The 1148753-nt window shown below is 31.3% G+C and overlaps 7 protein-coding genes across 27 annotated transcripts; 5 read left to right on the forward strand and 2 right to left on the reverse strand.

Annotated features, from left to right (window-relative positions):
* Positions 1-44065: 44065 nt before the first annotated feature.
* On the reverse strand, positions 44066-637623 carry LOC142334444 (uncharacterized). Of its 7 annotated transcripts, XM_075382442.1 has the most exons (16): positions 637503-637623; positions 404163-404225; positions 239175-239223; positions 141529-141592; positions 125991-126157; positions 122587-122785; positions 118448-118789; positions 115855-115945; positions 110729-110893; positions 89824-90083; positions 87413-87502; positions 78951-79142; positions 71089-71280; positions 65138-65224; positions 61108-61287; positions 44066-44376 (listed from the first exon to the last, which is right to left on the reverse strand). In XM_075382442.1, exons 5-16 carry the CDS (start codon positions 126136-126138, stop codon positions 44223-44225), a joined length of 2100 nt encoding a protein of 699 aa, XP_075238557.1. In that variant the 5' UTR covers positions 126139-126157; positions 141529-141592; positions 239175-239223; positions 404163-404225; positions 637503-637623; the 3' UTR covers positions 44066-44222. The 7 variants fall into 7 exon arrangements, 6 of the variants coding, with proteins under 6 accessions (XP_075238557.1, XP_075238560.1, XP_075238559.1 ...); XM_075382445.1 differs by lacking the exon at positions 141529-141592; XM_075382444.1 differs by lacking the exon at positions 404163-404225 and having other exon boundaries at positions 637503-637594.
* On the forward strand, positions 148327-215017 carry LOC142334442 (CDK2-associated and cullin domain-containing protein 1-like). Of its 4 annotated transcripts, none has more exons than XM_075382439.1 (6): positions 148327-148564; positions 151946-152013; positions 162676-162947; positions 176652-176738; positions 180922-181024; positions 208727-215017. In XM_075382439.1, the coding sequence occupies exons 1-6, from the start codon at positions 148560-148562 to the stop codon at positions 208924-208926; spliced, it is 735 nt and encodes a 244-aa protein (XP_075238554.1). In that variant the 5' UTR covers positions 148327-148559; the 3' UTR covers positions 208927-215017. The 4 variants fall into 4 exon arrangements, with proteins under 4 accessions (XP_075238554.1, XP_075238552.1, XP_075238553.1 ...); XM_075382437.1 differs by lacking the exon at positions 208727-215017 and adding an exon at positions 190166-191066 and having other exon boundaries at positions 148413-148564; XM_075382438.1 differs by lacking the exons at positions 148327-148564; positions 208727-215017 and adding exons at positions 149671-149803; positions 190166-191171.
* Positions 293503-679320, forward strand: LOC142334445 (potassium channel subfamily K member 18). 2 transcript variants are annotated; one of them, XM_075382449.1, is made up of 8 exons: positions 293503-293683; positions 368082-368543; positions 395707-395957; positions 450753-450945; positions 641052-641254; positions 652116-652466; positions 675719-675799; positions 678869-679320. In XM_075382449.1, the coding sequence occupies exons 2-8, from the start codon at positions 368225-368227 to the stop codon at positions 679064-679066; spliced, it is 1596 nt and encodes a 531-aa protein (XP_075238564.1). In that variant the 5' UTR covers positions 293503-293683; positions 368082-368224; the 3' UTR covers positions 679067-679320. The 2 variants fall into 2 exon arrangements, with proteins under 2 accessions (XP_075238564.1, XP_075238563.1); XM_075382448.1 differs by lacking the exons at positions 293503-293683; positions 368082-368543; positions 395707-395957; positions 450753-450945 and adding an exon at positions 602352-603643.
* Positions 679321-701247: 21927 nt separating this feature from the next.
* FIG4 (polyphosphoinositide phosphatase FIG4) lies at positions 701248-806582 on the forward strand. Of its 3 annotated transcripts, XM_075382451.1 has the most exons (16): positions 701248-701402; positions 702465-702669; positions 710251-710458; positions 716214-716308; positions 719996-720068; positions 727279-727558; positions 734947-735142; positions 737811-738009; positions 740664-740874; positions 745280-745505; positions 748036-748171; positions 754292-754495; positions 766214-766354; positions 780369-780521; positions 797202-797387; positions 805781-806582. In XM_075382451.1, exons 1-16 carry the CDS (start codon positions 701316-701318, stop codon positions 806025-806027), a joined length of 2847 nt encoding a protein of 948 aa, XP_075238566.1. In that variant the 5' UTR covers positions 701248-701315; the 3' UTR covers positions 806028-806582. The 3 variants fall into 3 exon arrangements, with proteins under 3 accessions (XP_075238566.1, XP_075238567.1, XP_075238568.1); XM_075382452.1 differs by lacking the exon at positions 780369-780521 and having other exon boundaries at positions 805781-806579; XM_075382453.1 differs by lacking the exons at positions 780369-780521; positions 797202-797387; positions 805781-806582 and adding an exon at positions 793792-793907.
* Positions 806583-817548: 10966 nt separating this feature from the next.
* LOC142334448 (ATP-dependent RNA helicase DDX54) lies at positions 817549-887152 on the forward strand. 2 transcript variants are annotated; one of them, XM_075382464.1, is made up of 13 exons: positions 817549-817712; positions 818720-818911; positions 821929-822102; positions 823920-824128; positions 830843-830989; positions 841452-841620; positions 853019-853229; positions 857488-857711; positions 864835-865038; positions 875437-875566; positions 878475-878670; positions 881294-881586; positions 886918-887152. In XM_075382464.1, the coding sequence occupies exons 2-13, from the start codon at positions 818720-818722 to the stop codon at positions 887082-887084; spliced, it is 2316 nt and encodes a 771-aa protein (XP_075238579.1). In that variant the 5' UTR covers positions 817549-817712; the 3' UTR covers positions 887085-887152. The 2 variants fall into 2 exon arrangements, with proteins under 2 accessions (XP_075238579.1, XP_075238578.1); XM_075382463.1 differs by having other exon boundaries at positions 817560-817580.
* Positions 887153-900121: 12969 nt separating this feature from the next.
* Positions 900122-1000055, forward strand: bur (GMP synthase burgundy). Of its 8 annotated transcripts, none has more exons than XM_075382454.1 (15): positions 900123-900224; positions 906215-906993; positions 940096-940304; positions 947062-947156; positions 953683-953800; positions 956871-957024; positions 960413-960556; positions 964369-964534; positions 969352-969503; positions 973126-973341; positions 973753-973932; positions 975554-975679; positions 978497-978727; positions 985712-985900; positions 989245-1000055. In XM_075382454.1, exons 2-15 carry the CDS (start codon positions 906259-906261, stop codon positions 989344-989346), a joined length of 2817 nt encoding a protein of 938 aa, XP_075238569.1. In that variant the 5' UTR covers positions 900123-900224; positions 906215-906258; the 3' UTR covers positions 989347-1000055. The 8 variants fall into 8 exon arrangements, with proteins under 8 accessions (XP_075238574.1, XP_075238573.1, XP_075238569.1 ...); XM_075382462.1 differs by lacking the exon at positions 906215-906993 and adding an exon at positions 901834-901890 and having other exon boundaries at positions 900153-900224; XM_075382459.1 differs by lacking the exon at positions 906215-906993 and having other exon boundaries at positions 900122-900224; positions 940084-940304.
* Positions 1000056-1020033: 19978 nt separating this feature from the next.
* On the reverse strand, positions 1020034-1131739 carry LOC142334449 (luciferin sulfotransferase-like). Its single transcript, XM_075382465.1, has 7 exons — positions 1131618-1131739; positions 1092476-1092668; positions 1058744-1058840; positions 1037898-1038078; positions 1029024-1029144; positions 1026334-1026428; positions 1020034-1024585 (listed from the first exon to the last, which is right to left on the reverse strand). Exons 2-7 carry the CDS (start codon positions 1092666-1092668, stop codon positions 1024292-1024294), a joined length of 981 nt encoding a protein of 326 aa, XP_075238580.1. The 5' UTR covers positions 1131618-1131739; the 3' UTR covers positions 1020034-1024291.
* Positions 1131740-1148753: the final 17014 nt, after the last annotated feature.

Consider the following 1148753-nt stretch of genomic DNA (forward strand, 5'->3'; position numbering starts at 1 on the left):
CAATTAACCATACATCTCAGGAGTTGTTGGCCAGAGTCTGTTCAAGACTACACATTTACTGGTCGGTACCTTTACACTTACACGCCAGACTACAAACAAATGCATTGGCATCTCTGCTGAGTACTGTTGATATCATATCACTGTGCTGTTACTCTCTGACATGGTATTACATAAATAAATAATAAATGTGGTAAGTTTAACTTATCTAATTACAGTGTTTTGGTGGTTTATTTCATATAATATTAAATTTACATATATATATATATATATATATATACCAAGTGTCCCACAAATAGGTGTTCACTTTTGATTTAGTATCACTTGCCCGTTCCCCCACCGATTCTATTAAAACTTTACAGACCTTTTAACGGGGATCTAAAAATGTTCCATGAAAATTTCAACCTTCTAGGATTTATAGAAATAAAATGACGGCTTCCAAATAAAAACATCAATTTCAGATAAACCAAATTTTATTCATTACAAAATAGCTGGTAAAAATGATTAAAAATAGATGATGTATTGTTAAACAGCTGTTCATATTGAATAAAATAAGTTGATAACTAGTCATAATCATGACTAATTATCTAGCTGTTCTTAAATATTCTAGTTCTAATTATCTAATCCTGTATGTTTATATCTTCATGGCCCTTAAACCAATTTTAACCTAATTTAAATGGCACGACAGCCTGATGAAAACATGACATACATGTAAACATAAACCCTTCCAGAATTTTTCAATGCTAAAATTATGTTTTTTTTGTTTAGAAGGGGTCATGAAACATCAAAATCTCCAAAAATCTTGACATACAGAATTTGACCAATAAGTAAGTATAAGTAGAAAAACTTATACTTACTTTGGTTAACACTTGATTTCACCTGCATTTTATTAATACTATTTGAGATATTTAATTTATAATGTATCATAAATAATATTTATTAGTTAACTATTTATTATTTTTTTCACTTATTTATTTAAAAAAGTAATTCTATGTAGTTCTTTCTCAGTATCTACTGACTATGGTTCTTTTACAATCTAGTTTTTAAATTTTAAGTAATCTGTTTCTTATAAACAATTTTTGTGTGCTTCTTTTTTTTCATTAATTTTACTTTTCGTTGGCAATCATTTTCATTTAAGTTCCTAAAAATATGTCAATCTTTCACAAACTTGAGGCTCCTCTACTTCATCAGTTTTGTTTTCAAGAAATTTGACTAATTTTTTTTTGTACAAAGATGAAATAGCATACAAACAGGTTATTTTTGTCTAGTTGTATTAAAATATCAGTTTTTATTTAAATAGAATGTAGGTTTCATATTTATTAACTCTAAATTCCACTACAGGGATAAAAAGAAAGTATAACTGAGTTAGGAATAAACTTATGAATATTTAGTAATTAATAAGATATTAATCCATCACTGGATAAATTGTAATCATCTAATCTTAAATATGGATAAGACCATTGCATTGTGCTTTTCAGATCGACATAACATTGCTAATCGTGTCTATCGAATTCCTATTAATGATGATAATTGTATTTCTGTTTCCCATAAAGTGATTTCTGGATGTTTTATTTGATGACACAGGCACATAACTAGAATTTTTTTCGGGGGGGGGGGTGTGGCTAAGGGGACTAGTGATGATGATGATGATAAAATAATAATAATAATAATGAAAATCATTTTATTTTGAAACATTTGTTTTATACTTTATTGCATTTGAGAAATACAACATGCTGAGGTTTAATGCATCATTTAATATGCAAATAAGAATCAATGTTAGTACTAATTTTTTTCATAATCCAAATTTATAATTCACATTCACACATTTACACTCCGATAAAAGTTATGAATTATTAGAAAGCTAGTCATAGATTTTTCTTTCTCGCCATAACATCTAAAACTTCATCAGAAATAACAATAATATTTCTATGAACTGACCAAGAAACTAATGAACTTAATCTTCCATCCCCTGACTTGTTATGCGCAATTGTTTTAACTCTCTTCATTGTGGAGAACTAGCATTCATTAGTACATTTTACCAGAAAATTTACTAAAACTTGCAAGAGATAATGGATATTCGGCAAATATTCTTTATTGCAGTGATCCAATACTTCAATCACTTCCAGATCGTATTTTAATTTAATGACTTAATCTCCTTGCACCAAATAAGATATTCCACTTGGAGGACAGATTCAGAACATTTAATATCATAATACATCACTAAGATTTTTAGTTCATCCATTTTTCCAGGACTAGCTGAACCTGACAAAAGAACCTGAAAACTTTTTAAGATAGCATTGTCATTGAATTTATCTTCCAAATGCTCCTTCAATGTATCAATGCAAGGAAGTAACAAGATACTTGTTAGTATTATTCTGTTGTTAGTATTGTGATTTTCTCTATGACCTTGTTTATTGTTTCAAAAATCTTGCACAACAATTATTTGGCAGTTAAAAAATATTTTCTGCGTCATCTCTAATTCCTTGCAATAATGATAGTGTTGATTTGACAAGTTGACTAGCGTTCAAGTCAATAATCTTGTTTTAAACTAGTATTGACAATGGTAGTGTGAAGTTAAGAAGTTTTTCACAAACCAGTAATGAAACAATAAATTAACTTTTTTCTATTGCTAAGTGAAAAGCATAAACTTTAGGTGATGCAATTGGTTTTGATTCTTGTGAGATTTCTTCTAGATTCACTCAAATACATTCAAATAATTCGACAAACACATCAATAATCATATGACTCAATAAATCTATTTTCACACAAAGCCTATAAGTCGTTTTTTGACTTTTTATCTGATCTGCAGACACTCACTGTTCTTTAGCACATCGATTATATGTGAATTACTGTGAAAAAGATAGTTGTTTTATCAACAAGAATCATACTGTTTTTATATTAAATTGTTTGAATAATAAAGTCTAATAATTGTCAGGCGAAGGGTGCTGCAGCCCCATCGCCCAACAATTTCAGAGGGGCTTTTCTGTCAATTAATTTTTAAATACTAATTAAAAAATGTTTAAAAATCTTGAAATTTTGCAGTTCATTCAACTCAAATAGTCTTAATTGACACCTTTTGAATTATAAATTATTTTATACTTATATCTTCATGTACTTTGTTCATACTTATTTATTATTTTATAATTAATCATTAATTTGTAATGTTGCTCTAATAAAAGTTATACCACATTTTTTCCCTTGAACCATCCAGGAAAATGCTGAGCACTTCTTTTTTCTTTTATTTGTGGAATAGCAAACCTACCCTTTCCTGATGTAATCTATTTAATGCATTATTATGTACTGATCAAAATAAAAATGGTATTTTTACATATACAAAGTTACTAACTGTGCAGAATTGTACAAAAAAGTGTAATACAAAAATTCCACTGATCATCATTGTATCTATCTGTCATGAATACAGACTAAATTATTATTATTTTTTATTTTGTTTGTAATTTAAATATCAACCATTAAAAATGTCCTAGAATGTCGTCACATTTTATGTTACTGCATTATTAATTGCCACTCTCTACCATAATTTAGTATTTTCACTATGATGTAGTAGAGAGCTCTACTGGTAAGTACTGAGAATAATGGAATGCCGTCGTCTTTGTATTTACCTCCATTAGAGAGGCCAGCTTTCTGTCACACTTCTTTTTAAAATTCACCAGATAAGTTTTCTGTTAAAGCCACTAGGTAGATTTATAATAAGTGAAGTGAAAAAGCCAATTTTTTTATAACCAGTGATTATAAAAGTGGGGATCAAGATAAAAACTGGGTTTCTCAGGTTTATTGAATAAACTGTAACGCAACTATTCAATAGATGAAAGGCAGAATGGTTCATTTGCTGTCCATATGGCATAACTTGAGCTTGCGATCATTTTGACGATTGCAATTTTGGTTTTACAAACACAGAAGAACATTAAAAAAATGTTCCTTTGAAACATTTAGGCAAATGCTGGGGCCTTTTTTATCTATGATATGATGTATGTAATATATTATTTTGTACCGATCAGTATAAAAGATCTATTTTGTTTATTTTTCAGCAGATGGAACAACTTTTTCTACGCATACAGCATATTTTTATCTACCACAGGATGTTATGTAGATAATTTTATTTACTTTTTCTTCATTTCATCATCTTAATTGATTTATTTTTGCAGTACAGTATTTTTATGGGATGATATTGACACAGAGGAAATAATATTAATTATTTTTATTTGTATGAATACTCTTGAACCATGTTTTATGATTACAGACAAGTCTAAAAAAGTTTTTTTTTAAAGATTCATTAAATTTAAGAAGTTGGAGTAGTAATGTAGCAAAAAAGATACAAAACTTAACAAGGATACTGTAAAACATTTAGACAAAGACATTGTTAAGTAACTGCTGAAGATTTTTGCAAGTTATTTGAGGTTATCTTGTCATTTAAATGTTTGTATGTGAAGCCTTGCAACTGAGACACAGGGAGTCTTCTCCCATCACTTCAAATTGTACTGACAATAGATTTTAATAATATTCCAATTCTACAATGAGTTTGTAAAGTTGTTGTGCAGTATGCTTTAGGAATATGTGGTGCTTTCTGTTCTTTCAGTATTAAGTTGGTTGCTCTGAGGGTTTATTGGGCATTGCTCAGTAATAAACGAAGACATCAATTATGGAGTTGTGATTGAACATGCTTCGTTTCATTTCGTGCTTTTTCATTTACTGGAATCAATAGTTTCAAGAAATTTAATGGTTCTTTCGGTAGAGGAATGAGAACAAATTATTCTTATTGAACTCATCTTTCGTGAAGGTGACAAGTATACTGATTTAGTGAGGCACAGGTTTTCTGAAAAGTATTCTGTTTCTCATCTTGACTCAATTCAAACTCATATTGAAAAATTTTGGACAACAGGCTCTGTTGAAGATGCTGATCGAAGTGGTCAGCACCTAAACTAAACAAACAGAAGCTGCTTGATATTTCAGATGCTATGTCCAAAAGTCTCTCAAAGTTACTGCATAAGTTAGCACAGCAGCAAGACATCAGACTTGCTACTGCACATAAGGCTATAAGAGAAGAGCTGAAACTTTTCCCCTTCAAAGTAATGTGTGTTAAAGAACTGAAACCTACAGATCATGCCAAAAAACTAAATTGTTATCATTTTATTGGCCAAACTTCCATAGGTATCCTCAATACTACATTTTTTACAAATGAAGCCGGTTTCATTTAGGGAGGGTGCAATAATTCATAAAGTACATGACTGTGGTCGACCCCCATGAATTACAAGAACAATCATTACACTAAATGAAAATTGGAGTTTGGGTTGGTATGAAAGAATGCACATTGTGAGTCCAATCTTTTTTGAAAATACAGTTAATAGTGATAGTTATATTGTGCTGTTGTAACAAACTTCATTATTCAATTAACAGAAGAGGAAATCAGTCTCAGTTGGTTCCAAACAAGATAACACCACAGTGCACACAGCTAACAAGTCAATTACTTTTTTACAAAATTCTAGTGAAAAAATCATTTTGAGGAGTTTGTGGCCTGCATGCTGCCTGATCTGACCCCCAGATTACTTTCTGTAGGGAGCAGCAAAACAAACCATGTATTGCAGCAGACTGTGTACGACTGAAAAAATAAAAACCACAATAACAACATACGTACAAAATATTCCAGTATATCAGCTAGTTAAAGTGTTTGACAACAAACTGAAACACGAGCAGTGTTGTATTGATATTGGAGGAGGTCATTTTCTATACCTTTTATAAACTATTCCAGCATTTATAACATCCGTTTCTATAAGATAATGAAATAAAAATACAAAGTAATAATTAAGGAAGTTTTGTCATTACACTTCCATAGTTCCAGTGCATATGCAACACACTGTACAAGCATATAATTAACTTATCTCCATCTACTGAAAATGCATGCAGGCCACAATACTAATACATTTTAACAGAAAAATAAAATAATCCTTTTTATTAATTTTATATTCTTTATACTTAAGAGAATTCTACCAAAGATCAAATTACTTCAGAGTATATAATAACATTATTAAAATAAACAAATAAATAGATATGTTATTCTGTTCAGTAAATAATAATATTTTAATTATATCACACTGATAATAAGTAGGTATATTCTACAGATAAAAAAAGAATTAACCCAACATTTGCCTGAATGAATCAAGGTAAATTTGGTAAAAACATTAATCGGAGCAACATCACAAAATATAAAGGTTTTTGTTTTGAAGTAATTAAAATCAATATTAATTATTTAAAATATAAACACGTGAAATAATATTCAGGTTGTATTACCTGAATGACACAAATGACACAAAAATGTTATAAAAAAACTATAAAATAATTCTCAATTCAGAAAACATTAAACATTATTTGACTGAATATTTATGTACACAAAAAAACAGGATACAGAATATTGTTGATTTTATTTTAAATTATTTAATTAGTATTATGTATTATTTAACAATTAATTTACATATAATATTGTTTGTATTAAGGAAAACTCTTTTAATTGTATTTTAAATAAATTATTAAAGGAAAACCTTTTTTTTAATTGGCTCATTAATTTATTAAAAATGGTAGTAGAAGCTAAGATCTTTTCTAGTTCTATTTGAGTTACATGAAAACGATCCTTTTTTCTGGTTTAGTAGTGGTGGATATTGTTATTTTTTAAGAATAAGTGATTATTCATTTTAGCAAAGAATATAATATATTCATAAATACAAATAAGAATAAATTAAAATTTTTAATTTTGTTAATATCAGTCTATACTATTCTTACTTATGGGCATCAATTAATGATTTGACATTTTTGTTTCTAGAAAACTGCTTCTGGACTTTTTGAGAGATTCCTAAAAGATGATATATTTTGACAGGAATTAAAACAATAAATATTTAGTAATGATGACAATTTAGCATTTTATTAAGGGGCTTGAAAGCAAAACAGTATAATTTGTTTATAAAATTATTTGATTATCCAAAAAGACTTTGTTATCTGATTATAAAACATTCAGTAATTTTGCTTTTTGGGCAACAAAAATATTATTGTTATCATTAATAAAAATTCTATGCACTCTAATCACTAGCGTTATGTCTACCTAAGGAAAAGCACAATACAATGGTTTTATTCATATTTAAAGTTTGATGGTTATAATCCATCCATCCACTAATTAATGTTTAATTGCTAACATAGACTTTTTTCAAATACTTAATTACTTCAATTAATGAAGATAATAATGTAATTAATTTACTTTACATAATTATCTTCAGAAATACATACAGTTATGTCATCTGCAAAGCAGTAACAATAAACAATTTACGATTTTGAGGTAGGTTATTAATAAACAGTTACTGAAATATGATGATTTTAATAAACCAATACAACAATCTATTCTGTATATATAAAAACCAAATTATTTTGAATTGCGTGAACCTCAGCCTATATGAACATAATTTCAAATTACTTAAATCTCACTTTCATTCAATCTGGAATTATATAATCTTGATTGCACAAATGAAGGATTCATTATTACTTAAAATAGAATGGTTGAAAACAATATATTTAAATGCAATAAAAAAAAGTTATACCAAAATGTATCCTGAATTCAAAAAAGTGAAAATTATCATTTGTTTCTCAATGTAAATAATACTCGTCGTTTTTTTTTTAATTTTGATATTCTTCAGTAAACAATTTAGACTTATTAAACTAAAATACTTAAAAACTATGTACCATAATTTATTTTCTAAAAAATAATGCTATTTTTATCATCTACATTTTTTCTAGCTATTATCTATTCAGTACAAGAACTGAAAACACTACCTACATTACTGTAACTTATCTTATGCATTTTACCTTTTTTTGCACAAGGTTAGCAAGTAATGAACATTTTTTGAAATTTGATTTTGTTGTTATTTTCATTTATGCTTTATCTTATTTATTTTCATGATGTAATTGCCACAAGACCATGAAGTAAGAAATCAATGTTTTCATAAACTGAAAAACAAATAAATATATATATTTTTTTCATTAAGCAAAAAATATAATATAGAAATAGTAGTTTAGTAATTTATTGTGTGGGAAAAGCAGTAGATCTTTTGTCACATGTGGTGGAGAATTAGGAAGAATTCTCAACTGTGATGGAAAATTACTAGGATCACAAAACTAGGATTACTAGGAACTAGGTGAAAATGACTAGGATCACATATTCGAGCTGCGATGAATATTTCGTTCAAATGTCTAAATGTTTTAATGTATGATAGATTATGTGGGCTGGTAGTGGCTAGTAGGTTATTTCCATCTGTATTCAAGGTTTACCGCAGTGATGAACTTTTCAGTGTTACATTCTAAATCGGCCCTTATCAGGCCCATATTTATTTAAGTGTTGGGCAACAAGACGTTGCTTATCATATATTCCTTCATATCGTTAATAAAAGTTTTTATTTACCGTTTTATCAGGGTTGAATGAAAGTCTAAAAGCAATATTCCTGATTAAATTGCGGGTGAAGCCACCTTGATATTGCAGGCGAAGCAGTGATGGGGAATGGTAATGCATGTATTTAGTGTTCAAAAAATGATGCAACCTTATGGAAGAATGTTTCCTTCTTTTGCTGATGGTTTAATTAAGGAAAAGTGGGTTACACATTGCAGCAGAGAATATTCATTGTCTCCCAGCACATTAGATGTGCCAGTTATGGCCAGATCCAGAATCCCTTCATAGAAAAGTACAATGTGGTTGTACCAAACAAGTCTTCCATCAAGCAGCTGTAAGACAGGTTCCAAGAGACAGGAAATGTGGCAGATGCAGCCAAAAGTGCTAACATCAAAAAAGTTGATCAGTGTGCAAGTTGCATATTCTGTTAGTTCCAAGAAGTCTGTGCAATGCCTATCTGGCTGGTCTGGTCTGTCCATCGGTAGTGCCCACATGACATCGCACAAGCATTTAAAGATGCATCCATACAGAATTCATGTTGTTCATGAGTTGTTACTTGCAGACACTGGAAAATGTGTAACTTTCTGTCAGCAGTTCATGTCATCTCTAGCACCAGATGGGTAAGAACACGATGATCAGTCTTAGTCTGAAGAGGCATGGTTCCACCTTGATAGATACTTGAATGCACAAAATTCATGCATTTGGTGTACAGAAAATCCACATCAGCTACACGAGTCTCCTCTGCATGGGCAAAATGTGGGTGTTTGGTGTGTAATTTCATGTGGGTGAATCTTCATGACATTCTTTCACGGCACAGTGAACAGTGAGCACAACATACAAATGGTGCAATAATTTGTAAACACTATATCTGCAGACTGGCTAAAGTACATGCGGTTTCAGCAGGACAATGCTATGGATCATGCAGCCAACAACACTATGACCTTGTTGAATCAGTGTTTTCATGGACAAGTGATTTCGAAAGAGTTTTGGCTCTCTTGGTCTCCTAATTTATCTCCTCCCGACCTTTTCTTGTGTGGATACCTTAAGGATGCCGCTTACAAAACTCATCCTCACACATTTCCCAAATTGCAGAGCAAAATTGAACGATGTGTCACTGCAATTCCTCAACAAGCATTAAAACATGTGTTTAAGAGCATGCAACGTCATATTTAATGGAGATCACTCTCCACAAATATTGTAACTTATTCATTTTCCCATAAAGTTATGTCACTTTTTGAACACCTTTATATATATTGTTATATATATAATTATTATGTATATTTACTATTATATATATTATATAATATTTAAATATTACATTTAGATAATTATTAGAACGGACTTGAAAAATCTACATTAGTAGTTCAAAAAATAAATGACTTATAACAGTCTAATTTTAAATATGGATAAAATCATTCAATTGTAATTCTCAGAAAAACATAACATTGCTAATCATGTGGATAGAATTTCTATTAATGATAATAATAGTAATAATAATGTTTCTGTTTGTCCTTAAGTGAACTTTTTGGGTATTTTAATACATAACAAATTCTCTTGGTTTCATCAAATTGATTTCATTTGTAACAAAATTAAACCATGTTGTTTTGGTTTGAAGCGCTAAAATAAAATTCTGACTTTATTATCATTATTAAAGTTTATTATGCTTATAAATATTCCTATCTGAAGTATAATATTATCTCTTGGGGTTTTTTCGAAAAGTCAGAATGAGTTTTCAAAATACAAAATGGGCTATTGTATCCATGATCTGATAGCAGATCATGTGGCTCATAAGTATGATTCATGCAGAATGATATTTAGAAAATAAAAAATGTTACCTTATAATTGTGTTTATATTTATGAATGTGCAATCTTCACTAAAAAGAATAGTCAATTATTCATAAAATATAAAATATCCACCTTTATAAAACCAGATGACAGAACTATTTTTATTAAACTGAGCACAATAGTTCAGGTTAGAGAAAACATTATTTATTTATTCTATTGGGAATGCATTTGAATTTTCTAGTTTTCTTAAAAAAAAGTACTAAAAATTCTCATTTCATTTCTGTTTTAAAAGAATTATTTTCAATAAATGTTCTTTATTTATTACTTCTTTATTCATTTAATTATTTACTTATTTTCTTCTTTAAATTTTCTCTTCAACATCTACTGACAATGACAGTTTAAAAATCAAAATACGCATATAATTTTATATTTTAATTAAAATTTTTATGCAACATTTTTGAGGTTAATCTAGTTTTTTGGTAATTAAAAATTCATAAAAAGAATATTACTCTTTTTCTAAAAGACATCTTTTATTTGTATTTTAGTAAATTTGAGGAAAGTTTTTTAAAAATTCAGCAATTTATTAAAAATAATAAATAAATAATGAGGTCTTTCTCAAGCCAAATCTGGTTTGATAAGTGTGGATATATTTTTATTGTTAAGAAAAAGTAATTTTTTTTAGCCTCTGGGACAACTGTTAGATATTGCTTCAGAGAATGAAATGAAATGACAGTTTTTTAGCGTGTGAAAATGCCACACCTGACTGGTATTCAAACCAGGATCTCTGGATGGCAGGCCGAGATGATATATCACTTGCCTCAAATAGGCTGACATTTTTTTTGGAATGATTGCATATTTATAAATGCAAACAAAAGGATAAGTTGACATCTTTAATTTTCTAAATATCAGTCAAAACTATTCATACGTATGGGTGGACAAATTCAGTTTCAGCGCTCTTCTCAATGAGGAACTGATCTAGGAGCAGTTGGAAAATTGAGATATTCAATTTTTTGTATGTTTGTTATTTTTAATGTTATTCTGTGTTCTGAAGATAAAAATAACAATCATCAAAATGATCAGTAGGCTCATGTCATACCATAAATAATATGGTGTATTCTCTTACTGCCTTTCATTTATTGAATAGTTCCATTACAGGTTACACAATAAACATGAGAAGTTTTTATCTTGATCCTGAATTTTATAACCAAAATAGCCCATGTAGCAGAGCTATAGCTCTATCCAAGGAAAAGTATTATAGTAAGTCCAATTTTTACTAATGCAGTTTTCACTTGATCTTGATGTTTTCATACCTAAGGAACCCAAAAATCCATTAAGAAGTAAATTCCCTTTTCTTTATCACAGTGCACAATATGATCTGATAAAGCATGCTTTAAATTTAATGACCTAAATAATTATCTTTACTCATTTGATGAAATTCCTTGCATAATTATAGGGAAGAAATTAAATAACAGGGAGTTTAAATCTGGTATGGAATCACAAAAAAAAATGGAGTGTTGCATCTTGTTGGATGTTAATGTTCACACGTACATGTGTGTGTTTGGTGTTGGCCTCTAAATCACCTTATATCTCAGAACTACTGGGCCGATTTTGACCCAACTTTGTCAGATTACTTCTATATATGGGGTATTGATGCCATTAAATTTTCAACTTAAAAGATCAAGAGGGTGAGGCTGAAGAGCAAGATCACCCTCAATATCTCAAGATTTTGGGTAGTTAAGGTCATATTTTTCTTAAATGCTTTGTTAGCAATTAAAAAATAACATTATTTACAACAACAAAAAATTTTTCAAAATCACAATCCCACCCCAAAAAATGCTGTTGTAGTCATCTGCTATGTTTTGATGTAACAGATGAGCAACAGAATTAAATAAATTAATAATATTTAAAGTGTAAAAAAGCAACTCGGTCTGGCTGGGTTTCGAACTCGATCACACAGTCGAGACTCAGTAATTAGTGCATTAAGCCTTGCGGCTACAGCAGTCCGCCAACTGCACAAGCAAAATTTGTTCTATGTAAGTTGTGAAATTATATTAGTTTAATTAGAGCCGACTGTCACTGCTAGTACCACCATACCCAGGAATTAAATACAGTATGCATGCGCGCACTTTAGTTAGAATGATTGAATTAAATAAACGAAAAAATATTATATTTAAATAAAGTTATAAATATTTTAAATTAAGTTGTGTGCATATGTATGTGTAAGCCATCCATCAGAAACAACCCACATCTGTAAGACTTTCCCGGAACGCAGCTTTAGCCACATGAAGTGAAAGCCCAGATGTGTACAAATGTATTGTCAGCTTTTTTCACTTCTTTTGTTATAGATCTATCTTCTGACTTTAATTGAAAACTTACGAGTAAATTTTAAATAAGATTTACAGCAAAAACTTGACTTTTGAAATTATACAGTGCTTAACCACACTGAATAAAAGATATCTCTCTACTGTGCATAAGCACAAAGAAAGACAACATTCCATTATTCCTTCTTCTAAACTGGAGAGTTTCCTATTGTGTCATAGTAAAAATACTAAATTATGTAGAAGGTGGCAAATATTGATACAATAACATAAAAATGTTACATGCTAGGACATTGTTAATGATTGATATTTAAATTACCATTAAAATAAATAATAATATAGTCTGTGTTATCGATACAATGATGACCAGTACAATATTTTATCATAGTAGCTAAGTGTACATTAAAATATCATCTTTTATTTTGATCAGTACATAATACATAATATAGATTCCATCAGGATGGAATAGATATGCTATTCAATGGATAATAAAAGGAACTGTCAAAACATTTCCGTGGTTGGTTCAAGGTAAGCCATGATAAAATTTTGATTACAGCAGCATAACAAAATAAATAATTAATTATAAAATAAAAAAAACAGATATGATTAAAAGTTCAGATTAATTATTTAAAACATAAATGTATGAACTAATGTTAAAATAAATACATGAAGATACTAAATATACAAAATAAAACAATTCAGAAGGTGTTAATTAAAAACTATTTGAGCACATATTTATGTACACATTGAATGGGATGCAGAAAATTCAGGTTTTTTGGAATGTTTTTAATTATAATTAATTAAAAAGTGTAGATATGAATAATGTTTTTGTAAGAGAAATTTTTTTATTTTATTTTAATTAGATTCTTTGAAGATTTAAATGATTCGGTAATTTTTTAAAAATGTCAATGAAAGTACAGGGTGACTCAAAGAAACGGGAAATTTTTAAAGTTGTGTTGGTAGCCGTGGGCGATTGGTACCACTTGATAAGTGGCGCCAGCCTCTCTAACCTAACCTGCCATTATTCTAACATAACCTGCCTAACCTCTCTAATCTAACCTAACTTGTCATGGATCCTTGGAGTGGTGCACAACGTGCAATTGCTATCAAAGCGTTTTACAAAAACAATGACAGTGTGGAGGGAGCGCGAAGAGAATTTTGCCGTCATTTTAATCTGGGACGGCACGACCATGTTCCATCAGCACATGCAATTAAAACATGGATATCTAATTTTTAGGAAACTGGTTCGGCAATGAAAAAGAACCTCCAGGCCGTGAGCGAACCGTCCGTACACCACAGAATGTTCAAGCTTTACAAGATGCTGTCACACGAAGTCCACATCAGTCAATCCGTCGTCTCTCAGCATCTTTACAATTGCATAGTTCAAGTGTTCGAAGAATGTTAGTGAAGTTGGATGGAACTTGCAATTCCATCCATACAAGTTGCAGATTGTCCAGGAACTGAAACCGAACGATGCAGTTGTGCGAGCACAATTCTGTAATGTAATGCTTCAGAAGATAAATGATTGAAGATAAATGATAAAAGATAAATGATTGAAGAGTTTGTTCACAAACTGTGGATGTCAGACGAAGCGCATTTCCACCTCAGTGGATTTGTTAACAAGCAAAATTTTCAGATACTGGGCACAAGAAAATCCTACGCAGCTACACCAACGTCCGTTGCACAGCCAGAAAGTGACTGTGTGGTGTGCTATGTCATCTTACAGTGTTATAGGCCCTTATTTTTTTGAGGATGACAATGGTCTTGCGATTACAGTGACCTCGGCTCGTTATGTAGCCATGCTTGAAACCTTTGTTGTGGAACAACAAAAGAGATTTCCACCGATTCTTAACACCGCCTGGTTTCAACAAGACGGAGCAATGTCACATACTACACGAATATCGATGGCAGCTGTACGCCGATTGTTTGGACAACGTGTCATTTCACGAAATGGTGACATTAGATGGCCTCCCAGATCGCCTGATCTCTCAGCTTGCGATTACTTTTTGTGGGTCACCTTAAAAGCAAAGTGTTCCACAGTAGACCTGCTACAACGGAAGAACTGAAGGCAAAGATCCGAGAAGCAATTGCGGAAATTCCAGTTGAGATGTTACGTCAAACCATGAGCAATTTAACGAAGAGACTTCGTGAGTGTTTACGTAGAAGAGGAGGTCGCCTGCAAGATGTCATCTTTAAAAAATAAACTAAAATGTATGTATCCTAAAATGGCAACATTTGTACAATTTCATGAAATAAAATTCATTTTCTAAAAAAAAAGTTTCATTAACGTTATTTAATTTTTTAAATTTCCTGTTTCTTTGAATCATTCTGTATAACAAAACCCTTTTTAAGTCGACGTATAATGTTGAGTTACATGAAAACATTTATGTTGTGTGGTTTGACAGAAACTGATATTATTACTTTTTAAGAATAAGTGACTATTATTTTTAGAAAAGACTGCACATTCATAGATATAAACACAAACATAAGTAATCATTTTTAATTTTCTAAGTATCAATCTGAATGTTTAGTACTGGAGATGTCAAATGTTGACATGACAACCCATTTTTATATGTTTAAAACTTTTTTTTTGATAAAGCTCAAAAAAGATATACTTCAAACAGGAATAATAGTAAAAAATAAATATCTAATAGTCATGACAAGTCTATGTTTTATTAAGATGCTTCAAAGCATAACAGCATGTTTTGATTTTATTGCAAATGATATAAATTTGATCATCCCTAAAGAATTTGTCATCTAATAATTATTCATAAAATTTTGCTTAAGGGCAAAAAAGAAATACAATCACTATTGTTAATAGGAATTCTATATATGATTAGCAACATTGTGCCTTTCTGAAAAGTACAAGTAACAGTTTTATCTATATTTAAAATTTAGATAGTTATAGTCTATCATTTTTTGAATTGTTTGTATAAATTTTTTAAGTCTTTTTAATAATTGTCTTCGATATAGATAAGTAAAATATTTAGATTTCAAGTAACTGAAATGATTGACTTGGCTTCCCTAAAAATAATGGTAAATGCATTTTTGAATAATATTTTACCACAATTTATTAATGTAAAAAATTTAATGAAATATTTTGTAATTAAACATTACTGGAAATAAATAGCATGGATAAATTTTTTGAAAAAGCACTACATTTGTAATTAATCTTATATTTAATCTATAAGAAATAGGAAAAACATTTAATGTTTACACAAATTCATCTGCTGAATTTGTCTGTACTAATGATATACTAGCTGAGATTTTTTTATATAAATTCACACAAAAAACATTTGTTCGAATGAACAAGTCGAACACACTATATGTATATTTATTGCTTCCTTAAAAATGATAAAGAATGGAACTTTGTTTTAACAACTTTTATTTACTTACTACAATCTGAGAAGCTTTATAATGAAAAAAGATCTAGCTTCTAAAATAATAGATTGATATAAAAATAGTTCACCTCCACAAAAGTTTTATATTGAAGAAAATACATTTTTAACCCATTGAGAATAACTGGTTTTTGAGAACGAAGTATCATAATCTTGAGTCTTTTATTAATTTTTTCTGGATAATCTTCCCACGGCAAACTGTACACTGCTTCAGCCACACCCACTTGCTAAAAAAATAAATTATAAATACATATTATGCTTTCTATATACATTGTAGTATGTATATATATATATATAAATAATATAATATAGAAATGCAACATTGAAATTCACTTTAAAAAATTAAAGTCATGATTTGGAAGTAAAAAGGAATTTGAGACAGGGTGACCTACTATCCAAAAACAAAGTCTTCAATGCAGCTGTTGCAAAAAGCTTTTGATATTGTAAAATGACAAGGAAAAGGCATAAATATAAATGAACAATGTTTAAATAGGTTGAAATTGGCTAATCATGTTAGCTGTAGGAAAGAATATCGATGAAGTTACAATTATGATGAAATAAATAGTAAGAGAGAAGTAAAAATGAAAATCTCAAGGTCAATTTGAAAAAAAAACTAAAATTTTTCATTTTAACTACAAAAAAAGGTTTTTTTATTTAAAATACAGAGGGTTTTTAAATATTAATTACTTTATTAAGCGGCATTTAGAGTATATTTTAGAAAAATATCAAAATCTTTAGTAAAAAATTTGGATCTGATTTGGCCTCCTCAATCAAGTGAAGTTTTTACATTAAAAATTTTGCAATGTTAAAAGTATAATTGAGAAAAAGATTAAAATTCTTAGTAAAAATTTTGGGCTCAATTTGATCTTCTTGCTTGACAGTATAACATTTTTAATAACAGCCACAACTTGAAATACAAATCAGAAATTATAAATAATTGAAACTTTTTTTGGAAATCTTAAGTCAGATCTCATGAGAACCCCTTTTTCCCATGTTGTCAATATTAATGGATACAGTTGAATTTTTGATCTTTAAAATTAAAGTGATTTTTTAAGTACAGGTCTCATTCAGCCCACTTATTTTTGGGGTTTAAAGGTTTATTTATCAGTAATTATTTACTTCATTTAGTTGGTCCAATTAATTGTCATTAATTCAGCAAGACAATTTTAAGTTTACTAAAAAAAAATATGGGTTCTTGATCGCCCCTTGTCCAAAGGATCAAAAATTTCACCAAAGATGGAATTAATATGTAGCCAAAACTTTGTATCAAATTTAAACTTTTTGATCCACAGATTTTTAAGATATGGAGGCAAAAATGTGTTAAGAAATAATGTTGATTATACTCTCCCGTACCTGCATCCAATTGACTTTACGATTTTAAATAATTAACAAGTATTTTAATTGTTTTAAAGAGCTCAATTTTCTATGACCACTAGACAATAAATTAAAAGTGGCAAAAAATACTCTGTCCCCTATTTTTTTATTTTTTACAAAATTTAATGCTCCATTTATAGAGATTTTTTGAGACTTTTTCAAAGAATTTATATTCAGAAAATCTAGATATTAATTAAGATAAAGATCAACACTCACTTATAAATGTACATAATTCTTCCAAAAATTTCTATTCCTTTTTTTGTTTTTTGTACTAAGGGTCTTGAAACATCAATGTTTCCAAAAAACCTGATACCCAATATTTTGGCTGATTACTGTGTATTCCCTTTTTAATTATGTGTGCTTAAACAGCAATGAAGCTATAATTGGAAAAATAAATTTGAAATAAGAATTTAAAAAAAAATTACCTGTTGTATTAAAAATTCTCCAAAGTAATTGTTAAGAAATTGATGAATAATGCAAACAAAAACAAATATTACTGTTTTGAAAGATTCAATTATATTATCAGATTCCTGAAACATCAAAATTATATTTTGTAAAAATTGGCACTCTCACAGAATATCACATGTAAATGATATCTGATATTTTATGAAAATATCACAAAAATAAAATTTACAATGAAACAAAAACAAGCTGCCTTCATGCATACTAAAATCAGACACTACAATACTGTAATAAGAACAGAAAGTTTATATGTAACAGAACGTTTAACTCTAATTGTTAAAGGTGAAATTAGAACAAAATTTAAAAAAGAAAGAAAAATCCTAAAAAAAAAAGCTTAGCCCAATATTAAAAGTAAAATCAATTTCCAAATATGAAATGAATTCGATATTTTATTTAATAAGAAAGTTATAGTGATATTTTGTTTTTATGTTTTTTTTTGGTTTTGGTCATTCCTTGCCGAAGGGTTGGTCATATCAAAAATTGTTATTGACAATATTTTTAGGTAATGTTTACAAGATTAACAACCACTTTAAACCGATTCGATACTGTGCCTATTAAGGGAGGTATGATGTTTTTTGTCTTTGAAACCCCATTTTTTCCACCACCTGGACCAACGGTTAGTGATATCAAAAAATTTTACAAGTTTTAGGCCCTTATCCAAAGAATAGTAGGAACTTTAAACGATTTTGATATTTTACTAATTAAGAAAGTTATAACGACTTTTTTGGGAAAAAGCCCCCCCCCCCCCATTTTCACCCCCAAGGTTTGATTTTGCCCGTTAATGAACTCAATGTAGATTTTTGGTTGTTATATTTTATGTATCAATTTGAAAGTGATTGGAGCAAAATTATGGCAGTTATCATGTTCACAAGAACATGAAATATATATATATATATAAACTTTTGAATTGATGGTAGTTTTGGGGTCTGGGGAATGTGAAGTGCGCCTATATGTCAAAATTTTCTAGAAGTCGAATCATGGTATCCATTACAATAGGTAGCTTTCTTATAAAATCTACCTAAAAAAACTGTTAATAACAAAACTGTTATTACTAAAAAACTGTTATTTACTGTTACTGTAAAAACTGGTAACTATATATAAAAAAATTACATAAATAAAATAATAAAACTTGAGTTTTTGGAAAACCAACACATCGTAATAATAAACACAGAAAATCAATTCATCCTTCGTCAGACAGAGACTTCAGATGATAGAAATTCATCCTTTTTTTTTTTTTTTAGCATTACTAGATGACTCTTTCAAGAAAGGCTAGTTCATACCATTGAACCCAGATAACTTTCTTTTAGAATTCACCTGGGGTATACAATCATTATCACAACCCAAACTATTGTACTAATTATTAACAAAAATTGGTATTTTACCCTGCAACCAAATAATAGTACATAGTCCTTGCCACATCATGAGAAATATCATAAATTCCTTTTTACAAGCCACTAGTAACAAATCCTTTTAGGTCTAGTATATTCCTCAGTTGATGTTGCAGATGTATAGGAAATAACTATATTTTTTGTAAATTTAATTACACTACCCCTAAAGTAGCCCTTACACAAATCATTTATATAAATGAGTTCAAAATTGTCCTAGTTACTAACCACGTAATAACCTGTACTCTTTTGGTTGGTTTCAGTTCTCCAAATAAGGTTTAGAGACAGGGACTCTTGACCCCCTGAGCTTAAAAGTCATCCCCAAGGTTGTGCTATGCTTGACTGTTGATCCGGCCTCGGGTGGGGAGATACAGTGAAATAGGAGTTTTAGTCGGTAGGGTACGAGCATACATAGATTCTGATAACATCTAGCTGAACCTGTACGAGTCCGACACTCCCCTACTTCGTGGGGGGGTACGTAAATGGTATTTCTCCGCAACACTGTAAAAAAAAAATAAATAAATAAAATAAAAAATAAAAAATAGGTTGAGAGAACCAAACCAGTTGCAACTTCTTATTCCTGGTTTCTTAATAAAATTTGTTGGTAAACTACATCAAAAACCTTGTGTTTGTCAAGGAACAAGCTGCAGCTCAACAACAACCATAATTTCTTTTGAATTTAATATTTAGTTTATAAAATTGAAAAAGCCTCTTCTGTGTGTTTCCCTTCTACAAATCCAAAATGATTTTGAAAGAAGCTGGTTTATTTAAAATACGTATTTGAAAAGTTTAATTTTTTTTTCAAGTATTTTAAAGAAATTATCAGTCTATATTTCCAACAATTAAATTATTGCCAACCTGAAAAATTTGTCATAAAAACCGTAAGAGTATCATAATATATAAGTAAATATAATACATAATATAATTATATATATATATATATGTGCATCAACAAAAAGTATCAGAAAAATGAGCAGTGGTGGATTGTGTCTAACAAAATTGTGTACAAGGAATTAGAACCCATCACTGATACCATATGTAATATGAGACTAGGATTCTTTGGACACATCATTGAGGATGCAAGATTCAATACTTAAATGGCTAGTACAGTACAATCTTGACTTGAAAAACACCAAGACAAAATGCAGGTGGATCAGAGAAATAAGAAAGATCTGAAGGAAATTGGCCATACACCAGAAGACACCACAGATAAGATAAAATTAAACAAGAAAATTAAGAATAAAAACACTCGCTTCACACTCACAACATAAATATTTTCAACACTAGAAAGGGCAGTTAGATCAAAACATATGAAAAAGTACTGGGAGGACTGCAAGGTCCAAATAGTCCCATCAAAGAGACTTGGATAATAAACTGACTAAAATGGTCCTCTGTGGTCATAAAAGATGATAATAAAATATATATATATATATATATATGTATACAATTTAATTTATTACAAGGATTTATAAAACATGGTTACATTTTTTGATAATGATTTACTTACAGATGTTTGAAATAGAGCAAAACTGAGTGACACTATTGCATGAAGAAAGTCAGCTATTATCAACGTCTGACTTAGTATTTCATAATCACGTATAAACCTAACAAAAAAAATTATACAATAAGTCATGTATCAGAAATAATAATTACGGTAAACATTTTTAATTTTAATTCCTTACAATGTACATTGCCCCTTCTGATAAACACCAATGTAAATAATTTATATTTTATTATGAAATACATTTTCTTTGAAAGGTTATAATCAACAATGAATCACTTTTTTACAATGTTATTTAAAATTATTTTTGGGCACAAGATTGTGCACATGTACTGTTTCTAATTACAGTTATTGATAGAGAAAAAGAATGAAATCTTTAATATGTAAAAAATATTAAGCTTTATAATTTGAACCAAGAGTCTTCCTTATGAAAGACACTATCACTTTATGACAGATGTCATAATCATATGACTCTTAGGATAATGATTCATACATCTGCCAGTATTTCAAGTAATTCATAGTTGAGTTATATTTATATAGTCCTAGAGAAGGAGTTTTTAAGGCTAATTTATTAATTTAGGTTTATTTCTGTATACAGTAGAGCTTCAATTTTCTGGATATCCAGTTATCCGGACTGCTTACATCCACACTAAATTAAAATCAATTAAAAAAAAAAATTCATTCTATTTAAAAAATCCAAAAATTATTCAAATTAAGCTTCGCTTTAACAGAAGCGTCTTGTTACTATGTTTTTTAAGTGGCCTTATCACAATTCATGTAGCACAAAAGTTACATACATAACTTTAGATCTGTATTTAATTATAAAATTAACTTCTAGAAAGACATTAATTAGTCGAGCATGAACTATAATTTAATGATGCAATTACTTGCATTCAGGGATGTTGTGTGGAGATAGCTCATGAATGTTTGTCTATCTTTCCAGACTGGGTGGAAAACAAAAATAATGCAATTCTACACAGATTCTTTGTTTAAAGCAATTAATTGATCTTCCTGCTCATAAATAAAGATCAATATTAAAGTAAGTACACATACAGGTTTTCTGTTAAAGAAGAAGTAATGTTTTTTAAACATACATTTTGATTATTGACTGTCACTAAGTATAGTTCTGTTAAAATACTGTAATTTTGAAGAAATTATATTTTTTTTAACACACAGTAACTTACCTTGACTTTTCTTCAATGAATTTTTAATAAATCTTTTAAATGGCATTTTTTTAAAACAGTAGGTAATCAAAGAAATAAGGGTTGATGTTAGAATATCAAATTTTATTGCCATCAATTTTTTTTTAATATCTGCCTAAATTTCCCAAAATCTTCTGAAAAACTGAGTTTTTCTATTTTCATGCCAATAAAAAGAAAATGGAAAAGAACATCCAAGTGCTGTTTTATCAATTTTATGCAAAATTACTGATGATATTAATTCTGTAATTAAATTATTATACAGTTTTCTTTTGAAAACTGTATAATGTATTGAGCTGTATTGAGTAATGTATTTGAGTATTAACTGTACTCAAATGTATTTGAGCACATATATTTAAGAAACTGTTAACCATCAACCAAACATTGTTTTTGTAAAAGAAAATTTTTTAATTTTATTTCAAAAGGTCAGTGAGAAAAAATTTTTTTTAACAGTTCAGTTATTTATTAAAAATGATAATGGAAAATATAATAAAGCCTTTTTCTTATAAACTGATTTATTGTTTCGAGTTACAAAAAGCAGCTCTGTTATCAGGCTTTATGGAGTTGGATACTGTTATTTTTGTATAAGAATAAGTGATTATTCTTTACAACAAACATTGCATTCATATGTATCAGGTGGCCCCTAGTAGACTACAGTTTGAATCACCATAATTTTTTAGCAAAAATACACTTTCTTACGGGTTTAACTTTTAACATATAGCAGAGGTGTCATATGGCAATGTTCCAAAAGGGATTTTTTTACAGTTTGCTGAAGAGTGACTCACCAAGTTGGAGGGAACCTGTGGGTTCCCTCCAACTTGGTGAGGGAACTTGGTTCCCTCCACCATTGTCCCACTGGAACAAAAGTGTGGTGTGGATTGATGAAGCCAAACCTGTCCGGTAGAGTAAACAGTCATAATTGTGCTTATTGGCGTACATAGAATCTAAATATGGTAGTCGAGTACGATTATAAAAGTCCCAATATCATGGTCTAGAGAAGTGTTACGTATCAAGAAGTCATTGGCCCTCTCTTCTTTGAAGATGACATCAGTGGTGAGAAGTACCTGAAGCTCATTAGGGAGACTGTTTATCCTTTATTCCAACAAAGATACCTCTTTGAACGGTTGTGGTGGCAGCAGGGTGGAGCTTCCCCTCATTATGCTAGAACAGTATGGAATCGAATGGCTGGCTCGCTCTTCTGACCTCACCCCACCAGACTTTTTCTTGTGGGGCTATTTAAAGGACAAGATTTATTCCTGCAACATCAAAACCCTACAGGTTCTGAAGGATGTGATTACTGAGGAATTTACTGCTGTTCCTCATAAACTGTGTGCAAATGTGGTTTTGCGATTACAGGACTGTAACTGCACGCTGATGGCATGCAAGTTGATCACACACTGGAAAACCGATATTAAAGAAAGTTTGTGTCAAAATAAGTCATCTTTTTTCTTTTCATGCCTACACTGCTAGAACTTACAGCGCGTTAAAGTATGGTCAACTACTTATGGGCCAGTCTCTGTATTTAAAGAAAAGGGTAAGTTATTATTTTTAATTTACTAAATAACGTCTTACATAATTCATATGTATGGGCGAATAATGTGATCTGACAGCTTATTTTTTTATAATGAAATCTTGTTCTGACTTTTGATAATAGATGATGTAACACTTTCCAGTCGACAGCCTTAGTGATACGGCGCGATTTTTTAATCTGTCAGTCGGCAATCGGATGAGATATGATGCTGGGATTTCGTTGTTCTAAATACGTTTCCCGTACGCTGCTCATTTATCGACTTCCGTATCAACTCGTGTGCGCCGGCCTCCGTCGCACGAATGTTAGCGTCTCGGCCTTTCATTCGGAGGTCCCAGGTTCGAATCCCGGTCAGGCATGGCATTTCACACGCTACAAAAATTGTCATTCATCTCATCCTCTGAAGTAATACCTAACGGTGGTCCCGGAGGTCAAAAAAAAACTCGACTTCAATTCGGGATCAACTTCATTTTCTTTACATTGGTGTCGCTAGTTGCTAGTTCTGTATAATTTTACAATTTTTTTTCAATCTTGTAGTTGTTTAATCAATATTTTGAGCTGTTCTCTCTGTGCGAAGCCAACGACCTTCACGGCTAACGGCAGTTTTCAGGACAACTTATTTCAGTTTGTAGTATATACTAGCATTAAAAATCCTTCTTTGTATATATTAATTTTGGTTTTATAATTTTATTTTTACCAAATAAATGATATGGCAAGTACACATGATAAGTTTTACGGTATGATTTTTTTCCTTATTGTTCATGTAAAAATTTTTCAAAATACGCAAAGCATGGCATTATTCAAAAAATAATTTTGAAAAACATAAAAGCTAAGGTGCTTTAAATATTATTTCAGTAGAAACACCGAATTCTGGGATCTAATTTAATATAAAAACCTTACATAAAGGTTAAAAAGTAAATTTGGTATGATTTTTTGAAAAAAAGGTAACAAAACGTCTATCTGGGGGATAAAACAGGTTCATGAGTCTAGCCTTGAAAGTTTTAACAGTAGATGATTTAACAATCGAAATGGTCACCTATGTTTAGATATTTTGGTACACATTTTTATTAATGGTTTTTTTCTCCAGTTTACTTCAATGACCATTTAGTGTAACTCTTTATTTGCATTTAGGTTTTAAGTTTTTTTTATTTTCTTGGGATGGAAGTAAAAATTAATCATTTATATGTATAAATAAATAGGTACTATTAAAATCTTACTGTAGTAAGATCTGGTGTTGTTTAATACATTTTATAAGAATCTTTTCTTCTTCTGCATCTATTTTCCGATCATTTTTTATTTTAATTTTACAATAAATATCATCTGAATTAATAACGTCTGAAAAATAAAAACAGATAACGAAATAGTTTTAATAATTTTGTTATTACTAAGAGCTAACAAAGAATTGTAATTTTACAATGGTACATTATAATCTTAAACATACAGTTATCGAAACATTTGCAGCAATTTAAAATCTCGTATCTCAGAAACTAATAGAGATAATCAAACAAGTATTTTTTTTTTTTTAAATTCAGGATCTCAAAAATACCGTAGAATGTTTCAAAATGAGTTCCGTTGGTCAATCGGCAAACCAGCCGATTATAAACTTCTGCCCAGGTCATCGCAGGCGTAACTGTGGCAATAGCAGAAGTAATTCGTTTTCTTAAATTTTGTACATACCAGATTTTTTCACTATAGACAGTGTTTTTAACGAATCCCCATAGAAAACATCTGGGGTGTCAAATCTGGGCTTCTCGGAAGCCAAAGCAAAGGACCAGCCCTACCGATCCAACGATTAGGGAATCTTTCATTGAGAGCGCATCGAACGCCTAGGCTAAAGTGTGGGGGCGCACCATCATGTTGAAATATTACAGTAACGTTATATTCTTGTATAATTTGGTCAACTTGCCGGAAAAAGATTGCCAATGTTACACTTGCGATGATCCAGCGGACCTGGGCAAAAGTCGATTATCGGTTGGATGTTTGCTGAACGATCAACAAAGCTCATATTGAAACATTCTAAGGTAGTTTTGAGTTCGTGAATTTAAAAAAAAAATACTCCTTTGATTATCTTTAGTAGTACGATTTTTTTTAAATTATTACAACCTTTTTCGATAACTGTATTTAAACAGTTTTTTTTTTACACGACTGTCTAAAAAGGAGGATGTTTTTAGGTTGTATGTATGTTTTTTCCACCGTAGCAGCTCAACGGTCGAATCGATTTAGATGTATAATACCGCATTGAAATCCTTACGTTACGGGGAGTGTTATAGGCTATATAATTATGTTTAATAAAGTACAAGGCCAACAAAAAAATCATACATACGATTTTAAATGGATAATCCATACTTTCAGTATCGATTTATTTGTATCGAAAATAATTGTGTTCTAAGATCTGCTACGATATTGAATGAATGAATTATGGTAGTAAAATTAATCAATTAAATTTAATAATTATTATTACTGTTGTTATTTATTATTTATAATTTATTATTTAAGAAAAAAATATTATGATTTTTTGACGGGCAGTATATTCGATCATGTAAGCACGTTCTTTATTGCTAAATATTAATATCCCATTGTTTTATTTATTGAGGTGATCGAAGTGGTAACACAGTTATTAGTTCGTTGTTAAAAACGTTATGTTTCTAAAGTTTTTATATAATGAGAAAGCTGTCTTGCCATAGTTTTACGGCAAGTTGTGTATAAAATTTAAAATCAATAACAAGATGTTAAGAAATTAATTAAAAAAGTGACAATCATTTTTTTAGATAGAAACATGTCTGGCTTAATTTTACAGTCATTTTAGAATGGCATTTTAAATATAATTTTTTTTCTACGCCAGAATAGGCATTTCTGCCAGCCATTTTATTCGGCACAGCCCAGCATACAGCCGCCATATTAATATGGCTCTTGTCAGTTACCAGTTAAAGTGCCAGACATACAAATGCATGATCGGCTGTCATTTCTTCTTCGTTGTACTGTGAAGTCTATGTCGGGCAAGTTGATGAAAAATATTTTAAAACGTAAATATTTTTATAGAAACATAAGTTTTTATGTTTCTAACACGCATTGGAATCCTTACTTTACTGGGAGTGTCATAGGCTATAATGTTTAAATAGATCATAAAAAACATCGCACCCACCCGCACAAGGCGATCCGCTTGTTCATTTCCATAGATACCGCAATGGGCTGGAATCCATTGCATCATCACTAGCTCATCTATGGTTTTACTAAGGGTAGCCATGTTTTTTCGGCAGGCTAAAATTCCATAAGTTTTAAATATAATTAATAACTCTCATCTCACGTATGAGGTAAGAGGTTTCCGAAGCGTTGAGATGCGAGTTATTTAAAAACGACTCATTCATCTGATAGAATTGAAAAAATCTACAATTTGATAGATAAAATAATTTTATTTTCGTAACTGTTATTTTTATTCGACTGCCCCAATATGAATGTATGTACGTAAGTACGTTTGTTTCACTGTAGCAGCTCAACGGCTGAACCTATTTAGATGTATGACCACGCTTTTGAATCCTTACGTTACCGGGAGTTCATATATATATATTGTTAAACTTTTGACTGAACTGGCTGATACAAACAGCTAGCAAACAACACAGTAAAAATAGAGACTATTTAGTACATAATGGTAAACGGCATATTGTCTATTGTATACAATAATGCACTTTTATCAGAACAGTGTAATCGCGATAATCCAAACTTCTATAATTCGAGCCAAATTTCTTAAAAATTGCAAATTTATACTATTAACTAATTATCTTTTTGAATATTAATAAATATATTCGATAAGCAAACTGTCGAATTAGATTTTTATTCCCAATTTTTACTTTTACATACCTAACTAAAATTAAATTTTATTGTGGCTACGCCACCGTTCTTAAATAAAGTTAGCGAGCGGCGAACAGCTGTGCACATTGCGTGCTAGATAGATACAATGATAGGATGGGTGGAACAGTTACAAAGTCATTCCTTTACGAAAACATTTCTTGTAGCTCCGTATACTTATATAGTACACAGTACATTGTCAACCCACCCGGTTGGTCTAGTGGTGAACGCGTCTTCCCAGATCAGCTGATTTGGAAGTCGAGAGTTCCAGCGTTCAAATCCTAGTAAAGCCAGTTATTTTTACACGGATTTGAATACTAGATCGTGGATACTGGTGTTCTTTGGTGGTTGGGTTTTCAATTAACCATACATCTCAGCAGTGGTCGACCTGAGAATGTACAAGACTACACTTCATTTACACTTATACATATCATCCTCATTCATCCTCTGAAGTATTATCTAAACGGTAGTTACCGGAGGCTAAACAGGAAAAAAAAAGTACATTGTCAGAGTTCAACGTAGTTAATGTAAGTCAACAGTAAGCCAGCCGTCAGCCTATGTGGACAGCAATACGCTGTCCGCTATATCTCAGTGTTGTCCATACTTCACAAGAAATGACATTGATCTGATTGAATTTCCAAGAAATTTTATTATTATGGCATCCGGTTTGTAATGACAATCGATTGTTATTTATTATAACAGGATTGTCCTTTATATCGTGTTATGGACACAATTTAACGTAAGTTTAGTGTTATGTTCGCCCTTTTTGTGAGTATTTTACAATGTATTGTACTAATTGTACTGCTGAATTTAAATTCAATACATTTATTTGATTACGTTGAAATTTAATATAAATTAATACAAAGAGAAAACATGTTTCGTTACCGTTAAGTGTAAATCTGGACGTATTCAAAGGGATACATAAAGACGAAACATTTAAAGTTATCGCCTCAGTTCTTGGAATAAATTTCGTAACTATAGGAGGCTGATGATGCAATCGAACAAAATAAAAAATGTAGAGTTTGAAGAAGTAGAAGTAGTAGTTTAAAATGTAGAATTTTCAGAAAATTGTGTTTCGTCCAGATCGCATATGAAAAAAAAAATTAAAATTTAAGTCTGAAAACGAGGCATTGTATCTCTGGTTTACTTCCATTCGTGATAAAGGCTGGCCAATTTCTAGATTATAGAAAAAGGTGCTATATTTTAAATGCTAACTTGAGAAAGATGAGTTTTCTGCCGTCATCGGTCAGTTAAAAAATGGCAAAAAGATAGACAGCTATTTATCAGTGCGGAAAAGTTTCTGCTAGTAGTGAATTTACAAATTGGTTGACAAAGAAGAGTACTGTGGACAAAATTTACAATTGTGATGATCGGGTCTGAATTCCATAATACTTCCGATGAAAAGCTTAATTCATACAAAAGAAAATATACTGCCATATAAAAAAAGTAAAGAATGAGTACAATTTAATCATTTTAAAACCTATCTGGGAAATCATAAATTACGGCTTCTTTTAATAGGGAGATATAAAAAGACCAGGGCTTTCAAAAACGTTGCTCTTCAAGCAATCGGCTTCTAATTTCGACAAAAACTTTTCTGGCCGGATAAAAATATTTTTAATGAATTTGTCGTAAAAGTTAAAAAGGTTTCTAAATTAAAGATAACTATATCAGATGTTACTTTTAATTGATAGCAATGCACTTGATGTGAAAGTACTCTCTTTTTTCTGTTTACCCTCCAGAACCACCTTAAGGTCTTCCTTCAGAGGATGGTATGTATGAATGTAAATTAAGTGTAGTATTGTGCAGTCTCAGGTTGACCACTCCTGAGATGTGTGGTTAATTGAAACCCAACCACCAAAGAACACCGGTATCCACGATCTAGTAATAATAAAAATCTTTATTCCACAAAATAAACAGATTGCAATTGAGAATAAGATTATTTACTGTTATAAATTCTTAATACATAAGTTTAATAGATAAAAATAAACAAAATATAAAAGTAAAAAATGATTATATTATCTTTTGGAATTAGGTTACGCCTACACTAATAACTCTCTTGGAGGTTACAATTCATTATTTTTCAATAAGTAAGATAATAAACTAATCATTTATTGAATAATGGCCAGGTGTGGATTTCAAAATTAATTACACGATACTAGTCTTGCAGTACTAAAATTTATGCTAGTGACAAGATTATATACATATACAGATTAAATAACTCAGAACCGTAAATACAATACAAGAATACAATGACAAAATTGAAAATGAAATTAATCCTAGACAAAATTGAAAGAAAAATAATAATAACGAAAGTAGAGATTATAAAAATAAAAAAAAATATGAAGCTTTCATCGATTCCACCCAGAATCACAGACTAATCGATTAAAAAAACTCTCTATATCTTCAATTGACAACAACCAGTCATTAATTAACAGTGAAAACCTTTTAGAGTCATCTATGAATTTAGATTCCCTTGGTAAGCGATTAAATGTTTTTGGACCTAAATATGAATAAAAAACGTTTAAATAACTCAATTCTTGGCCTAGGAGGAACTACTCTATCTGCTTGCTGCAAAGCCTCGTAACCAAAGTATCAAGAATCCCATCCTGTTTACAGCCTTTATAATACATCATCAGTATTCTATAGAAATACATATAATGCAGCGGCAAGATCTTAAGACCTCTGAATAATGGGAAAGTTCATGTCATCTACTTTTACCCAATATTATACGTACTACATGTTTCTGAACAATATAAACAGATCTAAAAGCACTGTAATAGGCTTTACCCCATATTTTAACCCTGACTCTACAAAAGCATAATACAGCGATTTCAGAACTCTAACTGGGCAATATTTTTTAAGTAATCAAATTTATTTACACAAACATGTAATTGCTGTTTGAGATTAGTAATATGAACATTCCAGGATAGTCTACTGTTCAAAGTAATGCCCAGGTACTCTGTTCTCATCTATTTTGCTGAAAGCACAACTATTCGAAAAAGAACAAAGAAAAATGCAATGTTAATGTTTGGTGAACTTGCCAAGGAGAATGAAATGAAGTATTACGACTACCACTGTACCACCCAGATGTAACCTCTATTGAAATGGTTTGGTTTGAAGTAAAACGATATGTTGGAAGCCACATCACTTTTGACGATTCTTTTTAACGATTCTTCAACAGATTGTCAAAGATAGATTTTCTAAAATGGATGCATCATAATGGAATCCTTATTACAAAAACGTACAAAAAAATGTAAATGAGTACATTAGACTGGAGTATATAATTGACAACACTACAGAATCTTTTCAAATTTTTTTTGCAAGATGATAGTGGTAGTGAAAGTGAAATTCAGAGTTTAGTGATTTGGATGATGACTCGATTACTTTAATTTCTAAAGTGTAATGTTTATTTTTATTTTTGTGAAGTTTGTGTATTATTTAAATTTGTGAAAAATGTGCAGTAGCTTAGCATTTTATTTTTTAAGATTTATGAAACAATTTATATAACTTAGCTATATATATTAATATCAGTTAATTATACTTAATTTAATCAATGTAATATTAATTGAAAAACAAGATTTCTTTCATAAGGTATATTATCAATTAAAAGTGATAATAATATTATTTAATATTAATTCTTAACATGATTAAATTATGGTAATAATAATAAATATTGGTGGTGTTAATTTTGTTAGAGTATAAATATACAGACAGTTTCGTAGCGAACTGTTTGTTAGGCAAAATTGGCAATAGAATGTCATTTGGAGCAGGTTCAACTTAGATAAGTAAATGTAAATTTCTAGAAGGCAGATTTCAAACTACAGAAAATTGTGAGACAAATTATTTAAAACCTAAACCAATGTTGGATGAATTTTCTGAGCGTTTTATTGTAAAATTACATGAACCTAATTTCAGTTCCATGGATGACAATGATGACGAAGAGGAGGACATATTGACTGGAGTTGAAGAAATTGTATATATTGTGTTATGTAATGTGTTAAATTTACTGAATCTAGTAAAAATTATCTATGGAACCCGTTTGGAAATGGTGTAATATTATAATGTGATTAATTTTGGAATTACAATACGTCGTTGGTTTTTTAATAAGTTAAATTTTACATTACTGTTAGTATCATGATCATATTTTATAATGGTTTTTTTTTTTATTATTTCACTGACAAATTAAATACTATTAACATCAAATAAGTTAAGGTTTACAAGATGATTTGTAGCGTATGTTTTGTTTAATATGTTTGATTTGCATATAGTGTCGTTAATTGTGTATATTGGACATGTGGTAATGATTCGTAGAAATAAAAATAATCGTGAATTAATATCACCATCCATGGTTGTATAGCTAAATGTAGAACTAAAACTACACATAATTAAGACAAGATCAGAGGCAAGCTTAGTTTTTATTTACTGAAGTAGATTTATAATTAGCTACTGAAATGTAATATATTAGAGACATAAGGAACTTTGATGAAGGCAAGATTATAGAGCTAAGTGTTCTTAACTATGATTGTAGGTGAAGGTTTGATCTCTGTATTCATGTTTGCAAACCGAAACTTTCTCTGTTACTGGATAGAGACAACTAAGATTTTGCGCAAATCATACATCACCTCTTGCCAAACTGTACAGTTATGTAACAGTTACTTAAGTTGGTTTGATCATGAGATTTGCCGTAAATAAAAAAAGCAAAATTTTCCTGGCTTCACTGGGAATATTTACGCATATATTGTGGTCAACAATGAAAACAATGTCGATCAAAATAAATTTCTCAATGAAATATTGGAATAAAAAATTTAAAGACTTAAATGTAATTGAAAAAGAGGAGGCAGTAAATGAAGATTACTTAATATGAAAAGTGAACATAATTACATACATACCTTGTCAAAAAAAATCCTCAAAGAATTGGCTTTTAAAAACAGAGTTTGACAAATCATTCTTTTCATCCATATACAATGGCTAACTGTTCAATTATGAAAAACATAAAATTTCAACAAAAAATGTTAAATTTTCAGATATGGGACCCATGGTGGCTGTATCTTCCCATTCTCTTAGCGGATTGTAACCAAAATTGAATTGTATCAATGACCCATATTCAAAAGTCAACATACAAAATTTCATGAAAATCGGTTAATCCAGTCTGAAGATATCAAGCAGAACAATAATTGACTAAAAATTGCAAAAGAGGATTAGTTTTGTTATCTCCCACTCCTGAATGAAATCAACTGATTACATAACCAAAATGACTCATTAATATAAAGGAATCATCTAATTTATACAAGAATGTCACTTTTTTGTTTCAGAAACAAAAAAAAAGAGCTTTTTACCTTCTCCCCATAATGGGGTTTGAATAAAACCAAACACCATGAGAAAGTACAATAAATTTGCTAATGAAGTGTAAAAATAACTAAGTCAATAAATTTAAATAAATTTTTTCTGGGAGAAATAATCCAAATTAGTGGTTCAGATAAAGAAGTCAATCAAACAAGAATGAGGAAAATGGATTTGGCCTACCAACTAAAAGAAGATCTCAACAAAACAAAGTTCTCAATAAAGCCAAAATCAGGCATTACACTACAGTAATCAAACCAGAAGGCCTATATGTATCAGAATGCAGCTTCCGCTTGAAATCAGGTGAAAAGAGTGCAATAAAAAAAAATTAAAGGAAAATCAGCTGGGTACTAATAAGAATAAGTGAAAATGAATATAAATTCAGAAGTGATAATAATCTTTATAAATACACTGAAACTGAGAAAATGTCTTTCCATCGGATAAACAAGAGTCAAATTCTTTGGCCACCTCATGAGAATGAAAAACAGGCTCTCAAAAAAAAAAATCTTCAACTACATTTACCAAAGGTGTTTTAAATTATGTGAAAAAGATTTACCTAACCTTTGAGAAAAATGTTGAGATACAGGATCCATACAGTCCATCCCTCACCAAATATACAAATGTATATTTGAAATCTAATCTAAGAATGTAACTTTGAATCCAGAAATGCCAAAAAAGAAAAAAGCGATTTATCCCTGCAATCCCTTTAAAGGGGTTTGAGTAACAGAATCACCATTATAAAGTATTTATGTGAAAAATATGACCTACTATTTGAGAAAAATTTTGAGATATGGATCCCTTCATGCCCCTTCGACCAAAATTAAATGGTATCATTGACCCATGTATTGAGAAACCATCTCGCTCAATTGTTCCATCTTGTTTGGTAATATCAGACAAAAAAAGACCAACATACTTCCAAAATTTTTCAGTGCCAGAAATGGTTTTTTCTTTTTTTTAATTTGATCCGATTAGTGTTACATACCCTTATGTACAGTACAGTGTATTAGTTTTACAGTATAACTATACAGTGGGAAAAGTAAAAAACAAAATAAAATATTAATATACTCATATAATAATAAGATATAAAAAACGTTTACCTTTATTCATATTATCCAGGTTACCTTCATGAAATATAAAATTAAATTTGTTTTTTTCTTTTGCAATCTCATCTTTTTGAATGGTAGCATATTTCATGTTGATCAAAGTATCTTTTAATATTTGAAACTGTCCGCAAACCACATAAATAATCGAAAAGAAAAAGATATCTTCAGTTATGTATATTATGGCTGAATCTATTAGCGGTATTAATTCAATTAAAAACATGATCTCATAAACAGGACTATAATTTACATTGAAAGGTAACCATGCATTTAATGGTAACAACGGTATCTCATCAGTAAAAATTTTTGATGTTTCACCAGTCGTATTAGAATTTCTTGATGAATCTTTATAATTAACAGTATTTATTAAGTTTAAGAGAGGAGAAAATCCCCAAAATACTATTGTTATAATAGAAATAATTAAATAAAAATTAGTATATATTTTAACATTTCTCATCCAATATTTCATATCAATTATACGATTCTCATTACTTCCATTAGTGTTCCAAGTGATCAGTGGTTTATCTAAAAAATATCTGTCAATTGTACACAATAATTTTTGGTAAAATTTTTGATAAATTACAACAAATGACATTTTATAACTGGCTGATGTAGTCATTGTTGCTATATCAACAGCGGAACTTACTTTGCTTAAATCTGATGAATAATATATCTGTATTATTTGGCAGATGGATGCAATAACTTGTAATATAAATCGTAAAATTGTAATCAATCTGTATCCTATTACAATTAACAAATTTGTACTTTCCAGAGGCCAGATTGTCATCACTTTTAACAATTTCAATTGATAATCCAGATATTTATTCTTATCATTATCGATAAATTTATTTTTTAATTGATTTATGTAATTACCAGGAAATGTATTTACACCCAAATCATCCCCCATTGTTTTAGTAATTATCAGTTTAGTTGGGACAAACAGCTTAAATCAGCAGTATATAAAATGAACAAACAGTAACAAAGAATAATGTAAAAAAACCTATTAATAAATTAGGAAATTGATTTTATTGTTTATTCATTCTGATTACTCTATTTTACACTTTATTCAAATGTCAGTTTAATGGTTTTAACACCCTAATGACTGTTTAGATTAACTTCATTAAAATTTAAATTAAATCAAAGTAGTTAATGATAAAATCTATACGTATATATATATATATATATAACATTGCAACAAAAGTGAATTGAAACACATTAATAATTGAAGAGTGTCTTTATTTATTGCACAATACAAAAATATTAAGGACAATAGATCTTTATTAAAATAAAATGAAATTCAAAGAAATATGGAATACAGTAGTTTTTTCTTTAAAAAAAATAAATAAATAAACCATATCATTTACCAAACAATAATAAAAGTAAAAATAAAGTATTTACACACTAATGACATAACCTAAAAGAAACCTACTAAGTTGAGCAAATTGAAATTTCAACCAACTAATAAAAATAAACAAAAGTAAATCGTTAACAGAAAGAACAAACAAGAATGTTATAAGAATAATCGAACTATGTAAAGCATTCAACCTGAAATTAACTTCAATTCATTGAAAAAGCTCAACAGAAAACATCCATCCCGAATTTAAGAAAACTTCACTTGGCCATGTTGCCATTTCATTTAAAAATCAGGAAGAAATCCAAAATATTAAATTCAAATAGGGGACAAACATCAAAACTGATCACTACCTCAGAACAATGAAGATGAGACTCATCCCCACAAAACAAAGTTAACAAGAGGTCTGCTAAAAGAACCAGATGAGATTGAAAATTTAAGAAATAACCCAAAAAACTACCCAGCTTCAAAGAAAAACTAACAAACAGTAAGCCAAAAATGGTTGGAGCTAAAAGAGAAACAAAGGGCAAGCCAAAAATATCTACCCAGTAAAAAGAAATAGAGAATACTGATGGTGGAATGACACATGTGAATAAGCTAAAATGAAAGATTAAAAGCCTGGAGAAACTTCTCAATAACAAACAAAAACTATCTAAGATTTAAATCAATCAATAAACAAATATCAAAACTTATCTGAAAATATGAGAGGAATCAACTTAAACAAATCACATAGGACTTCATTAAAAACAACTTCAGGGACTTCTACAAAACATTTAAAGGAAAAACTTAATAAATATCAATCACCTCCCAGCCTTTGCTTCAAGTATAAAGATAGAAAATTAGGCCTTAACAATAATGACAATTGTAGCAAGATATTTTAAAAACTATTAAATTGTCAGAAACCAAAAGAAAAAGTCCAATTATAAATTTTAACATCATGAACTGAAAATTCCTAACCACTTAATAAAATAGAAATAGGTGTGAAATCATTCAGAAATAAAAGTACATCAAGACAGGAGGTAAAGACTTGATCATTGCATAATTATGGAAAGAATCAGGAAAACAACCATGAGAACTGAAGAATATTTTAGAAGAGTTATGAAAAATGATAAAATTCAATAAGATTGAAAAATTGCACCTCCCGCCAAGTGTGAAGTGCGTGCGGTAATTCGATTTCTTCAGGTTGAGGGGTGTAATGCAGCTGAAATTCATTGACGAATAAGTAATGTGTACAGTGAAACTTCAATAAGTGACAACAAAGTGCGACAATGATGCAGGAACTTTAAAGCAGGACGTACAGATGTTCATGATGCAGGCGGTCAAGGAAGGATGCGAGTGTCAATCGATGATCTCGTTGAGCGACCACTCGCTGAGGCAATACTAGAAAATTGTCGGTTCACAATTTCTGTATTGAGTGATTCGTTTCCTAAAATTTCAAGGCCAGCTCTCTACACCATTGTGAGCGAGAGACTTCAGTACTGCAAACTGTGTACAAGATGGGTTCCCAAGATGTTGTCCAACCATCACAAAACAATGAGAATGGACGCCTCCCTAACGTTTCTCCAGCGCTACCGCAATGAAGGAGAAGATTTTTTGAACAAAATTATTACAGGGCACGAGACATGAGTCCATTTCGAAACTCAAGAAACAAAAGAACAATCCAAACAGCGGATGCATTTTCATTCTCACAGTAAACAACAGAAAGTGTATGGCTACTGTGTTCTGGCACCGGAATGGAGTTCTCTTGGTGGAATTCATGGAACGTGGCACGACCATCACTGCAGCCTCATACTGCGTGACTCTTCAACGTCTACGAAGGGCAATTCAGAATAAGCGGAGAGGAATGTTGACATCAGGCATTGTCTTTCTCCATGACAATGCTCGGCCGCACACTGCAGCTATAACAAAGAAGCTCCTGCAGTGCTTTCTTTGGGAAGTGTTTGATCACCCACCATACAGCCCGAACTTGGTTCCGATTTTCACCTCTTTGCTCACATGAAACGCTGGCTAGGAGGACAATATTTTGGCACAGACTTCGAGCTGCAGACCAGCGTAGAAACATGGCTGAAAACACAGGCAGCTCCGCTTTATGACGAGGGTATTGGAAAGTTGGTACCATGCTACGACAAATGTCTAAATCGGATTGGCGACTATGTAGAGAAATAGCGTAACTATGTAACTACTTGTTACAAATAACAATTTTTTTATTTTCACTGTGGTTTTAATTTCGTGACCGATCGGACCTTGAAAAAAAAATAACCCTCGTAATATCCTAGAAGAATTCTGTGTGGCATCAAAACAATTAACTTTACTAAACAGACTTACACACACCAGATATAAAGTAAAATTCATTGGAAAACTCTCAGAATAATTTGAAATTAAGACAGGAGTAAAACAAGATGGTTTATTACTAACATTTTTTAACTGTTCCTAGAGAAAGCAGTAAGAAAGTGAGACAAGAAAATGAAAAAAAAAAATTGGAAACACCACCTAATAAAATTGGGTCAGAAATTTAAAGGAATTGGAAATAACTACCTAGGCTTTGGTGGGTATGTTGTACAATTTTCTTGGAGAATCTTGAAACAACAGCAGAATAAATATCACCTAAAAGGCATAACCGAGAAAATAGGGCTAAAAATGTCAGCCAAATACAGAATTCATGACAGACATCAGATTCCTCAGTCCTTAAACATGACCAAAAAAATCAATAAATCTAAATATCTGGAAGAAATAATACAAATCAATGGTAAAGAAATCAAACAAACAAGAATGGATTTGGCCTACCAACTAAAAGAAGATATTTGCAACAAAATCAAGTTCTCAATAAAGCCAATATCAGGCATTACACTACAGTAATCAAACCAGAAGGCCTATATGTGTCACAATGCAGCTTCCGCTTGAAATCAGGTGAAAAGAGTGCAATAAAAAAAAATGAAAGGAAAATTGGCTAGGGACTAATAAAAATAGGTGAAAATGAATAATAAGAATGATAATGATCTTTATAAATACACTGAAACTGAGAACATGTCTTTCCATCAGAAAAATAAGAGTAAAATTCTTCGGCCACCTTATCAGAATTAATAACAGGTTCATATAAAAAAAATTTTCAACCACATTTATTACTAAAGAATGAAAATCTGTGGTACACAAAGACCTAAAAGAAATGAAAATATCTTAAGAAATAGAACAATGTTCATTCAGCAAACTGGTTCAAGATTTTAAGAAATTTCTCCTTGAGAAGGAGAAAAAAACAACTATGTCTGATCAAAAGAGAAAAGACAAAAACAAAACAATAGAATGAACTATTGGAAGACAAGCAAAGAAAAATCCCAGAAGGAGAAATGAATGCCAAATGTTCACCGGTCTCATTTGGCTAAACTCCAAAATAAATTTGTTAATAATAATTACATTAATGCCTTCAATTCACTTACCTAAGACCACTGAATTTTTTCAGTTTTCCTCATTTAGAACTCTAATAGTCGCTTAACATAATTTCAGTTTAAATATTTTTAAAACTGTACATCAACCTATGAAGAATATGATATAATGTCTTCTTCCTCTTTCAGATTACATAAGTATTTGGTTCTCTACATGGAGTATTATTAAATGACATCAGGAGACTTCTAGTCTGAAAAATTAAGCTAACCACCTGCCATTTACATTTTGTATTTGGTGTGTGTTGCCTTAGTTCCATTTCTCTAATTCAGTCAATCACACCATTCACTACTTGTAGTCCATCTTCTCGGTTTCCAGGAATGTTACAATTAAAAAAATTTATAGCTTTTAAACAATTACTTTTATCTCTTCATCCAGTCAGGTTTCTCAATAAATACTTTATTAGTTAGAAGATTGGGATTCTCAGATAGATTGAGTGAACTGAGAATATATTTAAAATGGCTTTTTAGAATGCAAAAAAAAGACTGAAATCTATCTCCAAATTCAGTATATAGTCAAGCACGTTAAAAGGTAAACCAAATATTATTTTTTAAATAAATCTTGTGAATAATCTTCAGATCTTTTGTCTTTTGAAATCTCCTTACTTTTTTCTGTACATTTACGTACACATTACAACATTCTGCTTGAATAAGTGCACAGTCCTATCTTTTAACATTAAAACTTTCCAGATATTATTTAAAATGTGTATTTTATAGCAGATGCTCTTTTCTTAAAATTAGTTGTAAAAGTCATCTTAACATCTTTACAAAACTAAAAATTAACCTAAATTCCACTTTAATCCAAAATCTACAGTAGCATTTTTATTTAGGTTAGGAAAACTTCCTTGATTATTTCCACTTATATTATCTTCCCAACATTTTGCTACAGATGAGACGAAATAATTACATTTCTAAACCAAGACTATAACTGTAAAACAATCTTGATGACTAATTTGATTAATGTCAAAACTGTGTTTAAATAGATCTGCTTATTTATTTTCAAAACAGAAGCAGGTCTCACACCATATAAACCAGTGCTGATGTATAATATTGGATTTTTATAGCATGTGAAAAATAAAGATTCAGATGAAAGCTTGGATTTAAGGAAAAATGAAACAAAATCTTATTTTATAAGAAGAGGTAGTACATGTTTAGAAAATGGTTTCTACTATAATTATTTTTCTTAATAAATGCAGCTAGGTAAAAAAATATGATCTATTACTATAAACCATCTTTACATCCATCAATAGTAGACATTTCCTAAAAACTTTCTATCTAAGTTCTTAAGCATTTTTTTATAAATAATGTGTACACATTATTAAACTAAACTGTTATCTCATTTCTCTTCCTTTGCTCAATATTTATATTTTAATTATTATTGAATTTATTGTTAAAGGCTCGAAAGTGATATGCCCAACTGTTTGATTTACACTTGTGGAGATGACAACAAAAAGACAGTGACTTATTCAAAAAAATATGGTGAGATATTAACTCCTGATATCTGCGTAACCATATCAATGTTATATTCATAAAACAAATAGGTTAGGTTAATTAAGATTAGTTATAAAAAAATGTTTCTTCTGATTGGTACATAATATGTAATACAGATCACATCAGGAATGGGTAGATACATTATTTTACAGAAAAAAAATCACCAGAATTTGCTTGGATGAATCAAGGGAAACCGTAGTAAAATTTTGATCAAAGCAGCAAGACAAATATACAATTTATAAAACTAAAAAAATTATGATTTAAAGTCTATATTAATCATTTAAAATAAAAACGAATTAAATAATGTTGATATAAATATACTACAAAAAAGTTTAAAATTCAGGTGTTAGTAAAAATTATTTGACAGCAAAATTATCTGAAAATTATTAAGTAAATCACAAGGCAATATTTTCCTGGAATTTTTAAATACTAAAATTGTGTTTTTCAGTTAGAGGGGGTTATGGAATGTCCAGATCTGAAAAAACGCTGACATGTAAGATCTGACCCGATTAGTATACTTGTATTTTAAATTATATTGTATCTAACTCTACAACCAAGAAAGAAAAATAATATTTTTAAATTTCCTTTAAATTAATACTTTTTAAAGTTGGCATCAGATTAGGGATTAATTTCTTGGTAGTTAATTTTTATTTTATGCATACTTCAAAATGTTATATTTAAAATAGAATAAGAAACTGTTACTATGCACTGTATTTATCACATGCCAAGTAATACGTAAAATGTGATATTACATACTGTATCATATTAGTGTAAACATTAACAAAAAAAATTCCTTGCCAAAATTGAATTCTTCAAAAGAGTAATGTCAACTTATGTATAACAGTATATAGAATTTATTAAGTCCTTTCAATAAATTTCTAACCTACTCTACAGTCTAAATAAATTTAATTTTCATGGACAGAAAAAAAATCTATTCACCTGCGTTCTCTTCAAACACCAAAAAAATAATGTATTGTTTTTAAAGTATGATTAATTTTACTCTTTTGTAAAACTAATTTTGTGTACACATGCACAACAGAAGATAAAGTACAATTACAAAGAATGGACACTGTACGCAACCAATACCTTTTGACCTGTTGTATTCCACATCAATCACATCACTGAAAATCATATTGGAATACTCAAGAAAATTCAAGATTTATTTTCATATTTGTATAAATAAATGAAATATGAATGTGTAGGATTATATAAATACACTTCTTAACTGCAATGGGTCTCCTCAATGCAATAAAGAATTTCAAGGGGTCGGTTTAAAAAGTATCTGACCATAGGCCGTGAAGGAAAAAATAACTTGCCTTGTGGTTTCAAATCCTAATCTTGTTTGAAGTTGAAACTTTTTTTGTAATGGCTATCAGCTCTACTTTTATGTACTTCAGGAACAACCAGAGATCACAACGAGCTGTCTGGTGAATACAGAACCTGTCAAACCTAGAAATTCTATCTATGCTTGACCAAGGAAACTTAGATCAGTTGTGATGAAAGGGGAGCTGCCATTTGCAAGAGTCTCACACATTTGGTCTCTTACACAGAACTGGATGAACTGAATGTCATAAACAGCATACAATATTTTAAAAAAAAACCTGGCAACATCATTTACATTTTAATCCTGGACTTGTTTTGCTTTTTTGGCTTTGAGATGATTGTTAACTTCCATTATGAAGATTGAGCTTTGGTTTGTGAATTGTAACCACATACTCAAAATTTATCATAGACTAAAGAAATTATGATCACTATTGATATCCACTGGCATTTCCTGTGCAACATCAAAAATCCCTTTCTTTTAAGCAGAAACATCTTGGCACAAATTGTGTGGCACTATGTGTATATCCGACTCATTTGTTAAGACTGTGTGTATAGAACATCACTAATCCCAAAATCATACACAATTTCTTAAAAAAAGCTCATCCTTATTTTCCATTATTAAGTAATGCAAGTCATTATAACATTTAGATTTTAGTTTGGTTGACAACATACTTGTATGGGAATCACTCAACTGAAGTTTGGCAATTTTAAATGTGGTTATACTAGTCTTTAATCTGCATAATCCCCACAGCTCCTGAAAACTTGCTTAATCTAACAAACTGTTTTGATTCAGTTACTGTAAAGCTTTAGCAGAACTTGCAGATTCAGTAATGTTGTTCAATGCACTCCATCGTTATACACAAAATAAAAATGGGACAAGCAGCACTTGTTTACCCTAACGCAATGGCTGCTGAATAAAAACTGATGAATTCTATGAAATTCCAATAAACATGCACACATTAGGTATTTTTACTGTGTTCCACCAATTTTTATCACTTCCATTCTAATTGGTTTCTAAAAAAGGCAGTTATTTTATGAACAACTGTCAGGTACAGGGTTAGCAATTTGAAACTGAACTGCTATAGACTAAACACAGTTGTGACATGTAATATTTTATGAATTAAATTTAAAAATGTTCAGAGTGGCTGGGAAGTCACTGTACCCCCTAAAGTTAGAAATAAAAATTTGTAATACGAGTTATAAATGAAAAATGCGATACAATAATGAAATATTTTATTTACTCACTTTATACATAGTATTAATTTGAATGGTCCAAGTGGGTCTGTGTGTTCACCCTCATGATGCACGCACAATTCTACACATCAGCACATCATCAGTGGCATTCAACGGAGCATTTCTGGTCTTACATTACAGAAGGCATCCCTCACAGCGTTGTACAATTCTTCATTTGTGGTGTAGCGACATGCAGATACATGGGGCTTGATAATTGCCCATAATGAATCGTCTGGTGTGGTGAGATCAGGATTTTGTGGTGGCCATAACAAAGCTGGTGACGCTGATCCAACATTCTGGAAATTTTTCATTCAGAAACGCGTACTGTAGAGCAAAATGCGCAGGTGTTCCATCCTGCTGCTGTATTGTACTTTGTGTTTGAGTGAAAGTAGCATTTTGCATCATCTAATGCAAATTCTTGTTGAACGTTAACCTTTAATTCGTCAATGGTATAAGGATTTGATTCAATCCTTCAAACGCCATAAAAAAAAAATTGCAATAGTAAATCTGGGGAATCTGGAGGCCATCATCCTCTGTTGACTATTTGTTCTTAAAAATCTCATAAATATACATTAGTGAATAGTATGATGTGTGGCATACTGCTCTGTCTTGTTGAAAAAGTCTGTACACTTTTTTCACTATCTGTTATCCAGAGAATTCTTTGAAATTGTATGGTATACTTCAATGTTGAAAGTCTGGTCAAAAAATACTGGCTTCCACTGTACACTTACAAAAACAGCACACCACACACACTTGTTTTCTCATCATGAAATGGACAACAAAATATTTGGTAAGGATTTTCAGTCATCCAGTACCTGGTTAGTGTGAATTAGTATGATCAGACAAATGAAACTATGTGTTAGACATGAAATACAGCGCACTGTCCACTGAAAATGTTTTTAAGAAACTGGTTGGAATAGTTCAGATGTTTTGGTTTGTCTGTTCCTTTAAGTTGTTGCATATATGGTATCAAATTTAAATCATTAAGTATCTTACAGCAAGATGTGTATTTTACACCATTTTATTGTAATTATTTAATTATACAGTTTTTGGACCGGCAAAAATTCTTTGAATTTTGGATATGAATTCAGGAGTCATAATGGAAGGTTTCATTTGCATTTGAAACCGACCCCACAGTATGCCATTTTTTACTGAATCATGTACATTACTCTTTGCTGGGATACTGATATTCAGAAATTTTTCTGCAAATATTTGATGTTCATCTTCAAAGGATCTAGAACGTACAAAAGCTTCTGTTAGAGTAACCTTTCCCTTTACTGAATATAGCAAAAACACAACTGCAAAGAATGTAACTGTACTGCATAAAAGTATGAACAGCATAAAAAATGACACTCAAATAACTGCAGTTTGAGCAGGCTCAGTTTGGTTTTATAGTTATTCATTCAATACATCACTAAATAAAAATAATAGGTTTGTTTTTATTTTGTACCTCGTATTTGTAATATTACATCATTAATCTACAAGATAATTATACTATACTATTGGGGGAAAAAATAAAACCCATACATTTTAAAAATCATCCTTTTTAATAAATAGAAAAAAATCTTAAAATCATTCTTTATTAAAAAAAATTCAATATAAAAATAAGGTAACATATTATTAAAATAATGAAGTATGTTTTAAGTAACGTCGTCAACATTTTTATGATTTTTTTTTAATGATTTTGTTGTAAACAGTTTTATGATGAAGAAGTATGCTTTAATTAATGTTGTGAACATACAGTCTTATGACGAAGAGCTATACCCTTATGTTCAGGAATATGTTTATTTGGACATCTACTACCAAGAACACAACCCGATGTACGCCATTTGTAACACTCATCACCAATTATTTGTCCTTCAGTTGATTTACCAGCTCTGTAAACAAGAAAAATTTTATTATGAATGCAGCAAAAACATAAAATAATCTCAGATTGTTTATTTTACTAATTTTATTATTTTCTAATTTATTGCTTTTGGGGAAGAGGTGAATATTAAATAAATATTTTTGATAATTTGTGATGGTAAAAAAATGATTTCAACTTTTTAAAGAAAATCCTTGGGTGAAGAGCCAGAGTAATGATTTCAAATTATATTTTGCTAAAACAATCCCACGCTTTTTCTAATTTCTGAAAAAATTTAATACATTCTGTCCCCTCAAAGGGAGTACCTGTCTACCAAGTTTGAATATCGATAAATGGAGTTCACAGTTATAAGACCAAATATAGGCCAACATACATATTTATGGACATATGTACTTACATATAGGATGTTTAACTTAAAAGAAGCCTCGTCAATTAGTTTAGCCTCTAAATAATAGTTTATTGGCAAACAAAACAATTTCTTTTAAGTAACTCCACAGAATGAAGTCTGGACTAATCAGATCAGGGAATCTTGTTGGCCACAATCCTTTAGAAATAATTCTTCCACTGAAAAAATCCTGCAGCATCTCCATAGTAGAGTGAGCTGTACGGCAAGTGATGCTGCCCTGTTGCAACCAGCAGTCATACTTATCCTCTTACAGTAAGGCTATGAACTGTTGGATAATATCTTGGTAGACGACAACATCTATAGTTTTTCCAAAAAACAAGGATCCTATTACTATTATTTGTTGCCTTGAAACTGCACACCACAGACTCATTTTTTGTGAGTGTTGGGGAGATTCAAAGAAAAATAGTAGGTTGTAATCCAGGTCTGGTAGTTTTAACTATTAACATACCTACCAAGGTGAAACAACACTTCATCTGTGAAAAACACTTGACAAAAAATGCCAATGTTGCATTTAATAAAGTTCTTGAACCACTGACAGTAGTGAATGCTTTTAGAATACCAGAATTAGTTAACTCATGTAAAACTTGCATTCAATATGAACAACATTTCAGCATTCTCCTTGCTACAGTGTGGGCTGAACCTAGTGAAATGTTCTTTTCCCAGTTTAATCTCTGTAAAGATTTATGAGATGATGTAACTGCTGCTTTAATGTCCTGTGTGACCTGTATTGTTAAAACTGGCCTGTGTCGAGCATGTTTCTGATCTAACATCAAACCTGTTTCACAAAATTTTTTAACTAACTTTTGAATAACACTTTTCACTGGTGTTTCCTTTTAAAATTTCTCCCTGAAGTTTCATCAACACCCATGAGATTTCATCACTAAATAAGTTGCCCTTACAAATACATATTCTGCAAGAGTTAATCACATTTTAACAAACGATCAACATATGATTACTTAACCTTGATCAAAAGCAAATGCTTGACAGACTGACAATACTCAAATGTGCACGCAATAAACAGTGCTCCCCTCTCCAGCTTCAGTCATACCAACATCTTCCACATTAATTTATCCATCTCACACTAATATATGCACTTTAACAAAAGTATGCATTTAGTATAACTATTGAGTGATGAGGCCTCTTTTAAGTTTAATACCTTGTCTGTACATTCACACAAATGTCCACTTGACAAAAACAGATTTTTACTTTTTTACCTCCTTGTACAAAATACTAAAGAAGTATTGTGATCGCAAAAAATTTCAGTTTTCAGATTTCAACGGAAATATCAATTTTGATCAACCCTGAATCCATTCTGACTAGTTTCAGCATGACATCTGTACATATGTATCTTGCATAATTCAAAAATGATTAGCCGTAGAATGTTGAAATTTTGGATTTAGGACTGTTGTAACATCTAGTTGTGTACCTCCCTCTTTGATGGCAATTGACTGAACCAAAAGTGTCGAAAAAAGCCCAAAATCCAAAAAATCTGTATTTTTGACTGTTTCTTAACTGCAATAATAAGCCCTCCATGACAGCTTTTTAACGATATAATATAAGTGGTAGTTCTTTTCATTGGCTTCAGAATTATAGCTAAATGAAATATTTGGATCTTAGAAGAGCACTTTTATTTAGTAAAAGAAGCAAACAAAACTGGATAAATCAAGATCATAAAATCATTATTAAAAAAATTAATATAAAAAATATAATGAAAAGAACCAAAATTAATAAATAAACCCAAACACAAAATTAAAAATACATCACCGACACGATTTATTAATAAAGTAACAAAACCAGAATACAAAGAAACTCTATTTTGATAATAAATAACCAAACAGTAAGAAACTAATCCAAGACCATCTCAACCTAATAATAATAATAATTGGTTCAAATCAGACTTCATTTCCTTTTTTCTTTTTTAACTTTTTTTTTTCAATTTAAACATATTGATTTGTTAACCCAAGATTGTAATTTTTTTTTTACAATTGTGAATAATTCAATAATAACAACAATAAAAAAAAAAGCTTGTGTGTACTTATGTTGCAGATAAGAATTTATACTTCTTTGGTGTGAATAAAAAAAATAATTTTTTGCATTCAAATAAATTTGAACCGAGTCAAACGATCAACAGACAACATTAAATACCATGAATAAAAGTTTTAATAAATAACAATTAAATTAGATAATATTAATTTTTAACAGTTTTTTATACAGTTTAAAAAGTATTGAAATATTCATTGTCACACAAAACAAAGTTTATTGAATATATTTCGATTAGTTTAGTTCCATTAATTATTCGGATGACAATTGAAGACACACAATGGTTATCAGCGGTTTATGATATGAAAAATATGATACAAATAGTTTTATTTTATAATAGTATATTTTATCAAAAATTCTGTTTTTTGTAAATTTAAAATTATTTATGCGAAATCAAGAATTTATCTGATGTGTGCTACTTTGTCATTAAAAAATATAATTTTTCTCATAAAAAATAATATTTACATAAATATAACCTCAAATCTTGATACACAATTTTCACAAAATAACTTAAAAAATATATACACTGCAATATAAATAAAGTTTTATGAATATGAACAACAATATTCACAGTTTAAATTATCCGTCTTCAGAAATCCATGTATGTAAATACATATATAAATATATATTTATTACGACTCAATATCTGTTATCTTTACAACACGTGCTAATCACTTAATTGCATTGAACGACTGGCTGAATTAGATACTAAACGTATGTGCATGATCTACTTGGACCTGAAAAAATCTTCATAGTGTGTTACATTGGTACGTGCAACTTCTATAACTTGCTGAAAACACACCGACTGGTTTCTCCCAATGTGCCAAAAGAAGTATAACTTCAAAAATATGAAAAAAATCAGAAGTTATTAGTGAAACTAAGTGAAGCATATGTAGATGTTGAATAGGATGCAGGAGATCCAGGTTTTTTTAATTATTTTTATTAGTATTATTTAAAATTTTATCAACTATTAGGATAATGACACACACAGCTGTTTTTACTGAAGCATTTACCAAATTGATATGTGTTTTAGTTATGTTGCAATATAACAAAATGGTTGAGACATTACTCTGACATAAAGTGAGCACCACTGTGTCACACTAAGTTATAATCATGTAACACGTCATATGTGGATAGAGAAAATGACAAGCTGAGTCGGTTTTTAGGCTGTTATTATTTCAGTTTATTTCTTTATATTAAACTTTTCACAACTGTAATATATTTTTTTGTAAGATGTAAAATAATTTAAATAGAGTCTTTTAAAAATATTGTCTACCTGTCCTTCCAATATTAAAGCGACTATTCCAGGATGCCTTAGTATGTGGCCTATAAGTCTGTCTCTTCTTTTAACTATATTTTTCCAAATGCTTCTTTCTTCATCTATTTGCCGCAATACCTCTTCATTTGTCACTTTATCCACCCATCTGATTTTTAACATTCTCCTATAGGACCACATTTCAAAAGCTTCTAATCTTTTCTTCTCAGATACTCCGATCGTCCAAGTTTCACTTCCATATAAAGCACACCCCAAACATACACTTTCAAAAATCTTTTCCTGACATTTAAATTAATTTTTGATGTAAACAAATTATATTTCTTACTGAAGGCTCGTTTAGCTTGTGCTATTCGGCATTTTATATCGCTCCTGGTTCGTCCATCTTTAGTAATTCTACTTCCCAAATTACAAAATTCTTCTACCTCCATAATCTTTTCTCCTCCTATTTTCACATTCAGTGATCCATCTTTGTTATTTCTACTACATTTCATTACTTTTGTTTTGTTCTTGTTTATTTTCATGCGATAGTTCTTGCGTAGGACTTCATCTATGCCGTTCATTGTTTCTTCTAAATCCTTTTTACTTTCGGCTAGAATTACTATATCATCAGCAAATCGTAGCATCTTTATCTTTTCACCTTGTACTGTTACTCCGAATCTAAATTGTTCTTTAACATCATTAACTGCTAGTTCCATGTAAAGATTAAAAAGTAACGGAGATAGGGAACATCCTTGTCGGACTCCCTTTCTTATTACGGCTTCTTTCTTATGTTCTTCAATTGTTACTGTTGCTGTTTGGTTCCTGTACATGTTAGCAATTATTCTTCTATCTCTGTATTTGAAACCTAATTTTTTTAAAATGCTGAACATTTTATTCCAGTCTACGTTATCGAATGCCTTTTCTAAGTCTATAAACGCCAAGTTTGTTAGTTTGTTTTTCTTTAATCTTCCTTCTACTATTAATCTGAGGCCTAAAATTGCTTCCCTTGTCCCTATACTTTTCCTGAAACCAAATTGGTCTTCTCCTAACACTTCTTCCACTCTCCTCTCAATTCTTCTGTATAGAATTCTAGTAAAGATTTTTGATGCATGACTAGTTAAACTAATTGTTCTGTATTATTCACATTTATCTGCACCTTCTTTTTTTGGTATCATTACTATAATACTTTTTTTTAAGTCTGACGGAAATTCCCCTTTTTCATAAATATTACACACCAGTTTGTATAATCTATCAATCGCTTCCTCACCTGCACTGCGCAGTAATTCTACAGGTATTCCGTCTATTGTTTCTCCCATTTCATCCTCCTCTACTTCCTCTATAACACCATTTTCTAAATCATTTCCTCCGTATAACTCTTCAATATATTCCACCCATCTATCGACTTTACCTTTCGTATTATATATTGGTGTACCATCTTTGTTTAACAAATTAGTAGATTTTAATTTATGTACACCAAAATTTTCCTTAACTTTCCAGTATACTCCGTCTATTTTACCAATGTTCATTTCTCTTTCCACTTCTGAACACTTTTCTTTAATCCACTCTTCTTTCGCCAGTTTGCACTTCCTGTTTATAGCATTTCTTAATTGCCGATAGTTCCTTTTACTTTCTTCATCACTAGCATTCTTATATTTTCTACGTTCATCCATCAGCTGCAATATATCGTCTGAAACCCAAGGTTTTCTACCAGTTCTCTTTATTCTGCCTAAGTTTGCTTCTGCTGATTTAAGAATTTCCTTTTTAACATTCTCCCATTCTTCTTCTACATTTTCTACCTTATCTTTTTTACTCAGACTTCTTGCGATATCCTCCTCAAAAATCTTCTTTACCTCCTCTTGAGGTAGAGGAGCTTCTCTAAATTCCACCGATTCATCTGACACCTTTTCTTCAGGTTTTTAAACCCCAATCTACATTTCATTATCACAAAATTATGGTCGCTATCAATGTCTGCTCCAGGGTAAGTTTTGCAGTCAACGAGTTGATTTCTAAATCTTTGCTTAACCATGATATAATCTATCTGATACCTTGCAGTATCGCTTGGCTTTTTCCAAGTGTATATTCTTCTATTATGATTTTTAAATTGGGTGTTGGCAATTACTAAATTATACTTTGAGCAAAACTCTATAAGTCGGTCCTCTCTTTCATTCCTTTTGCCCAGCCCGTATTCACCCACTATATTTCCTTACTTGCCTTTTCCAATGCTTGCATTCCAATCTCCAACTATTATTAAATTTTCATCTCCTTTTACATGTTTAATTGCTTCAGCAATCTCTTCGTATACACACTCTACCTCATCATCATCATCATGGGTGCTTGTAGGCATATAGACGTTAACAATCGTTGTCGGTTTAAGTTTTGATTTGCATATTAAGGACATTAAAAAGTTGGAAAGTTGTTGGTCTAAATGTATCAAATTTCAAATACATTGAAAAATAATAAATAAAGTTTCTGAAAAAATCTTATGTTTACTTTGCCAGGCTGAGAACTTCTCACATGATCCTTGTACAAACAAGTCATAAGGTACTACAGACATGTCACAACTCAAAAATGTAGGCATACAGCTAGTTTACAAGACACAACTAAAATTACAGGTAAAATACAAATACTAATTAGAAATCACAGTAAAAGACAAATATAAAAGTGCCTTTAAGAATAAATTAGTACAGTGTACGCATTAACTACCTCAGTTTATCAACACACATATTTTTTACTCCGCCCAGTCAATCTGTTTATTACGTTCATTAGCATTAATTTCAGAATAAATTTACAAACAATTTTTAAATTATTATTAAAAATTTACCAAAACAAACTATACACATGTTTAATAAATTTGGGATCTTCTTTTTCTAATTTACAATTTAATTAAATAAATCAGAAATTAATTAATAATTATTTCTGCTTATGAATTGTTAATGTTTACTTAATAATTTTAAAATATAATATATGTAATATATATTTGAAAAAGTAATTGAATCTACCCCAAATAAAAAAATCTTATATGGGCACCACATGAATTCCTTGTAAGCCTATTAAATTATATATACACATTTTTTTAAAATGAAAAGTACATAAAATTTTCTTTCATTAATAACTTCTGATATTTTTTCATACATATATTTTTTATTATCAAATTTTTTTCTAATGTTAATAATAATTATTAATAAATCAATATATTTAAATTAAAAAAAAGGTAATAAAAAAAGATGAAGTCTGATTCAAATCGATGTGCCTTTCCCTTCTAAGATCCAAATGTTTCATCCATCGAAATTTAATTTGGCTACAACTCTGTAACCAATAAAAATAAGTACTACTTATGATGTATTGTTGAAAAGCTCTAAAGGAGGGCTTATTATTGCAGTTACAACATTTTTTGGATTTTGGGCTTTTTTGGACACTTTTGGTTCAGTCAATTGCCATCAAAGAGGGAGGTACACAACTAGATGTTACAACAGTCCTAAATCCAAAATTTCAACATTCTACGGCTAATCATTTTTGAGTTATGCAATTGAAATCTGAAAACCAACATTTTTTGCAATCACAATACTTCCTTTATTTCAAACAAGGAAGTAAAAATAAAATTTGCACTTTAAAGGGGAAAAAATCATCTTTCTATTAAGCCATCAACAAAATTTTTGAAACCTACTTTTTGAAGTCCAAATTTTAAATAATTATGAGCGAACAAGAAATAGATTATAAAATTTAATTAAATATTTTATTTATTCTGTTATTTTTAAAATTTGTTTTTGACTTAACAGAAGACTTAAAGATAAAAAACTTAACTAAACAGGTTTCAAAGATTATATTTGATGACATAGTAGAAAACTTATTTTTCCCTTTTCATTGCAATATTTTTTTTCTTGTTTTTCTATTTGTGGTCGATTAAAGTTATATATTAAAATATTTTTAATCAATGTTTTTAAAACCTTCTTCTGTTTTTTTTTAGTTTTTCAACTTTGTCAAAGTGGAAATATGGGAAGGCCTACAAAAGAGACTGCTTGTAACAGAAATGAACAAAATAGGCTTGTTCGAAATGACTTAAAAGCTTAAAGGAAAAAAATGTAAAGGATTTGGTGTCCAGAGTCGAACAACATACATGAGTAGAGGCTATCTAAAATGTGAGAATACATTTTTTTAAAAATATTAAATTACTATTATCATACTTCATTTTATTATTAACTAGCAGACCCGGCAATGCTTCGCTATTGCTAGATTAGGGTATATATATATTTCAATTGTGTTCATTTAATCCATATATATATGCATTAAATGAACACAATTTAACATAATTACGAAATAAACACAATTGTTTGATAAAACATTAACAAAATAAACATTATGAAACTTTTCCCTTTTCCCCCATTTTAATTTTTACTACATCCCCTTTCCCTTTCGCCACTTCCTCATTCATTCACATTCTTCCCCAATTTTTCTTTCTATATTTCCCTTTTCTTTTTTCTCCTTTCCCCTTTCCTATTCCCCATTTTCCCTTTTTTTCTTTTTTACATTTTCCTCTTCTTCCCTTTAACCTTTTTTGATTTTTTCCTCTTTCCCTTTTTCCCTGCGTGTAAATCGGTCCAGTAGTTTTTTAGTCTACAGCAAACACACATATCAGAAACACTGAAACAGAATCGTAAAATATTTAGTACAGTGTTGTTGCTTTTATATCCAACAGATAGTGCTTTTTTTTAAAAAAAAGCAAGTTTTTACCTGCCACAGGTATGACATCTTAGGTGTACAAAAGCACGCGCGTATTTGAATGCAACGTTGTTTCAAAATTTCAAAGCAATCTGTGAAGAACTTTCAGAGATTTAAGATTTTGAACAAACGAACATTTACATTTTTATTTATATAGATTGTAAAAGTTTTTTCAATTCATATGAAAAAATTGTACCTTATTGGATCATACATGAAAAAAATTGTCTAATGATAACTACCTAGATTACAATTCTTCACCTATACTTTTTTTAATGATCTAATAACTCGATAATGGTATGGATTATCCTGTATTGTTTAAGAAGAAAAAAAGTTCATCAAAACTAGTGTACTTGAAAAGTTATGCCCAGACAAAAACAAAATTAAATCCAGAATATATCAGGAATGATTAGGCTGTATGTATAACATATGTCCTAAAATTCTTCATTTGCAAGTAAATGTAAACGGCTAGTAAAAGATTTTGCTCGGATTTTAGCTACCCCAGTGAAATGAGGACATATGAATAAATGTTTATATCAACCTTTTCCATTATTTCCATGATTAGAATTGGCTGAAGTCCTGGAAGAACTTCATGTTACATTCTGTAAATATAATCAAACTGAAAACTCCCTCATTCTTGAAATCTGTTAAAAATCTGTAGTATGGTTTGGAAAATAAAATATATTCTATATTTGAGGTGTGCTAAAAAAAATATATAAAAATAAAACTTAAAGATTTATAACATTATTCAGTTTCTTTTTTTTTTAGCCACACCAGGTAAATAAGAAGTATAATCTATCAATCCTTCATTTAATTCTTTATCAAACCACTAAAATGTCTATGAACATGTAGAATCTATTAAAATGTATTGGATGATGTATTGATGATATTTGATGATAATATATTCAATACAATAGATGTATTGAATCTATTAAAATGTAACTGTACCATGATGTACAATTACATAATATTTTCAAGTCAATAGTTTTATTAGTTTTCAAAAATAGTTTTATCAATTATATATGTAGAACACGCTGTTTTTACTTCAAAACTGCAAGTTCCATGAGAAAGAACACCCTCAAAGTAGATTAAAGTTAAACTTATACAATTTTTAAAAAATGGACTTGTGCTGGTTTTCCAGAAACCTACAGATATCATTTATATATTTTTCTTATCAATTATATTATACAATGTGTCTTATTTAATTAAAAATTAACTAATGCAGTTTCTTATTTCCCAGTAAACAGAACTTTGAATATCTGGACAGCATACAAAAAAAATTGTACAAAAGCAAGTATGTATACAATATTGCAGAAAAACGTTTTTTAACCAGAATTTTTTTCTATTGACTCAATCAGTTAGTAGTAGAGCAAGATCACTGTAGGATCATCCGCCATCATTTAAAAAATGTTTAGTCAATTTGGTGCATTCAATAAAAACTTATGAAAGGAGAAAAAAGAAACATACAAATGGCACACACGAATTGAGAATGTTCTTCTTTTGAAGTCTGATAAATAGAAAAATTTAATTTTCTTCAATTATAATAATGAAGATTTATTTACTGTTGTACATTTATTAAAGTCAAGTATTGCTAATACAGAATAATCAGAAAAGACTGCGTATAATTTATCTATATGAATCATTTTAATACATGTTATTAATGTATTGTTGCGACTTGAAAAATTCCCATTAAAATTTATGAGTATATTCTTTTCAATACAAGCAGAGAGAACTGATTTTAAATAAGTGCTACGTAAATATGTCAACTAAGTCAGCAAATAAAAGTGAAAACAAAACTTGTGTTGGCAACAATAAGACAATTGAATTTATCAACTGCTAAAACAAAAGTCAATTGAACCGATCTCTAAATGTTTATTAACTATTAAAGAAAAAAATATTATGTTCTTTGTTTTATTATCTTATTATATAAGATTGTAAGGATATAATTTATAATTTTACTTAAAGATATAACTTATGCAATCAGTAGTAATGAATAAAAAAAGCTTATATCCAGGTCTTATACTGATCAGGTTTGATCAAGATTTACCTTTTGTAATCACAGACACATTTAAATTTAAAAGAAATCTTGTTAATATGACATTCAATCGGTAACATAAGTAAAATGCTCAATTATTTTTTGTCATCAGGACAGTACTGTATGTTGTTCCATAACTGTATTGTGTGTTCTTAAACACAATTTAATGTACATAAAGTTTTATATCCAGTTTCTCTTGTGAGTGTTTTAGAGTATTGTGTATTAGTGAATTTAAATTCAGTTTTTATTTTTGTTTATTTGTCTATGTTCCCATTTTATGTAACATGAATTTAAAGAGAAAACACATTTTGTTGCAATTAAGAATAAAATTAGATGTACTTAAATTCTTAAATAAAGTTGAAACAGTTAGCTAATAAATCCTATAACTATGGAGAACTGGAAGTACAATTTCAAAAAATTAAAAAGAGTTCAAGATATATTTTCAGAAAATGCTGTTAACATGCAGATTCTATATGAAGGAAAGTGAGTATAAAAAAAACCATCCAAGGCTTTTTATTTATGGTTTTCTTCTGTTTTTAAAAAAAAAGGCTGGTGATTTTTGCATCAAATTTACAGGAAAAGACACTATATTTTCAATACCAACCCCAGGAAAGTGAAATTTTCTCTGCCAGCATTGGCCTTTAGACAAGTGGAAAAAAGATACGACCATCAGTAACTTAGCTGATGAAAATCTTTCTGCTGGCAGAGGAAGTGCTGATTCATTTGCGGCCAAATTAAAAATACCCTTAAGAAGTGTTCATTCAAATGTATTTTTAGTCAACTATCATCAAATGCGGCACCCATCAAATGAAAAACTTTTTCATACCCAAAACATGTAATTGTAATGGAAAATATCTATCAAGATGTTTGCAATGTCATCAAGCTTATGTGCCTTTAATTGGTAATTATTTAATATGGCTGTAAGTTGAATAATGTCCGCGTTAATTTCCCACTATTCTAGTACTGTAATCCACAGGATTATTTTGTATTAAATAAAATACACTGGTTACACTTGTTGTTGTTGTTTTGCTGTTTTTTGTTAACGTTTACTTATTTAAGTATAATACTTTTAGTATGAATTACATTGTTATGTTTATGATGTATGAGATGAGATGATCATAATTGTCATAATTGTAGATGATCAAAAATAATAAAATATATTAAACATCAGTTGTAATTAAGCCAACTGAATATTCAGCTTTCTATAAAGAAGAAGACAAGAGAGTAGTTAAATTTATTTATAAGAAATACAGAGGAAATAACATATGATACTGAACACCTATAAAGTGGACTTTTGTCTTGATTTCATTGGTTGTAACAGTTTTTGGGAGTCCCGAATGTTCATCAACTTGAATGAATGTATGACCACAATTAAATTCAGCTGCTCGAGTTTTTTACTGACTAAAAGAATGAGGATTCTTTAATGTGGATTTTAACTATTTTTATATATCAGTCATGGTTAAACCTTTTAAAAAAGTACTTTATAGCAGCTTGAACTTCAATTTAACTAACACCAACTTTAACAGAAAATATTTTCAAATCTTGATTTTAATTTAAAGATCTGTTAACAAAGGTAAAAATACAGTATTATAAAGTTTAACAAAGAATCCAACTTTTCCCACGATTATTTTTAAAAATAAAATATAACTTATTTAATATTATTCTTAAAAAAAAAAAATGCAATCTAAGTGTTGCTCAGGACAGGACCATACTCCATATTTGTACACAATATGGGTTCAGCCTTCAAAATTTTACAGCACAGTTAGAATACAGAAGACAAAAATAAATGATCTCCACAGAAAATGTTTAATGATTAATTTTTTTTCTGAAAGGTCTCTGGAGTCTGAATCCTAATCAAGTTTGCATTTTTCAAGCATTAAAATTTTGCATTTAATATTTCCAAGTAGAAGCTTGAAGGTCATATAGATATTAATCATAAAAAACCAACCAGTGAATTACCAAAAAAACCTCTATCTAAACTTACGTAAGCTTATGGAAGTAGCTTACGAAGACTTTTGTAAGCTAAAAATTCCAAGAATATCATTTAATTAGATGAATATATTAAGAAAATAACTTTTATAGAAATAACCAAAAACAAGCAAACACACACACTAATAAAATATAATACCATTAAGAATGCTGTAAGTAATAAATGTATTATTAATTCAATTTATACTTTAAATAAAAAATTATACGCGTCTTTTACAATAATTTTTTTCAGATGAGGGGTGTTTTGTAAAGTACTTGGAAAACTACAAAAGACAATTTTTCAGTAAACATCTTTTCTGTTTTCTAACATCTTCTTTAAGTCTGTACACTTAGTCCAATGATGGTAAAGTTTATCGACCCCATTTTTATAGTATGATTTATCCAAGTTTTCGCAACAGGTAGCAACAAGTTTTCACAACAGGACAGCAGTAACTTATCATTTTGTGTAAATCTCTTTCCAATAGGCCACTTTTTCATATATTGAAAAAGTTAACGGTCCAAAGTTAATATGTCTGGGAAGTAGGGGGGAAGAAGAATTTAGTAAACTAATGTGAAAAGTGTGCTGTCGCTATTAGAAAAAAGTGAGCTGGTGTGTTGTTTTTGTAAAAAAGGACAATCTTTTTCATCAAATGTTGTTTTTTTTTTTTTATCTTCAGTCATTTGACTGGTTTGATGCAGCTCTCCAAGATTCCCTATCTAGTGCTAGTCGTTTCATTTCAGTATACCCTCTACATCCTACATCCCCAACAATTTTTTTTACATATTCCAAACGCGGCCTGCCTACACAATTTTTCCCTTCTACCTGTCCTTCCAATATTAAAGCGACTATTCCAGGATGCCTTAGTATGTGGCCTATAAGTCTGTCTCTTCTTTTAACTATATTTTCCAAATGCTTCTTTCTTCATCTATTTACCGCAATACCTCTTCATTTGTCACTTTATCCACCCATCTGATTTTTAACATTCTCCTATAGCACCACATTTCAAAAGCTTCTAATCTTTTCTTCTTATATACTCCGATTGTCCAAGTTTCACTTCCATATAAAGCGACACTCCAAACATACACTTTCAAAAATCTTTTCCTGACATTTAAATTAATTTTTGATGTAAACAAATTATATTTCTTACTGAAGGCTTGTTTAGCTTGTGCTATTCGGCATTTTATATCGCTCCTGCTTCGTCCATCTTTAGTAATTCTACTTCCCAAATAACAAAATTCTTCTATCTCCATAATCTTTTCTCCTCCTATTTTCACATTCAGTGGTCCATCTTTGTTATTTCTACTACATTTCATTACTTTTGTTTTGTTCTTGTTTATTTTCATGCGATAGTTCTTGCGTAGGACTTCATCTATGCCATTCATTGTTTCTTCTAAATCCTTTTTACTTTCGGCTAGAATTACTATATCAAATTACTATAATTACTACATCAAAACTATAGCAAATCGTAGCATCTTTATCTTTTCACCTTGTACTGTTACTCCGAATCTAAATTGTTCTTTAACATCATTAACTGCTAGTTCCATCTAAAGATTAAAAAGTAACGGAGATAGGGAACATTCTTGTCGGACTCCATTTCTTATTACGGCTTCTTTCTTATGTTCTTCAATTATTACTTTGCTGTTTGGTTCCTGTACATGTTAGCAATTGTTCTTCTATCTCTGTATTTGAACCCTAATTTTTTTAAAATGCTGAACATTTTATTCCAGACTACGTTATCGAATGCCTTTTCTAGGTCTATAAACGCCAAGTATGTTAGTTTGTTTTTCTTTAATCTTCCTTCTACTATTAATCTGAGTCCTAAAATTGCTTCCCTTGTCCCTATACTTTTCCTGAAACCAAATTGGTCTTCTCCTAACACTTCTTCCACTCTCCTCTCAATTCTTCTGTATAGAATTCTAGTTAAGATTTTTGATGCACGACTGGTTAAACTAATTGTTCTGTATTCTTCACATTTATCTGCCCCTGCTTTCTTTGGTATCATTACTATAACACTTTTTTTGAAGTCTGACGGAAATTCCCCTTTTTCATAAATATTACACACCAGTTTGTATAACCTATCAATCGCTTCCTCACCTGCACTGCACAGTAATTCTACAGGTATTCCGTCTATTCCAGGAGCCTTTCTGCCATTTAAATCTTTTAATGCTCTCTTAAATTCAGATCTCAGTATTGTTTCTCCCATTTCATCCTCCTCTACTTCCTCTTCTTCCTCTATAACACCATTTTCTAATTCATTTCCTCTGTATAACTCTTCAATATATTCCACCCATCTATCGACTTTACCTTTCGTATTATATATTGGTGTACCATCTTTAACACATTAGATTTTTATTTATGTACCCCAAAATTTTCCTTAACTTTCCTGTATGCTCCGTCTATTTTACCAATGTTCATTTCTCTTTCCACTTCTGAACACTTTTCTTTAATCCACTCTTCTTTCGCCAGTTTGCACTTCCTGTTTGTAGCATTTCTTAATTGCCGATAGTTTCTTTTACTTTCTTCATCACTAGCATTCTTATATTTTCTACGTTCATCCATCAGCTGCAATATATCGTCTGAAACCCAAGGTTTTCTACCAGTTCTCTTTATTCCGCCTAAGTTTGCTTCTGCTGATTTAAGAATTTCCTTTTTAACATTCTCCCATTCTTCTTCTACATTTTCTACCTTATCTTTTTTACTCAGACCTCTTGCGATGTCCTCCTCAAAATTCTTCTTTACCTCCTCTTGAAGAAGAGGAGCTTCTCTAGATTCCACCGATTCATCTGACACCTTTTCTTCAGGTTTTTAAACCCCAATCTACATTTCATTATCACAAAATTATGGTCGCTATCAATGTCTGCTCCAGGATAAGTTTTGCAGTCAACGAGTTGATTTCTAAATCTTTGCTTAACCATGATATAATCTATCTGATACCTTGCAGTATCGCCTGGCTTTTTCCAAGTGTATATTCTTCTATTATGATTTTTAAATTGGGTGCTGGCAATTACTAAATTATACTTCGTGCAAAACTCTATAAGTCGGTCCCCTCTTTCATTCCTTTTGCCCAGCCCGTATTCACCCACTATATTTCCTTCCTTGCCTTTTCCAATGCTTGCATTCCAATCTCCAACTATTATTAAATTTTCATCTCCTTTTACGTGTTTAATTGCTTCATCAATCTCTTCGTATACATACTCTACCTCATCATCATCATCATGGGCGCTTGTAGGCATATAGACGTTAACAATCGTTGTCGGTTTAGGTTTTGATTTTATCCTTATTACAATGATTCTATCGCTATGCGTCTTGAAATACTCCACTCTCCTCCCTATCTTCTTGTTCATCACGAAACCTACTCCTGCCTGCCCATTATTTGACGCTGAGTTAATTACTCAAATTACAAATGTTATAATTTTTTTAATTTATTTCCTCATTTAAATAATCTAGCAAAGTTGCATAACAATGTCTTGCTATCATTTTACTTTCTCCTAAAAGTCAATGAAGATTAGCCACAAGCTCCTAAAAAACAGTGGTCATCACCTTTCTTGCTGATGGAAGGTTTTTCACCTTCATTATACCAAGTTCCCAGAATGTAGCTCACTGTCTTGACTGTTATTGAGTTTTAAATCAATAGTGATATATCACTATTCATAACAGTCACTGTCCATTATGAAATGGTGCATAATTCTCTCAGTTATGTTGAAACAATCCCAAACCATGTTTAAAAACATTTACTTGTTCACGCTACTGATCGACTGTAAGCTAACCTGGTACCCATCTTATGGACAGTCTTTGTACATGTAAATATTCATGTATGATACACCTTTCATTTGAGATGCCCATATTGTATTGGTGAACTCGTGCACTTTCAATCTTCTCTAGCAACATATCACAGAATTTTTCAATATTCTCTAGACTTGCAATCTCAATAGGCTGTATGGAATGTTTATCATTCTAGAACATTTATCTTCTGGAATGACAGTGCCATTTTTGCTGTTATGATGATACACTGAAAACAACTGAACTACATCTAAACTGTTCTAATCAAACGAGCTGACTCACTATAATAATTATTGAGCTTGGTTCTATTTTTCTATAGTTTTATCTTTGATAAAGCAATGTTTGATTATTACATAAAATTCTCTTTCATTCATTTTTACAAATCACAATACTTGATTGACACAAACACTGCCAACAACAAAATTACGAACAACAATATACTACGAGTACAATCTCTTGACTCTGCACTAACTTATCAAACACCCCTCATATATATAAAAATATTTAAGTACAGCACTGCATAACAAGGCATATAATTTTGATTACCTTGGTGCAATATTAATGACAGCCTTTGAAGGGTATTTTATGTTAACATAAGGAGTATAAGGAAGTAGAGATTTTCCATTCAGGTTACTCATCGCTAATGCAGCACTATTATTATTTTTGTAGTTAACAAAGGCACACTTTTTTTCTGGTAAAATTCTTACACTAACTACAGGACCGTATCTGTAAAAATGAGAACATTTAATTAAAATATCAAACAAAATGTAACATATTTATTAGTATAATTATAATTCTTAATTTAAAAATATAAAGAAATAATATATCATCCAAATCCAAATTATATCAACAAGTTTATTTAATTTTTAACATATGAATAATTTTTAAAAAATTGATTAACATTAGATACCATAGTAAAATTTGTGTTCTTTCAATAAAGAAGTCACCAAAGTGTCATTCAAGGGTTCAATTGCTTCCTCATTAAACAAATTTTATCATTCATGTTGGCCAACTCAAAACAGGAAGCACTAATATGTAGAAGGCAAAACATAACATGAAATGGAATCAATACTTTCTCCATGGAGATATTTACTAAAGTGTTAATTGAATTAACAATCAAGTCGATACATAAATCAGTTGTTCTACAATACAATGAAATGGTTGGTTGACAAGTATACAGTAACAAACAGCAGTGGCTACTGCCTAGCAGGTTTCTAAATGACCTGGTGGGTAGAGGAGATGACTGCCCAAGACATTTACAAGTGTTTTAAGCAAGTTGTGGTTGTACTGTTATAGGTTTGTCCTGTTACACAGTGGTTTTGTAAACTGTTTTTATTATTTCTTATGTTTTTTACAAGGACATTAAAAAATCAGTATAAACTGCACTATATTTTTTTAATCTAGTTACCCAAATGTAAGAGTTGAACAACCAGATAATTTTTCCACAGGTCTCCTTCCTTTTGTATGCACTTCATTAAGCAGTCCACAAGTTTTGGTTATTCTTTAAAAAAAGAAAGTTTCTGGTTGTCATCCAACTATTGATGCATTGCTCCCTGCATTTTGTCTGTAGAAAATTGATGACTCTTAAAACATCTTTGAAGAATTCAAAGAGATGATAGAAGTTGTGAAACATTTTCCATAATTAAGGGTGCAATTCAAAACTAGTGACGTGGATGTTCTTGTCAGGAACTATTCTCACTCACAATAACACATGCCCACATAAATCAATCCTTACTTTTGATACAACTTGTATAAAAAATTTACCATATTTATAAAGGAAAAAAATGACCTCAATCAAAAGAAATTATGAGATGTTTTCATTACTGTAGGATTGTTCATTTTAAATAATAAGATACAAGAGTCATTCAATAAATAGAGACAAATAACTACAAAAATTATTTATTCACTGACAATTTAACTAATGCTACTTTTCAAAATAATCTCTGGGTACATTTAGGCATTTGTCTCATCTTTCTCTTTCTGTGAATTTTCTTATTCCAGTAGTACAAAACGGTTCACTTTGGTGTACTGTGTTCTCTGCTCATTGTTGCTGAACTTAAGCACCATGTAAAAACTCTTTTAAGACAAAAGAAATCTGATGGTGCAAAATCAGGACCATAAGGTGGATGTGGCAATACCTCCCGACCTGAGATTTGAATAGCTTTGTATGTCTTTTGAGCGGTATGGGTACAAGTGTTATCACACAGAAAAATTACATCTTTTGAGAAAGAACCAGGATGTTTTCTCATTATTATTATTAAGGGTTTCACTCTATTTTCTAACATGTCGCAATCGCACACTGTAAAGTGTACATTTTTCTTTCAAATAATTGCAATAAATTGGGCCTTTAAAGTCCTAAAACAGCATTAGCATCACTTGACCAGCTGATGCATAGGTTTTGAATCTTTTCCTGGCAGGTGAACTTGGATGTTTTCATTCCATATTCTGGCATTTGGATTCCAGCTCAAAACAACAAATCCAACTTTCATCATATATTACAAGTATTATGTGATGTACTGTTGTTTTAAGTTGTACAAAAGTGAATTTGGGTGTCTGTGATTTTTATTCTACTGTCTTGGAAGCTAGCTTGAAATAATTCAGTTAATCATTAAAAATGGAATAGATAGCGTCAATATTCATACTACAAATTTCAGCAAATTCCCTAACTCTTATGTGTTCTTGTAAAAACACATTATAAATGTGATTTTGCAAAGCATCAACTGAAACTTCTATTCATATCCAAGTAAGATGAAAATCGGTGACACTGTTCTGTCCAATTAAATAATTCAACCCAATTAAAAAAATGTAGATGGTCAATAAACTTTTTTATCATACTGTTTTAACTATGAGTGAATTTTGGTGGTTTTACAACTTTAGAAAATAAAAATATTACTGCAGCACACTGTTCTTACATGGTATACATTTCAAGCAAAGCCGATATTTGAAGGAAACAAAAGAGATTATATTCTTTTTGAACAGCTGATATTTTCTTTGTCAGGAGTGCCAACTGAATGTCAGACAATTTCAGTTTATTCAATTAAATAGTATTTTTGTTATTGCCGTTTGTCCTTTTGATTACTGAACAACCATTGTATAAATTTGTAATTTTCAAATAATGTGATCAAACCAATATCCAGAAACAAATTGGTAAATACTGAATGAAGTTAAAGAAATACTAGAATAATGTAATATAATTATTACATATTAATTATATTAGTATGCAATGCTAATGTAAGTTATTGTATTTCTTACATTAAATAATAATTTGTATTTTTACATATTATCGCAAGATCTTGTATAAACATACTATGTAAATTACTAATACGGTGGCTACTTCAGGCTCTAACTTTTTCATAAGTTTTTCTCAAAAAAGATTATTTAGAAACTTTTACTATCACAAAAAAAAAACTTGATATCCAACTTTGGTTTTCATGTAGCTCAGTTCTCTTTCTGCAAACAGGATCCCTCAAACATCAAAAAACTTCTATGTAGAATTACTTGTTTACTACTGGACTTCACGGAACAAATTCATGAAGGATCATGGCCTTTCCAGTCAAAAAAAATCCCGACACCATTCTTCATATTTGATCACCTTATATGGTATTTTTTTTGGTTGGGGGTGATCCTTTCCTCACCCACTGCAATGACTGGTCTTGGCTTCATCATTATAAACCTTAAGTCTCTACTCCTGTTGTAATGTTTTTAATAAGTTCTCACTGGTACTAGCACAATCAAGAAACTTCACTGATGTTAACACAATTTTCTTTCTGCAAACAAAAGACACAAATTTGCAGAGATACGATGTATGTTAATTTCTCCATTAAAATTGCATGGCATGATTGATCCTACGCTAATGGGCTGGTGGCGCTTCCTTAGTAATCTCTAGGGCAGCTATGCAGTGATCTTCACAAACTGCATCAACATTAGCATGGTTTGCTGATGTGAAAGATTATCCAGGTCTAGGATCTTCATCGATCAATCCTTAAAATGACTGAACCATTCACAGCACAGCAATTTGCTAATACAGACTTCCCAAAACATAGACTTGATGAAATATTTTTAAAATCTCTATGAAAGTTGTAGTATTTGAAGGAAAATTTAACACCAACATATCATTCTGTAAGATCTTTCATTTTCACATCGTTAAACATTCAATGAGAGAATAATTTGAGTGTTTTTATCTCAACTGTTATATCTTAAAAATAAAAAATTTAGTTTGCCATGCCAAATGGCTTTGTTTCCTCAAAGTTCCCACTAGCAAGCATTACTTGGATTATGATCTATGCACTGGTTGATACGCTATTATGAAATCTCAGTCTTTTTTTTAACACAAATCGTATATGTTGTAAAGATGATGTTTCTCTAAAACATCTTGTGATAAATGCTAAAATCAGTCACAGAGAGGATAACAGTATAGTTTTCTAACTATAAGAAAATAATCGGTTACAAAATTAAAATTTGTGCTTAAACCTTTTAATTACTTTTTTTTTAATGATACTGTGCTTAAACATTACGCATCTAGTAAACATATTTTAAAATTTAATAATAAAGTATTATTAGTAAATGTGCCACTTACTTAGAAAAAATTCTCAGAAGATCAGTTTCTGTTACCTGTCCAACAATATTTCCAACATACAGAGAAGCACATAAAGGATTGCTAGGACTGAAACACAATCAGAACAATTTAAAGACAGACTATTAATTAAGTTTTATTTAAATAATAATCAAATCCTAGTAAAGGCAATTACTTTTATACAGATTTGAATACTAGATTGTGAGTACCGGTGTTCTTTGGTGGTTGGGTTTCAATTAACCATACATTTCAGGAATGGTCAAACTGAGACTGTACAAGACATTCATACATATCATCCTCATTCATCCTCTGAAATTATACCTTACAGTGGTTCTGGAGGCTAAACATATAAAAGTAGGCTATTAAATAAATAACATAAAAAAATTTAAGAATAAAAATCTTGATTAAATTCCATTATAATCCCGACATTATCATTTTCTATTCTGTTGTGTTTTATGCAATGTTCATACTTAATTAATTACTATTTTTTCTCTGTTAAGGTGGCATTTGGCAATACATGACAGAGACAGGAAATGAAGACAGTGTTGTCGGTCACTTCATCAATTTGGTGAACACAACAGACACCACGACAATATTCAATGCCATTGAATTTGATATCATCAGTTGATCCAATGCCTTGTGAACACATGTACGTATTTTCAATTTGTAAATGTAATATGACTTCAAATCATCTAATACAAATACTGGTTGAAGAAGAAGAGGATGATTACATAATGTTATATTACTTATATGGAAAAACACAAAGAGAAATGGGTTGAATGTACAAAACTAAAAGCACAGAAGGTTTTTTCTGTGTTAATTAATAACCACTTATCATTAAAGGAATAAATTTAGGAATTTTTTCAGACTGAATCAAAGGCAATATTTAATTACGTATTATGTTTAATTAAAAAAAGCTATCAAAACCAGATGCAAAAGTATTGCACCTTGAGAAAAACATTCAATCACATTACAGTACGTATATGTACAATTTTGTTAACAATTACATTTTATTGACGTTCATTAGATTATATAACACTAGGATAATCTTTGTAAAAATTTCCTTCCATCATTGAAGTATAGCTGTGGCACTTAATAAACTAAAAAATTTGTTGCTTGAAGTGGTTCAAGGGCGGAAGCACCACAAATAGGAGAAAATGTAGATATTGTAGCTGAAGAAATAGATGTAGATGTTGGTCTTCCTTCCTGTAAGTCCAAATGTAATGTTTCATATTTTATAGTAAAAATTTAATTTTAAACTTGTAGTTTCAATCACGGTGACAATTTTTAAAATTGACTTAACGTGATTACCAAATGTATCATTGTCATTAATTTCTTCGCTTTTCGTTTGACTCAGTCCCTGCATTAATTTATGTCAACCTTCTTCTCTCTCCATCATAAGCTGTAGAAATTCATCATGATGTTTTGTGATATGTGAGGTTTGGTCCTCAGGGATGAAGGTGGTGGAATTTGTAATGAGGACTGTGAATTTTTGTTATCGTTTACTTGTTGCTCAAGAGCTGAAGTAGATGGCTGGGATAAGGCAGCAGAAAATGAATGACATGGAAGAAAATTGAATCTGAATCTGTATTTTTAATCCTTTCAGTATTTTCTCCATCAGAACTTGTTTTAAAAATCTCAACCTTTTAAAAAAGTCCCACTTGAAATTTGTAGATTTTGCAGCTCAACCAGAACTGCAATTTCTTTTATGTTATAACAGTTATAAGAATCTTATATGCTTCCATCATTTTTTACAATCACATCTGAAACAAAAAATTAAAAATGTTATGTATAATTATAATGAAAGTTCATCTCTGTATATGTATGTATGTAATATTTTGACTGCAATTAACAAATCATCCTAAAAGGTTGTAAACAATCACTGACAATATGCTCCTTTTTTCAGAACAGAGTTTTATTTTTTATATTCAACTTATACTCTTTTTTATTTGCAGGTTCACGGCTATGGGAGAAAGCTATACTTCTTTTTCTTTAGTGTATCGTATATCTGCCTTTAACATTTCAATAATGGTAAAAGAGGTTCTTAAACATTTCAAAAAGAAACTTTTACCCATTTTTATGCCTTTACTAACAGAGAGGGACGCACTGACAAAGAATTTTGGAATAAATAAAATTTCCTGAATTGTACTGGTGCCATAGATTGCAAGCATATTTGCATAAAGGGCACCAGGAGACAGTGGTTTTTTATTATTTAATTACAAAATAATTTTTCAAATGTATTTTTAGCTATTGTGGACAATAGCTAATTTGTAACAATAGTTACAAATTTATAGCAGTGGATGTTGTTGCTTATGGAATCTACTTTCCTGTAGTAGATTTTGTAATCTACTATAGGAAAGAAAATTCTAACAGGTGATTTAAATTTTCCTGGATCAAGGAATCTTCTGAGAACTAATAAAAAGTTTAACCATTTTTTAATCGACGATGAAGTGTTTGCATTTGACAGCTGTGATGGAAGTAATATCCAGAAAAATTGCCAAAAATGACACAACTAAGTAGACATTTAATTATTGCTTGTGTGGAGCAAGAAGAGTTTCAGTAAACATATTTGGTTTGCTAAGCCAAATATTTTTTTATTCAGAATATTTTACTCTAGTATAGAAAATTTACCTGAGACCTATGTCGACTTGGTATTAGTTGCATGTTGTTTAAATAATCAGCTACATGTTGGATACTTGGAAAATTCTCTTCAACTGTTTACCAGTTAATTGCTGAAGAAGCAGCTCCAAATAATAATACAATCTTTGAATTGAGCAGGAGGCTATGGAAGCAGAACCGGGTTCAAAATATGAGATCATTTGAAAGATTTTTTAAATTCAGATGCAGAAGCAGTTTCTTGGTAAGAAAACCGTATTAACAGGATAAACTAGAATAAATCAAAACTGATAATTTTGTACATTGTAAAAATCAAAATTAAAATATTACAAAAAATAACAATTTTTGTTTAATTTTCTCGCAATAGCACTCCAAATATTATTTTAAATGCACAAATCTTTACACAATTCATTTTGAGGATCATATAAGGACCTAGTTTCTTTGATTAAATTAATCAGAAGATTGTCTTCTTCAACAAAAAACAACTTTGCATCTTCCACTTAACCTCAAAACCATCTATCTGCTAATTACATGCTACTTGCAACGCAACTGGTTCAAGAGTGGCCGCTTGCGCACTGTCTCTGTCATGCGTCATAATTGCCTGTCTTGGTGTTTTTCTCACAAATGCTCTTCATATAATTATACACATAGCAAACATAAAGCGACCTGTCTCAGTTTCCTCGTGCATTGCTAATTTCCACCTTTATTATTTTCTTTTCATTGTTGTATGTATTTTCTTAAATATTTAAAAAAATATGAAATATTGATTTTTAACTTTTCTTGAAAAGTATACTGTATTAACAATTTCACTATGATTTTAAGAAAGTAATACATCCATTTCCCAGTTTTTTGAAGATATTTTAAGTTTTCTAAAAAATAAAAAGATCCTATTTCAATTTTTTTACTATCTCAGTAAAGCACTCTATTTGGTTTCAAATCTTTTACTGACAAAAACCTTAGCAGGTATAATATCAAAAGGGGACACTTATAATTGGTTTAAATCACATCATACTTTACCAAATACAAGTAGTTTTGATAAGAATACAAACATAAAATTTAGGTCCTCACTTCAAGGTGAAGAACATGGAGTGTCTCAGGGAAAGTGTACCCGACCCCTGTTTTTCTAACTGTTTAACCTGCTTCAAAATCTTGAGCCATTCATTATAACCCTTTACAGATGTACAATTGTATCTACATCTGAAGAGAATTATCTAAAAGGATTGACAATTGTACTGTAGCAACTCAAAAAATTATTCACTGAATGGATTGTAACCGTCCAATTATAAATATTAATAAATTGAATTTTGCTTTCAGGTAGATGTAACATAACTGATCGTGTGGAATTCTCATTAATGATAAAGACAGTATTTCTGTTGCCCACAAAATGAAATTTCTGGGTGCTTTAGTAGATGTAAAGTTCTAATCTGATAATAAAACTGTTTTTTTTTTGCCATAAAATCAAACCATATTGTTTTGATTTGAAGCACTTAATAAAATGCTAAGTTTACTAATTATTTATTATGCCTACATATAAAGTATAATGTCATCACTAGAGACTCTCTCAAAAAGCCAGAACGGGTTTTTGAGATACAAATATAGGCTGTCAAGATCATTATCTGGCATGAATAAACATGAATCATGTAGATCTACATTTAGAAAATTATATATATATATTAACTTATCCATTTGTTTATATTTATAAATGTGTAATCTTTCCTAAAAAGAAGTTACTTCTTCTTAAAAAATAATAATATCAATCAAACCAAATGACAGAACTAGTATAACTCAACACAAATGTTTTGGCTTTTGAGAAAGGGCCTTATTATGCTTCTGATGCTATTTTAAACATGATTTTTCTGCATTCTGTTCAACATACATATATCTGCTCAAAATAATTTTAATTATCAGTTTCTGCATTGTGAATTATTTAGTGGTAATTTTTTATATTTATTTACCGTATTTACCTTAACATTATTTCATGGTTGTATAAATAATAATTATGAACTTTAAACAAATCTGTTTTTTACTTGTTTTTGTACTTACTCATATTACTACTACTTTTGTACTAATACTCATATCAACATGATCTACATATTACTATGTTCTGATCAGAATAAATATTTATTTATTATTAAATTTACAATACAGTAAGACACATTTAATACAATTGTAATTAGTAAATTTTCATTCGGTATTTAATCAGACTCAGTACTGAAATATTATTGTTACGATCATTTTGTTTCAAAGCAACAGAATAGAGTAATTTCATTAGTATGTAAAGTATGTAAAAATGAGCAAAATGTAACGGATTACTTATTTGCAAGGGTAAGATATTATTCATCATGCTAGAACAGGTCAAAATGGACATGGTAACATGAGATTAATAATTTCAGATTGTAATATGAACACATTTACAGTTACAGATTACACCTTCAGTGTTTAAGCTTATAAACAATGGATGTTTGGTGAGATTTTTAGCAAGTAAAAAAATTTTTTTTTTTTTTGTTTGTTAAAAGTCGATAATGAAACAGTTGAAACTTTAATTATTGAAAGAATCAGACCCAGTACCAAAATTATGGGTGCATATAGCGGGATCAGAAATGCTAATATGCAGTACACTTAATATATCAAACACAGAAGTCTGTAACAAGACGGTTTATTTTAGAAAACACCATTTAACTTGTCAAAATATGTTAACAACTACTTATGTGGATTCATGCAGTAGAAAAACAACCTACAGGCACCGACCTGTTTTCTGTAATTCTAACCAACATTGTAGCATTTTTACTTCCACAATTAAAATGGATAGACAATTTGCATAAGCATTTCATAACTTTGTACAATAAAACATAATATTAACATTACTGTTGTACAGTAACAGTTTTTAAAAATGGTAGAGGTATAATGGAATGTAACAAAAATTTTTCTAAAGGGCAATTAAATCTAACTAAAGAAAAATTCATTAAATTACTTATGTGTAAAAGTATTCTTTGAAAATATTTATTTCGGCCACTTGTTTTTTGAATTTGTGTAATCTAAAATATATTAAATATCTAAAAAAAAATTTCTTGCAGTGGTAAACTATAAAGCACAATATAACAATAGTTAACGATTGGCTTTAGACCAAACAACTGACAATCTATGAAAAAATACTTTGAAATATGCTAATTACTTAATGTGTTTCATCTAACCAACATCTGACATGTCAATAGAATATGAAAAAGTAGAAAAGCCAAAGGATGAGATATGATTGTCGGTCAAACTTTATATTCAGCTTTGCTAGATATAACTTATATGTCATACCCGATGGATAAAATAAAATTATCAAACAAACTTACTCTCGTAATGGATCAACTTTTGTCCTTCTTTGTGGAGAACGTAACACAGCTTGGCTGTATGTTGACCGGACCGATGACAAAGATGGTGCCGGGGAAGAAGGCGGCATAGTCTGACTGCACCAATCACCTCTTTCAGCATGAATATCATCATTTATGGAAAAATTAGACTTTAATTTATGCTCATTTTTATTTCTAAATAAACAGATAAAAAGAGCAGATTATTTCAGATTATTCATAATACATAGAATAAATATTAGAAAAGACTGTCATCTTCAAACATAATAATTTCTTTGCAACAATGCAAAAGAATCTTTAAACTAGGTAAAGAGATCCTTCTGAGGATCTCTTGTGTAAGGTCTTACACTTTACACATCTACTAGGAAATCTCACAACTTTATTATGACAACAGTATGAACATATAGCTTAATGAGTCTAAAACATTTCACTGGATTTTGTTATAGGATCTCTTGTAACATTATAGTGTTGATTTAAGGTTAGAATCAAAGAGTAAAAAGGACAGAGTTTTAGTTGTGTGTGTGGCTGCAGATCAATTCCCTATCTTTTCATTTGACAGCAAAGATGGCTGTACTTGAACAGAAAGCCTTCAAGTGATTTGCAGTTTGCTAAATGTGAATCTGTAGTTACAGTTTGACATGCATTCCATAAAAAGTCTAATTGTGATCCTCTGAGCGTCTCCTATGTGCAGGAAGTCTCTCCTACATAGTCCTAGAAAGTCTGTTAGGAAGGCCAGACATGAATTAACAATACCGATAATGACAGTGTGGAATGTTTTAAGTAGATACATACGCATCTATACTGTTTTGAGCTGGTAGACAAGTGTGTACCTTCCCCAGTTTTACAATCTTGCTGTTTGAGAACTGTTACATTTTTGCGCCCTTATTTTTAAGACAATTCATATCCTTTTAATGGGGATTCAGAGTATTTTAGTGCACAATTTGTTCGAGCACCCATCGCATCGTGGCGAAAAGAATGGCAACGACTCTTGGTCACAAGTCCCTGTTACAAGCAAAGGGGCCTTTACCCTTAGTCCTGCTCGCGCTCTTTTAGACTGAGGATCGTAATTTGTAACTGTGTGTTGATCTTTGATTACACACATCATTTGATCCAGTAGTAGCAAAGAGGTGCAAAGAATGAGAAGAGAATATAGAAGTTCTCCAGCTAAGGGCTTGCTGCAGGTAGTCATCACACTTGTGTCCACTATATTTGGATAGAAGGAATACAGCAAGCACTTTGTTCATACACTATTGTCAGGGAATCTTTGACCTTTACCGACGTTAGAGAAGTAGGTAAGAAGTCTAGCCAAAGGAGGAGGCCAGAGGTTTTTCCTTCGACCTCCTCAAATACTGGTTCTGATAATGACGGTTCAGAAGTGGATAGGAGTGATCACCTGGGAGGGTATGAACCCACTCATTGAACAGTTTTTGCAAGCCGGGGGCAGGCCTGGCAGCTCGGTTCCGTTGGCCCACGATGTTTTGGCTGAACTAGATGGCTTGTTTTCCTATCTAGCAAACCCCAAATGTAAAAGTGCTGCTACCAAGAGGAGATTATTGCCTTGTCTCAAATTCTTCTGAGCGGCTTTCACAGCTCTCATTGAGGGTTTTGAAAATTTGCCTCAAATCCTAAGGAAGTAACTGTAGTTCATAAACCTGCCCCGGCCCCAATGCACCCACGTAGGTATGCTGAGGTAGTTAGGGGCAGATGTGAAACCAGTTCAAGATACCTCAGGTTGCGTTTGTCAGCAGAGAGGATGGCTCAACTGTGTCCAGCAGTGAGATGAAGAAAGACCTCCAGGTTACCCTTCACGGTGACCGGAAATGTCTTAAAATCGGGAACATCAATGAGACCAGCAAAGGATTAGTTCTGGTAGCGGATGATACAGAGACCATTCAAGCAATTGGAGATTCCATGGTGATTAAGCGACTGAATGTAAAAATAGACCTGAAGAGAATGTGTAGGCCCTCCATTATAGTCTATGATATTGATACATTATAGTCTATGATACCTTACCGATAAAGATGTCTTGTTCTTCATTAGGGAGCAGAACACTGAATTGGATGTAACCACCTTCCGGCGGGACTGCAGGTTGGTCTTTAAAACGGATAGGTGTAATACCCAGAAATATCACGGACTCTTTGAAGTAGGTTCTGGTCTCTTTCAAAAATTTACATCTGCAGACAGATTATTTATCGATTTTGGGTCCTGCCGGCTAAAAGATTACGTGGATGTCCAAAGATGTTTCAAGTGCTGCAGATATGGTCACAGGGCTAAATTTTGTAAGTTTGCCTTGGTATGTGCCTATTGTGGCGAGGAGAGCCACAAACATGACGATTGTTCGCATAGGTTCGAGGCTCTGGCCCGTACTAGCTGTTAAGAGGTTGCACAAGAATCATGAGCACCCAGTTGTTAGTAAGGAGTGTAGCTATTACATAAGGGTCATTGCCCCCTGTACTTTAATTCCTTAGATGGTTAGGTTCGGTCAACTAAATGCCCAGGCTGCTCATGTAGTCCAGGTTGAGTTAGGTGAGGTTGTAGAGAGACAGAGCCTCGATGTTGTTCTTCTGCAGCACTCAAATTAGGGGTGATCTGCAGGCTTTCACAGCTGGAAAAAGTTTAGTGTAGGGCATACCTATATGTCTGCTGTTCTATGCAGGAAGTTGCTTGATAGTGTCTTTATACGGCAGATTTCTGACGTGCATCATGTTGTGGTCAGACTTGTCATTCGCAGAATCTTACACTTGTTAGTTTATATTTCCAATACAGGGATCCCACTAATGAACATCTAAGGAGATGGGACAGGATCCTTCATATTGTGGGTATTGGTCTAATCCTTATTGTTGTCGATGTTAATGCAAAATCGCTTTTCTGGCACAGTGGGATCACTGGTCGTGGTGGTGGCTCATTTGACAGTTTCATCGCGCAGCACAATTTTGAGGTCTTTAATGTTGCAGACCAGTTGGTCACTTACGTTGATATGGTTAATGGATGAAGGGCCTTTTCAGGTACAAATATTGACATCACTATTGGTAGACATCCCTGGCAGGGTCCTTGATTGATCTGTGGTCGACAACTGTTCTAGCAATCATAGATTGTGATACTTTTTGAAATAGCGGATGAGCTGCACGATGGCCATGAGTGACACTTTCTGAGGGTGCTTCCTGCATAGGAAGGTGGACTGGCCGAAATTCTCCTATTTGATGGAGTACAGGCTGAAGATTTTTTCTCGAGACCTTGATGACCTGCCACTAGATGTCCTGGCAGAAAATTTCACTTCTGCAGAGGTGGCGGCAGCTGAAGCCACCATTCCTACAGAAACTGGCCGGAAACATATAACTAGTTGGTGGTCTCAGAATCTGACAGCAACGAAGCAGTCTGTGAACTGACTCAAAGGGCTGTGCAACGAGAAGGTGATCTCGATCGGCATGCGACCCTAACTGCAGATTACCACAGATCAAGGGCTAGGTACTTTCATAGCATGAGGTCCTCCAAGCGTAATTCCTGGCTCTCCTTTGTTCAACAGCAAGGGAATAGAGACCTTTGGGGTGTTGTGTATAGAGCCCTTGGACATAAGCGCACGAAAGATGTCCGTCCTTTTGTGAGCCTTGTCAACCCACAAGGGTGTAGTAATTGGTAAGGACCATGTCCTTAACATTTTGCTGATGATTTGCTTCCGGATGACACTAGAGTGGGTGAGGTTTCATACTACCGGCATGTCAGGTGGGAAGTTGTGATTTTCGAGACCGACTTACAATCTTCTGAGATCACTGAGGCAGAAGTGCAACAGGTTATCTGTAGTATGACACAGCACAAGGCCCCCAGATATGACTGTATCACAGTGGAGCTCCTTGTCCAAGCGCTTCCAGCTGTCCTTCCAGCACTCCGACTGTGAAGTCTCCAACATAAGATGATTTTCAGTCCATAGAAACCACAATGATGTTGCTTAAGGGCCAATTGGCTGCTACCCAACGAATCCAGGTCTGGATGGATGGCTGGTCTCGCTATTCCGTACGCTACAACTCAAAAATACCTGGGTGTTATCCTTGATGAGAATTTTCAGTTCAAGGAGCATCTACAGTAAGTAGCAAAAAAGACCGCTGATGCTTTTTATGGAATTCATAGTCATTAATCCCGATAGGGGGTTGAATTACCATACCATGCGTATCCTTTACAATAATGTACGCGAAGCTATTATGCTGCACCTGTCTGAGATCACCGCATGGCTTTTAGGTATTGCATGGATAGGTATTTGCTGTGGGCCCAGCAACTCCTCTTGCTGGCTGTTATAAGCGGTTATAGAACAATCTCACAGGAGGTAGTCTCTGTTATAGCCAGAGTCAAATCAGTAGATATCTTGGCTAATGAGTGTAAGGAACACTACATTTCCAAGGAAAATAACCTAATGACATCAGAACGAAAGCAGGAGATTGAGGACTGAGGCTTTGCATCTTGGCAGGTCAGGTGGGACAAATCCCCCTCAGGTCGCTATACACATGGCATATTTCCTATAGTGTTTGATTTAGGTCCGATTAGTTGGGTCTCCCCCAATCGGTATATCACACAGTTTCTCTCCGGGCATGGTGCCTTTCGGGGGAGTTTGGTTGGGTTTCATTTGGTGAATTCGAGTCAATGCCCGGATTGTGGGACTGATGATACAGTGGACTATGTCCTTTACGTCTGTCCCCGATACGAGGTTGAACGTTGACGAGCTGTTAGGGAACTTGAGAGAATACATTTCTTTCTGGATCTCCAGATAACTGGATAATCCACAAGGAGTGATCTATAGTGATTGGTTTTCTTCTTGCCTTTGTGATGTGTAGGATGTGCAGAGGGAGTTAATTGAGGTACTCGATCATGCCAGGATCCCAGGTGGCTAGGGTTCCAGTCTAGGCATTGGATTGGTTGGAAATAGACGCATTGTTATCATGCCATGGTTATATTGGTGATGTTTGTGATTTAATTTGAGGCTCCTGCTGCCGGGGTATGGTAGCCTGTGCGATCAGGAGCATGGCTTCGTTCTGCCAGTGGTTGTGACTTGGAAATGCCACACAAGACTCCATGATGGGACCAAGTGGGATGGAGCATTTGTCCCTGGCTCCTGTGTGGACCAGTATGAGGTTACGTTCCCCTTGTTAGTTGACATAAATTGGTCGACTTTTTTGGATGCAGGTCTGAATTTCTATGTTGCATAAAACATAATTTTGATTTTTATTAGTATAACACTGATTTAACTTTAAACTCTTTATTTCTTTTTCCTGAGGCATTCACAATCACGAATGGTGCTGTCAAATCTGGACTAGATGCAGGGTTTGCGTTTCCGCATTTTTGGCCAGTCAATCTGAGGAATCATGTTAGGTTGGATGAGAAAATGTCCGTTTGAGGCCTACATGAAGGCAAAATTTGATATGTATTTTACTGATACAAATGTCTGCTGAGACATTTACACTAGTGACATCCTGACTGAGGGAGGCATGGCTGATGAATTGAGATGTAATCCGTTAGAGGGTCTAAAGACGACCTCCGGTAAAGCTCGTCAGGGCTCGGAATGGAGCGGGTGGTGTGGCAATCGGTAACGTCACCAGGTGGGTGACTTCCCCTACAGGGGTGGTAGTATTGTGTTTAGTAATGAGTTAACATTTCATGTTTGTGAAAAAGTTAACATGCATAATGTCTATACCCAGGGGTCAGAAAATCCCCAAGAAGTCTAAAATGCAAAAGGGACTCCTAAAAATTATGTTTTCTGTACTTTATACTAACAGCAAGTTTATAGGCTGTTCTTTTTTACAGAAGCAAGAGTAATCGCAGTTGCTTATTTGTATATATTACATAATATATACTCCTCAACTGCAAAATGAACCAGAGAATTTTATTAGACAACATAGTGCGCCGTCTCGCTCGCATAACTCTGTAAGGGATCAATTGAATGATGTTTTTCCCCAATCACTGGATCAGTCGGCATAAACCTGATAACACAGCTTACTTGTGTCTGCCGAGGCATTTACATCAGTGGCATCCCAACCAAGGCCTGGCTGATGACTGTGAGATGTAATCAGTTAGACGGTCTAAAGATGACCTCCGGTAAAGGGGGTGGTGTGGTGGCAACTAAACGTCAAGAGGGGGGTATCTTCCCCTATAGGGTTGGTATGTTCACATTGAGATTCCTGTTAAAGCCCGTCAGGGCTAGAAACAGCAGGGTGGTGTAGCGACTATAAGCGTCACAAGGCAGGTGTCTTTCTCTATGGGGCTGGGATGTTCACATTGAGCGCTTAAGGAGAAAAACTATACAAATTACTCTTTCATCTCATTTGGGATTCATAACTGTAAGTCAAAAAAAAAAAAAAGAGAGATATTAAATAGCTTTTAAACCCAATATTCTTTTTTTGTAGATCCTGTACAGAGTAATTTATGTTTATGAATTCAAGAAATATGATTTTGAATGATATTAATTAATATGAAATTTGATGGTGAAAATCATGTATGGTGGTGGAAATATTAATGAAACGGATCAGAAAATTAAAAGAGATCATTAAAATATGCAATATGAGGCTATGGAACAATCAGCCAACAATCTAAGGACAATGATTTACTATATGACACCATTCAAATGTTTATAAAAACAAATAACACATGATTTTGTCCTCTCATACAACTTTCAAGTTTCAAAAAATGTTTTCTCAGAAATTCTGACAGACAGTTAAAACTAATAAAATGTACACTTAAAGACAAAGCAATACTTTAATTTTTGTTAAACACAAAGAACAAGGTACTTGTTCTTTGGAATACCACATCCCTTCACATCCTATAACACATAATAACCCGAAGCACCTCCATATTAAAAGAAATGGTCCCATGGAGGCACACCTCATAGAAAAAAGAACACACATTCAACAACCTGTATGATCATGTGAACAATATTTAGAAAGCAAAAAAGAGGATAACTCGCCACAATACAAGGTGTGTCTATTAAATAATAATGAGATATACAACACACCTTTACTTGTACGTATTATATTTCTAAATGCTTGTCTCCTTCGCTATAGTCCTCATTTGCAGTTACACACCGATGTAGACTTGCTTTCTGTTGGTGATGATAGGTATCAAGTAAATCAGTTTATCACAGTCATTTCCTTTTTTTGCATGAAATAACTAAATTTGTTCCTTTAAGCATAGGCTTCACTTAGGGAAAAACACATGATACCAAATCTGGCAATTATAAAAGATGTTCAGGGTAGTAATGTTAGTCAGCCAAAACTGGATCAGAGAAAGTGGTATGTGGCCAGGTCCATAGTCATGATGAAGAATAAAACCATTTTTTCACAGTTCTGCTCATTATTTATCTACTGTTTCTCTCATCTTTGTCAAAATTTCCTAAGAATAATGATGCTGGTTCACTGTTATACCTGCTAGAATGGCATCCAAAATTATACCCTTACCAAAAAAAAAAGTCTTTAAATTTGAACTTGCTTTGAGAAGCTTTTTTCATTCTTGGTGATGATACAGTGCATTAACTGTTGTTTCATCTCAAAATAATATAGGAAGATCCAGATTTTGTCACAAGTGATGATTTTTTGAGAATGCTTGGGATCAGCAACAAGTTGCTATTGCAATTCAGTGCAAGTTTTGTAATTTTTATTCTGATGAGAGAACCCTAGGTACCACAGGTACCACCTGAATCAATACCTTAATTTTGGCTAACACTTCCTAGGGCATATTGTATATCAAACAAAAAATCTGCTTTCTGCTAAACAAGTAAACAAAATTTATTACAGTAATTTTAAAGGAGGAATGAAGTTTGATATAAGATAAATAAAAGTAAATTTAAAAGAATTAAATATTATTTAGCTTACAATGGAAGAGAACCTCCAGCTAACTTCTGAAGTTCAGAAGTTGGATATTTTATGCTAATTGCTGGTGTCCCAGGCAGCAGACTCCAGTTTTGTAATTTTTCCATAGCAGGACCACAACTTTTCCAGTCTCTGAATGTAATAATTGCACATCTATCAGATGGCAACATTATTACAGATATTAGATCACCAAAGCTTGAAAAATAATTAAATGTAAAATATATTAATACATCTTTAAACTTATGAAATAAAAATCAAACATTAAATAAAACCTATTTACCAAAGACAAATGCATAAACAGTTTACCAACAAGAGTACAAAATTCAATAATGGTTTTTACCTTATGCTTATCGTTATTTCATAAAAGTGCTTTCGAGGGTTTCCCTCATCATCAGTTAATATAGTACTTTTTCTTTTTAAAAAAAATCATATATTAAACTTAAAATTCTGTACTCTTGGTGGTAAACTGTTTTATACTTTTTGTCTTTGACATAATTAGAACAGAGGTGAATATAGACAAATACAATAACAAAAGAATTGATTTTGCTAAGTTAATTATAAATGCCGACAAGGCAAAAAGTCCTCTTATTTTTATAAAATGCACATTAAATTATAAAATGTTATTAATTTAATAAATTTCAATAAACATATTTAAAACTAAATATAATACCCACATATGCTAAAATAAATATAAAGAATTCCCAATATAATAAAACCTTAAATAAAACAAAAATGTTTGTGGACATATAGAGTAAGACAAGAAGTGAAACAGGGATATTATAAAAGACACAATATAAATAATATTAAATTGTATAATACACAACTTTATTTATTACAATTTTTTAGATAATGTCATGTTTAATTATATAATGGATTTAATTAGGGTTAATATTAATATATATATATATATATATATAGACAAGAGTTAAAACCCTCTCATAACAAGAAAATAAGTAATGATAAAAAAAAGTAGTGATAAATAAAAAATGATAATAATGGCAGGAAAGATTTTTACAACAATAATTTTAACAATGCGTATAACGTTGAAGATGTGGAAAAGCAGGATAATTTCAGTTTGGTAGAAACACATGAAACTTTAGATAATTCTGATAATGACTTCGTAAATCTAACAAATGTAAAATTCAATAATAATGAGAAATCAATAATAATTAATGTTTTTAAATTTAATCTACCAGATAACAATAAAAATAAAATTATTAGAAATATTATTCTTGATACTGAAATGAATATTAACAGAATTAGCCATAACAAAGAAGATAAAGAAAGATTACATAATGTTACTAGTAATAAATTTATAAAATTAATGTACTTATAAATAAGAAACCACTTTTCAACAAAAAAAGCAATATATAATTTAAAATAAAAATTGAAGGAAAATAACTGTTCTTAAATCAGACAAAACAAACACACTGGTTGTATGCTAGTTGATTTTTAGGACCCATCTTGCACAAAATTTATGATAACCAAGCTTCCCTGATACAATTTCATGCAAATTTGTGGGAAATGAAGTGATAGTTCCGTAATTGTAATGCAGCAATTTTCACAAATTTTATCATTGATTTTCATCGTCAGTTCATCAGTCACAAGGCTAGGCTGACCACTATGGTCCTCATCATGAACATTGGTGCAGCCATTTTTAAACTGAATGCACAATGCACCACTGCCTCCCTCTACCATCACTCATTATTTCATCTCCATAGACCTCACAAAGTTGTTGATGAATTTCAATTGATTTGAGATTTTTTGCCACTAAAAACCTAATCACTGAATGCACCTCACACCTTGCAGGATTTTCTGCTGAAGTGTACATTTCAATAATCCACAATGAGCAAAGTAGAAAAATCACAGTCCACACGATACAACAGCTTGATGCATACTGAGTGTAGAAACATTTTGACACCAAAATGGCAGCAGCTCTATCCCCACCAATTTCCACATTAGTTACAAACATAAGTAACTTTCTGGACCACCCTCGTATAAGTGAAAATAATTTTACAAAAATAAAAGACCTCAACTAGTAAATTTCTAAAAATTACAAAAAGTTTAATAACAAATTATAAATCAATTTTTAATTATAGTAATAATTAAATGAGCTATAACACTAGATTATATACATTTAAACCGTTTGCCTCGAAAATAGTCTTCCTAAAATACATGAACAAGATAACTCAATGCATTTATTAATTAATTTCAAATCCACTCCTTGTTATTTTATTACTAAAATAATAGATAAAATACTCAGATCTAAAATCAATTTACCTAATAAATATATTATAAAAAATGGGTACAATTTAGTTAAGAAATTAAGTAGTTTAATAGTAAACGAAAATAGTAAAATGATAAATTATGACATAACTAACATGTACCGTAATAACCCTAAAAAATCAAATTATATGTATAAGAAATAAACTGAAAATTAATAATGGAGACCCAAAATTTATAGGCAATAGTATAACTATCATTAGAAATATGTCAACAAAATCATTTTGAGTTTAACAATGAATTTTACACAGAAGATAATACTTTACCCATGGGATTTCCATTATCAGCCATTATGTCTGAAATTTATTTATAGGAATTTGAGAATACAATAGGATATTGTATTACCCACATTCATAAAATTGAATTATTTTGGGTTTGATACAATGATATTTTGGTAGTCTATGAACCTGTTATAAATAATGAACACTCAATAATTAAAAAAAATTAATTCCTATCATAATTTAAAATTTACCTTCAAAACTGACAAATTCAGAAAAATAAATCTTTAGATGTTGACATAGAAATTAGTAAAATTAATAAAATTATACAACTGTATGTAGGAAACCAACAACTATAAAATAACTATTAACAGAAGTTCGAATCATCCTTGGGCACACAAAATTAATACATTTACAAACATGTTAAATTCAGCAATACATTACACACATAATAATAAAGAAAAATTTGATTCAGAAATAGTTATAAAAAAATTTATTGCAGTAAAAATGGATATAACATGACATTAATTGACAATATTTATAAAAAAAACAAAAATTAAAATCTTATAATGAAACAACATTGATACCTATAAATAATAAAAGTGTTGAAAATATTTATATAAAATATTCCTATACAAGGTGCTACCCAAAAGTTCGGGGAATTTGAATTTCGCACGCAAACCATTGCTGGTATGACCTGCTGCCGCTAGATGTGGCTAACAGTACTCTTTGTGAATCAGTGCTCCAACAGCTGTGTCAGTGAGAGGCTGCATTGTTGACTTTCGTGCGGTTGTGTTTTACTGGTTTGGCGAAGTTCTAAATGGCAGATTTTAAAGAGTAAAGAACCTGCACCAAATTTTGCATCATGCTTAAAAAACTGGTGCAGAAACCCATTGCATGCTTGTGGAAGCATTTGGTGACAATGCTATGAGTAAAAGTAAAACTTTTTTGTGGTACAAACGATTCAAAGATGGATGAACGACAGTTGATGACGATGAGCGTTCAGGAAGACCATCAACAAGGAAAATATCAGGAAAGTGTGAGAGGCTATTGTTGCAGATATCAGACAAACAATCCATGATGTTTGTGCAATCGTACAAATGTCATATGGGTCCGTGCAACGCATCTTGTCGGACAATTTGAACATGAGACGCATTGCTGCAAAATTCGTACAGAGACTATTGAACAGCGACCAGAAACAAAATCGTGTTGCTATCTGTAGTGAATTGAAAAATCCAGCAAGAGATGCCCCTAAATTCATCTCCAACATCATAACCGGTGATGAGACATGGGTATACGAGTATGACCCTGAAACTAAGCAGCAGTCGTCGCAGTGGAAGTCGCCAAGTTCACCACGGCCAAAAAAAGCACGCCAAGTTCACAGCAACGTGAAGTCCATGATGATTGTTTTTTCGACATCAAAGGCATTATCCATAAGGAATTTGTTGCTCTTAGTCAAACTGTCAATGGGATGTTCTATTGTAAAGTTATGAAGCGGTTATGTGAAAGCCTTAGGCACACACATTCAGATCTGTGGGGTAACAACAGCTGGGTCCTGCACCATGACAACACGCCCGCACACACATCGTTAGCCGTTATTTCTTGGCTTTGAAAAAGACGATAGTGATTCCCCACCCACCCTATTCGCCTGACCTTGCCCTGTGCAACTTTTTTTCTCTTTCTGAAAATAAGATTTCAATTGAAAGGCTGTCGTTTTAACACAATTGAGGAGATTCAGGAAGAAACACAGAACGTGCTTCGAACACTTACACCTGCAGATTTCCAGGGATGCGTGGGATCATGGGAAAAACGCTGGGATCACTGTATCAATGCCCAAGGGGATTACTTTGAAGGAGACAGTGGAAATTATAAGTTATGGTAAGCTATTTTATTTTTATGGTAAAATTCCCCGAACTTTTGGGTAGCACCTCGTACTAACAACATTATTGAAAAGTTGGAAAATGTTTACAATGAAAAAAATATAAAATGCCTTATAGACCACACAATCATATAATAAAGCATCTAAAAATCCATAATAATGATAAAGATCCTAATACTTTGTTGGTATCTACAAAATAACTGCAATGATTGTAATAAAATTTATTTTGGGAAAACTATAGATCATTTAGGACAAGGTTTGCGAAACATTTTAGATCTTATGAAAACAACAAGTTAGGTTTCTCCAATCTTGCAGACCATTAAATAATCAATAAACATTCAATCATGACAAATTTTGTATTATAGGTGGCCACAAGTAAAATCTAACACAATACTTTTATAACAAACTAGCAGACCTGGCAATGCTTCGCTATTGCTATATTTGAGTATATATATATAAATATATATATATATAGATTAAATGAACAAAATTGAAAGTTTGATAAAACATTAAAAACTGAACATTATGGATCTTCACAAAATCTAATCTTTCACTTTTTCTCTTTTCCCGTTTCTCATTTTCCCATGGTCCTTTTCCCATTATCTCTTTTTCCATTTCTCCTCCCCTTTCCCCTTTTCTATTATCCCTATTTCCAATTTCCCCGCGCATAAATCAGCAAGTAGTTTTTTTTCTATAGCAAACATTAAAAAACATTGCCTTTTATATACATAGAAGAAAGACAGTTTAAATATTTGTTTCATAATTATCTTGACACCAGTCCACCTAGTGAGTCCATTTTTCGCAAAAATATTTCTTTTCACGTAATTAATAATATAATTTGAATATGAGCCAAATCGAACCATAAATGAAATTTTTCCAAATATCTCAATCCCAGCGCCATCTAGCAGGACCATTTTTTGCAAAGGTATTGCTTTCCATGTAAGTAACACATTCTGAATATGAGCCAAATCGGACAATAAATACAATTTTTTGCAATATCTCGACCCCAGCGCCACCTAGCGGGTCCAGACTAATACAGAAACCTTTGCGGGCGTAAACTTTACCAACTCACCAAAGTTTCATAGCAATCGGATGAATGGTTTAGGAAGGCATACGACATACAGACAGACAAACATTCATATTTTAAAATATATATATATATATATATTTATACAGTGGGGGAGCCGACCATGTGAATGTTGATTTTCCAGATTTCCAACGATCTGGAGTGCTTAAATTCGCACTAGATTTAAAAAATAGAAAATGTATCTTTGCTTTTAGTAGTTTTTTTAATTGACTTCTTAGCAATTCTTATAACACAAAACATACATATATTTAGGCCTCTAATAAACTAATTATAAAATTAACTTCTTAAAAACTTTATGGAAATACATTAATCAGTCAAGCATGAATTATGATCTAATGATGCTTATTTTTAATCTAACTTTCATAACATTATGCACAGAAGGTTGAGTAATAAAATTTTAAATAAAACAATGACAAGACTGATGAAACACATTGTGAAGATGATAAAAATATAAGGAAGTTCAGAAAAGAGCTACCAGGGAAACAAAATTTGAGTGACGACAAAACTGTAGAGGCCATAAAAGAAGAAGGCCAAAGCTAACAGCTAAAGAAAAAGGCACAAACCTGCATCCAGGGCTGTCATATGAAAAAGCGCATGATTGTCTATTGCTATAAACTGTTTGGAGTGACAAAAGAATTTAGACTCTACACATAATCTTTATTTAAAAGGATTACATGATCTTGCTGTTATAATCAAAGATTAACACTAAAAATGAGTACATATTACGGATTTTTTTTACGAAATAATGGTTTTAAAGGTAAGTTTGGTTATTGACTCTATTCTATTATATTAAAGTTTATTCCATTAAAAATATAGTCATTTCTTAAGAAATTACATTTTTTAACGTTAATACGAGTAACTTAACTCAATTAATCTTCAATACGTTTTTCTTACAAGTTTTACATAAGTTCATTAAATTACTTTTTTTTACAAAACAGTATGGTAGTAAATTTTTATTTCTTTCAGTTAATTTTATAAACTTTGATTCTTTTATCAGCAAATCTCTGTTCTGAGTATCTTTATAATTTTACTGAAATATATTTATTTTTTTGTTTATTTTTATTGTGATTACACACTAAACATTAGTATTTTATGTCTGCTACATATGATAATCCTTTTTTTAATTTTCTAATATCTGCATTTTTGGTTATCAAAATTTGCAATGGTCAATCCAGGTGTTCCACTCTATCATTTTATAATCTGATTTAACAAACAGGGTATAAATAAGGTCATCCAATACTATGGTACGGTGTTCCTAAGATCAGTTCAAGAAAAATTCTTATAAACTTAAGTTAAGAAATGGTTTTTAATCTGTCTATCCACAATTTTGTAATTTTGAACTAAAACTTTACATCTCCATTAAAATTTGGCATATATTTTCTTAAACTAATACTCCCAACAAAATAAATTGGTAAATTCCACTTTTATAAATTTCAAAATGACAGCCATTTTAAGTTTTCATTTTATGATAGCTTTAAAAACTACTGCTTAAAAGTATTTTTTTTAATTAGTTAAGATTTTAAGCATTTCATTGTAAACAGAATAATATCTAGTTTTTTAAACTGAACTTAAATTAAGTTAATGAGTTATAATGGAAAATGTTAGTGTGAATTTATGCTCAAAATTAGAAAATAATTCTTATTAGGTTGCAACTCCCTTCTTAAGGGATAGTATTAGTCAGAATTACTCAAATATCTGATAATTTCTTTAAAAATATTTAAAAAGCACAAAATAGCAAACAGATTGATTTAAACCTTTTTCTTGACTAACTTTAGGAACACATGACTAAAATATTGCACAAATATTTTTATACAAACTCCATAAAAAAAACAAATATTACTTCTCAAAACAATAAACAGCAAATTAATTAATGTCGCTAAGAGTATCAAAACTATAAACAACTACTGAAAAGAAGTAATACTTAGGAACACAAAATTAGTTACAGAATGCATATAGAATACTGATTTTTTTTAAATTTATATTGTGAAAGCAACAAAAATATAGGTATTGAAATGCTTTGTTAATATCCTATACATACATGTAATATAAATAGATATATTTTCTATTTTAAGCTAAAATTCTAACTTCCTTTTCAGTTATCATTATCTTTTAGAAAAACTATAAATTTTTATCTTTTCTAAACACACACACACACACACACACACACACACACACACACACACACACGAGTTCATAATTTCAAAATGCTTTAACTGTGCAACCATTCACCAGATAGCACAAACAAACCACATCGCATACAACATGGGATTCTATTTTCACTTGGTTGCTGGCATTTGCCACCTTGTTAAATTCTCCACTCAGTGCATGACAGATCGGTGATCCCACAACATAAAGCAGTCTGCATTTCTGTTGCAGGATTTAATGTGTGGAAATCACATAACTTCTGCGATTTTTTTCTTGTGGGTGTTGGTGAAAGACTCCATTTATGTGTTCACTTCTTCTACCAACTGTGGACTAACTGTAAAAACATATAACAGCAGTGGCTGCAATAATACCAGATACGATAGATTGTATAAAGGATGAGTTTAGATATCATGTAGATGTATGCCGTCTAGATGGGACCATATTGAGCAATTGTAAAAACTGTAATATTTCATGTTCAAACATGTATTTATAATTCACCATAAGGTAATATGTTCATTTATTAAAAAAATAAAGCCTTGTAAAATCAGATGAATTTTTTTTATACAGTGTATTCATGACTTACCCATTATAACTTCCTTACATCCGTGGTATATGCCTCATGATATCCCTTAAGTCAGGATCATAGAACGCAGCTTAAGAATTAAACTTTCTTTTTTAATTTTTTATAATTTCTGATATATTTCGAGTAATAGATACCCATATATTGCCAATAAGTTTTTTTATAAATATAATAATATTCAGAAATATTTTCTTAAATATATTTTTTTTTATTAAAAGTTTTTTAACCAAAATTTCTAGCGTTAAAACACTAATGATTTTGTATAATAATTACCTGGAAAATGTTAGTTCTAAAAGTTTCTTCTTAATACGAGAAGAAACATCTCCTATATAAAGTTTTGTACAATGATAAGGATTTGTAGGGCTGTAAAAAAAATTATAAACAAAGTTTAAACAGATATTCCAATAGTAGTTTAATAATGTATACTATACATTTATAAGGTGTATCAGCAATATTTGTAATCCATAACATAGAATAATACTGTGTTCACACAATAAATATACAAAATAAAAAACCACAGACAAATTCTTTTACATAATACTGGTAAGCACAGAGCTTTATTTAGTTTAAAATTTTAAGCATGATACACTTGAATTTAGGGTGTGGAGAAGATTAATTCTTTTCACCACAGAAACTCCAACTGTAGTATAAATTTGGTTTCAGGGTACAGAGAAGATTAATTTTTTCACCACAAAGAATTACTAGTAATATTTCCAGAAAAAAAACTCTTTACTGGTCTTCTTGTACCTCAGGTGCTCTACAAGGACCACTAACATAAAAAATATTGGGGAACATAGCATTAACCAGCAAATTAATGTATCCTTTTAAGTTAAAAACAATGCATTAAATACACAATGCTTCAACACAATACAGGAAAAAATAATAATCAAACACTAAATAAAAACTTGGTAATATAATATAATGATATGCTTATAAACCATCATATAATGATTGCTTTATATAACATTAACTCAATAATTGTATTATCTATATTCTACAAGTCCTACTCAAATGTTCCCAAAATACACTAAATACAATCACGTCATACCAGGATCTTATTTGCCTAAGTCACCTTAGGAGCTCAGACACCGATCCCAGCACTTCTGCCATGAACAGAACACATCCTGAAAATCAAATCTTTTTTATGAGTGTGCTCAGAATAGCCTGTGATTCCACCAGAATTTTCTCTAATATGTCTATATGTCTAATATGTCTAGTTGATAAACTTGAAGTTTCAGCTATTATAAATTACTTTATTTTAAAAGGCTTAACCTCAGTGTATATACAAGGAGAGTTAACTCAACTTTAAAAAATTTTATCTTTTTTTTAAATAAAAAAGAGGGCTGCTGAATTAAAATTAAAAAATTTTTTTTTTTAATTTAATGGTTGTACATCCATTCAAGATAATATACCCTCTGGACACCAGAAACTGCTATGATTGACAAAATATTTACAATGCCATATTAAATAATTACCAACAGAAAGTAAACAAGATTGCTGACATTGCAAACATCTCGACAGACCAAATCCACTTCATTTTAAACAATGTTTTGGGCATGATAAAGCTTTCTGGCTGCCATGTTTGTTAACAATCGATCTGAAATGAATTTTACTGAATACTTCTCAAGGATGTTTAGACTTATTTAAACACAATTCTGATGAGTTTCTTTAGCACTTCACAGTAGATAAAACATGGATTGACCATTACAAGCCAGAGAGAAACAGTGGGTGGGAGCAGGTAAAAGTGCATCAAAGAAAATGAAAACAATTCCACCTGCAGGGAACATCCTGGTTATAGTTTTTTTTTTTTTTTTATATTCTTATGGAGTGGTGCTCATAGACTACCTAGAAAAAGCAAGAACCATCACTTATGCTTCACTACTAGGCCAACTGAAAGGGGCAATTCAGATAAAAGGGTCCCCACATTTGATCAAAAAGAAAGTGCACTTTCACCATGATAATAAGCCTACATAAATGTCTTTAATTGTTGCTGTAAAACTCCATAACCTATGCTTTGAAGTGCTTTCATATGCTTCTTATTGGCCAGATTGGCCACCTGCAATTACATTCTCTTTCCAAGCCTGAAGAAATGGCTTGCTAAACGAAGATCCAGTTCAAATGATAAGTTCAAAAGCTGGGACAACCACTTCCTTTGCATAGTTGGACAAACTTTATTACACCAAGGGTATTATAGTTTGAAAGTTGTTTAAATGTAACGAATTGCAATTGAAAAATATTCTGTCTTCTTTGTCAGGCTAAACAACTCCTGTATTAGTTAAGCTATTCTGTTCTTTAAATTAATATTACGAGATAGAACCCTAATTGTACAAGAACACAATAACACATTTAAATTAAACGACAATTTATTTATTGATCTATTTTTAGAAAACTATAAATCATTCAACTTATGCATGTTTCCAAAGCATAATCCCGAGGTAAATCACATATTAACAGTAGTTAAAAAACTAAAATAGTTTAATATGTTTTAGAAAAACAACTCATAAACAATTAAAAGTGTAGATCTGAAATTAAGGAGATGCTAGATGCTTTAGAAGGCTTTAAATTTAAGTGCATATAATTTCTACCCTGACAACAGTTTAATGCAAGTAAGAGTGTAAACAAAAAAAAAACTATTTAATAAAATAATGAACACCAGTAACAAAAAAAAATAAAAAGATACTTACTCCATACAAGGATCGATAGAATATTTTTGAGGAACTGCATGATCAGAAACTGCTATTGATGATATAATAGAAGCAGCTTCACTATAATCATCATCAAATCCTGCAGCAGCATTCTGTTCCTGGTTTGATGAAAATGACTCATCCTCTTCATCTGACTGGAATAATTCACATTCCCCTGTATCTTTAAACTGACTGCTTACATTAGTATTTTCTTCACCCTCAGAATCATTAGAATTAGTCAGCAAATAATCAAGAGCTGCCTAAAACAAATAACATGTATTCTGGTAAGGACAGCATAGTAAATTAGATATGCTAGTGTCTGAAAAATCCTGCATCATTGGTGAAATTCTAATATTTTTTAGAGCAAAAACAGACAAATGACAACGGTCATCTTGTTCTGTGACAAAAACTATTTGATACAGAAGGCAGTATGGATGAAGGGCATTGTTGTAGTACAGAAACCATTCACCAATTTCCCACCCATCATCAGTAATTTTTACTGCACACTCTCAAGCAATCCTTTCAACATGTCTAGGTAAAAATACTTATTAACTGTCCATCGAGGAATAATACATCTTCTGTGAACAATCACGTTCATATTAAAAAGCAAACTAGTATTTGTCATAGTTTTTTTTTGTCTTTGTAAACTTAGTAATTTCCACTGACTTGATTGTTGTTTCGTTTCTGGATCATAACCATATCACCAAGTGTCATAGCTTTCACAACTCAGAAAGAAGTATGAAATATTTTATTGGTATGGTGTTTGAAGATGATTCTTCAAATCACAGGATATATTAATACGAGTGGTTTTCTGATTTTATATGAACAATCTAGGCACAAATTTTAGGACAACGCTTTTCGTATTCAAATTATCTGTTAAAATTCACTGGCAATAACTTCAAGATATATGTCAATTGAAAAGTCTCTGCAATAGTCTACTGATAATCTTCATAAATTGCATTACAAACATTTTCATCATTCCTAAATGTGAAAGATCGACAGTTTCATGGTTGGTCTTCAAGTGACATTTTCCCCCATTTGAGAAACAAAAACCACTCACAGTCCTGTGTTTTACTCTTTAAGGCTTCCTTTTTAAAAGCATTTTGAAGCATCACTACTGTGATGTGAATTACATGGCATAAGAGATAAGAATTTAAGCTTCTCACAAATTAATGAAGTTTTATGTTTCCCCCAAAGGATTCAGTGTCGTTTATTGAGATATATGTACTGCAAGGGTTAACCAATGACCTATAATGAACATGATTACAGCTTAGTCCTAACTCTGACTAATCTAAAGATTCTGGAGAATACAAGAATAAGCTTTGATGTACTATTTTTATATAGAATACTAGGTGATAAAGTTGATACTCCATCACTACTGGGTAATATTGGCTTCTGCTCTTCTAATAGGATATTCAGAATATGTCTCTTTTTTCTATACCTAGCTACAAAACTAATATGAGAAATAATTCCCCAATATAACAAATAAGTAAGATTGGTAATTTGATTAATCCCTCTCATAATATTAATTTTTTTACAAAGATAATAGTTTTGTAAAAACCTCTTATAGGATTAAACAAACCATAAACACACAAATTTGTAGACTTTAAATGTATACCTTCTACCTTAAATTACATTATACTCAAATTTATTACTTAAGATAGTTTAAACATAACATATATTTGATGTTTGTTTATTTAATGTACTTGTGGTGGTGTAATTGGTTATGCAATGATTTTTTTATATAATGAATGTAATGTTAACATGGAGTTTGTTTACCTTGCCTTAACTCCTTTTGTTGAACTTTCCACATTTTGTATTAAAGGGTTGTACCTGTTAATCTTGAATAAATAAATAAAAAATTAACAAGTGCTAGAAGAACTGGACCCTTAATCTTAAAATGAATCCTTTTAAAAATTCTTCATCAGGGTTCTGAAAAGAATTTCTACAAGCACACTACCTGTATTTAAAATTGATTTATTAGCTCAACTAGAGGAAACCCATACCATAGCTACTTCACTATTAGTTATAACTACACACAACAAGAATGTTCGTAACAAGAAAATTGCAGGTAAAAGTCATGAGACTTCCTCATCTTTCCATTCCCTCTGAAGTCATATTCTGTAGCAACATACAGACCAGTACCACATACGACCAGTGCATCGCCATATCCATCATTAACTATGCATCAGAAATCTAATAAGCCCACACACAAATATAGTATTTTCAGTAGACAACTAAATCACAAAAATTGAAATCAAATTTTTCAATAACCCTGATTAAGGTATTTTAAATACATAATAAGATTATTTTATTCTAAAAAATTGTAACTGTTTTCCAATATATTTTGCAATCCAACTATTTCATTCCTTTTTGTATTGTTGAACAGCAGTCACATTCAGAAAAAAATCTTTTGTTTAAAAAACTGGCATGATTATCATTTATATTATTTGGTTTAATAATTATTTTAAATAATCGATGTTTATTATTTCAAGACATTTAACATCATATTTGTCACCGCATAGGCAATTTTTGTTTTGTAACATAATTTTGACCAGTTAAGATTACGATTTTATTTCAATAGACAGTTTTTTTGGCTGATCTTTAATATTATGAAAGTTACATTATTTTAATTGTAAAATAAAGCATGTCAGTTAAAATGCAAACAGTCTTCATCTTAGGAAACAATCTAAAAAAAATAATTTATAAGGTATATATTATTTAAAAGAACTTATGCATAGCAAAGCTAATTCTAGTATTAATGAGGTTTTTAATGTAACGCAGGAAATGACTGTAACCATGCATTCTGTATCAGTGCATAATGTATAAAATGTTTGTTGTGAAGGTAATGAAAATGCATCAGGCATAAGTGAATTATGTGAACATTCTTTTGAATTGCCTCAGAAAAAAATTCCTCATACCAATCTGGACGATTTTAATAAAGATACAATTTGTCGTTCCATTCAAGAATTTTATGTTAAGAGGACAGTATCCAACATGCAATAAAATTAGACATTTTAACGAATTTTATAAAGGAATTGCATATTCCACGTGGAGAACTGTAAGATAATTAGGGTTTAGCTTTAGTAAGTGTAATGACGGCTGAAAATATTTGATGGAGGTCAGATTTGTTCTTGCTCTCAAGGGTAAAAATTTTTAAGGAAAATGCATGAAATTAGACAAAATAATTCTTGACCAATAATTTACCTAGATGAAACATGGGTAAAAACCCAGAACTATTCCAGGAAATACGTCTGGTAGAATTCAAGAAGCAGTGGTAGCCTTAAGATTCCAGTTGGGAAAGGATCCCCTTTAATTATATGCCACGCTGGTTGCTATAAACTTGGTTTTATAAAAGTGTGCTCTCACTTTTCAGTTTAAGCAAATGGAGGACTTCCAGCAAAAAATAAACAGTGATGTGTATTCCAAGAATTGTTTGTAAATTCATTGTGATCTTTGGAAGAAAACAGAGTTATTACAATGAATAGTGCCAGCAATCATTCTGCACTTACAGATAAAATGCCAGTGACAAACACAGAAAAGGTGGAAATTGTTTCATGGTTAAAAGAGCAGAAAATACTACATAATCCTTCACACACAATTCCTGAATTTCTGTCAATTGTTAATGTACGCAGAGAAAGATACAGTCAGTATGAGCTGCTGACATTGCAACAGAAATGGGGCATGAAGTCGTTCCGACTACCGCCATATCACTGCCAGTACAACCCAATTGAACTAATTTGGGCACAGAAAAAAGGTGAGATGGCAGCGAAAAAGTAAATTTCAAATAAATGATGTAATCATTTTTGGAAGATGCCATAAACTGCATAACAATAGATGACCAAAGAAAATACATTAAGACATGCAGAAAATCTTCAAGTAGAAGATTTTCATAAAGGATTGAGGGACGAACACTTACAATGCATTGGACTGAATTTATAAAAGTGACGAAAATATGACAGATTTATCAGGTGATGAAGACTTATAATTTATTGACTTTAAGATTATAATTTATTTAAATTTGTGTAAAGTTTTATGAATTTTTCAGTTTTAAAGTCCATATTTAAATTTAGCTGTAACATTTCCACATTTTTGAACATCTGAGAAAATTAGGGAAATATTTTATATAAATTAAAAAGTTTGAGATGTGAAATAGTAACTACTTATGCGCATCAAAGTAATGCAATAAATATTTTGCTAATAATATTTAAGATGAGTTGATGAAATGTTGGCCTGTAAAGAGAAAAGGAAGAATTCAGTATTGTAATATTACCATGGTGTAAGGAGAATGAGGAAAGAATCGTTAAATGATGGAAGGGGAAAGTGTGTGTGACTTTTACCAGCAAGATGGGTGAAGGTCACAAATGAAGATGAAGGTGCTTTAGATTATTTTTAAATCTATAACTCGTGTACAGCTCACAAATTTTTATTTACTTTAAGTATTAACAAAATATCTGTTATTATTTTTAAGAGTTATGTATTCACTCAGATTTCTTGAATGAAATTATTATTTAAATGTCATCAATATCAGTGATAGTTTGAACCATACCACTGTCATCAATGTCTTACAGAAAAACTAAAACATTGATGTGTTACACTAATCCAACGGTTGGGAGTTAGTTTAGGCCAAAAATGAAAAAGGAAGAATCAGATATTTCTGATTAACTAAAGGCTTTTGTAACAATTCTCCTTAAAAAAGTTTTTAATTTTATCTGTTCTGTACAGTGAAAACACAGCTGTCATCATTGATGTGATGATAAATATTTAAAAAAAAAACAGCTAAATAATACATAAAAAACTCGCAATTAAATTACACTAAATAGAATCATTGAAAATCAAATACATCACAGATGCCCACAACTAGTATAAACTATAGATACTGAGCGCATAAAAAACAAAATGATTAGTAAAGGTTGGCTGAGTGCTGGTTTTCTTAGAAACATTATCAGTATTCTCATTAGTGAGGATTTCACCAAAACTTTAAATCCAGCAGAAATTTACATGTGTTACAATGGGCTGGAACAGAAAGAGCTGAGTAGTTTATTTCTGTATACTTTACATTTTTAAAATGACATGATGAACATAATTTGCTATTTTTCTTCACTATGTTACATAAGAGTTTAATTTCATTCTCTATTTTGTTAGATTCAATAACTGCTTTTTTACAGTTATTCAAAATTTTTTATGACTTATATTAAATAACTACAAAGTAGGTTCAAAAAGGTTCCAGAATTAATTTATTTCAAAAACTTCTTACATGAAATTCTTGACTAGATTTCCTTTGACAATTATGCACTTTTTCTAACTTCTGTTGAATCCATTTTGAGATATAATTGCCAGCTCCTTTATTGCATCAGTTATCACACCATCAGTGTTCTTGTATCACTTTTCTTATTCAGAGTACGTTTCAAGCAAGGAAAAAAGTAAATCAGCTGGTTCAAGTCAGGAGAATTCAGTGAAAGCTCTACAGTTATTACATTGTGTTATGCCAGGAACTCCTTGATAAGCATGAATACAGATATGCCACTGTATTGTCATACAAAAGAATCCAATTTGTTTTCTATTTTTCAGGATCCCACAAATGACAAGTAATATTGACGTACATTTCCTTATTCACTGTCAGCCTGTCAAGAATGAATTTATAATGAACAATATCCTATGAATCACAAAAAAACTTCAAAAGTATTCTTTTGTTTCTACCCAAGTAGAATTTTTGTGATCTTGGAGATGATGTTGAGTCCACCCTCATGACTGGTTTTTATTTGCGGAGTGTACCAAAAAAACAACATGTCTCATTTCCTATTACAATCATTGTGAGAATACTGTGGCAGCTTACAACTGATATCATAACTTTAGTAAATTAAAACTTAAAAATCTTTCCATAGTAAAAAGATAAAAATTATTTTTATTGTTACAAATTTAGTTATTTATTAATTTATTACATGTAATGAAAAAACGTTTACAAAAAATATTAAACAAATTTATAAAATCAATTAAAAATAGAAAATCCCAAAAACCATTGTAAAAATATTGCCATTGGTCTTAAGGAATCATAAACTGTGGTTTAAAAAAAACACTTCAAATGATTTTAGATATCTGAATAAGAAATAAAAACTTTATCTTTTACTCCTATGATAAATATTAAAAAATAATCTTGCATAATTATTCCAAACAAAATTTATTTTTAAAAAATAAAAAAACCATTAAAAAAAATTTGATATTGTTCTGCTGGATTGCCACTAAATTTTCATAAGCTTTTCACATTCGAGTTGATACATTATGTATCAATTCGCTTGTTTTCAGTTACTTATTTATAAAATGAAGTCTGTGTGTTATAATGGCAAGATTAGACGATGTTTTTCCATTTTATACTCTGGTTTCTTATCGTACTTCATGTGGCTATCATACTCAATACAACTGTGTTTCATTAAGCTTATTAACTATTATTTTACTATGTTCAGAATTTGGGATTTAACTAGAACCAAGAAGGATAATGTGGCTTTTTCAAAATCATAAGAATCTACCATCGACAGAAAATTTGGGCAGATATAATTTATAACATTTTGGTAAACCGTGTTTGTTAACAATGTAATGCGATTGCATGTCACTGAACTATTAATATGAGTACTAATAATTAGTTGGCAAATTCACAATAAACACAACTGCACTAATCATTACCAGTTGGGCTTACATTTTAACATCTGTTAATAAGTGAAGTGTGATTTGAAGGAACATTACAGCAAGAGTGTAGATGTACAGCAAGACACTCTTGCTATTCCATGATTACACTAATCATGGAGATAAATAACATGTTATGCTGATGTAAGGCAGATGTCAGGGTAATGTTACAGCAATGGATATTTGGGGATTTGTGCTAAAAGGCTGAGCAATGTTTCCTGGTTCTGTGGCAAACAATACTGATGATACATTAGTTATTCATCACTATTATTGGTCACATTGTTAATAACCATCAGAGACAAATTTTTTGTTTCCACTGCACATAATTGCTGCTTTTAAAAAATTCCCTAGTTATACAGTATTAAAGTTTCATAATAATGTTCCTTTAAGCGTTAGAAAAATTGATTCCATCAACAATTGTGGTTGTTGATCTTAATGTTAATACATAATTACGTGATATTAAGAGAATTACCAGTAGTTACTATTATTGGGTTTGATGTTCTGTGCTGCGATTGGTGATCAATCAACAGATGAGGCTGTTGGTGTTTTATAATTTTATTTATATAAAATGATTATATCTTGCAATATTTTTTATTTTATTTTCTTGATTATGTTTATTTTATTGTACAAATTGTATTTAAATTCTATATTCACTTATGATCTGTATGTACTTATGACATGTTGCCTACCATCCTTTGGGATCTAGGGTGTTATGCGACAATAGAAATCAAACAAATAAAATAAACTGCACAGACCCACAATCTACTCAAAAAATCTTGTAATCTGCTCATTACAACAAAAATAAAGCAGACAGGTATTGATCATTTTAAAGTTAATCATCAATATAATTTTGTAGACCCAAGATGGAGGTCCATACTCAGAATATTGATAGGATGTGGGAATCTACAAGATAATGGAATAAAAGGCAGAAAAGTATGATATAATAACATCTGGATATCTATTTCATTGAATTTATATGGTAGTCTGTACATAAGAAAGAGGACCTGCTCATCAGTATTCTTCATACTTTGTATGGTATTGCAGGGTAAGCATGTGCTGCTAAACAGCATGCTGAATTGGTGGCCAAATTGTAGTAGGTTCAAATCCAATTATTTTTATAAAGAAATAAAATAACAAAGGCATAATTATGGGCACAGTAAACAAAAAATTAAGTGGTGCATTATTAACAGAATTGTACAAAAAGTTTTTAACAATTTTAACAAAAAATTAATAATTAAATTTATCAGCAGTTTTCTAAGTTATAAAATGAACAATACTAAAGTATAGTGTTTAGCAGTTGTTAATTTTATTCAAAACAATTAACAAGAAATTTTTTCCCGAATTAAGTTAATCTACTTACAAACAAAGGTTTCTTCCTGAAATTAAACTTCTATATTATGGCTGCTGAAGATGAAAAAAAAATTGATAAATCATCACACGTATTTTACTTTTGTCAAAAACACTATTCAAACTTGATCGTAAATATTATTACAAATACTTTAATAGCAATGTTAATTATATTTTATGAGTCAGAAAAAATGAAAATTAGTTCATAAACAATTTAAATATTAACTATTGTAAGGATTACCATATTGTAAGGCCTTATCATAATATCATCATAAGTACTATTATCATCAGAAGTATATGTTTTTCACTGAAGGGTTAATTTATTCATTTCAAGACAACTCCTGATATAAAAAAAAATCATTCCCAATTTTTTATCAATTAAGTTGTCAGATACTTACACTTCTCTACTTATAAACATGCATTCTTATTTTTAGGGTTTGCATGAGCCCTTAATTAAGTTCAGGAGTAAGTGGAGTTACCACCATATCCTTCAAAATAAAAACACACTGGTTAACTTCCTTCCATATGCTACTTTCAATGCTTAGTCCTAAAAGAAGTAAAAATGTATTAAAGGATAGCCCAGGTTTTTACTAGTCTCTGCATAGGTTAACAACAAAGTTATTATGCAAACTGCTAGCAAAAGGGGCTAAAAGTTTGTTTTTAATAAAACTTAATATAAAAATCAGTTTTTCAGATTATTTTACTAAAAGGAAACTTGTTAATGTTCCTTTTTTACTAACAATAATTTAATGTTTGCCAGGCGATATAAAATCTACAACTTATTTGATATATACATTTGTGACACTAGAAAATAATTAATTCAGACATCCACTTACAAATTAATGAAGCTTTTTTTTAAAACAAATATCAATAGTCTTCTATTATAATAAGTAACACTTGAACACAAAAAGGAAAAGTTTTTTTTGAAACTCGCATCTTATAAATATTTAAACAACAAACAAGTAAAAATATTTTTTTAAATGTTACACGCACATGCATGCGCACGCATACACACACACACAATAAATAGCTGAACCCTTGTACAAATTTTCGATCATTAAAACACAGAAAAGTGAAATTTGGCATATGCTCCTAACTTGAAATGATCTCATTACAAAATGCATTGAAAAACAAACATTTTAGTGGTATGACCAAAAAAACTTCAAATCCAGCAATTTAATTTTCTTTAAATATAAACAACTAATATAATTTTAAAATATAACGCAGTTCAAAATAATTCAAATAGAAGGATGTCCCCTAAAAAGAGAACTGTTATCAGATAAAAAATTTCCTACTTTTAGTAGCTATAAAGAATGCATTTTAACTATGTATACGTATTCAGTAACAAACTTAATAAAATAAATAAATTCTTTAATAGATTTAGCTCTTTTAAGGTACTATATTTTCAATTAGGCTATAAGGGAAAGTGCTTAAAAGACTGTACAATTGTAGTTTACCGTTAAAAAAAAAAAAAAAAACAATATAAAAATGAAGTCAAGCTACAAAAATTCAAGTACTGAATTTCACAGTATTCTAATGTAATACACAGTCTATATTTTTATTTGTCTACATTTATTTTATCCCATAATATTCTGTTTTAACAGTAACATTAGGTAATATTTTAATTGTCACAATATTAACTAAATTGTATTGTTTTTTTCATTTATCGCTTATCTTCAAAATAACGCAGTTAGCTTAAAACACATCCACATTAACATCCTCCTGTTACCTGGATAACAGCTCTCTTATTGGCTGCAATACAGTGGTCATACTGTATTAAAACAGCTAGCTTTCAATACTTGTTTGCAGTACTTCTTAATACCTGCTCAACAGTAAAACACTAAAAAAATACCATTTAACAAATACTTGTACTCCAAACAGTTCATTTTTCAGTAAGAGACCACTACAGTACCTGGGGTGTAATATAAGTTTCTTTTGTAAGTAGGTGTGAAAAATATTAAAGGCTGTAATTTGGTTGAAGTTGTCATAGCCCAAATATTTACATCCTATTAGGTTTTTTTAGAATGCTCTTTAAAATGGTGGGTAATAATCATACCCATTCCATTTAAAATCTTTTGGCTGCTCTTCAAGGGCACTTTGGGGGTGTGTGTTGGATGATAGTAAAAAACAGATTGTTCCAAGAAAGAGTATGATAAATTTCATTTCTCTATGTTTAACTATTACAAAATTACATAAGAATTCCCATACTTTGTTAACTCCCGGTTATTTATTTATATATATATGATTTGGTAAAATTGATGATTCAAACAGGTATCTTTGAACAAATTATGCCATTTAATTATTATAAAATACTCTACTTTTCAGTAAGGGACCACTAATTGGAGTTTATTGCAGGCCACTTTTACAGCTGTGAAAAAAACAACTATTCTGGTTAGGGTGTCATAACCAAAGTGTTTTACATAAAGTTTTTGTTTTTCAATGCCCTTTATTTAAAAATGATGTTACAAATCTACTCTTTCCACTTTTGAGTTGTCAACAGAGGCCTACTGGTAGCTTGGGGGTGTGTGTGTGGTCTCACTCGGAAAAATAGATAATTTTGAGGTTGAGCATCTTCTATAGTGGCTTGGGAGATGTTCACTTATCTTAAGGGACTGTTAAGACATTAAAGGGAAGAAAAACAAACCATGTGGGCAAAAATACCATATTATCTTACTTAATTTTCCTTTAGTCTACCATTTTGTGTTTTTACAATAAAAATGTATATCTTAAGAACACACTGTGGGCATATTCCATTTTAATTCAACAAATTTTGAAAAATATTATGCATCACTATTTTTGATTTTGATGAAATTTGGTACATGATAATTATCCACCTTGTAGTGGCCAAAAAATATTTTTTTTTATATTTAAAAAAAATTTTTCTTGAGTAATAGACTATTTTCTAACTCGCCAACAGGTAAAAAAAGCCATTTTCATCACCTTTTCCAAGAGCTGTAACATTCTTATTTTACATTGTACAGAGGGTCAAAAAGAGTAAAGATGGAACTTCATCTTAGTGTATTCAAAATTCATTTTGTTATATAACCAAATCTTGTAATGTTTACTTTCGTTACGTTTACCAATTGTTCTTTTTTAAATTTTGGGCCCAAAATAAATAATAAAGGGCTTAGAGTAATAGGTCTGTTTTTTACCTTTAAACTCTTGGGTACTAGTAGTACTTGTAAAAAAAAATTGGACTGTTAACAAGTGTCCTTCATTAATAAAAAAATGACCGCAAAATCATACGATTTTGAAAATGTCTCATTTTTGGGGCCCAAAAACTACATGTAGGACAGGTGGCATAAATCTGAAATGTTTACAGAAGTAAGTATGTTTTATATAATTTAAAAACATATAAAATTTATTTTGTTACTCAAAGGGGTTGATGAGTAATGAAGCCATAAAAAACCGCTAAAAACAATGCTCATTCTAACTGTGAACAATGTATCCAAAAAATTCACAGCATGTATTTTGTGAGATATAATGCTGGCCTACTATACAAAATATTTTGATATGTCTAAAATGAGATAGCTTATATTCTAGATAGTTTGTTACTTGAAGTATGACTCGCACAAACAAACTCATGTTTAAACACAAAAGTTAATAGACATGCATGGACTGAATGTTTGCATAATCCTGAATGTAAACATTGTACAAGGCTCAGTTACTGTTTTGATTTCAATGTGATTTGTTGTATTGTTAATACTGTAGTTAGGTAATGTACACTTATTTATAAAGTAATTTTATTAACAGTGAACTTTTCTTTTATACAAATTTTTTATTTTTTATTTTATTAATTAGAGAAATTTTTATTTTAGCTGTAGAGAAATTAGGATAAGACAAAGTGAGGTGAAACTGATATTTTTATAATTTATAATAACTGTATTTTTATTGTAAGAACCCTACTATTTTATAAAAATGAATGATGGAGTGTTCAACTGGCATTCACCTGAAACAGTACGTCACAAATTGACTTACAATAGATCTTCAGTATTGCACGATATTTTAGTTTACTGAACAGCAAATAACATTGTTATCTTTAAGAAGTGGATGTATTAAAACAAAAAATATCTGTACTTTTCATAAAACTGAATATCTAGATAAATATTTTCATATTAATGGGAAAAATTGCTCTGACCCATTCAGCTGTCACACTAAACCGGTTAACAAATCTCTTTGAGAAATATCTATGACACCTTCAACAAGCAATCCAAATTTAAAATTAATTCCAGGCACAGCATTGTATACAAAATGCTTAAACAAAATACAAAAACCACAAGATGATACAGAAAGCAAACCAGAATGTGTTATAGTCAAGTCGGTGAATAAAGCTTGTTCAGCACTTGACATTTCCCCTGTTAAGGTTCAAAAATTATCGAGCAGCACAAAAACCAATTTAAAAAAATAAAGTTACAAAAATAGATGAGTCAGTTACCAGTAAATTAAACGATTCCTTTGATTTAAATTCTTCAGAAGAAACCAGTTTAGTACCATAAAATTATGCTGATTTAGGTAGGGAATATGAAAAATTAATCATTAAAATAAAGGATAAAATGAAACAGTTACATCAACCCAGGAAAAAATTAATATTTTAAGTTTATTACCAAGCAGCTGGTACATTCAAAAAATTCAAAATGAGTTTAATGTAAGTCAATATTTAGCCTGTCAATCCAAACAAATAGTAAAACAAGTGGAATTTTGCCACAAATTGGTAAAAAGAAACCCAGTTACGTAATTGATGAAATGTTATTAAATGTGTCCAAGATTTTTACCAGAATGTTGAGCAAAGCCGAATGATGCAAGGCAAGAAGCATTGTGCCTCTGAAGACAAGCTGATGGGAAGAAAATTAATATTTAAAAATGGCTTATCTTATGTAACTTAAAAGAACTGTACACAGCCTTCGAAGAAAAATATAATTTAAAAATTGGTTTTTGCAAAATTTGCTGATTTAAGACCTAAATTTTGTGTTCTGGCTGGTGGGTCAGGTACTCACTCTAATTGTATGTGTGTCACTCACCAAAATGTAAAACTCATGTTATCTGCTCTAAAAGTGAAATTTGATTATAAAATTCTACTTTCAACCATGGTATGTGATGTAGAAAATGAAACGTGCATGCTGTCACAGTGTGAAAAATGTCCAGGCACTAATGAAGTGCTCAGATTAATGCAAGAGAGCTGAGATGATCTTGATTCTGAAATTAGCTTCAAATAGTGGGTTTCTGTTGATCATTGTGAACTAACTATTCAAATTCTTCCATTTCAACAGTACTTAGATAACTTACAGAAAATTTAAATAATCTAAAAAGGCATCATTTTGTTGCAAAGAAAAAAGTTAATTTCCTCAACGTTAAAAAAGAAAACTTGTTGGAGAGTGAATGTATTATAATGGGAGACTAAAAATTTTCCTTTTGTGGTACAGGATGACGTCCAGTCATATCACTGGTCAAAAACTTATGCAACAGTACATCCATTTCTCATATATTTTAATAAAGAAGGAAAATTACAAAGCCAAAGCTACTGTGTGATTTGTGAGTACTTGAACTACAATACATATTTCTTCTGCTTCCAAAAGCAAGTTATAAATAAAATGAAAACACTGTTACCACAAGTTAAAAAAAATAAAAAAATATTTTTTTTATTTTTCTGATGGCTCCTCAGCCCAGTATAAAAACAAAAAATTTTCATAAATTTGTGCTTCCATCTAGAAGTTTTGAAATCACAGCTAAATGGTATTTTTTTGCCTCATACCATGGAAAAGGACCATGTATTGGTAGAACTGTAAAAAGGACTGTGACTAATGCAAGCCTTCAAAGGATAGTCAACAATAAAATTGTTACACCTTCTGAAATCTACAATTATTGCAAAGAGAATATTAAACATTATTATCTGCTCTAATGGAGATGTTCAAGAGACTGAAGAATACTTCAGTTCTTGATATCAGGTAATCACAACAGTCCCAGAAACAAGAGCCTTTCTTGTGTATGTTCCAACAAGTCAGAGATGTATTCTGAAAGTACAGGCGACCTTTGAATCAGAAAAATTTACATTAGTATCAGTACACAAGGACATTAGTGTTTCTGATTGTTTTATAGGTTTACCAAAGCCAAAATGTAAAAATTATGTCTGCTGCATATACAATGGCAAAGGGTGGTTAGGTGAAGTCATTGAAGTCAAAATACATGAAAATGAAAAGTAATAATGAATACACTTTTTCCACCCACAGGGTCCTGGTACTTCATTCAAGAAATCATTGAAGGGTAATCAAACGGGTTCAACTAGAAAATATTTTAAAGAGTCTCACATCTTCAACGTTTTTTCTAACAACTACTCGAGAGGACGCAACATTACACCAAATATGAATGAGGAATTATCAGTTCTACTCAATAAAAAAATGGCAGGAGCACTAAGTTATGTTAGTTAAGTTTGTTATTAAAAAGTGCAAAATTATTCATAACTTCCATTAGCGGGAGTAAAATAAGATAAAAGTGAATTGAATATATTGTTAATTCATTTAATTGTTTATTTTGTAATTATATCATTCTGTAATTAACTATTTATACTTTTGTAATTGTCATTTATTAATTATAAATTTATTCATTCTAATAAATTTAGTTGTAATTTTTATAATCTGAAAAAATACATAATATCAGTATTTTTGGATACATTGTTAATAGTTAGAAGAAACAGTACTTTAGCGGTTTTGTTGGCTACATTACTCCTCAACCCCTTTGAGTAACAAAATAAATTTTATATGGTTTTTATTAAAAGTACTTACTGCAGTAAATATTTCAGTTTTTCCACCTGTCCCACATGTGGTTTTTGGGCCCTACAAGCAAGACATATTCAAATTCTTACGATTTGGCAGCCATTTTTTTTTTTTATGAAGGACACTCGGTAACAGTCCAATTTTATTTCTACAAGTACTATTAGTACCCAAGAGTTAAAAGGTAAAAAATAGGCCTGTTACCCTAAGCCCTTCATTATTTATTTTGAAACCAAAATTTAAAAAAAGAACAATTTGTAAATGTAACTTCAGTAAACATTATAAGATTTGGTTACATAACAAAATGAATTTTGAATACACTAAGATGAAGTTCCACCTTTACTCTTTTTGACTCCTCTGTACAATGTAAAATAAGAATGCTGCAGCTCACAGAAAAGGTGATGAAAATGGCTGTTTTTACCTGCTGGTGAGTTAAAAAATAGTCTATCACTGAAGTAAAAAAATTTTTTTAAATATAAAAAAATATTTTTTGCCCACGAAGGTGGGTAGTTATCATATACCAAATATATCAAAATCAAAAATAGTGATGCACTGATCATTTGTTGAATTAAAATGGAATACCTCTGGAGATATTTTTATGAAATTTGGTCCATATATATCAAAAATTACAAAATAAATAAGTTTTAAAATGTTATCTTTGAAAATCGCAAATGCTGGCCATTACAACCTTTTTTAATTGTTAATGGTTCTGTAAATATTAGGTTTATAAAATTATGTTTAATTAAATAAAATATTAAGCATTTTTTATTAATAAAATGACACCTTATTTGATTAAATCAGTTGATAAGCAAATGAGATATAGCAGAAATAGTTAAAATTGGATTGTAAAAACAATGAAGTTTGACAATTTTATGCCTATTCTATTTTTACCAACTACTTGCTTCGCTCACCCTTCCCGTCTACAGCCCCTCTATATTCATTACTCTCATGGTTGTGAGAATATTACTGATAAATAACCATTAAAGCCTGTTCAATTTATAAACACTATCATTGTATTATAATTTCTTCAGAGCAACAGTTTGGTCAGCACTGGACTAAAACTTTTGAGTGATCTGAAGTACATGAGCTTCAGACCTTTTCAAGGTGTGCTTCCAACTTAAAAATAATAATCAAAAAACTGGAGGCAGCTGCAGCCAGTCGCACACATATTATCAGTGGCAGTGGCTATATTGATTGAGCTGTGCTAAAAAAAAAAAAAATAATAATCAACCGTCTAACCTTTAAAGTCATTTTTATTGAGAACTGAAAGAGATATTGAAAAACAAACAGATTTTTTTTGTAGAAAATTTAATTTCATGTACTGCAAGTGGTCTTCGAATTCAATTACTCTAACAGTTCGGCTTTAGTCAAGTTGAATATTGGCAAGGAACATATCTGGCTGATACTGAATGCCATCAAAACTGCCACCATCTTGAAATGGTTAAATATTTCATAATGGCAATAGTCCTGTTTCTTTCTACATATAAAAACTATGTTCATATAAAATTTCAGCTCAATCAGTTGAGTAGTTTTTGCGTGAGCGTAACAGACTGACACCATTAGATTTTTATGAATTTATGTATACAATAGATAATAGAGATTATTTTTTTAATCCAGTAAATGAAAGAAGTGAAAACAGGTACAAAAATGACAGATTGCATAATCTTTATGATTATTTTATTTTACCTAGTCACCCCTGTGTATCAACTAATTTGAGTAAATGAAGTGTCTTTTATCTACAATAAAAGGTTTAACATTTTATCTAATAAAATATAATAATTTGCTAAAACTAATATTTATGATGCTATTACAGTTAAAAAAATTTAGGTGACCACAATTTTGAAATTTTCAAAGGTAAAATTTGTAAACTTATTTATTTTGTAAAAGATTTTGAATACATGAAGACCATATTTCACAAAAATATCTCATATGTTCTCAAGATATAAATTTTTATTGGAAAATAAAATGGCGCGCACACATACACACAGTATAACAGTATAACGAGTTCTCCTGGGACTTTCATAACCTATTTTCCTCATGAAAATAATGGAAAAAGTTCATATAAATAAACAATGTCCTAAAATACTTTGTGTTACAGCAAGTGAAAGATTTCACACAGATTTCAACTACCCTGGTGAAATAAGGTCATACTAAACTTTTTAGAACTTAATTAGTGCTCAGAATTAGTGTTTTCTTAAAATTTTTGAGTGAAAAATTGAATAAAAATACGTTTCAGAACCATATCTGCAAACATTTTTGAAAAATTTGGGGTGAAAACCAATAAACTGGAGTATAAAAACCCTGTTTTTTATGTTTGACATACAATAACTTCGTTAAATGGGTAATAAACACATAAAACTTTTAAACTAAACTTGTAGAGAATTTAATTATGAACAAAATGGAGTAAGATAAATTGAATAAAACAAAGAAAAATTTGAATTCTATTTAGAAAGAGTATATTAATATATTTGTCAGAAAAGTACTTATTTAATGTAAACAAAAACAAAATTCTTTTTTGGTGATGTGAAAAATTTGTAAAACAAAATTTACTGTTAAAAAATTAAAAAAAAGCCTGGAAATTACACAACAATTGTAAAATAAAAATTACTTAGATAATAATATTTTTAATGAACATTTCCATTATTTTTAAAAGTATAATAGGTTATATAAGTCCCGAGAGAATTTCATGATACACCTGTGGTGTGTGTCCTCCTTCTGTTGTTTGACAGTGTGCCAGTTGGTTGTAAAAGGATGATACTGCATTATTTAATGATTCCCTAGTGATATTTTCTGCTGATTCTCAAATTCTATTTTGTAAATCATTGATATCCTGGGGGGCTTATTATGATAAACAATACTTTTTAGATGGCCCCATAGGAAATAATCCAATGGTGACAATTCAGGTGATCTCGCTGGCCATTCTGTTTGACCCCTTTGACCAATATATCTTTATTAAAAAAAAATGCATTTAATATTTCATCCTGTACATGAAGACTGAAATGAGGCAGTGTACCACCAACTTGTTGAAACCAAATGTTTTGGAAGTTGGGGCCAACAACGTTTTGAATGATACGGTTGAGAAGCAAAGCCAATTTAAATTTCACTGCATTTAAATTTTCATCGATAAATGTAGAACCTATCAATCATCCACCAACAATAGCTACTCATTTACTTTGACTGGATACTGTGTGCATGCCTCAAGGTAGCAGTGTGGATTAATATCAGTCCAGTATTAACAATTATGGTGACAGTACCATTTAAAAAAATGTGGCCAAATCAGTAAATACTACGTTGTTTAATAAATTAGGATTTGTACAAATATTGTTAATCATAATTTTGCAGAACTCGGTCTTCAATCTTAGTCATCTTCATTAAGTTCTTGCACAAAAGAATTTTGAAGGGTTTGAAATTTTCACTTTTTAATGTTTGAATCACTGAACTTTGGCTAACGTTATGTTCTTGTGCTGCCAATTGATTGAGGAATGAGGATTCTCAATAAATTCTTGCATAATCTCTAACAATTTGTTATTATTTGGTGCAGATTTAGGTCTCCCTAGTTTTCCCCTATTATTAATGTTCCCTATATCTTCAAATCTTTTGATGATTTTTGACACTGCACCTTTTGAAATAGGGTTATGACTAAATGTTACATTGAACAATTCACAAACTTCATTATAGGACCTACTTCTATCACCAAGTTGCTCATCATTAAAGTGTGACCCTCTCCTGCTCACTAAGTGATATGATAGCACAATGTTAGCAGGTAACAGAGAAAAAATCAATTTAGTAAAAGACAGTTACAAAAAAGGTAAAAAGGTGTAAATAACAAAAGCAGCATACAAATGTGATAAAGGTAGACATAATCGGTTAGCCAACTGATCACAATAAATTCTCATAAGAAACTAACAATGTAGTATTGAAACACTCTAAACCGAATATTACACAACAATGAAGTAAGCTTCATTTTTGTAATAATGGTAAAGACAATCAATGATCAGCTGAACAGCATGATTAGATGACAATATTTTTATTTATTTACTCATTATAAATTAGTACAAAAATAATATTTTGTGTTAAAAATAAACATTTTTTAATTTTTAAAAATTTAAATTTAACTTTTAACATTAATTTTAATTGAATAAGATTAAATTTTAATTTCTTTTTATATAATTTCACTATTTGAACTTACTAAATTTAGTAAATTTCAAAATCTAAACTTTATCCCGATGCCATTACGGGTACAGACATCATACCAACTTTTTATTTATACTATTTTTCTCGATCATACCAACTTATTACTTATACTATTTTCCTTGTCTTAAAGACAACTTTAAAATGATAAAAGGGTATTAACATTTAAAATATTTGATTTATAACACCTGAGCCACCTCCCAAGAAGGGGTTGAAATTTTATTTCTCATCAAAAGTCAAAGTAGTTGATCGACACCTTATCTTGAAAGTTAGAGTATTCTATCTGGAACGGTTTTAAGTTATTGACTTTCCATACTCACTCTGTATATATTTATACCACAATATAAACTTGATAAAAAATAAGAACACTTAAATATTTGTCTTAGTACTTTCGGAGTATCAGCTCCATCATCAGCAGACTTATTCAATAACATACAACAATTAAAATATGAAAATTAAAAATGTTACTTTTAAAATTACAAGGGCGGTTCATAAAGTAACATCCATTTGGATATAAATAAAAAACTTGCATAGATAAAAATATTTTATTATATACAACTTAAAAACTACAGTTTTTAACTAGTTTTCAACATAGTTGCCATTTAAATTCAAGCATTTGTCATGGCATTTCACTAATTTACAACTTCTTCATAAAATTCAGCCGCCTGGGTACTTAGCCAACCTTCACAGCATTCTGAAGTTCGTCTTCATTATTGAAGTGCTGTGATGAAAGCCATTTCTTCATGTGAGTGCACAGATGAAAATCACTCGGCACCAAGTTCAAGCTGTAAGGGGGATAAACATTTCCCACTGGAACTGATTCCGCGTCATTTGTTCTCAATAGCTCACCTAGTTTCTTCAGAGTTTTACAGTAGATTGATGAAGTAATTGTCGTACCAAGTTCCATAAAATCGACTAGAAGAACTTCCTTGGTATCCCAAAAAACCATAGCCATAACCTTCCTTGCTGACTAAGTTAGTTGGCTTTCTTTGGCTTGCATGGAGAATTGATATGGCCCAAGGCCATCAGCTGTAATTTCATTTTAGCATTCATGTAGGCCACCCAAGTTAACATTCTCCTTCTGCATCGTAGTGTGAAAGAAAGTCTAAGGCAGACGCTATTCGTTTGGTTCGATGGATCTACAGAGATCCATCGAACCAAACAAATATAAAAATGCATATAAAAGTAATATAAATATCTAATAAATAAAAAATAAATAAATGTTAATATATTATATTTTTTTGTTTAAAATTCTCAATTTGATTTAAATCTTATTTTTTACTTTTTAGAGGGTTTTTCTAATTTGTATCCTTTTTTTATTAATGTTAATATTAATATTAGTTAAATAAAAGCTTTTTTAGAAAATAATTTGTTATATGTAATCAAATATATTTTTGTAATTTTTGTTGTGTTTTTTTAAGACTAAAAAAAAGTAAAAATATTTATTTTTACACATCAAAGTTACATACGTGTACCAAATTTCAATCATTTTCATACGATAGTTCATGAGAAATGAAAATTTTCAACTAGATGTATGAATTTAGCATAGGGGTAGCACGTGGGGGCGGGTCATATCAAATTCCAACACCGTAGTGCTGTATTGTCATCGAAGTTACATACGTGTACCAAATTTCATTGATTTTAAGATATAGCAGTTGCAAGATTTGATTATTCCTAAAGCAAGTAAAAGCTTTATTAGTAAAAGCTTTTACTAATAAAAAAAAAAATTGCTAAACTGAAATTTTTTAAATTTAGTTATAAGTCAATACTGACTTTTTAATGTTAGAAATAAACAAATTCAATAGACAGACACTTAAATTCTTATTGAACTCCTTTCATTAAAAAAAAATATTAGTTAAAATAAAAAAAAAAATTAGATATTATTATTATTATTATTATTATTAAGGAATGTAATAAAAACTTACAGTCAATGATTTAACTTTCTGTATAGCTAAAGTTGCCTTCTCTTTAGAGAAACCCATTTCCATAAGTTTTTTTATTTTTATAAAAATTAAATCATTCATTGCTTCTTCACTATTTGGGTCAAGTTTTAAAACATGTTCAAATGCTTTCTCTGCAGATGGAAAATCCTAGGAAAACAGAATAAAAAATTAAATATTTTGAAGGAAAACTATATAACATACCATTCACTAAACATTTCCAGCACATTAAACACAACACTGACAAAGAAAACAAGAAGCAAATCAGTTCAAATGAATATCAAATGTAATGCATATGATTTGGGTTAATTAACCAAATTCTGGGATTTAAACTCGGTTCGTCTGGATAATATCACTCTACCACAGAGATTAATATAACATATTTCCTTTATCAACCAGAAGAGATGATCATACAAACTCCGCCTTGTGTACTTTTGTATTAGATTTACTCTCCAAACAGTTCTGCTAACCTATTGTTTCATTAAAGCAAAAGATATAAGTGTCTTGAATTATACATAGATATTACCTTATTTACCATGTAGAAATGATCAGATGTAATGACAATATTATTCTGTTTAGTTTTAAAAGATAATAGCAATAATATATGACGGATGACTGATAACTTATGCAAAAATAAAGATACAATTTTTTACATAAGGAGTCAATCCATTTGAAGTAACCCAAAAAACATAAGTTGGTTGCTTGACCAATTCAAAAAAAATTGTAACTTACCAACTTGTTTCCTACGTGTTTCAGGACCTTAAAACTATTTTTAAAAATTTTTTATTTAAGCAGTTTACCTTACTTTTGTTATGGTGCGCACACCTATTCCTGTGATTGTAATGGTTTACAGAAAAAATCAGAACTAAAAAACTACTGGTCCCAGATGGACAAAACAAAAAGCAATTTAATTATACTTTTTCAAGGTAAAAGATTGGTCCAGTGGTTCATTTACCTATCTCTCTTCTTTCTGTGAGAAAATTACCAATAGTTGAACAAGAAAAATGGTGAAATTTCACTTTTGGTAATTTTTTTCAAGAGGAATGGATGACATACACAGTTTGAATTATTTTTTTATATATAGGTATATGTTAGTAATTTTGGCACTTTAATATTCTTATACTTACTAAAATAGACTTGTTTGAACCATCAACTGGCGTTCATGTTATAACAAGCGCTTGAAGTCATTTCCAGTCAGGAAAATTCATGTTGCAACATGCTCATGCTCAGTCTGACATTATTCAGTGACCTGTTCATATCTTTACTGAGTATCTCATTCATCCTGTATTTGGAAATGTTTATTAAATAAAGAAGTTTTACTTAAACTTAAAAAAACCAAAATCCAAATTTTGGATTTTGGGATTTTTTTAACACTTTTGGTTCAGTTAATTGCAATCAAAAAGGGAGGTGCACAACTACATGTTACAACAGTCCTAAATCCAAAATTTCACCATTCTACGGCTAATCTTTTTGAGTTATACCTATGTATGTACATAAAAACATCATGCCAAAACTAGTCAAAATGGATTCAGGGATGGTCAAAATGGTAATTTCCATCGAAATCTGAAAACCAAAATTTTTTGTGATTACAATACTTCCTTTACTTCGTACAAGGAAGTAAAAATGAAGTGCTAAAAGGACAAGAAACCACCTTTGAGCAATTATTTAGGGAGTCAAAATGGTATCGCTTTTATAGGTTTTTCATGAATTTTGAGAGGTTATAAATTTTTTATTAGTACAATACACAAGAAATTTTTTTATTTGCCATGAACATCTACAAAAACCTTGCAAGTTGTGCAAATTTGAGATTTTCATCACCAGCCCCATCAGAGTTATTTAAAGCCAAAATCTGATTTTTTTAAAAAATTAGTTTTCAAAAATTCATAAAAATTTAAGGATAAGTATATCACCATTAATATTATTTATGGTAAAACTACTAATACAGGGTCTGGCAAATAAACCTGATGATTTTTGAGGGATAATAATTAAACGTGTTTCGTACTATTAAAACATTTAATATATGAAATTAAAAAATCAATTTTTGCAATTTATAGTGAATTACATGGATTTTTTTTTTAATTTGAATATTATGTCGTCCAAATGTTTTCCATTACTCCTCACACACTCACTTAACCTAATTCTAAAATTTGACATTGCTCGCTCAATCATCACTTGTGGAACTGCTTCAATTTCTCGTTGAATGGCCTCCTTGAGTTCTGCAATTGACTGTGGTATACTACTGAAGACCTTATGTTTGAGATACCCCCACAGGAATAAATCACAAACAGTCAGATCAGGTGAATGTGCTGGCCAAATGTCGCCAAATCGGGAAATCAAACGTCCAGAAAAGGTTTCTCGCAGAACATCCATTGCGATTCTCGCCGTATGGGCGGTGGCACCATCCTGTTGAAACCAAATTTCATGTCCTTGAAAGTCATTCAGTTTCAGTCGCAGAAATTCATGTTTATGTATCGATGAGATGTTACTGTTACTCTGCGATTTAACTCCTCAATAAAAATATGGGCCAATTATGCCAAACTTTGAAACCGCACACCACACTGTAACATGTTGACTGTGAAGTGGTCTTACAAGAATTTGCTGTGGATTATGCGAAGCCCAATAACGGTAATTTTGTTTATTCACAAATCCTGACAGATGAAAATGCGCCTCGTCATTTAATAAAATAATGGCATCCTGGTGGACATTTTCAAGGATGACCTCGCAAGCTACTTTGCGAGATGCCCAATCATTTGCATTAAGTTGCTGCACTAACATCATCTTATACGGATGGAATTGCAGGTCGGCATGAAGAATTCGTCGTACACTTCGATCAGAAATGGCTAACGCAGCAGCATGTCTCACTGCTGAACGTTGTGGAGACTGCGTAACAGCTAACCTTACAGCGTTAATGTTTTCAGGCGTTCTCACAGTCCGTTTTTGTCCTGCTGGTTTCATTTTTAAAGCAGACGATGTGTTCCTAAAATTCTTCACCCACAACAATATCGTACTATTCCTACTAGGAACAGACGCGTGTCGATTTAAATTGAAATGTCTGCGAAATAAACACTGTGTTACAATAACCGAGTCATTATTTTTAAAATAGGCGTCAATCACAAACGCTCGTTGTTCACCCGACCATGACATACTGGCTACTGAAATAGCATGAATAGACCTGTCGATGTACAACACTCCCGCCTACTCATTGACAGTGGTGCCAACATAACATTTACTACAAAATTGTCAGATTTATATGCCGGACATACTTACATATAAAAAATAATTCAAACTGTATATGCCATCCCTGCCTCTTGAAAAAAAAATCACCAAAAGTGAAATTTCACTGTTTTTCATGTTCAATTTTTTGGTAATTTTCTCACACTAAGAAAAGAGATAGGTAGATAAACCACTGGACCAATCTTTTACCTTAAGAAAATATAATTAAATTGCATTTTGTTTCATTCTTCCAGGACCAACAGTTTTTTAGTTCTGATTTTTTCCATAAACTGTTACAATTACAAAAATAGGTGTGCGCACTATAACAAAAATATCGCCACAGGTAAAATGCTTAAATAAAAAATTAAAAAAAATAGTTTTAAGGTCCTGAAACATGTAGGAAACGAGTTGGTAAGTTTCATTTTTTTTTAATTGGTCAAGCAATCAGCTTATGTTTTTGGGACACTTCAAATGGATTGATTCTAACATCTTTTTATTTCTGAAAATGATCTTTATACATTAATACACTAATAAATTTTTTTTAACTTGTTTATCCCATCCTTATAGTATGAAAGTAATCAAAATGGATATTTCACCAATAACTTTATTATTACAGTAAATCTCCCCTTTATAGTAAGCCACTTCTTCATATCTGAGAATAGATCATAATCCAAACACGCTAAGTCTGATAAGTAAGAGAAATATGGATAAAACTTGTAGCATAATTTTACAACAATTTTGCTATCACAATCACAGAAGAATGAGCCAGTACACTGTCTTTGTGAAAAAGAACCTTTATCTTCAGATCTGGTAATCTTTTGTTTATTTCCTCATTCAGACAAATCAGGAAAGATGTATATTACATAAGATGGTATAACATTACTGGGCAATATTATCATTTCATCTTTCTCAATTTCAATGAAAAGAAAATTAAATTTTGGTGAATGTCAATTCACCAAGATTCTCCAAGATTAGGCCACGATCACCCAAAAGTCAGTGATTATCACCTTTCCTAGTGGTGGAAAGTTTTCACCTTGTTTGGAGCAAATTTCCTGACTCCAACTCACTGTTTTGAATGTTCCTTAGTTTCAGGATAAGAGCGATGTAATCAAGGTTTAATTTGCTGTTATGAAACTGCACTAAATTTCCTCTTGATTACACTGATATACCCCAAACCATGCTTATAAAGGTTTATTCATTCATACATTTGATAGACTGTGAGCAAACATGGCACAGTTTTTGCATATGTAAATATTCGACTAAAACCTTGGACAATGGACCTATTTATTTGAAATGCCTATTGTCTTGGTTATCTAATGCAATCTCAAGTTTTTTCTCCTTCATCATATCATGGACTTTTATCAATATTCTCCAAAGTTGTATCCACAACAGGCTGTTCGGCATTGTTTGTGTTTATACGACTAATCCAAAAATAACCAAACCATTCCTAAACTCTCCTTAATTGATGGTGCTAACTCAACATAATATTTATCCAACTTACGTTTAGTTTTCTATGTGGTTACACCTTTTTAAAAGTAATGTTTGATCATTACACAAAATTCTTTTTCTATTTTTCACAAATCACAATAACTGATCGACTCAAACAACACAATTATAATGTATTTGCTTGAAACTTGGCGCATACTCCTAGTACAAATGTGGAAAACAAAGAATGACCTAACTCAATGATGTCATGACATGTCAATTATATCATTTCAAGACATCTCTTGACTATGCACAGATTTATCAAACACCCCTCAATATAATCAATAACACATTTTACAAATCATTTTTTTTATCTTCAAACTAGGGAAAATAATGCTTATATAAGAAAAATCCTACAAAGAATATCAGTAAATTAAACTTACAACTTTTATGATATATCTGAAACAACTTACATTTAATCCAAGATAAGCTTCACCCATACGAAAATAACCCTTAGAATAATCATGTGCATATTTTACACAATTTTCCGAATCTTCTAGTGCTCTGGAATTAAAATAATACTGAATTAAATTCATTTTAAAGATAATTTATTATTGGCTAGCATTTTTATGATAAAGTTAAATAACTTTGCTGTTGTAGGATGTACCTGTGGGGGGGGGGACAATCATATTAAAAAATATTTTGTTCATGAAAACAGACTTCAGTTTGTTAAAAACAAACATAGATATTTAAAATTTCAAAATATATAAAAAAAATTGAGTTATCTAGTAGCCGTGTCTATAAGAGCATATGGTCATAAAACTAAACTCCCTCCCCCAAAGTCAAGAAAATATAAATAATTTATTTTCATTCTAGCCATATAAAAAAATACAGAATTTACAAAAAAAAATTATATATATGATATTACTGTATGTAGGAAAGAGATTGTCTGATCAGGAAGACTGTAATTTGGAAATTGGAATTCTTGCAATTTTGGAGTTGGAGATTGTAATCAGAAGATAATAATTTAGTTAGAAAATGAGAAAACAAAAAATTCTTGGAAGTTACATGTACTTGACAACTAGTTAAGTTTACATAAATATACTAAGATTACATAAATAGACATTTATATATATTTTAAATAGAATTTCTAGGTGATTTTTGTTAATAATTAATTCAATGACTAAAAACCATGTTAAATCAATCAAATGCATATATAATTTTATTAAACTATTTTTATGATTGTAAATCATTATAATCAGAAGTTTTTGTTTTTTTTTTAATTTCTACCAGAAAGACAGACTTCCTACTTCAAATGTACAATGAACTAAAAAGTTGTTTTACATATGAAAGTAACACTTTAAATTAAAAACTTTATAAGAAATAATTTAATGGGCTGAAAAATCAAAGCATTTGTGTTAATTATACTGGTTTAAAAAAAAATAAGTTATTTCATTAACATGCATTCACTAAGGTGTGTCTTACAGTATTTTTTGCGCCAATTTAAAATCTACAAACCAAAACTGAATAAAAATCAAGGTTTTTAGGTTAGATATTTAACGAAGACATGATTTTTTTTTATGGAATTATATAGCCTAGTATAATTTTATATTGCCTAATATTTGTTTTTTTTTAAGTTTTTTCCTATATTCAGCCTTTGGAATATCTCTTTTCAGTCTCCAGCAGTAATCAGTAAGCATATTCAGGCTCTGTTTTCCTTGGTAGAGCATCTCCATCACCGATATATCCTAGTGAAAGCATTCACTTTGATTTCAAGTGTTCAATTTCAAAGTGTCTTCAATTTAAAGTGTTCATCACTTTTATTGTCAAGGGTTAGGAGGGAAATATCCAAATGTGAATGCAACATGTGTATTTTTACAGACATATTGCATCCCAGTTATTTATAGTTTTCAAAAAGTTCACTGACAGATTATAATAGTTCTCAGCCTTCTTTTTGCCCAGGAATGGTTTAACAATATTTTGAAATGATACTCATGTTGCTTCCTCAAAATCATTCAAACTATTCTCAAAGTTCAAATCCTTCATTACTTTATCTATCTGCGGTCCAACAAACAAATGGCAGGCAAAAACAAAGAAGGAATATTTGTTTTTGCCTCACTGATCATGGAAAATTTGCTCTTAAGGTATAAGAAATTTTGACCATTACCAATCCATTGCTTTGACTAAATTTTTCATAATATCTAAATTTTGTAAGTAACGGTGAAATATACATGTTCTTTGGATTCACAAAAACAAAAAACCTTTTTCTGCCTTGCTATGATATGCTTCTGTCTTTTACCAATCTTTTTTAGTGTTTGTTTTTCCTGTCTCTAGTCCCAGTTGCATAAGAAACAAACTACTAATTATAATATCTTAGTAGAAAATTAGAAGCTCCAATTTGTTTTTTTGTTTTTCTGATTTCTTTTGGGTTTCTTGAATTTATTTTCACAAAAATAACAGTCTGTGGAGTGGTTCATAGACTATGTTCCATAAGAACAACAAAAGGCATACTTTACAGTTTCCCACCAAGGCAGCTGCTTAGTAAAGTTACAAAAGAATTAAAGCAAATATGAGGGACCCAATATTAAACTTTTATTTATAATTAAAATAGATTCATATAATGTTATGGCATCCTCTTCACTTCTAACAGTTTTAACCAAATGAATAAAATCTATTACTCAGGACAGTTGTGGATGCAAGATTACCAGGCAACAAATTAAGTATCTTATGATAGCATGTTATTTTGGTATTGTTATACTAAACTTGCGCAGAATCTGTAGACAGAATAGATCGATAAGACAATTTCAATGCAACATTTCCTTAAAAATGTACTGTACAATAGACTTTTAATAGAATACTGTTACACAGTAATGTACTAGATAATGGAAAATATCCCATAATTTCTGCAGAAAAGAATTTTCAAAATGTAAATACAAATCTACATAATAAAAAACCTGAAAAATAAAAATTACATTAAATCATATTGCCGAGTAATAAGAAATTATTACAAGACCAGCTAAATTAAAGTTTTAATGTGAAATGCTACGAAAAATTAAGTTAACTTACTTTTGGTATTGACCTATCTGTAGAAAACATAAACATCTATTTACATATAGCCTATAATCATTAGGATTGAGATAAAGAGCTTCAGAAAATTTATCTATGGCCTTATTAAAACAACCTTCCTTGGCAAGATTATAACCTTCAATAGCAAGTTCAGTAACAGGATGTGGTTCATCAGATGTTAAAATCTTATTTTTCCTCTCATTTCTATCATTCTGACTAGTATTATTTTTTCGTATCTGTTTTTTATTTATAACTTTTTCAGCTAAGTTAGAGACAAATGCAGAATTTAAGTCAAATTCTTCTTCTGCTTCCTGTTTTTGTTCATCTTCCTGCTCTTCTGAACTGTAAAACAGCAACCATTCATTCATATCTTAGTAAAAAGAATTACTATCAAAACACACACAAAATAAAAAATGAAGTAGTTAAAACAGATTAAGACTATCAAAGGATTTTTCAACTCTACACTACACATATAATAGGAATTAAGAGCAGTAACAACTTCACAAGTACAAAATAGGATGGATGATACATTGTTGTTTCACTAAGAGTAATGTATAAAAATCAAACGTAATACAGAAAAAAAGATAATCCAAGTTTATTCTCCAATTGATAGTAACAATGGTTTTTTTTGTTTTTTTTTTTTTTAAAGAAAAGGATATTTGGTATTGTACTGTTTTTTTTGTAGGCCACCTAAATTTCAAACTGAAATGGTGTTTAATGAGCGATTCATTTGTGCTCATTTTCCATTGTTTATTTCTATATTATTTATAAAATGAAGGTGGTCATCATCAATAATTTTATTACCATGCCAATATTGGATAACAATTTTCTGTTGAACGAGGTGCTACCCAAAAGTTCGGGGAATTTGATTTTCGCATACGAACCATAGCTGGTACGACCTGCTGCCGCTAGATGTGGCTAACAGTACTCTTTGTGAATCATTATTCCAACAGCTGTGATGGTAAGAGGCTGCAATATTGCCATCAACAAGCGCAACACCAAAAAACATCGCGAAAGTGCAAGAGGCTATTGTTGCAGATCGTAGACAAACAATCCATGATGTTTGTGCAATCGTACAAATGTCATATGGGTCCATGCAATGCATCTTATCAGATAATTTGAACATGAGACGCACTGCTGCAAAATTCGTACCAGATGTTGAACAGCGACCAGAAAAAAAATTATATAGCTGTCTGTAGTGAATTGAAAAATTCAGCAAGACATGACCCTAACTTCATCTTCAACATCATAACCGGTGTTGAGACATGGGTGTACAGGTATGACCCTGAAAATAAGCAGCAGTCGTTGCAGTGGAAGTCGCCACATTCACTGCAGCCAAAAAAAGCATGCCAAGTTCGCAGCAACGTGAAGTCCACGATGATTGTTTTTTTCGACATCAAAGGCATTATCCATGAGGAATTTGTTCCTCTTGGTCAAACTGTCAATGGGATGTTCTATTGTGAAGCTTTGAAGCGGTTAGGTAAAAGCATTAGGCGCACACATTCAGATCTGTGGGATAACAACAGCTGGGTTCTGCACCATGACAATGCACCCACGCACACATCGCTAGCCGTTTGGAATTTCTTGGCTTCCAAAATGACGGTAGTGATTCCCCACCCACCCTATTTGCCTGACCTTGCCACATGCATTTTTTTCTCTTTCCGAAAATAAAATTTCAATTGAAAGGCTGTCGTTTTAACACAATTGAGCAGATTCAAGAAGAAATGCAGAACATGCTTTGAACACTTACACCTGCAGACTTTCAGAGATGCATGGAATCATGGGAAAAACACTGGGTATCAATATCCAAGGGGATTACTTTGAAGGAGACAATGGAAATTATGAGTTACGGTAAGCTATTTTATTTTTATGGTAAAATTCCCTGAACTTTTCGGTAGCACCTCGTACATCCTGGTTTCTTTCAATCTTCATGCAGCTGTTGACTCTACACATCTCTAAGTGCGGTTATTAAGCGTTATTTTACTGCGGTCTAGATTTGGGATTTATCTTGTACCAAGAAGGATAATTATAACTTTTTGCAAGACCACAAGAATTTATTAGTTGATAGGAAATGGGGCAACACACATAATATGAAGTTACATTCTGATCATGTATGTTGGATCATTTATGATGTATGTATATATGTCTGATAATGTAGATCATATATGTTGGTGATGCAATATGCACGCATGCTGCTGAACTACTACTATGTGTGTTGATAACTGGCTGGTGAATTCACAGTCACCACACTGCACAATCCATTTAATTAATTTACAGATGGTGTCAGCAGCAGCTTGATGCGAGCCATAAAGCTGTAATTGACTGGAACAGTGACATAAGACAAGTGCATGTGGCAGATTTGGTGTACATGGTGGGAAGATAATAGGTGGGCTAGGGAGAATCATGGAGATGAATTCTACGTGAGCAGTAAGCAGTTAACAGTGAGTATTAATGTGATGTGCTAGAAAATAAAGTAAACCCTTAATAAGTGGGAAACATCCTTGTTCTAATTTAAAAGGCATAATTATTTTGCACGATAATGTCCATCCCATACTGCTCAAAAGATACAGGAACCTATTCAAAAGTTGGATTGGGAAGTATTCCCACATCCACCTTATTGTTTTGATATCACAGATTTTTTGTTTGGTCCTCTCAAAAGAATTTTTATGCGGCACTGAATTTAGCAACAATGAACAGATCAAGAATGCAGTACAAGAATGGCTCAGATACTGAGGTGATCAATTTTTTACTACTGGAATGAATAAGCTCAACGAAAGATGGGATAAATGCCTAAATGCAGCCAGGGATTACATTGAAAAAAATAGCATTAGTTTCATGAATAATAGCTTTTCTATAGTAATTTATCATTTTAGTTATTGAATGACCCTTGTATAACAATGAAATTATATTTTGTTGATGGTTTCATCAAATTTTCTTTATAAGAATATTTAAGTAAAAATCATAATTACAAAATGCATTATATCATATTTTTTCTGCTGGTGCCATTTGATTCTTTAATTATTGAACAACCCTTGTATATATTTAACAAACTAATGTTGAACAAGGAACAAATTTTTGTAAATTTTCCATATGAGGTCTGAACATTTTTAATTATGCAACAACAGGTGTGGTTGGCAGTACCATGTTCCGCATAACCTCCTCTGTAACCACATGTTCTTGGATTGTTGATATCTCATTTAGTTTTCATGTAATTGTTATTTGAGTGCAATGTTCCTAAAATGTTAATAGTGATTTTCGTAATGTGCGATTTTCAGGAGCAACGATACAAGAAAAATTTTGCATGAAACTAGAGAAAACCTTTACAGAAATATTTCAACTTTTGAAACAAACTTATGGAGATGATGCTTTGGATATGCAATGTTACAAATGGTTTTCATGATTTATAAGTAGTTTACAGTCAACTGAAGATGACCCTCAACCAGGAAAGCCTTAGACTTCAATTGATGACATCCATGTTCAAAAAATCAATGATCTGGTATATGCAAATCACTGGTTGACTGTTAGAGAACTTGCAGAAGAGGTTAGAATCTCGACTGGATCATGCCATGACATTTTGACTGAAAAAATTGAACATGCATCATATTTCAGCAAAGTTTATTACTCATTTGATGACCAAACAGCAGAAAGAACACTGAGTGGACATTTGTTGGCAACTTCTTGAACAAGCCAATGACAATGAAACATTCGTGCAAAGGATCATAATAGGAGACAAAAGCTGGGTTTACAACTCCAATGTTGCAACTAAGGTTCAATCATCAAAAAAAAAGCACTGACACTTAAACATGTTGCACTCAACTAACAATAACATGAAAACTAAACAAGATATATAAAATCCAAGAACAAGTGGTTACAGAAGAGGTTATGCAGAACACAATGCTGTCAACCGCACATCACTAAATATCATCATTGGTGCATAATTAAAAATGTCCTGTAATTTTCTGAACAGACCTTGTATATATTAACTTCAAAGCATTCAATGGAGTTTATTAAAACACTTTTCCATTTCTAAAGAATAAATGCATCATTTTAAAAAGTACAACACATATGTAATATACCTGATAACAATTTTCAATATCCTATATTTAAACAAAATTCAATATTAAAGAATTAATCCATACTTTTCTATTATTTTGTCACTCGATTCCTCTTTCCTCAATTTTTGCCTACACCTCTGTCTTCTTTTCCGTTCACTTTTTCGTACTTTCTTCTCCTTTTTTGATACTTCTTTAGCTTTTTCTAATTGTTCTTCTATAGCTAATTCTAATGCTACCTTATCAGCTTTAGTTTCTGCTCGTCTGAATTCTGCAACTTTTTTTTCTAAAAAAAAAAAAAAAAAATGCTGAACAAATAGAAATATATTTAAAAAAATAAACTAAACATATTATACCAATCAACATCTCGATGGTCCTAGAACTTTCTACATAAAAATACCTCTACTGGTTAAACACTTCTATCAACATATAATTAGTTTTTACCAGATGTACTGAAATAATCAGTAGCATTAATACAAGGGTTACAGAAATAATTTCTTTTTTAATAATATCTAGTTTAATCAAACTAGATTTCAAATAACCTATAAATAACAATCAAACATAAAATACATAATAAATGTAAAAAATACAACGCAGAATTAATCAAGAAGGGAAACAAATTTCAATAAGCAGATCATTGAAGGGCTATTCAGAAAAAAATAAGTCTTTTACTAAATGCATAAATGAATTCATCTCCATAAAAACGGATGGTGTGGTGTAAAAACAGATGTTTGTTGTATGTGCTCACATTTTTATTTTAGCTGCTACTGCACAGAGTAGAGCAATGCGCCAGGGGGCTGCACACAGCACAAACATTTCATTTGTTCGAACAACTTATAATTCTTGAACGATTCATTTGTTCAAAGATTTATACTTCTTGATACAAAAGATTTATTTAAAATTATATTTGTGTTTTGGACATAAAAAGGAAAACAATGGGGTTAGAACTGTGTTAACTCAAGAAACAGCTAAAAATATTTCAGCATTTTGAAGCTTTTGTTGTAAAAGTGTTTGTTGTTGTTAGTAAGTTAAATTCATGAATGTTATTTAGTTACTATTGGCAAAAAAATTTAACAAAATCATGTGTAATAAAACATAAACCATACAAAACATTTTTGCAGCGGGCCATAGGCTCGCCTTTTTTCTAGTATTAGATAATAATCATCTAATGACAATTTTGTTTATAAAATTTTCATTTTGTAAATGTTTCTTAGTATTTACATTATTATTTTACTCCACTTTTGACAATTATATTGGATTCATCTGCAAGTAAGCATAGAAAAAATTTCATCACTTTATATGCGTATCAATAAGCACTGGAAATGACATGGTTTTTTGGTGAGTATTAAACAAATCAAATGGTTGTTGTGCATTAAGATGTTTAGGTATCATGGCTTTTTGAAGTATATAAATACATAACTATGCTGACATAGGTAGGGAAAGGATTAGGGTTTTTCTCAATATATTAATGTTAAATCAGTCAATTTTCACTATACTTTCTCATTTTTTAATATTTTTTTTTTTTTTAGTTTTTCTAAGATAAAAATTTTATTTTTAATTTGCATTTTGAGTGGTCTCTCTACAAAAAAAAAAAAATAAATAAATAAATAAATGTATAATTAAAATGCAATTGAAAATATATTATGAACAGTTGCTTTCAGCTCAAAAAAGTAAGCTTTACAATTTGTACAATTCATAAGATACTGATTGTAGTCAAATACCTCTTGATCATTTGCTGTATTCTTTCTACCCTCCCTAAACTTTTTATGCCAACATTCTACGGTGATATTATCTGTAAGGTCTGTCCAGAAAATAATCAAACTTTATGTTTTTAATCTTGATTATTAATTTTAAAATTATTGGTCCTTGTCTCTTCAAATACTCTCCTCCCCCCTATTCACACATTTTGTCCAGTGGTGATTCCACTTTGTGAAACAGTCCTGAATAACTTCATTTGAAATGGCCTTTAAGGTTCATGACGAATTTGCTTTAATGTCATCAATAGTCTCAAAACAGCGTCCTTTCATCGCTGATTTTAACTTCGGAAATAAGAAAAAATTGCAAGAAGCCAATAACATGAAAACTAAACAAGATGTCATAAATCAAAGAACATGTGGTTTCAGAGGAGGTTATGCGGAACACATGCTGCCAACCGCACGTCACTAAATATCTCCATTGGCGCATACTTAAAAATGTTCAGTTATTTTCTAAACAGACCTCATACATTATCATTACTACATACTTCCAATAATAACTGATAAATTATTAGTACAATATTGCCACTTAAAAGTTTTTTTCAATTGTGATATAAACATGTTGCTCAAATTTTATTTCCACCTTATCTTCAGTACATTGTTCATCTTTAGTACACTGTTATGCACTTGATAAACCTCAAACTGATATGGTCAGCTTAATGATACTTCAGGATACATAATGCCAGTTGCCACATGTTGTTCCATGTTTTTATTTCAGTGCGCATGCACACAATTCATTACTTTTGGAATAACCCTAATGTTTTCCTAATTCTTATTTATGAAAACAACATCCTTTCAAAGCTATCTTCAATTTGGAAAAAAAGAAAAAGTCTGCTTCGTCAAACTCTGGATGGTTGGGTGGGTGAGGCACAATAGTTGTTTCATGTTTTTCCAGATTATGGAAAGATTATAATCTTTCCAGGTAAGATTATAATGTGTTGTCATACTTGATGCATCAACCAATTCTAGTTATACCATAGCTCAGGCTTCGTTATGCGCACAGCAACACTCAAATGGTGTAAAATTTACTTGTTGAACTCCTTGTTTGTCTGTTTATGTAGGACGGATTCATAATGTACCAAGACTTTCAAAAAAAAAACTACAAACACCACATTTCACTGACTCATGTAGGCTTTTTTTTTTGGTGGGGGTGATCCTTTCACATCCACAATGAATGTCTTGGTTTTCACACCATAAATGTAAACCAAGTCTCATCTCTTATTATAACATATTCAAAAGGTTTTCACTGGTAATGGCACCATCAAGAGATTTTGAATGACAAATTAGCAAACACCAAACTCATACAGTTTTTTCCAAATTCTTATAAATACTATATAATAAAGAATTACCTGCATTATTGTATATGTAAGATAAAATAAAAGTTAAGAAAAATGACAAAGAGGGCTGAACCCTGAGGCCTCTTGATTTTGATATGAAAACATTCACCATTTGCCTGTTGCCAATTCTCTGTAAATTCCCTGTAATTTACTCAGAAATAGGATAAAGTTGGAAGCTGTCATTTTGGATTTAAAGTAGAGGTCCCCCCCTCTTACTAGCTTGCAAAAGGGCACTGGTTAAAAAAAAACTCTATTGTAAGTTCACCTCTAGCCCTTGTTAGCTTTAGAGAGGTTTTCGTTTTACAAGATTCTGTTTAAGAAACATTTCAATACAATTCTGAAAAAAATATTATTATTATTATTATTACTAGAATATTAAAACATAAATAACAGAACTAACCAATATAAGCATTCATCTCTGCAATATTTATTCTTCTTTCCATTGTATTTATACCTAATAACGGAACAGACTGCTGGAATTTGATCATGTCAATGAAGGAACTAAAACCATTTGGCGGCATACTAAACCAATCAAAATCGTCACTCATCTTCAGCAATTTATATCTCCTTTAACAACAATAATTATTATATTTTTATTAAACTTCTCATTTTATCTGCAAAAATATTTGAGCTAATTACAAAAATCACAATATTAAGTAATAGTCTGTACAAATTTTCTTTTTTTTTCAAAAGATTTTTCTGAACATTCTTTTACCAAAATTATCATTCTGTTTACTGTTTTGATTCAGTTACAACAATAACTATTTTATTATAATTTCACAAAAATCATTTAATATTAGTAATAATCCATTGTTTGGGGCCAAAATTAATTCCAGAACCAAAAATAATCCTTCTCCAAACTTAATATCTTAACCTTAATTTTCGGTTCATGCCTCCACATGGTTTGCCTGGATAGCCTCTGGAAAATTGGAGATTTCTAGGCAGTGAACTAAATCGGAATTCCTCTCCAGCAAACAACCAGTGTTGTAACTAAAAGCGTGCTCCACTCAAAGCTGACTACCTTCGAAAGTCAATCATGGAAAGGTCTTTTAAGAAAATAATTCTAATGTCCAGCCCACAAACAGAGCAGGAAAAGGCTGCATCAGATTCAGTGAGCAGCTACCTGAACAATAATGGCAGATCGAAGTGCCTGGAATCACCCGCAGCACAAGAAAATTAAAAATAGGATTAAAATAAAACAGGTATATTACATCGCATGCAAAATTATCTTTTAAAAAGTCGGAATATTAAAAAACGTCAACAAATTAGATCATCAAAAAATCCTCACTGCTGGCTTGTAAGAAATAAGAAATATGAGCGAATCGCAAGGTTACAAAATTTACAACAGAATAATGGACAAATGGATCATGAAAAAATGCCCCAATTTGGAACAGGATTCATAGTATATTTAAAAATAATAGAATTTTAATAATTTTTAAAAGCAAAAAACAAAATTTATACCATCATAAATGCCCATGCCCCCAAACAATGACAAAAATAATCTAAATAAGAACAAGAAAGAAGTAGAAAAGTTTTGGGAACTCCTTGACTGAGTAATTACTCAAACAGATAAAAATAATATTTAAATCTTAATAGGGGACTTTTAACATCCAACTGGGCAAAGAAAAAATATACAGAGACATCATCAGTAAATAGACCTCATAGAAACATACGAATAAAATCGGACAGAGATTGATAGAACTGTACAGAGTAAATAATCTAATTACTTATTTTAAAAGAAAACCTAGCAAACTGAAAACATGGAAGCATCCTGATTGGTGAAAGGGGGAATGACAGTCAGATCCCATGTGTATGGACAGACCATTTCACAGAGAAATGTACAATATAAAAGTACTAAGAGGAGTTGACACAAGATCGGATCATTATCTAATCAAACTAAAGATAAAATTCATCCCGCTTAAAAAGGGAAAACAAAAAACAAGTAAGAAAAAGAGAAAATATGATCCTCTCCAGATCATCAGAAATGAGAAGTAACAGGAAAAAACCTAAGCTATGGGAAAATTAACAGATAATTTAGAAGAAATAATCCCTAATCTGAAAAAGGAAGCTGAAAAATTAGTTCCCCTAAACCCACAGAAAAAACACACTTGGTGGAACGAAGAATGTGACAAGAGTCCATGAAGAAAGATACCAAGCCTGGTTAAGATTTCAAAGTCAACAGAAGAAAATGCCACCTACCTCAAAAAAGTTAGAAAAACATTTTCCCAAATAATCAGGAAAACCAAAAGAGTCTCAAAAAGATTTAATAAATGTAAAGAAGATAATTACCATAAAACTAACTTTAGAGACTATTACAAAACGTTCCATAAACAATTAAAAAAGTACGATCCCCCAACACTAACGTTGAAGGATAAAAATGGAAAAGTAACACATACTAAGGAACAAGGAAATTATGGCAGAAGCATTCCAAAAGCTGTTGAACTTGATGATTAGAGGAAATCTTAAAAATTTACATTTATACCCCCTGTTAAAACTGACCAGCAAAAAATAACCCCCCCCCCTACAATCCAAGAATGTCTGTGCTAAAAGAAATGAAGAATTACAAGGCAAGTGGAGAAGACCAAGTTTTCATAGAAATGTGGAAATATGCTGGAGACACAATTCAAATCTCTCTGCACCTGAAAATATTCTCCAGAATTATTTTTTAATCGAATTTAAATACAATTAGAAGATGAGTGGGAGAATATAAAGGAATTTTAGACCCTGGAAAATTGCCCAGAACAAATGATCATGTTAAAATTAGTAATAGCGTATTATAAAAAATTACATAAACCTTATAATAACTTTGTAGATTTTAGGAAATCATACTATTGCAAGTAATTGCGAGTAATTTCCGCCTACATCCAGAATTAATTAGAATGATAGATAAAATTCACATTAATCAACACAAAATCAAAAGTTAAATTTAGAGAATTCTCTGAACCATTTCCCATGAAAATCCAATTAAGGTTGGTCTCTCCCCTCTTCTACTCAACTGCGCCTTATAATTTATCATGCGGGAGTGGTACGGTACAAAAAAAAATCAAAGGATAAAAGAAAACTGAAATCCTTATTCTCTGGGGATTTGCAGATGATCTCGCTTTGCTAGCAAACAATCTCCAAGAATCAAAATATAGCACAAAAGATTGATCTGAGAATATCCTTTGAAAAGATGTAAATAATGCTAACCAAACTCTCTACTCGCAAATAAAACCACAACAGATGACCAGGAAATAAAAACTGTCAATAGATTTAAATATTTAGAAGACTATCACTTACAATTTAGATGAAAAATTTACATGGAACAATCAACAAAAACTCACCAAAAACACGTACAATAATAAATGTCTAGTTACAAAACTGTGATCGAACCAGAGATAACATACTGAAGTGAAACTCTATTTAAAACAACTAACTCCAAGGCTATAGATAGAATTCTGGAAAATCAAGAGAAGGATAACAAGAACATGCATTAATAAAAAATATCAAAAAGATGGCCACTGGAGAATTCTCTCTAACGAAACAGTATATAATGGATTAGAACCTGTAACTAGTACAATCAGAAAAAAAAGAATTTTGTTCTTAGGACACTTAATCACAACACCTGGGAACAGATTGTCAAGACAAATCACAGAAAACCCCTGGGATGGTAAATATAATATAAAATTGATCACGGTAATTATGGAAGATTTGACAGAACTTGAAATAACAATAAAAGATTTAAGAGAAAAAACAGATGAAATTAAGAAATTGAAAAAGAAACAAACTATATTACAACCAAGAATGAATAAATAAGAAGATGGGGTGATTTCAGAGAGTGAAAGATAGGCAAAGTCAGAAAAGAAGAAATATTGGAAAAATAAGAAACTAAACAATCCTTCTTCAATTGACTAAAATGGTCCCATGCTGGCAAAAAAAAACATTGGACTCAAAAGTGTATTAAGAAATATTAAGAAGAGGCTATTTCTAAGGAAATCTTTTTAAAATTTATTAATGAATTTTAAGTTCATAGCAATTTTCTGCCATGTAACTTAACTTATCCTTGTTTATAAATCTTTGCTGAAAAGAATAGACACTTAAAAAAAGTAACAATATCCAGCTCTTATCAAAATAAACATAAAAATCAATTATTTTCATGAAACTCAACACAATTCTTTAATTTATGAGAAAGAGTCTTATTATCAATGCGGTTTTTAATAAATAACTGAATCATTTAAAAAATATTCCCACAAACATTTTTAAAAAACAAAAGATTTTCATCACAGATCTTGATTCACTGATTTTTGATTACTTTTAAATTTTCTCACAAAAGTAGGGATTTTCTTTATACAAAAAATATAAGTTCCAAGATTGGATCTTGGAATAGGTTCTATTACTAAGGTAATGGGAACTCATCGTTGAAGAAAACTGGTTTCGGAGACATTGAGAAAATGTCTTAAATGAGCTTTGCAACAAATTTCCCTTAAAGCCACATCCCAGTCAGAAAGCTGTTTGGTTTAAAATCAGGCACTCAGCGCTGCCTATGGGCAGCTTTAGTATTAAGAACATTTTGTATACTAATCAGTCGGAGTTGGACAGTCTTAAAGTATACATGCATGCCAGTACGGCCTCTGCATTATAGTAATATAATTTAATGTTGTTAATCTTATAAATATAGTCTATTTAGTTATCAATCAGTGTGTAATTATTTATTCATAATACAGTCCATTATTCTGCTACAACATACAGCCTGTTACAAAGCTGATCAACAAGAGCACCCATAAAGGGTTTTCAACCCAAGATCTCTTTTCACTATTTTCTGAACTGCTGAACTGGGAATATTTAGCTCTGAAAACCTTTTCATGGTCAACTAAAGGGCATATCAAAAACAGAATAACATCAGAGCTATTCAATCAACTGGAAGTACATTAAGGTCATTTTAAATGACTGGCCCATTGGAAAAGGCTTTTTTCCTACTTTTGCACTTAGTACATGGAGTTCCTTACCAAAACACTGAATGAATCTTTTTCTTATGTTCGCTCATGCACTCAAACATTAACATAACATCTTTCTTCAATTGAATACTCGCTTTTCTCTATCATTCCAACTTAACACTGCACAAAATTCAAAAGACTAACTGAACATGTGAAAATAACATCAACTTCTTAATTGAAAAAAGGACAGTTTATTCAAATCAACATTAAAAACACAATGTTTCATTAAAAAAAAATTTCATAATCAACTTATCTAGAAAAACCTACAACAATAATAGTCCAGTTAACTATTTTATTCAGTTTATCAATAGTAGTCTAGGTGAACGGGTATGTTTACACTGCATCTTATCTTCTAGTGATAATTTTTATACTTATGAACTTGCGCTAAACTTAATATTCTATTTATATTGTCATGTATTGTGTATTCTAAATGTACTGTGGTGAATTTATTAATACTAAACTCTAACTTTTAATTGCAAAAAAGTCTTGCAAAGCCCGAAATAAATCATTCAAAGTGGGAACAATCCAGAAATAATTTGTTGTGGCTGCAACTTTCGTTTCATGGTGCCTATGTAAACTTGAAAATAGATGAAATCAATTCCTACATGAAAGATAAAAATAAATGTAGATGCAAACTGTACAAAAGAGAAGAGAAAAAGCTGGTCTCTGTAAAGTTCAGTATCAAATGAGGAAATCTTGCTAACACAGGTGGTCCATCTACTCAATGAAATGAGAGAAAACAACAGAAGAATGGAGCGGGAATTAGAAAAATGTATCAAACTTTAACATGCAGATGTTGAAGATGTCCTAAAGAAAATTAATCTTCAAGAAAAACAATAATCCTTTTGCCTTGAGAAGACTGAAGCTCAATCTAAAAAAATTAATGACTTAAAGAAGGAAATTGAAGAATTACACTGCACTGTTTCTGAATTACAACAATATTCCAGAGTACTTTAAATCATATAAGTACCTGTGGATAAAAACCAAGACTTTTTGATTGTAGTTAAAGACAGTTGGAAATGGTCTAAGATGTGACATTAAGGATCAACAAATGGTTGCCAAGGTGACAAACTTCCAGTAATACTGATAAAAATTACAAGAAGAGACAAAGAGGAACTACTGCAAAGAAGAATAATTAAACAAGACTTTTTGCTTTCTGATGTATCACTTAAATCTTCCGTCTTATATTCCTGTATCTAAATTAAAATTTGTCTCCAAAAAGAAGAAAAGTACTAGCATTGGCGAGAAAAGAAAAAATGAAAAAGGTTTTAAATATTTGTGATTTCAGAATAACAAAATCATGATGAGGAAAGCATGTCAACTGCACTAGAAACAGTTAAAGATCTGAATAAATTTTGAATAAAGTTTTAATGTATAACATAATTATAAATAAGTTAATTTTTACTTTCTTTATTGTTATACCACTAACCTATTGAACAATGGTATGATCTATTACTTTTTTCAGTTTAAAACATTCAAAGAAAGTTTTGATCTATTTCTCCTTGTAAAAAGTAATTTAATGATAAATCTCTATGTAATGCGTTAACTGAGACTAAGATTTATAGTGACGAAATGAAACTTTACCCTATTGAGTACAAGTGTTATTCTGTTTGCAATGATGATTTTAGATCTGGCGAAATTGTAATTTATATAAAACTGATGTTTAAATTCAGTATGAAAAAATACTGCTTATTACTTAGATGGTTTAAAAGTATGTTTTTCAATAAATGAAACTAAAATTTGTGTTGCTACGTATAGATTTCGTAAGTAAGATGTCAGTAGATAAATTCCTAGGTGAAATGAACGATTTCCTGCTATTTATAAATGAAATTAGGTTATTGTTATAGATTATTATTGTTATTGTTATAGGTTAATTAACCTTCTGAAATCAAATACAATAGTAGACTAGTATAAATTAACTATGACTAATTTTGGTTTTGATTCCTTTGTTAATGAACCAACACGAGTGTGAGGGTTAACTACTTCATATTTGTACTCGCTCCACAAATAACATAAATATCATTTTCACGATATCACAATAATCTAAAATAGAAACTCCGAAGTTCAAAAAATAAATACCACCAGGAAATTTTAGCTAATTTAGGTGAAAACATGAAAAAGAGATGCCAAGAAATCGATAAAATATTAAGAGAAAATAAACCAAAAACAAAATAAGTATACTGAAAAGAGATTACCAGATAACTATGACTGATAAAGTCTAATTTCAAACAAATTGAATGATCATTATGATTAATGATATTTATACAAGTATTTAACTCTTCTCAATATAAATAAACAAATATAAGAATTAACAATTGTGTTATAGCATATTTCACTATAACACATTGTTCCCTTCAGCAAATTCTAATTCCTCAATGTTTTCAACCCATCAACAAACACTGAAATACTACTTAGTTAAATCCTTAAAACATAAAAAATCACCAGGTACTGTTGGTTGTAAGGTTGACAACATCAAGGTAGTAATCAGTGCTATCTCAGATGTTTTAGCATTTCTTTATAAACTCAGTAATGGCAACAGGAAAATTTTCTGAAAGCTTAATCAATCCAGTTCACAAAGGAAGCGAAAAAGACAACATTAATGATTATACACCTATTGCCCTGTCATCTGTATTTATAAAAATCCTGGAAAAGCTAATTAGAAACAGACTAACTAAATTTTTAATCAAAATTGAGTTTTATAACAAAAACTAATTAGGGTTTAGAAAAGAAGTAAACCAAGAGGATGCTATGCTATAAAAAATGAGCATTTTCTTGATTTTTATATTAAGCGTTTGATACTGTTGATCAAAAAATTCTACTACATACATAAACTCCATAATGCAGTAGTCAGAGGAATGTGGAACAATGGTTTGGAAATTTCCTCTCAGATAGATTCCAGCAAGTCGAAGTTGGGGCTTAATTTAAAGTACAAGCAGATCAGTAAAATGTGGAGTCCTTTAGGGCTCTGCCCTCTCAGCAGAACTGTCCTTGATATATATTAATGACCTACGTGAAAGAAACGTAAACAGATCCATCACAGCATTTGCTGATAATACAACACTGTGAATGATAAGTTAAAATCGTTAATAGTGATCTCTGTGACCACAACCTCTGGTTTCAAGTTGAACGCTTTAAGAATAAATAAATAAAACTAAAATGATTGTTTTTAATTTAAGAACTAATTCAATTCAGTCAATACTCTTTTAAAAACTCATTATAAAATGCAAAACTATTACCTGCAACTGCAAGAGGGTACAGGAAGTGAACAGTGCAAAATATTTAGACACAGATTGAATCAAAGTTGTCCTGGGCAGACCACTAGTGAAATTAGGGAAAGAACTAAATTATGGCTGTAGAAAACTTAATTTTATTCATAATCTCTGTTCAGAGTATATTATAAAATTAATATACTACCCTTTAATTGAAAGTAGACTTCATTACGGAATATCAATATCAATGCGAAGAGGAGCCTTATTAAAACCTCTTAAAGAAGACAAAAATACATAGTGAGAACTACTCTCAAAAAACCCTGACATTTAATTCCATTTTCTGGAAATGGAACCTCTTACCCCTTACATACTTGTACTTCTGTAAAACTCCAGTAATATTAAAATAAAAATCGACCAGCAGGAACAAAATTACATTCACACTGTTTGCAATACACAAACATGCAGCATCAAACTGCCGAAACCTAACAAAGGAATTTTCCATAGATTTTATCTTTTTATAACAGCATTAATTTTCAATCAAATCCCTGCAGACATCAAACAACTAAAAACAATTATTAATATTTTCGCACTATACAGTTATTTGCATTTGCCATTATGGTCAATGGCCCATCCATTGCCCCAATAGGCAGGACATTAACCCATCCTTTGGGTTGGGTCCGCCGCTCACCTCATCTATTTACTTCATCCTGCTTCTTCCTTGCTTCCTTTCCCCTCAACCTTTGAATGCAATTAAGATTCTACTCAGATTCGATGTAATTAAGATTCTATTAAAATAGAACATAAAAATACTTAAGAAACTCATTAATATGCGTAATTTATAAAAAAAAAAAAGACTTCTAACATTCTCAGTTAATTTATTTATGTGCAATCATATTTCAAATGTCAATCTAAAATATTTTATAAATAATTACAATGGTAAGAAAAATCCAAATTGATACATTTAACAGGACATGACTCAACCACAATTAGAATTATGAATTTTAACTTTCATTTCAATTTCATATTTTGAATTATTAAAATGAGTTGCTTTAGTTTTATTATATGAGGTTTGTAAATAAATTAATGAGACTGGTTCAGAAAAACTTTTTATTTACAATCCAATTATACATACTCTACCACCTTTGAAATAGTTCCCTTGGGAAGCCACGCAATGCTTCAGACAGTTTTCCCACTTATCATGGCAGGGTTGGAACTCAGAAACAGGAAGAAGTCACAGGGACTCAAGTCAGGTGAATAAGGTGATTGAGGAACTAGAAAAATGTTTTTCTTTGCCAAAAACACATTAATTGAGAGTGCAGTATGACAAGGTGCATTGTCATTGATGCAGCAATTGTCTTTGATGGCTGGTCTCACTTGGGCAACTCTTTTCCAGTCTTTCAAAAATTTCTCAGTAAAGATACTCATTTACAATCTGTCTAGTAGGCAAAAACTCCTTATGGACAATGCCATTACTATCAAAGAAACAAATTAGCATGGTTTTGATTTCTGATTTGCTCATTTTTGCTTTTTTCGAACGTGAGTTTGAAGTGTGTCACTCCTTGCTCTGGCGTTTTGTTTCTGGGTCGTACTCAAATACTCATATCCAAGATTCATCACCAGTAATAACACATTTTTTTAGAAAATCAGGATCAGTTTCAATTCGCCCTAGAAGAAAGCAGCACAATTCCACCCTGTTGTTTTTCTGTTCAACAGTGAGATTTTTTGGGTCCAATTTTGCACAGACTTTTTCATGTCCAATTTGTTTGTCAAAATTTTATGGACTGTGGTATGGTTCAAATTCAATTGTTCTGCAATCATTCTGACAGTTAATCACCGGTCGTACCGTATCAAGTCCTTGATTCACTCAACATTGTCGTCACTTTTGACATTAACGGTCTTGCAGAGCGTGGATGGTCTGCAACTGATTCCTGGTCATCTGAAAATGCTTTAACCACCTAAGAACTTGGGGTCATGACAGAACATCATCTCCATATGCCCTTTCCAATTTTGAAAAAGTTTCAATAGCATTCTCACAGAGTTACACAAAACTTGATTGCACAACATTACTCATAATTAATATCACTCATTTTTGTTAATGCACAACAAAAACTCGTTTCAGGAAAAGTTTGTTTACATCTCATATAGCCACAATAAACTAAAAATATTAATACCTAATATAAATCAGCTGTTCATATAACCATATGTTTACTAGTAATTTTACAGTGTTGCCACTTTAGTTACATTACTAACTAACTAGTCTAACAATACTAACTAACAGTTAGTCTACTAACTGTAAATAGTCTCATTACTTTATTTACAGACCTTGTAATTAACTTAGAAAATTGCTATCTAATCAATTTTTTATCATACAAATACTCCCACTTGCTACAAATAATAACCCATTAACAATTCATCATCAAAAGTAACTGCAGTGTCATCTGTGAACCAGTAAATTTTTCCTTGATGTCATAAGATCCATAAAGTTTAGACAAGCTATTTATATAAATTATGAAAAAATATTGATATTAACATTACCCCTTGAGGAATACTATATTGAATCCTTGGGAAGCAATCTGAAGAAAATGCCAGGATTTGTGGTGAAACAATTCATAGTAGTAACTGCACCATAGTAATGCACCTGCTCAAATTTCACTGCTCGTTTATGAATTTTTGGCCAAAAATAACACCATTATGATGCCTCATCCTAGGTATTCACTGGACATCCCTCCCTGTGACTTCTTCCTATTCCCCAAGCTGAAAAGAACCATGAAAGGTGATGTTTTGCCAACATTGAAGAGATAAAGACAAAATCACTGAAGAAGCTAAACACCATACCAAAAATTGTCTTCCAGAGGTGCTTCAAAGATTGGAAAAATATTGGCATAAATGTATTATATCTGAAAAGGAGTACTTTGAAGGAGATAAAATCAACATTAATGAATAAATAAAAATTTTTTGAGAAAACTAAAATTGTATGAATTTTTTTTATCAAACCTCATATCTGACCACCAGATATATTACCCAAATGAAAATCAACTGACCCCAAAATAAGATCATGAGTAATTAATCCAAAATTCATTACATAAATATGTGCATTCCAACCACAGGTTTTTTAACAAAAAATATGACCAATACATGACAATTTTTATCTCGCCTGTGTTAGAAGTTCTAGTAGGGAAATTAGTAAGGGAAAAGTATCCAAATCAACATAAAACATACATGTAGATGTTGATATTGATTGCCACCGATTTCTTAAGCACTGCTTACAAAATTAAATCATATTAATATCCCTAGAAAGAAAATGACATCTAATTTCAGATAATTTTGATAAATGAGTTTAAACTTTCAATGAATTAAGATGTATGAGGAGTAGCTGAAATATAATAAACATAATGGGAGAACAAAATGTTGCACTAAGTGATAAGTGTGCTGCCATCTTGTTTCATTCCCCTAACACTGACATTCCAAAACTTGTTGACCCACACCCCTCTCATTTTCTGTCAGTCGACATTGTTAAGACACATTGACATATGTCAATGTGCCTCAACACAACGTGCAGTGATTGAAATTTTAAAAGTGGAAAAATTTAATGTTAGTGCCACTCATCATCATATTAAAAGCCATTTATGGTGATGAAACTGCTGATTGAACTCTTAACAGTAGCTGGGCAATAAAATTTTGTGTATCAAAATCTGGTAAAGTGAACAATGAAGACAAACCACGCAATAGTTGACCAATTTCTGAGGCTTATGAGAGGCATCAAAAGGAGGTGGATGAATTGATTCAAAATGGCTGTTGCATCACACAACAATGAATTGCCACATATATAGGATTTCAAAAGAACAAGCAGGACACATTATTGCACAACTGTACTATCCTAAAATCTGTTCGCAGTGGCTGCCATGCAAACTCACAGAAAAGAACAAACAACAATGAAAGAAATATTGTGAACAGTTTCTGAAAAATTATCTAGACAAGAGAGATGACTTTCGTTTCAATATTGCGATGAGGGATGAAATTTTGATGCATCAATAGGAACTGGAAGAAAATTGACAAAGAATGAAATAATGCATTGTGGTTCGCCGCAATCAAAAAAAAAATAAAACAAAACCATTTGTAAAAAAGAATTTCTTTGACAGTAATTTGGTATTCCAAACACATGTCGATGACTAACTACCTAGAAGCCAGATCCAACTGTAAATTCTATGCAATATATAAAGACTTTAAACACCTTCGGAAATGTGTATGTCATGTTCAGCACTTCACGAAGTATATAAACCAAATATTTGCTATTTTGATTGATAACATTCTGCCATTTTTGAGGCAAAAATAATAATCCCATCATTGTAAAACCTTCTGTCTTTTATGAATGAAAAACTCTTATAGGCAATTTTCACAGGCCTCTTTTGAAGCCAGCTTAATATTGTTAGGAAAGTTCTGACTTTCCTAAGAGACCGAGGTAAATGTTAGTCTGATGGTACAAGATCAAGATTATATGGTGGATGCATCAAAACGTCCTGGCCCAGATCTCACAATTTTCAACAGGTTATCAAAGATGTATGGGGTCTGGCACTGTGGTGAAAGACAACAACAACTTTCCTATCTATAAATTCTGCTCGCTTGGCGTAATCCTTCCAGTCATTGACAACAGAGGTTAGAATTAAATATTAGACCAGTAGCATCAGCTCATAGTGAATAATCCCTTTTCTCTCCTACCACACACATAGAATCACTTTTCTTGGCATCAATCCTGGCTTGTTTGCAAAGCTTTACCTTGCTACAACATCATTGTTGTATGTGATCCATTTTTTATCACTCAAAATGAGCTATTTCACAAATAAAGTAGATTATGTGGCAAGAACAAGTAAAGGAAGAATAGAAAAGTTGAAAATTATTGATATTAATTCATAGGGGACTAAGGTGACAGAGGACTGACGAAAATGGAAAAGAAGGGTGCCAAAGAAGCCTTCACTAAGAGAAAATTACTGTGTAATAAAAGTCCAGATTTAGATTTGAGGAAGAGATTAGCCAAATGCTATGTATGGAGTGTCTTTTATACGGTAGTAAATCATGGATGTTGAGGAAGTGGGAAAAGAACTATATTGAGGCTTTTGAAATGTGGATATAATGAAGTATTACGAAAGAAAGATGGATGGATAAAGTGAGGAATGATGAAGTAATGAACAGGATTAAAGAAGAAAAAGCACTTATGCAGCAAGCATACAAAGGAAAAGGAAACTAGTTAGGACATGTGGTTAAAGGGAGAGGAATCTTGACAACTGCATCAGAAGAATCAGTGGAAAGAGAAAGGAAGTAAGGAAGAGCAATGATGAAGTTAATAGATGAGATGAAAACTGGAAACTACAAGGGGTATGAAGATAATTTAGGACAAAAATGGATAGAAACTGTGGTACCGTAATGAACATGCCATCAGGCAGAACACCAGATGAAGATGACTACACTTTCCTTAGAATAATTTTTTTTTAACATTTGGTGAACAATCTCTTTATGTAATAATCTATTTTCAATTTCCAAACCAGATACTTTTGTTACGATTTTATCAAATTTATCACTAAAATATTGGACAGAAGTAGTTGAAAGTTCATGGAAGAATTTTGTAGTTAAAATTTTTTATTGATAAAAGATTTTAAATCATTTAAATCACCTACTTCATTATATTATCACTAAACTGGATCACTGAATCACTACCATTTGAGCACGTTTTACTCACTTAAATTGTATTTAAATGCAATTAATATGAAATTACTTTTTTACAAACAGTGGGTGAATCTTTGCTTCTCAGTATATTGAACAGCTAATTCATCACACCATAGAGGTACCACCGGTTTCATCAATAAATGTACAAATGTTTATGTAATTAGATAATGTTTATTTTAATAATTAGCTCATTGTTTTATTATTATTATTAAATTGTAGTAATTGCACAATAATTCGACTTAAATGTTCATCTATGTTTACATAATGTTTTATGAATATTAATTACACATTTTGAAATTGTTATATTAAGTGTAAGTTGACTCATTAAAGATTACATTTTAACTAACTAGACAATATTTTCTTAAGATAAAGAGTAACAGAAGAAAAAGTAATTTAAGTATAACAAACCAATTAGATAAGAAGAAATAACACATAAGATTCATAATTGAACAAACAGTAATAATTACTATATTATTATAGTACAATCAGTTTGTTTCACAAACTTGGTTAGATATATTCATAATTCTGTTGCTGACAGTATCTGAGTTGATCAATTACTGTGATTTTTTAAAAATGAACACAAGAAAATTTTGTTTATTGATCGAACAAATTTTCTGTAAAGGATAAACCACACAGAAAAATAAATCCAAGCCGTATAAAAATTATAGTGAGTCAGCTTCATTAATTACATTAGTTTACAAGTACTTCAGTTATTTTTAGTGCGATAATATAACAGAAACATGTCATTCCAGATTATAAACATTCAGGATGGCCTGTTGAGATTACAACTGCATAGATTATTGGAAAAATTCATGATGCGGTTATGGAAGTAGAAGATTCAAAGTGCATGAAATCACTAAGATAACAGGCACTTAAAATGAATCCATCGCATTTTATATGAACATTTACATTTGAAAAAACTGTTCCCAAGGTAGGTGCTACATCTGTTCATTATCAATCAAAAGTATGAAGAAGCTCAGTTTAGCTCTTTCAGTGTAACAAAGAGGAAGATCTGCACTGCTTGATAACAGTGAAATTTGGATATACATAAATATTAACCTGAAACCAAGAAACAGTGAAAACAGTTGGTTTGTAATCATAGCACTTGCTCCAAAAAAGACGAAAACACCAAAATTAGGGGGATTTTTGTGCAGTTTCATAAACTGATGAATCTGGATGTATCACTGCCAACCTGAAACCAAGTAATGGTAAAAAAAAAAAAAAATCATCAAGTTGCAATTGGAGAACTATACGTCTGATGAAAAAGGAAGTACTTTTCCAACAGCATTATACCCCAGCTCACTCTTCTGCAATTACAATACTAAAATTACACTATAGAATTCTTTCATATCCTTCTATTTGGCAGTATTACCTGTTTCCAAATATGAAGAAGTGGTTACCTGTAAAGAGATTTAAATGAAATGATGAACTTATTGGTGAAACATCTGCCATTTTGAAGGCTTTGATAAATCATATAAGAATGAGATCAAAAGACTTGAGCATTGTTGGAGTAAGTGTACAAATTTACAAGATTATATTGAGAAATAAAAAAAAACATTTTTTCTGAAAAATTGTATCTTTTTTATTTTTGCAAGGACTAATCAAATACTCCTTAGGTATGCACACACACACACACACAACACAAGGCATCCATCTCATACAGGCAAGATGAATGCCAATGCTTGGAGAAACCTAAGATAGACATATTATTCTCATTTCACAACTACTCTATAGGTAACTTGTCTACTCAACACCCATGTACCCTTTCTCTTATCTTTTCTTCCTCAGAGATTTAATGTGGATTTGAGTTAAATGTTATGTGTTTTTTGTTCCAAACTATTTGAATTTCAGTGTCCTCAGCGTGTGTTTAATTTGAAGGAGAATTCTGCCTATAAATGAACCAATGGCTGCATAAAAATGGGGCTAAGATTCTTATTGAATAAAGCCTGTTTTGTAATCCTTTCTAACTGATCATTTTTTTTTAATAACCCAGTGCATAAATACCTTCAAATTGTTTGTTTTTCTGCCAAATACATACCAAAATTACAGGGATTTTTGTGCCGTTTTGTAAGTTGATGAATCTTGGATATATCACTGCCAACCTGAAACCAAGGAACAGTAAAAAAAAAATTGAGTGGGAACTCTACAAAGAAGACAAAACACACCTTTTCTGCCAAATACACTAAAATTTCTATACAGAATGATATAAAAAATTATAAGCACATTATAATTTTCTGCTGAATTCTGAACTAAGGGCAATTTTGAAGAAAAAATAATGTTAAGCTTTTCAGTGCTTACATATTTCAATTTCAGAAAAAATGAATAAAACAATAAATTTATTAATGTATATTTATAACACAAGATAAGATTCATAACCTAAGGTAAGATTTTTCATCTAATTCTCATTCAACACCATGTCACATATTTTAAAAAACATACCTAGGCTTAATCAATGAAACAGTAATCAAGGAAATAAAATTCTATTGCAGTAATACTGCTGATAAAAATGTTATATAAGAATTTAACATTTTTTTTAAAAAAGAACAAACTTGATTAGAGAATATATAAATGCTTTAACAGATGAACAATTATACATTTGTAGTAATGCAACTTGTAACTTGAATTTCCAGACATTTCTAAAATTATAAGAATTAAATGGGAATATTATTAAAAAAATTCTCACAAATCAAAAATATTTCATGCTATTGTCTTCAGAGACATAAGTGAATATGTATATGAATCAAAATGCTACATGCAACCTGATATATAGACAAAACTGACATCCAATTTCAGGGGCATCTAATAAAACACTTTCTGATGTCAAAGAATGCTTTATATCCACAGCCTTTACTTATGATAAGAAAATATACACAAAATACAAAGTGAGATATGAATAAACAAGAATGATGTACGAATAAAATTTAAATCATCTCTTTTAAACATTGTAAAATCTCCTACATGGATAAAACTTTGTAAATTAATATGAAAAATTTTTAAAACTACGGAAAAAATGTTGATATACAATAGGCAAAATAGATAGATAACAAGCGATAACAGGCATATTTTAATTACCAATAAACATATAAATTGCTTCCTTAACGAAAATTGCTTTAAGTGCAGTTTTTTTTTTTTAAGTGTATAGTTATCTAGCTTCAACTGAGAATAAAAATTAAGGTAATTATTTTAAACCTTAATCAGTTTTTAAAAAGTAACTGCAGTTATATTTATACTTCAAAATATAATTGTAATTGGGCTTATACTGTTTTAAGAGACTATAAATAAAATTAAAATAAATTCCTGGTCATCGACATAAAAACCTGCATAATTTTTATAATGGAACACTAATTTTGATAACAACAAAAATCATAGCTATAGCCGTTAAAAAACAAACTTTCACATTAAAAAATTTATCAGTTTCGTATATGAAAATATTATAAATTTATGTAAATAATTATCTTATTTTCAAGACTATTAAAGGATTTTAAACATGGAAAGTTAAAAACATTTCAAGACAGAACAATCAGAAACAAACAAATTGCATAACCTAGACATACCAAAATGAGCGGTACGGAAAACAAAATAATGCTCTTGTGCGGCAGAAATCACACAGTAAAAAAAAAGAAATAGCATAATCTCTAAACTCAATACGTTTGGATAACGAACTCCATCCGTATCAACAACTACTGTAAACACCGGCATTAACACATGGTTTAACATTGTACCAACTTTTAAACAGAAGTATTAATGGCTCACTTTCAAATTAATTGAGTTATCAACAGTTTTTATGTTTAATATTTTCAAAATATTTTCTTATATTTCGTCAAGCTGATCAAACGATTTAATAATTTTATAAAGTTTATAATAAACATATCAATAATTCACTTTACGTTGGATTTATAACCAGTTTTTTCTTCGTCATTCAAATTTTGTTTTTTTCACCTTATCGTTCTCTAGCTATGGATTAGTCAACGAAAACCATTTACGTTGTAAATACGTTGGTGAAGATTAAGAATGAAATAAAATTAAATCTAATTAGTACGTTATTAAAAAGTAATAGTTTTGTGTAAGCATTATTAATGAAATTATTTACTTAATACAATATGAAGCCTACTTTATATACTCAACAAAAAATTGGAAACAAGCACATATTTTATTTCATTATTAAAAGAAACTTAATAAAATTGACGGAACTCTATAATAATTTCGAACCTATGAAAAAAAAACTGTTACGTTGCGTAACTATTTCAAACTCGCTACAGCTCGGTCGTTCTAATAGTCGCCGCATCTCTTATGAAGCACTATGGGGTCTTTGAAGAAGGGACATTGAAGATAATGATAATACAGAATGTTCAACTTAAAAGAGAATCATCACTCATTGGTATGGGTAAAATAAGGTTAAAGATGTTGATACGACTGGAGTTGGTCTGGGAAAGTCTGCTGAAGGCCTACACATTTGGGTACTGCCAGTCTGTGTAAAGCATTAGCTTTTAGAACAAGGATGCGTAAAAGTGTGTTGTTTATTAAAATGCAGTTAACTGTTGAAGAACGTGTATTCGTTATGGAACTAATTTTGAGATAAAATCTCATGTTGTGCGTCAGCGAAAGTTCGGTGAGAAATTTGAAACGGAACCACCAGTGAAAAGTATTATTCAGAAGTTAGCTAAAAAATTTCGTGAAACAGATTCGGTGTTAGACCAGAAACGTGTCCGACACAAGTCAGAAACAAAAAAAAAACCCGTGTCCGATGCAGGGTACGTTTTTATGGCCAGTAACGGACATTCAAACGGTAGTTACAAGATCTCCTCATAAATCTTTGCATAGCCTAAGGAAGGAAACGAACATTTCGCTGGGTTCAGTCCACAATACAGTGAGGTGAATGTTGAAATGTTATCCATATCGAATGCAGGTTTACCATGAGTTAACTAATGCTGATTATTATGTTAAAAGGGGTCACTACTGTCAATGATTCAAGAACTTCATTAGAGGCAACATTGGCATTTTTAGAGCAAGTGTTTTTGCACAGATGAAGTGTGGTTTCACCTTGGTGGATATGTTAGTAATTAGAAATACTGAATCTGAGGGTACAGAAAACCCAAATATTTTCTTTGAATTTTCCCTACACCCATAAAAAAATAGGTGTATGGTGTGTGGTTTCAAGGTGACAAAAGTTTTTTTTTAAAAAAGCTGTCATTTTGAGAATGCTGTCATCTACCAAGAGATTATCTAACAGTTCATAATCTTACAGCAAAAGGATGAGCATGATTGCTGGTTGTAACAGACAGCACCACTTGCCATACCACTCTACTATGGAGCTGCTACAGTATGTTTTCAGTGCAAGAATAATTTCTAAAGGTTGTGGACACCAAGATCTCCTTGGTCTGATTAGTTCAAACTTGAGCTTTCTGAAGAGTTACTTAAAAAAAATTGTTTATAGGAGCAATCCACATACCCTGCAGGAATTGAAGACAAACATTACCAATGCCATCCAGGGAATAGACTGGGTACAACTAATAAGAATAATCAGGAGCATGATCAAATGTACTGAGAAGTGCATAAAAGTGGATGGACTTAATTTTCAAAACCTTCTGTAAATTATCATGTAAATGTTTGCCAATAAACTGCTATTTATAGACTAAACAAAGTAACAGAGCCTCTTTGAAGTTGAACACTCTGTAGTTCAGGTTAAAATCAAACCAGTTGAAAAACTTGAGTCCAGCTATTAATATGACACCCAAAAACTGTTGTGATTCATATATTTCAACAAGCTTTGTTTCTAACAACTATTTTGCTGTACAACATCTGTGCGCTAAGCCTAAAAAGACAGATTCTCAAAGTAAAGTTCAGTCTTCTTTTTGGAGATAAGGTCAAGACATTTAGCTCATAGTCCACATTTCACTAACATGCAGTTTAGATCAGTTACCAATAAAACATTCTTAGATGGAAATTGTATATCAAGTGGTCATTATATACATCCACTTCCTTATGCTTTTGCCTAACAGGGACAGTTACACTGCCCACCATTAGTTTAATTAATCTGTACAAAAAATATATATTCATTCATTCATATCTAATGAGTGAGAAGTTCTTACAGATTTTCTTAAAATTCAGGTTTCATGTTAATAGCTCAAGCTGTTCTAAAGTTATACACCAAAAAAATTTTGTGAGCCCAGTTGAAATAAGAACCATAAAATGCAGTGCAGTAACTTACAAAATTTAAAAGTAATAAAAATTTTTAAATATTAACTTTGTAATACAAAATGAGCCACACATTATTATTATAAAACGTTTTTAAATAACTGATTTAATTCATAACCATTCTGATTACACTGTGCTTCTATATGCTTCAAACAGGTAGCAAATTTAAGCAAAGGCTACAATGAACACTTAAAAGCCCTCCACAGTAAAATGTACAATGGACCTAATAATTACAAAACAGAAATCTATCAGTGCTGACAAGCTTAACATTCTACACATAAACAAAAAAATGTATCTTTATACTTCAAACACTCTTCATTAATACAGATATAAAGATATACTAATCATTTACTATATTGTTATGTCTGTAGTCTGTAAATTGTGTATGTTCATACAGACACATTTTACATCTACACACTTTTCAAACACTAAATCTAAATACATAGCCAAATGTAAAAATATGATGTAGACATCACATGACTTTCTCTACGCATTAAATTACAGGAACATTTTTTTAAAATGAAAAGTACATAAAATTTTATTTTGTAATAACTACTGATATTTTTTATTATTATTTATCATAAAACTTGTTTTACAATCAGAGGTTAGTAATTATTAATAAATCAATAAATTTGAATTAAAAAAAAAAAATGAAGTCTGATTTGAACCGATGGTCTTCCTCATATAAGATCCAAATATTTCATTAGGTTATAACTCTAGAACTAATGAAAATAAGTATCACTTATGAGATATAATTGAAAAGCTCACAATGAGGGCTTATAACTTAATTTAAGAAAAAATCCAGAGTTTTTGGATTTTGGGCTTTTTTGGACACTTTTGGTTAAATCGATCAAAAAGGGAAGTACAAAAGTAGATGTTAGAGCAGTCTTAAATCCAAAATTTCAACATCCTACGGCTAATCGTTTTTGATTTATGCGAGATACATATGTACGCACAGACATCACGCCGAAACTAGTCAAAATGGATTCAAGGATGGTCAAAATGGATATTTCCGTTGAAATCTGAAAACCGAAATATTTTGAGATCACAATACTTCCTTTACTTCGTACAAGGAAGTAAAAAAACCGTTAGAAATTCTTATCCTAACGGATGATGCAAGTATAAGAATGAAGATCCTGGGTTCAAATCCCGGTCAGGCATGGCATTTTTCATACCCGCTTCAAAACATTCATCTCATCCCCTGCGGAATGAATTGCTTGACTGCGAAGCCGGAAGTAAAAAAAAAAAAAAATCACTCACTGGAAACAGTTGCAGACGACTGAAAACATTTTCAATTGGTTAAAAATTGTTTTATTATAAAATTTAATAATACTTTTTTAATTAGAGTTGCATCGACAATTAAAGTCATTAGCGACTTATCAGAGTAATGTAACTGCACCGGTAAATGTGTAGTCTTGAACAAACTCAGGCTGACCACTAGATCGTGGATATCGGTGTTCTTTGGTGGTTGTGTTTCAATTAACCACACATCTCAAGAACGGTCGACCTGAGACCGTACAAGACTACATTTCATATACATATAATTCTCATTCCTCTGAAGTAATACCTTACGGTGGTTCCGGAGGCTAAAACAGAAAAAGAAAAAAATTTCAAATCCGAACAAAAGCAACTACCTTTCTTACTATTTGAACCTGTAAAACTTCAACTGCAAGATCAGCTGATTTACGTCGAGTTTACCACTAGACCAACCCGGTGTTTATAAAATTTGGTTCGTTCTTCGATTACAAAAGTTTATGTTTTAAGATTATTCGCCGACAGTCATATAATAAATTATATTGCCTACTATTAAACAGGATTTAATTTAAATATGGCGAAAGTTTAACCCTGATCAGCGAGGTAAAATGAGTTTCTGTAAATCTGAGTTGCTTTCTGAATAAATTTTATACTTTGTGCTTTTTTTGTGTCACCTTCTTCGTTAGAATATTTCTATAAATTTAAATATAACTGTCATATTTTACCCTATTCGGTTCGTATTAAATAAATCATTTTTTACAATTTTCAACACCTACCATTACGGATAACAAAACATCAGAGAAAAATCTATTATTGTTATAAAATAATTGTATAACAATGTTAGGGGAAAAATCATTAAAAATTATTTTTATAAATACCATCTAAAGGAAACTTTGGGATTTCAAAATCAGTGTTACGAGCACTTAAAAAAGCGGACAGCGACTACGAAAGTAGGACAAGAAATAGCAAGTAATTATTAGGCCGCAAAGTTATCAGTGGCGATAATTCAGGTTTGTGGAATGCTGTCAGTCCTAATTAGAGTATCCCGCGGATTGTTTGTAAGATTTCTACTTAAAAATAGTTTCACAACAGTTTGTTGGTGCTGTATTTTGTTTCTTGCAATTAACATTATTCTACGTATTATAAGTAAACAATATGATAGCGTCATTCCATAAATAAAAAAAAAACATAAATTTTCATGTGTTGCATACGATAAAATCACACCAACGCCTCTAAATAACAACGTCCAACAATTAATGTATTAAATACATTGCAGAAAGATCGCGTATGATACTCGCTTTGTTGTAAAGGGCGTGTCGATTTTCTTATCCACAAAAAGGAGTTTAATTATCTGAATTCTTAATACAATTCAATTAGTTACATAAAACTATATTATCAAGAATTACTAAATCTGCTTATAAGCGGCTAGTCTGTATTTGGCTCCGAATGCGGTTTTAACCAACGCGAGCGCTAGTTTACGAGGACTCCATTCAATTAGATTCTTAACGTCAATGCTGTCAGAATCGTACTTCGCGAATGATTTTGCTTGGGTGGATGCTGTTTCTATATTGGAGTTAATTTTCTAGAAAATTTGCTTGACTATCTGCAATTTCACCTTAAATGTGGTATAAATTGTTTATTTCTTATTATTTGGGTAGTTAATATTCCATTAGTGTTGGGAGGTTGCATTGTAATATATTTGAGGTTATGTGTGAGTGAAAATTTACATTTATGGGGTGTTTCCATTAAAAGTAGAATAGGTAAATTGTTATTTAAACTTAATGTGTTCTCTTTTATTATATGAATACGAAACCAGTACATCAAGCATATACTGTATTTTTGCTACTTATATTAAACTGATAACAGAATGTTAACTTTCATTATTAAAATGATCTATATGAACAAAATTATACTGTACTCGTACATATCCGTTGAAACTAATAAAAATTAGTGTTATCATACAAATTAAATTTTATTGTTGATAGAATTTATATTTGCTTACTCAGTTACTTCTTATTTCATTCATGTTAACAATAAAGAAAATTAATTCTGATATTACTTTGCTGGATTTTTTCTATTTAGATTTTATCCCAGAATAAACTTTAATTTTTGGGATGTTTGTGTCCACATACATCACTAACATGATTGTATGCAATGTGTCCTGACATAATTTTAGGTGAGAGGAAGTTATGTATTCAGTATACAATACTATATTTTTATGGAAAAATTACATTGTGGGGATGGGAAGTATATAATTTTGTTCTTCAGTGTAACATGACATTGGTTGAAAATTGTAGAAAAATAATAGAGGGTCACATTAATTTACGTTCCAATATTTGTTCATTGATGAAGAAATTGTACAATATTCTTAAAAAAATCTAGAAAGCACATTTCCATGTATTTAAAAAAACTGATGATATAAGTAGGCTTTTCAAAAATAAAGTCACGTTTAATGTTTTTATATCTGATTAGAAATAAAATATTTCTTACAGTTAATTTAGCACAGTGAATTGTGTGATGATTATTTGCACATATACATATTTAAATAAATGGTGCAAAAAAAATGATCGAATAAATTTGTTTATGTTATGTTATTACTAGGTACTATGTAAATATTGAAGTCGAGAGTTCTAAGGTTTAAATCTTAGTAAAGGCAGTTACTTTTATACGGATTTGAATACTAAATCATGGATACTGGTGTTTTTTGGTGATTGGGTTTCAATTAACCACACATCTCAGGAATGGTGATCTGAGACAGTAAAAATGAATGAGAATGGTCTACACTTCATTCACATTCTTATACATATCATCCTCTGAAGTAATACTTTACGGTGGTCCCGGAGGCTAAATAGAAAAAGAGAGAGGTACTGTGTATAAAGAGTACGCTTTGCTTAAATTTCTCTATTCAGATCAAATTGCAAAATAATAGTAAAAATGCAGAATTTAATAAAATATTTCTTAGCTATAAATACCATTTTAAACTAAATTTCATTTTAATATTAAGGCAAATTTAAATGGGGATATACATCACAGGTATTTTTGTTCTAAGTAATTAATAGTAATCGTGTAATAAAAGCCATACTAATTTTTATTTCATCATGTAATTTCTTGTTATTTTTAAAATTGGTAAGAATGCCAATCTTGACGGCACAGCCTTAAAAAAGCTTTATAGGTTCCTCAACCAGGCTATACTTTTTCATATGCTACAAAATTTCTATATAATCTAACAATGCATTTCCTTTTATCTTACGTGGTTAATTAATTATAAATAAAAACTGGGGTATTTCATGCCAGATTATAATTTTATTTCTTTTTAGTCATAAATATGTTTCATTATGACATTTACTTTAAATTTTAAGAGTTTTGAAGGTAGCTTAGTAGATACCTTTTTAGTTTCTTTATTGTTCTAAAATATAGTTAATAATAAATGATAGACAGAACAACATTAACAGAAGTGTTGGCTGCCATACTGGGAGCTTTTTCATCCTCAAAATGTGTTTAACAGAAAATTTGGGATAATCTCAAGAACCATTGAACCAGTATGAAAAAATTATATACTTTAATGTTTATTATTTTGCTTAAAGGCATTATAGTTGATTGTAATTCAGTTTTAAAAATTGATAGTATTTGTAGTATTGGTTACTCTTTTGTGTGTTTCTGAAATAAAAAATAACTGAGAGTTTGAGAACAAATGTAGTATCAGAGAGATGAGGTCAATGAGAGACAATATCTTTTCCCTGAGGTAGATAATTTAAAAATGAATTTGGTTCAGTACATATGTTATTTGTGGCCGTCCTAAGTATGTAATGGCTCACATAAAGAAAACATTTTAAGTCTAGTGGAAGGGATCACATCAGGAGCAATATAATGGAACTATTTTATGACAGCCGAACAAATGCAGTGTCAAAATTCAAAAGCAAGAACACTTCAAAGGATTTGAAGGTTCTGAAAGACAGTAATATGAATGGGTATGGGAAAATAATGAAGAATAGGGAGCTGCCACTAAAGGATATGGTTATTAAATAGTTGAGATGCAAATTGCAAGGTCTAAGATATTTGGAGAATGACTGATCAATATCTGATAAAGAATATCTTTCTAGTCCAATTAAGAGGATGATCAAGAAGTAGGCTGTGATAGACGTTAATGTAGTAGGAGTATATTTCTGTTTAATAACTAGATAATAATTTTTGCATAATTCATATGGATTCACAGACATAATTGCCTAATGATGATTAAATTAAAAAGTCTGGTGGTCTTGTAAAATGAAAATACAATCGATAAGGAAAACATTTTTCTTTGTTCTGCTTACATACAAATATTTGCAAGTTTATAGTGTAGTAGCTTGTTTTTTATAGACCATTTGAAGAAAAGTATGGTATTGCTCTTTTGGTCGCATGGTGGAAGTGGGGGTATGAAAATGAGTTTTCGTTTACATTTTACGGTATGAGGAGTATATATATCCAAAACTGCTTAATTAATTTCATTAAAATTAAATCTCCAAATTTACTGGATCAATTTTATTGAAATTCAGATGTGCTGTAGTTGTGCATGTGAAAATTTTATGAAGATTAGTTGAGTCATTCTTCAGTTATGCTAAATTTAAGATCAAAAAAATTTGAGCAGGGCAAGTTAGAAATGTGGCTCGTTATGAGCTTCAAGTTGGAATGTTGACTTTTCTATATCTGTGGTGTCTATTGTTGGATTGTTGAACAAAATTAAAAAAAATATTGAAACTAATGAAAAGTCTGTCTTCTTACGCAGAACTGCTGAAGATAAAATTTTTTATTTATTTTAGAAAAAATAATAAAGTCAGTTGATAAGCAAATGCTACACAATAAACTTGTATTATAAATATAGGTACTTTCTAAATAAACGAGCCCTCTGTTCCAATTTGATTTGAAATGGGGAGTTTTTGTTATTTCTTTTGTTTTATTTATAACATTTTGTTTTTTTTTTTAATTTTAGAGTGTGAATCTACATTTTTCTTATTAATTTATTTTTGCAGGATGGCTGCATTGAGTGAACGAGATGAACTAGATGTTAGCCAAATGTCAGCAGCTTTTCCAGCCATCAGTAAGTTGTATGAAATTGTACTTTATTTTTTAAACATTTAAGTATCGTATATTAAAAACAGTCTTTTCGTATCATTCAAACAATAATTCACTTGGGAAAAATATTTTAATGTACTTTAGCTGTAATTATTCTTATATAATTCCAAATATTATGAAAACTTAATTTTTTTTAACGCACAAGCTTCTATGTAAGCTTCTGTTGTGGATTAATTCATCAATCCAGTGGCGTAGCGGGGGAGGGGGGTTCTGCTCTGGGCGGCACTTTTTGGGGATGGCAAAACGTCACAATAAATAATAATATCTTCTAATCAGAACTAAACATTTGAATCATTTCTTTTTATATTTTTGTCACTCCTCTAATTTGGACAGATTAAAATGAGCACAGAACTTTTAATTATTTATTCTGTGCTAGAGCTGGGGAATTCCCTTTCTATAAGTGAGTGTAGTCATATCGCTCACTCTAGCAACTGACAACACAATCTGTACTAACCAGTTGCCTTGCAGTAATTCCATGTGATTTATGTAGTACTTGGATTGCTCATGACAAATATTCAGAAATTATTAATTCTTTCATATAAAGAATAAAGTTCAATATTGTCTAATAACACCTGCAGCATCAGTAATCCAATTCACATTGACTTAACCTCAATTCATGATTTTCTTTAAGTGCGTGTTGTGTTTTGAAATTGTTAAATTATTGAACTTTGTCGAAAAATTGTATGTAAACTATAAATCAATGGGTCTACCTGTTCAACTCTTGGTATTCACGCTATCATGTAAGTATTACAATTCTTATTTTTGTTTTCCTGCTAGTTAGAAGTATTTACTTTAATTATATGGTCAATTTTATAAGTAATAATGAAAATCTTTGTACCTATACTAATTAGATTAGGGTATAGTGGTAATTCAGTACGTAATATGTCTGACTGGTGAATATTATAATCTGACTTTTATTCACAATTGTTTTTTTATGTCAGGTTATGTAATTACATAATTTTAACCCAAGTATTCGTTAATAGTTATGTAATTTACATATCTGTTATTTTGGAAACCCTAGTTTGTAATGTAATACAATCATTGATGGACAATCAACATTAATTATTTGTTTGTTGCAGCTTCTGACTATCTGTCAGTACTTTGCCCAAGATTTGCTTAATTAAAGTAAAGAAATCAAAAGAGGTAAATTTTAGTAAGTACTATATTTTTCAAAATTATTACTTATTTTGAAATTTTTTATGATAGGAAATCTCTGTTATTTAGCAAATTATAAGTATAAGTGTCAATATTATATTTTTTTGTTTTAGCAACAAAAATGAAAAGAGCAAAAGAAAGCAGGGCTGCTTACCACAATAAAAGAAGAGCTAGGGAAGAAAGTATTAGAAGAAATGGGGGCTACACTTAAATGCATGAAAGGTCCTGTTCCTGAGATGTTAGATTTCACATTGGGCTTAAATTCATCAGAGGTTACTGCTGCTTCAAACCCAGAACAAGCTGAAAAAATACAAGATCTTGATGCTGTTGATCTGGTCCCTATTCGAATGTTGACGTAGTTTTTGAAGATCAAATACCAACAACATCCATTCAGTTAGAGTCTGCATCTGCATGTATAGACATTGATCTCGATAGCTTAGAGACAGACTGATATAGCATTGGTATCGTCTGCTGCCCAGTACTGAAACTTAGACATATCAGAAAATGGCCTGCATACAGATGAAAATATGCAATTGTTGCTCATTCAGCAAGGCCAGGAAGTTGTTCAGCATATCAATTACTAACTTTGCCGAAGCGTCAACAGTAACACATTCAGAATCATGCTCTTTAACTTCAAAAGGAGAACTACAAAGCGGCTTATCTGGGAATGGTTTTATTGCACTTTGACTAACTGAAAAAAGTATTACGTACTTGGGTAGCTTATTCTCCTTCCAAAGCATCATTATTTTGCTTTTGCTGTCATTTGTTTGAGAACATAAACACACCGAACGGATCAAAGTTTTGTTCGTCTGATGGATTTAATACTTGGTGGAAACTGAATCCTAAGGTTTCAAGTCTCTAATAAACTGCACTACACAACCAAAACTATTGGAAATGAAAGGGGTTAGAGACCAGACTTAAAAAAGGACAGACTGTTGACAAGAAAGAGCAAAACCTTGTAGCAAAGGAAACAAAAAAAAAAAATGGTAAGAAATTCTTATCAGAATGTTTGATATAAGATTCCTAGCGAAACAAAATTTGGCCTTAATGTGATAACAGAGAAAATGTACCAACAGTAATACAGCCAAATTTTTATAATTGGTGCATTTAATTGCAAAGTATGATCCTGTATTTCGTAAACATCTTGTAAAATCTAAAATGGGTAGTAAAATTTCAATCACTTAAATGTCACCAGAAAATCAAAACAAATTTACTGCAATTTTGGAAGATAAAGTTCGTCAACATATCATCAGACAAGTAAAAAAGGCTAAATATTATTTGATTATATTGTACAGCACTCCAGATGTTTCTCACAAAGACCAAACAAGCAAGGTATTAAGATATATAGTGATGGAAAATCAGGAATTACAAGTAGTGAAATCTTTTATAGACTTCATTGAAACAAAAAATAAAACTGCTGAAGGAATTTCAAATATGATTTTAAGCAAGCTTGAAGTTGATGGTCTCAATGTCATGAAGAAGCATATGATAATGCTACTGTTATGGCTGGAAGGCAATCAGGAGTTCAGCAAATAATAAAAGAAATAAATCCCAGTTGAATTCATACCTTGCTCAAACTATTCATTAAACCTGGTTTCTTTACATGCTGCCTCAGTTGAGGCGAGTTTAGTAACTTTTTTCAGTACATCAGAATATTGTTATTCCTTATTTCTGTGTGCAAACATCGTTGGGGAGTTCTGATAGCAGCTACAGGTAAAAGTTTAAAAGGGGTTCAGGATATGCGGTGGAGCGCAAGAGGTGATGCCACAAATATGACACGACATCATTACAAAGATATTTTGGTCACTGGAAAAGCTGACAGAGATAGATGAAAGCTTCAACACAAGAGAATAGACACAGGAACTTTGCTAGTTATGATGAAGTCATTTTCCTTTCTTTGTTTCTTGGGCCTCTGGCAACCTTTTTCCTCACTCCCCTCATAGCCATTCCCAACAATCACCTTGAAGTGCCATACCTCCTCTGCTGAAGGGCTACCCTTCCTCCAGATGTGGTTTGCACACATCCTTCACTCTCCTTGCGTGTTTTCAGCATACCTCAAGGGTCCCCTATACCATCATCAGGGAGCCCCAACTCCCCATTCTTGCACGTGGATGGCCAGACCACCCTAGTCATAGGAAATACCTCCCTTGCCCTGCATGGCGCCATGTTTCATTCTATCATTGCTATTTTTTTTTTTTAAACAGGTAAGGTGTCTTCACACCCCCTTCTTAGCCATTCAGAGTTCACCTCCATTTGGAACTACTTTTTGATTCTGCCTTTTGCTGCTGCGGTACATCCAGGTGTCTTTACCCCGGGCTGTAGTTAACCCCTCATGCGACTGCCTCTTCATCCAACGTATGGGCCTTTTCCTTAATATTGTATACTTGTTTCAATACCTAATAACATGATAAGTAATTGATGTAACCTAATACATGTAAATAAACATAAATATAGACATGAACATAAATAAAATACAGTGTTGAGCGATTTCTTAACATTTATATAGTTTGGTGACACTTCTTATGATACAGTGGATTAAATTAATTTCAATTCTACATTCTACCAGCGGGGAAACAATGCTGTTCTGTTCCCCTTACCTGCATTCCCGTTTATCCAGGTGCCTCCTCCCCAGATCACCTTTCCCATCGTTGTATATAGGACATAGGTCACAATGTAGTTATGTGCTTCCCTTCTCGTCTTGATTTGTAGCTATAATATGATTAGTCTTAACCTAACACAGTGATATAAACATAATACAGCTTTATTCTATTAATAAATTACACAATATCTTATGCTCAAAACTCATCACCCCACTATCATCCTGCTACTTCTTTTGCTTTTAAGTGCTAGTCACAAAGTTCTTTACTGCTTCGCATACACGCTGTCCTTTTAAGATGTCTGCTATATTTTCTTCCAGTGTAAGGTCTTGGGAGCCCATACCTTCTACACATGTCTTACCATCTGGAGCACACATAGATGGTATGCTCTGGGGAGTTTCTTGCTCGCGGTACAGGCATCTCGGGGTCCGTCTCCTTTTAAATCGATGGAAGTATGAACCAAAATCTCCAGGTCTGGAGAGAAGCTGGGTGAGGTAGCAGTTCACCTCTCTATGCTTCCTCCGGACCTACGACTCTAACTTCGGCATAAACCTCCTCATCCATGCCCCTTTGTTTGATCTGTTCCAGGATGCCTGCCATTGCTCCATCATTATCCTCTTGATTTCTGGCTTCATCATTCCTTTGTAAACTTTTATTAACTGCTCCGCCTGAAGATCTATTGGTGGCACCCCAGCAATCGCCTTGACTGCATCATCAGAAATAGTCTTGTAGGCCGGTGATTCTGATTGCCACTCATCTTTGCAAGAATGCCATCATCTTAAAATTCGTTTATCGAGTAAGCGCTTCCTTCCATGCTGGTATTATGTACAGCAAGGTGGAGGTCACCACCGATAGAATCAATCGTCGTTTGCTCACTCGAGGTCCACTTCTGGTGATCATCAAATTTTGGGCCTCTGGCAACCTTTGTAACATGAAGTGAACAATGCACAAAAGTATTTACGAAGGGACTTGATGTAAAACTATACACTCAGAAAGAAGGTGATTTGTAGATGATACTGAGAGAAACGAGAGGAATTGATAGACAGGGCTATAAGTTATGCAAAAAATGTGAAGGTAAAAGGTGTGAAGATCCTTCGCATATCCATGGAACCTCAGAGGCGCTAAACAAAAAGGCATATAAACAAGTTGGCGTAGAAATACCAACTTTTCCCATGAAAATGAGTTGAGAGGGAAGCTTTTTTTTGTTAGATAGAATAATTGTAGAAATTTGTAAGAGGTTTCAGCAGTTATGAAATTTGGCAGAAAAGTTTGTCTATCTAATGCCAGCTATACTACTAGATTCGGATGACACTGATTGTAATATAAACTACATATCTGCCGAAATTGACAAAGAGGACAAAAGCTCAAATGAGTTTGATTACGGGCTTTTACTGAGCTGCCACAGGCAACGAAAATAAATTAATTAATGTGGACCCACTTGGATTATTACAATTTATTGTGAAATCCAAGCTGGAAGATACTCTGCCCAATATTATAATGCTTTGAATATTCCTCACAATTGTCATAAGCAATGACAATTAATCAAAGTTAAGAAAAGTTTTTGTTACAGCTTCCTAGCTGTAAGAAAAACTTTTCAAAAGTGAAGTTGATCAGAAATTATTTAAGATCATCAAGTACTTTAAGGCTAACCAATGTGGCTATTGTCTATTGAGCAAGAAGTACGTGATGCTACAGATATTGATAGTACAATAAAAGATTTTGCTTCTAGAAAAAGTGGCGAATAAAGTTTTAGTTAAAGACAAGTTATATTTTTAATTCTATTTATTTTTCAATAAAAATATATATCATGGTTCCGTTCCACGTCGAGCCGTTCGGTGCTGCGTTCTAGCGGGTTCTAGTGCTCAACAGAGAGTTAAGCTGGTACTAGCATTCTACGTCAGAATCCGATCCAAAGCGGTCATATGCACTTTCAGTCTGGATGGACATGTTCAGATGAACATTTAGTTTATTAGTGTAAGTTATATGTTATTTAATTTAATCATATATGTAAAGATATTTATCATGTTCAATTATAAATTTTATTAACTGTCTAGACAACAATTTATTAAACTGTTATTCAACAAGTAACAAGGCATTGTTTTCATTCATCACCTATAAATATGCAGTCCAACCTCGCTCTAAAACCTACCATAAGTTTCATGGTCCTATCGGGCAGGATCTAACAGTATCATTCTAGTTCTAATAGGAAGTTGGTTTGCGTTTCATATTCTATTCGTTATTTGTTACGTGTTCTTTATTTTATGTAATAATAACTTAATTTTGTCTATGTATATCATAAATGTTGTGTATATATCAATAAGTGGCATACATGTAAAAACTTTTGTAGCAAATGTGTTTATTACATTATAAAACAAACATACATGACTTCTTTATTTGTACCCTGTACAATATACAATAACAAATTTATTCTTATCAAAAATTTATTTAGAATTTCTGTAAATTTTTGAAGCCTTGTGGATTTAAATGCCTAAATAAGGGGTTAAGGAATTTGGTCTACGCCCCAGTGGCTGAAACCCACGCTACGCCACTGCAGTTAAAAATGAAAAAATCAGTTAAAAATGAAAAAATTAATTGGAAGAGCATATTTTGCCTTGTATATTTAAAATAAGTAAACAAAATATAGTACAAGGATCCTTCAATAATTAAAATGAATGATTCTAGAAAAGTTATTTTTCAATGACATTGAAACTAACACCACTTTTCAACCAAAGTTCCTTATAATGTTTTCCAGAGATGTGCATACAAAAAATCAATTGTCCAGAAAAAATTATTCAAATCAATTTGGGCAAAATTTCTTATTATGATTAATAAAATTATGAATGATACTAGAAAAGTTATCTTTTCAATGACAATGAAACTAACACCACTTTTCAACCAAAGTTCCTTGTAATTTTTTTTCAGAGCTGTGCATACAAAAATCAATTGTATCTAGAAAAAATTATTCAAATCAATTTGTGCAAAATTTCTTCTTCTTCTTATTATTATTATATACATTATCAGTTAAATGAAAAGGATTAGTTAACTTTTTTTTCAGAAAATCCATGTTTGCAGTCTGCGCTATATGCATGAAAAGTTCCATAATGTTATATAGAAACAATAGGTTAGAAAAACAAAGGTTAATGTATCGCTAAAAGTCTTGAACAATCCTAGTTTGGTTTACTCTTGAATTGTAAATTTCAATTCTGAATACTCTTCCATATTGTATCTATATCATTATTTTTATTTGCCATAAATTTTGAATACTTTTTGGGAAGCTGTATATTATATTTTGGTTTCCAAAATCAGAATTGTTTTCTGGATTTATAATAATTTCATTATCAAATGCTTGCCAATCTTTTAATTCTTGTTCTGGAAATCTGCTCTCTAAGTGCAAATATACACATTCATAAATCAAATTATAGCTGTGTCAATATAATTTTAATGTTTTGATAATATTTCTCTTGCACTGTCACCCCAAAAGATTTTGTGTCACAAATATTGAGTTTTTAGTTAATTTTAATTTTTACATACCGATGAGCATCAATAATTTTTAAATCGCTAATTTGTAGATATTTGCACAAAGATGTAAGCTCGTCTTATACATCTTTCAGAACAAGTACTACCAGATATTCTGAATCAGTCAGAATTTTTTCACAATATTTACAAATGGGATCATTCCATTCTGCTATCTGAGTTTTACAATACTCAGTTAATGTATGGTAATTTTTTACTAAAGCACCAACAGTGAAAAATACCTTTAACATCTAACTTTATTTAATGGTTTACATGATATATCATGCTCTGACACTTGCGCTAGAGCTAATTCTTTAAATTTCTCTTTTTGATACTAGATCGGTGAAAACATTGTGTATATAGATCTAATAAAATTTTTTATATCCTGCATTAAAGATATATTTTTCCATGCATTATCTAATCTTTTAATTTTCCCTATGTGTTAAGATGGTGTTATTCAGTTAAATGTGATATTTTTCTCTTTAGAAAATGCTGCTCCCTCATTTTTCTTTCCAAGCATAACACTGGCTCCATCATTTTTAAAAATTAAAATTTTTTGAATACCCAAATTATTTTTATTATAAAACTGTTTAATTTTTTCTGCAATTGACATATCAAAAATTTTCAGTTACACTACTATACCTCAAAATACAGTTTCATCTACAATTTCATTATCAACACAGTATTTAAAATACAAAACTAGCATATTTTGTACAGAAATATCAGTGCACTCATCTAAAATAAGAATATGAAAACTAGATGTTCTCACTTCATTAAATACTTTTTATAAGTGTAGAGCTTATGCATTGAACAAATTCAAACGCATAATTTTTGTTTCTCCACTATTGAGGGTAGTTAATAAATTTTTCTATGTGTTGATGTATGTCAAGAACAGAATTAATTGACGCATTGATTTTTATTGCCAATATCATATTTTCAACTGTAATCTTTACCAAATCATAATCTGATTTTGTACATTCTTTTTTTTTTACTTTTTAAATTGATGTTCTTCAGAAGTTTCCATTAGAATTTTTAAAATGTTTTTTAAATCTCTTCTTTCACAAAGAAACGTCAGAAAAATTTGAATTTTATTTAGAAACTGTACATTACTAATTTGTCAGAAAAGTACTTATTTTATGGTAATAAAAACAAAGTTCATTTTTGGTGATGTGAAAAATTTGTAAAACCAAAATTTACTGTTAAAAGTTTCTTTAAAACAAATGTAAAAAAGTAGAAATTACACAAAAATTTTAAAATAAAAATTACTTAATAATTTTTTTGTTAACAACAGAAATGCAATAATGTGCAATATTTGTAAAAATATTATTTCAAAGTTTACACTAAAATAACAGCTGATCAACATTGCCTAATACTGTATTAGTGTTTAAATCATTCTGTAAGGTAAATTAAGTATATCAGGTACTGTGAACTGTGCTGTCGTTAGTTAGGTTTTCTGTGAATTTATTTTGAACATGATTGGTTAGCCATTGTGTAGTAATGATGTACTTATTTACAACAGAGGAATGCACTTATATGGTATTCATTTTGGGTATGTGTAATGGTAATGCTACAGCTGCTGTAATAGAGTATAAAATATGTTTTCCAAATTGCAGGATTCCTGATCCCAAAACAATTAGCATGACTTTTCGCAATACTTGGGAAACAGGTTCACTACTTAGTATTTGTACCAGCTACAAACGATCTGTGTTTTTAAAAAAATTTTAACAGTAAATTTTGTTTTTATCAACTTTTTCACATTACTAAAAAAATTTGGTTTTTGTTTACATTAAGTAAGTACTTTTCTGACAAATATAGTAATGTACTGCATTTCTAAATGAAATTCAAATTTTTGTAGCTTTTCATTTTATTCAACTTGTCAGTTTTGTTCAGAAAAATTCTCTACAAATTTTGTTTAAAAGTTTTATGTGTTTATTACCCATTTAACAAAGTTATTGTATGTCAAACATAAAAAAAAAAAAACAGCGTGTTTTACCTCAATTTATTGGTTTTTACCCCAAATATGTCAAAAACTACTGCAGCTATGGTTCTGGGACCTATTTTATTCATCACCAATTTTGAGTATTAATTGAACGTCCTAAAAACTTTAGTACATTCTCATTTCACCAGGGTAACTGAAATCCGAGTGAAATCTTCCACTTGCTGTAACTCACAAACGAAGAATTTTAGGACATATATTTATTTAAACTTTTTCCATTATTTTCACGAGTAGAAGAGGTTATGAAAGTCTCAAGAGAATGTTGTGATACACTCTGTTTGCGAGTCACCCATCTCATACAGGCAATGTCCACTGCCTGTAGGAGCTAGAGCCTTATCTGCAGGTATATTATTTTCTCATTTCACAGTGTGGGTAATTCTATTAATTACCCACAGAGGAACCTGGTATCCCTTTCTCTTATTTTAGTTTTTCCTACTATGAAGTTTACTGTTGGGTTTAGTTGCATGTTTTTTTCCATTGTATGTGTTAAAGAAGCAACCTTTTTGAATTACAGTATCCTTGGCGTGTGTATGATTTGATGGGCATTCTGCTTATAGATTATCCTATGGCTGTATAAAAAGCAACAAGGGTTAAAATTCTATTTAGTTAAATCTGACTCCTAATCCTTCCCAATACAAAAAACATTTGATCATTTTTTCGCTAATCCATTGCTTAAACTTCACATTACTTGTTTTTCTGCTAATACACCAAAATTTCTGTACAAAATGATGTGAAATTTATAAGCACATTATAATTCTTTGTTTAATTTTAAACTAAGGTTAAATTAAAAAAAAAAAAAACATAATTAAACTTTTTCAATACCTACAATCCAATTTCAGCAAAAAAAAAAAAAAAAAGAATGAAACAATAAATTTATTATCCTATAAATACAAATTAATAATATAATACAATAAATATATTAATGGCACAAGATAAGAGCATTCTAAATGATTTTTCACCTAGTAGTATTTTGTAAAAAGTCCTAATTTCACTAATTTAATTAGCCACTCCATGAGTGGCTTTTACTGAAAAGAAATCTGGATGAAATGTGAAGTTAAACCTGAAATATCTGCCTATTTTGAACACTTGGATCAGTCATACTATAAGGATGGGTAGAATAACTTGGAACATAATTGGATTAAGTAAGTAGAATTGAAAAGAACTTATGTTGAGAAATAAGAAAGATTTTCTTGAAAAATTATGTCTTCTTATTTACACTTATTTATCAGATAACCTAGATAAGAAACATTAGCTTGGTTAAAGAGATTTATATAGGAGATTCAATATTTTTTTCAAAATATTGAATCATAATTTTTTAATAAAAAATATTTGAGTATTAATATATATTTTTTTCTTTAACATGTAGATCCGAGACCAGCCATGGAATCTGATGAACACAATGAACGTTATAAAGAATTATATTGGAAAGCTATTTCAAAAGTAATTGCCGACATCCTTAATCCTAATAATAACACAAAGATATGTTTTGAAGAAGTGTATAGTTTAGTTTACAAGTGTGTCTGTGATGGATTTTCTGAAAGTTTACGTATGGATTTATTAGATAAATGTATTACTCATTTACATGAAGTGAATCAACAACTGGATTCTTGCGTTATCTTATATGAAGGACCAAGAAAGGTAATTCCAGCTCTTCTAAAAATTAAATTACATTTAATGTTACATTATTAGATTTAAATATTTCTTTACAATTGACTTAATTATTGACGTATTTACCTTCTGTTAGTCACAAAAAAGCCAAACAGTGTAATTAATTGTTAATTTGTCTTCCTGAAGCAATATTTAAAAAGTAGAATTAATTAGTATGATTAAAAAGTCACTGTGACTTTTATGATATACTGATGTGATATAATATTACATTTTAATTGTGTTAGTAAACTGTTTGAATTGGATAAAATTTTGTTTTTTTACTTTACCACTCTGCTGACATCTTTAGCAAAATGGTAGTTACTCATCTTTCACTCATAAAGTTCTACAGTGTGAGCGAAAAGTTCTTTACATGTTAATAGCATAGTACACTTAGATATGTAGATAATCATTGTTATGAATACAAAAAACAGTAATTTCAACATTTATGTCTTGTTAAGATTAATATTTATTGTGAATAACATTGTTACAAAGGTTCAACCTTCATTTATTGGTTTGGAGATGTTTCATTTAGCCATGTGCAGACACTATAACAGCAAAATGTGGTGGAGTGCTGTCTTGTTGAAGTATAATGATGTCAGCTATTCATTTTGCTGTTAATTCTAGAAGCAACCATGTGTTAATCATGTGAAGATACCTTTTTTGATTCACAGAACCATCAAAGAAATATAGTCTGAGCAGATGGTCTACCGTTATCCCGGCCCAGTGTGGCAGATTGCACTCGATTTCCTCATAAAAGTGCGGATTGTCTTTTGTCCAAAAAAACATGTTACAATTTCGTGAGCTATGGCAAATTGCATGCTCATCAGAGAACATAATATTTTTTTTATCATTTGCATGTGGAAAGTGTGCGAGCAGCATTTCACATGCATGCACACATTGTTCCAAGTCACAATCGCCCAACTCGTTCACTGAGGATGGCCGAAAACATGAAACATTCAAGTCTTTCCGCATGTGGTCTTGCATAGTCAATTGCAGGATGCCTAATTCTACAGACCGCTTAGGGGGTTGACTTCATCGGCGATCATTCAGTTGATTCCACCACAGCACCACAAGTTTCGGTGCGAGTCATTGGCCTTCTGCTACGTGGTGCATTGAGAACACTTCCTGTTGCAAAGGTTTTTCTTCTCCCATGCGAATAACGGTCATGACGGCAGGTTTCCAAACCGCGCAATGAAGTCCCTCAAAATGTCTGTCATTGTCTTCTTTGTGTTCTGACATTTTTGAACACACATAGAAGGCACCAAACCCTCCTCGACAGTGAAAGCACTTGAATCCGTCATGGTTTAACTCTAGACTGTCACATTCTTCCTACATTAATCAAAGTGGTATGTGCATGATTCAGCTTATGGTGGGAAATAAAGAGTCAATCTGCTCAACAATAGTAAAAAATATACCTTTTTTGTATTATTTTGTTCTCACAACAATGTTTATCTACATATCTAACTGTACTATGTTATTAACATGTAAAGAAACTTTCAGTCCACGCTATATATTTAAATCTTGGTCAGGCAAGGTGTTCTTCAAGACTAAAAAAAATTCCATTCCATATTCCTACTTTTTGAGCTTATTTGGTGCATCAAAACATTAGGTGTAATATTGGTTAATATGTACTGTATGAGCATTTACAGTGAGGCATCCTACTCTCTCCTCGATTTTGTTTGTGTGTGGCAGGTGTAATTTCCATCTATTTTTCTCATTTACTTTTTTATTATACTGTGTTATTCCAAATATTAAATTCTGATATTAGAATTAAATGCATATACTGGACCTGGGTGACCAATATCACACCACCATTTGAATATAAAATTCACAAATCAGTAACAGGTAGCATTAAAAGAGTCAAAACCTTACAAGATACTGGTGTCTTGTAATGCACCAGAGTAAACATGAATACTGGACTTATTCTTGTATAATAATAGGGACATATAATGCATGAAAATTACATTCATTAAAAAAAATATCATAGCCCAAGTATTATAATTTAAAAAAAAGTAATGGAATTTAAGTTAAATTATTCATATTTGAAATTAGATGTTTCTTGATATGAAGAAAATCATCTATAGCAATAGCTTCTTTATTTCATATAAATAAAGAAGTGCTTAGCTTGAAGTTTTCAACTTTTCTGGTCTGGGCAACCATTTCAAAGTATTTTATTTAACCTCTTAAGAGTTAATCAAAATATTTCCTTAAATTTCCTTTATACCCCTTTGTTTAACATAACATATCACAAAATTGTTTGTTTCATAATATACAAATTGAGTAACTGCTATTGCATAACAGTGTAAGGTTATTCCGAAAGTAAATACATTTCCGAGAAGAAATTTTGCTTAAACATTGAGACTGCACACCTGTTTGAGAGAAATTATCTTTGTAAAAAAGTATCCATTTAATAGCAAAGTATCTTAAAATGATGTTCAGAAATGCATTGATAAAGTTTGAAAATTTGGGTTTTTTTACTAAGTTTTTTTAAAATGAAGTCAAAGAATAAACATGACATAAAACTTATATTTTACCATATTTGAAATAGTTAGTTTTGTTTTTTTCCTTGGAATTGCAGTATATCATGGGTAGTTAAGTTTATACTTTATTTTATTTTTTTTTAGGATGTATTATTCTTTTGAAATTAAATTAGGAGTAAAGCAAGGAGATGGTTTATCACCAATTTTTTTTTACTGTCATAAAGAAATTATAAGAGGGAATTTGAATACACCACCAAATAAAATTTGGTCCAAAATTGAAAGGCCATGGCTGTTGCTTTTTCTGCTATTGGTGGCTGCCCTCTGGCAATGATCTATGCTCACCAACTGTGGTTGGAGGATACTGGGGAAATAAAACACTAGGGTGGATAAAAACTAGCACTGCTGCCTTGCAGTTTTGCAGTTGGCTCTTCAAAGACTAGGGGAAGAAAACCTGTATAAAAAATTACCTGTTACTCCTGGTTGAGGGTTCAGAGATTATTCTTTACCACTAAAAACTTGATCAGAAACCCTCGAAACAAGGACAGGGAAAATTGGGATAAACTAAAATGGAAACGTACACTTTTTTATGGCTCCATGGAATATTCAAGGAATTAGTAATAAATGTGCGAGATTGTTTCAGGAGTTGGATAAAATGTCAGTGGATGTATGTTTTCTCATGGAGACAAAAAGAAGAAGGGGAAGGAAAATGAAATAATTAGAAAGTATATTAATTTCTACAGTAGGGTTAGTCAGAGATTAAAAAACATTCTAAAGACTGGAAAGAAATTGACGAAAGGATAATACTGGTGGAGCTTAACATATATGGACATTATTAATAGTATGAGTGTTTGCTCCAAATGTAGATGTAGGCAAATTGACTAAAGAAAGGTTTTATGAAAATTTGATGAAAGTTCTCATATATATTATTAATATTAATCCTATTTACTCTTGGGAATTTTAATGAAAGGACAGGAAGAGATAGTAACAGCTTGATTGTTGAACAATATGGTTAGGAATGTGTAAATGATAATGGCAGGTAATTAATTGATATATGTAGAGGACTTTCTTTAACAATTTTTAATAGGTCTTCCCTCATAAAGAAATACACAAGTTCACATGGATTTGACCAGTGAAGATCTTCAGATCAATTATATTCACCATCAGAATTCCACTTAAAGGAAATGGATGTTAACAATCTATAGAGGGGTGTGGGGTGGTTCTTCAGATAACTGTGTTTTTTAAATATAAAAAGCAGGAGAGTTGGTGGCTAAGTAATCTGGTGAATGAGATGTTACCTGTGGTAAGTGATTCAATTTGGATAGTTTGAAGGATAAGTAGGTGGATTCTTATACAAACTCAGACTAACTAATGAGCTAGAGAAGGTGAAAGAAGAAAGTGCATTTATCAACAAATAAATGTACTCTGTTTATTGCTGTTTATCACTCATACTGTATAAAATATATGGGTCAATCCATTTGAAGTGACCCGAGGGTGGTTGCTTGAACAATTAAAAAAATAAGTTGAAACTTTGAAACTTACCCACCTGTTTCCTACATGTTTCAGGACCTTAAAACTACTTTTTTTTAAATTTTTTATTTAAGCAGTTTACCTGAGGTGGCCATTTTTTTATAGTGTGTACACCTATTTTTGTGATTATAACAGTTTACGGAAAAAATCATAACTAAAAAAACTGTTGGTCCTGGAAGGATGAAACAAAAAACAATTTATTCATATTTTCGGAGAGTAAAAGATTGGTGCAGTGGTTTATTTATCTATCTCTCTTCTTTCTATGAGAAAATATCCAATAAAGTTGAACATGAAAAACACTGAAATTCCTCTTTTGGTAATTTTTTCGAAGAGGTAGGAATGGCGTACAGTTTGAATTATTTTTTATATGTAGGTGTGTATTAGCAGTTTTACCATAAATAATATTAATGGTGATATTCGTACCCCTAAATTTTTATGAATTTTTAAAACAAATTTTATAAAAAAAATTCAAATTGTGGCTTCAAATACCTCTGATGGGACTGGGGATAAAAATCTCAAATTTGCACAACTTACAGTGTTTTTGTAGATGTTTACGACAAATAAAGAAGTCTCTTTTATATTGTACTAATAAAAAAAATTATAATGACCCAAAAATCATAAAAAACCTGTTAAAAGCGATATCATTTTGACTTGCTAATTAAGTGCTCCACGGGGGTTTCTTGTTTCTGGCACTTTAATATTTTTATACTTATTACTGTAGTTAAAGTAGATTTGTTTGAACATTAAACTGCAGAGTTAGTGTTAATGTTATAACACCATTAGTGTTAATGTTATAACACCATTAGTGTTATAACAGGCACCTGAAGTTATTTCCAGCTATCAGGAAAATTCATTTTGCAACATTCTCATTTATGCTTATTGTCCCATTTAGCTTTGCAGTTACAGACTGGTCAGTCTGACATTAATCAGTGACCTGTTCACATCTTTACTGAGTTTCTCATTCATCCTGTGCTTGAAAGTGTTTATTAAATAAATAAGTTTTACTCAATAACATTATATTTGCAAATTTTAAAATCAGTTAAATTTTTTCATTATTTTCAAGTAATTTCACATAAAATAATGGAAGAACAATGGTTCCATAGGAATTTTTGTGAATGAACAGTGTCATAAAACAGTATATGGCACAGTGCCAAAAGAACTCATTAAAATTTGTGAATTTAGTGATGAAAACCAACAACTTAAGAGAAATAACATAAGAAGAAGCTCAAAAGAACACATTTTTCCAAATTTAAATTTAGTTTCTGGAAAGTCTCTTTGTGTTCTATTACAAAAGTATTTTTTCTCAGCAGAACAAAGAATTATATGAAACCAACAGCAATTTTGCCCTACATCACAATATTGAACAATTGGATGCTGCTTGTAGCATTCTGGGTATATCACCACCTCCATCAAAATTAATTAAAAATTAAGGTACTAGAAGCTACCACAAGTATATTCCTGTGTCAGAAGGCATTGTAAGATATTACTTTACTTCAGACTCCAAGGACTATGAAGACCATCCTGTGTCAAGTATTGTACCACTTTCACTTAGAAAAAGACTATTGCTTGTGTGTATGACGATCAGTGGTAGACAGGAGAAGTGGTAGATATAGCCTCCAAAATGATGTGCAGGTTCATTTTTTCCACCCAGCTGGACCACATACATCATTTTAAAAGTCTTAATGAAACTTTTGAAATGTGGATACCGATCTGCAAAGTCCTGAGAGAGTTGATACCATTTGAATTAACTACATTGACGGTTAACGCTGTTGTTAACCACACTAAATTATAAACTTTCATTGCTAAAAAAAAAAAAAAAAGGTTATTTCATTGAAGAAAAATTAAAATTTTGCTACAATTTATTTTTTATTCAATAGTGTTTACAAAATAAACCAATATAAAAATAAATTCTTGAAAAAAGATGTATGTAGTTTACTCATTGAAATCTCAGTTAGGGTAAGCTTTACAAGCATTTTTGAATCAAAATTGTATTAGTTTACTGGTACTGGTTAAGCTATTAAATTACAACCAAAATATTTTAAAATATTGAAAATACCACCTTCAACAATATAGGGGCTAAATATAAAAAATGTAAAGTGCAAAGAAGACAAGAAACCCGTTTGATGCACTTATTTAGCGAGTCAAAATGTTGTATCGCCTTAAACAGGGTTTTCATGACTAGTATAATACACAAGAAACATTTTTGTTTGCCATAAACATTTACAAAAACACTGCAAGTTGTGCAAATTTGAGATTTTTATCACCAGTCCCATCAAAATTATTTGAAGCCAAAATTTTAATTTTTAAAAAAATATTAGTTTTAAAAAATTTATAAAAATTTAGGCTTAAGTATCTCACTATTAATATTATTCATGGTAAAACTACCAACATACACCTACATATAAAAAAAAATTCATACTGTGAATGCCATCCCTGCCTCTTGAAAAAAATGACCAAAAGTGAAATTTCACTTTTTTTCATGTTCAACTTTATTGGTAATTTTCTCATACAAAAAAGAGTGATAGGTGGTAAATAAACCACTGGACCAGTCTTTTGCTTTGAGAAAATATGAATAAATTGCTTTTTGTTTCATCCTTCCAGGACCAATAGCTTTTTAGTTATGATTTTTTCCGTAAACCCTTAGAATCACAAAAATAGGTGTGCACACCATAACAAAAATGGCCACCACAGGTAAACTGCTTAAACAAAAAATTTAAAAGAATAGTTTTAAGGTCCTGAAACATGTAGATAGGAAAGAAGTGGGCAAGTTTAATTTTTTTTGAATTGGTCAAGCAACCAGCTTATGTTTTTTGGGAAACTTTAAATGGATTGACCATATGCACAAGAAACATTAAGAGGTGGAGAAGAAAGTACAGAGGGATGAGAATAAACACTGGAAACGATTCCCTGTATACACTGTTCTTTGCAGACAATCAGGTGGTGTTGGTGAATGATGCTGAGGATATCTTGTATATACTAAGGAAATTAAAGAGAGTAACACTTTAAATGGAACATGAAAATTAATTTAAGGAAACTGAATACGTTGTAATGGGCGAGTGAGGAGAATTGCAGATGCAGAAAGGCGGTAAAATTGAGACAAGATTAGGTACCTGAAAACACTTATTTCTAAAAATGGAGAATGTGAAGTTGATATCAGAGCTAGGATTTGTCAGAGGAGCGGCGATTTGGAAATTAAAGAGTTTGACTCTGTCAAGTGATATTCATCAAATATAACATCTGTTAAGCTTCATCAAATATGCTTTGGAAATGGGATTTTTTCTGTAGAATGTGCTGACTTTCAAAACCAAACTTTCAAAAAGTTAGATAAAATGGTTTTAAATTATCCCTTTCAATGTCCTGTTGCAAGAAGAAAGAGAAAACCCAGAAAGATGAGAGAAGTGATGCAAAGAGCAATGGAAGAGAGAGTGATGCAAAGGGCAATGGAGGGTGACTGGTTGAACAGGAAAGTATGGAGATCGAGATGCAGAATGTGGAACAATCTGTAGGAATCCCGCTTAAGTGAAGTAAGTAAATTGAAAATAATTAGATTTAACTGCCAAACCTTTTCTAATGATATTGTAATTTTCTCAGAGAATCTAAAAACACAGCAGTAAAACACATAAATCACCTAAATGAAATTGCAAAGTAGGCTAATAATTTTTTTCAGAAAGTCAGAATTCATAACTTAGTTCCCTAATATAAAATATGGAAAATAAAGTCAATACATTTAAATATCTGGGAGAAATAATCCAAACCAATGGTTTAGATAAAGAAGCAAACAAACAAGATCAAGAAGAATGGAAGTGGGCCATCAACTTAAAAAGATATTTAACACAAAAATAACATCTCAATAAAAGCTAAAATCAGACATTACAATACAGTAATCAAATCAGAAGAAATGTTTCAGTTTACATCTTCAGTTTGAAATCAACAATCAGCTTGTCATTTTAGTGACATAAACACCAAAAAAAAATTAAACTTTTGAGAAAAATCCTTGGACCATTAAAAAAAAAGTTGTAAACGAATTAAAATTCAGAAGTAACATTTATCTTCACAAATACTTTGAAATTGAAAAACTGTCAGGTTGCATCAGAAAAAGAAGAACCAAATTCTTCAACTTCTGTGTGAGAATGAATAATAGGATTTCAAAATGTTATATTATAGATTGTTAGTTGATTGTGTTCACTATGACTTGGTTTTGTAGCTGTTTTAGGTCTTCTGGAGTGTTTTATTAGTCTTTTTTGGTATTAATTTGCGTAGAATAGGTCATCTAGGCTAGTTTGGTGTATAGTTTAAATTCCCTTTGAACTGTGCACCTGGGATGAAACCAACATTTATTTCTGTGTTTTGTTGTATATTTGTTTGTTTTTTGTTGTTTAGTGTTGCTTCAGTTTCTGATATTTATATATTTTTAAGTTAGCTGTTATTTTATTTTTAACAGCCATTGTTGTTAGCAACCATCTTTATTTGAATATAACCTGCTATTGATCAACGTCATCGGTGTATGTCCTTGTTATTGGCCAATTGTTTTTGTGTTTATGTTTATAGTTTGTTTTGCAAACATTGTTTTTGTTTGTTTTGTGTTTAGTGTTAATTAATTACCACTGTTTAGGTTATTACTTTTGTTGTGTTTATATGATTTTGGAAATGTCTGAAACTGAAGTAAAAAAGGGTAAGTCCAAGCGAGCAAAACCTCGTGAAGAGATTACAGAGACGATTGAGGTTAGGCTCGATGACTCTTTATTCACTTTTGGGAATGAGGGGTTGCAAACAGGTGCTTCCAGTTCTTCGCCGGCTGGGAAGAGTACTGATCAATTAATGATTGAGAAGTTTTCTGAAGGTAATGGGAAGACTGGAGGTTCGGTACTGTTAGTGCGGGCGTTTGAAGAGAAGTACAACTTCCTGATTCAATGTTGTCATTGTCTGTGTGGATGTTCAGAACTTGAGGTGTAATTTTGGTTACTTTGAGATTTTACACAAATTACTAGACGATTTACTACCTGATGATAGTGAAGCTGGAGAATCCGCATACCACCTGGGTCTTGTGAGAGGTTGCTCAGTTACGCGGGGGTGCAGTGTCCTTGAAGATCACCGAGGCTGAGGTAAGGGGTAAGGCCCCAGGCTTTGATGGAATAACGGCAGAGCTTCTTGTTCACCGGTTGGGGTGATTGTGTGAGAGAGAATGTCACATGTGTATTTAATAAATTGTTTGGAGCATACTTCCCTGTGTGTTGGAAGAAGAGGATTGTGAAATTTCCGTTTAAAGATGGTGACAAGGATCCTGCTGTTAGTTCGTCGTATAGACCTCTGACGTTACTTCTGGTTATTGGCAAGATCTTTGAAAAGGTTCTGTATCTGTGTATAAATGAGAGGTTAACCTTGCAAAGATTGTTGATGGGGAATCAGTACGGGTTTCGTCCCGGAAGGGTATGGAGGATGCCATATTCCATGTGATGAGAGTGATACCAACCAGTGGGGCGGAATATGTCCTGGGGATTTTCCTGGACATTTCCGGAGCATTCAATAATCTACAGTAGCCTTCTGCTATTTACCAACTCTAAAAATGAGAATGTACTGTTAGTGAATTCCAAGTTATGCAAAGTTACTTAAGTCATTGGGATGTGCTGCTCCGTGAGGATGGCCATGAGTTTGGCAAGACGCTGGATAAGGGATGTCCCCAGGGCAGCGTATTGGGTCCATTACTGTGGATGGTGGAGTTTGATTCTCTCCTGTGGCTGAGGTTGCCCAGCAGGTGTCGCATCATGGCTTATGCTGACAGAGGGCTCCTGCTGGTTAAAAGAAGCTAGCGGAGGGAGGTTGAGCTCCGAGCCACTCGGGCTTACAGGATGCTTGAGCTGTAGGGGTCATCAATACAAGATGTCATTTAGCCCAGGAAAGACCATGATGATGTTCCTCAAAGGCCGTTTGGCAGTTAGTCGGCGAGTCCGTGTTTTGATGGCAGTCCAGCGTATAAAGTACGTTCAGGTTCAAAAGTACCGCAGGGTGTTTCTAGATGAGAAACTGCAATTTATGAAACACCTTCAATACGTCACAGAGAGGGCCTGCAATGCCTTCTTTGGTATTCAACATGTGGTCAATCTTGATTGGGTTCTTAACTTTAAGATCATGAGCATCCTGTATAAAGGCGTGTGCAAGGCTATTATGCTGTACACGGCACCTGTTTGGGCAAACAGGCTAATATATAAAAGTTTTCAGGACATATTATTAAGGGCTCAACGCCTAATATTGTTAACGGTAACTGGTGGTTACTGTACTATTTCACAGGGGGCAGTCTTGATGATTGCAGGCGTGAAACTGATAGACTTGATTGCGTCTGAGAAGCAGCAGCAATATGTTGCTAAAAAGTCCGGTGAGTTAACTTTGGATAAGTTCGAGAAATTGAACAACATGGCATATGCGTGATCTCTCTCCAAATGTTGTTGGTTTGCGGGACGCCTCTTGAGTGCACCCTAATAAATATGCGATGCAATTTCTTTCCGGCCATGGTGCTTTTATGGACACACTGCAGAAATTCGGTGTGGTATATTCTAGGATGTGTTCTCAGTGTGGATAATTGGATGACACCTACAATCTTCTTTACGAGTGCTTGAAATACAAGTTAATGCGTATGGAGACATCTGTTTGCTTGATTTTATCAGATCAGCATTGGATCTCCGGATAAACTTGAGGAGCCAAGCCGAATGGGCAATAGTGGAGAGTTTTGTAGTATACTTAGCAAAGGAAAGGATTGCTGAGGGGATCTAGAGCTCTGCTTGGATTTCTCTTTTATTCTATTTTTGTTGATGTGTTGTTTTATAAATTATTTATTTGTTGTTATTTTTGTCCTTGTTTTGTTTTGTTTCAATGTTACTGTGTTGTTATTGTTCCATGTAATATTTCATGTTTCGTGTTTTGTCTTGAACTCACTTTTACCTTCTACGGGTAGCTATTCAATTCCTTTGTTAGTTAGGTATTTTCAGTCTTGCTTAAGACTCAGTGAGAAGTGTGAGATTGTTTTGAGTTTAATAATTAGTAGTACATCGATGGGAATGTCACTTGTGGCAATTGCATTGGTGGCATCCTGGCTGAGGTGGACTGGAATTTGTCAAAAGCCGAGGTTTCGAAGATGACCTCCAGTAAAGCCCATAAGGGCTTGGAACGGAGGGGGTGGCAGAGGGTGTCTTTCCCTATGAGGTCAGGATGAAGAAATAATAAAAGGTAGAACAAAGTTCAGAAAACTCATACAAGATTTCAAGGAATTCCAAGAGGAGAAAAAAGGAACCAAGAATGTTTGTCAGAAAAAGAAAACAAAAACAAACTGAAAGAATGAACTATTGGAAGATCAGAAAAGAATATATCCAGAAGAAAAGGAAATGAATGCAGAATGTTGCCTGAACCTGATGTATAACTGCAAATGCTGGGACAACATTTTTTATTTCTCAAAAATATAACTTCAATTAAAAAATTAACTTAAAAAACCCTAACACTGAAAATAAATACAAACTCCATAGAATAAAATACCTAATAAAAATTTACATGCATTATAAACTTAAAGCCAAATAAAAAACAAAGATCAAATTTTAAATAAAATTATTTATAAGGGTTCTCAAATGCATAAAACCTTAACTGTAAATTTAATTACAACCACTAAGAAAAGCATTTCCAACCTAAGTGAACAAATGAAGCTGCCCCTAACTTCAAATTGTTAATTTATAATGAAAAAGAAAAGCAAAAAGGCTCAAATGCATAAAACCTCTACTGTAAATTAAATAACCAATCAAAAAAGGATTCAAGTTAACTAAGTGAAAGAAAAATATATAAACAAATAATTAACTAAGATTTATAATAATAAATTTGTTTTTAACAATTAAATTAGTAAATAGTAAACTAACACATATAATTCTTTATGAACTGAATTTTAAAAATAAAATTAAACCATAATGATTTTTATTTTAATAATTATATATTTTTAAATAGACATATAATTACTTTTTTTAGGTTTATTAACTTGCAAAGATTACTTTATAATATACCCTTGTTTAAATTAAGTCTTATTTAATTAATTAAAATTGTATTTAGATTAACCCATTATCTAGTAACTATTTCATTTTAAGTTTTAATTTATTATAATTATTTTATCAATGCATTTAATTAAATTTATTTTATAAGATTATTTTTACAAAAACTGTTTTGCATTAAATAAAAAAAATTATTTATATTGTTTCCTTGTTTTTATAACATAAAACAACTAAATGTTATACAATAATTTTTTTGAATTTTATATAATCTATAGATTAAACTTTAACATATAATAAATATTATAATAAAGGGAAAAATAATCATATTATAATGATTCTCTTCACCTTTCCGGTGAAGAGAATGTATTTCTGTTGAAGGAAACAATATAGAAAAATAAGGTAATTTATTTGTAATTTTATCTAATATTAATAAAGCAATGTAAACAAATTCCGGTTTATATATTTTAATGACCCTCACATAATATCATCTCATTATCTCTTAGAGCACTCTCAAAAAGTCAGAATGAATTTTCAAGATTTAAAAATGTTCAGAAAGATTCAAATATGTAAAATATATATTTTAGAAAATATATATAAGTAATATGTTACCTTATTATATTTATGAATCTTTGCTAAAAAGAAACACTCATCTTAAAAAGTAACAATATCCATCTCTATCAAATCATATAAATGTTTTCTTATAACGTGACACAATGCTTTGGCTTGCAAGAAAGTATCTTAATATGTTTCCTTTACCATTTTTAATAAATTACCGAATCATTTAAAAAACGTTTAATCACCAATTTGTTTAAAATACAATTAAAATGTTTCTCTTTACAGAAACAATGTTACTCCGTTTATGAATTTTAAAATAATATTAATTAAAATATTTTAAAAGAAAGCTTTTAATTTTCTGCAAGCTGTTGAATACATATAAATATTGTCACATATTCACGGTTTGGCAAGGATTTTGAGAGATAGCATATGTAAAAACTCTTAAAAATATCATTTATCTGCTCGTAAATAACTTACAATGTACAAAATAGGTCACAATTATAAATATCAAAATGCAATTCTGATTTTACTACACACCTTATAAGAGTTAATATAAATTAATTCAAAATTAACAATAGATTATTACATTATGATAATTATCACAAAATTAGCAATTCACTTTAAGCGAGAATTACTTGATTTCTGTTGTTCATGCCTTCTACTCTTTTATAGAAATAATTTCTTTGTTGTTTCTTTAAAATTTTTTATTCCTCATTTTCTTTTCTGTTCTTCTGGAAGATTCTCCTCTAACCATTACAATACATACTCAAATAAATTATCAAAACCTTTTGATAATGAATTAGTTTTTTTTTATATCTCATATCTTCATGTATTACTTACCTTTGCATTATTTAATGTTTATATTTTAAATAATTAATATTTAATACTTTATTATCATCCTGTATATTATTTTCCTATTAAAAAAAAATAATAATCAGACGGATTTCTTTTAAAAATATTTTTTATTTTAGTGTTCCCAGTATTCGATTTTGCAGAATGTGGTAAATATTATAGGAAGAAAATAATTTGATTGTAAATGAGTTGAAGTTATTTAATTTCAGAATTAAATAATAAAATAAGGCTGTTTTTAAGGATACTTTTTCAATATGTTATAGGTGGTTGAAACTGTATGTGCCCTCAATCGTGCGTTAGATGCTTACTTACCCTCAATTCAACAAATATATTCTGTCTGTGGTTATATGGTCAGTATATTAGTTTTAATTAGATATTTTACCATATCTGTTATGAAGATGAGATTATCAAGTTTCATGCTGGATGTACAAAAAAAGAATATCTGGGTTTTAATTTGTTATATCTCTTGGATGTTGTGTACAGTTTTGATTTAAGGGTAAAATTAAAAAGCAAAAGGGACAGTTTTAGTTGCAGGCATGGCCATAGATTGATTCCATATCTTACCGCATGACTGCACCACTGGCAAAGATGGTGACTCTTGAACAGAAAGCCTTCTGTGTTTTGTGGTTTGCTAAATGTGATAATGTAGTTACAGTTTGATATGTATTCTGTAGAAAGTTTAATTGTGATCCTCCAAGTGGACAAAATTCATCAATAATTGATTTGAAACTACCAGATGTCTGTGTAAAGAGAAAAGTTTAAGTTTAAGATTATTTTGAGTGAGTCATGAAGTCTTTCCTTTATAGGCTTAAAAAATGTATTAGTAAAGTCAGTCATGAACTTTTGTGCCAGTGATGTTAGTGTAGAATATTTTAAGGAAACATTACATATGTGTTCATAGAGTTTACAGGTCTTAAAGCCTACTCACTACACTATGTGTGTTGACTTCACAATCAAAATGTCACGCATGAAGACGATGATGACTTTATTGATCATATTGTGTTAAGTGACAAGTTCACATTTCATCTTAGTGGAAAAGTTAATGCGCATAATATACATATCTGGGGGTTAGAAAATGCCCTTGAACTCCTACAATGCCAAAGGACTCCAAAAAATTAAATATTTTCTTTCAGATATCTCGTTGGTAAGATTACAGGCTATTCTTTTTTGCTAAAGCAAGCGTAACAGGATTTGTTTTTTTCAGTTATGCTCTTTGCTTAACTGAAAGGTGCATTAGAGAATTTTTTAGGCAGCAAGATGATACACCTCATCATTGGCATATGTCTGTAGAGATATGAAGCTTTTCCCATTCACTGGATCGGTCAGCTGGAACCAATGATAGAACTCATTTGCAGTGGCCTCCAGCCAAGGTCACCTAATCTCTTCATATGATTTTTTCCTTATGAGTTTTATAAAGGATCTAGTTATGTGCCTCTACTACTGATCTACCTGATTTGATGCCCGGGTTTGAAGCAGATGTCGCTTCCTTTATTCCAGACATGACATTTAAAGTAAGGGATGAACTTTCCTATTGTTTGGACATGTGCTGTGTGATGAAAGGTGCTCACATTGAATACTTACAGGGAAAAATTGTAAGAGTTATTCTTTTATGTAATTCATTATTATAAGTCAAATTTAAGAGGATTAAGTAGCTTTAAAACCCTGACATTCTTTTTTGATCACCTTTATATGTATATCTGTAAATTGAAACTCATACCTAATTCTATTACAAAAATGTAGTAGTACTGAGGTTTTATTCAATTTTGATCAATCATTTGTAAATTCCATAAAAGAATTTGCCTTAATTTGTCTGCTTACAATGATACGAGGGTTATTTTTTTTTTCAAGGTCCGATCGGTAACGAAATTACAGTCACAGTGAAAATAAAAAAGTTTTTATTTGTAACATAGAACGGAGCCGCCTGTGTTTTCAGCCATGTTTCTAGACTGGTCTGCAGCTCGATGTCTGTACCAAAATGTTGTTCTCCTAGCCAGCGTTTCATGCGAGCAAAGAGGTGAAAATCGGATGGAGCCAAGTCCGGGCTGTATGGTGGGTGATCAAACACTTCCCAACGAAAATGCTGCAGGAGCTTCTTTATTACAGCTGCAGTGTGCGACCAAGCATTGTCATGGAGAAAGACAATGCCTGATGACAACATTACTCTCCACTTATTCTGAATTGCCGTTCGTAGACGTTGAAGAGTCACGCAGTATGAGGCTGCAGTGATGATCGTGCCACGTTCCATGAACAGAACCAATTGACACCAAGAGAACTCCATTCCGGTCCCAGAACACAGTAGCAATACACATTCTGTTGGAGAAGGTTCGTTTGAACTTGTTTGGTTTACTGGGAGTATGAGAATGCATCCGCTGTTTGGATTGTTCTTTTCTTTCTTCAGTTTCAAAATGGACCCATGTCTCGTCCCCTGTGACAATTTTGTTTAAAAAAAATCTTTTCCTTCATTGTGGTAGCGCTGGAGAAACGTTAGAGAGGCGTCCATTCTCATTGTTTTGTGATGGTCGGACAGCAACTTGGGAACCCATGTTGCACACAGTTTGCGGTACTGAAGTCTTTCGCTCACAATGGTGTAGAGAGCTGACCTTGAAATTTCAGGAAACGAATCACTTAATACAGAAATTGTGAACCGACGATTTTCTCGAATTGCCTCATCCACTAGCTCAACGAGATCATCGGTTGACACTGGCTTCCTTCCCTGACCGCCTGCATCATGAACATCTGTACGTTCTGCTTTAAAGTTCTTGCACCATTGTCGCACTTTGCTATCACTCATTGAAGTTTTACTGTACATATTACTTATTTGTTGATGAATTTCAGCTGCATTACACCCCTCACACTGAAGAAATTGAATTACCGCACGCACTTCACACTTGGCGGGAGATGCTATTGTTGTAGACATGTTTTACGTGCTAGCTGCATGTTCAGAACTAAACGAAGTGATGCGGCGTGATTGTAGGCCATACTAGAGACACTGCACAACACATATGCTCAAAGGTTCATCCAATTTTTGCCCGATCGGACCTTGAAAAAAATTATTTAACCCATGTCAGTACTTAGCATTTTGTTCATAAAGCCTTTAAGAAAAACTATATAATACTTTTGAAGTTTCCACAGTCAAAATTGTTGTAAATTCTGTTCCTATCCAATTAACAAAATTTGTACTTCATTTTATTTCAGGTATCATATCAGAAAATTATTACCGATTAGATGGGCAAAAATTACTCAGTTATAATGGGAATTTCAAAAATGTCTGCATAGTTTCTATTGCAGAATATAGAGAATGTAACAAAAAAATTTCTGGCTATTCATTTTTGGATTCTACATACTACCAAAAATGAACAATTAAATGTTTTATGGAAAAATGGTGATTTCCCCTTGTTTATCTTCTGAACACCATTTGAGTTTTGTCAATAATACTGGTTATTAATAATTTATAATAATTATTTTTAAATAAATAAAATGGCTGCCATTTTATAATATAAATAATGCTTCACATATTAGTTTATTTATAACATTAATTCTTCATTGCAAATCAGTTATTTAACAACTGATTTTTGGAGTCAATGATTTTGAGATTCAAATTCTAGTAAACGTTAGTTGCTTTCCATATAAAAACAACTAACCTTTACTAGGATTTGTACCTCAGAACCCTCAACTTCAAACATTGGCTGTTAAACATGAAAGAACTGCATAAAAATTGTATCATCAGTCCATTTATTTCATGGAGCCCACTGTGACAGGACACACATACCTTGACATGCTTGAGAACTATGTTATTCCCCAGATTCCTGCAGGCTTCAGTTTCAACAAGGTGGTGCTCCCTTACACTTTCATAGAGATGTTACCAAGATAATTAGGATTGTTTTCAACATTACCTTTGAAGCAAAGTGATATCATAGATGGAGATTATTTGGTTTAATGAGATGAAGAAACTGTAACTTCTATGCTTGCAAACAGAGCCACTTATGAACAGTGCAACAAGGAATTTGCAGTTCGTAACCAGTCTGCCTAATTGACTTTCCAGGACTGGTAGTGAATACATCTCGTACATAATTCACAGTCTAATCGTTAAATGAAATTTCTGAACGATTTCCATTTGGTGAAACCAAGCTTCCAGTTTCTCTTAAAGTAAGATCCCACTGATGAATAGACTTGGATGTAGGAAGATCAATATTCCATTCAGTTCATACATGCGTTGAACACACATAACTGATTGAAACTCTGCTAATGAAAGCATGCATTGGACCTGCATTCTATTGTGGGGTCCACATCTCGAGTCGGCTATCCTGCGTATATGTATTCCACTAACCCTGAGAATATACAGAACAAATCTTGGAGATATTTCCTGTCAATTTAGCCTACATTTAAGAGATTATTACAATGACTGGTTTTCAAATTGTAGGCCATTATTTTTGGATACCTTTAACTCTGTATATTTATAACTGTGTATAATTTCATTCTAATACTTTATTTAACTAATAAATGTAACCTATTTAAGAAAGTCTTTCATTTCAGAATAAGTTGTATAGTGAAGAAACTCCAGAAGCATCTTTACATAGCACATTATTAATCTGTTTTTGCCAGATTGTTTGTGATCATCGTTTGGATGCTATCATGAGTATGTATTAATTATTTTTTTCAATAGTATTTGTTATGATTACTAGCATTTGTTACCAGCAGATTTCATTTTAACTTTTTTTTACACAAAATAAATAAAATATTTATAGATTTTTATAATTATCATATTATACAAGGTGTGATATAAAAATAACAAAAATCTAATTATTTTGATGAGTATTTCTTTTCGATTGAGTTTATATTTTTCCACATGATGATGATTTTTCCACTGTTTATTATGTGTATCAATATTTTCAGCCACATTAGACATGTTCAAATTTGACAGCCAACTAAATAGGATAAATTTTATTACGAGTAATTATTTATATTATTTGAAAATGGTGCTGCAAAGGATTTGTATTAAAAATTGAGTAAAGTGCAGTGAGTTTGTGAGTAACAGTACTGTAATGAAAATTAAACTATGTGTAAGATTTTGTTAAGCAACGTAAATGATATTGTTAATTTTTTTAATATCTTTATTTAATGTGGTTTATAAAATGGATTCAGTCATGACTGAGGATGTGAGGTCCTGGAAAAGTGCTTTCAGAGTCATCGCTATTCAGAACTTTGAATAACAACTTTTCAGTAAAACAGGATTTCATAAAACATGATAAAATAAGGAAGGAACTATACAATTTCAGGGAAAATTATATTTCTTGTTTGTATTATTTATATTATTGTAACAGATCATAAGAATGATGAAACTCAGAAACACATTGCAATCGACCATCACGACAATGTAATAAAATATCCCTTGGACCTTTGTCTTTATCCACTAATAATAAAGCATTTCATTTCAATTGTAGGCACGTTATATTGGCCTTTATGTTCACGTACCGGAATCTGAGCAGCATGAAAAATTGTCTAATCCATTAATAGATCACTACTCAAGATTATACTTCAAACTCTGCAGGAGACCATTATTATTATCATGCAAATATTTTTGCAATGATTCAGTGAGTTTCCTTTTCAAAGTTGGCTTTATATTTGATCAGTTTCAAACATAAAATAAATCTGTAAGATTCTTGTAACTGTTTTGCTCCAAATGATTTCATTTGAAATAGGACATCGTCTAGAATTAGTAACTAATGTTCAGATAATGGATGTGTTCCCAAAATCAAATTTTAATGAAATCAGGATATTGAAATTGTTCAAGAAGTCAGGGGTATGATCATTCCATTTTTTGGCGTTGCAGTGGTTACGTATGTTAATCATGTTACCTATTATCTTCAAATTCAGAGAGTCAATTTTAAAGTGATAATTAAAAGCTGATTTGAGACCTAACATATTTCTCGAAAAGTGAACTCTATTTTGTGCTGAGCATATATGTTGTTTTTCAAATCTTTAAGAATGCTCTGGTGTAGATTCAGTCAACGATCATAAATTCTAGTAGCCGTAAAAGTTCTTCCTATCTGCGATCTAACTGACCTAGGAGTTACAAAAATATTAATACCCAATTGAAAGTTGAATCTATGCGGATTATGTGTAATGGCTTACAATGAACTTCTTAATTGAGTATAAAAAATCTACAGTGCTACTTTGCTCATGTGAGAATAAGTTCTCAGGGTTGTTGGCAGATTAAACGACTATGTTGTTACATTAAGTAAAAGAAGTTTTAGGTTATTTATATGTTGCTTTTTTTAATTTATAATTTTTTAGTAGTGAGATTGGTGAGGTTTGAACTATGAAAATATTCCAGATATCTTAAGAAAACCACAGCTAAAATTTTGTAACAATTAGTTCAACAATTTTCTTGGTTACCAGGAACAAACAAAAAGAATCTGTAGTTTAGTGAGATATACAGTTGTTAATAAAGTTTGGGAAATCTTATATTATTTTTTAACCATTATTAAACATAGAAAAATTATATTTGGCAAATGTCAAATGCAAATATCTTGAAACTATTTACTTTTTAGTGTGAAACTATTGTACCAAGAGGGCCTCCATGAGAAGAGGTAATTAAAAAATTTTAAATGGAAAGGGTAGGGTTGTAATACATAATTTTTTAAAGGGTATTTAAAAAAAAACATGACAAATAACTTCAGGTAACAACTCTAACCAAATTGTTAGTCATTTAATTTTTTTATTACTAGTTTCAAATGCATTCTACAGTACCTCTTAAATAACTGCTCAGCAGTTAAACACTAAACAAATAAGATGTAGCATATCCTACTCTCTTACCTTATAATAATCTATTTTCCTTGTATGTGACTACTACTTGATATACCAGAGGCTACTTTTGAAACTAGCTGTGGAAAATATTAAATGACCTTCATTTCGAGTAGTGCTATTGAAGTATTTAAGCTTGAAGCTTGAAGCTATTTATATCAAAATTGTTATTTTTCAATGTCTCTTAAATTGATGCATCACAATCCTATCCTTTTTATTTAAAGTTTTTGAGTTTCCTTTATCCTATGAGGGCTTGGGGATGTGATGGTAATTTCATACCAAAAAACATCACTTTGAAGAACGAGTAGATTTTATTTATTAATCATTTTTTAGTTTTATCACATAAATGTAACAGAAAAAATGATGTAGACATCACATGACTTCTGTGTACGCCTATTAAATTACATACACATATGTTTTAATGAAAGGTACATAAAATTTTATTTCTTTTATAAATTCTTATATTTTTTCATTTTTTAAAATTTATTGTTATTATTTAATTATTATTTATTGTAATTTTTTTTTACAACAATCTGAGGTTAATAATTATTAATAAATCATGGTAGAATTTAGAGCTAGTGTGTTCTGTATTCTTGATGAGATGGTAGATGATGAAATGAAGCAATGCTATATTCTTCTTGAATCGTTATATTTAATTTCTTGTCACCTTAACATTTTGATTGAATTACAATAGTTCCATTTAACTTAAGAATGTATGATACTTTAGTCATAATTGAACTTGAACATTATTAAGAAACTATGAGTCCCCTTGGACTGAAATGAAAACACCACTGCACTGTGTGGGATTCTTATGTAGAATGGTCATATTAGATTAAGTCGTCGGCCAGCACTAGTAGATGTTAGAGTGCAGTACCAACCAGCTCAACATGGAATGGAACAAATCATTATATTTTAATTAAAAAAAAAAAAAAAGATAGAAGTCAGATTCGAATCTAGTGCCTTCCCTTTGCAATAACCAAATATTTCATCGATTAAAATTTTATTTGGCTATAACTCTGGAACTGATTAAAAAAGTACCACTTAAGGTACATCGTTGAAAAGCTCTCAATGAGGGCTTATTACTGCAGTTAAGAAAAATCCAAAATTCAAATTGTTTGGATTTTGGGCTTTTTTAGACACTTTTGGTCCAGTCAATTGCAGTCAAAAGGGGAGGTGCACAACTAGATGTTACAACAGTCCTAAATCCAAAATTTCAATATTCTATAGCTAATTGTTTTTGAGTTATGTGAGATGCGTACATACTTATGTACAGACTTCATGTTGAAACTAATCAAATTGGATCCAGGGAAAGTCAAAATGGATATTTCCATTGAAATCTGAAAACAAAAATTTTTCTCGATCACAATTGTCCTTTACTTCATACAAGGAAGTAAAAAATAAAAGTGTATTTGGCTATTCATTTTGATGGTAAAAAGAACCAATGTTCTACATTAAAAAAAAGAAAATTGTTTCTCTCTTGTTCATCATTTTGTGCTTTTAAAAATAAATTTATGTGTTAAGATCAGATAGAGAAATTATTATAATTGGTACACATGGTTTACATCAACTTCTAATAAATAAAAATTTATGGTTTAAACATGTTCATTAATTTAAAAATTGTGATCTTTGTTATTGTCGCTATCTTTGTATTTGTTTGTTTTATCAAAGACTTTTGTAAGATAAAATGTTAAGTCTTTCATTATAAACAAAATTACATTTTATTTTTGGATTTTGATCAATAGCATTACTGCTTGAAAATTAATGATGTAATTTTCAGCTGGATTTCATTCTATTATTAATAAAAAGTTACTATAAGTATTACTTATAGTAATAAAACTATTACAATTAGAATAATTTAAAGTAATAAATACTAGAAGCTATTAATGATAATATTGAATATATTTATAGATTAATTATTAATATTAAATAAATAGTGAAATAAGTTAAATTAAATTTAGCAACAATAATAATATAGTTGCATGGTTGTCATATTGAGGATGGTATTGAATACTATTACTAGTTTCAGTAATCGGCTATCTTTATTCTAATAATTATTTTCATTGCCATCAATTTTTTTTAATATTATAGTATACTATCATATATCATTCAGAAATAGTTTTTTTACCTTTTTGAGATGTCTTTAGAAGAAATCCATTTCTATTAATTTGCTATTTCAGTTAAAATCAAAATTTATTGGTTTTAAAACTTTTACAGCATGAGTTCATATAAAATATTTGCAGTTAAAAAATAAAAATGTGATAATGAATTATTAGAAAAAACCTGTAGCGATTAAAAAGTATAAAATAAAAATATTTTTAACCTCAAATAAAGAAAATTAAAACAATGGAAAACAATCTTCTTTACTACATAATATTCCAGTGAACATGAATAGAAAACAATCGTAATGCATAATACTCCAATCGATATAAAGTTCAAAGTTTGTGTCTGTTTCAGAACAGATATGTATGTCTCATCTTTACCGCTAATTCAAATAGTGTAAATAAAATTATGTCATTAAAATCACTTTTATATTGCAAAAATATTTATAATACTTTATCTTTAGAAGTAAACAGAATTATAAATTGATGATGATTATATAATGTCTATTTTATATGTTTTTTAAACATGTTTTCAAAAAAGGCTGATTACATTTACTTCTGGCTTACAATTTAAAATATATCTGATGCAGTTAATTTAGGTTATGGTAAATTTTGTATTTCCATACCCCTTTGTTACATTGTAGACTTATAAAAATTGTATTTGGTAAACTCGGATCTCCATACCCCTTAAAATATGCATTGGTACAGCTGTCCCACCCTTTCTTTGATATAAATTTTAGATGACTTTCTCTTCAACTGATTTTAATTTCTCTAAATCTCATTGATTTCAAAACTCCAGCTTTAAGTTCTAATAATAAAAAAATAAATTTACGAGGGGCTTGTAACCTTTACCAAATTTGGCAATTAAGGAATACAAGATGGTTATTATATTGCTGTTTTTGTTTTTTTAAACTAAAATCACTTGTGTTGTATTGATTATTTATGCAGAAGCATTAATCGTAGTCCAGAGTTGTATGTTGCGCAATGTTTGGTCTTTGGTCAATGAACATAATAGTGCAGCCTCCTGCAGTTGTTAAAATAAAAAAATCCGGTTTAATCATCTATTATGGATACCTTTCTAGAATTTGAACAAACTGCTCTTAATAAATTAATATCTTCTTTTTGCCTTCTTAGATCTAGAAACTACAGAATGTTTCTCCTCATATGATTGGTGCTTGTCTCTGAATACCTTCATAAACTCTGCTCTAGTTTCATGTGATGATCCTTGATTTGAAGGTAGGGTATATTATTGACTTAATTACAGAAAACTTTGGAAATAATGGTGTGAAGATCCATTTTGTCATAAGACTTAACAGCAAGTTTCAACACAAGTTTACATCAACTTTTTTAGCATCTAATGTAACAAAAACTGGTTAGCAACTTCTTAAATAATAGTTAAGTAATAAGCATGTAAAAGTGGCTGAATTATGTTGAACATTAAATTTTAGCTCATTTTTGAGGTGATGGTCCGTCCCATACAAAACATTCAGCTCAGGTTCATGATGTCATTGCAATAAACAAGCTGAAGTATGTGAAGTGTATCTGTAAAAGATTGTAAATATAAAGTAAACAGTTTATCGCTTCGATATCTTAACACAGTACCAGGGTCGTTGAGAAAGTTCTTGGCCTGACACAAGGATTGTGCAAGTATGACAAAGTGACTATGATATTTATTCATGTCGACCAAGTAAAGCAAACAAGTTTTGATATTTTTTGAAAAATGGGTAAAATTGAAGTTTGACCTGATATAAAGTACTCTGTTTTAAAAGGTTTAATCCTGACTTACATATACAAAGCGTTAGATGCCACTTCAAAGGATTCTTCTCCTTCGTTTTTCTCAGTAAAAGAATTAGCTGCTGAATCTAAAAATGGTTGTAGAGCCATTCAAGATGATGAACACTCAGAAAGTTCAAAACTGCTATGACCAACGAAATCGTTATAAAAATCCACAGTTCTGTATTAAATTATTTCCATCTGAAAATATGCAAGCTTGCTGCCACAACAGATATCTTCAATAGATTGTGTTCACACCACTTTCTATCTGTTTTGGATATAAACAAGCTTTCTGGTATGAGTGCCAAGTTTAATAGTCTACCAAAAACGTATTCGACTGAACACTTCTCAATTGTGTTTAGACTTATTTTAATGCGATTCTGCTTAGTTTTTTAACATTTTTTATAACAGTGGATTTAACATGGATTCACCATTACAACCAGAGACAAACAGTGGTTTGGAGAAGGTTAAAATGCACCAAAGAAAGCAAAAATTGTTTGCAGGAAAATTCATAACCATAGTCTCTTTATAGTATTTGAGATTTTTATGGTGCAGTGCTCATAGACTACCTGGATAAAGGCAGGACCATCACTGGGAGCTATTTTGCTTCACTATTGAACTGATTGAAGGGTGCTGTTCAGGCTAAATGTCCACATCTGGCCAAAAAAATTTAACCTGTTCTTTGAAAAGTGCTTCCATCAGATTAGGCTTCCCAGTGATTACTTCTTACCAAACCTGAGAACAGTTTATTTTGCAGAGTTGGGCAAATCGCATTATACTGAGGGTGTTAAAAAACTGTATATTCATTGGTCAAAATTACAGTGACTATGTTGAAATATAAAAAAAATTCTGAAAAAATCTTGTGTTTTCTTTGTCAGGCTGAGATCTTTTCTAATAGCCCTTCCTAAAATTGTATGTTGCTAGCATTAGATTATACATAGCTTCATTACAGTACGTACTTGGCAGACGGATGCACAAAGGCCTGGAGTAATAATCACATGTAGCACTAGACTATGATATCATCAAGCACTTTGTACGGTCATTCATTCTTGGCAGGACTTACTATGTAATAATCTTTTTTTAAATATTTCTGAATCCTTTGTAAGATAGGTGGTAAAAACCTATTAACATTACAGGTTTTCGGTTCAGATCCCAGTCAAGGGTTCAAGTATATAACTGAATAAAAAATTGAACAGTTACTAGTAATTATGTAACATTGAATTTAACTAAAAAATGTATACAGTGAGTTTAAGTGTTCTGTCATTGGGATCTCATGAACAAGGAAAGCTATATTTTTAATGCGTTAAAATACTGTTTTGGCTTGTTTGAAATCTCTACCATTCTTCTATTTGGCAAAGTTAATTATTTTAAATGGAAATTCCCATTTTTATAAAATATGTTGTTAACATTTATTTACAATATGTAATTGTAAAATGTTTTTAATCTTGACAATTTTCACCACAATAATACAACTGTTTAGAAGTCACACCTCAACTTCAGTTGTACCTATTGACTGCTCCCATGTAAAAGGTGAAACTAAATCTAGGGTTGTAATTTTACTCTTCTGGTTAAATTTAAAAAAAACTATGTATTTTTTGTCTTAACACTCCAAAACACTTAAAGTGTTTTGAATCAGAACTTTGAATTCTGTACTAATTTCATTAATTTAGTAAATAAATGCAAAAATGCAACTAAAGCTTTCTATTTAATATTTACATTTAATAAATTTTGTGTCATACAGAAATTATAATTAACTGTAATAATACAAATCATTCTTTTTTCACTATTCACTAACTTTTAAAGCTCGATGAATTTCAAGTGGTAACATTCCAGAGCAATTTAAATATAAAATCCTAAATTTTCTTGCTAGAAACTGTACACTACAATAAATTTATCAATAAAATCTATCTAATATAATATCTATCTAATAAAATCAATAAAATCTATCAATACTTAATAGTATCATTTTAATAAATAATTAAAATGACTAATTAATAAATAATTTATCTTTTGACTATTCTTTTTAAGTGATTTAGATCACTTCAGTTTTACCAATAACTCAAACAAAATTTTTAATTTATATTGAAGATCATTCTTGCTGAGATTTGCATACTTTATAAAATCCTATTGGGATGTTTGAAATCTCCATAATTTTTTTTTATATAGAAATTTTTACAATATTTTCAGTTACAACACAAATTTTTCTTATACATTTTTATTCTTTGAATCTCCTCCCTCTACAATGCAACTGCTTCTGAGGTCTATCTCCCATCTCCAGTTGTTTATATTCTATAAGTTGAACCTAAATTCACAGTCTTGTAATTTTCTTTTTTTTTAATTTTAATATAGTTGTATTTTATAATATTTTGGTTTATTTTAAGAATCTATAAACTATTTTTATTTTAACAGTTTTATAAATCTTTTGCTTGAGCCACTTTAAATCAATCAATAAAATTCTTTACTAACATCATTATTATAGTAAATAAGTAAAAAAAAACACATTGACAAAATAGTTATGTTTTATTTCAATATATGAAAATAAATTTTTAATTTAATGAAATTGACATTTTTCATTACATTAAGAAAATTAAATTATTACTTTGGAGAATACAAAAAAAAAATTCTTTTAATATAATATAAGGGCAAATAAATAACATTTTATAAATAGAAACAAAATTAAAAAAAAAAAAAAATTAATGTTGACAATTATTTTAATTATTACAGAATTAAAATTTATGAATAGAAATTCACAACCATTTGTGAATATCTACCAAATCTTATTTTTAAAACTTATGTTACACATTATTTATTGCCAATAGGTACAACTGAAAATAAGGTGTACATTCTCGGTGTTTGTTTTATTGGAAAAAATCTAAGAATAAGAATGTTTAAGAATTACGTGTTCTATCTAGAAAAAAATAGTAGGGATTTCAAACATAAACTGTTCAAAAATTGAGGAAATGTTACCGATATATAAAAGGTTCTTTGCAGCATTTCTAGTTAATATCTCAACGGTGGTTCAATTAAAATGTGTACCTTGAATAAAAGTATGATTATTCCATTATATTTAAAATTAGAATTGATAATTTATTTGTTTACAGAATTTATTGAATCGTGCCCACCATTTACATTTCTACCATCAGATTTGCTGTCATTTTTTAGTAACCTTCATATGGTTAGCTTGGGACATTATGCGACTATGTATCCAAAGCTGTTTTCAAGATACATTGCGAATGTTCTACCTGAAATGTCAGAACATGACTTAGAATCTCATATTGAAGAGTTAGCTAGATTGCAAGCCGATTGGAGAGCCACTATGGAATCCCGATCGTCTCAAACAGGAGTAAAGAGGCCAGCTGAAGACTGAACGATATAATGTAAAAATTTACAGGAATTATGCTGTAAAAAAAACAAATTAATATAAAATACGTTCTTGATACAGTTTTCAATCTGAAAAATTAAACGGAGTTAATTTGTGAATATATTTCTCTGTAACTACGTTTTTTTTTTCATATAAATTTTGAACTAAATAGCAGCAGAATGAAAACTTAATGGGAATATATTTCTAAGAAGTTTCAGTATATTCTTTATTTATATGTACAGATAGCAACTGTATGTTTAATTGTTAAATGTTTCACCATTTATTACTTCATTTATTTATTTTTTATTTTTTTAATTTTAATTTCATAAAAAAATAATTTATTTATATTTAAGAATATATGTGAGGAATTATATTTAATTAATTTAAGATTGCTTTGTTGTCTTGTTGTTGTTGTTTGTTGTTTTTGTTGATTAAGAGACAATACAAATTAATGATTATTTAAAAACCTATTAAAAGTACTTTCCCAAAATAAAAACACTGTTTCTTTATTATTCTGACTAGTACTTTATAAAGAATGTAGTGGGTTTATGGCATTCTTACGGACTATTATACTTGACAAGCAGCTTAAAACCAAATTGCTTCAGACTATGCACAGTTGCGATGTGTAATAGTTTATTAATTTAATGAAAAAATAATTTGGATTAAAGTAAATTCTGTATCACATAAGAAAAATTTTACGTGACTACATATTTACAAAACCTGTTGAAAGTATATTGAAATTACCTGACAAAACAATAGACAATGCCAAATTGCCAATTGGTATTGACAGTTTTGTCACAGAACTGTCAATGCAGTTGTTTTCTTCTCAAATCTTTGCCTTCAGTTCACTAATAGTATGGGGATTTAATCCATAAATTCTATCTTTCAAATAACCATGACGGAAAAAATTACAACTAGACAAGTCTGGGGAATGCAGTGGTCACCACTGTCTGCTGAAAGTTCTTTCTTTTGTAAAAGTTGTGTTAAACATGCTAGTGAATTTGATTCACGATGTGTTACTCTGTCTTGAAGAAAGCCGCTGTACTCTTTTTTATGATCTGTTAACCAAGCATAGCTTTAAAATTTTACTCTTTTGAATTGACAGTCCGGTCTAAAAATATTGGCTCTGCTGCACAATTATTAGAAACAGCACACCATGGGTTTTCTCATCATGAAATGGAAGCAAAAAACATCCAGTGAGGATTTTCATTCATCCGATACCTGGTGTTGGGCTATTAATGTGCCTACATAAATGAAACCTTGCTTCATGTTGAAATGAAATAACACCTTTAGATCTATCTGTTCATCAACACTGTTTTTGAGAAGACTATCACAATAATTAAGATGTTTTTGATTTATTTGTTTTCTCAACTTGTTGCACAGTTGTTACAAGATGTAGTTTTAAGTATTATATGTGTATTTTATTGCAATTTATTGTGATTAATTTTTTTAGATTAGCAGAAATTCTCTTTTTAATATCGACTATGGTATCTGCAGTCCTAACGGAAGGTCACCTATGTGATATAGCTTTTTGCATTTGAAAATGACTCCATTGCATCACCACTTTTAACTAAATGGCGTATGCTGTTCTTTGGTGGGATATTAGCATTCAAAAGTTTTTCTGTGAATATTTGATGCGTTTCTTGAAAGGATCCAGAACTCTTTTACTCAATTTATTAAGACATTTTGAGAAAACATAACTGTAAAGAACAAAAGTATACTGCACTGAAGCATTAACTATAATTGAATACAATAGATGAGAGTAGTAATGTATACAACCAATTGCGATGCTAATAATAGCAGTGTTAAAACTCAAATAACTGGAGTTTGAGCTGGATCAGTTTGGTTTCAAAATGCTCATCCAGTATAATAAGCTTTAATTTACAAAGTACAACAATTATGTGGTGTACCATATATATATATATATATAAAAAAATTTTTTTTTAGATTTAAATAAAAATTTTTGTAGATAATAAATAAAATTTGAATATGAAACAACATTTAATTATACATTCACCAAAATAGTAAATCTGATTTTATGGTAAAAGACGGATATATATATATATATATATACACACATGCACATTATCATCAAAAAAAATAAAAATATCATAGGAATAGGTCTGACCTTCAAATTTCTTGACCCCCCTTAGGTCTCTAGCCTCCTAAGACTGTATTTTAACAAAACTTATTATATGATATTTGAACTGTTACTTTTAAAGTATGTTTTAACTACAGAAAAGATTTAAAAAATAATTATAGGAAAAAAGTTTAGGCTTTCATGATTACAAAGTGTACAATCCTCCTAGCCACCTCAGTTAACAAAAATTGATATATTGTGGTAATAGAACTGTTTCATTTTTCAAAATTTTTATTGTCTTCAGTCATTTGACTGGTTTGATGCAGCTCTCCAAGATTCCCTATCTAGTACTAGTCGTTTCATTTCGGTTTACCCCCTACATCCTACATCCCTAACAATTTGTTTTACATTGTAAAACAAAATTTGTTTTCCAAATGTTGCCAGCCTACACAATTTTTTCCTTCTACCTGTCCCTCTAATATTAAAGCGACTATTCCAGGATGCCTTAGTATGTGGCCTATAAGTCTGTCTCTTCTTTTAACTATATTTTTCCAAATGCTTCTTTCTTCATCTATTTGCCGCAATACCTCTTCATTTGTCTCAGTCTCGTTTCGCCTCTGCTATTCGGTATTTTATATCGCTCCTGCTTCATCCATCTTTAGTAATTCTACTTCCCAAATAACAAAATTCCTCTACCTCCATAATCTTTTCTCCTCCTATTTTCACATTCAGTGGTCCATCTCTGTTATTTCTACTACATTTCATTACTTTTGTTTTGTTCTTGTTTATTTTCATGCGATAGTTCTTGCATAGGACTTCATCTATGCCGTTCATTGTTTCTTCTAAATTCTTTTTACTCTCGGCTAGAATTACTATATCATCAGCAAATCGTAGCATCTTTATCTTTTCACCTTGTACTGTTACTCCCAATCTAAATTGTTGTTTAACATCATTAACTGCTAGTTCCATGTAAAGATTAAAAAGTAATGGTGATAGGGAACATCCTTGTCGGACTCCCTTTCTTATTACGTCTTCTTTCTTATGTTCTTCAATTATTACTGTTGCTGTTTGGTTCCTGCACATGTTAGCAATTGTTCTTCTATCTCTGTATTTGAACCCTAATTTTTTTAAAATGCTGAATATTTTATTCCAGTCTACGTTATCGAATGCCTTTTCTAGGTCTATAAACGCCAAGTATGTTGGTTTGTTTTTCTTTAATCTTCCTTCAACTATTAGAAGGAATAATCTGAGGCCTAAAATTGCTTCCCTTGTCCCTATACTTTTCCTGAAACCAAATTGGTCTTCTAACACTTCTTCCACTCTCCTCTCAATTCTTCTGTATAGAATTCTAGTTAAGATTTTTGATGCATGACTAGTTAAACTAATTGTTCTGTATTCTTCACATTTATCTGCCCCTGCTTTCTTTGGTATCATGACTATAACACTTTTTTTGAAGTCTGACAGAACTTCCCCCTTTTCATAAATATTACACACCAGCTTGTATCGCTTCCTCACCTGCACTGCGCAGTAATTCTACAGGTATTCCGTCTATTCCAGGAGTCTTTCTGCCATTTAAATCTTTTAATGCTCTCTTAAATTCAGATCTCAGTATTGTTTCTCCCATTTCATCCTCCTCTACTTCCTCTTCTTCCTCTATAACACCATTTTCTAATTCATTTCCTCCGTATAACTCTTCAATATATTCCACCCATCTATCGACTTTACCTTTCGTATTATATATTGGTGTACCATCTTTGTTTAACACATTATTAGATTTTAATTTATGTACCCCAAAATTTTCCTTAACTTTCCTGTATGCTCCGTCAATTTTACCAATGTTCATTTCTCTTTCCACTTCTGAACACTTTTCTTTAATCCACTCTTCTTTCGCCAGTTTGCATTTCCTATTTATAGCATTTCTTAATTGCCGATAGTTCCTTTTACTTTCTTCATCATTAGCATTCTTATATTTTCTACGTTCATCCATCAGCTGCAATATATCGTCTGAAACCCAAGGTTTTCTACCAGTTCTCTTTATTCCGCCTAAGTTTGCTTCTGCTGATTTAAGAATTTCCTTTTTAACATTCTCCCATTCTTCTTCTACATTTTCTACCTTATCTTTTTTACTCAGACCTCTTGCGATATCCTCCTCAAAAATCTTCTTTACCTCCTCTTCCTCAAGCTTCTCTAAATTTCACCAATTCATCTGACACCTTTTCTTCAGGTTTTTAAACCCCAATCTACATTTCATTATCAATAAATTATGGTCGCTATCAATGTCTGCTCCAGGGTAAGTTTTGCAGTCAACGAGTTGATTCCTAAATCTTTGCTTAACAATGATATAATCTATCTGACACCTTGCAGTATCGCTAGGCTTTTTCCAAGTGTATATTCTTCTATTATGATTTTTAAATTGGGTGTTGGCAATTACTAAATTATACTTTGTGCAAAACTCTATAAGTCTGTCCCCTCTTGCATTCCTTTTGCCCAGCCCGTATTCACCTACTATATTTTCTTCCGTGCCTTTTCCAATGCTTGCATTCCAATCTCCAACTATTATTAAATTTTCATCTCCTTTTACGTGTTTTATTGCTTCATCAATCTCTTCGTATACACACTCTACGTCATCATCATCATGGACGCTTGTAGGCATATAGACGTTAACAATCGTTGTCGGTTTAGGTTTTGATTTTATCCTTATTACAATGATTCTATCACTATGCGTTTTGAAATATTCTACTCTCTTCCCTATCTTCTTGTTCATTATGAAACCTACTCCTGCCTGCCCATTATTTGAAGCTGAGTTTATTATTCTAAAATCACCTGACCAAGTAGCCTTCCTCTTCCCACCGAACCTCACTAATTCCTACTACATCCACATTTATCCTATCCATTTCTCTTTTTAAATTTTCCAGCCTACCAACCTTTTTTAAACTTCTAACATTCCACGCTCAGACTTGTAGAATGTTATTTTTTAATTTTCTGGTGACCCCTCCTTAGTAGTCCCCACCCGGAGATCTGAACGGGGGACTAGTTTACCTCCGGAATATTTTACCAAGGAAGGCGCCTCCATCATTGCTATATGAAAATGCAGAGAGCCACATTTTCTTGGAAAAAAAGCAGCTGTAGTTTTCCATTGCTTTCAGCTACATAGTACTCAGAGGACTGAGTGATGTTGATATGGCCGTTTAAGTCATCCTGACACGCCCCTAACAACTACTGAAAGAGCTGCTGCCCTCTTTCAGGAATCATTCCTTAGTCTGGCTCTCAACAGGTACCTCTCCGATATGGTTGCACCTTCGGTCCAGTTACTCTGTATCACTGAGTACTCAAGCCCCCTCAACAACGGCAAGGTCTCATGATTCATAGAGGAGGATATATATATATATATATATTTAAATATATAAATTAAAAATTTTTGTGAGGCTTCATTCAACTAGATTTATAATTAGATGGCATTGACTGTTCTCAATTCCAAAAAATATTATAAATTGAAAAACTCTGCATTGCTTTATTATTATTTTTATTATTACCAAGTAACATTTATATATTAATTAGTATCTGTATGATATGAACTTAGTTTTTGCTCTGTATCTTATCAGTTCTGAGAGAAAGTCTAATTAATTTTTACCAGATGAAAATTATGCCTGCATTTGTCCTGATAAGAGGAAAATTATTTTAATATATAATATTTATATATATGCATAATATTTATGTAGATATCTCTCATATATAAATATCCATAATATTTTAACGTGGTGAGGGTATGCTAAAATACTATACTTAATATTTTATCATATTAAAAAATGCTAAGTCAGTCAAGTATTTCTAAAAAAAAACATTAAACTTGCCAAAAAAAATAACTTACATGATGACTGTTATATATGTTTTTAACTTTCAATATAAACTGCTTTTGTATTATTTAGAGAAATTATTTATTTTAGAAGAAGCAGTAATTGTGGCGGTCATAATGCAAAATGTACTATCTCCAAAAACTCAATTTTTCAGAGAAAGAGGATAATTAATTTCTAAAATTGATGAAATTTCTAAAGAAATTGCAATTAAATTGCAGTTTATATATTTTAGTACTGTTCTACAAGATATAGTCAACAGTGTTACATTATTAATATTTTTACTGTTAATTTTAGAAACATGTTTGGAACAAAACATACTATTTCCTGAGACCTTTTGACTTCAAACATAATTTTAAATATGGTAAAAACTATGTTTATGTTAGAGTAGACATAATACAGAGTGAGCAACATAAAACTGAACCCATTATGTAACTGCTGCAGTATCGGTAGGTTATGTTGGAATGAAATTTTATGAATGATATGGATAAATTAAATAAAAAAAAACATAAAACGTAATTTAAATGTTGCATTTATTTACCTTATTGTTACAAAAGATGTTCAAAATGATCACTCTGGGCATCGATGCACTTTTGTGCTCAACTAACTGATCATATTGAGAGTCTTCTAATGCAAAATGTTGTCGATTGTTTTGATTTCTCGTTGAATGTTCACCTTTAGTTCATCAATATTGTGTGGATTAGATGCATAAACTTTCTCCATTAAGTAGCCCCAAAGGAAAAAATCGCAAGTAGACAACTCTGAGGAAGTGGAGGCCACCACTCCTCATTTATTTGTGAAAGCTGCATGAACGCGATTCAGTGAAATATTGTTGTGCGACACTGTCTTGTTGGAAGAAACTGTATTCTTTTTCATTATCAGTTAGTTGCCCATACAATTCTTTGAAAATTGTGAGGTTAACTTGTGTATTGACAGTCCGGTGAAAATTATTTGGTCCCAGTATACGATTACTGGAAACAGCACACCAAACACCAATTTTATCGTAAATTCTTCTATGAATACTTACTTCACGTGATTCTTAAAAATATCAAGAATGAATGTTGGCCTCAACTATAGCTATCCTCTCCTGGATTGATTAAGGCATTTTACACAAATACAACTTCACTACTTAAAAACATATACTGCACTGTCGTGTAACCACCTGACAAATGGCAGCAATAATGAGCAGCAATAAAATTGAATGGCATCAATTTTATCAATTTTATAATGAACTTTATTAAATTTTATTCTGCAACAGGAGTTGCAGAATAATTTGCACTAACACAGATTGTGTACACTTCCAGCATTATAATAAAATCTTTTGTTGGGAGATTTTAAAAGGAAGCACTGATTTTAGTAAAGGTTGAACAGCTTTTTTATAATCAAAAAACAAAAAATCTTTGCTGCACACCTTAACGGTAGTAAACATTTGCATTATTTCGTAATATTGAGCAGGACTTACTAGTTCACTCTTGCGACATAGTTCTTGTTCAATGTGACTGAACGTTCTATCAGTAGCATATAACTTTTTCCATGCGTTGGATATATGTGCTCAATTTGGTTAAAAATGTTTGATTTACTCATTAGGTACAGAAGAAGCCCCACTGTGAATTTATTTTTGTTTTGGGCTGAGCATAAGTTTGAGAACAGCCATAAAGTTAAATTTGTAAAAGTTTTGTATTTAACTTGTGAAAAATGTGATGTTGCAGAACATACCTCGTTTGGATCTCTGCTTGACTCGATTTCAAGTCGAATATAAATTAATTTATCTGGCCCTCCAGTCACATTAAAAGAAATCACAAAGTGTAGTATGTAAATGCAGATTTGTCTAGCGTAGAAAACATTAATAACTTTCACATTTGGGAGAGATGTTGCTTTTGCATCATATCAAAACAAACTGTAACATTCCATTTTCATTTTGTTTTAAAAGCTCAAAAATTTTTTAGCTTTCATCTTGTGAGCCTTTAATGAATTTTTCTAAATTTATTTTATTTTTATTACATTTTTCTACCTTAATGTTGGTTTTCATTTCTGTACAAAATGAGCAGACATCTTGACGAGGATGTCAAAACCCCAAATTCAATTTTTGTACAAATGTACTGTAATACTTTGAAAATGAAGCAAAAGCTTTATTTAATTTTTTAGAAGCTGAACCTTCTAATAAAACACCAACAATCTCAGTGTTTTGAATATGGCAACTGCTTCTGTAATTTCTATTTGTAAGAGCTAAATTACTTGGTAAATCAACAAAATTCTTCATTTGCTTGCAAATTAACTAGTTCGCTAGCACTGTTTACAACTCTTGTAAAACTTTTGTCATACCTAAATTATTTTCAAATTTCGGCATCTGTTAGTCAGTATCTTATTCTAGCTGATGTAAAATGTCACTATCTTGTAAATGAATTTCAGAATAACTAATTAACATTTTAATGTATTCAAAATTAAAAGGAAACAAAATACAACTTCAAGCACTTAATATAAATATCAACAAGTATGTGATCAGCTGATTCCAGGAAATAATATGCTTTGAAAAATGTCGTATGAGTTAATGTAATTTACTGAATTTTACTTTTGATTTGAATTTTATAACGTAAACATTTATTAAAAAGATTATTAAACTAAAAAAATACAATAATAATAATAATAATGCATTATTATATTTTGACATTAAAATGAAAATAGTTCATTTTGATTCAAATTGGAAAAAGTGCATTTAGCAAAAAATTTATCTTTTATTTTTGACTGGAAATAGTTCCTTTTGACAAAAATTGCAATTTTTATTTAATTAAAAATTATTCCTTAAGGAAATTACAATTTTCTTAGGAAAATAGTCGATTTTGCATTAAAATAACATTACCATTGTATTCCACACCCTGAAAAACATATAAAAGCATAAATTACTTAATATTTGAATTTTTGGAGATAATGCGTTCAGAATTGTAACCCCATGATGATTCTCTGTATTATCAAAATCTGAGAATTTATTTCAAAATTAGTCTTTTTTTATTTTATCAGTCAGCAATGTTAATTATATAGTATTTTATTTCTGGTAATTTTAGTAATTAAAACATAAAATTTGTAACACGACTGAATTTACAAGCTTAGTTGCTTGGAAAAAAAAAGAGCAGCTGGTTAATTTATTTTGCTGTGTAGTAACTATACAAAATACCAGGAAAATGCAAACTTAATTTCAGTAAGTAATGTATTAGTCGTTTTGCCATTTCATGACGACTGATTCTTACGTCATTTAAAGTACAACTACAAATACATTACTGATTTTTTACATTCCTACACACATTTATTGAAAATTATATTTTACCATCTCATTATGGATGTTGTGTACTTGTACAACTATAAAGCACTGTTGATCAGAAACAAGTAATTTGTTAATTTGTTTCTTAGCTATATAAAAATATATACCTATGTGATAACGAAGCACACAATATTTACCATGCATAAAATAATATCTTACAAGAAGTGTTGCATAATTACTTTTACACAAGATTTGAATTAAAACCTTTTGTACTTTCAACATGTGTTTGAAATTAAATAAAAACATCATAAATTTACTGAGCGTAATAACTGATATTTTACTCTTTTTTAACCTTTGTAGAATAATTGACTGTTTAACTATGGTACTTTAGTTTATGTTTATAAATTGAAAACATAAAATTAAACATTGTCTAAATCTTCTGGAGTATCTGTTTCTTCATCACAGTTTTTCTCTGCAACATGAATAATTGAATAATAACATGAAACATGAATAATTATTGAATTGTAGGTATTAATGAAGTTTTTTCCTTATGGCAAATACATTTCTTCCAGTCTTAATGATAATTTTTTCTATAGCTTCACTTAATCATTTTTTCACATTAGCAATTTTAAATGTATTATAGGTTTTCCACTTTGTCTTCATTTGTGTCCATATCATTTCTAATGGATTATGTTTTACATGATTGGGTCTTTTCTGTGATTCTCTTCTTTTTTTTATCCAATTAACTCATATTTGCATGAAATTTAATTATCAATGTCAATTTTGGTGGAAAAACACATTTTTAATTGTAGAATTCAACTTTCTAAATCAACGATTAGAAAAACGGGTACTTTTTCGTTTCTCCCTCCCCCAAACATTTGCAAATTTTTCACCTAGGAAGCAACTCATAGTAGGAGGAAATATTGATGATAATAATAATAGTAATAACCAAGTTTGAGAAATAACCCAATAATCTGATATAACTATTTATATTACCATTTTTATAACACTTATTTATTTTGTAAGTATAATCTAACCAAACTTAACCTATGTTCGCTTCGCTCGCTAACCTTGACTAATTAACAGTAATGTTTTGATTATTTAAATAATAAATTATTGCAATAGTTACTGAAAGACCTAACACAAAATATAAACTCTTTTTATTAATCTCAATACAAAAGAAATAAGAAAACAAACTTTTAATAACAAGTGAAAAAACGTATGCAAATAATCATTGTCAAAAACAACTCAATCACTCAATGGATAGAGCGAAACAATGACTTTAAAAATTTGATCAAAATAGTTCTCATTCCGATATCTATGACACCACATGAATTCATGAAGGTGAGTTCCCAATTCATGTTTGTTATGTCCCTTTGCGTTTCTCCAAAGGCTTTCAATCCATTGGGTATGAACAGTATCTGGGTCGACAAAATTCTGACTGTGATCCACACTGAAATGTTTAAAGTTCATGCCTTCTATTTTTGGTATACCATTGTGACTTCCATTTATCCAACATTATTGTAGTACTTTTACCAATGCATGCGGTAATTATATTTAATAGCGTTTCTTTTTTCCGATTTGGCACTGCATACAAAAGCCACTATTCACTATTCACAAAAGCCACTAGATATTCACAACAAATTCCTCCCAAAACCCACTGGTGAGGATACAACCTTCCACAATTGTATTTTCTTCTCAAAAAAACCGATTCATCAATTTCCAATATTTTTCCTTCACCACTATTTTATGAGGATTTTTTAATATGAAATTGACAAAAACTTCATGCAGATAGTTCCAGTCTGTAATGACATCACAACTCATTTCAAATTCTCGTTCAGCAAAACAGGTGGTAGTGTATTCCTGAGATCAAGTATAAATGAATAAAATAATTCTCTTGAACGACAATTTGCTACCATCCAACCAACTTCCCTTTCTGATCGGTTTTTCTTCAAGGCACTTTTGATTTTTACATACCCAACAATCATTTTTTGCATGAATTTGAGACATTTCTTGTTCAACTTACATATTCTGGTCTTATGAATGATTCCAATATCGTGAAGAAACTGGATTGCTTTTTCTTTTGTATCAACATTTATAATAAGAGAAACGAACATCACTTGAGACGACATGATGCAGTCTGCATCATGTCGTCATCATTAGTCTAATCGACAACACAAATATAAGTAATTGATGATGTAATATCTTAAATCGTAACTATACAGTAATCCGTATTTCTAAACAATGCCAGGATCTTATCTGCGATTCCCCCAATAAAAAAATGGTTTCTCCATCCCAAAATGAGCATTGTCCCAATTCATAATGAAAAATATTAAAAAAATTGGTGGGAGGGGATAACAGAAAATTACCCATGATTACGTACTTCTTCTTGCCCTGTTTCAAAGGCAGCTAATGCAATTCATATATTTTTGTGGTATCTTTTATTTCATTGTGCATTAATAACTTTACCTTTGTTTCTATAACACAAAACTATACATTATTTTTCTTAATCAGTCTTGAATCTCAGCATTTTCTAGTTATAGCTTAGTACATGCTCTGCACTAAAAGAATGACAACTGGTGTTATACATTACAGTAAGTGATCCCTCTTTCATTAAGCAGAAGAAGTTTTTAAACTGCTTAAATAATTGTGAATTAATTTTGAAATGACGATCGGCATTCAATGAACTTTTTATTTTTTTTGAAAGAAAATTGTTTTACAGTATTGTAGAAAATCAATTTGCTCCAAACCAGCAATCAGTAAAGTGATTCTTCAACTGTTACTGGCATCTCAAAACCACCATACTTATTTTTCTAGACTCCAAATATATTACTTTGAAAGGGTTTGAGTTATCCATGTTTTCCAAATAATAAAAACATTTTCCCATAGTATAATAATTTATTTGTTGAATTTTTCAGAGAAATTTGATTGAGCATAGGCAATGTGTGTGCCTTCCATTACAAATTTTTTTCACTTGTTATTCTTCCTATACTTAAAACTTGGTTTTTCAGTATATGCGATACTGTTGTTCTAGATCCATGAAAATTTACTTTTATTTTATCTGCAATTTTTGCAGCAGTGGGTGGTATACACCAACCACATTTGTAAGAGAATAAAACTGAATATTGCACAACACTTTCATTAAGGTTGTCTATTCTTGTAAATGAATTTTATTTTTTTAAATATTTTTTTGGATTCTTAAAAACCATACAGTCTGCATTAAATTTTCTAATTTTTCATTTTATACCTTAAATTCTTGTTTTTGTTCACAAGCTTCAGCAGTTGGTTTTTATAATTGTGAGAAATTGAGGTTATTGCACTGGGTTTGTAATCAAACAATGTACACACATTAGACATAATTTCTTAATTTGCTTTCCGTGATCTTTGTTTCTTTATTTACTGTCTTTAATTGGAGCTGATGTACACAGCTGTTCATAAAAATTATTGTGTACATTTATCTTCAGTAGTTAAAATTTCACAAAATTTTTAGTGAAACAAAAATGAAAGCTTTTGTTTAAAAGCTACATTACTAAATAAATAATTGTCTATAGTCGATCTCAAAAAACTATTTTTTAAATAACAAAAAAAACTTATCTGTAGACAACAAACTGTTGCATAGATTAAAAAGTACATTTTCAAATAACACATGTTTTGATAGATGTTACTTAGATAATAATTTGTTACTATAGATAGTGATTTTTTACTTGTGAAATTACTAAAGGCCGGTCATTAATCATCTGAATGTAAAGCTTTGAGTTCTGTGGAATGTTATTTTATTAAAAAAAGTGTGCAAGAATTTATCTTTTTAAAAAAAAAAAAAATTCTAATTATTAAATGAAATATTTTAGTCATTAAATAAAAATAAAATTAACGCTAAAGTAATTAAACAGAAATAACTTAAGAATGTTTTCATGTTATTTAAGGTTTATGAGTGTTGTCCAGAAAATAAAGAAAGTTTTGATATAAAAAAATCAAAATTAATTAGACAATTTTAATTTTATATTTACACGAACCCTTAAATTATGTATCAATTTGGCCACACAAATCTAAACACTTGTCTTAGCGTGGTACCATTTTTTCTTATACCTTTGCTGTACACATTTGCAGCAAGTTCTCTGGTCATTCATTGACAACTTCTTTCAGCTCAAAATAGGCTTGAAAGTGCCTGCCTTCTATAAACTCTTTCAAGTCGTGAATAAATGATAGGCGCCTTGTCAAGACTAAATGGTAGATACTGAAAAATATCCCAGTCGAAACATTGAAGCAATTCTCAGAATTATTGCAGCTGAGTGTGAGCAACCATTATTGTGGATGAAGATAACAAACTTCTTTTGGTAACCAAGATGGATCATTTTACAATTTCATAAAATAAATCTCCTGAAATTCAAGGAAAGAAACTGTGTTAACCATCTAATGTGAAAAGTCTATCCTTCTGCATTTTGTCATCATTTTTTTTGTTGAGTTTTTCAGTGATGAGGGATTTATTTATTTAGCGTATGGCACCAAAACATAACACCAACAATTACAGTCAAAAATTACAAACAATTAACAGTGATGAGGGATAATCGATCAGAATGATTGTCATCATGCACATTTGTTTGTACCTCGTTAAACATAATGCACCACTTCGTAATGATGCTTTATTCATCACTGTAAACTTCTTTTGCTTGTCTGTAATTTCAATGGGGTGAAAAATTTTTACATTAGAAAACTGAGTAGAACTGTGTGCTTTACATTCAAGAGGACTTTGTATTTTTTCAAGTATTTTGGAAGCATGTAAATAAAATACAAGTGTCTGTACACAGTTTAGCTCGAACTGAGCTTGTAGTTGAGGGCGTCCAATAACACACCCACAATGGTTGACAGGACCAGACGCACTTGCTGAAATCAAACATTTTTTATTTTCTGGACAATCCTTGTACATTTAGTTGTCAATTATTTGAAAAAATTTCATGAAATTTTTCAGTTTACACACACATTATTTTATTTTTTCTTTATTTTGATCTGAAGACAGTTGTGAAATTTTTATTAAATATATTTAAACTTTAAGTCAGTGTGACCAGTCATATTGAATTTAATGATATTATTAAAATGTGTTTAGCAGTTCAAAAGCTTATAGTTTTGTGTATGAGTATGTTTTGTTTCTATGAATATTTTATTTATAATTTTATATCAACTGTTTAAAATATAATTTTCATTATTATTTCTTTTATTAATAGTACTTTTTTTTAAGCACTTATTTATGGAATTCCAAGGGGTGCTTAATAAGTCCATGCAAAGATAAAGAAGATAAAATTATGCACTAAATCCTCATTTATGCAGCAAAAATGTATAATATTACTTTGTTATTATTTTACCTTCTCAAGAAAGTAAAGAAAGATTATATCATCTTTACAGCATCTCAAAATACAGTGTTGATGGAATAGTTTTTACCTTCTTTGGAACAGTTTCCCCCGATTACAACCCATTATAACAGTTCTTCAGTTTCAAGGATGTAGTGGTGTATCAAAGTTTCATAAGACTTATAAAACATAAAAATTCCTTTTTTTACTGTGAAACACAGCTCCACATTGTGGTTAAAAATGTTTACTCATTCTACTTCTGAAGATTGTGAGTGAACATAGATAGCTTGTGGACAGTTTTCAATACATAAATGTTTGTTTTAAGTATGATGCACCCATTCATTTGAGTTGCCTAATATTATAGATTTTCAGTCTTCTAACCACAATATCATAGATTTCTAAAAATATTCTCTGTAGTTGTAATCTCCATAGGTTATTCGGCCTTGGTAAGTTCATTTATGCTCTTAGAAGCACTTTAAAAATAACAAAACCACTTAAAAACTGTTCTAATTGATGAAGCTGACTCATCATTTTTTGTTCAGTTTTCTGTATGGTTTTGCTTTTCAAAAAGTAACATTTGATCACTACATGAAATTTTCTTTCATCCATTTTTTACAAATCATCATATTTGATAAAATTATTCACCCACACGCGCGCGCACACACACACACACACATGTAATTATTTTTATAAATAAATTATTTTTATTTAAAATATTATTTTTATAAATAAATAATTTTTATTTAAAATATTATTTTTAATGTATTTTTTGTCGGAAATATTATTGTATGTGTATGTAATATTGCAGCTAAACATTTTTGTGTTAACATTAATTATTAATTTAAGGATTTATTTTTAATCTATTGCAATAAAACAATTTTGGTTGTATTAAAACAAATTAATTTATGATCTTTATTATTTATGTAACATAAGAATAAGATTTAATTGAAAATAATTACATATGGTAATTTATTATTTAATAATAATTTTTTTTTCTGTGATAAAAGTTTTTTTTATTATATTAATATACTTGCTCTTGATCCTTTATTTTTATTAATTGATGTATTTTATATAATTAAGTATTTTCTGATAGAACATTCGAATTAGGTTATTTATTAAGGATTCAAAGTAAATCATTAGAATACTCTTTATGATTTTATTTCTATATATCAAACTTAATATTTTGTGTATTAAAATTAATGTTTATATACTTGTAAAAACAACAAGGACCTTTAGAAACTCTAAAACTCACAAAAGGTAATCATACTTTATGTATATTATGTAGTGGCTGTGCTTATGTATAATTTTTAAATTATAATCAGTTGATTACCTACTAAATTTTTTAAAAATAAATAAATAAAAATTGTCTTTGCTATTGAATGAAAAAAGAATGAACAAAAACTTTAATTGATTAAATAATATATATATATATATATGTATACAGAGAGATCCAAAAGTTGGATCTACACTGTTAACTGTAGTTTCAAAGAAAATGGGGCTCGCTATTTGATTTAGTGATACAACACATCACACTCTCATTTTCTAAAAGTGTAAGGGGTTTTCATTTAACACATATGGATTTTCAGTCTACCAAATTATCTTGTTTTGAATGTTCATGTAGCCACCATGCCTCCATCAGTGAAGAAAACAAAGTCAAGCTCTGTCATTGCTCGCTTCCATATAAAATCTGTGAGTGCGCTGATAGTCTTCTCAAGCTTTTTGAAGGCAAAAGCTTCAGATTATTAACCCCAGCCAGTTTAGTAACAGTCAAAATGGCTGGTCTCCTGGTTCTTTTCATGTTTGCAACTGATCCGCGTTCTCTGAAATCGGCGATCAATCTCATGGTCGAATTAATAGGCACTACCATATCCGTATATTTCCCACAAAATTCATCTATAAACGTATATTAGAACGCCTGGAAAAATAATGTTCAACAATGAAAACTCATTGTTCTTGGGAAAAGGATATGTTTACCAGGCAATAAACAAAGCACTACTGCAAGCATCATGTGATTAATATGCATCACAATGGCATCTAGGTTTCTTGTTAATACCAATGGTGCTATCTTGCAGTAGCTGATAGAACCTTTTCAATTATACTACTATTTATAGACTGTAATTTTGATGTGTACAACTTTTGAATCTCTCTGTATATATGTTACATGTTATTTTGTTTTGTTTTTTTTTTAATTTAATACAGAACAAATTATATTTTTGGGTAAAATTATACTCCATTCCATATATATAAGAAAAATAGATTATAAAAAATGTATACAAAAGCCATATGCAAGTAATAAAAAATAAATAAATTAAAAAAATGTTGTAATGAAACAATAGAATGAAACAGTAAAGAAGACAAGATCAAATATATGTATAAAAAAAATGTTGTAAGTTATAAGTTATGTTTTACTTTTTTAAATAATGGCCAAAAATAATTTGTTAATAATGTATATCTTGTAGAGAAACAAAAATTTATTACACAGAACAAATTGTTCAGGTCCTAGGATGTTGAAATTACAAACATTGACACTGGTTTTGGTCCATGCATGTAATCATATCATTATTGAGAATCTTTTTTGGTGTTCGTGCATCAAAAATTAAGTATAGGCTTGATAAGAATCATATCTTAATACTTAATGTAACTAAATGCAAGAGCAAAAATAAGTACATCAAAATAGTTTTGTATGGACTTTGTTTCAGGCTTGAAATAAATTGCATGGTATAAATTATTAATTTCATTAGTTAAATAATTATATTCATAGTAGAAGACACCAATATAAAAACTGAAAATACAAGATATAACAGAATAAATTAAATAATCAGTTTTGATATGTAAAAGTACCAGGACGTACAGCAGATAAAAATTTTGGCATTTTCTACCTTCAAAATCTACACTTCTTTTTTCAACAATCTATTTTTCTCTGCGAGATCTAAAATCGCAGCCAATATAACCAAAATATCTTCTTTTGTTGCCAGCTTGGTCAAGTTTTCATCGAAGAATTTCTTCATCATTGCTTCCATGCCTTGAAGCAAATCTACATTTTCAAATCCAGGGATTCATTTTGCTGCTTGGTCCTTCTTGTCAGGCGACTGGACGGTTCCATTTTCCTTTTTGTGAATACAGCATTACAAATTTATCCAAAATTTAAACAAAAGTTGCAAAGAAACACTGACTACTCAGATTTAAAAATATTATAAATAATATTTTATTTAACGATTTAATGGTTTATAAAATAAAATAAAAGTGATTTGACACAGGGAGTATGATCAAATTTAATAAAATAAACAGAAAATACTATTATTAACCATAAGCAAAACACAGCTAGTCAGAACAACACTTGCATCAACAAGCAATGCTGATAAACAAGTGAAAAACAGCATGTCCTTACTCTACCAAGGCTAGAACTCAACCATTTGTTTACAGTTATAAATAATAAATTTCATTTTTGTAATTAAAAAAAAAAAAAAAGTGTTAAAACTGTATCCTTTTGGGAACTAATAAGTGCTCTACATTGGAAAATTGCTTAACCTACTTGCTTTTAATTGCTATTTTTATTATGTAGTGTATATAAAAAAAAAGAAAGACCCAATTACAAACAGATATATTTCATAAAAGAAATGTTACAAATAAGAAAAATTATGTACTATTCAAAAATGTTTTGAAATTTCACTTGCCCAGTTATAAATGTTCTACATGCCCTCAATCTGCTGCATAGATAACATTAAAATGATAGCTTAATTTTTCTACAACACATTGCAAACATCTTCTGTTTCAGACATTACTGCAGCTGTGAATCTGGTTAGCTCTTCCAATCAGCAGGTAGTGGTGAAAGATACGTTGTTTCATACATCCTCACAAGGTGTAATGTCTGGCGATCTCAGGGGCCCGAGCCTTGGGCTTCCGTACACTATCCAATTAATGTTTCATTTAGAAACCAAGCAACTTGTAACAGCTGTAATCAGGCCTGAAATGTAAGAGTTATCTTAACACGTACCAAATTGTCATGTGAGGGATTGCAAGTTTTCAGTTTTACGCTTCGCTAAAAAGTCTCTTGAATTTGTTGTACTTCCTCTGAAGTGACTCTTCCCCTTACATAAACATGCCAATTCTTCAAATTCTTTATACTAATAAATTGTATTAGCTGATGGTGGATTGATTCTGGAACACTGCTGAAACACACTCTGAACTGTTATTATCTATCTGTCTTGCTTAATTGTAGAATACAAAATGTCCTCTGTTACATAGATACCATTTTTTTATGACTGAGGTTAGCATACATTTGAGCACTACCAATGTAGTCAGGCAGCTGGTGCTTGAAACTCTAGGATGCAGCTTTAAATGCTGCAAATTTCATTCACTGATCATGCGTGGTTGTACAGGTGTGGTTTTGAAATTTGGTAATTCTTTTCTTTTTTATACATGATGTTGTTTTTAGGCAACTGAAATGAATGTTGCTCTTACTTCATCCCAATAATCCTCGTATTTTAATTCTACATAATTCTAAATAAAATAAACATAAAACACATTTTGAGCAATTTCTTGCGGAAGTACACGTATACTTGTTTAAATTACCTAAGTATCAAAGGAAATAAGGGAAATCTTAAATACAGATAGAATTTTTTTATTAAAAAGTTTTCTGTTTAACTCAAAACTCTTAGAAGAAAACAAAAGAAGTTTAACTAGAAAAACATTCATTGTTCACTAGTAGCAGCAATTTTTTGGTTTAAGTAATTAATTAAAATATTTAAGTAACTCTCTCTTCTGTATCAACTAACAGTTTACCGCTAACCACCATATAACATAATTTTACATCTATGTATGTTGCTACTGGATGAGTGTGTTTTCTATTTTACAAAAAAACAAATTTAACTAGTTGGATGACTTTATCTCCTGAATATAAATTAGCTGAATGTACACATTTTTCTCAGAAATTATAAGGAATATGTTCATAATCTTTATTTTAAACATAATATTTTGGTTAACATTTTAAGCAGAGGGTTTGAAACCAAAATAGTGTTAATACAGTTATGTTATGAATTGTTCTATTTATCTGGCAAGTGGTGCAAAAATTTGGAATGCAAAGTGTATATATAATGTATACTTTTTGAAAATTCAAATAATTCATCAACATAACAATCACTATGCTAATTAAATTAAAAAAACAAACTAACCACCAAACACAGTAACGGAAAAACCTAAGAAGAACTAAGACCATAGTCGACTTTTGTGGGATCCTGCATCATCAGTCAGAATACAATTTTATGATTATATCAACAAATAACAAAAAAAGAAATAAAAACTTAAAATTTGGAAAATATAAACACTAAAAACCACAAAATTTGTAACACAACTCCACTGCCATTACTGATGTACATAAACTTGATTAATTATAGAATTGTGTACAGACTGATGTGGGATCTCATGAAAGTCGACTACTAGTATTAGGTTTTTTGTTTTTCTGTTACTGTGTTTGGTGATTAATTTGTTGTTTTTAGACACACATACACACACCACATAATGAGAATTTTAGAAAATCTGCTTGAAATGTTCAGCTTGGTGTTACAAAAAAAAAAATATAGATATATCTTTCACGGTGTCTGAGAAAAGCATATGTTTATCTGAAAAATAAACACTTATCGTAAAACATATCTAAAGTTTAATGATATAGTTATGAAATTATTCTTACTCTAGGAAATCCCAGCAACAATATGCACCATAATCTAGGTTCTCCTACTCTTTATACATGCCTTCTAATTTCCTTTTAGCTAAGCGTCTTAAGGCAATGTTTTTTCTCAATCTCTTGTATATTATTTTCCTGCATGTTTTGATACCAGTTCATTCAATTTTTTCATTATTCCAAAAGAATATGCCCCTGTAGAAATAACTAATATTTTTAAAAGTTTGCATTTGATAATATTTTCATTATCTTACTTTGTTATAACTGGTTATTGTTTTATAAATTTAAAACTCTAGAGCAGCCTTTATGAGAAATATAGATTTAGGGATCTGCAACCAGTTTACATTATTCAGTGATTTGCTGCTATTTTGGGTACCATGATGTAAAGATTTTATAAGAAGTGAAGGGTTTTCTAAATCTTGAAAAATGTGCTTTATTTTCTTCATATGATAGATAAGTATATTCATATCTGCCTAAACCTTAAACTTATGGTACTTGTAGCAACTTCTCTCAAATTTAGGGCACAATCCATATGCAGTGTCCTCATTGGTAAATGAAAGATAGAAATATGCCGATACTCTGTATTATCTTCAGTTATCCATATTTCTGTGATTAGCCAGTACGTAGTTCTACATCATATTTTAAAGCCGCATTTGATGACATCTATTATCTTGAATTGTTTACAATCAGTAAAAAAGTTTATAAATTTTTGCACTGCTTCATAAAATACACAATACTAAACATGATTACATTAACTTGTTCTTAAATTAAAGCTAAAAATCTGTAGAACAAGATTTTTGTTAAAAAACTTGAAAATTAATTTTTTTTTTTTAATTTTTAAGTCATCCTACCTCCCTTAATAATGAATATGAAATAGACTTATAGGTGGTAAAAAAAATATGAGAATTACTTTCATAATATATATTATAAAAAAAAAAAAATAGAAATATATTTTATAACTAAATCAAAACATTTCTTTTAAGTAATTTTACAACTAGTCGTACTCTTTAAATTCCATTATTGAGAAAAGTATCAGTCTAAATCACAAGAAAATCTTGCAGACTTTAGAAGTGTGATATCACTAACACTATTCTCTGTGTTTGAAAAACAAACATTTTTTAAATTATGACACGCTGAATATTATTACATGACAAAATTGTGCATAGTGTAAATCACAATACCAGGAGATATGATTGAAGATTAACAGTATATGTCACAAAACTCATAAGGTATACCTGTGCAAGTGCAAATGAATAAATTTCTTTCTCGCATTATATTGAGCTACAAATATTTTATTGCATTTTTTTATCTCATAATAACAACACTGGAAGGTACGAAGATGTCATATTTTTATGTAAAATTCAGCATTTTACATCAAAATCTTAAAAAATATGTTCCTTTAACAAAACTTTGACAATGTTTATTGATTTAATTACCTATATTTTCTTTTTAATAATGAATGATGTGCTGTATGTACTATTAAATAATCAATCTAAAACTGTCTGCTTGTATTAATATTAAAATTTAAAGTGGTATTTTTATATACAAATTGTTCATTCTAAGTGTGCCAATATTGGAATTTTGTCAACTACAAAGAACTTTAAATAGGGAATTTTCCTTGATTTTTGAGTACATTAAAAATATCCTATTGACATGTTTGACACCTCACCCATTTTTCCAATATGGTGGGTTTTTTAAATGGAAATCCAATTTTTAAATTTTTTTAGATATAACATATAATTTTAAAAAATACGTTTTTATTCTTGAAGATACAACCATTCAAGTTGGACACCATATTTCCAGTTGTACTTACCAAAAATGTTGGTATTTTATAAGAAATTTTTTAAAACGTTACATTTGGCTAGATTTTTATGGATGGTTGCGAATTTATTTTTACCAGTTTTAATAGTATAATAAGTAAATTATTTGTCAAATGATTTTTTTTTAATTATATTATTTTGTAAAAGTAATATTATTTATTTTTTGTAAATCAGATTAAAAGTTATGGCATTTTTCATATGCTACAAATTTTCATTCTCATAGAGCAAAATGACCAAAAGCAGTGTATGCCATCATCTCAAAAAAAAAAAAAGAAAAGAACTTACCAATATTTTGTTTTTATTGAGTAACATATTAATATTTGTTTTTGTAAATTGTAATAAAACATAATTTGCTAATTTCAATAAATTGAAATTAAAGCATAAGTATTTTGTAAATGTGTGTTTTTTGGGATTTATTTACTAGAATAATGATATAATAAAGAATTTGAACCACTGATTTAAAGTGGTCCAAGAAGTAATTTAAAGTGTTTGTGAAATGTTAAAATAAAAAAGTATACACATTTTAAAACTTATTATTACAAAAATACAACTTTATTGAAATAATAAAAAAAGAATAAAATTACAGAATTTTGGATATGTTGGACTGTTACATTACATATTGTCAATTGATACAACTGAAAATGAGGTATAGCTTCTGAGTGATTGCGTCACATAGGGAAAATGTCCAAGAATTAATTATTTGATGTAACTGAAAATGTTATAAAAATTAAGGTTTCCGTATAAAAACTTGAAGTTTGCCATGTTGGAAAAAGTATGGAGATTTCAAACGTACCAATAACATATTATAAAATATATAAATTTTGGCAAGAATGATTTTTAATATAAATGAAATTTTTTGTTTGAGTTATTGCTAAAATTGCACTGATCTAAATTGCTTAAAAAATAAACTGAATGGTGAAAAATTATCACTCCCAGGCCATAAAAATCTTATTGACAATTTAAAATGTTGCATATTAATATATCTTTATTAAAAGGTTGTCATTAAGTATTAATAGATAGATTTTGGTTTATTGTATTGTACAGTTCCTAGCAAGAAAAGTCTGAGAAAATTTATGATTTTATGTTTAAAGTGCTTTGGAATGTTAGCACTTTAAATTGATTGAGCTTTAAAAGTTAGTGAATAGTGAAAAAAGAAAGTTATGTATTATTAGACATAATTATATTTTTTTTATGAGACGAATGCCAGTGAATGAAGTGTATATTATGGTAGAATGGATTAAAAATTATAATGAAAATTTATTAATTATAATTATTAAATAAAAAACCTTTGTTAAAAATCTATTTTATTATGAGCTTTAAGTACATATCTAATACATACTAATAAAAAAATGCTTATAACAAGTAATGTAATGGGTGTCCTGACTGAAATTATGCACCAATGTTTACGAACATTTAATTTATTGTATTTAAATAATAATGATAGAAATACAAATAATTCTTACTTAAATGAATTTTTACTTACAAAAAATTGTTCAATATGGCCACCATTTCCTCCAAGCATGCCTAAAGACATTTGAAAATACATGCTGTAGCACCAAAGCAGTGATAGCATTTACAAATTCTCTTATGCAGTTGATCTGGAACATGAGGTTCATTCTTGTAAACAGAGCCTTTCTCGCTCGCCTTTGATAAAAATCTTTAGATTTAAAATCTGGAGATCTAAGAAACAAATATGTGCTATGAAAATGGGTTTATCTTTGAAAACTTTATACAATAGGTTTAGTGAAACTTCTGTGGTACTAGCATTGTACCATTTCGTTGAAACTGTGTGCCAGCAATTTCTGCCTCAGTTCATCAGTCGATGAAAGGATAAATGACCTTATTCTAATAACATTCCGAGTTTACTATGTTCTAGAAAAACTGAATGCTTATCATATTATATGATATGCAAACCAAACTCAAACTTTTTGTTATGTAATATTTATAACAAAATTAAATAAAAGATTTCACGTTTAAGAAATTATTGTGTAACTGACAAGCTGGAATTATTTTGTACGGGTATTCTGTGTACTAACTACCATAATAAAACACATTTTCAACTGTTAAAATCATTGTCATACAGTTGAAACAAAATAGTGAATAAAAGGTTTAATGGTTATACAAATAAATATTATTGTCAACAGTGAAAGGTAGAATCAACTATGAACAAAGTTGCTAGTTTCACTGTTGACAATAATAAAAAAAACAAGATAAATGAAATTTTATTGATAAAGATCCAGATGCTTTTGTTTAGGTGCACAGTTACATTTGGGCCACTCATTATAATTTTTATCTGTTGTAAAAGCAGAACAAAATAGTATTTTAAATTTATAGGTAAAAATTGCATTATTTATAAGTCAATCTTTGAAAATTTAACTGTTTATATAACCTTTAATAAAATATTTATATTTTAATTGTATATATGTTTATTTTTAATTTTAATGTTTAGTTTAATAATTCAGTAATTAAAATATGTTTAATGTATCAATCCATTTTGATCAAGATAATTTTAAAATTCAAAGATTATTGATCAATAACCTTAATGTATGCTTTATAAAATAAAATTGTATTTATACCATACCAACAGAAATTGATATTTGCTTAATAAAATACTGGTATTCCATGTATGAATTTAGTTGTTCAACATTTTCCTGCTTAAATCCTTAGTTGATCATTAGCCAAGAAATGTAATGATTTGTAGTTGTTATTTGGAAGATTATTAACCGCTTAATTTATTTTATTCAACAGGGAAATTATTTGATCCTAAAAGAACTTTTTGGATTCAATTCGATTACTGGATAATTCAAAAAGTATGACCAGATTTCAAGTTTCTATTTCTAACTTACTATAAGATATAAAAACACAAACCATATCACTAGATAGAAGAGTTCAAAGTTTTATGGTCCTAGATTTAGTCTGTGCTCAGCAATGTTTTTACTGAAATAGTAAAACATTTCTTGGCACACAAATTAATGCTCCCTAGTTATTGAATTCATAGCTTTAACAATTTATTGATTAGATCTTGAAGAGTAATAGATAGGTAGTAGGAAAACCATTTCTTTTGCATACCCTCTGGGGACAAAAATTGCGGAGGTAAAATCTGATGACCAGAGAGGCTTTAAATGATGAACAAAATCTGTTCCACCTTTTCTGATACAATCGTTCCAGAAGGTATTGTTTAAATAAGATTAGACCTTCTAAGTAAGTATCATCTTGAATAAAAATGAAATCATTAGAATCTGTTTGGTAAACAAACAGTTTTATATTGTATCTAGATATAGAATTCCAATCATATTTTGCTTTGAAAAATAGAAAAGTACATAATCTTTACTTACAGAAATGGTGGAAAACATATTTGGCCTCAATGATCATGAAAGGATTTTCACTCCCTGAAATTCAAATATTGTGCCAATTAACTTAATCTGAGATGAAACATTGTTTCTTCTGAAAAAAAATTTGGATATTTGAAAAAAAAAATTCATCTTTCATCTCCACCAAAATTGCAGTATATTAAATTTGAACCTGTTATTATGGTTGCCAGAATGTAATGCCTGCAGTAACTAAAATTATATGGCTTCATTTCTCAGATGCTTTTTAGGAACAAGCTGTACTGTTTGAGACATTACAAGTTTAATTCTTGTGGATTTCCTAGGAGTCTGTTCGAAAACACCCAACATTTTCATCTGCTAACATGCTAAATCAAACAGTACTTTTCTGTTTAATTATGCAATCATCTTCAACATGATGACTGTTCGTTGAATAAATGGTAGAATTCACATTATATCTAAACAATGGATTTGCTCTTTGCAAACAGTAGCACACAAAACAACTTCTGTTGTGTGCCATCATTTTTCAATAATTAAAGCTGAATGGTAATGAATTTTGTATAATGTGAAAAACATCATATCTGACTGGAACTTGAACCCAGAACTCTCAGATGAAAGAGAAAAATATAATTTTTTTTAAAGTAAAAAAATCTGGTATTAATATACTGGATAAGAAAATATGGACAAAATTTAAAACAATTATTATTGCAACACAAATGAAATGATAGTTATAAATAAAAATCGAATTAAATATTTTGAACCAGAACAGTCAACAAAAAAATGATTAGCCATCTCAATAGTAGTAACAATGATGGTGTTAAATGACAGTATAATGTGATTAAATTACTTTCCTCTTGGTATAGTAATTTTAAAATAGTTATTTTTATATACCACTTTATCCCTATTCTATTAACAATGTTTTTAACTTCAAATTTATGAAAATAGCCATTCCTAATTAAGATGTCGAGAATAAGATTAATGATCATAAGATAATATTAGGAAATATAAAGATTTTACAACAAAAAAAATGTAGATGTTTAGTGTTTATAAACTTTATAAAAAGTTTCAGGAATGAGGCTACAGAAACATAAAAAAATGCCTTTTGGCATACAGAAGGTAGAGAGGTAGATTTCACTGGTGCTAAATAGGGGATAAAAAAGATTACCACCTCAAAAGTTAAGAAAAACTTCAAATTTAGTCAATATAATAATAGTTGCAAGTGAAAAAAAGTTCCACATATTTAGCATACGACAAGCCCCATCTTCTTACAATTCCAGCAACATTTTGGTCATCCCTTCCCATAAGGTTGGTCACATAAAAAACTGTTTTAGACAAAAGTTTTAGGTAATGTTTAGAGGACTAACGACCCACTTTAAACCGATTTGATACTGTGCCATTAAGGGAGGTATGACATTTTTTGCATTTTAAACCCCATTTTTTCCACCCTCTGGGCCAATGGTTGGTGGTACCAAAAAGCTTTAGTTAGATAAGCTTTAGGCCCTTATCCAAAGAATGGTAGGAACTTTAAAAGAATTTGATTTTTTACTTAATAAGCGAGTTATAGCAATATTTTTTTTTTAAAAAGCCCCCTCCCATTTCCACTCTTATGGTCTGATTTTGCCCATTAACAACCTTGACTGAGATTATGGGTCGTTCTATTTTATGTATCAATTTGAAAGCGATTGGTGGAAAATTACAGCAGTTATTGTATCCACAAGAAAGTGAAATATATATATAAACTTTTGAACTGATGGTGGTTTTGGGGTCTGGGAGATTGAAACACGAAGCTATGTCAAAATTTTCCAGAAGTTGAATCACGGTACCCATTACAATAGGTAGCTTTCTTACAAAATCTACCTGAAAAATTTATTCGTATTTAAGCTTCTATACATCTCCATCAACATGATAAAACTTTTAGACTGATTATAGATGTCATCAAAAGCTCTGGAGAAGCGCTCTTTTGGAATAACTTTTAGAATACTTATAACACTCTCTTCTCACTATCTTTTCAATTTGTACTGCTTCTGCCATGTAGGTATCTTGACTTTTGAAAATAGCAAATAGCCCCCATGGAGTATACTTGGTGAATATGGAGAGTGGTCCAGCAGTGTTACCTGTTGTTTGGTGAAAAGCTGTTAAACAGTGGTGGCTGTATGCCCTGGTGCATTGTTGTGGGGCAATGATGAAAGTCAGTCAAGATGTCCAGAAGAGGCCTTGTAGCGAAGGCAAAAGCTAAGTTAGAAATCATTGATATAATTGTCTACCAAGGCATTTACATCAGTGCATTCTAACTGATGCCTGGCTTATTACTGTGAGGTGTAATCAGTTAGAAAGTCTGAAGACGACTCCCGTTAAAGTCTATCAGGGCTAGAAATGGGGCGTGGTGTAGCGACCGGAATCGTCAAAAGGCGACCAACCAATCCCCCCTATTGGTTGGGATGGTGCATTGTCGTGAAGCATGAACCATCCTTAGTTTTATGAAAATGCAATCGCACACCACTAATTCAGTCTAAAAAGATTTGATTCAGGACATCTTAGTAGATAGCAGCAGTAATTCGTCCATGTTAGACAGCATTTAATAATTCACGTATGTGTTTGACGTTTTCAATGCTACGGCTGGTTAGTGACCAGTTCCTCTATCATTCAAATGTCTTCTAATGACATTCGATTATTATAAAAACAAGCAAACCACTTAAACGAGATATAAATTTATTACCTTGTGCTTGTTTTAAAATGTTTCTGTAGAGCTTTTTCCAAATAAAAAACAAAATTTTATGTTTGCAGTTGCTCCATTTTTTTAAAATCTGACAATAAGAAAAACTTTCACAAAAACAGATGCCCAACAAGTACCACCAACCCAAATTGAATCAGCTTTCGTTATGTTTTCACATGACTTATCTTGACAAATTACAACTGCCCACAACATTGTGGGCACTAGCTCGTTTTTACACCCTTAGTCCTAAAACCTTTTGTACAGACTATGTATTATTAAGCCCATTCAAAGCGAAATACTACAATCTGATATGGGATTTAAAAAGTTGATTATTAGAAAAATTTTTTTTTGTTAATTGAAGGGGCGTAATGAATTTACAAGTAATTGCATACGCAATATAGCTCAAACAGTCAACATCATATGCTTTTACTGGCTTCAAAAAAATATACTGTAAAAGAAGGGACTGAATATCCTTGTTAATCCTACATTTTAATTAAATTGAGGTAAAAGCTCTAAAAAGTAAGAAGCACAGAAACAAAAACTTTTGGACCACATTGTTTTGTTTTTTTCAAAAAGTAGAACAAATTTTGAAAAATAATATTGTAAAAATTTAATTTTTGTAAATTTATGGAGCTGTAAAACAGACGTCAGGGTCAACAAATCTTGAATTTTGGATACCATAAGGTATTATGATGCTTCTAGTAATGTAAAGTCTAAGAATAAGAAGGAGAAAGAAAATTATGAATGTAAACTGCAAAATAAAATTAAAAATGGAAGATACCAGAAAAAACAAGAGATTTGGAATAATGGAAAAAATTTCAAGAATAGTGCAATGAAGAAGTGTTATATTGATAAACATTTTGAAACCATTATAGTTTAATGAACTGGGAGAAGTATCAGCTGCTGTTATGTCAGGGCAAGCTCTAGGCCTAGGGGTTTAAATACTGCCAAGGGCCAGCTAGCTTCCTTTGTAAACAATTCTTGAATAAAATTAATTTTGTAACAATTGTAATCTTCCTAACATAATTACTTTTTTGTATTAATCTTTTCATTAGTGCCGGAAATTTCATAATGGGATCAGAATTACTGTTTGCGACATACAAATTTCCTTATATTTTTAATAGTAAATAAATTGGATTTTTAAGAATTTAATGAGAATGTAAACTCTCAATACCTTCTGTTGATTATTTTTATTTCACGGCAGTTTTTTTATTTTTTTATAGTAGTAATTAAAAAAAAAACCAGCTGTTTTATTGCAATATTCAAAATTTTGTTTACGAGGGGGTTGGATGGTCTAGAACATAAAGGCAGAAGGTTTGATCAGCTTGGATATCTACAGGTGTTTAAATTTATTGAAATAAAATGTACTTTGTAACTTCCAATATTGCAATAGTTATATTTCTTTTTTGAGGGGAGGAGGGTGAAAACTTTGTGAAATGAGGAAGTCAGAACTTCATCAACATAAATGCTTTGTAATTATTTTTTGTGAGTATATAACATTTTAGTGTACGGAACCAAACAGCAACAGTAATAATTGAAGAACATAAGAAGGAAGCCGTAATAAGAAAGGGAGTCTGACAAGGATGTTCCCTATCACCATTACTCTTTAATTTTTACATAGAACTAGCAGTTAATGATGTTAAACAACAATTTAGATTTGGAGTAACAGTACAAGGTGAAAAGATAAAGATGCTACAATTTTCTGATGATGTAGTAATTCTAGCCGAGAGTAAAAGGGATTTAGGAAAAACAATGAATGGCATGGATGAAGTCCTACAGAAGAACTACTGCATGAAAATAAACAAGAACAAAACGAAAGTAATGAAATGTAATAGAAATAACAAAGATGGACCACTGAATGTGAGAATAGGAGGAGAAAAGATTATGGAGGTAGAAGGATTTTGTTATTTGGGAAGTAGAATTACTAAAGATGGACGAAGCAGGAGTGATATAAAATGCCGAATAGCAGAGGCGAAACGAGCCTTCAGTCAGAAATATAATTCGTTTATATCAAAAAATAACTTAAATGTCAGGAAGAGATTGTTGAAAGTATATGTTTGGAGCGTTGCTTTATATGGAAGTGAAATTTGGACGATCGGAGTACCTGAGAAGAAAAGATTAGAAGCTTTTGAAATGCGGTGCTATAGGAGAATTTAAAAAATCAGATGGGTGGATAAAGTGACAAATGAAGAGGTGTTGCGGCAAATAGATGAAGAAAGAAGCATATGGAAAAATATAGCTAAAAGAACGGACAGACTTATAGGCCACATATTAAGGCATCCTGGAATAGTCGCTTTAATCTTAGAGGGACAGGTAGAAGGGAAAAATTGTGTAGGCAGGCAACATTTGGAATATGTAAAACAAATTGTTAGGGATGTAGGATGTAGGGGGTAAACCGAAATGAAACGACTAGCACTAGATAGGGAATCTTGGAGAGCTGCATCAAACCAGTCAAATGACTGAAGACAAAAAAAAAATTTGAAAAATGGAACAGTTCTATTACCACAATATGTCAATTTTTGTTAACTGAGTTGGCTAGGAGGATTGTACACTTTGTAATCATGAAAGCCTAAACCTTTTTTAACCTTCAGACATATTCCTATGATATTTTTATTTTTTTTTGATGATAATGTGCATTTTGGAAAAAATAGAATATCAAAATATTTCAATTTGTTAGAAGAATAAACTGGAGGGATAGGAGTCCAGGGCATAAAATGGAGTTTATAACTTTTCAACCCTAGTGTATATATATCCGTCTTTTACCATAAAATCAGATTTACTATTTTGGTGAATGTATAATTAAATGTTTTTTTCATATTCAAATTTTATTTATTATCTACATATTTTAATCATATTACCATAAAGGGAGGTGGGAATTGGGATGCATACAGAGGTTTTACATAATTGCTATTTATCACCACAATCATAAAAGGAAAACTATATATAAAACACAGTGTAGGAACTTCTTATATCAGTTTTAGTATTTCTTGAAATTACCTTGAACAAATTCAGTGTCTATAAAGTAGCACTATCAACCTAATTAGGTTTCAGTTATGTGATATAATCATCATGTTCTGCATTATTTATAGAAGTAGTAAATATTTATACAAAAACAAATTTATAAGAGTAAGTACATGTAAAATTCATTTTTTTATAACTTTTATTACGAAGAATCATTTGTTAGATGGACACCTTTTTTCATTTTATTAATTTTTATTTAAAAATAATTATTAGGATAAATTTTTGTAATTAATATCATAATGATGTAATATGTTATTCAAACCTATTACACCTCCTTAATAATTAAATTTATTCTGTAGCTAATCAGAATTAATCGAATGGTGTTACAGAACTTGGTGAACGTTTTTGTAAATTTATACTGTTGGCTATAGTTTTATTTTTTTTTAACTAGCATATGTGCTTCATGCATTTGTGCATGCAGATGTTAGATGAAGGAGATTAGCATGCTACTTGCCAATCTCCTCCACCTAACAATTACAAGGAGGAATGCTGGGAAGTTCACTGTGTTGTAATTAATAATTACAATGGTTAACAAAAGTTTTATTACACAGTTAATTTTGGTTTATTCTTTTGTATATTAGGTAGATTTCATAAGAAAGCTACCTATTGTAATGGGTATGATGATTTGACTTCCAGAAAATTGTTAGATATCTTCGCATTTCATATCCACCAGACCCCAAAACCACTGTCAGTTCAAAAGTTTATATATACATTTATATATATATATATTTTACTTTCTTGTGAACACAATAACTGCCCTAATTTTGTGCCAATCACTTTCAAATTGATACATAAAATATAACAACCCAAAATCTCAATCGAGTTCGTTAATGAGCAATATCAGATCATGAAGGGGGGCTTTTCAAAAAAACAAAATATCACTATAACTTTCTTATTAGGTAAAATTTAAATTAATTTAAAGTTCCTACCATTTATTGGATAAGGGCCTAAAGCTTACCTTAGTAAGTATCTAAGGTAAGTTACGCTTATCTAAGCGTATAAGTAAGATTATCTAAGTTTTTAATATCATCAACCGTTGGCACAGGGGGTGGAAAAAATGGGGTTTCAAAGAAAAAAAAAAATCATACCTCTATTAATAGGCATAGCATCAAATCGGTTTAAAGTGGTTGTTAGTCCTCTAAACATTACCTAAAACTTGTGTCTGTAACAATTTTTGATATTACCAACCCTTACGGCAAGGGATGACCAAATTGTTGCTGGAATTCTAAGAAGATGGGGTTTGTCGTATGCTAAACATGTAAAACTTTTTTCACATGCAACCATTGTCGTATTGAGAAAATTTGAAGTTTTTCTTAACTTTAAGGTAGAAATCTTTTTTATACCGTACTTAGCACTGGTGAAATTTACCTCTGCCTTCTGGTGTGCCAAAAGGGATTTTTTTGATATTGAATCCAAATATAGCCTCAAAATTTGTGCTAAGTACTTAATTTTTTGCAATTGTCACTTGTAAAAAATGATAATTGTGAAAAAGATGTATTTTCTCTGTAAAAACAAAACACTTGAAAAGATTTGTTATGTCAATATTTATATTAAATTGAAATATGAATGTCTGAAAATATTTATAAATGGCTCAAGAGTGGAAGAGTGACTGGTGTCACTGATAGAGTATTACATCTCAAAGTAAAATTAAAGCTGTTTACTATGACTCATTCCTTTTAAGAAAACTAAATTTACCTTGGTAATATTTAATTAATAGTCTTTATTAATGACATAATAATCCATACAGTCAATTCAATCACTATTTTTACTATGGAATAAACCAGATCAGAGAATCAGTTTCATTCTGGATTTCATGCAAATACCATCACAAGTTTGATTGGAAAATAGCAAAAGCTGGGATATATGTCTAAATATTTGTGATGAATTTCAACCTCTTTGGTCAACAAGTTTTAGGAGGTACGAGAAAATAATTGTTTAGAAATAATGTTGAATATCCACCCACAACAAAATCCAACATAAACTTTGTAATTTTAAATAACTTTAAGTAGTTTCACTGTACTAAAGCTCAATTTTTTATGTCCAATATTCAAAAATTAAAAACGGTGAAAAATATTAGTTTTTTTTTTTTAATTTTTCCCAAAATTTAATGGCATCAATGTCCCATTTTTAAATATGTTTTAGTCGTTTTTGAAGAATTAATGTACAGAGAATATTAATAAAAAAATATTGGTCAATACAAGTACGTACTTCCTAAAATCTCTATAATATTTTTATGGTTGGACTAAAGGTGGTTCTTGAAATGTTGACATTTGCTCATACTTCATACACAAATTTTGGTGCTTTCCCTTTACAACTATGATATTGCAACAAATAAGAGTATATGTTATTCCATTAATGAATTACTAATTATTTTTTTAAGATTACATTGTTAATGTGGTGGAGTATATTTCCCCTAATATATTTCAGTTTTGGAAATTCTGCATAGCACGATGTAAGATATTGGTCAACAGAGATATATGTGATTTTTTCTTCAATTTTCGTTTTCAGTTTGGCAATGGTTGTAAATCGAATGCATACAAAAGGCTCTTGAGATATCTTCCTCTAAAAAAGATCACACTGTCATGTCAGGGAGCCTTTTAAAATAATTTGATTGCCAGACAATCTCTGAAAAGATGTAGTAAACTACCTGGCTGTATGTAATAGCTCTATCCTACTATCCTACTGAAAACAAATATTTTTAGTTTCGACTTATTGGAAATTTTCCAGTCTACCCATTAAAGATTTTCCACCATAGTTACATACTGATCGAATGCTATAGAGGTTCCAATTTCCTTTTCACTTTCAAAAACAAGAACCTATTATACCATCTGATGACACAATATATCATACTGTAATTTTGTTGCTAGTTGGTAATATAGCTGATGAGGATTTTCTTGAGCCCTGTATGTTGTAAATTATTTTTGTTTACATACTCGATGAGGTGGAAATGGATTATATCCGACATCCATACGTTAATGAAATCAGTCTCCTCGTTTACTTTTGCCAACTTTTGTTCTTAGAAGTGTGGACACAACAAACGGTCTTTGGGTTTATGTTCATGAACTGTTTATAATCTGTAGAAGTGGAATTTCAATTCGTTCAGTATTCTTTTTATGCTTCTACAGCTTAACTGTAAAGAAGACGTTGAATGTTGTCAGACTGAGTGGTAATGACTTCTGAAGATGGCCTGTTGAAATGTGTCAATATTCTCTGACATTCAAGAAATTTTTACACCACCTGATGTTTTGTTTTTGTAACAGAAAAGGTTTCTTCAAAATTACAAATCCACATTTTAATTGTATGAAGAGATCGACAGGTTCATAGTGTCCTAACTTATAAAGATGCCGAAATTCTGTTAGTTCAGCCATCAAACTTTCAAACATTTTAATAAAAACTTCAACAGTACTTTCAGTACTACTACATTGTCACTAAATTTCAGAATATTTAAACCCAGCTCACATCTGTCTTAGAGGCCTGTCACTTTCCTAGAGCTGTCAATCAATATAGTTTGTAAAATTTCCAGTTTTCCTGCACTACTCTATTAAATACTCAATAATTAACAAAATTATTGATTTTCTCTAAAGCCAATTCAGGAAAATAAAATTCAGAATATTAATGAAATAAAATAGATAAATAAAACTGATCAGGCAAAAGCAATCTTAGAAACTCATAGATACAGTTATTTTTAAAAGAAAAAATCATAGTAAAGAAAATTTTACAAGATAAGGTGTTATTTATTCCAGGAAAATATTTCATATGTAAAACTACCACAAAAACAGAGACTACTGAAGTTTCTTCATGAAAACTGAAAACCAGTCAGGTCATAAACTTAAAAAGTACAATTACTAAAAAGTTGTAATACCCTTTGTAGAACAATATGTTAAAACAAAATAACCAATACACAGTTTTACAATTCAGAACTATCCTGCAGGGAATGTATTACACAATCCTAATTTTTACAGTTGAGCAGAGAAAAGTATTGTATTGTTTTCAAATAATTCAATACATTATTTAGATGTATGAGAAACGTCTATTATGCTTGCACTGACTTTTTTTTACACATAAAATGTTTTGACAAATTTATTTAAACTAAGTTAAAAATATTACTCTGTTGATTAATTTTAGATAATATTTATTAAAAAATTAAAAAAGGAAACCTGATTTTTGTACATTCTGTTCAACACGTACAGAAAAATATGCACAAATAATTTTCATTTACGCTTCCTGAACTGTAAATTAATTTTTTATTTATATTATCTTTATATATTTACATTAATATTTTCTTCATTTTTATGACAGAGCGGGGCATCGCATCAACAGCTTAGTTCATTAGCCCGGTGGAAATTGGTAGCTTAAGAAAAGATACCATGCCTAGCAGGATTCGAATCCGGGACCCCCGAACGAAAAGCCGAAGCGCTACCTTCTTGGCCACGGAGGTCGGTTTATATTTGGTACTATAGCTATAACGGGAAAGTAAACAGATCAATAAAAAAAATTGATCAATTTTAAGTTTTGTACCTTAAGGAGAAATTAAACAATTTTTTCAACAAAAATAAAAAAAAATAGACTTAAAACACATTGTAAATAATCTGCGAAATAATTTTTTATTCCTATGGTTTGAAGTCCAAAAAATATATTTTTGTCAGGCATACGTTTGTGCGTATTGTCACCGAATGGCTTCGACGGTACGTGAATACTTACAATCTCATGGTAGTCATGAAAAGGGCTATTTGAGGTATGTGGAGTACCCGGAAAAAGAGCGTTTGTGATTTTTGAGAAGTAATCCTAAGAAGGGCTGTTGGGTCCGGAAGCTGGTCTCCGGCGATGTCGACTGTAGTCAGGGAGTTGCGGCTCGTTCGATGTAATCGGAATCGGACCGAGCTTCCCCTCAGCGGTATCCTTCAACACCCTCTCCGTTCCTAGTCCTTATGGTCTTTACCGGAAATCATCTTCGAAACCCCGGTTTTTGACATATTCTAGTCCGCCCCGGCCAGGATGCCATGAGTGACATTCCCATCGGTGTACTACTATTTAATGAACTCAAAACAAAACACATCTTGTATCTAAACAAAGGAACTGAACTACTTAGCCGTAAAAGATAAAGTGAGTTCAACACACTACACGAAACAAAATATTAGTTAAATAAAAGCTTTTTTAAAAAATAATTTTTTATATGTATCAAATATATTTTTGTAATTTTTTTTTGTATTTTTTTTTTAAGACAAAAAAATGTAAATATTTTTTTTTACACATCGAAGTTACATACGTGTACCAAATTTCAATCATTTTCATACGATTGATTAAAAGATATGGCAGTTGAAAGATTTGATTACTCCTAAAGCGAGTTAAATAAAAGCTTTTAAAAAGTGTGATGCGCAAAGTACTCGGTGAACGTCTTGAAAACCAATCTAGAATCGTTAAAGAAAATTTAATGCATTATAAATGAAGAAACGAAGATTATATATATTAAGGAAGAAAAACAAAGTTTATTTAACTGATTGAACTTGAAAAGATTCTCTTTCAATCCTTTTATTTGTCAATCCTTATTATTCTAATGCGTTTATTAAACAATAACATTTTATAGCTTTTGCCGGTCTTCACTAAATTGTTTAATGCAATAAGTCTCAAAAAAAAAGTAAAGTAAACAAAAACTTTCTCCACAAATTTACGTAATAAAGGATTTTTTATTTTTATTTTTTAAGGGTATTATATACAGAGTGAATCACAAAGAATGTAATAAACTTTCAGGATATGTTCTACTGGTGAAAATAAAGTTCATACAAATATAGGTTAGTAAACGCTTGGTTAGAGAGTGGAGTCCATATTTCGTCCCGATTTCTGCACCATCGGTAAAATTAAGCCAGACTGTAAGTCTTGAGAACTAAATTAAGGGTAAATTTAATGGTTTTATATGAAATCTGACCTGAAAAATTGAAAAAAATAATAGGTTCCAGAATTGTATTTTTTAGTAGTTTTTGAGAAATCTGGGATAAAATACAAAAGATTGGAGTTAAAAAACACGATTTTGTTATAATACTTATAGACAATTTGATTCTGAGTAAAATGGTATGAATGCCATTTACACCTATACCTTGCTATACGGCCGCTCTTTATGCGGTATTTCGTTATATCGGCCTTTTTTTATTATGGTACTTTTGCGATTTACGGCCCACAATGTTTCGTTATACGGTATACGTTTAGTTTCAGCTTCTCCCTTTAGGCGGCACTGCTACATTTTGCCTTTGTCATAAATTTACTGCGTTGTCGCTATAGTGTACGTGGTTTGACGTGTTTATTCTTGTTTATTTTCAGGTTGGGTTTGGTTTCTGTTTGTATTAATTCGTGAATTGTAAAAATACAGTATTTGGTACGTATGTATTAGAAAAACTGTATTTTTTGTTACATACATAAATAATTCATTAATTCTTTTAAATATAATCGTTCATTTTTTTAGAAAAATTCCACCAAAATGTTCATTGAATTTGGAAATTAATACTGATAGAAATATAAAGAGAAGCCGAAAATCTGTCATTCAAGATACCAAACTGGAAGTTTTACGTTGCATTGAAGCTGGTGAAAAAATTGTTGTTTGTAATGCAATGTGAAGGTGAAGTCTACAGTTCAAACAATTCGCGATAGAAAAGAAGAAATTAAAACATATTCGCTATTTGCTGCACCTCTTAAAGTGTCTCAAAATTAACTCGCCAACGAAGCAGCATTATGAAAAAAATGGAAAAATTATTAGATATGTGGATTGAAGACTATAATCAACGAAGAATGCCGATAAGCCAAATGATATCCAAGAAAAGGCTAAAAGTATTTTCGAAAATTTAAAGAGGAAGGATACTGATGAATCTGTGAAAGATGTAAAATTCCAAGGAAGCCGAGGTTGGTTTGAAAAATTAAAAAATCGCCACAATTTACACAACTTAAAAATTAAAGGTGAAAGAGCTAGTGCCGATGATGAAGCAGCTAAAGAATATCCCAACATTTTGAAAAGAATTACTGAAAGAGGTGGATACCGACTTTAACAAGTTTTCAATGAAGACGAGACAGGACTCTATTGGAAGCGAATGCCTGAAAGAACTTAGATTCAAAGTATGAGAAGTCTGCATGTGAATATAAGGTGTCAAAGGACGATTAACTTTGCTCTTTGGTACTAATGCTGCAGGAGATTTTAAGCTAAAACCACATTTAGTATATCTTTCCAAAAATCCAAAGTGTTTTAAAGGGCTGAACAATAAACGATTGCCCGTCATTTGGAGATCAGAAAAGAAAGGTTGGATGACTAAGATTCTCTTTGAAGACTAGTTTTTAAAAAGTGTGATGCGCAAAGTACTCGGTGAACGTCTTGAAAACCAATCTAGAATCGTTAAAGAAAATTTAATGCATTATAAATGAAGAAACGAAGATTATATATATTAAGGAAGAAAAACAAAGTTTATTTTACTAATTGAACTTGAAAAGATTCTCTTTCATTCCTTTTATTTGTCAATCCTTATTATTCTAATGCGTTTATTAAACAATAACATTAAAAAATTACTTTTGCCCAGAAGTAAAAAAATATTTGAAAGACAATTAACTTGAGCAACAAAACATTGATCGTTATGGATAATGCTCCAGGGCACACGGTTAATTTATCCAAATTATCTGAAGATTTGGAGATTGAGTATCTTCCCAAAAATACAACAGCTCTGAACCAGCCAATGGATCAGGGTGCAATAGCCACTTTTAAGGCTTATTATTTACGTAGAACGTTTGGTAGACTTATTCAGGAAACCGATGGTGAATCTTCGATAAAAAAGTTTTGGAAAAATTACAGCATCAGAGATGTCGTAGACAACATTAGCGAATCGTGGAAGGAATTAAAATCAACCATAATGAACCAATTTTGGAAAAAATCTGGCCAGAATGCATAAAAACCAATGAGCCTAAAGTTAATTCTCTTTCTGGAATTCAACAAAACATATTAAAGTTAGCAAACAATCTTGGTTTTGAGGATTTGGAAAAAGGTGATTTGATTGATTTTCTAGATGCTGACAGAAAACCTCTTTCAAACGAGGAACATCCAGTTAGAAAGAGAACGAGCACTTAATGAGAAGCTAGAGCAAGAGCCTGCTATATGCCAACAGCTAGCAGCAAAAAACTTGTCGAATGCGTTTTCTTATTTTGAGCAGCCACTGAACATCCTTCTTCAAAATTATCCCGACGAAGAAAGCAGCGCTTAACTGTCTCGGAAGAATAAACTCAGCCATTACCTGTTACAAATCACTCCAAAAAGAAGCAGACAATGTTGCACCAATATTTTAAACTGGATCAATCCACTACAGCGGAAAGTGAGCATATTATAGCTTATCAATTGTTCGTGTTAATGTTCGTCATCAGATTAAAACAGGTTTTAAACATTTTTTATTATTTGTATAAATATGTGCATATGATTTCTTTTGTTTAATCATTTATGTTTATGTTTTGAATTTCTGTTTATTACTACATTGTTTTGTACTTTTATTTTTACGCGAGCATTTTTATAGGAAACAAAACGAATAAAATGCTTTATGAACTAAAACCTATATTATTTTATAAAAAGTTGGAACAGATCCAATTAAATTTCTATGGGTTTGTATCAAAATAATTGATTCGTTATACGACTTTTCGCTTTACGGTCAACTTTTCCGGAACGTTTCTAGGTCGTAAAGGAAGGTATGGATGTATTTATACCAAGCCCCCAGAAACTGTGAACTTACAGATTCTTACAAACATAAGAATTACGAAGTTTATTAAAAACAAAAGTCCTAAGTAATTTTACAACAGTTATGCTCATGTGTGGCTCGGATTAAAGCGCAACTAACTCATCCAACCTTTGATGCGGTATTTACTAACCAAAATGTTAATCGATACCAGGAATAGCCCAGATTTACTGCTCCACTAGGCATCAAAACTCAGCGCCTTTTCTCAGCTCTAAATATACAATTACCTTCGTCATTACTGTTGTTCCATGTTATTACCTCCCTTGGCGGCCTTGTCTCATAGTACAGTCAATTTGTATTTTTATTTGAAAATCCTTACCTACCGATTGATGTTTTTTTCCATATGTTAGGGGTGATGAGGGAAGTTTAACTCCAGATTTGTAACATCCCCCTTTCCATAGATTTTTGAAAAGCTCAAGAAGTTTTTGAAATGCGTTTTTCTCTGAATCTATGCATTTTAGAGAAAAGTTTTTCAAACAAAAAATGTAGAGAACATTCTCCTCTACAATTAATGTGTTTGAAGTTATGCCGTATAATTTGAAATTGAAATACTAGGTGGCGCTGGAATTGTAAAAAACATGTTTTTTCGGTTTTTTCACCGGAAAAAATTGTTTTTCGTCTGTATTGCATTTGTAAAAGTTGTTAATCTCAAAAAAAACAGACAACTTTTATTCAAAAAATTTTGTTGTACGACAGCATTCCAGAGTTATAGCGGTACAATGGCAACGCAGCGGTCCTATTGTTACTGTAGCCGGGGAGATCGGCATTGTTGAGCGACTAGACCGGTTTCGAACACGTGCCCAATTCACAGGTCAATAATCTTAATAATAATATTTTCACACTTTCACAAGCTACAGCTCCAAAACGGTAAGTCGTACAAGAAAATTGTTTAAATAAAAGTTGTCTGTTTTTTTGAGATTAACAACTTTTACAAATGCAATACAGACGAAAAACAACTTTTTCCGGTGAAAAAACAGAAAAAACGCGTTTTTTTACAATTCCAGCGCCACCTAGTATTTCAATTTCAAATTATACGCCATAACTTCAAAGACATTAATCGTAGAGGAGAATATCCTCTACATTTTTTGTTTGAAAAACTTTTCTCTAAAATGCATAGATTCAGAGAAAAAAGCATTTCAAAACCTTTTTGAGTTTTTCAAAAATCTATGGGAGGGGGATGTTACAAATCTGGAGTTAAGCTTCCCTCATCCCCCTAGCCGATTGACAAAAGACCAATCGGTAGGTAAGGATTTTCAAATACAGCCTATTTTGATGACAAATTGCCTGTACTATCATTAATTCCTGCTTTGGGCTTTGGCATTATCATAAAAAAAAAAATCAAGTTATTTTGCGAAAAGAATTTAAAAATATTATAAATAGCATGAATCCTGATGCTACAGTTTACATGAATGGCTCAAAAAACGATAATTCTGTTGATTGTGCTTTTGTTGTAGGGAACAGATCATACATGTTTGGCCTCCAGAGCATCTCCAATATTTTAATTGCGGAGCTGTTTGCTATTAATAAAGCCTTAAGTATAATTAGCCCAATATTTCGACATGTACTTGTTTGCTCGCATTCTACGAGTGACGTGTACTCCAGATACCCTGTTGTTTGTAAGATTCAATGTGTTATTTCGCAAATGAGGTAATACAACAGTGAGCTTCTGCTGGATCCTCAGCCATATTGGAATTTCAGGCAATGAGCGCGCAGATAGCGCGGAAAAAGAGACTTGTTTTGGAAACTATATAAAGCTTAACTAATTCCGATAGGGAGTGCAAAAAGCTTCCTACTCGAATAATAAAATTAAAGACAGAACCAAAAAAAATCAAAATTGAAAGTAAGGGAGAAATTGACAAAAACTCTTCTAGCATAAAAAATATTTATGACAATATTAAATTTTTTGCAGTAACCTAGTACTACGCAAAAACCAAAACATATCTGGTTCAAAATTTCATTATCATTGTACAAGATACCACGGAGATGTTTATGCGTAGATTAAATTCACGACGCAACGCCGAATAACATACGCAGTCTATGAGAATGTGGTGCACAGTCATGCGGCAGTTCCATCGTGTTTAAATGGTTGCTTGTCCTCCTGACATTAGGTACTCATGTGTGATCGTCGTATGTCCTATCCGTAACCGGCAGAGGACCACTTCCTCATGACGAGTTTTTCTGCAAGAGGAACCCCATGGCAACACTGAATCTTTAAACCGTCGGAGATTATTATCGACGGTAGTCGTCCAGTCACTTTGCCACCTTGCTCTCAGTGATTGTTTTACACGATTAATAAAATCACAGGTAGTAATTCGGGTGGTAAAAGGAGGTTGAATACACGCTTCTTTGGCAGCATAGTCTGCCTGTTCATTACCTGGAATCCCTACGTGGCTAGCTAGGGACCCAGCAAAAACTTATTTCTGTGTTGCGATTATTCAACTCAGCGATTGAGTTGGTTATGTCAAGCAAAGCCGTGGAGGCCATATGAATGATGTTCGATACAATATGTTCGAAAAACAAATTGAAATGTTATAAGTATCAAATTAAAAAAAATAAAAAACTGGTTGATATTACACATAATTTTTGTTTTATTGCCGTTTTACTTTTAATGCTGAAACCGAAAAACTCTTTATATTTAATTTTTTTGGCTCATCCTCTTTTAATTTTTATTATTAAATTTATTTTTAAATATTTTTCTTCGTCAGTTTAAAGGTTATTAAAATAAAAGTAGCTTTGGCACCTATATATTTTGTTCCGGACTCAAAATTAAAATTTTTTTCATTTCTTTCATAAAAGTTATACCTTATTATTTTCAATACATTTAAACAATTCTTTTTTAAATCCATTTTTACTTCCATGTACGAAGTAAAGGTATTATGATTATGAAAAATTTCGGTTTTCAGATTTCAAAAGAAATATCCATTTTGAGTAGTTTCGGCGTGACGTCTGTACTTACGTACATATCTCGCATAATTGAAAAACGATTAAACGAAGTATGTTGAAATTTTGGATTTAGGACTGTTTTAACATTTAGTTGTGCACCTCACCTTTTGATTGCAATCGACTAAACTAAAAATGTCCAAAAAAGCCCAAAATCCAAAAACATTTGGATTTGGGACTTTTTCTTAACTGCAGTAATAAGCCCCTCATTGAGAAGCTTTTCAACGATGTATCGTAAATAGTACTTATTTTCAGTGGTTCCAGAGTTATAGCCAAATGAAATTTTAATTATTGAAATATTTGGATCTTACTAGGGGAATGCAGATCCGTTCGAATCAGACTTCATTTCCTTTTTTTTTAATTTAAATATATTGATTTGATATTAATTATTAACTTCTGTAAAAAAATTACGATAAATTGATAACAATAAAAAAAAAAATAATGAAAAAATATCAAAAGTTATTAATGAAATATAATTTTATGTAATTTTAAAAATGTGTATATGTAATTTAATAGGCGTACAAGGAAGTCATGTGGTGTCCGCATCAGTTTTTTTATTTACGTGATAGTTTTTCTTCAAAAAATAATGAACTATAACCAAAAAGTAGGAAAATCACGCGGGTCAAATCAAATGGTAAAAAACAATAAAAATTAGAAGAAAGCAATAAAAAACAAACAATAATAAAAATTAGAAGTTTTTGGGCATGAACAGTTGCATGTTACATTATCAAGAGTAAAAGTACGGAGTGGAATGAAAATGAAATTGTCTCCAGAGCATAGAGATAAACGAGTGAAAAAATGTTGTTTTTAGAAAAATTTTGGATGGTCTAAATTGATAAGTGAAACAGTGATTTTTGTTTACTGAAGAGAAGAGTTTAAAAGTGTAAACGGATATTTTGTTTTGAAGTTATTTTGGATTTAGAAAGCGTGATGATAAAAACCCACCCTAAAAGTTATTTCCTAATGAGGAAAGGTGCTTAACAGAACGATAACGTACCCTTTTTCGCCTTTCCTTGTTTAATTTTCATCATTAAAAAAAAAAAAAAAAAAAAAAAAAAAACATTTTTCGCAAGAGGTAATCAATTTTGGAACCTGATATCATTCTGAGGTGCCGCTCGCCAGGGCAACCCGCAGAGGCGCGCCTATGGCAGCTAGTATATACAGAGTTATCATAAAAGAATGGTGCGGTTTTGAACATGGTTTAAATTAAAACAGAATTACTTACAGTTTATGTTTTTTATTTTTCAAATTTGTCGTCTCAAACATTTTTTTACATAATTAATAAATTTCAATATGTGCGCCCTTAGTCGCTCGACAAATGTCCAAACGATACTCAACTTCTCTCCAAACATTAGTTAACATTTCTTCGTTAATGGTTGTCATTGCTTCATTAATCCTGTTTTTTAAGCGGTGTATAAACAACGCTTTTGGTGTACCCCCGCAAGAAAAAATCGCAAGGTGTCAGGTCTGGACTCCTTGGAGGCCAAAGTATGGGTCCTTGCCGGCTATCCATCGATCTCCAAATTTTTCGTTCAAAGCGTCCGTGACCAAAGCATTGAAATGCGGGGGAGCACCATCTTGTTGGAAATGAAGTTGATGAATGTTTTCGAGTTCATCCAGCTGAGGAAAGCAATTATTGGTTAACATGTCAAGATACACAACTCCATTAATTGTTTTTTCAGCGAAGAAGAGAGGACCTATTACACGATTTTTCATCACACCACATTTTTCATTAACTTTAGGCGAATCGCCAATTATTTCTCAATAATTGCATGTGGGTTTTCAGAGCCCCATACATATTCGTGAATTGTGTCTGTTAACGCATCCATTCACATGGAATGTAGCTTCGTCTTAAAAATTATATCATCTAAAAATGATTCCTTTTCACTTATTCTGTCCAACATCTCAACAGCGAAATTATAACGTTTTACACTATCATCGGGTTTCTTCTTGCAGTATCTGGATTTTATAAGCGTGTAATTACAGTTTTTTATGTAAAACTTTGTGAACTGTTGATTTTGGAATACCTAATTCGACGCTTCGACAGGGGATGGACTTCCCAGGATTTCTAATTGCTGATTGTCTATTAGTTCAACCGTTTCATCTGGTACACTTGGTCTGCCGGTTGATTTCTGTTTCTTAACTAATCCAATTTCTTCGAATTGTTTGAACCAACGTGTTATGTTATTTTTGTGTGGTGGATCTCTTCCGAATTCACGTCGAAACGGACGTTGAATTAAAATTACGGATTTTAATTCGGCCATCAATAAAACACACTTTGCTTTGTCTTTATCCGAGAACATAGTAACTTGCTAAACTCACCGCAACAACAACATAAGAACTGACCACAACGTCAGTTACAACTGCTGATAAACAAACTTTTGGGTTGGAGGCTTTCAGGGATACCAATATAACATCTAGAATTTCCCTACAATCTTCCTATGAATTACTGAAACCGCACCATTCTTTTATGATAACTCTGTATATAAAACACATCCTGTCAAGTATTTTTCATGATTTATTTAATATTTATATTCAACACTATTCACGCGTACAACCACGCTTTTTCAATACAGAAATTTTTTTCGAATTTATTTTCAAAATAAGTGGTCATTCTTTTTTTTTGAAAAAAAGATTATTTAGGGGCAAGTATGGCTTTATCTATATGGAACTCTATAGACAATTACATCTTAAACTCTACGCAAAAAATGAAATCAAAATAGACTCTCTCAACCTTAAACTTTCATTCGATCATTTTCCTGCTGCATGAAGTTTCTTTTATATTCAACATAAGACATTTTTTTCTACATACAACTCTACGCCTAAACATATTTATGTTGAGCTAATGTTTTTTTGCAAATCACTCATATCATCTCAACGAAAGAGATGTGATGAACAAAATGTATCACAATATTATAATGTATTATATTATAAATATCACCATATTTATTTTTAAATAATATTCTTAATAGTGTTTCATATCTTACTGAATTTATCCTGTAGAATTCGTCATTATACGATAAAAACAATGTCTCGTATGAAAATGGGATCCCTATAGAAAAAATGGAATCGACCAAGTAACCCACATCGTTACTCGATTTATTTTTAGTTGAAAACACACGGGACATGTCTAGTATGGTCAAAGTTCGATGTATTTTCGGTTGAAAATAAATCGAGTAATCTCAGGTGGATAAAAATACTTGTCGGGATGTGTTTTATATATATATATAAGCCTATTTATTAAATTTTGGGGCTCAAATATTTTCAAACTATTACATCAGTTTCAATGAAATTTAGATACGCATCTTAAAATTTGATGTAAATTGGTTGAGTCATTCCTGACCGATCAGTACCAGCTGATAGTGGTCGGGCCACTTCTGAAGTTTAAATATTTTTATAGTAGTTGCTGTGAAACTTTGATGCGCACCAGTACAAAAACAGGAATGCAAATCGAAAAGCTGTTTTCCGCGTAAGATTACATTTTTATTCAGGATTCTTAAACACAATAATCAATCATTACTTTCTGAAGAGAAAAACAGCACAGGAAATTAAAACCGCGGTTGGAAAAATATTACGGTGAATCGGCTCCAGTCATTAGATTTTTACAATTTTGGATTTTTTGAAGTGGTCATATGAGCCCAAACGACGCTGAATGTTCTGCCTGTTTAGGTTACAACACGAGAATATTGAAAAAAATCCACGATATAGTGATAAAGGGTAGAAGCCTGAAATTACATGAGACTGTTCACAAAATAGTCATCTCAATTGAACGGATGTTTTACAGGAATATTTAAAAATAAGAAAACTGTCCATAACATAGGTGTCGCGTTTACCTGTAACTGATAAAAAAAGCGTAAACGAATGGACATTTCTTAGCGAAGTTTAGGGTTGTTAATGTAATTGTGCAAAATAGAGTGTTTTGCAAAACTGCATAAAAATTGATGAACTTTTATGAATATTTTTACTGATGTGAAACCGAAAAACAGTGAAAAGAGTGAATTTCAGCTCCAAAGAAGTAGAAATCCGTTCCAAAAGCAGGAAAAGTGATGGCCACTGTCTTTTGGGATGCTTGTGGCATAATTTTTAATTATGCATCTTTGCTGGATGCCATAAAAGAGGATATAAAGAAAAAACGACCATATTTGACAAAAAGATTTTTTTATCAATCATAACAATGGACCGATTCACTATTCTGCGATTGCGAACGCAAAATTGATCGAATTATGATACGAAATTCTTCTAAATCAGCCTCGCAGAATTAGGACTTTCGGATTATTATCTGTTTCTAAATTTAAAGAAATGGATTTTTGGGAAGAGATCTACGCAAAATGATACAATTTAAGTTATTGCTGAAATATCTGCGATTATGGGAAACTTAGATAAATCGTATTACAAGGATGGATTAAGAAAAATTTCCACATTACTGGACTATCATCTTGTTCAAACTTGAACGAAAATTATGTTGAGATATAAAAAAAAAATCCCGAAAATTTGTGTCTTCTTTATTTTACACGGACTTTTCAAGTATTCCTAGAAAAAGCCTTAAAATTAGATGATATACAGAGTGATTCAAAGAAACGGGAAATTTTGAAAATTGTGTTGGTAGCCGTGGGCGATTGGTACCACTTGATAAGTGGCGCCAGCCTCTCTAACCTAACCTGCCATTTAGTTGTTATGGATTCTTGGAGTGGTGCGCAACGTGCATTTGCTATCAAAGCGTTTTACAAAAACAATGACAGTGTGGAGGGAGCGCGTAGAGAATTTCGCCGTCATTTTAAGCTGGGACGGCACCACCGTGTTCCATCAGCACATGCAATTAAAACATGGATACTAATTTTGAGGAAACTGGTTCGACAAAGAAAAAGAGACCTCCAGGCCGTGAGCGAACCGTCCGTACACCACAGAATGTTAAGCTTTACAAGATGCTGTCACACGAAGTCCACATCGGTCAATCCGTCGTCTCTCAGCATCTTTACAATTGCATAGTTCAAGTGTTCGAAGAATGTTAGTGAAGGACTTGCAATTCCATCCATACAAGTTGCAGATCGTCCAGGAACTGAAACCGAACGATGCAGTTGTGCGAGCACAATTCTGTAATGTAATGCTTCAGAAGATAAATGATAACGAAGAGTTTGTTCACGAACTGTGGATGTCAGACGAAGCGCATTTCCACCTCAGTGGATTTGTTAACAAGCAAAATTTCAGATACCGGGCACAAGAGAATCCTACGCAGATACACCAGCGCCCGTTGCACAGCCAGAAAGTGACCGTGTGGTGTGCTATATCATCTTATGGTGTTATAGGCCCTTATTTTTTTGAGGATGACAACGGTCTTGCGATTACAGTGACGTCGGCTCGTTACGTAGCCATGCTTGAAACCTTTGTTGTGGAACAACAAAAGAGATTTCCACCGATTCTTAACACAGCCTGGTTTCAACAAGACGGAGCAAGTCACATACTGCACGAATATCGATGGCAGCTGTACGCCGATTGTTTGGACAACGTGTCATTTCACGAAATGGTGACATTAGATGGCCTCCCACATCGCCTGATCTCTCAGCTTGCGATTACTTTTTGTGGGGGTCACCTTAAAAGCAAAGTGTTCCACAGTAGACCTGCTACAACGGAAGAACTGAAGGCAAAGATCTGAGAAGCAATTGTGGAAATTCCAGTTGAGATGTTACGTCAAACCATGAACAATTTAACGAAGAGACTTCGTGATTGTTTACGTAAAAGAGGAGGTCACCTGGAAGACGTCATCTTTAAAAAATAAACTAAAATGTATGTATCCTAAAATGGCAACATTTGTACAATTACATGAAATAAAATTCATTTTCTAAAAAAAATTTTTCATTAACTTTATTTAATTTTTTTAATTTCCCGTTTCTTTGAATCACTCTGTATTAGAAGAAGCAAATTCAATTACTTTAAATATAAAAATAGATGAAAAATGAATAGTGATTAATGTTATTTACTCACGAGTAATAGATATATAAATATATCTCTTCGTAATTGAAGTAAACAGAATCTGAAAAAATGAAAACCAATAATAGTTACATAAGTCATATTAAAATAATTTTCACTGAAAGTATTGTTTGCTTAATTTATTACCCTTATACGGTTTTAAACCGTATATTTTTTTTATATTCCGACGCTAAAACTAATGTAATCTAATAACTTTTTTTTTTAAGGGGAAGGGAAGAAGTGGTAAATATATACAGAGAGTTAATAAAGTACACAAAGTAACCTTTCAACAGTTAAACATAGAAAAATGAAATTTAGCAAATATTCTTAACTCAAAAAAAGATCTGCTTTTCGATATGTGGCACAAATACAGGGGCTCTCATGGAGATTGAAAATTCAATAATTTTAAATGGAAAGGGTAGGATTATGATACGCCTTTTACTATAACCCTCTCACCAAAAATTTGATATTTTTCATAACTCTCTTTTTTCTGTTTAGCCTCTGGAACCACCTTAAGATATTTCTTTAGAGGATGAATCAGGATGATATGTATGAATGAAATGTAGTGTAATCTTGTACAATCTCAGGTCGACCATTCCTAAGAACTGCGGTTAATAAAACCCAACCATCAAAGAATACCGGTATCCACGATCTATTATTCAAATCCGTATAAAAATAGCCTTTACTAGAATTTTAACCTTAGAACTCTCAACTTTGAAATCAACTGATTTGCGATGACGAGTTCATCACTAGACCAGCCCTTAATAATAGGTGGACTTAATAATTAATATTTTTCATAACTAATTTAAAAAATGATCAACAGTAAGCTCCATGTAGTAGTGGTGGTAATATACAGAAAAATAATTTTTAACTCATCCTGACCCCGTGTCTTCCACTACATAGTGGAAGACGGAAGACACCCGACTTGTAACAATCCCGGTCGCCATACCAACTCCTTCGTTCCTAGCCCTGATGGGCTTTACTGTAGGTCGTCTTTGAGATCCTTTAAAGTTGATAAAACAATACAGACATCAGTTTGGCCTCTGACAAGATACCACCGATGCAAATCGCTCGGCAACATTTTCTATCAGTGTATTTACATAACCAACTATCCATCGCCTTTGTGTGGCCTCTTCCAACCACGATCACCTTACCATAACTTACGAACCTTATCAACAAATTGCACCGACAAAAAAAAATAGTTATTTCTTATTATTAAAAATATTATTGACAATAATTCCTAAAAGATATTAAGAACAAATTTATTTATAACTAGCAAGTAATTGTGAACAAGTACTTCACCTTAAATCTACTTATCGAATAAAATGCACGTATTACACCAAAGAAGTGATAGAGATAAGAATATTAATCATTTTGAAATTATTACTCATTGTCTTATTTAATAAGAATTATCCAATAATTAAAAATATAATTTATCAATTTACATTACAATTAAAAAAATATATATATATTTTAATTTATTAAAATTATTTTATTATTTTTACTTTATCGTAACATTTCGAATAAAAAAAACCTATTCAATAGTGGTAACTCTAAAGAGTGAAGAGATAAGAATAATAATCACTTTGAAATTATTACTAATTGTCTTATTTAATAATTACCCAATAATTAAATATATAAATTACTCTATGTTGCAATCAAAAAAAAAATTAGTTTATTGAAATCTTTGTTATTATTTTTTATTGCAACATTTCGAAAATAAAAAATTAACGTCTTAATTTATAAGTGGTAATTAACGTCTTAATTTATAAAAAATTAAAGTGGTAACGTCTCGGCCTTTTATCCGGAGGTTCCTGGTTCGATTCCCGGTCAGGCCCGGCATTTTTCATACGTTACAATATTCCACTTCCACATCCCACGAACAAGCTTCAAGCTTTTTAAATAAATACATTTTTAATCCCTTATCACCTGATCAATTGAAATGAAAATTATATAAAGCAAAATAAATAAATATATCTTTCATTCTGATCGATGTAATACGAAATATATTTAATAATTAAAGACACAATCAGCTGTGGAGGCACAACAGTTTGTAAAAAGGTTACGATACTTTCAGAACAATAAATTGGTAATCCTGTGATTACTTCTTTACTTCTTTACTGTTTGAGTAAACCTTTTTGCTTATAACCTCAAAATTTTCAATTTCCACTTGAAGTTTGCGAATTACTTGAATAGCGTATAGTGATTCGGTTTTTGCTTTCCAAAGGTGAAAAACGGGTTACCATTTACTCTCGTATGACCAAACCAAAAGTTGTATGAACCGAAAAAAATTTTGCAAGACGGTAGAAAAATTTAAAGACGGACGAACTTCTATGATTGACGAGTTTTGTTCTGGACGTCCGTTGAAATTGCAAATCCTGCGTTTGAAACTTGGCTTTCTTGGACGGGAGTGTCTATGAGCAGTCATCCAAGAAGACTGACGGATTACAATTGAAATTAAAGGTAAAAAATTTTAAATTATCAAGAAGTTCGAGTACCACAAAAAAAATAAGATGGGTTTCAAGAGAATCGACAAATAACCATAAGGGTACGAGATTTCTCTTATGGACAGAACTGAAACAATGGTATCGCTACGAAGATGATGGTTTTTTGTCAAGTATTCTAACCCGTGATAAGACATGGATTTCACCATTATTAACCAGAATCAAAAAGAAAGAGCTCGGAGTAAAAGCACACGAGTTCACCAATCAAGAAAAAATTCCGAACCCGACAGCAAGAAAAATGCCAATGTTTCGGGATGCAAAGGCTCAGTTTTTGCCAATTTTCTCATCAAACAATAACGAGAGCCAAAGTAAAGCGAACAATATCGATAAAGTGAAGCCAGCAGTGTTGCCAAGAAGGTAGACCAATTTACTTCTGGGCGCATAAAATAAATAGACAACCAAGGTTTTCATTTATGGCAGGTCAGGTGGACTGAATCGTCCGATGGCCGTTACACGCATGGTATTTTTCCTTACATGAGAAGGTTTTCGAGCTACGAGCTAGGCTGATCAGATTTCGTTTGATTAATGCAGGCCTGTTTCTGGAGTGTAGGGCCATTACTGCTGTGCGCTGTCTTATATGTTTGCCTCAAGTACGAAGCTGAACGTACCAAAGTAGCTAGAAAGCTTGCGAGGATAATTCTAGTTTTCATCTGTAAGTGAATTGGCAAACCGAAAAGGAATGGAACGTAATTGCTGGCTTTCTCAGATTCTTTTCCCTACGAAGGATGGTTCAGGGGGGTCTGACACTGTTATAGATAATTACGTAGAATAGCAACCCACGTGGCTAGAGGCCTAACTGGGTGCTTCCTTCACCAAGATAGGCGTTTTGGCATTGAGCTCCAGTTAGCTGAAATATTCGCTGTTAGGATGAAAATGGATGTGTGGAGAAATCTGTGATGGAGCTGCGAGTGCCTTCCTCTACGGGGTCAGGATATCTCAACGCAAGGACATCATTTTGCTTCATGATAATGCCTGACCTCACACTATTCATGTAACTCGAGAAACCATTGATACATTCCACTGCAAAGTACTACTTAACTCTCCATACAGTCCTGATTTGACCCCATCGGATTTCCACTAGTTTGGTCCTATAAAGTAGGTACTACAACGTAGTCGTGGTAAGAAGTTTAATGACCTCAGAAAAAATGTGATAAATACGCTTCGACATCAAAACAAAGATTTCTTTACAGTAGGCATAAATGAACCGATTCAGAGATGGGATAAGAGTATAATGATGTTGGAAATTTTGTTGAAAAGTGAAAATAAAAGTCACATTGATTAAATAAATCGTTTTAGCTCCAGTGCAATTTATAACTTCAATTATTAAATGATCCTCGATCATTATATAGATCACGTCAAGGATAGATACGTATGCTACTAGTATATTAAACATGGCACTGCTATAGCATTTGTCCGGATGGTTCGAAGGAAACCATGCTTGCTTAAAGCAACATCACAATATACATAAGTAATTAAAAAAATGAAAATTAGATGTGGTTAAATCGTATATTAATTTATTAGAATAAAATATATTAGAATAATATATTAAATAATATTAAGGTAGAAACATAAAGATACTAAATATAAAAAAAAATCCCTTTCGGCACGCCGAAAGGCGGAGGTAGGTTTCACCAGTGGTAAATAGGAAATAAAAAACATTTCCACCTTAAAGTTAAGAAAAACTTCAAATTTACTAAATACTACGATGTTTGCATGTGAAAAAGGTAACACATGTTTAGCATACGACAAGCCCCATCTTTTTACAAATCCAGCAAAATTTGGTCATCCCTTGGCGTAAGGGTTAGTCATATAAAAAATTGTTTCAGAAAAATGTTTTAGGTAATGTTTAGAGAACTAACGATCACTTTAAACCGATTCCATGCTGTGCCTATTAAGGTAGGTATGATTTTTTTTTTTCTTTGAAAGCCCATTTTTTCCACCCATGGACCAATGGTTAGTGACATCAAAAACTTTACTTATATACATTTTAGGCCCTTATCGAAAGAATAGTAGGAACTTTAAACGAATTCGATATTTTATTTTATAGGAAAGTTATAGCGATATTTTGTTTTTTAGAAAAAGTTCTCCCATTTTCACCCTAATGCTCCGATTTTGCCCATTAAAAACTACGAGATTTTAATCGTGATATTTTGTTATCAATTTGAAAGCGACTAGCGCAAAATTACGGGAGTTATCGTGTCCATATATATATATATATACAGACTATATGAATAAATCTATATATAAACTTTTGAGCTGACTGTGGTTTTGGGGTAAGGAGGCTGTGTAACGCGAAGATATGTCAAAATTTCCCGGAAGTCGAATTACGGTATCCATTACAATAGGTAACTTTCTTACGAAATCTATCTAAAAATAATAAAAACTTATTTCTATTAAGGTGCTTCAAATAAAATCAGTACGGATTCATTTTGAAACAAACGAAATAAAAGAAAATAAATAAATAATTTTGCGTTAATTAATTACGTGGTAATTAATAATTATTTCATTTTTAATTTCCACGAAATTTTTATTTAAAAGATTAAACCGTTAATAAAATAAAAATAAGATGGTAAAGTATAAAAAGCACTGAGTAAAAATATTGTTACGATTTCAAGAATTGAACATGAAAATTGATATTTATTTTCCAAAGTTGGAGACATATGTCAAATTATATAAATTATTGAACCAGCGGTGCACACCACTTTGACCAAATTCCTTTTTTCTCTCGTAATAAATAACTTAGTTTTTGTTTTATAAATCACCTTTCTTTTTGTTCTATAAAAGACAAGAGAATGAATATGTTGTGGAACTGTTACTGTTTTTTTATTTAAAAATAATATATATATAAAATTTTGTAGAAAAAAAAATACATTTCAAAACTTAATAGACAATGATTAATCGGTCAGGTGCGCCATTTATTTTTCATTCGAAATAAAATTCATTATTATCCATCAGTAACTGTTATTCTGCTTCAATCTGTTGTTACTTAACAAAAAAAAATATTCTCACGCAGTTCTGCGCAAGAAGATCGACTTTTCGTTAATTTAATTTGGATTTAATACTTTAATATTTTTACTTTCCCGTCTAGATAGCGCTATAGCAGAGCTATAGCTAGCTCTAGAAGGGAAATAATTATAATCGGTCCAATTTGGGCATATGCGGTTTTCAGCTGATCTTATGTTTTGACAGCTAAGGAACCCAAAAAACTGGATGGAAATTTTCCGAATGTTAATGTTCGCCCGTAAATGTATTTGTTCGGTGTCGGCCTCTAAATCATCTTATACCTCCAGAACTAATTTTTACCAAACATGTTAAAAATCTACTTCTATAAATGGGACATTGATGGCGTTAAATTTTCAACTTAAAAGGTGAAGGGGGTGAGGCTGTAGAGCAAAGTCACCCTCAGTTTCTCGAGATTTTGCCTAATTAAGATCATATTTTTCTTAAGCACATTTGTTAACGATTAAAAAATAAAAATATTAGCATAAAAAAACATTTTTTTGCAAAATCGCATCCACCCTCCAAAAAAAGGCTTTAAACTACTGGTATATTGTGACGTCACACGTGAGCGGTAGAATTAAATAAATGAATAATATTTAAAGTGTAAAAAAGTTACTCAGTCTGGCCGGGTCTCGAATTCGATTGGCCGGTTAACTAGATAACTGGTGTGTTAAGCCTCGCGCCACACAAGTCCGTCGACTGTACAAACGAAATTTGTTCTATGCAAGTTATGATGTTACATTAGTTTAGTTAGTGACGACCGTCGCTGCTAGTACCGCCTTACCCGCGCGAAATAAATACGGTATGCGCGCGCGCTTTAGTTAGAATGATTAAATTAAATAAAAGAAAAAATATTACATTTAAATAAAATGATATATATTTTTAATTAAGTTTTGTGTGTGTGTGTGTGTGTGTGTGTGTGTGTGCACGCGCGCGCATGGTGTGCATCAGAAACAACTGTGTTTAAGATTTTTTTTAATTGCTTTAATATTGCTCTCTTTCTTTTTCCTGTTTAGCCTCCAGTAATTACCTTTCAGATAATACTTCAGAGGATGAATGAGGATGATATGTATAAGTGTAAATGAAGTATAGTCTTGTACAGTCTCAGTTCGACCATGTCTGAGATGAGTGGTTAATTGAAACCAAACCACCAAAGAGCAACGGTATCCACGATCTAGTATTCAAATCCGCGTAAAAATAACTGAATTTACTTGGACTTGAACGCTGGAACTCTCGACTTCCAAATCAGCTGATTTGGGGAGACGCGTTCACCACTATACCAACCGGGTGGATTACTTTAATATTGCTAACCGCAGATAAAGTAAATTCAACGATACAACTTGTAGCATCATAACGAACCACGCGTTTAACTTTCCCAAGATCTATGTGTTGTTACATAACTTTCCTGGCAAGGCCGATCACGTTATGAAATTCATTTTTGAAAAAAACTTTTGAGCTACGAAATTTTTATTTTTAATTTGGGAGCTTCAGAAACAGAAGTGAGTTCAGTTATTTTATTTAAAAAAATACGTTTTGAGTATTTAAATGTTTAAATTTTTTTTTCATTTTGGAGGCTCTCATACTAAAGGGGAAGCATTCAGTTCTAATTAATTTTTAAGAAAATAATCCCGGGTGATGATAATAAATTTAAAGAACTTTTTAAAAAAGTTTAAAAAATATGAAGTTACAGCCGTAATTCTAAATAAAGTTATAAAATTTTCTAGGAAGGAAGTGAACATATTTGGTTAATTTTCTTTTAAAAAATATTTAAGAGTAAAAGCTATTAAAAAATTAAGATATTTTTTTAGAATTTAAATGCAATGGGTAACTTGTAAGATGGATTTAAAATTAAAATAGATTTTAAAGATAGTTTTTGTTGCCGCAAAACGTTGAAACGGAATGGGTGAAAAAAATTTATAGTGGTTTGAGAGGCTATTTATTTAGAAAATATTGTTGAAAAAAAACCCATTTATTCCTTTTCTAAGCAAAATATAGGTAAAAAAAAGAAAAATATTAAGTCTTTTTTTGGGGAGCGGGTGAATATTAAATAAAAATTACTAGTAATTTGTTGATAAAAAATGTCAACAATTACAACCTTTTTGTTAGAAAGCCCACTAAAGATTTGAAATGTTATTTCGGCCAAAACATTCCTGTAGCTTTTTCCTGATTTTCGATCTTCTCGGACAAAGGGATATCAAGGTACCCATAATTTATTTTTATTTTTTTCAGTAAACTATAATTTTTTTGGTTTTGTTGGTAAACCAAAAATGGTTGGTCTAGTGGTAAACTCGTCATCGCAAATCAGCTGATTTCGAAGTCAAGAATTCTAAGGTTCAAATCCTAGTAAAGGGAGTTACTTTTATACGGATTTGAATACTAGATCGTGGATACCAATGTTCTTTGGTGGTTGGGTTACAATTAACAACACACGTCGGGAATGGTTGATCTGTATAAGACTACACTTGATTTACATTATCCTCATTCATCCTCTGAAGTAATACCTTATGGTGATTCCCGAGGCTAAACAGAAAAAGAAAATTCTTGCTGAATAACAATGCACCAAATTGGGCCGTTTTACCGAACGGTCAAATTTTCTTTATTGAAGTAGATAATTACTCCGATAAACAAACTTTTAAACTCCCAAAAAACAAGAGGTTGAACAGAACTCATACTACGAATATTTTTTACACGTTAATTTTCAGGTTTGAAAATCTTACTGTATCTAGGATTACTGTAAACGATATGGAAATATTTTTTTGAAAAAAGGGGGACCTCCTAAAACCCGACTTAAGAAGTTAAAAGAAAATTTTTATTTTTTTATTTTCTTATATTTTATCTCTTTTTAAATAGCTGTTATTACAAATTTTATATGAAGTAGCTATCGAGCAGTGGGATTAAATGGGTTCCCAAATTTTTTTACAAAAAATTTTGATATTTTTAGCAATTATACTTTTAATTAATACTTCTTAATTTTTAAGGTAAAATCTGCAACATTTTTAGTGAGATGAATGTTATCCCCCATAAAAAAACAAGGACGCTGAGTTGAACTCGTACTTAAAATATCAATTTTTTTAAACTTTAAAGTTTCAAGACTGAAAATAAAACTGTATCTACTGTTATTACAAACAAAAGAGAACCTTTTTTAAAAAAAAACTTGGAAATCCGACAAAGAAGTACAAATTTAATAAAAAATTATAAAATTCATCTTTAAAAAATTATTACAATTCTTTTTTCGTTATGAAAGATCGGGAATCAAAAGCTGTAGTCATTAGCCTAGTGGAAATTGGTAATGTATGAAAAAATGACCAGGATTCGAACCCGGGACCTCCGCATGAAATGCCGAGAAACTAACTAGTAACCCATGGAGATCGGCTGATGACATTTTAATAAATTTTTTTTGTTATAAAAATTTACATATATTGTTATAATATTTTCAAATACTTTATTTGTTTTTCAATTTACGACTTATTAAAAATGCTGTATGAGATAACTATCGAGCAAGGGAGTCATCAATTGGTAACGATAATGTTGTACTACGAATTATTAAACTTTTAAAACTACCTAATTTTTTAAGGTAAAAAGAATATAGATCAAGATGGTAAAATCGAACTTAAATCTCTCCAATAAAAAATCATGATGCGTTGATTTGTTTGTTGTATGTGCTCACATTTTTATTTTGAATGAAGCGTACGAACAATTCAAACGATTTATACGTCTTGATACGAACGATTAATCTAAAATTATATTTGAGTTTTGCAGATAAAAAAGGAAATACAACTTAAAAATCTTATATATATATATATATATATATATGTATATATATAAATACGAAAGTGTCTCTTTGCAACAGCACCACGCAAGAACCAGCCGAACAATTGCTTTCAAATTTTCAGGATATGTTTTTGTTACCTTAAATAAGATTTTAAGCCAAGATTATGGCCCTAACCCCTCGGAAGTGAATTTTTGAATTAAAGATATTCACTAAAGAAAAACAAGTATCCTTTTACTTCATTATTATATTTCTGTCCCCATAGCAGCAGAAATACAATGAAGTAAAATGATTAATTTTTTTTTTCTTTAATGGACATATCTGTAAAATTTTTAATATTCTAACAACCATGAGGATAACGAATGCATCGGGGTCCAGGGGGAAAAGCCTCCTGCCCACATGGTAGGGCAAGCGAAGCGAGAGCCCTGACCGGCTAGTTTATTTAAAAAATTTTGATTTTTTTCATAATTTTACTCAAACATTATACTCGCATAATAAAGTAATTATCGTTTAATACCCCAATGAGCGTATTTGAAAGAAAAATAAGTCTAGGGGCAAACCGAGAAAATTATGCGACGTTTTGCCGATTTGTTTAACTTGTGGTCGAGTGGTTTTTTCCATTTAAAAAAAAATTTGTTGTGAATTATAAAACAGTGAATAAGGTTAAATAAAATGCAAAAATAAATTTAAGAATTAAATAGGAGTCATTAATATTACACTGTACATATTAATGCGGTTATATTTTTATAAGAATCATAAAATATTTTTATATTTTATAAAAATTGTGGCATATTTTATTACGCTAATTACTTTTTATTAGCATACTATAAAATAAACAACAAATAAATTTTATAGTCAAAAGTTATTACTACAAAAAATTCAACATGGAAAAAGTAGAAGATATCCAGTTATCAGCAGTTTTACTTGCTAAACTGACTTATTAAAAATTCTGTTTAAGTACGCTACTAAAAAATACTTATATCTGTTACGCAATTTTATACGTCTATCAACATTTTTACGAGGGCTTTAGATCTCTAACGGAAATTAAATTCTTTTTATATTTTAATTTTCTTGTAGAAAAATTAATGAAATCAATACTGCCAATCCAACTGCAAAAGCAGTATAATTTTTTATTTATTTAAGAATATTTTGACTGATTTTTTTAAAAATTTTATAATAAATTATGTATGAATTTTTAAACTACCAATTTTTTTTTTACCGATGAATTAATTCACCAGAGAAGCTTCCAAACAAGCTTTTACGTAAGAATATGAACATGGAAATTTTTAGGGTATGAAACTTCTATGTCTGACCGGGATCGAACCCGGGACCTTCTAATTAAAGCCCGAGATGTTATCACTCCGCCACGGGGATCGGCCATTACATGGCGGTACTGATGGCGGTTTTTTTAATTTGTTTGGAAATAATAAACTAATTGTATTATAATAATTAAAGTAAAAAATTTCAGACGGTCCCGTGTTCGAATCCCGATTACCCATATCATTTTTCATACGCTACAGAATTTCGTTACCATATCATATCCCACGCGCAAGCTTCAAGCTTATCTAGCGATATCATCAAGCCCTCCATCAAAAAAATTCACGATTAAAACATTTTGTAAAAAAAGAATTTATAAATTTAACTAGTTAAATCAACTGTTGAATAATATTGTGAAGTTTTATTTAATATGTTAAAAATTAATGTATAATTCATGAAAGTTTTAAAATTGTACACATAAAGATGTGCAGTTGTTGTAACTGGGGTGTCTAAAGTCGTTTTTGCATTGTTAAAGCTACTAGGGTATCTGAATTGTACTATGGAGGAAGCGAGCATACCGCGACAGAATTTCATAGATGACAAGGAAAGTAGTTCCAATTACAAAAATTACTTCTCGCACAACAAATCAACTAAGCTTTCTAAGATTGATAAATAATAATTAAAGAATACCACTTTTACTGCTGTCACATATTGAAAGTAATTTGGATTATCATTCACGCGTAACCCTAGAATGGTTTCTCCTTATGGTCAGGAAGATTTTATACATGAAACATTCCTTATTCTACCCGAAGATCTATCGCATGGGATATACTATACCCACATTAATTAGATTGAGAAAAACATTTCTTCGTATTTTAATTCAACAGAAAAACAATGTTTTTTTTAAAAAATAATTTAAATAAATGTTATTAAACTAAATATATGCCGTTTTGATCGACTACATTTTGCCATTTTTGAGATAAAATCATAATCTCGTTACAAAGAACGTTAGTGTTTTTCGGACGAAAGCTTTGATAAGTGATTTTCTCAGCTCTCATTTGAAGCTAACTTTATACAGTTAAGATAGTTCTGTAGCGATCGAAACAAATGGTAGTCTGACGATACAAGATTGAGACTATAAAGTGGTAGCATCAAAACTTCTCGGCCAAACTATCTAAATTTTTGACTGGCTCAAATCTATGTAAATCTATAAATCTCAAATTTATGTATGTGCGTTTAGGGGCTGGGTGAGGGGAGAGTGGAGTGATGTGATGGAAGAGGAAACTTCACCTAAGTTCGATCTTATTCTATATTTTCCATAATTTTTTTCGTACGTGATCCATTTTTCATCGCACGTAATAAGCCGTTTAAAAAGTGGTTCAACATCTTTCCGTTTTAGCAATGTTTGTAGTTAGAAATTGATTCGTTAAATTTATCATAGCTACGTCATTTGGGACTCAACGATAGAGGTTTTTTGTATCCGGCCTTTTGCAATACATTCAAAACCGTTTTGTGGTCGATACTTATTTCGTTACCGATATGACTGCTTATTTGCCGGTCTTCCTCAATTTTTTATATCATTTTATTGACTTTTTCAGTCATTGGCTGATCAGAGTTAGCCACTTGAAAATGTTTGAATCAGCTTTGTAACACAAATACCGATACTCAGCATCATGTCTATAAACAGGAAATATTTTTAGCAACCTGAATCGCATTCTTCCCTTTTAGGTATATTTCATAAGAAAGCTGCCTATTGTAATAGGTACCATGATTCCATTTCCGGAAAACTTCGATATATCTTCGTGTTTCACATTCCCCAGACCCAAAACCACCGTCAGTTCCAAAATTTATATACATATTTCACATACTTGTAGACACGATAACTGCCGTCATTTTGCGCCAATCACTTTTAAATTAATACATAACGTATAACGACCCAAAATCTCGGTCAAGTTTGTTAGTGGGCAAAATCGGACCATGGGGGTGGAAATGAAAGGATTTTCTTTCGCAAAAACAAATATCGCTATAACTTTCCTATTAAGTAAAATATAGAATTCGTTTAAAGTTCCTACTATTCTTTGGATAAGGACACAAACTTATCTAGGTAAAGTTTTTTTGATATTACCAACCATTGGCCCAGGGAGTGGAAAAAGTGGGATTTCGAAGACAAAGAAATCATACCCCTAAATCGGCACAGCTTGGAATCGGTTTAAAGTGATCGTTAGTCTTGTAAACATTACCTAAAATCTTTGTCTTAAACAATTTTTGATATGACCAACCCTTACGACAAAGGATGACCAAAATGTTGCTGGAATTGTAAGAAGATGGGGCTTGTTGTATGCTAAGCATGTGTTACTTTTTTTCACATGCAACCTGTTTGACTAAATATGGATGTTTCACAATTCGAATAGCGTGAAATAAACAAAGAAACAATGCTCATAATTCAGTCAAGAATGATATTTAATAAAACAATGAGTGGCTGTAAATAGATTAAAATACGAATTTATACATGTCATAAAAAGACTTGAGTGAAATGATAATGAGTTACATAAAATAAAACAAATGAGATATAAAATTGTTAATAATTCCGCTAGACGGGCGAGTTGCTTATACGGCTAACATTGCGCGAGAACTCAAGACACAGCAGTCTAGCGTGTATACCCCCACTACTAGAGTGACGTATATGCGCAAACACAACCATTGTCGTATTGAATAAATTTTAAGTTTTTCTTAACTTCAACGTGGAAATCTTTTTTGTCCCCTACTTAGCACCGGTGAAATCTACCTCCGCCTTCCGGCGTGCCGAAAGGGAGTTTTTTGTGTGATAAAATTTCAAATTAAACAATTTTAAACAAATTTAAACATTTAAACAATTAAACAAAGTTCTTGCTATATTTTCACTCATATTCAAAACACAGTAACTTTTGAATAAATAACCTAATCTAATTACAATCTTTCTAAAAAAAAACCTCAATGATATGTCAACTTTCAATAGCACGCAAGCAATTCTTGGGAAATTTAATTAATAATTGCCAGATTTATGCGATCCTAAACCATCTACCGGGAATATAAGAAAAAGATTTTTCCCCTACTCCAATATTTACGTTTCGATAACAAGACTCAACTTCAGATAAATCAAACCCGCCAATTTTCCGCTAATCTCTCAAAAAGATGTATAGGATTTGAACCTTAGAACTCGCACTTCGAAATAGCTGATTTACGATGACGAGTTCACCACTAGACCACCATATGGGACCATTAGAGAATATGGGTTATGTTTTTTGACCTGAAAAATCTAAATTTATTGCACCGAAAACAGCTGTTTTTTTATTTTTTTTCCAGTTTATAACATTTTTCTGTTATGTTTTGTTTTTAAAATCAAAGTAGATTTTCTTTTGTTTTTCAAAGACTTCATTAAAACAATTTTCTCAGAATCAAATGCTCTACATGTTTTGATGTGTTTATTAGCGATTTAACAAAGTTATTGTACTTCAAACCTAAAAAAAACGTTTTTTTATCACAAAATATTTGTCTTATGTTGAATATCATGAAGACTACGGCAGATATTGTGCTAGGACCTGTTTTCTTCGATTTTTCAGGTCAAAAATACATAAGAACCCATATATTTTATCCCTTATATAACGCCTTAAAAATGTTTTGAACAACCTTATTTCACCGGGAAGACTGAAATCTGAGCAAAGTTTTCGCTACCTGTAATTCGATAACAAAGCACTTTTGGACATACGTTTGTATCAACCTTTTTTTGTTTGAAGCTTTAGAATTAATTCCCAAATAATTTCCCTTCCACCTAAATTTATTCTGTACAAAATCTAGTGAAATTCGATTGTTTTGAAAGAAATGTTTTAACTGTTTTTCTGATCGAATATACATTACATAGATCACGTCATTGTAACAAATTATAAATACAAAAACAGATTATATTTTTTAAAACTGTGTGGGCATTTTGAAAATTTATTATATATAACTAGAAAAACATTAAAAATATATTTTGTGTATTTTGTTTTATTATATAATTAAGTTTACTCTTGCTATTAAAATAAGTTTGTTTCATGCGTGGGTTGTGTTAATTTATGAACACTTTGCATACATTCTGCTCTACATGTCACAAGCAAATTCCTGTGACATGTACACGGTATAACAGAACATTTGCTTGAATTATAACAATTTTACTTACTCAAACATTTACAGTGAAAGTATGAATCGTTTCAATAATCAACTAATACCTATTTACATTTACGTTATGTAATTAAACATTTTACGCATATTTATATATTTAAATATCAAGCCACTCTAATTAATAATCATAAAAGTCAATATTTACACCTACATTCCATATTACGTAACCTACCTAGTATTTTATATTACGGGGGATAAAATCCATAGAATCAACTGGTTAATCGAACAACCCCTCCTACGGAATAAAAAGTATTTTCCATAAAAAAATGTTTAAATAGATGTGAAAAGATTATTAAATTACTCTGGTATATAGTTACTCTGCAGTATCACAGTTATCAAATCAATCTATTTCCATATAGTAGACACTGTCTTAATAAAACATCAACCTCAGAAAAAAGTTTTTTCTTCTAGTCTTGAAGTATGGTTTGTTTGGTCGGTTTGAAAATTATCAAAATCAAAGTAAGTACAGTACACAGAAGCAGCTGATACAAGTAAAAACAAGAACGAGTTAAAAAGTAATAAAAAAATATACGTTTAATTCTGATCGGTATATTGTAAAATATATATGTAATGTAGAAAAGTATATATACTACTCTATGGATAAAATAATGGAACTGCTCAAGCAATTACCTGGATAGATCAAGGAAAAACATGGTAAAACCTTTATCAGAGCAACATAATAAAAAATGTTTGTTATACAATACAAAATAGAAGGCAAAATAAAAATAGACAAGCCCGAGACAAGGAGACGGACTTTCCTCGAGCCTATTCAACTGAGTCCTAGATAAAATGAAGAACATGTTTTGGAAAGAGAATACATCAAACGTAAAATTAGGGCCTAAAAGCGAACAAAATGTGCTTCCCATGTCCAGTGTTCGCGGACGAAATAGCTTTATCAGCCGAAAAAAAAGAGGAAGAAATTAAACAACTGGAATACTTCAACGAAATAACAGAAAAGACAGCACTAGAAATATCATTAAAAAAAAAACAAAAATAATGCCTAGCAGTCTAGCTAAAAACACAGCAAAAGAAATAAAGACAAAGTACGGAAAAATCAAAACTACACCGATACCTACGAGAAACAATAACAGACAATAATCTAGACAAACCACCACTCCAGGATAGAAAAATTAAATTGGAAAAACTATTTATTGGAAAAAACATTCAAAAAACCTGTACAACAAGAAAGGCAAAACTGAAACACTACACCATAGTCATCAGATTAGTAATATTCTATGGATTAGAAAAACTCTCACTTAATACAGAACCAAAAAAACCTTCATAAATTAGAAAGAAAAGATATAAGAATAGTATATGGGTCATTGAAAACAGAAGAATGCACACACAAAAAATGTATGAACACAAAGAAGATATTTACTCTCATCCGGCGAAAACTCAAATTCCACGGAACATGTAAAGAATGGAAAACAAAAGTTGGATCAAAATGATGAACTCCAAAACCAAATACATCCTCACCAAAACAATAAAAAAAACTACCAAAGAAACACAACATCCTGACCCACGCAGAGGAAGACGATGCTTTGTGACGATCCCGGTCGTCCCACCATCTCCTCCGTTCCTAGCCCTGAAGGGCTTTACCTGAGGTCATCCTTTAGACCCTCTAAATTTTATAACATAACACATTCCATTAGTTTGGGCTCTATCAGAATGCCATCGATGAAAATACCTCGATAAACATTTTCATCGATATATTTACAAAACTTGCTATTGTGATTCAATTATGCAACCACAGATCAGAATACAGAAAACCGTATACATCAGGGTCTTGGCAAACGAAAGAAGACGCCTGGGAGGAGCGCAATGGTCGGAAGAGAGAAAAAAAAGCTTTTCAGAACCGATGAAAGTCAACTGACAAAAGAGAAAAATGAGAACCAAAAACCCTCCAATTAATATTGCGTAGTCTCTCCAGAAGGTTAGATCGCAAGAAAAACTAAAATCATCGACAGGTAATTATTTATGTAAAAGAAAGTTTTTTAATTCTACTTTAGATAAATTGTTGGAAAAATTTTAGAAATGGTTTAGTAATTTATTAAAAATGCTAACGGAGTAAAGCCCTGTCTCATAAGCCGAAGTATTGTTGTATTGAGTTAAATAAAAAAAAGTTCTATTATCTAGTTTGGCAGAGGTGGACAATCAGGAAAGGAAACCGGTAATACAAAAAAAAAAATCAAAAATTCCAAATTTTTACATAAATTCCTTGCAGGCCTATTACACGTACACATTTTTTTTAAAATGAAAAGTACATGAAATTTTACTTCACTAATAACTTCTGATATTTTTTTATATTTTTATTTTTTTTGTTATTGAATTATTTACTTATCGTAAAAATCATTTTACAGTCAGAAGTTAATAATTATTAATAACTTAATATATTTAAATTAAAAAAATAAAAGTTAAAAAAAGAAGATGAAGTTCGATTCGAACCGATGTGCATTCCCTTTATAAGATCTAAATATTTCATTAATTAAAGTTTTATTTGGCTATACCTCTGGAACCAATGAAAATAAGTACCAGTTATGATATATCGTTGAAAAGCTCTCAATAATTGCTTATTACTACAGTTAAGAAAAATTCCAAAACCCAGATTCTTTCGGAGTTTTGGACACCCTTGGTTCAGTCGATTGGAATCAAAAGGTGAGGTGCACAACTAAAAGTTATAACAGTCCTAAATCCAAAATTTCAACATCCTACGGCTCTTTTAGTTATGCGAGATACATACGTACGTACAGACATCAAGCCGAAACTAGTCAAAATGAATTCAGGGATGGTCAAAATGGGTATTTCCGTTAAAATCTGTAAATCGAAATTTTTCGCAATCACACAACTTCTTTAAAAACCTCTTTAATTTTCTTACAACTTCTTTAATTAAAAGGGACGAGTACGTCCTGCATAACAGCACGCAAGAAGCACTCTTTTCTTTTAATGTACTAGTGCAGAGATGCAGGGACATGACTGTCGATGAGTATGGCTGCTTCATCGACTATAAAAAAGCCTTCGATTGGGTGAAGCATGAAAAGACGGTAGAGGTTTTGAGATCACCTGGTATTGGCCAAAATGACGGTTAAATTACGGGTTACCGGCGCGTTGTAATGAAGTCAGACCGCAGGTTTCAAAACTGACCAAGAAACATCGGAAGCGACTGCAATCAGGAAGGGTGTTCGTCAGGATTGTGTATTATCACCTCTTTTGTTCAACGTTTATTTTGAAGCAACTTTTAGGGAAGTTTTGTCAGAAGAAAGCAGTGGAATCATGATAAATGAAAAGGTTATCAACAAAAACAGGTACGCGGATAACACCGTTGTCATAGCAGCTGAACTACCTGTGCTTCAACGAATGTTAAACGAATTAGTTCGGCGCGGTGAGGAGTTTTGCCTGTTTGTCAATGCTTCTAAGACCAAAGTGTTCTCTAGGAAGAAAAACCAGAGAACCCCATCAATAAAAGGCAATAATATTGAGAAAGTATCCTCCTTAAAATCGGGCATTGTGCTGGATCAGCAATGTGATTGATAAAGAGATAAAATCTAGAATAGAACAGGCTAGGAGGATATTTATTAACATGAAGGAATTCTTTTTAAGATCAGATCTTAGTCTGCAGCTGAGAAACCGAATGATTCGTTATTACTAGTTCTCCATTTTTATCTATGATTGCGAAAGCTCGACCCTTGGTAAAAGAGAATTGATACTTTTGAAATGTATGTGTTTCACCGTCTCTTGTGCATACCTTCGGTGCTGAATATTTAAAAAAATGACGAAGTTCTTCATCGGATCAGGAAGAAAAAAGAATTACTGCTCACTATTAAGGAAAGAAAGACTTAATATCTAGGGCACATTATGAGAGGCGAGAGGTATCAGTTGTTACAACTCATAATTGAAGGGAAGATACAAGATAAAAGATTTGCTGGGAGGCGGAAGAATTAAGTGGTGAAGGATAGATGCAGATGGTATAACTGCACGTCGAAGGAAGCTTTCCGTGTTGCAGCATCATGTTTGGAGCTGACTTCGTGGTCCGCCAACCTTCGATAAGGAAAGGAGCTTAACAAAAAGAAAAGAGAACAATATGTACAGTTGTAAACTATCAAATAGTTATAAAAGAAACAGAATATAAAATTGAATGTTTGTTAATTTGTATTCATGAATCGACATACAGTATAACGCTATTATAGTAAAGAAGAATCAAAGGGATTATGTATGGTATCACTGATTGAATGCCATAGGAACAGAATTTCTTGGAAATTACATTGGATCAGTGTTTACAAAACCCTTTGGTAAACTCATTTCCTGTGGCATACTGAAAGATATAATATTTAACAACAAGATATTCTTACGTAGCCTAGCAATAAAATTCAATTTTGGTTAGAATATACAACGAAAAAAATTGGGAATAAAAAACCAGTTCGACAATATCAATATATTAAAATATATATCAAAATCAATATATTATACGATATTGAAAAAGATGTCATATTAATCTGAAATGTTTAAGAAACATTTGTATATAACACTACTTGTTTATTGTATTGTTCATTACTGGTGTAATTATCCGAAGTAATTATAGAGAAACTGCGTATAGAAAATTTTAAATCTTTGTAAGATCTGCCAATAAACATATCATCCAATGTTACCATTAACATTTCTTCTGCACTAATTGGTACTCTCATAACACTATCCTCCCCGTTATCATTGCCTTAATAATAAAACTGAGGATATAAATATTTTTAAACAAATCTGTTTTGCATTTCCACAGTCGTTGTTATAATACTGCATTGCAATCTGTTTTTGGGAGAGGGATGCCCTTGACTCTTATACGAATAAGTTATTTATAATTTAAAAATATCTTTTAAAAGGAGTCTCTGGTAAAATAAAACGATAACCTTCTCAGAAAAATCTGTTACAGATTTCTAATTTTTTAGCGTAATAAATAACTACATACGTCAAATTTTTCATTTTTTTATAAATAGAATTAAAAATAAAAATAAATTTAAAACTAAACATAGTGTTTATGAACTATGTCCGACCACAAAAATGTCTTTTAAAAATTTCAGTTACAACTCTAACGATTTCAAAGAAAATAAACACTATTTTTCTGAATAGAAAATCAATAAATCTGATACCAAATACATCTATACACAGATTAATACAGTTGAACCTCTCTATAACGAAAACCTTCGTTAAATAGAGGTTCGTAGGAAAAAATCAGTGCTGAACTGTTTGTAAGCACTGAACAAGAAAGGGAGTTCGTGTTAAATGTTTTTTTAAGAATTCTATTTGTTATGTTTACATTCTGTAGATAAATGAATAAAAGTTTTCATACTAATTTTAGTGCTCTGGGTTAGTTAATGGATTTCGGGAAATTCCGCTGCTTTATTGTACAGGCAGACATTAATTGCAGAACAAGTGTTTAAATATTTTGTTCGAATTTTATTGTTAATGTGTTACAAGAGAATCTTGGGAATTTCCCATTCTACCAGTTCAATAAAAATAATCTGTCATTCTTGACTACTGTCAAAATTACTTTGTTTGTATACAGGTACAATTTAAGTACTGAAATCAAAAGAACTACCTTAAACGCACAGAGATGTTCAAAATACTAAATTAAATATCATTATTTTAAAAACTATTTCGCAAAAATTACTGTACAAACTTTATTATGATATCATGCAGTTACCATTTCGTTATATAGAGGTGTAAATACGTTAAATAGAAGTATATTTATACGTAGTTTTTTTTAATTTCACGGCGCAGTAAAAAATGTGTAAAATCGAGATTTTCGTAATATCAAGATTCGTTATGTAGAGATACGACTGTATTAATCATATTGAGGAATGAATCAAAGATAAATTTTATTTTAATGTCGAGTATTTGCAATAAATTTTGGATCTTTACAATATAATTTTCTATTCATTGTTATTTAAATGTGATTGGCCTTGTGTTTAAGGAACGATTTTCGTAAGAACATTCTTAGACAACCCTTATGGAAGATACAACCACCGCTTAAGCTTATGATTCTGCAAGCGGGGCTTCTCGAAAATAAAAAGGAAAAATCGCTTATTGATTTTTACAATTTTTTAACAAATTTCAAAAAGGGAAGTTCTTAATTCGACTTTATTTTTGTTTTGTTTGTCCACATAATCTATTCACTTTAGTTTAATTTTCTTCAAAAAATTTTACCAATAACTTTTCACAAAATTCACCAATGTTTTTATTTTCCAATGTCTATATTGTAATTTGTTCAACTAGTAAAAGATAAGAAACCACTCTACAGCCCAGTGAGATGTAAATGATATGAATGACATGTAAATGAAGTGCAGTCTAGAACAGGCTCAAGCTGACCACTACCAAGACGTTATTTGAACCCCATCCACAAAAGTACACCGTATCCATCGTGTGGATGATTCCTTTGTCTATTACCTAGTGGTACTGGACCATTAAAAAAAAGTACTGGAAAAACCTCTGAACTAGGCAGTTAGTTTTTTATGAATATTACGGAAGTCTCCAAATATCCAAAACAGTTTTCTGGATTCTGGGCCCGTAAGCAGCCGCGTTCCATATTTGTGACGAATGAGTGAGAACACCTCAAACGTTAATGTGTACAAGATAATACATCTTGTACAGACTCAGGCCGACCATATCTGACGATATGTGGTTAATTAAAACCACCAACCACCAAATAACACTGATATCCACAACCAAGAAACTGGGCAGTTATTACATTTGGATGACTTTATCATCTGTAATCAATAAGATAAAATATTTTTAATAATAAAATTTTATAAAATAATTACATTTAGATGAAGGTGTAACATGACTTAAATATTATAGACTGCGGCAAAACCGCACTAAAAATTTAGTGAGGACCGTTAAGGATCACGTTTGCATAATAGTTTGGAAATGTTTTTGTTTTTCCAATATTTTTTCACTCTGTTGCTACTTTTCTTCCTCGGTTGATTTTCTTCCTATACTCCTCACGTCCTTCTTCTCTGGAAACTTAAATTTTTTGATTAATTTTCTAAATTGTCTCTATTTAAACAGGTTTCTTTGGAGATATTTAAAGTTTTAAAACGTTTCTGCTTCTTTAAACCGGCTATTTTTAAAAAGTTATATATTTTTTTGTTAATATATTTTCGCTCGTTCTGTATAAATGCCCATAAAACAATGCCTAGACACCAATCTTCTCCGGTTGGTGTCTGTTATTTGCTCTCTATTTTTATAAATTTCTGCTTCAATTTTTAATTTATAAATTGCGTCCTGGTAATCAGAATCCATATATGTTTCTTAAAATTCTTTTTTCTATTTTAAAAACGTCTTTATCGGAAAAATTTTGTAAACACTCATCGCCATATGAGGCCTTCGGAAGAATTACTATTTTGTAATGTCGGAGTTTAGAATTATGCCAGAGCTATTTTTTATTATATAAATTTTGTATCAAGTTGAAAGCTAACGCCATTTTCTGCGTTCGCTTTATTAGCGCTTTCTTTTCTAAAACGTTTGGCGTTATTAATTCTCCGAGATATTTAAATTTTGATGTTTTTTTAATTTCCCGATTTTCGAGAATTTTTAGCGTTTGTAATTTATTTATTTTTATCGTTGGAGAACCATTTTAAATTCTGAAAGCAATCTGTAAGCCTATTTTATTAGGCTATTACCTTTATTGTAAGTAAAAAGAAAAAATTAAATAAATACATTTTTGAATAAGTCGATTTGAACGAGTCGGCTTTGTTTCAAGAAAACATTTTTTCTTATAGGAGCAGTCTTTTTCGTAGGACTGTTCATATATCCTACACAGGGACATTACAAGACTAAAAAAAAATAAAAAGATAAAATAATTTATAAAAAATATTAATAAAAACTAACTTCAAAATATTACTAAAAAGTACAAATAATTATATTTTTATTTATTAACAAAAGAAAAAGTATTTAAAACAAATAGCTATTTTTGAAATCGGTGCCAGTCGACAGAATTAAAACAAAAATACGTAAAGTGAGTACCTCAACCGATCGCTAGGCGACTAAACGGGATTCCCACGTGTAAACTGGGACCTCAATAGCATATAAGAGAGAGCGTCTCATGATCTTACCTCACCTTGAGTTCAACTAAGACAGATACTTGGTGATAAATGTACGTAAAAATCTATTAAGTATTCTTATATCATATTTTTGAATGTCGCATTTTATTGTTTATTATATTTTTATAGATCTCGTATTATTGAAATAAAACTTTTGTTACCAAATTTGCATTTTTTTTTTTTTTTTTTTTTGTTAACTTATGTTTGGCTGGAAACAACTTCAAAAACGGTTATTTGTTGTAAACAATTTTACTTTTATTAACACGTAAAAATATAATTATTTGTACATTTTTAGTACTATTATTTGTTGTCGTTTTTTATTTTTATATTTACTTATACTCTTTCGGTTAAAAAAGAATTATCAAAAGTCGGTTTACCAACGTCGTAAAGATTGCGTACCATACATTAAAAAAAATTCCTTTCGGCACGCTAGAAGGTAGAGATAGATTTCACCGGTATTAAGTAGGGGATATAAAAGATGTCCACCTTGAAGTAAGAAAAACTTCAAATTTACTCAATACGACAATTGTGAAAAAAATTTCACATGTTTAGCATACGACAAACCCCATCTTCTTACAAATCAGTAACATTTTGGTCATCCCTTGCCGTAAGGGTTGGTCATATCAAAACTTGTTTAAGGCAAATGTTTTAGGTAATGTATAGAGGACTAACGACAACTTAAAACCGATTCGATGCTGTGCCTAATAAGGAAGGTATGATTTTTTTGTCTATTACTATTATTAACTGTTATTTTTTTGTATTTACTTAAATAAGTTTAAGGCCCATATCCAAAGAATAGTAAGAACTTTAAACGAGTTCGATATTTTACTTAAATTACAGAGATATTTTATTTTTTCGAAAAAACCTCCCGCATTTCACCCATGGTCCAACACTGCACATTAACGAACTCGACCGAGAGTCTGGGTCGTTATATTTTATGTATCAATTTGAAAGTGATCGGCGCAAAATTACGGTACAAGAAAGTGAATATATATATATATATATATATATATATATATATAAAAACTTTTGAACTGACGATGGTTTTGGGGTCTGGGGGATGTGAAACGCGAACAGATGTCGAAATTTTCCACAAGTCAAATCATGGTGCCCATTACAATAGGTGTAGCTTTCTTATGAAATCTATCTAAAATCTTACATAGACACCACATGACTTCCTTGTATGCCTATGACATGACATATACGCATTTTTTTAAAACGAAAAGTACATAACATTTCATTTTATTAACAATTTCTGATACTTGTTTATTTTTTATTGTTATTGTAAAATTTTTTTACAGTAAGAGTTTAACGAATTAATAAATCAATATATTTAATTTAAAAAAAAAAAAGTTAAAAAAAAGGAGATGAACTCGGATTCAAACCAATGTGCCTTCCTCTTGTAAGATTCAAATATTTCACTAATTAAACTTTTATTTGGCTATAACTCTGGAACAGATGAAAATAAGTACCAGTTATATCGTTAAAAAGCTCTCAATGAAGGCTTATTACTGTAGTTAAGAAAAAGTCCAAAATCAATTTTTTATATTTTTGGCTTTTTGGACACTTTTGGTCTAGTCGATTGCAATGAAAAGGAGCGGTGTTACAACATAAACTAGATGTTACAACAGTCCTAAAATCAAATTTTCAACATCCTGCGGATAATCGTTTTAGAATTATGCGAGATACATACGTACATATAGATGTCACGTGGAAACTAGTCAAAACGGATTCAGGAATGGTCAAAGTGGATATTTCCGTTGAAATCTGAAAACCCAAATTTTTCGCGAACACAGTACTTCTTTTACTTCGACAAGGAAGTAATAAATAAATAAATTAAAATTCAGTCGAATTGATAACCTCTTCCTTTTTTTGAAGTTAAAAATATTTCTCTATTTATATGATAATAAAAATAACAACAAAATGATCACGAGAGCAATACATAAATCAATTTTATCCAGTAAAGTTCTAAAATGCGTTTCCGTTACGTGTAAAAAAATTTGATTTTTTGGGAGAAATTCTTACTTTATTCAGTAAATTAACTTACGATAAACTGCCACATTTATTAAACCAGACTATACCATAAATATTTAAAATTATAAATTATAATTATTTTAACATGTAATAATGAATGGTTTGCACGATATTATGTAACAACTTCTGAACTCGTACTCTGTTATATTAAAGATTACGCACAGCGAGAAATAACCGGAAATATTCAAGTTCGTGTAACGTCAGTAGATGTAACTTATACAATTAAGTTGCACTTCAGTTTATAATTTATTCTATCCTATTACACGCTCATGAATGTTTGGTTATACATAGTTAGTATTTCGAACTAGTCCTCAAAGTTTTATGTACGGTACGGTTTTACGTTTGAACTCGATGTTTATACATATAAATGAGATCGGGGTCACACGGTAAATTTTTGATCGATTAACAATGTAATCGATCTCTATAAAAATATAATCGCATAAAATATCAATTATAGGTAAAAAATAAACGATAAATCCTTATGATTAAATAATCGATTAAGAATTAGTCAATTGACGTAGTTCCACAGCAACAGACGGCACATGTTCCGAGTGATGCCGAAAGGTTGGTATCGGGCATATCGTTTCGGGGGGGGAGGTGAGAGTTTAGTCGGTCCTGGCTTGATCGACCCGGGTCGGTTTGGCTGCAACTTGACACAGCCACATACGGGCGCATTGTGGTATCTCCGAGCAGGTTATTTTTTGGCTTCCTCCGACGTAAAAAAAAACCCACAGAAACAGCAACAGACGAGAGTGCGTAGACTGATAATAGTTTAATCGATGCTCGAAATAAATGAATGCGGGAACAAAAAAGCATTAAAAATATAATTAAGAAAGAATTACAGAGCCCAGAGATTCAAGAAGAAGAAATGAAAGATAGAGAGCTATTTAGACACATGAAGTTAACTGAAACGGTGAAGAAGAAAAACGATCGCACCAAAGTGAAATTGATTGGGAGAGAGAACGAGCCAACACCTAGAAAAAATTAAAGAATATGAGAAAAAAGGAAAAAACCAGAAGTAATATTTGCGTGACCCTATGTGACCTAACCGCAAAAACTAAAATAAATAAATATGAGGAATTAAAAGAGATATAGAAGAAAATAACATAACAAGAAAATCAAATAATGTTCACCATTGAAAAAGAAATTGCAAAACATCACAAGTTTCCAGGAAAAACAAAAAGAAAGAAAAAAGTTTACACGCAAAGAAAAGAAAAATAACAAGAAGTAATGAGAGTAATTGGAAGAAAAAGGAACGGAAATATGATTTAGTTTAAATAACGTAATCCATTACAGTTAAAAAAAAATCTGTTACTCTCTCGGTTCGTTTCATATATTATATAATACGTTATTCACTATTTAATTAATAATATTATATATATATTATATTATTGCTATTTAATTAATATATTATACAAATCATATCATTATAAGATAAATTATAATTATAAAATAAAAAAATTTAAAGATCTTCTTTAAAGAAGATACTAAAAAGTAAAATAATTATGTGTTCAAGAAAATTACGTTTAAAAAAATTTTGTTTTTATCATTGACTAAAAAAGGTGTTCGACGAGATCTAATTATAAAATCACAGTAAATGAAAAAGCGCTTTTCTCATTAGTCTCATGCTTTTCTCTTTAGTCATCCATAAACAGAAAATTTCTTTAACTAATTTTCTTGAAAACAAAATTATTTTACTTTTTAGAAAGAATTGTTTTTTTTGTTTGATATTTATTTTTTTTTATTTTTTGAACAAAAGCATGTTTAAAATAAATATTTATTTTTTAATTGTAAAAATATTTAAGCTGATAAGAAAGTTTTTATTTTTAGTTGTTTTAGTTCTTTAGCAAACACAAAAATATTTATATGCAGTTTTATAACCTGTGCAATTAATTTCCGTTATTAATTATAGAAGATAAATAATTTACACAATTTTTTTTTTTTTTTTTTTTAACCTCCGAGTCCACAGTTAAGCATTGCTTCAGAGGATGAGATGAATGATTTGTAGCGTGTGTGAAAATGCCATGCCTGACCGGGATTCGAACCCGGTACCTCTGAATCCCGGTCAGGCATGGCATTTTCACACACTAGTTATAAATTTACACTAGTTATATTAAAATTCCCTTTTAACAACCACTACTCATACTGAATCGACAATCAAAATCAATCGGATCGATAGCTACATATCATCGATTCAGCTCCCTTCCTTAAGAGGTCTCCATTGTCGTATGTATAAAATATAAAAATATATGAAATTGACAATGGAATATTGTATTGTCACCTGACTTTCGTCGCCGTTGTAAAATGTCATCATTGTATGACGTCCAAAAAAGTATAAGGAATTTGAGGATATGGTTGAACAATAGTAAGTTCAAAATCTGAAGTGGAAACTACATGACTTCCTTGTAAGCCTATTAAAATACATATATATATATATATTTTTTAAATAAAAAGTACAAAAAAATTATATTTCATTAATAACTTCTGATTTTTTTTAAATTGTTATTATTGAATATTATTTATCATATACTTTTTTTACAATCAGAGGTTAATGATTATTAATAAATCAATATACGAGTATCTAAATTAAAAAAAAGTTACAAAAGAAAGGGGATGAAGTCTGTTTCGAACCGATATGCCTTTCCGTTAAAAGATCAAATATTTCATTAATTAAAATTTCATTTGGCTATAACTTTGGAACGAATGAAAATAAGTACATTTTATGATATACCGTTGAAAAGCTCTTAATAAGGGCTTATTGCAGTTAAAACATATTCCAAAATCCAAACTTTTTGGATTTTGGGTTTTTTTGGACACTTTTGGTTCGGTCGATTGCAATCAAAAGAGGAGGTGCACAACTAGACGTTACAGCAATCCTAAATCCAAAATTTTAACATCCTACGGCTAATCGTTTTTGAGTTATGCGAGCGAGATACGTACGTGCGTGCAGACGTCACGCCGTAACTAGTCAAAATAGATTCAGGGATGGTCAAAATGGATATTTCCGTTGAGATCTGAAAACCGAAATTTTTCGCGATGACAATACTTCCTTTACTTCGTACTTCGTATCAAAGTCAATATTAATTATTTCGAATATAAACACAAGAAATAATGCTAAGAAAAATAAATAAAAATATAAAAAATTACTTTAAAACACGTAAAAATTCAGAAAATAGTATTGAAAATTATTTGAGTATATATATTTAAGTTCACATTGGACGAGATGCAGATAAATCGTGCTTATTTTTGTTTCTAAATAAATATTATTTAAAAATTCATCAACAGAGTAATATTTTTTACGTAAAAATCTTTTAGTTGATTTTAAATAAATTGGTGGAAAGATTTTTCAAACGATTCATATTTTATTCAAAGTATAACGAAAGCTTTCTCACACGATTAAGTATTGTGTTAAATTATACGAAAACAGTTCCGTTGTCCGGAACCGAAAACACCAGCCAGATATAACGCAGCAGCTAAAGTAGTACACCAAGCACTAGCCATAAAACAATACAAACTCATCGGAAACACAGATTCCTACTATAAATACACGCCAACACCCATACTCGAAAATATTAAATACAAACTATACTGGGGTAAAATAATCCCCGCTAGTAGACCAGACATCACCTTCCAATTAAAAAAAGAATAAAAATCTCCCACCAGAAAATCATTTCTATCCCCCATGACACAAAAATCCAAACCAAATACCCCAAAATGATATACACTGACCTAGAGGTAGGAACCTAGAGTAGACCAAGAGTAGACCTAGAGGATCCTTGAGAGAGGTAGACCTAGAGGAATAAAAAGGCTCTAGAAACAAGAAAAAGTCATCATCATCCCCCTCATTATTTCAGTCACGGGCAACACACCTCACAATCACATTACATCTAGTACAGTTAGAAATAAATATACACATACAGAGAAACTTCCAGAAATCAGTTACCCTACAAACAGGCAACGCCGTCACATCTTTCTTTAATACACAATCAAAATACAGAGTGATTTTTTAGTCTTGTTACCCAATTTTAAATGTAATTTAAGAAAGGGAAATTTAGGTGGAATAAAAAAATGTATTTGTTACTTACAAAAGAGATTTAATAAAAAGCTATTACTTACAAAATTGTTAAAGAATATGCTCAACCGTTGCGTTTATACACGCACGGACTCTTTTCAGCATATTAGCAGAAAACTTTTTAAGAGTTGTATTGGAAATATTCATGATTAAGTTCATCAATAGTGTGAGGATTGTTTTTGAAGGCTTCGGACTTAATATAGCCCCACAAAAAGTAATCAGGAGATGTGAGGTCTGAGGACCTTGAAGGCCATAAGGCCTTGCTTATTATTCGATCATCAAAGAACTTTTGCAGAAAATCCATGGTTTCTCAAGACGTGTGGCATGTAGCGCCGTCTTGCTGAAAACAGTAATACCGTACTTCAGGTTCGAAGAGGGACACAAATTGGCGCACAATATTCCTGTATACTTCACCATTTACTGTCTGTTCGAAGAATATGGGTCCGACTACCGAAGACGAAATATCGCACACCACACACCAATTTTTTCAGGATGCAAAGATTTATCTTGTAAAGCGTTAGGATTTTCCACAAATTCGACAATTTCGACTGTTCGCATAACCGTCGAGATGGATCCAAGCTTCATCACTAAAGAACACTGTGTTTAAAAATTCGATTCCGTTATCGTTTACGAGAGACCTAAACCAACGGTAATATTGCAATCGCTTGTTTAAATCTGGAGGCTGAAGCTCTTGAACTAATCGTACGCGATACGGATACAATTTCAATTTTTTAGCGGCTTTCTGAACACTCAAATATGACAAATCGACTTGCGTGGAAAGTTTTCGTAAACTTTTCCGTGAAGAATTCAGCAATCTTGTTTTCATATTCTCTAAAACACCATTTGTCAAGCGAGTTGGTCGACCACTACGTTTTCTGTCGCAAACACTACCTGTCTCTCGAAATCGGTTTGCTAGCCTAGAAATTGACATTTTTTCTGGCGGATGAACACCAAAAAATTTAATTTGAAATGATTCTTTTACACTCGCGTACGATTTCGTAGCAAAATATTGTTCAAGAATGAAAACTCGATCTGTGGTAAAAGACATTTTGTCCGTAACACGACCGGAAACGACACAAAAGTTTACACAGTTCAAGGAGAATAAACTCACACTGCCGTATCTATACCGGTTTAGTAGCGCTACCAACCTCTTGCCACAAAACAAAATTTCCCTTTCTTAGAAAAAAATTATCAGACATTGACAATTGGGTAACAGGACTAAAAAATCACCCTGTATATTTGTAATGTCTTGACATAGCCCGCCAGTGCAGAATAAGACCGCAATCAGGCCAGGGAGAAGAAAAATAAAAATAACAAACGAAGTATATCGAGTCACGCGGAACTCGTCGGCGGACTACAAAATAGTCGTGTTACCAAAAGCACAGTACGCATTCTGAAACTACTACTATTAGAGCAACAAGAATCACAAAAACACAAAAAATTGAACGGAAAATACTTAGAAGAATGTTTGGAGTAATACACAGAGATGGCACATGGAAGGAAAAGACATTACCTAACTAGAGAATTATATGAACGAACAGACACACTTGCAGATATGATCAGAAAACGCAGACGGGCACAAACAGCTAATGAACAACAACAGACTTACGAACAGGATCTTTGATGTAGTGAACAGTTCAATCATAAAAACATATCGGCATCACAAAATAAAAAAGGAACTAAGACAAACAAGGATCAACAGAAAAGTTAAAAACAAAATTTAAAGAAAAGAGAAAACAGGCGCAAAATGGACAGAACAAAGGATACAGGAACACAGTTCAAGAATGACGATATTCTGGGAAATGAAAAAGAAGGAGAGAATAACTTAGGATCACATAATCATAAAACATAAATTTCAAATACTATCCTTAAGGACAAAAATAAATAATTATAATAATAATTAACAATTCTTTTTAGTAAAAATTACAAATTTATAATTATACACACAAGGATAAATTAAATATTTTTAATAAACATAAAAAAAGCTTATTTTTATTTTTAGTTAGCCGCTCAATACCAGCCTACATTTGATTCACACAATAGGAAGCTGAATGCAGCCTACAACAATATTCGCCAGAATATAGTTAATTAGATTCTTTTTTAATAATTTTACCGAGTCAACACAGTTAACTGAATTTTTATGAGCAAAGGTGTACTAATAAAAAACGGATTCGAATCCATAGTGTATTATTTATACTCTATGGATAGAAAATCTCTGATGAGATTTTGAATTAAAATTTCTATAATCCATTGTTATAGTAACTAGTACTTTTACCCTAATACTGAAATAATTTTATTACATTTTCAGCTAGAGCATTACTGAACAAAAGCTGTAGTAACAATTATTAAACGATTTTACTAACTTCACAGGTGGATTACTGTAATGCAGATTCTATGTATTAAACTGGGGTTATACGGTCAGAAGTTGACTAAATTCTTTAATCGTGTTGGTTTGAAAAAGCGATTCAATATCGACTAAACAGTTTAATCGATTAGAAATCGCGATAAATGAACACATAGCATTGAATCTATTGAAAAAAATCTTTTATTTTTCTAATGTGTACGTTGCAATCTGTTCAACTAATGAACAATAAGAACCCCCCCCCCCACCTTCGGTCCAATGACATGTAAATGAGATGTAGTCTTGTACAGACTCAGGCCGACCAGTCATGTGGTTAATTGACATGACATCAACCACGTAGAGCAACGTGTAGTTAATTGAATCCCAATCACTAAAATACAAAGGTATTCCCACTGCCTAGTATTCAAATCCGTATAAAAGCAAAGTTTTACTAGGATTTGAACCTCAGAACATTCGACTTCGAAAATCAGCTGTTAAATAACTGATTTGTGACGAGTTTAACCACTAGACTAGCCCGGTAGTCTATTGAAAAAAAGACAAAAAGCTGAATTTTTTATATACGAGTATAAATAAAATTATATTATATTATATTTTTATATATATATATATATATATCCTACATATAATTCGATTAACGCCTTTTGAATTCTGAATAATTCTGCGGTTATTTTACATATTTAGTACCGCCATGTATTTATATTTTAAATAATTAATACGGACATCAATCATATCTATTTTTTATTGAAATTTTGTTTTGTATTTTGCGATGCTGCTCTCATCAAAGTATTCCCCAAGTAAAACTGAACAAATCAAATCATTTATAACCAGTTTTATGGAAGATGCTGTTGGGTACATGTATACTAAATTTTATTAAAATATCTCAATCCATTCTTAATATATTATATATACATATCACTCCAATAAAAAAGGAAGATGCGTTGGTTTGTTTGCAGTATGTGCTCACATTTTTATTTTGAATGAAGCGCTACCATGTAGCGGAAATAATTGACCTAACAACTGTATAATAAATATTTATAATTTATTATTAAATTTAAATCAAAGATTAAGAATTCTTATTAATATTTAAATTATTATTCAAACTTATTGATAAAAGAAAGGAATATTAGTTAATATTTAGCAGAAAAAAAGAATCTTTATTTAACGAATTATTTAAAAATACGTTACAACGGACTGTAGGAAAGAAATACTGAGAGAGCACAGGGAACAGAGAGTCAGCTGCGCGCAGCCGCCCAACATACCTCGTGGTCCTATCTGCAAGTAACGAGCAGCAGCTGGCCCCGCAACTAACACAACCTCACTCAAGACTAAACTGAGAAAACGGCGTCTCCAAGCCAACTCCCTGTTATCAATATGGCTAGCGTTAAGTATTATATTTCTAGTAAAAACTATTAAATTCTATGTCTACTCGCTCCTTAAGCCTATTTTAAATAAATAAAAAAAAAAACACCTAAATTTTCAGAAAAATATTCTTTACACACTAATATTTCTTTTCTTTAATGAATATCTGTAAAGTACTTAATATTATCACAATCATGAGGATACGAACGCGTCAGGAATTCAGGGAGCGGAGATCCCAAGACTAGAAGATCGAACAGCGAAGCGAGTCGTGACCGGCTAGTAAAATCGTTTATTAAAATGGATGGTCAGAAGGAAAATGAAGTAGGTAACAGCATTTATCACATCAACGCTTTTGTTTACTTTGATATCCTGAATCAATGCGTTAAGTTTGGCTGACACCTACCGGAACATTCAGTATAAATAAAATGCATGTGAAATAAACGTGACAAAAATTTCTTACATGCAAATAACAGAAGAAGAAACTGGAAAAAAAATTATAATTTGATTAGCATTTAATTTTTTTTTTTTTTTAATTTATTTTACTAAAAGTGATTTTACACACGGTTTCTGAAGGAGAAATGTTAAAAACAAAAATAATGGATATTTTTTTTGACAAATGAGGCAAATGTCTGCCACATATAGCCAAGGTTGTATAGTTTTCAAACAGAGAGTACAAGCTATCCATATCCGATACAGTACGATACTACAGCACAGTAAAAATATAGATGGACAGACGATTTTTGAATGATTATTACACTCATTCTTCAATGAGAAGAAACTTCATTCAATGTGAATGAAGAAACTTCATTCAATGTGAATGAAGTTTCATTCAAGAAGAATGAAACTTCATTCTTCACTAGGTGCCACTTTAGTCACACGGAACTGTGGAACACTATTCTCCGGACTTTTGCTATGGAAACTTTTTTTAAAACAAAGAATCCATCGTGCTCATGCAAAGAAAATTCTGTCAACATTTCAGTGTCCGCCAACAGTCCTGTGCCTTCTAGTAACATGATCATGCTGTGGGAGGAGAATTTTAGGAGAACACCATCCAACGTAAAGAAAACTATCGGGAAGGCCCAGATATGCACACAAACCGGAGAACATTGAACATATAAGACAAAAAATTGAAGCTATTCCTCTGCGTTCGGTTCATCGACATTCCTTCGCTCTGAACATTCCTAATCTAAGTATTAGAAGAATATTGGATTATGATTTGAATTTCCGCCCCTAAAAAAAATTATGATTGTTCAAGAATTGATCCTCAGTGATCGGGAACAGCGCCTGATTTCTGTAGAGATGATGACAGAAAACATGGTAATATTCATGAGTGACGAAGTTCATTTCTACCTGACGAGTAGTTTTAATAGAGAAAACATCCGGTATCAGTTTACCAAAAACAGCTTAATGAGCGTTCATTTCATACACAACTGGTCATAGTGTGGTGCGGAATGGGGAAATTTGGGATGATCGACCCGCATTTCTTTGAAAAAAGCTTCCACTTAATCATAATGAATGCAGGACGGTACTCTTCGATGCTACAGAACTTCATAGAAAGCTCATAAACCGAACCGAATTACGGTTTACACGACTAGAATTTCGGTGGAAGTATTAAGGGGAATGTATCCTGAACGTTTAATTTTCCTGTGTTGAGACATCACCTGACCATCCCTTTCTCCTGACCTTTCAACATGTGACGTCTTCTACCGGGTTACTCAAACTCCAAAGTGTAACCACGTCCACTACCTGAAGTAAAGGTAGCGATTCAATGAGAGGTAACCGCCATATCGAAACGCTTGCTGTGAAATACAATGACAAGTTTTGATGAACAAATCCAACAGTATGTGGAAAAAATGGACGACATTACCAAGATGTTATTTTTCTCAATTAATATTAGTATAAAGCAAAATAGTATGGAATAAATGTAACATTAACACTAGGAAACGAGTTCTTTGTAATAAATGTTATATTTTATTGGAAAAATCGTAAGGTTTTTCTTCTCCACTCTGAATAAACGAAATACCTCAAGGAGCTACCAGAGTTGTCGCGCATGCCCAAACAGAAACACTCACACGGCCTTGTGTAAAGAAATCGACCGACATACAGTCTCACAATATCCGACTGCGAACTTCCAACGGAAGAATTCATGCCGGTGCCAAACAGTCTTAATTTGATAAGTTGGCGAGCCATCCATCACGCAAGGAGACGTGTGGACGTGCGATCTGAAAAAGCCTTTATTTAGAGAACCTTAGAAACGTTTTGCTATAAATTTAGTTACAACTTCAAGACATCTTTGTTTTTCTTTCTTTCTTTTTATTTTTACAAAATGAAAAATTATAATATTTTATTTGCACAGAAAGTATTATTATTTTCAATTTTTTATAAGTTTTCCGATTACATTTCTTTTATTTTAATTATTTCAATAATCATCTTTGTCTATTTATAATTTTTGTAGTAGACATAAAAATTTTAAATATTTTAAATTTATTTTATTCTATTCGATATAATAATGTATTATACACATCACAGTATAAAAATGGGGTTACATATGTACAAGGTTATAAAGAAAGGAATGCCCTAACATGCGCGTGCATGGATCAACGGAAATCATGGTAAAACTTTCGTTAAAATAGCATCACTAAACAAAAATTAAATTCAAAATAATTATTTAAAATATAAACATTTTATGAAGATACTAAATATAAAAAGTAATTTCTATATCAGAAGCGGAGGATAAAAATTAAAGCCTAGTCAACACAAAATTTGTATCTCACATGATACACAACTTTTCTCACTGTAATTTGGGTGCTGATTTCAAATATGCTATTGAAATTATGTTACCACGTAAAGAATTTATATAAATCGTAAAAATATTTTATAATAAACTCATTTTGATGAAATACTCGTGATTACAATTAAGAATAGTTTCTATATTTTTACTTTAAACAATATGCATACATGCTTAACATAGAAAAAATAAATAAATATATACACTGTTTCATGAAAAGTAAACACGTACAAACCTGTCAGTATGGTGACATCATACAAACATTGTTGTTGCCCACTACATAGCTTAAAATCTTGTAAGTCTAGCTTCACTTGTCTATACTGTGTGTTGTGTTCAAGAGAGTTATTAATGTTTTGCTATATTTTTATCAATCCTTTATAATACAAAAAAGATTTTTCACATTTTATTTGCTACTACATGGCTTCTGCAAACGTTCGTGGATGTTCAAATTATCCAGACAATTTTTGTTCCAGTCTGTGGTAAATTTACGCCTAAGTTTCATAGAAAGACTATTTCTGAATCGACAAAAACAGCTTATAAATTTTATTTTGATTGTAAATTCGGAGACCAAGATAAAATGTACGCGCCTCGTGTTATTTTCATACCGTGCTCAATAATTTTAACTGAATGGTTAAAAGGGAAACGACGAGCCATGCCGTTTGCTGTACGGATAGTTTGGCGTGAGAACCGCTTCACCGTTTGTACGACAAATATGTGTGGGGTTTTCCTTCAAAAATAGAAAGTTCATAAAATCATATGTTTCTCAGCTCTAAAGCCGGTACAGGGAGAGGAGTTAGTTACCTGTACCTGTACCACCATCTAATCCCGACATGCTAGAAGAACAATCTGAAAAAGAGGTGAATGATGTAGAGGATGTTGAACAATTTATCCCTGTTATCTAATAAGATGAAGATCTCCTTACACCATTCTTAAACACCATACGACTTCCTTGTAGGCCTAAATTACATATACACATTTTTTACTGCATTTCATTTAAACTTATTTCACATGAAAGTGAGATACAATCCTCCAGTTTTTTAATCAAGTTCACAATTTCTGAAATATGACTTTTTATAAATATTAAATAGTTATACAATTATTATTTCAACAATCTTACATGAAATATTTATTACTCGTATTATTAGATTAGTATTATTCGTATCTTCGTGAGTTGCTGATTAACAAAAGTTTTAAATTTCTGGTTTATCGTATAAGTAAAAATTAATAATAATTAGACTATTCCGTTTACTGAACTTCTATAAACTGGTTACAAATGTTAATTTCGACCTAACAGTGTAAAATATTGAGTTTTTATTATTGGATTATTGCGTGAATAAAAAATAAAAAAGAAGCAATCATACAGGAAAAAGAAACATAACATGAAGAAATATATATAAAAAAAATGACAAGTAGATGAATATAAAGGGGAAAAAATGTTAAGAACAAGAGAAGAATAAAAAAATTAAGAGAAGATGATAAATATAAAGAAGAAGAAAACGTTAAGACCAAGGAAAGAATAAAAAGATTAAGGATGATTAAGAGAAGATCTGATAACTAGAGAACGTATATACAAATTAAGATCATGCGAATTATTACAAACCTAACTGCGATTAAATGATTGACGACAAAAACAAACGAAATTATGATCAACTCCGACTTAGCAAGAATATTTTCCGACATCAGAGGAGTAGAACTAAAAGATAAGAATTTATTGTACTTTGTGAAAAAGCGAGCATGTATGCCTCAGTATAAGTGTTGTTTTTGTATGGGTCTATTTTTCAGTGACTCTGTAATTAACTTTAATGTAGATAAAATTAAGCAGAAATTCCAGAATAATTAAATAAAGTTAAACATGAATTTAACTAGAAAATGAAATAATTATACGATTGTAAATTTTAATCTTCAATGAATATTAAATAATTAAATGTTTCACCAAATCTATTACATATATACATTTTTAAAAGTATAAAATTCTATTTCACTAATAACTTCTGATTTTTTCCATTTTTTTATTGTTATTTTTGAATAATTATTTATTGTAATTGTTTTCTACAATCACGAGTTAATAATAATTAATAAATCAATATATTTAAATTTAAAAAAGATGAAAAAAAATTAAAAAAAAAAAAAAGAAGATGAAGTCTGATTCGAAACGATGTGCCTTCCCTTGTAAGATCCAAATATTTAATTAATTAAAATTCTATTTTGCTATAACTCTAGAACCAATGAAAATAAGTACCACATATGATATATCGTTGAAAAGCTCTAAATGAGGGCTTATTACTGCAGTTAAAAAAGTCCAAAATCCAATTTTGTTTTTGGATTTTGATCTCTTTTGGACACTTTTTTTTAGTCGATTGCAATCAAAAGGGAAGGTGCACAACTAGATATTACAACAGTCCTAAATCCAAAATTTCAACATCCTACGGTTAATTGTTTTTGAGTTATGCGAGATACATACGTATGTACGTATAGACGTCACGCCGAAACTAGTAAAATGGATTCAGGGATGGTCAAAATGGATATTTCCGTTGAAATCTGAAAACCGAAATTTTTCGTGATCACAATAATTCCTTTATTTCGTAGAAGGAAGAAAAAAATGATAAAGGCTGTTTCCTCTATATGTAATTTAAGTTATGTTGTTATTAAATAAATATACTTAGTTTTTACACACGGTTTGCCTAAATTTATGAACCTTAGATCTATTTAAATAAGTAATTAATACAAGATGTTTACCGATGTTAAATAAGAAAGAGTTGAAATAAGTTTGTTGAAAGTATACTTGAAAGTAAGAGTAAATTCAAATTTTAAGTTTAAACAAGCACATGTGTTAAAAATATTCTTTAAAACTAAAATATCAGGTGAAAATGGAGATACATCAGTGTGAAGATTTTTATTAAATAGAATTGAAAAAAATACACGTGTGCCCATTTACCTTCGATTCGTTTTTACAAAGTAATAAAACTAGGTTTTTGTTAGTGTGTGAGTCGTCTGTTGTCCGACATTAATAATGGTGAGTGCTTTTAGTGAAGTATGGATATCATTTACAAACAAAGAAAAAACAATGTCTCTTATCTTAGTACATCGTCTTGAAACTAATATCTTTTGAAGTATACTGTGCTTTAGGTGGAACACTACATACGTTTTCTTTAGGAAATAAAGAGATATTTTCCTCTCAAAATAAAAACAAACAGAATAACAAGGCGACGCATTTTTTTATTAAAAAGAAAAACAAAAAAAATGATGTAGGATAAACGCTTAACAAATAATACATTTTGCTATTTAAAAGTAACACGTTAAATTTATTACAGAAAAAAGAAAAAACTATTACAAAATTTTTTTGTCTAGCATTTATCTTTATTAAATATTTTCAGAACACTTTTTTAAGTATTCAACGTAGTTACCTGGATATTCAATACATTTAGAGCAACCGGTTTCTAACTTTTATATACTCTCAGTATAATGCGATTTATACAGCTCTGCAAAATAAGCGCTTGTTTAAGCTTTGACCAAATCGTTTGGAGTGAATCTTCGGCCATCGAGCAATTTCAAGGTTTGGAAAGAGAAATTAATCGCTGGAACCAAAACCCAGCGAATAACACACGCATGTAGAAGCAATTCGAAGCGTAACTGATACAGTATTGCACCAACAAACCCTGACGTGTATGCAGCCGCATTATCGAAAGTGAAAGAGAAATTTATTTTTGGCTACATATGGACGTTCAGTCATAGCACTTTTAAATCAGTCAAGTAGTGAAGCGTAATATTGTCCGGTGATGGATCTATATTTTTCGATGTAGTCTATGAGCAATAGATTACACGAGAACCCCAAAAATCCGAGTCATGGTTTTGCTTTCTTAGATCAACTTTCACCTTATCTATTTCGTCCCATATAAAAAAAAAACAAAATGAAAAAAACAGTGCTTTTATAGTTCAGTGCGTAGGTGTTTAGTTGAAACCCACCGAGTCGATCTAGTGGTGAACGCGTCTTCAGCTGATTTGGAAGTCGAGAGTTCTAGCGTTAGTCCTAGTAAAGTCAGTTACTTTTACACGGATTTGAGTACTAGATTGTGGATACCGATGTTCTTTGGTGGTTGGGTTTCAATTAACCACACATCTCAGGAATGGTCGAACTGAAAATGAATAAGACTACACTTCATTTAGACTCATTCATCCTCTGAAGTATTATCTGAACGGTAATTACCGGAGGCTAATAAGGAAAAAGAAAGGTGTTTAGTTTAGACTTTTTTATTTTTTATTTTATTCTTTAATTTGATTCTTCTAATTCGATGATTTATATTATTTTCAATTATATATTTGATTTTTTTTTGTTTTCCTTTACTTTTTAGTTTTATTTTTTGCATTTTAGCAGAAACTAATCGATCCCATTTTTATTTTTCTGAGGACGTGTCTGAAAAAACTGTAATATGGAATACGCGTGGTATAGGAAACCTACTCTTATTCATCTACTGTTATAAAACGTCGAACACGTCAGTAGAATTACATTTAATAAATCTATAACTCTAAAAGTGTTTATCCAAACAAATGCATTTTTGCAGACAAAACAAACAGCTTATCAATGAGAGAAAGCTAGAGAAAGCTTTTTCAAACCCTAAACATCGTGTAAAGTGTAGTAGACACGGTCTGTCAAAATATTTACGATTCAGTAAGCTCGCGTATATTTAATCAGTGATCATTCGATATGGAATTGTGAATTTTTGTGACGATTTCGTTAATTGTAGCGGGTTTGGGCATGCCGAGCGATCATCATCTTGTATGGGTGTACGACCAGGTTTGAATTCAGCAGCTCAGTTGTTTACAATCGAAAACGAAATGGAAGAATTCTTTAAAGTGGAATCTGTCTCTTTTTGTATTTTCGTTGAGGTAAAACCTTTTAAAAAAAATTACTTTATAACAGTTGGAACTTAGATTTTATCCTTTTTTACTTCCTTGCATGAAGGAAAGGAAGTACTGTGATCGCGTAAAATTTCCGTTTGCAGATTTCAACGGAAATATTCATTTTGACCATCCCTGAATCCATTTTGAATAGTTTCGGTGTGACGTCTGTAGGTATGTACGTATCTCGCAGGCACAACTAAAAAACGATTAGCCGTAGGATGATAAAATTTTTGATTTAGGACTGTTGTAACGTCTATTTGTGAACCTCCCTTTTTGACTGATATCGACTGCACCAAAAGTGTCCAAAAAAAACTCAAAATCCAAAACATTTAGATTTTGGGCTTTCTTAACTGCAGTAATAAGCCATCATTGACAGCTTTTCAACGATATATCATAAGTGGTGCTTATTTTCATTGGTTCCAGAATTATATCCAAATAAAATTTTAATTAATGTAATATTTGGATTTTACAAGAAGAAGCCACATCGGTTCGAATCAAACTTCATCTCCTCTTTTTTTAACTTTTTTATTTAATTTAAATAAATTAATTGATCAATAATTATTAAACTCTGATTGTAAAAAAAAACGTTTTAAGATAAAAAATAATTCAATAATTACAATAAAAAAAGAAAAAACATGAAAAAATATCAGTGGTTATAAATGAAATAAAATTTTACGTATTTTTCCATTTAAAAATATGTATATATGTAATTTAATAGGCGTACAAGGAAATCATGTTGTGTCCCAACAGATTATTTTTAGAAAATGTCAAAACTTGTTTTCTTTATTCGATCGCCACAAAGAAACAACTAAACGTACGCGTCTGAAACTTTCCAGTACGCCATCTTAAACATCATACTTGACAAATATAGTTATTTGGTCATACTTGCACCACTTCTGTCACAACGAGATCTTTCTGAACGTTTTTCTATTTACAAAAATACAAGTTATTAGCAGATTAAAAATACTATGTTTATAACGACATTTAAAAATAAAACACCATTAACTGTAATAAAATGATTACAATTGAGAATCTTCACTACAAAAGTTATTTTAACTACGTCTTATGTATTTACAGCCAATACATATTCTGAATACGCGATGTTTTTAATTTTCCAGTAATAGCTATACTTGTAAGGGAAAAAATGATGATCGATGAAAATTTTGAAGGATATAGTATTATATATAGAATTTTGTGGAGGATAGTAAATCGTTTCATAAGCACCTTAAAATTAAAAATAAATTTAAATCTCTTACTTTTAGAAAAATACACGTAATCAAAAAAGACACAAAAATATAATTAATAAACTAGTAAAGTTTGAATATGATGACTGGATTACGTAAATAATATATTTAATTTAAATTACTCAAATTATATTAAAAACTAGCCGACCAGTCTAACAGAACCTGGAACCTCGTGTAAGAACAGGCGAATCCCGGAGCACACTCAGGAACTCCTCAGAGCCTACCCCATGGCCGCAGAGCTCGCTTCGCTCGCAATTTTCATCTACCAAAAAAGCTCCACTACCTGGACCGCCGCACTGTACGTTATCCTCATGGTTGTGAGAATTTTGGTGAATATAATTATAGTATTCAGAATTTATAGAAACCGGAAAAAGAAACTAAATTACAAAAGATAGAATAATAACTACGGTAACTAAAGTACACACACCTTTGACGACAAATAATTAAAGATTATTTCTTTGCCATAGTGGCAGAAATATGATACTGAAGTAAAATGATTATTTTTTTTCCTTAATGAATATCTTTAATTTAACACTTCATCTTCTTTGGGGGTGAAGAAATAATGAATATTTTTTATATTTTAACCTTCAAGGGAGCTGGGGCATCGGTAGATGGCTTAAACCCTTCTCTGTTATAACAAGAATGTATCCTGCTAATTTGAAAATAACCGGTCGGTCGGTTGTTGCGTGATGCGATAACAAAAAGACAACTTTTTATATATATATATATATATATATACATATGCATTTCCACATAACCGTGATCTGTTAGATCAAGAGAGTACCTGGTGCGTGCAAAAGTTAGCCTTTAACCAACAAATACCTCGTTTGAATTTAAAAAATCGGACGATTGTTTGCAGAGATATTATAAGAGCATCCCACTGCACCACCCAAAACTGCGGCACAAGGGCACCACGTGTGTTAAGGGCTGATGGTGATGATCGGTCTAGTCTCCCAAGAGGTGCTCAAATACCTCACCATACCACCATACTAACCTCACACGCAGTCCCCACCGGAAGCCGGTCATTGGTAAACAGACATTTTTTTTTAATTTATCTAATATTATTTTATTTAACGTAAAATTAATTCTATTATTTTTGCAATGTTATTCATTCTATTGATTCGAATCATTCAGTTTAAACCCAGCTCAAACAGTGATAGAGACTCAGAGTTCATTGATTCAATTCATTAAAATCTGAGCTTCAACCGGCAAATATCCACTAGTACTTGTGTATATATATATATATATATATATACATATGGGTGGAATATATTGAAGAGTTATACGAAGCATATGAATTAGAAAATGGTGTTATAAAGGAAATCGAAGAGGATAAAAGGGGAGAAACAATACTGAGATCTGAATTTAGGAGAGCATTAAAAGATTTGAATAGCAGAAAGGCTCCTGGAATACACGGAATACCTGTAGAATTACTCCGCAGTGCTGGTGAGGAAGCGATTGATAGATTATACAAGCTGGTGTGTAATATTTATGGAAAAGGGGAAGTTGCGTCAGACTTCAAAAAGAGTGTTATAGTCATGACACCAAAGAAAGGAGGAGCAGATAAATGTGAAGAATTCAGAACAATTAGTTTAACTAGCCATGCATAAAAAATCTTAACTAAAATTCAGTACAGAAGAATTGAGAGAAGTGGAAGAAATGTTAGGAGAAGACCAATTTGATTTCAGGAAAAGTATAGGTACAAGGGAAGCACTTTTAGCGCTCAGATTAATAGTAAAAGGAAGTTTAAAGAAAAACAAACCAACATACTTGGAATTTATAGATCTAAAAAAGGCATTCGATAACGTAGACTGGAATAAAAATAGTTATAAAATGTTCAACATTTAAAAAAAAATTTGGGTTCAAATACAGAGATAGAAGAATTCCTAACACTTACAGGAACCAAACAACAACAGTAATAATTGAAGAACATAAGAAAGAAGCTGCAATAAGAAAGGAAGTCCGACAAGGATATTCCCTATCCCCGTTAATTTTTAATCTTTACATAGAACTATTTAGATCCGGAGTAACAGTACAAGTTGAAAAGATAAAGATGCTACGATTTGCTGATGTAGTAATTCTACCCGAGAGGAAAAAGGATTTAGAAAGAACAATGAACGACATGAATGAAGTCCTACGCAAGAACTACCGCATGAAAATAAACAATAACAAAACGAAAGTAATGAAATCTACAAGAAATAACGAAGATGAACCACTGAATATAATAATTAGATTATGGAGGTAGAAGAATTTTGTTATTTGGTAAGTAGAATTACTAAAGATGGACGAAGCAGGAGCGATATAAAATGCCGAACAGTAAAGGCGAAACGAGCCTTCAGTCAGAAATATAATTTGTTTACATCAAAAATTTATTTAAATATCAGGAAAAGATATTTGAAAGTATATGTTTGGAGCATAGCTTTATATGGAAGTGAAACTTGGACGATCGACGCACCTGAGAAGAAAAGATTAGAAGCTTTTGAAATGCGGTGCTATACGAGAATGTTAAAAATCAGATGGGTGGATAAAGTGACAAATGAAGAGGTCTTGTGACAAATCGATGAAGAAAGAAGCATTTGGAAAAATATAGCTAAAAGAAGAGACAGACTTATAAGCCACATCTTAAGGCATCCTGGAATAGTCGCTTTGATATAGGAGGTCAGGTAGATGGGAAAAATTGTGCAGGCAGGCAACGTTTGGAATATGTAAAACAAATTGTTAGGGATGTAGGATGTAGGGGGTATACCGAAATGAAACGACTGGTACTGGATAGGGAATCTTGGAGAACTACATCAAACCAGTCAAATGACTGAAGAAAAAAAAAATATATATATATATATATGTGTATATACATAGAAAACGCATCCGGTTGGTCTACTGGTGATCTCGTCGTCGCAAATCAGCTGATTTTGAAACCCAGAGTTCTAAGGTTCAAATCCTAGTAAAGTCAGTTAATTACTTTTATACAGATTTGAATACCGGTGTTCTTTGGTGGCTGGGTTTCAATTAACCACACATCTCAAAAATAGCCGACCTGACACGGTACAAGACTACGCTTCATTTACATTCATACATATCATCTTCATTCATCCTCTGAAGTAATACCTTACGGTCGTTTCGGAGGCTTATCAGAAAAATAGACACACCCATATTGCTTTTTTCCGCGGTGAAATATATTTAAAAAACTTCTCAGTTATCCAAGAAACATCGGTAAAAATTTGGTTGCGATTGATGGAACAGTTTTTTATTTATCCCGAACAAACAAAAACCCTCTTCCTCTTTATATAATAGTATAGATATAGAAGATATATATATATACAGTAATTATTCCACAAAAAATAATAGTTCCATTGTTTACTGGTAGAAATTAGTTGAAGCAGCAGAATAGTTAATTTCGTATAAGTGACTGAGATGGGAAACATATCTTTCGATACTTAAAGTTTACTTTTCCAGCAATAGGATATTACGGCTGCAGCACCTATAGCTCTAAGCTAAATATGGTGAACGAACAAAATTTTCGATCTGGGGTATTTCAGCAAATATCGGGTTTACGTGATTATTTCTAAGCTACAAACGTATAAAAATCTTGGAAAATTTCTGAAGGATGTAAGTTGGCCTGTATTTTGATAGATATCTCTGAAATGGTTAAAAATTAAAACTTGAAATTTGGCTGAAATACTTCTTTATTTAGGGAATTATTGACTATTAAATTTTGAACTTAATCAGAAAATAGAAACGTAAATATCCTTAACACCCTTTGAGTAAATACTTCAGTTTTAAAATTTCATCTTTTTGAGGTGACATATTGAAACTTGATATTCGACGGGGCATTATAGAAACTTGAAATTCGACACAATGTTAATATTAAATGAGTTATTTAAATTTTAAATCGATCGGAGTTAGGAATGAAGACAAGATTAACGTAATTTTTTAGAATTTTTGTTATGATATTCCTAAACGGAAATTAATTAATTCCTAAACTGAAAGTTAATGAAATTTGAAAAACTGTCTGTAGCCCTTTTTGTAACACAAAAACTTAAAATATACGTAAGCGTAATTTAATAATGATAACAAGCTTAGCGTTTTATTAAGGCCCCTCGAAGCAAATCAGTTTGATTTTATTTGGAACAAAAACGATTTGATCATCCCAACAAAATTTTTATCTAATAAAATACCCAGAAATTTCGCTTTATAAGAAAAAATAATAATACTACTGCTATCATTAATAAGAATTTTGTCAGTCTGATTAGTATTTGGAGAGAGTAACAACACATTGTTTATTTTCTACTTGTCTACAAGCAAATCTATATACTAAATCATAATAATATTGACAAGCAATTTATGTACTCGTACATGAACAAAATTTTTCTTAGCATATGTTGCCCATTTTTATCACAATCTTAAGCAGATATACTCTCTATATGGACGTAAGAGAATCTATTTAATGAATAAATGTAAAATACAAATCACAAAAAATTTATATAACCTATATATAAATAATTTTATTTATAGAGCATTGTACAGAGTAAAATACGATCCGTATCTCAGAGAAATGATGATTTAAGTGAGTGGAAATGGCACAACAGAAATGTGGAGACGCGCCATCGTGCTGGAAGTATACTTTGCATCTCAGCGTTAGAGGTCAAGCCCGACAATTCTTCTTAAACAAAAAGCAAGACCTCACCATTTCAGCGGTCAACTAATATGAACGGTCAAAGATCTAATTCTGAAGAAGGCCACACCAAACATTGAAGCTAAATCGGTGTTCAAAATTGCCTTCCACCGTTTGATTAGAATTTCCTTCTGCCTACGTATGCTCATTGCGTAAGTTATTGACGCTATCTACAGTGAAATTTGCCTTGTCGGTAAACAAAACATACTTGTACAGTTGTCTATTTGTATTCCGCCAGTTGCAGAACCCCATGCGAAGCGGACCGTTTCCCGGGTGTAGATGTTGAACCGGATGTTTATGATAGGATAAAACTTTTTTTTTTTTTTAAGTGTCCTCCTTAAACTTGTTTTGTTTAAGCGTACCGGAGTGTCGCATAAAATGCGAATATCTGATCTGCTCAGAAAAGACATCGTGTATTGACGTCTGCGTTGAGACGTCATCGTTGAACTGAGACGTTGAGCTGAACTGCATCGATAATAATTTCACCAATAACAGCATCGTGTTGGACAGATCGTTTATAGCTGGTACAAATATTAGGTAGAGAACCTGTCTCCCGAAGATTGCGAAAAGTCGCACTAACTGTTCTGGGATTTGGAATACTGCAATTCGGAAAACGCATTTCATTCTCTACAGTAGCTGTCGCTTTACAATTACATACACCTGATGAATACCGTATCAACGAATTCCTCTGTTGTAAATAAGTACGGCATTACTTCAGTGGCAAACCGATCACGTTTAAACTAAAATTCACAAAAAACCTTCGCTAACGACAGCACTGTTCTGTTCACTGTGCTCGATATGCTTAATGTACCTTACAAAAAGATTTAAACACTAATACAGTATTGCGCAATGCTGGTCAGCCGTTGTTATTTAATTACTAAATTTGAAATAATAATTTTTCAAATAATTCATTGTATTTCTGTCAATAAAAAAATTATTATCTAAATTAAATAATTTTTATTTTATAATTCTTGTTTAATTTCCAGGTTTTAAAAATTTTTTAACAGAAGTTTCTATAGTAAATTTTGTTTTTACAAATTTTTCACATCGCCAAAAAAGAGTTTGGTTTTTGTTTACATTAAATAAGTACTTTTCTGACAAATATAAAAACGTACTGTTTCTAAATAAAATTCGAATTTTTCTAACTCGAATTTTTTTCTCTTTTATTCAACTTATCCTACACCATTTTGTTCAGAATTAAATTTATCTACAAGTTTTGTTTAAAGGTTTTACGTGTTTATTACCCATTTAACAAAGTTTTTACCCCAACTTATAGGGTAAACGAAATCTTTCACAAGTTGTAACTGGCTAACGAAGTATTTTAGGACATATGTTTACATGAACTTTTCCCATTATTTTTACGAGTAGAATAGGTAATAAATGTCCTGGGAGAACTTCGTGATACTCTGTAAATATATATCTACTTATTTATATCATTATATTTGAAATTAAATAGTGTTTTCCAGATACTAATATGTATAGAAGGCAGTGGAATATATAAAATATTTATTATATGCGATTTATGGAAGAAATTAAAAAATATCTGCCACAAAGTCATTAGGTGAATGGCATTTTCAAGTTTGTCACTGATTATATGTTACGAAGTAGTGTTTATATAACAAATTAATCAAATATAAGGGCAAATAGAAACCAAACCTATTTCATTTTTAATTAATTTAAAAAAAAAAAAAAATTTCCTCAATGAATATTTCGGCTTTTATATAAAGGAACAAATTAAATCAACGGAATAAATGTATTATACGTATGGTACAGCTCAAAAATGATATAAATATAAAAAGGTCCAGCATTTAATGAATAATGATTGACAGCACTATATTTGTTTAAGGCCGATTAGGAAATTTAAGTCGTAAACAAGATTATTTTCAATAATATTTTGGATAATTAATTCCTACAATCTGATTCTGGTTACAGAAAAAAATACTATTTACAGTACGCCTTAATTACATTTACAGTATTCTCGCTAATACGAATTAATATAGACCCTCGACCCAGGACTTTCGGATTATAGAAAAAAACGGATTACTGGAAATGCAACGAATAAAAACTACTACGAAAGGCGGGTACTATTAAATTATATAAATAAAAACGTTTACTTATGTACCTTATTTATTCTTATTTTAGACTAACTCTTATTCTACTGGTTAAACTCGTCATCGCAAAATCATCTGATTTTCGAAGTCGACCTTTCTAAGGTTGGAGTCCTTGTAAAGGCAGTAGCTATTATATGGATTTTATTGTTAAACTGTGGATACCGGTGTTCTTTGGTAGTTGTGTTTCAATTAACCATACGTCTCAGGAGTGGTCGGCCTGAGTTTAAAACTACACATTTACCGATACAATTACACTTACAAGCCAGACCGCGCACAAATGCCTTGGCATCTCTGCAGAGTACTGTTAACATCATGTCATTGTGCTGTTACTCTGTAACCTGGTGTACATAAATAAAATAAATAGCCCACTATGCAAGGGTGTATAAAAGAGAATATTGGAATTTTAAAGTTATTTAATATCTCTTAACTTGCGACTTATAGTAATAAATCACAAATAAAATGAAAGACTAACTCTTACAATTTTTCCCGAAGTTGATAAGGAAGTTCATCCCATACTTTGATCACCATGTTTGGAGCAATGGAAGCAACAGATGCTTCAATCCTGTGCTTAAAATCAAGCATATCAATAGGTAATGGAGACACACATACAAGATCCTTTACATAACCCCAAAGGAAAAAAATCAAACGGGGTAAAACTGGTCGACCTTGGAGATCACCGGAAACAAGATCTGCTACCGTAATATCAAGCGATCTAGCGATTGAGGAAAATGCATTCAATTAATCACAAATAGAGTTATGCCGGTGAGAAGGTATCACTTTAATGCCTTTATTTGGCAACATCTAAATTTTATCTTTTTTCTTCAATTTTATCTTAACCATCTTGATTTAATTTTCTACCATCTAATGCCAAATAAAATTCTCTGATCCATCTTGCAGTCGAGAAAAGCGACTCCTGTTACGTGTGCTTCAGCTAAAAAGAACGGTCTGTAAACTTGCCGACGGGATATCACGCAAAAACATTAATTAATTTTGGGGTGTCCCTTTCGCACTGTAAGAGTTCATGGGATTTTCTAATCCATAAATACGGACATTATGTATGTTAACTTTTCTACTAAGATGAAATGTTGACTCGTTACTAAACACCACACGAGAAAAAAAGTTGTCTGTTTTACGCTGCAACATTTCGATTGAGAAGTCGGCATGCTCAGTGTATTCGGTAGCCTTTAACAGCTATAAAAGGTATACACAAAAATGTAAGAATTTTCTTAAAACATTCCACACTATCACCGGCACCGCGCTAATTCGCAACCGGCCTTCCTAATAAACGTTTAAGGCTACGCAGAAAAAATTTCTTTAGAAGTTCAACATGTTTTTTAGGCAACCTCAGTCTTCTCTCTTTACACCGACATGTCGTTTCAAGCTGATTGAATGATATTTGCCTTTTAGAATCCCAATTAAACTTTCTACAAAACATATGTGGAACTGTAATTTCAGATTCATATTTAGCAAACTCCAAAATACAGAAGGCTCTCTAAAGGAGTTCTAACTCTACTAGTGGTGCTCTCAAACGAATTGAAGGGAATCAATCTACGGAATTGCACTTAACAAAAACTGCCCTTTTTGCTCTTATTCTAGCCTTTAATCAACACTGTACACCTCATCTAAAAATTATTTTTTGTACAACACGAGATGTGATAAAAAAATACGGTGAATAATTTTTTATTAAAAAAGTAATAAGGTTACATAGAATTCGATTTGATCTCCTTCAAAGTACTGTCCTTGGCTAACAATGCACTTATCCCAACGTTGACTCCATGACTGGAGGCATTTCTGGAAGGCGTCTTTCGGAAGGGCTTTCAGCTGCTCGGTCGTGACCCTCTCAATGTCAGCAATGGTGTCAAAACGTTTTTCTTTAAGCACAGTTTTAATTTTTGGGAAGAGCCAAAAGTCGCATGGTGCTAAATCCGGTGAGTATGGCGGATGTGGACAGACAGGAACACTTTTATCGGCCAAAAACTCGCGAATGAGAAGTGAGGTGTGACACGGCGCGTTGTCGTGGTGAAGAAGGAAGCCATTGGTCCATTTTTCTGGTCGCTTTCTTCGTAAGTCGTTTCGCTTTGACCGGATCCGTACAAGATGTTAAGGTCTTCCGATAGCTCTCGAATAGTCATTCGCCTGTTTGAACGAACCATTGTGTCCACTTTTTGCACATTTCCAACTGTTTTTGAGGTTACTGGAAGTCCCGCACGCTGCTCGTCTTCAACAGACTCATTTCCGTTTTTAAATCGGTCATACCACTTGTACACAGTCTTCAAAATTACCACATTATCGCCGAACACCGATTCTAACATTTCGTCAGCATCTTTGGCACTCTTTTGCAACTTAAAATAAAACTTAATGTTAATGCGTTGTTCAAAATCCATGTTGCGCGACAGACACGATAAACACAACATCACTCTAGCGGCTCTGGCAGCTGACTGGCAAGCTCGAACGTGTTACAACTTGTCCTTCCTGTCTCAGTTGATCACGCTATTGGACAAATTACAGCATATGGATGTAGCATCGGCAGTTGCCGATATAAAAATTCATTCGCCGTATTTTTTGATCACACCTCGTATTTTATGAAACTGAAAAAGGTTAATTTGTCAATAATAATGCATATTTGCTATTTTTTTATCACATTCGATACGGATTATTGAAGTTCGGATCATAGAAATATTAATTTTTTACTACTCTTATGAATAAATCAAGATTCCTATAAATCTATGATAACAGGAAATTAATCGGCAAAAATAATAACAGTTATATGAAAATATTTAACGAGAAATGTGATAGGCGTATATATATACATTTATTTATTTAATGCATAACATTAGATCAATAAAGTGTAATATAACCTACGCAAATACACGTAATTAAGGTATAAATAAATAAACTCTTTGAAAAATTGCATAATATAAACATTTTTTATATATTAATCTATATAAATAAAAACGTAAATGTTCGTTTGATCAAAATCTTTAATCTCCGAAAGTTTTTTACCGATTGATTTCAAATTTTCACACATTGTTGCATTCGAATACCTATTGTTTTATATACCTAAGAGTGATATATCTGTGACAGGAAAAACATGCTTTTTTTGAAAAAAACAGCGCTATCTGTTAAAAAATGTTTCCGATATGTGTTTCCGTTATACCTAAAACACTACTGGGCCGATTTACGCGTGGGGAAAAAGGGAGAAAGGAAAAATCGAAAAAAGGTAAAAGGGAAGAAGGGAAAAATGGAAAAAATAAAAAAGGGTGAAGGAGAAAAAAGGAGGACAGAGGAAGGAGAAAGTGAAACAAGAAAAGAGAAACGGGGGAAGGATATTGAAAAGGATAAATAAGGGAAAGGAGAAAACGGGGAAAGGGAATGTGTTAAAAATGAAAATGGGAAAAAGGAAAGGGGGAAACAAAACGGGAGAAAGGGTAAAAGGGAAAGGTTAAATTTTGTGAAGTTCCGTAATGTTCATTTTGTCATGTTTTATCAAACTTTCAATTGTGTTCATTATATATATACTCAAATCTAGCAATAGTGAAGCATTGGAAATATAGGTGGGGTTACAAAAGGGATTGCATATAAAAGAAAATAAGCGTTCTTGAAAAAAAAATAGGCTCATTCAAATCAATTTAAAGATCTGAGGGAAGGGATGCGTACGTAGGATTTGGTTCCGATAAGTCTGACGTATTATCAGAGGCAATCTAAAATGCTTAAAATGTAAGTAAACGCCTTTCAAATGAATTCAAAAACAAAGGTCACATTATTCTTTGTTGATTTACAAACGTATTTGTGATGCAAGGTCTGAAGAACATAGGTACTTTTTCGTTTTACGCCCCCCACTTTTATCGCATTTTTTCACATAAAAGTTACTTATTGTAAGTATGTTTTATAATAATTCATGAATAAAACATCAGAGAAAACATGCTTTTCATACCAGTCATTTTAAATATTCGCTCGCAAACCCAGACTAATTAAGAGTAATGTTTTGCTTATTTAAATAATAAATAATTATCCACTGAGTCCACTGTCGTGCATACATCTAGGAGGTAGAGGACAGGTGTTTTCAGTGTTGGAGGCGGGGCATGTCGCGTCGCGTTGCTCGGGCCCTGATAGAACTGATTTATGCTTCAACTGTGGGAAACCGGGTCAGTGGGGGGAGCGATGCACGGAAACGACATGTTGTGGGCTGTGTGGTATGGAAAGCCACCGAGCCAAAGGATGTGCGACAACGAAATGAGGGTTCTCCAATTCAATGCAAACAGATGTAGACAGGCCATGGACCTGTGCTGGGAGGTGGGTCAGCAAGAGGCGGGTAGACGTGAGCCTGGTATCAGAGCGGAACAAGGCGATGGTGAGGGGATCTCGCTGGATGGTGGATCGGACATCCGGGGCGGCCATTGGGCTCCCATCGGCTAGTGTGCCAGTGGTCGGCTGGGGATCAGAGAGAGACTTTGTGTGAACTGACCTCACTGGCTTGGTGGTGTACAGCTGCTACTACTCCCCCAACACCGACAGAGAGGATTCCTTACCTTCTTGGACGATCTGAATGAGGAAGTCACCAGCAATAGGAGCAGGAGTGTACTGGTGGTGGGGGACTTTAACGGAAAGTTCCTCGAATTTGCTGGTCGAGTAACGTCAATTAGCGGCCTTCACCTGAGTGAACGGGTGAGCCTGCTGGGGGCTCAGCTGCATTAACGGAGAAGCGACATGTTTCAGGAGGCAAAGGTACCTCCCGGAACCGTGCTCATGCTTAATTGGGGTCTGGTTCCGGTGGGAAGGGAAAAATAAGAAAATAAATTGCAATAATTATTGAATTTATTATTTAAATAATCAATCAATGTGTTAATTAGTCAAGGTTAGCGAGCGTAGATTAAATTTGGTTAGATTATATTTATAATTTCTTTGGAATTACCTCCAAATACCCACGGATTTTGAAGAATTCTGCCTCTGTTGTACTTTCTTTTTTTTAAATGAGCACACGTCTATTTCTACCGTCATTCCTAGACAAGCTACCTTTTTTGGGTTTTTTAATAAATGATCACACCTGTATTAGGTACATTTTCCAATCAGTTATTGCTTCACTTGACATTAACCTCTGCTCGCTTTGCTCGCTAATCTTGACTAATATGTTAATATGTTTAAAATGACCAGTATAAAACAGCGTGTTAGTGTGTTTTGTCTAATATTTTATTTATAAATTATTATAAAACATGCTATATTAAGTAATTTTTATGTGAAAAAATGCGAAAAAAGTGGAGGGCGTAAAACGAAAAAGTAACGAACATTCACTTTAATTGATTATTGTAAGAAAGAGTCAATGAAAAAAAAAAAAGAGAAAATCTTTCACATAGAGAAAGCGTCAAGTATCGAGTAACTTAAAGCGCGTATTTAAACTACAAGGTTTTCGAAAAACATTAGTTCTACTGCCAATATTAAAGTTTTTTACCTTTCATCTTTTTTCCTGTTTAACCTCCGGGGATTACCGATCAGGTATTACTTCAGAGGATGATATGTATGAGTGTAAATGAAGTGTAGTGTTGTACAGTCTTATAAACTTGTGAAAAGTTATGGCCGGACAAACAAATAAAAAATTTTTATAGGATGATTGAGAACCTTCATTTTGAAGTCAGTAAATAAATCTTTATTCATTGTAATGAGTAATTCATTCATAGTTATTAAAATAGATCTGAAGAGTAAATGGTAAGATAGAAATGAAATATTTTCTTTAATAACAATGTTGTTTCTTTTTAAATCAGAAGAAGAATAATAATAAAATTAAAATCAACAAAAAAATGAAATAAAAAAAAATTGTAATAGCAATCATAACACGCGAGACAAAATTCTTAGACGACACACATACACACACAAACACACATTCAAATACCACAACTGGACAGTTAGATTTTTATATGTAGGTTCAGTGTTAAATATAAACAACGGCGCCCCTCGTATCTCTTCGGTTAAATTCGGGGTGGAAGTGTAGCGCTAAAGCTCAGTCTTCGGGGAACCCTCCGTCCGTTAAGAACTACTACTGAATTTAACTTCGTTTAAACCCCAATTGATAACAGGTGATAACAGAAGTGAATAAATTATTGTGATATATATATATATTTATTTTTTAATCGTTTTAATTAAGTGGTAAAAATTTTTCTTCGGGATTCAAAACTAAAAGGTATGTAAACAAATTTATATTTTGTATATTTATTAAATTGTAGTCAAATTTATTTTATTTAAGAAAAAAAGATTTATCTGGCGTTTACGTATAATGTAACAAATACGATTTAGATTCATAAATTTTTTTAAGTGAAATTTATATTTTGAATTAGTAAAATTAATTCTTACATTATGTCATTGAAAAATCAATGAATATATTAATTTTTTAACAGTTAAAAAAATTAAAAACTGGAAAAGAATATATTAAAATAACTTTGTTAAAACAGGCAGTAAAATTGTTACGTTAATTAGTAATATTGGTAAGTATATACCAGCATGTATACATTTTTTGTTTATTATAAAGTATGTATTATTGTTTTCATAACCTTAAATTATTTGACAAAATAAAAACTTATATTTTTGATGTAATTATGTGTAAGGATTACATTTTATGACTTACATAAGTCTCATTTTCGTAAAATAAAACACTAACACAGTTGTAGGACTTGGCCGTCACGCAGCTATTTATAAATTAAACAAAATTAAAACATTAATGACATATTAAAAAAAAATCCCACGTTATAATTACACAATAATAATACTGGCTTGGGGTTAAAAACGCAATTTCAAAACTGGTACAAAAAAAGCTTAATTTCAAAAATAGTAAAATCGTTTTCAGCGCCCATGAAAAGAATAAATTGATAACTCAAACGACCATGATTATTACTTTTTGCGTGAACGCCAAAATGTAAGAGTCAAAGTTCAACTTTAAAAAAATTCTTTTTTTAAAGCAGTCTTAATTAAAATAAATAAAAACCCCTTTTGGCATGATGGAAGGCGGAGGTAGATTTCACCGGTGCTAAATAGTAAATAAAAGAGATTTCCACCTTAAAGTTGAGAAAAACTTCAAATTTAGTCGATATGACAATGGTTGCTTGTAAAAATGTTTCACATGTTTAGCATACGAAAAGCCCCATCTTCAATTCTAGCAATGTATAGGTCAATCCTTGACGTAAGGGTTGGTCATAAAAAAATTGTTTCAGACAAAAGTTTTAGGTAATGTTTACAGGACTAACGACCACTTTAAACCGATTCGATACTATTCCTATTAAGGGAGATATGATATTTTGTCTTCAAAACCCAATTTTTCTCACCCCCTGGACCAATGGTTGGTGATATCAAAAAAACTTTACTGAGATAAGTTTTAGACACTTATTCAAAGAATAGTAGGAACTTTAAACGAATTCGATATTTTACTAAATAAGAAAGTTATTATTTTTTTTTTCGAAAAAGCCCCCCAGTTCCACCCCCATAGTCCAATTTAGCCCATTAACGAACTCGACTGAGATTTTGAATTGGATCGTTATAATTTATGTATCAATTTGAAAGTTATTCGCGCAAAATTACGGCAGTTATCGTGTCCACAAGAAAGTGAAATAAATATATATATATATATATATATATATATATATAAACTTTTAAACTGAGGGTGGTTTTGGGGTCTGGAGAATGTGAAACGCGAAGATAGTCGAAATTTTCCGGAAGTCGAATCATTGTACCCATTACAATAGGTAGGTTTCTTATGAATACCTAAAAAACAGGGAAAGAAAAAATGTTAAAAAACGCTTGACTTTTGTTTTTAAAGCAGTTTTGATTACAGTAAAAAAGGGAAAGAACAAAAATGTTTAAAAAAAACATGACTTTTGGTCGGGTCCAGCTGCTTCGTGGGGTTTGGGGCTTCCAATTTAATAAACATTAGCCTGCCTCCATGGCGCGAGTGGAATCATCTCGGCCTTTCATTCGGAGGTCCCGGGTTCGAATCCCGGTCAAACATGGCATATTCACACACGATACAAATTATCTCATCCTCTAAAGTATGCCTAACGGTGGGTCCGGAGGTTGAAAATAAATTTTTATTTATACGCATATAAACAGAAGAAACCACAATGAAAAAACTATCATAGCGATCACAACAAAGCTTCACATCTACAGCTTTTTTTACGGTAGGAGAACGATTTTGCAAATTTTTTTTTTGAATTATTGTCATTTTTTATAGTTAACAAAGGTACCTAAGAAAAATATGACTTTAATTAGGCGAAATCTCGAGATATTGAGGGTGACCTTCCTCTACAAACTCACTCACTTGACCTATTCAGTTGAAAATTTAAATACATACGTAGAAGTAATGTTTTGACCATGTTTGATCAAAATCGGTCCAGTAGTTCGGGAGATATAAAGTGATTTAGAGGCCAACATCGCGCACATATGAACATTAACCACTGGAAAATTTTCATTCGGTTTTTCTGTTTTTCGGGTTCCTTACGTGTCAAAAGGTCAAGATCCGGTGAAAACCGCATATGTCCAAATTGGTCCCGATTACAATGCTTTCCCTTCTAGAGCTATAGCACTATCTCGACGGAAAATAATAATAATTTCTCGATTTTAGAAATAAATAACCTAAAACCCTATTTTCTAATACCGACCGATACTAATAAGACCGACCGGTAGTCGGTTAAACCGAAGAATTTTCACTTCCTTATACGAAGTAAAGGAAGTAATGTGATCGCGAAAACATTCAATTTTCTGAATTCAACGGAAATATCCATTTTGACAAGCCCTGAATCCATTTTGACTAGTATCGGCGTGACGTCTGTACGTATGTATGTATCTCGCATAACTAAAAAACGATTAGCCGTAGGATGTTGAAATTTTCGACTTAGGACTGTTTTAAAATTTAGTTGTGCACTTTCACTTTTGATTACAATTGTCTGGACCAAAAGTGTGCAAAAAAGCCCAAAATCCCCAAAAAATTGGATTTCATACTTTTTCTTATTTGCAGTAATATGCCCTCATTTAGAGCTTTTCAACGATATATCATAAGTAGTACTTATTTTCATCGGTTCCAGAGTTAGAGCCAAATAAAATTTTAAATAATTAAATGTTTGATCTTACAAGGGGAAGGCACATCGATTCGAATCCGTCTTCATTTTCTTTTTTAACTTAAATATATTAATTTATTAATGATTATTAACCTTTGATTGTAAACAAATTTTTACAATAAATAATAATTCAATAACAAAAAAAATAATGAAAAATTCAGAAATTATTAGTGAAATAAAATTTTATGTACTTGTCATATTAATTCAAATATTTTTACAAAGGTTAATAATTATTAATAAATCAATATATTTAAACTAAAAAAAAAATTAAAAACAAAATATGTATATGAAGTCGGATCCGAACCGATGTGTGCATAGTTACGGATCTGACACATTCTCACTTTCACCATATGAGCGACATGAAAGAAAAATAATATATAAACTAATATAAAATGCTTATACGACACAACAAAAAGATGTGATGCAACGTGGTTTCCACCACGATGCAATTGTGTAACATTCAACTTTATTTAAGAATTGGAGGATCGTATCTCACTTTCAAATGAAATAAGTTTAAATGACGTGCAACAGAAAATGTGTATGCAATTTAATATGCAATTTAATAGGCGTACAAGAAAGTCATGTAGTGTCCATATCAATATATTTTTTGTACAGTACTAAGGAATATTTATTAAGCTTTTGTACTTATCCTGTAACAATACATTTTTAATGAAGGCCCTGCAATCAGATATACTTTTGTAAATATATAATTAACCTTATTAAAACTAAAATAATTGCATAGGTATCCTACCACATAGGATATACTGAACTTTTATTTTATTTGTTTCATTGTAGAACAGTCCTGACGGACTAGAAAGGTGACGGCTGATTAAAAAAAAAAATTACGTTTTCCTGATATTTCAGAATAAAATGAAATATCTACTACACTATTATAAAAAAATAAAGGGACACCTGTATTTTATATAAAAAATGATTGTATTCAAATTACTATAACTTTGCAAGCAACGGGCTTAGACGAATAAAAAAATAAAGCTTAAATACTCAACGTTTTGACAGTATACTTCAAATTTCAAAAATCATCAAAAGTAAAAAAAAAAAATCAGTGAGAAGTGAAAGTTTTTCTTCGTGTTTGACCGAGCGCACGGGGGAAATGAATTTTTTTAGTAAACTGCATTAAAATCGTGTAAAAGCTTAAAACGTTAGCTTTAATTTCTATTTTTTGTATTTCTACGATTTTTCTGATTTTTCATTTTTGTCTTTAATGGTGCATATCTACCGATGTTAGCAACCTATTGATACAAATAATTATGGAAATTAAAGGGTTTTTTAAATTCTGCTATTAAGAGCACATTAAAACAACAACCGCAATTATTATTTTTAACAGTTTAAAAACGTATTTATTTATTAAAAATAATATATATACAAATACAATACCTGTTTACGTAATTATACAAAATAATTATTTATTTATTTAAACGTCTATTATTTACAGTTTAAATATTTAGGGGACGCTAGAAAATTTTTTATTCCAGTGTAACCAGTGGACGAAAACGTTTGAGAATCAGTGCACTAAATTAAAAAAAAAAAAAGACTATAAACTGATACTGTCTGTAACAAAATAAATTTAAACGATTCAATCGATTATTTTTCTTTTAAATAAAATTTGTTTTTTTTTTGTTTGGTCGCTGCAACACTTAGTTTTAACATGTAGTTTTTATTTCTTGATTTGTAGAACAACGTAATGCGTGCCGTTAGGTTGTTCGACGTAACACATAGCCTTGTCATAAAACATTTTTGCTTCCGTACGCTGTATTTTTGTATCGTCTTCGGCTGCATCACATTTTTTTTCTTCATATTCCACCTTAGCTTGATTTTTTCTTGTAACTTCAATAATATCATCGTCATTCATAATTTCATTTTCTTATCGTTCGTAAAAGCATATCCATTCGTTCACGTCATTCGTATCTTTTCTTTTTCCTGTTTAGCCTCCCGGTAATTACCGTCCAGATAATACTTCAGAGGATGATATGTAGGAGTGTAAATGAAGTGTAGTCTTGTACAGTCTCAGTTCAACCATTCCTGAGATGTGGTTAACTGAAACCCAACCAACAAAGAACATCTACGAATTACCGTTTTGGAGCTGTAGCTTGTGAAAGTGTGAAAATGTTACTATTAAGATTATTGACCTGTGAATTGGGCACGTGTTCGAAACCGGTCTAGTCGCTGAACAATGCCGATCTCCCCGGCTACAGTAACAATAGGACCGCTGCCTTGCCTTTGTACCGCTATAACTCTGGAATGCTAAGTCGTACAACAAAATTGTTTGAATAAAAGTTGTGTTTTTTTTTTTTAGATTAACAACTTTTACAAATGCAATACAGACGAAAAACAATTTTTTCCGATGAAAAAACCGAAAAAACACGTTTTTTTACAAATTCAGCGCCACCTAGTATTTCAATTTCAAATTATAAGGCATAACTTCAAAGATATTGATTGTAGAGGAGAATGTCATCTACATTTTTTGTTTTTAAAACTTTTCTCTAAAATGCATAGATTCAGAGAAAAACGCATTTCAAAAACTTTTTGAGTTTTCCAAAATCTATGGTAGGGGGGGATGTTACAAATCTTGAGTTAAGCTTCCCTCATCACCCCTAATGCATGGACAAAAGATCAATCGGTAGGTAAGGATTTTCAAATACAGCCTATTTTGATGACAAATTGCCTGTACTAACCGGTATCCACGATCTAGGATTCAAATCCGTGTAAAAATAACTGACTTGAATGCAGGAACTCTCGAGTTCCAAATCAGCTGATTTGGGAAGACGCGTTCACCATTAAATCAACCCAGTGGGTTACACCATTCGTATCTAATAATGCTACACTTTCCGTTTTTAGTTTTTTAAAAATTTTGCGTTTCCAATTTCCTCAGCATCTGGGTTTTCAGTCTCATCGGCATCGCTACTGCTACACGCGCTACAAATTTCTGGTAGAAAATGTTTCCAATACTTATTTATTTTCATGGATGATAATTCACTCCGCTACCACGGCTACGCTGTAAATTACGTCTCTAATTGTAATTTTTCTAATTAAATTAAATAAAGTTACATTACGGTTTTCTTTTTCTTCTAGAATTGAAAGTAAAACTTTCTTCGGTACCGCGTCTTTAATAATTCTATAACTAGCTGAGAGCGGTATCATACAGTAGTGTACAATATCTATGTGTATAGTCAATGTATTTTACATTACATAAAAATCTTTCCTTTGCATATGGATCTAATTATTCTTATCGTACAAAACTAATACAATACTGTAATGTATAGGGCCTAATTAAATATAATTATAAAAAATAAGTTGAAAAATTAGTTTATAAGAAATTAGAGGGTCGTTTAACCCGAAGAATTGGTTTGAGTAATTTTAGGGGGTTCGGCGGTTAACTCGGAGAGTCAGTAAACGGAGGACAGATAAAAGGGGGACTAATATATAACATATTATACACAGATCACAATCATGAATAGGTTAAATGGTTTGGTGTTACTCTACAACATTTATAAACAGGAAATGCTCCAATATTTTTTTGGATCAGGTGAAACAGTGATAAAACTTTGATCGTAGTATTATCACATAATTACAATTACATTAAACAATTTCATATGGAAAGTACATGACTTCCTTGTACGCCTATTAAATTTCATATACACATTTTTTAAATGAAAAGTACATAAAATTTTATTTTATTAATAACTTCTGATATTTGTTCATGTTTTCTTTTTTTATTGTTATTACTGAATAAATAATAATTTAAAGGAAAACGTTTTTACAATCACCGGATAATAAATATTAATAAATCAATATATTTAAAATAAAAAAAAGAGATGAAGTCGGATTTGAACCGATGTGCTTTCCCCCTGTAAGACCAGATGTTTCATTAATTAAAATGTTATTTGGCTATAACTCTGGAACCGATGAAAATAAGTACCACTTATGATATCGTTGAAAAGCTCGCACAATGAGAGCTTATTACCACATTTAATAAAAAGTCCAAAATCCAAATGTTTTGGATTTTGGCCTTTTTGAACGTCCAGTCGATTGCAATCAAAAGGAAAGGTGTACAACTAGATGTTACAACAATGCTAAATCCAAAATTTCAACATCCTACGGCTAATCGTTTTTGAGTTATGCGAGATACATACATACGTACGTACAGACGTCAAGCCGAAACTAGTCAAAATGGATTCAGGGATTGTGAAAAAGGATATTTCCGTTGAAATCTGAAAACCGAAATTTTTCCCATTCATAATACTTCCTGTACTTCGTACAAAGAAGTAAAAATGCATGTTATTAAAAGGCCCATATTAATTATTTAAAATATAAAAATTACAAAAGGTACAAAATACAAAAAAAATAATTATAAAATAAACCAGGGGTGATAATGTTAATGTAGATTATTTGAGCATATTCCAATGCATACATTAAACGAGATGTACAAAGTCCCGGTTTTTTTAAAATAATTTTTAACTAAAACTATTTAGAAAGTGGCGTCCCGGCATTTCGTGAGGAGATCCTGGGTTTGAATCACGGTGAGGCATGGCATCTTTTCATATGTTACCAATTACCACCGGGCTAATGACTGTATCTGTTCCCCACTCTTTCAAAACAAACAAAAAAATTATTTAAAAATTCATGTACAGAGTAAAATTATTTTAATAAAACAAAATCTTGTCAATAAAAATGCAATTAAGCATACGTTATAAATTAATGGTTAATTAATCGGTGGAAAAAATAATTAAACAAATCTTTTATTCTCTTTGGTAATGCATATGTATATATATCACGTCGGTAATGATAACATATGCTACTTCACAGATATAAAAAAGAACTGTCTGAGCGGCAGCGTTTGCCTTGATGGATCGAGAGACGTTATAGTAAACCCTTCGTCAGTGCAGCATTACAAAATGCACGACTAATTATAAAACAAATAAAAAAAGACGGAATTAAAATCCAAATTAACTATTAAAATCTAAAGACATCATCTAAAGACAATGTTAAAATAAATACATAAATATATAAAATCACTAAAAAATAATTCACAGTTCAGAAAGCATTAATGAAAGTTGCTTAAGCTTATATATAAATGTTAAATGAGACGGAGAAAACTCACAGCTTTTTTAAACGTTTTTAATCACTACTATTTAAAAATTCATCGACCAGTATCTTTTAAAAGAAAATCTTTTAACGGTATTTTAAATAAATTGGTTTGAAGATTTAAAAAATAATAATTCATTATATATTTTTTAAAAAATCCGGTTCCGCTATGTAGTAAAGTATTATTATTTTTAAAGAATAACTGATCTTTTTTTTATACAACTGCCCAAAAAGAAGTGTAAATTATTTAGGGTATCTACATGTATGTTCCGCTGTAGCAACTCAACGGCCGAACCGATTTAGATTTATGACCCCGCGATGGAATGAATCTTACGTTTTAGGGAGCGTCACAGGCTATGTATACATTTAAGTAGTAGTTAATTTAATGGTTGAAACAAACTTTACTGAATTCAATTAATGAACTGTGAATTTTTATCATTGTATGATCTGGATTCATATGAATCGAATGAATAATGTTAAAAAATAACAGAATTAAATTTACGTTAAATATAAGATTATATAAATTTAAAAAAAATTCTGTTTAATAATAATGGGCTTTTCGTGAAGACTGCGTGTGAGGCTAGAGTGGTGAAGTGACACAGGTACCACGTGCCGTCTTTTACTTATGAAAAGGTGTAATTTATTAATGTGATCTGTATATTTTCATTTACGTTAATGACGTTAATTAAATCTGCATGTGTTCTTGAAATACGTTTTTCCCAAAAAGGAAAGTAATGTATTTACGGTTATGCATGCATGTTTGTTCCACCGTAGCGGCTCAACGGCTGAACCGATTAACATATGTGACCCCGCATTGAACCCTTACGTTACCACGAGTGTCATAGCTTATATAAATATGAATATAAATGTCTAAATAAATTTAAAAACTTGAAGAAAAAAAATTATACTGTATACAGAATTGTCACCTGCAGACTTTTTAATTATCCTTTATTAAAGAGCAATGTTGTTTTTTTGGCAGTCGTGTATTTTTTTTATATTTATGTCTTGTTAGCAAAGATTAGCCATTCATAAATATATCCACAAGAGTAAGTTAAGATTTTAATTTTATTCAATATCGGTTTTTATACGATACAGACACTGATTTAATTAACTAAAATTAATATTTAATATAACCGTTTCCCTTTTTACTTCCTTGTACGAAGTAAAGGAAGTATTGTGATCACGAAAATTTCGATTTTTAGATTTTAAATATTCACGTTGGCTAGTTTCGGCGTGACGTCTGTACGAATGTATATCGCATAACTAAAAACGATTATAGGATGTTAAAATTTTGGATTTAGGACTGTTGTAACATGTGGTTTTGCACCTACCTTTTTGATTGCAATCGATTGAACCAAAAATGTCCAAAATCAAAAAGATTTGGATTTTTGACTTTTTCTTAACTGCAGTAATAAGCCCTCATTGATAGCTTTTCAACGATATCATAAGCAGTACTTATTTTTATTGGTTCCAGAGTTATAGTCAAATAAAATTTTAATTAATGAAACATTTGGATTTTAGGGGAAGGCACATCGGTTTGAAACATATTTCATCTCCTTTTTTTTAATTTAAATATTTTTATTTATTAATTAACGATAATTTGATAATTAACGTCTGTCTCATTGTAAAAAAATGTACGATGAATAGTAACAAAAAAAAATAATGTGAAAAAGTCAGAAGTTTTTAATGAAATACAATTTTACGTACCTTGAATTTTTTTAAAAATGTGTAAATTTAATTCAATGAGTGTACAAGGAAGTCATATGTTGTCCACATCAGATTTTTTCTGTTTAGCCTCCGGAACCACCATAAGGTATTATTTCAGAGGATGATATGTATGAATGTAATTGAAGGGTACTCTTGTACAGTATCAGGTTGACCATTGAACCTTAGGACTCGACTACAAAATTTAATATAACCAAAAATATTTTTAACTTTTACATTAACATTACATTTCACTTTTTTTTATATTTTTAACTTTTAATTTTTTATTATTTTTTTTTTTTTTTTACTGAACGTATTAATTATTTATAAATGAATCATATAGATTATTTATTCAAGCAATTTCATTTTTAAGCAATTTTCATTATAATCAGGTCGGTGATCTGATTATAATTTATCAACCGAGTATGGAGTTGAAAAAATACGTTTTCATTAATTGTTAGTAACTTCATTACACTTTATAAAAGGACCAAACTGTAGAATTAAAATCATGACAAAGTATTAAAAAACGAAACTCTGAATGGTTTAATTAATTTTTGGAAAATAAATTTTACTTTTCTATATACATAGTTATAGCGTACACTGTATAACGAAAAGTATACTAATCGGATCAAATTTTGTATGTCGTAGTCTTTACAGAGCTACACGTTTCATGTCACACTTTCTAAAAAAAAAAAAAAAAAAAAAAAAAAAAAAAAAAAACAATTTTACAGGAATGTATGTATGTTTTTTTTTGTTTGTTTTCAATAGCTCCAGACTGGATGAACCGATTTGAATGAAATTTGGCACGATTTTTTAAATAAAATAAATAATAATAATAAGCCCTTAAATATGACATTGATGTCATTTAATATTGATCACAATCGGTCAAGGGGGCAGTAGATACATATCTACAATTTTGTCAACTTTGATAGCTGAAATATTTTCTGATGGCGTTTGGTCTAATTCAAATAAAAATAAAGGGGAGCGCCATGATTTGCGAAGAACAAAAAGATTCACGATTTCCTAGAAAAATATTCGTGAAGTCCTCGACTAAGTTCAAAGAATGTACTAAGCTTAACGCGCACCAAAACCATCTGACTGCTAACCTTTTCCATAATAGTGAAAATGTGAGACTGGAGGGGCTGCATGTATCGAATCTAGAGACTATTGTGCGTTGAATATCATCCTTTCTTACTGAAATTTGCTGAAACTATTTATGAATTATTTTAATTTGGCAATATGAATTCTTTTGTTTTGTTGTTAATGAATTGTTAAGTTTCATGGTTTCAGCATTTTTTCTTATATTTGATCAGTTTTAATTTATTATATGTCTTCCTTTTTTCTCATGCATGACTTTTGACAATTTTTACTTCCCGTCGAGATAGCTCTAGAAGAGAAAGTATTGCAATGGGTCTAATTTGGGAATATGCAGCTTTCACCGGATTTTTACATTTTGACACCACAGGAACCCAAAAAACCGGATGGAAATTTTCCGGATGTTAATGTACGTGTGCCTGTGTTCGGTGTTGGCCTCTAAATCACCTTATATCTTTAGAACTACTGGACCGATTTTGACGAAAATTAGTAAGATTACTTCTATATCTGGGGCATTGACGCCATTAAATTTGCAAATTAAAAGGTAAAGGCGGTGAGGCAGTAGAGCAAGGTCACCGTCTGTATCTGGAGATTTCGCCTGATTAAGGTCATATATTTTAGGCACATATGTTAACAATTAAAAAATAACAATATTTGCAAAAAAAAAAAGGCTTTTGAAAAATCACCCCCGCCCACAAACAAAATGCTGCTGTTTTTATACTCAATTACTTCTTCTATTTTGTTAACCATTTTTAATTTTACTGTTCTCAATACCCATGTTATGTTACCATTTAACTTTTTTTTTTGTTCTTAACAATAACCTTTGAAATTGTTTGTATTTTGTTACGCTTAGTTACTTTTTTTATTCGTTTTAGTTTTATTATATTGTACTTTGTTAAAATTTTGTATTGTCTTGGGAGGTTTCGCTGGATGCCTCCCTTTAACGTCATTATTACACCTTACAATTTACTTATAGTTTCATTGTTCAGAAAACTGATTGTAAATTGAGCATACATACACATAAAAAAAGAAAAAATTGTAGCTGACACACTTTCTGATAGTGTTTAGTCTTTTCAAACCCTTCATAAAAGGGGGTGGGGAAAAAACCATTTTTTTCTTATTTTTTGGAATCAAAAGTCTCACATTATCTTACTAATTAGATGATTCCTTAACATTAATATGACACTTTGGTTATGTATTTGGGTGATTTCATTCAGAGTTGGAAAATAGTAACCCTATTCTGTTCATGATTTTTTTTTTTCATCGGTTATAATTTTTTTTTTTATATCTTCTAATCCGATGAATCGATTTTTGGTGATATTTTCTACGATGATTTCTGAATAAAGGTCGTTGATTTCATATAATTATGATTACAATCGGTGAAAGAGAGGGGGGCGGGTTTATATTCACCACACATTCACGTATCACAAAATTTTACTCAAATTAAAAAATTATATATATTTTTTTACCTAATTTATTCTTCTAGGAAGCTTCTTATAAATTTTTTGTTTGAGTTGGGTACCATTGGACCCTAAAAGGATTACAGCGAACGATGGGATCTCATTAAAAAGAATACGTAATAGAATTAATCGAAGTATGTCGAAGCGAATCCAGTAATTAAAAGTAAAGACTTATCCAATAATTTTCCTCCTAAGTAGTAGTCTTTAGAACGAAGCTCTCAGTACTAAGAGCTGCATAACATTTAAGACTAAGCTATAAACCTTAGAATATTAGACTATACAGTCAATAACTTAAGAGTTCATAAAGCGTAAACATATACTTGCTGAAAAGTTTTACACGGGGAGTCAGCAAGTTTAGTATTATTAATAGTACAGGGAATATAGTGAACTGTGACGTCATATGTAGCAAAAAGCCGGTCAAACTGATCATTCTCAAGCTAAATGACAACTGAACTTTTTAAAAATGTATACCTTTAGATATTAATCTTACGTAAAAGATTAATACCTAAAATCGAATGAAACTTTTCTTCAGAAAAAAGGAATAAATTTAAAAATTAAAAAACCCAAGAAGTCGTTTTGAAGAAACATATCTATTGCAGCGACCCTGGCGGCAACGTCAGTAATTTGTAAGACTTTTACATAATTACATTATCCTAGTCTTGATACATTTCACGGATCTATGAACTGCGACAAAAGTCTCGTCTATCTGTCGCTAACTTTGCCACCACTATCCAGTCATCTCCAAAATCTTTCCTGATACTATCACACCATCTCGGTCTAGGTCTTTCTCTTCTAAGTTTCCACTCTTCTCTATACCTCATTATCACCGCAATTATCCTATCCTCCTCCGCTCTGACCACATGACGCGCGCCCATCTTACCTTATTCATCCGAACAATCTTCATAATTCACTCATCATAGAACATCTCATAAAACTCTTTAATCCTTCACACCCTCCATAAATAATAAATAAATAAATAATTTAATTTTATAAATTTACTACAGAAATAACAAAATTTGAATAAAAAAATACGCACACAATCACAATCAAAGATAGCTAATTATTTTTATTTAATATTTACTGTTAACATTTACATAGTTAGTAACCTCTATAAATCAAATAAATCATTTATTCTGATCGATACGTAATACTACATTACATAGATCACGTCTGAAATAGGTATATATATTTATATATATATATACTACTCATAAAAAAAAAAAACAACTAATTTCTCTGATCCATCCAGGCCAATCCAGCATTTGCCTGGGTGGATCAAGGGAAACCATAGAAAAATCTTGATAAGAGTAGCCACATTAAATACATAATATCTATTTTCTTATTTTATTATAAATATTCCGTAAATCTTTAAATATTCCATAAAGCTTTCTTCTGGATTTAGGGCCAGTATGCAGTCGCATCCTTTGTTCGTGACGTGTGAGTGAGAGGTATTCTTGTACAACTTAGACCGACCATACCTGATACGTAAGGATAACTGAAACCCAATCACCAAAAAACACCGTTGTCCACGATCTGGTATTCAAATCCGAAAAAAGCAAGTACCTTTGTTATGATTCAAACCTGAGAACTCTCGAATTCGAAATCAGTGACTTACGATGACAAATTTCATCTGTAGACCTACCAATTTTTCCGGCTTGTGTGTGTGTGTGTGTGTGTGTGTGTGTGTGTGTGTGTGTGTGTGTGTGTGTGTGTGTGTGTGTGCGCGCGCGCAGGCAAATGCAATTATGGTTACCAACAATAACTTCCTTAAATTACTAGTAAACAAATAAAATTATGCAAACAAATTTATACATAATTTAATTTTTAGAAAATCTATGTAAGTAACGTTCACTAAATATGAAAATTTAAGAAAATTTTCCTTTTATTAATAAAATCCACTATCCTCGGATCAGAAATAAAGTGAAATTTTTTGCAAAATGTAACATTTCTTAACTCATATTTATAGGAAATCTTTTCTTTATTTTCAATTTTACAATATATCTTGAAATTCTGCCCGTTTCTTCGCGAGATGGAGACAAGATCCTATATAATGTATTGTAATCTATCGATCTGTATAACAAATTTATTTAGGACATATATATAAAAAAAAATTACAAAATAAGTCAAAATTCAGAATAATGAAAATTATTTGAGCATAATTATGTATATGTTGAACAGGACGTAAAGAATTTGTATCATTACTAGTTTCTATTTACGACACAAATTTATTGATATGAAATGATAAATTACTAAGATGGCATAATACTCGTAAATAAATGCATCATTCATCCTGATCGGTTCATACGAATAATAATAGATCATATCAGAAACTTATGTAGATATGCTCCTTTACGAAAAAAAAGATTGTCTAAGCATTTGCCTGCATGGATAAAGGGAAACCACGGTGAAACCTTGATCAGAGCACCATCACAAAATACAGAATTAATTAATACGAAGGTCATTTACTCATTAACGACAGAAATTGCTCTAGAATTAAAATAGTTTATTTAATGACACATTTTTATCACTTCTCTAAATCTCCAGTAACACTTTAACATCTTTGAATCAAGTTATTTATGCCTAATGCAAAAAATCTTTATCTTGATGTTAAAAAATATTCAGCACAATTTCTTTATAAGTTACTATCATCATTGCCATTAATTTCTTAGCATGTAGCCCCTTTCTGAGTGGACTAAACAAGTGAAAATTCATTGGGGCTGAGTCATGACCGTGTGGGAGGGACTTGAAGCAATTCTTTCCGATGCAATTTATCGATAATTTCTCGAGTTACTTGAGCTGTGTGAGGCCGGGCGTTATCATGAAGCAGAATGATGCTGTTATCCAGGATATTTTTTTTAACACTGGATTCACTTTGTCGAAAAGTAAATCAAGATAGTATATGCTGTTTATTGCTCGTTTATTTTCTAAAAAATCGACAAAGCAGGGCCTTTTGCAACCCAAAAGATTATCAACATGATTTTCCCTGTTGATAGTAGGGTTCAGAATTTTTTCTTGACAAATGAACTCGTACTCTTCCACTCCATGCTCTGTCTTTTTGATTCCATTTGATAACAGTGAATACAAGAATAATCAATCACATGTTAAAATACTCTGCATAAAAACATCATCTTCCTGCTGCTGATAATGTTGTTTCAGCTCTTTGTACATTTGTAGCCTTGTTTTCTTCATATGGTGATCTCTCGACTGTATTGGAACCAATTTGGGCTTGTTTTATAGAACTTCTGCTTTCCGGTGATAATATGATCAACTGTGCCGACATTTCCTCCTAATTTTTCAGCTGTAATCTCAACTTTAATCCGTTGGTCTTTTTGAACGACAGTCTGTGCGAGTTTCAAACTGCTGGAGTTGAAACTTCAATCGGACGTCCAGAACGGTGTTCGTCAGTCACTGAAGTTCAATCATCTTTATATTATTAAGGCTTGTAAAACTTTCTGCGGTTCATATAACTTTGTCGTATTATTTGGTGATACGAGAGACATTCACAGACATTCGATCTTACGCTTTAGAGTGACCGAATGGGGTGGGAGCGGTAGTAATGCCAGTAAACCAATTTCCTGCACCCTGCTCAACTAATTTGCAAACTTCAAGAGGACTAGTCATCGTAAAATGAGATTTTGAGGTTATAATAAAAACAATTTTACTGAAACAGCTGATCAAAATTCATTGCAGGGTTACCAACTTACTGTTCCGAAAGTATCATAATTCTCTTACCAATTGTTTTGTTTCCACTGCGGCTTCAATTTTTTTTTTAAATGACCTTCGTACAAAAAATAACTGTATTTAAAGTTCATATTAATTACTTAGAATATAAACCCATGAATTAATATTAAAAAAAATTACAAAATAATTCACAATTCAGAAGATTATAAAAATTATTTGAACACATATTTATATACATGTTAAACAGGATGCAAAGAATGGACTGTTTAAAAAAAAACAATTTTATTGTTTAAAAATTCACTAAAAACATATTCTTCTGCAAAAGTTAATTGTTTAAATTTATTTAAAACAAGTTTAAAATCTGTTAAAAGATAAAATATGACTGCCAAAAAAAAAGAATATCTTCTGGCCACGGTTTTTGAATCCGCATATGATTTTCAAATGAACTCTTTCTGAGCGCATTAGGCGCGCGGTGACAAAGATTTTTCTTTAATATAGGATAATTAAAGAGCGTGAGGGTGACAATTTTTTATAGTGTAAGTTTTTTTCAAATTTAATACATTTTTAATTTTCTATAATTTTTATACAAATCTTCGGGTATTTTTGTGTTACGATAAATTAATAATATGAAACAGTAATACTGCCGCAGAAATAAATTAGTGTAATTTACTACCGTAATTCATTCATTCAATATGGTAGGATATCTTAAAAAACATTATTATTTCGATACAAATAAATGGATACTGAAAATACTATAGATTATCAATTTAGAGAATCGTATGTATGATATTTTGTGGCCTTTTAGTTACAAGTAAACATAATTATATACATATTTATATAACCTATGATGCTTCCGGTAACATAAGGACTACAACCCGAGGTCATACATCTAAATAGGTTCAACCGCTGGGCTGCTACGGTGGAACAAATATACACACATACATATACCCTAAATTCGTTACACTCCTTTTTGGGTAGTCGTGAAATAAATTAGTGGGAAGATTTTTTTAAATGGTTGGGTAGTTTATAAAAAAAATTACAATTAAAGCAAAATAAGGCCTTTTCTTACATCCGAAGCGTTGTGTTAAGTGAAAACAATTTTTTGTCTGGTTTGACAAAGAGGTGGTTTTTTTTAATGAATAAATGAGAAGTAATATTTTTTTAAATCTGTTTTTAAAAATATATATAAATAAAGAATTTATATATATATATATATATATATATATATATATATATTAAGATATTAATAAAATAAAATAAATATTATTGCTATACATAAATCTTACAACTGATACGATTTTAAAACCTGAAATGTATTTAACCAATATAGTCAACGCCCTCGGTCGATACGCGGATTTTGTTGATGTTTCCATTCAGACAGTCTAGAGGCGCCGTTAAATTGTGATGAGCTCTGAAATCTATAAATAAGTAAACGGAATTATCTCAAAATTCTTTCTTTTTTGCTAGTAGATCTAAATAAGTTTTGATACATTAAGAAATATATTTATATATTACCACCTTTGTACAGATTTAAGATATTATTAAATTTATATTAAAAAATTAATTAATACTGGTTTCATATAATAATAAATAATTTATAATTATAGGTCTAAACTATAATTATATAAATTATAATCATTTTAAATCATTAATTTTATTTACGAAATATATATTGTAATAATAATAAAAGTAATAATATTATTTTTAATTCGGTGAAGTACTTGCAAGAATAAAGTATGCATATATACTTTATTGATTACTGTATTAAAGTCACCTCGGTACACACGACTTTTTTCGATATATTAAAAGAGATTTATAAAAAACAAACATTATTAATTTTTACATAAAACCGTCCACTGAAATTTTTTCTCTCTCTCTCTCTCTCTCCGTATATATATATATATATATATATATATATATATATCCCCGTCGCTACTACGCCCGCGCTATATGGTTACTTACGTTTCCCGTCACAGTTAGGGGACATTTAGCCGCTCGCCTTTCCCGTCTAGCCAGACGGCTCAGCCCCTCGAACCCCGCTATCTTCATTAAACTCATGCTTGTGAAAATAATAATGATAAATCAAAGTTAAAACCTGTTCAATTTATAAAAAATATCATGTACAATAATAATTTCTTTAAGCAACAATTTAGTCAGTACAGGACCCGAAACTCTAACCCACCGGGTTGGTCTAGTGGTTAACGCGTCTTCCCAAATCAGCTGATTTGGAAGTCGAGAGTTACAGCGTTCAAGTCCTAGTAAAGCCTGTTATTTTAACACGGATTTGAATACTAGATCATGGATACCGGTGTTCTTTGGTGGTTGGGTTTCAATTAACCACACATCTCAGGAATGGTCGAACTGAGAATGTACAAGACTACACTTCATTTACACTCATACCTCTGAATAATTATCTAAACGGTAGTTACCGGAGGCTAAACAGGGAAAAGAAAGAAAGGACCCGAAACTCTGAGTGATCTAAGAATGTGGGTTTCAAAACAGTCCGCCTCATCTTAAAAATATTACTTATAACTGGTTACACGTACTTCGTACGGGTAAAAATGTATTTTGCCTCGTTCTTAGCGTTACCTGAAAAATACCTAGTCACTAGTAGGTGACCGTACTTCCTTTATCACTTCTTTTTAAGAATTTTTATGTTTTTTATAGTGACAGTGGTTGAGTCATCGCGCCGTACACCGTCGCACCTCTTAAAAAACTGTAATTCAAAAAACCCGAAAATTATTTTTTAGATATTTATGTGAAGAGTATTTGCAAACCCCAATCTAGTGAATATCTGATTTAATATATACTAGGATGCGGAAAATTTGCAATCACTGTTCACAAAACCTTTACCTTTCTTCACCCTGTTCACGGCGAAATTACGAAAATCTAGAAGTTGGTTTTTAGATATTTACGTTAAAATTACAGACACCAAAAATCAATTTGATATCTTCATTTGTTGCCGAGAAATTAATAAAATAGTAAATTACATTGTTACTCCATTTTAAGCCTTTGCGTTTGGAATTTCAAACAATCCTTTCTTAGTGTGCACTAAGAATGATCAGCCTGAGTCTGTACAAGACTACACCTCATTTACATGTCACGTTTATAATTCTCGTCTAATTGGGCTGGTGGGAGGGGGTTGTAGATTGTTCACTAATTGAAATGATTACAATGTACACATGAAAAAAATATTTTCATATAAAAGTTTCAAATGTGGTGATCATTTAAAAAAGTAAAAAACATAAAAATAAAAAATAAAATTCTAAATTTAGGTATATGATAGTAACTAAAATATCCAATGAGATAGATGGATGTTTATGAATTCTTAGAAAAGTTTCGAAATGAAGTTTAAATTTTATTTTAATAGGTTATTCAATGAGTCATGGAAAATGATATTATATAAATCACTTCTAAAATTACAGAAAAATTTATTTAAAATAACCACATCTGTATAAATGTAATTATCCGAACTCGTGGCTGAGTAGGTAGCGTCTCGGCATTACGTACGGAGATCCTGGATTCGAATCCCGGTAAGGCGTGGCATCTTTTCATACGCTACAATCTCTAGTCAGGCTAATGACCATAGCTGTTGATGCACGCTCTTTCATAACAAAATAATTCTGAAGTGGACACCACATAACTTCCTTGTACTCTTATTAAATTATATATACCCATTTTTAAAAAAAATGAAAAGTACTTAAAATTTTATTTCATTAATAACTTCTGATTTTTTTTTCTTGTTTAATACTGAATTATTATTTATCGTAATTTTTTTATAATCAGAGGTTAATAATTATTAATAAATCAATACATTTAAATTTTAAAAAAATATTAAAAAGAAAAGGAGATGAGTCTGATTCGAACTGATGTGCCTTTCCCTTCTAAGATCCAAATATTTCATTAATGAAAATTTTATTTGGCACTTATTTTATAACTGGGCACTTTTGGTTCAGTCGATTGCAATCAAAGGGGAGGTGCACAACTAAATGTTACAACAGTCCTAAATCAAAAAATTTCAACATACTACGGTTATTTTTTTTAGTTACGCGAGATACGTACGTGTACAGATGTCACGCCGAAGCTAGTCCGAATAGATTCAGGGATGCTGAAAATGAATATTACCGTTGAAATCTAAAAACCGAAATTTTTCGCGATCACAATACTTTCTTTACTTTGTACAAGGAAGGTAAAAATTAATTAGAAAATTTAAATCATAATTCAGAGTAATATAATTTTAATTATTACCATTTTATATATATAATTCCATTATTTTATATATATATAATTACCATTATATATATAATTCCGTACTTAAATATCACCCGATATATTTTAACTACGTAGAACCCCTTTTCTTCCTGCCTCCAAATACCTCTCAGATATCCAGTATAAAGTTGTTTCTGATGTTAAATCACCCGGTGATTTAATTTTATTGAATTTTATTTGATTTGATATTATATCAACAAAATGGTATATAAAAGCAACATCTTCAGGCAGACGCCTAAATTTCCTATCAACACAACCAATATCACATAAAATACAGTAGTCAAGAATCTTGCAAACAGAATGAAATTGACAAACCCAGAAGAAAACAAAAAAAAAAAATATATATATATATAAAAGCAAAATATCTAATAATAAATAATTATCCGGAAAATATGATAAATAAAATATTTATAAATACAATTTATAAACACTATAATAATATATCAGCTAACCATCTTAATAAAAATAATAAGAGAGAATAATGTTGCATTACCATATGTCGCAGATCTGTCTGAAAAGATTAAAAAAATGCTATAAAAGGATTTCGCAATAGCCCATCAAAATTACAAGTCTGAACAGTATGTTTTCGAAACTAAAATCGCCGATAGAAAAAAATCATCAAGCCAACGTAGTATATAGCATACCGTGTCGATTGTAACGCTGTGTACAATGGACAAACATCTCAATACCTTAAAAAAAAGAACAGAAACCCATAATATAGAAAATAAAGTGACAACCCTCACAAAACATACAACAGAACGTAAACACTCGATTGATTTCAACAGCACCAAATTATATATAAAAAGATAATATATAAAATGCCCATAAGACCTCTTATAAATTACAAAAATATAAGCAAGAATAATTTAAGTACATTTTTACCCAATAAATTAATATAGAGAATAAATATAATTTAAAACATAGGTACGATCTAATAGATATATTTAATAATATAAATATAAATAATACAACCAAATTTATAACTCAAAAGATACGTATACAAACATTGACACCAATAAAACTATATACATAAATAATAATACTCTAGCTAAATTAAAAATAATAATATAATGTATAAAATAAAATAAAAATTGTGTTAAATATAATTATTTTAAATTCAATAATAAATATTATCAGCAGGAAAAAGGTCAAGTATGGGATTTCCACTTTCTGCTGTTATGGGCAACATATTTATGAATGAATTGGAAAACACCCTTTTACCCGATATATTTAATAAACATCAAATTATCTTATAAAAATATATGTAGATGATATTCTAATAATATATCATAACAATATAATAATGAAGAGGACATAACAATTGAAGAAATGAACTTTTAAACAATGATATTAAATTTGCTTTAATCAGAGAAAATAACATTGAAATAGCACTGATTACTTGGATATAAAACTTTAATAATAATAAGATTGATATATATATATATATATATATATATATATATGTATATATAAAAAATAAATATATAAATAATATATAAATAAATAAAATAAAAAATATAATATATATATATATATATATATAAAAAAAACAATATATATTTTATTAAAAATAATTTTATTCATTTAAATAAATTTTAAAGTTTAAAAAACCTTAAGATAAGAATTAAACCATGAGGTTTTTTTTTTTTTTTAATAATTATATATTTTTAAATACACTTATTATAATATAATTATATTCCTTAGGTTTTTTAAACTTTAAAATTTATTTAAATGAATAAAATTATTTTTAATAAAATCCTATTTAATTTAATTAAAAATTGATTTTAATTAAATCCTTATAAATTAAGTATTTTATTAAAATTAAAAATGATTTTTATTAAATATCTTATTGATGTATTTAATTAAATAATTTATTTTAGATGATTATCTTTACAAAAACTATTTTACATTAAAATAAAAATCTATATTATATTAAAATCTTTACTTAAATATAAGAGGTTATCTATTATATAATAATTTTTTTAATTTATATAACACTTATGAATTAAAATATTATATTTAATAAGATTAAATATTAAAGGGAGAAATAGATATATTTAAATAAATATATTACTATATATAATATATATATTATAATATAACTATCTTTTTTCTTTTTTGTAACATAATAATTAATCAATTGAATGATATAATATAAATATCTTATTATAACGAAAAAATTTTTGTTGAAAAATTAACCTCAAAAATCAAAAATTGCAAAAAATTAAAAATAAATCAAATAAGCAAATAATGTACCGTATAAAAAAAACGATATATAAAAAAAACAATATATATATATATAATATAATTCAATATATATATAAATAAATAATATATAAATATATTATTTATATAAATACCAAACAAAAGCTGTTAACTACATTTTAACTCTTTTCTACCGTGGAATCAGAAAATGGCATTTTTTAATTCACTGATTTACAGAGTAATAAAATACTTAACACACAATAATATAAAACAAAAGAATGAAATAGATAGCATTAAATATATCGCATTTAATAACTGTTACGATACCCACGTAGTAGGCAAATTATAAACCAAAATAAAAAATTGAAAAATACAAAAAGGACAAAATAAAACTAACAAATAATACTATAGAAGAATACGCTAAAATAGAATATAATGTAAATTATAATAAGTTTAGTAAAATATTTAAAACATTTAAATTAAAAATTAAAAATAGCGTATACTACTAATAATAAAATAAAAAGGATCCTTCTAAAACAATAAAGTATCATAACAAATACGATCTAGAAAAACAAGGAGTATATAATCTTGTATGTGAAGATGTGATTTTAAATATATATATATATATATATATATATATTTTTTTTTTTTCTTTCCGTAGCGGAGGAAAAAGCTTTGCCAGCCGCCGTCAGGCCCGTACTGACGGCAGTGCGGGCTCTCACCCGCTAAAAAACCTCCCCTTCTACCATGCAGGGGCCGGATCTAAGCCATATGGTATGTACAGCCCCTGCATGATCACCCAGGCACTCCACTATCCGAATCCGTGTGACCGGAAGGCGTCCCCAGGGGGCGATCGACGAGCGACGACTCCGAGGAGCCCCCGCCGTACATCTCCAGAGCTGGCCTCCCTTGATCACCCATCATCGAACTCCAAGCCTCCATAAATTCGCATCAACTCATCCTGCCGTCGCCGCTCTTCATTGGCCTTCTCTCGTATCATTGATGCGATCGTAGTCGAGGCACACTCCCCCTTGTTGCCATTGCTGAGCATTACCTCGATTATATTGTTGGATTTTAAATATATTAGTATCACAAATCGTTCATTCTCAATTAGATTTACAGAACACAATCAACTGCATAAATAAAAATAATAAAGATTGATCTAACTTTGTTAAACACATTATAGAGAATGGACATAATTGCAATCCAAACAAATTTTTTGAAATATTGGAATACACAAATAACATTCATATAACTAGTATACCGGAGAAATTTCATATATATATATATATATATATATATATATATATATGCACACACGAGGTGAGTGAGAAAACTAATGAGACTGACTTTTTACTTACCAAATTTTTTATTTTTTCAAACAACAATATTATCCCCTTTAAAGTAGTTCCCTTGGGCAGCTATACACCGGCGGAGTCGTTGTTCCCACACCTGGTAGTAGCGCTGGAAGGCTTCAACTGATAGGGCTTTTAACTGGTCGGTCATAGTCTTTTGAATGTTCTCCAGAGTTCCAAAATGACACCCTTTTTAAGACATGCTTCAATTTTTGGAAAAGGAAGAAGTCGCAAGGACTCAAATCAGGTGAAGAGAAGGGTTGAGGAACCGTAGGAATCCGTTTTGAGGTCAAAAATTCCCTGATGGAAATAGTCGTATGACACGGGGAATTGTCATGATAACAAGCATCCACTTGTCTGCAATGTTTGGTCTCACGCGAATCACTCTTTTCATAAGCCTTTCAAGGACAGCTTTGAAAAACAATTGGTTGACAGTTTGTCCTGGAGGAACAAATTCTTTATGCACGATACCCATACTGTCAAAAAAGCAAATCAGTAGGGTTTCGATCTTTGATTTGCTCATTTGACATTTTTTCGGTCGAAGAGATGACGGAGTGTGCCACTCTTCGCTTTGCAACTTTGTTTCTGGATCGTACTCAAATATCCAGGATTCATCACCTGTGATCACATGTTTGAAGAATTGTTGGTCACTGTCAATCCTCTCAAGAAGATCAACACACACGTTTCTTCGATTGTCCTTCTGTTCCATTGTAAGATTTTTCGGCACCAATTTCACTCAAACCTTTCGCATGTCCAGATCGTCTGTCAAAATTTGATGTACGGTGAAAGTGTTTAAATTTAACTGTACGCTCATCATCCTTATTGTTGATCTCACAATAACCCTCACACGCTCAACGTTTTCGTCAGATTTTGAAGTTGAATGTCTCCCTGAACAAAATTGATTTTCAACGTGTTCTCGGTCTTCCAAAAATGATTTGTGCCAGGGGTAAACTTGTGCTCTTGATAAGCAATGTTTTCCGTAGGCCTGTTTCAACTTTTCAAAGGTCACACTCGTGGATTCCCCAAGTTTAACACAAAACTTGATTGCACAACGTTGCTCTAAATTCCGATGCTCCATTTTCGTAACGCACAACAAAAACGCAACTTCAATGATGGCGCTCTCAAAAATAATGTGTTGGCTGAACGGAGTTGAAACCGATACTGTGCATGTGGAAGGGATGATCAAACCGGTCCAGCACAGACACAGCATCTGTGCTAGGTAGCACCGACGCACAGGTGCGTGGTAGGTACAGCGTTGCCATATCGCTCGCAGTGTTACCAATTTCATTACTTTTCTCACACACCTCGTATTTATATGAATAATAAATCTGTAAATTAACATATCAGATCTGATATTTTATTCAAGCAAATTATACAATAATTGTTAACAGCAGATTCAGTTTATACTACATAACAGTTTTAATCATCTTAATGACGAGACGTTTTTATTTTATCGTCGACTTATTTTAACTACAGACAATCAACTGTTATGAACATAATAATTTTAAATTTTATTTTCATTTTAATTCCCATTTATAAAAATTTACATGCACAACTATAAAATTCATAATTAATGACTAGTCCCTGATGATGGAGGAATAATCCGAAAGCGCTTGGATAGTCAATACTAACAATTGTTGGTGAGTGGATACTCTATTTTTTTTTAAATTGCATAAAACCAATGGTGGCAGATGTTAAGAAAATAGCACCAAAATAATAGACAAAGACCAAAGTAGATATAAGGACCACTCTAGATTACATCAACAAAAAACAAACGCTGTCAACAAGCACGGAGATAGCCAGTGTAATAAACATATATGTTAATTTAATTTAATACATCATACATTTATATTATAAATTTAGTTTTAAGGAAAATAATGTTTAATATTTGTAATTTTTGAGAAAAATATGTTCATTGTAAAGGTTTCAATACACAGGAAATAGCAATGAGGTTATATAAAAAGATAATTACCTAAAGATCAGATGAGTCGCCCATAAGTAAAGGGATCTATTACAATAAGGGTGGGGACAAAATATTGTTACCTAGGATGGTTAGATCAGTTAATTTCTTAGTATGCAAGAGAATTTTGTATGTGTTATGAATGAGTATTATCGCCTGAGGAAACTTAGAGAATTCTAATTGAAACGTAGTGTATTTAATTTATAAGTCTGTATAGTTGATTGGTTAACCCAAGGGATTAATAAAGATAATATTTTTAAATAAAATATGTCTTGTTATATTTAATTCTATCCAATCAAGAGGAAAATAAACTTACATAAAAAATTACACTAATATTTTTTTGTATGTATGTACGTGAATATATTCTAATAAAATAGCATTTTTCCCCCTTTTATTTTTGTTTAAAATTATGGTTATTTTATTCAATGTTAAAGTTATAAATGTAGTAAAAAAAAACAGATTATGAGACATAAAGAAAAGAAAAACCCATTGTTCGTTATTTTCAACAATAAAAGCGCGTATATAACTTAATAAATATTTTAACGTCACTTTAAATATTCGTAAATTCATTCAAAGTTTTTTAACAGCAACTTCTGTTCGTCTTCCGTGTAATAAGTGCAGAGAATGGCAATTACTATACTTGAAATTACAAGTTATTAATACAAAAAATAATTTTAAGAACCGACATGCATCATTATACTTTGGCGACAAACTAAAATAAGTATATAATAATAATTACATCGTAAATAAAATTTTGCGAGGAATAGGCTTTTATTTATAAGAAGGCAGTAGAGTACAGTTACGGTATTTTGAATACCAAGGTTATTCTAGGTGCCAACTTAGAAGTATTTTTATATTTTTCTTGCTAAACTAATAATAATAATAATTCCTTTAAAAATCTTTATTTACTAGGATGAAAGAAAGCAATTTTTAATATTTTGATAACATTTCCGTTAAAAGTAAATTGAAAAACAAGATTATACGTCTAAAATAATTTTTTTTTATTTACTTAAAATCAAAACCATTTCGATTGTTAAACAATCATCATCAGTAGCCACTACGAGAAAGTTTATACATAATATTTTTATTCTGATCGATACATAATAATACTCGTATATTATATAGATCAGATTAATTATAAGATAAATTATATAAAAACTTAAATTAGAATCATTAAAAGTCCATATTAATTATTTAAATAGAAACAAATTAAATAATGTAAAAATTAATATAATAAATACAAAACAATATTAGAAAATAATTTACAATTCATTAGCCGCTATTGAAAATTATTTTAAGCGCACATCTATCTATCTACATGTAGAATGGTATGAAGAAACTACAGAGTTTTACAAGTTTTCTAATTAGTATAAATTCAAAAAGCTGACAACAGTTTTAGGACTACCACAAGTTACACACACACACACACACAAAACTTAAGTTAAAATATTTATCATTTTATTTAAATGTAATATTTTTTCGTTTATTTAATTCAATGATTCTAACTAAAAATCGCGAGCGCATACCATATTAAATTCGCGCGGATGTGGCGGTACTAGCGGCGACGGTCGGCATTAATTAACTAATGTAATTTCGCAACTTAAATAGATCAGATTTCATTCATACGATCGGCAGATTGGTGTAGCCGCGAGGCTTAACGCACCAGGTACCAAGTCAACCGGGCGATCGAGTTCGAGATCCTACCAGACCAAAATAATTTTTTACACTTGAAATGTTATTAATTTATTTAATTCACTTCCTGAACCTCAAAAGCCTCTAGAAGATGTAAATAAATTTAATTGTCGTTAAAAAAGCAATTAGATGGTAGCGGTGTAAGATACAAGGCCTAAAAAAAAGCTGACAACACAGTTTTAGGACTTTCCCGTCACGAGACTTAAGCCGCGTTCCGGGAAGGTCCTACAACTGTGGGTTTTTTTATGATGCACGGCTTACACAGACATACTCGAAGAACTTAATTTAAAATATTTATCATTTTATTTAAATATAATATTTTTTCGTTTATTTAATTCAATGATTCTAACTAAAGCGCGCGCGCTTTTGTGCCAATCACTTTCAAATTGATACAAAAAATATAATGGTCCAAAATCTAAATCGAGTTTGTAAATGGGCAAATTCGGACCATGGCGGTGGATATGGGGGATGCTTATTAGAAAAAACAAAATATCGTTATAACTTTCTTATTAAGTAAAATATTGAATTCGTTTAAAGTTCCTACTATCCTTTCGATAAGGGCCTAAAAATTATTAAAGTAAAATTTTGTTATATTACTACCCATTGACCTAAGGCGTGGAAAAAAATGGGGTTTTGAAGACAAAAAGTACCATATTTTCCTTAATAAGAACAGTATACAATCGGTTTAAAGTGATCGTTAGTCCTCAAAACATTACCTAAAAGTTTTGTCTGTAACAATTTTTCATATAACCAACCCTTACGGCAAGGGATGACCAAACCTTTACTGGAATTGTAAGAAGATGGACTAGTATGCTAAACACGTGAAACGTTTTTTCACATACAAACACTGTCGTATCGAGTAAATTTAAAGTTTTTCTTAACTTTAAGGTGGAAATCTTTTTTATCCCTACTTATCACGGGTGAATAAGTACCTCCGTCTTCCAGCGTGCCGAAAGGGATTTTTTTCAATATGTGATTAATATATTAAATATATTTTATTTATTAATATCCGAGACAATATCAGCGAACGTTTTGAAGGGATATGCTTTTGTAATAAACACAAAAATTATTTTTTTTTAAATATTAAATTTATTGACAAATTTAAAAATATAATACAGGTTCATTCACGGGAACCGGATGTTTTTAAAATAATCATAAAAAATTGAATATTTACTTTAAAAAAGTTTTATTGGTACTGAAACACTTGTTAAATCAAAGCATTTGTTACCTACTCATGAACGAAAAATTATGTCCGGCAAGTGATGTCCATTTTGGGCAATACATTGTTGTAGTCTTTCACAGTAACTGGCCTCAATTCTTAGAGCATGTCTTCAGCAATCTGGGTGACGTGATGACGAATTGCGATCTTTAGGTCCTCCAATGCACGCGGTTTATTGCCGTACACACGCGATTTCAGAAACCCCCACAGAAAAAAATCACAACTACTCAAGTCGGGGGACCGAGGGGGCCAAGGAATCTTGGGGGAATCGAGGGATCCCCCAATCGAGGGGGAATCAAGGAATCGAGGGGGCCAAGGATCTGGAAACGATCCGTCCCGGAAACAAGTTACGGAGCACAGCCATCGTTGCCCTCGTTGTGTGCGCTGTAGCTCCATCCTTCTGAAATAACACATTTTGAAAATCGATTCCCCGGTTTCGTAACTCGGGGATGAAAAACGTATTCAACATCGCAATGAAACGATCAGCTGTTACAGTTACGGCAGCGACATTTTCTTCAAAAAAATATGGTCCATAACACCGATCTTTCCTATTGCACACCAGAAAATCACCTTTGGGCTATGAAGTGGTCTCTCGTGAGGCTGATGTGGGTTTCTTTCTGCCCAATACCGGCAATTCTGTTTGTTGACGAAGCCATTCAGATGAAAATGGGCTTTGTCACTCATTAACAATAACAAATTTTCATTTTCTTCAAAAATGGTAAGCATTTGTCGACATAATTGTAATTTCTGCGTGAAATCTTGCTCGTTTAACTGCTGCACGACAGCTATCTTGTAAGGATGGAAATGCAGATCTGTATGCAGAATTCGTCTTACCGTACTTGTGCTCATTTGAAGCGCTGCTGAATGCCTCTGAATAGAGCGGCGTGGGCTTCTGACAATGGCTTCCCTTACTCGTTCGATGTTCTCCGGAGTGCTAGCAGTTCGTCGAGTACCCGGTGGTTTTTTCTTCAATATTGAACCACTTGTTCGAAGGTTGTTTACCTATCGTAATATTGCGTTACGAGTAAAGACACTTGCATTACGATGGATATTAAACTGACGGCGGAAATCTCGCTGAACAGCAGTTACGGATTCGTCATTTCGCTCAAAACTGTCATACGCGTACAGGCGTTGGTCTAACGTCCACGGCTCCATCTCAACGACTAAAATGTAAATGCTATGAACAAAGGAAACGTCAGACACCAGCGACGTGCCCCTCCCACCACGAACGCCCGAGTACAACCCACTTCAAAAACATCCGGTTCCCGTGAATGATTCTGTATAAATATATATATATATAAAACATAAAATAGATTTAAAACGGGAGTCAACTGACTTTTTGCCTGTATTGTCTTTTACACCCATGATTATGTCCACTAATCAATCAAACGATATTCTAAAATCGATAGTTTTTAAATTATCCAAATGATAGCAATTACCAGTTGTAATTCGATGATGATTCTAAATAAAGCGCGCGGGATACTGTATTTAATTTCCGAGGGTGTGGCGGTATTATCAGCAACGGTCCAGACTAATAAACTAATGTAATTTCCCAACTTCCATATTACAAATTTCGCCTGTACGGCAGACTAATTGTTTCCGAGTCAACCGGGCATAGAGTTCGAGACCCAGCCAGACCGAGTTACTTTTTTACTTTTCAAATATTATTCATTTATTTAATTCTACCGCTCACCTGTGACATCACAACGTAGAAGACGCTACAACATTTTTTTTTTGGGATGGGGAAGCTATTTTGCAAATATTGTTATTTTTTAATAGTTAAAAAATGTGCCTAAGAAACGTATGGCCTTAATTAGGCAAAATGTCGAGATACTGAGGGTGACCTTCCTTTATACCCTCACCCCCTTGATCTTCTAAGTTGAAAATTCAATGGCATCAATGTCCTACATATATACGAAATCTGACAAAGTTTGGTCAAAATCGGTCCCGTAATTCTGGAGATATAAGGTGATTTAGAGGCCAAAACCGAACACACACACGAACATTAACATGCGGTAAAATCCGCATATGCCCAAAGTGAATCGATTACAATACTTTCCCTTCTAGAACTAAGGTCTCCTATAGCGCTATATATCGTGTTATAAATTATAAAGCTAACGCTACCTTGGTATAACCAACAAAAAATGAAAATAAAAGAATAAACACCCAAGAGAAAGAGATGATACAATGAAAAGACTTCTCAAGGATATAAATAGACAAAAAGTGTAAAATTGTAATATAAAAAATCATTTTAGATTGAGTAGATGATAACAATAAAAAAAAGTACTAATTAAAAACAGGCTGTACTTACTTATAGATCTAAAAAAAAGTCCAAGAAAAACTTATAGTAGTAGATTTATGATGGCGTAAATTAACTAAATTTATTACTGTAAGAATAAAATAACAACAGCGAACAATAAAACAAAATGCAAATAATAAGGTTAATATAATTTTGTAATAAAAAATTTAACAGAAAAGGATGCAAATAAATCACAGGAAAATATCATTAGAAAAAAATTCACAGTTTTAGTAGAAATGCAAGATATTGAATGGTAAATGTAAAATTTATAATTATACGAGTAACTACCGCATTAAGAAACAAATCAATAATTAAACACAGTGCACTTGAAAAGTAAAAAGCATAAAAGTTTTCTGTAATACGTAAAACTGTATACTATAATCACACATGAAAACTGTGTATTCACAAAAAATCTATATAATACTAGCTTCCCCGTCGCGCTATACAGTTATTTGCGTTACCCGTCGCGTTCAATGGACTTTAAACCGGTCAGGATGAGCAAAACGAGCCCTTTCCCGTCTAGCCAGGGGGTTCTGCCTCCTGGACCCGCTGTGTACATTAAACTCGTGTTCCTGAGAATAATAATTATAAATAAAAATTAAAGCCTGTTCAATTTATAAAAACTTATCAGTGTAATGTTATAATTCTTCAGAGCAACAGTTTGGTCAGTACAGGAACCACTAGTTGGTTTTTAAATTTTCTGTCGCGGATTCGCTCGCAAAATTAATGATCGGAATTACAAAGATAAATTACAATCACAATGATAACAAAGGTCATAAAGATTGATTCAGTAGCGGTAGTATAAAACAATAAAAATAATTTATACTTCTTACTCTTTAAAATATCCAAAATCATAAAACCCGAAAATTGTTTTTAGATATTTATCTGAAGAGTATTAGAAAACTCAAATCGAACGAATATCTCGTTTAGTATAGTCGGAAATGGGGAAAATTTCCAATCATTGATCAAAATATACCTTTCTTTACTCCTTCCAAGGTCGAATTTCTAAAAATTTAGAAATTGGTTTAAAGATATGTCCATGAAGATTACATACACCAAACGTCAAGCTGATTTCTTCATTTATTACACAGAAAGAAAAAAAATAGTAAACCCTACTGTTACCCCATTTTAACAGTTTAAACTCGGGAATTTAAAAAAAAAAAAAAGGTTTTTAGATATTTAAATGAAAATTACACCAACAATTATTGATGTCTTCATTCGTTACCGAGAAATTTAGAAAATAGTAAAATAATAGAAAAAACCAGTAAAATTTGATGGTATCAATTTTAACCATTTAAATTCGAAATTTCAAAAAATCTTAACAATTTGTTTTTAAATATTCACATGCGGATTACTTACACAAAAATCAAGTTGCTATCCTCATCTGTTACCGAGAAATTAAAAAAGTAGTTTCATTGTTACTCCATTTTAATCATTTAAACTCGGAATTTCACAAAATTAATTTCTTAGTGTCCACTTAAACTGTAAGAATTTGTGTGTACAAATTTTAATCAATTTACTTTCAGTAGTTTTTACTGGGCGTTGATTATTAATTACTAACGACATATTATTTTATATATATATACTAGCATCGCCGTGGCGGCTTCGCCCGCTTTATACGGTTACATATGATTAATTGTGTGTCAACCAATATTTTATCGTTTTGGACAAATATGAGCGAAATCGGACCAAAAATACAATTTTTCAAAATATCTCAACCCCAGTGTTACCTAGTGGGTCAAAACTAACTCAGAAACCTTCGCGGGCCTGCGTACAACTCACAAACTTTTAATACAATCTTATTATCTTAATTATGCAACCTTATAATGTTAAATAAATGAATAAAATTCATTTTTTCTTACATCTGAGAATAAAATAAACATGAACAAAAGAAATGGCCTAAAAATACACAAAATACGCCAGTCGACTAGAATGTTTACCTCAACTAACATTTACGGATCATTTCAAACTTCATACGTATCCGATATGTAAAATTTCTTAGGATTTTTTTTTTGCTTGATGAATTAATCCAAAAAAAAGCATACAGAGAACCTTGTACGTTGGAATATGGAGATGGAATTTTATAGCACGTGAAAAATGCCACGCCTGACCCGGATGCGAACCCTGGACCCCGGGATGAAACGCTGATAGGCTACCACTCCACCAAGGAAATCAGGATTTATTGAAATTTTAATAAATAAATATCCTCATAATTGTTATTTAAAATTAAATATTTAACATTTAAAGTTAATCATCAAAAATTATGCAACAAGATGCAAGCAAATTTTCGTGTAATTTGTAAATTTCCAAAAAAAAAACTTATAATTCAGCGGATAGAAAACACTTAATCAAGATAATGTGAAAGTACGAAGATGACTAAATTTAATCAAATTAACTCTGACAGACACAATTTAAAAGATAAACTTCTGGGGGGAGAAATCAGCAAACTATTCCAAATTGTAATAGATCTGAGGCAAGGAGATAAATTATCTTAAATCCTACTCAACTTTTTTTTCTTTTTTTTTTAACCTCCGGGTCCACAGTTAAGTATTGCTTCAGAGGATGAGATGAATGATTTGTAGCGTGTGTGAAATGCCATGACTGACCGGGATTCGAACCCGGGGTTCCTACTTAACCTTTTTTTTTCTGTTTAGCCTCCGGTAACTACCGTTTAGATAATACTTCAGAGGATGATTTACTTCAGAGGATGATAATACTTCAGTTCGACCATTCCTGAGATGTGTGGTTAATTAAAACCCAACCACCAAAGAACACCGGTATCCACGATCTAATATTCAAATCCGTGTAAAAATAGCTGGCTTTACTAGGACTTGAACGCTGAACTCTTGACTTCCAAATCAGCTGATTTGGGAAGACACGTTCACCACTAGACCAACCCGGTGGGTTTCCTACTCAACCTAGTTTTAAACAAAATCACGAAAACGTTTTGTAAAAAGAATGACATACGTGTTAAAAAAAAAACAAAAGTAAGTTTAAAATTACATTTCTTGCTTTTCCAAATTATCAAGCACTTCTCTAAAATTCAGAAGGGATTGTTCCTCGAATTGACGATAAAAAAACAACAGAAAAAGCAAGCGTACAAATCTTCTGAAAAAAAGAAATCATGACAAACCTCAAAGATTGTTCTCAAGAAAAATAAACGGAAACCAAACATGGAAAAAAAGGAAGTCACAACCCAATTTAAATATTCATGAGAAATCATCAGTAAAAACGGGACAGATAAAAGCAGCATTGTAATTCCGGAAATTCAAATTAGAAAAATTAAATTTCTTACCCAAAACAATTAACAATAAAAAGAATTTGTCTATAAATGCAGAATCGTGGCATTACAATACTGCAGTCACACCACTAATATTATAAAGAATTAAAACAACGAATCTGATTGGCCTACAAAATCTCCTCTAAATCGAAAGAAAAACCCCAAGAAGAATCTACAGTCGTATAAAAATACCAAGAATAAAATCAAATAAAAAAATTGATAGAACCATGAAGATTAAAATTTCTGGAACACATAATCCGAACGGGTCTAAAAAGATTACATAAACAGATTTTCGAAAAAATATGCAAACTAAAAAGCCAAACAGGATACATAAAGCGTATGAAAAAGGAATTTTAACCCCTAAGGATACAATAGGATAACCCTAAGGATACAATTTCTGTTTAACCTTACATAGATGGCGTCATTACAAGTTAAATTTACAAATATAAAAACAGAAATTACAATATAAAAAAGAGAAATGATTACAGTCGATATTAATTATTTAAAAATACCATTCATTAAATAATGTTGTTAAGTTGAATAAACTAAATATAAAAAAATTACTAAATTCACAAGAGTTATTCGAGTGCGACAGGTGGATCAGCGAACCCCCAGTCGTGCATATCATTGGTGAATCCACTGAACATAGAGATCATCGATAAGATGCTTCACCATAAGATGATATACCATAAGTGAACCTATGTTCGTAGCGGTGAACATAGCGGGAACAGATGTACATAGCGGGGTTGATCAAGCAGAGAGACTGTGAAACGAGGGATAAGGGGCAGCCCTTTGTAGAGCCATCGTTCTTCTGGGCGGTGGCGAAGAAACAGTGGGACTCCCGACCCCGAGCTGAAAAGATCGAGACCCGGCAGAAATGCCCTTCCGCGGGTGTCCTGGTAGAGGCAAGACATGCGAAGACTGAGAAACCTGGCTACTGGGTTGGGGTGGCTGTGAACGGCATAGCACTGCTCCTTCCTGGTGATTAGAGAAAAAGGCACCTCCCAGAGCTGAGTTTATGCTTAAATGTGGGTCCGGCTATGGGAGGAAACGGAAAAACTATTATAAAAAAAAACTATAATGGTGTCTCACGAACAAACGGAGGAACTTTCAGGACTGATCTTTCTACTGCTGAAAATAATTTAAAATAAGTTCATATAAACATAAGTCTGGAAACGCTTTGTTTACGAGTTACAGCAAGTGAAAGATTTCGCCCAGATTTCAGCTTTTCTAATAAAAAGAAGTCCTACTGTAATTTTTGGAAATGAAGTTAAGGAGTAAAGATGATGGTTTCTAATGTAAATTGAGCTAGGAAATAGGATAAAACAGGTCCTATAACTGTAACTATACTATTTGGAATGAAGTTATGACGGTCGCCGTTAATTTAATCGACAGTTTTGACTGTTCACATAACCGTCGAGATGGATCCAAGCTTCATCACTAAAGAACACTGTTTAAAAATTCGATTCCATTATCATTTACGAGAGATCTAAACCGACGACAATATTGCAATCGCTTGTTTAAATCTGAAGGCTTAAGCTCTTGGACTAATCGTACGCGATACGGATACAATTTCAATTTTTTAGCGGCTTTCTGAACACTCAAATATGACAAACCGACTTGCGTGGAAAGTTTTCGTAAACGTTTCCCTGGAGAATTGAGCAATCTTGTTTTCACACTCTCTAAAACGTCATCTGTCAAGCGAGTTGGTCGACCACTACGTTTTCTGTCGCAAACACCACCTGTCTCTCGAAATCGGTTTGCAAGCCTAGAAATTGACATTTTATCTGGCGGAGAAACACCAACAAATTTAAATTGAAATGATTCTTTTACACTCGCGTACGATTTCATAGCAAAATATTGTTCTACGGTAAAAGACATTCTGTTTGTATAACACGACCGAAAACGGCACAAAAGTTTACACAGCTCAAGGAGAATCAACTCACACTGTCGTATCTATACCGGTTGAGTAACGCTACCAACTTCGTGTCACAAAACATAATTTCCCTTTCTTAGAAAAAAATTATCAGAAATTAACAATTGGGTAACAGGACTAAAAAATCACCCTGTACAATAAAATTGTTCATGCAGCACGTTTTACCTCGTTTTATTGTTAACAATTTTTCCGTCATTTCTACTTTGAATGCTTATATCTAGATAAAGAAGGCATTATCAAAAAAAAAAATGGATTTCACCACTGTTTTTTTTCTGTAAAATTTTAAATCTAAATCATGTGTTATATGTTCACCTTCCTATTTAAAAAAGTTAAGTTTGATTCAGTATGGCAGGCAAAAATTAAAAACGAAAATAATGAAGATTTTTTTAACTATGTAGAACCTCACCTCTTTCTGCCTACAAATACCTCTCAGATATGCAGTCTAAACCTGTTTCCATACTTGAATATTAGCAGGTATATTTTAAAGCATCCTAACCTCCGTAGGGAAAGACACTCGCTTTATGACGATTCCGGTCGCCACACCACCACTCCGTACCTAGCCATGATGGCTTTAACAAAGGTCGTCTTTTGACTCTAACATTTTACATCTCACAGTAATTAGCTCAGCCTCGTTGGGATGCCACTGATGTAAATGCCTCGGTAGACATTTACATCAGTGAATTTATGATTCAGCTTTCACCTTCGCTGTAGGCTTCTTTTGGATATCTTGACTGTCCTACTTCGTTGCCTCTAAACTAGCTAACCGAGTTCGCGGAAGCACGAACCCCGGGTCTAGTTCTAAAACTTTAATTGAGCTACTATTGTGAGTAAATGTCTCATAATATTCGAGGCAAATTAAAGAAATAACATAATACACGAAATGTTGTTCGCAACACCGAAATTTATTCCTAGTTCCCTTAGTGAACTCAATTTTATAGTTCAAACCACCTACTTAATATATTTTAAGCATCTCAATCGCCCCCGAGGGAGAAGATCACTCGCCTCGTGACGTGTCTGGTCGTCACACCACTCCCTCCGTTCCTAGCCAAGAGTGGCTTAACCGGAGATCTTCTTGCCCTAAAACTGATGACATTCCACAGTCATCAGTCGGCCTCGTGAGATGCCACTGATGCAAATTCCTCGAAAGACATCACAACAGTAAATTCCGCCCTAGTCAAGTTTTGCCAACTAACAAGACATTAGACACCAAACTCTACCACGTAGCCCTCAGGAACTGGTTAACAAACAGCCTTCCCGAGGAAGATCAAATATTCCATGCACCTAACTCTATTACCATTCTATCACCACCTAAACTGTATGTTTCCAATTTACAATACGATTATTTCAGTAATTTCATACCACGACGGCATATTAAATTCCAGTAATTCCAAGCTACGAAAGCGTAATGCTAAAGTTAGTGATTGGAGCTGTTAACCAGCGAAAATAAATGTCCCAGAGAACCTCAGGTCTGGTCCGTTCGGGAGCTGAGTATAACCTCTAGTCTCCCACTTCAGCTCCAACTTTGAGGACCGCTTGAATTTACAGTTAGATTGATCGCAACCAAGATTTACTTATTTACCCCTTAATAGGAGCGCACTCCAATTCAAACAAATCACCATGCTAAAGTTAGAGAATCGTAGCCGGGAGAATGAAGATCACTATATTTTAAGCAGAAGAAATTCATAAATTAATGGTATAATTAAAATTTTTGTACATTTTTTTTCAGTAAAATAACTCGGTAAAGTCATTCGCCAAGTTACTGACACTTAGTATAAATTACTATTATTCTCAATTTATACTTCTAGTACTGTAGCAATATAAATTGAGAATAATAAGAGAAGTAAAAGATTAATAAACGAAAGAAAACCAACAAAAAACCATATTAATAGAACTTAATAATCAAGAAAAAATAGAGAAGAATCGAGGAAAGCATCAAATTTGCTAAATCTTTAACATAAAAAATAGTTAATTGTATGAAATGGCAATAAAAAATGAAATGTGGGAAGAGATTATGATTGCTATTTTGAGATTATAAAATTGCTACGCTAAAATAAGACTGAAAAAAAAAAACATTTAAATTTAAACAATTTAAATGAATTTAAATTGTGGTATTTCTGCTTGTTTACTAAAAAGCTATCAGAAATATTTAATATGCTTAGAAGGCAGAATAACTATAAAATAAATATTAACAGTAGCATCATTAATAATAAAGGAGACAGACTTGCAACGTCGCCAACTGCAGTTTTATTTTAAACAGAAATGTTGGATTTGTTGAATGAAGACTAATGTTAGTTTGTGTTGTTTTTTTTTTTTATATGTAAGTAGCACTGTAATAGTTAAAGGCGGTTGGCGTGAGTTGCAGGCTAGATCGCTACATGAGATGGTCGCCGGGGTCACGGGGCGCCACGACTATTGACCGAACAACTGCACTGCGCCCGATCTAAGTAAAAAGGAAACAATTAAGTCAGTCCTATTCGCTCGAATTAGTTTAACAAATGTTAAAAATTTGGTAAATTTCGGATTATTTTTTTTAAATAAAAAATTATTTTTTATTTGTTTAAATGAAATAACCCTTAGATAAAACTATAAAAATTTTTAAAAATATATTTATTTAAAAAAATTATTTCTTACAATTAGGAAAAATATTTTCACGGATTTACAAAAAAAAAAAATTAAAAATAACTAAAATCCTTTCATATATAGACGCTATGACTATATTGAAGAATTTAAAAATAATATTAATAAAAAAATAAAGTAAGAAAACCCATGAATTTTTAGCATTCCGTATGATTTATACTTCATTGTGTACTGAAATAATTTTCATTAACACCTTCCGAATTGTGAATAATTTTGTAGTTTCTTTTTAATTTCCAGCTGTAGCACTATTGTTGCAGTAACAGTATAGCTATAAATGAAATGTATAGCCGTTGACCAAAAATTTGGATGTAATGTTTTTTTGTAAATATTGACCTTTCAAGATCTCCTTAGTCCAAAAACACACTCATAAGGTCAATATAAATGGTGAACTCGTCATCAAAAATCAGCTGATTTCGTATTCGACAGTTCTAAGGTTCAAATCCTAGTAAAGACAGTTACTTTTATACCAATCTGAATACTAAATCCGTAGGTACCGGTGTTCTTAGGTGGTTGGGTTTCAATTAACCATACACCTCCCGAACGGTCGACCTGACTCTGTACAAGACTACACTTCCATTTTCATTTACATTCATACATATCATCCTCAGTCATCTTCTGAAGTAATACATTACGGTATTTCCGGAAGGCTAGAACAGAAAAAACATAGAATCCAAAAAACACGAGTTGCAGAAATTTCCGGAAGATATATATATGTACGTACATACGTATGTATAGGTGTTGGTCTGTATTTTCATTAATATCTCTGGGCCGTCTCAAATAAATTCTTCGAAAATGACTTAAAAAAAGTCTAAATATGGTATGTTTATAGCATTATATTTTTTTATGTAATTAAAAGAGGGGGAGGGGTAGTTTTCACAATTAATTTTTTACTTTTTATATAGTGGTCGAAATTAAAGTACCAAATTTAAATTTGGTATCAAAGTTATTAAATCGGATGGATTTAGGGATACGTGAGATATTCAATTTATTTCTGGATAATTTCTGTCTTACACCTCGAAAACACGTTGACCAAAATCCTGAAATCTAGCTATATCCCAACTTCGGCCAGATTTTCGATCCTATCGGATAAGGGGGTATCTTGGTATCCATATTTTTTTAAAAATATTTTGTTTTTTTGAAGCCAAAACGTCTATTTAATGGAATAATTATTATGCACTTTAATAAGTTAGTCTGATTCGATGCAATATTATTCAGCAAGACTAAAAAGATTGTTTAATTTATTAAAAAAAAGCTAGGAAAGTATTGGATGACTTTTCGGGTTACGCCGATCAAGTCATAAAGTAAGTCGGCTTTACCGAAAATTGGTTTTGAAATTTAAACATTAAGGGTGAAACATTAACACACGATCACATGTTTTCAATAAGATGTTATAATGTTAAATTTAAGATTAAAAATTTAAACTTACAATAAAAATAAAATACACAATCACATAAGTAATTTTTTATTACTTTTCATATTTTACTTTTAAAAAAATTATATTACCAGTTGCAATATGAAATTAGTCTTAAAATAAAATACTTTTAACACTTTATTCGCTTTCTGCTGACTTATAAAAATTTTTAAGTATAAAATTTATAAGTATTTGTTGTATATTTAAATTTGGGCCAAAATATAACACCCAGTATCCTATTTTTGACACGATCACCATACTTTCCCCTTTAACATTCTAGCTATATTCACCGGGAAAGTAAAATTTATAAATATTGTATTTAGTATTATACATAGTAGTTCGTTAAAAATACGAATTTTAATGTAAGAACAACACTAAGCTACGACGCAAGTAACTGATATGCGAAAAAGGAACAAAATAAAAAAAATTCATAGAATCCGATCGCAGCACCAATTACCGGGTTTGACTGATAAACCAAAAATAAAAAAAAACTTCTTAAACGCGATCCCAGCTCTGCCTACCGGACCCAAGTGTGAACCTTAACCATCCCAAGATCAACATCACATAAATAAATTAAAAAAACATTTTCACTTGAATACTGTACCTTACAAATTTGCACAATGTATATTTTTTAATTACACTTTAAAAAGTTATTTCAATAAAAAATAATATAATATTTCTCAATACGCGCACAATTCTAAACGCGATCGCAGTGCTGCCTACTTATTACTTAATCAGTTGTGATTTTGTTTACATTGGCAACGGCCATACGGGCTCTTTGTGATTAGTCGTTGTGTTTGACAGCGGCCATCTTGCATTGATCTGATTGGTTTTCCTTTGTTTACATTTTCATCTGATTTATTAGCCTCTTATTTATTAAAAAACTGTTTTCTCGCGATTTTTTGTAACACAATAATAACACAAAATTACGAAATATTTTTCTCAATTTGATCGCAGCATCAACTGTCGTGACAAACTAAAATTAAAATAGAATATTATTGAATATTCGATACTGCGATGATAGTGCAGTCTGCCGGATCCAATGTAAAACATTGCAAAATCAACAACTACTTATAAATAAAAAAATTATTAAAAAAACATTTTCCAGTGGACCAAATTGTGAATCTAAATCATTCTCGAATCCCCTTGAACACATACAAAAATTTCATCAAAATCGGTCCAGCCGTTTAGGAGGAGTTCAGTGACATACACACGCACACAAGAAATATATATATATATATAAAGATATGACGACAATAAAAATAATTATATATATATATATATATATATATCCACCGTATCATGCTGATACAAATCAACAATGTCCTTGAGTTCTACATTTCGCAGCGGATAATTGCGTCTACCTTGCTTCTGAAGCTTACGGGCGATACTCTTCCTTTCACTCATTTTAACATCACACGAATGAAGAATTACTTTTTTCGTCTTGTAAAGGATAAAAATGAAAAATATAAACGCATGGCTTCCTTTAAAAGCTTTTAATCATTACCCTTATTGATGATAGAAAAGCTATAATCGGATGAAAGCTCCCAGGGTCTGCGCTACAATCTGAGGAGAATCTGTCCTTTGACACACACTGTAGCGCGATTTAGTGACAGAAATATTAGCGCGCGTGCGCACACACACAAAGGTATTATACATATAATTTAATACTCATTCATGCAAGCACGAGCTTAAGCGCACCCTGGCCCTAAAATCTCACTAAAATATAGATTATATCGTCCTGATCACAAAGAACTTCGCGCCGTTGAGCTATATCCAACTGTTACCGAGATATAACGTTTTGAAATTTCGTTTTTTTTTAGTGGCGAAGGGGCGGGGACAAGGTGGCAGATAGGCGGGCCGGCGTCACGTGACTAAGATATTGCAATTCTATTGGTTCGCGGGGTCCCTTGACCTCGAAGACGCTACGAAGTCAGAAATCAAAGTTGTGCTTGAATCCCAATTTTTACACAACTATAGTTTTCGTCTTAAAAAAAAATAATAGTCTTAACAATGTGAAAACTTTCGGCTAGATATTTAAGTGGACAAATTACTAATCAACACTTTATTTTAAAATGTTACATAAATTAGACTATGTAGAGTAGTTTATACTAAATATAATTAAAAGAATTGCTAAATAATTCCGTAAAAATTTGTAATTAAAATTTTGGCAATTTTCATCCAAATTTTAGTGAAAAGAGTGATTGAAAAAAGTCAGGTAGAAAAAGGAATTTAAAAACTAAATAAGATGGCAGTCAGTCAGCTGTCGTATATGTTCTATAAAATTCGAAAATATTTCTCAAGGTTATATACCTATGATAAGAGTTATATTAATACTTTCTTAAATTAGAATTCTTACGTCAATTCTACACTGGATAAAAGAACTCTGAAAAAGGTAGACTTGGAAAGTTTTATTTGATAATAAAACGCTTTCAAACTAAACTTCAACAAAGAATAATAAAAAAAGCGCTCGTTCGCCGAGGATGCAATGTAACGGAGTTTTCTAAATATTCAGTAAATTTTTAAGATAGAGTTCTCAAACTTTTTTTATTTACCACAGATCAGTAACGTACCACTGAATTATTAAATATGTAATGTCATTAGGATAGCGACAGAGTTATAGTTAAGAATGGTAAAGCAATAAAGGTTACAACCATTTTTGAAAGTATCTATTTATTTTATAAATAATAATAATAATAATAATGTTGCCTATTACAATATTTTTATTTATTAAAGAAATGTTACATCTACTTAAAATTAAAATTATCTTGAAGACTAAAAACTAAATAAGAAGGAAGAAGCTGCATGTTTAAAACAAGTTAAGAGATATCTGGTTCGGTTGAACTTAATTTTAAGCGCAAATTTTAGACAAGGTTCAGTTTATTTCGAATTCATTTTGTACTGTTACTGTAACAGGAAACAAGTTTCACAAAATTATGGGGTAGAAAATATAATTTAAATAATAATGCTTTTTAGAGTGCACTCGCTCGATATTCAATTTTAATCTGTAGCCAAAATTCACGTAACTGTAATTCAGTAAATTCCATTTTAAAACCTCCATCACAAGATAAATCTATCAAAGATTCTGTTTCACTGTTAGTGTTAGGAATGATATCCAGTACGAATGGATTTCGTATCCATAGGAATTAAGAATAGTTTTTAAAATATTCTTCAAAGGTTTTCAAGGAGTATTAAGCAATGAGGTTTTATATCACTGGTGAGATTATTTTCATTTCAATTTTGTGTAATGTCAAAAGATTTTCCAAATTTGGAAAACACAGCAGGTTTTCATTTGAAACAGAATTATTCATCATTTGTCATTTTTGGTAAAGGGGTTTATTTTGTCGTCTACTGAAAATAGATTTGTTGTTTAATCTTATAACATTAAATTTTAGTCATTAAAGCGATTGAAAATATCTGATAAGTAAGCGCTAGTGTTGTGATCAACAGCGATTACGTCAATCGATCACGCAATTCAAAATAGATATCCATTAGAAAGACCTGCACCTGTGAATGTAGCTGAAACAACCAGCATAACATGTTTCCTTTACAACGCCTGGTACTTATGCAGTTTGTTCCACCCCAAACAAAACATTAATTGTTATGACAATGAAAAAATGTGCAAACAATGAAAAAGGCTTAATGCGTATTAAATTGAAACACAAAGACTTGATTAACAAAATTATATTTGAAAAATACAAACATCAAACAAAATTTTAATTGCAAGGATATTCCTCAGAAAAGTGTTTCCAAAAATAAATAAAGTGTTAACAGGACATGTTTTATGCCATATATATTCACTCAGATATGAATGTAAAAGTTCTCTGTGCATATCAAGCCGTTGCTTATGCTTTTCTTTTGCCTTTTGCCACGTTGTTCGATGTAATTGGTACATGCACAAGTTTGAGTCAACGAAATTTTTAGAATGATTGATTGAAAAATGGATGTATCCAAGATCCTTAACTAAAACGATTGACCGTAGGATGTTGAAATTTTTAATGTAGGATTGTTGTAACACCTAGTTGTGTACCTCTTCTTTTGATTGCAAATTTAACCTTGTTGGTAAAATATATATATATATAATATATTGACCCTTGATGAAAAAACTGCATCATAGTTCCAAAAAGATCGTTGATAAACATATTTTACCTGTTAAGAAAGTTAATCAACTTTATATTTCTTATTATTTTTTTATTTATTATTGGAATCGACAATTAAACTTCCTACTAATAAAAAAATCTAAACCAATTTATTATATGAACGAGAAAAATGGGAGTACAATATGAAAAAAAATTACTTTTTATAAAAACTTATTTAAAAGTCAAAATTTAAATAAATAAATCATTTATTGTTGATGGTACATAATGAATTATATAGATTATCCACATGAATAAACGGAAAGAATTCTTGAAAATAAAGAAAAAGGTACGTAAAAAGTGTAATATTATTATCCTAATTTCTATTCTTAGAATAAAATCAATAGATGTTTTTATAAAAGTCAAATCTTTTTTATGTTTAGTTGATTTTGTTTATGAAGGTTTAGTAAAAATTAAATTTCCTACATATTTTGGCCTTAAACACTCGCCATGAATTGATTACTCGATCACAACCAATTATGACCGCATCATTACCCCCATAAGGGAAGACACCCGCCTCGTGAAGATCCCGGTCACCACACCACCCCCTTCGTTACAAGCTCAGATGAGCTTTACCGGATGTTGTCGTTTAGACCCTCTAAACTTGAAACACAACACAGTGATCAGTTGTTAGTGAAAATGAAATGCCTCGGTAAGCATTTCCATCAAGTGTATTCACACAACCTACTATCGCCTTCGTACAATCTCTTCCAACCAAGACCACCTTTAAACCTTCAATTATGAAATTACCCGATTCGCGGAAGGGCGATCCCCGCGCCTTCGTCTAACAGCTAGACAAAAATTTTCCTATATCTAATTTCAATTAGACTTGGCATTCAGATCATTAGTTGATTGAGTCTTTTAAATACCAAAAAATACTATCATACCAACAAAACCAGTGTTGATTGTAACAACGACAATTTTGTCCTAAAATTAAATTTACTCAAAATACTCTTGATTTAATTAAAAATCAAGGACAGATTCAGAAATTTAATAAGCCCTAATAAAAACATATCGTATCTCTGTCTGCTCTGGTCCGCTCTAACGGACTCTAGTCCGCTTTCAACGGCGTTGTAAGCGGACTAGAGCCGCTTTCAACGGCGTTGAAAGCGGACTAGAGCGATGTCTTTGCCTACACCCTCCCACACTGCAGTTCTCATCTTAACAGCTAGTATCTCAAATTACCGGGAATTGAAGCCAAAACGCCTATCTTAGCGAAGTAAGCACTCATGCGAGCAATTATGGTCGCAGTGATTTTTCAACAAAAAAATAATCTCGGCTTTTAGTGGGGCTACAACTTTTTTTTCAATTCTTGTAAAAATGTTAGCTTTCAGAATATTCAAGCAGGAGATCAAAAACATCGAATCCGGAAGAGATAATTTAAATTGCTATAAGAAAAAAGTACATGATCTTTTAAAAGGATTTAAACATTTTGCTTAAAACCTTTTTTGATATGTTAATAAACTAATTTGCAAACAAATATCATTCGATAGCACGATCGCTTGGAATAGAGTAAAGCGGTAAAATGACCGCCTCTGGGAATAAAGATTTCAATTTTGCAAAAACTAATAAACCTTTTGGGCTAAAATTTAAACCACATATAAAAGAAATCAGGACTTATATTTTCCATAAAAATCAAAATATTGTTGCGAAAATTATTGTTTATTAAAAATAACGTTTTTTGGGGTTTTTTCAGAAAATCTTTTTTTGGGACAATTAACTCAGCAAAAAAATAACGAATTTTAATCTACCTAGCCAAGGTATCCTAGTTTTTTAATAATTTAAAAATTTCCATAAAAACCTTTCTTGATAAGAACTTTTCATTATACACGCAAAAAACCGCTGAAAATGTGAGTTTTTCAACTTTAAACATCTATAAAGAAAAAACTAATGAAACTCTCAAGTGGAAAATATGTAGGTTTTCATTCTCTATTATTACATTACATGTTACACTTATCTCTACCTGGAGTTTTTTTTTTTTTGTAAAAAAGGGTACCATTACGAGTTAATTTACCTGGACTAAATATAATAATTGAAAAATAATAAATCGCAACTAGGAAAGTATTATTTGAGCAAATATTTAAATACATGTTGAACGGAATGTAGAAAATTCAGAATCTTTTAATTTTTAAGTGAATATTATTTTTAAAAATTACCATTAAAGTAATACTGTTCCTGTAAATTTTTTATTGTGCATTTTATTGTGAAGATTTTATAAATGATTCGAGAAATTTTTTAAACTGGCAACGGGGGTGTATAATTAAGACCACTTCTCGTAATGTTGAGTTACGTGAAAATAGTTCAAGACAACGAAACCCACCGGGTTGGTCTAGTAATGAATGCGTCTTCACAAGTCACCTGTTTTTGAAGTCGAGAGTTCAACGTTCAAATCCTAGTAAAGGCAGACTTTTATTAGCATTTGAGTACTAGATCGTGGATATTAGTGTTCTTTGGTGGTTGGGTTTCAATTAACAACACATCTCAGGAATGGTCGACCTGAGATTGTACACTTACACTCATACATATCACTCATCCTCTGAAGTAATTCCTGAAGTGATTCCCGGAGGCTAAAAGGGAAAAATAGTTCAAGACAAAGAAATTAAAAAGCGTATAGAAGTGGATGCGCAGTAGTTATTTGATGGGATGAAGTTGTGATGACACTGTTGATAGTACATTGAAGGGGCTAGTATGCCAAGATAGGAAAGTCCGGCGCGGCGACTGTCCAACAATCCATCCTCATCTTGCTCGTCAACTGACTTTGTATTTCGCAAAATAAAATTAAGATAACTTAATAATTATTACCAATAACAATAATATTTTAAATCTACTTACATGGTTTAAATAAACAATCATAACTCACCTGTAACAAAATAACAAAAAAATTAACATGACACGACATTAATACTGACATATTTAAGACAACATAAAGAAATTATAAAATAACATTAAAAACAGCTGGCAGCGTCAATATAAATTATAAAACTACTCGGCGCTCTCCCTTACGTTAAAATTTTAAATAAATAAAAATATAGAGTGTTCGGAAAGTCGCTGTACAAAATACTTTAGAATAATGTGATGCATTCTGTTATCTCGACGTTAGGTTTTGCACTGTGGGTTCGTTGAGCATTGTTCATTAATAAATCAAGACATCAATTGTTGAGTTGTGACTGAACGTGTTTCGTTTCGTTTACCGTAATCAATATTTGCAAAAAACGTAATGCTTCTTTCGGTAGAGGAATGGCATTTTTCTCGTTAAACACTTATTTCGTGAAGGCGACAAGAAAAATGATTTAGTGAAGAACAGGTTTCCTGAAAAGTTTCCGAATATTCCTGTTCCTCACCGCAGTGAGGAACATCATTTTGAACAACATTGATTAACAAAACATTTAAAATAAAAAACGTTGGACTACGTTAATCCTAACCAAACTGGAGCCACTTTAATATTTTTGACAGCTAATTTTAAAAGTGCACCCCAAACAGTGGTCTCATACAAGAAAAATTGATCATTTAAGGTTAGCCCACCGGGGTGGTCTAAAGGTAAACTTGTCGTCAAATCACTTCATATATATGATTTTCCAAGTCGAAGGTTCTGAGGTTCGAATTCAAGTAAAATTAGTTGCTTTTAGACGGATTTGAATACTAACCAGTGAATATCTATGTACTTTGAAGTGTTTAGGGTTTAATTAACCACACATCTCAAGAATAGTTGGCCTGAGTATGAACAAGTCTACATCTCATTTACATATCATGCACATTACCCTTATCCCACTAGGCCATAAGAAGGGGGCTTCTTATTGTTCACTAGATGAAGATATTTTAATACACACTTTAAAACTATAAATATATTTCAAGTTAAAAGCTTTTTTAAATTTCATTAATTTTTTGTGCATTTCTTTATTGAGCAGTTATTTAAAATTCCACTTAAATCACTTACGAAAATAGATTTACAAAAATGGCGTCATTTTAATAAAGTTGTCGTAGTCCGATGATTTTTATGTCAGAAGATTTATTTTATTGTTCTTTAAAATGATTTGTCACAACTCTATTATTTAATTAAAATATCTATAACAGATAATGTGGATGTTTAGAAGTGATGATATTGTACCAATAAAATAGATATTTTCGAAGTAAAAGCATTTGCTAAATTTAAGTTTTTTTATATTTAACAATTGAAAAATTATTTAAGACTTTTCATGATTTATGAACACTGTATAAAAATGTTATTTAAAGGTATCTGAAATGACCAAACGATAGAGAGGAGATAGGGCGATTAAGTACAAATACAAAATGAGACTAAACAAACATGAGAATTGTTTCACGATTAACCTCCTGGATAAAGCAAGGATGTTAAGCCTCTAAAGCGACTCCATATATTAGATCTGTAAGTTCTACCAAATTTAACATGAATCAGCTAGCCTAGGGTGTTGTGCATCGTCAAAATTCTTCATATCGTTTCGCCACTTACTTTTATTGATTTTTAAAGCATTTCACTGTTTCTTTGTATGATTGATAACATTACTTTTTAGTGATTTCTTTGGTTTTTATGTTCTGAACTTTGATCAATGTTCTTTGGCCTAATCATTGTATGTACTTAATTATTTTTGTTATATATTTATGTATATTGTATAAGATATGTATACCGAAGTATACATATACAATATTTTGAGGGATTTCAATGGCAACTCCGCTTTGCATATCATTTTTTTTAAATTCAAATTTACTTATGGTTCCGGAAAATTGGTACAGATAGTAAATTAAACAGTGCGGAAAAAAAAATCTCACACCTGTGTGTTGTTTCTGATGCACGGCTTACACACACAACTTAATTTAAAATATTCATCATTTTATTTAAGTATAATATTTTTTCGTTTATTTAATTCAATAATTCTAAACTAAAGCGCGCGCTCATACCGTATTTAATTCGCGCAGGTGTGGCGATACTAGCAAAGATGGTCCGTACTAATAAAACAAATGTAATTTCACAAATTACATATAACAAATTTAGCTTGTACGGTCGGTAGACTAGTATAGCCGCGAGGCTTAACGTACCAGATACCGAGTCGACCGAAAGATCGAGTTCGAAATCCGGCCAGATCGAGTTTTGCTTTGTTACAATTTATTTACTATTATTAATTTATTTAACTCTACCGCTCGCATGTGACGTCGGAACATTGCAGATGACTACAATGGCATTTTTGGGATGGAGGTGCAATTTTGCAAAGTTTTTTGCATATATTGTTATTTTTTAATTGTTAAGAAATGTGCCTAAGAAAAGTTAAGACATTAATTAGGCTAAATTTAGAGATACTGAGGGCATCAATGTCCCATAATAGAAGTAATCTGACCAAGTTTGGTGAATATCCGTCCAGTAGTTCTGGTGTATAAGGTGATTTAGAGGCCGACATTGAACACGATAACGTACATACGAAAATTAACATCTACAATATCGATTCGGTTTTTGGGTTCCTTAGATTTTAAAAGTGAAGATCCGGTGAAAACTGCATACGCCAAAATTGGACCGGTTACAATACTTTTCCTTCTAGAGCTAGTTGCTACAGCGCTATCTAGACGGGAAAGTAAAAGTAAGGAAATACTAATATATTAATTTAAATTATAAAAGCTTTTAAAAAAAAAATAAAATCAACTCTATAATTGGCTTATAAACATATAAAAAAAATATCGGACAGTAAATTTCTACATGACGTAAAAACAGAATGAATATTATAACTTTCATATAAGTTAAAGTTGGCACAAACACATAACTAAATCAATTGATTATAACGAAAGCAGTGTCCTCCCAGACATTCAAAAAATAGTCGGTCTGACACGGTATATCTATCCAATGTAAATTAAGCGTTAATGTAACCCACCCCTTTAGTATAATATACCAGACTATCTGCCAGAAACAATCTACAATCTTTCTTATTTTTCATTAATTCACCATATAAGCATCGAAGCTTGAGAATTTTGTAATGTATAAAAAATACCATGCCTGACCGCGGGATTCGAAACCAGGCCCTCAAGATGAAAGTCCGAGACGCTACCGCTCCGCCACATCTCTTTCAATCATTCGTCTGGTCGGTTAATCTTAATCGAGAATGTATTTCAAATCATAAAACATTATTGGTTTATGATGAGTAAAATACATAATTTCATAATTACTTTTTAGGAGGTTCTGTTTCAATTCTAAAGTTTTGAAATTTTGTGATGGCTAATTTCTGTAGTAATATCAGTGAAAAAATTCAGCTAGGGATAAATATACTAATTTATCTAAAAAGATTAGTAATTACCGAAATAATGACTGAAACAATCTGATTTTATGGTATTTAAGAAATCATTAAACTTTTTCAAATATTAATTACATGCTTTTTCTTCAAAATTTTACAACTTAAAAATACAAAAAAAAAAGTTATGGATCTATGCCAAATTTACCGTGAAAAAAATAAAAGTAGTAAAAGTGGTGTTATTTTCTTTCATTTTAAATAAAATGTTAAATTACTTAGTATTTAAATAAATTGTTAAAAAAATAATGTAAAAACGACTTAAATTTGAGGTGTATGTTTTGATTTAGTAAGAGTTTGTCATAAATAAATAACAGTTGCAAAAACCAAATATATTCTTTATTTTACTAAACTTTCTTTTACGTACTAAAATAAACATATAAAAGTTTAATGGAAATAAGAAGGTCATTCAGTAATTAAAGAGCTTTTAAATTATTCATGCAATAATTAAAAAGCAATTAGTAAAGGGGTTATGATACTTTTAGAATAAAAGTCGGTAATCATATGATGACTTTTAATCGGCTACTTGAGTAAAATTGTTTTTATTATAACCTCAAAATCTAATTTTACGATGGCAAGTCCTCTTGAAATTTGCGAATTAGTTGACCAGCATCCAATGATCCGTTTTTTGCTTTCCGAAGATGAAACACCTGTTAACAGTTACTTTCGTTTCACCAAACAATAAGGACAATGTAAGAACTGCAGAAATTTTTAAAAACGGGTAGAAAAATTTAAAGATAGTAGGACTTCACAGCATCACCAGTATTTTCGTTGCGGAGCTGTATGTCATTAATAAGGCCTCACATATAATTAGCCCAAAATTTCGACGTGTTCTTGTTTTCTCAGATTTCTTGTTTAGTAAAATGTATTCCAGACACCCTGTTGTCTCTGAAATTCAGTGTGTTATTTCGCAAATGAATCACCGTAATACAACAGTGAGCTTCTGCTGGATTCCCAGCCATATTGGAATTCACCGGCAATGAGCGCGCGGTGATAGTGCGGCAAAGGAGGCTTATTTAAAGTTTCCTTTCATCAATCGCCTCGCTTCGAACGATCTTGTTTATTTTCAAAAGAAGGTGGTGGTTCATGGTTAGTGGCAAAGCGAGTGGAATGCTAATATTAACAATAATTTTCATCCAATCAAGAAAAGTTTGTCACCGTGGAGATTCTCATGCAGAAATAACGGTTAAAAGGAGGTAATTATTTGTCGTTTGCGAATAGGGCACACTAGGCTCACGCATGGATATGAGATGACTAAAACAGATGCACTTGTTTGTGTACGCTTAGAGTTCCAACAAACTGTGCACTACATTCTTGTAGATTGCATCTGTTATGCGGCTGGTAGATTTCAGACCGAGTATAGATGATGTTGATAATTTTTTTTTGTCTTCAGTCATTTGACTGGTTTGATGCAGCTCTCCAAGATTCCCTATCTAGTGCTAGTCGTTTCATTTCAGTATACCCTCTACATCCTACATCCCTAACAATTTGTTTTACATATTCCAAAAATAATAATAGTAAAAAAAAAAATTAAAAAAACAACTCCTTGTTATCTTTGATGAACTGTTGAGTTTAATTTCTCTTTGTATTATACTTGATCATTATAAAGACTAAAACTTAAAATATATTTGAATATTACCAAAATATAACTAACACTAATTGTCCATCCGGAAGAAATGAAAAATGCGACCGCTCTGGTCGTGATTCTAACATCGAATGCTAGTATGGCTTAACTCTCCGGTGAGCGCTAGCACCCACTAGATCGCAGCACCGGACGGCCCGACGTGGAACGGAACAGCGGCATTGCGTCGCAAGTTTAAACTAGGAACTAAGATATGAACTATTCTACAGGTTAATGAAATGTTGTTATTTTATGTTTTACCGTTTCTTAAGGCCGTCAGTTTATATTGAATTACTGTAGTGAGTTTCAACTATCCACGCCATTTGCCGTAAAGCAGATGGTAATTTTATTTTAACTGAGGTATATATAATGTAATACATGTTTGTTTATTACAACAAATATATCGTCTCCGGAAGATGATAATGCGAGTGTTTTTCGCCCACAAAAAAAAGGACTTCAGTGATTGATGAGGACCGTTCTGCGCGTCCGATTGAAGTTTCAACTCCAGCGTTTGAAAATCGCAGACTCTCTCATCCACGAAAACCATCAATTATAGTTGAGATTACAGCTAAAAAATTACAAGCGTCTATACAGTTCATAAAATAATCACTGACAAGTTCAAGTACAGTAAAACAAGGGCAAAATAGGTTCCAAGAGAATCGACAGATTATCGTAAGAAAAGATTTTGCAAGCGCACAGAGCTGAAACAACGGTACCACCACGAAATTGATGTATTTTTACATAGTATTCAAACCCATAATGAGGCATGGATTCACCATTATAAACAGGAATGAAAATCGGAGCAAAACCAGAAACCGAAGCAAAACCGGAATTAAAACTTTTATAAACCGGAGCATGGAGTGGAAGCACACGAGTTCACTTGTCAAGAAAAAATTCCGAACTCGACCATCAGCAGGAAAATTCATGATGAAAATCTTTTAGGATGCAAAAGCCCGATTTTTTGTTGATCATCTAAAAAATCAACTGACAATAAACAGCGCATAGTATTGAGACTGCTTATCAATAAATTAAAGCCAGTAATGTTGCAGAAACGTCCTGGAACTCAGCGCAAAGGCATAATTCTACTTAACGTTAACGCTCGTTCTCATGTAACTGGAGAAACCATCAAAAAATTGCATCGGGACTGGCTAGCTCAACCCATATACACTCTTGACTGTCTAATCGGATTTCCAATTGTTCCGTCTACACGGTAAGAAGTAGAATAGCAATAACGACGTCAAAGAAAATCTGTTAAATTGGATCCGACATTAAGACAAAGATTTCTTTGTAGTAGATGTAAATGTTACTGGAGATTATGCTGAAAATTGAAAAAAAATAATAAACAGTTTTAGCTTCAAAGCAATTTCTGTCTTTAATTACTGAATGTCGTTCGTAAAAGAATATTTTTATTTCATTCAGTCTTGATATGCAAAGAATAACAAAAAAATACATTTCGGCACGCCGGAAGGCGAAGGTAGATTTCACCGGTGCTAAGTAGGGGATAAAAAAGATTTCTACCTTAAAGTTAAGAAAAACTTCAAATTAAGTCATACAACAAGCTTCCAGCCGAAATTACCTGCATGAAGCGAGTTAAAATTATAATTTTGCAAGAAATAATATTCTATAGTTATTGCAAGCACTTCTTTTAACCGGCTACTCGCAAACCTTGTCTAAATGTCTTTCGCAATAATGAAACTTATAAATTGGATAGATTACGCAACCTTATCAGTACTGTCACAGCTTTCTCATCATGTGGTCTATTTAACAACTTATTTGGGTCCAAATCGGACAAGGCGATGCCCTCTAGTTTTTCCGATTCTCTTTAATACTTCTTCGTTCGTTATATGGTCTTTCCATCTGACACTTATCATTCTACGCCACATCCTCATCTCAAAAGCCTCACTTCGTTTTCTGTCTGCCTTTCTCATCGTCTACATTGTAGCTTCCTCCATAGAGAATCACACTCGAAATAAAACATTTCATTTATCTCTTCCTTAACGCTAAGTTTAATTTTCCATAGAGCAGTCTTCCCTTCTTAAATGCCTGCTTACTTCTTGAAATTCTTCTTTTAATATCTACAAAGCAAGTCAAGTCATCGATTAGAAAGCTCCCTATACACTGAAATCTCTTCACCTGCTCTAAAACTTCAATTCCTACCTTAATCTAAATCCTCTCCTCTTTTCCACCTAATACCGTACATTCTGTCTTATTTTTGTTGATCCTCATACTCTGACTTCTGCAAGCTAATCAAACTAATCAAGCTAATCAAATATTTAAATAATCAAGCCTTTCATTTAGTTTACTTGTACGCTCTGCCAGTACCGCAAAAACGTATACATTATATTCTTCTTCTCCCGATCTTTATTCCTCTTTTCCCATTCAGACAGCATTTAATTATTTCTTTTGGATACATACTAAACAGTGTTGGTGACATGCAACATCCCTGCCTCACTCCCCTTCCACCTTCTCTATTCTTACTATCATTTCGTCTTTTACCCTCACTTTAGGCCTCTACAAACAAGTAGGTACAACAAATACCCGATTTCATATTTTGTTAGTTTTATTCTAATTCCCTTAAATAGATTTTATAATAAAGCTAAAAAAATTAATTAAAATGTTATCTTATTATGGGAACATATAATATTTTATTAATTTTTGTATGAGGTAAATAATGCTACAGTTGGTGACCTGTCTATCATTACCGAAATATATCTGCAACCTCTAGAAACCATATTTTTAAATCGTTTACTAAGTACATTTTTCTAATATTGATTTCCAAAATCGGTTTTTATTTAGATTGCATTTTTTTTTTAATGAAAGGCGAGTATAATAGTATAATATTCCAGTGAAAATTTGTACCATTGAAAGGATCCATGCCTGACCGGGATTCGAACCCGGGACCTCTGCTCTAAATGCCGGAATGCTACCTACTGCCATGGAGGATGGCATTTCATAACTGGTTTGATCGATTTTTAAGTAATAATAATAAAAAAAGTAAACTGAAATTTAAAAATTCTACTTGTATTTGAAAAAAAAATTCTTTCAATCGTGAATTCGACTTTTTTTTAAAATAATTTAAATTAACTACTTTATTCTTGAGTTAATGGTAAAAATGTACTGACATATGAACAAAATGTTTAAAATTTGGTTGAAAAACCCACAGGGATGTTATGAAATTCTTAAACATCTCAAAAAGTATTTTGCATTCATTTTCATTTTTTCCAGTCAGAAGTGTAAGATTATCTTTAGCAGAATCGAACATCATTCTATCATCTATTTTTTACTTTATTACTCATTATCATTTACCAATCTTAAGTAATCATATTTCCCTTTCAAAATAATATATATATTTTTTTAATATACTGATTTTTTTAAATCATAAAAACTTCTTTATTTGTTTATCAACAACTAATAAATGAAAAGTAGGTATTCTCTAGGCTTGTAGTGTCTAACAAGAAGTTTAAGCTGTGTAAAACATTTAACTAATACATCGCTTTATTTATATGTTAAATGAAATACTATTAAATGTTTATTTATAAATTGCCACCTACCTATGTTATTAAAAACAACCGAACATTTGTACCCACATATTTACTTAAAAAAGTTGTGCAAATTTAACATCTGTATAAAATTAATTTACATTATACATTATTACATCATAAAGTTCAAAATTCATTTTCACTTATGTTTTTACTTTCCTGTGTCATAGAGATATATGCTGCTGCAACAGCTATAGATCTAACGGGAAAGTATATATAGACGGTAAAAAAAATCTAAGAAAAAATTGTTTTTTTTTTCTTTTTAATTTTTTGCCCTAAGGAGACATTTAAAATGGTTTAACAAAAAAAAAAAAATTTTAATTTTATAAATAAATAATTATAAATAACAATTAATTATTAGTTAATTTAATTAATTACTGATATTTACTGATTATTATAATTGTTCATAATTATTGAATTATTAATAACGTTTATGTTCACCCTACTTGTTTACTTTTACGAGTAAAAAAGCCCAAAAAGGCGTTTTTTTTACAACCTTGAAGGAAATAATGTATTAGATTTTTGAAAAACTTGAAAAATGGGTGGGAGTGTTTTGGCTGAAATTAAATTTCAAATCTTTATTGGGGTACTTCAAAAAATATTTTCGTAACAAAAGTTGAAGTTTTTTTATCGAGATCACAAATTACCAAAAAATATTATATAATAATCACCCCTCCCAAAAATTTTATATATATATATATATTTTTTTTTTTTAGCTTTATCTTGCTTCAGAGAAGGAGTTAATGGGAATTTTTTGTTTCTGTATTTTCTAAATCAAAAAACCTCCAAAATACAATTTTTTTGGATTTTGGGCTTTTTTGGACACTTTTAGTCCAGTCAATCGCAATTAAATGGAGAGGTGTACAACTAGATGTTACAACAGTCCTAAATCCAAAATTTCAACATCCTACATACAGTTAATCGTTTTTGAGTTACGTGAGATACATACGTACGTCCAGACGTCACGCCGAAATCAGTTAAAATGGATTCAGGGATGGTCAAAATGGATATTTCCGTTAAAATCTGAAAACCTAAATTTTTCGCGATCACAATACTTCCTTTATTTCGTAAACGGAAGTAAAAATCTATTTGTTTTTAAATTTCGTATTTAATTTATTTAACATTAATTGTAGTCAATATTTTAATTATTTAAAAAGCCCCGTGATGCATAAGCCCCTAATTTTTAAAAAAAGCTTCACAGAAAAAATGTTTAATTTATTTATTTATTTTTATTTTTAAAGTTAATACACTTGTTTGTTTACTTTGCTGCTATACTTTATTTAAATTGGTTCCTAAATACATCAAAACCATAAATAAACCGATGGACGAATAATAACATTAATGGAAAGTACCCAGAAATACTCATCGTGAAATACCGCCTCTAATATTTTACATTACTTTTCTACAATACATAACGAGTATTTAGCAACACAACAGTAATAACTTAGTAATAAGTTACATTACTACGCTAGGGTAGTCTGTGCCTTCTATCTCCTCAAGTGTCAAGCTCCATGCCACCTCCTGCATGATTGAGGTCAAACGTTGGATCGTACCATCTACATCGATTGCGGTGTTTAATAGAAAAGTCGCAGGTAACCTTTCCACTCAGCTCTGGTAACAATCTCATTCGGTCCTATTGTTATGAATTCCCCTTATTTATAAACATTTTACTTAGAGACAACACTACAGGTGAGCGAGTAGTCAGTTGGATGTAGAATCAAAGTTATTCCTCATATCAGTGTAGAAAAAGGAAACTTCCATAGCTAAACAGAAATTCATTACATCAGAAGTCTTAATCGCAATTAAACGTCAATAAGCTGGTTCCAATCCAAAGATAACATTAAATGGGACAGTAAATTGCTGAAAATCGTAGGAGCCCAAGCCAGTTCAATATTTCAATTTTGGATGTCATTGGGGCAAAATAGTGGGAACTGAGTATGTCTTAACCCATTCCTGATTAATATCACAAAACCTCCATGTGCTCTGCCATCTAGATAGTTAGTCGCAAACATTGAATAATCTGGAATATAAAACCTGGAAAAAATAAAATTAAACATTTTGGTTATTGTTTTATTTTGTTGAGCTTCTTAGTTTCAAAATTTACCGAATTTACCGAAGGTACCGAATCGACCGGGCGATCAAGGTTGAGAACCGGCCAGACTTTTTTACACTTTAAATATTACTAATTTATTTAATTTTACCGCTCACCTGTGACGTCACAACATAAAAGACGACTACAACATAATTTTTTGGCGTGGGGGGTGCGATTTTGTAAAACTTTCTTTTTTCAAATATGGTTAAGTTTTAATCGTTAACAAATGTGGCTAAGAAAAATGTGACCTTAATTATGCGAAATCTCGAGATACTGAGGGTGACCTTCCTTTACCCTCTTGACGTTTTACGTTGAAAGTTTAACGGCATCAATGTCCCATACATAAAAGTAATCTGATCAAATTTGGTCAAAATCGGTCCAATAGTTCTGGAGATAAAGGTGATTTAGAGGCCAACACCCTACGTACGAAAATGACACATTCGTACGTACGAACATTAATATCCCGAAAATTTCCAATCGGTTCTTTTGGGTGCTTAGGTGTAAAAACGTAAAGATGCAGAGAAAACCACATTGGGCTGATTACAATACCTTATCCTGCTAGAGCTATCGTTCTGCTTTAGCGCTGTCTAAATGGCAAAGTAAAACGAAAAAATCCACAGCCGTCTTTTTAAAATTTAAATACCATAATAATATTGATATTGTAATGGTAGTTTTCTGTAAAAATAAATCTACTGTTTAGTAAAATTTCATTTAATACAAATTTAAAAATTAATTTTACTATATTATTTTCTTTTTTTATAATATGAATTTGTAAAATGAACTAACGTTGAAAGTGAAAAAAAATTATAATAAATAAAATTCGATACCTGTAAATAAGAGTATAAGGACAAATGATAGATATACCTGTGAGTACCACTCGAAAAAATATTTATAGAATAGAGACGTAGATATTTATAAAAACATAGAACGAGGTCAAATTTTATAGTATTACCTACCAACTACGCAAAGAGATGTGTTATGCATTACTGAATGATACGTTTTGTTTCTGTTTTGTGGCTTCATAATTCTAGAATAGTTACACCGATTTTCGTGATACGGATACCACGCTATTTGTATGTCAATCTTACATTATACTTATAATTTATTAGTGAATTTTCCAAATTACTGTGACGCCAAAAAAATAAATGATTACATCTTTAAATAAATCAATATTTTCTGCTAAAATTTTGTGAGGAATTATGTTAAATTCCATAGCTAAATCGAAAAATATTCTTGTAGTCTTATTGTTTTTATTAAACCTGTTAATTATTATAATAAAACCGCATCATTTTGATTTTCCGGATTAAAAGCCGTACTGATTATTATTATTGTCAAGAAACTTTATTATTCGATTTTTTAATATTTTTTTTTTCAATTACTTAAATTGACTGCTTCAATTACTTACTGAAAATGTTACTTAAGAGACTTTTCGGTCTGTAATTTGCCAGATTTTTTTTTATCCCCCGATTTACGTATTGCGATTATTTTGGCTATTTTAAATTTACTAGGGAAATATCCTTCAATAAAACATCTATTTATTATGTGTTAAAGTGGTTTTACTATGTAGTTATTTATTTTCTTTTAAGTAAGTAGCATGAAAGTTTCGATTCCAGGTGATGAATTATGAAATTTTTTTTACTTTTAATATTTCAGTAATATTTGTTGGGTTAAGAAACAGGCTATTAATAGAGGGTACGGGGTTAACGAAGAGGTTGATTTAAGTTATTTGTATTTTTACTTCCTTGTACGAAGTAAAGGAAATATTGTGATCGCGAAACATTTTTTTTTTCAGATTTCAACTGAAATATCCATTTTGACCATTTCTGAATCCATTTTGACTAGTTTTGACTAGTCACGCGAGACGTGAAATCCAAAAAATTTGGATTTTTTCTTAACTGCAGTAATCAGCCCTCGTTGAGAGATTTTAACGATATGTCATAAGTGGTACTTATTTTCTTTGGTTCCAGAGTTGTAGCCAAATAAAATTTTAATTAACGAAATATTTGGATCTTGTAAGAGGAAAACACATCGGTTCGAATCCGATTTCACCTCCCTTTTTTTAACCTTTTTTTTTAAATTTAAATATATTGCTTTATTATATAACCCTCAGATTGTAAAAAAAATTACGATAAATAATTCAATAACAATAAAAAAAATATGAAAAAAAATCAGAAGTTAATGAAATAAAATTTTAAGTACTTTCAAAAATGTGTATATATAATTTAATAGCGTACAAGGAAGTCATATGGTGTCCACATCAGATTTTTCAGTATCGCATTTGCATAATTTTCGCCTACATTTTTAAAGTATTTATTTAATTTGTTAGGTTCAATTTTTGGTTAATTTCTTTTTCACATCTAATATTTATAATTAATTAATTAAAAATTAATTATAAATATTAATTTCTGTTCTGTTTTTTCGTTTGTTTTTTAACGAAAAAACAGAACAGAAATTCTTGTGCTGGTTGTATCTTTTTTTATTTAAAACATTTCATTTCTTTATTATTATGAACAGTTTTTCGTAAACATTTATGAATGCCAAAAAAAAGAAGATTAATGCCAGCATGAATTAAGCTCTTTTATTATTATTATTTATTTTTTTACAAATAATGAAATTAAGAAATTATTTTATATTTGTTAAGAACAACATGATGAGGCTACTAGGTGAATAACAATGAGATACAAATAAAACACAATTAAAAATATATTAAATCACTACAGTATATTGGGAATCGAACCAGAAATTTCCAGTTCAACTCCCTTGTTGGTATACGTTAATTACCTCACTATTCAGTGGGTAAATATATATAAATTTTTTTATTAATATTATTAAAATAAAAACAAAAAAACTAATAGTTATTTAAACACTTTTTATAAAGAAGTAGAAGTTAAAGAAAATTCATTAATTCTAGTTCGTTAGATTTCAGAACGTTGGAAAAATACGATATAATTTATATACAATAATGAACAGATATCACGCGATGTTGGGTAGGCTAGCGTTCTTTAACTGTTTATTTCAAAACTGCCGTGATGTCTTTACGTGAGCCCTAATTCATGTTCTTATAAGTTTATTTTCTTTACAGTCAATAAACTGTTGACTTTTCATGAAGATTTGATTCTCTGTAAAGTAGAATAATTTCACATGTTCTACAAGTGAAAATAAGGAAAACTTGCATATAAATATGGGTTTTGAAATGGTTGGATAATTTGTTTTCGACTCTAAATATTTTCCAATATTAAAATAGTTCTTGTTTTGATTTAAAATTGTAATACAGTATTTTTATGCCACATTTCGGCTTGCTCTGTTTTAAATAAACGACCAGTTTCTTAAACTCTTTTCCGTATTCAGTCGACGGTATTAAATTGATTTCCTCATAACTAAAATTCTCTGGTAATTCTACTGTAAAATTAATTTGTTTCTAATGGTAGTTTAACCAAGTTATTGTACATTATACCTAAAAAAACAAGCTGTATTTTGCGTCACGATATGAATGAAACCATAAAAATTTTACCCTTAACTTAAACTCCAAACATTTCTTTAGGATTCATTTAACCCATGGAAGGTTTTCATCAGTGCATGTCCAGAAATTTTTTACATTCTACGTGAATCACGTTGTATGTTTATATGTATGTATGTGTGTAGGTTACGTAAAGGGGTGGAGAAAAAATTTCTTCGTAAATAGAAAAGAAAAACAAGTTTTTTTTTAATATTTCAAATAAAATTTATTAATCCAAAGACAAAATTTGTGCCGTTTAGAATTATCACCCTTTGCCATTTTTGATATAAAATCATAATCCCATCACTGTAGAACTTCAGTATTTTCTGGAAAAAAAAACTAATTCCACAGATCTCTTTTGAAGCCAGTTTTATACCGTTAGGGGAGTAATGCAGAGCCACAAAAACACGATGGATGGGTCAAAACTTTCCGACCAAACCATCAATTTTCGACGGGTCACAAAATATGCGTGGCGGTGTTGTGATGGAAGACGACACCTTTCCTATCGATCAATTTGGTTGAAATCAATCGTAGACCGGACGGCAACACAAGTGAACAATTCCTTTCCGATATCCCCCGAACACACGCACACACGCACACACACACACACACACACACGCGCGCACACGCACACACACACGCACACACATACACACAATAAGTAAGGACGATGATTTGAAACAACTAGAGAGAGTTTTAAGTAGAAAATAATTTCCACAAGATCTCTTAAAATTATTACTTAATATTACTCTATTAAAATAATTCTGACTTTTATTTCTCTTCAAATTATTTCCACTTTGGTTTTAACGAACCAAAGTTCATTAAAAATGTCTAACCATAACATAAATACACCTACGCAGATAAACTCAATCTGGACCACAGTGCATTAAAATCTTTTCTTAAACCACGAATATTCAATTTAGTATCCCCAAGGTAAGGTATCAACTGTTCATCTTTCTCTTCTAGTGTCATCGTGTTATCATAATCAAAATATTGCAAACTTTGCAATATTTTTATTTACAAAATATTTAGCCATTACTTCTCTTGTTACATTTTCAGTTACAGTTACAGTTACAGATTCAGTTTCCCTTTCAACCATTCTGTGCATAACATTTATATCAAACACATTTGAATTTGTACAGTTCAAAGTAAACCCTTTCATCTAGTCATGCATTTGCCTCTTAAAGTTACATAAGCATAACTCTTAGGACCCGTTGAAACAAATTCAGTTACATAATCGTCACCTAATTCATTTGTCCATTCGCCAAGCATATATCCGGTCTATATTGTATTTTCACCTTCATCACTATATATATATATATTTACACATGTGTAAATGAATCTATACATTAGTACACTATATTCTCACCAAGTCTATCTAAGATGCCGGCCTCCGTGGCACGAGTGGTAGCATCTCAGCCTTTCATCTGCAGGTCCAAGGTTCGAATCCCAGTCAGGTATGGGATTTTCAGATGCTACTTGTCATTCATCTCATTCTCTGAAGCTATAGGAATAACTAATGGCAGTCCTGGAGGTTAAAAAAAAGTCTATCTAACATATCAGATAATTTTAGTCTTGCATTAGCTGTAGTAAATGCAGCTACTAACACATTAGTAGTTTTTGGGCCTTCTGTGAAATGATCTTTCAGATTGTATATTATCTGTACTATATCATCATTTAATAATGTCAAGTTTGTTTTGTTCAGTCGAACATCTAAAAGTATATTATGAAATTCCACTGCATTACACAGATATTTGGTTTGATTCTTACTTAATCATTGTCCAAACTTTCCCCATAAATTATTCAAACAAACCTTTGACACAGCATACTTACTGGGATTAGGTTAAATTTTATCAATATCTAGTTCTATTCCCAATCTCTCTTTGATATCTGCAGCGTACTACTCCTCAGTGTTGTCTTGTAGTTGTTCTGCCATAGTGAGGTTTCAAGTTTAACTATCATGAAGCCTCTTTAGTATCCTTTGAACAAGTGGTCTGATTTTTTTCAAATAACAAAACCTCATACACTTCTAATATTTTGTAACCTTTCTCTAAAGACTTGTTAATCTCTGTAGTTTTCCAAGTTCCTGTGAACTCCCTACTGGTATCTGGTTGAAAACATCTAGCACTATTATTTTTTATTGTACATTTGCTACATAAAGGAAACAACAATTTTGCTCCTTTAGCTGTTAAGAACCGAGTGATATAATCTTTTCAGAGGAAGTATTTTACATTAACTATGCCAAACCATTCAGAATTATAACTCCTAACTCCTAGGATTATAAATCTTCTCTAGATGACTAACAGGTTAATAATCATAATATTAAGCCATAGGTTATAAAATGCATACATCTATGTATCTCAATTTCATACCTATTATTTTCTATGTGCTTGCTTGTTTCTTCTGCCGAAGAACGCACCCCTAAGGTAAAGTAGTTTTACAATCTTAGCCTTATCAGTTTCTTTTGTTTTCTTATATGCAAGAAGCCATTTACATTGAAATTCATGTAAAAATAACTGACTTTACTAGGCCTTGAATGCTAAAAACTTGATTGATTGCTCAGTTGATTTGACTTCCAAATCAACTGATTTGGGATAATGTATTCACCACTAGACCAACCCAGTGGGTTAAACCCATCGGCCTTACCAGTACATATCATAACTTTTCCTCCATTTAGTCCAATAAATGTGTTAAGCAAACTGACTAATTATTTACGGTAATTTTTTTTTCTATGTGGTTGTACAATAACTTTAGTTTTTCCTCAAGATATTTTGCTCTATAAATAACCATACAAACTACTGATGCTGATATACTGAAACAGACTGATGTTTGCAGTTTCCAAGAACAATCACACAACCACTTCTCAAGATATCTACATCAAAGTTACAATATTTTTCAATCTCTTTCTTAAAGTCAGAAACACGTAACCTTCATCAAATCATTGGCTTGTCACTTCAAGAAATCTTCTCTAGCTTTTGGTTTCATAGTATCTGCACTACAATAATTAACTTCTGGATTAGGTCCAATGTAATTTTGATTTTCATGAGTGTTGAAGAAATGTGGAAAGTACCCTTTCTTCAGTTCAGTAAGTCCATATATCTTCAGAAAATATGGTAACAGTGAAGCTTAAAAGTTAAAACTATTTATAATTTTAATCTTTTATTCAGGTTAGTGTCATCATCATAAGTTTTGTTTTATTGTGTACAGAAAAAGGTGCAAACATGTTCTCTGTACCAGTACTTCAGAATAAACTATAATCATATCCTTTCCTGTAATGTGTTATACAAGTGTAACTGTAATGTTCTTTTGTTATTAACCATTTACAAAACGAATCGTTATCATAAAATATCCAAGTCATTCTGTAGTAAATAAAGGAACATCTTATAAAATATTATGTGGCAAGAATACTATACAAAATTGTACATAAGAATAAGTAATATAATTTTAGAAAACTTTTTCAGGAACATACAAGTATATATTAAAATATAATAAACAGAGATTTAATTATGATGATATTAGAGATAAATCGTTTTGGATTCATCCACCGTAAATAGCGATACAATTGAATTTAAAAGTTCTCCTCCTTTCTCAGTTACATCAGATATCTTGTTTTTCAAACTTTATTTTACTCCGAGGTGTCTTAAATCCGCACTTCATCATAGTGAATTAGTTTACAGAACTGTCACCAATAACCAATTTCCATCGTGGGGGGTGGAAATTTCAATCCGACATCCATCAATCTGTTCCATATGTCACACAACTTTTTAGACTCGGATTTAACAGAAAAATCTACTAAAATTAATAATACATTTAACATATAGGAATGGATACATATATATACTACTCTAGGAATTAAATAAAGGAATTGCCACCAAAATTTACCTGGATGGATCAAGGGAAATTATAGTAAAGCCTTCATCGGAGCAGTTACTAAATGCACAATTAATTATAAATTTAAAAAAAATAGATGTAAAATCCATTAATTATTAAGGATATTAATGGTTGATGAAATAATGTTAAGGAAATCACATGAATAAACTAAATATTAACAAATAATTATAAAATAATTTACAGTTCAGAAGGTATTACGAAATTATTTAAACACATTTATGTTTACTTTGAACGCAAAGCTGAACATTCAGTTTCTTTTGTTTTTTTTTTTTTAATTCATCGACAGATTAAAAATATATATGTAAAACAAATTTTTTAAATTTTATTTTAAATAAATTGATTATCTATAAAACAGACTGTGAGAGAATGGAATAAATAACTTCAACATTTTAAAATTTATGAAAATATCAAAATAGGACAAAACTTAAATTTCTGAATGTGAACATTTAGCAAATGCAGACGATTTAGTTATCCTAGCTGAAGAAAAATATAGATGAAACGAAAAACAAAATTCAAAAATTTGAAAAACGCGTAAATAAAATCAGGCTTAAATCTTTTCTTACAAAAAAAAACTGGTGTTTTAAAATAACAATAATAAAATTAAAAGAATTAGACTCAAAAGAAACAAAACACAGTTAAAAGATTAAATATCTATGAAGGATTATAACACCAAATGTCTTAGAAAAAATAGGGATGAAATCTAGAGTAAATAAGAAAAAAGTAGCATATTATTTTGCAAAAGGTGTGTATAAATAAAAGTAACTCGCCGGGTTATTCTATTGGTTAAATTCGTCATCGCTAAATCAGCTAATTATCGAAGTCCAGAAGTTTTGGTTCGAGAATTCGAAGGTTTGAGTCCTTGTAAAAGAAATTGCTTTTATACTATGCTAGACTATACCGGTGTTCTTTGGTGGTTGGATTTTAATTAACCACATGTCTGAGGAGTGGTCGATCTAAGTCAGTTCCAGGGTACATGTTTACCGGTACATTTCCACTTAAATTGCACTACGTTTGCAGCTACGTCAGGCCTGGCAAGCCGGAAGCACTTACACACTATTACTATGCTTAGAAAGATATAAAAAAAATTCCGGTAAAAAATATGCTATAAATAAAAAGATAGCTTTATTCAGTTTTTGCGGAAGTGGAAGAATTTGGGGGCAAAATTTATTTAAATATTAAGATAAGCAGTACGCATGTACTGAGCTTAATATAAAGTAGGATTATGTTACCAGAATTTTGAGAAAATTGACCCCAAAGGAACTAACAACCCCATCCCCTGAAGATGATAGCGATCCTAAAATTTTAACAAAAAAATGTACTTTTTACTACTACCACATACACGAGTCTCTGTGCAAAAATTCATCAAAATTGGTTTATCCAATCAAAACTTATTAAGCTAGAAACACACCAACATATCTGGATACGTTTGTAACCCACTTATGTACGTGGGGTAAAAACTTACACCCCAATTTTTTGTTTTTTGAAGTCCCTGGGACATGAAATGTCGAGAAATGAAAAAAAAACCCATATCCCATTTTTTGACTGATTGCCATACGTTCCTTCTTGCAGCATAACTCTAAAGCTATGATACCAAGAAAGTAATACCAATCCCCGGTTAAAAATATGAAAACAATATTTATAAATTTAAAAAAAAAAAACAAGAGGAAATTTATAAAGAATGTGAAAAAAATGATAAGGAAGAGAAATTAAAATATTATTGACACCTGAGTAGAAAGAATGAGAGTAGATTAATTAAACAAATTTTTAATTTTTTTATAAAAAGAAAACCAATAATAAGCTGTTTTACAGAAGCAGAAAAGGATTTTAAAATACTCAATAAATTGTAAAGCAAAATTCTGATATTAAACTTTCAGAAAAAGGATAGATGAATCTGAATTTCCTGAAGAGCAGAAGAAAAGGAATATCGTAAATTAACTGACGAGGTGAAACGAAAAATGAACAGTTTTTAAAAAAAAAGAAGTCTGAGCTATATAAATATGATCTTTAGAGGTCATATCGAAAGAAAAAAATTGGTATTAAAAGCTAACGAAATCATATAAAGCCCTTTCTCATTAGCTGAACACGAAACCTTTCTTAAATCTAAAAATAACAGATGAACTCCCCCCTCCAAGATATCATATCTTGTTTATAATATGCTTTACACAGAGAAAAATTATGAATTCATGACCTGTCGTCAGACCTTAATTATTATCGATCAAGTCTTACTTTTAAAATTCATTCACAACGCTTACTATTCTTAGGTAGTAAATGGTATTAAATTATTATTAATCTGGTACTTCTGTCTCGATGGAATGGCGCAATGATGAATTAAAAATTCTATTAATTCTTCTTCATCTTCTTTAATAATAAGAAATTCATGATTAAGATAAAAAAAACGCACGCTAACAAGAACTGCTTTAAATTATACAAGTAAACAAAATAAAACGCCATAACTGGAAACATGCACATTACCTAAAGTCGATCCATATTTCCTATTTTACCTCTCCTCCTTTTTTTAATTTACAAAATAAAAGATTATTTATTTAGAATAAGCGATATTAATTCAGCGAATTAAAAAAAACTTCAGCGATTATTCAAAAATTAAAATCTTTAATTTAGCGATATTTATCAGTAATCACACATAAATATATTATTTGTTAACGACGGTTAAGTAAAAACAATATAATTTAATAAAACTAAACGATATATTTTTCAACGAAAAATATATTCAAACGAAAGTAATGAAATGTATAGTAGAAATAACAAAGATGGACCACTGAATGTGAAAATAGGAGGAGAAAAGATTATGGAGGTAGAAGAATTTTGTTATTTGGGAAGTAGAATTACTAAAGATGGACGTAACAGGTGCGATATAAAATGCCGAATAGCACAGGCGAAACGAGCCTTCAGTAAGAAATATAATTTGTTTACATCAAAAATTAATTTAAATGCCAGGAAAAGATTTTTTAAAGTATATGTTTGGAGCGTCGCTTTATATGGAAGTGAAACTTGGACGATCGGAGTATCTGAGAAGAAAAGATTAGAAGCTTTTGAAATGCGGTGCTATAAGAGAATGTTAAAAATCAGACGGGTGGATAAAGTGACAAATGAAGAGGTGTTGCGGCAAATAGATGAAGAAAGAAGCATTTGGAAAAATATAGTTAAAAGAAGAGACAGACTTATAGGCCACATATTAAGGCATCCTGGAATAGTCACTTTAATATTGTAGGGACAGGTAGAAGAAAAAAATTGTGTAGGCAGGCCACGTTTGGAATATGTAAACCAAATTGTTAGGGATGTAGGATGTAGGGGGTATACCGAAATGAAACGACTACCACTAGATAGGGAATCTTGGAGAGCTGCATCAAACCGGCCCAATGACTGACAACAAGAAAAAAATATTTTTCAACAGCTGAAGAAAACTATGCATAAAATATGATTCATATTTTGAGGAGTCTTTTCTAAAGTTTCCTGATCATTTCGATTGTAATGAACAATCTCATACAGTAATTGTTAAATTAATTAATAAATGTGATAAAACTGACCAAGGTAACTGATGTAAAGATGAAAATCCGTCAGTATAGTGCCAGATTAGCTTGAAAAAATACTTTTTTTCCCGGAAAACATTTTATAGCCACTATGTGGTCTCGAACCCCGTGGTAGTGTGAGACTCGCCCTTCTGGATCTATCCACTAAAATCCCTCCCTTTCTAGATCATAAAATATCGGGCCGACCTTACGGTATTATTCCACCACCTAATGTGTATTTTGTCCTCCACACCCCCATTGCTGGCCACACGACTCAAACCGATCAGGGTTCTGCGGTTTTATTATCTCGAGCTTGGGACCGGACTTGATTAATATGAACATAGCCCTAAGGGAGACTCAAAGGGAATTATTCGCCCCTGGTCTTTTTCCGTGATCTTCGTTGGGTTCTTAATCAATATCGTGGACACGGCGTGCCCGATCGTTCTACAGCACAGTCCAACGATGTTCTCTGGCATAACGACGCCGAATTCTCTCAGGTATACTTCCCTATGCTGTAGGAAGCGATAGTCACGGACACCGTGTATTCTGTGGTATCCTGTTACCCACTAAAATAACATTCCGCGGAGGGTCTCGCATTCCGCGCGCACAGCTACGCCTTGAAAGCCGTGATCGGTATCGGGATGACTCGTACCCCAGTTCCCAGTGCTTTCGGTTTAGCCATTTCTGAAGGTCAGGGTGTCAGTATGTAGGGCCATCTACCTTTCGTCGATTAAGCCATAAAATGTTTAAACACTGGTTTGATTGTACTGGATAGGATGCGACAAAGCTCACACTCTCGGACGCTATCCTACAGTTGCTCACCACGGGAACGTTTGCCTGCTGAGTTCCACCTTGGATCTGTTCACTCTTCCTTAGCTAACCTATACGTCTGTGGCTCCTCAAGGCCTTACTGTTGATCGCAAGCTTAGTGCGGACATTTATTCAACATGAGTCACCCTGTCACAGGACATCGTGCTCACACCGTCCTCAACATCCGACTTTCAAAGTATCTGGATTACAGGAGCGAGCCGCATATCTCAGTCAGAAAATATTTCTGCGATTGATGAATGTGTTTCTGAAAACCCAGGCCTGTCAACTGAAAGACGTCGAGAAAATCAGACTCAAACGTTTTAAATAAAGATCTTGGACTATATACTTACCAAAAGTGGACCATGCTCAACGTCGTGAGTACGTTTTGCGAGTTGAAAATACTGGAAGAAACAGTTATTTTTTAAAAAATTATCCTTAGTGTCAAGGCCCATTTCCAACCGGATGGGTTCATGAAAAAGCAACTGCTATGAGTGGGGCTCACCCAAGAAAAATTGTCTGGTGATGAACCTATTAACAGTGAATGACTGGAACGGTTTTAGAATCGTTATTATAATCGGACAGTATTTTTTTGAAAACCATGAAGACTCTCTAATTATGATCGACACGAAGTATTATGTCATAATGGTAACTGATTTCCCGTGCATTACGTTACACAAAATGAACGGGTATGTTTATTTATAGCAGGAAGCCATAACGAGCCGTTAAATGAATGGATTACTACGTGCAAAAAATCCTAGGGAAAAATATTTCACAAAACAGAAACGTTAATTCGCCATCTAGATCGAATGATCTAACACCTCTTGCCTTTTTTCTTTGAGGCTTTGGGAAGGAATAACCAAATATGATTATCAAATAACCAAATATAATCATATGTGGAGCATATATGTTTAGTCGGCAATTAAATAAGCCGATGACCCACAAGCGATCTTATGACGGATATTCAAATTGTTGCTGTTATTGCAGAATAATGTTTTACATGTTGCATAGATTTCTTCATACATTAATATTTGAAACAGAAACGAGAGAAAGCCATTTATCAGATATTGAGTTTCATATTTAATCGTACATTTTGTAATTTACATTGAAATATTTTATTACTAATCTAAAAAGATATTTTTTAATGTAAACCTCTTTAATTTTTAAGTACTAACAATTGATATTATCAATTTTTTAAACTTAACATACTATTAATAAAATTGTGGGATCAAATTAATGTTACAATTTTTACTTCCTGGAAGTAACTATGTAGTTGCTAAATAACGGAAAATATCGTTATCAGTCAAAATTTTGGGAGTGTTTTTTTGTAAATCTAGACGTTTCAAGACCCCTTCTAACCGAAAAATACAAAAAAAATGAAAATAATCCATAGAAAGATAATTGCATGTAAAAGTACGTAGATAAATTAGCCTCGCTCAACTCCTAGTAAAGTCAGTTAATTTTACACGGATTTGAATACTAGATCATGGATACCAGTGTTCTTTGGTGGTTGGGTTTCAATTAATGGTCGAACTGAGACTGTACAAGACTACACTTCATTTACACTCATACATATCAACCTCTGAAGTATTATCTGAAAAGTGATTACCGAAGGCTAAACAGAAAAAAGATAGAAAGATAAATTAGCTTGTATTTTGATAAATATCTCTGGACTGCATGAACATTTAAATAAATTTTATATTTTTTTTGGGACAGCGTAGAACTTTGAAATTCGATCCAGGATAGAATTATATGGATTTATAGAAGTTCATAGAGCTTAAAGGTGAAGATATAATTAGCTTAATTATTTTAAAACTTTTGTTATATGTTTACAATGTGAAAAGTTGCATGTGAAACTCAGGAAAAAATTATGTACATAAGTTATAAATGTTGTTAAATTTTGGAGCTGATCCAACAATAGGGTACAGTAATATAAAAAATAATAATTTAATAAATTTTGCTTAATAAATTTAAACTGGTTTAACCATTAATCCCCAAATTATAATATATAGGTTATAATACACAATTTATAATTACAAGTTTTGGGCTCCTATAGACAAATAAATAGGCGGTATCCGATTTTCTGCTCTATAAGTTTAATACCATTAAATATATTTTATATTAAACCGTGTAATTTAATTCAAAATTTTCCTTAAGGCAATCATACAACGGGATATTAATTTTAAGATTTCCGTAGCCTCATGGAAGAAAGATGGTAAAATCAAACACAGAATTTAAAACAATTCCTTTAAATCAAAGTTTCTTGTAATCACAATTCAATGGCATCGCTGAAATTTGATTACGGCCAAACAAACGGTTGGACCGATTTTACAATCAGTCAAGCGGGTAGGGAGTGAGGGTTCGCCCCTCATGGTCTATGGACCATGTATTTATTTAAAAGCTTTACTCAAATGTCAACTTTTACTTCATGTCTGCGTCCAAAACTATAAAACGTAAATAAAATAAAATACCTTGACGTTTGGATAGGGCTTCACCTTAAATGGGACGCTCACATTAGCAATATGTGCAAAAGAATTAAACAGTTAATCTTTAAATTACACCAAATTAGTAAACTAAAAAATCTGATGGGACATCACATGACTTCCTTGTACGGCTATTAAATTACATATACACATTTTTAAAAGTACAGAAAATTTTATTTCACTAATAATTTCCAATTTTTTGTCATGTGTTTCTTTTTATTGTAATTATAGAATTATCTATTGTAAAACTTTTTTACAATCAAAGGTTTATAATTATTAATAAATCAATATATTTAAATTTAAAAAAAAAGGAAATGAAGTCGAATTCGAACAGAAATGCCTTCCCCTTGTAAGATCGGAATATATCATTAATTAAAATTTTATTTGGCTATAACTGAAACCAATAAAAGTAAGTAGCACTTATGATATATCGTTGAAAAGCTCTCAATGAGAGCTTATTACTACAGTTAAGAAAAAGTTCAAAATTCAATTTTTTGGATTTTTGGGTTTTTGGACATTTTTGGTCAAATCTATTGCAATCAAAAGGGGAGGTGCATAACTAGATGTTACAACAGTCCTAAATAAAAAATTTCAACATCCTGCAGGCTAATCGTTTTGAGTTATACGAGATACATATGTACGTACGGACGTCACGCCGAAACTAGTCAAAATGGGTTTAGGGATGGTCAAAATGGATATTTTCATTGAAATCTGAAAAATCGAAATTTTTCGCGATCATAATACTTCCTTTACTTCGTACAAGGAAGTAAAAATAATAGTATCGCTAGACTTCTGTATTTTGCGTACGCCCGATCAATATTGCATTATGGAATACGTTCACGGGGTGGGGTAAGGAACGTGCACTTTAATAAACCGTATAAGCTCTAAAAACACTTAATAAAAGCAGCCTTAAATTGGCCCAGACTTTAACTTACAACTGACCTATTCCGGGAATTTAACTTTAACGCCTTAACAATGAGATAGCTGTACGTCAACTGTTTTATGCATTAAAAAAACGACAAACACCGTTATAACACCATTGATTAACACCGTTAATTCATCATATATCTGAGGCCATCCAGTATCACCTTTACAATATGCCTAAATGACAAATAATGATAATGACCAATAATCACTATACTAAACATGTTTTTGCCATCCTGTGTAAATTATATATAATTAATTTTCTAATCCGATTTTAATAAGGTTTTGGTTTTTTAGAAATAAAATCCTATAACGAAACTAATCAAAAATAAAGAAGGCAAATTTATACTCGTATTATAGTCATAATATTAATACTAAGATTATTCAACATTTTGTATTATTTTGTATCATTTTGTATTTACTACAGTTTATACAATACTCTAAGCATAAAAGTGTACAACATAAATAATTTTTATACATCATCTTAATATTCTTGTATCTTCTTGATGTTACTAAATCTAGAATGTTGAATTTTAATACATGGCTGTAGGTGTTCATTGTTATAGCGTTATTATATTCAATTATTTTTATTCTTCGTCTTTTTTCTAGATAATAAATTTTAATTTTAATTGATCTAAATCTTTAACAATTAAGTTTTTGTTTGTAAGAACTTTTAATTGGTACAATTTATTTTAGAAAATAGTTTTATTTTTAAATTCCCTTTTTAGAAATATTATATACAGTGGCTCATACTTGCGCACTGGTTATCCTTTGCAGGTATGCTTCCTACTTAAATACTGTACAATTCTTTTTATGTCATATTCTGACAAGAGAAATAAAGGTTTATTCATTAATTCATTCAAATGGTAGGTAACAAATTATTTTTTACATAATTTAATGAACTTTAGATACCTTAAATACTTACTGATGATTTTTTTATTTATTCAAACCCCTATAAAGGGAAGGATGCATAAAATCCTTTCTTTTTTTTTTGTTTATTCTGTACTAAAAAAGGTCATATTCTTGTACTAATTAGATGATTCAATTTCTTTAGTATGTTATGTTTACAATATTTAGGATAAGTTTTCATCAGTTATCATTTTACTTGAAATTTTCAAACTCGAATAACCGGATTTTTATTTGATTATGTACAATGACTTCTAAATACAAGTCACTGATGTCATTTATTTTTGTTATTTAAAAGAGTGGAAAGATATCATTGGTACGGCTATTTAACAAATTTTACATATTTACACAACCCTTTACTGGCATTTTTTATCAATCTTAACAATATATTATTATTTTTTATTAATATATGAAACTACGAATATATATAGCTACACTAATTTTTTTACTTGTATTTTATTTGTTTCAGATTTATGTGTACTCTATTTGTGACGTAAGCGGTGTAAGAGAGTTAATTAAAGTTAAATGAAAAATACGGTTTAGTGATATACGGATTATACATTGCGCGATTGTTATGAATTTTAGTTTTATACGATAAAATAATCGAATGAAATGGATGAAGAATCAGATACACCAACAAAAGAGGAACATCCTCCTCTGCTACCGACACCAGCAGAATCACCGCCTCCGAGACCTCCTCCACCTCATACTCGACCACGACCACCTATAACACTAATGATTCCAACAAATCAATCACCTCTTCAGCAACAAATACCACAAACCGCGTATTATTACGGTTCTCCAATGGTTACAATACCTATGACACCGGCAACAAGTCACCCTCTAAGTCAACAAGATATCACGTTCAATATGAATCTTTTTCATGCTTATCCAACAAAAGCATCCGAATTTATGTTTAAACAATTTGAAGGTAAGCATTCTTACTTACTATTTTATTATTTTTTAATTATAAATAACGGGAGATTCAAAAAAAACTTCACAACTTTAACAATTTATTGAAAAAACTTACAGATTCTGTTGAGGTCTGATTTCATAGAAAAACACATAAAATTTGTCCCTGAATATTCGCTTTGGTTCCATATAGCTTCCATTTGTAATGCGACATCCATCCCATCTGAAGTCGATTTCATTCCAGACTGTAGCCAGCAAGTCGGGCGTAACCTCTGAAACTACGGCGTTAATTCGAAATCTTCGCTCAACGAGATCAGCAGGAAAAGGAGGTACGTATACCTGATATTTAACGATATCCTAAAAGAAAAAATCCATCGGGTTCAAATATGGGAAGCGAAGTGGCCATGAAGTTGGATTTCCACCACCGATCCAGAAATCGTGTATGAAGAAAATCTCGACCTTCTCAGGGGGTAGTGAGGTGGTGCCCCGTGTTGCTGATAGTAATGGCGTCCATCTTGGTCATCATCGTCTAACTGAGAAAGTAGTAAATTTTGAAGGATGTACATATAAACAATACTAATTACGGTTGCCTCCCATAAAAAGAACGGGTATATAGTCCTCGTTTGCTTAGGAAACAAAAAACATTGACCTTAAAGCTATCACGAATGAATGTAAAGTTTCATGAGGGTTTCGCTATCCCATGTTCGGCAGTTACGGGTGTTCACCTTGCCGCAGATTTGAAACGTTGACTCATCACTAAAATTTACATTATCTAAAAATGTATCGTCTGAAATTCTATCCACCATTTCCGCACAAAACTGCAGCCGAGAAACTTTGTTTGTGGAATGCCAGTCTCACACGACTCAGGAGGAGTTGGGTTTCTTCGGGCTACTTGCAAAGCTTCCTCCACACAAAGGTTCCTGAAGCTACAGCAGCTTCAGAGACCCGTGACCGTCCTGATTATTTTTTATGTTTAACAGAACAACCTGTCTGAACGAAGGTTTGGTGCCAACAGTAAATTGTATGCCTACTAGAAGGCTCCCTGCCGTACTCTACAAAAATTACGTTAAACTGCAGTTTCTGACTGCAAATGTTGAAACCAAAACATACAGTGAGCACGTTCTGTACCGATAAATGTATACGTTTTTAACAGCACTGGTAAGCGAATTCGGTACTAATGAACTACGTCAGTCAAAACTTGATTTGTTTTGGTATGAAATAAGACCTCAACCGAATCTTAAGTTATCTAAATAAATTTTGGCATGCTTTTAAAGTTGTGAAGTCCTTTATCAATAACCCGGTATAAAAGATTGATGATACATAAATAAAATGTTAATAATCGATTCGTGAAAAAAAGATTTTAATTAATGTAATAAGTTGATTAAAATTAACTAAAATTTTAAGTAAATTTTGAAGAATTTGCATATTTTAATTCTCCGGTTATATCTTTATCGCAACAGCAATAAATTAATAAATAACTAAAAAAGAAAGTATAGAGATTTTTGGTATCGGAGATTTTGCAAATGTCACTAATTCAAGACTCCACTTAATCTGAAAAACACAATAAATACATAAATTTTCGAAAGATGTGTACGTACATGTGTTGGAATGTATTTTTATTAATATTTCCGGACTAGCTAAACATTAAATCTTCGAAAATGGTTCTTAATTTTATATGAGGCATTAATGGTATTTAATTTTGGACATATTCAAATGAAAGAGAGAATTTTGAGAATTTAACTTATTTTGTGTAGTGATCACAGAAAATTGAGGTTCAGTACGATGAAAGTATTTATTAAGTTATTTAAAATTTCAAAGTTTTAAGTCAACCAGATTTAGGGGCAGGTGTTACACAGAACTACATCTAAATAACGTTTTCTTCATATTTCGAAACCCTAATGACCAGAAAGTTGAAATTTGACATAGTTAATATTTGTAAAAATCTGTCATCATCATGTGGTGTTCTGCCTGTCGGTCCCTGGGACTATGTTTTCTCCATCTGTTTCTGTCCCACGCTTTTCTTTTCGTCTCATCAAAACCTTCATTCCCCTTTATGTCATTTATTAATTTAAACCTCTTCCTTCCTCTTCATTTTTCACCTTCAAAGTCTGTGTTTATTATTCCTTTTCCTCTAATTCTATGCCCGATCTAATTAGTTTCCTTCCCTTATTCTGATAGTCACCAATATTGTTCTATCTTCATTTATTCTTATTAATATTTCTACGTTACTTAGTCTATTCACCCAATTTATCTTCTCCATTCTCTTCCAGACACACAAAATCCTCGATTTTATTTTTTTCCTTTTACCCCAGTGTCCATGTATTATTGTACAAAAGTATACTCCAAACATAGCATTTTACCAATCTGTTCCTTAGGTACAGATCCATGTTGCTGCAGATTAGGCTGTTCTTTTAAAAAAAGGCTTCACCTTTTATATGTCGGACCGAAATGATGTTTTTTGACCCACATACACTGGATCTTATAGGTAGGTAGGTCCCTTACCTCAAATACTACTAAAACGACAAATAAATTATTTAACTTAATTTAAAGTTTAAAGTTCCTTATATAGCTAAGATACTTTTTGTTTGTGTTTGATATTATTCAAACCCATGAAAAAGGAGTAATGGAAAAAATCCTTTTTTCCTTTTTAATTCTTTAGATTTAAAGTCAGATTCTTATACTAATTAAATGATATATTTCATTATTATATTATATTTGGGAAATTTAATTCAAGGGTATGAGATAATACGAATAATTTTTTTGTTTTTTCATCAGTTACCGTTTGCTGATATTTCAAACTCAATAAACCAATTTTCATAAGTAGAATGAGTTCTGAATATGGATGATTGATGTCATTTAATTTTGTTAACTGATGAAAAGGGACGCACAGCATTACAATTTTGAGGGTGGAACAACATCGAAAATTATGTTAGTTAAGTAAGAAGCATTAAATTTACGTGAAAAAATTTACATAACCTAATTATTATTATTATTTCAATCAGGTATGTATACATTAATTTCCTGATAGAATTAATATAGACATGAAGATTGTAACAGTGGATCGAGGTTTTGAAAAGATAAACACAAATATCTGTTTTTGATCTTAAGGTAAAGGCAAACTTAAGTACATTACTTAACTTCCCTGCTTTAATATTCAAGTCAAACAAATAAAGTTGTTCTAAACGCAATATATAATCGATTTTACAAGTTGGAAGTCTTTATTGAATCAACACTTCACTGTTGTAAAATAATTTTTTTCCTTACTAAATTTAAATAATTTATTTTTAATAATCATGAATTTATTACCGCTATTAAAAAGTAATTTTTTTTTATCTTGGTGAAAAAGTATGTTGAAATCTTTTATTATTTTTTACATTCTATTTATAGGTGCAATCTTTCACCTAAATTCTCTATATTCTCTAAAGAGAATATTCATTTATAATTATTCATTAATCTCCGTGATAAGAATTAAAATTATTCCTTTACACTTTTTTTTTAAATTACAAAAATGAAAAAATAAATTGAAGTTTTTCTATTTATTTATACTGAGTGACATTTAAGTTTTATATTGCATATCTGAGCGGTATTTGACTGCAGGAAAAATGAGGTTCTACATAATTAAAAGAAATCTGCATTATAGTGGGTTTTTAAGTTTTGTCCGCCGTATTAAATCAAACTTAATTTTCTAAAATAGGAAGATGGACATACAACTTATGATTTTAATTTAAAATTTTACAATAAAAAAAACCAATGGTGAAACCATTTTTCTTTTAATGCCTTCGTTATCGACTTACAAGCATTCAAATTTGCAATGACGGAAAAATGTATTAACAATAAAACGGGGTAAAATGCGCTGCATGAACAATTTTATTGCATTTTACATTCATAATGCATATAGTAACGAACTGTAAACAGCGCTATAATATTGATAAAAAATAATTATTAATAAATTAACAACACAACAAATTAAACGGCTATATCAACTGATATTATTTTCTTAATAAAAATTAACTCTGAGTGTTAATATCCGCTGATATTTGTTACTTATCGTAATTGAAACAAATCTGCTGGAAATAATTACTAAAAAAATATATTACAAATCTAGTGGAGTAAATCGGCTGTTAATTCACAAAAATGCTTGTTGTATTACGTTGAAACAATGCAACTCCTCACTTCACCTTTTTACTTCAACACTTATAATGGTAAAATTTGATAGTGCTAGTAAAAATTAAGTTCTAGGCCAAGGTGTTCATATCTGTTTTTTTTTGTGATAGTTTTATTATTAGTTTCCTTGTTCATTTATTTAGTTTTCTTAAATCTTCAAATAACAATGCCTTCTTTAAGTGAAACCGAAAGAATAACTTCGTTGATGACGTACAGGTACGATGACAAAGTTCGGCCTTTACATGAGGCAAATGATTTATTTACTAATAGGTTTCCAAACGAAGAACCAATTAGTAAATCTGCTGTGATCAAGACAGTACACAGATTTGAAGAAATCGGTACTGTAAAAAATCGTCTTCTAGACTCTTAATTGTTGATTTAATTTGTTGTGTTGGTAATTATTAAAGTTCGTTATTGTATGCATTGTGACTGTAAAATGCATTAAAATTGTTCATGCAGCGCATTTTACCCCGTTTTATTGTTAATACGATTTTTCCGTCATTGCAAATTTGAATGCTTATAACTCGATAACGAAGGTATTGAAAGAAAAACGATTTCACCATTGTTTTTCTTGTAAAATTTTATATCGAAATCATGTATCACATGTGCACCACCTTCCTATTTAAAAAAATTAAGTCTGATTAAATTATGTAGAATCCAAGATGGCGGACAAAAATTAGAACCCCACGATAATGCAGATTTCTTTTAACTTTGTAGAACCCCATTTCTTTCTGCCACCAAATACCTCTCCGATATGGAGTATAAAACAATTTCATACTTAAATATCAACCGGTATAAACACACACACACACACACACACACATACACATATATATATATATATATATATATGTGTATAAACACATTACGTCAGGGCTGGGTGTATATGCTACTCCACGGATAAAAAATGAACTGCTCTACCATTTGCTTGGTTATATTAAGAGAAGCTTTGGTAAAAACCTTGATCTGAGCAGCACCACAAAATACATAATTAATTATAAAATGAAAAATAAATGAAATTATAACAAATATTAATTAGTTAATGTAAAAGAGCATGAAATAATATTAAAATAACTGCCATACAACTTGTTAATCTTATAAATATATGAGGTAACTACCAACAAAGAGGATAAAATAAGTCCAAATTTTTTACTAAAAATTATTATTTTTTTTGCAATTACACTCTAAATGAAGTATAATTTGATGCTAAAACCATGTCATTTCCAGAAGTAGGTTAGTTAACTGGGATCCAAAGTTTTTACTAATAATTTTGATTCTTGTTTCTCAATAATTACTTTAAATACTGCGTAATATTTTCGAATAAACGTCATTTGATCAAGTGGGTGAAATTGAACCCAAATTATATTACTTAGCATTTTGATTTTTTTCGCAATTTTACTCTAAACATTATGTTAATAATATTTAAAAATCCTATGGCAGATTTGAAAGAAAACTCCGTCAAGCCCAAATTGGGGAAGTTACGCAATCTTTTTAAAATCGGGGAAGTTATGTAACTTTAAAATATTAATTAGCGTTATTATTTTATTATAATTATAAAATAAATTTAAGTTTTAAATACAGTAATTTATACTACGACATTCGCATGCATTAATTAAAGGAAAAGTTTGGAATTTCGAAGCATATCAAGAACTTGAGTTGAATGAAAGAAAAGTAAAATTATTTTATACTTATGTTCATTTTGTTAATTTAAATTAGTAGTTGTAGAAATTTAAATAAAAGAGATAGAATCGAAATTGCAGTATGATTACAAATATTGTAGAAACTTTTCTATATAACTGAGGAGGAAGTCTTTCATCATAACTAAATTACAAGGCAGTGTAGATACGCATATAGCTTATATTACACTAGAATTGAAAAAAAAAGGTATTTGAAATGACTTTTTTTATGAGCTGTGAAAATAATTATAGAGTAGTGTTAAAATATTGAAAGAAAGATGAATATATAATTTACATAATAATGGTTTGTACATAATAATGAGATCTCAATAGTAACTATAGAAGTTCACCCTCATTAAACCCTTTTACCCGGATTCGAATCCCGCTCAGACATGACATTTTCTCATATGCAACAATATTTCCATTTCAGATTTTTATACATAAGCTTCCAGGTTATGTGGTGAATATATCATAATAAATAAATGTGTACATATATATATATATATATGTATATATATACAGCTTAATACCAAAGAAACTGTCTAAAATTCAATAAAATAAAAAACGTTTTAAAAACTTCAAAAAATCTACATTTTTAAATTCTGTTGGCTCTCTAACCACCAATATTAAAGACTAATAATACAGTAATAGTAATACAATACAAATAGTTCCATATGAAGTACAACGTACTCTTTTTGGGGTTCCTCAAAAAAGTCAAAACGAGTTTAAAAAACACAAAAATGGACGGTTAAGTTCACTGTTTTCCATAAATAATCTGTTGACCTATATTTAGAACATTAAACATGTTAATTTATCGGATGTTAATATTTATGAATATGCAATCTTTATTAAGATAAATAGTCACTTATTCTTACAAAACAACAATATTCACCTTTACCAAACAAGACAACTGAATAGTTTTTTACAAAAACTAAACTCGATATTTCGGATTTTATTATTTTTTTTATCACCCAGGACCACCGTTATTGTTTCAAACGATGAGATGAGATGACAATTTTACAGCGTGTGAAAATACCATGCCTGACCGAGATTCGAAGCGGAGATATCCGAATGAAAGACCGAGACCACCGCTCGCCCCACAAAGAGAAACAACAATACTTCCAATACAAGGGAAACAAACAATACTTTGGATTACGAGAAAGTATCTTCCTATGCTACCGCAGCCATTTTACTTTCCCGTCTAGATAACGCTATAGCTCTAAAAGGGAAAGTATTGTAATCGGTTCAGTTTCGGCATATGCGTTTAACATAGGATCTTGACGTTTTGAAATCTAAGAAACCTAAAAAACCGGAACACCGGATGGAAATTTTCCGGATGTTAATTTTCGTATGTAAATGTGTGTATTCGGTGTCGGCCTCTAAATCACCTGATATCTCCAGAACTACTGAACCGATTTCGACCAAACTTGGTCGAAACTTGGCATTAACGCCGTTAAATGTTCAACTTAGAAGGTCAAGGGGGTGAGGCTATAGAGTAAAGATCACCTTCAGTATCTCAAAATTTCGCCTAATTAAGGTCATATTTTTCTTAAACATATTTGTTAACAATTAAAAAATAACAATATTTGCAAAACATTAAAAACTATATTAAAGCATTAAAAGTATTAGAAAACATGAAAAATAGAGCTGCTACGAAATAACTGATTCTGTTTTATCACAGCGATCGGACGATGGTGAACCGACCCATGAATGGACCAGTGAAACAAATTTGGAGTTTAACTAACTTTTCTTGTACTTTGACACTTTTCGTCTTCAATTTCTTTGATACACACCTGGAGAATAATTCCATATCCAGTAAAAACACGTTTTTAGAGATCTGTTGATTGCGTCTTACAAATTTTGCACAAGCGTCGTCTTTCCTTATTGTATTATAATTATATAATTTTTAATACTGTATCATTTTTTAAAGTAACACCATTTGATGAAGGGAATCAAATAGGACTCAAATTTGTTTTTCTGAAATTTCCATCTTTTTTGTAATTGTATCGCAATTATTTAAAAGTAACTGTTGATCAATTTTAAAAATAGTTATTAAAAATAATTACCAATAGATTACCTTAACTACTCATGGATCAAAAATTTTAACTAGAATTCTGTACAGAAGAATTGACAGGAGAGTGGAAGAAGTGTTAGAAGACCGATTTGGTTTCAAGAAAAGTATAGGGACAAGGGAAAAAATTTTAGCACTCATATTAATAGTAGAAGAAAGATTAAAGAAACACAAACCGACATACATTGCATTTATAAACTTAAAGAAGACATTTGATACCGTAGACTGGAATAAAATGTTCAGCATTTAAAAAAATTTAGAGGTCAGATATAGAGGTAGAAGAACAAACCGCAACAGTAATAACTGAAGCAGTTATAAAAAAGGAAGTCAGCCAAAGATGTCCAACCTACCCGAAGCTTGGTCTAGTGGTGAAAGCACCTTCCCAAACTAGTTGATTTGGAAGTCGAGAGTTCCACCGTTCAAGTCCTAGTAAAGTTAGTTATTTTTACACGGATTAGAAGACTAGATCGTGGATAGCGGTGTTCTTTGATGGTTGGGTTTCAGTTAACCATACATCTCAGAAATGGTCGAACTGAGACTGTGTACAAGACTACACTCATATATATCATCCTCATTCATCCTTTAAAGTATTATCTGAAAGGTAATTACCGGAGACTAAACAGGAAAAAAAGAAAGACAAGGATGTTCCCTATTCCCATTACTTTTTAATCTTTACATAAAACTAGCAGATCGGTAGTAACTGTACAAGGTGAAAAGATAAAGATCCTACGGTTTGCTGATGGTATAGTAATTCTAGCCGAAAGTAAAAAAAACATTTAGAAGAAACAACGAATGGCACGGATGAACCTACGCAAGAACCACCGCATGAAAATAAACAAGAACAAAACGAAAGTAATGAAATGTAGCAGAAATAACGAAGATGAACCACTGAATATAATAATAGGACGAGAAAAAACTACAGAGGTATAAGAATCTTGTTATTTGGGAAGTAGAATTACTAAAGATGGACGAAGCAGGAGCGACGAAAAATGCCGAATAGCACAGGGGAAATAAGGTTTCAGTTAGAAATAAAATTTGCTTACATAAAAAATTAATTTAAACATCAGGAAAACATTTTTGAAAGTATAATTTTGGAGCGTAGCTTTATATGGAAGTGAAACTTGGACGATCGGAGTATCTGAGAAGAAAGATTAGAAACTTTTGAAATCTGGTGCCGTAGGAGAATGTTAAAAGTAAGACATGTGGATAAAGTGACAAATGAAGAGGTGTTGCGGCAAATCGATGAAGGAAAAAGCATTTTAAAAATATAGCTAAAAGAAGAGACAGACTTATAGTGCACGTTTCAAGGCATCCTGGAATAGTCGCTTTGATTTTGGAGGAACAGGTAGATGGGAAACATTGTGCAGACAGGTAATGTTTTGAGTAAGTAAAAAAAATTGATAGGGATCAAGGATGTACGGAATATACCGAAATGAAACGACTGGCACAAGATAGGGATTCTTGTATAGCTGCATCAAACTAGTCAAATGACTGAACACAAAAAAAGAAGATTAAACTGTCACCATTTTGGTTACAGTTGCCATAATTCAATACTATTTTGTTCAAAAATTTGTTTTCAATAAAATTTAAAATGGTATTACAGCCCTAATATTTCTATTTAAAATTTTTGAGTTGTTTGATCATAAATTTTTAATTTCTTTATAGGGACAAGGAATGTAGTAATTTAACACCTAATAATGAAATAAAATAAAATAGATTGTTTCAAGGTAGTAGTATTAACCAAAATATAATTTTACTTTGTTTAACATTTGCTTCTATGTAAATAAAAAGAGCCTCATAAGGAACGGAAAGAATTTTAGAACATATTCGGTAAGTGGATATAAAAGAAAGAAAAAAATATAAACACTGTTTCGGAAAAGCTTCGTTTTCGAGTTACAGCTTACGTAAAATTTCCCCCTGATTTCTGCTCAAAGGGTAAAATAAAAAAAAAACAACCTCAAACCTGTATTTTTTTTAAGAAAATTATGGTAAAACACAAAAAACTGGTGACGAAAAAACAATTTTTTAGGTTTATCATACAATATCATTACATAAAATCTTCCAATAAGTTTAATCTTAAAGAAAATTAACATTTCATCAAATATTTTTCATGATTTATTTAATATTTATATTCAACACTGTTCATGCATACCACCACGCTTTAACAATACTAAAAACTTTTTCCAAATTTATTTTCAAAATAAGTCATCACTCTTTTTTGTGGCAAAAAATTATTTAGAGGCCAGTATGGCTTTATCCACATGGAACTCTATAAATAATTCCATCTTAAACTCTACGAAAAAAAGAAATCAAAATCCATTCTCTCAATCTTAAAATTCCATTCGATCATTTTCCTACTACATGAAGTTTCTTTTATATTTCAATATATGACATTTTTTAAAAGCTTTTACTTAACTCGCTTTAGGAATAATCAAATCTTGCAACTGCTATATCTTTTGCTCTATCGTATGAAAATCAATGAAATTTGGTACACGTATGTAACTTCGATGACAATACAACATTACGGTGTCTGAATTTGATATTACCTACCCCCACGTCCCCACGCGCTACTCCTACGCTAAATTCATGCATTTGATTGAAAATTTTCATGAACTATCGTATGAAAATGATTGAAATTTGGTACAAGTATGTGTAACTTCGATGCGTAAAAATTAATATTTTTACTTTTTCTTTAGTCTTAAAAACAAATTACAAAAATATATTTGATTGATTACATATAAAAAATTATTTTTTAAAAAAGCTTTTATTTAATTAATATTAATATTAATATCAATAAAAAACGTTAAAAATTAGAAAACTCCTCTAAAAAGCAAAAAATAAGAATTAAATCAAATTGAGAATTTTAAACAAAAATATATAATATATTAACAAATATAAAAATGCACTGAAAAGTAAAAAAATGAATTATATAAATATCTAATAAATAACCAATAAATAATATAATAATTATTAAATTTTATAATTAAAAGTAATGAAAATATTTATTATATACTTTTATATTATATACTATTTATTATACTATTATATTATATATTATATATTATTATATATTATATTATATATTATATATTATTATTATACTATTATACTATTATATACTATTTATTATATACTATTATATACTTTATTTATCTGTAATAAAATAACTAAAGTTTTAATTCTTTGATAGTTCAAATTTGCACCGAGATGACCTTTAAGGTTAATAAGATTAAAAATAAAAATTAAATTTAGAAATCTTGCACAAAGTTATTACATTTTGACGGTAATCTGTAAAACTATTAATTATTATCATTATGATTTAAATCGTAATTATGAATTCATTAAATAAAAATTCATAATTAATTAAAATGAAACTTTTAGCGAAAAGAGTGCGTTCAATTTGGCTTAGATTACAAGCGGAATTCGAAGATGAACTTCAACTATGTGAGAACACGTACAAAGAAAGCGAGTGGGTGCATTTTCCCAGATTGTTACTTGCAGCTAGTCCTCCAGTCTCAACTGGAGAAGTTCCAGCAGACCTTTCTGCCTCCTTGCGTAGTTATTGAAATGAAAATAAAGATAAATTGTTGTAAAAATAAATGTAAACAATGAAAATAAGTACCACCTACGATGTATAATTGAAAAGCTCCCAATAAGGCTTATTATTGCAGTTATAAAAAAATCGAAAATCACTTCTTTTTTTTATTTTGGGATTTTTTAGACACTTTTGGTTCAGTGGACTGCAATCAAAAGGGGAAGTGCACAACTAGATGTTACAACAGTCCGTAATCCATAATTTCAACATCCTATGGCTAATTGTTTTTGAGTAATGCGGGATACATACGGACATACGTCACACTGAAACTAGTCAAAATGGATTCAGGGATTGACAAAATAGATATTTCCGTTGAATTCTGAAAACCTAAATTTTTCGCAGTCACAATACTTTCTTTACTTCGCACAAGGAAGTAAAAATAAAAAAAATGAAAAAACTGACTTTCCCTCCTCTTTTTAATTTTTTTTCAAAATTTAATGCATCAATGCATTACCATATTTAGACCAACCATATATAGACTTTTTTTCAGCTTTTTTTGAAGAATCCATGTTGAGCCAGTCCGGAGATATTAATCAAAATACAAGCGAACCCCATCCATTCGTATGTATATACACACCTTCCAGAAATTTCAATAACTTCTTGTTGAGTTTTTGGACTAAGGGGGTATTGACAGGTCGACATTGACAAAAATCCTGATAATAAAAATGTTGCCCGATCGTTATAACTACGCTGCAGGAGCAGCAGCAATAGAACTATAAACTAGCTTCATTAAAATATTTTTAAATTACTATGATTTTTATTTTCAAAAGAAATGGATTCTGAAATTAGACGGACGGTTTGCGATTGATCTGATATCATCGGAAACGTCAGAGCATCACAAGTTAATCTTAACAGTTAAAAATCAAAATAAATTGATGTAGACCCGTGATGAATGTTGATTTGAAACTATTTTATGAATTAAAAAGGGATTATATGAGAAGAAGGGAAGAAAGAACTCATTCCTTCTCATGAGAAGAAAGAGTACTCATAAAGGGACATAATGTGAAGAAAGAGATGAGAGAACTCCCATTCTCTCATCGAAGTACGGTTAACCTAAGTTTTGTGTGTAGTATTCGCGCAAGTTGGAACGGGTATATTTTAGACGCGGGCGAGGGATTTATAATGTCGCAGCACCAGAGTAGTGTAGGGAACTATACACATGCAAAATATTGAATACAGAACATTGTCTTATACCGCATGATAGGTCATTCCCCTCTGCTTCATACACACCCCAACTAAACCCACACCAATTTCAACACATATCTAGAGGAAAAGAAAAGAAAATGGCCTACTGCGCATCAACCGTTTATGCGCATTAAAATCCTTACAATACTTAGATTTACAGTTTTTACTGAGCATACGTCCTACTGTAAGTAGTTTTATATATGATTTTCCTTTCTTATTGAATATGCTTATCAAATAATTAATAATCAATGAAAATACTTTTATTCATTTAATAAATATAAATATCAATATCAAGAAATACAACTAAGTAAATTAAATTTTATCTGTTATTTATAAATACTGTTTATGTTACATAAATTAATGTACCTGATGTATAATTTGAAATAAGTGACGATAAAAAAAGAATTGTTAATATTATGAAAAAAAAAACTAAAAAAATGCTTTGTTTTTTAATCAATATGTTGTTGCTTGTAAGATTAGGATATTGAATAACATTTTAAGACATAAAAATTTATTTTTGATCTTAGTAAAGATTGTTTACTTTTTGTATCTATTTATAAATTTTAATCATGAACAAATATTTCTTAACGAAATTTAATTATAGTATAATTAGTTACATTATAATTCAAATTTGTAAATAAGAAAATAATTTTCTTGTTTAAACTGAAGGTACATAATGCATTCCGACCAGACTGTACCTGAACGATTAAAGTGACATTCCATCAGCGATTTTTAATTCAGAAAATAGCTTCAAATCTATATCCGCCATAAGTCTCGTATCATTTTATTTTGATTTCAAATTATTATAGTCGAATTCATCGTTTCTCTGTTAATTCCACCGATACCAAATTTACCTCAAAACGCCTGAAGTTACCATGATGCACTTTATTTTTACTAAAACTGTTATGGGCATTTTAAAAATCGTTTAATCGAACAGTCTTAACCAGAATAATAAATAAGGTATATTTATATTTTTATATTACTCTAAATTTTACTTTTCCGAAACTTTTCTCAAAATATTAATTTTTCTCCATTTTCATGCCAATATATGAAACTGAAAACGACAAAGAAGTGTTGTTATATTAATTTTACAAAGAAAATTTTATAATTCTAATGGTGTAATTAGATTTTTCTTGACGTCACAGCAACAAAACAGTAAAATTATCCATCATAAAATACTTTTGTAGAAATCTTTCCTTAAAATGTTATTTTTTAATTAGATAAGTAAGTATATTTTAAAATATATATTTAAATAAGTATATTTGTCATCTCAGTCCGTGAAATAAAATGTATTATTATATTTTGCTGCTGTTACAATCTCCTACCGGCAAATAGTGGAACTATTATTTTTGGCGCAATAATTTGATTGTAAATTTATAAATTTAAATTTGAATTATTAAAATTAAATTTATTATGTTTTTAAACCAAACATCATATTCAAAGTTTATTTGTTAATTAATTTTATTTTCGTTACTTTTTTTATTTGTATTTCTACTTTCCCGTTTAGATAGCGCTAGAACAGAGTTATAGCATAGAAGTGATTTATTAAACTTCAAAATTATCGGGGACATAAAACGCGACTAATAAATAAATATTTTGTTTCTTAATGGGTAAAAAAAAAAAAAAAACAGTATTTTCTTTGATACATATTAATAACTTTTCCTTAATTGGAAATTAACATTTTTTTAAAATTATTTAAAAAAAAACATTAACAAAAATGATAATAATATATCAGTATTACATATACGATTTCATGTTTTTGGTTTAGTTCATTTTTTACTTTCCCGTCTATTACCTCTATAGCTGTAAAAGGGAAATTAAATTTTCAATTTAAAAGGCTAAGGAGATAGCTGTAGAGCAAGGTCACCTTCAGTATCTCAAGATTTCGCCTAATTGAGGTCATATTTTTCTTAGGCACATTTGTCAATAATTAAACAACAATATCTGCAAAAAATGTTTTGTGAAAATCGCACCCCCACCTCAAAAAACGCTGTTGTAGTCGCCTGCTACGTTTTGACGTCACAGGTGAGTGGTAGAATTAAATAAATAAATAATATTTAAAGTGTAAAAAAGTAACTCGGTTTGGACGGGTCACGAACTTAATCTCCCGGTTGCCTCGGTCCCTGATGCGTTAAGCCTCGCGGCCACACCAGTCAGCCGACCGTACAAGCGAAATTTGTCATTCTACATACTGGTTTTAAGTTGTGAAATTACATTGGTTTAGTGAGTGTTAACCGTTGCCGCTAGTACCGCCATATCCGCGAGAATTAAAAACGGTATGCGCGAGCGCGCTTTAGTTATAATCATTTAATTAAATAAACGAAAAGATATGATAATTAAATAAATTGATAAATTTTAAATTAAGTTGTGTGTGTAAGCCGTGATTCAAAAACAACTTGTCCTTTGTAGAACTGTAAGTCTTACAACTTCGTTGCCAGCTTATTTTTAACAATAATGACTAAATCTGTTATGAATATGCTTTTTATATGCTTTTATGTGATCCGAAATTTTTTCCCTAAATCTCTGTCATTTTTTGTGAAAAATATACCTTAACATTTTTGCCATCCGCATTCTAATTTATAGATTCATGCTTTATTATAAATATATATACCTGATATAGTTAAAAATAACTTGATTTTTCTTCTTTTTTTTTTTAAAATTACTATACCCCAGATGCTCACAAAGCAGCTCAAACTTGGAAATATGGAAACGGAATTTTTAGTGTAAGAAATGCTATGCCTGACCGGGATTCGATCCTGCGATCTCCAGATGAAAGGTCTTAGACCCTATAATCCACCACGGAGATTGACATATATCGTTTTATCTGATTTATTTCTGTTAATTACATTATAATATCTTCCCAGATGAGACTATTAAACTAATATTATTTTTAAAAAGGTCCTCGTAATTAGTAACCAAGTATCTTAACGATTCTTTTTTGCGTGATATAGATAACAAATACGTAAAACTAAGAGAAATGGGTAATAAACAATTCGTTTTTAGTAAATCATATAAAAAATTGGAAAACATCAGATTGATTATATTGTTTTGATCAATTCATCTATAAACTTGAAGCTTGCGGGTGGGATTACAAAGTAAAGATTTAAAAATTTAAGAAAATATTAGTGCCCGAACGGGATTCGAACCCAGGGTCTTCCAGATGAAAAGATGAGACGCTACCCCTTCACCATGGAGGATAGCAATTTATACCTGCTTAAGTATAAAACAAAAAAGGAATTTCTTGCAAACCAGTTCCCCAAATCATTTCGCTTGATTATTTAGATATCGGACGTACCCATCCGCTTAAAAAAGAACCCGGTGAATTGTGCCCCTCATAGGAAATTTACCCGTTCAACTCCGACCCTCGTAAAAAAATTGTACCTTGTTATTCCCAAAAACTGATCATAATAAGTATAGATACTATTGTTTCATTCTGTAATTATTTCTGGTTTCAATATCCCAGTGAAAAGCAAAAACATATTTCACAATCATTAATGATAATCAGCTGTAAATATCCTTTAAAAGGAAGTACAGAATATGTTTTGTCCAGCCACTTTGTTTTGTCAGTTTTCTGTGCAACATTTATTTTCATTATTTTTTTACTATATTTCTTTTAGGTAGATTTCATAAGAAATTTACCTTTTTTAATGGGTGCCATGATTCGAGTTCCGGAAAATTTCGACATATCTTCGCGTTTCACATCCTTCAGACCCCAAAACCACCTTCTGTTCAAAAGTTTATATATATATATATTTCACTTTCTTGTGGACACGATAACTGCCGTAATTTTGCGCCAATCACTTTCAAATTGATACATAAAATATAACTACCTTAAATCTCGGTTGACTTCGTTAATGGGATAAATCGGACCATTCGAGTGGAAATGGAGGATCTTTTTCGAAAAAAATAACTAAAATATCTCGCTATAACTTTCTTATTAAGTTAAATATCGAATTCGTTTAAAGTTCCTACTATTCTTTGGATAAGGGTCTAAAACTTTATATCACGAAACCCATTAAGGGGGTTTATATCACCAACCATTGGCCCAGGGGATAGAAAAAATGGAGTTTCAAAAACAAAAAAAAATCATACCTCGCTTAATAGGCACAGTATCGAATTGGTTTAAAGTGGTCATTAGTCCTCTAAACGTTACCTAAAACGTTTGTCTGAAACAATTTTTGATATGATCAACTCTTACGACAAGGGATGACCAAAGTTTTGCTGGAATTGTAAGAAGATGGAGGTTGTCGTATGCTAAACATGTGAAACTTTTTTTCACGTGCAACCATTGTCGAATCGAGTAAACTTGAAGTTTTTCTTAGTTTTTAGGCGAAAATCGTTTTTATTCCCTACTTAACATCGATGAAGCCTACCTCCGCCTACCGGCGTGTCGAAAGGGATTTTTTTTATTTCTATGTATTTTATATTTTTGGTGCCTCTTGTCTAGAGCTACTTACAATAATTTTTTGAATATTTTTACGTTACTTTATTTTATTGATAAAAATTTCATGCAGACATCTTCTACATACAGTATTTGAGAAAAAGTTTTTCTGGTGAATTTATTAATTTGTCCCTGAAAATAATTTCCTTTACTTCTACCCGATTATATTTCCTTGCTTTTTCTTTGCTTCTTAATTTGTTGCATATATCAGCCTAAAAACGTATCAAAACATCAACAACATTGTATACGTTGGGAAGCGTAGAAGTGCGCATTTAATCGACCGTGAAACGATTTGCAGTTGTTCGTCGAAGGATTCTATTAAACAGCGAAATCCGTTCATATTCTTAGAAGAAACGTAAAATCAGGAGAAATGTAATTGTGGATTTACTAATCTGTGAATATTGTTTTCTTTCTCGTCTAGTTATAATGTCATTAGGTTGTCTGTGAAACGGTCGTCAATGTCATCAGTATTTAGGAAGGGCAAGCTAAAAAATAGTTGCAAAAAACGGCTGGCTTATGCGTACTATTTATATTTAGAAGACAGCTCAGAGCTTCAATTTTTTCCACCAGTTTTACTCTAAGTGAAAACGACAACACTTCATCTTCATGGAAGATCAAACAACATTTGCAGCACCATGTACTGCAGATTCCAAGTCCATAAACATTTCTTAAGGATCAAGGGAAAAATTATTCGATTCGCACTTCGCGTCAATTGACTTGAAAATTTGGTATAAGTGCAAACGTTTTTGTTCGATAATAGAAAAAAAACCTAGTGGCATATACGTATCCTTTAAGCATCTTTGTATTATGAACACCTGTTTGAAAAACTTTGGGCAAACTTTTAAATACGATCAACATAGAGTTGATGGAGCTGAATCGTGAACGGCGAGAAAGGCAAACAGAAAACGAATTGAGGCTTTTGAGATGAGGATGTGGCGCAGAATGATAAATATCAAACGGCAATACCATATAACAAATGAAGAAGTATTAAGGAGAATAGGAGAGAACAGGAAAATGGTAAATGCGATTGAATATTAAAAAAAACAACTGGCTAAGATATTATGTGAGATGTTTATTAATCGATGCGATAAAAGGTTTAATGAATGTAAAGAAATGAAGAAGAAGAAGGAAGAAATTTTCTGAAACAAAGATGGTAGCAAAGGTTAGAACAAGGTGGAGAGCAGCCGTAACAAGACGTACTCTAATGGCAGAGTACTATGAATAAATGAACAGAAGAGTTCTGACGTCTCACACAGAAATTTTAAACTAGTCACTGTCTAGAAACAAACAAGACCTTTTTCTGGGTCGTTCATTATGAAAAAGTCTTACACAGTACTGGTGACAATTTCTATTTATTGCAAAAATGAGTTGCCCAAGGACTTTCTGGAAGAATTGGATGAATCTATTCTCTGGACCGCATAATTACTCGCTTAATTAACTCAACGTCTCCATTTGATAATGTCTCTACTTCTCCATTATGTTAATTCTTTCTGTACGAAGTTTTGACGACGATTGAAATATCTTCAATTGAGTTTCTTTTCACAGAATTTTCTGTTTTTTGCCTTTTAATAATATCCGTTCCCAAACGTGCATGGTATGTTCTTCAAAACGTTTTGTAACTCTATTTTCCAAATAAATTTTTAAGTTACAATTAAACGTTCTTGTGGTACATCGCCGATATTAAATTCCGTCCACTGGATGTTTGTGGAATCTGAATTTGTAACCCCCAACTATGATAATTGATTTACCATTGTCATTTCATAACTTCCATGATAGATGCGGTACACTTGTTACGCACAGTACACAGTTTGGCAACTCTTACTAAAGACAACCAAATGAGAAATAAATCTCGAAAAAGGTAAAAATACAAAAAGAAGCAGGTTAGATGGAGGTGATAAATAGTTCTTATTGTTCGCAGTAATGAGGACGCAATTGACTGGTTTGAAAAAGGAGATAGGTAGCGGCGGACGGAATTGACCGAGCTGCGATTATTTAGAAGTTACTTGTACAATTTAGTGGTCTTAAAATTAGAATTTCTAAAAATCCTAAGCACGTTCACACAAAAGTTTTTAATCAAATCTACCATTTTTAAATCATTTAAAAAAACTTTAATATGAATGATTATGTAACATTATAAAATACCTTTTTGACAATACCGTCTATTTATCATTTTCATGTACTACTTTTTTTATAGATGGGAAATCTAACGCCTCCGGGTTGGTCTAGTGGTGAACGCGTCTTCGCAAATCAGCTGATTTCGAAGTCGAGAGTTCTAAGGTTCAAATACTAAGTAAAGGCAGTTACTTTTATGCGGATTTGAATACTAGATCGTGAATACCGGTGTTCTTTGGTGGTTGGATTTCTATTAACCATACATCTCAGGAATGGTCGACCTGAGACTGTACAAGACGACATTTCATTTACACTCATACATATCATCCTCATTCATCCCCTGAAGTAATATCTTACATGGTTCCGGAGTCTAATCAGAAAAAGAAAGAAGATAAGAAATCTATTGCTATGGTAATAAAGAAATGTTAAAGATTCTTGACAATGTAAAATAATTCTTTTACAGAAAGTCAATAGTACGTTGATGCATTTTTAAATAATACTGAGTTATAAATTACAAAATATTTTGATTTTTTGTGACCCCCCGTTAAACGTGTACATAGATTTTTGTTCAATAATTTTCATTAACGCCTTCTGAAATAAAAATTATGTAACTTATTTTTAATTTAATATTTTCAAGTACGAAGTGTGGCATTTAACGTTATTTATTTTGAAAATAGGTAACATTTATTCTGAAAGTAGGTATCATATTTTTATAAGCAAAATGTACAAGGGAACACGGTTAACTTAGTCAACGTCTTAAATTCAAAAACAGGCTTCACGCCTTGTCTGGAGATGTTTTCCATGAAAGGCAAGGAATTGGTGCCATCTCCAGGTACACTTATCATAATTCAACTTTAAATACCCTCCTGTATAACATTCGTAATCTCTGAACGAATTTGAATTTTAAGGTTTTAATGACAGGGAGAAAGTGTATGAAAACTTGAGCTTTGAAATACCATCAATAACGAAATTTTCTGCAGTAAGGTTATGAACTTGGTAAACGGGAAAGTCACTGAATGTCTTCAAACCGAGAAAGAAATCGCGTCACGTGTTCATACAGTCGGTTCAGTACGGACTGAGGTTTCTCTATTAAAATCAAGCTCTCGCTGTATCCAGTTGCGACAGTTTTCGTATCACAAACAGAAGATACCCATTCCCTGGAAAACAGTGATACCGTCAAAACTCAATAATTCCCTGTGCTTAATTAAATTATCGTTTTGCATCACACAATCTTAGGACTGTGTACTAGCCGCTTGTGGAGTCGAAGAGATTTATAAGTGCCAGTATCGGGATTTTTGTCTTCAATGCCGTTGAACATAAACATTCATTGCTTCTTTACTCATGATAAGGCACTTCCCTAGTCATACCATACTTATGGTACAGCTGCACTGTCTGTTTGCAACAAACTGTTGTACCGGAAGAGCAACAATTTGTGTGTAACAGTTAATTCTCCGTATAAAATATGCATTTTATACGGGTGAAAATGCAAATTATTGTGCGATAGTACAATGGAGAAATCCAAAACATAGTATTCTGGGGAATCCCAAAACAATTTCAGAAAGTTTTATTTTGCACAGGATTGTATTTTGAATTTTTGTGATTGTACAACTATTCCATGCTCTGCAAAGGAAAACAGAAGAAAAATTTCACGCGTTCATTTTTCCGCTGTGAAAAATTTAAACAAGTACTTTGTTTTAGATGCGTTGACATAGGAGAAGTACAGGTATCCATAACAATGGCGACTGTCATAAAAATAGAAGAAGAACGAGTTTTGGAGTGTTAGTAATAAGGTAATGAAACAACAAGACGGTAGCACTTGACGTTTCGTATGATATTTTGCTCTCACGTTACGTTCCAGTGTGCATTACATTTCAGCCCTCCTTGTATTTCTACTTATATTGTAAGAGGACCAGTATAACGGACTAGGATAACAAATTTCTTCCAATTAAAAAGAAAGAATGAAAAAATAATGAAAAGAAGAATCCAGAAGGAACTAAAAGAGATTCTTTTCTCAGAGTACCCAGGTCGGTTTAACAATCTGTTCTTTGTGATACAGACAATAGCACCTCCAAAAGCTGTTATGCGATCATAAGGGTTACCGGACCGGAATAAGAATTTATGGAAAAACGTAAGAGCACGGACGATGAAAATTATTACGCTTCAACAGTTAAAGCAAGAGACGGGTACTAGTTCTACAGGCCAGAGGATATAAATACTGTCACTATCACTGGGAAGCCGTGTTCGGCGTAGTCTGACAACAAACGATGACAGAATAGTTTCGCAAGTCCGAATTCGATGCAATTGCGGTGACGACGATATCAGTAAGCAAGTAGTAACAATCAGTGAAGAGTACGTCACGAGTATTCCAGCGTGGGCATTGGGTGAATACAGGAAGTTGTTCGGTGAGTTATTGGTAAACAGTAGTGAAAGACAGTATTATATATTCATTCATAGACTGATAGGAATTCTAGACAGTAAATGTAATAAAATCTACATAAATTGAATTATACAATTTATACTGAAAAGTGTAAAACTTTACACTTTTTCTAATGTTACCTTGTTGTTAAAACAATGTTATGTATTAATATTTGCGGTTATTATAATTTTTAGTAAATTGAATTGTATTATACACTTTTTATAATAATTTAACTGTTTTCAACAAAGCTTGTCCTTGTTTGAATTAATATTTTGTATAATACATTATTATTATTATGATAATTATTATTTATTTTATTTTCTATATTTTTATGGTAATAAATTGTATTTATAAGAAATTTTTGGTTTGTTATTGTCTCAATATCCTGGTCAAACCGCAAGCACGCAACAATATAATTTTTAAAAAGCTTCCTTGTTAGCTATTAATGAAAGTCAACTTTTATTTCAACTCTGGCTGACTCAGACAGCTTGGTTATATCAGAAAAATTTGTTTATTTAATAATATGACATTTATATTGATGATAAAGCAAGTAAAACTATTATTATAATTATTTTTTAACTTTCTACTGGGATGGACTGAAGTAAAAAAGTTATTTTTTGTATTAGAAAAATAATTTTGTAATGTTTCTACATCTTGGATTTTCAAAAACTATTTTAAGTGGTACATACTTCATCAGCATGTCTAATTTTACGGATTTTTATAATATATAATTATATATAGAAAAACATTGCACACTAAAAAATAAACAAACTTCAGGTTTTTATTCTTTACTTATATTTTTATATAACGTGTTATGCTTTTATAAAATAAATTTAAATCTATTTAATTACCGTACCGAGTTGGTTAACTCTTCGCAAATCAGTTTTTTACATATTTTTTTTTTTTTAAATCGAAGGTTCTGAGTTTCAAATCCTAGTAAAGGTTAATTACTTACATTTATCCGGGTTTGAATATCAGAAGTGAATATCGATGTACCTCGATGGTTGGGGCTCAATTAACCACACGTATCAGGGATGGATGTCGGCCTGAGTCTGTAAAAGACTAAACCTCATTTACATGTCATAAATGTAATCATAATCTTTCTGGATCGCAAGAGGGTTTTTTATTGTTTACTAGTTAAACAAATTTCAACGTACACATTTGGAAAAAAAAATTATTTATTTAATTTTAAATTTTATGTTGTTATTTACATATATAAGAATATATTTAAAAATTTGATGTGGACACCACATGACTTCCTTGTATCCCTACTAAATTAAATACACATTTTTAATTCCTTGTACGAAGTAAAGGAAGTATTGTGATCGCAAAAAATTTCTGTTTTCATATTTCAACGGAAGTATCTATTTTGACCATCCCTGAATCCATTTTGACTAGTTTCGACGTGACATCTGAACGTACGTACGTATGTATCACGCATAACTCAAAAACGATTAGCCGTAGGATGTTGAAATTTTGGATTTAGGACTGTTGTAACATCTAGTTGTGCACCTCTCCTTTTGATTGCAATCGACTGAACCAAAAGTGTCCAATAAAGCCCAAAATCATAAAACATTTGGATTTTTTCTTAACTGTAGTAATAAGCCCTCTTTGAGATTTTCAAAGTTTTATCATAAGTGGTACTTATTTTCATTGGTTCCAGAGTTTTATCCAATTTAATTTTAATTAATGATATATTTGGATCTTCTAAGGGGAAGGCACGAAGGTTCGAATCAGATTTTATCTCCTTTTTTTAACTTTTTTTTTTAATTTAAATATATTGATTTATTAATAAATATTAACCTCTGATTTTAAAAAAATAAACGATAATTAATGATTCAATAATAACAATAAAAAAAAAGATTATGAAAAAATATCAGAAATTATTAATTAAATAAAAATTTATGTACTTTTCATTTAAAAAAAAAAAAAAGTGTATATGCAATTTAATACGCGTACAACGAAGTCATTTGGTCCACATCAGCTTTTTTTAACTACTAGTAGCTTTTTGCCTCTACAAATTACTAGACTATAAAAGCTGGTTGGAATCTGAAATCTTCTGCTTCGTTAACAAAAAAGTAAAGTAAAAAAAAAAAAAAAAAAAAAATAGTAATAAATATAAATGTTTGGATTTATTAAAATAGTTACTTAAGTTAAATCTTTAAGTACAAGATATTAAATTTATGCATGTATAAATATTAATATTTCTGAGATCCAGTTCATAAAATTACAAAATATTAATTATACGTAGTTTTGTTTGTTGTTAACTTCTCAAGCGGAGTTATTCGACAAGCTAAATAAATAACATATTTTTACAACAAAAATAATTTACAATTTCCACATTTTATTATCCGATTTTATCTTTTCATACCCGAACTTTTCCGTTGAAATGAACTATTTATTTACGATCAGATAAATATTACAGAAACAATTTGATTTTATTACCGATACGATTTTAGGTCTATCCTTTGTGCGCTAAGTCAAATGCTTTAAATAGATGGAATAAAGTTACGTGAAAATATATCTATTTAAGTTTGCAATGCCTTAGTTACATTCCCTACAAGAAACCAAATTCTTTCATTATAGAACAAGCCATTAATTTATAGTAAGAATAGCCTAATTCTTTATAACGGTTTCAAAAAATCCCTTTCGGTACGCCGGAAGGAAGACGGGTACATTTCACCAGTGCTAAGTAGGGAATAAAAAAGATTTCAAACTAAAAATTACTATAAATTTCAAATTTACTTTACGACAATGGTAACATGTGAAAACAAATTTCACATGTTTAGCAAACAAGCCCCATCTTATTACAATTCCAGCAACATTTTGGGCGTCCCTTACCGTAAGGGTTGGTCATATCAAAAATTGTTTCAGACAAAAGTTTTAGATAATGTTTAGAGGACTAACAACCACTTTAGATCGATTCGATGGTGTACCTATTAAGAGAGGTATGATTTTTTGTCTTCAAAACCCCATTTTTTCCACCACCTGAGCCAATGGTTGGTGATATAAAAAGACTTTTTTACGACATAAGTTTTAGGCTTTTATTCAAAGAATAGTAGGAACGTTTAACAAATTCGATAATTTACCTAATAAAGTTATAGCGATATTTTGTTTTTTTATAAAGCTTTTTCATTTCCAACCCCTATGATCCGATATTTCCGATTAAGGAATTCGACCAAGATTTTGGGACGTTATATTTTATACATTAATTTGTAAGTAATTGGCGTAAAATGAAGGCAGTTATCGTGTCCACAAGAAAGTGATATATAAACTTTTGAATTGAAAGTGGTTTTGGGGTTTGTAGGATGTGAAACGTCGAAATTTTCCGGAGGTCGAATAATGGTACCCATTACAAAAGTTAGCTTTCTTATGAAATCTACCTAAAAGCCTCAGTTAAAACAGAAACAAGGGATATTGGATGGTAATTTTCAACAATATCCTAATCTCCATTTTACTTTACTGGCAAAATTATATAGCTACTACAGTAGTTTTAATTATAAGATAAAGTAAACACTTTGGAATATGGATTTTTTTGTTAATTTTGATATTTCACAACCTTTCTCATCGAAAAACACAAAAAAAATTCGGAAGGTTATGTACGTACGAACATAGGAGGGTCATTTAATAATAATTAGAGATACGAATAAATAGCTCCAAGGTAACACAGTTGGTAAGAGTTATGATACTTTCAGAACAAGTTGGTAACATTGTGATATCTTTTAATCACCTGTTTGAGTAAAATTGCTTTGCTTGTCACCTCAAACTCTCATTTCACGATGGCGAGTTCTTTTAAAGTTTGTGAATTAATAGAACAGAATTTTTTGTTTTCCAAAGGTGAAAAATCTTTAACATTTACTCTCTCGTATGATCAAACAATATAGACAAAGTTGTATGAACCGCCAATATTTTTACAAGGCGTAAATATTTAAAGATTTTCGGACACGATAACTGCCGTAATTTTGCGCCAATTACTTTCAAATTGATGTATAAAATATAACGACCCAAAATCTCGGTCGAATTCCTAAATGGGAAAAATCGGATCATAGGGGGTGGAAATGGGAAAGCTTTATAAAAAAAAAACAAAACATCGCTATAACTTTATTAGGTAAAATATCGAATTTATTAAACGTTCCTACTATTATTTGGATATGGGTCTAAAACTTATGTAGTAAAGTCTTTTCATATCACCAACCATTGGCCCAGGGGGTGGAAAAAATGGGGTTTTGAAGACAGAAAATCATACCTCCTTAATAGGACCAGCATCGAATCGATCTAAAGTGATCGTTAGTCCTCTAAACATTATCTAAAACTTTTGTCTGAAACAATTTTTGATATGACCAACCCTTACATCCAAGGGATAACCAAAACCTTGCTGGAATTGTAAAATGGGGCTTGTATGCCCCATGTTGCATGTGAAATTCTTTTACATGCAACCATTGTGGTATTGAGTAAATTTGAAATTTTTCTTAATTTTAAAATAGAAATTTTTTTGATCCCCTACTTAGCACCGGTGAAATCTACCTCCGTTTTCCGGCGTACCGAAAGGGATTTTTTTATATGCTGTTTTCCTTTGGTAATTTATGTAGTTTATCTAGCATGTACTTAAAAGCCGCTAATTTATGTTCCATGGGGTGATTCGATACGTAAGCTGTGATGATATCTGTATAAGTTTCTTTTTTGTATATTTCAGAATCTAGATTATTATTAATTCATTTTATTGTAAATCAGCTGCTTTTAGATACATAATAATATAGATTAATATAAACTCTGTTGTGTTAAATTTTGGCTCCGATCTGATGAGGGAGTACGACCGTGCCCTAAATCATCAGTTTTCAAGTTCTGCTAAATATTTCTAAGTCGGGATAACCAATAAGCATCAAATTAGGTCAATGAATTTTTTTTATTCGTTCGATATTTTAATCGTATTATGTTTTAGTACCCCCACAGACAAATGGGAAAGGCGATACTCAAAATTTATAACTTATGAATTTTCTTGTAATATTATTAAAACTATTATTAATACGTTTCTTTATAAGGGAATCTTAAAATGGAATATTAGTCTTTACATGATGCAAACATCGTTTGCATTCGTTACCGTTAATCACTCGGTAAAATATTGCAGAACATTTAGAAATTTCCTGCAGGAATTGATTTCTGAGATCGGTTTCTAAAACTGTTTATTAAACTCAGCCGGGATCTTTGATGAATTTTTTAAGTAATTGATTTGACTTAAAATACTTTAATAATATGTGTTGTAAAATATTATTAAAAAAGGAAATATTAATCAGATTAGTGAATGGGACAGCAATATTCTGAAAAATATTTTTTACTTCAACAATGTTTGACTTACATCGATTATAAAATGATCAATCTTTGAACTCTTTTTTTAATATCAGATGCAGCAACGTTTTTTTGCCGAAAAATGTGTTTATAGATTGCAACTGTAAATATTTCAACTTAGTTACACAGTTATAACGATATTTATCGAATTAATTTATTTTTATTTTTTAACTTTGCAGGATTCAAGGATTTCACCATGAATACGGCTAAATCAGGTCTAAGCGGAGGTGAGAAACTGGCGTTCTGGATGAATGGAAAAATGCGAACGTGGTCCAAACAATGGTTTACGCATTTTTTCTTGCTGGTTGTCATCTGCGCCTACTCAATGATAGGTGCTGCCATATTTGTTACTATAGAAAGGAGTGCAGAGCAGAAACGTGCGGATGAAATTATAAATGGACGCGTAGCTTTTCTTAATGAACTTAATAAGGTTAGATTTATTTTTTATTTTTCATAAAATACAAAGTAGGAAAAATATGGCATACATGTCTAGAGCTCATTATCGACAGATATTTCATTAAAAATAAGCCGTAAGATTTAAAAATATTATTATTTTAAAAAGTCGACAAAGTATCGCATTATTTTTTCCTGATAAAAATTAGGAGTCAAAAATCAAAAAAACGGAATATGTAATTTTTGGATGGGTGGAATAAAAATAATAGGAAATATTTTTTAAAAAATATATTCATATATACGTTAAGGTTAACAAATTTGCTTTTCTCTAAGTTTAAACTCGCTACAATAAAAAATAAACTTAAAGAGAAATTTTTCAAAAATTCCTTCTGTAACTTACATTCCGGGTTCTATAAGTTTTAAAAATTTATAGAGATTTTTGATATCTCTATATATGAAGAATAAACTTTCAAAACAATTTTGAAAAATATTTAAACCGAAGGGAGATATAATAAAACAACACAAAACATATATCTCAGATTTAAGAACTGGAGGTAGATTATTGAAAAACGTTTTTTCGGTCGGTTTAGTATAAAACCGGCTGAAATTCACTCGCCGATTTAAAAATAGTTTGGTAAAATTTGTATTAACCATGCAAATTTTTTTTAAATAAATCGAACATATTAAATCGGCTTAAACAATTGAGATCCTAGTGGAAGACCGATAACTTTTGACTGACGCGTTATAATCTTTAAAATCCCGTTAATAATCTTATTCGCGAAGAAAGAGACATAAAATACAGGAAAATTGCTGAAATTTAAAGTGTATGTATTTCTAACACTTGTTCGAAATAAGTTTAAAGACTGTCAACATGAAATTGAGAATGCCCCCTCTGGAAAGTATGACAACTTGACTATAGAGGTCAACGCACCTCTATGGTCAATCTTTAAAATAAATTAAAATAAAATTATCTTAAAAATAAGGGTTTTCGATACCTTCCGCACAATCAAATTCGTTTCGTTAGATAAATGCATGCTTACAACTCGATAAAAAAGGCATTAACAGAAAAATGGGTTTCACCAATGGTTTTCTCGTAAAATTTTAAATCGAAATCGTGTGTCATATGTCCACCGTCCTATTTTAAAAAATAAATTTTTATTCAATATGGTGGGTTCAAATTTTATTCAAAAATTAGAAACCCACATAATGCAGATTTGTTTTAATTACGTAGAACTCAATTTCTTTTTTCCACCTCCAAATATCTCTCAGATATGCAATATAAAGTTATTTCCATACCTAAATATCATTCTATAGATTTATATTAATCGTTTTTGATTCATCAGTGAGGAAATGAAAACATTTCGAAAATTGTCAGGCAAAGGAAAAGCGAAATAAGACATTTGTCCACATGAACCAATTTTCGATGTCCTGAATCCGTCCCTTAATTTTGACCAACACCTTCCGGAAACGAAGGTCCCGAATTGATCATCAAGTATCTGGATATAAAAGTTATTACAAGAACTTCTCACTACACACTGGATTAGAATATTTTATAATACAGTAACTGCACACATTTGCCTAAATATAAATACTAATGTAAATAGTATTGTAATAATATGAAAACACTAATTAAAAAATGAATCAAAATTTGTTTAATACTAAATTATAACAATTTTACTTGTGAAATATGTCATACCTTATGAAATTGTTGCTTTTTAAAATATCTGAAAAATTTAATATTCTATAGTCTTCCAATTTCATGATATTTACTTATTTTATTTTTAAAAAGGTCATTTCGACGTATTACTATTATCATTATTTAAACTGACGAAAAATATTATTTAAATTATAAAAAAAAAACAAATTATAAATAAAATATTCTAATTAAAATATAAATAATTTAAATTATATATTAATATATTTAATTAATATATTATAATTTAAATTATAAATAAAACAAAGAAGGAGGGATGTAATTTTTTGGCAACCGGGGATATCCATTATAAAAATAATACTCTCTGCATTAACTATAAATCATTTTTTGGTAATAACGGGTTAATGATCAATGGTAGGGTTGCTTCTTGGTGTACTATTGGTGCTGTCAACAGGTGGGTTCAGCAGGAGATAGAAACGGATGAAGCAAGTGCGCATTTCATGACGCCCTTCACGTTCTGTATATATTAATTCATCTGGAATTTAATTGAGCATTTAGCAAAGTAAAAAAATATTTATTCCCAATAATGTAATTTAAGATGATGGATAAGAGTAGGATTACTTATATCAACTAGTTAAAAAGGAAAGTTATATGGAAAGCAACAAAATATTTCTTTGATGAAAGTTTGATAAAGGAAACTTGTAAAATGTATCAAGTCAAGTTTAAAATTTTAACAAGATTAACTAAAGTATAATATTTATACACACTAATGTGAGTTGAGTTATAAACTTTTAAATTACTGATAGAAGCAAAAGATAAATCTATATATAAAGTAGGGAATTAAATACATATCAATTTTGATAAAAAGTAACTAAACCAAGTACCTATGTTAAAAAACCATTTATTAATTGCAAATAAACGAAACACTGTTTAATGTTTTACCATAATTATACAAAATTATTGAATTTACGGAATATTTCTGGATATGTTTTGAAAAATTGATATAAATGAAAAAAAAACCTCCTCTAAACATAGATTCAGAAACTGTTTTCAATTTACGGCTAACGAAATATTTAGCTCTAATTACTGATTAGAGTTAAAAATGTGAAGTAATACTGAAATTCTTACGATCCAGATTAAAAAAAAATATTTGGTTTATGTTTCCAGACCTAAAAAATTGAATAAAATTACCAGAACTAGCTGTAATAATTTACGAGAACATTGTCGCAACCTACAAACTGGAATCGGAAAAACGCTTTTTTAGTTTATGTTTTTAGCTTAATAAAATTTCTATGTTAAGTGCTGTTTACCTTTCTTAGCTTCATTCCTTTATTATATAGTATATTGATGTTTTTCGGAATAACTCCATCGGCAACATTTATTGTACTACTACTTTTAAATTTCTGTTAATCTTTATATAGCGTATAGTCAACGCCCCTCCACTTATTTGAGACGTCATGCCTTATCAGGCCTTCTTCTTGTTTATTTGTTATTTAATGGTTATACTTATCTTTTAATTTTATTAATCAATTTCCTGTTTTCAGTAAATTGAGGTTCTGGAAAAAGATATCCGCTTGATTGTTCATTTATACATTTTATTTTACTTTTTAAACTGAATATTTTTAATTTTCTAAAATTTTCATTTTTCTTCCTTTAATACAATTGTGAATCAATTGAAATTTCTGAGTCGCTAAAATTAATTCCCAATCGTAGTAAAGGAAGAAGAATGAACAATTAAAAAAATTACAGAAAAGTACCAGTACAATAAGTTCTGACGATGGAGTGGTTCCGAAACGCGTCAACATATAATAAAAGAATCAAGCCAAGAAATGTAAACAGTACTCAACAAATCCCAGTGTTCTAAGCAGAAAATATAATAAGAATTATCTTAAAACAACAATTTTAAATAAAAATCTCCATAAAAAAGTTTTGTAAATAAAATCAATAAAAAATAAATAATGAAATTTCAGAAATTTGACTAATTTAAAAAAAAACCGTTAAAAAATGTGATAAAAAAATTAGAAACCTTGAAAACGAAAATAATGTTATCATAATGCTAAAAGACATAATAGGGGGAAAACAAATTAAATTACCTGAAAAATTTATTTCATTAGTTGTCTGTAACAGATGATAAAAAATTAAATTTTTTTCACTACTGAAAAAACAACTAAACCGCTTTCGTATTCCTTCCACCGACTAAACTAGAAAAGGGAACGAACAAGGAACGTTCCATACACACGCGGAGTAAAGAGAAAAACTACTTTCCATCGACTCGCCGAGGTCGGAAATGCGGAAGCGACAGTACTCTCTCTTCCTTCCAGCTTCCTATGTGTGCATGCAAACACCAATCCGCTGGAACTGTGAAGCGCAGTTCTGTACAATAATTTTTGTATCTCTTTTATAAACGGGAGGATGGCTACTGATTATTGTAGCGATTAATAATAGCTTAATATCACTGATATTAAGCTTAAGAATTATTTATTGTACAAGTATAAAAATGAATTAAAGAAAACGGATTCATTATGTTAAATATTATCGATAATATCAAATGGTAATAGGTGATGCTGCAGTTCCAAACTGCTTATACGCGAGCAACCTCTTTTTTCAGGAGATTGTGAAAAGCAAGGGCTCTTTGATTACCAAATCTGTACAAAAATACTCTGGAAGGGCGAAAGAAAACGTAATTAGTAAAAACTAATTACGTATTCGTTTCTGTGAACGTAGAAAGTTAAGTTAAAACACTATAGTCCATTAGACTATAGTGTTTTAACTTAAAAACACTATAGTCCATTAGACTATAGTGTTTTTAAGCAGACATTTTATTAAGTTAATAACTAATGATACAAAAAAAATATTATCTATATTGACTTTTTATTATTTAATCGGTTAAACCGAATACAATTATTTAAGCACAATGTACTGAAAAACCACAATGTGTATTAAATTATTATTTTGCTTCCAGTTATTCTATTTGATTCATTTTTTGCGTTTCTTTTATTTTACAGAAAACTTTAACGTGGCCTTGTAAAGATCTAGAACATTTTCTGGAGCAGCACCCCCACTAATTTTAGCTACTAGCCGCCAATTTTCGTATTATTACGCTTTGAAAAAGGCGATAGAAATTATAAGAAGTTGCGTGTATATTATAAAAACGATTAAGTTAAATATTTACGTAATAAACGTAATAATGTAAATTTATAATGCAATTTTTTTTTTTAATAATGTTTATAAAATAACCAACTTATTTGCGTGCCTAATGTGTATTAATAATATTACTTCTACAGATAATAATAATAATAATAATAATAATTTAAGGCTTGTAAATGGTTTCGCTATAAAATAAAGGAGCAGTTAACTCATGCCGTTACATGAGCTAGATAGGAATACCTACACAGTGTGTTCATAAAGTATGAAAAACCTTAAATAACTTAACAACTAATAAAAATAGACAAATTACATTTTGTACAAGCACCTACCTTGAGATGACTGTTGAGGACAACAATAAATTTTATTTTATATTTTTTATTTAAAGATTTTATTTGTAAATTATACTCTGTTGTTTATGCTTTCGGACAAATATATTTTTTGACTGAAACTTTAATTATACTGTATTTTTTAATTATTTTATTTGTGTTTGTTTAATTTTATGAACTGTTTTGTAATTTCTAAAAAAAAGCAGTGTAATTTATTCTCATATAAAGTACCGATAGTATTTTTACTATAAGTTATAAAACATAATGTTATAAATAATAAAAAATCTGATGTGGACACCACATGACATCCGTGTACGCCTATTAAATTATATACACACATTTTTTTTTAAATGAAAATTGCATAACATTTTATTTCATTAATAACTTCTTTTATTTTCATATTTTTTTTAAATTTTATTGTTATTATTAAATTATTATTTATCGTAAAGATTTTTTTTTAAATAAGAGGTTAATAATTATTCAAATCAATATATTTCAATTAAAAAGAAAGTTAAAAAAAAGGAGTTGAAGTCTGATTCGAACCGATGTGTCTTCCCCTAAAATCCAAATATTTGATTAATTAAAAGTTAATTAACTCTGGAACCAATGAAAATAAGTAACACTTATGATATATCGTAGAAAAGCTCTGAATGAGGGCTTATTACTGCAGTTAAAAAAAGTGCAAAATCTAAATTTTCGACACTTTTAGTTCATTCGATTGCAATCAAAAGGGGAGGTGAACAACTAGATGTTTTAACAATCCTAAATCCAAAATTTCAACACCCTATGGGTAATCGTTTTTGAGTTATGCAAGATACATACGTAAGTATAGATGTGACGCCGAAACTAGTGAAAATGGATTCAGGGATGGTAAAAATGAATATTTCCGTTGAAATCTGAAAACCGAAATTTTTCGCGACCACAATACTTCCTTTACTTCGTACAAGGAAGTAAAAAAAAGAAAAAATTCCAGATCACTGACATCGCATTAATTCATCCATTTCATAAAAAAGATTAAAAACTGATGTTAATAACTGTAGAGGAATCTCATTATAACCTATCACGTATTTCGCAAACTACTTCTTAACAGACTTAAACCACGGATTGACTCAAAGCTTGGCGAATACCAAGGTGGATTCAGAAGAAATACATCTTATACAGAACAAATCCTCAGCCTTAAAATGATATTAAAATATTACAACACCAGGACAAAAAAAAAATCTTTATTTCATTCACTGATTTTCAAAAGGCTTACGATTCAGTAGATAGAGAAACCATATTTGACACATTAAAAAAAGTACAAAGTTGACCAACAAACAATAATTTTAATTAAATTCACTTTAACTAATACTGTATCAAATTCAAATTTCTAGGTGAAGTCAGCGAACCATTCCAAATAAAAACAGGCCTTTGACAAGGAGATGGTCTTTCACCGATGCTTCTCAACTTGGTTTTAGATAAAGTCAAAAAAACCTTCTGGGAAAATAATGGACTCAACTGCAAAAATAGGAATAAAGAATCAGAACGTTAAGATTGAATGTCTAGCTTTTCCTGACGACTTAGCACGCTTTGCAGAATCAGATCAAGAACCAATCGACCAAATTAACCGACTGAAAAAAATAGCTGAAAAAAATCGGGCATGCAGATCTCCTTTTCAAAGACAGAAATGATGACAATTTCCAGTAAAAAAAAAAAAACACAATAGAAACAAAGAACGGAAAAATTAAGATCACTGACCGTATTAAATATCTCTAAGATATAATTAATAGAAACAGAACAAATAAACAGTGATGAAGATCAAAATCACATATTAGAACTAAACGTTTACACAATAAAAAGAACTTTCTATAAATGCAAAATTATGGTATTATAGAACAGTTGTAAGATCAGTAATTTTGAACGGCTTGCAAACTACATAACTGAAATAAGTCGACTGAAGATAAAAAGAATTTTAAGAAAGACCATGAACACAAGAAGGTCACAGACTGAGAGCAAATAAAGAGATAGTCGATAAGAAAACCACTAACATTATACGAACACGTGGTCCGAATGAGGCAACAAATGCTGAACAAACAGATTTTCAATAAACTCTACAATTATAAAGGTAAAGGTTCTATCTTAAACAGATGAAAAAAGAACTCAAAACGTTCAACATTACAGAAAATGACTATCTATATCGAAAAGGATACAGAAAAAATATTTTTGAATAAAGGTTAGTGTAGATGAAAAGAGAAAACTCAACAGAAGAGAATGGGCTGAAGAAAGAAGAGCTAAACAATCCGAAAGAGTTCTGGAGGAAAAAAAGAGGAACTACATGAAATGATATTTAAGTAGTCCTTGAAGGCTTATCCGAGAAGAAAAAAAATTATTATTAAATATTATCATAGTGTGCACTATGACATTAAAATAAATATACGACCGAATTTGAAATACAAATAAATACAATAAAAATAAAATAAGATTCATTGAAAGATATAAGTAATAAAGCAAATTGCATGGCAAGAATTGTGTAAAACAATATGCAGTACGTTTTTCTTCCTTTCCTTACCCATAGCTCTAGAGCTATGCAGCAAAAAGAAAATATAATTAGTCAAAAAATAGGGTATGGGTTTTTTTTTTTAATTTCTCGACGTTTCATGATCCAGGGATAAAAAAACGCAAAAAAAATTAGAGGAAAATATTTGTAAGTATGTACGTGGGTTGGCGTGTTTAAGGCTTAATTACTTTTGACGGGAAAAACAGATTTTGATGAAATTTTGTACAGACTCATGTGTATGAGGCACTTTGTAGTAAAATTTTAGGGTCAGTATTTTCCTGGGGGTAAGGTACGTAGTTTTTGAGGTAATTTTTTTTCAATATTTTCCGAACTTAATCCCAATTTACATTAAACTCGATAAATGCGTACATACTTAGCATATTTTAAAAACGTTTGCCCCAAAATTATCCCTTTCCCACCACATGGAAAAAGCTCTTTATTTATTGCATATTTTTTAACCAAATCTTCTTTGTCTTTCTAGGCGTAGTAGTGGTGAAACTACCCAAAAAAAAATATATATTGTTTTTGGGCCAAATACTGTGAATGGGAGAGTCGATAAAAAAAATGAATGTACCTTACCTATTTCTGATGTAACGTGATAGAATGTACCAATTTCTGGATAATAAGTAGTAATGTACTGTTCTGGAAAAAATTACAGATTACAAGTTTAAATAAATATAATGATAAAAAAAATATACTACTTGTACATAATATAAAATTATACTAATTTATCTTAGATTAATTAGTATTTTATACAGAGTACTCCCACGAAAAAATAGAAACTTTTAGGACACGTTCTACAAGTGAAAATAATAAAAAAAAGTTCATACAAACATAGTACTGTGACGCTTTGATTCGAGATACGGTTAGCGAAAGATTTCACCTGGATTTCAGCTCTTCTAATAAAAAAAGCCCTGCTCTAGTAGTTTTTATGATATCCGACGTAAAACAGAAAATTCAGTGTCGAGATACAATTTTTTTTTTAGATTTTTAGAACAATAGCTTTGTCAGATGACTGATAAATGCGGAATATTTAGTAATAAACCGTTTAGAGAATGTATTTCTGAGAGTATTGATGTAGATACTACCAATAAAAACTTTAAAAAATTGTTTTTTTATTGAAGTAAAAATAAGAAAAATAGACAGAAAATCGTATTATTCTTTCTGTGCCTTATAAACATTAGTCTTAACATAGCAAAAAAATAAATAAAATAGATTAAATGATAAATGGTAAAAAAATAACAAACCTCAGTTACAGTAACTGCTCGAAATTCCCTCTTTTTTTATGTTCATAGCACTCTCTCCCCGACGAAAAATATTTCCGGGTGCTTTCATATATTCTCAGGATCGTTTCGTATAAATTCAATAGAATTTCGTATTTTAGCGAGTAACTTTTTTAATATTAACTTTTCGTTGGTATATTATAATTTTCATATGAAAATGAAATAATCTTGTGGCGTTAAGTCAGGTGATTGATTGGTCCACCTCGTCCAATCCATTTTAAGAAATTAGCATTCAACTGATTTCTAGCTATTAAAGAAAAATTTGGCGTTGCATAATAGTGCTGAAAAATCATTTGCAATCTTGTTTGTACAGGTACATTCTCCTAAAGTGCCGGAAAATTATATTTCAAGAAATGAACGTATATATTTCCCGTTAAGTTTTCATTGAAAACAAAGCGATAGTACAATTTTGTCATATATAATGCCATGATTTTTTGAATTTTTATTTACTTGTTATTGGCTGTATTTACAATAATTTTCTTAAAATAAATCCACTACAAGTTTTTTTATTAAATCTTCCGCATTTATTATGTCATTTAACGATGATATTGTGCTACAAACATAACAGAAACTTCGGTTTCGACACTGAATTATGTGTTTTACGTCGTATATCTTAAAAGCAATGGAGTTGCAGTTCTAGAACAAGATTTATCCTGTTTCCCAGTTCAAATTATATAAGAAAAAACTAAATTTACTCCTTAATTTGGCTCCCAAAAATTACAGTAGGACTTATTTTTATTAGAAGAGCTGAAATTCAGACGAAATCTTTCGTTAGCTATAACTCGAAAATAAATCGTGTCCCGACCTATGTTTATATGAACTTTTTGCATTATTTTCACCAGTAGAACATGTCTTAAATGTTTCCCCGTTTCTTCGTAGAACACTCTATATATGAAAGTATATGAAGACAGTAATGATCCAGTGGTACGCAAGGATAAAATACCGAAGTAAAGGTTCTGTGATCTGGAATCCTCTTATACAAAAATTTTTGATGATATTTTCACTGTGCAGCTTGTGTGATTCCATTGCAGAACCCGTAAACAAAAATATTTGCGGATTCTTCATCTGAAAATATATAAGGCATTTTTATATAATACATGCGTGCACGCACTATTCCATTCCCCTTAATTAAATGTTTACTGCAGTTCAAATGAACCTATGATGTTTGTTTGGTGGATTTCTCCCAATCGGCATATTACAGTTTATTTTTGGATAAGGTTCCTTTAAAAAGGGCACACATTTAAAGGTAGGTTGGCTTAATTTCTTTTTACTAATTCAGACTTATGTGTCCACAGTATAGGGCCATTAATGATGTGCGCCATGTCATATGTCTGTCCGAAATAAGAAGCTGAACGTACGAAAATAGTTAGAGAGCTTGTACGGGTCAATTCTGGTTTTTATCTGCAAATTAATTGGAAAGCTTAAAGTGAATGGAACATAGTTGTTGGCTTCCTGAAAATTTTAGTCCTGCAGATGATGGTTGAGGGGATTTGATGCTGTTATGGATGTATTGGTAGGGTAGTATGGGTTACTACCCTACCTCCAGCCACGCGGGTGGTGGCTGGAGGGCACGGCCTGGTGGCTTACTTCGCGAAAATAGGTGTTTTGGTATCGAACTCCGCTTTGCTGAGAATGGATGTGTTGAGAACTCTGTGATGGAGCTGCGGTGTAAGAGGGTATAGGAATTGACCTTGCACCCGAAAGCGGACCAGAGCACAGGGTATGTTTTCATTAGTAGTTTATCAAATTTATCAATCTGTTTCTTGATTTTTGAGTAAATCAAGAAGAATTTCATTAAGTTGAATTGTAGGAAAAAATTGTCGTTGCGATCAACATTAGTATTATTGGTATGAGAATAGTATTTTTGGGATTTAAAATATTCAATAAATAATGATTTAAGTGGTTAGTCTAATTAAAGTTAGATATGGGAATAGTTTTTTAAACCTCTCGTGTTAGACGATGGTGCGAGGTTAGCGCTTACGTGATTCGATTAATTTGATATTTGAGAGTAGTACATGGTCGAGGTTTCAAGAAGTCATATGAGGGCGATAGTAAGTTGTGTAAATGTACTTACGGAAATGTCTTCAGAGGCATTTGCATCGGCGGCATCCTTACACAGACCAAACTGATGAGTATAATGTGTCATCAACTTTAGTAATATACAGAATGTTTATAAACTGCCCACCGTTTTAGAAACATTCTTTAACAAGCAGTTGTTTTATTGTTTATTAAAACGTTTGCATACTTCGCTAACAATAAAACTAATAAGATTACAATATTAAGCTCCCGGAAAACACATAGCGAAGAAAAAATATAATACATTTTGTTATTAATGCGTTTAGCTTTAATCATTGACCCATAAATTATCTAGAATATTTTGGGAACCCAGAGGATAAAAGGAAAATACGAGACGTGCATAAAGCTAAAATATGGAATATATGTAAACTATTATATAAAGAGGAAGAGGGTTTTTTTTTTTTTTGGAATGGAATGGAATGCAAAGTTGGCGGGAGTTTATAGATTCTCCCCACGGATCGCAGAACCTGGACAGTGTCCCTTGCTGCTGGGTGATTCTATCGGGCGTATTTTTTAAAGGTTTATTTTATATGACACGTCTAATTTTCCAATTTTTGTCTTATTTTATATTTTGTATTTTTAAGGACGGATTTAATTGCATTCCAATCCGTTGTTAAACCAGCGTTATCAAACCCATTATATGGGCCGACCGCGGAAGGCTAGGCTTTTGAAACTTTTTTTTTCCCTTTCTTATTAAACACCCCAAGGCAACCAGCCTCCACCCGTTAGGACATAGCATAGTCACCTTGCAGTGTCGTGGCAGCAGTTTCTGCCCACCCTATCTGCCTCCTATCGGAGGATCTCCCGCCGGGGTCCCCAGAGCCTCATCAGAGCGGACCAACCACCTCTTCTGGACGGCCAACCCACTCCTCCGCTATGGGGCTACCCTCCCCGTCACTATCCTACTTGCAGCCGGCACGCCTTCCGCGCACCGCTGCCCCCTCGCGTTCCTCTCACACCTGAGGGTCCTTAATGTCATCATCGGGGAGCCCTGACTGCATAATATGGGGCCAGAACACCTTAGGCAATAAGGCTACCTCCCTAGGCCCTAATCGTCGCCACGATTCAACCCCAGCCTCCAGAATTTTTTTTTTTTTTTTTTTTTGCGTTAAAAGCAATACAACATATATACACTTTACGTAACACCACATAGTGTGTTAACCACAACCATCATCCAATTTTAATTGGCTGATCCGACCACCCTTCGATCGTGCCCGGACCAGAAAACAAAGATATATTTGAATACACAAAAATATACAATTTATAAATACACTATAACAATATGACACGATATGCAAAAAACACAATATTAAATTTGAGTTCCCAAAGCGGAACCATGTCCCTTCCGGTAGAATCAGTAGCATAAATACATAAACACACAATATAATTCAATATTCACAATAATAATTAATAAACACATACATTACAGACGATTCACTATAGCGTTGACACTAATGTTACGGGGCTTAGCCCCGTATCCGGACGACTCCATACCACTAACTTGGCGCCGTTCTACTGTCCATGTAGCACTGCTATCCTCAATCATTCATATCATACATAACATTCACGCAGACAAAATAAATCAAAAACTTAAAACTATTACTCTTGCGACGCCGACCATTTCTCCTCAGAGGCGTGCACGCAGCCGAGGGGGCTCCTCCTTGGCCTTTGTATCCATTATGGCGTGAGCCAGGTCCGCCATCTCTTGTCACTCCTCCCGGCTCCTAATCATCCGCCTGACCGCGTCGTCGGGTGAGAACGCCGCCACCCTTCTCCTTGCGGCGTCCCACCGAACACAGTCGAACCAGGTATGCTCGACCGTGTCCACTTCGTCACAGTACCTGCACGCCGCTGATGTTCTGCGCTTAAACCTGTGTAGGTAACTGCCGAAATCTCCGGACCCGTGAGCAGCTGGGTGAGGGAGTAGTTCACCTCACCATGCCGTCGCCCCACCCAAGCTCTCACATCCGGGATCAGGCGTCTGGTCCATTGGCCTACCTGACTCGCCGCCCATCTCTCTTGCCAATGATCCAAGATCCGTGCCCTCGCCTCTTCCTTGGAGACCCCACCGAACCGCATACACCGTTCTTCTACCAATAAGTCGATTGGTGGGGACCCCGCGACGACACAGATCGCGTCGTATGAGACCGTTCTGTACGCACAGGTCGTGCGCAAGAGCAGCCTCCTATGAATTGACTCAAGCTTCTTCCGATATTTAGCCACCTTCATGGCCCTGCTCCACACCGGGGCGGCATAGAGCAGTACCGAGGTCACCGTCGTCGCGATGACCTTCCTCTTCTTCTCCGTCGGCCCTGCCGTATTCGCCATGAGACGGGAGATCGCTGCCAAGAGGCGTTCACCCTTCGCCACCGCTTCTTCCACATGGGGCCCGAATGAACGGTTGCTGTCCACCCAGACCCCAAGGTACTTCACCCGCCGTACTTGTTGGATATCCTGGCCATCGATAGTCAGCCGCACCTCCCTCAGAGGTCGCCTCCCAGCGAAGACAACGGCCTCTGACTTCTCCGGAGAGGCTTTTGAAACCTGTCCTCCCGACGTAATTCCCCTTCAGACCGTCCAATGAAGTCCTTTCGGTGCTAACGCTTCATAGGCTAGTAGGAATACGCCACAACGGGGCACTAACTGTATGGAGGGAGCAATGCGCCCCTTCTCCGGAGGGGTCGCAGTTGCTGATTTAATTTAATTTAATTGTAAGTTTTAAAAGGAAAGGTTAAGTAGAAGCTCTTCATTCACTTCTGTGATGGCTGCCTTTCAGGACGCATCTCTGCTGGGCTCTTTTCCGGACTCCTGTCCGTGATGTTGGGTCGAGTAGAGGGTCTTCCTTCTTCTTCATCTTCTTCCTCTTCTTCTTCTTCCGATGACCTCTTCATTCTTCTTTGGCTTTTTGTTTGGGATAAACAAAAAAAATTACCCGATCTTTCGGTACTAAATTTTTGCCCATGTTTCTTGGCATAACTGAGAAGGTTTTTGGATATATTTTATCGTAAAAAAGGGTGTTTCTTAAATGGTGGTCTGGCTATACTTTTTTCGGATTCTACTTGTAAAACTAAACAAAAAATATCCTTAGGAAAAATGGCGATTTCTCCTTCGTTCTCCCACTGTTCACTGTTTTGTTATTGTTATATAAAAATTTATTTCACAAGTTCGGATAGACGAATCACATTAATGTTTGGTAAAAATCTTGGTAATAAACTTTTAAAATAAGCAAAAAATCACGACTTAAATACCTTCGCAAATTACAAAATGGCGGTCATGTTTATTTTTCAATTCGTTATAGCTCCATAAATATTACTTTTATCAAAATAAAATGTACGTTATGCTACAATATTAAGCCTTTTATTTTGAATAAAATGACGTTTTATATTTTAAAATCGATTAACAAATAGTCGATTTATGGCAGAAAATTGATGTTGTAATTTTTTGTCTGTTTTCATGTCCTTCACTTTACATGCAATTCGATTAAATGTTAATTGTATTTATTTATTGTTAATTCTAGTATGTATCAAATTAAGCAATAATTTTCTCACATTTTCTGTTTTTTTGTTGGTTTTGGTTTAAACCGAAAAATTGATCGTTTAAGGTCTTTCACATTTAATATTAAAATATAAACTTTCTAAGTTTACTTTTTAAGATTATTTTTAGGTAAAAAATTTAGGACAAGATTACGTTTAAATTTTCACCTTTTTAAATATTCTTTTAGAAAAATTCTTTACATTACAAGGACTAAATAAATTTAAAATGGCTGGCAATTTCAAAATGGTTGCCATTTATGAAGGAGAAGAAAAACTATATTCAGATCATGTGATGAAGTAAAATCATTCATTAGATAAGATTCCTATTCCAAAAAGATTGTTCTGACTTTACATCATTTCCACTTAGAAAAAAATTAAAAAAAGGTTCTCAATTTTTTTAACAAAAAATTAAAGTATCATTTACAGCCCTAAATCCTTCTAGATTTTCTAGCCATTTAACTTAATGGCTTATTTAATACCCAAGAAAAATTCGGAATCGATCCCAAAAACAGAAAACTATTTCAAGAATTTTTGATAACATAAAAAGAGAGAAAAAATACATCAATAATGTTGGAGAAATTTGATTTTAATTCGCTTCTAAACTATCATCCAAAATTCTTTGTAATAGAGTTTAAAAATTTTTTAGATGAAAATTTAAAGAGAATATAAAGGAAAATTAAAAAAAATTAGATTCTGCACAAAACAAATCTTTAATCTGACAAGTAAAATTAAACTCAAACATTGATTTTAAGATATCTTGATTCTATGGACAGAAACATTAATATCCTTGTGGAATTCATAGTCAATCTTAAGCAAAGAAAATTATTTCAATAAATTTGACCGATATCTATTCAAAAATTAATTTGATGAGCGAAATATCCGAAATTTTCTGATCAAAATCAGTCAGATTATCACAGATTTTTTCAATATTGTTTTTAAATAAATAATTAGACTTTGAAATAGTCAGTTAGAAGAAACAGAAATCCGTCCCAAAATTTTAGCATTTTTATCCCTGGTTGCACAACGAAGTATCGTTATCAGCGCCCGGATACGATATTTATGTTATAAACATAAATATTTAAAAGAAACAATAAAAACGTAAACAACAATAGTATAAAAACACAAAGAAAATGGAAAGAGCCCATGACGTACTTTAAACGCGAAATAAAACCACAGTAGACACAATATTAAAAAATTAACTTAAAAGAATATAATTAGCATCGGGAATAAGTCAAATTGTGTAATTAGACGGTAAAGACCTTACGAATATTCAAATTTTAGATTCAAGATGCACGGCTTTTACAAATCGCAAGATATTCGATAACATCACTGCATTGTTCGCTAACGTACTTAGCATGTCAACTCTAGTTTAAACTTCCGACGCAATCCCACATAACAGATACAATCCACAAGGATTTAGTGCACATTTAGTTGGCAGTCGTAGCGAACACAAACGGATGGATCAGAATATTATTATATATCCATGAGTGAGCCTAGCGTGCCCTATTCCAAACAGCAAATAATAAATAACCTCCTCATGACAATTATTCCCACATGAAGAGCTCCACGGTGATACAGTGTTCTGAACTGGACGAAGTTTATTGTTGATGGTAGCATTCCATTCATTCTGGCACTTATCACGAACCACACTCTTTATAAAACAGAGATAATCTGAAACAAGCGATTGACGTAAGGAGGTTGCGAATAAGCCTCTTACGCCGCAAGAAAACAAAAGAAATAGAAAAGATCCATTATAAATTTCGCAGATGTTTTTACATTTCTAATCTAAAACCACTAATATACAGAAATTCTATTTTAATCTTTTCGAAAGAGCAGTGTACAAAAAATCAGATTGTTTATTTCCATAAAATTTAATTTTTTAGAAAAAAATTAATTATGATAAATATAAAAAATACACCGAATTCTTCAACTGAAACTTTGGAAAAATATAAATAATCGAAGAATATTTAGAACATAAGATCCGTAAAAGGAAAAATGAAGAAAGAGTTCGGAATAATTAAAGGAAAATTCAACACAATATATACCTTTCTATAAACCATAAATATGACATGATAACGCAGTAATTAAATCTGAAACTCTTTATGTATCGGGTTGTTTATTTTAAACCGTAAAGGAGAAACAACAAAAAATAAATAAAAAATTAAGAAAAGTTTTAGCATCACAAAAGAGAACAAAACCTAGAGAATAAATGAAAACATAGAATTATATAAATAAGAAAAAACTTCACGATTCGATAAGAATAGATAAAATTAATGTTTTACGAGTATCTTTTAATAATGGAAAAAAATAAATTGACAAAAGAAATATCATCATTACAATTTATTTAAAAGGTACCGTCGATGTTACGCAATACCTAAACAACACTGCCTTCTATCTCCTCATCTTGCAAGTCTGTCAAATTAATGGATTTTTTAATACTATCATTTCAGTTCCTTCAGGTTTTTCTTTTTATGATGTGGGATACATTCCATTGCTTGTTTAAGTAAAACGTAATCGATCGTATGATGGACATGCCGATAATAAGTGAGTTGTGTTATCTCGTAATCCTCCGTAATTGTATGATTCAGTTTTCTTTACTGTCTGATGTCTTCATTTTTTTATTATCCGCTGCACAAGTGTTTACTGATCGTTTAAGTGGGCATCCATTTTAGTAGCTTCTAATATTCTCTTATGTCTGTTGGTAATTTTACAATTTTCTGATCCTTAGATTAAACTGGTTTTGATTATTGTTATGTATACTATATTTTCAGCGTCTAGTTATAAGTTTACTACGTAAAATACCATTCCGACAGAATTTTGCTTGTTTTGTCTGCGTTATTCTCGGTTTTACACAGTTTACGTCCGTTACCATCTTGTCGAATTTATTTCTAGATTTGGATAGTCTTAATTATTAAAATTCTTTCATTAACGGGGCAATTAATGGTTATGCTAATAATTATTGAGGTTATATTGATTGAGAATGATATTCTTAGAATAATTAGGTATTTTATTTATTATTAATTTATTTTATTTTTTTATTTTTTTAAAGGGGTAAAAAGTAAATTAAATTGACTTCTATAGACATTCATGTAAATATTATTCTGTTTGATGAAATTTATATAATTACTCTTATGGTTATTACTAATAAAAATATTATTTTTGATAAATTTATTTAATTAAAAAGAGAATTTATTCATCGATGGGGTATGAACCCATTAGCTTTAGTTAGCTTATCTTTTTGTAGAAGTTCTAACTCGTCTGAATTAGCTAATTGTAAATTTTGGATTTCAGATCCGACGCCCAAATAATTCATTTTTTAATGTTCATTATATGATCCCATGCCTCATAGATTTCTTTCAACCTTCCAGTAATTTATTCAAAATCTCTATCTCCGGATACAACTTGCTTGATTATCAGCGAATTTTTCACTGTAAACAGTTGTATTTTCCAATGATATTTCTTTTACGAGCATTTTATTTTAAAATTCATTCATTTTGTGAATCCAAAGAAAATATTCTTTAAAAAGAAAAAGAAAAACTGACAATCTGTTTCTCACAAGTAAAAAAAACTAGCAAGAGAAAAACAAAACTATGAAGAGAAAATCCAGTATAAAGGAGAAACGAAAATAATAAAATGGATGGTTTCCAAACAAACATATAAAACCGAAATTAAGATCTAGTGATAGGAAGAACAGAAAAAAGACAGTACTGAATAAAATGATGAAGTAATATTGAATAAAAAGAAAAAATCTAATGTGGACACCACACTACTTCCTTGCACTCCTATTGAATTAGATATACCCACTTTTAAAAGTACATAAAATTTTACTTCCTTATTAACTTCTGATATTTCTTCATATATATATATATATATATATTATTGAATTATTTATCGTAAAGATTTTTTTACAATCAGAAGTTAATAATTATTAATAAATCAATACATTCTTACTTTAAAATAAGAACTTTTAATTATACAAAAAGGGTTTATTCAGAAGAGGATCGATCGTAAACCAAGATCATTAAGAATGACTAAAAATATTGGGAGAAAGTAACAGCTAAGAATGTAAAGGCCAAAAGATCGGCAAAAAAAGACTTGAATTATTCTGACTAAAGTGGTCCTAAAAAAAAAGAATCCATACATTTTCATTAAAGAAAAAATAATTTAAAAGACAGAAACAGGAGATGAAGTGTGATTCGAACCGATGTGCCTTCCCCTTGTAAGATCCAAATATTTCATTAATTAAAATTTCATTTGGCTATAACTCTGGAACCAATGGAAATAAGTACCACATTTATGGTTAAAAAGCTTTCAATGAGGGCTTATTACTACTGTTAAGAACAATTCCAAAATCTAATGTATTTTGAATTTTGGTTATTTTGGATACTTTTGATTCAGTCGGCTGCAATCAAAAGAGGAAGTGCACAACTAGATGTTACAGAAGTCCTAAATCCAAAATTTAAACATCCTACAGCTAATCATTTGTTTAGTTATGCGAGATACGTACATAAATGCATACGTACATACGTACAGTCGTCACGCTGTAACTAGGAAAAAATGATTCAGGAGTGTTCAAAATGGATATTTCCGTTGAAATCTGGAAAACGAAATTTTTCGAGATCACAATACTTCCTTTACTTCGTAGAAGGAAGTAAAAAATGTATAGTTTTCTTTTACTTAAATCAACACCTAGGGATAAAATGTTAAATTTTGTTTCTGATCCAGAGCGGGCCATCGGTATAACTTTTATACATTATATTTTGAAACATTAAATATTGCACCTTAAATCTGAATGAAACCGAAATCAAATCCACCAGTAGTTTTCATTAAATTAGCTGCTAATGCGTCTTGGCTAAGAGAGACGAAGAGTTTAATTTTAATGCCAACATAGCACAAAGGTTATTTCCCTAAATAAATTTTCTACTAACACATTCATTTATTTATAAATTTTCATTCGACTTCTATTAATATTTTTCATGTATCGCTTCGTTATCACTTTTAAATGTACTTGAGATAAAATTTAAAGGTAATTAAGCGTAGTCAGAAAGACAGGAAGGCGGAGGTTATTCACTCGCTAAGCAAAGCTATTAAGATCTTACCGTAGTATCTAACATAAGACAACAATTTGTCATTTACTTTACTATTTGGCTGCAGTTAAGACAGATTTGTTCCTCATTATTACAAAACACTTACTAAAATTTATACACAGTACTACGCTTGCAAAATATATATTATTTTAATTATTACTAGCAGCAGGGCGTATCTCCGCACCGAGGCCCTCCGGGCGGGCTGCGTCTCGAAATGGGATTATTAGGTGTCCAAAATTGATTAACTCGTGTAAAAATATTTTTTTTGAATGTTGAAAATTGATGTAACTATACTTAAATAAGAAATTTAACTCTTGAAATTGATACTAACGAATCGAAGATTTTCCGCTAAAGATAGTTGCATTCTGGTCCCTACTTTTTGGTTTTAGTTCATTATTTTATGAAGAAAAACAATCACATATATAAATTTAAAAAATATTTTTAAAAAATTTAAAATATCAGTCTTAAATTAAACGCACTAAAAGTTAAAAAATAACTTAACGTCGGTATCTCAGAATGGATTTGACAACAAACTTCAATGGTGATGTGTAAGATATTTTTGCCTCTTTTCTTATGCGTGTTTACACCCACGTTTTAGGCCATTCATCACGCATAAGAAAAAATTGGCAAAAACATCAAATTTTTAATTTGAAGCAAGGACTTTTGCATAATCTTACATATCACGGATCACAGCTTATTGTCAAATCTATTCTGAGATACCGTCCTAAAATTATTTTTTACATTATGTGCGTTTAATTTAAGAGTGGTGTTTTAAAAATATTTTTTTCTACATTTTAGTGCATTTGTTATAAGAGTGGTTTTTAAAAAGTTTTTTCTATATTTTTTTTGTTTTCCACTTTTTACACTTCATACGTTTATATTTTACAACTGCGCTAGCGAACGGGTTTGAGCGTATTCATCGAATGATCGGATCGGTACGTTTTACGGTGGATGAATGAAATCAAAACATGGGCTAAACGATTAACATAATTTCCCAATAACCAAGACCCGATCGATCAAGAGTGTACCCGATGCGTTAAACAGTTATCGCTCGACCTGCTGATATATACGCCGTTTGAATCGTGAAAATCGGACGAGCGGTTGCCGAAATATTACGGTGGTACACCATATTATCATCCGACGGGTACCACTGTGAGCGGATGGGGAAACGTCGAATGGAATCGAAAAAAAAATTTCAGAGTGCTCGGACCGACCGTTTTCGAGATATTTGCGATTTTCGTCCGGAAATTCGAATCCGGTTAAAAAGAATTAAATTTTTCCAAAATTTCGATATTATATATATATCGATGTATAATAATATAACAAGTCTAACCTGATCACCACGAGATATGTACTAACGCATCGGTATTTTCCGCTAGTGATCGGTACATCTCGGTGCTAAGCTGAGGAGGACGCGCACACACACACACAAATGCCGTTTAGTGGGGTAGGATTATACAGCGTGATTCATGACGAATGTAGCAAACATTCAGAGCATGTTTTATTGGTGAAAATAAAGAAAAAAATAATTATACATATATATATATACACATCGGTTCGGAAACCCTTCGTTAGTAAGTGTCGGCTAACGAAAGTTTTAGCCTTGTTTTCTGGACTCTCACTAAAATTAATCCACAAGACTGTAGTTCTTTGGACCCAAACTAGAAAAAAATTAGGAAAAAATAATTCCCTGAACTGTATTTTTAGTAATTTTCGAGAAATCTGGGGGGAAAATATAAAAGATACACATTGTTTTATGTTTGTGTAAAATTATTTTGTTAAATGAGTAATAAACATGTGCGTTTTAAAAAAAACTTACTGATTGATTTCAGTGTCATTTTCCGCCTCTCCTAACATTGTTACACTAAGATTTGTTGTAGCTGACGCGTTTCAGACAGAGTACCTCCATTCTCAAAACTACTTTTCGTAATGAGTGTTCCTGAATGGGGATCGTCAAGTAAATAGCATCCTAATTTAGGAAGACGCTTTGTTAAACGTAGTTTGTAGAATAGAGGTACTCCGAAACGGGTCACCTATAAATGTTAGAATGACGTTGCAATAACAATCAAATCACTTATCATAATCCTAGCGGATATATAAGACATTGTGACAATTAAAACTTATAGAAAAATTAATTCTGAGTAAAATAATATGAATAAAAGTCCACAGAAAACTAAATACAAAAGCAAATATTTTGAAGTTTATTAAATAAGAAACATATCAAAATGTGATTTTAACTACAAAACAAAATTTTCAATCAAACACAAAAAACAACTTACAAACAATGAAATAAACTGCTGAAAATTTCTCCATCATAGTGGATACACCACAAAAATGTTTTTGGTTGATTTTCTTATTTCAGCAGAGTTGTTTTGTGTTAGTTATACCACCTTGAAAATTCTAATAATTAATTCTTCCCTGGTATTACAATTTTATTAACATATTAATGACTTCAAGTGGCTTCCCCTAAGGTAATAGTCTAGAGGTGTTCAGTCAGGAGAAGCAGTCTTGGAGGCCAGTTGATAAACGTAGAAATTAAGGCGAAATCTTTCGCCAGCTGACACTCGGTAACGAAACACTTTCAAAACTATGTTTACCTAGATTTCCTCTGTATTTTCACCAGTGGAATATGTCCTGAAAATTTGTTAAATTCTTCATGAATAATTCTGTATTTAAAATACGATAATAAATGACGGATAATAAACAGAAAGCTACGAATTAAATTAAAAAGATAAGACCTATACGGATTATCTAACGAAAAAATGAAAGAAATTTGAGAATATGTTCGTTCTACAAGTGAAAATAAACAGAAAAATGTACATATAAACATCGGAACGCGAATGATACGGCGATCTTGATGATACGGTGAAATCTTTCCCACGTTACCTTTACAACTAAAGAGTAGACTCTTCCAGTCTATTTGAATAACGATGAAATTCGTCATGCAGGTGAGATATCTTGGGTTACACCTAGATCGATGTGTGACATGAGAGATCATGTACGGAAGAAGAAGAAGAAACAGATTGACAAGAAATTCAAGCGTATGTATTACCTAATGGGTTAGGTTGTCTCTCACTTTCTCTCAAGACAAGACCTGTTCAATACAAGACCTTGAAACCGATATGGATGTATGGGATTCAGTTCTGGGGGACAATAATGACAGCAAAAGTAAAGAGATGCAAAGGTCACAGAACAAAATATTGAGAAAAATGGCTGCCTTTGGTTCGTCAGGAATTCTGAAATACACGAATACCTGGGGACCTGTATTTTCAAGATAAAATCGACAGTTTTAGTTCTAAATACTAAATAAATACGTTAGGGTAAATAAACATGTAAATCCCTTGCTTTGAACCTGCTAGATAGCGGTGATGACGCTAGAACATTGAAAAGGGTTCATGTGCTGAACCTTAGTAATGGCCATTGACGATACTCTTCCTGTTTTTTTCCGGTACTATTTCTTGTTAATATTGTCGCCGAATGGCTTCGACGGAACGTTGCACTTACTAATCTTATGATAGCCTTGAAAAGGGCCGTTTTTAACGTCTATTGGCTTCGACAGCTCGTTGTAATCTAACCTTATTGTAGTCCTAAGAAAGGCTGTTGCCGTAGAATGGCTTCGATGGCTCGTAATTCATAACCTTGTGGTGACCCTGAAAAGGGCTGGTTTTTGCGTTAGCTCTGAGAAGAGCTCTAGAGTCCGGAAGCTGGTCTCCGACGAAGTTTGGGTGTTGCAGCTCGTCCATTGAAGTTCGACTGGGCTTTCCCTCAGCGGCAGTTGGGTCCCCACTACAGTTAAAGTGGCAGTGATAGCCCCCAGAGCCCCGCAGTATCGGGTCGGCGTTGGTCGTCCTTCACCGGCGCGGACGAGGCGGTACTCCCCGAGCGATCCCACACTGGGCCGGCTGTTGCTGCTGATTTTGCCGGCCACAGCGATTGAAGCGAAGAGAGCAGGAGGGAGAAGGTAGCGTCCGCGTCCAGCGGCTCCCTCGGTGGGCCGGCCAAGCCTGCTGCTCCGGCGGGGATGTTGGCATCCGCCGGGAGCTTCCACGTTGAGGCGGCCAGGGAATGTCTTCTTCCATCTTCTTCTTGGTCTTCTCCAGATGGTGTTCGACGATGAATTGAAAATTAATTCACGTGTACGCTCTTTTATTGGAGCCTGAGGATGATGGGGCCGCAGCGCCGCTATGGTGGGAGAACTGCGCGGCGGTAGTGATGCTTGTATCAGCGCGTACGTATACTGTGCGGCAGTTCACATCTGAGTGGTTACCGTGTTTGTCCGCCGATAATAAATTAGGCATGTATGTGGTAACAATAAATAATATTAACAATTAATGGAAACAACCTAATCAGCCCATTGATATGAAATCAAGATCTTTCGGCTTACTTGAAAGCCATCATTACGAGATAAAATTATTTCATTAAAGTTAAAAATTAAAAATATAACAGTTAAAATGTAAAATAGTCATGACTGCCCGGTATATATACTGTAGTATCGTATATACTACTACTATGTAGTATATATACTGTAGTATTGTATATACTACTATATAATAAAGAAAACTGGTAGGACCGGACAGTCATGACTCTTTTACATTTTAACTGTGATCTTTTAAATTAACTTTAATGCAATAATTTTATCTCCTACTGATGGCATTCAAGTAAGCCGAAAGATCTTGAGTTCATATCAATGTGCTGGTAAGGTGGGTATCATTAATTGTTAATATCATTTATTTAACATATCAGCGGTACCATGTTCGATAAATTAATTCTTGTTAGTATGTTTTACAATTTTTATTTAATATTGTTTTAACGCTATTACTGTTTATTTATTATTGCTTAATGCTTTTTTCATTCATTCGTTCGTTTAACTACACCTGTTTATCTTCAATTGGATAAAAAATAACGCGTGCGAACCGAATATGTTAGACGTATGTAGTCCATAGTTTGGACCAGTTTTAGAACCCGTTGATAGCGCTTTTGATATAATGGGTGTTTATTGGATTATTAATGTTACTATAATTATGTTTATTAACATGGACGTCTCGTTATTATAATCTTTTACATTTCAGGAATGGTCGACCTGAGACTGTACAAGACTACACTTCATTTACACTCATACGTATCATCCTCTGAAGTAGTACCTGACGGCGCTTTCGGAGGCTAAACAGAAAAAAAAATCTCTTACTGTTGTGTTTTTAAGAGATCATTGGATGGCCCTTTCTCCTGCGCTACTTTAAATTATTATTTAATTATGGTTACGTCGGGAGAAATCGATTGTAAATTCTGTTCTAAAGCAAAAAAAACAATATATATATGCAGATCTCCTACGAAGAAACTTTCGGGACATGTTCTACTGGTGAAAATAATGAAAAGTTCATATACACATAAATTTGGAAACACTTTTTATTTCGAGTTGCGGGTAACGAAAGAGTTTACACGAATTGCAACAAAGAAGCCCTACGATAATTTTTGGGATCCAAATTAAGGAGTAAAATTGATGGTCTCTTATGTAATTTGAGCTGGAAAATAGGATACAAATAGTCCCAGTAGTTTTTAAGATATCGAACGTAAAATACAAAATGTAGGGTCGGAAAACTTTTTTAGGTTTGTAGTAAAATAGCTTTTAATTAATTTCCGATAATTTTGATTTCCGCTTCAAAAATAAAATAAAGCACTGATATCCTTGAAACATAAATGAGAATGTAAGTTTGATGATTTCGTATGTTATTAATTGAAAAATTAAATAAAACAGGTACAACTGAATCTCTAGTAAAGTTTTAAGAAAATTATAATAAAAAAAAGGTACAGCAAAATACAATTTTTTAGGTTTCACTAAAAATAACTAAATTAAACTGCCAGTAAATAAACAAAATTTCGCCACAAGATTTGAAGATTATTTAATTCAGATAAAATCAACTGAACATGAAGTGAAATTTGATAAATCTGACTTTTATTGCAAAAAAGCAGACCGAAAATTCTGCTTTATACTTTATTATAATTTTAAAGAACAAGAATTATTTCTACTGTGGAAAACACCTAACAACAGAAATCATTATAAAAAAATTGTTTAAATTATTAAAATTTAAATAAATAAACACATATTAAAATCTATTATTACAGTAAATGTTTTAAACCTCCGCTTTCATGTTTACTTATTCCGCTCGACTGAATTCCTTGCGTGACTGTTGTTAACGTATCAGAATTGTTTCATATATTTTCATTTGCGTTGAATACTATTATAACTAATTCTTGGCTCCTAATTACTTCATGGTTCATATACCAAAGATTTCATGTTAAAGTTATTTACATAATAGATTTTCCATGAATAAAATTTTGTTGAAAAATTTTATTAATTTACGAGCAATGTACTTACTTGCAATAAATTGCAAGTAGAACCTAAAAAAAAATCTGTTTTGCGATAATTAATGTTTTTATATATTTTTTTTAAATTACTAGAAATAAAAAAGTTGACAAACAGAGTTGTAGTAATTTCCCGTCACGCGGCTTTTTTCTGATGTACGGCTTACACACACATACACACAAATTAAGTAAAAAATTAATAATTTATATTACATTTATAATACGAGATGGGCAAACAGAATGAAAGAAAGGACCAACTTACACAGTTTTGCACAAAGTATAATTTAGTAATTGCCAACACCAGTTTAACAATCATAATAGAAGAATATACGCATGGAAAATGCCAGGCGATACTGCAAGGTATCATATAGATTATATCATGGTTAAGCAAAGATTTAGAAATATACTCGTCGACTGAAAAGCTGGAGCAGACATTGATAGCGACCATAATTTAGTGACAATGAAATGTAGATTGGGAATTAAAAACCTAAAGAAAAGGTGTCAGATGAATTGGTGAAATTTAGAGAAGCTTGAGGAAGAGGAGGTAAAGAAGAGTTTTGAGGAGGGCATCGCAAGATGTCTGAGTAAAAAATATAAGATAGAAAATGTATAAGAATGGGAGAATGTTAAAAAGGAAATTCTTAAATCAGCAGAAGTGAGCTTAGACGGAACAAAGAGAGCCGGTAGAAACCCTTCGATTTCAGACGATATATTGCAGCTGATGGATGAACGTAGAAAATATAAGAATGCTAGTGATGAAGAAAGTAAAAGGAACTATCCACCATTAAGAAATATTGTAAACAGGAAGTTTAAACTAGCGAAAGAAGAGTGGATTAAAGAAAAGTGTTCAGAAGTGGAAAGAGAAATGAACATTGGTAAAATAGTCGGTGCATACAGAAAAGTTAAGGAAAATTTTGGGGTACAAAAATTAAAATCTAATAAGTGTTAATCAAAGAAGGCACACAGATTTATAATACGAAAGGTAAAGTCGATATGTGAGTGGAATATATTGAAGAGTTATACGGAGTAAATGAATTAGAGAATGGTGTTATAGGGGAAGAAGAGGAAGTTGAAGAGGGAAAAAGGGAGAACCAAAACTGAGATCTGAATTTATGAGAGCACTAAAAGATTTGAATGGCAGAAAGGCTCGTGGAATAGACGGAATACCTCTAGAATTACTGCGCAGTGCAGATGAGCAAGCGATTGATAGATTATACAAAATTCAATGTAATATTTATGAAGAAGGTGAAGTTCCGTCAGACTTCAAAAAGAGTGTAATAGTCATGTGATACCAAAGAAAACAGGAACAGATAAATGTGAAGAATACAAAACAATTAGCTTAACTAGCCATGCATCAAATATCTTAACTACAATTCTGTACAGAAGAATTGAGAGGAGAAAGGAAGGAGTGTTAGGAGAAGACCAATTTGTTTTCAGAAAAAGTATAGGAACACGGGAAGCAATTTTAGGGCTCAGATTAATAGTAGAAGGAAGAATTAAGAAAAAAACCATCATACTTCGTATTTATAGACCATGAACAGGCATTCGATAACGTAGACTGGAATAATATGTTCAGTCTTTTAAAAAAATTAGGGTTCCAATACAGAGATAGAACAACAAATCCTAACATTTACAGGAACCATACAGGAACAGTAATAATTGAAGAACATAAGAAAGAAGCCGCGTAATAAAAAAGGGAGTCCGACAAGGATGTCCCCTACACACGCTACTTTTTAATCTTTACATAGAACTAGCAGTTAATAATATTAAAGATCAATTTAGATCCGGTGTAAAAGTACAAGGTGAAAAGATAAAGATGCTACGATTTGCTGATGATATAGTAATTCTAGCTGAGAATAAAAAGGATTTAGAAGGAAAAATGAACGGCATGGATGAAGTCCTACGCAAGAACTACCTCATGAAAACAAGAACAAAACGAAAGTAATGAAATGTAGCAGAAATAATGAAGATGGACCACTGAATATTAGCACACGAATAGCACTTGCGAAACAAGCTTTTCAGAAATATAATTTGTTTACATCAAAAATTAATTTAAACGTCAGGAAAAGATTTTTGACAGTAAATGTTTGGAGCGTAGCTTTATACGGAAGTGAAACTTGGACGATCGGAGTACCTGAGAAGAAAAGATTAGAAGCTTTTGAAATGTGGTGCTATAGGAGAATGTTAAAAATCAGATGGGTGGATAAAGTGACAAATGAAGAGGTGTTGCGACAAATTGATGAAGAAAGAAGTATTTGGAAAAGTAAAGTTAAAAGAAGAGACAGACTTATAGGTTACATAATAAGGCACTCTGGAATAGTCGCTTTAATATGGGAGGGAAAGGTAGAACGAAAAAATTGTGCAGGCAGGAAAGTTTGGAATATGTAAAACAAATTGTTAGGGATGTAGGGTGTATACCGAAATGAAACAACTAGCCCCAGGTAGGGATTCTTGGAGCGCTGCATCAAACCAGTAAAATGACTGAAGACAAAAAATAAATAAATAATTTTAATAAATATAATATATTTTGCACAGTTGTACGTCAGTGCTACACTAGCGCTCATTGTGATGTCAAGAGGTACTATTGACGCAGTATATCCACATAATTACTATTTTATGCATATTGGAGTGGGGGTCCTATTCTGAAAAAAATATTTGCAATTATTATTTTTTAATTGTTAATACATATGCGGAAAAAGAAGGCTGAATCGGGCGAAATCTCGAGATACTGAGAGTGGCCTAGCTCTACAGCTTCATCCCCTTGACCCTTTTTTTAATTTAAAATTTAAGGGCATCAATGCTCCATTTACAGAAATAATTTTACAAAGTTTGGCTAAAACCTGTCCAGTAGTTCTGGAGATCGTTATCTCACACGTTTAAAAGATATCGAAAACACACACGTACATATGAACATCCGGAAAATTTCCATCCGGTTTTTTTAGTTTTTTGGGTTCCTGAAAACCCCATATGCCCAAATTGCACCGATTAAAATAGTTTCTCTTCTACAGCTGTAGCTGTCCTACAGCGCTTGACGGAAAATTAATATATATATATGTTTTACTTTATTCAATTTTTCAGGTCAAAAGCCGTAAAATTTACTTCTTAATTTTAAGAATTCAGTATTTATTCTTGCAAAAGAAATCAGAGCGAAATATTTCGCAATCTGTAATTGGAAATGAAGCTTTGCAATGTTTATATTATTATTCCCAATGTGTACGATATAATCTGTCCTACTAGTAAACAATAAGTAAACCTTTCTGTCACCCTCATCAGATAAGGATGCTATTTATGATGTGTAAATGAAGTGTGTTAACTTGTACAAACTCAGGCCGACCGGTTAATTGAACCCCAATTACAAAAGTACACCGGTATCACTGTCTAGTCTTCAAAGCCGTGTAAAAGCAACTAAAGTTTAATAGGATTCTAACCTTAGACGTCGAAAATCAACTGTTTTAAACTTGTGATTTTGCAACGACGAGTTTACCACTACACCAGTCCAATGGACTAGTAATTAATGTTTATATGAATTCGTTTTTTTTATTTTCACTTTTAGAACATTTCCTGAAATTATGTTCGTTTTTTTCGTTAGAAAGCCATATACTACATTTGTTGGAAGAAATCGAAACACTTGTCTTCTAGGAAAATGGATTTTTGGAAGAATTAAAATATTGTTAATTATTATTATTACTTTTATTATTATTTATTTATTTATGCATTAACAACAGGCTTATGCCCCTTACAGTTACAGATAAATTATAAATTAATTTTTGTAGGGTATGAAAACTACCATGCCTGACCAGGGATTCGAACCCAAGAACTCCGAATAAAAGACCGAGAAGATACCACTTATTATCATCTCAGTATCAGCAACAATGTACCGTGTACGTGTAATAGACTAATAGTAACTAATGAGATTAAATACTTAGTCCGATAATTGACAATAAATTGATATGGTGGCTTGGCAAATAAAAAACCTCTTGTAAAATTATTTGAACAAATTTTATTACCTGATGAACGTCCTCCTACGTAAAACTCTTTTATAAAGGTATAAATGGGTTAATGCAACCTATAATAAGGTTTTGTATAGATGCATGGGGTTTGACAGCTGACTCGTAATTAAAAATTATAGCTAAACTTCAAAAAGGAGCGCTTAAAGTGGTTACAAGCATTTTGTCAAACAGCTCAAATCTAAATTTGTATAAATATTGTAATATATTGACCCCTATAGGTTTCCAAAACCATAGGTTTTTCACTTTGTAGATTATTTTTTTCAAAATAATAATAGATACGTAGCAAAATGCAACGTACCTCTTTTATCTGCGACGCAAAAAAATGTACATGATACCAAATTATTTTAATATATATTCTAAGAAATTTATAATTTATTATTTAAAAAATTAAAAAAAAATTAAATTGTTAAAATAAAGAATCACAAGGATTAGTTTCATGAAATTGTATAACCGTTAGAGCAGGAGGAAGATTGCAGAAGAGGCCATGACAGTATTTATGGGGAAGTGCGAGTAGCTTATCATCAATATTTATTCGACGACCCAGCTCAGAAAGATTCAGTGCTAAAACTAATTTTGAGAATGGAGGTTCTCCGAAACGGTAGGAAGGGAAGAAAATAACACTCAAATCAACTGCAAAAGGCTTTAAAAACTCAAATTCCAACCATTTTTAATAAATTGCCTTCACGCATTTTCAATCAAGATATTTTTAAATAACTTATTAGCAAGATATTTTTTTAATAACTTAATTGACATTTTCCTTTTGTTATAAAATTTATTTTGTAATCCATGTATTAATTATTTTATTTGTATTTTATAAAATATAATTTATTACTAAAGTCAGGCATTACAATATTCTAATAAAACCAAAAATTCTGTTTACATCCCGAGTATTTAACATTGAACAAGAAAGGGAATTAGAAAAAAAAATTGGAAAGAAAGGACGTAAAATTTTAAGGAAAATATTTGGCCGTGCGAAGGGAGAAAATGGATATAGAAAAAGACATAACCTAGAGTTAGTCTAAACGTGGGAAAATTAAACATTACCATTCAAAAGAGACGAATGAGGTGGTCCTATGGCCACCTGGTCCACATGAACAACAATAAACAAGAAAAAGAGAATAACCGAACATTTCATTAATACCGTAAAAACAAGTAACAACTGGTTTAAAAAGTGTCAGGAGCGTATTAAGGAAATGAAAATTATAATGGCTCCAATAAAATTAAAATAATTTTAAAATGTTAAATTTTTTAAGAATTTCCAGGAGGGAAAAATAAAATATCCACAGAGTGGACTGAAGAACATGAAAGGAATTATATAGTAACACAATGCAAGAATATTAACAAAAAATAAAGGAAATGACAAAAAAAAAATTATTTTACGTAATCCAGAAAATCCGAAATCGAGAAGAAAACAATATACAAAAAAAAATTACAATGAAATTGTAAACTGTACGGTAAGAGTCTTGCAGATATAATTTCTTCCGCTCAGAAAACAAAAATTTCTGTAATATAAATAAAACTGTTTTTGACAAAACGATACTGATATCAAAAAAGATAAAACTACATTTCTATTATCAAAATCTGTCATTAATTTAGAATTAAATACATGTAATAGACAACAGATATATAATAACAAATAATAAACAATGTTTAAACGTTCGATATAATAATCAAAAATAAAGAAAAATTTGTTACAAAAACTTTTACTGGCACAATTTAATTTATTAAATAACGAATAATCGTAAGAATTGCATTATTTCTGTAAATGTGATATGTATTACATATAAATAAAATCGGACCGGTAAGAGTTTTGTAACAATTTTTTTTTTTAATAAAAAAAAAAATTACCTATTACTATCTATTATTATCTATTACTGTATATCTATTGTCTATTACATATATTTAATTCAAAATTAATAGCAGATTTTGATAATAAATGCAGTGTCTTACCTTTTTGATATCAGTAGAGTTTTGTTGAAAACGGTTTTATTCATTTTACAGAAATTTTTATTTTTTGAGCGGAAAAGTGATATCTTAAGGTATACAATTTCGTTGCAATTTTTTTGGATATAATTGCGTTGTGTTAGATAATTCTTTTATTTTTTTAATGAATTAATGATTATGATCTATGGATTTATAATTAAATTTTATTGCCTAGAACAAACTGAATTTCACGGCCAATTTTTATTGTTCATAGTCATATCATTCTCTTACCATATTTTTCCCTTTTTAATAAAACTAATATAATGACCTTTAAGAATCGAAGATCCGCGATGTAATATTGCAGTTATTACTTTGTAAGTGTAACACTCGATTTTTATCGTTAAATTCGATTTTACCAGTCGAATTTATTTCTGTTTTACTTATTTCTTTTTTAATTAAACTAGTGTAATTTCTTGTAAACTAATACTTTTATTTTTCTTTAAAGAAGTGATGGGAATTAAAAAAATTATTTCGTCTTCAACTTTCATTTAAATAACAGCATTTACTATTAAAATAAGCTGTAGCATATTTTCTTTTAAATTTTATTATTTGAAGAACATTATCAAGTTTTCGTACCCTACCTAGTACTATCAAGTACTGATAGTACCTTGTTGAACACATTCAACAAGGCAAACTATGTTTCACCTGTGAAAAACACTTGATCTAAAGTGCCAACGTTGACTTTTAATAATGTTCTTCAACCATGGATAGTATTGAACCCTTTTAGCATAATCAGTATTAGTTTGCTAACAGAAAACGTGCATTAAATACGGGTAACATATCAGCATTCTTCTGACTGCGTGGGCTGAACTTAGTGAAATATTCTTTTCCCGGTTGTGTCTGCATAGATGTATGAGATCTTGTAACTACCGCTTTAATGTCCTGTACGATATGCGTCGTTAGAATTGACCTGTGTCGGCCACGTTTCTGGTCAAACAACAAACCTGGTTCACTAAATTTTTTAATTAACTTCTGAATAACTATTTTCGCTGGTGCTTCCTTTTCAAATTTCTCCTGAAATTTCGCTGATACACAACATTAGATTTCGTTTCTAAATAAGTTTCAATCACGAATACACGCTTATCAACAGTTAATCGCTATTTAACAAATAACACATATTTACACAACCTTTTTTAAAAGCCAATTATCGACAGACTGACAATAATCAAATGTGCAGGCAATAAACAGTCTTACCAATCATACAAACATCTTCCACATTTTATTACTCATGGCCCGTTGTTATTGATATATAATTTAATTATATAATAGTTTCCACATACCAACAGTCTTTAATAGTGTGTTCGAGAGCTTTCGGATTAGTAATCCATCCTCAGGAACATTGATGTGTTATAATTATTTACTTCACATATCATTAATTATACTAACTTGAATTTTAAAAACAAAAATTATAAATATAACAATTGATTTTCAAAAGGTAAAATAATTTAAACGTTATCCGTCATATCAGTACGAAGATCTCAATTGTTATGATAACAATATCACATGTATCAATTGTTATAACAATATATATATTTCAGTTGTTAGTTAAAAATTGAGACCTTCATACTGACATGACGGGTAACGTTTAAATTATTATTCGTTTAAAACAAATGCCAAATTAGAGACGCTGCGCAACACATATGCGCAAATATTTATCCGATTTTTGCGCGGGTTTTTAATTCGCGACCGATGGGACCTTGAAAAAAATAACCCTCGTATTAGAGATTGCTGGTAAGTGGAAACTATTATATAAATAAACCTTCCACATTATTTTATCCACCTCGCATCATTATATGCATTTTAACAAAAATATGCATTCAGTATAAACTACTGAGTGATGGGGCCTTTTATAAGTTGTACATCTTGAATAATCTATTTTAGATGTATGCATTTATTAAAAGATGCCGTTATTTACATATATTCTAATTTTTAAACGACTGCCAGAAAAAGGAGTAATATATTTAAGGTTTTTGTATGCATATATGTGTTTGTTTTCTGTTCCCATCGTAGAAGGTCAATGACTGAACCCCTTAGATGTATGACCCCGCGCAGGATTGTCATAGGCTACATATTTGTTGAAGCATAGTTGAAGCACAAACTTTAATGAATTGATTTAATAAACTGTGAACTTAAAGCCTCTATCACTATATAAGCTGGGTTTGTACTGAATGATTCGAATAAATTGAACGAATATTTCAAAAATAATAAAATTAAATTTACGTTACATAAAATAATATTAAATAAATTTAAAAAATCTATTTAATAATAATGGGCTTATCGTGGGGACTGCTTGTCAGGCTGGAATGGTGAGGTGATACGAGCACTTCGTGGGAGGCTAGACCAATCATCACCACCAACTGGTAAAAACGGGGTGCATCTACGGTGTTGTTTTAGAAGGTCCAATGGGGTGCTATACCTCTGCAAAAAAATCGTCTGATTCTCAAAATTCAAATGGGGTTTTTGTTAGTATGTTGAAGGCTAAATTTCGCATGCATCTGGTGCACTCTCGATCTAACAAATGACAGTTATTTGGAAATGTTATATCTTTGCAAACAATCATCCAATTTCCAAAACTCAAACAGGGTATTTGCTAATTAATACAAAATCACGATGGAACGAAACTAGATTAAAAATTAATTGATACACTTAAAAATGGATCTTATTTCCTTTCATATTTCACTACAAAATTACAATAGCTAACTTTTGATAAATAATTAATTTAATTTTATCCATTTAATAATAGTCAAAGTTAAAGAAAACATTTTGAATTAAAATACTCGTCTTCATATCTTATAATTTTCTTTCTCCGTTAAATTCCTTTTTATGCGAGAAAACTGCCCAGAAAGGAGTGTAATGTCTTAAGAGTGAGTGTATGCATGTTTGATCCACCGTAGTACCTCAACAGCTAAACTGATTTAAATGAATGACCCCGCGTTGGAGTCCTTATGTTTTCGGGAGACTCATAGACTATAAATACATGTATTTATGTTTAAATAAATTTGAAAAATTTGATCAGACGAGTGAGTGGTTTTTTAATAACTCGTATCTCAACACTTCATTCTAAAAGAATTGGAAATCTTGTTTTTTTTGTAGTCATGTTTTTAATTTTTTTAATTTCTCTTGTCACTGAAATTTATTTAATTTAAGAAAAATTAATTTGCATTTATTTTAATTAATTTTTATTTACTTTAATTTTACTTGCTGACACCACATTAATTAAAGTACATGATAACATTTAAAATGTTATTATTATTAATATAATACTATAATAAATTATCACTAATATTATTATTATTACCAGTTCAAGCCGTAAAGGCAGACAAATTTCCATGATGATGCACTTAAAAAAAGGAGGGAAAACAATACAATGTAAGTTAATCCTTACATTACAGTAAGGAGGATTAAGAACGTTGGCCGGCCTCAAGAAGTAACTCATTAATATTCGATAACGCGTAGCTGAGTTTTAAGATCAATAAAAATAAATATTTGAAACAATTATATTCCTCAAAAAAGTTTACTATTTTGATCCAATTACAGAATTTATTTTCTTAATTTCAATTAAATTTTCAGTTTTCGATTGGTTTTTTGCTGTTTTGGTTAAATGTAGACCAGGTTAAAGTTTTTTTTCAGCGTCTCTTTCCTTCCCTTACTGTCAGCACTTTTTAAGTCTCTCGCTGGACACTTTCCTAATAGAAATTTGATGCCAATTTCCGATAGAAATCTTCCGGATGTTAAGGTTCATATGTACGCGCGCGCGTGTGTGGGTGTGGGTGTTCAGTATTGCCCTCTAAATCACCTTATATCTCCTCAACAACTGATCGATTTTAACTAAATTGGGTTAGAATACCCAATATATGTAGGGCATTGTTGCCAATAAAGTTTCAATTGAAAAAGTGAAAGGGTTGAGCCTGTAGAACAAGGTATCTCAATATCTGTACCTCAGTATCTCGATATTTTGCCTAATTAAGGTCAAATTTTTCTTGGGCACATTTGTTAACAGTTAAAAAATTACAATATCCGCAAAAAAATATTTTGCAAAATTGAACCCCAACCCCAAAAAATGCTCTAAACTACTACTATGTTGTGACGTCACAGGTGAACGGTAGAATTAAATAAATGAATAATATATAAGTGCAAAAAACGAACTCGGTTTGGTTGGGTATCGAACTAGATTTCTTAATTATCAACAATTAAGAAATACTACAAACAGGAAGTGCAAATTAGCGAAAGAAAAGTTTAAAAGTGAAAAGAGAATTGATCATTGGTAAAATAGACGGAGCATACAGGAAAGTTACGAGAATTTTGTGGTACATACATTAAAATCTAACAATGTGTTAATCGAAGATGGTACACCGATTTATAATATGAAAGAAAAGGTCGATAGGTGGATGGAATATACTGAATAGTTATACGGAGGAAATGAATTAAGAACTACTGTTAAGAGGAAGAAGAGGAACTCGAAGACGATGAAAAGGGAGATACAATACCTAGATCTGAATTTAATAGAGCATTAAAAGATTTGAATGGCAGAAAGGCTCCTGGAATAGACGGAATACCTGCAGAATTACTGCGAGTGCAGGTGAATAAGCGATAGCTTATATAAGCTGGTGTATAAAATTTACGAAATAGTGGAAGTTTCGTCAGACTTCAAAAAGAGTGTTACTGTTGATGAAGAAAGAAGCATTTGGGAAAATATAGTTAAAGAAGAGGCAGACTCATAGGCCACATATTAAGGTATCCTGGAATAGTTGCTTTGATATTGGAGGGACAGGTAGAAGGGAAAAATCTTGCAGGCAGGCAACGTTTGGAATATGTATCAAATTGTTAGGGATGTAAGGGGGTATACCGAAACGAAACGGATGGCACTAGGTAGGGAATCTTGGAGAGCTACATCAAACCAGTCAAATAACTGAAGACAAAAAAAAAAGTATATCTATTGTCTATTACATATATTTAACACGTTTTTTTTTTAACGAAAATTCTCAATTAATAACAGATTTTGATAATAAAATGCAGTGTCTTACCTTTTTTGATATCAGTATCGTTTTGTTAAAAACAATTTTATTTATATTTCAGAAATTTTTGTGTTTTGAGCGGAAGAAATGATAGCTTCGAGACCTTACCGTACGTTTTACAATTTCTTTGTAATTTTCTTGGATTCAGGTTTATGGTAAAAGAAGCTACCAGGGTTTATTAAGTTAGAAATTTATCAGAAATATCCGATTTAGTATTAAATGTATACAATCCTGTCACAAGGAACATATTTTAAAACAAATTTTTCCTTTTGATCTTATATGATGCTCGATGAGAAACGTGAAACATTTTTCTTTGAATAAATAACAGAATTTAAAACAAAACAAATGTTTATGTAACTTGTTGCTTAGTGTAAATGCTACATAAAGGAGGACGCCCACAACAGTGACGTGTTGGCAGAGCGGTGACACTAAGTTTAACAACATTGGACATATAATAAATAAATGAAATTGCACCAATTGATGCAGTGTGGTGGGAGCGTTGTGGCTGGGAGGTGCACTAGATTAAAATGTGTTCTATTTTTACACTTCCTATGTAGCAGTCTAGTTCTAATTCAATAATAATCTTTGCGTAGTACATAATCTTTGTCATTATTTTTATTTCTACAAAATATTCTCCTTTTTTAAAAATTTAAATCATTGGTGTTAAAATAAGTTATAATTTTTTTATTCTGATTAGTGCATAATACTGCATTACACAGAACACATCAGCAACGGGTATGTAGGCTTTACTACAGTAAAAGATAAGGAACTTCCCAAGAATTTCCTGGATAGATAAGGGGAAACCACTGTGAAACTTTAATCACAGTAACATCAAAAAATACATAATTAATTATAAAATAAAAAATTAGATGTGATTAAAGTCCATGGAATTTAAAATATAAACAAATAAAAATGGAATCTATATAAATAAAAATGTAAATGTACGTTTGTTCAAAATCTTAAATCTCGGGCAGTTCTTCACCGATTGCTTTGAAATTTTGATATAACGTTGCATACGAATACGCGCGTGTTTTTATATTTTATATACCTAAGATGCCACACGTGTGACAGATAAAACATGCTTTTTTTGAAAAACAGCGCTATCTGTTGGACGTAAAAGCAACACACGAAATACTAAATATTTTACGATCCCATTTCAATATTTCCTATATGTGTCCGACTAAAAAACTACTGGACCGATTTACGCGCGGGGAAAAGGGAGAAAGGGAAAAATCTGAAAAGAGAAGAAGGGGGAAGGGGAGAATTCATTTAATATATATGTATTAAATGAACACTTAATTGTGTTCATTTAATACATATATATACTCAAATCTAGCAATAGCAGAGCATTGCCGGGTCTGCTAGTTTAAAATATAAATTTAAAAAATTAGATGTGATAAAAGTCCACGGTGTTTAAAATATAAACACATGAAACAATAATATTATGCTAAATAATGAAGGTACAAAAAACATAAAAAAATACCTCCAAAATAAATCATAGTTCAAAACGAGTTTAATTGAAATTATTTGAGCACAAATTTATGTTAATGTTGAACGATATGCAAAAGATTCATCCTTTTATTAAATTAGTTAATATTATTTAAAAATCATCAATCAATATTTTTTTCGTTATGAAAGAGCGAGCATCAACAGGTAAGTTCATTAGCCCAGTATAAATTGGTAACGTATGAAAAGATGCTATTCCTGATCGGGGTTTGAACCCGGGGTATTTACACGAAATGCCGAGACGCTACCTATTCAGTCACGGGGTTCGGCCGAGTAATATTGTTCTATAAAAAAAATCGTTTAATTATTTTACAAATAAATGGGTGGCAGAATTTTCAAATGAGTAATAATTTTATACAAATAATAAAGGAAAAACTGTTTCTTGAAAGTCAGAATGTATTCTGTTATACGTAAAGTGTTGTTTACTTTGACGCAGGTCTTTATTATTTCTTTAATCTTTATTACTTTTTTAGGAATAACTGACCACTCTGTTTTTTAAACAGAGATTGCATTCATAAATATAAACAGGATAAGTTAAAATATACAGTTTATTAAATATTGGCCTACATGTTTCATTCTTAAGGGAGCCAAACAATAATCTAACAGCCCATTTTTGAATCTTAAAAACTTGTCCTGAATTTTTGAGTTAACCCCATTTAATGAAGAAAATGAATTCAGATGAAAAAAAAACAAAAAATATATATATATATATTGAACTACAATACTGAATATTTCTATTTTTATCCGATAAAGTATATTTGAACCTTTCATCGAATACGTGATGTATTTAAAGTGCTCTAAATATACCAAAATGTTTCTTTTTACGACTAAAAACGAATTTATAAAATATTACCATGTGTTATAATTAAATTTATGTAATTTATTTGTATTTATCAAATGTAAAAGACATCTTCGTCATCAGAAGACCGTATTGCGACTGACAGTTTGTAGAATTCTATTTCAGTTACGACAGGCCATCATTATAGACGCCTACTAGGCGACCACCGCTACAATTCATATTTAACACCTGCGTCAGGCCAAAGAAGAATTCAACGATTCCAACTACAAGATGCTCTTACGTGATGAAAAAATTCTGACTAACAGATAAATTCGAATTTTATACAGTTTCTGATACTATGTTAAAAATGTTATGCTGTTCAAAAATCGATAAGTATCGTTACGGATATGTTTATAAATATTTAAGTTTCATTCGTACATAATAATGTATTACATAGAATATTCCAGAGTAAAAAAATAAAATAAAATTTAGGATGATTGTAACAAAAATTATCACCTAACAGAGGGTATTTCCAAGCTTTTAGAAAATATATTAAACAGTGTAAATAGCAAACAGATTCCGTTTTAAATAATTTTGTGATATCTCAGTTAAGCAATCGATTTAGTTCGACATCTATTTTTATTGATAAAGAAACATAGTAGTTATGGTATCATAGGAGCAACTGCAATTAGTTAAAGTAATAAATTACCAATAACGATTTAGTGGAAATTTCATCTTTTGAAAAGAATCGTATGTAACAGTATATTGTAGCTGTTTACATACGCACGTACGTACAGTCATCACACCGAAACTAGTCAAAATGGATTCAGAGGTGATAAAAAAATATATCTCGGTTGAAATCTGAAAACCGAAATTTATCGCGACTACAATACTTCTTTGTACGATGGGCTGTTAGATTATTGTTTGGAATGCTTAAGTATGAATAACGGCACCCAAAATATCTAGAAAATTAAAAATGTGAATTAAGTGTTATTTTGTGCCCATTCTAACACTGTCACTCTAACATTCGTAATTGACGCGTTTCGGAACACCTCTATTCTCAAAACTACTTTTAGTATTAAGTCTTCCTGAATTGGGATCGTCGAATAAACACCGATGTTAAGCTATTTATTCGACGATATTATTTATATTTAAATAATACAAAATTATAAAATACACTGCTTTTTGTGCACCCTGTTAAACATATGCACAAACCTGTTGTTCAAATAATTATCATTAATGCCTTCTAAATATAAATTATTTTGTAGAAATTTTTTCAATATTTAATATCTTCACGTAGAGAGGACGGCTTTAACGGTACTTCTTTAGAAAGTAACGTTAAAGTCATCCTACGTTTATTTTACAAGCAATAAATACAAATGAACGTGATTAAGTAAGTGAGTAGCTTCACATTTCAACAGAAATATCCATTTTGATCATCCCTGTATCCATTTTGTCTAGTTTCGGCGCGACATCGGTACGTACGTAGTACGGATGTATGTCGCATAACTCAAAAACGATTAGCCGTATGATGTTGAAATTTTGGATTTAGGATTGCTGTAACATCTAGTTGTGCCCCTCCCGCTTAGGTTGCGATCGAATGAACCAAAAGTGACCAAAAAAAGGACAAAATCAAAAACAAAAATTAGATTTTGGACTTTTTCTCCACTGCAGTAATAAACCCTCATTGAGAGCTTTTCAACGATAAGTGGTACTTATTTTCATTAGTTCCATAGCTGTAGACAAATAAAACTTTTTTGTTAGATTCGGTTCGAATCGGACTTCATCTCCTTTTTTTTTAATTTAAATATATTGTTTTATTAATAATTATTAACCTCCGATTATAAAAAAACTTTTACGATAAATAAGAATTCAATAATAACAATAAAAAAAAAAAAATCTCTCTGCACGCCGGAACGCGGAAGTAGATTTCACCGGTGCGAAATAGTGGATAAAGATTTCCACCTCAAATTTAAGAAAAACTTCATATTTACTCAATACGACAATGGTTGCATGTGAAAAAAGTTTCATATGTTTAGCATACGACAAGCCCCAACTTAGAATTCCAGAAAATATTTGGTCATCCCTTGCCGTAAGGGTTGGTCACATCAAAAATTGTTTCAGACAAATGTTTTAGGTAATGTTTAGAGGATTAACGAACCTTTAAACCGCTTCGATAATGTGCCTATTAAGGGAGGTATGATTTATTTTATCTATGAAACCTTTATTTTTCCACCTCCTGGACCAATCTAAAAACTTTATATCTAAAAACTGATAAAACTGATATCTAAAAACTTTACTGACATAAGATTTAGGCTGTTATCCAAAGAATAGTAGGAACTTAAAACGAACTCGATATTTTACTTAGAAGAAATTTATAGCGAAATTTTGTTTTTTCAAAACATCCCATGGTCCGATTTTGCCCATTAACGAAATCGACCGAGATTTTAGGTCGTTAAATTTTATGTATCAATTTGAAAGTGATTGGAGCAAAATTACAGCTCTTATCGAGTCCACAATAAAACGTTTTGAACTGATGGTGGTTTTGGGGTCTGGGGGATGTGAAACGCGAAGATATGTCGAAATTTTCCGGAAGTCGAATGATGGTACCTGTTACAATAGGTAGCTTTCTTATGAGATCTAACTAAAATATTAAAAAATATCAGAAGTTATTAATGAAATAAAATTTTATGTACATTTCATTTTAAAAAAATGTGAATATAATTTAATATTTGTACAACGAAGTCATGTGCTGTCATCATCGTATTTTTAAAATCTAAAATTGTCAAATAAAAAATCTGAGTTAGGTTGAAGTAATTGCATTACTGTTAACTTGGGTGGAAAAAGCTGAAGAGCCAATTTTTTTTTGGCAGTATGAATGGTGAGTGGGGAGAGCTTGACATCTGTATATTTTCATCGAACCCAACTCAGGAAAATTCAATACTAAAACTAATTTTGAGAACGGAATTACTCCGAAACGCGTCAAGTATGAATTTTAAGAGTGGTAGCATTGCTACTCTTAACACTGGAAAGACAGAAAATAACACACAAATCAATTACGATAATCCTCTCTGTTTTTGCCTCCGGAATCACCATATTAGTTCAGAGTATGAATGAGGATAATATGTATGAATATTAATGAAGTGTAGTCTTGTACAGCCTCGGGTCGACCGTTCCTGAGATGTGTGGTTAAGAGTGTGGGTTAATTGAAACCCAACCAACAAATAATACCGGTATCCACGATCTAGTATTCAAATACATATAAAAGTAACTTTACTAGGATTTGAAACATACAACTTTCGAGTTCGAAATCAGCTGATCTGCGATGACGAGTTCTCCACTATACCAACTCGGTGGGCTTAGATGTTTAGCTATCCTGAATGCTAACAATCGCACTAGGCAATTAAAAAAAATGAGTAGACTATTTAAAAATCTAAAATACAATTCAAATAAAGTTTTGCATCAATAGGAAATGTATTTCTATATCGATCTTTGTTTTAAATTGGTTTTACAATTTACATTTTGCATTCACAGAGCATAAAACTTAGGCCTGTGTTAAACTAACTATATAATTAACTTCTAAAAAAAATTGATGGAAACATATTAATAAGACAAGTATGAACCATAATGTAATGGCCAGAGCCGTCATTCGAAAAAGCTCATGAATGTTTTTCTATCATTATGGACTAATTGGAGTGTTAAAAAGAATGCAATTCGCTACAGATTGTTTGTTTAAAACGATTACATGACCTTTCAGGCCATAAAAAAATATAAATATTAATGTAAGTACAGATTATAAATTTTTTAAAAAGAAATCGTGTTTTTAAATATATATGTGTTCATTGTCGACTGATTGATGCGGAAGTCCTTTGCGCTGGCTTATGAGCCCCATTTTCAACCCCATTTCCGCTCAGCACTCTGGGATGTTTTTGGGAACTTTCACAATTTCTACAGTTCTTAAGGTTATGCTTTCCTCGTACGAACTTTGAAATTTCTAAGATACCTGTAAATCCTGTTAGAACTCTTTTAAAAAGAAATTGCTTGTTGATTTTTAATTGAATACCCTACGCAATAACGTATTCTACATTAGAAATTACAAATGAAAAATAAATCGTGTTCCACAATTAATTAATAAATATGCTGTAACAATTTTTCATACATCAAATATTTACGGCGTAGAAAAACAGAAACAGAATAAATTAAGAACATTATGGATACATAATTACGTCTAAACGTTTTGTTTCTGGCAAATTAAATAACCTCTTCTGGTGGGATTCCAACAGGATTAGTATTAAATAATGCAAATATCAATTTCGAATATTGCGTTGGTCAGATACACATGAATAACTAATGAACTGATGTAAGCATATTCCTTCGTTTTTATTTGTATTTTCTTAATTTTTAACCCAAAACACTCTAATCCAGCGCCTTACACAATAAATTCCACACACACACACACACACAGATTAATTTTTGTAACTTTGAAAATGTTGTTTGTTTCGGGTAATATCTAATTAATATCTGTCACATTTTGATACTTTTGTTTTTAACAAACTTCGAAATTCTTACCTTTCTATTTTAGTTACTGTGGACTCTTTATTCACACCACTTTACTTAGATGGAATTTTCTACAAGTTTTGTTTAAAAATTTTATATTTTTATTACCTATTTAACAAAGCCGTACTTTACGTCAAACATAAAACAGCATGTTTTCAACTCTCATAATATATTCAATGATACTGAACGTATCATTTTAATATTTAATGAGTATTACGTTTAATTAAAAAAAAAAAAAAAAAAAAAAAAATTATTTCGATAAAATTAAGAAATATCCCAGAACGTACGTATAATGTAATGAAAAAGTCTGATATGGACACCAGATGATTTGCTTGTAGCCTATTAAATTGCATATACACATTTTTTGCTCCACTTCATTGGAACCTATTTCATTTGATAGTGAAATACGATCTTCCATTTCTTTAAGTGGACAGTTACACAATTACTAAAACATTAGTTTTTATTAACATGAAATATTTATACAATTATTAATTTAACAATCTTGCTTGAAACATTAGATTAGAGTAAAAGTTCCTTTATTACTCATTAAATAAATATAAGTCTTATATCTATCTAATGCTATGTTTTTTAAATTATGATGTAACCATCAACAAAATGAAAACAAAAACGAAACAGAAGGCTACAAAATTTTACAGCGCTATTTGTTCCCAAGTAGACTGAAACGAAAGCATATATAAAAAAAGATTATTTATGTTTACAGGAGAAACTGAGAACCAAGTAAGTGTTACCTATTCATGCATATCATATTTAAAAATTATATATATATATATATATATATAGATATACTTTTTTTTTCATTGAATTCAATGAAAATAAAAACATTACTGGAAAAGGTTACTAAATTCTTAATTTTTCATTTTAACGTGTTTTACGGGGTTTAAAATGAGTATGTTATTGTAGGGTTTTTGTCTTTGTATATATATTCCAAATTAATAACACTGTTATTAAGGTTTGAGAATTTTCAGCATTTTATATTAGTTTATATATAAATATAGTTTCACGTCGCTCAAGTAGATAAGTGGTGTAAGTGAGAACGTGTCGGATCTGTAACCATGCACACATAGATTCGAATCCGACTTCATGCACATAAATTTATTTAAACTTTTATTACTTAATTTATATTTATTGATTTCTTAATAATTCTAATCGATGATAAAAAAAAAATATTTTAATTAAAATGAGAACTTCATAAAATTTTATTTCCCTAATAACTTCTGATTTTTTTCATTAATTTTTTTTGTTGTTTTATTATTGAATTATTATTCTTCATTATTTTTTTTTTTTTACAATCAAAGGTTAATAATTATAAAAAATCATTGTGTTTGAATTTAAAAAAAAAGTTAAAAAAGGAGATGAAGTCTGATTCGAACCGATGTGCCTTCCCCTAAGATCCGAATATTTCCTTAATTAAAATTTTATTTGGCTATAACTCTGGAACCAATGAAAATAAGAACATCATGATATCGTTGAAAAGCTCTCACCGAGGGCTTATTACTGCAGTTAAAAAAAAATAAAAAATCCAAATGTTTTGGATTTGAGCTTTTTTGACTCAAGCGATTGCAATCCAAAGAGACGGTTCACAACTAGATGTTACAACAGTCCTAAATACAAAATTTCGACATTCTACGGCTAATCATTTTTGAGTTATGCGAGATACGTACGTACGTACAGACGTAATGACGAAACTAGTCAAAATGGATTCAGGGATGATCGAAATGGATATTTCCGTTGAAATCTTGAAACTGAAATTTTTCCCGATTACAATACTCCCTGTACTTCGTACAAGTAAAAAAACAAATACAGGAGTAATGTATTGCAAAAAACCCAGCGAGTAGAAATCTGTTAATAAAAGAAAAAGATTATTAAAAAATTTTCTGAAAAAAATTAGTTTACTACCCCACTAATGTTTAACAAGTCATTTAAAAAGTTATTAAAAAAAATTTAAAAAAAGCATGATGAAAAATTGAGTGTTAAGTTACTGTTTTAGTTAAATTGTCTACCCCACTAATGTTTAACAAGTCATTTAAAAAGTTATTAAAAAAAATTTAAAAAAAGCATGATGAAAAATTGAGTGTTAAGTTACTGTTTTAGTTAAATTGTATCATAAAAAATACCCTTTCTTAACAAGAGAAAAATGTTAAAAATTAAAAAAACATGACTGCCCAAAAAAGTCATTGCTCTTTAATATTGCTTTTTATATATCATTGAGGGTGACAATTTTTTGTACATAGTAAAATACACAAAATATTATTTTTTGTGTATATAAAATATTATACACAAAAAATAATATTTTTAATATTTTTTTAATATTAAAAATATATATTTGTTTAATATTTTAATAATAATTTATCTACACATATATACGAGTATATATATATATAGCCTATGACAACACTTCCACTAACGTAAGTATTCCAACGCGGGGTCATAAATCTAAATCGGTTCAGTCATTAAGCTGCTACGGTCAAACAAACTTACATGCACCCAATAAATACATACACTCCTTTCTGGGCAGTCGTGTAAAAGTTAAAAAAATTTGAAAATCTTTACGTTTAATAAAACTTAATAATAAAAACATACATATAAAAATACTATTTCTTCTTAAACACCTGTAATCTGTGCTCCCTTTAATTTTGATCTTTGTTCATAAGCTGCAAAATTACGCAATCATTTTAAACAAAGAATCTGTGTAGAAAAGCATTTTAACGCTTAATATTTTTTTGTCAAACAGTCTAAGGCGAAAGGCAAATATTCATGAATTTTTTTCATGCAACAGCGCTGGATGCAAGTGCATCATTATACCTTAGTTCATACTTGACCAACTATTTCGTTTCTATCAAATGTTTCAGGAGTTAATTCGTATAATATTTACTTCTTTTTATGTACTACAACAAATAAAAAAAATTGCTTTTGGCACGCCGGAAGGCGGAGATAGATTATACCGGAGCTAAGTAGGGAGAAAAAAATGTCCATCTTAAAGTTAAGAAAAAACTTCAAATTTACTCAGTACGACAGTGGTTGCATGTGAAAAAAAGTTTCACATGTTTAGCATACATGCCCAATCTTACAATAGCAGCAACATTTTGGTCATCCCTTACCGTAAAGGTTGGTCACATTAAAAATTGTTTCAAAAAAAAATTTAGGTAATGTTTAGAGGACTAACGATCACTTTAAACCGATTCAATGCTGTGCCTATTAAGGGAAGTATGATTTTTTGTCTTCAAAATGTCATTTTTTCCACCCCTGGGCCAATAGTTGGTAACCAAAAAACTTACTTAGATAAGTTTTGTGCCCTTATCCAAAGAATAGTAGGAACTTTAAACGAATTCGATATTTTATTTAATAGAAAGTTATAGATATTTTATTTTTTTCGAAAAAGCCTTCCCATTCTCACTCCCATGATTTCCCCCATTTAATCACATGGGGGGATTTTCTCCTATGGTCCTATTTTCTCAAAATCTCGGTCCCCATCAGACCGAGATTTTGGGTCGATATATTTTATGTATCAATTTGAAAAATTACGGCAGTTATCGTGTACACAAGCAAAAAAAAAAGATATGTATATACAAACTAAATATATATATATATATATTAATGTACATATAAACTTTTGAACTGACGTTGGTTTTGGAGTCCTCACATCCCTTAGACTCCAAAACAACGAATTTCGACATACCTTCACGTATGTCGAAATTTTCCGGAAGTCGAATCATGGTACTCATTACAGTAGGTAACTTTCTTATGAAATCTGCCTAATATCAAATATTAAAAAACTTTTATAAAAAAACAAAAATGGATAACTTTACTAAAGCAAAACTCTTGAATACTATTTTAAATTTTATATAATAGTATATTAATTATTTAATAACTGTTTATTGAGGATGCAAGCAGTCTAGATAGTTGTTAATCCGGAAAAGCGGTATCCCTGTGTATATGTGGAATGTTCCGAGACTTATTAGCCGAACTTCAGGAATTCAGGACACCAAAATCAGCAAAATTACAAATCGATATAAGTCCCACTTTGCATTGTTTTCCTTCTGGACGCCATTTTGTGATTTTCAACAAAAAAATTATTTCTCAGGAACGGGTTAATCTACTTTAATTAAATTTGGCAAAATTTAAAGTGTCTTGTTCTAAAATACTTTAAAGTCTAAGAACCAGTGTCTTGTTCTACAAAATAAAAAAAATTTGTAATGCAAGCTGAAATTTTTTGTTAATTTACTATTACTGTTTATTATTAATAATTTTTATTACATTTAGTGTAAATAAAAACAGGCAAAAAATTATCAGTTTGCATTACTATGCGCAAGCATACTGCCCGGTTAATTGTTTGCAATAACTCATTGTTTGCCAAGGATTTTTGCAAATTATGTGTCATTTTGTTCAAAATAAAATGCTTAATAAATTTAGTAACAAATAAAAATTTTATCAAACAAATAATTACAAAGATTAAAAAATTAAGATGACCCCCATTTTGAAATCTTTGAAGGTGAAATTTTCAAAATTTTTATTTTGTAGAATAAGACACGTCTTAGGTTTGCCAAATTTGATTCAAGTACGTAAACTCTTTTCTGAGAAATAATTTTTTTTTGAAAATCACAAAATGGCGTACAGAAGGAAAACAAAGTAAAACAGGACTTACGTCGATTTGAACAATTTACTCATTTTGGTGTCCTGAATCACTTCCTGAAGTTTAGGAATACATCACTATACATATACATAAAGATCGTTTTATATATATATATATATATATATATATACATAAACAAAAATAATGAAAATTAAAAAACGACCTATCTGTATGTAGCGCTTTCAGAACTAACTCTATCATCAGCAGACCAATTTCTATAAAGTATATATAATTATAAATAAAATATATAATTAAAATATGTTTATTTTAAAAAGAAATGTGTTATTAAAATTTTAAAATCGTTAGTATGTATACGTTAATATCACATTTACAAACAACCTATATCCACCATGGTAAGATAAAAAACATTTCCTTGGTTTCTTACGAAGTTTGAAACCGACATTAATATATATGTTACGGGCAATGTGTTAAATCCGGTAAACATACATATTAACCGGTAATTAATCATAAACATCGAATTTATCATATTGCCCGTAACAAATAAATAGGTTACGTGTATCTTATAAAAATTGGTTTGCTGAAGATGTGGTAAAAACTCTGAAAGCGCTACAGATAGAAGAGTGAACACTCTTAACTTTTGTTAAGACTGTTACTGGTAGATTTAAATAGCGTGTTTGTTAATAAAAATATTTGATAAAATGGTTCATAATGTTCAAAAATAATATATATACATATGTATATATCATACACGGGTGGCTAATAAGTAACTAACACCGACACTGCATTCTTTTTATAATTGAGATTACTGGATGCGGTTGGGGGCGTTCTTCCTTGTACCGAGACTACTTCAATGAACGCATATCTCAATGTCACTCTTTTCATCTTTGAGCGGAAGGGGTGGAGGGCAACTCAAAAGTTTCAAATGGGTTTGATGAGACCAGAAAAAAATATAATTAAAACTAGACTCTGCTCGGCCAATCCAAAATGGCGGCCGGCAATGTGTTTCAGATAGTTGTATCCTCCCCTTTAATTTTGTTTTCGTTATTTGAGGTATCCCGATTCTCTCTTCAGAAATCGAAATATAACATCAGAGTATTTTTTAAAGTATAAAGTTGTATATTCGAAGAAGAAATTAATTTGGAATGCTATGCAATTCAATGCGCTTGTCTAAAGTAGATATTGGTGATAATTGAGTTTTTTCTTGATGCTTTTCGAACCTCTCTACGTAAATTATTGGAAACTCTTTTTAAAATTCCTGATAAAATCAATGTCATAATGTATGTCAATTTTAATGTTAAATTTCTAGTCAAATTTAGTTTTGTAACGAACTGTTAACTTTGAGACAGCAGGTGTAAATATTTCGATTTTTCAGCCAATTAGAATACAATAAGGAACTCGGCTTTCTATATAGAAAATTTGTATAAATTTACCCAAACATAATTTTCGATTCATTTTATTTCCTTGTACGAAGCAAAGGAAGTATAGTGACCGCGAAAAGTTTCACTTTCCATGTTTTAACGGAAATATCCATTTTGACAAGTTTCTGAGTGACGACTGGATGTAAGTACGTATGGGCGTAAGTATTTCGATAACTCAAAAACGATTAGCCATAGAATGTTGAAATTTTGAATTTAGGACTGTTTTAACATCTATTGTGCACTTTTCCTTTTTATTGTAATCGACTAGACCAAAAGTGTCCAAAAAAGCTCGAAATCGAAAAAAATCTGGATTTTGGACTTTTTCTTAATTGCAATAATAAGCCCTCATCGAGAGCCTTTCGATATATCATAAGGTAGTACTTATTTTCATTGGTTCCAGAGTTATAGCCAAAAAAATTTTAATTAATGAAATATTTGGATCTTACAAGGAAAAGGCACATTGGTTTGAATCCGACAATTTCTCCTTTAATTTTTTAAATTAAAAGTATTGATTTATTAATAATTATTAACCTATCATTGTAAAAATAAATTACGATGAATAATAATTCAATAATAACGAAAAAAAAGATAAAATTTCAGGTTTTTTAATGAAATAAAATTTTATGTACTTTTCATTTAAAAAATAATGCAAAATAATGTAATTTAATGTGCCTATTAAATGTAATTTAATAGGCGTAAGTACAAGGAAGTATTGCAATCGCGAAAAATTTCGGTTTTCAGATATCAATGGAAATATCCATTTTGATTATTTTCGACGTGACGTCTGGACGTACGTACATATGAATCACAAAACTCAAACACGATTAGCCGTAGAACGTTAGCCGTAGTTGTGCACCTCCCCTTTTGACTGCAATCGATTGAACTAAAAATTTGAATTTTGAACTTTTTCTAAACTGCAGTAATAAGCCCTCATTGAGAGCTTTTCAACAATATATCATAAATAGTACTTATATTTTACGGTTCCCGAGCTATAGCCAAATGAAAATTTAATTAATGAGATATCCGGCTCTTACAAGCGAAGACACATCGGTTCGAATCTACTTCATCCCCTTTTTTTAAATTTTAATATATAGATTTATTAATAATTATTAACCTCTGATTGTAAAAAAAACTTTTACGATAAATATCATTTCTATAATAACAATATTTTTAAAAATATATATGAAAAAATTTCAGAAGTTAATGAAATAAAATTTTATGTGCTTTTAATTTAAAAAAATGTGTATATGTAATTTAATAGACGTACAAAGAAGTCACGTGGTATCCACATCAGATTTGTTTGTGCACTTTTATAAAAAGTTTTAGCAAGCTTGAAATTGCCTAGCTTGGAAATGAATTCTATGTTGGTCAGCCAATATCCTGGAAAACATGGAAAATCTCGTAATTAATTGCAAAGAAATATTTTCAATTAACTATGGTGAATGAGACGAGAAAATGATTCCTTTTATTCTTTCAAAAGGGTGATCAATAATGAATAAATTAGAAATTTGAGAACTTTGTTTTCAAAAAATTAGAAAATAATAACAAGATTATTTTTCTTTACATTTCTAATGTGCATGTTGCAATCTGTTCACCTAGAGAACAATTTAAGCATCCTCCCCCGGCTAATGAATTGAGGATGACATGTATAACGTAAATAGGGTGTAGTGTTCTACAGGCTCAGGCCGACCATACCTGAGACGTGTGGTTAATTGAACCCTTACCACCAAGGTACACCGGTATGTCTAGCATTCAAATCCATATAAAAGCAATTAACTTTTACTAGGATTTCAACTTCAGAACCATCGACTTCGAAAATCATCCGATAAACGACTGATTTGCAATGACCGGTTAACCGTTAGATCAGCCGGTGGGAAAAATTATCTTTGATGAAAAATTTAAGAATTTTCTTAATGAGTTTCAGGTTTTTTCTAGCTGGGCTTCAGTAAATAAAAAAATTTATATACAAAAAATAAAATTCATGGCTTAATAAAAGAATTGTAAATCTAGTTCTAAGTTAACAAATCTCCATGAAGTATTTAAATCTAATTTGTTTGATAGCTTCCTAAATCATCTGAAAAATTAAAATAAGATTATCGAAAATATTTTCGCAAAACCAAGACATTTTTACTTTCCTGAGTAGACAGCGCTGTAGCAATGCAAGGGAAAGTATTGTAATCGGTTCAATTTTCCAATATGGGAATATTCGGGTTTCACCTGATCTTGACGTTTTCACACCTAAGAAACTCAAAAGACCAGATGGATAATTTCCGTATGAATATTTGAACATACTTGTGTAGGTGTGTTCGGTGTCGGCCTCTAAATCACCTTATATTTCCAGAACTACATAGCCGATTTTGACCAACTTGGTCAGATTACTTCTATATATGGGGCATTGGTGATATTAAATTCTCAACATAAAAGGTCAAGATGAGCCTGTAGAGCAAGGTCACCAACTATCTCAAGATTTCACCTAATTAAGGTCATATTTTTCTTAGGCATATTTGTGAACGACTAAAAAATAGCAATACCTGCAAAAAAGATTTTTGAAAAATCGTACCCCCACCCCAAAAAATTCTCTTAACTACTGCTATGTTGTGACGTCACAGATGAGCAGTAGAATTAAATAAATGAATAATATTTAAGTGTAAAAAAGTAATTCGGTCCGGCCGGGTCTCGAACTCGATCGCCCGGTCGACTCGGCTCCTGGTACTTAAAGCCTCGCGGCTACACCAGTCTTCCGACCGTACAAGTGAAATTTGTTCTATGCAAGTTGTGAAATTACATTAACTTAGTTAGTGCCGACCGTCGTCGCTAATACCGCCGCACCCGCGCGAATTAAATAAATAGTGTGCGCGCGCTCTTTAGTTAGAATTACTGAATTAACACATCAGCAGTTATTAATGAAAAAAAATGTTATGTACTTTTCATTAAAAAAATATATATATATATACAATTTAACAGGCGTACAAGAAAGTCATGTGGTGCCCAAATCAGTTTTTTTTTATTTATATTTATAATTTATTTTATATTGATGAGATTTATATACTATTTATACTGTTATATATACTTATATATATACTATTTATATTATTTTGTACCGATCAGAATAACAAATTTATTTATTTAGAATTTCATTTAGTTAAAAATAGTAATTGTGATCTATTTTGGTGTACGCGACTAAGAAACTCCAAGTCCAAAGGAGGGGAGGATTAACTCAAACAAGTTAGAAGGGAAAACCATTTTCAAGGCACTGAAAAAAACGTTTGATGATTATACCTACGGGTTTATAACAGCCCTAACCAAAATATACACCATTTAATTATTTCATAATAATTTCTAAAGTGGTCTATACAGTACTTTTATATCGATCATCATTACGAGTATCATCTGGTGTTCTGCTGGTTGTTTTTTTTTTTGTTTGGGGGCGAAAAACGCCTGTGCGTTATCATAGCCCGGAATTTTCTTTAATGAAAAAGTAAAATAACTCTAAAATAATAAAAACTTACAAGGTTTAAAATTAATATAAATCATATAATAAAAATTTATTAAAACAAAAGTAAAAAAAGTGAAATAAAACTCAAAACTAATATCGCAGACGGAGTCTTTAAAATATAAAAGTTAAAATAATAGAAAAAAAAACTATATAAAACTTACCTAATTCCGATAGGTTGTGCAAAAGGCTCCCTTCTCGGATAATAAAATTAAAGACATAGAACCAAAAAAATCAAAATTGAAAGTAAAGGAAAAAATGATCAAAAACCCTTCTAGCATAAGAATGTATATGATAATATTAAATTTTTTGTAGTAACCTAGTACTACGTAAAAACCGAAACTGCTATGTTGGTTACTACTAGTAGTACGCAAAAAAAGTTCTGCTATATAGTTACTTCCTTAGGGCATCGCTATCTCCATACATTTCTGTCCCTAGTCTTCTCCTTCGTCCCCTTGTAGTTTCCAATCTTCACCTCATCTATTAACTTCTCCTCATCCTTCTTCTTCCTTTCTCCTTCTAATTATCCTTGCGATGCAGTTGTCAAGATATCAGTTCCTCTAACCACATGACCTACTTTTGGTGTACTTTCCTATTTTTGTGTTCTTTCTTCTTTATTCTTATTCATTAATTCTTTATTCCTCAGGTTATCTATTCATTTCTCCACATCTACATCTTAAACGCCTCAATGCCATCCCTCTCTCTCTTCATCATTGACAATGTTTCATTTCCGTAAATAGTAACAACATATTCCGTACATAGCATTTGGGTAATCGCTTTCTTTACTCTAAGTCCAGACTTTTACTACATTTTAATTTCCTCTTTTTACTGAAGCCTTCCATTAGCATCGCTATTCTTCCATTGGTTTTTTCGTTCTTTTATCTCCATATTTAACACCAAATATCTCTAATTTGTTACTTTTTCTATTCTTCCTTAACTGAAATCCTCTTTGTTGTTTACTTTCATTACTTTAGTTTTCCTGTACTTTTCATTCCTTCCTTTAGGGCTGTAAACAATCTTTGAAGCGGGTTTGTACCATCGGCTAGGACTATAATATCATCAACACACCTTATGCATCTTATTTTTCGTCCTCCTGTACTTATTCCTTCTCTTTCTTGTAATATATTCCTTATCTATCTTCAAGGTAAATGGTGAACAGTTTCGGTGCAAGGAAAAATCCTTGTGTAACACCTTGACCAAAACCCATAATACAATAGTCCAATCATATTCTTAGTTAATTAAATTGCTGACGTTTATTTCATATATAATTCTTTAATACTATTTCTTCTTCTTTTCATTCTATTTTAAATACAGAATAATAAATTTGAACTTACATAACATGTCTTAAAATTGTTTCGTTTCTTCTAACATAACATGTTAATAATTTTTTTTTTCTATATTAAAATGTATAGTAATAAAGGTATTATTTATACTAATTTTTGTTGTTGTAAATTTCAGATTATAAATGATTCCGGACCAATAGAAAACTACAACGATGAAATAACTACGAATGGTACTATTAAACAGGCAATGCTACAATACGAAGATAAAATAATTGAACATTTTAAACAACAGCAGTATGTCAGAGATAAACTTCAATGGAATTTCTGGAGTGCAGTGTTCTATTGTGGCACCATATACACAACAATAGGTAAATATTAATAAAGAAATTCCAGTGAAATTTTTTATATTTTGAAACTGAATGTAATAAAAATAATTTTAATTAGTTTTTGTTTTAAGAATTTTAATTTTAGGAAACCATTAAAAAAATATTACCTAAGACTGTATTAAAATGTTTGAATTACGCGGCTGAAACCTATATCATAATGAGGGACATTATGAAATAGATTTTCATTATGATACAGGTGTTCAACCGATCAAAAGTCTACTCTTTTCGATCGCAGACTAATCAGAAGCTGGTGTTGCTTAATCTGTCAGTATTTTTTTTACTTTGATTTTAATCTGACTTAGTAGTTAGCAAGCAGAGGTTAATTTGAATAGAATGTACCAGTAGTTAATTAAATTTCTATATTAGCATCGCAAAATTAGGTTTTGTCCATTGTTTATCCATTTCTTAATTATGTCGATTTTGAGGAAGAAATGGCTTCAACACCGATAATTGTTAAAGAAAAAGCAGAACTTATGACTTATAAATTATTGCCTCAGAAACAATAGTTTAATAGATTTTTGAAAAATTAAGAAAAATATTCCGAAACAACGTATTCTATCGTCGATTTAAATCAATAATCCCGATATTTTCTCAGCTGTAGAAAGATACGGTACGCAACACCTTACACCGGCCATTAATGCACTCTTGCGAAGTTTACGACAGTCGCCAAAGCTCTTGTTGTAACTTACATCGCATTCGTACATCATTGGCTACCAATTATAGGCAATATAGGTTGGTTGCATAGCATCTTATTTTTTCATACTAATACCTAGGAAAAAGTTTGTTTTTTTTTCGATTTTTCCATAATGATCTTAGTTACAACTTTTCTTCCATATTATATTGATGGTTTTTTTTTTCGCGCAAACATTTACGCGATGCAATGTGGGCACTACCGAAGGAGAGCCGAGGCTGGCTATATAGGCGTCGCCAGAAGTCTTGTAACTAGCAGAATATGCACGTCGATCAATTTTTCTGGTGTTAAAAATTTCGGTCGACGACTTTTGGCTGCATCTGCCACATTCCCTGTGTCTTGGAACTTGTCGTACAGCCGCTTGAGAGAGGACTTGTTTGGTGCATCCACATCATACTTTTCTGTAAAGGTATTCTGGGTCTGGCCACAACTGGCAGATCTAATGTATCGGGAGACAATGAATATTCTCTACTGCATTATGTAACCCATTTTTCTTCAATTAAACATGCAATAAAAGAAGGAAACGTTTTTCCATAAGGTTGCGTTACTTTTTAAAAACTCTGAATAATAGAAGAACATTTTGTTGAAGGAAGCTGAATCGATAAGATTTAGCTATCGATCCGACTGATTTTGGCTATCGATTCAGTATGAGTAAATCAAGTGGTTGTTGAAACGAATTTTAATATAAAAATCTGCTGTGGCCACCATGTGACTTCCATGCACGCCTATTAAATTACATATACACAATTTTTTTTTTTAATGAAAAGTACATAAAATTTTATTACACGAATAACTTTTGATATGTTTTCGTATTATTTTTTTTTGTTACTGAATTATTATTTATCGTAAAAAACTTTTACAATCGAAGGTTAATAATTATTAAAACAAATATATTTAAATTTAAAAAAAAAAACAAAAAACAGAAGTCTGATATTTCTTCTAAGATCCAAATATTTCATTAATTAAAATTTCATTTGCCTATAACTCTGGAACCAATGAAAATTTATATATATAGTTACCACTTATATATATATAGTTGAATAGCTCTCAATGAGTGCTTAGTACTGCCATTAATAAGTCCAAAATCCAATTTTTTTGGATTTAGGGATTTTCTGAACACTTTTGGTTCACTTAATTGCAATCAAAAAGAGAGGCGCACAACTAGATGTTGCAACAGACCTAAACAAAAATGTTAACGTCCTACGGCTAATCGTTTTTGAGTTACACGAGATACGTACAGACGTAACGCCGAAACTAGTCAAAATGGATTCAGGGATGGTCAAAATGGATATTTTGGTTGAAATCTGAAAACCAAAATTTTCGCGATCACAATACTTCCTTGTACTAAAAAAGAAAAGCGTGGAGCACTCTCTAATTATAAAGTGATCCTATATGAGAGCGTGCCCCACGCTTTTCCTTTTTATAATTTATAAATAGAATTTTTTTAAAGTAATTTGTAAAAAAATAATTTTCTTGAAAACAAAACTGTTTACCTTTTAATACGATTTTTTTTTAAAAGAAAAACATGATTAAAAATTGTTTTTTGTGTGTTGCACGAACAGTTGCTATACCAGATTTATCTCAAAATGTTCGTCAGATCTCTGCAAAAAAAAAAACATCTTGGGCGTTTTAAAAATCGTTTAATTCAAATGCTATTGAGCAAACATAATAAATAAGAGGTATGCGAAGAATATTTTATAAGAAATATTTTTATCACGGTTATTTATATCTGTCTAAATTTTTATTTTTCCGAAAAACCTTTGGAAAGACCGTCTCGTTAATGTTTTTTTGTCCACGTTACGAAGAAAAGATTAATAATTTTAATGTAATTAAATTTTTCTTTAATTAGATTGTTTTAAGCGCACAGTAATAACGCAAACTCATACACCAAGTTATATGGAATTCAACTTCAGACAGAATCTTTCTCCTAAGAGACTACAAAGCACTAGTAATTTAGTGGCTTAGGCGTTGAATTGCTTAAATTGGTTAATAACAACGCGAGAGATAAGGTATATAATAAGTTTATTTGGCAGTTAACTTCTGTTGGTGAAAATATACGTTAAGTAACCAAATTTTTAATTTCTGTCCAGAAAAAAGACTATACGAAATTTAAAAAATGAAAAATTTAAGAAACATGTTGAAAGCTTAAATTTACAATTACAGCAACGATTTAAAAGTGGAATATTACTGGAAAGATCCTTTAAAAGATTTCGTAGAAGTTTTAAGGAGTAATCTAACATATTTTAAAGGAACCATTTCATTCTATAAACAACAGTTTGTTCTTAAACAACAGTGGAAGAAAATTTGCGATTCTTTAACAAATGGTTGTTTTATTGTTTATTAAAAAATTTACGCACACTGCGCTAACAATATAACTAACAAGATTACAATATTAAGCTCCCGGAACACAGAAAAAAAATTATACATTTTGTTATTAATGCGTTTAGTCTTTAATCTTTGACCCATAAATTATCTAGGACATTTTGGGAACCCAGAGAATAAAGCTAAAATATGGAATATGTGTATACTATTACATAAAGAGGAAGAGGTTTTTTTTGTTTGGGATAAACAAAAAAGTACCCGATCTTCGGGTACAAAATATTCACCCGTGTTTCTTGGTATAACTGAGAAGGTTTTTGGATATATTTCATTGTAAAAAAAATACAAAATTTTTTAAAATGGTAGGCTGGTTATACTTTTTCGGATTCTACTTGTAAAACTTAACAAAAAATATGCTTATGAAAAATGTATTTACCAGGAATAACTATTGAGTTTATTCCAATGTTTCCATTTAGTTAAATTATACTTGAGTATTATAAGAAAAAGCTACTTAAATAAATTTTCGTATTCTATCGACCAACCGACAAAAGGCACAGACGTTTTTTGAACAAAAACCCTGCCTAAACTTGTTTTTCCAAAGTTATTTGGAGAATAAGCGGTGTCAAAGTTGACCAGAAGGACCTGATGATTATATTTAACATGTGTATATAAAACGATGTAATCGCTTGAATTTTTTATGTCGAAAAAAACACATTTTTATCGTATTTTTTTAACTTTTCGGTAACAATGAAGTCGATTAGATTTATGTTTATTATTGTTTTTTATCCCCTCTGTACGCACTAAGGTAGACAATGAAAACGACCAACGGATCGTTTTACTGTACGTCAAGAATCCTATTTCAAGTAGATGAGAGAGAATGTAACAAATTTAGATTCAGTTTTTAAGTATTTTTGCATCCTGAATATATGCCTTTCAACTGAAAAACTTGTTTCAAAATGTATTGTAGTAAATACATAAACACTATAAATAAGAAACACTATAGTCCAACGGTACTTAATTTAAATTTCTACGTACACAGAAACGAATACATAATTAGTTTTTACTATTTACATTCTCTTTCGCCCTTCCAGAGTGTTTTTGGACAGATTTGGTAATCAAAAAGTGCTTGTTTTCAGCCATTTAGTAAATCATTTCAGATCATTCAGTCGAGTTACAACGGTAGTCGAGAACTATTAACAACGTAATACTATAATTTTGTATACTAAGAAATACGTATTTCTTTCTAAATAAGATAAACATGATATCTGATGCTAATTTACAAAATTAAAAAAATATACTGCATTCTTTTAGGGATTACAAAATTTTTTTAATGTTAACAGACAATAGATACATAAACATATATATTAAATCTCTTATCAATACCCATTACTGACAATAAAAACGATAAGACACGAGTGGTTTTTTCCTGGGCAATAAAGAAGGCAAATAAACACTGAAAACACAAGTGCAAATAACTATTAAGAAAGATAAAATTGAATAAACCATTTCACGACTTAAAAACTTATTAAAATTTAATCAGTAAATGATATTTTATTTGACAATAAAGCTTTTTATTTCTGCAGAAGCATATTATAACGCTCACAGTTTATTATAAAGCATAAAATCAAAATCATGTTTATGTTTTTTTCTGCAACATATCTATCTCTGTTGTATGTCCATAAAATTTAAACTTAACAACGTCAGTCGGGATATGCACATATATTTCATCGTATTTTATCTTATTTATGAGATAACAGTTGTAATCATTAACTGTAAAGTTTTATGCGCTTAAAAATATCAAATCCATCAATTTATCATAATTTACTTTACACTTGATTTAAAACTATATTGTACTGATTAACATGAAAAATTCAAATGCATTCGAATTTTATAAGATACTTTTAGAAAATAGACTAAATAAAATAAACTTGACCGCTTCTAAATGATAATATAGTACACATAATATACAATTGAAAGATCCGAAAACTACTTATGTATTTGTAGCCGCTTTCACTACAGCTAATGCAAGATTGAGATTGTGTGTTATATCACCGATTGTCAAACTTTTTCGCCCACCTCCACATTGAGAATCAAACATTTTTTATCGTCCCCAAAATTTTTAAACTTACCGTCTGTGAAAATAATGATTGTAATTTAAGATGCGCTCTTAAAAATAGCAATTGCAATTATTGTTTTTAAACGTGGCATATCCTATTTCTGGGTTGAAACTTGCATTTTAAATGACAGCAGTGAAAACGCATGTTTCATCAGATTTACAAACATTTTTATTAAAATTGCTTTCAAAAAAATTACAATTGTATCTATCAGTGGCGGCTTGTAGATAAAATTAGTGGGAATGCTGCTCCAGAAAATTTTTTCTGGGCCTTTTCATGGCCATGGTTAAGGTTTTCTGTAAAATAAAAGAACCGAAAAAAATGAATCAAATAGAATAGCTGGAAGTAGGATATTAATCTAATTTTAAACTTCATAACTTTAACATGTGATAAAGTGTAGAATTAGATTCTTAAAAATACGGAATTAGATTATCAAAAATACGGTACACGATTTTTAAGTACATTGTGCTTAAAAACTGTATTCAGTTTAACCGAATAAATAATAAAATGTCAATAGAGATAATATTTTTTAGTATTATTAGATAATAACTTAATAAAATGTCCGCCTAAAAACACTATAGTCAAACAACGCTTAATTTAAATTTCTACGTACATAGAAACAAATACATAATTATGTTTTACCTTCTATTTCGCCCTTACAGCGTGTTTTTGAACAGATTTGGCAATCAAAGAGCCTTTGCTTTCCACCATCTTCTGATCGCTACTGAAAAAACAACTAAACCGCTTTCATATTCCTTCCACCAACTAAAGTAGAAAAGGGAAGAAACAAGGAACGTTCCATATACACGCGGAGTAAAAAAAAGAATTAACTTCCACCAGCAGCCAGGGTCGTCACTGCAGGGGCGACAGAGCTCTCTCCCTCGCAGCCTCGCATGCAGCTTACTATATGCGAATGCGCACAACAGCCAAACACCGCGCCGTTGGAACTGTGAAGCGCACAGTTCCGTACAAAGATTATTGTATAATTTTCATAAAATGGGGGATGACTACTGACATTAAGCTTAAAGATTATATATTGTACAAGTATAAAGAAACAATTAAAGAAAAACGGACTCATTATATTAAATGTTATAGATAATATCAAGTAGAAATAGGGGGTGCTGCAGTTCCATAATCTCTATACGCGAGCCACCATGGAATCTTTATAGTTACGTAACGACAACAGTGATAGCATATTCAATACAACAATACAATAATTTTAAAAAATCTTTCAATTGAAAAATCGCACTTACATTAATGTGAAAGATAAATCTGATGGGCTTCAACGAGTTTGTTAATATCAGACACGAATTTAATTTTTAAAAAAGCCGTAAGTCGCCGAGTTTGGTAACATGCAGCCGATTCCTCTTTTTGGTTAGCAACATTGCTACAGCACTAAATCCACGTTCAGAAAAACACGACGATGAGAATGCTATCAGAAATAGTTGAACAATCGACCACTACCCAGGGTACAGTTACGGGATTGGTCATTTCCATATTTATTTGTATCAATACGTTGCTTAGATCGGGGCAGATGCAGCATTAAACAACACAAGTAGCCTTTTCTATTTAAAGTGGAATATTTCGGTTCAGAAAAATCGTAGAGACATAAAAAAAAAAGAAATTAAAGCTGAAGTCTTAAGCTTTTAAACGATTTTAATTCAGTTTACTGAAAAGATTTCGTTTTTCCCCATGCGCTTGGTCAAACACGAAGAAAAACATTCAAATTTTTAAAGTTTCTCATCTCACCGACTGTTTTTTGTTAATTTGATGATTTTTGAAATCTAAACTGTACTGTCAAAAAGTAACGTGTTCGCGCGTTAATTTTTTTTGTATTACTCGTCTGTCTAAGCCTCCTGGATGCAAAGTTAAAGAAGTTTAAATATAATGAATTTTTATAATAAAATATACGTGGCCCTTTAATTTTTTTGTACTAGTGTAGTAGGTATTTAATTTTAGATTGAAATATCAGGAAAACAAAATTTTTGCCTTTTTGTTAATCAGCCATTGCCCTCCTAGATCTCCTGAAAGCCCCCAAATTTCTGTAAACCTTCTACCGCCCGCCTGAAGGCCTCCAACGTCTACAAGGAAGCGTTATCGCCCACTTCGAGAACGAATGTGGCAGATAAACTTGATGAGAAAATAGTGTAGTGTGATAGAGATTCAGTTAATATACTGATAACGGTGAAAATATAATGCTTGGTGAATGGACAGACGAATTAGCAGGTGATGATTATTTAACTGAATTTGTTTCAACGGGTCCTAAGTAGTATGTTTATGCTACTTTAAAAAGCAAATTTGGGACTAAGATAAAAGGGTTTACTTTGAACTGTTGGATATAAATGCTATGTGCAAAGTAGTTGAAAGAGAAACTGAACTGCAGTCGTAACTTACAATAAAATAACAAGAGAAGTAAAAATTAAGCATCTTGTAAACAAAAAAATCACAAAGAAGTTTCTACTTGATTATGATAAAAAAAGGTGACAACACAATTGTTTCTGATGCACGGCTTACACACACATACAACACAACTTAATTTAAAATATCTACCATTTTATTTGAATGTAATATTTTTTCGTTAATTCAATGATTCTAACTAAAGCGCGCGCGCATACCGTATTTAAACCGCGCAGATGTGGCAGTACTATCAGCGACGATTAGCACTAACTTCACAATTTACAAAGAAAAAATTTCGCTCGTACGTTCGGCAGACCGGTGTAGCCGCGAGGCTTAACGCACGAGGTACCGGGTAGACCAAAGATACAGTCCGAGATCCAGCTAGACCAAGTTACTTTTTTAAACATTATTCATTTATTTAATTCTACCACTCATCTGTGGCGTCAAATGTAGCAGAAGACTACAAAAGAATCTTTTGCGATGGGGATACGATTTTGCAAAAACGTTTTTAATGAATATTGTTATTTTTTAATTGTTTACAAATGTGGCTAAAAAAATTATGACCTAAATTAAGCGAAATCTCGAAATACTGAGGGCGACGTTGCTGTACAACCTCAACCCGTTGACTTTTAAGTTGAAAATTTAATTACATCAATATCCTCTATACAGACGTAATCTAACCAAATTTCGGTCCAGTAGTTCTGGAGATATAAGGTGATTTAGAGGCCGACACCAGCACAGGTACGTATGAATATTAACAACCGGAAAAGTTCTATCCGGTTATTTGTATTTTTGGGATCCTTAGTTGTCAAAATGTCAAGATCCGGTAAAAACCGCATACGCCCAAATTGAACGGATTACAATACTTTCCCTTCTAGAGCTATACCTTTGCTATAGCGCTATCTAGACGGGAAAGTAAAAGGATGAAATTACAAGAGAAAGATTGAGTAATAATCGATACCTTACCTCGTGAACACTAAAACTGAATGTGTATATGACGGTTAGGGAATTCAAAATCAAAATTATTTTAAGAGATCAGGCGGATATCTATTTGAATGTTACAAATCATCAAAATTACTACTAACACGCGCACGCGCGCGCACACACACACACACACAAATGTCACACATAATTTTATCTATGCGAATTTATAATAAACCGCAGAGGAGTAATGATGTGATTTAAACAGTTCAGTGGCAATAGATATGAACTTGCTGCTGCAGCTATTATTAAAGGGCAAGTAAAGTGGACGGTCAAGATCTTTGATCCGGGAGTTTTTATAAATCTCAACGTTTCCTGGACTCTCTCAAACCGAAAAACACTAAAAAAAAGCATGGAAAATTCCGGAAGGACGAATGTGTATACGCGTTTTATAAATATCTCCACACTACCTAGACATTAAATCTTTAAAATTGGTTTAAATATTTCTGGGGCACTGATGACATTAAATTTTAAACTTAATCAGATATGGGGATTAGCTGGCACCCTACCGTCATTTAATAATTTCCACTTTTTGTTAGGTGTTACAGAACATGAAATTAGGTGCATCGTTATATTATAATGTGTGGTGTACACTACTGAAATTTTAAGTCAATCGTACTTTGGGAATAGATACAATTGACTTAAATCTTTTTAGTTTTTTCTTTTTCTAATAACGGACTATTAATAAAAACTCTATTTTAAGAGAGCATTAAAAGATTTGAATGGCAGAAAGGCTCCTGATATAGACGGAATACCAGTAGAATTACTGCGCAGTTCAGGTGAGGAAGCGATTGATAGGTTATACAAACTGTTATGTAATATGTATGAAAAATGGAAAATTTCGTCAGACTTCAAAAGAGCGTAATAGTCATGTTACCAAAGAAAGCCGGAGCTGATAAATGTGAAGAATACAAAACAATTACCTTAACTAGCCATGCATCAAAAATCTTAACTAGAATTCTGTACAGAAGAATTAAGAGGAGAGTGGAAAGATTGTAGGGAGAAGACCAATTTGGTTTCAGGAAAAGTATATGGACAAGGGAAGAAATTTTAGGCCTCAGATTAATAGTAGAAGGAAGATTAAAGAAAAACAAACCAACATACTTGGCATTTATAGACCCAGAAAAAGCATTTGATAACGTAGACTGGAATAAAATGATCAGCACTTTAAAAAAATTAGAGTTTAAATACAGAGATAGAAGAACGATTGCTAACATTTACAGGAACCAAATAGCAACAGTAATAATTGAAGAACATAAGAAAGAAGCCGCAATAATAAAAGAAGTTCGACAAGGATGTTCCCTATCCCCGTTACTTTTTAATCTTTACATAGAACTAGCAGTTAATGATGTTAAAGAACAATTTAGATCCGGAGTAACACTACAAGGTGAAAAGATAAAGATGCCACTATTTGCTGATGATATAGTAACTCTAGCCGAGAGTAAAAATAACTTAGAAGAAACAATGAACGGCATGGATGAAGTCCTACGCAAGAACTACCACATGAAAATAAACAAGGACGAAACAGAAGTAATGAAATGTATAAATAACGAAGATGGACCACTGAATGTGAAAATAAGAGGAGAAAAGATTATGGAGGTAGAAGAATTTTGTTATTTGGGAAGTAGAAATACTAAAGATGGACGAAGCGATATAAAATGCCGAATAGCACAGGCGAAACGAGCTTTCAGTAAAAAATATAATTTGTTTACATCAAAAATTAATTTAAATGTCTGGAAAAGATTTTTGAAAGTATATGTTTGGAGCGTCGCTTTATATGGAAGTCAAACTTGGACGATCGTAGTATCTGAGAAGAAAAGAATAGAAGCTTTGGAAATTTGATGGTATAGGAGAATGTTAAAAATCAGATGGGTGGATAAAGTGACAAATGAAGAGGGTTGCGGCAAATCGATGAAAGAAGCATTCGATAAGAAAGAAGCATTTGGAAAAACATAGTTAACAGAAGAGAGACTTATAAGCCACATATTAAGACATCCTGGTGTAGTCGCTTTAATACTGGAGAGACTGGTAAAAGGAAAAAAATTGTGCAGGCAGACAACGCTTGGAATCTGTAAAACAAATTGTTAGGGATGTAGGATGTAGGGGGTATACCGAAATGAAACCTAGCACTAGATGGGGAATCTTGGAGAGCTGCATGAAACCAGTCAAATGACTGAAGACCAAAAAAAAAACTCGTAAAACTTGGAAAAATATTAGTATAATTACGTTGCAACTGTTGTTAAATTCTTGTGCCAATCCAACATAAGTTTTTTTTTCTTTTTTTAAGATTTTTCTTATTATTTTTAAACTAGCTCAACAATTAATCATCACATTAGGCGAAAGTATTTATATGTTCTGATAAGTGAGTGAATTGCTACCTAATGATATTGTGCGACATATATGGTCTTAACTTTTAGAAACGTTTTGTTGAAATTGATTTCTATTTTGTATTTTATAATTAATTTTAAAGTCATTAAAATTTAAAAACTCTGGCAGTTTGAAATAAAAATCAGTCAAGGACGAAGCCTGGAAAGTTATGCAACCATCTTCTTTTTTTGTGAAAATAGATTATCTTTTAAAATTGAAAGTAAACACAAGCGACAATAACTTAGAGAAATTTTATAGAAAGAATTATCAGAATTCGTTGAATTTTTGAAAAACAGTTTAGAATATTTTACCGTCACGGAGAATTTTTCTCTTCTTAGTGGTGTTCCAAGAATGAAGGTATGACACAGAGTAGTGTTACGTTCCCGAAAATGCAGACAGGATCACCATATGAAATTATATTTCAATGACTGTGTGGAAATTGTACAAAAGAACTTGTTACGAAAAAAAGCGATTTCGTGTTGGAAATCGGCTGGAGGCTTCCAATAATTACTGTTATTTCATGATTCATTTATTATTGGTTCGAGGAACCGACTTCAGTGTAGACTTCTGCGATCGACAATTGAACAGATATCAAAGCACTGAGGTCGACTGGAGTATGTACATAAGAGTAATATGTTCTTTTACTGTACATCAGTTTCCGACGGGAAAAACAGGTGATAAAGGTGCAGTCGTGGAGATTGATGAAATTCTGTTTACATGATGCAAAAATAAAATTTTTTCAAGAATAAAGAATTTTGGGGGGAATTTGCAAAGAACTAAACCAAATGTTCATCATCGAAGTTCCTGATCGTTCTGCAAAAGCGTTGCTGGGAATTATCAAAGAAAACGTTCAAGCGGGACCAGATTGTCAAATCACCTACTGGGTTGGTCTAGTGGTGAGCGCGTCTTCGCAAATCAGCTGATTTGGAAGTCGAGAGTTCCAACGTTCAAATCCTAGTAAAGGCAGTTATTTTTATACGGATTTGAATAATAACTAATCAACTGATCGCGGATACTGATGATCTTTGGTGGTTGGGTTTCAATTCACCAAACATCTCAGTAATGGTCGACCTGAGACTGTACAAGACTACACTTCACTTAAACTCATACTTATCATCCTCATTCATCCTCTGAAGTAATACCTGACGGTGATTCCCGGAGGCTAAAACAGGAAAACCAAGGTCAGGTTTTGCACACATCTACACACATGTAGATTTGTGTAACGGCTGGTTACACATATCTACATGTTAACCGTCGTTAGGTAATTTCATAAATCCAGAAACGGGATCACGTAGTCGGAATACCAAAAGAATGTGGGGATTTATTACGTGAAGGAACAAAAAAACACTGGGATACCGCTCGACAGCGCTTGGAATTCTACTTGGCTGAATCATTGTTTCGTCAAAAACTTCCAAAAAAAAAGCACAGTTTGAAGAAATACTGAAAGGAATTTCTCTTTTCTACTCCCCTCCCCACAAGAACGATACGTTATGATATGATTGTTTTATAAATGTTTATTTTTAATTTTTTTTTAAATTACTTTTAAGACTAGCGTTAAAAAAATATATATATAAAATACATAAAAATAAGACTATGAAAAATAATATGCATGCCGGCATACCGATTAATACTCAACTACCTTAAATTGATATCCTTATGTGTACGTTGCAATCTATTCAACTAGTGTATTTCCCAATAAGATGAGAATAACATGCATACATGAAGTATTGTCATGTACAGACTCAGGCCGACCATTCCTTAGACGTGTGGTTGATTGAACCCCAACCACCAAAGTACACCGGCCTCCGTGGCGCGAGTAGTAGCGTCTCGGCCTTGAATCCCGAGATCCCGGATTCGAATCCCCGTCAGGCATGGAATTGTCAGACACGCTACAAAGCATTCAAAGAAATAACACCATCAAAGTACACTGGTATCCAGTCTAGTATTCAAATCCGTATTAAAAAAAAACAACTATCATTTACTAGGATTTGAACCTCAGAATCTTTAACTTCGAAAATGAACTGCTAAACTGGTTTACGACGAATTGACCGCTAGACCAGCACGGTGGATTAAAAATTAAATTATGTATTAAATTTATATATTTCAATAAAATTGTTTCGACAACTTGTGCCGAAAAAAAATTACACAAAACTAGATGAGGTTTCCTCATAATTCGTTTACTTTGTGTTACCCATGAAAGTTTAGTACCCGTGAATCATAATGACAAAAACCTATACGTTGTCAATAATGAATGGATTACACTCCTTAAAAAACTAATTTTACTTATTCATAATATTATCTTATAATATGTTTTACAAACTTTTTGAACTATCGTTTTTAATTTTTTTTTTAAATATTTTGTTTACACCACTCAACACACTGCATCCCTCGATGCTTCATACCACGACTGCCCAAAAAAGGAGTGTAATGTATTTAGGATTTATATAAGTATGTTCCATCGTAGAAATTCAACGACTGAACCGATTTACATGTATGAACCCGCGTTGGAATCCTTACGTTACTGGGAATGTTACAGGCTGTATGTATATATTTGTATATATATATATATATATATATATATATATATATATATATATACGGGTTATTCGACTGTATATCAAGCTCTGATTCCAGAGCTTGATATAAGGAGAAATGTTCATACACACATATGTCCGGAAAACGAAAACGCTCTGTAATCGATTTACGGCTAGTGAAAACTTTCATGCGGATTTCAGTTCTCCCAGTGAAATTTGAATTTACTAGAGGGTAAACTTGATGGTTTCTTGTATTTTGTAACCTGAAAAATTGAATAAAATAGGTCCAAAAACTTTATTTCCTTTATTTATCTAACGTAAAACAGAAATATTCGGTGACGAAAAACATTTTTTTAGTTTTGAAGTACACTTTGTTAAATGACTTATCAATGCGTAAATTTTCTTATCAAAATCAGTAGAAAATTTCATTCTGAGAAAGTTGCTTTAATAGTCTACGAAAAACAAAAAAAAACATAATCAACTTTTATTAATAACATATATAACAAAAAAATCTTATAAATTTATAAAAATTAAAAGAAACTGTTTTTAGTACAATAAATATAGACCTTTAAAAAAATGAAATATATTACATTTACTTTTCAGAAATACTCACTGTGGTTTATACTTCAATAATTTATTACAAGACTGCCCAAAAAGGAGTAAAATGTGTTTACGGTGTATGTACACCTGCTGAACGCCTAAAACGATTTAGATGTATGACTCCGTTGGCCTCCGTGGCACGAGTGGTAGCGCCTCAGCCTTTCATCTGGAGGTCCCGGGTTCTAATCCCAGTCAGGCAAGAATTTTCACATACGCTAAAAATCATTCACCTTATCCTCGAATCAGTACCCAATGGTGGACCCGGAGGTTAAACAGAAAAAAAAGGAAAAAAATGTTTCACCCCGCGTTGGAATCCTTACGTTAACGGGGGTGTCATAGGCTATATATATATATAAATTAAATTTTAAAAATTTGAAACAAAATTATTATATACATATACTATTCATGAAATTGTCACCCGCACGCTCTTTAATTTTCGTATATTAAAGAGTAGTTTGTCAGGAATTTTTTTTTTTTCGTAGACGTGATTTTAATATTTATTGCAATTAGTGCACCTATGAAGAATCTTCCTTCATATGTTGGCTGGACAAAAAAACAGATTTTGTTTTACGCAGATGTCCACAAGGATTATCTTCTTCATTTTTACTGGTCGTATCAAGAATTTTTTTAATATTGAGTTTAGATCTTATGACAGTTGTTGATATTTATGTATCACAGAAAATTGAGGTGGATCCCAGGTTCTTGTTTGCTTTCATTTCAGATGGGATTCTGTTTCATTGTTCTGACGTAGTTTACTTCAAATGAATGAAACAGGTTAGTGTGGCTAGCGGTATCATATTAAGCAAATTATCATAAAATATATTACTTTTGCTTCCATATATCGATCGCGGAAGTTCTGTAACAAAACTAACACTGTTCATACAGTTTGTTCTCTGAGTACACAAAGGCTAATAATACAAAATTTGGCAGTAGTTAATGGGTCGCTATTAAAATCACCACTCCTTTTTCCGCGAGTCTGAATGGTACGTATCGCTAAAAGATTTTACGGTAGCCAGGTATTGCAATAATTTGTCTTACTCGTTCTTTTGTTATGCCTATCTGGATGGTTTGCGTTGCGTGATGCAACGTTTCATTCACCTCATTTTAGTGCTTCTTATCAATTACAAAACTGGTTGACCACATTCATCCACAATAGTCGCACTACCGGCTTCTGTTGCACAAAATTTTTTATTATCCACCTACTCACAATATTTCGATTGACAAGTTCAACGGCGTTTAGACGACGCTGAATACCTACTAGGTTGATCTAGTGGTAAACTCGTCATCTCAAATCAGTTGATTTCGAAGTCCAAATTTCTAAGATTCAAATCCTAGTAAAGCCAGTTTATATGAAATTAAATACTAAATCGTGGATACCGGTATTGTTTGTTGGTTGGGTTTCAATTAACGTCACATGTCAGGAACGGTCGACTTGAGACTATACAAGACATTTATATTCACATATTCATCCTCATTCATCCTCTGAACTAATACCTTATGGTGTTTCCGGAGGCTAAACAGAAAAAGAGGGACGACGATTAATGTCACTAGCGTCCGCTTTTCCTCTATTAAAACTTCAATTACTACACTAGTTTTAAACGTTTCGAGGTAGTAGTGTATTCGACTACATATCAATTGCGACTGACGGAAAACAAGAGGAAGTGGGTCAACGAGTTTTGAATTTTTATTAGTAGGCAAATGAACCACAATATTGCAGCACCTAACGCTGTGTAATATATTTTGTTTTTCCTTTACGCTCCAGTGTGCTTTACATTTTACCCGCCCCTCGTATTTGTTAAAGAATATAAATTTTAATTAAACTACACACAAGACATAAAGTAAAAATAAAAGAAACGAAACTAACAATGAAAATAATTTACACTGGCTACACTACTCGAGATGCGGTCCGAGTGTGAGAACACGTCCGGCAAGAAAAAACTTCGTCTACACGTTCCGTCTTACAAAAAAACTTTATCCGGACATCAGTATTCTAAGAAGATAGACGGTTTCAATCAGTTTAAGTAAAACGTTAATTTTACTCTCCGCACGATCGGATAAAATGTTACGTATATATGGGACTTTTACAAGTTATATAATATGACGTCATCAATTTATAAAATACCCCGTAGAAAGGTACGTTACCCGTACAAAGGAACTGATCAAGAACATTAAATATTATAAAGAATTTAATAAAGTTTGTAACATGATTCCTATGATTAAATCATAGTGCGATCTCATATTGTTAGAAATAAATCTCTCCTACATTAAATAACTGTTTAAATCACCGTAGTGAGCCACGTTTATTTGTCATCTAATAGACTTATTTGAAAGGTCTCCGATATTTAAAAACATTTTTTTATAATAAAATTTGAGAAAAATTATAAAATAATGACAAATAATGAATGATTAGATGTAACTGCACGGAGTATATTAAATATGTTAACCATATTTGATTTTTCTCTTTTAATAAAAAAAATAATATAATAATCGACAAACCAATCAATAACTAACTATTAATTGAAGGAGTTGTTTATTTTTAGAAAACGTTTAGAAACGTAATAACCGTACAGTACATAAATTATTTTTTTTCTAAAAATTATAAAAAATTGTTGAATTGTAAAAGTGAAGACTTTTATTATTTACGACGTCATAAAAATTGAGTTCAAAGAGATTTAACGAAGTGTTAAAGTAATAAACGAAACGATTATCGCTGGGATGGTCTATGTGGAATATTTCAACCCCTCTGCGTGACTCAGCTGTGGCATCTCTGAAAACTATTTCTAACCGCATGTGTGGGTTGAATGAATTGACTACTATCATAGCACGTAACAACAGTGACGTAACTCACTTTCAAATCACTTAAGGAAAAAATTTATTTCTTTATATATATATATATTCCGTGTTTTAAAATTATACTTCTGACGTAGCATACTGCAACTGATTACACACAAAGTTATATATATTTAATAAAATTTGTCACAATATATTTTTAAGTTAGAATTAAATTTCTTTTCATGCCTTGAAATAAAATTTAAACTGCTTTAAGAATTTTTCTTAATATCCTGTGTTTTCATTCATGAAAAACGTTTACAAAATCTACTACGCGTTGAATTACAAAAAAAAGTTTACTAAAAAAAAAAAAAACTCTACTTAAAGCAGGTATTAATCAAGAGAAAAAACATTTAACCAACGGTTTCATGAAAAGAAATCCAACTTTTTCCTACACAATAATTTTGAGCCGATTCATCAAGTTCCATAAATAGTTTAAATAACTTTTTAAATAACACGTACTATCATGAGTTCACGTCCAAAGAAAAATAAATAAACAGATATCATTGAAAAAAGTTAAAAAAAAATTTAATTGACAAAAAAGTAATAAAGATAAAAGAAAATGATTTTTTTTTAAATTTCACTGAAAAGGAAAAAACATTTTCCACATACCTCAACACAATCTTCAGATTTAATTTTTTGAATTCGGTGCCAAATCAAAAAAAAATCGTAACCCGTAACTCATTTAAAAAATGGCGCCGACAAAAAATAAGTTTCAAAAATTGTATTGACATAATGGAAAACTATTTTTACTGCCTTATAAGAATAAAAGAAAGTATTGTGATCGCGAAAAATTTCGGTTTCAGATTTTAACGGAAACATCGATTTTGACTGGTTTCGGGGTGACGTCTGTACGTACGTACATCTCGCATAACTCAAAAATGATGAGCCGTAGGATGTTGAAAGTTTCGATTTAGGACTACTGTAACATCTAGTTGTGCACCTCCCTTTTTGATTGGAATCAACTGAACCAAAAGTGTCCAAAAAAAGCCGAAAATCCTAAAACAATTCGATTTGGGACTTTTTCTTAACTGCAGTAATAATCCCTCATTGAGAGCTTTTCAACGATGTATGTAGTGGTACTTATGTTTATTGGTCCCAGAGATATAGCCAAATGAAATTTTAATTTATGAAATGTTAGGATATTATAAGAGGAAGGCACATCAATTCGAATCAGAGTTCATCTCCTTTTTTTTAAATTTAATTATATAGATTTATTAATAATTATTAACCTCAGATTGTAAAAAAAGATTTTTACGATAAATAATTCAATTTTAAAAAACCTATGAAAAAATATCAGAAGTTTTTAATGAAATAAAATTTTATGTACTTTCCATTTTAAAAAAATGTGTATATATAACTTAATAAGCGTACAAGGAAGTCATTTGGGGTTCCACATCAGATTTTTTCTTTTATAAAGTAATATTTATAAATCTATTTTACTTTTTGGAGTCGGTTCAATTTTTGTTTTAACTTTCTATTTCACTCTGCTTAGTTTTGTAACTTCCGAAGCTGAAGTATGTACAGGTCTGTAAAACAGAGTGCTGATAAGGGAAAAGAACTTGTCTTGGCACAAAACAGAATCGTTTTTTCCTACTTTTATCCATTGGTCTAATACAATAAAGCAATGAACAATAACCATGCTAGCAATTTACCTATCGTTTAGAAAAATAATCATCAAAATAGAGCTTCATACCAAAAGTTATATTACGAAAAACATAATATTTGTATGTGTGTACATATAAAACATCCACGTCGCGGCTTCGCCTGTGTTATATGATTTCTTGTTTTTCCCGTCACGAACTTTTTTTTAATTTTGTTTTTTAGTTATGTAACAGAAAGTTGGTGCAACCAGTCGCGTCACACATACAATAACAGTGGCAGTGTCTTTGTTGGTTTAGTCTCGCCGCACACCGTTGCACCACTTCAAAATCGAAATTAAAAAAACTCTGTTTTTTAGATATTTATTTGAGGAGTATTTGCAAGCCCAAATCTCCGGAATATCTCGTTTGGTATAGTCGGATATGGGGAAAATTTGCAATCATTGTTCAAAGTTTTTTACCTTTCTTCACCCCTTTCAAGACTGAATTTCAGAAAATCTAAAAATTTACATCAAGATTACACGCATTAAAGATCAGGTCGATATCTTCATCTGTTACGAAGAAATTAAAAAAAAAAAAAAATAGTCGGATTTCAAAAAGATATCCAACAAAAATCCATTTTAATCCTTTAAACTTGGAACTTAAAAAAATTAAAAATTGCTTTCTAGATATTCACATGAAGATTATAAAAATTGAAAGTCAAGTATCATCACTTGTTACGGAAATATAAAAAAAAACGCTGGTTATAAAAAACAATTCATAATTTTAACCCTGTAAACTCGGAATTTCAAAAAAATTATAAATTGGTTTGTCGATATGCACGTGACGATCACGTACAGCAAAAATCAAGTTTATATCTTCATTTGCTACCGAGAAATTAAAAAAAAAAATATTGTAAATTTCATTGTTGCTCTGTTTTAACCCTTTAAAATTTGAATTTCAAGAAGTCTTTTCTTAGCGTCCACTTTCATAATAAGAACACGTGTGGACAAAAGTTCTTCAATTTGTCTTCATTAGTTTTTGGTGAGTGTTGATTTCGAATGAGTCACAACATTTTTTTTGTATATACACTAGCGTTCCCCGTCGTAGCTTCGCCTGTGATATCAATGCGGTTTCACCGTAATATTTTTTTAATAACAAACTTAGGATATTTATTTATAAATAAAAATTATTTAATCAAGAACATTGCTTTTAGATTTTCATTAAATCCTGATAAGGTAAACAAACATGTTTTATTAAAAATATAGATGGGATACACAACGAATTTTTGCTCAACGCTTAAAAAAGAAATAAAAAAGGAAGCTTCAAAAATTGCCCAATAAACAGAAAGAAAAAATGTAAATCAATCCCCAATCTAACTTCCCTGTCACAACTTCGTCCGCACTATATGATATATTAAGCGGCTCACTTTATCACGGCTCACTTCGCTCGTCCTTCCCCTTCTAGCCAGAGGGCTCTGTCCCTTGGACTCCTGTGTGTTCATTGAACTCATGCTTGCTAGAATAATAATGATAAATAAAAATTAAAGCCTGTTCTATTATCAATAAAAAATAAAAAATACAGTGTATTGTAATTTCTTCAGAGAATGTGGGTTTCAAAACAGTCGGCCTCCATCTTAAGAGAGTAGTAGTTACAGCTGGTTACCCGTACGAAGTACGAGCATTAATGTATTTGGCCCGGCTATTAGCGTTGCCCGATAAACACCCATAAGAGTGACCGTACTTCGTTTTTCATTTTTTAATTTATTTCTTTTTTATGTTTTTAGTCAACTAACCGAGGCTACTGCGTCCAGTCGCGTACCACGTATAGTAAGAGTGGCTGTGTAGATTGAGCCGCCGCGCCGTACACCATCGCACCCTTTAAAAAAACGAAATTCAAAAAGAACACGAAAATGGTTATTAGATATTTATCTGAAGAGTATTTTATAACCCTACATATAGAGAATATCTTGTTTATTTCAGATGGAAATGAGGAAAATTTGCAATCATTGTTAAATTTTTTTTATCTTTCTTTACCCCTTTTAAAGACGAATTTCGAAAAATCTGGAGTCAGGGATAGTCAAAATGGATATTTCCGTTGAAATCTGAAGAATGAAATTTTTTGCGATCACAGTACTTCCCTTACTTCGTACAAGGAAGTAAAACATTCTGGGTTGTTTTATTATATGAAAAGTTCTTGTGAGATGATCAAATTGATTTCGTTTGTAATACAATTAAATTGTTTTGTAATAATTTGTAATTGTTACAAACTATTTTATTTTGAAGCTCCTTAATAAAACGCTAAACTTGTTATCATTTTTAAATATTTATGATTCTTACATATAGTTTTTTTTTTAGTTTAACCTCCGGGTCCACCGTTTTGCTTCACAGGATGATATGAATAATTTGTAGCGTGTGTGAAAATCCCATGTTTGACCAGGATTCGAAGCCGGGATCTCCTCATAAAAGGCTGAGACGCTATCACTCGCGCCACGGAGGCCGGCATAAGTTGACACATCTGAATTTTGGACAACATATTAATTTTTTTATTTAATACGATTACAAATTTACATAGCAAATACAGTGTTTGTGTGTTTGTGGAAAGTTCTTTTACTGAAGTGATTTGTTCTAAATGGCCGCCGTTACCCCTAAAAATCTCTTCAAGGCGAGTGTAGACTCTACGATACAAGTATAATTGAATTTCTTCACGCAACTGAACTATCCGCGCACGAATTTTCATAAGATTTTTAGGTTTTAACGGGAAAAGTTTCTCCTTTAAATATCACCGTAAAAAAAAAGTCACAAGGATTGAAATCCGGACTCAAAGATGGCCAAAAGAAACCTCCATTGTGGCGGCCCGGATACAGATATCAAATTACGCGATTACCAAAAACTAAATTTTAAAAATCCAACAAAACCTAAGCGGTGTGTGGGACTGCACAACCTTGCATAAAACACTGAATACCTATAGACAACTCAGTCACAAGCAGTTTAGGTAAAAAATCATTTCTTAACGTTGAAATAGCGTTGAGAATTATTTGTATCATCGAAAAACATTGGCTCTATCAATCCGTGACTGGATAAAGCTGCCCAAACGGTTACTTTATACGTTGTTGTTTTTCATGCACGATTTGTGGTACTGCTGTCGCCCAAAAGTGGACATTTTGTTGGTTTGCATCATTTTGTTTGAGATTCCTATCAATATGAAAATAGGCCTCGTTTGAAAAGCAAGTGTTAAATAGAATCAAACTTCAATCTTTTTTGTTTGTTAGGTTGTGTTAACTTATGCAGAGCCAGTCAATTTATATGGAAACAGCTTGACACCACTTGTAAAATTCTTCAAACTGTACGAGTTATTTCCATTTCTCAAGAAGCTCGACTTGTAGATATTTTCGGGCTATATTACATGACAATTTTATATGCTTCGCTATTCTCCACAGAACGAACGGGAGCTGCTTTAGGTCGTTTTTCTTCTTTTATGCTGCCTTCCTCAATTTTACGGTCTTGCTGCGGTCCATCGAGTGTTAAAATGAACTCGAAATTGTCACCGTTATAGTGTTTGATTCAGCATAAAAACACAAATATAGCCTGCTGTGAATTAGAAAAACATACGTGATCGGGCATAACTCAACAATAACTTATGTGTTGTGGAATCAGAAGGGAATCAAAGACTAGGAATGTTGTGGAATCAAAGACTAGGCGACATCTACCAGTATTTTAAGAAATAAGAGATTATCATGCACAATATGAAACACCAGGTAGAAACCATTTATTTATAATTGACTTTATAAATGTGTAAACATATCAGGCTCCAATTTGTGTATTCCTATCTGAACTATTAATTTTCAATTGGAGTTTTTAAAATAAAATCAGGATAAAGTATTAAAATACAAAATGCGCTGTCAGCTCAACGCTAAGCACCCATAAATATGAATCGTTTGACCGTTATTTATAAAATTATATAGACTTATCCTTGTGTTTATAATTTAAAAAAAAAAAATGTACATGATTTCCTAAAATGAATGGTCACTTATTCTTGAAAAATAAAAATCTATCCACCCCTATTAAATCGGATAAATGAATTGTTTTCGTGTAACCCAACACACTACTTCGGCTTACGAGAAAGGGCCTTGTTATAATTCCGATTTAATTTTCAAGGTTTTCGAACCGTATGAAAAATCTTCCCATAATTTATTTATAACACATTTAAACGATTGACTTTTAAAGAAAAATATTAGTTTTTCGATGAATATATAAATAATACTAATAAATTTTTTTGAAAACCGTCATTTTTTGCAAACGAGTTCAATGTTAATGGTAAATTTCTGCTGAAATAATTTGTAATTTTTAATTGTGAATTACGAAATTTTTACTTACTTCTACGAAGTAAAGGAAGTGCTGCGATCCCGAAAAATTTAGGTTTCTATATTTCAACGGAAATATCCATTTTGACTATCCCTGTATCCATTTTGACTAGATTTGGCGTGATGTCTGTACGTACGTATGTATGTACCTCGTATAATTAAAAAACTATTAGCCATAGGGTGTTGAAATTTTGCAATTAGGGCTATAGTAACATCTAGCTATGCACCTCACCTTTTGATCTCAATAGACTGAACAAAAAGAGTCCAAAAAAGGCCAGAAATACCAAAAAATCTGGATATTGGACTTTCTCTTAACTGCAGTAATAAGCCCCGATTGAGAGCTTTTCAACGAAATATCATAAGTAGTACTTATTTTCATTGGTTTCAGAGTTATAGCAAAATAATATTTTAATTATTGAAATATTTGGATCTTACAAGAGAAGGCACATCGGTTCGAATCCGACTTCATCTATTTTTTTTAAATTTATTTTTAATTTAAATATATTGATTTATTAATAATTATTAACCCGATTGTAAAAAAAAATGCAATAAATTATAATTCAATAATCTTTAAAAAAAACCATAACTTATTGGTGAAATAAAATTTTATGTACTTTTAAAAGTGCGTACATGTAATTTAATAAGCATTATTACTCGTACGTGTCTGTATATGTAGTAAATTTAGTTTTCTTTTTAATTTTACCGACATTAAAATTAATTACAGAGCGACTGAAAAATAGACCCTCACAAGAACAACATATATACTGAGGCATACATGCTCGATCTTTAACAAATTGCAAAAAATTCTTATCTTTTAGTTCATTACTCCTCTGATATTGTCAAACAATATTCTCCATAAGCCGGAGTTGATCGTCATTTCGTTTATTTGTTTTTCGTTGTCAATCATTTAATCTCTGGTTTGATATAATTCTTCTGATCTTAATTTGTGTACACGTTTTCTAGTTTTCAAATTTTCTCTCTCTTTATCATCTTCTCTTAATCTTTTTATTCTTTCTTTGGTTTTAACATTTTATTCCTCTTTATATTTATTATATTTTCTTAAATTTTTTATTCTACCCTTGTTCTTAACATTTTCTTCCTCTTCATATTCATCTTCTTGTCGTTTTTTTTTCAGATATATTTCTTCATGTAATTTTTCTTTTTAATTTTTGATTATTAACCAAATAATCCAATAATAAAAACTGAATATTTTACATCGTAAGGTCGAAATTAACATTTGTAACCAGTATACAGGAGTTCACTAAACGGAATAATTATTATTAACTTTTGTTTACACAACACACCAGAAATTTGAAACTTTTGTTAATTACAAACTCACGAAGATACGAATAATACTGATCTAGTAATACGAATAATAAAGAGACTTTTATTCTATCCTAATATTTCATGTAAGATTGTTGAATATATAATTGTACAAATATTAGATGTTATTAATAAATAATATTTCAGATATTTTGTAACTGTCCACTTTATTAAAGAATTGGAGGATCGTATCTCACTTTCAAATGAAATAACTTTAAATAAAGTGCGCAAAAAATGTAAATATGTAATATAATAGGCGTACAAGGAAGTCATGTGGTGTCCACATCAATTTTTTTTTATTTTCACCTTTACTTCTTTTAATTTTTATCATTAAAAAAAACAAAATACTTGAAGAGCTCTTAAAATAAGCTTTGGCACCTATATTATATTCCGGACTCAAAATGGATGCAATATGGGTATAATTACTTTCATAAAAGTTATAATTTATTTTTTAAATACTCTTAAACAATTTTCTTTTAAATTAATTATTATTTTTTATTAAAAATCACTTCTTTATAAATAAAGTTATCCTAATTTTCTCAAAAGAGTAAGGAAAACCAGAAAAAAATTTTATTCGAAATTATGTAATTCTAAATTCGTAATCATGACTTGATCGTAGCCGGAAATTGTTTGCTACATGTTTTTAAAATAATTAATATGAATTTTAATTACATCTACTTTTTGGTTTCTTTCCATTCATCCAGGCAAATTCTGGGGTGTTTCTATTTTTGGTTTTATACCCATTCCTGATGCGATCTAAAAAATGTATTATTATGTAACAAACACAATAAAAGATTTATTTGTTGTGCCATTTTAATAATTTATCATTTCATATCAATAAATCTACGTCATATTAGGAAAACCCTTTTGTCAGATCTTTAATTTTTAATTAAATTTATAATTTATAAAAAAAAATAATAATTTTTAAAAATTTGTAATATTTGTAAAATGTTAACCTTACATGATCATTCAGTTAAAATGAATTTAAGAATAAAGTTAACAAAGTATTAACGTAAAATAAAAAATATTTTACTGTTGCCTACAATGTACTAAATATACACTTTAAAAATAATTACTTAAAAATCTGTTACCTTAATAAATTATTAATGAAAGAAAAAAGCTGGTATTGTGTTATATTTTTAATACTTAAAATTATTTAAGTCAATGATATATTAATTTATTTTAGTTTAAATTTAAATGAAAGACGTTCTGAATCATTGATGGTAGTGTTTTGATTACTCATATACCATGGTAAAATATTTATTTGATGTGGTTATAAAATTAAAATAACTTAGGTTGTCCAGCAGATGACGTAACATACCAAATTGCACTCTGTAATTTTAGATCATTCTCACTAATGGTGTACAATTCTTAATGAAAACATCGCTTGACAGAATGAGTGACATATGACGTCTTTTCGGTCAAGAAAAAAAGAAATTAATATGAAGAAAAATTTATCCTTTTGTGATATTCTATTAAAAAATGATTTTATATTGGGCAGAAAATAGTACTGAACGAATTTCAGGACATGTTCTATAAGTAAAAACAAAGAAAAAAAATTCATATAAACATCTGAAAACGCTTTGTTTTGAATACGAAAACATATTCTGCTCTAAGAATAAAATGAAACAATATTGAAGTTCACGGAACTTAAATTGACAAATTGTATGGTTTCATATTGGTCTTACCTGAAGGTTTTTGAATGAAACTTGTCCAAGAACTACGTAATTTGAAAAAAGGAAAATATCTTTACGAGGGGCGTCGCTAGCGCTCCTTCTGGCAAGTATGACAACTTGACAAAGTAAAGGCGACGCTATCTCTTTAATCTTAAAAATAGGATTTTTCGACACCTTCCGTACCTTCTAATTCATTTTATTAAATAAAGAAGAATGATTTTGGATATATGAATTGTGTTTAAGAACCCCGAATAAAAATTTTATTTTGTGCGCTAAACAGTTTATCGATTAGCATTCTTTGATTAGTTTGTTTTTTGATTAGCATTTTTATCGGAGAGAATCTAAGTCCCATACAACCTACTCTATAAAAGTACTCAGACTTGCTAGTGGTCCGACCACTATCAGCTGATATAAATATCATGATCTGATTAATCGATTAAGACAGTGATCATTCTTTTTTTACTTCCTTGTACGAAATAAAAAAAAAAGTATTATGATCGCGAAAAATTTCGGTTTTCAAAATTAAACGGAGATATCCATTTTGACCATCCCTTAATCCATTTTGACTAGTTTCGGCGTGACGTCCATACGTATGTATGTACGTACGTATATATGTATGCACGTACGTACATATGTATCTCGCATAACTGAAAAACGATTAGCCGTACAATGTTGAAATTAGGACCGTTGTAACATTTAGTTGTGCACCACACCTTTTGATTGCAATCGACTGAACCAAAAGTGTCCAAAAAAATCCTTTTTCTTAATTGCAGTAATAAGCCCTCATTGACAGCTTTTCAACGATGTACGATAAGTGGTACTTATTTCATTTGTTCCGGAGTTATAGCAAAACAAAATTTTAATTAATCAAATATTTTTATCTTTCAAGGGGGAAGGGCACATAGGTTAGAATCCAACTTGATTTCTTTTTTTTAAATTTAACTACATTGATTCATTAATAATTATTAACATATGTATAAAACATGTTGCAATAAATATTAAAAAAAAATATATATATATATATATACAAAAAAAATGTAATAAAAAATATATGTAATTTAATAGGCGTACAAGGCAGTCATGTGGTGTCCACATCAGATTTAAAACAAAAATTATATTTAGGAGCAAGTATGACTTATAAACTTTACGCAAAAAATGATAATCAAAACACATCCCGTGAAGTATTTTTCATGATTTGTTTAATATTTATATTGAACACTGTTCACGCATACAACCATGCATTTTGCAAATAATTTATATACTAGATTTCATCGAAACAGATGTGATGAACAAAATAAATCACATCTGGTTTTAAATATTGTTCTTAACAGCGTTTCGTTTCTTACTAAATCCATCCTGTAGAATTTGTTGTAGGATAAAAATAATCTCTCGAATTAAAATGGGATCCCTATAAAAAAAAAATGGTGTCGATCAAACAACCCACATCGATTAGTGAAATTATTGATTAACAGTGAAATATACGAATAATTAAGTATAGCAGGAGACATATAACTGTGCACATTGCGTGCCAGAGAGATAGATTGTTAGGGCGGGCGGAACAGTTAGATAGTCATTCGTTTACGAAAAATCTCATGTAGCACCGTATACTTACACAGTATGCAGAGTAATGGTGAGATAAACCCACCGGGTTGGTCTAGTGGTGAACTGGTCTTTCCAAATCAGCTGATTTGGAAGTCGTGAGTTCCAGAGTTCAAGTCCTAATAAAGACTTTTATTCGGATTTGAATACTAGATCGTGGATACCGGTATTTTTTGGTGGTTGGGTTCAATTAACCACACAACTCAGGAATGGTCGAACTGAGATTGTACAAGACTACACTTCAGTTACATTCATACAAAACATCCTTTGAAGTAATACCTGAACGGTAATTCCCGGAGGCTAAACAGAAAAAGAAAGAAAGTAGTGGTAAGATAAACGATTCTTTTTCAGGAATCGATTCTCTCGATTTGATTCTCAGAAAGGATTCGTAAAAAAGAATCGATTCAACGATACTTTTCCTTGCCCCCACTGTAATGATCACGCTTTCCTTGTAAACTGTAATGATCACGCTCTCTTTCTCTTCTCCTATGTTTAGCCGTTCATCTCTCTTCATACTTCTGTTCGACTCAACTCACGCATAACTACTAAATGACTTCGATTCTTCGCTTTTCAACTCTTATTCGACTCCTTAAGAAAGATTGCTATGAATCGAATCGTAACTGAGAAAGATTTGATTCCTAATGCTTATCCAATTCATTGTTGAGAATCGTAAACAGAATCGGTTTCTCCCGCAAACCGATTCTCGATTCTTTCGTTGAGTAAAATGAATCGAATCGAAGGAACGACTCGTTCACGATTCTTTCCATTACTAGTACGCAGTACGTTGTCAGAGTTGTTCAGGATAATTAATAGTGTGGTAAGTCAACCGTCAGCCTATGTGCACAGCAATACGCCACCCGCGTCCGGGAGGAAATACAACGTTTCTGTTAAAAGTACGAATTGCAACTTAACAACAACCTGAATCACGTAGCTGTAAACCTCATAGACAACGGGGCTGAGTTAGAAGATTAAAATGGCTACACGTTCTGGACATTAGTGTCTAAAGTGTAAATTCAGCTGCAAATGCTGTGCATTATTTCTTCGATTTTTATTTTCAAATTTGTTGCATATTCTTTTTTCTTTTTCTTCTCGTTATTTCATCGTTTTGCTTGCTATTTATGACTTCTTTTTTTTGCTTTCTTTTGTTCTACTGTTATGTGTTAAATGTGTTATCTATTACTTAGTGTATATGCTGCTTGCCATAAAAATTCTTTGTAATACTGGTGGATACTTTTTGAGCAGTTTCGCTGAAAACTCCTTATCATGTGATTGCGAATGTGATCTAATTTACCCAAAGTTTATATAAATAAAACAGACTGTAAATAAACTTTGAAACTACACAAATAAAAAAGATTTTTCATGAAGAATATGCAAGTAAAAATCAATTTTTGTTTACGAGTATTATAATGGAAATACGCTAATTGCAAATTGTGAATAACAAATAAGATTCCACAACCTCAAACAGTGCTTTACAGACTTTTCACACAACTTGATCGATTCCATCGTAGTCGAATTCTTATGACGCTGGAATAACATTGTGTCGAACATCGCTCAATGAAAAAAACTTTCTGTTGTTCTTAATAAAAATCAAATTTCTTCATAATCAGTCAGATTACAGATAATTATATTTTCACAGAATTAAATTTTTAACAAATTTTGTTTTTAAGGATAATTAAAAATAAAGTTGACAACATATTTTTTCTGATACACGGCTTACCACACCCATACACACACAACATAATTTAAAATATTTATAATTTTATTTAAATACAATATTTTTCGTTTAAATATTTAATTCAATGATTCTGACTAAAGCGCGCACGTATACGTATTTAACTCCCGCGGGTGTGGCCGTACTACCGGCGACGGTCGGCACCAACTAAACTACTGTAATTTCATAACTTACAGAGATTAAATTTCACTTTTACGGTCGGCAGGCTGGTAAAGCCACTTGTTGGCAAACTGTGAGTTAAGTCGCGAGGCTTAACGCACCAGGTACTGTGTCTAACGGCGATCCAGTTCGAGACCCGGTCAGACCGAGTTACTTTTTACACTTTAAATAATATTAATTTATTTAATTCTACCGCTCACTTGTGACATCACAATACAGCAGTAGTTTAGAGCATATTTGGGGTGGGCATGCGATTTTGCAAATATTTTATTTGTAATTGTTAACAAATGGACCTAAGAAAAATATGACCTTAATTAGGCGAAATATTGAAATACTGAGGATGACCATGCTCTACAGCCTCATCCCCTAAACCTTTTAATTTGAAAATTTAATGGCATCATTGCCCCATATGTAGAAGTAATCTTACCGTTTGGTCGTAATCGGTCCAGTAGTTCTAGAGATATAAGGTAATATATAAGCCAACACCTAACACACACACGAACATTTATATCAAGAAAATTTCCATCCGATTTTTTGGTTTTTTGGTTTCCTTAGGTGTGTAAAAGTCAATATCCGGTGAAAACCGCATATGCCCAAATAGGACCGGTTACAATATTTTCCCTTCTAGAGGTATACACTATCTTCTAGAGGTACTATACTAGATACTAGGTACTATACTAGTACTTCTAGAGGTACTATAGCACTATCTAGATATGAAAGAAATAAAGAAATAAGAGGTTATTGTATCTACAAAACCGAGTCTTTTTTTAAATATATATATATATTTTTTTTTACAATATTCTCTGAAAGATTACTAGATATATATTTCTAGAGTTTGTTTTAATCTATTTTTCACATCAAATACCATAAGAAACCATCATTTTTCACCCATTCAGGAATTTCAGTATCGCTTCATTTTCCCTGGAGACAGAAATCAGGACAAACTTTTTCGTAAGCTGTAATATAAAATCACAGCTTTTTTTAGCTATGTTTATGAGAACGTTTTTCATTATTTTCACTTGCAGAACATCTCCTGAATTCTTTCTCCATTTATTTAGAGGTATTATGTGTACAAGATTTTCATACATCCCATAGGTTAACTAATATTTTCGAATGTATGTTTCTAACAACAATCCAAGAAGAAAGGTATCAATAAATATAGGTCCGGTCTGTTTTATTCGTATAAAAACTGAAAAGAAGCAGCAATAGTCATAAGGAAAATATGGTGTTAAATCAGAATTTTGGGCGCAATTTTCTTAATCTGAACGTTTCATAAATCCATCCTACAAAAACCCATAGAAAATTCCGGAAGTATATTATGGTAACCTGTATTTTAATGAATATCTTCGGACTGTATGAATATTAAAAATGGAAACTTGGCTCAAATATATTTATATTTGTCCAATTCCTAATGATTGATATCATTAAAATGTTGAACCTATCAGAAAAACGTGCAGGGTATTCACAATACTATTTTTTAAATAGCAGAAAATAACGTGTATAGAAAATAATGATCACAAAAATGAATTAAAATAGAAATTAAAAACGATAAAGAAACCTTTAAATGGAGTAAATTAACATTTACTGGGAAAGAAATTTAACCAAATTAAACAATTCTTCAGTAAATGTAATATAAAAGTGTTTATAAATACAAATAATACACTAAAAAAGATTTTTAATACATACAGATTAAATAGTGAATATTTAAAGGAGGTAATATCTTAATGTAGACGGTGAAGAGCTCATAGAATGATGTTTTAAGAAACAGTATTGTTATTGTTTCGCGTGGTTTGGCAAATCCTAACTTGCTTTACAATTCTATATTAAATATTTTAAAAATGGAATTATGATAAAAAAAAAGCTTTGTACATTAGGATAACTTTTAAACTTTTTATCTTGTTTCATAATTATTACTGTAATAAAAATGGCAAAAAAATTGGACAAATTTTCCCGCGTCCCCTTTGATAGATTTATATCTAAATTACATTTTTTTTTGTCTTCAGTCGTTTGACTGGTTTGATGCAGCTCTCCAAGATTCCCTATCTAGTGCTAGTCGTTTCATTTCAGTATACCCTCTACATCCTACATCCCTAACAATTTGTTTTATATATTCCAAACGTGGCCTGCCTACACAATTTTTTCCTTCTACTTGTCCTTCCAATATTAAAGCGATGCCTTAGTATGTGGCCTATAAGTCTGTTTCTTCTTTTAACTATATTTTTCCAAATGCTTCTTTCTTCATCTATTTCTCGCAATACCTCTTCATTTGTCACTTTATCCACCCATCTGATTTTTAACATTCTCCTATAGCACCACATTTCAAAAGCTTCTAATCTTTTCTTCTCAGATACTCCGATTGTCCAAGTTTCACTTCCATATAAAGCGACACTCCAAACATATACTTTCAAAAATCTTTTCCTGACATTTAAATTAATTTTTGATGTAAACAACTTATATTTCTTACTGAAGGCTCGTTTCGCTTGTGCTATTCGGCATTTTATATTGCTACTTCTTCGTCCATCTTTCGTAATTCTACTTCTCAAATAACAAAATTCTTCTACCTCCATAATCTTTTCTTCTCCTATTTCCACATTCAGTGGTCCATCTTTGTTATTTCTACTACATTTCATTACTTTTGTTTTCTTCTTTTTTATTTTCATGCGATAGTTCTTGCGTAGGACTTCATCTATGCCGTTCATTGTTTCTTCTAAATCCTTTTTATTCTCGGCTAGAATTACTATATCATCAGCAAATCGTAGCATCTTTATCTTTTCACCTTGTACTGTTACTCCGAATCTAAATTGTTCTTTAACATCATTAACTGCTAGATCCATGTAATTACATTTTAAAAATTATATACGTTTTGCAAACATTAAAGAAATTATTACTTTAAAAATTCAAATTAATTATAAAATAACGATTTCATTAAAACAAATTTTGATATCTACTTAAGTAGATAACTAATTATTATTACAATTTCATAATTTTTAAATTTTACAAAACAGTGAATTAAGGAAAATTATTTTTACATCAGGAGAAAAATTGTCACTGCATAATTTTTGCGATCTCTTTCAATTTATATCACATATTTATTAACTGTTTTTAATAAATCCGGTGTCATTTTATTCGAATCAAGAGGCTTAATTAATAGTTTATCTTATGAATTATTATTTTATAAAACAAATATTTATATAACAAATATTTACATAGCTATTAATGATTAAAAAATTGAAATAGCCGCAATTTTTGAAGGTAAAATTTTTAGACTTACTTATTTTGTATTGGGAATATATATACACTATACGTCATTGAAATATCTTAACCTCTTAAGTTATACATTTTTATTTAAAAAAAAAAAAAAAAAAATGGAGAGAAGGGAAATTAAGCTAGATAGGACATTTGTCAAAATGAACATTTATGTTTATTTTGATGCTCTGAATTAGTCGCTTAATTTGTCCGACACCAACCAGGTGTTGCTTAATATATATATCAATAATATTGTCGCGTGTTCGCAGCTCGACCAGGATACTGAGAGACTAAGAAATTAAAAATTTGTTATAAATACAATTTATTACTCTAAAACCACAGAGATAGAAAAAATAATAGAAATAACAACAATAATAATAGTGAATAAATGACATACAAACTAGTAATTCAAATGACAAGATTTTTTACAAAAAAAATTAAATTATAAAAAACAATAATGCAGTCTAATTTACTAAAAATGTTAAAATGACCGCTAATATTACACCTAATATTGCATTAACAAGAAGAGATTAGAAAAGTCTAAAGTTTATACCATTGAATTCTCTGGGAATATTAATACTTCTACTGCTTATAATAGAACCACTTTAAACTTTATGAATGAATTTAATAGTCACTTTCACTACAGTCTATCAATAACTTCCAGAACAAGTCACCGAACAACTTCCTGCATTCACCCACTATCCACAATGGAATGCTTGTGACGTACACTTCATTCGTTGTTACCAAACGCTTATTGATAATGCAGTCAGCCAATTGCGACAACACTGACTCGCCAAACTAATGACTCACTCACTCCGCTGGTCTCTGGCAGTATTTATATCGCGTGGCCTGATGAACCCGCCTCATTCTTTACCTGTTAATGGGGAGGACTTTCATCGTCCTCGCCCTTCGTTTTCCCATAAATTTCTATTCCGGTCCGGTAACCTCTCTCGTCAGACAACAACGGTTGGAGGTGCCATTGTCGGTGGAGGTGCCAAAGAACAGATTGTTAAACAGACCTGTTAGCTTGAGAAAAGGATCCCTTTTACTTTCTTCACGATTCCTTTCATTATTATTTTCTCACACTTTCTTCATAATTGGAAGGAATCCATTGTACTGGTCCTGTTACAATAGTCAGTGAAGATTATTTATTAGGGTTTTTAAGGAATAATTTAGTTATAAAAAAAAATTGCAATAAAAACATTGTTGGAAACAATATGAATAAAGCAGATATAACGAATTATACAACATACATCCACTTGTAAAATCATTGAATAAAAAAAATACTGAACCAAAAGAATGATGATTCGTTTGTAAAAAAAAAAAACAAAAAAAAGAAACAAGCCATAATGTTTTGCTTTGAAGCGCCTTAATAAAACGCTAACTTTGTCATCATCAAAAGTATAATCATCTCGCTTCCTAAAAAAAAGTCATAACGAGCTTTTAAGATAAAAAATGGGCTGTCAGATCACAATTTGGCATCCCTAAGTATGACTAATGTATACCGATATGAAAAAAATTATGTTAACTTAGCTATGAGTTTATTAATATATTTTTTACTTTTTTATCTTAAATTGTATTTATAATCGGTTTCGTATATTAGAAACCATAACTAAATTTCATCACAATAATCAAATTAAAAAGGAGATTTCCTGGAAACGCCTTACTTAAATACGTTGTAGATAATCAATAGTAATGAATCAAAGATAGCATTAGCAATGATTAAGTCCAGCCAATAATGAACTAGAAATCATAATAATGTCCAGTGCTACGAATGAAACCTCAACGTAAAAAATCTGATGTGGACACCGCATTCCTTGTACGCCTATTAAATTATATATAAGTACACATTTTTAAAAGAATATAAAATTTTATTTCATTAATAACTTCTGATTTTTTTATTGTTATTATTGAATTATTATTTATTGTAAAACGTTTTACAATCATGGATTAATAGTAATTATTAATAAATCAATATACTTATTATAAAATAAAATTAAAAAAAAGGAGATGAATTCTGATTCGAACCGATGTGCCTTCCCTTGTAAGATCCAAATATTTCATTAATTAAAATTTTATTTAGCTATAACACTGGAACCAATGAAAATAAGTGCCACTTATGATATATCGTTTAAAATCTCTCAATGAGGGCTTATTACTGCAGTTAAGAGAATCCAAAATCAATATCTTTTGGATTATGGGCTTTTTTGAACCCTTTTGGTCTAGTCGATTGCAATCAAAAGGGGAGGTGCACAGCTAGATGTTACAACAGTCCTAAATTCAACATTCCAACATCCTACGGCTAATCGTTTGAGTTATGCGAGATCATACGCACGTACAGCAGAAGTCGCACCGAAACTAGTCAAAATGTATCCACGGATAATCAAAATAGATATTTCCGTTGAAATCTGAAAACCAAATTTTTTCGCGATCACAATACTTCCTTTACTTCGTACAAGGAAATAAAAAGTAACATAACATTAGAAACATAAACTTAAACGCTTTGATGATGAACAACTTAAGAAGAAGCCTCGTCCGTAGTATCACTATTAGGTTCCACGATCCAATACACGAACCCGTTTTAACCACCGTACACCTTCCCATTGTCTACGAGATTAACAGCTAGCAGCTAGATAGTTAAGTGGTCGTTAAATCTTATTTTGTACTTAGTTGCAGATCAATCGACTTCCTCTCGAACACATGGTAAACTTAAGTACTAGTGACTTTCGTTGTTCCGTACGAAGCATGGAACTCGCAAATTTATTATGAATACATATTATGAAATATATTGTTGATACTTTTCGTACCCCAGAGTTGGATTCCGTATGTCCAAATCGGTTTTAGGATCACTTTGTACAAAAGTAGCTTGTTAGTTAGGGATAATTGCAATTTCCTGTTTAATAACTAGTATAGCTCCTTAATTTACATACCTAGCTGTTAAACGTTCCTTAATTTATTTAAAATAATTTGAAGATTTTGCTTTTAACGAAATAATATTATTCAGTCGATAAATTTCTATACAACAGTGATCAAAAAATATTTAAGACCTCTTCAATTTTATGTACTCCGTACATAAATATGTGATCAAATATTATTTTTATTAACGCCTTCTGAATGATGAATTAGATTGGAATTATTATTTTTCATATTTAGTATCTTCATTTCACTTTAACATATTTCGTGAGTTTTTATACAGAATGTTCCATGATGAAAGACAGAAACTTTCAAGACATGTTCTACTGGTGAAATTAATGAAAAAAGTTCATATAAACATAGGTCTGGAAATACTTTATTTTCGAGTTACGGCGAGCGAAAGAATTAGCGCCCGGATTTCAGATCTTCTAATAAAAATAAACCTTACTGTAATTTTTGGGACTAAAATTAAGATGGTAGTTTCTTAAGTAATTTAAGCAAGAAAGTAGGAAAAAACAGGTCCCAGAACTGTAACTCCAGTAGTTGTTTTTAAGACATCCGACGTACAAGGTCTGTAAATAAGTAATGAGATTGGTTCAAAAAAAGCTTTTAATTTACAATCCAATTACACACGGACTATCACCTTCGAAATAGGTCCCTTGGGAAGCTACGCAACGCTTCAAACGGGTTTCCCACTCTTTATAGCAGTGTTTGAAAATTCAGAAACCGGAATATCCTTCAAATGGTCGGTTACATTTTTTAAAAATGTTTTCTACTGTTCAAAAATGGTGTCCTTTGAGGTGGTTTATAAAGTCAGAGCAGGAAAAAGTCGCAGGGACTCAAGTCAGATGAATAAAGTGGTTGAGGAACTACAGCAATATTTTTCTTTGCCAAAAACTGATTAACGGGGAGTGCAGTGTGACTAGGTGCATTGTCATCATACAGCACCCTTGTCTTTGATGGCTGGTCTCACGTGGGCAACTTTTTTCCGCAGTCTTTCAATAATTTCTCGGTGAACATATTGATTTACAGCCTTTCCTGCAGAAAAAAACTGTATGGACAATATCATTATTATCGAAGAAACAAATTAGCATGGTTTTGATGTTTGATTTGCTCATTTTTGCTTTTTTGGGATGTGGTGAGTTTGAAATGGCTCTGGCCTTTTGTTTCTGGGTCGTACTCAAATATCGAAGATTCATCACCAGTAATAACATTTTTAGAAAAACAGGATCAGTCTTAATTCGCCCTAGAAGATCGCGGCACACTTCACACTGTTGTTTTTCTGTTCAACAGTGAGGTTTTTCGGGACCAATTTTACACAAACATTTTTCATGTCCAATTCGTTTATAAAGATTTGATGGATTGTGTTATGGTTCAAATTCAATTGTTCTACAATCATTCTGATAGTTAATCTCCGGTCGCATCGTATTCGAACCATATCAAACCTCTAATTCGCTCAACATTGTCCTCAAGTTTTGACGATAACGGTCTTCCAGAGCGTGGATCGTCCGCAACTGATTCCCGGCCATCTGAATATACTTTAAACCACCTAAAAACTTGGACTTGTGAAAGAGCGTAATCTCCATACGCCCTTTTCAATTTTAAAAAAGTTTCAGTAGCATTCTCACAGAGTTGATGAACACAAAACTTGATTGCACAACGTTGCTCATAATTAGTGTCACTCATTTTTGTATTGCACAATAAAACCTCGTTTCGCGAAATGTTTATTTACGTCTCACGTGTCAGCAATAGACTAAAAATATTAATACCTTTTTGGCTTGTTTTAGGTAAAACAAGCCAAATCATATCTCCGGTATGATTTGTAGCGTGTGTGAAAAATGCCATGCCTGACCGGGAAAAATATTAATACCTAATATAAATCAGGTGTTCATATAACCATATATTTACTAATAATTTTACAATGTTGCCACTTTGGCTGCCAAAAAAAAATCTATTTACTTTATTTACAGATCTCGTATAGCACAAAATTCGTTGTCAAAACACAAGTTTTTTTTAGGTTTATAGTACAATGACTTTGTTAAATGACTAATAATTGCAGAAGATTTAGTAACAAAAGTTGTAGAGAATTTATTTTGAGAAAATTAATGTAAATACAGCCAAAAAAAAGTAAATGAAAACTTTAAACAATCGGTTTTTTATTGAAGCAAAACAGACGAAAAATAGAAGAAAATCCTATTATTATTCTTTCTCTTCTTAACATTCTTTTGTAAAAAACAAAAACGCTTATTACAAAAAATAATTTTAAAAGAAATATAAAATTTATAGAATAATATTTTTAGCTATGTTTATTCAATATTTTAAAAACAAAATAATTAAAAAATTAAAATGAAATGTATATTATTTCAAAATGTTTTTAAAAAAATGTATTGTTCAGGTTAGCAATACTAATAGCTTGTCAACAATGAAAATTGCACATTTCGTTTAAGTCTGTTGTCACAAATTAACCTACAGATAAAGGAAATGTAGGGATATGATATCTTAGTGTAAAAATGCTGTTTAAATTTTCTAACGAGGAATATGTCTACATAATAATTATTTTTGTATTTTGTAACGGAAGTTGTGAGCTTCTTTTAATTAGAAGAGCTGATATCCGGACGAAATCTTTCGAACCGTAACTCGAAAACAAAGCATTTCCAAAAAATGATTATATAAATCTTTTTCATTATTTTCAGCAGTAGAATATTTTCTGAAAATGTCTCTGTTTCATCGTGGACATAATTAAATATGAATTATTATTAATTGAAATTTTATTAATAAAATAAATTATAAATTTATTAATGAATTCATTAATTCATGTTAATTAATTAACTTGTGAATTTTTATTATTTGCGTATACTGCTGTGATGATACTTTGATCAAGGTGTTCGTAAATACATCGACGCAAATGCTTTGAGCAATTCCCTTTGTCTATACGTGAAGTAGCATAGTCATTTCTGAGGTGTTCTGTGTAATATATTATTATATTCCTATCAAAATAAACGATTTTTGTGTGTGTTTATGTGAACATGCACGCGCCCGCGGGTTTATATTTTAATTTTTTTTATTTAGGACATCTTTCACGGATGTACTCATTTGTTTTGAGAAGGAAGAGAAAATAAATTAAATGATACGTTTAAAAAAAAACAATTTTTATTTTAATTTACTTTAAAATAAAGTTGTTTAGTTTTACTCCCACAACTCGATAGTGAATGATCTGTAGGTGTAAACAACTATAGTGGTGTATTTTTAATTTAACAAATGTTTACCAAAATAAAAAATTATTCATTTTTTAAATTTAAAATTTTTATTAACGTTGTTAAATTTTAAGTATGAATAAAAAATGTGTGCTGATACAAACTAATTGTTATTTAGAGTCTCCACATTCAGACAGATAAAGTATAACAAAGAATACCATAGTATTCTTTGTTAAGATTTGTTATACTGTATATTATGCTATAAAAGAATATAATTAAACAAAAGAACACTGTATTACTCTGAAATTTGATAATACAGTGGTCATTAGAAATATAATTTTTTTTTCAAACAGCATCTCATAATAGGTATAAAAAAATTATATACCCACTAATGAATCTTATTTTCCCCAAATATGCATTATGTTTTCATCATTTGGCAGCTACTAAAAGTACATAACTGTAAAAACATTTTTTTGTTGACAAATCGTTTACAGCACTTCGACGTACTTTCGCAATATCTCCTTCATGCCTTTCCATTGATAAATAGATTTATCTTCCAACCATCTTTCTTCTATATATCCATATCTTCCCTTGTCCATTAAACCGGCCATCTTCCTCTCCTTCTTCTATAGGTCGGTTATTATTCCAATACTTTATTATCTGCAACGTTTTTTCTACATTTTTTGCTTTACTCGTTAAAGTTTATACAGGGTAAATCCATACATGTTCAATACTTCTATCGAAGGTGTCTAAAGTATGTTGGGATTGCTAATAGTAGAATGGAGGAAATATTGTACCTCTATAGAACGTCATAGACACCAAGAATTTAATAAATATTCAGTAGTTACATTATATGTAGAAGCAGAAGTCCATGAATGTCTTCATAATTTTATTCTGATTTAAATCTGCTATAATCGAAAAACTGCTACATTGTTGATTCCATAGATATAAAATATATCGCGAAACACCCTTCCGATTCCGGAGTACGCTTCTTTTTATATTTATACCCTTTTTTACGCACGCTTTATTTCAAATTATATATTAGTTACATTAATCGATATAATCTAAACATATTTACAAATAAGTGATAAAGATTTATTTATTTTATTGTATTTATTAATCTTAATTTATTAAATAAAAGTATTTTGATGATTAATTAAATATTTGATAAAGAGAAAATCATATTTTACTACTTGTAACAGAATACGTGTTTAATTGAAATACTATTTGTAACATTAAATTTTATTAATCAGGTGATTATTATGTATAATTACGGGTTAATATGCGTACTCCCCTCTAATGTTGGAGAATATCAGCGATTCCCAAACTGCGCGCCGCGGGGCCACGGGGAGCCGTGGCCTCTTCAAGAAGTCGCTACGAAATATTGTTAAAAACTTCATAATTAATTGAACCAAGGGATTTATAATTATTAGCTTAATGTTAATAAAGTAAAAAAGTAATGAAGATACACGAGTTATATTTATTTTCATCTCTTACTTACGAGTAGCCAAACTTTTACATACAGTAGGGCGTTATGGAAAAGTTTTAATTGAAAAAGGCCGCCGCGACTCGGAAAAGTTTGGGAACCACTGTAATGTACAGGATGATTTTTTAGTCCTGTTACCCAATTGTTAATGTCTGGTAATTGTTTTCTAAGAAAGGGAAATTTTGTTTTGTGACGAAGTTGTTAGCGCTACCAACCGGTATAGATACGGCAGTGTGAGTTGATTCTCCTTGACCTGTATAAACTTTTGTGCCGTTTCTGGTCGTTTTACGAACAGAATGTCTTTTTCTATAGAACAACGAGTTTTCATACTTGAATAATATTTTGCTACGAAATCATACGCGAGTGTAAAAAAATCATTTCAAATTCAATTTGTTGGTGTTTCTCCGCCCGAAAAACTGTCTGTTTCTAGGCTAGCAAACCGATTTCGAGAGACAGGTAGTTTTTGCGTCAGAAAACGTAGTGGTCGACCAACTCGCTTGACAGATGACTATTTAGAGAATATGAAAATAAGATTGCTCAATTCTTCACGAAAAAGTTTATGAAAGCTATTCACGCAAGTCGGTTTGTCATATTCGAGTGTTCAGAAAGCCGCTAAAAAATTGAAATTCTTTCCGTATCGCGTACGATTAGTCCAAGAGCTTCAGCCTCCAGATTTAAACAAGCGATTGCAATATTGCCGTTGGTTTAGGTCTCTCGTAAACGATAACGGAATCGAATTTTTAAACACAGTGTTCTTTAGTGATGAAGCTTGGATCCATCTCGACGGTTATGCGAACAGTCGAAATTGTCGAATTTGTGGAAAATCCTAACGCTTTACAAGACAAATCTTTGCATCCTTAAAAAATTGGTGTGTGGTGTGCGATATTTCGTCTTCGGTAGTCGGACCCATATTCTTCGAACAGACAGTAAATAGTGAAGTATACAGGAATATTGTGCGCCAATTTGTGTCCCTCCTGGAACCTCAAGAACGGTATTGCTGGTTTCAGCAAGACGGCGCTACATACCACACCGTCTCGACAAATCATGGATTTTCTGCAAGAGCTCTTTGATGATCGAATAATAAGCAAGGGCTTATGACCTCCATGGTTCCCAGAATTCACATCTCCTGAGTACTTTTTGTGGGGCTATATTAAGTCCGAGGCCTTCAAAAACAATCCTCACACTACTGATGAACTTAAAGTCAATATTACACACTTTATCACTGCATATTTCCAATGCAACTCTTAAAAAATTTCTGCTAATATGCTGAAAAGAGTCCGTGCGTGTGTAACCGCAAGGGGTGGGCATTTTTAGCATATTCTTTAACAATTATGTAAGTAATAGCTTTTTATTAAATCTCTTTTGTAAGTAACAAATACATTTTTTTATTCCACCTAAATTTCCCTTTCTTAAATTACATTTAAAATTGGGTAACCGGACTAAAAAGTCACTCTGTATAATTTGTATATTTAACATTAATTAGACGAGGTTAGAGAACGTAGGTTATGTCTGGTTAGGTCACCGAGAATCACCGTCAGGTATTACTTCAGAGGATGAATTAGGATGATATGTATGAGTGTAAGTGAAATGTAGTCTTGTACAGTCTCAGGTCGAGACCATTTCTGAGATGGTGGTTAATTGAAGCCCAACTAACAAAGAAAACCGGTATCCACGATCTCGTATTCAAATCCGTATAAAAGTAACTGCCTTTACTAGGATTTGAACAATAGAATTCTCGACTTCTAAATCAGCTGATTTGCAAAGACGCGTTTACCACTACACTAACCTGGTGGGTAGGTTTGATAATCTAAAATACATAACCTACGCTCGCTAAGCTCGACTAATTAAGAGTAATTTTTTTATTATGTAAATAATAATTTCAATAATTACTGCTTATAGTAGTTATTTTAATATGTTAATATGGAGAATTTGAAAATGTATATTGCTACATATTTATACATTTTCCCGTACTGGTTGTACATATTAACTGTAATTATGCATAATCACCGGATTTATCAATTTACGTTAAATATATATATATATTTATACTGAGTCAAAAGTATGGAAACCCGTAAACAGATAAACTACTGCAACTTTCAGGATAAGATATCAGTCAACTTCTTTACCTTTTGACAACGAATGTTATTTCAACACCAACTTAGAAATAGTGTAACTCAAATATTTTAAATGGTAACACCCTTTGTGTGATTATCATTTTAAAGGTCTCTTTAAGACAAAAACAAACGTATAAATAAAACGTTGGTCCGACATCTGAACCCAAAATGGCGGCCAGATAAATTTTGGATTATGAAATTACTAAGTTTAGTAAATTCAAATAATAAAATTAAATAGAACGAAATTAAACTGAATTAAATTAAAATTTTTATCTATTTTAATTAAGATTTATTTTAAAAGTTAAATTTAAAAAATTAAAAATATATTTATTTTTTAACACAAAAATTTATTTTTGTTCCAATTTAATAAGTATATAAATAAAAATAATGTCAGATAATTGTACTGATCAGCTGATCACTGATGGTCTGATACCGTTGTTACAAAAATGAAGCTGACTTCAATGTTGTGTAATATTCCATTTAGTATGTTTCATTATTACGCTGTTAGTTTCTTATGACAATTTATTGTGATCGGGGTGCTAATTGATTTTTGCCTATCACTACAGAATTTATAAGCGACTTTAGTTATTTACATATTTTTTAATAAATAATTTGTAATTAATAAATTGTTATATTTATAAAATTTTCCACCACTGGAGGCGATTATACATATTAATCAGTAATAATGGCATATTAACCAGATTAATCAAATTTACCGTAACATATGTATTTGAACGAGAGAACTATCGTTTCCCCCACGCTCTTTTTAATGCAATTATATTTCAATTTCAAGTAATTACAATGGAATTTGTGTTGTACTGACAACTTCAACGACACCGAAATTAAAAAAAAAAAAAATGCCCATCAGATCCCGTTTTCTTTGCAAAGAAAATAGTCAGATTTATTTTTAAATTATTTAATCAAACTAACATTAGGCAGAATAAATAAGAATTAGATGAGAAACATGGAAAAATATCGAATTTTTATTACCAACTAAATTTACTTAGAAAAACCGTGTGTTCTATTTTTCCGCCAAATAGAAATAAATGGAAAATGATATGCAAGGGTTGTTTTATATACGCAACAATAAAGAGGTTGATGATTCTAAAGACGAAATTAGATTTTTTGTCCGAATTTCTTTGACGACACATCCATTTATTTAAATCCACTTGAATAGATAAAATATTACACAATAAAATTGATATACGAGTATAATAGAAAGCTAAAAATATAAATTCAATAAATCATTTCTAGTAATATAGATTAAGCCGGCTCTCAAAAGTAAATACCTGAACCGAGAACAGAGTAATGACAGACATACAGTAATATATATCCACGTCAACTGAATTTATAATTTGTATAAAAATCTGAAGTGGATACCACATGACTTCCTTGTACGTCTATTAAATTACATCACACGTTTTTTCTGCACTTCATTTAAACTTATTTCATTTGAAAGTGAGATACTATCCTCCAATTCTTTAATAAAAGTACACAATTACATAATAGCTAAAGTATTTATTTTTATTAACACCAAATATTTATTCGATTAATTCAAAAATCGTATTTGAAATATTAGGTTAGAATAAAAAAGTTCCTTGATTACTCTTTAAATAAATTATTTACCAAATAATCCCATAATAAAAACAGATTATACTAGACCGTAAGGTCAAAATTAATATTTGTTACGAGTATATATGAGTTCACTAAACGGAATAGTTTAATTATTATTAACTATTTATACGACACACCAGAAATCTGAAATACAAACCAGAAATCTTGTGCATATTCCGCACAAAAGAAAAAAAAATCAACTCGCTTTAAATTGAATACAATTCAAAAATGTATTTTATTCTTCTGTCAAATTATGAAATATAATTAATTTTCAAAAATAAAAACACAATTTTTATAAGAATTTGATAAGAATGTCCACAAGTATTACGATCCTAAATTATAATTTTTAACTAATATTAAATAAAAAGATATCTCACCAAATATATTATTTTTATTTTATTACTACTAATTTTATTTCACAATTTTTTTTTTTACCAATGAATTATTATTTATTGTAAATATTTTTTTTTTGCAATCACGCGTTAATTATTATTAAATCAATATACTTAAATTAAAAAAATAAAAAAACAATTAAAAAACAAAATGAGATGAAATCTAATTTGAATCGATGTGCCTTCCCTTTAAGATCCCAATATTTCATTAATAAAATTTTTAATTTTAATTTCGATTGCAACCAAAAAGGGAGGTGTACAACTAGATGTTACAACAGTGCTAAATCCTAAATGTCAACATCCTAAGGCTAATCGTTTTTGAGTTATGCGAGATACATACGCACGTTCGGACGTAACGCCGAAACTAATCAAAATGGATTCAGGGATGGTCAAAATGGATATTTCCATTGAAATATGAAAACCGAAATATTTCGCAATCACAATACTTCCTTTACGTCGTACAAGGAAGTAAAAATAGAGTATCCACTTAGCAACAATTGTGAGTATTAATTATCCAAGCGCTTTCGGATTATTCCTCCATCATCAGGGATTATTAATTAATTATGAATTTTATAGTTGTGCATATAAATTTTTATAAATAGGAAATAAAACGAAAATAAAATTAAAATCATTATGTTTATAACAATTGATTGTCAAATGTTAAAATAGGTCATGAGTTATAAGAAAATTTCTTTTTTGTCAGAAAGATGTTTACGAGTGTTATTAATAGAGACCGGATTTTATACATTTGCATATTAAGCCCATTCTAAAAGGTTATTGCATATTTTCCTTAAAATCTAGTGATGATGCAAATTTTCGCTATATTTACAATATTTTTCGGTAGGGTACCTAGTTGTTCCTTTCCACGTCGAGCCGTCCGGTGCTGCGATGTAGTGGGTGCTAGCGCTCAACGGAGAGTTAAGTTGGTATTAGCATTCTACGTCAGAATCCGATCCAGAGCGGTCGGATGCACTTTCAGTCTGGATGGACATATTCGGGTGAACGATTAGTTTATTAGTATAAGTTATATGTTATTTAATTTAATCATATATGTAAAGTTATGTATTAAATGATCAATTACATGTTATCAAAATGTGAAGACGACTATTCATTACACCATTATTCAACAAGCAACAAGGCGTTGTCTTCATTTATCACCGATAAATATACAGTACAACCTCGCTCTAAAATCTACCACTAGTTAATAATGAAATATTACGTTGTAGCCGGCTAAATCTATTAGCCGCACGACTCTTAGAGCGCAGATAGCAGCCGTGTGTGGTTTTGGAAAGATAATAATGTTATGAGGCCAAATAAAACACAGACACACGCGAGAAAATACGACGATACTGTTCTGCGTCGTGCACGCCTACTGCAGCACTCCTCCAACTAGGCAAGTAAATTACGCAAGTTATTGTTGATGCGCTTAGTGCATAAATTTAGTTTTTTATTTATTTGAGCAAAGTTTAATATTCCCGAAAAAAAGTGCCTCTTCGTAAATAGTTGACTATCCTGGAACATTTACATACGATGGAAATGTTTTATATTGTCGAGTTTGGAGAAAAATATTTTGTGCACAAAAAGGTTTCAAATAGACCAGCATGTCAAGACAAATAAATCTTCGTATCGTAGGATTGCAAAAGAAAGGCCCACGAGAACAATTTCGGCAAGTAGCAGTGATTTCACTTCAAAAGGTTAACAGAAAAACTACTTTAGCATGGATTTATGTGAAGCATTGTTTACAAGTAATATTCCTCTTCACAAACTTAAAAATCCTACCTTCAAAGATTTTCTGCGAAAATATTGCTTGAATCAAACTATACCAGATTGCCAGATTTGTGAATGAGCGTATTAAAAAAATATTTCCTGAATCTTCTGCAGATGAAAGAGCGTTTATATTTCTCTCAGATGCTGGTCCCTATAAGATCAAGACAGCCAAAATCCTCCAAGTATTTTATCTCAATTTGATTCATGTGACGTGCTTTGCTCACTGAATACATCGATTCGCTGAAGAACTACGAACCACGTTTGAGAATGTAAATAAACTGAGTTCATCAATAAAGAAAGTGTTTATTAAGGAAACTGCTCGCAATACGGCCTGTAAAGATAAACTGCTAAATGTGCCTTTACCTCCCGAACCAGTGGTAACTCGATGGGGAATGAAGCTGTACTGTTTTTCAATGAACATATAGAGGCCATCAAAGGTGTAAGAAATACTCGGTGTAAGAAATACTAGGTGTAAGAAATAATCAAAGGTGATAGTGCAGAGGCTACGGCAGTTTGTCAGTCCAGGGAAGTACTTAACAATTCTGGTAAAAAAAAAAACCATAGCTGTGATTAGCTCTCATTTTTCCTACATATCTGCGAGTATTAAAAAGCTTGAAACTGAAGGCTGGTGTTGAATGAATCTACTCAGTTACAAAAGTAACAAAATGTTAAATTGTTAATTATCGAATTTATTGATATGTTATTCAACTACTTACTAATTGTATGCTGATTTTGAAATTTAAAATACCAAAAATACTATTTTTTTATTATTTAAAGTTGCATATTTTGACACTTTTCATGCATATTTCAAGCGTTTTATGTTGCAAATAATCCGGTCTCTAGTTATGAAGTAAAAATTGAATCAGTTAGCCAACCTAATAATTATTAATTATTGTATAATTTGCTTGAATAGGATAACATTATCAAATATGATTTGATAATTTATAAGTTTATTATTATTCATATGTTTGGGTTATACTTACGTCCATTCTCTATAATGTGTAGCAAAGTTAGATCGTTCTTTATTATTTTTATTTATGTAACTGACGTGTTCTTTAATTTTAATAAAGAATGAAAGACTTATCATACCTATATATTTTAGATCACAATTTTCACATTTAAGATTATATACTCCTTGTTTTCCTAGATCATATTTGTTATCATATTTTATTGTTTTTGTATACGCCGATTTTAATTTAAATGTTTTAAATACTTTATTAAGTTTATTATAATCTATATTATATCCTATTTTAGCGTATTCTTCTATAATATTATTTGTTAGTTTTATTTTATCCTTTATATGAATTTTATTTTTTATTTTCGTATATAATTTATTTATGAAGTTCGGATTATATCCATTACTTAATGCGACATTTTAATGTTATTTATTTCATTCTTTAGTTTTATATTATTGTGTTTCAAGTATTTTATTGCTCTATAAATCAGTGAATTAAAAATTTCTATTTTCTGATTCCACGGCTGAAATAGTTGAAATATATTATAGTGTTTTGTTTGGTTGGCTTTCTATACATATCTACATAAATTTTATTATTATTAAAATTTTTGTTAAATTTTATATCCGAGTAATCAATGCATCAATCAAATTTTCCATTTTTAAAGTAAATTTAATATCATTGTGTAAAGAATTCACTCCTTCAATTATTTTATCCTCCCCATTATCATATTGTTAATTATATATTATTAGAATATCAGCTACAAATCTTTTGTATAAAATAATTTGATTTTTATTAATTATATCAAGAAGCAGGATGTTTTCCAATACATTCATAAATATGTTGGCCATAATAGCAGAAAGTGGAGATCCATCCTTAAACCTTTTTTGCTGATATTTATTACTGAATTTAAAATAAATATATTTATCATATACAGAGTGATTTTTTAGTCCTGTTACCCAATTTTAAATGTAATTTAAGAAAGGGAAATTTAGGTGGAATAAAAAAATGTATTTGTTACTTACAAAAGAAATTTAATAAAAAGCTATTACTTACATAATTGTTAAAGAATATGGTAAAAATGCCCACCCCTTGCGGTTATACACGCACGGACTCTTTTCAGCATATTAGCAGAAACCTTTTTAAGACGTGCGTTGGAAATATTCGTGATCAAGTCTGTAATATTGACTTGAAGTTCATCAGTAGTGTGGTTATTGTTTTTGAAGGCCTCGGACTTAATATAGCCTCACAAAAAGTAGTCAGGAGATGTGAAGTCTGGGAACCTTGGAGGCCATTAGCCCTTGCTTATTATTCGATCATCAAAGAGCTCTTGCAGAAAATCCATGATTTGTCGAGACGGTGTGGTATGTAGCGCCGTCTTGCTGAAACCAGCAATACCGTTCTTGAGGTTCCAGGAGGGACACAAATTGGCGCACAATATTCCTGTATACTTAACCATTTACTGTCTGTTCGAAGAATATGGGTCCGACTACCGAAGACGAAATATCGCACAACACCCACCAATTTTTTAAGGATGCAAAGATTTGTCTTGTAAAGCGTAAGGATTTTCCACAAATTCGACAATTTCGACTGTTCGCATAACCGTCGAGATGGATCCAAGCTTCATCACTAAAGAACACTGTGTTTAAAAATTCGATTCCGTTATCGTTTACAAGAGACCTAAACCAACGGCAATATTGCAATCGCTTGTTTAAATCTGGAGGCTGAAGCTCTTGGACTAATCGTACGCGATACGGAAAGAATTTCAATTTTTTAGCGGCTTTCTGAACACTCGAATATGACAAACCGACTTGCGTGAATAGCTTTCGTAAACTTTTCCGTGAAGAATTGAGCAATCTTATTTTCATGTTCTCTAAATAGTCATCTGTCAAGCGAGTTGGTCGACCACTACGTTTTCTGACGCAAAAACTACCTGTCTCTCGAAATCGGTTTGCTAGCCTAGAAATAGACAGTTTTTCGGGCGGAGAAACACCAACAAATTGAATTTGAAATGATTTTTTTACACTCGCGTATAATTTCGTAGCAAAATATTATTCAAGTATGAAAACTCGTTGTCCTATGGAAAAAGACATTCTGTTCGTAAAACGACCAGTTACGGCACAAAAGTTTACACAGGTCAAGGAGAATCAACTCACACTGCCGTATCTATACCGGTTGGTAGCGCTACCAACTTCGTCACAAAACAAAATTTCCCTTTCTTAGAAAACAATTACCAGAAATTAACAATTGGGGAACAGAACTAAAAAATCACCCCGTAGTTTTAATAAATTTATTATTTTATATTATTATCAATTTTTTAACGCAGAATATTATTAATTATGTTTATAGTTTTATTGATGTCAATGTTTGTATACATATTTTTTATATATCTAGTGTTATAAATTTGGTTGTATTATTTATATTTATATTATTAATTGTATTTATTAGATCGTAAATATTTTTACTTCCTTGGACGAAATAAAGGAAGCAGTGTGGTGGCAAAAAATTTCGGTTTTCAGATTTCAACGGAAGTATTGAGTTTGACCAACCCTGAATCAATTATGACTAGTTTCGGCGTGACGTCTTACGTACGTATGTATGTAGCTCGCATAACTCAAAATTATTACCAATAGGATGTTGAAATTTTGGATTTAGCACTGTTGTACAATCTAGTCTTGTACCTCTCCCGCCTTTTGATGGCAATCGACTGAACTAAAAATGCCAAAAATCCAATACAAAATTTTGACTGGACTTTTTCTTAACTGCAGTAATGAGCCGTCATTGAGAGCTTTTCAACGATATATCATTAGTGTTACTTATTTTCATTGGTTCCAGGGTTGCAGCCAAATAAAATTTTAATTAATGAAATATTTGGATCTTAAAAGGGAAAGCAAATCGGTTCGCATCAGAATTAATCTCCTTTTTTTAATTTAAATATATTGATTTATTAATAATTATTAATACGTGATTGTAAAAAGTTAATAAATAATAATTCAATAATAACAATAAAAATAAAAAAATTATCAGAAGTTCTTAATGAAATAAAATTTTACGTACTTTTCATTTTAAAAAAATGTGTATATGTAATTTAATAACCGTACAAAGAAGTCGTGGTGCCCACATCAGACTTTTTGAATTGGGAATAATTTATTTATTCTCAATATTAATAAATTCTTTAAATTTATTAGATAAAAAATTATTTAAATCATATGTGGGTGTGTTTGTAATTTTTTAGAGGTTTCATGGAACCCACCGGTTTGGTCTAGTGGGCGTCTTCCCAAATCAGCTGATTTGGAAGTCGAGAGTTACAGCGTTCAAGTCCTAGTAAAGTCAGTTATTTTTACACGGATTTGAATACTAGATCGTGGATACCGGTGTTCTTTGGTGGTTGGGTTTCAATTAACCACACATCTCAGGAATGGTCGAACTGAGAATGTACAAGACTACACTTCATTTACACTCATACATATCATCCTCATTCATCCTCTGAAGAATTATCTAAACGGTAGTTACCGGAGGCTAAACAGGAAAAAGAAAGGTTGAAAGAGGTTTCATGGGCATTTTACCTTTATGTATTTTAGGTAATCATTTCAGTATTGGTGCATTTGTATTAGTTAGTTTGAAATATTATTAGTGTATTCATCCTGGAATAAATATTTGCATTTTTTAATATTAGAGGTGATTTCTTTTTTTATTTTATTGGTAGGATCTTTTATTTTTTTTTTCTATAAATTTGTTAGTTTTTCTACATTAACATTATCGTTAATGATAACAGAAGTATTGATTTTATCTGATTTAACAATAAATACATTATCATTTTTTTATTTTGTTTTATTATTGCGCTTTGATAATTAATATTCACAATTGTTGGTAAGTGGATACTCTATTTTTATATATTTTTTTTTTGTCTTCAGTCATTTGACTGGTTTGACGCAGCTCTCCAAGATTCCCTATCTAGTGCTAGTCGTTTAAATTTTCCAGCCTACCAACCTTTTTTAAACTTCTAACATTCCAATCTCCGACTCGTAGAATGTAATTTTTAATTTTCTGGTGACGCCTTCCTTCGTAGTTCCCACTCGGAGATCCGAACGGGGTACTAGTTTACCTCCGGAATATTTTACCAAGGAAGGCGCCTCCATCTTTGTTATATGAAAATTCAGAGAGCCACATTTTCCTGGAAAAAAAACAGCTGTAGTTTTCCATTGCTTTCAGCTGCGCAGTACTCAGAGGACTGAGTGATGTGGATATGGCCGTTTAAGTCGTCCTGACTCACGCCCCTAACAACTACTGAAAGAGCTGCTGCCCTCTTTCAGTAATCATTCCTTAGTCTGGCTCTCAACAGATACCTCTCCGATATGGTTGCACCTTCGGTCCAGCTACTCTGTATCACTGAGTACTCAAGCCCCCTCACCAACGGCAAGGTCTCATGATTCATAGAGGAGGATTTTTATATAAATTGTATAAATACCAACGGTGTTAAATGTTAAGAAAATTAAACCTAATTTATAATAGTGACACCAGTAAATTTATAATCATAACAGACTTTTATAATTTCATTTGTCAATTTATATAAAATAATGGTACTTTTTTCAAACGGAAATTCTATTTTTTTTTGTTTCAAATTTTTATTTACAACCGGTTGCATTTTTGTAGGAACCTTAAGTAAATCATAACACATATCTATACACATTAAAAAGGGATAAAATTAAAATTTTTAAAAAACCCACGAAGCCGTTTTGAAGAAACATATCTACTGCAGCGTTCCCTGGCGGCTTATAACCGTAAAACTAATCTTAGAACCTGCTCTGAGGTGATATCTATGTAATGCAAAATCTGTATCAAAATCGGCTTAGCCATGTTAGAGAAACATATCTACTGCAACGCCCTCTGGTGGCCTATAACCATAAAACATGTTTAAGAACCTGCTCTGAAGTGATAACTATGTAAAGCAAACAACCGAATCGAAATCTGTGTAGTAGTTTTTGAGGAAAATGGGGGGATGACAGACATATACACGAACAAAAACAAACACACAACCTCTTACCCCCCAATCGCATACCGTCTTCGTTCCGTTGTGAGTAAAAATAGAGGTGAAAATCTCTATTTAGAAAAAGAAAAAATTAGAAAAAGAGAGGAAGAAAATGAAGGACTGATAAATACACAGCACTCAGCGGCGGGTGTACACTATCGAGTTACTAAGGTCCAGGACGTCTAGCGGCTTAAGTCTTCTAACATCCTTACAATGTCTAGAAGGTTTACGAGCAAATGGTTGCCGTGGTCATTTACCCGAAGCTCTGAAACGTTGTATTTCTTCCTTGACTTATCGTAAACCCAAATGTTCGTGAATTTCACTGTTTTAAATATATCATGGCGCCTTAACTGTACACCTCATTAAGTTGTTTCTAAACCGCTGTATGATTTTAACATTTGACTTGCTTTCCGTACTCCGTAGTTGGACAGGATATGTACATATTGGCTTCAAAATAATTGATCATAAAAGTAGCTTATAGATAAATATAACTCGGACCTCCTGACCAGCAACCAGTAGATTACACTGAACCTCATGTTAAGTTGCTTTCTTTTCTTCTTCACATGAACCTCCCACGTCAAAACGATGATCCAAGTGATCGGCAAAATTAACAGGAATAATTCCTTACTAACCGTTTTACAGTCTTCCAGGTGAAAGAAAGAGATAACATGGTATTCGATTAATTTTCATTATATTTAACAGGATTTAAGAGAATACCTAGTGCAACTAAATTTAGTAGAGGATCCGACGGTAACTATTTTTTTTATATATATAAAACTGTTCCCTTAGTTATATGTTACGGTAAATTTAATTAATCCTGTGATTATACATAATTTATTACCGGTTAATATGTATAATCGCCGATCATTTTTAAAATTCTCCACATTAACATATTTTAAATATTAAAATAACAACTCGACTATATGCAGTTATTACTAAATTTATTATTTAATTAATCGTAACATTCATGTTTAGTTGAGGTTAGCGAGCGTAGGTTATGTTTGGTTAGATTATATTGATTCGGTGTCTGACGAATTGTACGTATTAATATAACCTAAACAAACATAACTACGCTCGCTAACCTCGACTAATTAATTAAATAAACAAATTATATACGTTTATGTTAATAGATTGCTGTATATTTATTAAATTCTCCAACATTGGAGGCGATTATACTATTAATCGGTAATTATGCATACTCACCGGATAAATCAATTTTACTGTGACATATATATAAATTCTAATTTATTATTAGTTGAGAAGAACCAAATAAATTTTAGCCAAAAGATTGCACTGTGAAGGAAATAACAATAAAATAGATTTACCTGTTTTATAGTTGGATTCGATCTATAAATGGCAAGAACCGTTATTCCAAATTGATATCTATGAAATATGACGCTTAATTGAATACATAACATACCTGAAATCAAATCAATAATATTTTTAATTTATTTAAATTTGCAAAAAAAAACAATAAAATACAGGAATATACGAAATATATTAAATTAGAATCCCCTGTTGCCGTTTCACTCGCAATATACGCTAATTTCAAAAATTTTAAATAGTTTTTTTTTTGTAATAAATGCTCTCAAAGTTGCTATTCACAGGCAACTTAAAATAATTGAATTTGACTTATAGTTGATAGTTGAACTTATAAAGTTGAATTTCATTTTGAAGCAAACGCATACGTTGCTCTTCACGTCTTTGCGAACGCTCTGGCGTAGTCTATGATCATAAACTCTATCTAGTAGCCTTAGAAGTTCATCTGTGACATAGCCGAGCTAGGCATTATGAAAATATTAATACAAAATTGAGAAACGATCTATCAGTTAATATGGCTCACTCTGGATCAAATTTCAGTATAGAAAAATGCACAGAATGCTACTTTACTCGCAACATGATGCTATCTCGCGGGTTGCCACTACATTAGACAATGATATTACATTTAGTAAAATACATAATAACTGTATGAAAACATTAATATCGACATAGAAAATGATCGATATAGACGATAAAATTAAATTCAGTACATGATGTTCTACGTTATTTAATTATAAGTTGTTTTATTTATGATTTATATATTAGTAAGATTGGCGAGGATTGAGTCATAGTCATTTTCCGATAAGACAGCCTCAATTAAAATTTCGTAATGATTGGTTCAAAATTCTCGCGGTTATGGGGAGCAAACGGAAAGACGTCTCTTTATATAAACTATATATATATATATATATATGTATTAAATAAAAAATTCTTTAATCCCATCGATATATAATAACACATATAAATCACATAAGGAATGAGTAGATATGTAAACCACAGGTAAAAAATAGGAACTGCCTCAGTGTTTGCATAGATGAATTAAAGAAAAATATGGTAAACTTTCTAATGAAATTTAAAACAGCTTAAACTGTGGGTTGCTTCTGATGCACCGCTTACACATACAATTTAATTAAAAATACTTATAATTTTATTTAAATAATATTTTTTCGTTTATTTAATTCAATGATTCTAACTAACGGAGGCGCCAACAGTATTTAATTCGCGCGGGTGTAGCGGTACTAGCGGCGACGGTCGACACTAAATAAACTAATGTAATTTCACAACATTCATGGAACAAATTTCGCTTGTACAATCGGCAGACCTGTGTAGACGCGAGGCATAACATACCAGGTACCAAGTCGACCGAGCGATCGACTTTGAAACCCGCCCAAACCGAGTTACATTTTAACTCTTTAAATATTATTCATTTATTTAATTCTACCGCTCATCTGTGACGTCACAACATAGCAGACGATTACAAAAGCATTTTTTAGGTGGGGTTGCTATTACGGAAAATATGCTTTTTGCAAATGTTATTATTTTAAAATCGTTAGCAAATGTGCCTAAGAAAAATATGACCTCTAAAAATAAGAAAAATTAGAGGAAATCTCTACATACTGAGGGTGACCTTGCTGTGTAGTCTCACCCCCTTGATCTTTTTAAGTTGAAAATTTGATGGCATCAATGCCCCGTATATAGAAATGTCGGTCAAGTAGTTCTGGAAATATAAAGTGATTTATAGGCCGACACCGAAGACACACACGTATATTAACATCGGGAAAATTTCCATCCGATTTTTGGGTTCCTTAGGTGTCAAAACGTCAAGATCCGGTGAAAACCGCGTTTGCCCAAATTGGACCGAATACAATTCTTTCTCTCCTAAAGCTGTAGCTCTATCTTGACGGGAAAGTTATAGCTATAATTCAGTAGACCTTTAATAAAAATTAAATGAGCACGTATTTTTATACACGTTGAATGGGATACAGAAAATTAATTTCTTTTAATACATTAAAAATTCATCTACAGCATATTGTTTCTGTAAAAGAAAATTTTTAAATTGTATTTTTAATAAAATGTGGGAAGAATATTGAAATGGTTCGGTAAACTATCAAAACTTATATGATATATATATATATATATATATATATATATATCATATAAGTTTTGATATATATATATATATATATATATATATATATATATATATATATATATATATATATATTTATCGGTGGGTTTTAGAGTTATATTAAAAAAAAATCCCAACAATCAAAATTTTGACTCCTCAACAATACTTTCCACTATATAATATTTTTATATAAAATATGTCTTATATTAAATTTTATCCAATCAAGAGAAAGATAAACTTAAATAAATTACATTTAAGTTAATATTAACTTTTAATATACAAAAAACCCTAATAATATAATATAATATACAAAAAATGTTTCTTCGGTAAATAAAAAATAAGCTATTTTGTGACGGATGTGTGAAGCAAGCGACAGAAAATTAAGACGCAGCAGAAAGTTTCCCGGTAATAAATTACATACTGTCTGAATACTTTCAGCTGCGTCTAAATTTTCAGAAATTTTAGTGAAGGACCGACTGAAGAAGGAAGATATATATAATAGTACTGAAACATTTCCCTTGATTTCTGAATGCAAGGTAATATGAAGTCATACTGTGAAATTCTTGGGATTCTTGGGATATGAAACTTAAAAATTATTAAATTAAAAAAAAAATGCAGGAGGTACTTTTTTAAAATGATCTTAAGTGAAAATTAGAAGTAACGTGGATGAAAATTTAGGCACTTACGTATTAACGCCACCGCAGCTACAGCTTTATTTAAAAACAAAGTAGTCAATCGGATTTCGGTGGAAAATGAACAGTCCCTTTATTAATTTTAATAAATGGTTATTTATATTTATTTATTTTATAAATATAATTTAACCAAACTTAACCTACGCTCCCTAACCTTGACTAATTAATACCGTAATTTTTTGAGTATTATTTAAGAAATTCAGTAATTATTGCAATTATTTATTATTTAAATAATCAAAACACTCCTGTTAATTAGTCAAGGTTAGCGAGCGAAGCGAGCGTAGGTTAAGTTTGGTTAAATTATATAATAATAAAATAAAATAAATAAATATAAATAACGATTATTAAAATTAATAAAGAGATTGTTTTGAATCTATGTTAAACTCTATATCGGCCCATTTTCCACCGACATTCGTACTTAGTTTTTAAATAAATCTGTAGCTGCGGTGGCGTTAATACGTAATTACCAAAATTTATTAATTACACTAATTATTAATTTTACGACGTTTCGATTTTCGTCAGATATCTCAATATTTAGTGAAAATAAATATTAACCATACTACACATAATTAATTAATAAACCCATTACAATAATACAACAATCACAAACTGATAATAGTCATATTAATGAAATTTCGTCCAGATTCCTGCTAATTTTAACTTAAATAAGTTACTTATATTTATGTGTTGTGCATTTCTTACAGAACAATGCCACGTCAGGACAACGTCTGTCGGGTCCGCTAGTGAATTATAATTTTAAAACCGAAACAAGAATCATTTCAATATTGGAAAATATCTGAAATAAAATACAATTATACAAAATAATTAAAAATAAAAATTATACAGCTATATCATGAATTTCAAGAAAAGTTTCCTAATAGAAAATTTTTATAAATTCCTAGTTTACACAAGGAATTTTCGGTCAGTTTTCTTTTTAATAAGTTTTATATTTTGAATTTTTCTTCAGTTCGGATCACTTTACTCATATAAATTTTCCCACAATTAATTTTCTCGACAATTTTATTGAAAAATTTTATTTATTTACTATACAATTTAAGGAAGTTATTATTATACATCAGACAAAATAACTGTGTTTGTTGAGACCAATTTTTGTTGTTTATAGGTAGATTTCATAAGAAAGGTATCTATTGTAATGGCAACATGATTTGACTTCCGGAAAATTTCGACATATTTTTTGTTTCACATCCCCCAGACTCCAAACCACAGTCAGTTCAAACATTTATTTATATATATATTTCATTTTCTTGTGGACCCGATAACTGTCCTAATTTTACGCCAACCACTTTCAAATTGATACATAAAATATAACGACCCAAAATCTCGGTCGAAATCGTTAATGGAAAAAATCGGATCATGGGGTGGAAATGGGAGGGGGCTTTTTCGAAAATACAGAATATTGGTGTAACTTTCCTATTAAGTAAAATATCGAATTCGTTTAAGCTTCCTACTATTCTTTGGATAAGGGCATAAAACTTATCTAAATAAAGTTTTTTGATATCACCAACCATTGGCCCAGGGGGTGAAAAAATGGGGTTTCTAAGACAAACAAAAATCATACCTGTATAGGCAGAGTATCGTATCGGTTTAAAGTGGTCGTTAATCCTCTAAACATTACCTAAAACTTTTTTCTGAAATAATTTTTGATATGACCAACCCTTACGGCAAGGGATGACCAAAATGTTATTGGAATTGTAAGACGGGCTTGTCGTTAGCTAAACATGTGAAACTTTTTTCACATGCAACCATTGTCGTATCGAGTAAATTTCAAATTTTTCTTAACTTTACGATGGAAATCTTTTTTATCCCCTACTTAGCAACGGTGAAATCTACCTCCGCCTTCCGGCGTGCCGAAAGGGATTTTTTTTTTGTTTTGCAATATTCAAAACTTATTACAGGCACAGATCTGAGAATGTTTATAATTTTTTCTGGTTAAAAACTAAATGAAATTATAATTTACACCTTAATTTAGGTTTTAAGAAATTCAGTATCTCTTCATGTTCCTTCTTTTTTGCAGTGATCAGAGGAGAAATATAACTAAAAATAAACAAGCGCTTTCAGATCCACGTTTATAAGAACATTTTATTTTATTTCTACTTGTAGAACGTGTCAAGGATATCATTCCGTTATTTTGTTAAAATATTTGCATATATCTATTATGTATTAGTTTTATTTGTTTGTATGTATAAATATATATCAACTCATAGTTTAATAAAAGTGATTTCTCAAATGAAAACTTAATACAAAGTTTAATTACCCTCAATATAAAAACCACAAGCGTTAATTTAGAACACAAACTTTAAGAGCTTTATCTTACATTAATTAGTAAATTAATTTAAAATATAACTTTCACATAAACCAGCTTGTATACAATCTGATATCAAAATACAACTCTACTGATATTAATTCTCAGAATCGTATACTAAATTTAAATACTTGACGCGTATTAACATAAACCGAATGGGAAGGTAGATGTTACTGTTTTAAAAGTGCAATTATTACCTCGTACCTTGGACATCAGTCATGAGATAAGTGAATTAAAAGATTACTGACATTATTAGAAAAATGATTAATCGTACGATGAACCTTGGAGTTCTTAAATAAAATATGATGCGATTTCGATGAATATATATTTCGATTTCGCTAAATAAAATTACATCAGTATTCAAAACTAATTTATTAAATTAGTCATCACTAATTTCGGTCTGAATTATAATATCATCTTAAAGAGTTTCCTTAAAAAGTCGAAGTCTTCAAGACGCAAAAATGAGGTGTCAGAACATTATTTGGGATCAATAAATATAAACCATGTAGACTTCTACGTATAAGTCTAATTAAATTTATTAAATTGTTTTATTTGTTATTAACTTGTTTTTTTTTAGTTTTATGAATGTGAAGTCGATACTAAAAACTAATAAGAATTACAATATCCGTCTTTACCAAACCAGAACACGGAACTATTTTCGAAAAAAATTCAACAATATACTTGGTCTTTCGAGAAAGAACATTATAATTCCGTTGTCAAATTTTTAATAAAATACCGTACAATTTGAAAAATCTACACACTATATTATTAAAAAACTTTCTTTTATGGAAACAATATTACTCCGTTGAGGAATATTTATACAATACTATTTACTTTTTAAAAAAATATCATTTATCTGCATCCCGTTAGAGGTGTACATAAATATGTGCTCAAAAAAATTGTCAGTAGTACCAGCTGAATTATCTTGCATCTATTTCTTATTTTATATGGATAGTTAGTGCCAATACGTATAGTTTGTGGAGCTTGCATATAGCTCTACAAGATGGGGCATGTCGTATGCTTAACATGTGAAACTTTTTTCACATGCAACCATTGTTGGATCGAGTAAATTTCAAGTTTTTCTTAACTTAAGGATGGAAATCTTTTTTATTCCCTACTTAGCAATGGTGAAATCTTCCTCCACCGTTCCGAAAGGGATTTTTTAAATTATGTTTTTGATTTTTATTTTATTAAAAAAATCATATAAGCTAGGGTTTTGGAACATATCACTAAGTGGTAATGCTCTTTTATAGAAATAAATATATAAAAGTAACCGCAAAAACCTTTATTAATTTTTTCTTAAGCGGTATTTATAATTTTTATCACAATAAATGAAATGATTTAAATAAATTTACATATTTTATGACAGAAGAATAGTTATGTGAAGGCTTGAATTACTGTTCGACAATGTTTCCGCATGGTAGGTATCGATTGGCCGTGGTTGCCGCGTGAGGAAAGTTCAAGCACGATAGGCAAAACATACTAACACGACTGCAGCGCGCGGTAAGCGATCCAATTTGTTAGTCAGTCATTGGACATTTATAATAACGCTCTTCGACAGCATTTATCTTAATTTATAATATATTCATAACTAAGAAAAACTAAACGAAATCTACAGTTCTAGTTGAAGAAATCGTATCGGAACCAATTTCAATGTAGTAATAGATATAAAAATTAGGAACCAATGATAGTAGAATAAGAAATTTTAAGTGAATGACAAAAGACAACTGATAATAAACTGGATACTTTGATTGAAACCGGCTTAAAGAAAACGGACACAAATATTCGAGAAACATTTTGCTGCATAGTGTAATTAATTTGGAAATTTTAGCTATATCGTTAAAATGTTTGGTTACTGGAGATAGCTACACAAGCTTGCAATATATTTGTATTACCCTAAGTGTCTTCATGTAGTAATTAATTGTAATTTTTAGTTAATGTTGAATTCTATAAAAACTCTTTCCAGCTGTAAAACTGAATCGATATTTTACATTTCTCGTGACACCATTACCTTCTGCTCGTTGAACAAAGTAAATACATTACAATTGTAACACAACTATTCGAACAGAGCTCTCTTTTGATTTATATTATTGAACAGTAAATTTACTTTTTTTTTTAAATTAACATTAAAATATTGTTTAGAATAGATCAATTATCGTATTGATATCGCATGGTAATGAATTTACAACCGACTATAAAGTATAATATTGGGGTAGGGGAAAACGTCTCTTTCTGGCATGTTGTGGGTTGTGAGATGTAAAGGAATTGTTTACTATGAGTTAATGCCGACAGGTCAGACCGTCGATTCTAACCCCTAAAAGTCAACGATAGGAAACATTACGCCAAGCGATCGAGATAAACCCACCGGGTTGGTCTAGTGGCGAGCGCGTCCTCGCAAATCAGATGATTTCGAAGTCGAGAGTTCCAAAATTCAAATCCTAGTAAAGGCAGTTACTTTTATACGGATTTGAATAATAAATCGCAGATACAGGTGTTCTTTGGGGTTGGGTTTCAATTAACCACACATCTCAGGAATGGTCGACCTGAGACTGTACAAGACTACACTACACTTCAATTACACTCACACATATATTCCTCATTCATCCTCTAAAGTAATACCTGATGATGATTCCCGGAGACTAAACAGGAAAAAAGGAAAAAAAGCTATCGAGATAAACCTACCAGAATCTATCGATAAGAAAGGTGCAATCTTTCATCACGATCAAAGCCAGACCCCGCATGTCTTTCGTTACCCCTCAAAAATTGAGAGAGCTTAAACATGATATTTGGCGATGTATCCACTGTGTAGTCCTAACCTGGAACCGTTAAACTACCAATCGTCCCAGTCTCTACACAACTCTCTTAACTGTGTAAAGTTGGTTGGCTTCAACAAAAGTCCTGTGAAGTTCATTTATCACAGGTTTTCATCCAGAAAACACAGAAATTCTACAGTGACTATGATTTTACATCAAAAAATGGTCCATCATAACGGAAAATATTTTGATTTAATAAATTTCATTTTACGTATAAAAAAATCTTGATTTGCTTTTGCATTAAAATACGAGGAAACCTGTTCAAATCTCTATAAATGTGACAATACATACTATTGTCATTATATACATCGATTTCAACAAATCATATTTCGCACGACATTCATCATTCGCTTTTATGTTCTCCAGGAAGGTCACTTAAGAAACCTTTTTATCAGACAGGATTTTCGGTCTGGGTTATTCACTAAACTTCAAAAAAGCTCTAGTTACGGGCGAATCAAATTCGAGTAGTGCAAGAAGTCGGAGAACCTGACTTTAATAGACGATTTCAATATTTTAAGTGGTTCAAACGTTTCAGTCTAGTTGGTATACGTGTTTTGTAGGATGTTTTTATTCAGAAGCATAGGTTTATCTTTCTATAAACGTTAAACAACCAAAATAGTGTAAAGTATAGAATTGTTAGAATCCTCACATCATGAAAGGCCATCGCATATTCAAAATGTTGGTATTAGTTCCGCTATTTTGAGACTAAGAGTGACAGAACACATTTTTCTAAAAGTAACCTTGGCAAAATATTTTTTTCTTTGTCTGTTTAGCTTCCGGAACCACCGTAAGATATTACTTCAGAGAATGAACGACGATATGTATGAATTTAGATGAAGTGTAGTCTTGTATAGTCGACCATTCCTTATTTTTACACGGATTTGAATACTAGATCGTGGATACCGGTGTTCTTTAGTGGTAAGGTTTCAATTAACCACACATCTCAGGAATGGTCGGACTGAGACTGTACAGATTACACTTCATTTACATTCATACATATCATCCTCATTCATCCTGTGAAGTATTATCTGAAAGGTAATTACCGGAGGCTAAACAGAAAAAAGGAAGAAAGGTCCACTCCTGAAATGTGTACGGTTAACTGAAACCCAACAACCAAACAACACCTTATACAGAATCTAGTATTCAAATCCGTACAAAAGTAATTGCCTTTACTAGGATTTGAATCTTAGAACTTTCTACTTCGAAATAAGATGATTTACGATGACGATTTCACCACTACACCATACCGTTATGTTGCGGAATATTGTTTTTATATTGTTATAATGTTCGTCTTGATTGAAAATGAAGAGCGAAATTGTTGGTTAAGAAATATAATGCTTTATGTCACACTACCTATTCGATTATGAAGCTGTTATGTGAATTTTTCGATGACTATGTATTTCCTACGGAATATGAATTGGTCAATGCCCGTATTTTTTACCACCAGATCTTTATTTATAGGTCATATGAAAGGTACTGTTTTCAGAAATAGCCCGCATACCTTGGGAAACTCGAATGAAGATATAGAAGAAAGGATTTCTAAAATTACTGCAGTTGCACTGAACAAGAAGAAACGAATTGACGCCTGCATCAACGCTCGAAATGGATATTTTGAACATTTATTGTGACGAACGTAAAAAAAAAAAATTAAAAATACAGTCGAATTGTTTCCTTAATCATATAATTAAATTAATCTTGTTCAGAATAAATAGTGTATTTACACGGGGTTGTGTGATTTTATAAAAAACTTTACTTATTTTTCATACTATTTTTCTAAAAATTAGTCATTAAGTTACCGGTCATTAGTCCAATGAAATTGTAGCGTATGAAAAGATGCCATGCCTGAGCAGGATTCAAACCCGGGACCTCCGCACGAAATACCGAGACGCTACCTACTTAGTCACGGAGGTTGACTTAATAAAATTATTAAATAAAAAAATTATTTAATAATAAAATAATTTAATAATTATAATTACTGATGAAATTTTAGCTCTATATATATTTTTCTTTTAATACACTACTTTTTTTTTAATCACCAGAGAGACAAGTTGTAAATGTAATTAAATGTAAAATTAAACCGTCAATAAAGTGTAGGGAAATGAATAGTAGGCAGCACAAAGGACAGTTCAAAGTAACGCCGTTAGGCTCTGTTTTCTATCAGGGTTGTTCAACATCCGGAACACATATTAAAATTTAGGTAAAAAAATCGACGATACCTTAGAAAGTGTTACAAAAAAAAAAAAAAAAACCATATAAATAACGCTCCCCAATTTTTTTTCAAATCGCGCCTTTGAACAGAGATATGTCTTAGTCCATATTTTCTGATAGCCCAGATTTTGAACAAATATTCAAATTTTGTTATAAAATTAAGTTTTCAATACATCATCTTGAATAAAATATTAAAATAATTTACTTTGAAATTTAAAAAAAAGAAAAACGTATTTTGTCATCTACTTATTGTAAATGTGACACAATCCCCGTACACACGCGCGCGCGCACAAATGAAAAAATATATAGGTAAATGTTAAGGGATGCTAATTAAAAAAAGAATAAAAATATTTTTCATATTTTGTCTCATCATATATTAATATACTATATTAATCTACTTCCATATTATGTTAATCTACTTGAGCTTTATATACTATTAGGTCCCCGTCGCAGATTCGTCCGCGCTGTATGGTTATTTGCGCCCATTGCGGTCAATTTTAATTTTAATTTTATGTTTTTTAGTCAAGTAATCGGAGGCTAGTGCAGCCAGTCGCTTCGCACATACACTAACAGTGGGAGAGGTTATCTTGATTGACATAGACGGTGCCGTACACCGTCGCACCCCTTCAAAATCAAAATAAAAATGGTTTTTAGGTATTTATCTGAAAACCCACCGGCTTGGTCTAGTGGTGAACGCGACTTCCCAAATCAGCTGATTTGGAAGTCGAGAGTTCCAGCGTTCAAGTCCTAGTAAAGTCAGTTATTTTTACACGGATTTGAATACTAGATCGTGGATACCGGTGTTCTTTAGTGGTAAGGTTTCAATTAACCACACATCTCAGGAATGGTCAAACTGAGACCGTACAAGACTACACTTCATTTACACTCATCCTCATTCATCCTCTGAAGTATTATCTGAAAGGTAATTACCGGAGGCTAAACAGGGAAAGAAAGAAGAAATGTATTTATCTGAAAAGTATTTGCAATCCCGAATCAAGTGAATATATCGTTTATTATAGTCGGAAATGGGGAAATTTGAAGTCATTGTTAAAAATATTTTTACCTTTCTTCATTCCTTTCAAGGTATATTTCGAAAAATCTAGGAACTAGCTTTTAGATATTCACACGAAGATTACACGCACCAAAAATCAAGTTGATAACTTCATTTGTTACAGAAAAATTTAAAAAGTATAAAATTTCATTATTACTCCATTTTAAGCACTTAAACTCGGGATTTCAAAAAAATTGTTTTGTAGTGTTCACTTACTAAGAAAAACGCGATACAAATTTTAATCAATTTATCTTCAGTCTTTGCTGGGCGTTAATTATGGGAATCAGTTAAGATATGTTGGTTTAATATACACTAGCGTTTGCCCGCGTAATATGGTTACTTACGTTTCCCGTCGCGGTCAAAATAAATTTAGCCCGTCTAGCCAGAGAGCTGTGCCCTGGACTCCGATATGTTCATTAAACTCATGCTAGGAAGGGTAAAAATAATGATTAATAAATATTAAAGCCTGCTCAATTTATAAAAAATATCAGTATACTGTAATATCTTCAGAACAGCAGTTTGAGCAGTAAAAAACAGAAACATTGAGTGATCTAAGCATGTGGATTTCTAAAGTCGGCCTCCATCTTAAACGCAGTAGCTGGTTACCCGTGCTTCATACAGGGTAGAAGTGTATTTTGCCCAGTTCTTAGCGTTACCCTACAAAAACGGGATTTCTAAACAGTCGGCCTCCATCTTAAACGCAGTAGCTGGTTACCCGTGCTTCATACAGGGTAGAAGTGTATTTTGCCCAGTTCTTAGCGTTACCCTACAAAAACGACTTTTTTTTTAAATTTTTTAATTACTTTTATATTTTTTAGTCAAGTAACCGGAGGCAAGTGCAAACAGTCGCGTCACAGATACAGTAAAAGTGGCTTGTGTTGGTCGAGTAGTGGCGTCATACACCATCGCACCCCTTAAAAGACCGAGATATAGCAAAACTCGATAATGGTTTTTAGATATTTCTCTGAAGAGTATTTGCAATCCCGAATCTATGAATATCTCGTGTAGTAGAGCCGGAAAATGGAAACATTTGCAATCCTTGATCAAATTTTTTCTATCTTTCTTCGCCCTTTCAAGATAAAATTTCGATAAATCTAGAAATTGGTTGTTAGATATTTACATGATAATTAAACACACAAAAAATCAAGTTCATATCTCCATATGTTCCCGAGAAATTAAAAAAGTATTAAATTTCACTGTTCCTCAATTTTACCCTTTATACTATGAATTTCAAAGAATCTTTTCTTAGTGGGTACTTACACCCACTAAGATCATGTATACAAATCTCATAAAATGATGTATCATCAATTTATCTTCATTTGTTTCTGCTGGGCGTTATGTATCATCAGTCAGTAAGGACAAGTTATTTTATAGATACAGATTTATATATACATTTTTTTTGTCTTCAGTCATTTGACTGGTTTGATGCAGCTCTACTAGATTCCCTATCTAGTGCTAGTCGTTTCATTTCTGTAAACGCCCTACGTCTTACATCCCTAAAAATTTGTTTTACATATTCCAAACGTTGCATACCGACACAATTTTCCCCATCGACATGTCCTTCCAACATCAAAGCGACTGTTGCAAGATGCCTTAATGCAGGATGCCTATGTCTGTCTCTTCTTTTAATTATATTTTTCCAAATGCTTGCCTCATTTGTCACTTTATCCACACATCTGATTTTTAACAATCTCCAATAGCACCACATTTAAAAAGCTTCTAATCATTTCTTCTCAGGTACTCCAATCGTCCAAATTTCACTTCTATTTAAAGCTACATTCCAAACATATACTTTCAAAAATGTTTACCTGACGTTTAAATTAATTTTTGATGTGAGCAAATTATATTTTTGACTGAAATCTCGGTTCGTCTGCGCTATGCGTTACCTCGCTCCTGCTTCGTCCATCTTTAGTAATTCTACTTCCCAAATAACAAAATTCTTCTACCACCGTAATCTTTTTCTCTTCCTATTTTTTTTTTTATAATCAGTGGTCCAACTATTTTATTTTTACTACAATTCATTACCTTCGTTTTGTTCTTTTTTATTTTCATGCGGTAGGTCTTGCAGAGGACTTCATACCGTTCATGCCGTTCACTCACTGTTTCTTCTAAATATTTTTTAATTTCGGCAAGAATTACTATATCCTCAGGTAATCGTAACAACTTTATCTTTTCACCTTGCACTATTACTTCGGATCTAAATTGTTCTTTAACATTATTAACTGCTAGTATATGTAAAAATTAAAAAGTAACGGGGATAGTGAACATCCTTGTCAAACTCCCTTTTTTATTATGGCTTCTTTCTTTTGTTCCTCGATTATTACTGTTGCAGTTTGGTTCCTGTAAATGTTAGAAATTATTCGTCTATCTCTATACTTGAATCATAATTTTTCTTAAAATGCTGAACATTTTATTCCAGTCTACGTTATCAAATATATTTTCTAAGTATATAAACGCCAAGTATGTTGGTTTGTTTTTCTTTAATTTTCCTTCTACTATTAATCTGAGGCCTAAAATTGCTTCCCTTGTCCCTATAATTTTCCTGAAACCAAATTGGTCTTCTCCTAACACTTCTTCCACTCTCCACTCGATTCTTCTGTACAGAATTCTAGTTAACATTTTTTATGCACGAGTAGTTTTGCCTGCTCATGCATTCTTTGGACATACAAATATACAAACAAAACTTATATATATTATCATTGAGGTATATATGTATTTATCACTAAGGCGATAAATATATATAATCAACTAGCAATATTGTAACACGTGTAATCTATTTTTCATGTTAACCTTGTTAATCTTTAGGAGTTTACTATAAAATTTATTCTATTTTTGAAAGTAATCAATATTTAAGGAATACACAGCTTTTTGCAGACTTCAATTTCTTTAACTATTATTTCAATTTCAATTTTACTTTATAATGAAAGTTTGTGTCTCTTAGGATTTCATTATTTTCACATTGCCGATTACGTCTTCGGTAGACGAACACAGACCTTATTAATCCACATAAACAACAATTCTGCTCGTCACTACTGTTCATTTTATTAAATCTCTTAAGAATTTGTTTCTACCTTCAACTGGAATAGTCTCAACATTTTTAATTAATTTGCATTGGCAATCATCGCCGAACACATGACTTGATAATTAATTTACTCTTTTTACTAAAGTCAGTTAATTTGACGTAGATCTTACGTTTCTTAAATTGAGTATTTATATAGTTTCCTTCTTCCTACTACTAAAATTAGTTATAATGTAAAATATAAATTAAGCCAAAAACTAAACTGAATAACAGCAAAAATATGTGTTCACACACACACACACACACACACATATATATATATATATAAAACGATTAACTATGAATTTGGTTGTTATATGAGGCTGATTGTACATTAAACTGTATTATAAGTAATGATGATTTTCATGAAAATAGAATAATTAATCAGAGCACAGATAATGAACGTAGACTTAGCTCCTTCTTTTCATGTACAGTGGACTAATCCCTTTTTTTCTTTGCGTGTAACAGATTTTACAATCATTTATTTACTTAGAATTAAGCTTTTTTTCGCTACAATTAGAAAACAGAACAATGCGGATTATTTTTAAAATTTTCATGATTCAATAAAAAAAAAATAAGGAAAAAAGCTGATAACTCTGGGCTGTTTGTGATGCACGGCTTTCATACACAACTTAATTAAAAAACCCTTTCGGCACGCCGGAAGGCGGAGGTAGATTTCACCGGTGTTAAGTAGGGGATAAAAAATATTTTCACCTTAAAGGTAAGAAAAACTTCTAATTGACTCAATACGACAACGGTTGCATGTGAAAAAAGTTTCCTATGTTTAGCATACGACAAGCCCCATCCTCATGCAATTCCAGCAACATTTTGGTCATCCCTTGCCATAAGTGTTGGTCATATTAAAAATTGTTTCAGAAAAAAGTTTTAAGTAACGTTAAGAGGACTAACGACCACTTTAAAACGATTCGTTACGTGCCTATTAAGAGAGGTATGATTTTTTGTGTATTTGAAACCCCATTTTCTCCATCCCCTGGACCAGTGGTTGGCGATATCAAAAAACTTTACTTAGTTAAGTTTTATGCCGTTATCCAAAGAATAGTAGAAACTTTAAACGAATTCGATATTTTACTTAACAGTAAACTTATAGCGATATTTTGGTTTAACGAAAAATCCCTGTCATTTCCACCTCCACGGTCCGATTTTTCCCCCTAACGAAATCAACCGAGGTTTTAGATCGTTGTATTTTATGCACAAATTTGAAAGTGATTGACGAAAAATTACTACAATTATTGTGTCCACAAGAAAGTGAAATATATATATATATGATATATATTTATATATTATTTAAATCTATACATAAACTTATGAACTGACGGTGGTTTTGGGGTTCGGGGAAATGTGAAACGCGGAGATATATCGAAATTTTCCGGAAATCGAATCATGGTTTCCATTAATATAGGTAGCTTTCTTATGAAATTTACCTAATAAAAAAACCATGTTATTTATAAATACATTTAAAAAATATATTTTTTGGAAAATCACATCTTATAGTTGAGATCTGTTTCTGCGTAAACATTCCTGTTTATGGTAACTCATGGTGAAACTATGCATATTTCGACGCAACATTTCAAAAGGAATTTTAGCAATTACTGTTTGTTTTTAGTTTGTATGTCGTAGCAGATCAACTACTGCACATTTTTCTTTTAAGGTGACTACACAAAAAAAAAATGGCATACCGACAAATCAGGGAACTTGGAGGCCGTGTAATGTTATCATTTCTCGAAATTATACGGTTTCTAAACGATTGACGTACAGCAGGTATCGAGATATTCGTACCTTGTGTGATGTTGATCCATCTTACTGAAACTAATCGTTGTCAATAATCTGCGGAAATGACTGTACTTTTTGTGCATACAAGCTGTTTAGCACGGCAACCTATCGATCTCATGTCAATATAGTCGTAAGGCTATCTTCGTTTTCAAAAAACGTAAGGGCATAATATTCCATAGAATGAAATAGCACACCGCATTGTAACCTTGTTGCGGATAGCGGGTACTGATGCAAATGTGTAGGCTTCTTTTGTGTTTAAAAACGCAAGTTTTGTTTATTAATAATTCCGTTAAGCCGGAAACAGGCTTCTTTTCAACATACAAAATTCGTTAAAGCCAATGTATCCGTTTATCTTTACAACCATTCGTTCACATAATTGATGGCACATACTTTGATCGTTTGGTTTCATTTCCTGGACGATCTGCAACTTGAATGGATGTTATGTCCTATAACAGTATTCTTTTAATAATTGAACCATGCAATTAAAAACACAGCATGACGACGAGTTTAACTGTGCGAGCTTCTTATCACAACAGCACAAACCGTTTCGATGTCGGCTGCCGTACGAACGATCCACACAATATCTGGACGTTTCTTTTTCATTGCTTTTCCAGTTTCCTCAAATTTGCGTACCATGTGTCAATTACATGTGTTTAAGGTACAAGATCGTGGCATCTTAAATAAAATTGGCGGGGAAATTCTTTATGCGCAGCCTTCACCCTATCATTATTTGTATAAAAAAAGTTTAGATAGCAAAAACGCGTTGCGTACCACTTTATGATACCTAAACGGCAAAATGACGTAGGCTGACTTGTATAAGTTATTTAGTGCTGACACTCACTCAGGGCTACCAATACAAATTTCATAACTTCCCGTTTCCTGAATCAGTTTGTACTTCAGTATGACATATTTATCTGATACACTCTCTGTTATAAGATACACTGCCACGCAGAACGAAACGCGCGCGCGTGTGTGTATTTATGTATGTATGTGTGTGTGTGTGTGTGTGTGTGTGTGTGTGTGTATGTGTGTGTGTGTGTGTGTGTGTGTGTGTGCTCCCTACATATCGCAGTGCCTAGATAATTTCCCCTTGCTGTTGTATGATTATTATCATTTACTTACCATTATATGTAAATTAATACACTGATATTTATGAAGTTTAATTAGACAGATGGAAGGATTAGGTTCCAGTGATTTTACAGATAATAGATTATTATGAAACAAAACCTTTGAATCCTTTGAAGAATTGCATGATTTCTTTTAATTCCAGGACCATTTCCTTTATCTTCTAAAAGGCGTTTTGGTGCTAAAACCTTAGATTAACTGGAAAGCGGTTGATGGGAGGCCCTAGGTATGTGAAGTTGGTGATTCACCCTCTTTGCTGTAAGAGTTGTATGTGATGCCTGAAGGAGGTTGGCTCTGTTTTACTTAGTGAATCTGCCACTCGTCGGAAGAATTTATACCCCTAGGCTTAAGAGCTGTAATGATGTAACAGCAGTCAACCCATCCCCTTCTCTATTCAAGCAGAATAATTTCAAAACAGATTCTATTGTCCCAACTACTATTTTATTTACCAGACTTCTATTAATTTTCTTTTTAACTTTCTATTCTTTCTATTGTTTGTCTTTATTATTATTACTATTTTTCTCATATTGTCTCTCTTTTTCTCACTTTCTCTTTCTACAGATCTCTTTTCTCGTTACAATATCATGGTGGAAAATTTAAACTAATATCCATTAATTTAAAAAACGAATAATTTTCCTTCATCATATATCAAAATAAATGATTATTAAGTTACATTTTAAATATTTTGAAATTGAAAAAATGTCTAATTTATCCGTCCGGCATTTTGAAGTGAGAAATAATTGATAATTCTTCATTACAGCATTTGAAAATTATTGTGAATGTACTTAAAATACAAATTAATGATAACGATAGTATTTCTGTTACCTACAAAGTGAAATTCTACGAATTTTATTAGATGACAAGTTCTCGGGGGATGGTCCATTTGATTTCTTTTAAGGAATCCGGTATTACTCTGTTTAAGAAACTTTAAAATAAAACCAATTAAAATAATTATACTTTTATTTATTAACTAAAATAGTATTTACAACAAATAACTAATGTTGAAGTCAGTGCCAGCCGACAGAAGTTAAACATAAAGTAACGAAAAGTTAGTACATCAACGGACCACTAGGCGAATAAACGAGATTCCCACATAAAAAATGGGATCTGTACAGCATAAAAGAAAAAGTGTCTCACGATCATACCTCATCTGAGCTCGCTAAGACATATTTACTTGGTGATAATATATGTACAATGATATAATACATCTATGAAGTATTCTTATATCATATTTTTGTAGATCTCATTTTATTGAAGTAAGACTTCCATTACCAATTTTACATAGTTTGAAGTCTTTTTTTTTAGTATTGTGTTATACAGATCATAGGTTTCGTTTTTGTTTAACTCGTTTTGGCTGGCACCGAATTAAAAATAGTTATTTGTTGTAAATACTTTTACTTTGGTTAATAAATAAATATATAACTATTGGTAAGTTTTAAGTACTATTATTTTTTGAAATCGTTTTTTATTTTTTATTTTTTTAAAATTACAATTATCACAATTTTTAGTGGTATCTAGTGTAGATATATATTATTATTATATAATTAAAATACAGGTAGACCTACTAAACGTGCTATTCAAATGAGACATCGACGTTTAAAAGTTGTCAAGGAATGAATGACCGTATAAAGAAAACTAGAGATAGAAATGGCGTGAATAATTCCGCAGAGACTTCTTAACAACGAGAATGTAAACTCTCACAAATGAGAAAGTACAAGAGTCGATTCTTATGGAATGAAAGTCTAGAGAGTCATGCTCATCGTATCAGTTTAATAGAAAAACGTCTGTCAAACGAAAAGCAAAAGTAACTTTCTCACCGACTCGGCTTGATATATGAGGAAGGAGAGTTACCGGAAGCTGTACTCATAAAATTTGATGACGAGATTATCGGTCTTAAAATGAATTATGATGACGGTTGTGTAGGCATTTCACCAGTTTGTACAACATTCCAAGCGAAAAATGGATACGGAGATGTCGAGCGCATATCTCTAATATCGCGTATCTCTAATATTAAGCCGTTCACAAAACTGCAAGGTACAACTCTTACGGAATTGAAGACTAGATCGTGGATACCGGCGTTCTTTGGTGGTTGGGTTTCAATTGATCACACATCTCAGGAACAGCCGACCTGAGACTGTACAAGACTACACCTTATTTACATTCCCCATATCATCCGCTGAAGTAATACCATGCGGTGGTTCCGAGGCTAAACAGAAAAAGAGAGAGTGAAACTCTTGACATGGCAGTGATAGACCTCGGTAAAAGAGATTTTTCCAATGGTTAGATTTATATCGCTCTTAATCCAGTTAAAACTTTAAAGAGTTAAAAGTTAATATTTTACGACCATATAAAATTTAAAAAGTTTATCGACTTATTGATCCTAACAAACAAATATGGTAAGGATACAGTCAACGGTTTCATCAATTTGTGCGTGACAAGATTTACGTTATGATTTCCCTAATTTCCCAGTTCTATTTGAACGGAAACACAAACAGTCAAAACAGTAAGATTTGGAAAAGTAAGATTTGTGAAAAGTCCAACGCGTATCATAAAAAAAAAATTAGATATCCATTAATGATAAGGAATGCGACATCACGAAACATCTGGAGTCAATTCGAACATCTGAACTGCGATGTCACGAAAAAGTAATTGTCGATCATAATTTCTTTGAGTACATCATTAATACCGAACGAGATCAGAATATATTATTGCAATTCATTACACTATTGAAAGAGGAAAAAGATCGATGCAGTTGGTTATAATATGTTGTAAAATATACTATTCAAATTCAACAACTGCTTTCATTAAAGAATTCTTTTGTAATCGCGTTATTGGTCATTGCTTACGGCTACTGAGATGTCCCGATTTGATGCCACCAGATGTTTTTATCTGGAATTATCTTAAAGAAAAGATCTAACCAACAAACCACAACAGTAAAAATTAATATCAGTATTGAATCTGTATTAAATATCCAGTTACAAACTTTGAAAATAGTTGTAAGAAACAGAATGAAAAAGGTAAAAAGCATATATTCAGAAAGATGGCAGCCATTTGCAGTATTTACTCTAGAATTTACAGTGTTGTACAATTTTTTTTGATAGTATCACCACATAAGCTTGAAAACGTGGGCGTGAAATATGGAAATAAATTTTTTTAGCGTATGAAAAATGCTATGTCTGACCGGGATTTGAAGCCGGGACCTTTGGATGAAATGTCAAGACGCTACCACTCCGCCACGGAGATTGGCAAGATAATTAAACCTTTTTTTTAATAAATTACTCATGGGTTTTTTAATTAAGTATACTAACTGACGTAAATCTATAATACATGGGTTGCGTTTTGTATGGGACATTGTAATTCGTTAGTCATGCATTTTGAAGAGGATGACTCATTTTCTATAGTTACACTCTAAGTCAAATAATTTTACTTTTCATACAATCCAAGTTATAAGATGATATTTTTAGAAAATAGTTTATAATTCCTTTCATTCTAATTTCTTTTAAAATACATAGCGGGTGAATAAATCTCCTTCCGTGTATGTTTCAGTAAACAAGATCTATATTATTTTTCAATATTTCATTTTTAATAAATTTATAACTATATTAATTTAACTTAATCATAAGTAAAACAATAAAATGTTATAATATGATACAAAGCACTTAACGTTTCACTAATTTGCAAAAACACATTTTTGTAGCTTTGTATAATTTATTATAATATATGTATGAATGAATAAATTTTTATTTCCCTTGTAAAAAATATGACAAAAAAGAATAAAATATATAATTAAGAAAAATAATACTCGTACCAGCAAAGAATAATCTGTGCGCAGGTATGAGCAACTTTATATAATATTTATTAAAAATCGGGGTCGCACGGCCGTTGGTATAACGTAAACGGTACAAACCATGGGTAAAGTTCCTCCGAGCTACAGACCGTCCAACTTATCTGCAGAGTTAAATGTAAGAGCCATCATCGTATTTTTTGAACAAAACTGAAAGTCGTCAATGGAAAATTTTGGTTCCTTCATTTGGCCAACTCTACAGATAAATTGGTCGGTTTGTATGTTAGGGGTTCGCTTGTAGTGTATTTAATTGAAATAAAAACGAAACATTGACTGCGTACTAAATTTAATTTTAACATAAAACAAACACTGAATGGTACATGATATTTATTTCGATTTATATTCGACGAATATTTTGAGCGCGAGAGCGTCGGGATTTTTTTGGCATCTATCGATTTACTACAGATAGTAAGTAAACGAAATGCCACTACAATTTCGCCGGGGAATTTAGTCTGAAGAAAAGGAATGTTGCAAGCTTTCGCCTGTTATAAATCTCTATCGAATCAAAGTCAATCACAAACGCTGAGAGATAGATCAAACGGATTGCTTTCAAATGCAGTTTTGCAACATTTGTCCGCTGCACGCCGATAGTCCCGTTCCCCATCAATTCGACTAATGTTGACTCTCGACTAATGTTGTCACTCGTTATGTCCATCAGTTTGGGCACAGCAGCGGTAGAGGTGCTCGCGCCACTGCGTTCACTGATCTCGCCATGCCAGTTTGTGACGCTCCCGTAAGTCTCACGGGCTCGGCACCGGACATTGGGATACCGGTGCGGCCCATACGCCCTTTCCAACGATATGCGTAATTTATATTTCCGGCTGGCTGCTGCGCAGGCTGAGGCTGACATATTGTATTTTTATACTTTTTTACGTTAATTTTTTACACATAAATATTGTCCAAAATACAATTATTATTACTTAAATCCATATATCTCGACAAACTCTAAAAACAAACACACGAATCACCGTGCTATCGCGTCTAAGTAGTGAGCTAAACTGAATGGAAATGAGTGATTGCGCCAGTTTTCGCCGACTGCGCTGTTTCCCCTCCCCGCCAACCAAGTCACAAGTGACGCAAACTCAAAGTCGTATCGGCGAGCTGACCGTGAAAGATAATAAAATGACACCGCATTTACGTCTCTGAGACTAATAGTTAAGGAGTTATTAGGCAGGACGATATACACCTTTTCGTTAACGGTTTAAATTTTTGTTCTGGAACCAGTATGTTTGTGTGATTTTAAAGATGTTTCACGTCAAAAGGGAATATAAAAATTAAAACTGTTTTTTAAATAAAATAGTAGCAACTAAAAGTTCCTACATAAATAAATGACAGTTCTTACAAACGAAAACATATTTGTTAAACACCGAGATAAATTAAAATTTAAACTTATTATCCTACAAAAATATAAAAAATTAACGCCCGCACTCGCGTATGAAAATTCAACATTCTAGATTTAGTAACATCAAGAAGATATAAGAATATGAACGTGACGTGAATAATACTTGTATTGCTATACACTTATGCTTAATATATTGTAAAACAGGAGTAAAATGAATATTGTTATATGTTATGTTGTTAATACTATTTTATAATATAAAATAATACTAGATAATATTAGTAGCAATATTATGATTATAATTATAATCATAAATTTACGCTTAATAAGTTTGCTTTCAATAGTTTGGATTAGCTTCGTTATAGAATTTTGTATAAAAAATGACCTACCGACAATTAAGAAATACTATAAATAAAAAGTGCAAATTAGCGAAAGAAGAGTGAATTAAAGAAAATTATTCAGAATGGGAAAGAGAAATGATCATCGGTAAAATACTGGCGGAACATACAGAAAAGTTAAGGGGAATTTTGTGGTCCACAAGTTAAAATCTAATAATGTATTAAATAAATATGGTACCGATTTATAATACGAAACAAAAGGTTGATAGCTAGGTGGAATTTATTGACGAGTTAAATAAATTAGAAAATGGTGTTAAAGAGTAAGAAGAGGAAGTCGAAGAGAATGAAAGGGGAGACACAAAATTGAGATCTGAATTTAATAGAGCATTAAAGGATTTGAATGGGAGAAAGGCTCCTGGGATATACGGGATACCCGCAAAATTACTGCGTGATGCAGGTGAGGAGGCGATTGGTAGATTATATATAAAAACTGTGGGTAATATTTACGAAAAAGCCGAAGTTCCGTCACACTTCAAAAACAGTTATAGTCAGGATACCAAGAAAGCAGGAGCTGATAAATGTGAAGAATACAGAACAATTAGCATAACTACTCGTGCATCAAAAGTTTTAACTAGCATTCTGTACAGAACAATGGAGAGGAGAGTGGAAGAAGTATTAAGAGAAGAACGATTTGATTTCACGAAAAGTATAGAAACATGGGAAGAAACTTTAGCGCTCAGATTAATAATAGAAGGAAGATTAAAAAAAAACAAACCGACATACATGGTTTTATGGACATATAAAAGGCATTTAGAAAGGATTTGAACGCTGAATAAAATATTCAGCGTTTTAAAAAATTTAGGGTTCAAGTATAGAGAAGAATAATCGCTAACATTTGCAGGAACCAAACTGTAACAGTAAAATCGCAACAAAAAAAAAGAAAGAAGCGGTAATAAAAAAGGAAGTCGGGTAAGGATGTTCCCTATCCCCGCTACTTTTTAATCTTTACATAGAACTAGCAGTTAATGTGATATTAAAAACAGTTTAGATCCGGCGTAAAAGTGCAAGGTGAAAAAATAAAGATGTTACGATTTGCTGATGATATAGTAATTCTAGCCGAGAGTAAATAAGTTTTAGAAGAAACAATAAAAGGCATGGATGAAGTCCTGCGCAAGAACTACCGCATAAAAATAAACAAAAACAAAACGAAAGTAATGAAATATAATAGAAATAATATAAGTGGACCACTGGATATACAAATAGGAAGAGAAAATATAATGGAGGTAGAAGAATTTTGTTATTTGGGAAGTAGAATTATTAAAGATGGACGAAGTAGGAGCGGTATAAGACGCCGAATAGCACAGGCGAAACGAGCTTTCAATCAGAAATTTAATTTCCTTACATCAAAAATTAATTTAAACATCAAGAAAATCTTTTTGAAAGTATATGTTTAGTGCGTAACTTTATATGGAAGTGAAACTTGGACGATCGGAGTACCTGAGAAGAAAAAAAATTAGAAGCTTTGGAAATGCTGTGCTAAAGGAGAATGATAAAAATCAGATGGTTAGATTAAGTGATAAATGAAGAGGTCTTGTGGCAAATCGATGGAGAAAGAATCACTTGGAAAATATAGCTAAAAGAAACGAAAGACTTATAGGCCACATCTTAAGGCACCATGAAATAGTCGCTTTGGTACTGGAGGGACAGGTAGATGGGAAAAATTGTGCAGGCAGGCAACGTTTGGAATAAAAATTATTGTTAGGGATGTAGCATATAGGGATATACGGAAATGAAACGAGTGGCACTAGATAGCGAATCGTGGACAACTGCATCAAACCAGTCAAACGACTGAAGACAAAAAAAAATACGAAAAATCAAAACGATTATGACTAGATTAGAAAATTTAATAATTATGTATCATTTAAGCAGGATGGCAGAAACATGTTTAGAATAGTGATTCGTACACCTTATATGTCATTATCCACTCTTAAGAAGTTTTTGGTCTCTCTGGTATACATAAATTTAGGAGGAATAAAATTCATTAGTTTAGCAGAAATGTACATGAAATGTCTTCTGCAGACCGATAGGTCGGAATATTATAAAGGTGGTACTAGATGGCCTCAGATTATATGATGAAACACTGCGTTAAAAGAGATTTACATTTTTGTTTATTTATTAAAAAAAATCTTTTAACAGCTGTCATAGTAACACGTTAAATATTCGGAATATATCAACTGCAGGCTAAACGCTGGGCTTATTTAAGACTGGATTAAGTGTTTTAAAACACATACGCTTTATTTGAAGTGCACGTTTCTTTCCCTGCCCCATGAACGTGTTCCATAATACAATATCGATCAGGCATACAAAAATACACAATTCTAGCGATACTGTTATTTTTACTTCCTTGTACGAAGTAATGAAAGTATTGTGATCGCGAAAAATGTCCGTTTTCAGATTTCAACGGAAATATTTATTTTGACAAATATTTCGGCGTGACGTCTGTACGTACGCATGTATCTCGGCATAACTCATAAACGATTAGACGTAGAATGTTGAAATTTTGGATTTAGGACTGTTGTCACATCTTGTTGTGCACCTTTCCTTTTGATTCCAATCGATTGAACCACAAATGACCAAAAAAGCCCAAAATCCAAAAATTTGGATTTTTAACTTTTTGTTAACTGCAGTAATAAGCCCTTAATACTGCATTAGATTTTCAATGTATCACGAATGGTACTTATTTTCATCGGTTCCAGAGTTATAGCCAAATAAATTTTTAATTAATCAAATATTTGGAACTTACAAGAGGAAGATACAACGATTCGAATCTGACTTCATCTCCTTTTCTTTTTTTTAAATTAAATATATTGATTTATTAATAATAATTAATCTTTGATTATAAAAACCTTTATAATAAATAATTCAATAATAATAATTAAAAACTAAATCAGATGTTATTAATGAAATAAAATTTTATGTACTTTTCATTTTAAAAAAAAGTGTGCATGTAATTTAATAGGCGTACAAGTAAGTAATGTGGTGTGCACCACTTCACACTTTTTCCTTTATTTTACTAATTAAAACATGTCCTATAATTCTTTCCATTTTTTGTGAGATATTGTGTATATAAATAAATTTGTAAAAAAAAATAAAGGATTTACCCAATTATTAATATATTTATTATTTCGTTTTTTTTATGGAATTCGGAACTTTATTTTTTTATTACAGAAAGGGCATCAATAGCTATGGTATTAGCCCGGTAGAAATTGTTAGCGTATTAAAGAAGCCATGACCGGGATTGGAACTCGGGACATCCAGACGAAATGGCGAGACGCTACCGACAGTAAGCTAACTACTGTAATTTGTAGATAACGTCATAAACATCCTTTTATTAGCATTTAAAAATGTAATTAAAATTAAATCTTTAGAAAGATATTTTACGGTAAGCGGTTATTTGGGGATCAGTGAAAAACGTAGGAGAATGAGTTTGCTTTGATTAGTATGCACCTTACGAACTTGTTGAGAAGGAACTTAGGGGATATGGCCTATAATTAAGTTTATCACAAAAAAAAGAAAATTATTAGGTATTTTTAAAGAGTATAAAAAAATTATCAATAAAAAAAAATTACCATTGAAATTATTTGTTCAGCGGAAATTAAATTTAGGTTTTTAACAACACAATATATGCTAACTTAACGAAAAATTTATCATTTTAAAGATAAAATATTATGTGAAAATTCTAAGATTATTAAGAAAATAGAGACTATATACTCTAGCATCTTCTTTTTTGAAAATATGAAATGGTATTCATATCACGTACAACCGATGTCATATATATAATCATCAAAGCTTATTTTAAGAACACAAAATATCTATCGTAAAATGTCACGTGTATAAAACTTTTAAATCTTTTCTCTCAACTATATAACTATTAATATAGTTTTTTATTTGAAATTTAGTTTAAAAATTACGGGTGCCGATCTTCGTGGCTGAGTAAGTAGCATCTCGGCACTTCGTCCGAATGTCCCGGGTTCGAATAGCGGTCATGGCATCTTTCCATACACTTGTAATTTCCAACGGGCTAATACCATAGCTGTTGATGCCCACCCTTTAATATTATTTCGCGATCATAATACTTCCTTTACTTCGTACAAGGAAGTAAAAAAAAGTTAAATAAAAAAGAAAAAAGAGATGAAATCTGAAGACCGAAATTTTTCTCGATCATAATACTTTCTTTACCTTGTACAAGAAGTAAAAAGGAATTATAATTAATATTTTCCGTCCTTCCTAGCGTTGTCACTCTAACATCTGTAGTTGAAGCGTTTCGGAATACCTCCATTCTCTAACTTCTTTTAACATTCTATATATTAAGTTGACAGCTTAATATTTATTTAAAATTAAATTATATTTTTTTAACGAAATTAATTTTTTTAATAAATATACAGTTAATATTTTATACAGAATATGAAATTTTATGATATGAAAATAATAATAAATAATTATATATTAAATTAAATAATTAAAAATTATTAAAATTATTATTTTTATATATCTTAATGTAATTAATTTAAAATACAAACGTTTATATTAATAAAAAAGTAAAAAAAAAGTATTAAAGCAAATGCATAAATAAAATTACCTAAAAAAAAAGTTATATTTTGAAAACTAATTTATCAATATAAAATTATAAAAATATTTTTAAAAATTAAAGTGAAATGTTTATAATATATGAGAACTAATAGTCAACGTATAGTTTGCCACATAAAATAAATTAAAAATTAATTAGTTATACTCTAAATTTCAACTTTAAACATAATAAATGATAGAAGAGAAGTAAAACAGACAGTATTGTCTGTCGTTCTGACAAGAGTTGTATCAGCATTGAAATGAGACAATACAGGTTGGCGAACTCATGTCCAACAGGCTATATTTACTCTATCCAGCCTATGTCCAACCCATCGTATCGTCTGTAAGACACTACATTTTTGAAATCTTTCCAAAGTTGCGCAACAAAGAGCAATTCAAAAAATTACAGTTCTATTAATAACATCTCTAAAATAATATATATATACATAGCTTCATAAGAGAAAATATACGTGGAATATTGATAAAATTATTAACATTTATTGATCATACCTTTAATCTTTCTGACATCGTAATCTAGTAGGTAGGTAATTTAATACAAAATCGTTGTTTTTTAAATTTAAATGTTTCCTTCATGTTCAATTAAGCTATATTTTAAAAATTGTCTACGGTTTAATTATTAAAAAACCACAACGAATGTTTTTATTAAAAGGTAACGGGAATTTTTTGTTATCTTTTCCTTTCTTTTCCTGTTTAGCCTCCAGTAATTACCTTTCAGATAATACTTCAGAGGATGATATGTACGAGTGTAAATAAAGTGTAGTCTTGTACAGTCTCAGTTCGACCATTCCTGAGATATGCGGTTAATTGAAACCCAAACACCAAAGAAGACCGGTATCCACGGTATCTAGTATTCAAATCCGTGTAAAAATAACTGACTTTACTAGGACTTGAACGCTTTACTCTCGACTTCAAAATCAGATGATTTGGAAAGACGCGTTCACCACAAGACCAACCCGGTGGGTTATAATGAATTATATCTAACTGAACACAATATTATGGTTTATAAGAAAGTTTTATTATAATTTAATTATTATTTTTAATAAATTAAAAACACACACACAAATATCAAATACATTTTTTAAATTGATTCACAGTTTAAAAAAAAACCTTTCTACAAGCCGGAAGGCGGAGATAGATTTCCCCGGTGCTAATTAGGAAATAAAAAAGATTTCCACCTTAAAATTAAGAAAAACTTCTAATTTACTCAATACGACGATGGTTGCATGTGAAAAAAGTTTCATGTAACTGGCATATAACAATTTGGTCATCCTTTGCCGTAAGTGTTGGTCATATCAAAAATTGTTTCGGACAACAGTTTTACGTAACGTTTAGAGGACTAACGACCACTTTAAACCGATTCGATACTGTGCCTATTAAGGGAGGCATGATTCTTTTTTTTTCTTGAAACCCCATTTTTTCCACCCCTAGGCCAACGGCTAGTGATATCAAAAACCTACTTAAATAAGTTTTAGGTCCTTATCGAAAGAATGGTAGAAACTTCAAACGAATTCAGTATTTTATTTAATGAGAAAATTATAGTGATATTTTGTTTTTTCGAAAAATTCTCCCATTTGCATCCTCATGGTCCGATTTTGGCCGTTAACGAACTCGACCGAGATTTTGGGACGAGTTATTATTAAGAAACAATTTGAAAGTGAGTGGCGCAAAATCACGGTAGTTTTCATGTCCATAAGAAAGAGAAATCTATATGTCAAAAATATTTTTTCCGCGTGCAAACATAATTTAATCGTGGAAAAAACACTTTCTATTTTACTGAAAAAAAATTATCATTTCTTGTGATTCAGATTAAATGATAAATTAATTTTGTTTAATATTTATTATGCTTACGTACATACTCGTATGTAATATTTCTTGAGGAAAATTTACAACGAAAAATCAAAACTGGTTTTCATGATAAAAAAATAGGCTGTCATTCTATTGTTTAACGCCCATATATGAATCGTGTAAAATATTTAAAAATAACAGATATGTTTTCAGCCTGATTTAAAAAAGGTCCTTATTTTGCTTCTGTTACCAAATTTAATAAATTTCTGAACCATTTAAAAAAGATTACCCATCAATTTATTTAACATACAATGAAAGGTTTTTTTTATTACAGTAACAATATTATTCTGTCTATTAATTTTTAAATATTACTGTTTAAAAACTCTGAATTTTCTGCTCCCCTTCAACGTTTATGTACAGGATAAGGTATTTCATTTTTTTTTAGGATAAGGATAGGATATAGGATAGGATAAGGTAGGCTCATTTTTTTAAGTATGTAACGCATTTATTTTACGCCGAGATAAATACAATCGAACCCTGTTAAGAAATCCCAAAACAAAAATTCACAAAACTACCTTGAATTAAAAAAAAAACCAGGCTTTACGTTTTGAATACCTCTTGGAGATGTCCTCTGAAGACGTCAAAGTATTGCTGTCATCTCCCACGTACATTTGGTATGATGCGCTGTAAAATGTCCTGCATATTCACAATTTCTGATGAACTGCATTTTTTAAGAGCATTAACGTCAGGGAGGGAACGAGTAAAAATTTGAGCTTTCAAATACCCCCACAAAAAATAATAACGTTTCAAAAAGGTCTTGTAAGTGGGAGAACCATTGAATGTCAAAGCGAGAAAGAAATCGCGTCGGCATTCACTGAGAATCGATGCCGGTACGGGCTGTGACATCGTACAACTGAAATTATTGTGATTGCTGGAGTAAAGGCATTACAGTAATCTGTAATTATTTCTTGGCAAAACTAATAAGCTAACCGTTTATTAACATCCTTTTATAACTCCATTACAATCCTTTAGGTTATTAATTTATTTTAAAATACATAAAAATGTATATATTTTTTGTTTTAAAAATCCATTTATTTTACACACTTTCCATAAAAATATTTATTAAAAAGTGAAATTTACGTTAGTTAAAAAAAACTGGCAACGGAAATTGTTTTCCTAGAGTCATTGAGCAAGAATATTTATTACTAACTGGCAGATCCGGCAAAGCATCGCTATTGCTAGAATTGAGTATATATATATATATATAATAAATGAACACAATTGAGAGTTTGATAAAACATTAAAAAAATGAACGTTACGGAAGTTCACAAAATTTAACCTTTCCCCCTTTTCCTTTTCCCATTTTCATTTTTACCATATTCCCTTTCCCCCATTGCCCATTGCCCTTTGTCTTTCCCCTTTCCAGTTGCTTTACCCCGTTTCCCCCTTTTTTTCTTTTTCCATTTTCACCGACTTCTCGCGGATCTCACTTATTACAAATTATTTTATTTTTCCGACCAACAAATTTCTGACAGAACTCTTGCTGCATGGATACGATCGACTTGCCTAACATGCACTGTCCAAAAAAAGATGCGTTTCTGCATGGATTAACATACCATTGTTAAAAATACAATGCTATTCGAAACCCAATCGCACAAGTAGTGTTGTCAACTCGAGTAGTATATAGGTAACTGATTGCCACACTCTGTAAATATGTGCTAAAATAATTTTAATTATATCTCTTTTAATTGTGAATTATTTTATAGTTATTTTTTATATTTAGTATCTTCATGAATTTGCCTTAATATTATTTCCTGTATTTTAATTAAAGATATAATTAAATCTATTGTTATGTTTTAATTAATTATCTATTTTATGATATTTGATCAAAATATCAAATGATCAAGGTTTTACCATGGTGTCATTTGAACAAACAGGCAAAAGTTCTAGCAAATTCTTTTTTTTGTCCATAGAGTAGCTTACCTACCGATTTTTCCCAAGTGATCAATATAAAGTATTATATACTGAGCAGAATTAAAATATTTGTTTATTTTATTTTTTTAAAAATAGGTTAGAAACCCTCTGAAATATATTTGTTCATAATATATAAGAATTATTTTATATAAATCATATTTATATAAAATAAATTAAAATATTATGGATAATTATTTAATTTAACCACATTAAATTATAACAAAATTTTATTATTTTTACTTCTTTCTACGAAATAAAGAAAGTATTGTGATTGCGAAAAATGTCGGTATTCAGATATCAACGGAAATATCCATTTTGACCATCCCTGAATCCATTTTGACTAATTTCGGCGTGACGTCGTACGGTACTTCCTTGTACGACAAGAAAGAAAAAAGATCAGCAAATAATCATTTTATCATGATTTAGGAAAAAAATGACTTAAAATTAAAGAATCAGATTAATACTGACAATTAATTAAAATACTACACACTTTAAACCGCATATGCCCAAATTGGACCGATTAAAATACTTTTGATTCTACTACTATAGCTTTCCTACAGCGGTATTTAGACGGGAAAGCAAAATCTATGTTAAAAAATTTAAACCATCCATGAAACCTTTGACCGCTATCATACAAATGAAAATATTTTATAGTGTTACAGCATTGTGATAGTTACAAGAGATAATGAGGTATATAGTTTCTCAGTGGTTGCGTTTAAAAAAGTTATCAAAGAATAATTAATAATTATTTAAAAATTCTATTTTCAATGTTAGTCGTCATAATGGGAAAATGGTAAGGGGTTTTAAATATGTCAATAGGGTATTTTTCGATGCATTCAATAAAGAAAAAATTCCTTAATTGAAGCTGTGAATAGTGTTTCTAGTTTATAAGACACCAACCCATCGGGTTGGTCTAGTGGTGAACGCGTCATGGCAAATCAGCTGATTTCGAAGTAGAGAGTTCTAAGGTTCAAATCCTAGTAAAGGCAGTTAGTTTTATAGATACCGGTGTTCTTTGGTGCTTGGGTATTAATTAACCACACATCTAAGAAATGGTTGACCTGAGACTGTAGAAGACTACACTTTACTTAGATTCAAACATATCAACCTTATTTATCTCTCTGAGCAATACCTGACGGTAGTTCCGGAACAGAAAAAAAAGGTTTACAAGACACCAGCAGATGCATACTTAAAATGAGCATCTTTTATTGTACGAATTTTTAAATTACGCGATGTTTATTTCTATATAAATCTTAATATTAAAGTATTACGTAACAAAGGTTGACTTATAGCTAGAGACTGAACAGGCTTTTTTTTCTTAAAATTGTGCGACCAGTTATTTTGGCATTTCTTCATATTATACTCTGATTACTATTTATAGAAATAAAAAATACATGCCAGTTTTTTAATTTTTTTTTTTTAATTCTTGTTATTGTACAAAGTGATTCACGAAGAATTTAATAAACTTTCCAGATATCTTCTACTGGTGAAAATAACGAATATTCATGTAAAAATAGGTTAATATACGATTCGTTAGCGAGTGTCAGCAAGCAAAAGATTTCACCCTGATTTCTTCCCATTCGGTAAAATTATGCTAGACCGTAATTCTTGGGGCCCAAATTACACTTTTTTTTCTATATAACGTTTTGCAGAATAGTTTGGTAATCTATCAGAAAATATTCCTATGATAACAAGAAGTCAGATGATTTTCCAGCACGATGGGACAACTCCGACCACCAGTGGCAACTCGCGTATAGGCACTGTGGAACTCCAGCACCCCTATTTCTACTTCATATTATCGATAACTTTTAATACAATGAATTTTTCTTTAATTATTTCTTTATACTTGTACAATATATTATCCTTAAACTTAATGTAAGTAGCCATCCCCCAGTTTATGAAAAAGATTCAAACATCTTTGTACGGAACTGTACGCTTCACATTTCCAGCGGCGTGGTGTTTGGCTTTTGTGCTCAATGCGCACATAGGAAGCTGCACGCCAGGCTACAAGGGAGAGAGAATACTATCGCTCCTGCAATGCCGCCTGGCGTGCTGGTAGAAGGTAGTTTTTTTTTTACTCCGTGTGTGTATGAAACGTTATTTGTTGGTTCCCTTTTCTAGGTTAGTAGGTGGAAGGAATAGGAAAATGGTTTAACTGTTTTTTCAGTAACGATCAGAAGATGACGGAAAGCAAGGACTCTTTGATTACAAAATCTATTCGAAAACACGCTGGAAGGGCGAAAGAGATGATAATTAGTATTACTAATAGTATTACTAATATTAGTATTAGTAATACTAATTATGTATTTGTTTCTGTGTGCATAGAAATTTAAATTAAGCACCACTAAACTATAGTGTTTTTAAGAGGACATTTTATTAAATTATTTAATAATTTTATAAATTACTATCTGCACAGACATTTTATTATTTATTCGGTTAAACCGAATAAATTAATACAATGAGTCGCTTTTTATCTTTATCTTGAATGAAATAAAGTGAAGAATTAGATTATTATCCTGCTTCCAGCTATTCCATTTGATTCATTTTTTCTTTTTTGCTTTTATTTTACAGAAAACTTTAACCATGGCCTTGAAAAAGCCCAGAAAAAAATTTTCTGGCGTAGCACCCCACTAATTTTAGCTACGAGCCGCCACTGCCAATCACACGTTTCACTTACAGTTATACAACATTTAAACGCGACTTTTTCTACCTAAAAAACAATGAATAAAAATTCCAGAACACAAAAAGAGTAATGACTTAAATAAGGCATGAATCAACAAATGAATAAAACAAAGAGTTAAAGAACCTAGAGAAAGAGTAAAAAACATAAATCCTAATTGTCTAAGAGTAGAAAAGGCAATAATCTTTTTTAAATCATTTTCTAAACAAGCAGCAAACCCAGATAAAACTATTGTAACTAAAGAAATAATTATTAAAAAATAAGTATCGCAAAATAAAATAAAATAATTAAAACGAATAATTAAATAAACACCAGAAGTTACTAAAGTAGAAGAATGTACTAAAGAACAAACAGGAGTAGGAGCTGCTATAGCTAAAGGTAACCAAACACAAAACGGAAACTGAGCACTTTTAGTAAAAGAAGCAAATAAAACTAAATAAACCAAAATAATAAAATCATTATTAAAAAAATTAATATAAAAAACATAGTGAAAAGAACCAAAATTAATAAATAAACCTAAACACAAAACTAAAAATACATCACCAATTCAAAGATTTCAAAGTCGGCGGACTAAAAAACCTATGGAGTATATTTGTGCGGTCTTTTGAAATCATTAGTATGTGAACAAAAGTGTAATTCAAGAGACGAGTTAGTTATTACAATTCTCAGTACGGTACTCCCAATACAAAACAACCCTGTTTAAATACAGTTCAGAGTGCTTTTATGCACTGTGGTGGAGGACATCAACAGTTCTAAAATATCTGTTATTTTTTCTAAGACATTTCATACTTTCGTGAAATGGAAAGCTTTGTTTCGTTTAACACCTAGTTCAAATTTGCCCCATTTTGCCACTATAACTTTTGGGAGTTAAATTAAGAGTTAAATTTAATGATTTTATATGAAATCTAATCTGGAAATTTATAAAATTATAAGTCCCAGAACTGTATTTTTAGACATTTTTCAGAAATCCGGGGTAAAAGACAAACGTTTAAAGTCGAAAATAATACTGATTGTAGCGTAAATTTACTTTGTTAAATGGGAAATAACACCAAAAAGATTTTTAAAAAACTTATAGAGGATTTGATTCCGAGTAAAACGGTATGAATAAAGTATAGAAACTAAATACAGACGTAAGAATTTCGAACTTTATTAAAAATAAAAAATAAATAAAAACATGGAAAAATTTTAACTAGGCATTAAACGAAACAAAAATTTCAATATGTAAAACAAAAATACAAACAATTAAACTACTGAAAATGTCCTCCACCACAGTGGATACAGCACTATGCCAGACGAACAATCTTATTGGTGGCCTTCCGTATATCAACAGGGATGTTTTGTATTAGTTGTACTGCAATGAGAATTCGAATAACTAACTATTCTCTTGTATTACACTTTTGTTCATATATTAATGACTTCAAGTGGTCCCGCAGGTAATAATATCGAGGTGTTAAGTCTGTCGATCTTTGAGTCCAGTTGATAGATCCGCCATGTAAAATTAATTTGTTAAAAAAAAGTTGCTTTTAAGTGCTTTTTAGCTGATAGAGAAAAGTGTGAAGTTTCGTATAAACCCTTTTTTAAATTTACCCTTTAATTTGAATACCAAGAATTAAATTCTCGCTTAATTTTACCGATGGCGCGGGCGAACTCTTTTGCCAACCGACATTCGCTAACGAAGCGTTTCAGAATCTGTATTGATATGAACTTTATTCTTTATTTTTACCAATAGAACATCCTGAAATACATTCTTCGTAAATCATCTTAATTATTTCAAAAAAGAAATACGTATAAGTCAATATATGGAATAGAAATATTGAAAAATTATCACTAATTTCGTAGGGAAAACTCGGGTGTGGGGAACACATGAGTTCCTTGTACGCCTAATAAATTACATTTACACATTTTTTTAAAATGAAAAGCACAAAAAATGTTTTTTTCATTAAAAACTTCTGATATTTTTTTTGTTTCTTATCGGATTATTTATCGTAATTTTTTTTACAGTCAGACGTTAATGATTATTAATAAATCAATATATTTAAATATAGAAATGTAGAAAAAAAAAGGAGATGAAGTCTGATTCGAACCGATGTGCCACTTATATGATCCAAATATTTCATTAATTAAAATTTTATTTGGCTATAACTCTGGAACCGATGAAAATAAATATCAGTTATGATAGGTCGTTGAAAAGCTTTCAATGAGGGCTTATTACTGCATTTAAGAAGAAGTCCAAAATTCAAATGTTTTTTTGGATTTTGGGCTTTTATGGACCATTTGGTCGATTTTAATAAAAAGGAGACGAGCACAAATAGGTGTTGTAACAGTCCTAAATTCAGAATTTCAACATCCTACGGCTAATCGATTTTTAGTTATGCGAGATACATACATACATACGTAGGTAAAGACGTCAAGCCGAAACTAGTCAAAATGGATTCAGGGAGAGTCAAAATGTATATTTCTGTTGAAATCTGGAAACCGAAATTTTTGGCGATACTTCCTTTCACAACACTTATAATGAAGTATTTCACAATACTTCCTTTAAAAGGTTTTCCAAAATTAACCTTTTTATCATAAATTCTAGCCTATTAAGGACATGTAACAGATTTATTCTTAATATAAGTTTACATATCGAAAACTAAATCCAGCAAGTTTATAAGTTATTTTAATAAAAATTAAATTTTATTATCATTCTTTTTTGTCTCTCAAAATCACACAGTACATTAAATCGAACTTAGTATATTTAATTTGGAATAGATAATAAATAATATTAAGTTGTCTAAAACTAATAGAGTAATATTTTATCTGTTTTAAATAACCAACAGACATGTTTCCTAAAGATGTCTTTCTATTAATTTTAAGGGATAAAAGAAGCGCTTTTTAAATTTTTTATCTTAAGAAATTTAAGTATATAAAACAAACAAAAATTCTATAAAAGATTATGGCACTAGTAGATTCTTTCTTTGTAACATAAAACTAGTAATAGATAAAAATAAGCAAATTGCTTATTTAGAAGAAAGGAGAAAAAACAAAACTAAATTTAGATCTGATGTTGGCCTCAGTAAACTCAGCCTATTAAACCCATTCATTAATATTTCTAACCTTTACTAAAATTAAAAAAATTATATTTCATGCTCATTTTTACATCCATTTATAATAAATAAAGATTTTAAAACAATATCTATTATCTTCTATAATTTTTACGGATTATTAGCATCAAATAATAAAGAAAATTAAAAAGAAAAAAATGCTAAAAATAATACGAAGCTTTCAGTAGTACACAGGTGTACACATATATTTGTCTAACTCTTATATAAAAAAAAAGAATGAACCTTTTACGATCAAGGTCGATTTACCTACTGTTATAAAAATAACACGACTTACTCTAACGTTGTCATTCAGAATAAAGGAAAAGTGACAGACTTACATTAAGCTAACATCAGAAAAAAATCAATGAACGAAATTAAACAACATAAACAATAAAAACAAATTAATTAGAATATGATAAAATTAAATATAAATTTAAATAAACATAGAAAAAATTAAGCAGGCAGGTAGGTGAAATATAAAAAAAATTCACATGCAGGCCATAAAAATGACGTCAATTCATTCACACACGGATAACTGAACGAATGTCGACCATGGGGGACTGATGTGGGCGTAAAATGAGCAGTGTGAAATACATGAATTTTCCATCATTTGATCTGTCGAACAAAATAAAATAAAATTTGATGTGTACACACGACATGACTTCCTGGTACGTCTATTAAATTACGTATACACATTGTTTTAAAGTGAAAACTACATAAAATTTTATTTCATTAATAACTTCTAACATTATTCATATTTGTATTTTTTTTTTTTTTTTGTTATTGATATTCATTGAATTTTTTTTAATGAGAGGATAATAATAATTATTATTAAATCAATACATTTAAATTTAAAAAAAGGTTCCTTACCTTCCCGTAAGATCCAAAAATTTCATCAATTAAAATTTTATTTCCTTATAACTCTAGAACCGATGAAAATAAATACCATTAATGATATATCGTTGAAAAGTTCTTTATAAGAACTTATTACTGCAGTTAAGAAAAAGACCAAAATGATTTTTTTTGGATTTTGGGCTTTTTGGACACTTTTCGTCTAGTCGATTGCAATCAACAGGGGAGGTGCACAACTAGATGTTACATATACCCTAAATCTAAAATTTCAACATCCTACAGCTAATCGTTTTTGAATTTTGCGAGATACATACGTACAGCATCACGCCGAAACTAGTCAAAATGTATTCAGGGATAATCAAAATGGATATTTCCGTTGAAATCTTAAAACTGAAAATGTTCGTGATTACAATACTTCCTTTATTTCGAACAAGGAAGTAATAAATTGTCAAAAATTAATATGAATTTACCATATGATAATTATTACATTAACGAAAAAAATCAATGGATCTTTCTCAGAAAGATTTCATTACGTAAGGGTTTGGGTTTGTATTAAAATTTGGAAATTCAACTCGCTTCCTTATTTATTTATTAAAGAATTCCAGAGTACAACCAGTGAAACGTAGTTTTAGATTAGAGTCTGACGTACTAATAATAGAATAACAAAAGTAAATACACTATACAGAAACATCGAAAAAGGTTGCAGTAAATTAAAAAAATCGTATCTCATAAATTACTAGAGATTTTTCTTTAGAAAAATTCGTTTCTTCAGAAACGAGTATTTTTTTTTTTAATTTACAAACTCAAAAAGTTTTTAGATACCTTAGAATGTATCAATTTGCTCCATTGGTCGTTCCACAAACATACTGCCGATAAACAACTTCTGCCCAGGTCCGCTGGATCATAGCTGGCCTAACTGTGGCAATAGTAGCGGTGATCCGTTGACTTAAATGATGTACATACCTGATTTTTTCACCGAAGACAATGTTTTTAACGTTTCCCTCTAAAAAAAAAAGTCTAGGAGTATCAAATCTGGGTTTCTCGGAGGCTAAAAGACAGACTTGCGGGAAAACGTAAAGTTATAGTATGAATAAATAAACATTCCGTGATAGTAAGCTCAAGAAAAAATAATGGGCCAATCAAACGACCGGACATCAAACCGTACCAGACATTTATTTTTGGGGATCTCTGACATATTCAATAATTTCATTGGGTTGCTGACATCCCCATTACCTGAGTTATGCCAAAATATTTAAGATAACGGATCAACGCTGCTATTGCCACAGTTGCACCTGCGATGATCCAGCGGACCTGGACAGAAGTCGATTATAGTCTGATTGTTGCAAATTCACCAACGGAGCTCATAACGAAACATTCTAAAACATATAAAAAAACTTTCTGAATTGGTGAAATTTAAAAAAAATACTCGTTTGATTATCTCTGGTAGTTTCTGATATATGTTTTTTTTAAATGGCTGCAACCTTTTTTAGATGATACTGTATATTACAAATTTATACATTAAGTACATTCACAAAATGTATCTGAACCCACTGCACTATTCAACTTTCAATCATATTTATATACAGAGTGTATCACGAAGTTCTCCCGGGACTTTCATAACCAATTTTACTTCTGAAAATAATGGAAAAGTTCATATAAACAAGCATTATTTTATGTTTTAAAATGCTCCGTTTTGCTAGTTACGGCTAGTGAAAGATTTCGCTCGGATTTCAGATGGCCTGGTGAAATGAGGTCATACTGAAATTTTCAGGACGAAGGGGCAGAATTAGATTTCTCATAGTTTTTAACCTGAAAAAAATAAATAAATAAGTAGGTTTTGAAAAATCTGGAGTGAAAAACAATAAATTGGGGTAATAACCCCTGTTATTTTTTAAATGTTTGGTGTACAATAACTTTGTTAAATGGGTAAAAAAAATTCATAAAAGTTTTAAACCAAACTCATAGAGAATTAAATGTTTAACAAAACGGTGTAAGATAAGTTGAATAAAATTAAGAAAGTTAGAAAAATTCCAATTTTATTTACAAATAATACATTACTACATATGACAGAAAAGTTCTTATTTAACGTAAATAAAACCAACTCTATTTTTAGTGATGTAAAATAAATTTACTTTTAAAAATTGCTGTTATAAAATGTAAAAAAAAACCGTTAACTACACAAAAAATGTAAATTAAAAATAAATAAATAAAAATTACTTACATAATAATTTTTTTACTAATGACAAAAATACAGTAAATTATTTGAAAAAATATTTTTTCGAAGTTGGCAATAAAATAAAAACAGTTAATCAACAATGCGCAATACTGTATTAGTATTTAAATCATTCTGTAAGGTACATTAAATATATCGGGTACTTTGAAGGTTTCCTGTGAATTTTAATTTGGTTACCCATTGAAGTAACTCTTACTTCTTTACAACAAAGGAATACGCTGATATGATATTCACTTAGGGTGTGTGTAATGGTAATGTTACAGCTGTTGTAGTTCAGTATTAAATACTTTTCCCGAATCGCAGGATTCCACATCCCAATACAATCATTTTTGGAAGGCCGAGAACACGTTGAAAAGATCAACCTCGTTCAGGGAGACCTTCAACTTCAAAATCTGACGAAAATGTTGAGCGTGTGAGGGTTCTTGTGAAATCAGACCGTCGTTTAACAATAACGATGATGAGTGAAGAATTAAATTTAAACACTTTCATCGTACATCAAATTTTGACAAACAATTTGGACATGCGAAAGGTTTGTGCGAAATTTGTGCCGAAAACCTCACAACGGAACAGAAGGACAATCGAAAAACGTGTGCATTGATCTTCTAGAGAGGATTGACAATGACAAAGTTCTTCAATCGTGTGATCCAAGGTGATGAATCCTGGATATTTGAATACGATCCTGAAACAAAGCGGCAGAGCGAAGAGTGGCACACTCAATCATCTCCTCACCCGAAAAAATGTCAAATGAGCAAATCAAAGATCAAAACCATGCTGATTTGCTTTGTTGACACTAGGGGTATCGTGCATGAAGAATTTGTTCCTCCAGGACAAACTGTCAACCAAGTGTTTCACTAAGGTGTCCTTGAAAGGATCAGGAAAAAAGTAATTGGCGTGAGACCAGACAAGTGGATGCTTCATCATGACAATGCCCCGTGTCACACGGCCATTTCCATCAGGGAATTTCTGACCTCAAAGCACATTCCTACGGTTCCTCAACCCCCTACTTCACCTGATTTGAGTCCTTGGGACTTTTTCCTTTTCCTGAAATTGAAACATGTCTTAAAAGAACGTCATTTTAAAGTTCTGGAGAACATTCAAAAGACTGTGACCGACCAGTTAAAAGCCTTCCAGCGCTGCTACCAGGAGTGGGAACAACGACTCCGCCGGTTTATAGCTGCCCAAGGGAACTACTTTGAAGGGGATTGTTGTTTGAAAAAAAATAAAAACTTTGGTAAGTAAAAAGTCAGTCTCATTACTTTTCTCACACACCTCGTATGTATTTTACCCATTTAAAAAATTACTGTATGTCAAAATAAATAAAAAATTTTACTCCAATTTTTTGTTTTTCACCCAGGATTCCTAAAAGACTACTGCAAATACGGTTTTGAAACCTATTTTATTCGATTTTTCAAGTTAAAAACCATAATAAATTACTAATTCTGCCCCTTAATTACGTTCTAAAAATTTCAGTACGACCTCATTTCACCAGAGTAGCTGAAATTCGAGCGAAATTTTTCAATAGTCGTAACTCGCAAAGGAAGGTGTTTAGAACATATATATGAACCTTTTCCATTACTTTTACGAGTAGAATAAGTTAGGAAAGTCCCGGGAGAACTTCGTGATAGGCTCTGTGTATAAAACATGTGAGTGATTCATAATCAAAGCCCAGGAAAACTACTGAAGATCAATTGATGAAAATTTGTACATACGTTCCTTACGGTGTAAGTGCACACAAAGAAAGGATTTTTTTTTAAATTCCGAATTTAAAGGGAAAAATGAAGTAACAACGAAATTTACTTCTTTTTTTTCGGTAACAAATGAAAATATCAACTTGATTTTTGATCGTGTAATTTTCATGTGAATATTTTAAAAAATTCTAGATTTTTTTTAATTCCAAGTTTAAAGGGCTAAAATGGATTTTTTAATTTTGTTTGAGACCCGGATATTTTTTTTATTTTTCGGTAACAAATGAAGAAGATATCAACTTGATTTTTGGTGCGTGTAATCTTCCTTCATGTGCTAATATAAAAATCAATTAATTTTAGATTTTTCGAAATTCGACCCTGAAAGGGGCGAAGAGAATTTTCCCTATTTCCGACTACACTAAACGAGATATTCAGTAGATTTGGGTTTGAAAATACTCTTCAGATAAATATCTGAAGAAAATTTTCGGTTTCTTTTTAATGTTAATTTTTTAAGGTTTGCGACGGTGTACGGTTTGCGACGGCAGCTCAACAACACAATCACTACCACTGTTATATGTGCGACGCAACTGGCTGCATCTGGCTCTGGTTACTTTATTAAAAAACATAAAATAAAAAGATCGCTTCTTATCTGAACGGAGAAATCTTATTTTGCAAATAAGGTTTATCCCTCAAATACTCTTCGAAGATATGGTCTATAAATCGTTACTAAATCGTTAATGCGTCCGGTCAAATTTATACACATATTAATGTTAAATTTTTTCATCCGTTTTACCAGGCGCAAATCTTAACAGATTTTGTTGAAACTTGGTGGGGTAATTCAGTCCTACTGGGAATAGGGCTCTATTGATTTTCAAGCGAATCGGCTCGCAAGAACCGAGTTAAGAGCAATATAAAAAGGGGTTTTTGGGTACGTTTACAACTTTTTTTTTGTTCTACTGCGTGCACTTTTTTTACGTTACCTTTTATCTTCTTAAGAATAAATTATCTTTAGAGATAAGACTGGTATGATGCTTACTGTTCTACAATAAACTTATGTAGACTGGTGAAACATAAAAAATACTTTTATTTACATTTTCATAGGTAATGTTTAAATAAATAATAATATACTCCTAATGCTAAATTAAATGATTAATTATATGCCATTACAAATATTTTTTTATTAGGTTTTGATATCTAATCGAGAATCTTAAATAATTAAATAATAAATAAATATAATTTTTAACCGGATTTCCAAAGAATTAGTAGAAATCGCTTTAGTGCTCGGTCAGATTTTCTAAGGAAGATTCGGAAGGGGGAGAGAAGAATCTTTCCTTTACGTTTTAGAATCTTCTGAATACGATTCTACAATGTTGTATACAGATATTTTTGTCCGCTCTATCGGACGTAAATCTTAACCGATTTAGACTAAACTTGGTAACCTACCGGGTTGGTCTAGTGGTTAACGCGTCTTCCCAAATCAGCTGATTTGGAAGTCGAGAGTTACACCGTTCAAGTCCTAGTAAAGCCAGATATTTTTACATGGATTTGAATACTAGATCGTGGATACCGGTGTTCTTTGGTGGTTGGGTTTCAATTAACCACACATCTCAGGAATGGTCGAACTGAGAATGTACAAGACTACACTTCATTTACACTCATACATATCATCCTCATTCATCCTCTGAAGAATTATCTAAACGGTAGTTACCGGAAGCTAAACAGAAAAAGAAAGAAAGACTAAACTTGGTGGGATGACGTATACCTGTTGGGAATAGAGGCATATTGATTTTCAAGCGAATCGGATCACAGGCACCGGAGTTAGAGCCAAAAATTGTTTTTTGGGTACGTATTCAAGGTTAATTAAAACTGGAGTTCTGCCCTTCTCCTAGAGTTTCTATAATTTTATCTTTAAACACTATTTTTTTCTTCAGTCATTTGACTGGTGTGATGCAGCTCTACAAGATTCCCTATCTAGTGCTAGTCGTTTCATTTCGGTATACCCCCTACATCCTACATTCCTAACAATTCGTTTTACATATTCCAAACGTTGCTTGCCTGCACAAATTTTTCGTTCTACCTTTCCCTCCCATATTAAAGCAACTATTCCAGAGTGTCTTATTAGGTGACCTATAAGTCGTTATCTTCTTTTAACTGTATTTTTCCAAATACTTCATCGATTTGTCGCAACACCTCTTGATTTGTCACTTTATCCACCCATCTGATTTTTAACATTCTCCTATAGCACCACATTTCAAAAGCTTTTAATCTTTTCTTCTCAGGTACTTCGATCGTCCAAGTTTCACTTCCGTATAAAGCTACGCCCCAAACATATACTGTCAAAAATCTTTTCCTGACGTTTAAATTAATTTTTGATGTAAACAAATTATATGTCTGTCTGAATGCTCGTTTCGCCTGTGCTATTCGGCAATTTACATCAATCCTATTTCGTCCATCTTTAGTAATTCTCCTTTCCCATATAACAAAATTCTTCTATCTCCATATTTTCTCTTCCTATTTTTATATTCAGTGGTCCATCAACATTTTTTCTACTACATTTCATTACTTTCGTTTTGTTCTTGTTTATTTTCATGCGGTAGTTCTTGCGTAGGACTTAATTCGTACCATTCATTGTTTCTACTAAATTTTTTACTCTCGGCAAGAGTTATTATATCAGCAAATCGTAGCATCATTATCTTTTCATCTTGCACTGTAACTTCGGTTCTAAATTGTTCTTTAACACCATTAACTGCTAGTCTATGTAAAGATTAAAAAGTAGTAAGGATAGGGAATATCCTTACCAGACTCCTTTTTTTTTTATTAGTGCTTCTTTCGTATGTTCTTCGATTATTACTGTTGCAATTTGGTTACCGTAAATGTTAGCGATTGTTCTTCTATCTCTATACTTGAATCCTACATATTATAAAATGCTGAACATTTTATTCTAGTCTACGTTATCAAATGCCTTTTTGAAAGTCTATAAATGCCATGTATATCGGTTTGTTTCTTTAATCTTCCTTCTACTATTAATCTCAGCGGTAAAATTTCTTCCATTGTCCCTATACTTTTCCTGAAACCTAATCGGTCTTCTCCTAATACTTCTTCCACTCTTCTCTCAATTCTTCTGTAGACAATGCTAGTTAAAATGTTTGATGCACGAGTAGTTAAGCTAATTGTTCTGCATTCTTCACATTTATCAGCTCCCGCTTTCTTCAGTGTCATGACAATAAATCTCTTTTTGAAGTGTGACAGAACTTCGCCTTTTTCGTAAATATTTCACACCAGTCTGTTTATATAATCTACCTATCGCTTCCACAACTGCTCTGCGCAATAATTTTGCAGGTATCCCGTCTGTCCCAGGAGCCTTTCTCCCATTACAATCCTTTAATGCTCTATTAAATTCAGATCTCAATTTTGTATCTCTCTTTTCATCCTCTTCGACTTCCTCTTCTCCTTCTACATTAGTTTTTAATTCATTTTCTTCGTATTATTCTTCAATATATTCCACCCACCTATCGACCTTTCTTTCGTATTATAAATCGTTGTCCATCTTTATTTCATTATTTTAATTTATGTTCCCCAAAATTCTCTTTACTTTCCTGTATGCTGCATCTATTTTACCAATGATCATTTCTTTTTCCACTTCTGAACAGTTTTCTCTAATTCACTCTTCTTTCTCTAATTTGCACTTCCTTTTTGTAGTATTTCTTAATTGTCGATAGTTCCTTTTACCTTCTTCATCAGTAGCACTCTTATACTTTATACGTTCATCTATCAGCTGCAATATATCCTCTGATAGCCAATGTTTTCTACCAGTTCTCTTTGTTCTGCCTAAGTTCGTTCTACTGATTTAAGAATCTCCTTTTTAACATTTTCCCATTTTTCTTCTATATTTGCTACCTTATCGTTTTTACACAGACCTCTTGCGATGTCCTTCTCACAAATCTTCTGTACCTCCTCTTCCTCAAGCTTCTCTAAATTCCACCGATTCATCTGTACCTTTTTCAGGGTTTTAAACCGTAATCTACATTTCATTATCACAAAATTATATTTGCTATAAATGTCTGCTCCAGGATATGCTTTGGTCGATGTGTTGATTTCTAAATCTTTGTTTAACCATGATATAATCCATCTGATACCTTGCAGTATAGTATCCGATTACATCAAGTCGAAAAAATTAATCATATTGCAAACCTTTGCAAATAAGATTCACTATTCATGTACTGCTCAAAAAGACATGGTCCGAACAACCATCGGGATGTCATCTCCGCTCATATCACGACATTTGGTGGATTCCCTTGGAAATCAAACACAAAATAAGGCTCTTAATCCTGAAAACCACATTCCTAGGTTCTAAACTATGAAAACTTGCACAGTCATAAAAATATAACACTCTTGTACAAACACATCTTTAATAAATAGTGCTAATAAAGCACAACAAGCTGCAACACGCTGTTAAATATCTTCATTTGATAATTCATTCACAAATGTTGTCAAAAGAGTTTCGAAATTAAACTGACGTTCTGCAATCCCTTACGCCTCTTTTATACTATTGAGATCTCAACGTGTTCAAACGTATCATATGCATTTTCGTTCATGACGCTCTCACAACGAATATTATGCAAGCAGACCAAATCACACAAAGCACGTACACAACAAATTAGAAAATGTAAATTGCTCATGTTTGCACAGTTCATACATTCATGTTCACATCCGTCGCAATTAACATAGCTAAATAGTTTTAACTAGGTTTCATTGGATAAACCCACCGGGTTGGTCAAGTGGTGAACTCGCCACCGCAAATCAGCTGATTTCGAAGTCTACAGTTCTAAGGTTCAAATTCAAGTAAAGGTACGTAAGTTACTTTTATACTAATTTGAATACTAAATCGTTCAATACCGGTGTTCTTTGGTGGTTGGGTTTTAATTAACCACACATCTCAGGAACGGTCAACCTTTCTTTCTTTCTTTTTCCTGTTTAGCCTCCGGTAACTACCGTTTAAATACTTCAGAGGATGAATGAGGATGATATGTATGAGTGTGAATGAAGTGTAGTCAGTCTTGTACATTCTCAGTTCGACCATACCTGAGATGTGTGGTTAATTGAAACCCAACCACCAAAGAACAGCGGTATCCACGATCTAGTATTCAAGTCCGTGTAAAAATAGCTGGCTTTACTAGGACTTGAACGCTGTAACTCTCGACTTCCAAATCAGCTGATTTAGGAAGACGCGTTAACCACTAGACCAACCCGGTGGGTTAGGAACGGTCAACCTGAAACTATACAAGATTACACTTCATTTACATTCATACATATCATCCTTATTAATCCTCTGAAATAATACCTTACGATGGTTCCGGAGGCTAAACAGAAAAAGAAAAAAGATTTAATTGGGCTGTGGTTGGAGGCTACGGAAATATTAACTATATATATATATTTTATTTTTTACTTTTTGCGGATCGTGGTGCTGAAAAGGTTGAGAATCACTGCTTTGATGTTTCACTCTTATTATACTAAGAAGGCTATGCCCACGAATGAATCAGGAAAGGAAATATATGCAACTCTTTACCTGCGTTTTTTATTTTAAGCCAAAAGTTTTTTCTGCTTTGGTAGTAATTGCAATTTTGCCAAAAAAACTATCATTCGGTTTAAAACGAACAGTACCGTTTATTTAACTTTAATAACCATCAGAAATAAAATATATAATTAATAAATATAGTTATACATTAATTATATTTAAACTCATTCTATAACATCACAGAACAGCTATCTTAACAGTTGACAGATGATGATGGTGATGAAACATTCCTTTATAAGTACACAGTGAACTGAATGACCCCAACCCAGAAAAAATAAACTAATTTAAAAACTAAATTTGATAATACGAGCTTGAAGACAGAATTTTTAAAATCAAGTAATATTTTATCTGCTTTTATTCAGAGAATGAATAAATAAATGGCATATAAATATAAAAAATTTAATGTTAAAAACGACATGTTTATAAAACTTTTCACTTATCGCACAATTTATTAGTAAACAGATTATCTAGGCTGTGCCAAAAAAAAGAGTTGTCAACGCGTTAATCTCTGTTGCATAAAAAAAAACTTGTATATTTCATAATATCTTTGAAAACTACTATTATATGGCAATTTAAAGCTATTTATTTTCATCGTTGAATCAATAACCAGGAAGTATTACTTTTGTTTTATAGATATTTTTGAAACAGTTAAAGACTTAATTAGAGCACTTCAATAAAGACAGTAGGATTATTAAAAGTATTGCTACAATTTTTTTTTTTCAAAATGGAAATTTATCGGTTAAACAACTGATTAACAATCGATTTAATGATAATTAATTGATAAAACCCAATAGATTTAATGAAATTTTAGCTTCAATTTGGTTTCAAATGAATAATGAATAATCTTTATCTATACTACTATATTTAACTTCACTTTAACTTTACTTAATCTTAACATGGAACTAGCAGTTAATGATGTTAAAGAACAATTTAGATTCGGAGTAACAGTACAAGGTGAAAAGATAAAGATGCTACGATTTGCTGATGATATAGTAATTCTAGCCGAGAGTAAAAAGGATTTAGAAGAAACAATGAACGGCATGGATGAAGTCCTACGCAAGAACTATCGCAAGAAAGTAAACAAGAACAAAACAAAAGTAATGAAATGTAGTAGAAATAACAAAGATGGACCACTGAATGTGAAAATAGGAGGAGAAAAGATTATGGAGGTAGAAGAATTTTGTTATTTGGGAAGTAGAATTACTAAAGATGGACGAAGCAGGAGCGATATAAAATGCCGAATAGCACAAGCTAAACGAGCCTTCACTAAGAAATATAATTTGTATACATCAAAAATTAATTATACATGACGAGGAAAATATTTTTGAAAGTATATGTTTGGAGTGTCGCTTTATATGGAAGTGAAACTTGGACATCGGAGTATCTGAGAAGAAAAGATTAGAAGCTTTTGAAATGTGGTGCTATAGGAGAATGTTAAAAATCAGATGGGTGGATAAAGTGACAAATGAAGAGGTATTGCGGCAAATAGATGAAGAAAGAAGCATTTGGAAAAATATAGTTAAAAGAAGAGACAGACTTATAGGCCACATACTAAGGCATCCTGGAATAGTCGCTTTAATATTAGAAGGACAGGTAGAAGGAAAAAATTTTGTAGGCAGGCCACGTTTGGAATATCTAAAACAAATTGTTAGGGATGTAGGATGTAGAGGGTATACTGAAATGAAACTACTAGCACTAGATAGGGAATCTTGGAGAGCTGCATCAAACCAGTCAAATGACTGAAGACAAAAAAAAAATACTACTATATAAGAAGGAAGATTGTTTTTGTATGTTCAGGATAAACAAAACAAAAAATTACTCCATCAATCGCAACCAAATTTTTACCCATGTTTCTTGGCATAACTGAGAAGGTTTTAAATATATTTCATTTCGAAAAAAAATATATGTAGTAACGGAGATTTGCCGGTTGAAGCACAAACATTAGTAAATTGAATTAACGAACTGTGAACTATAAGTCTCTACCACTGTTTGAGCTGGGTCGGAACGGAATGATTCGAATCAATCGAATGAATAATATTACAAAAATAATAGAATTAAATTTACGTTAAATAAAATAATAATATTACGTAAATTAAAAAAATATCTGTTTAAAATAAAATCTGTTTAAATAAATAATTATTTAATAGACTAGAGTGGTAAGGTATGCGAGCACATCGTGGGAGGCTAGACCAATCACCATCAACCAGTAATAACGGGGTGCCTCTGGGGCGCTGTTTTGGGAGGTCCAATGGGGTGCTCTTACAATATTTCTGCAAACAATCGCCCAATTTTTAAAATTTTAACAGCGTTTTTGTTAGTAGGTTGAAGGCTAATTGATTAGAACAGTTATTCAGAAATGTATATAAATATAAAGTTTGTCTGTTTGTTTCTTATCGCATAACACGAGAACAAACCGACCCATTAAAATTCAAATTTGAAGGATACATTTATGTTATCACAGGGAAGGTTTTAAGTCATCGGCCGAGGCCCTAGCTCCCTTGAAGGTTAACATAAAAATGTTCATTATTTCTTTGCCCCAAGGAGGGTTAAGTTGTGAATTAAAGATATACATTACGGAAAAAGTAAATTAATCCTTTTACTTCATTATTTTATTTCTGCCACCATGACAAAGAAACAAGTTATGAATTTTTCGTCCTCAAAGGTTTGTGTAGTTTAGTTACTATTATTCTATCTTTGACAATTAAGTTTCTTTTTCAGGTTTCTATAAAGCCTGAATACTATAATTATTATTTATTAGTATTTCACAACAATGAGAATAACATGCAGTGCGGAGATTCCAAGAAGTAGAGCCCTCTGGGAAGATGGGAATGGTGACCGAAGCAAGCTCGGCGGCCATGGAGTAGGCCCCTTGGCCCCGGGAGGCCTCAAGGAGCCCCAGTGTTGGCTCCGGGATTTGCCTCGTCTGACCTGATCCAGGTTCTAGACAGATCGGCCGGCTAGTAAATGATATTTTAATAATTATTTTGATGGTAGTTAATTTAATTTTATTACTTGAATTTTTTTTAAAAATTACTACATGAACTAAATAAAACCAACTATTGATTTTTATTTTATTGGTAAATATAATATCAATTCAATCTATGAAAAAAAAAAAAGACTGAGGGAGTGTTATTTCCTATAGGTTTAAATTAGGAACTCGGTAAGCCCAATTTTACTGTAATTAAATGAAAATTATTAATTGAATTTACAATTAACTTTTTATTGTAAATATATTAAAGTACATTTAAAGTAACGCATCAAACTTCATCGTGAGTAAATGAATTCTAAATTTCAAACTGTTTGAAAATTTGAAATCTTTCCTTTTTTATTTTGGATTGGAGCGTCAAGTTGTCTTGAGATCTTTAAAATGAGATGCCACATAATGAATGTTACCATTTCAATTTTGAATTGTACCTCACCCCTCCCAATAAAAGAGATAAATATTTTATATATTAACACCAAAGGTGAAATAATTGACCCATAAACCATTCTGTACGGTTCAAATTTTAAATCACCTGAAACAGCTTCAGAATTAATACCGATTCGATATATTTGACTGGTGTGAACTATACATAGTGATTCATGATTCACAAAGAATGAAACAGATTTTCAGAAAATGTTCTCAACAGGTGAAAATAAAAAAGAAAATTAAAATAAACATAAGTTCGGAAACGCTTCGTCACTGAATATCGACTGGCGAAATATTTCGCCCTGATATCTGCGCCTTCAATAAATTTTAGCCAGACTGCAATTCTAGCGACCCAATTAAGGGATTAATTTAGTAGTGATTTTATATAAAATCTGATCTTAAAAATCGAAAAAAATTTGGTCTGATCTGAATTTTTAATATTTTTCGAGGAATCTAGGATAAAACATACAAGATTGGCGTCGAAAACACATTATTTTATTTCACGTAAAATAACTTGTTTAAATGGGCAATAAACACATAAAAGTTTTAAACAAAACTTACAGAGAATTTGATTGTAAATAAAATCAACAGAAAATTAATACAAACGTACGAATCTCGAAATGTGACATATTGTAACTAGGTATTAAGCGAAACAAAATGTTCGTTAACAAAGGAATTAAATATTTATTTTTCGGGTTTTTCACCGGAAAAAATTGTTTTTTCCGGTGAAAAAAACACGTTTTTACAACTTCAGCGCCGCCTAGTATTTCAATTTCAAATTATACGGCACAACTTAAAAGACATTAATTGTAGAGGAGAATGTTCTTTACATTTTTTGTTTGAAAAACCTTTCTCTAAAATGCATAGATTCAGAGAAAAACGCATTTCAAAAACTTTCTGAGTTTTTCAAAAATCTATGGGAGGGGATGTTAAAAATCTGGAGTTAAGCTTCCCTCATCATCCCTAACGCATGGACAAAAGATCAATCGGTAGGTAAGTATTTTCAAATACAGCCTATTTTGATGACAAATTGCCTGTACTATACCGCGAAAATAAAACTCCGAATTTTACCACTTATCAAACACCAACACGCTAATCGCTCCCGATGTTTACTCCTCGATCTCTGAATCAATACTCAAATTTTAAGGTGCAAATCTTTTTTATACGCTAATCAGCACCGGTGAAATCTACCTCCTCCTTCCGGCGTGCCGAAAGGGATTTTTTATTTTCACCAGTAGAACATGTCCTGAAAACCTTTTGGTTCTTCGCGAATCACTCTGTGTACTAGTGTATTACTACCACTATACAGATAACATTAGCTTTAAAAGTATCTTTACTTTTTTTATAACATGGACTGCCATAAAAGGAAGAAACTAATTTTACACCGGGCAAATAAACCTGATGCAGCTTTTATCTAAAATGTCTCGCACAGCTGTATAATGTTGTTCAACAATAAATTAATTAAGATGTATTAAAGTGTGTAATGAAGAAACGTAGAAAGAATTTCAGCACATATTCCATAAATTAAAATATAGAAAAAGGTTCATACAAAATGAATCCGAAGAAGGCTTTGATTTTCAGTTATAACTTGCGAGATATTTCTCTGATTTTTGTTCCAAGGGTAAAATAAAGCTATAGTGAAAATGTTGAAAGTAAATTTAACGATTTCGCGTATGATCTAAAAACGAAAAACTTGTCTTCTACCCAATTATAATTTTTTTATTTCATGCACAAAAACTTATTTTGATTCCCAATAAATAAATAAAAAATTTGTAAAAAGATTTATAAAGAATTTAATTTAGAGAAAAGATTATGTAAGTCACGTCGACTGAACATAAGAAATCTAATATGGACACCACATGACACCTTGTACACCTATTATATATTACATACATACAGTTTTGTTAAAATGAAAAGTACAGAAAATGTTATTTCATTGATTACTTCTGATGTCTTTCAGATGTTTTTTTTTTTATTGTTATTCAATTACTACTATTTATCGTAAAGACTTTTTTACAATCACAGGTTAATATATATTAATACATCAATATATTTAAATAAAAGGAAATGAAGTCCGATTTAAACCGATGTGCCTTCCCCTAAGATATATATCATTAATTAAAATTTTATTTGGCTTTAACTCTGGAACTAATGAAAATAAGTACCACTTATTATATATCGTAGAAAAGCTCTCGATGAGAACTTATTGAAGTTAAGAAAAAGTAACAAATTCAGATTTTTTGGAATTTGTTTGGACAGGTTTGGTGCAGTCGATTGCAATCAAAAGGGGAGGTGGACAACTAAATGTTACAACAATCCTAAATCCAAAATTTCAACATCCTACGGCTAATCGTTGTTGAGTTATGCAAGATATATACTTACGTAAAGACGTCACAATGAAACTAGTGAAAATGGATTCAGGGATGGTCAAACTGGATATTTCCGTTGAAATCTGGAAACCGACATTTTTGGCGATCACAATACTTCCTTTACTTCGTACAAGGAAGTAAAAACAGTTGAATTTGTCTTTTATTAAAAAAATAATAATTTATTTTTAATAACTGATTCTGTTACTAAATAATTTTCAATATAGAAATAATTCTTGTTTCGTTTAAAAATTATAATACGAGTACAATATTTTTATGCCACGTTTAGATCTGTTTTGTTTTTATAAAAAGTCAAACGTTTGAAGCTTTTTACATGTTCAGTTTATGTTATTTAAGTAGATTTTCTCATAATTAGATTTTGTTTATGAAAAGTTTACTTAAATATAACAATTTTATTGAAAATTAAAAAAATTAAGATCTATGACACGAATTTTGTTGTACTTCACAATAATTTTCTGAAAAATTATTAGAGGTACAATTTTATTCAATTTTTATATTAAATTGAAAACTCTTAGAACAAACAAAACCTGACAACACAGTTGTTTGTGAACCACGGCTTACTCATAAAAGTTAATTAAAAATATTTATTTATAATTTTATTTAAATATAAGTATTTTTCGTATGTAATCCAATGATTCTAACTGAAGTGCGCGTGCGCATACCGTATTTAATTCGTGTGGGTAAGGAGGTACTAGCAGCGACGGTCAGCACTAACTAAACTAATGTAATTTCACAACTTACACAGAACAAATTCCGTTGGTACTGTCGGCAGACCAGTGTAGCCGCAAGGCTTAACGCACAAGCACCGTGTCGACCGGGCGATTGGACCCGGCCAGACAGAGTTAGATTTTACACTTTAAATATTATTCATTTTAGTTTTACCGCTCACCTGTGACGTCAAATCATAACAGACGACTACAGCAGCTTTTTTTGGGGTGGAGTGAAACCCTACCCCAAAGTTTAAAAAAACTTTGTTGCAAATATTGTTAATTTTTAACAAATGTGCCTAAGAAAAATATGACCTTAATTAGACGAAATCTCGAGATACTGAGGGTGACCTTGCTCTAAAGTCTCACCCCCTGGACCTTTTAAGTTGAAAATTTAATGGCATCAATGCCTCATATATAGAAGTAATCTGACCACGTTTGGTGAAACTCGGTCCAGTATTTCTGCAGATATAATGTGATTTAGAGGCCGACACCGAACACATACGTACACACGAACATTAACATCCGGAAAATTTCCATCCGGTTGGTTTTTGTGTTGTTTGGGGTTCCTTAATGTCAAAAGTAAAGATCCGATGAAAACTGCATATGGCAATGTTGGATCGTTTACAATCCTTTCCCTTATAGAACTATAGCTCTGCTACACCACTATCAAGACGGGAAGCACAAATTAGAACGAATTATTCCAAAAGCAATAACTGAAAAACGAAGTGTTTTTAGAGCGATGTTTTTATAGACTTATTTTTTTATTTTATTTTGTAGAACATGTCCTGAAAATCATGTTCTATCTTCATGTAAGAATGTAAATCGACTAAAAAAAATAAATTCTTTTTCAATAAAATAAAACTTTATGAATAAATTTAAGTTCAGAATAAATATAGCTAATAGAAGCAAAATATATCTCCTTTATTCAGTGAGAATATAATATATGCAAAAAGAACTACATCGCTTTAAAAAAAAAAAGTATAAGCTACTAAAAATGTCCTCGGATGCGTCGTCGTAACTAGCATCCAGACCAAATAAGATGAGATTAATATAATGCAATGTAGTATATACTAAATATACGGGATCTCTGCCAGACTGGAATAGAATATTTAAGAAAATCATACATCATTTTATTTAAGCGTTTACTTATTTAAGTAAACAAATAAAATATACTATCTGTTTATACAAACAGTTAATGTTTAACTGTTATAAACATTTACGTATATAATCGTTTAATATGATAACTGTTTATTACCTTACATTATCATTCATATTTAATTTTCTCATTCAATTGTTTGGAAAACGAACTATTTTTTTTTCGAAATATATTGTGCTATTAATTAAAGTTATAAAATTTTCGGTATCATTAATTACTATTATTTTTTAACAATTTACAATGGGACGTATACATTAAAAATACTGAAAAAGATTTTCATGAAAACCTTTCTTTTGCTGTACTTTTTTCTCTGAAATTTCCTGAATATTTGACATATTTCTTTTTTATCTAACTTACCACTACGGAAATAGAAAATTTTACCATAACCCTGCACATTATAAGTGCTTCATAAATGAAGAATTTTAGTGCTTTTATAATGGAGCGCAAGCACATGGTAAAACTCATTGGAAACATAAAGATAATATGAAAACATCGATCAGTATATATATATATATATATATGAAATTATATGAAATTCTAACAGACAGCGACTGCTTTCATTATGCTAACGAAAAACGCTAATGAAAGTTTGAATAATTTCATATGACGAAGATCTAACAAAACTTAGAGTATTTCTCGAAAAATCGTTGAGATGTCTCTAGAAAAAGGTATAGATGAGTATAATTATAGAAATATATCAATTTTATCAGCGATGGGCAGAGCTGGGGTTTCCCCAGGGCGTTAATCCGGTATTCTTGGACGAAAAATGGACAGGAGAAGAAAACTGATAATCATTAAAATACATTAAAACACATACCAAGAAAGAAAGAGAAGTCGTATATTTCTCTTTCTTTCTTTCTTGGTATGAGAAGAAAAAATTATTTTAAAGAATTTAAAAGATGAAGAAAAACAAATGTAAAAAGTAGTAATATACGGAGCAGAACAGTTCTGATTCAGAGTGAATTTTAGTGTTTAATTACTGTTCATTTAGTTAATTTAATTTTTTTGTTTTCCCCAAATTTATTTTTTCCTAGTTTTCATTTGGTAGATCAATCATGTCTTCGGTTCTATGTACATACTATACTAGGTATATAGATATAATTATACTAGTTAGATACATAATTTTTTCAAGTGTTCAGAATTCCGTGATCTATGAAATGATAGAACCATATATACTGTTTTTGGTATAAAGTATTTGTTTTTTAAATAGTTACATCAATCAACTTGACTTTTCATACAAAAAACAAACTAAAAAAAAACAATTAAATAGTTGCTTGGAAACTTTATAGTTTTAATTTGTTTTTAAAATTCATAAAACCAAGTTGGGCCTTTTAAATGACACTAGTTTTGCTGTTATAGGTTCAATACTAATGAAATTACGAATTTACCTCTACGTGAAAGGTTGTATGTAATTATTGGGGTTGAAAATTACACTACACTTACTCATAACATTTGTAAGTTTGTAGTTAAACATTCTAACCGTAAGTCTTATATTTAAAAAAAAATAGCGTTTAACATATACACCCCCCTTAAATAACTAATTTAAGTGTGAAAAAGAAATTAAAAATGCTCTTACATGAAAACAATCTATTTTTAAGTTTGACACCACTGCAGACTACCTTGAAAATAAATGTGAAAAAAAATAATAAATGACAATTTTTAGTTATGATTGACATAGCCCGAAGGTTTTTACGTTAAAATATTTGTTTTAAAATTCCTTTAAAAATGATTTATAACAACCTTAACTTACAATTAAAATTTTTGAGTACCCAACATCTTCATTCAACTCTGGAGACTTAGAAGTATTGTGTTTTCATACTGAATAATATTACAAAAAGTTTTCAAATATTTTAAAAACTTTCTTTATACTTTTTAGTTATGGTTTAAACAAGTTATTATCATACATTGCATGAGTTTAATTAGTAGATTAATTTGGATTTCAAAAGATAACATTATATATTGAAACCCAGCATAGCCGTTTTGCAAATTATGCAATATTTTACACCACACCCTAATTTACCCTCGTACAGAGGGATGTTTGGAAAAGTAATGGTTGAATATTGTATTGTCACCCGACTTTAGTAACTGTGCAAAATTTCATCCATCGGTGATATCAGGAAGTATGTTAAATTAAGGATGCAAAATTTGAGGACAAACATGAAAAAACCATAGTGAGTCAAAGAAAATCAAGTAAAAAAAGCCGGCAATGAATTGCATAATTTTTCTGGCAACGTCAGTCAAGTTAGGCAATTAATTTTTTGCAAAACTTAATTCAACCATTATAAGTTCTATTTGTATCTTTATGATAAAATAATTCCTTTATATTGAAGAAATATAACCAAAATTATGGATTCTTTTTTCACATCTTCATGTAAAAATATTTATTTATAATTTTATGATACTTAGGTAAAAAATAAATACAAAGAAAAAAATTATTTCTATAATTGTAGAGGAATTAATGAAAATTGAATGGTGACATTTCATTTGGGGGCTTTCATATTCAAGGGAAAACATTCGGGTAAAATTAATTTTTGAGAAAATAATCCCTAAGTAGTGATAATAAATTTAAAAAAAAAAACTGTTTAGAATTGCTTAAAAAATACAAAGAAACAGTAATAATTTTAAATAAAGTTGTAAGTAAATTTCTAGGAAGGGGTGAGAATTTTTGTCCAATTTTTTTAACAAATATTTAAGCATAAATACTATAAAAAAATTAAGATTTTTAAATTATAAATATTTTTTTCTTTTAAATTTTAAAAATTAAAAAAATATTTTTTGTCACAGACCATTGGAGAACAAGAAAAAATTATATAATGGTTTGAAGCCCTACTGATGTAGATAATACAATTGTCCAAAAACTCCCATTAACATATTTTCTGAAGCAAGATATAGGTAAAAAAAAAAAATATGAGTCATTTTTTGGGAAGGTGAATTCAATGAAAATTTGTGATTCTTTTGTGAAATTTGTGAACTTATTAAAAAATTCTGATGTGGACACTACGTGATTTCCTTGAACGCCTATTAAATTACGCCTATTAACGTTTTTTTAAATGAAAAGGCATTTAAAAAACCATGCATATAAAATATGCATTTTATATAGGCAATTTTATGCATTTTTTTAAAATGAAAAGTACATATTTCATTAATAACATCTGATATTTTTTCTTTTTTTTTTATTATTATTGAATTTTTTTTTATCGTAAAAATGTTTATAAAATCAGAGGTTAATAATTATTAATAAATGAATAAATTTAAATTTAAAAAAAAATTAAAAAACTGATTTGAAATAAAATTTCAAATCTTTACTTGGCCTCTGTAGCAAAAACGTTTTCTTGCAACAGTTGAAGAAGTTCTTTACTTCCTTGTACGAAGTAAAAGAAGTATTGTGATCACGAAAAATTTCGGTTTTCAGATTTCAACGGAAATATCCATTTTGACCATACCTGAATCCATTTTGACTAGTTTCGGCGTGACGTCGAATACGTACGTACGTATGTATCTCCCATAACTCAAAAACGTTTAGTTGTAGATGTTGAAAAGTTTGGATTTAGAACTGTTGTAACATTTAGTTGAGTACCTTCCCTTTTGATTGCAATCGACTGGCCAAACGTGTCAAAAAAAAGGCCAAAATCTAAAAAAAATTGGATTTTGAACTTTTCTTAATTGCAGTAATAAAACCTTATTGGGTTTTTCAACGATACATCTAAAGTGGTAGGTAGTTATTTTCATTGGTTCTAGTGTTATAGTCAAACACAAATTTAATTAGTGAACTATTTGGATTTTACAAGGGGAAGACACATCGGTTCGAATTTCCTTTATTTTAACTTTTTTTCTAAATTAAATATATAAACAATTTTACGATAAATTTAATTCAATAATAACAATAACAAAAAAAAGTATGGAAAAATATCAGAAGTTATTAACAAAATTAAATTTTATGTACTTTTCATTTTTTTTTAAATGTGTACATGTAATTTAATAGGCGTATAAGAAAGTCATGTGGTGTCCACATCACATTTTTTTTATTAAGCGTGATAATAAATTTTTAAATTATTCACTAATATAAAGTGTTTTTGTAACATAATAATTTCATTCTTAAAAATATTTAATATTAAACTGCAACACGAGTCTTGGCAAAGTAAAACGATTATTGTAGTTATGACTTGCCAAACCACGCGAAAAAATAACAATGGTGTTTCTTAATACATTATTCTATAACCTCTTTCCATCTACATTAAGATACTATCTCCTTTAAATATTCACTGTTTAGTCTATACGTATTTTATCCGAATCTATATAAATGAATATAATTTAAGATTTCAGTAAATGAAAAAATTCTTAAATTTAAGAATTTTTATTTAAAATAAAATTATCAAAAACTAATTTAGTACAGAAAAAAATACTTAAGATCTGTTTCTATTAACTGAATAAAAAAATTGATTATAACAGTATTTGAAAGATAGGAAAGATTGAAATTTAAAAATACCAATGAAATCTGATTAAATATTAACATCTGTGAGCAATGAACTAAATATTGCAAAGATTTTATCTATTCGCAGTCTTCAACAATTTAACTGCGAAAAAACGTTTTTCAACTTAGTCCTTGACAGATTTTTAATTCAAATATTCCATAGAGTTTTTAAATATTAAAGACTTTATTATATGTTATCAGTTATCTTAAGATAAATTAAAGTTATTGTGTGTGTGTGTGTGTGTGTGTGTGTGTGTGTGCGCGCGCACACACACACACACACACACACACTCACATATATATATATATACAAACTAGAATCCCCGACAAGGCTTCGCCCGCGCTATATAGTTACTTGCCTTTTTCGTCGCGGTCAGGAGATATTTAGCAGGTAATGGCTGGCTTCGCTCGCCCTTCTTGTCAAGTGGGAGGGCTCTACCTTTTTGACCTTGCTGTATTCGTTAAACCCATGCTTGTGAGAATAATAATGATAAATAGAAAATAAAGCCGGTTAAATCTATAAAAAATATCAGTGTATTGTAATTTCTTCAGAGCCCAGAGTTTGGTGAGTATAGCTCGAAACTTTGAGAGATCTAAGAATGAATGTTTCAGAACAATCATTAAAAATATTAGTTATAACTTGTTACTCGTACGAAGTACAGGTAAAAATGTATTTACCCGGTTCTTAGCGTTACCCGACAAACACCACTAGGAAGTGATCGTACTTCGTTTCTCAATTTTGTTAAATTTTTTTAATTAATTTTATTTTATGTTTTTTAGTCAAGTAAGCGGGGGCAGGTACAACCAGTTGCGTTGAACATACGGTAATAGTATCCGTGTTGGTTGAGCCTCCTCGCCATTCACTGACGCACCCTTTAAAAAAAATCTATATTTAAAAAACCCGAAAATGGTTTTTAGATATTTATTTCAACAGTATTTGCAAGGCCAATCTAGTGATTATCTGTTTAGTACAGTCGGAAATCGGGGAAATTTGCGATCATTGTTCAAATTTTTCTACCTCTCTACCAATTTCAAGATCGAATGTTGAAAAATCTAAAAATTAGTTTTTAGATATTTACATGAAAATTACACACACAAAAAATAAAGACGGTAACTACATTTCTTACAGAGAAATTAAAAAAAAAAAAACATCGGGTTTCAAAACAAATTTAAAAATCCATTTTAACTCTTTAAACTTAGAAATTCAAAAAATCTGCAAGTTATTTTTTAGATATTCACCAAAAATCAAGTTGATATCTTCAATTGCTACCGAGAAATTGAAAAATAAATAAATCTCATTGTTACTCAATTCATTGTTACACCCTTTAATCTCGGAATTTCAAAAATCCTTTCTTAGTATGCACTTACACTGTAAGAACATATATACAAAGTTTCATCAACTTATCTTCAGTAATTTTTGCTAGGTGGTGATTATGAATCACACTCACAATATGTACAATTTGTAATATGTACAAACAGATTTAGCTATGCGCAAACTCATAAACTGTTTCCTATACCTTACGCTTGAAAAGGCTAGTAGCAAAGATGGCGATCTCCCAACAGAAAGCGTTTTGTTTTACAGTTTGCGCATTGTGAATCTGTAATTACCATTCAATGCACGTTCTATTGTGATTCTCCATATGACAATAACATTCGTAGATGGTATAAACAATTTGAAACCAGGGAAGAGTACAGGATGACCGAGTGTGTCAAAAGACAATGTTGAACGCAAAAGAGTCTTTTGTGCGTAATACTAGGAAATCCGATAGGAAGGCTAGCCGCGAATTAGCGATTCCAGTGACGTCTGTCTGAAGGATTTTAAAGAAACGCTTAAAACTGCGTGCATATCGTTTACAGATGTTACAACCTCTAAAACCTATAGAATACGGTTAGCGAGCTAGCTTTGCAAATGAATGATACACCGTGATGGTGAATGAGATGATGCACCCTGACTTTATTGTACCATATTCAGTGACAAATCAACATTTCATGTTAACAGAAATGCAAACGCTCATAATGTGCGTACCTGGGGATCAGAAAATCCTCACGAAATCTTGCAGTGTGGAGACTCCCCAAAACTAAATGTTTTTTTTGTGCCGTATCTCGACGGCAAGTTTGCGGGTTGTTCTTTTTCGCGAAAGCAAGCGTGTCTGGAATGAACTATCTTGATATGCTATAACTACGGTTCTTTCCTCAACTACAATACGAACCACAGATCTTTATTTGACCACAGATAGTGAGTCTCCTCACTGGCATAACGCTGTACTTTATCGGTTGAATTAAATATATATATAAAAGGTAAAGTATGCTTATCGGCTCAAATATTGTGTGTCTGGTTTTTTGCAGATCTTGATTCCATGATTTCCACAAATCAAACACCAAAATTTTAGTACTGAAAGAATCCTGAAGGATATATGTATGTATTTTGGCCAAATTTTGCATACATTTTATACTGGATGGATCGATTCTGGCATAATGATTTCTTTATATGGGACGTTGAAGCAATTTCATTTTCGATATACGGGATAAGATGATGCGAATCTCATGAAAGTAGTATTTTAAAATATTACACAAGGATTAGGTAAATCTTTTCAAATAATTTATTTCTCGTTAGGTAGTTTAGATACTTACAAAACAATCATTCAATCAAACCCCCCATAAAAGGGTAGGAGTAAAAAAAACCTTTTTCCAGTTGCGGCTCGTAACTAAAATTAGTGATGGTGCTGCTCCAGAAAACTTTTTCTGGGCCTTTTCAAGGCCATGATTAAAGTTTTCTGTAAAATAAAAGAACCGAAAAAAGTTAATAAAATTGAACAGCTGGAACCAGGATAATCTAATTCTACAATTTGTCACATTTAAGAATATGGTACACGGTTTTTAAGCACAACACACGTAGAGTAAAAAAAAATTACCTTCCACCAGCACGCCAGGGTCGACACTGCAGAAGCGACAGGGCTCTCTCTCTCTCCCTCGCAGCCTCGCGTGCAGCTTTCTATGTGCGCATGCGTACAACAGTCAAATACCACGCTGATGGAACTGTGAAGCGCACAGTTCCATACAAAGACTTTAGTACCTTTTTCATAAAATGGTGGATGACATTATCCTTAAGGATTATATATTGAACAAGTATAAAGAAAGAATTAAAGAAAAAAGGACTAATTTTATAAAATGTTATCGATAATATCAAGTGGAAATAGGAATGCTGCAGTTCCAAAGTGCCTACACGCGAGCCACCACTGCATTTTTCGGTTCTAGAATCAAAACATTCTTGTAATAATTATGTAACTTCGGTTACGTATTCGGAAAATTTCATTCTGGAACGGACGTTAATAAACTAAATTTTTCCTTGTTTATGTGACTCTTGATCGTTTTATTCTAATCGGTTCGCTTAATTACTGGATTAACCTTTTTTTTTTGTTTAATAAAATTTTGTACAATTACTTCTGAATACGGGTCACTGATGCCATTTAATTTCGGTTGTAATTGGTCAAGAGGGTAGAGAGATATTGTCACCATGGTGGATCCCGTATCTCAAAATTTCTGATGAATTTTTTTTTTGCATATTAACCTTTACATGCTTACTTACTTTTTTTAATTTTCCTTCTAAATAGTTGTTTGTCAAGGGTGAAGACTTCAGTAGCTAGAGAAGAATAAATTTACCGGTAACTCTTAATTGGTTTTTATTTTTATAATTCATTATGTATTTTATATATTGCTCAAAGCTTAATTTAGCCAGGAAAATACTGGGGCAGATCTTTTTTTTTTATCAGTGGAAAAGAATATCTACCCGTTATTGACTAACCAATCAGAATAAAAGATTTATTATTTTTTTTACAGAGTAAAAAACAAAAAAAAAATATTTATTACAGATAAGTAAAGAAATATAAATTTACTCATATTTTTTTTTTTTTAATTTTTAACGTTATAGGAGTTTAGGGTATAAAATATTTAAAAAGATTTATAAATAATAAAGGTATTTTTAAAAACTCATATTGTATTTCTATCGATCTACTAAGAAAAAATAATTAACTTAATTTAAATATATTTTTAGCAACGTATACGGGAATTAAAATCTACGTTACATAACTTTAAAATAAGAAAAAATAACAATAGTAGTAGTTAACGTACTTTGAAACTATCTTTTCTAGATATAGTGGTTAAAAAAAAATTATTTTGGAAATTATTTTGTATATCTGCCAACAACAGAGTAGAAGACATCACTCTGAGATTGAAATGCTGCAAAATTAAAACGTTAGACCTTGAAACGTCTTGTACCCAACCCAACATCTCAACTGTCACTGCTAGTCTTAAGATAGATCCTTAGTACGCCTAATGTAAATTCAAACTCTCATACCTTAGATGTCGCACATCATTTATGAGTGAAGGGAAAAAATGTGTAATTTACTTTATAATGTTTTTTTTTTTTAAGTATTTATGTAAGTGAACGTACATTCTGAAGAAGTAAATTAACGAAAAATACTTTGAAGTTAATTTAAATTATCTACGGTATTAATTAACTAAATAAAATTAAACTTTATTCTATTTGGATTCATAAAAAAAGGAAATAAAATGAATAGAAGTTAATAAAATCAAAGTTAGTACGGGTTTTAACCTTGACTAAATGTGCCGCAACGAGAAGTGGCATAGATTGTTGTTGACGAGATACGGGGAAAAGACCTTAGTGAGCAAGCGCATGAGAACTTACTACTCACTCATTCTTAAAGTATTAAACAAGTAAACGCAGTGCTAACCGTTTATCAGACGGTCAGTCATTATAAAATCAAAGTCTGAAGTAGTGCAGTTATCGCGTTTATATTACTAATGTTGTGTTTTGACTGTCACTCTTTGTATTTATGGTTAATTTCAAAAATACGTACCGGTAGTGTTTTTTGTTAACCTTTGTTTTGTAATTATGCAACACTTTCAGTTAGTTTTAATACTTAAAATGGAAAAAGATTGGAATGTTCGAAAACAAGGTAAAATAATTGTACACGTCATAGACTGTTGCAAGGAACAGAAAAGAATTAAACAGACTGACGATTCCCTAACTAAAGCGACCGAACGAGCAGTTCGGTCGCTTATTAAAATTATTAAAATATTCGCTTATTAAAATATAGTAGTGTCACGAAAACCTGTGACTGCTATACAAAAAAAATCCCTTCGGCACGCCGGAAGATGGAGATAGATTTCACCGGTGCTAGTTGGAAAAAAAGATTAGTTAACAAAAACTTCAAATTTACTTAATATGACATTGGTTGAATTTGAAAAAAGTTTCACAAGTTTTGCATACGACAACCCCCATCTTCTTACAATTCCAGCAACTTTTGGTCATCCTTTGCCGCAAGGATTGCTCATATCAAAAATTGTTACAGACAAAAATTTTAGGTGATGTTAAGAGGACTAACGACCACTTTAAACCGATTCGATACTGTGCCTACTAAAGGAGGTGTGACTTTTTATCTTCAAAACCCCATTTTTTCAGCCCCCTGGGCCAATATATCAACAAAAAAAAACTTGGTTGGTTATATCAACCAACCAAGTTAGTTAAGTTTTAGGCACTTATCGAAAGAATAGTAGGAACCTTAAATAAATTCAATATTTTACTTAATAAGAAAGTTATAGCGATATTTTTATCGACAAAGCCCCCCCATTTCTACACCCTCATTGTCCGATCTTACCCATTAATGATCTCGACTAAGATTTTGGGTCGCTGCATTATATGTGTCAATTTGAAAACGATTGGCGCAAAATTACGACAGTTATCGTATCCATAAGAAAGTGATTGATATATATATATATATATATATATATATATAAACTTTTGAGCTGACAGTGGTTATGGGGTCTTTGAAATGTGAAACACGAAGATATGTCGAAATTTTCCGGAAATGTAATCATGGTATCCATTACAATAGGTAGCTTTCTTATGAATCTTTTTTTCTTTTTCCTGTTTAGCCTCCGGGAATTACCGTTCACGTATTACTTCAGAGGATGATATGTATTAGTGTAAATGAAGTGTAGTCTTGTACAGTCTCAGTTCGACCATTCCTGAGATGTGTGGTTAACTGAAATCCAGCACCAAAGAACACCGGTGTCCACGATCTAATATTCAAATCCGTAAAAATAACTGCTTTACTAGAACTTGAACGCTGGAACTCTCGACTTCCAAGTCAGCTGATTTGGGATGATTTGTTCACCACTAGAGCAACCCGGTACTAGTAAAGAAGAATCGCTAGCCTCTGGGAATAAAGGTAACGTCCTCATTACCGTAACGTGGAGATCGATAGTTTTGATCGGGACATTATTAGAAATATAATCGAAAATTTGTATGTCATACAAAAGGTTGTCCCGATAATTTCAAAACTGAAATAAAGATGAAGTTCAAGCGATTCTGTTAATAGTGCTTGACTTTCTATGCACACTACTTTTTGAATCTTATGGAATACTGTAGGCCTACTGATATTCTAATGTGACAAAATTAGTGAAATAAGATTTAAACTCGCGTAACAGTTCGTGATACAAATATCTGTCATGGATTCAATAGGTGTAAGCTAGACTAAGAATTCTAATTTGTGTGAAAAATTATATATGCATAATTATGAACAAAAAATTATTTTAAGTATTGTATGTCCTGGAAATGGAGTTCTAAATCTGGCTTTGTTATTATGAGTTACTCGCCAATGTAAATAGAAAAATTAATTCTAATATTAGAAACCATTAGTAGTACACAATTTCTTTCCGGCCACAGTGTCTGAGGGACAGACTGCAGATATGTGTGGACAATTGGAAGACACCTACCATGTTCTTTATGAGTGCTCGAAGTACGAGTAAATGCGCACGGAGGCCATCTGGCGGCTTGATCTTATCGAATCGGCGTTGGATCTCCGTGTAAACTGGAAGAGCCTGGTCGAATGGACAATAATGGAGAGTTTTATAATGTATTTGGCAAAAGAGAGGATTGCTGAGGGGATCTAGAGTCCTGGTTAGATTTCTCTTGTATTCTGTTTTCGTTAATGTTTTGTTTTATAAATTATGTTTTTGTTGTTTTTGTCCACTGTTTTGCTTCAATCTTACTCTGTTGTTTATGTTCCGATGATATTTTTATGTTTCTTATTTTGTGTTGAACTCACTATTACCTTCTACGGGTAGGTAGTTCAGTTCCTTTGTTTAATTAGGTCCTTTCAGTCTTACTTATGCCACGAGTACCATTCCCATCGGTGGCATCCTGGCCCGAGGCGAACTGGACTATGTCAAAAGCCGAGTAGGGTGTCTTCCCCTACGGGAAGTCAGGATAAAAAAAAACTACTTGTTTTCATTTTATAGAAATGATGAAATTATAATTCGGTATATAGTACAGCGGGTGGCTTATAGCTGTGCACATTGCATGCGAGATAGATAGATTGATAAGACGGGTGGAAAAGTTACATAGCCATTCCTTTACGAAAACATCTTCTACAGCTCCGTATACTTACATAGTTTGCAGTACATTGCACAGCTTTTTGGAAGTCGAGAGTTACAGCGTTCAAGTCCTATTAAATCAGTTATTTTTACTCGGATTTGAATAAGATCGTGGATACTGGTGTTTTTTTGGTGGTTGGGTTTCAGTTAACCACACGTCTCAGGAATGGTCGAACTAAAACTGTACAAGACTACACTTCATTTAAATTCATAAATATAATCCTCTGAAGTATTACCTGAACGGTAGTTACCGGAGGCTAAACAGGAAAAAGAAAGTACATTGCACAGCAATTAAGTACAAGATATTTTCAGGATAGTTAATAGCACGGCAAGTCAGCCGTCAGCCTATGTGCACAGCAATAAGCCGGCCGTTTATAAGAATGATGTGTGATTCTATTAATGAGTCTCAATATTTTTAAAAACATTAGTCTCTTTAGAAAGAGAAAAAATATTATCCGAATCGTCTCACTCTAATGTTACTTTTCGTAACTTTAACTTAAGACTATATAGTTTTCCGGATTATAACTTTGACAAGAAAAGTATATTGCTGTATGAAAATATGTACTTATATTAAAAATAAATAAAACCTCTACTTACTGAGTAAAATTTTGAAATGTTGAACCAATGGTAATCGTTTTTTCGCCCCCTTTAAACAATTGTAACCAGAATTAGATGGCGTAAAGGAGCCGAATTCAGAAGACATCGTAAAAATTTTAGTTAAAATCGGTTAATCCAGTCTGGAAATATTATAACTGAGAAAGAAAATTAGGTTTACTATCCTCCACACCAGAATAAAACCGCTAAAACAGATAACCAAAGCGTAATACTAATATAATAGAATTATTTAATTAGTACATGAATGTGACTTTTAATCAAGAACAATAGAGCTCCGGTATGGTCTGGTGGTTAGCTAGTTCTTGGAAACTAAATCAAGAACAATAAAAAAAATAAGTGTTTTTTGTCTCCACCCTTATATATGAGTCTGAATAACACCAAATAAAATAGAAAAAAATTTAGCTATCTACAGTAAGAAGCATTAAATTATGTGAGAAAAAAAGTCAACACAGCTGTAAGACTTTCACGCAGCTTAAGTCGCGTTCCGGGAAATTCCGCAACTGTAGGTTGTTTCTGATGCACGGTTTATATAAAATAAATATAAAATAAAATATTTAATACTTAATTTAAAATATTTAATATTTTATTTAAATATATTTTTTCGTTTATTTAATTCAATGATTCTAACCAAAGCGCATAACGCATTTAATTCGCGCGGGAGTGGCGGTACTTTTTTCCTGTTTAGCCTCCAGGAATCACCGTCAGCTATTACTTCAGAGGATGAATGAGGATAAGTATGAGTGTAAGTGAAGTGCAGTATTGTACAGTCTCAGGTCGACCATTTCTGAGATGTGTGGTTAATTGAAACCCAACCACCAAAGAACACCGGTATCCACAATCTAGTATTCAAATCCATAGAAAAGGAACTTCCTTTACTGGGATTTGAACTCTCGACTTCGAAATCAGTTGATTTGCGAAGACGCGTTCATCACTAGACTGACCCGGTGGGTTAGGCGTGGCAGTACTAGCAGCTACAGTCAGCACTAATTTAATGTAATTTCACAACTTACATAGAACAAATTTCTCTCGTACGGTCAGCAGACCGGTGCCGTGAAGCTTAACGTACCAGGTGAGTCGACCGGGCGATCGATATCGAGACCCGCCCAAGACCGAGTTACGATTTTACACTTTAAATATTATTCATTAATTTAACTCTAACGCTCACCTATGACGTCACAACATACCAGACGACTAAAACAGAATTAGTTGGTGTGGCGTTTCGATTTTGCAAAAATATTGTTTTGCAAATATTTTTATTTTTTAATTGTTAACAAATGTGCCTAAGAAAAATATGATCCTAATTAGACGAAATCTCGAAATACCGAGGATGTCCTTTCTGTATATCCACACTCTCTTCACCTTTTAAGTTGAAAATGTAATTACGCCTGACCCTATATATAGAAGTAATCTGATAAGGTTTGGTCAAAATCGTCCGGTAGTTCTGGATGTATAAGGTGATTTAGAGGCCGATACCGAACACACATACACGCATATTCGAACATTAACATCTGGAAAATTTTCATTTGGCTTTTTGGGTCACTTCGGTGTCAAAATGTCAAGATTTCCATATGCCCAAATTGGACCAATTACAATACTTTCCATTCTATAGTTATGGCGCTATCTAGATGGGAAAGTAAAAAAAAAAAAACATTAAAATAAAAAATAAAAATGTAAAAAATTGTATGGAGTTATAAATAAAATAGCCTTAAAACGTCATTACATGTTCTTGCACAATTTTCCCTATTCAAAAGACTCTCAGTAACGATGATATTCAAAAAAATTGGTTTTATAAACGATAAGATTCAAAAAATTAAAAAAAAATTATTTTTTACAATTTGGTAGCTCAAGTATTAAAGGAGCCTTTTTTTTATTGATATAATGATTACCAAAACAAGACTTAACCATCAAATTTCCATCACTTTAACAAAAACATTTTTGATGAGAGAGGCTTCTTTACTCCTGTGGTTAAAAATTAAGAAAAATTAATTTACAAAGATGCGACCCCTAACAAAAAGTAAATAATACATTTTAAAGAAAATTGTTTAAGAAAACTAAAGTATAATTTTTTTGAAAGTAATGAAAACTGCTTCTGATTTTGGGTTTGGTATAACACACGTACCAAAGCTACCTTAATTCTAATAGCCTTTAAATTATGAAGAAAAATACAAAAAAAAAATTGAATAATTTAAATTAAAAGCGTTAGAATGCATATTTTAGAGGTGAGGTAGAAATTTAAAAAAATATTTTTCGAAAAATATTCATACACAGGTTAAGCTTAACAGATTTTCTTAAGTAAAGTTTTCTCTAAATCCAACAACCCGTTCAACAGTTTATAAGAAAAAAATTTTAACAAAATCTTTCTGCATTTTAGGTCCATTTTAGATCCGAGGTCTATAATTAAAAAAAATACTTAAAGATTTCTTGACAGCTATATACGAGGTGCTACCCAAAAGTTCGGGGATTTTGAATTTTTCGCGCGAACCACTGTTGGTACGACCTACTGCCGCTAGATGTGGCTAACAGTACTCTTTGTGAATCAGTGTTCCAACAGCTGTGACGACGAGAGGCTGCATTGTTGGCTTTCGTGTGGTTGTGTAATGTTGTGTTTTACTGCTTCGGCGAAGTTCTAAATGGCAGATTTTAAAGAGCAAAGAACCTGCATCAAATTTTGCTTCATGCTTTAAAAAACTGGTGGAGAAATCCATCGCATGCTTTTGGAAGGATTTGGTGACAATTCTATTTGTAAAAGTAAAAGTTTTTTGTGGTGCAAACGATTCAAAGATGGACGAACGACAGTCGATGACGATGAGCGTTCAGGAAGACCATCAACAAGCGCAACACCGGAAAACATCGCGAAAGTGCGAGAGGCTATTGTTGCAGATCGTAGACAAACAATCCATGATGTTTGTGCAATCGTACAAATGTCATATGGGTCCGTGCAACGCATCTTGTCGGACAATTTGAACATGAGACGCATTGCTGCAAAATTCGTATCGAGACTCGAACAGCGACCAGAAACAAAATCGCGTAGCTGTCTAGTTAATTGAAAAATTCAACAAGAGAACTAACTTCATCTCCAACATCATAACCGGTGATGAGACATGGGTGTACGGGTATGACCGTGAAACTAAGCAACAGTCGTCGCAGTGGAAGTCGCCAAGTTCACCGCGGCCAAAAAAACACGCTAAGTTTGCAGCACCGTGAAGTCCATGATGATTGTTTTTTCGACATCAAAGCCATTATCCATAAGGAATTTGTTCCTCTTGGTCGAACTGTCAATAGGATGTTCTGTTGTGAAGTTTTGAGCGGTTACGTGAAAGCATTAGGGGCAAACGTTCAGATTTGTGGGGTAACAACAGCTGGGTTCTGCACCATGACAACGCGCCCGCGCACACATCGCTATCCGTTTGGAATTTCTTGGTTTCCAAAAAGACGGTAGTGTCACCCACCCTATTCGCTTGACCTTGTCCTGTGCGACGTTTTTCTCTTTCCGAAAATAAAATTTCAATTGAAAGGCCGTCGTTTTAACACAATTGAGGAGATTCAGGAAGAAACTTAGAACACGCTTCGAACACTTACACCTGCATACTTCCAGGAATACATGGAATCATGGAAAAACCGCTGGGATCACTGTATCAATGCCCAAAAGGATTACTTTGAAGGAGACAGTGGAAATTATAAGTTATGGTAAGCTATTTTATTTTTATGGTAAAATTCCCCGAACTTTTGGGTAGCATCTCGTATATGAAGTATAAACTTCTCAAAAAATTTTGAAAAATATATAAACCAGTGGATAGAGTAAAAGAACAAAAAACATATACTTCTATTTTAAGAGGAGGAAAATTGAAATAGGTTTTTTCTATGTATCCCCCACCCTTTAAAAAATGTAAAAAAATGATTATCATCAAAGCTTAATATATAGAAATATTTGAAGAAAATCGGTTTGGTCAATTCGTAGATATAAGGCCAAAAACCGTGAGACACTCATACTTATATATGCACAACATACATATATATTTTTTGGTATAGGTCAGCGTTTCTCCCCACGTATCACCACGAGGATCACGTTGATATGAAAGGGGAATGGCGAAATTAGTCTACAATTTTACACGTAGACAATAATGAAATCATTTTATCAGGAAAAAAATCATTTATTATAAACATTTTACTTATATTTATGTAACACACATGTAAAGAAAATAAATTAATGAAACGGTTGCGTTTGTCATTTAAAAGTTTCTCCATACGTGGATCTATGTTAGGAACACACACAAAAGCAAACTGTTTTCAAGCGATCAAAGACGATTCCTATTTTTAGAGAAAACATGCATAAAAAACTCATTTCAAAGAAATAAGACGTGGCGAAAAGGATTAATATTTTAAATGTTTCTGTGACTAAATTTCTATATTCACTTAGACGAGCAAGCCAAAACGTATCTAATCTTCACATGAAAATTGTAGTTGAACGTTTTATAGGCAGACATTTCGATAAGGTGGTCATGAATCTCAACCGGCAGCTGCAACAATGGGTTCAGTACCCATCTCTTCGAGAAATCATTTTTATCTTCCAGGAAATACTCATTTAGCCCACTCAGTTGCATCTTCATGCTAGCAAAACTGTGGTGAATAATAGTGTCTTCTTCATCCAAATTTTTCTCAATATAATCGGAAGCTGAAAAGATAGTTGGACACTAACACGTAATTTACAAAAAAATCAATACCCCATTTTTGATGTGATCACCTATATTTCCCTTTTTAATGTAACTAGCTATTCTAATTATATTCGGCAGAAAAAAAAATTACGAAAAAATAAAAATAATATGTTAAAATAATTTATAACAATAAAAAAACTTTTAATGTATAATCTTATATAGTTATGACTGAATTTAGATCTTATATTACTTAAAGTTTTATTTCCATTGACATTAATAAAGTAAATGAAAACTCATCACAGAGTAGTAAAAGTTAAGTATAAACCCTTTTCTTAATTTACTTTAAAATCCACATGGGACACTGAAAATAGTGAATCTTCTTTCTTAGATCCTATACATGCTTCACTTATAATTTGACGTCTAACACTTTAAAATCTAAAACGAAAATCCGTATTATTAATAAAATTCTAAAAATAGAACAAAAAATATTAAGGATGAAAAAAATTATTTCCCTTCCGATTTATTGAGGATTTAAATAAATTTAGAGTATTATAAGCAGTTAATTCGTGAATTATGAAATTATATTTGAACGGTAATTTAAAAATAAAAACGTTAATACATAAATAAAATTCTTTCAGGGTAGGGTCAAAGCAAGGCATTTAAATTTACAACACTGAATTAAAGGATTTAAACATTTTTCATAACTTTATTTAGACAATAAATAATAAAAACATTTCTATAAACTGTCATGTTTAAGAAGTTTAAGCGTAAATAATCAAATTTAAAAAAAAAAATTAAATACGTCAGACCTCCGTGGCGTAGTAGAAGTAGCCTCTTAAGCTTTCACATAGTAGACGGTCACGAGTCTGAATCCTATTTAAGTATATAGCTTAAGATTTCATTCCATATTTCCGAGCACAAGTTAAAAGACGAATTAATCAATAAAATGCATAATAATAATTTTATTTTACTAATGTCAAGGTTATCCTATTATAGAAAAAACAATAAAATTTCTATATCTTCACAAATTTTCATTTACATAATATTTATTTTCATAAATTACTATCAAAAACACCCAAAGCAATAATTTTAGGTATATTTCATAAGAAAGCTACCTATTGCAATGAGTACTATGATTCGACTTCAGGAAAAAATGTCGACATATCTTCGCATTTCACCTCCCCCAGACCACAAAACCACCGTCAGATCAAAAGTTTATATATCACTTTCTTGTGGACACGATAACTGCCGTAATTTTGCGCCAATCACTTTCAAATTGAAATATAAAACATAACCCAAAAACTCGGTCGAGTTCGTTAACGGCCAAAATCGAAACATGTGGGTGGGATTGGTGGGGGGAGGGGCTTTTTCGAAAAGAAAAAAAAAACAAAATATCGATATAACTTTCGATATTAAGTAAAATATCGAATTCGTTTAAAGTTCCTACTATTCTTTGTATAAGGACGTAAAACTTACCTAAGTAAAAATTTTTGAAATGACAACCACTGGCCCAGGGAATGGAAAAAATGGGGTTTCGAAGACAAAAATAAATCATACCTCCCAAAATAGGCACAGTATCGAATAGGTTTAAAGTGGTCGTTAGTCCTCTAAACATTACCTAAAACCTTTGTTCGTAACAATTTTTTATATGAACAACCCTTACGGAAAAAGATGACCAAAATGTTGCTGGAATTGTAAGAAGATGGGGCTTGTCGTATGCTAAACATGTGAAACTTTTTTCCACATGCAACCATTAACGTAGCGAGTAAATTTGAAGTTTTCTTAACATTAAGGTGGAAATTTTTTAATCCCCTACTTAGCACCGGTGAAATCTGCCTCTGCCTTTGGCGTGCCGAAAATGATTTTTATAATTCATTTTTATTTTTTCCCCATAATTTGTCATCCAATCATAAGTCGGAATCAGCGAGCAAAGATTCAACTTTGTTCCAGACTACATTAAGTGCTTCTAAACATCTTCCTAAAAGAGATAACAGAGTGTGCTTCATATAGCGAAATAAATTAAATCTTTTGTTTGACTCATGAGTCATCCAATTACTACGAGTAGTTTTCGAAACATCAATTTCTGTTCATCCATGGATATCCTTATAAGCAAATTTTACTTCCCAAATCGTTCTTTTTTGCTTTAAGAATCATGATTCTCCAATGCTTCATTCATCCTCAAGTTCGGAAACGTTCAGCAAGACTAAAATAATGTAACACAATTGATAGTAAAAGGACATATTCCCAATGAAATACTCCATGAAAATATTACACTATGAAAATAAGGAAAACGTTTAAATATTCTACAAAATATAGAAATATTCAAGTTAAAATTAAAAGAAGAGGATGTAATGTTTAAAAATCTAAAACTGCTAAATAATAATGATTAGTTTCAAGAAAGTTCCGTTAAAGCGGGAGGGAAATAGCAGAAGTGGCCATGAGAGTACTGATGGGAAGTGGGAGGAGCTTAACATCGCTATTTATTCGAGGATCCTAACTCAGGATGACCCACAAATTTCAACTTTAGCTCACCGACTACCCACCAACCTCAACACCTAATTCTTACAATTCTGGCCCCAGCCAGCAACTCTCTCCCGACTTTCTTCGGAAAGGGGAGCGCATTGCTTCTTCCAAACACTAGGGTCTCCGGAAGGCGTATTCCTGTTAAGCCAAAAGGCGCTAAAACCGAAACGACTTAAGAAGACGGACTGGAGAGAAACCACGCCTGGAGTACAAAGCTCATATGCGCCTATTCTCCCACTATCAGCCCCAGTCAATTTTTCTCATTGATCTAAAGAATCGGGACGAAAATACCAACTCCGTCCGTAAATAAACACAAAAAATCTGTAATCGCCACTAAATAAATAATGACAAACGAATGACACAGCAGCAAGGGACATTTGTCCAGGTTCTGCGATTAGTAAGGAAATAAGAAACTCCTTGTGTTCATTCCAGGAAGACTTACAAACTTTTGGTCACTGTCAGCACATGCGATTCCTCCCCGCGAGAGGAAGTGCATTGCATACTCCAACAACTAGGGCTCTCAAGAGGTGTATTCCTGCTAGGACAGAATGAGTTAGTACCGAAAGGACTTCAGCGGACGGACTGAAGGGAAATCAAGCCGGGAGGACGAAGCTCATACGCAGCTTAACTCCCAAGGTCAGCTCTAGTAGATCTCTTTTTTTCCTGTTTAAATTATTTAAATTATAAACACTAAAAGGGACCAAATAAAAAACCTACAAACAAATTACAATTAAAAAGATTTTAATGTAACTTATTTTAACACATATTTACGTACACGTTGAATGAAGAAAATTTAGGTTTTTAAACAAAAAATGTATTACGACTATTGATTAAAAATTCATCAAAAGAGTAATATTGTAAAAGAAAAAACTTTAATAGAATTTAAATAATCTGGTAAAAAGATTTGTTAAATGGTTCAATAATTTATTAAAAATGGAAAACGGAATTATGATTCCGTTTGTAAAAAGTACAGTTCTTATGTCTGAATTAATAAAGTTTGATACTGTGATTTTTTTTTAGAATAAGTGATGTATTTCTTTTATTTCAAAAGTAGTAATTATTTTGATGACAGATATTTTACTCAGTTATTAATAAATTATTGAATGAATATCATGGCATGGTACACAACTTGATTTCGCACATTCCAAAAATTCTGTAAAATAAATGAAGTTTGCTTTTATTCTTTAAAAAATATGCTAGTAGCCAAGTTTTTATATAATGTAACGATAAATTATTAACTTGATGATAAAAATTGACTAGAGAATATGAATTCTGTTGTACACATGTTAAAAATACAACATAAAACGGTCATTATGTTGTCATATAAAAAGAAAGATATGAAAACACAATATGGAATTGACAGAGATACATTTTATTAACAACCAACATGTATTTATTAATAAAATATAACATCAACTACTTATAATCTAAAATTCAACCAATTTTATTTTTAGATATATTTAAATATTATGTAGGAATTTACACTTACAAAGATTACGTGAAAAACAATCGAATAAATTTATCGTGTATTATTGGTTAAATTTTACCATAATTTATAGTGAACACAATGTAATCTGGAAAGTGACTTTGCTGTGTTACTGAGTCATCATAAAAAATTATTAAAAGCAGGGTGACGAGACACTCCTACAACTGTGGGTTGTTTTTGATGTACGGCTTACACACACAAAACTTAATTTCAAACATTTATCATTTTACTGAAACATAATATTTTTTTCGTTTATTTTATTCATTGATTCTACCTAAAGCGCGCGCGCATGCCGTATTTAATTCGCGTGGGTGTGGCGGTACTAGCAGCGACGGTCAGCATTACCTTTTTTCCTGTTTAACCTTCGGTAATCACCGTCAGGTACTACTTCAGAGGATGAATGTATCCAGTATCCAAGACTTAGTATTCAAATCCGTATAAAAATAACTGCCTTTACTAAGATTTGAAAGTTGGAACTCTCGACTTCCAAATCATTTGATTTACGAAGCCGCGTAGATCACTAGACCAACCCGGTGGGTTCGGTCAGTACTACCTAAACTAATATAATAACACAACATAGTACAAACTTAACATAGAACTCGAGTTTGAGACCCGGCCAGATCGAGTTACTTTTTTACAGTTTTGATATTATTTGTTTATTTAATTGTACCGCTCATCTGTAAATCACAACATACCAAACGACTACAACAGCATTTTTTTGGATAGAGGTGCGATTTTGCAAAACTTTTTTTGTAGATTTTTTTTTGTAGATAGCAGTTAACAAATGTGCCTAAGAAAAATATGACCTTAATTAGGCGAAATCTCCAGATACTGAGGGTGACCTTCTTCTACACCCTCACCCCCTTGATCTTTTAAGTTGAAAATTTAATGACACCAATACCCTTAAAATATACAAATAAGTAATCTGACCAAGTATGGTCAAAACCGATCAGTAGTTTCTGGAAATGTAAGAGGGATTTAGAGGCCGAATCTAAACACCCACACGAACATACGAACATTAACATGCGGAAAATTTCCATCCAGTTTTTTTTTGGTTTTTTGGTGTCAAAACATCAAGATCCGGTAAAAACCGCATATGCCTAAATTTGACCGATTACAATACTTTCTCTTCTAAAGGTATAGTTCTACTACAGGGCTATCTAGACGGAAAAGTAAAAGCTGACAACAAAAATGGTTATACTTTCCTGGAAGGTTATGTAAACTAAAAAAAAGTTTAAAAATTAAAAAAATCGATTTTTTAAAGTTTGATGGGCACCTCCAAACATAATATTGACCCAAAGTATTTTTTTTTAGCGACTTCCACTAGTACTGTGCTTTTTTTATATTTTAACCAGCGGGACCACCGTTAGGTATTGCTTCAGAGGGTGAGATAAATGAAAATTTTTGTACCGCATGAAAATGACATACCTGACCGGAACTGCCTGACCGGAATTCGAACTCGGGACCTCCGGATGAAAGGCCAAGACGCTACGACTCGCGCCGCGGAGGCCGGGTCACATGAATGGGATTCGATCCTGGGGCCTCTTGATAAACTGCTATACTGTGGTTGGAAGACATAAAAAGATTCGCTTAAAAAAATACCCATTAAATAAAAATATGGTTTTTTCGATTTTTGGGAAGGGATGAGGAATTTGGGGCCGTGAAATAAAATTAATTTTCTCGAATTAAAAAATCTGAAACAAGTTGTAATCCTTTCCTGGTACTGCTTATTTATTCTAATGGAAAAATAATGATACATGAAAAAGTTTTAAAAATTCATAATTTAACAATTTAAAAAATTTTTCGACACCCCCAAAGTATTTTTTTCGTGCGTTTACATGACCACTTTGCAGAGAAAGACAAAAAAAATCAGTTAAAAATATGCAATAAATAAAAAGATAGCTTTTTTTATTATTGGAGAAGGTAGTTAATTAGAGATAATTTTTTTTTTTAAAAACGGTATGATAAGCATGTACTGAGCTAAATATAATATGGGGTTACGTTTATAAAATTTTGAGAAAATTGACCCCGTAGAAAATATCCCTTGGAAGATACTGAATACAAAAACTTACCAAAAAACTGCTACATATAGGCGATTTTCTGTGTCAATTTTATAAAAATCGATTTATCCAGTCAAAAGTTACAAAACTTCCAATATACCAACACAGATATATACGTACGTACGAACATTTCCCTCAATTCTTTTTGTTTTTTGGGGTCCCCGGGTCATGAAAAGTCGAAAAATGAAAAACTTTTATCTCCATTTTTTGTCTGATTACCGAACTTTCCTTCTTTCTGTTTAGCTCCAAAGTAATGATGCTAGCAAACTAAAATTACATGAAAAAACAATAGAATAAATATATTGTTTACAATTGGTAACAAAGCATCATAAATTACACTACACGCAATATAATTGGCATGTAACGTTTCCGTAAATCCACCGAGTTGGTCTAGCGGTGAAATCGTCATCGCAAATCAGCTGATTTGCGAATACCTTAGAAAAAGCATTTGATAACGTAGACTTGAAAAAAATGTTCAGCATTTTAAAAAATGTAGGGTTCTAGTATAGAGATAGAAGAATAATCGGCAACATTTACAGGATCCAAAATGCAACAATAAAACCGGAGAAAAAAGAAAGAAGCAGTAATAAAAGAGGAGTCAGGCAAGTATGTTCCCTATCCCCGCTGCTTTTTGATCTTTACATAGAACTAGCAGTTAATGATATTAAATAACAGTTAAGATCCGAAGTAACAGTGCAATTTGAAAATATAACGATGCTACGATTTGCTGATGATATAGTAATTCTAGCCGAGAGTAAAAAAATTTAGAAGAAGCAATGAACTGCACAGATGAAGTGCTACGGAAGAACTTCCGCATTAAAATAAACAAGAACAAAATTAAAATAATGAAATGTAGTAGAAATAATGAAGATGGACCACTGAATTTGTAAATAGGAAGAGAAAATATTATGGAGGTAGAAGAATTTTGTTATTTGGGAAGTAGAATTACTAAAGATGGACGAAGCAGGAGTGACATAAAATGCCGAATAGCACAGGCGAAACGAGCTTTCAGTCAGAAATTTGTTTACATCAAAAATTAATTTAAATGTCAGGAAGAGATTTTTGAAAGTATATGTTTGGAGCGTCGCTTTATATGGAAGTGAAAGTTGGACGATCGGAGTATCTGAGAAGAAAAGATTAGCTTTTGAAATGTGGTGCTATAATCAGATGGGTGGATAAAGTGACAAATGAAGAGGTGTTGCGGCAAATCGATGAAGAAAAAACATTTGAAAAAATATAGTTAAAAGAAGAAACAGACTTACAGGACACATATTAAGGCAACCTGGAATAGTCGCTTTAATATTAGAGGGACAGGTAGAAGGAAAAAACGTCTGGAGTATGGAAAAAATTTTTTAGGGATGTAAGCTGTAGGGGGTATGCCAAAATGAAACGACTAATACTAGATCGAGAATCTTGACGAGCTGCATCAAACCAGTAAAATGACTGAAGAAAAAAAAATTCTTAATTACAATTTTGTCAAGTATCGGTTCGATCATACGATTTTTAAGCCATGAGGCTTTTTTTCAAAAGAACGAATTTCGAGATCTGATTATCATTTTGTTAAAGATTTAGTTCTGTCATTACAATCATCAGTTCACAAAAAATTCAATTATACTAATTTAAAATCGAAGAAGAAAGATTTGTAACTATTGTAAGAATTAGTTAAAGCGTATTATGGCAATGCTCTCGTGTATTTCTTTTACAAATCGAGAAATAAATAATTGTTACATAAAATATATTTAAAAAATATATATTAATGTAGTAGAAAGAAAAACTTATTTATTTTATTATTTAATAAATACTCTAACAGTACCAACTTATTTATAATTAAACGTTTAATATTTATTTAACGTTAAACGGTTATTATTAAACGTTTAAATGTTACAGCCACTTAAAAGTGTACGACAAAATAAAAATTTATAAAAGACGTCGCTAGCAGGATATTTTTCGTAAATTATTAATTTATTTACATTAATAATAAACACACGTGCCGATGCAAGTTTTAAAAATAATACAAGATATATATAAAGACCTATATTAAGACAAACCACATTTTTCTTTTGTAAATAAATGTATTAATAGTCTATTATAAATTTAGAATATAAAAGCTAATATTCGTTTTTTTCTACTGTGAAAATTACGTTTGATTTCTACTTTCGTTCTATAAATGTATTGCTTCTGCAGAATAGCAATAAAAAAAAAAGTGTAGATGGGCTAAAAATTTTTGGTATCGAGTTTTTATTTTTAAAAATCGCCATTTCAAGATTCAAATATTCAAAAAAATAAAAAAATAAAACTTTCTGGAAGATTTTACCTAGATACGTGTGTTAACCTGTATTTTTATTTCTTAGATTAGCTCAAAATATAAATTTCAAAAATGGTTAAAAATGTTCTATCCCGGTTGATATTTAAGTATGGAAACAGCTTCATATGCTGAGAGGTATTTGGAGGCAGAAAGAAAATACGTTCTACATCGTTAAAAAAAAAAAAATGTGCACTATTTAGTGCACATTTTTAATTTTGTCTGCCATCTTGGATTCGCCATATTGAATCAAACTTAATTTTTTTAAATAGGATGGTGGACATATGACAAAAACATGATTTCGATTTAAAATTTTACAAGTAAAACAAGGTGAAATTCATTTTTACTTCCTTGTATGAAATAAAGGAAGTACTGCGCGATCGCGAAAAATTTCAGTTTTTAGATTTCAACGAAAATATCCATTTTGACCATCCCTGAATCCGTTTTGACTAGTTTCGGCGTGACGTCTGTACATACGTACGTACGAATCTCGCATAACTCAAAAACGATTAGCCGTAGGATGTTGAAATTTTGGAGTGAAATTGTAGGAAGTTTTTTTTTTTAATTGCAATCAAAAGGGGAGATGCATCTCCCCTTTTGATTGCAATCGATTGGACCAAAGGTGTCCAAAAAAAAGCCTAAAATCAAAAACATATGGATTTTGGATTTTTCCTTAACTGCAGTAATAAGCCCGCATTGAGAGTTTTTTAACGATATACCATAAGTGGTAATTATTTTCAATGGTTCCAGAGTCAAATAAAATTTTAATTAATGAAATATATCGATCTTACACGGGGAAGGCACATCGGTTCAAATCCGACTTCATCTCCTTTTTTTCCAATTTAAATATACTGATTTATTAATAATTATTAACCTGTGATTACAAGAAACAATATTTCAACAATAACAATATAAAAAAAATATGAAAATATTCGGAAGTTACCAGTGAAATAGAATTTTATGTACTTTTAAAAATGTGTATATTTAATTTAATAGGCGTACAAAGAAGTTATGTGGTGTCCAGTTCACATTATTTAAGGAAGTAATTCTAGCTGATTTTTTTTCATTTACGGTAAGCAACAAATATCAACTGATATTAACACTGGAAGTTAATTTTTATTTAAAAAAGTATCAGTTAATATAGCCAATAACAAATATTAATTTGTTATTGTGTTGTTAATTATTCGATATTGTTTATTATCATCAATATTATAGCGCTGTTTAAAGTTCGTTATTGTTTGCATGAATGTAAATTGCACTAAAATTGTTCATGCAGCGCGTTTTACCTCGTTTTATTGTTCACATGCTTTTTCCATCATCGCAACTTTGAATGCTTATAACTCTATAACAAAGGCATTAACAGAAAAACGGGTTTCACCATTATTTTTCTAGTAAAATTTTAAATCGAAATTATGTGTCTTGTCATATTAATATGACTTCCTATTTAAAAAAAAGTGATCCAAGATGGCTGACAAAAATTAAAACCCCACCATAATGCAGATTTTTTAACTACGTAGAATGCTATTTCTTTCTGCCACCAAATACGTCTCAGATATGCAGTAAAACTGTTTCCAGACTTAAATATCACCCGGTATATGGGTCTTAGAGTGGCATTAAATTTTAGATAAAATTAAACAAGGGAAAGGAAGTTTTCCCAATTATTTTTTTTTTTACTTTTTTTGCAGGAGTCGTAGAAAATAGTGTTTTAGAATGATTAAAGAAAGTACTTCATAATCAACTGGTGTTCTGCCTGGCGACAACACGTCTCTTACGTCACCCTCTGCTTCCACCCATTTCTTTTCCAAGCATTCTGTTTCATCACCTTATAGTTTCCAATCTTCATCTCATCTATTAATATCATCCTTCTTTTTCCTCGCTTCCTTTCTCTTCCTATGCACCCTTCCGCCAAAGATGTCAAGATTCCACTTCCGTTAACCAAATGGCCCAAACAGCTTCCTTTTCTTTTTTATACTTCCCACACAAATGCTCCTTCTTTAATCCTGTTCATTACTTCCTCATTCCTTACTTTATCAATTCATCTTTCTTTATATCCCCATCTCAAAAGTCTTATTCCACTTCATTTCCCTCTTCCTCATCGTTCATGCTTCACTTCTACACAAGAGAAATAGCGTTTGTCAAACCTCTTCCTTAACTCAAGTCTAGTACGTTTACTACATAGTAATTTCCTTTTCTTACTGAAGGCTTCCTTTGCTATTTCTATTTTTCTTTTAATTTCCATTTCGTTTTTTCAGTCCTCTGACACCATAGTACCCAAATATTAGTAATTTTTTATGTTATTTAAAATTTCAAAATTTTAATTCGATTGGATTTACGGGTGACAGATATTCAATAATATTTCTAACCAATTTTTTCCTCATCGAAAACCTGTTAATAAAAAAAAGTTGTCGAAATATTTGGCTAAATATCAACAGTCCAGTTTCGGCCTGATTTTCAATCCCCATTAGAAAAGAGGGCATAACAGTACCTATATCCCCCCCCCCCCTCCGACAGGGTATCCAGAGAGGTATTGTATTCAAAAGTAAGGAACTGATTGAGGGGATAAAATAATAAACAAAACATGGACAAATTCTTAACTCGTTTTATTTACCCTTTGTCCACCAATTTGTTTTTTAATTAAAATTTATATTAAAAGAACAGATTGAGATATTTTTTTTAAATTTGTCGCGCATGTACCCAATAATATATTCGAAACACAAATAAGTATGTACGTTTTACCGTTGAATATTCCAAAATACCGAACATTAATTTTTTTTTCTAACTGCCTAAATAATAGCTTTATCAAATGATGAAAAAAATGACAACTTGTTTGTTCAAATCGTGGTAGGATATAGCTCAAATAAAACTGATTTCAAAAATTCTCAAAGTTGTTAGACTTGAGAAATTTCGCATTTTATTATCTTTCTTCCTTCAGTATCATTAAAAAGATTTTAATTTAAGAAGAAAATTGTTCGTTTTAAGGATTTGGAATATTAATTTTTACACGGTAAATGTGATACATTAGTTAACTTCTATCCTCTATTGAAATATCGCTAGAATCTCTAGGAACTGTCTTTAAAAACCGATTTCTAGAATATTTTATTAAATTTATCTAGAATATATTTCCAAAAACTTTGTTTTCCAATTCGTATTTCTTAACTGATTAGATCGATTTTATGTCCTAATAATAAAATAATTGTTATTTAAAAGCCTTATATGGTGTATTTGAAATAAAATCTGTCAAGGGCGAAGCTGGAAAGTTATACAACTGTTTGTTTCATACAAATCTATAAGCAAATAATCTCATGGATCTATACATACAAATATCTTGGTAATAAGCAAGATTGCCTAAATAATTTTCTTTTTTTTAATATTGTATAATGTGCTTAGCATTATTTAACTGAAATTTTATAGCTATAAATATATATAGAACGCTAGAAGAGTATTGAGATCGTTAAATAAGACTTTAAAGAAGAGATAAAAAATTTGATTAAGCAAATGATCCTACCTTAAAACAATTTATTTTTCGGTATCAAACCACCAAATCCCAAATCCAAAGGGTGCCCCAGTGAAAAAAAAAACAAATCAAAACTAAAAAAAAGTTTTAAAAAGAGTAGGGTTGCGGCAAATTATATTACAGGGCATTGAAAAACAAGATTTATGACTGTAAAAGCTAACGAGCTAAGTCAATTCTAACCAAAACGGCCACCATTTAATTTTTTACAAATGAAATCTCAAAAGGAAATAAATAATTTTTTATTCTAATCAATAAGCATTATACAGATCACGCAAGGAAAGGGTAGAAACCCCTATTTCATGTATAAAAAAAGAACGCCCCATCATTTTCCTGAATGGATTCAGGGGAAACCATGTTAATACTTTTTGGTTTGATTAAAGTACCTTTTAAATAACTGTTTCAATAATTAATCACTAATAAAAAATCCTACTAATATTCCTACATGAAAACAATTTGTTTTCCGATTTGAGACCATTACTGAAAGGTGTACTGTAGATCACTTTTGAAATCAGCTGTAAAATATATTAAATGTTCGCAATTTTATTTAATATTATCATAGTCCGTTTTTTTATGTAATTTTTTTCAATGACCATTAAAATGATGAGTTACAACCCTACCCTTTCTATTTAAACTACGATTCCGCCTTTTACTTTTCCGTCTAAATCATTGATTCTCAAACGTTTTCGCCCATCGTCCACAATGAGAATAAAAAATTATCCAGCGCCCCCAAAATTTTTAATCCTACCATCTGTTAAAAAATTTTTGAAATTGCTGTTTTTAAGATGCGCTCTTAAAAGCAACAATTGCAATTATTGTTTCTAAACGTGGCAGATCCTATTTCTTAACTGAAACATACATTTTAAATGAGAACAATTAAAACGCATATTTAATCATACTTTTAAGTACGTTTCTTAAAACTGCTTTCAAAAAAATTACAATTGTATGTATATAATTAACATAACAGCAATAGTGATAAAACATTCAATGTAACAATACAATAATTAAAACAAGCTTTCAATTGAAAAATTACATCTACATTAATGTGAGGATAAATCTGATGTGCTATAACGAGTTTGTTAATACCAAGCTCGAATTTACTTGAAAACAGCCGTAAGTCGCCGCGTTCGTGCAGCCGATTTCTCTTTTTGGTTAGCAACGTCGCTACAGCTTAAAATTCAATTCATTCAATCATTTTTTATCGTAAAATATAGGTGTCCCTTTAATCTTTTGTACTAGTGTAGTAGGTATTTAATTTTAGTTTGAAACATCAAGAAAATATAAATTTTTCCTTTTTTTAATCAGCCACCTTCCTAGACCGCCTGAAAACGTCCTCAATTTTCTGTGGGCCTTCTACGGCCCCCTGAAGGTCTCCAGCGCCCTCAAGGGGACGTAATTGCCCACTCTGAGAACGAATGGTAAAGATAGTGCCATAGTAGAGCTGTAACTGTAGAAGGGAAAGTATTGTAATCGGTCCAATTTGAGCATATGCGGTCTTCATCGGATCTTGAAATTTTGTTGACACCTTGTCGATGAAAATATTCTGGATGTCAATGTTTGTATGCGCGCGCGTGTGTGTTCGGTGTTGGCTCCTAAATCACCTTATATTTCCAGAAATACTCGACCTATTTTCATCAAACTTGGCCAGATTACTTCTATATATAAGGCAATGATGCCATTAAATTTTCAACTTAAAAGGTCAAACGGGTGAGGCTGTACAGTAAGGTCAACCTCAGTATCTCATGACTTCGTCCAATTAAGGTCATATTTTTTTTAGACGTGTGGTTAATCGAAACCCAACCACCAAAGAACACCGGTATCTACGATCTAGTATTCAAATTCATATAAAAGACTACCTTTTCAAAAACACCAATCTTAGAACTCTCCACTTCGAAAATCAGCTGATTTTGGGGATTAGTTTATTTTAAATAATACTAGGGTCAGGCTATTATAACTCTCCGGGTTGGTCTAGTCGTCATCGAAAATATATTAATTTCGAAGTCAAGAGTTCTAAGGTCCAAATTTTAGTAAAGGTGTGTTACTTTTACACGGATTTGAATACTAGATCATGTATACCGGTGTTCTTTGGTGGTTGGGTTTCAATTAACCACATATCTCAGGAACGGTCGACCTGAGATTGTACAAGACTACACTTAATTTACATTTATACATATCATCCTCTGAAGTAATACCTTACAGTGGTTCCGGAAGCTAAAAGGAAAAAGAAAATGGGTTAATCTATTTCAAATAATACTAATTGAAATTTTTTATAAAAAGCTGAATTTCTACCCCTATTAAAAATGTACATCAACATGTTCTCAACTTTCATTAACGCTATTTAACTGTTAAATTACGTTTGAGTATTTTGTTTATATTTAATGTTTATATCTACTTCAATATGATTTCATTTGTTTGTATCTTAAATACTTTATATGAATTCTAATCACATCTATTTTTTTCATTTATTTATCTATTTTTCTTTATAATTGTTTTTTGTGTTGCTGTTCTAATCAATGTTTTATCATGGTTTTATTTCACCCACCCAGAAAAATGCTAGAGCAAGCATTTTTTTATCAATGGGGGTAGCATATCTATTTATTCTTAACGCAATATATATAACATATCATTCACACCGTCCAGATTAAACAATTTAATTACATATAAGCACTTAAAAGAACTAACAAGGCAGGCAGACAGAAAGTTTAACATAAGACTAATAATCTACACCATTTTTTAATTTATATTTTTTTTAAAGATAAAAATAAACGCTTAAAAAGACCGTTTTAAATAGTCTACTATATAGTTACCTAATCTTCATCTGTTTAAGATTAAGTACCGACATAAAGTAACAAACATTTTCAGTATTAAACGGAAACAGGGAGACGAAACAAATGTAACGTTACAAAAGATAAGAAAAACTTCTGTATTTTTGTTACAAATAAAATACCAACTCACAGGGAAACAGAAAAAAAAAATTCCCCTAAAAGAAGTCATTTTTAAGGCCGGAATGAAATCTAACGAAGCAAAGCTTAATAAATTAATATATATATAAAAATCCTTTATAACAACTAAAGACAGTTGGCATCAAGAAGACCAATTAGTGTTCATCTAAGCAAAAATTCAGTATAAAAAAACTAATTTTTATTCTCTTCTTTTTATAATTCAACGATTTGGAAACTTTTTAAATACTAAACGGTCTGGACTCGCTAATCTCGCCCGACCGTCTAGCTAAGACATTATTCGTTACCCTCATGGTTGTGAAAATAATTCTGATAAATAACAATTAAATTATTCGGGGCTTTATGAAAACCTGAAAAAGAAACTAAATTAATTACAAGACACAATAGCAGTCACTATGGTAACTAAAGTACACAGACATCATAGACCTTTGATGTGGAAAACTTCACAATTTATTTGACAGAAATTGATTAATAAAATTAAATTAAATTCTGTCACCACGGACACAGAAATAAATTTAATTTTTACTTTTTTCGTCATCGGTCAATGTAGGACCACACAGAGTAGTTTACTTCTAGATAAAGAGGCGAACAAATTAATCCGAACACAGTATTTTTAACAAAAAAATGTTTAATTGTCAAACTTATTCAAATTTAATAGTTTATGCACCCTCCTTTGTTTTTAATTGTCATTAATCTTTTTAGGCCTATAAATATATATATATAATATATATACTGGCCGCTCGGCCTGGCTTCGCCGGACTTCCCAGCCAGGCCTCGCTTTGCTCGGCGCTTTGGTTTTCCAGGTTTCCAAAGTTCTTTTTTCAACTGGAAAATTTTTGAAGTTATATCAACTTTACTCCAAGTTAAGAGCTTATTGTTTTTAGAAAAAAATTCATGCAATTTAGATACGTTATCTGATAACAGAATATCCATTTTTTTTGTAATTTACCGACATGGGGGCTGCGACCCCAAACCCCCCTCAAGAAATAACTCCCATATAACAACTGTGAAAACATTTTCGGTAGATAATTCGGAAAAAACGTGATTTTTATTTTTTTAACTGAGGGGGAAACCCCCCTCAACCACCCCCCCCCCCCACCTTCTGATGTTTGCATACAGTCTGGAAAAATAACTTCAAATTTTTTACATGAATCAGTATTAAATAAATACAATACTTTTCTTAGTTAGGGTTCATTTTTACTAAGCTATCCTTTGTAATAAATTTTCAACCTAAATTTTGTAACTGAAAACTTTGCGACTCAATTTAAACGCTTTTATAGTTTTAAATTTAATTTAAATAACTTAATTTGAAAAATTGATGGGTTAGAAACGACGAATTCTAAATTTTTTAATGCTACACGGATACTTTTCATGGAGATTTATAAAAATTACAAAATCATAATATGCGAGTTCGGACGCATATTAATCGCATTTCCCGTTGCTCAGTTGTTTCAGTCGAGCGGGATTGATCCGTCCGTATTCGGTCGCTTTCTAAACGTATTTCCAGTTGCTCAGTCGTTTCAGTCGAACGGGATTGAGCTGTGTGTATTCGTCGCTTTCCAATCTTGACTGTCTTTCGTCTTCAGTCTCTGCCGCACCAACAGTTTTTCATCATACGCGATTTTTTTGTATTTCTACCGATTGAAGAATGTCTTTTAAGCATGGTATGATGTTTTGAAAAAAGGTCACAGAACTTAAAAGATTGCAGTTAAATACTTTACACGTTAAATACAGTTAAATACGTTACTTTAAATTAGTAACACACACACACACATGATAAACAAAAGCAGCTATTTATTTATGTTTTTAAACAGCTGTTAAAAATTGTAGTGAATGAATCGTAAAAATTACATATGCATGTGCGCTAAATCAATTGAAACTTAGGGAACAACTGTACGTTAAAACTTCAGCCCTTTTCAAAATTGATCAATGCTAGCTGTTAGATCAATTGTCATTTTCAAAAAATGTTAGCTAAAAATTAAATTTTTCTTGAAAATCAGTCATTTTGAAAATTTAAAGGCAAAAATGTCAAAATTGTAAAAAATTAACTTTTACACGTATACTTCGATAACGCCAAATCGTTAAGTATCGTCAAAATTGGAACTCGAATCCGCATCGAATTACAAAAACAAACTAAACTCACATGAAATTTAACTTTTAAGGCATGCGAACAAATGAATCCAATGTTGTCAAAATGGAAAAAAATATCTTTAACGCCGATAACTCGCAACCGTTATGTCGGAGGTCCAAAAAAATTAGCCTATGTTCACCGCAGGGCTTCAAAGTGTAGGTGTGCAAAATTTTAGACAAATCTGTCCGGTAGATCTCGAGTTAAGTTGGAACAGACAGACAAACAAACATTGATTTTTATATATATAAGATTCATATATATATATATATATATATATATATACAATATGTTACGGTAAATTTGATTAATCCGGTGATTATGTATAATCAATACAAAATACTGTATTTTAATATATTGTTATATATATTTATAAAATTATCCAACATTGGAGACGATAATACGTATTAACCGGAAATAATCCATAATCACCGGATTTATTAAATTTACCGTAACATATCCACTTGACCGAGAGAACAATCGTCCACCAACACTCGTTTTAATTTCATCATTATATTTCAAATTCAAATAATTGTAATGGAATTTGTGTTGTATTGACAATTCCAACGACACCGAAATTAACATTTAATGCCCATCAGATCCCGTTTTTTTCGCAGAGAAAATCATCATAGACTTTTTAAAAATTATTTAATCAAACTTATATTACGTAAAATAAGAATTAGATGAATAAGATGTAAAAATATCAAATTTTTATTACCACCAGTTGTTTTTATATCTGAATAAATATACTTAGTAAAACCGTTGTATTATGTAGTTTCATAAGAAAACTATCTATTATAATGTGTACCACGATTCGACTTCCGGAGAATTGCGACATATCTTCGGGTTTCACATCCCCCAGACCCAAAACCATCCTCAGTTCAAACGTTAGATATAAATTTATATATATATATATATATATACATATTTCACTTTCATGTGGACACGATAACTGCCATAATTTTCCACCAATCATTTTCTAATATAACGACCCAAAATCTCGGTCGAGTTCATTAATGGCCAAAATCGGACCATGGGGGTGGAAATGGGAGGGGAACTTTTTCGCAAAAACAAAACGTCGTTATAAAGTGAATATCGAACTCGTTTACGTTCCTGCTATTCTTTGGATAAGGGCCAAAAACTTATCTAAGTAAAGTTTTTTGATATCACCAACCATTGTCCCAGGGGTTAAAAAAAATTGGGTTTTGAAGATAACAAAAAATCATAGCCCCCTTAATAGGCACAGCATCGAATCGATTAAAAGTGGTCGTTAGTCCCCTAAAAAATAACTAAAACTTTTGTCTGTAACAATTTTTGATATGACCAACCTTTACGGCAAGGGATGACCAAACTGTTGCTGGAATTGTAAGATGTCGTATGCTAAATATGTGAAACTTTTTTCACATGCAACCATTGTCGTATCGAGTAAATTTGAAGTTTTATTAACTTTAAGGTGAAAATCTTTTTTATCCCCTACTTAGCACCGATAAAATCTACCTCCGCCTTCCGGCGTAATGGAAGAAATTGTTTCCGTTCTATATTTTCATCAAATAAAATAAACGGAAAATGATATGCAAGTGTTATTTATGTATATTTTTCGCAAAAACAAAAAGGTTAATGATTCTAACGATGAAGTTAGATTTTTTTCATCTAATAGATTACATCTGATTGGATAACTTTACCCAAGTATCTAAACTAGCTCGTCTACTTAATTTTTCCGAACTCTATCCGAAACAATTATGGTGCGTTTAATTTTTAATTATTAAATTATTAATTTTTTTTTCTTTAATGAATATATTTAATTCACAACTTCACTCCCCAAACGGGTTTGGCCCTCGGTCTACGGCTTAAAAACTACACTGAAAAAACACGAATGTATCCTACAAATTTGAAAACAATCGGTCGGTTGGTCCTCGCGTGATGCGAGAATATACAAACAAAGATTCCGACAAAGACCATAATTCTATTAAAAAAATAGCAAAAAAATTTATATAACTTTCCCAGTTTTATATTTTTGTAACAGCTAAATTATTACTCTAAATTTGTAATACATTAAAAAACGTTTTTAGTCGTTTGTTGAAAAATTTATTGTACGAAGTAAATCAGGAAAACATTTAATTAAATTTTTTAAGTAAATATTGTGATAAATAAAGTAAATAATATCAGCTGACCTTTAACAGTATACTCGTAAATTATTATTTACGGCTGACACTTAATTTGTAGTAGTGTTCAAATTATTAGTTGTTGCGTCTAATTATTATTAGCGTTATTTATTACTGAGAAGTTATTATTCACGTTTTGTTTTTAACTTCAATATTAGAAGTTTATTATGCGATATAATTCTGAAGGTAATACAAAATAATAAAGTTACTACATATTACCTTGTTTTATTAGTAACGCGATTTTTCTCTTTGCAATTTTTCTTACTTTTACTAAAAAACGAAGTTATTTATCTATAAATAGTTTTCGCCATCATTTTTTTTTCTTTTTTTGTAAAAATGTATCACATATTCACTTTTCTATTCAAAAAGATTTCTGATGTGGACACTACATGACTTCCTTGAACGCCTATTAAATGTGTATTATATACACACATTTTTAAAAGTGCATAAAATTTATTTCATTAATAACTTTTGATATTTTTTCATCGATATTATTGAATTATTATTTATTGTAATTTTTTTTACAATCAATGGTTAATAATGATTAATAAATCAATATATTTAAATTTAAAAAAAAGGAGATGAAGTCGGATTCGAACCGATGTGGCTTCCCTTGTAAGATTAAATATTTCATTAATTAAAATTTTATCTGGCTATAACTCTGGAACCGATGAAAATAAGTACCACTTATGATATATCGTTGAAAAGCTCTCAATGAGGGCTTATTACTGCAGTTAAGAAATACTTTACTGATATATGGATTGGACATAGAGGGCCTGTAAATTGGCTACCTAGATCACCGGACCTTACTCCTTTAGATTATTGTTTATGGGAATGGATTAAATGCAAGGTATGCAAGCAAAACGTGAACAAATATGATGAACTAATCGTTCGCATTCTCAATGCTGCTACTCTCATTAAGGAACGCACAGATATTAGATTAGCAACAGAAAATGTAAGGAAACGAATTGAAAGTGCATCGATGTCAATGGTGAAATTTTCAAACATTTTTTTGTAAATTAATACAATAAGAACCTCGCTGAGCATTTCCATTTTTAAAGAAAATTATAAGTATTTTAATTTTTCAAAGGTCTAATTCACTGTTATAAAAACAGCTATTTTTAGTATTTACAAATTTGTAACCTTTTTTGGTACTTTTCAAAATAAGCTCGCAGCCGATCTGTAGTTAATAAGTTAATGGTGTACTGAAAGGCGACAAAAGGGCTAGAAGAGCGAAGTGGAAATAAAATGAAGGAAAACTATGATAAAGGAAGCCTTCAGTTATAACTGGAAATCACTATGTCCTGAAATTCTGAATTTAAAATAAAGGAGCAGATTAGCCAACTGCTATATATGGAGTGTATATATAGGCGGTGCTGAACTTCCGTGCTGTTCGGAAGTGGAGAGTGGGTGATCAGGAAGGACTGGTTTGAGGCTTTTGAGATATGGATATGGAGAAAGTGAGATGATGGTATAAAGTAAGAAATGAGGAAGTGATGAACAGGATTAAAGAAAAAATAGCATAAAAATAAAGGAAACGGTTAGGATACGTGATTAGAGGAAGTGCAATCTTGACAAATGGATTAGAAGGGTCTGTAGGAGCAGAAAGAAAGTAAGAAGAAAAAAGAAGGATGAATTTTGTAGATGAGGTAAAGATTAGGAATTGCAAGGCGATGATAAAACTGGTTGCGACAACGGGCTAAGGGACTTGCCGCCAGGCAAAACACTTGATGAAGATAGATCATAATAACGCGTAAAAAACATTCGTTTATATAAATTGTAACTTAAATTTTTTTCCCGATCCGACAACAGTGTATATAATCTTACCTTAAAATAATTGTTTTGTAGATTTTTCTTAATATTTTTAAACTGGTTGAACGGTTCAAACCCAGATTAAACAAACGTATTTCTCAGTAAGATCGTAATTGTATTAATTTTTATGGTACCTGATAATAAATTCTTCTGTACAGAATTCTAGTTAAAATGTTTGATGCATAAGCTAATTTTTCTGTATTCTTCACAATTATCTGCTACTCCTTTCTTTGGTATCATGACAACAAGACTCTTTTTGAAGTCTGACGGAATTTCTCCCTTTTCGTAAATATTATACACCAGTTTATATAATCTATCTATCCCTTACTCACCTGCACTGCACAGTAATTCTGCAGGTATCCCGTCTATCCAAGGAGCCCTTCTCCCAATCAAATCTTTAATGCCCTATTAAATTCAGATCTCAGTATTGTACCTCCCTTTTCATTCTCTTCGATCTCCTCTTCTTCCTCTATAACTCCAGTTTGTAACTCATTTCCTTCGTATAACTCAATATCTTCCAATTACCTATCGACCTTTTCTTTCGTATTGCAAAACGATGTAAAATTAAGCTTAAGGATTATATATAATACAAGTATAAAGAAAAGAGGACTCACTATATTAAATGTTATCGATAACATTGAGTGGAAATCAGGGTGCTGCAGTTCCCCAGTGCCTATACGCGAGCTTCCACTGCCTATCAGACAAAAGCAGTAAAAAGGGAAACAGATTTTTTTTTCGAAATCGATTTTTACTCTCCCGTCTAGATAGCGCTATAGCAGAATTGTAGCTCTAGAAGAGAAAATATTATAATCGGTCCAATTTGGGCACACGCGGTTTTCACCGGATCTTGACCTTTTCATACCTAAGAAACCCCAAAAAATTAAAAAGACGGATGTTAATGTTCGTATGTACGAGCGCGGATTTTCAGGGTGTTGACCTCTAAATCACCTTAAATCTCCAGAACTAGTGGACCGATTTTCACTGAACTTGGTAAGATTGGTTCTATATATAGGGCATTGATGTTTAAACTTAAAAGTTCAAGGGAATGTGGCTGTACAGCAAGGTCACCCTCAGTATCTCAAGATTTCGCCTAATTAAAGTCATATTTTTCTTAGGCACATTTGTTAACGATTAAAAAATAACAATATTTGCAAAAAAAAAACGTTTTGTAAAATCGCACTCCCACCACACAAAAAAATTTGTTGTAGTCGTCTACTATGTTTAGACGTCACAGATTAGCTGTAGAATTAAATATATGAATAATATAATGTGTAAAAAGGTAACTCGGTCTGGCCGGCTCTTGAACTCGATCACCCAATACCTAGTACGTTAAGCCTCGCGGCTACATCGATATACCAACCGTACAATCGAAATTTTTTTCTATGTAAGTCGTGAAGTTACATTAGATTAGTTAGTGTCGACCGTCGTCGCTAGTACCGCCACACCCATGCGAATTAAGCACCGTATGCACGCGCTTTAGTTAGAATCATTGAATTAGATACGAATAAAATATTATATTTAAATAGAATGATAAATATTTTTAATTAAGTTGTATGTGAAACTTTAGCCGCGTGATGGGAAATTCCTACAAGTTTATTATCAGCTTTTTTTATATAACACTAGCACCTCATCGCGGCTTTGCCCGCGCTATATATATGGTCACATATGATTAATTATATATATATATTCGGGACAAACAAACAAACATTCTTTTTTTTTATATATATATATAGATTGAGTTTCAAAAGTTATAAATTTTGAATTTTATGTATCGATCAGAATAAAACATCCTCCCTGTATTATAAAATGATAAAAAAATACTGAAAACACGAAAATTGCAATAAATAGATATCTACATGGTATATTGGGAAATGGCTTAAAACGCTCGAATAAAGTCACACTTAATGACTTCTCATCCAAAATTTTTCCTCAACTCTAAAAGTCGAGATATGAGCGATCATTGTTTCTCCCTATATTATAACAGGTAAGAAAAATGCCAGGGGACGTAGTCCCCTAGTATATTTATAACTTAAATTTAAACATGTCTTTACAATTAAAACAATGAAAAATAACTCTTCTGCTCCCTGCTATATTTATAGTATTTATTTCTTTAATCTTAAGTGGTAATTATATTGAAATTAAAAGCAGATTAGAAATTTAAGTGAAGAATAAAAATAATGTTATCTTTTTATTTATTAGATTATTAGTTAAATTTATGCACTTTTAAGTGCATAAATGACGTATCAATTTGTATTACGTATATGCCTAATTAACTGTAGAAACATCTTCTTTTCAAACACAGGTAAATTAATTTAACTAAATTTAAATTTACTAAATATTGACTTAAATGATTGAAACTTATGAACACCAAACAATAATTTGCTAATCCATTTTTTGTACCTTGAAAAGTCGTTGTGACTTTTTAGGGAAACTCCAAGAGTGATTTATAACATCACGCGGGAATGTACATAAATATATTTCAACTTCAGTTTTATAAAAACGTTTTTAATTATTAAATTCATATCATACATTAAACGAAACTAAAGTCATATTTAATAGTATTGTCATTCTAAAATTCTTATTACGTAAAAAATTGGACATTTTATGTAACTAACAAGGAATTAAATAAAATAGATTATGATTAATTACGGTACCTAAGGTACCGTCCCTTCAGAAAGTGATTCCATAATACTTAATTGTAGTTAATATTAAGTGATAAAATCTCATAATTCTATTTAATCAATAGAAAAATTTCAATGCTTATGAATATTAAATAAATGTTGAGTTAATCATTTTATCATATAAATGTTTTTATAAAAACTTTCTACAATAACTTGAAATATGAAAGATAACTTGCTATTTGTGATGAGAGATTGTCACAAACTTTTTGAGCGGACTATAGTCAAAGAGAGGTATACCTCTAAATCAGCTATCTTTGTTGGCACGGATTTCTAACGCAAGTGCACATTCCAGTATTTCTATATTTCAGTGTTCGCACCGTAATGCCAGCTGATAATTTTTATTAATTTTCTATTATTATTCATTAGATAAATTTTTATTACATTTAGTGAAGGAAATAAAAACAGGTAAAAAATTATCTGCTTGCATTACGGTGCAAAAAATACTGTCGGGTTAATTGTCTGCAATGTTTCTCAATATTTTTTTCCAAATAAGGTGTCATTTTGTTCAAAATAAAATGCTTAATAAATTTTCTATTGAGTAAAAATTTGATTAAACAAAAAATTATAAAGATACTGAAGACAAAAAATTTTTCGGGAAGGCTGAGAATTCTTTATTTTAATTATTTCATTATGCTGCTTTCCTCTATCGTGCCGTATTTCGTCTTTCGTCCCGTATTTCCCAGTCCAAAATGTTTTTTTACACCCTCACAATGATGATACAAATCCCTACCTGTTCTCAACCGACTGAATTCTGCGTGTAAATTTATATCTAACCATTGGTCATTAAACAGAGTCTTTTTAGGCCATTTAAAAGTAATTAATTAGCTAAAATACAAAAAAAATTCATGGTGGTTTGAGAGAAATTCCAAGAAAGCAGTTAAAAAACCTTTTAATTTTTCAATAACTTTTTGTTTACTAAACTTTTAAAATAAACTAAAATTTTAACTGTAGTTTTGAATATTCATACTTTAATATAAAAATGCAATTAGGGAATGTAAGTAAGAACAGGACGTGTTAATGGTTGCTTGATATTGGTACAGATGGAATGTGCTGGGCGATGGGGTCGTCACTTCCTGATGCCGGGAAAGTAAATAAAATATTTTAACAGTACTTTAAAAATACATAATTCGGTAATTAAAATGCATTCTCTGAAATTTTTTCAAGTTTTCCCAAAAATTCCTGACTTTTCCTGCCTGCGAAAACCATGTTAGATAAAACTAAGGAAAAATGTAATTTACGTGTAACCCAGCTCCTTTAAAAAGGAACTTTAGTTGTTCCTTTTTAATTAAATAGAAAAAATAGACATCACATAACCGAAGCGCAGAAAAATTGGATAATAGGTAAACTGTTTTTCGAATTAAATTTCGTCGGATTTTGTTTTAGTTTTGACTTCCTTTACTCTTTTCTTTTTTTTGCTGTAAAGCCTATTTTTGCATTTGTTATAATAACCAATGATTCCCAAACTTTTCCGAGTCGAGGCGCCCTTTTTCAGTTAAAAGTTTTCCATTGCGCCCTATCCTACGTAAAAGTATGAGTACTCCTAAGAGATAATAATAAATAAAACTCGTGTATCATCATTATTTTTTTACTTTATTAACGTTAAATGAATAATTATAAATGTCTTGGTTTAATTATCTATGAAGCTTTTACAATATTTCGCGGCGCACAGTTTGAGAATCACTGTTAATAACAGTTGTTGCAATGTTTTTTTTATAAGTAATAAATTAAATATTCACTAATCATTATTGTTATTAACTCTTGTTCATAACTGATAATAGTTTTTCATTGATATGTATTTTATTTGTTTATTTTCTGTAACTTATAGTAATTTTTCTGTTATTTAAATTAGTTTTTTTTTTTTTTTTTTTTGACCTGATGAATAATAATTCACCACAGAAGCTTGTATGTGGGAATATGGTAATGGAATTTTGTAACGTATGGAAAACATCATGCCTTAACGGAATTCAGGCTCGGATAAAAGGCCAAGACGCTATCATTCAATCACGGAAATTTATTTTGAATTAATGTTTGGTTTATTTAATATTTTATTATTATGTAAAAGTTTGGTTATTTTAAAATCCTACTGCTACTCCCACCAACACGTAAGCTTCAAACATATCTAACGATATCTTTAAAAAAAAAAAACGAATAAAGTTATTTGTGTTTTTCTTTTTCATTAATTTTAATGCTTACGATGTTTAAAAAAAGAATCAAATTTACCGCGAAAATTGTACTGCAGATAATTTTGTTGTCTTACCGTATTCAAACGCTATCTTAACGACAAAACACGAAACAACAAGAATCGATAGACAACGCAAGCGCAGTAAACAGATACATCTCAAAATGCGGTATTTATAGCTCGGTTGAACGGGGGGAGAGAAATGATGCAGGAGAGATAAAAATAGAGAGTAGTGTCGCGGGGGAGCATGGGAGACGAGGACGAAGTCCCACGAGCCGCGCTTGCAGCAGGGGGCGTGTCTAGGAGTCGTCGATTCGGAGGACGACGCAGTCCTACGACGGGTCATAGGATACGTAGACCGCAAACACCTGAACCCGGAAAAGATATTAAAAAAGAAGAAAAACAAATCAAACGAAGTCTTTCTTCGCCCGGTGAACTACGTCGTAATATATCGTCTTCTTCAGATGAAGAGGGATTCATCAAAGAAGCAAAAACTCCTCCGGAAGAAAAGGTTACCGAACAGATAGTTCCTCCAAAACCTGTCCTTCGAAAACGTGTTAAAAGTTTACCGAAATCGGTAGAAGACAAAATAAATGAAACGAAACCAAAAGAAGAAGAAGAAGAAGACGATAAAGAAAAAGGAAACGTGAATTCTTCGTCATCGTGGTGGAAATCATGGCAAAATTGGGCTGCACAACCTCGTGGAAAATCATTAGAAAGAGAACCGGGTACAGAACCTCCGCAGGCTGTTCCTCGTAAAAGAAATAGAAGTTTAACCAGACCTTCACAGAAATCAAATAAAAAACGTAACGCTTCGCTTTCTATCGAACGAAATAAATCGTCATCGCAAGAACGAAAATCTTCACCGTCAAATGAAAGTCCAAAATCACAAGAAAAGAAAAAATTGACGTCGAGCGAACGAAGAAAACAATTATCGAAAGAACGAACAAGTTTTGACGATAGTAGCGATGAATTTTGGAAACCGGGGAGTTTAGAATCTGCTTTAATTAGACTAGAAAGAGAGATTAAAGAAATTCCTCAAGAAAATAGACCGATTAAAACGCCAAAAAAATATCAAAAAGCGCACGATGAAACACCACAAGTAACATTAAGACAAGAATGGAACGCTTTTTTGGAAGAACATGCAGATGATTTGAAAAAGATTAAATTACTAAGAAATTATTGCGCGTCCTCATTTATAATATTAATGATCTATTGCGGATTAGGAGGTATAATGTTTCGCTTTATTGAGGGTGCTTTCGAATCGTTTTATAAATGCGGTGTTAAAAGGGTGAAACGTGATTTTGTCGACTCCCTTTGGACGAGCAGTCATAATCTTCGTGAAGAAGAATGGAAGAGTTTAGCTCGACGTAAATTAATGACTTTTGAAGAACAATTACATGAAGCGTTTGAAGCAGGTACAACAAGTTATAGTGGTCAACGATCGTGGAGTTTTTTAAATTCTGTCATATACTGCTTGACTGCTGTGACAACAATCGGTCAGTATTTTTTACTTATTTCTTATTAAAAAAAAAAAAACTGTACATAAATATATAACATTACTGATAATTAAATACTTAAATAACGAAATATTTTAAAGAAGTGATAAAATAATAATAGTTTATAATAGTTTACGGAGTTTTTAAAAACAAAATTTAAGCAACAAGTGTAACGCGTTACATTTATACATGGGATACGTTGAGAAACTGTACCTTCACAAATACAGCAGGGATATTATCTATAAACAAAATATTTTTATATTAATTGATGAATATTATAAACTTTTACATAAAATTAAAATTCTATTTAATTACTTTTTTTATATAAAAGTTCTGTTTTCAAAATTATTTCTTAATTTTTTTTAATTACAAACACATTGTGTTAGTGAACTTTAATATATTGTAAGTATATTACCGAATTAAATTAAGAGTATGTTTATTAAATAGAGTAAATAGTTTTATATAGTGGAACGCCAATTATGTGGATTGATTTTTGCAAGACCGAATCCAGATAATCAGAAATCCCAATAATTAAAAAATTATAAAAGATTTATCAAACGTACTGATTTGAATATAAATTATCTTATTAAATGGTTATCACATAAAAACGAGAATATAAATAAATAAATTTATTTCAAATTAAAAAAATATTTCAGAACTCTATACGAATTGCAAAAAAAAAAATCAATTAAAAATCCTAGTAAAAATAAAGATCGATAAAAATATATTTAATGTTGAAACAAAGCTATTTTTATTTAAATAGTATTTTTATTATTTTTTTTTTTTAATTTCCTAGCGGGGATGTAAAAAGTCTGGATAGTTGAACAATCAGAAAATTGGAGTTCGGATTATATATATGCATACATAACTGCAATCTTTCGGAGAAGAAAATATATATATAAATTTAAATAAAATTATCATAATGAATTTTTATAATTGAAATTATTTTATGTACGATTAAAAAATGAAAGAGAATAAATAAAAAATTTAATGATTAAAAAAACTCACACACACAAATAAAAAAATAAATCTATTTTTAAAAAAACCGTAAAGTAGAATGATTATCAGTATTATTTTTAATAAATAACTTTTGTTTTATTAACAATACATTTAAATATATGTAAATAATATAAATTTAGTAAATCAAATATAAATGAAACCACTCTTTAAAAATCATTAAACTTAATAAGTTATTTAAAATAAAACACGCAACTGCAGATTAATCTTTTATTTTACTTTTTTTTTGGTTATGTAAATGATAATTTTTTAACTTAATAATCATAACATAATTTCACGCTAAATATATTTACATAATCTGACAAGGTCCAGTGATTTTTTTTTTACTAAAAATACCATATCAGTATCTAAACAGAGAGATGTAGGTTATACTAGGAAATCTACTTTAGTAACCGAATATTTATTAATAGATTATACTTACATTAAAATTTTATACTTTTTTTTTACTATTATTTATTTAAAAATATTTAATTATTAATTATTTACGTATATTTTTTTAAAAGAATTAAAAAAATAAATAAACATCATCCTTAAAAAAATTATGAGACGTAGCTATTTTTAAACAGTGTTTCTTGAAGCGACTGCAGTATTACGTAGAGTTACGGATCTAAATGTTCCGAGTTTTAAATAAAACTCATGTTAATTAGCCTCTAACTACAATACTGAAAATTTGTTTTCTTATTACTATTACGTAATTTAACGACTTATCTAGGATTATCATTATTTTTATTATCACATAAAAAGTAATAATATGATGCAAGCAAAATTACCTTTTATTTTTTCGGCTGCGCATACAAAAATTAATCGTGGCCATGAAAAATTATTCAAAAATTAATTTGGGTAAAAGTTTTAATTGTATAATATTCATATGTTCAATTATAAAATATTTTCATATATGTACACATATCTAAACGAAACAAATTAGACTAGGTAACTTGTTATATTTTAACTCAATGTTTTTTTTTCATGTTTGTCATCAAATCTTGCATCCTTAATTTAATATACGTTCTGACACTACCTACTGAAGAAATTTTGCACAGTTACTAAGGTCGGATGACAGTACAATATTCAATCATTACTTTTGAAAACATCCCCGTACGGGGGTAAATTAAGGGTGCGTGTGTAATAATTTTAAATACTTCCTGACATTGCCTATTGATGAAATTTTGCACAATTAATAAGGTCGGGTGACAATACAATATTCCACCATTACTTTTGCAAACAACCTTCCGTACGGGGGTAAATTAATGGTGCAGGAGTAGAAAACTGAAAAACTGTTAAACGGCTAAGCTGGATTTTTGGGGGTCGAAGATGACAAATTCGATAGCGACAAAAAACAGTTTTTCTTAATTTAAAATTAAATGTTTTTAAATAATCAAAAACTTCAGTATTTCGTTACTTTGTACAGTAAATGTTTGATTGAAAATTTGTTTGACACTTTATAAATATATTAGATATTTCAAGACATGATATTATCTTTAGAAATCCAAATTAACCTACTAATTAAACTCATGTAATAAATGATAATAATTTGATTAAAGTATGACTAAAAAATATAAAGCGAGTTTTTTGTAATATTATTTTTATTTAGATTAATTTTTTTCTAAAATGTTAAACTTTTTGTCATATGTGTTTCATGTAAATTCATTCTTTGTAAACTTCATTTGTATTTACTTCTTGAACATTGGATAAATGCAATTTAATTCTCATAAGGTCACTCGAGTATTTATTTTTAAGTCTGTTTCGGTATTTCGTTCTTATGGTATTCATAACAGAATGCGCTGGATGCTAGAAAAGTTTCCATCATATTATACAGAAACGAAAGGTTAGATAATTTAGAGTAAATTTGGACAAAGGTTAACGTATCGCCGCTACAAGTCTTCAATAACCTTAGTTTAATTTTCTCTAGAACTGTAAGTTTCAATTCTGAATATTCGTTCCATATTTACTTCCTTGTACGAAATAAAAGAACTACTGTGATCGCGAAAAATTTCAGTTTTCTAATTTCAACGGAAATGTCTATTATGACCACCCCTGAATCCCTTTTGACTAGTTTTGGCGTGACGTCTGTATCTCGCATAACTCAAAAACGATTAGCCTAGAATATTGAAATTTTGGATTTAGGACTGCTGTAATATGTAGTTGTGCCCTACCCTTTCGATTGCAATCGACTGAACCAAAAGTGTACGAAAAAGCCCAAAATAAAAAAAACGGTTTGGACTTTTTCTTAACTGAGCAATAAGCCCTCATTGAGAGCTTATTCAACGATTAATCGTTGAATAAGTTATAATTATTTTCATTGGTTCAAGAGTTATAGCAAATAAAAAAAATTTAATTGATGAAATATTTGGATGATAGAGAAAGGCACATCGGTTCGAATCAAACTGCATCTCATTTTTTTTTTAACTTTTTTTTAATTAAAATATACTGATTTATTAATAATTAATTATAAACCTCTAATTGTAAAAAGGTTTTACGATGAGTAATAATTCAATAAAAAAAAATTTTTTAAAGTGAAAAAATATCAGAAGTTTTTAATGAAATAAGATTTTATGTTTTTCATTTTAAAAAAAAAAATGTGTAAATGTAATTTAATAGGTGTCCAAGGAAGTCATGTGTTCTCCACATCAGATTTTTTTATTGAAGCAAAACAAACGAAAAATAGACAGAAAATCATATTATTCTTTTCGTATCTAATAAAATTTCTTAATATAGAAAACACAAAAAAAATTACAAGTTTTGTTACTAAATCTTCCGCCTTTATTATTCATTTAACAAACCAATGTAATACACAAATCTTTAAAAAAAAACTTGTTTTTTGACACCGAATTTTTGTTTTACGTCGAATATCTTAACTACCGGAGTTACAGTTCTAGGAGTTACTATAGTTCTAGGAACTATTTTATTATATTTCCCAACTTAAATTACATAAGGAACTACCAACTTTACTGCTTAATTTGGATCCCAAAAATTAGTAGGGATTCTTTTTAGTAGAACTGAAATCCGGGTGAAATATTTCGATAGCCACAACTCGAAAACAAAGTGTTTGTAGACGTATGTTTACATGAACGTTTTTCATTATTTTCATTAGTAGAACGTCCTGAAAGTTTCGCCGTTTCTTCTTGGGACACACACACACACACACACAGAGAGAGAGAGAGAGAGAGAGAGCGCGCGCTTAAGTACTTTAATGATCAAGGTTAATTTTGGTAAACTGTTAATAAATTAATGTCTTTTATTCTGTTTACGTAATAAAGAAAAGACACAGCATTTGCCTCGATGGATCAAGGGAACTGTAATAAAACCCTGTTCACAGCAGAATCATAAATTACACAATTTATTATGAAATAAAAAATTGATGTGATTGAAGACCATACTAATTATTTAACATAAAAACAAATGAAATAATGTTAACGTAATACATGAAGATATTAAGTATAAAAGATAAATTACATTTCAGAAGCTGTCTATGAGAATTATTTGAGCGCATATTCATGTATACATTGTATGTAGTGCAAAAAAAATTAATTATCTTTTCTTTATTTTAAAACTCATAAACAAAGTAATATTGTTTCTATAAAAGAAACCCTAAAACCTTTTCATTGTATTTTAAATAAATCTGTTCGAAATTGTTTCCAAAACGTTCGATAATCTATTAACAATGACAATGGAAGCATAATAACAAACACCCGTTTTCGTAAGCATAATTAACTTACACCAAAAATTTCTGAATGAAGTAATTTGTATAGACATTCATTTTTTTAAAAAAAGAAGCTATTTATAAAATAGAACAGTGAAAATATATTTATTTAATTTTGTCATTCTAATTTTGAGTATCGATACGGGAAGAAAAGAATTCACAAACCACTTCTAAAAAATCCCTTTCGGCACGCCGGAAGTACATTTCACTGGTGTAAAGTAGGTGATAAAAAATATTTCCACCTTAAAGTTAAGAAAAACTTGAAATTAACTCAATACGACAATGGTTGCATATGAAAAACGTTTCACATGTTTAGCATACGACAAGCCCCCATCTTCTTGCAATTCCAACAATGTTTTAATCATCACTTATCGTAAGGGTTGGTCATATCAAAAATTGTTTCAGACAAAAGTTTTAGGTAATATTTAGAGGACTAACGACCACTTTAAACCGATTCGATACTGTGCCTATTAAGGGAGGTATGGTTTTTTTGTCTTCGAAACCCCATTTTTTCCACATCCCCTGGACCAATGGTTGGTGATATCTAAAAATGTACTTACATAAGTTTTAGGCACTTATCCAATGAGTAGTAAGAACTTTAAACGAATTTGATATTTTACTTAATAAGAAAGTTTTAGCGATATATTGTTTTTTTATTATTTTTCGAAAAAGCTTCCCCATTTCCACTCCCATGGTCCGATTTCCGCCGTTAACTAACTCAGACGAGATATTGGGACGAGCGCGCGCACACACACACACGCACACACACACACACACACACACACACACACACACACACACACACACACACACAAACACATACATTTATATTGTCTATGATACTCCCGGTAATCTAAAGATTCCAACGCAGGGTCATACATCTAAATCGGTTCAGTCGTTGAGCTGCTACCGTGAAACATGCATACAAACACCCTAACTACATTACACTCTTTTTTGGGCAGTCAAGTAAAAAACAATTGATATAAAAATTGTAACTAATTATTATTTATAAAAAGTAAAAGAAATATTAAGACAAAAAATATGTTAAAGTGTTTACGTAATAAAATAATGAATCTGGGACGGGCTACAAGTGTATCGGCTCTTGATTCCTATTAAACTAAATGCCCTTGCAGCGGAATTCCGTAAACTGATCGGTGAACTATTTTTATGGGACTAAGAGAGACACCGTAGAGTTAGAGAATTCAGTTAGCACGATACTCGGAGTCTCCCGTCTGTTGACACCAATTTACAGATTAGTCAGGATTCAGTACGCTAGTATACCATACACCGATGTCTAGTCTATTTATAGCCTTAGAGCATGGGTCTTCAACCCGCGGTCGGCATGCCGCATGTATTTTTAATAACGCCCGATTTCAAAAAATGCATTTTTATCTATTAAATACTAGTTTATTTATAAAATAAATAAGAATGGATTAAAATATAAAACATTAAATATCAGTGACTTACTTTATTTAACTTCATTCAATATTTGTCAGATTTAAAAAAAATTAATTGTACTAATAAACAATGCTGAACTGAATTTAATAAAAACAAAACAGTTTAAGAATTTCCTGAAAAAATAGGCTGAGAAAATAGGCATTTCCCAGTTTTCTTCTGAAAACCAGTTACGCAACTTTTTAAGAAAACAGTATAACTATGCCGATATGAGCATGTACTGAGCGATTGGTAGGGGCTGAATATTAGACCGGACAGGTAATTAACCAGTTTGGCGGTATTTTATTTCCCGCCAATTTGGTAGCGGTTTCCCAGTTTGGTGGGAGTGGGGATATGTACGAGTGGTTATCTCTTAAGTAAAAACCGTTAATTGTAAAAAAAAATTTATTCTGAAAACTTTATAAATATTTTTTATTCATCTTAAACTACAAACCTTATACTACTTCAGTATATAATCGCCACATGAATTAGTACATCGGTTTGCTGATCGTATAAGCGTAATTTGTTCTATTATAAGTTATATGTAATATTGTATTTGTTATTTGTATTTGTTATATGTAAGTTGTGGAATTAAATCAGTTTAGTTAGAGGCGACCGCTGCCGCTAGTTCCACCACACGCGCGCGAATTAAATACAGTATGCGCAGTAGTAATAAATCGAAGTAAACGTTCCAAAGTAACTTTTTTATTCTGCATTATCCTCAGAATTAAACGCATAACAAAACTTAAACAGTTAAACTTAATAAACCAGACAACACCATTTTCATATAACTAACTCAACGCAATACTTCAACTAAGGAGACTGATCTTATTATAATTCCATTACCATTATTATTAAATTACCGAACCATTTATAAAAATCGGGTGGTGAGGCTGTCGTGAAATTTTTAATGGCATCTCGCTTTTTTAAAAACGGACAAATATTTCATTCAAATTATAAAAAGCGCATGTACACTACACAACTCAACTTCCAAATCAGCAGATTTAAGATTGTGTTGTTACTCTGACCAAGGGTTTTCTTACGGTTTCCTTTAATTCATCCAATTAAATGATTGGGTAGATCCTTTTCTACGCATGAAGTAGCATACCTACCCATTCCTGATGTGATTTATAGTATTATCAACCGATCATGGTAAACAATTTATTTTATTTTATTCTTTAATTTAGCTAAAATCGGAAGGAGTATTTTGCAGACCTATTGTCTACGAAAACAAGTAATACTTCTTTGTTTACGGGTATTTCTAAATTAGTTACGCAAAAGTAACGTTCAATAATGAAAAAAGTAAATAACTTACAGACTTTTTCGATACATCACTAAATACAGTATAACTTCAAATTTCTTTCTCGCCTAACACCGTTAGCTTCCGACGTTCTCACTAAGTGGCACGCGCGAATGAGTAATTTCATCAGTCATCTTGGAGTCGTATACTGGTGCAGAGCGTGATCAGTGCTCTTTATGGTTTCATGAATCCAAATCGGCTACTATCTTTCGGAGAAAATTCATATCGCAAAGAACCACCTCAAAGACTGTCTGTTATTACATGTACAATCGTTTCATTGAAACAGGTGCGTATCACATACGACGCCAGATCAGGGTAGACTAGGTAATTAGAATCAGATCAGGGTAATTAGAATTGATTATTTCCAGGGTTACAGTATGGAGGATATTGCGTAATCTACTGTTGTTTACTTCCTACAAATTGCAACTGGATACAAGCTTTGAATGAAGGTATAAAAAAAAAAACGAACAGAGTTTTGTGTAAACATGTAAAACAAAATTGAGACTGAAGATTTATCTTAATAAAAATAGGTGTTCAGTGACGAAGCAACCTTCCACACCAGCTGTAAAGTGAATCGACATAATGTTTAGATATGGAATGAGCGGAGTCCACGTCACACAAGTGAATATGTACGGTACTCGCCTAGGGTAATTTCTTTTTCTCTCTCAGCTGTCACAAAATTTATGGTCCTTTTTTTGCCAAGTTAACTGTAACTGGCACAGTTACCTGGACATGCATGAACATTATCTAATGTTATACAATTACAACAGGTTATGGCACCGCATTCATTTTCCAGCAAGATGGCGCGCCAACACATAATCATCATGCAGTTATCGCATATCTCAATAACAAAGTGGTGACTTGGATTGGACGTGGTTGAACAATTTCCTGGCCACCACGATCGCTTGTATTAACTCCAATAGATTTTTGTATATGAGGTTACATTAATGACTGGGTGTTTGTTCCTTCGCCTCCAGGAAATGACGAGCTGCGGCACCGGATAACACAAACAGTTGCCACCACAAATCAAGAACCGCTTCATAGAAATTGGCAGGAAATCGATTACAGGGGACATCTGCCGTGTTACAAAAGGTATACGTTAAATAAAACTTTAAGATATACTGTATCAAGCATTGTATCAAACATTTCCGTGTTATTTAATTTTTTCATAATTAAAGGTTATTTTTGTACAAGTAATTTAGAAATACTCTATTAGGCTGAATAACATAACTGTTCATGACGTCGAGGTTGTAGTTTTAACGAATGAAGCTGATTACGCCCGAATTAAAATGCTCTCATCTATAACGTAATTGACCCGATTTGATACCGTGTTGTAAAACCGAGATACAATTCGTGAACTGAAAGTTTGCACCTCGTAACTGCTGTCTAAGTCATTGTACTGTACTAGTCTGTTGCGTTTGCATTTTATATCCATTTAAATGCATTTATATGCATTTTTATAATCGGATGATGTCATCTGATTAGATAGTACAACAAACCCCGCTCGCCTGTTGCACCAAAGCCGGCCGACATTTCGATTGATTGACTGGGGCAAACCTTCAGCTCACTTACTGTACCGTTCCCAAAATTCGACAGAAATAATATAATATAATTCGTTATAAATTAATAATAATAAGTATTTGCTCAAAGAAAATTTGTACGACTGTAATTACGTACAGTTCTGTACATAAAATAAATAACGAGCAACAAAACGTTTGTAGAAAAAAACTGTCTTCTTATCTAGAAGTGACATAAATAAAAATAAGGAGTCGAAGATCGCTCAAAAATAATTTTCTTCCAATTCAAAAAGTATAAAAATAAAAATTACTAACTCTAGCAACACTGAAATTTCGAAAGATTTTAATTGGCGAGAAATTGGGAAATTGATGAATATTTTACTTGGTATACCAAAACTCAAAAGGTAAATGTCCTTTAAGTAGAATGAATGCAAGTATAAAAGAAATTAGGAAAACCTTTAAAATCGAAGTAAATCTTCCTTGCTTTATTACAGTTTTTATTTTTATATTTTTTACGTAGGAAGAAAATTGTTTTTTAGCGATTTTCTTGCTTTTAATTTTTATTTCTATCAGTTTTAGAAGAAATTACTTTTAAACAAACTTTTTCCTGTTTATTTTTACCATTTTAGAAGAGAAGGGAATGTTTTCAATCAAAACCCTTTGTTACTTTTAATTAATTTTCATAATTTGTTTTACTGATCTTTTTTAACTTAAGTAAATAAATCAGGAATTAAGTAAAAGAAAGAAATATTAAACTTTATTCTTATTTACATTTAACTCACTTGAAAACACTGAATAGCTGCATGCCAAAACCACTTATACAAGAAATCCATCCGGTTGGTCTAGTCGTGAACGCGTCTTCCCAAATCAGCTGATTTAGAAGTCGAGCGTTCCAGCTTTCAAGTCCTAGTAAATTCACTCATTTTTACACGGCTTTGAATACTAGATCGTGGATACTGGTGTTCTTTGGTGGTTGGGTTTCAATTAACTACACATCTCAGGAACGGTCGAACTGAGACAGTACAAGAGTACACTTCAATAACACCCATACATATCATTCTCTGAAGTATTGTCTGAACGGTAATTACCAGAGGCTGAACAGGAAAAAGAGTGAGTTAATACAAGAAAAAATCAAGCCCAGTGTACTCCGCGAGCTCTGATTTGCACTTCAACGGATGAAGTGTACACCGCAAAAATAAAAGTTGCATATTCGCGCTTGTTTGTAAGTATCCGGCATGTCCTAGCACTATTTTTTTATATTCAACCGGATGTTTATATCCCGGAGTGAAGAGGTCTAGTTCCATAACATGCCAGTATACAGTGTTTAAAAAAGAACTCCTAAGTTTAAAATACAGTGAAATTTCCTTATGCGCGCTCCCGTACTCGCGATTTTGTTATCGCGGTGCAATATTTGGCGATGTCTTTTATATATTCGCGAACATTATATTATGTAGTGATATTAAAAAAATGGAAATATTAAAAGATTTAATGGCTCAGATAGTGTATAAACGTAGAGGTAGAAGATACGATCCCTGGAAAATAGTTAAATGTCAAAACGCTTACCGAAGGCATTAAATTATCCCGTGATCTTATCCAGTTTTTTAGAGATGCTTATCCATCTTTGAATAGAAGCTTAATTTTTATTCGCAAAATTGAAGATGCCATGCAAGAATACACAGAACTTCAATGGATTTAAAAACAAGAACGAGACAAGGAATTAAAAATGTTTGTAAATGCAATCCCAAACAATTCTATTTTAGTTTAGTAAATTTCCTTTACAGTAATTTTTGTTTTAGTGTACGTAGTAGTGGTGTTTTTTACTCTTTAAGGCGATTACCGAGAACAATTAGAATATGTAATACTATATTCTAATACAGTATACTGTACGTATTGTAGTGCGTTTTTAAATCAAACAGTTCGATAAGTGCTTACGAGTAAATATTTTTGTATAGTCTATCTATGTAGCGTAATACACCAGTGCTTATAATTAATATTGCCGTCTGTACTTCATCAATAAAATCGCCCTAAATAAGTACGCATGATTTTTTTCATTTTACATAGAACCTAACCAATCTTCCTTAAATGAGTATTAGTTTCGTTCTACATTCGCGGCATTTTTACTCTCTAACCCTCCCCGAATAAGAAGATTTTATTGCATTACTTAAACAACATTATATTTAAACCACTATTTACACAAGTACATATTTTGAAAAAGAAATTCTGAAGTTTTTGTGTGATGCACTTCGATATGTTCACCAGTCGGTAATCACCAATTGGTAATCCAGCTCTTTTCACTTACTTGCCAGCATGTCGGGTGTAACGGATGCTACTGCTGCAACAATCCTCTGCCGTAAGTGGTTGACATCACGGATTTTCTCCGAATAAATAATGTTTTTCATATGCCCCGCAGTAAGTAATCTAGTAAGGTCATGTCTGGTCTCCTTGGTGGCCATACAATCGACCTTCCTCTGTCGACCGCGACGATTATTTACGATGACAAACTTAAAAATATAATGAAATAAATATAAAAAACGGATGCTTTTAACCGAGTTCGTTACGGTTTTTTTGGAATCAGTAGTTTTTTTATAAAAACCCAGGAATATTGTTCCCTAACATCACACATCTCCCTCTATGAATCATTAGACCTTGCCGACGGTGAGGGGCTTGAGTGCTCAATGATACAGAGTAGCTGGACCGAAGGTGCAACCATATCGGAGAGGTATCTGTTGAGAGCCAGATTAAGGAATGGTTCCTGAAAGAGGGCAGCAGCTCTTTCAGTAGTCTTTAGGACGTACATCAGGACGATTTAAACGGCCATATCAACATTACTCAATCCTCTGAGTACTGCGCAGCTGAAAGCAATGGAAAACTACAGCTGCTTTTTTTCCAAGAAAATGTAGCTCTCTGAATTTTCATATAACAAAGATGGGGGCGCCTTCCTTGGTAAAATATTCCGGAGGTAAACTAGTACCCCGTTCGGATCTCCGAGTGGGAACTACGAAGGAAGGCGTCACCAGAAAATTCAAAAATAACATTCTACGAGTCGGAGCGTGGAATATTAGAAGTCTAAAAAAGGTTGGTAGGTTAAAGAGGGAAATGGATAGGATAAATGTAGATGTAGTAGGAATTAGCGAGGTTCGGTGGGAAGAGGAAAACGACTTCTGGTCAGGTGATTAGAATAAATAATTCAGCTTCGAATAATGGGCAGGCGTAGGTTTTGTAATGAACAAGAGAATAGGAAAGAGAGTAAAGTATTTCAAATTGCATCGTAATGATAGGCCACGTATTAAGGCATCCTGGAATAGTCGCTTTAATATTGGAGGGACAGGTAGAAGGAAAAAATTGTGCGTGCAGGCAACGTTTGGAATATGTAAAACATATTGTTCGGGATGTAGGATGTAGGTGTAGACCGAAATGAAACGACTAGCACTAGATAGGGGATATAGGGAATCTTGGATAGCTGCATCAAATGACTAAAAAAAAAAAAAAAAAAATCAAACATAGAGCGCTGATTATTTTACCGACAATAATCGCACGAATGTTCACAACATTTATATTGGTTTTCTCCAACCAGATATCTAGCTACTGCTGCGCACGCGCGTGGTGTGTGAAGGCAAATGCAACTACCACAACTTGCTTGCCAGGCCTGACATAGCTGCAGACAATTTACGTGTAAATGTCCCGGTAAACATGACGTCGAACATTCCTGAGACTGGTGGTTAATTGAAATCCAACCACCAAAGAACACCGGGACCCCGGTCTAGCGTGCAAATAAATTTAAAAGTAACTTTCTTTACAAGGGCTTGAACCTTACTAGGCTTCGAAATTTGCTATGATTTGTCTAAATGGACTATCTTTATGTTATTAATATGTTCTTTGGCTCTAGTTGATAACCAACTAAGTCTAAGTTATCTTGTCTAAGTTATTTATATATTTGGAGTTTATTATTTTACAACAAAATAATAAATTTTATAAATAATTACAATCATACTAAAATAAAAAATACAAATAGGTTAGATATACAAGGAGCCTATAGCTTAAAATGCGAGGATTGCCATTTAGAATATATAGGTATGACCAACCGTTATTTTTCAACTAGAGGCAAAGAACATATTAATAACATAAATAAGGGCAATTTAGATAAATCAAATTACGCTAACATATATTACAGAATAAACACGATTATAATCCTGATAATTTTATTTCTAACGATTTTTATAAAACCAGCATCCTAGAAAAATTTAATAAATATTATTATAACGAGAAATTAATCAACGAACAAATTAAATTTGAGGATATTTTATTCAAACAAATAATTAATAATTATCAAGATACCTAACCTGTCTTCCTCTAATCATTAATATTCATAACTGTGACTTTCCTACATAACGGACGTAATTAATTTTACACTATGACGAACGGTTGTTATGATTTTAATATTTTAAAACTTTTCTATCTACTTATGTTAATTTTAATACTTTTAAATTGAAAGAAAACTTTTCCTGATGGTCGAATGACCGAAAGTACTCGAAAAACACAGAAGAATTGTTGGTAAAGTTGAATTTTAATTTATTTTATTTATATAAAATATTATTCTGAAATATAGGTAATACAGCAGTGAAAATTGGTATTTAAACTCTTCTTTAAAAAGACATTTTTTTCATCATTTCTAAAAAAAAAATCCTATTTGGAAGGTGGAAAGGGGAGCGAATTTTTTTAGAAAGTTCTATTCCTCAGAAACCGTACTTACTGCAGTTGTGAAAATTGATATTTACACTTTTCTTTGAAAACAAAATTGCAAAACATGTTACACGCTATTTTCAAAAATTCTATTTAGATGGTGACAAGGGGTGGACAAAATTTTATATGAAAGTTAAAATCTCAATAATATAGAATGAATAATCATATTCTAGTAGACGACTTCGGTTCACTTGTTCTATCTAGTATAGGCAATTTGTCATCAAAATAGGCTGTATTTGAAAATCCTTACCTACCGATTGATCTTTTGTCCATGCGTTAAGGGTGATGAGGGAAGCTTAACTCCAGATTATTAACATCCCTCTCCCATAGATTTTTGAAAAACTCAAAAAGTTTTTGAATGCGTTTTTCTCTGAATCTATGCATTTTAGAGAAAAGTTTTTCAAACAAATAATGTAGAGGACATTCTCCTCTACAATTAATGTCTTTGAAGTTATGCCGTATAATTTGAAATTGAAATACTAGATGGCGCTGAAGTTGTAAAAAACGTAGTAAACAAGTAGACCGGTTTCGAACACGTGCCCAATTCACAACATTTTCACACTTTCACAAGCTACAGCTCCAAAACGGTAAGTCGTACTAGAAAATTGTATAAAAATAAAAGTTGTCTGTTTTTTTTTTAGATTAACAACTTTTCCAAATGCAATACAGACGAAAAACAATTTTTTCCAATGAAAAAACCGAAAAACACGTTTTTTACAACTTCAGTGCCACCTAGTATTTCAATTTCAAATTATACGGCATAACTTCACAGACATTAATTGTAGAGGAGAATGTCCTCTACATTTTTTTGTTTGTAAGACTTTTCTCTAAAATGCATAGATTCAGAGAAAAACGCATTTCAAACATTTTTGGAGTTTTTCAAAAATCTATGGGAGGGGGGATGTTACAAATCTAGAGATAAGCTTCCCTCATCACCACTAACGCATGGACAAAAGATGAATCAGTAGGTAAGGATTTTCAAATACAGCCTATTTTGATGAACCCACCGGGTTGGTCTAGTGGTTAACGCGTCTTCCCAAATCAGGTGATTTGGAAGTCGAGAGTTACAGCGTTCAAATCCTAGTAAAGCCAGATATTTTTACATGGATTTGAATACTAGATCGTGGATACCGGTGTTCTTTGGTGGTTGGGTTTCAATTAACCACACATCTCAGGAACGGTCGAACTGAGAATGTACAAGACTAACACTTCATTTACACTCATACTTATCATCCTCATTCATCCTCTGAAGAATTATCTCAACGGTAGTTACCGGAGGGTAAACAGGAAAAAGAAAGAAAGAAAGAAAGCCTATTTTGATGACAAATTGCCTGTACTAATATATATAAAACAAAGTGGACTGACTGACTCTCAACGTCTAAATCAAAGCGTTTAAACTAGGTAGGTGAATTTTAGAGGTATGTTGTTTTTATAACAAAGGCTTTTATAACTAAGAAAGGATTTTTGAAAACTCCATCTACAGGGGGTAAAAAGGGTGTAAATTTTTAAATGAATAATCTATATCTTTGGAACCAAACATACGTATTACAGCAGTGAAAATTGGTATTTAAACTGTTCTTTAAAAAGACATGTTTGTCATCATTTCTAAAAAAAAAATCCTATTTGGAAGGTGGAAAGGTGAGCAAATTTTTTTTTGAAAGTTCTATTCCTCAGTTTCAGTTGTGAAAATTGATAATTTCACTTTTCTTTGAAAACAAAATTGCAAAACATGTTACACGCTATTTTCAAAAATTCAATTTAGTTGGCGACAAGGGGTGGGCAAAATTTTATATGAAAGTTTAAATCTCAATAATATAGAGTGAATAATCCTTATATTCTAGTAGACGACTTCGGTTCACTTTTTCTATAGATTTATTAGTCAAATTCGATACAAAATATTATTATTATTTTGTCCTTCAATTTATTTTTGCGTGTAAGTAAATTTTAGTTCATTATCTGCTACGTGTTTTCCCGTTTGATAATTCTATCAATATTTGTATAATTTTATCATTTGATTCAAAATAGTAAATATTTATATTCTCGTACGAAAATAAATTATATTCGATCACTATACATGTTGTGCATCTATTGACGTCTTCAAAAACTATAAAATCATACAATAAAGATAATTAGTAGTAAATTTTATTATGTATACGTGATTAAAACGATATTGTTTTGATCTATACGCCCACCCACGGACATCGTGGACAACAAAGAAAACAAAAAGAAGAAGAATTTGATAAAACCAAAATCCTCGTCCAACTTGGAAGATTAATTTTTGTCAATATGCCCACAAAAATAATAACCTTTAAATTATGGTAGAATTTTAAGAAAAATTTAATGGTTCTTTCTTTTTTGAAAACTTATTCTGGTTAAAAATCCAAAATCGTGGGCAACAGCTATTCGTGAATAATTTTGAGGCTGTTGAAGGAAAGCAAAAACTATCTACTATTTTTTTGTAAATAAGTATACGTCAATACAGTTATTAAATATGATCTTATAAATCAATTGGTACTTAGAATTTAATCGTATATACATTATATAAATTAATATATGTATATCAATACGCATACAGCACCTAACACATATGAAGAACGCAACGATACTACAGCAAATGATGTAATTTCGTAGAACAATAACAGAAATAGTGGGAAAAATAAATAAAGGAATACATCAGTCAGATACAAGATAACGTGACGATGTTTTCCTGATAAAAATAATGTAAGTCGTATAAAGTTACAAAAAATTATTTTCCTAGTAGTTATTTTTAATTGTTTACAAGTCGGCTGTTTTATGATAAAAGCGTACTATCAATTCATTTAAATTCCCATTAATCTTTCGTTCTTGTACGAAGCGTAGTTTCTAAAAAGTGTCTGCATTAAAACAAAAATTTAAATAAATAAATAATCAAACCAGATTTTTTTATTTTACTTTTTCAAAATAATTTAAAAAATACATATATTAATCTTTAATATTTTTAATTTACGGATATTTGTATTGCTGGTACAATAAGCTTTTTACTAGAGAAAATATGGTGATCAGTCAAAATTTTGGGTTAGAATTTTCAAATTTCAACCTTTCATGATCCCTTCTAAACGAAAAAAAATTGTATGCGTGTACGTATATTGACTCGTATTTTAAAACATGTCATCGAAAAAGGTTGCAGCAATTTAAAAATATTGTATCTCAGAAACTACTAGAGATAATCAAACGAGTATCTATTTTTTTTAAATTCAGCAACTCAAAAAGTTTATTTACATACCTTAGAACGTTTAAATATGAGTTCCGTTGGTCAATCTACAAACATTCAGCCGATAATCGACTTCTGTCCAGGTCCGCTGGATCATTGCTGGCGTTAACAACGGTGATCAGTTGTCATAAATGTTGTACTTCCCTGATTTTTTCACTGTAGACAATATTTTTAACGTATCCCCTTGGAAAACGTCCAGGGGTTTCAAATCTGGGATTCTCGGAGGGCCAAAGCACAGGACCTTTCTTTCTTTTTTCTGTTTAGCCTCCGGTAACTACCGTTTAGATAATTCTTCAGAGGATGAATGAGGATGACATGTATGAGTGTAAATGAAGTGTAGTCTTGTACATTCTCAGTTCGACCATTCCTGAGATGTGTGGTTAATTGAAACCCAACCACCAAAGAACACCGGTATCCACGAACTAGTATTCAAATCCGTGTAAAAATAACTGGCTTTACCAGGACTTGAACGCTGGAACTTTCGACTTCCAAATCAGCTGAATTGGGGAGACGCGTTCACCACTAGACCAACCCCGTGGGTTCAAAGCACAGGACCTTTCTTTCTTTTTCCTGTTTAGCCTCCGGTAACTACCGTTTAGACAATTCTTCAGAGGATGAATGAGGATGACATGTATGAGTGTAAATGAAGTGTAGTCTTGTACATTCTCAGTTCGACCATTCCTGAGATGTGTGGTTAATTGAAACCCAACCACAAGAACACCGGTATCCACGATCTAGTATTCGAATCCGTGTAAAAATAACTGGCTTTACCAGGACTTGAACGCTGGAACTTTCGACTTCCAAATCAGCTGATTTGGGAAGACGCGTTCACCACTAGACCAACCCGGTGGGTTTAAAGCACAGGACCTGCATGGATCCAACGATTGGGGAATCTTTCATTGAAAGCTTATCGAACGCCTAGGCTAAAGTGTGCGGACGCACCATCTTGTTGAAACATTACAGCAACGATACTTTCTTGTTCAATTTGGTCAAGTTGTGGGAAAATGTGCAAAAACATTTGGCGTAACCAACTGCTTCGTCACCCGTTTTGGGCCGTCCGAGGGAGTTGGTTATCTCCACGATGCAAGATTCCTTAAACCACCGTCTAATCCTGTTTGCATAAGGGGAATCATTGGCAAAAATACGCCGTAATGTCCGTTGAATAGTTATTACTGATTTAAACTCCGCTAACCACAAAACGCATCGTGCTTTCTGCTGTCACCATTGCACTGACTGACAGTGGCGCAGGGCGTTGTGCACTGTTTCGTTGTATGCGTCGGCTAGTTCTCCGGTCACGTCTAAAAAAAACTTTGAGTAAATTATTAATTAAAATTATAATTTAAAATCTAGTGAGTAATGATATCCTGATTATTTTACAGGTTCAATTAATACTTTCTCAAATACATAGGGAGATATGATTTTTTTTATTGCTGTAACCTTTTTCGATAACTGTATATATTTTTGGAACAGCATCTTTGAAAAACGATTTTTAAATTAAAATGTTTTAACAAACAATGGATCTTTTAACAAACAATGTATTTAAAAATGTCATTATCATAACACCTGAATAACAAAAAAGAATAAATTTAGATCGTCTTAGGTCCCACATCTTTTAACACGTTTTTTTTTTTTATTGAATAAAAGAAAATTATGAATGTAATTATAGTATTTTCTTTTTCTTTTTTTCAGGGGGTAAACTGTAGTAATAAACAATGCGCGTAATAAATTAAACACGAACATTATAAATTAAATAAAAGAACAGATTATAAATAACAGTATTAAAAATAATATTAAATACTCGATTTTCTTTATCTTGTAAGCAAACCGCGTGGCCTTGTAAAGTCCTGAAAGACACGCGTACGTTTTGATGATTTGTTTGATATTTTCATTTGGCGCCAACCGAATCTAGTTATTTACGAATTAATCACATGATGATAGTTATAGTTAAACATATTCTGTTGACAACTTTAACTGTTGACATAAACACTATTATAAAAATACTAGTGAGGACTAACAAACTGAGTCATCTGTTCATTACTTTCTTTTTTCTGTTTAGCCTCCGGTAATTACCTTTCAGATAATACTTCAAGAGATGAATGTGGAAGATATGTATGAGTGTAAATGAAATGTAGTCTTGTACAGTCTAAGTTCGACCATTCCTGAGATGTGTGGTTAATTGAAACCCAACCACCAAAGAACACCGGTATCCACGATCTAGTATTCAAATCCGGGTAAAAATAACTGACTTTACTAGGATTTGAACGCTGGAACCCTCGACTTCAGATCAGCTGATTTGGGAAGACACGTTCACCACTAGAACAACCCGGTGGGTTCACCTGTATATTACTGCACTAACACAATCGCACGCGTGCAGTAAAATTCCACTACTACAAACAACAGCTAGAATATCTATTTTCATTACTCTCCCTCTCCTACACTAAAATAAAACACATTAGTGGATTGGACGTGGCGGCCCTATCAACCGGACTCCAAGGTCTTAACACCATTTAGCCAGCGGAACCACCGTAAGGTATTACTTCAGAGGATGAATGAGGATATGTATCAATTTAAATGAAGTGTAGTCTTGTACAGTCTCAGATCGACATTCCTGAGAAATGTGGTTAATTGAAACCGAGCCACCAAAGAACACCGGTGTCCACGATCTACTATTGAAATCCGTACAAAAGTAACTGCCTTTACTAGGATTTGAACCTTAGAACTCTCGATTTCAAAATCAGCTGATTTGCAATGACGAGTTCACCACTAGACCAACCCGGTGGGGTTTGACTTAACACCTTTATTTCTTTTATTTATTTTACTTTTACAAAATTAATAATTAATGGAGTAATCCTAATACTTATTATAATATTACTTAACTTAATCATACTTAATCATACTTAATTTAACATTGTTTTATAATACAATTTAATATTTATTACTTAACTTAATTTATATTATTTGTAAAAGATGAAAGATTAGGTGTCCACAAGGGTCTTGCCCGTTTTGTAGCACCATGCCTTTTCTATTAATCTTTTTAGTTAAGAGTAAGGGGACAAAAAATAAACAGTTCTATCTTTATATAGGAGAATTAGTTTTGGTTCAATTCATTATTTACTCTGGTGGAAACTTATCTTTTCTGCAGTTAAGTATAGAGAAGATCAATCGTCGTCAAATATTTAAGTATACTAATAAACCTTTCATCCAGTGCTACCCCTTAAGTTATATATGTAAAAAATCTATTACTATGTTAAGACCAATAGTATAAAGCATTATAATTAATTATATATGTAATCATAAATCATGTAATTACATGGAACATACTTTCAGCGTCATCAATATTAATTAGCCATCGTCTTAGTAGCTTTAAGAAAGTGTTTAGGTTCCTACTGGTCTTTATATGATTAGGAAGTATGTTATACAATCTAGGAGCAGTACTTGAAAAGAACTTCATATAACTCGTTTTATTTCCTCCGGGGATATATACATTCCTATTACTTCTAAGTTCGTGCTCGGTTATCATACTATCTCTATGACCGCTTCTGATAAAGAAAATTTTCATTACTTTATAAACATATAAATAACGTAGCGGTAATATAGACAATTCCCTAAATATTGGCAATGAATGATCCCTAGTTCCTTTTTTACTTATCATTCTAACGAATCATTTTTGAATTTTGATTATGGAATTTAAATTTATAACATAAGTTCCTCCCCAACAGCTGATGCCGTAATCTAGTCGACTACGCATAATAGCAAAATAAAGATTTCTCATGGTTATTTTTGGGGATAGTTTGTTTAAAAAATTAAATATCCTAAGATAGCTTAATAGTTTTTGCTTTAATAGCGCAATATGATTCTTCCAGGTTAGACCACTATCTAACACAATGCCCAAGTATTTACAAATATCACGTTGTTCAATCTCACTACATTCTAAACAGTCGGATTTATTTATCACACATTTTTTACATTTATATTTTATTGTAAGTGGCAATTTTATTTTCCCCTTTAAGCAGAAGTTGATATACAAAGTTTTTTCAACGCACAAGATCATATAATGATTTGAAAAGCATAACCGCAGTGCGTCCAAATCTGATTGTATGTCATCAGTCCCTTCTAACCAGGTGTTGGGGACATAATACAAGGCAGAATCATCTGCAATCACATATACATTACCTTTAAGAGGGGCCGAACAGACACTATTTACATATATTATAAATAGCATAGTATGGCTCCCAATACAGATCCTTATGGGACTCCATATTGTATCCCAGCAAAATTACTTAAACACCCTTTTATTCTCACGCACTGTCACCTGTTGATCAGATAGCTCTCAAACCAATCAAATGAAACACCTCTAATACCACTCATTCGCAGAATGCGTAGAAGGACATTGTGGTCTACACAATCAAATGCTTTTGTTATGTCTAAAAATAGACCGCTCACACATTTCTTATAATTTATGCCCTGAAATACTTGGGTAGTAAAATTTTAAGAGTGCCTTTTCAGTATTGCTCCCAGTCATGAATCCATATTGGTTTTTACTAAAAACAGAAGTTTTATTGAGGTACGATATTATGTTATATGTTCTTCATACATTTCTCATAGATTTTAGAGAAGATAGAGAGTAGGGATGTTGGTCTATATTGAGTAACAGAGTTTTTATCTTCTTTTTTAAAGACTGTTATTACTACTGCTTTTTTTAAAGCGTCCGGGAATTTCCCAGATTGGAGGCTTATATTTACAAGAAAGGTTAAGACATGTGATATATGATCTACCGCTAATTTAACCATTTTTGAACTTACTCCATCAATACCAGGGGATTTATTGTTTTTGAGATTTTTGATAATATTTTCAATCTCAGCATTAAGCTGAACGAACATTGATGACGCTTCACATTTTATATTTGCCAGGTCATTATTTGTATCATTACAACCTTTGTTTAATTGTTTACGTAAGTCACTTATAACATTTATGAAATAATCGTTAAATATGAAATAAATCGTCCCACTCCTTTTTAGAATTTCCTTTACATCTGTCAAACATGTTATCATAGTATTTTTGCTTAGCCGATGTAATCTTAATTTTAAGTTTATTCCTATATGTTTTATAATGTTTAATTAAATCTAAGTTATTAGGATGGCTATTGTTTTTTGTTTTTTTTTTTTGTATAATAAATTGCGTATTGATATCATTTCACACAGTTTATCTGTTATCCATGGTTTTAATTTTTTGAATTGCTTACCCTGTATGACTAATTGTGTTTTAGATCCGCTTATAATCTCAGTAAATTTTTTAATGAAAATATCAAAACCTGCCGACGCATCGTTATGCATATAAACATCCCGCCAGTCTACTTTAGCGATAAGGGAAGTGAATTTATCATAACAATTTTAATAGCATTCATATTATTCTCATTTTTAATAGTATTGGAATGCGTCACATTAGAGATATACGATATCCCGACGCATATACGACTATGATCTGTTATCTGCAAATGACTCACAGTTGAAACTATTTTATAATTATTTTTATTTGCTATTCTTGACAATAAGTGATCAATGCTTCTTCCACTTGTAAGTCGTGTGGGTTCATTGACTAATGATTCAAATCCATGGCAGTTATAAGGAGTTTTATACTCATCTATTAAGTGGGATTAGGAAAGTAGGTTTAAGTTAAAGTCACCAATTATTATGCAGTTATTAGAATTAATTTTAGACAGCACACCATTAAATTCATTTAAGAAGTGCCTCTTATCCTTACTATGTAACCTATATTGCGCAAGTATTGTATATTCAATATTCAAGTGCACTAGGTCAATAAGAATCGCATCAGATGCAGACAGAGATAAAGAAACCCTTCAGTAGTTCAATTTAGAATTGATATAAACAATTATTCCACCTGATCTAAAACCTTCATTGCAATTAGCTATCATATCATAATTTTTTATTTCGTATAAAGATACTTCATTTGACATTATCCAAATTTCCGATAAAACAATTAAATCTGGCACGTTTTTAAATTTAGATAAATTAACTAATAATTCATCAAAGTTCTCTCGCAGACTACTAATGTTTTGATGCAGAATTTTAAATTCACAGTTCATTAATTTATTAAAATCGATAGAGATCATTAGAAATAATAAGAATTTATTTTAACATAAATAAGTGTGCTTACGGTAATTTGTTTAAGTCCTCTTCATTCCTAATCTGTACAACTTTGTCTTTTTCATTCTTCCGCATAAGTATTTTCCCATCTCGTAGCCAGATGTACTTGTAACCTTTAGACTTTTTTGCCTGCCGAGCGTGCGCATATAGCCGTCTCCTAACACCTCTAGACTATTATCTGTGGGACCGCTTGAAATCGCGAGTAAATGAATAAATGTGTAATACAAGGTAAGAGTTAGTAATTGAAGTTTTCAGTGCGGTACAACTAACACCAAACAACTCTGTTGAAAGACGAAAAGCCACCGTAAATATCAATAGGACAGTGCTAGTGCTATAAGTGTTGCGGTGGACGTTTTTATAATTTTATTTAATCGTTTGTTTGTTACCTTATTTAAATAGTTAATTTTTTTTTTTTTTGTAATATTGAAAAAGTTTCGTTTCGTTATCTAAAATCTTCCACACGTTGATTTTTTTTAATAAACGTTGAAATTCGTACGTTTGTGTTTAGTTTCTGTGGACTATTCATACCATTTTACTTTGAATTAAGTTCTCTACAAATTTGGTTTAAAACTTTTATATATTTAGTATCCATTTAGTAAAGTTATTTTACACGAAATAAAAAACAATGTGTTTTTTCGACCCCAATTTTTTGTCTTTTACTCCAGATTTCTTGAAAAGTCTACTAAAAATGCGTTCTAGATCGTTTTTTTTTCAATTTTTCTGATCAGATTTCATATAAAACCACTAAATTTGGAATTAAGGAGTAAATTCCCAAAAACTACTCTCGCTTAATTTTACGGAAGTTAAAGAAATCAGGGCGGAATCTTTCGTTAAATGAAATTCGCTAACGAATCATTTCCTAACCTATATTTATATGAACTCTTTTTTTTATTTTCACCTAGTAGAAGATGTCATAAAAGTTTTTTTTCATTCCAGAATCTTCTGTACACTTATTTCTTTTTTTTTTTTAGGGCGAAAAACGGTTGAACGTTATCATCGCCCGGATTTTTATTTTATTTTTTATTTTATTATTTTTTTTTTAAATAAATAAAAGTAATTAAAGCTGTTAGAAAAAATTAAAACTTAAAACTACTATCACAGGAAACAACATCCGGAATGGGTGTAAAAGGCCTATTCTCGGATAACAAAAGACTAAAAAAAAACACTAACATGTAACTTAAAACTACGTTAAAAACTAACATATTAAAAATAAATAAAACTTAAAACTAAAAAAGGAGATAAAACTTAAAACTATTATGTTTAAAGTCTTACAACTAATATCACAAAAATCTTACAACTAATATCACAGACGAATTTGTAAAACATAAAAAAAAATATGAATATATATATATATATATAAAATTTGACAAATTCCGATAGGGAGTGTAAAAGGCTCGCTACTCGGATAACAAAAACAATACATAGGACTAAAGTAATTAAATTTTTGTTATGTTAAATTTTTTGTATTAACCCTATACGCAAAAACAGAAACATCCGGTTTAAAACCTCTTTATCATTACACAAGATGTTTCTGGGTAGTTTAGATTTACAGCGCAATGCCGCATAACATATGGAGTCCACGAGTATATGGCGCATAGTCACGCGGCTGTTGCATCGTGCGCATAGAGGTGCTTGTCCTCTTCTCAACAGGTACTCGTGTGTGACCCTCGTGTGTCCTATTCGCAATCGACAGAGAACTACTTTCTCACGCCGGGGATTTCTGTATGAGGAGTCCCATGGTAACACAGAATCTTTAATCTGACGGAGTTTATTATCAACGGTAGCCGTCCAGTCACCTTGCCACCTTGCTCTTAGTGATTGTTTTACATAGTTAATAAAATCATAAGTAGCAACTCGGGTGGTGAAAGGAGGCTGGTTACATGCTTCTTTGGCAGCGGAATCTGCATGTTCATTAGCTGGAATCCCTACGTGGCTAGGGACCCAGCAAAAACTTACTTCTGTGTTGCGATTATTCAACTCAGCGATTACGTAATAAATTTCAATGACGATAGGATGTTTGGAATAAAAGTTCTTTAAGGCTTGGAGAGCACTACACGAATCACTGCAAATAAGAATTTTTCTATATTTAGGGTTAATGATGTTTAGAGCCTTATTTATAGCGTATAGTTCAGCGGTAAACACACTCGTAATACCGGGTAGACCAAACATATAAGTTCTTTCATTGACAACAAATGCACAGCCAACTGTATCGTTTTGTTTCGATCCATCAGTGTATACAACCGCGTCTGGTTTCATCTTGGAGAGAACACACTAAAACATTTGCTGGAAGACAATAGGTAGTGTTGATTGTTTATTGTACGTCGTAAGGTCAAAAGTTAAATTTATAAGGTTTATTCTCCACGGAGGATATGAGCAAGAATACGTAGGAAAGAATGACGGTGTGTCAACATTTATATGCTGCAGCAGACGCCACATACGGACACCTACAGGTGCAGTACGACGTGGATGGTCCTCATACTTTCCTAGATTAGGATTTCTAAAGACTGAGTCCAGAGCCGGGTGATTTGGCTGTCCTCTGAGACGAGCAAAATAAGATAATAAAAGCTGGTCTCGTCTATCCCAAAGTGATGGTTCACCACAGTCTACAAGTAAGCTTGCGACAGGACTTGATCTAAACGCGCCTGTGGCAAGCCGAAGGAAAGCATGATGTACACTATCCAGAATTTTAACCACGGTTTGACGAGCTGAAGAGTAGGCGACACAACCATAATCTAAACGGGAGCGAACAAAGGAATAGTAGAAACGTATCATACATGACCTATCGGCTCCCCAGTTGGTGTTAGTAAGGACTCGCATCATATCTAGAAGTTTGGAACATTTTGTTTTCAATTCTTTTAAATGTTTGACCCAAGTAAGACGGCTATCAAAAAATAAACCTAAAAACTTGACGTAAGTAGAGATAGTAATAATCTCTCCGTTCAGAAAAACTTGCGGGATAGAAGGGTTTCGTAGGCGAGAAAAAACTACACAATTTGTTTTTTCGGCTGAAAATGTGAAACCAGTACACTGAACACTTATGATTATATATATAAAACCATCAATGAAAACCTTCTCGGTTGTTTGTTATAATTACAATGCATATTTTATTATATAAATCTTCAGGTAACAACCATTCTACAATATTATTTTAAAAACATAAATAAAAAAATAATAACACGACGTTTAACACCCGCAATATTTTAAAAAAGCGTTTGGAGGCTCATAGGTACCGGAAACATGAGGTTACATACAGCCTTATCCGACATGAAAAATAAAATAAACACAATTTTAATTATGAGCAGGAAATATTTTAGATTATGATGTAAATAATACAAAAAAGTCGATACTTGAAATGATTCATATTATCAAATATAAAAATTCTGTTAACAACGGAACAGGTATAAAGGGTTAAGTGAAGTGTATGCTAGTATAATCTAATATATTTGACCTCCTCTATGAATCATGAGACCTTGCCGTTGGTGAGGGGGCTTGAGTGCTCAGGGATACAGAGTAGCTGGACCGAAGGTGCAACCATATCGGAGAGGTATCTGTTGAGAGCCAGACTAAGGAATGATTCCTGAAAGAGGGCAGCAGCTCTTTCAGTAGTTGTTAGGGGCGTAAGTCATAATGACTTAAACGGCCATATCAACATCACTCAGTCCTTTGAGTACTGCGCAGCTGAAAGCAATGGAAAACTACAGCTGTTTTTTTTTCCAAGAAAATGTGGCTCTGCATTTTCAAAAGCAATAATGGAGGCGCCTTCCTTGGTAAAATATTCCGGAGGTAAAATAGTCCCCCGTTCGGATCTCCGGGTGGGGACTACTAAGGAAGGGGTCACCAGAAAAGTAAAAAATAACATTCTACGAGTCGGAGCGTGGAATGTTAGAAGCTTAAAAAAGGTTGGTAGGCTAGAGAATTTAAAAAGGGAAATGGATAGGGTAAACGTGGATATAGTAGGAATTAGTGAGGTTCGGTGGGAAGAGGAAGGCGACTTTTGGTCGGGTGACTTTAGAGTAATTAACTCAGCGTCAAATAATGGGCAGGCAGGAGTAGGTTTCGTGATGAACAAGAAAATAGGGAGGAGAGTGGAGTATTTAAAGACGCATAGCAATAGGGTCATTGTAATAAGGATAAATTCAAAACCTAAACCGACAACGATTGTTAACGTCTATATGCCTACAAGCGCCCATGATGATGATGAGGTAGAATGTATATACGAAGAGATTGATGAAGCAATTCAACACGTAAAAGGAGATGAAAATTTAATAATAGTTGGAGATTGGAATGCAAGCATTGGAAAAGGCAAGGAAGGAAATATAGTGGGTGAATACGGGCTGGGCAAAAGGAATGAAAGAGGGGACCGACTTATAGAGTTTTGCACGAAGTATAATTTAGTAATTGCCAACACCCAATTTAAAAATCATAATAGAAGGATATACATTTGGAAAAAGCCAGGCGATACTGCAAGGTATCAGATAGATTATATCATGGTTAAGCAAAGATTTAGAAATCAACTCGTGGACTGCAAAACTTACCCTGGAGCAGACATTGATAGCGACCATAATTTGGTGATAATGAAATGTAGATTGGGGTTTAAAAACCTGAAGAAAAGGTGTCAGATGAATCGGTGGAATTTAGAGAAGCTTGAGGAAGAGGAGGTAAAGAAGATTTTTGAGGAGGACATCGCAAGAGGTCTGAGTAAAAAAGATAAGATAGAAAATGTAGAAGAAGAATGGGAGAATGTTAAAAAGGAAATTCTTAAATCAGCAGAAGCAAACTTAGGCGGAATAAAGAGAACTGGTAGAAAACCTTGGGTTTCAGACGATATATTGCAGCTGATGGATGAACGTAGAAAATATAAGAATGCTAGTGATGAAGAAAGTAAAAGGAACTATCGGCAATTAAGAAATGCTATAAACAGGAAGTGCAAACTGGCGAAAGAAGAGTGGATTAAAGAAAAGTGTTCAGAAGTGGAAAGAGAAATGAACATTGGTAAAATAGACGGAGCATACAGGAAAGTTAAGGAAAATTTTGGGGTACATAAATTAAAATCTAATAATGTGTTAAACAAAGATGGTACACCTATATATAATACGAAAGGTAAAGTCGATAGATGGGTGGAATATATTGAAGAGTTATACGCAGGAAATGAATTAGAAAATGGTTTTATAGAGGAAGAAGAGGAAGTTGAGGAGGATGAAATGGGAGAAACAATACTGAGATCTGAATTTAAGAGAGCATTAAAAGATTTAAATGGCAGAAAGGCTCCTGGAATAGATGGAATACCTGTAGAATTACTGCGCAGTGCAGGGGAGGAGGCGATTGATAGATTATACAAACTGGTGTGTAATATTTCTGAAAAAGGGGAATTTCCGTCAGACTTCAAAAAAAGTGTTATGGTAATGATACCAAAGAAATCAGGGGCAGATAAATGTGAAGAATACAGAACAATTAGTTTAACTAGTCATGCATCAAAAATCTTAACTAGAATTCTATACAGAAGAATTGAGAGGAGAGTGGAGGAAGTGTTAGGAGAAGACCAATTTGGTTTCAGGAAAAGTATAGGGACAAGGGAAGCAATTTTAGGCATCAGATTAATAGTAGAAGGAAGATTAAAGAAAAACAAACCAACATACTTGGCGTTTATAGACCTAGAAAAGGCATTCGATAACGTAGACTGGAATAAAATGTTCAGCATTTTAAAAAAATTAGGGTTCAAATACAGAGATAGAAGAACAATTGCTAACATGTACAGGAACCAAACAGCAACAGTAGCAATTGAAGAACATAAGAAAGAAGCCATAATAAGAAAGGGAGTCCGACAAGGATGTTCTCTATCTCCATTACTTTTTAATCTTTACATGGAACTAGCAGTTAATGATGTTAAAGAACAATTTAGATTCGGAGTAACAGTACAAGGTGAAAAGATAAAGATGCTACGATTTGCTGATGATATAGTAATTCTAGCCGAGAATAAAAAGGATTTAGAAGAAACAATGAACGGCATAGATGAAGTCCTACGCAAGAACTATCGCATGAAAATAAACAAGAACAAAACAAAAGTAATGAAATGTAGTAGAAATAACAAAGATGGACCACTGAATGTGAAAATAGGAGGAGAAAAGATTATGGAGGTAGAAGAATTTTGTTATTTGGGAAGTAGAATTACTAAAGATGGACGAAGCAGGAGCGATATAAAATGCCGAATAGCACAAGCTAAACGAGCCTTCAGTAAGAAATATAAGTTGTTTACATCAAAAATTAATTTAAATGTCAGGAAAAGATTTTTGAAAGTGTATGTTTGGAGTGTCGCTTTAAATGGAAGTGAAACTTGGACAATCGGAGTATCTGAGAAGAAAAGATTAGAAGCTTTTGAAATGTGGTGCTATAGGAGAATGTTAAAAATCAGATGGGTGGATAAAGTGACAAATGAAGAGGTATTGCGGCAAATAGATGAAGAAAGAAGTATTTGGAAAAATATAGTTAAAAGAAGAGACAGACTTATAGGCCACATATTAAGGCATCCTGGAATAGTCGCTTTAATATTGGAAGGACAGGTAGAAGGGAAAAATTGTGTAGGCAGGCCACGTTTGGAGTATGTAAAACAAATTGTTGGGGATGTAGGATGTAGAGGGTATACTGAAATGAAACGACTAGCACTAGATAGGGAATCTTGGAGAGCTGCATCAAACCAGTCAAATGACTGAAGACAAAAAAAAAAAAAAAAAAAATATTTGCCTAACCAAAGAATAAAGTTTAGTTATTATTTTAAAAATATATATATATATTCTACTTTCCCAGCAATATTTATATAACAGTTGCAATAGCTATAGCTATAAGGCAACTACGATGACCGATAAAAATGTTTTGTGTGAGGGAATTGTAAATTTCCAAGTTTTATGGTCCCCTCTATTTCAAAAAAAAAATTCCAGAAAGATATTTTGTGTGTGCACTGTCCTATAATTTGATATGTTCGAACTCTATCTGGACATTAAAATTTGATAATTTGCCTTAAGGTTTTCTATGTATGTGGTATTTAATGACATTAAACTTTGTAAGTTTATCAGACAAGGGGATGGAGTATTTACCCCATTTTTGTTTTTGTAGAGGCATAGTAGGAACTTTAGATTCGGTACATGGTTGTACTCTTTTTTTTCTGTTAACCTCCGGAACCACCGTAAGGTAAATGAAGTGTAGACTTGTACAGTCTCAGGTCGATCATTCCTGAGATGTGTTGTTAATTGAAACCCGACCACCAAAGAACAGCGGTATCCACGATCTAATATTCAAATCGGTATAAAAGTACCTTACTTAGGGATAAATATAAATTAGCTTAATCATTTTAGGGTTTTCGTTATTCGTTCCTATAAGAGATTAGTAAAAACTTATAAAGCCTGAAAAATATTCCTATATAACTTTAAAATTCCGTAAAAATTTTGTCAAAATTTAATCCGATTCGACAAGTAGGTGAGACCTTACATTTTTCTTAATATTTCTTAACCAGTTTAACCATTAGACATCAAATTAGGTCTAAGTATTTTTGCGAATGAGATGTATTTAGGTATATAGATAAATGGAAAAGGAGTACTCTTGATTCAAAAATTTGATGTTTTATTAGTTTTATTCTAATATCATAAAACAAATTTTATATTAAAGCACAAAATCCGATTAAAATGTTTCCTTATAATAGGATATGAATTTTAAGAATTTTATATCCCCATTTGGAGAAAAGGGTAAAACAGTACCCACAATATTTTTTTTTTAATCTTACGTATATAAAAACGTGTTACACTAAAATTAATATAACTTATCAGTCAGGGGGGGGGGGGGGGGTCAAACAGATCTAAATTTTCATTTGGCTAAATTTTATTTATAATTCGGCTAATGCTCAACGATTATCCAGAAAAATAAAACCACATATATATAACCCGCCGGGTTAGTCTATTGGTTAAACTCCGTCATCGCAAAATTAACTGATTTTCGAAGTCAAGAATTCTAAGGTTCGAGTATAGAATAGTCTGAATACTAGACTGTGAATACCGGTGTTTTATAGTGGTTAAGTTTCAATTAATCACACGTCTCGGGAACGGTCAACCTAAGTATATACAGGACTACATGTTTACCGGTACATTATTTATTATTTAAATAATCGAATTGCAATAATTACTGAATTTATTAAATAAATACTAAAAAAATTACGGTGTTAATTAGTCAAGGTTAGCGAGCGAAGCGAGCGTAGGTTAAGTTTGGTTAAATTATATTTATAAAATAAAAATTTATTTATTTATGTTAAACTCTATATCGGCCCATTTTCCAACGAAATCCGATTGACTACTTTGTTTTTAAATAAAGCTGTAGCTGCGGTGGCGTTAATACGTAAGTACCGAATTAAGTGTTAGAGCATGATGTTACATCATTTAAACCGTTAAATGTTAGATGTCATCCAGGTATTTCGCAGTCGGTGTTTTAGTAAAAAATTACGATACATTAATTGAGTATTGTAAAAGTCAGACAGCAGAATGCAATGACCTCATTTGTAAATATTACGAAAAACTTTGATTAATTCACAATATCAGGTAGCAATATTTTCTCTAATATATGTATTACACGAGCTCACATTCTTGCGCTAACATCTACAAAAAAGTGATTTAACAATTATTGATGCTCATCAGTATGTAAATGTTAAAATTAAAAAACTAAAACTTAATATTTGGGTCCCGAAATCTTTTGCAGTGACACTGAAAGAGAAATACTATCGGAACGTAAAAATGGTATTAATACATCAGCTATAATTCGATTTATGGCCGTGTATGTAGACAGCAATTTCCAAATGAAGAATTAAAAGATAGGCAAGCATTTGATAATGAAATTATTATACATTCAGGAAACAATTTTGATTTCGGAATGCAAAATATAATACAGCTTTCCATAAAAAAATATTCAGGATTTATGACAAATAAACACGCTGATATAGATAAAACAAGGAACGAATATTCAGAATTGAAATTTACAATTCTAGAGAAAAGTGAACTAGGACTGTTAAAGACTTGTAGCAGCAATACCTTTGTCCAAATTTTCCTTTTTTCTATCTAGCCTCCGGGAATGACCGTTCATGTATTACTTACCGGGGATGACATGCACGAGTATAAATGAAGTGTAATCTTGTACAGTCTCAGTTAGACATTCCTGAAATGTATGGTTAACTGAAACAAACCCACCAAAGAACACCGGTATCCACGGTATCTAGTATTCAAATCCGTGTAAAAATAACTGACTTTATTAGGACTTGAACGCTGGAACTCTCGACTTCCAAATCAGCTGATTTGGGAAGACGCGTTCAACACTAGACCAACTCGGTGGGTCACCTCAGTCCAAACTAACCCCGACTTAACTAACCTTTCCTTTCTACACGGGAACTTTTCAAGCATCCAGCGCAGACTGCGAATGTGAATTTCCTATTATGAATTCCATAAAAACAAAATACCGAAACAGACTAGAAAATGAACACTTGGGTGACTAGGAGAATTAAATTACGTTCAGCCAACAGTCAAGAAGTAGATACTAAGAAGTTTACAAATAATGGATTTCCATGAAAGACAGACATAAAGTTTAAGAAAAAAGTTAATATAAAATAAAACAAGTCACCTAGCCTAATTTTTTAACGTTTTGATATGTATACAAACAAACATGAATGAACTGTACAACTGATACATATGTATATAATAACAATAAAATATTTGGCAGAAATAGATTTTTGAATACATTTTTTTGGCCACAATTGATTTTCGTGCGCGCAGTTCTGAAAAAAAATGAAAGGGAACTTTAGTTATGTCCCTATGTTATATGACGACAAGGACGTCATGTCGTATAATTAACAGACACACTCGTAGGTGAGTTACAGCATGAGTATTTCTGTAATTAATTTTACTGAAGTCCTAACGCAAAGTACCATAATAACGATGATAAAAAACACCTTGAAAATTTAAAGTTTATAAATGTCGCGAAATAACAGAAAAGACCTCATTCGGTACCTTTTATAATTTAATGGAGTATCTCTAGAACCTTCCAAAACACCTACACAAATCGACTTCTACCGTATTTTTTTAAATCGTTTTACTTTTTGTATTTTATAATTTTTTCGCCGATAACGTCATTAATATTTAAAACCTTTATAGGATTTAACTATGGTTGGTTATACCTTTACCTTAACTTTAACTTACATTACCTAACCTTAGCTTAACCTTTACATAACTTTATAAGTTATGTTATAGCGATGTAACGCGTAGAGTAGAGGAAAATTATAAATCTTGTATAATGCCCTTATCCGCATAATGCAGTAATTATCAAACTACTCAAAAATAAAATTTCTAATCAGTGGTTTAGGCCTTTTACAACATCCATTAATAAGATACTATAAATGTGATTATTTTTTTGTATACACAGATTACATCGCAAAGAAAATAGTTAAATTAATTAGGTTATAATGTAATATCACGAGAACATTGAAGAAAGAATAAACTTTCAGGTTAGAAAGTTAGAGAAAAGTTGATAAACTGAATAATTTAAACCTTAGAAAATCAAATTTGTTTTGCTAGCAAAATAAAATCGACATGGCGTGTTATTAATTTACTTAAAAATAAACAAACAAAAAATTATTCTGTTTACTTAATTTAATACTGTTTATAATGTTCATGTGTATATAAATATATATAAAACAAACAGAAATATTTCTCCTACCTTTTCCAAATCTTATAAACGTACAGAACGGTAGAAATGTTATTATTCGATCAGTTAATCACAAAACAACACTTGTAACAGACTCACTACTCTACACACTAAACCGATGGTTACAATTAATTTACTGCCGTTGTTAGCAGCAGTACTCTTGCCAGTACGATTCAACGCATGCGCATAATACTGCGCAGCCACTACAACTACAACGGAATGACAGATTTCAACGCCGTTACTTTATCAAAACACGTAATAATTATTCTAACAAATTTATGATAAATGTTAAACCACTTATAGACTTACAACAAAACAATTAAGACTAACCTACATTGCTGTCTATATATATAAAATGTGCGAAGTCCAGACGAAAATAGTAATTCTATTACATCATGATGTAGTATTTAGAGGCGCGTTCACGACTTTTTATGTTACCGGTCTCTTGAACTGTTAGCCTATCTGTTCGGCAATCCTTTTAATCCTTTCATTAAGAAAAAGGATCTTCTACTGAACGAAGTTATGCAAAACAGTATTTTGGACTGTTCCCCGGCTTTCTACGATGGGTACATTTTCGTTTTATGCCACGCAAAAATTCTTGCCCAAATCGACTCAAAAGTAATTATTATGTTAAAACAAAAAAAAAACAATTTTTAGTTGAGAAAAAAGGTAAATTTTTTTTTTTTTACCTAAGCTCGCTAACTTCGACTAATTAACAGCAATGTTTTGATTATTTACATAACAAATAATTGTTCGACTCCCGGTCAGGCATGGCATTTTCACAAACGCTACAAATCATTCATCTCATCCTCTGAAGCAATAACTAACGGCGGTCCCGGAGGTTAAAAAAAAATAAAAATAAAAAAAATTTACTCAACTTATTATTTAAATATTCCAAACATAACTGTGTTAATTATAGTTAAGGTTAGCGAGCATAGGTTAAGTTTGATTAACGAATATTTATAAAATATAAATAGAAGTTTCTAACAGGTTCACAACTTGATTTGGCGAGGAAAAATGATTTTTCTCAATTAAAAAAAAAAAAAAATAGTTTTTTTAATTTTTTTTTTTATTTTTAAATTATTTTTATATCCAAAATCAAGGAAATATAATGATTGTTCAAGGGATTTGGGGGAAGGGCGGAGCTCCCCGATTGTTACAATACACGTTCATAAATGTAAAATTATAATTTTATATTCCTATAATTTTCAAAAATATTAGAAAAAATTGAACAATTATTTTTTTTACCTTTTTTCTCGTCTAAAAATTGTTTTTTTTTTTTTTTAACATAATAATTATTTTTGAGCGATTTTGAGTTGATTTTTGGGTGATATAAAACGTAAAAGTACCCAACATTGAACCGGTATTCTACAATTCTATAATTCTACAATTAAGATTTTTCTCAAGTTAAAATATATATATTTTTTTTTTACCGACTTTTCGAAGAAAAGAATGGTATTACTTTCGATTTCACGGTGGTGTTGGGGGTGAAGTAATATTGAATCTTTTTTACGTTTTGAGGTATGAGGATTACGAAATTTTCATTCATGTATAATAAAATTTTGTGGCTCGAAAATCTCAAAATTAAAACCCACCGGGTTGGTCTAGTGGTGAACGCGTCTTCCTTAATGAGCTGAATTGGAAGTCGAGAGTTCCAACGTTCAAGTCCTAGTAAAGTCAGTTATTTTTACACGGATTTGAATACTAGATCGTGGATACCGGTGTTCTTTGGTGGCTGGGTTTCAATTAACCACACGTCTCAGGAATGGTCAAACTGAGACTGTACAAGAGTACATTTCATTTACACTCATATATATCATCCTCTGAAGTATTATCTGAAAGGTAATTACCGGAGGCTAAACAGGAAAAAAGAAAGTAATGTACCTGAAGTTATGCATGTGAGAATTTGATTACGATTGGTTGAGTAGTTCTTGATTTACGATCAATTTAAGTTGGACATCAGAAACATAACCTCAATTTGAAGTTTGCTGATGAGTTGAAACCTGATGCTTATGTGAAGGATCTTCTCGTTAATCGAACGTATGTAGTGTGTATACTCTGAAAATCAGGGCTCTTCTGACTTTGAGAGAGTGAGGGCGTCGGAAACGAAAATTCAGTCTTCTTGCACAGAACTACACAAGTTTTTACTTTTTTCGTTTAGATAGAACTATAGCAGGGCTGTAGAGCTCTAAAGGGAAAATATTGTAATCGGTCCAATTTCCGCATATGCGGTTCTGAGCGCATATTGACGTTTTTTGACACCTAAGAAACTCTAACACCGGATGGAAATTTTTCAACTTAAAAGCTCAAGGGGTTAAGAATGTAAAGCAAGGACACCCTCAGTATCTCGAGATTTTGCCTAATTAAGGTCATATTTTTCTTAGGCGCATTTGTTACCGATTAAAAAGTAACAATATTTGCAAATAAACCTTTGCAAAATCGCACCCCCACCCCAAGAAAATGCTTTTGTAGTCGTCTGCTATGTTGTGACGTCACAACTGAGCGGTAGAATTAAATAAATGAATAATATTTAAAATGTAAAAAACTAACTCGGTCTGGCCGGGTCTCGAACTCGATCCCTGGTTGACTCGGTACCTGGTGCGTTAAGCCTCGCAGCTACACTAGTCTGCCGATTCGTAAAAGCGAAATCTATTTTATGTAAGTTGTGAAATTACATTCGACCTCACCACTGGTACCGTCACATTCGCGCGAATTAAATACGATATGCGCGCGCGCTTTAATTAGAATCAGTGCATTAAATACACGAAAAAATATTATATTTAAATAAAATGATAAATATTTTTTTATTAAGTCGTACGTGTAAGCCGTGCATCAGAAACAATCCACTGTTATAGAACTTTTGCGTCACGCGAACAAAACCGTGTCCGGGTAAGTCCTACAACTTTTTTATCAGCTTTGTTTTTTAAATCTTACCACCGCATTACTTAAAATACAATTAAAAAGCAAAGAAAAGACTAAGTTTTTTTTTTTAATTCTTTAAAATAAACCCGAATTTTCTGAATCCATTTCAATGTGTAGGCCTACATAAAATAATGCTAAGAATGCCTTAAAACTGTGAAGTATCTTGTGATTATTTTTATATTACTACTAATTATTTTTATTATTTTTACTGTAATAAATAATTACTGTAATTTTTATTAATTTTACTATTTTAACGTATTTAACATTATTTCGTGAATTTATATTTTAAATAATTAATAAACAAACTTTATCACATATATTTTTTTTATTTTTTAATTATGTATTTTGTAATACTGCTCTTATTATGCTTCCCTTGATCCATTCATGTGAATCCTTTGAGAGTTCCTTTTTTATCCGTCTAATAGCACATCTACCCACTCCTGACGTATTTATATAGTTTATACTCTACCGTCCAGATTATTAAGTTTATTTATATATATATATACATATATATATTTCAATTTGTCAAACACTGATTACGTATATAGATTTATGATAACTTTTTAATTTTTTATAACAGTATTTATATGTTTAATAGGGTTGTATTATACTAATGCGTCTGCGTTTTGTTTGTTACAGGATACGGTCATATTTCTCCATCTACGACGACAGGTCGAGCCGTAACGATAGCTTACGCGATTATTGGTATACCTATGTTCCTAATACTCCTTGCAGACTTCGGTAAATTATTTACAAGAGGAATAAAATTTATTTGGGCATTTGTCAGAAGAGTTTACTATACTGGAAGTTGTCGAAAAGTTCGCCGCACTGTCCCTGTTCAGGTGGGTTTTTATTATTAAATAAATATTAATTGATATGGAAAAAGATAATTTTATTTGAAATTTTTATTCTTTATCTTGAAATATCTGATATTATTTGGCTAAATGCAGTGATCTCTTCTGTACATGTTCAACAGAAAAAGGTATTCTCAAGCCCCATAGGCACCAAAGGGGCGACTCAACAATTTTAAGTGGAAAGGATAGGAATGTAATGTATCATTTTAAACGGCAACCAAAGTGGCCATTTAATGTGTTTTTCACAGTTAGTTTCAAAAGTAATTTACAGTACCTCTTAAATAACCAGTCAATAGTAATACACTAAAATAATAATAATAAAATGTAGTATAGAAAGGGTAGAAAGATGAAGTTGGAAAAACGAATGAACACAATCAGAAACTAGTTCAACAAGAAAAACCTTTCAAAAAAAGCCAAACTGAGGCGCTACACCGCAATCATCAGACCAGTAATTACTTCTCTTTGGATTAGAAACACTATCGCTAAATACAGAACCAAAAGACCTTCAGAAAATAGAAAATAAAATAAAATAAAACACACACAAAATATAGGGTGTCCCATACAAAACGCAACCCAACCTTATATTGGTAGGTATTGAAATAATAAAAAGGCATGTGTAAATGTAAATGTAATTTTTATTATTACCATTCATTACCTTACATTTAGAGTAAATGTTGGAAGTGGCCGCCATCTTCTTGAATACAAGCTTCAATTCTTTTTACAGCGTTTCTTGCAACTTTTTTCAAAGTTAGTGGCTGGATATTTAATACAGCTTGTTCAATATTGACTTTCAATTGTTCAAGTGTTCGTGGTTTGTTGCTGTAGGCTTTTTCTTTGAGGTAACCCCATAGAAAAAAATCTGTCGCAGTCAAGATCTTGGTGGCCACATGTCTCGACCGATAACAAGATTACCAAAGAATTCCTCAACGAAATCAGAAGTTGAACCTCCGTAGTTCTGTGCCGCACCGTCATGTTGTAGCCAGCGGTGTCTGTCTTCCTCTTCCAAGTGTGCAATGAACTGAAATAAAATATCCTTGATATCGTTCTGCATTAATGGTGTACTCGAAAAAAAATAGGACCGATTATTTTCTTCCGCGATATCGCGCACCACACGCCCAACTTCTGCGGGTGTAATTGTTTTTCGTGATAAACGTGGGGATTTTCAGCACTCCAAATTCTACTGTTTTGGCTGTTTACGTAGCCATCCAAATGAAACCGTGCTTCATCTGTGAAAAATAACGAATCCATAACATTAATTCCCTCACGCAGAAATCGACGGAACCGTTGACAATATTGTAGCCGTTTCTCTTTGTCGGGCTCAAGAAGTTGATGAACGGTTTGAATGCGATAAGGTCGTAATTGTAATTGTTTGGTCGCCCGATGAACAGTCGATTTAGACAAATTAATTTCAGCAGACAAACGTCTGATAGATTTATTTGGCGAGGCGAGTAATCGGTCTTTGATTTCAGTGACTGTATCTGTATTCAACACAGACGCAGATCTTTTGTATTCCTTGTTATTAACAGAACCGGTCTCTCTAAATTTTGCAACTAACCTTAATACTGATGTTTTGTTAGGAGCCGGTTTATCTGGGTACTTATGGCGAAACAAATCTTGCACTGCAACCGCTGATTTCGTACTGAAGTACGACTCAACAATGAAAACACGTTCATCTACCGAAAACACCATCTTGTCTCTAGCAATACACTGAACGTTATGATTGCATTATTGTTACTATAGGTAGTGTTCTACTGCGTCACCGCGATGTTCAGATGTTGGACGAGTACATTTCAGTAACGAGTAGGGGAGTAAGCTTGAATTTTGAAATTCCATGGATGAGTGATTGATGGGTTGCGTTTTATATGGGACACCGTTACATAAACACATAGAAGACATTTATCCCAATATCATCGACTCAAATTCCATCTTTTGATGGACATTTGATTGGTGGATCAAACAGATCTAAACGAAAATGATGAATTTCAAAACCAACTAAACCTTCACCAAAACAATGAAAGTGCTACCAAACAAATACAACATCACGAATGAATTGTGCGGTAACAGATCGGAATACAGAAAACGCCTGCACAACATCAAAATCTTTGCGAACGAAAGCAGAAGACGCTAAGGAGAAGCCCAGTAGTCAAATGAAAGAAAACTGAACTTCTCAGAATAAATGAAACTCTACTGGCAAAAGTGAAAAATGAAAATCCAAAAAATCTCCGACTAATATTTTAGTAGTCTGTTTAAAATGACAAATCGCAAAAAAAAATCCCTTTCGGCTCGCCGGAAGGTGGCAAAGTAGCTCGCCGGAGATTTCACCGGTGCTAACTAGGGGATAAAAAAGATTTCCACCTTAAAGTTAAGAAAAACTTCAAATTTACTCAATACGACAATGGTTGCATGTGGAAAAACGTTTCATATGTTTAGCATACGACAAGCCCCATCTTCTTACAATTCTAGCAACATTTCGATCATTCCTTGCCGTAAGGGTTGGTCATATCAAAAATTTTTACAGACAAAGGTTTTAGGTAATATTTAGAGAAATAACGCCCAATTTAAATCGATTCGATACTAATTCGATATTAAGGGAGGTATGATTATTTGGCTAGAAACCTCATTTTTTCCACCCACTGGGTCAATGATTGGTGTCATAAAAAAAATTTACTTATAAAAGTTTTAGTCCCTTATCCAAAGAATAGTAGGAACATTAAACGAATTCGATATTTTACTTAAGAAGAAAGTTACAGCAATATTTTGATTTTTCGAAAAAGCGCCCCCATTTCCACCCCCATGGTCCGATTTTTCCCATTAACGAACTCGACTGAAATTTTGGATCGTTATGTTTTTTATACAAATTTGAAAGTGATTGGCGCAAAATTACGGCAGTTATCGTGTCCACAAGAAAGTGAAATATATATATATATATATATATATATATATATATATATATATATATATATATAAACTTTTATATATATATATATATATATATATATATATATATATATTTATATATATATATATATATATATAAACTTTTGAACTGACGATGGCTTTTGAATCTGGGAAATGTAAAACGCGAAGATATGTCGAAATTTTCCGGAAGTCGAATCATGGTACTCATTATAATAGGTAGCTTTCTTATGAAATCTACCTAAAATTTTTAGATATGCTCCTACCTTAAAAATATACTTTTAGTACGAGACCATCACACTCTCTAGCCGTCATGGGAGGACAGTAAAAATGTTACATGAAGAGGGTAGAGATGAGACATGTAATTTTAAAGGGCATTAAAAAACAAAATGAAGAAGAACAATATTATAGGCATAAAATACAGAACAAAAGTAGTGTAGAATAATAAAAAATATGAAAGATAATTTATTCTGGTAACATATATTCTGCAATACACTGAAGAATTTTTTTCAAATAAATCTCCATTTTGATATCGATACCGCCACATACATTCAACCAAGTACGAATCTATTAACCCACCGGGTTGGTCTAGTGGGTGAACACGTCTTCGCAAATTAGCTGATTTCGAAGTCGAGATTTCTAAGGTTCAAATCCTCGTAAAAGCAGTTACTTTAGACGAATTTGAATAACAAATCGCGGATAGTGGTTGGGTTTCAATTAACCACAACTCTCAGGAACGTGTGTCGTCCTCAGACTAAACAAGACTACACTTCATTTACATACATACATATCATCCTCTGAAGTAATACGGTGGTTCTGGAAGCTTAATAGAAAAAGAGAGAGATTATACTGACCTCATGACGAACTACGTTTATGATACTAGGAAAAAAATTATTGTGACATATTAATTTATCACTCACAATTGTCAACAAATTATGCCATAACTTATACAGTTCATTGCAGATTATAAACATAATAAATTACTTTATTCTCTTTAATTTAATTTATTTTTTATGAACTAAACTTTACCAGAAATGCTATACAATAAACATATGTAACTAAAAAAAACAAACCACAATCATAAAGTTTCCGGTGACATTTATGTAAAATTAAGTTAAGCCAAATGGCAAATAAATAAATTTATTAATCATTTGATCAAACTTATAATTCACTCCAACAGTTTTCAAACTGAGGTACGCTTAGCACTGGTGTTACGCAAACAGACAAACAAAACTATTTGTAACACAAAAAAATTAAAACTTTTTTCTCACACTATGGTGTTCAAAAAGTGACGCAACCTTACGGAAGAATGTTCCGTTCTATTGTTGCATGTTTAATTGAGGAAAAATGGGTTACACAATGCAACCTACCGGAGGTCTAGTGGTGAACGCGTCTTCGCAAATCAGCTGATTTCAAAATCGAGAGTTCCAACGTTCAAACCCTAGTAAAGGCAGTTACTTTTATGCGGATTTGTATACTAGATCGTGAATACCGGTGTTCTTTGGTGGTTGGGTTTCAATTAACCACACATCTTAGAAACGGTCGACCTGAGACTTCACAAGATTACACTTCACTTATACTCATACACATCATCCTCATTTATCCTTTGAAGTAATATCTGATGGTGATTCCCGGAGGCTGAACAGGGAAAAAAAAGGTTACATAATGCAGCAGAGAATATATTCATTGTCTCCCGATGCATTAGTTACGCCAGTAATGCTCAGACCCAGAATACCTTTACAGAAAATTATGATGTGGACCAAACAAGTCCTCCATCAAGCGGCTACAAGTTCCAACAGAAGACAGGGAATGTGGCAGGTGCAGCCAAAAGTGGTTGACCGTAAGTAGTAAACTAGAAACGTTGATCGACGTGCAAGCTGCGTATTCTGTTAATCCCAAGAAATCTGTGCGATGCCTATCTATCCGGTTCTGGTCTCTCTATCGGTAGTGTCCACATGGCATTAGGCAAGTGTTTAAAGATGCATCCGTACAGAATTCATGTTGTTCACGAATTTTTACCTGCAGATAATGAAAAACGTGTAGTTTTCTATCACTTTCTTTCTTTTTCTGTTTACCCTCCGGTAACTACCGTTTAGATAATTCTTCAGAGGATGAATGAGGATGATAAGTATGAGTACATTCTCAGTTCGACCGTTCCTGAGATGTGTGGTTAATTGAAACCCAACCACCAAAGAACACCGGTATCCACGATCTAGTATTCAAATCAATGTAAAAATATCTGGCTTTACTAGGACTTGAACGCTGTAACTCTCGACTTCCAAATCAGCTGATTTGGGAAGACGCGTTAACCACTAGACCAAGCCGGTAACCTCCTACCATACCAGTGCAGTAATCTGTAAACACTGTATCTGCAGACCGGCTAGAGTACACTTGGTTTCGGCAAGACGATGCTACGGCTTATACAGCCAACAACATTATGACTTTCATGGATAAGTGATTTCGAAGCTGTTATGGCCCCCTCAGTCTCCCGATTTATCCTCTCCTGATGTTTTCCTGTAGGGATACCTTAAGAATGCTGCTTACAAAACTCATCCTTACACCATTCTCGAACTAAACAGCATAACTAAACGATGTGTCGCTGCAATTCCTAAAGAAATGTTACAACATGTGTTTAAGAGTATACAACGTCGTATTCAACTATGTGAATCGGATAATGGAGGCCACTTTCAACTAATATTGCAACATATTTATTTTCCCATAAGGTTGCATCACCTTTTGAACACCTGTACAAAATTATTAATATACCAGATATTTATTATAATTATAAGTATTTATTTATTTATTTTTTTTATTAATAATAATAATAATAAATAATAATAATAAAGTGGATCAGCAGTTCTCAAACCTTATTGATGTATAATAGTACAAAAGTATTTTCTCATGCATTGCTTTTTCCGTTAATTTGAGTAAATCATTTGTGTATAGCAACAACAGGAATATCAGTTATTCGGTTAACAACTGGTAACACGCAACGCCGATCGATAGGTTCTTACATACCACAGCACTCGTGTTACGACTTTTCTGTTCGATGCATTCACCGCGTAGCACATGCACGAACAAGTTTCTTATCGGCCACTGTAGATCGATTGCCGTACTTCCCTCCAGCAGTTAATGGAATCGGTCGTGGTTATCCTACGGACATACCGAAACCAACTGCCGGTTTCTTACATACTCTGTGATAAGCTTTTTTTCCTGTTTAACCTTCGGGAATTACAGTTCAGGTATTACTTCAGAGGAAGAATGAGGATGATATGTATGAGTGTAAATGAAATGTAGTCTTGTACAGTCTCAGTTCGACCATTCCTGAGATGTGTGGTTAATTGAAAGCCAACCACCAAAGAACACCGGTATCCACGATATAGTATTCAAATCCGTATAAAAGTAACTGCCTTTACTAGGACTTGAACGCTGGAACTCTCGACTTCCGAATCAGCTGGTTTGAGAAGACGCGTTCACCACTAGATCAACCCGGTGGGTTACTCTGTGATAACCTGATTTAAAAAAATGTTGTTACTGTGTTATTTTTTCATTTGACAGTATTTAAGTTGGCATATGTATCTTGAAAGGGAGTTTTTTCTTATATATAGACTTATTTACGTATTTTGCTTGAATTAATTTGGTTTAGTTTAGTCGACATAAAATACAAATTGACATGGATAAGTGGTTTAATAGATCAACAGTAGACAAAACATCGTCAGAAAAAAATCCTAGTACCATCGAGCTCTATTTCAGAATCAGAATTTCTGGTGAGTCAAGATTTTTTCCTATTAAAATACGAAAAGTTGAAATAAAATATAATTCTGAGTACATCAATCAATAAGCCGCAACCTCGATATGTAATCTATTTTGAAATTCTTTCAAACCGAAGCATGAACCCTTCCTTATTGATACGGTACCTTAATACTAAACATTTAACTTTAGAGAACAAACTAAGATTATTTTCTTCGTAAATCGTCAGAGATGAAATGCAGAAAGAAAATTATATTGTCATTTATAGGCAGTACAAAGCAGCAGTGAAGATGCCTTCCTTAGTGAGCTTAGGAATAGCAAAGTATAGAACTTGTCACACAACAAGTGAAGAGCTGTTGCGAAAGATATGATGACTACTTGTGTATTGGGTAAATCATCAGCTGAACAGCTAGATACGATACCACCGTCAAATCATGCGTGTGCTCGCAAAATTGAAAGCACGGCATTAAACATTAAAGAGACCTTAATATTTCGAGTCTAGTAGTTTTTTGCCATACAACTCGATGAGAGCACGGATGTAAGAAATTATGCTCAACTTACGGCTTACATGCGGTATGTATTTACAAATAAAGAAAATTATTTATTTTGTGATGAGCTATCAACACTAACCATCAATGAAATATTCAAAAAGGGAGATGAGTTCTTTGCAGAAAATTGACTCGACTGGGGGAGCGTTATTTTCTGTTCTGGTGATCGAGCTATGATAGGTTAATAAGGTGTTGCAACCAAAAAAAAAAAAAAAAAAAAATCGGTTACAAAAAATTGTACCCTCACGCACTGTAGCATCCACAGAGAATCTTTTAGCAGTAACACGGTTATTTAGAAGTCCAGATATTACTGATGGATACCGATTTTGAACTGCGTGATCGATTGACAGACGAACTTTGGATCACAATATCTAATTATTAGATATTTCCAATTGCCTCATTGACTTAAATTTAAGTTTATAAGATGAAACAAGTCATTTTGGATAGACGATAAAATGTCAAATGATGAATAATAGTGTTTCGAATGAAAACCTGTCTGTAGTCTTTTCCAAATTTTTACAATTTTGTGAATGTACACAAAATTGAAATGAAAGATAATCTCATCAGTAATGTGTACAAGGCTACACTTCACTTACTCTCATACATATCATCCTGTGAAGTAATACCTGACGGTGATTACCGGAGGCTAATACCATTGTCTAATCTCCCTGAAACTTTTAAAGAAGACTGAATTCCTACGAAACGAAATCTTTCATACCGGATATCATTCCTGGAACCCCTAACGAAAAACGAAACAAAATATACAATGAACTATCTTATAATGGAGGCTTGAAAATTGAATTACTGAATTAGAGTTACGTGAATTTTGGCTAAAGGTTACAAAATGAATATACATCGCTGCCCAAAAACATTTTGTTATTTTTAATTCAATTTTCTACCGCATATTTTTATAAAAGTGAATTTTCTGATATGGTGACTGTAAAAGATATATTCCGTAATAAACTGAACCTTGACCCAAATTTCTGCAGGTTCTACTGATCTAGATATCTCTTCACTTGTTTCAAGAACGTAGCACCATCTTTCTCACTGAATTTTTAGTCTTCAAGAATGAGCAGTAATTAGTAATGTTAATATTTTTGTAAACAATGATTAAAAATTTGTAATAAATAAAAAAATTGTAATTCATGATTTTTTTTTAAATAAATAGATATTTTCCATATATTAAATAAATAGAATTTTTTTCTATTTTAAATAGAAAATTTTTTCTATATATTTTTTTAAAATAGATTATTTATTTAATGATTATTGGTGGTCTGAAGAATTGTCAGGCTTGGTGGAGCAAAAGAAGAGCGCTTTTCAAAATTGGTTGCTCTCAGCGGATCTTGAAGATGGAAAACAGAAAAAAATAGTTTTTGGGAAGGAACATGTCATAAAACAAACGCATTTTAATTACTGAGTAAAAGAAATGGGGACTGGAAATCAATGTAGAATTGATGAAAACTTTATACGGATTTGAATACTAGATCGTGGATACCGGTGTTCTTTGGTGGTTGGGTTTCAATTAACCACACATCTCAGAAGTGGTCGACCTGAGACTGTACAAGACTTCACTTACACTCATACACATCATTCTCTGAAGTAATACCTGACGGTGATACCCGGAGGCTAAACAGGTTAAAGGAAGGAAATTAATGTAGAAAAGACACAGTATATCGTGATTGGAGAAAAAGGAGAGGATTTAGAAACGTCGTTAGGAACTGTAAATTATTCTCATGAATTTAAATATCTTGTGATAACATTACCATCTGATGGAAGAAGTAATGCAGATAGTATGAATAAGATTATAAAGGGAAAAGGAATGTAATAAGGTTGCATTCAGTTTTCTGGAACAACCATATTTTAATGAAAAATAAATATAATATTTTTAAAACTTTAATTGAAAGCAGTGTGGCGTATGAATCTGAGCTATGGACTCTAAATGAAATGATGAAACAGAGACGGCCGTAGATACAATGTACTGGAGGAGATGTTGCCTAATTGTACTGATGGATAGAGTCAAAAATGATAGACTAAGAGAAATTATGAAGGTCACATCATCTTTGATAGAAAATGTAGCAGTTAGACGGCTGCTACGGTATGGTCATATGCGCAGGATGTGTCCACACAGAACGCTTCGTCAAGTGGCAGCCATAAAATAGAAGAAAGAGAGGAAGGCCACGGAGGATGTGGGTTCATAATGCGGTGAAGCGTATGGATAAGCGTAGTTTGTTGGATGAAGCTACCCACGATAGGAAAGGTTGGAGAATAGGATGCCGGAAATGGCCGAATCGGCTGTAAAAACACCGCTAAATAATATAATTATTGACAAAGTAGATTGCAATCTTTTTATTGCTTTATCATTCTGATATTTAACGCTATCGTCATATACCTAATGACATAAATATGAAAAGTTTAATAGTGCAGTTGTACGCTACTGATCTGTAATTCACGTGAGTGATACGTAAAGATAATGTATGAGAACCGCTGATATACATTATTGTTATTAAACATTAACTTCTAATAGAATGTTAATACATCATAAAATTCCTGTATAATTTAAACACCTTATGATATCGGGCTACTTTATGCTGTTTGAAATGCTACTCGGTAATGATTTAAAAATAAAAGTCGAAAATGCTTCGTTTTTTTATACGTTGGAACGAATAACATAAATTAAGAGGTAAATCTGGTGGTTTCATATAATTTTTTCAACCTGAAAAATTTTGTTAAATATAATGAAGGACATTTTGAACAATTCTGTTTCTACAATATATTTTCCAGTACCAAAATGGTTCTTGTTTTGTTTAAAGTAGTAATACAGTATTTTTCAATAATTTTTCGCTATAATTTCTTAAACTCTTCTACATGTTCAGTTGTCGTTACTCGGACAAATTTTTACGCCCACCGGGCTTGTGTAATGATTAACTCCTCACCACAAATCAGCTGATTTCTAAGTTGAGAGTTCTAAGGTTCAAATCCTAAGAAAGGCAGTTACTTTTATACGGATTTGAATACTAGATGGAGAATACCGGTGTTTTTTGGTGGTTGGGTTTCAATTAACTACACATCTCAGGAATGGTCGATCTGAGACCGTACAAGACTATATTTACTTACATTCATACATATCATTCTCATTCATCTTCTGAAGTAATACTTTACGGTGGTTCCGGAGGCTAAACAGAATTTTAAAAGAAAAAAAAAGGATTATACATCAAACCTAACAAATTATGTTTTGCGACAGGAATTTATTATATTTTATAATTTTTTTTAAAAATTATTAGAAATAAGTTTTTTCAACCTCTTTTATTCAATTTTCCAGATAAAAGCAAGATTAAACTATCAAATTTATTCCTTAAGTTCAAGAAAATTCCAAGAATTTTAGTACTGTTTCATTTGATCTTTGAAGTAGAAATCAGGGCTAAATCTTTCGTAAGCGATAACTTTCAAAACGATGCGTTTCCGGACTCATGTTTAAATGAATACTTTTAACCGTATTTTCATTTTAAGAATACGTCCTAAACTTCTGTATTTATTCTTTCCTTTTTTTGGGTTGCTGAATATAATTAATAAAATTTTAAATATAAATTTGTGATCGTTGTTTTTATTTATTTATAAAGTAAATTTTATATTTACAGGAAATGATGAAAGGAGTCCAGATGGTGTATGATATCGCTACTTTCAGACGTCCGAGTCAGATACCTCCTGGAACAGAGGTGGAAGGAGCACCACCATTACCTCCTAGAACAGCTTATCCACAACAAAATCATAATAGTGGGACCGACCCGCCTGGAACTCCTGCTCTTAGTACCTTTGCGGTCGACGATGAATTTAATATACCGATAACTGTGGCTATTGTTATATTACTAATATACATTGTTTGTGGTGCATTGGTTTTCTGGTATTGGGAAGGCTGGGGCTTTTTTGAATCGTTCTATTTTGTTTTTATATCTATGTCGACTATTGGTTTTGGTGATTTTGTACCCCAGGTATGTAGAATTATTTTATAAAAGTAGATTAATTTAAATAGCTTATTTTTATTTACGTATGTGTGCCTATTTTCTATAAAATTTAACGACAAATTTTTTTTTTACTAATATTATTTTTGGTAAACGTATAACTATGAAAATTAATTAACTAATTCTCAGCAGATCAAAAATGTGGTTGCAAGATGTACTTATAGGTTTTATACATCTTGTACAACACTTAATTAAATTAGAAAGTTTATCGTGTTTTTAAATTTTATAGATAGGTTCATAAATAAATATAACGTTATACTTTTTCATAATTTTTTTTTCAAAGTAATTTCTACCCATTTTTCTAGTTATTTATTTATTTTTATATTTATTTCTAATGGTAATTGATTTTATGCTGTATTCTCAATTATATGGTATACGTATACATATTTCATGTTTTGTCTAAGTATAAAAGTAAAAAAAACAGATTGTTTTCATATCTATTCAGCAAAACTACGGTCATAACCTAAAGAAATGTTTCGGCCTAGCAAAGAAATCACAAATCAGAAATTTTTTTTATTTTTAAAGGACTCAATTTGATACATTTAGACCAATAATTTTCCATCAAATTTTGCGAATGTTCCTTCATCAAAATGATCAATTTTTTTCTTTTGTATATGACCATTAATTACTTAGTATATTATATGTCATGATTGAAATTAAATGTAAAAACATTTTAAATTGTGCCATTTGGTTAGGATTTTTTATATCAGCAATTTTGTTTTTCAATGCCTTTTATAATAATTTGTCACAACCGTACTTTTTGGATTTATGAATTTAGGGTTGCCCCCTATGACGGTTTGGGAGTATAAAATTATTTAAGGGTTCCCATACGTTTATTGAACTCTTTATATGCAGCATACTCGAGAACCGTTTGCAAAGTTCTTGGCATGACAAAGAAAGGAGATTTTTCAGAATATTTTTATTTTTTCAACGCAGTCACCTTGCAATTCGATACAAATAGAAAACGATTTTCTAACTTTTTAATACTCATAGAATAATGGGATTTAACGAACTCTACAAAATAAGGAGGTATTAAGTTGTAGAGCGAGTAAGGACTGTATTTTGAAATGATGGTTGAGATGATGAAATAAGCTAAAACATATTCTTCTTGAATAATTAAATTTAATCTGTCACATTAGACATTTTTTTGTCACATTAGACACTAGATAGGGAATCTTGGATAGCTGCATCAAACCAGTCAAATGACTGAAGACAAAAAAAAAAAAATTAGATAATAACAAAAGCATTGCTTTATATGGAAGTGAAACTTGGACGATTGGAGTACCTGAGAAGAAAAGATTAGAAGCTTTTGAAATGCGGTGCTATAGGAAAATGTTAAAAATCAGATGGGTGGATAAAGTTACAAATGAAGAGGTGTTGCGGCAAATAGATGAAGAAAGAAGCATTTGGAAAAATATAGCTGAAAGAAGGGACAGACTTATAGGCCACATATTAAGGCATCCTGGAATAGTCGCTTTAATATTGGAGGGACAGGTAGAAGGAACAAATTGTGTAGGCAGGCATCGTTTGGAATGTGTAAAACAAATTGTTAGGGATGTAGGATGTAGGGGGTATTCCGAAATTAAACGACTAGCACAAGATAGGGAATCTTGGAGAGCTGCATCAAACCAGTCAAATGACTGAAGACAAATAAAAAAGAAAATATAATAACTTAATTAAATGTCCGCTTAAAAACAATATAGTCCAACAGTGCTTAATTTAAATTTCTATCTACACAGAAACAATCCATAATTCCTTTTCTTTCGCCTTTCCAGCGTGTTTTTGGACAGATCTGGCAATCAAAGAGCCCTTGTTTTCCCCCAACTTCTGATCGCTACTAAAAAAACAACTAAATCATTTTCATATTCCTTCCACCGAGTAAACTAGAAAAGGCAACGAAAAACTAGAACGTTCCATACACACGCGGAGTAAAAAAAAACTACCTTCCACCGGCACATAGGGATCGGGACTGCGGGAGCAGCAGTGTTCCTCGTTCGCAGCCTCGCGTTCAGCTCTTCCTTTGAGAGCATGCGCACAACAGCCAAACACCACGCCGCTGGAAGTGTGAAGCGCACATTTCCATATAAAGATTTTTGTATCTTTTTCATAAACTGGGGAATGGCTACTGACATTAAGCTTAAGAATTATACATTGTAGAAGTATAAAGAAGGAATTAAAGAAAAGAGGACTCATTATATTAAATGTTATCGATAATATCAAGTGGAAATAGGGAGTGTTGCAGTTCCACGGTGCCTGTACGCGATCCGCCACTGATCAGAACACTCCTACTGCATTGGTAAAAAAACGTGGTTTTATCCCTACTCGTACACACGTATCTGCGCATGAGCCGTTTCATTTTATTTAGTTCTACCACTCATTTAGTGGCGCTAGTTTATGCTTCAAATTTTACCAATTCCAATACATGATCCCCTATCCAGTTATATATAGATCAGTGGTTTTTACTAAATTTAATGTCACTGCTAATCTGGCAGCGACCTACGAGAAGTCATCCTCACGGAAGCATTCTGTAGATTTTAATATACTGAATTAAGGTATTCCATCAAGGTAAGCTACACACATATTTGGCATAGATTCGACTTTCACATCGGTGATAATATTTTCATAATGCTTTGGTTGGCGAGGTTACAGATAAGTTGAAGAACATACTACAATTTTTGATCGTACTACAAAGCTTACAACAATTTTTGATCGTAGAAAAGTGAATCTAGCCAGAACGTACCCAAAGATTTGAACAGCAACGTATACTCTTGGCTCAAAACCTTCGACAAATAAGTTAAATTTCAAATCAGCTTTGATTATCACCGTGAAATTGACTATCTGAATTTGAAAGATATTGAATTAGGTATCATGATTAAAATATTTAACTGTTGCTGTGTGGGAGAAAAGTAATTCTTGAACAATTTCAATATCTCCCTGATCTCATTAAAAATTTGATTTTAAAAACACATACTTTAAATATTTTATTTTACTCTCTGAGAGCAGCAATTCACACTTAATTACTAAAAAATTATTTCCAATTTTTGTAGTTCTATTACCATAAAGCGCGGGCTAAGCGGTAACTGGGGATTCTAGTCGATTTATAAAATCGTTTTCTAAAATCGATTTCAAAATTCTTTATTTAAATCGTTATCTAAAATTAATTTTTCAATCTTCGTGGTTCAGTAGGTAGCATCTCGGCATTTCGTGCCTATACTAACTCCCTTTACTAGGATTTGAACCTTAGAACACTCGACTTCGAAGTCAGCTGATTTGCGATGACGAGTTCACCATTAGACCAACCGTAGCGAGAGTTAACCCGACTAGGTGGGGTTAACTCAGCCTCACCAGGTGTGTTAGGAATAGATAAAAAATATAAATCATCTCAAGAAACGTATAAGGAACGCCATTACAAGCATAACTGCTAGCCCAGCTGGAGTGTTGTGCTAAGTACAGCATTTTTAAGCTCATAAAAGTACGTATATTTTCCTGATACGCCATGGCCTTCATAAAAAATATTCTTATTTTTCCTCTTAAGGAAACTTACGGGACACTTTTATTTATCATATTTATTACTATTCTAAAAGAAAATCACATTAAGGACCCTTAAAACACCAATTAAAAAAAACATTTAATTATTTTAAAAAAATAATATTTAAGTCTGAAAAATCTAAATTTAAATAAAAATTGTTAAATATGTATTAAATATTATCAATATGAGAATACAGTAGTAGTTAGGATATTTTAATTTATAAACAAATTTTGATGCATGTATTAATTTTAAAACTTTTATTTGTTTAAGTTATCTAGTTGTGTAGAATGCATGAAATTAGTGAGATTTATTTTTGTTACGGTATTATGTGATTTATTAATAAACAAAATTGTAATTTGGAGATGTTTTTATGAATATTACACATTAAATTATCTTTTATGACGCTACAATATATCTATAACATATTCTCACGCACAAGCTTTAGGCTTATGTGGTAAATTAATTATCAACAAAATAAAAATACTTTCTTCGAACTTTTCCTGTGTGATTTGTACAGAGTGATTTTTTAGTCCTGTTACCCAATTGTTAATGTTTGGTAATTTTTTTCTAAGAAAGGGAAATTGTGGTTTGTGACACGAAGTTGGTAGCGCTACTCAACCCCTATAGTACGACAGTGTGAGTTGATTCTCCTTAAGGTATGGAAACTTTTGTGCCGTTTCCGGTCGTGTTACGAATAGAATGTCTTTTACCATAGAACAAGTTTTCATTCTTGAACAATATTTTGCTACGAAATCGTAAGCGAGTGTAAAAGAATCATTTCAAATTAAATTTGTTGATGTTCCTCCGCCAGAAAAAATGTCAATTTCTAGGCTAGCAAACCGATTTCGAGAGACAGGTAGTGTTTGCGACAGAAAACGTAGCGGTCGACCAACTCGTTTAACAGATGACGTTTTAGAGAATGTGAAAACAAAATTGCTCAATTCTCCACGGAAAAGTTTACGAAAACTTTCCACGCAAGTCGGTTTGTCATATTCGAGTGTTCAGAAAGCCGCTAAAAAATTGAAATTGTATCCGTATCGCGTACGATTAGTTCAAGAGCTTCAGCCTCCAGATTTAAACAAGCGATTGCAATATTGCCGTTGGTTTAGGTCTCTTGTAAACGATAACGGAATCGAATTTTTAAACACAGTGTTCTTTAGTGATGAAGCTTTAGTGATGAAGGATCCATCTCGACGGTTATGTGAACAGTCGAAATTGACGAATTTGGGCGGTGGAAAATCCTAACGCTTTAAAGACAAATCTTTGCTTCCTGAAAAAATTGGTGTGTGGTGTGCGATATCTCGTCATCGTATAGTCGGACCCATATTCTTCGAAAAGAAAGTAAATGGTGAAGTATACAGGAATATTGTGTGCCAATTTGTGTCCCTCCTGGAACCTCAAGAACGGTATTGCTGTTTTCAGCAAGACGGCGCTACACGCCACACGTCTCGAGAAACCGTGGATTTTCTGCAAGAGTTCTTTGATGATCAAATAATAAGCAAGGGCTTATGGCCTCCAAGGTCCCCAGACCTCACATCTCCTGACTAATTGTTGTGGGGCTATATTAAGTCCGAGGCCTTCAAAAACAATCCTCACACTATTGATGAATTTAAAGTCAATATTACAGACTTAATCACGAATATTTCCAATGCAACTCTTAAAAAGGTTTCTGCTAATATGCTGAAAAGAGTTCGTGCGTGTATAACCGCAAGGGGTGGGCATTTTGAGCATATTCTTTAACAATTATGTAAGTAATAGTTTTTTATTAAATCTCTTTTGTAAGTAACAAATACATTTTTTTATTCCACCTAAATTTCCCTTTCTTAAATTACATTTAAAATTGGGTAACAGGACTAAAAAATCACTCTGTAGTATTAATATCCTGAACTTATCAAAGATTGTTTTTTTAAGTTATAAAATGAAATAATAATTGGTTATTTTATAATTTCTTGAAATATAGAGATATACGAGGGTAGTTCAATAATTAAACAATCAAATGGAAACCGCGGAAATTTTATTTACGGAAGTTTATTTATAAAATAAACTGAAACTATCTGATGTTGAAGTTGGCATCCTGACAGATAATATCAACTGTACGAAAAAATTATATTATTATAATAATAGAAATCCTCTTTTGTTTATTTCAAAATATCGGCTCCGCTTGAAACGTATACTATGGAAGAAAAGTGTTCTGTAATATGATTTTTATTTTCTGACGTTGTTAAAAGGGTGGGGGGTAATTAAAATAGTACGGTAAAATACACGGGGTGATATATAAATATGGGTACAGCTTTATTCTGCATATCTGAGAGGTATTTGGAAACAGAAAGAAATGGGATTATTCTACATAAATAAAAAAAATCTGCATTATGGTGGGTTTTAATTTTTGTCCGCCATATTGAGTCAAGCTTAATTTTTTTTTAAATATGAAGGTGGACATATGATTTTGATTTAAAATTTTACATGGAAAACAATGGTGAAACCCGTTTTTCTGTTAATGCCTTCGATAACGAAGGCATTCAAAATTGCAATGATGGAATAATTTTGTTAACAATAAAACGAGGTAAAACGCGCTGCATTAACAATTTTATTGCATTTTACATTCATAATGCATACAACAACGAACTTTAAAAAGTGCTATAATAATATCAATAATAATAATAATAATAATAATAATAAACAACTAATAATTAACAACAGATTAAACGGCTATATCAACTGATATTATTTACTTTAAATATTACAATATTTATTTTAAAACTTTAAATAAATGTTTTCGATCGTAAATTATTAATGAAATAAATTTTGAAAGGATATCGTTTATCCAGCCATATGGAAATTGTTCATTTAAAATTTTACCTTAGATAATAATGAGGTGGAACCCCTTCTTTCTTTACTGTTTAGCCTCCGGTAACTACCGTTTAGATAATTCTTCAGAGGATGAATGAGGATGATATGTATGAGTGTAAATGAAGTGTAGTCTTGTACATTCTCAGTTCGACCATTCCTGAGATGTGTGGTTAATTGAAACCCAACCAACAAAGAACACCAGTCTCCACGATCTAGTATTCAAATCCGTGTAAAAATAACTGGCTTTAGTAGGACTTGAACGCTGGAACTCTCGACTGCCAAATCAGCTGATTTGAGAAGACGCGTTCTCCACTAGACCAAGCCGGTAACCTCCTACCATACCAAATCCAAATTCTAGCTTGCGTTTGTTTTATTTATTTATTGTTTTCCACATGTGACGCATTACTTATTACATTACCATCACTAATGTTTATTGAACATTCGGCAAATTTAGTACTTCTGATTATGAAATATTTTCATTAACTGTGCTATTTAATTAAGTTAACCTTAAACAATTAAATTTTATCTGTAAGCACCATTACACGTTTTTTATGTTTTATCACCAAACTACAGCGAAATGAGCTGTATATTACAGAAATATATATATATATATTTTTTTTCTTTTTCTTTTTAACCTCTGTAAGCACCGTAAGGAATTACTTCAGTGTGAATAAAGATTATACGTATGAGTGTAAATGAAGTGTAGTCTTGTACAGTCTCAGTTCGACCATTCCTGCGATTTGTGGTTAATTGAAACCCAACCACCAAAGAACAGCGGTATCCACGATATAGTATTCAAATCCGTATAAAAGTAACTGCCTTTACTAGGACTTGAACCTTAGAACTCTCGACTTCGAAATCAGCTGTTTTACGTAAACGCCTTCACCACTAGATCAACCCTGTGGTTAAAAGTATTTATAACTAGAAAATTTATCTTAAACTAATTTTTATAAAGTTATAAATTGACAAAATGAATAATTTAAAATAATATAGCTTGTACCGTACCTTATTTTTGAGCGAGCTTTTGATTCCGTCTTTATTTTTTTTATCATATAGATTTTATGATTTTATATTTACTTTGATGTTTTTACTAATACGAGCACAGTTACTTAGACAGACACACACAAACATTTTGTTTTAAAAATTTTTGGTTCTATTATCACAAAAAAATAATAATATAACCAATAACAATAATAATAAAAAAATAATCAAAATAAATAATTACCTTTCAAATAAACTTTACAGTATTTTACATATTTACATGTAGAAATATAATTTTTTCGAAATTTCTTTGATGTAAGTCTACTTCGCCTTTCTGTTATTAAGTGTCCCGCTTTTGAAAAAAATCGTTCACAGGGAACAGAGGTTGCAGGAATGTAAAGTCTAGTTTGCATTATTTTGAATAATCTTGGATAAATTAACCGCCTTTCTTTCCACCAAGAGAGAGCATTTTGTGTTCTTGAGATGAGCGGTTCATTTATATATTTATCTAGCTCTAAAATTCCTACTACTGTTGGATTTGAATTAGTTAAAATTGGCGTTACTTTTTACCAAAATCCTCCCATGCAGTTGAAGTGCAGGGTTCAATAATTTTTTGTTCGGTTTCAAACCTATCGCCTTGTTCGATCTGAATACTTCGAACTTTCTGTGAAAATTTTGTGTAATCATTTTGGTAAGATGCTTCATCTTTAAAGCTTTGTTTTTTTAAAGTGAGGATCCAATAGCATGCTTTCAAGCAAAATATTATTATTTTCAACATCCTTAAATCTATGTTGCAGTTGGTCTAACATCTTGTTACATACTTTAACGATTTCAGAATTATGAGTAGAAGATTTCATCTTAAGTACATGTCTTGTCATCGCTCGCGCCAATAAATAGATTTTTGAAATAGTGACAGTTTTTTGAGAACTTATTTCTATAGTTATCTCTTCAAACATTTTCAATAATTTTCACATTTCAGCTATAACTGCCCACTCATCAAATGCAATATTATTTAGAGCAAGGAATATGGCGTAGCTGACAATTGCAAATAGCAGTTTTTAAATTTGCTGCATTGTCATTAACAACTGTTCCTATTTTATCAGTAATAGCCCATTCATTGAATTTACCTTGTAATTCTATGGCAATGTTTTCAGCCGTATGTTGACTACAGATTTCCATACAAGTAAGTAATTGATTTAAATTACAATCACGGTCAATGAAATAGTTATGGCCATATAATTATTATTTGAAACTGATGTCCAACTGTCAGTGGTTATTGCGGATGTTTCTATATTATATAATGACTTACGAATCTCACAATTAATTCTATCATATAATTGTGGAATTAAACTAGTCGTAATTTTTTTCCGACAAAGAAGCGAATACCCAGGGTTTAACATGTGAACAAACTTCTTGAATTCTTCATTCTCAACGAGTCAACTAGGTTGATATTCTTTAGTTATTAACCGAATTAATTGAATATCTAACGCTCGGCTTTTACTTTGAGGAACAGGTGTTGTAACAAAGAAAGTAAGGGACAACTGTTGTGTTTTTTTGAGGACAAAGATGTTATTGGATGCACAGAAGGATTCAACAAGGTTTGTTAATTTAAGGGTTAATTGCTACGATTCATTTGGTTCAGTCGCAGTAAACATAGTAGGATTTAAATTGTAATGCATTTCTGAAACATGATAATCAGAAGGACAAGGATTTTTTTGTCTTGAAATATCAACTCCTGGGTGTTTAACTTTAATATGACGAGATAGATTACTAGTCGTCCCACTTGCATAGGGTACTGAACTGCGGTAAAGATTACACAAGGCTTTTCCAGGGCTTGCTTCGGAAAAGCAAGTCCAGATGTGACTTCTTTTTCTGCAACTCATGTTTATAATTTTAAAAACAAAATATTCTTTTATAAAAGTGCTTATAAAATATCTACTTATGTAAAAACTAATGATTTAAAAAAAATAATACCGATAAACATTTAGAAAAAAAAATCGTCTTCTGATTTTTTGACACAATAACCTTTTGAGACACAATAACTTCGTTAAGTTTTAGAAAACAAATAAAATTTATCGAGTATTTAATTCTGAGATAATCTTTCTAAGAAGAGCTTAAAAAATTAAATTTTTTAATAGTAAAATAGATGAAATGAAGACTAAGGTAGTAAATAACAAGTTGTGAGTAAATACTTTAATACCTGATGTCCGAAAAAAACTCCGCGGATTTAAATTAAATTTACTTTATTACATTTAGAATTACAAATGTATGCGTTTTATCAAATGAAAGTACCAACTCTGTAAAGTATTTTTACCACTTAAGGTATCTCAATATAAACATCGTCTACAGCCCTTAAGATGTCAAACCTATAATCAACCACATTCCACACTGGCGAGCATGTCTACAGGAATCGCTTTTACGTTTGCTATTATTCTTCGAGGCTGGTTGTGAAGTGACTGGAGTTTTTCATAGTATACGATGTCTTTTACGTAGACTAAAAGTAAGAAATCTATTTGTGTCATATTTAGACTTCGCAGTGGCCAAGCGATACAACTTTCTCTGCTTATCCGACCTTCTAAAAACTTGTTGAACTCAATCCGCATAATTTCTGAACGATGTGGAGGGGCTCCATCCTGTTGGAAAGTAAGGTTCTCCATATTTTAAATCGGCAGAAACACAAAATTTTCTAAGATGTCCGAGTACAATATACCCGTAATAGTCTTCTTAAGGAAAAAAAGTAGCCCGAAAATTCGATTACACATGATAACACATCAGATATTTCCTTTCAGAAAGTTGCGGACGAATTCAACCGATTCAAATGGATTTTTTTAACTCCATACTCGACAATTTTAGCATTCACCAGTACATTCGAAATGTCGCTTCATTTGAAAATAAAATACGCTGTAGGTAGTTTTCATCAGAAGAAATGAAGTCTAACACGGTTGCTGCAATTTGAACACTTTGTTGCTTATCCCTAGGTTTAATTTCACGGAGTAGCTGCAGTTTATAAGCACGAAATTTTAATTTACTTGCAAAACACAACATGGAAAATACTTTTAGGAATGTACCAGCCGACGGCACGCCTCTGCAGCTAGGCCTTCCTGGCGGGCGGCGTCTCGGAATGCTATAAGGTGTCCAAAGTTGATTACTTCTTCTGTAAAAATGTTTTTTTGAATGATGAAAATTGATCAACGAAAAAGCGAGAAAATTGTCAGCAAATCTTTCCAATTAAATCTGGTTTAGGTCGGTTTAGGCATCTTTTAAAGATTGCACACTCAACATTTTCATCAATATCCATATGAAAATTCACTGGATACGAGAGCTGGAAGCTGAAATATAAATTAAATTAATTATTTATATATTATATTTAATTTACGAAATAAATTATCGTAATACGAAACTTGACACAATAACAAAAGAGAAGTTTTGGCTTCAAAATCAATAAATCGCTAAGGATACAGAGGATTTTAAATTCTTCTAATTTTGACTTTTATTGTTTACCATTTGATCTTACCCACGTGTTTTGCCTATATGTATGTTTAATTACAATTGTATGTTAATACAAGCCAAAAAAAAAATCATGTATATGATTCTAAATGGATAATCGTAGTTTTAGTATCGATTTATTTGTATCGAAAATATTTGTGTTTTAAGAGCTGCTACGATATGGAATGATGAATTATATTCAATTATGACCAATTATATTCTGATTATCAAAAATGTCGAATAACATGCCGCCTTGGTTCAATACTTCGGTTAGGTTTAAATATTTTATTATTCGCTGGTTGATTCAAATAAATAAAAGTCTTTATTTCGTTTATAATATAAATTATTTTTATTATGATCTTTAAACTTGTAATTAATATATATATATATATATATATATATATATATATATATATATATATAACATTATTGTATTAATTAATTATACATTCGTAATAAACACATGTTGAATCTTCGAATGATGGGACAAGACTGACTTGCAATAGAACATTAAATAAATGCATTTAATAAGAGTAACAGAAAGAGTGAAAATTTATTTATTTCTGCAAGTAAAAAAGGAGGACATGAAACCTGAGTCTTAACATAAATAATCGATTTTATGAAGAAAAACAATCACAAAAAAAAAAAAAATATATTATTAATGTAGATTTCGCATATGTATTGATATATATGCAATATATCGAAATATTATGATGTAACAAATATACGCCTGACCACCACGGGACATGTACTAACGAATCGGGATTTTCCGCTAGTGATCGGTACATTCCAGTGCTAAGCTAAGGGGGACGCATACATAGACAGACACTCATACAAATGCCGTTTAGTAGGGTAGGATAATGGACGACTAATTGATCGTTATGAACTTGGTTGGAAAGACACTCAAATTCTTTCTGTATTTCAGCACTTTATTTGACGAGTGTCATTTCAAAGCGCTTTTGGTTTCCAAAAACTGTTCACACCGCTTCGTATGATTTTGTCACTCGATAAATTCTACGATAGACGCGCGTATAATTTCTTTGTATGGCAGTCGCTGATTTCGATTCTGCAAACCAGTACATGCACTGTGCTTCTTCTTGTAGTGATGCCATGTTACTGAAGCCCGGGGTCATAAAACTTAGTCTGTGCAACCTTCTAACAGAATTCTATCTGACGGAGAATGTGTTAATAAAACTTAATTTTTGTCGTTATAAAATTACCTATAATTACCGCAAATAATTACTGCATTATAGTGTTGTAAATAAGGACTATATTAGTTCTTAAAACTCCGGAGTTCTTTTTCGGACGCCCGGTACTGAAGGATTTGGAATCCTGGTTTTTGAATTTGGAATTGTTCTATTTGAGAAACTTTCTTGATGTTCATGATAGGATATTTCCATTAAACGTAAAGAAAACTTTAAAAAATTTGAAAATATTAGTGGCAGCCCTGAGGAGTTGATAGAAAGGTAGGAGAGGCATCCTTCTGTGTACAACTACCTGCCATTTTGTAATCATGCACCAGTGGGTCGGTATACAACTTGCATTTGCCACGAAGGCATTTTACAAGAATGGTGATAGTGTGACTGCTGCTCAATGGGAATTCCGACGTCATTACAATCTAGGATGTCATGGTAGCATTCCATCTTGCCACGCTATGAAGAAATGGAGATGAATTCAGCACTAAAAAAGAAACCACCAGGAGGTCAGTGAACCTCAGATAACATTTAAGAAGTTCAGGCCAATTGGAAGGAGCCCACACCATTTAGCAAGGAAACACGCAGCAGTATTTGAATCTAAACCGAACAGCACCGATCTGTCAAATACTTCACACTGATTAGAAGTTTCACTCTTCCAAAATTCATGCTGTACAGGAATTGAAACCATCAACTACAGGTGCGACAACAATTCTATGATAAAATGATTGAAAAGATTAATGACATCACCAATTTTGATGACAACCTTTTCATGTCGAATGAGGCTCATTTCCATAACAGGTATGTAAACAAGCAGAATTGCAGATATTGGGTGGCTGAAAACCCTCAATTGCACAAACAACCATTACACAGCCAAAAAGTTTAGTGTGCTGTATCAATGTGAGGTGTGACTAGATCTTACTTCTTTGAAGATGAAAGAGGGAATGCAACGACAGTAACGTCTGAACATGTTGATATGTTCGAAACATTCATAGTAGAACAACTTTAAAACTTTCATGATCTTCATAAGCCTTGGTTGCAGCAAGATGGAACCACAGCCCATACTGCCAGAGCATCAATGACATGGTTTGATAACCATGTAATTTCACAGTTTGGCAATATTCATTGGCTTCCAAGATCACCAGATTTGTCGGTATGTGATTTTTTCTTGTGAGGGCCACCACAAAAGTAAAGTGTACATCACTTGCCAAACAACAATCGCTGGGTTAAAAACAAGGTTTTGAGAAGAAATTGCTGAAATTCCCATGGAAATGTTTCAAAGTGGCATGCAAAATGTAAGCATTCATTTCCAGGAATGCATACGTTTGAACGGCCATCATCTTATCGATATTGTGTTCAGAAATTGAAATTTTTTATATTGGAACACTTAATGGCATGTAATTATTACCTTTTTTGTTTTCAACAATAAAACTTGAAAATTAATTTTTTTTTACTTTTGTGAGAGTTCTTCAAAATCTCCTATTTTCTTGTACCATACTGTACTTGTTCAACAGACCTTGAAGAACCTTGGCCTCTTATACCAATAATCCTCCTTTATACAATTACCTTCTTCCTCCGTACTCTAATTTCTAGCTCCCATGTTTTGAAGACCGTCTTCTAGCTCTTCCTACCACCTCTTTCTAGATCTTCCTCTTTTTCTGGGTAATATTCTTATATAAAAATGCCATACATTTCCAACTTCTTTAACACACTGAACACTCCTAGTGTTCAGTATTAAATAATATTCATTCATGAATTTTTTTCTATTCCATTTTTACCTGATTTCAAGGCACTGTGTTAAGACTAACCACAGATGTAAATTTTTTTATGAGATAAGAAAACTTAACTGTCAAATAGACTTATCACTTTTTATAAATATTGACATTATAAAGGATGAATTTTTCACACAAAATAATGTGAAAGATAGCAATAATACAATTATGTAAGGTAAAATTTAATTTTCCAGAAAAACTTTTTTTAAATGAGATGACACATTGAAATTTAGCAGAGTTACATGAATAAATTAATAAATGTTTAATTCTGATTGGCAGGTAATGTACATTATATAGATCATTTCAGGAATTGGTAGATATGTTACTTCACAGATAAAAAAGGGACTGTCCCATTGATCTTCCTGGATGACTGATGGGAAACCATTGTAAAACCTAAATCAGACCAGCATCATAAAATACACAAATACAAAGTAAAATCATCAGTGATTAAAGTCCAAAGTAAAATAATCAGTGATTATTTAAAATATCAACACATGAAATATTGTTAAAGTAAATACATAAATATACAAAATAAATCGCAATTCAAGAGGCATTAATTAAAATTATTTGAGCAAATATTTTATATACTATTTGAATGGAATGCAGAAAAATCATGGTTTTATTTTTAATTACTTTCTTTTAAAGATTAATTGACAGAGTAATATTGTTTAATAGAAATTTTTTTTTGAATTATATTTTAAATAACTCTTTTTTTTTATTGAATTCCTTTATTTACAATAAGCTTCTATGTTGAATCTACAAGTAAGTTGTATGACAGACTATGACTTGAAATAGAATCATCCAATGATAATCCTCAACAAGTATAAAAAACAATTAATATTATTAATACTATGAATAAATATGAAATAACAATATTTGATAGAGTCTTTGAATATAGTATCTTCACATTATTAATCAATTTGGGTATGTAAATAAAACATTAACTTTAAATAGAACAATATATGAAACATTAACTTTAAGATAGCCATAGATAAATAATAAATGCAAGCATCCATAAATATGAATAACTGAAAATAAAACAAAAATAATTATAAGAAGAGTTATCTTCTACAAACATGATCATCATAACCGTCTGTCAAACAGATCAAGCACATGGAGTCTTTTCAGCCTCCTAACGTCCTCACTGATGTCAAGTAAATTCAAAGCTAGATGATTGACATGCATCTCCAACCTGGACACCTAACTCAAAACTAGGTGTTCAACTTCTTCTCAAACATATGGAATGCCTATATAATCGTGGATCTCTCAGTATTCCTGGTGAATCACAACACTTGGGTTACGTTCCGTAGTAGTTTATTCTGGAACCATTGAATGATCTCCACATCACTGTTACTGGTTGTGCCCTAGAGTTCAATTCTGTAAGTCCACACCAGCTTCAAGAAAATCTTGTAAAGCAAAATCTTGTTGGATAAATAAAGTTGAGATCTCTTACCTGATATCCAGTATATCTTTTTAAACTTAATATTAAGCTACTTCCTTTTCTCCCTTACATAATCTCTCCAAGTTAAATGGTGATCAAGGTAGCCCAGACACTTTACTGACAAAAGTAAGATGTTAGAAATTATGTAAGTATCAAATTATGTAAATTAAGCAAGGTGTCAGAAATTTATTCTGACACCATTTAAATGAACTTCAAGGCACTTTTTTCTTCCCGTCATGAACGTTACATGACCAGACTTTGTTGAATTTATCTTTATTCTCCATTTATTCAGCCAAACAATGATAGTATTCAGTATAGAGTATAATTTCTCCAAGGCTATATTCAGGCTATCAAATAAATTGGTGAGAAAGTTTTTGGTAATTATTTAATAAAGATTGCAACAGATGCATAATACGTCTCTTTTTCGTAACCAAAGTAGTTTGCTGAATTACATGAAAATAATTCTGTTGTCTGGTCCGATGGAGTTGGACAGTGTTATTTTTTTAAGAATAAATGATTATTCTTTTTAGCAAAGATTGGTTTGGGGATAGTATGTAATTAGACTGTGTATACTTAGGACTTCAAGCTTGCTATTTTCTTTATTCAAATTGAGAAACTTTCAAGTAGATTATATTTGTTTCTATTTATGATTTAATAGATTAAAATTTTTTTTAAATTATTACTTAACTAAAATGTAATATTATGATTAATTCAAAAAATGTTAGTGCTATATATATATGAGGACAATGATATTGATCACTAATCAAAAAACAATTTTCTATTATTTACATAAACTCTGTTTAGTCAAAATATAGTAATTTGTGTTTACTCTGTTACCATTTAATTTCTTTAAAAACATTTAAATGACTATTATTATTATTTATGCTAGTAAATTAGAGAAAAAAGTATGCAGTTAAATCATTTTCATTAAAAAAAATTTATTTTTAAAACTTCACATTTTCAATTTTTATATTTTAATTTAATTTTAAAATATTTATTTTTAGTTATTTAATATTTCTTTATTTATTGAGCGCAGCTGACGCATGGAGGAGTAGAAGTAAGTGATTTGTTTGCAAGATGCTTAGTTTTTAATATTTCATATCTTTTATCCTACACAAATTGCACAAAAAAACATATGATAGATATCAGCATGTAATTAATTGACACTGAATTATTATTGAAAACAGCACACTTAAAATTATTACACATGGCACAAAATAATTATTAACATTTTTATTTAATTTTGAAATGTATCTGCCATAGAAAATATGGATCTAAACAATTTTTTTATCATCTTTAGTTCACACCCGTCATATCAAGAACTTACAACATTTTTACACTGTTGCTAACATCAGTATGTGACAGCAAGTAAACATGGAGATACTAGTGCTGATTTGAGAATTATAATTTCAGAATCAGATCTAATCAAAAATGTGTTTTCAAATAGAATTTAAATATATTTTTTAACATATCAAATTATTAAATCTGTATATTTTTAGACAGTGCTATTTTTATGTTCTAACATAAAATTCACTTTAAAATTATTTCAGAATTATAAATCTAAATACAGTAACATTTAAGAATAAATATTTCAGGTTTACTATACATTTTATCTGGAGAATAATGTCTCTATCATGCTTTATTCCAAAATATAACTGTCAGATTCCACCATTATTTTATGGACACAAAAATTATTTATGGACCCAATTATTTTTATGATATAATTTGAAAAAAAAAAGTTATATAAAGAAGTAGTAATGCTGCAGTAAGGATTGTAATTTTTACATCATACCCAGATTTAACATCTGGTTGTTAATCAGTACCTGTTAGAGATACTGACATCTAGATAATTTTTTTAATGAATTTTTTTTTTTTAATTTCCTTAACCAGCTACTGCAGTGATACTTTATATAAGCTTTGTTAATTATCATAACAATGTGTAAATCAAGTTCTTTTTATTTATTTTAGTGATGATTTAATACTACTTGTTTGTATTAAATAAAAAAATAAATACAAAAGTATTTATTTTAATAAAATTAAAATTTTAGTCATAATAATAATCATTCTGGAGATGGATATTACTCTAGTTTTCCTCTTTAAAGATCATCATCAAAATTTTGAATTTTAAATTATGTAATTTCTGGTAGATTTATAAAATTAAAATTAAGTGTACTTCAGAAAGATAAAATGAAGACATCAAAGGAAAATAATTTAATAGCATTAAATGGACTGATAAAATACTATGTTAGTATGCCATACATTATTACAATAATTGGACATAGCTCTGAAGGATGATGTAGTGATCAGTTCCTGAAGATTTAAAAATAACAAAATTTTCACCACATAAATTCAAACCAAAAGGTTTCGGGTTTGATGAAGAAGACAAGTATGAATATAATTATTAAATTAATTGCTTTGGCTAGGTTAGACTATTCACAGACTATTTTTTATTGATAGTTTTGAAGATAACTGTGATGAAGTATGCCTTTATAATCAAAAAAGACTGTCAGCATAACTTTTATGTTGTCATGAAAACTAATCTCCAGCCCATGCATCAAAACTTATCCATAGATTTATGGCAAAACAGGATCAAGCAACTTCAGCAGGTTCCTTACTCACCAAACATGGCTTCCTGTGATTTTTGGCTCTTTCCTACACTTAAAATTCCACTTAAAGGAAAGAGATTTGAAGGCAGAAATGAGATCAAAAGAAATGTGACACAAGGACTCATGGTTCTTATTAAAAATGAGTTTGAAAAATGCTTCCAACAATGCAACAATGGATTGTTAGGATAGGTATTTTACATCAGAATGGGCCTACATTGAAAGGGACAAGTTATTGAACTAAATAGGTTAAATATTTTGATTTTATAAGCCAAGGCTGGATATTTTTTTATCACATTCGTATACCAACTTTCATTCACTTTCAAAAATTCTGGTGAAAACCTCTTGAAATTTTCTCATCATATCATCTTATTGGAAGAAGAAAATTATGTTAGCTACTTGCATATGTTGGATTTTCTTCTTTGATTTTTTTTTCTTGTCGTTTACACCAGGGATCAAGGGTAAGCTTAATAAATGTAGTATTGCAGACCACATAATTATTAATTACAAAATAAAATGTATATATAATTAAAATTTATATTAATTATTTAAAATAGTAACAAGTGAAGGTTAATTTACATGAGGATACTAAATATAAAAAATAAGTACAAAATAAATTACAATTCAGAAAGTGTTAATGAATATTGGAGCATTTATTTATCAACACACTGAAAGTAATACAGAAAATTTAAGGTTTTTTTTAATTTTAAAATTTTCTATTTAAAAATTTGTAGTGAGAGTTCATAGTATGTTTCTTTAAAAGAAGGATTTTATATTATATTTTAAATAAATATTCTGAGTACCATTTAATATCAACCAACAAATTATTTCTTCTTTTCTGAAGTTTATCCAACTAACTTGTTCATTTTTAAAAGTTATGATACAATATCACAACTGACCATGGTAGCAGATTAGTAAACCCTTCTCATAGGAAGTTTGATCCATTTACTTAGCAATAATTCTCTTTACACACTGGATCTGACACAGTTAGAATAAAAGCTTTATTAAGGCTAGCACAATAATCAATTAATAATCTCTGCATAAAGTCAATTTACTTTTAGAACCATTTTTCAGACTTTTTTCTTAATATGTTTTAACAAACACAAATCTCATCTAAATGTAAATGTCCTCTTCTGTTCTAGCTATAAAACCTTCTTTTTTTAAATACTGTCTTGACCAATTAAAATCTTGTGGTGATCTTTAACTCATTTTCAAGAAAATTCCAAAAAATTTAAAAAATGCCTCAAACTTTACAAACTATTTTGAAAAATATATCTTTTTAAAAGTTTTAGTTTTACTATCATTTGGAAATTCTTTATTACATATATTTATCAAAATCATTAATATTATAACCATGCAAAGTTTTTTATTCACATTTGAACTAAAACTCTTCTCCAATATTGTCAACTTGACCAATGACTACAATGGTCAAATTGCAGACTAGATCATACTTTTATTCCTCAAGTGTAAGTTAAAAATATAGATAATTTTTCAAGTTAAATGAAATAATTTTCATTAAAGTCAAGCGAAATCTTCTAAATCCTAGTGAAATTTTACAAGTTACAGAGGTTTTATACAACCGTAAAAACCAAAACATCTAAAAAATCAATTTTGTAATTATTTTTTGTAAAATACATACAAGTTAACAGGTTAGCAAACATAGGTTTAAATTTTATGATTGTGGTGCAGCTACACGAAGACTAAATCAGGGAATTAATTAATTTAGGTAAATGATTCAAAGAATTCAAGTAATAATAATTCTACAAATTAACATAAAAATGTTTAATTGTAAAATTTGTGTTTAACAAATATAAAATATATTAATTTCTTTCATCATAAATAAAATGTATATTTTTCTTAAAAATTATTTCTGTTCATTTGTAACAGAAAGTAGTGGTTCTAACCTACTATTTCAATTAATATTGGGGAGATTCTGTGAAACCTTTGGTAAATTTTGAGTGAGGAAATCCAAGATTTCTTACCACTGGCAATTGTTTCCAAATTTTTACTTCTTAAACAGTTTGTAATTTAGATGTCTGTAATTTGTAGCTTTATTTTTCCAGCTATATAGTTATGCTGTATAGCTAGCTATACAGTATACTGCGTAAGAGAAACACTGTGCTGCAAATTCGTCAAATTTTGCATGTTAGAATTTTTTTAGACCATAAAATTTCAAGCCACTCTTTAATAAAAAAGTACAATCTTACCATTGAAAAATTCCCGAAAGATGATATTATACGAGATGAGATATTATACAAATCAGTACTTAGTATTACCATTGGAACAGTATTTTCTTCATAATTGTTCTTCATGGGTTAGTGGGCACTCAGATTAGCTTTTTCTGGAGGTTGCCATGTTTTGGCTCCAGTGATGCACCTATATTTAGTTTAATGTTGCCAATTTGAAAAATTGTACTTTTTTTTATAAAACACCTGTAGCCTGAAACTCATATAAATGGTTACCTATAATTGAAAAATTGTTTTATATAACTTCTGTGTTTGTAGAATAGACCCCTATTATTCTTGATGAACTATTTATTAAAAGTTACTGTAAACAGATTTATTATTCACAATTAACTATTATCATTTTCAATAACAAAGCTATTTAAAAAAAATTGTTTTACTTATTCTCAAGTTTTATGTTTAAAAGTAGCAAAACAATAATCTGTCTGATACTTTTTTATTCATTTTTACAACTTTTCGTACATATTTAATAATGTAAAAAAGCAGCTGTAATTAGTCACTAATTTTTTTATAGAATTGTTCTTCATTAATAATAACAGCACAACAAAGCTGGGAATACATTCGTTGTTTGAAATAACTGAAGGAGTACCTAAGTATAAAGAAGCCATAAAAATCTTGTGATTTTCATTACAATTATGACAATAATTTTTAAATTATTAATGGTATATAGAAAAAAAATATGTTCAACAACTTCTGGATGTTTTCTGTTTAGCTTATATACCTGTCAATATTTGTATTTTGTATTAACAAATATTTCTGATAATATTAACTCAGTAAAAATAAATTTTTAATAAGTAACTAATAGCAGACATTATGAAACCTTGAGAATGTATATTTTTTCTAGCTTGTAATTTAAAAAACTGGAAGAATCTTGAGAATCAGATAGTGGTTTTTTTTTTATTACAGGTTGAAGTGTAAAAAAATGGGTTTTTGTGAATATATCTAAAATTATAATTACTAGGCATACCATGTATTTGTTTTCTGAAAATTAGATCAAAATATTGATAAAATCTTTTGAAATCAGTTTCTATGATCTGTTAAGTAGAAAATTAACAGATTTAAAGCTCTATGAAGTATTAACTCCTTTTTAACACTTTAAAGGTCATATTTTCTTAAATAATTTTATAACAAAGCCTTGAATTAAAAAATGGTTAAATAAAAACTTTTAATTTAAGGCTTTTAGTTCTTTACAGTTTGCTTTTTAGTTTGATTCTGATTAACTAAAATATTAAGAAAATACGAAAAAATATCACAGTACCTAAAAATTGATTTTGTGGGTTTGTCATTAATAATTTGTTGTTAAAAAAAGGAATGCCCTTTCTTGTAGGATTTTCAATGACAAACAAAAGAGTTTTTATATATATTTTTTAATTTCATGAATACATAACCCCAAAACTATTTTTATCTAAAAATTGTCATTTTTCAATGTTTTTTACAACTTTGTATATTTTTAATAACATATATGCAATAAGTACAATTTCTTTAATGTAACACTCCCACTCTTAAAAACTGCATTACATTTATCCGATTAAAGAAAAAACAAAAAAGGTGTCACTTTGCATGCATAAGGACAAAATACAGCAAATTTTTTTTTGATGATTATTTAAAGAAATTGAATAATTGCACATACAATCTTCAAATCCCATGGTTTTTTTTTTTAAATACACTGAATCGTACTTTAATTTGCTGTGGATTCAGAAAGGGTAATAAGGGATCTGGTTTTCAATTTGCTGATGATCAAAATCTACAATTTTTGAGTATTTCCAAAATAAGTTGAAAAGAATTGATTGTACAAAAAAATTTGTAAAATAGAAAGTTGGAAACAAAATTCTTTTAATTTGCATTTTGAATGGTCTGTATGACAAAATATTAAAAAAAACATATAACATTTGAAAATGAGAAAAAATGCAATCTTTTTTTTAAAAAAAGGATACTTTTAATTGCTGTACATTTAAAATAAAATCTTGAAATTAAATCAAACCTATTATTCAATTCTACAAATCAGGAAATTTCCCATCAGCATTTACATCCTTCGATTTTTTTATATAATTAATAATTTTAATATCTTGTGTTATTAATGTATTTTTGTTGAATTGGAACTTACCATTCTTTTCGAATTAAATATTGATAATTTTTTGACAATTTTCAATGCATAATAAAAATTTAAAAATTTGATAATAAAAATAATCATAATAAATTTTTTTTTAATTTTCACAGGTACACTGAACAAGAAAAAAATATGAAGGTTTATATATTACAACTTATTCTTATATTAAATATTTATATTACAACTTATAATCATTTTTAAGATAAATGTTGAAAAAAATGCAAATTGAAGGGAAATGAGTATGTTACAAATTTTATTTAAAATATTTATTAATTAATAATTATTTCTGAAGAAACAGCAGATCTAAGCAAAACCATTTAAAAAGGAGTGAAAGTGCAAATTAATTTTCAAACGGCAACTCATTCAGATTTGGACGTACAGAATCAAACAGAAAAGCACATTATAAAGAATTGAAAACTCTTTAAATTTTATTTGTAACATTTTTAATTCAAGATTTTATTAAAAAAATATTTTCAAAAAATGTGAATTTTTTCAAAGCGTTAAAAAAAGGGTAGATAATACTTCAAAGTGCTAATAACTAAGTCAATTTTGAGAGGTATAATACACCAAAAAAGGTTTTATCAGGAATTTGATCTAGTTTTTTTAGAAATAAAATACATGGATTACCTAAAATTAATCATTTTAAGTTATTCTTGGAAAACCCACTTTTGACTCTTCACCCTTAATAAAAAATTACCACTCCTATCTGGTACTCAATACTTTAGTTTCTTAAATTATACATCATAACAAATATTTTCTCAAAGTTTCATTGTGCTTCTAATTAATTCCACTAATTTTATTTAATTATATGTATTTAAGATATTCCTCTTTATAAATTGTTCAACAAATGTTCTATCAACTCTTATGCACACTACTGGGAGAAAAATTGAATGCGTATGATAACTTTTCGTTTTCCTCATAGTAAGTTTAAAATTAAATTGTCAAAAATTACACATTTGTTATAGAACTGAGTAATAGTATGAAGAAAATATAAAAATTAATGTATTTATGTTACAGAATCAAATGTACATGATGGCATCCATTGTATACTTGGTGTTTGGATTGGCTTTGACATCTATGTGCATCAATGTAGTTCAAGTAAGTATATTCCACAACTTGTTCATAATTACTTTTTAAATTAATTTTTAATGATTAAATTATTGTCTTCCTCATGTAGAATTCCTTGACGATTATTGTTTATAAATGATCATTTCAAGTTTCTTACTGATTTAAGATTTCATAAAAAAAGTGTATTTGTAATTTCAAGATAAAAAATCCTTGTACAACACATAAAATGTGCAGCATGATTAATAAATAAATATTTTATACTGATTTGTACATATAATAAACTATATAGATCACATTAGTGTTAGATAAATCATCCTCTGATGTAATACCTTATGGTGGTTCCAGAGGCAAAACAGAAAAAGAAAGGAGATAAAAAAGGAAGTGACCAAGTATTTGTTTGGATGGTTCAAGAAAACCATGGTAAAATCTTGATCAGAACAGAATTACAAATATACAATTAATTATAAAATAAATTATGTATTTCATAATTTATGTATTTCATCTAATACATAAAGATATCAGATATAAAAAATTACAAAATAATTCACAATTCTGAAGGTGTTAATGAAAATTATTTCAGCACAGTAATGTATGATCACATTGTACAGGGTGCAGAAAATCATTAATTATATTGTTTTGTACAACAAAATGTTTGACTTCTTTTTCATATAAACAAGAAAATTCTTTTAAATGGTTCAGTAATTTATTAAAAATAGCAACAGAAGCCTAATAAAGCTCTTTCTTATCAAGTTTATCTTATGAGAGTTTGTATTTATCAAAGCCAAACAACAAACTAAAGTTCAATTTTGTACAATTTTATATCGTGAAAACTCATTCTGACTTTTAAAGGGAATTCCAATGTTTGATATTATTTCTTAGATGAGAGTGTACATTACCATAACAAATATCTAGTAATGATAAAAAGCTTACGATTTTATTAAGATGCTTCAAAGCAAAATGATTTGATTTTGTTGCAAATGGAATCAGTTTTATCATCCCAAGAGAAATTATCATCTAATAATAAAATGCCCAGGAATTAAAATTTCATGACTTCTGATATTTTTTTATTATTAATTGGAATCTTATCCACGTGATAAACAATGATGAGAAGCATAATGCATATATTTTAACCATATTTTAAGTTAGATGGTTACAATCCATCCAGTTAATAATTTTTTAAACTGCTAATAAACTAGAATTTATTGTTACAGAATTATTACAAAAAAAATTTGACTAGTCATGATTTCAGAAGTAGACTGGAATGTTTATGTTTATGCCAATGTTAGTAGATTCTCTTTAATCCTAAAGATATGTAAATACAAAACAGAAAATGCAATCTACACAAGAATAAAATGGGCTCTATGAAAGTTTTGCAATATGACAAAACGGATTATCACATGTGGTTGCAAGTTAGCTTATGCTTAGACAGGTCCTAACCTGCACTTTAACTGCTTTAGTCTTTATTTCAGTGTCATTTACTTTTTAGCTGTGTAGGCATTGATGTCATCATAGTCAAAAACTAAATAACAGGTGCAATTTTATACTACAATTTTGCGCATGCATTAACTGTTGATCAGTGTTTAGAGGAAATGACTCTATGCTTGGAGAATATTGTCCTCATCATATAACAATATTTAAATGGTACTGAGATTTGAAAGAATAGATTTTTGGCCTTGATGATGCTCCAAGGTCAGGTTGATCATATTTGTCTGCAACTGAGGAAAACAATTTTTCCCTCAGGCCTGCCTGAAGGAAAAATGCTTGAGACATCAGGCATAACCAAATAGAGTGTCCTACATGTACCAGCAGATCGTGCTATTCTGCAAGATCACCTTCAAGTTATAAAGCTTTGTACTGTTTGGATGCTGTGTAACTTGACCGATGATCAGATGACATGTCGTGTTTCATTGTGTCGTGAAATGCTGAAAAAGTTTGAAAATAAGAAATCTCAGTATTTCAACAGTATTGTTTTAAATTATGAAACTTGGCTGTAGCTATTATAATGTCCCAACCAAGGCTCGGAACTAAGTGTGGGTGTTTGAAGATGATGAGACCCTTGTGGCTGTTCAAAAATACAAATCAGTGAAGAAGAATGGTATCTATATTCTTTAATGCGGAAGAGATTTTAAGGGATTTGTGCTGGAAGCTCAGAAGACAGTTACAGGGAAGTGTTATACTAAGGGGAAAAAAAAGCTCTCAAGAAGATGCGCTCAAACTTAAGGATGGAGATAATGTTTCTTCATCATGATAACACTCCAGAGTATCACTCCAAAGTTTGCTCGAGTATTTGGCGAGCACTGGAACAAAACTGTTAGAGCACTTTCCCTACAGTCCTGACCTTGCTCCATGCGATTTCATGCTGTTCTCCCAGCTGAAAAACAGGCTGAAAGAGATGCATTTTACAGGTGATGAGGTAATGTAATTTCTATTACAGCCCAGATAACAGTTTTTTTTTTTTTTTAGTACATGAAGAATGGCCTTTATACTTATAGTGCGATTTTACATATTTCTTTTTTTTTATGAATGATGTAAGAACTTATATTTTCAAAAACTGCATATATCTTTCTTGTACTAAGGATGCACAGAAAGCTGATACAGAAGTGTATGAAATGCATACTACGACTGAAACCAATGTAAATTTTTTACACTATAACTGTAGAATCTTTGTTTAGAAATTATAAGACCTTCTTACCAGAAAAGTTTTTATAGCTGTGTGGGTGGATTTAAGGAAAGATCAGATAAGGGTATCATGCTAGAAAGATGTGGAACCCTTTCAATAGTTACAAGAGCATCTAGTAATTGATAACAGATAAATCTGAATGGTAGAAATTTAAATCTTATCAGGGGGCTTCATTAACATGTAGCCAAAAGCAATGGTAAACTAAAAGTATGTTTTTCAATGTAATATTATCTTCATTGTGTTTCTCGTGTAGTAAAATTTGATAATGAATTCATGAGTAGTAAAATATTTTAAAAGTTAATAACTTCTTCAGTAAGAACTACTCAATAGTACGATTCTTATTTATATTTTCTGTGTTTTATTATATTATTTTACTTTATAATATTTTTATATCCTGATTCTGTTATTGTTTTTAATAGGAAAAATTATCAGATACATTCAGAAAAGCTAGTGCAAAGATTGGTGCCACGATAGGTTTACAAGTAGCTGAAGAAGATGGAGCAATAACACCTGCAAAACCGATACCTGTAGAGTTAGCAGAAGTTCATACATCAGCAAAAAAAACCGATCAGCAATCAACTGTAAATGATATTCAGGAAAAAAAGAGTGAAAGCTAAAACAATTTTTTTATATAAAAATTATTGTCATGTTACAAATTTTTTTTTTTATAAATACTTTTTGGGACTTCTTTATTATTATTAAGCTTCTTCAATACTTAATAAAAATGATTTTCAGGTTATTTATATTATTTCAAAATGTTTGTTAATTTATAAATATAATTTTTATTGTTTTTGAAAATGTATATAATACTTGTATTATTATAAAATATGTGCCTTTAATAGTTGATTATAATGCTTTGTACATAATTATTTTCCGTTGTGCTTAAATATTTATTTTTAGTACTATAATACCTAAATATTTCCGTACTATTGTGATATTGGTGATGGATTTGAAATTTTATTTATTTTTTCTCCACCTAATTGCAACAGTTTTAAAGGTTTTTCTTATTGCCAATTAATAAAGAATTGTATGCTTTTGCTACAGTAAATTAGATGAAATGCTCTCTCGCAAAGCTAAAAAATATTTTAATATGAAATACAAGCTGAGAAAACAATTATTACATAAAATTAAACCACATAATTTTTTATACTACTGTCAAATTTTAATGTTTTTAATAAAACAATGTTGAAAAATAATTACTCTCTTTTATTAGTGCAGGCTAAGCAGTTGATTAATTTAGTTTAATGGAGATTAGCAGTAGTTACTAAAGCATATGTCTTATTCATTTTTCAAGTTACATTTTATATAAATAACTGTAATTTCTTGAAAGATTTATCATTTATATTTGATTTCTACTAATATAAATGATATTTTTACACTAATACTCTTAATTTCATCACCTACTTATATAGCAATGGTAAAATGAATTTTATTCCCTCCAAATTCTACGTAGAGGAGATTAGAGAGAATAAATTTTAAAAACAATATTCTTACACTGAATTATTTTAAGATAAATAGTATTTGTCAAAGATAATTTTTCATCATAACTAATATTACAAAAAGTGGACTGAATTATCTACCACATGAAAAAATGTTGATAAAATCAATAAATAAGTCTGAATTAATAGTATGTAAGTTAGAATAATACAATTTTTCATATAAAGAGATTTTTTCTAGAAACTTATTTTAGAAATTAAAAAATAATAATTACTTTTTAAAATACCAGATAAAAAATAAATTCAATAAAATTATACATATTGATTCAGTTTTCTTCATACTGTTGTTGATAATTAAAACATCATTTTTTTAATAAAACCTTTTACATCAAAATAAATTATCACATTCTACTTTTAAATTATAATTAAAAAAAAAAAAAAAAAAAAAAAAAAAAAACATATATGCTTAATAAATACATTTCTACAGATAAAAAATGTTGAATAATTTCATTTAAAAATTTTTATAACTTATAAAAATATCTAATGTGCATTCATTTTTTTATTACAAGTATTTCAAACTATAAATACATTTTTTAATTCAAAATATTGGATTTTCAATTTCATTCATGTGTAGAATAATTTCTAATTCTATAAGCAAACATATTTAAAAAAGAAAAAAGTAATTGATAGCTAACACAGATAATTATGCAAGGTAATCTGATGTCTGGGTAAAAATAAGTGTTTTGTTAATAATAAAAAATTATTGCATTATTCCAAGAATAGTTATTGCTTGATTCGCTAAATTGAATCATTAACTCATCTGATTTATAGAGATTTTATCAGCCATTGAAAAATAATTTACAATTACTTTTAAATTATGATCAAAGCACACACAGAAAATTTTTGCAATCTTTGAAGTGCCATAAAAAATTACTACAATTAAGGTTAGTATTGTAATAATACCGACTTGCAGTAATATATTTAGAATAGTATCTATTTAAAATTATCAATCGTAAAAAATAAAATATATTTATTTAATAAACAAGTCTTATTGAAGTTACTGTTGTACCTCAAAACCATGAATACACAAGTCTGTGCTACATAATTTAAATTCTACTCACGTAAACCACCTAGCACAGACAATTGATGTAAGATATTTCAATTATTATCTTGGTAGTACCTTCACGGGATCCTGCATCCTCAGTCATGATTGAATTTATTTAATTAAATTGCACATTAAAATTTTAAAAATTCTATACTATACTATATTAAAAATTAACAATATGAATCATTAAAATAAAATATGCACATGGTATAATGTTTGTTACAGCACTGTAACAAACAATTAGTGCTGTAATGAACTAAGTGAATGGTTTTATTTTAATGATGCAGCTTATTGTGAATTTTTAATATTTTTATTCTAATGATCAGTTTAATATAAAATGATTCAATCATGATTAAGGATGCGGGATTCCACAGAAGTACTATCATGATAAAATTAAGGTAAGAAATGTCTTTCACTATAATTGTTTGTACTAGGTGGTTTACGTTAGTAGAATTTAAAATATTTAATATTAACAGTACAGAGGAATAATATGAATCTTAAAAAAAGATTAATTTCAATAAAATGAATCTGCTTTAGAGGAGGATTTTACACCTAATAATGCTAATTTTACCCTTGTTCATGTACCTTTTTCTCATCTCCTACAAAGGACCGTGAGTTTTTTTTATTGTTTTCATAGAACTTTTTTCTATCTACTTCAGCAAATTATTAATTTTAATAAAACCTCACTATTTTTATTATTTTTTTGAAACTTTTCTAAAATTGAACCATTTTTATTAGCATATAATATTTTTGTGTATTTTACAATAGTATAAGAAAACTAATTAGAAGATAATAAAATAGAGATGAAATAATTAAAGTCAAAAATAAAAAGAAGCTCTTTAATTGAAAGGGTTAATCATTAAAAATAAATATAACACCTAATCAGCTACTTTTTAACACACTTCAATGAACAATTAAATGTCTTACAGTTGGATTAACTCTTATAATATCAGGAAACATAAAACAAAAAATTCCTTAGTTCTCTTGATGGCAGATAATTTATAATAATTGTATACCTCTAAAACATAGTTTAATTGAGCAAAAATAATATTTATTACAGAAATTTCTAGCTTATGTTCAATCAACCATCTAATTGCAGTCTAATAGGGTGTATTATTATGTTAGTTACATATCTGCTTAAAATTGTTTAAATATTAAACAATAGCAGTAGTATTGTATAATTTACTGTCAAGGTGAACGCAACAAATTGTTCAGATAGTTGATCACTGGGAACAACTACGAACTCTTTAGTTATATCCAAGTTATGGATTTTTCCTTATTTAATAAAAGAAGAAAGAAAATGAATGCATATGAAGAACCGTCAATAGACAATCCAGTAAAGTATTAAAAACTGAACTGAGGGAAAATAAACCATCCTCATCAGCTTAAGACTAAATAAGTATATTTCTCAAGAATAAAAGTACATATGCGATTGATTTTATTTTTTTTAGCAAGAAAAGCAATATGGTAATTCTAGTTCATGTTTTGATTAATAAACACTCCTAAATATTTATTCAATGTCACCACTGTCATTCTCTTAATAGACATAGCAGTACAACCACAATTTTGTTTTCTTTAATCGGCACAGGGAAATGGAAAGAGACATGCAGTAAGCCCAAAACCATAAGAAGGCCTTAAACAAAGTTATTGTCAAAGTTACTCCATTAAACCAAGCAGTTAAATAAAAGCTGCATTTTAAAAAATGTAAATGTTGAAACTTGTTATGAGAAAAAGCTGATCTCCATGATATAGTGGTAGCTTCTTGGCCTTACATCCGGAGGTCCTGGGTTTGAATACCAGTTAAGGCATGTCATATTTCATATTCTACAAAATTCCATTTCCATTTTCCACATATAAGCTTCAAATTTTCTGTATAATTTTATCAACCAAAAAATAAATAAATGTAAGAAAAAAAACATTTATTTCTTACATTTAATATTCATAAAATATTTTAAAAAAGATATCTTAATGGTTTAAAAAATTATTTTAAGAATACTTAATGAAAAATATTGTAGCAAAACAGTACTTAGCTTAACAGTACTTTTGCAGAATTCTGCATCCCGAGTCATGACTGAATTCATTTAATTAAATTGCACATTAAATACAAAAATTAAAAATATGTTATTAAAACAAACCATGCACATTGTATAATGGTAATTACATTACAGTAAAGTAATGGTGTTATGATGAACATTATACTGTACATGGTTCAGTTTAGTAACAAAATATATTTCTAATTTTTTAATATTTTATTTCAATGATAAATTTAATCAAATAAATTCATTCATGACTGAAAGAATGTGCGCAGAAAATTTTTTCTAGGCCTTTTCAAAGTCATGGTTAAAGTTTTCTGTAAAATAAAAGAACCAAAAAAAAAATGAATCAAAGAGAATAGCTGGAAGCAGGATAATAACCTAATTCTACAGTTTATCACATTCAAGAATATGGTATATTTTTTTGGTATGTTTTTTAAGCACAATGTGCTTTAAAAACTGTATTCAGTTTAACCGAATAAATAATAAAATATCAGTACAGATAATATTTTTTAGTATTATTAGATAATAACTTAATAAAATGTCTGCTTAAAAACACTACAGTCCAATGGTGCTTAATTAAAATTTCTATGTACACAGAAACAAATACATAATTAGTTTTTACTAATTACCTTCTCTTTCGGTCTTCCAGCATGTTTTTGGACAGATTTGGCAATCAAAGAGCCCTTGCTTCCCACCATCTTCTGATCACTACTGAAAAAACAACTAAACCACTTTCATATTCCTTTCACCAACTAAACTAGAAAAGGGAACGAACAATGAACGTTCCATACACACACGGAGTAAAAAAAAAACTATCTTCCACCAGCACACCAGGGTCAGCACTGCATGAGCAAATGAGCAACAGTGCTCTCTCTCCCTCGCAGCCTCGCATGCAGCTTCCTATGTGTGCATGTGCACAACAGCCAAACACCATGCTGCTGGAACTAGAAGTGCACAGTTCCATAAAAGATTTTTGTATTTTTTTCCAAAACTGGGGGATGGCTACTGACATTAAGCTTAAGGATTATATATTGTACAAGTATAAAGAAATAATTAAAGAAAAATGGACTTATTATATTAAATGTTATCAATAATATCAAGTGGAAATAGGGGGTGCTGCAGTTCCACAGTATCTATACATGAGCTGCCATGCTCCTTGATTCTGTTTGTAAATTTACTTTGCATTTCAGTTGTGCAGCATACTTCACTCCTCAGCACTTTGTGACATTTAACATAAATATTTGGGATTTGCCATGTATCAAAGACGCCGCAATTATGTTTTTCAGGAAATGGATATCCTTTCTAAAGAAATAAAATGTGAAAATGATCATAAGACATGAGTCTATTTATAAATGGTCATAATTATGTACATATTTTATTGAGTCTCTGTGCCAAATTTCATCAAAATCGATTTATCCAGTCAAACGTTATTAAGCTTCAAACACTCCAACACTTGTACATACATTCGTACAAACATTATCCCCACTTTTTTCCTGGTCATGAAACATTGAGAAATGCAAAAAAATCCCTACCCATTTTCTGACTAACTACCACATTTTCCTTTTTGCACTACAGCTCTAAACTATGATTACAGGAAAGTAAAAAGAAAAAGGTTTTCAGTCATTTAGCAACCATCTTGTATTCCTTAGTCTTAGCATAAAACATATTGATAATATGGGAGTTTTAAATTAATAAATTTATTAAATGTAGATCTAGGATTCATATTTTGGGCACCAAACTACGAGTATGATAATATAGTCAATTTTTGTATCTTGAAAACTCAATGGTAATGAATATAATGATAATGATATAATGAATTAAGAGTATGGAACTTGAAGAGGGAATCAACATCAAAACATAACTAATAAAAGGAAGTCAACAGATGCATAAACCTACACTCACAACAACTGTAAGGAGTGAAGTAAATTTTCATGCAGTATTCTCCCAGTGATCATATAAAACTTACTCCCTACACTGATGCTAATTTCCTTATACCTAATATCCTTTCTATTCCCACTAAATGTGTTTGTTTTTTTGCTTAAAAAAAGGATTAATATTGTTATATGAGAGTGATCACAAGGCAAGTCATTCTAGCCCTCTGAATAATAATAATAATAATGATATTTAATAATCTAGAGTAGAACAAATTTTGTAAAATTTTAAAGAAAATTTGATTGAAATATAGGGAAAGAAGACTTATGTACAATCTGTACAAGAATTAATTAAGGGCAAGATGAAGAAAGGGAAGTTCTGATTCAGAAAGGTCGTGAAGCAGTACCAACATTTTAAGACAAATTTTAAGGATGAAATAACAATCCAAAATAAAATAACTGTAATCTTCACCAATAACATTATTCTATTGGCAGAAAAAAATGAATAAAAAAGAAATCCTGAATCATATAGATTTAGTTCAATTTGAAAATAAAAGTAAAACAAAGTTAATGAAGTATGACAAAAAAAAGTTATAAAGTTAACAAAGTTAATAAAGGAGTATGATGAAGACATAAGTATTAAGATATAGGTAAACATAATATATCAAGTTACTGAATTTTTCTACTTAAGGAGAACAATTACAAAAATATGGGTGGTAAGCTATAAATCAAAAGCAGATTGGCACAAGAAATGAGAGTTTTTATACAGGAAAAAGTCTTCTAATATTAAATATTAGTCTAAGATTACAATGGTTTATGACTGCAGTGCAATGGTGAAAATGGACACAGGCAGTAGGATAGGCAGAATCAAAAAATAGAGGCCTTCGAAATGTGGTTTAATAGGAGAATATTGAAAATTAGGTATATTGATAAATGAAGAGTTTTTAATGTAAATGGGAAAGAATTTTTTTTTTGCAGAATTTTATAAAGAAACAAACTAGGTTTGAGAGTCATATTATTAAGACAACCAAGTTTGGTTAAATTGGTAATAAGAAGAATGAAGATTTGTTGAAATCTACAATTGAGCACATAAAATGTAAAAATTAAATGATTAGTAAGAGCAGAAAGTAATGAAGAATAATATTTTTTTTAATCAAATGGGTGATAATTAAAAAATATTTGATAACTATCTTGAAAATAATTTAAATAAAATTCAAATTTTCCTTATTTTTCTATGTTTCATTCAACTTCTCTTACACCACTTTATTCAGAATTAAATTCTCTACAAGTTTTGTTTAAAGGTTTTATGTGTTTATTGCCCATTTAACAAAGTTATTTACATCAAAGATAAAAAACATCTTTTACCAAATGTTTTTATTGTCAAAATTGTAATGAATTTATTACTGCTATAAAAATAAATAAAAAATCGCAATTTTTAGTTAAAGAAATTTGGGTCCTCCAATTGATTCCCTTACTTGACAGCTACTTCATGTAACATTTTTAATAACAGCCATAACTTTTAAGTACCATATCTTGAAAGTATCAGAAATGATAAAAAAATTAAAAATACTTGTCAGGTCCCATGGGGACCCCCCTTTTTTAAAACTTTCCGATGTTTTCTACATTAATACTGGGTACAGTTGGATTTCCTATATTGAAAATTAAAGTTTAAAATAAAATAAGTACAGGTCCCTTTCAGCTCCCTTATATTTTGAGACTTAAAATTGAGAATACAATAAAATTACTTACTCTTATATATTGTACACATCCCATTGTAATGTATTTAATGCTTCATTTGCATACATCATCCATGATATATGTTGAAGCTAACTTAAATATTTTGGTAAAGTTCTGAAAATAAATTAAAAAAATAATTTGTTGTTTTTACATTAAAAAAAAAAAATCTACCCCAATTTGAAAAACAGCTGTTAAGTGAATTAAGTATGAAATTAGAAAAATCCATTTAACATAACTAGGTTAGCAGCATACTCCTTTTGCTTAAAACAACAAACTTTTTTTCAAATCAGATGAAAATATACATATTAATTCAAAATGACAAATCAGATGAAAATATGCATATTAATTCAATATTAAGACATAATTAATTGAATTTACCTTTTTACCAAAACATGCCATATTGTATTTTTTACCAAATTATTGTAAACTAAGGTTCAGTTTTTAAAGTGTTTTATGAAACAGTGGAATGTAGTTGAAAAAACAAAAAAATGCTCAAAAATGATTTATTATAATATTACAAAATGAAGGCATAATGTTTATGATCAGACAATTTTTCTTCAACTGGTAACTTTTCTCCAAAATAACAACTTTAACAAAAGTCAGATTGAACCTCCACGAGTTGGGCCTGGATATATCCAGAACAAATAAGAGGAATTTGTCTGGTGAACTGAATTTAAACAAACTTCATAGCTTCGTTTATCATCAAATCATACCTCATTAGATCACATTTAGAGTTGTAATTCGGGACCTAGTTCACCACAGGTGATCCCTTGACAGTCAACCATGAAAGGTTTTTTAAGGAGTACTCTACTGGGTGAACCATGCAACACCAGAGTTCATAGAAGGTAACATTTGGATATGGTGGGCTGCCACTTAGAAGATAGCATGCAATCGGAAGCATTTGAATGCTCCAACACTACATACACAAACAAGAAAAATACAAAGTTCAAAATCAAACCAAAGCAAATAACCTACATTTCCACACACAATCTTAACTCAAACATGCAGACTGGTAAACTAAAAATAATGACTGGCTTAATGGACCATCACAAAATTTTCACCACTGGTCTGCAGTAAATAAGAAATACCGACCGGGACACCATGAAATCTCAAGGATATAGGCTCTACAAAGGTACACCTGGAAAGAGAGTGATGAAAAATATCCCAAGGAACAGGCTTTTTACACAGCCTCAAAATAATAAACTCCATACAAGAATTCAAGTCACAATCCCCAATAATCTCAGCACTCACCCTAAAAGCATATAATAAAATCTACATTATAATAAATGCCCATGAACCCAGTAATAATAAAAATAACTTTCCAAAAGTCCATAAGAACAGAAAAGTTCTGGGATCTATTCAACCTGACTATAAATAACATCCCCAAAAACCATGTTAAACAATTAATCAGAGACTTTAATGCTCAACTAGGCAGAGAAAGAAGATACTGCGACATCATTGGAAAATGTCCCGCCCAAAAGAAAACAAACAAAAATGGGCAGAGACTCATCAATATCCACAGAAACCACAACATAATTCACAAAATCCACATATTTTAAAAGGAAACCTCAAAAACTTAAAACCTGGAAACACCCTGGCAACACTAAAGAAGAATGGCAATTAGAGTATGTCTTCATTGACAAACATCACCACAAGGAATCTACATCCCAACCCCCGAAGGGGAAGACACCCACCTTGTGATGATTCTGATTGTCACATGACCCCTCTGTTCCTAGCCCTGATGGGCTTTAACGGGAGTCGTCTTCAGACCCTATAACTGATTACACCTCACAGTAGTAAGCCAGACCTCAGTTGCGATGTCACCAATGTAAATGCCTCTGTAGACATTTACATCAGTGATTTTTAACTCAGCTTTTGCCTTCGCTGCAGGCCTCTTCCAGACATCTTGACTGTCCTACATCGTTGCCCACTGAACTAGATAACCGATTTCATGGAAGCACAAACCTCATGCCTAGTTCTATATTTAAATAAGCTACTTGTGATTGTAAATGTCTCCTATCATAAGAGTCTATTTGGTAAATACAGTGCATACCACCAGCAATGTTGATCACAACAACGGAATTTATTCCTATTTCCCTTACTGGTCTCAGGTCTTTCTGATCTAAGCATTTAATTAAATTACAACTACTGACTCCAGTCTGGTCTACTAGGAGGAGGTTGATGGACCGCTGACTCCCACTCAGCTCCATTGCAGAGTCCCACGTGACATTTACTTCATCACCTAAAACGACCATCGTCGATATGGTGCTACACCCCACGGCTGCATGGATACCCATGCCCTTGGCAATGGAGTCACTATCCCACCAACAGTTATATTTTTACTCATTTATTAACCATCCTCATCAAGATGGCGCTTCTCCTCACGGATGCATGGCTAACCATGCCTTCAGCAGTGCAATCGCCATCCTGCTGACAGCTTATTTTTTACATAATTCCCAATATATTTCAAACTTACCGAGGCGTGATGCCAATGCACCTTTTCTTTCTTTTTCCTGTTTAGCCTCCGATAACTACCGTTTAGATAATTCTTCAGAGGATGAATGAGGATGATATGTATGAGTGTAGTCCTGTAGTCTTGTACATTCTCAGTTCGACCATTCCTGAGACGTGTGGTTAATTGAAACCCAACCACCAAAGAACACCGGTATCCACGATCTAGTATTCAAATCTGTGTAAAAATAACTGGCTTTACTAGGACTTGAACGCTGTAACTCTCGACTTCCAAATCAGCTGATTTGGGAAGAGGCGTTAACCACTAGACCAACCCGGTGGGTTGATGCCAATGCACCTTTTTTTTTTTTTTTTTTTTTTCTTAAACACCCCCAACATCCCCGGCCTCCGCCGTTAGGCTATGCGCAGGAATGTCGGAGTGTCGTGGCAGTCGACTGCCCCCCTGTCTTGCCTTTTCTTTGGCGTCCCATCGGGGTCCTCTCAGTTTCATCAAGATGCAGCAGCCCTCCCTTCTGGACGACCACTACATCCCTCCACTTAGAGGCTACCCTTCCCGTCCCTACACTAGGTTGCCGGCTACGCATTGCGCGAAGCCGGCAAACCGCCGCGTCCCCCTCTCACACCTGAGGGTCCCAAATGCATCATCGGAGCACCCCAACTGACCTTTATTCTTGCATATGAAGGAGCCAAAGCGTCCTCTGCATCCAGGCTGCCTCCCTGGCCCTGCACGGCGACCACGATTCGCCCCCTGTATTTTATTTTATTTATTTATTTTTATTTATTTTTTTCACCCATCCGCAGGACACAACACAAGTAATAAAACACACTCACACCACCACTTAGCCGCCATCAGGAAAACGCAGTTAAGCCTAGTAACACACCCTTACATAATACATAATTAATAAAAGTCTATTCTTCCCATCCGTCTCATTCTTCGGCTTCGTCACCGCTGGTCGTGGCCTTCCTACACACGGTCGCAGTGATCGTGTATGCCATCCCGCCAGCAATATAAACACAAAAACATAAACAAAAGAAATGAAATACACACTACAATAAAATAAAATTCAGTAAACACAGTAACTTCCCGCTGCTGCGTCAGCTCTCGTCGCAGTCAGCCACCACTATCACGTTGGCTGCGATTGCACTGCTCAACCGGCAGCAAAACACAAAACAACTCAATAAAATGACATAAAATAAGATAAATAAAACACAATCAGGACAATAGCGAAGAACCCTCCCTTCAGTTGCAGCCCATCACGTTGGCGTCTGAACTTATTCCTCCTTCCGCAATCCGCGGGCACGTTCGCTGTGAGTGCCCTCGTAACCGTTAGAAGGAACACAATCAATAAAATAAAATAATACCACAATCATACAATACAAGGAAAATACATAATAAATGAAACCCACTTCATGTTGTCTCTTCGGCGATGTCACCTCTAGCCGTGGCCCTCCTGCACACGGTCGAAGCGATCGTGCTTGTCATCTCGAGCCGGCCGTAGAGTACCAACCACAGTGACAATGGAAACAATGAATTCACAATACAATACAACACAAAAATAATATATATAGTAGAAGAAACACACAGTATACTTGCTAGGGACATTGCTGCTTACCCGCGCCTAGAAGTCTTCTCCCCACTCTCTTCCATGTACCTCCTTCGTCTTCAGGATGCTAGCCACCATGCTCTGTACCGCATCCCATTCTCTCTTCCCTTTCAGCATGTGAGCTACAGTTGTTTCTGGAGTGAGTCCATCTGTGCCATGCCTACGCCGGACCACAGCCCACCTTTCGCACTCGTAAAAGGTGTGCTCCGGCGTGTCATCCTGACCGCAGTAGAAGCACCTCGGTGTCCGTCTTCTCTTGAACCGATGTAGGTAGACCCCGAACTCCCCGTGTCCAGACAGGAACTGCGTGAGGAAGTAATCTACCTCCCCATGCCTCCGCCTGACCCACGGTCCCAAGTCCGGGATCAGTCTCCTGGTCCATGCCCCAGCCGTAGCCGTTCTCCACATCTCCTGCCAGTTGACCATCAGCTGCCTCTCGGCTTCCGCCTTCGGCGTTCCTTCGTATGTGGAGACCAGCTGCGTGGCCCGCAGCTCGATGGGAGGCACCCCTGCGATGACTGCCACTGCGCATCCAGATACGGTGCGGTACGCCGATGTTATGCGTATCGCCGCTGTTCTGGGAGGCTAGCATCCGTACGTTCTTCTTTCTCGAAAGTGCGTCCTTCCAGGCCGGGACCGCGTACAGCAAGACGGAGGAAACCACTGAAAGGATCAGCCGTCGCTTGCTCGCCCGTGGTCCGCTCTTGTTGCCCATTAGTTTTTGTAGAGCGTCTTGTATCTTCTCGGCCCTCTTAGTGACCTCTCTGAGGTGGGTGTTAGACAGCCCATTCTTGTCAATCCACACGCCCAGGTACTTAGCGCAACCGGACGTGTGGACCCGTACGTCGTCTACCATGAAGGACATTCCTCTCAGTCTTCTTCTGCCGGTGATCGGGACAGCTGCCGTCTTGTGCGGTGCCAGTCGTAGTCCTCTCTCCCCCAGCCATCTGCTGACGACTGCCACCGCCAAGTTTGCCTTATCTTCTACCTCCTCCTCCGTCCGTCCCGACACCATCAGCGCGAGGTCATCTGCGTACGCGACCGACTGGCATCCTTCCGGCAGTTCTTCCCGCAGAAGGCCGTCGTACGAGATGTTTCAAAGAAGAGGCCCAAGCACCGACCCCTGCGGAACGCCTCCAAACATGTTGAAGTCATCTTCTCCTTCCTCTGTGCGTACCCGCAGAGATCTCTCATTCAGATAGTCATTTATTACGGCGAGCAAGTAGCCGCTGATCCCTCTCTCCCGGAGTATTCCCATGATCACTCCCCATGGCACGCTGTTAAATGCATTCCTGATGTCTAGGAGAATGATAAATGGGATTTTCCTTCGTCGCCACGTGCCTGCCGACTGAACTCTGGCCCACTCTAGCACCCGTCGGACGGCGTCGACGGTCGATCTTCCCCGAACGAAGTCGTACTGGTCTGGGGAAAGACCTCCGCCCGCCTCAATCTCCGACCGCAGTCTTTCAGCGATCAGTCTCTCATACAGCTTTCCCATCGTGTTGATGAGGCAGATCGGCCGGTATTTCCTGGTTTCTTCGGCTCCCGGTTTCGGGAGGAGGACCAACCTGGCCTCCTTCCAACAGCCGGGAAAACTCCCCGTGGACAATGCCCCACTGAACATGTCTAACACCGTCCACGGGTGCCTATCCACCAACACCTTCACGATGGACCCAGGGATGTTATCTGGGCCCGGGTTCTTCCGCAGGCTCATCTTCTTGGACGCCCACTGTAGTTCTTCTACAGTGAAGCGCCTTTGTTGATCACCAGCTATCGGTTCCCATTCCTCCTCTTCGACGTGGAAGAGCTCCGTTATCGCTGTGAGAGACTGTTCCCTTGTCAATGGGGTCAGGCGCCTACCAAACTTCTTGGTAACGATCTGGTAGGCCCTGCCCCACGGATCTTGCTCCAGGTCTTCCACGAGGTGTTGCCACGCCTCTTGTTTGGCAGCCTTAATGGCTCTACAAAGGTTTCTTCGTGCCGCGTGGAACACCTCCGTTTCCTCCTGTAGGCGCTCAGAGTCCCTCCGTCGTGCGCGCTGCATCCTCCGCCTTGCTGTTTTGGTTTCACCACGTAGTCTCGCAATGTCCCTGTTCCACCACTAAACATTCTTTACGCGTCTTCCAGGCTGTAGCCGCTGTTTCACACATTCCCCCTGTAGGATGGCCATGAATTCCTCGGGGGTGTGAACACGCCTACGGGCCACCTCTGCCGCCGTCCTATCCGCTACCGTCGCAGCCTGCTGTTCCGACGGCCTCCAGATAGGGTCCTGTTCCTCTAGACCCCTTCCGCCTCCTTGTATTTCAAAAATTATGGCCTTGTGGTCGCTGGCAAAATCATCTTCTACTACCTGCCAGCCCACTATCCTTCTTGCCACCCTATCTGAGGCCGCTGTCAGATCCAACACCGATCCATCACCCCTTGCGTCGTATGTAGGCACCCTAGGCGTGTTCATGACCACCAGTCCCGCGGCCCCAAGCATTGTAGCTAGGGTGTAGCCTCTCCGCGTGGACCGGCACCCTCCGAGTTCAGTGCATTCGGAGTTGAAGTCCCCGGTCAAAAGTACCGGGAACCCAGCCCTTCGTATGCATTCCTCCAGGTTTCCGATGAATTCTTCATGTCGATCCATTCCGCTGTTGGGAGAGATGTACCCATTGATCACCGTGAGTTGATGGATGTCTACAGCCACGAACCCTCTACCTCTAACTACCTTCGTGACTGCAAACCTGCCGGTGACATTCCGTATAGCAGCATCGCCATCCTGGTCAACATACCAGTGGCCTGAGTTAACCAGTCGCTGATTAGGTTCCACGACCAGCAGTAGGTCGTATCCTCCAACCAGCGCTGCCGCCCATGCCAAGTCATGGGCAGCCACGGCTCTGTTTACGTTGAGCTGTAAACACTTCATTTCCGAACGTGTTTACAGTCCCTGCTACCCAGTCTATGCCCAATCACTCCACAACCCACGCATTTGGTGGGTTCCCGGCACTCTGCCCTCTTGTGCCCCGTCGCCCCGCAATTGTAACAACAGGCTCTCCTATCGGGACCCGTGCAGTGTGCCGCAACATGACCCGTCTCCCAACAGCGAAAGCAGTTAACATCTGGTCTTCGTATCTCCGCTCGACACGATTGCCACCCTACAAGGAGCCTCCCGGTGGACGTAAGCCTCTTCGCCTCTTCCAACGGCAGCACCACAGTGGCGTTCTGCGTTTGTCCATATGCTTGGCGGACCGACGTGATCCTAGCAGACGTCTTTCCCTCCAGCGCGCGTTGTACCGCCGCCATCACCTCCTCCTTAGTCACTTCAGCGTCAAGGTCTCTAATGTGGACAACCTCTTTTCTGTCCAACTGCCCTTTCCCACCAATCTTCACCTCTGGCGCCTTCTGTGCCATTTTCTCTCGTAGGGATTGGGCAGAGTTGGTCCCCGCCCACACCCGTACCTCGACATCCTCGCCCCTGCCTTTACGAACTGAGAGTATGTTAGGAGCCAGTTCCTCTCCCACTGTTACCTTCACTTGGCGTAGTAGCTCTGCATAGGACTTGCCCGTCTGCCATAGGACCACGGTCTCGGTCTGCCTCTCACGCCGTTCCTCGGTCGGGTCCCCTGAGTGCAACATAGTAACCTTCCTTTTATGCTTTCTTGCCCAGAATTCCAGGGTGTTTTTAACTATGCTACCCAGTTTACCCCCTGGCGCCGCAACAGTCACCGGGTGTACCTCGTACGTTGAAACGGTTTCCAGACCAGATAGCAACCAGTCGACAGCAGTTATGTCTTCCCCTTTAACTGGTATCACGTACAGGTTTCCCGACGGGTCGATCTCCTCTTTTTCCCCAATAACGTCTGTGGCCGCACCACAGTGCCTGGGAGCATAGCGCCACTGTTCAGCTTCCTCTTTATACCGGGTGCCAGGTCGCAGACCCGGCAAGCTATTTTTGACTTCTTGTCGCCCTCAAGGTCCAGTACATAGACACATGCACGCTCGTCATCCGCCTTGGGTAAGCCCCGCACCTCCTCGACTAGCTCGAAGGCCTGTTGGGGCCACCTTTTTTCAGCAAGCTCCTTCAGGTCTTGGACCTCCCCCTTCTTCAGCGCTGCCTGGATCGCGGCGAGATCCGACCCTGCCGTCTGGGTATGCTTATTGTCTAGGTTCGCAGTCCCTTGAGTGCCCTGCATCGTCGTCGCAACCCTTTGCGGATGCCAATGCACCTACCTCTGGCCAATCTAACTGTCCAGGCGGTACCCTAGCCACCCTGTGAACTACTCTACTCATACCCCCTCAGCTGATCTGCTCAGTGCAAAATACTTAGTAAGTCAGCCACTATTGTCTATTCTCTATGTGTCTTCCAACTGACCTGCAGATTTGAGAATCTCAAGTTCCATAGCGACTCTGGTTCGTTCAGCCTTGTACCAGGGACAAACATAAAAGACATGGTCAGCAGTGTCAAGTCCACAATCCAGGCTAAGGCCCAAATCGACCAAACCAAACCTAAGCAAACTGTTCCTAAATGTACCATGTTCTGATAGAAATTGTGTTATGTTCCGATTGGGGGAAACCCACTTAACCGCTCTCAATTCTCTAACACCGGAGAATATACCATGTGTACATCAACCAGTAGAAGATTCGTTCCACCTAACTTGCCAAGTGTCAAAACCTTGGCTTCATTACCTTACTTCAATTTCTTGCATACGCCCTGGGAGTAGAAGATCTTCCTTTTTCGACACATTCCTCTTGCTATGTTCCGTAGTCATAATATCTATGGGTTTATTACCAGCGATTACAGAGACTGCCTCTTGTGAGACAGTTTTGTAGCCCCCAATAACAGTTAACAGTAGAAGACGCTGGGCTCGCAATAAGATATCCCTATAACACTGAAATTGCGTACAATGAGCCCAGATGGGTGTAGTGTAAAACATTATGGCCTCACAGACACAAGGAATCTACAACATAAAAGTCCTCAGAGGAGTTGACACAGGCTCAGTTCACTATGTAGACAAAATTAAAATTAGATGTACTCCCCAGAGAAAGTAGCAAAACCATCCCCCTAAAACCCCTAAAACAAAACAAAAAATGGACCCTATCCAATTACTCAAAAATTAAAATTACCAAAAAGCTACTGAAAAAATAACAATCACAGATAAACTCTAATATCTAGTCAACAAACTCTTAAAGAAATCGCAGAAGAATTAGCCCCAATAAAATCCCAGAAAAAAGTCCTTGGTGGATCAGTGAATGTGAGGAAAAAGACATCAAGCATGGCTATTTCATCAATCCCAAAAATCAGAAACATCCTTCTAAAATCTAGTAAAACAAAGAAAAAAAACTACCCGAAACCTAAGGAGAATAAAACAACACCATAAAGAGACACTGATATCAATAGAAGAATTCAATAAAACACAATCGAGAGACTACTACAAAACCTTAAAAAATCAGCTCCAAAAATACAAACCCCCAACCCTACTAATAAAGAATGAAAATGGTAAACTGGCCCATAACAATAAAGACAACACGGAAATCCTAGCTAAATATTTCAACACACTCCTAAATTGCAAAGAACCGACAGAACTCCTAAACTTCAACACCAACAACCCAATAACAACACCATCAGAAAACATCAACCCTCCCACAATAAAAGAAGTCTACCGAGAGTGAGATGAAGAATTACAAAGTAGCGGGTGATCAGACTTTTGTAGAGATCTGAAAACATGCAGGAAGATCAGCAAAAATTGCCCTTCAACAGCATGTCAACATCTGGATCAAAGAACTACCAGAAACACTGGGCAGCCTTCATCCATCCACTACAAAGAAAAAGGGATAAAGCAGATCCTAACAATTACAGAGAATCTCACTCCTAGACACAATATTCAAAATTCTTTCATGAATCATTCTCAACATGATCGGTGCACAACTCAAGAAAGTACTAGGAAATATCAGGGAGGTTTCAGACCCTGGAGCTGTCCAGGCCAGAACATGAGTCTCAAGCTAATAATGGATTATAACAGGAAAAGAAATAGAGACATGGTAATAACATTTGTAAATTTCAAGAAAGCTTATAACTGCATCCACAGAGAATTCCTACTAAAAATTTTAAGACACCTCAGACTACATACCAAATTAATAAACATGAAAAAACTGACCCTCACAAACACAAAGTCAAAGGTAAAACTCAAAGGCGAGCTCTTGGAACCATTAGAAATCAAAACAGGACTGTGCCAAGGTGATGGACTCTGACTTTCTTTTCTTTCTTTTTCCTGTTTAGCCTCCGGTAACTACCGTTTAGATAATTCTTCAGAGGATGAATGAGGATGATATGTATGAGTGTAAATGAAGTAGTGTAAAGAGTGTAATGAAGAGTGTAAATAGTCTTGTACATTCTCAGTTCGATCATTCCTGAGATGTGTGGTTAATTGAAACCCAACCACCAAAGAACACCGGTATCCACGATCTAGTATTCAAATCCGTGTAGAAATAACTGGCTTTACTAGGACTTGAACGCTGTAACTCTCGACTTTAAAATCTTTTATGATCGCATAGGATCGATCACTTTAGTCTTCCCAAATCAGCTGATTTGGGAAGACGCGTTAACCACTAGACCAACCCGGTGGGTTGATGGACTCTGACTGCTATTATTCAACTGCACTCTTGAAATGGTAATGAAGAAATGGGTCAAAAAATGTCCCCAAAAGTAAAATAGGTACAAAAATTAAAACAAACTGTCTTGGTTTCGCTGACTTGGCACTGCTAGCAAACTACATTGACGAAGCAAAATCACAGGTATTAGAACTTCAAAACACTACAAATAAAACAGGCCTCAAAATATCAATTGAAAAGACAGAAATTGTGCCCCAATAACCAACACGATTAAAATGATTTAAATCGTGATGATGATTTAAATCGTATTGGAATCCAATTTAAATATTTCAGATAAATAATAACAAACAACCAAATGCAAAAAACCTCAATCCAAATAAGAAGAAACAAACTAGCTAAAGCTCGAAGATTAGCCTGGAACACTTACAATAAAAAATGCCTGTCAATAAATGCAAAAATAAGACACAACAACACAGTTACAAAACCAGAAGCCACTTATGCTGCAGAAACACTCTCCACCTGAACGAACAATCAAAAATAGACAGAATCCAGAAGACACCACAGATTAGATAAAATTAAACAAGAGAATCAAGAACAGAAACACTTGCTTCACACACAAGAAAAAACTCATAACATGAAGATTTTCAACACTAAAAAGGGCAGAAAGATCGGAACATATGAAAAAGTACTGGGCAAAAGTACTTTGGCAAGGCCCAAACAGTTCCATTGAAGAGGCTTGGATAATGGACTAACTAAAGTGATCGATCCTATGCGGTCATAAAATATAATAATAATCACAAAATGAAAATAATATTATATTAAAAATAATTCACTAGTAGTTTCTGAAAACTGCAATATTACAGTTCTGAGGTGGAATAGCAAACAATGTTTATAATCTATTGTATAATAATTTATCTTGCATAATAGTTTACAAAAGAGAAAATGGCACTAACACATAAACAATTTCACCTGATTCCAGAATCTTCTAAATTGATAATGGAATGTATGTTATACTGACTAAAAAAGGAAATAAGACAAATGAATTTTTGTTTAAACCCAAGTTATAGAATATTTTGATAACAAAAATCCATATCAAGTAATATTAGTTAATGCAGCTAAAGAATGTAAGTTTATTTAGGAATTACTAAAGTACTATTCAATAGACTTCTTGACGTACTACTCAATAGGCTACCATACACAATTAACATTTCTTAACCCATTCATCACGAAAGATGTACATGTTCATCATGTTTTTTTCATGGCGTAATTACAAAAGACAAATCCACTCAATCACTGTATTTGAGCATGTATATCAACATTCTACTGCAAGATAGAGTTATGGGTTTCATATTATAAGTTGATAAACCACTTTCATCATTAAATCAATAGCTCTATCTTCATTTTCATGCCATTGTATTTTTTCTTGTCTGATTGTATTTTTTCATTAAAACTCCTGTCTAATGTTTTATATCAATTGTGATCATTTTTAGTTTGATAGTTAAAGAAGGGAAACTTTCCTTTTTTAGTTCAAACAATGTTTTATGCTTGAAGTGGAGGCATAAAAGAGTTAAGAGTTTCTGATGCTTTCAACTTCTCACAGATGACCTGACTTTAAAGAAGTTGTGAGCCAGCAAGAAATTAGAAACCCCAATCCCCAAAAAAACTGAAACCTAATGCAGTTGTTGATTACAACAAATATATGGGAGGGATAGATAAACAAGACCAAAGGTTGGTGTCATTCCCACTAAAAAGGAGGTATACTAAGAGGTTAAAAAACAATTTTTTTATCTTTCTGATGTCGCCTTATATAATGCAAGCATTTTTCATATAAATATAACAGGAAAAACCATAAAATTCAATGATTTTTTGTAAAGTTTAAGTAAGCAGATCTAAATTCAATTCAATTCCAAGATAGGGCCACCAGTGGTTGACCATCAACTTCAGGGATATCTCCTCTTGGACTGCAGGGAAAATTTTGGGCCCATTTTATAGAAAAGATTCCCCCAAACTATTTGGCTAAACCTACCGAGAGGTGTAAAGTGTGTTCCAGCCAAGGATTAAGAAAAGAAATAATATATCGATGTAAAAAATGTAAAATACCGTAGAAAACTCTTTTGAAATTTACCACACAAACAAATATATAAAATGTAGTGTTACTAATACACAAGACAAAAAAATCAGTGTTCAGGATGATATAAAATCAAATTGTAAAGGTAAGTTCATTAAATTTCTTTTATTTGCACGTTCATATAATTTGTTTCATTAAATGACAAATTAAGTCAAAAAACTCAGTAATAAGATCTGGTGATTTGAGGTAAATATTCAGAAATGAATGGATTAATTTGATTTATCTGTGACTGATCATACAATATAAAAACTAAAAGCTTATTTGGTGGTCTTATATATATATATATATATATATATATATATATATATATATATACATATATATATATATATGAACCCATGAGTGGGTCTTATAATATATATATTATAAAAACTTAACCTACGCTCACTAGCGAGCAAAGTGGGCATAAGTTAGGTTTGGTTAAATTATATTTATACTTTTTGATTTATTATATATATATATATATATTTACTTATTTATTTGGTTATCTTATAACTGAACATGAACAGATATTTATAGTGGTCGTTGTATAATCAGAGACCCAAATTTTTTAATTTACATGCTGGGTCAATGAAATTGCTTTGCCATCATTATGAAAGACCGAATAATAATCAATAGTGAGAAACAAAAGAGGCAATTTGAGTAGACAGTCTGACAGCTACTAATTAAAGACTGATAATGGAGAGCAACTTTTTATAAGCAGTCAAGAAAAAAGATGCACAACAGGTTATACAAGATTCTAAATGGGCCGGACAACAGAAAGAGCAAAACAAAACTGTGATGTTGCTTGGCCGATATAGTGCAATAGTGTTAAACCACAACAAACTAATCTACTTAAGTCACTGATAATGTTTAAACTGAATAATTTGCATGCAGCAGTAAAGTGATGTTCATTTTAAGCATAAAAGAATTTATAAAAGAAAAATCCAAATGCTAGAGAATTGTACAAAAACCACTGAATGTAGTGAATGTTTTACAAAACTTTATATTTTCTGTACGGTACCAGCTTTCTGCTATTATACTACACAATTTTCAACATAATAAAAAATGATAATATCATCCCACAAAATAATAAAATGCAAATTTCTTAATTGGATTGAATTAAACTCATTTGTAATTATACTTTTTGGCATATGAATAAAGTTACAAAATTATTTTCCTTTTTGTCATGACAAATACCTTATCATCACATAACTTACTTTCAAATAACAATTTAAATTAACTTTGGAAAATTATGTCCTTGAAAATCTGTGCCACTAAATTAATCTAAGTATTTTGATTCTCTTTTAAATTGCATATGGTAATATTACTGAAATATTTATTTTCTATAGAAGCTCTATTTTTTGTTTCCAGATAACCAATTAAAAATACTATCATTTTCTAAGAATAAAATGTTCAGGTTCTTTTGACAATTCTACAAAAACTGTGTAGCACTATAAATTTCCTGATTTTTTGCATATTTTTATAGACTATTCAGTATCATGGTGAACAAAACGGCCACCTTTGTTCGTTTTTTGTAGTTCAACAAACATTTTGTAAAAAATCAGAAAACAACTGTATGAAATGGAAACATTTATAAACACAACAATCAGAAAAACACTATATGAAAATAAATATTTCCTTCAGATCAGTCTATAAATTCTACACAGAATCAAGTCCGAGTAGGTCGGGAAATATAATACAATTGTATACGGTTGTAACAAAATTATACAATTGTAACGTTCAGCTATTAGAGCGACGTCAAAAAATTGTGTACGTTTCCTGTTTGTTATACTAACGGCATCAGCTGGTTTGGACATCTACTACCAGCTGTTACTGAATTCAAGCTTGAATAGTAGTATTTTGAGGTTACAAGTGGTGTAACGTAACATCTTTTTCTTGCAAAAATGAAAAATACAAATGAAAATGTGCATATTGTAATGCATCCGCTAATTAGTTCTATTCAGAAAATAGCTCTATACGAAACGAAAACAGTACGTATGACAGCACTTTTGTTATTGTTCCTGTTTTGAATAGTATTATCAACCTATTTCAGTTAAATCGTATACCACTGTCTTAAAAAAAATACGAATTTAATTTAATTAAAATCCCTTCATTGGAACTTAACATAATAAATTAGATAACAATCGTCATATATAAATTTTCTTACCACTGAATGGAGTTTATTTCATTATCTTATCACAGTCATTCTTTTTCAGGAATTTGTTTTAGAATGACAGTTTCCCTCATAGTTTTAAACCATGTTAAACAGTTGCATTAATATTCATGCTATAGAAACTAAGCAAACCATATTTTCTCTATGTCCGCTTCTCCATATAAATCATTTTCTAGGGGCATTTCATTTTTGACAAATATTTCATGAAATCATTTTTTTGTCATTTAAATAACAAAAATGTTATTATAAATTAAAAAAAAAACTATATGAAGTGCTATAATGTCCAGCTGTATCTAATGTTAATGTTGAAAAAATAGGAAATTTGATAAAAACTTGCAATAGGACCCTACCAAAGAATTTAAATAATTTTTTTGAATTTTTAATTGCTGATATTTCATCTGTTTTCTAAGTTGTTAAAAATGTTACATGAGAGAACTAACAAGCAAGTGGGTCAAATGGGACCTAAAGTTTTTTAATAAAATTTTTTTCTCTCAATAACTTGCAAGGTATAATGTCATTTGACCAAGGGAGTCAAATCAGACCAACATTTTTTTAATGAACATTTTGATTTTTTCACAGTTGTATTCTAAATGTTGTATTCTAAAGTCATTAATATTTAAAACCCCTATAGCTTATTTGAAATACAAATTTGTCAAGGGCAAAGCTGGGGAAGTTATGCGTCCTTTTAGAGGTTATTTTATTTTAATAATGCATTAAACTATTATTTAATACCTTAGATAGTAGGAAAGAGTACAGTTATTTAAAGGCTAGTTGCATGTGGATTAAATTGTGTGTATGTTTCTGTATTTGCATGCTTGTCATGTTCATGCATTATTAATTTTTGTGTGGTAATATTTATTTCAAATACTGTTTTTCTCAGAAACTGTGCATCATAGCTTCAAACAATACACAAAGCAAGTTCAGAGTGCTGAATATTGATAGAATGGAACCTCTTGAATTGCTTTTTGTTGATGATGGTATAGAATATACTCAAGAGCAAGTTTGGGAATTAGTCCAAACACTTGATCCTGGAGGAAGAAGTCGTGGTTTCACATCTAGAGCAGTATCAGCATTTGGAATTGTTGGTAAGGTTTTGTTATTTTATTTTAAAGTTAAAAAATATTTTTTAAACTTTGTATATATTTTTAGCTGATTAAGTATTACCATTATCACCTTAGGTTTTGTGGCCAAAAAATAGGGCCTGGTGTTCAGCTTTACAAAACTGCCAGGTTTCTTTCCAGTATTGATCCAGTGTTCTGAATGTGATTCTTCAGATACTTAAATCCATTTTCCTCAAAAATTTTTATAATTCTTTTTTCTATATTTTAAAAGTATGTAATTCCAATTACATCTAATTAGCCAAAATAGCTTCTGTTAGACATTTTTATGATACCTTTAAGGATGTACTACCACTTTTAAATTCAGCAACCCGCATTTTTACTATGTTGAAAACAAAGGGGAAGAATACTTTAAAGTAGAATCCAAAAGTAGAATCCAACAACTTTTGTATGTTCGTCAGGATTAAAACTTTTAAAACAGCATACTTTATAATAGCTCAAATGTAAATTTTATCCGTTTTTCAGAAAATGTCAAATCTTGTTTCTTTATTTGATTGTCACAATTTAACAGCATACCATCTAAACGATCATACATGAAAAGTATCTTAGTAAGTTGGTTACATTTGAGCCATCTCTGAGTTAGGTTGAGATCTTTCTGAACAACCAGATACATACACTTCAGAGAGAGAGAGAGAGAGAGAGAGAGAGAGAGAGAGAGAGAGAGAGAGAGAGAGAAATAATTAAGTTAATAATTAATTTTTGCATATTTGACCAGGAAATTTTCTGGCCAATCTTCAAACTTAATTAAGATATTGTCATGTAAAAAATTTCAAATTTATTAAATGTACCATTTTAAACTGTATCATTTCATAATGTTTGGAATTATTGTAAACAGATAGCCATCAGTTCTGCAGATGGATGGATAGATAAACATAAGTATGAACTTCTATAGTGTTCTCTTTTTGACTATACAAAATAATAATTTAACCATTACAAACTGGGATTCTGAAAGTTTTGATTTTCAAAATCATAGTGGGGTATTTATTGCAATCTTTTTAACTTCAATTTCATTTGGATTTACTACATTTAAACATCAAACACATTTTATATTACTGTAATCAGTATTGCTGTGTGTTTTCAATATTATTTAGTATGCTCTAAACAGCTTATAAATAAATGAATGTTTTTATACTGACTGGTACATAATAATAAATTATTTAGATCATGTCGGGAGTGGATTAATATGTTACTCCAAGGGTAAAAAAAGGAACTGCTTCATCATTTTTCTGGGTGCGTCAGAGAAACCATGTAAAGCCCTGATCAGAGGGGCATCAAAAATACACAACCATCTACGAGGGTAAGTCAATTATTATCCGCAATTTAGTTATATTTTTGTTTACGTTGGTAGTACTGTTGTGTTGCGTATTGACGCATGCATGGTTTAATTGTTGTTATGTCTGTGCAGGTTTGATGCTGCTAGATTAGTTTCATTATCGCTGCCATGCCATTAACCATGGCTGCTCCACTTTCTGTTTGCACCAAAGAAGAGCAACATTCAGTGATCCGTTTTTTGTGGTTGGAAGGTTTATCAGGAGCCGAAATTCATTGAAGACGTTTGGTACAGTACGGGAACAGTGTGTTGCCACTGTGGAGTGTCTACTAATGGATTGAAAAATTCAAAAATGGTCGAACAATTGTTACGAATGACGAAGGAGCCGGAAGACCGTGTACCACCACAAATGAGGAAAACATGGTTTTCTTCATCGCACGTGACATGGTTTTCTTAGACAGACGAGTAACTATTGATGAAGTGGCATATCATCTGCAAATCAGTCACGGTTCTGGCTACGAAATCATCCACAACAAACTGGGGTTTCATAAAGTCTGTGCAAGATGGGTCCCAAAACAACTCGCACAGTTGCATAAACAAACATGCTTGGACATCTGCCAAAAACATTTGGATTGCTATGGTGACGAACATCTTGTTAGACAGAATCATCACTGGTGACGAAATATGGATCTATCATTACAAGCTGGAGAGTAAACGGCAGAGTATGGAATGTAAACATCCAAATTCACCGCGCAAAAAAAGTTCAAGACCCAACTATCTGCAGGAAAACTGATGCTTACAGTGTTTTGGGACTCACAAGGCCCAGTACTGGAACATTATTGTCATGGAAGGGGCATGACAATAAACGGTGCACGTTACAGTGAGATGCTTACTGCCAAGCTGAAGCCTGCAATTCAAAGCAAACACTGAGGACTGCTGTTGAAAGGTGTTGTGTTGTTGCACAACAATGCCTGTCCACATACTGCTGCCCACACTGCTGAAACGCTCCAGAAACTCAACTTTGACGTACTGGCTCGTCCTCCTCATAGTCCTGATCTTGCCCCTTCTGACTACTATTTGTTTGGTCCACCCAAAGAGGCATTAAGGGGACGTCGATTTACCTCGGAAGAAACAGTGAAAGAAGTGGTGCATTCATGGCTCGCAGCTCGCAATTGTAAACCTTCTTTTATGAGGGCATCAGGAAGCTTGTATTCAACCAAGCGCGTTGAAATGCAAGGGAACTATGTTGAAAAATGATGTACATGTAAGTTTCCTATTTGTATTCCAATAAAATTTATAACTACATTGCAGATAATAATTGACTTAATTGACCTCATATGAAATAAAAACAACTGTGATTAAAGCCTATATTAGTTGTTTATAATATTAAGGTAAATATATAAAGCTACTAAATATGCAAAATAAATCACGATTTAGAAGGCATTAATGAAAATTCTTTGAGCACATATTAATGTTCTTGAAGGAATATGTACAAAATTTGTTTATTTTTTTATTTAATCAGTAAAATTATTTAAAAATTAATTGTCATTGCTTTTTTAAAACAATATTTTAATTGTATTTTAAAAAAGTTGGTAAGAAGATTTAAAAAATTGTTTAACTATGTATTAAGAAGTGCCAAAGTAAATAAATGAATAAATCTTTATCCTTTTTGGCACATAATATGTTATATACATCATGTCAATTAAGATACATTATGAATATAAATAGAAATTATAAGATAAAAGATAGATACAATGAAAGTCCATCTCTTCAATAAATGGTGTATTGGTTTGTTTGTTGCATATGCTCACATTTTTATTTTAACTGATATTGGCACAGAGTGGATCATATGGTGCACCAGGTGGCTGTCCTCAGCTGTTGTTGAGCGCTACCATCTAGCAGAAGAAATTGAAAACAACTGTGTAATAAATATTTATAATTTATATTAAATTTAAATCAAAGATTAATATTTAAATTAATTATTTATATAGTTATTATTCAAACTTATTAATAAAAGAAAGGGATTATTAGTTAATATTTAGCAGTAAAAAAAAAGGATTATTTATTTAATTAATTATTTAAAAGTACATTACAACAGACTGTAGGAAAGAGACTATAAGAGAGAACTGGGAGTGGGAAAGGTTGGGTGTGCGTAGCCACCTGGCATATCATGTGATCCACTCTGTGCCAATAGCAGCAGCTGGCCCGGCAACTAACACAACCTCACACAAACACACATAAGACTGAACGTAGAAGACGGTGCCTGCAAGCTTCCAGTGTTAATAAATCACAACAAAAGGTAAATTTACAGGCAATTTAAAGGTAAATTTTACAGGCCAAAAGCAGTCTGTTGTCAATTAATTTACAGATTATTTCATTTAATTTCTAAGTGTAGGTTTAAATTTTAAATTTATTTAATTATTATTAATATTATAGAGATATAAATTTACTTTGTTATTATTATTATATTTTATTTAATTTAGAAGTATAATACTTTATATTATACTTATTTAATAAATAAATAAATATTATTTATTAGTTTTTTTATATTTTATTTATATTTTTATTTATTTATTAATTTTTTTCTGTATAATTTATTATTCTATTTACTGTCTTCTTTCTAATAAAAAGCATGATGCATTGGTTTGTTTGCTGTATGTGCTCACATTATTGTTTTTGTCACCATGGCAACAGAAATCTGATTTATGTAAAAGTACTTATCTTCTTTTTCTTTAATGGCTATGTATATAATACTTAATATTCTCACAGACATGAGGATACAAACATGTCGTAAGGTCGGGGGCAGAGCCCCCTGCCTAGATGGTTGGGCGAGTGAAGTTGGACCAGCTAGTTTTAATTATTTAAAATATACAAACATGAAGTAATATTAAAGTATATACATGAAGGTACTAATTAAAAAAAAAGAAATATTACAAACTAATTCACAATTCAGAAGCTGCTATTGAAAATTATTTTGAGCACATATTTATGTAAACATTGAATGAGATGCAGATAAATCATATTTTAATTTTTTTTTGTCTTCAGTAATTTGACTGGTTTGATGCAGCTCTCAAGATTCCCTATCTAATGCTAGTCATTTTATTTCGGTATACGCCCTATATCCTGCATCCCTAATAATTTGTTTTACATATTGCAAACGTTGTCTGCCTGCACAATTTTTTTCTTGTCACTGTCAATGTCTGCTCCAGGATAAGCTTTGCAGTCGACAATTTGATTTCTAAATCTTTGCTTAACCATGATATAATCTATCTGATACCTTGTAGTATCACCTGACTTTTTGCATTTGTATATTCTTCTATTATGATTTTTAAACTGGGTGTTGGCAATTATTAAATTATACTTTGTGCAAAACTCTATAAGTCGGTCCACTCTTTCATTTCTTTTGCCCAGCCCGTATTCTCCCACTATATTTCCTTCCTTGCCTTTTCCAATGCTTGCATTCCAATCTCCAACTATTATTAAATTTTCATCCCCTTTTATTTGTTTAATTGCTTTGTCAATTTCATATACACACTCTACCTCATCATCATCATGGGTGCTTGTAGGCATATAGATGTTAACAATCATTGTCGGTTTAGGTTTTGATTTTATCCTTATTACAATGCTACCTTGGTTGCACCAAGCTTCTCTAAATTCCACCGATTCATCAAACAGCTTTTCTTCAGGTTTTTAAACCCCAATCTACATTCCATTATCAGTAAATTATGGTCGCTATCATGTCTGCTCCAGGATAAGCTTAGCAGTCGAGTTGATTTCTAAATCTTTGTTTAACCATGATGTAATCTAACTGATACCTTGCAATATACATCTTGTTTTTTCCATGTGTATATTCTTTTATTATAATTTTTAAACTGGGTGTTGGCAATAACTAAATTACACTTCATGCAAAACAATAAGTTGGTACCCTCTTTAATTCCTCTTGCTCAGCCCGTATTCACCCACAATATTTCCATCCTATCCTTTACCAATGCTTACATTCCAATCTCCCAACTGTTGTTAAATTTTCATCCTCTTTTATGTGTTTAATTGCTTAGTCAATTTCTTCGTATACACACTTCATCATCATGGGCACTTGTAGGCATATAGAGACATTAACAGTCGTTGTTGGCTTAGGTTTAGATTTTATCCTTATAAAAGAAGATTTTTGAGGAGGACATCGCAAGAGGTCTGAGTAAAAAACTTAAGGTAGAAAATATAAAAGAAGAATGGGGAGAATTTTATAAAGGAAATTCTTAAATCAGCAGAAGTAAACTTAGGTGGAACAGTGAGAACTGGTAGAAAACCTTGGATATCAAAGGATATATTGGAGCTGATGGATGAACTTAGAAATTATAAGAATGTGTGTGATGAAGATAAAAGGAAGTATAGACAGTTAAAAAATACTACAAACAGCAAGTGGAAATTAGCAAAAGAAGAGTGGATTAAAGAGAAGTGTTCAGAAGTGGTAAGAAAAATGAACATTGGTAAAATAGATGGAGCATACAGGAAAGGAGATTTTTGTGGTACATAAGCTAAAATCTAATAATGTGTTAAATAAAGGTGGTACATCGATTTATAATACGAAAGAAAAGGTTGATAGGTGGGTGGAATATATTGAAGTTATACAGAGGAAATGAATTAGAAAATGGTGTTATAGAGGAAGAAGAGGAAGTTAAAGATGATGAAATGGGAGAAACAATACTGAGATCTGAATTTAAGTGAGCATTCAAAGATTTGAATGGCAGAAAGGCCATTCTCCTACAGTAAATGGGATACACAGATAATTCCTGTGCAGTGCAGCTGAGAAAGAAATAGGTCGATTATACTAACTGGTTTGTAATATTTAAAAAAAGGGGAAGTTCAGTCAGACTTCAAAAAGTTTGTTATTGTCATGATACCAAAGAAAGCAGGAACAGATAAATGTGAAGAATACAAAACAATTAGCTTAACTACTTATGTGTCAAAAATCGTAACTAGAATTCTGTACAGAAGATTTGAGAGGAGAGTGGAAGAAGTGTTAGGAGAAGATTAATTTGATTTCAGAAAAAGTATAGGGACAAGGGAAGCAATTTTAGGCCTCAGATTAATATTAGGAGGAAGATTAAAGAAACACAAACCAACATTCTTGGCATTTATAGATGTAGAAAAGGTATTTTATAACATAGACTGGAATGAAATGTTCAGCATTTAAAATAATTGAGGGTTCAAGGTCGGAGATAGAAGAACAATTGCTAACATTTACAGTTACCAAACTTTAACAGTAATAGTCAAAGAACATAAGAAAGAAGCCATATTGAAAACAAGTCCGACAAGGATGTTCCCTATCCCTGTTACTCTTTAATCTTTACACAGAACAAGCAGTTAATGATGTTAAAGAACAATTTATATCCGGAGTAACAGTGCAAGGTGAAAATATAAAAATGTTACGATTTGCTGATAATATAATAATTCTTGCCAAGAGTAAAAAAGATTTACAAGAGTCAATGAATAGCATGAATGAATTCTTATGCAAGAACTACCGCATGAAAATAAACAAGAACAAAACAAAAGTAATGAAATGTAGTAGAAATAATGTAGGTGTTCAACTGAATATAAAAAAGGGAAAGAAAAGTTTACAGAGGTAGAAGACTTTTATTTGGGAAGTAGAATTACTAGACGGTCAAGGCAGAAGTGATATAAAATGTTGAATAGCACATGCGAAATGAGCTTTCAATCAAAAATATAATTTTCTTACATTAAAAATTAATTTAAACATTAGGAAACTATTTTTGAAAGTATATGTTTGGAGTGTAGTTTTATATGGAAGTGAAACTTGGACGATCGATCTGAGCACCTGTGAAGAAAAGATTAGAAGCTTTTGAAATGCAGTGCTGTAGGATAATGTTAAAAATCAGATGGGTGGATAAAGTGACAGATGAAGAGGTGTTGCAGCAAATTGATGCAGAGAGAAGCATTTGGAAAAATATAGTTAAAAGAAGAGACAAACTTACAGGCCACATATTAAGACATCCTTGAATAGTGCTTTAACATTGGAGGGACTTGTAGATTAGAAAACTTGTGCAGGTAGGCAACATTTGGAATATGAAAAACAAGTTGTGTTAGTGATGTACAATGTAGGGGCTATACTGAAATGAAAGGACTGGCACTAGATAGGGAATCTTGGAGAGCTGCATTAAACCAGTTAATTGACTGAAGACAAAAAAAAAGTTTTTTTTTCATGATAACTGGTATGAGAAAAAAAAAAGATTATGTTCATAATGTTCAGATTTTTTTTTTAGGATTTGTGAGATTTCTGGAGGGTTATTATCTGATTGTTGTAACAAAGAGGCGACGGGTCGCTGTTATTGGATTACATACTATTTATAAGATAGAGGATACTTCTATGATCTATATTCCTAGTGAGTCAGTACGTATTCCTCACCCTGATGAACCACGTTATCTCAAAATGTTTCAAAGCATAGATCTATCCAGCAATTTCTATTTCAGGTTGGATTAATAAATTTTATATTAATATTAAATGTTTAATAAATTCATATTCTGTAATGCTTCATAATTTAACTGATTTTTTCAAATGATATTTTTAATTACTGATTGAAGTAGACTAAAAATGTTTAATTTATTTTTTATTAATAATTTTGTATACTAAAAATCAACAATGCTATACTGTCTTAGATAAGAATGATGTCTGATAAGTCTGTGGAAAGTTAAGAGCTTGTAGTACATTGTTGAGGTCATTCTTAGCTTTCTGCCTCTTTTCTAGAAGTACCTTTTGAAATGATCACGCCATAATCTTCATTGACTTTCTGGAGAAAGATAAAATGATAGTCATACAATAATATGGATCTTTGTTGCAATAATATGGATCACTTAAATGAGGAAATAAAGAATAAACTACCACATTTGGCAAAAAAGAGGATTCTTTTCCACCAATATAATGCACAAGCTTATTCTTCTGCAATTGCAGCAGCAAAATTGTTTGAATTACACTAAAAAATTCTTTCACATCCCCTAGTCACCATACTTGGCACCTTCTTGTCATTCTTTTTGGCACATCTATAATGATCATTCTGTATATGTGTGGAGAAAAAATATTTGATAAGAAATGTATAAATTCTGATGTAAATTTATATGCAATATTGTGCTTTTTTTATTTTTATTACATGTTTCCCAATTGTAACTGCGAGCCTTAACAAAAGGATTTGGATCTCAATCAATAAAATACAATAAATTTTTTTTTTTTTTAATATTCTCAGCAGTGGAACTAACAGCTGGCTTTGTTTGCAGTTGATTTTCATGTTTCATTATTGACAGTAATTTTTATTTTTGTAACCATTGAAACTTTTGTTTACCCAATGTTTCTAATGTGTGAAACAATGGCTTTAACATTTGGTGAAGCTTGCAGTTTTTTGGTTTAGTGTATGTTTTGTAGTGGTGTTGAGTATACAAAATGTGTGAAAGAAACATTTCATCAAAAATTTCAATATGAGATTGTTCTGAAAATAACCAAACATTTTTAATTAAAAATTGGTTGGTAGCATTGTGTTCTTTATAACCTCCTCTGTAACCACATGTTCTTGGATTGTAGATATCGCTTTTAGTTTTCGTGTTATTGTTATTTGAGTACTACATTTTTAAGTACTAGTTGGTTTTTGTAATGTGCGATTTTCAGGAGCAATGTTACAACATAAAATTTTGCGTGAAACAGGAAAACTTTCACAGAAACGTTTCAGCTTTTGAAACAAGCTTATGGATTGATGCTTTGAGTTGTATGCAATATTACAAATGGTTTTCATGATTTAAAAGTGGTCATCAGTCAATTGAAGGTGACCCTCATCCCGAAAGGCCTTCGACTTCAACTGATGAGACCCACGTTCAGAAAATCAATGATTTGATGCATGCAAATTGCTGATTAACTGTCAGAGAACTTGCAGAAGAGGTTAGCATCTTAATTGGATCGTGCCGTGACGTTTCGACTGAAAAATTGAACGTGCATCGAGTTGCAGCAAAGTTTGTTCCTCGTTTGATGATTGAATAGCAGACAGAACATCATCAAGCGGATGTTTGTTGGCAACTTCTTGAACAATCCAATGACAATGAAACATTCATGTAAAGGATCATAATGGGAGATGAAAGCTGGGTTTACGGCTATAACATTGAGACAAAAGTTCAATCATCAAAAAGTTGCACATTAAAAAATTGCTACTAACATTTAAACACATTTCACTCAAATAACAATAATATGAAAATTAAATGAGATATCAACAATCCAAGAACATGAGCTTACAGAGGAGTTTATCTGGAACATAATGCTACCAATTGAATGCCACTAAATATCTCTGTTAGCATGTAATTAAAAATGTTTGGTTATTTTTCTGAGCAGAGCTCATACAGTAGGTAACACATTACAATAATATGCAAAACTTGATCTATAAGTTCCAAGAAATTGGTTTTTATTAAAAATCCATCTGAGCTTGGAAAACTATCTAATCTGACAGAGGAAAAATTGAATGATATTTCTGATCACAAAGCTTGAAAATCCAAAATTTTATGCGTTCATAGAATTGGCACAAAATAGAAATATCAAGGAGTAGTACACAGAGAGCACTGACTAAACATTTAAAATACAAAATAACTGCTTTATGTCAGTTATACAATTATGATTTTCATAAATGTATAAAATATTGCCATTAGCATTTGGATTTTATAAAAGAAAAAGGAGAAGACATTCTCGATGTAACATTTTTTCAGATGAAGTGTGGTTTTGTTAATCGGTTTGTGTCTACAGACAGGTGTGATCTGAATAATCTTCATGATATCTATTACATAACGAAAACAATGTAATTCCTACAAAGTATGATAAGGTAATATACCAGATATCATGAAAAAATACAAACGTTTAGAATATATTAGGTACGTTGGTGACACTTTAGTAATATTTAGAAAATAAATAAATAATAATGAAGAAAAGTTTCTGGAAGAAATTAACAAATTCTATGATAACATTAAGAATACATCGGAAAAAGAGAAAGATGAAACTATTAATTTTTAGACCTAAAAGTAAAAATAAATAATATCTAGATTTTAAAATATACAGAAAAGAAACCTTTATAAATAACATCATAGCTTATAATTCGAATCACTCAGTGGAGCATAAATTAGCAGCTTTTACATAGTACATGATAGATAGACTACATAAAATAGTGGGTATAAAAAAGAAATGATCAGAAAATTTAATAAAAATAAAGTAAATGAAATTAAAATAACAAACGCTAAACAAATTTTTAAATAGAGTAAATTAACATATACTGGAAAAGAAATCTACCCAATTAAACAATTCTTTAATAATTATAATATAAAAATGGCTATAAATATAAATAATACACTAAAAAAGATTTTTATTTCACTGTAGAAGAAAAAGATATATACAACAGTAATGGTATACGGTACTTGTATATGAAGCAACATGAAAATGCAATGCAACTTACATTGGACAAACAGGAAGAAAATTAAAATTAAGATATAATGAACAAATGAGATTTTTCAAAAATTAAAAAATTATTCTAATTATGCAACACATTTGATAAAAGAAGGACATATCTCGATGGAAATGGAATAATCAGTGAAATTAATTTACAATTGTATTAAGGGAAGAAGAATGAATATTTTAGAAAATCTAGAAAACTTTAAATTAAAAGTAACAATAAAACGATCATAAATAAATAGGTCAATAATCAAGCTGTTGCCCTTTTCAAGAGCCTTAATTTATTGAAAGCAGGAAATAGGTAAATAAAATTTAAAAATAAGTATGACCGTTAATAACAAATAATCAAGAAGAAGGGCTGATAAGGGATGATGTCAAGTATAGGGAGGGTCTACACTAAACACTATATATAAAGATAAACAGAAATTTAAAAGTATCAATACAATAAGTTTTGACAATGGAGTGGTTCTGAAATGCATGAAGTGATAAAAGAATGAATCTAAGAAAGGTAAGCATTACTAAACATAGATAACAATGGAGTTTGGTTTACTATATCATGTAAATAGATAATCATATAATTTTTATAGAACACAGTGAACTCAGAAAGTAATTGCAATGAAATTATTTATCAATTCATCAACCGTCTAAATGAGGAAGAAATTGCTGCAGCATACTTGCTAAATTTGCTTCATGAAATTTTCAGGGATAGGCTTATTTCAAAACACATCCCAAGATCACCAGTGCTCACACTTACAGATTTCTGTTTGTTAGAAGCGATAAAAGGATCTGTTTACAAGAATAATCATCATACCTCAATGAATTAAAAAGTAAAATCACTGAATTTGTAAATGCCCTTACTCTTTGGTACTTCAGCGTGTATTTTCAAACATTTTGAAACTTGTTCAGATTTTTCTTAAAGGAAAATGATGACTATATTGAGCATTTCCTGTAAATATAAAATCCATTATAATATATATTATTCATGTTTCCATAATTGTTATTTGAATAATAAATTTAAATATACATTGAATGTGCACAGTTTCATTTGGACACCTAGTTGTGCGTATTTTTTTTAAATTTAATCCTTTTTCATTAATGTTTTTGTAACTTATGTGCTACTGAATTTCAGTAATTAAATTTTAATTTAAAATTGGAATATGATTATATCCAAATAACTATGTACAATAAGTAGATAACTTATTAAAAATAAAGAATATATATATATATATATATATATATATGAGGAGCTACCCAAAAGTTTGGGGAATTTGAATTTCTGGTTGTACCAGCAATGGTATGACCTGCTGCTGCTAGATGTGGCTAACAGTACTCTTTGTGAATCAGTGTTCCAACAGCTGTGACGGTGAGAGGCTGCATTGTTGACTTTCGTGCGGTTTTGTAACGTTGTGTTTTACTGCTTTGGTGAAGTTCTAAATGGCAGATTTTAAAGAGCAAAGAACCTGCATCAAATTTTGCTTCATGCTTGAAAAAACTGGTGCAGAAACCCATCGCATGCTTGTGGAAGCATTTGGTGACAATGCTATGAGTAAAAGTAAAATTTTTTTGTGGTACAAACAATTCAAAGATGGACGAACGACAGTCGATGACGATGAGCGTTCAGGAAGACCAAGCACAACACAAGACAAGCACAACACCAAAAAACATCGCGAAAGTGGGAGAAGCTATTGTTGCAGATCGTAGACAAACAATCCATGATGTTTGCGCAATCATACAAATGTCATATGGGTCCATGCAACGCATCTTGTCGGTCAATTTGAACATGAGACGCATTGCTGCAAAATTTGTACCGAGACTGTTGAACAGCGACCAGAAACAAAATTGCGTAGCTGTCTGTAGTGAATTGAAAAATTCAGCAAGAGATGACCCTAACTTCATCTCCAACATCATAACCGGTGATGAGACAAGGGTGTATGGGTATGACCCTGAAACTAAGCCGCAGTCATCGCAGTGGAAGTCGCCAAGTTCACTGCGGCCAAAAAAACACGCCAAGTTTGCAGCAACGTGAAGTCCATGATGATTGTTTTTTCAATATCAGAGGCATTATCCGTAAGGAATTTGTTCCTCTTGGTCAAACTGTCAACGGGATGTTCTATTCTGGAGTTTTGAAGTGGTTACGTGAAAGCATTAGGTGCAAACATTCAGATCTGTGGGGTAACAACAACTGGGTTCTGTACCATGACAATATGCCCACGCACACATTGCTAGCCATTCGAAATTTCTTGGCTTCGAAAAAGACGGTAGTGATTCCCCACCCACCCTATTTGCCTGACCTTGCCCCGTGCGACTTCTTTCTCTTTCCGAAAATAAAATCTCAATTGAAAGGCCGTTGTTTTAACACAATTGAGGAGATTCAGGAAGAAATGCAGAACGTGGTTCGAACACTTACACCTGCAGACTTCCAGGGATGCATGGAATCATGGGAAAAATGCTGGGATCACTGTATCAATGCCCAAGGGGATTACTTTGAAGGAGACAGTGGAAATTATAAGTTATGGTAAGCTATTTTATTTTTATGGTAAAATTCCTCAAACTTCTGGGTAGCACCTCGTATATATATAAATTTATAAAATTAAATTAATATAGACGTAATTAAATTAAAATATTTTATTTAATTAAACCTCATTAAATTATTTTTTGCTACTTAGAACAAAGTTGTGAAGGTATGTATCATCTTAGAAATTTATTACTTTTTTTTTTCTTTACTATGTAATGTAACATATTTTTAAAATTCTTATGCAGCTACAGCTATGATATAACTCGTACATTGCAAGTGAATATGGCAATACCTATAAACCTCTCTTCTAGTGAATCATCAGAAATTCATAAAAATATAGGTATGTAATCTATTTTTACTGCAACTTGTTTAATTCACTATAATTGTTTAATTCTAACTGGTAAAGTATAATTGTAATTATTTTATTTTACTTTCCCAACTATGTAGTTGTAATGTATGGCTATACAGTTTACATATACAGTGCTTTTGAAAAGTAACTATAAACTTACATAAACACAACTATATGTTGAGGAATTGTATTCCATGTGCTGCAAATAATTTTTCCTGCAAAGGCTGGTAATCCTGCATTCCGTGCAGTTTGCTTCTTTAAGAGAAGAATGTCTGGTTCTTTATTGTTCATTTGTATGTTTGTTGTCTTTGAATATTGAGACTATTTCTTTCTGTGTGCACTCAGAATGGTGCAAACATTCAAACAGCAAATATTTTTCATTCAATACATCTTCTGAGAACATGGTGAGTGCATACAGATAGTGAGAACATTTTTCTGTTAGATTTCCAGGTACATTGGTTCCTAATTGATGTAGTGTAAAAGTACTAATCAAGAAATTTAGGTAGATGGGATTGTTTTAGACCATCAGTACTCTGTGAAGAGATACTGCAAAACATACCAGCTACTACAACACAACGTAGTCCAAACATTGGTGTAGCAATTGCATACAAGGCAGTTCGTAAAATGTTCAGTCTCATCCCATATAAAATGAAAGTGATTTGAAAGTTATTGACCACATACTGTGTAAAGTGAATTCAACACTGTGAATGGTTTCAACAGTTTCTAACAAATAACTCTGATTACATTTTGGACTATATTTTTCTATTTTTTCAATGTAGCATGATTCCATTTGTCAGGGTGTGTGCATCCACAGAATTCATGTTTATGGTCTGCCATCAACATATATACTGTTCATGAAATTCCTCTACATAACCAGAAGATTGGGATGTTTATTGGATTATCAAAGAGAAGAATAGTCGACCCAGTATTTTTCGCAGAAATAATAAATCAACTCATTGTTGTGAAATAATTCAACATTTCATAGAACTAATCAAGGATGAAATTAATAGTGCTGGGATTCAACAAGATCATAGATACAACTAGTCAGTTCATGAAGTTAGTGCAAAAGAGTAAGGTTAAATCATTTCTAAGGGCATGTGGCGGCTATCTCATTCTCCAGACTTAAGTATATATTAAGTATAGAAGTAGTATAAGTATATAACACTATATACTTGTATAAGTATTTATATTAAGTATGTATTACATTTGTGAATATGCAAAAAGTAATGTTTATTGAGGAAAGCCACATAGCCTCCTGGAACTTCAAACTGCTATTCATGATTTTACCAAGAAGATTCCACATGAACAACTTATAAGAGTTTTTGAGAACAAGAAGAATGCATACAGATATGTACGGATGCTCATTTGCACCATTTCCAACAATTACTGTAAGGTTTTACATATTGTATATTGCATGACAGGTGTATAATTACTTTTTGAAAGCATAAGGTAGAATATGCTAATCTGGTCAGATTATGCATGTCTGGATTTTTCAAATCATGACATTTTATGCACCCCCATCTAATTATAATATTCATAATCTATATTTAATAATTAATCATTTTTAGCAATTGTACTCTAAATTCTAAATACAGTATAATTTTGATGATAAAAACATCATTGGTCAAGAGGTTCAACTGGAATCCAGCATTGTCCAATACTGAAACGGTTCTTGTTTTGATTTAAAATATGAATACAGTATTTTTCTGCTAAATTTTGATGTGTTTTTTTATAAATAAAAGTCAAATTTCTTGGACTTTTCTTTATGTTAAGTTGATGTTACTTGTATACATTATTTCAGAACTAAGTTATCGACAAATTTCTTGCAAACTTTTTTATATAAAATTTTTGCCAAATTTTATTTAACTGGCAGTTTAAGCAAGTTATTACTGTATATCAAACTTAAAAAATTGTTTTTTGAAACATCAGTTTCTGTATTTTACAATAATATTTTCAAAATTTAGTATATATATATATATACATACATGAGTACATTTGTTGGATCTGTTTTGTTCAGTTTTTCAGGTCAAAAACTGCATGAAACTAATTTCATTTGAAACCCCTTTCATTGAGGTTCCAAGAATTTCATTATGGCTTCATTTTATCATTGGAGCCGAAATCAAGGCAACATTTTTCACAAACTATAACTTGAAAACAGAACATTTTTGGACTCATGTTTATATGAACTTTTTTCTTTATTTTCACTTATGGAAGATGTACTGAGAAATTCTTTTCATTTTGTCATGAGACAAACAGTATTCTAGTTTTCATGTTATGTTTTTTCATTTGTTTATGTTCATATTGTGGTTGGAGAAAAAGTTTTTTTTATATTTTCTCCCTGTTAATGGCTTTATGACTGCAGTACTCTGGTGATATTAAGCAAATGTGGTAATCAATATGTTTATGCTTCTGAAAGGTGACATATCACCAAGTATTTTTTGAAAGGTTTATATTAGTTGATTTATTTAAAAATTATTGGGTCTTGGAAATGAGTGAAAATAAAGAAGAAATATGATATATTTTGAAATTTTATTACAAAAAAGTAAATAATGTGACTGAGGCTGCTAAAACGTTTGTAATATTTGTGGACAAGATCAGTACGTCTAGCACAAAGTCAGTTCAAGCATTTTCAACCTGGAGAATTTGATGTCAATAATGCACCTCACTGTGGTCAGTGATTGAAAAAATCTATGAAATCATGGAAAGAATTGAGTAAGATCAGCATATTATTGTTGTGTAAGATTGAAAAGGGAATTTTATTGTGAGCAGTTGCCACACACTCAAACAATTGATTCTAACCGCTACTGTCAAGTGGAAAGATTATGCTAAGCAATCAAGGTTAAGTTTAGCCAGAATTGATTGATAGGAAAGTTGTTATCTTTCATCATGTCAGTATTACTCCACACATCTTTAATAACCCATCTTTAATATTGAGAGAACTTGGCCGGGTAGTTTTAACGCAACCCACCGGGTTGGTCTAGTGGTGAACACGTCTTCCCAAATCAACTGATTTGGAAGCCGAGAGTTCCAGCGTAAGTCCTAGTAAAGCCAGTTATTTTTACACGGATTTGAATAATAGATCGTGGATACCGGTGTTCTTTGGTTGTTGGGTTTCAATTAACCACACATCTCAGGAATGGTCGAACTGAGAATGTACAAGACTACACTTCATTTACACTCATTACATATCATCCTCATTCATCCTCTGAAGAATTATCTAAACGGTAGTTACCGGAGGCTAAACAGGAAAAAGAAAAGTTAGTTTTAACGCATTCAGAGTATATTCCTGGCCTTGTACCATCAGACTACCATTTGTTTTGCCTTTACAAAACTTTCTTAATGGTTTAAAGTTGACTTCAAAAATCAATAAAATTGGCTTTGAAATCGCTTGTCAAAGTCACTTTCATCCAGATAATACAGAAGTTCTAGCGATGGTATTATGATTTTAATCAAAGGCTGGTTGATCAAAATTATACATAATTGATTTAATAAATTTCATTCAAAATATAAACAAACCACATTTTATTTTTGCATTAAAGTACAAAGAAACTTTTTCTGCAACCCATTAAAATGTATAATTGTGTGATAAGAGAGTATTTGTAATTTTTTTAGAACAGATGCATTTCAGTTTTTCAATGGTGTGTTGTATGATTTAGTCATCTTTTCTTTTGGGTTTAGGACTAGTAGAAGATGCTGAAAGTGAAGATATTTTTGCTGAATCGTTAAACAATGATGGTACAACAGAGTCTGTGTAAGATATTTTACATATAATGGTTTTTTAAGAAAGGGCTAACTGAAACTTTTATTATGGTTATTTTATTTTTAGTTTTCTTGATGAAAAAATATTACATACAATCCTGAGTTTGTAAGCTACATTAGAATAAGAATAATTATAAGAAGTTGAAAATTTTTACCTTTTTCTGATAGATTTGCTGAGTTACCCATAGGTGTAGCCAGGGGTTTCTCCAGGGTGGACAAAAATAAGATAATGTTTTTTTGTTAAAAAATGGTTTTATTTGAACATTTGAAAATGCTAAAAGTAATTAGTTGCAATGCTGTTCAAATCTATCTAAATCTTATTTCAGCACTAGTCTACGAGAGTTCTGGCTGTCTTGACAAAATTTCTTTCTCAAATTTATTTTTAGCTTTCAGAACAGAACCCTATTTTTATGCACACTCATCATTCAAAGATTGACAAGTCGATTTCTTTCATTGTTGACAGTAACAAAGTTTTTATCCTGCATAAGGTGCTGAAGGATCTTTCGAAAGTGCATGTTGTGTAGGCCTGTGCAAGTGAGATAAGTTTTATGGATAGTAGAACAATTGGGTTTATTAAGTAGTGCAGTTAGTTCTATCTCCTTCAGTTTGGCATTTGGTCGCACATTTTTTCCTTTCCATCAATTGTAACAAATTTCAGCTTCACTGAGGAAATCATTCAAATTGTAGTAACTACAAAAACTTGTAGAGTTTTAAAAAATTTTCATACATCACATCAAGCATTATGTGAGGGTGTAATGTAAGCAATGAGAATGCAGGCAAGTTCTCAGAAAAATGCTGTTCCAGAGACATTATTAATGAATCTATATACGGAATAATTAGTGATCTTCTCCAAAACTCTCAGGGAGTCTGTGCTGGTGGATTTGCACAATGTTTCTGTTGATTTATGACTTGCAGTATATTGAAATCTGTTCCAAGATGCTCGGCAATTGTTTCAGCCTGTGCTATAACACTTTCACTTTCAACTATCGCATTTCCACGATGTTTTCTCATGATGTCTGTGATTTACACATTGAAGTAAGTCCACACTTACAAACTGAAGAGCATTTACCACCGGTTGCAGGTGTGCCGAATATTTTGCTGAGACAAATATTAACAAAATTCTCATTTTGCAGCAGTGCAATGCATCTGAAAAGCAGCTTTTTTCATTGCATTGTTACTGTCTGTTGATAGTTTTTCAATTGCCATAACGATTTACATATAATGTTTCTTGAATATGGCAATACTTTTGTATTTTTGAGACCAACAGGTTTCACAGAGCATTGGTATATTTGGAATGCATTTTCATTGAAGGGCCGATTCTTGAAAAAAATCTTATTTCTTTTATTGTGGAGACTGTATTTCATATCACTGCTATTTCGTTTAAGTCATTTACCACTAAGTTCAGTTTGTGACTAGCACAGTGAAAGTATAATGCTCTCGTATACTTTTCTCGAATAATTTTCTGGACACCACCATCCTTTCCTGCCATACTGGAACACCCATCATATCCTTCTCCAACACACTTTTCTGGATCAAGGCCTACCTTTTCAACAAAGTTGTTAATTGCAGATGCTATAGATTTTGTATCCATGTCAGTCAACTCTACAAAACTTAGAAATTCCTCACAAACCATCATTCTTTTTACATAAAAAAATCTAACCCCAATGGAAAGTTACTCTTTCCCTGATATATCACTGGTCTTGTCTGCCAGGATACTGTAAGCACATGGCTTCTTTACGTAAGTAGTGATGTCTTCTCTAATGACGTCACGTAGGGTGATTATTCCATTTTGAATCAGTAGTGACAAGTAAGTGGGATTTTTTGTGTTCTTGTCTATGTGCTCTTTAAAAATGTGGTCACCAGCATCAGTTTTGAGTTTGATAAAATCTTTATAAACATCTTCATGATTTTTTTTTGTCCCTCAAAGGTAGGTTACATATACCACAAAACATCGCAGTCAAAATGATTGATGCAACAATTTTCTTGTTGGGCCTCTTTTCTTGTTGCTGGACAGAAATCATCTGTACATCAATGAGTGTATTCTCAACAAAAAGGTTTTGCTGCTGTGGCTGCTGATTTGTACCACTGAGATGGCGTGTGAGATTTCACGAATTCGTACATGTCTTTATAGCGAGTAAAGGGCCTCACTATGAAAGAACCCAAAATGCCATGCACATTAGTTGGTGGAAACAACACACAGTGGAAACAAATTAAATTAATTTTAATTAATATTAAAGTAACATTAAAATTAATTAAGGCCATGTTTCACAACACATTTTTAATCTCTTGTAGTACGCAGCCAAGCAGCATAATCCGCCAATTAGCTGTAGTTAAATTTTTTTTTTAATTTCACAGCACTCTTAGCAAAGTCATAACTTGGCATTGGTGATCCACAGTTTTTTAAAACCTCCATTTTTTGAGAAGAAGTCATATTAAATGAACATCCAAACCAGTGACACATCATTATCAAAATATGTTTAATACTGTATAACAGAATCAGATTGTAGCGAAGATCCACTTGATTTTTCATAACATTCTACTTTAATTTCTCTTCACCACTGCTATTACTTTCACTACTACTTTTATCTGGTTGTTTCCTTTTTTCTCTCCTTAAAAGAAATTACTATTACTACACTTCCCAAAAAAATTAATGTAACTAATATTTTAAGCTTCTGAACAGACTCTGTACAGACTTCTGTACTAGAAACTTCAAGCTTAAAAATGTTTTTTATTGTTTCCATATAATTTTTCATAAAACAGAGTTTGGAAAATCAGTAAAAAAAAAATTTTGTTTGTAGAAAATGGTGTTAATGCAAATATGAGTTGATGAGTTTCTAAAACATCTAACTGTCATTTTTCAAATTTACAAAAGTAAATTTTTTTTTATTTCAACTAAGTGTACTACTGGAATATGTAGGAAAAAAAGCCACAAAGAAACTGGTGGAATGGTCAAATCTAATAGGCTGTAGCTGTGTACAGAATGAAATTAATGTGAACCAACATGGTTCTGATTTGAGGTTAAAATTTTTGTGTCAAGACTATGTTGGGTGTAACAATTTTTATATTGATTGAATTTGATCAAAACAAAAATTGAACTATTATGAATTTTGAATCATTCACTATTTATTAGCTATCAAACTTTTAATGTTTTTTGTTATTGAATGATGGTATTTTTTAATGTTTTTCAAATTTGTTTTATTATTTGCAACTAGCAGAAGTAGATAGTTGCAAAAGTAACCATTTCAAAATTCAAAACCATCTAACTAAGCAAAACTGCTGCAAAAATAGCTAATTATAATTTTCAATCATTATTTAAAATTATTGGAGTGTGGTATACTTGTTGTTATTTCCTTATTTAGTGTTGTATGATTTTTCTTAAAATTTCAGTAATAAAGACAGCATCAAAATCACTATTATTACAAACAAAAATATAGTCTATGGATTTCCTGAAAATTTTAGGTTTATTTAATTAGATACTTTTGCAACTCATAGATTCAAATTAAAATAATATAGATATATACTCGTACCTTGCATGGTAAAAAAGTTTCTAATATCCATATTAGGTTGCTATTGTTACAGGATTGCAGTCTCAATTAGCTGAAATGTGTCAACTGACTCACTTGCACTGATTGTAGAGCTTAAATAGGGAACAGATGGTACTAGAACTTTCCCGCTAAATCCAACCTCAAACATACTACAGGTGATTCAAAGAAACGGGAAATTAAAAAAATTAAATAATGTTAATGAAAAATTTTTTTTAGAAAATGAATTTTATTTCATGTAATTGTACAAATGTTGCCATTTTAGGATACATACATTTTAGTTTATTTTTTTTAAGATGACATCTTCCAGGTGACCTCCTCTTCTACGTAAACACTCACGAAGTCCCTTCGTTTTATTGTTCATGGTTTGACGTAACATCTCAACTGGCATTTCCGCAATTGCTTCTCAGATCTTCGCCTTCAGTTCTTCTGTTGTAGCAGTCTACTGTGGAACACTTTGCTTTTAAGGTGACCCCACAAAAAGTAATCACAAGCTGAGAGATCAGGCGATCTGGGAGGCCATCTAATGTCACCATTTCGTGAAATGACACGTTGTCCATACAATCGGTGTACAGCTGCCAACGATATTCGTGCAGTATGTGACGTTGCTCCGTCTTGTTGAAACCAGGTTGTGTTAAGAATCGGTGGAAATTTCTTTTGTTGTTCCACAACAAAGGTTTCAAGTATGGCTACGTAACGAGCCGACGTCACTGTAATCGCAAGACCATTGTCATCTTCAAAAAAATAAGGGCCTATAACACCGTAAGATGATATAGCACACCACATGGTCACTTTCTGGCTGTGCAATGGACGCTGGTGTAGCTGCATAGAATTTTCTTATGCCCAGTATCAGAAATTTTGCTTGTTAACAAATCCACTAAGGTGGAAATGCGTTTCGTCTGACATCCACAGTTGTTGAACAAACTCTTCGTTATCATTTATCTTCTGAAGCATTACATTACAGAATTGTGCTCGCACAACTGCATCGTTCGGTTTCAGTTCCTGCACGATCTGCAACTTGTATGGATGGTATTGCAAGTCCTTCACTAACATTCTTTGAACACTTGAATTATGCAATTGTAAAGATGCTGAGAGACGATGGATTGACCGATGTGGACTTCGTGTGACAGCATCTTTAAAGCTTGAAAATTCTGTGGTGTATGGATGGTTTGCTCACGGCCTGGAGGTTTCTTTTTCATTGCCGATCCAGTTTCCTCAAAATTAGATATCCATGTTTTAATTGTGTGTGCTGATCGAACACGGTCGTGCCGTCCCAGATTAAAATGACGGCAAAATTCTTTACACGCTCCCTCCACACTGTCATTGTTTTTGTAAAACGCTTTGATAGCAAATGCATATTGCACACCACTACAAGGATCCATGACAACTAAATGGCAGGTTAGGTTAGAGAGGCTGGCGTCACTTATCAAGTGATTCCAATCGCCCACGGCTACTAACACAACTTTCAAAATTTCCCGTTTCTTTGAATCACTCTGAATAATCTTTTGAGTTTTACCACAGATCATCCAGACCTTGAACCGCCAGTTCCCTACTCATTCACCAGAGAGCGCTCCTGCTACTATTCAAACATGCTTTCTTGCCGCGAAATACTATTATAATCTATTGATATTGACCTATAATTTTTCGTTTTACTAAATGAACTAGGGGAGCAAGTACCTAGCCTGCCCCACTGTGGTTATGCCTATGGAGTTAACTAGTAAAGACAGAATAAAATAATTTCTTTTGTATAACTGATTGATGGTTCATGTATTTATTTTTATTTTGGTTATTAAGTTTCTTTTAATTTCTTTAAGTTTTCCTAATTTAAAATAAGTAATAGTAATTAAAAACTTGATTTATTGAAATAATCTCTTTGTTCCAAAAAAAAATTATACTGGTTTTAAAAAATATGTTTACATTGATTTTGAAATGATGTAGTGTAGAATGTGTTTTGATTCTGAGATTCCTGGAACTTTGATTCTATATTTGTGATTTTGAATATATAGTGATTTTCAAAATCACTATATATTTTTCGTTATTCATCATTCCTTCAATAGGAACAAGTTCCTTTAACAGTAAAAATCCTCAAAAAATCTTTTTAACTGAATGTTTCAAGGACTAAATTATGTGTTTTGATTAACTGATTCTGAACATTTTGATATTTTTCTTAATTGTACTGTAAATATTGTATAATTAAATCATTAAAATTTAAAAATCCTATGGTGTATTTGAAGTAAAAATGTTTCAATTTATGCAAACCTTTACCAGCTTTTTTTTTAATGTCTGTTGTAAAACTTTTATTAACTTGAAAAAGTAACTCTAATTCTGCAACAGAATATATATATATATATATATATATATGTTTTAGAAACATGATTCCCACAGGCAGGAAAAGTCAGGAAATATAAACTTTGGAAAGTCAGGAAAAATTGCAAAACTTTTCAGAGGTGGGTTTTCCATTAACAAATCTCTTTTTATGGAGAATTTGCACGAAAAGACAATAATTTATCAATGAACAATTTTTATGCAATTTTATAGGCTGGGGGCAAGGAGAATGTTTTCATTACCAAAAAAAAAATCTTACTGCACTGAGAAGCTCCAGAAGATGATACTTAGAATGTTTTGTAGAAATATAAATAATTTTTTCAAGAAGAACAGATTAGAGCCCTGAAAATTAAAATGCAAACAGAAATTAAAAAAATGGAGGAAGAAAGGAAAAAATTAAGAGCTACAGTCTTGGCAGTAGGAGAACAAATAGCCTCCAAAATTAAACCTTTAGAAAAGGGCAAACCATTAGGAACCTAAAAATATTAAAGAAAAGTTGCCCTCTGTTTTATAGGTACATAATAATATGTGGGTTGTAATGAGATCTCATTATTATTATTATTATTTTTTTTTTTGGTTTACGTTAAAGTTATAATGACAAAGTATTTTTCAAGTAAATGTTAATAATGTTTGTTTTATTTTCAAAACAAGTTGTTCTGTTCTACTTTTCTTATCTGTTAGTCACAGTGATTTTAGTTTTCCTTTTAGTTGTGATCATATGTATTATTCTTTGTTAAATTGAAATCTGTGTTTCATAGCATTTTTATGCAAAGTTATTAAATATTGTTTTTTGTTTACTTTGCAAAATAATGTAGGTTGTGAAAAATTTAAGCAATCTTAGGTGTGAGCCAATTGTTTTTAAAAATTGCTTTAGTTAGTTTTTTGTACTTTGCAATGTAATTTACTGAAACAATTTATCACAAAAAGTAGCCTAATTTTAAATGTATGTTGTAAAAAAATCACTAAAAAATTAATGTAATAGTAAATAATAAAAAAAGGCATGAGTTCGGCAGCTATGGGGATAGTGGAAGCTGCAAAAAAATAAAATATGTTTATATTTTGCTGAGTGAATGGAAGTAACATGACATTATGAGAGTCAGTAAATTTTTACTAAATTGGTCAGGAAAAATGAATTTAAAAATTTGGTGGGAACCCTGCAGAAAGAAACAAGCTTTGGTTTGGTATTTGTTACATTTTTTTTAAAGATAGCTTATTAAGAAATAATTGCAGTATAAGTTTAGATGCATTCTTTAATTTGCCATAATTTATGGTACTCCATTGATTTATTATTGTCATTAAATGTATTTATAACCTGTTGAATTCATATGTTTTTAGGAAAAATTCTTATGAAAAAGCTAGTGATGAGAAAAAGATGCCAAAAGTAGTTGATTATTCTGTAAGAAGTATGCCAAACAGAAGATTCGTCTGGAATTTACATTTAATTGAAAAAATGGAAGGTACTCTACATCCGGATTGGATTCTTTACATCATGCATGGTTTTGTCAGCCAATCAAATATCAGTGTGTTTGGAAGATCTTTGTATATAACATTGATTGCTCGTAGATCAAATAAGTATGCTGGAACTAGATTTCTTAAAAGGGGTGCTAATTTTGAGGTTTGTAATATTATAATGCTGCATTTTTTTTCGTATTAAGGGGTTTTAATTGTTTTTTGCTGTGTTCAGCTTAGCAATAGTTTTTGTGTAAATATTCTTCCTAATGAAGAAAGAGTCATCTATATGTTTTGAATCTTGTATAAAGAAAGTTATGTAACTTGTTTCTGTTTCTGGTTTTTTTTTGCTCTTGTTTTTGTGAAGAGAAAAACAATTTTATTACAGTTCTTATCAGGTAAAGGTGATTCATGTCCTAAAAAAGATTATAATGTTATTCAGCTTTGTATATATTTTTTAATTTAATTTTTTGCTTTATAGTGGCAGATATTCCCTCTATGAATCATGAGACCTTGCCGTTGGTGAGGGAGCTTGAGTGTTCAGTGATACAGAGTAGCTAGACCGAAGGTGCAACCATATCGGAGAGGTATCTGTTGAGAGCCAGAATGATTCCTGAAAGAGGGCAGCAGCTCTTTCAGTAGTGTTAAGGGCGTAGGTCAGGATGACTTAAACGGTCATATCATCACTCAGTCCTCTGAGTACTGCGCAGCTGAGTACTGCAGCAATTGAAAACTACAGCTGCTTTTTTCCCAAGAAAAAGTAGCTCTCTGCATTTTCATATAGCAATGATGGAAGCGCCTTTGTTGGTAAAATATTCCACAGGTAAACTAGTCCCCCGTTCCGATCTCCAGGTGGGGACTACAAAGGAAGGAGTCACGGGAAAATTAAAATATATCATTCTAGGAGTCGGGGCGTGGAATGTTAGAAGTCTAAAAAAGGTTGGTAGGTTAGAAAATTTAAAGAGGGAAATGGATAGGATAAATGTAGATGTAGTAGGAATTAGTGAGGTTCGGTGGGAAGAGGAAAACGACTTTTGGTCAGGTGATTTTAGAATAATTAACTCAGCTTCAAATAATGGGCAGGGAGGAGTAGGTTTTGTGATGAACAAGAAGATAGGGAAGAGAGTAAAGTATTTCAAAATGCATAGCGATAGAATCATTGTAATAAGGATAAAATCGAAACCTAAACCGACGATTGTTAACGTCTATATAGAGTGTGTATATGAAGAAATTGACAAAGTAATTAAATACATAAAAGGAGATGAAAATTTAATAATAGTTTGAGATTGGAATGCAAGCATTGGAAAAGACAAAGAAGGAAATATAATGGGTGAATATGAGCTAGAGTTTTGCACGAAGTACAATTTAGTAATTCCCATCACCCAGTTTAAGAATCATAATAGAATATACACATGGAAAAAGCCAGGCGATATTGCAAGGTATCAGATAGATTATATCATGGTTAAGCAAAGATTTAGAAATCAACTCGTCAATTGCAAAACTTACCAGAGAGCAGATATTGAAAGCGACCATAATTTAGTGATAATGAAATGTAGATTGGGGTTTAAAAACCTGAAGAAAAGGTGTCCGATAAATCTGTGGAATTTAGAGAAGCTTGATGAAGAGGAGGTAAAGAAGATTTTTGAGGAGAACATCGCAAGAGGTCTGAGTAAAAAAGATAAAGTAGAAAATATAGAAAAAGAATAGGAGAATATTAAAAAGGAAATTCTTAAATCAGCAGAAGCAAACTTAGGTGGAACAAAGAGAACTGGTAGAAAACCTTGGATTTCAGACGATATAATGCAGTTGATGGATGAACGTAGAAAATATAAGAATGCTAGTAATGAAGAAAGTAAAAGGAACTATAGACAATTAAGAAATACTATTAACAAGAAGTGCAAACTAGCGAAAGAAGAGTGGATTAAAGAAAAGTGTTCAGAAGTGGAAAGAGAAATGAACATTGGTAAAATAGTCGGTGCATACAGGAAAGTTAAGGAAAATTTGGGGTACATAAATTGAAATCGAATAATGTGTTAAACAAAGACGGTACACCAATTTATAATACGAAAGGCAAAGTCGATAGATGGGTGGAATATATTGAAGAGTTATACAGAGGTAATTAATTAGAAACTGGTGTTGTAGAGGAAGAAAAGGAAGTCGAAGAGGATGAAAGGGGAGAAACAATACTGAAATATGAATTTAAGAGAGCATTAAAAGATTTGAATGGCAGGAAGGCTCCTGGAATAGACAGAATATTTGTAGAATTATTGCTCAGTGGAGGTGAGGAAGCGATTGATAGATTATACAAACTGGTGTGTAATATTTTTGTAAAAGAGGAAGTTCTGTCACACTTCAAAAAGAGTGTTATAGTCATGATTCCAAAGAAAGCAGGAGCATATAAATGTGAAGAATACAGAACAGTTAGCTTAACAAGCCATGCATCAAAAATCTTAACTAGAATTCTATACAGAAGAATTGAGAGGAGAGTTGAAGAAGTGTTAGGAGAAGACCAATTTGGGTTTAGAAAAAGGGTAGGGACAGGCCTCAGATTAATATTAGAAGGAAGATTAAAGAAACACAAACCAACATACTTGGCATTTATAGACCTAGAAAAGGCATTCGATAATGTAGACTGGAATAAAATGTTCAGCATTTTAAAAAAATTAGGGTTCAAATACAGAGGTAGAAGAACGATTGCTAACATTTACAGGAACCAAACATAGTAATAATGGAAGAACATATAAAAAAAAACCGTAATAAGAAACGGAGTCCGAAAGGATGTTCCCTATCCCTGTCACTTTTTAATCTTTACATAGAACTAGCAATTAATGATGTTAAAGAACTATTTAGGTCCAGAGTAACAGTACAAGGTGCAAAGATAAAGATGCTATGATTTGATATAGTAATTCTAGCCGAGAGTATAAAGGATTTAGAAGAAACAATGAACGGCATGGATGAAGTCCTAGGCAAGAAATACCACATGAAAATAAACAAGAACAAAACGAAAGTAATGAAATGTAGTAGAAATAATGAAGATGGACCACTGAATTTGAAAATACGAAAAGAAAATATTATGGAGGTAGAAGAATTTTGTTATTTGGGAAGTAGAATTACTAAAGATTGACGAAGCAGGAGTGACATGAAATGCCGAATTGCACAGGCGAAACGAGCTTTCAGTCAGAAATATAATTTGTTTACATCAAAAATTAATTTAAATGTCAGGAAGAGATTTTTGAAAGTATATGTGTGGAGTGTAGCTTTATATGGAAGTGAAACTTGGATGATCGGATTACCTGAGAAGAAAAGATTAGAAGCTTTAGACATGTGGTGCTATAGGAGAATGTTAAATATCAGGTGGATGGATAAAGTGACAAATGAAGAGGTGTTGCAGCAAATCGATGAAGAAAGAAGCATTTGGAAATATATAGTTAAAAGAAGAGACAGACTTATAGATCACATATTAAGGCATCCTGGAATAGTTGCTTTTATATTAGAGAGTCAGGCAGAAGGAAAAAATTGTGTTGGCAGGCAACATTTGGAATATGTAAAACAAATTGTTAGGGATGTAGGATGTAGGGGTATACTGGAATAAAAAGACTAGCACTAGATAGGCAATCTTGGAGAGCTGCATCAAACCAGTCAAATGACTGAAGACAAAAAAAAAAGTTGCACATAAAATTATCATTCATGTTTTCATGAAAGTATGATGCAGAAGGCTTTTCATGATAGCTGGACATTTGTAACTATAGGATATATAGTTCCATATAAAAATTCAGTATTTGAAAAGTGAGTTAGCATATCAGTTTTGTACGTAATCTAAAATTATTACACACTTTGATATCTAATTCCTTGTTATAAAGAGTGTCCCATATAAAACGCAACCCATCAATCACTCACCCATGAAATTTCAAAAGTCAAGCGTATTCCTCTACTCGTTACTGAAATGGACTCGTCCAACATCTGAACATCGCGCGGCGATGCAGTAGACCACTACCGATAGTAACAACAATGCAATCATAACGTTCAGTGTATTGCTAGAGACAAGATGGTGTTTTCGCTAGATGAACGTGTTTTCATTGTTGAGTTATACTTCAGTACGAAATCAGCGGTTGCAGTGCAAGATTTGTTTCGCCATAAGTACCCAGATAAACCAGCTCCTAACAAAACATCAATATTAAGGTTAGTCGCAAAATTTAGAGAGACTGGTTCTGTTAATAACAAGGAACACAAAAGATCTGCATCAGTGTTGAATACAGATACAGTCACTGAAATCAAAGACCGATTACTCGCCTCGCCAAATAAATCTATCAGACGTTTGTCTGCTGAAATTAATTTGTCTAAATCAACTGTTCATTGGGCGGCCAAACAATTACAATTACGACCTTATCGCATTCAAACGGTTCATCAACTTCTTGAGCCCGACAAAGAAAAACGGCTACAATATTGTTGACGATTCTGTCGATTTCTGCATGAGGGAATTAATGTTATGGATTTGTTATTTTTCACAGATGAAGCACGGTTTCATTTGGATGGCTACAAAAACAGCCAAAACAGTAGAATTTGGAATGCTGAAAATCCCCACGTTTATCACGAAAAACAGTTACACCCGCAGAAGTTGGGCGTGAGGTGCGCGATATCGCAGAAGAAAATAATCGGTCCTATTTTTTTTTGGAGTACACCATTAATGCAGAATGATATCAAGGATATTTTATTTCAGTTCATCGCACTCTTGGAAGAGGAAGACAGACACTGCTGGCTACAACATGACGGTGTGACACAGCACTACGCAGGTTCAACTTCTGATTTCGTTGAGGAATTCTTTGGTAATCTTGTTATCGGTCGAGGCATGTGGCCACCAAGATCTTGACTGCGATGGATTTTTTTCTATGGGGTTACCTCAAAGAAAAAGCCTACAGCAACAAACCACGAACACTTGAACAATTGAAAGTCAATATTGAACAAGCTGTATTAAATATCCAGCCACTAACTTTGAAAAAAGTTGCAATTAACGCTGTAAAAAGAATTGAAGCTTGTATTCAAGAAGATGGCGGCTACTTCCAACATTTACTCTAAATGTAAGGTAATGGATGGTTATAATAAAAATTACATTTACATTTAGACATGCCTTTTTATTATTTCAATACCTACCAATATAAGGTTGGGTTGCGTTTTATATGGGACACCTGTATAATATATACTTTTTTAGGTAGGCTTTGTTTATTAACTTCTAAATTAAAAGTGGCATTTAATTCTACCTTTATGCATGATTTAAATTATTGGAGAATTAAGGAATTCTTGAATGAATTTAAATATTAAATAGATCTTTTAAGGCATGTGCCATACATATTTTACAATTAATTCAAATCACAGTAAATAAAACAATTCACCATTGTTATGGGTCATATTTCATCTGGGTTTATTATCTATTTGGATAAATGGAGGGGGACATCACTACAGACATAAAAAGGCTAGGTTTTGAACATTTTACGTTGAATAATTTTGCGATCATGAAACAGCGTGGGGTTGTGGTGGAGGGGAATTTGCACCCATTATATTGAGAGAATGTGAAGCTCTGCAAAATGGTAGAATAAAATACAGTTCAGTATGGCATGGCAGTATCTGGACTGTTTTCATTAAACTTATGTGGCAGTCTGAACATAAGCGACCTGTTTATCATTGTTCTCTGCTGTATAGCTACTTATTGGGTGCTGGAGATGGTATTGTAGGTAAGTGTGTTTCTTTTAATAGCATGCTGAATTGCCTCCAAAATATTTGTAGATTCAAATTATATTGTTATAAAAACAAAAAATAAAATATTAGAGGCAGTAATATAGATAAAATAAAAAGTTGATGTTATACTACGAACAGACAAGTACCTACATCTCTATTATATCCAACTTTTACCGGCATAGATTAGTTCAGTTTCATGTTAAGAGCCCACTCTGTAATACATAACTATATTACATACTAAAGTACTTGATATTAAACCCAATATATCTAATTCTATTTTTTTTTTTACTCTTTCTTCTAATGGAAATTTCTAATAGACAAACATAGATTATAGTTTTATATTAATTTTAATAATAATAATTATAAGGGACGTTCAATAATTAACGCGACAAATTGATGTAGAGAAAAACGATTTATTTAATGGCAATGAAACTTACACTACTTTTCAACATAGTCTCAAGCAACATTTAGACACTTGTCCACCGTTCTGTGAGCTTTCTGATTCCCCCAGTAGAAGTCTTTACCTTGCTATTTGAACCATTTGTGTACTGCTTTTTTGACTGCTTCATTGTTGGTCAACTTCTTGGTTGCATAAAAAGTCTTTGAGCAGACCGTACAAATGGAAATCAGATGGGGTGAGGTCTACGCTATAAGGAGGATGTGGCAACATCTATCAACCCAACTACTTGAGCGTTTCTCTTGTTCTCTGAGTGATGTGGGAGTGCTCGTTGTCATGCAAGAGAATCACACCTTTTGGGAGAGCGCCTTGATGTTTTCACCTTATTGTGGTTCTCATTTTCTATTGGAGCATGTTAGAATAGTACTTACTGTTCATGGTACATTGTTGTTCTAAATAGTCACTAAAAATTGGGCCTTGCGAGTTCCAGATCATCAATATCACTTTACTGGCTGATGCATGAGTTTCGAATTTGTTTTGGTGGGCGAATCTGGATGTTTCCACCTAAGACTGCTGTATGGATTTGGGCTCCAAATGGTATATCCACGTTTTATCACAGGTTACTTGTATTATTCGATCTAGAAAGTTACCTTCTGCTTCAAACCATTCTTTGAGCTCGGAACAAATGCGAATCTGGATATCTTTATGAGCTTGGGTCAACTGTCTTGGAACCCATTTTGAACACATTTTGTGATACTTCAGCACATCATGAACGATTGAATGCATGGTCCCAACAATAATATTACACAAACTTGCAGTTTGGGAAATTTTGACTCGCCTCTCTTTGTGAATAAGATAATTTATGTGATTTTTTAGCATGTTAATCAAAACTTCAACCGGTTTTCCAGAGGGAGTTACACTTGTTCTGCTCGAATTAAACTGTTCCACCGAGTTATACACATTACTGCAATTTAAACACTTTTCACCGTACTATTTCAACATTCTTGAGTAAATTTCCACCGATTTCACACCTTCTGATAGTAAAAATCTTATCACTGAACATTGCTTTTCTGGCATACATGTTTCAAGCGAAGCTGACATTCTGAAATCAACGAAAGAGGTTTTCCTTAGTTTAATTATGATCAAACAACTGATAAATGCATTCCCAATGTTACCAACTTGATCCTCAAATTGTTTCATTGTCATTGAATGAACTGTTTTTTCTCTACATCAATTTGTCTCGTTAATTATTCAATATCCCTCATATTGTTATTAAAAATAGACATAGTAATTTTTTATAATTATGTTTCACTTTTGAATTGAGTAATTAGAAAGCAATCATTAATTTTATTATTATTACAAAAATATAAATTTATTATTTCATATATATTATTCTTATAATTTATTTTAATTATTTTATTGATTAGGGTGATGTTGCAAACGAAGTAGAAACAGAACAAGTACTGGAAGATACTGGCGCATCATCTTGTGATTCCCCAAGAATAACATCATTCGTTCAGATGAGAGGATCAATACCTGCTCATTGGAGTCAAGATATAAGCAAAATGGTTCCAAAACCTGCTATTACTTTTGATCTTAGTGATCCATTTGCTGAGGCAGCAGGTACTGAATTTACTATATCTTTGTAATTTAATATAATTAATTAACTTCAGATGCTAAATTCTTGTTATTTTATTAATTTTATTGTTAGCTTAATACACAATATTTAATTTAATTTAAGATTTCTAGAACAGGAATAATTTATTATTATATGCAAAGTATTATTATTGTTTCAGTGAAAATATCTTTGAATTATTCAAAAGTTGGTAATACGTGAGTTGGTAATCTGTAAATATTAACTATTACCCAGTTAACATGAATTTTTTAAACTTCTCCAAAACAATGTGAAGGTATTGTTTTATAACATATATTTCCTAATTTCTGTAATAGATCAGCTCAAACAGCTTGTGTCATTAATATGAGTTATACCTTTACAGCATTCTTTTTATAATGAGTAATCATTAACATAACATTTAATTTAGTTTTCATATTATAGAATGTTTATAACAACTGATTGAAATTTATTATTTAAATTTATCAATTAAGAATACAGTAAATAAAATATGAATGAATGAATGAATGAATGAATAAATCTTTATTTCCCTTGTACAAAATATGACAAAAAAAGAGTTACAATATATAATTGGGAAACATAAACCATGAGCCATTTTGTATAATATTCCTAAAAAGGAAATATAAAAATTAAAACCATTTTTAAAATAAATAGTAGCAACTAAAAGTTCTTAAATAAATAAAGTACTTACTAACAAAAACTTGAGATCAGTTAAAATTTAAACTTATCTTAGAAACACGATGAAAGAATAAAAAAAATTGAACATAATACTATAACAAATGAATACCTGCACCCATGTATTAAAAATTCAAATTCTAGATTTAGTAATATCAAGAAGATACAAGAATATGAAGGTGATGTAAATAATATTTATATTGTTGTACACTTTTATGCTTAGTATATTGTATAAATTGGAATAAAATGAATATTGTTATATCTGTTATGTTGTTAATAGTATTTTGTAGTGATGTAAAATAATCTTAGTATTAGTATTTTGACTATAATTATAAATTTACCCGTAATAAGTTTGCCTTCTTAGTTTGGATTAGTTCCGTTATAGTATTTTATATAAAAAACCAAAAGTTATAAGAATGAATTAGAAAATTAGCTATTTTGATATTCTTCTTCCATGTATGACTAAGTAAACCATTGATAATAATTTTTAGTTATAAATGTGAATACAGTTTAATGATGTACACATGAATCAAATGTTTATTGTTCTAAGAAACAAATGTTATTTGCTTTGTTGAGCAACGTGTTATTGCATGTTGCCTGTTTCATGACACCCAAATAATAATAAGCTTCCAAATAATAATCGTTCTGTAATGTCATTTCAAACAGTATCTGTCCATATTTTTTTCCACAAACATATTTTTGAATGCAAGTGGTAAAACTTGGTAAATCATAGCACTAGTACCTTGTATGCATGTGTACTGTTTTTGTAACTTCACAAAGTAAATCAGTTGTCCAAGAATCATTGCTTGTGTTAGTTTCATATTAACAGGTGAAATTTTTATTTTTTGTTTAATGTTGGAACGTATTGAAAATGTTGCTGCATCAAGTTCTACAAAAGGTTAATGATACTTAAAGCAAAAAAAATTTGTCAGATTAAGCAGACATTCAAGAATGAACATTGGCAGTTACACAGATTAAAGAGTAGCGTAATGGATCCAAAATAGCTGAATTTCACTGGAGAGAGATTAACATACCATCAAGGCATCAACAAGCTGAAATCCAAATGTCATATACATTTATATGACATCTATATGTACATATAGTTTTAATAGAAAACTTGGGTACATACAAAGTTTCTGTAAAATTTTTGTCAAAACTGCTTTTACTTGAGTAGAAAGAAATTCATTTTGATGTTTAACAGAACATGCTGGAGTGAATCAGCAGTGATCCAAACTTCTTTCAGATCATGATAACTGATGTTGAATCTTGGATGTACAGGTACAATCAAGACACTAAAGTTAATTCTCAGTGGAAGTCACAATCATTCTCAAAGCCAGGGAAAGTCAGGTAAGTGAGAAGTAAAGTGATTTTTTTTACTACTATAGATTTCCTGCATTATGCATACAAACGAGAAGTTTAAACTATCAACCGACTGTGGCATCTGGAAATTCTGTGACACAGGTCAGGCAAGAGACCAACGTTTGGAAATCACTGTAAATGGCAGTAGTAACATCATGATAACATAGCTGCCCATTTGTCACATCTAATCAAGAATTTCTTGGTTAGGTATAGAATTCTTCAGGGTCACTAAGCTTTTTACTTACCAGATATAGATGCTTGTGATTTCTGGTTGTTCTAAAATTGAAAATGCCGCTGAAGGATCCCAGTTTGTTAGCCAGGAGACCACATTGATAAACATAACACAGCAATCACCCATTCCTAAAAAAAAACTATGAAAAATGTTTTTAGTAATGGAAGGATCAATGGGTTAAGTATGTGAAATACAAGGAAGACATTTTAAGGTTAACCAGGCTTTCAGGAATGAACTTGTAGTATAACCATTGGTTTAACCGTTTTGAAGAAGACTGATTGTAAGTTGCTAAGGTAAGCTTTTTTTGTGGCCTACGGTCAGAAGTTTTTTTAATACCTATAAAATTTATTTTATTTTGTTATTTTCTGATACTGGTAATTTTTTTTTTACAGGATCACATTTCAATGATTTATTAAAACGATATGGATGTCCCATCATTATTTTGAATCTCGTTAAGAAGAGAGAAAAGAAAAAGCATGAATCTCAGTTGAGTGAAGAGTTTTCCTCAGCAATTCGATATCTTAATAAGTTTTTACCACCTGAGCACAGTATACAGTATATTAGTTTTGATATGGCTCGAATGAACAAGGGGTATGCAGTCCATATAGTATATCTTTTTTTTTAAATTTATTTATGCATATATGTGAATGTATTCATTATATACTTGTATTTATCTGGTACCAATTGGTAAATCTCTTGCATAATAGAATTTTTATTAAAAGAAAATATCAGTGTACAGGTGTATAAAAAAGAATATCAGAGTTTTTAAGCTATTTAATATCTCTTAACTTTGATTTATAATAATGAACCAAAAATAAAATGAATAAGTAATTCTTACAGTTTTTCCCTTTAGTATTTATTGTGAACACCTTTCATCATGCTGCATACATCCAACTGATAGGAGAGTTTATCCCCTGTACTTTAGCCATCATGTCTGAAGTAATTGAAGTGACAGCTGCTTCAATTATGTGCTTCAAATCGGGTAGATCAGTAGGTAGCAGAGGTATATACTAAAGATCCTTTATAAAACACCAAAAGAAATAAATCACATGGGGTCAGATTGCAAACAAGCTCTGTCATCAGGTCCATGCCGACTGATCTAGCAGCCAGGGAAGACATCATTTAACTGATCCCATACAGAGTTATGCCAGTGAATTGAAGAGGCACACCATCTTGTTGCCAAATAAAATTCTCTGGTCTGTCTTGCAGTTAAGTTCCATGTATTCAGCATAACCAAATAAGCAACTCCTGTTATGCTCACCTCAGCAAAAAAGAACGACCCATAAACTTGTCGTCAGGATATCACACAGAAAATATTTAATTTTGGATTGCATTGTAAGAGTTATAGGGATTTTCTAACCCCCAGATATTGACATTATGTGTGTTAACTTTTCAGGTAAGATGAAAGGTTGATTCATGATCAAGAAAGTCATCATCTCATTGTTGCAATATTTTGATTGTGAAGTCGACATGCACAGCATTGATGGTAGGGTGTCAGACGGAAAAATAGGGAATCGATCTACAGTCATGCGCACAATTAAAACAATCACTTTTGCTCTTTGATTTTGGCCTTAAATTAAAATTGTACACCTCATCCAAGAGATATTGTAACAAATTAACACTTCAGTATTCTTTTTTTGAACTCTGTGTATAAGATTGTTATTTTTATTTATAAATTTTTTTATAATAATTTATTGAAATAAAATCAAATCAAATAAAATCAAGATTATCATAAAATAAAAAGTCCAGAAATTATGTTAAAATAGAAGACAGAAAATAGACATATTGATGAAATGCCAATCAACAGATTGATCACTCAAGAAGAACACTGAAAACATTGAAAAGTAAGAACGTTGTAAAGTTATTGAGACAGTCAGACTTTCAAACAAAAATCATAACTAATAACAAAACATATGAGGTGTGTGAGAAAAGTAATGAGACTGACTTTTTACTTACCAAAGTTTTCATTTTTTTCAAACAACAATATTATCCCCTTCAAAGTAGTTCCCTTGGGCAGCTACACACTGGCGGAGTTGTTGTTCCCATTCCTGGTAGCAGCGCTGGAAGGCTTCAACTGGTAGGGCTTTTAACTGGTCGGTCACAGTCTTTTGAATGTTCTCCAGAGTTCCAAAATTCCCTGATGGAAATGGCCTTGTGACACGGGGCATTGTCATGATGAAGCATCCACTTGTCTGCAATGTCTGGTCTCATGCGAATCACTCTTTTCCTGAGCCATTCAAGGACACATTTGTAAAACACTTGGTATTGACAGTTTGTCCTGGAGAGACAAATTCTTTATTCACGATATCCCTACTGTCAAAAAAGCAAATCAGCATGGTTTTGATCTTTGATTTGCTCATTAGACATTTTTTCAGTTGAGGAGATGACAGTGTGCCACTCTTCGCTTTGACACTTTGTTTCAGGATCGTACTCAAATATCCAGGATTCATCATCTGATTGATCACATGATTGAAGAATTCTTGGTCATTGTCAATCCTCTCAAGAAGATCAACACACACATTTCATCGATTGTCCTTCTGTTCCGTTATGAGGTTTTTCGGCACCAATTTCGCACAAACCTTTCGCATGTCCAAATCATCTGTCAAAATTTGATGCAAGGTGTGAAAGTGTTTAAATTTAACTGTTCACTCATCATCCTTATTGTTAAACGACTGTCTGATCTCACAAGAACCCTCACACGCTCAATGTTTTTATCAGATTTTGAAGTTAAAGTCTCTCTGAGCGAGGTTGATCTTCAACGTGTTCTCGGCCAAAAATGATTTGTGCCAGCGGAAAACTTTTGCTCTTGATAAGAAATGTTCCCCATAGGCCTGTTTCAACTTTTCAAAGGTCACACTCATGGATTCCCCAAGTTTAACACAAAACTTGATTGCATAACATCGCTCTAAATTTCGATGTTCCATTTTCGTAACACAACTTCACTGATGGCGTTGTCAAAAATAATGTGTTGGCTGAACGGAGTTGAAACTCGTACTGAGCATGTGGAAGGGATGAACAAAATGGTCTAGCGCAGACCGGTAGACACAGCGTTGCCAGATCGCTCACAGTGTTACCAATCTCGTTAGTTTTCTCACACACCTCGTATGTTTTGAATAATAAATTTTATTTTATAATTTTTTAATTTTCATTTCATTTCTGTTTTTATTAATATACTTGTATAGTTTGTTTTCTCATTAAATTTACATTGCTGTGTTTTCATAATTTCAATGTCAACTTTCCAATAGGAAAGAAGCAAATGTAATGGGACGTCTAGCTGATATTGCAAGATCTGCTGTGAATAAAACTGGCATATATCAGATTGGTGTAAAACCTGTATTGAGTATGGGTCGCTGCTCAGGACTGCAAACTGGAATTATAAGAGTTAATTGTGTTGATTGCCTTGATCGAACCAATACTGCACAATTTGCGCTTGGAAAATGTGCGCTTGGTTATCAGGTGAGTTCTGTGATGTCTTTTTTTTTTAATAGTTTTACTTATAAAGCCTCACTATTTCAAAAGAACTGTGGGAACCTTACTCCAGTGGGTAAAATTTTAAATTGTAGAATATTAATTTTAAAATGCAATCCTGGAAGCTAGTAAATATACTAATGAATAAAAATCCTCTTCCGAACAAAGTGATTACATACATATCTTTCCATGATGCTGGTAGTTCAATTTCCCTTATAAAAACGCAACAATGATTGCAGCTGTCAAATTTGCTATATCTACTCATTTATTAATGAAGACATAGAATGAGACAATGATTACTTATATTTTTAAAAGGATGATAATTAAAGATTCAGTTAGAAATTTGAGAACCTGAATGTCAAAAACAAATTGGGAAAATAAGAAAATTAACTTTGGTGAAAATTCTTTTTTTAATGTTTTACAGAAGGCATTCTTACTAGCTTGTCCTTTATTAAAATTAAACAGTTTAAACATAAAAAGAAAAAAAGTGCATGGATTACAAGAAAATATATAAACTCTAACCATATGCTAAGGGAAATTTCTAAATATAATTTGTCTCATAATAATTATTTAAAAATTTACTATCAAATTTATATTAAAGTTATTTATAGCTGCTGAAACATTATATTATAATATGTTAATTAAAACAATAAGTTCAAAACTATGTGGGCTGTTTTCAAAAGTGAAGGAAGCTTTGGAAATATAACTTCCAATAAAACTTCCACATAATAATATAACTTCCATATAATATAACTTCCACAAAAATAGAAATGGATTCAACTTCCATTATCTAATCCCCTTTTCAGGTAACAGAGGAATTTAATAATTTGTTTGCCAGTATTTCAAACGAACAATTATATTGATCTTTTCAAATAAATCCTTTCACTTTAATTGGTTTCACCAATGAATCAGTGTTCCCACCCACTATTGATGCCCAGGAAGTTAAAACTTGTATTTTAGTTATATAGAGTAAACATTGAATCGGCATTCATAAATTCCTGTCTTTTTTTTTAAAGAATTGTAGTTATTATTGTCCTTCTTACAGATTTAAAAAATTTTCAACAACCGCCTTTAGACTTCCTTTGATATTTCCCTCCTTAAGGAAAGGTTCAGTACTTAATTTACAAAATTAACCAATTTTATTATTGTTTGTATTTTCTAAAGTTTTTAGAAACATTATGAAAAATACATTTTTACATTTTTTGAAAAGCATAATAATTGACAAACTTTCAGCATTGTTTTTCTACTGACATGACCATTGCCCAGTCTTTAGAAAATATTTTAAATCTGATTTTAACAAAATTATTCTATTTTTAATTTTTTGCTATCTAAGCAAAGCAATCTATTATAATTAAAAGTTAAATAAACAATTCTAAAATTTCTATATACTATTCAACATATACATAAATATATCTTCAAAATAATTTTTGTTAACGCCTTCTGAATTGTGAATTATTTTTATTTTTTTTTATATTTACTTTAACATTATTTCACATGTTTATATTTTAAGTTACATTGGTATGCAAAATTTTGTCCCAGTGTAAGTAGTATTTTCCCCTTGAATTCAAAAATGTTAAAAATTTTCTATCACCTTTAGTTTTCAAATTACACCCTGTTCAGTGTTATATATACATTATGGAAATTATGCAATTATGTTACGGTATTACACTTTATAATACATAAATGAATAAAAAAATTGTATTGCTAAGCATTTAAAAATAATTTGTTATGAAAGAAGGTCTGCAATGGCATAAAACAATACAATTAATCATAACTGCTGGATGATGCACTTCTAAAATGAGTCAGAAGATGGCTTTCTTACAGACTTAATCATCATTGTTTGTCAAAGTAATTTCACAAGTAACATCTGTTTTGATTATAATGCGTGAGAGTTACTGATTCAAGCCATAGCCAGTCTGTGTTAATGTTCACTTTGTTAACATTTGCACATTTTTCGTGTGTATCTGCTGATATGATATAGTTCAGTATAAATGTTTCTCACTTATGATGTATTCTAAATCTACATTTTATCTTTTGAATTCAAGACGTATAATGAATATTTTTTGTAGTATTTGATTATTGTGTGATTTTGCAAAGTGCCTAGAAATTGTGTAACCCCCCTGGACAGCTTTGTTACATTTGTGGTGAGGTAACATTTAAATTTTGGAAAAATAGTTTTACTCTTCTCATCAAAAAAATGTTATGAGCTTTATTTTGGCTGCAAATTTGATGACAGTAAACATTGGGTCCCTCACATTTGTTGTGCTAATTGTGTCAGACTCCTTACAAGTTGGTCAAAATGGTTCTTGGTACACGAACTTTGCTGTTCCAATGATTTGGCAGGAACCAAAAGATCATGTCACCGATTGTTAGTTTTGTCTGACTAATACTGCAGGCATTAGTTCAAAATCAAAGTGCACTGTTTCAGACACTAATTTACCATCTACCATGAGACTTGAAGTTTACGATCAGTTCTGGTGCCTAAATCACCAGAAAATATCATACTTAGCGATAATGAACAACACAAAGATTTAGCAGAGGATAATGATGATGTAAGGGTTGATCCAAACTATGAAGCTTTGTGTTCATCTGTTGAACCACATTTACTAATACAAGGGGACCTCAATGTCCTTGTACGAGATCTGAATTTATCAAAAAAGGAGGCAGAAATTTTAGGCTCATGAGTAAAAGGTTGGAATCTCCTCCATCACGAAACAAAGGTATGTGTTTTTAGAAATAGGCATAATGTCTTCAAGAATTTCTTTGTTAAAAAAAAAATATAGATGTTGTTTTTTATAACAATGTTTTTTCTTCAATGGAATCATTTGGTCATGAGTACAAAACAGAGGAATGGCATTTGTTTACTAATTTATTTAAGACTAGTCTGAAAACTGTGCGTCTGCACATCGGGAGTGAGTTTCCATCAGTGCCACTAGCACTAGCTTACACTACCGATCTGAAACGAAACTTATGTGAACATGAAACTTCTGTTAGATAAAATAAAGTATGAAGAATTTCAGTGGAATATTTTTGGTGACTTGAAAGTAATTGCTCTTTTGCTAGGTCTTCAATTAAGTCTCACCAAATACTGTTGTTTCTTTGTGAGTGGGACAGCAGAGACTGAAAATATCATTATATACAGAAAGTGTGACCAAACCGGTCCCTCCAGGAAGGTGGAGCATTAACTCCAGGAAAGAATAATGTTGTTAATGCACACTTGTTGATTCAAATAATGTTTATTTACTTCCACTACATATAAAGGTAGGGCTTAGGATAACTTTGTGAAAGTAATGGATTGAAGCGAGCTTGGATTCACTTACTTAAAAAATAAGTTTCCAAAGATCTGTGAAGCATAACTCAAAGAAGGAATCTTTGTAGAACCTCAAATTAAAGATGACAATTTCGATAGTACGTTAAATGAGTTGGGGAAAGCTGCATGGAGATCTTTTAAGAGCATTTGCCAAAACTTCTTAGGAAACCATGAATCGAAAAATTACAACAAAATAGTGGATGATGTTTTAAAATCTTATAAAATTGTGAAGAGTAACATGTCACTGAAGATTCACTTCTTGGACTCGCATTTGGATTTTTTCCCATCAAATCTAGGAGCAGTCAGCGTTGGAAATAGTGAATGGTTCCATTAGGGTATTTCGAATATGGAAAAACAGTACCAGTACAAGTGGAATCTGAGCATACTAGCTGACCATTGTTGAATCCTAAAGAGAGTTGTTCGTGACGCAAAGTATTGTAGAAAATCAGATATTACTACTTTTGAGGTAAGATTTTATTATACTAAGGATGCATTTTAAATATGTAATGTTGTAAAATTAAAATAGTTGTCTCTAAAAACACTTATGTGATAGACAAAATCTGAAACCGCATTCGAATTCAATGCAAAAAATGTTATTAGATTCACCCACTTTCATTTCTTGGACATAAAATAAATCACATTTTGTATACTAGTGTAATTAATATGGCTTTTAATCACATTTTTATTTATTTTATAATTAATTACATTTTTTTGTGGTGATCTGATCAAGGTTTTACTACAATTTCTGTTGATCTATCCTGGCAAATGCTTTTTTATCCATATCTACAGATTCCTGATGTAATGTATTTTTATGTATCCAATCAAAAAAAAAAAAATTGATTTATTTAATATTAATTTTTATATTTATCCTAAGGTAAGTTTTTTAAAGTTTGTAGATACATATGCTTAATTAATTATTTAATTATAGCTAAAATCAACTCAAAAAGATGGTTATTTTATAGATTCAATGCATTTCATTCACTGTTTTGATTAAAATTTTTCCATTAATAAAAATACAGTTATTTTATTGTTGATTTTTAATAATGTTACGTGATATTTTTTCTTATTTATTTATTTTTTTAGTTATGTGCATTGGGTATTCTTGATAGTCCAAGTGTGGACTTTGACACTGATTGTGTTCGTCTTCTGGAAGTCTTATATGAGGATCATGGTGATACACTTGCTCTGCAATATGGTGGCTCCCAGTTAGTTCACAGAATCAAAACATATCGCAAGACTGCTCCATGGACATCTCAGGGCAATGATATCATGCAGACTCTTAGCCGATACTACAGCAACACCTTTTCTGGTATTTATTTTCATACTTTAATTTATTTTTGTTGAATATGTGTGTATACATTATTTTTTTGTACCATATGACTTTTATTACTAGTGAGATCACAAAGGCTAGTTTTGGCTTACTTTGAAAATGCGAGCTTTGGCTGGCAATCAAATCTAATACCTTCAGTTTAGAAGTCAGTAACATTACTATAATTAAATGAAAAAGTTATGACTAAGTTATTAAATATGTTTTATCATGTTTTACAACATATTAAATTCTAGAGTAAATGCTGTAAGTGGCTGCTATTTTTTTGAATACATGTTTCCACACTTTTCACTGTATTTCTTGCTACTGTTTTCTGAGTTTGTGACTAGATATTTATACAGCTTCTTCAATATTGATTTTCAGTTATTATAGTGCTAGTGATACATTGCTATTAGTTTTTCTTTGAGGTAATTTGAAAATCTAGTGGTCTCAGTGGCCATAAGCCATAATCAATCATATGATCATGTTAATGATAGCGTTGATGAATGTGGTAGTGTGATGTGCTGTAATGTAATAAAAGACAGAATTAATTTTTCTCTTAAAAGTATGCTAAATCACAATTAAATATTCTGTTATTACTTTGCATTAATGGTATACTAAAAAAAAAAATTGGACTAACAATTTTTTTTTGTAATATCTTGTACCAGACACCCACCCATCTTCTGCAGGTGCATGATTTTTCATGATATGTGTGAATAATTTTAAGCAATCTAAATCCTACGTTTTCACTGTTTACATAGCTGTTCAAATGAAACTAGAGATGATAAACAAATTTAATGTCATTTAAAAGCTTAAAAAGTAGATTCTATAATAATAATACGATGATCATGCAAAACATCAGTGAGTGAAATCCCATGTTCGTCCCAAGAAACAGTGGTTCACACCTTGCCAGCTGATAGTTGAGTCTTGGTGGCTTTCAAGGAAATTGCCTCATTCTTCTTTCTCCAATCCATGCTGGCTTGTTTTGATTTGGACTCTCAACATGTCTCGAAGCAGTAGCCTGCTTTGTTCAGTATTTAGCACTCAAAATAAAATTTCTTGTTTATATTTTATCCACCCTTGTATAAATAATGATTACAAATTCGCAAAATCAGAAAAGTAATTTTTTTGGTTACTGGACTGATTGGTTGAAAATGAATATAGTGCTATTCTGTATATTGATGACATATTATTGATGCAAGCTAATAAAAACAATTTGATGTGGGTTATTGTCATGCTGGAACAAACTATATTTAATTTGAAGCTCTCTCAGCAGTCAAACCTAAAGTTATATTTAAGGGAAAAATATCCAAGGAGGTTGAATATTGTAATAAATGAATGCATATTATAACAGGTCAGCCATTTTAATTAACTATTTAAGATGATGTTTTCTATGAAGATAATTAGATTTTAAGAAAAAGTTAACAAAATTTAATGTAATATGTTGGTTGGATGATTTGTAAGACTTTATGAAATAAGACAAGGCAAGAGACTATGCTGAGATTTTATAAAACAGTGGTTGTATCAACCTGGATGTATAGAAATAATGCTTAGGTTAGCAGAAAAAATTGACATGGTGTCATTCAGGCAACAAAAAGTAAAGATTATATGAAAGATTAAAGATTGTCAGTGAAAGATTATGTGAGATTGGATAGGTTGTGATATGAAGATATTTGAACAGAGTTGCAGTTTTCCCTCTATGAATAAATAAGATTGTCTGGTTGAAGTGGAATGACCATTTTCAAAGAATTCCTTAAAATTGCGCACCACTATTGTTAAGAAAATATAGACCAACAGGGAGTAGTTATGTTGTTTGCTTGATAAAAAGGTGGGTTCCAGAATAGACGAAAATGTCATCCAAGAAGAATGTTACAGTTCAATGTTCTCCAAACTCTATTTTCATGATAAATTTCTAGATCCCTTTATGGTGTACCTTTTTAAATAAACTGTCAACGACTGTTTTTATAATTTCATAGTATGTGGTAATTTTTATTTTCTGGACAAATCTAGTCATATAATGAACAAGCTCTTAGTTTAATTCAGATTAGAATAGCCAACTATTATCATCTCAGCCAAATGGAATTACGTATATGTCTGTTATTTAGATCATTACTCTGAATTCAGCAACTCTGACTGCATCTTAGACAGATTAAGATCACAAACTGGATCATTAAGTTCTGCTTGAATAATTTTGTGAGGTTCATTGCTCTCACCTTGGAATTCAGGATCTCTTGTTCTTCATTACTTTCTAATCACTGTAACCTTTTGGGTGTCAACATTTTCTTCTAAATTACATGTTTTAACAGAACTGGACTGGAACAGGTAATTTTTCACTGTGTGAAATAGGTCTTGTGACTGATGGAAGACCAAACTCACAATGATATGTGCATGAAAGCCAGAACATGAAAACAGTTCTTTGGTCTGGATTATTCCACAGTAAAAAATATTGATTAACCAGCTGGTTTGTCCTAACCGGTTTAGCTTAGTTTTGCTAATTTAAATTTTAATTCTGTGAACTGCAATGATTTTCCAGATGCAGAGAAACAACATGCAATGAATTTATTTTTGGGATTATTTGTCCCAGAAGACAGTCAGTCACCTATATGGGAGATGATTACAGACTACTATCTTCATCATTCTTTAGCTGCTGGAAGATTTAGCATTAGAAAGTAAGTGATTATCTGTCTGTTTATTACAGTTAATATTGAAATTATATTTGTTTCCACCACTCTGCAAACTGCTTCAATTGATTTACATAATTTTTTAAAGCATATTAACTAGGAATGAAGAAATATGATGCAATATTTTCTAATTATATCACAGCTTTTTGTTTTATATGTTAATTTATACTTTCCTGGCTATATAATTGTACTTATAGTTACAGTTATACTATATAATTACAGCTTATTCACTTAACTACACAAGAGAATTATGCTGATCTGGTAAATCTCTCATGTTCTTATAGTTTTTGAGATCTTGACATTTCATGACTCTCTTTAAATGAAAAACACAATTTTAGCATAAAAAATTATTGAAGGATGTATGTTGTCTAAAAATACATAGGTAATGTTAAATTAAAATTTTCTGTTCTATAGAACAAAATTAAATTGTAAATTATCTAGATAGTAAAAAAAATTGACCTTATCCTGTATTTTAACTGGCAACAGGCCTCTTATACTATTGCTGTCTTTACCTGTTTCTGTCGCAAGCCTCTGCTTCATTTCCGTGTAGTTTCCGATCTTCACCTCATCTATTAACTTCCTTGCTTCCTTTCTCCTTCTACTGACCCTTCTGATGCAGTTTTCAAGCAAGATTCCACTTCCTCTAATTGCATGTACATCTCACATAATACCTCTTTCTTTTTTAATCCTGTTCATTACTTCTCATTCTCATACTTCATACTTCATCTCATATAATTACTCTTTCTTCTTTAATCCTGTTCATTACTTCATCATGCCTCACTTTATCCATATATTTTACTTTATTCTTTTTCATATCCACATATCAAAAGCCTCAATCCAGTTCCTTTTCCTTTTCCTCTTCATCTATGCTTTACTTCCATACAAGACACTCTGAACATAGCATTTGGCTAACCTCTTCCTTAACTCTGAAGTCCAGACTTTTACCAGTGCTATCCTTCCTTTTATTTCTATTTCATCCTTCCACTCATAGGTCAACATTGTCCTCAAATATTAGTTTTTTACTTTTCCTATTTTTCCTTCACTTTGGGGATTGACTAACTTGACCTGGGTATTTTCTATCATCTGCCTTTCATAAGAGAGCCGCTTGGCAGACTGTTCTTGGAGTGCCTAAACTGGGGTTGCTTTCCGACTTGTTGGAAGGTGGCTTTGTTGAGGGCACTCTTAAAATCAGGAAAGGATCCGAGTGAGATCAGCAGTTATTGACCCATTAGCCTCTTCCTTTCCACCTTGGCAAGAACAATAAATGTTCTTGCCAAGGTGGAAAGCACTGACTGTAAATATGTTGTGGCAATTTTTATTGACATAGAGGTGGCATTTCCTTCCTTGGAATGCCACCATGTTGGAGTTGGAATGCCCTCCTCTATGAGTTTGATTGTCGCTGTGTTACCATAGCCCTGCAGGCCGTAGTACGTGACTACTTGTTTGATTGCACGGCTCTGTTTAAGGATGCGCACCTTGTTTTTTAAAAAGTCAATCACCAGGGAAAGTCCGTAGAGCTCCGGTCTCGGCCCCTTGCTGTGGAACCTGGTGTTCGACGGATCTTTGGGGCTTACATTTCCGGAAGGGGTCACGGCCCAGGCTTTTGCTGGTGACTGTCTCCTGTTAGTTTGTGGTAACTCACGACCACAGCTAGAAGACTGAGCGCAGGTGGCTTTGTCAAGTGCAGAAGGCTGGATGGACATTCAAAATTTGAAGATTTCTGTGCCCAAGACGAAGTTTATGCTTCTCAAGGGTGCCAACAAATTATCATACAGTCTTAAGTGTAAAGGCTGTGTAATCAGCCGAGTTCGAGTTCATAAGAAGCTAGATGTTTTGTTTGATGAGAATTTGCTGTTTAGCAACCACATTAGGCAAGTAGTGGTGGCTGCTGTCTCTCTGATGCACAAGCTTAGGAGGATTGCTCGAAAGGATTTTGGGCTGTCAGGTCGATATTTATACATGGTGTACTGAGGTGTCTTTGAAACTATGACCTCTTACACAGTGTCCATTTGGGCGCATAGGTTGGAAACAAATCGAGCACTTATTAAAAATTTAAGGAGTGCCCAGCGCAGAGTCTTAATTTTATGCACTGGTGTTTTTAAAACAACCTTCTACGAACCTACCACTGTATTGGGAAAGACTCTCCCAATTGATTTAGTGGTGAAAGTTCAGGCGGCCATGTGGAAATTGCGAAGAGCAAGGGAGGCTGAGGTATTTGGGATGTAGTTTTGAGCTGGGTCTGTACCAGAGTGGAACGGTGATCTCAATGCATTGGTTCTAAATTTTGAACAGTTGCCCATCTCCTGCCTGTGTACGAGGCTCTTTACAGCCTTGCAATGGAAGTATGGCAGCAAGAATGGTGGCACGCCACGACTGAGGGAATGAATGTCCTTCTATAGATTTATACATGATCTGGGGGGACGGTATGCCTCGCTTTTGTTTTAAGGGCAACAGGAGCCCGAGTGCTCTCCAACCATGTAAATTTAAACCAATATTTGTTTTGGTTCCATCTGGCAGCTGATGAGCCTTGCATCTGCAGGGAGGTCCAGTTGGACAAACACATGATGTTTAACTGCCCAGCTCTTGGGGGGCCAGAACTCAGGCCATCCTGGAACTTAGAGGTCAAGGGGTAAATTGGCCAGTCACAAGTGGCAAGTCAATGTGGTGAGATTTTTAAAATAACAGTTTCTCTAAGTCTAAATCATTCTAATGTCCTTAAAGTAACAGTTTTTAAAAGTTTAAATCACTGTAATTGTGTTCATGAGCTAATAGAATGGATGGCTGTTTGTTATTTTTATGCAATAAAACTGCTTTCACGCTAACTTTAGAAAAGTCAATAAAGGACACCATTCTTGAGGAATATCCTGAATTTCAAGCTCTTTCATCAAGCCATTGACATCAATATGAACACACAATACATTTTTCATAATAAAATATATTGAAAGAGTTCTATTTTGTGATCTAAACATATTAATTTTTATTTTATTCATTGAATTTTTATTTTTTTCTAACTTTCCACTGCTGCAGTCTAGACCCCAGAAGTTCAGCCTGCTGCTTTGATAACTTTAAATCGCAAACTAGATCACTAAGTTCATGTTGAATTAAATGAGAAGATTTCTCACCAGATACAGGAAGAAATTCTTCAACATTCTCTACATTATCTACTTCATTTTCAGATTGTTGTAGCAATGTTGAATTAGATGGTGGTACAGGTACAGGAACTTCTCTTGTGTGGTACTGACTTTAGAACTGAGAATATATCTGCATATTTTATGAACTTTGTATTTTTGAATGAAAAACAAAATATATTTGTCACACAAAAGTAGCAGTCGGTGAAGCGGTCCTTAGGTTCACACCAAACCATCGGTTTAACAAATGGCACAGCTTGTCGTTTCCCTTTCAACCATTCAGTTAGAGTTGCTGAGAATGATGTGCAAATAACATGAGGTGCCCAGATTTTATCTTGAGCTTCAAGTGCACAATCAAAATAAAATTTATAAGCTGTTTTTATCAATTCAGAAATAGTCTTTCATTGAGATTTAGGTGTAAATTTACCAGACAACAAAAATTGTTTGGATGCTTTGAACATCCATGCACTTGTGCAGAAGCCATGTTGTGGGAAATAAAAATCAGAAAAATCACTTTTGTATTATAAATAATTGATGAAAATATAGCAAAACACTAATAACTCTGCAAAACACAACATACAGTATAGACAAGTGAAGCTAGACTGAATAAGATTTTAAACTCTGCAGATGGCAACAAAAGATGTCTCTATGATGCCATCATGTTTGTAGGTGTCTATTCCTCATGATACAGTGTATATGTATTTTTTTTTCTTTATTAAGCAAAATTGTTTAAAAGTAAAATTACAGAAACTATTCTTAATTGTAAACAGTAGTTGATCAAAATTAGATTATTATAAACATTTTTTACAAATTTATGATTTACGTAAAACCTCTATGTGGTAACACAATTTCAATAGTATATTTGTAATAAGACCCACCCAAATTACAGTGAGAGAAGTTGTGCAACATGTTAGATACAAATTTTGTGTTGACCAATGAATGATCTAATAGCCAATTTTTGTCTTAAAAACTTATTCTTTCTTTTTGAGGTAGCTATTATACTTGGTATGAGAATATAAGTAGGCTTATTAAATAATTAATAATTATGACAAGAGAATCATAATCTCTTTTTCTCAAAAAAAAAAAAAAAAAAAAAATGAAAATCCGAAAAAAATGATATATTTGGAATGTTAACCACAGTGAAAACATATACAATTTTATTAGAAAGAAAAACCTTGAATTTTAAAAATCAGTTCACAATTTCAGGAGTAATACGCTTTTAAAAATGTAAATAAAAGCAAAGGGTAATTGACAACTTTTTATTGAAAAAAAATTAACCTTTGTACTTTTTCATTAAAGGTTAATTAGTATTTAAGTAAAATCGAAATAGAAGTAAAATTATTAAAAAATAATACAGAGGGAAGGCAAGCCAAATAAGAAGCTGCACTCACAAATGCACTCAAAAAATGAACCGTAACTCACAAAGGATGTCATATTTATACCTCTTCATATTCAGCAATATTACATACTTCATACATTATTACACTGATGTAAGTAACCCATAATCAGTAATCATTATTTGATTATTTACCCTTACAATAGATGTATTTTATACTTTGGCCAAAATAATCAAATGAAATAGAGGGCCTATGGTTCATTGCCTTACTTAAAATAATGAATAAAAAGAAAAAAGGGGAAATCTATGAATATGCGTTTATTGTATGAAATTTTTTGTATCAGTGCAGATCGTCATGTCTTTTTTTTCCTGAGTAGTTCGTCTTGGAACATGTTAGATCATTTATTTATTTGCGGTTTTTTTTCATGTTTTTCTATCTGTTCAGTACCTCTTCATTAGTTTAGATATCTCTTTCCTTCGATCTTAGAAGGTTCAGCTCTGTTTTTCTTGCGTTTTGGCATTTCTTGGAACCTTTTACTTTCACCTTTTAATATTCTCTTTCTCTTATAAATTCTTCAGCTGTTTTAGGTCTTCTTGGAATTGTGTAAACCATTTGCCTTTAGTTTTTTATTTTGAAAGAAATCAAAAATTTGTTTAGTCGATCTACTGCTATTCATTCTAAATAAATGAGAGTAAAGTGTAATTCATCTTTTCCTTATTGTGTCTGAGAGTTTTTCAATGTTAGTGTGAAGTTTGTTGTTTGGAATTAATTTTACCTGATTATTTTGAAATTTAGGATGTAAATTTTTTCTTATAATTTTCCTTTCTTTTTTTCTAGATTTTCTAGTAGACCTTTGTTCCTCAGTCTTTAGGTTTCTGCCGCATAGAGTGCTTCCAGCTTTATCACAGTTTTATAGTGTCAAAATTTTGAGTTCCATGATAAAGACTACTTGTAATATGTGTTTTTTATTTGCTGGAAAGCTAATTTCATTTTATTAGCTCTAACTGTTAACGCTTTTTTATCTAAAGAACTCCAACTGATCCATTTTCTTAGATATTTGAAATTACCACTTTTTCTATTTTTTCATTATTTATACTAAGGAAATTCAGGCTTTTTTTATTAGTCAAAATTTTTGTTTTCTCAAATGCGATATTTAGTCCCATTTTTATTTTAGCAGCTTATTTTTCTAAATTTTTTAAATGTTGTTCAGCTTCTTTACTGTTTTTAGCTAATAATGCCATATCATCAGTGAAAGCTCTACAGTTCATTTTTAGACCTTTAGTTCCCAGTCTTATTCCATTTTTGCCTAAATATTTATTCCATTCTCTAACCTTTTCAAGAGCACAGTTAAAAAGAAGTGATGAAAGTCCATCTCCTTGTCATATGATGTTTCTATGGGAAAAGGATCAGATAATTCTTCCAGAAAATTTTATTTTAGAGTATGTTAGTTAATGTTGCTTTAATTAATTTTGCGCTTTTGTTATGTAAGCCTAATTCTGTTAATTGTGAAAAAAGTTGAGATTAAAAATTTGTTCTGTGCAAGATCTATTTTTCCCAAATCTACCAGGATATTCACCCATTTAGGTCCAGTTTAGGTTCGGCATGATTGTTTTTATTATTATTTGTGATTTTTTTATTTTCAGATTCCCATTGACACAGTGGTGGGAACCAGAAGTTATAGATTGTTTGCCACTAGCTTTTTCATATACTCATAAAATCTGTGCATATTCTAAAGCAAATGAGAAACGAGAATCAGAATGTATCGATGCTTACAGTGATTTTCATCGTCCACATGAACTGAGTGTGCTTAATGATACTTATGCATATAAAATTAGTCATTCAGTCAGGTCAGTACATGATCTATTTTTATTAATTTATTATTTTTTTATCTTTAATTTGTATAATATCCTATATGGCGTTATACAGAGTGTTCATATGAATATAATTGGGAAACACCCATACATTTTTCCAATATGATGGGTAAATTTATTTTTTTAAATGGAAATTTACAATCTTTATAATATTTTTAGATACATCTCATAATTTTAAGAGATTTTCTCCTGAGCAAGATTTTTTTCAGGAGCTTCACCCCATCTCCAGTTGTATATATTGATATGCACCCCATAAGTTTAACCCATATCCACTGTGTTGTAATTTTACTCTTTTGTTATTGTTTCAATGAAGTTGTATTTTGACAATATTTCATTATTTTGGTTAACTTATAAAAGCTGTTTGTTTTTAAAAATCTTTCTAAAAACTTTTAACACTTTTTCGTCTTAAAACTTAGTTCTATAATGCTTTAAATGAGTGACCCAAATTCTGTACTAATCACATTATTTTAGTAATAAACAAAAAAAAAAAACTACTATTGAATAATTGTTTTATTTCAGTTTATGAAAATGAATCATTAACTTCTAATGAAGTTGACAAATTGTATTAAGTTCAATTTAAAAAAAGACAAATATTATTATTCTACTCAATGCAACCAACATTTTGGCATATATTCTTTTATATAATTTAGATAAAATAAATATTTACTTGAAAATACAAAAATTAAAAATAGAATCAATTAGATAATTTAATGATTACACAATTAAAATTTATGAAAATAAATTCATAACCATAAATGAAAATCTAAATAACTCTTACTTTTTAGAAAATTTCACATTATATAAAGAGACATCTTTTTCATTTATTCCTGATAACTGCAAAAAAAATTGAACCAATCATTACAAAATTTTAATTGTAGCTCTCGTATGATCCTTGGGATGTTTACCACAGTTGAAACCTTACCAGACTCACAACTATATAAATCGTAAATAAATTTAAAAAAGTTATAAATGAATAACCTAGAAACATATTTGCTAAATTTAACTTTTATAGATCTTTGTCTATGTCAGCAGCGACTTTTTCAGATAGTTTTAATGTGATTTATTAAATTTAATGTCATTGTGCCTAAATGATCAAATTTTATTATTGTAATATGTGTAAAAACAAATTAGTTTGATAATCTAATTAAAGGGAATAACCACTATTTTCAAAATTAACGAATAGTTGATTTGAGAAATAATGAATTTCAATGTCAATATCAGCTTCTTCAGAAAGTTATTTTGTCTTTTATCAAATTTAATTCCATTGTCTAATCTGGCAGCAACCCATAAGAACTCATCCTAACATGAATAAAATAGCACTTTATAGATTTTTATATTCTAAACTAGGTAAGCCACACACATAACTGGCATAGATTCGAGTTTCCATTTGGTGTCAATATTTTCATAATGCCTAGGTTGGTGATGTCACAGATAGAAAGAAGAGTTTCTAGGACCGCTAGAATTAATGGCAAAGAGCAAGGTGGCAAAGTGGCTGGACGGCTGCCGTCGATAATAAACTTCGACGGATTAAAGACTCAGTGTTGCCGTGGGGCTCTTCTTGCAGGAACTCTCGTCGTGAGGAAGTGGTCCTCTGCCAGTTATGGTTGGGGCATACGAGGATCACACAAGAATATCTAATGTCAGGAGGAGACCCACCCTTGTGCACACGATGCAACTGCTGCATGACTGTGTACCACATTCTCGTGGACTGCGTATGTTATGCGGCAAGGTGTCGTCAGTTTAATATACCCAGCAGCATTCGTTATGTCTTGGGCAATGATGGCAAGGTTTTGGAGCGAATGTTTCTCTTTTTGCATAAAACTGGGTTACTGCAAAGGATTTAATATACTTATATATGTTTTTCTGTAAGGAGAGTTTTTTAATAATTTTAACCTTTATTTTCGATTTGATTGTTTAGTTCTATGTTTAATTTAACTATCCGGGTGGGGATTTTTGCACAACCCATCAGAGTTAGGTGAGTTTTTATACTTTCTTTATTCTACTATTTTATCTTTAATATTTTATTTAGTGAGGTTCGGTGGGAAGAGGAAGGCAACTTTTGGACAGGTGACCGTCAAATAATGGGCAGGCAGGAGTAGGTTTCGTGATGAACAAGAAGATAGTGAGGAGAGTGGAGTATTTCAAGACGCATAGCGATAGAATCATTGTAATAAGGATAAAATCAAAACCTAAACCGACAACGATTGTTAACGTCTGTATGCCTACAAGCGCCCATGATGATGATGAGGTAGAATGTGTATACGAAGAGATTGATGAAGCAATTAAACACGTAAAAGGAGATGAAAATTTAATAATAGTAGGAGATTGGAATGCAAGCATTGGAAAAGGCAAGGAAGGAAATATAGTGGGTGAATACGGGCTGGGCAAAAGGAATGAAAGAGGGGACCGACTTATAGAGTTTTGCACGAAGTATAATTTAGTAATTGCCAACACCCAATTTAAAAATCATAATAGAAGAATATACACTTGGAAAAAGCCAGGCGATACTGCAAGGTATCAGATAGATTATATCATGGTTAAGCAAAGATCTAGAAATCAACTCGTTGACTGCAAAACTTACCCTGGAGCAGACATTGATAGCGACCATAATTTTGTGATAATGAAATGAAGATTGGGGTTTAAAAACCTGAAGAAAAGGTGTCAGATGAATCGGTGGAATTTAGTGAAGCTTGAGGAAGAGGAGGTAAAGAGGAATTTTGAGGAGGACATCGTAAGAGGTCTGAGTAAAAAAGATAAGGTAGAAAATGTAGAAGAAGAATGGGAGAATGTTAAAAAGGAAATGCAAACTTAGGCGGAATAAAGAGAACTGGTAGAAAACCTTGGGTTTCAGACGATATATTGCAGCTGATGGATGAACGTAGAAAATATAAGAATGCTAGTGATGAAGAAAGTAAAAGGAACTATCGGCAATTAAGAAATGCTATAAACAGGAAGTGCAAACTGGCGAAAGAAGAGTGGATTAAAGAAAAGTGTTCAGAAGTGGAAAGAGAAATGAACATTGGTAAAATAGACGGAGCATACAGGAAAGTTAAGGAAAATTTTGGGGTACATAAATTAAAATCTAATAATGTGTTAAACAAAGATGGTACACCTATATATAATACGAAAGGTAAAGTCGATAGATGGGTGGAATATATTGAAGAGTTATACGGAGGAAATGAATTAGAAAATGGTCTTATAGAGGAAGAAGAGGAAGTTGAGGAGGATGAAATGGGAGAAACAATACTGAGATCTGAATTTAAGAGAGCATTAAAAGATTTAAATAGCAGAAAGGCTCCTGGAATACACGGAATACCTGTAGAATTACTGCGCAGTGCATCTGAGGAAGCGACTGATAGATTATACAAACTGGTGTGTAATATCTATGAAAAAGGGGAATTTCCGTCAGACTTCAAAAAAAGTGTTATAGTAATGATACCAAAGAAAACAGGGGCAGATAAGTGTGAAGAATACAGAACAATTAGTTTAACTAGTCATGAAATCTTAACTAGAATTCTATACAGAAGAATTGAGAAGAGAGTGGAGGAAGTGTTAGGAGAAGACCAATTTGGTTTCAGGAAAAGTATAGGGACAAGGGAAGCAATTTTAGGCCTCAGATTAATAGTAGAAGGAAGATTAAAGAAAAACAAACCAACATACTTGGCGTTTATAGACCTAGAAATGGCATTCGATAACGTAGACTGGAATAAAATGTTCAGCATTTTAAAAAAATTAGGGTTCAAATACATAGATAGAAGAACAATTGCTAACATGTACAGGAACCAAACAGCAACAGTAACAATTGAAGAACATAAGAAAGAAGCCGTAATAAGAAAGGGAGTCCGACAAGGATGTTTCCTATCTCCGTTACTTTTTAATCTTTACATGGAACTAGCAGTTAATGATGTTAAAGAACAATTTAGATTCTGAGTAACAGTACAAGGTGAAAAGATAAAGATGCTACGATTTGCTGATGATATAGTAATTCTAGCCGAGAGTAAAAAGAATTTAGAAGAAACAATGAACGGCATAGATGAAGTCCTATGCAAGAACTATCGCATGAAAATAAACAAGAACAAAACAAAAGTAATGAAATGTAGTAGAAATAACAGAGATGGACCACTGAATGTGAAAATAGGAGGAGAAAAGATTATGGAGGTAGAAGAATTTTGTTATTTGGGAAGTAGAATTACTAAAGATGGACGAAGCAGGAGCGATATAAAATGCCGAATAGCACAAGCTAAACGAGCCTTCAGTAAGAAATATAATTTGTTTACATCAAAAATTAATTTAAATGTCAGGAAAAGATTTTTGAAAGTGTATGTTTGGAGTGTTGCTTTATATGGAAGTGAAACTTGGACAATCGGAGTATCTGAGAAGAAAAGATAAGAAGCTTTTGAAATGTGGTGCTATAGGAGAATGTTAAAAATCAGATGGGTGGATAAAGTGACAAATGAAGAGGTATTGCGGCAAATAGATAAAGAAAGAAGCATTTGGAAAAATATAGTTAAAAGAAGAGACAGACTTATAGGCCACATGCTAAGGCATCCTGGAATAGTCGCTTTAATATTGGAAGGACAGGTAGAAGGGAGGAATTGTGTAGGCAGGCCACGTTTGGAATATGTAAAACAAATTGTTAGGGATGTAGGATGTAGAGGGTATACTGAAATGAAACAACTAGCACTAGATAGGGAATCTTGGTGAGCTGCATCAAACCAGTCAAATGACTGAAGACAAAAAAAAAAAAATATTTTATCAACTTTGTCTGCGATATTAGTTTTGGGTTTTATTTTGCCTTCTTGGCTTGTTTTAGTAAATTTTTATTATATGATTAATATTACGTGAACACCTTGTATAGCTTATTATTTTGGAGTTATATTACCCTTTTAATAATAACTACCAGGCGATGATAACGCCCAAGCGTTTTTCGCCCACAAACAACCAAAAAAAAAAAAAGAATTAATGATCATAGACAACATGAATTTACACCAGAGCAGTCTCAAAGACTTGAAGAACAGTGTATATACTTGGCTGTAAATCTAGTTCAACCTTCAAAAAAAGAAATATGTTAGGTCTCACTAAATAATAAATATGTTAGCTTTTAGATGTCATTCAGAAATTAAGTATCTGAATTTGAAAGATATTGAAATAGGTAACACGATTAAAATATTTAACCATTGTAATGCAAAAAATGGAATGATGGAACTCCTTGACTTTCCTTTGCTAGGGGCAAAGTAGTTTTGGAACAACTTTAATATTCTGCTTTGATTAAAAATTTTATTTTGGGAACTCATCTTGTATCTAAACATTTTTTAGATAGTTCTGGATAGTACAATACCCTATTTTCTCAAATGACATCATTGGAGCAAAAGAAATTTAAGTAATGAAGTTGTGTACAGTAATGAAGAGTAACTGCCCACACAAAATTAGTAAAAAACTTCCTAATTTTTAAGTTCTACATGCTTATAACACGGGTGAAGCTGCGATGGAGAATGCTAATGCTAACGCATTAGGATTCTCCATTGCAGCCATTGATTCCGAAAGTTGTCCAGGTGGACCCCCAGGGGTACATGGGAGACTCGACGGGGGTCTACGTTGGCGTGACAAAAAAATGGGGTTCACAATTCATAAGCGGGGGCCCAAGAAAATTCATCTGGTTTCAATAGTGAAGAACTAAAATGTTGGCTTGACTTTGAGTATCAATCTAGGCAGATAATGTTTTGAGAAGATCAGCGACTGTTACTTGTAAAAACTTGCATATTTCATATTCAGTACAACGAACGTGTCGAGACTTGCAAAGCGCTGCTGCCGCTGCCGTCCGCAACGCTTGTTCAGACGTGCAAAGGGACGAAATACTACTTGTGGTGTGTGTGTGCTAGCAATCTTGCATGAACTTGTTTGATTCTTCACTAATATAAATACGATTGCCAAGGATAAACGTTACTCATTTGTTTCCGGAATTTTGAAAAGAAAAGTAAAATGAATAGATGTTAGCGTTTGCCAGTGTCGGAAAAAGTAGTAAGTACTTACCTGCTTTTTTGTTATACTTACTTTTATTTTATTTATTTATTTGACAATTTATTGTACACGTCAGTAAACAAAAAATGCACAAATTACAAAAAATACGTAGGTACAAAAGGCGAGGCTTATTCCTAAAAGAAATCTCTTCCAAACCACCTGCGATAAAGATATATTTATGTTGTAATAAGTATATTTGCAATGTTTGCATGTAGTAGGTACGTATTAAAAATTAAATACTGAACAGAGCCATTATTAGAAAGTTCCCTAAAAGAACAGAAAGCCGAGAAAGGTTGAACTTTTTGTCCCTACTTTATTAGTAATATTTTTTTTACCCGACTGTGTGGTGGTTCACTAATAATTATATACATTTATACAACGTGTTACAGAATAAGGGTTACAACCGGGAAATGTTATGTTCAGGATCAGTTTTTAAGTCGATTCTAATAGTTTGTTTTTATATATCTGAAAAAAATTTAGACCAAAAATTAATAAAAAATCAGTAAAAAGTGGTCAAATCACAATATTGAAACGTCGCGTGCGGCGAGGTCAAAACCGCTACGCTACCTACGCGACATCACAATATTGTAATGTGACCACTTTTTACTGTCTCCGTTTAAGGATTTATTAATTTTTGGTCTAAATTTTTTTTCAGATATATAAAAAAAAACTATTGGAATCGACTTAAAAACTGATCCTGAACATACCATTTCTTGGTTGTAACCCTTATTCTGTAACACGTATATTTTCATAAATTGTACCTGTCTTTACATACTCGTAACTTACATCAAAGTAATAAATAAATGATTAAAATCGCAGAGTTGTGATATCAAAATATTAGTTATTTAAAAGTATTTTCTATAGAATTTACAGAAATATATCAATATATAATTAATGTAAAAATGTTTTACATCATATTAAAATCGGTTCAGCCATTTTCATAAAACTTTATTATGGATCTTACCGATCTATTGCTTTTAATAATTAGAATCAGTTTGCCGCTGGTACTTTATTTCATTGCAATAATTAATTAATCCTATTCTGTTAAAATAGTCATATCCTGTTAAGTAAGACTGCCTTGAGATTACTAAAACAAAGTTTTTTTTTTTTATTTACTGGTAGGTAACTGATACGAAACATGGCTGAATCTAAGAAGAAATGTCGACTGTACAGTGTTGATTATTTAAAATTTGGATTTCTTCCATCAAAGGCAGACAAGCAATTGCCTATATGCCTTTTGTGCAGCAAAATTTTGATGACTCTGTGAAACCATTGAAGCTCGAAGATCATCTAAGAAGGTGTCATCCTGATAAAATAGGTAAAGATTTGAAATATTTTCAAACATTGCAGGAAAAATATGGAAAGAGACCTACTGTGTACAGTATGTTCGCTTCAACGTCTGAAAGTAACGGTGATGGCTTGCGGGCATCGTACAATATTTCATTACTTATAGCGAAATCTGGAAAACCGCACACCATTGGAGAACAGTTAATTTTATCTGCTGTTGAAGAGGCTTTAAAAACTGTTCTGCACAAATCTCCATTTGACATACTCAAAAGAATTCCTTTGAGTAACAACACTGTACAAAGACGTATTGATGAAATGAGCTCTGATATTGAACGTTACTTGTGTAATTATCTGCAAACAACTCATTTTTCTATTCAACTGGACGAGTCAACTTTACCTGGTAATGAAGCATTATTATTGGCATATGTTCGATTTGTTACGGACGAAGAAATTCATGAAGAGCTACTATTCGTGAAAACTTTGGAGACGGACACTAAAGGTGAATCAATATTTAATGTCCTGAGTGATTTTTTTAACGAATAATCAATTCCATTCACAAACGTTATTTCGGTGGCAACAGATGGAGCTCCTGCCATGGTCGGGCGATATCGTGGGTTTATAAGCCATCTTAAAAGAATTATACCAGAGGTAACTGCAATTCACTGTGTCATCCACTGACAACACCTAGTAGCAAAAAATCTGAGTGATAGATTGCACCAATCGTTTCAACTTGTAATAATTAATGCTGTTAACAAGATAAGAAGCAATGCATTGAATACGCATTTATTTGCCCAATTGTGCGATGAAAATGATGAAGACTTCCAACGATTGTTCTTACATACTGAAGTACGCTGGTTGTCGAAAGGTGCATGTTTAACAAGATTTTACTCACTTTTTGAATCAGTTTTAGAGTTTCTGGAAGGTAAAGATTCAGATTTAAAAGAAAACCTGATCACTTTGAAAGCTGACATCGCGTATTTGACAGATTTGTTCAAAAAATTTAATGACATTAACTTACAATTACAAGGGCACAGTCTCAATTTAATAAAAACAAAGGGTGTAATTTCAGCTTTTCTTGGAAAATTGAAATTTATGAAGCAAAATATTAGTCGGCGTGTATTTTTCCAGTTTTCAAACTTGTCACAGGTAGAATGCCTTGATGAGGATATTCAGACATAAGTTCAACATTTATTTGCCCTGCATGATGACTTCAAAATCAGATTTGAAGATATTCTGATGATGGAAATACCACCATGGATCATAAATCCATTTGATGAAACAGAAGTGGAGAATGTGATATTACAAGAGGAGCTACTCGAGCTTAGCACTAATTTGGAGCTGAAGGTGAAATTTAAAAGAGGGTATCAAACATTTTGGCTGCAGGCAGAAATACCAGAAAAATATCCTGGACTGTGGGGAATTGCGAGAAAGCTTTTGATAGCGTTACCCTCGTCATATCTTGTCGAAAAAAGTTTTAGTGTCGTTACAAACTTTTTATCAAAAAAAAGGAGCAAATTCAATATCACAGAACGGGGAGATTTGCGCTTATTCCTAACAAAACTGAATTATTGATAATTTGCTGTTAATCCATCAAGTACATCCCTCCCATTGAAATTGTAACTATTTTGTGATTGTCATTGTAGAAGTTACATTACGTTATTAATGTTTAATTTTAATTATATGATGACAAGTTTATTATTTTACATTGCAATATGATAACAATAATAATTAATAGTGTAATGATTACATATTTGAATAAATACAACACAAAAAAATATACTATTTTTCTTTTGTTTTTTTACCACACTGAATGGGAAGTTTTCTAAATAATATAAGTGAGAATTGATTGCTTTCTTGTGCTGTGAGTAGATGTCAAAAATGTAAAGTTGGATGGAAGCATTTTTTTTGATTGGCCAACTTTACTTTTTTGACATCCACTCACAGCACAGTCAATCAGAAATTAACCAATCAATTCTCACTTTTTTTTTCGGAAGCTGTTAGTTCGTGGAACTCAGCCGTAACGCAAATTTTCATAGTTAGATCTAATCTTCACATTTTCCGTCGACTAGAAATATGGTAGAAATGTAGCTGCAGGAGGTCCACCGGAACCAGCAAAATGTTGAAAGTGGTCTATGAGAAAAATAAGTTTGGGAACCTCTGCATTATACTAAGTTAATTATTGTTCAGAGATATAACTGAAGGTGAAATATAGCTCCTTAGCAGTTAATTAACTGCAAAATTACCCGAGAAGATGTCCAAGATTAAAAATAATCTTAAAATTGTGTTCCGTATCTAAAATTGTTAAAAAAATTGGTGATTTCCATTTAAGTAAATAAAAAATATTGGAAAAACAACTCAAAAATCGAAGTAAAGTTTCCCAGTTGAAGTTCTTTGTAGGTTTTCTACTTTACAAGATTCCAATGATGGCTTACTGAAATTGAACAATATATCTAGGGAGGCTTTTTTGAATCAGGGTCTCTTGGTAGCTGCATCTCTTGTTTGTGTAGTAATGTACCTGCAGCTTATGACAGCACTGAATCTGCTGGCCAGATTGTGTTGCTAATTAGAACTTACATACAGAATGATGGCCAGGAAAGTGTATGAAGTAGCAGTTAGTGTTAAAATATAATTGTCTGGCTGGAACTCAAATTTCTCAAACCTTCTGAAATCTAACAAATAATGAAACCTTATAACAAACATGTGTAATAATGTAACTTTATTTTCTATTAAAGGGTGCAACATAATACGCATGGTGTCTCATGAAGAAACAGACAGAATGTCAGGACCGTTCATATAAAAATGGGTCCAGAAAGTCTGTTTCCAAGTTATAGCTTGTGAAACATTTTGCTCTTATTTCTGCTTTAAGAATAAAATAATATGATACTGAAATTCTTGGATATTAAATTAAGGAGTAAATTTGATGGTTTCATATGATTTTTGTCATGAAAATAATTAATGAAATAGGTCTCAGACCTGTACTACTGGTAATTTTTAAGAAATCATTGTAAAACAAAAAATTTGTTTTGCAAAATACAATTTTTTATGTTTGATGTACAATAAACCTTATAATGATGATAATGCGAAAGTGTTTTCTGCCTGCCCAAAAAAAAAAAAACTTTCAGAAAAATGCAAATCTCATTATCACCAAAAGGTGAAGTCATATTCAGAATAGTCCATAAACCATTGTGAATATTTCAAATTACCACTTGAAACAGCTTCAAAATTAGAAACCAGTTACGATGTTTTTGACTGATGTGTATCATATGATAGTGTAAAACTAACATAACAGATAAAATTTACCTTAAAAGTACCTTTTCTCTTTTTATAACATTGATTGCCTATATGTTAAACATTAATTTAAGAGTGGACAATCTAACTGGCGCAGTTTATATTTAAAATGTTTCTCAGAGCTGTATAATGTTGTTTAGCGATGAATTTATTATGAAAGAACTATACAGCGTGTCTAATGAAGAAATGGAAAGAACGTCAGCGTATATTTCACAAATGAAAGTAAAGAAAAAAGTTCATTTAAAACGAATCAGGAAATGCTTCGAGTTATAGCTTGTACAATATTTCTCCCAGATGTTACTTCCGAGGGTAAAATGAAACCATACTCAAATTCTTGAAAGCTAATTTATGGAGTAAATTTATTTTTTGACCTGAAAAATTGAGCAACACAGGTACAAAAACTGTATCTCGAAGGATTGTAAAACACAAAAAAAAAATTGTGTTTTACACAAAATAATTTTTTGTACTTGATATACAATAACATTTTTAATTTGCAGTAGACAAACAAAATTAAATACTAAAATTTGTAGAGAATGTTATTCTGAGAAAAATTTAAGTAATGTTGTCTGAACAAGAAGAAATTTTATTTTTAATATTTTATTTTTATTAAAAATAAAATAGATCAAGTTGTGGCAGAAAGATACTGTATATAATTAAAACTAAAATCATTTCAATTTGGCAATATTGTATGAATTCTTTGCCTTTTTATTATTATTACTTGTAGAGCATATTCTGAAATTTTTTTCAATTTCTACATGAGATACCTTCTTTTTTTTCTTCTGTTAAGGTATTACTTCAGAGGATGATAAGTATTAATGTAAATGAAGTAGTCTTGAACAGTCTCAAGTTAACCGTTTCTTAGATGTGTGGTTAATTGAAACATAACCACCAAAGAACATCGGTATCCATTATCTAGTGTTCAAATCCGTAAAAAAGTAACTGCCTTTACTAGTATTTGCATCTTAGAACTCTCAACTTCTAAATCAGCTGATTTGCAATGACAAGTTCACCACTAGACCAACCTGATGTGTTCAACTTTCTGAGATATCTGTATGTTTGTATGTGTACATAATTTTATTTAATTTTCTTGTGTATTTTCAGAGATTTCATGCCGCACTGTGTAACAGACTTTTCACCATTTACAGTGAGGGTTAGACCAGGTAGACGAAGAGAGGATAAGGGTATGAAAAATCCATCACTAACTGGACAGAGCTCTACTAGCAGTACCACATCTAGTGCTAGGTAAGAATACTTTTCAAAAATTGTTGGGTTTTTCCTTTTATTAACCCCTGGAGATTCAATAGTTGAGTTATGTAAGTGCTTTTGTTAAAAAGAGAAATATTATTATTTTTAATATTGGTTTTTTTAATCAATGTTTATTGTTGGAATTTATATATTTATAGTGGTTACCGTTTATTGAATCATGAATAATGTTCTCAAATGGTTAATGTTATCATTCCTTCAAAGATCTAACTGAATGTAGTCTTAAAATATTCTGTTTTTTTTTTTTTTTGAATTGCCACCTCGGCTACTGTTGTCATTTTTCTCCTGATAAACTAAGTAGGTGTAGTTGTAGAACACACAGAAAATAGAAATGCAGCCTCCAGACAAGACAAAAGATGAATTCAAAGATTGGTTATGGATGAACTTATAAGTGCAGCAAAATTTTTTTTACTAGAAGCATCGCTTCTACATCTAAAACAACTCCAGAAGATTCAAGTGAACATGGTGCGGATGATACAGATGGAGATTTTCTAAAGATAAGAATGAGTAAAAAAATTTGCTAAGTTTTACTAACTTTTCAGGAGTTTGATATTTATGGACTTATAGATGGATATATATTAGTTCAAACTTTTTTAACATTTGTGTTTATTAATATGTGAAAAAATAGTTGTATACTACAATAACAAAATATACTGTGAAATCAAGAAAGAAATGTATCCTACTTGTATTAACGTACAAACCAAATATGTCCTACAAAAATTTACTTATGTGATCTGTATTTAATTTCTGGAATAATTTACTGGAATATGTTAGGTACAAGTTCATAACATGTTAGTCATGCCACAATGTGCTAAAATTATTATATCAAATATTCCATACAGAATTTAGTAAATTAGTTAATATTTCAGATTATATATACTTTTGGTTATTTATTTTATATTTGTTTATTATATATATTTCATATTTTTATACTTGGTACATTAGCACAATACTATTTATATATATATATTAAAAATATAAACTTATTCACCTACTCTAAAAAGTACAGAATTAAAGAACCCTCTTACCTTAATTTTCTTCATTTTTGAAGTGCTTTCAGGCCTAAGCCCATCTTCAGTAATTTTTTTCGTTTTTACATTTACATATAAAAATACATAAAAATATTTGTTTTAGCATTAATTACCCTGTTATTGCTATTTTATTAAATAAGTAAATAAATTATAAAGATAGTAGTTAGTCTTGTGATAAAAGTTATGTTCCACTGCACATACATGTGTGAGCATACATACACACATACACACACACACTATATATATATATACATACACATTTTTTGAAAATTCAAATAATTCATTAAAATATTGACCATGTGCTAATTGAATTTAATATTAAATGAAATTTAAACCACCAAAACACAGTAAATAGATAAGTTAAACTTACTACATTAATTCCAAGAATTGAATTTTTTGTGATCTTGCATCTTCAGTTGGTATTTAATTCTATAATAACATTAAAATAAATCATTTTTATAATTTATGAATTTTGAATTTGCAAAAATATTTCTATTTTATAAATTTTGAAGTTATGGATGAATATAGGATGATATAGGATGAAATTCTGCTGTACAGTTTCAGAATATCCAGTACTTACTGGACTGTTATTAAGTTATTATGGATGAATATGTAAATTCGTACATAATAAATCTAAAAATTGATAGAACAGTAACAATTTTGACAAATTCAAAATTCACAAATTATAAAAAACAATTTATTGTATTGTAATTAGAGAATTAAATACCAACTGAAGTTGCAGGATCTTGTGAAAATAGAATGCTGGAATTAATATTGCGGAATTATATTATTATTAAAGATATTGTAGAATTACTGAATGAAATCCACAAAGAAAACTGGAAACTGGAGAGAAATTTGGGGTATTCAATGGAAGCAATGGAAATTGGAGAGCTATAAAAAAAACTTGAAGCTCAAGAAGAAAAAATACATGTCATAACTAAGATTGAAGATTTGTCAGATGAGCTAAAAACAGAAATGAATAATAATTTAATTTTGCCAAACAGAATTAGTGATCTTGAACTTGAACAAAAAATTCTTGTGCAAATAATTTGAAAGTACATGTTATACCCGAACAGAAAAATGAAAATTCAGATTTAGGAATTCAAAATTTTTCTGAAACTCTTGACTATCCAATATCTGAAAGCTATATAGATTTATGCTGTAGGCTGACTAACAGAACCCAAAAAATACCAGCTATGATTACAGTTTGCTTTACCAGAAGATACGTAAAAGATGGCATCTTAAATAGAAGGCATGTCAAAAGGGACTTTTCAGTGAGGAATCTGGGATTGCCAAACGATAATCTAGTGTACATAAATGAAAATCTTCCAGTTGATCGTAGGAAAGTGTTTTCAGTGGCAGGAGAATTGAAAAAAGGAAAAAGGTTTCACTTTTGGGTATGAAGCAGAAAAATTCTTTTACTCAGAAGTGATGATGCTCTTGTAATTGTGGTTACTACTGTTGAAGTTGTCAATCAATTTGAGTAGTATTTTTTTAAGGTTTTTGTTTTTTTATTTAAATTGTGTTTTGTTAAGGTTTTTTTTTATTTTAATTTTATGGAAGATAAATCTTTATTTCTAATTCATCAAATATAAGGAGCATGCATAAAACTTTTGATTTATTTTTAAATGAAATTATTGTTTTAAAATTATTTCCTAATGTAATAGTGTTAACTGAGGTATGGATTAATATATAATTATCAAAGTGATGGATATAATAATCTTTATGCCAAGTGTAACAAAACTTATAGAGCTGGAGGTATAATAGTGTACGTATAAAATGATGGCATTTATTTATCTTTGTCTATTAATAATTGTGTTTGTAATATTTTTACTTTTTATAGATATCATTGTTTAAAAGCAGAGTTATTTATTAATGTTATGCAATTTCTTAGATATCCACAATAGTAAGTCTGCAACAATGTTTGTAGGAGATATAAATTTGCATCTTTTAGAGGTAACGATATTGTTATTAAATATAAATTTTTTATTTATTTAAATGGTATGGAGTCTTTGGTCAACACCTCTATGAGTTTGGATACAACACTTGTATAGATAATTTTTTCATTAAATGTAAACAATTCAAAGAAATGTCTTTAAATTTTTTGCTGATGTTGCACATGCTGGCATCACAGTATTCCCTTATACTTGCCTGGAGTGATGTTAAAAAGGTTATATATAAAGAAAACTCAAACTGTAACACTTTATATCAATATAGTTTTATTAATTTAGCTAGGTTTAAACATGAGATCTTAAATGCGATTGGAATAAAGTAATTAGTGAAAAAGACGTAGACAGAGCTTTTGAGCTATTTTATGAACTTTTAAAAGTGTGCTTTAAAAGAAGCACACTTAAAACAAAAACTAAAAATGTCATCAAAATTAAATCTTGGGTATCAGATAATTAATTAAATAGAATTAAAAGAAAAAAATTATTGTTTAAAAAAGTTAAAAATCAACCGTACAATATAGATTTAAAAATATATTACAGTTAGTACAGGAATAGAATATCTATGACATAAGGAAAGAATTATATTTTAGAAATTTTTTTATTAATAACACTTAACGCTTATTCTAGGGAACAGTGGAAACTAATTGATTAGATAATAAGCAAAAAGGATAAAAAATATGAATAGATGGAATTAAAGCTGAGATAAAGAGCCAGATAGTGAGGTTCAAAAGGTTTCAGATATTTTTTTAGAAATTGCAAAGAAAGTAAAAACACCTCTTGAGAATATTACAGTTAAGAATCAATATTTATATAACAATATTTTTACCTCAACTGAAGTTGAAACCACTATTTTCCAAGAGCCTACTCATTATCTTGAGATTGAAAAATTTATAAAGTCTATGAAAACCAAAAGGTCATGTGGTTTTGTTGAGATTTCTTCGTAGCCCCAAAATTCATGTGTGAACATATTTCTTATGTTTTTGCGAATTTATGCAATTTAAGTCTGCAGTTAGGTAAATTTCCGGATTATCTTTCCAGATTAGTACTGGTAGTTCCTGTTTATAAAAAAGGAGATAGTAATTATGTCAGGAACTTTTTAGGTCCATAGCCCTGCTCTTACAATTTTCAAAGATTCTGAAAACTGTACTAAAGTCAAGACTGATTAACTTTCTTAATAAAAATAATTTTTTCAGTGTTAATCAATTTGGCTTTCAGAAAAATGTATGCGCTGAAAATGCCTTACTTAAATTTGTTTCACAATTGGTAAACGGCATCAATGAAAATTCTAAAGTTGGCGCCCTCTTTCTGGATATCCAGAAGGCCTTTGTTGTTGATTGTAATATATTATTAAATAAGATGGATCAAGCAGGTAAAGCGGTTTAGCCTTTAACTGGTTTGAATCCTACTTAAAGGGAAAAACTCAAAATTAAAAATTAAAAATATGCTCAGTAACAAGGGAATAATAGAATTAGATGTCCCTCAAGGTTCAGTTTTGGGTCCAATTCTGTTATTAATTTATATTAATGACTTCTGTTCTGTCAAATTTCAAGGTTATTTGATCTCATTTGCAGATGATACTGCACTTTTCTATAGAGAAAGCTAGCAACCCAAACCCCCATGCTAGATATCATGATCTCACTCATTCTAGAATAGCTGAGTATAGTTGCAATAGTATTGATCAAGTTAATAGTATGAAATATCTACGGGTAACTATTGATAGCAATCTTTCATGAGAAAAACATATTCTTAGTGTAAAGAATGAAATGTTGTGTTACCTGAGAAAGTTTTATTATCTTCGGGATTTTTGGACAGAAATCCCATAGATAATAAAACTTAAGTGTTTGGTGTTCTAGAAATTCTTTACTGGGTTTTGGTTGAATCTCAATTAAGATATGAAATTGAGTGTCGGGTTGGTGCATATTTTAATAAAATCCGACCTGTAGTGATTGACCAGAAACATCTTATACATATAATATGTAGAATACCTGCTATGATACTTTCATTCCTATTTTTTTTGTATCTTAAACTTGCTCCCTTTGAGGCATTTATATTTGTTTAAGGTACTTAAACCTTTCTTTCTTAGGAGTGAAGATAAGGCTCTTAAATATAGACTAATTGACTGACATATGCAAAACAGGGGTAATTTTGTACTTCCTAGACCCCGGAAGGAATGTTTTCAAAGATTTTCCACTTATGTGGCACCAAACTTTTATAATTCTTTGCCAGATTGTGTGAAAGATGTCTAGGTTTAAATTCATTCAGAATTAATCTTGAGCACTCTCTCATTCAGTATAAAAATGTTGTTGTTTTTTGATTCAGTTCTGACTAAAATTGACAAGTTATCCTAGGGCATAAAGCTTATGGCTTTCGTGAATCACCTTTTGACTTTTAATGACAAACTGAATGATTTTCCCTCTCTTTAATATTTCTATAATTTATAGTAATTGCTACATTTTTGAACTCAGCCATTTTTGTACTCATTTATGTATTTTTAATAATCTTCAATGTTTTAATCTTAAATAGATGGTAACTCCTTAAACAGGACTTATGTCTTCAAGGAGTACCTAATTTTCCAAACTATTATTTAATCACAAGAATTACTACTTCATTATAAATTATCGCATCACAGATTTAAATTAGAAAATTATAGTTACTCTTGTGAGCCTGTTGTAGTTCAATTAGAAGATACAGGTACAAATTGTTGTAGTTCAGCAGAAGTATTTATATAATTCATAAGCTATATCTAATTTGTAACTTTGTTGTATATTGTATTGTTTGTCTTAAAAAGTGTATTCTTAATTTGGAAAATAAATTATTATTATTATTATTAATACGTAAGTTAAGCTTATCTATTGATTGTGTTTTGGTGGTTTAAATTTCATTTAATATTAAATTTTATTAGCATTATAAAAAATGAAGTAAAGTTACTAACCTTTAATTAATGTTGAAAATATGTTCTACATGAGTGGAAATTTCAATATACAAGGGCTGTCAAGAAAGTAACTTATATTTTGAAATAAAAAAACCAAACAAACAGAAAAAATTAATTTTATTATATACATTTGCAAGGGACAATCTTAAACTATTTCTCTACATAATCACCATTTAAATTGAAGCACTTATCATAACGATGCACAAGCTTTTCAATTCCTTTTCTGTAGAAATCTGCCACATTAGATTTTTGGCACCCATCTTGCACAAAACCCAAGCTTCCGCAATACAATTTCATGCATTAAACTTTGTGAAATGAAGTGAGAGTTCTGTAATTGTAATGCGGTGATTTTCATAAATGTTATCATTGATTTCATTGTCAGTTCATCAGTCACAAGGCTATGGTTGGCTAGGCCGACCACTATGGTTCTCATTATGAACATTGATGTGGTTATTTTTAAACTGAATGCACCACTGCCTCACTCCACTTTCACTCATTATTCCATCCCCATACACTTTACAAAGTTACTGATTAATTTCAATTGATTTTGAGGTTTTTTACCAGTAAAAACCTAATCACTAAATGCACCTCATAACTTGCGGGATTTTTTATTGAAGTGCATATTTCAATAATTCACAGTGAAGAAAGTAGAAAAATCACAGTCTACACTCTAGGACAGCTTGCTGTGTAGTGAGTATAGAAACGTTTTGACGCCAAGATGGTGGCTCTATCCTCACCCATCTCCACGCTAGGAACAAATGTACGTTACTTTCTGGAGCACCCTTGTACATTACTTTTTAAAAATTACTTTACTTAAGTGCTGTCCATTTTTGCGTACACATTCTGTAGGTCAATTCTGAAAATTTTGCATAGCGCAGTATAGTGTGTTCTCTGGGATGTTGCTGATTTCCTTATCAATCTGTTGAGCTGGGCAAGATTTGTCGGGCTAGTCTGGTACACAATGCTCTTCAGATGTCGCCATAAAAAGAAGTCACAGATTGAAAGTCTATATACAAGGGTGAATCAAATGTAAACTGTAATCTTTTTTAATAAATTTATTAGAAACCTCACTGGTCGCTTAACCAGGTTGGCTAAGTAATATTAGCAGTCCTTAAAATTATGCGATCCTTAAGACAAACATCTCACTGCTGTCATAGACTGTCAGGCAGTGAGTAAGGTGGCTAAGTTGGTGGGTAAGTTTTGCACTGTGTAATGGATGCTAGGGAAGCTGAGCACGGTTTGTTTGTGCCCAGTAACGAAAGTTCCTATTCATGTATTCACTTAAGTGAAGATGGGCTTCATCTGAGATCCAAAGATTTTCAATAAAGTTAGAATTATCATTGATTTTAGACAGGTTTTCAAACAAATTTACAGATGCAATACACAGTCATTAGTTTCAGTTTTTGGACAGTTTGAATCATGTAATGATGAAATTTTAGATTATGGATTATTCTTTGCATACTCCAACGTCCAAGCTCCAATGAGGTGACAATTTTCCGCACAGAACAACAAGGACTCTTTACCACTTACAGCTTTCATGGCATCAATGTTTTCTGGCATACGTACAGACAATACATGCCACTAGGTCTTTTTTTTAAAGTCGAACCAGTCTCTTCAAAGTTACAAACTGTTTTGATTGCATATGAAGAAGGAAGTTGACCGCAGGGCAGGATCTCATAGCGTCACCGAAACACTCTTTGTCACACTGTCACCATGACAGTAAAACATCCTTATGGCAACCGCACGCTCTTCACCATTCCACTGCTTCATCACAACTAAATATCCATAACTGCTCTATAGTTTAATCTCTCTCCCACTTGTGGTACGCCTACAGGGCTGCCAACTTCAAATTCAAAATTTCCCATTTCTCTACGCCACCATGTACATTCTGCTATTTATTTATCGGTTTTTTATCCTTTTTTTTAGCAGTAGCGATCCTCATTATTACTATTAGAAATCATACTTAATTCTTAAATATTAACGTAATAAATTTTATTTGTACTGTTTTTAAATGAAACTGCTGCTATATTTATTACTAGTTATTGATTCACTTTCTTGGTCCGCACTCATTTCTAAGCAAGAAATAAATTGCAGTGAAATCTTCAAAGGACAACTAATTTTATTTTAAAACAGAACTTAAAACTCCACATTTGTCTCTGGTAGAATGGTAGCATCGAATCTTTCATCTTGGTTCCAGTCAGGTTAACATTTATGACTATAAATGTTAACCTGACTTACATCAAGCAAAAAAAAATTCAAATGCAGAAAACTAAACTTAATTTTCATCTTCATTAGTCATATAAAATGTACGGTTTTTTTTCATGATTACATGTGAACTATATGGTTGGTTTCATAAAATAATCCTATCCTTCTCTGTAGTAAAAATTCAGTCTTAAATAATATACTACATGGAGAAAAACCATAACTCAAATCATGTGAAAGTATAATCCTCTCAACATTAACAACAGTGTTGTAATATGTTCTTTTAAGTCTTCTATAAACAGGAAGTGGAGGGATAAAAATTTTGTCTTTTATAAAACTACTACTACTCATTAAAAGTAGTCAGAAGGTGTTTAATCTAGACTTCTTGATGGCCAACATATCTCAATGGCATGTTTTCATCAATTACATGGTCAACCCAACTTCTTGGAAGTTGTTAATCCAGGTAATTTAAAACCTCTATGCAGCAATAAGGTTAAGTTTCATTTTGTACTACAAGATTGAAGACCTCAATGTCTTCCTTGAGTTGGAGCAGTAGTTATTCTCTTAACATGTTAAAAGAAATTCCCCTCTCTTTCTTTCTCTCCCTCTCTCTAAATGTGTGTGTGTGGTGGGTGGGGGGTAGTGGAAAAAGAACAGTTCATACACCTTTTTGTGGGACGTAGCAAAATGTTTACTTTAGCTGACTGTATATGTTGACACTTTTTCTTGTGTTTTCTGTTTTCCCTAATCAGGGTGTAATATTCATGATATATTGTTTTAACAAATATTACTCTTACATAATACTTTCTCTTCCTTTCTTTTCCATCCCCTTTTGCTATTAAGTGTCAGAATCCTTCAGCCATAATTTGAATTCTGTAATCCACTGCCAGTTTCCATACATCCTGGATGCTCTTTCCTTTCCTGTGGGCTATAATTCTAAATTTCTCTGACTCATTAATAATTTCATATTCCTTTCCCATTAACAAAATAATGTTACAACATTCAAATTATTTCTTCATGTATAATATATGGTTTACTAAAAACCACATACCTCTATAGTTAAAGTCTACTGCTGTGATTACATGTATAATGATATGCAGAATCTATATATGTCATAATTTCTGCATTCATTCCATTTCTGTTCTAATGATTTTTTCTGGCTACTTTCTTTTTATTTCTCCGAATAATGATGTCTCACTACGTATGTTATTAGCTCTTTGGTAGCATATCCAAATAGTGGGGCTATCTCCTCAAGGCTTCCTGATTGGCCTTGATGAGTTGATTGTTATTGGTTACTACTTATTGAACCACCACTGTTTATGGCCAAATATACCTATAAAACTACGAACTGAGGGGAGTACTATTCCTCAGTACCCTGTCTAAAGATATTCTCCAACCCCTTTTCTCATTGGGGTAGGCTACCTGAACCTTCTACTGAGTTAGATTAGTAGAGGTGTCTCTTGCAGATTAAAGACTGGAATTTGAGTGAGATAGGCTACAAGAATTCACATGTTTAACTTTTTATATGATATACATGTTGAGCATCATTACATGTTACCACTCCCATTTCCCAGAACCAAACCATCCCTCCAGGTAGCCTGTCAAAGCATGCATTAATAATTACCGTTATAATAATGATCTTGTTTAAAATATTCATTTTAAGTTCATTATTATTACTATCACTCCTATATAGTAATCGAGTTATTACTATCATCTAATTTTGTTTGTAGCTTAATTTCCATATCAGCAAAGTTGTTTTTAGTAAACTATACTCCTTACAACTTGATGTTTCACAATTCTTAAATGCTTAGCAGTGTAACACTAAAAAATTTAGCAAATGCTTCTATCTCAAAATGATTTATTATTCAGTCACTACTTCAGATGTATGAGATGTGTTTAAAGTAAGGTCCATTTGAAATAAAAACAAAACTGTAAAATATGAAAAAACCTTACATCTTACACTTAAAAGCTATATTTATTTACTACCTTTCTACATAGCTGCCTTCAACTTCAACACATTTTTCGTAGCGTTTCACTACCTTCTTCAAAAAATTCCTACGATAGGACTTAAACCACACGGTAAAGCAATTTTTCAGTTTGTCATCATCATCAAATCTTTGTGCAAGTCACTATTTAAGGTAAAGTAAAAGAAAATAATCACCGGGAAGGGGCCATAAGATAGATGATTGAAGTTTTTCTACAAACTTTTTTCACATCACTGACTAATTTTCCATGTGTGCTGGGCATTGTCATGCAAAAACAAAATCCCACGAGGTAGCATCCTACATCATTTGTTTCTTGTTTTACTGCTCATCTAAGATCTTTTAACATTTTTCAATAAGTACAGGGATTCACAGTAGTTCCATGATCACTAAATTCAGCAGCAAGACATCTGTTTTGTAGACACCACCAAAAAGTAGCAGCCATAAGCTTTTTTAACAAAATTTCTTGTTTGAACTTCTTCAGTCTAGGAGATCATGAATGCTGCCATTGCCTCGACTACTGATTTTTCTTAATGTTCAAATAAGTAATCCAGGTTTCACCTCCAGTAACAATATGATCAGACAATTCATCACCGTCATTTCTGTAACACTGCAAAATTTCATACGCTGCAAGATATCTTTCCTTGTGTGTGTGTCGAATAACATCTTTGGCTCTCATCTGACATACAATTTTTTATAATCAAATCATCGACAGTTGGCCGCTATGTTCTCATTTTGAATGTTCATTCATTCTTCTTGAAATTAATGTCTTATTTCAGCATCATTCATATTTTCTGCCTTTAAATTTACAGGTTTTCCTGGAATTTCAGCCATAAAATTGTTTTTTTTTTCATAAAAAATCAGATTACTCCTCATACTTCACTCTTGGCAGGATCATGGATTGTATCATTCATTATAATGGATGAATGTAAGCAACCAATGACAAAATGAATAAACCACTGTTGCGAACAGTTGATTGTTGATTGAAATAACTGAGCTATACGAGCGCATCTGTTTATATCATGTATTTAGGCAAGAAATTCAAAATAGACCTTACTTGAATAGGCTACTTTAGAAATATTTTACAGATTACCTCTTTGTAAGATAAATTATAAATATATAAACACATAAATAATAAGATAAAAAATTGATGTTACACATGGAGAGGAGTTACCTGTACCTGTACCACCATCTAATCCGACATTGCTAGAAGAACAATCTGACAATGAAGTTGATGATGTAGAGAAGAATTTCTTCCTGTATCTGGTGAAAAATCCCTCATTTAATTCAACAACATGAACTTAATGATTTAGTTTGTGATATAAAGTTATCAAAGCAGCAGGCTGAACTTCTGTTCTGGGGTCTAGTCTGCAACAGTGAACTCTTTTAATGGGAAAAACAAAGGTTACTACATTTAGAACACAAAATAAAACTCTTTTGTCTTATTTTATTATGGAAAATACATTGTGCATTTGTATGCAAAATGGATGACGTCAATGGCCTGATAAAAGAACTTGGAATTCAGCATATTCCTGAAGAACGGCATCTTTTTATTGACTCCTCTAATGTTAGCATGAAAAGTTTTATTGCATAATGGTAACAAACAGCCATCCATTCCATAAACTCATGCAGCCAAAATGAAAGAAACGTATGAAACTATGGCATCAATATTAGAAGCAGTAAAATACAAAGAGAATATGTGGCAAGTTTGCAGTGATCTGAAAGTTGTCACATTACTTATTGGTTTACAAGGTGAGTTTATGAAACATTGTTTTCTTTGTGTTTGGGTTAGTCATCATACTAAAAGTTATTAACAAATAAGCTGTCCATTGCGGCAGAATTTTGTAGCTGGTGAAAAAAAATGTAAAGCATTTATCATTAATTAATAGTGGTAAAATAATACTGCCGCCTCTTCACATAAAACTTGGACTAATGAAAAATTTTTTTAAAGGCACTAGACAAAGATTGACCAGGATTTAATCATTTAAAAATAAGTTTTCCTAAATTGAGTGATTGTAAGCTCAAGGAGGGTATATTTATTGGTCTGTTAATCAAGAAACTTCTTAGTACTCAACTTTTGACAGTAAACTTAGCGAATGTGAACTAGCTGCATGGAAGTCCTTAAAAGACATTGTTGGTTGGTTTTTAGGGAACAGAAAAGATGAAAACTATGTTTTTTTGTTAAGAAGCTGTTAGAAATCTGCAAACGTTTAGGATGTAGGATATCATTAAAAATTCATTACTTCATTCCCACCAAAAATGTTTCCTGAAAATTTGGGTTGTGTCAGCGATGAGCAAGGAGAGTGTTTCCATCAGGGTATTCTGACCACGATGTATTAATACCAAGGAAGATGGGATTCTGGAATGATGGGTGACTATTGTTGGTTTTTGTTTAGAGAAACTAATAAAACATTGTTTAAGTGAAAAAGTTTGTCAGCATATTTTAAATGAATACATATAAATAATAATGTTTTTAACATATTGATTTCACAGTGATTATGTATTTATTGGTAAATAAATTGTATGTATCTAAAAAGCATGATGTATTACATAAATTTTGATAACAGTTTTGAGTTCAGCAACCCAAAATTAGTTAAAATCACCATGTGTGATTTATGAAAAAAAGTTTTTTTGTTGGCTAGTGTAATTACTCCACAAATTTCAGCAATTTCCCAAACTTTTACATGTCTGTCCTTTGTAGATAAGATTATTCATGCGATTTAGCAAAGAATCAATTGAGATGTATGCCTCTCTTCCATTACAGTGAAATTCAGTAACATTTATCGTGCTTGATTTAAATTATTCAATCTACTTATAAAACTTTTCATCCTTAATACACTTTTTACCATATAAGAAAATAAAGATCTCATTATAACACAGTTTTTCTATGATAAATTTCAAGCAGAGCCGATATTTTTAAGTAATGAGATGTGGTTATAATAATAATATTAAAAACGTTTTTTGAACAAATAATATTTTCTGTCAGGGGTGCCAAACTTAATGCCAGATAGTTTCAGTTCTTTCCATTAAATAATTTTTCTGACTTTGTCATTTTTCTCTTTAATTATAATTTGAGTACTATAGTACAACCTTCACTCATACTATAGTACGAGTATTATAGTACAACCTTCATATTTCTAGTTTCTTGACATGGCAATTTGTATCCACCTACAATTTCAAATTATGCCCTTTTTTATTTATGCCTGTCTTGTAAATTATGTAATTATTATATCTATTTTTGCATCTGTGTAAATTTTACACAGTATTGTTACACAAACTCTCAAAAAATGTTAGTATTCTAGTGTTAAAGACAATCACATTATAAAGTATGTGTTTTAATGAAATAGATGCATAGATTTAATGTACCCAGAGTTTTTCTACCTCATTTTCTACTTTTTTTTTAGTTTTTAACACCGTTTTATGCTTCTGATGCCATCTGTTTGCTGTGTAATGAAAGAAAGTCTTAAATTTAATATATTTTCTTTTTAGTTATTCCCTCATTAATGAAATCTAATTTAGAAAGAAAAATAGCAAATTCTTAAATATATGTTCAAACTGATTTGTTGATATGTCATATATGTGTGGTTTTTCTATCAGTGCTGTTCATTTTGTTCTGTTAATTGCTTTCACAGGGTCTCTCTTTAATTTTGCTTATATTATTTAAAATAGCATAACATTATAATATTACCTTAAAGTAAATTATTCATGCTACTAGTATCTGTTCATTTATAACTCCCAAGTTTTAATTTTTTTGCAATGCTATTTTTTTAAATATTATGCTTCATTTGTGCAATTGGTTACTGTAATAAAATAAGTGAAATCCTGAGCTTTTATTGATACGTACAAGTGTTAGTGTTTAAAAGATACGATTGCTGTTGTTTGTTGTTTGCATCACAGCAAATGGTTATTATCTCCATGGATGCGGTTGATGTGCGCATCCAATCTACTGAGTGTTGATAGTTTTTGGCTGGACATAGCTGCATCTTGTCTGCATCCTGCTAGGAGACATTTTAATCGACAAAATATTTCTCCGACTTCATCCGGAAACAGGTGATGCTTCTCTTGTACCAAAGTCTGATTTTACTGGGTATATTAAAATCTGGTTCAGCTATTCTTTCAGAAATTTCATCTTTGCTGGGTTACATGCTTCAAGGTTTAATTTTAATTACAGAAAATTGGCTGCAGATCATTTGGAAATATATTGTGAGAACTTTAATTTTTGTAACTAACAAAAGGGAATTATATTTTTAGTGCTTTTTTTTTGTAAAAATGAATGTTCTAAGTGTATCTATTAAATAATGAAAGTAATACAGTATTCCACCTGTATTTGTATTTATTACAATTGTAATGTTTGTCCATTTCAACACATTTGGTGTTTTGTTTTCTTTACTGCATCAGTTAACTAAAAATGTGTTACTTTAAGCATAGATTTCACTTAAACAAAGAAAGAATCACATGGTACCAAATCTGATGTACAGTATATAAAGAATGTCCCAGTGCAGTACTTGCTCACAGCCACATTGTCCTGATGAAGAGTGAAACCATTTTTCCAGGGTTCTGGTAGTATTTTCTGACCCTTTCTCTCAGCTTTGTGCAAACATTTTTTTAATAATGCAGATTCACTCTTGTGTCCTCTGCAACCTATCAAGATTATCCCTTTGAGACAAAAAACACAATGAATGTGGGCTTGAATTACGATTCATTTTGACAAGCTTTTTTCGTTCTTAGTAATGATATTGCTTTCTATAGCATTGATTGTTGTTTTATCTCAGCATAAATGCAGAGATGATCTTCATTTATGCTGTAAGGATCTCTGTTGAGATCCTTACACATAATTTTCCATTCAGTATCTTTGTCTAAATTCACAACTTAAACTACCACTCAGATACTAATTGGTAGTCTTTTCAAACAATGTAGCTAATCTTTTTTTCTTCATTTTCTTTGGCTCTTGAAGTTGAAAGTTGTCGAGGGTTTTCATCATCATCCATGTTCTGATGTCCTTCATTGAACATTTTGTGCCACTCAAGACACAGTAAGGATTTGAAAACATTACAATTGGTGTTTTCTTCAATTCCAATAAGAATTTCAGTTTGACATTTTGCTCAGTTTTTAAATTTGCAATAACCTGGCACACAACTAAACTAAATGATGAGTCACAATATACTGAAGGATCAAGTGTTGATGTTTGTCATGCAGGTTCAGACACATCCAAGGTCTGTCAAAGAGTTTATAATTACTTTCATTGTTTTCTATAAAGGTTAGTGACATAGTTTCACTATTTAATAGGCACACTTTATATATTTGTAATACATACTCGTTTTTATGTTGGGTGTGATATTTGTCTTTTTGGGGTGCATAGCTTTTACTTTTGAACAATTATTTACAGAATTTTCAGAAATACAGGAGGAAAGGAAAATAACTTGGGAACTGATTCTAGAGCTTGAAATAAGGAAAAAAAGTTCACACGAACATATGTTCGAAAACACTTTGTTATTGAGTTACAGGAGTTACAGCTAGCAAAAAATTTTGCCTGGATTTCAGTCCACCCCCTGGTGAAATGAGATCATACTGAAATTTTTAAGGTGTTTATATAAAGGATAAACTTGATGGTTTCTTATGTTTTTTGACCTGAAAAATCTAATAAAAACAAGTGCCAGAACTGTACCTCCCACAGTTTTCATGATATCCAATGTAAAACAGAAAAATTTGGTAAAGAAAAATACATTTTTTTAGGTTTGAAGTACTTAACGTTGGTTTTAAGTAATATCGTTGTTAAATAAATGCCTAGATTTTATTATCAAAATTTGTAGAAAATTTAATTCTGAGAGAATTAATGTAATTGAGTCTAAGGAAAAAAATAAACTTTTACTATTAAAAACAAAACGTAACAGAAAATGTTATAAATTTGTAAAAATTAAAGACAGCTGTTTTTAGTACAGACCTTTGAAAACTTAGGTTGGCTACTCTAACTGTATGCTTCAAAATTAATTTAAATACTACCAATTGCTGTCATAAAATTTTAGTTACGTGTTATTAATAAATGCTAGACGGTTTAGTTGTTTTTGACATAATTTTGTTTGTCAAAATTATGTAATTTTGTTTAATCTTTTTGAGAATCAAGTATTGCAGTGTTTTTGTGTTTGTTATACTCTAAACTGTATTTATATTTTTCCAGTGGAATCTGAATTTAAAAAGTGAAATTCCATTTCGAATTTTTTGTTTTGAAAACAGGTGTGTCTGTTCACTTATGCAGAGTATGTGAATATGTTTTTTGTGTATGGCTTTTGCGAGGAAGTGCTAAAGCTAGGGTAGAAGAATATCAATGTAGGTATCCTGGATGAGTAGTTCCAAACTATAAAGTATTTTGTAGAATTTTTAATTATTTTTATGGAAATTGTACACTTCCCAGTGCATGTTTCATTTGAACATCATCTGGTACATGATAATGAAAGGGAAAAGATTCTTCATGCGGTACAGTTGTTCATATAGTGAAGAATTTTTACACGGCGAAACATTCCACAAAGTATAGTATGGAGAACATTACATGCTCAAGGACTGCATCCTTATCATGTTCAGAAAGTTCTGCAACTCCAGCTTGGTGAGCTTGCCAGGCAACTGCAGTTTTGTCAATGGATTAACGATAATTACCACTTAACTCTGTACATACGTCTTTCAGACGAAATTACTTTTATCTGTAATGGCATAAGCAATACACAGAATTCATATTGGTGGTCTGATGAAAACCCATATGCTGTAGTTGAATGAAATTTCCAGCAATGATTTTCAGTGAACATCTTTTTGTTTTATGATCAATAACCAGTTAGTAGGCCCTTTCATATTATAACAACGTGTCATAGTGAGAAATTATCTGAAATTTTTAAACAGTACAGTGGTTGAAAATTTCTTGAATACTTGAAGTATACTATCAACTTGATGGAGGACCAACATATTTCTTGAATGAAGTAAGACAATTCTTAGATGAAAAATCTACTGGCGAATGGATCGGACATAACTGGCCAGTAAAATCACCAGCCCTTACACCCTTGGATTACTGTTTATTGGGATGGATGAAATATAAGTTATACAGGAAAAGTAGACGCATATAATGAACTGATCGTTTGCATTCTCACTGCTGCTACTGTTTTTTCAAGGAACTCAAAAATATCATTAGGTTGGTGAAAAGGAAGGAGACAAGTTGAAATGTGCATCAATGTAATGGTTGAATTTTTGAAAATTTATTGTAAATTAATTCAGTATAAATGACAAAGATTATTTCTTTTTAAAGTAGATTAGAAATATTTTATTTTTCAAAGATCTAAATTTATTGTACTAAAAACTGCTGTTTTTAATTTCACAAATTTATAACATTTTTCTGTTAAGTTTTGTTGTACTGTTTTGTTTTTAATAATAAAAGTTGATTTTTTTGTTTTTCATTGACTTTATTAATCAATTTTCTCAGAATTAAATTCTACACATAATGAAACCTATGTATGCATTTATTAGTCGTTTAACAACTTTATTGTACTTCAAATTTAAAAAAGCGTGCTTTTCATCACAGAATTTTCCTTTTTTACGATGGATATCATGAAAACTATAGGAAATATAGTTATGTAATATGTATTTTATTTGATTTTTCAGGTCAAAAACATAAGAAATCATCAAGTTTTACCCCTTTGATAACACTTTAAAAATTCAGTATTACTCATTTTACAGGGGGAACTGAAATCCAGCCGAAAATTTTTGCTAGCTGTAACTCAATAATTAAGCGTTTTCAGACATATATTTGTAAGAACGTTTTCCTTATTTCAAGCTCTAGAATTAGTATCCAAATTATTTTCCTTTTATCTTAAAGCATCCTGTACTAATATTAACTAATGCTTAGAAGTATTATGGTTTTTTACCAATTTAGAATGCTAATTTGTAATAATCAATAGTCTTTTTTATCATAACCAACATCATAGGAGGTAATTATTAATAGATTTATGAATAAAACATTAAAATGTGAAATAACATATTACGATGGGAAAAATTAAATTGAAATTCATGTTACCCACCTTAAAAAATAATATTTTCATTTGTAATTTAATCCTGTCTTAATCATCATATTAAAGTTCAGCTTTCATTGAACCTAGGATGTCGTAGCTTTCATAGGATGTCCCTAGGCTGTTTTTTTAGGTAGTCAATCAGAATGATTTTTAAACCAATTTTAGAATTATTTTCTTCAAAGACAGTTCATCAGATCAAAGGTGAGATTAATAAGATATAAATTACAAAATTTGTCAGTAAAAAATGTGTTATTACAAGAAACACATTGAGAAAATTATATTAGTTCAGGAATTATTCAAAAAGTATTATTCTGATTGGTACACCCACCAGGTACAGATAGTTGTGTAATTCCATGAATTAAAAAAAATAACAAATGAATCTGTGACTTCATATCTACTTAAGAAGCACAATACAATGTCATTTCTGTATTAAAACTATATACAGTCCATCTAGTGAATAATTTTTTGAACTGCTGGTATTAAATTTTTTAATTCTTTAAAATAACTATCTTTAGATATAGTTGCAGTTGTATAACATGCGAAGAGGGTAAATAATTAATGACTCAAGATTTGAGACAAATCAGAATAATGAAAAATAAAAAAAAACAGTGCGCTTCCTAGTAGAATTCTGTGTTCTGCTCTTTAACTGAGGATATGTATTTTACACATGTATTCTTATCAAAAATGAAATTTCAACTGTGTTTACAGTCTGTTAGGCATGATTTTAACCAGTAATAAGCAGCTCTTCTTTTCTTCAGTAAGAAATGTGCAACTAAATCAGATGCTTTACTTGATCACAAAAAAATAGATATGGAAATTTTTTGTCATCTACCTATTTGTAATATGTGGGGTGGCTGAAATGTAATGCACCATTGCTCATTATTTGCAAGTGAAAAAAGATAATCATATAAAACAAATATAGCATTAAAGTACATTTTATTTGCTACAAAAACTTACATTTATTTTTCTATGCAGTCATCATTTACAGCTATACATTTCTCCTGATTATTAACCAGTTTTCTCATTCCATCAATGAAGTATGCTGGCAATCTTTCCTTGATCCACAACCTCACTGCATCCTTCAGTTCATCATCTGTGATGAAATTGATAACCTTAATATCCCTCTTTAATTGCTGAAAGAAATGAAAATTGCAGGGAGCCAAATCTGGTGAATGTAGAGAACGTTGATTAGATTCAAATTTCAACTTCACAAGAGCCTTGGCAAATGCACATGATGTGTGGCAGAGCTTTATTTTGTTGCAACATTATCACCTAGTTTGCAATAACGTGTCCTATTCATTATTTTGAAATCCTATCTGGGTGGTGTTGTGTTGTTATGTGATGCAACAGTCATTTTGAATTAATTTATCTACTTCCTTTTCATACTTCTCATCAATCACTGAAAATGGTTGACTTCTATGAGATTTATCCTCAATACTCAACTAGCTTCTGATACACAACATTTAGTTTCCCATCTACTCACAATTTAATCACCATAAATGGCTTTAAGACGACAGTGAATGTCACTATCATTCACTTTTTCGGTTAAAAATTCAATTAGACTACCCCCTTGCTCCTTGTACCTTGTTTTAGATATGTTTACATAGGTATACTTGACTTGCGTACTCGACTCCATAACAATGGCGACTGACAAAAAATGAGAGACCGCAGGTCAATGAGTTTTGGAATTTTAATTGTAGGGGAATGAAGCTACAAGGTGGTAGCACCTGTCACTTTGTGGGACATTATGTTCTCTTATTAGGCTAAAGTTTGCTTTGCATTTCTGTATTATCTAAAAATAGGGAAACAACTCTGTCATTATTTTCTTTGTAAAATTGTGCTGAAGGTTTGTCAATTCACTATGCTTAAAAAACAGTTTTAAGGTATGTATTTTTTTATATACTTAAGAAAATATGGATTATAATTTTGTAAATTAGAACATAAATGTTTGGAGAGAACTGTAAAAGTATTAAGGAAGCTGAAAAATGCTCCATCGTTTAATGTTCATTAATTAGATATGTACAGTTACAGCATCTACAATTTCTTTTAAAATAAAGGGAGAAATTCATCAATGTGCATCAAATGTTATGTTTACACTATATTTAAAATATAAGTGTTAACATTCTTGAGTACAAACAGGAAGAATTGATTCATTAATAAAACCATTCAAGATAAATGACTGTTTGAGATTGATAATTTTCCATTTCATAAAATCCTGATTTACATTAAAATTCATTACCCATCTGGTTGTTTGAAATACCAGATAAAAATGTATAAAATTCCTCTGCTATAAGAACAGGGAATGAGGTAATGGAATTCGAGTCCTTTTGTATTTTTGGGGAAGTTGCTTGACCTTTTTCTGTTTATGAATCAACTTATAAATCTCAGTTAGCCTGTAGTTGCCAGAATAAATAAAAATAAAATAAACTGTAACATTTTTACAAAATGACAAGCTAAAACAAAAGCCTTTTGAGAAATATTGAGAAAATTGTTAAATATTTCATCAAATCAATCATTTAAAATTATTGCTATTATTTCCCCAATTTGTTTCTGACAGTGAGGTTCTTATATTTTGAATCTAAATTGAGCTGTTAATTCAATTTTGTTAACAGCTTATTTATCACAAGACTAGAATAATTTCTGGGAATAATTTCCCAGAAAAGTAAATTGGAATTATGGGAAGAATTTAATGGGGTAGTTGCATCAGGGGTAAAATCAAGGATGCCCTCTTGTCGTTTATAAAATATCCTTCCTCAAATTTTTTAAGAAAAGGTTTCACTCATAACTGTTTTGCCAATTAAATTTAAATGCAACCTGGGAAGTTCGTACGTACATATCGCATATGAAAGGCATATTTGGATTGAGTAAAGAACAAGGAGATTTTGTTCCGATACACCCCTTTATTTGACATATAATTTCCTTCTTATTGCTTCAAAGACTGAGGTGCCAAATCGTCTATAAAATATCCTAGTAGACAACATTCTGATTGCATTTTTCTCAAGATTAAAATCCTTAGTTTTAGCCTCTCCTGCATGAAGTACCAAAGGTAGAGGATACCCTGCATCATTTTCAGGTTGCTCTTTAATCTGACCCCAAACAATGGTGTATAAGATCAGTCAAGTCATGATTTATCACCAAACAGAAGCCCTTCTGCTTGAGAATGTAGGTCCCATAAAGTTATAGGACTCTGTAAACTTTCTCCATCTTTGTCCCTTGACCTAACAAGAATGAAATGATCACATTAAGGATTAATATCGTATTAGTTCAGAATCAGCATTATCAAGTGGTGCAGTCACTAGTAAAGCATGAAAACTTGCATTAGTTTGGCAATCAATGGAAGTTCCTACAGTACAGTCAGGGAACGCTTGTTGATATCTTTAAGCAAGCTCTGGAAAGATTTCTATTATCCAAAGGCAACATCTCTACAACTGTCTAGTGAATAAATTTCCTGTCTCAGCCACACTATGTCAGTTTCTTACAGTTACGCAACCAGTCTTCCTTTTCCCTTTGTTGAGAAACCAAGATTAGAACATCTCTTACTATAATCAGTAACCTTTAAGTTTCAGTAGCCCATTTTATATTCAAGATTAGTATTCAAAATTAACAAATACTAATAATTTTTTTTTATATATTACATCTTGGAAATAAAAGGCATTCAAGCAGTAAAAATATTAAAGTACTAAAATAATGGAAGACGACGCAAATCTTTAAAAATAAACAAGAACAGAAAGATAAAATTAGATGAAATATCTGAATAAATATGTAATTTGATCTTTAAACTTTTAACTTCAGAATGACATGAATATACTTTATCAAAATAGGAAATGTACGTATAAGCTCAATGAAAACACTGAGCACTTTGGGTAAACACATCTCTATTGTACATGCAAACCTCTTCAACAGAGGTTTGGCCAGACCTACAACAGTAATGCATTTATTTACTGATCTTCTCAGTTGAAGAAGAAACAGAAAAGACAAATGACAAATTAAGTGATGTAATTTATATATATATATATAAAACCATTTAAGAGAATGATAATTTTGTTATTAATGGGGAATAAGAATTAATTAGTAACTAACTACTTAATTTACAGATTTTGAAAAGAAAGTTTTTATTGTAACTACAATATTATTGTATTATTGTACTATTGTAAACTACATCGGAGTATAGTTGGATAGGTTATATGACTTCCAATGGAATATTAAAATTCATAAATGAAACATTAAATTTAAAGTTTAAAATAAAGGAGAAAATAAAGAAATAGGAATAAGATATGTTAAAAATTAAAATTTATTACATTCTCAATAAATGTAAAAATGCGGTATATAAAGTTATTAAAAATTATAAATATATCTTGTAGAAGATGGTTAACTGCCATTTCTCCCATCAATTCCCTTGTGGATAACACAGGTACATAGATACAGAGTCTGTTCCTAGGAACTCATTACTTGCACTGTTCTACAAAATTTTAGGAACTGGAAAGGAAGTAGGCGATTTATATAGTATTTCTAATTCTATATCAGAATATGTATTGTAAAATATTCTTATCGTGTCATGTTTTAAAGTTAACCCCATCTAAAGTTTTGTCTAAACAAATAGAATTCTTAAGTTTACACTGGGAGTGGAATTTATTTGACACACTCAAATTTCATTGTTTAGAAGCATGTATAAAAATCGAATGAAATACTTTTCTATTTGTTTATTCTGTGATGTTAATAGGCAGATATTAAAAAAAAATTAGACAGTGTTATTGCATGTAGACTTTCCTGAATACCAGTAGCTCATGACAAAGAAATGAAGTAATCATGCAATGTAAAGTATTAAATATGATGAATGCGTAATGATGACCTGAAAGTTATTCGGCTTATTCTTGGTCTACAGGATTACTTTACAAAATAATGTTGTTTCTTGTGTTTATGAGACAGTTGTGCTACCAATCAACATTACTTAACTTTGTTAAAGACCGGCGTAAAAAAGATAATTCCATTCCAGAAGAGCAAAATGTTAAGAATACTCCAGTTGTTGAGTCTACCAAGTTATTTTACCTTATGTAAAAGAAGGATTAATAAAAATTTTTTGAAAGTATTAGGTAAAGGTGGGGAAAGATTTAAATATTTAACTCAATTTTTTTCCAAGATTAAATGATGATAAACTGAAAAAAGAAACGTTCATCAGACCAGACATCAATAAATTATTAACAAAATCATATATTTTATAGCGAGTCAAATCTTAAAGAACTAGCAGCATGGAAATTATTCAGAGATTTTTTAGGTTTTGTTACAGACACAAAAAAGTTATATTAATAGAGAAAATCTTAGTAAACCACATAAATTTAGGCTATGTAAAGACTTCTTCCCTGTAAATTTGGGTGGTGTGAGTGACAAACAAGGAAAAAAGTACCATCATGATATTGTATACTTTACATATTACACTCTGTTCCAACTGTAGATCCTCTTCTAACTTGGTGAGCCACTCTTTAGCAAACTGCAGGCGGCGATCAGGATCATCTTTATTCAATATGTTGATGAGTCTCATATGAAATGGTTTAAATTTCTTATCTTTAAACATTTGCTGTAATGATGTTCTGGGAATTGTCAGTGCTGCGGACAGATGGCGTATTGATTTGGATTTCTGGGGTGATGACTCCAACACCTCTTGCAGCCGCACCTTGTTTTCAGTCATGTTAACAATTTATGATTTCCCTGTATACGGCATATCCAGTATAGTGCCAATTGCATTGAAGTGTTTGTTTAAACGTGCGTGCAGTGGTTTTCGAGTGTGCATCCGATCCATACTCCAGATGCATACGGCAATGAACTTCCTGCATGATGTCAGTTGTGGTGTACGATTGTGTGCACTGAATTTGTTGGTCCAAAAAAATATCCTTTTGGAACACTGCAATATGACACCTCTGCTATATGGTAAAAGCTAAACCCATCAGTAAAAATGCTCTTCCACTAGAAGTTATGGCGATTCAAACTGTGGTCTACTACTTATGGACCATACTGTATATTACAAATAGAACAGTGTTTTTGCATCGATGGAATGAGCGACTACTGCTAGTTTTCTTCACCATACATAAAAGAAAAGTGATTTCGTAGTTAAATAGACTCTTATTTCTTCATTGATACAAATTTACATTTTATTTATTTTTTTACTAATGAAATTATTGTTATAAAGAAACTTAAAAAATGATTGCGTAGATTCTGTCTAAACTAATATAACATTGAGATTATTAAATTATCATTTTTCTGTTATTTTTGAAGTGTCATAATAATTAAAATTATGAAGGTAATAAAGTAAAACTAATTTGGTGTTAGGATTTAGCATAAAAGGTAGATTTAAATTCAGCTGATTGTGTTTCATTTCTGGAATTTTTTTTCTAAATTTGTATACCAGTGTTAAAGGAACTAGCTAGTAGCCAACTACCAGTTTACTAAGCTTTAATACTAAATACAGTTTAGTTGAACTTTTAAGCTAATTATCATCACCTTCTCCAGTGGTCACATGGGTTGTTAATAGCACACATTATTTAAAAGACTAGGAAACCCATTTAATATGTAATAAATATTATATTTTATTCTGTGTATGGTGTGTTTAATATATAATATATACGTTCGTTTCCATAATATTTAATTTATTTTAAAATTTAAAATACTTGATTTCTATTATGTGATTTGTAAAAGATGATTCCGTTGCATCTAATTCATGTATATGTTTTTTTGTCCATCTGTGAGTGGATGTGCATCCAGTCTGTCCATTGTAGTAGTTTGTGTTACCATTACAGTTTAATTTGCATAGTTCTGGGTTTATGACTTTTACCATTTGTTATATGATATTAGAGTAATATCTTCTATCTTAAAAATGTTAGTCAATGTATATGAGCTGAAAAGTTGTACTGTTTTTTGTATTTTACATCACTGTATTTTTTTGTTTTGTTATGTGTTTTGTGGCATGTTAGTTATTAAGTTTGGATGGAACCATAAATTCTTCAAAGACTGGATGTATATTCAAGTAGAAGATGTGGGAACGTCCTGCTTACAGTCCTTATTAACTTGCATGTGTTTGATCTGTTGGAAGAGAGTTTTCAAAGCAGTGGTAGTATTTTGATTAAGATGTCAAAAATTCAACGCATGAGTGCTTATTGAAGGCAATTTTTCTAAATTATACAAAAACTGATGCTGCTTTATCTTAGACACTTAAATAAATTTGGAAATATTTTTGAATACTTGTTGTGGAAATGTAGCTGTTGGATTATACTTTCAAAGAAATTTAAAGTAAAAATTGCTTCAATTGTGTAATACTTTTTTTTCATAAGTATGCAAATATGTTTCACCTTTTTTTTATATTAGACAGATATAATTGAAGGCATTGATTAATTTTTTTGTAAGAATTACAATAGTTGTATTTAGGTTTTGTAGAAACCTCATATACAGTCTGAGCATTTATAATAATTGCTTTGATTGTGACTGCATTTTAAAGGGCGTTGAAAAATGTTTATTTTTACGTAGAAAACTTCAAGTTACCAAAATGATAGCCATTTAATAATTTTCACAGCTAGTTTCAAAAGTGATCTTCATTACCTCCTTAAACGGCTCAAAAGTAAAATACTAAAAAAAAAACAATAAATAAAAGTTAGTAAATTCTCCAATCTCAAAACAGTCTATTTTTTGTTATGAGACTACTACTTGAGTGCATTGTAGACACTCCAAATAGTATTTTGTCATCCTGAAGTTTTATTTGTAAAAATCATTGTTTTTCAATGTATTTTAAAATTATTTGTCATCACTCTACCCTCTTCATTTAAAATTTTTGAGTTGTTAATGAGTTGCATGGAAGCTTGGAGGTATAGCGGGTCTCATACCAAAAGATAGATCTTTTCAATGTAAGAGTGTTTGGTTAAATTCATTTTTAAGCATTTAATGTGGAGCATTTTATAAAGTTTTATGTTAAACGTTTGAAAAATTATTAAAAGGTACTAGTCCATTTTTGAAACTAGCAGTAAAAAATATTAAATGGCAGCCATTTTGACTAGGCCTGTTGTAACCTGATGCTTTTACATTAAATTTTTTTGTTTTTCAATGCCCTTCAAAATGATGGGTCAAACCCCTACCCCTCCCATCATAATGTTTAAATTGCTCCTCATGTGTACTTCAGAAGTGAGGGGTCATATACCAAAAAATAGATGTATTCAAAATAATAACATTTACTGAATTTCATTATTCTATGTTTACTATTGAAAGTTACTGAAATGTTCCCATAACTTATTAACATCGCATTGATTTTACTTACTTATCAAACTAATGAATTTTTTTAATAACAAATATATAGCTAGTTAGTGACAAAAACAGTTTATAGAATATTTTACTAAATTACAGAGTTCTTGTGACTGTCTCTGTATCAGTGCAGTCAATATTTTGTACAACAAATGATGAAAAACATTGTTTTCTGATCAATTTTAACAATTATTCTCATGATGACCAATCTTTAAATGCTGAATTTTTGAACTGAAACATTAGAAATATGAATTCTGATAAACTTGATGGAGCTCCCTGTCTCTTGGTCTGCTGTTCATCAAACTTTCTCCATCGTCCCTCATCCACCAAGTATGATACTCAGCAAAGACCACTACTCACAAATTCTGTTTCTTCTCGATATAACCATAATCAACATTTGCTGACTTCCGTCTCTTATTGGTCTTTCTATGCTTGCCTCGTATTATTTGATGATTTTTTTTTTGTCTATTTTGTCCTTTTAATAAATACTTTTTCTCACTGTTTATATGTATTTTTTTTATTTTTTCTGACAGGGAGCATGATTTTATTGTATAGATCAGTGTTAGAATGTAATTCATATTAAATAGTCTTATTGTTTTAGGTACCTGATTATCGTTCAGTAAGTTTTATTAATTATAATGATATTAGATCATTTGTTTTTCCTTGGTCAATAGTTAATCAAAATGTGATGGACTGTGTGTGTAAAATGTTTTTTTAACCAAATATTACAAATCACCCCAGAGTTACATCCATGGTGGAGTGATAGGATCTTTGCCTTTAATCAGGAAGGTTATGGGTTAAAATCCTGGTCGGGTGGCTTTTTTTCACACCCTACAAAAAAGTAATTTCTTATCGTTGATTAGAATAAAAAGGAGTAGAGTAAAAGTAATTGAGTATAGGCCTGTAGTTACCAACCCATCAAGCTAGTCTAGTAGTTCAGTTGTAAGGTTTTCAAATCCTAGTAAACGCAGTTACTTTTATATGGATTTGAATACTAGATCGTGGATACCAATGTTCTTTGGTGGTTGGGTTACAATTAACAACACATGTCGGGAATGGTTGACCTGAGAGACTGTACAAGACTACACTTGATTTACATTATCCTCATTCATCCTCTGAAGTAATACCTTGCAGTGGTTCTGGAGGCTAAATAGAAAAAGAGATAGCTATATTCGCCAGGTAAGAAATACACAAAATTAATTAATGTTGAAGGTTATAATTTACATAAGGAGTTATATATATTATACAAAAATTTTAACAACCATCATAAAATATTTATTACACAACATTTATCAAATTACAAACCCCAAAGGGAAACGCCCAGAACTAAAAATTACCATCACTTTAAAAAAAAACTGTGTGTAATGCTCAACATCTTGAAGATATAACCAATGGATGTTGGCTTCTAATTATTATTAATCACAACTTTTAACGTTGTATTTGGATCACTTATTTATTAAGCCAAAAAAATTAAATGAACAAGTGAAAAAAATTTATTGACACTAGCTCAAAAAACATTTTGTGTAAAAAATTATTGTTTAGAATAATACAAATATACTAAAAATGAATTCAATTGTCACTGTTGTGAGCGTCTGAAAAAAGTGTGCCTAAAAATTATTTTGTTTAAATTTTTCATCCCAAAACCTAGGAACGTAAGGGTTCCTACAGTGGAAACTTATTATCCAGATTCTTTAAAGAAATGCATCAAGTATTCCAAAAAATTAAATTTTACAAAAAAGTGTGAAAGAGGTGATAACATAAATAGGTGGATATATTTTGTAACAAAATTATACAGTATAAATTCATGCAAGTAAATGATAAAAATTTGTTAACTTTTAAGTGTTTCCTTGATTTGCACAATATTGTAAATGGAAGTTGGTGAATTCCAGAGAAACGAAACTACTATTATGAAGTCTTAATTTTTTAAAATTTTTTTTTCTAATGTCTGTTAATTATGAAATGTAGTCCTTGAGGGACTTATTCATACGTGATGCACTTCTGTAATCCGAACTTCTGTAGTGGTAAAAATTGTTTGCCGAGTTCCATTTAATTTTATGTTGAATTGAAAGTAGATAGATGTGAGGTCACTGAACAATTCCATATAGCCAGGCTTCTAAGTAGTACATCAGTTTGTTTTATATAAATCACTGCTGGATAACAGTCAATTATATTCTTTGAAAAAATTTTAATTGGTACTGTGAATCCCTTTGTGTTTATTTATCTGAAAAAAAATTGTATTTATAGATATTCTCCAGTGACTAAACTAGTAGTTATTTGTGTTCACTTTTCATTTTTGATAATTTTTTATTACTTTTTTTTTATTTAATAATTTTTGTAATTTTTTATCTGAATTACTTTATTTTAATATTTACTCACTGTATTTAATTGATTACTCAATAATCACTAATATATATATATTATAACAGTAATAATATATATATATATATATATATATATATATATATATATATTATAACAGTAATAATATATCACTTATATTTGCAGATACAATAATGAATTGTATCAGGCAGAACGGAACTATTTGTATTTTTTTATTGAATTGCTATACTGAATGCGTGGGATTGAATTTAAGAAACATATTTGTGTAAGCTAAGTTTGAAACATAAAATAATTTTCATTAACTTAATTACATCAATTTTTTGTTATGTGTATTATTTTTAAAATATTGAACTAATTATAACAATAAAGAATAGTTAATCTCAAATTTTTTTGAAAATAATCAAAACAATTTTTTTTCCTAATTATATAATAAATGTAATTCAAATTATTACTATAGAAAGTGAACTAAGAAAGTTTATTGTATGTTTTTATATTCTGTGAGGCACTAATCACTTAAGAATTCATTATGTTAAAATTATGAATAAATTTTGTTATTTGACACTTGAGGGCCACATTTATCCTATAATTTGTACAAGGCAAATTAACATTTTTGTAGTATTTATGTATTAGATATGACAGAAAATAGTCATAATATTGGTTAAGATTCTTTAACCAGGCAATAGAGGTAAAATGTGGTTTAGTCAGATTATAGTAGTGCATGAAGGTCATTATTTAGTCTCTCGAAAGATAATTGACAGCGAGCAGTGAGGGTCTCTTACAGTTCTCATGTAGTCAACCTGTTAAATCTGTTACATAATGAAACCAGAGGTTTTATTATTTTGTTGTTATTTTGTTATTATTTTGTTGGCAGTCACCAACATTATTTCTTACGTGTAATGTTGTAATTGTGTTTCTATAAGCCATTTAGTTAATCAGTGTAATTTCCTTCTGAATTTTTTTTCTTTGTAAGCTCCACCTTGTTTATTGCATTAACTATTAATATTTTAATGACATCAGTATAGTTGACTGGTGTCATATTAGGTTTATACGGTAATTTTAAAATTCATCATCTTAGGGTAGTATACATTCTTAAATGTTTAATATTTAAAACCTTTCTTATATTTTTTTAATATTTGTGAGCATTTTTGGAATCCAACTTGCACAATACCCTTAAATTAGTTAAATAATATTTACATGAATGTTCTGAAACTTCCAGAAAATTAATTTTAATTGTAAAATTCTGTTGTGATTCATTTGAATTTACTTAATGCATGGATACTTTCATTTGTCTTGCTTGATGATGACTGATGAATTCACCTGCATGTATTTATTTGCCCAGTCTATAATTCACTGGCTGCAGTACCGTTTGCATGTGTCCTGTATGAGCATTAATGGTAAGGCACCCTATTTTCCCCTCTAATTTCCCTTATGTGCAATGCAGGTAGTTGGTAAAATAAAGCTAAAATTTACCTTCACTTTGGTGCAATACAAGATATATATATAATTGGTGTGGTTAGAATACAAACAAGATAGACATTTTTACAGCTCATAACATCACTTAAGTAATATAAACAGTTCTATGAATGACTGACAGTGTTAGAAGAGGCAAAAGCTTACAAGATATGGGTGTCCTGTAACACAGTGGAAACATGAATTCCAGTCAGTAGGGGCTTTTAATACAAGAAAATTACATGCATTAAAAAAAAAATACCCTGGCCAATATGTTAAACATATTTCATCATTATGCCTTTTTTTTCTGTGTACCACCATCATAATCATCGAATTACACTCTAATCTTAGTAGCTTTCTTTGCCTATGAGATCTATTTTAAAGCAAAAAATTATCTTGATTATAATACTACTATTTTTATTAACTTTCATGAATTTTGTTTCTCGGTATAAATAACAATGTTGTGTTACTTTAACTGGTACTTTTTAAGTATATTTAGAAAAAAAACACATCACAGCTCATGTTTGAATTTGCAGCTGAATAGAATGTAGTTGCATTACAAACAGTTTTATCTCAGTAATTATTTCTACGAACTTTTTTTGTTAATTATTTTTTGCAGTTCAAGTACGGAGAGTGATGATGAAGACTTTGAAAGCAAATGTTCAGACTCACATCAGTCATCTCCTGCCAAAGATGTGTACACATCAGGAATTATAACATTTCAGTCACTTTTTCCATCAATGAAACAGACATACGGTGTTGACATCAGTTTTCCCTCACGATCAGATTCTATGTTATATAAGAGGTATGTAATTAAATGAATTATTTTTAATAAACCTATTTAAGCAATTAATTAGTTTTACTTATTCTTCCAATGATTATTTTATGTTTCTGTTGTATTCATAATTATATTATATTGCTGAACTTTACCTGCAGATGGCTGTTGCATTGTGTAGTTCACAGGAACAAGTAGCTTATGCAAATTAATGTAACACTGGAGTGCAACTTAAAACCAAACCCAGCCAGCTCGAACTGCATTTATTTGAGTCACCTTTAATGCAGCTATTACTCATGACACTACTGATTATGTATGTTACTGCTGTTGTTTATTGTTGTCAGTTGTAAACTGTCCATACTGCAGTGCAGAATAGTTTCATTCTTTGTAGTTATTCAGTCTTATTCAGTTATGCCTTATTCACTTGAGGAAAGGGTTCCTACAGTGGAAACTTATTACCCAGATTCTTTAAAGAAATGCATCAAGTATTCCAGGAATAATTTACCAGTACCAGTAGCTAAGTGCAGCATACACAAATTAGTTAAAAAATGGTATACAACACAGTTGGATTCAAACACAAAATGAAACAGTAGACTTTCTGTTAGAACTCACTATAGTCTAGTTGATATTCAAAGAAGAATTTCTACTGGTCTGAAAAAATCTATACATAAGTTATCATAAAATGTAATGTAAAATATACATCTTTCTATAAGATTCTTTATGATTTAAATTTGAAAACTATGCAACAACTTAAGAGAACAGAAAAACTGAAACATCTTAATTATTGCAACTGTCTTCTCAAAAACATTGCTGATAGATGCTGTATTTTACATCAGACAAGGCACGGGGTCATTTATTTGGGCTTGTTAATTCTCACATTAGGTATCATATGACTGAAAATCGTCACCAGATATTTGAGCATTCACTTAACATTAAAAGAATTTGTGTATGGTGTGCTGTTTCTGGTAATTTTATAGTAGGATTGATATTTTTTGACGAGACTGTCAATTCAAAAGTACCAAATAATTTTCAAAAAATTTTACACTCCATTAACAGATTGTGAAAAAGATTATGCTTTTTTCCAACAAGACAGAGCAACACATCACACATCAAATGACTAGCACGTGTTCATGCGGCTTTCACAAAAGAATGAATTGACACCGGATGGTGGTGGCCTCTCCATTTCACAGATTTGTTTAGTTGAGTCAGTTGACTCTCAATATGATCATTTGAGACAAAAGTGCAGGCACTCAGTTTGAACATCTTTTGTAAATATATGGTAAACATATAAACTTTTGCTAATCTAAATACAGAATGTAATTTAATTTGTTTTCATTTCATTCATAAAATATTACATGACATAAAATGTTACATGTGTGTAGTCTGTAGCAGTTTGGATTTAAGTTGTTCACCCAGTATATAAAAAATATAGCACAAAAAGATGCCAAGCTGTCTGCTGGGCATTTAGAGCAATCAGGTTTTTTTTATGCGTTGTAGAATTTAAAGTCAGACCTTTCCAGATGAAAAACAGAGATGTATCTACACCAGAATGAGATGTGTTGTAGAAATTAAAAACCTCCAGAAAAAAAAATAAAAAGTAATTTTTACAGTAGGTTGGATTAATTTTAATAATTAATATTGACTTATTTGATTTCTGTTGTCACAGAATACCTTTGGTCCCAAAGGGCAGTAGGCACCATGTCATAAGTATATATAAATAATAAGTTTTTTTTTTGTCTTCAGTCATTTGACTGGTTTGATGCAGCTCTCTAAGTTCGCTTCTGCTGATTTAAGAATTTCCTTTTTAACATTCTCCCATTCTTCTTCTACATTTTCTACCTTATCTTTTTTACTCAGACCTCTTGCGATGTCCTCCTCAAAAATCTTCTTTACCTCCTCTTCCTCAAGCTTCTCTAAATTCCACCGACTCATCTGACACCTTTTCTTCAGGTTTTTAAACCCCAATCTACATTTCATTATCACCAAATTATGGTCGCTATCAATGTCTGCTCCAGGGTAAGTTTTGCAGTCAACGAGTTGATTTCTAAATCTTTGCTTAACCATGATATAATCTATCTGATACCTTGCAGTATCGCCTGGCTTTTTCCAAGTGTATATTCTTCTATTATGATTTTTAAATTGGGTGTTGGCAATTACTAAATTATACTTCGTGCAAAACTCTATAAGTCGGTCCCCTCTTTCATTCCTTTTGCCCAGCCCGTATTCACCCACTATATTTCCTTCCTTGCCTTTTCCGATGCTTGCATTCCAATCTCCAACTATTATTAAATTTTCATCTCCTTTTACGTGTTTAATTGCTTCATCAATCTCTTCGTATACACACTCTACCTCATCATCATCATGGGCGCTTGTAGGCATATAGACGTTAATAAATAATAAGTATACACAAAATTTAAATGCAATACATAAAATAAAGTACCTACAATAACGATCAAATAAAACATAAACAACAAAATACAAAAAAAAAATATTTTAAAATTCAATCATTTTACATGAAAAATCATGACACACCAAATGACTCATAAGTAGGTCACAAGATCACTGCTGGTCACACTTTCTACTTCAAAATGTAACTAGATATACTGTGTGTCCCACAAAGAGGTATTGCTTTTAATTTAGTATCACTCACCCATTCCACCACCGATTCTATTGAAACTTTGCAGACTTTTTAACAAAGGTTTTAAAAATGTTCTGTGAAAATTTGAACCTTCTAGGATTTATAGAAGCAAAATGGCAGCTTTCAAATAAAAGCATCAATTTCAGATAAATTATATTTTTAATTCATTACAAAATAGCTGGTAAAAATGATTAAAAACAGATGATAATTGGAACTAGAATAATTAAAAACAGTTTGATAATTAGTCATGGTTATGACTAACTATTAACTTGTTTTATTCAGTTTGAACAGCCGTTTAATAATAAATCATCTGCTTTTAATCACTTTTACCAGCTCTTTGTAATGAATAAAAAATGTAGTTTATCTGAAATGGATGTTTTTATTTGGAAAGTGTCATTTTGCTTCTATAAATTCTGGAAGATTAAAATTTTCACAGAACATTTTTCGAACCTTTGTTAAAAGGTCTGTAAATTTCAATAGAATTGGTGGAGAAATGGGTGAGTGAAATCAAATCAAAAGCGTAAACCTCTTCATGGGACACACAGTATATTAATATTAAGATCAACAACCAAAATTGTTTTAGCTAAAAATTCATGTATAGCTTTCCTCGTGAAAAAAATTTCAACGGCTGCTTTTTGAAATTGTTGTTGGAATGAAATAAATTTTTCTTACACGTAAACGTTTATTATAATACAATTCTAAATATAACTTACAATTGCATAAAAAGGGAATTTTTAAAGCAGCAGTTCTGTGTGTTGGAAAGGAAAATGCATCTCTTTGGTGGGTCTTATAATTGTAAATTTCAGATGAAAGATATAAATTTAGATGGATAGGACTTAACAAAATATAATTATATTATATTAAAAAATGTTAAAATATTTAAATATCTGAATCTGGACTTGCATAAATATTATGGGTGAACATAATTAATGATACGAACAATTTTTTTATATTCTTGTCAGTCGATGAGCTCCTAAAAATTACTCCATAAGTCAGCAGTGAATATGTTTGCATAATATATTTATAAAACCATAATATACCATTAATAAGGAATTAATACTCAATCAGATTACAAAATAAACGTTATTCAGTCTCTTCAAAGTCGGGCTGTATGTTTCTTCCATGTCAGTCATTCAGCTATAATACCAATGAAGAAAATCTGTGGTACCAAATCCAGATCTACAAGCAATCCAGTGAAATGATTTAAGTAACAACTGATGAGATCAATCTCATAGAAAACAATAACGATCTATCCAAGGCACTAACAGTGCAAGATTTTTATTCATTAATCTCTCCAGTGGTATTTCTATTTTTATGAAAACCAAATTGGCTATCTGATAATAGTTTATTGTCCTCAGAGTTTTCGACTGTTTCCAATTTTCCAATTGCTGCTCTTTCAAAACTTTTAGAAAATGATGATAAAATAGATACAGAGTCATAATTGTTAAATTTGAAAAGAGAATCTTTTTTTTTTAAAACTGGAATAATTTTACTACATCTGAAATAATCTGGAAAAACTCCTGTTTTAAATGAAATATTTATTAACAAGGTGATAGGGCTTAAGCCTAATTTGTAATCCAATTTCTTTCTCGTTGTGTCAATTATCTATTAATTTTTTTTTGCATCTCTCTGGTATTCTAGTTTTCTTACATTTGCAATCTTCTTTTTTGTTTAGATCCTACAAAGATAACAAAATTTTATTGCAATACACTGATCTCTTCAGTTTTCATTAACTACAGTGAAATTTTAGCATTAATGAAACTTTTTTCTACTAAATGTTGTAAAAAAATATTTATGTATTTTTTTTTTTTTTTTTTTTTTTAGTAAAAATATTTTATTTGTACCTGAATCAACAGAATAGCCTTTATACTGGTCTGTAAATTAAAAGAATAATTTTGGAGCTGAAACACAAGTTTTTACCATGGTTTCCTTGATCCATCCAGGCAAACGCTGAGCATTTCATTTTTTTATCTGTAGAGAACATATGTAATCTATAAAATCTACCAATCAGAATAAGAGGTTTATAAATTCAAGTCCATTATATACTCCAATTATATTCTACGTACATTTCTGTCTAACTTTAAAAACTAATAGCAATAATGTAAACTGATGCGAAGATGAAAATAGCCATTTCACTCTCTAAAGATTGATTGAAAGAACGGCTAAAATTGGTGTGAAATTGTTCGAATTGGGTTTTATTAATAAAATAATATGAATTATATCAAAATGTTACAAAGTAATGACAATAGCAACATTACTACATACTTATGGTTGTTGACTCCAGGAAGATATATCTTTAGATAATTAGAAATAATGGAAATGAAATTCATAAGAACCTTTAGAAATGTTATTCCATTTGATTGCAAGTTATCACATGCAACCAGATTTTCAAAGAACACTTACACTTTATCAGCATCTTAGTGAAATGAAGATAAGCAATGTACTGCATATATTCCAAAGTGGCTGCCACAAAACGCTATTTAACTAAATTATTGGGTAGAAGTAATTTTAGAAGATAGAACTGGTCGACAGACCTTACATAACATGAAAATTTTGTAGCCTACTTTTTCCTTTTACTTTCCCAGATAGCACTATAGCTTTAGAAGGGAAAGTATTGTAATTGGTTTAATTTGGGCATGATTTTCACCAGATTTTGGCACCTAAGGAACCCAAAAAACTGGTTGAAAATTTTCCACATGTTAATGTAAGTATGTAAGTGCGCACGCATGTATGTGTGTTCATTATTGGTCTCTAAATCACCTTATATTATCAGAAGTACTGGGCTAATTTTGACCAAACTTGGTCAGATTACTTCTATATGTGGGGCATTGATGCCATTAAACTTTCAACTTAAAAGGCCAAGGGGGTGAGACTGTTTTTTTTTATTTTTTCCTGAGCATAAAATGCTTCCATGTTATTATCGCCCAGATAAGTTTGTAGAGCAAAGTAACTCTCAGTACTTTGAGATTTTGGCTAAATAAAGTTATATTTTTCTTAACCACATTTTTTAACAATTAAAAAATAACAATTTTTGCAAAACAAACATTTTTGCAAAATTGCACCCCCACTCCAAAAAATGCTGTTGTAGTCGTCTGTTATGTTGTGACGTCACAGATAAGCGAGAGAATTAAATAAATGAATAATATTTTAAGTGTAAAAAAGTAAGTCTTGTTGAGCTCAATCACCAGTGCAATCGAGTTGGTAGCTGGTGCGTTAAACCTCGTGGCTACACCAGCTGCCGTACAATATACAAGCAAAATGTGTTGTATTTAAGTTGCGAAATTACATTACTTTATTTAGTGCTGATTGTCGCCGTTAGTACTGCCACATGCACATGAATTAAATACGAGATGGATGCACACTTTAGTTGAAATCATTGAATTAAATAAATGAATAAAATAGTATATTAAAATAAAATGATAAATATTTTTAATTAAATTATGTGTGTAAGCCATGCATCAGAAACAACCCAGAGTTATAGAACTTAAGTCCTACAATTGTATTGTAAACTTTTTTAGGAATTCTAATTTTTTAACGTTTTACTGTGGAGTAAATTAAGAGAAACTATTACATTAAAAAATGTTTGAATTATTTAACAGAGCTGGTAGTTATATTTTTACTTGCTTTTGTTTAACTCAATGCTTTTTTTTCATGTTTGTCCTCAAATGTTGTATCTTTAATTTAACATACTTCCTGACATTGCCTATTGATAAAATTTTACAGTTACTAAGTTCAGGTGACAGTACAATATTTCATCATTACTTCTGCAAACATCTCCTGTACAGGGGCAAATTAAAGGTACGGGATGTAAAAAATTGCAAAACAGCTACGTAGGGATTTTGGGGGTCACAAATGACAAATCCGATAGTTGTTTGACATAAATATATGAAACTTCCATACCAAGTTTCTGTAGAAAATTGGTATGGAAGTTTTGGTGTTTTGAATTTAACATTTCATCATCACCTCGTGTGTGTGTGCTCATGTGTGTATGCATATATATATATATATATATATATATATATATATATATATATATACACAGATGATTTTTGGTGTGCGGTATGTTGAGATACAGATCCTGATGATTCATTCAGCTCTGCATGATTCACTTGGCTCCATACCATTCACACAGCTCCTGGCGGTTCACTCGGCTCTGTAGTTAATTAAACTAAAAACCTACTAATTAAACTCATGCGATGTATGATAATAATTTGATTAAAATATGACTAAAAAATATAAAGCAAGTTTTTAAAAAAAAATTTTTTATATTATTTGTCATTTTTCAGTTTTATCAATTATTCAGAAATTTTATTTCTTCAGATTGATATGTATACAAAATCACTTACTGGTTTCTTATGCGTAGATCAAATTGATGTTGTAATGTCTTATTGGTTCAACAGAGGATATTAAGAGAATATACATTAAAGTTCCAATAAGTTATTTACTCTTTAAAAATATTTTACAAAATAAGTTACTTATATATCATAAACAAAAATTTTGATTTTATTATGAACTTATTAATTACTATGAAAATTAATTCAAAATTAGGAAATAATTATGATGGTGAGATTATAATTAAAAATCATTCATTATTGATTTAAATAATCCTTATAATATAAATAAATAATTAAAAGAAGTAATCCTTATATAAAATTGTTTTTCTCCATCCAGTTTTCCAGCTACTGTTGGCCTCTCTCTCTCTCTCTCTCTCTCTCTCAGTGTGTGTGTGTGCACGCACGCGCATGTGTGTTTGTAGGCAACTGTAATTACTGCTTCTGGCTTTCCAGGCTGCAGATGTAGTAAATGTATCGTTAAACATGTAGTCTGGAACAAAGTCAGGTCCACCACTTCTGAGATGTGTGGCTAATTGAAACCCAACTACCAAAGAACACAAGTATTTACAATCTAGCATTAAATCCATATCAGAGGAACTTCCTTTACAAGGACTTGAACCTTAGAACTCTCAACTTTGAAAATCAGCTGATTTTGTGATGACAAGTTTAACAACTAGACTAACCCAATTGGTTTGTATGAAGTTAATGAACTTCATTCCATTTACAAATGGAAACTAGCTTTTACTTTTAGAATTGGATAATAACCTTGTCTTATACTCACAATTAACTTAGAAAATAGATTATCGCACATAACCCCAGAACAGAACACTGTTACACTTAATGTCACATAATGTAATACCCTAGTTATACACTAGTCACACCACCTATTTATCTTCAGCAATATTTATATCCCCTGGCCTAAGGTTTGTCGTGATATAATAACAGCCAAACTATCTCCATGATCATTAAAGTATAATGGTTTCAAAACAACACTTACTGTCTTGACCGTTATTTTATTTTCCAGAATTCTCTTAATTTTGAACTGTCTACTCTATTCTAAATATTATTTTTTATTGTTTATATTTTTCTCTTTTACACTACTTGGCTGTTTATATTCTTCCTTCATTCTCTTTCTCTCTTTCTTTCTTTTTCTTAAACATTGTATTTCTAGAAACTTCTCTCCTTGTTAACAGTTTTAAAATGAGTTAATAATTTATTTATATTAAGATAAGTCTTTAAAGTTATGTATTTTCAATTCTATATATTTATTAATTAAACACTGATGCTTATTGTATAAAGATTAATCATTTTTATTGCTCTTTTTTATAATTTGCAGTTTGAGGGATAAAATTGAAGTACATAATTTTTAATTTTATGACAAGGGATTGTTATTTTATCATGGTTTGTTAATTGTGAGCGTTGTTTATATTATTCTTTTTTTTTTGTTTTAGGTATGTATTGACTGATAGGATTGTTAATCAGCCTTTTGGTTCAAAGCAACTAAAGTTGACCTGTTTGAGTTCATTTTCAAATGATAGTTCATTTGAAGTTATTCCGCCGAAAGTGGATAATGAATCGTTAAATATATATAAACATTATGTAGCCAAATCGAATGGATTACAAATTGATGATGATGTAAAAGAGAAATATAAAAGATATATTAATTGTGAATTAGGTATATTTCATAGCCGAGGATAATTTATAAGTAATATATATATATATATATTTTTATACTTATTTATTACTTATATTTATCCTCTTTGTAGTATAATTAATTGAAAGAAATTTTGTTGGGGGTGATCGTTAAGTCGTAGTTATATGATGATGTTATGCATGTATATGATGAAAGAGTTCCTAACTAAAGAATAGTCAGTAGTTATAAAATAATAAAAATTTTAACATAATGAAACCTCTATTTGATATTTTGAGTCTAATTTAGTCAATGTAAGTGATGTTTACTGCATTAAATTATAATATGTTGTTTAAGATTGCATGTATCTTACTTAAGTATGCTGTTGTATTTATTACTTATATGGAATTTTATATTTACATGTAAAAGTACTAATGATGTAAATATGTTATTATCATTTTAATATATTTTGAGCATTGTCTGAAATTTAATTATGAAATTTTTTTTTTAAATAGAGAAAAATCTATAATTTTATATTATTATGTATGTATAATTTTATTATGTAACTAATCAATTTTCATATTGTTTTATTTGTAAGATTATTCTTTTATATATTATTTACCGTTTTCAATGATAGAAAAAAAAAATTGATATTGTAAATTATTGTACAGGTTGATTACAAATGAAATAGATACTTTTGATGGTTTATATAAAATGTATTTATCAAATATGGAGATTATTATTTACATAGTTTTACAAGAAATTTCTTAAAGTTTGTATCTGTAAGCATTCTACAAAGGTCAGTTGGAAAGTTCTCAGTTTGACAAAGAACGCAAGATTTTTTGGAATTTTCTTCTTTTTTTTTTAACATAATCACTTTGTAATTCGATACATTTAGACCAACAACTTTGAAATTTTTAATATCAGTATAATGCGATTTGTCCAACTTCTCAAAATAAGTGGTTGTCTCAGCTTTGCCACATCATTTGAAGTGAATCTTCATCCAGCAAGCCATTTCTTTAAGTTTGAAAAAAGGAAGTAATTGCTGGGAGCCAAATCTGGTGAGTACAACACATATGGAAGCACTTTGAAGCAAAACACACAGAGATTTGAAAAAAACAACCCCAAGACAAGTGTGGAGACACATTATCATAGTGAAAAATCAATTTTTTTGGCTGTATACAGATGCTTAACCTGAATATCAGCCTTCATTCGGTCCAGTAGTGAAGCATAATACACCGTAGTGATGGTCCTGCCCTTTTCCAGGTAATCTATAAACACCATATCAAAAAAAAGTTGAAAATCCCAAAAAATACCCCACCCATGATTTTTTGTCAAGGTTAGTACCATTTTTGCTTTCTTTGGTGCACTTTCATCTACTCCCAACCACTGTTTCATCTTTGGCATCATATGGTCAATGCACTTTTGATCGACTATTAACAAACACAGCACCCATGGAGTTGAAAGCATTTTCTTATTGTGTAAAATATAGTGGACACAGTCTATCAACATTTTTGTGATATCAGCTGGCGAACCTTCCTTTGATAATCATTTAATATAGTATTTTGGATTTTCAGTCATAGCAGTTTTTGAGCATCTTGAGTATTTATCATATTGAATGGATGTACATTTAAATTCAGCTCCCCACATTTTTACTGTCATAAACAAAAGAGAAGAATCCTCTAAAGTGGAATCTAACTCTTTTTGTATGTCCATCAGGGTTAAACCTTCTAAAACAAAGTATTTGCTAACCGCTTGAACTTCAGTTTTAATCATTTTTCAGAAATTGTCAAAATTTGTTTCTTTATTCGATTGCCACAATCAGTTAACTAAACCCGCATATCTGAAACTTCATAGTGCACCTTCTAAAGGATCTTTTTTTACAGATATCATTTCATCTTAATTGCACCACCTCTTTTCAAGCTGAGTACTTTTCAAACAACCCTATTATGAATGCTATGTACATTAGATGACTGATTTTAATGTGGTAGTCCAATTCATCCCAAACAAATTAAGGAATATCCCAAATAATAATACTAGCAACTTCATTTATGTACGTTGTTTTAAGTCATCCACATCAACTGGAAGTTGAAAGACAAAAACATTGGCATATAAAAGACATTTATATGTCAGTGGTGAGGGATGATTCCCACATGAGGGTGAGCTCATGGCTCACTTCACAACTGAGTTCAGCACTTCTGAATTTTCACAGTTAGTAGAAAGATCCAAGTGGAAAAGGGGCAACATGACCTGTTAATGACATTAGTTAATTAGCTTGCATATGAAGCTATGACAATATCTTGAAGAATAAATTTATAAAAAAAATTATACAAATGAAATGAAGTTTGAGAGTCTTTCAGTAAGTAAACAGATAAACTTTTACAGATTGAGCACTAAGTATGTACAAATTTTAATATTTTCATTATTTTTTTTATATAATTTACCTCCTCAAAATTCCTTTTCTGTGAGCTTTATTATTCCATCAGCAAAGAATTCTTTGGGATGACCTCAGAACTACATTTGTACTATTGTTATCATTTCTTTATTATCTTGAAACTGTTTCACATAAAACAGTTTTTAGCAGATCAAAATGTGGTAGTCCAGTGGTACCAAATCAGCACTGTATCATGGATGTGGTAAAGATTTCCAAGCTTAATTTGATAATCATATATATCTTGTATTTTTGTGGCAACATGAGGGTGAGCATTAAGATGTTTAATAATCACCCCTTTTCTCTTTAGTTCACATTGTTTGAATAGCCAGATCTTTTTATAATAATTGGCTTTGTTAACATTATATTGATGTTCCAAATAATGGCAAAAAATAGAACCTTTCATATTCAGTAAGCATATTTCAAAAGGCAGTAAGCATATTTTTACTGGCAGAACGCTTCTTTTTTAATTTCTTTGTCACTGCAGTTTCAGTGTGTCCCTACACTTTATTCTGTTGTCTTTGTTCTGGTTTGTAATAATATATTCACCTCTCACTTCAGAGGTTGTGTAACTTAAGAAATATTTCACTGCACAATCAAATCAAGATTTCAGTTGAGTTAAAATAATCTTGATCTTATATGTGCTTCTGTCAGCATTTGTAGTACCCAACAAGCACATTTTTTAACAAATTGCAAGTCATTGTGGATAATCTTATGAGTATACCAGCACTAATGCTATTTTTTTTTTAAAGTAACTACTAATTGATCTGAGAATCATTTGTTTAATTTCTTAAAAATTTCTGTTGTCACCTCAATTGGCCATCTGGAACATATGCTTCATGCTTCAACCAGTTCAACAAGTTTTCAAATTTTTTTTGTCTGTTGCAACAAGGTTTATTTCAGTTGGATTAATAGGAAAAATGGTTATGCACAAACAAACATAAATACAAATACAGGCCGAATACATAACCTCCTATTTGAAGTCTGTTAAAAATGGCAGCAGAAGCATAAGACCCTTTCTCATAAGCTGCTGAAATATTGTGATAAGTTATGCAAAAATAATTCTGCTATTTGGTTTGATAGCGATAGATTTTTTCTTATTTTTTAAGAATAAGTCACTATCTTTTTTTGTAAAAATTACACATTCATAAATAGAAACACAAGGATAAGATAACATATTTAATTTTCTAAATGTCAGTGCAGATGATTAATATTTAAGGATACCAAACAATAAATCTTACCGGATATTTTTGTATATTTAAAACTTACTCTAAATTTTTGAGGCAGCCTTAAGAAATGACATTATATTTTAGACAGGCATATACGTTATGCAAAGTAGATATTTAATAATGATGACAAACATATTGTTCTGTTCAGGTGCTTCAAAGCAAAGCAGTATGGTTTGATCATCTCAAGAAAATTTGTCATCGATTAAGGCACCTGAAGATTTCACTTTATGAAAAACAGATATTTCATTGGAACCAAATTATTTAGTCAGAATATAACTTCCTGAGACCCAAGATAAAAAAATATTTTTTAGTCATTGAAACCTATGGTACTTTTAAAAGGACAAAAATTTTATATCTCTTGAGATTTTTTTTTCTATTTAGCCTCCAGAACCACAGTAAGGTATTACTTCAGAGGATGGTATGTATGAATGTGAATGAAGTGTTTTCTTGTACAGCCTCAGGTTAACCATTCCTGATATGTGTGGTTAATTGAAACCCAATCACCAAAGAACACTGGTATCCATGATCTTGTATTCAAATCCATATAAAAGTAACTGCCTTTACTAGGATTTGAACCTTAGAACTCTTGACTTCAAAATCAGCTGATTGGCGATGATGATTTCACCATTAGACCATCCCTGTGGGTTACTCCTCGAGACCTTTCTTACTTTTTTCCTGTTTAGCCTCTGGTAATTACCTTTCAGATAATACTTCAGAGGATGAATGACGATGATATGTATGAGTGTAAATTAAGCGTAGTCTTGTACAGTCTCATTTCTGAGATGTGTGGTAATTGAAACCCAACCACCAAAGAACACTGGTATCCACAATCTAGTATTCAAATCCATGTAAAAATAACTGACTACTAGCACTTGAACACTGGAACTCTCGACTTCCAAATCAGATGATTAGGGAAGACACATTCACAACTAGACCAAGCCAGTGGATTACTACTTGATACCTGGAAATGTTTTTTTCTGTATTTATCAACTACAATCAGTTTTCATTGTTAAATAGGTTATAAATATTATCAGAATTAAAAAAATAATAAATTATTTGTGAAATCCAGGTAATTTATGTTCTTTTAAAAGGATATCTAGTCTATGTGACATAACCACCATGAAAAATTATGTGCTGTTAATAGAACAGGTCTCAAGTACGTGCATGGTAAGTTTGGTTAGGTATGGTATTTATTTTTTTTAAATCACATTAGCTGTGTAAAAAGAGTTTTAATTTTTTTATTAAATTAAATGTAATGAAAAAGTTGTATTAGTTATAAAGTATGTAAAAATTGTATCAATATTAAAACTTTAGATTAATATTATAAAAAGTAATGAAGAAACATTTAAATAATAAGAAATATAAAATAATACAGTACCAATAATAATAAGTGTATTAAATGATAAATTATTTTTAAATAACCAAGTTAGAAATAGTGTGTATCATTGTGCATAAACTCCTTCATTGTTAAAGAACCACAGTTGCTTCAGAGTTGCTAGATTTAAAAGATGTATGCAAAGAATATATTTTAATGGACCATTATTACAGTTCTATTCTACTAATCTTAATTAGATTTTTTGCAATAGAAATGACTTCATGATTAATAAATTACATTAAATAGGAAGGTAATTTGCTACCTTCAAGTTAACTTGAAGAAGCTAGTTTAACCTTAGGGTTTTGCTGAATTTTTAATGGCCTTAAATCCCAAAAAATATGCAATTCTATCATTTAAGTAAGTTTTACAAATCAAAGAAATTAAATTAGTTTTAATTGTTCATTTATGCATTCTCAGCTCCCACTTCAAATAACAAATACAACATAGAAAACTCATATCTATTTAAATTTTGATTTTTCTGTCTGTGGACATATAATAATGGTTCTGGAAACAATGGCATACTGATAAATGTATTCAACAGATTCTAGCTGTGTTTCATTAAATGATTTAATAGAAAAACTGAAACTATATGATTATATTACAAAAATGTTTAAAAACTTGCTTTATAGTTTTTACTCATACTTTAATCAAATTATCATACATTGCATGAATTTAATTTGGATTTAAAACCTTGCATAGCTGTTTTACAGATTTTGCAATTTTTTACCCCAAAAAAATCCTTAATTTACTGCATCCTTAATTTACCCCTGTTCAGGGGGATGTTTGCAAAAGTAATGGTGGAATATTGTATTGTCACCCGACCTTAGTAACTCTGTAAAATTTAACAATAGGTAATGTCAGGAAGTATGTTAAATTAAGGATGCAAGATATGAGGACAAACATGAAAAAAAAAATTGAAAAAACATTGTGAGTTAATATAAAGCAAGTAAAACCTCTTTGGCTAAACTCCAAAGTTGTAAACTCGTGGGCTTGCCCACAACACAGGAAAGAAACATCCTAGAAAGTTCAAGTATGGAAAGTTCTTTTATTACTAACTATATCCCTTCTTGTAATATCCAGAGAAGTTCACCATCGGATTGGGGAGGTGGACAAATAAGAGAAACTTCTAAAGACGAATCAGAGCATCGGAATACACCCAAAAAACAAATAGTTAAAACAAAACAGTTCCACTACTTTGCGACATTAAACATTAATTCACTAATGAAAACAGGGAAACTCAAAAACCTCACAGACATACTAGAACACCAGAAAATAGTAATATTAGCATTAAAAGAAATGAGAAATACCACACAAGAACACTGAATCACAAGGGTTCAGAATCTACCAAGGAATTCCTGGCAAAAAAGTCATGAAAAATGTCCCGCAGTTTGGAACAGCTTTCATCGTCAAAAATACAATACTCGATTCAGTCATAGATTTTCAAGCGTACTCAGAGCGAATCGCAACATTATCGATAAAATCAGCAAACAAATTTTACACACTAATCAACGCACATGCACCAACAAACATTAAAAACAGGACTAACCCTAAGGAAGTGGAAAACTTCTGGAACCTATTGGACCAGATAACTACCAAAATAAACAAAAGGCATACCAAAATTCTATTGGCGATTTCAATCCACAGTTGGGAAAGGAAAAAAGATACCAAGATATCATTGGTAAATGGCCTGTACAGAAAAGAACAAACGCAAATGGCCAAAGACTGGTGGGTTACTGTAGAAATCACGACCTTTTATCTAAATTCACCAGACTACCCAGAAAAGCCAAAAGAATGAAAACCTGGAAAAGTCCCAACTGGAAACTAGGAGAGTTTCAACTCGACCATGTCTGTATGGAAAAAAATTCACACAAAGAGATCTACAATGTAAAAGTGATGAGAGGTTTGGAAGTAGACTCAGATCATTACTTAATCAAAATTAAAATCAAAATGACACCACGGAGAAAATCTGCAAGGGACAAAAGATTTTAAAAGCAATATGACCAGAATAAAATTACAGGAAATGTCACATACACCGAAAAAACAGACCAACTAGGGACTGAAAACAAACTAGAAGCCCTGGTGGAAAAACTAAAAGAAATAGCATCAGATAAATCAAAACTAAAAGAAATAGCATCAATTGCACCGCCAGATAAAAAAGGAAACACCAGTGGTGGAACATTATCTGTGATCAAGCACTGGCAAACAGACACAAGGCTTGGTTGATCTTCCAATCAAGAAGAGGACCAATGGACAGAAGAGAACCAACAAAAACTAAGAATGCAAAGAAAACTTGCACAAAAAATAATCCAAAATCAAAAGAGGGAGTATCACAAGAAATTAGTAGAACAGATTGAGGAAGACTTCCATAAAAATAATACAAGACAATATTACAAAAACATTAAACTGAAGAACACTACATTTAATGCCCCAACACTAATGTTAAGAAATTCAGAAGGAAATCTGGCACACACTGATAAAGAAAATGCCAACATCATGAGAGAAAGCTTTAGAAAACTTCTGAATTGTGAAGAACCAAAAGAACTTCTGGAAATAAACACAAATACCCAGATTAAAACACCAAGAGAAAACATCCTTCCACCAACATTAGCAGAAGTAAAGATAGCTCTGAAGCAAATGAAAAACAACAAAGCAAGTGGAGAAAATTTCCTGACTGCAGAATTATGGAAGAACGCATCAGAAAAAGTACACAGAAATCTCCACAGAAATCTCTTGGGGGAAAACATCACGCACAACCTCCAAGAAAATCCAAACTGGAATGAAAGAATAAATAAACTCATCAAAGCCACAATAAAAACACAAAACATCTATAACAAAAAATGCATGTCCATAAACACAAAAATAAGACATTATAACTCAGTTATCCAACCAGAAATACTTTACGGATGCGAAACCATATTTGGACCGTACCAGACAAGGTTTACCGACAAACTGGAAAAGATTGAAAAACAGATTCTACGACGATGCATCGGGAAAAACATTAAAAAAGACGGGATTTGGAGAATTATTCCAAACGAAGAGATTTACAAAACTATCATCCCGATAACTAATAAATTTAGAAAGAAGAGAATTTCCTTTCTAGGACATATTTTCAGAATGGAAGAGACCAGACTTATCAGACGGATAATCAAACTTTTCTGGAACAAGAAAAGCAGACCGAACTGGTTATACGAAGTACAGAAAGACATGGAGGAATTAGACATAACCCGTGAAAACCTAAAAACGAAAACTGGAAACTATGAGAAATTAAAAAATAAAGAAACAAGATTCCTATCAAAACCCAAGAAAACAATAAGCCGGGTGTACTCTGAACAAGAAAGGGCAAGAAGATCTGAAACCCTTAGAAATTACTGGCAAAAAAGAAAAGCTGAAAAACAACAAATCAGCAAGAAAAGAAAGAACTTGCCAAAAAAAAATGAACTAAAGTGATCCATTATGGTCTTAAAAATAAAAAAAAGCAATAAAAATACAATAATTAAATATTAATTAGGTTGTTCATGGAATTTTAAATAGCAATTATGTTCAGCTGTTAAGTATAAATACACATTGCACTTGAGGCATTTAACAGATGTTTTCATTGAACAATTTGCTGTATACCTCCTGTTACAATAGGACCTGCATTCTTCTAATAATTGAAGATAAGGGCAAGCCATTTTTCTCTGACTTTCTGCAGAATTTGCTTCTTCTTCCTTTGATTCCTGCATAGTTTCTTCTATATCATTCTCTTTGATAAGTTTTTCCCCATATTCTATTTTACATGAGCACAGTTGTACAATATTTTTTTTGTGGAATGTTTTTCTTATTCATCTTACTCAGTACTGAAGCCATGAATTAGATATTGCCAAGTCTAACTTGTGGAGTATCACTCGGTCCATTTTTTGGTCTGATTGCGAGGACAGAAGGATAGTGCGCATTCAGCTAAATCAACTCCATAAACATTTTTATTGTAAGACTTTATTACTTAGGCTGTTTAATCAATTTAAATTTATTGTCAGTTTTTGATCATCTTTTAACTTTACACAATGGGGAGTCAGATTTGTGGGTGAAGAGTATTGTAACTGGTTTATTATTATTAAATCATTTTGTTACTGCTAACATTCCATCATTACTTACTTTGATATCATAGCTTCCTCTTCCCTTATGCTTTAAATTACTGTCAGATTCAAGTGATATCTGTTTTGAAATACATTTGTTCATAATAGTACCAGTGCACCTAATGCCACAAAGTAGTAATTGTTCAGCCAGTTTAACATTTGAAAAGTACTGATCGAAATATAATATAAGGCCAGACACTAATCAGCGAGACAGATGTAAAACTGCAGCTGTCCCGAGACCAAACCCCTGTTTGATTTCTTCAGGAAAGATAAGTGGACCTTGATATATAGTAAAATTATAAATGATTCCATTTGGGTTGCTTGAACAAAAACTTTCAGCCCAACAGGATTAGGTTTATCTGGCACGAATTGTTTCATACCACAAGTTCCACTGAAGGGTATAATCACTTCATACACAACTCTTGATTTTTAATTTGTTTCATGCAAGCACACTTTATTTTATCTAACAGTGATCATCATGTGTCATGGATATGAAAATCTAGCAAAATGAAGTTTGGAATGATGTTGTCTTCTTCATTATCTGAAAATTCTTCAATATCTGATAAATCAAAGTCCTCTAATAATATTCTGTTTATTTCTTCATCATTTGATAGAACAAACAAAAAGAAAGACAATAAATTACATAATAAAATCATAATGCAAATACAGTATATCCAAACAATTACTTTATTTTTCAATAAAACCATGGAAAGCCAGAAATTAAAACTAGAACGTTACTAATTTGCTTAATTGTTATATGAATGCATTAACTTAACTGAGGCCCAATGTTTTTTTTAAAGGATATGATTTTATAAGCATTTGTATAACTGGAACCTATTGGACTTTGAAAAGAACATATGTTTTTAACCTCAAATACACATGATATGAATATTGTAAAAACATGATTAGTTGGATACATTCACATATTAATGAAAATGTTAGGTATGAAAATAGAATAATTTAACCGTCCTTGAAGAGCACAGTGTTTCTAAGTAGTGGGACACCATCTTAATTGTTTATTATTAGCAACACTGTGATTGCATAAAAGACTATCAGTGGCCACTCCACTCATCAAAAGCATTGTGAAGAACAGTGCTACCATCTACACATCAAAGTATGTACTACTTCAAAAGGAAGGAATATTTAAATAGTTATTTTAAAAGGATACTAGGTCTTAATGACTACAATAACATATCAATTTTCAGGACTCAATACAGTAAATATATCAGTACTTTTAAAAAGACTGCAGGTCTCAGGAGGATAAGGATATTACATTTGTGTGTGCTGAATTATGAAATTTTTGCTGAAGTTACATGAATGGTGTAACTCGAGTGAAAGTAGTATCTGACAAATAATTTCAGCAGTTGTAATAAATAACTTAGGTTCTAAATAAGGTATATTCCAAATTTCATCAAATACAGAGGTGAGTTCATAACTGTATACAGCTACCATAAGTACCCTTTGTTCTAGTTAGGTAAATGATCAATGTTGACACAATTGTACCATGGTAGTGCTACATCCAGTTCCAGCACCAAAATTATACTAACTATGGTTAGTATATAAAGACTTTTGTTTCTTCTGGATGTGAGTGGCCATCATACTGGAGTTTTCTGGATGTTAAGTTTAAATTACGATTATGTCTCAGAAGTTTTTGGTCCTACATCAGGCAAGATTTATGTAATAACAGCAATTTTATATAAATAGTGTTAGGGTAAATGCTTTTGTGAAGTAGTTTGATAAACCATTTTAAAAAAAAAATTATTACATGTAAATAATCAATGGATGAAACCATCATACATCATAATCTTGATGAAAATCGATCATAACAAAAGAGAATAAACAAGATATGTTATTAGATTTTCACAAAATTTATTTATAAAATCACAGCATAAAAATCAAACAACATATTTTGTTTATTTTCTTTTGCTTTTCTTTTTTATTTATTATTTGTATATATTTTTTTGTTTATTTTCTTTTACCTAAACAGGGGGATCCTGCCTCTGAGAATAATAATGATAAATAAAAATTACAGCCTGAAAGCTCTCTTTCTCCAACAATTTCCTCGTTCTTAACATAGAAGCACTTATTCCCTTCATTCACCCCAAGAAGGTTAGGGTCTCTATCTATGGCTTTAACCTTCCCTGAGATAACACAAATGTATCCTGAAGATTTGAAGCAATCCGGTAGGTTGGTTCTCGCATGGTACTCTGATACCTCCCTCTTAATCACACGATTGTTTCGAAAATATCAACTTTGGCGCAAAGTGCCGGTTGGTGTCATCAGGTCATTTTTAGACGTTTATGAGAGTAACATTTATTTTTTCGTGATTTCGTATTTGGCTTATGCATACACAAATTTAATTTTTTTAACAGTATAGATCGCATATAGAAATGGTCTACAAAGTATCTGTTCAAATCGAACCGTTCATTATAGAACTTGATCTCTGAGGAATGTTGACCATGTGTTTGAGCGAGGTTAATATTTTTAAAATTTTATTCAGATTAGATAATAGAAGTTTTTGATGATATGATGAAATAATACATATTTTGTGAAGTTATTTAATTTTTCTTGAACTTTGAATCGAACGGTTTTATTACGGTTACAATGTGAGTATTTTATTTATTAACAAATGCAGATCCTAGCCATTATTCCTTACAATTTAGGAAGGAATCTTAAGGACAACGGTCTTTAAAGATTTTTGGTGTTTGGAAGTGTAGATTACTTTGTTTTTAATTAAACAATTGTTTGATTAATTGTGTGATTACTGATGTTGATTCATGAGTACGTAGTTTTTGTGTACATATATACGTTTACCCTACTCAATGTCATCATCTCTTAGAATGTTATATCTTAAACTTATCTATATTGAATTCACGAGAAGTTTCATGTTGTTTGCCACATATTAGTCACATATATTTTTAACTCTCTTAATGACATAATTGTCCTAATTTCATCATTAAGGAAGTTGAAAATTTAGTTATGTTAAGTTTAACCTAATAAAAGTTACGAAATTTTTGGGGAGGGTACTGTGTAACAAACGAGGGACGTAACTCGTGTGAAAGCCATTTCCGACCGAAAAATTTCAATTGTAACGAATTACCTACGTCCTAAATAAGGTGTAGTCCAAATTTCATCAAAATGGGAAGTGTGTCCCTAATTGTAAACATTTATCTTTAAGGTTAAATACCAACTGCATTTTAATGGGTTTACATACCAGTGTGTAGCAATATCTTCATTTCAGTAGAAAAGGCAACTGATAATCACCTTACTTGACACTTTTCTTAATAACCATTGTATAGGACGCTTTTTATTTTTGGTAGGAACTTGCTATGTCACTTACAACAATTATGGTTATGGTATTTAATTTACATAATACAAAACATATAATTTGTTATTTTATATTGAAATTTAATGTGCATTTATAATTTGTAGAATGGTTAAATTGTATATATGAAATCCCACCAAAAATTGTTTTAAAAAAAAATTACACTTTTTGTTTTTTACTTTGTGATGTATTTTATATATATATATATGTATGTGTGTGCGCGTGTTTTTTTTTAAAATATGACTCAATCAATTCTTGTGTGTCATATTTATTTTTAATAACTTGCAGATGGCACAGATTACTGGTAGCAGTGACATTGGTTTTGGTGATGAGGAATCTGAAAACGACCAGTTTCCAAATGCAAACAAAACAAAAAATCTAAAAAAGTTAGGAGGATTTCATACATTTGGTCTTAGTTTACCTCTAATTAAAGGTATTCAGAAGAAAGGCTACAAAACACCTACACCTATTCAAAGAAAGGTATATATTTAAATGTTAAAAGGTGAATCTGATTTTGTATGTGTGTGTATAATGATTTCTATTCTGTGTCCACATCATTATTTATAACATTACAACAGGGTACCACTTTACTCCTTGAGGATATGAGTTCATATTCTCAGGCCAGATGATTCTTATTATGTAAAGTGAATTTGGTTGAAATGTGTACAATATTTTGCATGTTGAAAATTTCATTAAAAAATTGAACAAAATCATTTTCTGTAAAAGAAAATTTTTTAATTTTATTTTAAATAAGTTGGTGGGATGATGTGCTAAATGGTTTGGAAATTTATCGAAATTGGCAATAAAAAGATTATAAGGCTCTTTCTTACAAGTAAAAATTTTGTGTTGAATTAACTTGAAAGTAGTTTTGATGTCTGGTTTGACAGAGATGATACTTATTTGACTATTCCTATCAAAATAATCACTTAAATAATTCACAACTCTGTCTATTTATAATTTTATGAATAATCTTTTTATTTTGATCAGTATTTAAAAATACCTTATATTTGAGGAACGAGCAGGAACCCTCTCTATGAAACAAACACATATTTGTAAGACAACTTTTTTTTATTGATTAAAAGACTACATATTTTTATCTATTTTTCGACATAATCACCAAGTTTTTCTAAACACTTTCATATCTTATGACAATTTTTTCAATTCCACATAAAAATTATTTCCAATTTCCTTCAATCATTTAAGGACTGCTTCCTTCAGTTCCTCATCATTAGCAAAATGCTCCCTCCCAGGTCTCGCTTGAGAGGACCAAACAGGTGGTAGTCGCAGGGTGCTAGGTTAGGGCTGTAAGGTGGATGAGACCACACTTCCCACTTGAATTTTTGCAGTAACTCCTTTGTCACATGCGCTGAATGGAGGAGTAGCATTTTCGTGAAGAAAAACGACCCCATCACTTAATCTTCTGGGTTTTCGATGTATAATGGTTTTATGCAATTTTTTCAAGTCTCACAATAAGATTCGGCATCGATTGTTGTTTTTCGGGGCCTAAATTCACTATAAACAACTCCCTCAGAATCGAAAAATACTGTCAGCGTAACCTTTCGAACATACAGGGATGTTTTCACTTTTTTGGGTACGGTGAATTTTTGTGTCTCCATTCATGTGATGTTGCTTAGTCTCAGAAGTGTAATGAAGCACCCAGCTCTCATCCCCTGTGATGATTTGTTCCATACACTTTGGACCAGTTCTGGAATAATGTTGAAGAAAAGAAAGAGCAGACGCAAACTATTGATGTTTGTGGTTGTCGGTCAACAGATGTGGCATCCATCGTGCACACATATTACGGTAACCAAGTTGATCATGAATAATCACAAACACATTACCATAACTGATGCTACGTTCACGTGCAATCTCTCTAATTTTGATGTGCCAGTTACTCAAGATCATTTCATTCACGTGTTCTGTGTTACCTGTTGTGTTTGCAGTTGAAGGATGCCCAGCATGCAGTTAGTCACTCACATTTGTTCTGTTTCTGAACATTTGGCACCATTTTATGATTATGGGGTGTGAGATTGCATTCTCACCATATACCTCAACAACTTGGCGATTAATTTCATCACAATTGTAACTTTTTGCCTACAAAAATCAGACTACTGAACGCACTTCTATGCTGGACAAAACCTGTAGAGGACATGGCATACTGACAGTGACACAACACATGTACTGAATGTTATACAGAATTGCTGCTGGGGGAGCGTGAAGACAACAACACAATTAGTGCTGCCACCATTAATGTATCCCTTTTAGTTCAAGAACACGGCAAGGGTGTAACTTATTTTTTGATCCACCTCTTGTAGATCTCATTAAGAATGAATTGATAGCTAGCTAATCCACAAATAAAAAAAAGAAGTGAAACTCCCCCAGAATTTGCCCAAATGGATTTACGGAAACCACAGTAAAACCTTGATTAGAGCAGCATCACATAATGGACTAATTAGTAGATAAAAAAAATTGTTTAATATATAAACATATGAAATAATATTAAAGTAAATACATAAAAAATAATTACAAAATAATCCGCAATTCATAAGGCATTAATGAAAATTATTTCAGCACATATTTATATACACATTAAGTGAAATATAGAAGATTCTGGTTTTTTTTAAATGTTTTAATTAGTATTATTGAAAAAATTCATCAATAGAGAGTAACATCGTTATTAAAAAAAATAATCTTTAATTGTATTTTAAATAAATTGGTCAAAATGTTTTTTAAGTAGTTTGGTAATTTATTAATGTTAAGAAACATAACAAGACTGTAGCTTCTAAAACAGTAGTGTGTTGAGTTGTATGAGAATAGTTCTGTTGTCTGGTTTAATAGAAATGGATACTGTTATTTTTTTAAAGAATAAGTGATTTTTTTTTGTAAAGAGAGCACATTCATAAATAAAATTTACATGAGTAGTAAAATTTAAAAAAATTTACATTTTGAAAACTTATTCTGCCTTTTTGAGGAAGTGTCAAGATATGTTATATTTCAGAAGGGAATGTACGTAAGCTTAATAAATATTTATAATGATGATAAACTTAGAGATTATTAAGGTACTTCAAAGCAAAACAGTGTGGTTTGATTTTGTTTACAACAAAATCAATTCGACCATTCCAGTAAAATTCTTGTCTTAACAAAACAGAAATGCTATCATTACCATTAATGGGAATTCTATCCACATGATTACGAATTTTACATCTAGCTGAGAAGAATAATGATTGCATTTTTAAAATAATTTATGGTTGCCTTATGCTTAAAACAATTGGGTTTTGAAGCATGTTTAAATTAGATGGTTAGAATCCATTCAGTGAATGATTTTTTGAACTACTAACGTAAAATTTTCAAGTCGTTTTAAATTTAATCTTTATTGATTTATGTTTTTTTTATTACAATTCTTTATTTTACAGAATAAGAAATCTTTCCCATGACTACTTTTAAAAATGTTAGATAATTTTGTGCATTTAAAATATATTTTATTGAACTTTTTGTAGACAATTCCATTTGCATTGGAAGGTAGAGATGTTGTTGCGATGGCTAGAACTGGTAGTGGAAAAACTGCTTGTTTTCTTATACCACTTTTTGAGAAATTAAAAAAACGTGCTGGAAAGAATTCGTGTGGAATTCGAGCTTTGATTTTGTCACCTACCAGAGAATTAGCAATACAGGTACTGCATTTTTTTTTGTTTAACTATGTATTTCATGATGCTTTGTAATTTCTTAAAGAAGACAAAATTAGCATGTGAGAGTTTCTGTAATTACATAAATCTTTTTTGATAACATATGCTGTATTGATGTGACAATCAGATTAAGCGTTATATATTTTCTTTGTTGTATTGTATTAAATTATTGTTGCAGTTTGTGTGTGTAATTCAATTATTTTGGCTTAAAACTTTAGCTTCATCTGCCTTCATAGACCACATTATTATACCTTATTTGTAATATTTTCATCAGAAAGTTGATTAAATAAAATTAATATTTAAAATTATTTATATTAAATTGAAATAAAGTTAAATGTAAAGAATAATTTCAGTGTATGACTTTGAATGAAAGGAAATATTACACTTACACATATGGGCAGATAGAATACTGACTACATACTTGTATTGTGTTTCTTGAATACACTGTTGTAAATCAATGTACAATGTATAAAGTCTGTCATTCTGGCAGGAGGTCAATGTTTGCATGTCTATCACAATTTTTCTTTTATACAGAATATCTCGAGAAGAAAAAACAACTTTAGGACATGTTCTACAACTGAAAATAAAAAGAAGTACCTATAAACATGGGTCCAGAAATGCTTTGTTTTCAAGTTATACCTTGCAAAATATTTCACCCTGATTTCTGTTCCAAGGTTAAAATGAAGCCATACTGAAATTTTTAGGAATTAAATTAAGGGTTAAATTTGATGGTTGATATGTTTTTTGACTTAAAAAATTGTGTAGAAGGTCGCAGAACTATATCTGTAGTAAATTTTTTTTTTTTTTTAAATTATTGTAAAACAAAAAATTGGTGTCGCAAACACAGTTCTTTAGGATGTACAATAACTTTGTTAAATTGCTAGTAAACAAATAAAATTTTGCAACAAAAATTGTAGAGAACCTATTAAAATTTTAATATAGTGTATTTGAGAAGTAACTATACACTACAAACAAAACAAAATTATATGTTGAGGGATTGTATTCTGTGAACTACAAGTAATGTTATCTGCAAGCATACAGTTCTTGTTTGCGGTCTGCCAACAACCCACATGTTGTACACAAAATTCCTGTACATGACCAGAACATCAGTTGTAGATTGCAGGATCCAGTAGAAGGATAGTCAGGCTGATATTCTTCGCAGAAACAATAATATCAGATCATTGTTGTGAAATAATTTACTGGTTCATGGGAGAGCTAATTAATTGAGGTTGAAATTAATAATGATTCGGTAAGACAGTACAACTGCGCATTCAACCACGTAGTCTATGAAGTTACTGCAAGTTTTCAGAGATTGAATTATTTCTAAGAGCTTGTGGTCACTTCCTTCTCTGGATTTAAGCCCACTGGATTTTTATTTCTGGGGTTACACAAAAAGTAGCAATGCTTATCAAGAATACCCCCACAGCCTCCAGGACTAGATGTTCACACACATTCCACATGACTAACTTGTAAGAGTTTTTGAGAACAAGAAGAATTGAGCTATGCAAGCACCATCTGTTTACATCGGATATATAGGTGGAAAATTCAAAACAGACCTTACTTTAAAAACACACTTCATATTTTGTTTTACTTATTTAATTTGACAAATTGTAGGGGACTTGATTTTGGTGTAGCAAAAAATTGTGATTTTTCCTTTATTTTACATATCAAGTTTTTTCCAAAAAATTATTTTAAAACAAGATTTTTGTAAATAAATGTAAATTGTACTATTTAATAAGATCCCTAATATACTCTTTGCTGTAAAGTGATTTAAATCTTATTTTGATGTGATTTTTTTTGTACAGACATTAAAATTTGTGAAAGAACTGGGAAAATTTACTGGTCTTCGATCTTCAATAGTTCTGGGAGGAGATCCAATGGAATCACAGTTTTCTGCTTTACATGCTAATCCTGATTTGATTGTTGCTACTCCTGGACGGTTTTTACACGTCTGTGTAGAAATGAATTTAAGACTAAGTTCTGTTGAATATGTTGTCTTTGATGAAGCTGATAGGTAATCTCCTTTTTTTACATTTTAAATGTTCAATAATAAAATAATCAAAGTTGTATTGATTAGTTATTTTAATTTTAAATTATTAATTTTATTTCTATGTTGTCTACTTTGCTACAGAATTTTTTACATAAATTCAAATAACATCATTTTTATTTTTGCTTTTCAGTAATGTAAATATACTATACTACTGTGCATATTGTAGTTAGAATGATGGTATTATTTTGCTTTTGTTAGTAGATTCTTGACAGATAGAAAGGAACAGCTCATGTTCTGTGCATCTAAAAAGGTATTGGTATGCGGCCGATAAATCAGATAGTAGTAGTGAATTTAAAAAATCTGTACAGTTGTATAAGGTCATACGATTTGTTTGTCCAGGATAATTTTGGAGACTGTTTACAGGATCTGAATAATTCCTTCTCTGTTGAAAAAAAGCTTACTTATTCTCAAGTAACACAGATGCTCAGAAATAAATCACATAGAGATACATAGGAATTGCATCATCTCACCTGTCTCTCAAATTGCCCTCGTTGATTCCCTTCCATGAGAATATTATTAATAATAACATTTAAATAAAGCCTGGTTGTAAGAAAACTATTTATCTTAGATCCACAAAACATTTGGGTCTGATTTTGTAGGTGTAAGAGGCAGATTGTCAAAAGATTAGTAAGGATTTCAACTTATGTACCCCCTCAAGATTAATGCAATCATTCTGGCAGGAGATGCAATGAAGTCACAGTTTTCTTCAATATATACTAATTCTGAGTTGATTATTGCATTCTTTTTTTCAAAATGTCTTCTACATTTTTAGATAGGAAAAAATTCAAACTCCGTCTATTAAATGAGAAAAAATTGAAGTTCTGAAATATTCAAACTAATAAAAATGGGTTTAAAAATTTAATGGTTTTCATAAAATTAACTATTTCTGCTACTTCTCATATCTCTTTCAATTGATAAAAGATTAGTAATTTTCTGATCATTATTTAAACTGTTCTGATCTTATGAATCATAAAATAAACCTGAGTAGTCGCATACACATAACACCTTCCTACACTTCAAGACACTCCAGATTTTCTACTCCCCATTGCCTTAAAATAATAAAAATAAAAACTGATTGTAATATTTCAATAGTGTTATGTTTTTAAAATACATTTTTTATTCAGGAATAAACAAGCAACTTATTAATGTTGAAGAGGGTTCAGGCCCCTTTGCTCCTAAACTCTGTAATCGTTTAACCTTCTGTAATATACATAAATACTATCATATTCAAACCATTATTTTTCAAAATGTGCTTATTTCCGGGAACTCAAGAAACTTAATGATGTGTAAAGTTTCACCCTTCCTTGCTTCCAGTCTCTTTGTCAATATTTACATTAAAATAAAAATATTGTGATATCTAAATCTTTTTTTTTTACTCAAACCTCATTCAGCTTTAAGGAAAAGTAAAAATTATTATGGATGAAAGATTTCTAAGATTGCTTGTTTGTTTTGTAAACAAGTGTACTAGTCTCCTGTTCTTTTTCAACGTGTGATCTTCCTTCAGGAGGAACATAAAAACTTATTGGCATCAAAAAGGTTCAGGCCTCAAACCCTTCTAGTTCTTCTTAATTAACAAAAATTGAAATACTGCAAAATTCAAAATGGCATCTTGAAAAAGTGTTCAGTGTCTGGTGAGGGCACTGAGAAGTATTAAACAATTCCGTTGATTCTTTAAACCCCAGTTCTCATTTAGTAAACCGAAAATGGAAAATTGTTCTTTTTTAAAATTAACAACAAATGAAAAACAAAATGGTATGAAAAAGTTTTAGAATTCCTTATCCTCCAGTACTTGAATGTTTCCAATTAACAAAAATTAAAATATTTTAAGGTTTAAATCATTCCTTTTCAAAATATCTTCTGCAATTAAGGATTAGTCAAAACTCGTACTCAAACTTTTTAGTGGTGCTAAAAAAGCTCTGGACCATATACCTCTAGCTCCTTTCAAATAAGAAATTGGAATATTGGGATATCCAGTATGTACTTTTTCAAGGTTTTGTGCTTTTAGGGACCATTTAAATCCTTTATGGTTCTGTTAATGGTTTATTGTTTATTTATGTGTTATTTGAAGATGATATCATCATTAAATTTATTACATGGCAAGATTAGATAACTTCTGTTTTATATTTTCCTTTCTTGTTATTGCTCTTGCAGCAGTTGTACTCTACATTTCTGTGTTTTACTGTGATTAACCCCTATTTTATTATCATTATAATTTGAGATTTTTCTCTTACCAAGAAGATTGCTTGTTAGCTTTTGCATGACCACAGAATTTTGCCAGTTAGTTGAAAATGTGGCAGCATAAGGCAGAAAATCCCATTGGGTTGGTCTAGTGGTGAATGTGTCTTGCCAGATTAGCTGATTTGGAAGTTGAGAGTTCCAGCGTTCAAGTCCTAGTAAAGGCAGTTACTTTTATACAGATTTGAATACTAGATTGTGGATACGATTGTGGAATACTAGATTGTAGATTGTGGATAGTGGATACTAGATTGTGGATGTTCTTTGGTGGTTGGGTTTCAATTAACCACACATCTCAGGAATGATTGAACTGAGACTATACAAGACTACACTTCATTTACACTCATACATATCATCCTCTGAAGTAATACCTGAACGGTAATTCCCGGAGGCTAAACAGGAAAAAGAAAGCATAAGGAAGAAGACAGACCTGTTTATTGCTAATCTCTGGTGTATCCCCATTCCCCATTGCTTATTGGCAGTTAAAAATGGTATTGTAGATAAGTGTGTTTCTATATTATAGTGTTTAATAATATACTGGATGTTCAGCTAAATGATTATAGGTTCAAATTCTACTGATATAAAAATAAATAAAATAAAATAATTTATTTTAAACTTAACAGAAAATTGTGTGGCCTAAAATAAAAGTATATTTTACATTACTGAAAAGGTTTTAGCTCCATTGTCCAAAGAGGCACACAGAATCCCTAGCCCCCATTATCAAGAAAAGTTAAAATTGTGTGATATTCTAATTTTACATTCATAACTTTTTTTTGGTCATGTAAGAAACTGTGATGTAAAGGTGGTTCAGAATCCTTTGTCACTTCATATTCATTTGGCCACATTGATATAACAATAATAATTGAATTATAATGATATTCTGACCGAACTTTATTTTTAGTAGCAAGACTCGAACTTACTGGTAAAAAATTTGGGACTCTTTGACCCCTCATCCTTCCTTAAATTATATGTAAATCTGAGGGTATTAAAGTTAGTTAATAAAAATTTATGTTTGAGAAAATGAATAATTATTGTAATATGAATTCCATTATATACATCTTTCTAGTTATTTCTAGCTTAACACTTTACAAGAATGGTACCAATTGTAGTGATATTTGTGCAGGAAGTTAATTTTAACCTTGCTAAATATATTTTATCTTTTAAACATCATACATCATTTAATATTACCTCTGATAACGAAGCCTTGATGTAATGAAGTTCATAATTTATAATCTTTTTGATTATTTTTTTTTTAAATCTCATTTATGAAAATGTTTCTAAAAGATATATAAAGGTAAAACACTGGAGACCAACAAACAAATGATTAATTAGTTGAAAATATAAATTTAATGAACATAATGAAACATATTAAAACTTTATATTTATTTAGAAACACAAATTAACTGTTAATGTCGCTCAAGAATTGGAGATTTTATAAAAATTTTTTTGAATAACAATTTCAAAAAAATGATAAAATTTGAGAAGAAATTAAGTAGAAGTTAACAATAAAATATTTGAAAAACTTTTTGAATGATGTAGATTACATTTTACACATTTTATTTTTTTGTGAAAATGACCCAGATTTAGAAAGAAATGTTAATGTAAAAAGATTAGTATTAGGTGCAATAATTCTGTTCAAGCAATTAATAAATGAAACAGAAAAAAAATGTAAACAATCAATTTTAAATTCATATTTTTCAAAGTTGTGATTGTACAGTTATAATAACTGATTAATAAAATTTCTTCGTAAACATGTATTTTGATAATTATATAATTTGTGATGCAAATTAAAGGGTACTGGGGAAAAACAGGCTCACTGACAATTTTGAAAAAACTAGATTTTGCTGACGTCTGTTGCAGAATATTGTGACATTAACAATTAACATTACTAAAATATATTGTGGGAAAAAGTAAGTTATATCCATGTACAAAAAATCTGATGTGGACACCACATTACTTACTTGTATGCCTATTAAATTACATACACACATTTTTTACTGCACTTCATTTAAACTTATCTCATTTGAAAGTAAGATACGATCCTTCAGTTCTTTAATAATAAAGTGAACAGTTACAAAATTGGTGAAATATTAGTTATTAACATCAAATATTTATACAGTTATTAATTCAACAATCTTACCTGAAATATTACGATAGATTAAAAGTCCCTTTATTACTCTTTAAATAAATGTATGTCTTTTATCTATCTAATACTATGTTTTTTAAATTATGCTGTAACCATCAATAAAATGAAAACTAAAACAAATAATCAGATGTTTCACCAAATCTGATGTGAACACCACATGACTTAATTGTACGCCTATTAAATTACATATATACATTTTTTTTAAATGAAAAGTACATAAAATTTTATTTCATTAATAACTTCTGATATTTTTTCATATTTATTTTTTTTTATTGTTATAATTGAATTATTTATTGTAAAAATTTGTTTACAATCAGAGGTTAATAATTATTAATACATCAATATATTTCAATTAAAAAAAAAAAAAGTTAAAAAAAAAAGGAGATGAAGTCCGATTTCAATCGATGTGCCTTCCCCTTATAAGAGCCAAATATTTCATTAGGCTAAAACTCTGGAACCAATACAAAATAAATATCACTTATGATGCATCGTTGAAAATCTCTCAATAAGGGCTTGTTACTGCAGTTAAGAAAGAGTCCAAAATCCAAATGTTTTTGGATTTTGGACACTTATGTTTCAGTCGATTGCAGTCAAAAAGGGAGGTGGATAACTAGATGTCACAACAGTCCTAAATCCAAAGTTTCAACATACTACAGCTAATTGTTTGTGAGTTATGCAAGATATGTATGTACATATATACATACTTACATACAAATGTCACACCGAAACTAGTCAAAATGGATATTTCCATTGAAATCTGAAAACTGAAATTTTTTGTGATCATAATACTTCCTTTACTTCGTACAAGGAAGTAAAAATAAATATAAATATACATAAAATATAAATTAATAAAAAAATATATGTAAATCTAAATAAATAAAAATATACACTATATTAAAAAAAATAAAGACAAAGAATGTAAACTCAATAAATAATTTCCTGAAAAATTAGTGAAAAGTGACTGAGCCTGTTTTTCCCTTGAATCCTTTTTTATTTTTCATACAAAAAAAATTTATTTTTGTTAATGAATTAATTTATTGAATAGAAGTTTACCTTCCTTAAAGATTACATATATATGTATGTATTTTATTTATCAAGAAACTTACCTTACCCTATCCCGACCATAATATTTTTTACCTGTGATAATGAATTTTCATATAACTATGTAATTTTGTGGAACTTGTCCTCTTCATTAAACGAGGTATGACTGTATTCAGGAAAGGGCATTCTTCATTAAAAAAATTTTTTGTGAATTTGTTAATTGTGAGGGATTAGGGGGGACTTAACGTCCTCTCACCCAAATAAGGTGGTGGATATTTGAATTAAATTCTTTATTTGTTCCTAAAGGTAGAGCACACACTGAAAAAGATGATTTAAATATAATAACCTGGTATTTCAGTTTTTATCTATGTTATTCATTGGGTCCAGAAGACTGTCTTTGTGAGAGTTGGCACTCTCATCAAACCTGATGATGATTCTCCTCAACCTAAAGAATCAGACCTATGACGGTTTCTCACAGAGAGACTTGATTATTTTTTTAAATAAATTACTATTGATAATATCATAAAGGATTAACTGAGGATATAAAATTAAGGGGAAATTCATAATACATTATATGTCTTTCAAAGAAGTTATGCTGCAAGACAGTATTTTTTAAACATCATTTTAATAGTTCCTGAGAATACTCCAGACATAATTTCTGTATGATTATAAAACAATAATAATAATATTAATAATAATAACACTGGTTCATTCATTCATCCAAGTCATATTCCAGTAGTTCTCCAGATATCAAGTATATTTTTCTTGGTTAGTTACTTTTTAATGTATTCTTGATTTGGGGCCTTTTGGGAGCTGTATCCTTTGTTCAAGTAGTAAGTGTACTTGTAGCTTGTTACATGTGTAGATTGTCAGGCTATGTGTTGTTAATTAGAACCCAACATCAACAACAGAATGGTGGTCAGGTACAGTATCAAGAAGCCATTAGCGTTAAAATATAACTGGTCCAGCAGAAAATTAACTCTCAACCTTGCACACAAAAAGACAAATCTGTACCATTCTGTCACACTACAGTCATAGTAATTGTACCATTCTACCACACTCTGCTACTAGTAATACAGTTAGCAAAGAGTGAATTTTCTTGTTTGAAATTACGGTACTCCGTATAATAAAATTTAAATCAATTTATTACATTTCTGGTTGTATTAGGTGGAAGTTATTGTAGATTTACATTTTCCAGAATTATATTTTCTGTTGATGTAATTGTTACATCAGTAATTTTATTCACTGACTTTCAGGTTGTTTGAAATGGGTTTTGGTGAACAACTGCAAGAGATAATTAAGCGTTTACCTGAAGCACGTCAGACGCTTCTTTTTTCTGCTACACTACCCAAAGTTCTTGTTGAATTTGCAAGAGCTGGTTTGTCTGATCCAGTTTTAGTAAGGTTAGTTTTGTTACATCAGTATTTCGTGGAGTTTCTGCTATTTTTAATATTTATTAACTGTAGGTATTTAAGAATATTAATTTTATTATTATTCACTGCTTCCAGGTCTCTTGGATAAGAGTATAGAATGCTGTATATTTTCTTTTCAGAATAATACCTGAAATAGTAGGTATCACTGAACTAGATTAAGTTCTTTTTGGAAGGTCCGTTATACCATAATGATTTCATTAGTGTTTTAAGTAGATTCCTTTCAGATTCTGCTCCAGCTTATCTATTGTACACTACCCATCTATTGTATTATCCATCTTCTTTGGGTCAATCCATTTGAAGTGATCCAAGGGTGGTAGCTTGACTAATTAAAAAAAAATTGAAACTTACCCACTTGTTTTCTATATGTCTCAGGACCTTAAAACTATTTTTAAAAAATTTTTATTTAAGCAGTATACCTGTGGCAGTTGTTTTTGTTACGGTGCACACCTAATTTTTTATTGTAAGGGTTTACGGAAAAAAAATAACTAAAAAACTATTGGTCCTGGAAGGATGAGACAAAAAGCAATTTATTCATATTTTCTCAAGGTAAAAGATTGGTCCAGTGGTTTATTGAACTATCTCTCTTCTTTCTATGAGAAAATTACCAATAAATTTGAACATGAAAAATGTGAAATTTCACTTTTGGTAATCTTTTTCAAGAGGCAGGGATGGGATATACAGTTTGAATTATTTTTTATATGTTATTAATTTTTGCCATAAATAATATTAATGGTGATATACTTACCTCTAAATTTTTATGAATTTTTGTAAATTAATTTTTTATAAAAATTAGTTTTTTAATTTTTTGGTACAGTGCCAAAAGAACTCATTAAAATTTGTGAATTTAATGATGAAAACTAACAAGTTATTTTTTTATGTGTTAATTCAGATGTCACTAGTGTTTGTAAATATTGTGAAAAAATGTTTTTGCCAAAATTCAGTCACCTGTATGGACCCTTGACCCTTTGAGACAACCACTGTTTGACCCTTTGGTCACAACCACTGTTGTGACACTTTGAGAACTAACATAACAGTTAGTTAAGAAAAAAACAGTTAATAAAAACTTAAGAAAAATAACATTAGAGCGAGCTCTTAAAGTACACATTTTTCCAAATTAGTATTTAGTTCCTGGAAAGTCTCTTTGTGTTAACTGTTTCAAAAGTATTTTTCTCAGAACAAAGAATTATATGAATGCGAAGACATTGCCCCACTTCACAATATTGCAGGCAATCCTGCAAAGGCCATTAAACAGTCAGATACTAAACATTGATTAAATGTATTCATTTCATAATTACAAGCTGAAAAACATGTATTTTTTTATTAAATCAGATGAGATAGCTAAGATTTCAGAAACTCAAAAAAACCGTTTTGACTGCTATGAAAGAGTTGTTGGTACTAGAAGCTACCACAAATATGTTCCTGTGTCAGAAGGCATTGTAAGATGCTACTTTTCTTCAGACTCCAAGGACTATGAAGATCATCCTGTATCAAGAATTGTACCACTTTCACTTAAGGAAAAAGAATGTTGCTTGTGTGTATGACAATCAGTGGTGGGTAGGAGAAGTGGTAGATATTAACCTCGAAAATGACAATGTGCAGGTTCATTTTTCCACCCAGCTGGACCATGTACATCATTTCAAAAGTCTCAACAAGACAAAGTGTGGGTATTATCTGCAAAATCCTGAGAAAGTTGACAGCACTTGAACTAACTACAGTGATGGGTCATTCTCACACAATTTGGAGAGAATTATTAGAAGATATATCACAGTTGTTGGTTAACCACATTAAATAATAAACTTTCACTGCTTCAAAAACAGGCTATTTCACTGAAGAATAATTAAAATTTTGCTACAATTTATCTTTTCTTTGTTAGTGTTTAAACCGATATAAAACTAAAAATGAATTCTTGAAAAAAGATGTGGGCTACTCATTGAAATTTCAGTTTGGGTAATTTTTACAAGCATTTTTGAATCAAAATTGTGTTAGATTACTGGTATTGGTTAAGTTATTAAATAATGACCTGTCATTAATCATTTAAAAAAATTATTTAAAAAATATTGAAAATGTTAATTTCAACAACATACTGGCTAAATATATAAAAAAATGTAAAGTGCAAAGAAGACAAGAAATCCACTTGGAGCACTTATTTAGTGAGTTAAAATGGTATCGCTTTTAACAGGTTTTTCATGATTTTTGAGAGTTTATAACTTTTTTATTAGTACAATAACGAACAAATGTTTTTATTTACCATAAAAATCTACAAAAACACTTTAAGTTGTGCAAATTTGAGATTTTTGTCACCAACTCCATCTGAGTTATTTGAAGTCAAAATCTGAATTAAAAAAAAAAAATAGTTTTCAAAAATTCATAATAAAATTTTAGGGTATGTCACCATTAATATTATTTATGGTAAAACTGCTAACATATACCTATGTATAAAAAATACCTATATATGATATCCCTGCCTCTTGAAAAAAATTACCAAATGTGAAATTTCACCATTTTTCATGTTCAACTTTATTGGTAATTTTCTCATAGAAAGAAGAGAGATAGATAAATAAACCACTGGACCAATCTTTTATCTTGAGAAAATATGGTTAATTGCTTTTTGTTTCATCCTTCCAAGACCAATGGTTTTTTAGTTATAATTTTTTCTATAACTTGTATAATTACAAAAATAAATATGCACACCATAACAAAAATGGCCATCACAGGTAAATTGCTTAAATAAAAAAAATAGTTGTAAGGTCCTGAGACATATAGGAAACAAGTGGATAAGTTTCATTTTTTTTTGAATTTGTCAAGCTTTCAGCTTATGTTTTTTGGGACACTTCAAATGGATTGACCCCTTTCTCTCTATTTACCTGTGAATAGTTTTTAATTTTAATACTGTTCTCACTTAAAAAGTTAATACAAATAATCTTTTTTTTATTTATATCATAGTAATCTTTTATTAGTTAGTTATAACAATAAATAATATTCTTTAGATTTGTGGAATAGATAATTTAAAACAAGTTATGGATAAGTTAAAGTTAGATATAATTTGAATGTGTATATTATACGAGGGATATTTTTTTTCAAGGTCCGATCGGTTGCGAAATAAAAACCCGCGCAAAAATCGGATGAACCTTTGTGCATATGTGTTGCGCAGCGTCTCTAGTACGGCCTTCAATCACGCCGCGTCACTTTGTTTAGTTCTGAACGCGCAGCTAGCACGTAAATATGTCTACAACAATAGCATCTCCTGCCAAGTGTGAAGTGCTATGGCCCTCAGCTTGATTTCTTCAGGCTGAGGGGTGTAATGCAGCTGAAATTCATCGACGAAAAAGTAATGTGTACGGGGAAACGTCAATGAGTGACAGCAAAGTGCGACAATGGTACAGGATCTTTAGTAGCAGAACGTACAGATGTTCATGAAGCAGGCAATCAGGGAAGGATGCGAATGTCAACCGATTATCTCATTGAGCGAGTGGATGAGGCAATTCGAGAAAATCGTCGGTTCACAATTTCTGTATTGAGTGATTCGTTTCCTGAAATTTTAAGGTCAGCTCTCTACACCATTGTGAGTGAGAGACTTCAGTACCGCAAACTGTGTGCGAGATAGGTTCCCAAGATGCTGTCCGACCATCAGAAAACAATGAGAATGGACGCCTCCCTAACGTTTCTCCAGCACTACCACAATGAAGGAGAAGATTTTTTGAACAAAATTGTCACAGGGGACGAGACACAGGTCCATTTCGAAACTGAAGAAACAAAAGAACAATCCAAACAGTGCATGCATTCTTATTCTCCCAGTAAACCAAAGAAGTTCAAGCGAACCTTCTCCAACAGAAAGTTTATGGCTACTGTGTTCTGGGACCGGAATGGAGTTCTCTTGGTGGAATTCATGGAATGTGGCACAACCATCACTGCAGCCCCATACAGCGTGACTCTTCAACGTCTACGAAGGGCAATTCAGATTAGCGGAGAAGAATGTTGTCATCAGCCATTGTCTTTCTCCATGACAATGATCAGCCGCACACTGCAGCTGTAACAAAGAAGCTCCTGCAGCGTTTTTGTTAGAAAGTGTTTGATCACCCATACTGGCTCCATCCGATTTTCACCTCTTTGCTCACATGAAACACTGGCTAGGAGGACAACATTTTGGCACAGACATCGAGTTGCAGACCAGCATAGAAACATGACTGAAAACACAGGCGGCTTCGTTCTATGACGAGGGTATTGAAAAGTTGGTACCACGCTACGACAAATGTCTAAATTGGAGTGGCGACTATATAGAGAAATAGCGTAACTATGTAAGTACATGTTACAAATAAAAAATTTTTTATTTTCACTGTAGTTTTAATTTTGTGATCGATCGGACCTTGAAAAAAAAATAACCCTCGTTTCTTATTCAGTTACCTTACAGAGTTCAAATAAACATACTGCACGTATGAGTGTTCAGGTTGCCAATTCACAAGCATCTGTAAATACTGATCCATAATAAAGAAACTACATGACGTTAATATTCAGTAACCATGCACTATTATATTTTACAAAAATTATATATATATATATAAATTTTATTTTTTCGTTATGGTCTTTTTGGACTGCGTTGAACTTTTTGCACAACAGATGTCTTCCGTCTGTTTTCCCAGTACAATTTCATTTCGTTTCGTTTAACTTGTTTTTGTTCATCAGTCCACTGCCTCCCAGTTCTAATCTTATCTGTAAGTTTCCGGAAAATGTGTTTATTAATTTTATCTCTAAACTCAGTTCTGTTACACTCATCGCCTTCGTTCAGTTGTAGTTCGTTGAGGTCCTTCTTAACTTCGACTACCCAATCTGTAGTCGCTTTCATATTTGTTAAAAAACTAAAGACGCAATTCGTTAACATATCATCCGACATCCTAAGTATTTGACTGTAGAACTTGACCCTTCGTTTTCTCCTCGTCGACGTCAGCGGTTCGTTGTTCCCTTTATAAAGTTCTTCGTTACTTCTTAGTTTGTAAGATCCTTCTTCTAGATTTCTTGGTCCCAATATTTTCCTCAAGATTCTTCTTTCACCTATTTCCATTTCCTTCAGTTCATTCTTTTTCCTGAGTATCAAACATTCTGATGCGTAGAGTGCCTCTGGTTTGAGCACGGTAGTGTAGTGTCTTATTTTTGATCCGTATGATATACTTTTTTTGTTGTAGATATTCTTTGTTATCCCATATGCTCTTTCTAATTTCCTGGTCCTTTACGTGTTAGCTGCCTCATCGAGTCCATTAGCTTGAATAATTTCTCCAAGATATTTGAAACGATCGATTCTCCTGATACTCCCTCCTTTTGTTTTTATTTCTTTCTCCTTGTGATGTCGGTATTCCATGTATTCATTCTTCTCGTAAGATATCTGTAGTCCTGTCCTTACGGCTATTTCCTCTAGTAACTCTATCGATTCTCTAGCCTCTTCAACATTTTTTGTAATTATTGCTATATCATCTGCAAAGGCCAAACAATCCACTTTTATTTGGTTTCTACCAGCTCCTAGTCGTATTTCTTTTAATCCGTTTTCCTCTTTCTTCTTCCGCCATTCCCTTATTATTTTCTCGAGGATTAGATTAAACAATATTGGCGACAGCCCATCTCCCTGCCTCAATCCTGTTTTAACTTCAAAGGGCTCTGATATTTCTCCCATAAATTTTATTTTGGACTGCTTATTTGTCAACGTTTGTCCTATTAATGTTTGCATCTTCCTGTCTACTCCGAATTCCTTGAGCGTTTCCATCATTGACTGTCTGTCTATTGAATCGTATGCCTTCTTGAAATCTACAAATGTTACTACGGTGTTAATACCTCTCAATGTTCTTAGTCTTAATATATTTTTTAAATTGAAGATTTGTTCCACGTACGATCTTCCTCTTCTGAACCCTCCTTGATATTCTCCTATTTCATTGTCGACTTGTTCTTCGAGTCGAGAAACTAATGCCTTCGAAAATATTTTATAAGCTACAGTTAGCAGGGAAATTCCTTTGTAGTTGTTTGTGTTGGATCTATCACCTTTCTTGTGCAGTGGGTGTATCAGCGCAGTCTTCCATTCATCTGGTAGTGTTTCTCTTATCCAGATTTCTTCAACCTTTTTTTGGATTTTCTCAGCCATAATCTGTCCTCCATGCTTTATCATTTCGGACATTATTCCATTTTCTCCTGGTGCTTTGTTGTTCTTTAATTGCTTTATCAGTGTAACTATTTCTTTCAGTGATGGTGGTTTGGAATCTTCTTTTTTCTTCTCGCCATCCTTTAGGAATTGCAGTCTTTCTTTTGGTTCAGCACAGTTTAATAATTTTTCAAAGTATCTTGCCAATATCTGGCAGTTCTGTTTATTATCTAGTGCAAGTTTGCCATTTTCATCTCTGAAGCAGAGTCCTGATGGTTGATATCCCCTCAGCTGGTCCTTGAAGATCCTGTAGAAGTCTCTCGTGTTATGTTGTTTGAAGTCGCTGTCAATATCTTCCAGAATCTCTTTATCCTGATTTTTCTTGACTCTTCTAATAATCTTGGTGGTATTCTTCCTCTGGTTCCTAAAATTAGTCCATTTTTCTATAGTCCTATCTGTCAGCCATAATTTCCATAACTTTGCACGTTCATTCACTGCTCCATCACATTCATTATTCCACCATCTATGCCTAGGTTTTCTATCAGGTTCTGCCAGTTGTTCTGCTGCCTTGGTCATGGCTTCTTCTATTTCGTTCCAGTTGTTTCCCATTTTTGAACTTTTCAGGTTTTCTTGGTATTTTTCAACTTTGAATCCTAATTTGTCCATGTCTAACCTTGGCTTTCTGGGAGGGCGAGCAGCAGGTTTATTAGGTTGAAACTTCACTTTTATTTCTGTTAGGTAATGGTCTGAATCTATGTTAATCCCTCTCTTTACCTTGACGTTTAAGATTTCTTTCTTGTTTCTTGCGGTTATCGCTACATGGTCCAGTTGAAATTCACCTAATTCCGGGTTGGGTGATGTCCGTGTCTTCTTTTCCTGCGGTAAGGCTTTAAAGTTGGTTGACATTAACCTAAGGTTGAATAATTTGCAGAAAGCTATCAGTCTTTCGCCATTCTTGTTCGTCCTTTGATGTGCTTGAAAGCCTCCTACTAGTCCCCTAAATTTTCGTTCTTTTCCTTTTTGAGCATTAAAGTCAGTCGCCTACTAAAATCTTTACATGATGCTGAGGGATGTTCGTAGAAGTTTCTTCTAACAGGCTCCAGAATTGTTCGACCTTATTGGGATATTTTCTGTTGTCTCTATTTATTGGTGCATGTGCGTTTATTATTGTATAGGCTTTGTTGCCTGACTTGAAAGACATTGTTGAAATTCTTTCTGATGGTAAAGACAAGTCGATGATCGATTCGGTGATGTTTCTCTTCACTATAAACGCTGTTCCTAAGATGTAGGCTCCTGCGTTGTTTTTGATCGCTGGTTTGCTTTAAAAATTCTGTAGTTTCCGGTGTCCATCGGCAATTCATCCCTGAACCTTGTCTCTTGTAGAGCCAGTATATTTATTTTTTGCTAGTCTAGAGTAGAGTGTCCGTTAGTTGTTTTAGTTTCCCTGTTGTTTTAGTTGAAGCCTTCCCTCATTAGAGTGTTGATATTTAAGGTCCCCAAAAGATGTTTCTTCTTGGTTTTTAGTCTTATTTGTTGTGTTGTTTGTGTAGTTGTCAGTAACGTAGTTCCAGGAAGCTCCGACACTTCCGAGCATGAGGTTCCGGGCTCTCCAGAATCCGATGGCCCAGTGACACTGCCAACGGCAGTGGAGGATTCCTGTTTCCAGTTAGTTACCTCCTGGAGTAGTTACATTTTGTATAGACAATGCCATCATGCATTTTAGTTTAAGGCATGGTGGAGTGAAAGGGTTTCCCCTGTCACTCATTGTTAGAACTAAGGTTGTAAGCCCTAGAGCATTCTACCGCTTTAGTTCAGAGAGATCATTAACACTCTCCTATCCAGGCGCACCTCCTCCGAGCCTCCACGAGCCGTGGAGGCTCGAACGTCAAGTTGTTCCCTTAGTGAAATGCGTAAACATGTCAGGACCTTTCCGTTCCGGAAGATTGATGCCCATATATATATATTTTAAATTTAAAGAAATTAAGACATTTTATTTGAGTTTTTTAAGAGTTATGAGATTGTCAATTGTCCACAGTCAGTAAAAGTACACTAAATTAGATTAGATTTCTATGATAATAAACAAATAATAAATTCAACTCAGTTTTCGTTATCTGATTGTGATAAATGTGTGGTGCTGTTAGTATTAAGAGATACAACAGAAAGGCTCGATTTTGTTTTGTATTATATTATCCAATTTCCAATAATTTGGTCCAATAGTAACCATTATACTCACATTCCAGTAAACTTAAAAAAATTGCATTATGTTAACTTTAAATAAAATTTGACTAAATAGATAACAGAAACACTAAAATTGAACATGAGAACAAAAGAGTGATTGTATGAAAAGATCAAGGGTTTTAATTGAACTGAGAAGACAATGTTATATAAACTTTTGATTATATTGACTACTATATGACAGGTTAATTATATGGTGATTAATATATGAGTAGTGATTATAGTGTTGTATATAAATTTGGTTGTATTGTGAATTGGCACTTATACACGGGACGTGATTCAGCAGAATCATGATGAACTTGCTCACACAAATGCAATGTTTGCTTACTCTTTACTCTACAAGCTAAATAAATACAGTGTAGATGGAAAGATGAGCAGGATTTTTGATCAGATAATTGTGAGCTGTTAAAAAAACCCCTGAGTAGGAGAATTAAGTGTGTGTAACAAATAATATGTTGTTACAAGCAATATAGCAAAAGAATTATATAAATAAATCTTTTATTCCGATCTGTACATAATAATACATTTTATAAATCATGTGATAAGATAAATATAAAAAAAGAAGTTATAAGATAAAATAGATATAATTAAAGTCCATATTTGTTGTTTAAGCATAAACATATGAAATAATGCTGTGGTAAATAACATTAAATATAAAAAATTACTATAAAATAATTTACAATTCAGAAGGCTGTATTATATTAATAATAATAATAAAAATTTAATTTTAGTTGGATGGGATGCAGATAAATAAAGTATTTCTTTTTTAATTTATCAGATTCATCACAGAGTAATATTGTGTCTATAAAAGAAAATCTTTTTTGTATTTTAATATAATTGGTAAGAAGATTTCTTAAATGGTTTTGTAATTTAATAAAAATGGCGAAAGTAGTATAATAGGCCCTTTCTTGTATGCCGAAGTATTGTGTTGAATTATATGAAAAGTGTTCTGTTGTCTGGTTTGGTAGAAATGGATATTGTAATTTTTTTTAAGAGTAAGTGACCATTCATTTTATCAGAGATTGCACATTCATAAATATAAACATAAGGATAAGTTGAATAACGGATGCAATAGAAGGCTTGGTGAATGGAAGGAAAGGAAGAGGAAGGAAGAGATTTCAAATGATGGATGGGTTTATGAAAGAGGAAAATATACTGAAACATACTTACTTTCACCTTATTCTGTCCTTTCAAAGGATAGAATAAAGTGGTAAGCAGCAGCCATGACAAGACCTGCCCTAATGGCAGATCACTATGAATGAATGAAGGTTAATGTATATAATTTTTTTAAATATTAATCTACATCATTCTTACTTATGGGTACCAGATAACAATCTGACAACCCATTTTTGTATTCTGAAAACTCATGCTGGGGAGCCCTAAGTGATGGTATTATACTTTAGATAAGAGTATATGTAAGCAAAATAAATATTTTATAATAATGACAACCTTAGCATTTTATTAAGACAGTTCAAAGCAAAACAGTACGGTTTGATTTTGTTAGGAATGAAATCAGTATAATCATTTTGCAAGAATTTATTATCTAATAAAACACTCGGAAATTTTGTTTTCTGAGCACTAGAATTACTATTGTAATCATTAATGGGAATTCTCTCCATTTATGATTAACAATGTTACGTCTACCTGAAAAGCATAATGCAAAGTTTTATCCATATTTAAAGTTAAATGATTACAATCCATCCAGTGAATACATTTTTGAACAGATAACATACAATTTTCAATTCCTTTTAAATAACTGTGATGTAGATACAGTTGTATATTCTCAGCTATTTGTTTACAGTTGGTAAGGTATGACTTTAACCAATTAAAAGCATCTTCTCTGGTATCACAGCTACTAAGTTTTTTCTTCAGTGAAAATTGTAAAATTTAAATAGAGTGCTTTATTGAGCTCACAAAAAAATTGAAAATGGGATTAAATTTTCATTTAAACTATGAACAAAATTGTTTTGTTCTAATTGTTTAGCTATGAATTTGAGTAAACTATAGTTATTTAAGCAAAATCTACTAACCTTTAATATATTTCATATTTGATTCCATTTCTTTGATGTACTTTTAAAGGTTGGATGTAGAAAGTAAGATACCTAGTACTTTAAAGTTATCGTTTGTGTCATGCCCCTCTGATGAAAAACCAGCAGCATTGTTGTGCTTACTTAAACATGTTGTTTCTTCTGGGAACCAATCAATAATATTTGCTGCTACTAAACATCATGTTGAATATTTGCATAAGGTAAGTCTGATTCGTTTTATATTTGATCAGAAAAGTAAACAATTTTTTATTTTTTAATGATTAATTCACCATATAACCTCAAAGCTTGTGCCATTGGAATAATGAAATGGAAATTTTGTAGCATGCCTGAAATTACTTTTTTAGCATTTATGCCTGGCCAGGATTTAAACCCATGACCTCTCATGCCCGTCATGGCCATCCGGCCTTTCATGCCCGGATGAAAGGCCGAGATGCTAGCACTCCAAAAATATTTATATTTGGTTCTAATGTTAAATAAATAATTTGTTTAATTAATTAAATAAATAATTTTTTAAGTGAACTTTTTAGTGCTGTTTCATAATATGATTTTAGTATGAAAGAAAATGATGTATAACTTTCCTAGAATTGAAAATATTTTGATTAGCACTTAATTTTCACGTATTATTATCTTTTTATTTTTTAATTTGTAATTTCCTGGCTTAGTCAGTGAACTACACCACAAAGAAAATGTGATATATTAAAGTGCAGGGTGTCCCATATAAAACGCAACCCAACCTGATATTGGTAGGTATTAAAATAATAAAAAGGCATGTGTAAATGTAAATGTAATTTTTATTATTATCATCCATTACCTTACATTTAGAGTAAATGTTGGAAGTGGCCACCATCTTCTTGAATACAAGCTTCAATTCCTTTTACAGCGTTTCTTGCAACTTTTTACAAAGTTTGTGGCTGGATATTTAATGCAGCTTGTTCAATATTGACTTTCAATTGTTCAAGTGTTCGTGGTTTGTTGCTGTAGGCTTTTTCTTTGAGGTAAGCCCATAGAAAAAAATCCGCTGCAATCAAATCTGGAGATCTTGGTGGCCACAACCCTCGACCGTCATGTTGTAGCCAGCAGTGTCTGTCTTCCTCTTCTAAGAGTGCAATGAACTGAAATAAAATATCCTGATATCGTTCTGCATTAATGGTGTACTCGACAAAAATAGGACCGATTATTTTCTTCCGCGATATCACGCATCACACGCCCCACTTCTGCCGGTGTAATTGTTTTTTGTAATAAACGTGGGGATTTTCAGCACTCCAAATTCTACTGTTTTGGCTGTTTACATAGTCATCCAAATGAAAGCATGCTTCATCTGTGAAAAATAACGAATCCATAACATTAATTCCCTCACGCAGAAATCGACGGAACCATTGACAATATCGTAGCTGTTTTTCTTTGTCGGGGTCAACAAGTCAATGAACCGTTTGAATGCGATAAGGTCGTAATTGTAATTGTTTGGTCGCCCGATGAACAGTTGATTTAGACAAATTAATTTCAGCAGACAAACGTCTGATCGATTTATTTGACGAGGCGAGTAATCGGTCTTTGATTTCAGTGACTGTATCTGTATTCAACACTGACGCAGAACTTTTGTGTTCCTTGTTATTAACAGAACCAGTCTCTCTAAATTTTGCAACTATTCTTAATACTGATGTTTTGTTAGGAGCTGGTTTATCTGGGTACTTATGGCGAAACAAATCTTGCACTGCAACCACTGATTTCGTACTGAAGTATGACTCAACAATGAAAACACGTTCATCTAGCGAATACACCATCTTGTCTCTAACAATACACTGAACATTATGATTGCATTGTTGTTACTATCGGTAGTGTTCTACTGCATCGCCGCGATGTTCACATGTTGGACGAATCCATTTCAGTAACGACTAGGGGAGTAAGCTTGACTTTTGAAATTTCATGGATGAGTGATTGATGGGTTGCGTTTTATATGGGACCCCTGTAGTTTAGTGGTTAATAGTTTAGCCATTACTAATTGCCAGCAGCTTGAAGTTTTTCAGTTAAGAACTGTACCTGGCAGCTTCAAATTAAAAGTTATAGATTATCCCTTTCTAACAGATTGAAAAGGAATGCAAATTACCTTCTAGCTCATCCTCGTGGTAGTTTTATTTTTTCTTTACATTATTATTTTATACTTTACAATTTTTTAAATAATAATTTTTTGCATAACCTTTTTAATAATTTTTTAATTCTGCAAAAAATTATTATTTAAAATCATTTAATTATCATTATTTATAAGCATTTAATTATTATTTAAAATCATTTTGCAGATAAATTTTAGTTTTTTATTTAATAAAATATTGGTGTTGGGGAAATTTTCCCAGTAGAAGTCTTTAGGATTGCATAACTCTGGTAATATTAATCAGATTTGGCAACATTTGGTGTTTTGAAAGGTAACTTATTATGTTTTTATATTTTTAGAAAGGTTTTAGGATGTATTAGTTTATTTACGTTGAAGTTATTACGTCTTGAAAATGAAGAAGTGTGACGTATTTTGAAATTTTATAATAAAAAAAGATGCGACACAGGCTTCAAAAAAAAAATTTGTGATGTTTATGAACATGATGTGATATCATCACATGTTATACATGATATCATGTTCAGCACAAAGATCAGTGTGGCACAAATATGGTTCAATCATTTTCAGTTTTGAAATTTTGATACCATTGATGCATCTTATTCTGTAAGCCAGTGACTTGAAAAGTCTATGAAATCACGGAAAAGATTGAGCAAGACTGGCACAATAATGATCGTGATATCGGCAACAAACTAGAAAAGACACAAAATGTTTTAACGTATTTGAAGAAGGCTGGATACAAAATAAATCCATTCTATGGTTTAGTATTGAAAAAAATTTTTATCTTCCTACTGTTGCCAAAACTGAATTAAATGGAACCATATTTGAAAACGCTTATTATAGGTGGTAAAAAATAGATTGTGTATAAAAATAATGTACAGAAAATATTGTGGTTGAAGCAAGTTGAAGCTCTCCAAACGTTGGCAAAGCCAGGATTATCACTAAAAAGTGATGTTTTGTGTGTGGTAAACATGGGTGGAATTGTTCAACTGCTGCTGCCTGGGTGAACGATTGATTCTAACCTCTACTGTTGACAACTGGAAATATTATGCCTAGCAGTCGAGGTAAATTAAGCAAAATTGATCAGTAAAAAAGGTGTCAAATTACATAACAACAATACCAGACCCCACACATCTTTGGTGTCCCACTGAAAATTGCACGAGCTTGGCCGGGAAGTTTTGATGCATCTACTATGTAGTCCTGATCTTGCACTGCCAGATTACCATTTTGTTTTGGTATGTATTGAAATCTCTTTATGGTATAAAGTTGGCTTCAAAAGAGACCCTCTGAAAATCATTTATCTCATGTTTTTTAAACACAGAAGTTCTACAGAAAGGGATTATATGATTTTATCTCAAAAAGTGCTCAGGGATACAGAGTAGCTGGACTGAAGGTGCAACCATATTGGAGAGGTATCTGTTGAGAGCCAAACTAAGGAATGATTCCTGAAAGAGGGCAGCAGCTCTTTCAGTAGTTTTAGGGGCGTGAGTCACAATGACTTAAACGGCCATATCAACATCACTCGGTCCTCTGAGTACTGCGCAACTGAAAGCAATGGAAAACTACAGCTGTTTTTTTTCCAAGAAAATGTGGCTCTCTGCATTTTCACATAACAATAATGGAATATACGGAATACTTGTAGAATTACTGCGCAGTGCAGGTGAGGAAGCGATTGATAGATTATACAAACTGTTGTGTAATATTTATGAAAAAGGGGAATTTCCGTCAGACTTCAAAAAAAGTGTTATAGTAATGATACCAAAGAAAGCAGGGGCAGATAAATGTGAAGAATACAGAACAATTAGTTTAACTAGCCATGCATCAAAAATCTTAACTAGAATTCTATACAGAAGAATTGAGAGGAGAGTGGAGGAAGTGTTAGGAGAAGACCAATTTGGTTTCAGGAAAAGTATAGGGACAAGGGAAGCAATTTTAGGCCTCAGATTAATAGTAGAAGGAAGATTAAAGAAAAACAAACCAACATACTTGGCATTTATAGACATAGAAAAGGCATTCGATAACGTAGACTGGAATAAAATGTTCAGCATTTTAAAAAATTAGGGTTCAAATACAGAGATAGAAGAACAATTGCTAACATGTACAGGAACCAAACAGCAACAGTAACAATTGAAGAACATAAGAAAGAAGCCGTAATAAGAAAGGGAGTCCGACAAGGATGTTCCTATCTCTGTTACTTTTTAATCTTTACATGGAACTAGCAGTTAATGATGTTAAAGAACAATTTAGATTCGGAGTAACAGTACAAGGTGAAAAGATAAAGATGCTAAGATTTGCTGATGATATAGTAATTCTAGCCGAGAGTAAAAAAGATTTAGAAGAAACAATGAACGGCATAGATGAAGTCCTACGCAAGAACTATCGCATGAAAATAAACAAGAACAAAACAAAAGTAATGAAATGTAGTAGAAATAACAAAGATGGACCACTGAATGTGAAAATAGGAGGAGAAAAGATTATGGAGGTAGAAGAATTTTGTTATTTGGGAAGTAGAATTACTAAAGATGGACGAAGCAGGAGCGATATAAAATGCCGAATAGCACGAGCTAAACGAGCCTTCAGTCAGAAATATAATTTGTTTACATCAAAAATTAACTTAAATGTCAGGAAAAGATTTTTGAAAGTGTATGTATGGAGTGTCGCTTTATATGGAAGTGAAACTTGGACAATCGGAGTATCTGAGAAGAAAAGATTAGAAGCTTTTGAAATGTGGTGCTATAGGAGAATGTTAAAAATCAGATGGGTGGATAAAGTGACAAATGAAGAGGTATTCATCAACTTGCCAGAACACTTCTTCATTTGTCATTTTATCTACCCACCTGATTTTTAACATTCTCCTATAGCACCACATTTCAAAAGCTTCTAATCTTTTCTTCTCTGGTACTCTGTACAAGTCTCACTTCCTCCGTATAAAGCTAACTCCAAACATAAATTTTCAAAAATCTTTTCCTGACATTTAAAATAATTTTTGATGTAAGCAAATTATATTTTTGAGTGAAACCTTGTTTCGCCTGTGCTATGCAGCATTTTATATTGCTCCTGCTTCGTCCATATTTAATAATTCTACTTCCCAAATAATAAAATTCTTCTACCTCTGTAATAATTTGTCTTCCTTTTTTATATTCAGTGGTCCATCTACAATATTTCTACTACATTTCATTACTTTTGTTTTATTCTTGTTTATTTTCATGCGGTAGTTCTTGTGTAGGACTTCACTCATGCCATTCACTGTTTCTTCTAAATTTTTTTTTCTCTGTAAGAATTGTGTATCATCAGCAAATCGTAATAGCTTTATCTCTTCATCAGATCTAAATTGTTCTTTAACATCATTAACTGCTAGTATATGTAAAGCTTAAAAAGTAACAGGCATGGGAACATCCTTGTCAGACTACCATTTTTATTCCTGCTTCTTTCTTATGTTCTTCGATTATTACTGTTGCAGTTTGGTTACTGTAAATGTTAGCAAGTATTCTTCTATCGCTATACTTGAACCCTAAATTTTTTAAAACTCTGAACATTTTATTCAAGTCTACAATATCAAATGCCTTTTCTAAGTCTATAAATGCAAGTATGTTGGTTTGTTTTTCTTTAATCTTCCTTCTACTATTAATCTAAGTGTTAAAATTGTTTCCCTTGTGCCTATACTTTTCCTGAAACCAAACTGGTCTTCTTGTAACACTTCTTCCACTTTCCTTTCAATTCTTATGTACAGAATAACGTTAAGATTTTTGATGCATGACTAATTAAGTTAATTGTTCTGTATCCTTCACATTTATCTACTCCTGCTGTCTTTGGTATCATGACTATAACACTCTTTTCGAAGTCTGACAGAACTTCCCCTTTTTGTAAATATTACACACCAGTTTGTATAATCTATCTATCGCTTCCTCACCTGCACTGTGCAGTAATTCTGCAGGTATCCCAGGAGCCTTTCTGCCATTCAAATTTTTTAATGTTCTTGTAAATTTAGATCTCAGTATTGTATCTCCGTTTTCATCCTCTTCGACTTCCTGTTCTTCCTCTATAACACCAGTTTCTAATTCATTTCCTCCATATAACTCTTCAATATACAAAGTGTGTTCAAAAAGTAACAAGAATTTTTGTTTTTTGGAAAGAATTTTATTTGTCTACATTAATGTTATCCCTTCAAAATAGTCCCCATTAGATATTATACACTTATGCCAGTGGTTTTTTCAATTCCTGAAACCTTTCTGGGATTCGATCATTGGACTAGTGTTTAGCTCTTTCAGCTACTCGCTTTTAATCTCATCTATGCTTGTAAAATGACAGCCCTTTAAGGTTCTCTTTATTTTTGGAAATAGAAAAAAGTCACACTGGACCATGTCTGGTGAATAACTACCCCATGCTGGCTGGGGTATAATTACAGTGTTGTTTTTGGCAAAAAATTGACCAACAAGCAATGAAGTGTAAGCAGGCACATTATCGTGGTGCAAAAGTCATGAATTGTTTTGCCACAAATCGAGCGTTTTTTTTGGATTGCTTCACGCAAACAGCATTGACCTTGTAGATAATACTCCTTATTGATCATTTGACCTTGTTGCAAGAACTCATGATGCACTATGCTGTTAAAATTGAAGAACACTGTGAGCATAACCTTCACATTTGACCGTACGTGCCAGAATGTCTCCACTGGGACAATTGAGCCTTAGTTTTGACATCATGTCCATAAACCTGTTATTGTTATGTTTATGGAGGTTTCATTACCTGTTATGACATGTTTCAGTAGTTCTGCATCGTTGTTGACTTCATTTAGCAACTCCTGAACAACTTCCATTCGCTGCTGTTTTTGCTCAAAATTCAACAGTTTTGGAACAAATTTTGCTGTCACAAGTTTCACACCCAAACATCCAAAAACATTTCATGGTATGAGTCAATTGATATCCCAACATCATCAGCGACTTCTCTGATTGTGATTCGGTGATCATTCATAATCATTTCTACATTTATCCTAACCATTTCCCTCTAAATTTTCTAACCTACCAACCTTTTTTAGACTTCTAACATTCCACACTCCAGCTCGTAGAATGTTATTTTTTAATTTTCTGGTGACCTCTTCCTTAGTAGTTCCCACCCAGAGATCTGAATGGGGACTAGTTTACCTCCGGAATATTTTACCAAGAAAGGCACTTCCATCTTTGTTACATGAAAATGCAAGATAGCTACATTTTCTTGGAAAAAAAAACAGCTGTAGTGTTCCATTGCTGTCAGCTGCACAGTACTCAGAAGATTAAGTGATGTTGATATGGCCGTTTAAGTCCTCCTGACCTATGCCCTTAACAACTACTGAAAGAGCTGCTGCCCTCTTTCAGGAATCATTCATTAGTCTGGATCTCAACAGATACCTCTCTGATATGGTTCCACCTTTGGTCCAGCTACTCTGTATCACTGAGCACTCAAGCCCCATCACCATCTGCAAGGTCTAATGATTTATAGAGGGAGTGCTCCCTAATAAAGGAATAATTACTAATATAGGATAATCAAAGAGCTTGGGGGTGGCAATTTTATATATAGTATAATTTTGTTTTCAAATCTTTTAAATTTATTTAAACATATATATATATATATATATATATATATATATATATTTTCTATGACACTCCTGGTAATGAAAGAATTTCAGGATTCCAATGTGGAGTCATACATCTAAATTAGTTCAGGGGTTGAGTTGCTATGCTGGAACAAACATACATACGTACATTCTAAATACATTACACTCCTTTTTGGGCAGTCGTGTAATAAGTAGTTTTAAATCACAGTGAGTATTTTGTAAAAGTAAATTAAAATATTTTAATTTTTCAAAGGTCTAAATTTGTTATACTAAAAACAGCAGTTTTTAATTTTTACAAATTCATAAGATTTTGTTTAGTTAATTATTAATGACAGTTGATTTTTTCTTTGTTTTTCATAGACTTTATTAAATCAATTTTTTCAGAATAAAATTTTCTACATGTTTTGGTAATAAAAATTAAAATGCATAAATTGCATTTATTAGTCCCTTAACAAAGTTATTCTACTTCAAACAAAAAAAAAAAAAGAAAGTTTTTTGCCACTGAATTTTTCTGTTTTACATTAGATATCATGAAAACTATGGAGAATTTTCCTTTCCTTTTGAATCACCTGCATATATATATATATATATATCCACCCTGCAAAAAAAAGTTCAAGACCCATCCATCCGCAGGAAAACTGATGCTTACGGTCTTTTGCGACTCACAAGCCCAGTACTGGAACATTATTAGGAAAGGGGTATGACAATAAACAGTGCAGATTACAGTGAGGTGCTTACTGCCAAGTTGAAGCCTGCAATTCGAAGCAAACGCTGAGGACTGCTGTCGAAAGGTGTTGTGTTTTGCGTGACAATGCCCATCCACATACTGCTGCCCACACTGCTGAAACGCTCCAGAAAATCAACTTTGAAGTACCAGCTCATCCTCCGCATAGTCCTGATCTTGCCCCTTCTGACTACCACTTGTTTGGTCCACTCAAAGAGGCATTAAGGGGCTGTCAATTTACCTCAGACGAAACAGTGAAAGAAGCAGTGCATTCCTGGCTCATAGCTCAACCGAAAACCTTCTTTTATTAGAGCATCAGGAAGCTTGTGCAATGATGGACCAAGTACATTGAAATGCAAGGGGAGTATGTTGAAAAATGATGTACATGTAAGTTTCCTATTTGTATTGCAATAAAATTTATAACTATATTGCGGATAATAATTGACTTACCCTCGTATATAGCCAATGACACTCTTGGTAACGTAAGGATTCCAACACGGATCATACATCTAAGCCATTTAGCTGCTACGGTGGAAGAAACAAGTCATGTAAAAATGGCAAATTTTCCTATTGTTCAGTATTTTGTGTTTTTTAAAGAAAATATTTATATCTCATGCTCCAATTAAGGAATCATTATAAATGTTTTATAATATTATAATGTTTACAAATATTTGAATATTAGATATTTATTATAAATAATATCTTTATAATATCTTATAAATTAAAATTATATTGTAAACAAAGTCACAAATTTCAAAATGGCAGCCACAGCAATTTCTTAAAAGTTATATTTCAGTAATCGGTAGTTTTATGAAAATACTTTTTTTTTTAAATGTTAAGACTTTCATTGTAAACAAAATTATACTCTATTTTGTAATATTGGGCAGCATACAACCAAGTTATTACAGAAAATTGTTTATATAATTTTCAGCTGGATTTCATTGGAGTGTGCTTAAAAAACTTAAATTAATAGTTTAGTGTTAATTAGTAAAATAAATTAAATTTATCAAACTAGTAATAATTGTCAATGCAATGCACTGTCACATTTTGTGACGATTCACAATACTAATTTTAGTTGTACATCTGAACAGTTGTATTATTGTTTTGCAGTTACCTTAATATTGAGCACAGTATTGTGCTAATACTAGTAAAAGTAATCAGATTATTCTAATTTGTTTCATTTTTATTCTCATAGTTAAGGTTTTTTTCTTCAAAAATTGATTAGTGTTAAATTCTTTTAATAGCAGTTTTCCTTTGCTTGTGTGTTAGATTTTGAAAATGGAAGTTTATTTTAATACAGAAATGCTGGATGTGCATTTTATGTACAGCCTGGTAGACTGCAGTTGAGCTAGTACTGCCTGTATGCAGAAAATTTTCCTACTTTCCATTTGACAAGTGAAAAATTCTTTACAATTTTAAATGAAAGGTTAAGACAGCTAGAAACTTTTCTCCTAGAGCTCATGATCAAGGAATACCACCAAGAATAAGAATGCATGAATTGGAAGAATGATATTTATACATATTGAGGTAAACCACAGGACATACAAGAAGGGTTGTGTTACGTGAATGAGTTGCTGGTAATATGATTGTTTGGAAAATTCTTCAAAGCCAAGAACTATATTCATATCATGTACAAAGAGATAATGTAAATACATATCATATATAAAGAGATTAATATAAATGACTGTTGGCCAAGACAACAATTTTTGTGAGGTGATTTTACAAAAAATTGACAATTAATGTGCAATTTTTTACTACAATAATGTTTGTTAATGAAACTGGATATATCTGAAGTAAAACCATCAATTTTTACAATAATTATTATTGAGCACAAGAAATCCTCTTGTTATTTCTCACCCAAGGCCTAGCAATCATTTTAATTAGTATTTGGGCTTGTATTATTGGCAATCAGTGTTTACTGCTGGCACTATTGAACAATAAGAATTATTACCAATCTTAGAAAATGTTGTATCAAATTATTTGGATGAAGTACCTGATAACTAGGAGTAACAGGTGATTCATGTGTGATGGTATCCCACCACTCTTCACTATTGTGTCTGCCAATTCTTGGATGATTATTTTCCTGAAAGGTAGATCAGTAATGAAGGCTCAATAGTTTGGCCTTCAAGATCTTCTGAGGTCATCTAAAAAGTATGGTTTATAGTATACCAGAGCTCAGTGTTGATGATCTTCAGCAGAGAATTGAAGAAGTTTTTGAAGTATCATTGTCACACTAGGAATTTTTGATAGACAGTTGTTAAAACATCGGCTACTACAGTGCATTGCCACCAATGGAGGCTGCTTCAAACATTTAATGTAGAAAAATTGAAAGTAAAACTTTTATGCAGTTATTTACATTTATATTGTTTAGATTCTAAATTTCAATAAATTTGCTGTTCATTGTAATCGCATAGTATTTATTGAATCGTAATCTTTTCTCTAATGATAAATAATTTTCAGTCAGTCATTGTTAAGAATGAATGATTCATTTAAAATTGTGGAAAACTGCTTTTATTAATAATCATTATTTTAATTTATGTAATACATATAAAAAAACAAAAAGGCCATCAGTTTGCAATTTAATAATGTTTCACAGATTGGTTTACTTATTGCAAGTTTAATTAACCTTAATTTATTGTCAAAAGTATGAAAAAAATTCACAGTTATTCAAATTAGTTTAATATGGTGGATATAAAATTCAGCTGAAAATTATCAAAGTTTTCTGTAATAACTCTGTTATTCATAGACTGATATTCAAAAATAAGTTGCAAATAATTAGTTTTCTATTGTTAATAATGAAGGTCGTAACATTTGCTGATGAAAAACATTTTGTTAAAACTAATGATTACTGAAATATAAAAGATTAACAGGTTGTTGAGGTTGCCATTTTGAAATTTGTAGACATATTTACAAAGTAACTTTTATTTATTAGAGAAAGTTGATCTAAATATGTGTACCAATTATAACGATTCCTCAATCCAATCTTAAAATATGAATTTTTCTGTAAAAGACACAAAATGCTGGACTGAAGGAAAACAGTAGAATATCATACAGATTTTTGTTTGTTTTGATACATAAAATCTGAAAATGAATACCCAAGTACACTTTTTTTTTTACATTCTGTATAAAAATATTTTTCTTATCTTTAGTTGAATTTAAAGTTGTTCTTCTTTTTTCTTGGTTCAGTTATTGGAAGCTTGTGATATAAAAAGTACATACATTTACTCAGATTTAGATCCAACCGCCAGAAAAATAAATGCAGCTAAATTTCAAACAAAAAAAGTGCAAATGCTGGTCGTCACTGATGTTGCTGCTCGTGGTATTGATATTCCACATCTGGATGTTGTTATCAATTATAACTTTCCAGCTAAGCCAAAATTATTTGTGCATAGAGTCGGTAAGTTGTTTTGAAAGTAAATTATACTTTTTAAATTAAGCTTATTTTTTTTTTAACATCTCAGTTAAATACTTCAGCATCCAGTGTAATTCAGTAAAAAATTAGTGGAGGTCTGTCGCCTTATTATTGCTGGTCTTACTGAGAATTCTTTGTTTTGTTGGAGCATTTACATTCAAGTTACCTACCTTTCCAACAGCCTAGAAGGCCTTTCCTTGTTACTAACAGAGTAACCACTTAATCTATATCATATCAGATTACCACTTTATCTATATCAGATTTTACAACTAGTCCTCCATCATGTTGGAAGGAACATTCTCATTGAAGGTACATGATATTTCACATACTAGAATATCTGGAGAAACAAAACTTGAAGTGCTTTATACATCTATGGCTAGACTATAATTTGCTAGACTATATCATCCAACATCAAGTGTGTGTTTAAACCGATTTAATGTTGGTTTTTATCTGGAGCAAGCAATGAGTTATAACATAAAATTGACGACAAGGCATGCACTCAACTCTTTCTGCTCCAATAGATTACTTTAACTTAGCTTGAGTTGGCATGTAAGTTTGGTTTGTCTATTAAAAGAAATACCTGAGTTTCGGTAGTTAAAATTTCAACCGTTGTAAAAAAAAATTGAATTAAGGTAAATTTTTATTAACCGTAACTCCTCGTAACTGATAAAACAGTTCTTTAGAAAAATATACTTTATATAATTTAAATATTTTATTTAAAAGTAAATCTAATTTCTGTGAACCTTTTTTTACCTGTATTAAATTTCAAGGTTTCAGTATTTTTTCATTGATATTTTACATTTGAAAAAGATGACTATTTGCTTCCTCTGATATTTAAATTTTTTTTGTTTTTTTTTTGTAATAGGTATTTTGCATTGTATGTTAATGTGCTTCCTATTTGTCTTATCTTATACTTAGTGCTGCCCTTTTACTACTGCTGCAAAAATTATATACACTCAAATTTGAATCCTTTTAAAGAACAAACTATCCACTGTGATTTCAATATGCAGATCACATCACAATTTTATTCTGTATTTGATGTTGAATTTTTGTTTTTTTTACAAGATATGGTTTTTATGAGAACAGAAAGATTTTTCTTTTTTTTGTTTTTGTTGCGTAGTTTGACTGATCAATTCCCATTAAATATTAATTAAAATTAAACCATACACAACTGTTAAAATTTCAAGAATAAATAATAATAATAAGTTAGTCTTATAATTAAATACCAACCAAATAAAGTAGAATATACGAGGGGGTGCTGAAAAATTCATGGCTTTGTCTAGAAAGAGAATGGAACCAGAGTTTTGAAATTATCTATTTATTCATTATATTCTCCACTGAGACTGATACACTTGGTACATCGTGATTTATATAATAAAACTTTTTTCATAATCATTCTTTTTATTATCCGATTATGTCAATAGGAGTGGCAATGCATTTAACTGTTATATATAGATGCTTTTTTGTTCTCTTCTGCAGCTTCACCGATCAAACCAATTACAACAACCAACTTATGGGTAGTAACAGGTCTTCAGTGTGGAAGTAATATAGGCTATCTTAAATTGTCTTATCTAAAGGGGGGAACTCCAGCAACATGTTTTAAAAATTACGCTCTTTTCAAATTTTAATGATGGTATTCCATAAAACCAAAAAAGAGACCTTTTTCCTTTTATGATCTCTTCTAAAAATTCATTGTTGTTGAGATATAAGCAAAGCATTTGCTCTGTAAAAGGAAACAGAAATTATTGTAGCTAAGTCCCACCTGCGCACTTATGTTGCCGGTATGAATTGCGTTGCTGTTAATGATGGAATATTACAGGTCAGAACCATTGTGTGATATCTCTACTAATTATCATTGTACAAAAAGTATAATGCAAACCTGTGAGATACCCCAATCGTCAAATTTTTAATTTAATTAAAATATTAATTTTAATGAGCTGATACATATATACATTACAGGAATATACATTAACTTTAAAATTTCTATGTAAATGAATGTTTTAAAAAACAGTATTGTATTTAGATGAATACTATATTGAATGGTAAAGTAATGGAAAATATAAAAAAACGGTAAATAAAATAATTATTAAAAACCAGAAAACCCTGACTACTAATTCTATATATATACCTAGAATAATTATTAAAAATGAATGAAAAATAGTTAAACAAGTTTTTTTTAATTTTCTTAGAGGCATTTTTTCAGGATACAGTTAGTTTGTGATGTGAAATTAATATCATTTTTACATTTTATGTTGTAGTCGAGTCCCTGTGTAGGCTATTTCAGATTTTGACTTTAATGGCTTCCATGTTGTTAATACAATATAAAATGTAGAAGTAATATTAAATTTCACATCGCAAACTAACTTACTGTATCCTCAAAAAAGTCTGTAAGAAAAAAAAGAAAAATTTTTTAATGATTTTTTTTTGTTCATTCATAATTATTCTATAATTAGATGTGTACAATTAATAGTTCAGGTTTTTGTCAATCTTCCTTCCTTTGTACTAGCAAGAAACATAACATTTTATGTTATAAGAATGATACAAAACTATATGTAATGTGCTGTGTTAAGATAACATATTGTGTTGTAGAAATTTCAAAACCTAACTGTGATAAGATTTTGATTAATATATTGCCATACTATGCCAACTATGCCTATTTAAAGAGTGATGAAAATTGTAGTTATTAGAGAATGGTTATTTTAATTCCTATAATGTACTTTGCCTAGTTACAAACATAATTGTGGAACTACTCCAATTTTTTTAAGGGTTTTACTTAAGGTCTATATGTTTTTTTTTCTGTGTTTCTATGAAAAACATTAACAGTTTAAGTAATTGTTTAAGAAAAATTTTTAAATTGTTCAGATTAAATGGAAGATGTGTTGTAGTTTGGCATTGCAGAATGAGAACTTTCAAATTATATTTTTGGAACTCCAATGATCTTCACTTGCCTTTATTTTACCATAGTTTCATAACCAGGAATGTTTCAGCAGTGTTAACTTCTTATATAAATCTGTATACTGTGTTTTGCCAATAAATTCATGTTCATCTTACTTCAATTTAAAGATAGTGATTATATCAGAGGTTATCTAGAAAATAAGTTCCAAAAGGCTATTAAATGGGATAAAGAACATACTTGTACAAAGATTTTAGTGGTCTTTGGAATTATTATTTTTCTACATAATTTTTGTTACAGTTGAGACCATTATAGTGTGAGGAAGCAGACGTTGTATCTCTTTATCATAGAATAATATCGGCTACAACACAACTTTAGCTGTAGCTGTTTATTAACTGTTTATTTGATCTTGTCATCATCATCATCATCATCATGGAACTGTTAATCAGCAAGTTAGACACAGAAATAGGTGATATTTTCATGGTGCAAGATCTGGGTTGAAGGGAAGATAATCAATTTATTCCCAGCTGATAGTGGTGAGGAAACATTGGGTTCCTCACCACTTTATGTTGACTTCCTTACAGGTATTGTGTTGATTCATTGTTATGAATCAAGCCACATTGGTTGTTCTGGATTACATTCTACATGCATACCTATCTCCATGCTATCTCCAGTGATTACATGCCTCAAGAAGTCCTTGCTTTGTTCTCTGTATAGAGTCAAAAATTCCAATGCATTGTCCAGTCATTTCATTTTGTGATTTCTTTTAACATTTTAGGCATCTAGCTTGTACACAATTTCTGGTAATTCAATTTCATGTATAAGTGAAAATGAAATTTCTGGAAAATTCCTGGAAGGAGATATGTGATGGTCTGTTCTCTTTAATCTTGTCATAAATTGCAATCACTAAATTGTGGTAAACTAAGATGGTTGCCTGTTCTATTTATACATGTTATTGCATCCTTCATTAAACAATTTCACCCATTTCCATACCATGAAATCACTTATTACATTTTCTCCATAACATTGTGAAACTTACAATGAATTTCAAGTGGTTTAACTTTACTTTCATTCAAGAAACGGATCACAGACCAAATTTCACATGCATGTGCATTGATTTAAAAAAAAATTATAAACACACTTTAAGCGCAGACCAGACAATTGAATAAGAATGGCATCATTCCCTTCCTAACATATAATAATAGGTGACAGCAAAAATGGGTAGAATAGCAGTTGTAACACTGCAGAGACAATATTTAGAAACTTAACTTAATTTCTGAATATACCTTGTGCATGAGTAAATTTCTATGGTTTCTATGGTCTATGCAATGTAGTAAATTTTTTGTACAGGAAGATGCGCTAGAGCTGGAAGAGAAGGACATGCATATTCATTAGTTTCCAGTGATGAAACTTGCTATTTGTTGGATTTGTTGCTCTTCCTTGGGCGTCCTATTAATTTACTTGAAAGTGGTGTTGAATCTAAAGAAGAGGATGCTGTAGGATGTATTCCACGTGGTTTAATTGAAGAAGAACTTAGCAGAGTTCTTCAATTACATGAAACAAACTTTGATTTGGTAATTCTTTTTTTTAAGCATATATATTTGGTACAGGATTTTCTTGTTTGAAATTTGTTCTAAGTATTTTTTTTTCAAAATTATTAAAAGGAAACTCATTTACTGCTAATAAAGATCCATTTAATTTTTTTAGCAGGTTGAACATTCAATATAATCCCCTGTACATTATTCAGCAGGCTGTTTTGTTAGTAGATTCTTGTGTGGTATGAACAATATTGGGGCATCTTCACCTATTGTGTTTGTGTCATGATTGGGATATAAATTACAATCTGGGTTCTTAATTTAGTTGACAACTTGAGAATAATTTTATTTTGAAAGTTTTGTTTTTAATTTTTTTATTCAGACCTTTGCTAGTTGTTTATTTGGTATGCTGCGTTAATAAAACTTCCTGTTAAACATTAATAAAACCCTTCCTGCAACTGTTTTGAATAATTTGGAAAAAATCTGATAATTTAATGTTTTTTGTTTAAATTTGATGTAATTTTATTACATTACTTTTATTTTAATTTTACAATTAAAGGTAAATATACCCCTCTTGGATAAGTTACTTTGAGTGTAAATCATTTTTCTCATGCCTCACCACTTTTCATTATTTATTTCATTATTTCTTTGGGTGAAGGTCTGGCCTTCCTGTATCCTTCAAACTGAGGATGCTTTGGCGTTGATATTGCCACGTTATTTGCTTTGTGCTGTCTGGTCTTATTTACACATGCACACAATGAATTCATCTAAACAGTTAAATGCAAGCAAGATACTCTTAGCTTACTGACTTATTCTTGTTTTCTAAAATAATAATTTGTTTTCAGTCCTACCTCCATTAACATTTCCATGACTGTTTAAACATATTAAATGGATTCCATTAAATAAATATTAATTTTTTATACTATATGTAAAGTTTGTAAATTAATGGAAACACTTAATTTCTGTATTTTATTCACATGAATTTATACTGTACAATTTTTTTTTAATGAAATAAGTACCTTAATATTTGGTCATCTCTTTACACTTTTTTGAATAGATTGAATTAATTTAATTTTACACATTCATTATACAAAGTGATTCAGGAAAAAACGGAAATAATTTGAGAACTGATTCTAGATCTTGAAATTAGAAATAAATTCATAAAAATATATTTTTGAGAATGGCTTGTTGACAAGTTTTGGCTAGCAAAAGATTTCACCCACATTTCAGTTCCACTGGTGAAATGAGGTCATACTGAAATTTTTATGGTTTTATGTAAGTAGTAAAATTGATTTTCTTATTTTTTTTGACCTGAAAGATCAAATAAAACAGGTTCCAGAGCTGTATCTTCCTTAGTTTTTATGATATAAACGTAAAACAAAAAAAAAAAAACTGTGACGAAAAACAAATTTTTTTTAGGTTTGAAATACAATAACTTTGTTAAGTAACTAATTAATGCATAAATTTTATTATCAAAAATGTGCAGAGAATGCACATAGAGAATAATTCTGAGGAAATTGATGTAATAAAGCCTATGAAAAAAAATCAACTTTTATTATAAAAAACAAAACTTAACAGAAAAATGTTATGAATTTCTAAAAATTAATAACACTTGTTTTTAGTTTGATAAATTTAGATCTTTGAAAAATTCAAATATGTTTAATTTACTTAAAAAAAAAAAAATGCAGACGTTATAAATAAATTAATTTACAATAAATGTTCGTAAATTCCGTTGGCATTGATGTATTTTTTAAACAGAATTAAAAGTTCCCTTCTCTAGAATCACTTCCCAAATTATTCTCCTTTCCTTCTGAAGCACTTTATATTTTTCATTCTGAAATCATACGAGGGGATATCCAAAAATAACAAATTATTATTTTTTTAAATTTACGATTTTTTAAAAAATTGTGCATTTATCTTTAATTTGGACAATTCATTCTACTTCAAAGTACTTTCCATTACATTCAATACACTTCTGTAAACAGTTCTTCTATTGGTCAAAACTCTAGAGTTTTCAACTCTAGTTACTTTCAAGGCATCAGCTGTTTTTACTTTCATCTCTTCTACTGTACCATGTCGATTTCGCTTGAGACTCCTTTTCGTCCGCGGAAATAAGAAGTAACAAGGTGTGAGATCGGTTGAATATAAAGGATGGGACAAGGAAGTCATTCTGCCTCTTGTCAAAAACTGCTGCACAATGAGCATGGTGTCGACATTGAACATTTTGATAGAAAAACCAGTTAGCTGCTCGCCAAAATTCTGGTTATTCTTTTCATACGGAAACAGACAAACTTTTGAGAACCTCCCAGTAAAAATCGTTGGTTAGTCAATGATCTTCATTGATGCTGTCACAAATGTTTTTGATATTTTCATAAACTCAAATGTTTGTAGGATGCTCAGATTGCTGATGATCTTCAATTGACATTTCTCCTCATTTGAAGCATGAAAACCACTCATAAACATGTGTTTTGCTGATTGTAGATTCTTTGTAGCCTTTCTGAATCATTTCTTGTGTTTTCGACATGTTTTTTTCCTAAAAAAAATAAAACATTGTTTTTTGCTGAAATCATTGTGTTAAAAATTTAATATGTTTTCATAGTATCTTGAAACAGTTTCACCTCAAATACTGAAGGGTTCAGGCTAGACCTTTCCAGCAGAAAAAGCATGAACTATGACTTTATCCACCACCAAAATTTCCATTTTATTTAGGTCCCTCGTATTTGGATGGATTGTGCTGTAAATCATTTTTTCCTTTATCACACAATCTAGCTTTCTCATTTTCCTCCTGCGTATGTCCAATAAATTCTCAGTAGGGTTGAGATCGGATGAATTTACCAATCGATCTATCAAGCACATATTATTGTCACTCATGAATTTTGTTGCCAATTTTGAAGTGACACATGGTCTTTGTGAAAGGCTCAATTTTTTCTTTCCGTAAAAAGCAGAACTCTTTTTTAGAATTATAATGTGTATTGTTCCTTTGATAAGAACAAGATAATAAGGTTCCTTAAGAGAAAAATATTTTTTATACCTATTATTTCATCAACTGAATAATAAGTTTGGGAAAAATAGATTCTCCACTTGCCCTTTGAGCAAAGTAGAAATTTGTTGCTTTCATAATGAAGTAGTGCATTCCATAGGAGAAATTCACTTTTGACTGATCTTCAGAAGGACAGTTTACATATTTCTTAGTTCATAGTCATTTTTCTTAATTTATATTTTCTGTTAGGAGCTGCTTTTTCAATGGACGGTCATGCTTTTCAACCTTACTCAAGTAATCTTCATTACTTGCTTGAATCATGAATGTCAAGATTGAAGTATACCTTTCCCTTTGAAGAAGGGACACAACTTGATTTTTAGGGATCATCTTTAGATAGATTAATTGACCAGACATCTTCTCTTTTAATATTATTTCTTTTTCTGCTACACCACAATTTCCATTTATTTATGACTTTTTGTTATAAAGAGAGAACCAGTCTCTTTATTGAAATGGATAATGGAATTGGCAACTCTTAAATTTGTCACATGTGCTGCAATTTGGATTTTAAAATATTTTTAAAATCATAACTTACGATTTTAGCTCATTTTTTGGTCTAAGATCAATCTAAAAAAAATTAATCAAATGATCACATTAAAATTTTACTCTATTAGCAAAAACTAAACTCAGTGAATACAAAACACTGCATATTAATAATTTTACAAAACACTGCATGTGTAACTTCACACTAGATTATGTAAGGCAAACAACTGTACCAAAAAATTTTGGTTTGCAAGGATCAGTATGACAAACTTAAGTGATATTTCCCTTTGTAGTACAATGTTTCTATTTACGCAATAATATATGTAAAAAATAAAGTATAAAATATTAATTTGAATAATAAGTTTATATTTCATATTACCCGTGTAATGTTTTTTAAAAATATATTTATTATTATCTAAAGACTTAAAAATTCATTAGTCTTTGGAAAATTAAGTTAAGGATGTCTTTTTTGTGTATACTTAAGTAAAGGGTGGAGCAGAGGAAACACATGTTTTTTAAACTGCTAGTACATAGCGGCGAGTGGGGGTATTGACCTTCAACGACCTCTGGCGGACAGCTCAAACTGCAGTTTCAATTGCTGTGGAGCACTGGAGCATAGAACATTGTGTGTTTGCTGTCAAACAGTTTTTTTAGAAACAATGATTTTGTGGACATGGTTCAATGTCTTTCTGTCAGAATTTTAATGTCAAACATCTAGGTGCAGTTCCAGATCAAAACATCTCCAATGAGTTGAGGCAAGAAGTACTGGATCTGTGATGAAAAAACCACCACGTCTTCCCTCTTCAGTCCTAATTCTGGAAAACGTAAACAGAATGAGAAGAGCAGTTCTTGTTAGTCTGAAATGATCCACTAGGCGTCAGGCTGTAGCGCTGGATGTATCACATTGTTTGCGTCATCGCATCTTACATGGTGATCTCAATTTTCACCCATTCAAAATAATGATCATCCAGCAGCTAACTAAAAGGGATTTTTTGCTATGCAAAGAATTTTGTGGCATAATGAACGCCATTTCTACAGAAGATGTAAACTCCCTAATAATGATGAGTGACAAAGCCCATTTCCATCTGGATGGCCATGTTAATGTACAGAACTGTCGGTACTGGGCGTCAGAGAGCCCACTTGAACTACACCAAAAACCTTTCCACAGCTCAAAAGTAACAGTGTGGCGAGGTGTCTCCAAGGTAGTGATTGTTGGTCCTTACACTTCTGAAGAGGGGAACCACAATTACAGTGACATCAGCGCACTACATTGACATGTTAAACAATTTCCTGCATCCAGAACTGGAAAGACATCAGGTGAACGTGAGAGAAATGTGGTTCCAACAGGATGATGCCACAGTTCACACAGCAAGAGCATTGATTGTAACTTTTTTTTGTGGGATTATTTGAAATCAAGAGTGTATGTGAACAAGCCACACACAATTGAAGACCTGAAAATTTCCATTTGTCAAGAAATTGAAGCTGTGTAGAATGAAATGGAGAAAGCTGTGCAGAGGTTTGAGAGGAGGGGTTCCAAATTTGCATCTGACAAGAAGGATGTTACCTTACTGACATTATTTCCCAAATCTAATTAAGGTATTTTGATTTCACAAATTGCAATAAAAATATTGTTATTTAATCTAAACCTTTTTTTCCTATAATTAATGAAGTTATTCAGTAGTAAAAAACATGTGTTTCTTCTGCTCCATCCTGTGGATTCATTAACATGAACAAAGTGTTATTAAAAGAACAGTGGTATATATCATAAAATATTTAAAACAATGGTTCTAGGTGCATGTGCATGCACACATGCACACACACACACTCTCTCTCTCTCTCTCTCTCTCTCTCTCTCTCTCTCTATATATATATATATATATATATATATATATATAATTAATTTATTTTGGGAGTATAATTTATGTTGATAAGGGCAAATGAACATTATACACATAACATTTTTTTCTTTTTCGTGTTCTTTTTTTGAGAGTAACATAAAGCATTACTGAAAAATTGATAAATTTTTTATTATGTAACCTTTTTTAGTTAGTAAGATATGTGTGATATCATGATTTATGTAATTGGTTTAAATAAGAACATTTAGCATTACAGCTTCATTATTCAGTTTTTACCTGATTTGAAAAGGATCTATATTCATTTTGCTTGAGCTATTTGTTATTTTTCGTCATTCATGTGTAGCCCATAATGCTTTCCTTTTGTAATTTGATGTGCACTTGTGTATAAACTGTAAGCACGTATTTCTGCCCATGAAGGAAGCAAAACAAAGTAGTGCAATTTTTTATTTTTATTTAATAGGTTTTAAACACATGCTTAAGGCCAAGTAGAATGTTGTAATCATTACAAACGTTGTATTGTCACCCACATAATCGACTAACTAGTGTGAAGCAAAATGAGTAGTCTTTTTTTTTGAGTGTTTTAACCATTTATCCAATTCCAAATAATAAAAAACTTAAGCTTTTCACCATCATCAAATGTTTATTATGTATAATTATATTCCCATTTAAAATATAATATCTCTTAGGAATGTCAGAATCAGAACAAGTTTTCAAAATATAAAGATCATCATTTGATGGTTGTAAACATATGAATAATCATGCAGATCGATATTTTGAAAATTAAAAAAGTTGATTTATTTTTGTATGTATGAATGTGCAATCTTTACCAAAAAGAATAATTAATTATTCATAAAAAAAAATGATATCCTTTTCAATTAAATGAGAGAACTGAACTGTTTTCATGTAATTCATTTAATACTTTGACTTAAAGCAAGGTCCTTTTTATTTCCAGTGTTATTTTTAATAAATTATCAAACCATTTAAAAAAAATCTTCCCACCAGTTTATTTACAAAACAATAAAAGATTTTCTTTTACAGAAACTTTTCCAATGAATTTTTAAGTAAACTATCAAAAACATTTTAAAAAACATCAATTATTCTGCATTTCTGTTCAGTAAGTATATTAATATATGCTTAATTTTCATTAACAGTTTCCAAAATGTAATTTATTTATTTTTTATTATTACTATTGTTATTATCTTTATTTATTTCCCATAATAATAGTCATGTTTTGTATTTTAAATAATTAATATGAACTTTAATCACATCTATTTTTTAATTATATGTTTTGTGATGCTGCTCTGATCAATGTTTAACCAAGCAACCCGTGATTAATCCAGGGAAATGCCGGGGTAGTTTTTTTGTCTATGAGGTAGGATGTCTTTCCATTTCTGTTGAGTTTTTTTGTAATGTACCATTGCAAAATGAATGTAAATGAAAGCAAAATGAATGTAAATCCTTTTCAAATGAGATAAAAATTGAATAATGAAGCTGTAATGTTAAATGTTCTTACTTAAACCAATTAAGTTAATTCATGATATCATACATATCTTACTAATTAAAAAAGGTTACATAATAACACAAAACAGTGTGTTTTGCTCATGGTGTATCATGAAATCCATGGTATTCCTTAGTACCATCAGTATGATGAAAATGGTGTTTCATTTTAATTTACCTTTCATTTCATTGCCTTGCTTTCAAATGAATTATTAAAATTATTTGTTTGTATTTATTTTAGAAATAGAACTTACTTTTTGTTTAATTAAGCTTTTGTGATAAATTTCAGAGTAGTTTAGTAAAGGTGAGCAGTAATGCGTATAAGAATTATTTACGATCTCGTCCAGGTGCATCTAGAGAAAGTGTTAAACGTGTTAAAGAAATTAATTGGTCTTCAGTTGGAGTTCATCCAGCATTTACATCTAGCAGTGATTCTTCAGAAGAATTAAAATTTAATTTCCTTTCTCAAATGAAACAATACAGACCATTAGGCGTGAGTAAAAATTATATCTTAATTTAAAAGATAATCTAATTTAGAATGATCTTAATTTGACTATTATTAGAAATTTATTGCTAAGACTATGACTCCACATTGGATATTTTACTGGATGATTCTGAGATAATGTGAAGGATTTAAAACATTTCATATACCTCATCTCCATTTATTGTTTGTAAATCATACTCAAAAAGGAACAGTCTGACTGCACATACTTTATTCTGAACCATTCAGTTCTACAGACAGTTATCTTGTGATACACATAATGTTACAACAGAAGTAGTTTTATTTGTTTGTGATCATGGTGAAATGGAATTTTAATCTTTTAGTGGCTTTGTTATTGTTACTTGTTCACTGATGTTGATAGCAAAAAATAAGAAAAACTGGTGGATACATCCATTATAATGAAGTTCAACAAACTGATTTGCAATTCTTTATGAAAAGCTGAAACAGCAACCAGATTTCCAGATTAATTTGTTGACTACTTCAGAATGTCTATAGATTTATCAGCTCCTTCTGTAGTTCAGCATACGAATACTACAAAGGGGGACTGCATAGGAGTAGAAGAAAAACTATTATTTTAAAGAAAGTATAATTTTTAAAATTTTCAATCAAGCATTACAGAAGTACAATACCATTGTAAATTATAATACAATTAAAAGAAATACAGTATAATAAAAATTCAGTGAATAGAAAGCAAAGGGAAAAACAAGAAACAAATTACAATGTGGTTACAGGTACAAGAGTAACTAGCTGTCAGACAATACCAAGAATAAGCCAGACGGTATGATACTGATACAATGATTTATCAAATTGCAAATGGAAAAAACTGTGTCCAAGCATGTTATGACTTTGAAGACATAGTCATGGTATGAGACCTTATCGAGCATGGAGCCACATCTGGTTTAAATTAATGCTGTGTTTTTTGCCCATCAGTATAACACAGAATCATCTGATAAAATACCATACATGAAGCTGGACACTAAAAGTCTTGTATTATTTTAACATGACCCACCGATTTGGTCTAGTGGTAAATTCGTCATCGCAAATCAGCTAATTTTGAAGTCTGAGTTCTAAGGATCAAATCTTAGTGAAGGCATTTACTTTTATATGGATTTCAATACTAAATCGTGGTAACTGGTGTACCTTGGTGGTCGGGTTTCAATTAACCACACATCTCAGAAACGGTCACATTCATACCTATCATCCTCATTCATCCTCCGAAGTAATACCTTATGGTGGATCTGGAGGTTAAACAGAAAAAAAAATATTTTAACATGACTGTAAATCACATTAGTTGTAATTGTTTCATGTGCTAATGAAAAGAGACAACTTATTTTGAAAAATAATGGTAAGTTTTTTTTTTTTTTGTAAGAATCAATGAAAATGTTAAATAATAGAAAATGATAAAAATATTTAAAAAATAAAAATTATTGTAATCCAGTGTTCACTAATATTTAGGCTTTAAAGTTTGAAGTAATTTATTACAAGAGTTATGTAAACTACACAACCTATTAATTCAATGTTATCCATTATGAATGAAAACTATGCTCATCATTGCTGTAATGTGTGCGTGAAATGTAAGTCTTAAGAAAGTGAAGTTTTTGCTAACACTATGTGAACATTTCACAAATCTGAAGTATTATAATTTAATTACTACTCTACTTTCAGTTACATGCAACTATTCTTCAAAAAATAGTTGCATGTTACTTCATGTACATCCACAAAAGTTTGTGTTGTAGTTTGTATATGTTTTGAACATTGTGACAAAATTGTTAAACGGTCATTTTTTAATTTTACGGAAACTGTTTTCCTCTGGATTTTTCAAAGCTAATTATTAGTATATTTTTCATGGAGTTACCAGTAGCACTATTGTTAGTGCTACATCTTTTTAAGAGGTTAGTAAACTCTATTAGTGTATAACTGAATAATTGTTGTGTGTATTATTGGAAACAGTTTTAAATTACAGATAATTTTTATATTTTACTTACATGAATTAGAGCTGTGTAATTTTATAGCATAAAATATGTCTGTCCACCTTTATATTTTATCACTTCTTTGTGATAAAGAAGTGATACTCTTTTTGGTGTAGATTGAACTAGTTTTACATTGTTTTCTTTTAAATTTTTCATCTTGAAATCATATATGGGTTGCATTGATGATCATTTTTTTCTTTGTTGTACAGTCTAGCTTCCTCGTTTCCCTCTGAAATGGTCCTCCCCCCCATAAATTATCAGTTTCCTGACAGGTCTAACAAACAGATATTATTGTCACTAATTCATTTTATTGCTACTTTTAAAGAATGACACTTAGTTTTTGCTATCCATAAGAAGCAGAACTCTGAAACTTTTTTCTATTAGAAGCCAAAAAATTTACATTTTTAACTTCATTAATGTTTGAGGAAAAGACAACGGGAGGTCCTTCAATAGAAAATCATCTCCAAAATGTTACTTTTTTAATGAATGTTTTACTGACGATCAATGTGTGTGGGAGAAACAGTTCCTCCATTGTTCCTTGGAACCACTGTGGTCATTTCATTTCCATAATGAAATGAGTTTATATCAGAGATCATCTTAGAAAGTCAATTTGCATATCTCTTAGCTCATTGTAGTCTCCATTTCTTCATATTTTCTGTTAGGACCTGCTTTTTCAATGTTGTCGTGATTTCCAAAGTTGTTTAAGAACCTTTGTTACATAATTGAGTCATGAATTTTCTTTCCTTATTATGTTTTTTTTCTTGGTTTCAATTTTAAATAGCCTAGCCAGCAAGACATCATCTGTTTTACTAGTCTTTCTTTTTGAATTGTATGTAAAATTTGTATTTTGTAGTTTGTATTTGTGATGGTTTTTATAATCAGTAACAGTAACTTATTTAATTCAATATGTTACTCTAAAGTTATTTGCAAAACTTAATTCTGTTATGTATAGTACTGGTATGTATTATAAATACCTGTGAATGAATGCGTGTCCAACTAACTATCTGATACATGATCACTGTAGTTTTAATTTGTATATCCCGTAGCTGTGTTAATGATTTGCAATTGAACTTCATAGCAGTATAGGCTTATTGCTTCTTTGTTTCTTTTAATATACAAGCGTTTTCGTATTGATCAGTACTACATCAGATATTATTTTAAAAACCTTTTTGTTAAAAAATGAAAATAGAAAAGAAGTCTGTTTCATCTTCTAGTTCAATTAATTAAATGGCAGTTAAATGAATAATGAAAAATTATTGATAACAACTTTATACTACTAGATAATCTTATATTAAATAAATTTTATCATTTGTTTAAACCATTCATTATCTTCAAAATTTAATCATTCATTTATAGTTTATTATTTTTTATTATATGGATTTTTTCAAGAGATTGCGTTTTAAGTTTGTTATTATTTATTCCTAATATTAATAAAAATGTATTACTAAGTAATAAATTCATTAATATAGAAGACATGGAAATATTATTCATTTAATTTATTGAACTAGAAGATGAAACAAACTTCTTTTCTATTTTAATTTTTTTAACAAAAAGGTTTTTATAATTATATCTGATATAGTAGTAATCGCTACAAAAGCGTTCATATATTAAAAGAAACTGGTGTGATTTTTATTATTCTATTATTGTTGATGATAACAATTCCTTAATGGTTTTGAACGTGCTTTTTTTGTTTGTTATACGATCGTGTATTCAAGGTCTGATCAAATAGTAACAAGAATTTTTTAATTGTGCGCACTGTATCTTGTCAGTTGAGTTAAAGTTTTACTTCCTTGTACGAAGTAAAGGAAGTATTGTGATTGCAAAAAATTTCAGTTTTCAGATTTCAACTAAATATTCATTTTGACCGTTCCTGAATAATCTAATTGACTAGTTTCAATGTGACATCTACATATGTATGTAGATAACTCAAAAACGATTAGCCGTAGGATGTTAAAATTTTGGATTTAGGACTGTTGTAACATTTAGTTGTGCACCTCTCCTTTTGATTGCAATTGACTAGACCAAAAGTGTCAAAAAAAGCCCAGAATCAAAAACATTTGAATTTTTAACTTTTTCTGAACTGCAGTAATAAGAGCTTTTAATGATAGATCATTTAGAGCTTTTCAACGATAGATCATAAGTGGTACTTATTTTCATTGGTTCCAGAGTTATAACCAAATAAAATTTTAATTAATGAAATATTTGGGTCTTATAAGGGGAAGGCACATCGATTTGAATCAGACATCTTCTTTTTTTTCCTTTTTTTTAAATTTAGATATATTGATTTATTAATAATTATTAACCTCTGATTATAAAAACTTTTACAATAAATAATAATTCAATAAAAAAAAAAAAATATGAAGAAATATCAGAAGTTATTAATGAAATAAAATTTTATATACTTTTCATTTAAAAAAAAATGTGTATATGGTAATTTAATAGGCGTATGAGGAAGTCATGTGATTTCCACATTAGATTTTTTTCTGTGTATTGGTAGTACTACAGTGATGTACATGTTAATTTTTGATGATTTTAGATGATCACAAGTAGTTTTTCAGTCGTTTTAAAGCACTAAATGACCTTTCTTCGGAACAATTAGTTATTGGCAGAGTTAAAAAAAGTTTCACGAGACACTCTACATTAGGAAAAGCTGAAAACAACTCATCTTTGAAAATGATGTCATACAGATCTAAAAACGTTTCAGTGGGTTCGTTTCCGTGTACCTGTTTTACGTAGGTGTGAAAATGTTCAATTTCACTTACAATGTTCATATTAACATAATTTCGATAGTCGGCGATCAATTTTTCAATACTTTATGTAATATCATCGTTCTACGCGTTAAGATTGACAAGAAATGAACATTTATCCGCGATGTTTGTATATGCCAATGCGCGTTGTTTCAAGTTAGTTGACAGAGAGTCGATCATGACGATAAATGATTTTATTTGAAATGAATCACTCGGAGATAAATTTTCAAGAGCATCAGAGGCGGGCCCATCGTTACATTGCGTTCTGCGACGTCTTCTTCTTTGCGTGGCCGACTTATATTCGGCACCAGGAACAATTTTTTTTGCTTCAGCTTCAATTTCGGAAAATTTGTCTCGGAAGTTCTGAACATATGAAATTAGTACAGTGTACAAATTGGCGCATGTTTCAAGTGAAATGGATGGATTTTGTAAAGTAACCGATACTTTCTCAAATTCCTGAAGGACGGATTGCCAAAATCGCATCATGAAAACAAATTCTAACGTTTCCATACTTTTCAATAAATTTGACGCTTCGTTGCGCGTATGGCCATCGAAAGAAAAATCTTTCACAATTGCTTGGAAAGTATTAGCTATTTTATCATAGTTTTGAGGTATCGCAGATACCGATTTTGAGTGTGCATTCCAGCTAGTTTGCGATAATTTTTTTAAGCTCAAAGCATTTGGGCCTAAAATGTTTTCGAGAAAAGACCATCTTTTTGTCGAAGCTACATAAAACACATAAATTGCTTGCGGGATTCCGAAAAAGTTTACCGCTTCTAAACACAAAGCAACGGACGTTTGTCCAACTAAATTCAAGGAGTGTCCAGAACAAGATATGAAAATTGCCAAAGGGTTTTCTTCTAAAAATGCTGCTTGCATCCCATTATAAATTCCACTCATGTTTGACGTGTTATCGTTAGACTGCCTTCTACACAAATCAAAATTGAGTCCACCTTTTACTAAATAATTTAATGTAGTTTCCGCTAAGTACCTGCCCGTGTGGCTCTCTATTTCAAGAAAAGTCAAAAAACTCTACAGGTTGACCAATTTCAGAACACACGTAACGCACGATAATAGTCAACTGATCAAAGTGGGGTATGTCTGGCGTGGAATCAACTGAAATACTAAAGTACCCCGGTTTAACTATATCATTGAAAATCGATTTCCGAAGTTTATTCGTCATTAAATGAATTAATTCATCGTAAGTTGTCTTGGATAAATAAGATGTATTACCACTGCCACAATTGCCATACTTATCGATATGATTTTTTAAAAACGGATCAAATTGTGCTACAAGTTCGAGTAAGCTAATGAAATTGCCACCGTGATTCTCCGAACCTTTCATTTGTTTCTCTGAAAGCTATACCTTACTGCGGTATAGTTCGAATTACTGCAAGAACCCGCTTCAAAACTTCTACCCAGTATTCTCATTCCTTATATAATTGTTGGGTTAGATTACGTGAAACGTTTTGCTGTCTTTGCCTAATTAAAAACGTCAGTTGTGCATCCTATGTTTTTGATTTCCTCGTGTCTTTGCACGTCGTGACAATTTCGCCAGTCAGAAAACCCACCAGCGCTGAAACGAGTAATGCCTGGACTAAACAATAAACATTGCTTGTTTGCGGAGAGTAAACAAGGTCTGGGACCTTTACGAATCCAATAATCGATATCAATTTCTGACAATTTTTGCCACAGGCCAACGTCGTTACCACGGTTAGGAATTTGCAGATCGTTTGCGAGTGTCTCGGTGTCTGCTGAAGAATCCAGAACGTCATCTGGCCTCGTATCGTTCGGGCTTGTACTCGTACTAGGAAGATTCTCTTCAATAGAGAATTTTCTTCTAGAGGCGAGTCATCGGGTTCATTTTTAAAAAACTGTTATTTTTTGAATTTTTTCTGAATTCCTACTGCAAGGTCATACACTCAAGAAGGAGTACTACCTAGAAGTTTTATTTACATGAAGCGATTCAGAGAAAACAACTTGAACTTAGGAAAGACAATGCGTGTATTTTGCACCATGACAATGCATTGGCACTTACCACTTTACTTATTCAACAGTTTTCAGCAAAGCATAATATTGTTGTTATGCCATAACCACCCTATTCTCCAGACATTATTCCTTGTGCCTTTTTCTTATTTACCAAATTTAAAAGAATACTTAAGGAATAATATCTTTCAACAATAGATGAGATAAAGGCAAAATCAATAGCTGAACTTAAGGCAATACCAAAAGAGGTGTTTCACCTGTGTTTTGGACTGGAAACTGGAAGGTACATTGGCATAAATGTTTAACATCACACAGGGACTGTTTTGAAGGGGATGGGATAAACATTGACAATTGAAGAAATACTTTTGTTGAAAATTAAAAATCTTTGTTACTTTTTGATCAAACCTTGTATATTTCTTGTTTTGAAAGTGACACATTAATCACAACAGAAATGATGTCGTATAGGAACAGACTGAATGCTTATTTTAATGCATATAACAAAGAATACATTTAGGATTACATGTAACAATGGAATCAACGTTTATAAACTTTTTGTAGGTACTAGTTGTAGAAGCTGCACAAAGACATAAACTACAACATGCAAATTTTGTATTTTGCATATAAAAATTAAGATTTCAGTATCTTTGACAATATGAAATTTATAAACGCACCAAATTTTGATGAAAAAAAATTTATTATGCAAAAAAATCATTAACTTATTATTTAAAAAATACTTATAATAAGATGTATTATGTGAACAATCACAGCAGAGACTGAATATATTATTACTTGCATACTAAAGAGTTTATCTCCATTTTTTAAATTAAAGTGAGTGCTATTAACTAACATTAAAGAAGATGTTTTTAATATTGAAAGGACCTTTGGAAGAAAAATCTCCTTTTAATTTCCAATTTCCTTATAATTTTTAATAATTTGATATATGCTGGGATTAAGCTGGGATTAAAAGAAGTAAACATAAATGGTAATAAAATCAAAATAGTAATCCAATTTAAATACCTCAAAGAAATAATAACAAACAACCTAATTGAAAAAAACCTTGATCCAAATAAGAAGAAACATACTAGCTAAAGCTCAAAAATTAACCTGGTACACTTACAATAAAAAATGCCTAATCGATAAACGCAAGTACACTACAACACAGTTATAAAACCAGAAGCCACTTATGCAGCTGAAACACTCTTCCACTTGAACAAACAATCTAAGACAGACTCCAGAAAATCAAAAGAATTGGAAGAGCCTGCATCGATAAAAAAGTACCAGAGAGATGTGCAATGGTGGATTGTGCCCAACAAAGTTGTGTGCAAAGAGTTAGAACCCATCACTGATACCATGCATTAGAGGCTTTGGACACATCATGAGGATACAAGACTTGATACTTCTGAGACGGCTGGTGTAGTACAATCTTGACTCGAAAAACACCAAGACAGGATGCAGATGAATCAGAGAAGTAAGAGAGGATCTGAAGGAAATTGGCCTTACATCAGAAGATACCACAGATAAGATAAAATTAAACTAGAAAATCAAGAACAAAAAACTCGCTTCATATATTCACAAGCAAAAATCATAACACAAACATTTTCAACACTAGAAAGGGCACAAAGATCAGAATGTAGGAAAAAGTACAGATGAACACAAGGCCCAAACAGTCTCATTGAAGTGACTTGGATAATCGACTGACTAGTGATTCTATGCGGTCGTAAAAGATAATACTAATAAGAGTTGGAAAAAAGGTTTTTCATATTTTAATGCAAAAATAAAGCAAGGTTTTTTTTTTATGTTTCAAATGAAGTTTATTATTAAACTAGATGTATTCAATTTTAATCAGTCACATTTTGTCATTTTTGAGGTAAAATTGTAATTCCGTCATTGTAGAACTTCAGTGTTTTCTGGATAAAACATTTTCACAGGTCATTTTCACTGGCGTCTTTTGAAGCCGCTTTATACCATTAAGAGCCCTGAAATAAATGGTAGTCTGACAGTGGAAGGTGAGGACTATATTGTGGATGTATCAAAACGTCCAGGCCATGTTATTTAATTTTTAACTGGTCACCAAAGATATGTGGAGTCTGGCATTTGTGATGGAAAAAGGACACTTTTACTATCAATCAGTTCTAGCTGGTTTTTCTTGATTGCCAGTGTAATCTTTCTGGTTGTTGACAGTAGAGTGTTAGTAGAATTAATCATCTGACCGGTTGGTGGATGGAGCAGCAGCTCATAGTAAACATTTTCCTTCCTTGCATACGCACAACTTTACTTTTCTTGGTGTCAGTCTTTGCTTTGCTACCATTTGCAGAACTTCATTTTGCTTCGACCACGATCTCTCAAACATTATTGTCATATGAAATTTATTTTTCATCACCTGTAATGAGGTGCTTCAAAAACGGTTTACTTTTGTTACGTTTTAGCAATTCAATCCATTAAATCGTTGTAAACCATGTGGCACTCAAACATAGAGATTTTTTTGTATCAGCTTTCTTCAAATGATTTAAAACTTTTTGATCAGTGTTTAGTTTGTTGCTAATGTGTCAGTCTTGCTCAATTCTTTTCATGGTTTTTAACTACTCTTTTAGTCATTGGTCATTCAGTGCATTGATATCAACATTCACAGATTGAAAATGCTTGAATCAGTTTTGTGCCAAACATACTGAGACTTGAAAAATCTTTTTAGCAGCTTGAAGTCAACTTCTTTCCTTTTTTGTTATAAAATTTGAAAATGTATCTTATTTCTTCCTTTTTTTCATTAAGTTGCAAGAAGCAATAACTTTTAAATAAATAAACTAATATAATAATAACCTTTGTAAAAATTCAGTGATATTTCCCCCTTCAAAAGGACCCAAATGTAATTAGAATATATTAGTAGAGTTATGGAATTCTAAAGCCATATGAAGAAAATTTCTTCCCAATCCCATACGTATATTTATATAACTTATCTCAAATGAACCATTGAACTAACTAACACATACGTACATAGCTGTATGTATGTTGTTTAGATGAAAATGTTCAAGTCAGTCTTTAATAGCAGTGACACATTTATCATTTCTAATTACATTTAATATGTCAACGGGTAATTATGCCAGTCTGATCATGAAAGGAAAGAAGGTGGGTTAAAATTCAGGAAAAATATATTAATGTGTGACTGAAGTAAAAATACTTATGTTATCATTATTGTTCATTTTTCCCATTTTTTAATTATTCTAGTTGCTATTTAAAATTAACACAAAACTGTTGTTCCTGGATTAAATTAACAAAAATAGATATTCTGCAATTAATTTAAAAATATAAACCAAAAAATTAACAGACAATAAAAACTGCTGAATGATGTGACAAACCTATAACAATGAAATCAATTAACAACTGGGAACTTTAGAACTGGTTGGGTAGTCATCTTCTCCACCCATCTTGTCAGTTAGAAAACAGTCAGGCAGCGTTCACTGTTCTGTGTGTGTCTTTACAAATGGGTCAATTATTTCGTTATATTCTAGAATAACTAAGTGATATAGCACTTCTATTATCAATTCGACAAAACACTTTGTTTTAAAACAGTTGTGTATTTCAGTGGAGGACTAATTGCTAAATGTTTTTCTTTAAATATTGTAGCTTTTATTATTATTATTATTATTATTATTATTATTATTATTTGAGTTTGTTTTTATCATTTTTAACAGACTATATTTGAAGTAGGACAACCATCGACATCAGAAGTATATAATGTAATGAAGATTAAAAGAAACAAGCATAATTTAAAAATTCTTAAATATCATGAAAAGGTTAATGATAAAATAATGGAAACTAAAGGTATTTTTGTTGACATATTTAAAATTATGTTTACACTGTTAATTGTATATGTAATATAAATAATCTGGTAAATATTGCTGCTTTTATCTACAGTGATGTAAATAGCATTTGTTTCAAAAAGGATGCAACCCTAAGATTAAGAAGGTAATTATGCACTGCCTATGATTCATAGGTAAATTTTATTTCTCCTTACATGTCAATTGGCAACACAGTACTCAAGGTTAGCAGATTGTAACAGTTGAAATGGCCTTCTTATGCACTAGTGTTACACCAGGATGAATTTTGTTCTCTATAATGTTAACTATGTTGTTTTCCTAGGACAAACATGTGTTTATTGGGACTTATTGCGTGTATAAATCTTTGCATAAAATTTCCCAATTCTTCAGTTTCCATTAAGTTGACAATATCTTGTTCGATTAAGAAATTTCATGAGACAGGGAGTGTACATAATTGAAAAATCACAGGTTGACCGTCACTGTTAACAGTAGAAGTTCTGGAGGATGTGAAAGAACATTGACTCACTCACCCAGAAAATCACTTAGGAAGTTATCTTCACAGGCTGGGCTTTCACTATCTACAGCTTTGAAGGCTATAGATGCTTATCATATCAGAATCATTCAAGAACTGAAAGAAGTAGACCACGGAAAACATTTAAAGTATTGTCATCAGTTTTGTTCTCCTGTTGATGACAACGGTATTGAAATTTTGGATCATATTTATTTTGGCGATGAGACATGGTTTCACTCAGATGGCTACATTGACAGCCAAAAGTGCCAAATATGGAGCGCTGAAAATTTCATGCGTTTCATGAACGACCATTACATGTATGTAAAATTGGTGTGTGATCTCCCAGTGTTCGTGTAATAGGGCCTTTATTTTTTGACAAATCGTAAACGATGTGGACTATCCCAGATGAGAATGTTGATTTCAGCAGGATAACACGTGTCATACTGCTAATCAAACTCTGGATATGTTGTAGAAATATTTTGGCCATTGTTTTATATCAAAAGGGTAGTGGTGTCCAACATCCCCAGATCTTAAACCAGCAGACATTTTCCTTTGGGGGGTATTTAAAAAGTGTAGTTTTTAAAAATAATCCTCATACACTTGATGAATTGAAGGCTAACATTGAAAGTGAGATTTCAAACATTACTGAGCAACATTACAAAAAGTGGCTGCAAATGTTATGAAACATATATGAACCTGCATTGGGATCACAAGGAATCATTTTGAACATCTGTTATAAAGTTATTAAACGTAATTTGAATATTGTTGTATAAGTATTTTGTTAATAATATTTTTGTAATAAATTCACATCGTCAAACAAAGGGGTTTTGTCTTTTTTGAAACATCTGTTATTTTTAGTATTATTACCTGGTATTTCTGCTTATTGTAGAACTAAATACAGTATCTATATTTAGATTTACTATTTTACCAGCGTTCTTTTTAGAATACCATATTTATCCACAAAAGCCCCACCATCACGTAAGACCTGCAGGCTACTTTTAAAATTATTGAGAAAGAAAAAAAGTTCGGAATATACACTCATTTACACCTAGATACTTCGATAAATGAAAGATTTGGTATTAGTAGAAAATAAACAACACTCAGTTCCACAGATTTATTTATTATGTTGTTATAAATGGATAAATTACTATTTATAATTGCTAAGCTTTCCAATTAGTCACCTTATCTTTGATATCCATTTTCAGATCCAGAAGTATATATATAAAACTATCAAACACAGAACAGAACCTAAAAAACTAATACCAAAAGTTGACTTTTGTGGAATTCTGCATCATCAGTTGGTACAAAATTCCAAAGTTACATCAAACAAAAACAAAAAAATAAATAAAAAATAAAAATTTAGAAATATAAACCCCAGTAACCACAAAACTTGAACATAATTCAATAGCAACTGGAATGATAATAAATTTCATCAAACAATAATTTTCACAAAGTTATATATATTAATTTAATAAAACCAATTTTTTTATTGTCCATATCTTCCTCTGTACTAATTAATTAAAAGTAAAAAAAAAAATTCAGCATAATCCACCACAGTACAGAATCAAGTAAGATTTCTTACCTTATCTTATTATTTTTCTTTTTTCATTTTCACACCAATAGCACTTTTGAGGAATTCCTCATCATCAATTGGTTTAAATTAATTTTTTATTTTTACAATTTTTTATATATATATTATATTTGTAACAAACAATATTTTAATGTGAGATTTGAAATTTTTTTAAAAATTCAAAAAATAAAAAAATAAATTTTAACCAACTGATAATGAAGAATTCTTCAAAAGCACTATCAGTGTATAAATGAAAAAATAAAAATAAAATAAGGTTAGAAATCTTGTTTGATTCTGTACTGTGGTGGATTGTGCTGAATTTTGTTTTTGTATTTAATGAATTAGTACAGAGGAAGACATGGACAATAAAAGAATTTGTATTTATATATATATATATACCAAAGATGAGCAAAGTGGATACATGAAAGAAGAGAAAAACAATAAGAAAGAATGAAAAAAAATGGGAAACCGTTAGTAGAGAAAAAGAGCCAAATGAAAGTTGGAACATGATCCTTCAGCTGTGAGGGGGGGGGGAAACAAAAACGATAGAAACCATAGTTATTTTGTAATTATAACAATTGGTATTGTTGGTTATTGAAGCTAATAAATATATTTTGAATTTTCTCTTTGATGGATTATTGCATAATTTCATCATACGGACATTAGTTTTTAATGCTATAAACACTAAAACACACTATTAAAATTAAGGTATAACTAAAGATTTAGGCTTTTATATTTGCATATAATCCTGGTAAGCAAATGAAATTAATATCAATAAAGATATGTTCACCTATTTTTTCACTGTTGATTGTTAATAATTCTTCTTTATAGCTTTATCTCGCAGACCTACTGTGTCGTTAGAAAGTTGCAATTCAGATGATATTACATCAACATTTAGTAGCATTGTTACTGATAAAAAGAGAAAAATGAATACAATAGATGACTCTTTGCAGCCTGAGAAGAAACGAATCGTTAGAGATGAAAATTATATTCCTTATAAGCCAGTAGATATGCATACAGAATTAGGGTAAGCAACAAAATTTCTGATATTTTATTCTATCTGTATAAGCTATAATCGATGTGAACAAGAAATAATGAGAATTAAAATTTTTATCCAAAAAAATTTACTTATTCTTATATATTCATACTGTCCTCTTCAAAGAAGTTCTCCAGAGATGCAAAATATTTTATCATCATTTCTTCCAGTCTTTAAAATGTTTGTAGAAAGGTTTTTGGTATAATCTTAAGTTTACTTAGCATTTTTTTCTTTATATCATCTATCATCATCATCATCATCACAAATTGTCCTTTTAATCTTCTCTTAATCAGTGGAAACAAGAAAAAGTCACTGATGGCCATGTCTGGGAATGAGGCTGCAGCATCAGTATGATATTATTTTTAATTAAATAATCATGAATTAATAGTGGAGCTTTATTATAGTGCAAATTTCAAGAACAGCTTGCTCGTATTTATAGTCATCTTCTTTGTATTGTCTCATGTAAATTGTTCTGCTAAGAGTAATATTGTTTGTTGAATGTACAACCGTGTGTTGAAAATTCATAATGGACAATGCCATTGTAATAAAAAGTCACAGTAAGTAGAACTTTAACAGTTGACTAAACTTTGCATCTCTTTTTATTGTTTTGGCTCTTCAGGAAGCTTCCATTGGAATGATTGGACCTTTGTTCAATGATTTGGATATGAAAAAGCTTTCTGCTCAGTGGGTGTTGGTTTGTTAACAGTCTACCAAAAACACATTTGACTACTTTTCAGATATATTTAGATTTATTTAAAAATGAGTCTGTTGAAGTTCTTTGAAGTTAATTATCAGTAGATTAAATATGTATTCACCATTATACGCCAGAGACCAAACAGTGCCTGGAAGCAGGTGAAAGTCCACCAAAGAAAGTGAAATTGATTCATCTGCAGGAAAAGTCATAGCTATTTTTTTAGGGGATTCTTATGATGTGATACTCATAGACTACCTGAAAAAAAGCAGGTCCATCACTGTGAAGTATTATGCTTCTCTACAGGACTAATTGAAATGTGTTATTCAAAATAAACATTCACATCTGGCCAAAACAAAAATCCTCATTCACTTTGGTAATGCACCTGCACACATGTCTTGGGTTGTTGCTGCAAAATTCCGTAACCTACACTTCAAAGTGCATCCACATGTGCTGTATTTGCTGGATCTGGCTCCCAGCGATTACTTCCTCTTCCCAAACCTGAAAAAATGGCACGCTGGACAAAGGTTCTTTTCAAATTATGAGGTCAAAGCTGAGACAACCACTTATTTAGCAGAGTTGGACAAATAACAATGTATCATATTGCAAGAAAAAAAAAATTGAAAAATTCTGTGTTTATTTTTTTATTCAGGTTGAGAAGTTGTTGAACAGCTTTTGTATGTAATATTTGAAATTAAAATTTTAAAAATATAACCAGGTAAAATGTCATTCAGACCTTGTATATGTGGTATCTTAGTATTTGTTTATAGCTGATAGAATATTATTTCCACAATTTATAGAGGGCTTTAAATAAATAAATTTCAGGACAGAAATCATAACCCTTCAAGTAGTATCTTAAGATTAGGAAATAACTAAAAATCGTAAGGATCCATATTTCAAGGACAGTGTGCTTAATAAATTTGGGTTAACACATTTTTAAGCAAAATATTCTGAACAACTACCAACGTTAGTTTCAGCATTGTTATGAGGGCGTTTACAATCCTAAAATGTTTAATGCTTTTGTCTTTTGCAGTGAACAGTATCATAAAGATGATCTTTTATTTTGAAATTCTATACTTTTTCAATAAAAATCAGTATTTCAGCTTGTTTAGAGTTTATCAGGGTATACTAAATGGAATGTGACCAGTGGCTGTCGTCACTTTCTACCAAAGTTCTGTCATTTTTAAAATTTTTATAATAATTTTTTATTTATATAATCCGTACTTTATGAGCAAATGTCACATGTTTATACTTTATGTCACATGTAAAATATGCACTAATCTGCATTGTTGAGTTGCCCTACTTATTGTAGTATTATGTTTATGAATAAAATATAAATTTGTGAAAAATTATTATTGTATTTATAGTTGAAAGTACCATAGCAGAATTCTATCAACAGTAAATATAAGCGGTAGATAATATTGTAGAATATTTTAATCTAGTGAGGTTGTTGTTACCTTGAAAAAAAAATGTTTAACATAAAAAAGAAAATAATTCATTTATAAAGAAATTTTCACACCAACAGTAAGGTGACATACTGCATTTATCCAATAAACATCTTGGACCTAAATTTGGCTTCTTTTATAGCTATTAGATAAGAAATAAATTTCCTGTATAATTGCTATGAAATCTTTGTATACCAGTATAAATGATTCTTTCAGTACATTTTTCTTAAACTAAGGGAGTTTCAATATTTTTGCGACATCTGAAAACAGTATTGTCACAACCCGTAAAAGCATCGATTGATGTAAAAATTACAATAAAATTTAATTAGAACTAATATATTCCCTTTTTATTTAATAAATATCAATATTTTTTAATATAACTGAAGATTTTTACTTAGCTTTTCTTTTGTTAAAATTTGAAATAGTAAATTTCTAGCACTGTGAACAGTTTTAATGCTCTTTATATGTTATAATTTAGGTTAGCTGTAAATAATTTTAATCAAGAAGCATCCAAAGCTGTTCTTGATTTAACCGGTGATACTAAAGATGCTCTAAGCAAGAAAGGAAGAGCAAGAATGATTTGGGATAAAAAGAAAAAGAAAATGGTAGGTGTTAATAATAACAGTAAAGAAGGGAAAATAAAATCTGAATCAGGTGCTTGGATTCCAGCCTCGTTTAGATCTGGCAGATATGATCAGTGGGTTGCAAAAACAAAAGCAGATGCAGATGAAGAATCGGAACAATCTGATGATGAAAATTCCAGAGCAAAAAGTAAGTTAATCTGTGAAACTTATTTATTCATCTTGTTTAAGTAATACTTACTTTTTCGCCTAATTCTTTTTTCTTGTTTTCTAATTTATTAGCATTATTGTTCATGCAAATATAGCATTCAAACAGTGACACAATCTTATGGAAGAATGTTTCCTTCTTTTGATTCATGTTTAATTGAGAAAAAATTCATTGTCTCCCAATACATTAGATGTGCCAGTTATGTCTAGATCCAGAATGCCTTCACAGAAAAGTATGGTGTACTTGCACCAAACAAGCCCTTATTAAATGGCTGTTTGACAAGTTTCAAGAGACAGTGAATGTGGCAGACGCAGCCAAAAATGGTCGACTGAAAGTGCTAATACCTGAAAAGTTGATCGACATGTAAGCTGCATATTCTGTAGGTCCCAAGAAGTCTGTCCGTTGCATATCTGGCCAGTCTAGTCTCTATGTTGGTAGTGCCCATACGACATTGCGCAAGTGTTTAAAGATGCATCTGTACAGAATTTGTGTGTAGTTCATGAATTGTTATCTGCAGACACTGAAAAACATTTAGATTCCTGTCAGTGGTTCATGACATCTGTAACGCCAGATGGAGAAGAACTCGATGACTGGCTTTGGTCTTGGGAGACAAAACATGGTTCCACCTTGATGGTTATGTGAATGCACGGAATTTATGCATTTGATGTACAGAAAATTCACATCAGTTGCATGGACAAAAAGTGGGTGTTTGATGTGCTGTGTCATGTAGGTGAATTTTTATGATCTTTCATGGCACAATAAACAGTAAGCGCTACATACAGATGGTGCAAATATTTGTAAGCACTGTACCTGCAGTCTGGCTAGAGTGTATGTGGTTTCAGCAGGATGCTACGCCTCATACAGCCAGCAACACTATGACTCTTGGATCAGTGTTTTCTTGGACAATTAATTTTGAAGAGGTTGTGACCCCCTCAGTTTCCTGACTTTTTGTTTTGGAGATACCTTAAGGATGTTGCTTATAAAACGTATCATCACACCATTCCTGAATTGCAGAGCTAAATTGAATGATGTGTCAATGCAATTCCTCAACAAATGTTACAACATGTGTTTAAGAGCACGCAATGTCGTATTCAGTTATGTGAATCGCATAATGATGGAGGCCACATTCAACAACTATTATAACTCATTTTCCCAAAAGGTTGCATCACTTAAATGCAACCGTAATACAGGTGTTTTGAACACCTATATTAATTTTCAGTATGATTTTTAAAAAAGTTGTTTAGACAGGCATTTTCTAGATTTTAAATTGCATAGATAAAAATGATTCTATTTTAAATTTTCTGCAATTTCACTAAACACTATATTTAGTTCCACATTTTTTACTGATGAAAAAAAATTTGTCTGTTTGATATCAGAGAGCTTCGTAAAATTAAAGCCATACCCTTTACAAACCAATCACCAAGTCATACCAGTCATAAACTGGCTGTTGAAATTTCATCTTTTTTGATAAGAATAGGCTTGTAAAGGTCCTCACTTCTTGCACCTGGTCCTGCAATTTTCAATCTTTGCTAAAAAGAATGGTCATTTACTCTTTAAAAAATAACAATATCCACCTCCACCAAACTAGGTAACAGAATTATTTATTTGTAATTCTACATAATACTTGAGCTTACAAGAAAGGGCCTTATTATGCTTTCATCACCATTTGTAATAAATACCAAACCATTTAAAAAAGTCTTTCATTAATTTATTTAAAATACAATTAAACAATTATCTTTTACAGAAACAGTTCAGTTTTGAATTTTTTGTAATCCATTAAACATGTACATAAATAATGTGCTCGAATAAATCTCATTAATGGCTTCTGAATTGTAAATTATTTTTTTATATTTAGTGTCTTCATGTACTTAGCCTAACATTATGTCATGTGTTTGTATTTTAAATAATTAATATGGATTTTAATTGTATTTATTTTTATTTAAAATTATCTTTTTTTATTGTGTCATGCTTCTTTGATCAAGGTTTTGACAGTTTTCCTTAATCCCTCCAGGTAAATGCTTTAGCAGCTCCTTTTTTTTCCTTTGAGTAGCATATCTATATATCCCTGACATGATCTACGTAATGTATTATTGTGTACCAGTCTCAGAATAGATTTATTTATTTTTATGGCAAGAAAAGTGAATCCATCAGATTATAGTACTTAATATTGGATTCAAATTAGTTTTGAAAATTCACATATAGTGTGAATTGCAGAAATAAGGCTATAATTGTAAAATTTGTTGCATCAATATCTTATTTATGTATTTATTTTAGTAGTACCTGCACTATTATTATCCATGTTAGTGGAACACTTATTATTACTCTAAAAGTACATACAATTACTTCCCCTAAATACATATAATATATAACAGATTTTATTTTGTGTAATTCTAAAACAGATTTTTTTTAAACTTTAAAAAAAAATTATAAAAAATGTCCATCTGCCCCCGATTGTCTCACTTTTTTATGCATATCATTGTCCTATAATTTTTCAATTTCTTTTTTTATGTTGGTTTTCAGTTCTTTTTATCGGCATGAGAATTATGTTGTTTTTCTATACACTGATTTTTAAATGCCTCCATAGAAAAAAAGTTCGGGAATAGAGATTAGGAGACATAAGGGACTGTAATAATTTTTTTTAAATTAGATAATCTAAAAAAATTGATGGTTTCAACTGCTATATATGCTGTGGCCCTGTGTGTAACAATATCTATCTTTGATGTAAAAGAACAGTAATTATGGTTTTTGTTGTAAATATAATGTTTGTTTTATAATATTGTCAAGAAACATCAGTCTAATAAATTTTCTTCACAGAACATAATTTTCTCAATACATAAAGGCAATTCTTTAAACTCAAATGGTTTTTACACATCTCCATATTTGTTTATGCTGTGTTAATGTAGCTTATATGGAACCATACCTTTCACAAAATAAAATAAATAAAAGTGATTAAGGTCGCTTGCATTGCTGTTTGGTGCTGACCAACTATGGTTTTCTAAGATTATAATTTTAAGGATTGTGATGCTCTAAAACTATTCTTTTAGGAATTATAAAAAGAGAATTTAATAATATTTTCAAGGAGACAATTTTCAGAGTTTTTAATGATATCGATATAAAGAGTAGAAAACATCTGTATCATTTTCTACCCCCACCTCTTTTACAAAGCAATCGATCCAGTGTTTACACCTAGTTTATTTAGCACATGAGTTTCTGAAATAATTATTGTATCTGGACATAAGAATGCATTTATGTTTAATATTCTAAAAATAAAACCTTGTTGCTCTAGAAGAAACTCATTCTACCTCTATACAAACAATACACTGAACAAGTACGGCTGACAGTTTAATTTAAGGAACAAATTAAGAAAAAAACTAAAGTGTTTCCTACTACATAACAAAAATTTCCCTGCAACTGGGAGGTGCATTTTCAAATTCTGGTTGTGATTTTTGGATCACCTGTTAATTTATATCATAACAATACATTTTTTTTTTTTTTTAATTAATCTGACATTTTTCTTATTTTATTCTTAATATTGACAATTTTGGAAAGAAAGCAAGGGGAATTATTTATTAGCGAGTTCCTTTATTTTTGAAATAAAAAACATCCTAATCTGAACAAAAAGCCATATATATATATATATATATATATATATATATATATATATATATATATTATATATATATATATATATAATATGGATAATGAATGTTGATGAATTGGTGTTGCTCATTTTCCCATAAGGTTACATCACTTTTTGAACACCTATGTTATTGTAAACATTTACCATTAGTAAGAACTATAAATTCCAGCAATAAAATTGAAGGCACTTACAGTACAAAAAATTTTCATCAGTTTGAATTTTCATAAAGTTATATATGTATATATTACCACACACACACACCCACACAGAGTGAGAGAGGGCAAAAAATATACTCACTGTTTGTAATTAAATAATATATAAACAAAAAGACTTACACTCAATAATCTAATGTGTAGTGCAGTGTAAGGTATTGAACTTGTCATGGTAGGCGGAACTGGCAATTTATGCCGCGCATGTGTGTGGTTGTTGGTAGAATAAGCCAGTCATATTAGCCAATGCAGCAGACGACAGTCAAGTAGCAGCAGTGGTTGAGGTTTGCGTATCATTTGTTGAATGCAAGGCTGTACTGAAGTACGAGAACATTCACGGGGTACAATGGCAGTGGCAGAGAGAGTTTGGACCACCACCACCACTGTTGAACAATTGCCTGTATTCACGATAAATTCAAAGCTGGAACTGTTAAAACTATACACGAGAAAAGATCTGGCCGACAACAAATAGTTATAAGTTTGGTATCAGTGCTGCGATGTTGCAACATTTCACCCGATCACCGCAAAAATCAGTGAACCAGGTAACATATGAAAGTGGGTGGCAAGGATGAGGAATTTGCAGGGACGTTTTTGTGGACTAACTCGGTGCAATTCAAACTTAACACTACTGTGAACCGCCACAGTTGTGTCTACTGGGCTCCTGAAAATCTTCACACTCATGTGGACAGGGCAGTGAATCTACCAGGAGTTGCTGTGTGTTGTGGTCTGTCAGTGTGTGGTTTGATTGGTTCCTTCTTCTTCAAGGGTACTGTAACTGGTGAGGCATATCTTGATATGCTTCAGACAAGGATTTTGTCTGTCATCCAAAACCTATATGGTGATGAGTCCAGCCTACAACCATCAAGATGTCAGGTTGAACCTCGATAAAACTCTACTTGGATGGTGGGTGGGTTAAAGAGGTGCTATTGTATACCCATCTCGGTCTCCTGATCTGACACCTCTGGGCTTCTACCCCTGGGGACCGTCAAGAATGACATGTATCGACAAAACCCAGCAACAATCGACGAGCTGTGTGAAGAAATCGCTGCCATTACGCCAGATACCATAGTTCAGTTTGCAGTTCGGCATTATATAGAATGCTAGTGGTCATTTCGAACATGAGCATGACTGCTCTCAGTGCCAAAAATTGTCACATAGTCAAATTTTTCACAAAATATGGACTAGCAAACAGTGAGTACATTTCTTTGTACCCCTCTGTGATTTTAATTCAGTTGATCATGGACAACTGTAAGTTTTAATTTATGACAAAAGTAATGCATTACTTGGAATAGGAACTAATAATGAGTCAGTAGATTTGAAAAGTGGACTTATGCCCTTATATTGAATTTACTATCAATTGTGTGTGTTAATAGTGGTTTTATATATTTAAAGAATACTTTCTGATTTTTTAATGAAAATTGTAATCTTAGGAGAATTAATATGCAATTTTTTGTTGTTTTACAGCTGCTCAGAGACCTACTCCTCATACTCACTGGGGCCATCACAATGCTAAAATGAATGCTAAAGTGAAATCAGATTTAAAAAGGCCTGAGCAAATTTTAAAAGCTAGAAAAATGCAAGAAAAGAAAAAAAGAATGAGTCAAAGAAAAAAAAAATCTAAAAGAAGATAGTTATTTTTACTTTCAATGTTTTTGTGGTAACAAATATATAAATAAAATAAAATTATTTTTGGGATTTATTTTTGTTTGGTGTAATTTGTTTGTGTAATTAAGTTTGATCGGTTCTAAACTAATTAAATTATTAATTCTTTATGTATTGTACTTTAAAGTTATGTAGGAATAACTTTCAGTTCACCATCACTGAATATTTGGTTGAACAGTGTTTTATATTTCCACTTACCCCAAAATTCTAGGGATTGCCAAATTGTTCCTTTACAACCGTATTCATTTTTTTTGGCAGAAAAGTAATTTTTGTTACATTATTCATTTAAATTAGTTACCGCAAAATCACAGCATTGATATGTAATCACTTATATGCTTCTGACCTGGAAGCAGCATATCAGTGGTTATAAGAATATCTGGATTTTGGGCAAGGTGGATATCCACTCCATTATGGATTTTGAGCTATTTCTTGAAGAGGTTGTTTATCTCAAGATATGATTCTTCCATGAAACATTGTACTTCCTTACCAACCAACCACTGTGTTGTTTCCTTATCTTTAATCTCTTCTTGCTCATCTTGGGTTCTGCAGATAGTAATTGGACTCTATCAGGTCTTGTAACTGGATCTAGTGTGCCCATCCTTGGTGTGATCTGATACGTGGATTGTATATGTGAACTGATCCTGAGACTTGACTGTACAATAACCCTAATCTGTAGAATCTGTTACAGCTTTTTTATGTTTATTTTTTCACTAATAATTCTTTTTTTCATAATTTTGGCCTTAAGCCATAAAAGTAGAATTGTTAATATTGTAGAATTAATAAGATTAACAGAAAAATATAATTTGATAATTGAAGTTTAAAGTTTTATTTCATAAAATGCTGCTAGAAAAAATTAATTTCTCACTGGGGTACTTAAGTGTGAAAAAATGTTCATATTTTTTCATTCTTTAATATAAACATTTTATATGTTAGTGTTCCTTCACAAAATGCAATATTTTGTGAATTTCTTCCACATGTTTTGATAAAGAAAAAAAATCTTGAAATAGCAGCTCTGGTTTAACTGCAAATACGTTTTTTTTAGAAATTTTAGTAACAGAAATTCAAGGAGATAGATTTACAAATGAAATAGACACTTTTGATAGTTTACAATAAATTTAAATTTTATGTAAAAGCAGTAGTAAGTAATACAGTTTCAGGCAATGGTTTTAAGCTGGTGCAACCACTATTATTGATGTAAATATTGATTATTTTGTCACACAACCAAAATTATAAGATAGTTACCTACTGCTATGAAAAAAGCTTTCTGTGCTCCCAAAATGTACTGTTATTTATCATGCAGCGATGTTTCAGAACAAACTGGAGTAAACTACTATTAACATGGGAATCCGTCTGTGATGAAAAATCAATTACAAAGATGGTTTTTTCACTGCTTAATTTTTTGTGATTTGTGTCAGTTTCACATTAGTAGAAAAGACAACAGACTCCATATTCTGTTCTCCATATGAATATGGAGAACAGAAAATGCTAGAAAAACTGCTACATTTATGCAATTAGCCCAAATTAAATGTTTTGTGATATTTCCTATATAAAGGTCCAAGGACATTCTTTTTTCACAAACATATGATCCATAAATGGAGGAATTTATCATGAGTAAATGGCTAATGCCTCGACTTGAGGGAGACACAGAACTTTATTCTTGCACAAGATAGAGCCCTCCTCATTTTCACATATATAGAGGTTCAGAATTATCTGGCTGAGCCAACTTCCATGATGTCAGATTGGTTATACAATTGATGAAAACATGGCATTGATTCACTGACCACCAAGAAGTCCAGATTTAATGGCTTGTGATTATATTTTAAGGGTTTTATAAAAGGCAAAGTTTTTGTCTCTCCCCTTCCTGTTGATGTAGATGACTCAAAAGAACATATTACACACTGTTGTTAGTGTTAAAGAGGATATGCTTTCACATGTTTGGGATATGTGGACTGTTGTATTTATAGCTAGTGTGACAAGTTGCACACATACAACTCTTATTAGTACAAACTTAAGATATTTCCTGTTAAACCATGGAAGTAATCTTCATTTGAAAAATACATTTTTTTAATCAAAAGTGCCTATTTCATTTATAATCATCCTGTACTTTTAACTGTGTTTTTCTTTATTAATAAAATAATTTGGATGCAAAGTACAAGCTAAATTTATTATTATTTAGTTTAAATTTATGAGAAGAATATCAAAAGATAATATTCTCGGAGCTGTATCTTATTATTTTTTAATAGAATTCTAATAAAACTTTATAAATAGCAATAATAAAGACTGTTTTGGTGTAAATAAATTTGTCTGAATTAAGTTATTACTAAAAATTTGTGATAAGCACAATGTTTTGCAAACTGATGATAGAAATAAATAAATAATAAAATTATTAGAAAAATAACTAATTTAAAATGAAACTGACCAAAAATTGTGTAATTTGATAATGCTTAATAATTTAAAAATGCAAAAAAAAATATTAAATTTTTATCACTAGATAAGTATGACATAAATATTTTTTTTTTAATATGTTTAAATATTTTACTACATTCAGCTCTGGAATATATAATTTGCATATTATTTTATACCAATATTTTTGTTTGTTGGATAGATAGTATAAATGCTTATTTGTTTTTTGTTCTGTTTACTGGGTATATTTCCATTTTAATAGTCATTTATAAATGTTGTTGCTTGGTTAGCCAATAGGCTGTCTAGACCATATTTTTAGGTGAGTAGTTTATTTATTTAAACTGCCCTCCTGGGCTAGTAATTTGTAAGGACTGCCTTCCTGGTCCTTGTTTATTGTTTACATCATAATTAATTTAATTATTTTAGTTTCTTTAGATTTATTTTTGTAATAGCTGTTTGTTTAAAACAGCTATTGATTTGCCGACATTTTGTTTGTTTATTTTTATAGAGGTCTGCCATTGGTAAGATCTTGTTAGTAAACAAACATAGTTTTGTTTACTGGTGTTTGTTTCTGTTTTGGTGTTTTTGCTTTCGTGTTAATCATCTCCAAGCAGGAAGGCAGATGACAAGGTAGGCCCAGGTAGGGTAAACCTAGTGAGGTCATTGCTGAGATGCAGTTCAATGATTTGTTCTCTTCTTCTGGAGAGGAGAAGCCGCAAGCTGGACCGTCAGAAAAAAAATCTTTGATGTAAACAAAGGCTGTTTGCAACAAAGATTTTGAGAGAATGGCTGGGAGTGTTGGAAGTTCAGTTGTGCTTACTAGGGCATTTCAAAGGCCCTAGTAAGTTGTTGAAGATTATAGAGAACTATAGGAATGCTCAAGGGGAAAATCATTCCTAAATTAAAGGAGCTTAAGCCGATCATAATTGCCCTGGCAGAGGGATATGAGAAGTTAGCTGTTAAGCTGGCTGAATCTCGAAAGGTTGTGGTGAGGGAGACTGTTCCTGTTATTGGTGACTATCAGAGGATGAGTTGATGACTCTCATATAGAATAGAATACTCAGATGGACGAGGCTTCTTTCAAGTCTGAATGTCGGTTATTGTGTTTAAATTGGATAGACATGAGGCAGAGCGCTACCACAGTATCTTCAAGATAAATAATACTTTATTTAACAGCTTTGCTCCGAAGGGCAGGTTGCTTATAGACTTCCCTTCTAGTCGAGTTAAGGAATATTTAGATGTCCAGCGTTGTTTTAAGTACTGCAGGTATGGACACAGAGCTAAGTTCTGTAAGTTGTTTCTCTAAGTTCCTGCAGTATGTGCACTTGTGGCGATGAGGAGCACAAGTGTGATGAGTGTCCTAAGAAGTCAGAGGGTCCAACTTTCATTAATTCCAAGCACTTTCAAAAAGACCACAAGCACCTTGTTGTCAGTAGTGAATAATGTGGACACTATCTGAGAGCTGTTGAAATGTATTACAACTCAGGATTTAATGATTAGATTTGGTCAGTGAAACGCACAGGGTGCCTACATTTTTCAAATTGAGCTTGGTGATATAGCCCTAGTTGAGCATTGGATGTTATTTTGTTACAATATCCATACATTGTATCTGGTGAACTGCTAGGTTTTTCTTGTTTGAAGATAGTATGTCAAGATTGAGGTTCAGATAATATGTTCGCTGCCTTGTGCAGAAGAGAGACTGATTGTGTTCTCATTCGATAGCTCTCAAATAATCATCATGTGGATGTTCTGGACTTGCATCTGTATATAGCAAGATCATATTTTCAGTACAGAGATCCTGCTGATTGTCATCTTGAGGTCTGGGATAATATCCTTTGATTCTTTGGTACTAGTCCAATCCTTATTGGTGTGGATGTGAATGCTAAGTCACTTTTGTGGCATAGCGGTTTCACCGATGATGGCGATGAATTAGTTGGGCTTCTTAGCCCAGCCTGGTCTTAAAGTATTAAATCTACCGTTGGGGGAGGTTGTCCACCTTCACAGGTAATGTAGATGGGTGGTGGTTGTTTGGAGAACATCAGTGTTACTGTTGGTCGGTATATCTGACAGTGCTTGTAACTGGAAGGTTACATGGAAGTTGATGATTGCTTAAGCGATCATCGATTGATTTTTATGAGATTGCTGGTGGTTTGAGTAAGTTACCAATGTAGCATTCCAGTTCAGCAGGGTCATTTTCTGTACAGGCATGTGGACTGGAAAAAATTTGATTTTCTTTCAGCCAGGCTTCGAGTTTTGGATTTGGATGACCTGGAAGAGTCGTTTGTGGCTGTTATTGATGTTGCTGAAAATTCAATTCCCTGCAGTTCTGGTTGAGAGAGGCTTGCTCCATGGTGGAGCAGGGAATTGTCAGGTTTGAAACAGGCTGTCAGTTGTTTGCTGAGAGCTTTTCAACGTGAGGGTGATCTGAAATGGCGGACAGTTCTTGTGATTGTGCAGAGATTGTAGATCTCAATATTTTCACAAAGTTTGGATGGCAAAGTGGGATTCCTGGCACAATATTTGGATGGCGAAGAGGGATTCCTTGTATTCCTTCGTGTGCGAATAATTCCTTTGTCGTCTATAGGACGACTCCTATATTCCTATTTGCAACACAAACAACATAAGCACGTTCTGTCTGCCCTCTCAACCCGATTTGGCATAATTTCAGACTTGTCAGAGATCTCACACAAATTATTTTATGATTTACTGCCTGACAACAGTGAAACTGGAAAAATCGTATACCATCTGCAGGTGCGGCATGAAGTTGCTCAGTTTCACACGAGGTACAGTATCCTTGGAGATTACTGATGCTTAAGTGCATCAAGTTATCTGCAGTTTAGGTAGGGGCAAGGCCCCAGGTTTTGATGGAGTAATGGCAGAACTCCTTGTTTAGTCTGTTGGGGTTAGTGTGAAAACAATCACACGCATGTAACAAATTACTGTTTGGAGGAAACTTCCTGTTATGCTGGAAGAAGGGTATTGTTAAATATTTGTTTAAAGGAGCCAACAAGGATCCTTTTGTTACTTTGTCGTATAGGCCCTTGACATTGCCGATTGTTATTGGTACGATTTTCGAAAAGGTTCTGTGTCTGTGTATAAATGAGAGGCTCATCTCACAAAGGATATTAATGGAAAATCAGTATGGGTTTTGTCCCAAAAAGAGTGTTGAGGACGCCGTACTTCGTGTGATGAATGTGGTAAGAGCTAGTGAGGAGGAATATGTCCTGGGAATTTTCCTAGAGATCTTCGGTTTGTTCAATAACCTGTGGGTGACCTTCTGCTATTCATCAATTACAAAAGAGACAATGAACTGATGTGAATTGTGAGTAATGCAAAGTTACTTCAGGCATCGAATTGTGCTGCTTCACGAGAGCAGGCATAACATCAGCAAGACACTGTCCAAGGGTTGCCCTCAGGGCAACGTGTTGGGTCCATTGTTGTGAGTGGTGGAGTTTGATTCCCTTCTGTGGCTGAGATTGCCCAGCAGTTGTCTCATTGTGGCTTATGTCAACGATGGGCTTCTGCAGGTCAAAGGAAGCACGTTGAGGGAGGTTTGAGTTTCGAGCCAACCAGGCATGCAGGATACTTGAGTTGTGGTGTCATCAACATAAGATGATGTTCAGTCTGGAGAAGACTACAATGATGCTTCTTAAAGGGTTTGGCAGTGAGGTATCAGGCCTGTGTATTAAATATGTTTAAGTTCAAAAATACCTTGGGGTGATTTTTGACGAGAAATTGCAGTTCAAGAAGCACCTTAATTACGTCACAGAGAAGGCCTGTCGTGCCTTTGGTATTCGACAAGTGGTTAATCCTGATTGGGGTCTTAATTTTAAGACTACGGCCTGTAAAGAGGGCGTGTTCAAAGCAACGGTGCCTGTTTGGATGGATAGGCTAAAATTTAAAAGTTATCGGGATATATCTTTAAGAGCTCAATACCATATATAATTAATGGTAATGGGAGGTTACTGTACTATTTCATGAAGAGGCAATCTTGGTGATTGTAGGCTTGAAAGCAGTAGACTTAACTACATCAGAAAAGGAGCAGCATCATGTTGCTAAAGTCAGGTGAATTGACTTCAGAAAAAATTAATGAGATAGAACAGCTTGGCAGTGCTTTATGGCAGGCAGAGGGTGTGAGATGGGATGAAGCAGAGGGTGTGTGTTACACGCATGATTTCTTCCCAGACGTTGTTGGTTTCCAGGGCACCCCTTGGGTTCAGCCTAACAAGTATGTGATGCAATTTCTTTCTGGTCATGGCGCCTTGCAAAACAGACTTTAGTGATTTGACCTGGTGGATTAAGGTGTGTGTCCAGACGATGCATCCACATAATTTATGATTGCTCAAATAATAACTTATGTGCATGGAAACTATTTGTTGGCTCAACATTAGATTTCGTGAGAATTGGAAAAACCTGGCCAAATGGTAAAAGTTGAAAATTTCATCGGATACCTGGCAAGAGAACAATCGTTCAGGTAATTTAAGATTGTGCCTGGTCTTTCCTGTGTTGTACGGTTTCATGCTTTTGTAGTGTTCTAATTTTATTTCTTGTTTTGCATTATGGTTACTTATTGAACTCATCAACTTCTAACCTATTGGGTAGGTAGTTGCATTTTTAATTTTGGTTTTTTCATACCACCCAGTCTTGTTAAAGACTCTGACATAGATGTGTTTTGTTTTAGAGTTCATTTCTAGTAGTACATCAACGGGAGTGTTATGTGTGGCATTTGGGTTAGTGGCATCCTGACTGAGGCAAGAACAAGACTGAGAGATGTCTTTTGCTGAGGTTCTGAAGATGGTGGCCTCCATTGGGGCCAATAAGGGCTGTATATGGAGGGGGTGGCATGGCAACCGCAACTGTCACATGGTGGGTGTTTTCCCCTAAAGGGTCAGGATGTTGTACTTGATGGAGAAGAGTCTCACAATTTTGTATCAAGCTCTTCTGTAATTTCCTTTGCACTTAAGTCTTTCAGAAAATGTATTTAATCACTGCATTAATTTCAAATTTTTCCATTTTCCAAAAAATACCCTAATTTTTTACTCTGATGCATTGTTAATACTGTACTAAGTGATGCAGCGACTTGAAATTTTTATAGTAAACTAATGAAAAATGGAATCATGGGATGCCATTGAGAAATTAAGTGTACTAATGCCATCTGTGTGAGGCCTGAAACTTTTCACCCTACCTTCCTGTGTCAGCATTTCAGGAACTCAATAAGCAATATTCCTAAGTTCTAAAAAGCAGTGGCTTCCTGTTTGAAAGTTCTTGCTTAAAATGATTAATGCCACTACTATATGGGTTGCTGTTTTGTTTCAAGATTAATATTCATTATCCAAGTCTCTTGTCAGTGTGATTACCACGTTGCTGCAGTACTTTTTTTAATGCATATAATTTTTGTGCTTTTAAGTCCCCATTGTCCAGTATTCACAGGGACACTAGGACATTACAGGAGACCTTATTTACTTAAGCCTATTTTAATACTATCTATCAATCATTGATAGAACTATTTGTTTTTTGGCAGTGTTATGAGCTGTACAAATGTTTATCTTTTTTAGGCTCCAACTGTATCAATCCTATACATTCAGTATTGCATCAAAGTGACAGTAAATTTTACCAACTACCTAGGACCTGTACTGCACAGTAGGGAACTCGAGGGGAGAATTAAACACCTCATCATAAATGCTTGTACAGGGCATATGAAATCAGTACCATACCATGTTAAGTAGGTCATCTTTGTCTTGATAGCATTGCAAAAATGTAGCTCTTAAATATTCGTTCACCTTCTTAACACAGAAATACAGCATTTTCAAACTTTACATTCATAGTTAACATTTTGCTTATAACACTTCAAATTTCTTTCTGGATTAGAAGCAGCATTTTTCTTTTACACCATTATGAAGTGAAGTGACTTGAATCTCATACTTGTAGGAGTGTTTATTTTAACATTAGCACAGCAGCTAATAGTTATAACTGGACTGTTGTTGCCAGTAGATGGCTACATTAATAAATGTGCTATGCAATTTGTAAAATGGTACAAAAAACAGTTTACATCAAGTTGAAACAGCCTCCACTTAAAAAATATATATCTCATAAAACATATAATGTACTAGTAAAAAAAAAACAAGCATCTTAATTACATGTACGAGGGTTATTTTTTTTTCAAGGTCAATTGGTTGCGAAATAAAAACCCGTGCAAAAATCGGATGAACCTTTGCACATACGTGTAGCGCAGCATCTCTAGTATGACCTTCAATCACGCTGTGTCACTTCATTTAGTTCTGAACACGCATTTAGCACGTAAACATGTCTACAACAATAGCATCTCCCGCCAATCGTGAAATGCGTGCGGTAATTCGATTTCTTCATGCTGAGAGGTGTAATGCAGCTGAAATTCATCGATGAATAAGTAATGTGTACGGGTGAAACTTCAATGAGTGACAGCAAAGTGCGACAATGGGTGAACTTTAAAGCAGGATGTGCAGATGTTCATGATGCAGGCGGTCAGGGAAGGAAGTGAGTGTCAACCGATGATCTCGTTGAGTGAGTGGATGAGGCAATTAGAGAAAATCGTCGGTTCACAATTTCTGTATCGAGTGATTTGTTTCCTGAAATTTCAAGGTCAGCTCTCTACACCATTGTGAGTGAGAGACTTCAGTATCGCAAACTATGTGCAAGATGGGTTCCCAAGATGCTGTCCGACCATCACAAAACAATGAGAATGGACGCCTCCCTAACGTTGCTCCAGCACTACCACAATGAAGAAGATTTTTTGAACAAAATTGTCATAGGGGACGAGACATGGGTCCATTTCAAAACTGAAGAAACAAAAGAACAATCCAAACGGTGGATGCATTCTCATTCTCCCAGTAAACCAAAGAAGTTCAAGCGAACCTTCTCCAACAGAAAGTGTATGGCTACTGTGTTCTGGGACCAGAATGGAGTTCTCTTGTTGGAATTCATACTGTGTGACTCTTCAATGTCTACGAAGAGCAATTCAGAATAAGCGGAGAGGAATGTTGTCATCAGGTATTGTCTTTCTCCATGACAATGCTCGGCCACACACTGCAGCTGTTAACAAAGAAGCTCTTGCAATGTTTTCGTTGATAAGTGTTTGATCACCCACCATACAGCCCGGACTTGGCTCCATCTGATTTTCAGCTCTTTGCTCACATGAAACGCTGGCTAGGAGGACAACATTTTGGCACAGATATCGAGCTGCAGACCAGCATTGAAACACGGCTGTAAACACAAGCGGCTCCGTTCTATGACGAGGGTGTTGGAAAGTTTGTACCACGCTACGACAAATGTCTAAATCGGAGTGGCGACTATGTAAGTACTTGTTACAAATAAAAAAAATTTTATTTTGACTGGTTTTAATTTTGTGATCGATTCAGACCTTGAAAAAAAAATAAAACCCTCGTATTTAGAAAGTAATCTTAATTATCATAGAGATTAGAAACTACTTTCAGAACAATGTTATTATTGGTTTTGTAAGAATGGCATATATGCCATTGCACAAACAATTAATCATCAGTTAGAAATAAATAAAATCCCTTTGCAGTTTTAAAGATAAAAAGTAAACCCATGTTTCATTCAAGTGTCATTTAATTGGTTTTATGAAGGTGTGATGAAAGGAATTTAAACCTACTAAATCTTGGTATCTGCCAACAGTTTGATGAGTGATGTGTATTGCCTCTTTCTATAAAATTTCCATGGTCATACTCTTACAGCTTTTTCACCATTTAACGTTGCTATTTTTGACGATTGCTTTGTCTCCTATGAAAGTTTTTTCTGTGTATTCTTCATGAGTTCAATCAGTTTTCATAATACTCTTAGTTTCTGATAACTTACAATTACATTGCTGTAATCTTTCAGCAGTGATTTTGTGACTGATGAATATTATCTGAGATGTGCAGAAAACATTAGCTTGTGATTTATCTCTAAATTGTTGACATTTACTTTTATTCAATATATTTGCTGTAGTTCATTGCTACAAAATCACTGTATTACTCCAGAATAACTAAAGATATGATTCATATGGATTCCATATTTCTCAGCCAAATCAAAATTATAGACTCATGTTGGGTTCTTTATATCTTAGATTGATTGTATGTTCAATCTCCCTGATATATTATTGAATAAAATCACTTAAGTTTAATTTTTAAATTTGTGATGGTCAATGTGTGCTGCTTTAGTTTAATCATTGATGGATAAAGTCATTACTTTGTGAAAATCCATCTTTTATTTTCTGTGTTTGTTTTATGATGTAATGTTAGTTTGGTTATGATTTTGAAATAAACTCACATAATTTCTGGACATTATGGGATTATTCGATCTTTTATTGCTGTCTGTTAGCATTATCTAACTTGCTGAAAGAGTAGGATCCTAGTCATTAACATATGCTATTATTGTACTATATTGAGACCAGCATAGTTGTTGATCTATACTGATATGGGTGTGTATAGTAAGTCTTACTAGTCTTTTTTAGAAATTATCTGTTCATAAGTTTTGAAAAAATAACTATAATTACCTGTAGCTTTCAATCTTAGTCTCCATTGAAATAGTTGTTTTGTGACCACACTTACCCAGCATTCCTTCCATCACTGGAAACATTCTCATCCTCTTCTGGAATGGCTAGCAGCTGTACTGTTGCTGTATTCTAATTATGTTCTTGAAATTGACGTCTAATCGTGAAGTTCAAAAACTTTAATTTAACTGATGGAAAATCAAATGTAAATCCCAACATAAAAGGTGTGATTATTTGGATGGTCAGCAATTGGAGAGCTTAACTATTAATTTTTACTTTTTAATAAAATTAACAAAATGTGATAATAGACTGAATTTACGTTACTGTATTTTATACAGGTGAGCAACATAAAACGGAACCCATAACGCAACCGCTGCAGAATTGGTAGGTTATGTTGGAACAAACTTTTATGAATGATACGGATAAATGAAACAAGAAAACCCGAATTTAAATGTTGCGTTTATTTACCTTATTGTTACAAAAGATGTTTAAAATGGCCACCCTGGGTATCAAGCACTTCTGTGCTAGACTGACCATATTGAGAATCGTCTGACGCAAAACGTTGTCAATCGCGTTGATTTCTTGTTGAATGTTCACCTTCAGTTCATCAATACTATGGGATTAGATGCATAAACTCTCTCCTTTAAGGAGCCCAAAGGAAAAATCACAAGTAGACAACTCCGGTACGTGGAGGCCACCGTCCTCTGCTGACAGCTAGTTATCTGTACTTCAGTTGTACAGTTTTAATCTTAATTCATGAAGAATTTTACGACAAGATGTGTATTTAATACCAGATTGGAGATAATTTGCGTAGTTATTTTAGACTGGTAATAATTCATTCAATTACGGGTAGTCTGTGGAGTCCTAACAGAATGTTGCCCATTTTGTTTTGAAACCAAATCTGTTGTACGCCATTTTTTAACTAAATCGTGTATGCGACTCTTCGCTGAGGTACGGGCATTCGGAGATTTTTCTACGAATACTTGACGTGATTCTTCCAACGATCCAAAACCAATATAGGCCTCAACTATAACTATCCTCTTCTGGATTGAATATGGCATTTTACACAAACAATATAGCACCGAGACATTACCCACCCGAAAAACTTTAGCAACAATCAGTAGTACCATATACATCCACTGGTCGCGCTAGTTGTGTGAAAGTCTCATAAATTGTGTTGGTCAGTGGTTACATTATGAGTTCTGTTGGTTACTCTGTACTACAGATGATGTAAACTGATTGTGCTCCCTTATACGACTGTCAAGCGTGCCTAGCAATGCCCTTTTATCTGAATAAACAATTTTATGTCAGTAAATCATTTGCTAATCTCTACGAACAATTTATTTTTCGCAGAGTTAATCTGTACATCAAAGTAACAATTATTTTCTTTTCATGCTACTAAAAAAACATTCATAGTTACAGGGAATCTTTTGCCACCTTTCAAGTGGGTGCACGAACACACAAGTCATCCATTCTACAAGCGTTACACACAGCCAGTTTGTTTTATTAGTTCACTGTACGATTCTAGCGAGTAGGTTATAATTATTGAATTTTGTAGATATTTTCCCTGACTTAAAAATTATTAAACTACAATCAGACCCCATAAACATACTTCGATTAAATTATATGATCAATGCATATATACAACATGTATGTGGCATCAATGTATGTCTTACCGCCTGAACAAATTAATTTATGTACTAAAACTGCATTCCTTTGTTAAACTACATTTGCTCGAACTTAATCGTCAGTAGCCTTTTTCATATATTTATTTTAACATTTTAGCAAAAAAATTTCCCACTTTTTGTATTTAAAAATTAATCAATTCAAGTTCGCTGTATTTATGTCACTGGAGAGCAATCTTAAAACTATTTTGGACGGGCGTCTTGTGAAATTAATGTGTATTTAAAAATTACACCCAATTTTTTTACATTTATAACTGGGTTTTGATAATTATTGAGTTTAAAATCATAAATTAAAAATTTTTTTAATGTTTTGCTGGAAAATTGCTTTTCATTCATAAATGTTCTTTTAAAGCCACATGGAAAATATCATGTAACCACTAGTAATCGTAATGGCATTGACAACTCATACCTTATTCGCTCGCCGCTGTGCTCATTAATGTAAATGTATAGTAATTTTTGCAGGATTTAAGAATTTCGTTTTACGACATTTCTTGGTAAGAAATAAAGTTATTATCCTATATTCTGTTAATTTAAGTTTGGAATTGTGCTTCTATGTGAGTTTAAATGCATCTCCCTATATTCGAATGGAAGCACATTTGTAAGCATTGCTTATTCTCTTTTTGAGCATTTATAATTTAATAATAGATGTCTTTGAATTTTTATTATTTAACTTTTATTAATGCATGCATTCGTATGTTATTAATGTTATTGCCAGTTTTGAAACTAAAAAAATAAAGTTTAATTTTGAATTGCGTTCCAAATATTTTGATATTTAAGATGTGCATTTTTGTACACACGAGGTGGCGTATAGTATTTTGCTTATATAATCATATCTTTATATTTGCACTTACAGTTTTCTTCATGTTACATAATATCTCGCCTAGTAATAATCGCGTAGGGGTCTAATAGGTTAAGTACAGTTCCATATTTAACTTAGGGTTAGGTTATATTGTGCCAACATATCAGCGTTGTGTGTTTATGTTATCAAGTAATTGTTGTTTAATTATGAAAATTTCATTTCTTAAAGTGAGTTTTTTATATCAAGTATTTTTGTGTAGTTGTTAGTATGTTCTGGTGGAATAGGCTACTGTATGGATGTGTTAAGACTTATATGATTGAATTTTCTATAACATTATTTATTGAGCATTGGATAATTGATAAAAACTTGTAATTACAGGTAGGATTTAAGGAATATTTTCATACAGTATGTACTTTATAATATGCATATTGATGCCAGAAGTAATTAATATCAGTTAAAAGTATATGATTTTAATGTTAATTTAAAACCCTACTACTAAAAACATAATTTCATTGTAAAAGTTTAGTAAATTTATGATAGAGAACATAGTATCTATAAAAAAAAATTGTGAATAGTACAAACCCCTGAAAAAAACTTGGTGTGAAGTATCTCTCAAAAAAAGTAATTTTTGGCCCTGAATTTGAACAAAAATTTATTGTACTTACGCATTAACGCCACTGCAGCTACAGCTTTATTTAAAAACCAAGTAGTCAATCGGATTTCGGTGGAAAATGGGCCGATCTAGAGTAACATAGATTCAAAACAGTCTCTTTATTAATTTTAATAAATGGTTATATATATTTATTTATTTTATAAATATAATTTAACCTACGCTCGCTTCGCTTGCTAACCTTGACTAATTAACAGGAGTGTTTTGATTATTTAAATAATAAATAATTGCAATAATTACTGAATTTATTAAATAAATTCTCAAAAAATTACGATGTTAATTAGTCAAGGTTAGTGAGCGAAGCGAGTTTAGGTTAAGTTTGGTTAAATTATATTTATAAAATAAATATAAATAACCATTTATTAAAATTAATAAAGAGACTTCATTTTCCACCGAAATCCGATTGACTACTTTGTTTTTAAAATAAAGCTGTAGCTGTGGTGGCGTTAATATGTAAGTACCAAATTTATATTTTTAAAATTACAAAGGTTCTCTTGCCATAGGGCTATTTCAGAAAAATAATGATGTTACTCTAATTTTTTTTTTGCTTTTTCTAAGCCAGTTGTTTGTTATAATTTGAAGCAACCCCATGGTGAGTGAACCTTTATAATTTTAAAAATATCAATTTTTTCAGATTCGGGACAAACAATTGTTTTTTGAGTGGTACGTCATACTCAAGTGTTTTCCAGTGGTTTGTATTATTCACAATTTTTTTGATTTCATGTTTTTTTTTAAAAGGAGATTTACTTATACTTTTGCAATGAAATCGCTTTTTAGGTGGTTGTGATATCAGTTATATGTATAATTTATTACGTTTTATTATTTACTAGTATGAAATATCACATTTGTATTATTTCCATGTAACTGGTAAATTTGCAATTTCACTCTATTTACACTTCATTATAATACACAAAAATATGATTATTATTTTTTTAATTATTAATAATTATTCTCCAATTCTAATTCAATTAAATTGTTATTAATTATATTTGATTTATAATTAAATAAATTAAAATTCAACCTTACCAACAATTTGTCTGTGTTTTTTGAGTACTTTCAGTCAGGATGATTCGACCATCATCAGGAAAAGTTTTCTTTTAATTTAAAAGCATTAAAATTAAAAATAACATAAGTAGATTGAAAAGTTATAAAATATTAAAATCATAACATCCAGTTGTCCTAGTGTAAAAGTAATTACATCCATTATGTAGGAAAGTCACAGTTGTTGTTAACGGTTGGAGTGATAAACAGGTTAGGTATCTAGATAATTATTAATTATTTGTTTGAATAAAATATCATCGTCGAATTTGGTTTGTTCGTTGATTAATTTATTGTTCGTTGATTAATTTATTGTTATAATAATATTTATTAAATTTTTCAAGAATGCTGGTTTTATAAAAATCGTTAGAATTTTCTAATATTTTAATAAAATTATCTGTATTATAATTACATTTATTTTGCAATAGCCTTGCTTTATGTTATTAATATGTTCTCTGGCTGTAGCTGAAAAAGAACAGTTGTCATATCTATATATATATTCTAAATGGAGCTACTCACATTTTAAGCTATAGACCCCTTGTCTACCTAAATTATTTATATTTTTGAAGTTTACTATTTTAGTATGATCGTTATTGTTTATAAAATTTATTACCTTGTTTTTAGTGGTGTATGTTGTTTTTACCTTAGAGGTTTATAATGTTTATTTTGGAATTTAGTTTAAAATTTTTGTGTCTAAGATAATTAACAGCTCTGTAAATTAAAGAATTAAAAGCTGCCATTTTTTGGTTCCATGGATGAGATAAAGTAGCGTGTATTATAATATTATGTTGTGTTGGTTTTCTATATATATGTCTATTTCTAAAATATTATTAGAATTTTTTAGAAAATTATTGAAATAGTTATATCTAAATAATTAATATTACTGTTATTGAGTTCATGAGTTATCGTAAAATTAATGCTATGGTTAATATGTGTTAATTTTATTAAAAATTAAATTAGTGTCATCTGTATTCTAATCGAAAATAATTACACTATCATCTGTGTATCTTTTGTATAAAAGGATTTGATTATTTTTTAAATGTTAGGTAAAAATGAATTTTCAAACTCCACGTAAGTATCTCCCATGGTAGCTAGAGGGGTGAACCCATGATCAGTCCTTTTTCTTGTTGTTAAGATTTATTGTAGAATTTAAAATAGTTACTATTGGAGCAGAGTTTAAGAAAATTTGTTATTTCATTTATCCTTTCAATATGTAAATTTAATTTAGATAATCGGTTATATATAATATTTTTAGTTTCGTTTGTGTCAATATTGATGTACTTATCTTTTATATCTAGGGTTGTGAGTCTACTTGATCTATTTAATTTTATTTTATTGATGATGTCTATTAATTCAAATTAAATTTTGGTTTATTATGAGTTTTCTTAAAAATGTATTTGCATTTATTAATTTTAGAGGATTTGTCTTTTTTTAATTTTTGGAGTGGGATCCTTTATTTCTTTAAAATTATTATTTATAAATTGAATTGCTTTTTCAATATATACATTATTGTGAATGATGACAGGAGTACTTGTTTTATCAGATTTTATTTTGAAAGATTGTTATTTTTTAGTTTAGTTCTATATTTTCATAAATATTAAAATTATTATCACTGTATTTATGTCCCCAATGTTTATTATTTTTAATATTATCTATAATGTGAACGAATTGATTTCTAATTTTATTTTTATCATTTTTATTGATTTTGATTATATTATTTTCAACGTCTATTATGGTTTTATGATTTTATTTTTATTTGTAGTAGGTAAATTAAATTTATATGCGTTTTTATAATATTTAGTTCCTTTTCATTGAATTTAATCTTTGTTGCATTAACCATGTTATCTCCGAAGGTATGTATTTGATTAGATGTGTTGTGTACTACTTTATTGTTAAGTTTTAATCTGTTTATTTATCAAAATATATATATATTGAATTCTTAATAATCTTGAAAAATTATATAACCCAATTCATATATTAAATCAGCTTGTAAATGTATAATTTAGTATTAAAATTTTGTTTTTTATTATATAATATTTTTATTTAATTTTTTAACCAAAGTAATGGCTTTTCTATTTTATAATTTGAGGTGCTTAGATTTGATGTTTAATATTATCGTTAATGTATTTTGGTATTTTATTATATTTTAAGCTGTTTTTATTATATTTTATTTTAGCAATAGTTTTATGCCATTTAAATTTTAAATTGAAGAAGTACATTGCCATTTTGTTTTGGTTATATTGTAAGTTTAATTTTTCAAGCATGGCACCATTGGTATGTAAGATTATGTTTTTTTTTGAACATAGATTATTTCTATGGTTTTCAATTACTTTTGGTCATTTGACCATCATCAGGAAAAGCCGTCTCAATTTAGAAGCATTAAAATTAAAACTAACATAAGTAGAATGAAAAGTTATAAAATTCCTAAATTCCAAAATAAACATTATAAAGAATATACATATATTGAATGGCTACAATGAAGAACTGATCAATAAATTATACTTTAAAATTAAAAATAAAATATACGTAAAACTATTACATAATGACTTAGAAATATCTTATGTAAAAATGGAATTTAATTCATTTTATAAATATTTTGATAAAATATATAAAACCTGTAAGGTAAAAACAACATACACCACTAACAACAAGGTAATAAATTTTATAAACAATAACGATCATACTAAAATAGCAAACTTCAAAAATATAAATAATTTAGGTAGACAAGGGGTCTATAGCTTAAAATGTGAGTAGCTCCATTTAGAATATATAGATATGACAACTGTTCTTTTTCAGCTAGAGTCAGAGAACCCATTAATAAAATAAAGAAAGGCTATTACAGAATAAATGTAATTGTAGTACTGATAATTTTATTAAAATATTAGATAATTCTAACGATTTTTATAAAACCAGCCTTCTTAAAAAATTTAATAAATATTATTATCACAATAAATTAATCAACGAATAAACCAAATTCGAGGATGATATTTTATTCAAACAAATAATTAATAATTCTCTAGATACCTAACCTGTTTATCACTCCAACCATTAACATTCATAACAACTGCGACTTTCCTACATAATGGACGTAATTACTTTTACACTAGGACGACTGGTTGTTATGATTTTAATATTTTATAACTTTTCAATCTACTTAGTTATTTTTAATTTTAATGCTTTTAAACTGAAAGAAAACTTTTCATGATGAAGGTCGAATGACCGAAAGTACTCGGAAGACCACATATGAATTGTCGGTAAGGTTGAATTTTATATAAATAAAAATCTTTTATACCAATGGTGCCATACTTGAAAATTAAACTTACGGTGTATGTATATATATAAAATTGATTAAAAAAGGTTTTTTTTTGTAATAACCTTCTGATACATCTTAGTATTTTCTTAAACCTAGTATTTTCAACTGATGGAATATACGCCAAAAATGGAGATTTTTTAAATACCCCTTGACTCCTTGATTTTTTTTAAATAAAGAGAACTTTATAAAAAATGTTTAAACTTTATAAAACTTTAAAATGTTGCTTGCTGTCTGAAAAGAATAAAAATGGTGGATTATTTCTGTGTAATGAGAAATGTTCAGTTAATGAATATTTAATAGTGAAAATATAGAGCAGTATTACCAGTTATCATGTTAGTGTTTTTTTTTAGTGAATGACAAATCATAAGAAGATATACCATTACTGTGAATAACATCCGTTTGTCTTTTTTTTTTTTCACTTGTTTTTTGGCAGGGATTCAGTCAGCTCTCAATGAGAAGTCTTTGATTATTTTAATCAAAAGAAAAAAATAGTGTAATTCAATAATTCATGAATTTAAAAGTTATTAACTTTCTATTTTTCCATTGATGTTTATGTTTTTGGTTTTCCACTGATCTACTCCTTGTGCTAATAATTTTTAGTCAATTCTTTATTGGTTTCTATATTCACAGTTTTTTTCTTAAATAATTTATGCATTATTTTTAGGCAATTAAAGTCACTGTTGATTCTACCAATATTGATAGAAGAAAATGGATAATTACTGCAAGGTCTGTGATTTTGAGGTAAATTCTGATAAAAATGCCATTTTGTGTGATGGTATTTGCAAACAGTGGTTTCATGCGAATTGTGCTAAATTTAATAGAAAAGAATTTGATCATTTAAATAAAGTAATAAAAAAAATTAAATGGTTTTGTGAAACGTGCTCTGATTCAGATAAAGCCATTAAAAATGATGGATTGGTTAATGTAGCCAGTACTCTTAATCTCATAGAGACAGAACTTAATTTACTGAATCAGAATGCTGTAGACTTTAGTAAAAGATTGGATGTATTAGTTAAGGACAATATAGAAATTAAAACTTGTCTTAATAAATTAATGATAAATTTTGCGGTTAAGATCCCAGATCTTGAATGCAAGAACGATTCATGTAGCGCTAATAATCTGGGATTATCTGACTCTACATTCAATATACCATTTTTAACTTCAGAAATTCCAACAACAAACACATCCGGAAATTCTGACGCATCAAATATACCAGTGAATGATATTATCAATATTTCATCATATTTACAAAATAGTTGTAATTTGAAACTTATTCCGTTAACCGAACAAGTGGTATCATGTAAAAATGCTGCTGTTAATAATGATGAGAGTAATGATGTTTGTAGTTTTCAAACATATTCAAAAGCAAATAAAGGACAGGTTAAAGAGCTTTTTTCTGGTGGAAGTGCTTGGAATAGAAGCAGCAAGTCCTTAAAAAATGAGGTGAGTAATGCAATTTTAAAAACTTAAATTCTAAAGGTGTATTTCTGAATAGTTAAATAAATTGATTGAGAAAAATCACCTCAGCTTGTAAAGATTTAAATTATATTTAAACGTTGTTGTACATGTATCCTAATATTTACATATAATAATTGAATATTAAACTGTAATTAAAGATTATTTAAATATTAAAATTGTAATATTAATTTCTGTAATTTCATTGATTATTTCATTAGTATTCGTAAATCAGTTAATTTTAATTAAAAAAAAAATTAAATATCTTGTTACAAATTTTTTTTTTTAATCACAAGGAAATAATTTTCAATGAAAGTGGCATGTTCACTCATACATTCAATGAATAGATATCAGTACTAAACAAAACTGAGTTGGCTCATATAAACAGGACATACACTAAAATAAAATTTAACACATTTACACCAAGATCTTGAAATATTTTACTGTTAATTTAATAGTTTTATAAAATTAACGTATGATGGAATATGCTGTTTGACTAAATGATACTGAAATATGGTTTTTAATTTTTTTTAATATATGCATCACTAATAACAATGCTACTGGTAACTCAATAATGAGGTTGATGCAACCTAGCTTAGCTCTTAAAAGTCAACTGAAAAAATTATTTTTGACAACAATAAATTTTTAAACATAAATATTAATATGATCTGATATAAATGTAATGCATTAATGAGTTTTTATTTGGTTAACATGAACCATTGATTAAGATGTTGGTTAGGTTTAAATACAAGGTCTAGGATTAAAAAATGTACTAAAATGGAATGGAATGTACTAAAGGAAGTGTATTGAAATGAAAAGTTCTTGACCTAACACAGAAATTAGAAAATATGATCAAATGACTTAAAATATATAGTGTAGTTCTTTAAATGGTGCACTCTGAAGTTTTAGATATGTTTAGTTTACTTGCTTATTTGTAGCTATTGAGTAGAGCCAACAATTCATCATTTTCTGAAAAATGGATATAATTGAAGTTTGGGCTGTTATAAAGTAGTTTTAAAATGTTTAATCCTGATGGACACACAAATTCGTTTTATTCCAGTTTAAAGGATTCTTTAAAACAAAAAAAAAAAAAATACCCACGTCTGTCAAAGTAAGACAACTGTTTTTGTGTTGAAATACTATACTTAAGATTATTCTTCTCTTGTGAGAAACTTGACTGAAACTTCTGTTGTGTTATGGGAAATTTGACTGATGGGTGCTTTGCTGAGGATGTCTGACTGAAGGTATAATGATAAGAGATGTAAGGGGACATTTGACCAATACATGAAAAAAATGATTTTTTGCATTATTTTTCTTTAATCCCCCCCCCCCCCCACCCACTGCCAACATAACCTTATAACTAATGGAGGATACATGAAAATTTATAAAAATTCAGTTTTTATTGTTATTTTACCTAAATAATTAATGTTTTTTTCATAACATTTTTGCCACAAAGAATTTTTTGTTAATGTAAAGTCAATAAATATTTTAATGTAATTAATTTTAACTGACTTAAACTTAATAATTTTAACTAAGAGCATTCATTTTTTGATTTGGCAGCTGAAATTGTATGTGTATATACATAACTATGAGAAGTACAAAAAGAAAAGGGAATTATATAACAGGATAAGATCCTCACCTGTGGCAGAGTCCAAGGATCCCGCTTCTCCCCAAACTCGCTTGTTATACCTATTTTGAGGTGTGCAGTAAACACCCTAGGTAGGGTGGGGTTTTTTGTCTCATTTTACGTTGCATTAAGAGAATTCTTAAAACTGGTATATCGAGTCGTGCTTAAAGTCATTGATAAAGTGTCAGCCATTCGGTCGAGTGGTGCCTCTATAAAGTGTCCCATCGATCAGATGTCCTTAGATAGGTTGTCAGTCAAGCGTCCTGATACAAGATTACAATTAAACAATTTTTTTACAGGAACAGTATTATTCAGCTGATTAATTTTTTGATAAAACTTTCTTCAACCTGTTCAATGAGTACATAAATAAGTGCTCAAATAGTTTTCATAACGGTTTCTGAATTGTGAATTAATTGGTTATTTTTTTATATTTAGATTCTTCATATATTTACCTTAAAATAATCATTTCATGTGTTTATATATTAAATAATTAATATGGGCTTTAATCACATATATTTCTTATTTTATAATTGTGTATTTTGTGGTGTTGTTTTAATTATTTACCACAGTTTATTCTATCCATCCAATCAAATGCTTGTACAGTTCCTTTTGTTTTCTCTGTGGAGTAGTATATCTTAATATTCACGATGTCATCTGTATGTTGAATTATACTGTTCTGAATACAAAATTTATATATATTGACCGGTAAATTTATAATTATTTTCTGAACATGTGCCCCTTTATATCTTTTGATTAATTGATTGTACTTTCAATTGTCTATTGTCATAATATTTTTATTGTTAATTAAAGCTAATTTATACTGTTACTTTGGTACAATTTATATTTATCTTTAAATGATAAGATTGAATCGTGTTTTAAAATTTATTAAAAAGCTCAGTTTCTCATGTGTTATTTTTTCTTAGGAAATTGTTAACTTTCACTTTATTGTTTAAGAGACAATATTAAATTAAAATGTTTATAAAATTCATACTATTTATGACTAAAAAATTTCTAAGTGAACAATATACTGGTTTCCACAGTTCTAGTTAATGAATTTTTTTTATACACTTTAAAAGGAAATGTTCAGCTGGGTAAATTTTTATTTTACTGATGACCACAAAGGAGGTGTTCCCACTGTTTTTGTGATTGCTTTAAAAGTAGTAAAACAAAAGCAGATAAAAGTTGTTAAGTATAAAATCATTGTCCATATAAAACATTTATTATCTTAGAAAAAAAACATAATTAATCATTAAAAATTCATTAAAATATCAAAATTTTAAAATATCTGGTTCAGTGTAATTTAGTTGTACACTTTTTTCTGTTTATTGTCAGAAATGTAATGCACACTACAGAAAAATGGTAGAACAAAATGTTACACAAAGTGACAGTTGCTGTTACTTTAATTTCCCTGTTGCAAACATTACAAACTTTTTTCACCCTGTTGGGTGTTGTTGTTTCACACACTGTTGGTTGCCATTGTTATGGAGTTAAGTATGCCAGCTGTGTCAACAAACTAACTATTGTGTTTAATTATAACTATATTTGTTTTACTATTAGTTAATCACAATTAACTTTTTTTGTATGTAATTCAATAATAGAAACAGGGAATGTTAGTGAGATTCATCATTGTCTAAAAGCTGTTTGTTCATGATGATGAAACTGCTGATTGAAGTACGGTAAGTAGGTGAGCAAAAAAATTTTGTTCATAAAAGTTGGTAAAAAGAATATTGAGGATGAACCTCACTGTGGTTGACCGATTTCTATGACTACCGATGAGCATTGAAAGGAGAACAATAAATTGATTCAAAATGTTGTCACATTACAGAAAATTTTGTTGTAAATGACAGAACCTATATGTTCAGTCTACCTGGTATTACAAATATCTACAATGTTGAACTGTATGCCATCAATAAAGCTTAGAATATCATTAACCTAAAATACTATCATATCCTTATTTGTAGTGATTTGTGCAGTACATTCCAAGCTTTAGAGGATTTGTATTCTAGTCATCCTATCATCACCGAAGTTCATAATACAAACACAGAGTTGAACCGTCATAACACACAAGTGAGTTTCTGCTGGATCCCTAGCCGTGTGGTTGTGGTTATCTTGGGTAATAAACATGCGGATTTTGCTGCTAAAGGCAAATGCAGCTGACTGTCTTTCACCACTCGTGTTACTACTACCGTTTTTATTAATTCTATTAAATACACTCTTCGAAGAAGGTGGCAAGGTGACTGGACTGCTACAGTAGATAATAAATTCCGATACATCAAGGATACTGTGCTGCCATGAAGCTTTTCAATCCAGAATAACCGTAGAGAGGAGGTTGTTTGCCATCTACAATAAGGGCATACTAATCTTGCATATGGACACCTAATGAAGCAGACTGTTGCACCTGTTAGTGTTTGCTGTCACAGCTAACTAACAACAATACATCACATCCTTGTGCACTGTGTTTTTATGCAGCATTGTTTGGAAATTTATGTTTGGAGCTAACATTGGAGATGTTCTAGAAAACAGTATGAGGATGTTATCAAATAAATTTTTTTCTTAAAGCTGGACATCTTTATTTGATTATTTATTATTTAATGTAATATGTTTTTTTTTTGTAATCTATATTGTGCTTTATTTTTTCCTATTTTTCCTTATTTTTTTATGTTAATGTTATTGTGCGATTTGTTAATTTTATTTTTCTGTTATTTTATATTGTTATACTTAGTGTGTGTTGTTATAAAATTAGTTAATTTATTCTAGAATCATTGCTTCTGGGCGCTAATAATGAATCTTAATTGTGTGCAAACAAAAACTCCACAAATAGGCAAATCAAATGACAAGTAGAACACATTGTTACAAATGGACTCTTGTGAAAACTGTTCATGGTGGGTGCAAAGCAAATTCACAGAAAAGAACAAACAACAATGAAATAAATGTTATGAACAGGTTCTGAAATTTTATTGGCATCTTCATGCCAATAACCTTTTCTTTATTTTGACTGGAGAAAAACCTAGGGTGCTTCATTAAAATCCAGAAGAAAAATGGTACAGCATGGAATGAATATCAGCAGTGTGGTTACTGCATTTAAACAAATTTTAAACACATTTTGCGAAAAAAATTCTCTTGACAGTATTCTGGGATTCTAAATGCGTGTATGTGACTGACAACCTGGAAGCTGGGGTGATTAAATTCTGTATGATACATGCAGATGTTAAAATATCTTAAGACAGTGCATGTTGTGTTCAACATTGTGCAGAGCTGTTAATTGTGCAACATGATAATACTTGTTTACTCACATTGAGTGCAACCGTTGAGGTACTTGTGAAATTGAAAATTTAACTTATTTCACACTCCATGTATACCAGATTTAGCACTCTGCGATGTTCATTTCTTTCTGCAGTTAAAGATGGGTATTAAGAGTATTCTGTTCATCGTGGATGATGAACTGAAAGTTGCAGTGAGTTAGTGGGTCAAGGAAAGGCTGCCAGCATTCTTTATTGACAGAATGAAAAAAAACTGATTCACTGTTTGCAGAAACTTGTAGCCGTAAATATTGATTACATGGAAATATAATTGTGAGTTTTTGTATTGATAAAATTTATTTTTACTCCATATTTATTTCATTTGCAAGTTATAAGTGAATGTAGTTTACATTTCAGCCATCCATCGCATTATATTAGTTTCTCTATCCATTACAGTTTGTTTTAAACATTTTATGTAATTTATTACTGTTTGGCTAATTTAATGCCATTATTAGATTTTCTATTAATTTTTTATTTTAATTGTGATGTAGTATGTTTGTCAATTATTAACTAAAGAAACTTTTTATTATGAATTTGAAATAATTTAAGATTTTAATATACTTATTTTATTAATTTGGGGAGATTAATTTAGATCAGGATTTGGTTAATAAAAATTATTTTGATAGCAATTTAAATGGAAGTGAAATGATAATTAAATTTTATTCATGAGGGGCATTACAATATTTAAAGTGTAGTGCTGGTAGAGAGGATATGCAGTTATGCTCGCTACTTAATTTAAGAGAGGAAGAGATATTGTATATTTTAGGAAGTTGTCTGATACTCTGAAAGATAAGGAGTGACTGAATAAGAAGCCAAAGGCTTGGATCTCTCAAGGCTCTTGGTTATTGAATGGCAGGGACTGGAAGGATTGATAGCAATTGTTAGAATGATATGGGAGTACAGGAAAAATTCTATATGTATGACGCATAGCAAGTTCGCGCGCGTGGATGCATATATATTATTTATATCTACGGGTGTTTTATGTGTGTATGTATGTACATACAAAGCACAGGTGCTAATGGGTGTAGAAGATTTGTTTGACAGAGGTGTGTTTATCTAGATCCAGTTGCCAGCTGGAGTTTTGCTGCTTGATATGGGGAAAATTATTTTGATTTATTTTTTAATGGTTTATTTTGATTATTATTCTGAGTTTTGAGTAGTTTTTGTTTTTCAAGTTTCTAAATCTTATAAAACATGGACTGTATTACAATAATTAGTAATGCCTATTTATGGGTTGCAGAATTTATTATTCTATTTCAATTATGTAACAGGCACTTTTCCATTCATTCCATATTTATGAGTAGTGTACTTTTTTAATACAGAATCACCTAAGATAACTTATTTAGTTGTTTATTTAATTAATTCCATTACCGGTATTTATTTTATAGTAAAAATTTGATTTATTTTTAATTTGTTATAGTTATTTGTTAGTGATTAAAAAAAGCCAACCAGTTTGTTATGCTATTAAACATTTCGTTTATTTTTGTTAATAATCATTAATTTTATTGATAATAAAACGAATAAAATTTTATGATTATTACTTATTTTATATCTTTTTACGCTTATAATTTACAAACAATGAGAATCATAATTTGTTGAGTTAATTCCTAATGAAAAAATTATTTTTTAATACATTGAACAGCAGTCATTTAAGTTTTAATGTCATTGATGTGGTCCTTGACGATAATTTTATTTATTTTGTGTTTCATTTATAAAGTGTGGTTGTTTGTGTCTTGAAATTGTCTGTGATGAGATGAAAAATACTTAAACATTAAATTATTTATTATGCGAATGGGTTTTGGCTGGTAATTTATTTGTCATTTCATACATGTAAAAAAATGTAAAAGTATATCTTTTATAAAACAGATAGACACGATTAAAATATAGTAATGCTTATTTGGTGTGTTTAAAATTAAATTTAAAATTAGTAGAAGGAATGAATTGAAAATGTAAAAAAAAAAGAAAATGTAAAATAGCTTTAGAAATATTACAGAAGATTTTGTTAGTGAAATTGAAAGAAATGAAAATTAACTTTGTTGCTATCAATCATTCAGGTATTTATTTTGAGCAGATATGGAGGTAAAGATTAAAAGTGCTATGGAACACTTTTGATCTGGCTAGAATTGATAAGGAGTTGAAAATTGTGTAAATGATGTTGATGTCATGAACAGAATGAGAACAGCAATTAAAAGCATGATGAGAATAATCGATAATGGAGAATATAAGGAAAGGTAGAAAAACTGAAGAATGGATATCACGAAAAATGTGAAATAAGGATTTAGAAAAAACAATGGCAGAGCAAAAACGGAATGTCTATTTACCAGACATACTTTAACAGCTAATGGAAGGTGGTCAAAAAGAATAATAGAATTGTATCCAATATTAATGAAAATGTAAAGAGAAAAACAAACAATAGGGGCATGGCCAGTGAAGTGAGAAGGACCTTTGGTGGGGTGGGGGGGGGGGCACAGGAAAGTGAGAGAGAATGAATCAGATGTGTAAAGATGTAAGACTATGATAACAAACCAAGTGAGATAAAATTGGACCAGGATGCACAGTTTTATTGCCACGGTCAAAGCTGATTTGTTCAATAAGTATAAAATTACTCTAGGTTAGGAAATAATAATTATAAGTTTTAATAAAATAATTTAATGTAATAAGATAAAAATAATATGAACTACAAATGACTTATGGATTATTATAATAAATGGACTGCCATTATTGTTATAAAAAAAAAGTACATAAAAGACTAAATAAATAATATAAATGTTATTACTCATTTTGATAATTTTTATTGTTTTAATTTTTGCATTAACTTTTACCTGTATATTATATGCAGGTATATTTACCTTATAAATACCTTAAATAATTTATTTATTTACCTTATTATTAATATCAATAATAATAATGTAATGAAAAGGTATACGTTTTTATTTTAAAGTAATGCTGTTTAATGAATGAATCAAACAAAAATTAATATAATACCAATTATTTTATGGGCAGTAATTGTTGTAGCACATTATATGGATCCAGGGTGTTTATAAAGTATAGCAACCTGTGAATAACTTGTCACTTTAAAGGTGGAAACATTAAGTTTAGTAATTGTTCATACCTCAAAACAATAATTTTTTTCTGTATGAGACCACCACACCCAAAAGCATCATTTTGTAAAAACGAAAAAAAATGTTAAAAGGAAAGAATTGTGATAAATCACTTCAAAGAGCATTGAAAAATGAACATTTTGGAATAAAATTCATCAGACTATGACAACCCTAACCAGCATAGTGCCATTTAATATTTTTCACTGCTAGTTTCAATATTAGCCTGCAATACATCCCAACTTGCGAGGGTCTGAGAGCTGTAAAAAGATTGTTTTGAGAAAAGAGAATGCATAAAATTTATTATTATTTTTTTTACTGTTTAGTGGTTATTTAAGAGGAACTATAGACAAAATTACATGGCCACTATTTTGTTTAGAGTTGTAGCACAAAATTTTTTATGTCAAATTTTTGTTTTAATAAACATCTTTTAAAGTGATTCTTTATAATCCTACTCTTTGATTTTAACATTTTTGAGATGTCCTAGATGTGTGGGTGGGCCCAAACAAAAAATTAGGTTGTCTTGAGATATGGTTATTTGCTAAATTTCACTTTTATTTAATAGTTGAAAATCTAACTGTTTATGAATACACAGTGTAATTGTATAAACATAAGAACATTGTATTATACAGACGGAATAAGGTGATAAACACAGCATTGTACTTGAATGATTACCAAAGCTATAATTTTTAAAAGCAAACAATTAAGTAGTTCCTTTTTATTTTCCTGGTCACATGTTCAGGATTTTTCTATAATCTCTAAACAGAGAAAATAAATTGGTATAAATATTATTTGAAGGTCAAGAAACTCATTTAGTGTGGGAAAATTGGCATTATATAAATTTCAACTGTACTGTAGCAGTAATTAAGCTCAAATATTGTGGCATAAATTAAAAAAAAAAAATGATAATTTAAATTTTATTAAAACAGTGTACAAGGGTTATTCAATAAATTATAGAAACTGATGGCAACAATGGAAAAACTATTTAATAAAATAAATTAAACTCTCTGATATTGAAGTTGGCACCCGTGACAAAAAATATCAGCTGTTTGAAAAGAATTTTCATTCTTATAATTTCTTTTCTTTATTTCAAAATTTCGCCTCTGCTTCTAACATTTACCATGGAAGAAAGCTTGATAAAATAAGATTTTTTTCTGATGATGTAAAACCAGCCAAAACTCACTTGCAGATGGATATTAAAATGATATGGTAAAAAGTTTTACCTACTGTGCAAATCTTTATATGGACCCAACAGTTTAAATCTGACAGAACATGTGTTCCTAATTTTTGTTTTAGCAGAAGACTGGTGGGAAGTTTTGACTGACAGTTTACTAAATTGCATTAATGACCCTTTTCATGAGGACAGGCACTAAAAATTTGGGAAATTGCTGAAATTTGTAGTACGAATATTTGTGCTGTCCATTCCATTGTAAGCCAATTTACTGCAAAGAGTGCTCAGTTTGGGTTCTGAGAGAGTTGAATCAAAATCACAGTGTCACCTGAATTCATTATATGGGACTTGCCATGTTTTTAGCAGATGGTAATACTTTTTAGGTTGCATTAATAACTTGTGGTGAAACTTGGATTTATAATTTTGAGCTGGAATCCAAATGTCACAGTACAGAATGGATACATCTGAGTTTGACCACCACGAAACAATTCATAACATAAATGTCAACCAGTAGAGTGATGCTAACATATTTCAGAACTAAAGATCCAATTTATTGTGATTATTTGGAAGAACAATATAAAACCAGCTACTAGTGCTATTATCAGAAGCTAGAAAATGTAGTGAAACTCACAGTAAGAAAGAAACTTCCCATTTCTCTCTGAAAAGGCATAATGCTTCTGCACGATATCGCTATTCAGAAGTCGAGTCAGGAGGTGTTGCCACATCCACCTTAACATCATCATACTTGTTTGTTTGTTCCTTTCAAAGAATTTTTACATGGCACCAAGTTCAGCAACAATGAGCAGGTCAAGAATATGGTACAAGAATGACTCAAACAATAAGTTAAGCAGTTCTTTATTACTGGAATAAGAAAGGTGAAGAAAAACGGGATAATTGCCTAAATGGAGCCAAAGATATGTAAAGTAGGGTTAATTTCATTGTCATTAATTAAATCATTTTTTTTACAATCCTTTGTCTATTTATTTATTGAACGGCTGTCTTATAACAAATTATTTTATTAAAAAACTCAGAATGCTATTTTTATTTGAATGATAAACATTAAACGATTTGTATATTTTTATGCATTGTCTTGAAAAAGATGTTTCCTTTAATTCTATTGAACTATTGGTTGTATTAATATGAGAACAAGTGTACTGAACACAGATTCCTTAATATGCTAAGATACAGGTACCTTTGTGGAAAATTATTTTAAAAGCTTTAATTGTGAGAAATAAAATTGTTGTTTATATTTTAAATTGTATATAATTACTTGAGATAATGAAATTATTTAAAGAAATTTATGTGTTTGCTTTCTAACTGCAGTTATGTCTACAATTACTCCTACTGTTTTCACTTACGTAATAACCATTGAATCGGTTAAATGTGCACTGTGTCATTGTAGCTTTGTATTCCCTATATTTATTTTTATTTGTTACAACATAAATTTTTTGGAAAATAAAATTTTTAGACTCAAAGTTTTTTAAAGTGTTTGTGTGCGCGCGCGCGCGTGCGTGCATGCATGCATGCATGTGTTTTATGTACATAAGCGAATTCAAAATTTATTTTACTGTTACCTCTATTGTTTTTATTGAAAAAAAGTTTTTTATAAAATTGTAGTAGTATTTTTTTCCTTTTAATCTGGTGCTTGAGGGTGGTATTCATTACGTCATTTTTAGTTTTGTGGTTTTAATTTTTTTACTTGGATGATTGTTTTATTTTGTAATGAAAACCTTACTGTGTTTTCAAACTATGTTCTGAAATTAAAGTTTTATTATGTACTTTTTTAAGTATTATTACTACAGATTATGATATTGATAATAACAGAGATCTGGCTTGATGAAAAGCTTGTCAATGTGAAATTTTAAATATCACATTATTTTTATATTTATCTATAAGGATTGGGATCCATTTTGTAGAAGCAAGGGGCTTGGAAGTTCTATTGAGTTTCCAATAAATAAAAAGTTAATCACTGTATTAATCACTGTTTCAAAATAATACCTATATCACTTTTTTATTTTTCTTATTAGTTTTATCAAAATATCATTTATTAGATGAAATTTTAAACCTTTTGTGTAAACAAAATGAACCTTATTTTGAAGAATTGGTTTATAGGCAACCAAAGTTATTGCTGAAAATTGATGATTTTTCTGCTGGATTTTATCTGTATCACTAATTAATTAATTTGAATGTGCATACAGTTGGTATTTGTCAAAGCTTAGATATAGATGTGTTGATGAAGGATCAGTGTTCAATGAATGGGGAGAATTTTGTGGTATGTGTGCATGGCTATTGCCTTTGAAAATTATTATTCAGTTTTATATATTAAAAGTGTTATGAGATTTTTAGTGGATTATGATGAACTTGGATGCCTGCACTGCTAGTTTTTATATGTTTTTTTTTTTAGGCATGAAGGAGGCATAAATCCATACTCCATACATATTTGTAGCTTGAATTGATGCTTTTTTTGTCAATCTCTTGAGATATGCTTTTAATATATATATATTTTAAATATGTACAAATTAGGATGTAAGCAGCTGATAGTTTTACAAAGAATATTATGAAACTCTTTATTGGAAATTTAAATTTATTACTACATAAATATACAGAATTTATTAGAGTTTAAGTAGATATAGTTCAGTTTTTAAAGAGAGTATCTATTAAATGTCCTCTATAATTTTCTAAACGTTCCACTCCACCTTGAAGAAAACGCATGACCTAGTAAGAGGTCCTGTGGGATGTCACGTGACTGGGTCAAATAATTCTCAAGAAAAAAATTGACTGTTGAAAGATCTCGTGACCTGGTGGCCCAGTTGATGTTACTGTACTGTAAAATAAGACGTCTAGAGAACATTTTTTGTAATGTTAACATGCTGTCAGTAGGTGAGCTAGTAATAGCTCCTTATTGAAATCAAATTCTACACGCATCCAAAGAAATGCATTTGAAAAATTTGTTCAATAATAAATCTTTAGCTTTCAGCCAAGCAGTCTCTTTGCTCTTGTGTAGTGGCTTTTGATGTAATTTGTGAAACCTGTATTGTTCAACACTCGATGGCGACATTCTGTTTTGTCTACTAAATTGTTCAAATGAAAATGAGCTTTGTCAGAGATTGTAAAATAATCAAGCGCATTGTAATTTCTATTCATCAATGCTAAAAACTTAAACTAAGATAACTTTGCTGCTCTCCCTCTCTTTGTCAACTCATAAACAACATAAATTTGCATGCATGAAGCTTTAACTCGCCATTCAGAATAGGTTAAGATTTCAGGAAAATGTGCCAAATGTCATGGCATGGTATCGAACTGATTTTTGATGGAGTTTGGCAACTTGCATTATGCCGTTGCAGGATTATTAGATTGTTTTGAATCTTGGACTGATAACTCTTGATAATGCCATTTTTTAATCTATAATAATAAAGTTTGTAGAAGGCTAGTCTTGTGTATTAAATACCTCGGAAATTCACAGTGAGCAGCAGTGATTGACTTTGTTTTAAGAGGGAATGTTAAGAGGGAATGTATGGCAAATGTATGATCTGACATCTATCGATATTCTATAGTGATTAATCCAAACAATGGCCTCCTGAAATCACTATAACATAAGTGCTTGGCACAAAGTAATTATTAACTGTAACTCGAAAACAGTCACCTGTTTGTGTCCAACTAGTTATTTCTTGATATTTGGAAAGAAATAAAGTTTCTACTGCTTCTAAAAATGGAAGTAAAATTAAATAAATTACTAGCCAGTTATATTGATGTTCATCCAATAAAATATATTTAAACAAAGTTTATATAGGAAGTTACTTTTTGCTGTTAAATATGAATTGTAATTTTATCATTAAAATGTTTTTTAATCAGCTTAGATTCTTTTCTGGTTGTTCTCTGCTTCTAAATATTAATTTTTATAATTATATAAATATGTTTATTAAAATGGTTATAAGCATTATAGATTTTGCAAAGGTTTTTGATAAAACAAAATACCAGTTTATTAAATAAATTTTCATCGTTCAGTTTCACCAGTAATTTGGTGTCTTTCAGTTTATACATAATAAATTCTTTAGCAATTCCTTTTTGTAAGGTACTTAAGATTGTTGGAAAATTTGGTTCAATCTGGGGTTTTGTCAGGGTCCAAATCATAGCCTTCTCTATATGAAAGGCTAGGCTTCTACAAAGAAATGTTTATTTCTAGATTTATATCAGGCTGATATTTAATAATTGTTGTTTTCTTCAAAAGCTTTTCCTAAGTGTATTTTTCATTAATTCTTAAATTGTAGTGCAGTTTTTTTTTTAAATTAGTGAAAACCTAACTGTTAAAGATATCGGATTGGGACTTTTTTTGATTACCAAACCAAGAAAACTTCATCTGTTTTATTTGTTAAATTTTTATGTGTTTTATATAAATCTGAAAGTCTTGTCTATTTGCTTGAGTGCTTATGGAAAGGTTTGAAAGGGAAATTTTGGATCATTCTGTGTATATCTCGGATCTGGCATTATGGGATTACCATTTGATCCTTCTCGTGAAAAAACTGGCTGACAGCTAAGTGGTTTGATGACGATGAAGGGTTCCAGGATGGTGTTAAGCAGTTGAAAAACCAATTGGTAGAATTTTTTGTTGAAGGGATACAAAAACTCATCGGTAGATATAATAAGCATCACAGTTTGTTTGGTGACTATGAAGAGGAATAATTTAAGGATGTATTTTCAAGTTGTATGTAATAAATTTTTTCCCAACAGCTTTTGCTTTTGTTATACAAAAAAACGTAAGTTACTTTCTGAATAGCCCTCATTAGTTTGGAGAGGGTAGATATCCTATATTATAAAAAAAAGGAATTGTTCCAACATTAGCCTGAATGGATTAAGAGAAACTGGTAAAACCTTGGATCAGAGCAAAATCACAAATATCAACTGATTATAAAATTAAAATTGATAATAATTATTTTAGAATATAAATAAAATAAACTAAACATGAAGATATTAAATTAAAGAAAAAAAAATAGAGTAATTTAGAAGGTAATACAGAAAAATTATTTGAGCTCATATATATATATATATATATAAAATATACTCATTGAATGGAAATGCAGAAAGTTTAGTTTTTTCTTTATTGATTAGAATTATTTTAAAGTGCAGATTAATATTGTTTCTAAAAAAGAGAATCTTTCAATAGTATTTAAAAAAAATTTGAGAAATGGGAGAAATGGTTTTGTAATTTATTAAAAGTATCTGTTTTAACATTGTAAGACCCTTTCTCATAAGCTAAATTATTGTGTTGAGTTATATGAAAACAATGTAATGTTACAGTGTGGTTTTGTAGTGGTGTTTGTAGTTTTTTTTTTTTTTTTTTTTTTTTTTTTTTTTTTTTTTTTAATAAATGACTATTCTGTTTAGCAAATATATTGCACGTTCATAAATATAAAATACATTGCTATAATGTGTATATATTTTTTTGTGTTTTCATTTATTTTGTTTGATATCACTATGAGAAGTTTAGTATTGAAATACATTTAAATGTTAATTTATGTTTGACATCAAATAATTCCACCATACTTAACAGTTATTTAAATGTAAATTAAAAATAAATTAATATAATTGTTTTATTAGTAAGGCGTACCTGATACAGGATTAGAAGTTAAAAATGTTTCTTCTTAGGTTAGCTGCAGTTTCTGTAGTTATTTTTAGATCGCTGTTGACTGAAGCTAATTTTAGTTTGTAGTGTGAATTATTGATAGAAAGAAAAGGGAATTTGGAGAATAGTGTGTATGTTTCAGTGAGTATCAATGGTTTAGAAAATGATTTCATTAATCGGTGTACATTTTTTATTATAATTGTTTGTTAATTTTATTTTATTTTTTTATTATAATGAATGTAAGTTATTTTTACCCTCATTATGTATTATTTTTATTTTGATTTTAATTTTTTATTTTTGATTTTGTGTTCCCTATCTTTGTTACTCTTTCTTATTGTTGACATTAATGTATATTGTTAAACTTAATTTTATTTAGTGGATTTACGGATTAAGTTATAAGTAAAACGGTTTACATTTTTTTTTAAATTCTGTTTTAATTATTTACTTATTAACATTTAAATGCTGGTTTTTCTACTTAATAATAATTTTCATGCGATTGTGTTTTCTAAAAAGGTTTGTTTATATTTTTTATTTAATTAGGTTCATTTTTATCATTAGGTTTAATTTTAACATTGTTTCATTTAAACTATATGGTTGGTGCAAAAGCATTGTAAGATTTATTCTTATAAATTAAGCTAATGCTTTTATTTATCACTAATACTATTTTGCTCTTTTTTTATAATGTTACTATAAGGACATAAAAAAGATTTAGTTGTGATTTGTTTATATTCATATTAATATTATTAATTTGATTATTAAATTTGTTTTATGTATTAAATTACATTTTGGGTTATTTCTTTAAAATAATCTTGGCATTTAGTTTAATCTTCACAATTATTACACTTTATTGATTAATAATATAATAATTTGGTTTTCTTTTGTACTGATTAAATATAATTAAATAATGGATCCCTGCAGGTCATCGGTTTTAATAACATTAATGTAGTAGGTATGTTAATTAATTTGTGGTATTGATGCATTTCAAATGCTGTTCAATTAAGGTTAATTATGTATTGTAATATCCCTAAAATAGTTTGCTTTGTAGTGCAGTAGTAATAGATTATTTTGTTATTTGTAAACTCCTTCATTTTAATGGATTAAATTCTAAATCTCAAACCACAAATTGTATTAGTTTCTGCAGATTCTAGTAATATTTGATTATGCAATTGAATATAGGGTAATTTCATTATTCTGTATGCTGTGGTCGATTTAATACTATTTTTTGTTTTGTTTTGTTGGTTTCTGAGATTGGTGATAAATTTGTCACTCTTAAATTGTATTTGTATATGCGCTTATGCGCGCGCATACAATTAAAATTTATTATTTATTACCAACAACAGAATACATTAAAATATAAAATAAAAAATTTGATACAGTTTACATATTATGTATTTTTTAAAAGAAATACGTTTCTGTTGCATTCACTTTGTAAAAATATATTATTTTTTTTTTTTTTTAGCTAAGTGAATGCAACAGAATTTTATTTCTTATAACTTGCAACTTATTTAAGAAAATATTTTTTAAGTTTATTTATTTATAATATGGGAGGATACTGTTTTGTTTTATATTATGTATGAATTATTTTAAAATGACGTTTATTGGCAAAGATAAGTTGCCAAAAACATTTTTGTGATATAACATCAGAAGATTTTTCTGTAAAAAAAATATATATATAAGTATATATGTACCAGATCAGCAACTTAAAACCAAAACCCTTCAGACTAAACATAGTTGTAAAATGTCATATTTATGAAAAAAAGGAAATTATGTATAGATTAAATTTTGTATTTACGTTAGCAAGAGTTTACATATTAACCATATTTTTACAAAAGATGTTCCAAATGATCGCTCACAGAGCTATGTGTTTTTGTGCTTGAATGACTATATTGAGAGTTACCTAACTTGTTAATGCTGTCCGTTTCTTGTTTAGTGTTCATCTTCAGTTCATCAATAGGACATTTTGTTTTTTTGTAAACTAATCCTTCAAATACCCCCAAGAAAAAAATTGCAACTAGTTTAATCTGGGAAATGCAGAGCCCACCGCCCTCTGCTGAGTTCATTCTTCTGTAAAAAACGACTTGTGAATTATTTGATGTGTGTCATGTTGCTTCGTCATGGAAGAAACTGTATTCTTTTTTTCATGTATTGTTATGTTCATGTTCTGAGTGATAACATCGATTTTCTCATCAGAAGGTGGTCTTTCAAATATCTTTTAAGGATCTTCAGTCATCCAATATGTATTTGCTGTAGTTGTGCGAATTGACATGTCCAGATAAATGAAACTGCCTTGTCTGAGATGAAATTCAGCATCGGGTCTATCTATCCATCAATAATGTTTTTGAAAGACAGTTGAAATAATTTAGCCACATTGGTTTGTGTGTACTCTTATATTGTTACATGATACGGTTTCAAAATTTAAATCATGAAAAATCTTATGGCAAGATGTGTATTATGTGCCACTTTGATGTGATAATTTATATATAGATCTTTTTTTTGGACCGACAGAAATCCTTTTAGTATCAAGCTACAGGAAGGTTGCCTATTTCATTATGTGTAAGAAACCAGCCCTTTTATATACCATCTTTTAACCAAATCTTGCGCTAATATTTACTGGAATACTGGTGCTTGAAAATTTTATTGCAAATATTTGCTCGCTTTCTTGAAAGGACCTGGAATGTATATAAGCTTTAACTATAGCCACCTTTTCCATGATTGAATAATGCGTTATAGAAAAACACAACTGCATAGAACGAAACTATACTGAACTGAAGCATGAGCCGTTTGTACAATTGACAGCAATAAACGAGAGTAATAACATACATAACTCCAAGGCACTACCTGTAGCAGCATTAAAGGTGACAACACTCAAATAACTGCAGTTTGAACCGCCTCGTTAACAGTAACTTGTTCATCCTGTATGTATGTTGAGGATTTATATATATGAAACGTGTCCATTTTTAAGTGTGGTACCATTGAGATCTTGTAAACTAGAAAACTTTGTATTTGTGAAATCTTTTATTGAATTTTAGATTTGTTAAATTATCTGTTTGGGATGTTTGAAATTTCTACCAGTTTTCTGTTGTGACAAATTTTTTTTTTTAAAGGAAAAGTTTTTATAACATTTTTTGATAAAACACAAATTGTAAGACATTTTTGAATATTTTTCCCCTGAACCATACTGTTCAGAATCTATACACCTTATTTCCAGTTGTACCTTATGTTGAATGTAAATTCACAGTGTTGGAGTTTCACTCTTTTGTTATTATTTCAATGAAGTTGTATCTTTGTAATAAAATTATTAATTTAAATTTAGAAATTATTTTTAATAAAATAAAACAATTGTTTATCATTTATTTACCAAATTGAAGATGAAATTAGTACAGAATTCAGGCCACTGATTTAAAATGTTTAAGATAAAAAAAGTTTACACTAATTAATAGTCAAACAAAATAATGAATTACAAGCGTGATTTATTAATTAACCTCCTGACAGGCAGTAAAATAAACAAAATAAATTAAAAAATTTACCATATATATATATATATATACACATAATAATTATTATTATACATATAATTATTATACATAATAATATATATTATATTATTTCTTGACACAGTCACATCTAAATTCAAGCACATGTATCGTGACACCAGATTATTTATTTCCTCTCCAAAAAAATGTTGCTACCAAAGTAGCTACCAAAGCTACCAAAGCTACTTTGGTAGCTACAGTAGCTACCAAATGTTGCTACCAAAGCTACCAAAGTAGTATATTCATTGACTCCTTCTATGAATTATCATTTGTTTTGAAATGTTGAGTACCCAGCCAATTCTTCAATTTTGTGAATAGATGAGAAATCAAATGGTGCCAAATCACGGTTGTAAGGGATGGTAAAAAATTTGCCACTGCCGGTAGTGCAGTACACTCCTAGATCTAGTAGCTGTGTGAGGCTGTGCTTTATCATGTAAAAAAACAATCTCCTTCATTAGCATCCCTTGCCATTCTGTATAGCCCCTAAGTTTTGCCAGTGCTTTATAATAAGTGTTTGCAGATATTGCCATCATAAATTCTGCCAACAAAATTCCATTACAGCTCCAAAACACAGTAACCAGAATTTTTTTTGGTTTATTTGGGGAGTGTGGGTATATCCATACGTTTTGGACTGTCTTTTGTCTCAATATGATGAACTGAATCCATGTCTCGTTCTCAGTAACAATATTGTAAACTCACGTTCTTTATTCTGGTGTTGAAGAAATGTCAATGCCATTCACATTCTTATAATTTTGTAGGCATCTCTAAGTTGTTTTGTTATTGTCACACACAGTACAGGAAACCCAATCTGTCTGTAATAATTTTGTTGAGAGTGGACATTAAAATTTGAGGAAAATTTTCACAACATTCTGTGATTGTGGATGATAAAGAGTGTTTATCATGAACAGCATTTTCAATTTTTTTTTCAATAAGTTCATCACTCGCAAAGGAATATCATCCTCTTCCTTCCTTGTCGTGAATATTAATTTACCCTTCCCTGAATTTCCTGCCCTATTTTCTTGCAGAACCATTACCTTACATTATTTTTGTAACTATCCACAGCAAATTGTAGATTTCATCTTTGCAGATGATCTTTCTACGTGCAGAAAGCAAATGTTACTATGTTTCTCGTAACTGGTAGGAGCTGCAACAATCGCCTCCATATTTCACATGTTATGCACCACTTGAATGATAAATAATGAATTGGTGTATTATTTCAGAGAATGAGATGGACAATTTGTAGCATGTGAAAATGCCATGCCTGACCGGGATTTGAATCCAGGACCTTAGCTGATGTCTAATGCATTCACAGTGTTGCTATGGAAACCCAGTTTGTTTGTAACACCTGACTAGAGGTTAATATATAAATAGAGCTTACATATTTCTGAATTATAACTTCACTGAAATAATAACGAAAGAGTAAAATTAGAACTCTGTAGACTTAGGTTCATATAATACAGTACATATTGTTGTTAGGTACAACTGAAGATAGGTGCAGCTCATGAACAACTGTATTTAGGGAAAAATTTTAAAAATAAAAAGGTTAGAAAATAAAAATGTTGTAGAAAATGGGAATTTCCATTTTAAAAAAATTCAAGATTGCTGCCATTTTAAAAAAATATGGCATACACCTCTGTTTATACATATACACACATGATTCCAAATTGCGCGGCAATCTCTCAGGAGATAATTGTATATAAAAATAAGGAAAAAAATTCATTTGAACATAGGTTAGAAAACGGTTCTTTGGCAAGTTTAGGATTGCAAAACATCTACCTCTGCTTTCTGCTCCCTCTGTGAAATTAAATCGTATTAAAATTCTTGGGGTACAATCGAGGGGTAAATTGGGTGCTTCCTTATGGTTTTTGATCTAGGAAATTAAATAAAAGTGGTCCCAGACCTCTATCTCACTTAGAGTTTAAGAAAAATTTGGTAAAACACAAAAACCATCTGGTCGAACATTTCTTAGATGTGTGATTAATTGAAACCCAACCACCAAAGACAACTGCTATCCACAATCTAGTATACAAATCTGTATAAAAGTAACTGCCTTTACTAGTATTTGAACGTTGGAACTGTTGACTTTGAAATCAGCTGATTTGTGAAGACCACTAGACCAACTCAGTGGGTACACTTTTAGGTTTGGAATAAAATAACTTTGTTAATTTACCAGTAAACAAATAAAAATTTCTAGTTAAATTTGTAGAGAATTTAATTCTGATAGATTGATGTATATAACATTATTGAAATTAAACACAAATTTGAGAAGTTCAGCTTTGACAGGTTGTCCACCATGAGTACCAATATCGTACTCACTCGGATTTGGTGTGGGGCAATGAGTACCAATCTAGTACTCGGGTAATTGAAAAATACTGCTGATTTCAAAATTTATTTTTGCTGTTTAATTTTAAAATTGTTTTTCTAGAAATAGTATTTTTGCGGTTGAGTAACATTAATTATAACAGCATTTTATTTTAGCATGGGAATTTTTCCTGGTAAAACTGTGTGGCAGATTTATGTTATGATAGTGTTAGTCTAACTGATGACAGTGGTTATGCTTGATCACACAAGTTCATGTAGTAAAAATGGGAGGTGATAATGAAGAATACATACTTTAGTTATTGGAAGAGTTTTAGAAGTTCAGAAGGTTTAGGTTTTGATAGTGACTATTAACCCGGACTATGTTTTATGTGAACAAGAACATGAAAGGGCAGTGATGATATTGATACCATTCAGCCTGGACCAAGTACAGCTAAACAGCATAAATTTATAACTAGTACACCTAAAAAAAAGGAACTGGTAAAAGCCCTAGATTAGTTGCAAAACCTGATCAATCTGTAATTCAAAGCCAAGATGATTCAGATAAATAAGAAAATGCATCTCCTTCCAATGCTCAGCCTACAAAGTCTAATCAATGGAAACCTGTAAATTTAATTTTTAATGTTTATCCCTAGAATTCAGACAATCAAGAACTAGGAAGGAATCAATCCATATATTATTGAGGCAGTGGGTGGCTGTTTCCCTACAAATTTTTATTTGTTGTTTTTTGATGAGGTTGTCTTATCTGTTCTACTAACAGAAACAAACAGATATGCCTAGCAATGTTTGCAAGTGACTGATAGTCCTCATTCCAGATTGGCAAAATGGAAAGATTATACAATGGAAGAAATTAAAAACATTTTACTATTTTAATTTTGGTGGGTCTACAACCACTTCCTAGCCTAGACCATTATTGGTGACAAATGATGTTTGTGTCACTAGCATTCCTGAGCTCATTTCAAGGAACAGAGTCGAGCTTCTTTTAAGAATGTTTCATTGTTTACATTATGAAACAATGCAGCAAGGAGGTAGGCTGCATAAAATATTGAATTTGGTAACTGTTATGAACAAAAAGTTTAAAATGCACATAATTCCTAAAAATGAGGTTTGTGTTGACAAATCTGTGGTTCCATTTTTAAGGCAACTGGTATTTTGACAATACTTAAAAAATAAATTCCGTAGATATGGTGTTAAAAATTTTCAAATAATGTTTTGAAGGAAATCACACTCTTGACATATAAAATACAGGGTGATTACAAATGAAATGCACACTTGATAGTTTATTAAAAATTTATTTTTTAAGAGTTAATTACTTACGTGATTATATAGAAGAATTCTTTAAGTTTTTATTTATAAATGTTCAGTGTGTGCACCGTTTGTAACATGACAGATATCAGCATGGTAGTCAAATTTGTTCTAAACACATTAAAGCATCTGCTGGTTGTAGCAACAGAATTTGTGATATGTTGTTTTAAGTCATCAATATCAACAGGAAGTGGCGATATAAAAACTGCCTTTTACATAATCCCATAAAAAGTAGTCGCAAGGCGTTAAGGCTAGACTATGTGGGGGCCAATGGTTAAACACCATGTTTTCTTCACTTGCACAGCCGATCCATCGTCTGGGGAGGCATTCATCCATATAATTTCTGATGTGCCAGTGAGGCGGAGCTCCATCTTGTACAAAAATGAGGTTGTCCCCATCTTCCTTGAGGCGAGGCATTAGCCATTCACTTAACATGTCCATATAAATTACTCCGGTTACTGTCACTTTGTGAAAAAAGAATGGCCTGTACACCCTTTCATGAGGTACAATGCAAAACACGCTCACTGTGTGGGAATCGTGTATATGTTGTAAATTTTCTCTTGGGTTTTCTGTACCCTTTATTCTCATATTATGTCTATTAACTTTTCCACTGATGTTAAACATACATTCATCACCGAAAATAAGGTGATGAAAAAGCCATCATTACTTTTATCACATTCCTGCAGCTACACAGAAAAATGTTTATGTAAGACTTTATTGACTCTTAAACTTCGTACTAACTGTAATTTATAAGGTGTCATTCTCAAACATTTGCGCAGAATTTTCCACACTGCCAATTGAGGAATTTGCAATTCTAAACTAGCTGATTTAGTTGATTTGCCTGGGCTACGTTGATCCACATCATAACACAATCAACTTGTTCTTCTGAAACAGGATGTCTTCCAGCATTTTTCTTTTTACACAGACACCCTGTGTTTTGAAGCTGTTTATTCCAGTCATAAATTGATATTTTTTATTGGTAATGATTTACCATATTTTGGTCTGAAACGTCACTACATGACAGTAACAGAGTTTAAAGATTTTTGTACTGCATTAGCAGCCTTCTTGCCAGACTGATAACATGTCACATCAATCAGTGACATTAACAGCAGAGCATATATACCAGCATAAATTAAAAAAAATTCCCTGTAAAACTATATCATTTACTGTATTTACACACATCAGTTGAATTTTCATAAGCTATCGAAATTGTATATTTCATTTATATTCACCCTGTATATTCTGGAAAAGAGAAGAAGCCAACAAAATACGTTTCAGCTACAGTAGTCATGCAACTAATGCAACCTTACCAAAATTTTGGCCGCGTGCTATATACAGACAATTGATATACTAGTGTCAATCTGACAAGATCTCTTGGTGAAAAAAAAAAATCAACCTAGTTGGAACCTTATGATAAAATTACTTGTATGTCTTTTGGGAATATATCCCAAAAGACGTCAAAGCCAAATTGAAAAAGGTGAGTATAGCAAAAAATGATGAAAATATAGTTGTTTTGAAATGAAAAACAAACAAGCCGTTTTGATTCACTTGACAAAGCATGGTGATCAAATGCAGGAGGTTCTAAGGGATGGAAAAATGGAAATTAAAACTGTAGCAACTATTGACTATAGTTGCACAGCCAAATCGTACATTGATTACACTGTTCAGATGGGCTCTTATGGAACACCACGTAGAATATCAATGAAGTGATATAGGAAAATCGCCTTAGATCTTCTACTTACAACTTCAGTAATAAATGCTTTATTTCTGTTCAAAAGTGTTACTGGAAAGTCAGTAAAAATGAGTGAATTCAAAGAAAGCCTCTTTAGCGAACTTAAAAACTGATATTACAAGAAAGCCTTAGCAGAAGCACGTTTTGGTAAAACATAACAAGCAAAGTAAATGTACAAGATGTTACATGGTCAACTGTAAGGATGGAGAGAGAATTAGTTAAGAAAAAACAAAAAAGGTGTATACTAAATGTCTCCAGTGTGAATCATAACTGTATGTTAGAATTTTGTTACATCAGAATCCATTCAAAGCAAAATAAATTATACCTATTTATGCTTTAGAGCCAATTTGAAAATGTTTTTAGCTTCAAAATATTTATACACAGCTTCAATAAAAATGTTTTTAGTTACAAATAGCGTCTATACAATTGTTTTTCTTGAAATGTGACTTTTTTTATATCCCTAATCTGATTGTATATATTTATACTTTGACTTATATGTGTAAATTAATAATTTTTCTACAACAACATATAAAGGCATTTGATTTGTTATTGCATGGAGAGACCATACGTACCAATTTGGTATTGGCACTCAGCAAGAGGCCATGCGTACCAATTTGGTATTCACTTATTTTTTTTATAAAAAATTATAAACGAATATAATAACCAGTAGGTGATTTTGAACTACATGCACTAAAAAAAAAAACTTTTAACAAAAAAAAAATGGCCCCCTGTGGCAAGATACTAAAAATCAGCGTTGTGGTCAACCTGTTAGAAACAAAACGCACAGGCTGGATCAGAAAAGTGGTACGATTTTAAACAGAACAGTTTACATACAAATGCTAAAAATTATAAAAATAGATTTGAAAGACATTCTTCTATAAAACATGTTAAAATTTTATATTTTTTCATAGATAGTCTATAACAGCTGATCAATAATTAAGTTTAGTGTCCAGCATTTGAATATCCATTTGAGTTATGTTTTTACTGTTACTGTTTGGTCAGTCATTCACAGTGGATGATAACCACAAATTTGTTTCCATTTGGAGAATTGATAGACGTGTTGTTAATTTATGGTAAAGTAAATAAAAATGGATTGGCTGCTGAGCATGAATACTGGTAAAATTATCCTAGTCAAAGAGTACCGAATCGTAAAACATATGAGGCTTTGGACAGGCATGTTCGAGGAATAGGATGCTTAAACCACACCAATTCAATGCTGGTCGTGAATGTTTTGTGAGAAATGCCAATGCTGAGGAGGCAATATTTAGTGCGGTATAAGTATCTAACACCTCAAGCACCAAAAGGTTGTTGCATCGCTTTCCTGTTTCACAGTCAGGTGTGTGGCGAATGTTAAGGGATCAGCAATTATACCCATTCCATATAACACGTGTACAAAATTTCTTATCACCTGATTCTGATAAATGGATAAAATTCTGTTAATGGTTAATTCAAAAATGTAAAATGAACATCATCCTGATTTCCTAAGTAATATTCTAATTACTGATGAATCGTGTTTTACATGAAGTGGCATTCTAAATTATCAAAACATTCACACTTGGGCAGTAGAAAAGTCCACTAAGATTGCTGCAAGTCATTTCTGACACACTTTTTCATTTAATGTGTGTGGTATGGTCTTCTTGGTGGTAGTCTCATAGTTTTTTTTTTCTTTCTGCCAAGGCTTAATGGAGAGCAGTAGTTACATTTTTTGCAAACAAATCTGATGGAACTCTTGGAAGATATTATTCCCCATTGCAGATAGAGTGCAGATATGGTTTTTCAATAATGGTGCACCTTCTCACTACTGTTGTGATGTGATGAACCGTTTTAAATAACACATTTAGTAAGCAATGGATTGATTGAAATGGACCAGTAAAATGGCCACTTCGATCTCCTGATCTCATGCCAGCAGACGTTTTCATTTGGGGTTGGATGAAGTTGTTAGTCTGTTCCACTTGTATTGGCACACAAGTTAGAATTAGACATTGTATAATAGAAGCTGGGCTACTATTACGAATAATAATGATGCTATTAGTTGCTGCATTCAACAGAATGGTGGCCACATTGAGCAACAGGTTTGAAGAAATGTTTGCTGCTTTATCAATTAATCATTTTCATATTTAGGAGAAACCAAAAAGCATGTATTTTTTATTTTTTTAATTTATTTTTTATTCCTTTTTCCCCCTTATTGATAAGTTCTATTTCTTTTCACTTACATTGTTGTTCAAACATTGATAAAAATTTCTGTTTAAAATTTTATCACTTTTCCGATCCAGTTTTTGTGTTTTGTTTCTAATTAAAATTGAACTTCTCAAACTTGGGTTTAATTTCAATAGATGTTATTTACATCAATTTTCTCAGAATTAATCTCCAAACTGCACTAGAAATTTTTATTTGTTTATTGGTACATAAACGAATTATTAAGTTAATTAACAAGTCAGGTTATTTTATTCTAAACATAGAAAAAGTATATTTTTTGACAAAACGTTTTTTGTGTTTTACCCTTTTTTTCTTAAAACCTAAAGAGGTAGAGATCTGGGACCACTTTTATTCAATTTTTTAGATCAAGAACAATAAAGAAACATCAAGTGTACCCCTCGATTTATACTCTAAGAATTTTAGTGTGATCTAATGTAACAGAGTGAGCAGAAAGTAGGGCTAAATGCTTTGCTAACATTTAGATCCTAAACATGTTAACAAACTGTTTTCTTAAGTTAAAATACTTAAGTTTAAATGAACATTTTTTTCTTATTTTTGGTATAAGAGTCTTCTCTCAAGAGATTACTGTGCAATTTGTGATCACCTGTGGTGTGTGTGTGTACATGCATACATAAATATATACATATATATTGTATGTATAATCCAACTTGATCCACCTAAATATAAAAATTGAAAAGTAAATAAGATGACACACACTGGGTTGATCTAGTGGTGAATGGATCTTCGCAAATCAGCTGATTTCAAAGTTGAGAGTTCCAGTGTTCAAATCCTAGTAAAGGCAGTTACTTTTATACGGATTTGAATGATAGATCCTGGATACGAATGTTCTTTGGTGGATGGGTTTCAATTAACCACAGATCTCAGAAACGGTCGACCTGAGACTGTACAAGACTACACTTCACTTACATTCATACATATCATCCTCATTCATCCTAGGAGGTAATACCTGACAGTGATTCCCGGAGGTTAAAGAGGAAAAAAATTAAAAACTTAAGATGACTTACCCTATTTTTTATAATTTTAGTGCTTTTGTGGTAACCCACACCTTCAGTTGTAATTTTTGTTTTTTAATTTTTATATCAAACTACATATTTAACTCAAAGATATTTAAAATATATATAAAAATCTTTTTGATAGTATATGTAATTTCATCTTTTATCAGATTAAAATTGAAAATTTAGAATTAAAATATAATTTTTTTTTAAATCACAATTTAAAACTTAAAAAAGTTTTTGTAATATATAAAAAATTAAATTATGATACTTAAAAACTACATGTATAAAATATGATGTCAGAATTGGTAAAATAAAAATAAATAGGATTAAATGTACTATGTGTGTTGGCTAGCCAGTGTTGTGGACCTTAATTAAATAGGATTTTTGTACTATCATTATTTTTATCTGAATAAGTGCTGCCATCTACTGCAGTCTTTATAAGTGTGTCGTCTTTATGTTCTGTTTGCAAGTTGATAAAGTTGAATTTTCTCTTGTATTTATATATACAATATTTCTCCAGAATGTTTAAACTTTTATTATTATTGATATTATATTTCTTAATTTCCAATATTTCCAAATTGGTTTGAATATCAGAAATGGTATGTTTATTATTAATGAGGTAGTCAGCAACATTAGTTAACCAAATTTTCCATTTTTATGGTGTCTAATATGTTCAAGAAATCTGGTTTTAAAAGATTACTAGTTTTACTTGTATAAATGTGGTCACAGTCATTACAGTTTATTTTATAAATTCAGCACAAATTTTATAAGTTACTAGCTCCCAGTCGCAACTTCACTCGCGCTATATGGTTACTTGCGTTTCTCATGGTTTTCAATCTTTTTATTTTATATTTATTAGTCAAGTAACCGGAGGCAGGTGCAGTCAGTCACACATACAGTAATGGTGGCATATCGCATTTCCCGTTGCTCAGTTTCAGTCAAGCAGGATTGATCTGTATATATTCGGTCGCTTTCTAAACCTATTTCCCATTGCTCAGTTGTTTCAGTCGAACGGGTTTCGGCTGTGTGTATTCAGTCGCTTTCCAATCTTGACTGTCATTCATCTTCAGTCTCTGCTGCACGAACAGTTTTCATCTTACGTGCTTTTTGTATTTCTCCCAATTGAAGAATGTCTTTTAGGCATGGTATGATGTTTTGAAAAAAGATCACAGAATTTAAAAGATTGCAGTTAAATACTTTACACAATTTAAAATTATTAACAGACACATGATAAACAAAAACAGCTATTTATTTATGTTTTTAAACAGCTGTAAAAAATTGTAAATGAATGAATCATAAAAATTACATATGCATGTGCGCCAATTCAATTGAAACTTAGAATAACTGTACTTTAAAACTTCAGCCCTTTCCAAAATTAATCAATTCAAAAAAATGTTAGCTAAAAATTAAGTTTTTCTTGAAAATCAAAGTCATCTTGAAAAATTAAATAAGCTTTAAGGAAGAAATAAAGTTTTTTAAATTTCGTTATGTCAGAGGTCCAAAAAAATTAGCCTATGTTCACCGCAGGGCTTCAAAGTGTAGGTGTGCAAAATTTTAGACAAATCTGTCCGGCAGATCTCGAGTTAAGTTGGGAACAGACAGACAAACAAACATTGATTTTTATATATATAGATATGAATCAGTATCATTATTGTTTTTTAAATGTTTTATTGTGTGGTTATTTGTTTTGTATGCAGGTTTAAATTTACTTTATCATAAACCGTAGTTATATTTTCAACAATGTTATCGGTATATAAACATTTTAATAGAGATGTAGTATTGTCAATTTTTGAAATTTGTTTTTTGTATACATTATCAATTAAAATACTATAACTATTATTTTTATCAATTTGTTTTATAATATCTATGCTTTGGTTACCTTATTTTTATTATATTGTGTGTAATTAACCGCTCTATTAATCATGTTTGTATATGTATTAATTTTTTGTGACCAAGGATGATTTGAATATATGTATTGTAGTTTTATTGGTTGTGGGTTCCTATATACTGATGTTACAAATTGATTACCTTTATTAATTTCAATACGAACTTCTAAGTAATTTATTGTTCTATTGAAGTACTTGTGAAATTAATCAAAGGTAGCACAGGGATACCAGGTTTATGTATTTTTGAAAGTCCTGTTAATTTTATGTGTGTGTATATATATATATATAGTGTTATTGCAGCTGGAAAGACCTGTTGGTTGTTCTGATTGTTATTATTGGCTTATTTTTGGCATTTTTATTGGCTTATTACTCTCATTAGTAGTTCTTTCAGTTCTGTTTCATTGTATTACATAAAAAAAATTATAATATTTTATCAAGTCTATTCTTTATTGATTTTATTTTAATAAGTTTGAGGTGAAATCTCACATAGTCAGTTGTTTTGTGTTTTTCATTATTTCAGTTGACGGTTTTTTGTAATCAAAATGCACTGCCTTTTGAAAAAAACCTTGGTTGTAGAGGCAATGTGTTGAAAAAGTTTACTTACAGACTGTTTAATATCTGATAACGCACTTCAAATAAATTCAACTGCTTTTCCAAAATTGATCTCTGATGGCTTGAAATTAATTTGTTTATAATTTAAATAATTTATTTATTTGCTATTGCAGTGGTGCATGCGCTGTAAAATTTAATGCTTATCTGTGATTGAAAAATTGTAGATGTAAGAATGTATAAATATCTGAATTGTTTCATCGATCATCTTGAAAATTGAAGAGTATGAATTATTTATTAAAATTAGAGCAGTGCATCTGTATTTTACCCATTTAACTGCACATTTAACATAAACTTTGCTTTGGATAGTCATGCATTATAGTGTTACTGTGAATTTTTTTCTAGGTCTTACAGTTTATGTACTATTCACTAACTGATTGTGAGTAAGCCGATTTTGTTGGTGAAATTGAGAGAGTAAGGCATTGTGTACATCAGATTGGTAGAATGTACACAGCACACACACCAATTTGATTGATTAATTGTGATAAAATTTTCAGGATTATTTTTTTATTTATTTTTAGTTTATACATAGTATGATGAAAACTAACAGTATATTTTTTATAAAAGGAGTAATTCTGTGCTACTATACAAGTACAGTATATTAATTTTTGTTATTGATTTACATTATTTTAATTTTAAAAAAAAGGTCAAAAATTACAAAAAATAGGCTAAATTCTTTGCTTAGGCTTGTAAGGCCTATAATATTCATAAATCTTCATTTATGAGTCATACCATTTGAAGTATCCCAAAAAAACCTAAGCTGGTTGCTTGACCAATTAAAAAATATTTTAACTTACCCACTTGTTTCCCACATGTCTCACGATCTTAAAACTATTTTTAAACATTTTTTATTTAAGCAGTTTACCTGTGGTGGCCATTTTTGTTATTGTGCGTACACCTATTTTTGTGATTGTAAGGGTTTACGGAAAACATCATAACTAAAAAAACTATTGGTCCTGGAAGGATGAAACAAAAATCAATTTAATCATATTTTCTCAAGGTAAAAGATTAGTCCAGAGATTTATTTACCTATCTCTCTTCTTTCTGTGAGAAAATTACCAATAAAGTTGAACATGAAAAATGGTGAAATTTCACTTTGGTAATTTTTTTCAAGATGACAGGGATGGCATACACAGTTTGAATTATTTTTTTATATGTAGGTAAATGTTAGTAGTTTTTACAAAAAGTAATATTAATGGTGATATACTTACCCCTAAATTTTTATGAATTTTTGGAAACTAATTTTTTTTTTAAATTAAAATTTTGGCATTAAATAAATCTGATAGGGTTGGTGATCAAAATCTCAAATTTGCACAACTTGTAGTGTTTTTGTTGATGTTTATGGCAAATAAAAAAGTTTCTTGTGTATTGTAGTAATAAAAGACTTATAACCTCGCAAAAATCATGGAAAAACTGTTAAAAGCGATACCATTTTGACTCGTTAAGTAAGTGTTCCAAGGGGGTTTGTTGTCTTCTTTGCACTTAACAGTTTTTATATTTAGCCCAACTGTAATTGAAGTTAATGTTTCCAATATTTTTAAAATAGATTTTTTTAAATTGTTAATGATAAATCATTATTTAATGATAACTTAACCAATACCAGTAACCTAATACAATTTTGATTCAAAAATGCTTGTAAAACTCACTTGTACATTTTCTTGTAGAATTCATTTTTATTTTTATATTAGTTTATTTTTGTAAACACTATTGAAGAAAAATAAATTGTAGCAAAATTTTAATTATTCTTCAATGAAATAGCATGTTTTTGTAGGAATGAAAGTTTATTATTTAGTGTGGTTAACAGCTGTGATATCTCTTCTGATAATTCTCTTGAAATTGTGTGAGAATGACACTGTAGTTAGTTCAAGTGAGAATGACACTGTAGTTAGTTCAAGTGATATCAACTTTCTCAGGACTTGCAGATTGGTACCCACACTTTGTCTTGTTGGGATTTTTGAAATAATGTATGTGGTCCAGCTGGGTGGAAAAAATGAACCTGCACATCGTCATTTTCGAGGCGAATATCTACCACTTCTATCCATCACTGATTGTCATACACACAAGCAATTTGTTTTTTCGTTAAGTGAAAGTGGTACAATACTTGACACAGGATGGTCTTCAAAGTCCTTGGAGTCTGAAGTAAAGTAACATCTTACAATACCTTCTGACACAGGAACATACTTGTGGTAGCTTTTAGTACCAACTCTTTCAAAGCAGTCAAAACGGTTTTTTAGAGTTTCTGAAATCTTAGCTATCTCATCTGATTTAATCAAAAAGTACTTTGTTTTTCAGCTTGTGATTACAGAATGAATACATTTCATCAGTGTTTAGTATCTGTCTGTCTAATGGCCTTTACAGGCTTGCCTGCAATATTGTGAATGTGAGGCAATGTATTGTTCTTGCTCTTTGCATTCATATAGTTGTTTGGTCTGCTGAGAAAAAATACTTTTGAAACAGTTTACAAGAAAGACTTTCCAGGATCTAAATTTAAATTTGGAAAAATGTGTTCATTAAGAGCTTGCTCCAATGTTATTTGCCTTATGTTTTTTTTAACTATTTTTTTTTATGAGTTCTCAAAGGGGGTCACAACAGAACTGTCCATGTAGTTGACTGATTTTTGACAAACACTTTTTTTCATATTTACAAACACTAGTTACATCTGAATTAACATGTAAAAAAAATGTTGTTGGTTTTCATCACTAAATTCACAAATTTCAATGAGTTCTTTTGGCACTGTACCATACTCTGTTTTATGACATTCTTCATTCACGTAAATTCCTATGGAAGATTGTTCTTCCATTGCTTTACGTGAAATTACTTGAAAATAATGTAAAAATTTAACTGATTTTAAAATTTGCAGCTATAATATTATTAAGTAAAACTTAAATGTTTAATAAACACTTCCAAAAATAGGATGAAATTTGAGACACTGTAAAGATGTGAACACCTACAAAAACACTGTAAGTTGTGCAGATTGAGATTTTAATCACCATTCCCATCAGAAAAATTGGTATTTGCCAAAATTTGAATTAAAAAAAATTAGTTTTTAAAAATTTAATCACCATTAATATTATTTATGGTAAAACTACTAACGTATAGCTACATATAAAAAAATAATTCAAACTGTGTATGCCATCCCTGCCTCTTGAAAAAAATTACCGAAAATGAAATTTCACAGTTTTTCATGTTCAACATTATTATTAATTTTCTCATAAAGAGAGATAGGTAAATAAATCACTGGAATAATCTTTTACTGAGAAAATATGAATAAATTGCTTTTTGTTTCATCCTTCCAGTTCCAATAGTTTTTTAATTATGATGTTTTCTGTAAACCCTTACAATCATAAAAATAGGTATATGCACTGGAACAAAAATGGCCGCCACATGTAACCTGCTTAAATAAAGAATTAAAAATAAAGTTTTAAGATCCTGAGACATGTAGGAAATAAGTGGGTAAGTTTCAATTTTTTTTTCAATTGGTCGAGCAACAACCCTTGGTCATTTCAAATGTATTGAGCCCTATAATAATTTGAAGAATTATTTTGCTTGTTGCTACAATTTTTTATTATTATTAAATAAAACGTTTTGCTAGAAATGCTGCTTTATATGTTAATGAATTGATATCAAAATGTAATGTGAACAGACAGCTACAGTGTAATGATGTCAGTGGGTGTTACAGTGCTGGAGAGGAGGGGTTATGGATGTTGGGAAGACAGAAGGAAAAGTTAGGACTAATGGAGGATCTGGTGGATGGGACCGTATTGCCATTTTGGATGCAGGTGCACAGTATGGAAAAGTTATCGATCGAAGAGTGCGTGAACTCTGCATTGAAAGTGAAATTCTTCCTCTTGACACACCAGCATTCACTCTCAAGGAAAAAGGATATAAGTAAGCTTTTACACTTTTATATGTTATTTAATTTTTCTTTACCTCAGATTATTAAAATGGTTACAGGTTCTTGTTATTAATTTGCTTGTGTTGATTGTGGTTGCATGCTCGTGCAGTTATCACACACACACACACACACACACACACACACACACACACACACTCACATGCATGCATGTGCACACATACACACACTGAGAGAGTGAGAGAGAGCGAGCATGAAGATGTGGATGTGTGTGAATGTCTTATTTGATTATTTACGGCATACAGACAATAATTCTGCACAAAGTGTATTTATGCAGAATTACAGAATTAATTATTTATTTATTTATCTTTAAACAGAGATATACATGATAATCTCGGTTTATCATATCTGATTATTTAAATTTACAGCATTAAGAAAAACTTGTTAAACTTCCAATATGTGATATTTCATAATCTAAAATTCTCCAGGATAAAAGTTGCAGTTGGACTTTGGTAGCTGTGGCTCTTGTTCTTGAAGTGGGAATTAAATGCTGTTCTGCTAGGCCAGGCTGTGTTGTTAATAAAAATCTGACAATAAATTGTGATTAAAAGATAAGTTCACATGATAAACAGCATTAAAATTTAAATAATATGACTAAGCTTTGATCTGTTATATAGAAAAAGATTTCTGTACTTTTGTACTCCCCCAGTTCAGCTACTCTACATGTTAATTAGATCATTCACCCTTGTCAACTGCGTAAATACTTAAATTGTTAAAATGTTTATCAACAATAAAACGAGATGTGGCAGAAAAGTAATGTGATGATTTTTTTCAAAAATTTTATTTTATTCTTATACATCAATGTTGTCACCTTCAAAGTAGTTCCCTTAGATAGCTATACATTGGCGGAGGTGTTTCCACTATTCATAACAATGCTGGAAGGCTTCAACTGAAATTGCTGTTAGCTGCTTTGGATGGTTTTGACAGTATCAGATTGATGTCCTAATCTGGGGAACAAATAAAATTGCATGGACTAATATCAGCTGAGGAATCACTGTAATCCTTTTTTTTTCTTTTTTTTTTCAAAAACTGGTTGATGGAGATGGCTGCATGACAGTGAGCGTTATCATGATGGAGCATCCAAGTGTCCGAAACACCCTTTTTTGAGTCTTTCAAGGACTTTTTTTTTTTAAATTTGGTTGATAATTTGTCCTTTGGGTAAAAATTATGTGTGAACAATCCCCATATTGTCAAAAACAATGTCCCGCATTGACTTCAGTTTTGATTTGCTCATTCAAGCTTTCTTTGTTTAAGGATAAGTGTCAGTGTGTCACTTTTGATTTTGACATTTTTTTTGTCGATCATAATGAAAATCCATGATTTATCACCAGTGATCATACAACTGAAGAAATTTGGGTCATTTTTTATTCTTTCGATAAGGTGAAGGCACACATTCTTCAGATTTTCTTTCTGTGCAATGGAAAGGTTTTTGTCACCAACTAGGCATACACCTTTCTCACGCCTAAGTCTTGAGTCAAGATCTGAGGATTTAAATTTAACATGCTATTCATTAGTTTCAAATATTAGTTGGTGGTCTCACCTCATAAGAGCCCTCACTCTTTCCACATTTTCCTTAGTTTTTGAGTTGAACCCCTTACTGAGGAAGGTTCATCTTCCACTGTTTTCTGGCCTTCCAAAAATACTTTGTGGTGCTGAAAAACTTGTGCTATTGATAATGAATGTTTCACAAAGGCTTGTTGCAACTTTTCATAAGTTAAACTTGTGAATTTACACAAAATTTGATGCACACTGTTGTTCCAAATTTTACTGTTCCATTTTCATAACGCACTAAAAAAACACAATTTCACTTATAACATTGACAGATTACTTCCAGTATTGCCAGTATCATTACTTTTCTGCCATACATCATATATTTTCATTTGAATGGTTTTTTGTTGCCTTCTTCGTCTTGCCAAATGTACAGTCGCATATTAGCATGCCAATTCTGCTGAAAAGCTCAATCCTATTAGTGACATCTTCACTCTCATCACCCTAGGGATTGTCTGTACAGTGAGCAACGTTACTTTTGATGCAACTGTTTTCCAGTGCTTCTTGTATATCAAGTGCATTATTTGTGACATAAGAAAGACTTTAAAATAACAGATTAATCAGACTGTTGCATCCATTTTATTGTGAAATGGTGTCATTGGATTCAATTTTTCAGGGGAAACCAAAAATGTACGAGGACAGATCTAATATAAACTGGACTTTTGTTTTTAACATTTAATAATACAGAATAAAAAACAAAATATATTTATTGCTTTTCTACATAGTCTCCCTAAAGTTCTACCCTTTTTTTTTCAATGTGTGTGGAGCTTGCCCTTCGTAAAAAACTTGAGGATGTGTCATGAGCTAATTCACATGAACTCTTCTACTTTATTGTAGTTCTTTAATTGATCCTCCCAGTGTCTTTCTATGACCCAAACAGAAAGAAATCATGAGGATAATAAATCTGGATTGTGTGGAAAATGTAAGGTTTTTCAGTAAATTTTGACCAGTCATTCTGGGTGTTAATGGTTGTGTGAGGCCTGACATTGTCATGAAGGTGAATGAATCACTTCTCTGATTGGCTTATGGTGCCTTTTATTCTAGTAGCTGGCTTTCACTTTGCTCAAGAACAGGAGTAGTATGCAACATTCACATTTTGGTGTTCATGGAGAAAATTGACAAGGAATACATTTTCCTGGTCCTAAAAGACAGTGAGGTGTAGTGTCATTTTGACGAGGGCAGTTATTGAATGAGCAAGCATCGCTGTCGGTGGGATGGCGGCTGCATGGGTGGATTCCCATGCAGCTGTGAGGTGTAGCGCCATCCTGACGACGGTAGTAAATGAAAGTAAATGCCATGCGGGACTCTGAGATGGAGTTGAGTGGGAGTAGTTGAATTTACTAAGGGAACTAGGAATAAATTTCATTGTTGCAAATAACATTTTTGGTGGTATGTTATTTATTCAATTGCCTCAAATATTATGAGACTTTTACGCACAACTGGCTCTATAAAGTGTAGAACTAGGTGCGGAACCCACCGGGTTGGTCTAGTGGTGAACGTGTCTTCCCAAATCAGCTGGTTTGGAAGTCGAGAGTTCCAGCGTTCAAGTCCTAGTAAAGCCAGCTATTTTTACACGGACTTGAATACTAGATCGTGGATACCGGTGTTCTTTGGTGGTTGGGTTTCAATTAACCACACATCTTAGGTATGGTCGAACTGAGAATGTACAAGACTACACTTCATTCACACTCATCCATATCATCCTCATTCATCCTCTGAAGTATTATCTAAACGGTAGTTACCGGAGGCTAAACAGGAAAAAAAAAACAAAAAAGAAAGAACTGCAGGGTGCAGGGTTCGTGCTTCATCAAACTCGGTTAGCTAGTTCAGAGGGCAATGAAGTAGAACAGTTAAGATTGTCTGAAAGAAGCCTACAGTGAAGGCGAAGGCTGAGTCATTAACTCACTGATGCAAATGTCTACAGAGGTATTACATCAGTGGCATCCCAACGGAGCCTGGCTTATTACTGTGAGATAAAAAGTTAAGAGGGCAAAAGATAACTCCCCCCTTAAAGCCCATCATGGCTAGGAATGGTGGGGGTGTGGCAACCGGAATTGTGGAATCATCACTAGGCAGGTTTCTTCCCCTACAAGGATTGGGATGTCCCAAAAGACAGTTAAAAGGACTTAAAAGGTCAAGTTTTTCAAACCATCTCTTCAGGTCTCTCAAAGGAAACTCATTTCAGTTATCAGAATAAAACCAGGCAACCATTATTGCTCTATAATTATCATTTTAATAGATAAGACTTATTTTTGCTTGTCACTCATTTACAGTTCATTGAAGTCTTTATTCTCTTCTTGTGCTGACGTGATATTTCCCACCACTTGCACCTTTTAACACCATCACACAACTTCTCATGTTATTTCTCTATAATTAGTTGTTGACATTTCAATAGTGCGTTATTTTTCGTCAAACAAATTCTAATTTTTCATTTAGTTCTCGGTCTCGATTTCATCTGAATTTTTGCAGCTCCAGGAAGTTTCTTGATGAGATTTGAAAAATTTCACAACTTTTTATTTAATAATGGTAGGTATGATATTATCATGTCATATCTATCGTGTTGCAAGAATAAAGGTGCATGCAGTTTCTTTCCCTCATTTAAATGTCTCAGTTTGAAACTAGAAAATTAATACTGGACTATTTAAGTATTTATTTTAGATTTTAAAAAAAAGTAAATTAAAAATAATAATTATGGAGTCCCGTTTACTATTATCTACATATAATAAAAAAGGTTGAGCAAAAAGGTGAAAATTTTTTAATTTCCTATTCTTAGTAATGTCCAGATATGTCCAGATGAACCATTATCTTTTAGATGTTTTAACTTATCCTTATATCTGTTCAGTATTCAATCATGTTGAATGTGCAGTTTAGATTTTTAATACTTTGTAATAGTGAGTCGATTAAATTTTATATAAAAAGTGAGATTAAATGCTGTTGTATTATGAAAATGGAGCATTTTTTTGATGAGGCTGATGATGCAGGAATGATAGGTATTAAATATTACAAACACTTTCATGATTGCCATTAATTGGTTGAAGATTGGAATAAATTTGAAAGACCGAGTGCATTTGTGACAGATTAAAAAGGGGAAGAAGTTAAGAAAAAAAAATCAAATCTGAATCGTTTGTTTACTGCCAGGAAAGTTTTTGAAGAGGTCTATATCATTGTATGGTTCAGTGAAAATGGTATTCATAAATTTTTTAGACATGAAACGAGTGACTATAAATTTTGGAGGAAGTAAAGGCAATAATGATCCAAGATTAATACATCATAGCTATTGAGTGACAAATCAAAGATCTACAGCCATGTCTTTAAAACGGAACTCTAGTTTTCCAATGTAACACTCCCCATAATGAACCAATACCATAAAAACATGTCCAAGTTCGATAAGATTTTAAAGATTTAAAAAATGTTTTTTATATTATGTTATCAGAGATGCCGTCTACCACAGTTTGTCCATATTTGCTACATATTTTTTGTTTAAGTTGTGGAGCTATGGTTACCTCTACTTTTATTATAGACACTGCTGTTTCATTAATGCTTATAAGCATACTTTAGTGTAATGCTTTAATCTTTACTTACCTTTTGGTAAAAAAATCAAAAAACAAACAAACAAAATTAAAAAATCTCAGCCAGTTTTTTGTTATATAAAGATTTATTTTGTATCTGGGTGGTCAGTTTGAGGGTGAACTAACTGCTTGTCTGAGGATGGTTAGAAAATTGCAAAGAGATGATGATTAAATATCCCACCAAAGTTGAAAGCAGTATAATCCACCATTATGTACAGTATTAGTAGTTACATTTGTCTATATTTTATAGGTTGGGATAAAGTTACTTCATTCTAATGATGGTGTTGGTGACTACTATTATTTCTCTCTGCATAAGCGTGAGTTTTATAATTTCAATGTATTGTAGTTTACAAATTGAGAGTTTGTAAAAACCTTTTTTTACAGACCTGTTACTAGTTGGATTGAAGTGGGTGTTTAGGAGGTGTTAACTCTTGTCTTTTTAAAAGGTAAAAGATGAAAACTTTCCTTTTTGACCCTTCAACTAGCAGTAAAAGTGTTTCATGCTATATGGATAAGTCTAAAGATACAAACTGTGTAAAAAATATATTGATGAAATGTATAAAAGAATGGCTTTGTTTTATTTTTTTGGTTCATTTGCTTTCAGAATCCACACAGAAAATTCTGATATGTGAAATAATTCTTTAATCAATTAAAATATTGTAATTGATGGAAAGAATGAGATTGATTAAAGTTCTTTTATTGCAATAAATTACATTAGTGATAACATCATTGATGCAGAAATGTTTACAAATTTTAATTTGAATGTAACTGCCTGTTTTGCATGCAGATCCTATGCAGGTCTCCCTTTACGCATTATGATCCCAGATTACTTGTTTGATTACAGATTACTTGTTACTTGTTTGTAAGTTACTTATTTGTCAATAATGTTTTAATAATTGACCGTACTAAAGGTATTGTATTCATGAACTTTTAATCTGCAGTATTGCAGTTTATACACTTAATGACTAGATTTAATATCATTTGTGTGAAATTATCCGTGGAATAAATGACCAGATTTATGGAAAGATGATTCATGGAATTTGCCTCATAATAGTGCATCGACTCATTACCAATTGATTGTTCTCAAATGTTTACTGTAAAATAACATCGTAATTTTAACAGCTCCACTTTAACATTCATGAGATATGTAATTTTTTTTCTCGTACACATATTTAAAAGGGTCAAGAAGGGAATATGTTTTCTGACTGGTGAAATTTGCTGAGATAACTGAAGGTTTAATGGAAATTGCATTACAGAAGTTTAATGTAATAATAAAAAAAATGTTCTGTACCATGGCATGTAGCTTATCATAATTAGTTTCCTCTTTTAAATATTGTTTGGTTTAAAATAGTATTGAATAGCAGAAACTTCCTTTTGGCAGAAAAGAGGGACTTTATAGCCTTAAAGTTTATTTGTTTATTTTTAAAGTGGTGTAATTTTAATTTTTTCAAGTTGTGTGTTTCATTGATTTTTAAGTTTTTAGGTGTTCAATAATAATTAGAGTGTATCTTTTATGTTGGATTTAGAGAAAGTTGTGTTAATAAAAATTATCGAACAATTGCTCTGCAATTTCTATTTTTACCTTTAAATATATTTAATTGCTCTTATTTTTCAGGGCCATTATAATTTCCGGTGGACCAAATTCAGTTTATGCTGAAGATGCACCAAGATACGATGCTGACATGTTTAGGATAGGTGTCCCAGTTTTAGGTAAGAAAATTAAATTAATATGCTGTTCATAATAATAATATTTTCCATCAACTTATGTGATATATTCTGCTCACCATTTTGTGAATTTAATACTTTTGCCTTATAAATTGAATTGTGACTGATTATTTTTTTTTTTTTGCGTCAGTGTGAAACAGGAGAACCGTATGCTGTTCTAAAGTTTTGCAGTTAAAGTAAAACGTGATGCTTTGTAATCATATTTTTAGAAATACGCAAAATGTGTAAAATAACAAAAAGTCTAAGTAGCCTACAGCAAATTCCAATTATCTCTAAATATTTAACTTTCATATTTTAGACCAAAAAATGTACAGTAATAATTTTTTGAGGATGTAATGAGCAGCATTCGATGATTTGCTGCTTTTATCATTATTTGATTTTATCACTAATACCCTGTAAGAATATTATTTGAAATGTAATTACATCATGATGATTGTAAATGTATAATTTCTCAAATGTAAGATTGTTCTGAACTTACCATGAGAAGCCAGCTATTATATATCTTCTAATATATTTTTTTTTACAGAAGTAAAAAACCATGCTATTATTTTCTATAAAGAAATTTGAAAAGTTATTTGGAGCTTTGTAACAAAATAATTACTACTTTGATTGAGAATTGGTTGTTTCATATTCAGCAGTTGGATGAGTAATAATAATTGATGTACTTAGAGCATAATGGATGATAAGATAATGTAAGATTAATTATTGTAATGAATAATAACGTTCATTCATCGTATAATATTGGAAATCTTTTTAGTAGGGGCATTAAAAAGTTCTCAGTCTGATCCAGAGATGGTCAAGTATGACCAAATGACAAATGATATTTATCAAGTATGATTCTTTAGATGGGGTGCTGTGAAGTTTCAGGTGATATGCGTTAAGTTGCTTTTTTGTGGCAATTGAGTAAAGCAAATAAGTTTTGAAAAATGACTATAAGGGACATGTTTTTTAAGTAAGGGCCATTTTAATATAAACATTGAAATAAGTGAAATAGAAAAAAACTTTATTGAAACAAAATAAACATATATATATATATATATATATACATATTGTACATATTTGTCATTCACTGCAGTACATTTTTGATATCGGCTTACCAGCTTCATTATTCTGTTACTGAAGAATTCTGCACCTGTGATTTAAACCAGATAATTGCTCAGTTTTACAATTCCTCATAATTTTCAAACTTGTGTCATGCAAGCCATTTTAAACGGAGAAAAAGGTAATAATCACTTGATGTAAGCTCTGGACTGTAAGACTGATGTCTGAAGATTTCCCAACAAAATCATCACAATTGTTTAGTGGTTTTGTTTAACATGTGAGGTCGTGTGTTGTTGTGGATAAACAAAATCCCATCGGTTAGCTTCCCAAGCCTTTTGTTTTGAATTTAAGTTGTAAGCATTTCACATTATGTATTGGCATTAACGTAAGTAACACTCTTATACGTTCAAGAAGTTTAATCAGCAGCATCGCTTCGGTGTCCCAAAAAACCATAAGCTTTTATTGAACTTTTCACAGGCTTTTTCATTGAACTTTCTCATTTAAACATTTTGGGCTTCAGAGATGATGTATGCCACCATTGCATTGATTGCGATTTTCTCAACATTTGAATAAGATATCCATGTTTCATCTTCGGTTACAATGTGTAAGTCATTACCTTCATTTTCATTACATCTCAAAAATGTTTGAGCTGCAGCAAGACGTTTTTCTTTCAACATTCCCATCAACATGAACTTTGAGTTTTCCGTACTAGTAGCAATGTCCCCACCTTTTATATTTATTAACTGATACTGTTGTCTTGTATGACATACCTTCAGGTCTTGATACCAAAACTTTGTCATCAGCAAAGAGCACACAGTGTATACCAAGTCATCTGGTTTCAAGCCCAAAAACCTTTGTTTTCTCATTCAATCCTTTTAAAAATTGACTCGAATATTAAAAACTATTGGAGGGAGAGATGCAACATTTCTGATCCAACTATTTTTTTATTAACTGTAAAAACATCAGATTCTTTTACTAATTTTTGTCATTATAAAAATATTTTATGCAATTTATTATAATTGCATTGATCTTAGCTCACCTTAATGCACTTCCCAGTAATATTTTACTGGGATGCTGCCATACACTTTAGCTGTGTTCACAAATAACTAGTACAGTTTTCTTTTGTATAAAGAATTCTAGTTGCTTTATAAAGAACAGGTTACCAATTCAAGAACGGCCTGCTCAAAATTATCCATTTGAATATTTCTGGCATGTAATTGTTCCTCTATTGCTTATTGATACAACTTTGATACTATGCTGTCAAACTGAAATAATAATTCTTGTAGTTTACCTTACTTACCTTATATATGGAATTGATCAGTGCTACTCCCACTCTTCAGAAATTCTTTGATACTACTCATCTGTTAAACGTCATCACATGTTTTAAAAACAAACAATGCATATTTCAGTAGTTCAGTTGATATGCCTGAAGGACATGAAGATTTATTCTTCTTAATTTTTCCCCCAAAGCATAAAAAACTTCTTTCATTGTGATTTCTTCAGACTTTCAGCTGTCCTCTTCTTCTAAATCATAACCAATATTTCTGAACTTGTCCAATTTTCTGTTAATTTTAACAGCATTCTCTAATATTTGTTCCACTGTTTAATACCAATCTGATCTGATAGCTAAGTCTTTTTTTTATCCTTCCTTATACGATGTAATCTCTCTTGATTTGGAGTCTCCTAGTATAACATTTAATAATCTTTTTACTTTTTTAACGATTATAAACACATTTCTAATTTCTTACTTTTAACATATACAAGCAGTTCTGTTTTGTGCCTCACCTCCAGTGATGCACAACCATCTTTCTTAGAACAACTTCTTTTTCTTTACCAATGATACTAATTACTCATTTCACCAGTACTTAGTCCTTATGTTGCCATACTTTTCTAGTTTTTTATTAGGCCAGCTGCTTTTCTCATAACATCAAGTAATGCATTCCTTAACTCTGGATACATTTTCTCAATACTGGTCTTGTCTAGTGATCCTACTATGTAATTAATCCTCATTTTTTACAAAACGACTGCAATCAATCTTAAAAATACTTAAATTGAATCTGGGTAGATCAATTTTTGAATTTAACTTCCCTGATTTGTAGTTTAAAACCGTGAGTTAGGAATAATGTTCATCCTTAAAAGAAAATGAACCAAGATCTACAAGTTTGCCCCTCATTACATAGATGTCAAAGATCTTCATATGAAAATTATATTACATTGTTCATAACAGTTCTTAATCTTTTTTAGATATTGGATCTAAGTGTATTAATTTTAACTTATATCCTTGTATCTGAAGAAACTATTTAAAAACTTAAAAAAAAACTCCTCAACATTGATTGATCTCCCATTGACATTTATTTCATCAATAAATTGGACAACTTGTGTCATCAAACATGTGAATAGTCTAATTTAAAATCAGTATGAGCATTAAAATATTCATATAAAAATAAATATGAATAATTTATATTATAAATATTTATAATTTATATTCATATTCCTGTTTTTAATTTCTTCCAGAAGCATATCGAATATTAATAAAAACAACTTTTGTCGGGAATGGTTCATTTGTAAAACAGTACTACAATTTTTTTTTTACTTTTGTTTTCAATAAAGCAGCTAGATTAATTCTAAATTTAGCTAATTCTTAAAACATCTCTTTTTCTTTTATTATCAAACATGGCAGTACATGGATTTAAATAAATCCATTTAAATTTTGTCCCATCCCAAGATTTTTGTGTGGAGTTTTTTGAGTCCTAATTTAGTTCTGAATATCCGAAGCTTGAAGGTGCAGCCGTCAAGCTGACACTTACTCTGACACTCAGCTGGGGAAGACCAGACACTCTTAGGTACTGACAACCTTCTTTTTATCCTTTTCCATCCTGCTCATAATGACAACACATTTTCATGCATTGATCACAGGCCAAACAACTTATAATCTAAAAGGACTTACAGATTTCTGGCACAACTGACCAACTATGTAAGTAGAAGCCTAGAGGCTTCTATTACATAGTTGGTAATGGGATAGATCCCATTCAACAGAAATAGAACCTTTTTTGTATCAGTTCCTTCCCAGTAGCTTTTACCAGCCTTTGGTCTCTGATATATATATATATTTTTTTTTAATGAAATCAATTTTTTTATAAGCAAGATGGATCTGTCTAATATGTTATTATCTTCACAATGTCTAAGAGATGAAATTTCATAGAGTTAATTCTTGATTTCTTGTTCTGGTAAATTAATTTGCATTTTTTGCATGATTTTAATTGAAATGCTAATGTATTGATGTTTTATTATAACAACATAATAAAGGATAATAAATAGTTTGTTTCATTATCAGTGTTTGCTAAAATACAAAATTGTGTTATATAAAATTATGGGTTCTGAAATTGCATTCAACTTTTAAAAAAATTGTGGTGTGCTATGGAATATATTCTACAAGATGTTGCTCATTTCTTATTCTAACTGTGAATTTTCAATGTAAAACAACTTTTCACTGGAAATTGTTTTGAAAGATAAAAACATTTTAAAATATTTATATGAAAATTATAGTAAAAAAAAAGTTTTGGTTCCAAAAAATTAAATACATTTTTTTCTGTGGGAAAGAGGTTTGGAACCCTGTCTTCTCTAAACTTCTCAAAAATTGAAATATTGTTATATTCTAACCTTTCATTTTCAGAAGTCGTTGCTTTTGAATGGAAGAGAAAAATCTCGGGACATTAAGCCTGGGAATTCTTGTCCCCCTCCCAACTTGCTTCAGTTAATAAAATTTTTTTTGATCTCTATAGATATACAATGAATATCAAAATGCAAGTGTTTGTTGTATGTAATGAGACTGTTTTTCTATTTCTTAGAGGGACCAGTAAAAACTGATTTTTAAGCTTTTGGCAGAGACCATGAATGTGTCTGAACGTCCATAATAAACTCTAATCATCACTCTCATTTAGTTGATTGTCAGTCATTGTTTAGTGTTGTGATTCTGTTTTATAACACAACTGCTAAGCTGTATAATATATCGAACAGTTCGAATTAAGTTAAAGAGTTGAGCAATTTGTTGATTCAAAATTTTTAATAAAATTGAACAAAACATTAATAGAATGTTTTCAGATGCTTACTGAGGCTTATGGGGAAGCCAGTGTGTCTCGTGTGCATATGTTTGGTCGCCATAAAAGATTCATTGAAGGATATCAGAACACAAAAAATGAAAAATGCGATAGACAACCTTCCATTTCAAGAAATGGAGAAAATGTAGAGAAATTTTGCCAGATAGTTTGAGAAGTAAAAAAAACAAGTTTATCAAATCAAATATAAATTCAAAACCATGCTTATTGGGTTTTTTGATGTCAGGGGCATAATTTTGGAAGAATGTGCTCCAAAAGGTACAACATTGAATCAAAGCTGACAGAAAGAGTCGGAAAAGAGCAACCAGAACTATAGAAAAATCATTTTATTCCTCATCAGGACAATGTGGTGCCTGCTTTCATAACACTTTCTGTGAAGCAGTTTTTGGGTTACAAACACATTACTACTTTGGAACATACACTACAATCAGTAAATTTGGCACCACACAACTTTTCTTTTCCCTAAACTGAAATCTGTGCTTAAAGAAGTGTGTTGAGTTGATGCTGTAAAGTAGAAAACTGCAGATGTGTTAAAACAGCTTACAGAAACTGATCTGCACTACACCTTTGATGAATGGAAAACCAGTCTACATAAGTGTATAAGTGAAAGTGGTATTGTCACAATCATAAGAATAGTAATATGCATTATATAATTAAGTTATGTCTGTTTATTTAATGGGCACAACACAGTATTTAACTAAAGTGGTATTTAATTTTGTTTTATCTATTTTACTTATTTTTTTGTCAGTTCTGTATGTATATAAACTTATTCTAACAAGCCTGCAGTTTCTGCTCACAAAGCAATACTATTTGATTAATGTCAATCAAACTTGTGTCAGGAATTTATCTTAACCATGCTTGTAAATATTGTGCTATGTTTTTTACAGATGTTAACTGAATTTTATATTAGAATTTATTTTATTAAAAAAGTTCAATTGTTATTCTTAAAGAAAAAAGTCTTTTAGGAAAAGTTCCTAAAAAAATAAAAAAAGCATTAAAATGATTTTCACTATATGTGGTTCAGAGTTATAATTGTAATAATAGCTTATTCCTAACTTGCTAGTTACTACGTGTACCATGGCTAATAGTAACAGAAGTATCCTAGATCCTAACTGCAGTCACAGCATAGCCAGAACATGTTAAGCATTGTTAAAGCAGCATAGTTGTGATATTGGGTTTTATTTTAAGTGTCTGTTGTTTTTCTGTTTGATTATTTCCCCTTTTTTTGGAGAGTTTTTACCTTTCTTGTCTGCATAAATTATTAATTTATTTGTACAAGTCTAGTTTATTAATTAGTGATTCTAATTTATGAAATGTGTAAAGTGCAATTTTTTCTTTTTACCATTTGTTTGTAGGTATTTGTTATGGTATGCAAATGATGAACAAGGAATTTGGTGGTCAGGTTATTAGAAAAGATGGTAGAGAAGATGGACAGTTTGATATTGATGTAGATTCTAAATGTATATTATTTAAGTAAGTATTCGTTTAATATTTTTAATGATTTGTTTTTTTTTTTAATCGGTTCACATAGTGCATGTATTGTTTAATTATATAAGGGCGTTTTTTGCTTTACATTATGCTAATCTTCTTCATGGTATAGTAAATGTTAAGAACCTGAGGCACCAATCACCATTGCTTTCTCAGATAGTAATGATTCCTTAAAACCCCAAAGGCTGGTATGATCATAGTTCAGTTTAATATACTATATATAATTATTTTTTTTACAAGTGTTTATTGGCTTGAGTTACCAGACTCATCTAATAAATGAATCGGTGATGCAAATTCTGTGAAGAATAGATATAATCAAATCAATGTAGAAAATTTGAACAGCTAGCATAATAATTAGTCAGCAATTTTGGATAGTAAAATAGAAAAGCTGATTATTTTTCCACCATAGGGAATGTGGAGACCTGACCTCATTATTATGTAATTGAATCTAATTATAATTGCAATTCTTATTTCTCTTTTGTTACAAAATTTTTTTTTATAGACTTTTCTAAAACCGTGATTTTTTTGTTATTTTGAAATAATCTTTTTTTTAGTAGAAAAACTTATTTCAAAAACAGTTTATATCCAGGTGATGTTATGAAGTATTAAGTTATGAAGTATAATCTACAGTGTAGTCTTCCTTTTCATATTGGAACAGTCCTTTAGTTCCAGTAAAAAAAAAATGAATACTTTTCATAAACAATTCTAAAAAAATTTATTTATAATTTAAAAAACATAATTAATTTTGAAAGGACATTGGGTTCATCTCTGAGATTTCTGATTCTTTTAGAAGATTAGGTGCTAAAATAAAAAAAATTAAATATAATTGTTTGTATTTTTGATTAAAAAAATAATAAAATTAATTTTGATAATTTAAAATTACATCTATATATATATATATATATTAAATAAAAATTTTTAACAATTTCGATTTGAATAGAAAAATATTAATAAATTAATTTATCTTTTGTTTAGGTCTGATCTTTTAAAACTTTTAGGTAGAAAAAAATAGAACTTGCCTTTAAAAAATACTTATATAAAAAATTTAAATACGAGTTTGATAAAAAAAAGTATGCAGAATATTTTTATTTCTTGGGCTGTGTAAGTTCAATCATCACAATTTTTTTTGTAGTGTTGATACTTACCCCTAATGTATGTTTACATTGGTAGCCATATTGGATACTTATTGCTGGCTGTCAAAAAGATTATATGTGTTTTAATTTGGTCAGCTATTTTTAACTTTTGGGAAAATGGAACAAAGCATTTGCAGTAAATTTTGCTTTAAGAATGGAATAAAGTGCAGTACTGTATTGGAAATGTTGAGTGTTGCTGTCAGCAGTTTTTCTGTGGATAAAACAAGTGGTTACATACATTTCCAAGAGGGCCATGAAGATGTTGAATATGACAAGTGCTGTGAATGTTCCACAGCAAAAAAGTGAAGAAAATGATTATGGACAATCGCCTGCTCACTGTCAGAGAGGTTGTTGATTATTTTGACATATCATTTGGCTCATACCAAGAAATTTTTTGGAAGTTTTAGGTGGCAACAAAATTTGTTCCAAAATTGTTGAATTTCGACCAAATGAACATTGCTCAGAAGTTACTGAATGAAGTGAAAAAATGATCCAGAACTGCTCAAACGATCATAACTGGTGATAAAACATGGATGTTTGGGTATGACTTTGAAACTAAGCCCCAATCATTCCTGAAGAATGACCAAAAAAAGCTTGTCAGGATTGATTGAATGTGAAGTTCTTGATCATAGTGTTCTTTGATTTCAATGACTTAGTGTATCACGAGTTCTTGCTACCAGTTCGGTGGCAAAAAGCGCTGGTACAAATATATTGTATCTGAAAGGGAGTACTTTGAAGGTGACAATATCACTGTTGATGAATAAATAAATAATTTTTGATAAAAATAAAATTTTGCATATTTTTTTATCAAATCTCGTATATAATAATTTGTTATATATACATAAAATTATCTCATCATTGTAGATTCATAATTTGGATTGGAGAAGTCCTGTTTGCTGATGTTATTGCCAAGTTGTGATTGCCCTTAACAAAACTCCTTGTATAATGTCTGGGCTGAACTCATTTTTTATGATAGAGGCCAAGGCACAACTGATATTATTTTCTTACATGCCAATTGGGATGCAATTTAGTTCAGGAAACTGGACGACTAGTAAAAATATTAAAGAAACTATTGTATCATTGAGCGCCTGTCCCCACCACTTGTGCAATGTAATAATAATAAATAAAACTATTGTAATAAGAAATCTGCTCATTAAAATAGCTTAAACATTTAATTTGTTTAACTGTTGGCAAAGCTAACACAGTATGTTTGTAACATCTTCAAGTTATAGTTGCAGAATTATCACATCTTCATAATAAGCTTAAGGAATAGAAAAGGGTAAACAAATTATTGTTTAATCTTTTATTTTAGGTATAAACATTGGTTAGTGTTAATGTTAGTAGTAATACTATTATTTGAGATTCAGTGAATTAATTTAAAATAGTTTGATAAGAAGTGCTTCAAAATTTAAATAAGCTGGTTATAGATTTTACTAATTTTAACCATCCAAATAAGGAGGAGGTCTTTCATAATCATATCTCTGAAAAATGGACCTTGTTTTTTTTTTGTTTACCTGAAAACCACTTTAAAAAAAAATTTAATTTTGTAAACGCAGTCAAGTAACAAATTTAAAATTGAATAGACTAAGTATAAGTATATTTTAGGAAAATCTGATTGCCTATTTCTGACAATTATTTTTAAAATTAAACCGCTTGTCAGTCAGATAATTTTACATTAAGCTTTTGTTACTATCCGGTGATTGGCCTATCCAACCTAATTGTTGGTACTAGCATGCAGTTATAAGAATTTTTATATTAAATTGCTTTAAGCGTTACTCAGCCATCAGTGGATTGTAACCAGTTGTAATCTATCTTGCTTCATGATTTAAGTGGGATTTTCTTACATATTTTTTATTAAAAATTTGGAGTCGTACTTCATGATTCAATAATTTAACGATAAACCATTCTTTATTTAATTTTAGGGGCCTAGAAAAATGTCAGACAGTTTTATTAACGCATGGTGATTGTATCGAGAAAGTTGCTGAAACGTTCAGAGTCGTAGCACAGTCGAGTAATTTTATTGCTGGTATAGCAAACGATAATTTGAGGCTTTATGGTCTTCAGTTTCATCCTGAGGTAAGCAGCATAAAAATGTTTTTAATATTTCATTAATTAATCATTCAAGTTATTGTATACGTCTGCTAGGTATAATATTCAATCTTTGACTTGAAATATTATAATATAAACGACCTTACCTACAAATATTTGCTGTTAATATAGTTTGTATGTTTACAGGGTATGGTATGGTACAGTATGTTGTCTAGGTTCGATCTTATTTTACCTTATATGTCAACTCTACCAAGTTAGCTATGATGTTCATGTTAGTCCATCAGGGGTTATTTTTATGCATTCTTATATCAGCAGTAAATTTTTCAGTAATTTTTTATAATTGAAAAGTTTGTGTTATAATTTTTTAAATAACCAAGTTAAAATAATATTTACTTTTAATTTATTAATTCTGGGATAATCTATTTCAGATCATTCAGAGGTTGTTAATATAACTTTTTTTTTTAAGCACCATGTTTTGAGAGTTGAAAATTGGGTTATTTAATTTTTTGGATGTTTGATGTTTACATACTTAAAACAGAAGGAGGTTCTCAGTTCTCATAAAAAAAGTATACTTTTTTTATTTGTTTGGTCGCGCAGAACTTTTCACCAAGCGCATCAGTTTGGATAAACTTCATTTTAAATATAGGGTGGTTCTGTATCATCAAAAATTGATATCAGACTATTAAAAAAATAGTATGAAGTGAAAAACTTCAATCCAGGCTGTTATTATTACTTAGAAAATTTTGTTATGTAAGACCAACTATAATTAATATAACATTAAATTTTGTTAATCAAGGACTACATGAACAATTCAGCGTGCAAGAAGGTCTGAACTTTCTTCTCCTCCTATTGGTGTTTGTTAATTGAATAATTTAAAAATCACCATTTTCAGTTGTTAGTTAAGAGGGATTTAGCGGCATGAACACTTCAGTGAAAAGAAGGCCTGGACCTCTTCGTTTGTAATTTTTATTCTGTTTTAGGATAAAACACATTATTATAAAGAACAGTTGAGGTATTGCTAAATTCAATTTTTTTATTTTGGGGGAGTAAAAGGCTTGAAACCCTAGGATGGCAAGAGAGCAGAACTGCTTGGATACCATTTTTCCTGAAGGTAAAACATATTTTGAAAAATAAGAGTAGATTAATGGAATATTCATTTTATGTTCATTTAGACTAGAATTAGAGGTTGGTGATGGTGAGTAAGAAAAACCATAACTTTGGCCGGCATTGTATTTTTAAAAAAAATAAGTAAAAGTAGATTTGATATTGTAATATTTAAAATTTTTGTTAAAATTAAGGACTAGGGAATATGAGCTAAGCAGGTTGGGGGAGGCAAGAATGCTTAACCTCTACTCAGATATAATTTTTTTAAGGTGAAACATTATAAAAAATAAAAGTTGGAATGCTATTTTAATTCATGTTTTAGATTTAGGAGCTACGGGATAGAGGCTGATGATGGACAAGGGACCATAAAACTGTTGGGCAGTTTTATTTTTTATTTTTTTCTTAGGGTAAGATAAAAAATAGTTCTTATAATCATAAAAAAAAATTTGACAATATTTTGGGTATTTTATTGATTAAAGGGAACTAGGAATATGAGTTCTTTGAGGATGGGGCAAGATAGTATCTCGATATAATTTTTTTGAAATGTTGGAACATGTAATACTTCAGTTGTTAATTTAAGAATTAGGTAGAGGTCTGCGGCAGGAAAGGATCCTTAATATTTTCTGATGAATAGGTAGTTTTTATTTTTTTTTTGCAGATTGGACATTTCAAAAAAGAAAGGTTTGAATATAACATTTCTAATTTTTTTTGGGAGTAAATCAAGGGCGGTCTGAGAGAGGTTATAAGAATTTAAAATTCTTTCAAACCCAGTGACTATATACTTGTGAAACTATAGAGTAAGATCCTGAGGTGTGGTGGAGTTGTGAAATAGTTTTTTCACAATCAGGGTTTTTATCTGTACTAGAGTTGTTTGGACTCTAGCACAGAGTCATGAGTAGTATAAATTCAAGAGATGATGTTCATAGTATGTCATTAAGATCATTGTTAGTTTATGTCAACTTTTTGTCAGATACATTCATAGTTTGTCGGCAATCGTTTTGACTGTCGATTAAGTGATGTGTGTTGTTAATTTTTTTTGAATGAAAGAGAATTTCGTATAGTGATGAAATATTACTTTTTGAAAGGTACAAATTACACTGGAAACTAAAACCAAGCTGGATAAATATTATGGTGAATCGGTTCCAATCAATTAGGACAGTTTAGAAGTTGTGTGATTATTTTTGGAACCGTCATATGAACATAAAGAAACATTGAATGTTCCAGGTGGCTTATTGAGATAACAGTTGCTGAGAATATTGGAAAAAATTCCGTAATGTGGTGATTGAGGATAGAAGACTGAAAGCGGTTGAGATTACTAAGGTGATGATAGATAATCTCAAATAAAAAGATGGCTCATATTTTATATGAATATTTACATGTACAAAAACTGTTTGCACAGTTAGTGCCATATTTGCTCACAATTGATCAAAAGTGTGAATTAGTAAAAATTTCTAAGCAGGTTTGGGACCGTTTTTACATAATCAAGAGGAATTTTTGTGTCGTTTCACAACAGTTGATGAAACTTTGTTGGGTACATCACTACTGATCTGAGACCAAGGAACAGTCAAAACAGCAGACTGTAGTTGGGAGATTATTTCCAAAGAAGGCGAAAAGTGTCAGCAGGAAAGGTGATGTACTGTCTTCTGGAATATTTATGACATAATCTTTATTGATATTCTGGAGAAGAATGAAATGATAACTGGACAATTTTATGTACCTCTGCTGGATTGCCTAAATGAGGAAATAAAGAAAAACTATTGCATTTGATGAGCATAAATGTTGTTGGCCCAAGTGTACAAACTTGAAAGGAGATTACTCTGAAAATGAAGGGATATCGAAGGAGAAGAAATTAGGGTGCTTATGTATAGTTATGTAATTACTATATAACTTTTAACATTATTTGCCTTAAGGAGGCATGCTTTAAAGTAGTGAAGGAATTTTTTTTTATCAGTACTTAGTTCTTGAGTTTATTCTAGACAACAAAAGCAAATTTTGTATCTTTATAAATATATCAAATGAAGCTCTCAACCTAATATTAATAAATGATCAGAATACGTTTATATTTATAATTTATAAAATACAGTGAACCTTGTCAAATTGTCAAAATACAGTACTTGTCCAAATTGTTAAAAACAATAAAAAATTGATTGTACTTGATTTTTAGGTTATGGATTTATTAGTGCTGATTTTCTTATTCATCCTTCAAGGCTTTTTACTTTGGTACATAAATTCATTTATGTTTTTGTACATGGAGAAAAAAAATCTTTTTTACTAGATCTAAGTATCTATAAAATCTGGTTTGCTGTTACAGGTGGATTTGACGACAAATGGAAAAGCAATCTTAAAATCATTTCTTTTCGATGTTGGGGGATTAACTCCCAATTTTACTTTACAAACTAGAGAAGTAGAATGCATTAAGTATATAAAGGAGACTGTAGGCTCAAATAAAGTCCTGGTAAGTGGAAATTCCAATTGCAGCAGTATATTGATTGCTATTTTGTGTGTGCACATGCGTGCATGTGCACACATGGCCTTGGGTGAATCATTTCATATAAATTACAAAGTGGCATTTATTTTTAATGTATAGTACATTGGCTGATAGAAAATTTCACAACTCTGCTGTTAACACTTAGCGTATGGTGCAGTTCTCCCTATCTCTCTGTCGATTGTTTCTATTTATGTTTATTTTCTATCCATCTAGCACAGAGTTTCCTAAACTTTTTCTCAGATGGAACACTTTGAGACTCATGGAATTTTGATGGAACACCTTGTTTATTTTCTATAGTAGTTAGTAACACATAATCAATAAAATTTTTAAAAATGAGAAAAAACTTGTTTTATTTAGTGATTATCTAAATTTTAAGTCATAACTGATGTAGACACTATTAGACTTCCTTGTTTGCCTATTAAATTACACATACAAATTTTTTGCTGCACTTCATTTAAATGATACGATCTTCCAATTCTTTAATAAAGTGGACAGTTACACAATTGCTAAAATATTAGTTTTTATTAACATCAAATATTTATACAATTATTAATTCAACAATCTTATTTGAAATAGTAGGATAGAATAAAAGTTCTTTAATTACTCTAAATAAATGTAAGAAAAATGGCCTAAAAATTTCCTTAGCATTTTATATTAGTTTATATGTTAATTTTGTTTCTCGTCACTCAAGTAGGTACGTGGTGTATGTGAGAACTTGTGGATCCATAATCATGCACACATCAGTTTGAATTTGATTTCATATACCTATATTTTTTTGTAATTTAAATATATTGATTTATTAATAATTATTAAGCTCTGACTGTAAAAATTTTTGAATTAAAATGAAAAGTACATAAAATTTTATTTCATTAATAACTTTTGATTTTTTTTATATTGTTATTTTTGAATTATTATTTATTGTTAAAATTTTCTTACAGTCAGAAGATAATATTATTAATTATTAATAAATCAATACATTTAAATTAAAAAAAAGTTAAAAAATTATATGTGTATGAAGTCAGATTTGAACCAATGTGTCTTCGCCTTGTAAGATCCAAATATTTTATTGATTAAAATTTATTTTCCTATAACTCTGGAACCAATGAAAATAAGTGCCACTTGTGATATATAGTTGAAAAGCGCTCAATGAGAGCTATTATTGGAGTTAAGAAAAAGTCCAAAATCCAAATTTTTGTTTGTATTTTGGGCTTTTTTTTGGACACTTTTGGTTCAGTCGATTGCAATCAAAAGGGGAGGTGCATAACTAGATCTTGCTAAATCCAAAATTTCAATATTCTACAGCTAATTGTTTTTGGGTTATGCAAGATACTTACATATGTACGTACGTACAGATGTCACCCCGAAACTAGTCAAAATGGGATATTTCTGTTGAAATCTTAAAACTGAAATGTTCCATGATTACAATACTTCCTTTTTACTTCAAATAAAAAAGAAAAAATCAATTATTTATTTCCTACGTATTTAGTGATCATTTAAATTTTAAACCGTAACTCATAACAAAATGAAGTAAAGTTTTTAATGACTTTGATAATGTTAAGAGTCCTTAAATTGCAGTTGGCTTGATATCAGGTATAATAGTAGAAAGTTAATGCTAATATCTGGTGTGGCGTCAAGCCTGTTCCTGCACTTTGTCTCCATTGCATTATAATAAGAAAATCCTGCTTCACATAAATATGTAGTGGTAAACAGAAGTAAAATAATAATAATAATAGATTATTTGATAAACTGGGTTAATACCCAGTTTCTGATAAATTTGCCCAGAAATTACCTAATTGCTAATTTTTGTGTTTTTGCTTTAAATCGGAGTCACTTATTAAATCAATTTAGTTTTCATTGTTGCTTGCACTTAAGCCTGTTGGCTTAACTGTTACAGAGAATGGATTCGAACCCAGGAATTGCCCTCACTAATTTTCAGGAAATATTGCAGTAGAAGTTTTTTTAAGTTATGTAAGTGTTCTAAAAACACTTCAGAAACTATTTCATCTATTTTCAAATCGTTTTCAGTCAAATATTCATGTAAGGCGGGAAAGCAATTAAAATTGTTCTGTTAAACCGAAGAAATCCAAACTTCATTTTTCTCTTAAGAGGCAATTTTATATATCTATTAAAAATTGTAACACTTTTTCTTTGCAATGATAAGTTAATTTCATTGCACTTTGTAAAAATTTCTGCCAGATATGCAAGTTTTATCAACCGTAAGGATTTCTTAAAAATTAAAAAAAAATCTTATCCTGAATTATTTTGCGCATTAAAGAAGGCCAATAACTCACTATAAAGTTATAAAGCATCAATAGTGTTTTTGTCTTTACAGCCATTTCACTTCTGTATGTAGTAATGCATGCACATAGTGTTATGTTGTACAAAATTTTAAACAATCTGGATTAAAGTGATTGAGATTTTACATAGTTTATCATTTTTACTGCTTCATTCATAACACTTTTTAAATCCATAGACTTTTTTTGTTACTAGAGCTAAACTATGCAAAATACAATGACTGCTGTTGGTTTTTGTAGCTACTTGTAGTGTACATGATACAACTCTGTTTTTCCTACCGTGGCCATTTTTAGCACCATCCGTGCAAATATCAGTACACTTCTCCCAACCGATCTCATGTTTTAATGTAATCATTAATACAATTGAATATATCTTCTGTCGGTTTTTTCATGTAAATATGCATGCACTCATGAGTAAATCCTCTTAAATACTTTTATAGAATGTATAACAAACAATTACTATTAGTACAGCTAGTCCTGCGACATCTGTGGATTCGTCTGTTTGCAATACACACCTGCTGCAAAGTTCCAGTCAATCATTTTTGATGTGTCATGAAACAGTATTATAAGAAAATTGTATTGCACCTAATTTTTTTGGCAGTCTGCTTGTTATAGCACATGATACTATGTCTTTTATATATAGCTTAATAAGTTTTTCTCTAATTGAATGAGCTTCACCAATGCGGTAACTTACGCGGTAAGATGCTTCAATTACATTTTCATTGTCAGTTTTAGCGAAAGTAATTATTTTAAATTTAAGCTTTTCTATTGAGTCATGTTGTCTTTTAAAAAAGTGCATTTCTTTTCCTTTGTGATCAGCATGTATCATTTCTAAATGCCTATGAAGTTTGGCTAGAATCAAAGAACTGTATGCGAGTTTTGTTTGACATAAAACACATACTGCAACAGGAGCGTCTGACTCACCAGTACATGTGAATCCAAATGTTAAACAACTTTCATTATACTTCTGTTTAAGTCTATTTTTATGTGACACTTGTTCTTTAATATTATCTTTTGAAGAAAGCACGGTTTGTATTTCCTTTTCTTCTTCAACAGTAGATGTATCAGTTAAATTGCTATGAATTCCTTTTCTCAAAGTTTCTCTCTTTAACCAAAAATCCACAGGTAATTTTTTACTGCGTACAAATTCTGTAAAAAGAAAAACAATTTTGTTAAAATGTCTTCTTAAAACTTTAAAAAATATATATTTAAAAAAGTTTATAGGCACCATTAACATTTTATTTTTTAATTTATATGTTATTTTACGTGTACAATAAAAAGATTGTATCAAATGAAGATGCAAGAAGATCGTGAAAGTATTCTTGTGTATATATAATGATATCAAGGTAATTGTCATCCTAATTTTATTCTGTACTTGGTGGATCAAGTTATTTATTTATATTTTAAATAATATGTATATAAAAATAACCACCTGATTAAAAGTATTTGTATTAATATTTTTTTTATATAAACTGTTTGTTATAGTTACTGGTGAGTGGAGGTGTAGATTCAACTGTTTGTTCAGCTTTGCTTCAAAAAGCACTGTCAAAGCATCAAGTTATTGCAGTACATATAGACAATGGATTTATGAGAAAAAATGAAAGCAAATCTGTTGAACAGTCTTTAAAAAAGATAGGAGTAGAGTTGAAAGGTAATAACTTGTTCTTTACAGCTGCATTTTATGTTAATTTTTTATTTATTTTTGGATCTGAAGAGCTTACAATTCTCCCCAAAAAATGTAAAAGAAGTTTGCTTGCCTCATCTTTGGTAAAAAGATGATTTTAGTAATTAATCATTTTAAATTTAAGCTGAAATATTTTCAATTACTATTGAGGTTATAATCTCAGTGAAATTCTCATAAAATCCGTATTAACATTTTGCATAAAACTATTAAAAGATTATTTATCTGTAAGCAATTTGTATTTTGTAGCTACATATACAAATTATTTTGTACAGAAAAGTTAATTTCATAATCTTGGATTGTATCCATGTTGGTTTATTATCATCGGTGTATTTATATTGATGTGTTGGGTGGAGCTTGGAGAATGGAATGATCTTTTTTAATATTAACTACCTGTGTCATTCCTGTTGACTCCTCCTTTGACCTGAATATTACTAATATATTCTATTTAGTACAAAGATATTGTTCTTTCATTAATAAACGTGTAGTTGTAATAATGAATTACATCATAATAAAAATAAATATGAGCTTGAAAAAAGTATCCAATCATATTTCTTATTATGGTAATCAGTTGTAGTGTGGGAGAGTGACTGTCATGGAATGTGATCTTGACTTGTACCAGTTACCATATGATTCACTGTTACTGCCATTGCAGCCAGTTGTTCAAACTGAAGGGTTGAGCAGAGAATCTGCATTAAAGTTTGTCAGAAACTTGGTGGTAAAAATTCTTGCAGAGTTCCATCTGCAAAAGACCTGAAGAAATTGATGATAGGTGGTCATGAATGATCATTGAATAACAGTTAGAGAGCTTGAAAATGAAGTAGGAATTTGATTTGGCTCAATGCAATCTGTTTAAATGGATTTCAGGTTGCAGCACATAACAGCAAAATTTGTCCCAAACCTTCTTACTTGTGAACAAAAGGAAAACTCACTGCAGGTTGTGCAAGGCTTGTTAGATTTGCTAATAGTGAGCCTGATTTTATGAAAAAAAATATATTTCCGGAAATGAAAAAGGCACAGTCATTCCATTAGAAAACTTCCAAGTTCTCTACTGTAAAAGAAAGCAAGGTAATCGTGAAGCAATGTGAAGATCATGCTGACAGTCCTTTTTGATTATCAAGGCATGGCTCACCATGAATAAGCTCCTCAAGGACAAACTGTCGATAAAGACTACTACAAACTGTTCTTTGTCAGCTAAGAGAAGCTGTTCAATGCCAGAGACCACAGCTTTGGGAAAATGGCAATTGGCAAATTCATCACAATAGTGCTCCAGCCCATGCATCACAATTTACCCAAAAATTCTTGGGATTAAATTTCTTCAGCAGGCTCCTTATTCACCAGACATGGCTTTCTTTAATGCTTGAGGTTTTCTTAAGCTTAAAATTCTGTTTATGCTTAAAAAGAAGAGATTTGAAGACTGAGAAGAAATCAGAAGAATTGCAACAAGAGGACTGACTGAGAAATGCTTTCAACAATGAAAACATTTTTGGGATAAGTGTATAACATTGGAAAGAGCTCACTTTATAGGGGACGAATCATTGAATTCAGTCTGTTAAGTATTTTTATTTTTATGAGCCAAGGTCAGATACCTTTTGATAGCACCTAATATAATATTTGGTAAGAGAACAGGTGCCGTTGTATTTTGTATTAATGATATTTGGAAGGTTTATGTTGATTTAAAATTTTTACTACTCTGGCTTATGAGATCTAAATTTAAATATTTCTTTGAAGCGTTCTTTTTATATCATCAAAATTTTATAGTACTTTTATAAAAAAAAGTGTTTTTGTTGTTGAGCATGATGAAATTCATAACACTGTTTGAAATATTAACAGTTTAACAACTCATTTTCAAATTATATGAAATCTTTTCTGCTCAAATCTTTTTGAAAGATTTTATTACTCCAGTAATTTCAAAAGTTACCGGAGATACTGTTCTGAAACCTGTTTTATTCAATTTTTTGGTCGGAAATTATCAGATTTACCTTTAAGCTCCAAGAATTTCAATATGACTTCATTTTATCCGTAAAGCAGAAATCGAGGTGAAGTTTTTTTTGCAAATATAGCTTTGGAAAATAAAGCTCTTCGAGACATGTTTATATGGATTTTTTTTTAAATTTTGTTTTGGTTTTTTTTTTGTTTCTTCACGAGATAATGTATGTGTAGACAATTTTGCAATCTGTTCATTATCTTACTCTACAGCTAAAGATGTGTGTTAGCTTCAAAATTAATTTACTCGATAAAAGGCTAGGTGTAAATAATATCAAAGTGATATTATTTACTTACAGTTAATATTAAAGAATTGTTTTTTAATCAAGAAATCTCAGTATCACTACATATCAAATTTTTAGATCTTTATTTGATGAATATGTGATATGGATTTAATACTTTTGTAAAATGAAGTTAAATGTATTAAAATAATTATTATTTGTTGTACAGTAGCTTGCAGATTAATCTGAACGCAGATGTTTAAAAAACAGTAACTATATTTAGAAAAAAATCATACCTGTAGAGTTTGTGAATATCTACTAATATCAATTAATACATTGTCTTTTATTTTTAATTACTTCACATACATGATTTGGCATTGATTCAACAAGTGACACTATGTTGCCTTGTAAGAATTTGTTTTGAATGATGATGATGACACAACCCTTTCCTTAAGAGCCCTGATACAACTATCACTTTTTAGATACCATCTATTTGAAGTAATGAACAACAAGGGCCTTCAGATGTGAAACGACCCCAAAACATTTTTCTGGGGATGTTTAACTCTAGAAGAACTTGTTGGGTATAAGCTGGTAATGTATTTTCATCTAATCCGTTTCTCTAATGTATGGAACCCTTTGTCTCACTAACCATAAAAATGTGACTTGTCTGTAAACATATCATTTTCCAGTCTTCTTTGGTCCGGTCTAGTGGTGAACGCGTCTACCCAAATCAGCTGATTTGGAAGTCGAGAGTTCCAGTGTTCAAGTCCTAGTAAAGCCAGTTATTTTGACACGGATTTGAATACTAGATCGTGGATACCGGTGTTCTTTGGTGGTTGGGTTTCAATTAACCACACATCTCAGGAATGGTCGAACTGAGAATGTACAAGACTACACTTCATTTACACTCATACATATCATCCTCTGAAGTATTATCTGAACGGTAGTTACCAGAGGCTAAATAGGAAAAAGAAAGAAAGAAAGAACGTCTTCTTTGGTCCAGTTAGCATGTACTTTGGCCCACAAGATTTTTTTTATTATTGCTGGTGTTAAAAGCTCCTTTTAGCTGGCCAGTGAGCTTTCTGTCCAGCTGTAAGAAGTCAGTTTCTAACAGTTGTCATGTGTAATTCTCTTTTACTGGTTGCTAATTCTGGATTTAAATTTACAGCAAGTAATTTTGGATCTATTTTACTTTTTCTCACCAATAACAAACTGTGTTGGAGCAGATTTTTCTTACAGCCACATTTGCCTTTCCTTTGAAGTGAAAAAGAACCAGTTTTTTCAAATTAAAAAAAAAATCATTCGCTTTCCCTTGTCGAACATCACACTCAGAAGCACACACACTGGTTTAATCCGAACGCAGATGTTTAAAAAACAGTAACAGACAGTGGTCATACTGGTTTGCTCAGAAAGAGAAACAATTTTTTATCTCTTTCTTGAAGTTATGTTCATTATTGTATATTCAAGACACAACAAAAAAAACAAAAATATAATTTTGTAATAAAAATAAAATAAGCTTTCACAAAACATTATTTATAACATGAATATTGCTGAATAATCAAAGAACAATAACAAAATATTGCTCGGACAACTTAAAAAATGGGTGTGGTCAAGTAGCGTAGTCATAACATAGAAATAAACAAAAAAAATTCCCTGTGTTTGGGTTAATTTTTGCACTCTACTGTATGTTAAATATCATTGTTTGGAATGTATATTTAAATATGTATGTCCAAATTCTGCTAGACTGCCTAAATTCGGTTCTGTTGTTTACTCTTTTATTTATTTTCTAGGTTTTTGATGTGAATTGGCTGATTTTTGTATCGTTCAATTTAATTTCCTTCCTAGGAAATTTCTGATGTTATTTTCACTTTAATATAATTCCCTTTAAACTATTATCATTTCATATTACACCAAGAATTTTAAATCTTGTGTACCAGATGAATCTGGATGCATTATTTTACTTTGATGCTCTGAGCAGGGAGATTCAGTCAGATATGTGTTCATGATCGGTAAGTACAAGATGTAGAGCCAGGAGTTAGAGGTGTAGAGCAGCAAATACATTGGTATCAGGATTTAAAACTGAACATGAAAGCTTTCTCACCGACCATGAAACTTCACCATTTTATAAAAAATATTTAATGCAGCCTCTGTAGTAGGCTGAACTAAGAGATCTAATGAAGATTCTACTATAGCCTTGATCCATTTTGGTAGGAAGTGTGGGTGATTTTATTATTTCCTTTTATGGAATAGAGCAGAAAACCCCCTCTCTGAGTAGTAACTTGATTTTTATTATTGAAAATGTATGTTTATTGAGAGGAGGTTTCGTTAAATTTACCTGAGATTTGGGAATTGGGCAATTCATTGAACTTTTTATGATGCCTCTGAGGAAATTAAAAATATCTCTTCTATGCTTCACCTTTTTTAGTTAGCAACTACTCAGTTTACTGAAAGAAAACTGACCGTAGGTCAGAATTATTGTGAATGGTATTGCTTGTAAAGCAGTTTTTAATATAATTAAAAGATTTTCTTTTTGGAAACTGTTAATAGTATACATTGAGAAACTTCCTCATTTTGTTTCAGTTATAAATGCTGCACATTTTTTTATACATGGTGCGACATCAGTGCCGGTGGATCCCAAAGAACCTAACGCGAGAACCAGAATGACAAGAATGTTGTGTATGACTTCAAATCCTGAGGAAAAAAGAAAGATTATTGGCGATCTTTTTGTTTCTGTAAGTATTATAGTTTGAAAGGCAGGTTCATACATTCATTCATTCATCTTTATATAAGAGTTACAAGGACTATTTTTTAATAAGGTCTGATTGGCTGTAGCTATGTAAATTTTGCATGGCTGTTGAAAAGCACATGCGCCTGGCTCCCAGCATGCCTTGTACAAATGGGCAGACACCATTTGTTTACAGTTTATGTTGTTGTTTAAGTTGAAATGTTTCAAATAATTGAATGGCTTGCCGGTTATGAAATACAATCTGTGATTTTGATCCCAAGAAACTTGTCAGCAGCAGACATTCATCACCAGATATGTGAGGTTTATGGGCCTAATTAAATGAGTGACAGAAAAGTACTTAAATGGGTAGGACTATTCAAGGACGGGCGGGACAATATCCATGATGAACTGTGATCGGGTTGACCTTCTGTAATCACAGACGATTGATTGGATGTCCGAAGTTGATGCAAAATTCATTAAGACTGGTGATTTATGATTTCCACTTACTGATATTCCCAAAAATTTCAAGATCAGTGCTGTACAAAATCGTTTCTGAAGCTTTGTAGTTAAAAAACTGCTCGCAATGGATTCCCATGCTGCTTTCTGAAGAACACCAAAAAAGGAGAATGGCTGTGCTTTAACATTTTTGATCTGATATAAAAAAAATGATCTGATATCGTGAGGAAAGAGATATGTTTTTGGATCGCATTGTTACTCAGGACGAGTCATGGGTTTCTCACATCACTCCATCAAAGTGGCAGACAGTGGAATGTCATCACACAACATCTCCAGTCCAAGTGAAAGCCAAACAGACAATGTCAACAAGTAAGATTATGACAGCTGTGTTTTGGGATAGATATGATGTCCTGTTAGTCGATTTTATGCCCAAAGGGACAACAATAAACTCGGCTGTGTACTGCAAGACCTTAATGAAGTTTTGGTATGCCATACAGAATAAGCGATGTGGCCCACTGTCATCTGGAGTTTTGTTGCTGCATGACAATGCACGACCTCATACTGGTGCTCAGACTCAGAATTATCAGATCTATTGGATGGAAACAAATGGACCACCAACCATACAGCCCGGACCACTTGTTCTGCTATGTGAAGGAATTTTTCAATGGTCAGTAGTCAGTGATTTGACATCGATGAAAAAATGAAAACTACGGTTGAAGACTGGTTGTCTTCACAGGTGTCAGATTTCTATGATGTGGGCGTAAATAATTTAGTAAAATGTTATGATAAATGTTAAACAAACAAGGTAACTTTGTAGAAAAGTGTAGATAGAAAAAAAAGAAGAGTTTTGACTATCTTTACTCTTATTAAATTGTTTATTTAAGATTTTATTGTTTCAGTCAAGATGGTCTTTGTTGATGTTAACATGCTTCTCTTTCTGGGTCATTGGTTAGCAAATCCAGCACAAATTTTACAATGTGACGTGTTAAGCTTTTCTGTAAAAACTACACAGCATGATTCTAGATTGATGATGCCCCTTCCTCAGTAAAATCTTTTTGAAAGTAAAGCAGCAGTCTTCATGAACTGCATAAATGTTATTTTTGTTGACATGGAAAGTCATCCTAGTCTGGGATCTTCATTGATCTGTATTTTATAATCTTTAAAATGATTGAACGATTTGTAGCACTGCAATCAGCTAACACATAATGTTCATATCTGGGGTCAGAAAATCCCCATGAACTCTTACACTACAGTTACAAATGACGTGAGTAGGTGAGGGTGGCATGTCCGTATGTATGAGAGGATTTTTAAATACATTACTGATAATGACGATGATTATGAATTACATTTTTTCACACACACGTGTACTTAGGGTTCACAAGTAGTGTGTGGAATGAAAATATTCATTTCTTCCACCTGTGTAGAGGAGGACTATTGTCTGTTTAATGACTTTTTGTCATAAGCCATCACTGAAATTGAAGGTTGTAAAGTGAAAATTTATAAGGAAATGGATAATGAGTTGTTAATTTGTGAAGTTTTCCAAAGAAAGCCATTATGGGATTTAAGGAGTAAACAATATATCAAGGAAGATATAATAAAAAAAATTACGGGATGAAGTTGCAGTAGTTTTAAATTGTAATAGTAAATAAAATTTCTTTTTTTGTATAATGAGATTCTTTTAACTTAAATATAATTTTCAATTCATTTATTGAGTTTCAGTTACCTACATTTTTTTTTAATATTAAATTTTATTATCTTTGTTTTGACACAAAATAAGATTTGAATACATTTCTGACATTTGCTGCTGCAAATGTTGCACTGTGTGAAGTTCCTCGTTTCTAGTCCTGATAATTCTGGACGTTACTTCTTTTTCAACTTTGTAACAATTTCACTTGATTGACACCATCTGAATCATTGAATAATTTTCCTTCTTCATCATTTTCTCAATATCATTATAGTAAATAGTTCTTGAGAGGATATGCTTCAGCTCCTAACATGACAAAAGATGCAGAAATATTCATAGCTGGTAGAAGAGCCAATTCAGGCAAGTTGCACATATTATTCGATTATGTTGCACATATATCGCTCAAAGTTAAGGAAGCAAAAACACCTCCAACGCTTTGCCATATGCACCGACTGCAAAAAAAAACCTATAATTAGCATCAGCACAGCAACTGCCTGAAGCACTATAGAATAATATTGCTTGTAATTGAAGTATTGACTGTCTGAATTGGTTGGTGGTTTAACGCGTATATATTTTCCATCGATGCATCTGATGCTGTTTGGAAATTCCCATCTTTTGTAGAATGCATGGGACACACTTTTCAGTTGGGTTTTAGTTAAAGCTGGCGTTTGAATTAGTGTAAGAGTTTCCCAAATTGCATTACAAACGTGTCAAATCAAAGATATGATAATATGTGACATTTTGTAACTGAATGGTAAACTTCAGTAAGAAACTCCAGTTCATAAAAATCTGAAATTAAATTCAATTAAACAATATTAAATAAAAAGGTATTTATGTATTATATTTAATTTTCCACTTATTTCATTTCCAAACTGCTTAACTTTCTGTATTTTTCCCATTCTTAATGTTTCATTTTGAACTTTTTTACTAACTCCAGTTGTTCCATAGATAACAGAGTAAATTATTTAAATTGAAATACAGAAAAAGAGGGCACAAAGTTATGATGTACAGGTACCAAAAACAATTTTGTAATTTAATTTCTAAAATGTTATGGTTCTGTATTATAGGAGAACCAGTAAAAAAAAACATTGGAAAAATTTACATAATAACTGTTAGACCGAACTGAAAAAATTTGAGTAAAACCAAAATCAGGGAGTGGTGCTGAAATGAAACGTACTAAATAAGTGTTTTTTGAAAGCTTAGACTTTCTTCGGGATGTATTGGAACCAGCAGATCTAAAAGAAAATTATACATTTCTTACTTCTGACAAACTACTATCCCTTGTAATAGCACAGACAGTGCTTCAAGAACTTCCTATCATCATATCACTACCACCACCACCACAGGTCTTCTGGAAAAATTTTATCACTTTGACTATTATTAATCTGTACTGAATATCATTAAGTGGTATCATTTGCTCTGTGTTCACTTTTAAGGAACATTACCTAATATTTCAGGTATTTATGTCGCTTCTGTTTTTCCTTCTTAGATGTGGAATGAAGTAATCGAGGAACTGAAATTAAAACCTGAAGAAGTATTTTTGGGTCAGGGGACACTGAGACCAGATCTTATTGAATCAGCGTCGCTACTGGTCAGTTCAAAGGCTGACACTATTAAAACTCATCACAATGATTCCCCATTGATTCGACAACTGAGAGAACTTGGTAGAGTTGTAGAACCTTTACGGGAATTCCATAAGGATGAGGTATGATTTTTTAATCTTTATTTATTATTATAAAGATTATATAATTTGTTTCCACTTTAAAATCGTATTTTTTTTTCATTTTGTGTTAACAATAATTATTTTCTATAAAAATAATTATACTTCAGAAAAATGGTTAAAAATTGCATTTCATGATAAAGTCTCAAAAACATAATTTAGTATTGTTAAGTTGTGTTTTCATTTTATGCTGATTTCGGCTATATTTTATCTTTGTGAAAATTACTAGAACTAAGTATAGATGCAATTTAGATTTTATTTAAATTGTCTAAATTCAAATAATTTGAAATAATTTAAAAATTATATCTTAAGAAAGTTTCGTCAGAACAAATTTGACATTCCCTTTATTAATAATTACCACTTTTTATTTATTGAGTACTGTTATTTGTTTCACAGGTGAGAGCCTTAGGTCGAGATTTGGGATTGCCAAGTGATATGTTAATGAGACATCCATTTCCTGGACCGGGTTTGGCTATTAGAGTTATCTGCGGAGAAGAGCCGTACATGGAAAGAGATTTCTCAGAAACACAAGTACTTGTTAAAATTATTGTTGAATATGATCAGATGTTACAAAAAGTAAGTACAATATTGTATATTTACACTTTTATCTTTATCTCTTAAATGAGTTTTGAAAGCAGCATTATATATTTTTTCATAAGTTGTCAGTGAAATGGCAGTTCCCCAGATTTCTTCCTTTGTATCAGCAAGAACTCATTTTGATGTTCTAGCAAGTTTGAAATTTCACCTGTGTGAATGAATATGTTTCTATTTTGTTGCAAAATTCTGCTTAATTACATTAGGATAGCATTTCCTCAGTTTAGTGTTGCAGGAAATAAAAACAAACTGTATAAAAAGATCAGGGATAATGTTTTAAGAAAACATTATAGTAATTTTAATTGTATTTACTTGTGACTTGTATTTATTGAACAAAAAGTCGATTAAAATTAAGAAAAATATTAGTGCAGTTTGACTGAATTATTTTTACAATCTATTGGATTGGAATTTCTACTTGACATCAAATACCCCATTGATACAGAAATCATCATACAAAACTCATGTAGATCAGTCTAGAGATATCAAGCCAAAAACTGGCCAATGTACATACATCCTTCCCATATGTTTAAATTATAAAATGAATATTGTGTTTTAAGGGAAACACCAAGGTCTGCAAAAACCCTGACATGCAAAATTTTCCCAATTACTTTTTCTCTTATATAATATACTGTATAGAAAAAAGGATTATGTATTTATTATAAATTAACTGTAAATACAATAAACTGTCAGTCTATTGCTATTAATGTTGTCTTTTTTTACATTTGTTTGACAATTGTTTGAAACTACCTTAATAGCTGGTAAGCTTTGTGGTAGGGTTGTTACCTCCCTGCCTCTGAGCCTGCAGAATAATTATAAAGTTAGCATTCTTTAAATTAACTGACTTCACCCTATGAGTTTAATTAGCATTTTTTTTTAGGGTTTCCTCCTCATGCTTTCTCTGCTCTCGTGAGCTTTGGGAACATTCTCCTCTTCCATTTTTGGAACCATCAACTAATTTTCATCAGTAATGTTTACTTAAATTATGCCAATTAATACCATAGGATACAAAAACTCATCCATAGATATGACAAGTGTCTCAATTTATTTGAAGACTACGTGGAAAAGTATTTTTAAGGATGCATTTTCAAATTGTATATTATAAATTTTTTTCCTAACTGTTTGTTTTTTTTATACCAAAATGTAAAGTTTCTTTCTGGACAGCCCTTTTATCACCTCGTCACCTGTTAAGATTACACATCTAATGATGTTTTTGATTCCATTAAACTTTGTCCTGTTAAATTGCTGGAATTAATATGACATGCAACTATTACTAATTTTTCATTAATTCCTGGTAAATTATTCATCTTGATTTGTACAGATATTACTAAGCATGTGTATTTTAAAAAATTACTGCCAAATACTTAAAATTATTGTTTTGATGGAATCCAAAATTAATTATTATATATCTATCTATATACCAGAACTCTATGAATAGTGGGAAAATTATCAAAATATTAAATTTTAAGTGTACAACTTAAATATTTGAGATTGCTAATCACCACGTTACAGTTAAATTTATGGTTAATATTTCTGTTGGAATGACTGATGTTTTCATTTTTTATAAATTTTGTGTGATGTTTTTCATTACAGTTTTTTTTTACAGAAACATGCATTATTAAATCGTGTAGAGAGTGCCACTAGTGAAGATGAACGACGTGAATTGAGACATGTTTCTAGTAATAATCATTTGGCTGCAACTTTGCTTCCAGTTCGTAGTGTTGGGGTCCAGGTAGGTGTTAAAACTTTCTCTCTGTAAAACCATTTTAATCTTTTGTTTGCATTAGACAACTAGGTACAATAGCATTTGAAAAAGAAAATCTGTAACAATATTAACACATTAAATTCTGCTACTTAAAAAGTAATGGGTAATATAAGTGACAACTCTTGGTAAACTGCATTATACTGTCAACTACAGAACTTATTAAAGTGCTGTCCTGTTATAGTTGTTGATGTCAATATGTAACTTATTTCTTATATTACATAGAAAATTGAAGATAAATACAGCCAAATCATTCTATAAGTTTCTCCACTATGAAATTCTTTCTACAAATCTACAATCTTGGTTTGCATGATCAGTCGGTGCAGTATCCTGGTTTTCTTTTCTTTTTATGTGGTTGCAGATTAATTCTGTTGTTTTGTTAATTCTATCTAGAATCTTTCACACACAGTTTTTATTTTTCTATGTAATTCTTATTGTTTTATTAGGATTTTTGGTATGTAGGAATAAGCTTTTTAACATCCTGTTCATAAAAATATACCACTGGAGATTTTAATATTGTTATCAACTCATCACTGTCCTCAAATCTTTGAGAATCGAACCACTTTTTTAGGTGAAGTCACAAGGTATGAGATCCAAACTGTAAGGGGGAGTGATCAAAAACTTTCCCATCTATATTGATGAGTGTTCTTGATAGCGCAGGCAGCAGTGGGTGAGCATGTGTTATTGTGATAACAATTTCTGATAATAGCATTCCATGTCGCTGGTTCTGAATTGCATAGCTTACGTCTGAATGTGATTCATGTTATGCCTCTGCTGTGGTTGTTCCAGGCACCATGAAATTCACCAGTGGACACATTTTTTATCTCGGAAAACGAATTACTGTGATCTGAGCTTAGAGGGATTGCTTGGATTAGTTAAGATTCAGTGAATATGAATGATGTTAGTGCATGAGCTTTGTTTGGATTCAACATTGATGTATGATACATCAAAGTCTTGTGTTTCATCATCGGTTATTATATGAAGGGAAAATTTGCCTGCATTCCCGCATAGTGATCCAGAAATGCACGAATAGATGTCATATTTTGATTAAGTGTATAATAGTCAACTTTTTCAGAACCCATTATTTTACCCATAATTTTCAATAACCAAGTTTTTTAGTAACTATTCAGTAAACTATTACATGAAATTTGTGAGAATTTTGTTGTAAGAAGACTTAATTGTAAAGGATTGGTTTTCTTGAACTTTGGTATTCAATTGTTCTATAAGGCCTTTTTGAACACTAGCCTTTCATTCTTCTCTTCATCATTAACATTTGTATGGTCTTTTTAAACTCTTACCTTTTCTTCACTCATTACTGAAGGGCTGTAATTTTCATACAATTGACAGCGCGTTTCAAAATCATTACAACTTTTCATGTTGAAAAAATCAAAATGCACTCAAGGTTTGTTTAAACCTGCAGTTGAGATGACCAGAAGGATTATTTATTGTTGCAACCATTATTAATTATTATCGGTGGTAAGGTAAACACCACAAAGTACTGCTGACAAGGTGGCTAATAATTAGCTAATGAAGCGATGGAAGCTACTATACATTACTACTACTACTATACATCTGCTTCTCAGCAATTGTTAGAATAAGTAAATCTGCTGGGAATTTACTACTTTACCTGGGATTTGTGTGATGGATGGATTTCCATTTACTCTGGGATTTTGTAGAATTTCTTATGGACATTCTCCATGTTGAGGACATTGAAGAATTATCCAGCAATATTTCAGGATATCCCTCTGATGTCTGCCACAACCCAGATTATTTATGGAATTTAAGTCATTACCCTGTTAAGCTCCACTATAGAAACAGCTTTATTTTTTAGTTAAAAGAAAGTGCTGGCATTGTGCCATTGATGAACCATTTTTGTTAAAAATTAAGACTCCTGCCAGATATCCAATTTCTGGCTGTTGTGATCTCAGTCCCAGTTTATTGAATACATTATGGATTATTAATCTAAATAATAGTTCCTTACTTCTGTTTAGATACACTCTCAGTTATACCCTCTTAGGAATAATTAAGAAAAAGATTAAGATTTATAACTATCCAGGAAGTGAGAATTTGTGAGTGATTAGTTATTCAATGAGGGCTTCTGCATTTATATATAAGGTATGATTGAATGTTTTATACTTAAATAAAACAGAAACGGGTTTGGAAAGATAAAAAAGAGGAGTTTAACAAGGTTTAACAGATAATAAATGTTACTAATGTAGAACCATGATGTTACTTATTCCATTAGTGCATCAGAAAAGTTACAGCTGCATCAGATGCAGATGCAGCAGAGAACTGTTCTTCATCAGTCATCCTGACAGCTAATTAATGTTCATTCATTTTTGGTTACTTATTTACTTGATAATAACTGTTTTGCTAACTTTAATTACTTTTAATGTAATGTGGGATGAGTAGATTATAAATTATTCTGCAGTTCTTATTTTTATTGAAAATGTTAATCAATCATACATTTAAAGAGGATAAATGTTTCTCTTAAATTGATCTTATATTAGAAAAAAAACAAATATTTTTTTTCTGATTTCCTGTATTTACTGAAAATGATTGTTTCAGTAATCAAAATTCACATCTACTTTTTGAATTTTTTTATGTTAATTTTGCTTTAGAATAAAAAAAGAAACTTGTATAAAAAGTGAAACACAAAAGTGTTTCATAGAAACACTTTTGTTTCTTGAAATGATTTGGTTAGCATTTATTACATAGTTCTTTCTCAGTGTCAATTTATTAATGTTTTATATTGCTTATATAATTAGTATTTCTCTGTGTTTGCAGGGAGATTGCCGTAGCTACAGTTATGTTGTCGGGATTTCATGCGGGGAAGATCCGTCATGGGAGAGTTTAATTTTCTTAGCCAAACTAATACCTAGAGTTTGTCATAATATTAACAGGGTCTGTTATATCGCGGGACCTTTAGTAAAAGATCAGATTTTAGATATTACGCCGACATTTTTGACATCGCTTGTACTTTCTACAATAAGACAAGCGGATTATGTTGCTACACAGGTATGCTACTACGTATGTGTCAGTATATTTGGATGCTTGACCAATTCAAAAAAAATTGAAACTTACCCACTTGTTTCATACATGTCTCAGGACCTTATAACTATTTATTACTTATAACTGTTTCTTTTATTTTTTATTTAACTAGTTTACCTGTGGGTGGCCATTTTTGTTACAGTATTTTTGTGATTGTAAGGGTTTATGGAAAAAATCATAACTAAAAAACTATTAGTCCTGGAAGGATGAAACAAAAAGCAATTAATCATATTTTCTCAAGATAAAAGATTGGTCCAGTGGTTTATTTACCTATCTCTCTTCTTTCTATGAGAAAATTACCAATTAAGTTTAACATGAAAAATTGTGAAATTTCACTTTTGGTAATTTTTTTCAAGAGGCAGGGATGGCATACACAGTTTGAATTATTTTTTTATATCTAGGTATATGATAGTAGATTTACCATAAATAATATTGATGGTGTATACTTAACCATAATTTTTAGGAATTTTTGAAAACTAATTTCTTTAACAAAATTCAAATTTTTTCTTCAAATAACTCTGATGGGGCTGGTGATAAAAATCTCAAATTTGGACAACTTGTAGTATTTTTGTAGATGTTTATGGCAAATAATAATGTTTATTGTGTATTTTACTAATAAAAAAAGTTTATTACCTCTCAAAAATCATGAAAAACCTGTTAAAAGCGATACCATTTTGACTCACTAAATAAGTGCTCCAAGGGAGTTTCTTGTCTTCTTTGCACTTTACATTTTTTATATTTGCCCCTATGTTGTTGAATTCAATGTTTTTAAATTTTTTTTTTTAATTATTAATGATAGGTCGTAATTTAATGATAACTTAACCAGTACCAGTAACCTAATACAATTTTGATTCAAAAGTGCTTGTAAAACTTAATCCAAACTGAGATTTCAATGAGTAGCCTACATCTTTTTACAAGAATTCATTTTTATTTTTATATTGGTTTATTTTTGTAAACACTGTCAAAGAAAAAATAAATTTTAGCAAAATTTTAATTATTCTTCAGTGAAATAGCCTGATTTTGTAGCAGTGAAAGTTTATTATTTTGTGTGATTGATCAACAGCTGCGACTGTGATATCTCTTCTGATAATTCTCTTGAAATTGTATGTGCAACCTGTTGCTGTAGTTAGTTCAGATGATGGTCAACTTTCTCAGGACCTTGCAGATCGGTACATACACTGTCTTGTTGAAATGATGTACATGGTTCAGCCGGGTGGAAAAATGAACCTGCACATCGTTTTTTTGAGGCTAATATCTACCACTTCTCCTATCCACTACTGATCATCATACACTTAAGCAATAGAGTTTTTTCCTTAAGTGAAAGTGGTACATTACTTGACACAGAAGTCTTCATAGTCCTTGGAGTCTGAAGTAAAGTAACATCTTACAATGCCTTTTGACACAGGAATATAATTGGTGGTAGCTTTTAGTACCAACAACTCTTTCACAGGTTTGAAATGGTTTTTTAGAGTTTCTGAAATCTTAGCTATCTCATCTGATTTAATCAAAAAGTTCATTGTTTTTCAGCTGTGATTACAAAATTAATACATTTCATCAATGTTTAATATCCGACTGTTTAATGGCCTTTGCAGGCTTGCCTTTGCCACCTCTCGTAAATATAATATTATTAAATAAAACTTACTTAATAAACACTTTCAAACACAGGATGAAATTTGAGACAATTTGTAATAATGTGAACAGGTCACTGACTAATTGCAGACTGACCAGTCTGCAACTGCAAAGCTAAATGATGCAACAAGCATAAATGAGCATGTTGCAACATGAATTTTCCTGACAACTGGAAATGACTTAAGCACTTGTTTTAATATGAACACTGCAGTTGAATGGTTCAAACAAGTGTATTTCAACTATAGTAATAAGAATAAAGAAGGTAAGAAACCCCTTGGAGCACTTATTTAGCAAGTCAAAAAAATTGTATCGCTTTTAACAGGGTATTCATGATTTTTGAGAGGTTATAACTTTTTTATTAGTACACATAACTTTTTTATTTGCCATAAACATCTAAAAAAACACTAAGTTGTGCAGATTTGAGATTTTGATCACCAGCCCCATCAAAGTTTGAAGCCAGTCTCAATTTTTTTTTTTAATTAGTTTTCAAAAATCATAAAAATTTAATGATAAGTATATCACCATTAATATTATTTATGGTACACCTACTAACATATACGTACATATAAAAAAAGTAATTCAAACTATGTATGCCATACTTGGCTCTTGAACAAAATTACCAAAAGTGAAATTTCACAGTTTTTCATGTTCAACATTATTGGTAATTTTCTCATAGAAAGAAGAGAGATAAGTAAATAAACCACTGGACTAATCTTTTTGAGAAAATAAATAAGTTGCTTTTTATTTCATCCTTTCAGGACCAATAGTTTTTTAGTTATAAATTTTTCCATCCTTTGCAGTCACAAAAATAGGTGTGCACACTGTAACAAAAATGGTCGCCACAGGTAAACTACTTAAATAAAAAATAGTTTTAAGGTCCTGAGACATGTAGGAAACAAGTGGTAAGTTTCAATTTTTTTTAAATTGGTCAAGCAACCACTGTTAGGTCATTTCGAATGGATTGACCCATATAAGAATCATAAGAAAATTTTATTTTTATGATATTATCATTAAGTAAACATTTCTACTTGGAAGTAATTCTTATTGTGATCAGTACATGATAATCACATATGCACAACGCAAACATAATCGCACAAGGAATGGTTATCTATGCTATTCTGCTAATAAAAAAAAGGAACTGCTCTGGCATTTACCTGGATGGAAACTATGGTAAAACTTTGATCAAAACAGCATCATAAAATTTACAGCAAATAATACATTTTTTTAAAAAAACCTGTAATTAAAGTATACATTAATTATTTAAAATAATTTTAAGGTAAATATGTGAAGATAATAAATACAAATAGTATTTGTTTAAGAAGTCATTAATGTATTAAGTCATTGAATTAAGAAGTCATTAATGAAAATTATTTGAGCACATATTTATTATGTATATGTTGATGAGGTACAGAAAATTAAGATTTTTATTTAATTATTATTTTCTTAAGTCTTTGACAAATTGTTTATGTTAAAGCAAATAGTTTAATTATAGGCCCTTTTATTGTGTAAAGGTACTCAGAAAACAGGTCTATTGTCTGGATCGGTTGAGGATCAGTAGAGAAAAAAAGATAAGTGACTTCTTTTTAATAGAAAATTTTCTAATTATCATTGTACTTATACTTACTGATTCATATACTTATTGGTGCTGAAAAACAAGGTGATAGCCCGTTTTTTATTTTGAAAACTCATTCTGACTTTTAAGAAAGCCCTAAGAAATATTATACTTTAGGTGAAATAAATTTAAGCATTAATAATATTTAAAAGTAATAACAAACTGTGTTTTATGAAGGTGCTTCAAAGCAGAAAGTACGGTTTTGAATTTAGTAAGTTTTGCATAGAACGTGTGAATTAAATTGTAACGGGAAGAATTAACGCAGTCATTTAGTTTGAAATGACTCAACATTGTAGTTAAATAACTTAAATATAGTTAATTTTTTCTCTCTTTTCTTCAGTAAAGTAATTTATCAATGAAGCATGTTGATAAATTCCTCTTTTTCCTTGATGTTGGAGACATAAGTCATCTTTCCAATTGTAGTTTATTAGGTGTGACTGCTATTTATAAGTAAAAGGAATGCCGTACATTCATGATGTAATTACCAAAAATTAAATTTTCTTTAACATTATAAACTTATAGATATTCTATGTACAACGATGTTTAAATAGAACCAAGATTTTTTTATCCTTCCTTGTTATAATACTTCTGTAATGCTAAATTTATTGTGTTGTATATTTAGACATATTTTATTTTTTACTAAAAAACATATATAATTATAATTATTATCTTTTATCATAGGATTTTCCTAGGAATTAGCCATTTAAAATTGGTAGTTTTACTGATCCAAGCCTTCTCTTATTTAATCAATTACGCCTTCATTACAGTGTATTAGCTAGCAAAAAATGCCAAGTTGTTTTGCATTGCAAGTCAGAAAAACTTTCCTTAATGGAGGTTTTCAAGACTTTTAGATATTGTACTGGACTTACAAAAAAAAAAATTAGTAGTTTCAGCTTTGTTGAATCAAAAATGAACTAGTAATCAGCATTAGAATGAATATTTAGACAAGATTAAATTTAATTTATTCAAGAAAATGCTTGACAACATACTGTTTACTGTTATAATGTGCTGGACCATATCCACCATATAGCAGGCCTGATGTAGTTCTACCTAATTTTTAACTTATTCAGGCCATTGTAGGAAAAGTGAAGTCATAATTGAGTATCACTGAGCTGATGTAATGAGTAACCAAAATCTCTCTTGGAAAATACAATTAAAAATTAAGAATGAAAAAGTAATAGAGAAAAGTGTTTATTATGTTTATAAATAAAATTTAAAAAATATATTCTTAAGTTTGAACTACTCTGTACTTTTCTCATAATTCTTTTTATCTGATCTTTATAGGGTTTTTAATGATTGTTGCATGAATTCCCCATTACATAAGTGTGGAGCTCCTCTGACTTATATTTTTAAAATGTTAATTGATGATAATAATTAATAAAAGTATTTATCTGAAATAAAATCTTTTTTTAATTGTTATGTACTAAATACAAGTAAAATTTTAGCATTCTACCTGTTAATAAGTAGGTATGTTTTGAAATAAAAAAACAAAATGAAAAATATGAAAAAATGTTATTACTTACATGTAAAAATTACATTTATTTATTACTATTTACATAGCTGCCTTCACTTTCAACACATTTTTCATAGAGTTTTACTAGCTTCTACATTCCCTCTTCAAGAATCCGCCAGTGATGCCACACAGTAATGACATTTTTCAATTTGTTTTAATTTTTGTGATTCTAACTGCTGTTTAAAATGAAGAAAAAAATAATTGCTAGAAGCTAAGCAAGAGCTATAGGTCGATGATTGAAAATTTTCCAATCTCTCATTGTCTGATTTGCTGTGTGTGGCTGGGCACTGCTGTGCAAAATCAGAATTCTGTGGGATAACATCCCATGTCGTCGGTTTTACAACTCCTCAAAGATTTTAGGTAGATTTCATAAGAAAGCTCATGTATTGTAATGGGTACCATGATTTGACTTCTGGAAAGTTTTGACATATCTTTGTGTTTCACATCCCCCAGACCCCAAAACCACTGTCAGATCAAAAGTCTATATACATTTATTTTTATATCTATATATATTTCACTTTCTTGTGGACACGATAACTGCCGCAATTTTGCGCCAATCGCTTTCAAATTGTTACATAAAATATAATGACCCAAAATCTTGGTTGAGTTCGTTAATGGGCAAAATCGTACAATGGGGGTGGAAATGGGGGACTTTTCAAAAAAATAAAATATCGCTATAACTTTCTTATTAAGTAAAATATTGATCTCATTTAAAGTTCCTATTATTCTTTGGATAAGGGCCTAAAACATATAGGTAAAGTTTTTTGATATCACCAACCATTGGCCCAGGGGGTTGAAAAAATGGGGTTTCGAAGACGAAAAATATCATACTTTCCTTAATAGGCTCAGTATTGAATCAGTTTAAAGTGGTTATTAGTCCCTTAAACATTACCTAAAACTTTTGTCAAACAATTTTTGATGTGACCAACCCTTACGGCAAGGGATGACCAAAATGTTGCTGGAATTATTAAAAGATGGGGCTTGTATGCTAAGCATTTGAAACTTTTTTTCACATTCAACCTTTGTCATAATGAATAAATTTTAAGTTTTTCTTAACTTTAAGGAGCAAATCTTTTTTATCCCTTAGTTAGCACTGGCCTTACCTCCACCTTACGGCATGCTGAGAGGGAATTTTAAAAATTTTTTCAGTACATATCTGGATTCACAGTAGTTCCATGATCACTGAATTTGACAAAAAAGATACCCGTTCTGTTACAAAAAATAGTAGCCATCAGCTTCTTTACCAACCCTTTTGGTTAACTTCTTTGGTCTAGGTTATGATGAATGCCATCATCATATTGATTGCTGCTTTGTCTCAACGTTCAAATAAGAAATTCATGTTTCATCTCTGATTGTAATGTAAACAAACAAATCATCATCTTCATTTTCATTATGCTGCAAAAAGTCATGTACTTCAGCAAGAGTTGTCCTTATGTGCATCTATTAATATCTACACCCATCTGGCACACAATTTTATTTTATAGCTCAGTTTTTCAGCCAACACTTCATAAGTTAAAGATTGTGAAACATAAGGAAACAGACAGTTAATTGTGAAATGGTAAAGTACCAATTTTATCAAATTGTTTATCAACTTTTTCAATCAAATTGTCTATTATCACTGATGGCTGGCCGCTATGTTCTTCATCATGAATACTTATTTGCTCTTCTCAAAATGAATAGTAGGGAACCCCAAAGGGATCCCCCATCAAGAATACGATCTTACATTTCCTCCAATGGCATCTCAAAGGAGTCCTCATCCGATCATTGAAGGTGGAAGACTGAAGCCTCCCACTCCTCCCAGGTGGTGAAGCTGTCCCTCTTAAGATACTATGACATTACTGTGAAGACCCAGCTCCTGGTATGTTTAAATCTTAAAACAAAATTTTTGAGGAATTCAGCTTTGAATTTCTTTCTTATCAAAATGTGTTTTTAGATTATCTATTGCATAAGTAGCTTTTGCATTTGGTTGAGACCAGTTGGATGATTCTATTTACATTATTGAATTACGTGTTTAAATAAATAAATAAAATTTATTTATTATAACTGAAATAAATAAATAAAATTTATTTATTTCAGTTATATGTATTCTTAGCGTAATACTTAAGCTAAGAATATGTACTGTAGTTTTTTATAATGTTTTTACTGATGAATAAATTTCACAGCCATTTCTAATATTAGTTTTAACTGTCATATGCAGGTGCTAGTTCAGACAAATTGTATGCAATTAGTGAGTCAAATGCCAGTCATCTTGCTGCCTATTCACTTTGACAGAGATGCAGCTATAAGGACACCATCCTGCCAGCGGTCTGTTGTACTTCGCCCGTTTAAAACGCACGACTTCATGACCGGAGTACCTGCCATACCTGGAAAGGATCTACCTATTGAAGTTAGTTGTATTACATTTTAAATCATACTTTTTGTAGTTAAATTGTATCTTTATTATTAATTTTTATCTTTGAAATTTCGAAAACATCATGTTTTCATATTCAATATTTTGTCCTCTATTATTTAGTTTAAAATCTAGAGTAATGAAGAAATACCTTATTAATAATATAAAATTTTGATGATCGGTGTTGCATTTAAACTTTATTTCTATTTTTAGTAATAGAAAAGAATAAGTAAGCAGAGTAGTTTAGATTTAGATAGGAGCAGGGAACAGTACACAAGTATATCAGGGGTTGTATTAATAACCCCTGTGTATCGCAGAGCTGGGACATTGTCCCTTGCCCATTTGATTCCTGATCAGTGGTGGGTAGGTAATTATTTTGATAAGTATTTTTTAATGTTTGAAAGGATGGATAGTAGGACTGGATACTGATCATAGATATGAATGCAATCCATTTTCGAGTTCGTAGATTTTTATGAAATTTATAGATATTAGATGCATTGGGAGAATTGCAAAACCTGCCTCATTCTTATAGAGTCCATCCTCCAAAAGTCATTTCAGTGCTAGAACCTTGGGTAGTAGAAAACTGTGAAGTTTAGTTTGATTAGGAAGAGGGAACCTGGTGTAGGAGGCAGTTCTTCCAGTTTTCTGTGCTGTCTTGGTTATTTTGCTGGTTCTTTTTTCTTCTTTCACTGTCATTCTTTGTGTGCACTGATAATATTGTTTTAAAACTAATAATATTAAAAGGGCATCGCATTGGAGAGTGTAGGTCTCTTCTTTTTTTGTTACTTGATTACTTTTTCTTTTTCTCTTCTGGCTGGCATATCTTTTCTTAAGTTATCAGGAAGCGGCCTGGCTAGTATTACCATACATCTCAGAAGTGGTCGACCTGAGACTGTACAACATAACATTTCATTTACATTCATACATATCATCCTCTGAAATAATACCTTACGGTGGTTCCAGAGGTTAAATAGAAAGAGAGAGAGAGAGAGAGGGCTGGCCAGTAAGAGTAAGGATTGGCTTACTGGCTTATACACATACATGTAGGTGGCATTCACAAGGATAGATCATTGTGAGGATGCGTTCACATCCTCACAATCAGTAAACTTAAACTATTTACTTCCAACTGCGCATGTAGCTAGAAAGGGTTTGAGTTATGACAGGGACTAGCAGCAGATTAAGTCATGCGAGCTTAGCCCAAAAGGTAATTTTTTGTTCTCTCTTTTTCTTCTGATTTTCTTAACAAAATTCTATGTTGCTAAAATATTGTAAAATCTAGCTGATCGAATTGAAACTTATGTTCAGGGAAGTACATTACTGAAAACTTGAATTTATGCATTTTGGAGTTTTTCTCGTCTACATGGAACATTCTACATACAGGATTTCTCTAAAAAGATCCTATAATGTATGACTTACATTACATAACATACCATAACCAATTTGAAGATTTTTAGTTATTACATTAGCCAGGCAAAGATTGTTAAGAATTTTAATACTGTTATTTTCCACTTTGTCATCTCATATTTAAAGATATATGTAGTCTCACTTTGCATGTTTATTTTTGTTTCATTGTTAAATAGGAAATTAAATTTTTCCTGCATAGAAAGACTACTTTATTCATTATTGGGACTATCTTATTGGACCATTGTAGTACCCTTACTTCTATCTCAATTTTACTATGTAATGAATGATTTATTTTTTTACAGGTTATGATATCGGACTACTGCAGTAGCTTTCCTGATAGTGGTTGCTGATGGATGGTTCTTTCTTTTTGTATCAGTTGCATATTTGTTATTTCTATTGTTATTGTCCTTTCCAACAACAATAAGCCATTGGAAATACTGATTGTATAAACCAGAGATGCTGAGCTCATATTTGTCATTATGATTAAATAGAAGTTTACATGTTGATGTTCAGGGAAGCCACTTTCCAAACTCACTGTGTACTGGTACTGCCTGTGTGAGGGGTTGAGTGGTATTGATTTCCTGTGACTAACAACTTAATACATCGAAAAATGTAATTCAGATTTGGGGAGAAGAAGTAATCACTGGGAGGTGTATTTAGCGCATGTGGAAGCACTACTAAGCAGAGGACAGAATTTTGTAGTAACAATCGGAGTTCGTATGCAAGGGCATTATCGTCATGAAAGAGTACATTTTTTGGACAAATGTGGATGTTTAGCCGAAATAGCACCCTTCAATCAGTCCAGTCATGAAGCCCAGTGATGGTGCTGCCTTTTTCTGGGAAATCTTTAAACATTGTGTCACAAGGATCCCAAAAAATTGTACCCATGGCTTTTCTTGCAGATAGAACTGTTTTCACTTTCTTTGCAGTCTGACACCCGCTCCCATGCGCTCTTTGGACTGCTGTTTGGTCTTTTGTAATTGTGAATCTATGTTTCAACTAATGCAAATAAGTTTGAAGAAACTCAGCGGAATTGCGTTTAAATAAATCTAAACACTCTTGAGAAGTATTCAGTAGAATGTGTTTTATGTTGACTGTTAAAAAATGCAACACCAACACCCCTTGAGTTAAAAGATTTTTCATATCCAAAATATTGTATAAAATGTAGCGGGCACAGTCTGTTGAAATGATTTTGAGACATATTCACATACCTTCAGTAGACATATAATTTAATATGGCATTGTGGATTTTTATGATAATGTTGTCAGTTGTAGCAGTTTTTGGGTGTACCAAGCATTCCTCATCTAGATTGGATGTATAACCTTGTTTATTAAATCAGAAGTCCACTTTTTTGGTGGAAAATAAAGAGGAAGAATCCTTTAAAGTGTACTGTTACCTTTTTTCTATGTTCGTTGGGGGTTAAACTTTTAAAGTTTAAAACTTTATAATAGTTCTAACTTCAATTTTTCAGAAAATTTCAAAACTTGTTTGCTTTTTCCTACACAAACAAGCAACTATATCTATCAGAAACTTAGCACACAATCTTGACAGAATCATACTCGACAAATAGCATAGTCATTTGTTCATCGTTAAGCCTGTCACACTTAGAATTTTACGGATGACCCTTGCACATTTCTGGAAATAATAAACCAAGGAATTAAACCTGGTTCAATAATAATTGTAAAAATATATAAATTCAGCAAAATCGCTTATAGGTAAGTACTGGAAATCATTTCCTATACCTTCCTTTGGCTTTCCTCTTGCCCTGTAAAAGGCGTTTTAAAAGTCATCACAGGTTCTTTAAGTGAGAGCCGCCATATAATGCTTTGTTAAAAATTGGGCCATTTAACATTTCTATACTTTTTCAATTTTAAGTTTTTTTTTATTAGCATAGGTAATATTTTTATATTTTATACAGATTTGAGATTTTTTTTCAGGTTGTACTGCGAATGTTATCAGAGGTAGCAAATGTCCCAGGTATTTCAAGAGTATTATACGATTTAACATCTAAGCCACCAGGTACAACTGAATGGGAGTGATGATTATTGTTAAATTTTAATAAAACACTTATCTATTGTTTGCATTGTGAGATGTGGTGAGTCGGGACCGCTGCGATTTGAAATAAATAAAAAAAAATACTGTGTTCTTATATTAAAGTAATCATCTAATAGGAGATAACTGCTGTAAATCATGTATTTAAAAAAAAATAAATAAATAAATTTATAATATTGTTTAGTTCGATTAACAGTAACCATTGTAAATACAGGAATTAACTTATAAAAATGAACCAAGAACATGGTGTTTTATTATATTTATGAGACATGTTAACGTAAGCGTTGAAATTATAGAATTGGCTGTGGATATGAAATGCTCTTTATTTAGTATGATATGTCGCTCTCACATTGCTTTTCCATCTTAATTTGTTATCTTGCAGTTACAGACTGCTGCATTAATTTTTATAAGACTGCAGTACAAAATATGGTGGCAGTGTTGTTAATTAAAAAAAATTATTGTTATCAATTATGATGATTGTCAACTATTATTTAATTAATTTATAAAAATGCTGTTTTCATTCTTTCTTTCTGTATTGAAAAAAAAAAAAACATAAATTAGTGGAGTTGTATTTAATATGAGTGTGTATTTTCTTCTAAAGTGTTTCATTATACAATCTATTACAAATGGTGTCTCTGCTGTTATACTGGTTGCATTACTTTTCTCCTATTGAAGAACTGTATTATTAATATTATTAAAAAATCCTTTTTTTTTTTTAAAAAAAAAAAGCTGGTATAAATAAATCTTATCTATGATTGAAATTCTTTTGTTACCTTTTTTTCTACGTATCACCTAGAGAAAAATTTTGTAATATAAATTAACCATATACTAGTTATTCATGATAATGATAAATTGCATTTTGTTCTTTTATATTCTATTTTTATTTTCTTGTATTATAAATGAACATCAGGTAGTTTCATCTGATGTTCCAATGATTGATTTTCTTGAAATTGAATATTAGTTTTATAGTATTACAGGGATAATACTGTCTGTGTTGCAGTTCAATGTATGAAACGATCACAAAATCACCTAATATCACTAAAATTGTAATTATTTTAAATATATTGATTTATAAGTGTTATATGTATAAATTTAAGGAAAATATAATTTTTAAACTTAGTCATACATTTATTAGTATTTTTAAGAAAGCTCCTATTAAAGATTATTTTATACTAAAGTAGTCCTGATAGTCCTTTTTTTTATTACTCTTGCTTTACTATTAAGCATATTTACTTGAAAATTGTGGCTCCTCATCTGCGCTTTATATCTGAATATAAATTTTTTTATATATATCTGAATATTCTGAAAGCGACTGAAGTTATTTTTGAATGTGTTATGGATATGATCATTGAATGGCTTTATTTTATGCAATTTATCATTAGGTGTATTTTCAGTGCTTGAAAAATAAATGGTACTCAAAATATTTAGATACCTATACGTGACATTGTTTTTGAAGATATTCCTGTTGAGATCAGATGGTTTGTAGACCAACATTTATTTATTTTAAATTTTTTGTTCTGGTCATTGTTATAGTAAGGGCCAAAAAACGTACAATTCATTAGCAGTTAGTTGCATTAGTCCACTGCTTGAATCTTGAATTTAGAGTTAGTGTGATTTCAGAAGAAATTTTCATATAATAAATAGTTGTTTCATTTGCAGTAAAGTCTGATGGTAACAACTGTAAAAAAAAATCGTAATTCAGGAGAATCATCAGAAAATGTATCGTTTTTATTCCATTGCATGAATTGTCAAAATTGAAAACTACTGGATTATGTTCATCAGCTGACCATTATAAATCAACAGAACTGTGAATTTTTTCAGCAGTACTATAGTTGACATTGGTTTTTCTATTTACCTCGGTAACAAGATCCCTAACCTTAGTTTTTTGTTTTTTACGAGGTTGTATTTCTTTTTCACTATCACTTTGTTCACTTTCACTAAAATTAATCTCTTTCGTCTAATTCTGATTCAGAACACAACAAAAAAGCTTGAATTTCACATTCAGAATACAATTTACTGCAACTAGGATGGTTTGAAGCCATAACAAAACAATTCTAAACAACACAATGAACAGTAAACGTAATGGGTACAGTACAAAGGATAGCACAAGGTAGAACATCCATTCAAAGTTTACTTGATTTTGTCTTTTTATAAAATATTATGAACAGTTTAACTAAAAAATAATATTGGCAACACTACCTACTAGGTGCGTATTCAATACATTTTTAAATAATATGAATATATCCGGGAATGGCACAGCAAGTTTGAAGTAGAAACAGGTTTGATCTACGAAGACAACATAGCTTAAACGTAATAATACGGGTTTGGCAGTGATTAGGTTAAACGAAATATGTACAATTTTTAAATAATGCCATTTTTGGAGTAAAATCATTCTGTCACTGTAGAACTAGTGACTTTTCTGAATGAAAAGTTGTGATAACTTTTCAGCCTCTTTAAAAGTCAACTTTATACCATTAGGAAAGAGACAAATGGTAGTAGGGGACAGTGCTAGATCAGGACTATTCAGTGAATGTATCAAAACTTCCCAGCCAAGTTCTTTCAATTTTCGATGAGTCACCAAAGATGTGTGGATCTGGCTTTGTCATGGTGGAAGACAACACTTGCTTTGTCACCATTTTTCAGATGCCTTGACCGTGATTTTTTTCGTACAATGTTGTTGTACGCACTCCATTTTTCATTGTCTGTATTGAGCCATTGAAAAAGCGGTTCCATTTCATTCTGTTTTAGCAACGATTCATGGATTCAGTCCATTAAATTTTTTATTGTTAAATCACGTGGCATTCAAACATGTTTTTTTTTTTTATATTCAGCCTTCTTCAAACCGTTTAAAACTTGTTTTGTAGTCGGATGTTTAGTTTGTTACTGATGTCATGACTGCTAATGCACCAGCCTTGCTCAATTTTTTCCATGATTTCATTAAAGCTGACCAATTACAGCAAGATGTGTATTTAACATAAAATTTCCAGATTTGAAACGCTTAAACCACCTTTGTGCAATATATCCTGATACTGCATCATGTCTGTAATCATTTTAAATTTGTTTAATAGCCTGAGTTGCAGTTTAAAAAAAAAAATTAAATTCATCAAATTTCTTCCTTATTTTCATTTATTTTCAAGACGATAGCTTTTAAATAAATAAACTAATATAATCAAAATCTTTCTAAAAATACTCAGTGATATATCCACCTTTGAAAAGAATGCAAATGTTGCCAGATTTAATTAATATTACTGTTATGTGATCCTATGTCATCTACCTGGAGAATATGAAGAAACTTTCCCCGAATATAATATCATTATCATTTTATTATATTCTCCGTTCTATACGTGTGCCACATCCACCTAATTTTTTAAGAGTTTTTAAATTTTACTATCCTTTTAAGATCTAAAGTTTGATATTTGTTAAAAATTATAAACAGTCTGTCAGTTCTCTGCTAATCTATATCAGAGCTATCGCATCCAATTCAAATCTCTAAATCTCATCCACAAGTCCATTAATTTTACCGGGCTTTAATGTTGTTCATTCCTTTTACAGTTAAGTTTTTAAATCCATTTTCATTCTTGTTCCAGTAGCCAATGCCATTATACCTTTTATATGTTGCGAGTGTATCCAAAAATCCTGTCCTGAGGCTGTTGTCTTGGTTCTACAACGGCCTTTTTTTTTACAGTATAGAGCTGTTAACATTTCTATTAACTCCAGAGTTTTTCTGATCTCATTCCATTAGTTATGAGTAATCCAGTTTTAAGGTACTGGATTATTATAGACTTACTGTCACCCGTCCCTGTTCTAGGTAGTGTTTATTGATCGCATAAGCAGATAAATCTAGAGCTCTAGAGTGCTTTCTGATATTTGATGTCAGCGCTTCTGCTCTGTTTGTTTTTTTAACTGGCAATTCATCACCCTTGCACAATACTGGTTTGGGATCAGCTTCGGAAGTTGTAAACACAAATTGTTATATAAAAAAAAACCATGCGACAACAATTGAAATTTAAAAGCCAGTTGGATTGTAAAATCATGTTTTTTTGAGAATATATCCAAAATTTAAGTCTTGAAAAAATGTAAATGGGAAAAATGTTTGTAGCATATATTACTTTCATCTGTACATATTTCTGAAATGTTATGTGGAGTAAGCGGTTGTTTTATGGAATGTCATATGTGTCTTGTGTGAACATGAAAATTATACAGCGAGTTAATTTGATAGGTTTTCTAATTATTTATTAAAGGTGGCATCTACAATTAACTTGTTTATCTATTATTATTAGTGCAGTTGACTAACATTCTGGGTCGAGGAATACATATTATAATGCTTTGTTTATAATTGAAAGAGTACGTTGTTAAATAGTTGTTTTAGTGACTGTGCCAGTCTTACTTGAGGCTATGAGATATATAAAGGTCGTGAGGTATAATAGCCTGCGATCTGAAGCGCCGGTTTTTATTGCTATATCAGAGTAATAATGATCACTATATAGTCCGTCCTTTTGACTAACTCTGGTGATGATCAACCACGATTTGGCAAAATAAAGAAGCAGTGTGAAAATAATTCACTTCGCCTAATAGCATGGAATACTAATTAATAATAATTATATAGTAGTCCAAAAAAATATATACACAGTTTGAATGATTGTAACTCATTTTTTATTCACATATAATTAATATTTAAATTGCAAAAGAATCTACATAAAATGTTTAACTTTTTGTCCTATTGCAGTTGTTCAAAATTATTACTGTTCTGGTCAATACACTGGCGATAATGGTAGGCTATTGATTCACAAACTTCAATAAACATTTCTTTTGGTGTTGTGACGCATTCTTGCTTAATTGCTGCTTTTAATTCTTCCAGTATCATCAGTTTTCTGGTGTAGACTTTATCTTTAAGGTATCCCCACAAAATGGAGGTGCTCCATCCTGTTGCAAGTAAAATTCGCCATCTTCACCAAAGTCCTCCTGAATGCGTGGTAAAACAGATTCTTGCAGTAAATCCAAGTAATTGGCACCAGTCACTGTACTGTCAAAAAAGAATGGTCCAATTAATCCTTTATTTAAAATGCTGCAACAGCATGGTGTTCCTGTGTAACATGTGGATTTACAGTTGTTCAGTAAGTGCAATTATATCGATTAATTGTGCCATTTAATTTGATTGTAGCTTCATCGCTCCAATGTTCCCCGAAGACTGTGCATCCTGTTCACGTTTTTCCAAGTACCATTTGCAAAATTGTTTTCTTTGGTCTGGATCATCTTTGTTGGTAGTATGTACCATTGTTGGAATTAAATTCTCCATGTACAACATTTTAAAATGCGAAGGATGCTTGATTTGCCGATAACCAATCTCACAACTTGGTTGTCTTTCAGATTTTTTAGATGTTTTGCAATAAGTTTTCTGTACTCTTTCTTGGCCGATGAAGCTCGTTGATGTTTTTGGTCTTTCAGAATGTTGTCTATGAACATCCTGAATAGTTCCATTCGTTTCAAACTTATCTTATATGCGATTAACTGTAAGTCATGTAGATGAATCTTCCTGAAACTCTTTGTGATATTGTCTTTGTATTTCTGCTACATTTTCATACTTACAGTAGCATTTTAAAGTAAATTTTTATTTTTTTAATCTTGGTACACTCATTTCCAATTAATTACACCTTGAAAAGAAAGAAGAATGGGAAAGTTATGACCCATTAAACAGTGTATACATTTTTTTGGGACACCTGTATTTGGCTGAAGAACTGTCTAAGAATCAGACAGTTTATAATCAGACATCATGATGTTTATAATTAAGATAAAGAAACTTTTATACTGAAAGATTTTATAGCTGTGTTTATTAATTTAAACTGCATTTTAAGACGCGCAAAATTAATCTTTTTTTCTAATTGTGATTCATAAAACCTTCCTGATATTGTATGTTATTTGTATTGAATATTTTTGAACCCAGGAAATTGTTTTCTGTTTAAAAGATTACTTTTCTTGTAATGGAACCATTTCTCTTTGTGATACATATATTTTTGTTGTTTATGTATGATAAATCGGTTCTTTTCCATTAACTGGCACCCAGCCAATTTCAGTTACTTTTTTACCCACTTCTAAATTTTTTACTGTTGCACTTATTTGATCATGTAGCATTTCATTAAATGTGGTGTTTCTTCTGTACCTTTGCTTGAACATGAACTCTACTGAATAACTCTCATTAAGCTGTCATACTGTTCCCCATTGTGATTTGTTTTGTCGCTTGACCAGACCCAACATTCTGTTGATGTGTTGAGTGCATGCACTGGTAAGCGAGTCGACACAATGGTCGATCATCACCCGCTTATATTTAGGAACTTCCATACAATATGCTCATCAGCAATATCTTAACAGTTATGGTCCCAGGTAACATTCTGTTTCGAATGACATCTTAGGTTAAGTATTTATAGTATAACCCAGAACCGTAACTAAAAGATTGTGTCACATCAATTGCAAAGGAACCTGAAAATATCAATTACTGAGGAAGAACTCTCCTGGTGTTGTCTTTTTGGCAAGTGAATGTACTCTCATCGTACAAAGCTGCCTCCTATGATTTTATGCGACAATCATTTGCCGTTTGCAAACATGCATACTTCCCACATGTACACGTTCTAATAATTGCAGTGTTTTTGGGGATATTTAACTGTCGGAAGCAGAAGTCAATACTCATTAATTCTTCACAATAAATAGAATGCATCATGATTACAATCAGAAGGTGAATTTGAGCCAGTTATTTATTTATTTCACAGCAAGAACTACTGTTACAATTCTATTTATTTATTATCAGAAAAATATAATTTCATATCAAGACCACCATTCCTACTTTGTCTAATGTCTAACTATACATAAAATTCCTGCAGTAATGCCCCGGCTGCTTCCGTGCTCAGTAATCACTGCAAGTTCATTGCCATTGTGTTATTCTAAATAAACCCAATATTAACCGAATGAAGTATAAAAGCAGAACAACATTATCAGAAACGGAAGCGGTTAAGGTTAATACATTCATTATCTGCATAGTAGAGATAAAATATTGACAGCAGTCAATAATGATCTACATCATAAGTATAAAAGGAAAAATGAATGGGTGCTGGCTAATGAGAAAGTACCATATAATTCACATACTACATTGGATTTATCTTATTGCACTGAGTAAGCATAATATTATACATATATTTTTTTGTTTATATATTTTCATGAATAATTTCAAATTTTTAAAACTTTACATTTATTTGTAAAATTCAGTCGTAATGGTATTAGTTGAAGTGAATAACCTAATTGAAATTATAATTTGACAATAAATTCCATATAAAATAAAAATTGTTTCAGACCATGAAATATGGTTTAGTTGGTAAAAATATTGTTATGAAAAATGAAGTTATTTGGATCTTACATTATTACTGTATAAACAAACTATTTTATTAAAACAAATGATGGATTATTATTTTGCTGATTGAAATTAGTGTATAAGCAAAATATAGATAAAGTTATATTTAATTGAAAAAGAAAAAGTAATTCAGTTTTATGAATATTTTTTAAGGTAAGCTCTCCATTTAATCCAGTAAATTAAATATATTTATTGAAACAAGTCGTGCTTAAACTTTGTTAATAAGTAATTTTTTTTTTTTTTTTTAGTTTTTACTGTATTTTTTAATTTTTTGTTTTGTATTATTAGTAATAAATATTATTATAAAATGTTTATGAATATTTTCCTGTTTGTTTTTGTCTCAGTTGTAGATTTTGTTAGCGTCAGAGATACTGTTAAAACTTAGTTATCACTAAAATATTTGTGATAAATAATTGATATAAGTAATTTGTGGTGTTAATTTGTTGAAATTGTAAATCTATTTTAGTGTATCAGTAGCTTTTTGATCAGCCTGTAACTCTGATTAAATATATCTATATACATATTTATATAAAAACAAATTAATTGTTTTTGAGGTAAAGAAGATATTAAAAAAAAGCAGAATGAAACACCACTAGTTTACTACTTAAATCGATAATTCAATTTATTTTTAATGCTAAATGTTACTGTCTAAATTCATCGATAGTCTGTTTAAATAATTATCAGGTTACAGAAAATATTGTTAACGGTAAATGGAAAAAAATGAATAGTCTGAAATAAAAATACTTAAATTAACTAAATATTTGCATATTAGTTACAATTAGAAAATAAATATTATTTTTATATATGTATGTAAATATAATAAAATCCAGTTTTGTATTGAAAATTTTTTTTTTTTTTAATTGAATGATTTACATGTTACTTTATTTCTTTCATAAATTTTATTCATAAAAGTTAGTCTGTTAAGTTTTTAAGTTAAAATTTCATTAACGATATATGTTATTGTTTGTTTATTTATTTATATATTGAAAATATTTTAGCTGTGTGTGTATATGTAAAAAATACACATTTTTGACCAGTACTAATAATTAAATTTTATGGTCTTTTTGACAAGATTTTCTTTTTTTATTATTTCTTTTTAAGATGATTTAATTTTTTTATTATTATTGTTATTGTTTTAATGATAAGTTTATGCATTTATTGATAATATTGTATTACCATTTGTAATTGACATTGATATCTTATTTTAAAAAAAAAATATTGTAAGTTATTGAGATAACGGTAATTTTTGTATTGTATAATTTTATTTTATTTATTTACTTGTTAGTCTTCCCTTCTGCCCCATCTATTCCTCCCCATCACAATAATTTCAAAAAGATACTCAAATCACTTTTAACCCTTGAAGCGAAGCATTGATGATTTGAAAAAAATTTAACTAATTGTTAAAGTAATATTTTTTTAATTTCTGAAGATATTACCTGTCCAAAGGAAAATGGTATAAAATATAAGGGAACTGGTCAGTAGAAAGAAAGAAACAGTCCTCTCAACTACTTCTAATTGGAATAGTGTTTGCTGTTGCGCCCTAGATCATTTCTCTCAATATTATAACCATAGATTAGGAAGTCATGCAATAATGAAAATACTCTTTGTTATTTAAAAAACCTCTTAATAAATTATGTTGTTTTTCATCGCTACCTCCTGTGCCAGGGGTGGGTAATTTGTGCATCTGCCGCCTTCTTTCGATGCAATAGCCATTTCTCATGCTCCTTCTGCGGTCGAACCCTGAATCCCTGTTATCCATTACAACCATGTTAGACATAGAACCTACTATTGACAGTTGATATGGCAGACATCTGAAAGATACATCAATTTGGAAACTTGGTGATCCAAGAATTAACTTGTTTTTTTATTACAGACTTCAATAGTTATTTACGGATTAAAAGAGGGTAATAAAAATGTTCTAAGTACATAGTATTTGGCTGCTGGTAAATAATGTAGAATAGAATAGTATATAGCTTTTTATCCAAGGTTTACTGTAGCCACAAAAAATTAAATAAAAATTCCAGAAATAAGTGATTGGAAATTTAAAATCGAAGTATTTTTATTATTTATTTGGAAAAATTACACTAATTGCAATATGTATGTATATTTACATTACAATTAACTAGGCAAAAATGCAAAACACTTGTTCACCTCCAATTAATATATATTAATAACCTAACCTATATGTTACTCGTACTTAATACTAAAAGAAAGACATTAAAAATCTATATTTAAATACTTTCTTTTAGTATCTTTTTTATTTCAATTTAATATATTTCATCATGTTATTTGTATGTTTTTGGTTTTGTAACTTTATTTTACTTTTCTTTCTTAGTGTAAAGTTTCATTTATTTGTTGCCTTGGTTAATAGTCTACTTTTTTCTTGTAAATCTAATTCTGATATATTCAATAGAAATATTTCTAACAATTTTACAGTTATTTTGTTAGCTAAACTTATTCTCACTTGAACTGGTAAGCAATTCATACATATGGTACCATATGTATAAAACACAAAAATATCATTTGATCTTAAAGTTTTATTTTGTTCATATATTGTTGTATATATTCAACAGTTTTATTTCTTAAAATTTGTATAACTTAGTTCAGGCAGTATATTTTTCTAATGCTTGTTTTAATATCTGGTATAGTTGCTCAGAAGGGAATTTACGATCATAAAATAACGTTTGTTTTTTTATATTTTTGTGAATTAAATTTAACACTCATTCATTTCTCTTGCTTCTCTCTAAGCGACTATATCATGTTGAACAACTGATTATACAAGTCCAGAATATATTTGATTTAAATGTGCCTATACACACACACACACACTTTGGTAAGTATTTCCCTTAACTTTATTTAATTAATTATTTACTATTTATTTTATTTTCAGTAGTAGTGACATTCTTAGTTTAGCAGTAATTTTGGGTAATTTTTTCTCTGCATTTGTGAATCAAAATTGGATATTTTGCAGTATTTACTTTAACAGTAGTTATTATTTCTTTATTTATGTTAAATTCTAGTCGTGTAAATTCAGGAACGCTATAACAGTGACAAAATATTGGGTTTTTTCATAATTAACCGCTAGCTCATATAAGTATGAAACATAAAATTGGATTCTTTTAATGATTTTTTGTGATGCAGTGAAACTTTGTGCACAGGAGAGTAAAATTCTATTTTTATGCGAAAGATAAGAAAAAAGTAATATTTTATTTTATTTGGCAAAACTGAAAGTACAAGAATGACTTAATTAAAAATTATTGAAATTTATGTGCAAATAAAGTATTATTATTATTATTATTATTTTTATTTTTATTTTTTCTTATACCCAAAGGCTTTCAGATGTTCATTCATCATTATATATAATTCAAAATTTTAATTTATATGTTTAAAATTCTAAATATAATAAAACATATTTTCTGGAGGTGTAATGAATTACCTAATTAAGTACAAACATAACTGTATGAACTACACTACTATTATTAGAAAAAAATACTAATGATTTTTTTTATGACTTAAAAAACTTCATTTCATACTAAAAAATAATTGTTCCACTGTTTTTCTAATTTTCTTAAATAAGTAATTATTAAACAAATGTCGAGGATTTGCTTCTATCTACAGTTTTAGGGTGGCGATAGTGATAGTAGGCGTACATCGGTGACTTTGATGTGCAGCAGTTTTTTCCCTGGCAATGGTCTGCTTACTGTGAACTATTTTAATCTGCACACTGGAGTGAATAATTTTAATGATTTTAAAAAAAATCATTATTTTTCAATATGGCTTGAGAAGATGATTATGTTATATACATTTATAATGAGAATTGGGAAATAAATGAGTTGCTGTGTTCATCCGTTATGGAGCAAAAAGGCTCCGTAGAAGAAAACTGCTGATGTTTTGAATAAACTGATTCTACCCAAAAAAATTCTTTGGTTGTACTTGTACAAGTATTGACAGTTGCTATGATGGTTTCCTTCACATTTGACCTTTATTATTACTTATCAAAATACATATATTTGTGTATCAATTTCATGCAAAGAGACTTGCTGTAACAAAGTTTTGTTAAATAATTTTAAATCAAAAAATATTTTCAGTATTATTCTATCAAATTAATTTCTGTAATGTATTATTTATTTTATTTTTTTTTGTATGTTATTTCGACTTTGTTTCTGTAAATCGCTTACATATATTAGTTGTAAAAATAATTTAATTATTTACTATTTATTTTCAGTAGTAATTATAACATGAAAAGTAAAAGAAATTCTGTAGTGAGAATGAAAATAAGTCATCAATCTGAAAATAAATCTCTGTAATTAGATCCATTATCCTTGTAAAAAGTAAAGTATATAGAAGCAATTTTACAAATTACTCTTTTATTTTTCATATTACTCTTATTTAATAACAATTAATTATGTTTTTGAAAATTACACAATTCTCAATATTTTCATAATAATTACTAATTTAACAAAAATTTACTGCACAAGTGAAAGAAAAATAAAAGTAAAATTTTGTTTTTATTATAACAAAAAAAAAAAATAGCGTACTGAAAGATCAAGTGAATGGTGTGCAAATTCTAAGTCTTTGAGAATATAACATTGCTGTGTATTAATTTATCATAATTATTATAGTGCATCAGTTTTCTAGAATCCATGGGCTAATCATCTGTTCCTGTCCGCATATAAAACCTATTTGAATTCTATTATTTTTGTTCAGATCTTGTTTTTCAAAGAGGAGATGAGTAAATTATTAAAACTAATGAAAGGTAATTCCCTTTTAGAAGACCAGACAAAAATGGTGTTATGGGAGAATCTGAAATTTCTTGGGGTGACTGGAGATAGGTGAGATGAAGGCGGTTGAAATTAACTCTTACAAAGTGATGATGGTTCAAGGAGCAAAAAAAAAGTAGTAGTAGGATTTTCTTCTTTACATTAAAATGAGAACCATTAAAATTCCTTAATTTTTACTAATTAATTTTATACACTGCTGCTTGAGACTCCAATAACTTCACATCTGCCTTTCCTTCTTTAAATCATATTTTATATGGGAGGAAGCTTTATAATTTGTAAAGATGCTTAAGAGCTGGTACTTGCTCCAGAACAAAGTTATTCAAAAACATTATGATGTTCTGTAATTTGAGTGACACAATAATATAGTTTTAGCTGTTAATATCTGTTTACTGTATTCTGTACAAAGCTTATTTTTAGAGTACTACTCGATTGGGGAAAATAGATTATTGCTCTGGTTATACTCAATTTCTAGAATTTTAGCAATTTCATAGATTGATCAGCCATTAATTAGGACTGCACACCCTGATTGAATACTTTTCTCAAAAACCATAAAACTACATCTGTTTCAAGATCCTCAAGCTTTTCAGTTGATTATAACATATATTAAAATTACTGTTTTGCAATTATATAATTAAATTTATATATTTTATCAATATATGCAGTAAAGAAGTTATTCTCCCGATTTATGCTTTGGTTTTGAAATGCTGATGTGCTGTCCCATGTTTCTTGATTTGCCATTTTGCAGACCCGCATAACTTTTAATCATGATTTGTTTGTATATAAATGAATTCTATTTGTGGTTTACTTTCATGCGGAAACCCAGTTGTTTGATATTAAGAGTATGTAAGTACCATGAATCCAACTGTCTGTTACTCTCTGTTTTCTGGATGGCATTCATTAATGTTGTGAATAATTGATCTGGTAACGTAATGAGAGCCCTATTCTTTTTACTGCCAGACCCCTCGCAAATCCCACTGTCGGAATGGTACACCTGTCCGGATTGGGTTTTTTCAGAGAAAATACTCTTACTGATCTACTATTCTCCTGGAACCACAAATCTTTTTAATAGACTTGATCACAGTCCACATATACTTCTGCATATAATTTTAGTCTCATCACATGCTCCACCTCATTTGATTACTTCAGAGATGTTAATCCATGCGATCAGATATATGCAATGCAAATGCAGCCTTGAATTAACCAATCACCCATCTGCTTACTGATTTAGTGAAATATGTTGTAACACCATATCGTACACTTTATTACATATGTTACACTTGTTGCCACACCATACCATTCCTTCTTGTATATCCTATGTCATCCCATGGTCATTTCAGTGAATGTGTTTGTCGGAAAGGATGCCTATGTTTTGGAAATATTTTGCAGCAGATTCTTCACTATAGTAAGGTCTAAAATTTTATTCTTGTAATGAATAGATCCTCACAAAACAAAGAGTTAATGTTTGTTTTTAAGTCGTTTTACTTTATTAACCCCTTCCTGGTTTCTTCTTTTTTTTTTATAAAAATTAATGTTATTTTGCTGTAAATATAGTGGTTACAGTCTGACTACACACCGAACACCGTAAACAACTCGCCATTACAGCCAGATCAGCTGATATGATCAAATACACATAAAAATCCTCACTAAAAACTATTAAAATTAATAATTAGTGTTATCTATCATTGCATAGTACTAGACTACTCTATAAAAAAAAATCTACATACGACTAGAATATTATGACGGAGAACAAATTAAAACAGACAAAAAGTTGATGTCAGAATATTTCGATAAGGCCTTAATCGTGTACATCAGCTATGTCGGAATATTACGTTGTAGACTTGTAAGGGGTTAAGCGGTAATAAATAAAAATATTTCTTAACATGTAAACACTTTTAAGCTGATTTTGAATAATAATACAATATCCATTTGGAAGGAAAATTAGAATTTACTGAAAGCCCAAAGATACTGTGAAATTGGTAGTAAGATCTTAGATCGTCTTAAGCTTTAGTTTTGTCAGTGATACAAATATCCTAATTGATGATATGGTTTATTGATAAGAGTGATTTACCCATTTATCCTTAACACTTGTCGCTTCTAATCACATATACTGTTTCAAGGGTTAAATAAAAAATGTGTTTTATAATATATATATATTTTTTGATTTATCTAAATGTACATACTAATTGATTGTTTCTATTGTGTATATTATTAAATTGAGGAATTAGTGTGTTAAAAATGATAAATAATTATGACTATATATATATTATTATAGTTTAAATTACTTAATAGAATTAATAATATCGTTTTTTTATGAATCATTTTTTTGTTTAAAATAATCTACCTTAAATGATATTATTGATGATTAATCATTATGTAATCATATTTTATATTGTTTATTAAATATATTTTTATGCAAAAAATTATTTTAAGATACTTACTTATTTATTTCCATATACTGGTCAAAATTTTATAAACAAGAACACATTCTTGATTTATAAAAAAATCCTTTTAAAAGAACTATTATTTATGTGGATCATTAATTAATTTTTTTTTTAATTTATGGATTTTTGTTTCTTTAATATGTTCTTGTAAATACAATAAATAATTTAAGATTCAAACATTGTGCAGCATTCCAAGGATTAGTATTTATTTTTTCCTTACTACAAAAAATAAACCTTTTTTTACTGAAAAGCATTTTCAAATATAATGAATTTATACAAACAATTTAAAAAAAAAATATTGCATTTGAATGTAAGTTGATGTCTGATCTATAAAGAAATCAAACTAAAATGATGAGAAAAATTGGTGACTACATATTGTCAAATTAGTACAGATAGTCACATTAGAAAAACAAAAAAATAAATATTGCATGTTCTGGCAGTGTAGAATTAATATTTGCATTGTACTGATTGAAGAAAGTGTTTTTTAAATATATATTTTGAGTTTTAATTCTTTTATTTGTATCAGTGAATTTGTAAAGTCATTATGCCCTGTTTATCCTTAAATATTGAAAAAATCTCAACCCTTCTTAACCATAAATGTATTACTTAATAATTACTAGCTTTCATCCCTATTTGAATTTCTGTTTCTTTTTTGTTCTTTTTATCTTTTGCTCATTGTAATACGTTCTCTTGTGTTATTTTTATTTTCCCAACATAATGTATTTACGAGGGTCATTCAGTGAACAGACAAATAGCTGTGGGGGCAAAACAGTTGGTAAGAAGATTATGATACTTTTAAAACAGTGTCATTAACCCTGTGGTGGCTTTTGATCTGCTGCTTGAGTAAAATCATTTTATTTATAATCTCATTTTAGAAAGGGAGTCATCTTGAAGTTTGTGAATTAGTTCACAAGTAGTGCAGCATGTAATGATTGTATTTTGTTTTCCAAGGTGAAAAACTGGTTAATATTTACTCATACGACCAAATAATACAGACAAAGTTGTATAAACCACAAACATTTTAAAAGTTGTTGGAAAAATTTAAAGAAGGTCAAACTTTGATGAGCACTAATCTGGATGCCCAATTGTTGTTTCAACTACAGCACTTGAAACTTGCCCAGACACTCATCCAAGAAGACCAATGGATTACAGTTAAGATTATAGCTGCAAAATTGCAAGTGTCTGTACAGTTTATAATATTATTATAATAAGCGCAAGATTGGTTCCAAGGAAGTTGACTGATCACCATAGAGACAAGACATGTACACAGAGCTAAAACAACAGTATCAGCAGAAAGGTGATGATGCTTTCTTGTAGTGAAGCCTGGACTCTTAACAAAAATATTTTGCTTCATGATAACCTAATCCTGCACAGTTCAAGTAAATTGATAAACTATCGACAGATTGCATCAAGAAGTACTACCCCTCTCATACAGTCCTGACTTGGCCCTGTCAGCTTTCCACATGTTTGAGCCACTCAAAAGAGGCATTAGGGGGTTAGAAGTTTAATAGCATGATGACATCAAAGAAAATTTGCTAAATTGGCCCAACATTTAGACAAAGATTTCTTTGTAACATCTATTGGATAATTCACCTGATTCTTAGATGGGATAAATTAATCACCAGCAATATTAATATATTGAAAAATGAAGAAAATCTCACATTGATTAAATTTACTGTTTTGGCTGCAGAGCAATTTCTGTGCAATTATATTATGGCCCCTGCACTACACTAATCTTACTTCGTTCTTGTCATAGACATCGAGATAGATTTAGTGGTAGTAAATGTAGAGTTTCTTCTGTTTGGTACATAAATATCATATCAAGTGTAGGTGGGTGTGTTGCTCCATGGATAAAATATATTGTCAATGCCAGCCTTTGGATTACAAAGGAACTACCTTTTTTATTAACTTAGATCTGCAGGATAACAGCAAAGAGGTATTCAGTTTGAGGTATATTGTCAACTGCTTTGTTATATTTAAAGAACCTAGGAGCTCTAATGGGATAGTCCCATACAGGTGATGGCAGCAATGTGGACATAGCAGGAACAGCTTTATGAGACTACACCTCACCGAGTCAGAGAATACCTGGAAATTGAATATTTGTTCAATAATAATCATACCTGATTGTTTGCTGAGACAGTGGTGCTTAACAACGATGTTGATTCTCTTAGTGCAACAGATCAGGAAGCTAATAGGTCTACAAATAAAAGTGATTACTAAAATCTGTTAATGACTTAAGTATTTAAGAATTGCAACATAGAACATCAATGGTTTTATGAACCAATGAGAAAAACTGAAGACTAATCTTTACTGAATTATTAGATGTTATCCTTATTTCCAAAACAAATTTTACTGGCTGCAACTACTTGAGTATTTGAGGTTATTCAGTGTACAAGACTAACCATCCAGGTGGTAGAGCAAATGGGGGTACTGCAATTCTGATCAAAAATTGATTAAGGGCATTCAACACCAACCACATCCAAGCAATCTCAATTGCGATATTAGACTTTCTTGGGCCTCTAAGGTTTTCAGCAGTCTATGTATCCCCTCTCATGTTATCACAGATACATGTTTTCTGAGTACTCTAACACATACATTGCTGTTTTATTGCGGGAGGCACCTAAGGTGCTTGACACCTGAGGAGAGAATAAGGGGCAACAAGGCACTAATTACTCTAGGTAGATAATGGACCTTATTACCATTAAAAGAAGGATTAGGAAAAGATGGCAATGCTATAGGAGACCTTAGAAAAAACAGGGCTAGTTGGAAATTGAAGAGGTTGCTAAAGTCATTCAAAAATGAGATATCAGGGGGTTACATTGAAAATCTCCTCCCTCTTAGAAGAGATGATAATTCCTTGTAGAAAGCAACAATGAAGTTTAAATAACCTCTATTGTCATTTCCACTTTTAAGATCATCGAACGGGTGGGTATGATGTAGCAACTACCAAAAGGCCTTTGTATTTGCTTCTTTTTTCCTGTTTAGCCTCTGGTAACTACCGTTTAGATAATTCTTCTGAGGATGATATGTATGAGTGTAAATGAAGTGTAGTCTTGTACATTCTCAGTTCGACCATTCCTGAGATGTGTGGTTAATTGAAACCCAACCACCAAAGAACACCGGTATCCACGATCTAGTATGCAAATCCGTGTAAAAATAACTGGCTTTACTAGGACTTGAATGCTGTAACTCTCGACTTCCAAATCAGCTGATTTTGGAAGACGCGTTAACCACTAGACCAAGCCGATGGGTTGTATTTGCTTCACACCTAAGCAAATTCTTTCAACCACATGTGATGATTAGAAAGAAATTTTTGATTTCTTAAATTTTAAATTCTCTTTGAGAATTTAAAAAAATTCTCTTTGAGAATTTAAAAGGTTAAACATTTTTAAAAGGCTTTAGGATTTGACTAAATCACTTGAATGATGTTATTTATGTTACCATCTAAAGCCATAGTATACATAACTCGCCCTTTTAATGCGATCCTTCATACAACCTATTTACCATCAGAGAAGAAAGTATTGTAAATAACAGTGGTTTTGAAACCAGGTAAATCTGTGGACAATGTAACCTAAGACACCTATCCTTTCTAAGATCTTTTGAGAGATTCTTCTTTCAAAGATTATAGCCAATTTTGATGAGCAAAAACGTTATTCGCGAAGATTAATTTGGCTTCAGAAGTGGCCATTCAACCATTGTACTGACAAACGGGAATTATTAGTGTTATCAACAGGTGTCTGAAAAGGAAGGAATATTATTCAGAGGCACTTTTGAATGCGCAACAGGCCTTTGACAAGGTTTGATTACCTGGTCTTTACAGGTTGAAGTCGAGCCTGCTTCAGTCGTTTTATTTAGTATTACGTAGCTGCTTGGATAGTCGCTTGTAGCAAGTTAATAAATATCAGGAGTTGTCTAACTTTATTGCCATTCAGTCAGGATTTCCACAAGGTTCAATATTCGCTTCGGCTTCAAACTGCAGATCTTCCCAGTCCGGACTATCTCACAGTTGCATTATTTGCGGATAATACGGCTATCTTGGCGGTTGACGATGATGCAATTGTAGCTTCGGATAAACTGCAATCTGCGTTGGATATTATCAACATGTTGCTGTGAAAATGGAAGATAAAAGTCAACCCGGCTAAGTCAAATCTTTTGACGTTTTAATGAGAGAGGAGATTGCCCTGTAGCCACCTGCATAATGTTTCACCGAGCTAGTGACGAAGTATTGCTGAAGTCAGCCTTCTGTTAAGAAAATAACTCAGCAGCCTGTTGGTTCTTGTAAACCACCAAAACTATAGAATACAGACCTTATTACAAGAGTAAATAAGGTTGTAAACAAAAAATAAATTCGTAAATTAAAACTCATAATTCACTAATAAACGTGTCCACAATGATTAATAAAACAATCGCTATCAGTCCAGACCAAAGATTTATCGAAAAACCTTAATAAACACAGAGAAATAAAAACCACGTCCTTACAGAGCAAAATCCACAACTCAAGTTTTTCGACTCATCCTGGACGAGTCTAGCAACCCGGTTTTTCGTCTCCCGTATGATAGGATTGGACACTTTTTTAGGAGGCTTTTGGTCTGCCTTGGAAAGGGTAGAGAGCTGCTCGTCAGGGTTTCCTTTCTTTTTTTCTTTCCCTTCCCCCTAGCCCGGATCTACTGTACAAGCATAATTCGGAACTAGGGGTTCCTTGGCCTCTAACCTCCCGGGTGACCATGCCGGACTCTGCTATGTAGTTCCCGACATGGTGTCTCACCCGTTCGGCTGGGACTGGGTCCTCACTTTTATTACATGCCACATATTGGAGGTCCCTTGTAGGTGACCTCCAAACGGGATCTTTATCTTCCCAGACCTGCTTGCCCTTGGCGTCACCGTTCAATCATCGGAAGTGCGACACCTCGCACAGGGGCGTCGCACCCCTCATGAACGGAGCTGTCCACCACACCCTACTGTAATTTCCCACTACATAACCTCTTCTTCATCATCCACTTCTTCCTGGGCCATCTTCTTCATTATTGTGTCCACCATCCTTCTGATGACTCTTCAATTTCTACCACTATGCAGCATCGCTGCCACTACATTCTCTGCTATTATTCTGCCGATCTCAGCCGCCACCACCACTCTCCTACCCGGCTCCCATCTAACACAGTCAAACACTGTATGCTCGGCCGTATCAATGCATCCACAGTATATACAATCAGGCGATCGTTGCCTCTTCCTGTCATATAAAAACCTCTTGAAACTATCATGGCTGGACAGAAACTGAGTCATCTCAAAATTCAAGCCTCCTGCCCAGTCATGACTTAATCCGTGGCAACAACCTCCTTGTCCACTCTTCCACCTTGCACATGGACCATCTATCTAACATCTCTTCTCTGGCCAAATACTTATCCATTCCTTCTGTACTCTTTACCGACTCCTCTGCCACCAGATACCACGGCGGCATTCCTACTATTACTAAAATAGCCTCAGACGAGACGGTTCGATAGACTCTGGCAGCTTCAACAGCTAGCGGCCGCTGCAAATTAAGCAATCGATTCCTGGCTCGCTGTTTCCTGATTGCCCTCTTTCAAGCTGGCGCAGCATAAAGGACGACGGACTTCGCCACCGACGCCAACAATCTTCTTTTGGCTAGACTAAGTCTGCCGGTCCTACTCATCGGCCTACTCACTGCTGATACCGTCCTTCTACCCTTAGAGATCATCTCCACTAAATGCGGCTGGCAGGGTCTTTTCCCACTCAGCCATCTGCCAAGATACTTTGCAGTTGGCACCGGCACTATCTCCACCTCTTCAACCACGAGTTTTATAGGCACCAGCTTACGCCTACCCGCAATCACCACAATTCGAGTTTTCTCTACAGCGAGATGGAGTCCCCTCTACTCCAACCACTCATAAACCATTTGAATGGCTGCATTCCCTTTACGTTCAATCCCCTCCTCAGTGTTCGTGGTTATCACTAAGGACAAGTCGTCCGCAAAGCCAGTAGGATGAACTTCCTCCGGATAAACCAACTGGAGCATCCCATCATAGACCACATTTCATAAAATTAGGGCAATGGCTGAACTCTGGGGCACCGCGGGCTGCATCGTCAACCGGATCTTTTCACCCTCCGACTCTGCCACAACTATTCTTCCATCAAGATAGGTCTGCAAGAGTCGACGCAAATAAGGGCTAACCCCTCTTCTTTCAAGCTCGCTGAGAACCCACCAGAACGGTAGCGTGTTAAACGGGTTACTTACGTCCAACAACACCACCGCCAGGGTGGACCTCGTTCTCCACGTGCCCTCCGCAACATCATTTCCACAATCCGGCTTACAGCCGACGTAGCTGTACATTCTTTTCTGAATCCGAATTGATGGGAGCTCAACCCCTCACCACTATCAATTTCAGCCATTAACCTCTCGGCAATCATCCTTTCCATCAATTTTTCCCAAGCAGCTAAAGAGATCCTTCCCGGATCATCTGGCTCCCTACCCGGCACAATACAACACAACTTTAACAGCACAACTTTCGCCTTTTTCCACTCGCTTGGATAGACACCATCTAACAGTATTCTATTGGCTGCAGCCAATACTTGCCTCGGAACCAACGCCACCAATAGCTCCACTACCTCCTCTGGGGTCTCATCAATTACAGGACTCCTCCTACTTACTCTCCATACCGCCCAACTCAACTCGTCGTGAGTAAAAAACGGTATCTACGTAGCAGCTATCTACTTTTTCACCGCTTGCTGTCTCCTCGGAAACAACTTCCCTAGACATTGCTGCATTAGACCCCTCGGCAATCTTACGCCAAATTTCCACAAAAAAATACGAAACGTATCATTTCAGACATCTCTTTCCAAATCGTCACAAAGGGACCTCCTCTTTTCCTTTACTCCTCAATATTTCGTTTTTGTATTCTCTTCTGGCCATCTTGTGCACCCTCTTCACATCTTCTATCTCCTGAACGCTCTTCTATTGGGCCTCGCACCTCCGGGCTCGTTTACATAGCCCCCTGGCCTCTGCCACCTGGGCCGTCTACCAGTATACCCCGTTTCTTCGGGGCGTACTGTCCTGCAATATTTCATTACATGCTTCCTCAGCCACTTTCGTAAGAAATTCGGGCGTAACATCAACAAAATGTCCAATATAGTCCTTGACAATACGACTAATATTAATCAGTCCTTGGGCTGAAACATGTGTGTTCAGTGGGTCCGACAAGTACTTCGACAAAAATTAGTTGAAGAATATGTGGAGGACAATGAAGGTGATGGGGTGCCAGCTCTCAGGGGTGGATGGCGGGGGTGTTCTTGTGTTGTCGTCATCGATGGCTCCCGGGGGATGCGGCCTTGCCATCTGGGGTTGGCATCACTATCAGGAGTTATGTGTATAGTGCATATATATATTTTTTTGTATATAGAGTGTGAATGAGAGATGCAAATATTTATATGTATGTGAGGTGCATCTGTGACATGCGTGATGCTGAGGTTATGCCGTCAGTAGCAATTCCAGCATCATGTTGCGTGAGCGAGTGGTTTTTTAGAAGGTCCCACTGCAGTAGGTGGTGAACCCCACACACCCAGTATGTATGGGCTACTGGGTGTTTGGTTAAGGCAAATTTTCCCAACTTTGACAGAAAAAAAGGTAGACAGCAATTGAAGCGAGCATAGGTTAAGTTTGGTTAGATTATATTTATAATTGTAAGCAGTAATGCTTATATGTTTAATATGTATAATATGTTAATATGTAGAATTCTTAAAATGATCGGTATAAAACAGCATATTAGTGTTTTCTCTAATTGGGTTATTTTTATTGAGTTATAGGGTTACTACAGTATTTCTCTGATGTTTTATTCATCACATGCTATATTAAATAATTTTTATGTAGAAAAAATAGGGGGGCGTAAAACAAAAAAGTACCAAAAATTCATTAAAAGAGCAATATTGCTAATATTAAATATCTTTTAATGGCCTGTTGTTTTCAGACCATTCCTATACTGAAAACTAAATTTGGTATTTTTTAGTATTAGTTTTTTTAAGAATAGATTATTGTTATTTTTAACAAAAATTGTACAATAGAACTACACCACTTACACTTATGGGCCCTATGTAATAACAGCCCATTTTTAATTTTAAAACTAATTCTTACTTTAAAGACCAACAGATGATGTATTTTATATGAGATTGTCGAAGGTGTAATAAATATTTTTATAATGATGACAAGCTTAATGCTTTATTTAAGGACTTCAAACTAAAAAAAACAGGTTTGATTTTGTTACAAATGAAATCAATTTGATCATCCCATGTGAACTTGTCATTTAATGAAAATTCTATCCATGTTTACCTGAGAAGTAAAATGCAGTGGTTTTATTCATATTTAAAGTTATAGGGGTATGATCCATCCAGTGAATAATTTTTTGAGCTGATATCTTAGAAAATTTTCAATTCCATGTAATTAAATAACTTAAGATATAAATATAATTTTGAAATCTGCAGAAAGGGTTACAATGAATGGATCAAAATTTTGAGTCAGGTCAATAATAAACAGTGAGGACCTAAATTTTACTTGTGTATTCTTATCAGATGTTGAGATTTCAACTGCTTGTTTACAGTCATTAAGGTATGACTAACCAATTGTATGCAGCTCCTCTAATATCATAGCTATTAACTTTTTATCAATAAAAAGTGTGGGACTAAATCAAATGCTTTACTGAGATTGCAAAAGTTAAAAATATATTCCAAAAACTGAAAAATAAGCCCTAAAATTGTAATGAAACTTTGTTTACAGTGTTCACTACTCTTATGGGATTATCCCATATAATAACCTCTTCTTTCTTTTTCTTCATTTTATGACATTAAGCATCAGGATGTTTCAGCCATATCTTGAACTATTTGCAATCCATTGCCAATCTCTGTACCTCCTGCATGCTCTTTCCTCTCCACTGATGTATTTCTGTCAATTATTCATCCAATGCTACATAAAATCTTTACTTATGATATTTATATTCTGACAATTCTTTCTGGCTTCTTTCCTTTTATTACATTGAATAATGATATCTAACTAAACGGGGTAGTTAGATTCTAATTACTATTCCAAGTGAATGTTAAAGATTACTACGAGTAATCTTTAGTCCCCTGGCCCAGTATCCTGCTGGGATGGATACCCAAACATTCCACTGGATTACCCAGCTTAGTAAGAGCATTTTTTGGCTTAGGGACTGGAGTTTGAATGAAAGAAGCTAAGAAATTTATTACTTTTGTAAGAATCCTGATACAGTGCATTCAAAAAGTAACTAAACACTTATATAAACATGATTATTTGTTGAGGGATGCATTCCCCGCATTGCGAGTAATGTTTTTTGCAAAGGTTAATGATCCTGCATTGTGTGCAGTTTGTTTCTGCGAGCTAGTCAGAGTGGTAACCTTGAGATGAGAAAGGTTTATGTTTAGTTCTTTGTTTGTTCATTGCTTTTGAACAATTAAGACCATGTTTTTCCGTGTTTGTTCAGAATAGTATCAACTTTAAACAGCTAATATTTCTTCTTGAATTTGTCAGCCATGAGCATCGTTTGTATAGACAGATAGTGAAATACCAGCTTTCTGCTAGATTTCTGGATAAATCATTTCCTAATCGACATAATGTGTAAGAGTGCTAATCGAGAAATTTAGGGAAATGGGATCAGTAAAGGATTATGAGCTAAGTGGTAGACCATCAATTCTCTATGAAGTAAAACTGCAAGACACATCAGCTGTTATGTAACTTAATCCCAACAAGTCCATGAGAAAATTGTGCCAACAGAAAAACAGGTGTTACAACTGCATACATTTCAGTTTGTAAGAAATTCAATCTTGGCCCAAATAAAGTGAAAGCTGTTCTAAAGTTATCAGTCACAGACTGTGGAAAGCGAATTCAATACTGTGAATTATTATTAGTTTCTATTAAACAATTCTGATGATTTTTTGGACTGTTTTGAATGAGGCACTGTTCCATTTATCAAGAGATGTGTTGGCACACACAGAACTCATTTTTATGGTCTGCCAACAATCTATATACCATACATGAAATTCCTCTACATGATCAGAAGATTGGTGTGTGAATTGAAATATCCAAGAGAATATTGGATGATCCGATATTCTAGCAGAAACAACAAGATTTAGCTCCTTATTGTGAAATCATATACCACTTCATGGGAGAGCTAACCTAGGATGAAACTATTAAAGCTTGGCTTCATTAAGACTGAGCTACCATACATACTATCAGGTACTCCATGAATTTTCTGCTAGAGGTTTGCAGAGATCGAATCATTTCTAAGGTCTTGTCTTCTTCTCCGGACTCACCATAATTTTACATGTGGGGTTGGGGTTCTGAAAAAAGTAATGTTTATTTAGAAAACCCCCCCAGCTGCCAGAAATTTCAAACTAATATTTGTAATTTCACCATAAACAATTCACATGAATAACTTGTGAGAGTTTTCAAGAAAAGAAGAATGTGCAGATATGTGTGGATGTTCACAAAGACCATTTCCAACAATTATGTTGTACTGGTGCATGACAGATGTACATACATTTCAAACACACTATATAATATGATGCAAATGTTGACCATCAGTATGATTTATTGCTTGTTATCCCAATAATAAATAAATATCAGATCTGTGTAGTGTTTATTCATATAGTATGTTGTTTTTATCCAATTTAGTATCTTTGCAACATATTGTTGATAAAGCATGTTGATTAATACATTCTAGGTGAAAACTTTAATTATGGGGTCAAAATTTCTTTTATGTTGTCCTTATGTAATTTAATCCTAGGTTCCAGAGTTAATTGATATATGTTTTTTTATTAATTATATGATGTTAATTATTATGTAAATTAAAGTTTTTTTTTATTATTTTGATTTATTTTGATAATATGAATGTTTTTTTGTCCTGTATGCATTCCTATATCATCCATTCGATTGCGATGAAATTTTGGTGAGTTGTGTGCATGCCCGCGAAGGTTTCTGAATTAGTTTGGAATTAGAAAACTAGGTGGCGCTGGGATCGATAAATTTTGTAAAATTGTATTTAGAGCACTATTTGGCTCATATTTATATATTAGTTACATGAAAAGAAATATTTTTGCAAAAAACGGACGCGCTAAGTGGTGTTGGGGTCAAAATATTTCAAAAAATTGTATTTATGGTCCGATTTGTTTCATATTCAGAATATATCTTAGTTATGTGAAAATAAATATTTTTTGTGGAAAAAAGGAAGAAGGGAAAAAGGGAAAGAAGGAAAGAGGTGAAGATGGGAAGCGATGAAGAGGGGAAGAGGGAAAAAAGGGAAGGTTAAATTTTGCGATGTTCCGTAATGTTCAGTTTTTTAATGTTTTATCAAACTTTCATTTGTGTTCATTTAATCTATATGCATACTCAAATCTAGCAAAAGCGAAGCATTTCCGGGTCAGCTAGTTACCTATAAATAAGAGCATGTAGGGCAAGTATGTTTGTGTTGAGTGGAGATGATTAGATAAGATATGTTATGATGTAACTTTAACAAAATATGTTTGCTTACAAGAATGGAATGGAATGGAATGCAAAGTTGGTGGGAGTTTTCCTTTCTCCCCACAAATCGCAGAACTTGGACAGTGTCCCTTGCTGCTGGATGATTCTAGAATCGGGCGTGTTTAAGTGTTTTTAATGACGGGTCTAAGTTTTCAAGTTTTGTGTTATTTCATATTTTAGATTTTAAGGACGGATTTAATAGCATTCCAATCCGTGTTTACCAGCGCTCTCGAACCCATTTTATGGTCCGACCGCGGGAGGCTGGGCTTTTGAAACCTGTCCTCCCGACGTAATTCCCCTTCATACCGTCCACTGAAGTCCTTTAGGTGCTAACACTTCATAGGCTAGCAGGAATACGCCACAACGGGGCACTAACTGTATGGAGGGAGCAATGCGCCCCCTTCTCCGGAGGGAATCGCAATTGCTGATTTGATTTAAGCTTATTGTAAGTGTTACAGGATAGTTAGGAGAAGCTCTTCATCCACTTCTTTGATGGCTGCCCTTCACGGTGCATCTCCCCGTCTCTCTTCCGGACTCCTGTCCGTGACGTCGGGTCGAGTAGAGGGTCTTCTTTCTTCTTCATCTTCTTCCTCCTCTTCTACAGATGACCTCTTCTTTCTTCTTTGGCCTGCACTTTCCGAGAATTGGCAGTAATCGGGATTACATACCGTTAACCTTGATATTCCCGTGGCCCCGAAGGGAGGAACGAGGGAAAGTGCAGGTTTCTTCTGTCTTCCCTCTTCCGTGCTGTCAGTGGCTGCTGGGCAGGTGGCAGGTGACTGCTGGGCTGATGGCTGCTAGGCTCGTTCCCTCTTCTTCTTTCTTGAAAGGAAAGGAAATAGGGAACTTACAATTTTTGGTGATACCTATTCGCGATCGCGGTTTAAGGGCGGTGATTGCATTTTGAAGAAGAAGTAAATACATTGCGTATTTCTTACGCAACATAATATTAATCTTCAGACACACGTGTGTCCGGAAAGGGTTTGGGGGGATCGCGTGGCCGCAGTGAAGAAACCATTTATGTTTGCTGTAGTGGCTGTCGTAGGTGTGGTACCTGAAACATGAGAAACAGAACACACACACGAAGAAAAAAAAATAAAGGAAAGTTTATTTTTGTTATTTTATTTGTGATGACGGGATAAAAGGAAAGGCATTTACCCTCTCTGTTTCGGTGGATGCTTAGACCTAGATAAAGACCAAGTGGGCACGAATCGCTCCACACACACATCTCTCACGCGAAGAAAAAAAAGAAAAAAAACGCGCATTCCCGACGCCAAACGGCCTTTATTCGATACCTTACCTCTGTCGGCATTGCGGCAAGGTTCCAAGTTACAGAGTTGTCTAGCGGAAGTTCGCAATCTGAAAAAAAAAATTACCGCCTTCCATTGTCTCTTAGCGAGACGGTATGACTCGTAGACTTGATTTACAATTTATACTTGAAAGCTTTTAACTCGCGACCCCGGAAACGTGTCTGACGCGTTGTTCCGTTTGTAGCTTACGCGATATGGAGGCCCCTAAGCCTGGTTTCTCGATCCTCGGCTCCCGCACCGCATCATCACGGTGGTTCGTCTAGTCTAGAGGCCGCTTCCTTACAACTGTCGGGGTTGGGTCCTCTCAACAGATGTCCCGAAGATGACTGTGTTCGGAAACAGCCGCTCTCCCGAACAGTCCGCGCGCCTGCGCCACCCTCACTTCGGACACGGATTGCAATCTCGCGTCGGATCGGAGAGTGGTGTTCCTGACGAACCACGGAGCTCCAAATATCGTCCGCAACGCTATGTTTTGGACGGCCTCAATCTTCTTTTGAAGCGAGGAGCTCAACAATGCCCCCCCCCCCCCATTCCGGGTAAGCATATGTCAGAATCGGCAGTATGTACAGCCGAAAAAATGAGTAACTTAGTTGCCAGTGGGTACGGGCTGGCACTGTTCAGCACTGGGTATAGTGAGACTCTGGCAGCCTTAGCCCTCCGGGTCTCATAATTAATATGTTCGCCGAAGGTAAGCCGCCTGTCCAACACTACCCCCAGGTACTTAACGGTTTTCTCAAAAGGGATTTTCTCCCCTGAGATTTCAAGCTGCCTGGCTGGTTTTCGTGTCCTGTATGTGAACATCACGGCCACCGATTTTTCACCGCTGACCCTGATTCTCCACATATCGAGCCACGGCTCCACTAAGTCCAGTTACCTTTGGAGCGTCCGGACCGCGTAATCCACATTTACGGATTCGTAGAAATATGCCTTATCGTCTGCATAAAGGGCCGTTTTTACCCCTTCCGACAGCGGCATATCGTTAATGTACAAAGTGTACAGGAAAGGAGAAAGCACTGCTCCTTGGGAAACTCCAGCGGTTATTTCTCTGGTGGAGGAAATTGTTTCCCCCACGCGCACGACAAAACGTCAGTCTAGCAAATATGACCGTATCAGTCTGACATAGCGGTATGGAATCGCCGATTGCGCTAGTTTGTAAAGCAACCCGCTATGCCAAACTTTGTCAAAGGCCTTGGCCGCTTATAAGAAAGGGCCTTAATATGCTTACATTGCCATTTTTAATAAATTGCCAAACCATTTGAATTAAATCTTTCCATTAATTTATTTACAATAAATTAAAAGATGTCTTTTTATAGAAACAATATACTCCTCTGTGAATTAATTTTCTAATACTAATTAAACTTTTTTTAAAAAAATCCTAAATTATTTTAATCTACTCATATATTCATCGTATACATAAATATGTGATAAAAAATTTTAATTAACACTTTCTTAATTGTGAATTATTTTGTTATTGATATATACTGTTATTTTCTATATTTAATCTTATGTATCTACCTTAATATTATTTGTTTATATTTTAAATAATTAATATGGACTTTAATCAAATTAATTTTTTTTATAATTAATTATATATCTCATGTTCTGATCAAGATTTTACCATAGTTTCCTTTGATTCATCCAGGCAAATGCTGGAACAGTTTCTTTTTTATCTATGGAGTAACCACATCTACCCATTTATAATGTGGTTAATATAATGCATTATTATGTTCTGATCAGAATAAAAGATTTATTTAGTGTACAGGTTGTGATTTATTTTTTGTTGTATATTTTGAAGGTGAACATATTTATGTGAAATATTACGTTGTTATTGTGTGTGGTTATCTATTTTGAAACTGATTGTTATTTTATGTTTATATTCTTCAGTAAAATGTAAATTAAGGCATAATTTATCAATGAGTGTCATGAATATATGGCATTTTATGTTGCCTTTTTTGGCATTGTACAAGAAGTATTTAATCTTTTCTTTGTGTCATCTGTTCCAGTCCTTTCATAAAATTGTGATGCATGTAAAGCATTTGAAATATGTAAGAGATCATCCAGAGATAATTTCTCTGAAATTTTTGATATTCACTATAGCCAGACAGTGAGATGTACAGAATGGGCCAAGTGTAGGGCTGAAATCACCTGTATTGGTGGCTGAGCATGCTAATATGCAACTATATATTAGTAAAATGATGAAAATAATGGGAAACTACTTCATTCATCACTGTCTTCAGTAGGCCAGGCGTTGCGTAATTGTAATTCTTGAAAGTGTTTATACAAATTCTAAAGCTCATGTCAGGTCACTTACAGCCACTATAGTTAAGATATGAAAGGTCAACATAACATTTCCAACATAATATAATTTCAGCGTAGAGCCATATTGAGATGACTGAATACATACTGGGCAATCAGATGCCAGCAGCCACTAAACTTAACGGTGTATGCGAACTTGGTTGTGGGAACCGAGATAACTTGAGCGATGTGCAAAGTGATCAGCTGATTGTGAGATTGCTTTTCTTAAGGAGAATTGAAAGATCTAAATTTATATTCCTGCTACTTATTGATGATCTCAATGTATTTAACAAATCATCAAATGATTTTATGAACATTCTAACAAAATTATCTTCATACCCACTGTAAAAAAAAGTAATGTGTTTTTTTTTACGTTTTTCTAATATAAAATTACCAAAAATTTTAATTTTCTTAAATATTTAAGAAATAACTTTTATTTTTTAAATATTTGTTAATAACTACAACTACTTCATCGATATCCATTCTGTTGACTGGTTTTATGCAATACTGACAAATTCTGAGTTGTTGATTTGGTCCTCACGTTTGGTTTTCTGCCGACATGGTCGATGGCAACTGATTACCGAGTACGTAACAAGCCTTAGTATGCCTGGTTGAGTGTAGTATTTGTTGTTGCATGTGAAATAATTTTGTTCTGTAATGGTTATTATTTCATATAAATGTTATAACACTATAAATCTCTTTTCAGTATGATTTGTAAAATATTGTTGATTTCTAGGACATGGTTTTTAAGAAATTTTGTACAATACTTTTTTTAACAAATTTTAAGATATAATAATTACAATACTGTAAGAATTTATATTTAAATGTAAAAAGTGGGACAAATGAAAGTATGAAATTGAGGGGAACTTCACCTGGTTTGAAAGAGAAAGGAATTTATAAAAAATTAAAAACACATCTGATTATTAATTTATTGAACAATATAACAGCAAAAAATGTTTAACAGAATACATTATTTTTAAATTATAAATTGGTAAAATTAAATATTTTTAATATAACACACCAAAACATTTTCTTTTAATTATAAAAATAAAAATAATTATTTTAATCATACATTAAAAATGTTTCTTAGTAAATAAATTTCATTTTTAGGTAATGTAGTAATCCTGTTAAGTTGTAATAGTATTAAAACATTACAATATTATATTAACAAAACGTTTTTCTTGATTATTGAGTGTTAATTGGCATTGCTTCTAACATTTACATTCATGATCTATCTTTGATCAAGCTCATAGCTTTTAAACATATTTTCCATGCAGTTTTAATTTCAATAAAATTTAATTGAATTTTATTTCTATTTTTAAATGAAAAATCATATGTTAATATTTTATTCTTTCAATAAAGATTAATTATGCTCAGTAGAAATAATTAGACGCAGAGTATATTTTAATAGACTATTTCATTATATAAACCAAAGACTGTTATATACACATTGTATGCTGTGAACTGTTAATGTATGTGGCATGAAAGATACCCAATATACAGAATAAAAATTATTCCTGCATTTAAAATATACCTGCTGTAACTTTAATAATAAAATAGTTTCAAGTGCTACAATTGTTTTTTTTAAATTTTTTTAGGGAAATAATTTTCATTTTTAGTAAGAGTAACAATACATTTTATCTTAAATATTTTCTCTTTCTTAAAACTAAAATAAATAATTTATAGAATCCTAATTTCTTATTAAATACCTCATATAGAACAAGAAGTTTTAGTAGACCATATTAAATCTCTTTAAATGTGTTTGTAGAGTTGAATACATTTTATAAATAAATACATAACTTTCATATTGTCACTAGAATTTGCATATATTATAATTACTTTTCCGTGTTATTTAAGATTTTTATTTTATTTTATATATCCAGGAGTTTTGCACTGATTATTTAATTTATACCTATAATAGATGGTATTTTCAATTTTTATACAGGTGTTTCTACTGTGTGTAAAGTATGATATACTAGGAAAGTAGAATATTTGAGGAAATCAATAATTTATTTTACTGTGGAGTTTATTCCAATTCTATTAATTTCACCTAAAAAATAATATAAGGAATACTGTCAGTTGACAATTATTTGTCACTATTCATGAAATCATGTCAATCAGAAACAGAAAAAAAACATTAATAAATTTTGTATTCACTCTTGATGCTCTTTCCAAAGAATTATTAAAAAAAAACATTCTCCAAGAGATGTAATATGTACTCTCACTAAAAATTTTCATAATGAAGCAGGAATTATTTTTGCTTGATTTATACTACAGAAAATATTTTAGTCACTAATTCCATTAAATGATAATTATATAAGTATACAATACCTTTAATAGGATTTGAACCTCAAAACTTTGACTTTGAGGATCACCTGATTTTCAATGAAAATTTGACCACTAGTCCAACCTGGTGGGTATTTATAGATTTTGAAGGAAGAATTTAAAGAACAGTTTGTAAAACTAATTAAATTTATGTCAAAAAGTGTGAAAGTTTACAGTTATGTTGTATTTCATACCAGCAAAATTGTAAGCTGGATTATTTTTTTTTGGGGGGAAACAATAATTATCCTACCTAACTTCTCCCCAAAGATAAAATAAACTGCTATGGATACAAGTTAATAAATTTAACATTTATAAACTAATAAACCTTATATAGATAATTATAAAATATTTTTATATAATAATTCCATAAAAAATACTACAGTGTTGGGAAAATTAATGGAAACATTGCACTATAGAGAGAAATTTCAGTTAAGTTGGTTGCACTGTTCTTTGCATGGCCATCTTTTTTTATTATTTTGTAAATACCTGTGCTCACAGTTGTCTGTATTTTATAATCTATTGTCAGATTACTTATGTAGTGTTATATACAGTTATTGATTACATTTATTTATAGCCAGCGGGTTAGGTTTTACTACCTACTGTATTCATTTCATTTAATTTTTATCGACTTTTTCACCAAAAAAAAAAAAAAAATGAATTAAAATCGTAATAATTCTCCATGAATATTTAATATCTGAACATCGGATTGTAGCACAATAAAGGGTGGGTTTAAAAGCTCTCAGTGATTTTGAAAAAGTTCTGCGTCTTGAGGAAAGTAAAGATTAGGTGTCTCACCAAGACTTCATTCCCAGATATTCTTCAAAATTGGCAAAAAAATTTCATGAATGATAATAATATTCATTTGTTAAACTTACCAGGAAACTTGCCTAATTTCAACCCTAATGGAAATTTATTGGCATATAAAAGAGGGAGATGTAAAAGCTAGATGTGCAACAAAGAAGAAAATAATTAACAATTCAATTCATTTATACTTTTTTAAATGTATTTTCTATTGCTAATATGAATGTTGGAGTCTGTTCAGCATGTGATCAGTAAGCAACCCTATTGTCCAATGAAATGAGAATGACATGTAAATGAAGTGTAGTCTTGTAGAGACTAAAGCAGGTATGTCCAGCCTGTGACCCACGGGCTGCATGAGATCCAGTTGTTCCTTTTGTGAGGCCCTTATAGATTTTATATAGATACTTTCTTTATGCATTAAAAAATGTAACAAATATTTTACAATATACTTATAAGTAATTGAATATCTATGTATATTAGATATGACTGCTTTACAGCAAATACTATAATATAGTTTTCATGGCTATTTTTTATATTAAACTATTATTTACAATATTCATTGATGGCTCTTATTGTTTTAAGTTTTTTTAACTTTTGATGTTAAAGATAAACACTGTAAAAGATTTTTATTTTTAAAATAATATGATTTAAAAATAAAATACACGTTTCAAATAAAAATTAAAACAAGAATTTATGTTAGAAATAAAATTAAGTAAGTCTAGTTACATTTGAGGAATATGATAAAAACCACCATTATAAAAAAATATTATATTAAAAAATAAAAAAAAATATTGTTTATTACACTGAAAACTGTGCAAAAAATTTTAAGTTAAACAATTTACTTATAACAGGCAGCCCTGGCCCTTTATACCTCTTGTCTATGCAGCGTGCAGCTCACTTCACATTCCTAGTATTTTGGTTTCCATTCTTGTAATGATTCTGAGATGTCTGATAATTGAACTGCAAAACTTGGGTTTGAATCCAGGTCAGGTATGGCATTTTCACACGTTACAAAAATTATTATTCATCTCATCCTCTGAAGTAATACCTAACGGTGGTCCTGGAAGTTAAAAAAAAAACAATACCCAAGTACAGCGGCATCCGCTGTCTAGCATTCAAATCCATATAAATCTAACTAACCTTTAATAGGATTTGAACTTCAAAACTTTGACTTTGAGAATCACCTGATTTGCAATGAAAATTTTACCACTAGTCCAATATGGTGCGTATTTATAGGTTTTGAAGGAAGAATTTAAAGAACAATGTGTAAAACTAATTAAATTTATGTCAAAAAGTGTGAAAGTTTACAATTCTGTTGTATTTCATACCAGTAAAATTGTAATGTAGTTTCATGTACATTACACAATAAAATAAGAAAATTTATTAAACTTTAAAAGTATTAACATTAGTTTGAAAAACATTAAATATCAATTTTATGAAAAAGTAAATCAGAATTATTCATTTTTTGTTTGTAGTACTTTTATTGCAATTATAGATTCTACAACTAATCAGTGAAGATTAATAACTTTTTAGTATAACTATATGGAATAATTATTGATATAATAAAGCAATATTTCTGTGATAAAAGCCCTGTCTATCTATCTATCTATCTATCTACATGTATATATATAAATTTATTTAATTTTTTTTTAAATTCAAATAATTCATTAACATATTGACCACTGTGTAAATAAAATTTAATATTGAATGAAATATAACACCAAAACACAGTAATTAGGGAAGTGAATATGGTAAGTCTAATTTATCTAATTACTGTGTTTTGTTTTGGTGATTTATAAATCATTTATCTATATATATATATATATATATATATTTGGTAAAAAATTATTTGTATCAAACAATATGAAATAATAATAATTCTTTGTATCACAAATTTCCTAAAAACTATAATCAAACTTCAATAAAATCAAATCAAATCTGGTTTTATATAATACATAGACTATATATTAAATTATCATTCTTCAAGATTTGACAAAAATTAAAATTCTATAAATTTTTTCAGTATACATCATCCACAGGAAAAAAATTAAAATTCTAATCCAGTTCCTTTGAAGTGTTTTTCTGTCCATTTATCAAATTCTTCTATCAGTTCAGGACTCATACGACCTTTCCATTCTCCAACTTTCCCACTACGCATGAATGAACCTTCAGCTTCAATAAGTTTATACGTTCTATTAATTTCAATTACTTCTTCATAATTTACAGCTCGATTGTTTTTCATACTTTCAAAGCTTAGGTGTTCTTTTAGTACATTTACTTGATTTTCTGTCATTTCTTTGTTTAAGAATTTAGCAGTTTTTCTTATAACTGAAGACAAATCCTAAAATTCAGAAATAAATTAAAAAATTAATTAATAAATTTTACATAAAATTTGTAAGATTATTCTTTTCTTAACAGAACAAATTAACGAATTGATTTGTTGAAATTAGACAAGTTAAATGCAGAACTTATTCAAATATGTTGTGAATAATTGTTTTACACTGTTAGCACAAGTACATAAATTAATGCATTAGTCCAGTCTTCGGGAATTTAAAAAAATGTTAAAAATTGTGTAAAATTACACTTTGACTATTTCTTAATTACATAATTTTTTTTTTGTAATTAATAAAAAAAAAAAAACATTATTTTAATACAAAAAGTAATTAAAATGTAGTTTGTAAATCTATATTAATTATATTTTGATAAATTTATTCTTTTGAATAATCTATTAATTATATTGTGTTTCTACCTCTTCAAAAAACAATGAGAACTGATTGTGAGCTCTTTGGCAGAAATCATGGAAGTGTCTGACTGAACCTACATGACAATCTTGTTGTTGATGACCCTTCATCAACAGTTTTGGTTTCCAGTTGGTTGTGAGTAGTTATTTATTGCAGTTATGTTTTCTGCTACATGCCAAAATAATGCTACATTTAAAAGTTGAGCAACGTACCAATTTGAAATTTATTAGTAAAATTTATCAGAAAACCACCAACAGAATGTTTTTCAGTGAAATGTTTTACAGGAAAAATTATGTGACTTTCATGTGTTTGAGTGGTATAAAGATTTAGTAGGATATCACAACAAGGAAGATATTGAAAGTTTTCAGTGTTATTCCACTTCAAGAACAATAGAAATAAAAGAAAAAAAGTTTATCAAATTTTTTTACAAGATTGCCAACTCAGTGTCTGAGTAGTAGCTGAAGCTGCAAACATTGATAAAGCACTGTATGGAAAATTTTGTGTGATGATTTCAGTGTGAAAAAAGTTTGTATGGACTTGTTCCCTAAAGTTACCATACTTGAGAAAAAAGAATACCAGAAGAGAATTTGCACTGACATACAACTTGATGCTGAGCACAACCTTTTCTAAAAAAATTATCACTTGTGATAAAACATGGATCTTCCAGTACAATCCTGAGATGAAATAATCTAAAAAATACCTTCATCAGTCAAAATGAAAAATGCTTTTTAAAGTGAGTCTAAAATCAAAGTTATTCTTGTATTTTTTGATGTCAAGTAATTTTGGTAGAAGTATTACATAATTTTGGAAGAATGGGTTCCAGAAGGCACAAAAGTGGATTGATATTATTAGAAGAAAATTATAACAAAGTTAGAGAAAGAGTCACAAAAAACAAACACAACTATGGAAAAATGGTTTCATTCTTCATCAGGACAATGTGCCTGTTTTTTTTTGGTAAAGCAGTTTTTTGTGATGTAGTTGAAAAATACACTACTACATTAAATTTTCCTCCATAATCACCAGATTTGGCACCATCTGACTTTGTTTAAATCTGCACTTAAAAAAACATGTTTGAATCAGTTAATACAATAAAAAAAGAAAATGACACGTCTGTTAAAACAATTGACAGAAACTGATCTGATACATGGCTTGATTTGTGGAAAACAAGACTGCATCGGTGTGTATTTGCGAATAAGGACAATATTAAAAAGGACAAGTATTAGAATTTTGATACATATAAAGGCGAGTATACTTTCTTAGAGTTTTAAAAATAAAAAAATATAAATAATTATTATTTAGTTTAGCATTCTATAATTTCTGTGCAAAAAAAAATTAAACATAGTCATACCGTCTTCATGTCTTCATACTTCAAAAATAAAATATTAGGATCATGTCGTCTTTTCCAGAATCCAAGTACATTATCAGGAAAAGGAGCAAAACATACTGAAAATAAAAGAAATATTCTTGAAACAATCACAATATCTTTAAAAAAAGAAAATAAAATAACTGTGATAAAACATCTTGATTCTATGATAAAAAAACTTTCAAAATATTAATGTGGCATCATTGGAAAACTAATAATTACAGATGCTGCTCTCATTTATAACATCTCAAACCTCCCAATCTTTTGTAAACTATCTGCTTTTAAAAGTACAATGCGCAGACTACTTGAAATACTCTTATCATCTGACTACCACATGGCAGAATTCGAATCATAAAACACTTGGGTGGGTACACACGCAAATGAATGTACATCATAGTCATTGCACTGCTATGCAAAATAAATAAAAATACAATACATTACAATCCACTTTCCTAATGTAAATGTAATTTTAAAAAATGCTTATTTAAAAAAAAAATCTGGATCCAGTTTAGTATCAAACCAAACAATTACGCTTTGAAGCATCTTAATAGAATGGTAGACTTGTAATAACTTTATTAAATATTTATTATGCCTACATATATAATAAAATCTGAAGTATGATTCATCTCTTTAACTTCTAAAAGTAGTAACTAATTTTTAAGATACAAAAATGAGCATGACAGATCATTGTTTGGGACCCATACTTGTGAATCATATTTTAAAAAAAGTAAAAGTATATTTAAAAAATAAAAAACGTTAACTTATTCATGTGTTTATTTATGAATGTGCAATCTTTGTTAAAAAAAAAAATAGTTACTTATTCTTAACAAATAACAATAGCTAACCTCAATTAAACCAGACAACTAAATAGTTTTGTGAAACTAAACAGAAACTTTGGTTTACAAGAAAGAGATTGTTATACTTCCATGACCGTTCTATTTTCCCTTCAAGAGCTGTAGTACAACTAGATGGGAAAATATTGTAATTGGTCCAATTTGGGCATATGCAGTTTTCACTGGATCTTGACTTTTGACACCTACAGAAGCCAAAAAACCGGATGGAAATTTTCTGGATGTTAATGTTTGTATGTGTGTGTGTGTCCAGTGCTGGCCTCTAAATTATCTTATATATACAGAACAACCAGACCACTTTTGACCAACCTTGGTCAGATTACTTTTAATTATGAGGCATTGATGTCATTATATTTTCAAATTTAAAGGTCACCTTCTTAGGCACATCTGTTAACAATTAAAAAATAATTATATTTGCAAAAAACATTTTTGAAAAATCACACCCCCACCCCAAAAAATGCTGTTGTAGTCGTCTTCTGCTATGTTGTGGCATTACAGGTGAGTAGTATTTTAAATTTTAAAGCTGTTGTCAGCTTTTCTAATAAACTATCTAATCATTTTAAAGATCTTTTCACAAATTTATTTAAAATAAAATTTAACAATTTTCTTTTACAAAATAATATTATTTTGTCAATAAATATAAAAATAATATTAATTAAAAAATTTTAAATAACCTGAATTTTTTACATCCTGTTCAATATGAACATAATAGTATGTACTGAAATAATTTTTACATTCGCCTTTTGAATTGTGAATTACTTTTTTTTATATTAAAAAAACTCATGTATTTACATCTCAAAAGCCTCAATCCAGTTCTTTTCCTTCTTCCTCATTATCCATGCTTCACTTACATACAAGACACATTGCATTTGGCAAACCTCTTCCTTAACACAAGTTCAGAACTTTTATTACACAGTAATTTCCTGTTATAATTAAACGCTTCCTTTGCCATCGCTATCCTTCCTTTATTTCCATTATGCTATTTCATACCTTTATCCCATAGTTCCCAAATATCTGTTCTCTTTTACCTTTTCTACTTTTCCTTGCCAATAAATCCTCTTTGTTGTTTACTTTTAATACTTAAGTTTTTATTATATTTTTTTTCATTCCTTCCTCCAGGGCTATAAATAATCTTTGAATTGTGTATGTGCCATCAGCTACACAATATATAACCACATAACCAGGAAAATAAAAATTATGAAATGAATAAATAGTTAGTTTTTATTGAAAAATTTAAAAATTATAAAAACTTACGTCCCAGTTATCATGAAAACTGATTTTGTAGATGACCGTTAAAACTAATTAAGCAGCTCCTTCTCAAGGAAATTTTAAATTATTTTCTAACACAAGTTTCATTAATAACAGAGCTATCTGTAAATCCCTGTGAAGAAGAAGATGCATATTCGATCCAAAAGATCCTCTCTAGGAAAGCAATTTCAAGCTAACTTAAAAGCAACTCATTAAAATAGTAATTTTTTTTGGTTAAATTTAGTAATTTTAAGTGTTACGCTTCATCACTGTAAATTAATCTAATTTTGCCAACCTCCATCAGAGAGTGGTAGAGTATCAGCCTTATACTTTTACCTCAGACTTATACCTAGACCTTGAAAGTCTAGTGTTTGAAAAATGCAATTAGGTATGGCATTTTTTCACATACTACAAAATTTCTAATTTTTAATTTCATAATCTTCATGTTTATGTGTTAAATTAATTATCAAACCAAAAAAATAAGAAAAATAAATTATTCAACCTAAATAATTCTTGTAATAAAGTTATTCTAATGAAAATAATGTTAGTAAAAAATAGCATAAAGTATTTACTTACATGCATTACTGAGAAATAGTTTTGCAAATTCATCAAACTCTCCTACATATCCTTCCATAAGTTTACAATGATGATAATATGAAAGACAAGTATCTTTTGGATTTCGTGCAATATATACAATCTGGAAAATAATTAAATCATAATTATTAATAATAATAATATATATATATATATATATATATATATATAACTAACTTTTATAAAACTTTTAAGTGTAATTTTAGTCAATTAATATAAATAGATGAATACTTAATTATTATTTAAAACAGTGATATCCAACCTTTTTTCATTCACATACCTCTTAAACGAAAATAAGTTGTATAATCTAATATACATATATATATATATATGTGTGTGTGTGTGTGTGTGTGTGTGTGTGTGTGTGTGTGTGTGTGTGTGTGTGTGTGTGTGTGCAGTCAAAAATACAATTATTTATTATTTATTCTACTTCTTTGGTGTATCTCCAAGTATAACTTTGTATAGTCCCTAGGGTATGCATACCCCACTTTTGAGACTAATTTAAAAACACCATTCACTTAGAATGTTTTAATTTCTGAATTCTCACACAGTTAACCTACCTTTTAGGGTTTCATAGTGGAATTGGAAATAAAATAATTATTAAAAAACAAAAACCTGAATACTAATTGAACACATCTACCTGGAATAATTATTAAAAACAAACAAAAATCATTAAACAAGTTTTTCTTTATTTTCTTACAGGCATTTTTTCAGGATAGAGTAAGTTAGTCTGTGTTATGAGATTTATAATTACTTCTACATTTTTTTATGTTGAATGGGTTGTAGTTCATTGTTTATGGATGTCTGTTAGTCTTAAAGTAGAGACCATTGAAGTCACTGTCTCATACAGCCTAGACAGCCACCTGACTACAACATAAAAAAATATATATGTACAATTAGTAGTTGGGTTTTTGTTTTTTAATAATTATTTTATGTAGCACTTCTTTGTTCTTTCCCTAACTTTACCATACAATATGATAATCATCTAGGTATGGTATTATTTTTAATTTATTTTTTAGAAGCATTGTTTTAATATTTAAAACAAAATTTAAATGTCAATGAATGATAGTGTATGTGCACGTAATGTAAATCATATCATTAATTATTGTTCACCTACTAAAATTTTTGCACGTTATAGATTGCTTCACTCACTCTGGTACAGTAATATTTCAAGGAGATAAGCAGGGCTGAGGTTGATTATATCAGCAACATTACATATTTCTTTGCTTAGGTTATATTTTACATCAATAAATTTACAATAGCTTTACAATTTGTATCACTAACCTAACAGTTCACTTCAGTTTACCTCAGTAACCTTACATATAACATTATAGTTTCATTAATGATCTTGTAATTTACATGGATAACATAACGTAACTGTTACATAAATAGCCACACAATTTACATTGACAACTTACTAGTTTAACTGTATAGAGGTAAGTAGAATAATGCATCTTGGTGTAAACAGGACGCTCATAGTGATCAAGTTTCTTGGAATCTTGAATCTATGTTTGAAATTTTAGGATCATCATTTCAGCAAGAAGCTCGATTTATCATCTGGTGATTATCTCTAGTCTCCTGTTATTCAGAATTTACAGCAATTATGAACTGTTGCTATGAGGCATCAGAACTGACAATACTGGGGTGTATCATACCAGGCGATTGGTTACTTCCAACTAGAGTCATTCAGTAATAGGATTCACAGGAGGGTGTTTTGAACCCTGAGAACCTGAAAATTAATGCAAGTCAACCCCTAGGAATTCATATGATATGGGTATTGGTACTTTAGTTTGTAGTTTCCAGTGCAGAACTCATGGGGTAGTTAAGAAGTTTTATCTAGATCATTCAGTCTTTCACAAATATTTTTCAGAGATATGTCCATCAACTTCTGAATTCAAAAGATACCTTATCATTATATGCATATGCATCTCCTTTATCTTCTTGTAATGTTCTTGATGCAGTCGGTTTAAACTGCATTGCGAATTCATCTCAACTAAGATTTTCAAGATTCAGAGGCTGGTGGACAAATCATCAAAAATATTTTTGAAAGGCTAAATAACTTAAAAATGCTTTAATAACTTGTCGTATAATGATAATAGGTAGATATAGTGCACAGGTTCTGACTTTTCCTTAACAACAATGCAATGCAGTGCATACTAGCGACATAGGTGGGAACTTAGCTACAATGCATTCCTACTTCCTTTTATTGAGCAAATCTTTTGCTTACATCTCAAGAACGATGAATTTTTCAAAAAGACACAAGAAGCAAAAGGTATTCCTTTTTATAATTTTATGGAATACCATCATTTGAAAATAGCATAATTTGTAATTTGAACTGTAGCACCCCTCCTTGATAAGACAATTTAATATAGTATATATTACTTCCAGACCGAGATCTATCACTACCCAAAAGTTGGTTGTAATTTGTTACTCTCTTGTGAAGCCATAGAGAGGGAACAAACAAAGATAACATTTAAATAAATTACCATTCATCCTACAGACATAGTCTGGTAAAAAACTTGTTTATTAGTCAGATAATAACAATTAATAATATCAAATTTATAACCTCCTGTTAGTACTCCTGGTTCAAAAACCATTGGAGGAGGTACTGAATCAAAGTAAAAAAATAAAAAGCTACAAACAAAAATGTAAACATTCTTTAACTACGTTAAACTATTAAAAAATACGATGTTCCACAGAAAAACATAAATTAACTTCCAAAAGGTTGTAACACAGTTGTTACATGATACGGTTTCAAATTTAAATCATGAATTTTAAGGCAAGATACATATTTTACACCATTTTATTGTGATAACTTAAATATAGTTATTTCAGATGTACTGCTGAAATATTTCTTTATGTATACTGGTATTGGCCTCTGAAGAATTAATGGACATCAATTTTTAACCGAATTGTGTGTTTGCTACTCTTTGTTGGGATACTGGCATTTGGAAATCTTCCCTCGAATATTTGACAAATTTCTTGAAAGGATCAGTAATATACATAAGCTTTCACTATAGAGATCCTTTTCTCGATCGAATAAAGTATTTTGGAAAAACACAACTACAAAGAACAAAACAATACTGCACTGAAGCGTGAATAGTTTGCAACTGACAACAGATGAGGGGTAACATACACAGACAACAGTGGCGCTAGTAATAGCAGCGTTGAAGCTGACATTCAAATAACTGAAGATTGAAGTGGCTCAGTTCCTTTTTAAACGTTGTTCACCCGAGTACTGATATGCTGTTATGAGAAGTAACATTAGATTTAAAGCGATTGAGATAATATTCTGTCTCTTTCTAAATAGACTAAATTGTTTTTAAAAATATTGACTTAATAAAATCGCACAACCGTTCTTACTGTATACCTGAATTATGATTTCATCATTCCTGTAAAATAAAACCAAATCGTTTCTTATCTTATATTAGAATTTATTTCATAATAATAGAATCTATTTTTCTAGTTACATTTTGCGAGTACACTTTTAACTCATAATAACATAGCCACAATTAGAACATTTCCAGGATATACAGTTATACAGCACTTAAAATAATTTTTATTTATAATTATGAATATATAATTTATTTCTTACACATCTAACAACCTGTTAGAATCCTAACAAATTAGGATTCTTAGGCTAGCTTACAACTACTGAATGCGCGAAAGATAGACGTATGTCTATTGATAGCACGTTTAAATTTTACTGCACTAATTTTGTCACATGAGATTATCAATAGGCATTTTTGAAAATTTAAATTGATGTCAGCCCAAGTTTCGTCTAAAAAATATATTTCTCGTTGCTTCTAACTTGTAAATATGTACATCTTAAATTAATTATGTCTTCTCTATCCACTAACATCTTATATTTCGAATTACTAGTCTTCCATTTAAAGCTCATTTCGGTTGAAATTCTCCGGAGAGCGATTCTTTTCCATTTAAATCCAATTCGTTCTTTTAAGAGCGGAAGAAGTTTTGAAATTATCGGGACCACTTTTTATCGGACAGAAATCTTCGATTTTATTATTATTAACGTCCCGATCAAAACTATTGATATCTGCGTTGTGGTAATGAGAACGCTTCCTGTTTTACCGGGATTGTTAGCAGGGATTGTTTACCGGGATTCACCTTTATTAGCACGAACGTTTTTTTAACAGCAGTCACAGTTTTTCGCGACGCTCTACAGTATTTTGTTGCTCGTTCGGTCGCTTTAATTCATTGATTCTCAAACTTTTTCGCCCACCGCCCACATTGAGAACCAAAAATTTTCTCGCGCCCCCTATTATTTTTAAACTTAACCATCTGTTAAAAATAATAAATGCAATTGCTGTTCTTAAGATGCGCTCTTAAAAATAACAACTGCAATTATTGTTTTTAAACGTAGCGTATCCTATTTCTGAGTTGAAACTTACATTTTAAATGAGAACAATTAAAACGCATATTTAATCATATTTGGAGGTACTTTATTAAAATGTCATTCAAAAAAATTACAATTGTATCTATGTAACTATATAATTGAAATTTTTTAAAAACCTTTTAATTTTAATATTTATTAGTAAGCTTATAAATTCGTTGCTTAGATCGAGAGATATTCAGCATTAAAGACAAAAGCGACTCTTTAAAGTGGAATATTTCGGTTCAGAAAAATTGTAGACATACAAAAAAAGAAATTAAACCTAAAGTCTTAAGATTTTAAACGATTTTAATGCAATTTACTGAAAAAATTTCGTTTCCCCCATGCGCCCGATCAAACACCAAGAAAACCTTTCAAATTTTTAAAACTTTTTTCTCACTGATTTTTTTTTAATTTGATGATTTTCAAATCTGAAATATACTGTCAAAAAGTAGAGTATTCAAGCTTTAATTTTTCTTTTTATTCGTCTCTCTTAGCCTCTTGGTTGCAAAGCTAAAGTAATATGAATACAATAATTTTTTATCATAAAATATGATAAATATTTATGTACCTTTAATTTTTTGTACTAATGTACTAGGTATTTAATTAATTTAGTTTGAAATATCAAGAAAACAAAATTTTTGCCTTTATTTTCAATCAGCCCTCCTAGACCGCCTGAACGTCTCCAATTTTCTGTGGGCCTTCTACCGCTTCCCATGAAGGCCTCCAGCGCCTACAAGGGGGCGTTATTGTCCTCTTTGAGAACGAATGCTTTAGTTAGTGGAATCGTTAGTCTGTTTAATGTTTTCTCTTCCTTGCAGTAATCTATGACGTGAACGATTAATTCTTTTTTAGAGCTGAGAATTGTTTTAACTTGTTTTCGAACATTCGAATCTTTTTCCATCATAATTATTAAAAATAACTTAAAAGGTTGTGTAATTACAGAACAAAAATTTAAGAAAGAAACACTACCGGTAGTATTTCTAAAACTAACCATAAATACAAAGAGTGACAGTCAAAACACACTAGTAATGGAAACACAATAACTGGCACTACACCCGAATTTGATTTTATAATGACTGACAGTCTGATAAGCGGTTAGCATTGCGTTTACTTGATAAATACATTTAGATTGAGTAGTAGCTTCTCATGGGCATGCTCACTAAGGCCTTTTCCCGTACCCCTCTACAACAATCAATGCCTCTTCTCGTTGCGGCTTATTAGAAGAATAAAATTAGTTAAAGAATTTAATTACTAATGGAGATTATGACAAACTCAATAATTATTTGTGATGTTCTACAGACTTACCTTAACTTCCAAAAACATAAATTATCACGTTAAAAATCTTTTCTTTGTGGTAATTATAGTATTAATTTAAATTTTCTATCTTTAAAACTAAATTTTATACAAATTTTTGAAATTGAGAAAGTAGCGTCGTTGAAAAAACAAAATTTATGGAAAATTGAGTTTAAAAATAAACAAATTATTTTATGGTTTAAATAGTAAATTAGGAATTAAACCTTATCTAATTAGGCATGTAACATCTTAAGATCTTTTTTTGGTGATTTCTATGATATGATACAAATTTTTAGAGTTTCTAATTTTTATGTTATGAAAGAAAAAGTTTTATATTTCACAGTTACAGGAAAATACACTCTCGTAATCAAAACTTACTTCTAATAATTTTTTTTCTTTTTTTTTGATTGATGAATTAATTCATCACAGAAATTTTAAAGCTTGTATGTGAGAATATGGAAATATTTTAGCATAAGAAAAATGCCATGCCTGACTGGAATCTGAACCAGGACTCCCGGATGTAACACTGGATGCTACCACTCTGCCATGGAGATCGACAAATTTAATTTTAATGATTTAAAATATATTTTTATTACTAATAAATAATATTACATATATTTTTTTATTTTTACTGTAATTGTCTTCTACTTCTTTTCCTTGGAGGAAATCTATTCTTGAGTAGGTGATGGGAAGGTATATTTGTAGATGTAATTGAAACAGAATAAATATTATTTATAGCACTACCTTCCTCCTGTATGAATCATGAGACTATGCCGATGGTGAGGTGGCATAATTGCTCAGTGATACACGGTAGCTGGACCGAAGGTGCAACCATATCAAAGTGGTATCAATTGAGGGCCAAACTAAGGAATGATTCCTGAAAGAGGGCAGCAGCTCTTTCAGTAGCTGTTATGGGCGTAGTTCCAGAAAGACTTAAACGGCCATATCAACATCACTCAATCTTCGGAGTGCTGCACAGCAGAAAGTAATAGAAAACTATAGCTGTTTTATTTCAAAGAAAATGTAGCTCTGTATTTTCATGTAACAAAGATGGAGGCACCTTCCTTGGTAAAATATTCCGGAGGTAAACTAGTTCCCCATTTGGATCTCTGGGTGGGAACTGCTAAGGTAGAGATCACCAGAAAATTAAAAAATAACATTTTACGAGTCGGAGCGTTTAATGTTAGAAGTTTAAAAAAACGTTGGTAGGTTAGAAAATTTAAAGAGGGAAATGGATAGATTAAACGTAGATGTAGGAATTAGCAAGGTTCAGTGGGAAGAGAAAAACGACTTTTGGTCAGGTGACTTTAGAATAATTAAATAAGCATCAAATAAAGGGCAGGCAGGAGTAGGTTTTGTAATGAACAAGACGATAGAGAAGAGAGTAGAGTATTTCAAAAAGCATAGCGATGAAATCATTGTAATCAGGGTAAAATCAAAACCTAAGCCGACAACGATTGTTAATATCTATATACCTGCAAGTGCCCATGATAATGATGAGGTAGAGGGTGTGTACAAAGAAATTGATGAAGCAATTAAACACATAAAAGCGATGAAAATTTAATAATAGTTGGAGATTAGAATGCAAGCATTGGAAAAGTCAAGGAAGGAGATATTGTGGGTGAATACGGGTTGGGCAAAAGAAATGGAACAAGGGACTGACTTATTGAGTTTTGCACAAAGTATAATTTAGTAATTGCCAACACCTAGTTTTAAAATCATAACTGAAGACTATAAACGTGGAAAAAGCCAGGCGATACTGCAAGGTATCAGATAGATTATATCATGGTTAAATGAAGATTTACAAATCAATTCATGGACTACAAAGCATATTCAGGAGAAGACATTGATAGCGACCATAATTTAATGATAATGAAATGTAGATTGGGGTTTAAAAACCTAAAGAAAAGGTGCCAGAAGAATCTCAGTAGAGTTCAGAGAAGCTTGAGGAAGAGGAAGAATTTTGAGGAGGACATGCAAGAGGTCTGAGTAAAAAAGACAAAGTAGAAAATATAGAAGAAGAATGGGAGAATGTTAAAAAGGGAATTCTTAAATCAGCAGAAGCAAACTTAAGTGGAAAAAGAGAACTGGTAGAAAACCGTGGTTATCAGAGGATACATTGCAGCTGATGGATAAGCGTAGAATTAAAGAAAAGTGTTAAGAAATGGAAAGAGAAGTGATCATTGGTAAAATAGATGGAGCACACAGGAAAGTTAAGGAGAATTTTATGGTACATTAAAATCTAATAATGTGTTGAATAAAGAAGGTACACTGATTTATAGTACGAAAGAAAAGGTTTATATTAGAAACTGGTTTTATAAAGAAAGAAGAGGAAGTCGAAGAGGATGAAAAGGGAGATACAATACTGACAATCTGAATTAAATAGAACATTGAAGGGTCTGAATTGGCGAAAGGCTCCTGGGATAGATAGGATACCTGCAGAATTACTGTGCAGTGCAGGTGAGAAAGCGCTAGACACATTATACAAACTGTGTAATATTTACAAAAAATGGGAAGTCCCGTCAGACTTTTAAAAAGAGTGTGATAGTCATGATACCAAAGAAAGCAGGAGCAGTTAAATGTGAAGAATACACAACAATTAATTTAACTACTAATGCATCAGAAATTTTTAACTAGAATTCTGTACAAAAGAATTGAGAGGAGAGTGGAAGAAGTTTTAGGAGAAGACCGATTTGTTTTCAGAAAAAGTATAGGGACAAGGGAAGCAATTTTAGGCCTCAAATTAATAGTAGAAGGAAGATTAAAGAAAAACAAACCAACATACTTGGCATTTATAGACTTAGAAAAGCCATTTGATAATGTAGACTGGAATAAAATGTTCAGCGTTTTAAAAAAATTAAAATCAAAATTTCGCAAAATCCTTTCTTAGTGTACGCCTAATTAAAGATACGAAATTACCCTGAAAATTTCAAGTCTCTACCTATAATAGTTTTGGTTGTACGTTGATTATGAGTCAGTGAATCAGTCAGGACATTCTCTTTTATATAAGAGATGTTAATTGTAATGGTTTTCCTTTAATTCTCTATTCAATATAAAACCTCCTTATTTAATATCAGAAGAAAATTTATTCTGTATTCTATTTAAGATATTACCTATTTTAATGTTAGTATAACTTAAATAAAAATAACAATTTGAAAAAAATTTACTTTAGCTTTTGTGTTTTTATCTTGAATCTGCTGAGGTAGTAATTGGAATGGAAGGTGTGTTTTTATAAAACGTGGAGACGGTAACTCATTGATGAATCCAATTGAATCTGTAACATAATCTGGTAAATTCATGTCTGGATATTTTGGCAAAACGTCTTCATAATCAAACAGTGGTGTATGACTGAAACAAAAAAGAAACAAAAAATTATGTACTATTTGCAGTCATATATAATATTATTTTGCAATCTGTCATTTTAATAGCAAGATTTATTTTTATATACTATTACAATTTACTACTAAAATTGTAATACTATTACAATTTTTAACGACTTTGAAAAAAAGCGTGATTTCTGCAGTGACAAATAGTTTCAGATTACAACTACATTACCTACAACCAGAAAATTTTATAAGTAATAAATAAATAAATATTTTATTCTGATCGGTTTACCGGGAGTCCGAAAAAAACTCCGGGGTTTCAAAAACGAATATAGTTTTCATTTTGCGACATTCGATAGTGTTTTATGCGTAATCTTGAAGCCACAGCAATTAAGTTTTAATCGCCACAAGAGAAAGCATAATGCGTGTACCGATTCGCAGAAACAAAATTAGTAATTGTACAAAAAAATTATCGTAGAAATTCTCCGAGTGACAAAACCATACGAAAGTGATGCGAAAAGTTTTTATAGCCGGAAGCGTTTTAAAAGGATACTCACCTGATATGCCTAAACTAATTGCCGAAAACACCCAAAAAATTCGTCTATCTTTCCTCCGAAGTTCAAAACGTTCACTTTGTATGTTAGTCGTCTACTAAATATTCCTAAAATCAATGTCGATGATTTCGTTCGCAAGCGATTGAAATTTCGTACTTATAAACTGGTGATACTCCGTGAAATTAAACCCATCGATAAGCTAAAAAGAGTTCAATTTGTAATAATAATGTTAAACCTCATTTCTACTGAAGAAAATTACCTGCAGCGCATTTACTTTCTGATGAAACAACATTTCATGTTTATGGAGTCGTGAATCGTTATAGATATCGAATATAGGACTCAGAAAATCTACACGAATTCATTCGCAACTGTCCGAAAGTGAATTGTCTGGTCAGGTATCATGCATAATCGAATTTTTGTTTATTTTTTTCTACGAGTAGAGCATTACGGTCATAGAATACCAGAACATATTAGAGAATTTAGTATTCCTGCAGACTAAAAAAGTGGACGACCTCCATATTTTTCAACAGGATTGAGTCCCTCCACATCATGCAGGAATTGTGCAGACTGCGCTCAATGACAGGTTCCTAGAAGGCCCAATAGACAGAGAAGTTCCCATCGCTTAGTCACAAAGAATTTCCGATTTTACGACGAGGAATCTTCTTTTGGGACTACTTAAAAAATATCGTATAGCAAGACAGAATCCAGTCACTCGACTACTTGCCAAAGAACAATAGTACATCCGTGGAAACGATTTCTGCATGCATGCTTGTCAGAGAGAGGAATGAGTCGGATTATCGGTTTCCGGGACTGTAAATTGTGCTCGTAGTGAGTTATATTAGCAAGTAAACAAAAATTTAGACTGTGTACTTTCATTTGATAAAACGCATACATTGGTAATTCTAAATGTAAGAAACTAAATCTAATTTAAAACTGCGGAGTTATTTTATAAAAATTCTGTATAATAATATATTAGACAGATCAAGTCAAGAATGGGTTGATAGGTAAACAGACCACTCCATAGATAAAAAGTAAAAGAATAGTCCCAACATTTGCCTGAATGGATCGGGGGAAACGGTGGTAAAATCTTGATGAGAGCAACATCGGAAATAGACAATTAATTACAAAATAAAAAATAATCGTAATTAAACTTTCTGTGCATTATTTAAAATATAGGCGCTTGAAGAAAATATAAAATAAATCACAATTCAGAAAGATAATGAAAATAAGGATAATGAGGTAGTCTTTTACCAAAAAATTGATTGTTTCAAGGATTTTATAAATTTTATTCTTCTACGCTAAACTGATGATAAGTTCATAAAGGGTTCCCATACTTTACCATCTCATTCTCTCTCTCTCTCTCTGTATGTGTGTGAAACAGATTTAACAGAGTAATTGTACGCATGAAGAAAGACTACTAAGTACAGCAATTAATATAAGAAAATATACTTAATTATTTTTAAATTATCGGCGTAATTAATTTTTTATAAATTTAACAAGGAAAAAATGATGGTTGTACGTGGAAAAACCAGGCTATTTAATTTAATGATAATGATTGTTATGGTCAATAATTGTTATTATACCGGGGGGACAGAAAGCAATATCGGGATTTTAATTTGTTTTAATCAGTGGCAGCTCGTAGCTAAAATTAATGGAGATGCTGCTCCAGAAATTTTCTACAGATAAAGTCTGTAGAATAAAAGAACCGGAAAAAAGATGAATCAAATAGAGTAGCTGGAAGCAGGATAATAATCTTATTCTACACTTTATCTCGTTCAAGAATATGATATACAAGTACGGTTTAACCGAATAAATAATAAAATGTCAATACAGATAATATTTTTTAGTATTATTAGATAATAACTTAATAAAATGTCCGCTTAAAAAACACTATCGTCCAACGGTGCTTAATTTAAATTTCTATGTACACAAAAACAAATTTATAATTAGTTTAGGCGTGACGTCTGCATGTGCGTGGGTATCTCGCATAACTCAAAAACGATTAGCCGTAGAATGTTGAAATTTTGTATTTAGGACTACTGTAACACCTAGTTGTGCACCTCCCCTTTTGATTGCAATCGACTGGACCAAAAGTGTCAAAAAAGCCCAAAATCCAGAAGATTTCGATTTTTACTTTTTCTTAACTGCAGTAATAAGCCCTCGTTGAGAGATTTGCAACGATATATCATAAGTGGTACTTATTTTCATTGGTTCCAGAGTTATAGCCAAATGAAATTTTTATTAATGAAATATTTGGATCTTACAATGGGATGGCACATCGGTTGGAATCCGACTCCATATACATAATTTAAATATATTGATTTATTAATAATTGTTAACCTCTGATTGTAAAAAAAAAAAATAATAATTCAATAATAAAAAAAAGAAAAAATATGAGAAGTTATTAGTGAAATAAAATTTTGTGTACTTTTCATTTTAATTCAAAAATGTTTACAATCAGAAATTAATAATTATTAATAATAAATCAATATTTTTAAATTAAAAAGGATTATATATATTTGAAGTCGGATTCAAACCGATGTTTGCATGGTTACGGATCCAACACATTCTCACTTACATCACATATCTACTTGAGCGACGTGAAACAAAATTAATATATAAACTAATATAAAATGCTAAGGAAATCTTTAGAGCCATTTTTCTTGACTATAATTGAATACTGAGTGTTAGTATTTTGTGATGAAGGCACGTAAACGGTGTACTATTCACACACGCAATATGGTTCAAAAAACATTTGCTTAAACAGTATAAAAGGACTTTTATTCTATCCTAATATTTAAGATAAGATTGTTGAATTCATAATTGTATAAATATTTGATGTGAATTAAAACTAATATTTTAGCAATTGCGTAACTGCCCACTTTATTAAAGAATTGCAGAATCGTATCTCACTTTCAAGTGAAACAAGTTTAAATGAAGTGCAGCAAAAAATGTGTATATGTAATTTAATAGGCGTACAAGGAAGTCATGTTGTGTCTACATCAGATTTTTCTGTTTAGCCTCCGGAACAACCGTAATGTATTACTTCAGAGAATGAATGGGGATGATATGTATGAACGTAAATTAAGTGTAGTCTTGTACAGTCCCAGGTCGACATATACCTGAGACTTGTGGTTAATTGAAACCCATCCACCAGAGAACACCGGTATCCACAATCTAATATTCAAATCCATAAAAACGTAACTGGATTTACTAGGATTTGAACCTTAGAATTCTCGAATTCAAAATCAGCTGATTTGCGATGACGAGTTCCCCACTAGACAGCCCCGGGTGAGTTTGTCTGTTTATAACTGTTAATGTCTAGTGATTAACTCGTCATCGCAAATCAGTTGATTTCGAAATCGAATTAGAACACTATCCCACCAAAGAACACCGGTATCCACGATCCAGTATTCAAATCCGTATAAAAGTAACTGCCTTTACTTTGCCTTTGCCTACTGCCATTGCTCGATAATGAGTTAATTACTATACCAGCGCGGTGGGCTAGGAGTGGTCGTCCTGAGATTGTAAAAGACTACACTTCATTCACATTCATACATATCATCCGGATTCCGGAGGTTAAACAGAAAAATAAATAAATAAAGAAAGAAACGGTTAATCTGTCCGCACTTTTTTCATTATTCATAGTGGTGGATTTTTTTGACATAATTTATATAATTTTTCAAACTACTGGTTAATTATCCAGTTACAGCCGGTAGTAAAAAAATGGATGGTCGAAGTGCGTGAAAAATGCCTAGCCTGATTGGAATTTGAACCTAGAACCTTCGGGATGAAAGGCAAAGATGCTACATTGTACCACGGAGGTCGGCATACATATTGTATTTGTATTCTGATTATAACTTATGGTATTTAAAATATGTAATTGAATACTTTTTAAGAAAATTTTGAATGTTAGTTGAAACTAAATAGTAGATAGTCCCTATGTCATTTCTTTTTATTATTGTATAAAAATATAGATTTCTTGTGGTAATTAACTATTGTTTGTGGATAAGGTTTCTTCTCGAAATTTCCAACATTTTGTTTCATCACTTTAATTCTTTTTATAGCTATGCTGATTTAACAACTACAAAGCTGTAGCCCGGAAATTAAAAGTGAAATAGTTTGCTTTTTCAGAAAAAAATACTTCAAAAATCTTCTCATCAATTATTTATAAAATATAATTAAAAAATATTGTTTTATAGAAATAATATTACTCGGTTAATGGATTTTTAAATAACACCAATTAAAAACCCTTAAATTCTGCATTTCCTTTTAACGTCTCTTCACAAATAAAAAAAGGATGATGCATTGATTTGTTTGTCTGTTTGTCGTATGTGCTCACATTTTTATTTTAACTGCTATTAGCGTAGAGACCAAATATGAGCCGGGCGGCTGCGCGCAGCCGACCTTTTACCTCTCCCTTTTCAATGAAGCACTCCATTTGTTAAAAAATTGCAACTAAAGAAACAGCTAAATTTTATAGGCTAGAAGCAATCCGTTGTCAATTAATTTACAGATTATTCATATTCTAAGCGTAGATTATTTTTATTTATGTAATTTATAATAATTTATTATTTTATGTTAGACTGTATGAATTAGAATCTATTGGGTAATTATTATTTATTTATAATGTATTATTAAATTTAAATCAAGGACTAACAATTCTTATTAATATTTAAATTAATTATTTATATAATTATTATTCAAACTTATTAATAAAATAAAGGGATTATTAGTTAATATTTAGCAGTAAAAAAAAGGATTTTTTATTTAATAAATTATTTAAAGTACATTACCACGGAATGTGGGAAAAAAGGCTAAGAGAGCACACGGAGCGGGTGAGAGTCGGCTACGCGCAGCCGCACGCGCACCACGTGTCCGTTCTGCGCCAATGGCAGCAGATTAAGGAGCAGCAACTATGGCCTCGCAACTATGGCAACCTCACGCTCAAGACTAAACGGAGAAGACAGCATCCCCAAGCCAACTCCCTGTTATCAATACTTCGTTGTAAAGGTTTTTGTTATTGTTTGCACGCTAAATTCACGAAGGTTATTTAGTTACAATCGGCAAAAACATTTAACAAAGTCAGGAGTAATGAAACATATATCGTAATACGTATTTTCGCAGCGCCTTTTTTTTAGTGTTTATAAATACGTATTGAAATAAATCCTGAATTGTGAATTAATTTTATTGTCTTTATATATTTATCTTAAATTATTTTACGCGTTTAGATTTTAAATAATTAAAAATTGGAATCTTTTCTCATTGTTTTACAATTAATTGAATTTTGGGTATTTTTTTTTTTTTGTTTATCTGTTTTGATCATGGTTATAGCATGGCTTCCTTTGATCCTTTCAGTTAAATCCCGGGGCAGTTCCTAATTTTTTAATTTTTTTTATGAACTTTTAAGTATATACCTATTCCTGACATGATTTATATATAATGTATTATTATATTTTAATCAGAATAAAAGATTTATGCATTTATTTTACGTAACAATTTAATTTCCTCGCTATCTATGAAACTGTAGAGTTACTTTCGATTAGTCAATGAGTATATTTTTTAATTATGTACGTAAGTTTTATAGTTATATTGTAATAAAATAAATTAATCTCATTATATACAAGATAGATTTATATTTTTTTTTTTTTAACTTGAATTATACATAATAGCTTATCATTTTTTGCTAGAAATAAGTTAATGGAGTTAAATTATAGAAAAATATATTATCAAATATAATATTATATTATTATGTTGGCAATGCTGAATTATTTATTAAATATTTTTTAATCATTAATAAGAATAATATTTATTCACAAATTATCCTGTTTTATAAATATGTTATATAATTAAAAACAAGGAAGTGATGTGTAGCTGTAATAAACAAGTTGTGGTATTGCATACACGTATACTAATTTTAATGTTATTAAATTATGTTGGTATGTTGCAAGTAAAAATTTAAAAAAGAAATTACGTAGTAATTATTAGGTATATTTTTATTTTATGAACACGAGGGTATTTATTTATATTGATTATTTTATATGTATTATATAAAACTATAATAACTGGAACAACAAGCTTCATTAATTTAGTAAAGTACCACACGGAATAATTACTGTAAAATAAGATTTAGATGTTCAAGGATATCAGATAGGACGATAATGTAAAGTAGGTTATTATTTATTTATCCTCATTATTCTGTTTATTGAATCTTTAATAAAAAGTACAATAAATAAAATATAGATTCTAAAATATAGTCCTTTCTTCAAGATGTAGGGGTGTCAAAGCTTGGTTTGACGAACATCTATCTACTAACCTTAAATATTAAAACATCGTGTTCATGACGTTTTCTACTATTCACGGTCAGCCTCCTAATCTGAATAACATAGCTATGCATTTAATAAACTGGAAAAAGCCAATTTTTACTCCATGTCTGTGTCCCAAACCGAGGCACGGTTCCACTTTGAAGGATACGTGAATACACAGAATTCTTGAATTTGGTGTACGGAAAATCCACATCACCTGCACGACTCTCCTCTGCACGGACAAAAAGTAGGTGTTTGGTGGCAACGTCAAGTAGGCGAATCTTCATGACATTCTTTCACGGCACAGCGAACAGTGATCGGTACATACAAATGGTGCAACAGTTTGTGAACAGTATACCTGCAGATCTCAAAAGTGGTTTCACCAGGTCAATGATACGGCTCAAAAAACAAACAACGCTGTAACTTTCTTGGATCAGGGTTTTCATGGAAAAGTGATTTCCCCTCGGTCTCGTGATTTATCCCCTCCTGACTTTTTTTTTGTGGGGATACCTTAAGGATGGTACTTACAATACGTATCCTCATACCTTTGTGAATTGCAGAACGAAATTGAACGATGTGTCGCTGCAGTTCCTCAACAAACGTTAGAACATGTGTTTAAGAACATGCGACGTCGTATTCAATTATATGAATCGAATAATAGAGGCCAGATAATAACTTACTCATTTTTCCATAAGATTAAGTCACTTTCAACATCCGTTATTATGTTGTTTACCGTTAAAACATGAATGGGAAGAATAATAAGAAAAAACAAAATAAATGAAAATAAAACGTATAAGGTTTAAGTCCATAGATGTAATTGAAATCCGAATGCAAATTTAAAACAAAAATTTAAGAGTTGTTATCAGTAACCAATAGAACTACATTTTCTCCACGGCCAATGATGATTAGATCAGCTCCATGGCCATCGTTGCTGTTCTTAACACATCTAAAAAAGCTGCCATCTTGTACACAAATATCAGAAAACGAAATCAATAAAAGGTCCAATATGAGCTTGCATATATTTTTTTATTTCTCGATTATCTTGGACTAAAACCGACCTGAAAAATTACTAAAAGGTATAAAATAAACGTAAATTAAATGAACAAAACTGATTTCAAAAAAATATTAAACTGTGAACAAAATAATACTTCTTTATTTAAAAATGTTTTTTTTTTTTGATGAATTGATTCATTGCAGAAGTTTACACGAGAATAAGGAAATAAAATTTTGTAGTATATGATAAAAGCCATGACTGACCAGGATTCGAACCTGGGACCCCCGGATGAAAAGTCGAGACACTACCACTCCTCCACGGAGATCGGGAAAATAAAAATAAATTAACAAACAATCTGATGTGGACATCACATGACTTCCTTGTTTTACAAACAGAGGTTAATAATTATTAAATGACCTCAAATAAAATGAAGTCGGATTCGAAACGACGTGCCTTCCCCTTGTAAGATCAAGATATTTCATTAATTAAAATTTTATTTGGCTGTAGCTCTGGAACCAATGAAAGTAAGCACCACTTGTGATATATCATTGAAAAACTCTTATGAGGGCTTATTAGTGCAGTTAAGAAAAAGTAAAAAATCGAAATCTTTTGGATTTTGGGCTTTTTTGACACTTTTGGTCCCGTCGATTGCAATCAAAAGGGGAGGTGCACAACTAGGTGTTACATTAGTCCTAAATCCAAAATTTCAACATTCTACGGATAATCATTTTTGAGTTATGCAAGATACATATGTACAAGTGGAACGCTGAAGCTAGTCAAAATGGATTCAGGGATGATCAAAATGGATATTTCCGTAGAAATCTGAAAACCGAAATTTTTGGCGATTATAATACTTGTACTTCGTACAAGGAAGTCATAAATCAAAATTTAAACAAAAATTGAAGTATCTTTCAATGAGTTTTTATTACGTTTTTAAATTTTAAAATGTAAATTGACCTACAAAAAAAAAAACGCTGGATATTGTCACTGAAGAAAATACTGTCTATAAGAAACAAGAAAGGTAAGAAACATATCTTAATAAAAAGAAATAATAACAATAAGAAAATAAATTCAGAGAAAGGACACAAAAATATTACCGATGACCTTGAGCTCTCTGGAATGCGGAATACGTAAATTACAGAGCCATACAACAGTATAAATAGACTCAATTTGACACGCCACCGACTCACTAGCATGAAGTTAACAGCTTCTTTTTGATTGATTCATAATAATTTTGGTATGAATGATTGAAATGATACCGAAATAATTCGGTATGAATCATTCATACCGAATAAAATTTTTAGCGCTCTATTTAAAACAAAAGAGATTATCGAATGAAGTTGTTGATCAAAGTTAGAGTAACCGCTACATGTAACCATAACGTCTGAAATAATAAATAATCGCTGGTATATATGTCGAGGACTCTGACCCCTAAAGTATCCTTTTGATTAATTTTATTTTAAATCGGCGGGTAATATCGCTAATCTCCATGGAAGAGTGGTAGAGCATCTCAGCCTTGCATTCGGATATTCTATTTTCAAGACCCAGTCAGGCATGTTATTTTTTTAAAAGACCAAAAAAAATATATTATTATCCAATTGGCAGCTGGTATAGACGTCAGCCAAGTTTTTATATAAAAGTAAATAAAAACATAAAAACAGCGGTTACACAATTACCTTATTACAATACGAAAAAAACACTCATAGGTATGTCCAACTCCCTCTCCTCTCTCTCGCTCACTCTCCCACACACACTCTCGCGTCCCCTCTCACCAACTGTTACACTCTCGCTCTATCTCTCCAGAAAATAAATAAATAACAAATACGTTAAAATTTTCTTTTTTACTTCCTTGTACGAAGTAAAGGAAGCATTGCGATCGCAAAATTAAAATTTTAACTAATGAAATATTTGGATCTTAAAGGGATAGCACATCGGTTCGAATCAGTCTTCATTTTTTTTTTAACTTTTTTTTAATATAAAGATATTTATTTAATAATTATTAACCGGTGATTGTAAAAAAAGTTTTACAATAAATAATAATTCAATAACAATAAAAAAAAAAAAATATGAAAGAAATCATAAGTTATTAGTGAAATATAATTTTATGCATTTAAAAAAATGTGTATATGTAATTAATAGGCATGTTAATTTCTGTTTAATTTTGTTTAATTATTTTGGAATTTCTGTTTAATTTTATCTACATTAAAGGTAACTACAGAGTGACTGAAATATAGACCCTCACAAGAACAACAAATACACTGAGGCATACATACCAGATCTTTAATAAATTGCAAAAAATTCTTATCTTTTTGTTCATTACTTCTCCGATATCTTCGGACAATATTCTCCCTAGGTCGAAGTTGATCATCATTTCGTTTATTGTTTTTGTTGCCGACCTTTTTAATTGCTCTTTGGTTCGGTATAATTCTTCTGATCATAATTTGTGTACATGTTCTGCAGTTTTAAAATTTTCTTTCTCTTTACATTCATCATCCTCTTTTAATCTATTTACTCTTTCTTTGGTTTTAACATTCTCTTCCTCTTTATATTGAAAAAAACTTCCGAGCGATCCCACGCTGGGCCGGCTATTTTGCCGAGTCCACCGGCCAGGGCGATTGAAGCCCGGCGAGCTGGAGCGGGAAGGTAGCGTCCGCGTCTAGCGGTTCTCTCGGCGGGCCAGTCAGGCCTGCTGTTCCGGCGGGGATGTTGGCATCCGCCGGGAAGTTACATGTTGAGGCGGTCAGCTAACTTCTACTGTCTTCTTCCATTTTATTCTTTCCTTGTTCTTAACGGTTTCTTCCCCTTCATATTCATCTTCTTATCGTTTTTAGAGATATATTTCTTCATATTATCTTTCTTTTTCCTGTATGATTGTTTCTTTTTCATTTTTGATTATTCACCAAATAATCCAATAATAAAAACTGAATATTTTATATCGTAAAGTCGAAATTAATATATAACCAGTATTAATATGTAACCAGTATTTCCTGTATATGTAACCAGTAACCTACGTGTTTTATCTCCATCAGAAAGACGCTGGATTAATTGAAGATGGTACGGTTTGCATAATAAACGTTTACGGAGAACCCTACACACTGTTGTTTTCGGAATTCCTAATTCTCTGCCTGCAGCCGCAATCGATTTTGACGGGCTGAGAATGAAACTTGCACGCACACGTTCGACATTGACTTCTGAGGTTGATGAACGACCGGTTGATTTTCGCTCGCACAAGCAACCGGTTTCACTGAATTGTTTATAGCATGCACGAATTGAATTGTCACTTGGTGGCTCCTTATGAAATGTCAACCGAAACGCACGTTGCACAGAAATTACTGACTTTGACAAGTGAAATTCTAACACATAAAACGACTTCTCGCTTCCCGTGGCAGCCATTTTCTCTACTGTTGACGCCTAGCGAGCAAATGGTTTACTAACTGCCTAGTATATGTAGGAAAAACTATTTGAAGTATTCTTTCGTACAGTAATTGTTTTACTCTTATGACTGAAGTTTTTGTTAATGAATTTTCGAAACTCCGAAGAACATTATGAAACGCTCTGTATAATCTGAGTCGGGAAATTGGACAGAATAGGTCCCAAAATTGTAAATTCAGTAGTTTTTAAAATAACGTAAAACACAAAATTCCATATCGAAAAACAAGTTTTTTTTAGGTTTGTAGTACAATAGCTTTATTAAATGACTAATAAGTTCGGAAGATTTAGTAAAAAAACTTATAGAGGATTTAATCCTGAGAAAACTAATGTAAATACAGCCAATAAAAGTTTTTAAAAATCAGTCTTTTATTGATGCAAGACAGACGAAAAATAGACAGAAAATCTTATTATTCGTTCTGTACCTAATAAACATTATTCTTAATATAGTAAAACAAAAAATAAAATACATGAAATGATAATTGGTAACAGAAGAACAAACTTCAGTTACAGTAATTTTTCAAAATTCCCCCTTCACAACGTACTCTGCCCGACGTAAAATATTTTCGGTGGCTTTCCGTAATATCTCAGGATAGTATCGTGTTAATTCAATAACATTTCTTATTTTAATGAGTAATTCTTCTTTAATATTAATTTTTTGTTGTTATATTATCGTTTTATATGGCCCGTTTTTTGCGTTAGCTCTGAGAAGAGCTGTTGGGTCCGAAAGCTAGTTTCTGACGAAGTCGGGGAGTTTCGGCTCGTCCATTGAAGTCAGACCGGGCTCCCCTTAGCGGCAGTTGGGTCCCCCTACAGCGTAGCAGTGGTGGCCCCCAGAGCCCCGCAGTGTCGGGTCGGCGTCGGTCGTCCTTCGCCGGCGCAGCCAAGGCAATTCTCCCCGAGCGATCCCACGCTGGGCCGGCTATTTTGCCGAGCCCACCGGCCAGGGCGATTAAAGCCCGGCGAGCTGGAGCGGGAAGGTAGCGTCCGCGTCTAGCGGTTCTCTCGGCGGGCCAGTCAGGCCTGCTGTTCCGGTGGGGATGTTGGCATCCGCCGGGAGGTTACATGTTGAGGCGGTCAGCTAACTTCTACTGTCTTCTTCCATCTTATTCTTCGTTTTCTTCTTATTCTTGATGTTCTCCAGGTGTGGTCGATGAATTGAAAATTCACTCTCGTGCACGCTCTTTTATTGAAGCCTGAGAGTAGTGGGGCCGCAGCGCCGCTATGGTGGGAGAACTGCGCGGTGGGAGTGATGCTTGTATCAGCGCGTCCGTATACTGTGCGCCATTCACATCTGAGTTGCTATACCGTGTTCGGCCGCCGATATTAAATTAATCATATATGTGATAACAAAGCATATATAATATTTTTCTAAAATATCTGTTTAGTGAAGGTTATTAGAATATTCAAGAATTTTAATAAAATTATTTTGGTTGTAATTGTGGATCGTTCTATGATACGTCTGGCAAAATTGGATCGTTCTAGGTTTTTTTTTTTACAATTAATGTGTTAATTAATTCTAATCGGAAAAGATCGATTAGTCATCCCGATAATTTCCAAATCGTAGTTTGCACATTTGAAACTGCATACTCCTTGTTTAGCTAAAGTAAATTTATTTTTATGTTTTATTATTCTAGTAGTATCTCTGTTACTCGTTATGTATGCAGTTTTTAATTCACATGATTTAAATTTTTTATTGAATTTCTTGTAATTTATATGTAATCAATTTTAGCATATTCATTTCCGTTGTTATTATTTGTTAGTTTTATATTATCTTTTATAAATTTTATTTTTTATTTTAGTATATAATTTATTTACTAGGTTTTCGTTGTATCCATTATTTATAGGTAAATATTTGATATTATTTAATTCATTGTTTCGTTTTATATTGTTATGTTTTAAATATTTTATAGCTCTATGTATATCTAGTTAAACATTGCCATTTTCTGATTCCAAGGATGAAACGAATTATAATGAGTTATGGTGTCCGGTTCAGTAGGTTTCCTATATACGTCGATACTGAGTTTATTATAATTGTAATTGTTATATCCAAAAGATTTATACTATTGTTGTTTCCTCGACTTAAGGTGAATTTAATGTCATTATTTAAAGAGATCAATTCTTCGATTATTTTATCTTCATCTTTAAATTGTTGATCATAATTAATGTAATCTACCTATCTTTTATATACTACAATTTGGTGTTTATTAAATGTGCAATGGAAATTATTGTTTTATAATTCATTCATGAAAATGTTAGCTAAAAGAGATGAAAATGGTCATACCAAAAAAAAATACTTGTTTTTCGACACGCAATTCTTTGTTTTACGTTGGATATCTTAAAAACTGCTGGAATTACAGTTTTGGACCTGTTTTTTCCTATTTCCTAGCTCAATTTACATAAGAAACTACTAATGTTACTCCCTAGTTTGGGTCCCAAAAATTACTGCAGGGCTTCTTTTTATTAGAAGAGCTGAAACCCGGGCGAAATCTTTTGTTAGCCATAACTCGTAAATTAAGCTGTTCCAGACTTATTTTCACCAGTTGAAGATGTCCTGAAAGTTTCTCCGTTTCTTCGTAGGACATCCTGTATTGTAGCCAAATTTAACCTTTTTTGGTCAATTGATTTTCTAAATATGAGGCAAAAACTGTTTAGAAATAATGTTTAATATCCTCTCACCCATAATTAGATCGATTTTAAATTCTGGAGTTTTAAATTATTTAACAAGCAGTTTCATTGTTAGCTCAATTTTCTACGATCCTATACAAAATGCAGAAAATGAAAAATGAAAAAACTGCCCCTCCCCTTTTTAATTATGTCCAAAATTCCCCAAATACACACATTTTTTAAAAATATTTTTAAAGAATTTTTGTTGAGCCAGTCTGGATGTATTATCAAAATCTAGGCTAATACACATGTATACGTATATAGATATGTTCCGGAAACGTATAACTATTTTTTTGGTTTTTGTCCAGTGAGGGCTTTGAAACATTGAAATTTACAAAAACCCCAATACACGACATTTTGGTCGATCGCTATGTAGAACGAGGGAACTATGTAGAGACAGAGCTGTAAAAGTAAAAATAATTCTGAAACATTATTTTCAGGTAAAAACAAAACAAAGACGCAGGAAAACGAAGGTATGCATTTCATTTTATTAAATAATATTTTGTAATTTTTTAAATTATTTTCCGTATAATGAAGGGAAGGAATGAAACACAATACTTTATCCATCTCTTTAATTATAAAAGCCTCTTTTACTACTTCAGTTTGTTTTTATTTTTTCAATTCAATTATGCTCATCATTACAATCTTTATAAAAGATGGCCTTGTCTGTTAATATCAGAAATAGAACGAAAATTAATTAATAATTGTAATATTAAATTATACGTAACTGCAATAATTCTATTGTTTTTCCATATAATTAGTGAAGTCCATATTTTAAAATTAACGCTATACGCAGGTTAATTAGTGAACTAAGAAATACACGGCTAGAAAATCTTGCAATTATTAAAATATATTTTTTTCATTCTACTAAAAATCTTCTTTTTTTTTAATAAATTTCGAAAAACTTAAGTCTCATATGCGTCTCATAAATATTAAAAAAATCTGATATAGACACCATACGACTTCCTTGTAAGCCTTGTAAACTACATATACACATCTTTTAAAACGAAAAGTACATAAAATTTTATTTCATTAAAAACTTCTGATATTTTTTCATAATCTTTTTTTATTGTTATGATTGAATTATTAATTATTGTAAAAATTCTTTTACGATCAGAGGTTAATAATCTATATATACAAAAGTCAATGTTTGTTTGTCTGTCTGTTCCAACTTAACTCGAGATCTACCGGTCAGATTTGTTTAAAATTTTCCAAACCTACACTTTGAAGCCCTGCGGTGAAAATAGGCTAATTTTTTTGGACCTCTGACAACGAAATTTAAAACACTTTATTTCTTCCTTAAAGCTTATTTAATTATCAAAATGACTGATTTTCAAGAAAAATTTAATTTTTAGCTAACATTTTTTTGAATTGATTAATTTTGAAAAGGGCTGAGGTTTAAACGTACAGTTATTCCTAAGTTTCAATTGATTTAGCGCACATGAATATGTAATTTTTACGATTCATTCGTTTACAATTTTTTACAGCTGTTTAAAAACATAAATAAATACCTGCTTTTGTTTATCATGTGTGTGTTACTAATTTAAAGTGTGTAAAGTATTTAACTGCAATCTTTTAAATTCTGTGATCTTTTTCAAAACATCATACCATGCCTAAAAGACATTCTTCAATTGGGAGAAATACAAAAAAAAGCAAGTATGATGAAATCTGTTCGTGCGGCAGAGACTGAAGACGAAAGGCAGTCAAGATTGGAAAGCGACCGAATACACACAGCCCAATCCTGTTCGACTGAAACAACTGAGCAACGGAAAATACGTTTAGAAAGCGACCGAATACGCACGGATCAATCCCGCTCGACTGAAACAACTGAGCAACGGGAAATGCGATATGCCACCGTTACTGTATGTGTGACTGACTGCTCCTGCCTCCGGTTACTTGATTAATAAATATAAAATAAAAAGATTGGCCACCACGGGAAACGCAAGTAACCATATAGCGCGAGCGAAGCTGCGACTGGAAGTTAGTTATTAATAAATCAATATATTTAAATTAAAAAGAAAAAGTTAAAAAAAGGAGATGAAGTCTGATTTGAACCGATGTGCCTTCCCCTAAAATCCAAATATTTCATTAAATAAAAATTTATTTTGCTATTACTCTGGAACCAATGAAAATAACTACTATTTATGACATATCGTTGAAAAGCATTCAGTGATGGATTATTACTGCAGTTAAGAAAAAGTCCAAAATTCAAACCTTTTTTGATTTTCCGCTTTTATGGACACTTTTGGTTCAGTCGATTGCAATCAAACGGGGAGGTGCGCAACTAGATGTTACAACAGTCCTAAATCCAAAATTTTAACATCCTACGACTAATCGTTTTTGAGTTATGCGAGATACGTACGTACGTACATACATATACCGTACGTACAGACGTCACACCGAAACTAGTTAAAATGGATTCAGGGATGGTCAAAATGGAAAATTCCGTTGAAATCTGAAAACCAAAATTTTTCGCGATTACAATTCTTCCTTTACTTCGTTCAAGGAAATAAAAAGAAATTAGATGTAAATACTTGTGTTATCAGTACATTTTGTTCGTTGGGATATAATTAACGAAACATTATGTTACAGGATCTGAGGTTGGTAACATTGTTAAATAACGAAGTATATTTAACAGTTTACATGTTATTTATAAAATAAAAAAAGTGTGGCAACGATGTCGATAATCTTTCATGGCATTTGCGTAGAATTTAAAATAACGGTGTTCCAAATGAAACCGCGTACCAATATTTACAAATATTAATATATATATACGAGGTCTGTTCAGAAAATAACCGAACTTTATTTTTTTAATTTTTATTATTAATTTTATAGATTATTGGTCCTTCTCCTCTTCAAAGTACTTCGCACCCCTATTCATATACTTTTCTCAGCGGTGTTTCCACTTCGCAAAGCAGTTCTAGTTAGTATCATTTGAGATGGTCTTTAAGGTTCATCACGAATTTGTTATAACGACATCAATAGTCTCAAAACGCCGTCCTTTCATCATTGATTTTTGAAAAAAAATTGCAAGGAGCTCTGTCGAGTAGAGAGGCTGAGGAAGGACAATCATCTGATTTTTGGTTGGGACAAAACTGACAAAGCTAAGTGTACGAGTCCATCGTCGTGGTGAAGGAACCAAGAGTTGTCTTGGTTCCCGAAAAAAAATTTCGGGATTTTTTTGGGGATTTTTTTACGTAACCGTTGTAAAACGCCTCAATAGTACGCACGGTTTACTATTTCGCCTCGAGGCAAGAATTAAAAATGTACGATTTCATTAAAATCGAAAAAAATCAGTGAGCATCACTTTGACATCGGATCGAGAATGACGTGCTTTCTTGGGGCTCGATGATCTTTTACCGATCCGTTGTGATGATTAAACTTTTATATCGATGTCGCAGCCATGAACCCGTCTTTCGTCTCTCATTATGATCCTTTGTGTGAACGTTTCATTGTCATCGGATTGTTCAAGAAATCGCCGAGAAACGTCCACTCGATATTCTTTCTGCCGTTCGGTCATCAAACAATGAACAAACTTTGCTGCAACTCGATACACGAACAATTTTTCAGTCAAAATGTCATGACATGATCCGAGATGGTGACCTCTTCTGCAAGTTCTATGACAGTCGATCGGCGATTTTCACCGCATCGCATCGTTGATCTTCTGAACGCGGATGTGATCAGTTGAAGTCAAAGGTCTTCCTGGTCGAGGGTCATCTTCAATCGGCTGACGACTACTTTTAAGAAGTGAAAACCATTCGTAACATTGCGTACAACCCGAAGCATCATCTCCGTAAGCTTATTTCAAAAGTTGAAACATTTCTGCGAAAGTTTTCCCCAGTTTCAAGTAACATTTTTCGTTATATCGTTGCTCCCGAAAATCATAGATTACAAAAATCGCTACTAAAACTTAAACACGTTGCACTCAAATAACAACGACACGAAGAATAAACGAGATATAAATAATTCAAGAACATCTGGTTATAGAGGATATTATGCGGAACACAATCCTGCCAACCACACGTCCTAAATATCTCCGTTGCCGCGTAATTAAAACGTTCGGTTATTTTCTGAACAGACCTCGTGCAAAACAAATTCTACTGACTGACTGACTTATCATCGTAGCTTAAAATGCTTAATCTAGGTAAGCGAATTTTATTTCTATAGATAGGGTATATTGTATTTATAAATTAGGCTTTCACTAAGGAAGGATTTTTGAAAACTCCGTCTAGAAGTGGAAGAAAAGGAGGAATTATTTCTTTTTTTATACAAATTTTTTATCTCAGGAACCGAAGATTTTACAGTAGTGAAAGCGGGATTTAGACTCTCTACTTTGAAGATAGAATTATATTTCACTTTTTTTTAAATTCAATTTGAGGTGGGTGTCAGAGGAAGAGAAAAGTTTTTTATGAAACTATATGAAGACAAAGGTGTTATAATCAAGAAAATTGGTATTTAAATTTTTTTTGGAAAAAAAATTCATGTTTCACAATTTTTCAAGAACTCAATTTGGAGGCAAGAGGGAGGACCAAAATTTTGTATGAAAATTCTAAATTACAATAACATATAATGAATAATAATTGTATTGTGAGAGATTGCATTGTGATAATTGTATTGTATTGCTAACCGGTTTTATTCTGTTATGATGAAACATTATTCTGTTATTCGGTTATTCTGTTTATGAAGAAACAGAAAGTACTGTATGTGAAATAAAAAATTAACCAGTTAATGGAAAAACTAATTTTTATAAATAAATTTAAAGAATTTATAAATGATTTTTAATTCCTTGTACGAAGTAAAGCAAGGATTGTAATCGTGAAAAATTTCGATTTCCGGATTTCAACGGAAATAACCATTTTGACCATCCCTGAATCCATTTTGACTAGTTTCGGCGTGACGTCTGTACGTACGTACGTACGTATGAATCTCGCATAACTAAAAAACGATTAGTCGTAGGATGTTGAATTTTGGATTTAGGACTGTTGTAATATCTAGTTGTGCACCTTCCCATTTGATTGCAATCGGCTGAACCAAAAGTGTCCAAAAAAGCCCAAAATCTTTCGACTTTTTTTAAGTGTAAGCCCTCATTGAGTGTATAAGCCCTCATTTTAAGTGTATAAGCCCTCATTGAGAACGTTTCAGCGATATATCTTAAATCGTACTTATTTTTATTGGTTCCAGAGTAATAGCAAAATAAAATTTTATTTAAATAAATATTTGGATTTTAGGGGAAGTCACATCGGTTCGAATCAGACTTCATCTCCTTTTTTTTAACTTTTTTTTTTAATTTAAATATATTGATTTATTAATAATTATTAATCTCTTATTGTAAAAAAATTTGTACGATAAATAACAATTCAATAACAAAAAAAAAAAAAATATCAGAAATTTTTAATGAAATAAAATTTTATGTACTTTTCATTTTAAAAAAATATGTAAATGTAATTTAACAGGCTTACAAGGAAGTCATGCGGTGTCCTTAACATATTTTTTTTTAACCGAAGAAGAATCTACATTTGGTACTCCGGATTAATATTTCGGAATACATTAGATGACCTAGTTTGTGTCCTCGTATAATCCATACATAAATGTATAGATTTTTTAATATAATTATTTCGCAATGTAAACAAACCTTTAAAAATATCTATATATGGAAAACATTAATTTATTTTTAATTTCTGGTTAAAAAACTAGTTTATCAAAATTTAGAATTACTTTTTTATATTATATTTATTAATTAACTTACATTAATAGAAAGTAAACTGGCATACGGTACCGTACTTTGATTTCGAATAAGAAGTATGTCTGTAACGGATTATAATTTGTAATTCAAACAACATTTGGCCTACATGACAAATAGGATAAGTGGTCATCTGTTTGAAATAACTGGTAATAGAGAAGTGAAACTATTCTAAGTAGTAGTAATACTAATAATGAACCATAATAAACGGTAAACAAATAGAAAGGGGAGCTGTACCCGCTGGCCGTTTCACGGCCCAACCGGCTACAATGGGTCAAAAAAGTGAGTAGGAAAATAATATTGTTAAAAATTGTTAATCGTTAATTGATCCGTTCACCAATAAAAAAGGAGCAAAATGTTATTACACATTACCTTTCTTCCTTTTTCCTCCTTTCTTATTTCTTCTAACGCTTTACATTTTATTATTTTCCTGAGCATTTTAAGCCATTGCCGGTCCAGTAGATGAATTAGATCCCTAGTTATTGCAATTTTGTGTTTCTGCATTTTCTTACCGTGTTATAATATAGGGAGAACCAATGATCGCTCATACCTCGACTCGAATTAGTTTTTATTAATTTACTATTATTATTTATTATTAATAATAATAGCCACGGACATCGGCCAAAGTAATCTTAATGATTTACATTTTTATTATTTTATTCTTATTTATTCATAAAACAGGTTGATACCCTATGTACCCACAAAATAATGATTACTATGATATGATTTTTTTATTATATAAAAAAAATTCCATGCCTGACCGGTGCTCAAACAGGAAACATTCGGATGATTAACATTGATGCTATCACTCCACCATGAAGATCGACCGTTATTTAAAAAAATTATGTATTGATAAAATTATTCAGAACTTCTTAAAAATAAACTTTTTGCAGGTGCTAAAATTGATCAAATATATTTCATTCTTTTCTGGTCGTAACCAACTAATATAAATTTGTTTAATATGTAATAGAAAAACAAATTAATTAATTGTTAGTACTTACTCTAAGAAAGGAAATCGTCTTGGTAGATTGACTTTTGCCCCTTCAAAATCCAAATCATTAGCAATGCACCATACCATTTCTTGCGTCCAAGTCGTTCCTGAAAATTATTTAGAAATACTTAATTTTCCATTGCGTATAATTACATGCACTCTCAAAATACAAACATGAATAAATATGATGTCAGAAACAAATAAAATTAATAGATTACACTTACATAAATAAAAATTAATTACGAGGCATATCTCTAAAGTAAAGACCGCTGAGAAATTTCTCTCCTTAAGGTTGTCGAACCTGTATCGTTCATGGCCATGCTAGTAATGTACACACTGCATTGTTGTCTGTAAGTTGTTGCGTTATAGTATCTTTAATTATGTGCGAGTTATTACGTAATAAAATGAATACAAAATCGATGTAGCCGCCGATTGTGAAATACGTGGAGTCATACGTTTTTTAAACCACCAAAACGTTAAGCCGGCTGAAATCGTAGGCAGTCGGTTGTTATGTACGGTGATAATGTAATGAATGAAAGAAACGTCCGAAAATGGTTGAAAAGTTTAGAAATAACAGAATTAATGTTCATGATAAAGAACATTCGGGGAGGCCCTCGATAATCACCGAGGACTTGTTGAAACGCGTCCATGATGAAATCAGAAAAGATCGTAGCTCATCGATTTCCGGCCCAGCCCTTCTTTTGCCTGATGTGTTAAGAGCTGTTATTGGTCGCATTGTTCATGACCATTTAGGCTTCAGAAATGCTAGTGCACGTTGGGTGCCGCACGTCTTAACGGAACGCGCCAGAAGAATACGACGAGGGTATATTGAAGTTGGTGTATCGCTACGATAAATGTCTTTAATTCATATGGCGATTGTATAGAGAAGTAGTATAAGGTATGTAGGTTAAGAGAAATTAAAGATAAGTTTTCAGAATAAATTATTTTTTCAATGAAACGGTCTTTACTTTAGAGATAATCCCTTGTAAATGTAAAAAAAGTAGATAATTATTCCTTATTCCTTGAGATATATGTGTTTTTCTTTCTCCTTTCTCTAATGTTTTCGCAGGGATAGCTACTTCATCCAAACGTATTAAAATATAAATCTCTTATTAACGGTGTCCCACGAAGTTTTGAAAAAACTTGAGGAAAGGGATTAGGTCATCAAAATAAACAAAAAGTTTCATATGGATAAATGCCTTATCTTATTTACTTCTCCCTTATTTCACCAATTTTTTGAAATAAAAATTTACATCTTATAATGAATTTAGACATTTTAATGAAAATAAATTATCTGTTATGTTGTTATTAATAATAATTAAAAATTAAAGTAAAATTAAATTAAAAATTAAGTAATTAAAAATTAATGTAAATTTTTACATTATAAATATAATGTAATTTTAATTTAATAATAGTTTAATTAAAAATAATTATTAATAATTTAATTTTGTTTTCTTCAACTAGTTTTCCAGCTACTGCCGGCTCTAGGTGGACGTGTGTAAAGATTAACAACTGCAATCACCGCTACCGTTTTGCCAGGCCGACGAAGTACAACGTCGCCGCCAAGTAACGGCGAGTTTGGAGTGGCGACGATTACTACCCAACGTAAAAACATGTTCCTCGCTCTTAGTAATCCCCCTTACCAAATAATTGCACTATTTTGAACAAATGAATGCAGCAATTTTGAAATGAAATTAAAATGAAACCACAGAACTGAACCTTATATACATGGGAAAGCAAAAAAAGAGAAACAAAAATAAAATAAAATAAAAATAATTATTTTGTATTTCAAACATTATGTTTCTTTCTTAATATTGTAAACACAAAAAATATATTGTTTCGTAAAAGACAGTAGCATCATGTTTATACTACTAAGAGATAACCACTCAACATCGGTGTGCCAATGTTTTAGAGAACAATAATAGTATAGCAGTGACATGTGGGCTGATCATCCAAGCTCACCGTTACGTGGCGGCTATTGTAAGTGTAAATGTACCGGTAAACTTGTAGCCTTGAACAGACTTAGGTCGACCACTCCTGAGACGTGTGGTTAATTGAAACCCAACCACCAAAGAACAGTGGTCTAGCATTCAAATTCATATAAAAGCAACTGCCTTTTCAAGGACTCGAACCTTAGAATCCTCGACTTAGAAAATCAGCTGATTTTGAGATGACAAGTTTAACCATTAGACTAACCCCTCGGGTTTATTATTATTAATATTACAAATTATTTTTAATTCAATTAGTGAAGGAAGTAAAAACAGGCACTAAATTGTCAAATTGCATAATTTTTGTAATCCACTTTAACAGTTTCAGCCGTATCCCAGCTGTTTATTAACCGATTTGAACAAATGATGTGTCATTTAGTTTACGATAATACGATAAATATTTTATCTAAAAACATAATTCAATAAAACTAATATTTAAGGAACTATTGATAATTAAAAAATTTAAATGGCCATCATTTTGGAATTTTCAAACGTAAAATTTCGTATTATTTATTTTGATGTTAGGTACACGTATATACCAAATATTATTAAAATATCTCAATTTTTTTAGTAAAAAAAAGATCATAAAATGACGTAAGATGGAAAAATGAAGAGAAATATGAAACTTTTTATTTATTTTGAAGTCCTGAATTAGTTTCTTAAATTTGGTCAACACTTCCAGGAAGACTCTGTATAAGAGTGACAGAGATGATAATTCTTCACATTTTAATTTTAAAATATGTTTTTAATACACTTTTATGGCAAAATTATCTCTCTAAAACTGCTTAACAAAGAGAAAAAAATTAAATAATACGTAAATAATAATTTTTGTAAATAATTGTTTTCTGCTGATAGCGTGCAACATACTTTCCTGACATCACAGCTCTAGAACTATGCTGCAGGAAGGAAAGTATGGTAATCAGTCAAATATAATGAGGTATGAGTTTTTTGCATTTTTCAATGTTTCATAATCAGGGACCCCAAAAATAAAAAACTGGGGTTGGGGCTAATATTCGTACGAACGTAGTACATGTGTTAGCGTGTTTGAAGCTTAATAAGTTTTGACTGGATGAACCGATTTGATGAAATTTGGCATAGAGACTTGTGGATATCGAGCAAGGTAGTATCAATATCTCAAGGAAGAGGGGTAAATAGTTGTTTTGGGGTCAATTTTCTCGAAAATTTTACAAACATATTATATTAAGCTTAATACATAAATACAAGCTTATCTTACCATTTAAAAAAAAAATTTGTCCCCCGAATTCTCCCTTTTCCCAAAAATCAAAAAAGATATCTTTTTATTTATTGCACATTTTTTAAACGATTTTTTTATGTTTTCAAAAAAGACAGAAGTATAGTAGCGTACAAGTAGCCCAAAAAAATACGTTGGGGAGCAATATTACGGGTGGAGAAGCCAAGAAAAATTGTGAAAATATCGATTTTTGGGACTTTAACTTATTTTAGTTTATTTAAACTATTAATAATAATATTACTATAAAATTCCATCGCAATTCATTCCCACCCCTAAAAGGGAAATCTTAGGTAATTTTTATTTATTGTACATATTTTTTAGTGGAATTTTGATTTTAGTTTCTTCCATTTTACCTAGTAAACATAGAAAAATGAAAAGAGTTTCTTGGAAGGTGATTTTGGGGGTGAGGGAGCAGGAAAGAGTAAAAAATATAGATTTTTTAAATTTTTAAACTTTTCTCTTGTATCATTATTTTTTCACTAAATAATAATAATAATAAATAGCCTATGCCAGGAAAGTATAACAACTTTGTTGTCAGATTTTTTTTTTTAAATGTTGATGTTAAGATAAAAATTACTATTATCTTTTCTGCTAAGATCACTGTACTTCCAATGTTGAGTACTGTTTACCTTTCTTAGCTTCATATTTTTATCTCTTGTTGATGTGTTGAGATGTACTTTAAGAAAGTCGCACTGTACATGAAAAAATGAGTTGGCGTCTGTATCAATGTACAAAGTAAATATTTTGAACGTTTGTTGTAATATGGAAGTGAAGAAAGAAATTTTAACTTAAATTTTTTTTTGTTTTGTGTATCATACAATTAAACTACGCTTGTGATTCAATATAGTTTGTTTTACATGTAGGTTACGTGACTTTATGAACATTCTATATAGAACATACCGTATTTTTTTATACGCAATATAATGTTGTTTTATCGCATCGTAGAATAACTTATGTAACTATTAATCTCTTTTTATATTAATTTTTACGCAATAATAACTTCGATGTATTTTTTAGTCATCGTACACGATGAATATTCTTCCACAATGTGATAAAACATAAATAATTCATTACCTTATATTAAAGTTAATTCCGGTCAACGCCTACTCCCAGATACGTGGTTGGCAATAAAGTGATATAAGTTTATGTAAATCGGTTTTTATATAGTAAAAGTGTTACCTACTACTACGGACCCTTTTAAAAATTAAATACCCTCTGGTCAATTACGGAAGTTTATATTCCATATTTATTTCCTATGAAGCCTTTTAAACATTTCAACCATACAACTGTAATTAATTAACTTCTTTATTTACCAGTAAGATTAAATAAAACTAACCGTTATTTTTAGCGATTTCTCTTTAAATGTATATTTAATTTTAAACGCATAAAATGTTATTCAATTTCAATTATTATCGTTTAAATAGAAATAATATTAATCATTAAAAATATACAATTAATAATTTTTAATACAATGACAACTTCCCTGCAGAATATTTTAGCCTTCCATTCGGAAGGTCCCGAGTTCGAATGAGTCCCGGTAAGGCAAGCATATCATAAGCTAAAAATTATCACTCGTTATTCCCACGTACAAGCTTCGAGGTTATATGGTGAATTATATATAAAAAAACACATATTTGTGCTACAGAAGTTTACATCGAAACTAACATCGTAAAGTTAAAGGTCGTTGAACATTTTGTTTCAGTCTGCTGAAAACAATTTCTAACTGTAATAAAACAAAGTATTTAACGAAAAAAAATTGTGGTATAGATATTAATATTCAAATGCAATTAATTGATATAAAAACAAATTATTATTTATTTATGAAAGTAAAATATACAGAGTGTTTCTAAAATGGTAGGCTGGCTATACTTTTTCGGATTCTATTAGTAAAACTAAACAAAAAATATTCTTAGAAAAAAATGGCAATTTCTCCTTCGTTCTCCCCCTGTCCGCCATTTTGTTATTTTTATATAAAAATGTATATATGAAGTTCAAAGAGATGAATCACATTAATATTTAGTAAGCCTCTTGGTAATAAAGTTTTAAAATTAGAAAAAAATCAGGACTTATATTAAAAAATGGTGGCCATGTTTATTTTTAAATCTGTTATATTTCCATAAATATAAGTTTCATCAAAATGTGTTTATTTCTAAAATATTAAGTCTTTTATTTTGAACAAAATTATATATTATTTTTGAAAATCGGTTAACAAATAGCCGAGTTATGGCAGAAAATTGATGTTGTAATTATGTGTCTGTTTTCATGTCCTCCACTTTACGTTCAATTCGGTGAAATATTTTTTATATTAAATAAAAACGATGAAAAAATAAAAATATTTCATCGTTTTTATTTATTGTTAATTCTAGTATTATAAATTAGTAACAAATTAAGTAATAATTTTCTCACATTAATAGACCTAATAATAATAATGACACAAAATTATAACATCAATTTTCTCCCATACACAACTTGTTAACTGATTCTCAAAAATAAAATGTCATTTTGTTCAAAATAAAAGGAAAGGATTAATATTTTAGCAAATAACATAAATTTCGATAAAACTAAAATTTATGGTGATATAACGGATTGAAAAATAAACATGGCCGCCATTTTGTAATTTGCGAAAATACTGAAGTCCTGATGTTTTTTCTAATTTTAAAACTTTATTACCGAGATGCTTACCAAATTAGTGCGATTTGTCTATCCAAACTTGAGATATAAATTATTATACAAAAATAACAGAATGGCGGACAGGGGGAAAACGAAGGAGAAATTTCCATTTTTCTAAAGGATATTTTTTGTTCAGTTTTACAAGTAGAATCCAAAAATGTATAGCCATCCCACCATTTTAGAAACACTCTATATAGTAAAATAATATACGAGTACATACAAATACTGTGTAATATATTTAAAAATTTAATACCTTTACCGATATCATAAAGTCATTTTAAAGTTCATTACACTCTTCTCGGAATTGTTATCGATTATGAACAAAAAATGTTTTTTTCTAACTTCAATTCTCATAATTAGGACAAAAACAGATTTTTTTTTAAACTTTTAATACTTACTTAATCCGTTATATATTTTCTAGATTTAATTTTTACTTTTTAACTTATCAAGAACTTTAAGTTTCAATGTAAATTATGGCATAATTTTTGCATAAGAAGTGAAAACAAGATAACATAATAAAACGTGTTTATTTGTTGTATGTTTTATTACGTAGGCTTACTAAAATTACGTTTCTATAGTATTATCAAACTTAAAGGTAAATATTCACAATATTCCCCACATGTTTTGTTTAGATATGTAGACGGTACTTTTCCTGCTTTTTATTCATCTCGTTATATTGATAATTTTGTTAAAAAAATTAAACCAAATGAATAAAAACCATCAAATTTATCTAAAAAAATTATAATAATATTATAATTAATAGGGTTATTAATTATTAGGGTACATAATCACCCTTGTTCAAAATACGTAAGCTGGGACATATTTTCAAAATGGGCCATGATTGTTTGGCATCCGTAAGTATGAATCATGTAAACACGATATTTAGAAAATCTTAAATGCGAAATTAGTGAAAAAAAAAAAAAAAATTATAATTTGTTTTTAAAGTATAACAATATCCATGCCAAACCAGACAACAGAACTGCATGAAAAAAATCAAAACAATACTTCGGTTTATGAGAAAGATTCCTCTGTTGGCATGTTTAATAAATTATTGAACCATTTAGAAAACATTTCCCATTAATTTATTGAAATTAAAATACAATTAAACGATTTAATTTAAAATATATATATATATATATATATATTACCCTGTAGATGAAGTTTTAAACAATACTAATTTTAAAAAAATCAAAAAAACACCTTAGTTTCTATATCTCTATTCAAATTGTACGTAAATATGTGCTTAAATAATTTTCAGCAATGTCTTATGAACTCTGATTTATTTTATCATATTACTTGCCGGCCCGTCTAGCCAGAACCTAGTCCCACAGGGCCAAGGTGAACCCCAAAGCCAACTCAGGGACTCTTTGGGGTCTCCCGAGGCGACGAGGCTTACCCGAGGGCCGCAGAGCTCGCTTCGCTCGCCATTCCCGTGCTGTAGGGGACGGGGTCTTTGTTTTCTTTTTTTCTGTTTAGCCTCCGGAATCACCGAATTCTCCTCTGAAGTAAAACTTCAGAGGATGAATGAGAATGATATGTATGAATGTAAATGAAGTGTAGTCTTGTATGGTGTTAGGTCGACCATTCCTGAGATGTGTGGTTAATTGAACTCCAACACCTGTTCGCCGATTCGTCACCTCGGACGTCGCCCTAGCTCAGATCATGTACATTAAATTTTTGTTAATTATATCCTAACGAACAAAATATACTGATAAAACAAGTATTTATATCTAATTTCTTTTTACTTCCTTGTACGAAGTAAAGGAATTGTAGTCGCGAAAAATTTTGGTTTTCAGATTTCAACGGAATTGTCCATTTTAACCATCCATGAATCCATTTTGACTATTTTCGACGTGACGTCTGTACGTACGTACGTATCTCGCATAACTCAAAAACTATTAGCCGTAGGATGTTGCAAATTTTTATTTAGGACTGTCGTAAAATCTAGTTGTGTACCTCCCCTTTTAATTGCAATCGACTGAACCAAAAGTGTCCAAAAATACCCAAAATCCAAAAAAGTTTGGATTTTGGACTTTTTCTTAATGGCAGTAATAAGCTCTCGTTGAGAGATTTTCAACAATATATCTTAATTGGTACTTATTTTCATTGGTTCCAGAATTATAGCCAAATGAAATTTTAATTAATCAAATATTTGGATATTTATAACGGTAAGTCACATCGGTTCGAATCAGACTATATCTCCTTTTTTTTCTATTTAAATATATTGATTTATTAATAATTGTTGATCTCTGATCATAAAATAACTATTACGATACTTAATAATTCAACAATAACAATAAAAAAGATTATGAAAAAAGAATCAGAAGTTATTAATGAAATAAAATTTTATGTGCTTTTCATTTTTTTTGAAATGTACGAGGGTTATTTTTTTTCAAGGTCCGAAGGGTCGCGAAATTAAAACCCGCACAAAAATCGGATGAACCTTTGCGCATATGTGTTGCGCAGCGTCTCTAGTATGGCCTTCAATCACGCCGGGTCACTTCGTTTAGTTCTGAACACGCAGCTAGCACGTAAACATGTCTACAACAATAGCATCTCCCGCCAAGTGTGAAGTGCGTGAGGTAATTCGATTTCTTCAGGCTGAGGGGTGTAATGCAGCTGAAATTCATCGATGACTAAGTAATGTGTACGGTGAAACTTCAATGAGTGACAGCAAAGTGCGACAATGGTGCAGGAACTTTAAAGCAGGACGTACAGATGTTCATGATGCAGGCGGTCAGGAAAGGAGTGAGTGTCAACCGATGATCTCGTTGAGCGAGTGAATGAGGCAATTCGAGAAAATCGTCGGTACACAATTTCTGTATCGAGTGATTCGTTTTCTGAAATTTCAAGGTCAGCTCTCTACACCATTGTGAGTGAGAGACTACAGTACCGTAAACTTTGTGCAAGATGGGTTCCCAAGATGATATCCGACCATAACAAAACAATGAGAATGGACGCCTCCCTAACGTTTCTCCAGCGCTACCACAATGAAGGAGAAGATTTTTTGAACAAAATTGTCACAGGGGACGAGAGACATGGGTCCATTTCGAAACTGAAGAAGCAAAAGAACAATCCAACAGTGGATGCATTCTCATTCTCCCAGTAAACCAAAGAAGTTCAAGTGAACCTTCTCCTACAGAAAGTGTATGGCTACTATGTTCTGGGACCGGAATGGAGTTCTCTTGGTGGAATTCATTGAACGTGGCACGAACATCAGTGCAGCCTCATACTGTGTGACTCTTCAACGTCTACGAAGGGCAATTCAGAATAAGCGGAGAGGAATGTTGTCATCAGGCATTGTCTTTCTCCATGACAGTGCTCGGCCGCACACTGCAGCTGTAACAAAGAAGCTCCTGCAGCGTTTTCGTTGGGAAGTGTTTGATCACCTACCATACAGCCCGGACTGACTCCATCCGATTTTCACCTCTTTGCTCACATGAAACGCTGGCTAGGAGGACAACATTTTGGCACAGACATCGATTTGCAGACCAGCGTAGAAACATGGCTGAAAACATAGGCGGTTCCGTTCTACGACTAGGGTATTGGAAAGTTAGTACCACGCTACGACAAATGTCTAAATCGGAGTGGCGACTATGTAGATAAATAGCGTAACTGTGTAAGTACTTGTTACAATTAAAATATTTTTTATTTTCACTGTGGTTTTAATTTTGTGACCGATCGCACCTTGAAAAAAAATATAACCCTCGTATATATGTAACTTAATAGACTTATAAGGAAGTCCACATCAGACTTTTTTATATTTATGAGACGCATATGAGACTTAAGTTTTTCGAAAATTATTAAAAAGAAAGAAAAGATTTTTAGTAGAATGAAAAAATATTTTTATAATTGCCCTTTTCTAGCCGTGTATTTCTTAATTCACTAATTAACCTGCGTATAACATTAATTATAAAATGTAGTGTTTACTAATTATCTGGAAACACACTAGATTTATTCCAGTAACGTATAATTTAATATTACAATTATTAATTAATTTTCTATCTACTCCTGATGTTAATAGGCCACGCCATCTTTTATAAAGATTTTAATGATGAGCATGATTGAAATATTGAAAATATAAAAACGAACTGAATTAGTTAAACTGGTTTTTTTAATTAAAGAGATGGATAAAGTATTGTGTTTTAATTTAGTTCTTTCTTACCTTCACTTTGCTATAAGGAAAATAACTCAAAAAATTACAAAATATTATTTAATAAAAAATAAATAAATAATAATTAAATTCATTCCTTCGATTTCCCGCGTCTTTGTTTTGTTTTTACCTGAAAATAACTTTTCATAATTATTTTTACTTTCACAGCTCTGTCTCTACATAGCGATCGACCAAAAGGTTGGGAATTGGGGTTTTTGTAAATTTCGACATTTCAAAACTCTCATTGGACAAAATTCACAAAAATAGTTATACGTTATCAGAACATGTCTGTATACGTATACATGTGTATTAGCCTAGATTTTGATAATATATACGGACTGGCTCAACAAAAATTCTAAAAATATTTCAAAAAATGTGTGTATATAGGAAATTAATAGCATTAAATTTTGGACATAATTAAAAAGGGGGATGGGGCAGTTTTTTCATTTTCTGCATTTTGTATAGGATCGTAGAAAATGAGCAAACAATGAAACTACTTTTTAAATAATTTAAAACTCCAGAATTTAAAATCGATCAAATAATGGGTGAGAGGATATTAAACATTATTTCTAAACAGTTTTTGCCTCATATTTAGAAAACCAATTGACCAAAAAAAGTTGAAATCTGGCTACAATACAGGATGTCCTACGAAGAAACGTAGAAACTTTCAGGTCATGTTCAACTAGTGGAAACTGTAACTCCAGCAGTTTTTAAGATATCCGACGTAAAACAAAGAATTGCGTATCGAAAAACAAGTTTTTTTTTAGGGATGACCACTTTCATCTCTTTTAGCTAACATTTTCATGAATGAATTAGAAAACAATAATTTCCATTACAAATTTAATAAACACCAAATTTTAGAATATAAAAACACCTTAGTTTCTGTATCTTTCAAGGTGTACGTAAATATGTGCTTAAATAATTTTCAGTAATGTCTTCTGAATTCTGATTTATTTTATTATATTACTAGCCGGCCCGTCAAACTAGAACCTGATCCTTCAGGCCTAAGCGAACCCCGAAGTCAACTCAGGGTCTCCCGAGGTGAACGGGTTTACCTCAGGGCCGCAGAACTCGCTTCGCTCGCCATTCCCGTGCTGCAGGGAACAGCGCCTTTCTTTTCTTTTTTCTGTTTAGCCTCCGGGATCACCGTAAGCTATAACTTCAGAGGATGAATGAGAATGATATGTAATCTTGTACAGTGTCAGGTCGAACATTCCTGGGATGCGTGGTTAATTGAACCCCAACACCCGTTCGCCGTTGATCCCCTGGGGACGACCCTTTGGCTATTCTAATTCAGTGACAAGAGCGCCCAGGTGATTGCGCAGGGGCTGTGTACATAACATGTGGATTAGGTCGTGCTCCTGCGTGACTAGAGGGGGAGGTTTTTTAGCGGGTGAGAGCCCCTCACTGCCGTCAGTGAGGACTTGTCGGCGGCGGGCAGAGCTTTTTCCTCCCCCGACGAAAAAAAAAACCAACAAAAAACGCCAGTATCCACGATGTAGTACTCAAATTCGAATAAAAGCAACTAATTTTATTAGGATTTGAACCTTAGTACTCTCGACTTCGGAATCGGCTGATTTGCGATGACGAGTTCACCACTAGATTAATCGGGCGGGTTAGAGAGACGGCGCCTTAGACACCCGCAGAGCTTGCTTTGGTCGCCATTTCTGTCTACCCAGAGGACTTCGCCCCCTGAACCCCCACACTGTTCGTTATCCTCATGATTGTGAGAATAATACTTATAAATTACAATTAAAGTATTCAGGCTTTATAGAAATATGAAAAAGAAACTGAATTACAAAACATTGAATAGTAGCTATTGTAACTAAAGTACACACACCTTTGACGACGAAAAATTCATAACTTATTTCTTTGCCATGGATGCAGAAATATAATAATGAAGTAAAAGGGTTCATCTTCTTTTCTTTAATGAATATCTTTTATTTACAACTTCATCCTCCTTGGAGGGGAAGAAATAATGAATACTTTTTATATTTTAACCTTCAAGGGAGCTTGCGGTCTCGGTCTATGGTTTAAAACCTTCCATGGTATAATACGAATACATTCTGTAAATTTGAAACATTCGATTGGTTGGTTTTTCGAAATTTTTCGTTAGGAAACATACCTAAAAACCTTCTCAATTATCCCAATAATCATGGATAGAAATTTGGTTGCGATTGATCGAATAGTTTTTTGTTTATCCTGAACAAACTAAAGCCTTCTTCTTTATATAATAGCATAGATTACATATAAGCATAAATAGATTTCATATTAATTATTTTAATAACATAATTAATATAAACTTAAATAATATCTTTATTTTATTTTGTGGATCCTGCGTAGAAGAGATTTTCCCATAGCTTTCCATGATTTATCCAGGTAAATATTGTAGCATTTCTCTTCTTTTTATCATTGTATCTACCCCCATTTTTGATGTAATCTTTATAATTTATTATTATGTATATACCGATAAGAATAAAAGATTTATTTGTTTATAAAACAAAAAAGGTTTGATTGAAAGTGATTAAAGGATTAATGGAAGACGCAGAAAAGGGATTGACCGGATAAAGTAAAAATTGTACACAATCAAAAATAAAATGGAAGAAGTCACCAACTCTAAATTTTAATAAGGAATAGAGGAAGACGGTAAATAGTCATAATGCAAGGGACATGCCTAAGGCCAGATAACTATGTAAGAACAGAAAGAAATAGTTATTTTAGATGACGACAAAATTTTTTAATCAAAATTAGTATATATTTATTGGTTTTATCTCTGCGGAAAACTCATGGAAAAAAAATAAAAAAAATAAATAATCACAAAAAAAATCATACTCAAACAAATAAATACCAAAAAAAAAGAAAAAAAAAGAATACATTATAACAGAAAAACATAGCCTATCCTCGAAAAAATCTTTGATATCACAAAACAAAATTTTAAATTAAAATAAATAAGCAAATTAAAAAAAAACAAATCAAATATTATATAAAAAATAGGAAAACAATGAAGTAAAACATAAAACTCACGAACACAACAAGAATTAATTAAAATTAAATCACCCGAATATAAACCATGCTGAGTCAAAGAAAAAATTATTACTCTGTAACAAGCAATCATTTCATGTAGTTTCTTTTTTTCTTCAAGAAATTCTTCATTTTTTCAGACAGTTTAGTTCTTTCAATCTTCTTTCTTCAATTCTTTCAATTCTCTTATGTTGAGTTTTTTCTTTTCATCCTTAATTTAAAAAATTTCTTTCTGTATTCTTTTCGATCTTCACAGTCATTTTCTGTAATGTTGATTTTTTTGAGCTCTTCTTTCATCTTGATCTTTATAATTTTAGAGTTTATTGGAAATTTGTTTGTTTAGCCTTGATTGGTTCATTCGGATTATGTATCTATAAAATTTTAGCAGTTGTTTTCTTATTGTTACTTACATATCTTCAATTTTATCGTATCTCTTCATTTAATCTCAGTTTGTGATCTTCTTGTGTTCTTGGATCAAAAATCCTTCTTTCTATATTGAGTAGATTTTCTATTCCAGTTATATTTGTAGTTGCCATGCCATAAAAGATTACTGCTCTTACAATTGTACTGCTACATTTTTGTTTTGTAAATATTTATTTGTTCAATTTGTGTTTTTTGGTCTCAATCACTAGCTCATCTATTCAATTTCTATTATTTATTTCTCAAAAATATTTAAAATGGTCCGTGATCTTAATTTTTCCATACTTAGTTTCTACTGTCTTTTTGGAATTTTTATTTTCTTTTTCTGTTTAGTCTCCGGAACCACCGTAAGGTATTACTTCAGAGGATGGTATTTATGAATGTAAATGAAGTGTAGTCTTGTACAGTCTCAGGTCGACCATTTCTGAGATGTCTGGTTAATTGAAACCAAACCACCAAAGAACACCGATATCCACGGTCTGGTATTCAAATCCGCCTTTGCTAGGATTTGAACCTCAGAAATCTCGACTTCGAAATTGGAATATTTATTGACACTTATCATCATCTTTGTCTTTAAAAAGGAGATCTGCAAGCTTGTTTTTTTTAGCTATTTCTTTTAGTTGATTAATTTGATTGATTGCTTCTTCTTCTGATTCTGTAAAGAGAGCTGAGTAGTCGACAGAAGTTAGACATTCAATCTTGACGTTCTAATTTATTGTACCTATTTTTACACTTGTGTCATTATTTTTCCAGAAGGTTTTCATGATTTTATCTAAAATCAAGTTGAAATAAATCGTTAAAAAACCATCTCCTTGTCTTAATCTTGTTTTTATTTGGAATAGTTCGCCGACTTCATCAAGCAACTTGACTTTAGATACAGTGTTGATTAAACTGAGTTAACTAAATTTATGATCTTTGATCAACTTTGTACTCTTTTAATGTGTCAAATATGGCTTCTCTATCTTTTGAATCGTATTTATTATTTATTACAATAATTAAATAAAATGAAAAATATGTAAACAAATTTTTCGTACAACTATTCAACATTTATTTAATAATCATTTTAAATACCCTTCTAGTAATCTGTATAAAGCTTTGTTGGAATAGCTGGTACGTGATTAAACTTTATTTTTAAATAAATAATTTGAAAGTAATCAAGACAATTACTATTACGTCAGTTAACGGTTAATATTAATTTTATACTACAGTTTTTTAAACACTAGTGATTAAAATGTTTAAGGAAGTTTGAACAAATAATTTAATTCTAAAATAAGATATAAATATCCATTCATAACCATTAATTAAATGCAATTATTTAACCGAATAATTCTAATAATAATAATAATGCAAAATTTAAATGTGTTTTGTGTCCGAAGAGACATTAGATCTATTTATAAAGACGTATTTTACATAAATAATGAAGTTATGGCCTATTGACTACATACGTAATTGACTAACAAAATTGTAAATTATGTAAACGGTTAACCTTCCATCATAAATACAAGGTTACTATATTTCATGTTATAATCATTATAATCAAAATATTCTATTATAGTGAGTAATACTTTTCAGTATTAATGAACAATCATTTTTTCATGCAGAAAATTTGTTTAGAAAATAAAAAAATTTTTATTTGTAACAAGTACTTACATAGTTACGCTATTTCTCTACATAGTCGCCACTCCGATTTAGACATTTGTCGTAGTGTGGTACTAACTTTCCAAACCCTCGTCGTAGAACGGAGCCGCCTGTGTTTTCAGCCATGTTTCTACGCTGGTCTGCAGCTCGATGTCTGTGCCAAAATGTTATCCTCCTAGCCAGCGTTTCATGTGAGCAAAGAGGTGAAAATCGGATGGAGCCAAGTCCGGGCTGTATGGTGGGTGATCAAACACTTCCCAACGAAAACGCTGCAGGAGCTTCTTTGTTACAGCTGCAGCGTGCGGCCGAGCATTGTCATGGAGAAAGACAATGCCTGATGACAACATTCCTCTCCGCTTATTCTGAATCGCCCTTCATAGACGTTGAAGAGTCACGCAGTATGAGGCTGCACTGATGTTCGTGCCACGTTCCATGAATTCCACCAAGAGAACTCCACTCCGGTCCCAGAACATAGTAGCCATACACTTTCTGTTGGAGAAGGTTCGCTTGAACTTCTTTGGTTTACTGGGAGAATGAGAATGCATCCACTGTTGGAGTGTTCTTTTGTTTCTTCAGTTTCGAAATGGACCCATGTCTCTCGTCCCCTGTGACAATTTTGTTCAAAAAATCTTCTCCTTCATTGTGGTAGCGCTGGAGAAACGTTAGGGAGGCGTCCATTCTCATTGTTTTGTGATGGTCGGATAGCATCTTGGGAACCCATCTTGCACAAAGTTTACGGTACTGAAGTTCACAATCACAATGGGTAGAGCTGACCTTGAAATTTCAAGAAACGAATCACTCAATACAGAAATTGTTAACCAACGATTTTCTCCAATTGCCTCATCCACTCGCTCAACGAGATCATAGGTTGACACTCGCGTCCTTCCCTGACCGTCTGCATCATGAACATCTGTACGTCCTGATTTAAAGTTCCTGCATCACTGTTGCACTTTGCTGTCACTCATTGAAGTTTCACCGTACACATTACTTATTCGTCGATGAATTTCAGCTGTATTACAACCCTTAGCCTGAACAAATCGATTTACAGCACGCACTTCTCACTTGGCGGGAGATGCTATTGTTGTAGACATGTTTACGTGCTAGCTGCGTGTTCAGAACTAAACGAAGTGACGCGGCGTGATTGAAGGCCATACTAGAAACGCTGCGCAACACATATGCGCAAACGGTCATCCATTTTTGCGCGGGTTTTTATTTCGCGATCGATTGGACCTTGAAAAAAATAACCCTCGTATATTACATTATTTTAACGTAATTTGGGCTGAAATGTTCAGTTCTGTAATCAGTATGGGCAGTTTCTCTGTAGTTGCATTTTATTTATGAATTAATTTTGGAACTGGTTACTTTTGACCATGTGTAAAGGAACTTGTGAGTTTTCACAATCACTGTAATGGATCGTGCGAGTTCTGATGCGCAAAATATTTTGTTGCTAAGATAACAATAGACACACTACAGACTATGTAGTGTGTAATCCTTCCAAAATGTAATCTTAAAACATTAATCAGAAAGCTAAAAAGTTAATCATACAAGTTCACACCTATCTTTCACCTGTTCACACACAACTTCAACTTCTTCAGTGTTATCAAAAGATGGTTTCAGATTTCCATATAATTGTAGATCTGCTAAAGATTTCCATTCCGGTCCAAATGTACAGTCAAAAGGCGCTTTCCAGGTCCTGTAGAATTTTGGGTGCGATCTCATTTCTTTTTTCTTCAATTACTGAGTTTAAGTAAAATTCGTTTCTAAAACTGACCTACAAACACCTGTATCTGCCAAATAAGAGAAATCTCCTTTAATCAAAACTTTTGTTTGACTTTTATTTCTCTTCACAAAGATGCGCCTTGCTTGTGATATTCTAAAGTACTATTTAAACCGGTTTTAGCAGCACTTCAAAAATCAACAAGTGAAATAGATATTGCACAGTCCATTATTAATTTAAATAATTTTAGGTATTGTATAAATTGTAAAAATAATACTTTTAATTATAAAAAATTACACAACAACTCGTACAAAACCAAACTGATCAATATAACCTCGGTTACTCGTAAGTAGAAATGACGTCCACTGATTGGTTGTCACTGCAGCTGGTGTGATAACTAACATATTGGAGAAACTTTTTACTTTTGGCATTAACCGTCAACTTTAGATTCTATTTTCCATACGAAAGAGCGAGTTTTGATTCTAACCTTAATAACATAATCGAATTCTACAATACAAATAGTAAGGAAAGTTTCTTACATTTTCTTAAATTTTCAATATTTTGTATCATGTGATGTTTGATTCTAGCGTACTCAAGTCATAATGAATTAATAAAGATAAAAACTTAAAAATAATAAATGATTAATCCATCAGAAAATTTTTTTTTCTAACTATTCTTGAATAGTTAAAGTTTTTTGCAATTTTTATGCAATTTTTTTCAATTTTTTTTGCAATGTTTTAATTTTTGCAATTTCCTGATTTTAAGTTCAATTTTTCAATAAAAATTGTTTCGTTATAATATGATATTTATATTATCATACTACAAAAAAAGAAAAAAAAGTATATTATAATATATATATATATATATATTATAATATATATATATATATATATATATATATATATATATATATATATATATATATATATATATATATATATATATATATATAACATATTTATTTAAATATAATTATTTCTCCCTTTTCTTCCTTTCTCCATTTTCTCATTTCCCATTTCCCTTTTCCTTTTTCCCTATTTCTCCCTTTTTTCTATTATTTTTTTTCGGTACTTTGTTTTTGTTTATTTATTTAATTTTATCAGTTTGTTTTCAATTTTCAGAAATTAAAATGGCGTTAATTTCTGTAGTTTTTTAGAATTATAATTTTGATTTTTTTCTGTTACAACTTAGGTAGATGTAAAATTACGGATGTCTTAGAATTTCTTTTTATGTTAAGAATAGCAATTACGTTACCCATAAAAAATTGCTTTTCATTTATAAATAATCAACCAGTACTGTTTTCCTTTTTGTGCATTTCTGTCTGAAGGATAACTTCTCTTAGAGGGTTCCTAAAAGAGTAATTAGTAATTTTCATGATACAAAAATAGGCTGTGTGATTATTGTTTGATGTCCATATATATTTCACTAAATAAATGTAAATTGATATTTAATGAAATTTTAATTTATCCTTCTGTTTATATTAATGTTAAAATCTGTACTAAAAAGGTCATTTATTCTTAAAAAAAAAAAAAATCCACTTTTACCAACTGGGTACTTTTTCGTTTTACGCCCACCGACTTTTTTCGCATTTTTTCAAATAAAAATTGCTTAATAAAGAATATTCTATAATAATTGATGAATAAAACATTAGAGAAACCGTAGTAACCCTACAACTCAGTAAAAATAACCCAATAATAATTCATTAGAGAAAACACACTAACATGCTGTTTTATACCGGTCATTTTAAACATTCTCCATATTAACATATACTATATATTAAAAATTTAAGCATTATTGCTTATAATTATAAATATAATCTAACAAAATTTAACCTACGCTCGCTTCGCACGCTAACCTTGACTAATTAACAGTAATTAAATAATAAATAATTGCAATAATCACCGATTTTATTATTTAAAAAATCAAAATATTACTGTTAAATAATCAAGGTTAGCGAGCGAAGCAAACGTAGTTAAGTTTGATTAGATTATATTTATCATTTCTCTGCAAATACCCCAGTAACTTACGGATTTGGAAGAATTCTGCCTCTACTGTACTTTCTTTTTGAAAATGAGGACTCGTCTATTTCTATCGTCATTCTTGGGCCACCAACCTTTCTTGGGTTTTTTAATAAATGATCAGCACACACACCTGTCTCAGGTACATTTTCCAATCCGTTATTGCTTCACTTGAATTAACCTACGCTCGCTAACCTAGACCAGTTTTTAATATGTTTAAAATTATCGGTATAAAACAGCAATGTTAGTGTGTTTTATTCATCAATTATTATAAAACATGCTATATTAAGTAATTTTTATGAAAAAAATTGGGAAAAAGTAGGAGGCGTAAAATGAAAAGTTCTCAGAATTGTTTTCGTATAACTCAGCACAATACTTTGAATTACAAGAGAGTCTTATTATTTCGCTCATATTTTAAAAAAATTATTGAACTATTTAAAAAAAATCATCCAATTAATCTATTTAAATTTAAAAAATTTATTTTAAGGAAAAACATATTACTCAATCCATGAAATTTTAAATAATATTAATAATTTTTTTTAAACCTTGAATTTTCTTAATTTCGTTCAACATGTACAGAGTGTTATAAAAGAATTTCTCGGTTTCAAGTATTATTTAAACAACATATAAATGTCTGCTTAAATAATTTCCATTACCGCTTTTCAAAATTATATTTATTGCCAGTTAATTTTTCGGCGCCCATAAATATGAATAATCATATAAACCGATATTAGAAAAGTATAAATATTTCATTTACCCGTTGTTAATAATATTTAGTAGCCTGGACCTCCGCTGTGTTCATTATCCTCATGGTTGTATGAATAACTTTGATAAAAGCTCCAAACGAAATCGTTTGAAAGGCGCTTTTGTAGGTTCTTTAATTATTTAGAAATTTTTTTGATTTATGATTGTCTCCATTCCACAGTGATTCGTGTACCTTCGGTTGTTCTTCAACTGGAGGTAGATGCATCTTTCCAGACGCACTATATATCCCCCTTTTGGTCCCCCTCTCCAGTTCCGAGCAAGATAATAAAAACACACTTTTGTGATGGGTCCAATATGTCCATGATCGGCGTACTTAATCTGTACATTATAGCTAAAGACATTTCTTTCGTTAAAATTATCCTTTTATATGATAATAAAATCCTACAGAATTTGTAGGGAATTTAATTATGAAAAGATTTATTTAAGAAATTTCAACTGAACAAGAAGCATTTAAAAGATTTGACTTTTATTAAAACAAAACAGTTCGAAACGTGGCATATAAATCCTGAATTATGATTTTAAACAAAAAAAAGGATTATTTTAATATTGGAAAATATCTACGAACATAATCAATTAAAAACATCATTTTCGGCACGCCGGAAGGCGGAGGTAGATTTCACCGGTGCTAAGTAGGGAATAAAAAAGATTTCTACTTTTAAAGTTAAGAAAAACTTCAAATTTACTCGATACAATGGTTTCATGTGAAAAAAGGTTTTGCATATTTAGCATACGACAAGCCCCATCTTCTTACGATTCCAGCAACATTTTGGTCATCCCTTACCGTAAGGGTTGATCATATCACAAATTTTTCAGACAAAAGTTTTAGGTAATGTTTAGAGGACTAACGACCACTTTAAACCGATTAGATATTGTTTCTATTAAGGGAGTTATGATATTTTTTGTCTTCGAAACCCAATTTTTTCCACCCTCTGGGCCAATAGTTGGTGATATCAAATCACTTTACTTATATAAGTTTTAGGCCCTTATTCAAAGAATAGTAGTAACTTTAAACGAATTCGATATTTTACTTAAAAAGAAAGTTATAGCGATATTTTGTTTTTTTGTTTTGATCATTCTTTGCGTAAGGGTTAACAAAATTTGTTTCAGACAAAAGTTTTAGATAATATTTAGAGAACAAACGACCACTTTAAATCGATTCGATACTGTGCCTACTAAGGGAGGTATGATTTTTATTACTTCAAAACCCCATTTTTTCCACCCCAGTGCCAATGGTTGGTGAAATCCAAAAACTTTACTTATATAAATTTTAGGTCTTTATACAAAGAATAGTAGGACCTTTAAACAAATTCAATATTTTATTAATAAGAAAGTTATAGCGATATTTTGTTTTTTGAAAAAGCCCCTCCATTTCCATTCCCATGGTCCCGACTTTTGCCGTAAACGAACTCGACCGAGATTTTGGGACGAATTATTTTTAAGAAACAATTTGAAAGTGATTGGCGCAAAATTGCGGCAGTTATCGTTTCCACAAGAAAGTGAAATATATATATAAATGTGTATATAAACTTTTGAGCTGACGGTGGTTTTGGGATCTGGGGGTTTGTAAAACGCGAAGATATGTCGAAGTTTTCCGGAAGTCGAATCATGGTACCCATTACAATAGGTAGCTTTCTTATGAAATCTACCTAAAAAGATAAATAAAAACTTATTACAAACTTACTATTATAATAATTGTTCAAAATAAAGATTGTCATAAAATGAGTCGACAAATGAGCACTACAGCCTTGGCTACACATTTTCATTCTTTTGACAAAATTTTCCTAAACATGTTAACATAATCGCTGGAAAATTTCGGTAATATTGTGTCAAATTTTTTTCTTTGACATCCTCAATTTTTTGTGGTTTATCACCACAATCCTCAATTGTTTGTGGTTGCACTTTATCCTAAGAAAACCCAAAGAAAAAGTCCAACGGTGTCAAGCCACATGATCTTGGCGGCCAATTCACATCACTTCGCCGGGAAATAACATGACCGTTATATTTTGCTTAAATAACTTCTTGGTTTCATCGGCAGTGTGGCATGCTGCACTGTCTTGTTGAAACCACATATCTTCCACATCCATATCATTAATTTTAAACTATAATAAGTTTGAAATCATCTCACGATATCAAACTCCATTAACGATAACGACATCTTCATTTTGATTTTCGAAGAAGCAAGAGGTCCATACCATTTCCCAACCCAAATTTCGCACCAAACCGTGAACCGTCGAGAATGCATAGGAAGTTCTTCAATTTTTATTTTATTTTCTGATCCCAAAATTCGACAATTCTGTTTATTGACATAGCTGGTAAGAAGAAAATATGTGGCTCATTGCTAAAGATGATTTTTTTCGAAAACTTCTTATATAGTTATTTTTATCATTTCTACGCGTTGTTCAAGTGTGTACTTTTTCATAATTTAACTTCAGTGTTTACTGATATGAACATAAAAAAATCTTTTCTTTGATTTACCTCGAAAAAAATGGCGGCAGATTTAAAATATCAGTTCAGTTTGGGACACCCTATATTAGTATTGTTCTTCTTTATTGTTCGTACTGCTAATATTACAAATTTCAAAATAAAAGATTTCTTTATTTTTTTTTCAAAACTGTTTTTTTTTTCCTAATGTGTACGTTACAATCTGTTCAACTACTGAACAATAAGCAACTTCTTCCCACGGCCCAATGAGATGAGGATAATATGTATGATACGTAAATGAAGTGTTGTCTTGTACAGACTCAGACCGACATTCCTGAGATGTGTGGTTAACTGAACCCTAACTACCAAAGAACACCGATATCCACTGTCTTCCATTTAAGTCCATACAAAAACAGTTAACTTTTACTAGAATTTTAATCTCAGAATTCAATATGAAAATCAGTTGTTAAACAAATGAATTTGCGAGAAGTTAACCATTAAATAATACATTTTTGTTTTCTTTATATTTTAAGCGTAATACAGTAAAATTTTAATCTGCTATTAAAATATAATGATATTTAATTGTTTTAATAATTTATTTTTGTTAATTTACGTATTTTTTAAATTTGTTTCTCAATATTTTCCAATATTGAATGATTTTTAAGTTAACAGGTTTTTTATATGTATCGGACTGTTTTGTTTTTATTAAAAGTCAAATTCCTCACATAGTTCTTCATGTTTTTTCAAGTTTCTACTTCATGCTTGAAGTTTTTACTTCAACTTCTGTTATTTTACTTGCCAAGATTATATAAATATAATATAAAGTTTGGTGATCAAAAATGTTATTTGTTTACTGGGAATTTAACAAAGTTATTCCCAGTATAACCTAGTTATACTGGGAATAACTAAGTTATACCCAGATTAAACCCATAACTGGGTTTGATAACCCAGTTATCAAACCTAAAAACTTTTGTTTTTTAACACCAATCTCATTTTGTTTTACTTAAATTTTATTAAAAATTACTAGAGATACAGTTCTGAGATATGTTTTATTCAGTTTTTGAGGTCAAAATTATCCAACTTACTCCTTTATTTAAGTTCCAAGAATTTTAGTATCCCTTTATTTTACCCTCGGAGCAAAACGATTCGCAAACTGGAAAACTAACTGAAAACTGGAACCAAACTGGAAACCTAACTGGAAAACTAAGCGTTTTTGGACCTATGCTTATACGAACTTTTTTTTATTTTCACTTGAAAAACATGTTCTGAAACATTTTTTGTTTCTTTGTAGGAGACTCTGTATATAATAATAAACAACAGTATTTCACTTAGAAATTTATTTTAGCTTTTAACATTATGAAACACACCATTAAAATACGATCCTATTATCTTTATAAGCTATTACTTAATGAAGTATTAGATAAGCAATTACGTTTTAAAAGCAAAATATTTATTATTACAAAGTCTGTTGATTATTGCTCTGACCTATTTATTTTTATATTAATATGTTACGAAATTATCACCTAAACTGCTTGAAACTTAATGAGGTTAAGGATAAAACTCCATTTTTGTACCAATTTATGTTTATTGCACATATTATACAAAGCATTTTTTATTAAGCTTATATAACTGTAAATTTATATAACCCAAAAAAGGCTGTTATATTTCTTCCTCACTTTACTCAAAATGTAAATGTTTCTTGTTGTTAAACAACTATAATTAGAAACTTACACCTAATTCAGTTTGCTTATACAGCTGAAATAAACAGACTGCGTGTACGAGTGCTGAGGGGGCCGATTCACATGCATCTCCTTTTTTTCCTTGTTTAGCTTCCAGGAATCACCGTCAGGTATTACTTCAGAGGATGAATGAGGTTGATATGTATGAGTGTAAAGTGTAATCTTGTACAGTCTCAGATCGACCATTTATGAGATGCGTGGTTAATTGAAACCAACAATGGTAAAACCCACTAAAGTTGTTCTTTGTTAGAGATACCAACAAAAAACAACGGTGGGTTGGTCTTTGGTGATTACCAATAACCCACCGGTTGTTCTTTGGTGTTTGTTCTGGCATCACGCGAGAAGCAAGCGACCGATTGCTTTCTAATTTGCAGGATATATTCATGTTATCCCAGGGAAGGTTTTAAGTATAGATCAAGGCCCTAACCCCCTTGGGGGTGAAACTGTGAATTAAAAATATTCATTAAAGAAAAAAAAGATTATCCTTCTATTTCATTACAATATTTCTGCCACCATGGCAACAGAAATATGAAATTTTCGTCTTCAAAGGTGTGTGAATTTATTTAGTTCTGTCCTTTGTAATTAGTTTTTTTCAGGTTTTTATAAAGCCTGAATATTGTAGTTGTTACTTATCAATATTATTCTCACAACCATGCCGGTAACGAGCATTGCGAGAATCCTGGCTAGACGGAAATGGCGAGCGAAGCGAGCTCTGCAGTCCTATGGAACCCTTGGGTTTCACCGACTTGGGCCAAGGGGAGTTTGTCCTGGCTAGACGGTCGTGCGAGCAAAGCGAGCCCCAAGCGGTTAGTATAAAATAATATTACGTACCGACCAAAAGAATTTATTTATCTATTCATATTTGTACTCAATTGGTGACGTTTAAATATATAATAATGAGTTATCAATTAATTAAATAATCAATCAATTTTTATTGGAATTTGTTAGTGGAATTTTAGTGGTTGGTATATTTCAGTATTTTTTTCTCCTTGATGGAATTCACCACAGAAGCTATGAAGCTTGTACGTAGGAATATGGGAATAGAATTTTGTAGCAATGGAAAATGCCATGCCTGTCCGGGATTTGTACCCGGGACCTTCCGGATGAAATGCCGAGACACTACTACTCCGCGTTTACTATTATGACTACACCATTATTTTTTTAATAATATATTAATATAATATATATATATATATATATATATATATATATTTAATATTTAATATATATTTTATTTATATATATATATATATATATATATATATATATATATATATATATATTTTCAAGTAGAAAATATTACATTTATGATTTATGCAGAAGTGTTTATGAGTTGCCACAACTCTTACATAACTTTTTAACCGTTAATCATATAAAAATTAAATTTAGCAAATGTTCGTACCTCAAATGGATCTATTTTTAGGTGTAAAACCACCATTATATACTCAAACTCCCGTGGGTAAGTAACTCAAAAACTTTAATGGAAAAATAGGGTTGTGGCAGAATTTTAAAAGCATTAAAAATTGACGTAATAACCACCAGACTACGTCTGCCTTAACTAAATATTGCACCTATTTAATGTTTTTCACAGCTGATTTCAAAAATGGTGAACAGTACGTTTTTATAATAAATTCTCACCAGTAAAAAATTAAAATAAAATTCAATAAATCATTCTGTTTTAGAATGATTTTTTTTGTGACTTCCAATACTTTCGATGTACTTTTAAAACTACCCTTTGTAAAATAATATTAAATAATCCCACTATTTTGGTTAGGTTTTCCGTAGCGTGAAGGTTTCACACACAAGCTTTTCATACGGAGACGGTGCAAACATGATCCTTTAAATGAGATGATGCGAATTTTTAGATGCTTTTGATTATTAATAATTTGTTTGTAGCGATCGAGTAATGTTTCGATTTTTTCTGAAAAAGATGGATAAAACTAATGTCGGTAAAAATATAGGCCTGATGAATTTAAACGTGGTTGTACATCCACTCATGATGATGAAAACCCAAAAATCAGTTGTAGCTTGTTGACATCGCATACATCAAACTTTTGTTTTTTAATGCACTTTAAAAAAAATCTATTGTGGGCACTACATGATTCCCTTGTACGCCTATTAAATTACATATACACATTTATATAAAATGAAAAGTACATAAAAAATTTTATTTCACTTATAACTTCTGATTTTTTTCATATTGTTTTTTTATTGGTATTTGAATTATAATTTATTGTAATTTTTTTTACCGTCAGAGGATAATAATTATTAATAAATCAATATATTTAAATTAAAAAAAAAGTCGGAAATGATGTTTGATTCGAACCGATGTGCCTTCCCCTTGTAAGAGTGGATAATTATAGATTATGTTATATTGGCTATAACAGAGTTATAGCCAATATAATTTAATATAGCCAAATGAAATTTTAATTAATGAATTAATTAAAATTTCATTTGGCAATAACTCTGGAACCAATGAAAATAAGTACACATATGACATATCGTTGAAAAGCTCTCAATGAGGGCTTTTTACTGCAGTTAAGAAAATGTTCGAAATCCATATTCGTTTGGATTTTGGGCTTCTTTGGACACTTTTGACTCAGTCAATTGCAATAAAAAGAGGAGGTGCACAACTAGATGTTACAACAGTCCTAAATCCAAAATCTTAATATCCTACGGCTAATCGTTTTCGTGTTATGCGAGACACATACACACATATATACGTACGTACACAGACGTCACGCCGAAACTAGTCAAAATGGATTCAGGGATGGTCAAAACGGATAATCTCGTAGAAATCTGAAAATCGAAATTTTTCGCGATTACAATACTTCCTTTATTTTGTACAAGGAAGTAAAAATGTCACAACCCTGCCCTTTCCAGTTAAAATAATTGAGTCTTCCTCATAAGATCTTGTAGTCTCATGAAAATAAATAGATCGTTAGGAACATTTGTTAAATTTAATTTTTTTATTTTAACTGATAAAAAGTTATATAAAGTTTCCCAATCTTAACAACAATTCTCTGTATATTTAATATTTAAATACCCATAATAGAATATATTTTTATTCCTTCATATCTCTCTCTAGAATGAAATTACATTTATTCAGAAGAGAATAAGACTGCCCACTCAAAAACCATCTTTATTTTATTAAATAGGGAAGTAAAAACAATATTTAAAAATTATAACTTAACCTTTTTACCGCATTAAATATTAAATATATTTATATTCATACATTATAACTTTTTTTTTTATTTCGTTCTTATTTATTTATCAACGTAGCACTGAGTTTATTGTTGGCGTGTAACCTTGAGCTACAATTACAACATACATATATATATAGTTTGTTATTTAGTCCTTGCCTTTTGTAATTTTTACTTTGGGTGTATATCTATATTATTAATTATAAAGATTTCATTTTAAACTTATAGTATTGCAGACTATTTGTAATTAAGATTAAGTAAGGATATTATTGTCTTCGAAAAAAAAAATTGCCTATTCTATCGATTACAATATCCAGCTGCTATATCGCGTTACAGCTCTTATGCTGTTCTCAATATTTCATCATATGTTTTATCTATCCTTAGATCGGTACCTTGAATCGTATTTATCATTATTCTTCTCTATTCCTAGTTAACTTTTAAAGTCTTGATAGCTTCTATTACTGGTTAGATGGTCTATGAGTTTTAATTATTTCCAGCATCCCTTTTTGCATATTCTATTAATCCTTCTAGCATTGTTTTAATCAACCCTTCTCTTCTCGCGATACATCACAACCGTTTAGATTTTCTACTCTGAATTGTTCTAAATAAGTTTCTGCTCTCGTTAACTCTCCTCACTACTTATACATATATCACTGTTTCTGCCCGTTTAATCTTTTACAATTTCCACCATGTTCAAATTTCAAATGCCTTTAGCCTTTCTTTTTCTCTTTTTCTTTATGTCCATACAGAAGTACATTCCAAATACAAGACTTTAACAAGACACTTCTTCATTTCTAACTACATATTAATAGTAATTGTTTCTTACCTTTGCCATCAGAATTCCTTCCTTAGTCATTGCTTGAAAGCCGATCGAAAAGTTCTCCGTCTGACAAAGAAAACGCTTTGCAATTCGATTTATTTAGACCAACGATTTTCCAACTTTTCGATATCCTCAGTATAATGCGATTGTCAAGTTCTATAAAATAAGCGGTAGTTTTAAGAAAAACGGGGTAAAAACACGAAAATGTTTTGTCTGAAAATACACTTTTTTAGGTTTGGAATAAAATAACTTAGTTTATCGATAAATATATAAAAATTTCTGGTTAACTTTGTATAGAATTTAATTCTGAGTAAATTTATGTAAATAATTTAGATTAAAATTAAACACAAATTCGAGAAGTTCGACTTTAATTAGAAACAAAACACACAAACTGGATCGGAAAAGTGATACAATTTTAAACTGAACAATTTACATCAGCTATGTCCAACCCAAAATCGCTATCGGGCCAATAAAATATTAGGAATATGAATTGAGCTGCATACCGCATAGATAAGAGGTATAAAGGGCCGGCCGCCCTTTAATGTTATAAGTAAATAATATAACTTATTTATTATACAGTTTTCGATGTAATAAAACAATATTTTCAAAAAATCAAAAATTCTTTTTTTCTATAATGGTGTTTTTTTTAATCAAAGTCCCCAAATCTAACTACTTAATTATTTTTTGTTTCTAACGTAATATTTTTTTTTACATTTTATTTAAAACATATGTATTTTATTTTTAAAACATTATTTTTAAAATAAAAATCTTTTACACTGTGTATTTTAGACGCCATAAGTTAAAAAACAACAATCTATAAATGTAGCAAATAGTTTAACATAAAAAATAGTCATGAAAACTGTATTATGCTGTTATGCAGTCATAGTCAATATACATAGATGTTGAATTACTTGTATAAAATATATTATAATTTTTTACATTTTTTTAATGCATAAAAAAAGATTACCTATGTAAAATCTGTAAGGGCCACACAAAACGAACAGGGCTGCGGCTTTGACATAGCTGATTTATATACAATGGGTAACTTTTTTCATAATTTTAATGAGAGGGTACGTCTATGAAGTTTAGCTGTCTTTCTCGCTATATATCTATATATATATATATATATATGTGTGTGTGTGTGTGTGTGTGTGTGTGTGTGTGTGTGTGTGTGTGTGTGTGTGTGTGTGTGTGTGTGTGTGTGAGACAAGTGATGCATTCTGTATACTATGAATTGGTCATCAGGAAATACAATTTTTATAGTTTAAATCAGAGGTTCCCAAACTCTTCCGAGTCGCGGTCCCCTTTTTCAATTAAAGATTTTCCATGGCGCCCTATCCTACGTAAAAGTACGACTACTCATACGTAAGAGATAAAAATAAATAAAACTCGTGTACTCCATTATTTAACATCTTTTTTTTTACTTTATTAACATTAAATGTGATGGATGAGCCTGCAAACCACAGCATACTTTCTCAAATCGTGGAATTAAACTGGGCATGACCACTTTCATTTCCTTTCCTACGTTGGTTTTTGCTCTATACTTGCTTTTATTACAGCGACCGCTGAAAATCCAGCTTCGCAGAAATACGACTTCGAAAATGGAATTAAAATCCGCTAAGCCTTATCACTTAGAAGGGGATATTCAACTTTTATTGAAATCCAAAATTTTGTCAATTACATGCTGCCAAATTTTTTTTTCAAACTGTCGTCGCGAGATAACTCGATAAGATTCTCTTCGTCCGGAGAAGTAAATTCAAACGGAGCACTAGTGTTAAATGGATCTTGAATCCATGCAAACCTATCTAAAATTTTGATTTTGAAAGTATTTCACAAATCAGATAATTAACTGTGATAAATATGGTTTTTGTATCTTGAGAAATATCAAGTTCATTTGACTTCAAAAATTGCTGTAATATTAAAAAACAATATTTGTCTGCATCTTCATTCAATTTTCTTCTCCATAGTTTGAGTTTTTTTTATAAAATCTGATATTTTTTTTGTTGACTTTAAAAGGTGCGTGTTTTTCCCTGCAGAGAGAGATTAAGGGAATTCAGGTTTCCAAGAATGTCGCATAAATATGCCAATTTTATTCAAAAATCGGCATCAAAAAAATCTTTTGCATCTTTGTGTCCTTCCTGTTTAAGGAAAATAAAAATTTCTTGCCGAAATTCAAAGATACATGATAAAACATTACTAAGAGAGAGCTATCGTGTACTGCTATAGTACAAAAAGACGAGTATTCGGCATTCATATCACACAGTTTTTTAAAAACCCTGGCTTTCAATGTACGAGATTTTAAAAAAATTACCATATTCATCACACATTCTAACACCTGATTCATTGTAGGACACAGATGCTTTGACGCAAGCGCTTCTCTATGAATAATGCAATGGGTTCACAGTGCATTTGGCGATTTGCTTCGAAAAATTGTCTGTAACCCTCCATAGCAGCCAGACATGGAGCGAGCTCCATCAGTACAGACACCAACGCACTGAGGCCAATTCAAATTATTTTCAGATATGAATGTATGAAGAATCTCGAATAGGTCCTGAGCCTTCGCTCCTGCAATGATATTTTTATAAAACAGAAGGTCTTCTTTAATATTATTACCATGTATAAACCGTACATAGCATATCAAATGAGCATACTTATTATTATCCGTAGCCTCATCAAGCTGTATTCCAAATTCCACTCCTTTAATTTTTTCAATTAATTGATCGTTGCTTTCCTTCGCCATATGTTGTATTCTCCGACTAATTGTGTTATTGTACAAAGGCACTTTTAAAAGCAGCTTTCAGCAGACTCACCAACCATGACGTTCACCATATCTATAGCAACCGGTAGAGTAAGTTCTTCTGCGATGGTATGAGACTTCTGAATTTCGCGATTCTGTAAGCCACCTTGTAAGATGCTAGCAACGCGATTTTTGGTATTTAAGATTAATTTTTGGTATTTGATTATTTAAGATGTAATCTTAAAAAATGTATTTTTTTCTTGTTTCAGTTCTTTTAACTTCCTAGCAAAAAAAATCACGAGGTTTGCCAACCATGCTGTGGTGATTTGCTTCTAAATGGCGTTTCAATTTATTTGGAAGCATACACTCCGCTGCCAAAACTTTCATATACAAAACTCATTGTGGTCTCTTTTCGCCATTAATTTTACGATATTTTTTATTTACGATATTTTCGTTTCTTCACAGTCGTGCCACTGGTTGAAGATATACTTTCTTTATCTGCACTATTACGTTTATTACAGTTCAAAAAACGGTCCATTATTAAAGATACAAGAGCAAAAAACCACATAACTATTTAATTAAGACAACAAAAGAAGTAATGCAACACTAATTATATTACATAAACTAATTTATATCACTGTTTATTTATATGAAGCGCTGAGTTTAATTTTATTAGACTTAGATTATAAGACCCACCGGCTTGGTCTAGTGGTGAACGCGTCTTCCCAAATCAGCTGATTTGGAAGTCGAGAGTTCCAGCGTACAAGTCCTAGTAAAGTCGTAAAGTCAGTTATTTTTACACGTATTTGAATATTAGATCGTGGATACCGGTGTTCTTTGGTGGTTGGGTTTCAATTAACTACACATCTCAGAAATGGTCGAACTGAGATTGTACAAGACTGCACTTCATTTACACTCATACATATCATCCTCATTCATCCTCTGAAGTATTATCTGAACGGTAGTTACCAGATGCTAAACAGGAAAAAGAAAGAAGACTTAGATTATAAACCGACTGACTGAATCGAGCCGTCAACGCTTGCTTATATGCTTTCTTAAAGATCTTCTAGAACAGTCGAAGTCTGTCGCGAAGGGTCTACGCACCTCGACGTATCTACCGCGATCATATGGCGCGATCGAGAAGGCGCAACGTTGCCGGCTTGCGTTCGCTAGAATATTCGGCACCGGCGACTTTACTTTTATATAGGGTCAAGTAAAAACAAACCACACAAAAAATCTAGATATTTTTAGCATCTCACTTCGACTTTTATTTAGTTAGGTAAAATGTAAATGTCTTGGTTCAATTAATTATGATGGTTTTACAGCATTTCGCGGTGCCCCTCTGAAGAGGCCGTGACTCCCCGCGGCACCGCGGCGCACAGTTTGGGAACCACTGGTTTAAATGATAATGATAGGAAAATTACGAGTATAAATTTTGGTTGAGTCAAATAAGAAAACTCATTAAATTTTTAAAGCTGTCTATCACCATCGTACATGTTAGTAGAACTGTATACGAATTATTTTAACCAGCGAGTTCACACAAAATACATGAATATCGTTTGTTTTCCCCTGCTTTATTCATAATTAGTCCTTGGTCTGACCGGAAAATGACTTATAAAAATAAACGGAAGTCTACATGAATAGATTCAATTGATATGATACAAAGAACTTTTAAGAAATGTTTTGAATAAGAATTAGTTCTTTTTTATTATATTTGAAATCAGAATTCCAAATAATTTCACGGCGTAACTAAACCCATTAAGAACAAACAAATTAATTTATCTTCAACATTAATAAATATATTATAACATCATAATAATAGTCATTATTTGGTACAAAGGTTAGGTTAGCAATTATTTGTAATTCAAGGTTATTCTTGTGGCATACAGCTAAGCATATTTGAAAAGAATTTTACCAAAGTTTTATTAAGCCGGTCAACCGTTCTATTATATCATTCAATACTATATTCTAACCTTCAATGGTTGAATTATTATTAGATCACACAATAGTACGTGCACTCTTTTAAATTACCATGTAATTTATTAAATTGCAGGAATAATGATCTAAACAATGTATTTTTTCTTTTAAATTAATATCGGTCAGATAAAAAGTGTAACGGCTGAATGGGTGTACAAAATACTCACCATTGCAGGCTACCCATGCAAGTGAACAATGCGATAGATGAATCACAAATGAGCGTACAACTTTAGCTCTGAGACGACTGTATTACGTCATACGCAGGAAGATTCATCTTGCTTGATTGTTCTTTTTCAGTTTAACTTCCGGAATCATCGTCGTAAGGTATTACTTCACAGGATGAATGATGGTGATAATTATAAATGTAAATGATATGTAGTACTGTACAGACCCAGGTCGACTATACTTGAAACGTGCGTTTAATTGAACCCCAACCACCAAAGAACACCGGTATCCACAGTCTAGTATTCAAATTCGCCTTTACTAGGATTTGAACCTTAGAACTCTTGAATTCGAAATCAGCTGATTTGCGATGGCGAGTTTACTACTAGGCCAGTCCGGTGGGTATTCATCCTGATTGTATCACCTCGATTGTCTGCCTACCTTTGAGTGCAATCATTTGGAGTCTCAATAGTAGTACCAAATCTGGCTAATTCTACATCAGCTATCGATAAAAAGTACTCCAATAAAGTCAAGAGCCACAACGCAACCTTTCTAATTTGCCAATTTTCCGCGTCCTGATTATCGGCGTTCCACTTACTTTTATTGTTACTGTTTGTCTCAGGTGTGATTCTTTAATTAACCTTCTGTCTTTCCTTTCTAATTTTTTCTCTTTATGAATCTAATCATTTTCTCCAATTTAGCTTTATGAAATGCCTTCCCTGAACCTACAAAACACAGACTCGTTCCTCTTACTGTCTAAATATTTCTTTCCAACCACCCTTAGTAGCTCGATGGCATCTTTAGAACCATTCTCTTTTCTGAAGCCAAAATTTTCCTCTCCTACATTTTCTTCCATTATTTTTATCAACCTTCAATTTAGTATTCTTAACAATATTTTAGTTGCATGGGCTATTTTGATCTTATTTTTCTTTCTGTACATTTTCTATTGCCAATCTTTGTTGGAAGAAAACTGGTACACATTGTATGTATATATATATATATATATATAAAATCCAAAGTTAGAATTCTTAATGTACTTACCAGTTTTTGGAAAACTGCAAACCCAGATATCATCATCCCTTGCTTTCATTTCATTGATTTTATCCGCAAATTTCAAATAATATTCTGGCAAAACAGTTCCCTTAATTTTGATGTAACCGGTTCTGAAACAGGTTGTAAATTTCTGTTTCAATATCTTTCCTTCTTCACCGGTTACTTCACTGTACTCGGGCATCTGCAATTAAAAAATAAATAATAATAATAATAATATTGATATGATAATTATAAATATAATAATAATAATAACAATAATAATAATAATAATAATAATAATAATAATAATAATAATAAAAACCACTCGTCAAAAGAAATATTCACGCTCCCGAGAATGGAAGATGGAAGTACTTGATATTAGAAATCTATGCTACGGCCAGAACGAAAACTTAAGGGATTACTTCCACACCAGGCAACACCCCTTCTATCAAGCCATCGTAGCGGCAGACCAAAACTATACGCCATTAAACCTAGCCAACAGGACTAACAACGTAGAACACAAGAAAGAGAGCAATGCAGATAAAATTCTAGATTGGGGAAGAAAAGAGCTGCATGGGAGATATAGGCACCGTCTAGAACAGGAAGGAGTCGACAAAGCACCTTCAAATAATTGGCTTGTGCAAGGAAAGTTACATTCCGAAACGGAGGGGTTTATATGTAGCATACAGGATCAATTAGTAGCAACAAGAAATTTTAAGAGAGTTATTCTTAAAGAAAATATTAACAAAAAATGTAGGCTATGTATGCAACACAATGAAACAATAGACCATATAATCACTGGCTGTCCGATTCTAGCTCCGACGGAGTACACCAGGAGGCACAACAACGTGGCAAAAATTGTACACGAAATATTGTACACAATATTTCAAATATTGTACACAATATAAAAATTGTACACAAAATAGAACTCTGCGATAGATACAAGTTAGAGCTTCAAAAAGGGCCCTATTATACTTATGAGCCAGTCTCCTTTTTGGAGAACAACAACGCAAAAAGTTTCTGGAACCAGGGAATTGTAACATCAAATCCCATCAACTGTAATAAGCCAGATATAGTAGTAGTTGATAAAATGGGAAAAATAACTTACCTAACAGACGTAGCCATCCCATAGAGTAACAACATCAATACTAAACACAATGAAAGGCTGCAGAAATATATATATCTTGCTATTGAAATTAAAGAAATGTGGAATCAAAAAGTTTATATAATTCCGATAATTATATCTGCAGAGGGAATAATACCATCTACTTTGCACAACAGTCTTGTAAAACTGAAGATCCAGTGGAAGACCCATGCGCTAATGCAAAGGAGCGTAATAAGGTTGCTCGGAAGGCACTTAGTCAACAATAGCAAGCCTAATCTCGTTGGTATAAATTACTCCGAGTTTAAGGAATTTCACCGGTAAAAGTAAAAGCTGTGAAAGTGTGGGATGATATAATAATAATAACCTTTTTTTTTTGCGGAGGGAGGTGGAAATGCATTTACGCACGGAGTGTCGGGCTCTCGCTGATGGTATTATCCAATCACTATCAGCAGACTACCGACTAAAACCACCCCCCTTTCTGCCATGACTCGACCCGGAACCGTTTAACACATTACTTCCGGTCGAGTCCTCCTATACTAGCCTGATTAGGTGCTACCTAATTTTCAGGACTATCCAGGTCAACCTTTTTGGCCCTGAGAATGTTGCCGACGAATCGGGCTACACTTTCCCAGCTGCTCAAGTCACGGAGCATCATCGCAACCACGTTGTGGGGACTCGGTGCTCCGAGATCCGCCTCCAGTGTTCCTCGATCTGCCGCCCACCGAGCACATTTGAAAAAGGTGTGCTCAGCATCGTCCCGTACACCGGGGCAATACAGGCAGTCGGGGGACGGCGCTTTCCCTATGACATGGAGGTAAGCGTGGAAGTACCCGTGACCCATTAAAAATTGGGTCATGTAGTACTGCACCTCTCCATGCCGTCGCTCCGTCCATGGTCTGACCAGAGGGATAAGCCTTGCGATCCATTGTCCTCTGGTCTCGTGGTCCCAGGTCTCTTGCCATGCGAGGAACGTGCGAGTGCGTTCCTCGTTGGCAATGGTCACCCGGTCTTCGTCTGCCCGTCGCCTCCTGTAGATCACCTGGCGCTCCCTTGCTAATAATAATAATAATAAAAATAAATAAATAATAATAATATAGTATCACCTTTAAAACACCCCGAAACGACCTATCGGTCTTCAGAAGACATTTATGGTATATTTTTGCTAAACTAATAAATCTTATTCCTGCTAAATTTACACATAGCAGAGTGAACAAAAAACTCCTTAAAGAAATAGATGAGTGGATAATGACAAATAATGGGTATGAATCGCTATTCTAAACATATGCTTTTGCCATGCTGTCTAAATGATACATAATTAGTTAATTTTGTAATTCATTCTTAATAATGTTTTGGTTTTTTATATAAAATCCTATTACAGAGCTAATCCAAACGAATAAGGCAAACTTATAAGGGTAAATGTATAATTATAATTACAGTCATAATAATAATAATAAGAGGAAGAAGATTTTGTATGATATTATACTGTTGCAAAATAGTGTTAACGTAACAGATAGCCATTTTACTTCAATTTATACAATATACTAAGCACAAAAGTGTATAACAATATAGATATTATTTACATCATCTCCATGTTCTAGTATTTCCTTGATATTACTAAATCTATAATGTTGAATTTTAAATTGTGGGTACAAGTATTCATTTGTTATAGAATTATTATATTTAATTATTTTTTATTCTTTCGTCGTTTTTCTAAGATTAGTTTAAATTTTAACTGATCTCAATTCCCCTCCTCACAAAAAAAAAGAAAAGAAAGTATTATGATTCCTAATTGTTTTATTTATGTCATATTCTGTACAAGGGAAATAGAGGTTTAATCATTCATTTTTATTCAATGATAATAATAAACACAAAAAAATGTATAAGAAATATGTAACATTTAATTCTCAATCATTTCAAATTATTTAACGTATTTTTAACGTTTTCAAGTGACCTGAAATCGCCATGAGATCCGAAAATTGAACAGCCGTTTTAAAGAATAACAAGTAGGCTATTCTATTCTAGGCTTTCTTAATTATATGTAAAATACAAGTAAACAGTCGGCTAAAAATACGGTTCTTTACCGTACTCTTTCTCTCTTTTTCTGTTTAGCCTCCGGAACTACCGTTAAGATATTAAATCAGAGGATGAATGAGGATGATATGTATGAATGTAAGTGCAGTGAAGTCTTGTACAGTCTCAGGCCGACCATTGCTGAGATGTGTGGTTAATTGAAACCCAACCACCGAAGAACAACGGTATCCTCGGTCTAGTATTCAAATCCGCCTTTAATATGATTTGAACCTTAGAACTCTCGACTTCGAAATCAGCTGATCTGAGATGACGAGTTCACCACTAGACCAACCTGGTGGGTTTTCTTAACCATACTGCTAATTACTTCTATCCGAACTGGCTTTGTTATTCCACTAATCAATAGAAACCGTATATTTATATTGTCATCACTAACTCCTTCAATTCAAAATCACGCAGATATGAACTGAATTCGCTTTCAATAATAAAAACTATAATTTGTTTCTCTACACTCTAATTCTGCTTTGACTTCACTGTTATTTTTCGTTACGTACAATAAATCCAATAAATAACATAAGGTAATGACGAACTTACTGTACGCAATATCAGATAAATATAAATTTTTAGTAACGCTGAACATTTTTAAAACTCAAAATAATATTTCATAGATTAAAAAAAAATAAATTAATGAATCACGAGATCTCATGAGAATAATAACGGATAAGTCAACGGTGAACGGGGTAATGGTGGGTGTTGGATTCCGGTAGCCGGCTCATATTCTTCTAAAACACTGTTATCACGTTGTGACAGCCACCTTCTCTTTATTCACGTAGAATCTTGGTTCTTTTATAGTTTTCGTATTGAATTTGTCAATTTATCGTTTTTTCCGGTGATTTTTAAATATATTTCTACTTTTCCGACTGCAGCTGTATTGCTACTATAACAGAACAGCTAAATACAACAATAAATACAAATTTTGAGAGTAGGTATATTTTTTACAAATGTCGTTGTTTCAAGACCGCCTTAATTCAAAAAGCATGAAAAAAGTTATAGAAACTTCCTTAAAATCTGTACATACATACGTAAGTATGTTGGCCCGTATTTTGATTATTATACAGTATAGCCAAACTGCTCAAAATAAACTCTTCGAAAATTTTTATATATGAGGAATTGATGAAATTTAATTTAATAATTTAGCGTACTAGTAAAGAGTGCATCACGTGAATATTGCGTTTCTTTCAAGTGTTCTTGTCTGCGGTTAAGCATGAAAAGCAGTTCGAGTTGTTTGTGAATGAAGGACAAGGTTATATTTTTCACTGACATAAGCGTAAGCAAGTTTCTTTTTGTAAACAGTAGAATTGAATAATGCTAGTAAAAGACTTAATTATTAATGTTGTAATTGTTATCATACTGTTATAATCATATGTTAATTTTTATTAACTACTGTAAAGTTCAAGTAAAATCAGAATAGTATTTGCGACATAAGAGTGATTCAGGAGGAAAGCGAAATAATTTAGGAACTGATTCTACAGCTTGAAATAAGGAAAAGGTTCGTACAAATATATGTCTGAAAACGATTTGTTATCGAGTTACGGTTAGCGAAACATTTCGTCCGGATTTCAGTTCTCCCGGTTATACAGAAAATTTTAAGGCATTATATAAGGGATAAATTAGATGGATTCTTATCATTTTTAACCTGAAGTATTTAATAAAACAGGTCCGAAAATTATATCTCCCGTGGTTTTCATGATATCCAACGAATAACAGAAAAGTTCGGTGACAAAACGTATTTTTACACGTTTTTTAGGGTTGAAGTACAACAATTTTTTGATACTTACGTATTAACGCCACCGCAGCTACAGCTTTATTTAAAAACAAAGTAGTCAATCGGATTTCGGTGGAAAATGGGCTGATATAGAATTTAACATAGATTCAAAACAGTCTCTTTATTAATTTGAATAAATGGTTATTTATATATTTATTTTATAAATATAATTCAACACTTAACCTACGCTCGCTTCGCTCGCTAACTTTGACTTATTAACACCGTAATTTTTTGAGTATTTATTTAATAAATTCAGTAATTATTGCAATTATTTATTGACTACTTTGTTTTAAAATAAAGCTGTAGCTGCGGTGGTGTTAATACGTAAGTACCAATTTTTTAAATGATTAATAAATGCGTAAATTTTATTATCAAAACTTGCAGAATATTTAATTTTAAGAAAATTTTTATAAAAAAGTGTATGAAAACAACAGCTGTTTTTAATACAATGAATTTAGACCTTTAAAAAATTAAAATACTTTTAATTTATACATATTTAAAACAATCTGTTGTGGACACCATATGACTTCCTTGTACGCTTATTAAATTACGTTTACACATGTTTTTTTTTTTTTTTAATGAAAAATACATAAAATTTTATTTCATTAATAACTTCTGATATTTTTTCACATTGTTTTTTTTTTTATTTTTTATTATTGAATAATTATTTATTGTAAAACTTTTTTTACAATCAGAGGTTAATAACAATTAATAAATCAATATATTTAAATTAAAAATAAATGACGGAGATGAAGTTGGATTTGAACTAAATTTCCTTCCCTTTGAAGAAAAAAAATTTCATTAATTAAAGATTTATTTGGCTATAACTCTGGAACCAATTAAAATAAGTACCACTTATGATATATCGTTGAAAAGCTCTCAATGAGGACTTACTACTGTAGTTAAGAAAAAGTACAAAATCCATTTATTTTTTATTTTTTTATTTTGGGCTTGTTTGGACACTTTTGATCCATTCGATTGCAATCAAAAGGGGAGGTAAACAACTAGATGTTACAACAGTCTTAAATATAAAATTTCAACATCCTTTACTTCATAGAATGAAGTAAAAAACTTCATTGAATTGTGTTGTTAAATTTTGAAAAGTTAAAAAACATTTATGTTCCACGTAGTTTTCATAGTTGGTTTTCACGTAGTAAATTGGGAGACTTTTTGCACTTATGTTTAAATTTCGATTTTTTTTCATTTGTATTTACTGTAATTTCATAATTATTTGTTGTATATTAAAAAAAGGTTATTAGATATACAAATATTTTTATAAAGGTAAATGGATGAAAGAAACACAATAAAAAGACAATCCATGTAATAGATACTACGTATAGAAAAATTAAAAGAAGCAATAAATTTAAATATTTTGTGGAATGGATTATACAAATAATTAAGAAATTTAGTATTACAAGATAGATTCAGAAAAATGGAAACAGCTTTTAAATCGACCATTAAAGAATAAAATTAAAAATTACTCGATAAATCTCAAAAATAGATATTGCAGTACAGTAATCAAAACACAAAGTCTATATACAGCAAAATGTTTGTTTAATAAGAAAAACTTAATCGAAAAACTAGAAAAGAAAGAAAGAAAAATATTAAGAAAACCCCTAGGACCCAAAACAATTTAACAATAACTTTGAATATTATTTTAGATTAAACAAAGAATTCTACGAAAAATATGAAAAACTATAAACGACAATCAAAGGAAGAAGACGAAAAATTTTACGTTCATATTTACAAAATGAAGAAAGATAGAATTACAAAAACGATTCTTAACTTCTTAAATTATTTTAAAGAAATAGAGAAAAATTTATCTGAACGAGAAAGTTAAAAAAGAAGAAATACACTACAGAGATCTTTTCAGAACATAAACGGAAAACTGAACGAAGTGCGGAATCAAACAAGAAGTAACAAAATAAAATGGATCTAGCAAAAAGAAGAAAACCTAGGGGAAGGATGAAGACTTACTGGGAAAAGTGAAGTACTTTTGTTTATGCTCAGCAGTCCATAGTAACTTAACACGTAAAAAAAAAAAAGAAGTTTAATACATATACGTTCGAGTATATTAAAACTTCACGATATGTAGAAGATATTTTATTATGATAAATGCATACTGAACGCTGAACCAGTATATTTTAAAATATGCAAATATAAAATATAAAATTATACTTTTATTAGTACTTTCTTAACCATTAATTACTATCAACATAACTTGGAGACTTGTAATTTTCATATTTTAATTTGTCAACTCTAAATAAATGATTTTATAGCTACTTTTTTCAGTCATGGTTCAATCAATCACTTGGCATCGTATGTGCTTACCCACAGGGTTGGTCTAGCGGTGAACTCGCCATTGCAGATCAGCTGATTTCGAATTCGCAAGTTGTAAGGTTAAAATCCTAGTAAAGATAAGTTACTTTTGTACGGATTTGAATACTAGATCGTAGATACCGGTGTTCTTTGGTGGTTGGGTTTCAATTAATCATACATATCAGGAATGGTGGGCCTGAGACTGTACAAAACTACACTTCATTTACATATCATCCTCTGAAGTAATAACTTACAGTAGTTCCGGAGTCTAAACAGAAAAAGAGAGAGTGCTATACACAAATTGAGTCATTCTAATTTCATTTCTCAAAATGTAAGAAAAGTCTTCTTACATTTTAAGGACGTATTTATTTATTTACTGCAGTGTAAATAAATAAATAGATCTATTCTGATCAGAATATGTGTTAGATTATAAATGTAGGTAACGTAAATTTAAGGTAAATTATAAATATATTTAACCGGCCTCCTGGCGCGAATGGTAGCTCTCGGCCTTTCATCCGGAGATCCCGGGTTCAAATCCCGGTCAGGAATGGCATTTTTACACACGCTACAAATCACTCAACTCATCCTCTGAAGCAATACCTAACGGTGGTTTCCGGAGGTTAAACAAAAAAAAATTATAAGATAAAAAATAGATGTGTTTAAAATAATAATTATTCAAACACAAAAACATGAAATGATGTTAAGATAAATAAATTAAATGAAAAAAATTACTGCAAAATAATTCACAATTCAGAAGCCGTTATTGAAAATTTATTTTTTAATTTTGACGTGAACCAGTGCTGCTCGTAGCTAACATTAGTGAAGAGTGATGCTCCAGAAAATTATTTTTCTGGGGCTTTTCAAGTTCATTGTTAAAAGTTTTCTGTAAAATAAAAAAATTGAAAAAAATTAATCAAATAGAATAGATGGAGGAAGGATAATAATCTAATTTTACACTTTATCACATTAAAAAATATGGTACACGGTTTTTAAGCACAACACACGCTGAGTAAAAAAAACAAAAAAAACTACTTCCACCAGCACGCCATGATCGGCACTTCGGGAGCGACAGTGCTCTCTTTCCGTCACAGCCTGCATTTAGCATTCTGTGTACGTATGCGCACAACATCCAAACACCACGTCGCTAGAATTGTGAAGCACACAGTTCCATACAAAGATTTTTGTATCTTTTTCATAAACTGGGGGATGCCTACTGACAACAAGCTTAAGGATTATATGTTCTACAAGTATAAAGAAAGAAAAAAAGAAAAAGGAATCATTATATTAGATTTTATCGATAATATCAAATGGAAATAGTGGGTTTGCACTTCCACAGTGCCTATACGCGAGCCGCCACTGCGTGAAACGTCTTTAAAATCACACCGAAACATACGGGTACCAGAACAGAAATTTGTAGCATAACGAAAAGGTCTATATCGTCCTGCCTTAATAACTTCCTGACTATTAGTCTCATGCGATGTCATTTTATAACTTACACGGTCAGTTCGCCGATATGACTTTGAGTTTGCGTCACTGGCGTTCGGTTGGCGGGGAAGGGGCACAGCGCAGATCGGGCAAAACTGGCGTTCTCGCTCATTTACATTCAGTGTAGATCACGACTTAGACGTGATAGCGCGGCGATTCGTGTGTTTGTGTTTACAGTGTGTCGACATAGATCAATTTAAGAAATAATAAATGTATTTTGGACATTATTTATGCGTACAAAATTTAAGTAAACGTTTAGAAAAGTATAAAAATTAAATGTGTCAGCCTTAGTCCGCGGAAAATCCAGCCGGAAATATAAATTACGTATATCCTTGGAAAGGGGAAGTTATAGACCACGCACAGGTACCCCAATGTCCGGTGCCGAGCGAGCGGGAATGTTTCGGGAGCGTCGCAAAGCTGGCACGTCGCGCTCTGTGAACGACGCCGACGGCGCGAGCATTTCTACCGCTGATTTTATGCCTTATGTCTCTTACTTCTCATATCGCATACCAATGATGAACAAAATTGTCGTCGAATATTAGTCAAAATAAATATCATGTACCATTTAGTGTCTGTTTTATGTCAAAATTAAATTTAATTATTTAATTTTGACTCGTTTTTATTTCAATCCGATACACTAAACGTAACTCGATGACATACAGACCGACCAATTTATCTGTAGAGTTGGATAAAAGAAGGTGACTTTCAGTTTTGTTCAAAAAATACGATGGTGGCTCTCCCATTTAACTCTAAGATAAGTTGGTCAGTCTGACGCTCGGAAGAACTTCCTTCAAGGTCTGTAACGTTTCATGTTAACTAACGGCCCTAAGCCCCGATACAGCCCCACCCGATTTTTTTAAGAAGAAGTTACCTATAAGCGCCTCACACGTAGGGAAAATGAGTAGAATTTTAGGGAGATTACAAAGAAAAGAAATAAATATATGTTTTGTATTATTTTTTTCTTATTAGTAAATGTTAACAATAAAAGTTCGGTTTACTATATTACAAAGAATTATCATCGTAAAATTACAAAACCCATTATAAAATAAAAGGAGATACTATAACTTTGTTTTAATATATTTATGGCGTTTCTTATCGTGTGCTCACAACACATAAGTTTCCACATCAACAGTAAAAACTTAGCATCATTTTTAATTTTTTTTATCTAAAAAACAATTTTTTTTAATATATTTTATCTATTATGCCAAAAACAACGGGTTGTTCTTCCAACTGCGATACTTTACGGACAACACTTATCATTGAGAATAAAAAAATTATTCACTAGATGGGTTTTAACCATCTAATTTTAAATAAACGGTTGTATTATGTCTCTAGGTAGACAACATTGCTGATCGTGTGGATAGAGTTCCCATTAGTGACAATCATAGTATTTGTGTTGCCCGTACAACTAAATTTCTGGGGTTTTTATTAGGTTTATTATTAAATTGGACCGATTACAATACTTTCCCTTCTTCGTCTATAGCTCTGCTATAACGCTAGACGGGAAAGTAAAAGTTAATTTATCTATGTGTTTACATCTATGAATGTACAATCTTTGTCAAAAAAAATAATCACTTATTATAAAGTAACAATATCCATTTTTACAATGTCATACAACGGAACTATTCTCATATGTGAGAACTCAATAATACTCGATTTACGAGAAATAATGTTATTATGATTCCGTTGCCATTTTTAATAAATTACCGAACTATTTATAAACCCTTCCAATTAATTTATTTAATATAGAATTCTATAACAAGGGATAAATATTAAAAACTGGTATCCCCGTCGCGGCTTCGACCGCGCTATAAGGTTACTGGCGTTTCCCGTCCCGTTCAAGAAATGTTTAACCAGTCAGTCATATTTTCCATACGGGATATTTTCCCATCTAGCCGTGGGGCTCATTACAAAAACAATGAAACGAACAATATTATATAAAAAATAAACTGTACAATATTAATTCATTATTCATTTCCTTTAACCCCTGGAATGTTTACCACAGTTCAAACTTATCCAATTTCACTACTACAAAAATCATTGAAAAAAAAGTATAATTTTTTTTTTTGCTTGCTTGATCTTCCCGTATTTTTATTTTTGTAACCGTAAGCAACCGTAGCAAATAAGCAGTAAAGAACAACAAAAAAACATTCCTTCAAATTCACTTCAAATATTTTCTTTTTGTTTGCATAACTTTTAATAAAATCTTATTATCTTAATTATTCAAGTTTGTTTAACAATTTTTTTATTTATTTCTATTTTTTACACTTTATTCACTAATGCACTTTTTTACAGTCTTTTTTCTGACTAAAGAAAAGTGTCAGAACTTAGATACTTTGGCTGCGAGATCTTCAGGTTTTTTTCTTTTTGCTTAGGTACTTTTTTATTTGCGAGATGTTTCGGACGAATTTAAAAAATGTAATATATTGTAATACGTATCTTGTCCGCACGGGTAATCTTCTATCTTCTACATATATAAAGAAGATAGACTCTATTTGTATATTTGTTTGTTTCGTAAACATCTCAACCCCAGCACCACCTAGCGGGTCAATGTTTGCAAAAATATTTCTTTTCACGTAAATAATATATATACTGAATATGAGCCAAATCGGTCCATAAATAAATTTTTTCAAAATATCTCGACCTCAGTGCCATCTAGAGGGACCTAACTAATTTAGAAATCTTCGCGGGCGTGCGCACAAAAACTCACCAAAGTCTCATCGCAATCGAATGAACAGTATAGCAACGCACACGGGACAAACAAACATTCATTTTTACATATATAGATTGAAAAATCTTATATGGACACCATTTGACTTCCTTGTATACCTATCAAATTAAATATACACATTTTTTTTTTTTAATGAAACGTACATAAAATTTTATTTCATTAATAGCTTTAGATATTTTTTAATTTTTTTTTATTGTTATTATTAAATTATTATAAGTGGTATAATTTCTTTTACAAGCAGAGGTTAATAATTATTAATAAATCAATATTTTTAAATTTAAAAAAAGTTAAAAGTTAAAAATGTTAAATTAAAAAACACCCTTGTTAAATCCAAATATTTTATTAATTAAACTTTTATTTGGCTGTAACTCTGGAACCGATAAAAATAAATACCACTTATATATATCGTTGAAAAGCTCTCATTGAGGGCTTATTATTGCATTTAAGAAAAACTCCAAAATCCAAATATTTTGGATTTTGGGCTTTTTTGAACATTTAAAAGTTCAGTCGGTTGCAATCAAAAGGGAAGGAGCACAACTAGATGTTACAACAGTCCTAAATCCAAAATGTTAACATTCTACAGCTAATCATGTTTGAGTTATGCGAAATACATACGTACGTACGTACGGACATCACGCCGAAACTAGTGAAAATGGATTCAGGGATGATCAAAATGGATATTTCCGTTGAGATCTGAAAACCGAAATTTTTCACGATCACAATACTTCCTTTACTTCGTTTATAATATAATGTTTTTTCAATTTATTTAAAATTTGTTTAAATATATATATATATATTTATTTAGTTATATATATACATATACATATGTAGTTACAGAACCAAGGTAACGGATTCTCTCCAATTAAGAAGAAAGTATGAGAAAATAATGAAAGGAAACCAGAAGGAACGAAAAGGGATCCTTTTTTCAGGCTTACAGGCTCGTTTAACAATTTGCTCTTTGTAGTACAGACACTTCCAACAGCTATTGTTTGACGAGAAGGGATACCGGACCGTAATAGGAGTTTATGGAAAACCTTAAAGGCGCGGACGATGAAATTATTATGCTTCAACAGTTAACGAATGATGCGGGTACTGGTTCTGCAGACCAGGGAATATAAATTCTACCAGGACCATCAGGTACGGTTAGTATTTAAGTAGTGGTTAAGAGAATAGTTTTGCAAGGTCGTGTTTGACGCGATTGTATGACAGCGATATCAGTAAGCGTTTGGTAACGAGTGAAGAGTCCGTCAGATGCATTTCAGCTTGGACAGTGGTTGAATGCAGGAATTTGTCCGGTGAGTTATTGGTAAAAAGTAGTGAAAGTGACAGTATTATATTCATTCGAAAAGTTTAGGGAAGTTCTATTATAAACAGTAAAAGTAGTAATATTTGCAGAAAATGGAGTTGTATGAACTTTAGACTTGTCTAATCTATCTTCTTGTTAATGCAATATTAGCAGTCACTATCATGTTTTTAGTAATTTAGAGTCTATTCTGGTTTTTATGATTTAACTATCTTTAAAAAAATCTTGTCTTTATTTGAATTACTATTTTGTATGTCATTATTAGTTTTGACGAGAAAAACTAAAGTAATGTTCGTTAGTGCTTCTTCGGAACTACTGGGAATAATATCATTTGAGGCTTTAGCTAGATATACAGATATAGGAAGGAATTATTTTATTATTTAGAGTCATCATTTATGTAGAGTCATCCATCACACTGAATACAACTTAAGGCAATATGTATATTTTACTATGAGATATAATAATAAATAAGGTACATCTTTACCAGAATATCGAATACCTAATCTACTAAATAGCCTTCCTACAGAACTGAGAAATTTTGATACTAATCCTGAAGTAAAAAAATATTTAAGAACATATTTTTTAATAATAGTAGCAGTACAATATAAAACTGAAAGTGAAAGGAAAGGAAAAGATGATGGAAACTGAAAAGAAGGGAACAATGAAGGAACCATGCATAAAACCAGTTATAAAAAATAAAATCATTGTATAAAATACCAAAATTATGGTGAATTAAACTGAATATCCAAAAACATTACAATGAAATTGTAACCGTACGGTAAGAGTCTTGCAAATATTTCTTCCGGTCAAAAGACAAAAGTTTCTGTAATATAAATAAAACTGTTTTTAACAAAATGATACTGATATCAAAAAAGGTAAGACACTACATTTCTATTATAAAAATTTGTTATTAATTTAGAATATGTTTTTAAAAAAATACATGTTTTATATATATGTAATAGACAATAGATATACAATAATAGATAATAATCAATGTTTAAGCGTTCCATATAATAAGAAAAAAAAAATTGTTACAAAACTCATACCGGCTCGATTTCATTTATATATTATAATACATATCAAATTTACAGAAATAATAAAATTCTTATGATTATTCATTGTTTAATAAATCAAATCGGGCCGGTAAGAGTTTCGTAACAAATTAAAAAAAATTTTTTTTGCTTATTATATGGAACGCTTAAACATTGTTTATTATCTATTATTGTATATCTATTGTCTACTACATATTTTTTACGTATTTTTTTTTTAAAGAAAATCCTAAATTAATAACACATTTTGATAATAGAAATATAGTGTCTTACCTTTTTTTTATATCAGTATTGTTTTGTCAAAAATAGTTTTATTTATATTACAGAAATTTTTGTTTTTTGAGCGGAAGAAATATTTGCGAGATACAATTTCATTGTAATTTTTTTGGATATCACTACTTTTTATTAGATTATTCTTTTATTTTTTGAATTACTGATTGTTATCGTATGGATTTTTATTGAAATTTATTTCCTTTCTAGAACAAACAAATTTACATTTTTTTGAATTTCTCGGCCAATTTTTTTTTGTTTGATTAGCAGCTTTAATCTGTTGTAAACTAATACTTTTTTTTTTTAATGAACTGATGGGAATAAAAAAAATTGTTTCATTTTCTGTACTTTTATTTACATAAGACCATTTACTATTAAAAGAAGCTGTAGTATATTATCTTTTAAATTTTATTATTTCAAGTATATTATCAAGTTTTTGTACAAGATTATTCGTAAATTCAAAGGCGTCGTTAAGTACTGTTACCTAGCGGCGCCATTCGTAAACCTACCTTTTTGATGCAAAAGTAACATAATAGAGTCCCGCGTTCATCAAATGGAAGAATAAAACGTTGTCTAAGCAAAATTTGAGGTTTTTTTGAAAGTATTCTTTTTTAAAAATTTAATTGAACTGAAATATAATGTTTTCATGCTTATTTTTCAAATTTTTTTCCCCATTTTCATTTCACTTTTAGGTTAGGTCATGTTTAGAACTGTAAACATAGTTTATTGACTTCGCTGTACCGTCCAGTTTTGCGTACTCTTACCGGCGAAGTTCTAACGAATTTCTTGACTGAAATTGTTGAAACTCATAGCACAGGGAAATGATTAAATAAATATTAATTTACTTTTTATTAATACTTTTATTAATTATTATTGTACTAAATAACATTGTATATATTATTAAAACTTTTAAATTGTGACTACTGTGTGAATGAACTGAATATTTAAAATTTAATGAAAAGACGTCATTTGTGAATTAAGTGAGAAACGATGAATTGAAGAATAACCGAGATCGATATTTTGACTATAATCTGTTTAATTAGAAAATGTTTAACTTTCGAAAATACGTATGTGTATATATATATATATATATATACACACACGCACACACACACACACACACACACACACACACACACACACACACATACGCACGCACGCACGCACGCACGCACACACAGACAGATGTTTCTAAAATGGTAGGCTACATTTTCGGATTCTACTTGTAAAACTAAAAAAAAATATCCTTAGGAAAAATGACAATTTCTCTTCGTTCTCCCCTTGTCCGCCATTTCATCGAAATGGCGGACAGAAAATCGATGTTGTAATTTTTGTCATAATTACTAGGTCTACTATTGTGAGAAAATTATTACTTAATCTGATACTAATTTACAATAATAGGATCAACAATAAATAAAAACAATTAATATTTAATCGAATTGAATGTAAAGTGGAGGACATGAAAACCGACATATAATTAAAAACATCAATTTTCTGCCATAACTCGGCTATTTGTTAACTGATTTTCAAAAATAAAATCTCAATTTGTTCAAAATAAAAAGCTTAATATTTTAGTAGAAACATAAATTTTGATAAAACTTATATTTATGGACATATAACGGATTGAAAAATAAACATGGCCGCCATTTTGTAATTTTCGAAGGTATTTAAGTCCTGATTTTTTGGTAATTTTAAAACTTTATTACCAAGACGCTTACCAAATATTAATGTGATTCGTCAATTCGAACTTGAAATATAAAGTTTTATATAAAAATAACAAAATGGCGGACAGGGGGAGAACGAAAGAGAAATTGCCATTTTTCCTAAGGATATTTTTTGTTCAGTTTTACAAGTAGAATCCGAAAAAGTATAGTCAGCCCACCATTTTAGAAACGCTCTGTGTATCACAATATATATATATATATATATATATATATATATATGTATATTGTGATTTAATATATTGTAATTGAGTGTATTGTCAATCAGACATAATGATTGATTTATTATAGAAATCGTTTCTGATGATCGATATTCAATTGATTAATCTACAATGTTGGTGGAATTGTTATAAACTTGGTGGGATGTTTACTCTGTTTTTTGTTACCTATTTTATGATTTATTATTACTTACGTATACTAAAGATATTTATTATTTTTTGTACTATGAAATTTTTTTAGTTTGATTTTTTCGTTTTTGTTTTACTGTATTACAAGTTTCATTTATTATATATTAAAGATGCTTCTATTTTTAATTTTATCATACTTAGTTTAACCTTGTCTCAATCTTGGCTAGAGGTAGAAAAATAAGCCAAATATATAATATATTTGTAAATATAGCAATTAAATTGAATTATTATATTATTATTACTATTTTTTCTGTGTTTTTAGAGTAATAATTGAATTTATAAAAAAGTTTTAGTCTCTCAATATTCTGGTCCAGCCGCGAACACACAACTATATATATACATATATATATATATATGTAGCCTATGATTATATTACTCCTGGTAATTAAACATTCCAACGCGGGGTCATAAATCTAAATCGGTTCAGTCGTTGAGTTGCTACGGCGGAACAAACATACATACATACACCTAAACACGTTACGCTCCTTTTTGGGTAGTCGTGTAAAAGTACTAGTAAGAGAACAACTTCACACGTATGAGGTACGAGGTTTCCGAATCGTTCAGAATGAAGCGTTGAGATGCGAATTATTCAAAAACGATTTATTCATCTGATAAATTTTTCATTTTTTTCAATTTTATTTAAATTTTTTTTTCTCCTGGTAACGTAGGGATTCTAATGCTAGGTATGAAATCTAAATCGGTTCAGCCGTTGAACTGCTACGGTAGAACAAACATACATACATACATACACCTTAAATACATTACACTCCTTTTTGGGCAGTCGTGTAAAAAGAAAATTATTCTGTCCATGAATTATTAAATTGTACTAATTAGAATATTTAAAAATAGCTGAATTTTCTTCATTTATTAAATGTCATGTATATTTGCTCAATAAATTCCATTTACGCCTTTTCAACTGCAAATTATTTATTAATTATTATTATTTTTACTTCCTTGTACGAAGTAAAGAAAGTATTGTGATTGGGAAAAATTTCGGTTTTCAGATCTCAACGGAAATATTTATTTTGTTAGTTTTGGCGTGACATCTGTACGTAAGTACGTATGTATCTCGCATAACTCAGAAACGATTAGCCGTAGAATGTTAAAATTTTGTATTTAGGATTGCTGTAACATCTAGTTGTGAACCTCTCCTTTTGATTGCAATCGACTTGATCAAAAATGCCCAAAGAACCCCAAAATTAAAAAAAAATTTGATTTTGGACTTTTCCTGCAGTAATAGCCCTCATTAAGAACTTTTCAACGACATATCATAAGTGGGTACTTATTATTTTAATTGGTTCTAGAGTTATAGCCAAATAACATTTTAATTAATGAAATATTTGAATCTTATAAGGGGGAAGACACATCGGTTCCAATGCGACTTCATCTCCTTTTTTTAATTTAAAAAAATTGATTTATTAATAATTATTAGTCTCTGATTATAAAATAATTTTACGATAAATAATAATTCAACAATAACAACAAAAAAAATCAAGTTTATAATGAAATAAAATTTTATATACCTTTCGTTTTAAAAAGATGTGTATATGTAACTTAATAGGCGTACAAGGAAGTCATGTGATGTCCACATCAGATTTTTAATACAGTAACTCTACCTTAATACTCGTATTAGTTCAGTATTTATATATTTTAAATAATTAATATTGACTTTAATACATTTATTCATTATTTTATACTTAATTGTATTTCTATTGATGCCGCTTTGATCATGGTTTTTACCACCGTTTTCTATTTATTCATAAAAAAAAAATTATGTCGCAACTCCTTTCTATTTTAATCATTTTATATTGACTAAGTTATTTTTATTATTGCTGTTTATTATCTAACTGTTTGTAATTTTATTGTTAAACTGTTTTTTTATTTTATTTTAATTTGGCCAACATTATATGCCACTTTCTTTTATAGTCATTAACCAAGCATATCATGGCTTCTGCTGTTTCGCCGTAATAAATAAATTGTTGTTATTATTATTATTATTATTATTACCTACTGCTATACATATATATATATATATATATATATATATATATGAATTCCAAACTTATAAGTCCTTGTTTTGTATCCGGCTTGGCACACAGATACTAATACTAAAATTTTTATCATGCATTTATTTGAATAAAATTTTATTTATGTAGTTATACATTGAATAGCGTAATTTTAAAAATTAGTATATTAAAAACGGTTTTATCGTTTTAGTTAGTTAAATAAAAAATTGTTACTTTAAGCAAAACTGACGAAATTTCTATATGGAGAATTTTATTAACCACAATGTGTTATGCGAAATATGTGTGTGTAAACAACATATAATAATAAAATATACACACTTTTATGAACACTCTAATAATATATACTGTTGTTACTGTACTGAATAAATAAATAAATAATTAGTAACCAAAAGTATATAATGTATGCAAGATACATACATTCTTTTCTTAATGTTTACATTGCAATCTGTAAAACTAGTAAACTCCCTATGACCCAACGAGATAAGGATGAAATGTGTGACATGTAAATGAGTGTAATTTTGTACAGACTCAGCTTTTTATGTCTAAATTAGTTTTCTAATTTTAAAGAATTTTTCCACCTCCTAGATTTTTAAGAATGAGATTTTTTAAGAAAATTTTACATAGATTACCATTTAAATTTGGTCAGCCTAGTATTAACCGTTCTGTGATTATTGAATCTAAATCTTTTATTCAGTTTTCCTTGTTTTTTTACTTTCCACTCTAGATGCGCTACAGCAGAGCCACAGTTCTAGAAGAGAAACTACTGTAATCAGTCCAATTTGGGCATGTGCGGTTTTCACCGGATCTTGACGTTTTGACACCTAAGGAACCCAAAAACAGGATGGAAATTTTTCGGATGTTAATGTTCGTATGTTGGTGTGTGTGTGTGTGTGTGTGTGTGTGTGTGTGTGTGTGTGTGTGTGTGTGTGTGTGTTTGTTCGGTGTTGGCCTCTAAATCACCTTATATCTCCAGAACTACCGGACTGATTTTGACCAAACATGGTCAGATTATTTCTATATATGGGGCATTATTGCCGTTAAATTTTCAACTTTAAAGGTCAAGAGGTTGAGGCTGTACAGCAAGGTCACCTTCAGTATCTCGAGATTAACTAGCGCATGAACGGCTGATGAGGAGGTGGCAGGTCAGATGGGAGGGCGCAGAAAAGGACAGGACTCTTGGGCACGGCGGTTGTTCCATCTATTCAACCGTGGGTAAAGAGCGACTTCGGAGATGTGGGGTAGAAGCTGACTCAGTTCTTGACAGTTCATGGCTGTTTTCGCTCGTACTAAAGAGATTTATACGGACGGAGTAGAACCATCTATTGCGAGCATGTCGATTCCGTCGAACACGCCATCTTCGAATGTTCTCACGGGAGCGAAATAGGGGAGATTATTATCAGCATTTGGGGTAATTGAATACTGATAACATCATAGTTTATATTTAATATTCCATATCTAATATTATATTTTATAGTTTAATATTCCAGTCTGGAAAGAACTGGACCTTGATAAACGGTATGGTCACGGAAATCATCAAGGGCAAGCTGGCTGATGAGTAACGGGGGAAGGCCAGTCTCCGGGGGTGGACAGCGGGGGCCCACCCGGGTCGTTGTCTGTCAATGACTCCCGGGGGGAACGCTGGACACTTCTGCTCGGAGATCATCTATCGGGGTGCTCGTGTTATCGTATGGGAACCATGTTCATGCCTTGTGGTTAGGTCCAGTTTCTATGTGATAAAGGGAGAGGTTTTTTAGTCGGTGAGAGTCCGACACTACCGTCTGTTGTGGACGTTGGCTGGTAGAGATTTCCCTCCTCGTACGCAAAAAAAAAGAAAAGTATCTCGAGATTTCGCTTAATTAAGGTTATATTTTTCTTAGGCACATTTGTTAGCGATTAAAAGATAACAACATTTGCAAAAAGTAATTTATGCAAAATCGCACCCCCATCACAAAAAATGCTGTTGTAGTAGACTGCTGTGTTGTGACGTTAAAGATGAGCGATAGAATTAAATAAATGAATAATAATACTTGAAGTGTAAAAAGGTAACTTGGTTTGGCCGGGTTTTGAACTCAATCGCCCAGTCGACTCGGTACCTAGTGCGTTAAACCTCGCGGCTACAACGGTCTCCCTACCATACAAGCGAAATTTGTTCTATGTAAGTTGTGAAATTACATTAGTTTAGTTAGTGCCGACCGTCGCTTCTAGTACCGTACACCTGCGCAAATGAAATACGGTATGCGCGCGCTCTTTAGTTAGAATCATTGAATCAAATAAACGAAAAAATATTATATTTAAATAAAATGATAAATATTTTAAATTAAGAAAGTGTGTATAAGCCGTGTATCAAAAAACTCCACAATCGTAGGACTTTCTATAACTCTGGATTCCACCTTTTAATAATAATGATAGGACCATGAAGTGACCAGGGTTCGCAGCCCCCTAGTTCTTAATTAAAACATTTAGAAAAACATTGAATTTTCTGCAACCCGTTGAACGTGTACGTAAATAAATGTGCTAAATAATGTTTCATTAATGCCTTCTAAATTGTAACTTACATTGCAATTATTTAATATCTTTCTTGTAATTACCTTAACATTTTTTTCATGTGTTTAATTTTAAATAATTAATTTGGATTTTAATCCATCTTTTTTTTTATTTTATAATTAATCGTGTATTTTGTAATACTGCATTGACAAAGTATTACCGAACGAGATAATTTATTTAAATTGTCCATGAAAAAAACCAGAAATATCAAGTAGATTATATAGTATGTTTTTTTCAAATGTATAGAGGTTGTTATGGAGTACAACCTCACCTTTATTTATATCCACACGTGTGCTCGCACGCCTGCAGACACAGGTAGCAGATTTAATTGTTTTAATATTCATTCAGCTCTTGATTTTTAATTTCACTGTCCACGGGAATAATCTTACATGTATATTTTTTATGTAAAAAAATACTTATATAAGTTAATACGGTTGCAATTTATGCATTTTTGTTTTGCGTTACGTAAGCTTTGTCCTTGATATTAAAAAAAAAACTTTTATATTATTTCTTATTTATAATGTTTACTAAGAAAACTAATTACGTGTTATCTTTTTATAACCTTTTTTAGCCGATTTTTAATGCAATTAATTCCTTTTAAAACAAATTATTGTCTCTTATAATTATGATTAATTTCTACACCGATAAAATATCATTAAAGTTTTACTAATGTTAATTTTGATTAAAAAACTAAAACAGTTACGAAGAAGAGAGATTTCAATTTTAAATAGTTTTTGATAGTTTAATTATTTTTTAAAAAACTAGTTTAATATTTTCCCTGTTATAGATTTATTGTTACTTTTTTTACATAAATTTAAAGAGAAAAAATATGGACAGGTTAAAATTTTGGTATTAGGGTTTTTTACAAATATGGACGTTTCGCGACCCTTAGTTAAAAAATTACAAAAAAGAAATTATAGAAATATCCGGAAGATGTATATTGAACGTGTTTGTTGAACTATATTTTTATTAATATCCTCAGTCTGGCTCAACATAAATTCTGACACAACAGGGTGCAGAAAATTTTTATATATGGGCCATCCTAAGAAAATTTGTTATCTAATAAAACAAAATTATGTAGTTTTGAGAACAAATCGTTTATATTCGTTATAATATTATTTCCCGTTTATTTTCTACTTAAATGAAGGTAAAATTCTTTGGTCTGCTCTGTATATGTAAGAAAATAAGTAGATTAATAAACGAAACAAGCTGACAATACAGTTGAAGATCTTTCCCGTCACGCGGCTTTTTTTTGTGGGTTGTTTCTGATGTACGGCTTGCACAAACAACTTAATTTACAATATTCATCATTTTATTTAAATATAATTTTTTTTAAATTTAATTCAGTGATTCTATCTAAAGTGCGCGCGCATATCGTATTTAATTCACGCGGGTATAGCGGTACTAGAAGCAACGGTCAGCACTAACTAAACTAACGTAATTTCACAACTTACATAGAACAAATTTCGCATGTATGGTCGGGAGACCGGTGTAGCCACGAGTCTTAACGCACCAGGTACCGAGTCAACCGGGTGATCGAGTTCGAAACACGGCCAGACCGAGTTACTTTTCTACACTTTAAATATATTATTCATTTATTTAATTCTACCGCTCATATGTGACGTCACAACACAGCAGATGACTACAACAGCATTTTTTGGGATAGGGGTGAGATTTTACAAAAATTATTTTTTGCAAATGTTGTTATTTTTTAATCTTTAACAAACGGGCCTAAAAAATATGATCTTAATTGGGCGAAATCTCGAGATACTGAGGGTGACCTTGCTACACCAGCCTTTCACCTTTAAAGTTGAAAATTTTATTGCATCAATGTCCCATATACACAAGTAATCTGATCAAGTTTTCTCGAAATCGCTCCAGTAGTTCTGGAGATATAAGGTGATTTAGAGGCCAACAACGAACACACAATCGTACATACGAACATTAATATCTGGAAAATTTACATCCTTTTTTTATTTTTTGGGTTCCTTAGGTTTCAAAACGTCAAGATCCAATGAAAACTGCATATGCCCAAATTGGACCGATTGCAATACTTTCCCTTTTACAGCTATAGCGTTATCTAGACGGGAAAGTAAAAATAATAAATAATTATTAATTGGCAAATAAACAGTACTTATAAAACACTATAAAACAAGTATTTTTGGTAGTGATTTTAGAATAAGATAAAAAATAAAGTAAAAAATACAAACCAATTGAACTTTTAAGCGATCAAAATTAACATGTGTATTTACATTAAAAATCAGTGCATTATATAGATTAAAACCAGTTAAACCTGCGATTCAAGTCGTCAAAAATTTTAAGTAAAAATTCTCTAAACGGTTTTTGAATGTAACCTTGGTTATAGATTTCATACGAAAGCTACCTATTGTAATGGGTACCATGATTCGAATTCCGTAAAATTTGGACATATCTTCACGTTTCACATAACACCCAAAATCACTGTCACTTCAAAAGTATTTATATATATATATATATATAATTTTTTTTTATCGTGTCCACAAGAAAGTGGACTCGTTTAAAGAACAATCTAATTAACATTAATTATTATTATTATATTACTATTATTATATACTTTATATTACTTTTTGAAAGTTATATACATATTAGAGCCGTATTTTGTTTCATTTCACTAAACAGTTAATTTTCAACCCTATTCTACTATTAACCTAGTAAATATTTCATAATAACTGTACTTTCTCACAGTTTATAACTGTAATGTACTGTTTATAACCTTGTTAGCGCGCGTGCGAACACACACACTCGTTTCATTACATTAAACTTGTCATTATTATTAAATGTTTATTATCTTACATATTTTCCTGTATAAAGTAAAGTGTCATCTCTTGAGACACTTTCAAACAGTCAGAACGAGTTTTCAGGATACTAAAAGAGACCATTATTTGTCAAGCATTAATATTAATAATGTGTAGACAGATATTCATTTAAAAAATTAACTAATCCTTTTGTTTATATTTAGGATTGTGAAATCTTTGGTAAAAAGAAGAGTCAGTTTATAAAAAATAAATGTTCACCTTTATCAAACCAAACAATAGAACTGGTTTTGTGTAACGGAACACAATACTTCGGCTTACAGGAACAGGTCTTATTATGCTTCGTTGCCATTTTAATAAATTACCATTTAAAATTTTTCCCACCAATTTATTTAAAATAAAATTAAAAAGTTTATTTTACAGAAACAAATTTACTCTTAAATAATCAATTAAAATAATCCTGAATTTCTGCATTTTGTTTAACATATGTATAAATACTTACCTACTAAAAACATTCTTTTTTTTTCTTCGGGGTTATGGGCATCGACTACTTTGGTCATAAGCCCTTTTCCCAAACAAAAGAAAAGAAAACTCCAATACTTTCAAGCTATGACATTAAAAAAATAAATACCATTAAATGATTTTCGGAAAAAAAAATTAAAAAAGTAAAATCTTGATTAGTAAACATATCACATTTGTTTATAACCTTGGTTTTCTTTTCGGCCATCCTTTCTTACTTCTTTTCTCCATCCTCCTGACGACCTCCATCTCTGATGACAGGGTGTCTGAGGCCTCGGACATCGTATTTCTTTTCAGATACCATTGACCAGATACCAATGATAACTAGATAAATTTTTCAGTGACAAATGTGGGGCGGCCGAAGTACTCGCTTTCTCCTTAGGTGTCCTCTGGGCTTCTGGAGGTTTGTAGCCGTGTGTTATACAGTCTCAGCATCCGATGCTATTTCCACCTGCATCGACCAAGTTCAGACTTTTTCTAGACCCTTACCACACCTTCCTTCGCCTTATGACTGGGTCGAAGAACTGATGTGTTTGATTTTTCAGACGTCTCTTTATCCTTATGTACAACGTCCATCTGTGGGTGTTTCTTCGCGAGTTTTAAAGATGGGGTGCGCCACAGCATCCCGTTGTGGCGGCATCTTCGCCGAGTAGATTCCATCTTAGTAAATCGATGATTTTTTCGATCATAGATGCAAGACTTGGCGCAAGAGCAGAAAGTAACTGCTCCAAGTTAACGTTCGATGACGAAGGGGCAGCAGCTGCTTCTGCATAAGTCATTATCGGTTGAGGTGTTTAACTGTTAACAATTTTCTTGGACGGTAGTTGTGGTGCCCTTTGTAATTAATAGAAACTGGAGGATCTTTACAACGGATCGCCTTCATGAGTTTCCAGTCCACACACGCAGATTTCTTTGTCTTTCATAACTGACCGCAGTGTGTCCGAAACGTTGACCATTTAAAACATCGTACAGGCCGCAGTATGAATGCGCGCGCATCTAAATGAGGTATGCCAGCACGTACTTTCTCAGATAGATTAGGTCTGTTGAACATATGCGACGCAGAAGGAAGGACCTCACCATTTCCCAAGTGGTAAACCTGCGGCATTGAATCACTCCTTGATTTGACATTTCCTCCACTATTTATTTTTGCTATAATTAAGATAATAGTGGCAAACAACGATTCCTTTTGATGAGTTACCACTATGCGGTTGAACAGATACAGGAAACTTACCGATCATCTTTAAAGATTGAACTTTTTGGCTTTAACTGTTGTTTACGGTTTTGATGTATAAACTGTTAAGTATTGCAAATTTCCTTGACAAGACCACGAGCACAGTTCGTTATCTCCGAGAAATTAAGAACGGACTGACTTTCTGGAAGTTTTTATTCTCTCTCGTAATCATTAGATGCCTTGGTTTGGGCGCATTGTTGCTAAATAAAGCTTTTCGACTCCTCAAATTTTTTCTAAGTCTGTCTGTATCTTTACTTTGTTTTCTCTTCGTTTCTGGCGAATGGTTGTTTCTAAACGAGGGTATTTACATGCACTTTTTGCCACGTTGAGTTGTTCAAGATTCTGCATGATAGTAGATCCCTTCTGTAGCAAGGCTGCCGCCGGGGTACACCTCCAATCCAGGGTTACTAACCTTGGAGATTCGACCCGATACTCCGGTGGAGAACCGGCATATATCCTCGCAGAGAGCGGATGCGCATTCTCAGCTCTGACTCCAGGCCCCTACTCACCGAAGTTTCAGGGCTCCCATGCACCGACATAAATGAGCATCTTAGCTATTTGCTATCGTGGAGGGCATATGGAAGACGGAAGGGTCTCCGTTACACCTGCAATAACATCAACCCTGGCCGCCACATCACCAGCTCTTTAAATTGCCGATGACACGGCTATCCACACGCGCAATCGATGTTGATCCAAACCTAGTTTCAAGTAAACTAATATCTGAATCGGATCAAATCAACAGATGGATATCTACATGGAAGATTAAGGTTAATCAAGCGAATTCGAGTCATGTGACATTCGCAGAGAAGAAATGAGACTCCCTACCGGTCCACCTGGATGGTGTTTTCATACCGCATGCTCAAAGTCCCCGGTACCTTGGAATTCATCTTGGTCGTCATCTAACGTGAAATTTTAAAGAAAAAGAAAAGAGAAAACAACTGAATATTAAATTTAAGGAAAACGTACACTGGTTGCTGAGCAAGAGATCACAACTTTCCCCCTATCTAACTGGCAGCTGTTGTACACGACTATTCTGAAACCTACTTAGACCTATGGGATCCAGCTTTGGGGTACAGAAAGAAGCGACAACGTAGAGATTATACAGCGTTTTCAAAACAAATTATTGAGGAGCATCACAGATGCGCTTTGGTTCGTAAGAAACAGTAAGATACACGAATATCTGGGTATATGTTCGAGAAGAAATACAGCAATTCGGTACAAAATATAAATTGCGGCTTAACATCCACGTGAAAGCTATTAACCTTCTAGACAATCGTGAAGACGTTAGAAGGTTAAAATGACTCTACCTAGATGACTGGGTTATGCGATCTGAGTTTCAGCTGCATCAATTGAATGTTACCCATCAATTCATTATTTCACTTCGTTCAATTTTAATTATTTATTATTCTTTCGTTATTCATTTTAGTTTTATTTCTTGCAGTGTTTAATCGTTTCTCTTGTTTATTAATCCTTTGATTGTTTTTGTTTTTTGTTGAGCCACCAATGATACTGTTCTCCGGCAACTTGATGTGTTACATTGTATGTAATTTTTGAGAAGATTCGGTGGAATCCTCTATGCATGTGATTATTATATGATCATATTTACTTACGGTTTCCTTAATATTGTAACCGATTGTAAAGTTTATTTTGAGACGAAAAAGAAGTAAATAAATAAATATTTTAAGTAGTTAATATGGACAATTAAATCGCATCTTTTTTCTTTTTATTTTATAATTAATTATGTATTTTGTAATACTGTTCTGATCAAGATGTTGTCAGGGTTTCCTTTGATCTATCCGAGTAAATATTGAGGCGGTTCCTTTTTTATCCAGGGAGAAGCATATCTACTCATTCCTGACAGGATCTATATAATTTATTAATTTATAGTACGGTGGCAGAAATAGTGTACCGCTACAGGATGATGTTGATGCAAGCCAGTAATCGGTCGTCTGGCAATCCATTCCCATCCTTCGCGTCAACTGAGCTTTCTGAACTTTGATGAGTAATAATAGCTAATGAAAATGTTATAAATCTTCATAAAATTTCTTTACTGATAGAAATCTTACAGGTAATGTTTATAATTTACCAATTCGCCAATCTTCGTGGCGGTGTGGTAGTGTCTGGCCTTTCATTCGGGGATTCCAGGTTCGAATCCCGGTCAGGCATGAAATTTTTATACGATGCAAGAATTCAATTTTCATAATCCCACGTACAAGCTTCTGTGGTAAATTAATTCATCAAGCAAAAAGGAAAAAATTGCGTTTTTGCTTTGATTGTGTATTACTTACTCTTCTAGCATCATCATTCATTCTCACTCTGTTAAACTCGACTTCCAAGGATGGTGCAAAAATCGTCTCCTTTAGTGTTGATATCATCTTGAGTTTTTATTTACATAGCTGTAATAAAATACTGATATAAAGAATTTTATTCATTTATTTATACACTGCATACTGTAAAAGGGAAAGTATGCTAACGGGTCAAATTTTCCATGTCGAGGTTTTTTCGGATTTTGACATTTTCAAGACCTCGTCTAACCAAAACATCATAATTTTAATATTGAAAAGTTCTGGAAGGGTATATGTATATGCGTATGAGTATGTAAATAAAGTATGAATATAAGGTATGTGTTCATAAGGTAATAGCATGTATGTACGATGTCGCCTGTGTTTTGTTTTGTTTTTTTCCTTATATTTCCAGACTGGATGGATCGATTTGAATGAAATTTGGGTCGATGATTTCTGTGTGAGGCATTGATGCCATATAACTTTGACTGCAATCTATCAAGGGGATAGGAAGATATGGTTATCGATGGCTCAGTATCTCAACATTTTACTCAAAAGATAGGTAAAGGTTTACAGAATTTATTATACTTAGGTAGCTAGGTAGGATGGCGCAAGATAAGTTCAGACACTTATAAATTCGATTATAAATAAATCTTTTTATCTGGTGTTTCATACGAGTGCATGCGTAATCCCTATTTCTTGAAGATATCATTAAATGTCGCCTAGTTTTTGTATTCGCTTCTCATTTCGCAACACGTCAGTTACTGAGCGCTAAAGTTTTCTTCTTTATGCTGAATTAAACCTTTATATAGTGACTCAGCGACAATTTCAAGCTCATTTTAACACTATGGATTCCAGTAAGAAATACCATTCTCCGTTTATAACGTAAATTTGAGAAAGAATACAATATAAAAGAAGAGAAACTATTTAAAGCAGATCCCGTTGGTTCTCTGGAAAATATCGAAGCACTTCGAGTCCCATGCAAACGTAGTTCGGGAAGGTCTGTACGGTGAGCTTCACGAGAAATGGGAATTCTCATACAGTGCAAAAATGTTTCACAATGTTCTGAAACTGTTTCCATACAAAATGACTGTCCTAAATAAGTTAACAGAACCTAATAAGGAAAAAAAGATTGGATTTTGCACAGTAATAGGAAAAGAAAGGTGATGTTCTGTTGAACACTTGCTTTTCAGACGAGACCTATTTTCATATTTAAGAAAACTGTTGTTAACAAATAAAATGTCTGCTTTTGGAAGACAGCAGCATCACAAATCGTGCATGAAAAACAACAACATGGGCCTAAAGTAACCGTCTGGGCAGCTATCCAGTCACGGATTGACAGGGCCGCTGTTTTTCGACGATACAGTTAATTATCAACGCTGTTTGGATATGTTAAGGAATGATTTTCTACCCAAACTGTTTGTGACTGAGTTGTCTGTAGATATTCTATGATTTATGCAAGATGGTGCAACCCGTCACATCGTTAATATTGTTTTGGATTTTTTAAATTCAGTTTTTATTAATCGCGTAATTTCAAATCACTGCCACAATGGAGGTTTTTTGGCTACCTTTGAGCTCGGATTTAAATCCGTGTGACTACTTTTTTATGGGGATATTTAAAAGATAAACCTTTCTCGTTAAGACCTGAAAATCTTATAGAAATGCGTCTGCGAATAGCTGTTGTGTGAAGAGATTTAAGAGGACTTGAATCGTAGAGTGATCAGAAACGTACACACTCGCCTTGAAGAGGTTGTTAGGCGTAACGGCGGCCATTTTGAACATGTCATGCAGTGAAAGAATTTTTTACAAACACTGTATTTGGTATGTAAAGTTGTAATCATATTAAATTTAAAAATAAATATGTAATTCAAACGTGTCAACTTATTGTGCCCCAACCTGTTAAATATTTTCTGATAATTTGTTCTTCCTCAAACCTACGTAAAGGAGTGGAATGGAATGGAATGCAAAAGTGGCGGGAGTATCACAATTCTCCCTTCGAATCGCAGAGCCTGGACAGTGTCCCTTGCTGCTGTATGATTCTGTAATTGGGCGTGTTTAAGGGTTTATTTTAATGACGGGTCTAAGTTTCAAGTTTTGTTATATTTTATAGACGGATTTATGATTAGCATTCCGTATCCATTTGGATCAGCGTTCTCAAACCCATTTCTGGGTCCGACCGCGGGAGGCTAGGCTTTTAAAACCTGTGCCCCGACGTAATTCCCCTTCAGACCGTCCGCTGAAGTCCTTTCGGTGCTAACGCTTCATAGGCTAGCAGGAATACGCCACAACAGGGCCCTAGTTTTTGGAGGGAGCAATGCGCCTCCTTTTCCGGAGAGAGTCGAAATTGCTGATTTAATTTATTTAATTGTAAGTATTGAGTAAAGGAGTGCGGGTAAAAATGATTTTTTTTACCACTTCAAGAATCGGTCACATTTTTGGACAAGTTAGATGATTCCATTACTAATCTTTGAAAACTTTTTATAATTTGGGCAATTTCATTCAGGAATGTTGGAGAATAGATATTTATTTTTCATTTTCACTCCATCTATTCGTTTTCCCTCCCCAATCTAAACATGCGACCGAAAAAATATCTCAAATTGAGGTAACGTTGTCTGTTTTTGACCTTAAATTGAGCGTAACTCAGGAACGATTCAATTAATCTTCATCAAATTTTCACACGACAGTTTCAGAGACACCGCTGTCTCCATCCATTTCTGTCACAAGCCTTCTCCTTCGTCCCCTCGTAGTTTCTAATCTTCACCTCATCTATTAACTATCCTTGTTCCTTTCTCCTGTTATTGACCCTTAAAATTCAGTTGTCAAGATTCCCTATACATAATTTTTTTAGGAATAAAATCCAAAAATTGAAAGTTTTCCAAACAATGATCTGGCTGTCATTTTGGTTACGATTATTATAGCCCGACGTTTGTTTACGTTAATTACTTCCTTATACGAAGTAAAGCAAGTATTGTGGTCGGGAAAAATTTCGGTTTTTATATTTCAACGGAAATATCCATTTTGACCATCCCTGAATCCATTTTGAATAGTTTAGGCGTGACGTCTGTATGCATCTCGCATAAATAAAAAACGATTAGCCGTAGAATGTTGAAATTTTGGATTTAGGACTGCTGTAACACCTAGTCGTGCACCTCCCCTTTTGATTGCAATCGACTGAACCAAAAGTGTTCAAAAAACCCCAAAATCCAAAAGATTTGGATTTTGGAATTTTTTTAACTGCAGTAATAAACCCTCATTGAGAGCTTTTCAGTGGTACTTATTTTTATCGGTTCCAGAGTTATAGCCAAGTAAAATTTTAATTAATAAAATATTTGGATCTTACAGGGGGAAGGCACATATTCAGATCAAATTTCATCTCCTTTTTTTAACTTTTTTTTTAATTAAAATATATTGATTTATTAATAAAATTATTAACCTCTGATTGTAAAAAAAAAATTACAATAAATAATAATTCAATAGCAATAAAAAAAAAAGAAAAAACATCAGAAGTTATTAGTGAAACAAAATTTTACGTGCTTTTAAAAATGTGTGTATGTAATTTAACAGGCGTATAAGGAAGTCATGTGGTTTCCACATCAGTTTTAGTGAAACATCTGATTATTTAATATTAATTGAAAATTATAGTGTTTGGATCGTATTATTTTTACTTATGCAATTATTTCAGTCTACTTGATAATAAATATCGCTATAAAATTTAGTAATCTTCAACTGTTTCGTTTTGTTTTCATTTTGTTGATGGTTACAACATAATAATTTAAAAAAACATAGTATTAGATACATATATGACTTACTTTTATTTAATGATTAAGAAAGGACTTTTACTCTAACTTAATACTTCAGGTGAGATTGTTGAATTAATAATTGTATAAATATTTGATATTAATAAAAACTAATATTTTAGTAATTGTGTAACTATCTACTTTTAATAAAGAATGGGAGGATCGTATCCCACTTTAAAATAAAATAAGTTTAAATGAAGTACAGCAAAAATGTGTATATGAAATTTAATAGGCGTACAAGAAGTCATGTGGTGTCCACATCAGATTTTCTTTTTTTTTGTTTCTCATTGGCATTTAAAATGAGCATTCTAACTCTTCCTATTCCATTTGAAATTTTTTTATTGTTTCTTTACAGGGGACCTCTGAGCGAGCTTAAGGTGTGATGGTCTTATACCAAGAAATATATCGTTTCGAAGTGTAAAAGAGCATTATTTGGTTATTTTTATTTTTGTATATTTAATTATTAAAAAAATATTTAACAGTTGCACTATTTTGTTAATAATATGTGTATTATGAATTATTAAATAACTGTAATATTTTGTGTGTGTGTGTGTGTGTGTGTGTGTGTGTGTGTGTGTGTGTGTGTGTGTTTGTATGTGTGATTTGATTGATTTTAAATAGCAATAATAATAATAATAATAATAATTATATTAATGTTTAAAACCCCTTTGTGTGTTTGAAATAAAAATTTATCAAGGACAAAGTAGGGAAAATTATGTAACTTTCTTGGCTAAGCCGATCAAGTCATAAAATCCTTTACGCACAGCTTTTTCAAGGTTGAAGCATTTCCGGAGAAGCCGGAAATACTTTGTAATTCAATTATTAAAAGTTTTATTTTTATTTTTATAATAAACGTTTAAATACAAGTAACAAAAAGATATTTTTCGAATTTTTAAAAAGTTTGGGGGTCCCCTTATCAACCGGACTTTTCATTGATTATAATAATTACCAAAATAAGATTTAAGCATCAAAATTTCCAAATTTCAAATGAAATCGTTTTTGATTTTAGGAGATCCTTTATTATGTGGGAACAATTTATTAAAAATCTTTTTATAAAGAGGTATCCTTAATAAAAAAATAATAAATGAAAAAAAGAATTGTTAAAAAAAACAATTATTGTGATATTAATGAAAAAAATCGCTCCTTATTTTGATTCCGGGGGTATTACAGGGGGCAAAACCACTTAAATTTTAGTTGGCCTTAAAGGAACAAAAAAAAAAAATGTTTAAAAAAAATTTAATTATAAAAATTAAAATATTTAGAACCAATAAATAAGAAACTATATATATATATTATTTTTAGAGTTGGGAATAAATTTTGAAAAAGGTTATCTAAAAATATTCATATATAAGTTAAGCTTAACAAATTTGCTTATGAGGTTTCCAAAAGGAAAAACTTTTCGGTTTTTGGATTTCACCGCTTTAATTTAAGACCTTATTTATGAAAATGAGCTAGAAAATACATCATGGTTTTTACTTCCTTGTACGAAATATTGTGATCGCGAAAAATTTCGATTTTCAATTTTAACGGAAATATCAGTTTTGACCATCCCTGAATCAATTTGACAAGTTCGACGTGACGTCTGTACGTACGTATCTCGCATAACTCAAAAATGATTAGCCGTAGAATGTTGAAATTTTGGATTTAGGACTGCTGTAACATGTAGTTGTGCACCTTCCCTTTTGATTGCAATCGACTGGACCAAATATTTTCAAAAAAGCCCAAAATCCAAAAAAAAATTGTATTTTGGACATTTTGTTAATAAGCCTTCATTGAGAGGTTTTCATCGATATACCATAAATGGTACTTATTTTCATTGGTTCCAGCTTTGTAGCCAAAAAAATGTTTAATTAATGAAATATTTTGATCTTTAAAGGGGAAGGCACATCGATTGGAATCCGACTTCATTTCCTTTTTTTAACTTTTTGTTTTAATTTAAATATATTGATTTATTAATAATTATTAATAATAAATTTAAATATTTATTAAAAATTATTAAAAAATGTTACAATAAATAATAATTCAATAATAACTATAAAAAAAATATGAAAAAATCAGAAGTTATTACTGAAATAAAATTTTATATACGTTTCATTTTAAAAAAGGTGTGTCTGTAATTTAATAGGCGTACAAGGAAGTCATGTGGTGTCCACATCACATTTTTTGAAGAATGTTTGTTGCTGAGAGCATTTCGTCAATTTTTTGTAATTATTTTGTTTTTCGCAATTTTTTTACTTCAAAAATATTTCTTTGTACAGTCGGAAAATTTCACTTTTATTGAGGGAAATTGTTCTCTGTTATTCAAGTGTTAACTATCTTTATAAACAATGTTACAATCTTTGAACGTAAACGTTTGGCTAGTTTGCATGCATTTGGTGAATTTAACTTGCATATAAGTAAGGTATTTTATTAATCTCAGATATTTCAAAACCGTATTTTTGCACGTAAATGACCCGTTTTCTCAGTAACCAATAAAGATATTGAGTTGAGATTTTTACCAGATGTTCTTACCTGTAAATTACACAGATAGACACAAGGGTTGTGTCTATCTGTAAAATTTTATTTTGTGAAATATAATTTTTTTTTTCTAACTTTAAAATTGATGAATCAAAAAACAGCTACGTTAAAAGTTGTAAAAAGGAACAAATTAAGTGTAGAAAAAATTTGAAGTTTATAAGTTTAAAGATGACTGAGAAAATTAATCAAATGTTAACATGGGGAAGGATAGGCTGAATGCCTATCCCTCCCCTTAAATAATTTTTTCTCTAAATCTAACATTTAACATTGTAGACATTTTTTGATAGCCTTAAATATGGTGTACAAAATACCAAAAAAAAAGTTTTTTATAACCGAATGGTGGATGGTGGTAGAGGTAAAATGCAAAAACATAATTTTAATTTTAAGAGGCGGGGTTGATTTTTTTGAAAAAAAATCTTTTTGTATTATTTTCTTATACAAGTAGATAACAAATATTCCAAAATAAAGTTTTTTGTAAAAATAAAATAGAAAATTTCGCCTCTGAAGAAAATCAGAATTAGCTTTTTCGCGATATCCTCATATTCCTGAACGAATTTAAAAAAAAAAATAACATGATCAATGTCCCGTATATAGAAATATTTTAAGAAAAATCAGGTCGGTCAACCCTGAGATATAAAGCCAAAAGCAGTGTAACACACATATTATTTCCCGTCTAGATAGCGCTATAGCAGAGGTTTTGCTCTAGAAGGGAAAATATTGTAATCGGTCCAATTTGGGCATATGCGGTTTTCACCGGATCTTTACGTTTTGACACCTAAGGAACCTCCTCCTCTATTTTCGTTTAGCCTCCGGAACCACCGTAAGGTATTACTTCAGATGATGAATGAGGATGATATGTATGAATATAAATGAAATGTACTCTTGTACACTCTCAGGTCGACCATTCCTGAGATGTGTGGTTAATTGAAACCCAACCATCAAAGAACACCGCTATCCACGGTCTAGTATAAATCCGCCTTTACTAGGACTTGAACCTTAGAACTTTCGACTTCGAAATCGGCTGATTTGCGATGACGAGTTAGACCACTAGACTAGCTCGGCGGGCTAACACCTAAGGAACCGAAAAAATCAGATAGAAATTTTCTAGATGTTATGTTCGTACGGGCGAGTGCATTTTCGGTGCTAGCCTCTAAATCACCTTATATCTCCATAACTACTGACCTATTTTGACAAAACTCGGTCAGAATACTCCTACACATGGAGCTATTGCTGACATTAAAATTTCAACTTAAAAGGCCAAGGGGGGATGAGGCTGTAGAATAAGGTCACCCTCAGTATCTTGAGATTAAGGTTATTTTTCTTAGGAACATTTTGTTAACGATTAAAAAATAACAATATTTGCACAAAAAAAAATCTTTGCAAAATCGCACTCCCACCCCAAAAAGGTTCTGTTGTAGTCGTCTGCTATGTTTTGATGTTACAGCTGGGAGGCAGAATTAAATAAATGAATAATATAGTGTAAAAAAGAAATTTGGTCTGGCTGGGTTTCGAACTAGATCGCCCGATTGACTCGGTACCTGGTGCGTTAAGCCTAGTGATATAAAGTAAAAGTCAGATCGATATACATACATCTTTACATAATTTTTCAATGGTAAAATTATATTTTTTGGTCGGAGGGGATTATGAAACTTCAAAACTACAACAATCCCCGAAGTGAAACGTTTGACCCGACTATAGTAGATTTGATACTGATTTATAGTACATTGTTTAGTTGTACAACTAACTATATAACCGAAAAAATAATACTCATAAATTATTTAATAAAATAATAAGTAATAAAAACCTTTATTTCCCTTGTGCAAAATATGACATAAAAAATAATTAAAGTATATAATTAGGGAACATATAAGATCTGCAAATGATAACCTGTGCGCAGGCATGAGCCATTTTTATAATATTTCTAAATAGGAAATTTTAAAATTAAAACTATTTTTTAAAAATTAACGTTCCTACATAGATAAATAAAAGTTCTTACAAACAAAAAGTTAATTATTAAAGATCGAGATCAATTAAAATTTTAACTTATTCCCTACAAAACTATAACAATTGAACAACCGCAGCCATGCATTAAAATTCAACATTCTAGATTTTGTAATATCAAGAAAATACAAAAATATGAAGGTCATGTGAATAATATTTGTATTTTATAAACTTATGCTTAATATATTGTATAAATAGGAGTAAAATGATTATTGTTATATCTGTTATTGTTAACCCTATTTTGTAACAATATAAAATAATACAAAATAATCTTAGAATTAATATTATGACTCTAATTATAAATTTACCCTTTTGCCTTCCTTAGTTTGGATTAGCTCCATTATAGGATTTTATATTTAAAAAAACCCTAACGTTATTAAGTTTAGGATTAGAAAATTAACTAATTACGTTTCATTTAGACAGGATTAGATATGTTTAGTATAGTGATTCGTAAACATTATTTGTCATTATCCACTCTTTAAGAAGTTTCTTATTCATTCTGCTATACATAAATTTAGCAGGAATAAGATTTATTAGTTTAACAGAAATAAACATGAAATGTCTTCGGCATACCGAGAGGATGTTTCGGGGTATTATAAAGATGATACTAGATGGCCTCAGTTTGTATGATAATTCACCGGTATTATAGAGGTTTATATTTTTGTTAATATATAAAACAATGCTTTTGACGTAGAGTTCATCGTTAACACGTTAAAATATCCCGTAATAGGTCAGCTGTAGGGTAAAGTCTGGGTTTATTTAAGGCTGCTTTTATTAGGTGTTTTTGAAGCACAAACGCTTTATTAAAGTGCCCGTGTACATATTTCATATTGCAATATTGAGTAGTCGTACGCAAAATATACAAGTCTAGCGATACTGTTATTTTTTAGCTTATTAATTTGGCGGAATTTAAGGATTAGTTGTTTAATTCTTTTGCACATATTGTTAATGTTCGCGTCCCGTTTAAAGTGAAGGTCTATCCAGATGTAAAGATATTTTATTTTATTTACTTTTTCTACTTTTGGACACAGACAGGGAGTAAAAATTGCCCTTTTCCAGTTTATTGTATACACGGTTAAATTATTTTAAGAGGCTGACTACCGTGATTTACAGAAAACATCATGAACAGGTTTTTTTTTTAACATCTAATGTTAGTAGATGTTCGTCAAATCAAGCTTTGAAACCCTTAAGACCTTCTTCAGCTAATTTTATAACCTCATCCCCTGAAGAACTTACGTACATCAACGCATTGTCATCAGCGAAAAACACAGTTTTTGGAAGATCACAGTTTTTTTAATTTTCGTTATAGTAAGTTATTTATATACAATAAGTGTACGAGATAAGACTAATCCTGTGGTAGGCCATATTCGGTCAAGTACTTTATTCTAGTATTTTTATCGATCGTAAGTATTTGCCATCTATTTTTCAGGTTTCTTGTAAATATTTTATGAAGTAAGCGACGTATTACCAAACTATGTAATTTTTTTGTAGCTTTGAATGCTGTACGGTGTCAAAGGCTTTAACCAGGTCTAAAAAAACCACTGTAGTTTTTATTATACTTATGGAGCCGATAAGGTTTATTAATTTATCGCATCTTGGATGCTTTTCTTTGGTTCAAATTCATATTGATTTGCATGAATTTTGTTGAGTTTACTTAAATATTTTTGTTAATCGTGATTTAGACAATTTTTTTCGTAACTTTAGATAGACCGTTTAACAAGTTTATTTGTTTTTAATAGACATTTTTTTTATCTAAAAAAAAAGCTAGATAAGTATTGCATAACTTTTTCGTGTATTAATAATACAAATTAAAAGAGTTAGAGACAAAAAAACCAAAACCAAAATATATATTTTTTTAGTGGTGGGGAATAGATTTCCTAAAAATCAACAAATTTTAAATTAGCTTAACTAAAGTTTTCTTTAAAGCTAACATCCCCTTTAATAAAGGCTAAAATAAGAAAAAGAATTTTCAAAAAAAATTTCTGCATTTAATTCCAGAATCTACAATTCAAAAATTGTTAGACATTTCTTGATATATATGAAGTATAAACTTTTCAAAACATTTTGAAAAATATTTAAGCCGAAAGGAGTTAAAACAAAAGAACAAAAAACATTTATTTCAATTATAAAAGGTGTAAGTTGATTATTAATATACGCATTGTAGAGAACAGATGTGCTGTAAAAAGCTTTCTCTAAAATCCCTCTGAAAAAATATCGAAATTGTATTTTTCCTGTATCCCCCATCCCCTTAACAAATCTCGAAAGAAATAATATGATCAATGCCCCATATATAGAAATATTTGAGCCAAATTTGAAGAAAATCGGTTCGGCTGATCCTGAGATATAAGACCCAAACCAGTGCGCCCACATTCGCACACACATATACAATATATGTATGTTGTATAGATAAACAAGTTGCACTCTACGTAAAGATTTGCAAAATAAAACCGATACCCCATTTTTCACACGATCACCTTACGTTCCCCTTTAATAAAATTATTCCAGCTATATTCCCCGAAAAAGTAATTTAAAAATTTTCGTAAAAACTTATGTAAATCTAGATTGAATTAAACCCGTTATTTCTAATTTTCTACATTAATTATTATCAGTTAATTATTTATTTAGCCCATTTCCGTGGTGGAGTGATAGCGTTTCTGCCTTTTATCTGGAAGTTTTTGGTTCAAGTCCCGATCAGGTGTGATATTTTTTCACACGGTACAAACGAATCAATTTCAGTATTATCCGTCGGAACTGTTATAGTGCCAACCGGAATAAAACGGAATATAAAGTTGTTAATTCCTGTTGGGTTTTCTCTCCTTCAAGTCAATTATACGCATTCAACACTATATTCATTGTTCCTTGTGAACAGATTGTAGATATTTAACTGTGTTAAAAAAAGGGTAAATATACATATATAACCTTTTTTTACTATATATATATATTTTACTATATATATATATATATAGTAAAATTAATATTTATTTTATAATTTTTTTAAGCGCATGAATTTTGTTTCTTAAACAAATTTTAATTCAGTAAAATTAATGCATTTCATATTTATATTACTATTAAAATGTGATGTAATTTTTTTTAACGGTTTTTATAATAAATTAAAACAATCTACTACTGCTTAGAATTATTACAATAATTATTATTGTGCCGAATACAAACAAAATTATTTATAAACAAAGTACTCACTCTGATGAGGAACGTTTGTGTACGGAATAGCAAACTATAACGGAGCGTACACCGACACTTTCACGATTAAACTTGTCAGATATACTGAGCGGCGAACCGTGTTGACGTTTTCTATTTATGTTTGACTATGATATAACTCGATGGCCTTCAGTCAAGAATCATTTAGTGCGATACTACATGTGATCGTGCTAAAAAAATTATGTGCAACACATAATTAGATATCGTTTATCATCAAGAAAAAAATTCAATTCCTTTGAATCGTTCAAAAGAAATTAACTTTTTATATTTTAAAGCAGAATTTATATAATAATTTTTTTGGTCGGTATTAAAATAACAATTTTATCCTAACTAATCTACTTACTATTTACCATTTCCCTATTTACCATACTACTATTTACCATTTCTAATAAAGCTAGCAATCGTAAGTTTTATTAAAGAGGATTCTGCGTATACAACCTCTTAAATTAGTTACACTATTTTTCAGTTTACAAAATTTTTGAGATTATAATTTCAGAATCTTCCCTTTAACGGATAAACCTTTTTTTTAATATAAAGGAAACGAAGTTCTAATAAAATAAATTGTGAATAATGAAAAAGGCTGGTAAAAGTTGCATAATTTGCCCGTGATTCTTCACAGATCCTTCATTCAAATGCACCATAGGGTTTTTTTCATTATTAATGATTATTATTTTGTTACTTGAAATCTATCAAATTGATTTTAAATCGAATCTAAACGACTTTCGAATTTATTTCTACAAAATCTGAGTCCTGTTTAACTCCTTTTACCTAATAGGGCTCCAGAATCCTTAGAATTAATATCTCGTTATATGATTCCCTTTAAGGAAACATTTTTATTAAATTTCAAGTTTTAATATAAGATTTCTTTAATAACATTATAAGTAAAGTAACAAAATGTGAAATTGGGTACCGCTTTACTTGTCTATCGGAACCTAAAAAATTAAAACAAATAATTAGAAATATTTTGGCCATATTTGATGCTTAAAGTTAAACCAGTTTAGAAATATTAAACAAAATCTAAAAAAAAATTGATTTTTGTACGGTCGTACCTCCTTGTTGAATCAGAGCAAAAATTTAATAGAAATTAGAACTTCTACGTACAACAATATGTATTTCCAAGTTTCGTAAGTTTTCAATAATTGCTCTTTGAAGTGTACAGAGTGTTTCTAAAATGGTGGGCTGACCATACTTTTTCGGATTCTACTTGTAAATCTAAACTAAAAATATCCTTAAGAAAAATGTTAATTTCTCCTTCGTTTTCCTGCTGTCCGCCATTTTGTTACTTTTATATAAAAAATTTATATCTCAATTTCGGATAGATGAAACACATTAATATTCGGTAAGGGTCTTGGTAATAAAGTTTTAAACTTAGCAAAAAATCTTAAATACCTTCACAAATTACAAAATGGCGACCATGTTTATTTTTCAATCCGTTATATCTCCATAAATATTAGTTTTATCAAAATTTATGCTATTTACTAAAATATTAAGCCGTTTATTTTGAACAAACTGACATTTTACTTTTGAAAATCACTTAACAAATAGTCGAGTTATGGGAGAAAATTGATGATGTAATTTTGTGTCATAATTATTAATATATTATATAATATTATTGTGAAAAAATTAATTATTAATATGATACTAATTTGCAATACTAGAATTAACAATAAATAAAAAACAATTAACATTTAATCGAATTGAACGTAAAGTGGAAGACATGAAAACAGGTACAAAATTACATCAATTTTCTTACATCAAATTACATCAATTTTCTTCTGCATTTACAAGCTCCTTGTTAGGTTAATGCCCTTGTATTCGAGTTTTCAGGTAATATGATATATTGGTTTCATGATCAACAAATACCTCCAAAATAGATAGATAAATAAATAAATCTGAATAATCAAATATTTATCGTCTATCTATTTTGGCGATATTTGTTGAGTTCTTTTTCTAAAATCATGCAAAAACGGAAGAGATGTAATATTGGTAGAAAATCTATAGGTGCGAGGCGAATGTCTACATCGCATTTACATGAGACTATGGAAGAGCGTGAGGATCTATTTTACGATGCTATACAATATAGGATAGCCACTTTAAAGTTCAGATCTGTTTTTGAATATGATCCTCATTTGCAGACATTAATAGTAAATACTTACAAATCGGTGCAATGATTAAAATACGCACGCAATCATATTATTTTGCAAGAAAATGGAAAGATGAAGCACCTGGCAAATGTTGTTCTGGTGGGAAAGTTTCACTTCCTATAATTAATGTGCTACCAGAAGCAATCATCAGTTTAGTTTTTGGATCACATTCTTTGTCAAAACAATTTCTCGGTAATGTTGGAAAATACAACACTTTATTTCAGATGACTTCTTTCGATGCTAAACAAATTGTAGAAGGGAATTTTATGCCTACCTTTAAAATTCAAGGTCAAGTTTACCATCGCGTAGGAAGTTTATTGCCAGAACCTGGTATCGATCACCAATTTTTACAAATTTACTTCCTTTTTTATGCTGATCAAACTTCCATTGTTCCAAATTTGAAAAAGGAACTAATAACAGCACTCCAGCAAGTTTTGCTGGAACATAATAATTTGATCAGAGAGTTTAAATGCAATATTGACAACACACCTTTGGATATCGCGGAAGATTTTTAATTAATAATTCATGCTGATCGTGAACCTATTAATCAGCATAGGGGTCGTTATAATCCTCCAACTACTAATGAAGTTACTGTTTTACTGGTCGATGAAGATAACGGACCTAGAGATATAATCTTACGTTGTCAATACTTTACTTTGCATTTGATCAAATGCAAAGTGCATCTGAGCTTAATCGCTCTTATCATCCTTTATAATATCCCCTTATATTTTTGAAGGGTGAAGATGGTTATTATCTAACCATTCCGCAAAATAATAATGAACAAAATAAAACGGTTTCCTGCATGCAATTTTATGCTTATCGACTTATGGTTCGAGATAACATTGACAATTTTTTACATTATTACAGAAATTTATTTAATCAATATTGTGTTGACATGATAGTCAAAATGATCACTGAAAGATTAACCTTTATCCGTAATAACCAAAAACAAATACGTGCTGATGATTAAATTCATCTTCGAGATACTGTGGAACAAGATATTGTTAACGCTAACAACATGAGTCAAAGTGTCATACCTCCCTCATCTTTCACTGTTTCACCACGGTATATGCGTGAGAAATCTCAACATCCTATGACATACGTGCGTAAACATGGATGTTCAGATTTATTTATAACTTTTACCTGCAATCCTGAACGGCCAGAAATAAAAAACGAACTATTCACTGGTCAAAAATTTACTGATAGACACGTTTTTATATCCACAGTTTTCCATTTTAAAATGAAGAAATTCCTAGATCTTATTAAAAAAAAGAAATATTTGGTTCGGTCAACTGCTATGCCCTAAGTGTGAAAAACGAGGTTTACTTCATTTCACATATTAGTATGTTATTACCTAAAATACGATCTGACGAAATTGATCTATCGTATCTACTGAACTTCCTGATAAAATTGGTGACTCATTATTATATGACATTGTTTGTAAATATATATATCACAGACCATGTGGTGATATAAATAGGTGATAAATGGAAAATGTTCAAAAACGTATCCTCGAACGTACATTTGCAACAGTGAAACTGCAGATGACGATCGCCGGAGAATTCTAGAAGACGGAACTCATGCGAAAACTTTAAAGTGATATTGATAATAAATGGATCGTCCCACATTGTCCACTACTGTCACGTTGCTTTAATGTCCACATAAATATTGAATTTTGCAACTCCGTGCAAGCGATTCGATATATCTAAAAAATATATTTCAACAGGTTCAAAGCAAGCAACTTTTTCGGTTAAAAATCAGAGATGAATTGAATCAGTGCATTAATGGTAGATATATATATGTACATCCGAGGTCGATTGGCGATTTTTTGATTTTCCAATAAATCTACCCTACCCCATTATTAATCAGTTAGCGGTTCACTTAGAAAACTATCAACGTATTTATTTCACTGAACAAAATCTCCAACGAATCCTTGAAAGTCCACAGAAGATCACTGTTATTGCTTTTTTTTTGAGTTTTGTCAGTCCGATGGCTTCGCTAAGACATTGTTATATTCTGAAGTTCCTAGATACTACACCTATAACAAGTTTAGCAGAATAAATCGCGGAACTGGTATCGAAGGATTTCCTGGAATCAAAAAGGATGCGGTTCTGGGTAGAATATATACAATTCATCCAAACCAATGTGAATGCTTCCACCTGCGTATGTTATTATGTAATGTTAAAGGACCTACATCTTTTGATTACTTGAAATCAGTTGATGATGTGCTACACCAAACATATAAAGCTGCTTACGCTGCACTTGGCTTATTGGAAAATGATAATTACTGGAAAGACACGCTTGCTGATACTTCCATCTGTCAGTCCTTGCCTAAATTGAGAGAATTATTTGCAATATATTAGTCTTTTGTCATCCTGCCCAACCGAATGTATTGTTGGATATGATCCAAAAAGATTTTTGTAAAGATATTTTATATTATCAAGATATTTGTATAAATCCGACGTCAAACCATATAACGTTGAAATTACAATTTCAGATGGAGTATTAAGTAGAGATCTCATTGAGTTGAAGATGTTGTCGTTACTTTAAGTGAGAAATACTTATGCGATTTCGGTTTTTCTAACACCAACACGTGATAATCAAAAAGCTATAAATGCTTATGATACAATGTTCAGACTTTCTTTCGACGTCGATGAACAGAAAGAATTTGTAAGCATTAATCTTCCTAAATTAGTGCCAGATCAACATCAGGAATTTGATGATATAAATTATAGTGTTGCTAGCAACAGCCCAAAGAATTTTTCTTAGATGCTCCTGAAGGCACTGGGAAGACTTGCTTAATCAGTCTGCTTTTTGCTCAAGTTTGCTACACTAAAAACGTTCCAATCGGTGTAGCATCATCAGCAATAGCTGCTACACTTATAAACGGTGGGAGAACGGCACATTCCACTTTTAAGTTACCGTTAAATGATGCATGTGGGCAAGAATCTGCTTGTTCTATTGGTAAAAACAGTCTACTTGGACAAACTTTGCAAGATGCTAAACTTATGGTGTGGTATGAACGCGCAATGAGTCATCGAGCTCACATTAAAGCCATTGATCGAACCCTTTGAGACATTAGATCATGCGGTAAATTAATGGGTGGTATAACTTTCTTATTTGCTGGAGACTCATTTCCAATATTTTCCAGAAATTTTAAGCTTTTATAAAAACTGTACGAGTGGCTTTGCGAAAGATCTATCATAACTTCTCGAAATATTTCTGCATTTGAAATTAATTAATTATATGATTTTAGAAAAAGTTGAAAGGCAAAGCAAGAAATATCGATCTGTAGATTTTGTAATCAATGCTGAAGATGAAGTCCACTATCCTCCAGAATTTTTTAATTCTCTTAAACCTGCAGGTTTTCCAGCTCATAGTCCCAATCTTAAAATGGGATTTCCGATAATTTTACTACGAAACCTTAACCCTCCAAGGTTATGTAACGACACGAGGTTGCAAATTACAACTATGGAAAATAATATCGTTGAGGCCACTATTTTGACAGGTCCAGCTGCAGGAGAGCTTGCTCTTATACCCCGTATCTCAATGATACCAACAGACTTACCATTTCAATTCAAGAGGCTGCAATTCCCTATAAAATTTTCGTTTGCTATAACAATCAATAAAGCGCAAGGTCAGACATTCAAACACATTAGTATTCATTTACGATCCGACTGTTTTTCTCATGGACAATTATATATTGGACTTTCCAGAACTGGTAATTCGGAAAGTCAATACATTCTGCTACCAGAAAATCTAAACGCCGCAAAAGATACCATATAGCCGGAAGTTCTATCACTTTAATACTGTCAAAAAAAGGGTTGGCTACCTTATAATCTCAGGAGAAGCCGATACAGGAGATGCTATATGTATATATATATATATATATATATATATACATGTGTGTATATATATATACACACATGTAGAAAATTACATCTCGTGAGTGATCAACGCCCAACAAAATCTACTGAAGATAAATTGATGAAAATTTGTATACAGTACGTATAATTTGTATGTAAGTGCATACTAAGAAAATCCACTTTGAAATTCTGAGTTTAATGGGTTAAAATGGAGTAACAATGAAATTATATTTTTATTTCTCGGTAACAGACATAGATACCAACTTAAATTTTGGTGTATGTAATCTTATTATGAATATATCTAAAAATTGATTACTTCATTTTTGAAAATCAGAAATTAAAAGTGTTAAATGGATTTAAATTTTTTTTTTAAACCCTGTCATTTTTTTTAATTTGTCAGTAACACATGAAGAAGTATCAAACTGATTTTTGGTGAGACCTAGATCTTTGAAATTCGACCTAGAAAATGGATGAAGAAAGGTAAAAAAAATGTTGAACAATGATTGTAAATTTTCCCAATCCTGACTATAGTAAACTAGATATTCAGTAAATTTGGGCTAGCAAATATTCTTCTGATAAATATTTAAAAACCATTTTAGGGGTTTTTTTAAGTATGATTTTTTAAGAAGTGCGAAGGCATACGACACTGCGGCTCAACCAATACAGCCACTACCACCGTAACTGTATATGTGACTGGCTACATTTATCTCCAGTTATTTTACTAAAGAACATAAATAAAAAAATTGACTGCTACAAGAAACACAATGTGGCTTCACCATATAATGCAAGTGAAGCTGCAATGGGGAGCTAGTTAATTATAAAATAAAAATAGAATTAAAAACTATATTAATTATTTATAATATAAGCACATGAAATAATATTAAGATAAATATCTGAAGAGATTAAATATAAAATATAATAAAATAATTCAAAATTAAGGTACTAATTAAAATTATTTATGCACAGGTTGTTCAGGTTTTTCACTGGAAAATTCAGGGTTTTTTAAATTTTAGTATTATTTAAAAATTCATCTAGAGTAATATTTTTTCTGTAAAAGAAAATCTTTTAATTATATTTTAAATAAACAGGTGGAAAAAATTGTTAAATGGTTTGATTATTAAAAATGGCAACAGCCTTTACTTGTAAGTTAAATTATTGTATTAGGTAACACTTTCCTATGGGTTTTAAATAATGACCATTAAAAACTCATGGTTAAAAGCATTCCGAGTTTATATAAGTATATGATTAACAAAAATTTATCCTTGGAACTTCATGATATAGAATTAATCATTAATATATAGTGTGTGAACAAACACAAATCAAGATTATGGACTAATTAAATTTAATTTTTCATGCACATAATTTAAAAACAATGTATTCTCTCATCAATGAAAAATAAAGTCGGTTTAAGAGATGCAACTCCGGCTACTGAAGGGGTTGTCCTTGACAAACACTTATTTGTATTAGTAGAATATATATATATATATATATATATATATATATATATATATATATATATATATGTGTGTGTGTGTGTGTGTGTGTGTGTGTGTGTGTGTGTGTGTGTGTGTGTGTGTGTGGAGGGGGGGTAAGAATAAGTAGTATATATTTAGTACAACAAAAATTTATGTAGAATAAGTGGAACATTAAAGTATGTAAATATTCAATTAAAGATTACAAAAAAAGAAATTATTTTACTCCGAGTAAAAATTTGAAATATGGGACCATGGTAACATAATTTTCCATTCCTTTTATGAATTGCACCCTAAATTAAATGGCATCAATGACATGTTCTGAAATTACAGTACAAAATTTCATAAAAATTGGTTAAACCAGTTTAAAGATATCAAGTAAAATTATAATTGACAGAAAAAAACAACAAAAATGTGTTATCCTTAATATGCCTTTGTTGACCATTATAACAGTATAATCCCTGAATTAGTAATGGGCAATATAATTTTCCCATTCCTGAATTAAATTGCCCAAATACAAAACCAAAATAACACTAATATAATGGAATCGTCTAATTAGTTTAAGTTCACTTTTAGTTCAAAAGTCATATTCTTGACTTTTATTGTCGTTTTCCAACAAAAAAAAGCAGACAAAAAGAAAAAACGTTTTTCTCCACTTTCTGATGGAAGTTTAATAAGATCAAAAAGTATCTTAGGTACCTAAGGGATATTAAATATTTTGAAAAAATTTACCCATCCATTGAGTAAAATTTTGAGATATAAAATCCATAAGGTATTCATTCCTTTTCCCTTGTCTAACTGTGACCAAAATTAAATGGTAACAGTATCCCATAAACAAAAATCATTGTGATAATTTTCATCCAAATCAATCCATCCAGTCTGGAGATATCAAGCAAAAAATAAGTCAACCATATATATAGTGCATATATTGAAAATAAAATCTATTATAAAAATAATCTTTAACCTATTTAAAAACATACCATTAAAATCTTAAAAATAACCATAAAATTTTAAAGAAATCTAGAATCAGTGTTATATTAAAATGCATCAAGCCATTTTAATTGCACCTTTCAGAGAAATGGTGCATTTACGGAACACATACATGAGGTTTGCAATAGGGCTGATAAGATGACTAAATCTCTTAATATTATTATGACTTCTCAAAGAGCACCTAAAGCGTCTAAAAGGAGGGTTGTTGTGTCCTCAGTTATGTCGTCGATATTATATGCTGTCCCGGTATGGTGGCCTTCAGTACGGATAAAGAAGAACTTGGCACGCTTAGATAGGACCCATAGGAGACTGTTGCTTGGCGTGGTTTCCGCGTACAGGACAGTCTCTTATGAGGCGTTATGCGTTTTATCAGGAGTGCCTCCGATCGACCTTATGGCTCATTTCAGAGTCGAAAGAGATCAAGGTGTTGAAGTACATGAAGCGAGGCATAAGCTAATAGAGAGATGGCAGGAGAGATGGAGCACAGCAGGCCCTGGAGACAGGACCAGAAGGCTAATCCCCAATCTAAGGAACTGGATATATAGAAAACACGGTGAAATAAACTTTTACACGTCACAGTATTTTACAGGACACGGTAGTTTTAATTACTATCTGCATAGAGTCGGTAGAAGGGAAACTGCAGCCTGTATGAACTGTGACTGTGATGATGATGTCGAACATACTTTCACTGTATGTCATAAATGGAAGGAAGAGACAGACGGTATTGACCTGTCATCTGATGGAACTGGGAGACTAATCAATAACATGTTAAACAGTGAAGAAACTTGGAAAAAAGTTGAGTTGGTCATCAAAAGAATACTTACGCAGAAAAACAATGATGAGAGGAGACTAGGTTTTTAAACTTTAGCATAGGGCAGGGTGGACAGCCTCAGTGGTGAGGGCTGACATGCCGAGGTGTGTCGGTTCCGATGATCCACTAGGGACTCCTAAGGGTTTTTTCGTTGGGTTAATATCAAGATCTGAGAAGTCCCAATCGCCATGTCGCGACAGTGCATGGTATTGTCGTGGCGTGGCGATATACGGATGGGGCAAAAGAACTCAAAAGAACTGACCGGTGGGCCGACCTGCCATGCCGGACTTATAGCCGGTAGGTGGGAAGGCCCATTAGAGTAGAACAGGCACTCCCCTGGGTGGCGCAATACCAACCAGTCGGACCGGCCCAGGGAGTAGAGTTCAAAAAAAAAAAAAAAAAAAAAAAAACCATTTTAATTGTTAAAAAAAATTGGTAGAATTTTTACATTTTTATACATTATTCTTTTTCCTTTTTTTGTATTTTTTTCTTTGGTGATTATAAGAACTTTTTTAAATTAAATATGGCTGTGGCCATGGCATTTTATCCTTGTTCCACATATTTCAACTTCTAGGATGCTACTCCCTAAGATGTTCAAGATGTAGAATAATCAGATTATAAGAGGATGCAGTTTACAATCTAATCCAATACTCTTCTAACTTTTTTTAATAAAAAATTTAGTTAAATTATGAAAAGAAAACAGAGAGAACCTGTTTTACATAACTAAGTAACAAGTGCTTTATTGATAATAAAATATGATTACTGGATAAATGTAATTAATCAAAATAAATAACGCTATTTTACGGCTTTAAAATATTTTTATTAAATAATAATATAGTAATTTCTTGTTGAAATATCATTGTGTTCATGATAATATTATATAAATCAAAGTTGTACGTAAAGACTAATTTTTGAGACTTTTTATTTGTAAATATTTAATAATGAAAATTTTTTAGTTATATAATAATGAAGTATCCATATTTAATTAATTATGTGTTCATTTTATATTCTTCATCAGAACTGTGTATTCAGTAAAATATGGTATTTATATAATGATAAATTTGATTAATGCGACGATTATGCATAATTACAAGTGAATTTTATTAATCGCCTTCAATATTGGAGGAAATTTAATAATTATATTCCCCGTAAATATTTTACATATTCCCCATAACCTATTTTACACATTACAATAACAACTCAACTATAAGCAGTAATTATGGAATTTATTATTTAAATAATCAAAACATTACTGTTAGTTAGTTGAGGTTAGCAAGACAAGCAAGCATAGATTACCTTTTTATTTTTGTTTAACCTCTGGGACCACCATTAGGTATTACTTTAGAGGATGAGATGAATAACAATTTTTGCAGCATTTTAAAATGTCTTGCCTGACCACGGTTTAAACCCAGGATCTCTGGATGAAAGGCCGAGATGCTATCACTCGCGCCATGGGGGCTGGCAAAGGTTACCTTTGGTTAGATTATCATAACCTAACCAAACAACCTATTAACATATATATTTTTTTTAACCTAACCAAACATAACCTACGTTTGCTAACCTTGTTTAATAAATGTTAAATATGTATATTATATATGTTATTCTCCAACATTGGAAGCACTTAATCCAATTCACCAACAATTATGCATAATCACCACATTAATCAAATTTACCATCACATATTTTATTTGTAATATACTATAAGTTAAATAATTATAAATACTATTAGTTTTAATAATATGGTGCTGGTGCTAATAAATACAATGAAAAAAAATTAAATATGATAGCCCATGTTATGTCGTGTATTAGGCAGTTTTGGTTAATGAAATTTAAAACGTGTTGTATTCTTTATACTGAACCCTGTAGATTGCAGGCTGTGAAATAGTATACTGTTAGATTAATCGTATACATGTGTACTCAGTGCACATGTTTTTTTATTCTACTCTAAAGAGGTACACCATACAATTGGTTAGATATGTACAATCCAGTTGAAATGGAATTTTGTAGAAAGAATTATCACCCCATTAATATATTGGTTAAATTTTATGATAAGTCAAGTTTTTCCCAGAAGTTATGTAAATTTATTATAATATAAGATACATCTAATATATTATCTACTTCAGAACCAATAAGTTTCATGCTTTCAAATTCAGTTAGGGTAAAAAATTGGTTATTTCTGTATTATAATCTATATAAACTGATAATGCAATCAACACTAATAATACGATCTTTTTAACAGTTAGTTTGTTAGCCCCAGATATTCTTTCTTATGCACATTATTTTTGTTCTTTATTTGTCTGAACTCCTTTTATTAAATATTATATATGAAATAATTGTCTTATAGACATATGAATATGATAGTTTAATTTTAAAATAAACTGGCATATTATCTCTTGGTGTAGTAAAAATAATCTTGTTCAGAATGAAAATGATTATCGAAGGCCTCCCCGAACATTCTTCTTCACGCACATTAATTCTGTTATTTCTAAACCTTTCACACCATTTTCGGACGTTTGTTTTATTCATTACATTACCACCGAACCCAGCAACCAACTGTCTATGAATTTCAGGCGGCTTAACGTTTTGATAGTTAAAAAAACGTATGACTTCACGTATTTTACAGTCACGGGCAACATCGATTTTACTATTCATTTTATAACGTAATAACTCACACGTAATCAAAGATACTACAACGCGACAACTTAAAGACAACAATTGTTTTCGTTCGAGGCTCAGTTGCCGTTTGTGGCACAGAGATTCGGTCTTATGCTTTAGGGCGACCGAATGGGGTGGCGGCGGGAGAAGTGCCAAGCAAACCAAAGTTCACTCGTTCAACAGCATGTGAACACGAAGGTTGAAATCAAACAATGTACTGATCATATGGAGGGAGATGCTTAAGTACGTTTGCTGGAGATGCTGGAGATGTTTAAGTACGTTTTGTATGAGGCTGAGGAGTCTCAGGGGAGTGGGTCTGTTCGGCCGAGTACGGTGAGGAGGCGACAGACTTATTCTGTCATTTCGGACGTGTCTACACAGACTCCAGATGGGGGCTTCAGCTGGCGGTAACGCTGTCGGGCGATGACCTCCGACAAGTGGTGGATTATGGTATGACCTCATGAGATCTTGTGCACCTGGTTTTGAGGGGCTGGCCTGAAGATGTGTCCTCCAATGGTGGAGGACACTGCCGAATTGGAGGGAGGAATTGGCCTCACCTGGGTTGTCGACTTGGCGGCCGGGGCTAATAATCCGTACCAACTGCAGATGTTTCGGAAGGCCCCTTGATCCGTGCGGACAAGTTGAAGGCGGGACAAGTATTAGTGGAACAGTCGTCTACCCGTGCTCTATCTAGAGATGACGACGGGTGTCAACTTGATCTTGGGGGTATAGAATACGACACTGTAATTGGCTCGGCGGCAGGGGACCGAGTGGTGGCCTCCAACATTTGTACGTCGGTTCTGCAAGTCATGACATATGGGCAAAGTAGGGTGGTTTGCTTCTGTGGTCCAATTGGGAGAGTTGGCCAAATTTTACGGTGTAGAGTGGAACATGCCAGCCACCGAGTTGGTATTGTATGGATCTTCTGCATTCATGTCGGTGCCGCAGGGGAAGGGCTCTGAAAAGAAGCGGCCAGTGAGTCTACCGACTATAGTGGTGGTTAAGGCGGAGAGGAGAACCTATGCTGATCTCCTTTGCTCCGTCAAAGCAGCCGCAGAGCAACTGCATCAGGAGATCTCTACGAAGGTGGAAGGCACCACAACATTGGTGGAAGGACAACAACAAAAGAAGAGTTCATTGAGGAATTTCACAAGGATTACCTTGCGTAACCAACTCCCCCATTAGGGGGAGTTGGTTATGGTAGATATCATGTCCATGGAGCCGGCCTATGGGACAATGCAGGTTGTCACGGTCGCGGTTGCTGCCCATTCTTACAGAAAAATTGTTGTCAGAAGAGCGGATCCGTATTAGGTGGGTGACCTGTAGAATCACACAGCGCACCTTCGATGACCTATGTTTCTCGTGCTGGAGTCCAGGCCGTAGGTCTCAGTCTTGTTGCGGCCCAGACAGGAGTGGCCACTGCTTTATCTGTGGAGAGGCCGGCCACTTGCGGAAGGACTGCAAGCAGGAAGCTCACTGTCCCTCTTGTAAGTTGCATGGGCATGCACCCGGGGTCGAGGTTGTAAGGCTTCACCTGTGTGTCATGAGTCAGCAGTGCCTGTCCTGTCGTGGTGTTTGTGGGGTCAGCCTTGTCTAGGAGAAGTGGGAGGCTCCGGTGTCAGAACAGACTGTAAGATGGGTCCCATCTTCAGTCACAATTGATCAAAATACTAAAAATGTAAACATTTCTGTGTTTGGTCTGAATTTTTTCACCATTTAATAACTGTCACTGGAACTTACGTACATCATCACTAATCCAAAATCGAGGAACTAGCAAAAAGCGGATTGGATAAAGGAATTTAGTTCCTCCAATAAGGTGAAAACCATTCCGCAAGCAGAAAGGTTTTTGGGGAATCACCGGTGTTTTGGGATGTTCATGGCATAATTTTCATTGACTTTCTGGAAAGGGGTAAATAATAATTGGATGCACCTTTACTGGATTGTGTAAATGAGAAAATAAAGGAAAGCTGCCACATTTGACAAAAAAGAAGGTTCTTTTCACTGAGGGATTGTACTCACCTGGGATTGTGACAGCAAAATTGTTCTCGAATTACACTAAAAAATTCTTCTGCATCTTCCCTACTAGCCAGACTTAGCTCCTTTGATCTATTAATAGTATCTAGATGTGAAGAAGTGCCTTTTTGAGAAAGATTTCACATATGAAATGATGATGTCATTGCTCAAACACTACAGGAAACAAAATGAAAACTTTTTTCCACAAGGAACAAAATATGTGATCCTAGAGGAACTTTTCATGCTGAATTCAAATATCTAAATAGATTTTCTCCATCACCCAGCATTTTTTTTGTATATGTAAGAAAACTTTGAAAGAAATCTAAAAATTTACATGCGTCCAGGGGACTATTCAACTTACCTAAAACATAGTAGTTGCTGTTTTTCTTTTGTGTTTGGTATAAGAAACATGCCTCTTTAGAGAACATTTTTGCCCACTGAGCTGGTCTAGTTAACTCATCATCGCAAATCAGCTGATTTTGAAATCAAGAGTTCAGAGATTCAAATTCTAGTAAAGGCAGTTAATTTTATATGGATTTGAATACTAGATCATGGATACCAGTGTTCTTTGGTAGTTGGACTTCAATTAACCACCCATCTTGGGAATGGGCGACCTGAGACTGTAGAAAACTACACTTCATTTACATTCATACATACCAAACTCATTCATCTTCTGAAGAAATACCTTATGAAGAAAAACAGAAAGGCTAAATAGTAAAAAAAAAGAGGGGGACATCTTTGGAAAATTCTAACATTATTTTGTGAGCATTCTTGCAATCCACGGTGGATTGCAAGAATGGTACCTGTTTTCCATGATTGAGATTTGCTGGTGGAAGTGTTCCTCGTGCTTCTCACTGACAGCGAAAATTGTCTAGAAAGAAATCCAGGAGAATCCAGAAATTAGTTTTTAAGGATGTAATACAACTCATACATTTGCATGACTAATAATTTACCCAAATTGTATGGTAGTTGAGGGATAAATGTTTTGTGCAACACATTAAAATGACCTACACACTGACTCAACTTGGTTTTACAGTTTTTCCAATCTGCTGATCTGAAATAGAAGTTCTTATTTGCGGAACAATAAAATAAAATCAACATCCTCGATTATATTATCACTAAGATGAAGAAATCTTTTTCAAATAATGAAAATCAGTACCATTTTTATCCATCTTCTTAACAAAGTTTTTGAAAAGTCCTAATTTTATATTGAGTGGAGATAGAAGAATCATTTCCAAGTTAACTAGTGAGGAATGTACCACATTTTTCTGTCCAAATGTAAGTGCTTCACACTTTGGCCATTCTCCTTCCTGATATAATAATAATTTGTCTTCTCCCTGCTGCTCCATTTGCACAAAAAATGAAAAAAATTGTATGCAGCCCAGCTGAAAATCCATTAATAATGCAATAACTTCTAAATCCCAACATTCAGTCCAACGGTACTTGTACAGAATTTTTTCTTACAGTATTATCATACTATCACATGTTTCTTTCATGTTTGTTACATATATAGTTAGTTAGCATATAAAGTAAAGCATAGCATTAAAGTAAAGTAAGTAAAGTTAACATATAAAGTACTCACACACTATGCACTATGACTCATACGTCAAAGTGCAATCACATCATAATAGGAATATCAACAAAAACACATCAGTCACAACAAAACAGTAGCAAATATGATACATCAAGATACAGAAAACAGATTATGAAACTACATACAAAGAAAAATGTCACACCAAACATACTGCAGGATGCAAAAAAAACATATACAATACATACAAATACAAGAGAAGAAAAACAAAAGTAACATGTTGCCATTGTGCAAAAGGACAGACTTTAAAATAGTTTTTGAAGAGTCAATGAATAGTTTCTGTTTTGTAGAATTATGTTCATGATGAAGTGCTGTGGCAGCATTTATTGTTATAGTATGCTAAATTATTTTCTTCTTAAAGAAGAAATTAAATCTTGAAATGCTTCTTTACAATTATGAAAGAAACACACTTAAATGTCAGCATGATTTTTCCAATCTTTAATGCCTAGATCCCAAAAGCTAAGCTTGTTTCTTTGACAAGTTCAAATCCTGAACAAGACTGTTTAATTCACCTTGAGTTATCAGATGAGGTTCATAGAAAAAGGATTTGGTTCAAAAGTAGCATCATTTGTCCTTATGTCAAACTTCAGTGGCTACCTCATACTGATTTATTCTCTAAAGTTAAATGTATTGGAGGATACAATATAATGATGGTTAAGTCCTCACCGTAAGGCTTAATAGCAGACAATAAATGTGTTTGGATTTACTACTTGTTCCTTATATCTTTATAATACAGAAATAACAATCTGACAAATGATCTTGTGGTTCATGTTACACCATCGGTATGGCAGAAATCATGTGCGATATACCCTAACACAGTTTGTCATATGTTTCACACCAGTCCAAAAGCAGATATGAGTGTTCTTATCTTGATTGCCAACTTTATAGCCAAAATATAGTTTTTAACATTTTTTAACTAATGGAATCAAACTTTGTTGTTCTTTAAATGTCAAATCCTCACATACATAACAGATGTTATCCAGATCATTTACACAATTCCTTGGCACAATTATTCATTAACAACATACCTGACACAGTGATGTAAATCACAAAATAGAATGAATTCAAATTCACTGTATGTTCATATACAGTGAACATTTAAACAATATTAGAGTGTTAACTGAATGACTCAGAAGATTGCTCTGTACTGACACAGTCAAACCTACAGTAAATGAATCATCATGTACATACAGCTACTGCTTTCATAATATTATGTTTGTAACCACAATCTGTAAGAAATATGTTTTTATGTGCATAAGTTATCCCTGAAAAAATTCATAAAATTCTGTAAAAGCAATACTTTAAAAATGTTATCACACCAAACCTATGGGCAATGGAAAAGTTCTGATTTCATTTTTTGATTTCAGCATAAAAAGTTACATTAGGAACACATTAAAATTTAATTACCATTACAAATTCTAAGATTTCAGGAATTTTGTAGCCTCACTGTATGAAAACTGAGAAGTATAATGGAATTAAACACAAGATATCAAGGAATATTTTATCCCCCTATTAATCATAGGGCCTGGGCATCAGACCCTTGCTGCTGGGTCTTTCTAATTATCAGGTGGTTATT

This window comes from Lycorma delicatula, chromosome 1 (genome assembly GCF_047948215.1).
Source record: "Lycorma delicatula isolate Av1 chromosome 1, ASM4794821v1, whole genome shotgun sequence".
Classification (NCBI taxonomy): Eukaryota; Metazoa; Arthropoda; class Insecta; order Hemiptera; family Fulgoridae; genus Lycorma; species Lycorma delicatula.

Bases quoted from the DNA above. Each gene is read 5' to 3' on its own strand.
- LOC142334444 (XM_075382445.1), bottom strand. From the start codon at position 126,138: ATGAGTGACGATTTTGATTGGTTTAGTATGCCGCCAAATGGTTTTAGT. The intron at 110,894-115,854 runs GTAAGTTGTTTC...CTGTTTTCCTAG, and splicing joins AAGCTTATCTTGGATTAAAT to GATTTTCCATCTGCAGAGAA. The intron at 61,288-65,137 runs GTAAGTGGCACA...TCATTTTTACAG, and splicing joins CTTCTGAGAATTTTTTCTAA to ATACGGTCCTGTAGTTAGTG.
- LOC142334442 (XM_075382437.1), top strand. The intron at 152,014-162,675 runs GTAAGTTGTATG...TTTAACATGTAG, and splicing joins AGCAGCTTTTCCAGCCATCA to ATCCGAGACCAGCCATGGAA. The intron at 181,025-190,165 runs GTATGTATTAAT...ATTTGTTTACAG, and splicing joins TCGTTTGGATGCTATCATGA to AATTTATTGAATCGTGCCCA.
- LOC142334445 (XM_075382448.1), top strand. From the start codon at position 602,392: ATGGGAGACGAGGACGAAGTCCCACGAGCCGCGCTTGCAGCAGGGGGC. The intron at 603,644-641,051 runs GTCAGTATTTTT...TGTTTGTTACAG, and splicing joins GACTGCTGTGACAACAATCG to GATACGGTCATATTTCTCCA. The intron at 675,800-678,868 runs GTAAGTATATTC...TGTTTTTAATAG, and splicing joins TGTGCATCAATGTAGTTCAA to GAAAAATTATCAGATACATT.
- FIG4 (XM_075382451.1), top strand. From the start codon at position 701,316: ATGAAAAATACAAATGAAAATGTGCATATTGTAATGCATCCGCTAATT. The intron at 727,559-734,946 runs GTTTGTAATATT...TTTATTGATTAG, and splicing joins AAAGGGGTGCTAATTTTGAG to GGTGATGTTGCAAACGAAGT. The intron at 735,143-737,810 runs GTACTGAATTTA...TTTTTTTTACAG, and splicing joins TCCATTTGCTGAGGCAGCAG to GATCACATTTCAATGATTTA.
- LOC142334448 (XM_075382463.1), top strand. The intron at 824,129-830,842 runs GTAATCTCCTTT...ACTGACTTTCAG, and splicing joins GTCTTTGATGAAGCTGATAG to GTTGTTTGAAATGGGTTTTG. The intron at 853,230-857,487 runs GTAAGTTGTTTT...TTTTTTGTACAG, and splicing joins ATTATTTGTGCATAGAGTCG to GAAGATGCGCTAGAGCTGGA.
- bur (XM_075382454.1), top strand. From the start codon at position 906,259: ATGGATAATTACTGCAAGGTCTGTGATTTTGAGGTAAATTCTGATAAA. The intron at 906,994-940,095 runs GTGAGTAATGCA...TGGGTGTTACAG, and splicing joins GCAAGTCCTTAAAAAATGAG to TGCTGGAGAGGAGGGGTTAT. The intron at 973,342-973,752 runs GTATGATTTTTT...TTTGTTTCACAG, and splicing joins GGGAATTCCATAAGGATGAG to GTGAGAGCCTTAGGTCGAGA.
- LOC142334449 (XM_075382465.1), bottom strand. From the start codon at position 1,092,668: ATGCCCGAGTACAGTGAAGTAACCGGTGAAGAAGGAAAGATATTGAAA. The intron at 1,058,841-1,092,475 runs GTAAGTACATTA...AATAATTTTCAG, and splicing joins TTGCAGTTTTCCAAAAACTG to GAACGACTTGGACGCAAGAA. The intron at 1,029,145-1,037,897 runs GTAAATTTTTTT...ATTATTTTCCAG, and splicing joins ATAAAAACACAAAAGCTAAA to ATTGTATATATTGCACGAAA.